Source organism: Cydia splendana, chromosome 8, assembly GCF_910591565.1.
Source record: "Cydia splendana chromosome 8, ilCydSple1.2, whole genome shotgun sequence".
Classification (NCBI taxonomy): Eukaryota; Metazoa; Arthropoda; class Insecta; order Lepidoptera; family Tortricidae; genus Cydia; species Cydia splendana.
The window spans coordinates 3,082,360-4,223,994 of NC_085967.1; the positions used below are offsets into that span (position 1 = coordinate 3,082,360).

The window sequence follows — 1,141,635 nt, forward strand, 5'->3', positions numbered from 1 at the left end:
CACAGCTACTAAGATTATAATGCTCTCCAACTATCCTGTAGGCTGTTTAAAAATTGTCGCCATTTTACAAGAAATAAAAAAAAGTAATTGTAAATATAATTAAAGAAATACTTGCAAATATTTAGCAGACTAACGCCGTGTTATAATTACCAGCTGAAATAAATTGTTTAGCCTTAGAATTAATATTTATAAATATTTTTGATACTCTAACCTTAAAAACAAACAGTAACTTTACCGATTTTTGATATTTTCCTTATGGTTTCTCTTTGTTATTTTGCAGGCGCGTAAATATTTTGCCAGAAAAGATACACAGGTTCACAATAAATAATAATCCGCACTTACCAATAATGTAAAATTCCATTCAAGTCCTGTATAATATTTACTTTTACTTTTACCATACACTATAACACTTTATTGTCGCCATTACTATATTACGAATGAACAAGATTAAGACATTTTAGTTTCTTAAATGATTATTATTCTCTTGTAATTCTTTCTTATAACTAATTTAAAACTTATATTCTTATATCGTACTTACAAGAGATTATCTGTAGTGTTAAGGTTTCCTGTTACACCGAAATATAGCTGTAATGCAGCTATTATGCAGCTTATGTATTGCTTATACAGCTACTCTACAGCTCTAATAACGCCAAAGGCTGTATAATTTGGGCCCTTTTTTTACTTATAAGGGCTGTATAAGCGCTTATACAGCCTTTGTACAGCCTAACTGTACAGCTTATAGTATACAAATAAACTTTAATACAGCTTATATACAGCTTGCAATGCTACTTGGGTGGTTACTCCGAGCTCCTTGAGTATAATTACCTATAAAGTCTATTAAAGTACCTATATCACGAAGTCTTGGCGGAACCCTAAGAATCTACCTGTACAGCATTGTTTGACTTGGCAGGTGAGTGAGGTGAGTTATCAGGAATACACAAGTGCTGGAGGTGTGGCTCGCAAAACCCGCAAATTTTCCCCACTGATAGCACTTCAAGTGCATGACAAATAAGTGACATAGGTGACCTACTTGCCCGATAAATGATAACTTTGGGAGATAGGCCGGGTTATTTCTAAACGCAATGGAACTAGAATAAGGTGAGCTCGGGATCTTTGAGAACGAATGTGTTATCAGAGCTCAACTGAAGCTGTCTGAAATGTGTTCTATATACGATTGCAAGAAAGATAAAGGGCTTACGTTCAAAGGAACGATAAAATGATATGGGGATATTTTTATCAATAAACCCAAATGCACTTTATTTGTTTGCAGATAAGGAGTGAAATTGAATATTAGGTCGGGCCAATTGTTCTTTAGGTACTACGACATTACGACATGTTAGATCAACAACTTTGCACTGCAGGTGTTTTTTCAGGTGTTTATCGTAAAATTTAATGGTGTGTGAAGAAGAATTGTAATAATTCTGGGTACAATTATCAGCAATGTGTCATATCAGCCACATCTTTTTGCAAATGCAATTAAAAAGTCTATATAGTACCTAGCCTTACCACGACTGCTTTAGGGTGCTCTCATATTTTGCTTAATGAGAGAGTGAGACGCAATGACATTGGACAAAGAAATTGGACAGGTGGAATATCACCCAACTGTGTCCAACTGACATATTCGCTAACGTCTGCGTAACTTACTTTCTATACATCTCGCTCGCACTCGCATATTAGATGCATAAAAACATTAAAAAGTAAGTTACGCGCACGCTATTGAATATGCCAGTGTCGAACTGGTGGTAGCTGTGCAGGGATTGTACGACTTGACTTGGTCATCATGGTCCTTACCGAAAAAAAAAATATTAAAAAGTGGCTTGTTTTATGCAGCATAATAGTTAGTTAATAATTTTGTAAGGCAGTTAATATTTTCCTAGCTAGAATCGTAATCTTATGCCAAATCCTAATGTTCTATAGTTTTATAAATGGCTGCTTATATAGGATCCCTTTTTGGAGAAGTATACCCAATAAATAGATAAGATTAAATGAGATAATAATTTGTTGTTGGTAAGTACCGACATAGTGTGTAAAGCGCACTAAAGATACATAATATTTATGGTTAAGTGATAAGCAGTTTTAACAGATAGCACATTTTTATGATTGTGACGAAATAGGGTTGTCAAAAATTTTTGTACGCATTTTTGAAATGCATCGTATAATACAACCAGCGTAAAATAGATAGTGATGGCCGAGTGGCCAAATATATCGCAATACATCCTTATATCTTCAACAAATTTAATGTTACAATACTTACAATATATTTGGCCTCTTTGACCGTCACTATCTATTTGGTGTTGACTGTACATATAGGGTTGCCAGATCGAAAGGCGCTATTATCGGGAAAAAATATAAATTTTTCGGGATTTTGGGACTTCAGTCGGAAAAAAAAACATTCAAATTAAAGTAATGTATTAAAAACAACGATATTTTACATACGATATTTTTGGCGTCAGCTGGTCTGCCCATAGACGTTTTTATATAAAATAGTATGAATTCTTTGGGATCTAGAGTCGCTCGCTCGCTCGACGACAGTTCGGAACTTGAAATTATTGTTTTATAAGCTGTTTTCACTTTGTCGGGAATCGGGAACACATGCTAAAAATCGGGAGAATCCCGCCAAATCCCGACCATCTGGCAACCCTATGTACATAGGAGGAACTGGAACGTATGTATGTCTGTCTGTCTTTATTAGTGATAATATTTCTGAAGACTTCCAGACAAAAAAATATGCAATTTAAACAAATAAGTAGGTAAAAATATGTAGTTATATCCTTGAGTGGAGTTCTAGACGACCTACCACTTCTTTTTAAGTACTTAGAAATATTTTTATTTATTTAGCTGGTAGGTAGGTACATATTTTTTTCTTCGGTACGCGCGTCATATCGTATGCTATGTAAATTTAAATTTAAGTAAGTATCTAGGTACTTACCTATTAAATAATATATAGATATTTTGAAACAAAAATATGAAAAATATAAAACTGTACATAGGTAGGTATACCCTAATTTATAATACTAATCTTTCTTATTAAAATCCTATATTAATTGCAGATTTGTCTCATTTAATTATTTTGTGCTTCTATGTTAAAAACCGTAATATTTCACTCAAGTTTGAGTTTGTATTTATACATGATACAAAGCAGTGGTGGGTGGTCCATTACACAAATCCTATAAGTAAGTTGTATCTTTTGGCTTACCTATCGTAAAATCGGGTTAAATAGGCTAGATGACAAATTTTCATTTACGATATCAATCGATCAGGTTTGTTTTTAGGATCAAATGTCTATATGGGACCCATTGCAATAAAGCAATACAAAAGCACAGAATAATTAATAGTACTATCGTACAGAAAGGAAACTTCCTACAAAAACGAAGTTTGACAGCGGTTCAGGGTCGAATCATGATGTCTCTTTCTAATATATGGCACTATCCCTTTCGGCTATTTAGGGTTGTCAAAAATCAAGTGATTATCTTATCTGTGGTCGTGCACGCAAAAGGAAGTCAAGTGGTGCCAACCCTAATAATTGCTCGGAGCAATGCTGAGCCGAGCGGAGCCGAGTTTGACCGAAGTCAGGAGTTTCGCACCCCTGACAAAAGTCAGAAATGATAGTCAAAGTCTGACAGTCGTACTTCACTCGCGAAACGCCCCGAACAAAACGATAAGTGACCGTGACGTCAAGGTCACTAGGAGTCCATCTTGAAGTATGGACTGTATGGAAAAAACAAGATAATTGCGTTTTTATCGGTGAAATATTGCGTTTATGTACATAGTTGCTATACAATCTTTTTTTGGATAAAATGTAAGGAATCGAATGATATCCTTACTTATTTCCTTCTTGGAAATTAAAAAAAACCTTAAATTTTGGAACTTTCAGGTCCTGTATTTTTGTATTATTTCGATATATTATTTTAATATCCACATTATTATGATAAATTGCTCATTTGCTATCTATTTTACTAGGTTTTGTTATAAAATTCAACATGTGTCATCATCCCTATTAGTTCCACGGGGTTAGCATTGCCCACAGCGAATCCATGTTTTTTTAGGGTTCCGTACCCAAAGGGTAAAACGGGACCCTATTACTAAGACTTCGCTGTCCGTCCGTCCGTCCGTCCATCCGTCCGTCCGTCCGTCCGTCCGTCCGTCTGTCTGTCACCAGTCTCACGAACCGTGATAGCTAGACAGTTGAAATTTTCACAGATGATGTATTTCTGTTGCCGCTATAACAACAAATACTAAAAACAGAATAAAATAAAGATTTAAATGGGGCTCCCATACAACAAACGTGATTTTTGACCAAAGTTAAGCAACGTCGGGAGTGGTCAGTACTTGGATGGGTGACCGTTTTTTTTTTTGCTTTTTTTTTTGTTTTTTTTTTATATGGTACGGAACCCTTCGTGCGCGAGTCCGACTCGCACTTGCCCGATTTTTTTAATCAACTAAGCAACCAAACAAGATTGTATGACAAATATGCTTTGTATAAGTCGTCGGGTGTAATTTTAATATTTTTTAAATTGGTATAAGATTTTTATTTTCGAGTGAGCAATGTTGCCCTAGGGCTAAAATAACCCAGATTTACGGTAATTTTCCCTTATAAGGTCAACAGGTCGGACGGTGGGTACACGACACAAACTTATTGCTTATGTGAGCATATTTATGCGACAAAACCGAGAAAACTCGCGATAACCTAAAAATAATACGAATAATTCGATTTTTCGAAGATATAATATTTTTGGTGTTCGGACCCTTAGCTTGGCCAGATTTTCTCCGTCCGTAGGTATTAAGCCCCTAAATTGTAAATATTGTAAATTGTAAATGTTAACCTAATCTGATAGCTCTATTTTACTATTACCTATTAAACATAATATAAAACATTTATAAATTCTTAGTAGATTTTTATTAAAGCGAGATAACGTTCTTGATAGTGTCAACCCTACCGCAAAAGTCCTGAAAGCGCGGGAATTTAACGCGAAGCCTCCGTTTTTCAGTCAGTGCCGACGCCGATTCCGACCTAGCTCCATCACCACGGTAAGTACTAAATAGTAAACCCCCCTTGAATGTAACTCCGCAACTGTGTTTGTTTACTTGTTTTTTTTTCTGATAGATTATATTGTAGTCTGGCTAATAAAAGTTGAACCTGCAAAAACGCGGCCATTACAAAAAATCTGATTGAACTGATTTGATTACAAGGATTGCATATTTTTTATACTTTTTATGATTTCTAGAATATAAAAAGTATGAAAATTATGAATTCTTGCAATCAAAGAGATGCCTGCTATAAATAATTTGAAATTGCCGCGTTTTTGCAGGTTCACCTTTCATTAGCCAGACTCTAGCTTGTTGTTAAAATTAATTGCATTTTAGTTTGATTTTCAAGTCAAACCCCCTTATTCATATAACTTTACGAGCCTGATTTAGGTAATTAATAGTAGATTTATGCCCTTGTTGTACACTCTACTTTTCACTTCGATTGCGAGGAAAATAATTATATTTTTCACGGCAATTTACACCACGAAATTGTCGTAAAGCGAAAGAACATAATACCAATAATACATAACCAATTCCCGCCAACTAACTTTTTTAATATTTTTTTTTAATTTTCAAGATGTGATCAGAGTTTCAGACGCTTGGTTTTCTGCCAAGTCAAACATTTCGGAGCATTTTTGAACGACAATCGACTCCTATTTTATGTGATTTACTAAATTTAATGACAGAAAACACGGATTTCTAATAAATTGTAGCAAAAATAAAATAATATAACAAGTTTTGTCATCTACACAATTTTATTGCTCAGTAAAATTGTGCAATATGTTTTAACTGTTTGGCTGTTGAGACCGATTACCTTAGTCTTAGAAGAAAATTTTACTTTTATGCTCTAGTCTAGAGCATAAAATAAAATGCGATTTTATGTCGTCTACGCACGACATAAAGGTGCACTTTTTGAGCATGAGAAGTGAAAATTATGTTTTATCCCTTTCTTACAAATACATAAGCCAAAATGACAGATAACGACAAACGATTATTAGCTAATTGAGGTTTATACTTAGCGCGTTTATGAATAAGGGGGTTAGACTTGAATTTCAGTACCATTTCATACCATCATTAATAGTATGAGGTGCCTATTAGCTACTTTCATAATGATTGTCACTGTGGCAAGGTACGAAATGGTACCTACTGAAATTAAATTCCTTGACCTATTTGATTTGTCTGATCGATCACGACACGACGTTAAAGTCTTCTTCTTCCTCGCGTTATCCCAGCATTTTGCCACGGCTCATGGGAGCCTGGGGTCCGCTTGACAACTAATCCCATGATTTGACGTAGGCACTAGTTTTTACGAAAGCAATTGCCATCTGACCTTCCAACCCAGAGGGGAAACTAGGCCTTATTGGGATTAGTCCGGTTTCCTCACGATGTTTTCCTTCAGTTTTAAAAGTATCTGTCACGGTTAAACATGACACACACGGTTAGACATATCTCTTTTTAAAGACAGATACCTACTTAGATAGCACGACAGTTGCAACGCCTGCACTGCAACTCTGCGACATCTACTTTAGCTGTCTGGGGCACGTATATTTCTTACACTTTTACTACTACTCTTTGATAGAGAGTATAATCATATCAATATCAAAACAGTAACAGATTTTAAAATCCGAATGCTGTACATGCGTTCGCTGACCCCACGGAATTTCACTATGGTCACGGTTGAGGCGGTGCGCCGCGGAAAATTTCCAGATAATTGGTCTAGTCTGACTATGAAAATTCATGTAACGTGTGGCCTACCACACTTTGGTTTATATTTACCGTCTTTTTCTAGTGACATTGAATCAATTCAATGACTGGCCAAAGCAAGTCGGAATGCATGAACCAATTCGATCGCGATAATATTAATAGAAACAGACCAAGAAAAGTCTGCAGCGATTTTGATAGCCCACGCAATTGCAAGTGTTATTTACACGTCATAATTTCAGCTGCTGCAGACTTTTCTTGGTCTAACTCTACCAAATAGTGTCGGTTTTCAGTCGGGAATTGATACCTTTTCATTATTACTAGCGAACCGCCCCGGCTTCGCACGGGTTACATAAAACCTTAACACATTAAATTAAACACCTAAACCTTCCTCATGAGTCACTCTATTGATATGTGAAACCCGCATGAAAATCCGTTCAGTAGTTTTAGAGTTTATCGCGAACATACATACACCAATGACGTATAAACATACACCCAAACAGACAGACGCGGCGGGGGACTTTGTTTTATAAGGTGTAGTGATGGTTCTACTCGTATGTTTGTTTGTTACATTGTTATTGTTTGTCAAAAATGTCCCGTCTGTGTCGCCATCGCTTATCGCTAATGTTTGCGGCTAATCAGATGAATCACTCGTCCCCGTGTCCATGTGATAATGATAATCTATTGATTACCCGTGACTTTTCGGTGTAAAATATTAAAGTAAAATACAATTTTCATGGTTGACATTTTTTAACGACTTCTACCCTTTCAAAGTCACGTGCGGAGTCTAGTTTTTATGTCTGACCACTAAAAATCGGAATACTGCAGGCGTATTATGGATAGCTTTATCAACGTGATAAAATAACTGTCACTTTTTAACACCGCGCGAATAAAAGTGACGGTCACCGTTTTATCGCGCTGTCACATAGACAAGAACGACCGTCATATGCGTACTGATATACTTTTAACTCTATTTTGTGTAATATTAACTCAAATATTATTTTTTATATTTACAGATCTCACCGACTAACTCAACATGTCTCTCGACGAGGTAAGGACGTGACCCTTATTGTCATTATTCATTAACCTTTCGGCTGAGCTCTTCCAACACTTTGACATGAAGCAACTAAAAGAATCGTCATTTAAATGAAATACAACCGTTGTTATTGCATAGCAATTATCTTAAAATGCATGGTTAGAAGCTATAGAATATACATACTGATGAAGAGAAAATGGTCAGTGTTAGCGACGCTACGACAAGACGCGGATAATTATAAGTTAGATTAAGATCAAATTCGATTAAGACTGTATTCTCAATAAAGATTTATTTGATAGGTAGGGAAAACCGCGATTAGATTGTCAGTAGTCATAAGTATTCAAAATATCCGTTATTTAACTCGTAGGTTCGTAATAAGTTTTAGGTCACCCAGTAAGTTAGGAAAAAACATGGTTAAACCTATTTCCCAATTCCCAAGTAATCACTTAAACTTAGTAAAATAATGTAGGCTCTGTCATTGGTTAACCAAAGAAAGGCGGATCAAGACAAGGAAGTCTCAATATGAAAGGGACAGAATGACCGCTTCTCATTGGTCGGCCAAATTCGAGCTCAGCGCTCCGATACAGCGTAATTTTCACTTAGAAACATACACGTTTCATTAATTAATTCGTAACCTGTTAAAGTTACATCATAACAATATTTGTAGATATTATAGGTCGTTAGCCTAGTCACCTAGTTAGATAAGAATCATAAGGCAGTCACAGGTAGACAAAGGCCTGCGAGTCGGCAAAAGGGCCATAAACCATCCATTGTATTCATTTCGGCCGCTTTCCTATCTATTGTAAGCCAAGTCGTAAGGACTAGTGAACTTGTTATCGTTTGTTTTTATAACTAATGAACGTAGTTAACTATTTGTAATAGTTTTAAGTCAGTAATTAATCGGATGTATGTAATATGAGTCGCAGAACGATAGCGGGATAATGAAAATTCACCCGAAAATGACCGTATGACGTAAGCGACCAATCACAGGCCGATTAATTCCGCGAATTAAGACATGATTTTATCTCCCTATCGTAGGTGACTCTCTTTCTTGATTTTTCGTATAAAAGTAAGACGGAACCGCTTCGGATCGTACAGTACACCAGGAGCAGCCGAAAAGGAAAAACCAAAAGGAAGAAAACCAAAGGAAGAAAACCAAGGAAGACCTGAGGGATCCGAAGCTGTACCGCCTAATCGTTGTAGGAGTATTTTTATATTTGTACCGCGTAATAAAAGTCAGTTTTTTTTTAAATCGTGTAGTTTATTCTTTATCGCGAGGCGGTTGAAGATATTCGTCGAGGGCTTCGCACATGGGCATCTAGTAGGCTGGGGCGACTGCGGTTTCGAGCGAGGCGCCAGTAGACCAGTTACCTTCTCCAACTGCTATCGTCGGCTATATTGGGCGTTGAGAGTTCAATATTTTCTGGTCCTTCGAGCCGGATCTACTGTCAGCGCACCGGGACGTCGTGCTCAAGTCTACACTTGCTGCGAAGAAACGTCACAAATGACCGATAAAATGGTCGGTACGCGTTCGCGAAAGGCTGCGTCGATGCAGAGCGACGAAGATAGGCGGCGTTACCTAGCGGAGGGCGCGGCAGCGGCTCAGAGGGCTGCCCGCGCGGACGCCGAGAGGTCAGAGGGCGCCGAGGCGGCGCGCCCCCTCCTCACCCCTGTAACGTCGTCCGACGCGCTCAGCGAGCGTCCGCGCGCGGCTAGCGCCGAGCCGTTTGGCGTAGCGGCCGCACCACAACACTCCCTCAGGGCGGACGACTTCACGAGGCCACCGGGGTCTCCCTCGCAAGTAAATACACTGCTGTGGAGCAGAGAGCTCCGCAAGCGGTTACGACGACTTGCGAGGCCCACACCGTTACCACTGCGACGGGCGAGAACGAAACTTAAGGACGTCGCAGCTACGCAGCAGGGAGGCACTATGGAGTCGAGCACTCCGTATGCACCTGCCCCTACTCAGTCCGTGCACTCATGCGCTAGTACGGTCATCGAGGCAAGGCTATCTCAAGTGGAGCTTGAGGCGAGCGAACGTCTAGCAGAAATTCAGCGAAAAGAGTTGCGGATCGAAGCCGACTTAATAAAGAAGAGGCTAGAGGCGCAGAAATCACAGATTATAGCGGAAGGAAGCACGGGCGCAGTCTCAGATGCGGGTGACATCGAGCCACAACAGAAACGAATCCTGAAGTGGATGGACGACTCTCAGGATGACAAGACTATAACCGAGCCAGTTAAGAAGAGGTTAGCCAACGAGCCACCACCGGACTACGAGACTCCTAGACGGCCTCTGCGGGACGAGCGACATATGCGACGCCGCTCACCGAGCCGCGTGGAACGTCAACGGCGATCGGAATCGCCACCGGAGGAGCCCCGTACGCCGCACACGGCGCGTACGCAACACACGCAGGAAGGCACAGTTGCGGAGTCTATGCTGCATTTGTTCGAGAAGATGCAGATGGCGGCTCGTCCGGCACCTAAAGATATCTTCGAGCTACCTCACTTCTATGGAGATGTGAGCGAATGGCGAAGCTTTTACAATACCTACATCGAGACATCGAAGCGCTACAAGTTCACCGACTACGAGAACGTTGCAAGACTGCGTATGGCGTTACGCGGGGACGCTAAGATGTGCGTGTCACATGTCCTGTCTACAGCTACTCGTCCAGACATGGTTATACGTATTTTGAAGAAGCAGTTTGGCCGAAGCGAGGTGCTTTTGGATAAAGCAATCGAGGACCTACGAAGACTGCCACCGTTGGGGCCGAGCGCGAACGACCTCAATACGTTTGCGATCAAGATTATGAACGTCGTATCTACTATCATGGACATAGATAGAAGACACTACGCCGACAACCCGATGCTGATACGGGAAGTAACCGATCGATTATCGCCTCATCTACGAAGCAGATGGTGCGACTACGCCAACAGACATCGCGATACTGACGACCCCGAGATCCTGCAGTTGGCTGATTTTCTGATGGAAGAGAGCGAGCTAGAGATGTCATTCTGTCACGCGCGCGCACCAGCGAAGCGCGCGCAGGGACCGATGACAGCACCGTACGCGCGCGCGCCTGGCGCTAGACTGAACGCGCCCGCGCCGCGCTATCCCATCCCCACTCCAGCTCCGGCCGCAAATCGATGCAGCGGAGGGCAGAAGGCGACGTATGCGGCTCGACAAATCACAGCGAAGAGCACGTGTTTGTACTGCGGTGGCAATCACATTACTACAGATTGTCGCAAGCTGGCCGCACAGAGTATAGGCGCTAGATGGGAATGGGCAAGACTCAATCGTATATGCTTCAGATGTATGGACGCGAAACATTTGAAGTCGCAATGCAACGCGAAAGGGTGCGGCGTGACAGGCTGCCCGCACACGCATCACCGTTTGCTGCACACCGAGCCTACACAGGCGAACAACAGCAGTGGGGCTACAATAGCGGTAGCTCAGTCGACGCATCGAGCGGTCGCCTCACCGAGAGTGACGTCATCGTTTGCGGCAGCGGCCGAAACGGAGTCGCGGCCTACAGAACGAGAGGACAACGATCCGCGCGTCTACGTGTCGTCAACCCCAAACTTCAACGTGCTACTGAAGGTGCTGCCTGTAACAGTCACGGGGCCGAAGGGTACGGCTCAAATATTCGCTTTCCTCGACGACGGGTCAACGCTTTCCATGATAGATCAAGACGTCGCAGATGAAATCGGAGCAGTAGGCGAAGACGAACCTCTCTGTCTACGTGGGATAAGAAACCTGAAGCACACATCTATCACGCAAACTGTAAAGGCGCAAGTGGGACCGCTGCGAGGAGGCACCGTGCACGAGATCGTCATGAAGACCGTAGAAGGACTTGGCATACGATCGCAATCACTCAACAAGGCCGAATTGATGAAGCACAAACACTTAGAAGATTTGGGCGACGAATGCTACGTGGGTACAGGAGTACCGCAGATGCTGATTGGAGGCGATTTCTGCCACCTGAAGACTCCCATCGAGATCAGGCAGGGCGGAGAGGACGAGCCTTGCGCAATGAAGACACCCTTGGGTTGGGTATTTTTTGGGCGAATGCCGCGCATCATTCGCACGATCGAGCAAACCGTACTTCATTGCCGCACAGAGGACGACGAATTAATCGATCAAGTTAAGAAGCATTGGTCGATCGAAGCGTTAGGAGTAACGAATAAAGAAAACGTCAGTCCGAGCGATCAGCGAGCCATCGACATTTTCAACGCTACGGTACGCAAGACTGCAGGGGGCCGGTACGAGGTCGGTCAACTGTGGGCGTCGGACAACGTGAAGCTACCACCGAGTTACGTAATGGCGCGGTCGAGGCTACACAACTTGGAGATGAAAATGCGGCGCAACAAGGACTTCGCTGAAGACTACGAAGCCCAAATTCAGAAGTTACTACAGAAAGGATACGCGGAACGTATCATGGAGCCGCCGCAGACCGACCGAACCTGGTTTTTGCCGCACTTTAATGTATTTAATTTAAATAAAGGCAAAGGAAGAGCCGTTTTTGACTGCGCGGCAAAAAGTCAAGGAAATAGTCTGAATGACTATATTTTATCGGGGCCAGACCTACTACGAAGCCTATTAGGAATTTTGCTACGATTCCGCGAATGGAATTTCGCGGTGGTCGCGGACATACAAGAAATGTTCCTGCAAATTCAAATGCGAGAAGAAGATCAACAGAGCCAACTCTTCCTGTGGCGCGGCACTAGAAGAGATATGGAGCCCCAGGTGTACAAACTAAACAGAGTTTGTTTTGGCAACGTGTCATCGCCTTTCCTCGCGCATTCGGTGCGTAATAGGAACGCGCTCGACAACCAGGACAAATATCCGGACGCGGTCTACGACATCCACAATAATCATTATATGGACGATTACGTGGCATCGTACGAGACCGAGGATGAGCTGCTACGAGTATCGCAACAAGTGCGAGACTCGCACGCGGAGGGCAGTTTTCATCTACGAGGCTACGCGAGCAACAGTACGCGAATGCTGGCAAGCGTCGAGCACTCACTACACGCAGCGCAAGGACCGACGCATCTGGGCGAAGGTCAACCCACAGTTCTAGGCATGACGTGGGACCCTAGGACGGACACTCTGGGCTACAACACGAAAATGCTGCGAGTTCCCGAGGCTGTGAAGACGCAAGAACGGCCGCCGACAAAAAGGGAACTTCTCAGCGCGATAATGTCCATATACGACCCCATGGGACTTATCGCTCACTACGTCATCAGCGCTAAAATGATATTTCAGCGAGTTTGGACAAAAGGCACTACGTGGGACGCACCGCTACCAGATAAAGAAGCTGAAGACTTTTTTCAGTGGCAGAACGCACTGAAACACGTAGCGGCGCTACGCATACCTAGAAGGTATGAGTCACCGGGCGGAGCTACGAGATACACGTTACACGTTTTTACCGACGCGTCAACTGAAGCCTATTGCGCCGTGGCGTATTGGCGTATCGAGAACAAAGAAGATGTACGAGTCAGCCTAGCAGCGGGCAAAAGCAGAGTTTGCCCCCTGAAAGTATTGTCAGTACCACGACTAGAGCTTACAGCCGCAGTAATCGGAGTTCGATTGGCCGAGACGATTAAAAAGGAGCAACGATACAACGTCAAGAAAATTATCTACTGGACGGACTCTCGAGTATTGCTAGGATGGATCAAAGACGACGCAAGAAACTACAAGCCGTTCGTGTCGCACCGTTTGGCTGAAATAGCTGAAAAATCGGACCGGCGGGCGTGGATGTACGTGCCAACCGACGTGAACCCCGCAGACCACGCTACGAGAGGGAAGCCGGCGAGGAAAATCACCGCTCACGACGAATGGTACAAAGGACCGTCATTTCTTCACCGACCAGAAGTGGAGTGGCCGAGTCAAGAAATAGGCAGACCGACTGAAGACCTTCCTGAAAGGAAAAGCGGAGTCACAGTAGAGACTACGTTATCTATTACTACGTCAAAGTCAGATCCGTCGAGCGTGCTACCTGACATACGACGCTTCAGTAATTACGATAGGCTAATGAATTCGACGGCCTACGTTCTACTTTTCATAGATAAGATGAAAAATAAGAACAAGACGCTGCAGCTGCAAGTGAACCACATAAAGCGAGCCGAGCATATGTGGCTACAGAATAGCCAACGAAGAAGTTTCCCGGACGAGCTGCGCACTCTAAGCGCAGGACGCGATTTGGATAAGAAATCGCGAATATACAATCTAGCACCCGAGCTGTGCGACGACGGCGTGCTGCGAATGAAGACGAGGTTAGGAAACGCTCCAGTGTTGTACACATCGGTACGACCCGTAATATTAGACGGCAAGGACTCATTTACCAGACTAATGGTCCAACGCGCACACAGGCGAATGGCGCACATTCATAACGAGGCAGTGGTAAATCAGCTACGACAACATTACTGGATATTACAACTGCGACCTACTGTGAAAGCTGTAGCGCGAGACTGCGCGCTGTGTAAGCTACGTCGAGCTTCACCGCGAGCGCAGCCCCTTGGCGATCTACCACCCGAGCGGCTACAGGCTTACCAGAGGCCATTCACCTACACCGCGCAAGACTACCTCGGGCCTATGTACGTGACCATAGGACGACGACGAGAGAAACGCTGGGTGTGTCTGTACACATGCCTAGTAACTCGGGCTATTCACCTCGAAACTGTACATAGCCTGTCTACGGATAGCGCTCTACTGGCGCTAAGGCGCTTCGCCGCACGAAGAGGATGGCCGAGCGTTATGTATAGCGATAACGCAACCTGCTTCAAGGCGGCATCGAACGAGCTGCGCGAGGCCTACAGGCAATGGCTTCCGCAATTGCAACACTACGGCGTGCAGCGACGAATGGATTGGAAATTCATTCCCCCCGGCAACCCATCTGCAGGCGGAGCTTGGGAGCGAATGGTACGCACCGTGAAGACAGCGATGCTCTATACCTTCAACACTAGAGCACCGAAAACCGAAGTGTTCGAGACTCTACTGGCAGAGATCGAGAATATCGTTAACAGAAGGCCGTTAACACACGTGAACGTCGACCCAGAGAGCGAAGAAAGTCTCACACCTGCGCACTTTCTTCTACTTCATAACGCTAACTTACCTATGATTGGCGCTTACGAGGAAAACGACAAGCGACAATGGAGGGCTGCCCAGGCGCTAGCAGACCACTTCTGGCGGCGCTGGACCAAGGAGTACTTTCCACTGCTGGCACCACGCAAATCATCCGACGACGGAGGGCGACAGATCCAGCCGGGAGATGTTGTCATCATTTCTGAACCCAACGGACCACGCAGCGTGTGGCCTAAAGGAGTCGTCGAGACCGTCTATCATGGACCCGACGGGAGGGTTCGCTCCGCAGACGTCAGAACGAGGCACGGGACGCTACGCAGGCCGAGCTGCAAGCTGGCGGTCATCGCGTCGCAACCCATGCACCAGGAGTCTTCGACTGCGGGGACAAAATGTTAGCGACGCTACGACAAGACGCGGATAATTATAAGTTAGATTAAGATCAAATTCGATTAAGACTGTATTCTCAATAAAGATTTATTTGATAGGTAGGGAAAACCGCGATTAGATTGTCAGTAGTCATAAGTATTCAAAATATCCGTTATTTAACTCGTAGGTTCGTAATAAGTTTTAGGTCACCCAGTAAGTTAGGAAAAAACATGGTTAAACCTATTTCCCAATTCCCAAGTAATCACTTAAACTTAGTAAAATAATGTAGGCTCTGTCATTGGTTAACCAAAGAAAGGCGGATCAAGACAAGGAAGTCTCAATATGAAAGGGACAGAATGACCGCTTCTCATTGGTCGGCCAAATTCGAGCTCAGCGCTCCGATACAGCGTAATTTTCACTTAGAAACATACACGTTTCATTAATTAATTCGTAACCTGTTAAAGTTACATCATAACAATATTTGTAGATATTATAGGTCGTTAGCCTAGTCACCTAGTTAGATAAGAATCATAAGGCAGTCACAGGTAGACAAAGGCCTGCGAGTCGGCAAAAGGGCCATAAACCATCCATTGTATTCATTTCGGCCGCTTTCCTATCTATTGTAAGCCAAGTCGTAAGGACTAGTGAACTTGTTATCGTTTGTTTTTATAACTAATGAACGTAGTTAACTATTTGTAATAGTTTTAAGTCAGTAATTAATCGGATGTATGTAATATGAGTCGCAGAACGATAGCGGGATAATGAAAATTCACCCGAAAATGACCGTATGACGTAAGCGACCAATCACAGGCCGATTAATTCCGCGAATTAAGACATGATTTTATCTCCCTATCGTAGGTGACTCTCTTTCTTGATTTTTCGTATAAAAGTAAGACGGAACCGCTTCGGATCGTACAGTACACCAGGAGCAGCCGAAAAGGAAAAACCAAAAGGAAGAAAACCAAAGGAAGAAAACCAAGGAAGACCTGAGGGATCCGAAGCTGTACCGCCTAATCGTTGTAGGAGTATTTTTATATTTGTACCGCGTAATAAAAGTCAGTTTTTTTTTAAATCGTGTAGTTTATTCTTTATCGCGAGGCGGTTGAAGATATTCGTCGAGGGCTTCGCACATGGGCATCTAGTAGGCTGGGGCGACTGCGGTTTCGAGCGAGGCGCCAGTAGACCAGTTACCTTCTCCAACTGCTATCGTCGGCTATATTGGGCGTTGAGAGTTCAATAGTCAGTTATGACTGGCCACCGACCAATAACTAGCCACCCTAAACTAAAATATTGTACGCTTTTGTATGGAGAACATAAATATTTTGTACCACCTTTGTAAACCTCACCCATAACAATACAATAAATATTATTTGATTTTGATTTTTGAAAAATAAATTCTATTCACCTGTAAACAGAATTCATTTTAGTGTATTAGGTTTCAATAACTGGCCACCCCTCAATAACTAGCCACCTTATACTAAAATGAATTCTGTTTATAGGTGAATATAATTCATTTTTAGTTTAGGGTGGCCAGTTATTGACGAATTACTTTCTAGTCAAAAATTCTGAAAGTGTCACACAGAGTGTGAAAATGTAATTTGCTGAGCCATTCCAAACTTGGCCACGTCAAAATCACTGCAATGTTAGATACCTATGCTATATACTGCTGCAAAGGCGGACTCTAAATCTAAATCCCACCATTCATTGACATATTTGTCCACTAAAAACATCAGTTACTGTCAGACAAATCTGACATATAAATTACTAGATTATTGGATTCATGTCGAATTTTATAATCAAGAAAATAACAAACATACCTAATACTCCAAGGTAATCGATCGTTTATCATTGATTTATTCATAGTGATTGATAAAGTACTTATGCGATAAGACAAAATAAATGAAATTGAGGTATTAACCGTGACATAAATTTTTACAGTTGTCGATTCTAGATATAGGTATCATTATTTTATCGATTTTTTTAGAACCAAATGCATAGAAAATTAGATAGAAATCTTTATTGCCTCCAAGTTTGACAATTTGAACTGCATGTTATCTAACATATTGTAACTGTTCTGAACTGTTTAAATAAATTATTATATTAAACAGCTCACAAAACATACCAATGCGTATCTTGTAAAAAGAGTTCATCTAAGATCCTACAGCTTTTTAGATTGCGTAATTAAACATTAATAATTTCCGTTACAGCAATTCAAACAAGTCGCTGACTCCGTAAGGAACTGGAAGACCAAGCCCTCCGACTCCGAGAACCTCGCCATCTACTCCCTGTACAAGCAGGCCATCGCCGGAGACGTCAACATCCGTAAGTATACATCAGTGAAACATCCGTTAAGCACAAGACAAAGTCCGCCTTTAAGAACCCCTGTACTCTCTGTACAAGCAGGTTATCGCCGGAGATGTCAACATCCGTAAGTATCCGGATACATCAGTGAAACATCCGTTAAACACAAGACAACGCTAGCATTTAAAACCCCCTGTACTCTCTGTTCAAGCAGGCCATCGCCGGAGACGTCAATAGAATGGAATAGAAAGTAATTTATTCGATAAAGCACACATACACAGGACAAAAAGATGAAATATCCGTCAATATCTGTATCTGTATCTTAATAGTAAGTAAGTATCCGGAATTCCGGATACATCCGTTAAACACAAGACCAAGCCCGCGGACGCCAAGAACCTCGCCCTGTACTAGTTTACTGTATTCCTTGTACAAGCAGGTCGTCGCTGGAGACGTCAACATCCATAAATATCAGAATAACAGTCACATCCGTGAAACATACTAACTACCCAAAAATTGAGCATGCGTTATTACGTTTGTGTAGCTCTAGTGCATTTGGGTTTAGATTTAGTTATATCCTCAATAATCTAATTCTTTTAGGTATTAAAACAACATGTTACACATCAAACTCTTGTCATTAGATTATTATTGTGCGTAAATATATTCTAACGTTTTCCGCTATATTTATGTTTGTCACGTCACAAAAACAAGTTTTGAGTTACCTAAGTAATCTTATAATATAATAAAAATCTATTTTTAGCTTCTAACGTAAATCTGACGCCATAATCGTAGATATAATTATAGATCGGGGTGATCTTGACTATCATTATAGACAATATAAATATTAACTACATTATAAAAAAAACATTAAGATACGTCCCACCACAGTGCAACAAGGACTTTGTTTCTACAGCCTTAATGACATGGCTGAAAGTTAACATAATATAATAGTAGATTGTACAACAAGGGCATAAAGTGACCCATTTTTACCCGAGGCAATTTTTTGGTCTGAGCGAAGCGAAGACCAAAATAGTAGACGAGGTTAAAAATGGACATTTATGCCCTTGTTGTACACTCTGCTTTTCACTTCGATTGCGAGGAAAATGAAATTATATTTTTCACGGCAATTTACACCACGAAATTGTCGTAAAGCGAAAGAACATAATACATAACCAATTCCCGCCAACTAACATTTAAATTTTTTTTTTTCAACATGTGATCAGAGTTTCAGACGCTTGGTTTTCTGCCAAGTCAAACATTTCGGAGCATTTTTGAACGATAATCGGCTCCTATTTTATGTGATTTACTAAATTTAATGACAGAAAATACGGATTTCTAATAAATTGTAGCAAAAATAAAATAATATAACAAGTTTTGTCATCTACACAATTTTATTGGTCAGTAAAATTGTGCAATATGTTTTAACTGTTTGGCTGTTGAGACCGATTACCTTAGTCTTAGAAGAAAATTTTAGTTTTATGCTCTAGAGCATAAAATGCGATTTTATGTCGTCTACGCACGACATAAAGGTGCACTTTTTAAGCATGAGAAGTGAAAACACCATTAGCAACTGTTGTATACATACAATCTAAAAGCAATAATTTCATAGTAGGTCGCATACTTCTGTTGTTTCTCCAATAAAAAAAATATACATATATTGAGTATAGTCTGTAGATTCGTAACAGACCCCGAACTGCTAATCCTTTGTCTATTGTTAAGTAAAACCACACGTGCTACTTACCTGCAAAAAAGGGTCTTAATTATTCTAATCGGCACCTGAGCGCGGGCTAGTCCAACGCCCAAAAAACCAGTATAGGTGCGATAACGCGCCTTCGTTACGCATCTCGATGACACATTTTAGACTGGTTCGACTCGCCAGCACTCAGTAACCGTAGAGAATTACACGACCCTTTTTTTACAGGTAGAGGCACGTGCGGTTTTACTTAACAATAGACAAAGGATTAGCGGCTCGGGTCCACTTACAAATCTACAGACTATACCATTTTAATATTTCGTAAAAAGACATGGCTAGCTCTCAAGTCCCGTTTGTGCAAGATACCATCTCAAGCTAAACAAACGCATTATGCATCTACTGACTTTACATGTAAGAGGCCTTTCTCTGAGAATATCTCTACGGTCTAGTTAGAATAGAATAGAATACCATTTATTTCAGTATAAGTACACAGTTATACAATACATACACAGAAAGAAAGAAAAAAATGTCTTATAACTAACTTGTACACTGTAACTACACTGAAAAAGGTGAACACTCAGCATAATGCCGGGTCCTACTGGAGTAATTGCCACGACTTTTAAAATATTTAGTTAAATATGTGAAGTTCGTGTTAATTTGACGCAAATGTAGACATATTTTCAGATAATTTTCTAGACGTTATTATTTGTTCTGGCATTTTCCAAATGGAAAGTATTCGGATAGTTTCAATTAGTACCTATGTACGGTCAAGGAATTTAATTTCAGTACCAATTAGTACCTTGTCACAGTGACAATAGTATGACGTCCCTAGCGACTTTCATATTGATTGTCACTGTGACAAGGTACCACATGGTACGGAAATTAAATTCTTTGATCGTAGTTAGATAAAAGGTACCTATGTCTTGCAAGAAAAAATGTACTTATCTACTTAATTATCACCGGTCACTATCTATTTCCTAGACTACTTAGTGTTTTAAGGACAGCCTTGCTGCTTGCACTAGGTCTTTAATCAATTTCATGAGTACTCGACATAGCCACTTGAATGTAACTCATTGGTACACGTATATTTATTAGTCACCTTTGTGTGCTTGTGAAGCTGGTCTCCTACAATATTATCATTGCGTCAGACACAATAGACCAATTATACAATAATTATAAGTTGATTGTTGAGATGAGCAAGTCTATTGCATCCACTAGTTTATTTTATAATCTCTTCTGCATAGATTGGTACGGATTTAAATAAGTTTTTTTCATATATGTAGATTTTTATTTCCAATAAGTACGTAGTATTTAATCATCAATGTTAAATGTACTTGCCGTAAATTTTAGATCCTAAAGTTATTAGCGTATTTTTTTTTTGGAAAACTGTACCATAACGTCCTGTACCAGTACTCTCTTTGGATCTTGAATAGTGTCCGATAATTTCTTCCGATCGTCTTCATTAATTTATAGGAAAAATTGGTCCTAAAATTACCCAATTTGACAGTAGGATGAGGTGGCCAACAATGAACCACCAAAAGTTTGAACCTTCATAAATCAGTCCTATTGATTTTTAACGAAATTTTCTTTTTTCAGCTGAACCCAGCGGCGTCGTAGAGAAGGCCAAGTGGAAGGCGTGGAGCGGTCGCAAGGGTATCTCTGCCGATGACGCCAAGAAGCAGTACATCGACCTTGCCCAGCAATATGCGGGCAAATACGCCTGAATCTTAGTTTAAGTTTATTTGTTAAGAATTTGTTACTAATAAAATAATAACTTAACTTTACAGCGCGTTTTTCGAATTCTAACCCATTCCTAGTCGCTCGTCTTGTTGAACTTGTTTGTGAATCGGTTAAGAAATGCGTTTTATATAGGTGGGATTTTTGAAGTGAAAACTTCTTTAGCGGCGCTGGGCACTTTTTGAGGTGGGGAAAAAATGATAAACTCTGAAAGGGACTCGGAAACAGTGGTAGCACCCCTAGAGACTTTTGTTCAGGACTCTGAAATCTATAACATATCAAAATTACAAGATATTTAACTGAAACCACATTTTCTATACTTTAGGTCCGGGGTATTCAGTATTCACTATTCAGTATATTTATTGCATCATCATGTTGTTTTTACAAGGTGTTAAGGTATTTCACAAACAAACAAACAAACAAACAATTTATTTATTTGCAAAAAAGGGTAATTACAGGTCTTATTGTTATACAGTATTATGTTCCACCTTTTCAGCTGTATACAAACAGCATGCAAATCCATAAAGGCATCTTAAAAAATATGTAGTTACATTTGAAAGCTTTAACATTTTATTAAAATTATCAAATACTTTATAATTACCTACAGCCATTTATATAGTTTTAACCATAACCAAATCGATTACAGATAACATTTATTTACAAATTTACACAGGTCGTTACTTAATCTACGTTATTTAAAAAATCTTGTATACTATAGAAACACCGATCAAGAAGCCAATTTCTTAAAGTTTGCTTAAACTCATTGCCTTCGAGAGCTTTTATTTGAACAGGCAACTTGTTAAAGATCACAATACTCATATTAAAAGCATTTTTTTTATAAATGCTGGTCATACATCGTGGCTGATTGAGGAAATTTTTATATTGTGGTCGTGGATTAGCACAAAACAAGTCTGAACGCTTTACGAAATAATTTGGAAATTGCTTAACAAAAGTACAAATTTTTAATATATATATGCAAGCCAAAGGCAAGATGTTGAACTGTTTAAACAAAGGTCTACAACTGCTGTCTACAGGAGCATTTGCAATTACACGTATACATCTCTTTTGAAGCTTGAATGCCCTTTCAACATCCACAGAGTTACCCCATAGGATGAGGCCGTAGTTGAGAATGGATGCTACATGACCATGATAAGCTACAAGTGCAGCTTCACGAGATACAGAATCGCGTAACTTTCTTAAGGCAAATACAAAACGATCGAGCCTTGAACATATTGATGTTATATGTTCTTTCCAATTTAGATAAGAGTCGATATATAAACCTAAAAATTTAATTGAGTCAGTTTTCTGAAGAGCAGCACCGTCAAGGTTGATATTAAGATGAGGAGGGGTTGCCCCATATGAATGGAATTGCATGTATTGAGTTTTGGATAAATTTATGAGAAGGTTGTTATTAGTTATCCAATTATTAATGTCAGTCAAGGCTTTATTAACATCTGCCTCATATGAACACGGATCTTGACTCCTTACTATAATAGTTGTATCGTCCGCAAAAAGTATGGATTTGGGCTGTGTGGCTTTAGGAAGATCGTTTATAAATATTAAAAATAACAGTGGACCTAAATTACTACCCTGCGGTACTCCTGAGACTACATTACGATTAGGTGATCTATATATTGTTTTGTGTATTTGATTTTTAATTTCTACAAATTTAGAGATTTCTGTGCATTGCCTTCTATTATCTAAATAAGATCTGAGCCAATCGTTCGAATGGCCTCTGACTCAAGAAGCATCCAATTTTTTAAGAAGTTTTGAGTGATCAACTAGGTCAAAAGCTTTAGTCATATCGAGGAATATGGACATAACCGGCAATTTGTCATTAATAGATTCAGTTAAATATTTAATAAACTCAAAACATGCCACCTCTGTATTGAGACCTTTTCTAAATCCATATTGATTAGGGTGTAAGATATTATGTTTAGTTAAAAAATTGTGTAATCGAGTGCAAAAAGCTTTTTCAAATATTTTCGACAATATTGAGACAATAGTAATTGGTCTGTAGTTATTAGGGTCTTCACGGTCTCCTTTTTTGAATAGCGGTTTTATAATGGATAGTTTTAGCTGTTCTGGAAAATAACCTTGAAGAAAAGACAAATTTATCAAATGTGACAGTGGGGTGCTTATAAATGATCCTGTTAGTTTTACTATTTTAGTTGTGATATCATCAATGCCAGAAGTGTTACTATTACTTAAAGACATAATAATTTTAAGGACCTCATTGTAATCTATTGGCATTAAAAACATTGTAAATTGGTTGCTTTCGACATTAATCTGTCCCTGATTGTTGTTAACTTTACTCAACTCAATGAAATGGTCATTAAAAATTTTACAAATATCTTGTGGATTGTTATAAGACTTGTCATTGATTTTTAAGTTATTAATATCAGTCGCATAGTTAGGGTTTGATACTTGAGATGCTATAAGATTCCAAGTTGCCTTACACTTGTTTTTATTTCTAGATATATATTTACTATGGCTGATCTGTTTTGATTTATTAATACATTTATTTAATAATCTACCGTATCTCTTAAATAAAAATTCACTAGAGTCCGACTTGTTTCCACTGTTTCTAATTTGGAAAAGCAACTGTCGTTTGACCTGACATGACTTACGGATGCCTTTAGATAGCCATTTAAGTTTGCTTTGCCTACTATTTATTTTGACTTTAATGAGTGGGAAACATAAGTCATAGAACAGTCTCAGTAAGTCATAAAACAAGTTGAAAGCTTCAATGGCGTTGTTACAGCTTAGAACGTCACTGAAGGAGAGAGCCTTAATGCTGTCAATAAATTTCCTGACATTATCACAACAATAATCTCTTTTCATCTCAAACCAGGTCGTGTAGGACTTAATTTTATTAATGTTTAAAATGATACATTGAGCTCTATCGTGATCCGACAAGTCAAGTTTGATATTTTCAGATTTTACACAACGCATATTACTAGCTATTTGATCGATACAGGCGTTAATCCTAGTTGGCGTCTTTATATGCATAGTAAAATTGTAGCTTTTCAATAAACTAGATAAATCTTTCGTGACGGAATTATCTTTTAGGGTATCTATATTCCAATCACCACATATCACAATTTTTTTCTTTTTGTACTTAAGGGCTAAATATTGAAACAAACTCTCAAGCTTATGTAAGAATATACGGTAATGAGTCTGTGTTTGTTGTGGTATTCTATAAATAGTAATTATTATTAAATTAATGCTAGTGACTAAAATACCACAGCATTCAAAATATAAATTAGATGCTAACTTTGGCATAATCTCAATTGACTGGACCTCGAGTGACTTTCTCACGAGTATTGCTGTGCCACCTCTACATTTATCTCTACAATATGAAGCAGCTAATTTAAAGTCGTTTAATTTTATGTTCTTTTCACAGCCTTTTTTGATAAATGTTTCACTTAAACAGATAACATCAACGTTTTGAAAGTTGTTTTGAAATTCATTAAGTGTTATTTCTAAAATATCAAGTTTATTTAATAATCCACATATATTTTGGTGAAGTATCATAAATTTATCCAGGTTTTTACTGCATTCATATATACTACGTTGTTGAGTTACAATGTTATCAGACTGAGAAGCGACGAAAAAACTTATTAGGGGATGTCCGATGATTATCGGTTATTTCTATACTGCTCTCGGCAACTTGCTGAGCGGGCTTCGCAGCGGGACTACACTTACGTTCAGTATATGAGATTTTAGGTCCAATAATATTGCGTTGTAGAAGTTGCATTTGGTAGAAATCAGTGTATAGTGAACATGCTATTTGGTGAAATATTCTTGTCGTAAAATATTTCAATGTTGTGAACTTACTGGAGTTACCAATTGGCTTGTAACTGTAATCACGTGTAAGAAATTTACAATGGTCAAATTGCTCGGAAATATATTTAAGCATGTTGTTTAGTGGGGCTTCGTTTAAGTATTTATTATAAGGTACTTGTACAACGATAACATTTGTGTGGGCTACTTGTTGTATGAAATAATATAAATTCGCGAATAGTTTGCTGGGGTTGCTGTCGTTGGTGCCGGTAATGATAATCAAGAAGTCGTCCTTGCTCAACAGTGTTCCATCTTCTGGTAGTGCACGCAGTACATGGCTCGTTTCAGCCCCGGGGTTTGAATAGCATTTTATTTCGAAATAGGAACCGTACATGGTATTTAGCGATGGTCCGAGATTTCTGCCTTCCTCGTCGGCTAGTACTACAAGTTTACGTTTTGGCAAACCAAGCTTGATTCTGTTTTCAAAATCATCTTGAAACTGATTTTTATATATATTAGGATATGTAGTTCTGTTTCGAGATCGAGAAGAGCTCATTCCAGTGCTATTACTGAGGATTGGTGTCTGCGTGTTGCTGTTAGATAAGTTAATTGTTTGGGTGGGCTCCGGTGATTTTTTCTCAATTTGTACGACAGGTGGCGCTGAGGGCGTGGCAGGAACTTTCGGAAGCTCTAACAAAGGTTCCGTTCTGTTCTGGTCATTATTCTCTACACTTTTTTCAGTAGATGAGAAATCTAACTTAGTCCTTTTCACTTTTTTTTCCTTCATGGTGATATTTTTGTCCATGTTAGAGGTAGAACTGCAGACAGGTGTTAACTTTTTTAAAATCAACTCACACTCTGTAAGCCTCTTAGTTAACGAGTTATTTGCAGCTAACAATTTCTCGATTTCCGTGTCAGCAGAATGTAGTTTTTCTTTCAGTTCGCTTATTTCATTGGACATCTCTTGATGTGTATAACTGGTATTTAATCGTATGTCACGGTAGTTTCTGTTCAATACTGGTGTTTTCGAAGGAGAAGCGTCTTCGTATTCGTCTTCTGACAACCCAGAGAAGGAATTTTCGGTCTGAATATTTATTTTGTATTTCTTTCTGATTGTAACATTTTCGCGCGCAAAGTTTGGAGACGAAAAGTTTACGTCCGAACTAGACATACATCTTTGGCACGTGAATATTTTCTTGTCATTTTCCATCAGATTAAATCGACTTATAGTTACATGTGTACAATCCATGTGGTAAGACTTTTTACAACTTACACATAACAAGCGATATTTATCAGTAATAATATCATCGCATTTACTGCAGTTAGTCTCCATCTCGCGGTAGGTAATGTAATAATACACTGAAACTACAATTACACTCACTTAACAACAATCTAGTTAACTTATATGGCGTTTATTTACAGTATTTACAATATTTTGGCAAAAGGTCATTGACCTCATTGGAATGTAGCGTCCTTTTAGCGGCAGTTATGCAGTTTGAATTTTTCACGTTATGAATTATTCCAATACACTGAAATATAATTGCACAGCACTTACAAACAATCCAGTCAACTTATATGGAGTTTATTTACAATATTCACAACATTTTGACACAGGGTCATTGACTTCATTGGAATGTAGCGTCCTTTCGGCGGCAGTTATGCAATTTGAATGTTTTGGTATTTACACTAGTTGTAAGCATGAATTCTTATTTATGTGAGTTTATAAACCCTTTTTTTAATCACACTATTTAGATAGGCAGATTAATATTGAAGTTATCACTTTAAAAAGTCACTGGTGCATAGTATGGAGTACGGGAACACTTATTTAAACTCACAGCGTCTTTTACCACTACAATTCTTTGAGATAACGTTTATTGTAGTGAGTTATACTATAGTCTATTTTACAAAACACTTTTTTGCCACTTAAAAGATACTTTTACTATTTCTATAATTAATTTACGCGCGGATGGCTGATACCGTGACGGCAGCGCCATCTTCTTTTTTCACCTTATCAATGCGTGGAAAATACCACCTGTAAAACATTACGGTCCGATTTCTTCAACCAAAAACGTCACTTTTGACACTGACACATCTAATCCATGTCGTTTCTAGATCTATTAATTGACGTATCTTAAAGTTCGAATGTCGAATCCCGCAGTTAGTCATTACAAATCAAATCCAAATGAACACTATTAAAAATATACGGTTACAAAAGGCGGACTTAATGGCACACGGCATTCTCTGCCAGTCAACCTTTATGCCAAACAGAGATGTAAAGTTGGCCTTATCATATATACACAAAAGGTATCTAATATTTATGACGTAATAATATAAAGTTAAAAAATACCTACTAGGTATACCTACATACCTACCTATTTTACGATTGATTTGTTTTTTTAATTAATTTATATTCAAAGTAAAAAGCATGAAAATAGGTAAGTAAATATTTTTAACCCTCCTTAATCGTCATAGGTAGGTACAATCGCCATCAGATACATCGGAGCGTCCAAGGTGCTCACAAATATCTGAACACGCCTCTATTGTCAAGGCGTTAAAGTGCGTGTTCAGATATTTTTGAGCACCTCGGCCGTTCAGATATATCTGATGGCGACTGTACCTAAATAATGAATTGTGCCGAACCTTTTTGTCTAAATAATATATTTTGATAAATTAATTAGGGCTTCTGCCCGCAACATTGTCTGCGTAAAATCAGTAATTTCAATTCTGTTTCAATTTACCACTTTCACCCCCTTTTTCCCCTCTTGAGGGCTGAATTCCCTAGATAAAAATTATCCTATGTCCTTACCCGGACTCAAACTATCTCTGCTTAATTTAGGTTTAAGGTAACAGACAGAAACAGTTACTTTCGGTACCTAGGACGGACAGTTTTTAAAACTTATACGGTCTACAGCTGAAAGTCCTGTACCCTCATAATTTTAACAAAACAAGTTTGAATGTTATTTAAGGACGTTTAGTAATAGGGCACATGAATTTTAGATTTTATATAAAATGCATATGGACAATCCTATCGTTATTCACACCTATCAAAACCTGATGATATGATGGTCGTTCTTGTCTACGTGACAGCGTGATAAAACGGTGTCGTCACTTTCTATCCCACGGTGTTAAAAGGTGACAGTTACTTTATCACGTGGATAAAGATGGATAAAGCCATCCATCATAGGTAGGTATACCTGAACTGTATTATTACAGTGCAGGTGAAAACTTCATGTCATCCGTGGTCAAATGTCATAGGTACTTATTTATTTCAAAATCAAAACAATTAAGTTCTTAAGGATTACTCACGCAAGACCGGGCCGTGCCCGGGCGGAGGCGTCCGACATGTCATTTTCTATGACGGCTGATCGCTGATCACGTGGTGCTTTCCATAGAAAACGAAGCGCCGGAAGCTCCGGCCCGGCCCCGGCCCGGTCTAGCGTGAAGCAACCTTTACTTGTCTCTAGTAAATGAAACGGGTAAAAAAATTCGCTCGCACCGCAGAACCCTCTCAATCCATCATAAACAGAAGCAATGTGAACTAAAGGTCCTTTTTGATTTCAGGATAACAAAAAAAATACACGCGCTGACGCAAAAATCCGATAGCAAGTGTCGATTAGGTCGAATGACGAGTTTTTGACTCTGCACAGGTTTTGTTCAGCCGCTCATTACCTCAGTCCACTGGTCGTATCCGTGAGGAACACCCGCTTTCGTTCTCCATACCTGTAAGTGCCGCTACTTTTTAAAAAGTTGAAAAAAAAATTTGGGCGAAGGCATGCCGCATATGCCACTTTTCTCTAAATCAAAGTTTAAATAAGTTTATCAGTATTTTAAAAGAGTGGTGGCGATTTCGCCGGTCGTAACTCAGAATTTCACTGGACACATTTTGAATTAATGATATTGCATTGCATGTTCGATAATTTGAATGTTTGTATTTTACAGATAACCCACTAACAGCACCCCACACCATGTCTCTCCAGGAGGTGAGTGTTATTTGTGTAGTTTCTTTGTATTTTAAATTTAGAGCCGCCAGCTAGATTCGCAGTGTTAAAGTTTCAAAGAATATGTCGAAAGTATTAATTAATGACCCATTTCGTACCTTGTCACAGTGACAATCAATATGAAAGTCGCTAGAGACCTCATACTATTGTCACTGTGACAAGGTACAAAATGGGTCATAAGTCATAAATTAAAATTTTCGGCTGTAAGTACCTATTTAGAATTGTACGAGTATATTAACCGGTTATTAGTTCCTGTGTCAAATATTGGTACTATTAGATATTTTTTCTGCAAAATGTGTTTTGTTTTCCAAGAACCCATTATAGCCGTTCATATATTTGCCGGTCCGGTGAGCTGTAAAAGAGCTCTAATTATCCTATTTAGCAGAATCTTGCTAATTATCTGAGAAAGTTAGTAATTGTTAATTATTGTAAAACGATTATAGGTAGAGTCCACCTAAGCTGATTTTGCATTGACTTGACTAAACAAAGTAAGGGTTTCATTTGATTATAAAAGTCATATTATCATAGAAATTTTACATTAATGATGACATCGCCACACTTGTTCATTGCCATGAAGAGTTAGCTTGGTCCGACTCTAATGCACCATAATTATTATTTACTTAGACATATGATAGAAATATCAGTCAGCTTCAATGTAGAATCATTATTTTATTAAGTTAACATTCGTACTATAGGTATTCCCTTCTTTTTAAAATGCGGCTATTATCATAGAGAAATATGCTTTCTTATTTCACTATGATATAAAACCTTTCCTTCAGGTTTGAGACGAGAGAGGGAGAAGATGGTCAAATCATATAAAGTATAAAAAACCGGACAGGTGCGAGTCGGACTTGCCCACCGTTTTTAGTATTTGTTGTTATAGCGGCAACAGCTAAATACATCATCTGTGAAAATTTCAACTGCTAGACAGTTCATGAGATACAGCCTGGTGACAGACAGACAAACAGACGGACAGACGGACAGTGGAATCTTAGCAATAGGGTCTCGTTTTTACCCTTTTTTGGGTACGGAACCCTAAAAAGGATTATTTTGTTTTCAATAATATTGCATAACAACTAACACTTGGAAAATGTATAGTTTACGACTATTTTGCATTACATTAACATGTTAAATAATAACATAAATATGATTGAATGGAAAAACACCATTATGAAACAAAATGAGCATAAATAATATGTATAAATACGCGTCCATGATTACCTACTTACTCGTACAGCATAGACACTCTTTATAACTTACTACTCTCTTGTGTTATAGTTATTATAATTACGAATTTGAAAAATTTTAACTACTCATTTAAAACATATTTTCCTTTTTTTTCAAATTTTATTAAAAATAACGACGACTCGCACTTGACCGGGATTTACCTAATTACCTAAAGTAATTTATCACTTATCGAATGAGATCATCTTTGTGACAAAAGCCACGTCAGATATCATACACTGACGTGGCGGGTCGACAGAAACATTACTAATGTGACGTTTTGAGATACATAAAAGGTTTCGCTTTTTCGGTTGTCGATAAAGTCGATTTCTTGTTGAATCTTTACGGCAGTTCTGCCTTACTTGACAACATAGAACTTGTAACGCCCCTTTGGTTGAAAATGAAAACGGTAAAATTAAATCACATGCGATTATTATGACGTACCTACCTATGGAGACTCAAAGAACTCAAACGCCGCCAGGGTGCGTGACAGTCAAGGTTGTCATTTTGGCTGGACTCTCAGTACGGAAATGATGGTCGGTGTCTACGTGACAGCGTGATAAAAGACAGTGTCCGCCATTTTCAATCGCGCGTTAAAAAGTGACGGTTATTTTTATTTTATCACGTGGATAAGTTATCCATCATAAGGTAAACGTACTGGTGCTCGACGTGATCCCAGTACAGTATGTCATCTTGAAACTAAGTCATTAATGTAATTATCAATAGAGGTGACAGCAAGGTGTCATCTATTGGGCATTATCATGTCGAACACTAGTACGTTTTCCTTACACCTGTAACAAATACAAACGGGTCAAGGCGAAAGATCAAGTTTAGTCTTTATGAATAAATTACAGTGACGTCGCGCTTACGTTTAAGCTGCGTTTAAGTACTTATTTCCGAACCTATTGTTCTTTATGAAGGACATGAATGCCTGCAAAGCTGGCAATTATTGCTGAAGAGATTATCTGATTTTATGCGATTAAGGCACTACATTAATTGAGACATACCTACAGTTTTGGTGCTGGAATTTGCAAGTAGCAAATTGATCTGTCCCTAATACCTTTACCAACACCAAAGAGGACTTTAAAATTGAATTGGCTAAAATGAATCTTTGAAAAATAACTACTTATTCGAGATATCTGCATTTGTTTTAACTGCAAGAAGATCCTGATTAGCTGGTGACATGAGTTTTATTTGCTCTACTAGGCAGAGGCACATACCTAAAATATTAGCTACTACTTTTAGTCGTATTGACACTAAACATTTATTTTTTCAATTATTATGAATTCATTCACGACTCGAGAGTCTGGGGTTCATTTAGGAATCTAAATCCAAAAATTGGCACAGACACTATTGCCACATTTGCTACTGACATTTTGACGTTCCAGCTCGCAGGGTAAATCTATGGGTAAACCAAGCCATATCGGGATTAGTCCGGTTTCCTCACGAGCTACTGCAATTAGATAAAGATAACTGGGACTAATAAAGTCTGGAAGCTAGGTTAACAGACGAGCGTAACCAACAAGTGAGGGCGACAGGGTCAAAGTCTTCAAGAATTAATGAGACGGTTTTCGCGCCATTGTCTTGTCGTTAAGGACGATGTCTCTTTATAAAATGACAAACCTAATGATAAAATTACAAAAGACGACAAATTAGCATTTTACACAAATTACGATGACGTGGCGCTTGCGTTGTCGTCTGATTCGAGTGCAACCTCGAACCTTTGACCATAATGAATCTTTGTCTTTATGACCGATGTCAACCAGTTATGACTATTGTGACGTAAATTTTGTAATTATTTGCATATTAATAAAGTTTTTTTTGACCCTGCTGAAATTGCAAGTCACCGTCCACTATGACAATGGCACAATCTAGAGTCAGCAGTAAAAGCTAAGAGGACAAGAGTGCTTCAAGATAATTTTGAATACTTCATCGCTTAGAAGTCTGGCTAGCGAGTCGTGGCACAAAAAAAACGCGGGAATTTCAATAAAAACCGCACCTGGCAATAAAATTACTATGAAATTAAATGACAGCTTGAAACTGATAGCTTATTTGATAGGAAAAAAGTTGCCATATACCTAAAGAATTAAAAAAAATAGCTTGTGACACGACTCGCTGGCCAGACTAACTGTTCCTTCTGCTGACTGTATAGTTGACGTGACCAAACAATAACTCTAATAGAGGAAATAATATAAATGACAAATGATTAATTATCGTCCTCTCGTCAAAATTCACGTATACCATCAACTATCATAATCTTTTGTTTCGTTATCTCAATATTTAATGTAAATCAATCACAATCAAGGTTGACTATTGATGTCAACTTAATATTTAGATACACACAGAATAAGGTCCAATTTGCAACCATATACGATGTTTACTCTTCCTAAATTATGAATATTATGGTCAAAGTATTAATGCAATAGGCACACACGTTCGATTTCCGTTTATGACGTTTACAAATTATTAGGCAGACCGAAGGCCACTAGGCGTATTGTGTATCTTTTTCATAATGGTTGGAGACTTTGACCCAGCTACGGCTGCAGAGTTAACTCTACATAACACGTCAATAATATCACAAGAGTTTTCCCAAATAATAATGCCATACGAACTGCAACTGCGAGCCATAGCATGATACTGACAGTACTATGCAAAGTATTAGGCAGACCGGAGGTTATTTAGAGTCGTGTAGGTATTTGAACGAGCCCCCTCGTATGATCAATTTATATTCAACACATGCAAAGGCACTTGGCCTTTTTAGCATACCAGAACTATATTTAGGCCGTTCCCTAGATGCTTTAGCAAAAACTACTGGGTGACCTAAAATCTCTGAAAAATGGCGCGTACGGCGCGTACCCCTTTCTTATTATGCGTCTTGTTTAAACCAGACACTGTCGCATGTTACGTCCGTTGTTTTGTTCCGTTAGAGGTTTTTGTACTGACGTTAAATCCCATTCGAGCATGGCGCTGGAGCACGCCAGTGTAGTGGAATTTGCCATCTTTTTACAAACCTGTTTGAGGCTGTAACCATAATCTTAATCAATAAAATGACGCGCAGAATTTGTGGATGAGAAAAGGTGATTCATAAGATTAGTGGTCCAAAGAGGGTTCCAGATTCCAAAGTAGATATAAGTACGTACTCGTTACTTAAAGTATTATGCTGTTATAATTTTGTTACATCTTCTGAATAATAGTTATGGATAAAGGATCGAATAGGTACCCACAAGGCCCGGGCCTAGGGGTCCAGGCAACCTAGCCATGGTTTTGAGATGGAGAAGGGGGGGCCCCTGTTCTTAATAGTGCCATACCAAAGTGCCTAGGGGCCCTAGGTCTCTAAATGCGGGCCTGAATACCGTTATGGTATGACATGGATAACTGAATACATGAATGATGCATGCATAATTGCATATTTTATATCTACCGTAATCTTAATAAATCTAGCCAGTACAGGTTTCTCAGATTTCGCCAGAGACAAGTTTTCGGCAGAACTCGTTCGGGCGTAGCGAAACTTGCTTTATTTAATTCAACTGGTTTGATCACATTAAACAACTGGTTTTTGGAAGATTCCATGTGCCATTGACTAGATTTCTAGAATTCTACAAGCTAACTGTTGATTCCAAAAAAGCGTAGGATGAATAATTAATTAATTACTTATACTTGAATTTTTAAGTAAGAGAAACAATGGGTACCTATACCCAAAACACTTTAAGTCTTTAGGTTTAGTTCCGTAGGTACATTACTAAATTTTTAACAATGTACCGGTCAAAACCTCAAAATCAAACATTCATCCTCAGGAGCTCTACCGGGCCCTATACGTATGAGTAGACCTACAGTAGAACGTAGTAATTTTGAAAGCGCCAAACTTCCCCGACATCCGGTGTCGTGTGTGCTATAAGTGAATTGCAAAAAAATTGTACGTAATTAAGCGCAGTTAAGAAGCTGTGATTAGTCTTAACTTAATTAATTCATTTTTCATTTGTGTTACGAAAATTAACTATGAAAATTGTATGTACCTAAGTTGTAAATTTTGTTGTTGTATTGTAACTACTTAATTCGGATCGTACCTACACATATAAGTCTATAGCATACGCTAACTAACACTTTCATGCATCTAACTTAAATAGAAATGGCTTAACTGTCGTAACACAATGGAATCAATTAACTTTAGACTAATTAGGTACAGGTGCTTAACTATGTACAATTTTTTTGCAATTCACTCTTATAAATCTTAGCTTTTTGATTTGAGTTTCTTAGTCCTGTACGGATATGATGGTCGTTCTTGTCTACCTGACAGCGTGATAAAACGGTGTCCGTCACTTTTTATCCCACGGTGTTAAACAGTGACAGTTATTTCATCACGTGGATAAAGACGGATAAAGCTATCCATAATACGCCGGCTGGTCTATAAATCATTTATCAAGATATATATTTGTCTCTTTCCAGCAATTCGACAAGGCCGCCGGTGACGTCAAGAAGCTGAAGGCTCTGCCCAGTGACACCGACCTCCTGGAGCTGTACGCCCTCTTCAAGCAGGCGACAGTTGGAGACGCCGACCCTGCCAGTACGTATCAACATTTGAGACTCCTCGTAGAATGACATATACAAACAGCAACACTCCTAAGTGTCTCCTTAAGCCCCCTCCACGATTCGCGCACGAGTGTGGAGCGGGCTCCAGATATATCGACGCGCATTTGGCAAAAGCCTATAGGAAAAAGCAAGTCCACGCAATAAGAGCGAAAAATCCGTCGACGCGTTGGCAGGCGCCGGCCGATGCGAGCCGAGCCGAACGACGACTTTTCGTTCTTATTGAGCAGGCATAAAGCTTTTTCCTATCGGATTTTGCCAATTCCGCGTCGACATATGTGGGGGAACCCTAACTGTACTGTACATCGGTGGACCTTGTTAAGTTGTTTCAAAAGGCATTAGGTCCACCGATGTACCGTGTGGGCGATGGTACGCTGACACTGCTGAAATAATTAGGGTCTGACTACGATATTAATTTTCCATTTTGTGCTTTTTAATCCTCTAATTTTTTAAATCCATGTTCTCAAATATATAGGCCATCAGATCGCACACGAAATTAAGATAGCCACATAAAAAATTCCCCAAAGTAGAATGCCATACCGTGGATAGAAATAATGTAAGGAACTATAGAATACGCGGTCAGCGTGGCGTAAAAATATTTGGCCAGTACACTTTCCTAGGATTCTCTTTAGCTCTAGCCAGCATGCAGTGTCGACATGTTCATATTATTGTTATTTACAGCAAACATGACACTTCAATCACGATAAATCAGTGATGGATCGCAATTGATATCCATTGATAACAAATATAGGTACACGGAATTTGTACTTTCTTATCGTGGAATTAGCTTTAACTGATCGTTTTTTATCAAAATAGGCGTAAAATTATGTGTAATTAAAAACTGATAGTGTACCTATGGTTAATTCTAAAAATGTAGTCGTAATCCTGGCTACTAAATATAAACTTTAAATAGGTTAGGGTTAGGTTAAAATAACCTAGGTAGGTAATTAATACATGTGCGAAAAACATGAGGTTAACAATTAAGGTGAACTAAAATTACATACATAGTGCATGAATACAGGTTGAAATTTTAACCACCAGCCGTACTCTGTGTAGTGACTTTATACGTCATGCTGTTTATTATGGGAACCAATGCCGAAATCTTGAAAAAAAAATTTGGCTGTCCCATAGAAATCAGTGGCCCTGGCATCACATCAGCCGGAATGTATGTAATGCCAGTGATTGCCAGTGGCAATTTTGGCATTGGTCCCATATCACTTCGAAGAGAACGGCTGGTGGTTAAATTTTCACCCTAGTTTGCTGTTAAACGCAAGTAGGTACCTACCTACTATCCGGATCGATCGATGTCCGAAATGATATTTATGTCAAAGTTTTCAATTGTTTGGTTGAGTTAAATATAATAATATAATATCCGTGTAACAACGACGCTATTATGCAGCATTTAAAAAATACTTTTTATGAAAAATAAAACACATACCTATTTATTTTTGAAAATTAACCATGCCATTTAGTTTACTTAAATGTAAGTAGAGTCGCACCAAGAAAAGTCTGCAGCGGATTTGATAGCCCACGCAGTGTAAGTGTTATTTATACGTCATAATTTCATAGAAGTTTGACGTTTAAAATGACACTTGCACTGCGTGGTCTATCAAAATCGCTGCAGACTATTCACGGTCTGACTCTAGGTACTTACTTAGTCACACCCCGAAGTTAACGGAGTTAAAAAAAAACTCGGTGTAGAATCGTGACTAAGTACCCTACCTACCTACTGAAAACAAAAGTTAACTAAAATTAATAATTTAAATCATTTTGAGGTTTTTATGACCCTAATAACCCCTCTGACGTCGAACAACCAGTTTAACTTTTCAAGGTTGACTTGACTTAGGACAGCTTATTAGCTACCACGAATTTGAAAAAAAAACTTGACAATTTTTTTTTAAACCACATAATTTATGAGTGGTATTGAATATTAACAACATATTTTTATGCGAATATTAACGATAAGCTGAGAAAGATTCATAGCGCATAGGTTTTTTTGAATGACATTGTATTTTAAAACTTGTATATTTATAGATGGTCAAGCAAATCTTGTCAGTAGAAAAAGGCGCGAAATTCAAATTTTCTATGAGACGTTATCCCTTCGCGCCTACATTTTAAAAATTTGCCGCCTCTTTCTACTGATGACAAGATCTGCTTGACCAAGTTTAACTATAGCTTAATTGTATTATTAATTGCATTTTGATACGAACTATAGTATAGTTACTATAGCTGGTCAAGCAAATCTTGTCAGTAAGAAAAGGCGCGAAATTCAAATTTTCTATGGGACGATATCCCTTCGCGCCTACATTTTTCAAATTTGCCGCCTTTTTCTACTGACAAGATCTGCTTGACCAAGTATATATCGTTTATGATTTATTAATATTGTTTTGACTTATTGTTCCCTTAACTTAATTACTTTGTATTGTTATCGAGCATCAAAACATACACCTAAATAAATACTATCATGTCTAGTGTCTGAGAAGGTACCTAAATAAGTACCTACACATAGCCACAGAAGAAATAATAGTACTACCGTACAGAAAGGAGACTTCCTACAAACCCGAAGTTTGACAGCGGTTCAGGGTCGAATCATGCTATCGCTTTCTAATATATGGCACTATCCCTTTAGGCTTGTCAAAATTCAAGTGATTATCTTATCTGTGGTCGTGCAAGCAAAAGGAAGTCAAGTGGTGCCAACCCTAATAATTGCTCGGAGCAATGCTGAGCCGACCGGAGCCGAGTTCGACCGAAGTCAGGAGTGTCTCCCCACTGACATAGTTGCCATTGCGTAGGTATATTAATACAATAGGTTTTAATTAGCAGGTAATTAGCAGTGGCGGATTTGCAGCCTTTGGCGCCCTAGGCCTCAGTCCCTGTAGCCGCCCCTTTCGCAGCAACCATCAATATTGACTACATTTTGAGTTATTTTTTGTTATCATCAGCGAATTTTTTGTCACAATTTGCCGTCCCTAATATTTTGCCGCCGTAGGTCCGGGCCTAATGGGCCTTAGGGCAAATCTGCCACTGGTAATTAGGTATCTTATGATCTCAGTGATTATGTTAAAATACGATATATACGATTATCAACAAACTAATATTATACTCTGTATCTTTAGGTATTTAAATAAAAGTAAACAAAATCTACCCTCAAATGGCTCCTTAAGCCAGTTGAGGATAGATGAAAACATTACATGATCAAATAATGTAGGTTAAAGTCAGGTCGTTCAGTGACTGATTCAGGCGGTTTTGTATTTGGTTGGTTAACCAAGAAATGTTAACTACCCGAAAATGTACAAATTGTTTGTTTACTTTTATTTAAATACCTACCTAAAGATGAAGACTGTAGGTGGGGCAAGAAAAACTGTAGACTCTTACCTTGCTCTGACCACACTAACTTTGCACAAACTTGGCAGTAAGAATGCATCCATATTCCTACAAGCTCCATACTTGATGACTCTGAGGATTCCCTACCAGTGTTTCTCTTCCCCATCTGACCCTAAATGTTTTTTTACAGACAAACCCGGCCTCCTTGACCTAAAGGGCAAGGCCAAGTTCGAAGCGTGGACCAAGAAGAAGGGCACCTCCAAGGAGGACGCGCAGAAGGCCTACGTCGCCAAGGTCGAGAGCCTCATCGCCTCCATCGGCCTCCAATAAAAAAATAAAACAGTTTGGGCGAGCGGAACCATTGTCAGCATGGGCATTGCGTAATATGATCGTATTATTGATAAATCAGAACATTCTAGGATGAAAATCCTTCCATCGAATCTCTAATGATCGAAAAACTGCATTTTGTCAATAAAAGGTCATCATTATGAATTTTTACACATGCCCATCGGTTTGAGCAAAGTTGACGTTATGCGAGACTGAACATAACTAAATTAATAACTTATTACCATTTATAAGCATTTAAAGCGTCAAACAGCTTCTTCCTTTGAACTTCCAGCCGCACGTCTCATGAGTCAATTATTTATAATTTCGGTTTAGGCACAATTAGTATAAGCAAAGAGAATTGATTGTAGTAGAGAGGTGAAGACTAAGAAAAAAACGTGCCCCTTATAGTTTGACATCCAAAACAGATGGCGCTGTACTGCGCCATATTGTATGTTTTGCGGTCACTGAATTGTCAAAATTTACCTGTCAAATTCGAAGCACGACATTGTCTTAGATTTTACGCATCTTACTCAATCAATATCTTTGGTATAAGATGTTGTACATCACAATATTGTAAGCATCACATATTGTTATTGTGTTTATATTGTGGGATGCGCTCGTTTTGAGTTGGTATTGTTTTGTTATACTTTTTTATATTGCCTGTGAAATAAAATCAGTTGGGAACTGTTATTTTTTAACAGTAGTGCTTCGATAAGTTAAAGATCGTGGGAAATATCTTCAGTAGGTAAATTAAATTTGTAGTTTGAACTAAACTGGAGGAAAGACGCAAAATTACTTATATATTTCTTCATTAACTACACAAATCGTCTTTTTTTGTGAACACAATTTGCTGTGCTATATTTATTGCTTTTTTCGTGTTAAAACCCCAGATACATAAATAAAAAAAAAACCTGAATAATCAAGGTTTCACATAGCGGAAATTTAAATTATCGAAGTTTTCCTGTATGTTTTCTTCCTATAAGTATAGAAATCCCTTTAAATTAAAATTTTTCAACTTCCGTTTACTTAATAAATAAATGAATACTGAATACTAATACAAATATTTTTCATAAGTATATGGAACTATTATTAAATGAAACTTAAGTAATTAAATCTACACTTATTTTGTCGATTAAAAACAGTTTGTCTAAAACTATAAAAAATATCAATAGGCGGCTTATTTGTATAGATAATGTAACTTCGCTTTGCCCAGCAGTGGGACACTAAATTAGGCTAACAAAAAAAAAAACTTCGCTTATGATTTTTGCGAGACCGTATAACGGAAGCTGCATCAGCGCCATCTAGTATGAGCTATAGAGAAGCAAATCGGCTGAAGTGGCGCTTCCTATAATTTCAATGCGGTTCGCAATGGGTTCCCATCATTTTTAAGGTTTTTAGGAGGTTACTTTGTTTTTGTAAAGTTGATTGTATATTAATCGGCGTTTTTGGATTTTTCGGTAACCTTCATAGATCCATTTGTTAATAAAATATTGAGGACGGTGACCCGAACGTTGGGGTCACGGTTGCTGTCAAAGTGACATTGACAGATAAGGTTTACTCAAGCTTAAAAATAGAAATCGTATCCGCCCGCCAATATACTTAAAAAAATCCGACTTTCTTCAAAAATAGAAGTAAGTATACTTTCTTTTACATTGAACTGAAGTTCTAAATGAAGTTGTAACATTTCCTTGCGACGTAAAGTGTAGGCAACAAGTGTTCATGTATTCATCGAGTAGAGTGACGTGTTTTATTACCTAGCTGATAATCAATTCACTTAGCCAGTCCATTGGAAGTATCCGCGCTAGAAACACCGGCTTCCGTCCTATTTAATAAACTAGGTAAGCGTTGTGGCATTTAGAAAGTTTTCTTTAAAACTTTAGCTATACTGGCCGTGTTGACGTAAGGTTAGTTTGAAATTAGAAAAGTAAAAATAAAAAAAAATATTAAGACCTTAACTTGTCCTTGTCAGCCACCGATAAAATAGAGATATCGCACGTCACGCACCTCTATTTGTTTAAATACGAATCCTATTTACTGTATCATAACCAAGTGATTCTACTTTCTAGGTTACCTGCTAGGTATATTCACCACCCACCATGTCTCTACAAGAGGTGAGTAATATTTGCATACTGAATGTCATTGTTTGCATTCCAGTCTCACTTAGAGGTCAATCAACATGTTGTGTCTGTGGTGGCAGATTTTACACCTTTTTTTTGCAATGTGATTTATACATTTTCCATTGTTTCTGCCATTTTGACAGTCTTTTTACATTATCAATATGGCAGCTATGGAAGTGGTAAGTATTTTATGAATTTTTAAGAAAACTATAAATTCTGGATGTGGTTTTATTATATTGTGTAATTAACCCTTCTCTTTGTGTTAGCAATTTTTCCTTTTGTATCCTACCGGAACTTATACAAACTGTGTGCACAACTCTATTAACTGTTTTCCAAGGTGCAAAATTATATTTTTAATTATATGTATATTTAAATGACGGTGTTCACATATAGAATGGTAATCGTCATGTAGTGGCTTGAATATTTACTGACAGCTATAAGAACATACTGGAAATACCATAGTGGGGTGGTTAAATACAACATAGGAGGAACCGCCGCCTTAGGCCAAACAGCTAAAGCAAAAATATATGCATATGGGGAAGACTCGTTATGCCATAAGAAACTCAGGGTTCTTTTGCTGACTAAACAGATGTATTTAATACATAATCCTGTAATTCCAGCAATTTGACAAAGCTGCAGAGGATGTTAAGAAGCTAAAGACATCTCCCGCTGATGCTGACCTTCTGGAGATCTATGGGTGGTTCAAGCAGGCTACCGTTGGGGATGCTGATCCTACCAGTATGTACTAAACTATGCATGAAGTCATATACTAAAATATCCACTCACTAATTGACACAAATAAGTTTAACTTACACACAGACTGTGGGTCTGACAATGACATATGGATTTTAATAATGTACTTATTTTGTGTTTTTAATAGAAATGAAGAAGAGGGGGGAGGCCTTTGTCCAGCAGTGGGACACAATAGGCTCGCAATAATAATAATAATAGAAATTTGATAATATGGATTTTAATAGTTTGGGAAACCCATTTTTCAATAGAATAAACTGCAAGGACCTACATACTTTAAATACTCTCCACACATTCAGATTATCAATTACTTACATTGATCTGATGGAATTATTCTGACACGCATAATAATTATTGATTATTATGAATTTAGAATATGAAAATTAAGACTATGGATTCTGAATGCACCTCATTCCATAAATTATCTATGGATGAGCCCACACATACTGGAATTTGATTATAAATTACCTACAGGCGTTTGGAATCAATCGGATTTTTAGTATATATGTGAGGCAAAGCATCGGACTATGAATTCAAATTATAGATTCAGCTTCAGGCTGTGTGAGGCCTCCCCAAAAAATTGAAATAGTGTAACTGTGTCAGTCTGCAGAATATTATCAGCGCATGATAATATTCTGCTGTACAGCAGAAGCTGTACATACTAGAAAAACTATGCTCATTAAGGGGCCCACTGATTAACAGTCTGCCGGACGGTATCGGCCTGTCAGTTGTTTGGAACTGTCAAAATTTTGTTCTAACTGACAGGCCGATACCGTCCGGCGGACTGTTAATCAGTGGGCCCCTTTAAAAATACAGGTTTGTGAAAATAGGGGTTCACTACAGTAACTTTTTACCATCACCCACCCTGTTAACTGTACATCGGTGGACCTTATGCCTTTTGTAATAAGGTCCACCTATGTACAGTTAGTGTTGCTATTTGTATAGTACTAGTTTACATTTTTGTCTTCAAGAAACTTAAAAACCATTATTTTTTACAGACAAACCTGGGTTCCTAGACTTCAAAGGTAAAGCTAAGTTCGAGGCGTGGTCAAAGAACAAGGGCAAGTCCAAGGAAGAGGCCCAGAAGGCCTACATCGCGAAGGTCGAGGGCCTCATCGCCTCCATCGGTCTCCAATGAGCAAAAGAAAGGAGGCGAGGCAATTATGGCGTCGGTTTTGTGCGTTTTGAACTTTATATTAATGGAAAATTCTAGAACCATCTCAGTCTTATGAATCTGTCTTAATGGCCACTTAAAATATTGGTACACTTTTTACAATGTACCTAGTAGGCTTATGGTTACAAACACACATTTGTTTCAATGTGTGTAATACTGCACACAGATTAGGACAGAGCTGGAAAGTACTTAGTTTGTTTTTCTTTTAATATGAAGGTCAAATATAATCATGTACTCATCCTGTGTACAACTGACGTTTTCATGCGAGACTGAACGTAAAAGTAATAATTTATTACTGCATTTAAGCCGTAAAACCTCTTCCGTTGCTCTTCCGCCCTTATAAATACTATTTATAATTTCGGTTTAGGCACAATTAGTTTATGATGTTGAACATCACAATATTAAGCATCACAATGCTGTGTTTATGGTCTTCTCTCTGGTGCAATGATTTCAGATTTGTTATAAACTTTTATATTGCTTATGAAATAAAATCAGTTTGAAACTGTATTTTACATGTTTTATTTGTTTATTGTGTGTCTTGAGAATAATTATGTCCAACAAGAAATTGTAGAAAAATATTGAGGGCGCCACTTCCTACGTAACTGACACATTTTTGATGTAAAATGCTTAAACACTTCTTAAACATGGCAACAATTTAGTATGGAATTTTTTTAGTTGCGTTTTATTTAATTTCTACCATTTTATGTCGCACTATAGGTATTGTTGAAGAGAGTGTAAAGTTTAAGGCGATATGATTCGACTCATCAACGAATCTGAGGGGGTGAGGTGCGCGGCAAACCGTGAAGCCCCGCCCGCGCGTCCCGCGATCCGCTCGCCGAGATCGTGAGCGCGCGCCGCGCACGGTAAACATAGCAGACGGGTCACAGTATAATGATCTTATGATGGCAGTATTTTAACTAGACCGGGAAATGGTCACGTTTTAGAGTTTTTATTGTATATGTACGTATGTATTTTTTGCATTACGTATTTCTGATCATTTCATGTAGAATTATTATTTTTATATAGACATGTGTACTTATTATTGATCAGTAAAGAACGTTTTAATTTCATGGCAGCGTGTTCGAGTTAAAGTACCTAAAGGAAAGTAACAATTTTAGAGGAGACGGTCAATTAAGGGTTCTATTTATAAAGGTTATTAACCTTAATCAATAATTTTACTTTACAGATTCCTTTAACTCAATAACGCTGCCGTGAAATTAAAACGTTGTACTTATTTATAAGCTCTAAAAACAAAAAAAAAACAGTTTCAAAGTAAATTTCTGATAACTTTTTGTCAGTGCAAGCCTTATGGTTTCTTCTTGGCAACATTTTACATGAAAATGTTTTTGGTGGGTCTCATTATCACAATTTCCAATACTTTTGTTGCCTAACTTAATAAATTATTGTTTACAATACCTATCGACTTTATACCTACTTTAATGATCACACAATTTTAACGAAACAATGTTTTCAAGAAAATAATTCAATTAAGTGCGAGTCAAACTCGCGCACCGATGGTACCTAGATTTTATTAAGTACATTATATATATATATTTTTTAATTAAGTTGTAACTGACTCATCATCATCATCTCAGCCATAAGACGTCCACTGCTGAACATAGGCCTTCCCCTTGGACCTCCATTCCGGTCGGAAGCGACCCGCATCCAGCGTCTTCCGACGGCCTTAACAAGGTCGTCTGTCCATCTTGTGGGTGGACGTCCTACGCTGCGCTTGCTAGTCCGTGGTCTCCACTCGAGCACTTTTCGACACCATCGGCCATCTTCTCTGCGCGCAACGTGACGTGTGACGTATAATGAATTTTTATTTGCGATTTAAATAAAGCTAGAATTATATGGTTTTCGCGCAAGGCATTTAATACACCGACCGAGTAGGTCGCACCCATCGTCAAAATCTAAACTAACTGGGGATCTATTTTAAAGTTTATTTATGTTATTTCTGTGTCAAATTTGTTGTCTGTTAGGTGACGATAAATATATCCATATTTACAGTTGATTATACACCTTTTCCTTATTTTTATTAAAAGAAAAATGAAAAATTCATATCGATTTACTTAGACGACTACCGATTCATAAAGCTGGTGCCCGGCTAGCCCTAAAATTAAAAAAAAAGACGTAGAACGTAAACGTTCGTAGTGCAATTGTTTTCCTTTGTGATTTCGATGTGCGAGACATTTTACGTTGTATTGCTGTTGTGAGTGACAGATGTCAAATAACGCAAATAAATATGCACACAGTATATGTCGGTAACTTTAGTTCGTCTACGGATCTCCTCATTTCTGATTTGATCACGCAGAGAAACTCCGAGCATAGCCCTCTCCATAGCTCGTTGAGCGACTTTGAATTCTCAGATGAGGCCGATAGTGAAAGACCACGTAACTGACTGAATAACACAAAATATTAAAAAAAATTGTCTTATACCCGCCTTATTTTGAACTCCCTGTAATCACACCCCGTATTCCGCACCCTTCACAAATAATCTGATTTAGTAAAGTTTACTAAATGTTTTTTTTATGATCTTGATCGCGTAATAATGTGTAAAACCCAAAATAGCGTCTTAAAACGTATAAAATTTTTTATAATGTGATCTTATTAAGCATTTATATGAGAAGAGCGACAAAATTTTACGATAGTTATTTATAAATTTTTTTTCGTTTTCAATAAAGAAGGAAGTTTGAGAAAATTTTGTTAATTAACAATTGCCTAAATAACTTTAAGATAAATTTCTACAAGTAGTACATTTGTTGACATGTTTTAAATACACCATATTTTTTTTTTAATTTTCAATGAATATTTAATACCTTTAAAATTATATTGAATCTTACGTAATCGCTTTTTCACGCCGAAAATGAGGCGTGGAGGACTGTGTTCAGCGTTGAATAAAAAGTATAAATAATGGAGATACAGTCCTGCAAGTATATAATGTTGTATTGGAAATATCCTCCTCTTTAATAATATTAACTAGATTTTGCCCTGTGCGCGGGGCCCGAGGGCTCCGCGGTACGCGTGTTGTTTGCTGTTGGTGCTGTTGTTGACGTGTTGTTGTTGCTGTTGTTTGTGCTGTTGTAACTATTAACCTAACCCACTTTTCTGGTAGCAGTCCGTTCCTGTGAGGGTCGCAGTTCTAACCTAACCTAACCCACTTTTCTGGTAGCAGTCCGTTTCTGTGAGGGTCGCATTTCTAACCTAACCTAACCCACTTTTCTGGTAGCAGTCTGTTCCTGTGAGGGTCGCAGTTCTAACCTAACCTAACCCACATTGTTGGTAGCAGTCCATTCCTGCTGTTGTTATTGTTGTGTAGTAGTTTGTTTTCCAAAGGGAGAAATAAATAAAGTTGTACTTTTGATAGAAAGAAAAGATCCGCATGCGAGAACTTCATTCCCGCAGCTCGGCCTTCGGCCTCGCGTGCTTGGGAAATCGTAACTTTTCCTATTGGGTCGTGTTTCAGCTCCAACTTCCTCCTCACGTGTGACGCTTCGGGCCTTCGGCCCAACGCGGAGCTCGGCCTTCGGCCTTCGCGAGCCTTGACGCTTCGCCGTCGGGCCTTCGGCCCGCCGGCTCCGCTTATCAAGAAAGTTGACTTTGTAGGACGTTTGGAGGAACTGCATTCACGCAGCTCAGCCTTTGGCCTCGCGTTTTGGGAGTCGGGGTGGAGGCTCCGGGCCTTCGGCCATCCACTGGGGTCGGCCTTTGGCCTCCCTGCCTGAAGCTCGCGCTTCGGGCTCGCTTAACACACTTTTTGTATAGGATTTTGCTTTGTTCGTCATTCCCGCAGCTCGGCCTTCGGCCTCGCCCAAATTACTGGGGGTGGAGCATGCTTGGACATTCGAGATAAAGCTCCGGGCCTGACGGCCCTCCGCGGGGCCGGCCTTCGGCCTCCCAGCCTGAAGCTCGCCCTTCGGGCTCGCCTAACCTACTTGGAAATTTGAATTTGGCCCGTGTCCGCCGCCATTTTGGATTTTTCCAAAATTTTTTTTTCACATGGTAATTTTGGGCCCCCAAGCTCGCCGCATGTCAAATCTCAGCGCGCTCGGACCAACTTGAAAAAAATAAAAAAAAAGTCGGCCTGTTTGAAATTTTTTAAATGCAGTTTGTTTTGTCTTGGGGCCCTCTATGACATTTGGTCGAGCACCCCTCACCCATCTCGCACCGTTTAAAAGTTGCCATATAAAATTAAAATGACCATTATTTCCGCCATCTTAGATTTTTTCCAATTTTTTTTTCATAGGAATCTAGAGGCCTCTATCTTTCGCCATGCCAAATCTCAGCGCGCTCGGACCAACTTGAAAAAAATAAAAAAAAAGTCGGCCATTTTGAAATTTTTTAAATGCAGTTTGTTTTGTCTTGGGGCCCTCTATGACATTTGGTCGAGCACCCCCCACCCATCTCGCACCGTAATATGAATACTTTTTGAGATATTGGGGAAATTAAAGATCTCTACTTTTTCCCCCTTTTTTTGCTTATAACTTTTGATATTTTGTGTGTGCTACTACACGCTTCGAATGCATTTTTCTAGGCATTATGACGAATCTAATGAGGTATCACTCGTATTTTTAGGAGTATTATCTCTATTTTTCACCGTGTTCAGTTTCTCGAACAAGACTAATACAACCAAGCGCAAGATGAACTGCCTGTAGGCACCTTGAACTCTCAATTATATTTAATTCATGTCGACCGTGGTCAAATATTAAAATTAGTGATATGTATTTAGTTCTTAAATAATTGTATTGCGATATGCCTATTAGGGTAATTTTTTCAATTATTTCAATTTGACATTTTATATTTATTTAAATTTATGATTATGATGATGAATTTGCACGCTTGACGGGCGTGGCGCGTTGCATGCGATCCAAAGCCGGGCGCCTTTGGCACCCTCATACTAAAAGCGTAACACTATACATATATTGTAACATCCCCATACTGTATCAATCCAAATAAATAATTTCTGATTTTCAAAGGAGTCAAAGAGCACGAAGGAATATAATCATTTTGCAGATCGGACGTAGGTATATCAGTAAAGGTGAAATACTGTAAATATATCATACTTACATACTCACAATTATATTATATAGAAATTTAATATTATTTACCTACATTGAAATTGGTTGCTGACCTAGTGAAAATACTGAAATATTTTAACTGTTGATGTAGGAAAGCTAGGCGCTTTCAAGCACCTCGTAAAGTATTAGATGCTTCTGTTATCAGAAAGTGTGTTTTTATAGCACTTAGTGACTTTTTCTTACGTTTCATATGCTTTGTTTCCCATTGCTTGTAAATGGTAAAATCACGTGACCGCGCGGAACATACTGACGCAGGTCCGTCCTCTACAAGCGCTGCCGCGCGACTGAAGAGGGCGTAAGTGCGTTCGCGAGTGATGGCGGTTGCGGATTTAGTAGGTATTGAAACATAGAAATTATTTTAATGATGTTACCGAGACAAAGTGATCCAAATCATCTAGATTATCTTATTACCTATACATTTATGTAAAAAACAAGTCAAAAAAGTTTGTATTGTAGCTCTGAGATTGATTTATTGTTAAAAAAAGGCGTAACTTTGGAATTTTTTTCTATCGAGCAAAGTTTATCTAATCATGTTTTTGAGATCCAAAACATATCTGCCAGATCCTTAAGTATAAGATATATTCTTTTCACAATTTTAAAACATTGTTTCTTATATTTCCGATGGATTCAAAAAACTTGTTCGCTTAGCTCGTACGGGAAAAGCACGCCTTAGAAAAAATCTTGACCCCGAGTTTTCAACCGAATTAGATAGCGCTATACGGCGTCATGTTATTTTGGTAATTGAGTTATTCAAACGTCACCTTTTACCAAAGCGTGACCAAAGTTACCGCTGGACGGGGCCGTACAGAGACGTATGATAAGTGGCCACCGACCAGCTAACTTTAGACCGAGGTCGCTAGAAATATGAGATGGTAAATTTTCACGGCCAACGTGCCTTCTTCATTCTGACATTTTTGATGTTAACTTAAAAGGAAATGAACAATAAAACGTGTCAAGGTAAACCTATTGGGTATATATTACATAAAGTTACTTAAAAATACACAATGTTGTTCTAGGCATAGTATCTGAATCTTCAAAATAACCTAACTTAATTCATATAACCAATAATACCACAAGCGACCGCAGGCCCTGACGATCCAGTCAACGCGCTATCCTCAGTTCCCGCTCTCCCATAATCGTCTTCTCCCTTAGTTATAGCCACAGACCGGCCAACTATGGACCTCGGACCGGTCAGAGAGATGAGATGGTCGACGATTTTTACAGCCAGCGTGCCGTCGTCTGCCTTGACGTTGCCGAGGTCTCCGACGTGGCGGATGTGATCACGAGGCCCGCCGTGACGGCCCTGGGGAATGATAATTGGTTATGATCACTAGTGTTTACCGGATTTATGGGTGTGTTTATTGCGTGTAAAAATTAAAAAGGTGTGTAGTGTATAGTATAAATAATGAAGGTTTAATCACATACCTACATCTGTGTAAGAGGCATAGGTGTGCAATATTTGAAAGAAAGGTTTGTGTAACCTTTCGGCAGGCTTATTCTTACTTACTGTTTGTTTTAAGTTGAAAAGCCTTTATAAATAAGGGCTTAAAGTCCTAAAAAGAATCAGTAATCAAAATTAAAACCACGTTAGCTAAAAAATATACTCTGCCGGATTGGTCTGAAATTCTTTAGTAGGTAAGTAATCTCTATTGTTGGTGGGGTTGTTTATGTCCTTGACAGCTCCTCAACCGGTGAAACATTTTTGTTTTAAGTATATTATTATTCTTGATGAGGAAAAGGGCCTGATTGTCATATCTACGAGAGTACTTACATAATACGCGATGAAATGCGGTCCAATATCTTTACAATTATCCTGGATAGCTCCCGACTGGTGAACATGTAGCCCATGCAACCCCGGCGCCAGCCCCGTAATGTTGCCCTCAATGGTCACAGGGCCATTAGGCACAATTTGTGTGAAGAGCAGCTCCCCAGTAACCCCGGAGTCCTCGTCTGCCTTGAGATAAGCGATGGCTTGGAGCCCGGGCAGTGATCGTGGCGCCTGTAAGAAATTAATAAGTGCGAGCGTAGAGTTTTTGCTATTCGATTTGAGCAGGCGTTATAAAGTAAGAAATCCAATGTTGGTTGGCTTATATAATGGTCAGAGATGTGAAAAATACTTTATAAAAAGTATTTAAATACAAAATACAAATACTTCCTTAATATATTATTTCAAATACAAAATAGTTTTTGAATTTGTATTTCAAATACAAAATAGGTATTTTCAAAATACTTTTTAAAAATACAAATACTTTGCGATAAAAGGTACTCTGAACAAAAAATTTACTCGGAATTTCCGAGTTGAAAAGACTTTTTATTCTTTGAAAACAGTGTGTCAATCAGTCTTCTATCTAAAGTGCAAATTTCTAATTGTTTGCTCATATTAACCGGTAGGATGGATGGATGATGGTTTTTAACGGCCAATTTTTAAAAGCATTAATTTAGATTTGTAATGTTTTACAGCTAGTATAATGCCTCTCGTTGGTGTGATGAAAACGTCTCGTTTGTGTTTCACCAGGGCAGAAAAGTTTGTTCTCCTCTCCTCTTGTACCTTGAAACCCTCGTAACACTCAAGATTCCACTTTTTTAACCACTCGCTACGCTTGTGGTCATGTGCGACGTTACTAAACAGATTCAACAGTTCCATGTTAAAAGAATGAGAGAGTTTCCAGTACTGTATCAGAATAATGTAGGTAGGAGTTACATCAGAAGAGATGTAACTCCTACCGACATTAGCTACTATAAAGTATTTTGTATTTTGAAAATAGAAAATAGGTCCCAAAAACTATTTCAAATAAAATACAAAATAGTTTTCTTCAAAAGGTATTTAAATACAAAATAGGTATTTTGCATTTTGTATTTGCATTTTAAATACAATTATTTCAAATAAGTCACATCTCTGATAATGGTGATGATAGTCTTATTAAGTATACTTCTTCCTAGTCCATTTTTGGAGAAAAAGGAGAGTAACCATTTGGATTGTAACTAGATGGAATCGCATAATTGACGAAAAATAATGTGAAGCGATTCGACATACACGTTTTCCAAGAGATCTGTTGCAAATTTTATTTCGTCAAATATAGGGTAAATCGTCAATTACTGGCCACCGGCTAATAACTGACCACTCTAAACTAAATATGAATTCTATTCACCTATAAACAGAATTCATTTTAGTATAACCCACCCTTCAATAACTACATAACTAGCCACCTTATACTAAAAGGAATTCAGGGAATTCTGTTTATAGGTGAATAGAATTCATTTTTAGTATAAAGTGGCCAGTTACTAAACAGTGGCCAGTAATTGACGAATTACCGTCATAGGTAGTTATAATTTTTTCGTTATAATCGTAAGTAGTTTATCTATTAGTCCATGGGCCAACCAAGATATCGGTATAATTTGGTACCCCCAATAAATTATACCATTTCCTTAAGAGCGCTATTACATTTCGGCGTTGAGCGAGTTTAGGTATTTTACGCGCTGCGGCAGGCCGTGCGAGCTCAGTATGCCGATCCCTTCTACCACACTCGCACTACAATGATGGATTAAACATTCTTGATCCTTCGCGAAGCATATTGAAATCAACCATAACAACACTAACTGTGCTTAACTTTTAAAGTCCTAAAACTGTTATTTGTTAAGTACGAAAATACTAAATGCAGTGCAAATGTAAGTGTGTACAGTGTTCATAAATTAATTTTTCATCTATTTTTGATGATTTTTGACCCCCCCACCCCTCAAATCATCCAAAAATCATGCTTCGGATGACTCTGTTTCCTCCTACGTCATACTACCATCATCCGATGTCCAGACCCCCCCCCCCCCCCCCCTCCTTCCATTTGAAACGACGTAATTTATGAATAGCCCCATACTCGTACTTATGAAGGTATAAGTATTACTCGAAATAAATTATAGGTACTCGCTTATTTACATGTTTCGTCATAGCATTTGGTACCTATAGGTTGTAAAGTTTGTATCAACGAGGGTTTAAAAACGAACTAGTATTGAGGATCTGATGATAATGATGATGATTAAGGTGGTCACGGATACCAATCAACCATGTAGTAACATGATTAGGCTCGTTTGATTCGTCTCAACAAGATCTTTGACACTGAAGATACACAGGGTCTGATGATGGAGCTGGAAGGTGGCCACGGGTACCAGTCTATCATGTAACTAAACCACTTCGTGTTTGGGCTCGTTTGATTCGTCTCAACAAGATCTTTGACACTGAAGATACACAGGGTCTGATGATGGAGCTGGAAGGTGGCCACGGGTACCAGTCTATCGTGTAACTAAACAACTTCGTGTTTGGGCTCGTTTGATTCGTCTCAACAAGATCTTTGACACAAGACAGTACTCAGGGTCTGATGATGGAGCTGGAAGGTGGTCACCATTACCAATCAACCATGCAACTAAACCACATCGTGTTTAGGCTCGTTTGATTCGTCTCAACAAGATCTTTGACACTAGGTGATACACCAAACACGAAGCCCAAACACGATGCCCAAACACGAAGCCCAAACACGTAGCCCAAACACGAAGTGGTTCAGTTACGTGATAGACTGGTACCCGTCGCCACCTTCCAGCTCCATCATCAGACCCTGAGTAGTATCTTGTGTCAAAGATCTTGTTGAGATGAATAAAACGAGCCTAAACACGAAGTGGTTTAGTTGCATGGTTGATTGGTACCGGTGACCACCTTCCGGCTCCATCATCAGACCCTGAGTACTATCTTGTGTCAAAGATCTTGTTGAGACGAATCAAACGAGCCCAAACACGAAGTGGTTTAGTTGCATGGTTGATTGGTACCGGTGACCACCTTCCGGGTCCATCATCAGACCCTGAGTACTATCTTGTGTCAAAGATCTTGTTGAGATGAATAAAACGAGCCTAAACACGAAGTGGTTTAGTTGCATGGTTGATTGGTACCGGTGACCACCTTCCGGCTCCATCATCAGACCCTGAGTACTATCTTGTGTGAAAGATCTTGTTGAGACGAATCAAACGAGCCCAAACACGAAGTGGTTTAGTTGCATGGTTGATTGGTACCGGTGACCACCTTCCGGCTCCATCATCAGACCCTGAGTACTATCTTGAGTCAAAATTAATACATATAGAATGTCAGGTCGTTTCAAATATTTTTAATCCTGTCCGGTAGTTTATTAAACTGTACCATTATAAATACTATAAAAACAGTGCTAGGATCAAAGTCTCTCGTTGCGGTTTACACGCACACAGTATAGCGTTTTACACGGCGCCCGCCGCACACAATGATAAAAAATCTCGTTGTCGCCGTTGAAAATGTGCGGAGCCGACCGACACACGTCCTGCCTCTACAAGCTCTGCCGCGGCACTGAGCTGGCGCAGCGCGCGTCATCGGTAATATAGAGTAGTTTTCAAAAAATTGCCAAAAAATTATAATAGAATTTCATAAACACTAATGTATACCAACAGTATAAGCAAACGTTGCAGATTGCTTGAGTATGAAAATGACTTCGATATTAAGTACATTTTCGTAGGAATTGACACTTGTTTCGGAGAGAAAATTGAGTTCGTTTTACTTTGATTTTCTCTTTCTCAAAGGTGTGTAGGAAAAATATCGTTTGATATGTCTAAAGTACAGGGTATTAGTAATACAAAATAGCCAGGTTTAGCAGAGTAAACTTCTCAACATTTCCAAATAAGAGCTTGCCATTCAGTGCTTCACGGGGTTTTTCGGAAACGACCATCAGAAAAAAAATCATTACTAATTTAATAAGTCCTTTTTCTAATATTTACAACGATATTTAAAAAGATAAGAAGACGCTTTTACTGGAACAAGTACTCATTGTTTCTAATAATGAGCACAAAGTCCTGAATTTCGTCGACTAGTATCATCAATTTTGCGTTATTTCGACTTTTCTTGTAAGAGCGCTCTTAAATTTGGCTAGCTGGCCCATGGACTATATACCTTTTTTATCCCGAAGGCATTAGATATTAAGAGTTATCAGTATTTTTTTATACTACGACATAATTATACAGAACTATTAGCATATTTGATTGGCATGTCGGATCACCCGAAATACATCAACAAAAAACATCCATACCTACATAACCAACAATTTGTTAAAGCCTTCAATCATAAAGCGATTGAAACGATTATAAAATTTAAAACCCCACAATAGACATGTTTATTATACAATAACCGCTGTTATCATCAGATAATGTGAATTAAGTATAAACACTTGATTTATTTTTAATTGTTTTCTTCTAAAGCAGTGAATGAGGAAGTATTTAGTACGTAGGTACTACGTATAATAGATTAGAGATCAATAAGCAACAATAAGTAATACAGAATGAAAAAAGTTGTCTTCTTACAAATTGACATTCTTCGTCACATATATGTTTTATAGAGCTTTTATCAAATAGGCTGACTGTATAAAAATATGAGTTTGATATCATCATCATCATTGGCCTGTAACATCAATAAGATGATGGTTTAAACAGCGTCCATATTAAGAGTGCGGCACTTCCTCAATTGATATACAAAAAGGGTAAACAATGATTTTTTTTTTTTTTTTTTTTTAAATTTATTGAGAAAACCAAACAGTCATATAAACATATCAAAAATACAATACAAGATGTACTGCAACAAAAGATACAATAAAAAAGACCTGGAGGTTCATAAATTATAAATTATGTTAACTGTGTAAGTACAATTATAACTACTGCATATTAATACCAGATAGAAAAAACTGCTATCAGTACTTAGGTACTAAAACAACTTACGTTTAACTATGGTTTTTAGACTAGATATCGAATTTTGAAAGCAATCTATTTCGGAGAGATGTTTATTATAGTAACTAGGAACCCGTCTGAAAAAGGTATGCCTGGAATAGTTCTTGACAGAAAAACTAATATGAAACAGCGATCGAGGGCGTAAGGGGTGATGCGGACAACTGAAAGTAAGAAAGCATGTGATTTAGTCCGCAACCCCCTTACGTTCTGGTAATAAATTGAGATGTTATTACTACTTATGACTGAAGAATAAAAAACAGTTATATAGGAAATATAAGTTTATAAATATTGGAACTTGTACATGGCATATCCTTATCTCAGACGAGCAGCATGGCCTAATCATTCTATAATTTATTAAACATCGAGATCGTAAATCAGTTAACTGAGTTTTACGCATTATGAAACAAAAGTAGCAGGCTTGGATTATTATGGGTATCCGATACCACAAGTTTACAAAAGATAACAATAATATAATATCCACTATATCAACATACTCAGAAAAACCAACGAAAATCTTTGAAGATAGTCATTTAAGTTTCTTTAAATCGTCGTCATTGCTGATAACGAATACTTTTGAGCTATCACTTTTGCGCATATGTATTTTTGATAGATAGATATTTTTGATGATAACAAATTGTCAGTCTGCATTATGTACATGTCTCTGGTTACAAGACAGCGAGATGTAATGTAATTGGAGTTGGCAAGTAAAAACTTAATGTGTTAATCGTACTCGTACCTACGTGAGTGATCTTTTAAACAGAGTGTTTCGAAGTAAGTACTTAATTATTTGCGATTACTGACAGCCAAACAAATTATTTTACATCCTTTATTATATCCAACACGGCAACGAAGTTGCATTTTTCGTCTTCTACCTACCTACTCTTAAAACATTCGCAACGCTCAGGAGTCTTTTTTGTGAATTCTAGTAGGCATGATAGTTTTAGGGCATAAAAGGAAACTAAGAAAATAATTAAACGAAGTTGTATTATGGACAAAACAAATATCATGTATCTGTTTAGAAGCCATCCCTTTAAATTTTCGACATAGGCACGTAAGTGCTAATTACCGCATTAATATAGCACCATAGGTCCCCTCCCTACCTATGCTGCTATAGTTATTATGGGCCACTAACAATAAGACTTCTTTTCGCTTATTTCTTTCTGATTTGTTAGGAAAGGCCAGTTACTATGTTGTGGGCAATTACTATAGCGTCACTCTATATATATGTATATATGTACTGTAAAATAAGATTTGAGGTCACAAATCGCAAACGATAGACAACTCATGTCATGACCGTTTTAGGATGTAATCTCACGATGCGACAATAGCCATATAAAAAGCGTGCCAAACTTAGACGCATGCCAATCAACAGTCCTTGGCACGACAGATTAGTCCACGATTAGTCGCAGTGCCAATTACTGGCACGCGAAGATGCACGTTAAAAACATGTTAGGTTACCGTTCCGTGTCACCCAAGTACAAACGTTCACGTGATTCTGTGTATTTAAGTTTTTATATATATCTAAGGGCTGTCCATTAATCACGTCATACTAAGTAGGTACCTTGGGGCTTGGGGGAGGCTCAACTTTAAACGCTATGAACTTGCTATGAACAATTTTCATGGGTTCTTGAAAACATCACCACATATCACCATGGGGGAGCAGAGCAAAAACTAGCCAAAAACGTATGACGTGACGTGCTTAATGGGTCTCCCTATATAGATAATTATATAATACAGGGTGGAAGGATAAGTCCGGCCCTGGAGGGAAACTACCTTAAATCCTTAAGCTGGCTCATTTTACTTAAAGGAGACATTCCTTTATTTTTAAAAAGAAACAAAACCGCGCATTCAAGGATTTTCTAAAACTCGCTTGCCTCGCCCGGGACTCGTGTTAATGATAACATTTCTCCATAGAAACATTAGGTCTTACACTCGTCTGTCGTACAAAATATCCATAAAATGTAATATTTAGTACTCAAGATTTTTTTAGACAAGCCAAATTGAAGAAAAAAAGAAAAATACTTTGAATGCAGATTTGTTTCTTTTTAAAAATAAAGGAATGTCTCCTTTAAGTAAAATGAGCCAGCTTAAGGATTTAAGGTAGTTTCCCTCCAGGGCCCGACTTATCTTTCCACCCTGTATATCGTCGTCTAGTACCTACCCTCAAGAACACAAGAGGATAGAGAGCGCTTTAAGGATGACTCACGTTAGACCGGGCCGTGTCCGGGCCGGAGCTTTCGGCGCTTTCTTTTATATGACATGACAGACGATCACGTGATGCTTTCCATAGAGAACGATGCGCCGGAAGCTCCGGCCCGGACACGGCCCGGTCTAACGTGAGTCATCCTTTATCCGCCAACAAACTGTCCTCAGTTTGGCGCTTGAACTATGACTGCTAGTGCTAGGCGGCGATATACATACTTAATATAGATAAATACATACGTATATACATAGAAAATACCCATGACACAGGAACAAATATTTGTGTTAGTCACACAAATAAATGCCCTTACCGGGATTCGAACCTAGGACCATCGGCTTCACAGGCAGGTCCCACAGGCCAGACCGGTCGTCCATTAAGGGGCCCACTGATTACCTAATAATTGTCACATATTAGGAGAATTTCGGGTAGGTAATATAGCCACGCCACGCTCTGTAACTCCGAACACAGTTTGCTCCAGATATTCTCTTAACTTAAAACGGAATGAATTAATGATGTCATAATTCGGATCCAACTTGTAGCTGAGGTATTTCAGGCATAGGTCTTATTTCTTGTCTAAGCAGGTACCTCCATACTTGCGCTAGTGTTTCTACCACGTGTCTTTATAGCGGAATCAAATCGCACAATAGCTAAGGTAAACGTCCGTATGGATGACACTGACCTAATGTATGACTTTTACGCAGTTTATTTTGAAAAATAAGAAAACGGTTTTTACTATAAACAAAAAACAGGACTTAATCGATTGTATGTGTTATCTATGAATTTTGTTCCGAAGCTGTCATTAATACGTTAAATATTTTTCACTTTGTGACGTAATTTTTGCTAGGAGGTGCATCGATTCAGTTGTGCGTCGGGTTTCTTAGTAAATCTGTTAAGACACTGCATCTTAAAAGTGTAAATAAAAAACAGGAATTTATGAGTACTTAGTAAGTGCTTATTCATATTGTTACACAATAAACCAAACGATTGATATTGTATATTAAAAGTAGATTATTTTCCTTGCGTTAGTATTTTGAAGACATGTCATACACTGGAAAAAAAAATTAGCGTTTAGTAGTGTATGACATCGATGTCATTCACTCGCACAAATTACTATTTTATGAAATTTAATATTGACCATGTTGTAAAGAAGTAAGACATACATTTAATATACTCTGTAAAAATCAATTATTTTTCGATCATATGAGTAGTATCTGACATGAGTGTCATACACTGTTTTACTATGGAGGTGGAGTGAATGACAGTTACGAATTGAGGTGTCATTCACTGGGTCATAACTAGTGTCATACATTGGTTACAGCTATCATGTAAACTTGATGCACCTCCATGTCAAACACTGGGTCAACGACATTTTGTTTTCATAGTCATACAATGGGACATTCGAAATTTCGCCAGTTATCCACTGGTACAATTTCAGATGTCGAGGAAAACTTAAATAATTAATAAATGTTATTACTATTATACAATGTATTGTTCCGTTGATATTAAGGAAGGACTGGTTCATAAATCTGCATACACCAATAGTCTGTATGGGTCATAGTTAAGTAGTTTTCCGAGTAAATGTCTTAATTTCCTCCTAATAGTGTCATTCACAGGGACACTTACCTTAGTCTTTTTATTGCTAGCTGCCGTGAACGCCATCGAAGGTATACCTCCCGGCGTTGTCTTGAGAACTATTAAAATTTTAACCAGTGTTGTTATATTGGGAGGCTAATTTTCCTATTTGAATCTTTGAATGTTTGCTCCTTTTTTACTCGGTTACTTAATCTTCCAGCAATCAATAATCAAGTCTGTATTTTCAAATATATAAGCCATGCAAATACAATAATACCATGTCACATTTAAAATTAATAGAGAAAAAAATAAGGTTTATGTTATAATTCTCTTTATGACATTTATTTTTGACTGACAGTAAACAACAGTTGCGAGGTAACAACATGATAAATAAAGAAAAGTCTTGACAAACTAGATACATGCAACCTTCGCATTGTTGTATTCATGCCTTAAAATTAAAATGATGCCTATGAACCAAAGAATATAATACTCACTAGGAGCTATGAACTCTAACTACTAGAATTAAAGTTGAATTTTACTAACGTACATATCTGTTTTTTTTTACTGATTCTATTTCAATTTGATAGAAGCCCTACCGTATTTAAGGTTAATAAGGTCTACTGGCCTTAAAATTGTGTATGAAATTACAAGCAAATATCAGCCTCATAAATTAAGTATTGGATCCGTGATGTTCGAAGACAAAAAGTCGTATGCTTATTTTAGGGACTATGAACTCTTAAGTACTAGGAATAAAGTAGAATTTACTAATGCTGTAACGTGTGTCGATCGCCGGCCGGCTACCTCATGATGTCTGTTTGACTGGACTCGAGGCCACGGACTGTCCGGCGGATATCTGTCGGCGCTGACTGGAATCGTCAGGCGGCCACACACTATCGGTCTAAAAACTGACAGAGAACTGTTAGTGTGTGGCCTTTTGCGGTCAACTGACAGTCTGATATCGTCCGGCGGACTGGTAATCAGTGGGCCCCTTTAGAACTAGTGGAGGTGTAATCGTAGGGAACTTACGACTTTTTGACCCTAAGAACGCAAGCCATTAAGGTGCATTACATGATCTTCAGCTTCGTTAACATAAAATCATACTTGGTAATACTATGTCTATGTCAGGTTATTAACAGATTTCGTGACATCGGTAGCCAGGCGCTTCGTCTCATGGGAACCAGTATTAGAGTTTTTATTGGCACTTAGAAACTATGGACGCTATTAAGGCACTTGTCCCACCGCCGACGATGGGCGATAAGCGAGTAGAACGATAAACTAGAAACGAGTGGGCGAGCGGCGAGAAGCGAGTGTTAGCTCCAATAGTTTTGTCGCTCGTCTATAGGCGAGTGTTCGAGTGCGACGGGCTATTACTCGCGTCACTCGCTCGGGCGGTGCAGCGTAGCCGAACACGCAAACTGATTGGTCTCGCAGCTTGAGTTCTAACTACGAAGCGAGCATCGCCGAGCGAGTACCGCTGAGCTAGTTTTATCTTATCGCGGCGACAAACTAGTAGAGTGAGTGTTCTCGCCGGCAGTGTGAACAGCCAGCGATGAACTATTAATATATGTGTCACTTTTACTAACTCAGGATCCTAATCTTTTGTTCGTTTCATGGGCGAGAAAATCGCCGATAGTAAATCGCTTACTCACTCTTGGTGGGACAAGTCCCTAAATGCAGTATTGTCACTTTGCTGACCACAAAAGGACTTTGCTGACCCTACAAATTCTTTGTATAGACAGGTCAAGGGACAAAATGCCATTACATCTCCGCCAACACTGTCGGAAGCAGAGGGACCTACCGCGAAAAACGAAAATCAAAATCACTATCACTACAAATTATAAAACAAAGCCCCCCGCCGCGTCTCTATGTTTGTGTGCATGTATGTTCGCGATAAACTCAAAAATTTAGAAACGGATTTTCATGCGGTTTCCACCTGTTAATAGACTGATTCTTGAGGAAGGTTTAGGTGTATAATTTATTAACACTTTCACTGCCAAGCGCCCCATTTCATCAGTGAACGTGTTAAGGTTATGTGAAACCCGTGCGAAGCCGGGGCGGGTTGGTAGTTTCTTTATGTATTATTTATTTCGAATATACAAGAGCGATAAAAAGGCAGATAACGAAATTTCGATTTTCGTTTTTCGCGGTAGAGCCTCTGTGTTATACTTCGATATCAGCACAGTATGCCTACTCCAGTTTCCAGCAAGATGGGTAGATGATAGATGACATTTAGTCCGCTCTGATCCCTCTAAAATAAAATTAGTTTTTATATACATATCTACATATATACATTACTTACTGGTTTTATCGACACAATTTACTGCTATGATGTCTATAACCACACACGTGTTTTTAGATCACTTTGATTTATGTAGACATCTGACATGCGTAGGAATGTTTTAATGATTTTCGTGAGCATACATATTGATAAAGGATTTCTGTAATTACATTGAACATAAATTATTTATTGCCATAGTTGTCAAACATAAATTATTATGATTGCGGTACTGTGAGACTGTCAAGAACAAGATTGTTACGAATACGATAACCTCCTGAGACCCAGAAGCAATTGTTTTGTTTTTGAAATTGGAATCCTTAGTTACACAATAAAAGTTCAAAATAGATTTTGGAATATGTACAAAAAATTGTACGCGGGGACTTAGGTGGAAAGTAAACGGACTGGTGCTCGACGCGGTCCCAGTACATGTCATCTTGAAACTTGTCATTGTCAATAGAGGTGACAGCAAGGTGTCATCTTTTGGGCATTAGCATGTCGAGCACTAGTACGGAATTACAAAAATACAGCTGATTAAATGTTAATGACGTTTCACTAAGTATTTTATTGCAGGCTAAGTATGTATTTAAAAAAAGGCAGACGTATTCTGAAATTCTTTAATATTTACTGCAATAAGTATGGAAGTGTTTTTGTTTTAAACTCGCTTAAATAAAGGGTATATTAACACATTCACCGCTGAGCTACGGTCGTAGCGCTACGTCGTAGCCGATAAATTTCCCGATATGTAGCGAAAATGCTTCGTAGAGGCAAAACGACAAACGTGTCGTGATTAGCGGTGAATGGGTTAATTAATTATCCAAATCCAAATACCTACGCTACCTACTTACGTTGACGGTGTGACAACCATGGAAGCATGATATGTATGTATAATTTGTGACTATTTTACGTCATTCTTGTAGAAACGGTGAAGAATATTGTAGGTATAGGTACGTCAATCTACCACTGAAGTCATTCCCAAACATCTGCACACGATTATGACGTCAATGTCATAGTCGTGCGACCTAAAGCCTTGGTGTTTCCGTCGCGGGATCAATTCCAAAATATGACCCAGTCACGAGCCGTGATGATGATGATGATGAGTCAACTAGTATCTAACAATGGATAAAGCTGACTTAACATATAATGTGTGACACTTGTTATAAACTCATAATGGTGCAAAAAATAATTACATCGAATTTAAATTGTCGTGAGTCATTGTAATATGAAATTGATTTTACGGTTTATTTCGCGTATTTTTAGTCACTGACGTGACATTTATCAGTCACTCGGGCTACATCTTGTAACTTTGATGTCGTTTTCAGGGTTTTCAATTGAAGCCCACCTAAGCAATGCAGACAAGTAAGACTTACACACACACACACACAGCAGCAAAAGTGTATACCCACTTTATGAACATTCATAATTTCATACGTGTGATTAGCAGCAGAATTAGCTACGCAGATGATTAACTCAAAACCACATCATACACATCTATGTATTAAGTATTAGGTATATAAGATTAGGTCGTTGCGCCAAACCGTCTGTATAGCAGATATAGATAATAACATTTGCAAAAAACATAAATACAAGTATTAGTAAAATATTAAGGTATGTAAGTTTCAAATCTAGTTTTCCAGAGTTACTGTAATAAGTCCGTCAATTTATGACTAGTTGGTGCAAGCAAATCATAATACATATCGATTTCAGTATTCTGTCCACGTAGCTGAAGTTCTGGCGCCGACTATACCCACAGAAATGGTAAGTTCAAGCAATAGGTATACAGTTCAGTTCATTAAATTAGTTTAATTAGGAGTGTTTAGTAGATATTGTTTAAATATTGTTAGTCGGTTATTTATATTAAAGTAAATCAACTTACAGCGGCTAAATCTATTTGTTTTTGCGACCGATCCCCTGAAAATGTGTAGGCTGGCCGGCTGAGGTCCTGTAATACATAGTTTCTCTTAGTGATTCTAGTTTTCGCAAAATCATGAAGCGATGCTGTCGAGACAACCGTACCCATCAGGTGCCAAAAAGGTGTATGTTTTATAAAAATGTAAAATTGATCATTGATTTAAACTTTCACGATTATTAAACATTATCAAACTACACAACGGGACTTAATCGCGTATTTAAGTTTTAAGATTTACCTCGGACGTTGCAATTAACAACAGTGCAACAGTGTAACATTGCAATTTTAATCGGGACGAGGGTTTTAAGATCTCAGCATCCACATGGAATCCAGTCATTAGTAAATGTAAGCGGAAACGAATATCGACAGTCGATAAATCGAATATCGTTAGTGTTGTGTGTCGACAGAGTGACATCCCTAGTGCGCAAAACGTTCAAAATGATAAACAAGACCAAGTGCGGGTAGTTCGAAAAACTCGCGCGGCTAGAAGATGTTGATGTCAACTTGAGCATGGTATAATAATATACTCCGCCTGGTACTCCATTCCGAGATTCGCGTATGACCTAACTGACACGCGCCTACGTCATCATGCTGTTTACAGGTTCTCAAACTTTGAAATGTGGGAGAATTTTAACCAACGGTGAAAATTATTTTAACGGCATTAATTTTAAGTTATTCATGTAGAAACATAGTAAAATAAAACAAATCTAATGTATTAAATTAAACTTTATTTATCTATACAAGACAAACGTTTGAAAAACTAATTCACAGTTATACATTAATTACCAAGCTTACGGCGTGAAAAGTTTGGAAAACATTGCGACTGCTGACACTGAGCGAGAAGGAAATAACAATTAACACGCGTTCGACAAGGATGACGGTCAGGGCATGAAGTTATCTAGATCCGAATTGTCAAATGTGCACAGCGCTATCCTGTGTTGCCAGTAGTATAAACAGAATAACCCGAAAGTCTGAAATTTCTTTCGTGAATCGGAAGATATTGCTAACGAGTAATTAAAAATGACGTGTTATTGTACAATTTAAGCTAAAATACATATAAATGAAAATTATAAAATTATAAAGAAATATTTTAACTTATTAACAATAGGTATAATGTACCCATGTAACATGTTATGTTGAAATAAAGTGGCAATGTTATTGTGACGTAGGCCCGTGTCACTCTGGGAATGGAAGACCATGTTTTATTAGACCATGAACTTGAGCCAGTCTTCTCCGAGACCACGGGGACAACGCCGTCCTCGAAACGTCGGAGGTAAATCTTAAAACTTAAATACGCGATTAGGTCCCGTTGTATAGTTTGATAATGTAAAATGATCATATTTTATTGTTTGCGCCAATATTAGCACATCTTATGACTTTGATTGGGTTTTAGGAAAAATGGTGAAAATCCACAATTTGTGCACACTCATGCCATCTTTTGGTCGCTTAATGAGAAGTATTAGAAATGAAAACAAAAGTTTATTGAAATATATACTTGGCAATTGTTAAATTAATTCATGCAGAACAAATGACGAAACAGGCACAATTGTTAGTAAGTAATTAACACAAACCCAACTCTACCAATAACCTAATATAGGTATGTATAATATTTTATATTTTTTGAATAGTAAGTACCTATAATATACCATTAATTATAATATATTATTACATACCTACCAATTTTTTTCAACAATTTAACTGTCCAACAAAAAGCTGTAATAGGTACTGGAGGTTTTTAACTCCGTAGTTTACTTTTTGTAACACCTTTATTGCATTTATAATTAGTCAATCATAAATTACTTTTATTAGCTACCAAAAACCAGTCACCAATTTATTCTAACTAATAGTTGCTAGAAATGACTAGTGGGTGAAGTCAATGACCAAGTCATGTCAATTTCCTGACCACTTTTTGTCAAAGCGCATTTGAAAACTGACAAGTCGCTTTTAATGTGTTATTGTTAGTTCGTGGACCCATTGCAAAAAGTAAATGACAGCAAAAATGGATACGGTTAGTACGTACACAAAGTTCAATAAACTTTAAGAACTGGTGGTCACAGATTAATACAATACATGGCTGAAATTACAGTACCTACCTATCGCTAGTTATATTACTGTTATAAGTGTTATATGAATACTTAACTTCAAACTCGGGTAAATCCATCTGTCAGATTATGCGATTTTGGTATTAAGAAAAGGTAATAGGGTAGATATTTGCTGAGAGGGTCGAATGGATTTACCCGAGTTTGCAGTTAAGCGACACTTATTTGTGGTAGTAAAAGATCATATGTGGTAGTTACAATTTATTTATTTTATTTTATTTTATTTTATTTATTGCTGTGTTTCACAATTTCTCGCTGGGTAAGGAATGGTCTCTATTTCTGCCCGATTGGGTTGCGCGTGTAAAAACGTGATTGACTCGTTGAAGTATTTTTTACTCAACTGCCGAAGCAGGGTTATGTTTTTTGAGCGAGTTTATGTAATATGTATGTCTAATATCTTGACACGGTCTACGGTAGTACATAAACTATTCCTGTACCATTTGACGAATTACAATGAGGTGTCATTACGTCATTAGATTCGTCGATATGAGACTTCAGAGTGACAGAGTGTGATCTGATATGGGGTACTAATAGACCTATTTTATTTTTAGTTAATATTATAATGATTTATTTATTAGTTTTATGATTAGGATGTAAGAATTGAACCTGTTACCTGTTGCTTGAAAACCAGTAGTTAGGATTAAATGAATGAAACATGCAAAACACCGAAAACCACACACCATGCATGATGTCGTTCCATAACCATATGCTTCAGCCTAAAATATATTTTCCAAAAAGTAACAAAGATCCGATGGACCAGAAGCAAAATCATTTGAAACTTACTTATGGAGCCAAAACTTTAAATCCGTCGCTACGCTCAGGGTTAATTCTAAAGCCTCCTTTGTATACTAGCAATGATTTTACTCCTATATAAAGAATATAAATCAAATAGTGGTATAAAAAACTTACATATAAATATGGCTCCATGAACACCTCATAAACGTTGCTCTGATAATCTGCAATCGCCGGCAAAGCTTTTATAACCAAATTCCTCCCATAACCAGGGACCCCTTGCAACGTCTTTCCATTCAACGCTGCAATCAGCCACACGAACTGGCCGAAAAACACATACAGCCGCAGATTCATCGCGAAAAAAAAAACGATTAAAAAATTCGCGTCAAATTAATGTTGTTCCGCCTCTCTGGACAGGCGCGCGGATGGGATGCTTTTTGACGTTTCTTTTTTTTAAGGCAGACGTGTGATCTTGCCAAACAGCCGGGTATCAATGATTTTCGCCTAGGAGATACAATTACGTTTTTCAAGATGTTTTTACGGGTGTATCGTTAGACCGGCTAAGCGGTAGTGATGATTACTCGCTCGTGGGATCACCAAGGCTCCGTAATTGAGAGGCATGATGTAATGATAACTTAGTTACGGCATTGTTTGAGCTATTGAGGGGAAGTTAATTCGTAGTTAATATGTAAAATAAGAGGAAACGTGTGATTGGCGTCGTGATCGTGGTGGCTTTTGATTAATAGGCGTTCGACGGACATATAATTATGTTTTAACAAATTAATTACTTGTGTGAGTACCTTAGTAGTCAATTGAAAAAAAAATAAGGTGATAAATTCGTTACAATAAGTACCCTAAAACTTGTTATGCGGCAATTATACGGTCTACAAAATAGATGGAATGATAAAATTCACATATATATTTCCGATACAAATTCGAATTAGCGGCTGTCATTTTGTGCTCGAAGTTAAAGATCAAAAGTATCATCTGAAGTTTACAAAAAGAGTCAATTTCTCTTCTTAAAACATAGAGACGCACTATGGAGAGGCATATGGAGATAACGACGACATACGACGATAACTTTTCATAACCGACTAGTTCAACTTCCAACCATGACGACAGCTGGCAGAGCTTGGTCGCGGACGAGCACTACGTTGACCAAGTGGTTGGCCCACTATGATGTTTAACCATGATCAGTTTTCTTCTTAAAACATAAATAGGTAGTATAGTATAGCAGGGCGGTGGCACAGACTTTGGTTAGGTTTCGTTCATGTCGTCTCGGATATAGGTGAATACGGTATCGATGTATTCAGTGTAATGCCCTGAACACAAATAAATATATAAGATGACAAGCGCGAAAGTGGTGGGGGTAGTTGCTGTGACGTCATAAAGTCGGCAGTACAAACTTTATTTTTATTTTCTTTTAAACATACCATGTGGGTTACCCAATGAAAGGGCTTTTTGAGTAGATCACAAATATATAGCATGCTGTAACATTTTCAATACTTGGTCTAACAAATTATGATGCGGTGACCGCTTACCATCAGGTGGGTCGTAGTCGTAAGCTTGTTAGCCACCGATGTACTAAAAACACATATACACTGTATTTGTCTAAATTAAAAGTAAACTTTAATAAGTAAAAAAGTAACCCTTTCGTTAGTTCTTTTCGTTTTTGGGGGGCGCAAATTTGGTGCCTGCCCCGGGCGCCATATCCTCTAGCTACGCCACTGAGTAGGTACATCAACTTGAAAAAAGTATAACGCATTCACTGCCAGGGGGCGTGGCCTAGGAACAAACTTATATGACGCTGAACGCACATGTGCGTTGGGGGCAGTGAATGTGATAATTTTCTGTTACATTAAACTACAACTATTATTAAAACAAACAAAAAAACTCTACTGTTGACAAATATTTTTGTTGCGGTCTTTTTACTAGCTTTCATTTGGTATCCATATTGCTATAGTAAGGAAAAAAAACAAATAAAAAAAATGTTTGTACTGCCGACTTTATGACGTCACAGCAACTACCCCCACCACTTTCGCGCTTGTCATCTCATATATTTGTGTTCAGGGCATTACACTGAATGCGTCGATACCATATTCATCCATATCCGAGACGACATGAGCGAAAATCGACGGCCTTAAACAGTTTTTTCACAAGTTATCACTATGTATGTATATGTATGTATGTATAAACTCTTTATTGTACAAAACACAAATTTATGGCACAGGATAGGCAGTACAAAGGCGAACTTATCCCTTTAAGGGATTTCTTCCAATTAAACTTTGAGTAGATGAGAATTGATGAAGAACGGTAGACAAATATAGCACTGAGTACAATATACTAGAGGAAAGTCAATAAAATTATAAAAGACGGCAAAAATAAATAATATAAGATAAAAGTTAGAAATAACAATATAACAAATATATTATAGAATACCTATATAATATAATAAAATTATTAAATTAAATATAATATAATGACATAACGCATCAAGGCGGTTTGTTTACAGGTGGCCTACCGCGAAACGCGAACATCGAAATTTCTTTATCTGCCTCTCTATCGATCGAATAGGCAAGAATGATAAAGAGGCAGAAACCGAACTTTCGATTGTCGTGTTTTACGGTAGGCCATGTGATTGACATAGTGATGCACTCTACGCAGAGTTTTGCGTAATATTCCCTGTTCGAAAATTTCTCATTTTCATAGAGGTAGGATAACTCGGTTGTACGTTGTTTCATATACTACATTTTCGTAGAATTGTGCTTCATAGAAAATGTTTCTCATATTATCATTTCATAGAATGATCAACTTCCAGTGCACTTACATTTTAGAAGCTGTACTTGTAGATTTTTTATAGTTCAGAAAATTAATGTTTCGAAATTCATGTCATAAAATTACAGGTCAAATATTATTATTCCTTATACTTAATATTAAGTTTATATAAAACTTGTTTCCAAGCCTGGATATTCATAGAATTTTGTTTCACATTTTATTAAACTTAATATTTTCAATTCATATAGCCTCAGTAACTCAATACTTACTTTGTCAAAAATTAAATCAGATATTTTTTTCTGCGGTGGTCGCAGTTCTAACCTAACCTAACCTACTTTTCTAGCAACAGTTTGTTTCTGCGGGGGTCACAGTTCTAACCTAACCTAACCTACTTTTCTGGCGAGTTTGTTTCCGCAGGGGTCGCTGTTCTAACCTAACCTAACCTACTTTTCTGGCAACAATTTTTTCCTGCGGGGGTCGCAGTTCTAACCTAACCTAACCTAACCTAACCTCCTTTTCTAGCAACAGTTTATTTCCGCAGGGATCGCAGTTCTAACCTAACCTAACCTACTTTTCTGGCAACAATTTTTTTCTGCGGGGTCGCAGTTCTAACCTAACCTACTTTTCTGGCAACAGTTTGTTTCTGCGGGGGTCGCAGTTCTAATATTACAATTCTTTGCATTGAGTTTCTTTTCAATTTTAAATGAAGTGCATAAGTTCTGAAATAATAATATTTGAAAAGAAAATACTCGAACTAAATAATATTATATTAAACAGTTCCTATGGAACAACAATCTATGAAATCTGTGTCTACGAAACAAGAATACACGTAACATAATTCTATAACAAATTTTCTTCTTAAAACATAAATATTGTCAAGTTGGTTAGCAGATCTTGTCAGTAGAAAAAGACGGCAAATTTGAAAAATGTAGGCGCAAAGGGATATCGTCTCATAGAAAATTTGATTTTCGCGCCTTTTTTTACTGACAAGATTTGCATGACCATATATACTTCTATAGTATTGTATAGAAAATGTAGACAGCGGCAAATTTGAAACATAGAGGCGAAAAGGGTCAATCTCGAATATAATTTTTGAGATACGCGCCTTTTTCTATTGACAAATTGATTTGCCACACTATAATAATAGTTGGTCAAACCAATTTGTCAGTCAGTAAGAACCAGGAAAACTATACTCATCCTTTTCTTTTGGGTGCTAGTACTAGTGTAAGACAAAGATAGTACGATTCTATCTGTCTATGATTGAAATGAGACAGTCCTTTGACAAACTATAGAAAATTTCTCATTTTCATAGAGAGGATGACTCATTTCATAGCCAACTAGTTCGTAATTGAATCTCCTCACACCAACCGGCATCCAAAAGAAAACAAACGTCAACCCGTCAAACGTCACCCTGGCAAACGTCATCCAACAAAAATGCCATAATATAATATCTATGAAAAATGGCATGCAGGCATGAATCGGCCGTTTGTGTACGACATCCATGACGACAGCCGGCCGAGCTTGTGGTCGCGGACGGGCACTACATTGAACAAGTGGCTGTGGGTCGCGCTGTGCTGTGGCGTGCCTGGGGTACCATGCTATTTTTGTAATTGCTGCACGAGGATTGACCATAGCAGGGATCGGGAAAGGACTAGAGTGAATCGTAAGTTTGGTATTATAAGTAGCATTCGGTTCTTGGCGACCGCAACCGGCGACCGCGACACACTGTTTTGTATGGATGTTTTGAAACACTAACGGATGCAAGCGACCGCGTCGCGCGACCAGTGGGTGTGGCCAGCGAGAGACACGAGCCGCGTGACGCAGTCGCTCCAGAGGCAGTATCGTCGCGCGACACTGCCTCTGGAGCGACCAAAAGAAGCAAAAGTGAGCTTGGGTCGTTGATCCTCTCGCCTTGGTCGCGTTGATCCGTATGCCATCAGTCGCCTACCGACAGGCGACCGTGGTCGCTAGGTCGCAAGGGCGCCGTCGTGCATCGCGGTCGCCAAGAACCGAATGCTACTTAGATTTACACATTGTTGTTCCCGTAATGCTGCGGCCAGCAGAGTGATGTAAACTGTCCGTCCAGGCAAGTATGCATCTGGATATTAGAAATGCATCCCCAAGCGAGCCACGGGGCGCGTTTTATGAACAAGCTGATGTAGTTGCATCGTTGTTGAGTCGGTGAATTTGTGTGTGAGAGATTCCACAGAATTCGTCTGAAGGTGGTAAAGTTATCTGAAGGCTCGAATATGGTAGACTTAACCGATGGATATAATTATGTACTTGACTTTCTTTTTAGGAATATGTCGTCGTAAAAGCTTTTGGAGCCAGATTATCAAATTGATTCAATTCGATCGATTCGATTCGTTCTAGAATGTACGTAGAGCAAAATATATTTTAAATCCCATAAATCTAATTCTAATATAATATGCAGTTATCCCCAGCATTGACATAACTAAACACACCTATTGTGATTGTGCCAACACTTACGATGAGTCGAAGTGCAGGTAAACGACAGGCACACAAGGTCATTTGTGTCTCTTATTTACTCTTGTCTTCGTATATGTAGATTGTAGTGATAAATGCACATTCCTAACCTAATTAGGTACCTTTATTTAATTATTAAGTCGACCCAAAACAACTCTACAAATTTGTTTAGAAAATCTGGGCCCAACGACCTATATCCCTGCCCGCGCCCTCTTCCACCATCTTTTTGCATTTTTTCGTGCTAAAATCATCTATCGGGCCAGCGACCTAGCCAAGGTTTGCGCTTCGCCATCGAATCGCTTTGTCTCTCTGACAAAGCGAGTCTTCCCCTCGTAAGACCCACCATAGAAAATTTTCCAATTTTTAATTTGAATCTTGTTCTATAAGTAAATTGGAATGAATTTCGTTAAAACGCAGTGAAACAAGAAATACTTCTTTATTTGTTTCATGAAAGGTTCAAATTGGATTGCAACGAATTATGCATTTTAATGTACATTTAGACTCACGAGTATTAGTGTGACAGTGACAGTTGCGTTTCGTTCGCTACGTATAGCGTTAGCGATTGGCATGTTGTTTACGGGGCCTGCTTAGTCTCGCCGCAGCTTTAGGTCTGTATAAGGTCTAATACCTAAGGAGGTTTGGATGATTTTGGATAGTTAATGATCTGTACTATCTTTCAGAGTCAACGGGAACAGCGGCGGAGCGGATAGCGCGACCGCACCGACCTCACGCACCCGGTGGTCGCAAGTCCACCCCAGAAATGCTCAGCGCCGTGCGCTGCGCTCTCTCACAACTACAGGTATCAAACAAACTTAACCAATTTTTAAACATGCAGATACGTCTGCGAGCAATATTCCAAATTTTATGTCGTCTTTCGGTAGCTGTCGCTATACGCCACCCCAAAGGCGTGTATACATAAGGGAAGGAATGGAAAGATTCGCGAGGTTCTGGTAGGCTTCCGTAGCTCAATTGGTTAGAGCAAACGCACGGGTTGCGGAGGTTGCGGGTTCAAGTCCTGCCGGAAGCGTAAATTTTTCCATTATTTCCTTTAATATAAAATTATGAAACAAACTTATCTTAAGGTCAATGTGTGAAGACAAGGTAAGGTAAGGTCAAAATGAAATATAGGGCAAGAAGGCAAGAAAAAAAAACAAAATACAAAATTCTTTATTGCAAAAAATAAACTCTCATATAAGTAGGTACGTTTCAGACATAGTCAGAAAAAAAGAGCTTCACTCCTTCTGCTCTACCGATCTTCTGTAAGACGAGTAGTTACGTGTACAACCAAAAGAGTTAAAAGCGACTAACCTTTAACATTATACGTATAATATAACCACTTTTTAGTCATTAATTTTTAGCTGCCTGTTACGTTCCGCGGATATGCTATGTCTGTAAGTACAGGTACATCATGTCACTGCAGTGCTAATATTTATTAAACGTTTTATTTTCAGGGCGAGCCGGCTCCGCCACTGCCCGCCAAAGATTCTTCATCAGAGAGCAGCAAGCAGGGGGCAAAGGCCGATGCCGTTCTACAGCAGTGAGGTTACATTAACTTACTGCTTTTTAACATACAAAATAGCTTAAAAATTGAATAAAGTAGAGCTACATGCAGCCGCTTACGCTTTGACATCTCAAGCACATTGCACAACGCACTACGTTTTCAGGGCAAGACGTGTAGCCAAGAAACCTATCGAAAGTAAAGAATGTGTGAAAAAGATCACGTGACTTTTCTTTCGCATCTGCCATTCCCTTCTCCTTTGGACGTTGGATACGCGTATTAAAAGCGTATTATAATTTTGAAAACATTGATAACCTAAAGGCCGTGTATTCTAAGTTTGCAAGCCAAAATATACGCCAAGTAAAATAATTATATTTTATTATTATAACCGTCAACCACGAAGCGCAGGCACTCCCATACATTGTCACAGCCAAATCGGAGTAAATTTAGCGTAGAACCGTATAATGTAGTATGAGCCGTTTATTATTTTATATATAGTCCTAAAAGTGGAGAAATACATAAGAATTTGAACGCCACGCCGTTTTTAAGGCCTTATGCCAATTTGAACGTACACTGCAATGACATCTGAATCATATTTGAATCATGTTATTTTATCGTGCCTCTCGCCAGCGCCAATCATCATATATCATCAGCCGTAAATGTGCATGGCTTTATTAATGAATTCATTCATAATTTCTTCTTTCCATGCAATTTCGCAGCTCACTGTACGGACGACCGAAATGAACAATAACTGAAGTTACTCTAGTTAGATGACATTCTAATATCAGTGTTGACGGAATTGGCCTTTTAGTCTCGCTTTGAATGGCTTGTACGGTCAAAAGTATTAATTTTGAGATGACCCATTTCGTACCTGGGTGATTCTTATAGTGTCAAAAAAAATTTTTTTTTCATAAATGTTTTTATTTTTCATATATTATTACATATACTCATATCAAAAGTACATACAAAAAGACAATTTTTTGACTCATATGGTCAAGCTTAATACCCTCAGGAAAGGTAAATAAAATGAGTACATAAACACGGTTGTGACAAAGTGTCCCTCAGTCGTGACATTTCGGCATTTTAGTGGCCAACTCGGCTATTTTGATTTATATAGTTATTTTAACATAGCCTAAGTCACTCCTATGACTACGACAAACCTAATGACAGCTCAGACGTTGAAATCCGTCAAACTATAAAGGCTGTAGAGCGTGACAAAGAATTCGATACACATCATACATACATACAAGCGAAAAACATTTTTTTTTGGTTTGGCAGTCGGGCAATTATAGCCAATGATCTGTAGCTAATAAAAATGCATTTCTGAAAAGTGAATGTGCCTCTAAATTAATCAAACGAATTAAGAATGACACGACCACGTGTCTATATGTCACGAACGTGGACTCAAAGTCCGTGGCGGTGACAGATTTTTGAGGCCACGGTCGTGATAATTTGGAACATGTTCGATATTACATAAACATTTCCTTTGATTTTGCAAATGTTAAATAGTTAGCTTAATCTGCAATGTATGAGGGATATCTTATGTTACAAACAATAACGTGAAACTGTAACTTACTTTTAAAACTCTAACACGGCGGTGACGCGTTAAGGTTGACCGTTTTTTCAAATGAACACAATTAAATAGTTTTCGACAAAACTTCTCCCTTCAGCCATTCGTAAACCTGACAACAACACAGTGTTGCTGTTCTAAAAAAACTTTAATAAGGCTGCCAGTAGTAAAGATAATTTTCTACCGAGTACCGCACCGAGTACCGACCGCCGGGTAATATAAACATCTTAAACTAATAACGCATAGACAGATAGTCCCCTTACGGCTAACCTGCCAAAAGTGAAGCCGAAACACGATCGATGTGTGCGTGGAACGCTCGTGTTTTACGCTCAGCAACACACACACATATACAAAAACGTGTTGCCAGTATATAGATATTTCCCTCAAAATGGGGGATTTAACAACATCCTTAACACTTGGTTATTAATAATTTGTGTGTAGATTTAATAGCAAAAGCTTTTTATGTTTATTTAAGGAATTTTGCATTTCTGTCCTTTGTGAAATAAGGTTTAAATAAAAAAAACAACGGGTTACACTCCGGGAGTGCCGACAGAAGTGAAAACTCAATAACTAGTCCAAAATGTTTGCAGCACTATGTATAATTGACCCATCCTCCTTTCTATTGAAAAACTTTAGTTCCGAAATTGCTGGCCAGTGAACTTAAATTTGTAGCGTTAATTGTTTAAAATTCGAATAGAAATTGTAAAGTTACCTTGCAGACCTCGCATCTTTGGTCATGATATTTTGAGTTTTATTCACCAGTACTAGAGTTCACTTTTATTAGCGATTTCATAAAGATGAGACTTTATTGAATTATTGAATTATATTGGAGTGATATAAAGTTAGAATGTAACTGTGAGATCCTCGTATTTCAGCCCGTACAAGATTAGAACATTGAGCTTTATTGCTTAATATTAAAGTCCAGTTTTAAATAATTGACCTGATTATGATACGTTATGACTAAAGTTCTTTGGTGAATAACATTGTCCGTCACACATGACATAAGTCACGCAAGCGCCCTGCGCCGCCTACATGAAACAGCCGGCTCAGGCATACATTTTCGCCGTGCGGTAGAAAGAGAGGAGAGACGCCTTCGCGTTACGCGTTACGCTGTCCCGAGTTTATCATTTTTTCCCCACCTCAAAAAGTGCTCAGCACCGCTAAAGAAGTTTTCACTTCAAAAATTGATACATTTTTACAATTTTTTATTTTAATGTGCATAAAATTACTAAGTACATAATTTAAAATAAAATAATGAAATATTTAAAAATATATAATTTTTATATAATTATACAAGGAACTTCAATTAAGCGTATTCATTTTAGAATGTAAACGTCATGCCCCATTTTGAGGAAAAAATATTCACTACACTGGCAACATTTATAAGAAATGGCGGCTGACGAAACATTGGATTTTTATAGTTACGATTACGTAAAAATATCACATTAAACTCTATACTTCCGCGTGAAATGTAACGTAAGTCGGTTTGTTTTTATGATATGATGCGTTGTGACACCCATTCAATGCACAAACAACCATTTTTCCTGTGTTTTTGATTTTTAAACGAGAGGTGTACACAAACCGACGTGACCTTGAGTACTGCCAGGGCCGATCGAATACGGTGACACCATGGTATAATAATATACTCCGCCTGGTACTCTATTCCGAGATTCGCGTATGACCTAACTGACACGGGCCTACGTCATCATGCTGTTTACAGGTTCTCAAACTTTAAAATGTGGGAGAATTTTAACCAACGGTGAAAATAATTTTAACGGCATTAATTAAACAAATCTAATGTATTAAATTAAACTTTATTTATCTATACAAGACAAACGTTTAAAAAACTAATTCACAGTTACACATTAATTACCAAGCTTACGACGTGAAAAGTTTGGAAAACACTGCGACTGCTGACACTGAGCGAGAAGGAAATAACAATTAACACGCGTTCGACAAGGATGACGGTCAGGGCATGAAGTTATCTAGATCCGAATTGTCAAATGTGCACAGCGCTATCCTGTGTTGCCAGTAGTATAAACAGAATTACCCGAAAGTCTGAAATTTCTTTCGTGAATCGGAAGATATTGCTAACGAGTAATTAAAAATGACGTGTTATTGTAAAATTTAAGCTAAAATACATATAAATGAAAATTATAAAGAAATATTTTAACTTATTAACCATAGGTATAATGTACCCATGTAACATGTTATGTTGAAATAAAGTGGCAATGTTATTGTCACTCTGGGAATAGAAGACCATGTTTTATTAGACCATGCGGTGACACGAGTGCGACGTGACGTCGCACTTGAAATGGCTTCACTAGGGATGTACGAACACTCGATCTATGCCTTATAAATCTATGATAAACATATTACCACGCGCGGTGGTGACGCGAAAACTAATCACAAAATGTATGTTGTTTAAAATTATATAAAATCGTTATAAATCCATACAATTTTTAAACAGTATTGTAGAACAAGGATTAGTGTTTTATATTTGATATAAATTATTGCAAAATCACTTCATATTTTTTCAAAAAAAAATCAAATATCACAAAATTTGGGGAAGTCACACTACACGGTCCGTGACATTTCGCAATTGTAATTTTTCTTATATGTTTCTAATACTCTCAGGACAATACATTTAGGTTGACCTAAAACTAGAGGTAAATTGCTAAGTATATTGATATAGAGTTTACTTATTTTCACAAAAATACATGCTATTCTTACGTGTTACAACAAAAATGCATAAGAATAAGAATTACCCACCTTGTCACACTGACAATCAATATGAAAGTCGCTAGAGACCTCATACTATTGTCACTGTGACAAGGTACAAAATGGGTCATAAATTAAAACTTTCGACAGTACAAAAGATGTTGGCGTTTGCGTGATAATGATGTTGATTAACGTTGATGAAGAATGACGCTTAAGAATTTGAAAGTTTATTTTCGGATTATATTAATAAAAGACCGGCGGACACGTTATTTAAAACGCGCAGTAATTACATATGGCATGGCAACTGTCGAACCAGATTCAGTGCTGAAATATTATGTTGGGATAAGAATTATACAGTGTTATTTGTATGTTTAATGTTATGATTTTTAATTGCATTTGTTATTTTATTGTAGTAGAATAGTAGTTAATTTAAATAAAATACATACTAAATATTGTTGTATTTTATTGAAGTTATTTTTACACGAAACAACTCCAGTTGAAAGAGTTGAAAGCTCCTATAATGTCAAAAAGCGACATCTACATACTTTATATGAAGCTAAGTAGGCTATTTATCTCTCTACCAAGCGTATCAAGTACTGAGTCATGGATGTCGTGGTTCGTGCGTCTTGATGACTGTTTCTATAACACGTACCTAATCTAATAGTTCGTAAAGTTCTTCAGAGATGGCGCACAAATATAGGCGTATTTAATTTTAAGTTTGAGATGAAGCCATATTGGTGCTAGTGCTACTTACAGTACTTACCATGTTTTATAACCTGTCTTTAGGACATGTGTAGGTAATTTTTGTTACCTAGGTTATACATAGCCCCGTCCATATATTTTAGCACAAAACAGTCTCAGACTAAACATATCTTGTTCTCTTAATGCTCTGTCAAGAGTGGCAGGTTGGAAAGACCTCTATATCTACATTAACTCTCTCCTTTGCGGTAAATAAAAAAAGTAGGCGCGAAGGGTTGATCTCCCATAGAAAATTCGAATTTTGCGCCTTAGTGAAAACTTGTTTACAGGTTTTATGACCCGAAATTTAAAAAAATCCATACCACAGCAAATGCTTTACAAATGTCGTAAATCCTGAGACTGTGTGCGTTTGCACATCCATTCATCTCACATACAACACAATGACTCACCCATGGGCACCATGGGAACCCCTCAAAGATCCTATAGGTACCTATGTTTTTGTTATGTCAGGCAGGTTTAACGGATGCGTACGCGCCGCGTTCAGTACCACGCGCACTGCCGACGCTGTCCGTCCAGCCAGCATTACTGCATTACGCGCAACTTAAAAAAAAAGTTTAAAAAGTTAGTGTTTTGGCCAGTGATTAGTGAAGTTTTAAAAGCTCTGGTAAGCGTTTTGTTTATTTTGAAATTGGAAGTGGAATGCGGTGTCCTGGTAATTGATGTTGGTATGCCGGTGAAAGAGTCGTTGCAGTTTTCTCCATTGTTTTATCTAAGTAGGTTGGAGATAAAAAATCTCGTAATACTTACTGTAATAGTATGAGTGCAAAGATTGTTTGATAGCAATTTGTTTATGATGAAAATGTGTTGTTGGTAAGGCGCTCTATCTCAATTTAAAATATTTTGAAAGTGTAGTAAATGAACTGAATGTACATAATTTATATAGCATAAAAAATCTGCAAGAATACCTCAAGTGCTCTTTCAAAACTTTCTTAAACCAATAAAATATGTACAGTGACGCTGATGTCATAAGCCTAATTTATCTTTGGTTAATTTTGATATTTAATTGTTGCCACATTGTTGCCAATTGACAGCTAGGTACCGTCAGCAGTGGCAGTATCTAAAGAGATAAACTCAAGATGATCACTAGACATCAAGTTAGCAAATTTATTAAGAAATATCTGTACGATTTTACCAAGGGCTTACAAATTACTTATTTTGCTCAGGGCAGGTGAGGTAACAGTATGAGGATTCCACACAAGTGTTTCTTGCCCGTGTCTCTTTTACCCCATCTAACTTTAATAAAGTTCATGTTAACATATATTTGACGCTTTGACTTTGGCACTATCTTTTTGTTGCTACTTCTTTCTTAAGTATTCTTTATACAAGCATTGACATTGTAAGATTAGTTAGGTATCTTTCGTAGTCGCAATTGCGTATACCATTGACCCAGTAATTGCTTGAATCATTCTATGAATCTAACAGGCCTATTCGGATTTCGAGATAATCACAAGATCTTGAGACGATTTAGAGATCAACTAGATCTACATTAGATATCGACTAGATGTGACTTGGATATCTAAGTCATAACTTGTCGAAATCGTCCGAAATTGACCTCCAGAATCGCGGAAACGTCAAATTTGACATATCTATCTTACAAATATCTTTAAATTATCCGTATCGTAACTTGTTGAAGTCTAGTAGAAATCTAATTCATTTTCCGAATCGAGCCGTAAGTAAGTCTCGGTAACACTTGAATCATGAGTACCTACTGTTTTTAAATACCATAAGGATTACTCATCACCCAGCTTCTTATTATGTTCGCCGTGAATAATACGCCGTGAATACCGTCAGTCTAATGTTCGCCAAACACTTAATTGTACCTACTTACTTTTTGCTACATAGGTACCACCTAAAATAATGACTTCGTTATAACTTTTTAGGTAGAGACCTTATTGACCATAAGGCATAAACTACTAGTGGCTCTGTGAGCTGTAGCTAGACCTCGCGAACCCCCATGGATCCGCCATTTAGAGAACTTCCCTCAAAAAAAAACCGAAACTACAAAAAATTCTATACAATTTTGGAATCTTCTTACAAAAATTTACGAGAATCGGTTGAGAAATGCGGCCTGTAACTTGTCGTGAACATCCGGAGTCCGGACATACGAAAGTATTTTTGTTCAAACTGATACGGAGACCTTCGCTCCGCTCGCTCGACGACTCAATTGGAACAATTATTATGACTTTGCTTTGTACATTAAAGTGAGACTAAACGGTAATTAAATACCCAATTTGACCCGAACTATCTAGATGACTATTCCTTGCCTCGAGACAAATATTGTCTTATTTGTTTCGATTTAGCTTAGACTTATCACTCGACAACGATGTTGTTTGTCATCTAAATAACGACCTTTTGCTAACCCTACTGATGTTTAACTTAACTTTATTCATATTCTTCCAAATTGCAATTGATAACAACTAAGTGACTTTACCATGCTTACTTACATTGCCACCCATTATTGAACCTTATACAATACTTTTAAAATCCATTTTCGCCTCTTACTAAACTTGGTACTCCATTTACGACGACCCTTTAACCCCAGAACCAAAATATCTAATTTTAAATCATTTTCAACGGCTTATTGGACCTTTTGAAGCTGGAGTGTAACAAAGGAGCGTCCGCGCAGGATCTTCGGCTCGTTGGTTCTGTTTCGGCGTGTCAGTGAACTGTGGTGCCATCTGTTGAGAACGGTGCAGAAATTATGCTTTTCCGTTGAGTTAAGGGGCGATTCACTGGACTCTTTCTGCTATATTGCTGCTGAGAGGAACGGGGAAACAACATACATTTGGTATATGTATCTTTCTTTCTCAGTACGTCTTAGCAGAAAGTAACTCTGTATGTCTGTTACGTCTTCGGGGTCATCCATTAATTACGTCACACGAATTTCTAGGTTTTTTTACCCCTCCCCCCCTCCTTGTCACACTTGGTCACATTTGACAAACCCCTCCCCCCTGGTGTGACGTCACATTTCTTCAACGAAATCGGCAAATATTTATTTAATATTTTATCAAAATATTTTTGACAAAAGAAATATTAGTAATTTTACAACCCAAAACTGATTAAGAAATAAAATTAAACGAATAAAAACGATTATCGTTTCAAAACCTTGTTATTTAAATGATAATTAGCGTATAAAATAATTTAAATACATTTTTGGTTACTGATGAAGTTAAAGTGACGTCACAAAGTTTATGACTCCCCCCTCCCCCTTGTCACAACATGTCACATTTTCTTGACCCCCTCCCTCCCCCTAAACGTGTGATGTAATTAATGGATGACCCCTTCCGGCTTAAACCGCTGAACCGATTTAGATGAAATTTGGTAATTTGGTAAGTAGTTTAAAGCCCGAGGAAGGATAGTTTTATATCAGTCGCCATCATCATCATCTCACGAAAACAACTCTAGTTTAGTTGTGCATAGGGTACTTACTTACAACACAAAAGTAGGTACATGTGAATATAAATGTAATACCTATGTCGGTATGTCCTTCGTATTAGGTAGCAGAAGTAATGAAACCCATTGGTTTTTATCGCAACCGTGCGTAATTGCTTTTTTGAACGAGTATGCTAATGGAACTGACTTAACCAAACGGCCTACAAGATATATAATAACGTGTAATGATACAGTCAGCACTAAATATTTTCAGAAAAAGATGTATGAAAGATAGTTAGAGGGATATAGGGATAGGATATAGTTTTTATCAATCATTATCATCATCTTCATCATTCCACGCAGACGAAGTTGCGGGCAGAAATAATTACTAATTTCTAGTTTTTGGACTTCCACGTTCACATTCAGGGTATGGATGGATTGGATATGAATATAAATTTGGTGTAGACTGTAGACACACATTTTTTGGGAAAAAATCGAGAAGCGAGCAATAGCCACCGCATAGCAATGGTTTTCTCACAGGGCCCGATTCGGATTTTGAAATAGACATCTATTAGACATCACCAAGATACGATAACGATATGTTTAAGATCTAACCTGTCAAATTTGACATTTGGGCGATTCTGGAGATACTGTTGAACGATTTCCACAGGATATGACTTAGAGATCCAATTCACATCTAATAGATATCTTACTCTATCTAACGTAAAAGTGACATTGGTTGCCCGAATTGCGCTGCAAAAGAGAACTACATAGTTGATATCTAAACTATAACGTATCTAGAATGGATCTAGTACGTGTCGTCTCTTGTGAATATCTTGAAGTTCGAATACGGCAGACAGTGCTGTATATATTTATGATCTAAGTATGTAAGTAACTACTCCTATTCAAAATACACAACAACTGTACAGCAACTGTGTCAAGTTCAACAACCCGTGCGAGGCCGATGACATGTCATGCCATGATCGATGATCTATGATCATTGCACCGGACGTAGTTTTGGATTGAGGTAATCTAGTTTGATGATTACGAGTATGTTAGGTACCTGTTTTAATTTTTTTTTAGCGTAAATAATATAATTACGGAGCAAACAAGTAATGATAAAAAGGTAATCTTAAAAAAAGGTAAAAGGTGTTCTTATAAAAAGGTAATGGCCATAATAATTAACGTGTATGACCCTAGTACGTACCACGAGTGCTGGTGGCCTAGCGGTAAGAGCGTGCGACTTTCAATCTGGAGGTCGCGGTTTCTGAACCCCGGCTCGTACCAATGAGTTTTTCGCAACTTGTGTACAAAACAAATGTCATTTGATATTTACCAGCCGCTTTTCGGTGAAGGAAGACATCGTGAGGAAACCGGATTAATCCCAATAAAGCCTAGTTCTACGCCTACAACTCGTGCCTACGCCAATTCTTGGGATTAGTTGTCAAACGGACCCCAGGCTCTCATGAGCCGTGGCAAAATGCCGGGACAACGCGAGGAAGACGATGATGACCCTAGTACACACCATAGCACAGTATAAGGAAGATAGTAATTTTAGACCTAACTAACCATACGGTTCCTATGAGAAAGTCCGCCTGTCATTTGTTAAAAGCAGGTTCCAACGTGTTATTAGCTAGCAAACGTTAATTAGCTCTAGGTTAGTACTTAGACCAACACTTAGACCATACATTAGCGTAGGTCGCTTTACAGTTATGCTCTATTATGGAGTTGACAATGGACCTTTGAGACTATTATAGGTCTATACCTAGAGTAGGTCGATATTGCTCTGAAGATCCGTTATTGACCTTGAACGAGTATAACAACAAACAGTACCTTATTGTACTATTATGATCGGAAAAGAAAGTGGAGCAACAGACATTTAGAAAATAGGTACTTATTTTATTGGGGTACCTATAATGTTGTACTGTTCCTATATTACTTTTTTTCTGAAGAGAAATAATTTATTATATAATAAGTGTTATAAAATAAATATAAAAGTAAAATTTAAGTACCACAATTAAGATAACTAAAGCAAAAAAATTTAAAATACCTACCTATCAAAATTTTGCGCCCTTGGTAGGGTGCCCATCACGCTTGTTCTTGTTCGTAACATATCAGAAGTCCGAAACCAGATAATTTGCCGAAATCGAAACCTAAGGTTCAGTTTTGCTCTAGTTTCGGCTGAAATATGATTTTTATACCGAAACCTGTCGAAACTGAAACTTCGGCGGAATCCAATTAAAGCACAACAGGACTCGGACCGATTTTGGCTCCGTAAAACAGCCCCAAAGTACCTAATAGCCTTAATTTTTTCTCAAGATTCGACTTATTTTAGGAGTAATTTGTGACGTTAACTATGAAAAGGGACCTTGTCGATAGGCAACTGGCGTTATAAACGACGCTTCGATCAAATACAACGCTGCGTGACGCTATGCGACGTAAGCGCCATCGACAATATAAAGGCCCCTTTTCATAGATAATGCCACATTTAGTCATGGCCCTTCGTTTTCCTAAATTCGAAGCTGAGAATGTGAAGTTCAGATTCGAAAGTTCAAGTTTTATCTTCAATAATTTCGCAGAACTTGGAGTTTCCTATCATCACTTCGGTGATAAATAAGTACTTATTACATCCTGTTTGATTTAATTTGACCTAGTAAGGCCCACCGTACAAAGTTCCCCGATTTTTAATTTGAACCTTATTGTATAGTAGATATTAGGGTGACTTTCATTTGTTTTAGAAAATAGTGACACGAACGAAATGCTACTTTATCCAGTTTTTGAAAGGTTCGAATTAGATTGAAACAGAATGTACATGCACATTAAGCCTTACGAGGTTAAAGTGATTATTGATTAACGTAATTTATGGACAATTTATTAAAATTCCATGAATACCCCATCAGTATAAGTTTTAACGTACCTAATGAAATACTAATTCAAAACACAAGCCTTCACGACAACAGTCTTTATCTAAAATCCAGCTAATTAAAATATCAACCAGCATTATGACTCATATGATGCACGCCAGTGCATTGTATTATTTGCCACGCCAGTGTACCCACATAATGAAGGAATTTGCATTATAAAAGACGCTATTGTAATCATAATAATGTGTTCTGTATAGGGAGTGACTGTACTTAGTCTAGATTTTTAATAGGTAGGTACTTACTTATTGTGTGATTTTTAATATGTGCGAAGTATGATAGACGGAAAAACACAACGAGAGCAACGACCGGCGTGAGAAAATTTAAACTTTCAGGGGACGACATCTTCATACTATATGATGCTGTCAACTGTCACATATGTAATGTGTCCCTTACCCGCCAGGGCGGCGCCACAGTCACAGAGCGAATATTGAAGAAGCAGTTTGAAGAGTATCAGCTCTTTTACAAAATAATATTGTCATAAAAAGGATTTCTTTAAAAATGTATTTTAAAATACTGTAAAATAAAAACCGGCCAAGTGCGAGTCGGACTCGCGTTTCTAGGGTTCCGTACATAAGTCCGACTCACGCTTCACTGCACATTTCTAATAAGTTTTCCTGTCATACAGGTAAAGAACTATCTTGTGGATTTTTTTCCAAATTTCAGACCCAGTAGTTTCAGAGATAAAGGGGGGGTAATTTTTTGGCTATTTTCTTAAATAACTTCGAACCTATGTATTTTAAAATTATAAAAAAAACATACATGTCCATCTTTGGGTCACTAATTTACATGTGTACCAAACTTCAACTTAATTGGTCCAGTAGTTTCCGAGAAAATAGGCTGTGACAGACAGACAGACGCACGATTAATCCTATAAGGGTTCCGTGTTTTCCTTTTGAGGTACGGAACCCTAAAAAATGAAAAAAACCCCGACGCATAAAATACTATTATAAATTTAAATCCAGCAAGCTACAGTTTCCGGGTACACCCGCACCTTTTTCATTACTCACACAATTTGTTGCAAATACTTACCTATATACTTACTCGTTATACCTAAGATGGACTAATTACCTACCTAAACCTTATATTATACCTAAGAACTGATGTAAAAAGTAATGAAATAAATGCATTTGTGTTTGTATTTATAACATCAGTTATGGTAATGTTAAAATACAGGTTTCATATAATTTCGCTGTGTCTAAGGTCCGAATGACCGCACTGACCTTCACCTTGACTCGACTCAAGGACCTAGTATATTAATCCTATATGTATTAGAGGGTGAAAGTGATTTCATTGAACACATAAACATACTGGAGTAGGTATATATTTCGTCACATTGTGAAATCTCGCAAGCACTGAGTACAATCAAATCATTACTTAATAAGTAATAACGGAGTCTTCGTTAATGATGTTTACCACCCATTTGCTATCAATTTCTCGATTAACCGCAAGTAATTGTTTACTTACTTAGTAGTTAGTAACATAATACGCATTCAGATTATACCTACGCTCAAGTTTAAGTCATTTTGTCTATTTGTGTGTATGTTTAACTAAAAATATGAACACTCTTGAATACAGGTCACAAATTTTCAAATAGTAGAAGGGTTTTACAAACTTCTTAAAAAGCTGGTAGATTTTTTTATATTCTGAATTTATCTACATCAGGCAGTTAAATAGTGCAGTCACAAAACTGTAGTATTATTATTTTAACTGTCACAAACTTTATTAACAAGCAGCAATTTACTATCGTCATCATCCTCAATAACTCACCAATTACTAAATAAATGCAAAAACCTTTAAATCAACCTTGTATCGAGGAAAACTGCAGCGCAAGACTATGGTCCATTAATCTCACGGACCGGTCCACCGACCAGCAAATAAGACCCCCTCGTCTCTCGGTTGTCCTATCCTTAGCACGTAAAAAATGGCAGTTGAATTTGAAATCAATAGTGTAGCAAATATGGTTGAAATTGTTTTGTTCTGTAATCGAATAAAAAAAAATCAAAAGCAACTCTGTTCCAATTGAAAATGGTTTAAATTATTTTGAAGTAATTAGTACTATGGGTAGGACTGTGGGCCTTAGCAGGCTACAGATTGGTATAATTAGATATGGCAAGAGGGGTCTTGGTATAATGGTAGTAGTTAGTGCGTAGGGAGGAGTGTTTGTGTGGATTCAAGCCACTCATTCTCGCTGAGATCCCAGAGAGGTGAGTCGTATTCATTTTTAAAATTTTAATATTATATTTTGATGTATTTTATTTACGAACAATTCGTAATTTATTAGTTTATTTAGATTGCTTACCGACTGATATAGAACTAATTAGGATAAAAATACGATATGTTTTTTTTTAAATAATACAATAGGATAATGTTCAAAAATCTCGAAGATGCTTTTCAAATCTTGTAATTGACATAATGACAACTTGTGAAGTGGTGTGATACACACAAGTGCATACAACTACACCCAAGGACAATGCAAACAGGTTGCTTTGTTATAAACTTTGTTGTTGATTTTGTTGCTCTTGTAACGTAGGTACCTAATTTGTTGTTTTCTTTCGTTATTTACTGCACATATATTTGACATCATTTATCCTTATTCACATTCACCACGTTCTATTTTTATATACGGATTAATGTAGCGCTCATAATTCTTCAACTGGTTGAGATTTTATTTTTATTTTGTATATTTTCAATTGAAAGTACTTAGTTTCTCATGGGATAATCCGTGGTATACGACTTCAAATCTCATTAGCTAAACGTTACTTCTGCCTTCCCATGTCCGAGCAATGAACATCCAGCAAAAAACCATTTTGTTTATATCACAAATTAGTTATTATTATTGTGGTTTTTGGTGGCTTCCGTTTCTCACACTATTATAGTTTTTTACGATAGAATTTTATGTTTCTTGAGTCATCACCATTAGCTTCAGTATCTAGTGAATGGTACAGGTATTATTTTGTGGCCAGATTTCGAGCTTATTAGTCTACTCTGTGGATAGGGAACTTTACATACACCTTTCTTTGGCTTCCATTGCAGATATATAAGTTTTTTTTTTTAAATAAATACCCGAACTTACCACAGAAGAGTCACGAATAATATTTTCGCATCTGTTATAATAAATCGACGTGAAGTACGAGTATAAATTAGAAATTACTACACTGACACTCCCGCTGAAGTGTCAACATTTCTTCTTGCTTTCTTCTTTAAAATATTTAGCATACAAATAACTCCAAAGCAACAAAATAATTAACGGACGGAAAAACGGACGGACGGAAAAACGTGCAGAATGGAGTCAGTCATTAAATCGGTTATGTTTCGAGAATTAGATCCCTGAAGTACCCAATGTTGTTCCCATCCATCAGACAGAAATACCTATAGAACCGTTAATACATATCTCGTTTCGAACATCGTTAAGTTAGCATCAAGGAGGGAGTTTAGTACTTACCTACTACCATTGCGAACGAGCTGAGACAAAATATGGTCACGATTTATCAATTATTGAGATCTATCTTGTTACGCAGAACCAAACCTGAAGTACCTATGTGTCTAAGTCCGAGTATTAAATATCTTAAGATTGAATGTACCTAGTAAAGGGGCCCACTGATTAACAGTCCGCCGGACGGAATCGGCCTGTCAGAAGAACAAAAAGTTGACAGATCCGAACAACTGACAGGCAGATACCATCCGGGGGACTGTTAATCAGTGGGCCCCTTAAATACATTTAGTAATTTAGAGCAGGAACAACTTAAGATTCGAATTATTGAATGATGAATGCTGCCGCAATTTGTGTGAATTTTGTAGAGGTTGTACATCTCGCTTTGCTGTGTAACTTTATTCCTATTTAACTATTTGCGTACTGTAGGTACATTATTTTTAATTATGTCTTTTTCTTCTTGTCTGTTACCTTCCGTCAGCGCTGGAAGCCACCAGCAACATGCTGAGATGGGGCCAGTTCGTGGCACTTTAATCCTATTTTGTGTTTTCTCTTTTATTATGTATTGTCTCGATTGTTTGTGCTTACGAATAAATACTATTCTATTCTATTCTTTCGAAAAATAAGAATATTAGGATATGTTTCGTAAGCGTCATGAACTGAGTTGTATTTGAAAGCTGTAAAGATTTTTTCTTTTGGACTGATCAGATTGTCCAATAAATTCAAGAGTTTGGTGAAATTTTCAATTCCGTAGATGATCTACTTAATAGGTACAGTCACCACACGGGATTGTTATGCCATTTAGGGTTCTTGCTACATTAGATATTATATAGCGTAAGTATTGAACAACCAATTTAGCTAGGACCCTAAATGGCGCAACAATCGCGGAGCGTGATGGTACGTTCAACTTGATTATCTAAGTCAGTTAACTTGTGTTAAAAATATTTAGTGAAATGGGGTCTGGCGGCGTGTCGAGCATACACGCCGCCAGACCCACATTGAGAATAAATGCTACATAGCCTTTTCCGCAAAGTGTAAACAGAGAGAGAGAAAGGCAAAATTTACCTAGCCAGAAGTTCCACGGTCTGAGTTATTTGAGTGATTCTTCTAGCATTTAAGTGTTTTATTGTCTTCTAGAAGCAGCCATGAAGCACATCGTACTGTTGGCAGCCTTCGTCGCCATGGCGGCGGCACACCACGGACACGTAAGTGTGCTAATTATACGGTGTTTATCAATCGATACCACGGCCGTTTTGATGCACCAGTTATTCATGCAAATGCAAAAGGAAACCCACTAAACTAACGAAAGAAACTAGGAAAGGAAACTAGGTACTTGAAGACTGAAGAAGTTCTTTGTTTAATAAGTTTCTTGTTCTGAAATTGCCGGAACAGCTTGGGGTTGGCAACTGTCAAAGGTTTGCATAGATGGCGCCATCACAGGTTTTACTTTGCCTACTTGGAATTTAAAATAATAGTTAGATATATTTCAATATAATCAATTAATCATGTAAGGGGCGCCATCTTATCGATTAAGTACTTAAATATTAGGAATTTGACTTTTTCTCCGTTTGCGCCGAATACAATGAAAATACTCTACTTGTCCAATTATCGACGCATTCCTCCCTGATATTTATTACTCTTAAGATAAAGAGTAAAGACCCCTTGGTTGCAGTTACTATGGGCAAGACTGATGGTACTGCAACCAAGCGGCCGGTATACTTCGACCAATAAAACATCTATAATCAACCTCAACATTAGTTTCCAAATGTTTGTTTTTGTTATTAGTTCTCAATATATCTAGTGATTTCAGGTTCCCGAGCTTCGTGCCATCGCCCGCGTGGGTGACCCCAACAACCCAGCCAGCATCCAGGGCAACGTGACCTTCACCCAGCTTCATGACGGCAAAGTCCGTATTGAGGGAACCATCCTTGGTCTGCCTCATGGACAGTACGGGTTCCATGTGCATGAGAAGGGAGATCTGACTGGAGGATGCTTGAGCACTGGTGCACATTTCAACCCGGAGCATGTAAGTTCTTGTCTACCTTACGTTACTCGTAGCTTAGGTAGTTCATGCCATCTCACGTGAGACCCCTCCTCTCACGAATGATGGCAACTAGCATCCAAGGTAAGGTCCCTGTTACCCTAGATGCTAGTTGTTGTCTCAACAGGGGTGTTGAGACACTTGAGACAAGTTTTATATTTATAAGAAAGGAAATTTGATTGGACGCTTTTTGAACACTGGCAGTCACTTCAACTCAGAAAAAATCAACATCGAAGGCATACTTTCTCATATTCATCAGAAATTATACTTTAATGGTGATTAAATCCTGAGTTACAGTACTATCGAGCTGCATCCCCATTCCCCTTATCTTCAAAAAAATAGCCCCTTGTAGTTTCCTATCATCATTCTGTAAGGACGTAGTCAACTCTCAAAACTTCGTTAGTAGATTATCTAAAGTAAAAAAAAAACCACCCCCGTTCAAATGCCGAGCTCTATTCTGTAGACTTACCACAGGAGCGCCTTGACAGTTCTTGTCCGTGACATAGACTACCCGTCTTTTCTAACTGTATTAGCGAAGCTAGCTCTTTACAAAACCATCTCCCAACCCTTCCAGAAACAGCACGGGCACCCCAACGACGAAGAGCGCCACGTCGGCGACCTCGGCAACATAGAGTTCGACGACACCCGCATCGGCCGCATCGACTTCACCGACTCCCTCATCTCCCTGGTTGGCGAGCACGGCATCCTCGGCCGCGCCGTGGTCTTGCACGAGAGAGCTGATGACTTCGGACGCTCTGACCATCCCGACTCGAGGAAGACTGGGAACGCTGGCGGTCGAGTCGCTTGCGGCGTCATTGGCATCCTGTAGGCGCTTTTTTACTCTTTTATTTTTGCATTTCCACACTGGCCAGTATGACGTTCTATGTTTAAAAGTGTTATACTTTTTTATACTGGCCAGTGTGAAAATTGGTATTCTAATTTGGTTTTCGATTGCTTTCTTTTATGCCAGTCAATAAAATGGACATAATATAAAGGAAACATTTTTAAAGTGCTTAAAGTGTTCCTTATTGGTTAGGAAGAAGATTGAAGGACATTCTGCTTTCAAATCTCGATATATTTTTCCATCGATATTTTTTCCGCTCTCTAAGTTACCTATTGGTTTTAAAAATAGAAATTATGTAATCTAACTTATTAGTTTATCAGGTGGTCAGTGGTCACAAAATACGTTATGAATTATAAGGTTAAGCTTGTTTACAATGGGCAGCCGTTGCAATAGTTCAAATATCTGGAAAGACTGGTTTGGCCGAACGCAATATTAAATAAACTGAACTGGTTTGTTTCTCAATGTACTAGCGGTAGGTTCGGTTGACGATTTTTGTATTTAAGTGAATAAAGATAAATGTGTACTGGTGTGTTTCTTTTGTTAGATGTCGTACTTTAAAATATTTTTATGAGGATATCAAAAATAAAAGTTGAAGTTCCAAAAACAGGGAAAAACAAATAATCGAAATGAAATGAACATAAATAGTCCGACGTGGTGACAAGTACCTAAGCATTCCTCAATAGTGTTAATACCTAAGAGAAATTATGCATCTGTCACCAAAGTACAGATTTCAAAATAACAATCCTTACATACAGCTTGATAGAGAATACATGGTCCCAAAAAAACTTTGCTATAAAAATAGACACTTATGTATGTATGTTACTTACATGTCTCTGCCAGAAAGAATCGAAAAATCAATGGCTACTTTGAACGTAGCTACTTAACCCGCTTTTCTGAGGTAGGTAGATACCTTGTCAAGCAATAAGTTGACATTGTCACTGTAAAGTCAGTCACGACAAGAGCCTATGCACATATCTGATGCAATCATTCAAGTCTCCAAGGTGAACAGAACACAATCACGATTCACGCATTACCAGACCCTTTACATACAACTTCTCATACATGCATTTCGTACAACCTAAATTACACTTAGTTACAATACCGATACAGTATAAATTTGATTCGCCGTCTCGAAGCTTGTAAGTAGCCTATAATTTTATTGTTCGATCAAATTTAGAATTTGCATAGTTGTGATAGAGTTTAAAATTGGCTGATCGGATGTAAAGCTTGTTGTACCTAGACTTGAACACTGGTTGGTTTTGCACATTGGAAAAAAGTAAATCTATTATCACGTTGGCAGAATCTTGAGTCATGGTAGTTTACGAATAAAAACAACAGACAATCGGTGATTGTATGGGTGGACGTAATCGTAATACTGCCCCATCAAACATAACAACCGTATGCTGTATTGGACACTTATTCAATTGTATACTATCTTATTCTCGCGTGATAAAGTACCTAATATACTTTTCATTTCTCATGGTCCGAAAGTGGGTCAATGTTGTTCTATGAAGTGTGCAGAAAGTGATACGTTTCTCACGTACTGTGTACCTACGTTTGTCACAGAGATACTATTAGACCGGGAGATAGTGACACATTTTACTGGGTCATTTGTACCAGTATGGCGGTTCGTCAGGGGTCTAATTACGTAAAGAACGAAATAAAAATGATGGTCATAGCGCTGGTACCGGCGGCCCAATCGCGTGGGCGTTAGTCGAACGTGTCGGATAAAATACGAGTGTCGAACGATTTGTTCCACAAAAATCCTCGTATTATTCGATAGTCCATAAAAAAGAAGTAGACGGTAGCGTAATGCCATACTTCTCCGGTGTGACTTACAGCCCGCCATACTGAGGCGAACACATTAATAAAAAAAAAACAATTCAATCATTTGTGCCAAGCTAATTTTTGCACAGGTGATCATCGTCGAGCAGCCATTCATGGACATCACCATGCCATACTTTTCGGATGGTTCCAAATGGCCGCCATACCGCCGCAAAGGAGTTAATTTTTTTTTTATTGCTAAACGATTTGTACCATCTTGTAATTTTTTTTCAAGACTTTCTGTGTGATCATAAATGGAAATCTCATAATGCCATACCTGTAGGAGGTGGCAAATGTGTACAATATTTTTTTTTTATTTCAAGTATGGTGCCCCTTTTTCCCCCTATTAGAAGTATGGCAAATATAATAATGGTCACATTGCATCATATAATTTCCAAAAATCCAAATGCCATACTGGTACAAATCGTCAAAAAATTGTTTTTTGTTTTAAGTCTTGGCTTAAGTCTCACAGTCGTCCGCCCCGTAGTTATAATCTGAAATATATTTTTTTAGGTACAATTGTATCCAAACAAACAGAATATGATGATGCCATGCTGTAAAAAATTATTTTACGTATACATAGTCGTATTTTTGAAACGTGTCGATTAAATAAGTTTTTCAAGTATGGCAGCACTTTATCCCCCTACTATAAGTATGGCAATTATAATAACGGTCACATTTTATCAAATACTTTCCAAAAATTTAAATGCAATACTGGTACAAATCGTTTAACAAAAAAAAAAAATTAACTCCCTTGCGGCGGTATGGCGGCCATTTGGAACCGTCCGAAGAGTATGGCATGGTGATGTCCATGAATGGCTGCTCGACGATGATCACCTGTGCAAAAATTAGCTTGGCACAAATGGTTGAATTGTTTTTTTTTAATTAATGTGTTCGCCTCAGTATGGCGGGCTGTAAGTCACACCGGAGAAGTATGGCATTACGCTACCGCCTACTTCTTTTTTATGGACTATCGGAAAATACGAGGATTTTTGTGGAACAAATCGTTCGACACTCGTATTTTATCCGACACGTTCGACTAACGCCCACGCGATTGGGCCGCCGGTACCAGCGCTATGACCATCATTTGTGACGTCCCACGGTCAAAGGTACCTTATGGCGGGTATGGAGTTATGCATACCCCAGTAATCTACAATAAATAAGCTATCGATAACACAAAAGATCAACCTTCTAGGTTGCGTAGTTACAGAGATATGATTTTTTGAAAATAATGTTGTGAAATTAGCAACTTTACGATAGAGAAGTTTTAAGTTTAGCCGCCTAAAAAACTATGTTCCTGAAGTAAGTTACATAGTTGACTACAAATAATAATACCTTATATATGTGAGATTAAAAAAATATTGCGACTTGTTCTGTAATGCAAATAGAAACTTTTGATATCGACTGATTTATGTGTATACTAGCCAATCTCTTGAAAATAAAGTTTTATTTCATTTTCACGATTGATTGCAATGAGCTCTCAAGATTTAAATTCTATCTATTAGAAAACGACACTGACAGACAGTTTAAGCAAAAAACAATACCGATTTAGAGGTGAAAATGTATTTTCTGACTTTTTCATATAAAATCACAAAATTGAATATTTTTACTTTTAATGTGACACACAATCAATTTTTCTGAGCACATATGAAAGAAATTCTGTCATTCAAATGAAATAAATCCTAAAACCCCAACTAAATACTATATTTAACCCCTTATGCCACTTTAAACTTACATAACAATAACAGTATTTGCTCCATACATTTACGAAAAGGTACCTTATGGAAATAAATCTAATAATACATCACTACAAAATATCAATCATATTACAGTTTATCTTTTATGAATAGAAAATATTAATTTACATTAAACTGCCCCAAATTTAATTAGTTCTTCGTCATAATAATCTTAAAAAAGACCAATAATTTGTATGTAATGAAAAGGTACCTTGTGATTAAGTTACATGATGAGGCATGATGATGATGGAACAGTTAGGATAAACTAATAATATTTTGGGGTTAAGATGGTATAAATCGTCTATTTCTTATCAATAATATATTTCGGTTGCTATTGAAGATAAGCGGCATTGAGGTTCAATGACCTCAGATATTCCATAAGGTAATGCGTCGGGTATTGGCATTTTTCAGCAAACCAATGGCTGATTTACTGCATGCGACCAAACCAAATGAAGATTATTCTAGTTAAGAAAGACTTGACGAGAGTAACTTTGGTATAATAGCAGGCTACTTGGATTTGTGATGTCGGTCTATGTACGGTTATAATATTTGCGAGGCGCCCCAACCAGAACTGAAATTATCAAATTAGTTTTGCAGAATGCTAATACAGTTCTCTACCAAACTTCTTTTCCCGTATTGACTAGTTTTTTTGGGAATTTTCAATCTTTTTTCCATAAGGTACCTTTTCTACTAAACTCTGAGACGACATTACTAGGCTTATAACTAACTTATAACAAAAATAAAAACAGGTAAACAAACGTTACGCATTAAGGTTTCAGATCACACAATAAAAAAAAATTGAGCATTTTTTCACCTCTTTACAAAACATTTCATATCTCCGAAACTAGAAACCCTCATAAGGTACCTTTTCCCGTGGAACGTCACATTTTTCTTTCCTTCATTACATGCTTAGACCCCTGACGAACCGCCATACTGGTACAAATGACCCAGTAAAATGTGTCACTATCTCCCGATACCGGTCTATATACCGATATGTCAGTGCCGAAAGCGATCGACATTTTTAGTTGAAGAAATGTCACTTCTGACACTGACAGATCGGTATCGTATCGCCGTGATATCTTATAAGCATTGATCGAATTGGGCCGTATGTTAGAACACAATAACGCATCATATTAAATGGGTGCAGATAAAAGGTCTAATGTTAACACGGGTGAGCTGATTTTGCGGAAACTATGTAAATTCAGCATTTCACTTATCATCCACGAGGCGACAATTACAACAAAGTATACAATGATAAGTTAATAACAACTATTCGTACTAATATTGCCTCGCTGTTCCGCCTGTCTGAAACATTTTAATTGACTGACTCCGTTGATTCAAACTTTAATTAAATTCTGTGGCAAAGTCGGTTATAATAAATTACGACGGTTTTAAGTCATAATGAAAAAATATCTCCGGTTCGTAGTTTTCTCCTGAAAATATCTTGAAAATAAAAATGTTACAGTAAACACATGTCGCATGCATATGATTTTATATAACTTAGTCACAGCTAAAAGTACCTCAAATATTGATTTAGTAAGTGGCCACTTGTTCTATCTTTATTGTCACCCGTTTTAACTAGGTTTCAGCATTTAGGGTCAGGAATTTTTGCATTACCTATCAGTGGCGGCGCGTCAAACATATCCATAGGCAAGCCGGGGCTAATTTGGCTTATATATTTCCTTTACAACTCTTCTCAAACGTCCAAAAACAGGCAAGCCGGTGGGAATCGGCTTTTATGGACGCGCCGCCACTGTTACCTATACCTAGTATACCATACGTATTATACCTACATAGAGAAACCCTTTTTTCTGGCACGTACTCTACATTTGCCAATTGAGAAATCATGTACAATCCAATTCACAAACATATCGTTCCAAAGATATACGCGACCTTATTGTCAGTGTCTTAGAGGCAATTATATTTTTGGAACGTTAGCTTGTAAATATCTTTTCATCACACTTGCTCGGAAAAGATGTATTTACACGTAGGGCTTGCGGGCGGGAAATTGAATTTTTCGCCCTAGGGCGGAAAAAATCTTTTCCGAGCAAGTGTGATGAAAAACACTTATTTACACGTAGGGCTTGCGGGCGGAAAAGATTTTTTCCGCCCTAGGGCGGAAAAGTGTTTTATACAGAAGTTTGTTTTTATTAATTCTCCTTTTTTTCCTTACAAGTGTGATGAAAAACATTGTGTGTGCCACGGGCGGTAAAGAAATTCCGAACTCGTGAACATTTTAAGCCCTCGCTTCGCGTCGGGCTTAAAATTGACACTCGTTCGTAATTTCTTATTTCCCGCCCTTAATACACAATGTACTATTACAGTACATCTTGCACTAGTGCGGGAAACAGCACTTTCAGTGCGTATGTCAAAAGTTTAAAGGGCCATATGTACTGTGAAACGTTGTATGATACACGTGCCGATAAGTAATTCGCAACTCGTGCCGATTTACTACCTTCGGTCGTGTTTTAATTTATCGCCACTCGTTTCGAATTTCCTCTTTTCCGTACTTGTTACGTAAATAACTACTGTGAACTTGACCGTACCTCCTGAACAGATTGGCACATGACGAATAAAAAACAGTTCTGATCTTCATTAGATGGTTACTAACGATGTTTGCTCTTGATAGATGTTTTGGAAGCCGAAGTTTTACCATCTAGGGCTGAATTAAACCACCCCACTCAACTCAAATTTCTTCCATATTCTTACTTATTGTTTTCTATTTCCAGGGATCCCGTCGATGGGTGGAGCAACACAGCCTCCTTAGCCACCATCGCACCATCAATGTTCCTCCTCTCATCTTTACTGGTCTTGCTGCGTTAATGTGTACTTATTCATTTAGGGTCGGACCATGACTTTCATACCAAGTTGTACGTCAAGTATGGAGCTTATAGGGATATGTGTGACGTTCCACGGGAAAAGGTACCTTATGAGGGTTTCTAGTTTCGGAGATATTAAATGTTTTGTAAAGAGGTGAAAAAATGCTCAATTTTTTTTTATTGTGTGATCTGAAACCTTAATGCGTAACGTTAGTTTACCTGTTTTTATTTTTGTTATAAGTTAGTTATAAGCCTAGTAATGTCGTCTCAGAGTTTAGTAGAAAAGGTACCTTATGGAAAAAAGATTGAAAATTCCCAAAAAAACTAGTCAATACGGGAAAAGAAGTTTGGTAGAGAACTGTATTAGCATTCTGCAAAACTAATTTGATAATTTCAGTTCTGGTTGGGGCGCCTCGCAAATATTATAACCGTACATAGACCGACATCACAAATCCAAGTAGACTGCTATTATACCAAAGTTACTCTCGTCAAGTCTTTCTTAACTAGAATAATCTTCATTTGGTTTGGTCGCATGCAGTAAATCAGCCATTGGTTTGCTGAAAAATGCCAATACCCGACGCATTACCTTATGGAATATCTGAGGTCATTGAACCTCAATGCCGCTTATCTTCAATAGCAACCGAAATATATTATTGATAAGAAATAGACGATTTATACCATCTTAACCCCAAAATATTATTAGTTTATCCTAACTGTTCCATCATCATCATGCCTCATCATGTAACTTGACCACAAGGTACCTTTTCATTACATACAAATTATTGGTCTTTTTTAAGATTATTATGACGAAGAACTAATTAAATTGGGGGCAGTTTAATGTAAATTAATATTTTCTATTCATAAAAGATAAACTATAATATGATTGATATTTTGTAGTGATGTATTATTAGATTTATTTCCATAAGGTACCTTTTCGTAAATGTATGGAGCAAATACTGTTATTGTTATGTAAGTTTAAAGTGGCATAAGGGGTTAAATATAGTATTTAGTTGGGGTTTTAGGATTTATTTCATTTGAATGACAGAATTTCTTTCATATGTGCTCAGAAAAATTGATTGTGTGTCACATTAAAAGTAAAAATATTCAATTTTGTGATTTTATATGAAAAAGTCAGAAAATACATTTTCACCTCTAAATCGGTATTGTTTTTTGCTTAAACTGTCTGTCAGTGTCGTTTTCTAATAGATAAAATTTAAATCTTGAGAGCTCATTGCAATCAATCGTGAAAATGAAATAAAACTTTATTTTCAAGAGATTGGTTAGTATACAGATAAATCAGTCGATATCAAAAGTTTCTATTTGCATTACAGAACAAGTCGCAATATTTTTTTAATCTCAGATATATAAGGCATTATTATTTGTAGTCAACTATGTAACTTACTTCAGGAACATAGTTTTTTAGGCGGCTAAACTTAAAACTTCTCTATCGTAAAGTTGCTCATTTCACAACATTATTTTCAAAAAATCATATCTCTGTAACTACGCAACCTAGAAGGTTGATCTTTTGTGTTATCGATAGCTTATTTATTGTAGATTACTGGGGTATGCATAACTCCATACCCGCCATAAGGTACCTTTGACCGTGGGACGTCACATGTATGCATACCCCTATAAGCTCCATACTTGACGTTTGTGCAAAGTTAGCGTGGTCAGAGTTTACGTTTTAATTGATATTCAGAACTAGATACAGTATAACTTAAGTATATGGTATTTATTGTATGTAATCCTGGATATTGTTTTCATATCCAAAGTTTCCCAGTGCTACGATAAGTACAAATTGTTTATTTATATAATTTTAATGGCATCTAAGGAAGTAAATAAAAGTGAAACGTATTTTCAATCGAAATATTTAAAGATAGGTTCAAAGTCACTTTAAACAGAAATAAATATAGACTAAAATAGAATCAAAAAATATTTCATAAAATATTTTGATTTGTTCCTCAGAAATAAATATAGTTAAAAATCCTTAAAACACACTAATTGAACTAATTGCATTGAACGTGTGTGCATTTAATTTTAATAAATAGTAATACAACTTAAAAACTCTATCTATAATTCTGCAAGTAAAAAAAATATATTTTTTATACCAGTTATCAAAATATCCTAATGAAGGTAATGTACTTACGCAATAACAATGTGTTGGTCGGAAATAAATAATTTTTATTTATTTATTTATTTATTAATGTCATTTTGGTTAGACTAACTTGAATTGAAGTTGTTCATATTATTAACGATTAGAATGTACCTACCTACTTGCAATTTTGTACGAGTATTATCTATAAAATTGATACAGTATTATTTACAGTTATCTAGTGGTTTTTTTGTCAAATCTTTTTTAATTTGTATTTTTCAGTCATCAGTACTTATTATCACATGTTTTGTTTGCTTTTACACCTGTACTTAACCCGTAAGTTATGTACTTTAAAATAAGTAAGTTCTGACTAGTTATTTAAGTAAAATACATGCCTATGTAAGTATTTATTTTTGCAAATCACTGTACAGATTTTTTTATACCAATAAAGTGTGTTATTTCCACGTGCAACTGCATTATTATTTATAAAAGACATCACTAAATGCATACAAAAAGCTGACAAGCGAATCGATATCATTACTATTTAATAATTCACTGGCCTATTAGCCATCTGGAGTTTCCCCAGAATTTATACGTAGTTTACTCTTCCACCTGACTCAATCAATGTCATGGCGTTGACCAAAACGGGTCTCCGTATACAAAGGAGGGACAAGGAATTCTAAACGTGGTACAGTAAGATGGTGTACCAAATGTCGGAGTTTGGACACGGCTGTTCGAGAATATTGCTGGTGGCCTTGAACGTGCTATGTATCGTAAGTGTTTGATTTAAAACAGCTATTGTTTATTTGGTTGTTCAAATCGTAGCTCATCCAATCAGTTTCTTTAAAACTGATCTAGTTAAGGTAAACGTACTAGTGCTCGACATGCTAATGCCCAATAGATGACACCTCGCTGTCACCTCTATTAACAATGACTTAAGTTTCAAGGTGACATATGTACTGATGGGACCGCGTCGAACACCAGTACGTTTACCTTACGAAATATTTATGTTGCTCTTCGCTGAAGGAAAACATCATGAGTAAACCTATGTTTCTCCCTAAAAAAAGCCCAACAATGGGACTTATACAAGCTGGTTATGATCTTATCAATCTTAGATATGATCGAATAATGAAATAAATTTCAATTAACAAGCTAGAAAATATGCTAGATATTGACATTAAAGAGACCTCAGTTCAGATTCAGCTCAGATCTAGATAGATAGAATCTGGTCTTGCTTATTGCTCTAATGGAAAATAAAACTCTTGCTTGTAATTTCAACAACCTTAAAAACTATTTCACTGAGCTGCTGTACGGCGACCATGAGCAGGCATTTGATATCTAAACGTCAAATGTCAACTCATGTTAGCCCTACTGTTGGTTCTTCCTAAAAGTTCACCGTTAGGTCACGGCACTCTTCATCTTCGGCTTCGCCGTGGTCGACACCCGCATCCTCGACCAATATGGCGAAGAAGAGGCAGCAGGCACCTACGTGGGCGACTTGCTGATCATTGCCGCCTGTACACTGCTGGTCATCATGGGCATTTTTGGCATCGTTGCGGTTTTGAGGAACAGCGTCAAGTTGCTTTACTTGGTAAGCTTCTTAGCTAAACTGGAAAGAATCGCTGATATGACCTCCAAACCTTCAAAAAAGCCCATGTTAAATGCCGGCACTTACAATCCCTCTGGTGTTGCGACGGTAATCGCTTATCATCTTCTTCCTCGTTTCCTCATGACTGTGGGTCACGACCACATGAGGTCATTGTTTTGTGCACCAAGTCTCTCCATTCTGTACTGTTTTCCGCCGTCCTAGTAATAGGCGCCTGTGTAGATCCCTGGCAGGCCTTTAGAATATCTGCCGAGCGGGTGGATCCACTATCCCGTCCTCCATCCACCGTGCCAAACACAACACAAGTGTCCAAATTGTCTGGCTTCCATCTGGCCACGTGCAGTAATTAAGGATCTGCTGGAAGCAAATGTTTGATGAAATATGTATGTAAATAGGTATGAGTTTTCGATGAAATTGCATCCTCATCTAAAAAACTTAGAGCGTTAACAGCACCTCTTATTTCCAGTACGTCGGCTTCCACGTCATCCTCATGTTGATGGAGGTGATGCTGGCCATCTACGTGGCGCTCCAGCGTTACGGGCTCGAGTATAAAGTGACCAGCTATCTGAGGGAGGACTTCTTCCGTAACGTTACTGGCGAGGATGTGGCGACACATCGGCAGTATTGGGAGTTCTTGGAGGCTAACGTGAGTTTCTAGCTTTTCTTCTGTCACTCTCAATTCTACCAACACACTACAACTACCAACAGTTGGCGTTACTGTATAGTAAACGTGGCAAAAGAATCGGAGAGAAAGTGAGCGATTGTCATGTAGGAATAAACCTAAATAACAGGAATAAACAGCACTAACCTACGTAATAGGTACCTACATATATACCATGCTATGAATAAGTTTATTGACGATTTAATGCAACTCTCATTACTTGTGGTTAGTCCTGCCTAGGTATGACGTTTGTCTAATTTCTCAAGTCGACGACGGCATGCGAGGGGGAGTAGTTTAAATCCCTCTCTGATACGCTTTATCTAATTAAAAAATTCATCATCTTCATTGGCCTACAGCATCTTTCCTAATTACGATGGCTGTATAATCTATAGTCGCTCGGCCTTTCTTGCCACATCGATCACAGACACGTCTTGACTCCTGAAGTGATCCATCAGCTCTGCGAAGTCGTTTCTGCTTCAGATAATGATTTCTCTTGTTTTCAGTACGAATGCTGTGGTCTGAACGGGCCAGATGACTACCAGATCGTGAACTCGCCTGTGAGCGTGTCTTGTTGTCCGCGCGCATACCGCTCCCGCACCGCTGCTGCGCAGAAGCAGCTCTACCGTAATTGTCTCAAGTAAGTAGGTTTAGAACTTTGATCCTTTCCTAGATAATAAAAATATAGATCCATTGATAAAAAAATTGTGGTAATAAAAAATGAGAACCATCTAGGTATTTTCTTTATTGGTATTCTCACTAAGCAGTTGCCATCATAAAATTTCCTTGACCTCCATCATTATCTTAGGCCACCTTGTGAGAGAGCTCCCTCAGTGAGTGAACGTTCACATGGTGACCGTGCCAGAGCAGGTGAGACATAAAATTCAGATTGATTTAATTTTCAATGTAACGTATTCTGTTTCCAGTACGAAGGCCTTCTACACAGAAGGTTGCGAGGACGCCATTTTGTACGCGCTGCGTGACTCCGCCGACTGCATGATCGGTGTCGCCTCTATGTGCTTCTGGTTTGAGGTTAGAAAAGTCAAGTTACTTGTAGTTCTCTATCTCATTACCTTCTTCTTCTTCCTACCCTTATCCCACGTTAATGGGGTCGGCACATGTTTTTCTCTTCCATTCTCCCGTCACCTCAGCACTCACTCCTTTCTTTCTCGTATCCTCTTTCACACATTCCATCCATCGTTTTTTGGATCTACCATCCGCTCTCCGTCCATCAACATTCATTCCTAACATTCTTTTCCTATATGGCATTCATCCCTCTTTATTACATGTCCATATGTACCACACATAAATATATAAGAGCTATTCGCTCCATGCATGACTGTGGCGCCGCCATTCTGGTGGGTGTGGGACGAGATTATTTTTTCAATTGGAAGGTACGAAGTAGGTACCTATATGTATAGACGTCCAACAAAAGTTCATATTTTCACCAAGTCGTGCGTTAGCATTGTTTGTATTTTCCCCACCACCAACTTCGCACTTAGTTATTATTGGAAAACACGTTCAATTGGTATACGGCAAACAATATTAAATGTGTACTTTCCTCTACTTAAAATACTGGTACTTTCTTGGATCCGGCCTCCCTTAGACTGGCGACTGGTTTGCGACTCGGGGTTTCGGTGTGTACGCCACACATATGCTCTTGTGGCACGGACGTGGACCGACTGGGACACCACGGATTATCTTGTCAAAAAAGTGCAGGCCGTTTTTCGAGACATGCGTCGCTTAATGACATAGTCCGTCGGTCTCTTGCCACCATCAAAGTGCCTGCTCTTCTTGAGCCGACTGGCATTATCAGAGATGATGGCAAGAGGCCCGATGGAGTGTCCTTAGTTCCTTGGAGCTTGGGACGGATGTTGGTGTGGGATGCTACCTGCGTAGACACACTGGCACCGTCCCACCTCCAACGGACTACTGTAAAAGCGGGCGGAGCGGCGGAAAGCGCCGAAATTCTAAAACGTAACAAATATAAGAGCCTCGGTAGAGAGTACCATTTTGTACCATTTGGTGTTGAAACTCTAGGTCCATGGGGTCCCAGCGCGCATAAGTTGTTCGCAGAAATCGCGAAGCGTCTGGTTGACGTAACTGGTGACCGAAGAGCTGGCGGCTACCTCGCACAACGTATCAGCATTGCGATACAGCGAGGAAATGCCGCCAGCATCCATGCTGGTACAATGCCTCAAGGGCCTATTTTAGATTTAAGCTAGTTATTAATTTCGTTTAGTAGTACCACTGTATATATATTGTATGTAAATAAATGTTTTATTGGGTTAAATAATGTATTTCACACCGTGCACGAAATAAAGCACCAGCTAATTATTAGAAAAACATAGATAGCAGTTATTTTTAAACACAATTTCTATTTAATAAATCGGATAAAAATATAAAAAGTAGGCCAGCTGACCGTGACGTCACTTTACTCGTTTTCATATAAATTCCATATTTTGACAGTTCTTAAAAAGAAGCTGATTTGACTATTACGAGTAAGAAAGTACCCAATTTCAATTAAATCTGGTGCCTATCAGCAACGGCCGTTATTCTTAGTGGAGAAGAACACTATAACTATTTGCAGGCGTTTGTATTGGTTGGGATTATCGCACACTATTTGGTTTCATTACTTAATGCTTACGCACTAGGTACGACAAAGATAAATCTTGATATTTTTACTTTATTTTTTTTAACATAAACTAGACTTAGGAAATATAAGTGAAAATTGCTTTGGCCCGGTAGGCCATTGCCTGCGATAATAATATGAGCAAATACTTTTGTAGATCGCATAATATATTTATTAGATATAGTATGATATTAAGTACCTATTCACTTGCTCACTCGAACAAAATTATTTAAGTTATTAATGTTTTCAGGTGACGGGGACGGTGCTGTCATTGATGGTGGCTCACAACCTGAAGAATAGGGTGCAAGTTTACAAGAAAACTGTTAAATATTAGCTCGCAACGAACAAAGAAAGGCGCGTATTCAAAAACTTTAAATATGATACCACTTTGATTTCAATATCATCACACGTATAACAGGTCAATGCGGCCAAATACGCGGTGTGGCAGATTACGCATGTAATTATTGTGATTAAGATTTTTGTAATAAAAAGGATTCAAAAAGATTTATTGTACTTATTTATTTTGCATTTCCTAGCTTTTTGATTCAGACTGACCAACCGAGCAAATAGTTTTTCATCTTAATATTACGAAATAACTAACTATGCACAGATTTTACAGCGATAGTTAACTTAAGCCGACCACTGACTAACAGGCCGCCGGACGATATCGGCCTGTCAGTTAGAACAAAAAGTTGACAGTTCCGAAACTTCCGAACAACTGACCGGCCGATATCGTCCGGCGGACTGTTAGTCAGTGGTCGCCTGTAGCTTAGATGGAATATAAGTGCGATGTTTTTTTCGTACTGCGTTGGTGGACAAATCATGATTAGGCCAAAGGTGACGCTGAAAATAAAGACTGTAGTAAAAAAGTAACATTTAAATTAGACTCAGTCTTAATATAGTAGCTTCACTTCTGTTAGGGAACAAACTCTCGAACCGTCTAATCTAAGATAGGTAAAAGTTAAGGCTATAGTTTTCTATACGAAATAATATGATGGTTTATCTCCGTTTTTAATACTTTTGACCCAAAGAATAATCTCTTCTAAACTAGTGGCTCTGTGAGCCGTAGACCTTGCGAGTTAGAATCCGCTATTTTGAAAAAAAAATCATTAACTGAAATTCAATGGAACTTGCTCACCAAAGATCATGAGAATCTGTTGAAACTGAGACGGACAAATAACCATTTTAGGTATTTTCCAAGATTTCCGTAAGTACTATAAAATCGAATGTAAATGAAAACGACAAAAAGGCACATAGTTATATAGGACATGGCATACTTTCAGTCGATTTTGACGACACGATACCTATACATTTAGGGCTAAGATGGGTCGGCTCTTTATCATTTGTCACCATGCCTGTCACGTTCTAACAAATATGTAAGTGCGAAAGTGACGCATGGCATGGCAGGTGATAAAAATGCGACCATGCATGATACCGCGTCTGCTCCATTATGAATGACAAATACATACCTTAACTAATTTGCAAAACGACAACCAATATCGATGAATTAATTGCAATAACAACAACGCAGTACTGTCAAACTAGAATGTGTTTTTCAAACAACTATAAACCTTAAATCAATATAACACGATCCAAACAAACCGCAACCTTAAATTAGTGCTGAAGAAAACCTAAGTACATGACGTGGTGCTTGCGGCCCACAAAAATATGATATACAAGCAGTGGAAATTGATCCTTACGTTAAAGGGATAAAAGTCACAGTGGATGCAAAAGAAGTTGTGTCACAGAACAAAGACGGTGCGCGACCGACAAAGTCAGACCCTGATGTGTGGGGAAGTGGACACCTGGATTCTCACGCTCTATATATTGCCACTTGGTGATGAACGTAGCGGGTAGCGGAGCGGTTAATAAATAGGGCAAGATACATAGTAAGATGTCATGACCATACTCTTAATATCCTCAAAGCGGTACTTAGAAAAAGAAGTTTTTAAAAATGTAGATTAGTTAATTCATAAAATGACTAAAAAGTATATAAAAATAACAGGTAAAATAATAGGTAAAATACAAAACCGTGCCTAACTGTGTTAAGGATGACTCACGTTAGACCGTGGCGTGTTCGGGCCGGAGCTTCCGGGCGCATCGTTTTCTATGAAAAGCATCACGTGATCGCCTGTCATGTCATAGAAAAGTAGGCGCCGGAAGCTCCGGCCCGGACACGGCCCGGTCTAACGTGAGTCATCCTTTATTGTGTAATAATCGGTTTTGTTATTTAATTAAACCGATTCAAAGATTACTAGCAAGATAGTACTTCTCGCTCCGGGTCATTCCGTGCAAAGGTTATCTATTGCGATTCAACTTCAATGTGTAAACGCAGCGAGCGTGTGTAACATGGCAAACCTGCATGTGCAGCCACCGCGCGCACTGGCCGGTTGTAAATAAAAAACTAAGGGTTTCGCCCGTCTTTTGTTTTTTTCTTCTTAAATGTTTCCTTTGGAAATGTTGTTGGATACAGCAAAATTCTGTAATTATTATTTTAATGCGACTCTATGGTTATAATTAGTGATAAAAGTTAATACTAGGGCTGCCAGTTAGGGAATGCAATCTCGCACCAAGATTGGCGATTCGAGATCTAGCACGAAAAATCTGAATCGAGATTGGGTATTTCGAGATCTCGACCGCCAGATTTTCGAGATCGAGATTAATCTCGACGAGATCGAGATTTGACAAAGTAAATAAAAATGTGTTATTTTTATCAACAATCTCTAGGGATTCCGTATAAACTACTTATATAGGGTACGTCATGTTGTATTTTGAAAATAAAAACAACAAATTAAATTAACATTTAATAAAAATCATATAGGTATTATAAAAAAAAAACAAGAAATATATAGCTCTAATTTGCATGTAAGTATGAAAAAATGGTACCTAGTTATTAATTATTTTTAATTATCATTGTAAGTAGAGGCACTAACATGCTCAGTTGATATTTTTGACAAGCACTGAGCAACTTACAAAAAATGTAGGGTCATCCGATTCATAGCGATTCATATAAATACCTAATTGTGGGTACGCTAAATTCGCCCGATTCTTTCGCACAGAGCGCGCTACAATGCGCGCACAATTACACTGCCTGAACAACATGAATCTAAGGTCAAAAATATTACTCAAAACAAAGTAATTTACACAGATCACTCTTTCAATCTCGTTCGAGATCTTGAAAATGTCAATCGAGATCTCGACCAAGATTGCAAAAATCGAGATTTCCTGTCAACGAGATTGAATCTCGAAAAACCGTGCGAGATCTCGCGAGATCTCGAAATTGCGATATCGAGATTGCATTCCCTAGCTGCCACTAATGCAGGTAAACTTTGTATAATTGTATATATAACATTAAGTTTAGGTTTATGTTGAAATTAAACCTAATCCAAGTCTTATTTGTACGTAATGTACGTCACTGGTTCTCGTAACGGAATGAGGCTTGGGTTAGGTTTCGACAAGCCTAAGAACGTACGTTTGTTGCAGCCCTTCCTTCTACCTTTAAATTGAAGAGCTACTTATTACTGTTGCTGCTTATTATTTGGACGTTTGCTGCTGAAGCTTTTCTCTACCCACGGACCTCGCTGAGCCTGCGTTGCCAAAGCTGATTCCCGCACCCGCAGCCTAAGTTGATCGTACGGTTCGACAAAGAATGGGATTCAAAAACGTTAAGGCTAGTGACGATATTTTATTGGTTTAGATTCAAGTACTGACGGAAACTATTACTTTATTGTACATATTTTCATATTATATTGTTTACTATAAAGAATCTAGTTTTAATTTACCGCTCTATAGTTAGCCGGTTACACGTGTTGGGTATTTTTGCGCCTGGAGTGACTCGTGGTGAGTTATTTGATTAAGAGTAAGAGGTATTGGTTGTTTTGTTCTGGTGTAGTAAATTTTTAAGGCCTCGTGTTTCTGAATTTTAGTGTATGAATTCTATGTTAAGTGATGGTTTATTAATTATTGGTTAATGATTTAATTACATAATGTTTTTATTTTAGACGGTCAGCTTAAAAAAAATCAATTATACCCTCCGATCCCAATGCATTCAAATCACCTAAGTTGATTTACCGGTTTTCAATTTGTTTAAGATGGCGTTACTTTCTCCCAATAAGTAGGTATAAATAAGTAATATAACAAAAAAGTTAATAGATACCTCATAAATATCCGCTCCGCTCGCCACCAAGCACTACTATAATCACCCAAGGGGTCGTCAAATGCAGATGATCGATACGATGTCCATAAGCCTCACTTCCTTTGGTCTCGTCCTAAGCTTCGGACATCGGTCACTTTGGCCTCTCGGCCTCCGCCAAAATGAAGCCCCGCAGCATACGCTGCATGAAGTTTTTCCTCACATTGTTCAATATTATATGTATCGTAAGTATTTTTTTTTGAATCAATATCTAATTCGGGCGTGGCGTAGCATTATCGATTGTTTTGGGATGTTATGATATTACGTGTCCATGTTACGCGTTGACTGAAAGAGGTGAAATAGTCGTGGAATGTGGATGCATGCATTTGCTTTCACTTTTATACAATTTATTTTTATTTGCTCGTGTATATATACATTTATTTTAAACTGCTTTCTTAGTATAAATATTACAATATCCAAAAAACATGCTCAATTTACTCTCTAAAAAAACCTAAAGTTACAGCTCCACTTGTTCCAAAATTTCTGTTGTCGCTTTCATGTTTTCTGTTTAAAATCTAGGTAAATTGTATGTCTGTTTTTTGTTATTTGTTATATTTGACAAAATATTTACATCCAAAGCGAATATTTACTATTCTGAATAAGTATATTGTCTCCAGCTTTTTGGTCTCATCTTAATGGCGATCTGCGTGATGAACATGCGTGAACGCAAGAGCCGCCCCGACGAACAGGCGGCGTTGTCTCGAGGAGTGCTGTCTTTCCTTCTGACCCTGGGCTTGTGTCTCGTCGTCACTGCGGTACTGGGCTGTATTGGAGCCCTTCGGGAGCATGTGAAGATATTATACGTGGTAAGCAGTCTAAGTACTAACTCAGATGTGAAAAAGTATGGGACCTAGAAGAATACCATGTGGAACTCTATTAAGAAAAGTCATCATAAAGAGTGAGTCTTGTATTACATACACTGATGAATAAATGCGACCTTAGAATTTATTTGTATACTACGCCACTTTATATCATTGAACGAAGATTGATAGTCATAACCTGACACTGATAAGTGGAGTTTCCTGGTGACCTTGGGTTATCGAATTAATTAATATTGATCGTCAATTGATATTAGTAGTGGTGAAGGTACCTACATTAAGCATCAAAAGTCGTTAAGTTTACGCTGGTACGCTTACCAGACTTATGAGTCATAAATAAAATAGATTCTCTAATAACTGAACTGAAGATTTATGTCTCTATTCTATGTATATGTAGAAAAATTTGAACATGGAAAATACATTTGAACGTGAACTGTGGAGATAAATCTCTATTTGGAAGAGTATTCCAGGGTAACAGATAGCTTTGGCGCCTTTTCCACCAATACAATTGAGGCTGACTATACACATAGATACAATCATTTGTGATCATGATCCACTCCCTTAGCCCCTTACCGCATACGAAGCCATATATGGGGATATGATATTTAACTCTATTGACAGCTATTAAAGTTCAAATTTCAACAAATATTTTTTATTATATGCAGTAAGGGGTTAAGGACCGCTGACTATAACGAACGACTAGTTCTGTTTTTGAATAATTTCAAGTATCCAACGAAATCATGCTTGTAGGGAGTAAAATTTTTAGTCATAAAAATTGTAGGGAATATAATTTTATCCATCACAAATTTCTAACTTTTAATAATAATCTTTATGTGTTTTACTTTCAGCATGCCTGCTTCTTTATATTCCTCGTATCAGTGGAGGTTGTAGTGGGGGTGGGGGCAGCTGTGCTAAGTGCCTGGGTGGGAGGGGGCAGCGAGATGCGCATGCAGTTCTACCGCAACGCCACGATCGATGATGAAGTTGTCAGCCATCGGAACTATTGGGATAACTTGCAGTCAGAGGTAGGATTTTGTTACGTAGTTGATTAAATATTACTAGTGGCTCTATGAGCTGCTGACCTCGCGAATTGCCATGGCTACGCCAAATAGAAAGTTTTTCTAAAACTAAATTGACAAAAAAACTTTAAATATATAACCTGCTCACAAAATTTCACTAAAATCGGTCGAAAAATGTGACAGTGAAGAATGAAAGAATTTTTGCCCAAGCCGAAACGAAGACTTTCGCTTCAATTACATCAATTAGCTTTAGTAGCACTATATCCTGAACAACTTATAAGGCGGATAGGTATTATAATTCATCACAACAATATGTACAAAAATTTCGGATGACTATAAAATATAAGTTCGGTATAGGTTTAATTAATAATTACTATCTACTCATTAAAAATTCCTATAGAATCAAAACTAACTTTCAAGAAATCAAATTAAAACCACTTTACCAAAGCTAATGGACTTTCAATATCACACCAATTAACACTTCTGATATCGATTAGAATCAATGTTGCGGCGTCGACGGCCCTCAAGACTATTCCATCATCCACCGCGACATCCCACCTTCGTGCTGCGCCCGCGCTCATGGCCTTCGTGAAGGTGGTGCTCGAAGACACCTTCACGCTACCTGCTTGGCTGATCGGAGTTACTATGCAAGGGGGTGTGAGGAGGCGATGCGACAGAAGAAGGCATTGAAGGGAAACATCTTTATTACTACTGGAGTTATATTCGCTTTGCTAGAGGTGAGTAAAGGAATGTTTTAGCAACATCCTAGATAAATTATCAACCATGCAATCAGTACATACATTCTTCATCTAAGATACCACCTCATCAAAGAAATTTCAAAGTACCTATACTGCCCTCCTAAGCCTAATAGAGCTAGTAATAGTAATAGAAACTAAAGTATAAGTTAGCAATGAATTTTCTTTTGAGATTGCGATCCTTGGCTTAGCAGGGCAGTATATATTGCATGGTTTGAGCCCCTTTTACTACCTATATTGAATTACGTCTACATATTTAAAGTAAGACAGAAAGAGGTGTATGATTTCATACTCATATTTAGTGTCTATGCTCGTGAAATACATAATATTAGCGAATAAATAGCTACAGAAGAATGAATAAATAATTTATGATATACTTAGAAGAAATAATTGCAAATATTTTTATGGACCGAGAATTTGATAATTGTTATTCATTTGATTCTACAGATACTCTGCATCATATTGGCGCTGTGGATGGCCAGAACAATACGAGTAGAACGTCGAAAGCTTCAGCAAAATCTACAAGCACATTTCGAAAACTAACAATCAGCATCGTATTAGCATATAAGTAAATGTTTTGATAACACTATGTTTGAGAATACATTTTTATATAAAATTGTGTACGATTGAAAGTTCACTGACACTTTTGTATTAAAAACAAGTATTTTCCATAAGTATGTATCTGAGAAAGAACTTATAATTTTTATGATATTTAAGTGTTTCTGTTGCTATTATATTTACTTCAGTCAATGTAGCAATGAAATTAAGCGTGTTTATATCGATCGAATGTAACTAGGTACGTAACTAAGATTTTAATTCGTAATAGATAAAATGCACAATGAAATGAACTTCGGGTGCTGTCACGGTAGATGTTACCTTTTGCACTTGAAACGTACAATAGAGTTCTATGAACCGTAGCTGTATCCTGTGATAATAAGTAGGTTTAAGCAAATCAGCTGAGGCTATAGAGCCACATGGGACCAATTATGTGAATCTAGAACTATTAAGACACGCATATTCAAACTAATCTGTTTTGCCATTTCCTGCTTCTTCAGTACTACTTGAGTTGTATGTTTCTCATATGGATTTTGCATTTATATCTGATGCATTATAGTTCTTCATATTCATAGTTAGTAATGTAAAATCTCTCAATGAATAAGTAGTTGTAGTAGTTCCATGGTTGTTAAAGGGTTAGGTACTGTTAATAAAAATTTTCACGGTAAAAAATTTACAACTCCTAAATTCGAAAAAATGCTCTCTATATATTAAGATTATACATATTGATTAGTGCACTTTCATTCATGAATTGAATGAAATTAATACACTAGATGCACTAATAACTCTTTCATAATATTTTCTGTGTAGAAGCACTCATGTTTTCGTTATCTTTATTTTTGTTAGTGATTCTATAGTAAGTAGGACTCTCTTCTAAACGTCAATAGTATATTTAGAACTACTTTTACCTAATTAGAAATCAGCAAGCTAATATTTTTAAAATTTCAACTTCTAAGGGGAAAGTAAATTACGCCAAATGTGACCTTATTGTGTAGCTCCGTAAATCCACCTGTGCTATCCACCGTTAAAGGAACAGTGATAAATTGAACTGGATTATTAATAAATGGCCTAACAGATGTTAGATTCTCGTAGTGCATTATTGATTCTAACCAGTCGCACTATGCACTATAGGTACATAGCTTTACCGTGTAGCAAACGATCGAAAACGAATTTACGTAGTTTAAGTCTTATGCCTACGAATCCCACGATGTTGCGAGGAATGTTGTTTGGTGTTACAAGGTATGTTACGCGTTATGTTTGCTTGCTGCGCGCTGTAGGTATATTGTAGTGATCTTGCTTGATTTGTAAAATACTTATATTCTAAAAGGTTGTATAATTTGTAGATGTGAGATTAGTTGGCTACTTATTATATTTAACTTTAATACGTAAGTAAGTTATTTAATATTTATTTTAGTTAATTGCTCAGTTAGGAATTAACTATGTTTAATGGTACCTACACTAATTTAAAGTTATTTTTTTATTGCATGATAGGAGAAAGTCGTCGTCTCTTTCGTACACCAATTAAAAGTGTCATGCCTATATTATATATTTTTTCTTACTATAGTCATGTCTTTATGACTGGCCTGGTATAGTCGTTATCTTATGATTTATTGTATATATATTATTATATTATAATTTTTTACATTAAGAAATTAAGTAAGGAAGTGTAACACGTTAAATGTTTAGTTCTATTGTATTCAAGGTCCACACCAGTTATCTGTTTTACGGCACTTAATGTATATGTCAGTCTGTTTTGTCGCCCAGCTAAATAGTGAATCTGGCCCAAATTGATTGACTGGCCCAAAATGAGTGTGTACCACGGTCGGTATAGGAATTGCAAATGTAGTGTTAATTTGATACTCGTCGTAAATTCTTGTATTAAGGGCGGTAACCCTTAATACACAATATAAGTAAGTACATACTACATATTGCTTTCAAACACACAATTTTTCTCATTAAAATAGTTCATAGAACTTTCTATTATAAGTAATTTATAAGTACCTAAGTTAAGTAGTATTAATATTGTCTGATGATGAATTGCAGTAATTTTTAAACATTTTTGAGAACAATAAGTAGTAGCATCCGTAAGAAGTTATTAAATAATTATTAAAAACTTAATAATTTTTTACCTATAGCCCATCAATAGGCTGTACACTGATAGAACTAGACAAAGTAGACGCTCTGACACCTCGCATAAATCTATTTTAAGAAAATAAATGATAATATGGATATATTTTTGTCATAGAATTATGTGTAGTCGTTATGATTGCAGGCACTAAGTAATTATGTAGTTGCTTAATGTTACGGAATATAAATAGATGTAAGAGGAAATTGTCATTAGGTTCATTTTTAAATTAAGGTTGTTCATTCTGCAAAATAATAAGAATTAAGAAATAAATGTCTATTTTTAATACAACACGATAACCTTCATACGAATTTAGAAATTTTATATAAATTTAAAATAATTGATTGAATGGAAATAATAAAATAAAATGCCAAAATGATATTGCATGTTTCGTAATGACTATGAAGGTGTTTGTGATTAAATGAAATTTTGAATTATATAATTAAATCTAAATGTGTATTGTTAGGTATGCTTATGTGTTGAATGTATGCAGCCATCTTCTTCAGTCACGTAATTATGGCTATATTTGTGGTTCAATAAATAAATTTCACACCAACCCCGAGTTTTATCACTATTCACATAAATCTATTGTAATATTTATATTAAAATTTAAAATAAAAAAAATATATTATTTAATATTTATATACCTAACTGATACAACACTGCACTGCATCTTCTTACGAAAATCATTAAAAGGTCTAAATAATTTTAAATTTTAAATAAAATGCATTTAGTTGGAACACGTTTATTTTGTAACAAAATTATATTTAACATTTGATATGAGTTTAAGGTAGTTAACATATTGCGAACTAACCAAATTTAACATGCCAGATTTTTGCATAAACATACAAACCTTTAAACAGTGACTAGTCAATAAATATCTTAAAACATATGTTAAATAAAAATAATTACTTACTTATACTAAAGTACTTAGATAAACAGTTTATATAATTTCCATGGTCACTACAGATGTTATAAAAGCAGAAAAAAATGTTTTAAATGTATTTATGACAAAGTATAAAGATATTGGAAAACTTCGGAGTTTATATTAATCAGAAAATGATTTTATGTTAAGTTTATCAGAAATCATGAAATTTGCAAGTAAGTATACTTATAATGCTAACAAACTCAAACATACCGCAATATTTAGACTATTCTCGAAGTGTATTTATATATTTGCAGCAACTTGCGCAAGTTCTTTAAGATATATATTTTAACAACAAGGACTATTTAAAAATATTGACGTATAACGTATAATACATTACCAAGCGGATAATGTAAAATTGTATTTTAAATTTGATTCAACATCTACAAGTATTCCAGATGATTTATATGATGTGATTTAAAATGAAAAAAAAAATGAAAATTTGTTACAAAAAAGTGAATAATTATCGTAACAAATATTAAATTAAAAATAGTTAAAACATGTAGTCTATTGGGAATTCATAATACAAAATGTGAATGTATCACAAACCTTGAGGTGAAATACAGATACACAATATTTAATTCTACTTAAAAACAAGTAGCCTTTGGTTTAGACGTTAAGTGCATTAATACTAATATTATTTTACAATCTAAAAGCATTACATACAGCAATTTTAAGGTCCATCCATACAAGATGAAATTAAATGATGAAAGATAGATCATGAAAGTAAGATCAAACATTGAGTCAGTCAGGTGAGGTTTGAGGTAACAAGAATTATCGTTACCTAAGTTTTTAATTTTGAAACAGAATTTGATGAAGATGAAAATGAAGAATTCAAAAAAAAGAGCCCAGTCATTAATGATATCCAGGCCAAGTAAAGATTTCTATAAGATATTATTAGAATCTTATATATCTTAGAAATAAAACTAAGAATTATCACAATATTACGTTTTGAGGTGACCGTACGATATATCTCTAAGTTCTAAGCAACTAATTTCTAACATAGACATATTTATATCTACGTATATATCTATTCGAGGTAACAAAGATTAAAACTATGGTTGTAAATTATTCTTAAATAACGGTTTCAATATAACTTTATACTTAAAACTCTTTAGATTCAGGTAGATTCAGCAAATATTAGTATTAATTATCGGAGGAATATAAAATGCATCTTTATAATGCAAATAGATCAATGTAGTAAATTATTTTATAATAATATTTCTGATAATCTGGTAATTAAATAAGATTAGCAGATTTATATTTTAGAAGTAGACGCAGTGACAATTAAAACTGACATTTATACTTAAAACTCTTTAGATTCAGGTAGATTCAGCAAATATTAGTATTAATTATCGGAGGAATATAAAATGCAACTTTATAACGCAAATAGATCAATGTAGTAAATTATTTTATAATAATATTTCTGATAATCTGGTAATTAAATAAGATTAGCAGATTTATATTTTAGAAGTAGACGCAGTGACAATTATTTTTTTCTATTAAATAGGTAATCTATAAATATTAAAACAAAGTACTCGTTATTAAATACTATGTCTAACTAAACTATCCAATGAAAAATAGTTACACTCGTAGCTTAAATATAATTGAGACAACATATTAGAGAGATTTCAAGAGAGCTAGAATACAGTGTTTAATGGATAGTTACTAAAATTGGAGAAATTTTTCAGCCAGTAAACAATTGCCAAAAACGAATTAAGATTCAGCCAAGACCAACTCCGGTGGTTAAAATACCAAGTTTCTCTTCCAATACAATTCAAATAAATACTTAAGCAGTGTCTCGGCTCTTCCCTTGAGTTTTAATAGCGTGCGCCAACCAAAGGGCGAGGACGATACCAGCAACCTGAAATATATAAAAACAATAAATTGGAAATACTACAAAAATATTACAAAAACTCAAAGGTCATGTTCTACGTAACTGTCACATTTTTGACGTAAAATGCTTAAACATGGAAACAATTTTTAAATTCCCATATGGAATTTTTTAAATTCCATTTTATTTAATTTCTACTAGGTATGTTATGTCGCACTATTAACGGACTATATTCTAAAATTTGGTTTGTTGGTAAAAACTAGCCAAGACAAATCCCTTATAATTTCAGGATTTTCTACACAGCACAGAACTTGGCACCCAGACATATGTATATCTCAATACATTTATCGGCGAGTCCACAAGGACACATATTCTTAATATTGAACTTGGCTGTCATTTCACATTTATGTTTTTGTTGGCATATCATTACTTTTTGTACAGAAATGACTAGTATTCATCATGAAAGCAGTTTTGCCCAAGCTGAAAAGGAGACCCTCGCTACACACGCGGTCAATTGTCAAAAATTTTCAGTTTTCAGACTTTTCCCTTTGTACATGCCTAATAGTCTACCATCATGCCAAATTTCAAGTTTCTAGGTCATCTAGAAGTGGGTTAGCTTTTTGATCTATTATAAGTCAGTCAGTCACAAAACTGCCGGGTTTTCAACGTTAATTTACTTATCAATAACTGTTTGATCCCGCGTTGAGGCACTCGGAGCGCTTTATCTCGGCGGACTTGTCGGAGTAGTCGGAGGCAGCAGCTGTAGGTGGAGTTGATGGCGGCATAACTGCTCCGCCAAGATCTTATACCTAAGTAAACAAGTCTTACCTCCAAAAAGCAGAAGAGTAACCCGCAGACGATAACACTCATTCCCGCACTATGGATCGCACTGAGAACCTTGTCCTCACACCCCTGCTCGTAATATGATCCCGCGTTGAGGCACTCGGAGCGCTTGATCTCGGCGGACTTGTCGGAGTAGTCGGGGGGACAGCAGCTGTAGGTGGGATTGATGGCGGCCTGGCCGCGGTCGTTGGCGCGGTAGTCGTTGGGGCCGGTGATGCCGCAGCATTGGAGCTGGAAAGAGAGATAAACTGTGAAAAGGAGCAGCAATCACTTGTTCTTAAAATTGGCACAGACGTAGACTGAGTTTTCGGTGACATAGGCTATGAATCGGTGTTAGCTGAAACAGTAATAGAACCGGAAGGTAGGTACTAATGGTACTATTATAAGTACCTATAATAGTAGTATAAGTAAAATATTAGAATAGTAGTATAGAAGGGAATATCTCTTATACAACAACGAAGCAAAATAATGAAAAATTATAGTTCGTTTTTTTTAGCATTACAAAGAAGGTAACTGATCTTGACATGTCTTTTAATTGAAAAAAGCTTTTGAAAAATCAGTAACTATCCAACTAGCAAATCTATGTGCTATAAAAGTTGAGAGCACGTTTTTATTTTCGCTTTTTGGTGCTATAAACGGTGTAAAAACAATCGAGTAAAAGTCCTGTAAGCGTTTACTCAACGCGAAAAGGCGCACTTATACAGACTAAAAGTGTTATAAAAATCGAGTAAGCGCTGTATAAGAAGCAAATCGATGCTGTAAGAGTTGAGTAAAAGTGGATAAAAGCACTTCTAGTGTTTTAATAGTAACGATAGTGCTTTTACTCGACTATTTGTTCTATAAACATTAACAATTTACTATTACTCAGTAAAAGTGTTCTATAAAAGCAGCCGCACTGCTTTTTCTCAGCAAAAATGTTTCGTAAAGGTAGCCGGATTGCTTTTACTCGGCATTTTAAATGTGTAAGAGTGCAGTAAATGCTTTTATTCAACTAATATGTGCTAAAAACGATCTCAGGTAAGCGATTATATTTCAATTATTTGATTAAGTTTGAGGCCTAATCGTCTTAGCGTGTCTAATAAAACAAAAAGGTACTTAAGTATTTTTTACTGCTGTCATCCATGACATTTATTTTTACCGTGATTGTGTACATAAGTTTTTACTGTCTGTAAGTACACGTAATACAGTAAAACCCAGCGCGAAAAATACTTTATTGATAAAACCAAAGGTACTGGTTCATATATATTCATGGGCCGCCTATTTTCTTAAATTGAAATAAAAAAATATTAATAAAAATAAGTAAAAATTTGCTTACACGATCTAGTTTCTGTTATATCTCATTAATTCGACTATAAGTCGAGTAACTGCGTTTACTGCTACACTTATAGCACATGATGTCGCCATGTTTATGGATTTATAGTCCGATGGCCGACTGCATGAAACTCTACCTGATAAAAAAATTGAAAAATCCTACTCTGTAGGGGTAGCTGACTTTTAGCAGCTTCAACTGCTCTTGGTCGGCCGTGGCTTAACTTGGCAAATTTTGCGCAAATGGCAAAAAAGTGGTACAAATATTCATCAAAAAAACAAAAGTGGTCAGCTACATCCTGTGTTGGCAGGTTCCTGTGTCCGACCGAATTTGTGGTACCAAGTGAGCTACAATTTACCTCATCGAAAAATAGAATGTCACTTGTATGGTAGGATAGCTGCCATTGACTTTTTTTTTAATGCGGACGGACTGAAAACGCTGTCAGGCTAAGGTGAGGCCGACCAAGATATATGTCAACAAATTTAATGTAGGTATTACAATCAGTTGTTTTGATTCTATTTTTCGATGAGGTAAATTGTAGCTGTCACGTGGTACCACAAATTCGGTCGGACACAAGAACCTGCCAACACAGGATGTAGCTGACCAGTTTTGTTTTGCTGTCCTCAAAGGCAGCTATCCTACCATGCAAGTTTCATTCTATTATACGATGGGGTTTTTTTTTATGAATTTTTGTGCCACTATTTTGCCATTAGCGCAAAATTTTCCAAATTAAGCCGCGGCCGACCAAGAACAGTTGATGCTACTAAAAGTCAGCTACCCCTACAGAGTAGGATTATTCTATTTTTTTGTCAGGTAGGGTTTCATGCAGTTGGCCACCGGACTATATTGAAACGTCGACATGGCTGACTTGTGCTGTTAATGTAGTTCAAAACTCTTTAAAAGTACTCTAAGCTGAATACATTTTGAATAAAACCTGTAAATACACTTCAGCTCCTATAACAGCGGTTTGAACCCCATTACCCGAATTATGATATAAGCGCGCTGTTACAGCAGCATTGTTGCCAAATGGTTATTTGATTGCTTTTAATAGGCTTTTATAGCAACAGAGAAGAGAGTTGAGTAACAGTTGTATTAAAGCGCCTTATTCAGACAATTAGCTAATCTATAGCTGTTATATGATTTTAATAGAACAATTATGCTGAATAAAAGTGATTTAGTAGCGCTAACTCAGCATTTATTAAAAGGTGGAATAAAAGTGCTAAAAGATAGTGCTATAAACGTTTATACGACATGATTATAGCACTAATTAGCGAAAATTGCTAAATAGTCGAGTTAACCGCTATTATACGATATATTGGTGCTTCAACAACCGTAACTCGGCTGTTATACGATTACAGGCTGAGTAAATCAATTCTTATACGACTATTTTGCTAGTTGGGATATTACTTATAAAAGCAGAAGAATATAAATGATCGTATTAGATTCATAATTGTTACATATTTGCCGTGACTTATTTTTAAAACGTGTTTTTCAATTAAAAGACACATCAAGATTGTTTACCTTATTTCTAATGCAAAAAAGACGAACTAAAGTTAGATGTAGGGAGATAATAATACTTAATTGCAGCCAACGAAGTCAGTAAAGCGATAGATGAATAAAATTGGTAATTTTGTGAAGTGTGCAATAGATTACGGGTTAAAATTAAAACCCATTGCTAGGCAGTCCAGTAGGTATTAACTATGTGTGTGATTTACTATTAATAATTATGATATATTTTTATGATGTGACGTGTAAAAGTATTATTTTATAAATAAATAAATTGAAATTTATATGTATACAAAATATATAAATACTGTTTGTAGGTACATTGAAGATGAAGACACAAGAAATTTAAATAAAAGAAATAGAGTTAGCCAACATAAGTCTGCAACGATTTTGATAGCACACGCAGTACAAGTGTTATTTTAAACGTCAAACTTCTATGAATTTATGACATATACAGTATAAATAACACTTTCACTACGTATGCTATCAAAATTGTTGCAGACTTATTTTGGTCTAACTCTATCAATATAAACTAAGCAAACATTTTTTGGCCAATCATGTTGCTAAGGATAAAATAAATAGTAAACTACTTATACCTATAAACATTTCAAACTCACGTTAGACTGAATGCGGTCCCAGAAAGCGCGGTAATCGTTATCCTCCTCGCGCAGCGACTTGTTGTTGATGAAGGACTTCCTCAGGTTGGCCTTCATGGACTCCTCGATCTGGGGGCGCAGCGCCGCCGCCGCGATGCCCACGGACAGCTCCAGGAGGATGATGATGATCAGCAAACCGACGAACTGGAAGGAAAGGTAGAAATACAAGGTAAGTTAGTGTGTGATGCGTAGACACACTGGCACCGTCCCACCTCCAATGGACTAATGTAAAAACGGGCGGAGCGGCGAAAAGCACCGAAATGATAAAATGTTATAAATATAGAGAATACCATTTTGTACCATTTGGAGTTGAAACTCTAGGTCCATGGAGTCCCAGCGCGCACAAGTTGTTTGCAGAAGTCGCGAATAAATTGACATAACTGGTGACCGAAGAGCTGGCGGCTTCCTCGCACAACGTATCAGCATTTGTGATACAGCGAGGAAATGCCGCCAGCATCCTTATAATGCCTCAAGGGCCTCTTTTAGAATTAAGCTAGTTATTAATTTAGTTTAGTAGTACCACTGTATTATATCCTTTATGTAAATAAATGTTTTCTTTATTAGGTGAGTATGTTATATCTGACTACAGATGTGCAAGTTCCGAAAAGTTTTCAAAAAGTTGGAGAAGTTCTTGGAAAATTTAGGTAAATGTAACAGGAAACAAAGGAAACTTTCATTAAGGAAATGGCAAGTTTCGGTCCTCCTAAAAAATATTAGAAAATTCAGAATTTTTTTAATGTGAAAATTATAAAATATCGATATTCGCCAAAAATCTAAGTATTATGCAATTTTTGTCTTGGTTATCAATTAGTAAACAAACAATAATGATTATTAAGAATACATTATTACATATTAGGTACATAGTTCATCGTATCTTTAGAATGTATACAAAGAGCAGTGTATATTTTATTTATGCGATCGAAATGGTGTAGGCGTATTGATACCGGCGACACAGATAAAAATATTGAATAAATTATAACACATAAATAAACTATTAATAAAACAGGGTTCAAAGAACTATTAATATAAAATAAAGTACCTATAGTATTAGAAGTAACTATAGTGTACAAAAGGAATGAGTGGGTGTAGAACACGGCCAGATTTCACGGGTCAAATCTAAATTATCGGCAGTCACGCACTAGTAATATTTTCTTGTACACACCTACTTACTATAGCCGGATCAATACTTCCGGTGTATTACTGTCCCCCAGAGGTTACTTAAATTAAATATTATTAAAACATAGGCGAGACGGGTTACATATCAGAATACCGAAAACTGATTTACCTAATGTTGAATCACCTATGCTTGATTCACCTATTTTTAAATTACCTATCGATCAATTTACCTAAACATTGACTGACCTAAGTTTATATTACCTAAGCTCAAATAACCTAATGGACGAAACACCTAATGCACGATATACCTAATGCACGTTTTACCTACTGCACGTTTCACCTAAAGCTATTATACCTAATGCACGAATCACCTATAGCTGATATACCTAATGGACGATACACCTAAAGCTGATATACCTAATGAACGATGTACCTAAACTTGATTTACCTAATGGACGAAATACCTAAAACTGTTAAACCTATCGCACGAAATACCTAAAGTTGATATACTTCCTGAACGAATTACCTAATGTCGATATGCCTAATGCACGGAATACCTAAAGTCTATATACCTAGTACAAAATTCATATCATTTTGCCGAATGATCAAGTGGCAACTCCACCCAATAAATCGTATGATTTCCCAACCTTACAGTAGAAACTGTTTGTTTGGATAACAACTTAAAAATACACATTTTGAAACGCTACTTTTTAGGTAGTAGAATGATCGAGTAAGTCTAATACAAAATTAGATATCTTATCTTATCTTATCAAAAACTAAATTTTTGTAAGTTAACATCATGACGATGAAATAAACGTCGGTTTTGGCACTGTTTGGTCGCAGTTAACCTAACACGCTCCTCCTCGCTTTGCTCGTCGTCGCACCTATCTCGACTCTGGCAAATGACTAGACCTTATATTATAATAAAAAATAGTAAGCCAATTGAATGATTTGGCTAAAAAATGTATACCAAATGTTGTATGCCCTAATAATATTCTACTAAACAATAATTATATTTTTGATTTCAGGTACATATTTCGTTCACTAAGTGCATAGACTTCAGGTATTTCGTGCATTAGGTGTATCGAATTTAGGTATTTCGTTCATTAGGTATGTTAACTTTAGGTAATTCGATCATTAGGTATACCGACTTTAGGTAATTCGTGCAGTAGGTATGTTAACTTTAGGCAACTCGATGATTAGGTATACCGAGTTTAGGTATTTCGTGCATTAGGTATATCAACATTAGGTGTTTCATGTATTAGGTATATTAGCTTTAGGTATTTCGAGTATTAGGTGTTTCAACTTTAGGGAAATCGAGCATAGGTATTCTGAGCTTAGGTAAACCAATTGTAGGTGAAACGTGCAATAGGTAATTCGTTCATTAGGTGTTATGATCTTAGGTTAATTGATCATTAGGTATTTTAAAAAACAGGTGAAACGAGCATAGGCGATTCAACATTAGGTAAATCGATTTTCGGTATTCTGATATGTAACCGCGAGACGGAACGTCTAGTTGTGCAAGGAAGAGTGGGAGGTGACAGGGCTAGAGGCAAGAGGAAGATCGCCAATGAGATGGACCGACCAAATCAAAGCCAGTGTGTCGGCCACAGTTAGCGATTGCTCAAGGAAAGCAGCTCTATGGGAGGAATGGCGACGTGTCGTTAAACAAGTCGCTCAAAAGTTTACATAATGGCCACAACCGCTGTCAAAAGTGTAACGAGGAAGAGGAAAAACATATAACAGGCAGGTATTATATTATTATGAGAGATAGAGTCCGGTTAAGTTAACTTTGCACCGACTCGATGATGATGTTGATAATGTCACTTCCATACTTTGTACAAAAACGATGCATAGCTTAGACCGATTTCAGGGATGTAATGGGAATAAACTATGTACTTCGTGACAAATAATTATCGGAAGACTTATTGTTTTTTTATGATATCAGAGGCAAACGAGCAGACGATTCGCCCGATAGTAAGCAATGACCGTCGCCAATGGACACCTGCAACACCAGAGGGGTAATGTCTTGCCGGCACTTAAGCTACATGAGTACACTCTTTTCTTGATGTTTTTTATACTTTAATTTTATTAACAGAGATATTTTTTGTTTTTTTGAACACGATTATAAATTATTAAGTATCGTTTTACGGAAACGAGAATTTCAAGAAGTACCTACACACTTACACTCTCTCTCTCTCTCTCTCTCTCTCTCTCACACACACACACACACACACACGCGCGTGCACTCTTTTTCAATCCTTTTTTCTTTCTTTCAATTTCATAATTTCCTTAACTATATATTACATCACCTATTAGATTACTTTTTTCTTAACCTTTAGCCTAGCCTACGAATTGCGAATCCGGCTGCCACGTCACAGGTATACCCTAGTGTGGGGCCACAGGATATTGATATTGTTAACAAGGTTCTTTCTTTTAAATAAATATTATTCTTATTCTTATTTGACTGTATTTCAGTAATAATAGGAAGCCACGCAGTTCCAATGGTATTTAGAACGCTATACGTTTCTGTAAAAGAAATCGTTTAGCTTAACTACGTTTCACGTGGGTACATTAATAATGGACTGATTGCTTACAACGTTAGTAGTTTAATCGATTATGTCTAAAAGTAGAAAATATAGAAGATTATCCACCGTCTAGCCTCGGAAACTTTAGTCAAACCTATTAATTTGTAAGTGGCGGATTGCAAACTCCCATGGCTCGGCCATTTTGAAAATTTCCAAACACTGAATAGACAAATGAATTCTATACTTAATTATAGAAGTTGCAACCAAATTTCATAAGAATCTGTTGAGAATTGCGACCTGTAGAAGGGAACAGCCGAACAGACATACGCCACCATTTTTGCTCAAGCTGAAACATTTGTGGCTTTCCATGAGAGAAGTGTCCTTATGCTTATTTCTAGTTACGGAGGTATGAATGTTTTTTGCAAAATACTTCAAAATTGACATTTTTTATTGACAGCAAACAATTTTTGGGTTAGGTACTGCTGTACCAAACTTATAGATTGCGTTATTTTTAACCGCATTAACATTGATTTAAGACTGCTAGTTTTAAAATTTATATCTTTTCATAGTAAAGTCAAAAGTAAGATTTCCAATTGTGTACCTAGTATATTTTTAGGAAGGTCACAATAGTTATTACCGACCAACGTTCATTTAACGTACATAATTATTTATTTCATAATAAATAGGCAATTAGGCAGGGTTTTGTCGCGTGCGTATATTAATTTACCCTGATGTACATTACTTATATGTAATTATGTATAGGTACCTAATATTTACTGTCTACGAGGGAACTATAACAATTTAACTCCAAAATTGTGTTACATTTTAACTATGTAATGTAATGTAACATGTGACACAGTAACTGAGGTGGGGTAAAAGGAGCACAGGGGGAAAAAACACTTCCATGGAATTTTCATTCAGGATAATTATCTGCCACGAGAGCTACAAACTACTTTTTTTATTTAGTTCTTCTTACCGTAGTTTCCTCACTTTAAAAACAATCTACAATAATGACAAAACCATTAATTAATAACAAACCACTAACCTTGTTTAAAGCCACTCAATCTCTTCTCATTCTGAGTGCTAAAATACCAGCAGAATATGCTTTATTCCGGATATTTAAGGTCTTATTTTGAACAACACTATCACAAGTGAATGACAATGAAACAGTTCATGAAGCTAATTTCGCTGGTCACATTCTCCTGACACTTGCTGCAATCGCTTCTCTCATGTCCTAAACAAACCATTTAAATGTGACCTCCTATTACCCATACTCATTACAGACTTCGAGGCCAGTCTTGGCTAGCCAATGTCAACGAGCTATGGGTAACAGCATACCCAGAAGTACTGAAATGTCTTAAATAATAGACCTGGTGACCGAATTACGGAGACTGCGGTACAAAAATAAACGCGATCGAGATTTGGGACGCGGAACATATGATTATGCGAGAAATAGATTTAACAGAATCCTCGTATCGTCTCAACGTTTGGTAATCCAAATAGTAGTCGGATTTGTTTATTAGGTGTTAGATTGTAAATACAGTAGAAAGGTAACGTTAGAACTATAAATGTAACTAGTGAGTTAGTTAACACATAGATGACATACAGGTAATTTGATCATGATTTAGAAATAGCTTATTTAGTTGTAGGATATTAGCACGTATCGTCGCTTGCCGTACTTAAGATTGAAATTTTTAAATGCACAAATAATTTAAATTAGGTACTTACGATATACAACAGCTTAGGGCTTTCTTTCCACGCGCCGAAGCACCCAAACGCAGCCACTATGATGATAAGAACGCCAACCGCTATAAGTACGGCGTCCGTCTCGTGTCCAGTTTGCATGTCGGCGAAGCCCTGGATCATCCCCATGTCCACGCATGCTGTCGCTATTATGACGATGCCGAAGATCTGGAAATAAAAAAGAGGAATAAAGGACCTAATTAAACATTGTATGAATTATTGGAGCAGACAAATTCTGGTAGCCTAGACCTTAATACATAAGTAGTACATTATTACAGAGGCTGAGAAATGGCACTTTGTGGATGAGACTCGACAAAGTAGACGAATACTCGAATTTTTATTTCTGCCGACTTGACGAGACTTGCCGAACATGCGAGCAAATGAGGTAAAATAATTATTAAAGCATCACATAATCTCCTACTACTTACTCGTACTGAGTAAAACTTAACAATTAGCTTGACATATTGGAAATCAGTGATATATAAGAATTTAGCTGTTAATCTTTAGTTAGTTACTTAACTCAGTGCAATAATAAAGACGGTTTAATTATAGGTAAGTACATACTTAGAAATAAAAACGCATTTAACTAATATCCGAGGCCACAGTGATCCGATAAGTTCTCTTTGAACAAAGTTTTATACGATTTTTTTTTATATCAAAGATTCAACGTTAAACCTGTTGACGAAATACCATTGAGACACCTCAGTCAAATTAACGGTGCAGTGTCAGAAAAAGCTGTATCAAGCACACATCACGACGTCACGTAACATCACGACATTACACAATCCAAAGACATCTGTTTATCCAAAAAACTGGCTTGGGACAAGTATTCATTAGTAGGTAATACCTACTCGTAATGTAGTCGACACTCGACAGTAGCCGATGTTTCATGGGCTATGCAGAGATTTTAAAACAAAAGTTGTTTCTCATGTGAAAAATTGGTAACAGCTTATGTGTATGATGATGAATACCCCCTATTCATATTCATAAACGGCCCCCAGGGGCCGATTGAATTTCGATCACTCGATTTCGTGTATTTCGTTCAATAATATCTCCAATACTAGGCATTTAAATTGTACTAATAGAATTGAAAACGAGTGGTCAATGCCACTCGATTCCCAATTTCTATCGCTCGTATTTCAAAAATTAGTATTTTGCCGTTATCGATCGATTGTCGAGTAGGGTGGAGCGAAATCCAAAATTCTTGAATATAGCAATGGAACCCCTCTAAAAGGATGTCTATTTTTTATTATTTACGGGAAAAATAATTAAAAAAATATTGGTATATACTTTTAGCCCTCTACTATTCGATTATATATAGCAATATATGTATATTTTTAATAAATTTAATTTATGCTTATTTTTTTTAAACAAGTTTTATTCATTAAATAACATCATTTTCATACAGATATACTCGATTCATATAAGTACTTAATTTTGTTTATAACGTATATTTTTATGACACGGTAAAACCACGTAAATAGGGGTTTTATGGAAAATGCCCTTTAACCCGGATATTGTGCACAAATTGGAGTTTACAACCCATAACAGAATCGTGAAAACTATTTTGAACATGATAAGATAATAAAAAGAATACTAATATAAGCATATATATGCCTAACATACGTGTGAACATGACCCAAAAAGGGCGTAAGCGACGCCGAAGGGCGAAATTTGACGCTTATTTAAACATATAAGTAACCCTTTTATTGCAGTAAAATGATACTTTTCGTAATCAATAACATCGTTACTTTGACACAAGAATGTCTAAAAAAAATAACTCATATAATTTTTTTACACTGTAGCATTATCCTTATTTTGCATGAAATTGCTGTTTAATATGAAATTTAGAAATTATATTATCGCATAAATATTGAAAAATGCACTAAAATTTTGGTAATAACTTATTATACGCTTATTATGTATTATATAATTTCAATAAAATGTACACATAGTAGTGAAATAGTATATTTTAATAATTGATGAAAATTTACCCTTATTAATTTCTTTAGCGGCCGAGTAGAGGGCTAAAAGTAGTGTTGATTTTGAAACTTGATATAATCACTATAATCTACATGACAAACTGCAACTTTTGGTAGCGGTTCCACATTGATAATCTAATTTTTATTTTTTTTTCCATACAACGACGCCCCACCCTACTGTCGAGTGACGAAATCGAGTGATCGAAATCGGAAAAAAAATCGGCCCCTAGGAATTATGTGATTTCAGAATTACATACTGCTATAGTAAAAGTTGATCATAGAAATGATTTCAATCACGTACATATATCTCGTATCTTGTATCACCTTCAAAATTATACCAGTTACTTACAATAAATATTAGGTTTCAAATTGACAATCAGTGATTTTAGATCTTATCAGTTGTAGGTAAATTATAAGCTACCTACTATTAAAGTTTACTTTTTTTAAGTAAACAATTAACGACTTTGAAGTACTCAAAGAATCAGGCCCGCCTTTTAGTTTAAATAATTGCCAAAGGTTTTATATTAAAGTTTACACCATGAGTTCATGACCACGAGTTCAAAATGATATGTTGGTCTAATCTCAAGTGGGTAGCGTTTACCAATTATCGCTGTTCTCTCCCATTTGTCGACGCCCACATCTGCTGATATCTTAGTTGCCTAATCGTATTGTTAGGATTACACAACACTTATTTCTGTTTTTGGTTTTTTATTCGGAAACCTTGAAATGGTAGTAAATTATATCAGACTAATCAGAATAAAAAAAATACATAAAAAATATAAAAAAATCGAGGTAGGACGACGCAAACCCCAAAATTAGATAATAGTTAAATACTTGTGTAATTTAAGATACATATAACGTTACGTACTTAGTCGGTCGGTCCATAAATTCTGTCACAAAGGTTTTTAGGTTTTTACTAAGAATGTTATAGATACATTTCCCTTATTATTCACATACATGGTTTAAAAGCTTATTTTATGATGATATATTACTTAGTCTATAATTCAACGTAATTTATTGTCTCAGTTTTGCATAATTTTATATAATATTTGAAAAAAAAAACACCCCAAAAATACGCGCTCTGTTCAAGGTATTTTGAATTTTTGATCCATATTTATTAATTTATATTTGTAGTGGTTGAATCTTACATAAAATAAAAGCTAGGTCTTTAAAATTTATTTGGTATATATAATATAAGTGTATTGGACTGCTAAAATTACTACTGTACACGTTTTACCAAATGTACTCGTTGTATGGCAATCAAAAATAAGCGTGTTATAGTATGAATTATCTCAGGTGCTTTTTTCGGGCTCGGACCCTAATCTGTTAAACAAAAGGTATTGTTTCCTTTATGCAGTGGTTACACTACTTACTGCTAATAGCCCCGACATAAGTAACGGGAACAAGCCCGTTTAAAAAGCAAACTTACCATTCTTTTATATCATTTCAGGTTCAAATTCATGAAACAGCTCATAACGGAGTTAAGACGAAACGGGAGCTGAGCTAAAAGTCAATTTTGAGATTTCAAGCTGAATATACCCGTCGCTCTGACGGGGCGTGAGAGACTGTATTTGTGTGTGTAATGCACGCACACAGATGCGTACGCTTGCACCCACCCGCGCGCGCCTCATTGCCGACAATTTGCAATGTCATTTTTCGTGCGTTACTGCCACGAGGCGTTCACTTATTACTTACTGTGTTGCGATTGAATTTTTTGACCCGGCTTACGTTTACGGAACTCGATAATCTTTCTACTACTGTGACTTGGCTTTGTTTACTTGACTTTGCTGATCAGCTTATTGTTTTGGACTCCGTGAGTTGTGGTTACCTATTGGACCGCACGCAATTCATCTACCTTTATTCAAGTATACCTATACCTTTTATTATACCTACGTGTTGTTTACAAAACTTCTGGTTATAATATTACAATAATTATGACATTTGTGTTGTACGTAGGGTACCTACTTATGATACTTACTTATAAAGAATTCATGATAACGTCAAATAATGAGTCAAAAGGGTAGGGAAAATAAATCGTGTACTTACTTATACAGGGTGGAAAGGCACGACGATCCTTTCCGGAAATGGGAGATAGTTTAGCCTAAGCTCTATATTTTCTCCATAGAAACTATGTTAATATGGGCAACCGTTTCTAAATTATGACCTTTTAAACATCCACGCAAAAAACTACTTTGTTCTAACCCTAACAGGTGACAGGGTCAATGAACTTACTTGTAAACAATCAGTATTCGACAGGAAATTATGCTAATTTGTTGCCATCTAACCATTTTTAGGTCTGCTTACAGCACGGTAAGAATCATTGCAGGATTTTCGCTTTCTTAGTGGTTCCACTTGTTCAATACTTGAATGAAATAGTTATGTTATTCCTTAATATTAATAATACTAACCACAACATTGTTTACAACGACAGTTCAAATGGTGACATTGACAACCACTCAAAAGTACGCAATCGTCTTATAAATATCTCTGGTTTCCTTGACTGATAAAAAGGTTTTAGTTTCTTAACACGTTTCACAAAATTATTTTCGAATAATTGGAAACTATTTAAAATAATAAAAAATTACATGTAGGTTGTGTTAGTTGCACCAAATGAACTTGCAAAAATGAAATACTAAGAATAAATCAAGAATAAATACTTCTTCAATACCAAACTAACAAACCTTCTTGCGTGGTAGGAAATAGACAAGACGTCTGATGTTTGAAATTAAATTTTCATTGAACTATACTTATTGAATGTCATATTCTTCAAATAAAAATGTTATGCTCGTGGCTATTTAAATTTGTGGGGCTGTGTAAAAGATATGGTGTACCAAACCAAACGGAATGTGAAACTGCGGACGAAATGAGACAAAGGCTGTCACGCTCCGTGATTGTTGAGCCATTTAGGGTTCTAGCTAAATTGGACATTCCATAGAGCACGAGTAAGTATGGAACAACCAATTCAGCTAGGACCCTAAATTGCTCGACAATTACGAAGCGTGCCTGTAGGTACCTAAAAATTGTGTTAACCCATTTTAACCATGCAATAAAATATTTTTGATTTTGATTTCTAATTTGAAATATTAGAATCAAAAAGTTCATAATAGATTGTATATCATAACTACAAAAATGTGTTCCCTACTCTCAACCCAAAACCCCTTGTATCTTAGGATCTAGATATTTTCACACAAGACGGTTTATCGATAACTTCTTACATCACTAGATTATCGACATTAAATGTCGACTATTGCCCATCACTTTTCTGGCTGTGTACGTATTTAGAAACTTGACTCCGCCCCTAAAATTAGTGCGATAGGGACAACTGCAGCTGAGGCGAAAAATCCTGCGTAAAAATGACAAAAATCGAGGTTTCGTAGTCCTCTTTTTCCTCCCCCAAAACTTAACCAATCGTAACCAAATTTGGAAATCTAAATGATTATGAAATTATCTGTGTCGGACCGTTTTGCTTTTTTGGCTAATTGATATCAGTTTTGAATACCACGCCTCTCATTGCGGCATAGTCTATTAGGCCATTTTGGCCGTTTTTGAAGGGCTCTAGCGCCTTAAAAAACAAAAATATCAAAAAAAGCAAAACGGTCCGACACAGATATTGACAATATTAATCTGTGTTGAAAAAATCATTGCTCTAGCTTCAAAAACCACGGAGGAAAACGAGGACTACGTTTGTATGGAGGAATGACCACTCCTGTTGGCTCTTAACACGTTTTGTTATCTCCAAAAACAAGACCACCCTGATTGTTCTCTGAATGAGCTGTCCCATGAATTTGAACCTTAATACTATCACGATAGTTGATTTTTAAACGAAATGGTTGCTTTGGCACGTGCTGTAGAGCGCTCTTAAAAGAAACAAAGGCTTTTGTTTAACGGATTAGCACCGGAACCCGAAAAAATCATCTGAGATAATTTATACTATACTGGAAAGTGTCCTAAGTTGAAAGGGTATTAGTAGAATTGCAGACTGGTCGGATAACTAAATGCTCGTGACAAAATAAAGTTCTAATAAAGTAGGTTCATACAAATAAATAATTAATAATATTTAATGAATTTTTACTCCCTTTTGTGCCGTATAATTTTTCACAATGCTGCCGCGTGTTCGCGTCTAACGACAATTACAATGTAACCAGCGGGCTCAGCACGGTTCCATTTTTATCGACTATCACTATGCGCGTCCCTTTCGCACTTACATACTTGTTAGAACGTGACAGGCATGGTGACAAGGGATAAAAACGCGACCGTGCTAAGCCGCCAGGAATAAATTAAAGTCACGATATAAGTTTAAAATTAATTATAATACGTTTTGATCAGTAATAAACAAACTTTCAAATCATGGGTATATTATTTTATTAAAACCTTTGAAGGTATTACATTTTATCAGCCAATACCTTTGTGACAGGACTTAGGGACCGACTACGTACTGTTTTATTATGCCCTCTATTTATTACTAACTAACTACAAGAAAATAAACAGAGTAATTGAAACTATTTTTACCACAACACCAGGATTGGGTGGGTAATCCTATCTGTACCTAAACAAAGTATCTCCTTTTCCATAATAGAGCACATTACAAAAGGAGTATAAGTGCTAAAGTGAATACATATATTTCACGTCGACTGTAATCTCAAATCTCTAAAAACACTCATTTTCTTCGAAAGTTCTTTGAATACCTTTCAAAAGGCCGGTTGTGTAAAACCGTCTCTAATCGTAAGTTTTGTATTAAATGACAGCTGTCACCGCCATATTTAACGGCATCTAACAACTAATCGTTTTTGGACACGGGTACCTAATAGCAACTAATATGACGGGTCACTTCAACCGCGTCTCACCTTTCTCATTTACATATCCCATTTGGTTAGATTCCCATACATTTAAAGCACGCACGGCGCCAGATGTATCTGACAACTTTGAAATGTAGGTAAAGTGCCATTTTTGAAACCATGTTACCTCAGAAGAAATTCAAATAATAGTCGCACCTAAACTAAGATTATTTGAGTTAGTTTTGGACTAAATTACCCAATTCAATAAGAGAAAATTCCTCTATTGTTTAGGAAATATTTATCGGAATTTATGGTACAAATTGCTTTTTACGCTTTAAAAAAATACTTTGACTATATGCCGCATATTTATTAAAATTAGTATAATATAGTATAAGGCTGTAACTTAATTATTTTTGCATGCTGCATAATAACTCATAAAATCTAGTCACAGTTGTATGAAAATACTCGGCTGTCCCAAAGCAAAACCCAGTAAGTGCTTCAGACCAAATTTTACAGGAGAGCGTAAAAACATAAAAGGTGTCAGCCTCAAAAAATGTTTTAATTTTTAATAAAAAATGTACATGAATGGGTTGATTAGTAACTATTGCATGTATCAACATCAATATTATATAATAATATTGTATTTATACACGTTTATGCCCCTTACTAACTTTGAAAATGTGAGCACCGATGTTTTGTGTTACATATTTCCACTCCAATGCCTAGTAAGTGCTCGTTTTAGGCGTGAACCTGGTGTATCACTTATCAACATTCAAGACATTTCGGGGTTTTTCCCACTAGTTATCACCAAGTTATTACTAGTGGTAACAACTGAGATATTTTTCTCACTTTTTACAGTGGTAAAAAAAAAATCCCACTAGGTTTGGCGATAAATACCTAGTGGGTGAGATGGTGGTAACTACTGGGAATTATTTTTATCTGTATCAGCAGCATACTTAAAATAATAGCATATTACGCTCTTGTAATTGGGTGTTAAAATTCTGTCTGAACCCTTACTAGGTTTTAATATGGGGCAGGCGCAGTGCCCCGCGCGTCTGTCACGCATGGATACCCAGTTCAAAAACCTAGTGAGTCTGCTGGATAACCACGCTAAAACTTAGTATGTCTCAGTCCCTTATTAGGTTTTGATATGGGATTTTCGACTTGCTGAGTTTTACAATGGTAAACCGTCATTAGACATGCTACTTACTAGGTTTGGAGGTGTCAAAATCTCCGTTATTTATGCCGATTTTTGAGTAGGTGTCTTTGTAATCGGATGAGGACTTACTAGGTGGGTCCAAATAACATAAAAAACAAATTTTGAGAATTTTGTCAGTTACTAGGTTTTGATATGGGACAGCCGTACTGTCAAAATTAGTTTTATTTTCTTATATAAGATTTGCATGCCCATTAGCTGGCTGAATACACTGTTCTTTGAAATGTATTGGACAACATCCACTTGACTGTATTCTTGCAAATACCTATATGATTTGAGACCGAAGAGCTGGCGGCTTCCTCGCACAACGTATCAGCATTGCGATACAGCGAGGAAATGCCGCCAGCATCCTTGGTACAATGCCTCAAGGGCCTATTTTAGATTTAAGCCAGTTTTTAATTTTGTTTAGTAATATCACTGTATATATATCTTGTTTGTAGATAAAAAATTAAATTTGATATTTGATACTATAGTTGGGTGGTCTTAAGGTAGTCAACTCATAATTATTTCACTACGGGGCCTCACACGTTCAACACGTGCCACCATTTCCCATCATTTATACAGTCCCACGTCATGTTCGGCAGTTAAAATAGGTCAGTTTACCTTATACGACGCTAGGCGGGGGAAATGGGCCGTAAAAACGATGACGAAACTTTCGATCGTGTGGCAAGAGTGTCTTCTGTGCTTGTATGGCTTTTGCATTAATGGGGAACCATGTAAAGATTGTCAGAGGCACGAGAAGACATATCAAAGCGTTCGAATGCGAAAACGGAGCAGGAATCCTGTACTGAAAATGATACTGAAGATCCCTCAAGATAAATAGGTACATATATTTATATTTTTTATAACTTTTACTGTCTCCTCCATGTCCAATTGTTTACGTCGAAATAAAACATTTTACTGTACCTACAGATTGTTACTGCAGTGAGTTTGACAAATAAGTCGTTTTTACTAGTGATATATTTTGATAGGGGATGGAAAATAGAATAAGACTAACGGAATTCGTTTCCTAAGTTTTATTACCCAAGTCACATGCGAATAATTAAAGTTCTTTGTAGTAGAGCTTAACTTTTGGTGCGGCAATTAGTATAACTGGTAATTAAACATGATTTAGAGTATAGTTTTAAAGTAGTACCTAGTTTAGTTGTAGAGTAGTAGTAAGAACTATACGTTAAGGTAGGTATTTATGTATGCGCCACTAGTTGCCCGAAATAAAAAAAAACCTTTTTCATTTCATTAGACGATATAGTAGTGTACCTACATTAGATGTAGGTACATGGGTATTATGTATAGGCCGGGGTTACCTTGAGCTACAATAGGTGCATCGAATTTCCGTTGATCCACCTGCATCGGTGCGCGAAGGGCGAATCATTATCATTAAGATGAGCGTGACGATGGCTTTGTATGCAATTGTTTAGTTGTATTGTACCTATACTCATATGATGCCTAGTTTAAAATATAGGTAGTCACTTACTACTTCCAAAGTAGACCCCAGATGCGTTGGGACGACGACATCAAAAGGACTGCGGGAAAGAAGTGGCTCCAGGTCGCACAGAACCGTGACGAGTGGCGTAAAATGAAGGAGGCCTACACCCGAAGGGTAAAGAAGGGCTAAAGAGAGAGAGAGAGAGAAGAGAGAGGTAGTCACTTTATAACGAGTGGCTACGAACTTTTTAGTGCGTCTGCGTTACCTTATCTCATTTTTTTTGGTGATAGTGATAGGACACCTAATGGCCTTTGATGGCTTGTATCATGCATGTCTTCGTGGCAGTCACATTGTATGATGCGAAGGAGTCGATAGACTATATAATCGCAGCCATCGTATCTATTTTGTGTTAATATATTTAAGTGAAGTCGCTTTAGATTTTTCCTAAAAAGATAAGTTACTATAAGTCTGTATCTTTAGGTATTTAAATAAAGGTAAACAAACAATTTGTACATTTTCGGGTAGTTATAACATTTATTGAATTGGTTAACCAACCAAATACAAAATCGCCTGGATCAGTCACTGAACGACCACTTGACTTTAACCTCCATTATTTGATCATGTAATGTTTTTATCTACCCTCAACGGGCTTAAGGAGCCATTTGATTTTGTTTACTTTTATTTAAATACCTAAAGATACAGAGTATATATAAATACCTAAAGATAGTATAGTTTAGCTTGTATAATCCTCGCAACCGTAGCAATTGCATTGTGGATTGCTTTTTTTAACTTATATTATAAATTCTGATGAATAAAATGTTTCTCAGATAAACTGTAAAACAATTTAGTTATAAAGAGCTTTTTATGTTTTTATTTTCTACAAGGATTGTAATTATACATGCATGTTTTAGCAACTAGGTATTTACCAATGCTTATGCAGTAATTCACTCAAATTCCGAGTTCTGTTATCTGCTGCCAGGATTTTTTTTTAATTCCTGTCAGCAGATAACAGTGCACTGAATTAAACTTTAATACCGGACACTCATCGTAACATCGTAATAATTCACAGTGATAATTAAAGTTTGTGTAGTTTTATGGTTAGAAAAAAAACAATGATTACCGCACCCGGGCCGGAAGTAGTTAATTAATTGAGGTATATAAACAATATGAAAGTCGCTACAGACCTCATACTATTGTTACTGTGACAAGGTACAAAATGGGTCGGAAAATTAATTCTTTGACTGTATATACGCTGTACATAAACCTAATATCTGGTAGACTGGTAGACAATTAAAATTAGGTACTTACCAAAACATAAGTCGTTCGTAAACCAGGACACTTTAAAAAAATACTAATTTAAGGACTATGTATATGTATAACATTGATTCCAAGAGCAAAAGATTTTTTTGTATTTATATATTTATAAATATGTAGTAGGTATTAGGGCAGGTAACTACCAATGTATTTAAGATAAATAACAAGTAGATACATGTACATATTTCTACTGTTAGTAATCATTAGCAAACTATGTAAGTACGCAATGAATAACTTGTACCAGTTGTACCTATTGGCACACCTGCAAAGTGCATAAAATAATAAGCATATCATGATTAACCTCTTACCACGATGACTATATGTTTGAATATTACATAAGTATAAATAAATATTACCTACGCTTGCACCTCATTTACTTATTAGAAGAAATAAGAAGTAAACATTTTATGTAAATCAATTAACACTTATAGGCAGAGTAAACCCGTCTGTTGAGATGTTAATGCGTGTAAAAATAAAATAAGCAGAGCCATCTAGTTCTTACATCTTTTCGTTGTGTAAGATATTATCGTGGGTAAAACAATCTGTTTCAAATATATAACAGTCGAAGTCGCCAAATATATGAACACTTTGGCCACCGGCACTATCTATTTGATGCTGAGGGGCTACCGCGAAAACCGAAATTCGCAAATTGCGGGGATCTTTTTCTTTTACTCCAATGAAAGCGTAATAAGACTGATAGAGAAAAATGCCAGCAATTTACGAACTTCGATTTTCGCGGTTGTAGCCTTGGTTGTGCCAATCTCGCGTGACCACTTACGATGCATCATGTCCCGGGTATGACATCATATTGCATCATATACAACAGTGCATCATTTAATTACACTTAATTCGTGTCTAGTTCAAGGAGTGCTAGAGACTAGGGAGTGTTATTGTTTTGTACCTTAATAGTTATTCGATCGAAGTTTTGCTTAAAATGAAACATGAAAAACAGAAACATGAATCCATAACCCTAGAATCAAACTCTCGGTAGCCAACTGTTACCGGTACAAAATTTAAAACTTCACAATAACACATATCATGCGGAACAAAACATCAAAATTAAAATTCAATAAGATATTGTTTAGTAAGTACTTAACACCATATATTACGATCCCAATGTTTTAATAGTTGCTTATTATATCTATTATTTTAGTATAGGTACCGTAGGTACCTTATACATATAACTACAGTATCTCCAGCGACAATTGTAAGTCAACAAAAAATCAGCATGACCACACTTTTGATTGACAAGACCACACTGACTGTCATGTAAATCTTTATGTTCCGTGTGTGCCGGGTCTAGGCATCATTAACGAAAACATATAGCAGCAGCAGAAGCAGTCCTTACACTTCAAGGAAAAGCAAGAAAGAAGGAAATTTTATTTGTTTTATTTTATGTTATGTTAAGGCGATATGATTCGACTCATCAACGAATCTGAGGGGGTGAGGTGCGCGGCAAACCGTGAAGCCCCGCCCGCGCGTCCCGCGACCCGCTCGCCGAGATCGTGAGCGCGCGCCGCGCACGGTAAACATAGCAGACGGGTCACAGTATAATGATCTTATGATGGCAGTATTTTAACTAGACCGGGAAATGGTCACGTTTTAGAGTTTTTATTGTATATGTACGTATGTATTTTTTGCATTACGTATTTCTGATCATTTCATGTAGAATTATTATTTTTATATAGACATGTGTACTTATTATTGATCAGTAAAGAACGTTTTAATTTCATGGCAGCGTGTTCGAGTTAAAGTACCTAAAGGAAAGTAACAATTTTAGAGGAGACGGTCAATTAAGGGTTCTATTTATAACCTTAATGAATAATTTTACTTTACAGATTCCTTTAACTCAATAACGCTGCCGTGAAATTAAAACGTTGTTACTGATCAGTAGTACTTATTTATAAGCTCTAAAAACAAAAAAAAAACAGTTTCAAAGTAAATTTCTGATAACTTTTTGTCAGTGCAAGCCTTATGGTTTCTTCTTGGCAACATTTTACATGAAAATGTTTTTGGTGGGTCTCATTATCACAATTTCTAATACTTTTGTTGCCTAACTTAATAAATTATTGTTTACAATACCTATCGACTTTATACCTACTTTAATGATCACACAATTTTAACGAAACAATATTTTCAAGAAAATAATTCAATTAAGTGCGAGTTAAACTCGCGCACCGATGGTACCTACATTTTATTAAGTACATTATATATATATATATTTTTTTAATTAAGTTGTAACTGACTCATCATCATCATCTCAGCCATAAGACGTCCACTGCTGAACATAGGCCTTCCCCTTGGACCTCCATTCCGGTCGGAAGCGACCCGCATCCAGCGTCTTCCGACGGCCTTAACAAGGTCGTCTGTCCATCTTGTGGGTGGACGTCCTACGCTGCGCTTGCTAGTCCGTGGTCTCCACTCGAGCACTTTTCGACACCATCGGCCATCTTCTCTGCGCGCAACGTGACGTGTGACGTATAATGAATTTTTATTTGCGATTTAAATAAAGCTAGAATTATATGGTTTTCGCGCAAGGCATTTAATACATCGACCGAGTAGGTCGCACCCATCGGCAAAATCTAAACTAACTGGGGATCTATTTTAAAGTTTATTTATGTTATTTCTGTGTCAAATTTGTTGTCTGTTAGGTGACGATAAATATATCCATATTTACAGTTGATTATCCACCTTTTCCTTATTTTTATTAAAAGAAAAATAAAAAATTCATATCGATTTACTTAGACGACTACCGATTCATAAAGGTGGTGCCCGGCTAGCCCTAAAATTAAAAAAAAGACGTAGAACGTAAACGTTCGTAGTGCAATTGTTTTCCTTTGTGATTTCGATGTGCGAGACATTTTACGTTGTATTGCTGTTGTGAGTGACAGATGTCAAATAACGCAAATAAATATGCACACAGTATATGTCGGTGACTTTAGTTCGTCTACGGATCTCCTCATTTCTGATTTGATCACGCAGAGAAACTCCGAGCATAGCCCTCTCCATAGCTCGTTGAGCGACTTTGAATTCTCAGATGAGGCCGATAGTGAAAGACCACGTAACTGACTGAATAACACAAAATATTAAAAAAAATTGTCTTATACCCGCCTTATTTGGAACTCCCTGTAATCACACCCCGTATTCCGCACCCTTCACAAATAATCTGATTTAGTAAAGTTTACTAAATGTTTTTTTTTATGATCTTGATCGCGTAATAATGTGTAAAACCCAAAATAGCGTCTTAAAACGTATTAAATTTTTTATAATGTGATCTTATTAAGCATTTATATGAGAAGAGCGACAAAATTTTACGATAGTTATTTATAAATTTTTTTTCGTTTTCAATAAAGAAGGAAGATTGAGAAAATTTTGTTAATTAACAATTGCCTAAATAACTTTAAGATAAATTTCTACAAGTAGTACATTTGTTGACATGTTTTAAATACACCATTTTTTTTTTTAATTTTCAATGAATATTTAATACCTTTAAAATTATATTGAATCTTACGTAATCGCTTTTTCACGCCGAAAATGAGGCGTGGAGGACTGTGTTCAGCGTTGAATAAAAAGTATAAATAATGGAGATACACTCCTGCAAGTATATAATGTTGTATTGGAAATATCCTCCTCTTTAATAATATTAACTAGATTTTTCCCTGTGTGCGGGGCCCGAGGGCTCCGCGGTACGCGTGTTGTTTGCTGTTGGTGCTGTTGTTGACGTGTTGTTGTTGCTGTTGTTTGTGCTGTTGTAACTATTAACCTAACCCACTTTTCTGGTAGCAGTCCGTTTCTGTAGGGTTCGCAGTTCTAACCTAACCCACTTTTCTGGTAGCAGTCCGTTCCTGTGAGGGTCGCAGTTCTAACCTAACCTAACCCACTTTTCTGGTAGCAGTCCGTTTCTGTGAGGGTCGCATTTCTAACCTAACCTAACCCACTTTTCTGGTAGCAGTCTGTTCCTGTGAGGGTCAACCTAACCCACATTGTTGGTAGCAGTCCATTCCTGCTGTTGTTATTGTTGTGTAGTAGTTTGTTTTCCAAAGGGAGAAATAAATAAAGTTGTACTTTTGATAGAAAGAAAAGATCCGCATGCGAGAACTTCATTCCCGCAGCTCGGCCTTCGGCCTCGCGTGCTTGGGAAATCGTAACTTTTCCTATTGGGTCGTGTTTCAGCTCCAACTTCCTCCTCACGTGTGACGCTTCGGGCCTTCGGCCCAACGCGGAGCTCGGCCTTCGGCCTTCGCGAGCCTTGACGCTTCGCCGTCGGGCCTTCGGCCCGCCGGCTCCGCTTATCAAGAAAGTTGACTTTGTAGGACGTTTGGAGGAACTGCATTCACGCAGCTCAGCCTTTGGCCTCGCGTTTTGGGAGTCGGGGTGGAGGCTCCTTCGGCCATCCACTGGGGTCGGCCTTTGGCCTCCCTGCCTGAAGCTCGCGCTTCGGGCTCGCTTAACACACTTTTTGTATAGGATTTTGCTTTGTTCGTCATTCCCGCAGCTCGGCCTTCGGCCTCGCCCAAAATTACTGGGGGTGGAGCATGCTTGGACATTCGAGATAAAGCTCCGGGCCTGACGGCCCTCCGCGGGGCCGGCCTTCGGCCTCCCAGCCTGAAGCTCGCCCTTCGGGCTCGCCTAACCTACTTGGAAATTTGAATTTGGCCCGTGTCCGCCGCCATTTTGGATTTTTCCAAAAATTTTTTTTCACATAGTAATTTTGGGTTCCCAAGCTCGCCGCATGTCAAATCTCAGCGCGCTCGGACCAACTTGAAAAAAATAAAAAAAAAAGGCGGCCTGTTTGAAATTTTTTAAATGCAGTTTGTTTTGTCTTGGGGCCCTCTATGACATTTGGTCGAGCACCCCTCACCCATCTCGCACCGTTTAAAAGTTGCCATACAAAATTAAAATGACCATTATTTCCGCCATCTTAGATTTTTTCCAATTTTTTTTTTCATAGGAATCTAGAGGCCTCTATCTTTCGCCATGCCAAATCTCAGCGCGCTCGGACCAACTTGAAAAAAATAAAAAATAAAGTCGGCCATTTTGAATTTTTTTAAATGCAGTTTGTTTTGTCTTGGGGCCCTCTATGACATTTGGTCGAGCACCCCCCACCCATCTCGCACCGTAATATGAATACTTTTTGTGATATTGGGGAAATTAAAGATCTCTACTTTTTCCCCCTTTTTTTGCTTATAACTTTTGATATTTTGTGTGTGCTACTACACGCTTCGAATGCATTTTTCTAGGCATTATGACGAATCTAATGAGGTATCACACGTATTTTTAGGAGTATTATCTCTATTTTTCACCGTGTTCAGTTTCTCGAACAAGACTAATACAACCAAGCGCAAGATGAACTGCCTGTAGGCACCTTGAACTCTCAATTATATTTAATTCATGTCGACCGTGGTCAAATATTAAAATTAGTGATATGTATTTAGTTCTTAAATAATTGTATTGCGATATGCCTATTAGGGTAATTTTTTCAATTATTTCAATTTGACATTTTATATTTATTTAAATTTATGATTATGATGATGAATTTGCACGCTTGACGGGCGTGGCGCGTTGCATGCGATCCAAAGCCGGGCGCCTTTGGCACCCTCATACTAAAAGCGTAACACTATACATATATTGTAACATCCCCATACTGTATCAATCCAAATAAATAATTTCTGATTTTCAAAGGAGTCAAAGAGCACGAAGGAATATAATCATTTTGCAGATCGGACGTAGGTATATCAGTAAAGGTGAAATACTGTAAATATATCATACTTACATACTCACAATTATATTATCTAGGAATATAATATTATTTACCTACATTGAAATTGGTTGCTGACCTAGTGAAAATACTGAAATATTTTAACTGTTGATGTAGGAAAGCTAGGCGCTTTCAAGTAGATATGAGCGCCGATAGGCATTTAGCCGGCGGCGGCGCGCCGGTCAAAATCGGTCGGCGGCGGCGGCGAATCGGCGGCGTGGCCTTGAAACACCTTTGATTAATGAAAAAATAATTAAAACCAAAATTTTACCGAATTTACACGTTTTTGCTGTAAGAAAGTTATAAATAAAGTGCATTTTTCAATTGCAAGCAAAATTTATTGAATAAAGGTACGAAAAACGTTTTATATACTATAAACAGTATCGAGCGGCATCAGAGGCGGTCTTAATCTTGGCGAGGCCCTGGCCGGAAGATCTTTGCGAGGCCCTTATCTATTGTGCTAAGGGGTCATCCATTAATTACGTCACACGAATTTCTAGGTTTTTTTACCCCTCCCCCCTCCTTGTCACACTTGGTCACATTTGGCAAGCCCCTCCCCCCTGGTGTGACGTCACATTTCTTCAACGAAATCGGCAAATATTTATTTAATATTTTATCAAAATATTTTTGACAAAAGAAATATTAGTAATTTTATAACCCAAACTGATTAAGAAATAAAATTTAACGAATAAAAACGATTCTCGTTTCAAAAACTTGTTATTTAAATGTATATTAGCGTATAAAATAATTTAAATAAATTTTCGAGTACTGATGAAGTTAAAGTGACGTCACAAAGTTTGTGACTCCTCCTCCCCCTTGTCACACATGTCACATTTTTTTGACCCCCTCCCTCCCCCTAAACGTGTGATGTAATAAATGGATGACCCCTAAGTAAAAAGTAGCGGATTGGCTGTATCAGGAAACATCTGGTCGACTGTCCAAAGAGCCGAAGTGAGGAAAATCAAGCTCCGTTATTAACCAATATCGACCCAACAAACCGGTTTATGTCAAAAAGTGAGGCCCAAGGCCGAGCTCCACCTAACACCGAAGACCAGATTCCGACGCCTTCCCATCCGAGGCCAGAGGCTGAGCTGCAGGTAAGCATACAGCTTAGAATCGAACGCCAAGTGTGAGCTTGGCTGACGGCCGAATGCGCGGAGTGCCGATTACGGCGCGCTTCTGTGCGAGGACGAAGGCCAAGCTGCAAGAGGGCAGAGCTTGGAATTGGTCCAGTGTAAGCAAGACCGAAGGCCGATAAAGACCGTGGCCACAGTGTTAAAGACCTCTGGGGCTCTCCTGTAGTTGCATTCGTGGGAGGCCAAAGGCCGTGCTGCAGTGGAGCTAAGATGGAGAGGAGCATTTTAAAGGCGAGGCCAAAAGTTACGCTCCAAACAGTGCCGAAAACTTGGAGGTTCAGATAGCGGCTTACTTCTATGCGAGCTATGCGAGGCCAAAGATTGGTCTGCGAGAGAGCAAAGCTTGAAATTTGAACAATGGCCAAGCTTAAAATGAGACCTGATTCCGTTTCCGATGCCTTCCGTGCAAAGCCAACGGCCGGACCTTTGGGCGTGAAAACGCTTAATATCTGAAATTAACCCCCTTTTACAGGTTTTTTAAGACATTTAAACCATGCTTGCAATAATTGAATTCGCGGTGAATGACGGATGAGCTAGCCAGCTGGCAAAATTAGTCATTTCGTTGCTCTAACACTAGTAGCGCGGTTACCAAACAGAAAAGTTTGAATTTACCATCGATATTTTAGAATTATATGGTCCTAAAATACCTTTTGAATGTCTATAAGCTATTCAGACTGGCGCAGTTAAAGATCTAAACTAGATAAAATATATATTATATGATTCTGAAAGTAGTAGTATCTAACAAGGTCACGCCGATGCCACGCCGATAGCGCAGCGTCGGCGGCGGCGGCGCGTAAATTTTGTCGGCGGCGGCGGCGCGCCGGCGCGGCGCTCATATCTACTTTCAAGCACCTCGTAAAGTATTAGATGCTTCTGTTATCAGAAAGTGTGTTTTTATAGCACTTAGTGACTTTTTCTTACGTTTCATATGCTTTGTTTCCCATTGCTTGTAAATGGTAAAATCACGTGACCGCGCGGAACATACTGACGCAGGTCCGTCCTCTACAAGCGCTGCCGCGCGACTGAAGAGGGCGTAAGTGCGTTCGCGAGTGATGGCGGTTGCGGATTTAGTAGGTATTGAAACATAGAAATTATTTTAATGATGTTACCGAGACAAAGTGATCCAAATCATCTAGATTATCTTATTACCTATACATTTATGTAAAAAACAAGTCAAAAAAGTTTGTATTGTAGCTCTGAGATTGATTTATTGTTAAAAAAAGGCGTAACTTTGGAATTTTTTTCTATCGAGCAAAGTTTATCTAATCATGTTTTTGAGATCCAAAACATATCTGCCAGATCCTTAAGTATAAGATATATTCTTTTCACAATTTTAAAACATTGTTTCTTATATTTCCGATGGATTCAAAAAACTGGTTCGCTTAGCTCGTACGGGAAAAGCACGCCTTAAGAGATTATAGTTAAAAATATGTTCTTTAATTTTGTTTTTCTAGAGAAGGATAAACTTTGTATTACCTAGACGATTATATCGAAGGAGAGAAGAGAAGAGGGATGAGGGATGTAAAGGACGAGAGATGTACTAAAACTTGTAAAAAAACCTGAGAGAATCCGCGAGAAATCATCAACAGACTTTTTTATGCATTTGCGTCTGTAAACAGCTTGGCGTAGTATAATGGACATGATGCCATGGACTTGGACCCCTGACAGTATAAAGTAGCCGGGTCATATAGCACTGAGCACGAGAGGTATATCCCCTACCTATGTTGTAAAATTGAGTACCTACCTACCAAATTCTAACTCTCCCTACCCTCATTCTAAGAATTTGTCATGGGTGGTATAATTCCACTCCTAACTATATGATACAATAGTACAACTATCTCTCACTCTGTATCTTTAGGTATTTAAATAAAAGTAAACAAAATCTACCCTCAAATGGCTCCTCAAGCCAGTTGAGGGTAGATGTAAACATTACATGATCATTGTGAGTCACAATGATCATGTAATGTTTACATGAGTTGTGTTGTGACTGATCCAGGTGGTTTTGTATTTGGTTGGTTAACCAATAAGTGTTATAAGGTTATAACTACCCCAAAAAGTACAAATTGTTTGTTTACTTTTTTTATTTAAATACCTAAAGATACAGAGTATAGTTACAGTTATTTGAGTAGATAATTAGCTGCTGACTTTATAGTTTTCAATGTTTTCACGGTCATCTTTCGCATTTTAGGTCATTACTTGGTGCTCGGTGAATTGGTCTCAATTACCACTCCTATCCGGGTATGACATCAGAAGGAGACGATTGAAAGATTCATTTGATTGGTTTAATTTAGATTTCACGAGGATGTTAAATACTACTGTAGTGCTAAATAGACATCGTTGTTAGCGTAAATGTTATGATGTGGCAATAAAATTAATATAAATATTATTAGGATCGAAAGAGCTCATGATTCTGTGGGAAATAATATAAAAATTCCAAAATCTAAAATGCAACTTGGGTGTTGGTGTGCCGAGGCCAAAATTTTTTTGAGCGAATTGGGAATTGGGTTTTTTTTTGTTTGAGGGAGGGAGGTCATGACCCTCGTTCCGGGTCATTCCTGATGCAGAGGCTGTCTATCGCGGTATCAGCGTGGCAACGCGGCGAGCGTGATGGGCACCTTTGCGTCTGGAAAGGTTGTTTGACTGAGTTCTTGGTTGTGGATTTATTTAGCTTAGTTTTAATTTAGTTTAGTTTAAAGTTAATTTTAATGTAATTTATTAATTTAATGATTGATCGAGTATGTTCAGGTATAAGTTTTAATTTCTAATAGATTTAGTTGTATTGATGGTTTATGATGTAATATTTGAAGGATTAATAAAATAATTTTACTTATATATAAAATAATGTACCCATACATTCATATGGTGTTGGTTGTTGGTTATTGGAAGACAAAGCATCCATGTAGAATGTTAAGGTTTGTGTTCGATTTTAGATGACATATAATATCATCAAGTTAAATAATTAATTCACTTCGATTTAGAGATATTTCCAACTAGCTTCAAATAATCCAGCATAGTGCAAGATACTAATATTGATATACTTATGTGATGTGTACATACTTATGTGAACGCAATGTATGTCAACCTAAGCCATTCTACTGTCATCACAGGACAAAAGTAAGTAGGTATACACCCATGGTTTAATGTTCAGTTCTATCGTAGAAGTAAAAGGTTAGACACGCCATCGCAATCCCATTATGATGCAGTCTTTTGTCATTATGACAATTGTTGATGGAATCGACCGGCGTTACTAGGACGCGACCTGTATACGGCTATGATGGTTGCAGTTGTCTACGTCACAACATGACAACGATGGTGTTGGCGTGTCTCTCTTTCAGTCTTGCGGTGTTAAAAGGTGACATCTTCTTTGTCACAGCGATAACATCGTCCATCACACGCCCGCTACCTGTTTAACCTGTAAAACATTTTGTCTCATCGTTCCATCTTGATCCCTATGCTTCTAACAACTATTAATAATCGCAGGTCGTTTTAGAATGGTATTTTTGTGACGAAGTAGTGTGTGGGAATAGCTATGCTCTACTGACCCGAGTATCGATTGTAAAATGACTTAAATGCCACTCCCTATAGTTTATTTTTAATGGGTTTTCATTTGTTAAGTGTAGGATGTGTGTTTGGTTTGATTGTATCTAGATAGTAATGAAATGCCCGTGTGATCACGTGACAAAACATCACTTTTTGAGGCACACTTATACAAATTCATACTCTGCATAATGTAAATGGGCGATTAAGACATATTTTGGGCTACAATAAATAAAAGCCTTTTTGGCGTAATTTAGCGTAGTTTCTACGACCAAACTTTTACTATTACTTTGGTCACCAAAGTAATAGTTTTGTATATTTCTGGTTCCTATTTTCTAATGTCTTTGACATAATTGACTCTGTGACAGGTCACGATAGCAAGTTAAATGGGGTTATTAGAAATTCTTGGAACAGGGCTATTTGGAACTATGAGAATCTGATGAATCCAAACTGTCGTGAGTCATACTAACACTAAATTATATAGTGCTTGAAAATTGGTACTATTAGGCTTCTGAATATGCGCGAGAGTGACTAAGCTAATTTGCTTATTTTTTGCTTTATCAGCTAAACGGCAAATGGTGGTCACATTTTTCCGTTTAGGGGATAAAGTCAAAATTAAGTACATAGTATAAAACTATATATCACATAGATCGAAAATTAGTAGGACAACAATATTAATATACTGATTTATACAGAAATTAATTGGTTTATCAGAAAACACAATTTTCTATGATGAGGGTGCCACTGGACGGTCGACGCAGGCTAAAATTATAGCAGTTCAAAAATGTTATAGATAACCCTACGCAACATTAGGCACCACCCACACAAAAAACCTGAATATATCGACAATATAACCAATTACATAGCCCCAGCAACCCATCTGACCTGTCAATAAATCGTACACACTCTTTTTCCAAATATAGCCGTGCGGCCCGTGCGTGCACGCAAGACTGACAGAAGAATGGACATTGAATCAGCCGTCATTAAAATTTATAAGCACGTGCCTACTTAAATAACCATCATAAAAAGCCTATCCCATTCATAAAATCTTTTGTCAGTATGTCTTGACTTAGACATTTGTAACTTGTAGAGGGAGTTCGGAAGCCTTGCCAAAGTAGGTACTTAAGCACGTGATTGAATTGGTCATGAACTAGGATCTCTTATGTCACTAAATCCAGTAGAATAATACCTAAACTAACGTACATTCGTAACAGAAAATATGGTTCCAATTCCAAGTTATCTAAGTAGGAGACAACATAATACATCAGCGATGTGATTATCGAATTTAAACTGTTGTGAGACATACATTGAATAATTTTACGGTTTAGACTCACCGAAACTTAGGCTCTCCGAAACATGTCGCGCGAGTGACTAAAAACAAGTGAGTCTAAACCGTAAAATTATTCAACGATGTGATTATGTTTTTCACCTTTATTTCTTTAATTAGAAATTAAACAATTTTTCAAAAAGCATTGACAGTCTATTTTTCAATATCAGAGGTCGAAATATCTACATATTCTACATAGAGTAATATTATCATAAGTTTTGAGATGAAAATATGATGTTTATAATAAGTATAATAACGCTCACGTTGTTAATAATATATATATTTTTTTAAAGGACCCTTATGTAGTTGATTATCGGAATAACAGGTTCGTGACATAATATGTGTATAAATATTCTATAACATTAAACATGACTAACGACAATATGACTACGTAATATAAAATACCAATATAGGAACAAAATACCACGACATAATTTTAAAATTCAATGCACATACCAAATAACTAAGCCGAATGATATAATTGTAACAAAAATCAAGATTAATAAACCCATTTGTCAACTGATCACGCACTGGACACCGCCTCGCTCAATTCCAAAAGGGAGTAAAAGCTTGTATTGTAATTGGACTTACCTCCTTTTGGTATAAAGCGTGCGCATGAGTGAATCACGGACTTAGACGCCTCCGGTAAATGTTACATAATCCACTCGCAGCCGTGGATTTAGGAATAGGGTTGGCAATTATAGATTTTTACCTTCGGTTAACTTACAATAGGTGCCTATAATCCACCCATGGTAGGATGCTGCCATGGTTTTGGTATTAGGGTTGCCAGAACTAGATGTAACCTACATTGATAACGAAGAAACACGAGACTATGTACAAAATAAGTAATGTGGTGTTAATTTATTTAAACTTTCACGATTTTTACTCCTTAAGTAATTAAGTTTTAAAATTATCTCCAACGTTTCGAGGTCGGCGTTGTCCCCGTGGTCTCTGTCCTTCTCATAACATTCACTAAAATCTTCGAAAAGATAAACATGAAAGCTGAAGTAACCTTATTTCTGGTCATGAATAAATGATAAATTGATAATTAATTACGAAATAAACGTCTATTAAAATTGAGGAATGATAAATCTTTTCACGAGAATACCTTTAGGTATTATAACCTACCTATGTATTCTCCTCGCTCACATAGCTCTATTTCACTTAAAAATAAAAAATAAAAATAAAAATTCGTTTATTACAAGAAGATAAAATTACATAACTAGCTCAGTGATCCCACACTAGGCTAGGCCTGTGTCGTGGTGACCGCTCTACAGCATTACTAAGTACATAAACTTTTGGGGTATCCTCTAAAGTCTCTTACATTGTATGAGAAGAAAAATATAATTATGCTAAATGAAATGCATGCAAAATCTAAGACATACTAACTAATACAATTTTTATATTATATTTACAATTTCAAGTGTGTACAAGAAAGTCGTGACGTGTGTCATGCGTGTGTGAGTTTTAATACGTTATTACCTATATTTAGGAATATATTAGATACCTATCCTTTTTTTTATTGGTATTAGTATTTCCATCAAATCAATTCTATTCAAAACCGTACCTAAAACCAAACCCTAGCTTTATTTATACATTGAATAAAAACTATTGGCCTTCACGCTTTGAAGTGAACAAACGCCAGTCATACATGTATAGAATACAGAACAAAACGAATCGGTTCCATGGACCTAATGTCCTATGGTGGAAACAGACCATTGTGAAAATAATTAACTTTGAATGATTGATAGCAATAGCATAACATGTAAAAATTCAACAATAACTTTTTTTAGCTTTTTACGGCGTAGGCGTAGGTCTAAAACGGAAAGCTTCTTGGTCTATTTCTTGGATAGTAAATGTTAACCAAACATCGGATTTCTGGGGGAAAAATTAAATGGCAGGTAGGGAGTTTGTATATCGATAAACCCACTAGTATTAACATGGGAAAAGCATCGATACCTAATTGACTTTATCGATATAATGTCTGATATTAAAGACTGACACTGAATATGATAGATCTAAAAAAATGTTTTGACTAATTAAATATCCAAGAAAAGAATTCGTTCCCCTTATTACGTAAATCGGGCCTAGGTTTTTTTTTGGGATTCGCTTTCAATTTATGAGCTTTGAGTTTTTATGGGTTTGTTGATGATTATTTGTATTTCAGTGTACTTCTCTGGGTATATCTACAGTTATATGTAAAGTTTCAATTACCTATATAAATATATTATGAGGTTACGAGTAAGTTTAATTCAAAAGAAAATCAACTTGACCTTGTAAGCTTCGTCCGCTAGACAACGATAACGAAAGAAATTGCGTTTCGTCCAAACTTTGAACACGAATAGCAATTACCTCCTTCAGCTTTTGTGTTTTATCGTCCAGTTCTTGTTACATCATGCCGACAATTAATTAATTACTGTAGAGTTCCGTTATACGCAGAAATTAACTATTATGACTGAAATTTATATTTATAACAGTTCAACATTAACCTATTAAACAATTTTTTTTATCAAGGAGCGTTACGTCTGCGACCGATAGGTACTCCAATTTTTATATTAAAGTAAAAATGGAAATAAGCTTCTAGTACTTTTGTTTCTGGTAAGCTTCATTGGTTAAGAGCGATCGGACCGGTGTTCTGAAAAGGCGTTATTTTTTTCCATTTACACATTAAAGGCATTAAATATATAAATTATACTTGTTGCCTATATTTTTGTGACAGTTTATTCTAAGTGTAAACAGTTTACGCAATATTCACCCAACAACATTTGGTCCTATTGCGAATCATAATTATAAACTCTTAGATGCTGAAATGTTTCTGTAGTATTTAAGTGTAAGAAAAAACAAAACTTACTAAATTAAATTAGTTTAGTATGATAAGTATATCTGTACGGATATGATGGCAATTCTTGTCTACGTGACAGCGTGATAAAACTGTGTCCGTCACTTTCTATCCCGCGGTGATAAAAAGCGACAGTTATTTTATCACGTTTACTTCTTCTCTCCTAACGTATTTCGAGCTACCATTGGCACCACGCGGAAAATGGTAATTAAAAAGGCGTAAAACCAAAGTTATTACCGGCATAAAGGCAGTTTCTAAATCATAGTTCAGCGTTAATCGGGACCTCGCGTGCCGGTTACCACGAAGTGACCGCTACAGCAACGCTATCGGGGGTGATTTATCTAAGGAGCATGAAAGTTCTTTAAATATAACCTTAGGAAAGCTAGGTATGATGATAAAACAACAAATAAAACTTTTTAAAATCTTAAATCGGATTTCTAATATAAAATATTCTTTTTTTAAATCGGTTAAACTGTAGCCTAGCCTATGTCACTCGTGTCATAAAAACGAATGCAATGGCCCCTCATTTATTAAAATATGCTCAGAAATTTTGATGCCACGGTACAATACATGACACAAATATACATACATAGACTTCAGACTCCCTGTCCCGTAGTCGGGTAAAGTGGCCACTGTTTTGGATCTAACAACTCCTATACGCAGTGTCTGTTTTTAACAGATGCCATTTAAAGCGTAAAAGCCAGATTACAATCTAACCTAACCTAACCTACGTTAGATTGTAAACTAACGGGTTCACAATCTTACGGTGTCATATATAAAACCTTAAGTAATTCACTGTTGCCGAAACTCACACTACAACCTGTATTTCACATTGAACCAATTCATACTAGTATCCAGTGAAAATATAAAAAAAAACAACGGGTTGCACCCGGGAATGCCGGCAGAAGTGAAAACTCAATGACATTGTAACAGTTTTTTGATCAGGTTACGTGTCCGTCTTACGAATCTTACGTCTTACGGATACGTGACCTGTCGCGAGTTTAACATTTTTTGCCCCATCACAAAAAGTGCACAGCGCCGCTAAAGAAGTTTTCACTTCAAAAAATATTTACAACGGCCTATTTTCACCCCAAAACGTAATAATCTCATTCGCCCCGCTTTACCTTTTCGTAATAATTAATCAATACCTTAACGTCAGGAACGCCGGCACCTGTCATCTAATAAATAACTGTCAAAATTCCCCGCAGCCCCAACAACTCCGTAGGTTATAATAAAAGGGCGTTCAATTAAAGTGTTGTAGGAAATGTACGATTTATGACTAACTCCGTAATGGCCGGGTGGTTTTCTATGACTACGTGTGTCATGCCTTAAGGTGATAGTTGAATCACCTGTCATTACTTACCTACTAAGGCAGGGTATAACTTTGACATGTTTTAATCAAAGGCAAATGTCACGATAAGATTTATACAGAAACTAGACAATATTTGCAAGGGCAGACTCCAACGAAAACAACGAAAACGAAAACATGTCTATAGGTATTTCAAATATTTTCAGTTACCGTGAATACTGTATTCGCAGTTTTTCATCACAGGCTAGGTTTGATATTTGCCTTGTAAGAATGTTTGTGCTTGCCATTTACAAGATGTCTGTATCAAAGTGTAAGTAAGTGTCTAATCGAACAGAAAAGTGTGTAAGTAGTGGCATGAATTTTGAAATAAAAGAAAAGGAACGCTGAATGTAATAGGATGCTTTGTCTTCACTTAGGTACCAGCAAGTAAAATTAAGGTAATTTGAATAAAATCATAAGGTAAATGCTTCCCTGCTTGAAACCCTTCTACTAACCAACTTCAATCTTAGGAAATTCATAAGAAGATATGGGAATACTAAGGTTCCAATTATTGGTATTATAGTCTGTATCTTTAGGTATTTAAATAAAAGTAAACAAAATCTACCCTCAAATGGCTCCTTAAGCCAGTTGAGGGTAGATGAAAACATTACACGATCAAATAATGTATTAGGTTAAAGTCAGGTATTTCAGTGACACGTCCAGGCGGTTTTGTATTTGGTCGGATACCAATAAATGTTATAAGTACCCGAAAATTTACAAATTATTTGTTTACTTTTATTTAAGTACTTACTACACTACAGCCTCAAAAAAAAGAAATATTCCTTCAAAAGCTACACGTGTTTTTCCATTCAAACAAAAGTTTACTCAATTTATTTGGGGAAGTTACGCGATTAAAATATTTAATAAAATAATTTGATTTGATCCTGAATATTTAAATTACACTAAGTTTTCTTTTCATAAAATGTCGGAAAAACTAAATCTGCAGTCGTCTCGTTTGACTCCGACTGCAAAATAGATTATCAGCTTGGAAAAAACCTGGATAAATGCAGGTCTTACTACATATATTAAAGTAAATATACTACATTAATCATAAAACTATTAGCTTAAACCTTAAACAATGATAACGTTTACTGCTCAGATGCCAAGGTTTTTTAAAGCAGATAAGACTATTTGTATAGCTTTATTAATAAACTAGATTAAATACGTATTTGGTTCTCTTCAACAAAAACGTGTTGAGCCTTGGATTCCTTAGACAGCGCGGTGACAGGGTGACACCCAGCCTACTTAACTTGATACGTAAGTTTGTAATAGCTTTATAAGGGCTGACATCTGTGACCCTAATCTTGTTTCCATTGATTTTTTGTCATGGATAAGTACAGTTGGCCAGTGACTTACATAAAACCCTGTTAAGGTAGACGTCCGAGAGCTCGTCACTGGCCCAGTACATTATGACATCTTCTGTATAGTCTGTAATTGACTCGAAGGCCGATGAAACATACATTATTGGCAATAGAGGTGACAACAGGGTGTCATCTATTGGGAGTGACCATGCCGCATAATAGGACCTTTACCTTAATTTTAAATTTTAAATTAAAGGAAACATGGAAAAATTCACCGTTTCGGGCAAGATTCGGACTTACAACATCTTGGAACACCCGTCCAATTGCTCTTAAACCAACTGAGCTACCGAAGCTTACCAGCAGCGTGCAGAATTTCAAATTGATTTTTTTTTCAATTTATTTAAGATTTTCTAGTATCGTTTGTTGACGGAACTGCTCGATAAAAATAGTCTACCTTAACTATTTGAAATTAAAAAGATTGCTTCGATGAAATAAAGTTGAATGTCACTTTAGAAGTTATTAAAACAAATCACTTTTTCTTCAAACGCTTCAAATAAATGCTTTATCTATCTTTGTCCAACTACCTACTTGTAGAAAGTAGAAACACAGTCGATCCTAGTCCGAAGCTCCGAATTAAATTATTTTTCTAGCGTTGTCATTGAATTGCACCTTGTTTAATTAATTACCTAATTATTCGAGTAAAAAAAACAAAGTATAAATTAATTATGAATCATGTAGGTACGTATGGTTGTTATAAATCATCATTATGTGGAATCGATATAAAATAAACTCACCAAATTTTTCAGGAGGCGTTATTTACCATGTCGATTCAGATTCAGATTCAGATGTTTTATTGGTAAAAGGCAATCATTTTACAAGTCAATAAATATATGTACAATATCTAACTGTTATTTTACATTTCAGGTATTTGCTGATTAATTATTATAACATATTGATATTAATATTATCTGAATATTATATATTTACATTAATTTTTGCATTTAATTGTCTCATTTCGAACATTGTCAGAGAGAATCATATTATCTTTATCTTACACTAGTACTAGCACCCAAAAGAAAAGGATGAGTGTAGTTTTTTGTTCTCATTTACTGACAAATTTTACCTATATTTTTTGGATTAGTGATGATATTCTATGATTCGAAAAAATCATCAATGCTATAAAAGGCCATGCCTAGAAGATATTCTTTTAAAACTATACATATAGGTAGTTAAGTACCTACTCCATTATGTTTAGTGATTTGATTATTTACTCTAGATACCAGATACCTACATTAAATAACTAATCTTCATTTGATTTGAAGTAATAATACTTAAACAGAAATCCAATTGATTTTCAATTAACCTGAAGTTAGTTCATTAATAACCTATAAACAATTCACGCACGCTTCCCAATACCGAATAATTAAACTATCGACTCACCATAAACAATCCATTGAAGACGATCAGCAAATACTTTATACATCTACTGCCGCAGCCCTCCATATTGGAAAACAACACACAACCGAATTCAAAACAAGCGCGCCAAAACTGACAGTTCCAAATTTAAAAGTTTATTTTTTATTTTTCACGGACGCGTTCACTCGGCGGAGACGCGGCAAGTTCTGTGTATCCAGCCAGTGGCGTTAGAACAAAGTGCCGCTCCGTTGCTACGATTTCGGTATTTAGTATACCCCAGTAGTTTGATGGTGTGAAATCGCGTGCGGGGTTGACTCGCTACCCCCAAATTAGTTTGACCTCGTTATTCAAGGGTGTAAAGTATGTAAAAGGATCGCAATGAAATGGTTTTGGGTTATTGGTCCCGGTTTTCGGTTATTGATGTGTGATGGTGTAGGCGGGTTCGTTAGTTCGAAGATAATTGACTTCCGTGTGGTTTGTACTTGTGTTTTTATAGGAATTTGGTTTGGATACGAGCTGATATGAGGTAATAATTACTAATGGTGACGACCAATTTACTTTGAACGTATCGTAAATCTTATCAAACTCATTTGACATGTAAATCATTAGTAACATCTAGCTAGATATTTTGTAATAGGTGCAGGGTAGGGCTTCCAAATACCGGACTTCTTTCAATACCGGTATTAATACCGATACTGTCTTCATTAATACCGGGTATTGCATAAAAAAAATACCGGTATTGAAAAATGTGTTTAAACAGACGGGATCCCGGTATTTCGGGATCCCGGGATCCCGGTATTGGAAGCCCTAGTGCAGGGTGTTTTTCTAATTAGGGGCTGTCCATAAATTACGTCATCGATTTCTGACGATTTTCGACCCCCTCCCCTAAAATCATCCAAAAATCATGCTTCGAATGACCCCGTTTCCTCCTACGTCATGCTACCATCATCCGATGTCTAGACCCCCCCCCCCTAATTTGAAATGACGTAATTTATGAATAGCCCCTTACCGGCAATATTTTGCCATGTGATTATACAGATCATGCTCAATACCTATGACCTATATCTCGCTAAATATTGCCGGTAAGGTTTACTCGGGTAATTCCGAATGTCGAAAACTGTCGGATAATTCCGAAAGAGACTTTTATTATGATGGAATTAAGGGTGATTTTCATCTGAATTTCGGAATTATCCGACATTCGGTAATACCCGAATACACCTTACCTAATTAAAAAACATGATTATGACTTACCATCATCCGATGTCTAGACCCCCCCCCCCTAATTTGAAATGACGTAATTTATGAATAGCCCCTTACCGGCAATATTTTGCCATGTGATTATACAGATCATGCTCAATACCTATGACCTATATCTCGCTAAATATTGCCGGTACCTAATTAAAAAACATATATAATAGATATACGCGAGAGGGTACGCGAAGGGAAGTTAATACAGCCTGCGGCGGTTAATTATTATGGGAAAAGGTTAAATAAATATTTAGTGCCTAGGCTGTTTAACGAAATAGGGTGGTTAAGAGGTAAACCTAGGTTAAGTAAGCCGATCCTTAAAAAGAGATTAAAAACATACCTTTTAGGCCCACTTGCACCATCCCACTAACCCGTGGTTAAGCGGTTAAACCTAATAACCTAATGTCAAATGGGAAAGTGGATTGTCGTTGGGAATCGTGAGATGACAAAGTAAATTTTTGAAAGCTCTATTAAACTGTCTAACTGTAAAAAAATTATTTCATAATTAAAATAATACATAAACTAAACATAAAACTAATTAAAAACTAAACTTAAATATAAATATATACTAAATAAGTATAAAAAATTGCCTACTGAAGCCCGTCCCGGGATGGCCCCGACGCAAAGGTGCCCATCACGCTCGCTGCGTTGCCGCGTTGGACTGCGATGGACAGCCTTTGCATCAGGAAAAACCTGGAGCGGGGGTCAAGGCCTCTTTCTAGCAGGCGACGACCCAGCTCCCGGAGGAAGGACATATCCTCAGCGCACCAGCAGCCTGAGGTCTCGACAGCGAGGGGGACGAATAAGTACCCGCTTAGCGCCGAGTATTTAGCTTTTTTAAGGGACGCCGCGTGCTCAGCAGCCGCTCCTGCCGACCGGTTATCCCGGGTTAGTAGAATGGTGCAAGTGGGCCTTAGAAAATTAAACTTTGAGACAATGTGAAGACTTGTTAGGCATCTATGCATGTTAGTTTTTTATATTATAATAAGGATTACCTATTGTTTAAGTTACTAATTGTTTTGTTTAGGTGCATGATTCGATTAGTTAAGTGAGCGCTTCATTCGCCAATAGGGATTGCAAACCGGATTGATTTTCAATCCGGCCGGATCCGGCCGGATTTTGGCCTCAATCCGGCCGGATCCGGCCGGACCGGTTCCGGTTAGGAATAAGGATATTAAAGTTAATTAAATGACGTATTTTTCAAGTTTTATGCGTTATATGAGAAACAAAGGGTATTTTTACAAATGTATTCATAAAACAACAATTTGAAGTTAATAAGAAATAACTTTTTAACAATAAAATAAAACTAAGTATTAAAAAGTGTCACATAGTCAATCTCAATTTAAAAATAAAATTTGAAATCTAAGTCATTTATTAATTTTATTATATTTAATCATTCACATTCTGCTCAAATTTATACGTTTACAATAAAAATATAAACTTGATTAGATTCCAAAGCCTGTTAATGGGATAATTATGGGATGAGAATTGGAGAACTCCTTGAAAGGACAAAGTTTTCGTAACTGTTCTTTGATGGAATTATTTATAACGCTGACATCCATTCTAGTAACAAGATATTTTACTTTTAACCAAAGTCGTATGAAATGTGCTCCAATATTATCGTGCGTTCATTTTTTATCCGTGAAAATAGTTTTATAGCCTAAATCACAAATAAATAAATAATTCATGAATATTTGGGGACAATATTATACAGATCGACCTACTCGTAGCCCCAAACCAAGCAAAGCTTGTAATATGGGTACTAGCTAGCTCTAGGTAGTACTACTAGGCGACAATATATATACGTATAGTATATTGATAAATACATGCTTATATACGTAGAAAACACCCATAACTCAGGAATAAATATCTGTGTTCATCACACAAATAAATGCCCTTACCGGTATTCAAACCCAGGACCATCGGCTTAATAGGCAGGGTCACTGAATGGTCACTACTCACTAGGCCAGACCGGTCGTTACAAATGCCTTCCATGGCATCTCCATGCTTTAATTTTTACTTCTAATTATTTAAGTAATCGTCGTATCGTGCCGATTCGTGCCACCAACATGAAAGAAGACGAAATCCTCTTCTGTTCTCAATCATCGTCATATTAAATATCTTCTTATTTTACTATATTTGGATTTTTTCATTCGTTCTTTATTCTGTTTAACTTCTTTCTTCTATCCGTCGCCTTTATCTTACCTAAAACGCGCAGTGGGTGCTGCGTGCGGTCTTTTTTTCTATTTTCCCGGATCCGGTCCGGATCCGGTGATTTCAACCGGATCCGGTAGCTCCTAAATAGTGCCGGATCCGGCCGGATTACTGGATCCACCGGACCGGATTGCAATCCCTATTCGCCAACAAACTGGTTACAGTTTGGCGATATTGTAAATTTTGTTTATGAGCATACCTTTTGTGTAAATAAATTAAAAAAAACCGGGCAAGTGCGAGTCGGACTCGCGCACGAAGGGTTCCGTACCATAATGCAAAAAAAACGAAAAAAAAGCAAAAAAAAAAACGGTCACCCATCCAAGTACTGACCACTCCCGACGTTGCTTAACTTTGGTCAAAAATCACGTTTGTTGTATGGGAGCCCCATTTAAATCTTTATTTTATTCTGTTTTTAGTATTTGTTGTTATAGCGGCAACAGAAATACATCATCTGTGAAAATTTCAACTGTCTAGCTATCACGGTTCGTGAGATACAGCCTGGTGACAGACGGACGGACGGACGGACAGCGAAGTCTTAGTAATAGGGTCCCGTTTTACCCTTTGGGTACGGAACCCTAAAAAAAGATAAGTAAATTTTATGACATTAAATCATTGATGCCAAAATAATACAGTTGTATTTAAAAATTAAATTATTTGTGGTAGGAGTAAAAATATAATAATAATTTTAAAATCACTACACCTTATAAAACAAAGTCCCCCGCCGCGTCTGGCTGTTTGTATGTTTGTTCGCGATAAACTCAAAAACTACTGAACGGATTTTCATGCGGTTTTCACCTATTCTATTCTAAGAGTGATTTTCGACGAAGGTTTAGGTGTATAATTTGTTAACCCGTGCGAAGCCGGGGTGGGTCGCTAGTATGACTATAAAAACAAAGAAACAAAAATGACTCCATTATTTTTCCCTGGAAAGTTCACATGTAAAATCAACAGCTGACCCATGACATGAAATTTTGTAGCTCTGAATGTTAATTCAAGAAGCAGTAAGGAAAAAAATGTCGTGTCGTAGCCGTCCGGTGGTCTCATTATTCATTAATTTAGGTCAAACAGTGGACAGTGGAACGTGATTCATTAAATTAGCTCCGGGAATGCACAGCTGGGATTTCATTCGGCATTCCGGACTCACAAGGACAGTACAAGCATTGCTTAGTTTGGGCACAGTCTATACAGTCATTCAACGAGTCGTGCGCACCCGAGTTGCATACATCGCTGTCAATGCCATTGTTAGTAGCTCGGTACACGTCAAAGGCCGTCGGACCACTGTTATTAGGGTTCCGTACCCAAAGGGTAAAACGGGACCCTATTACTAAGACTCCGCTGTCCGTCCGTCCGTCTGTCACCAGGCTATATCTCACGAACCGTGATAGCTAGACAGTTGAAATTTTCACAGATGATGTATTTCTGTTGCCGCTATAACAACAAATACTAAAAAAAAACAGAATAAAATAAAGATTTAAGTGGGGCTCCCATACAGCAAACGTGATTTTTGACCGAAGTTAAGCAACGTCGGGCGGGGTCAGTACTTGGATGGGTGACCGTTTTTATAGATAATGGTACGGAACCCTTCGTTTGCGAGTCCGACTCGCACTTGGCCGGTTTTTACGCTGTGGTTTGGGGCTAGGTCGATTATTGTAAGAATGTTCCTAAGCATTTGTTATTTATTTATTGACCTACCGTTAGGGCCAATATTGTTTGAACACTCGTGAAATTGCCAACGAGCTGATTTTGGTTTGCTATAGTTTTTTTTATGCTGGGTATAGGGATATTTCCTGTATTTAAAATAGATTATTTCACACCATCCACGAAATAAAGCACCAGAAAAATATTAGAAAAAAACCTAAACGGCAGTTATTTTCAGACGTCATTGCCAGTCATTGCTCTGTATTTCATAAAGATTCCATAGTGGTTAATGGTTTTGACAGTTCGAAAAAAAAAACTGATTTGACTAACCAGTAAACTGGGTTACATGGTGTGCTGTAACAGGGAATAAATATTAAAGGGTTGGAATCCAAAAAAAATCTATGAAATTAAATGTAGCGAAGTCAACATTAAAATAAATGGAGATTGTATTTTATTACACGACGACCAAACAACGATAAGAATGCACACTTAAAATTCTTAAGCACTGCCATTAATATTCCCTAAAAATTGCATGTGTTTCTGGACATTCCTGTTAACATTTTATTGGATGCAGTCAAAACCGTCGTATTATGGCATTGCCATGGCAACACATTCGAACCACCGAGTTCCTTCACCTTGGTGGCAACACCCATGTCTTAGGAGTTCAATGTACTGATTTCCATAGGGCTAGAGCTAGAGTGATATTTTATTATTTCCTTCCGAATCTAGTAAAATACACGCAAAGTGACTGGATTAGCCTATCTTGTAGTTAGTCTAGATCAGCCTTTCTCAAAGTGTGCTCCGTGGCCCCCTAGAGCAAAGCCTCTGTGGGGGCTCCGCGCGAAAAAGCGCAAACAAATCAATAAACAGCTCTCCTATATCTCTGGTCCACAGTTAATTTTGCAACCGATTTTTTTAATTTGGGTTACGACATATATTTTGTTTTCCGAAAAGGGTTCCGTCTCCAAAAAAGTTTGAGAACCTCTGGTCTAAATAAAGGCTTATTAGATCAGTGGTTCTGTCCCTGGAAGTACATCATAAGGTCCGCGGAAATATAAATACGCCAACACTTCGTTAACTTTAATGAGTTCAATCATAAATACGCCATAGCGTTTATTAGGGAGGTGGAACATAAAATTAGGGGGAATATCTCTGATGCTCGCGCGCTGCCCTCCTAAGCTAAAAAGCGGTATTTGCATTCAATTTTAAAAAACTTAAATGTATCTAAATTAATCAATAAACTAAAACTAAATACGTCTTTTTAGTTTAGGAGGGAAGGACGTATTTTTAATGAAAATTGAATGCAAATACCGCTTTTTAGCTTAGGAGGGCAGGCGCGGGTTCGTAGGTACCTGATGCAAAGGTTGACCATCGCTCGCTATCCAACGTGGTAATGCGGCGTGATGGGCACCTTTGGACCCGGTACAACTCACAGAGGTCTTTTTGGGAATATTTTATTTTGTAGTTTATTGATTAATTTAGATACATTTAAGTTTTTCTAGGATTGTATATACCATTACCATTTAACGTTATTTACTAAATAAAGTTTGCGTCATCATAAATGTTACCTACGTAGATTATCATATTCTTGAAGAATATTTTGATCAACTTCCGTGAACCTATTTATGTCTTACGACGACATTGCGTTAAATTTTATTGATTTGATAACTTATTCATTTCACGTCCGGTAACTTGGTACGGCCCTGAACAATGACCGATACCGAAAATGTTTTTCTAAATTCATTTAAATTATTTTCTTTTAATTCCTTCTTTAACAACATAATCCATATAATAGCGTGCCAAGAAGTCTATCGAATGTCAAGGTCAATGGACCTAGGTCTTATAAATCTAGCCCTAAATGTTACCTGGTAGTAATGAACCTGACACGAAAATGGTTATGCTAATCTAATGTCCCAACATGTTCTAAGTAAATTACTTTAGGTTTAATAGGAAAGGTTAATTTTATTTCATATTTGTGATTGGTTCTAGGTAAATTTAAGTGTTTAAATCCGGCTATTAACCTCTTGAGAAAGCACGTGCAGATTTATGTTAGCTAATATCAAAGGTTATGATGGCCAGTGAAGAAAACTTGATTAACCATAATCAATTAATCACTTTACTTTATAAAGACGTGACATTTGGATGTTAACCCAGCTGCATTAGGGTCTCCCCAGATATATTGAGAGTTCTAATCGCCACAACAATGCAACAACGACAACAACACAATTGACAACATTTGAAAATTAGTAAAATGAGCTAAATCGAAAATCATTTCGGTAAATATGTGCCTATGTGTAAGACGAAGACGGACGTTTTAGATTTTTCACATTTTTATTCAAGAAATTATTTTAAACTGGAAGTGTTATTTCATTTCGGTGGTTTAATAATTAAAATCATCTCTACTTTAATCCTTTTTATTTAATAATATGTTGATAACTTCCGTTTTAGTACTAGCAAAGAGAATATATAGTATAGAGGGGTCCTGTCTTAGTAAATTTTGTAGTCACAGTAAATTTACTGCCATCTATCGACATACGACTAAAACTCAAAATGAAAACGTATAAAACTATCGAAAAAAATTATATGTATGGATAAATGATTTTATTATTTTTATATCATTTTGACCCATGTTCATTCACTGATACCTATGTGTTAAAATTGATAAATATGAAACGGTGTCGTCAACGCCATCCAGCCGACCATAGGTCAAAGGTGTGTGCGCCATCTATCCGAGAATGACTTTTTTTTGATTTCCGAGGCACGTTTTTTTCTTAGACTTTATTCATCTTATACGGAGTTACATATGTATTTGGTACTAGTATCCGTTTTTGGTGTTTTAGTTAAGTATTGCTCATCATGCGTATGACCTTATTACATTATAACTTTGGCATAAGTAATAGGTACATCGATACTCTTATTACCAAGAACATTAAAATTTGCTTTAACCGACCATTACCCTCAAATACCTACTAAACACCAAAACACTTATTTCTATATAGGTAGTTAATTACGCCAGATAATTGCTACCTGGAAGTAAGTAAATAGAACTTAAAACGAGGTTCCGATGTTATCTTAATAACCACGTTATGTTAATATAATATATGTATGTAAGTATATATATATGAAACTTGTTAAATATGTTTCTTTTCCACTGTGCCCTATAAGTACATTATCGATCAGTGCCATCAGTGGTATCATGTATCATATAGATTCATGATACTAAGATATGTAATTGACTGTGTAAAATCAAAAATGCTCTATAGAGCATGTTCGGTTCAACGCTTGTGTAGATATTATTAGATAGGTATATCTACACAATCGTAGTTGTTTAATCGACTCATACTTCGCGGGTGAATGTTTAAATGTTAAACGTTAATAATTAAATGAAAATATATCTCTTAAATGGTTGATTTCAATGTATACTTAACGAAAATAATCATACATCTTACTTTGTTACACATTATTTAAAAAAATATAGACTAGTCTTAAGCGGGATATTTTTTAAGTACATACGGTACATAGGTACTTGAGAATAAAATATGAAAAATGTAATATTTACATATGTAACCGAGTTGTTAACTTTTATTGTATTGTCCACAGAAGAGACATTTTTCTAAAATGTGTTTCACCCTGATAAATTTCGTTGCTGTCGTAGGCGTATTGTTGTAGCGATTAGAACGTCCAATTCGTCATTCAAGGCGCTTGTCAAATGCATATTTTTTCCAGTTTACACCTATATAATATCCTCCTAAGTCCCTGCAGCATACAATTTTTTGAACATATTCCAAAATCTATTTTGAACTTTTATTGTGTAACTAAGGGTTCCAATTTTAAAAACAAAACAATTGCTTATGGGTCTCAGGAGGTTAAAATAATTTCCCGGTCAAGTATTTTCATATTATATCCGCTCTATAAAAGAACTTGTAATATTCGGTCAAAAGTCTCAAAGGTTAAATCAAAGCGCTAGATCTGGAGCAAGTCAATTTCATTTCACCCCGGTTTCGTTTCCGTCTAAAAATATTCTTAAAGACACCCCTAATCTAACCTGGATTTCAGTGAATTCTCTTGGCTTACTTACATTTCATTTACATAATGATGGAACAGTGGGTTTCACAAAATAAGAATGGAGAATGTGCGCTAGAGTTAAGAAGGGTAAATACCTGGTCTATTCCTTCAATAGGTAGGTATATAAATAGTTACCTACTGTGAAAAATGGGCACATTAAAAATGTTTAAAATGATGAATGAATGAATGAAATTAATTTATTCCAGAGAGCATACTTCCATACAAGTAAAGGATGACTAACGCTAGACCGGGCCGGGCCCGAGCCGAGGCGTCCGACATGTCATTTTCTATGACAGCTTGACAGCTGATCGGTGATCACGTAGTGCTTTCTATAGAAAACCAACGGCGTCTAGCGTGAGCGTCCTTTAGACATAAATAATGTTCTAGAAGTTGCTGCAAAAAATAAAATAATTCCGGAACGATTTGACGTTTCCTGAAGCGATGCAGTCTGCAGCATTGTTAGCTGCTGAGTACATTGCCTATTTGTAACTTTGCACTAAATACTAAATTTTAACGTCATATAAAGTAATCTGTGCTGTGAAAATATTCCTCACTGTGTATTGGAAATACCTACATATAACAGTCAACAGTCCATTCACCTTTAATTTTTGTACGTATCCCCCTATCCCCCCGAAATATGACCCATTTAAGCGGACTTTACACAATCCAATTAGTCGTCGCAAGTGATTGTAAAAGGAAAACGCTGAACCCCCGTGACAGCCCGACAGCCCCCACTTCCGAAATCATTAGTCATTTACAGTCGTGTCAGCATTGTGTATTGGTATCGTAGATCGTAGGTAATGACTATGAATCATTGAATTTATGTATTTTTTTAAACCACGGTGGCAAACATGCACGGCCCGCCTGATGATAGTGTTACCATGCCTATGGACGCCTGCAACCTCAGGGGTTACATGCGCGTTGTATGACCCTGTAGTTCCTTATTGAGAGAACCACAGCCGGAGCGTCCGCTGGAGGAAATTTCTCTTAAGGGGCCCACAGATTACCAGTTCGCCGGACAATATCAGCATGTCAGTTGTTCGGAGCTGTCAAATTTTGCGTTTAACTGAGAGGCTGATATCGTCCGGCGAACTAGTAATCAGTGGGCCTCTTTACAGTAAAGTGTTTATGTTTACTGTCTTCAAATACAGAAATTCGCATGTTGCTTCTAATCGCTTTCTACTATTCAACTGTACATTCAACGTCAACGTTGACTTTCCCATTTGCTATAATAAAGCCTTGAAAGGCCATATTGTAGTGGTATAAATTTGCGAACGATGGTATCGCCAGGGTTGCTTTTGTGCGTGGTGTTGTGGCGCCGTTGGCATGGCGACGGTCGATAGCTTTGACCTACGAGGATTGGCGGTGGCAAAAGTTGTTGAATGCTATTAGTTGGTACCTATTAGGTACTAAGTGGTATTGGTAGGTGAATAGCTGAATACATATTGAGGTGAATAAAATAACAAATTTTGGGCGTCCAAGCTAGAGTTGGACCAAGAAAAGTCTGCAACGATTTCGATAGCACACGCAGTGCAAGTGTTATTTTAAAAGTCAAACTTCTATGAAATTATGACGTATAAATAAATAACACTTGCATTGCGTGTGTTGTCAAAATCATTGCAGACTTATCTTGGTCTAACTCTATTTTGCTACGACAGCTTTAATGACGCTGTCTTTAAAGAGTTCCTAGAGGAGATATTTTGTACTAGTTCCAAAAGAGTCCTGACTGAATATGCACAAAATAAAATAATACATATTATAAATCATATGAATATCGTAATACCTCCGCATTTCAGTGTATTTCTGGTTGCATTATAAAGAGGTGCGGATTCCAGTTTGACAACCTGTATATGGTAGGTATATGCCTATCACCTTTAGGGCCACTTGCACCATCCCACTAACCCGGTGTCCCCGCTGTTAAACGGTTAAACCTGGAGTTACCATAGTTACCAGTACATTTTGACACTGGGTTAACGGTTTAACCGTTAAAGTACACTACAAGTGCAAATAGTAGCTTCTGCTTGCGATCTCTTCAGCGTGGAATGATGATGATGGTTGATAAAAACTACTCAAACTATCTCCGTACCGTAGAGTTTCGTATCTTTGCCTGCGCTACCTATGTTCGCCTAGTTTGACATAAGTTGCCATTAACAAAATGTTTCTAATGTAAGCCTTACATAAAACTGCTAAATACAAAGTATTTTTTACGGGTGTCAACATTCTTCGAACAATCTGCGGCTAACTTCACACAGTTGACCTTTAGTGAGGTTTTTTCGTGACACCGACCACACGTTTTTCTTTACCAGTGTTTTAACTTCAGTTTTAAACGGTGATACGGACCCGGTAATGTTAGACTTTTTACATGATTATATCCTATAACTATTTCTTTTTCATATGAAACTATTATTTAATGGCTAGCTTACGTTTAGAATTCACAATTGGATAAAACATTGGTGAGGGTACTTTGCGTCCATCTTGTTGCCAAATTTCGCCTACCCCTAGGGTTGACAAATTTTTTGTACCACATTCATTGGTGGATGAGATTACTTGTTTCCAAATTGAAATATTTTCTTATGTTTGGTTATTTTAGTTTACGCTATATGCAAATGTTTATTTCTACTCTTACCGATGTTGAGTAGGTACCAAATAGGTATTTTTATGTCTCACTTTGTGTAAATAAGGTTGATTTGATGTCAATTACGATAATAACAACAATTTTGCAACCATTAAACAATTTTGTTACAAAAAATATTTTTTTTTACTTAGAAACCATTACTCCTCTTTATTTGGCATGTTGGTTAATTTTTGGCAGCCCTAGCTTCATTATAGAAAATGTATGAAAACAACTTCAGACTGTTACCAAACTTCGCCTACTACCCCGTTTTTTAAATATATGCCTAGTCTGGTGTAGTTAAGGTTCACAGTATAGTAGCATATTCCAAGGAGATACGGCTTAACATGTGTAAGTCACAGATAAGTAGGTATTAGCGGCAGGGCATGCCATAGGCGAAGATTGGGAAAAATACCCAAACCTCGCCTATTGCCTTTGGGGCCATTTTTTACCAACTTAACCGATGAAATTCAAAGTTTTAGTGGTGTATACTGATAGTTAACAGTACATAAAAAACGTTTTTTTGCCTTAACGGATTAAAATGCTTTTAAGTTTGAGAGATTTTTTGGGAAAAGTGTCAAAACCCAGGCGAAGATACGAAACTCTACGGTACTAAATTTTATCTAAACCGGTTAACTTATGATGTTCCTTTCACCAAAGTGGAAAAAATTATATGTAATATTGAAATATTAATTGTACTACGTAAACGTTTTCATGCTAACAGTACCTTTTCCAAGTAACACTTTCCCTGGAAAGTTGGATCATAAATTGGAACAAAACAAATGACGGGCTTTCATTGTTCAACGTCATCGTACAACATTCTTATGTTCTGGTTCTGACGTACGCGTTTACGTTAAGTGTCATTTTGTATGGGATTTTGAGTTTACAAAACGTCTCGTTTGCCCGCTGTTCCCATACAAAAATAGACATAACATCGAATGAAATTTAAACTAGGGGTTATGTCCGACCAAAGGGCTGAAACTGAAGGTTTAAAAAAACCCAAGAAATAAAAGGACACTTTCATTTTGGAAATAGAAAATTTCAATTCCCGTACAAAAATAATTATGAGAATGTTCTGAATTCTTTCCATGTGGAACGTTTGTTTTTGGGAACTTTCCGATGATGTAAGTAAATAATAATAGGCAACACGGGCGTAGCCAGGTTTTAGTATCGGGGGGGGGTTCAAGAAAATAAAACGACTAAAAGTACATAAAATAACCCTGACACAAGAAAAATATTAGAGACTAGCTGTGCCCGCGGTTCCGCCCGCGTGGAATTCTGTCTGTGTCAGTAAGCGGCTAATTTCTAATCCTAATTTCTCTCCCTCTCCCCTAGAGGCGGAACTTGAAGTAAAGTTGACAGATGGATATGCTAGAGGACAGTAGACCAGATAAAATATTTTAGGTACCACTAAATAAAACTACACTCCAAAATCAATAGTTTTTTTCGCCCTTATTATAATTTTACACGTAATTTTAACGACAGAGTAGGTGTATATCGGACGATACAGTAAGGTATACGCAGCGAGCGACAGCGAAGCGGCCTGCCTGGCTAGAGCGCCACTCACCGTGGTCTTCTTCAGACTCCTGAGGAAGAGCGCGTGCCGTTTGTAACCTCAATGCGTTGCGAGACTTTCGCGAATGATTCGATTTTTTTCGGGAAGGCATGGAAATGTGTATAAAATGCGAGTCCCAAATCGTTTGACTCCGCAAACGACCAGTGCCGGATTAAGATATTTTGATGCCCTAAGCATTTCTAGACCATGGTGCCCCCTCTCCCTAGGGTCATCAAGGTTACATTGAATTTTTTTGGTAAATTGAGTGACGTTCATTGCCGCATTACAGCTGAGAATGGAAATCAGTCATATCATTTTATGACGAAAATTGACAGTGCCGTAGCAGTAACTTTGCAACAGAGTACCTAATGCTGCTGTAGTCGCCATATCTTAGAATGTAATTGAAAACGCGAGCGGAGCGAGCGCCAACATTTTTCGATATAAAAACGCAATTTGATAGACAGTTGTACATTTTTACTTTTAGTATGGAAATCAGTCACATCATTTTATCACGAAAATTGACAGTGCTGCAGCAGTAACGTAGCAACAGAGTAATGCTGCTGCAGTCGCCATCCGAATGTCACCTTTATCATATCTTAGAAAGTAATTGATGCGATCCGATAATCGACGATGGCGGAGAAATCCAAAATCCAAACCACCGTATACTATAGGTAATAGTTAGTAATCAATGAAATATGCCGCACGCCTGTTCTTATTTTAATTCTATGAATGTTAATATTCTGAACTTTTCGGGGGGGGGGGGGGGGGGTTTGAACCCCCAAACCCCTCCCCCCCCTGGCTACGCCCGTGATAGGCAATGGATATTGTCGGTACCTATATCCTATATTAAATATTGTAGCAAATTTAGTATTAAAAGAAATAACGAAAATGGCCACGAAATAAACGTTTTATTTACAGTTTAAAGAAAACGATAAGAAATAACTTGCCCACATAAAATCATACATACAGTTAAAAATACTATGCCACCGAAATCAGCTAAGTAACAATCTAGGTAATTTTTAATAAGCAACGTGCCACCCATGGACCTAGAATACTACGGACGTAGTTTTGCTAAGACAAAAACTGTGATTCCATCATCCACCAATTTCCTAGTATTTACGCGTGACACACTCACATTGACAGTTATCTCTATGCCCTCATCCACCAATTTGCCGTCAGACGGATCAAAACGTCAGTGAAGTAAATTTGTCCAAGAAAAATGTAAAATATGCCGGCATGCGTAGTTAAATCCTGCAGGAATTGTACCGATCGAAAGAAAAAAAGTGACGGAATAACTTTTCATAGCTAATTTTATCAATGATCACGGTATAGTACATAAAATCTCCATATTTCATTGTTTATAAATGCGAAACAGGAGTGTGACCAGTAAGTTGAATAGGGTAATTTCCCGAAAGTAGGGTAATTGATGCCCTTCTTATTAAATCATTATGTATGTAAGAGATCATTTAGGATATTTAGGTAAATAGCTAAATTATTGATTTTGCATTTCAAACTAGGTCGGTATGGTAATTTCCCGATAAGAAGGAGATTAAAGACGTTTACATGAATAATGTTTGATAGTTAACGTTTATTTGTTATGTAAGGTAAACATACACATGGTGCTCGACGCGGTCCCAGTCCAGTACATGTCATCTTGAAACTTAAGTCATTGTCAATAGAGGTGACAGCAAGGTGTCATCTATTGGGCATTAACATGTCGAGCACTAGTAAATTTACCTTATATTTATTTTTTGTATATAACCAGATATGTTACAAGTTAAATATCATTAGGTATTGAAAATAATATATGCACAAAGTAATTGTGTAACAATGCGTATTTTCAAGACCTATAAAATCAGTTAGATACAAACTTTTTTTATTGTCTAACGTAAAACTGTCCTATTTTAATTATAATTATAAAATAATTGTTTCACTATTAGGGGAGAATTTGTGTTACATGGTATCACTCGTCTACACGCACACTTTCAAACCGTCCGCCATTGCAGTGTCACAGTTTGTCTTAAGTGACATTCCCTCTGTCAAATATATAACTCTATGGTGCCACCGAAATCAACTAAGTAACAATCCAGGTAATTTTTAAACAGCAACGTGCCACCGAAATCACACTTATGAACTAAAAAAGCTACCTAGCAGGATATGTGTTCCCTACTGGTACCAGACAGGAACAGAGGCTGCGAGCAATAATTTAATCAAGAAAAATATACAAAGGAAGTAGTTGAATGGTTTAGCGTTGGCTTTTAAATTGACGATTTTGTTGAATTAATCAAAAGGATGGACACTTCCCTTGAGTTGTGGGATAGCGCTGCGTAGGGAATAGGTTCAGGTCTCTGGTGTACCGCCCACGCTCAGACGGATGTCGAGAATAGGCTTAGGCCTATGGTGTACTGCCCACACTCAGGCTGATGTCGGAATCGTAGGACGAACTATGCCAGGTAACGTAGCATGTGCCGTGGTCCGCGTCCACAAATGTAATTGTATAAATATTCCTCGAATAAGAAAACTGTGAACGAAGAGAAGGGCCACGCTAAAGTAAAGATATGAAAACAAATAAGATAATAAAATAAAAGATTCGAACGGACTTACCCGCGACAAAAAGCGGTTTTCCCAATTTATATAGCGATGCTTAATGATCGTTTAAAACTTTCGCCATCGATATAGGCAGAATTAATTGTATTTCGTGAAAAAGCTTTGAAAATATCATAAAATATCCTCTCACGTTGACGTCCCGTTCTTTTATTTTTCTTTTTTCTCAGTTGTCAAACTAGACGTCGGGAATTAACTCATAAAAAAAAGTTTCTGCCAAAGCGTAACGCTGCAATATATATTATGAATGACGTTTTAACTTCACATTAATGTAACGTATTTACCCCTTCGAGCAACACCGGCTTCCGACACATCGGAAGGGAGGGGCCCAAGCGATATCTCACCGTACAAATCTTTCTGCCATTTTTCGCGGGGGGAAAGGTGCACACAGTCGCACTTCTCACACACTTACATACAAAATCCAATCTGTAATGACGACACAAATACATAGAAAATGACACACGTCAAAGACAAATCTTGCAAACCTCGATCTCTTTTTGTGTACGGATGAGTGACAAGTGTCGCAATACGCACACTAACACATTTTCGTTGAAGTATGTTATTGTATTCTGAGAGATGAGAAGTCGGATTTGTCGCTCGACCGATCCGCAATTTGTACTGAGCGAGCAAAATCGATAAATCCACCAATTACATGAGACTAAAATATAATAATTGTGTTTGAATGTAATTAAACGTATGATATGTAAAAAAAAATATTACATGTGAAATGTAACACTTTCTTTTTGTAATTTTGATGTCCCCGACCTCTTTTTATAACAAAAAACCGAGCAAACAGGCATTTTTGTGCAGCAGTGTTCACGCGCGCGTCTGGACTCGGTCTAGTGAAAAATCCAAGTGCAACTAGTTTTATTACCCGCGCTAGATTAGATTGACGCGCTAATCTTGTACCTCGGCAGAGGGGAAATAGTGCGAATGCCGCCTCCCTTCCGTGTTGCTCGAAGATTTACCCTGTAATACATACTTGTATTTACGAGTATAAGGTACATATGTAGGTGTGTACATGACGCGTGTAATATTTACCTACAGACTTGAGGAAGGTGTGTCTTGTCGTCACCCGCTAATATCAAAACAACGCGGTTTATGATATTTAGCACCAATTACATATAACTGATATAACACGATCATTTGGATTCCATTGTCTTCCATTGATTTTATTGCGTTTAGTACGGACTTGAGTTCGCTGCCACTCTCACGCCATTTTATTTTATATTATAAATTATATTGTAATAGAAAAAGTGTAAATATTTATAGTGATTCTGTGAATATTCTGGTGCTTTGAAATTTATTGGAGCCAATATTTTGTATTGTAAGGTAAAAAAATATTTATTATTTATTTTAAATTTAAGTCAGGCAACAAAAAAAAATGTAGTGATTCTCTTAATATCGATCCCGATAGGCCAGGGATTCTCTAACCCTGTCGCCCCGGACATCATAGCGTTGTCTTACCTGTCTCAAGGGCGTTGGGGACCGGTATGATTAGGTACTTCACCGGCTCTAGATTCTAGCGATACGAGCAGGACAAGGAAGTCACAGTACAACAACTATGGAAGCCCCCTGCGCTAGTACGCTACCTACTGGTGACAAGGCCCAGTAGAACTTTAAACGTCATCTTTATCGGTTGGTGTTTGGTTGGTTGGTTGGTGTTGGTTGTGGGTGGTTGTGGTTGGTGTTGTTAGTATTGGTGGTGGTGTTGGTTGGTTGGTTGGTAAGTTGTGTTAAATATTAACATGTTATCGATTGATGCATAAACAAACTAGGACTAGCGAGATGCACAGATTAGGATGAGTTTTTAAACTCCGAATAGGCCTCCAACCCCCGAGGCCGGTATCGATTTTAGTCGCAAAAATGTAAAAATGATAGACTTAAATTGTGAAATTGTACACTTTTTGTTACCTAATAGAAATAACAAGTGATGGTTTCTATTAGCAAGTCTTCTTATCTTGCAGTTTAATAGATCAATTTTATGAAAACAGACTCTTAGTGAGTTTATATTAGAAATGATTTTTACCTCATAGAAGTTTAGGTAAACGCGCGTAAAGCACGGATTTTAAAGCTCTTATTTGTAAATTTCGTAAAGTTTGGACTGCTAAAAATGGTTATTTTGTATTACACATATATATCCGTCAGTCAAGGAATTTAGTTTCTGTACCATTTTGTTCCTTGTGACAATCAATATGAAATCCGCTAGAGATTTTCAACCTCCTATCTACCTCCATTTATTTAAACTTTATTGCACGGTAGAAGATGTAAAACGCCAACTTACTACCTGAAGGCATTCTCTACCAGTCAACACTCAGTCCAAACAGGTTAACAGTAGGTGCGGAACATTATTACAATATATGAGAAATTACATGATATTTGTTAGGTATTTGCTTCTATTTGATTATCAATGCACTATAATCTAAAATGCCATACACCGCAGCGCGTAAAGTAAATACTGTATTGTGCGCAGGAGTCGAACCGATGGAGCGTTGGACCGTGCATTGTGAGTGAGTATAAATGGAGGTTGAGTGCCAGCTGGGCGTGCGAGACATGGGATATTTCACGTCCTAAGGTATGTATATTACATAAATAATGTTATGTGTAAGGTCAGATGAGGGCTAAGATAAACATAGTTATTTTGCTCGTGGCAAGATAAACAGGATTTTTTTAAAGTATTTTTAAGTTAAATTTATTTATGCATCAGTTTTATTTTAGTTTTGTCATATAATTTAGTTTTTAATATGTTTTTAAGTATCTCTAAATGTTTATTTTCCCTACAAGTGTTTCTCTTGACCAGTGATTCTCTTCCCCCACCTAACCTTATGTTATTATCTTATTATAGTCAGGTGACAACTAAAATTAACTAATTACAAAAGAAATAAACAAAAATCAGCCTTGTTTTGAGCCTACGGTACGGTTCACTACGGCTCTTGACTTTTGTAATTAGTAAGAATTTGTGTCACCTGACGTTGTATAGGTAGATCTACTTCTTCTTGTCAATATTTAGTAACAGTGGCCCCTCGATCCCTCATCAAAATTAAGGTTTTAATACACGTTTTTTTACAAGTTAAATTTAAACTAACAGGCCGATTCGAAAGTGCACTGACGCCTGCGCGAATGACAGCTAACTGATATGATTCCAATATCATTCTCATGTCGGTTTTGTATCGGTGCACGTTCGAATTGGCCTGTATGGTGTACGAGATGATTTTTTGGTAAATTTTCGTAACTTATGACAATGTAATAGTAGGTATGTTAACACGAAACTGATATGATGATGTAGTTGTAAACGGAATGAACTCCTCAACGAAAAATGGCAACCACATTGAGTTTGAGCCAAGTTTGAGCTGATTAGAAAGATTTCAAGGAGAATTCGTTTGAGAAAGCAATAAAACAAAAGAAATGCCACTTTATTTGGTTTATGAAACATTCTAATTAGATTGATAATATGGAGTGTAGGTATATTGTAATGCACACGAGGATAATATTAATATTAGTAGTGGTAGGGAGCACCTTGCACTCATTATAAGCCCAAAGAAAACATTTCTTCCGTAACGATTTCTCCATAATAACTTTATAATATCAACATATGTTTATTTGTTTAAATAACCGCCTCTTACCAACACCATTGACCTCAGTTGATTTGACTTGTTTGTTAAAATGGTGCCATGTTTTTAGTGTGCACTCGCCACTCCCTCGGTATTATTGTCAACGAAATTCAAAATGGCGGACACCAAGAAGGGTTCAAGTAAGTTTATTATTATTATCTCTTTATTTATTTTTCATCTTAAGTTAGGTTGATTATAACATGAATATAAAAGTAAAAAACAAAAGCACATAAAAAATACATATAAACACATTATAAAAAACCTAACCTAGGGTGCCGCCGGCAGCGGGGCAGGGTATTATTATTATATTTCATAATTTATAAAGCCCCATTTAGATTGTTCTAGATTTCTAGAACTTGCAATGCAATAATCGATTTTAAGTACATTGTTAAGTAAATAAAATAAATAAAACTAGAGAGTGCAATGAATTCGGTCGATCCAAATACCGCAATGTAACTAAACTTGCATGCAAGTTCTTGAATAGTCTAAATAGGGCTTAAGAGCCAACGGGTGTGGTCATTTCTCCATACAAACGTACCTACTCCTCGTTTTCCTCCGTGGTTTTTGAAGCTAGAGCAATGATTTTTTCAACTCAGATTAATATTGTCAATATCTGTGTCGGTCCGTTTTGCTTTTTTTGAAATTTTTGTTTTTTAAGGCGCTAGAGCCCTTCAAAAATGGCCAAAATGGCCTAATTGACTATGCCGCAATGAGAGGCGTGGCATTCAAAACTGATATCAATTAGCCGAAAAAGCAAAACGGTCCGACACAGATAAATTCATAATCATTTAGATTTCCAAATTTGGTTACGATTGGTTAAGTTTTGGAGGAGGAAACAGAGGAGTACGAAACCTCGATTTTTGAGATTTTTACGCAGGATGTTTCGCCTTGTCCTTATCGCACTACTTTTAGGTGCCGCTTCCGTTAGCGAGACGGGTATGTTTACCTAAAATAGTTAAAACTCAGCTCGTATTTTGTCTTAAGCATGTATTGTACTTCAATATATTTCTCAATAACTGCAATAAAAATAAATTATGTTTATTCACACTGTTCATTTAAGAGCCGGTTTTATAAATATTACTAATATTAGTTAAAGCACGTGTTGATAAATAAATATTTTGAAAGAATGTAAAATTATATTACTTACTCATGAATATTGTCACAAAAATTGGCATTTCTTTGTATATTTAAATTCGGTATGGAACAATCATTTTTTTTACGCTATGGGAATGATCCCGTGGTAAAAGTAATTCATTATATTTTATATAATCATATATACATAATTAATGATTTATCTCTCAGAGTAGATATGGATAATAGTTGATAAAATCATCCTGTACAGTCACCTGCAATAATATGTTACACAACGACGGCCGCAAAAATATCTGACACGATGTTATTTGTAGAGTCATAAGAGCGTGGCACATATTTTTGCGGCCTTCGAAGAGTAACAGATTATAGCAGGTGATTATACCATCTGATCTGACGGCATTTTTATAAAACCGAAGCTTACATATATAACAAAATCATTGTAACATATTTGTAACTAACATCTGGTTTATTTATTGGTATAATTAACCGGGCATTTAATTCATTATTTGCATATATCCAGACTTCATACAGCGGCTGTACGCCCAGTACGGGTTCAGGAAAGATCGAGGTAATCATCTCAAATTGCTCGCACCAAAATATTATTATTATTTTATTATTTTTTAATTGTTTGTCAAACACAAAACTGTGTTCACGTCTTTCTTATTCCTATAGACATAACCCAAAAGTTAAGGGCTATAAAGGTTAATTTTCTTATTTTAACCCACAAGAAAAGTTACTCATTTTATTTGGATAAGTATGATAAAATCATTACCTACATGCCCACAAGCTGTTAGCTATTGTCCACAGGAGGGAAAACTTGTGTGTTCATCAGAACTGTACAGTTCCATTATTAACAGGGATAATTAATTAACACCTACCTAACTACTTAATTTATTCACTAACTCACTCATTAATTTCACGTCACAGTACTTTTAAGAATTGAACTTACGCACGACACCCATTTTCATGGAAATTTAAACTTATTACTGAATATAATATTAATACTGCTTTACGTTGAGTATCTTAGGTAAAATACGAATGCTTTTTTTACGTAGGTACATAAAATATTCTTATTTAAAACAATCAGGATACTATTTCAAACACGACGCCTTATTGTATGATTTTATAAATGTTTTTTTTTTCAATTGGTCCACCAATATGGTTGATATTTCCGATATTTCAATGAAATTTGGGTCAAACAGATCACTGTGTTATGTCTTTCCTGTAGACATACACAAGAGTTAAGGGCTATAAAGGTTAATTTTGTTATTTAACCCTTATCCACGTGAAAAGGTCCTCCTTTTATTTAAAGAACTATGATAAAATCATTACTTACATGCCCACAAGCTGTTAACTATTGCCCACAGGAGAGAAAACTAGCGTGTTATCGCGAACAGCACATTTTTCTCTCCTGTGGGCAATAGTTAACAGCTTGTGGGCATGTAAGCAATGATTTTATCATAGTTCTCTAAATAAAAGGAGGACCTTTTCACGTGGATAAGGGTTAAATAAGAAAATTAACCTTTGTAGCCCTTAACTCTTGTGTATGTCTACAGGAAAGACATAACACAGTGATCTGTTTGACCCGATTATGTCCGTCATACTGAGAGGCTTTGGAACGCCATTTTTTTATTCCCGATTTCGAAGTTAGGCCCTCATAGAATATAGGTAAAAATTATAATTGTAGCTATCAAATGGATAAAACTATTTTGAAATTTAAATTGCTCAGCAACCCAGGTAACAAACTGTTGTCTGGAAGACATTACTCTTTTAGCTATGTATAAGACCTCCTGTTGTTTACCTCCACTTGAATTGCTTTACTCATATAACAAAGAGTATTTGTAGTTTATTGTAGAGTCTGTTCGGAAAGAGAAAAGTCGTGGAATGTATTGGGCCCCATACATTCCACGACTCTTCTCTTTCCGCACAGACCTGTAAGTAATGATGTTAAATCTTTTACAGTCGCCGGGCAAGGCCAAACCCTGGAAGATGTGGGCCAGAATTTGGGACAGAAAGAAAACGAGTTGAAATTAGATGTACAAAAGGATGCGAAAGACTTGAAGAAACTAAGAACTTGTGTGAAAGCTGTCGGTATTGCGTTCAGCGTTGTTTCTGTTATCACTGCAGTAAGTTTTTTTCTATATACAGGTAAAAAGTTAGCCTCTATGATACCTAACATATTAACCAACTTTAAAAAAAACTGTATTTTTCTAAATATTATAACTGAAAATTTGAGTCTGAACATAATTGAACCCCTTGAAAGAATAACCCTCATATGCGTGGGATGATGAATGATGATTAATAACAATTACCATATGTCCTTTCCCAGGCTTCAAACTATCTCTATAGCAAATTTTATCTAAATCGGTTCAGCAGTTAAAGCGTGTAAAGGTAATACTAGACAAACAGAGCTACTTTTGCATGTACCATCACGCTCCGCGTTTGTTGCGGCATTTAGGGTCCTAGCTAAATTGGTTGTACAATACTTACGCTATAGAATTGCCAATTTAGCAAGAACCCTAAATGGCATGACAATCACGTGTAGTGACCGTACAAGTGTACATAATGATACTTTAGAACAAAGTAAGGATGTCTGGAGAAAAACACTAAAAACTATAAACCTTTTCAGCTCCTAGCGATATCCCTAATCGCCGTATCGACAATGTCGGCCGTGGCGGCGAGCGCGATGGACGCCCAGGACGACTCGGGGCGTCTGGTGGCGCTGGTTGTATTGGCAGTCACCGCTGCGGTCACCATTGCCATAGTCGTTTATGCGCAAATTGCTACGTGTTCGAAGAAGATTAGGCCGATATTTGTGGTAAGTGACGATATACGGGGTGTCTTGTGGCGCTAGTTAGTATTGGCGGTCACCGGTGCGGTCACCATTGCTATAGTCGTTTATGCGCAAATTGCTACGTGTTCGAGGAAGATTAGGCCGATTAGGGGTTGGTGGCGCTAGTGGTACCTATTGGCGGTCACCGCTGCGGTCACCATCGTCATATATTTGCTCATAGTCGTTTATGCGCAAATTGCTACGTGTTCGAAGAAGATAAGGCCGATATTTGTGGTAAAGTGACGACTCGGGGCGTTTTTGGCGCTAGTGGTATACTGGCTATCACCAAGCGTTTACTGTAATACTCTTACTCGTTCGTCGGTTAAAAAGGAAATTAAAAGAAAAGTTAAGGTCGGTTGCCACTTGCCATTCCCAATCAACTATTTGACCAGGATTTTAGAATTTGTATACTTGCCTACTTATTCTAATGTAGGTACATATTCGTATAACTAGATCATTTTAAATTGCATAAATGTCAGTACATACTAAGTAAATCATTTATAAATCAGTTAATATCGCTATTTGCTACCCATGAAGGATAACGAGATACCTAATCAAAGTAGTATATATTGGAAAAGAACAATGTTATGTGAAACAATGAGCGATCATAAAAATGCATCTAGATATGTATGCATGACTAAATAGGTACACGTAGGTAGGTCAGCAGCAGAAGTTGCTAAGCGGGCGAGGTGTTCAAAATTATCTTGGCACGCTCTTATTCTCTTAACAATAAAGTTAAGATCATTTTGAACACCTCGCCCGCTTAGCAACTTCTGCTGCACAGTGACTTTCTAGGATACACACCAACCACAACGTCGTGCATATAAACAAATGGTTATAAAGTGACATGGGCATGAAAACCATTTGGAAAATGATTGTGTTTAGTTTTTAGATTATGATAAAAACAAATTTAATACTCGGTAAGTGTAACTACACTGCATTTATTGCATCCTCGCATGTTTTGGTTAGTAGAGATTATTTCCGCTTTCCTCAGGTCTTACAAAAAGGTACTAGACAAAAAAAATAGATTCACTAGATTAGTCGGTTTCTAACAAACTGCATTTTTTTCAAATCTGAATTAAACAATTGTTTTTGCATCCGCGCATGTATATAAATTTGGTTTCAAGATTATTTTCGTTTTCCTCATCTTACTATAGTCGGGACAAGGCTAAGTTTACACTGACTTTGCAGAGACAATGCATACATATCCCGTTTGGTAGGAGCACCAAACTTCACGACGCACTTGGCATGAAAATTAAGCATGGTCAGACTCTACCTTCTTATAGATCAAGTTCTCTCAGAGGTTCAACCTCGAAAAATAAAATCGAAAGAGTAAGAGAAACTCCATAACGACTCCATAGAGCGACTGGTCGTACAAGGAAGAGTGGAGGGAACCAGATCGCGCGGCAGATCACCTATGCGCTGGACTGACCAAATAAAATCCGCAGTGGGAAACCGCGTATCTGACTGTGCCAGACAGTCTGTCAACAGGGAGAGATGGCGGGAGATCGTGCGAAGAGCTGTGTCCGCCTCTACTACCGATGCGGACGCCTCAACGTGACCACGACCGCTCTGTCAAGAGCGATACGACAGAGAAGAAGAAGAGAAACTATGGGGCGAAAGAAACACTTGTTGAGAAAATAAACAGTTAGATACTTATAAAGATATTGAAAACTAAACTGAATGGTAATTAATACTAATACATAATAAAATCTTTGATAAAATGTATGCATAGAAGGACTTTCCTCATACAGTTTCTTTTGCCACTAGCAAAATAATCTATGTTTCTCTAGAGTCTAGACACCCTGGCGGCCTAGCCAAGGTGACAATCGCTTGCACTTCGCCATCGAATCGCTTTGTGTCTCTCACTCTTCCATATCAGTATGACAGTGACAGTTGCGTTTTGTTCGCTACGGAGCGTTAGCGATTGGTATGTTGTCTACGGGGCCTGACCCTAATGATAATGACCGGTAGGCGAGGGCCTAGGAGCCCTCAGGTCAATCATTTACTATAGGTACTTACAGCACCTGAACCTTCGTATGTAGTGTTATGCTAATCGGGTAAAGACCTTGTGTTAATAATACCCCTTCAAGTTCACTGGACGTGTAGCCTATCACGCGATCCTTGAAGGCTTTGGGTGAAATCGCTTAATTGAATTTCGTTTTATTTTTGTCTAGGTATTTAACCTACCGAAAATGGGAGATTAGACTCGTCCACCTATGTCATACGATTTATAGGACAAAACGCAGGGGCGTATTTTGAAATTTCGCGCCCCGGGCCAATACGTTTCGCCGCCCCAGAAGTCAAGGAAGAAAAACAAAATGCAATTCGCCAGGGGCGCCATACGGCCCATATGCCGCCCCTGGCGGATTGGCGCCCCGGGCCATGGCCCGGATGGCCCTAGGGTAAATACGCCCCTGACAAAACGCCTGCACAGTGTAAACCCAGCCCCAATATGCATGGGCAGTGGGCACGTTACGAATGAATTCCATTTATAACGCGCATGTCTATGCTATTTTGGAGCTCGCTGTAACGGGTCATAGGACCTCAGAACATGATGAAAACAACGTCAGAACATTTCTATCTAAAAACCTGCTATTTCTACTTCTTTATCGTTATACTCTTTGCAGAGTTCGAGTTTCTATCGAGCACACGCAAATAATCTGCCTCGATTTTTTTTCCTAGGTATTCCTTACATTTTTTAAAGCAACTACGCCACTGAAAATGGATCTAAATAGATTAACGATCACTATCACCATTCACCAACCAGCCACATTTTTGGCTTTATATCACTCCCCAAAAAGGGACAAGTAATTTCACTGGTCAGTTTTTAATAACATAACATATTATAGGTAATAATATAAGATAAAGAAGCGCTGGTAGCCTAGCGGTAAGAACGTGTGACTTTCAATCCGGAGGTCGCGGGAACTCCGGCTCGTAGGTATCCGGCTCAATGAGTTTTTCGGAACTTATGTACGAAATATCATTTAATATTTACCAGTCGGTTTTCGGTGAAGCAAAACAGCGTGAGGAAAACGGGCTAATCCCAAAAAAGTCCTAATAGTTTCACCTCTGGAAGGTCAGATGGCAGTCGTTTTCGTAAAAAGTAATGCCTACGCCAATTCTCGGGATTAGTTACCAAGCTCCTAGGAGCCGTGGCAAAAAGCCGGGATAACGCGAAAAAGAAGAATATTATTATTATTCAGAGCCCACTGTGTCCCACTGCTCGGCAAAGGCCTCCCCCCTCTTCTTCCACTCGTCTCTGTTTGGTGCTATATCTGGCTATATGCTATATCTGGCCATCCTCTCAAGAAGGAGTCCAAGTTATCCCGCCATCGCCGACGATGCCTGCCGGCTCCCCGCTGAGACTCTTGGGGCTCCCACGAAGAACGGAGGGAACGGGGGAAGATGAATAATATAGGATAAATTGTTCCAGGCGACGATAGTGCTGTCAATCCTGATGGTGATCCAGGGCATCATTGCCCACGCATCGGTCCGGGTGTCGCCAAAAGACGCAGACCATATACAGCAGTCGCTGAAGGATTCCTTCGACTTAGCGGCCAAGCAGCACAGTCCAAGGCATGTCAAGATGTGGGCTACGACACAGTCTACTGTGAGTACTACAATTATAATTCTCCTAACAGTTTTGAATGATTCACGGTTTGTTTCAATAGACTTATATTGACGGGGATATGGTCCGTGATTAACTTTTGTATTGTTTCGAGCTCTCAACGCGCACGAATCAGGGCAGACCGAGCGTGGTCTACACAACTTTGACATCCGCTATCTTCAGTTACCCGTGAACAAGATGCATGTAACTGCGCCGAAAAAACGGAAGCTCGAAAACAATTCAAAAGGTAATCACGGTCCATATTCCGGTCGATATAAGTCAAGTATAATTCTCCTGCTGTCAACTAAAGGCAACTGTACCTTTAGCACAGAATAAATAATAGTACTAGGTACAGAAGACTCACTCTCTAACAAAACGCGTCTGTTATGATCAGGATAGATATGGCCGCTAGGTGGCGACAGCGCCACGCGCGGCTTATGGCTAGCCACCAAAATTAGTGTGGAACGGATGTACTTGTAGCTACCTGTAGCAAAGCGACGAAATCGCGGAGTGAGCCACGCCTGCCTTTAGCACTATTAACCCTTTGAACTCCATGCCTTTCGTGGGCGGCGCGTCATGGTAAACCTTTTCGGAATGTACGGTCGGTGCTCCAACTTAAGTACCCACGTTGCCATATTAATTGTATAGAAAAGTGCGAAGGTTGATATTGGGTTGTAGCCGCGCGCGTCAGTTGACGTCTTTCGCGGTCAAAGGTCTGAAAGTTGTCACTTGGGTCCACTATCGTCATCCTAAGTTACTTTGCTGACTACGTACTAACAATAATTATATTAATGATAATCCTTACAGTTCCATTGCTGCGGGTTCCAGTCCCCCTACGACTACACCCATAACGGGCTCCAAACGCCCGATGTACCGATTTCATGCTGCCCAACCTACGACTCTGAGCGATCAGACCTGCTTCAAGAGAAGGAGCGGTTCATGTGCAAGGACAGAAGAGAGTTCTTTGACACAGGTATTTGTTTAATTATCAATCCTCATATGATCTACACCCACAACGGGCTCCAAACGCCCGATGTACCGATCTCATGCTGCCCAACCTATGACTCTGAGCGCTCAGACCTGCTTCAAGAGAAGGAGCTGTTCATGTGTAAGGACAGAAGAGAGTTCTTTGACACAGGTATTTGTTGAATTATCAATCCTCATATGATCTACACCCACAACGGGCTGCAAACGCCCGATGGACCGTTCTCATGCTGCTCGACCTAAGACTCGGAGCGCTCAGACCTGCTTCAAGAGAAGGAGCAATTCATGTGCAAGGACAGAAGACAGTTCTTTGATAGGTACAGGTATTTATGTATGTAGGTATAAGTACTTAGTTTTATATAATATATATCATTAGAAAAATACTATACAATTTTACTAGACTAGGCAGGCTAGGCCCCCTGAAATCAAGTTGTTTGATACAGGCCAATTCGAGTTTTAGATAATTAGAATCCTAATATGATATCTACTGATATGATAATGATCTGTCAGTGTCAAAAGCGACGTTTTTGGTTGAAGGTTAACATAATGCGCAATTCGGCAGGTCCTTTAAAGGAGATTGGAATGGAACCATCTAATATTGGAATGTTGTCAGATCCATGTTAGATCAGTATCACATTATATTGTTGGGATAGGTCTGCTAGTATCTGCTAAGTATTATCATGGATTCTTCATGTGTTGTCGAATAATTAAATAGGTACTCCTTTTTTTTCTAATGCAGGATGCAGTGGCGATGTGCTGATGTTTATATCGGAGACCGCTCAGTGGGTGTTCCATGTTTCTACTGCCCTGATGGTTTTTGAGGTAATAGGGTATTTTCCTACTAGTCAAATCAGTTACTTTTTTAGAACTGTCAAAACGATTTGCTACTATGGAATTTATATGAAACATTACATCGTGACGTCAGAGTCAACTCACCTACTTTTATATTTCTAGCCGATTTATTAAATAGAACTTGTGTTTAAAAATAACTCCTATCTGTCTTTTTCTAATAATTATCTGGTGCTTTATTTCATACATGGTGTAAAATAATTTATTTTTAAAAACAGTATAATATTACCCTACAGCATTTAGAACTCAAGGAAAATCCAGATAAATATTGCAAGTGATGTTTGCAATAATCAGAGAAAATCATGAAATATAAAGAGTATTTGAAATTTGAAATTTAATTTTATAAAAAAATATTCCATAATTATAATATGACCTAAGGCACTGTAGGTAAACTTTGGCAAGCGACCTTATAATCTAGAATTGTATACCTATATTATTAATAAACTATTATTTAAAAATAATAACCTAACCTGTATTTTACCATTTAAACAAACTAAAGAAAACCGCTTGACGTTTTTGTTTTCTTTCGTTTTTATAATGGTAAAATCGAACAACATCTTGAAGATTTAATAATTGCAATTTTTTCAGTTGCTTGCGGTTGCGTTTGGAGGGATTCTTGTCAAGAGACGAAAAGAACTAGCTAAAGCGAATGAGAAGGAAAATCCAGACGACAAGGAAGCTAAATGATTATCATCTCACAACAAAATACTTATTTTACGTGCCAACCCTGCCAAATAACATGAAAAACTGGCCAAGATCTCGGATTACTTGAAATTACTAACTTAATTTATTTTTTATTGCAAACTTCATTGTAGAAAAGACTTATTTTACGAGTTACAAAGTAAACTACAGTGAGACTTAAGAAAGAATTTCATTTATTCCTTAAAATAGATTGTTGAGATTAGCGCCATCTATACATCACACGGCACGTTATTTGGCCGCTCTGCAGTATTAAACAATCCGCATCTTAAACGTCTCTGATCACTCAACCTCTTAGTAGTTGAGATGAACCATAGATGGCGCTGTAATAAAAATTTGTCTGTTGGTAGGTCAATTATTATTCCAATATTGCGCTCCTTAAAATTAAAATAAGCAGTTTTGACTAATTTACAATATGAGTGTTGGTAATCGCTATAAAAATTTTAGGCGCAAATTTTAGGTATCTACGTCAAACGGTCTCTGAAAAAACGCATTTAACTGATTTGCAAGACGGAAGTGAGAAGTGTTCCGTGAACAAAGTTTGTACGGAACACTAAAAATGGAATTTAAATAATATTATGTAAATATCAAGTAAATATGAATGACGATCATAATATAAATTCATGTAGATTAGTGTACAATAATTTATAATGTAATTTCATATTATGAGAATAAATATCTAAATCTAAATCAATATAATATATAATCAAGTAAATTACTCACTATTTGCTATAAATTACCATGCAAAACTCATTTGAATTCTATTTCATATTTGCTTTGATATTTGGTATTAACAGGGTATTAAGTATCCAAATAGATTTTTTCGTATCTAATAGTATAAGCATCGGTGGTTCAGTGGTAGAATGCTCGCCTGCCACGCGGGCGGCCCGGGTTCGATTCCCGGCCGATGCAAGGTTTTTTTTTTCTATTTCATCATTTTCAATTTTGATAATGACCAGCGACGCGCCCCTGCTTCGCGCGTAATTAGGGTTCCGTACCCAAAGGGTAAAACGGGACCCTATTACTAAGACTTCGCTGTCCGTCCGTCCGTCCGTCCGTCCGTCCGTCCGTCCGTCCGTCTGTCACCAGGCTGTATCTCACGAACCGTGATAGCTAGACAGTTGAAATTTTCACAGATGATGTATTTCTGTTGCCGCTATAACAACAAATACTAAAAACAGAATAAAATAAAGATTTAAATGGGGCTCCCATACAACAAACGTGATTTTTGACCAAAGTTAAGCAACGTCGGGAGTGGTCAGTATTTGGATGGGTGACCGTTTTTTTTTGTGCTTTTTTTTTGTTTTTTTTTTTTTTGCATTATGGTACGGAACCCTTCGTGCGCGAGTCCGACTCGCACTTGCCCGGTTTTTTTATTACTAGCTTTATTAAGTACTAGAAGCCCGCGACTTCATCTGAGTGGAATTAGTTCCACCAGCAGTTAGGGTAAGTATAGCGCTTGGATAAAATCTAATGGAAATAATAATCTGTATATTGCTTGCTTACTAATAATTAACAAGCAATTCAAAAGTTTTCTCATTCCCACTCCCCTTTTCACCCTCTTCATGGATGACTTCCGACATAAAACATGACATATAAAACGACAGACAGACAGACACACTTTCGCATTTATAATATTATTTATAGTATAATATCTAGTATGGATATGGATGGACTCTCTAGAGTCTAGAAGATAAGTCAAATATAAAATAAATAAAAAAACAACTTGATTTAACCATATACAACTTTTATTTTTCCATTTATAGTCTTTTGTCTAGATGAGAAAGAAGAGATCTGTTTGAAATTACTTTTACTTTTGTCTTGAAATTATAGAGTCTGGTTGAAATAACTTGTTACTCATTTACTCCTTCTTCCTTTTTTTTTCTCTAAGTTTTAGATCTGTCACAGGCTCTTGTGTCATAGCTACCAGTGTTGATCCACCTTTTTCATGTTCATCAGATTCTTCTTCTGATTCATACTCTTCTGTTCTGGCTTCAACTGTAGTTCTTGTATCCCCTGTTTTCGCATCATCTGTAGTTTTGGTATCCTCTGTTTTGGCATCAACCGTAGTTTTAGTATCCGCTGTTTGGGCTTTCATCGTAGTTTTCGTAGCCGGTTTGTGAGCAGGAGATACTAAATCCAATTTTTCTTTTGCTTCGTCAGACATATCATCGATTTCGTGGAGAATCCTATTTACGTCCTCAAGTTCTTTAAAACTTAAGTCTTCTATAGAAATACCTATAAATTCATTGAATAAGGGATTAATCATAGTAATAATTAGTATTATCAAACAACATCATTCCTGACCCTAACCCACTATGAAACTTTTTCATATTTACTGCGTCCTTGGCATTACCATGATTTAAAAAGTATTTTTTATGACATTTACTATAAAAACGTTCACAAATCAGTTTAATCGATTGTAATTAAAACCAAAATATTACTTTGCTAATCCGCGAAAAGATAACGTGCTTGTCAATCAGTGCGTTTCCGTTTCTGTTGCCGGGCGTCATCGCCAGACCGTCAACATCTCCTGAAGATGCCTCGTAGAGAGGCGAAACACGTGACGAATATTGTTCTTTTGGTGGTGGTTTGTTATATTTATTTTTGTGGTGGGAGGGTGGGAACATTAATTGCATGTAAAAAATACGCAAGTAAGTGTAACGGGTTAGTACTGATTGACTAGCACGTTAACTTTTCGCGGATTAGCAAAGTAATATTTTGGTTTTAATTAATATGGATTTCCGCAAAGTAACGCCTGATTCTATTCACAAATCGATTGTACGTATGAAGAGCTGACGCTAAAAACTACCAACAAATTTACGGCCTTTGTGCTTTGCTTTTTGATTTGAAATAATTTTGAAATGCGAAAGTAACTCTAATCTATTCTGTAATCTTCTTTTCACTTGTCCTTTGAATCAAAGCGAAGGACGGAAACCTTAAGACTAAGTAGGTATCAATTTAACTGCCCTTTTGAAAATCGTGAAGGTATTCGACGTATCTATACAGGAACACTCCTCTCTGGGCACTTCTGGGACTAGCCCAGGACCGGGATAAGTTGGATACAGGAAGAGTGGCCTATGCTCAGCAGTGGCTGACAGGAGGCTAAATGATGATGATGATACAGGAACACGTATAGCCTCGACGTCTGCATGTGTCTGTCTGTTTTTAGACTCATCCCTGCTAGCGGAGCAGTTAACTAGTTAAATAATATACCTCTTTCTCGTCCATAGTACTTCGTCTTCCCTATACAGTAGTGCGAACAGTGGTACTCGTTCTCAAACTTGTTCGCGGTGGGGCACCCGCGCCAGTACTCGATCTCGCACCTCGATCCGAACTTGAAGTACGAGAACACGGGAGTTGGAGGGATTCCGCAGTCGCTCGTGTTTAGAGGGGGGATGCAGTACTCGTCAGGCACTGGGAAAATTCAATACAGAGTATTTGTAGTTGTTTAAATACCTACCCAAATCACTAGAGGTAGCTACTTATTAAATTTGAACAGTTCCCTTGATTTCTGACTTGTACACGACGTACACGTTGACAAAACTCCGATAAAACGATTAGGTACGTTTGTGTGCCGAAGATTAATGAGAATATTTTGAAAGATAACGAATTTTTGGGCCTCCCAGAACCCCTAGTGAAAATTTGTAAATTTCATTCGATAGCGTGACCGACGCGACGTACGCGTTTGTATGGGATTTAGAACAGCGCGCCAAGCGGGACGTTTTGGAAGCTCAAAATCTCATACAACATGAGACTTAACGCAAACGCGTACGTCAAGTCACGCTATACAATGAAATTTACACTAGGGGTAGGTATATTTTATTCAATAAAAGTCAATACAACAATAAAAATACAAAAGACTATAACAACTTAACAGCTCAAGCCTAGTCAAAAATTCACAGATTTCGTGCCTCACACGACTATCGAGCACATTGGAAATGAATCTACGGAATTCAAAAAATATTGTCGCTGAGCGACGAGAAAGTCTGGATAAGGAAAAAGTTACAAATAAAACTACAACGTTGAATGATAATTATTTTATTCTTAGATTAACACAAGTAGAGTCAGACCAAGAATAGTCTGCAGCGGATTTGATAGCCCACGCAGTGAAAGTGTTATTTTAAACGTCAAACTTCTATGAAATTATGACGTATAAATGACACTTGCCCTGCGTGGGCTATCAAATCCGCTGCAGACTTTTTTTGGTTCGACTCTATCCTGGACATAACACATGTGAACAAACAAATTGCAAAATTTCCACACGCGTATCGAAGTTTGAATATTTGTCGCCGTGGCGCATAAGTATAGGTACATATTTCATTTTTCGATTAATAAGCAGGATATATTAATGTTCAAAGTACAAGAAAATTGTTACACGGCAAATCCGTAGTCAACTCGAGAAGTGGTAGCCACATCGCCGTTATCGTCACTCGAGTCTTGATCGGCAGCGGCCCATTTGCTGCAAGATATGATTTTTTTTTTTTTTTTTTTTTTTAATATTATAGGACATTCTTTCTTACACAGATTGACCAAGTCCCCCAGTAAGCTCAAGAAGGCTTGTGTTGAGGGTACTCAGACAACGATATATATATAATATATAAATACTTAAATACATAGAAAACAACCATGACTCAGGAACAAATATCTGTGTCATCACACAAATAAATGCCCTTACTGGGATTCGAACCCAGGACCATCGGCTTCACAGGCAGGGTCACTACCCACTAGGCCAGACCGGTCTTGACAGCAGTTTGACGCAACGAGAGATGATCATAATAGCGTTTGTCTATGTTGCACCAAACCTGAGTTCCAATAGGTACTACCAGGGTTCAGCATCAGCTATCTTGGGTAATGCTCTACCATGTGATCATCATGACGAATCGGATGTCCAAAACAGCGCGTGCCTATGTTGCACCAAACCTGAGTTCCGCTAGGTACAACCAGGGTTCAGCATGAGCTCTATCTTGGGTACTACTCTCCTAAGTGCTCATCGAGACGAGTCCGATGACCAAAACAGCGTGTGCTTATGTTGTATTAAACCCGAGCTCCACTAGGTACTGCCAGGGTTCAGCATCAGCTATCTGCTAGCAGCCGCCAGCAACATGCTGAGGTGAGACCATTTCGTGGCACTTTTTCTTTTTTATGTTTGTCTGTATAAGTTTTTATTTTGTGTTTGCGCTCACGAATAAAATTATTTCTATCTCTATCTCTATCTCCATCTCCATCTCCATCTCCATCTCCATCTCCATCTCCATCTCCATCTCCATCTCCATCTCCATCTCCATCTCCATCTCCATCTCCATCTCCATCTCCATCTCCATCTCCATCTCCATCTCCATCTCCATCTCCATCTCCATCTCCATCTCCATCTCCATCTCCATCTCCATCTCCATCTCCATCTCCATCTCCATCTCCATCTCCATCTCCATCTCCATCTCCATCTCCATCTCCATCTCCATCTCCATCTCCATCTCCATCTCCATCTCCATCTCCATCTCCATCTCCATCTCCATCTCCATCTCCATCTCCATCTCCATCTCCATCTCCATCTCCATCTCCATCTCCATCTCCATCTCCATCTCCATCTCCATCTCCATCTCCATCTCCATCTCCATCTCCATCTCCATCTCCATCTCCATCTCTATCTCTATCTCTACCTCTATTTCTACCTCTACTTCTACCTCTACCTCTACCTCTACCTCTATCTCTATCTCTACCTCTATCTCTATTTCTATTTCCACCACCACAAGAATGCATAGATTGTCGAATAGTGCGTTATCTACGCCCGTCTCAAACAGGATAGATAGAGTTAGACCAAGAAAAATCTGCAGCGATTTTGATAGCCCACGCAGTGCAAGTGTTATTCTGCCGTCATAATCCCGATAATTCACAACAAACACCGATAACGAACTCTGCGAAACATGAAGTCATAAATGTCATGTGAAAAATGTCGTTCTGACTTTTTGACTATTTTAAGGTTAGGCTACAGGGCAAACCCTTAACCCGATAACTATTTATTAATCTGTGACCCGATCGTCTTTGTTTTAGGCTCAAATTGTAGCTGACTAAATTGTCCAGAGCCGTTTTTCTCAAATTTTTGATATCATTTTTCGTTTCCAAATTATCGAGCGCCAAAATCAAAAATCGGAAAAAATTGAATTCACTATTTCGACCATAACTTTTTTCGTTTTTGACTTTCTCGAATAATTATTTTTGCACCTTACAGCTCTCGTGATTATGCGTCTTTTGAGCCTATTTTTTAATATCATATCTTCACAACTTTCCGAGATATAAGGGGATCGCACTTTTTCGTGAAATCGGACCCTATACTGGAGCGAACGAAAAGACATTTCCAATGTCAAAAGTCCCCCGCGAGTTGTCCCTGGTGCAAAGGTATACCCATCACACTAGCCGCGTTACCACGTTGAATGGCGATGGACAACCTTTGCACCAGGTACGAACCCGCGCGGGCGTCAGACCCCCTCTCCCTAATTCGACGTCCCACTTCCCTAATAAAGGCAATATATAGCCTCCGACCCCCAGCACCCAGTAGTCTCAAACGCTAGGGGTATTGTAGTCTTTACTCTGTCAACACCTACCAAGAAGCCTCTTGATGTAATTTATGATGAGCGAATAAGGATTATGGCTATTGTCATTATAATAACTTACCTAGTTTAACATAATTAAAATAAACAATGAGTAAAAGAAGTTGGAAATAGGATAATTTCAGTTTCATTGTGCCTCGAGTAGGTAACAACTAACAAAGTTAGCGTTATTACTTTACTCTAATATGGAATGAAGAAAGTTAATTGACCATGGTCATTAAAAATTGACTATTAAATTAACTTAAAGTTAAATTAGCAGCTAAAATACTGTTTTAAGAACACTAGCGTAATTAATGATTAATGTAATGAGGTTTAATTAGTTTTTATAATTAGAGTTGATTTTCCCCAGCCAACTCGGTTCTCCATACAAACGTATTTACGCTCTCATTTTAAAAACTGTTTTAAAACGACTAGCTAGATCTAGATTGCTCTGAAACTTTGTACTCACAATAGTCACAATAGGATAAGGTATATCTAGTCCCGTAATTAGTTTATGTAGCTTTAGATACCCTATACTTAGTTAAAAAAATACAGCTAATTTAAGTTTTTCATACAAAACTTGTTTTTGCTCTATTTGGTTTTTGTATAAACTGGAGCTATATAAACTAATTACAGGACTAGATATTATACCTCATGTCATTGTGTGTGCAAAGTTTCATTACAATCCAACACGTAGTTTTAAAATGAGAACGAAATTCCGTTTGTAAGGGAAGTAAGGGAAGGAAATTCAGCCGAGCTTGCTGGGGACTCTTAATTTTTACAGGACTAAATAACAAAGCATAAAGCAAAAAAACTTAACGTATAATAAATAAATAAAATCTTAAACTAACCAGCTATTTTGACTCTAACATCTAAAATGTACCTATAGACACCTCAATATCTAAAATAGGCTATTTGAAATAGCCCACTGGACAATTGTGGGTCAAGACCATTACGCTTGTTTTGTTAGTATCAAACGTTACATTTTGATAAACAAATCAATTATTTTAAGCCATTTGAGCCACTACTGCTTCATTCAGTATTTCATGCTACTGGCCGAAATCACTTTATTCGTGTCGTCTACAAAAACAACCACTTTTACAAGCCACATTTCCTTATTTATCTAAAAGATGGTCGTTTTTATAGGTATGAAGATACAGCCAAAATGGATCCCTGATCCCTGTAGCACTCCACATGCTTTACCTACTTATCGATTAGGATTTGTATACTCTTTCCGTACGGTTTTTGATAGCAGTAAGTACTATAAATGGGTCAGACATAATAGAAAAAGGTTACTTCTGTGGACAATACAATAAAAGGTAACGACCCTGGTGCATATACATGTGTCTCGTTTTACTCATTTGAGTCTCAAGTACTAAAAAGAAGACTTCCCTAATTTTGCGATGTCTACAGAAAAGACGTGAACGAGTTCAGTATACTGTATGTATTATGTGTATGACCCAAATAGTGTGTAAATAAACTACTTTTTAGGGTTCCGTACCCAAAGGGTAAAACGGGACCCTATTACTAAGACTTCGCTGTCCGTCCGTCCGTCCGTCCGTCCGTCCGTCTGTCACCAGGCTGTATCTCACGAACCGTGATAGCTAGACAGTTGAAATTTTCACAGATGATGTATTTCTGTTGCCGCTATAACAACAAATACTAAAAACAGAATAAAATAAAGTTTTAAATGGGGCTCCCATACAACAAACGTGATTTTTGACCAAAGTTAAGCAACGTCGGGAGTGGTCAGTATTTGGATGGGTGACCGTTTTTTTTTGCTTTTTTTTGTTTTTTTTTTTTTGCATTATGGTACGGAACCCTTCGTGCGCGAGTCCGACTCGCACTTGCCCGGTTTTTTCGCCCTAATGTTACGTTAACATACGGCTACATACATATTAGGTATACATATATAATAGTTTTACCTTACCTTACATCATTTTGACTCACTACAGTGGGTAACTAAAGTACTACATACATTTCTAACTTCGGAGTAAGTAATAAAGAAACGCACCTACAATGGGCAAAATATTGTTTCAAAAATGATTTATTTTTGAAAAACAACTCGTTTATTTTTCATTCATGATTTTTATTTCCCTTTTCAGCAAGATGAACTTTATCTAATATGGATTTGTAGACTTTAACTTGATGTTAAAGAAAGTGTTTGGTTGTATTTCGTTTAAACCTTAGAATTTCTCCTTTCATTATATGTTTGCCTGTAACAGGTTCTTGTGTCAAATATATCAGTGTTGTGTCGACAAGCTCATCATATTCTTCTCCTGTTTCGTCCATATCTTCTTCACTGGCTTCAACTGTGGTTGTTTCATCTGAATCTTCACCGGCTTTAATTGTAGTTTTATTTGATTTCTTGGGTTTTTTCCCATTTTTCTTATGTAATAACATTTGTTTTGATTCGATTGTGATAACTATTTTGTCAACAATGCGATTTACTTCTTCTAGTTCGGCAAAACTCAACTTTTCTATGGAAATTCCGACTGTCCCTTTCCAGGAACCTGTAAATATACTGATTTAAGTATTAATTATCATAGTAGGTAATAGTTACCTAGGTATTAAAAAGTCTGACGTTTGAAAAGGCCCTTTGAGTAAAGCTAGACTATAAAGTGTCTAGTATTATTATTATTAATGCGGAAGTAACTGTAGGGTTCTTTTCACTCACAGGCCACATTCCACGCGGGCGGAGCAGCGGCCAGAGCTAGTAAAGTAGGTAGGTATGCAATATATGTAAGACACTTCACTGCACATCAACAAGTTTACACAAAAAAAGCTAAGCAAAGTAAATGAGGTAAGTAATGAGAGTATATATACACAGCGAACTTATCCTATCTTCCAGCTAACCTTTGAGAAAATGAGAAAAGTCCAAACAGTAGAATGTGATAGACAAATCAAGGTCAAAAAGGTCAGTCAAATCATGGGATTAGTTGTCAAGCGGACCCCAGGCTCCGATGAGCCGTGGCAAAATGCCGGGATAACGCGAGGAAGAAGAAGAGTATAGAAGGTGAAAGACAACTTAATATCTCAGTTACAGTTACAGACCTCTTTCCCGTCCATAGTACTTCGTCCTTCCTATACAGTAATGAACGCAGTGATACTCGTTTTCGAACATATTATCTGTGGGACAGCCGCGCCAGGTCTCGATCTCGCACCTCGAGCCGTACTTGAAGTATGAGAAGACGGGGGTCGGGGGTGTCCCGCAGTCGCTTCGGTTTAGGGGGGAGAGGCAGTATTCGTCGGGTACTGGGAACAAACATTCTGATTTTAACGATTAAAATTCACCTTGAAAAGAAAATATTTCCTTATAAGGAATATAAGATCCTCCACATGACCTTGAAGAGAAACAGTTTATTTTGCTCGGGGCAAGAGGAACAGTGTGTAAATTGTAAATTGTAAATATTAACCCATGTTGACAGAGTATGATCAGTACCAATAAATAAATCAATCTATCAATCAATCTATCTATCATTAATTTTATTTCATACTCTAGCATCTAAATAAGTAGATACCCTTAGCATACCGTGGGCCACTTAGAATGAGTACTTGAGTAGGTACTTACCTTATTTCTAATAATGTAGGTATCTGATTATGTAATGTATATGTCTCCACATGTTCATAATCAACAAATAACAATTAGGTTATGGTTATATCAATATAATTACTTACCTAATTTAACATAATTCAAATAAACAATTATTAAAAGAAGTTGGAAATATTTCATTCTGCATCAGGTAATAAAATCGAGTGCTAATCGAAATCCTTACTTTACGTGTAACGAAGAAAGTTAAGTGGCTATTAAAAGTTAACCATGAAATTGACTTTTAAAGTTAAATTAGTTCCTAAAATGCAAAGTTTTAAGAGCAAGGGCGTAATTACATAATGTTAGAAGCCATATTGTGACGCTACCTAATATTTAAGTTAGAAAATTTTGGCAATGATTGGCAAAATTTATAACTTGTATATACAACTTAATGGATTTTCATAATATGAGGTAGGTATAGTTCGGTTTCTAAATGTTTTCACATTTAGCAAGCAAACAGGTATTAAAACTCATACTGGATTTTTGGTATCATCATTGCTCGTCTCATTTGTTTTTCGTTTATTTCTTATTTCTCATCAATCCGTATTCGTCAAGTCTTTACTCTCCTTATTTGCTTTTTGTCGTTACCTTCTTTAGTCATAGTCTGTAATCTGTAATTAATAATACCTACTAATAAGACATCATTATTCGTTTATCGGTCTTCCTTAATAATTAATTGAGACGAACGATGATGATAGAGTCTGTGCGGAAGGAAGAGTACGACGGGAAGTATCCTAAAATGTATTGGTTCCCATATAATCCAGGAATTCTTTCTTTCCGCACAAACTCTACCAGATTTTATCAGGTGTTTTGTGTCAATATCATATTAATTTGTACAAAATGGTAATTTATCGCCTAAAATAATTGCGTAGAATTTACGTTAATTTATGCTGTAAATAAGCATATCGAATCATTGTAGTAAAATAAACCTAAACGATTAAAGATTGTACCATGATGGAAGTGGTCGATGCTAAGTTGCTATTAAAATTGATTATATCCGTTCTTTATGTATCCGTTGTTGATTCAGGTGAGAAATATACACGGTGTAATAAGGCAGGATTTAATTCTTTTTGAGACTATGTTAAGAGATATATATACCTAACGTAAACACGTGTTAAATATCACAGGGGTCACTAAATCCCATTTTTAAGAAAATTGTTTATGAATGCATCCACATTACGGTCAAAGTCAAGCACATTTTAGGAAAAGGTCACTTCTGTGAACATAATTATAACCCGTTTCTCTTATTTGAGTCTCCGAAAAATTGTGTTTTCTCGAGAACGATTTTTTTCTGCTGTGTACAGTACGATCAACAATGGCGGATTTGCAGTCTTTGCAGTCCTAGGCTGGGGCCTGTAGCCGCTTCTTTCTCAACACCCATCATATTGACTACATGTTGAGTTATTTCTTGTTATCATCAGCGAATTTTTTGTCACAATTTGCTGCCCCTAAATATCTTGCCGCTAGGCCCGGGCCTATTGGGCCTTAGGGCAAATCCGCCACTGACGATCAAGGTTTTTAGGCCCACGAATTTTGATCACCACACATTAACGAAAGTTTAATGTCGCGATACATTTTAGTGTCCTCCAAATGCGAGACTCCTCTCAACAGCAGCGACTGCGGGCTGCCCTCTACTGTCGTATACACGTACCACAGCCCTAGTTACTTCTGCTACCCGGCCATATGGCGGGGGTGTCCGACCAACAACAAGTTCGACAACGAGGACGAGTGCTGGAAATCCTGTGTTATGCATTTTGAAGTAACTGAGCCTATGCCGAAGGAAATAGATGCTACTGCTAATAGTAAAGTGCAGGGTAGGTGGTAATACTGGTAATGCAAAATTAGGCTTATTAAATCAAATTAAAAATAATTAATACTGACAGGCCACTAAGGCTCATAGATATTCATCTAACAAAGGTAACAAACTAAATTGCATACAATAGTTATATTCCGTTCTAATTTGAATTTTCCCTTCATCTAATACTCGAAAGTTAGCTTGAATCCCTTATACTCCTTATAGGGATAAGTTCGGCTTTGTACCTCCTCTGTTGTGTACAATAAAGTGATTACCTACTAGGGTGGCTCAAAAATGCGTTGACAAAGATTACTTTTACTAGTATTAAACTAGTAGGTACCTACCTAGTAATATCATTTTGGCGACACAACAGTTCTTTGCAACGTTACTCCATACCTGTTCTGGTGTAAGAATAACGGACCGACGGGTGTTAGCGAATGATTAAACTGAATATTTTGTAATTTAGTTTTTGGAAATGACAAACGGCTGAGCTATACATTTATTCAGTTTGAAGCTATCCTCGCGAGGTCTACAGCTCAAAGAGCCACTAGTGTTTATGCAGTCGCGACTAACCCATTTTGCGTTCTTTTTAACTCTTTCAGTAAACTTTTTAAGCCAAAAATACGGTTCAACTCAAGTAGTTCATTCTTTCAGTAGAAAACAACACTAAAAGTCAGTCAGTAAAAATCGAGCGATGTGATGTCCCCCTCAACACCAGTCGTTGCACTAAAAAGATAAAGTTAGTTTACACATTCAGCGATGTAATAAAATCCTGCGTAATGGCATTGTGGGCAGGATGTCCTACTGAAAACATGTTTCCTGACTTCACGTCGTGTCAGTATAACTGTCAAGAAAAGAAGGACAATAAACTGAAACAAATAGATAATTCCAACATACAACAAGCTCCGAATTTTCTTCAGATTAACAAATCCAATGCACCGAATGAAGAAAATAAACTGGTACAAAAGGATGAATCCAAAGTGCAAAAAGTTCCAATTGATCTTAAGAATTTGATGAAGAAACCTGGTGCATCAAATGAAGATATTCAAATTAAACAAAATTATAAATCCAACGTACAGAACGCGTCAAATGTCCCGAAGAAGTTGATTAAGAAAATTGATGCGCTAAATAAAGAAAATAAACTGGATGAACAGGATGTATTCAAGGGTATATTCAAGCAATTTTATTATACGACCATAATGAATGCATTAAGATTCCACATTAGGGTCAAAGTCAAGCACGTTTTAGGAAAAGGTCACTTCTGTGAACATAATTGTAACCAGTTTCTCTTATTTGAACCCAGTACTGAAAAAAATGTGTTATGATCAAGGGGGCGATTTTTGAATTTCGATCGCTCGATTTCGTCACTCGAAATTCTCGAAAATAGCTGGAAAACGACTTAATGTTAATTTTTGAAATACGAGCGATAGAAATTTGGAATCGAATGGTATTGACCACTCGTTTTCAATTCTAGTAGTAGAATTTAAATGCCTAGTAGTGGAGATATTAATGAACGAAATACACCAAATCGAACGGTCGAAATTCAAAAATCGGTCCCCAAGGCTTAAAGCCCACGAATTTTAATCAAGACACACATATACGAAAGTTTAATGTCCCGATACATTTTAGTGTCCTCCAAATGCCAGACTCCTCTCAATAGCAGCGACTGCGGGCTGCCCTCTACTGTCGTATACACGTACTACAGCCCCAGTTACTTCTGCTACCCGGCCATATGGCGGGGGTGTCCGACCAACAACAAGTTCGACAACGAGGACGAGTGCTGGAACTCCTGTGTTATGCATTTTGAAGTAACTGAGCCTATGCCGAAGGAAATGGGTGCTATTGCTAGCAAAGTGCAGGGTAAGTGTTAATACGAAACTGGGCTTATCAAGTCAAATTAAAACTAATTTATTGTCAGGCCACTAAGGCCCATAGATGAACATCTAACAAAGGTAATAGACTAAATTACATACCAATAGTTATAATCCGTTCCCTAAGTTTGTCTATCTAATTTGAATTCTCCCTTCATCTACTCGAAGGTTAGCTGGAATAGATCTCTTACAGGGATAAGTTTGCCTTTGTACCTCCTGTGTTGTGTACAATAAAGTGATACTAGGGTGGCTCAAAAATCCGTTGACAAAGATTTCGTACTATGCATATGGTTGATAAGATTATATTTAGAAGTGATTACTACTGCTAGTACCTATACTCTGTATTTTTAGGTATTTAAATAAAAGTAAACAAATAATTTATACATTATCGGGTAGTTATAATATAACATTTATTGGTTAACCAACCAAATACAAAACCGCCTGGATCAGTCACTGGGCGATCTTACTTTAACCTACATTATTTGATCATGTAATGTTTTCATCTACCCTCAACTGGCTTAAGGAGCCATTTGAGGGTAGATTTTGTTTACTTTTATTTAAATACCTAACGATACAGAGTATAGTACCTAGTAATCATATTGTCGACACAACAGTTCTTTGAAACGTTACCTCATACCTGTTCTGGTGTAAGAATAACGGACCGACGAGCGTTAGCGAAGGTTCCCGGTACAATTTGGGCAAAAATGCTATCGTATGTCCGGATGTTCCTCTACAGGTCGCATTTCAGAACCTATTCTCATGAATTTTTTTAAGTAGGTTCCATGATTACACAGAATATTTTGTAGATTCTGTTTTTGGAAATGAATAAATGGTTGAGCCATACATTTATTCAGTTTAAAGCTATCCTCGCAAGCTCTACAGCTCAGAGAGCCACTAGTGTTTATGCAGTCACGAGTGTCACGACTAACCCATTTTGCGTTCTTTTTAACTCTTTCAATACGGTTCAACTCAAGTAGTTCTATCTTCCAGTAAAAAACAACACGAAAAGTCAGTCAGTAAAAATCGACCGATGTGATGTCCCCCTCAACACCAGTCGTTGCACTGAACAGATGAAGTTAGTTTACACATTCAGCGATGTAATAAAATCCTGCGTAATGGCATTGTGGTCAGGATGTCCTACTGAAAACATGTTTCCTGACTTCACGTCGTGTCAGGATAACTGTCAAGAAAAGGACAATAAACTGAAACAAAACAATAATTCCAACATACAACTAGTTTCGAATGATCTTCATTTGGTGACGAAGAACATTCACACACCGAATAAAGATAATAACCTGGTAAAAAAGGATGAATCAAAGATGCAAGAAGTTCCGATTGATCTTATGAATTTGATGAAGAAACCTGATGCATCAAATGAAGAAATTAAAATTAAACAAAATTATACATCCAAGGTACAAAAAGCGTCGAATGTGCCGAAGAAGTTGATTAAGAAAATTAATGTGCTGAATAAAGAATATAAACTGGATGAAAAGGATATATTCAAGGGTATGTTCTAGCAATTTTATTATGCGATCAAAATAAACTAGATTAAACATTACTATTATGCTTCCCCTTTCTGGGTCATTTTATGTTTATGTGTAAAATTTATAAGAATAAAAAAAAATGTTGTGTGGAACTACACGAACTAATTTGCATCGGGGCTCGTAATCATTTTGGCGACACAACAGGTCTTTGCAACGTTACTTCATACCTGTTCTGGTGTAAGAATAACGGACCGACGAGCGTTAGCGAAGGTTCCCGTTGCAGTTTAGGCAAAAATGCTATCGTATGTCCGGATATTCTCCTCTACAGGTCGCATTTCAGAACCTATTCTCACATATACGCAAGTTTAACGTCCTGATTACTCCTGATACATTTTAGTGTCCTCCAAATGCCAGACTCCTCTCAACAGCAGCGACTGCGGACTGCCCTCTACTATCGTATACACGTACTACAGCCCCAGTTCCTTCTGCTACCCGGCCATATGGCGGGGGTGTCCGACCAACAACAAGTTCGAGAATGAGGACGAGTGCTGGAATTCCTGTGTTATGCATTTTGGAGTAAATGAGACCATGCCGAAGGAAATAGATGCTATTGCTAGTAAAGTGCAGGGTAGGTGGTAATGCAAAACTGGGCTTATTAAATCAAATTAAAAATAATTTATTGTCAGGCCACTAAGGCCCATAGATAAACATCTAACAAAGGTAATAGACTAAATTATATCACAATAGTACATTGTAGGAGAGGACGGAAAACCGTTAAAAGATGGACGAGTGAGTTTGAGGGCCGACAAGTTAGTGGAGGCCCTCAATTAATACGAGTCCATCTAAAGCGTTTCCGGCCGAGGCATTACATAGTGCTTTTCACGACTACTGCGAGGAAATAAGAAAACATTTGCATAACTATAAGTACTAGCCCGCGATTTCTCTGGTAGCAAATTACTAGCCACTGCCTGTGCTGTCTCTTGAATTTCGGTAGGCGTCAGCGTAAGAATATAATTTTCTTCACTAGAAGAACTCATTTTTATAGTGAGCGTAGATACGTGTTTCTTATATTTTTTAGTCAAACACAATTTACACTATCCAATTCAGTGAGTATTTTCCGATCCCGCCTTTTTTACTTTTTTTATCACTTTTAAGAGGCGTTTTTCTGTTATTTGCTTCAAACCGACAGAAGCGTTTTTGCTAAAAAAACACAAATAGCTACAAAAGTAAAAAACGCCTTAAGCGTGAATCGAATGAACTGACTGAATGAATGAATGGTTTTGACATTTCTTTTTTTTTTAAACAAGAAATTGGTCCTATATATGTAACTTATTTTATTTTTGACGGAAAAAGTTGCGCCAAAAAAGACCTTTTATTGATTTTTATGTTTTAAAGCGGATGCGGCCCGCGAACCTCTCACTTGCGGCCCGCAAGCCTCCCTGGCTATTTTGTATGTAATATTGACGAACGACAATGTCTAATAAAGTCATAAATATTAACAAAGTGCGGCCCGCGTCAACTTCGTTAACTACTATGTGGCCCTTGGCTGCTAAAAGGTTGCCGACCGCTGTTTTAAAGGATACTCATTGCTGTAGTGAACTGTCACCAATGACAGATGATGATAACAGTGAAACATTGTAGTAGTGGTGGTTCAGGTGCTACAGCTATTGCCAGCTTTCCGGCTTGGTTTTAGACCATCTATTGCTACATTTCCGAACAGTGGCGTGAAATAGTTATAATCCGTTCCCTAAGTTTGTCTATATCTAATTTGAATTCTCCCTTCATCTACTCCAAGGTTAGCTGGAATAGATCTCTTACAGGGATTAGTTCGCCTTTGTACCTCCTGTGTTGTGTACAATAAAGTGATACTAGGGTGGATCAAAAATCCGTTGACAAAGATTTCGTACTATGCATATTGTTGATAACATTATATTTATAAGATAAGTGATTACTACTACTAGTACCTATACTCTGTATCTTTAGGTATTTAAATAAAAGTAAACAAATAATTTATACATTATCGGGTAGTTATAATATAACATTTATTGGTTAACCAACCAAATACAAAACCGCCTGGATCAGTCACTGAACGACCTGACATTAATTAACCTACATTATTTGATCATGTAATGTTTTCATCTACCCTCAACTGGCTTAAGGAGCCATTTGAGGGTAGATTTTGTTTACTTTTATTTAAATACCTAACGATACAGAGTATAGTACCTAGTAATCATTTTGGCGACACAACAGTTCTTTGCAACGTTACCTCATACCTGTTCTGGTGTAAGAATAACGGACCGACGAGCGTTAGCGAAGGTTCCCGGTACAATTTGGGCAAAAATGCTATCGTATGTCCGAATGTTCCTCTACAGGTCGCCTTTCAGAACCTATTCTCATGAAATTTTGTAAGTAGGTTCCATGATTATACAGAATATTTTGTAGATTCAGTTTTTGGAAATGAATAAATGGTTGAGCCATACATTTATTCAGTTTAAAGCTATCCTCGCAAGCTCTACAGCTCAGAGAGCCACTAGTGTTTATGCAGTCACGAGTGTCACGACTAACCCATTTTGCGTTCTTTTTAACTCTTTCAATACGGTTCAACTCAAGTAGTTCTATCTTTCAGTAAAAAACAACACGAAAAGTCAGTCAGTAAAAATCGACCGATGTGATGTCCCCCTCAACACCAGTCGTTGCACTGAACAGATGAAGTTAGTTTACACATTCAGCAATGTAATAAAATCCTGCGTAATGGCATTGTGGTCAGGATGTCCTACTGAAAACATGTTTCCTGACTTCACGTCGTGTCAGGATAACTGTCAAGAAAAGAAGGACAATCAACTGAAACAAAAAGATAATTCCAACATACAACTAGTTTCGAATGTTCTTCATTTGGTGATGAAGAACATTCACACACCGAATAATGAAAATAAACTGGTACAAAAGGATGAATCTAAGATGCAAGAAGTTCCGATTGATCTTATGAATTTGATGAAGAAAGCCGATGCACCAAATGAAGGAAATAAAATTGAACAAAATGAGAAATCCAAGGTACAAAAACCTTCGAATGTCCCGAAGAAGTTGATTAAGAAAATTAACGCACTGAATAAAGAAAATAAACTGGACGAAACGGATATATACAACGTAAAAATACTTCCAAAAGTTTTTAAGAAGTTGATCGAGAAAATGGAAGCATTGAAAAAAGAAAAGAAATCTGGTAAAAACATTGATTTGGACGCGAAAGCCTACTTTATATATAAACTTGTAAAAGCTAATATGGATTTGGATGCACGCACTAAACATAGAGACATTGAATTGATGTTACTGGACGAATATTTGTTTTAGAAAATAAACAAACACTGGTCTGATTACTAGGCCAATCATATTTAGATCCAAAAAAAATGTTTTAAGAAACCCAGCATGCTGAAAATCGTTTTAATGCCTTTTTTGGTCCTAAATGCGTGTAATCCTAGTTTGCTCAATCCAGGAGGTGCGCATACATTTTGGGAGCCTTGGAAAATACATTTTTCCTGGCTGCTAATGGATTGCTAAGCCACTCGATTAAGAAGGAACCTACCATCAATTACAATGTAGTGACACACCAGCAAGGTTTAGCGGATCAGAGATTAGAGATTAATTCTTCAAAAAATCTAATTTGATTGGCCTACACGTTAAATGAAAAATACACACATTAATAAATTTTCAAATTATTTATTTTCTTACATACAATATTGTATATACAGTGGTTAATAACTAGCTAAAATCTAAAATAGGCCCCTGAGGCATTGTACCAAGGATGCTGGCGGCATTTCCTCGCTGTATCGCAATGCTGATACGTTGTGCGAGGTAGCCGCCAGCTCTTCGGTCACCAGTTACGTCAACCAGACGCTTCGCGATTTCTGCGAACCACTTATGCGCGCTGGGACCCCATCGACCTAGAGTTTCGACTCCAAATGGTACAAACCTACCGAGGCTCTTATATTTGTTACGTTTTAAAATTTCGGCGCTTTCCGCCGCCCTGCCCGCTTTTATATTAGTCCGTTGGAGGTGGGACGGTGCCAGTTTGTCTACGCAGGTAGCATCCCACACTAACATCCGTCCCAAGCTCCAAGGAATAAAATTGTTATGGTACTTATTTCATATTTCTTACTTTTAAATCCCACATTTTGGACGCTGAAATTTAATAATAATCAGAGTCAGACCACTCTAAGTTTTCATGCTAAGTCAAGTATGGAGCTCATAGGGATATGTATGCATTCTTAATGCCAAGTTCGTGCAAGTTAGCGAGGTCAGATAAAGACTTTAAGAAGAAACATATCGTGACTACTTTAAAAAAACTCATATCTTGTTCTGCCAATCAAGAGAAAAATGTGGTAACTAATGTATGGGATGCATAGAGTTACTGCGTTTTAAATTTGAGTAGCAGTGCGATATATGAGATTTTTTCAAAGTAGTGACGATATACATACTTCAAAATTCTGTCCTAAATGAGAGACACAGCATTCGGACAATAAATTTAAATGTCGCTGCAAATATCTACTGCAGGTCTCAAAAGGATCTACAAGTATAATAAAGTATGATAAAACTATCAATTTAAGATACTTAGGTAAGTGTCGTCCGCAAATCTTCAAAAAAGAGCGTACTCCAATCTTATGGCTCCTCTACACGATGGACCAGCGCCGGCCACTCCAAGGGACGCATTTATGCGTTAGAGGGAGCAAGTGATATTGCTATCTCATTCTACCGCATGGCTGCGTCCCTTGGAGTGGCCGGCGCTGAACCATCGTGTAGAGGAGCATTAAAGGCGGACAAAATCTCGGGTCTCGAAAAAATCACGACAGATCACGTTGGGGGAGAGGGGATATAAGGAGATCTCACGTGTATTTTTCTACAGTGACGGAAACTAATAAAAAATACCTACCACATGAGACTACTTTTTTGATGATACTTTTTCTCGGTTTCGTTAAACATAAATCTTCACTCCGTACTTCAAAATAGCGAGTCTATTTTACGAAATTTTGGAGCGCGTGGCCTTGACCGGTCGGATAGAAAAATTAAAAAAATACACGTGAGGTTATGTGAGGGAGGTGTAGCCAAAAACCTCACTAAATATCACCAAGAGGGGGGGGGGTCAAAAAGTAGCCTAAAACACCTCGCGTGATTTGTGCACAACCCCATAGTCGTAGCGTTCAAAGGGTTAAACTTGAAACACTTTCAATGGACCCGCAATCCGATAAACTTTATCCGATTAAAGATAAAATTGATACCAATCGTAATTGACACCATAATGGTGGCGCGTTCGACATATTTATTTCTTTTGGTTATCATTTCATCGTTACGATTTCAGTTTTTAAATACAGTAATTTGAGATATTTATGGGATTTGATAGGTTCATTAATAACTGTTTCGCAATAATACAGTTTAGTCCTAGGTATCTAGTTTGGCAAACCATATTTTCATCATCATCATCATACCATACGAATTAAATAACATAGAATTAAATTTTTAACATGTTAAATTTATTAATTACTCATAAAAAATATAGAAGTACAAATTATTTATTTATAAACATTGAAAATAATTATAGATTTGTACACGTACTGTGTACTGTACATTAAATACTGCGTATCGTGTGTAGGGATTGCAAACCGGATTGATTTTCAATTTAACCGGATCCGGTTAGGTATAAGGATATTAAAGTTAATTAAATGACATATTTTTCAAGTTTTATGCGTTATATGAGAAACAAAGGGTATTTTTGCAAATGTATTCATAAAACAACAATTGAAAGTTAATAAGAAATAACTTTTTATCAATAAAATAAAACTAAGTATTAAAAAGTGTCACAATGTCAATCTAAATTTAAAAATAAAACTTGAAATCTAAGTCATTTATTAATTTCTGCTCAAATTTACGTTTACAATAAAATTATAAATTTGATTCGATTCCAAAGCCTGTTAATGGGATAATTATGGAATGGGAATTGGAACTCCTTGAAAGGACAAGTTTTCGTAACTGTTCTTTGATGGAATTATTTGTAACGCTGACATCCATTCTAAAAACAAGATAGTTTACTTTTAACCAAAATTATATGAAATGCGCTCCAATATTATCTTGCTTTCATTTTTTATCTGTTAAAATAGTTTTATAGCCTAAATCACAAATAAGTAAATAATTCATGAATAAATATTTGACAATCTTATACAGATCGAACTACTCGTAGCCCCAAACCAAGCAAAGCTTGTACTATGGGTAATAGCTAGCTAGGTAGTACTACTAGGCGACGATGTATATACGTACCTATAGTATATTGATAAATACTTGCTTATATACATAGAAAACACCCATGACTCAGGAACAAATATCTGTGTTCATCACACAAATAAATTACCTTACCGGGATTCAAACCCAGGACCATCGGCTTCATAGACAGTGTCACTGAATGGTCACTACCCACTAGGCCAGACCGGTCGTTACAAATGCCTTCCATAACATCTCCATCCTTTGATTTTTACTTCTAAGTATATAAGTAATCGGTTGTGCCACCAACATGAAAGAAGAGGAAATCCTCTTCTGTTCTCAATCATCGTCATATTATATATCTTCTTATTTTACTAAATCTTGACATTTTCATTCATTCTTTATTCTGTTTAACTTCTTTCTCACATCCGTCGCCTTTATCTCACCTAAAACGCACAGTGGGTGCTGTGTGCGGTCTTTTTTCTATTTTCCCGGATCCGGTGATTTTAACCGGATCCGGTAGCTCCTAAAAACTGCCGGATCCGGCCGGATTACCGGATCCGCCGGACCGGATTGCAATCCCTAATCGTGTGTGATCATAAAATTGATGAAGCCGAATTTTGAAATACACATCATTGGCGAATAATGTAGTTTAATTACATATTATTTTAGCTACTGATGGGTTAAATATATTATTACCTTAACGTAACGTAGTAATTTAAATAATAATACTGTACTGTAGCTAAAAAATCTAATTCGACAACGTAGGTAAGAACATAATAAGTAAATTAATAATGATCACATAACCTTTGGCCCTTTTACTACATTTTAACCGACTTCAAAACAAGGAGGAGGTTATTAATTCCACAGTTTTTTTATGTCACAGTATGAGTATGTCCCACTTTTGTCAAATTCAGATCTGATGATGGAATTGGGTTTGGCAGCGGGTTGGTGTGGCTCTTAAAATTGCTTTCATAACTTTACTATTCGCCCCAGGAGTAATATAATAGTCACTTATCGACATATATTATAATTTATGGAGCAGATATACCAAAATAATAATACCTATTTAGTAGAAAGCCATAAAACGTTAAGATCAATTTAGTAGAGTTATTGACTTATACCGTTCATATAGATAGATATTATAGATAATTGTTATTTATGTAGTAACATTAACACTAAAATGGCGGCAACATTGGAATAAATAGGGTTAGCAAAAACTAGGTAAGTATGAATGTACAAAAATTTCGATACGATACTTTACTTACGACAGCTTGAATGCGATATCGACTCGGAGCCGTAAAAATTAGGTTTACTTACTAAAAATTAAAATAAGTGTTCCGTGAACAAAGTTTAGTACGGAACTCTAATAAATTAGGTACTGGGCAAATCCTGAAGTTACTTTTAACATCTATTTATCAATGTCATTCCAGACTTATTAACCACTTTAATACAAAAGGACTTACATTATTCTAAGCCCCAATGCCCTTAAGCTCTTTTGGCATAAGCACGGCAATTTAGGCCCCCTTGAAAAGGGTTTGAATGTCAAGGTCAACCGACCTTTTATAGGGGTGCTTAACGTTGCGATAACAAGTAGGATTTTAGTTTAGTTTGTTACCTAAACTAAAATCCTACCCTTAAAATACCTTAGCAGTAGGTACTAGAGATGTGCGCCGATGGCAAAATCATCGGCGGCGGCGTCCGATGATTTTTTGATCGGCGGCGGCGGCGTGATCGGCGTGAAATCGGCGTGGCATTATTTTTGATACTGCATGAGAACGTGGCTGTAGAAACTCTACATTAAAGCTTTCTGAGTATTTTCTAGGCTATCCAAAACATATTATGTGTGTTTTCTAAATTATTGCCAAAAATTATATCCCATCATGTCACTTGGCAACCATTTATTACCAATACCAACCTAACGGTTACCAACGGCATGTTTAAATATGAAAGTAAAAAGGATACATTAAAACGCTACATTTTAGGCAGTATTTTTACTTACTTTGTAAGCGGAATACAAATAAAACACAAAAAAAATCTTTATAAGTTAAGTCTTAAATCTATATTGACTTTTCCTAGCCGCTGTCGCCTCACCTATTTTTTTTTTAATACCACATCGGTGGCAAACTAGAATACGGCCCGCCTGATGGTAAGCAGTCACCGTAGCCTATGGACGCCTGCAACTCCAGAGGTGTTACATGCTCGTTGCCTACCTTTTAAAAACCTGTACACTCCTTTTTTGAAGAACCCCATACTGTAGACCCTCGGGAAAACCTCGGAAGGGAGCTCATTCCACAGCCGGAGCGTCCGCGGGAGGAAATTACTCTTAATTCGCACAGTACGCGACCATTTAGGTTCTAGGGTGTGAGGATGAACACCCTGCCGACGGCGAGCGGTGCGGTGATAGAAAGCAGCCGTTGGCATCATGTCAAATAGTTCCTCAGAGCACAGCCCATTGTACAAGCGGTAGAACACACACAAGGAGGCAAAGTCTCTCCTTAGACTTAAAGGTTCAATACCGCTTGTGAGTTTGGGACCATCGACGATTCGCACAGCGCGCCTTTGGACTGAGTCAAAGGGTCCAAGCTGGCATCCAGGTGCTCCTGCCCAAAGGTGACAGCAGTACTCCATATGGCACCATACTGACTTGCGATTTATAAAGCAGCAGTCTTTGCCCCGGAGTAAAGTATCGCCTCGCTTTATTGAGCACACCGAGTTTTTTGGACGCCAGCGCAGCCTTACCTTCCAGGTGGCTGCGGAATTGGACGTCACTGGAGATGTCAACACCGAGGATCCCAATACTCCCTGACATGGTAAGGGCTGTGCCTTGGAACTGTGGGACCACAGTAAATGGGGTTTTCTTAACGGTGAACGCGCAAACTTGTATCTTGGTGGGGTTGAATCGCACTAAATTGTCCCGACCCCACACCGAAACTTTGGATAGAGTGCTCTCAATGTCTGACACAAGCTTTTCACAACTCTCCAGCACCACAGAACGAGGGATATTGGCACGGCCTGTGTAATAGGCATCCCCGGTACTGTCTGCATAGCAATGAATGTCATCGATAGACAACATGTCATTGATGTGCAGCAAAAACAGCGTAGGGGATAGCACAGAACCTTGCGGAACGCCAGCGTTAATGACCATGCTATCGGAGCAGCTTCCGTCTACTACGGCTCGTATGCGTCTGCCGGACAAAAAGCTAGCGATCCATTTGCATAGTCCCTCCGGCAATCCATAAGATGGTAACTTCGACAGGAGACCCCGATGCCATGGATTTGATTGGACGACCTAGGATTTGTTACGAAATAATGATGAACTACATCTACATCTACTACATGTCTGAACTGAAGTTTAACAGAAATGTATGTTAGAATAAAGATGTCATCGTTTTCGAAAGTAAACGTCTCTGGCAGGTTGATTCGCTCAACAGAATGTCTTTGAAGTGTCCCGTTTTATGGAATATTAAGGTCTACTTTGTTTTCTTTACTGCTAGCTTAGTGATGATACTTGGTGATTTAAGTTCCTATAAGTAGGTATAATTGTTTAGGTATAGCTTATTACGAAGCTTTATCCTGACTTTTATAATTTTGATTGAAATATAATATATTGTTAAGTAAAAGAAGCTGATGATCACCATAAAATTACTAAGAATTGGTCGTGTGTAATTTTAAATGAAATTGTAATTTATGTGATAAATAAATCAAATAAAGTATTAAAATAAATCAAATCATATCTGTAAATAATGACCCTTATGCGTGTCACCAGAATCATACGAGAAATCATAAAATACGCAATTATAATCGTGGTGACAGCTTGCTGGAGATTCTAAGAAGAAAATAGCCTGTATATGTCCTAGGATAATGAACCTGCTATTTTCTTGACTTTAGTTCACTGATTAAATTGACAATCAAGATACTATTGATGTAAAACAAAATGCGTTCTACAAAAAAGCTATGCGATAAAATATCAAATAATAACCTGAGATCCAGAAACTAGATCTTGTTTAAATTAACGCTAAATCGTTATCACAGCTAACACCGCAACGACAAAAATGATGCTTATTTGGTTCACTGGCAAATAATAAGCGAAAAAGCATAAGGATCTATAAATTATATCTCTGACACTATTTACTCACTACGCAACATGGAATGAGACACGATAGGTATCAAAATTTCCCACGCCGATTATACGCCGGTCAAATTAATCGGCGGCGGCGGCGTGGAAAAATCGTCGGCGGCGGCGGCGCGGCGGCGCGGCGCACATGTCTAGTAGGTACATCTTACCAATTGAACTTTACTATTATACTTAAATAAAATATATACTAGTAGCAAAAAGAATAGATGGTATAGAGCAGCGGTCGGCAACCTTTTAGCAGCCAAGGGCCAGATAGTAGTTAAGGAAGTAGACGCGGGCCGCACTTTGTTAATATGTGTGACTTTATCAGACATTGTTGTTTGACAATATTACATAAAACATAGCCAAGGGGGCCGCAAGTGAGAGGATCGCGGGCCGCATGCGGCCCGCGGGCCGCTTGTTGCCGACCGCTGGTATAGAGGGGTCCTGTCATTGTAAATTTTGTAGTCACTGTAAATTTACTGCCATCTATCGACACACGACTAAAACTCAAAATGAAAACGTATAAAGTTATCAAAAAATTTATATATATGGATAAATGATTTTATTATTTTTATATCATTTTGATCCATGTTCATTCGCTGATTGTTAAATATGAAACGGTGTCGTCACGCCATCTAGCCGAGGATAGGCTAAAGGTGTGTGCGGCATCTATTCGAGAATGACTCTTACTTGAATTCCGAGGCACGTTTTTAGACTTTATTCGTCTTATACGAAGTTACATATGTCTTTGCTAGTAGTTTGTCAGTAAAATCATAAAAAAAAAGAAAAAAATCATGCAAACATGTTTTTGTTATTTATAATATAGCTTCAGTATAAAAAATAAATGCGTTAGAAAAAGAAAGTTGTAATTATATACTGCAAAAAGCATGCATCGGCCGGGAATCGAACCCGGGCCGCCCGCGTGGCAGGCGAGCATTCTACCACTGAACCACCGATGCTCACGACTATTGTAACGAAATTACTATAGAGATCACTGAGTTAAATGTAACCTAAAGAAATAATAATTATTGTGTTAATGTATGTGTAAAGTTCATTGTTCCCAAAAATATGTATCCAGGTGTTAAAAATGTAATGAAATGTTACTTTACTAAATGATATGCTTTTCTTTGATATTCGGCAACTCTATGTTGATTATTAACTCAAGTGTGATAATATGGACTTTAGATCACAGAGGTAATTGGCTTCACCGGCCAGGCGGCCACAGCATAACATACCAAATAAATTGTACTTCACCTATGTAACATCCAAACTATAAAATAAATATGTTTTGAATTTTGAATTTTTGAAATACTGAGGTAAGGTAAGTACTAGAAGTAATAAAATGTAAAAAATCACCTTTTTTACTATTATTTTATTTAACCTATCTATATTTCACAAAAGAAAACCTTACAGTACAAAAGGAGGACTTAAAGCCACAAGGCATTCTCTACCAATCAAGCTGGCTAAAAGCAGAGAAATTATATTTTCACCACACCAGTTCGGAAAGGCTTACTTTGCACTTCAAAAACTGATAGCAAAGTTGCATTTTATTCACATGTGAGGCAAAGTAATCAAATGCAAATTTTGAGTTGTTTTCTTATGTTTGCTGGTTGAATTGACTTTTAAATGATGATTTTGGATGATAAATATTTAAAAACATTGATTTGGATTTGGTTTGGTTTAATTTTTTACATGTAATATTTGCTTCGGGTTGGTGTGGTGAGAAATTTTGTGTTTCACTCGGGGGCAAATTTTGTTTAACCCTCGTGCTTTGAAACCCTCGCAACGCTCAAGATTCCATTTTTCGAACCACTCGCTACGCTCGTGATTCAATTTTGGAATCTTTCGCTTGCTCGGGTATCAATATTAGCACAAGCGGTTAGGCAACAACTTTGCCCCCGTGTAAAACAAATAACTATTATTTATTACGCATACAATACAATGCACTTTACAATGGTAAATGGGTAGGTATAATAATAATAATTTAATTATTGTTTTTGTATTTTACTTTTATATTCATATATGACCTAGCCTAAGAAGAAAAATAAATAAACAGTTATTTAATTAAAATCAAAAAATTACTGTCAGTAAGTGATATCAGCCAAGTTTGCAAATTCCGTCGCAAATTAGGTGGTATGTTTATTTGTAGAGGTCACCGATAGATGGCGCAAAACTCAAACCAAGATGGCGCTTTGCGAGCAGCTGATCGACCGCGCACCTGACGGGCAAGTGTACAGATCTGTTATTTCCATCGCCGAGAGTCCACTATAAAAACCAGGTCAAACGTGGCCTCCTGATCCGTAACAAACATAAGCTATAGCAGATCACACTAATACTGGATTGTCGGAGACGTTTAGTCAACAATCGAAAAAGGGTCGGGCACACGAGCCTCTCGCTCAGAGGACGGCTATCAACATAACTCAGTCGCAATTTCGCTGTACTAACGAAGAGACGCGTACACCGCTCAAAGGCTATCCAGTCTGTTTGTTTATAAATCGAACAATGATCTTGAATCGTATGATAAACAAAACAATAAACGTTATCTAGCGTTTGATCTATGATGTGTTTTAAGGTTAAGTGATGGAATTTAGGATGTATAATCAATTATATGTATGATTTTTATCGATTTTAAAGATGTTCGAAATGTAGAACGGAGCTGTCACCGTGTCTAGGTCAGTTGAAATACTTTGACAAGTACCTATTATCTATCTTATCAAACGGTGCAATTATTAATTATTGTGATTCAATGTCAATGGCAGAAAACAGAAGTCAATGATTTATGATTATCAGTTTAGAATTGATAACAGTTCGTATTAGACCGCTATTGTAAGTGTTTTTGTAGTTTTAGAAATCTTGTGAATACGTATGTAGCTCATAATTACCTTATATTAGTGTTGTTTTGTGAAGCCCAGGTTTCTAGAAGTGTGTGAAAGTGCTTTGTTTTCTTTGTGAGACCTATTGTTAACGGATAATTGCTTGTCGTCGAAAATCAGCAAAATGTTTGGAGTCTTCATGAAACGATGGAAGCCAAAAAGGTAAGTGTTTTGTAATCATTTGAATCTTCTTAACGGATTCTTATACGGATTTAGCCGTATTTATGTTTGTATGGGAATGTTATGTTATGATGATTTTCTTTATTTATATTAGCTTCTTGACCTTTAAATTTGACCTGAGGTCCGATGTTTATGATTATGATGCTCTGTTATGATGTACGTAGGTACGTTATATTAATATGATATGAACGGCTATCAATTATAACTGTCTACTTTTAATTAAAATTCGGGGAAATACGTATGATATATGAGTAATTAATTACGAATTCTGACAGAAACATTACATTTTCATTAAGTTAATGAAAAACGAAGTGGTTATTTTATTTTCTCCTTTTTGTGGACAATGCTTTGGCGTTGTCACATCAGTGTTCTTTATATTTCGTAAGTATACTGTTTTCTCACTTGTTCTCGCCTTGACATGGACTGGTGCCCCTTGGAGTTTGTCTAACAAAAGTAGTTAGTAAACAAATGCATATGAGACTATGCCACATTTAACTGGTATTTGCGGTTACCTACCTTAGTTTTTTATCTTTAGGAACTTCCGAGAACAATGAGTCTAAATGTTTGTATTGAAATTAACGACTGATACTTATAATATATCTATGCGTCTTCGGTAGGTTTCTTTTTCCCATTTCTAGATCTATACTTAAATAGCTTTAAATTTCAGATAGACACTTACCTATACTGTATTCCGCAGTAATTGATAACAAAGGAACGAAATTGACGATTCAGGGACATTAAATGTGTATGCTAGTTTACCTTTATCTAAACACAGTAAGCCCGTAATGTTACAGTAGTTCCATGGTAACAGTTTTCAATTCGTTAATTAACTATTGAAAACATCGGTAATTAATACGTGATATAATTAATTAACATCAACCAACAATTCACTACAAAATATTATAGGCACAATACGTTAGGCTTTTCGGTCTAGTTAGCTATAGTGTTACAAAACACGTGTACAATCGTGATGTGCTAACATACTAAAAGTTTATGCTAATTAGACCACGTCAGCTAATTTGTATGGTGTCAGGTACCTACATGACAACCGAAAACATTGCGATGCAAATAAACAACAAGCCAGGTGTCATATTCCATGTTACGTGGGTGGTTTTGAATTTGCTGCTAGGCGTTTTCGGTACGCATGTGTTCTGCTGAAAAGGTATTTAAAATATTATTAAAGGATACTTGTGTACGCCTATACTAACTCGTGTAATTTACATATAGGCAGGCGTGGCTCACTCCGCGATTTCGTCGCTTTGCTACAGGTAGCTAAAAGTCCATCCGATCGACCCCAATTTTGGGGTTTGCCATAAGCCGCGCGTGGCGCTGTCGCCACCTAGCGGCCATATCTGTGCTGATCGTAACAGACGAGTTTTGTTAGAGAGTGAGTCTTCTGTACCTAGTACTATTATTTATTCTGTGATATAGGTATTAGGGGCTGTCCATAAATTACGTCATCGATTTTTGACGATTTTGGACCCCCCCCCCCCCATAATCATCCAAAAATCATGCTTCAAATGACCCCATTTCCTCCTACTTCATGCTACCGTCATCCGATGTCCAGACCCCCCCCCCCCCTAATTTGAAATGACGTAATTTATGAATAGCCCCTTAAGTATATCGGCACTACCTACTTTGAAATACTCGTATCCCTTCTACTTAAAGTTGAAAGGCAGGAACTGTATGCATCCCATACATAGATACCACATTTTTCTTTTGATTGACAGAACAAGATACGAGTTTATTTTTTCAAAGTAGTGCCGATATATTACACTGAATGTACATACCTATAACGTAAATCTAATAAGAAACCATTATCTGTAAGTACCTATAATCATGTAAGTATCTTCAAAATACTTGATAATTCATTTTATGAAACAAATAGGTTTACATTCTATTTTTAACTTCTACCATCATCAAATATATGTAAATGTCTATACAAGTTTAACCAGCCGGCACTAAACATCCCATTTAGTTACTATATCACAATTCCCATCGCTCAAACGTATAATTTATCATTCGGCAACCAAATCAACCAATCAGAACCGTAGCAGCCCTACAAATTATTTAAAAAGTAAAAAACGGTAGGGTGACCACACAGCGTGAAGCCCTGCAAGGCCGTGAGGATTACAAATAGAGGGCCAATTTCCAATTAAAGTCGCTGCATGTGGTCCGCCAGAGGGCAGTACTGGGTAATAGATTGGATCGAAGGGTTGAGATTTCTGATTCAGTCGTTTTAATTATTGGAGTACTATGCATACATACTCGTAGTTGTATTTTTAAAGGCTTTATCTGATGCTACTGTTGAGTAAAAATAGTCTCGGGTAGTAACGCTCAACGTGGAGATAAAACTTTGACATTGTTGACTAATAGAGTTTTATTTCAAGAAATCAAGACATTATTTAATTACTTCGTAAATGTAGCTTTGCTAGCCTTGCTTTCATTATTCTTATCAATCTTGTGATTTAATATTACTTCTAAATATAGAGCATCAAAATCACAAGACTCACATATTGATTTTACTTACAGTAATTTTAAGTTAAAAAAAATATTACTTTTTTTAGTCCATTAAGAAACGCTTGACCGTAAAAACAAGCCAAGTTACAAACTAAAACCTCCAGCCGTTTTATCACCAAATTAATAACTAGAAATCAAACTAATTAACTTTAAATACCAAATCAAACAGAACCGCGGGCCACACGTAGTTTAACCGCCTCATAATAGCAGTTATAATTATGTTTTTTTGTGGTTTTTACGTTTAAAGCAGCGGAAATGAGCGGCGATACGCGTTTTCGATTGTGGTGATTAGGCCTGTCCGTGATAATTTTAATTTTTCGGCATTATTAAAAATAGAAAAAAGCTACATATGGACGGAAGAATAAGTCACACTCAAATATAACGCACAAAAAATACATCTGCTTAAAATTGTTGTTAGTCATTGACTATATTTTTGTGATTACCTAGTAATGCAACACTCGCTAATAAATAATTCCGCTCATTTTATTGAATTCCTTTTCCTAATTATGTAGATATACTTCAAAACGAGTACAGTCAACTGTTAAAATATGGGTGTAGCGAACTTATTCAAAAATATGTACAATAGTTCTTAATTCGCTGACATAAGAAATATGGGACATATTTTTGAGATGATTTGTGACTCATGTTTTACAGTTGACTGTACCTATGTCTGCCTTCAGTACTAGTTAAAAGTTATTTAAGTGCAACTTCTGTTCAGAAGGTATTTACGAGAAAGCACTAGTAAGAATCGTATGATCACGCACGATCTTATCGGCGGTTATCATAGGCATGTCGCCACGAATGTCACGGCATAATACCTTTACTTATATTTCTTGCTATATAAACTGGATCAGAGTCAGACACTCGAAGAAAAAATGGTATGCGGTGGTCCGGCGCCTAGTAGTTTTTCCTCGAGTATTTAAGCTACCTCAAATAAAACATACATTGGAATCTTAATACCAATTAAGATTCTTATATATGTTTTGTTAGTCATTGTTGAGGTTTTTCTGCAAAAAAATGTGTTGGTAATGGTATGAGACCACCTTTGAAGTAAAACCTCGTAGAATACAGAAATAAGTCAAATAAGTTTGAAAATCAATGGCTGAATAAATACATTAACAAAGGATTAGATGAATTTAATGTATAAAATACTGAAGAAGTGATAACTTCTAAACTTCCTTTTTTATGGATCCGTTAAACTTACATATTGATACATTGAAATATAACCATATTGTATGAAAGCAAGACCGACAAAGCAATCTTGTTAAACAGAAAACAGAGCACTAATGTAGTTAAATAACATCCCTACGAAGTCATTTTCCACATGGCCGGCTGTATCATCGATGTAAAACTCTATTTTTATTTTGCAGCTTCCATAAAAGCCTTTCCAACGTATCTTCTGTACTAGTGTATGCCGCTGGCGACCAAATAGACGAGCTTGGTTTAGGGTACCTTCATACTCGTTCATTATTTTATTTTTCTCTATTTTTAATAGCTTGAAACAGCAGACTGGTTAGTACCATTTAAAAGCTAATTCGTATATATTAAATCATTTTGTTGGTTATGTTTATTCGTGCTGTACATAAAAAAAACAATAAACAATTTATTTAAAAAAATATATACTTGGCTTGCATTTATTCTACTTCCGTCCGGCTGATAATTTCCTACTAATTGATTTGGAAGAAATACAGCAATCAATATGTTACATTAGATTTAATATTCGAAAACTATGATAATTTGATAAAGCTATAAATAATTATTTGTTACTTATAACAAGTTCATTAAATCTACATAATATTACCTAAGAAAATCACTAGAAAAACTCACAAGAACCCTTTCTACATCCTCGCCGATCGTATTATGCTTTTTAGTTCTCAGAGCTAACACGATTCAGTCGTCCCCCGAGGGTAACAGGCATGGATACATTTTACACAAATTGCAATCGCTCTTGTACAATTTAATAACTGATTAATTTATAACCCTCACGCTCTAATAGAGTGTCAGGTTGTAAAGAATGGGGGCCCAATAATTGCTATTGCTTTCCGATTTGTTTTAATTGGAAATTGCAAGGTTTTGCCAACATTGTAGTGCAACATTTATTACTCTTGTTTATGTATGTTGTAATTATGTATTACTTTGTTTCCTACGTTGTACATACCTACAAATTTGTTAGCATAAGCAGTTTATGATTATCTAACAAATATGGTCGCTGAAAGGACAGTGTTTAATTAATTTGTACCAGTTTCCAATTAATGTCCTCCTTTCGAAAATGCTTTGTCAGATATTAACTTTAAACGACAATATTGTTATAATTAATTCAAATCACATTCGTTAAATGTATTTATCAGCAAAAAAACCGCAAGTATATATATGCAAATTATTTTATAATTCTTGTCATAACCTATTTAATACAACGCTTATTTTTATTAGCTTTTTACTCGCTGTACTGTGTTTGTTGTAAATATGTATTATGTATACCTTTCTCTATTTCTCTTACTATTCCTGTTTCTGTTTTTATATGTGACGTCCCACGGTCAAAGGTACCTTATGGCGGGTATGGAGTTATGCATACCCCAGTAATCTACAATAAATAAGCTATCGATAACACAAAAGATCAACCTTCTAGGTTGCGTAGTTACAGAGATATGATTTTTTGAAAATAATGTTGTGAAATGAGCAACTTTACGATAGAGAAGTTTTAAGTTTAGCCGCCTAAAAAACTATGTTCCTGAAGTAAGTTACATAGTTGACTACAAATAATAATGCCTTATATATCTGAGATTAAAAAAATATTGCGACTTGTTCTGTAATGCAAATAGAAACTTTTGATATCGACTGATTTATGTGTATACTAACCAATCTCTTGAAAATAAAGTTTTATTTCATTTTCACGATTGATTGCAATGAGCTCTCAAGATTTAAATTTTATCTATTAGAAAACGACACTGACAGACAGTTTAAGCAAAAAACAATACCGATTTAGAGGTGAAAATGTATTTTCTGACTTTTTCATATAAAATCACAAAATTGAATATTTTTACTTTTAATGTGACACACAATCAATTTTTCTGAGCACATATGAAAGAAATTCTGTCATTCAAATGAAATAAATCCTAAAACCCCAACTAAATACTATATTTAACACCTTATGCCACTTTAAACTTACATAACAATAACAGTATTTGCTCCATACATTTACGAAAAGGTACCTTATGGAAATAAATCTAATAATACATCACTACAAAATATCAATCATATTATAGTTTATCTTTTATGAATAGAAAATATTAATTTACATTAAACTGCCCCCAATTTAATTAGTTCTTCGTCATAATAATCTTAAAAAAGACCAATAATTTGTATGTAATGAAAAGGTACCTTGTGGTCAAGTTACATGATGAGGCATGATGATGATGGAACAGTTAGGATAAACTAATAATATTTTGGGGTTAAGATGGTATAAATCGTCTATTTCTTATCAATAATATATTTCGGTTGCTATTGAATATAAGCGGCATTGAGGTTCAATGACCTCAGATATTCCATAAGGTAATGCGTCGGGTATTGGCATTTTTCAGCAAACCAATGGCTGATTTACTGCATGCGACCAAACCAAATGAAGATTATTCTAGTTAAGAAAGACTTGACGAGAGTAACTTTGGTATAATAGCAGTCTACTTGGATTTGTGATGTCGGTCTATGTACGGTTATAATATTTGCGAGGCGCCCCAACCAGAACTGAAATTATCAAATTAGTTTTGCAGAATGCTAATACAGTTCTCTACCAAACTTCTTTTCCCGTATTGACTAGTTTTTTTGGGAATTTTCAATCTTTTTTCCATAAGGTACCTTTTCTACTAAACTCTGAGACGACATTACTAGGCTTATAACTAACTTATAACAAAAATAAAAACAGGTAAACAAACGTTAGGCATTAAGGTTTCAGATCACACAATAAAAAAAAATTGAGCATTTTTTCACCTCTTTACAAAACATTTAATATCTCCGAAACTAGAAACCCTCATAAGGTACCTTTTCCCGTGGAACGTCACATATAATTTCTTCATGCCAATAACCGTTTGCGAACTCGTATATTTAGCATAAAATTCCAGTAAAATCGACATTTATGTTAATATAGTCATTAGGTAAATATTCTTAAATAAAACAACAACTGACAGCTATTTAATGAAATAGGCAAAACACAAACTGGCAGACTCACTCCGTCGGCAGATTAAATTAAACCTGACGTAATTTGTGAAAGACAAACTTGGTAAAGTAGTAAATCACTGTAGAACCTTTTCTCAATAGCGTAAAGGTGAGGTAAAGACAAATTACTGAGTAAAGTAATCCTTTGTGTTGCCGCGACAAAGTCTCATTTTGCCATCGAATCAGTTGAATGTACTGCGTTACCTTGAAACTATCCGCTTCAATATTTTATCCTAAATTAGCATGCCCTTGGTAAATCGGATTTTAAGATGAACTTGAGATTTTGTTGGCAGGTAAATTGGTTCTTTTTGCTGGCTTTTTAGCTAAATTAAATTTGTGATTCCTACGTAGGTGTGGTACCTACCTATCATCTATCTTAGCAAGTAGGTTTATTGACTAATTACAGATAAATAAGAAGCAAAAAAAATTAAGTCCAACTAAGAGCCCAAGCCCTCTCGCACATGAGAGGAGGCCTGTGCCCAGCAGTGGGACGTATATAGGCTGAAATGATGATGATGATGATGATGAAGATCCTTTAAATCTTACATTTATATTGACTTATAAAATAAGTATTATGTTTGTTTTTAGATTTGGCGCAAACCAGTACGTTAACCATCACATGTAATTTTCCAATAATCCGGAACTTTTCCCACACATAATAATAACACTGTGACACATAGATATGTTCAATACTAGTGGATCAGGAATCGACCGATAAGGCAAAACGTCACTTGTTGACTTATGGCACTGATAAAACGATAAAATACACGCACGTGGAAATAACATTAAAAATGCAGTATATATTCGATCAGCGTTCTAGAATATTTTGAAGCTTAATACCTAGACTTGAAGTCCTAAATTATATGTGATGTTCAAACGAAGTTATAACTCTTTAATTCTATAGTAAAGGGCGGCGAGGTTAACAAGACGTACGCATACTTACCCTTTCCTGATCAAGGAAGGTGTTTGTTTTTAAAAAATGTCAGTAAACATGATGTTTATAAAGAATTAATTGTGATGTGTTAATTATTGAAAGACTTTAATGTTTTAAAACTGGAACGCCTGATCGCCTGATGATGATGTCATTTGTTAATTTATGTACTTGGCTATATTTTTACCCGAGTCATAGCATAATGTTTTTGAACGTACGTTTGGTTTGTTTTTTTGTTAGAGTTATACCCTTTGAGTTAGGGGTACTATTAGCGTTACAGGTATATAGTAACAAGATTTGGATAACTTTTAACTTTTAGAATATATTCTGGATCGTCGTTTTAGGTCACAAAAGTTGTAGGCAGAAACTAGTCATTATATGCATGAATGTTCAACACTTGCCATAACAAGGGGATTCACCGGTTCACATACAACATTCACTCATTCATTCATTCATTCGCTTAACACATATGTGTAGAGATATCTCTAGAATTATTCGGTGTATCAGCATTAGGTATAACCAGTCATGATGTAAACAAATTTAGAATAAATCACTAAACAACTTGTTTACAATATTACAGGTTATTGCGCTGTTAACATATTCCTGAGCCTCTCAATTTTAAGCTAAATGTCGCAATTTAAACTAACAATTGCAACGTCTATCTAACGTCACTTCTGTCAAGTTGTCATTACAAATGACACTTAACTTTGCGTATTGTTTTGACAAAATTAGCCAAAATAAGCCTTAAAGCCAAGTGAATACGGATTATTACAATTTTGACGGTTACTATTTAAGTTGGTCAATGACTCTTTAGCATACGAATGCTTTATTTTCATACTTCAACAAGAATCAACACAACTGCCTAACTACTTACAATTCCAAGGTTTCAGTGTTAATTTGTTCGCTTCACTCAAGACTTTGACTTTGACAGTTGACACGAGGTTAAAGTGAGGAGTGTATTACAATTGGCCTTGCATGCTTTCTCATTCGAGTTATGCTAAAGGAAAGACTGGTTTACTGTGAATAACACCTAACTATCAGCTCAACGAAATCAGGAGTTTCTGTTATATTCACAATAATGTTCTAGTAGTTGATGCGGATTTTGCATACAAAATACAAATCAAGATTCTATAGTACAAGGTTAAAAACGGCACCACTGGTCGCCGTTCCGAAGTGCGGAGCAGTGTGATAACCGCTTACAAAGGGAACACATAAAATTACCATTTTTAGGGTTCCGTACCCAAAGGGTAAAACGGGACCCTATTACTAAGACTCCGCTGTCCGTCCGTCCGTCCGTCCGTCTGTCTGTCACCAGGCTGTATCTCACGAACCGTGATAGCTAAACAGTTGAAATTTTCACAGATGATGTATTTCTGTTGCCGCTATAACAACAAATACTAAAAACAGAATAAAATACAGATTTAAGTGGGGCTCCCATACAACAAACGTGTTTTTTGACGGAAGTTATGCAACGTCGGGCGGGGTCAGTATTTAGATGGGTGACCGTTCTTTTTTGACGTTTTTTGCATTATGGTACGGAACCCTTCGTGCGCGAGTCCGACTCGCACTTGCCCGGTTTTTTTAATATGTCGACATCGAATCTAGAGTTAGACCAAGATAAATCTGCAACGATTTTGATAGCACACGCAGTGCAAGTATTATTTATACGTCATAATTTCATAGAAGTTTTACGTTTAAAATAACACTTGCACAGCGTGTGCTGTCAAAATCGTTGCAGACTTTTCTTGGTCTAACTCTAAATCTACCTTAATGATTTTGCAAAGCACACTTACTCAGGTAAGCAGAACTAAGAAGTCGAAAGAGTGGACAGGGACACAGCGTGCGTAACGCATAAGATTATGATAATTCATGAGTCGTTCCGTTCGCACACTGCTTTCATTGTTTGGTGACATTTCTCTTGTTACCAGTATTTTGAATTTATTTAGTATGAATGCTTACCCTTCTTTTATTCAATTTAAAACAAAGATGCTATCTCATGGGAAATAACTCATACTGCAATGACAACTAACAATGCACTAAAACTGACATATTTACCACAACATTAGATTAAAACAAAACCAACACAAATTACTATAATTACTCAAAAATGCACCATTCCTTTCGCTCGGAAATCTCGCGAAAGACAAAGGAATGAATGAGAACGAATTTATTTTTTGTCGCGAGCCGGCCGCCTGTGACAGATCTTTTTCTGTTTAAAAAGAAAACATTCCTTTTTTAAATGCGCTGAATGATGAGCTGTTTCCGCTCGCGATCTATGGAACGTTTTTAGTCTGTGGTTTGGCTAAGTTTCAGAAAATAGGTTAATGTTAGTTTCCTGGATCGAAGTAAGTACAATGATTTATGCGTTAGTTCGACTAATGATCGAATCATAAAGCTGACAGCGAAAATATTCTGACTTGGTAAGTTTATTACGCTGAAAATAGGCAGATTAACAAGCAGAATGTAAACACCGAATATAATAACAGTATGTACCTATTTCAAGCACTGAGTAATTTTACGGTTTAGATTTACTTGTTTTAAGTCACTCGCGCGACATGTTTCACAACAACAACAACAACAACAACCACAAAAACAACACAACAACAAGTTTAAATTCGATTACTCCAGGCACCTAGTCTTTTTATATTTTTAGAATTTTCATCTACATTTTATATCAATAATTAATTTAACTTTATATTAACTCAATAATAATCTCTTAACGTAATTCAATACAGTATGTACTTTATCATGCGTTCTCGGGTTAATAACTGATTAAGGTCAATGGCAATATTGGCAATAAATAATTTAATTAGATACGGCACACATTTTCCGATCGCAAAAAAATATCTTATCGTAGATGGAAATCGTTTGTAGCTAACAAAATATTATAAAACCGGACAACTGCAAGTCGGACTCTCCCACCGAGGGTTACGTACTTTTTAGTATTTGTTGTTATAGCGGCAACAGAAATACATCATCTGTGAAAATTTCAACTGTCTAGCTATCACGGTTCATGAGATACAGCCTGGTGACAGACAGACGGACAGTGGAGTCTTAGTCTTAGGGTCCCGTTTTTACCCTTTGGGTACGGAACCCTAATTATCGGCATTGTAAATATTACAAAATATGTATAACCTATCTAATATAAGCAAAAACATAATTTCTCAAAAAAGAAACAGAAGGGGTAGAATATAATTAATGAATTTCCGCTTGGCATTTGTTTGACTTGGCCTGACGCACTACACTACAGGTGCTACCGTATCTAAATACATGTATTTTGGCGTTGCTGTTCGCCTTGCTACTTTAATTCAGCGCCATCTATCGATAACAGCAACTGACGGTATAAACTAGGGTACCCATTACCACAAACGCAGGTTGCTTTTGCTTCCTGACCAGCTCGGTCAGGCGTCACGGGCAGTCGGGCGTGCAGCCACGGAAGGCTGATTGTTTCAAGTTACCGATGTGTTGGTATTGTTTCTTGATCCATTGTGTTTTAGGATGTTTAGTAATAGGTAAAATTAGCTATCAAAATCAATTTTGATTACGTGATCGTAAATTAGAATTGAAAGTGAAAGTAAAAAGTAAAGCTTTACAATTGTGTAAAACTAAAAACATGTGACGTTAATAAATGAAATCTATTATTAAAAAGTATATAGATAAAAAAAATGCAAAAAGTTATTCCGATACCGGGAATCGAACCCGAGCCTCCTGGGTGAGAGCCAGGTATCCTAGCCACTAGACCATATCGGATGATGGATATAGTGACGAAATTATGTATTAAAAGCATAAACTTGATAAGATATTCATATAAATATTTTTTTATTTGTGTCGTTTCCAAGCAAAAGATCCCACTTTGCCGCTTGCTATAAGGACGCTTTGACAGGTTATTTGTATAAATATACAAGTAAATCTCGTCCTTCTGGTTATGGTAAGCGACAAAGTGGGAGTGGGACCTTTGACTAGACTTCGACACATTTTTAGTTAAATCACTTATTAATAAAATATGATTACCACTGACCAGTACCTTTTGTTAGATAAAGGTACGGTTTACTACATGATAATAAAATTATGAATACATAATTACATATTAAATTTTACGATATGGTCGCCGCCCGTCAGACCGGCCAAGGTGCTCAAAAATATCTGAACATAAACATACGTGTAGGCCGTTCCAATACATATATCTGATAGCGAATATATTTAAGTATATTGATATTTATTTTAACACTTTACTTTTTCATTAGAACCTAAATGGTATATTAGTTAGATACTTAATTTTAATATTTTCTTTCAGTTTAAATTAAAATAAAGTGTGACGGGATGCCGCTAGAGTGCCCATTGACCCAAATGAGTCGTCTATAATCTAATTTTAGTTAACGTGTTTTTAACTAACGCTTGGCGGGAAGTAGTTCTAAATCTTTTTTGCTAAAGACTAGCAAAATAGTTACCTACCTATATTTAATTAAATTGTAACTATGTACTTCCTCGTTTAGATGGTTTGTTTTTTATTTTGAACAAGTACATATCGTGTATAAATGTGACGTCCCACGGGTAAAGGTACCTTATGGCGGTTGGCGCTTACGCTATTATTAACGCCGTTCTAATACTACCTATTGCGGCGCTATGCGACGTAAGCGCCAGCCGCCATAAAGTACCTTTTTCCGTAGAACGTCACAACCATCGTTTACTTTACATTTCAACAGCCGTTGTTGTGTTGTTATTTATTTATACAAACGGTACATATACTTACAAACAAAACGTAAAACTTAATACAAGTTGTACCTATGCTATCGCGAAACAGTTTGTTGGCGATGAAACGCTCATTAATCATAAATCGAATCACATACAGGTGCATGTGCGTTTAGGTACCTAAACAAAACAATTAACATTTATTTTTTAATTAGAATTGGAAATTGTGTTACTTATCTTTAAAAATAATACTTATGCAATCAATATATTAACAGTATAAGTGTCTTGGCATTCTGCAGCTGTAAACTTATACTTAGTGTTTGTCGAATAAAGAATAGTAGTCTACAGTTTATTTAATAGGTACCTACCTATTTATTAGTAGGGTCAAAATTATTTTCGTTGCCTTGTTTCTGACCACTCTGTCACGCTTCGATTTTTATCTTTTTTATCATATAAATAAAAAAAGTTGTGTGCTATTGAATGTTTTTCTAGCTGTAGAATAATTATCTTGCGAAAAAATTTAAAACTAAATTACACCCATTACGAAAAGCTCCACTCCGTCATATTTTTTGGGGACAAAAAAACAAGGATACAAAAAAAAGGATTTTGTCCCAGTAAGTACTCTCTTTTTAAGTAAAACATTAGGTACGGGTGTTAAAGAGATACTGCTCTTCTCTTATTAAAGTTATTATGTAGTTGTTGAATGAAACATGTGATGAATGTTATCATTATCAAGGTTCTTTTCAAATAAATATTATTCTTATCTTATAATACTTAATTTAAATAAAAACTTCTTACTTAAATAAAGTCAAATGAAAATTGAAAATACAAATACTTACATACTATCTATAATCTATAGATATACTTAAGTATTATACTGTACATTTATGTATCTATACCATCTTTCATGTAACCTATGTTTAACCGACTATAATAATTTAAAGTAGGTAGGTACAACAATTATCTGAAGTATTTTGGTAGCCATGTAAGAAACATACAGATTACTCTAAAAAAAATTCTATTATGTATTTCCTCCAGTATAAAATTTGCTCCAAACCATTAATTTAAATTCAACTAAAGACGTAAGTAGTAATCATGATTACCCATTAATCTAATTGTATAATTAACTGACCTCAGTAAGACCGCAACTTGACCCCATTGCCTCCAATTGGTAAATCGATACTCCAGTGATACATACTCAATGGGCGATGACGAATACGTACATGTGCTGTACATGTATGGTAATTACAATTTAAATGATTACTCATTCTGCATAGAAAAATTAGTTAAAAAAAGATGCAAAAAGATCTTGCATCGGCCGGGAATCGAACCCGGGCCGCCCGCGTGGCAGGCGAGCATTCTACCACTGAACCACCGATGCTTCGAATTTATATGTGAAATTTGGAATTGCAGTACTACGTATAATTTAGTTCATCCGAAATATGATATAAAATGGAGTAATGTTAATGTTATTTTTATTTAACCAAATTAAAATACATAGTAATGTTGAATTTTTTGAAAGTGTTGAAGATTTATGAAACCCGTGTACTTCAAATTTAAAGTACTGTCTAGACTAGAAATATTTCAAGCTCAAACAATGTTTTTCTAACAATGTCTTAAAAAATTAATAACTGACCTAACCTAACCTTTATTGCGACGATTTAAGGTCTATCAACAGTCACTGTGTCTTAATTAGCTAAGTACACAAACGTGTGGTGTTCAAATTCAAACGTACAGTTCACAAAGTACAATGTACGGTATAGTCGCGGACGATCTAGAACGCAAAATGACTAGTGTAATATTTTGCCTATATCCCTTTTAGTCTACATCGTGAACGGTCTAGAACGCAAAATGACCTCTTTTTTAGGTAGGTTAGGTTAGTTAGTTATTTTCAAATGGCCGAAGGCCAAACCGCACAGAATAGGAGCTCCGCGGCAGCGGGGCTCCGTCGACATCGCTAACGTAAAGATAAAACGACGGAAAATGATGTAGGCATTTTGCGTTCTGGACCGTTCGCGATGTAGACTAAGAGCGATATAGGCAAAATGTTACACTAGTCATTTTGCGTTCTAGACCGTCCGCGAATAACCCCAATGTACCTACTGATCGTTGATCTTGCCATTGCCAGTATAAACTATAAACTTCATAGACACCCGCGACACCAGAGCGGTTGTAATTCCGTTGCCGGAATTTAAAATGGGAGTACGCTCTTTGGCTTACGCTAGTGCCCGACCGAAATTTTGGTTTCAGACTTTCGGCATAAAAATTATGTTTCGGCCGAAGGTTCGGTTTCGGCCAAAAAACTGCCGAACCTTTCGGGCGTGCCGAATCTGTATTTTCGGTAGTACCTATCCGGCCGAAGTTTTGGTTTCATCATAAAAATTATGTTTCGGCCGAAAGTTCGGTTTCGGCCAAAAAACTGCCGAATCTTCCGGCCGTGCCGAATCTGTATTATCGGTAGTACCTATCCGCCGAAACTTTGGTTTCATCATAAAAATGATGTGTTGGTCGAAGGGTCGGTTTCAATTTCGACAAAAAGTCCGATTTCTGTCGGACGTAATGGCCCCTGTACATAGTGGGCCAGCGTGGGCCAGTCTGGGGGACGCGTTTATGCGTTAGAGGGAGCAAGTGATATTGCTATCTCATTCTACCGCATGGCTGCGTCCCTTGGACTGGCCTGCGTTGGCCCAATATGTACAGGGGCCTTAAGATAACGCATAGTTGTGTTAAGCGATCTTCTGAGGGCCTACCACGAACCACGTTCGACGTGTTGCCTCCCTGTCACACTTACGTACGAATTTACAAGTGCGACCGAGAGGCAACACCTCGAACGTGGTTGGCCCTTAGATAATAGACACCGCTCGAAGACAAGTAGTAATGATTTGTGAACACGAACGTAGGTTCGACGTTCGCTCGTCACGCGCACTTAGCACGACCGCAATTTTCTTTGAAAAAATACGCAAATTCTAACTTTCACGAAGGTATGCTGGTTAAAGGGTAAGTCACGTGAATTTATAAACATTACAGCACAACAATTAATACAATACAATACAATACTCTTTATTGCACACCTCACGTACACGTAGTTATGACATATTACAGAATGAATAAATGAATTTTAATTTAATGAATTGTGAAGTATTTTACTCCAGGAACATCATGCAATGCATAAAAGGCGTAGAGTCCGTCTAAGAGGCCACTAACGAACGTTCGAACGTACATTTTGACATTATATGTTATCATACGATATCTGCTGAATGATGGCAGTTCAGTTATCATTCGCCCTTGCGTCTCGCTCAGTCTAATATGTAACGCGAACGATAACTTGATAACATTTAAGATATAGTTTTGATATCAAGGTATTCGTTCGAATTGGCCTGTTAACTTTGCAGTTTGCACCAACTTGAACGGAACAAAGTCAGGGTGTGTCAGCCAACCACATTGCGCATCATCATAAACCTCCTTAGGAATGTGTATTTGCGTCTCACATTTTGCGTAATCAGAGAGTGAGACGCAATGACAATGTATCAAGAAATTGGACAAGTCGAATACCACACCCTATATGAAATATTATGAAATTACGAAATAGCTTACCCGCAGAAAATCTGTGAGCTCATGAATTTCTCTGGCAGCAATCTCAGGACGTATACGGGTAAGATTCGTTGGCTGAGAGAGTGAGAGCCCTCTAGCGTCTAGTAGCGCATTGCATTGCATTACGCGATGCAGGCTGCAGCGTAGGGTTGGCAATTTTAACTATAAACTCAACTTGTTCTCAGTCCTTGTGGGTAGGGGGTGTGCTGAAGGTGTAGGGGGGGGGGTTTGAAGGTACCTTTATTCATATTTTTGCTCATATCTTGAATATCTGTACTAAATAGCATTATAATTACTTCGGACAAAAGTTTTAACATAAAATTTTATATTTACATCACTTTTTAACACTCGACTTGTTTCGATACGTTTTTGAAGATTTCCGATTCCGACTGGAGCATCGTCGCTCGCATCGTATTCGTTGAAGAGCGACGTGTGTGAGTGTGTGCTTGGGCGTGTGCGTGTGTGGCGCTCGATCAGTTCAAACAGCGCAGTCGGTGCTCCAATCGAAGATCCTCCAAAACGGACCAAAACTAGAATATAACAAATGGGATACACTTATCATTCTCTGCTTTCGCAACAGTCGAAAAATACAAATTCAAAAAATATGAATAACGCGTTAGGTAATATTAATTAAAAACTACATAACTTTTCAACCACCAACTGTTAGGTATCTACCAAGGACTTTTCCTTATTCAAAACATCAAATCCTTTTCAACGGTCGCAATAAGCGAATAATAAATCAAGTCGAAGTCAATAATAAATTTCCCTATCCATTTCCCTTCAGATTGCGTCGTCAGCGTCAGGAAACCCTTATAAGTGCAGAGTCAGCTACTCGAACTGTGTGACATCCTTAGTGTCCTTATCCTTACCTTACGTCCCTAATTAGGACGAGAGGAGACGGGTGGATAGGGTTGGCACCAAGACAAAAAATGCCAACATTAGTTTGAAATTCTAAGCAGCCATTTAGACAAGTAGAAAGGAGACAAGGAGAATTTTAATAACAAGACAAGGGGAAATTCTAATCTATGAGTATTTATGTGTTGGGACAAGTCCATACAATCGGAGTTACGCTCTCAGTTTAACACGACATGCTTAAATTACATGGAACCACATGGAACTAAGCATGATTATTCACTTCAAAAAAATATTATAAGTATAAATAGAAAACACCCTTAGAACTTATTTACTTTTATGCAGTAAAGTGACAACCCTAGCGTGTTCCCGGAGGCTACGCCAAGTGACCCAGTTTTTAACGGAAAATATAAACCGCATTTTTGATGCCATATTTTATCATAAAATTTATTTAAATAGTACTTACCGTGATGGAGGCACTCAAGAAGGCTAGGCAAGGCAAAGGTAAATTATGTATACCTATGTATGATGGAGGAGGAAAATAGAGGAAAATCTGGCGGAAGATTCTGGGGCCTATCAGAGAGGAAGATGGGACTTGGAGGCGAAGGAAGAATAGGGAGCTAGAGGAGCTTGTTGCGATGCCCAATATAATTGGCGAGATCAAAGCCACACGACTCCGCTGGCTCGGTCACCTGGAGAGGATGGGGGAGGATCGTGCTGTGAGAAGAGCGTATGTGGGGCACCCGGGCGGAAAACGTCCGTCGGGGCGTCCCAGATACCGCTGGAGTGACGAAGCCCAAAAAGACCTGTCCGCCCTCGGAATACCCAACTGGCGTGAAGTGGCGCAGAATAGGGCAGAGTGGCGCTCTCTTGTGTCAGAGGCCAAGATCCTCTTTGGGTCACTGAGCCAGTGATGTATGTATGTATGTATGTATGTATGATGGTACCTTATCTTGGAACCTATATTTGGTTTGTTATTAACAATGTTTAAATTTTGTAAAAGGACCCTACTTTAGTCCAAAAGCTGTTACTAGGTATAAATATGACTACTATAAGAATGTCGGCGTAGTTCTACTTATGCTAAAACATGTTTAAGTATAAGTAGAATAAAAAACTCAGACATCCCAAAGATATTAGCCTACGTATGCAATCTCTCATCCTCATCTTCTTTGGCCATGTATGCCGCTAAGGGGGATATGGCTATTGAGCGATGTGTGGTCCAGCCGGGCTAGCACATGATTGGCGCGACAATATCTCGCCTGCCTAATAAGAAAAAGACGGGTAGTCTATCTCGCGGACGAGATACTGTCGGGCCAATCATGTGCTAGGCCTACAGGGGAGAATGGATGGTACCAGGCCACGAACAAAACCACCAATGGGATGGACGGACCAGATCAAGCTGCAGCGGATGGGTTAGCACACGAATGTACCAGGATGGCAGCCAACAGAGAAGGATGGCGGCGTGTTGTGAGTTGTGAAGCTCGTCACCAATCGCTAAAAACCACGACCACTCTGTCAAGAGTGAAACGACAAAGAAGAAAAGTACATGTATGTACCGCTATTGTCCCTATACTGTGATGGATCGGCCGTTCCCCAGTCAGACAAATAGTCAAGTTTTCAAGTTTGACCGTGGATCTGGGAGCGTGGGCTTATCGGCCGATCGTGCGCCGAATAACGCAACCTAATTGGCTCTTACGAAATACGGAATTCTGAGATACATGCTCGTATAGACGGAACTTGAGCTCTTTCTTAGATATAATGCATCTGTTGTTATTAAGCAATAGGCTAGTAAGGAAAAAGAAATGGTTTACGAATTGGATTGGATATGAAAATATCATAAAGGTAAGTAAGTGGTAAAACTGGAAATTAAATGATAAAAGAAATAGAAAATTCCTTAACCCAAAATACCTTACTGTACCTAGTGTACACAATATTGTCTTCTTCTTCTTCATTACACTCTTGACAGAGTGTACTCTATAACTATTAATAACTAATTACATATGAGTACAATTATCCTATTATAGGACAATCAAAATATAGTATGTACCTATTAGAATATTATCATTATCACTATATCATGTCACTAAATGCCACCTCCTCTCAATGTCTTATCAAGAATTTATCGGAAGTAAGATAAAACAATGGTGTGATAATTGTTGCCACGAGCAATAAAATAAAATCCACTCAACCACGATAACTCATCATCCTTCAATTCTAATAAGGCTCCTCAAATGCCTTATGAAAACCGATAACGCCAATAGGTTTTCGGTTACGAGAAAATCAATTTTCCATTAAAGGCCCTCACCTTCACAATTCAAACCGAAAATATACTTTTTCCTTTCAATTGTAACGTCTCTTACGTCCTGTTGGCAAACGAAGGCAAAACCTTTATGCTAATATTGGTAAATTCGAGGATGGAATATCTTGTATACTTTAAGGTGATAGCTTTGGTTTGACCCAGTTCCTAGAGTATTTTGTTGAGGAAATTTTAATAATACATAGTTATAGATTCTGTACGTGGATAAACTTAGATTTTCATCGGTTTGTTTCAGTTTTACTGATATTATTTCTCCATAATTATGACATATTGAGGAAAGGTGTACCTCAAGGTACTTTGTTCGGTCCGTTACTATACTACATTTATGCTAGTAGATAATGTACCTACTTAGATAGGCGATACATAATTACATACATGTATTTAAATTTAAGTGAGTTTTTCCCCCTTTTTTAAATATTAGTCACATTGCGTTGTGATTGTTAAAACATACGTTACCATTTTGAATTTGAGGTTTTGTTAATTTATCAGAAATGCAAATTTAATAAAACACGAAATAGACTTATAGTTTCTAAAATCCTCTAAATTAGACTATAGCCTCGAAACGAGTCATAAACCTCTTTAAACGCTTTCAACCTAGACTTCCACGAAGCACTAAGTTACGAAGACAAAACCCATCACATCTACATACCACTAGACGGTACAATTTAACCTAGGTTCTAAAACATCTTATAAACCATTGTTTTCCCAAGAAATTACGACTTTTTTATTCTAAAACAACCGCTATCCTGCTTTCTTGAAAGGTCGTAATCTTGGTACAAAATGACTAGTTACTTACGACGTATAAGCACGGAGACCATACAATTTGCCATGAGAAATTGTCGGTTCCTTGTAATGTAGGTAACACTTACGTGCTGGGATGTTCACACTCGTGTACTTGGTTGTACTGTTTATAGCTACATATACATATACATTACACACGATGTTAGAAGATACTTGCGAATTTTCGAGGCAGATAACATAAGTTGACTTTTTGCACTATAAGCCTAGTTGCATTAGCTTTCTGTGAGCTGTAGGTAATTAAACTTTTCAGCTAAACAATAACAGTATCACTTAGAAAAAATTACTTGCGAGTTTCGAGTCGAATCACGAACAGAGTATGCCCTTTGTTCGTGATTGGATGACAATGGCGGCAGACCCTAACATCGAAAATCGAAATATAGTTATATATGCTGCTCTCTCGGTCTTGCATATTCGAGCGATAGAGGCAAAGTAACGAACTTTATATTTTCGATGTTCGCGTGGCTTCAGTACTCTGATCTCGCCCTAAACCCTTCTCGAGAACGTTCTCCCTTTTGTATGGGAAATGTTCTCTCTCAAGAATATTTCCCGTAGTAAATTAAGAACATTCTCGAGAATGGTACAACTATAAATATTCCCAATAGGTACTCCTTAAATATGATCTAGCCAGTAGCCATGCTGAATCTCACGTACCTACATCTCGGCTGAAGGTATCTATTGATGCGAAAAGTCACCTTGGACGGCTTTTTGACTAAAATCGACTGTGTCCAGTCACGTTTCAATTGATACGATTTGAATCGCTTAGTCATCTAAATGAGCCATCGAAATAGAGAGGTGCTTGATACTGTCAATTTCTTTATTTGGCTACAATGGCGTTAATGATGCTAGTTTCGTTTAAGCCTTCTTGAATGGAAATCGGTCATTAGTTTTGGATTAGGCCTTTAAATCTAGGTCCCTGACTTGAAATTAAATAAGAGCATCTAAGGTCGGGTGCAAGCACTGAAAAGAAAGTTGTTTTTTTTCCGTAGGTGTGGCGTAAGACGAACACTTAGATAGGACCTTCACGACATTTGGGATTAAATCTATACAGATGAACCCACTTCCACCAATTCCACAATTTCCAAACCGTACTATCCCCGGTACCGTAACAGCCTGCCAGCGAGTCTAGGGTCCCTGAGTAGTGAGTACCCTGATATTTTCGTAATAGCAGCCCTGCGCGGTACGCGCCCGCGGCACGCGCATCGAATAGACAATTTTCAACGTCTACGCTGGTGTTGTTCCAAAATACTAACGTTTGAGTACAAGTTGGTACTTACCTAACATATCAGGGAGATGCTGCGAGTGATTTAAATATGTTTTCTAGATTCGTCGTAGAAAAAGTTCGTCTTAATACTCGTATATAATTCAACCCGTAGATTTATGCACCTACCTACCTATATTCACATAGGTACCTATTTAAATTTTAAATGTTAGGTATGTAAAGATAAAGATAATAAATAGTTTATTCAAGTAGGCATATTACAATGCGCTTATGAACGTCAAATAAAGCTATATACCGGCTCCAACCGTAGGAGGAGGTGTAGACCTCTGCCTCGAGAAGATTTAAATCCCACCTCAATTGGAGGAGGGTATCCCAATATGGAACCGGAAATGTAATGTAATGTTATGTATTCATCAATAGTCAAGATCATTCTTGTTTACTTTTCGCTCATCCTTCGGTACCTGGCCGATAATAGGCCCCTATATCGAAATATCGAAAAATCGATAGTCATTTTATGCTTCTCTATCGCTCAAATATGCAAGTGCGATAGAGAGGCAGAAAACGGTTCCCGATTTATCGATGTTGGCGGCAGGCCGCTCATGCTCAGCAAATTGCATATTGTACCTGCAATTTGCCTAGTTTTTGATAGATTATGGGAAATATTGTAGAAGAATGTATGGGAATATTCATACACACGCTCTCTTGAGGTTATAGAGCGTGCAATGGAATGTCAAAACAAAGAAGAATTTAAAGTAGAAGTATAAATATGTATTGACAATGTGTATCATGTATGTTAATTTGTAATATAGAAAATTGGACGCCTTTGTTATACTCGCTCAGATATTTAAGAGTACCTTGGCCGTTACGATATCTGATGATGACTGTACAGATGTAGTGCATAATTGTTTTCCATCGTATTTTCTCGGAAACGTTCGTATTTGTCATGCTACTTCAGTCAACGTTAGTACTTTTTGTACCGAGACTGACTGAAATAGCAAGACACTTTCGTACGTTTCCGTGAAAATACGATGGAAAATAATTATGTACACTACATCTGTATTATTTTTAACGCTGTAATATTGATTCAAGTGTTCATTAATGTGTACAGTGTAATATTGTTATCAATGTTTCGTTGCGCAAGCTATACGTACCGGTAGTCCGGTAGTGAGGGCAAAGTTTGTCTAAAACTTGCTATCTAAGTATGCACCTTATTTCATAAGACATAAAGTTGATTATCGCGAGACTTAACATGAACTTTAATCACTTGCAAAATATTCAGTGGTGTTGCATAAAATTAGCTATTCGAACGGTACTTTCGACGTCATCATCATAAGCATCGGTGGTTCAGTGGTAGAATGCTCGCCTGCCACGCGGGCGGCCCGGGTTCGATTCCCGGCCGATGCATGCATTTTGTTTACGGCACTTTAAATTATATTATTAATTCTGTCCTTTTTCTTGCTTTCAGGTACAGTCACCTGCATAAATATGTTACTCTTCGGAGGCCGCCAAAATATGTGACACGCTCTTATGGCTCTACAAATAAGATCGTGTCGGATATTTTTGCTGCCTTCGTTGTGTAACATATTATTGCAGGTGACTGTACGTGGCTTATTATATACGGCAGCGACCGGCGAGAAGAGTTAAGCGAGTTTTCTCTTCGTAACGGTTTTCACTATAAATAAGTTTTTGGCAAAAATTTCATTTTTGGTACAAGCTTTTATCACCGACTGTACTTTTTTTTCCACAGGCAACTAATACTCATCGAGACTATTCTAAAAACCCCAAACACAATTAGGTTTCGTTGTTTTATCACAGAGTTCCTATGGCCACCTCCGGTGTCCATCATCAGATCAGCTCGATGACACCATAATATTGCATTGTCACCCGATTTACGTATGTATGCAAAATTTCAGCTCAATCGGAAATCGGGAAGTGGATCAAATTTAACTTGCAAGATTTGATTACACACAGACAGACAACGGTCAGGTGAAACTAAATAAAAGCTTGTAAAAGTATAAGATAAGTCAGTATGAATATGATTGGTCTGCTGATCTCTTCCCTCACAGGTTTTACCAGTGCAATCAATCAACGTAGGGTACTCGCTAATCCGCAACGTGCGAGCCGTTGGGGAGTAGCGACTCCACAGTCCACATACCTGAGCGTTCTGAGGGGGAGTTCTGTCATCCAAAGGAACAAATAGTCAATCGCGAGTCACTTTTTCACCTCACATAAAGGCGGAATTATCTTCTGTATTAGTGTTTTCTTCTCATATTTGTCTTATTAAATGCCCCATCCTAGCCCAGAGGCCTATAAAAAGCTCTCCCAATCGATTGAAATCAAAATTACCTTTGTCTTGGCAAATTTTGTTTCGTGGGCGGCTAAAGGTTGTGGATATACTTACTATACTCTTGAAATTTTATTTATTCAAATGACAAAGGGGCTTAAATAACATATTAAATATAAACTAACTTATTAAAATAAACTAAAACTACAAACAAATTAAAATTAATACTAAAATAAAAGAAACTTACCTATAAAATAAAAACCTAATCATAAAAAGAATACCACATCCAGCAGGTCCGCCTGTGGTATGGTGCCCATTACGCTGGCGGCGTTTCCTCGCTGAATCGCGAGGGCGATTCGTTGCGAGAAATACGCGTTAGCTCTGGGGTCTCCTGTGGCGTCAAACAGCCGTGCCGACAGAGCCCTCACAAAAGCCTGCGTGTCGGCTGACCAAGGGCCCAGTGTTTCTACTGCGAGCGCCGCAAACTCGTAGTCCTTAAGTTGGGTTGTGATTACCGGGAGTAAAAAAGTTTGTAAACCTCATTAACCTCAAAAGAGCATACACTAATCCTTTTATAACACTTCCACATTTCACCATTATCCCAAGCCTCCTGGTAAATGAAGCCGCTTAATCTTTCATTCCGTCCGTAAGTGGGTCAGTCGGCCGCAGGGACTCCGACTTGGCCGGGTTTTTGCCGTGCGTCCAGATCATTTATATGGTACTGGTAGAGCATAATTTTGTGCTGTCAGAAATTTTCCAAAATTGCGAAATATCCACTGCTTTCTGCGATACTTCTCATGTTTTTGTATGGGGATTGAAATATTCCATTTCCATAATTAAAGTTTTCTTAATTGCCTAATATGAAGTTTTCCTGTTTCTGAGAACTTTTCCGATTTTCATGAAACATTCCGAAAGTTACACTATAGTTCGTTTTTTTTAGCATTAGAAAGAACTTGAGAGAAGGTAAGCGATCTTGACGTCTTTTAATTGAAAAACGCTTTTTAAAAATCAATAACTATTACTTATGAAAGCAGAAGAATATAAATAATCGTATTAGATTCATAATTGTTACATATTTGCCGTGACTTATTTTTAAAATGTGTTTTTCAATTAAAAGACACATCATGATTGTTTACCTTATTTCTAATGCTAAAAAAAACGAACTATAGGTATCTGTATTTGAGCATATAAAATGTTTTACGGAAAACCAACCAATATTGCGAAGGGTTTTCTTTTTAGTAACAGAATGATACGTATATGCACCATTCATCTCTCTTATAGGCACAACATAAAAGCGCCTATATGCTTTTCTGACGGTATACGTAGAGCGTAGTCTACGGAAAGTAGTCTACGCCGTGCCCTGACTAACGGCCTCCCAGAAAGGCCGACATTTATTTACGATCACATAAAGTTATGTGTTTCTATCATTTTGCGGTTGTGGCGTAATTTTAAAGGGTAGGCGTAGGTGGGTCATTCAGTGCGGTCCCAAGTAACATTTTAGTCCTATAATTTTAGTTTTTATCGCTAAAAGCTTGTATAGACGTCGTATTAAGGTTTCGGAGGTGACCACCTGTCGTATAAAAGCGCTTGGCAACACCTTTTTGCTCTATAGGCTTATACAGCTAATATATTCTATAAGCAATTGATGTAAAGGTTTATTTCATCATTTTATAGAGCCGTTATAGGCGTGTACTATAACAGGTTCAAATATAACCACTATAGAACAATATTACTGTATAATAGTATTTGGAATCACTTTTATGCAACTAATTTGCGCTATTAAGGTTCCCTGCCAAGCCGCTATAGATTTGTGTTTTAACAGTGACAAAAACCCAACTATACAACGATTTTAGGATATAGTGGCTTTAGAGATCACTGCTATAGTACATAATACTTTAGTAGTTTGCGCTATTAAGGTTCCCTGCTAGCCGCTATAGTTTTGTGTTCTAACAGTGACAAAAACCCAGCTATACAACGATTTCAGGATATAGTGGCTTTAGAGATCACTGCTATAGTACATAATACTTTAGTAGTCATATGAACACTATTATAGAACTGTTTTGCTCTATAGTAGCGTTTTTGGGGCATGTTTATAGCGTTAAAAAGCGCTTTAGTAGTTTTTAAATCCCTATTATATCTCATCGCTGTAAACGTCACAATGACTCTTTTATATCAAAAAACTGTTGTATAGTGGTTTTATTTTTTCTTTTAAAAAACAACAGCGTTATAGTTGAGTTTTTATGTCTTGTATAAACCGAGTTAGATACATAAAGGTAGAAAACGACTACTTGTAAATGATAAATTTGATCTGTAATGGCTACTTATATCTTGCTTATATAAGTTCAGGCCTAAGCCACATAATGTGGTTCCGTACAAAATATTTTTATATTTTAATGAATTGATAAAAAAGACCCCAGTGATATTAGTGACTGTAGGTGAGATTTATCATCAATGATTTAATAGAAGCATAAAATCGTGACGGTTTAGATATTTATCGACATCCATTATTAGCACATTTTTTTTACCAATCACACTGAAAAAAGAAAACAACAGTAATGACTACATCTAAATAAAAAAAAATCCCATATCTTTCTAAAGAGTTTGTAGGTGTAACTGGGTCACAGCAAAATTCTTTTGGAACCCTAATTTTAATCATGATGGCGGTGAATATTTCGTCGTAAGTTCTATAGTTAGCCTATAAAAGCGTCGGATTTACTTCTTGGCTGTATAGTAGTAACTATGGTGAATATCATAATATTTTATTAAATTATTTTATTAAAAACATAAATAAATCGAGGGGGCATTTAAAATTCCTCATTAAACTAATACTATTCTAACGGTAAAACTTCCGTCCCATATACTTTTTGCACTAAGAACCGAATTATTCGACATCTAAATGGCGCATATTAATATAAAGTCTTTACTTATCACCATTTTACTTAGTACCGTTTTTGTGAAGTAAACACACAACAAAACCACTCACAACAGTTGATGGAAAACTTGATAGCAAATTTCGTAGTAAAGGAACTATGAATTCTACAATAGTATAAAAAAGCACTATAATACAATTTCAAATACTACTATAGTATAAAACAAGCACTATAATGGAATCTCAAATGCCACTATAGTATAAATTAACACTATAATGGCGTTACTGACAACAAATTAGCACAAAAGTGATCATCACATCACTTTTATAGACCTAAAACGTCACGACTGACACTGCTACAGGTCTACTATATCACTGAATGGCACATAAGATGCGCCATTTCGGCTTTATACAATCTTTTTTGGTCTTTTATAGGACCTTAGGTGGTATTTGGGAAACGTTCTATCGACTACTATAGAACCACAAATTGTTACTTGGGGTGTTACTAACGCTAGGTATAAAACGTCCACTATGGACTGTATAATTTTGCATTTGAAAATACCCGAACGGACTCTAGAAAAAGATGTACCTACTGTATCTACCAGTGGTACAGCCAAGTGTAAAAAAATATGGGCGTAGACAACTTACTCAAAAAAATGTCTCATAGTTCTTGATTCGCTGATATAAGAGCTATGGGACATATTTTCGAGATGATTTGTGCACCCATATTTTTACACTTAACTGTGCCAACAGTTGCACCTTTTTTTTTGCTCAACTTGGCGGTGGCACTGCCGTGCCCTCAGATAAATTTGATTTTGTATGCCGAACAAGTCTGCAGCGATTTTGATAGCCCACGCAGTGCAAGTGTCATTTTAAACGTCAAACTTTTATGAAATTATGACGTACAAATAACACTTGCACTGCGTGGGCTATCAACATTGCTGCAGACTTTTCTTGGTTAAACTCTAGAAATTTTAGGTACTATCAGTGCAATATCAACAATACACTCCTATTGGTGCCGTTACTACCTAAACGAAGCGTGTGAACTCAGAAGACGGAAACAAAATGTAAACAAACAAGATTGCATGTCGCACGTGTAAACTAAATGTAAAAAAAATTGCCAAGCAGCATTTCTAATAAGGAAATATTAATAATAGTGATTTAAATTCCAATAACACACAAAAATAATGTAAGTATAAAAAATGCTGCCCTATCGAAATTAAAACGAAACAAATATCACTAGTGTTGTACCGCGCTCACCAAATAGGGATGTTTCCTGTACTTAAAATAAATTATTTCAAACCGTGCACGAAATAAAGCACCAGATAATAGAAAAACATAGATAGCAGCTATTTTTAAACACAATTTGCATTTAATAATTCGGATTGAAATATAAAAAGTAGGTGAGTTTACCGTGACGTCACTATATTTGTTTTCATATAAATTCCATACTAAAAAAATCGTTTTGACAGTTCTAAAAAAGAAGCTGATTTGACTAGTAGGAATGTAGCCTATTACTACGATTACGATTAATCGGATAAGTTGTCGAACTTGTCGACTGCGATTTACTTAATCTATCAAATTACATGTAAACACTATAGTTTACAAACTTACAATATTAAAACGACATACTTTTTTACATTTCTTCTCACGCAACATCATAATAAAAGCAAAATGAAAGGAAGAAGGGAAGTCCATTCAAGTTTTTATCGCTCGTTAAGAAAAAAAGTAAAGTCATCTGTTATGATTGTGATTGATGACAGTTCTAATGCTAATAGGCTTAAGTTCATGAATACACCTGTTATTTTACTTCCTGACGAGACAAGATTATTTATAAAAATATATTGTAACTAGTTGTTTGTTGTATATAGACACGACTTTGATAGATGAATTAGAATTAAATTGTATGACATGCGTATTTTACATGTTAAATACAAAGGTAAAACGGGGATTACATTGTTACTCCGATTCTAAATCGGCGACGATACAATCGCTTTATCTTGCAAAATAGCCCTCTAAAGCAAGGCGGTGACACAAGCCCATTCAGCCAGCTAGCCGGCCACCACGCAGAGTGGTTGACATCTAAAATTTATTAATACTAAGCAACCGGGATACACACCAGCTGCATACTTGCATAGTGCAAGGGAGCTCGCGACCGCGAGTTCAGTTCAGTCTCCGTGCAACGTCCGCGGTGTTTGCATGTGTCGCTCGTACGACTCTACGTTTGACGAATACAAAAAACAAATGACAATCGATTCGATAACGATTGCGCAACCGACGACGTTCTATTTTTAAAATAGTGTTTGTAAACAGTTGCAATTCGGTGATCGTTTTGCGCTCGGAATTATTTTCGCCCCTCAGTGTAAACTTAAAAATAGTGTTGTGCAGTGTTTGTGGTGTGTGGTAGTGATGTGAATTGTATTTGACAACATGTTCGGAGTTTTCATTAGACGTTGGAAGCCTAAAAGGTGGGTGTATGGTCATGGTTAAATGTTAGTTTTAGCTCAAAATAAACATCCACATGCGAGTTAGTTGACACAACTTGTTTGGTACGAGGCTAATAATAGAAAGTAATAATCTTGGCTATAAAAACTTAAATTAACATGGACGGTTCAGTGGTTTAATCAGAGGGTTACTAGAGAAACGGTTTTTATCGTCGTGCCGAGTGAAACATCCGAGTTTAAACACGAATAAAAATTGTTAACGGCCGTGATCGTTTCCTGCCAAAATGATAAAATTCCTAAATCATTTTCATTTCACAATACGACAAATGACGATCTTTATTAGCTATTAAATGGCCCACGTCCACCCACTGCTGGGCAATGGCTTCTTAGCCGTCAAACAGTTAAATGCAAATAACCATTTTGTATGTTCTTGTCATGTGTGACAATTAGTTAGTAAATATGTAAAAGCAAACGTTAATAGTTGTTACCTTGACTACAAATGGAAAACTATTTTGTGTATTTTTAGTTAGAATTTCTATTATCTATAGGTAACGTAGCTACGCAAAAAAAAAAAAAAAACTATATAACTATAGAACCTTCTAACCAAATTACACGAGAATTTCAGAGAGATTCCAGACATACGAAATATTTTTTGTCCATCAAGCTGAAACGGAGACATTCGCTAACGCTCGTCTAATAAATAGTAAATAACTTACAAAATAAAATAAATTTTTTACATCATCGTAAATAATAAGGAACAAATGCGCCTTAAAATAAAACTCGTAATCCCTTGACGAGTTGCCAATTAGGATCGAGTCGCGATCGATTATTTGCCGAACAAACGGCGACAGGTGCGATCCGAGTGATTGGTGTACGGAATACGCATCTTTTGCGATGCAAAATAGGGCCCTTGTTTACATCTCGTTTTGTTTTCAGGTTTGAATATAAATAAACGTCATTGGTCTTACTTTAATTGGTTCATGGTAAAGAATAGAATAGAATATAAATATTTTTATTCGTAACACAAACACAAGTGAAACATAATAGGTATGTATAGTTCGTTTCTTTTAGCATTAGAAATAAGGTAGGTAAACAATCTTGATGTGTCTTTTAATTGAAAAACACATTTTAAAAATAAGTTACGGCAAATATGTAACAATTATGAATCTAATACGATCATTTCTATTCTTCTGCTTTCATAAGTAATAGTTATTGATTTTTAAAAAGCGTTTTTCGATTAAAAGACATGTCTAGATCGCTTACCTTCTCTCAAGTTCTTTCTAATGCTAAAAAAACCGGGCAAGTGCGAGTCGGACTCGCGCACGAAGGGTTCCGTACCATAATAAAAAAAAAATGAAAAAAAAACGGTCACCCATCCAAGTACTGACCACGCCCGACGTTGCTTAACTTTGGTCATAAATCACGTTTGTTGTATGGGAGCCCCATTTAAATCTTTATTTTATTCTGTTTTTAGTATTTGCTGTTATAGCGGCAACAGAAATACATCATCTGTGAAAATTTCAACTGTCTAGCTATCACGGTTCGTGAGATACAGCCTGGTGACAGACAGACGGACGGACGGACGGACGGACGGACGGACGGACGGACGGACGGACGGACATACAGCGAAGTTATACAAAGTAGAAAGTGCCATGAAATGGCCTCATCTAATAGCCCATGACACTGTCAAGTGAGAAGAATCAAGGCAGGTAATAAACAACAACCTAAAAGAAAAAAAAAACATTAAAAAAACAGAAATCTAGAGTGGACGACTTGATTAAATAAGAATATTTATACAGATATAAGATGCAACATAAACATATAAAGGTCAATGCGGCCAATTCACTCATAGGGTCAATTCCGTACACAGGCGTATTTTTTTTTATGTTCAAGTTTTTCAAGCGTAGGAAAAAAAGCAATCGCTGCTTTGTCGATGAAAATTAAATTATCAATTTAAACGAAATTTTATTCATAACAAAGTAAAAAAAAAAAAGTAAACGTTAAAATGAAAACTAAAAATATAACAAATCTTAAACTAAACTTATAAGTAAAAAATGCTCCCCAATTATCAATTGTGTACCTACTATTTACTGTACGGAATTGCCCCTATGACCGAATTGTCCGCATTGACCTGACCAGCAGTTACCAGCAACAGTTAGCAGTGACCTGGGGTTGGTCATTGAGTGGAGTCGACCCAAGCTAACTTTGCACAAAATGCAGCTACTTTAGCACGGTTGAAAAGCTCCACAATTTTTACGACCAGAACGTTTTATTCCACCAATCGATTCGGTCAATTAATAGAGGGACTCTAGCCATCTTTCATTAAAAAAAAACCGGTCAAGTGCGAGTCGGACTCGCGTTCCAAGGGTTCCGTACATAAGTCCGACTCACGCTTGACTGCACATTTCTAATAGGTTTTCCCGTCATCTATAAGTAAATAACTATTTTGTATTTTTTTTTCGACATTTTAGACCCAGTAGTTTTGGAGATAAGAGGGGGGGAATGGTCGGACAGACAGACAGACGCACGAGTGATCCTAGAAGGGTGCCGTTTTTTCCTGTTGAGGTACGGAACCCTAAAAAAACGACTTCGTCACTTTTGTATGATTTTTCCTTTATCGTCATGTCATACAATTTAAGTAACGGCACATTTCCACAATACCCCGATAAATACATACCTAAATAAATATTTGCCAAAACGTTATATCTACCCAAACACTTCAATGCACTTCCAACCTTTTTGCTTTAAAAGACGAGGGCAACGCACCTTTATTTAAACTAATGATACAGTCCGCTGCAAAAATGCATTACTGCAAAAAGTGCACTCACGGTGAATGCATGCGGAACGCGAGAGCGCATACTGCAGACAATGCAAGCGGAGAGACGTTGTAGAGACAGTTTTAATTATTAGATTACTTAAATTGCACTAACTACACATTAATTGTTATCTAATCAACAAAACAGAATGTAAAATATCAAATTAACATAAATAACATATTGATTCTTTTGTAAATTTGGAGATTTTGCGGGATAATAAGCTTGGAGCTTTACCACGACTAGCTTGACACTTACTTGACAGTTGACACTGACATATTCGCTAGCGTGTGCGTAATAAACTTACTTTCTGTGCATCTCGCCCGCACTGGGATATTAGTGCGAGCGAGATGTATAGAAAGTAAGTTGCGCAGACGTTAGCGAATAATATATATGTCAGTGTCAAAGTCATGGTAGCCGTACTGATTTCTTGTGAAACGTTGACTTGAAATTGGTGCGTCTAACTTTGATCTTAATAAATATTATTACCTATGTACTTACCTAATTTTCTACGAAAAATTCACATTCTCAAAATGGTAGAGTCAACATGGCAAAGACAGTAAGTGTGGAATGTGTCAGTGTCATCTTCATCTATGAAAATGTGATTTTATATAGGGTTCCGTACCCAAAGGACCCTATTACTAAGACTCGGCTGTCCGTCTGTCCGCTGTCTGTCCCTCTGTCTGTCACCGGGCTGTGACTGCACTCAAGAACCGTGATAGCTAGACAGTTGAAATTTTCGCAGATGATGTATTTCTGTTGCCGCTATAACAACAAATACTAAAAACAAAATAAAATAAGTATCAAAGTGCTGCTCCCGTACAATAAACGTAATTTTTGCCGTTTTCTGTGTAATGGTACGGAACCCTTCGTGCGCGAGTCCGACTCGCACTTGGCCGGTTTTATTATAATGATACTCCACCAGGATTAGGGCTTACAATCCGGATAACCGGATATTCGTTTTATCCGGATATCCGTCTAGTTTGCTATCCGGATTTAGATGAGGTTGATATCCGGATAAAACGAATAATTCGAATACCGTACGTAAACTATGTCGATTGATTGATTTATTTATTTGGATACATTTTTACGGTATAAAAACTGTTTATTTAAGTATTTCTCCTTGATTGTCGACTACTCTTTAAATATTTGGGAACAATCTTATGCAGATCGACCTGGCTCCGTAAAACGTACAAAGAAACTTTGAATGTACTTGTACCGTGTTCCTGTCAAACGCGCTGCGCTGTATTATTGTTAGCGTCTGAAATATGCATTATTAATTATTAATAACGTGCGAACAGTACTAAAATGGGTCCAACGGAGGAGAACTTCGGTTGATATTGAACTGCCGAACGAGATGCAGTAGCTGTTTAGCAGATATGATAACAAAGTTTTAGCATTCTGCATTTGAATAAATCTGTAATGAAAACCTTGATTGACCGTCAATTCAATGTAATATCTCAGCAAGAAGAGACTGTCTCAACAGTGAGAATAGAAGACCTATTTGATTCTCTAACTACATATCATCAAAACCAGTGCCAGTACCATATGTCAATAAGACGCCAATTTCGTAACTGAAGAAGGGTTTGACTAGAATTATAATTCATGGTTGTAAAATTTACATGAAATAACGCCAAATATCTTGGCATCATCTTGAAGTCAATTAAGAAATGAATTTCGCAGCAGCAGCAGCAGGCTGCCAATATTAAGCGGAGGGTTGAAGTATCTCCATAAACTATAAATTGTTACAAACATAGTTTGAGTCAGGTGTTTGCGTTAAGCACCAAATAATACCGTTCTCATTAATAAAATTTGCCAAAGGTAGTTTGTCACAGTAAAAAGCTTCAGCGAAAAATTTCTCCAAGTGAAATTCGGACATTAAATTTCGTCGAAAAGGTAAAACTCCTAAAAATACTTTAACACTTGCTGTTACGCCACCTTTTATACGTAAAATTTGATTCTATTACACTTTTTATAAAGTTCATGTGAGTTATGTTAAATAAAAAGCAAGTACACTGATTTAAACTTTCACGATTATTAAACATTATCAAACTGCACAACGGGACTTAATCGCGTATTTAAGTTTTAAGATTTACCTCCGACGTTTCGAGGACGGCGTTGTCCCCGTGGTCTCGGAGAAGACTGGCTCAAGTTGACATCAACATCTTCTAGCCGCGCGAGTTTTTCGAACTACCCGCACTTGGTCTTGTTTATCAGTTTGAACGTTTTGCGCACTAGGGATGTCACTCTGTCGACACACAACACTAACGATATTCGATTTATCGACTGTCGATATTCGTTTCCGCTTACATTTACTAATGACTGGATTCCATGTGGATGAGATCTTAAAACCCTCGTCCCGATTAAAATTGCAATGTTTTTTGATTTCAATGGCTTCCCGCACTTTTCTACTGTAGAAATGGCGATCCGTGGAGAGGATTTTAGGGTTATGCAGCTCAATCCAGTGGTTTGGTCCTGACTCCAGCAAATGCTCAGCCACCGCAGACTTGTAAACATTGCAATTTTAATCGGGACGAGGGTTTTAAGATCTCATCCACATGGAATCCAGTCATTAGTAAATGTAAGCGGAAACGAATATCGACAGTCGATAAATCGAATATCGTTAGTGTTGTGTGTCGACAGAGTGACATCCCTAGTGCGCAAAACGTTCAAACTGATAAACAAGACCAAGTGCGGGTAGTTCGAAAAACTCGCGCGGCTAGAAGATGTTGATGTCAACTTGAGCCAGTCTTCTCCGAGACCACGGGGACAACGCCGTCCTCGAAACGTCGGAGGTAAATCTTAAAACTTAAATACGCGATTAAGTCCCGTTGTGCAGTTTGATAAAAAGCAAGTATTCGAATTATCCGTTTTATTCGGATATCCGGATAGTAAAATAATAAATATTCGAAATATCCGGATACAAAAAATGGGCGGATATTGCAAGCCCTAACCAGGATCACTTTGTTCCATTAAAGTAGTTAGGTTAGATGGATTCTACGAGTAGGTATAATTATTAGAGATGCAACGGAAAGTTGTTTGGCCGGATACCGGATACCGGATATTCGGCTTGTACATCGGCCGAATATCCGGTATCCGGCCTCCGAATATTCGGTCAGCGGAACTATACCTACATTTCGGTTTTTCAGGTGCGCATTCTGGAGGTATATGACTGTTTCCTAGTGAACGTTCGCGCGGACACATTTCTAGGTTCGAAATGTGTGCGCGTGCAAGTCAGTGGAATATTTAAATTGTTTTAAAATAATAAAAGAGTACGATTATGACCGTGACTGTTTCTTAAATCCAATTTGTTTACTCCAAAATCAAGCAATGTTACTATCCGGTATCCGGCCGGATATTAAAATTATGGCCGGATAGGCCGGATACTGGATAGTAACCGAATATCCGGTGCATCACTAATAATTATAATACATATTTATAATTAACTTTACGAAAACATCACGCGTAGGTGTTTTATTTTCCCTACTCGACATAGTTTAGAAATGGCAACGCGCGGTAAAAATAATGAGAGAACAGAGTGTTTTTGTTGACATTCTCGAGATTTTGTGCGAAGAATGTTGAATGAACTTATGGGGTATTCACGAGAATGACGCTTACGAAATGCCATTCTTCTAATTCTTCTAAAAATGCTGAGAAAACGATATTTGGTCTGGTAATATATCATGGCTTGGCTAACAAATTAGGCAAACGCAGAAGCGTTTCGTAAGCGACATTTTTGTGGAATGCCCCATAACTCCCATAAGTTTTGTCTTCGAATTGTTGTGTGTATGTTGTTTGTATTTTTATTAAACCATGAATATGAACATTATGAACTAATGTTTAGACTACGAACGTTATATTTCTGCGATGTAAGGTGCAAAAAAGTTCATTGACCTCTGAAATTGACTGTACCTAAAGTTAATCTGTAAAACTATTACAATAAAAACTAGTGTCCGACCGAAACATGTTTTTTTGCCGAAACCGAAACCGAAACCGAATCTTCGGCTTTGGCTCTAGTTTCGGCCGAAACCGAAACCGAAACCGAAACTTTTGTAGACTTGTTAAAATCGTTGAAAAAATGTCATAAAACCGCTTTTACACACATATTATGGGGCTATCAACACCCAATGTCCTTGAAATTGATGTTACTTAAGCAGTTTTTTAAGAAAATTACTAGAGTTAAACCAATATAATTCTGCAACGATTTTGATAACACACGCAGTGCAAGTGTTATTTTAAACGTCAAAACTTCTATGAAATTGTGACGTATAAATAACATTTGCACTACTTGCACTGCGTATGCTATCAAAATCATTGCAGAATTTTCTTGGTCTAACTCTATTCATTCATCAGTCAAGCTAACATGTAGATACAGGGTCAACCAAAAACGCGAGCGTAGCGAGCGCGAAATTTTTTGTTAACAATATCGCAAGGCTGGGTACCGATCTTCACCTGGGCCTAAAAGCCCGAAATGCCCCAGTGAGGCGAACTTTCATGAGAAGTCAAAGCCGTGCTTCAGGCTTCAGGATAAGTAGTTGAGCACAGACTCCAACCAATGTCTATTGTATTTAAAAGCGAGACCGCAGGCCGAGCATGGCGCAGCGAGGCCAAAGGCTAAGCTGAAGCAGAGGACATGTGGAACACAAACCAATGGTAAATTGAGGTAAAAAGTGAGGCTACGGTCGAGCATTCGTATGAAAAATTGTACTGGGGACACTTTTAAGGGTTTCTTCTTCGTTTTAATCAATAGTCAGCTGTTCAGCCTCGCAAAATATTAACTATTGAGAAAATCAACTTTGCGGCACTAGTTGAGCGTAGCCTTTATTAGCCTCGCTTAAAATTTGCCAGTAGAGGTAGATAGGAAAATGACTGAATAAATGAGTGAATAAGAGCGAAAAAGACATCGTTCTACTCGGGCCGAGCTGATACTCGGCCAACGGCTACGTGCGACAGTGCTATCTCATTCACTCCGATACAATTAGACAGGGTGCGCGTTATAGGTATTGACAGCCTCTTAAGACTGCGTCGAGCGTCCAGTGGCGCCCTCATTAGTGGAATTGTGTTTTATAATAAACCATCAATTAATTTATGTACCTATACATGAATCAATATATGTAGGTATTAATATTGTTGTCCTACTTATTCCCCAACTTTTAGTCTTTGTCCGAAGTACCATTTCGTAAGTTTCGGCCCGGCCGAAAGGTTCGGCCGTTTTTTGGCCGAAACCGAAACTATGGCCGAAACATGATTTTTTGGCCGAAACTGGCCGAAACCGAAACCGAAACCGAACCTTCGGTCGGACACTAATAAAAACATAGAAAACAAATGATGTTTGATATTTTTTTATGTATCACTATTACTAATGAAATAGAATGGTTAATAAGGATTTTAATGAGCATAAATTAATTAATAAACACATCACATTTTATTGCAACGCATAGGTAATTATGTATTATGCCCTAGAATATAAGTAACTAGATACCTATTACGAGTACATAGATCCATTGTCATCATCATCATCAGAATTTAAGAGCTATGCTCTTGTCGGTGGAGTAATCGCCACTCTTCTCTTTGCTGGGCCAGCCTTTTAACTCCCTCGTACGACACGACAGAAACTCTATCTTTTATTTGGCTGAGATATGTGAGCCTGGGCCTTCCTCCGCGTCTTTTCCCCTCAATCTTGCCCTCCAGGATGTTTAAAAAGAATCTGTCGTGCCGTATCAGGTGGCCAACCATCTTGCCCCTTCTGTTAGCTACTGTGTCTAACAGGCATCTTTTCTCTCCTGCCATGCTCCTCCTCCAGAACCTCCTCGTTCGTCTTCCTTTCTGTCAAGCTAATTAAGATCCATTGTATGTGTACATAATTTATATTATTTATGTGTTTATATACAAGTACATTATGTTGGTTTTTCCTTGTGTTTGTGACATTAAAATTGCTCTATTTTCTATGTTTTCCTGTATTATCGTCTATTGTTCTTTGAAGTCATTATTGTTGAGCTCATATTTATTATTAAATCAATCAGTTATTATTATTATAAATGAAGGATATCTAATAATTGTCAGGTCATTAAAACTGTTTCGCCATCTAAGTAGGGTCTGTGCGGAAAGAGAAAAGTCGTATGATACCATACATTTCATGAATCTTCTCTTTCTGCACACTCTATCTGTAATTAGGGAATGCAAATCGGTTATTTTTTGTATGGAAATAACCGCGGTTTCGGTTAATAACCGATAATTTCCATACAAAAAATAACCGAAAATAACCGATTTGCATTCCCTATCTGTAATACCTAGTCAGTGGCGTAGCTAGGCGTGGGCGAATGGGGCCTTCGCCTTCGGCCTTGCTCTTAGGGGGGCCTCGCAAAGCCAACCTTTTTATTACCTTGGGAAAACACATTGAACAGGGCCTCGCAGATGTGGTTTTCGCCCACGGCTAGATCGGTTCACGCTACGCCACTGTACCCAGTGTGCAAAAGGGAAGCCATCACGTATATGAATTATGAACATTTCATGAGTGCGAAAGAGGCAGACTACAAATGATAAAACGTGACTATTTTGTGCTTTACGGCGGCCGCTAGCGGCCTCTGGAATGTGCCAAACTGTAAAGTTAGCAGAATGGAAAATAAGAAAATGAGCGTTATATTATGTATATTATTCGCTCTTCTCTCAAGACAATTAAATTTAATCACGAGCTATTATGATGTTATTGTTAACTGAGAAACTAATCTTTTGTTCTTTGCCATATAATATAGTTCATTGACCTCGCAAATTATACAGCCTAACTAAAGTAAAAAATAACGTAAAGTTATCTTAGTTTGTCAAAGGACTCTCTCATTTCAAACATAGACAGAGAGAATCATACTATCTTTGTCTTACACTAGTACTAGCACCCAAAAGAAAAGGATGAGTATAGTTTTCCTGGTTCTTACTGACTGACAAATTGGTTTGACCAACTATACTTTCAAAACAAAAGAATTACAGAATCTAACTATCGCTTATTCCAATTTCAAATGAATGCTTATAGCATTATGGTACATTTTGCAATGTATTTTTGCCGTTTTAGTTTTGATAGTAATGTAAATTTTCGCAGTAGAGTGACGTAGGAAAATATTGACTTTACTGATAACGTTGAAGTAAAGGTTAATGTACTGGAACAATTTGATTGCTGTATGTGTGGTCTTTCGACATGGTTTGGGGTGGGGTTATGGTGTAAAGTTAAAGCGGTAGCGGAAGCGGAAAATTGTGTCAGAGTTTAATTTTGGTACGCATCCGTATTTTGGAAATTGATTAAAAATTGACGATACTAAATGATTAAGTTGAATAGTGCACAAAGTAACATGGCTCACTATTTAAACATGAGAAGAACGAGAGAAATGCGAAAATAAATCAAGTATTGTCTGCATTTTGCAGACAGGAAAAATACAAAAAAGCTGCTGATATCAGTTAATCTAGAAGCACTTTGGCAACATGCTACTGATGCAACGCTTACCTAGGCATTTTGCTTACTGTTGCTAGTAGAAATTGTTTATGTACTTATTTTATTCCTGTGAGTGCGTTTGACATAGAGATAGGGGTTGGCAACTGTCAATGGTTTCAATAGATAGGGCCAGCATAGGTTTAAGGGGCCCCCTGATTACCAATTCGCCGGACGATACCAGTCTGTCAGTTAAGCGCAAAATTTGACAGCTCCGAACAACTGACAGGCTCATATCGTCCGGCGAACTGAGACTGGCTTAAAAGGCTAGCATCCAGGCCATCAAATAAAATAAAAAATAACAAATTTTGACACTATTTCTAGGATTGACAGGGAAAACCTATGCGGCGCATCTCTAAAATACTTTTTGGTCGACCGGCCTACCCCACTGACGCATGTCGCATGCATTACCATTATAAATATAGAGCAAGTAATAAATCAAGAATCAATTGCAATTACAATGAAAATAAACAGCCAGCGTTTCAATACGACACAAAGAAACAATTTTACCACTGTCGCAACCAATGATCGATGTACTATATCTATGCAAATCCCAAAAATACACACCATCCATTAACCGCACCTAGAAGAAATTACATTATAGATATAAGAGAAAAAAATTACAAGTCTCTTTACAATAATATGACGCATACGTCATTTTTCTTATAACAACCAAAAAATACGGCGCTGCCAAGTATTGCGTGCCCGACATGTAAAACTTTGAATGAAAAACGTCTTATGCGTGTATGGGATTTGTAGGCGGTTTTAGCGTTTTGATACTTGCGATTTCACTCGTGCGCATCATTTGTCATCGTCGCTCAAACGATGGATATATCTATCATGGTACCGGTCAATGTATTGGAAAAGTATTCTTAACAAGCTTTTTAGAAAACAATTTCTTTTTACACTATTTATTTAAGTAACGTGCGGGAAAACCCGATTGTATATTGAATGAATGAATGAATATTCTTATTATTTGTATTGAATTCTTTCATTTTCCTTTGCTTGTTGTCGACTCATTTTGGCACTATGCTTTTGTTAATATGTAAATTTAAAGTATCGGCAATATGCATGAGACACCTCTGGCAAACGATATTAGGCTACGGCGGCCGCTTACCATATCGAAGGCCTTTGCCTAGCATAGCATTCGCTTTGTTTATGCATTTATCAAATAGGTACACTATATACCTATAGGTCAGGCGTATCCTGATTTTTTAATAACAGGTTATGAATTAACCTGGATATGGATCGGATCTGTCATTGACATTTCTTCGACCTAAAACGTCACCTTTGACCTTGACAGATCAGATCCATAACTATAATCCAGATCTAATTCGTAACCTGTTATTAAAATCAGAATACGCCTGTATGTCTCTATTCGACAATCATATTCATTAGGATAAGGAAGGAAGACATCTGCATCAAAAGTCAACAATATCTGTATGTCCTTGACTCACATTTGACTAATCAGCGAATAACTTACTCTCCATGACGTACACGAACATTAAGATAACTTTGTTGTTCATTTCAATATCAAGATCAGGCGATCGCAGACGCGTGGGGGTCAGATGTCAAACAGTTATACCGTCGTTCTAATAGGGAATATTAGGCAAAGAGCTGCGTAGGTGGCACCTTTGTGGCACATACAGTAAACAAACCACATTGACACATGGCCTACCGCGAAACAAGAAAATCGAAATTTCGTTATCTAATCTCTCTATCACTCTTGCATATTCGAGCGATAAAGAGGCAGATAACTAAATTTCGATTTTCGCGTTTACCGGTAGGCCCTTGTTAACAAACCGCCTTGATGCATCAATGTCATATTTTATTGTCTGTGAAAACTTGTCAAAAAACAGTTTAAGGCACAGTATGTATAGGTTAGTCTATGAATTTACTGAGTCGGTAGTGCTGCACTCTGGCGGCAGAACATTGCAGTAATATCCCCTATTGAGAGACGATACTATCGTGAACTGTCTATTAGTATAGTCATTTGTGCATATACACGTCGTAGTAATTGGTTAATTTTAAATTAAAGGTATATTGAAAAAAAAACTCACGGACCCGAATCGAACTGGAGACCTTTCGGAACACCGACTGCTCCGACTGGTCTGGCCCTTAAAGACGTGTAGGTATACAAAGAAAAATGTGATGTAAACATTCATACAGGTCGAATAAACTTTGTTCCGAATGGTCGCGAGCTCGAATCATGTCGAAGCCGTGAAATGTTCCCTGCGTAATACGACATTAATAAAACACGTTTTCTTCTTTCTTTTCCTTCTCTTTGACTTGATCTGTTTCCGTCGTCGGGACTAGATTAATCCATCACCTAGGTCATCCGGCGATGAAAATGTATCCGTCCTATATGACATAATAGGGCCATACTTCGGCCACATTTATTTGCTAAGTGATATAATATGAGAGCACTGGAAGCTGACAATTTAAAAGTTAAACGAGAGACCATCATGGTTACAGGTGTCTTTGTGTCTCAGTCAAACCAGGTCATCCGCTCCCGCTACCGCTTATGACATTTTAACCGCAATCTAAACGGAAATAAAGCGTAGAATGGACCGCAAATGTACATTTATTCACAACTAGCACAAACCATTATTTTGTGGTCGGGAACAATAAAATATTAAATGCGCTGGTGGTCTGTTAACTGTTGTTGAGAACAGTTCATTAAAATCTAGCTCTTTATTATTTTATGTTGCTGTTGTTCTTAATAATTAAGGGAAGTATTAACCGAGTCAGTGGGGAGACACCCCTGACTTCGGGCAAACTCGGCTCCGTTCGGCTCAGAGCGGTTTCGCACTACGTCCGATCTGAATCCGATCCGAACCCGTGAAAATATGGTCCGTAGTAGCCGTAGAACTATTTCTATGGTAAGTTGCGCACTAGATCCGATCTCCGTCATCCGATTTCTTTCCGTCATTCAACGTGTGCGGTGCGTAACTTACCATAGAAATAGTTCTACGGCTACTACGGACCATATTTTCACGGGTTCGGATCGGATTCGGATCGGATGTAGTGCGAAACCGCTCTCAGCATTACTCCGAGCAATTATTAGGGTTGACACAACTTGACGTCCCTTTGCGTGCACGACCACAGATAAGATAATGACTTGAATTTTGACAACCCTAAATAGCCGAAAGGGATAGTGCCATAATTCAGAAAGGGATATCATGATTCGACCCTGAATCGCTGTCAAACTTCGGTTTTGTCGGAAGTGTCCTTTCTCTACGGTAGTATACTATTACTTATTCTGTGACTGAGTGTCCCATAAAAAGATAAAAAGATATATACGTCAGGAAATTGTGTTACTGAAGTCACCAGATATATCTGAGCGGCCGAGGTGCTCAAAAACATCTGAACACGCACTCTAACGCCTTGACAATAGAGGCGTGTTCAGATATTTATGAGCACTTGGCTGTTCCGATATATCTGATGGCGACTGTACCGTAAAACCACTCAACTACATATATTATAGTCCAATAGGGTATTTTACTACTAGTCAAATCAGTATCTTTTTTCGAACTGTCAAAACAATTTTTCTACTATGCTGGAATTTATATGAAACACTAGCATGTGACGTCACAATCAAAATACCTTCTCTTTATAGTTTTATACGGGTTTTAAATTAGAAATTGTGTTTAAAAATAACTGCTGTCTACGTTTCTCTAACAATCTTTTGCTGCTTTATTTCATGCATGGTGTAAAATAATTTATTTTAAATACAGTCAAATACCCTATACTAAAACTATTGTTCACAAGTTCAACACTTTTCCCAGCCTTTAATGATTTTCTTAAGTCTGCAAAATTCAACTATGTAGGTATGTACTTATGTATGTATATGTCTGTTTTAAAACTCTCCATAATGAAGTAGGAACATTACAAATTACTCAAACAAATAGCGTAATGGCATAACATAAGAACATATGGGGCATTATCTATGAAAAGGGACCTTATTGTCGATGGCGCTTACGCCGCACAGCGTCGCGCGGCATTGTATTTATATCGGAGCGTCGTTAATAATGGCGTAAGCGCCATCGACAATAAGGTCCCTTTTCATAGATAACGTCACATATTCATTTGATCCATAACCGTAAAAGCATAACATACCTAAGTAGTTATTATAATTATGACTTATGATAGGACTTACTATTACGTTGGTTACATTATGTACATCCCACTATCATCCGTTTCTAAGTCAGTAAGTCGTAGACTCAACAACTTTTTAGTATCTATCTAAAAACGGCGAAAAAACTTGTACTAATCGATTTTTTTACGTTTTCTTGAATGAGTCATCCGCTATTCCTATTTATATTCAACCTTATGAATTAAGAACTAGAGTTGTGATTAGGAACGGTTACATTTTTAACTTGATCTTTTGTTTTGTGTGTTATGCCACCAAATCGTATAGAACTTTGACTTAGTTATATTATATTTCTTGATGTTAGAAGTTCATTTTAAATTGGAAATTATTTCCAACTTAAAAGACCTGCATTTTAAAACGATATAAAGGACAATAGAGATCTCACTCAATTGGTTGTTAACTTGTTACTGTTCTCTAAAGAACTGTTTTAAGTGGTATCTTCATGCAAAGGGTATAGCGCTTCAGCGTTTTTACAATTTTAACTTTAGGTGGCTTGGAGTAGGGTTGTTTTTCCAACTGTTCTATTTATCAAGATAGGAAGTTTTTTGTGTTAGGTCTGTTTTAAGCAATAGTAGTTGTAACAATAGTAATTAGGGCACTGTGCGAAAAATTGGCAGGTTAATTTGCCTTTGAAGAGCCGTTACTCGTAACAGAGGGGCTACCGCGAAAACCGAGATTCGCAAATTGCGGGGATCTTTCTCTTTTACTCCAATGAAGGCGTAATTAGAGTGACAGAGAAAAATGCCCGCAATTTGCGAACTTCGATTTTCGCGGTTATAGCCCAGTTTGTAAGAAACGGTAGTACTTACTGTACAGTTTAATTGCGTTTCGTGCGATGTCGGTTTTTATGGGACTATTAGGAAAGTAATTTAGTCTTGTAACTATAGATCTTGGTAGGAAATGGACAAGTCTTTTATAAATGTTTAAAGTATTAAAGTAGTTCTATTGATAATTTATTGTTTTTTATATTCATTTCATCCTTGATCTCATTTCAGAACCAATTTGTTGACTAAAATACCTACACTTGTTTTTATCTGATCCGACTTATGAATGGGATGTAGTCTATTACATATACATATTGTATGTCAGTTAGTTAATACGGTATTATACGGTTTATTTAATTCGATTACATGTTGCCTAAAATCTAACTGTGTTTTTGGACATTCCTTCCTTCTAAAGGTCATCGGTCATTCGGTCAAAAACATATAAGTAGTGTAGTCGAGCTATTAGCTTAGCAGATAAACTTTTTTTCACTCTACCAACCCAAGCCGAAAAAAAACACCTTTGGTACATATTTGTTTGATACCCCACAAAATTGCCTCATACCTAATAAATGTATAAACTATTAAACATACCTACTATAGTAATAAAAGTATAATTTCATATGCTCCTCGTTTCGCACGTCGAAAATATTTTACCTCAAGCTTAGCCCCAAAGGAAATCTCCTCCAGGTCCAGAGGGAAATTGCTTCAAATTTTCGTCGTTTCTCGAAAACTGCGAGTGTTTTTAGTTTTGTAGATAACCACTAACTTCTGCCCGCTACTTCGTCCCTATAGAAGTGGTTGAAAGGTTTCAACTCATTTTTATCCCAGGATGACTCACGTTAGACCGGGCCGTGTCCGGGCCGGAGCTTCCGGCGCTGACTTTTCTATGACATGACAGGCGATCACGTGATGCTTTCCATAGCAAATGATGCGCCGGAGGCTCCGGGTCGGACACGGGCCCGGTCTAACGTGAGTCATCCTAAGGCAGTTTTTTTTAAATAGGGAGACAAGATGAGAGATCCTTGCTTAATAGAGCTCTGCAATATTTGAAGAATAACTTTTAATTTCAGTTTGTTTGCATGCAGCATTGTATAAACGGCGGACTAAATGTCAAATGGCATTCTCTACCAGTCAACCAAAGGCCAAACAAGGATACATAACTACGTAGTTTTCATTAGGTACAGTTTGGCTGTGTATCGTGTGTCAGTCAGTACCTCTACCATCAGTTTTGACATTGACATATACGCTTACGTCTACGTAACTTACTTTCAACGCATCTCGCTCGTACTCGCATATTAGTGCAAGAGATGTACAGAAAGTAAATTACGTAGACGTGAGCGTTAAAAATGTCAATGTCAAAACTGGTGGTAGACGTACTGTATACAACTATACATACATATAACACCTCGAGTGTTTGTTTTATATTATTCAGAAAGTTATTTCTAAAAGGAAGAGTTAATGAGTGCACTTTGAAGAGTCTCTTTGTGCCAAACTATTCAGGCCAAAACACAATTGCTGACACAGAGATAAAGTTAAAAAAGAATAGTGATTAAAACTAAGAATAGTGATTAAAGATCTAGTTCTGTGACCGAATAGTTTTCGAGTTCCACTACTTTGAAGTAGGTAATGAGAGAAAATATAGCAATTAAAACTTTGTCATTGTATGCGGGCAGCTAAGTAATTTTAATGAATGTTTTAATGTTAAGAGTGGCGCTAATGTGTACCATCATACATACATTTAATTACGTTAGTAAATGTGACTATTGAAATAGGGTATATATACTTCCCCTTTCCTGAGCTGAACTTGGGTTTACTGAACCGACCGAACAAAATGGACGGGCAGGTATAATATAATCTTGCCAAGACAAATACAATTTCAATTTTGATCTGTTAAAATAAAGATTCAAAATAAAATGGAATGGTACTATTAGACAATTTTATAGGCCTCTGGGCGGGAAAAGTTTCTAATTGTTTTGTTAGGGTGTTGATAAATAAATATTACGCGTAAGACAATAATTGCATACCCATTATATATATTTATTTGGAGCAAACGCAGGCAGAAAATACGATGACAGAAAATAGGACAAGTAGGTAAACTAAATAATAATTATGCTACTTAATGAACACATTTATTTTTATTATTAGAATTATCTAGAACAAAACATGGTGTAAACCCGAATTGATACAATACCAATTACCTCACAGCACTCGTAAAACAATAATAAAACTTCACTGAAATGCCTCGACACGCCATATTGGAACGCAGCCAACATGTTGGATTTTAATGCACTCCTCACCCAATATAAATTGATCTGCATTGCTCTGACCAACCCCCATTTCCTGACCTAATTTCTCCAATCACGGGCAACGAGGGAGCTCTTTTCCAAATGGCCGAATATCGCAGTTCTAATTTCAAATTAACTTATTCGAACACGAAAGAGCGACAGATGACCATGTAGAGTAATCAACTTTAAGACATATTTGGAAGATGTTAAGATTGAATTTGCATTGTAGTTATTTGTTGAGTTGTTGTGTTTTAGCTTTGAAGGTTTTGACGTGTTGCCGGTGATTCCAAATAATTGAAACTGGCAAGTTTGTAGCTATAGTGTATAAAGTTAGGAACAAATAGCTTTTTAAAGATTTGTAGGCCATAGACAATGTAGAGTAGCTTCCGTGTTTAATATAAGCTACGTATTTATAGTCTGTCAAGCCAAGTTTAAATTAAACTTACCTATGTTTTATTTACTTACATAATTATTTTAAGCTTAATAATAGCATCGTTAGCAGATGATTCTGCTTAATACAAAATTAATTTTCATATTGTAATCAAGGTTTAATTAGGTAACACATGTTGGGAGGGTAGGAGCTTCCCTCCCTCCATCGATACCTCAAATATCATTTTGTTTGTATACCTACACATAACATTTTTTCTACCTAGTTAAGAACTGTACCAAAATTGCCACGTGTTTGAAGGATGCCGAAAAAAAGGAGAGACATATGTTAGCTATCGAGTAAACAGAAAAATAACGCAGATAGACTGCAGAATTCATGTTTTCAAGTGTCCATGTGTACAATAGTTAACACGTTTGTAATGTCTACAGAAAAGACACCGGTTTCCGAACTTTTTTGACCCATACCGTATTTTTTTCTTCAAAATCGAACACGATTTGTATGTTATAAAGCGTGATGAATGTGTCAGTCAATTATTGGTAACTTATTACATATTAGTAGGCATACGTTCGCAAATTCTCTATACGTAAAGTGTATTGCTCTTTGGCAATGCAATGTGTAGTAAAACGAACGTTAAGTACCTAATGCCTTATTTGCCAAGGTTGTGAATAAATTATAATAATATTTCCATTACAATGCAATGCAGTTTAACTGGCTCACTAAGATTGATTAAATTGTTTGATAAACTATTCTAAACGTGCTTGCTTAGCTAACCGTAAACTTTTTTTCAGGTAGAGTTGGATCAAAATACGTAGACATTACAAAAGTTAAACTTAAACATAATTAAAGACTTTAAATAAAATAGTAATGGTTTACATGTGCCTGAACCAGGATGCCCTGATGTGTTTCAGGCGAGTGAGTTGACGATTTGGATACATTTTACTAAGACTTTTTTATTACAACTTTTAAGAATGGTTACAGGTTTTAACATGCCAATAACGATAAAGTAAGAAAATTAGGCTTTAAAGTCCGTAATTTTCATGATGTCTACAGGAAAGACGCATGACCTTAACTAATACTATAAAAAAATTTACTTGTATGATTTTAGTTACAATTCCTAGAGCTAAAAAGTAGTTAGTCGAACAAAGGTACAGGAATCGTAAACCTAAAACTGTGTTAATATTTATAATTGACATAGTGTGGTCGAATTTCTTTTCCTCTCAAATAGAACGGAAAAGTGTCGTAAGTTTTAGCAAACAGATTTCCCAACTCCTGTATTATTTGGGCCAAACAAATTTATGTCAGTCTCAATAGTCGAAACTATTTTTAAATGTTTATGAGTGACTGTCAAAATAACGTTCAACTAAAAACTAAATGCATAGACTAAATATGTGTAGGTGTGTGTGTAAACAAATAAACTATTTATGTGTGGGAGTGTAACGGTTGGGCGCGTAAAAGGAAATTTTTAAATTGTAATTGATTTGTGTTTACATTTGTGCTGTGTTGGTTTAGAACTTTAGATCATCAACAGTCTTTTGTTATTTGATTATTCATGTTTTGTTTACACGCAACACTAGATGAGAGTATTAAAAGAGTTTGAACCTTCACGATGTTTTCAATACCTACTTACATGTGTATGTGTAGGCGTGTATCTGAAGAAACGATTAAAAATTCACAGTTTCATAAGAAAAAAAAATGGCCACAAATTTGACTCAATTTAGGGAAAACTATCCAACCCTCAAAAATCTGTCAATAAAATTTTACTTTCTGTCATAAAAGATAGGCATAGGTCATATTATGTCAATTTTTTGAGATTGATCATTTTCGCTAAATTGCGTCCAATTATGTGAAGTTTACGAAGGTTTACGAAGTCTGCCTTTTTGTTAACTAACTACTTTCAGATATATAACTAGATAAGGCAGGGATTCCCAACATTTTTTTCGCCGAGGTTGGTGCGTGTAATGTGTATTAAAGGCTGATATACACCGTGTTTTTATTGAATTCCGTTAACTTCGGGGTATGGTTAAGTACGTTTAAGAAAACTAAATGGCATAGTTAATTTAAAAAAAAAAAAAATTTTTTTTTTGCTTTTTTTTTTCAGAAAAAATAATATTTGACGGAGGCACGGGCGACGGCAGTGGGCATAGTACCTCAATGTATTACTTCACAGCTAAATCAGTATGCTACCTTTGCTACCAGTGCATGAAATAAACATTCGAACTCGTTAACCATACTAGTGCCTACTAAAATATCTAGGCGTTATTGGGATGTATTTGGATTGCACTCAAATAAAAGGATCGCATAAAATCGTTCAAGTCTTTATTCAAGTCAAGCTAGGCCGGCTCCAACCGTACACCTCTGACCCGAGAAGATTTAGCCCTATTTGGGACCGGCAACAAACTCGGCGGGACACGTCTTTTCAAAACAACACTTCTTATCTTTATTTTACAAAGGTAAGGTTCTAATCACACGTAAGAAATCAAAATAACACTTGGAATAAAACACTTAGCTAAATGGTTAAAGAACGTTGGATTCTATAAGCTATCAGAATAATCCTTCAGGTATAAGCCTTCAGGAACGTGGCGAGTTAGGCACGAGGTTGGCTAACGAGTACGTCCGACTTCTAGCGCGGTCCGATCAAGACTCCCCACCAGCGGCGGAGCCTCGCTGCTCCAGTCCTCCCGCCTCAACGTCAAGTTGGTCAACCTGCTTGACCAGTCTACCAACATAACGACAAAAATGCCAACTCGTGCCTACCTTCACCCAAGAGTAACCTCTTGACGTTCCAAAGCCTTCTACCTGTCATCTTAGTTCAACAATACGCCAATAGACGGCGTTACTCTCTACGTTATGAATTTCGTTACAACTTCCAAACAGCAAACATTGCTAGTAGTCAAACATTGCTAATCAATTGTATACAGGCGTCTAAAATAATGAACTATAATGCTGCAATACGTCCTTCTGGAGTCACGCCCCGACACGGCCGTCCTGCGGTTCACACGTCCCCGTGTGAGCGAGCCGTATCTGAAAAGGAAAATAAATTTGCAACAGTAATTGCTCTAAAACTCGGCCAACCTGACCATGTGAATAATAATAAAGAGTTGACCATGTCACAAAGTATTGTCTTTATTTTATGAAAGTAATGAACAAAAAGTATTCACATGAAAATAACGGACAACAGATAGTTCATTAACCTTAAAGTCCTTAAACATGATACAAAATTACAAGTCTATTTTCTCTCAAACTCTTTGCTTAACTGACCGATAATCCTGGGCAATACTCCAGGGTGACCGAACCACATGGACAACCCCGGAAGACGACCGACATTCCTGGACAATCCTGGGGTAACCGACAGCTACCTTGCCTTAGCCAGGTAACTCCGAGGATAACCCCAGGACGACCGACTTTCCTGGACAATCCTCAAGAACGACCGAAATCCATGGACAGTTCCTGAGGATGACCGACATTCCTGGACAATCTCTAAGGGTGACCGAACTCCATGGACAACCCCTGAAGACGACCGATATTCCTGGACAATCCTCCAGGGCGACCGAACCACATGGACAACCCCGGAAGACGACCGACATTCCTGGACAATCCTGGGGTAACCGACAGCCACCTTGCCTTAACCAGGTAACTCCGAGGATAACCCCAGGACGACCGACTTTCCTGGACAGTGGACAATCCTCAAGAACGACCGAAATCCATGGACAGTTCCTGAGGATGACCGATATTCCGGATCTTTTCTCAAGGGCGACCGAAATCCATGGACAGCCCCTAAGAAAGACCAACACACATGAACAATCCTCAAGGACGACCGAACCTCCCGGTCAGCCCCTGAGCACAACAACAACCACAGAAACTCGCTCAAGAGTTCCAAACAGAAGCAAAACATCTCAAAATAATATCAACGAAATGTGAACTGCTCACCAGATCAATAAAGTATGATGCACGCGTCCAAGACAAAGGTGGTGGTGGTGAAGTCCAACCCAAGCACGACGGCTGATGCTTTCCGCCTTGCAGTTGGCGTTGCTGCAGCAGATGGCGAGATGCACGATGTGGTTTATCGTAGCTGGCTGATACTGAAATCATCATTTGCACGGTATCAGTTCCATCGTGTAAGTAGATTAAAATTCAAGGATTACGAGCGTGCTCTAGAAGAGGATACTAAAACATGTTATCAATGGATACAGGACTTAATTCTTTTATTTCAAATTAAAAGTTAAACTTCATTGAGTGTGTTTTGTTTTACTCTATGTATAAACACGTGTTCCAAAAGTTAATAAAACTCTTAAAAAAAATAACACGAAAAGTGACAGCTAATTAGTTTAGCAATTACACTCAAAATAAAAATCACTAATAAACAATTAGAACGAAACCTGTCCTTTTATTTCCAAATCTCCAGCACAGAAGACTGCACAGCTGCTTCTGTGTCAGGGGCGTAATGGTGTCTGCAAGTTCGCTCGGCTCTGGCTGCAGGACACTGTAACATCAATTTTCATATGCGTAGCTCATGTTTCCATAGTATGCACGATTTGTGATCTATCACGGCATTACGGGCAATAATTTGTCGCAATTTTATTAATTACTAAACGTAAAGATTACATAATCCTATGCATTGGCAAATCAGCAGGATCAATTTCTAACGGTGCATTGTATTTTCATGAAAAAAATTTTTTTTTGAGGGTAGATGCACAAGTGAGCGATGAAATAATATCACGTCGCGACAGCCAATATCTGGTTTTAATTAACAATATGGATTTCACATCAAAATAACTTAAGATCGCTTCGATTTAAATGGATTTTAAAAATTAATTGTATTTTCATGAAAAATCAATTATTGAGGGTAGATTCACAAGTGAGCGATGAAATAATATCACGTCGTGATGGTTAATACTTGGTTTTAATTAACAGTATGGATTTCAAATCAAAATAACTCAAGATCGCTTCGATTTAAATGGATTACAAAAATTAATTACAAAGAAACGTAACGATCCCAGAGATGACGTCACGTAACAACCGTTATGCTAGACTGCCTCAATCATAATTCACAATTTCACAATAATTCTCACCAAATAACATAATGAATTGCACTCACCTTTCAATGAAGGTTAGACACGTGAGCTTACCATTACCACGTGTCCAGATTATAGCATGTAGGTCCCCGAAACAAACCGGAAATACACCGCACTCCCAGCGCGTGGCTGTGTAAGCAATACACGAGACACGGGATCCCACTTCTGATGACGGAGGCACGGGCGACGGCAGTGGGCATAGTACCTCAATGTATTACTTCACAGCTAAATCAGTATGCTACCTTTGCTACCAGTGCATGAAATAAACATTCGAACTCGTTAACCATACTAGTGCCTACTAAAATATCTAGGCGTTATTGGGATGTATTTGGATTGCACTCAAATAAAAGGATCGCATAAAATCGTTCAAGTCTTTATTCAAGTCAAGCTAGGCCGGCTCCAACCGTACACCTCTGACCCGAGAAGATTTAGCCCTATTTGGGACCGGCAACAAACTCGGCGGGACACGTCTTTTCAAAACAACACTTCTTATCTTTATTTTACAAAGGTAAGGTTCTAATCACACGTAAGAAATCAAAATAACACTTGGAATAAAACACTTAGCTAAATGGTTAAAGAACGTTGGATTCTATAAGCTATCAGAATAATCCTTCAGGTATAAGCCTTCAGGAACGTGGCGAGTTAGGCACGAGGTTGGCTAACGAGTACGTCCGACTTCTAGCGCGGTCCGATCAAGACTCCCCACCAGCGGCGGAGCCTCGCTGCTCCAGTCCTCCCGCCTCAACGTCAAGTTGGTCAACCTGCTTGACCAGTCTACCAACATAACGACAAAAATGCCAACTCGTGCCTACCTTCACCCAAGAGTAACCTCTTGACGTTCCAAAGCCTTCTACCTGTCATCTTAGTTCAACAATACGCCAATAGACGGCGTTACTCTCTACGTTATGAATTTCGTTACAACTTCCAAACAGCAAACATTGCTAGTAGTCAAACATTGCTAATCAATTGTATACAGGCGTCTAAAATAATGAACTATAATGCTGCAATACGTCCTTCTGGAGTCACGCCCCGACATATTAAAAAGTAATTAAATGTAGCATATAGCGTTGTTGTAACACGGGCATTACATTTAACTAAACCAAACAATTGAAATCTGTGACATATCAATGTCAATTCGAACATCGATCGACCGAGATTTTACTTAAGTTTAGTAGCAAATGTATGAACTCATTCTAAACACTAATCAATATGTAAACCGGCCTTAAGGCAAGTGTATAAGCTTGTAGAGACCTTATAGGAAAAAAATAAAATATTGATTATCTTCGAAATGGAGTTAATTAGAATATCGGTGTCTTTGGGAAAGTTACTTGATTTAAGCTCAGGTATGCACCCTTGAAATTAACGGAAATCAAAAAAAACACGGTGTAGACGACGGGATAATTTTAATTTCATCGCAAGCATCCGTTACATAACAATACGCAATTCGCGAACTAACGCCCGGAGACACAGAACAGGTCTCATCTAGGCTGCGTTGCCTCACCACTTACCTAACCTGGCGTACCAAGTTCAACTAACGTTTGATGGAATTCATTATAGTGGTTTTTAGACTTAAGATTAAACGTAAGACGGGAAAGTTTTGTGTTCAAGATTATTGCACTTTTATTTAATTACACAAACGGGTCTAACGCGATATAATTTCATTGTTTTTACCTTAAATTCCGACGTTTCACCTGAGTAAAAAAAACATATAAAATAAAAATGCAAAAATATGAGCTAAAATAAAATGTGAGCTATGTAAATATGTGTATGTGTCAATATGTAAATATATGTACAAAACGCGAGAGTTTAAAGTGTTATATTGCACTTTTGTTTAATATGATGTAAGCATGGACAAACTATTTTGTCTACAACCATGCAATTTGGTCATTCTTTTGCACTTTCGTGAAATTGCACCGTCTTTCACTTTACGATCCTAACGCTACGTCTTACGTAGGCGAACAACGCGCGAACGCGGCGCGGCGCGGCGCGGCGAAATCAATCCTTTGATGCCCATAGAAGTGTCCTACGTAAGCGATCTCGTTGCGAACGCGGTGCGGCGCGATTTGCACGCGAATGTCAGGCGGCGCGGCGCGGCGCGGCGCGGCGGCGGCCGCTTTCGCCGCGCCGCGCCGCGCCGCGTTCGCGCGTTGTTCGCCTACGTAAGACGTAGCGTTACCCTCTATTCCCCCAAGGAACAGTGGTAGTGAAATATTCACCTATAAAACTGAACGTTTTATCTCTTTACAACCTTCACTGTAAATGTCATTCACTCAAGTGATAAATGTTTTATGATAAACTCTTTGGTATTTTCTATTACAAAACCTTTGGCGGACGATTGGCGTATTTGCAAAACTTATTTATTTCGTCATTTTAGTCATTTGTAATAAACTTATTTGAGCCAACACGCATCGTTTTTATAAGACAGCTCTGAAGGGGCCCACTGATTAACAGACCGCCGGACGGTATCGGCCTGTCAGTTGTTCGGAACTGTCAAAATTTTGTTCTAACTAACAAGGCCGATACCGTCCGGCGGACTGTTAATCAGTGGGCCCCTTCGATAAATAACGTTCGCCGTCGCATTTATGTTCAGTCCGTCACTCATTTTATCAAGGAAATTGACAAGTAGGTACAGCGGCGAGAACAATGACGCGACGCTGCATGCAGTTATTTTTTAGCCATTCTGTATATGTCGGCGGCCGATCGTAAAGTTCCTGTGTAATGTTTTGACGGTAGTCACATTAAAGCAATAGAATAGGTTCGTTAGGTTGCTTCAGATGCCCGAAGGGCAACCTGTCCAGAAATAGGAGCCCCGTCAGGGAACGAGACAATGATTTTCACGATTGACGATAATCACGTATGTCAAAATATGCCTAGTTGACCGAAGCGAAGCGAAGGTCTACGTTTTGACTCGGGCATTTTGCTTTCGTATGTCCGGATGTTCTCCTCTACAGGTCGCAATTCTTAACCGATTCTCGTGAAATTTTGTGACCGAATTTTATGACTAAATAAAATTTTTTTGTCAATCCGGTTTTTGGAAATTTTTAAAAATGGCGGAGTCGTGATACCTGGCTCCTAAACAAATAGTCGTATCGATATCATAAGACTTTTTTCTTTTTGAGACATGTTTACAGAGTTAATAGCAAAAAATGCAGAAAAAAATTATCGCTGGTTTAGGCGGTATTTAGATATTTAATTTTAACTAATTTTAATTTGAGAAGGAGTAGCTAAATTTCGTCAACCTATCTAAGAACTATTTGGCTCAGTTTGTAAACGTTCGCTTTTTCTATTTGCACAGAGGGTCTGGGTTCGATCCCCAGTAATTGTATGCTGGGATATTATAACTTTTTGTATTTTTTTACACATAAATTTCGTATTGTTTTTCTTTAATTTACTATACACCGTGTTTTTATTGAATTCCGTTAACTTCGGGGTATAGTTAAGTACGTTTATAAGAACTAAATGGCATAGTTAATTTTCAAAAAAAATTTTTTTTTTTGTTTTCTTTTTTGTTTTTTTTTTGTTTAAAAAGTAATTAAATGTAGCATATAGCGTTGTTGTAACACGGGCATTACATTTAACTCAACCAAACAATTGAAATCTGTGACATATCAATGTCATTTCGTACATCAATCGACCGAGATTGTACTTAAGTTTAGTAGCAAATGTATGAACTCATTCTAAACACTAATCAATATGTAAGCCGGCCCTAAGGCAAGTGTACACGCTTGTAGAGGCCTTATAGTAAAAAAATAAATTATGGATTATCTCCGAAATGGACTTAATTAGAACATCGGTGTCTTTGAGAAAGTTACTTGATTTAAGCTCAGGAATGCACCCTTGAAATTAACGGAAATCAAAAAAAACACGGTGTATTTAAAGCTCTTAGCACCATGTTATTTCAAGCTCTGCTCGCGAGGTCTACAGCTCACAGAGCCACTAGTATAGTGGACGTTACCGATTTAAGGGTTAACCCTTAAATCGGTATTGTCCACTATACTGGACATCCCAAGAAAAAAAAGACCTGCCTGATATTACGGATTACTGTCGGATACGGATGATTGTCGGCCGACATATGTATATGAATTAGGTTTTATAACCCCAATTGTGCTTCATTCATAAGCCGGAACAATACCCGCGCCATCGTTACGTAGCCAGCCTTGGCATTGGCACTGCGCGGCCGCGTGCCAAATCTGTTCATAAGCCGGTGCCAAATACGGTCAGGCAGGTGGGAATTTTTAGCCGGATATAGGAAAATACGAAGACCGTTATTTTTATAGTTTGAAATTGGATTATGTACTGTATAGGTACCTTCTTGTAAAGGTTTGAATTCTAATTTAAGTACCTACTTACCCTTATTTTGGCACTGTCCAAAATACTGTACACAATCTTTGACCCCCTTTTTTGTATTTTTTTCTTAACCAGAATCATTGATAGTAGGTATTGATACTATCGAGCGCCGAGGAGGTTTGAACTCATGACCTTCCGTGATTTCTGCCAAATTCAAGGTTGACGTCTCTGAACTTTTTCAAGTACTTAATACTTACTTACAAAACAGGGCCCGCTTAGTTTGGGTTCTTTAGGTATAGAAGGTTTTTCCCGATTTTTTTGCCGAAACCGAAACCAAAGGTTCGGTTTTGCTCTAGTTTCGAGGAAAACCGGAACTTCGGCCGGATATTTACTACCCAAAATACAGTTTCTGGCCGAAATGTTCGGTAATTTTTTTGCCGAAACCGAACGTTTAGCCAAATTATGAATTTTATGATTTTTATGCCGAAACCGAACTCAGAACTTCGGCCGGAAACTGACACTAATAAAAGGGTCATTAAAAAAGTACGACGTCTACGCGGGCGAAGTCGCGGGCAAATACTAGATAAAATATCATAAATGTCAATTATGTTACACAAGTGCATACAACGGTTATTTCCCAGTATTGGCATGTCAGTTGTCATGCATTCGGTATTGCACAAAGACTTAATTATTCTCAATGCGTCTTTCGGGACACTAAAATTGTACGCGTAATGTATAAAACACTTTTTGTACATGTTTGTCATACAATTATCGCCTGCATTTGGGTGGTGGGAAAAATGCATTTAGAAAGCAAGATTATTATAAAGACGACGCTTGCTTTGTTATTCAAGATGTTAACGTAGAACCTGTTTATAGTGAAAACGCGTTTTCCCTAGTTAAACTAAAGCGTAACTTTCCGTAAAACCTCTGCGAAAACTTTTAACCGGGATTTTTTAGTTAAAACTAGTTTTCGCAAAGTATGTGAAAACTAGTTTTTAATATATTTTATGTCTTTTTCTTCTTGTCTGTTACCTTCCGTGATTCTTCTCACTTGATGATCTCATCGGAAGATCAGCGCTGGAAGCCACCACCAACATGCTGAGATGGGGCCATTTCCTGGCAGTTTAAATCTTATTTTGTGTTTTCTTTTATATTATGTATTGCTTACGAATAAAATATATTCTATTCTATATGTACATAGTACATAGTTTTTTTCAACATTTCATTCAAAGTCAAGGTCTTCAAAGTCAATTGGATTATATTTTATTTTACGTCATTTTTACCAAAACTATTTGTTTATCGTATTGCAATAAATCAGTGCCGCCTGCGCACACGCCGATGTCTCCTCAATGAGTTTCATTCTCTCTATTTATAGACCTATTTCATCTCTAGTGTAGTAAGTGCAATATTTATGTCATTTAAAATAGAACCTTGACTTAAAGCAATAAAGTATAATTTTAAATGTTTATTCATAGATCAATTTCAGCTGAATTGTCGTAAGCAATATCTATGTTACTCAAAATAGAACCTTGAAGTAGTCTAATAAAGTATAATTTTCAATGGTGACTTTAGATTTGCTTTGTGTTTTGAGATTTGAGAGCTGCAACGGAATTCTGAGCGTATAGAAGTTTGTTTATTAAGAAGGGTGTTTATAGACACGTAAGGGAACTGCGAAATGCAAACATTACTCACTCGGCTATTCAAATTTAACGAAATATCACATAGTATATAAAAAAATTAAGTACTTAACAAATATATTACATATAATCTATATTTACAGTACATCTGGTGCTCTATTACGATACCCAGTGCTATAATAAGATTAATATTTAATAAGCACATTACGTAACTACGTTGAAAATTTAAAGGGTCATATGCACTGTAATATGTTGTACGATACACGTGCGAATAGGTAGGTACTTAATTCGCAACTCGTGTCGATATTAAAACACTCTCTTCTGTCATGTTATCTTCTTATTTTAATAAGATAGATAGGTTTACAAGCTGGATCGCTCATTTAATTTGAATAATAATTAAATTAAAGAATAATATAATAAATAAGATAGCATGTCATATTATCCATAATTTCGTCTGTAGCGATCAAGTCTTCGGTAGTATAGTGGTAAGTATCCCCGCCTGTCACGCGGGAGACCGGGGTTCGATTCCCCGCCGGAGAGAACTTTTTGCATTTTTTTTTACATTCTGGCACAATTCAAGTCAAACTTTTTTTTTTAACTTTGAAAAAATATTTGTTTTTTTTTTCAGTTCTATATTCCAGTATTAGTAAGACTTGCGCAATACGCGGACACGGGCAGATCTGGCTCTGTGAAGTTGTTGCTTATAGTCTGTAAATCAGCTTGTGAAATGTGTAGGGTATTTCAGGATGATGGCCGCGCGTTCCCGTTGTTGGTGAAGTCACGATACGTCTTAAAAAAAGATAGGTTAAGCAATTTCAATTTTAAATCATTACAAACACGACACGTCATATCGTACCGTCAGTAATGAACTACTAGACATATTCCAACAAGGATCTCCACAACGACCGGTCGTGTAGTGTCTTTAAACGGTTCTCTGCGATTTTTACTAGATCTGCTATGACCCTATTTCCCTATTTAAATTCCTCATTTATGTGCTTATTATGTGGATGAATAAATAAGTCAAGAAAAGTCATTAGAATAAAGTGTAGGTATAGTGCGAACACAATTAGTGTGGATTTTTGTTGAATTTTTTACCCGACTAGGTACGGCAAAACAAAAGTAGTGTTATGATTTGAATAGTATAAAAAACCAATAATATGAATATAACTCATGGACAAATATAGAGGAACGCAAAATAACTTTACTTAATTACCAATTTTGAAATTATTTTAGGTGCTGTGACCCAGTAATTAAACCATTTTTTTGCGTTCCTCTAAACTTGTCCATGAGTTATATTCATATTATTGGTTTTGAGTGAAATCCTTTAAACACAAAAATATTCTGTCAATTTTATCATGGTCTAATAAAACATGGTCTTCCATTCCCAGAGTGACACGGGCCTACGTCACAATAACATTGCCACTTTATTTCAACATAACATGTTACATGGGTACATTATACCTATGGTTAATAAGTTAAAATATTTCTTTATAATTTTATAATTTTCATTTATATGTATTTTAGCTTAAATTTTACAATAACACGTCATTTTTAATTACTCGTTAGCAATATCTTCCGATTCACGAAAGAAATTTCAGACTTTCGGGTAATTCTGTTTATACTACTGGCAACACAGGATAGCGCTGTGCACATTTGACAATTCGGATCTAGATAACTTCATGCCCTGACCGTCATCCTTGTCGAACGCGTGTTAATGTTATTTCCTTCTCGCTCAGTGTCAGCAGTCGCAGTGTTTTCCAAACTTTTCACGTCGTAAGCTTGGTAATTAATGTGTAACTGTGAATTAGTTTTTTAAACGTTTGTCTTGTATAGATAAATAAAGTTTAATTTAATACATTAGATTTGTTTTATTTTACTATGTTTCTACATGAATAACTTAAAATTAATGCCGTTAAAATAATTTTCACCGTTGGTTAAAATTCTCCCACATTTCAAAGTTTGAGAACCTGTAAACAGCATGATGACGTAGGCGCGTGTCAGTTAGGTCATACGCGAATCTCGGAATGGAGTACCAGGCGGAGTATATTATTATACCATGAATTTTATCAATTCCACGCGTCACTTACGTTACGTCCATAAAGCTGCAAAAGTATTTGTTCAGAAAATAAATCGCATATACTCGTACCTATTACCCTTCAGAAATTTCTATAGTCTGTGTGGAAAGAGTCGTGAAACGTATGGAGTGTATGGGATCCAATACATTCTACGACTCTTGTCTTTTCGCACAGACTCTAACTATTGCACATTCCACATTCCATTTTACAAAATGTACACAATACCAATCCATCCGTCGCATCCAACGTGCTTTAATTAATGGCTGTTTGTCTGTTTCATTCGCTAGTCAGAATTTGATATACCTCTCACCTATTTCATAGAACAAACGGAAACAAGTGATAAACAAATCAGTATGTATCTCGACTTGATTATTCGTGTACCTTATTGTATAAAGTCCACCTATGGCTAGGAGTGTTCCTGTAGTCTCGACACAATTCATTGACTTTTCATAAACTTTATTCCAACGAGTTAAGGTCTATGAATGGTCACGTATGTATTTATCGCTAGCTTCCGTTCGTATTGTTCGGCTTTGGCAAGCTTCCATTGCAGTTGCAATATGATGTCACTGTTGGTTAGGTTTTAATGTTACGTTTAAACGTTCCGAGGAACATACATTGGAGATTCGCAGATCTATTTAAAAAGGGATTTCTCGTTTCGTTGGGATCTGTGGTTTGATTAAGTTCGGAGGATCCTAATGACTGGTTTTATACTAGTCTACTAAAAGAAAATAGGTCAATAACCCGCGACTCTTTTGAGATGTAATTGCGTTTCTTTCCCAAAATTAAGAATTGGTTCACTTTAGAGAGCCCAAACGGAAGCCAGGTCTAATCCCCTGACCTAAGTAATCGTGCTAAACATGATTTCTTATTTAAACTTATAAACCATATTTATTCAAAATCCCATAGACCAGGCACCTCGGCAACCTATTAGCAGCCAAGGGCCACATAGCAGTTAACGAAGTGGACGCGGGCCGCACTTTGTTAATATTTATGACTTTATCAGACATTGTCATTTGTCAATATTACATACAGTATAGCCAGGGAGGCTCGCGGGCCGCAAGTGAAAGGTTCGCGGGCCGCATGCGGCCGCTGGTTGCCGACCGCTGCCAAGAACTGTTTGAGCATTGTTTAAAAATAATTAGAAAATAAAGAAAATTCTGCAAATACTAAGTCTTCTACGCCACACTTCATCTCGGTCGATAGCTCGATACACGTCCCGCGCGTTTTCAACTTTTACGTTCCGTTTCTCGGTGTATTTGTTTAGTGCCACTTAAATGAGTTAGCCTGTATGTTTATCCACGTACTATGATCTCTCCAGTCGCAGTCCAACAAGATGAGCAGATCAGATCCGTTCCACCCTATACTCTGTATCTTAGGTATTTAGATAAAAGTAAACAAAATCTATAAAAAGGCTTAGGGAGCCATTTGAGGGTAGATGAAAACATTACATGATCAAATAATGTAGGTTAAAGTCAGGTCGTTCAGTGACAGATCCTGGCGGTTTTGTATTTAAATGTTATAACTACCCGAAAATTTACAAATTGTTAGTGTACCTACCTACTTTTATTTAAATACCTAAAGATACAGACTATAGGCACCCAACTGCACGTAGTGCACGTCGCACTGCACGATGCCACGATTGCCAAGAACCGGAACAAATGGCGATATACCGTCAGATGAAAGTTGATTCCACTGGGACTTCACGACCCTCAGCAATGAGGATACCGACGCGAGGAGGACTATGACACAGTACAAGAACTATGATCTCTAATTTTAAAAATATCCATAGAAAAAAAAGAGCACCCTTTCAAAAACTCATTAGAAAAAGCCCTAAAAGTCCAGCAAAAAGTCGTAGTCGAATGGGCACGCGCCATCTCGGTCGATCCACGTGCCGTTTTACAACTTTTTAATTTACGTTCCGTTTCTCCGTGTTTATGTTTGTGTTATTTGTCCAGTGCCACTTAAACGAGTTTATGGATCGACAGTGGAATTAAAGTTGAGGTTGAAATATAGTTTGTCAAAGGACTGTCTCATTTCAATGATAGACAGAGAGAATCATACTATCCTTGTCTTACACTAGTACTAGCACCCAAAAGATAAGGATGATTATAGTTTTCCTGGTCCTTACTGACTGACAAATTGGTTTGACCAACTATATATATGCAGTTGCTGGCATAGTGACCTTTCTGTTGATATTAGTTTTTTTGTAGAAGTATAACGACGAAATGACAATGACAGGACCATTAAAGTAACTGATTTGACCCCTATTTAGGTACTTTTTTTTTTATACAGCCTATTTTGTGTCCCACTGCTGGGCAAAGGCCTCCCCTTTCTTCCGCCACTCATCACGGTTTGGTGCATGTTCCCGCCAGTCGCTGCAAAAAGCGTCAAGATCATCCCGCCATCTCTTTTATGGTCTACCTCTGCCCCTGCTACATATACAGGTACATATATGGTTAACAAAAAATAAAGGTTTCTATGATATCGTCGAATGTTGTGCCATAGTAGAAAAAACCCTACTCCAGTCTTAAATGACGGCAATGCACTTGCAACCCCACCGGTGTCGCAGTGTCCAGGGATGATGGTAATTGCTTTACCATTAGAGGAATCGTCCGCTCGTTTGCTTCCTAGTTATAACTACTACATTAAAAAAAAACAACGGGGTGCACTCCGGGAGTGCCGGCAGAAGTGAAAGCTCAACGACATTGTAACTCAAAATATTAATAAATCTAGTGCAAAATATCTGCAGCACTATGTATGACTTACTTGACTTCACTTACTACAGTTATATTAATACCAGTTTGAGGGAAACTCACTAGATGGCATTTAAATCAAAAACAATGACATTGTCCGTCACACATGACGTCACGCGTTACGCGTTACGCTGTCTCGAGTTTTACATTTTTTTCCCCACCTCAAAAAGTGCACAGCGCTGCTAAAGAAGTTTTCACTTCAAAAATAATACCTATTAATGAATTAATTTCTTAAATGTCGGCTACATTGGTAGACGATTTAGGTACCATTTATATACAGAGTTGCAGACACATGGAATGTCATAAGTGTCTGCTAATTCAATTTTAGTACCTAATTAATTGGTACTTCACGTCCGATTAGTCAGAGTTATATATCATGCTAATGTGTGATTTGTCATACATATATTACATTTTATTTATAGATAGACAAATTGTAATTAATGTGTGCGAGTTAATTTTATGAGGAATGCGTATACTTACATAAGTAGGTACATGATGTGGGTAGATACTTGCTAGACAACATTGTGTTTGCCGAATTTGAACTTTTTATTTTGGCACTTTTCTGAAAATTAATTGTACACCATGCATCAAATCTTGATACTTTATATACAGGGTGGCTAAAAAATAACTGCATTCCAGTTGCCAGGGAGGTTTTGGGATTATACTGAGCAACTTTTATTATGGGACCAACCCCGAAATCGCGAAAAAAATATTGGCTGTTTCATACATTTTGGCTGGTCCATTTTCTACGGGAGGATAATTTTTTTTTTCGCGATTTCGGGGTTGGTCCCATAATAAAAGTTGCTCAGTATAATCCCAAAACCTCCCTGGCAACGAGAATGCACTTATTTTTTGGCCACCCTGTAAAGGGGCCCACTGATTACCAGTCCGCCGGACGATACCTATCGGCCCGTCAGTTAAACGCAAAATTTGACAGCTCCGAACAACTGACAGGCTGATATCGTCCGGCGAACTGGTAATCTGTGGGCCTCTTGAGACGTGTGTTAGACTCCGACACATTAATCATGGACACCAATCTTCCACACAATGAGCTGATCATTAATGGACTTTATTACAAGGAAATAAGGGGTAGTTATGATCAGTTAAAGTTGTAATCCGCATGCCCAAAAATGCAATACAAATGTCAGCAAAAACCATGACAATGCAAATCTTAATATATATGGGACGCTGATTACCTGCATTGTCAGTTTTTGCTTATTTTTCAAGATCTTTGAGGTTAAAATGTCAAATTATGATGACCTTACGTCGGTTAATAAATGTGCCGGACATTGATAGTGACAAAAAGTCGTTTAGCTTTTTTGTGTTGAAAATCAGATTTAAAACCCTGAGGACGCATTTGTCACGATTACTTATTTAGTCTCGGAGGTCTAGGTATACGTGTCAAATATGCTTAAGGGAGATTTGAAAATGGTAGTAATTGCTGGCCACACTAGGTTCCCTTTAGGTTTAGTCAGCACTAGGTTGCCATGTAATAATGGTATTTATAAAGACTTTAAATTGTGTTTGAAGATTTGTGAGGCGTTTATCGTGTAGGTACCTATTACCTATATATGATGGGCAAAAATATGTTAAGTTGGTAAGCAGCAAGAATAAGTTCGGTCACTTTTAGGGTTCCGTACCCATAGGGTAAAAACGGAACCCTATTACTAAGACTCCACTGTCTGTCTGTCCGTCTCTCTGTGCGTCTGTCTGTCGGTCCGTCTGTATGTCTGTCACCAGGCTGTATCTCATGAACTGTAATAGTTGAATTTTTTACAGATGATGTATGTCTGTTGCCGCTATAACAAATACTAAAAAGTACGGAACCCTCGGTGGGCGAGTCCGGTTTTTTCTTTGAATCAACTGAAATTTACATACGTTTTGTGCTAAACTTAATCCAAGAGACAATATGCTGAACTGTTATTTGCGTGAAATGTAAATTATAAAAAGCTGTATTTAATTTTTTAGTAAACTTAATCCCTCAGGAATTATAACCTAAATATTCCAGGACAATAAAGTTGACAAAGCTAATTTGCTAATGGACAAATTTACTAAACAAACATAAGTTTCCAACTCAATATTTCACGTAAGTGTCCCAGGTGCCTTTTTAAAGGCCATTAGGCCCGTTGGCAAATATTATCCATTTAAATATTTCTACTAGCTCCTTCTGCCCGCAATTTCGTTTGGGTGGAATGATGATGATGATGATGATTCTGCAGAAGAGGGCTATTCGAGCAATATACAAAATGAACCATAGAGACTCACTTAGAGATAAATTTAAGGAAATTGACATAATGACAGTGCACTGTCAATACATTTATGAGAATATTCTGTATGTACATAAAAATATTGTAAATTTTAGGAAAAATTGTGAAATTCATAATATTAATACTAGAAATAAACATAAGCTCGCAGTGCCCTTCACTCGGCTCCATAAAATTAAAAAATCATTCATGGGTAATTGTGTAAGATTTTATAATAAACTTCCAAACCATATTACTGAATTATCTATTAATAAATTTAAGAATTATGTAAAGCGTAAACTTATTTCTAAAGCTTATTATACCACACAAGACTACATGAATGATATTACAACGTGGGATTAATTGTTATTCGAAAAGATTATTTATTTATTAGGTATATTTGATTATTGATGAGGAAATGGATATTCCGATGTAATACTATCTACTTCTTTTGTTACTTATGCTTTTTTTTGACATTTAGATTTTATTCTAGAAATTCTAGACTAGTATTTTTTTATACAATCTTTTTAATGTTTGACGATCCTTTTGTGAAATTCTTAGTGTTAAATTTGATATGTATAATAATCCAATTTTATTATGGAATAATATTAACATCAATAAATTGCTCTGATAATTAGATTAAGATTAATTACGATTCATAAGAGCTTGTTGCTAGGCCTACATGAATAAAGTATATTTTGATTGATTGATTGATTGATTCATACAACCGGGATAGTTTTTAGGGTTCCGTACCCAAAGGGTAAAACGGGACCCTATTACTAAGATTCCACTGTCCGTCTGTCCGTCTGTCTGTCACCAGGCTGTATCTCATGAACAGTGAGCTATACAGTTGAAATTTACACAGATGATGTATTTCTGTTGCCGCACTTGTCCGGTTTTTATGAAATACCATCTCAGTCCTTCCCTGGGCCTCAATCTATCTCCATCATAAATTTCATCTAGATCTGTTTAGCGGTTATGGCGTAAACACACACATGACTCTTAGGGACGAAATCCCGGGTACTTAATGACACTCTCTCACTATTTTATATTTAATTGTCACGGACTATGTTTTATGGACAAATTTCCAAGACTCGTAAACTTCAAAACCGACGATACAATAATGTACAAGCATCATAAGTTTGATTCATTAATGGGGCAAATTGATAGTGTATCAAGTTTTTATTAATTAATATTAATATCATTGACCCGTGGGTCAAGTGCATGTTTCGTGAGTTATCAATTGTAAGCTCCGGCTACATTATTATCTCTGAGAATTTAAAATTAGTCTTATCGTGACCTTATTTCTTTTCTCTTTTAGTTATGTTTATTACCTACTACAAAATGTATGTTGTTGCATGCATAATGATGTAGGTAAAAATAAATTCTGTTGCCGGTGAAAATTGTTATTTCACCATGGAAATACAATTTTCATGTTTTCCATACCGGATCGACTGATACCATTAAAAAAACTTGCCATCTAGCCTATTGACATAGTAGGTACCTACTCGTTTTTTACGAATGTTACTGCCATATGACCATTAATTTCAGATAGGAAACTATGCCTCATTTGGACTACAAATGCTTTTTATCTACCTACCTAAAATTGGTTAGTGCTAAGTAGTTACCTTTTGTATTTTATGAATAAAGGTTATATCAACGTGATTAGAGTTGGATTCGTTTTTTCCTTTGTACAATTTTCAACCCGCTTTTTTCGCACAATTGAACTGCGATTCCGTGCCAGATTTGCGGATTCGATCGGATTAGAAAGTTTAATAGTTTCACGAAACTAGCGAATTTGGTTCTGCTTCGATTTGTTTTTATTGTGCATTTAGAAAGTTAACATTATTTGCAAAAACAAAGTGTCTCTGTTTTTATGATTTTTATTTGCCATAGTATAGGGTTATAAAATCCTTGGGCGTAGATGCCGTTATTTAAATGGGGTAGCATGTGTAATGAAATTATGGAAAAAAAATGTAACTGATATCTCCTAGGTTTTTAAAATGTTTTTTTTTTTTAATTAGGTACCTACATATTTTATATTATGACGGTCGTGTTTATATTTACGTGTTATTATTTTGGTAGAAGTACAATAAGTTAAATAATATAAATGTTTAATTGTTTCAGGTACCTACAAACTATTAATATTTATAATTGCTCACGATCATAATTATCACCGTATCATCGTAGGTAAGTACCTAACAGTAAACTGTTCCTCTCGAGACAAATTCCTATAGGCCAGCCATTCTCTAAGTGTGTTCCGCGGAACCCTAGGGTTCCGCGACACCCCTGCAGGGGTTCCGCAAGAATTTAGAACACTATGCTTTAGTCGCCTCGAAAAATTTTACTATGCAAAACACACACTTCTAAAAACTATTGTTTTATTGTAGGGTTCCATCAAGTATTTCGCTTTCCAAAAGGGTTCCGTCAAAAAAAAGATTAAGAACCTCTGCTATAGGCACTGTGAAGGCCCCTAAGAATATGTCTGTTAATGATTTTGTCAATGATGATGATACTCAATATGGAAGCCATATCTTTGCCACTGAATAGATCAAAGTGGCCCAGGATTCCTATTAGTAGACTATACCTATTTGAGCCACCATCACACCTTTCACAAAGTACACTCATTAGTATGAAGTGCTACATTCTAGAGACAGAGTAATGCCACCAATACAGCTCAAATATTGACTGTACAACCTGCATTATTTTATCGCCATCACATCTTCGACCTCAACGATTTTAGAATTTCAGTTCTATGATACAAACAATACAGTCCATATTGGCACTTTGCTATTGAGCGTGATACGAGGTTTAGAAATTAGAATGTATGACTAGCTATCATGAAGAGTAGGCCAAATAAACATTCTTCAAGGGAAGCAAAAACAAAGAAACTTACGCTCATGTTGACTACTTATGATAAGGGAAGAGAGTTCATAATTGCTTATATATTACAGATGCACTGTTAGACTTCTTAATGTAATTGAGAATGTAATGTTTGCAACAGTTTTATGATTTGATTTAGGCAGGTTGAGTCGTTAGCTAATATTTACGTGCTTACTCGTAATACAAAGAAAAAGGCTCTAATCATTACTTTATTTCAGTTTTTTTTAATATGTTACACGCATACATTTTGTTGTTTATTGAGAAGTTTGTAAATGTTATTAATCGTGCGAAGTGAAGGTCTCCTTTTTAGTTTGAGCAAAAATTCAATTGTATGTCCATTTGGGTGTTCTCGTCTACAGGTATTCTCACTTTTCTGAACTTATTCCTGACTTCCTGAGAATCTTTGCGAGCAAGAGCGATAAATGGAGTATTTTTACGACAATTTTCAAAAGCCATAGGGGCTCTAGAGCTAACAGAGAAATAGGTAAGATAACAATCTTATTAGTCTTAACCGAAAAGTCTGTTTAAGGTGCATACATAACGTAGTTAACTTAAGTACATATAACTAGGTAAGTTACCTAATGTTACCGTGTTGCACAAGTGTGTTGCCTTAGTGACTGCGGTGTAGATGCACCTTTATTTATTTTGAAATAGTTTGAATTAAAGTGTTTTTAAAGTAGAACTCGTTATAATGTCATCAATTACACGTTATACGAAACGTTTTTATCTGCGTGACATGATGGCTCGAATTAACATTATGCATGAGATATCAATGACACTTTGTTGTGAAATAGAATCATAATTTACATTTACATATAAGATGGTTCCCTTTCTGAACGCCTACATGGCAGCTTTGTCAGTTGGGAAACAAGAGATATTCTCACAATTTTAAGAGGGGACTTACAGTAAGAAAATTGGAAGGGAACAAAATATATGGCTCGGAACTTGCGACGGAAGATATGTACATTCCGCTGGTTGTAAACTTTTTACCTCAATAATTCTGAAAATATACTTTTGTTTAAAATTCTGTTAGTCTGTTTCCTCGGCTATATAACTAGCTAGTTTATACTAACCAGCTAGTTATATAGCCGGTATGCTGGGTAACGAGATACAACTGTAAATAAATGAATATTACACATGTGATCCTGTTTTTTTTCTATCTAGCCAACAACTGTAACCTTTTAAGATTTTGGCCAGAGCGTGCTCGTGCAAACATAGTTTAGTGCCCGTGTGATTTTTTAGCATATATTGGGTTCACTTATCTTTCTTAAATTTTGTAATCGGTTATGGTTATGTGATTGCCATAAAGCAATCGCAGTAAAAGGTTATCTTCGATAAAAACATTAAGAACACGCAGCGAATTGATTGAATATACGTCAGATTGGTGAATTGCACAAGATTTGTTGGGTCACTTGTACTATCCGATTAGGCCTATATTTAAAGGTCATTATAACGTAAGTCGAATCAGTTGAATATTATCCTTGTAAGACCCAGGGTAGTTGTTGCAGTTTTGAATTCGGAACCTTCTTTTATTCTATTATAGTTCATAATTCGATTTGAGTTTGTCCTTTTAAAAGGAACTCGGGCCTTATAATGTTGATAAAAATAAAAACTTTGTATAGGATATGTATATGCATTTAATAAATCTAGAGTGAAGGTCTACCACTTATCTCAGGCGATTGGTAAATAAGTTGCGGACTAAAACTTATTTATAATATTACATTTTTACCTATGTAACGTAATAAAAATCGGCATCGTGTAGCGAAGAATTTCTTACCATCCGCCTCAGTTAAACGATAGATCTATAATTGCTAGAGTGTACAATCGCCTGCGTTCGCGGTGTTCCACTTTTGAATATTAATATACTGGCATAGAATCTAAAAGTGGTTCACCGCGAACGCAGGCGATTGTACTTCTTAATAATCTTATCCTTAGGTATCAGTGAAATTACAACCATCAAATTGTGCAATGTGTACAGAAAAATACACTCTAGCCGGATTCATAAACGCGCTACAATCGTTTGTCTTTATCTGTCATTTTGACTTATGTATTTGTTAGAAAGGGATAAAACATAATTTAACTAAATCAGGAATCAGGGCCGTAAAGTTTTTTGAATAAGGGGTATATACTTAAAAGGGGTTCATGCACATAATATTTAACAACTATTTTTTAAAACCCCAAAAGAACTTTGTCATCTCTTTATTTTTCTTTGAGTCTGTGCGGAAAGACTCATACGACTCTTCGTGGAATGTATGGAGCCCAATACATTCCACGACTTTTCTCTTTCCGAACTTCTCTACATGTCACAGAGAAAACGGCTATCTATGTTAAATAGGCAGAACACAATCTCCAATCTGAGATTTAAATAATGAAGCCTAAATACTGTTAGACAGATAACATAATAGATTATCCCGATAACGATACAATGAAGTAACAAACCATTTTTAAAGAGTTAAATACCGTGTAGGATTCACAATTACAATAAACTTAAAACACACCCAATCTTAAATTTGAACCGTAATACGTTTCGTTTGAGTTCAAAATTGATTGACGGCGATTAGATTATGATTCAACAATGCGATGATCGAAACAAAAGTGTGTTCATTGTTATGAAGCCCCATTTTAGCGACAACTCTAGACTGTCTGGCGCGGCGTGTGTAGCGCGAGCAGCAGATCTTGATGCTTTTATCCATCCATAGAAAATGGACCAGCCAAAATGTATAATAAATAAATAAATAAATATTATAGAAAAAATTTACACAGATCGACCTGGTCCCACGGTAAGCTTAATAAGGCTTGTGTTGTGGGTACTAGACGACGATATATATAATTATATATAAATACTTATATACATAGAAAACATCCATAATTCAGGAACAAATATTTGTGATAAACACACAAATAAATGCCCTTACCAGGATTCGAACCCGGGACCTCCTGCTTCGTAGGCAGGGTCACTACCGACTAGGCTAGGAGGCCGTCGAGTGTATGAAACAAACAATTTCTTTTTTCACGATTTCGGTGCTGGTCCCATAGTAAAAGTTGCTCAGTATAATCCCAAAACCTCCCTGGCAACAGGAATGCACTTATTTTTTGGCCATCCTGTATAAGCGCCACTTGCACCATTCCACTAACACGGGGTTAACTGATTAAACCTAGAGTTACCATGATTACCAGTACAATTGGACACAGGGTTAACTGTTTAAGCGCTTAACCCCGGGTTATTGGGATGGTGCAAGTGGCCTTGAAGTACATAATACTCAGTTTGTTATTTATATATAACACAGATTAGTAGCGTAGGTACATTTATAAGTAAAGTGTATATGAATTTTAAAAGTCTTGATTTGATGTTGATTTATCATTTTTTGTGACATAAAGCGAGATGCACAGCGAGTAGTGTCAAATTAAGTAAAATTTTTAATATACCAACAAACGCAAAAACATGGTCTGATGTGCTCTTGACCGGTTTTACAACATTCATGCATCTAGTAACAATAAAAAAACCTTTTAATTTACTACCTGTAAAACCGTATTTTATTACGATAAGTTAAGGAGTATTCATACGAGAAGAGCTAGTAGGTACTGTCAAAAAGTCAATAAATAAATTGTACTATGTTTCTATTAGTCTATCCGTTAGACCTTTAAAAAATCTCTCTCGTTTAATTTAAGGTAAGGAAAATAACGTGTCGAGCGGAAGCGTTCGTATTTGTCATGCTACTTCAGTCAACTTTAGTACTTTTTGTTTCGAGACTGACTGGAATAGCAAGACACGTTCGTACGTTTCCCTGAAAATACGATGGAAAATAATTATGCACTACATCTGTACGTACATGTATGCAACTTCTCACTTCGTATAGTGTTTCCAAGTGGTCCATATTACATTCATCCTGTTCTAGTATCAAACCTTGTTAATCCGCACACACGCACATCGCGATTGCGACACCGCGTGGGCGCGCACCGGTTCCGATAGTAAATATTGCGGCTAACTGTACAAACACTCTAAAACTAAACGGTCTTATCTCTCTATGGTAGTGGTATTGAGATACGAGCTTTTGTTGGCAAGCGGAGTGTAATAGTGTCTCAGTGAAAACGGCTTAACTCTCCTTGTAACTGGTATGGCGATACGACCTTTTCTTAGCAAGTGTGTCCTATTTACAAGGAAGGGCATAATTAAATTGGAACTCTTAGGCTGTTTAGTCGTTTTGGTTCTGTGTAGATTGTCTAGTCGCTTGCGTAGAGTATTGATATTTATGGAACTTTATATAAGAATATAGGTTATTTAAATTTAAACGAGTTGGTTATTGGTTAGTTTGGTTTACTCTTCAGTGAAGAGCGAGGCAAAGTCAGCGGACAAAAACTGTAACAAGAAAATACATTTTCTCAAACATGCAATGAAATATTGATGTTATGTTCCTTATAATAGGCTGCGAAGTATGACGTTTCAGGTGCGGCTAGGACAAAAGGTCGTTAATGGAATTTCATACACATCTTGCAGGCCTAGGCCGGCAATGTCCTCTTTTTTAATTTTCATTTCACAGATATTTGTGACACAGCATCGTGGCATTCATCCATTAAAAAAAATTAGAGGCAGTATTTGCTTTATGGTTCGTAATGACACTGCCACTACGCCTATAAAAAAAAAAAAACAAAAAACAATGTTTGCTATAATTTGCAGTTTTATTTGTATAGAATCAACATGAACTTAATAAATAATATATTCTATAATTTTATAATTTTAAATTATAAATTTAACTACACAAATAAAAACATTTAAAATATTTCATCTAAACGTTAGCGGTAAAAAGGTCTACTCAAACACGCGTAGTTATATTTTTTAAATTGTTATGGAGGTAAAGTTGAAAAATATTCATTCTGTTTTATTGGATTTATGGTGCGTTGTTGATTTTTTGACTTTAATATGAGTTCCGACGAAATAATGAAATTAATATTAATAGTAATCGTAGGCGTTGGAATTGGCAGCGTAAGCAGAATTGATTTTAATATCTTGCTGCCTCTGCCGCCAAGTCAAAGACGAAGTATGTATATGGTTGCTTATGGCACTTTTATTATTTGAGAAACTAAGAAAAATGGTTTACAGTTTATTAGAAACAGTTTTGTGGCATATTTTAAATGGATGTAACTACAAATTCGTCAACACTGTGGAAATTATACTTATTTACTCCGTGCATAAAGCAACGATGTATGTGAAACATGATATCAACATGAAAGACTATGTAAACTTATGTGACGAAAACGACAGTCAGACGGATACAAGGCGAAAAAAATCAAAGATACATGAAAATATACGGGTAGTAAAAATACACGACTCGTGTAAAACATACGCGTGATAATGATATAGAGTACGTGTTGGTTATATTTTGGGTGTACTTTACTTTTAGTTTTTTCTATAAATAAAACTTGGGTTTCGTGGATTTTTTATTTTATTTATTTCATTGCATGATTGAGAAAAGCACTATACATACCTCGGCGGGAAATGGGGTTGCCCGCGCTCAGACCTATCCGGCCTCGCTTCGCTCGGCCGTCTATATGTCTTCGGCCGGCAACCCCTTTCGTCCCGGCCTCTGTAGTAATGTACTATTACTACATACAATAAAGTATTACTCACACTAGAACGGTCCGGGTCCGGGCCGAGGAATCCGCTATTTCGATTTCTATGACGAGTTGATCAATTGATGCTTTCTATATAAAACTGAAGTGTTGAACGCATAGGCGTGAATCATCTTTAACTGCTACCGCTTACCATCAGGCGGGCTGCATGCTTATTTGCCACCTAATTACTATAAACAAGTACTAATATCACAAAAATGTTCAGCTACAACTTTTTACTTTCATGTAAGAGTCAGACCGAGAAAAGTCTGCAGCGATTTTGATAGCCCATGTTATTTTAAACGTCAAACTTCTATGAAATTATGACTGTATTAATAACACTTGCACTGCGTGGGCTATCAAAATCGCTGCAGACTTTTCTTCGTCTAACTCTATTTACTTTACATGGCTATTTGAGCTCCCCTCTATTTAAATATCGGGTTTCATACAACCACAACCCACATACAGATTAAGGATTATGTCAGTAAGTTAGGGAGACGAGTAGATAATAAATATTCCTATCAATTACTGTAAATCTATACATTATTTAATAGTAGTTTATGTGACTGCTGCATTATGCCTTTCATGCATTAAAATACGAGATAATGTGAGATTATGAAACGAGCTGAAAGCAGGGACCGTTACCGGTATAACTAGAAATCAAAATATCTCATAGCCTTTGATATTATAGAATAGTACTTCACTACTTAGGTAAGGATAATAATTGATCAGATTAGCTCAATTAAGTACAAAAAAATACATAAAAAATCGGGCAAGTGCGAGTCGGACTCGCGCACGAAGGGTTCCGTACCATATAAAAAAAAAAAAACAAAAAAAAAGCAAAAAAAAAAACGGTCACCCATCCAAGTACTGACCACTCCCGACGTTGCTTAACTTTGGTCAATAATCACGTTTGTTGTATGGGAGCCCCATTTAAATCTTTATTTTATTCTGTTTTTAGTATTTGTTGTTATAGCGGCAACAGAAATACATCATCTGTGAAAATTTCAACTGTCTAGCTATCACGGTTCGTGAGATACAGCCTGGTGACAGACGGACGGACGGACGGACGGACGGACGGACGGACGGACGGACGGACAGCGAAGTCTTAGTAATAGGGTCCCGTTTTACCCTTTGGGTACGGAACCCTAAAAACCGAGATACCGAAATTGAATAAAGGCTATTTTGTATGAAAAATATACAGGTATTCGGCCCCTGGCTGATGAAAGCGAGTTACGATATACTCACTGCTTTGCCTAGACATGATTATCATGATGTCCTTATTTCGATTCTGTTTAGGACCTAAACTGAATTGCTAAAGGATGGAGCTATACACCGTGTTTTTATTGAATTCCGTTAACTTCGGGGTATAGTTAAGTACGTTTATAAAAACTAAATGGCATAGTTAATTTTCAAAAAAAAAATTTTTTTTGTTTTCTTTTTTGTTTTTTTTTTGTTTAAAAAGTAATTAAATGTAGCATATAGCGTTGTTGTAACACGGGCATTACATTTAACTCAACCAAACAATTGAAATCTGTGACATATCAATGTCATTTCGTACATCAATCGACCGAGATTGTACTTAAGTTTAGTAGCAAATGTATGAACTCATTCTAAACACTAATCAATATGTAAGCCGGCCCTAAGGCAAGTGTACACGCTTGTAGAGGCCTTATAGGAAAAAAATAATTTATGGATTATCTCCGAAATGGACTTAATTCGAACATCGGTGTCTTTGAGAAAGTTACTTGATTTAAGCTCAGGAATGCACCCTTGAAATTAACGGAAATAAAAAAAAAAACACGGTGTATAAGTCGCATAACTCCGTCCCTTAGCAATTCAGTTTAGCATCTAAACAGAATCGCAATAGGGACATCATGGTAAGGCCCTAGGAACCGCCACTTCGAATAAAACGTCGCCTCTAGCCGTACCATGAGTTGACACTTGACGTTTACATAAGCGACTGCGTAAAACAATTTCACAAAATACTAGGGATTGACAGCAAAACTTATAAACTTAAATATGTAAATAAATTAAATTTGTTCTATTACTTTTATTAATAGGAGAACTTATGCTAGCACCATCTGTAAAATACTTCGACCAGCCAACCCCATTCTTCAGAGTCTTTGCTTAATTAATGGTTACTTTGCTTATACTTACTTTCCCAACAGACAGACAAAACAAAACAAACGCCCCGTTGCCTACTCGTAAAGTGCACTTTGAAATATAACTCCATCAATTACAGTAATTAACGCGCGGGATAAATAAGCGGGACGGAATTAACATGTTTACACACCTCTACACGAATGCATCCGTGCTACTTAGCATTTCACTTGCATTTCTACATACCTATATAATGTGCCTAATACCTACTAACCTCTTCTTCATCCAGTGCCATCTCCTACAGGAGGTCGGTTATCATGAGGGCTATACGAACTTTAGACACAGCTGCGCGGAATAATGAGCGTGTGCTCTGTTTGAACCATGTTCGGAGATTTTTGAGCCATGAGTTACGTCTTCGTCCGGATGATCTTTTCCCTTGGATCTTTCCTTGTATAATGAGTTGAAGGAGTTCATACTTCTCGTTTCGCATGACGTCGACCTCTTTATTTACTAACTGCAGCACTCTTTCGTTAGTTATATATTCTATCCGTCCATGATATTTTTAGGATTCTTCTGTGACACCCACATTTCGAACACTAACCTACTGGATAGGTACAAAGGACTTGCTAAAACGGTCCGGGTCCGAGCTACGAGTCCGACACTTCGTTTTCTATAGAAAGCATCACGTGATCACCTGTCACCCGTCACCCGTCATATAAAACGAATTGTCGGACCCGAACTGTTCTAGCCTGAGTCATTCTTAATCCAGAAGAAAAATTAAAAAAATATTTTCGTCTGATGTATTTTAGGTAAGTACAGAACACTTGGCAGCAGCCAAAATTATAACTCCTAATCGCTATTAGGAGTTAAAACGAGGACTAAAACGCTTTTTACCCCTTAATTTTTATCTCGTCTTACCCCTATACTATACTCAGTATAACTTTCTTTAAGAGCATAGTGTGTGGTCTTACATTATGGCATTGTCTGTACCAGGAACTGTAGTTAGACAATAGGAAGCGCGCTCGGGTGGCATAACTATGCGTTTACGCGCCGATGCGTTGGGGATTTTGCAGTTTTATGTCTGTAATGTGATATAATGTTGCACATTCGTGTAGTAGTTTTTATTGAATTTTATTATTCATTTTTAGTATCCTCCTAAAGCCCGGCCATACAAATGAAAAATCCAAAATGTGCCACTGAAATTAGGAACCTATGTTTAATGTAGGATGTTTGAAAATTGAACGAAACAAAGCAAAAGCGACTCTGTTCCAATTGAATATGATTTAGATTTCATCGAACTGAAGAAGTACAGGTAGGACCTTGGGCCTTGGGAGGGTATTACTCGTTTATAATATAACAACACGTGGATCACTGTCATCCATGGATAATGGATTTGAGAACACCATGTCGTAGCGCAAAGGAAATAACTCACCACCCTACCCCTACAACCTACCTACTGACCTACGTAAAGGGGCCCACTGATTAACAGTCCGCCGGACGGTATCGGCCTGTCAGTTGTTCGGGACTGTCAAAATTTTGTTCTAACTGACAGGCCGATACCGTCCGGCGGACTGTTAATCAGTGGGCAAAATTTGATTTATCTTTTTAGAAAGCGGGCAGTGAATGAAGTGAGAAGGTAGATATTTGATTTGCTTTCTTTTCTCTGTCTCTCAAGATCATGATACCAGAAATAAATATCAATAAAACACCATTAAACAGCCTTATTGGCTGGTTGCCCTAATTTCGCGAATCGATAATAAGAGCCATTTCAATCGGATCCAATTGAACAACGAGTCGATAACGATAAAATATCGATTGCTGGTTGCAATCGATTTATAAACTTAACACCTACAGTATAAATAAACTGACGATATGACGGTGTTAAGGAAATTGCAATTTTATTCACTTAAGGCCCACTTACACCATTCCACTAAACCGGGGTTAACCGATTAAACCTGGAGTTACCATGGTTACCAGTACAATTTGACACTGACTTAACGGTTTAATTTAAACTCGGGTTAGTGGGATGGTGCAAGTGGGTCTAAGTACTACCAAGCGTTGTAGAAATGAAATCTTTCTTACATTTTCACACAACACTTTGGGAAGTTGACGTAGACGTTTCACAATCCAAAAGTGAAAATGTATGATGTTGATGAATGATGGTGCAACAAAAACCCATGTCATCATTTTAATACATTATTTGAGTACATTTGACGTTTTCTATACAAACGATTGTCACTAAGTATATTTATTATGATATAGATAGGGCAATCTAGCAGATGAACCGCCTACTGCAATGAATTACCGCCGCACATACACCTGCAACATCAGAAGGGAAGTGCGTTGCAGTTCTTTAAGATGGGAGTACGTTCTTTTCTTAAAGGCTTAAAGATCGTATCGATCCGGAAATACCGCGTGCGACAGTTCATTCCAGTTTGCGCGAGGCAAGAAGTTTCTGGAGAAACGCACAGTTGAGGACTGCCAACCATCTAATTGGTGAAGGTAGAAATGTTGCCGCGTAGAGCGATGGTAATAGGTAAAAGGGGTAAGGGATTAGGTTTTTTGCTGTGTTTTTCTTTATTTCTTTTGAATCTTCTTTAGTAATACGAATTCAAAATTAGTTACTCTGCCTTTGGCGTTGAAATGAATGTGTAGTGCAGCGGTCGGCAACAAGCGGCCCGCGAGCCTCCGTGGCTATTTTGTAATATTGACAAACGACAAAGTCTGATAAAAGTCACAAATATTAACAAAGTGTGGCCCGCGTCAACTTCGTTAACTACAATGTGGCCCTTGGCTGCTAAAGGGTTGCCGACCGCTGGTGTAGTGCTATAGTGCTAACCACCAATTGTTTTTGTTAATTTGTATTTACTGGTGAGAACCTGTAATTGGCTTTATGTATCACATTTATAAAACCTATTGACAGTTAACAGCTGTTGGATCTTCGAATAGTAATAAATAAATCCTGTCATAAGTAATAACCCTTTAGGTAAGATAATTATGTCCCTGACCGGCGATCAGGTACTCACACTAACAGGAATTTAAATAAGATAAGCATTAAGCATCGTAAATATTTATTACCATAAATACCCAGACATCAGGCAAATAAAATACGAATATGAAGCGTTCCTTTTTTATCTCCATACATTAAAACGGCGATCGTAAATACGTCCTATCTGTGCACGCGCATAATCCTTGTGCGATGTATTTAGCATTTACTGCTTGTCGCTGTCTGTTGGTTATGAATGGGAGATACTGGGCTGATAAGTTAAAATGTCGCGTGGCAGGTTGGTACGAGTATCTATGTTTCTGTAATTGGAAATCCGATATGCAGTACATAAATTGCGAGTAGGGTTGCTATATTTTCCCTGACGTTTCACGATTTTTGATCCTTTGTCAGGATTGACCGATTGCGAATATCCGAATTTTGCCCTTAAGGAACTACTGGAAGCTAGCTAGAGTTTGGACTTAGGCAGGGAAAAAGATAGCGGTAGAAGCTAGAAATTTGCATGGCAAAACAAGTGTTTGGTAAACTAATTTTGTATCAAGCAGAAACGTCTGCGAACGATGCTATTAAGCTTAGAAACCAAATAAAATCTTGGTTGTTATTTGGATATTCGCTGTATTGGGTAAGGTATTGGTAGCTCAGATGGAAGGGCACCGGGCCACCGCTCCGGTACTCGTGGCGTCATGTCCCATTTGTTTCTAAGCTTAAGTGCTTGGTAATATTAACAGAAGCCCAGCCTCGAAAAACTAAAATCGAAATTCCAATCTCTCTCGCTCTCTATCGCTTGAATATATACCTAAGATCGATATATGTAAACATGATGGAAGAGCAATATATATGAGGTTGAAAAACTTCGAGATATAGGTATATGTGGATCGTGGACATCAAATCATTTTTATTTCTTTTCTGCATACACCGAAATATCAATCTGCCATCGAAATAAACTTCCCAAGCATGTAATCCCACAGCAATCGAAACAGCAACAATCGATATTTCCAATCACACACACAATAGGTATCGATTTTTCGAGTGCGTCCTGTGTGGGGCAGATGAGAGGGATGCTGCATTGTCAGTGTCACCCCCACACGTGTGCAGATAATAGGGTAAATGCTCCACTTAGTTGGTTGGTGAGATTTTTCATGTACCTAATTCGGATCGTAATTTTAACGGCTTGGTAATTTTTTTGTCAAAAATCTTATTTTTTATTATATTTGAGTGCCATCTGCTATCGCAGTTTAGCAAATATTCGTTCATTTTTGATGTATTGTAAGCTTATACAGGGTAGCGCAAAAATACGTTGACAAATATTTTTTTAGGAATATTTTAAAGTGTTATAGTTTTTTTTGTGAGTATTACAATTTCTCGCAACGAAAACTAGTACCAGAGATAGATATATGTTACATAAATGTTCATGCAAAGTTTAATGCTACTTCAGCATGTCGTTTTAAAATGAGAATGATCCCCCCTTCCCTAAAATCATCCAAAAATCATGCTTCGAATGACCCTGTTTCCTCCTACGTCATGCTACCATCATCATCATCCGATAGACCCCCCCCCCCCCCCCCCGTTGAACGAAACGTGAATATGCGTAGCAATTTTATTTCAGTGCGTTTGTAGTCAGTATAAAACATATTAAATTTCTTATAGCTTCAAATGGCACCAAAGATATTAACGTAACCTGCCATCAAATACTCTTTATTCTCTCGAATCCTTAAAAACTAGATGATTGTACAAGTATAAATACATAATTAAAACAAAAATGTATAAGTATGCAAGTAGCGACTTTGCTCTACCCGTCACAATACGCTAAATATGTTAACGCTCTGTCTTTTCTCAACTTAAGTGTACTTACCAATTTTAATGTCTCAAAAAGAAACGTAAATGTTTGGAGAAAGCATTTTATTAGGTTGTCATAAAATACAAGATGGCGTCGTTATACGGATGATAACCTGCAAAAACGTGCAACTGGGTAAAACGTACGGGTTCCGTAATCTTTCTGGTAATCATTGTAAAATCTAAAAAACCATACGAAGGGCTGTAGTTATTTTAGGTACATCTAACTGTTTAAAAATATTTTTTTTATAATTGTCATCATCTGGAGACGAAAATGGGCACTATATACGTACATTTGTAAAAAGCGTTCCTCCTTCTCGCGCGGTTAGTCCACTTTCGTCTTATAGGAACGCAACTATTAATATAACCTACATATATAACGGATTGCCTGCTTAAATATGCTTACTGTATGCAAGTTACATAAACATGATTATAATATTACATACGCATATTTCATGCTCTTATTTTGTTCCAGGTAAATAATACCAACTCTTGAGAGTTATCCACACAGCAGAGAGAGTAAATATTTGGTAGGTACACTACGATACAGCAGGAGCAAAGAGAACAAAGATATTTTTTTGTCTATGGCAGGAGATGGACCAAAATTAGGACATTCATTACATTATTATTCGATTTTCAAACTCAAAATAAAGAAATGATGCCCCTACCTAAACGAGTTCGTTTAGGGACATCGTTTCTTTATTTTCCAGTATTTTCTCATAACCAGTTGGTTATGAGCAATAAAAGAGATCGATTATGTGGTCTCTCTCTCTGTCCTTCTTTCTTACTCGTGTTCTGTCTTGTTCTGTTTCTATCTGTTTCTGTATTAGTTTTAAGTTTTAGTTTTAATTTTGGGTGCCCTGAAAACCAGCGCCGTGTCTTACAGACACTGCTTATGCTGAGCGGCATCCTATTTGGTGTACGTTTTTTTGTACTTATGTAATTTGCTGTACCTAATGTATGTTTTTATGCCAAATAAATATTTTCTATTTCTATTTCTATTAATTTTTGTGCGAAAGCTATGCCATTAAGTGTTTACAACATATTGTAAATAGTTTAGCACAATTGTATCTGAGGCTGTTTTGCAATACCATTTACAATCTTAGACGCTTCCACATAAAGTCTAAATTTATCTGGTAACAGTAGCTAGACGTTAATAACGTTCTTTATAGACGCGTTTCGCTATGTGACCCTCTTGACAAGGCATAATCGATTATCGTCTTTATGGCTTTGGATATAAGTTCTCGTATTTATGGCACTCGTTAGGAGCACTTGATGACAATTGTGAGGATACATTTTGCAACTAGTTAAGCAACATGCATGCATCATTATACGTGAGGTTTGAATATTGCGAAAATAATTTTGTATCAAGCAGAAACGTCTGCGAACGAAGCTCTATTAACTTAATACTTTTAATTTGCATATTGCACTTACATTGTATTTGGCTAATCAACTTTCTTTCATTATGTTATGCGCAAGTAGCGAAATTCGAAAATATGGAGAGATATTTTTCCTTTTTTGTCACTAGTGTGATGAAAAACATTGTGTACCACGGGCGGTACAGGAATTACAAACTCGTGTTAATTAAGCCCTCGATCTCGGCTTCGGGCTTCAATTCACACTCGTTCGTAAATTCTTATTTACAAAATGTACTAATACTTACGGGTTTCTTTTGTTTAATTCCTTCTTAAGGGGCCCGCAGATTACCAGTTCGCCGGACGATATCAGCCTGTCAGTTGTTCGGAACTGTCACCTTTTGCGTTTAACTGACAGACTGATATCGTTTATAATAGGCATCCTCGGTATACTTCTTCTTCTTCTTCTTCCTAGCCTTATCCCATTTACTTGGGGTCGGCTCTCCTTATATGGCGTCGCCAGGAGCGTCTGTCCTGGGTCGTCTCTGGTGGTATTCTTTTTTCTTTAAGGTTCTTTTTTACAAGACCTATCCATGTTATCTTGGGCCTTCCGCGACCCCTAGGCTTCTCACTCATCTCTAGCACCTTTCTCGTCATGTGGTCTGGTGGGCGCCTCATGACGTGGCCATACCATCGGAGTCGATTTTCGGTGAGTTTTTCTTCGATTGGCCTTACTCTGAAACTGCCTCTAACGTGGATATTCTTAACATGATCCAACAGCGTTACTCCGCCAGCCCATCTCAGCATCCTCATCTCCGCTGCATGCAGTTTAGCGACTTGGTCTTTTTTGAGTGGCCAACACTCAGAGCCGTATGTCATTGCCGGGCGCACAGCTGCCTTATAAACTTTGCCCTTAATACGAACTGGCATTCGTTTATCGCAAAGAACGCCCGTGAGCTCACGCCACTTCACCCATCCAGTGTTGATACGGTTAACGATATCTGCATCTATAGATCCGTCGTTTTGCATGTTCGAACCAAGATATTTGAAGCTCGTTACTTCGTTCAGAGGATTGCCGTCCAAGTTAATTGTGCTGCGGATGTTGGCACCACTGAAGTTGCAGTGCATCACTTCAGTCTTCTGTCGGCTTACTCGCAGTCCGCCGTCCTCCAGGGCTGCTCTCCAGGTTTCTAGAATGTTTTGCAGCTCTTTTACGTCTTCGCTTATCAAAACTATATCATCTGCGTAGAGCAAATCCCATGGGGGTGGACGTTGTATGTGCGACGTGAGGTGGTCCATCACCAAATTGAATAATAACGGGCTGAGAGCTGATCCCTGGTGGACACCCACCCCCACATGGAATTCATCGCTATTGCCAGCAGGACTTCGGATGGTTGACTTCACGTCTTTGTACATGTCCATCACTATAGAAATATAGTATTCTGGAACATTTTTGGCGCGTAGTGAATGCCAAATGAGTTTTCTGGGCACGCGGTCGAAAGCTTTCTCCAGATCGATGAATACCATGTGGAGGTCGGCTTTGTTATCTCTGTAATTTTCAATCAGTAACCTGAGTGTGTGGAGAGCATCAGTAGTGGACTTTCCGGCTACAAAACCACATTGGTTCTCACTGATATTGGTCAACTGGCTAAGTCTTTTGCTTATAACGCGTTCCCAAATTTTGAAGGAGTGTGGTATTAGCTTTATTGCTCTGTAGTTCCCACAGTCTCTCAGATCACCTTTGTTTTTGAAAAACGGTACCAAGTAGCTACGCCTCCATTCGTCCGGAATACCATCTGTCAGAATACCATTAAACAAATCCGTCAGAAAAGAAACTCCTCCCTCGGTATACTTATATCCTCGGAGTAATTAACAATGGAGCCGCCATTAACAGGCGTTCCCCTCTGTCGAAAAAAGGCGGCCAATGGTCAACCACATGTCAACCATATGTATGGACTGACGTTTATCTGACATGACGTACCTATACATTTGATGTGCCCCTCCCCCGCAAAAAACGGCAGACTATTTTGTACCGAAAATTTTAGACATGGCGTCTCCGTTGGTTATATCCTCTAAGCTTATATCAAATAAATGAAAAGTAGTACAATACCTAAGCATTCGTGAGTACGGACAACAAACTTTCGATCTCCTATTACGTTTATAAGGACAGTCAAATAAAACATACAAAGAATAAAGACTATGACGACCTTTTTACGAGCCCGGCCAAGATTGCCTATAAAAAAGCTTTTATAGCTTTATGATGCGTCCTGACTGCCGTGATATATTATATGACATGACGATGTCCGATATGAAAAACTAATAAAACATGAATAATGTTGAAGCTGATTTAAATGATGTCAACGCGCTGGCGCCCTTTTTTTATATATTTTTTTAATTGGATAATGGAAAGCATTTGTCCACAATCGCACATGATGGTAAGTGCCGATGCGCTTTAGGATGGAGCATGGAAAGAGATGTATATTCACTCTCGATTTGAAAAGATCCAAGTTATAGTGGGCTGGAGATAGATTAGTATATAGGAAGTGAGTATCACTCCTTAGCCGTTCGTGTAACAAAGCTGTAGGGCTAAGATGGTCGGCTCTTTATCATTTGTGACCGTTCCTGTCACGTTCTAACAAATATGTAAGTGCGAAAGTGACGCATGGCATGAAAAGTGATAAAAATAAGACCATGATACCGCTTCTGGAAGCAAAACGTTTATTGCGAATCAGTGGCATGCAAAGTAACAACGTAAGGGTGCCCACTGATTAACAGTCCGCCGGACGGTATCGGCCTGTCAGTTAGAACAAAATTTTGACAGTTCCGAACAACTGACAGGCCGATACCGTCCGGCGGAATGTTAATCAGTGGGCCCCTTAAGGGTGGAACGCAATTCCGCGCCTGCACGTTCAAAGTGCAGTCGCCGAGGGGCCCTGGCTTCCAAGTCAGAGATCATGGATTCAAACCCCCGCTCATATAGTACCGATGAGTACGCAGATGTTTGGAGCCGTCAAGCTAACTTTGTGTAGACTTTGCAGAGACAGAGTGTGGGAGTGCCACCAGAATTGTGAAATTGCATTGAAAATATGAAGTTTGTAGTGCTGGTGGCACTTCCAATAAAAAGTTGTTACCGTAAAACCACCCAAATATAATCCAAAATCTTCCAACCTTGGTACTAAACCAACTCGAAAATACTTTGTTTATTTTACGTGTAACTATTACCGTAAAACGGGGTGAGTAAGTTTCGCGGGGAGAGGTGGGTTATGAATGGGGAGAGAAGGTTTGAGATGGGGGTGAGAAGGGATTTTAAGGCTACTGCTACAAAAATAATGTATTCCAATTTAAAATGGAGCTATAGTAATACGCATAATAAAAAAAAATCGATCAACAATCTTCCAAAATCACCTTTGTATGAAAACCCCTCTCACCCTAAATACGAGGCACTACGGGGTGAGGTGGGTTTTCCTCTTTATCGTCAAAGTTATGAAATGGAACTACCCAAAATAAAATAAAAACTAAAATACAAACGTCCGGAACATTTATTATATACACCATTCAGTTTTCATATGTAAAATTAAAATGTTATCGAGGTTTGAATTTCAGTTTTGACCCTACTCACCCCATTTTACGGTATTTGAAAGATGCAGTTCGAAAACATAATACCTACAACATACGAAAATTGATCTACATAAAGGTCTCAGCTAGATAGGTCATAGATGGACGTTATCTCAGATACAGAGGTAAATTCTTACATAAAAAAATCAATTGATCTAAAGTATTCGTTCAAATATTAGGTCATTACCTATGAAATTGGCGTTTTGTTCGGAGAATTTCAACGAAACACGAATTTCCATACAATTAATTTTGCGGATATTTTTTTGATGGCTAATTCAAACCAAACAAAATTTTTCCAGTAATTTTTGACACCTTTAAGGTATGTTTTCAATATCTCCATTTCTTGAAAATTGGTACCATTAGAAAAATATAAGTAATTTTAATACTCGAACCGACAGCACATGAAAAGACCTATTTTCAAGGCTTAATTCTGAACACTTAACAATAAAAAATAACAATTAATTGTATGTAAAATCGTTGTTTATTGAGTGCACTGTAGTTTTATTGTAATTGTGTATGTACTTTTGTAAAAAAAAAAAACTAGGATCAGACTTATATCTATGAACAAAAACGCCAATTTCATAGGTAAGGACCTAATATAGTCTCGGTAAAAGAGGTAAAATACACTCTCTGTCTCAATTATAGATGTAAATGTGGCCAGACAATCGAAAATACTAATCCCAGTTATAGAGGTTTGTTTTGTCTCAATAATAGAGGTAATTTATTGGCAAAGTGTTGGGACCGCACCATGAGTCCCAGATATGGAGGTTTCCCACTTAACCAAGTTTCACTGTACATATTTTCATAACCGAAACCGAAAACAACTCTGGTATTGATACTTAATTACGTATTGAACCTTTGGACCATGGTTGTAGTTTAGGACTATATTTGGGTAGTTATACGCTACGTGAACATAGCACGTATCCGAAGAATGTACGTACCAAACTATGCAGTGCAGAAAAATATGGCATAGTAACAGTACTCCACACAGACTTCAACCGTGCCGGTCCGCCGCCTGACTCTCCTAACGGTTGCGGTCGGCTCGTGTTACCGACTTCCCTATGCCCTACTAGGATAGTCAGGTTTCCATGGTACACTGAAATACAAGCCCTACCGGGATCTGAGTAAAAAGAGTTGAGAACGCAATGCTCTGTTTAGCTAGGGATATATAATTATATCTTTATACTAATACTAGCTTCTAGCTTGGGCCTGGGCCTCTATTTCCATAACAAATTAGCGGCTTAAACAAGAAGAGGTAACAGACGGACAGACAGACAGGGTGGGGTGTTACGAGTATTCATATACTATAAATATATGTATGACTTATGTCACACTGAGCAACTTTTACGGTAGAAAACTAATATTGAAGTCACGAAAAAATGGTTGGTTATCTCATAGATAACATCGACATCTGCTAAAACGTAACTAAGTAGAGTTAGACCAAAAAAAGTCTGCAACGATTTTGACAGCACACGCAGTGCAAGTGTTATTTTAAATGTCAAACTTCTTTGAACTGATGACGTATAAATAACACTTGCACTGTGTATGCTATCAAATTCGTTACAGACTTCTCTTGTTGACTCCGTTTTAATTCAACGTGAAACATTAAACTATAACAAGGTGGAAGTATATAAGACAGACCGTCGTCTTTATGCCAATTACTCAATAACTTGCCCAATTCTCATAGATTTAGGTGCTGCACCAAAGTAAATACCTAACCAATGACATTACGATTACGCTACCATTGACACCTCTCTCGAATATCTGCCATATTCATGATCGTCTCGATTATTAGCAGGTTGACAAGTATGTCGTCATTTAGCGATTCCCTGCCATTTTAACAAATCGTTGCTATACCATGTTGAAGGCCTTCTGGTATATAAGTATGCGGTCGCTACCTTACCTTTGAATCACACTTTGATACACGCAAGAGCTTGTTATGGAAATAACTGCTCAAAATTAGGCGTTTTCTTTACTCTTGAATATAGATGCATTAGCTGTATAATCAGTTGTATTCAGAGACATACCTAGTACCAAAGACATATGTAACTTCGTATAAGACGAATAAAGTCTAAGGAAAAAACGTGCCTCGGAATTCAAGCAAAAGTCATTCTCGAATAGATGGCGCACACACCTTTAGCCTATCCTCGGCTAGATGGTGTGACGACACCGTTTCATATTTAACAATTTTAACACATAGATATCAGTGAATGAACATGGATCAAAATGATATAAAAATAATAAAATCATTTATCCATATATATACATTTTTTGATAACTTTATACGTTTTCATTTTGAGTGTTAGTCGTCGTCGTTTTAGATGGCAGTAAATTTACAGTGACTACAAAATTTACAATGACAGGACCCCTCTATACTATCTATTCTTTTTGCTAGTACCTACTAGCTGTCTTTATTATTCGAATAGAGTCGATAATATACATATTTGAAAGATAGGTGTCAGTCTCGAGATTAGTATGCAGCGAAGGCTGTCACTGGCATCTGAGCTCGAGTTTTCCAGAAGCAATAGAAATAGTACATTTCGATGCTAGTGCGGAAGGTATGTCATTACTTCACGAGTACCGAGATATCTTGCCACGAGCCGCAGGCGAGTGGGAAGACTCGGGACGAGTGAAGAATGACATTTCCGCACGTGTATCGAACGACGTTTTTTAATACAGTTGCGAAAAAATAAGTAAAACATTGTTAATCGTACACTAAACAAAAGTGGTAACAGTGACAGCTCGCTTCGACGTCGTCTTTAAGTATATTATATCTATGGGCGTTTGGCAGCTATTCCGTTCCATTCAGACACCTTATTAAGAACGGAATTTTCAATATTCAATATTAAAAAATAAACGTGTTATAATGATGAAGAGGTAAGTATTAAAATATGAAATATGTATATTTTTCATATTCTTACATTAACAGTAGGTTTTTATGCTGATTACGACGTTTAAAGGAAACTAATATTAACACTCATCAATAAGTAGTCGTGAATTGGAACAAGTATAAATTTAAAAAAATTGGAAAAGTAAAAAGCACTAGTTCGACATAACCAACTTTCCGCACGCTAAACAGCTACGTAAAGTAGCACTTTGTGAGCAACTGTATTAAAAAAAAGATTTATAGCCGGATAAGTGGAAGCATAAAGAGCTTTCCTATGCTAGTTATAAATAATCTATTGTCCTACATCTGTCTGTGTGTTTTTATTGCCATGTCTAGTATCTCAAGCGACATAGTTGCACTAGAAAGAGACGTGTCGGTTATTGGTTCATATAAATTACAGTTTTTACAAGAAATACCGTTTTATTCATTGATGTGATTAATGAATGGAATGTTTCTAGTTCTTATATAATTACTCTGCTAATTCTTGAAAGTAATTTCGATCCAGTCCTAGTGGCCTGGAATTTTATCACTTATCGTTGTGGATAAAACGCCCGTCACTCCCGACTTGTCAGACGGATGTCTTTTACATTATCATAGCTGATGTAAGGTTGTTCAAAAATATATTCCTTTTTCAAATAGGTAACTATTTCTAACGATTCCAATAAGCAACCAAATATAGATTTAAAAAAGTTTTATTCTAACAAATTTTGCTATTCAAAATTTGTCATTTAGGTACATTATGGATATTTTTCCAATGTTTTGACGTTTGAAGTTTGATATTGTTATGCACTTTGTATTATAAATACATGTCGTGGGAGCACAATACTTCTTTATACCACATGCCCTTAGAAACTAATTAAAACCAAAATATTACTTTGCTAATCCGCGCTTTTCGCGGATTAGCAAAGTAATATTTTGGTTTTAATTAGTATGGATTTCCGCAAAGTAACGCCTGATTCTATTCACCCTTAGAAACTGTAAACCATAAATCACAATATGCGTGAAAAGTTAGAGAACCAAACAAAAACTCTTTTAGAACTGTCTGCCTCTGACTCTTGAGTGTGCGCACGCGACTGCAAAATAAGAGTTGCGCAGAGACATCTACTGTGGTCAAAATAAAACGCACTGAGTTTATATGACAATTGTATGTCGATAGGACCTTTTTCAATTGAGCGCATTTATCAATAGCAAAATCTAATAGAAACAAAATGCAGTAAGATCGTATGATGCTCGTATGTTTTACGACCTTTTTGAAATGCGCGTTTTCTTAATAAGAAACTTAGATCAGATACATGCGAGTTTTATGAGAATTGTTCTGGGAAAAGACGACGCGAAAAGTGAGCGGTAGCGACAACTCATTTATTTAGCTAACAGTACTCGTAAATGGAATTTCCTACCTGTTATCTAATTCATATTTGTTCTTTTTTAAATTTACGGCCTGATTACAAGTGGATCGGATATGTCAGTGTCAAAAGTGAAGTTTTTGTTTGAAGAAACGTGGCCGCTTAGTAATCTACAATTTCACATTTTGGTCCTATTGGAATTAAGTCAGGGTAGCTATTGATACGACCCTGAAATCGAGGGAACTCTACACATGTTGTAGGCACACTTATGGTGATTTGCATATTTTTATAGTAACTCGTGCATTTGCCCTCAGAAAGCTCTTTCATGAAGTAACACAAGTTTTCTCTCCTATGGACAGCTAACAGCTTGTGGGCATGTAGGTTATGATTTCATCATACTTAATATCCAAATAAAAGGAGTACCCTTTCATGTGGATAAGGGTTAATTAAGAAAATTAACCTTTATTGCCCTTAACTTTTGGTTATGTCTACAGGAAATACGTGAACATAGTTTTATGTTTGACCGAACTGCTGATGAAGATCAGGTATTATGCTTTGGGAAGTTTATATTGTTTTGGGATGTTGCTTCTTCTTGTGTTAAATATTTATTCTGATAAATTTTACAATCGCTAGAGCTCAAAACATAGATCTTAACTATATCATAACAGTGAAACGCAACGAGACGCGTGAGAATGCGTCTCCTATCTACTCACACACATGTATGTCAGTCTGTTCAGCTATAAACAGTGAACAATGCACGTGTGATAATGCATTGGCAGTTTCTTTGCTTTATTTGGCGTTTATGGCGCATTCAGAGAGAAAATAGAGAGTTAGTTTCAAGAATTGACATGCGATGATTTCATCCTAAGGTGGGTGGCCTATTTAAAGCCTGACTACTGACAAAATTATTTGGCCCTGAGATTGTATCGCTACAAGCAGCTACAATGACAATAACTATGTGCTTACGTCATGTATAGTCAAATAATTGGAATACTACGCAATCCTTCGAACTTTTAGGGATCATCCATTAATTACGTCACACGAATTTCTAGGTTTTTTTACCCCTCCCCCCCTCCTTGTCACACTTGGTCACATTTTGCAAACCCCTCCCCCCCTGGTGTGACGTCACATTTTAGGCAATTTTGTTTTCAACGAAATCGACAATATTAACTCGGCATGATTTTTTTAATAAAAAAATATTTTTGATATATAAATTCGTTAAATAGCAGTTGCCATGCAGGCTTAGCTCATTAATGAAGTACTTAATTATTAAATATTAGTAATTTTATAACACAACGAAAGTTACATCCAAAATCTCATTATTTAATGTCTTGTACTCAAAATATGTTTTCTTGCATCTCTGACAATCTTTTTTGGCATTTTCGTGGTAAAATCGTTTATAATTGCGATTTTTTTACATCGGTGATATTTGATCATTTTCGACGTGTGTTGTTAAAAAGTACCTACCTACTCCTTGCCAGTAAAATAAATTAGAGTTAGACCAAGAAAAGTCTGCAACGGTTTTGATAGCACACACAGTGCAAGTGTTATTTTAAACGTCAAACTTCTATGAACTTCTTCTTGGTCTATAACTCTAGTACCACTATATCCGTAACATGGCGAGTGCCAAATAGAATCTTGTCAGGTTTTAGGTAACAAATACTAAACGTTTAGTCATTGTCATTGCTAAGCCGGCTGCATTGAAAGGCTCCAGCCTTTCAGTTAGTTTTTTAAACTTTCCCGTCTTTAGAGACAACTAGGTTAAGATAACAAAAAGCGTTTTATACGCCATAACTAATCCTAAAATTCCATTCTTTATTTAATTTATGTACCTTCTAAGGTTGTACTAATATGGCAACGCATAGCAAATTATAAATAGAGTAGAAATGCCTGTCCAATCCTCTATTATAGAGAACTTTCTTTCAAATTCCAACCAACACATGTGCAAACACTAAAATTGGGTTAACTTGTTTGAATAGACAGTAACAAGCCCAGTATAACGTGGTCTTTAAAGCCTGTACCATTACTGTTTACCATAGATCAAGAGAAAATGGTCATTAAACAACCAACGAAGATGATTCTTTAGAATGATAGATAATTACGTAAAGACAGTTCTTCTTGACTTGGATATTTCTTAGTAGAAAAGAGCTCTTAAAGCTTTCAAAAAGTGTGGGCGGAAAGGTCAAGATACAATGGTTTGTTATAAGTGTAACTGTCAAAGAGTAAATAAAAATGATAGAACGGTATATATAGTCTTGTGTAATGTAAATGTAACACTGTGGGCAAACGAGTATGCATGAAAGTTTAATTGCTTGACAGCTTCGTAATTGGTTTGACATATTGGCTTTATTACTGGTCGCATATAATAAGAACTGATAAGAAATAAACAAATTAGAAGAAGGTCTTGTACATGGCGCCATCTAGTTTATCAGTCAAGTTCGCAGCTTCACTATTTTGTATTACTTTATTGGTACCAACATTTCTTTGTTTATCAGATAAGCTTCTGTGAGAATCAGAATCTACTAGTGGCTCTATGAGCGAACTCCCAGAAAAAAAACCAAAAACTGAATCGAAAATAAAAAATACGGTGATATACGGTTTGGTGCAAGGTGCAACCGACCCATAATCTACAACTGTTCATAATCGATATACATAATTATTGTAGACAGGAACTATTTGCTTGCGGTGTCCTTCAAAGACCTTAAAAGTACCTACAGCAAATTTTCATTACACTACAAATTGAACAACACCCAAAAAAGAAAATCAATCGCAAAGATATTCATCGTCGCATCAAAATGCCCGTCAAATTTCCGCATAGCTTCACAGAATTATCTTTTTTAATTAAACACGGGCGTAATAAACGGCATTACAGGCTTGGTGCTTTATAATAAACGCTCACAGAAAATAAGTGAGGCGAACCTACGGTTAAGCCAGTAAAGATTTGACCTAAGATCGAGCGTTTTCAGATTGTCCGCCCCGTCCTGATATCGGATGTCAGATACGACTATGATGAAGCAAAAAGTATACCGTAAAATGGGGTGAGTAGGGATTGCGAGGAGAGTCGGGTTATGAATGGGGAGAGAAGGAATGACAGGGTGAGATGGTTTTTAAGAGTACTGCTACCTAAATAATGTATTCCTATTACAAATGGAGTTCAACAACGTTTCAAAATCACCTTTTGTATGAAATCCCATCTCACCCCAAGTACGAGGGACTACGGGGTGAGGAGGGATTTTCTGTTTATCGTTAAAGTTATGAAATGGAACTACCTAAAATCATAAAAAAATCACAGATTTCGTGCCTCACACGATTATCGAGCACATTGGAAATGAATCTACGGAATTCGAAAAAATATTGTCGCTGAGCGACGAGAAAGTCTGGATAAGGAAAAAGTTACAAAATAAAACTACAACGTTGAATGATAATCATTTTATTCTTAGATTAACACAAGTATCCTGGACATTACGCATGTGAACAAACAAATTTCAAAATTTCCACACGCGTATCGGTTTGAATAATTGTCGCCGTGGCGCATAAGTATAGGTACATATTTCATTTTTCGATTAATAAGCAGGATATATTAATGTTCAAAGTACAAGAAAGTTATTACACGGCAAATCCGTAGTCAACTCGAGAAGCGGTAGCTACATCACCGTTATCGTCACTCGAGTCTTGATCGGCAGCGGCCCATTTGCTGCAAGATATGAAATTTTCTTGACAGCAGTTTGACGCGACGAGAGATGACCATAACAGCGTTTGTCTATGTTGCACCAAACCTGAGTTCCAATAGGTACTACCAGGGTTCAGCATCAGCTATCTTGGGTAATGCTCTACCATGTGATCATCATGACGAATCGGATGTCCAAAACAGCGCGTGCCTATGTTGCACCAAACCTGAGTTCCGCTAGGTACAACCAGGGTTCAGCATCAGCTCTATCTTGGGTACTACTCTCCTAAGTGCTCATCAAGACGAGTCGGATGACCAAAACAGCGTGTGCCTATGTTGCAACAAACCTGAGTTCCTTTAGGTACAGCCAGGGTTCAGCATCAGCTCTATCTTGGGTACTACTCTCCTAAGTGCTCATCGAGACGAGTCCGATGACCAAAACAGCCAAAACTGCCAGGGTTCAGCATCAGCTATCTGCTAGCAGCCGCCAGCAACATGCTGAGGTGAGACCATTTCGTGGCACTTTCTGTTTTTTATGTTTCTCTGTATAAGTTTTTATTTTGTGTTTGTGCTCAAGAATAAAATTATTTCTATTTCTACCTCTACCTCCACCTCCACCTCCACCTCCACCTCCACCTCCACCTCCACCTCCACCTCCACCTCCACCTCCACCTCCACCTCCACCTCCACCTCCACCTCCACCTCCACCTCCACCTCCACCTCCACCTCCACCTCCACCTCCACCTCCACCTCCACCTCCACCTCCACCTCCACCTCCACCTCCACCTCCACCTCCACCTCCACCTCCACCTCCACCTCCACCTCCACCTCCACCTCCACCTCCACCTCCACCTCCACCTCCACCTCCACCTCCACCTCCACCTCCACCTCCACCTCCACCTCCACCTCCACCTCCACCTCCACCTCCACCTCCACCTCCACCTCCACCTCCACCTCCACCTCCACCTCCACCTCCACCTCCACCTCCACCTCCACCTCCACCTCCACCTCCACCTCCACCTCCACCTCCACCTCCACCTCCACCTCCACCTCCACCTCCACCTCCACCTCCACCTCCACCTCCACCTCCACCTCCACCTCCACCTCCACCTCCACCTCCACCTCCACCTCCACCTCCACCTCCACCTCCACCTCCACCTCCACCTCCACCTCCACCTCCACCTCCACCTCCACCTCCACCTCCACCTCCACCTCCACCTCCACCTCCACCTCCACCTCCACCTCCACCTCCACCTCCACCTCCACCTCCACCTCCACCTCCACCTCCACCTCCACCTCCACCTCCACCTCCACCTCCACCTCCACCTCCACCTCCACCTCCACCTCCACCTCCACCTCCACCTCCACCTCCACCTCCACCTCCACCTCCACCTCCACCTCCACCTCCACCTCCACCTCCACCTCCACCTCCACCTCCACCTCCACCTCCACCTCCACCTCCACCTCCACCTCCACCTCCACCTCCACCTCCACCTCCACCTCCACCTCCACCTCCACCTCCACCTCCACCTCCACCTCCACCTCCACCTCCACCTCCACCTCCACCTCCACCTCCACCTCCACCTCCACCTCCACCTCCACCTCCACCTCCACCTCCACCTCCACCTCCACCTCCACCTCCACCTCCACCTCCACCTCCACCTCCACCTCTACCTCCACCTCCACCTCCACCTCCACCTCCACCTCCACCTCCACCTCCACCTCCACCTCCACCTCCACCTCCACCTCCACCTCCACCTCCACCTCCACCTCCACCTCCACCTCCACCTCCACCTCCACCTCCACCTCTACCTCTATCTCTATTTCTATTTCCACCACCACAAGAATGCATAGATAGAGAGATATTCGACAGAATAGTGAACACGTTATCTACGCCCGTCTCAAACAGGATAGATAGAGTTAGACCAAGAAAAATCTGCAGCGAGTGATAGCCCACGCAGTGCAAGTGTTATTCTGCCGTCATAATCCCGATAATTCACAACAAACACCGATAACGAACTCTGCGAAACATGAAGTCATAAATGTCATGTGAAAAATGTCGTTCTGACATTTTGACTATTTTAAGGTTAGGCTACAGGGCAAACCCTTAACCCGATCGTCTTTGTTTTAGGCTCAAATTGTAGCTGACTAAATTGTCCAGAGCCGTTTTTCTCAAATTTTTGATATCATTCTTCGTTTCCAAATTATCGAGCACCAAAATCAAAAATTCGGAAAAAATTGAATTTTATTTTCACTATTTCGCCCATAACTTTTTTCGTTTTTGACTTTCTCGAATAATTATTTTTGCACCTTACAGCTCTCGTGATTATGCGTCTTTTGAGCCTTTTTTTAATATCATATCTTCACAACTTTCCGAGATATAAGGGGATCGCACTTTTTCGTGAAATCGGAGCCTATACTGGAGCGAACGAAAAGACATTTCCAATGTCAAAACTAAAATACAAACAGCCGGAACATTTATTAATGAAATTAAGTTTGCATAAAAATGTAAAAATTAAATGTTATCGAGGTTCGAATGTCAGTTTTGTCCCTACTCATAATAACTAGGAGTCCGATTCTGACTTTCATTTCTTATTCTGAAACTGTTATCGAATTGATCTATCAGCTGTCAACGGTGTCAAAATCGAGTTCGAATGATGGGGCTCCAGGAATTAAGGAAACTCTTCAAATCTTAGGAGAAATTGCATTGTAATTTCATTTTTTTTATTTTCATTAGGAAACCACGCATTGGCATAAACAGTGTACTATTTGGTGAAATGGAACTGCTGATACAGATTAGAATTAAACTCTTCGACGACAAGTATGAAATGTCTTGTAGTTAATTTTAATTGTCATGAGATGAGATGAGGCACTATGGTAGTAAATAATTTTATAATGGCAATTCAAACTTTTATCAAACTTATTATTACCTGTTACAGATAGTGTATTATAATTTTCCATCGTACTTTCACGGAAACGTACGAACGTGTCTTGCTATTTCAGTCAGTCTCGCTACAAAAAGTACTGAGGTTGAATGAAGTGTCTGAAGGACCATGATACATGTATCATGCTCGTATTCATGTTCATAATCATGTTCGTATGTATACGAACGTTTCCGAGAAAATACGATGGAAATAAATTATGCACCATATCTGTATATGACAAATGCCATCCATACCTTTGATACGATTAAATAATATGTTAATCCGAGAACGCACTTATACTGGTCTAAGTATGTACTTGCCTCCACATGGTATGCAATGAAAAATCATGGCCTGGTCAAGTGGTGAGTCCGGTGGCGCCAAGGCAAAAAATACGGATAAAGCAATGTTATTATTAATCCCGGCCTGAGAAACCGGAATCGTGGACACTTTAATAATGTTGTGGTGACAACGCGTCAGGCGCTGATAAGGACAGTCTTATCTTTGACAGCGACTAGGGTGAGATAGTGTCTAGTGGTATACAGGTTAGTATTGTGACTTTACTTGATATGCTCATTATAAAGAAATAAGAAAAAAAAACTGAGAACATGAACATGGGTCCCGTGTCCAGTCAGCAAACTTGATCCTGACTATTTAACTTGATACAGCGGGCATTTTTCCAACCGTTGGTCGAAGATTCAAAATAAGTTTTGTTCGTGCACTCAGATAATGTTAAATTTCTATTATTTATGTTTGTATGTCTTTCCCATCACGGAACAGTGGTGTTCCGGACCTTTGGGAGGCGTGCGCGGAGCCGAAGCCAACACGTAGAGACCCTTTTGACACTTTAATGAAATGTAAGGGGTACAAGAAATTATTCATGTTTATTATTAAAATAAGCTTTCTTTATTAACCGTCATCGTCATCCGATCTTCCGATCTGTTTACCTGCAGTCTGTATTGTATTGTATTGTAGTTCGGGCGATTTTCCGCAACTCGACGTCTTGCGCCTATTTTGCGTGATAGGGGGTGGACTAGTCTTGCCAGCCCAGCTCCTCGAGGAATCCTATCAGACCTTTGATGTTGAGTAGGACCTCGGGGAGGTCACTCGGGGATCCGAGATGTTTTGCCCTGTATGGGGCCAATCCGCTGCATTCCAACACCACGTGAGAGGCTGTTTCTTCTTCCTCCATGCATCCACGGCATAGGGGACTGTCTGTGACACCTGTTATAAAAAGATGTTTGTTAAAAAGTCCATGACCTGTTATGACACTGGTTACCATACTCAGTCGAACCTTTCCTAGTTGAAGGAGCGCCCTTGTGAGCTTACCGTTCATGCTCGGCATGGCTTGCTTGGCCTGTCTGCATCCAGTTTGGTTTAGCCAGTGTTCTGTGTGTAGTTTCCCTGTACGTGCCAGCAGCATTGAGCGTACCTTACTAAACGGTATCGGGAGGATCGGTTCCGGGCCAATCGCCCCCGCACCCGATCCTTGTCTGGCGAGCTCGTCCGCGGCGTCGTTACCTCGGGATCCACTGTGTCCTTTGATCCATTGTAAGGTGATCTTATTGTTCTGACATACCTCCATTAGTCGTTCGTGGCATTCGTGTATAAGTTTGGATGTGACTATATGGCTTTTTAGGGCCATTAAGACTGCTCTACTGTCGGAGAGTATGCGGATGGAGGATCCTACTACCTTCCTTGCAGTGATGGCAGCCGCCGCGTTAATGATGCCCATGCACTCAGCCTGGAATACCGAGTTATGGGCTCCTAGCGGAGTGGTGATTGACATGTTCAGGTCTTCTGAAAAGGTTCCAGGGCCTGATCCGCTGTCTGTTTTGGACCCATCAGTGAAGATTCTCAGCTCCCGGGGATTGAGTCCTTCGTAGTTGTCGTCCTCAAATAATTGTATTTTGTACCTTTTGTCAAAGATGGCTTGTTTGTGAATTCGATCCGTGCCCGCCATGAGCACTGGAAATTCGCTGTATACTTTTTCCAGGCATGCTGTGTGAAGAGCTCCTGTGGTGTTAGACCATATATTGAGGGTTCGTAACCTTACCGCTGAGAGACTGGCCTCTTGTTGTATGTGTAGGTGCAGCGGTGAAAGGTTTAGCATGACCTCCATGGCTGCAGTCGGAGTGGACCTCGTGCAGCCAGTGGTGGCCGCGCATGCGAGCCTCTGGAGTCTTTGTAGCTTGTCTCGTACGTTGCCTAGGTTTGTTCTTGGCCACCAAACCAGAGCACCGTAACAGAGTAGGGGGCGGATTATAGTCTTATAGAGCCAAAGGGTAATTTTCGGGTTGAGTCCCCACCTCCTACCAATCATCCTTCTGCACTGCCAGAAGACTACTCCCGCCTTGTCTATGCGTTTGTTGATGTGATTGTTCCAGTTGAGTTTACTGTCGAGCAGTCTGTTTAAAGCTGATTTTATATTATACACACATGAGCAATGAGAACGGGTCACTTTGTATTCTTACAAATTTTACATTTCCATCCAACGTGACCTATGCTCATTGCTCTAGAGTAGATGCCGCTATCTGATAAATTTAAAATTGCTAGACGTTGCGTGCAGGGGTTGATAGTGTTGAATGTTGATAGTATTGATTACTGATAACGCCGCCGCCGTCCGGGAAACAGCTGTTTGTTGCGAGTTTATCGGACGCTAATGAGTGTGAAAACTGTTTAATTATTGACGGTGGAGAGTGGAGAATTAAATAATAAATAGCGAAGAGTCTCGACCAACACCTAGAAGGACTCTCGCTGGGTGGTTGGATCAAGGGTCAGATGCAGAAGGCGGTAATTTTTTTTGGACACGGCGCGTATAGTACGCCGCCCGGTTTCTAAGCTCTCTCTGCGGCCCTGACCACCGGCAGCTTGGGCCCTGCCCCGCTGCTGGCGGCACCCTAGGTTAGGTGTATATGAGTTTTCTATTATTTTTGTATAACTTTTTGTAGTTTACTTTTATATCCATATTATGAAAACCTAGCCTAAGATGAAAGATAAATAAAGAGAATAGTTTTGTTAAAAAACATACTTCCACGTCTTATATTTCATATATAAAGTCCATCTAATCTCAGTTTGCAACGATTTTAACAGAACAAAGTGCGGTGGTGCCATTAAAAACGTCATATTTCCATATAATCGTCATATTTCCATATAATCGTCATATTTGTCATTATTTATGACATTTCCACACTTTGCCATTGAAAATATCATGCTGAGTTAGCTTTCTCCGACTCAAATATTTTTTATTATGACTAATTAATTGGTTTATAATTATTATATCTGACATGAATACATACATGGATCTTAATGAATTTTGTGGTAGGATTCAATTCGAGTTGATCTTTTGGTTATTAAAAAAATAATATATCAGAAGTAGACGTGTTATTTTTATGATGTTATCACTACAATGCGTCTATAGCCTAGAATTCCGAGTAAAGCTACCTAACTTCCCCGCGAATATAAAAAAATGCATACCAGGAATTACAGTGTCGAATAAAACAAAAGAACAGTGGCGGTGTTCAATATCCGATCTCACAATTGTGACCACACGGTGTGCGCAACACGGATATGACACCCGGTTCTCATGGCCAGCGCATTATTCCGCGAGTCATTTGTTTTGCTTTTTGTAAATGCTTACTAGAAATGATTTTTGATTTGTATAATGATTTTATTGTATATATTTTTTGTATTCTCTGTTTTCTTAATTATTCCTTTAGTGTACTTTTGTAACGTTTTAATTGTAACTATATGTGTTATCTGTCGCTGGCTTTATAGCTAGCATTATGCTGAGTTGAATCCATTTCGAGATTCGTGATGCACACTTAATGATTTCTTCTTTTCTTGCTGTTGTTGTCTGTACATGTTTTGTGATGGTCACGAATAAATATCTTTTATCTTTATCTTTAGAAACAAAAGCCATGCCAGTTCTCAAAACAACTCAATTCTCAAAGCAACCGACCATCTTGAAGTTGAATTGTTCGTTTTACTCAATGAGTATGAGACTATTCATCCTAAATTTGTCTAACTTGTCTGTACAAGAGTAAAAAAACTGTATAAGTTAATCTGCCGTAAATATGAATATTGGATACGTTTTATCTACCCTTTCTTAACGTTTTATTCATGTATATTTTAAATAATTGTCGTAATTTTAGATAAACATTCTATGCAATTAACATGGTTCTTTATCTGAGATCTCTCATTATCAAGATGATTCGTATTCACCGTATTACGCAAGTCATTCTTTACTTACCTGAATAAAGAACCTTAAACTTGAACTCGTATTTCCCACGGCCCACAATGATCACTCGAACGTTACTCAATTACTCATGTTAATTTAACGTATTTTACATAGTTGTTCTTTATCTTAAATCTATGAATTAAGATAAACCGTCATTTGTCTTGTATTACACCTTATTACATACCCTTGTTACACAAATAATCGTAAACATGAACTCGAAAGGGATTCGTCCCGCTCTCATGCGAATGTTGTACTAATTTTACATTGTTGTCCTTTATTTAAGATCTATTAATTAAGATAAATCATCATTTGTATTAACCGTAACTACATATTACGTCTTTATTACCTATCTACCTTTGTTACCCAAATAACCTTAAACTTGAACTTTGAGACTTGTCCCGTTCCCACGGCCCCCGATGGTCACCCTGACGTGACTCACGCTAATTTGTTATTGCCGGCGCTCGCGCACGTCCTGGGTGCTTAATATGGATTGGTCGTTGTATTATCGATTGGTTGGCTAGTTTGATAGATTTTTTCGCTATATTTAATAGGTCTTGAGAATTCCCAACATTTTGAGCTCTATTTACGTGTGTCTGATTTTCCTCCACTGGCCTATTTATTTGGATTAAAGCCCTGTATGTGCGTATTAAATATTGATTACAGGCAGGTAGATATCGAGGCCATGAATTGAGCAGAAAAACAGCTACAGAAGTCACTCAAGTACACTTAAAACATACAAAAATGTTGACTTTTTTTTTAAATTTATTGATAACTATTTTATTTTTATTATAGACAACACAGCACGTAAAAACCTAAAGAGTTTTAATTTATTACACTGTGTTCCGGTAAATATTTTGAACTTTCGAAATAAACTCGCTTCCGTAGCTACACCATATACGAGTACGTATACCCAAGAAAATATTTTCCCGCCTCTCGCTATTAAACCGTGTAACACAATTTAAATCCATGTAAACCACCTACTAATTTCATGTTAACACACGGCCCTGATAAATCGGCAACAGCTGTGTAAAATGCACCGCAATCTATATTCACAAACGACCGATTCAGATAATATAACTTGATACGGTTTTGTACAGTAAACGAAGCGGTGGTGGCCGAGTGGATCTGACGTCCGACTTTCAATCCGGAGGTCGTCGGTTCAAATCCTGGCCCGTACCAATTTTTTTTTTCGGAACTTATGTACGTATCATTTGATTTATTTACCACTAGCTTTTCGATGAAGGAAAACATCTTGAGGAAACCTGCATACATCCGCGAAGAAATTCAAAGGTGTATGTGAAGTCCCCAACCTGCATTGGGCCAGCTTGGGGACTATAGCCTAAACCCTCTCGTGCTTGAGAGGAGGCATGTGCCCAGCAGTGGGACGTATATAGGCTGATTTAAAACGATTGAACATCGCTCACACTGATTGGTGCAAGCGAAATGAAATGAAAGTGTTGCGTGAGATGTACGCCAGTCACCGTGACCAGGGATCGGCAAACTGTTAAGATACAACACAACCAACAATACAACAACACACAACACTATAACAGTAGAAATCACTAGTTTTAGGAAGCTCAAAGAACATTGCATGTTTCTTTCAGGGGTGCATGATCTCTCAAGTGTCCGTTTTTTGGATCACTGGAAGAGCCGCAATTGTACCTCAAATGAGCCGCGGCTTGCAGACGCTTGGTTGATCGCCAAGGTCGTATCAAAGCCAGTTCAAAACCGTAACAGGTTTTTATACCAGAATCGCGCTCAAGAGCACAATTTGCAAGGAATTAATGCATTACGACCCGCGCCCACGATGTGACCCCAGACAAATCACAATGTCAAAGTGATACTACGCAACATAAGTACGTGGAGATATGTAGACCTCTAAGACCAGGTTACCTTGGTCTCTTGTTTAAGGCGATTAGCCCAACATTTATGACAGTTTAGGTAACAATTATTATTATTATTTGTTAGCCTGTTGTGTCCCACTGCTGGGCTAAGGCCTCCCTCTCTTTCTTCCACGAGTCTCGGTCTATGGCAATATTAGGCCAATCTTTCCGAAAGACGTCAAGATCGTGCCGCCACCTCCTCCTAGGTCTGCCGTGACGTTCTAGGTAACTAAGCATGTCGAATATTTTATGTAGGTATTTCGTAGCAAGCAGTCAGATATGTGTGTCGTGGACAAATCTTTTATTATTTCGTGGTGTGGCAGTCATTTCATGAAATGATCGGTTGAAAACTTCATGAAAAAGTCAAACCTAACCATATCATACCTCCGAGTGTGTACAGTACACCCAGACCGTGCCCAGACCAGACCATTTAATAATAATAATAATAAATACATCTTTATTGTTCAAAAAACACATACATGCTATATATGAAGTTGGAGCCCTGGAGACTGCGTTAGTTTACACTGTGTTGCAGCCCCAGCCTTTGAACACATAGTGTTGAAAAATCCCCTCATAAAATAAATATAGGCCCGGTGAATGACTTCAATTCCTTGACCGAAGACTCGGTTGTTTAATTAAAAATGTTTTAGATGTTATATTTTTGTATTCAGTGCCATGTAATAAAGCCATACGATAAATAAATACATAGTCATTATAGATTCTAGTCGCCTTAATAAAACTTGCTGGGCCGAAGGGCTTACTTCAGTGGTGACCTAGGGACCCTAAGGTAAGACTGAGCGTGTTATGTTGCGTACTTTGATTTATGAAAGCCTTTCCAAATGTCCCGTTTTGGGTAAGAATTGCGCAAACAATGATTAAGGTAAGACAAAAGGACAGAATTCAAATAAGCTTGTATAGAAATCTGGTTTGTGCTACGTTCTCAAGATAGGGCAAGGCAAACAGATAATTATGATTTATTGTACGTAAATTTCAAAGGCGTCTGTATAGGTTAGTTGCAATATTTACATTAGCCACGAAAGCCGTCCACGAAAACTGTGTTTGTGAAATTCGCACATAATTTGAAAATGCGCGCATTAATGAGTTAGTGCATTCAATGTTTTATATTTTATTTTTGTATCCTCATAATTACGAATCTATGGCTTACTAACTTAATTAAATACATTAAACGTGTGCACCGATTGAGGTTTCACCTTCAGGTCAATACAACCAATTTTGATGGTTCAAAAAGGAAAAATAAAACAAGTCTTATGAGACTACAGTTCAAAGGTTTCAAATACGTGCATTTTTATTTTAAATGCAGTCCTTACACAATATATTTTAACCCCCGACGCAAAAAGAGGGATGTTATAAGTTTGACCGCTATGTGTGTCTGTCTGTGGCACCTTAGCTCCTAAACTTGTGTATCGATTTGGATGTGTTTTTAGGGTTCCGTATCCAGAGGGTAAAACGGGACCCTATTACTAAGACTCCGCTGTCCGTCCGTCCGTCCATCCGTCTGTCTGTCACCAGGCTGTATCGCACGAACCGTGATAGCTAGACAGTTGAAATTTTCACAGATGATGTATTTCTGTTGCCGCTATAACAACAAATACTAAAAACAGAATAAAATAAAGATTTAAGTGGGGCTCCCATACAACAAACGTGATTTTTGACCGAAATTAAGCAACGTCGGGCGGGGTCAGTACTTGGATGGGTGACCGTTTTCTTTTTTCCGTTTTTTGCATTATGGTACGGAACCCTTCGTGCGCGAGTCCGACTCGCACTTGCCCAGTTTTTTCATTTGAGAGTAGATTCTAGCGTAGCGTAGCAGCGTTTTCTAGTGGATGGTTTAGACAAGTTTTATCAAAATTGGTTCATCTGTTTCATTACGTTGAGCATTTATTTAATTCTAAATTTAATAAATTATTAACTAAACTAGCATCTCACCTTTGAAACACCATAGTTTCCCATCATCATTAACAAACCTGACCTACGCCGAGAGTGAACGTCCTAGCCGTATAGGGCATTGTTACTAATATGGTTATGGCACTCGGAGCAGGTAGTGCCTTATCTGATCATATTAGATCGACTCCATATATGTCGGTGACGTATGTTTTAAAGGTTACGTAGATCGGTGTTGTTTTGTGAAATATGATAATGATGGAAGTATTCCACGTATGTTTTATACGCTTTTTGAATCACCTAACTTAAACAAGGAGTCTTGTAAGTTTGACGTGAGTATATAAGTATAATGTGTGTGTATTTTTGTCGGTGGCATTGTAGTTCCCAAACAGATGACCCAACAAATGTACCGTTTCCGTAAATAACCCAGTAGATGGCTTTGTTATAATTTTGCCGAAGGTTTTTATATAGGTATACCTACCTAAATATTTTAGCAAAATACTCTTTGAAGCTACGTTTCCTTTACTATTAGAACAAATTAAATTATTTTCCAGCCTGGGGTACGTACTGGAGGCCTTGGTCACTTTTTCTTAGTATATGACAATTATTTCAGTTTGCGTTTCATTTAGATTAAATATTAGCTGCTACAGGTTTCGAACTAGCCCTGATATATTTTTTTATGAAAGCGATGTTCAATGCTATGGCTTATCTCTTCAAATAACTAGACTTAAAACCTCAGTGCCATGTAACTTGGCATCAAAAAACAAAGTCGAATACTGTTCTGATCGTGTAATGTCCATCATACCTTATATGTATGGCTTATGCTTCTTACTTCTTTTGTTTTTAGTTGTTACATGGCGCTTGTGGTTATGATTGTGTTTTGTTTTTATACTTCCTGGAATTAATATTGAGTGTAAGAAGTGGAACAATAGATCATTAGGAGCAAAGAATTTGTAAAAGATTCGTGATGCATTTCTTATACACTCAAGGGTATATCGATGGGTAATGTACCAAAAATATGTGTAATATATGACCAACCTTACCACTCATATTGTAAGTGCAGTGCAGTGCAGTGCATGCAGTAACATTCTCGGTAGTTTCTGGAAATTTCATGAGAATTAAAGCAAGTTTCCATGCAGAAAGACTTGTGGGATTTTTTCAAAAGGGTATAATTTTTAATATTATATATGTACTCGTATCACACATTAATTAGACAGACAGAGGAAATATCTAAAAACACCTGTATATTAAGGTCTTGCCATGTTTCCATTATTTGCTAAAGTTAAATTGCTTACAACTTTCCTATAGAACTTTAGCAACTTTGGAAATTTCTTCTTGGTACAAACAGCAACACTCCTAACTGTACATCGGTGGACCTTATTACAAAAGGAATAAGGACTCCACCTACAGTTAACAGTGTATGCGATGGTACAATGCTAGGCCTACTTAATTCGAACCAGCAATATTTGATTCATTCCATAGTAAGGTTTACCTTACTGGTGCTCGACGCGGTCCCAGTACATGTCATCTTGAAACTTAAGTCATTGTCAATAGTAAGGTATCATCTATTGGGCATTAGCATGTCGAGCACTAGTACGTTTACCTTATTTAGGTACCGAGAAACACTGTTACACTACAAGTGGGACGCGAACTAGGAAACAATCAAATCAAATCAGCCAATCGTGCGCAATCACAGCGGTCGATACCCTGAGTACTGAGTTCCCACGGCGCCATCATTGGCATCGTTGCCCGCAGTACATTTACTGGGAACAGTACAATTTTGTTCCATAGTCGTTACTAAAGGGGCCCACTGATTACCAGTCCGCCTGACGATATCGGCCTGTCAGTTAAACGCAAAATTTGACAGCTCCGAACAACTGACAGACTGATATCGTCCGGCGAACTGGTTACCTGTGGGCCCCTTAAGAGCGCTATTACATTTCGGCGTTGAGCGAGTTTAGGTATTTTACGCGCTGCGGCAGGCCGTGCGAGCTCAGTACGCCGATCCCTTCTACCACACTCGCACTACAATGATGGATTAAACATTCTTGATCCTTCGCGAAGCATATTGAAATCAACCATAACAACACTAACTGTACTTAACTTTTAAAGTTCTAAAACTGATTTGGTAAGTACGAAAATACTAAATGCAGTGCAAATGTACATAGGGGCTGTTCATAAATTACGTCTATTTTTGACGATTTTTGACCCCCCCACCCCTCAAATCATCCAAAGAAATCCGAAATCCGAAAGAAATTATAGGTACCTACTCGCTTATTTACATGTTTCGTCATTGCATTTGGTACCTATAGGTTGTAAAGTTTGTATCAACGAGGGTTTAAAAACGAACTGGTACTGAGGATCTGATGATGATTAAGGTGGTCACGGATACCAATCAACCATGTAGTAACATGATTAGGCTCGTTTGATTCGTCTCAAAACATCTTATTGCGACGAATCAAACGAGCCCAAACACGAAGTGGTTCAGTTACATGGTAGACTGGTACCCGTGGCCACAGTCCAGCTCCATCATCAGACCCTGAGTACTAACTTGTGTCAAAGATCTTGTTGCGACGAATCGAACGAAACCAAACACGAAGTGGTTTAGTTGCATGGTTGATTGGTACCGGTGACCACCTTCCGGATCCATCATCAGACCCTCAGTACTACCTTGTGTCAAAGATCTTGTTGCGACAAATCAAACGAGCCCAAACACGAAGTGGTTCAGTTACATGGTAGACTGGTACCCGTGGCCACAGTCCAGCTCCATCATCAGACCCTGAGTACTAACTTGTGTCAAAGATCTTGTTGCGACGAATCGAACGAAGCCAAACACGAAGTGGTTTAGTTGCATGGTTGATTGGTACCGGTCACCACCTTCCGGATCCATCATCAGACCCTCAGTACTACCTTGTGTCAAAGATCTTGTTGCGACAAATCAAACGAGCCCAAACACGAAGTGGTTCAGTTACATGGTAGACTGGTACCCGTGGCCACCTTCCAGCTCCATCATCAGATCCTGAGTACTATCTTGTGTCCAAGGTCTTGTTGAGACGAATCAAACGAGCCTAAACACGAAGTGGTTTAGTTGCATGGTTGATTGGTACCGGTGACCACCTTCCGGCTCCAACATCAGACCCTGAGTACTATCTTGTGTCAAAGATCTTATAGAAACGAATAAAACGAGCCTAAACACGAAGTGGTTTAGTGGCATGGTTGATTGGTACCGGTGACCACCTGCCGGCTCCATCATCAGACCCTGAGTACTATCTTGTGTCAAAGATCTTGTTGAGACGAATCAAACGAGCCTAAACACGAAGTGGTTTAGTTGCATGGTTGATTGGTACCGGTGACCACCTTCCGGCTCCATCATCAGACCCTGAGTATTATCTTGTGCCAAAGATCTTGTTGAGACGAATCAAACGAGCCCAAACACGAAGTGGTTTAGTTGCATGGTTGATTGGTACCGGTGACCACCTTCCGGCTCCATCATCAGACCCTGAGTACTATCTTAAGTCAAAGATCTTGTTGAGATATATAAAACGAGCCTAAACACGAAGTGGTTTAGGTGCATTGTTGATTGGTACTGGTGACCACCTTCCGGCTCCATCATCAGACCCTGAGTACTATCTTAAGTCAAAGATCTTGTTGAGCCGAATCAAACGAGCCCAAACACGAAGTGGTTTAGTTGCATGGTTGATTGGTACCGGTGACCACCTTCCGGCTCCATCATCAGACCCTGAGTACTATCTTGAGTCAAATAAATACATATAGAATGTCAGGTCGTTTCAAATATTTTTAATCCTGTCCGGTAGTTTATTAAACTGTACCATTATAAATTATAATACTATAAAAACAGTGCTAGGATCAAAGTCTCTCGTTGCGGTTTACACGCACACAGTATAGCGTTTTACACGGCGCCCGCCGCACACAATGACAAAAAACCTCGTCGTCGCCGTTGAAAATGTGCGGAGCCGACCGACACACGTCCTGCCTCTACAAGCTCTGCCGCGGCACTGAGCTGGCGCAGCGCGCGTCATCGGTAATATAGAGTAGTTTTCAAAAAATTGCCAAAAAATTATAGTAGAATTTCATAAACACTAATGTATACCAACAGTATAAGCAAACGCTGCAGATTGCTTGAGTATGAAAATGACTTCGATATTAAGTAGATTTTCGTAGGAATTGACACTTGTTTCGGAGAGAAAATCGAGTTCGTTTTACTTTGATTTTCTCTTTCTCAAAGGTATGTAGGAAAAATATAGTTTGATATGCCTAAAGTACAGGGTATTAGTAATACAAAATAGCCAGGTTTAGCAGAGTAAAATTCTCAACATTTCCAAATAAGAGCTCGCCATTCAGTGCTTCACGGGGTTTTTCGGAAACGACCATCAGAAAAAAAATCATTACTAATTTAATAAGTCCTTTTTCTAATATTTACAACGATATTTATAAAGATAATAAGACGCTTTTACTGGAACAAGTACTCATTGTTTCTAATAATGAGCGCAAAGTCCTGAATTTCGTCGACTAGTATCATCAATTTTGCATTATTTCGACTTTTCTTGTAAGAGCGCTCTTAAGGGACCTAGCACAGAAGGACGCGAAATAAGAAACAATCGGCCAATCGTGCGCAATCATAGCGGTCGATACCCTGAATAGGTACTTAGTTCCCACGGCACCATCATTGGTAATCGTTCCGTGATATCTGTAATACATTTATTAGATACAGTACGCAATGCTGCCAGGGCTCTTGAGTCTTGACTCATGTCATGAGTTACGTTTCGTTTAAGAGAAAAGTGGAGGACCCGCGCGAAATCGTCTTTTCATACTAATACTAACGTAGTCCTCACTTTCCTCTCTGGATATTAACATTAATAATGAAAATATTTACTTTTTTACTGTTTTAACCTTGTTTACTGTGGCAAGTACCTATTAATCTCGCTGACTGATGCTTCAGTTAATTAGATGAACGAAATACTATACTCCTTATCTTGCAGCAAGTGCTAATGTCTCAACTTTCATGGGTTAAAGTTTAAAATACTTACTGTTTTAACTTTGTTTACTGTGGCAAGTGTTAATCACGTTGGCTGATGCTTCAGATAATTAGATGAACGAGTTGCTGTCCTCATCTTATTGCAGCGTGTGCTAATGTTTTACAAACTTCATTGGTTAATGTAACTTACTGTTTCAACCTCGAACATACGTGAGAAATTAATTCTTCGCACTTACTGTTTAACCTTAATTTACTGTGGTAAGGATTAATCTCTTTGACTGATGCTTCAGATAATTAGATGAACGAGTTGCTGTCTTATCTTGGTGCATGTGCCAATGTCTTACCAATTTCATTGGTTAAAGTAACTTACTGTCTTAACCTTGTTTACCGTGGCAAGTGTTAATCTTGTAGGCTGATTCCAATAATTATTAGATGAACGACTAGCTCTCCTTATCTTGGTGCATCTGCTAATGTCTTTCATGGTTTCATTAATATGAGAAAATGTCGCTTCGAAATCCTAAACATTGAACACTTGAAAAGGCGAGGCGCGACATGTCACGAGCCAGATAAAGTCCCGAATGGGGCCCCTTATCGAAACGCTTTCTCCAAATTTGACGGTTGGTTGGCTCGATAATGTAAATATGTAGTGTTAACGATCCGTACTCAATTACAGAAATGTAATACGTTTGAGTATTAGTAATGAAACCACTTTGCTATGACTAATGCGTTGAACGCTTACGTATGTGGATGGATGGTAGGTAATTCTTTATTCTTTATTCTTTATTCAAACACTATGTATAAGTTTACAGCTCCAGCCAAGGCACTTATACTGTTAATTAGGTACATACGAGTATGTTGTCAGTATCAGTCAGTATCATAAAATTAGTAGGTACACTTATTGTATTACACACTTATCTTTATAATTGAACATACATATTATGTATTACTAAGTTACATAGAGATAAAAAAAAGAATCTGATAGTAATAGAGTCTTGATAACATTTTTTTAAATAACAAATTAATTGAGCGTTAGCGAAGGTCACCAATGTCACCATATCAGCTTGGGCAAAAATGCTTTTGTATGTACACAACCGATTCTCGTGTAATTTTGTGAGTAGATTTGGGAGTTGCCGCATGTATATATTATGAAAAAAAAAAAGAAAAAAAAATATCCGATGTCTGATCAGTGATCATGACTCTCCACATAGCAACTCCCGAGTGCGTTGTGATTTGCTGCAACTGTGACGAATCGGCCGATGTGACGAATCGCGAACGCAACCCAAGCTTTCAGGAGCCGACGTCAAATATATGTTTACGTTTTTTAACCTTACTCCTTTGTAATAAGGCGAAAAATGTATACATATCTTTGACTTCGAGGCACCATCGCTAACTCAGTTAAATGACCAATCGTAGACTTTATGGCAACGAGACAAGAGATATGAAAGGTCAACTGTGCTTGTTAGTGCCTATAAAACTTTAATTAACTTTACGAAATTAGTAATGAACTAATAAAGAATTTCTTCATTTGTGAAATAAAATGTGAATGTGAAAGTAACGCGTATCGCTCGTTTTGTAGCTTTTCTTTTAATTTTTCAATGAAAAATGGTTTTCATAGAAAATTGAGTTAATCGTATTTTTTTTTGACGGATTTACATTAAATTATGATATATTATTGTTTTATTTTATAGTACCTGTGATGTTCACTTAACATCATTAATCTAGTTTACTTTTAGAGGAATTATATTGATTATAGGTAAATAAAACAATTTATTATTCGGTCCATACAGAGCGCCCGTAACACAGCGGCCGCCATCATGCGCACCAGTGTTGCCACTGTTGCCAGCCATCTGCTTATTTATTGATGAACACCACAGTACCTAAACTCTTCATAGTACCTACATAACACAAGCATAGGTTTATGCAACTTAAGTACATTAGAAAATCCTAGTATGAAATCAAATACAAAGTATATAGGTACCCAAGCCTCATAAGCCTGGTTTAAAAATAAACTAACTTAAGAAGTTAAAAATCCAAAATATGACCTACAAAAAAATCTACCTTATTCTTTCAACAACATGGTACAAAATCCCTTGACGACTGAACTCAGACTAATATGCAGAGTAAAGAATCTTATACAGAATCTATAATAAGTAATAACTGAATATCATGAAATAGACGACTTAATCTCCGTTTTCAATATAGCAGTCGTGAATCTGTATAATATGTATAATATTGTATAAGTGCAGTTATTTTAATCGATGTCTTCAATCATAGAGCGTATCGACTCTATTTCTTATAGGGTTGCCAAAAGGCATATAATTACATTCCTCGTATCCACCTAACAATTTGTTCCTGTTTGAGGTTTTTATATATTGAGCATCAAAAGCATCTGCCACCCTGGAATATTTTTCCATATGAAGATATATCTTCACAATTAGTGCACGACTGCGCGTTCAAAAGTAATGTTCTACATATTGAGACATGTCTCTTTTTGTTAAGCTATTAGTGCATGGCAGCACAGAATAAATAATAGTACTAGTTCCAGAAGACTCACTCTCTAACAAAACGCGTCTGATGTTACGATCAGGACAGATATGGCCGCTAGGTGGCGACAGCGCCACGCGCGGCTTATGGCTAGCCACCAAAATTGGTGTGGAACGGATGTACTTTTAGCTACCTGTAGCAAAGCGACGAAATCGTGGAGTGAGCCACGCCTGATGGTAGTAAAGTAACTTTAGACACGTAGACTGATCCGCCTCTTTTGATGCAGACTGTATGTCATTATACATGGTTATGATTCCTTGAATTTCATCAACGAACCGATAGGCACCTCCGATAGGACAGTTCATATTACTAACATATGCAGTATGCATTAGTGTCAACCCTAGAAAACGGGCCGGGCTCTGTATCCAATTTCTGAAATTTATCGCCAGCGTTTATCCGAGCTTTGATAAATGTCTGCAATCCGGCCCTGGATGGATAAATCCACTTCTTATTTTAGAGTTAGGTTATTGCAGGCTATATTAACCCTTTATGCACCCATGTACAATCAATATGAGATATTAATATATACAGGATGGCTAAAAATAACTGCATTCCCGTTGCCAGGGAGGTTTTGGGATTAGACTGAGCTACTTTTACTATGGGACCAACTCAGAAATCGCGAAACAAAAATTTGGCAGTTTCATACATTTTGGCTGGTCCATTTTCTATGGGATGGTAAATTTTATTTTCGCGATTTAGGGGTTGGTCCTATAGTAAAAGTTGCTCAGTATAATCCCAAAACCCCCCTGGCAACGGCAATGCAGTTATTTTTTTGCCACCGTGTATATACTTATATTAGGCAGTCCAAATACATACATCGCAAGTATCGCAACACATGCTTATTTCTATGGTAACAAAGTTATTGTCTAGTTAGCTGTGTTGCCAGGGCTCTTGAGTCATAACTTATGCTTATGCGACATAAAATGGTAGAATAAAATAAAATTAAACTAAAAAAAATCCATACTAAATTATTGCCATGATTAAGCATTTTACGTCAAAGATGTGACAGTCACGTAGGAAGTGGCATCCTCAATATTTTTCTACAATTTCTATACGTTTCCTTTAAAAAATCTTTTTATTTAACACACATTCTTTAGTCAACACCCGGCAATTTATCCAAGTTATTTGTGAAGTCCCCGCTAGCACTTTTAGAAGTCAATTTAACTACCCGGCAATGTTTCTCTACGAGCGCTCTTTGACATGATATGGGCGAAATCATTATGATTTGATGGAAGCCATTAAAAAAAAGAAGATACAAAATATTGAGCGAAGAAATATAAAATATAGGTACTAAGAAATCATTAAGGTCTGGACCGTCTGGAAGACATTAAGGTGTATCGACCAAAACACATCGGGCTTAAAATAAAGCTATAAACACATTGAATGTATTGGCAATAAATTGTCTTCGCAAAATGACCACAACATAACAATGAAACGCACAAGTTCATGTTGAACAATAACAATGTATTGTGCAGTTTGAATGCATCTCTACATTATCATGTTTATTTGCAAGTTTTTATCAGGAAAAAATAAACTAATATATTGTATTGGATTAGAGCGTAGTATTAAAACTTTTCACCAAATTGTAAATAAACATGGAGAAGAAAAAACAAATCGCTTCTCAAAAGGAGTTGTAGGTAAGGTTCAAGAAGCCTATTCGAACTGTACGAATTGGACATATTTTGATCTCATATTGATATCATTAGCAGTGCAATTCGGTCGTGCTTAGATATATTGATGCCAGCTGATCGAGTCAAGAGCGTGGTTAAACTGCCAATCTGAATAACGATCAGCGTCTGTAAGTAATATGAAAGTATAGAACCATAAAACTACCCTACTATAGTCCCGCGACCATGGTCATCATACCAATCTTGTTTTCGGTGTTGCCTTAGTTTTGTTCTTCCATTTATACAAAAAATTTGCCTTAGATCTACGACAATCAGATAATAGTCACACCTGAACAAGAATAATTGAGTTGATTGGACCATAGTTAGTTGGGAGCTTTCACCAAAGAATAAATAATAGTACTATCGTACAGAAAAGACACTTCCTACAAAACCGAAGTTTGACAGCGATTCAGGGACGAATCATGCCATCCCTTTTTAACGAATGGCACTATACCTTTCGGCTATTTAGGGTTGTCAAAATTCATTATCTTATCTGTAGTCGTGCACGCAAAAGGACGTCAAGTGGTGCCAACCCTAATAATTGCTCGGAGCAATGCTGAGACGAACGGAGCCGAGTTTGCCCGAAGTCAGGAGTGTCACCCCACTGCTTTTACGGTACTTCGGTGGAAAAACAACAGCGTTGCTACTTGGAAGGTTAACAAAAAAACCGACACGACAGTAAACCCACAGAAATATTAAACCACACTTTCTTATGCTATTCCGAGTAATATTGCACATAAAACCCTAAACACATAGGCCATAAATTATTAGCAAAGTGACCATAACTTAGAGGCCGGTTCTGTTTTACGTTTTTGATATTATGACTATGCCGATAGCTCACACCGTTTGGTGCACACGACATGCACTGCTAGCCGTGTCATTATGTATCTCGCTTGCACTTATTAGTGTGAATGAGACACTAAGGGCTGATTTAACCGGCGCGCGAACTCGTATGCGATTTTAGTTACATTGCGGACTATTGATAACGTCCAATTCGACCGACCGATCAAAAACCGCAATGTAATGATACTCGCATGCGAGTTCACGCATCGTCTAAATCAGCCCTAAGTCGTGCCAATAATGATCATAACGAGATCGGAGATCCAAACAAAATATAAACTGCTCGATACGAATTTTAAGATACGTCAATTAATAGATCTAGATACGATATGGATTAGATTTGTCAGTGTCAAAAGTGACGTTTTTGTTTGAAGAATCGGGCCGAAAGATTAAAGAACCACCATTAGAAAACCCGTTTAAAATAAAAAACCCGATTAAGTGCTACGTTGCTATAGAAAAACACACAGACATAGCGGTCATAGTTATAACAACGATTCATTTAGCGTCGGGGGTTAATAACAAATCAGTAAATTAGATTAGAATAGGCCTCGTACCCGAATGACCCTGCCACCGCGGGGGCTCGGTATCACATGACATATTCCTTTTAGTTAGGACCAAAATTAAAACAAAAGAAGTCATATCTTTTGTTTTTAAACCCATTGTCATAATTTATTGCGATTTAAAGCGAAATGGAATATTGGTAATAAAGAAGCGTGTTTATATTAACAGCTTTTTCGTTTTTTGTGGATTTTTATTAAGGATGCACAATGCACAGTCGTTTGGAATATTTGCTGTGATTTTTTTAATAACGAATTCTATTTCTGTTTCAGGTAATAAAATAATGCAGTGAATGAGGCGAAAGTCATAACCGTAACGTAACTTGGTAGTATGAAAATGAGATACTAAACGTAAGTAAGGAACATATACCTACCTACTTATTTAAGGACGTCAATTCTTTGAGAACATAACTGTAAAATCGTTCAATTGCTCAATTAATTAGTGAATAAATAAACACTATCAAGGTAAAGGTGTGCAATAAAGAGTATTTGTATTGTATTGTATTGTAAAGGTATGTATCTTAATTGGACTATTTGTATAAATAAACGTTACATTACATTACATTAATTGAACATAAAAACCTGTAGGACTTTTTGCAAGCACTTAAAAGTACCTACGAAATAATTAGAGATTCCTAATATTAGACCTGTATTAGTATGAGTAAACTAGGTAGTCTATACATCCGGTTCTGGATACCAAAGCGTTGTACCCTAGCATATTCTACAAATCAGGGACCGGAACGGTATTTTTTGTACGGGAACGAAAACGGTATTTTTTCGTCCTTTGTTAATGATTACATTTCTAATTGGGCAATGTAATATTACGAAGTCGTTTCATAAAAAACACAACTGAGTCCTACATTTCGAGTATATAATAATTCGAAATATGTATAAGGTTATTTCTAAGTTTTTGCGAGAAACCGGTTCCGATCCTTGCTACAAATAACTTTGTAATTCCAAGGCATTTAGTTCTAGTTATTATGAACCATTGACCCTTCATTGGTATCGATTATAAAATACCCATGCATCGATATCGCATCGCAATCGGTTGTTGACCTGCGATAACACCTTAATGGTGCTCATAGAAATATTAGAAATATAAACAGCATGGAGCCTGATTCAGATTTGAGAATTTTTCATGGTTTTGATACGACTTTGGCGATAGCCTTACCCCCTTATTCATAAACGTTTACTAAAGTTGACAAGCCGATAATAATCGTTTGTCCCTTTCCATCATACCAATACGTCGGAAAGGGACAAACGATTATTATCGGCTTGTCAACTTTAGTAAGCGTTAATGAATAAGGGGGTTAGTGATTGGCCCACCAGTTTTACTTCATTTCGTATGCACTAATAGCACAGAATAAGTAATAAATAGTACTACCGTACAGAAAGACACTTCCTACAAAACCGAAGTTTGACAGCGATTCAGGGTCGAATTATGATATCCCTTTCTAAGTTATGGCACTATCCCTTTCGACATTTTAGGGTTGTCAACATTCAAGTAATTATCTTATCTGTGGTCGTGCACGCAAAGGGACGACAAGTTGTGTCAACCCTAATAATTGCTCAGAGCAATGCTGAGCCGAGTTTGCCCGAAGTCAGGAGTGTCTCCCCACTGCCAATAGTGAGCGATCTTCAGTCGTATCGAAACCAGTTCAATACCATAACTGACGGTCTAGCATGAGCTGCCTTCTCGCGCGCGACTCCATACATCTAGCGCGACTTCAAGTATTATGGACTCACGCGCGAGAACGCAACTTATGCTAGAGCGCCAGACCTGCTAGCATGAGTAGCGTTCTCGCGCGCCTGTAAATAGGTACTTGAAGTAGCGCAAGATGTATGGAGTCGCGCGTGAGAACGCAACTTATGTTAGCAGGTCAGATTGTTAAATCCGTCCAATTGTATCATCAGATCAGCTAGCATGTTAGGATATTATTGCATTAACATCAAATTACGGAAGTACTCCAAATTTCTGCTGAATAATATATCGGCGATGAATGTAAATAACAGTGTGTAATAAAAAGTCATACAAATTTCGACTTTTTAAAATTTAACATTTCAGTACACCCCTATACTCTACAAGTCTACACAGACAAGAACCATGGACTCGCAGCTATTGTTAAGCCTCTACGGACTTTTTCTCTCGTAAACTGAAACAAAGACGGCACGGTACTCTCGTTCAAGCCTTATCTTTCGACAAAGCTCATTGTTTTAAAACAAAACCCTGATTATTTTTATCATTTCCGTTCTTTATTCTTTGATTTAATGCGTAACTCCTTTATAGTATAATAATTTATGATTCTTGAAGGATATTAAAAGGAAATGAGTTTTGAAATTATGAGGTATTTTTTTTAAAATTAAACACTCAAATGTTATGAATTTCTATACCATCTCTTAAAACAGAGCTTAAGAGTCACACGACCCAGCCCCAAAAATCGCTTCCGTACAATCGAAATTACCTTTTTTTTTAAACATTTAACAAGCAGAAACGACTGCGAACGATGCTATTAAGCTTAGAATAAATTTAAAAGTGGAAAAATTACTGTCTTGGGTGCGTCCTGAACTCACGGCCTCTGGATCGATACTCCAGGGCTCTGCCATCTGAGCCACCAAGACCTCATCCATAGCCAGCAAAAATTACTCTCTCATTTTAAAACGACATGCTTAAATTGCATGTACATTTACGTGACATGCATGTCTATTGTCATGTACTAGTTTTCAATGCTAAAAATTGTTATATAAAGAAAATAGAGCGAATAAAAGTATGTAAAAATTCTGCTATCTAAATATGTCTATTATACATACTGCTAGTATGGGTAAAGGTATGGTGCCATCGCTCGAAAAGATGGCACCATACCTTTGGCCGATCCTCGAGTAGATGGCGATACTTTTTGACATTTAACAAATTTAACACATATCACTCATATCAGTAAAAAAATAAGGATCAAAGTTAAATGGCGTTCTAAAAGTGTTAATCGTTTGTGTCGAAAGATGGCAGTAAATGTACTGACTACATAATTTACTTTGACAATATTCCTCTTTTCTAAATTCTCTTTGGTTGTACTTTAGGACTACAGTTACCTGATTTTAATTTTTAATTTTTAACAAGCAGAAACGTCTGCGAACGATGCTATTAAGCTTAGAATAAATTTAAAAGTGGAAAAATTACTGTCTTGGGTGAGACTTGAACTCACGGCCTCTGGATTGATACTCCAGCGCTCTGCCATCTGAGCATACCTGATGTTACGGTACCGAAAAAGCGGGTGCATAGGGTAGATACTTATCGCATTTATTGTAATATTATGTACATCTAATAAAGATTATAGCCCTATTGAAAACAATATTCTGTGTTTCACGACTTAAAATGATCAAAAGTTCACGACATATACAGGAAATAACGCCCATAACCGTAACAACAGAAACTCAACATTCTTATTCAGAGTCTAATTACCCATTATCTATACAACCCTACTTTACATTTTAAAAAGTTATTCGAATAAACAACGTGAAAGGTACCTTATCGCAAACCAATAAATCACACATTTGTTTGGCATGCGGCGAAGCCCTTTACAAGATATAGTGTGGGAAATGACAATGTGTTATTAATTAGGTATTCATACGACGTGGCCGGTACCGTATTAGTAATAGGATATAGTGATAGGCGGGCGCGGGAGCGTAAGCGGAGTGATTACAATTTATTAATTCCGTGAAGAAATCGTGATTGCTGTTATTTAATTTTTGTCGCGAATAATAAACTTCCAAATTTACTATTTTCAGTAAGTTTGCATACCAGAACTGAAAAGAAAACGGAGTCCAAAAGGCGTATTCTGATTGTAATAACAGGTTGTCAATTTGATTTGCATGTGTTATGGATCATAATCTCTCAATTTCAAAAGTGATGTTTCTGGTTGAAGAACTATCACTTTCGGCATTGACATACCAGCCGGCCTAGCCAAGCTGACAATCGCTATCGCTTTGACAACGAAACGCTTTGTGTCTGTCTACTCTCTTGTGGTATAGTATAGGGAGACAGATGGTTGAGTTAGTAGTGCAGTAGTAAACGGACCATTAGATAGAGCGCATGTGTTTAATTTAATAACCCCTCTACTCCTCTCGTCACCTCATGGCGACCGTGACACGTTTTGCTTACTAAGACTTTTTACTACTCGCGGACAATGGCTAGTCACCTTCGGAAACCGCTCGTGCGCACGCGCATTCACGTTACGGACAACAAAATTAAATATCGTAAACATGGGGAAACAATGTTCCAAGTGTGTTTGTGAGCAGAAGAACGAGGAGGCCGTAATAAATCAACACGGCGACGGCGGCCGCACGGATCTGGACGCCGAGACCCACCATTACAACATAAATATTATGGTGGCCACGCTACTGGCCATCTGCGTCGCAACCATCATCATCCTCGGGATTCGACAATACTTCAAGTACCACCGTGGGATGGTACAGCGGGAGCTAGCCAGGTTCAATCGCATGCGACAACGAGCGTCGTTGGTCCGACGTCTCCGGGGCCAGCAGCCAGCCGATGAGCAGCAGGAGCAGCCGGCAGAGCCAGCACCCATCTGAGGGCCATGTCGTAAGAAGACAGCGATTTTAATTTAGATTAACATAAAAAGGTCCGTATATTTTAAGTTTTATTATGCCAGATAATTACAGATAATTAAGTAATTTCCTTATGTACGAATGAATTTTATAAATGTCAACTGACCTTCAGTCCATATATGAGCGATTGGAAAATATAAGAATTTCACTAAGAAAATTAGGTAAGCGAAGGGAAAAGTACCAAGAAAATGTTCACGTAAAGTTTCAACGCGCTACTGAATTATATGAATGTTACAAATCGATTATATTAAATGAAAGTGAATGTTCTGAAGAATATTGTTTAGGTTATATATTAGATATTTTAGTATATAGGATCGAAGAATCCTATGAGAAAATTAAGACTTATTGTAAGTTAGATACGAACATATCGGGCAAAAAGCCCACTATTTCTGAAACTACTTGTAAACAAACTAGAATAATGGAGAAATTTGACTTAAAAACGGCGGCAAATTTGGTTCCTGTTATGGACGGAAAAGAAGAGACAGTAGAAAAAATTATAGATAGTGTCGAATTATATAAGGATTGTCTCAAGGACTCGGCATGTAAAAAATTATTGGTTAGTTTTGTTCTTAAGACTAGGTTGACTAAATCAGCGAAACTTAAGTTAAAGCAGGAGTATAGCTCGTGTGATGATTTAATTAAGGACATGAAAGTGTTTTTGCTAACAAAAAAGTCGCCAAATGCGTTACTCACGCAAATAAACAACATTTCCCAAAGTGATATGTCCATTGCGCAATATGGCGCTAAGCTAGAGTCACTCTTTGTTGACCTTACAATTTCGCAGGCCGACGCAAACGAGAAAGCTTACGAAATTTTAAGGCCACTTAATGAAAATATGATTATCAAAAAATTTGCAGACGGGCTAAGGAATAGGCGTTTGAGCACTATCATATCAGCACGTAATTACACAGAGCTTAAGGACGCTATTCGAGCAGCAGAGGACGAAGAGACGTCCCAACCCCAACCATCGACTTCAAACTCGTCGGTGATGCACATGCGAGGTAAGTCGTATCGACAACCGGCTCGAGGGCGTGCAAGTTACTCGAATAGAGGTTTCAGGGGTAACCAACATTACAATTATAAACCTTTTGCGCATTATAATAAGACGTACAATAATTACCGCGGCAACCAAAATTATCGCGGTACCCAATTTCGAGGCACTTACACACAATCGAGTCGCGGGCGAGCTGCCCGTGGTAGGGGATATTATCATAACAATAATATTCACATGGCTCAACAGGGAGAGGCACCCGTAGTGCCACCCACAGACAACAATACATCCAGCCGAAATAAGTTTTTTCGAGACTAAAGGATACATTTTAACGGTTGATTTAAATAAAGCCAATTATACCTTCTTATATATAGGCAATAACAAGTGTTCCCATCTCTTAGATATCGGTGCATCGTTGTCAGCAATTTGTACACGTGCACTTCCGAGAAATACACCCGTATATACGGATCGGATTGTTATAAATGGAATAGGTGGTAAAATATATTCTGAGGGATATGTTTACATTACATTAGAGGCTCCAAATGGGTTTCAACTCAATCATAAATTTTATATCTTCGATTCTTTACCTTGTAAATCTGATGGAATTCTGGGACAAGATTTCTTTTATAAATTCAAAACTGTGACTTTTGACTTAGAAAATTCGATTTTGATTTTGAAAAATGACTTAATTTCATACCAACTCAGTATGATACATACGCCTTCTGTAAGTGAGGATTTCTTGAAAATACCAGCACGTAGCGAATCTATACATTATATTAAATACGAAAATTTAACCGAAGATAGTGTTATTTTTCCGCAGGAAATTCAGGAAAATATATTTTTAGGCAGTACGATAGTATCGCCAAGGGAAAACATCATACCAATTAGAATACTTAATACTAGCGTAAACGATGTGAGCATTCCAATTTTTAAACCTAAATTAGAATCATTAAATAATTATACAGCTTGTACATTTAATAAATGCGACTCAACTTCAAGTCGAGCTGATGTGTTGTTATCGCAACTGAAATTGGATCACTTGCATTCTGAGGAACGCCGGACGATAGAGTCTATATGCACTAAATATGCTGACATCTTTCATTTGCCTGGGGACATGTTGACAACAACAAAGATATATGAACAGTCTATTAATTTAAAACAGAATGCTAAGCCTGTATACACTAAGCCGTATCGTATTCCACATTGTCATAAAACAGAGGTAGAAAAACAAATTAAAGATATGTTAAAAAATGATATCATAGAAGAGGCTCAAAGTGAGTGGTCGAGCCCTATTTTGCTAGTACCAAAAAAATCTGATGAGTCTGGAAATAAATCGTGGAGATTAGTTATCGATTATAGAAAGGTCAACGACACAATACAGGATGATAAATTTCCTTTGCCTAATATAAATGAAATTTTAGACTCGTTATCAGGAGCTATTTATTATACACATTTAGGGCTTAGCCAATCATACTATCAAGTAAAATTAGCTCCGGAAAGCCGAAAACTAACTGCTTTTACGACTATAGCACTGGGCAATGGCAAATGAAACGCCTCCCTCAAGGGATGAAAATTTCACCTAGTGCGTTTTCACGTGTTATGACTGTGGCAATGTCAGGACTAAATTATGAGAAATGCTTCATTTATTTAGATGACCTCGTTATATTTGGAAGAAATTTAGATACTCACAACAAAAATTTACTATCCGTATTTGATAGATTGCGAAAAGTTAACTTAAAATTAAACCCGAGTAAATGCCAATTTTTGAAAAAAGAACTTTTGTATTTAGGTCATATTGTTACCAAAGACGGGATAGCCCCCGACCCAAATAAAATAAAAGCTATTCAAAATTACCCAACCCCCACTGATGCTGATGCCGTTCGCAGATTTGTAGCGTTTTGCAACTATTATAGAAAATTTATTAAGAATTTTGCTAGCATAACATGTCCATTAAATAAACTTTGTAGAAAAAATGAACCTTTTGAATGGACTACGGAGTGTGATCAATCATTTAATTTATTAAAATCAAAATTAATGTCACCCCCAATCTTGCAATATCCAGATTTTTCAGAAAACAATAAATTCGTTCTACAATGTGACGCTTCCGGTTTAGCCGTAGGCGCGGTTTTGTGTAATTCAGATTTAAGACCCGTTGCTTACGCCAGCAGACCTTTAAATAAGGCAGAAAAGCAATATCCGACTATTCAGAAAGAATTGACAGCTATAGTATGGAGTGTAAAATACTTTAGACCGTATTTATTCGGAAAGACATTCACTATAATGACTGATCACAAACCACTGATTTATTTGTTTGGTATGAAAGATCCAAGTAGTAGATTATTAAAATTTCGGTTGACTCTTGAAGAATACAATTTTGATATAACATACGTAAAGGGTTCAGAAAATGTCATCGCGGATGCATTATCTAGAGTAACAATAACATCAGAGGAATTGAAAGAGATGAATGAACAGCTTTTCACGGTGATGACAAGAGCGAAGAGAAGGAAGGAAGAGGAGAGTAAGGTAAAGACTGACAGTATCCCTAATAGTGCCAAAGATAAGCGGCTTGATCAACCGCGAATCGTGGAAATATTAAGGATACCGAATGATTCCGTGGAGATGGTTTTGTCAGATGAGTATAAAATTAACCAACTACGAAATAAAAAAAGAGATAGATGCAGAATGGGAGTGTTTTGCATTTACGAATAATAAAAAAATATTATATATAAATCTCAGTTATTCAACACAATTCACGCGAGCCGTATTTGTGGAAAAATTGAGTAAATTTAGTAAAACAATTAATGTCGACAAAATATGTATGATAATTAAAAGAAGTGAAAATAAAGAATTCATGAAACAATTGTTAAATGAAATACAATGTAAAAATAAATATGAAGGGCCCAAGATTTTAGTGTTGAGAGGAGTTACGAGAGTAGAGAGTGAAAGAGATATTAAACATATACTAAATGACTATCATCTTCTGCCTACCAGCGGCCATGCTGGGGTGCGAAGAATGACAAATAATATTAAACGGAAATTTTACTGGCCAGGAATCGATAGAGACGTAACAGAGTTTGTTCGAACATGTGAAAAATGTCAAAAAATGAAACATTCAAGGCACACAAAAGAGCCTATGGTGGTGACGACCACCGCAACTTATGCCTTAGAGAAAATATTTTTAGATATAGTTGGTCCTGTCGATAGGGACGATAGCGGTAATAACTATATACTTACATTACAATGTGAGTTAAGTAAATTCGTGGAAGCGTATCCATTAGCGAATAAGGAGACTAAAACAGTAGCTAGAGCATTAGTTAATAATTTTATTTTAAGGTTTGGAATTCCAAAATGCATAACAACAGATAGGGGTTCAGAATTTATTTCATCGACCATGACAGAAGTATGTAAATTACTAGAAATTGAAAAATTAAATTCCACAGCATACCATCACGAAACAATAGGAGCATTAGAAAATTCACATAAAAATTTAGGTTCATTTTTACGCATACAATGCGACCAACATCCTGAGACATGGAGTCATTGGCTTCCTTTTTGGTGTTTTTGTTACAACAATACAGTTCACACAGCAACCAAATATGCCCCTTACGAACTAGTGTTCGGAAAACCTTGTGAAATTCCAAGTAGATTAAGTAATTTTGTAGAACCATTGTATAATGTTGATAACTATAGTTTAGAATTAAAGTACCGTTTACAAGTGGCGCATAAAGATGCGCGCGAAAACCTGTTAAAAGTGAAAATGGACCGTAAAAGTGCATACGACAAAAAACTTAATCCAGTGACATACAAGTGTGGTGATAAAGTGTTAGTGCGTAACGAAACTGGTGGAAAACTTGACTGTTTGTACGACGGCCCTTACGTTGTTTTAGAAGATAAGGAACCTAATGTCATTATACAAAAATGTAACAAACATGAAACGGTTCACAAAAATAGAACTAAACTTTTTGTACCTAGCATTTAAGGTGTTAATTTTACTTAATTGTAATTGTACAGTAATTGTACGTAACTTCAAAAAAAATGTTATTGTCAAACATTTTTCTTTGCCAACTACCCCTGTAATGTGGTATAGTATAGGGAGACAGATGGTTGAGTTAGTAGTGCAGTAGTAAACGGACCATTAGATAGAGCGCATGTGTTTAATTTAATAACCCCTCTACTCCTCTCGTCACCTCACTCTATCACTCTTTCATATTTGTGCGCAGTGACAGTTGCGTTCCGATTTCGTTGCGTAAGCGATGGGCATGTTGGCTACGCGGCCAGATAGGTATCCGCTACTGCTTCCGCTCCCGCTGACTCTTATAAAATATCCCTGCTTACCAATATATACTCATTCTAAAAGGGCTATGATTTCGCCTTGCATTTATAATTACTTTCACCCGCATTTTCATTTGTGTACTTTAATCGATAGTGACGCAACAGCAGTTTTTGATACATGCAATTATGTCACTAATTAGTACATAAGATATAAGTTTCTTATTCGCGTAAATATATTCATGGCTTTGACTTACATATGATACTTTATACAGTAAAGACTTGTGAAATGCTTGTTAATGAAAGTTCAAATGTGATTGATTTCTGAAAGTCGTTTGTCGATACGAATTCGATTAAAATGACTTTTGACTTTTCAAAACAACCTTCTTGCTAATTTAATCCAATATACCGTATGTAGCAGAAAACTAGGTACACTTTACAATGACAAATTTAAATAAGACGAATTTATAATAAAATCCCTATAGCAACACGTGTGCTTGTGTCAAATGCTACCTCATTAATATGAATTTAAAATTGAAAATGGCTTAAAAACCTGCCAAGTAAAAGATCCGTTTTTGATCAGATACCACAAATTATGAATAAATTACCAAGTTTGTAATTAAACGGTGTTTTTGAAGATTACCATCAGATTATGGTAATTTCTTGTTAAGAAGTTAAGTGTTGATAGTAATTAAGTGTTAGCAGGGTTTTATTATAACGGAAATTTGTAATAACACCTTTCTAGGTTTATGATTATTATTACGACGATATTATAATAAAGGAAATGGGGTTATAAAAGGTTAATAAATTAATAACCGTACGACAGATGTTACAACTATATTACGCTTTACCAATTAAATTCATCTAATTAACATTTTTTAGGTACTTTTTGTTTGAGGTTACAGTAATATACATATTAAAAAAAAGACAATAGAATTAGTTTAATCTTCGAAAGAGAGGAAAATAAGGAGGAGATATAACTTCTTTGAGATTGAAATGGCGTGTTTTATATGATGGCCTACTTAAATATTATAATGGAAGATAATAGTAAGTATTTTCTTTATCAAACTGGCCATCGGTTAGCGATTAAAATATTGAAAATCAAACATGATATTTTGGACAGAGAAGACAGTGTCTATTCATACAGTCTATCCGTGTTAGTAATTAATTTATACTTGCAGATATAAATAAATAACAATTTTTAGAATTGCTACGCCCGATCAGGGCCCATTATGTTTATGACCGAAATGTACCTAATTATAAGAACTATACAAACTATGGTTGAAATTAGGGAGTGCTCCCGGCACTGGTTTTCTATACAAATACAGTACCGGCACCTGGAATTCCCGGTTCTCGCCATACAAATCTGTACCGGGAGCATTCCCTAGTAGCAATACTTGCAATAAATGCTATGACTTTTTACCCCATACCCCATCACGCTGTAGTTCGTAAGGTTTGCGATACCACAACGGTAAGAGTGGTATTTGATTTCTCAATGACGAATGCGCGTGGTAATCGTTCATAACTTTCAACTCCATTTTCACATTAAAATGTTTAGGATAGTTTAGGGTGTGAGTTTTTTCACGAACCCTTTCTGAGCGGATTTTGACATGATTGTTACAAATTTCAAAGGTAAATGCTACTTTAGACGTTTTAGGCTGTGCGTTGTCGATCAGTCTCAGTATCTTAAGTACCTGTACTATTCTATGAGAAAATAATGGAGTATGTCACTTGATGGAAAGTGACAATGGAAACGTGTAGCGTCTGTAGCCCTTTGGTTTATTCAATATTGCCTTGAAAAAAATATCGCAAAGCAAGTAATTAAGTACTGTTAAATTAATGTAGACCTTGAATTGAGACTGGACCCCACACGACAAATCGCGAAATAAATGATTTTTAAAAGCTTTATCGAAAGCTCCAGGAAATGCCATTGTAACAAAACGCCCCACAGGAAGCGCAGGTGCAAGTCTGTCCGTCTGTCTGTCCGAAACTCGAACCAAGCCGTTATTCACCGACCACTTATGCCCAGTATAAGTTTCGCCTGCAATTTAGTACAGTCATTACACTTTTTGGGGTCTATTTATGGTGGAAACAAGTTGAGGATATTTTTTTGTGAATAGATAGGATCACATCAAAGAACCGGCCGTATACATTATGTATGAGTGCTTTCATTGATAATTCGAACCTGTTTGTAAGTATTGAATAGAAATGAGGTATTGAATCATATGATTTGTTTAAACTGGTGTACATATCTTGTTGTTCTTGTTCGTTGAAATAATAGCTGCGAGGTCAACATCAGAAGGTTTTCGATTAACAACTTACTGGAAGACGGAGTGAGGTGTAGGAACTGTAGGAAGGAAAGGTTCTCAAAGATTCCTGGGTACGGACCCAGGATCTGATGAAGATACCATGCGTGTGCACACGACTGGCCATTATTGATGGTCATGAGGCTGGCTTTTCACTGAGTCGGAGATGGACGGAGATATAGGGACGTGTGGGAAGCAACCAATATCATTGGTTGTAATCCAACGGAGCGGAGATGAGATGTGGATTACAACCAATGCTATTGGTTGGCACGTCTCCTCTCATCTCCGTCTTAGTGGAGAATTGTGAACAGCTTTTGGTTCTTTGTATAGCAGTGGACGTATTTCAGCTGACAAAAATATTACATTCCTTGCACATATGTGTTGTTAACTCAGGCAGTTTTTTGATTTGGCCTGTGAGTCTACAAGATTTTAATAACAAAATACGATTACGATATGATTTTAATACGTGAGTTCTTAATATATTTATTTAATAAGTCTAGAAGTTTTTTTATAATAGAGACTATAGCAAGTGTTTAGACATATAATAATTGCAATATAACATAAGTACCTACTGCAGGCAAACTCTTTAACAGGTAATTAGTAATATTTACACAGTGAATACAAAATAACACACGTGTATACATTCTCGCTACAAAAGGGCATAAAAATTAAACTAATTAGCGAACCTGTCAAAAGCATATAAACGGTGCCAAACCACTTTACATTTAACTACAAAAACACCTAAAAATTCTCAAAAAGGACATAATGACAATAATAACACGAATCCCACTTAAACAACAACATTACCATTCCTTATAAAATCTCTCGAACCGTTTAAAATAGCATTTTTAAAATGCAGTCAGGTGCTATTCATTGGCTGTGGAAATAAAAAAATCGATTTTCGAATATGGAACAAAAAGTTGTCCAATCGCGCAGCTGCCATGGCTCGTGCCACATGTTTAAACGGCTTTTTTACTACCTTAGGAATACATTTCCAAGCTCATTTCTTATCAAATACAACGCTTTCAATTACAACCTTATGTCTTCCAGTTGAAATTCAAATTTAATCGAACGCGGCAGCGAGATAAGATCTTTCTACAGAAACCTTTGGTCCATTCCTTTTTTGAAAACGGCAGAATCTCTTGTTTAAATTGAATGCATTGTCGACAGGTGGGTAGCGGAACATTAATTGATACTAATGTATGTGTGTGCGTAACGGGTCTTACGATCTTTGTTGCGCGTGAGTCACTGCTGAAACTGTCTCAGTTATAAACAAGCTCATGTTATATTCTACTTATTTCTAGAATAAATAAATTATATAAATTCAAAGACATCAATTAGAAATGACGCTTTTTAATGCATTGCAACTCTGACATGAGAAATGTCCATAGTGAGATATAGGAGTTAAACTCCGTACAGTAAAGTAGCGCCATCTCTTGCGCTTTTATAGTATTATAGTATTAGTGTACTTCGAGTAATGTTATATCAAGATAGTATTCTTAAATACCTTTAGAGCGGATAACAGACGCCTGACCTACTGAGCCTAGTTCGCACGTTTTTTACACATAACATTTTTCGTCTACATATAATTCATTTTTAATCTGATTATGTATCGTGTCGAATTAATGATGTATCGTCTCAATATTGAGGTTATGAGTTAATCCTGTTAAAAGTAAGATTAATTGTTCCGCTATTTTGAACACAATTTATGTTACGATTTTATCTGTTCGATTTAATTAGTTTCGCATTATTAAATATATTATATTAAAAACGGGTCACTCACGTATTTTAAGTCAAAAAACGCTCGACGTGTTTCACTCCGTACCGAGGAGTGTCATCAGGAGCTTGCGTTTACCGTGACGGACCGGCGCAGACCCCACAGTCACAGTCTGTGTCTCGCAGAGTTTCGACTTAAAATAAGTGAGTGACCCGTTTTTAATATATTTAATATGTCTGTGTCTCACGGAAGTTTTGTTAGTTTCGCATTATAGTGTTTAATGTGTGTTTGCATTTTAATCCTGACTCCTACTGAATACCTTGTAACAGTTGTAAATAAAAACCAAAAAGTATATTAAACAATCAAATACATCGCTCATACCCTAAAGTACAGAGATATACAAATTCTGACTTGAGGGCCACGACCCGGCCTTTGACTGCCCCGCTTCTTTTCCACGGGTCAAAAGCGGGTTGTAGGCAATCAAAAAACTGCAGTATAGTATTCTATAGTTATGTAGGTATTACGGTAATGCAAAAAATCTTATTTCACTCATTTTATTTCCCCTAGATTAACAAAATCAGTTTCCATAAAAGTTTACCTCATAATCTTAAACCAGATAAGCTACAGAGAAAGCGTCAGAATTCGGGCTAATCTCAGAAAGCCGCAAATTGCCCAAACTTATAATACAGATAAGAAGAACACGTTCCATCGTTTAATATAATTTGCGGATTATCAGTTGATATGTTATACAGGGTGGAAGAAAGACGTGATATGAACGAGAACTTGTATCTCTACAAGTTAACACTCTTGAGATAGTTAATCAGAGAAAACAGATTATTTTGTTTCGATATTCCGATTGAAAATTATTTAAATTTCATCAAGTTTCATGAGTAGTGGGCCATGAGCTTTTCGCGAATAAGTAATGTTGATGACAATGATGGCTGGTATAAATGCAGGCCTGTATGTATGCATATGCATTATGCAGGCCTTTCACGATTTTCTCGTACTTATTTATGCTTAATATATAGTTTGAATTCAATCTGCGTATTTGACATGTTAACACAAAATGAATGTTTTTTTAAGAAGCCGGATAAAGGTTCATCTTTGATACAGCTTTTTTGAATTTAAAATTATACCACGAATTGTTTTAATGCCAATACTGGCATCATCTTCCCCATAATTTGGTATTCGTGATCTCTGATATAATCTGTTTCACGAATTCGGTGATGGAATCGAGTCTGACACGATTTTGTCCCGTTTTCCAGCCGAAATGCCAAGGTACTCTGTATAGATGGATTTACATATTGTATATACAGTGAAGTAAAAATATGTAAACTCTAACCTTAACTTTTTAAGGGGTCCGTAGCCATAATGGAATAAACGAAAAACTTATTTTTTCGTAACGATGAACGTGCCGTGAATGTCAGTCCTGGGGGATATGATCGATTTGCAAATCCAAAAAAATGCCCTACCCTCGCTAACTTTTTGATAGGGTCCGAATGTCCCAAATATATGAAAACAAAAATCATAATACTTAGAATAGTAGCGGTTTCGCTGTTTTTATCCCTAAATTTTTTTTCTAAGGAAACAAGTGCCGTGCTATCACGGTTGTCAGTTGTATGGTTTTTGTGTGTAACTTTTTATACATTATTTTGTAGATAGGCACAACCCACCCTTTTTTTTCGGATACGCACTTAGGTGGTTTTTTACTACCTACATCTCATTATAACCTGAGCTTTCGTTGCTAGGCCAAAAACTCCAGCAATTTTTTTTTCGTACAAGTAAAGAATTTCAACATTACAGCATAAGTATACGTGGCATGCAATTAAAATGAAGCACGTTGGAGGACGTCTGGCTGCACGGAGTGGAGGGCTTTCCGGCTGTGCTACCTAATTTGAGACATTTTAGTCGACTTCGCGAGAAAAGGGCGTTTTTCATGTATAGTTTTAAGAAAAACAATGTGTTAGATATAATTATGTACTTATGTGTATGTTATACTTAGCTTGTCATCAATATTAAAAACAAAAATAAAATTTTAAATTGTGTATAAAAATTGCTTATGAAATTGCAAAACGGGATATACTACTCTTAGTAAGTTGATCACTCCAGGATCATCCTGTATTTTTTTTTATTAGCCTACTTTGGTGTCCCACTGTTGGGTAAAGGCCTCCCCTCGTTTTCTCCACTCGATCCTATCATCGGCATTTTCCCACCATTTGGGATAGAATGCGTCCGAGTCGTCCCGCCATCTCCTTTTCGGTCTGCCTGTGAACCCCGGCCTCAGTAACCATTTTGACCCACCTTTCCGGGTGCATGCGGCAGACATGTCCAGCCCAGTCCCACTTAAGCTTATATGAGATGCTTCAATGTTACTGATACCAAACTGCACAAATATGTAGTTTTATTTATCGGCACAGGTACCTGAGTCTACACTTTTACATGTGTAGCATTTTAGCATTATTTCTCTCTTTATAACCACTTACGAACTATCTGGAATCACTCTTAAACCATAAGTGTCGCAAATTTATGTCCTCCCCTTATCTAAATCTGTGCATAAAATATTGTGACAACCCTAATGGCTTTTGCATATTCAATTCGACAACATCGCATCTCGTTTCGCAAAACGGTTCAATTTAGAATTATCCGGAGAAAGAAATTAGGTTGATTATCGACTGGCATTTAGGAAAATGTTAAGTGTTTCATTTTTTGTTGATTTGTTTATTTTAAGGTTGACGATATGGACAGAGTGCACGTAGTATTTATTTGTAATCACCGTCAAATAGATTAGTGACGGCCAAAGTAATTTTTTTTATGTTTATCGTATAGTATGAATTAAGAGGAATTTTAAATGATTATTTGTGATATATTTTTTTTTGTACAGTATTTTAGGAATGACATATTATACAACTGTTTACAACCAATTATGAGCCTTGTAGCTTGAAATAAATGAATTTTATTTTATTTTATTTATTTTTTTAAAGTGGCCAAATATATCACAAGACATCATGTTTCTGTACATATAGTGACCAAGTTGTGTTATTTTTTTTTATTCTGACTGTACAAATACACAGAGTCGAACCAATCTAAATCTGCTTGCTGGTGATGGTCAGATTTTACAAAGAGGTCATCATACACGTAAAATTTCTGGAAAATATGATGTTGATTGTGACATTTCCACATTTTTTTCTATCAAAGTTAGTGCAAAGTTTAGATGGACTCTATACTTGTCTCTTTGTGGTTTTAGAACAAAACTATATTAAAAATGCCCCATAAATGTATGCAAATTTTTAAAATAATATTGTCTTGATCCAATGAGTTCAATATTCGTATGCGTAAAATGATATTTACCTACCAATTGAATTTCCGTATACACAAAAAGTTGGAAATCTCAGTCACCTCACTTTCCAATTAATGTCAAGAACGTGAAGAACGTAATGTTATTCTGCATTATTTTCCATACATTGATCTGAACAAAAGAATTTGTATTATTCATCTATTCATATTTACGATGAAAACAGGAATTCCAAGAACGATATTTAAAATAGGCTCTACGTTGAACTTTGGACCTTATTTTCAATGCGTAAGTTTAGGAATGTGGTCAATTTGACAAATATGTGTGTTATTCGCTGAAATAAGATAAACAGTGTACACATATTGATAACACAGTAAGCGTACATTCTGATGTCAGAGTACAGTTGGGATCAGATATAGATGAGCGGCCGAGGTGCTCAAAAATATTTGAACTCGCACTCTAACGCGTTGACAATAGAGTTGTGTTCAGATATTTGTGAGCACCTTGGCAGTTCCGATATATCTGATGGCGACTATACGTCAAATTGGCCTGTATATCGGTCTATCTCTATCAGCTTGTCTCAAAAGGAGCGCGTAAAAAGTGGCACTTTCAAGTTCGCACGCTCAATACGAATGAGGTTTACATAATAGCGGTGCAGACTGCTTGACTGTTAGTTTGGCAAAGATTAATAAGTTCTGGTGCGATGTTATTGCCTAAAAGGATTGATACTTTGTGAGTAATTCATCCTACAAAATGTTCAGTCTTGCGATTTTGTGTTACCTACTCAACACAACGCAAAAAAGTATGTACCTACATACCTACCATTTTATTTTTTGACATGACCGATCAATAAACACATTTACGTATTTGCCGTGAGACCTAGGGCCCATTTCTCAAGATACAAACCCGATAGGGTTTCACAGCACTTTTCTGCTCGAATTAATGTAAGATTTTGATATAGAATAATTAAATAAAAAAAATATACTTATACAAACATTTCATTTGTATTTGTATTGTGAACATGCGACAGTTGCCAACCCCATTGTATCAGATTTTTACTAATCATAAAAGATTCAATCGATAGATCACTCTGTACGTCGCCGCTCTTTGACCACATTTGCACCGTTCCTACCTTTTACGGCAACCTGTGGTATTATGATGTTATTCCGATATATAAAGCAGACGAAATCTAAAACCACTATAAATATTGGTCTCTACTTACACATCGTTGTGAGGTATCTAAAGGTCACGGTTACGCTGGTTATTCCGAGTGTTCGCCTCGCTTGCGTGTTTATAGTTAATGTGAATATAGTGCGTATACGCAGGTCACGCCGCGGCACCTTTGATGGTTCCGCGTACCATTGTTATCTAATTATCCGTGTCTTTGTGTTTATTAAGCAGTTAGATAGCGGTTTATGTAGAGATAGGTACTTGAAAGGTCTTACATTAATTCTATCTGAGTCTCGAACGCCATTAAACTTAGGTACTCGCTGTGTGAAATACCGGATGGCCCATAAATACGTTGACAAAAAAATATTTGACTAATCTTTGCGTTTGTGATCAAAGCTTAAAGAAAATATATTTAAGATTCGTTTTTTTATACTTAATTCAAATATTATACTTCTAATTTTTAATGACTCGTAAAAGACGCGTAAGTAAGAAAAACTAAAAATTCTTAGTCAACAAATTTTTTGGCGGTATTATTTAACCTTATTACTTATTTAATTATATTATTTATTAACTATAAGTAAGTATTTATATTATTACTTATCTATAACCATTAATCACAGGGTTAGGTACTTATATAGATGAATAAATAAATAAACCAAGTCTGTGATGAATGAATTGGGCAACCCTACTAGGGTTGCCAGATCGAAAGGCGCTATTATCGGGAAACAATATAATTTCTTCGGGATTTTGGGACTTATGTCGGGAAAAAAATACATTCAAATTAAAGTAATTGTATTAAAAACAACGATATTTTACATTATTGGCACTACGTCAGCCCGCTCGCTCGACGACAGGTTCAGAACTTGAAATTATTGTTTTATAACGTGAAGCTGTTTTTCGGGACAGTTTACACTTTGTCGGGAATCGGGAACACCTGCTAAAAATCGGGAGAATCCCGCCAAATCCCGACCATCTGGCAACCCTAAACCCTACACGATATAAATGCAGAGATTATGATATAGGAGGCAAACGAGCCGATGAATCCCCTGATGGTAAGTGATTACCGTTGCCCATGGACACCCGCAACTACATCGTAAGTGTGACCACTGTAACTGTAATAAGCGGTCTTTCCCATACAAAATAAAGTATGTACCTACGGGAGCGCTTATGTGTGGTCACCCTGATATTGTCTTATGTGCTCCATCTACTAGTCGAGGTGGTCTGTGGAACAGGGATGTTGCAGATGCAGATTTTTTGACATCCGCGGATGCAGATGCGGATATTTAAAGGATTTTATGCGGATGCGGATGTTGAAAATAATGCGGAAATTCCTCGGTTACGGATGCGAATATTCGCAACATCCCTGCTGTGGAATGGCAGCCTTAGCGTAGTCAAACATAGAGCATACGAATGAAGTAGCTTGGTACCAAGAAATATATTGAATTTCTGCATTTGAGACATTTCTCTAATCACTGAGATCAAACAAATACCGCCGCTGATTCTCACACACTTAACTAAGCAAATATAAACCTTATTGTAATGGAATAAAGTAGACTATTGGTCACGTCAATGAGTTGTCTGTACCAAAGGAATGGCTCGTTTGGCCGAGATTGAAATTCTGACCGTTTAAAGACGGACTGATTAAATAACCTCTATCTATGGGGTTTATTTTGTTGCGTTTTGTGTTTTATGCAACTATTTAAATACTTTTTAAGACTTTTGTTTAACTTAAAGTGTGCTATATATTCTATACTAGCGACCCGCCCCGGCTTCGCACGGGGTAACAAGTGATATACCTAAACCTTCCTCAAGAATCACTCTATTGATATGTGGAAACCGCATGAAAATCCGATTAGTAGTTTAAGTTTATCGCGAACATACACATTACAGACAGACGCGGCGGGGGACTTTGTTTTATAAGACGTATGTATTATAGATTTAAATACTTTTTAAGATTTCAACTTTTTTTTTTATTGGGAGGAAAATCCGTTATGTATACCTCCGCACCGCAGGGACAGCGCGGAGGTTATGTCGGACTTTCACCGAATAAAAACCTCCCAGTTGTCCTCCTCGGCGCATTTCGGACGGCTCTGGGATCTCCAATGAACGCGCCAGTGCCGTCCTAGCGCTATGCGCCTTTGTGGGTCCCCTCGTTTTTCAGTCGCACTCCCTAGCTGCGACCGTCTCCGACCCCGAGAACCCCTTTTAGTCGTCTTTTACGACAGGCAGGGGATACCGTAAGATTTCAATCTAACGTAAACTATGGGTTATATTCTTATATACACTGCAGTTGCAACTGCAACACTTCCATTTAGCTGCGCATAGACACCTCAATGCGCGGAGAGCGTTGAACTGGCGCGTGCGCAATTAGCCTGCGCGCCGGTGGGAATCTGCGGTTACCGAGACCAGGGTAGTCTTGATACTTGCTACCGTGCAATCTATTCGTGAAGTGAACTTCTGCCAAAAATTACATTTTATTTATTCTTACCACCCCTTCTCGTCGGGCATTTAGGCCATGACGGGGAGTTGTGCTTTTTCATGAGGGGGTTTAGACCGTCAGCCCACCACGCTCGGCCAGTACGGGTTGGTGGGTCGTCAATGCCTCGTTCGTTACTGCCCGATTCGAACTTTAAGATACGTCAATTAATAGATCTAGAAACGATATGGATTAGATGTGTCAGTGTCAAAAGTGACGTTTTTGTTTGATGAAACGTCACATTTGACACTGACATATCTAATCCATATCGTTTCTAGATCTATTAATTGACATATCATAAAGTTCGAATCGGGCAGTTAGTCAGCATTGTCAGCAGTTATACCACGAGCGTGGGGAGGTTGAGTTGAAGCCCTTGATGTTAGTTGGGCCCTCATAGAGAACAATGGAACGCAGCATATTTGGTGTTCGTAGAACCGGCCGTATTAGAAACACAGAACTGCGTTCCAGAACCGGCATTGTGGATGTGGGCATGAAGGCCACCAAGCTAAAATGGGACTTGGCAGGACATGTCTGCCGAATGCAACAGGAGCGACAAACAATTTCAACATGCATAAATCTCGTTATTTTAAAAAATTAAACGGGGCTTATCGCGTGCTCTTACATTTATTATGTATTTAAAATTATGAGTGAAAATTAAGCTATCAAACGTTATCATACCAAATATCGGCTTCTTAGGTTTATTAAAAGTGTAAAAAAATAGCTTCGTATACCCGACATTTTGCTGGAATGCCTCAGGTTTTTAGTGTTCCGTACAAAATTTTGCTCACCGAACACTTATTTTTTACATGACAAGTATCAAAACTGCGCCAACCAAAACATACTAGAGCGCTAAATTATTTTTACCACCATTCTTAATCGCAATCAGTGCACTTCCGTTGCGCTGTGCAGCGACTTAATAAGTGCATGTATCTTCCTATCCCCATTGCTTTATTTATTCAAAGAAACCATCATAAGTTGAACCCTGACGTCTATATCAACTGTGCTTTATCAGGGATCACGCTTACCTTGGTTTTGCTTAAGCCATGTGAATAACAAGATGCATTCACTAGACTAGACTAGTACCAATCAGAAAAGGCTTAAAGTAGCAACACTTAAACTGCCCATGGGTGGACCGTATGCCTCTTGTAATAAGGTTTACGATCTGTCAGTTAACAATAAGTGTTGGCGATGGTACGTTTCATGGGCACTTAAGACCTTTTTCAATTGGTTAAGTGTAATCGTTTTTGATACTTTTAAATGACTTAGCCATTAGTTTGAGTTAGTCAATTTGTTTAATTGGTGGTTTGATACTGACCAAATTTGGCTTTGATTTTTAAATTACTTATAGGTCAAGTGGGCAATTTAGCTGTTTTCAAAGTGTGTTCAGTACTAAGTGGCACTTATTATTCTTATTAATATTGTGCTAGTCTTTGTAATAATCATAAGGAACCTTTATGAATAATATATAATCATCAAAGAATGAATAACGTTAGGAGACACAAATCAACATCTCCACATCCACATTGACATCAACTTCTCCACATTCCACATTCTACTAAGATTCTATTAGGGCAGCTCTGCTTTGCACCGAAATGTAAGTGATTTTATTTAGATAATCTGCGCGATTCGGGAAATGAATTAGAGATTAACTAAATACGATATAGTAAAGATATGTGACGCGTCCCACGGGTAAAGGTACCTTATGGCGGTTGGCGCTTACGCTATTATTAACGCCGCTCCAATATTATTGCGGCGCTATTTGACGTAAGCGCCAGCCACCATAAGGTACCTTTTTCGTGGAACGTCACATATCTTCACTATTTCATATCTAGTGAATCTCTAATTCATTTCCCGAATCGCGGCGCCAGCCGCCATAAGGTACCTTTTGCAGTGGAACGTCACATATCTTTACTATTTCATATCTAGTGAGTCTCTAATTCATTTCCCGAATCGAGCCGAATAAATAGCCATTAAGATATGGATAATAAACGTGTAGTAGAGTCAGAATTTAGTTTTTTATTAAGCAGATTTAAGTCCCTTCGGGGCAATCCCGACTTCACTCATCACAGTTGATAAATGATGAAACTACAACATTAGGTATTCCGTATTCGTAGGTTGTTTCGCATGAGTCAGAAAAAACAAGCACTCAATGAAAATAGAGAATATCTGCTGTAGTTATCACAATATTTCTATTTCGAAATAGTATTCGTCTAAATAAACTTTTATCTGACTGTTAATGTTTAAAGCTATAAGCTCCTAAACCAGCTATTCTCAAAATGTGTTCATCTCTCTAACTTTCTCCTACTTCTCAGACTTCGCTAACAATTTTGAAACTGCGTTTTAAAAACTGTGTATTTGGATCAAAACTTTTACTTTTTGGCTTATTGTCGATCATTTTAACAAAAGTTTGCGTTTGTGTAATTGTGTATGGTCCATCCATATATTATATACTTAATTATTTAAGGGCGATAGAGTTAGACCAAGAAGATAGAAGTGTGACATTTAAAACAACACTTGCACTGAGTGTGCTATCACAATCGTTGCAGACTTATCTTGGTCTAACTCTATCGCGCTAACTGAAGACAATCAACATTAAAATAATATTTTGACTTAACTTTGACTTCGAGAAAATACGCCCGGAACATATTTCACAAAAGTTTGAGAACCGCCTTAGGTACTAGATATTTCACAACCTTAAAGACCCTATTTGACAGACGTAGGGTCAACTAGGCCCTTCGAGTCCCGTAAGGTCAGGTATTGTTGAGGTCTCGTTGGATTGACAGCTTTGTGTGAGGTTTATGAAGTCGTTAGGTAATATGGCAGGGAGAGCGATCGCCAAGTTAGTAAGTAAATTAAATTAGGATGGTATTTAAACGATTTAAACAGACCCTTTGTTTCCCATGAAGTTTTAAGTCATAATGTATTGTTTGTCATAATTATTATCATTAGCCATAAAACTGAAACCGTTAACAATTCAGGATTTTCATAAGGTTATCCTATTTATAGGTTAGGTTAGGTTTGTTTTATGGTAATCCTGAAAGTGACGCGTTTCTGAACCAAATAAACTATGACTAACGAAAATAAACAATACATTATGACTTAAAACTTCTTGGGAAATAATAGAGACCCATTTAAACATGATACCATACAACAAAAATAAAAAACAGTTTTCGCAAAATACAATAGAATATTTTATTTTTATGCCGTTTAGTACCGCTTTTATGTCTACCGTTCTCCAATTCTCTCTCAATTGCTCAAAGGTTGACTGGAAGACATCCCTGAAAGGGATAAGTTCGCCTTTGTACTAATGATGTGTGTTTTTGCATGTTTTGTGTTTCTTTTTGTACAAAAATGTGTAACAAAATACAAACTATCAAAGTAAAGTTGACTTTTTCAAAAGTAAGTATGTACCTACTTACAGTGCAATTTTAAAGGCACTTTTTGTAAATTATAATTAAACAAAAGTATTTTGCAAGTAGGCAAGTAAATGGTTATTTATTCATAGATTTAAAATTTTAAGGCACATGCAAATTTCTACATATCAGGTATGTTTTATTTTTGGAATAATATTGCCATTTACAAAGACCTAAATATTAAATCTTATCATGTAATTTAGTAATTATCTAGTTCTATAAATATTAGATAACAAATTACTATACTTAATCCATATTATCCAATTATATAACATCCTAACACCGCAATCTATCTTATTTGGCCGTCGGCGTGAATCATATCTAGGCTATGCTAATTTTAGGCTGCCCAGGTCGGCTAAACTCATAATCTACGTTATTATAATTTAATACCAGATTACTATACCACGAGTTATGGTTTAGATTTAATCTAAAATTGTCTGAATTTCATAATAAATTGTCGGTAGTCGATTCTGGTTGCCTTTGGTATTGGCTTCGTTGCGTAATTTTAGAACTTGGCTGTGTTTTAATAGAATTTGGATTGCGTCGCCTTATCGAGGTCTGGGCATACATTTCAACAACTTACCGAGTATTGGGCGCTTAAAAAGCATTAAAGTCATAATAAGTTTATTAGTATAGTCACCTACAATAATATTACGTTACACATCGACACATTTTTGCGGCCTTCGAAGAGTAACATATTATTGCAGGTCACTGTATATATTGTAGGATTTTTTTATAAATATAAAAATATACATATTTTCCCTCTATTTAATATTTTTCCCACTTTTAAGAAGTTGGACTTGCGTTTAGGCCTGTAAAATAAATCTCTTTTAGGTGGATTACCTGTTGTTATTAACATTTCTATTAAATGATTTCCGTATTATATTAATGAATTAATCCTCATTACTCAAATTAAGCATTCATATAGCTGTTATTAGTTTTGCGTATAGTGCTTGATTAACGTTAAATATTCCGGATTAGGTACCTGACGTAAAACATCTTTACAAATCGCCGTTAGACCGGGAAGGAATAGGGAACAAATCAAATTATTTTATGAAATATTTTTGATTCGTTTAACGTTGAAAACGGCCCTACACTGGTTACCAAAGGCGGCCATTAGTGTTCCAATAGGAACATGGGGCCCAGTTCTATAAAGTTGTTACTATAGTGGCGATAAAGTTGAAATGTTATCGCTTGTCTGCTGAAATTACAATGTTGCGATGTGGCGGCAAAGGTGGCATTTGCATTGAACACCTTTATGTGCAATTAAGATTGCAAAATGATCGTAGTTGTTTTTTTGTTATATAGTAGTAAAAATCTCTTTTTTTAATGCGAACTGTTAAAGAGTCGAAATTCGCTCACGCTTGATTTTTAGGGTTCCGTACCCAATGGTTGAAAAACGGGCCCCTATTACTAAGACTCCACTGTCCGTCTGTCCGTCTGTCTGTCACCAGGCTGTATCTCATGAACCGTGATAGCTTAGCAGTTGAAATTTTCACAGATGATGTATTTCTGTTGCCGCTATAACAACAAAATACTAAAAAACAGAATACAATAAATATTTAATGGGACTCTCATACAACAAACGTGATTTTTTTAGCCGTTTTTGAGTAATGATACGGAACCCTTCGTGCGCGAGGTTCAACTTGCACTTGTGCGGTTTTCTTTCTTACCTACTTACGCTACTTACATATCATTCTTCTTTTGGTACTTTGAACTTACAAGCAGGACTGAGCAAGTAAGAAGCATTTTACCAAGTTTCTTAAACAAGTGTATCAACTCACAAAACAAGTGTCTCAACTCCTTATAATAACCTATTATTATCATTATGTCGTTATCGTTACGTAGGGTGTGAGTACGATTAAGGGACGAAGCGGAGACGATTAAAGTTCTATTTATACACGGTAATGAATAGGATGGTTAAAGGGTATCCGGTGACGGGGTTTTTAAGTTGTCCGACTTGTCCAAGGCTTCGGTTAAATGTGATTTCCTTTATAATTAAATTAATTCAACAAGTTGTTTTTCTTAATGTTAATGTTACGTTTTCCGTGTCTTTTTAAGTACAAAATTGCATGAACATTTTGAAATATTTTTGAGCAATTTTTACTAAATATTATTTTTTATCTTTTCAGGTAAATTTGCAATGTGATAGCCGGCAAAAGTAGGTACGTGATAGACGGATGCTTTTATACTATAAGTAGTACCTATAGGTATCTACTCATATTATCAAGAATATACTGACAGGTAGGTACAGGTTCATCTTCGGCGACAACGACTCCGCAACAGTAACTGCTTGGCTACGACATTGCGCGACTGGAGACGGCGGCGGCGGCAACCATAGGTTGGTGCGAGAGACAGCGATCGGACCTTTCTTTCCCACCGATGGTTGCCGCCGTCGCCAGTCGCGCAATGACGTGGCAGCTGCAGTTGACATCCGATCGTACACTGACATAAATTCTGGCATACTAGTTGTAAGTAAAATCATCATCATAATTCTTAAGAGCCTGCATGGCTCTTGTCGGTGGAGTAACCGCCATCCCGTTCTTCTCTCTGCCACTGTTTTCAGCTCCTGATACGTCATCATCATCATCATATCAGACGTCCACTGCTGGACACAGGCCTCCCCCAGGGATCTTATCATACTGGGGGTTAAATGCCAGAATCGCCACGCTTGGCAGGCGGGTTGGCGATCGCAGTATGATTTACCATACTTAAGGGATGCTGCTGCCCATCCACCGGTGGACTTGGACGCAGTTTAAGGACATACCCGGGTTCTGGGCGTAATTTAAGGTCCCGGGTGATACACTACGTTGATTTTCTCTCTGGTCCTAAAACGCATGTCTCGGGTTTCCTCTGCCTCTCTTTTTTTCTATTCTTCCTTCAACTATAGACTTTATTAAATTGAGACACCTATTTTTAATAGCAACCTGCACTTAGCTAAACATCAATATAATGGTGTTACTTCACCATAACTTGTCACAAGTCACAATGCACTTATCGTACGGTAGCGATAACTGCAGGTATCCTTACATTAAAAACATCTTATCTTAATACGAAACTAACCTTATTTACGACAATTTGTAAATGTGAGGCAGATAACGGCTCGTTGAACTCAGTTCAACTGCATTTGTAACTTTTGACTCTATAAGTATGAGAATGTTATTTAATGGAGCATTATTCATTCAAAAAATATGAGTAATGTGGTTAAGCGACGGGTTTAGCCATCAGAGTTTTTGAAAAATCGTAGCGCTTTCAATATGGCGTTCATATGGTTGCCAAGGCAGCCCAAAAAAGCGATGGCTCGATGTCGTGAAAGCACATATGAGCGTAAACGGTCTCACAGGAGACGACACCCAGGATCGCGCAAAGTGAAGGAAAGCAAATAGGAAAGCGGACTCTGGCAAAGGCCGGGATAACGCTAAGTAGAAGAAGAAGAATATGGTTGCCAAAAAATATGAATAGCAAACTTGTGGCCTTTCTCTACTTACTTCATCAATTCGCAACCTGATCAAACGGCTTTCGCTCGATTGAAAAAGTCACGAACAAGTCCTAAAATACATATATTTTTATTATAAATTTGCACAAAAGCTAAAAATATGAAAACCTGAACTAACTGTACCTTAAAAAATGGCAGAAAAGTTGAATTAAGAAGGTAAAAGAAAGCTTATTGCGGAGTGTAAAAAAATAAAAATATGAAGATTATTCACTAAGCTCGAATAAGCTTAGGCTTGCTTAGTTGGTTATATGGAGTTACCTACTGTTTTTTTCATTAAAACATCTATGGCGTTATTCATAAACGCGTTACTGGTCTAAATTAGCTATGAATCTTTTGTCCTTATCTGTCATTTTGATTTATGTATTTGTAAGAAAGGGAAAAAACATAATTTAACTAAATCAGACCCGTAAAGTTTTATGAATAAGGGGACTAGTTTCTAGCTATTGTTAATGTCGGTTAATTAATTTAGTTTGGTTTTAAATATGATTGGTATTTCGAATTTCACGCGCTCATTCTCTTTATTTTCTACATATATCCCGTGAATACATTTCGCTCAGCTCAAATGACACGACAGTCGCAAATAGCGCATTCTGACGTGACTTTGACACGCTTTGATCTCGCCACGCGCCTTACGTGTCACCTGTGGAAATTCACTACTGCCATAGAGTAATATAAAATATAAGTAAAGAAAGAGTGGTAACTCCGTACATCAGTTTTCTTACCAAAACGCGCGTTATTTCGTAGTGCCCCTACTTGACGCCAGATGTCACAAGTGTCGCTACTGACGAAAAATGTACTAGCTATAGTGTGTAGCTTTCAAATAGAGCTCTACGGCTAATCCTATTGTCAAGTAAAACCGCACGTGCTAATACTTACTTGCAAAAAAGGGTCTTAATTATTCTATTTGGCACCTGAGCGCGGGCTAGTCCAACGCTCAAAAAACCAGTGTAGGTGCACTCTCCGATAATGCGTCTTTGTTACGGATCTCGATGACACATTTTAGACTGGTTCTGTAGCGTTCGACTCGCCGGCACTCAGTAACCGAAGTACGTATTTTTTATGCAGGAGGTTGTGGCACGTGGCACGAGCGGTTTTACTGAACAATAGGTATAATAGAGAATAATAGGATTAGCCGTCGAGCTCTATTTGAAAGCTACACACATACTAGAGTCTGTGCGGAAAGAGAAGAGTCGTGGAATGTATGGGGCCCAATACATTCTACGACTCTTTTCTTTCCGCACAGACTCTAAAACAATTTACAACTAATATTAAAAGCAGAAGGAGTAGAAAATAGATTTCCAGTTAATCCGGTTATAATATTAGCTGAAAATTGGAGTTTTTGTTTGTCGCGACATCTATTGTCAACTAGCAGTACTGATAAATTCCGCTACTTGACGCTAGATGTCGACTAAATAACGCGCGTTTTGGTAAGAAAACTGATGTATGGAGTTACTCTATGCTACTGCATGACTACATAACCTAAGATAAAATAAGAAATAACATCATTAGTTATTTCTTCAATTTCTGTTAAGTATGAAGAAATGTAAAACAGAATTTCCAGATATTCAAATTGATAGTTGAAGGCATTATTATGATGTATGTAATTAGTTAATTACATTACATACTTACTGGTAGGTGCTCAAAGAACTAAGCTTGTAGAATTATACCTTATGCCGATTTTTTTTTTATAGGTCTTTTTTTAGCTGATACACTAAGAACCGCGTAAGGGGAAAATTAAACACACTTGTAGACTTTTACGTAAGATGTTACAAAAATCGAAAACTTTTTTCCAAGTTCACAATTTCAGTAGTCGCCCCAAAAACGTCAAAAAGACACAGTGCCCAAATTATGTTCAAGACAAATGGAAGGCATTATGTTACAACCGATTTACTACAGCTATTCTGTGCTTTATTTCGAAGCAATAAAGTTTAATTTGGTTTGTGGCTTGTATTTTCGGTTATATTTGTTTTGTAAAGTGCTTCCTTCCCGTCGAGCGGACGAATATAGAAATCGCCGGAATACTTTGGAAAAGTCGTATTTTATTTTTCTAAGACTCTGTACCTAGGTACCTACTTATTTATTTTCATACACTATCTATAGTGTAGCATACAACAAATATTTTCCCTATTTATTGAACTTTTTTTTTATTTGTTGCGTTGTGTTGGCATAAGGCGAAAGAGCTTGATTTTAAGGTTTTTATTTTTAAACTAAAGTAATCTTATAACGAACTTTTTCGAAATACCTACATACTTATATCAAACTTCTATGAAATTATGACGTTTAAAATAAAATAACACTTGCACAGTCTGTGCTGCGCTATTAAAATCGCTGCCGAGTTAGCTTGGTCTGACTCTAGCTTGAATTTTCTTAATATGTTACTTACAACTCTTATTATACCGGGTGTGGCCTGTAACATGAGCAAAAAATTAAACTGTAGGCTGTACTCCTCATACTGACCAACATTTGTTCACCGACTTTTAAAACTAACTTGTGGTTTGATTTTTATTACACTTTAAAGTTTATTCTAATACGCAATGTATTGCGAATTTTGTTATGTTTAAGGCGTGACAAGCAACGTCAATCACAATAATATGGCGTGGCGATGGCGTCCATTGAAGATAATATTTATTTTGTATGAAAAATAGGGAGTCTAAATACTTCATAATTTTTAAAAGTTGTTGAACAAAAGTGTCACCGTTTGAGGAGTATAATCTATGTTTTAATTCTTTGCTCGTGTTACAGGCCACACCGTGTATATACCTTTTTTAATATTTTTTATTTTACTTCGTTAGATTACGCAACTAATCGAAACAACGGATTTCCGTCTACACGATTAACTTGATTAACAGTTACCGAATTCAACTAAAAGCCCATCTGTCTTGCTTTACATCAAAGCTTGCCAAATTCTTTATCCAAACAGTCTTATGTGCCGTCATAGCTTGCGGCGCTTACTACCTTTTACCTATCGCCAGAGAAGCAAAGTAGGTATTATGTACATTCGTATATCAAAATCACTTACGCTCTTTTGTATAGGAACGGAATGATGATTTTAACACTATAAATCACGGATTTAATGCATCAAAGACTTCGTAAATCTTCTTTAATATATAATAAGGTTGAAAATACATACAATATTTGTTGATACACTAAATTAATACGTCTCTTACGAAATGTCGTGTGAAATCGTGTAACGTCGGCTACTTTATGTTGTAAACTTTATGATTCATTTTGATGAATGTATCTGGTCATTTATTAGGTTTAATAATCGTAAATTTGGGAATGCCATATTAATGTGTGTTTGAAAATGTAATTTATGTTGTTACCGTGTCGTGTTTATCAAATGTGATCACTACATTATGATTTAAGAGGTATAATTATGTAAAAAAGTTCCTGACTTTTCCTATAGGATAGGAAATATTTTTAACACAAAAATACACTTTTACCACTTCATTCGTTCGTCTATTTCTCTCTATTGCTCGAATAAGCAAAAGCGATATAGTTAGAGGTAGGTATAGCTATCAGGTAGAGGCATGTAGAGGCAAAGATAATTAATTGTCTTTGGTAGATGTAACTAATAGGCCGGGCATCGAGTTTGTACATATACTATATGTATAGAGAAGCCATACCAAACAATGAAATTGTCGCAATCACAACCTGTACCACGCGACCATAACGTTGTAAGCGCCATAAAAGTTCACGGCGCTTACGCGTTCAGGTCACGAGATTCACGCTCCGCTTCTATGGTTTGTTGTCATAACAACAACTCATGGCGCAAAATACCGAGCCTCTACCATCAGTTTTAACATTGACATAACGCTCACGTCCACGTAATTTACTTTCTGTACATCTCGCTTCCACTATTGCTCGCATATGCGAGTACGAGCGAGATGCATAGAAAGTAAGTTACGTAAACGTGAGCGTTATGTCAATGTCAAAACTGGTGGTAGCCGTACTGGTTCTCTGTGCCTTTTCTATACGTAGTAATAATAATTCAATGAGGCCGGGTGAGTAAATTCTGAATTTCTTACCGAGCAACATGATTTCAATAACATGTAAGTTGCTCTTATTATAGAATTTCCACAAGCCTTAGCATTAATTTTGTAGACACTTAACAGATTCGTCATAAAACTTATCTGAGAGTCCTCAATAAAATATGAACAACATCAAACTGTATTCAAGTCTAAAAGATAAGAATAACGAAACATCGTGAAATTTCGAGAAGCGTATACAATCGGCTACAAAATGCCCCGCTCTAGTTTTATTAAAATTCGACCTTACGCCATTGACGTTACAGTTTGATTTTACTGTACTGCAGTGTTTGTGTTTGGATACTTAGTTGCCTAGTATACTTATCTGTCTCAGAAGCTTCGTATAATTTGGCGCTTAAGCTTTAGATAGGCTGAAAAGTTTTTTATTTAAGTAGGGCTTTAGTATCTGAGTGTTTGAAAAGAATTAGTTTCTTTTGGTGAACGTTTAGTCGCTTATTTGTCTTTTCTTGTTTCATTTTCTTTTTAGGACGATAAGAAATACAAATACAGTTAGTTATTTGAAAAAAATCACAGATTTCGTGCCTCACACGACTATCGAGCACATTGTAAATTAATCTACGGAATTCGAAAAAATATTGTCGCTGAGCGACGAGAAAGTCTGGATAAGGAAAAAGTTACAAAATAAAACTACAACGTTGATGTTCAACGTATTCCAATGTCAAAAGTTAAGGTATAACTTCCTAAATAATTTTCACAAATATACCTCATCCATCTTCATCTTCCTCGCGTTATCCCGGCATTTTACCACGGCTCATGGGAGCCTGGGGTCCGCTTGACAACTAATCCTGAGAATTGGCACTAGTTTTTACGAAAGCGACTACCATCTGACCTTCCAACCCAGAGGGTAAACTAGGCTTTGTGGGATTAGTCCGGTTTCCTCACGATGTTTTCCTTCACCGAAAAGCGACTGGTAAATATCAAATGACATTTCGTACATAAGTTCCGAAAAACTCATTGGTACGTGCCGGAGTTCGAATCCGCGACCTCCAGATTGAAAGTCGCACGCTCTTACCGGTAGGCCAGCAGCGCTCTGTAGTGAGTAACTATGTATAGGATCATTCATCGCTGATTTTTTCTTCCTGGTTTAAAGTTTGAGTGTGAGATACGAGATTTTTTCAAAGTAGGTTCGAAATATACCTAGTATAACGTACAAAAATAATTATGTTAGGTATAAAATAAATAAATAAATAAATAAATAAATATTAGGGGACATCTTACACGGATCAAACCTAGCCCCAAACTAAGCAAAGCTTGTACTATGGGTACTAGGCGACGATATACATACTTGTATAGATAAATACATACTTATATACATAGAAAACAACCATGACTCAGGAACAAATATTAGTGTTCATCACACAATATCAGGTATGTTTCACAATAGTAGAACGAAAGAGGTCTAATTCATAATAACATCGAAGTTCCAAGTCATATTGAGTTAAATTATTAAACTACGCGGTCTAAACTAAAGATAAACTTTCGGTGGCTCGAAAGGACGCGATTTCGAATGTTGCCCGAGGCAGTGAATTTCTCCAATGTTACTTTATTTTAAAATTCAATACACGGAAGTATAGCTCTCAATTCCACTGCATCATCATCATTTTAGCCTTCAGTCGCCCACTGCTGAGCATAGGCCTCTCTTCGTGTACGCCACTTATTCCGCTCCTGGGCCAGTCTCATCCAAAAGTGCCCTGCGACACAGAATAAATAATAGTTAGTACTACCCTACAGAAAGGAAACTTCCTACAAAACCGAAGTTTGACAGCGGCTCAGGGTCGAATCATGGTGTCCCTTTCTAATGTGTGGCACAATTCCTTTCGGATATTTTTAAGGTTGTCAAAATTCAAGCCATTATCTTATCTGTGGTCGTGCACGCAAAGGGACGTCAAGTTGTGTCAACGCTAATAATTGCTCGGAGTCGGAGCAATGCTGAGCCGAGCGGAGCTAAGTTTGGCCGAAGCCATGCCTTCGATTTTTCGGACGTCATCCACCCAAACCCAACGAGCCAACGGACGCCAGGCGCTTCTTTCATCCAAAAGCGGCCACCAATCCGTCAACATTTGGTCCACCTGCCATCACTCTGCCTGGCAACATGTCCCGCCCAACCCAATCCAATTAAGCTTCACCCAATTCCACTGCACGAAACTGTAACTGCTTACTTATTTAAATTCTGTTTAGAACTTTAAATTCAGTTTATTCTAGTAAAAACCTTCAACATAATAAACAACTTGACATAGCTTAACTTTACTGAAACTTCAACAAGAGTCAACGTGAGTTTTTAACTCTTAAACTGCATTTCCTTGCCGAGTTTGATATTGGTTAAACTATTTAATGCATAAATACTGAAGGCACCAAGTTGGGAACTCTATTAAAAGTTAACCCGTTTGCTGGCGAGAGACGACCTTTGGAATTGTATCGGTAAAAGGCTTAAGAGTAACAAGAACATAGCTGCCTATACAATAAGGAATATTACGCGAAACTCTGCGCACGTGATACGAATGAACGAAGCCAAAGTACCCAAGCGTCTTCTAGAAGGCCGACCGGAGGGCCGCAGAGGTAAAGGCAGGCCCAAGCTCAGATGGTTGGATGGCGTATACCAGGACATCAGGATCTTAGGAGTGAAAACTTGGAGAAGGAAGGCCACAAACAGATCGGACTGGAGAGACTTGCTTGACCAGGCTAAGGCCCACCCGCGGCTGTAATGCCTCAGATGATGATGATACAAACCTCAATTAGTTAATAATCGTTTGTCCTTATCTGTCATTTTGACTTATGTGTTTGTAAGAAAGGGGTACATAATTTAACTCAGTCAGTCCCGTAAAGTTTTATGAATAAGGAGGTATGTCTTTCTGTCTGTAAAGTACAGTATAACTTCACTCTTAGTTCGTTCACTGTAGCAATAAGTAAATAGCTGCTTAAGTTTTACAACTCACAGGTGATAACTTAATGATAAGGACCGTAAATATAAGTGGAAGCCGACGTTTATGGCTCTTGTTTATGCTAAGCACTTACGAGGATCTAATTAGAATTAAGTGCCTAAGTAAACTTGGATCACATCTGAAGAGGAGGTAGAAGTTTTTTTTTAATTTTAATAATTTATGGTACCTAATGGTGGTAATTTATGGCAAACCAAGATTCAAGAACAAGCGGACATCTCGCTCGTTTTTGCCCAGAACGTGCAAGTTGTGGAATGAGCTACCTTTTGTATGTATGTATGTATGTATGACTGTATGTATATACTTTATTGTACACAGAAGAGCTACAGAGTGAATTAAATACAACATAGGCATACTTATCCCTGTATGGGATCTCTTCCAGTTAACCTTTGAGGAAATGAGTAGGACAGAAACGATGAAAGACAAACAAAAGCAAAAGAGCTTTTGAGGTGTTTCTCTTCCGCTATGACATGGGGTTCTTCAAGAAGCAGGTATTTAGGGCTCTCAAAGGTTGGCAACGCATAAGTGGCTCCTCTGATGTTGCTTATGCCCATGGGCGGCGATGACCACTTCCCATCAGGCAGCTCGTCTGCTCGTTTGCTTCTTATTACATAAAAAAACTACCAAATCCGTCTAATAGTTTTTATATGTTCTTGGCCGACGTTTATATTAAAGCCTCATTACCACTGCACAATCCTAAAAAAATCTGCTTAAAAAAATACACAGATAACGATAAGTACCTATAGGCTAGGGAGATATTTAATAGCTAGGTAGTGTAGGCCAGATACGGATCTCAACAAAACAATCTTTATTTTTTTTGTAAATTTCGTTAATAATGCGCGTGTGATATTTATTAAATTTTTATCTTATCACTCTTATCAGACAGGAATCTTGTATGCAGCATAGTATAAAAACACCGGCCAAGAGCGAGTCGGACTCGCGCATGAATGGTTCCGTACCAATACGCAAAACACGGCAAAAAAAAATCACGTTTGTTGTATGGGAGCCCCGATGAAATATTAATTATGTTCTGTTTTTAGTATTTGTTGTTATAGCGGCAACAAAAATACAACATCTGTTATCATTTCAAATGCCTAGCTATCACGGTTCATGAGATACAGCCTGGTGACAGACAGACGGACAGCATAGTCTTAGTAATAGGGTCCGTTTTTACCCTTTGGGTACGGAACCCTAAAAAGACCCTTTCTACAAAAAACAACTGAGAACTGTGTAACAAACAGTTTTTTCAACCAAGCAGCTACCTTAATACATTTGTCAACAGGTTGTTAGATAAGGAAGCTCATAACAGTAGCCAGATCTCTCTGATAACACTAATGTACGCTACTTAGAAGTCTTAGAACCTTGTCATACTCGATTACTACACGCTACTTACAACCTTTTCATACCCAATTACGAAATGCCACCCAAAGTCAGAGTAGAGATGTGAAGGTTGTTTGTATTGTGATAAAGTTCTAAATTATTTTTGTAAGATTTTATCATAAGAATCCTCAAAATGTTAGGATTCTGTACACGTTTGGTTAGCGTGGGATTGTGGACAATTGTATGTGTTGTGTACATGACTGCGGCGCCGTCCCATCGGTTATAAATAAGTATAACACTTTAGCTTAGCTAGTTTTGAGTATAAGTAAATGTAAGTAGGTAGGTACATACCTACTTCGTAAATCTCTACTTCCCTACTTTTCCTACTTATAACATAAATGCGAAAGTCTAGCTTTTACGGCTGAAGTAGATGGCGCTTTTTAATATAAAAATGGAGTCTTTCAGTTTGACAGCTAAAGCAGATAGCGCTTTTTATAAGAAAATAAAGCATTTGGGTTAGACAGCTGAAGTAGATGGCGCGTTTTATAAAAAAATAGTATGAAAAAGTTGTGCTGTGCCAAAAAACTGGCATTCGAGGGTACCTCGCCGCCATAGGTCATGGAAGTGCTCTTAATTAAACCGGAGCTAAGCTATCGTGTAACTAATACCGCGTAAAGGCCGCCCGAGGAACATACGCCGCCGGGCGTCGCAGCCGCGCGGGCGAGCGTCCGCGGCGCACGTTACAGGGACGGCCAGCAACTAGCGCGTGAAGTTACGAGCTGGAAACAGATGTGCTTGGCCAAAAAACTGGCATTCGAGGGTACCTCGCCGCCATAGGTCATGGAAGTGCTCTTAATTAAACCGGAGCTAAGCTAACGTGTAACTAATACCGCGTAAAGGCCGCCCGAGGAACATGCGCCGCCGGGCGTCGCAGCCGCGCGGGCGAGCGTCCGCGGCGCACGTTACAGGGACGGCCAGCAACTAGCGCGTGAAGTCACGAGCTGGAAACAGTTGTGCTTGGCCAAAAAACTGGCATTCGAGGGTACCTCGCCGCCATAGGTCATGGAAGTGCTCTTAATTAAACCGGAGCTAAGCTAACGTGTAACTAATACCGCGTAAAGGCCGCCCGAGGAACATGCGCCGCCGGGCGTCGCAGCCGCGCGGGCGAGCGTCCGCGGCGCACGTTACAGGGACGGCCAGCAACTAGCGCGTGAAGTCACGAGCTGGAAACAGTTGTGCTTGGCCAAAAAACTGGCATTCGAGGGTACCTCGCCGCCATAGGTCATGGAAGTGCTCTTAATTAAACCGGAGCTAAGCTAACGTGTAACTAATACCGCGTAAAGGCCGCCCGAGGAACATGCGCCGCCGGGCGTCGCAGCCGCGCGGGCGAGCGTCCGCGGCGCACGTTACAGGGACGGCCAGCAACTAGCGCGTGAAGTCACGAGCTGGAAACAGTTGTGCTTGGCCAAAAAACTGGCATTCGAGGGTACCTCGCCGCCATAGGTCATGGAAGTGCTCTTAATTAAACCGGAGCTAAGCTAACGTGTAACTAATACCGCGTAAAGGCCGCCCGAGGAACATGCGCCGCCGGGCGTCGCAGCCGCGCGGGCGAGCGTCCGCGGCGCACGTTACAGGGACGGCCAGCAACTAGCGCGTGACGTCACGAGCTGTTGTAGATCTTCTAACTAGTAGCGATCTATACGGACAGTGGTGGCATCACACTAAAGAACACACCTCCGAAGGAATGAGGCTGCTGAAAAGTATATATACGAAGCGGTTGAAAAATGTTACAAGCGCGTTGTAGGACATGTGCTTATTTTGTATGGAAAATGAGAAAAATATTGCGAAAACTGTAGCGCAAAGCGTGTCAATACATTAAGCAAGCTTATTTAAATATGATAAGGTACTTTTTGACCCAAAATTAGAGGTACTTTAGAAGATATTTCATAAAAATTGGCAGAAATAGCGTTAGTGGTGCTTGTGACGCCATCTCTTGGGTTATCGTGTAAACGGTGTTGAGTTAGCGCTGAAATTGAGTTACATTACAGGAAAATTCAGCTACAAAACAGAGGCGCTTTTTTGTAGCTTAATTTGACTTAATCAAATTCTCTTTGACTTAATGAAGAATTATGCTCCAAAATTGTTTTAGTTATGGAATTCTACATTTATATTTGTAGTTTATTTCATGTCACGTGGTTGGCCAACAAGGGTCCGGCCCACCTGAATGTTACTCTTTTTGCTATTTTTGGCAAAAACTTATTTTACTTCTTATTTTGTTGCAGAACATCAAACGCCGACAGAAATGAAAGCCCCGAAGCAGAAGGCAACATATCCCCCGAGCCTCCCGACCGCCCCCCCGGAAAGGTTCGCCAAGTCCACCCTGAAGAAAAAACTCAAGTCCTCGCCTACGACTCGACTTACAAGAGAAAACCTAAAGCGCTCCCTCTAGAGGACTACAGTTACAACCATCTAGCTAACACGAACGTAGCTATGTCCCCTATGTATCCGCTCACACCGAACATTTGTGTCGAAGGAGGGAAGATTGAGTTCATAAAGTCCCCGTCAGGGAGCGCTAGGAATAGTGTGGCGCTAGTGTCGCCCCCGCAGACGCCGGTGGCGAGGCGCGGGTCGCGAGAGAAACGAGAGCGGATATATGACGAGCCGACTGAGAAGTTCGATGGGGATAAGGTAGGTGGCGCTGTTTGCAATTTATGTGTTTTGATGGTTAAATTATCTTATAGATGACTAGCGACCCGCCCCGGCTTCGCACGGGTTAACAAATTATACACCTAAACCTTCAAGAATCACTCTATTTATAGGTGAAAACCGCATGAAAATCCTTTCAGTTTTTGAGTTTATCGCGAACATACCAACACACAAACAGACAGACGCGGCAGGACTTTGTTTTACAAGGTGTAGTGAATAGATGATAACATTGATAAGGCAATGAATGCAATGATATAATTATAAAACACTTTTATAGACTAAAATGACAATTCAACACGAATTAAGTCTGTGCCGTGTGCAGTTGTTGTGATAGTCATTGTTGTACTGGTACTAGCCGTATTAGTGCTCGACATCCTAATGCCCAATAGATGACACTCTGCTGTCACCTCTATTAACAATGACTTAAGTTTCATGATGACATGTACTGGGACCGCGTCGAGCACCAGTACCATCACTATGTCTTGTTTAGATGTAAGGTAGCCGCTTTAAAGTAAGTACAGTCAGCAATGAATGTCCAAAAAAAACAACTCGTCCTAAACGACTAAACTGAATCGACAATATAAGGTTTCGATAATATCTACGAGCAACTTTGGACCGGCTATACTTTTTAAAGCAAGCAAAAACCTAAAACAACATTTAATAAGAAAACTTCTAGTGTTCCGCAAACACTTTTAGAAAAAATCTTCCTTCAATATTCGATAGCTTTTTCAAAGTTTTCAAAAGTTTCCACAGATAATATTCTCCCGAAGCTAAGGGATCACATTTCAATTTGAACAAATCTTCAACACTTGCTGTTCACCCTTATCGAAGAATCTTTGAAAACCTCGAAAACTTTTTGTTGGTTCGTATACGTTTACAGTTTAATCTTTTAGGGAAAACGAGGTATAAATATACACTGGGGACTATTTCTCGTTAAAAGGGAAAAGCGTGTGCCACCGAAACCGCACTTTGCAAGTGGTTAAAACTTTTACCCCCTTATACATAAAACTTAGAAAACCTTTGTTTTTTATCCCTTTATAATTTATATTTTATAACAAACAAATTTAAAACAAACAAATGACAGACAAGGACAAACGATTATCAAGTAAAAGTTGACAATCGTTTAATGATTAATGAATAATGAATAACGTCCATAATATCATAAATATCATAGGTAATGTATTGAAACGAAAAATATAGATACCTATACATATTGCAAAATATTTATAGGGATAGCTTTTGGCACAGAATAAATACTTTTGGTAATGTTAATGATAATGTACAGTCAGCAGCAGAAGTTGCTAAGCGGGCGAGGTGTTCAAAATTACCTTGACACGCTCTTATTCTCTTAACAATAAAGTCGCGTCAAGATCATTTTTAACACCTCGTCGCCCGCTTAGGACCTGCTGCTGACTGTATTATGATGAGCTTGAAATAGATTGGTCTAGAAATAAACAGTGATTATTAAAATAAAATAAAAAAATTCGGGCAAGTGCGAGTCGGACTCGCGCACGAAGGGTTCCGTACCATATAAAAAAAAAAACAAAAAAAAAGCAAAAAAAAAACGGTCACCCATCCAAGTACTGACCACTCCCGACGTTGCTTAACTTTGGTCAAAAATCACGTTTGTTGTATGGGAGCCCCATTTAAATCTTTATTTTATTCTGTTTTTAGTATTTGTTGTTATAGCGGCAACAGAAATACATCATCTGTGAAAATTTCAACTGTCTACACGGTTCGTGAGATACAGCCTGGTGACAGACGGACGGACGGACGGACGGACGGACGGACGGACGGACAGACGGACGGACGGACAGCGAAGTCTTAGTAATAGGGTCCCGTTTTACCCTTTGGGTACGGAACCCTAAAAAGATCCTGCAATGATTTACCTTTGTACATATAAGGGTAAAAATAGCACTTGCCTTTTATTAAGTCATTTACTTATTATATGTGTAGTAGTAGCAGGGGTGCGAAACTCCTCGCTTCGGGCAAACTCGGCTCCGTTCGGCTCAGCATTGCTCCGAGAAATTATTAGGGTTGGCACAACTTGACATCCCTTTGCGTGCACGACCACAGATAGGATAATGCCTTAAATTTTGACAACCCTAAATAGCCGAAAGGGATAGTTTAGTTTAGTTTAGTTTATTTATCTCAATATACAATTTTCATACAGGTAAAATATACATACATTTCAGCTTGTACTACTTGTCGTATGATGATCGTTTTTCAGAATAATAATAAGAATTAGAACCGAACATCAAAACATAAAATAAAATAAAATTAGTACATAACAAATCAAAAAGAATTCAAATCGAAATAAATTAAAAACGTCAAAATGTCACAATAGTAAAAAATATAAAAATAAAAATAAAACAATGTCAATAGAAAAATTAAATCAGTTTCAGTACTAGAAAGTACAAATCATAGAAAATGATGTCAATAAAAAATTAAAATTAATACTAAGTCTAAAATAATATAACATAATAAAAACAATTTTTAAATAGATCTAGTACTGTATAGTACGCATCAATGTCAAGTATCTAATATTTATTTAATTATCTGTATATATTCTTTTACGGAGTAAAGTTCCTTTTCCAACAAAAGGCTCTTCAGTCTGCGTCTAAATGTTTCCTCATTAGTCTCCTTTTTCAAGTCGACAGGTAGGTGTTCATAGTATGTCGGCCCTATGACTCGTGCGTTTTTTGCTTGCAGTAATGTGCGACGCGGCACTGTCCGGAGTTTACCCGTACTACGTAGGCACTTACCTATCACTTCCACTCGCTTATACTGTCCTAGGTTTCTTCGTGTGTACATAATTACCTCGAAAAGATACTGAGAGTAGTGTGTCATTATTTGGTGTTCAGAAAACAAGGTTTTGCAGGACTGTCTCTGATTAAGACCGAGCATTGTCCGCAACGCCCGTTTTTGCATACGTAACACTCTCTCAGCATCAGTTGAGTTGCCCCACAGAATAACACCATAAGTCATAAGCGAGTGGAAATGGGAGAAGTATGCTTGCCTCAGCGCATCACGGGAAATCAACGGCTTTAGTTTACGTAGTGCGAACACTGCACTACCAAGCCTGTCGCACAACGAGTCCACATGGTGTTTCCAATTTAAAGTAGGGTCTAGCGTGAAACCTAGGAACCTACACTTGTCACTCATCGGTATTGGACACTGAATGTTCACGCCCGAGACGCACCTGCCAGAGAACAGCATTACGTTTGATTTGTTCATGTTGAGTATCAAACCGTTTGTCGAAAACCACGTTTGCAGCTGACCGCATATTATATTTATTTTTTGGTTTAATTCATCATACGTGCGTGCTTTAACTACTACTGTCGTATCGTCAGCAAACAAAGTGATTTCTCCTTCCTTTATGGTGGATGGTAGGTCGTTTATAAATGCAAGGAAAAGGGTGTTTCCTAATGCTGATCCCTGCGGAATCCCTACTGTCACGCTGCCTCTCCCCGACCGCATTCTTCTTCCACCGGTCATTACCTCTACCGTCTGGGTTCGGTCTTCTAGGAAAGATTTTAAAAGCTCATATCCCCTTCCCTGCAGTCCATAGCATGCCAACTTTTTCATTAAAAGATCGTGGTTGATCACATCGAAAGCTTTCGACAAGTCACAAAATATGCCGGCTACTTTGTACTTGTCGTCGATTGCCGATGATATGTTATCGATCATACTAAAGGCTGCTGTGGTGGTGGACATGCCTTTACGATAGGCGAACTGTCTGTCAGTCAGTAAGTCTGTTTCAAGGTGGTTTATTAAACACTGTGATATAATTGACTCGATAATTTTGGAGATACTGGGTACTATCGATATAGGTCTGTAGTTATCGACCGATGTTTTTTCGCCCTTGTTTTTGTACACGGGGCAAACTCTTGTGCATTTAAGCGATAGTGCCATATATTAGAAAGGGACAGCGTGATCATGATTCGACCCTGAACCGCTGTCAAACTTCGGTTTTGTAGGAAGTTTCCTTTCTGTACGGTAGTACTATTATTTATTTTGTGGTAGTAGGTAAAAATAGCAACAGTAAGCACAAGATACCTTGATAAGCGTTGCATCAGAAGTAGCGTCAGTGTTGCCAAAATCTGAAGCCCTTCTGGTTTAGTAGATATTGATGATACCTATTCAAAATCACCCCGTTTTCAAAGTTACCCCCATGGACCTTATAAGTACTTACATTCGCCAACAAGAACGCTCGAAACGCTAGTTTTATCCAAACTTTGCAACAGCGGCAAAAGCATTTCTTTGACATTAGCAATTTATTAACTCTGCACGCTGCAGGATTTCAAAGAGAATACTTAGCTATATAATATATAGCTAAGTAGGTATATAACTCCCAGCCACTTCATAATTCTCTGCAATCGCAAGCCAAGACAGTTTTTACTAAAGGCGCCGCGGACTGAAAATGGCTTCCTGTAAAGTGCAGACAAGCTATTAATATTAATAAAGGAATCATTGGCCGCGATGGCACACTACATAGATTATAAACCGTAGTAATAACATATGTTTGACATTTATAATAAGAGTCATTTGACTACGATGGAACAGAATACAGATTAGACTTAGACCAAGAAAAATCTGCAGCGATTTTGATAGCCCACGCAGTGCAAGTGTTATTAATACGTAATAATTTCATAGAAGTTTGACGTTAAAAATGACACTTGCACTGCGTGGACTATCAAATTCGCTGCAGACTTTTCTTGGTCTAACTCTAGCAAGCAGTTAACAAACTCGGGTAACATTTATAATAAGAGTCATTTGACTACGATGGAACAGAATACAGATTAGACTTAGACCAAGAAAAATCTGCAGCGATTTTGATAGCCCACGCAGTGTAAGTGTTATTAATACGTAATCATTTCATAGAAGTTTGACGTTTAAAATGACACTTGCACTGCGTGGACTATCAAATTCGCTGCAGACTTTTCTTGGTCTAACTCTAGCAAGCAAACTCGGGTTATACATGTGATGCTACATTAGGTGCTGAAATTACCATGTGTTATGTAAATGTGGATATGGGAGTCACATGATACGATTAGATCGAGACGCTTATATGTGTGTTTCTTCATTGATGATAATGATGATGAATGTTAAAGGCGAACATGTAAAATAATGTTCTTAAAAAGGTAGGGAACCCCTGGTTTGTTACCATCCTATTAGGGAGACCGATTTTTAAACTCAATTTATCTTTATACTGTCCTTCTACACGGTGATTTTTTTTAAACTCCTTTATTTTTAAGAGTGCATTCCTGAGTTTAAATTAAGTTACTTTTTCAAAGACACCGGTATTCTTATTAACTCCATTTCGGAGATAATCAAATATTTATTTTTATCTAATAACCCCATATGAACGCGTACACTTGCCATAGGGCTTGTTTACATATTGGTTAATCTTTAGTATGAGTTTATTCTTCTGTTACAAATCTGTCCACTGCGTCTCACCTAATACATGTTCAGAGTGTTCAGACGCAGGTCTTAAACGATATCGGAAACACATTTGCATAGTTAAATGCTCAATCCGCACTTGCTTGCTTGAATGCTTGACGCTTATGTTGGTCTGTCGGACATATCGAACGTACGTGGATTGGTACTCGAATACTTTTTCAAACAAAGAGGAAACTCGACAGTTCGCGTTCTAAAAAAATTGTAACAGTTTAATTGTTCTATATACAATCTATGTTCTATAGACATTAGAGACATAAGAGGAGAGACATAGGAGACCTGTGCTGGTTACCTCCTTCCTTTCCTTAAGTAGAATAATCACTAAGATTTATGGAATTAGATTTCTAGATTTTAATATTCTTAGGTTTTGACTAGGTACCTCTGAAAATTAGAGTTGGTACTTTCTGCAGTCCTCAGAACCCAGTAACGTGCACGCATTAATTCATCCACTCTTCGAGCAGCGAGTGGTTAGATACGTGAACTGGATATTTCACAAACCTAACATCTGCGAAAAGCGACTTTATGTGGATTGGATAGAGTTTAATATCAATTGATAAAAAACATTGAAAGGCTACGTTTTGTAGCTTCTATGAGTTCGATAGCGAATAAAAGGGAATAAGTAGTAGAAGTATTTTGTACACGCCATTAGAAACTTGAAACAATTGAGAAATACCGTTGCTGAAAAGGTAATGTAATAATTATGTTTAGTGTGCGTTTGGCCAGTTCTTGTTTACATACTTACTACTTAGTGTTTATTTTTAATTTAAAATAAACTGCTGTTAGTATAATTATGTGTAAACAAGAGCTATTGTCATTCATTATTTGGATGTATTTATCATTGCTAGTCAAATTTAATATGTGCAATATTATCAGTTTTCTGTAAGTTAACACATTCAGCTTTTCTTAACAGATGTTTTTCTCCAGAGGGTATCTGACATCCGATATCGGACGGGACAAGGTGAAAACGCTTTAACTCACAACACTAGTCACAACTGTACTTTCAAGTGAGTTACTTATCTAAATTAGTATGCATCTAACACGACCATCGTTTAAATTGCCGAACTCGGGTGCAGTTAGTTCTGCTTAATAGGTCGGTCTGATTTGCATTTACAAATAATGTTATTAGCCATAGTGATTGTCCTCATAAATTCTAGGTTTATTTCTACAGTAAGCTTCTTTGGATCGTATTCCGATAGCTGGAAACATATAAAGTTTTCCACTATCATTCAATTTCATTTTTTTTAAATAATAGTGTTGAACGAACTCATAGAAGCTGGAAAACGTAGCCTTTCAATGATTTTTATCAATTGATTGTTATGACAGGTGCCCGGACGTCTTTGCAATAACCCAGTCTCATTGTCCACCCAAACTTCAATCCATGGACCGGTACCTATACCTACTGTTCACTTTTTCTACAATAGTCCCAATGACTGCCGCGACCGGTTCATGGGTGTCTATTGTTGCGCCTGTGAACGGGTTCCAGTAGGCGTTCTACATGACATTAAGTCTCTAAGGGGCCTCTACGTGTTGAATCTATATCCCCACGCAATCCTATCAAAAGACCGGGATTTATAGGCCCATGAAATCCAAGGAGATACAAATAGAGTTGATTTGATAATAATTAATAAAATATCTTTATTTTTCAATTTACCAACCATATTGTCAATATTTTTAACCGACTTCAATTTCATAGAAGGAGGAGGTTCTGTATTCGGTTGTGGCTATTTTTTTTTTTTTTTTTTTTTCTATGTACGTTCACCGATTATTCCGACATCCGTAGTCCGATTTGAGTAATTCTTTTTTTGTTTGAAAGGAGCTACCTCCGAGTTGGTCCCATTTTAATTTGGTTCTGTTCTGAGGATGGGATCCATGAGGAATTGAGGGAACTCCTCAATTTTTAAAGGCACATGCATGGTGTTTTGGGCGTTTTCTTAATCAACTCGAGCACTTTCTCCCGAAAACCACTAATTTGATGAAGTAGACCTGATGATGATGATTATTTTGATGATAATGATGATGATTTCTTTAAATGTAAGTATGTTCACCGATTACTCCGGCACCTGTGATCCGATTTGAGTAATTCTTTTTTTGTTTGGAAGAAGTTACCTCCACGGTGTTTCCGTATTATTTTTGGTTCTAGTCTGATGATGGAATCCATGAGGAATTGAGGGAACTCCTCAATTTTTAAAGGCACGTGTTAAGTGATTTCGGGGTTTTCTAAAGTAACTCGAGCATTTGCTTCCGAAAACCACCAATCTGATGTACTGCAACTGTAGCCTTACCACGAGTTTGACATTGACATATTCGCTAACGTCTTATGCATCTAAATGTAACTTTTTATGCATCTCGCTCACACTAAGGTTAGTACGAACGAGATGCATAGGAAGTAAGTTACACACATGCTAGCGAATATATCAATGTCAAACTCGTGGTAAGCTGGTAAGGCTATTACTGATCGGGGGTTAGGGTTAGGAGTTAAGGGGTCAGAGATTAAAGGGTCGGGGAATGGCGGTTGAAGGGTTGCTGGTTCAGGATCGAGGGGTTCCTGGATCAGGGGTTGAGTGATCGGGGGGCTGAGGGATTGGGTCAGTGGCGGAGCGGGCGGATGGATTTAGTTGACAGGAATTATAATTTCCCAGACGGACTCGAGAAAATTCCTGGTTCAGGGTCGAGGGGTTCCTGGATCAGGGGTTGGTGCGCTGTGAGGTTGAGTGATCGGGGCGTTGAGGGATTGGGCCAGTGGCGGGGCGGAGGATGGATTTAGTGTAGTAGTGACAGGAATTATAATTTCCCAGACGGACTCGAGAAAATTCCTGATTACATACATATTTATTAAAGTAATAGGTACACGAATTTAGTGTTAAACATGATCTTGTTTTTCATTCATGCGTCGCGCTCTTAACAATGCGTTAAAACTAAAAATGGAAAAATAAAAACTTTTAACAAAAAAAAGCAAACCGACTTCAAAAAGGATGAAATAAAATTTTATCCTTTTTGAAGTCTATGCGTTACCAACTGATATGTTTGAAGTCGGTGCCAAGCCAAGTAGTAACAATACCAGTCAAAATAATCAGCTTTATGGCTATAAATCCCATTAGAACTGCACTAATAACTATTACAAATGTGTAAGTAATTTTGTCTGCCTCTTTGTCGCCTTTTCAAGGCTAAACAACTGAACCGCTTTAGGTGAAATTTGGCAAGAAGGTAAATTTCTTAAATTGTTTTATATTTTGAAATGTAGTCCTCTGGATAAGGGACGGGAAATTACTCAGTCCCAATCTCACACTTGCGTGCTATAGACTGTTCGAGCATTAGTAAGAAATGCTCTTTAAAAAATACGACGAAAAAAATGCATTGGATTTCCACTAATGTGCCGACAAACATGGTACAGACTGCGCCAAGAAGGTTTGATCGTGTGTTCTGAGGTGTGTTCTTAAGCCTCCTCCACACTCGTGCGCGAATCGCGGCGCAAAGCCGCGAACGCGAGTTTGGAGTCCTGAACGCAGACCTGCGAAATCGACTCCACACTCGCATTCGCGGCTTCGCCCGCGATTCACGCGCATAGTCTGGAGGGGGCTTTAGATACAATCGACGTCAAAGATATATTTACACTTTTGCACCTTACTCCTTTGTAATAAGGCGAAAAGTGTAAACATATTTTTAACGTCGACTGTACCTACAGAAAGTACGTTCGTTGTCGTCGTGTAAGGCAATCCAACGTAGGTACCTACCAATCCTTATCGAATCGCACCAAAATCATGGTATGCTTCAAAATTTGGCTTGGCACCGACTTCAAACATATCAGTTGGTAACGCATAGACTTCAAAAAGGATAAAATTTTATTTCATCCTTTTTGAAGTCGGTTTGCTTTTTTTTGTAAAAAGTTTTTATTTGTCTGGTAGACTCAACATATGTATGCTAAAAAACATCTCGTAAATTGCGTTTGTTTGGCGAGTTTTGATGTCTCGGCTAGAGCATATTACTCATTTGAGTTTGTGACGAGCGTTCGCGTTTGCGTTATGTCTAATTGTATAGGATTTTGAACAACGCCTCTAGCGGGAAGTTTTGTAAACATTCTTTCTTAATTACATGGCATGTAATTAAGAAAGTTACTAATAATTTGTGACAAATCCTATCAACGCTGCATCAACGTGCAAAACATATATTAAACCAACTTGGTGAAACAAATTTAAGGTTGGACTTTAGTTCTATTTGTATCGAAACTGCAATAGATTTTCAACATTTATTTTTCCACCTATCTCCCCCATTAAATAACAAACCTTAGCGTATATCCCGGCTTAAGTAACTTTATGAAGAATCCCCTAAACCTCCGCCTTGAGCTTTCAAAAACAATTTAGGCGCGACTAAGGATACATTATGGTGCAGTTCCAATTATACTTTTATAGCCCCTTGGGAAGGATATGTGAGGTACACATACGTTTAAGTACATGTACTTATACGTAGGTACATGATTTATAGTCTTTTCAATCCACCAAATAAATATAAATCTGGTTTATTTTCAAATACGTTATGAATATTCGGAAAGATTGGCCAAGAATATTGCATGCCTTTGCTTGGGATGGGACACAGTAGAATGGCCTTTGCTTGGGACACAGCCTAGGCTAACAAATAAATATGAGTTTTTTTTATATAATTGCCTAAAAGTCTTGGTGTCCAGGCTTCTCAGCAGAAAAACTAAGATCCGAATTTACAAGACCGTAATACGACCTATTTTAACATACGGATGTGAAGCCTGGACACTAACTCTAAAGGAGGAAAGTAAGCTGTTGGTGGCCGAAAGGAAGATTCTCCGTAAAATCCTCGGCCCAACGCAGAGACCCGATGGCAGTTGGAGAATCCGGAAAAACGCCGAAGTTGAAGAACTAGCTGCTGAACCAAACATCATTGGTGTGACAAAGGCGCAAAGGCTTCGGTGGCTCGGCCATCTTGAGCGAATCGGGAAGGAAGGTGATCGGGCGGTGAAAAGAGCGTTTGAGGGAAAACCGATAGGACGCCGCCCGGTCGGCCGACCTAGGTATCGATGGGCGGATGTGGTGGACGCGGATCTGCGCGAGCTACGGATTGAGAACTGGCGAGAAACGGCACAGGACCGGGATCAGTGGCGAGCAGTCGTGTTGGAGGCCAAGACACACTTTGGGTCGCTGCGCCAGAGGAGTAAGTAAGTAAGTTTTATATAATTGAACATGGAATGACTATACATAGTCCGAAATACTTCTTCATCTGCATCATCATCATCATTTTAGTCTCTTGTCGCTGTCTGCTGAGCATATTAGGCCTCTCTTCGTGTACGCCACTTATCCCGGTCCTAAGTTGAAATTTTAAAACGGTGTCTTCTTTTTTAGCTTGTGAAAGATTTATTTATCTATTTAATCTTTATTTATGAGAAGACCAGATGATCACAATCATGACAAAAAGTGCGTTAAGCCTCGGGACCATATCCTCGTGGCAGTGGCAGACCCCTTACTACATGGATGTTAGTTATTAAAAAGGATCTCTCCAATAACAATTTAGATCCAGCGACGACCCAGAAACGATATGTCTGGACAAGGAGGATTAGGCGAGCCGACCCCAATTAGAAATGGAACAAGGCCGGAAGAAGAAGATTGCACAAAAGAAAAACTTATCGCACAAAAGCCGGACTTAATGCCAAAAAAATCTCTACCAGTCAATCTAAAGGCAAAGCAGAGAGATTGTGGGCGGTGCTACTGCTCTACTACTAACAAAATATAACACTCTAAACTCTATTGTTTTGTACACATATTCAGTTGTAACAAATTTGTTTTTACAGAAGTGCATTTTTCTTCAGTTTATCTGCCCGATTCGAACTTTAAGACGCGTCAAATATTACGGCTTAATACGATATGGATTAAGTAGATATGTCAGTGCCAAAAGTGACGTTTTTGTTTGAAGAAACGTAACATCTGACACTGACATATCCAATCCATATCGTATCTAGCCGTAATATTGAATGTATCCTAAAGTTCGAATCGGGCAGTATGACATCGATTTAGTTTAAATTGTGTAGTGTAGACTGTCTATAATGGATTCCACAATGATGCCTTCTGGATGCAAATATTCAACCTATCTCACTGCCTTTTTCTGTCAAGGACCTGCATTTCTATTTGCCGTCTACATTTACAATTCTCGCAGGAAATCTGAAAGCCCTGTGAAGTACATAAAGTATATCCCTATTAGGAAATAATGTGAACATCTAAAAGGGCTCTCTAGACGGAAGGGGTCTGAGTCGTTGAACTTTAAGTCTGAGCTGAAACTTAAAGTCTGTCTAGTGTCTTAATTGAGTGACGTGTTTTAGTGACTGGAAGAAATTGCGTTAAGTGTATGAGGATGGTAAAAGAACAAGTTTCTGTGTATGAAAGTGCGAGCGAGTCCTTCGAATCGAGCTTCTGCTTAAGTTTTGCCTTTATATGGATAAATCAATCGCTTTTTAGTGATAAGGCCGCCTGTTGTTTATTTATTATGTGTGTTTTTTTATGTTTATTCAAGGTTGTTTAATAAAGAGGATTTGTATTGTATTGCAGATACAACCTTTAAAAATTGCATAGTCAGTAGGTAGGTATTGACCACTGATAGGAAAGATATGCATGAAGTGCAAACTCCATATCAATTATAAAGTCCATTATTGACATTGTTAAGTTTTTGAATCATTATAATTAGGTATGTTTTACAGGAGTAGTAAGTACTCCACCGACACGCCATAAATAAATCACTGATGATTGGCATATATCGACCATATTTTCGCCCCATGAGAATAAGCGACAATATTTCCACACGTCCGTTGAAAATTTGCATTCTCACTGATCCGCCATGCGTGTAACCTTTAACGACGCCCTAGGCCATGCAAATGCAATCAATCACGCAGATAACTGTCATTTACAAAAAATGTCATTTAATAGATTGCCGGCCTGTTTGCGCTTTGGCCCGCTTTAGGTTTACCAGATATAAATTTCTAAATTCCTTACAAAAAGCTTTTCGCGAGGGACAGGTGAGGTTTTAATAGGTTAACAATAGATGTGCTACAGACTTATTAATTGGCCATTGGCTATTGATTGAGTCTCTGCTATAAGAGTGCTTAAAGCCTACGAGTATGTGTCTATTGTTTTAATTGTTTTTTTGCTACTGAACTGTTAATATCTATGAAACGTTTGTGAAATATACCTAATATAGTAAATATTTGTGAAATGACGCACAGATTATAGGAACTTATATTTAATACTTAAGAATTCTCAATACGATACAGGCACGGCATTGTTAATAATACTCATACTTAATTTTTTTTCTTGACAAAATTCAACAATTACATTCATAAAAATATCTTCCTCCACTCGTAAAAATTGTTCATATTTCAGTTTTCCACGGTAGAACTAATACCCAAAATTCGAGACATTTCGGTAAAATGCCATCGGCTGGTAACCCCACCGTGTTAGATTAAAACATCGATCAGCCGATAGGTTCTGAATAATTCACTAGAAGGGTTGCTCGTCATGTGTGCTCAAAAATGCATTCACCTTTAATTAATGCGTTTGTATCGGTCGAGGTCACTTGATTGTGATTTATTTGCGTTATTTCGCAGGAATAATTGGGAGAATCTTTGAAACGTATTCTTCTTCCCATAAACAATATGCTTAGTAGACGGTCCATATGCAATTGGCTTGTAACAACACACAAAATGGCTGTTTGGTGAGTTTAAATCCTATACAAACAGAATTGTAAAGAGTTATAGGACTAGAAAGTCTTGATCCACCTAAATTGCTCATTTTTAGACTAGGTTTGTATTCTGGCTAATGTACTATGAGTTTGCATATTTCCATGTTTCCCCCTTTGGCAAAGAAAGAACCGGGCAAAAGGAAAATAATCAACAAAATCGTACATTAAGAACTAATCAATATAAGACCTTGTAATTTATACCATACTTAGCCATTGGGTCAGTTTTTGTTCATCAACGGTTTCTATTTACCATTAAATTTCGCATTTTACAACGTGGAGCCCTGATTTATTTATTAATAGTTCCACACCATCCTTTAGTTTAGACTACATTTTTACGTAAATAATTGGCCAACTTTCCCAATATTTCCCAAATATTGGCCATGTCTCACATGATATACACCTGGCGATCAGCGCCATCTGCCGGTAATTAATTTCGTTATGGCCGCCATTGGCCCGCTTCCAACGGTGTGTTCAGTTTTTGTGTTCCATTTTCGATTTTTCTAGTTTGAAGCCGCAAGATCCTGGTTTGAAAATGTATGGGCTTTGGTTGACAATGGAATTTTTAAGTTCTTTTGTTTGTTTTCTGCGGAATCTACGTTTGACCAAGGATCTGAGTTTCTATTCTGTTGTTCCTTTTTTCTTTGTTACTGAGTGTAGGTAAGTCCATATACTTAACTCATATTTTACCGATTTTTAGGTAATGAGGAAGAAATGTTAAAATGAGAGTGCCATTTTTTTAAGTTTACAATTTTTTTTTCAGATATCTTTTATAGCGAATGTAAACTTTCAAGTGAGGTTATAGTTTTCGTCAAAATTTTGTAGTATTTTTCATAAAACATCATAAACACAAATAAAATAATTATTCAACCTATATATGTCGCACTGCTGCATGGGCACAGGAGTCCTCTTATGCGTGAGAGACCTTCGGCTGCAGACCTCACTGCGGTTCAATGCGGGGTGGGGATTTCACATACACCTTTGATTTTTTTCATCCGGCAGGTTTCCTCACGAAGTTTTTGCTTACCGAAAAAGCTAGTTGTAGTTAAATATAATAATAAGTTCCCAATTCGTACACAAACACATATCTTCCTGAAGTGCAACCATCTCAAATCCATACAAACACACATTCACATTAACGACAATAGACAGGTAACGGTCCCATTTGGCCACTCAGGCTTGTCTGAGACATTAGGTAAAGCACCGGCATATGTTATTTTGCCCCCGTCTATTACTGGGGTTATTGGTTGGATGTACTTGATAGGGTGAAGTTATAGGTACCTTTACCCCATTTGTTTCCGTCTTCTTGCTTTTTCTCCTCAAAAAATATGAGACGATGAAGATATTTTTTTATATAACATTTAACGCTAGTTACGTTTACGGTATAAAACTAGTATACCCTGGGCCACTTTTAAAGTCAGTTTTAATTGATTCATACATAATTTGCAATAAATAATTTGATTGATTGATTGATAAACTTAAACACAGACATTAAATAAAAGTCAAAAATTACAAAACCTTAAATATAAACGATACTAAGAAAATACAATTTAACTTAATAAAATGAACCTATACTTAGCCTAAATTAGTAAGTAGGCATATTAAATTCGAATACAATTATACAATCTATATTAACGTATATTACAGCTTATTTTTTTCTCTTCCCTCCCTTCCCTTCCCTTTAAGAAAATGAAATATGTTTTTATTTTTCTAATTATTACATAACAACTTCTACGCGTACAAAATCGAATCTAATCTGCGAGTAATATCGATCAATCCACCACTTCCAAATCAATCGTACCAGACCAGACATAAAGAAATGTAGATGCATACCTACAAACAGATCCGTCACGCACTTACCATACAAAAGTTAACCCCTACCCAATTTGAGTAATGGAAAAACGAATTTGGCAAATGGATGCGTCTCTTTGAAGCCGTCTGTTATAATCCTTGGGATTAGTTTGTTTGCCTTTTGTAATTACTGTTGCCTCATCTATGTTGTTTCATTATTGGTTTTGGTAAATAAGTAATATTAATTTTGTAAAGATCAGCACCTACTTATTATTACTTTGCTACGCGAGAGCGTAGATTGGCTTATTTTGTAATTACAAATATCTCATATTCAGTCGTAGGGCCATTTTATCAAAAAATATTTCAGTAAGAAAATTCAAAGTTATGAGGGTAGGTTAGGTATAGGAAACACCGCGTGTACGCAAAATTGCCATGTTTAAGAACGAATAAGCAGAATACAATAAATATCTTGGTTGACAATATATATTTTAAAATATTTTTTTTTATATATTAACATTCTCCGACTTTTACGTTACCGGTTTGTGTTTATAAATAAAATAAATGCTACGTTATGCAATATGCATAATGATCTGTCAATTTTGAAAGAGACGTGTCTAGTTGAAGAAATGTCACTTTTGACACTGACATATCATGTCCATAACAAATCCAGATCACCAGTTTATATTACAATCAGAAGGCTTCCGGTTTGAGCGCCATCTTGATAGCCTCGTGATTAATTCCTTTGTTTTTTGCTCATTCATATTGTATAAAGTGTAATATCGATAGCTTATTATACAGTAAACTAATGTGGTGGTGTGCAGTGAACGGAGAATTAATCTTGAAGCGCGTTTAACCACCATGTTGGAGTCAACGGCCGGTAGTCCACGTGCTTGTAAAGGCCAGCTATCGCTTTACAAGAGCTAATAAAATCACCGTACACTGTCTTGTACTAACCGTACAAATTTAGTCGTTGTATTTAGCTCCTAATACCTTGATACTGGCGAAATAGTCCCACTGGACTGAAGCCATAATTTTAAAAAGAAGAAGATCAATAACCAGTTATTAAGAACAGAATAAGCCTCAGGGCCTGTAAGATTGTACAGTCAGCAGCAGAAGTTGCTGAGCGGGCGAGGTGTTCATAATAATTAATAATTACCCTGACACGCTCTTATTATCTTAACCATAAAGTCGCGTCAAGATCATTTTGAACACCTAGGCCGCTTAGCAACTTCTGCTGCTGACTGTACGTGTGTTATATTTGCTCAAATAAGGCCCGCTTGTTCTCGAGTCACTGCTGCTAGAAGACAAGCGTACTTCATTTCATTAGACGTTATTATCGTTGTCCATTCAATGCAAAACGTATTGAGAGCACGCTGTATCAAGTGCGCTATGAACCTAAATTAAACGCAGAGTAATGTGCGGCAGAGGCTTCAAAACAAATACTTAATATATTATTTAAAAAAAAATCAGCCTATATACGTGCCACTGCTAGGCACAGGCCTCCTCTCATGCACGAGAGGGCTTGGGCTATAGTCCCCACGCTAGCCCAATGCGGATTGGGGACTTCAGATACACCTTTGAATTTCTTCGCAGATGTATGCAGGTTTCCTCACGATGTTTTCCTTCACCGGAAAGCTAGCTAGCTTGTTATATTATATCACGCTTTAATTTAAGTTTCTGTTTATTAGCACAGAATAAATAGGTAGGTATTAAGCCGACCACTGACTAACAGGCCGCCGGACGAATCGGCCTGTCAGTTAGAACAAAAATTTGACAGTTCCGAACAACTGACCGGCCGATATCGTCCGGCGGACTGTCAGTGGTCGGCTTTAGTATTTAATGTGTCTTCAATGTCGTAAAAGTAAAACAAACTGCTTGTTTTCAGCGATTGCAAGTACAGACAACAAACTCTGCCAATTCGTTTTTGTTTGATGAGACGTCACATTCGACACTGTCATATCTAATCCATATCGTTTCTAGATTTATTAATTGACGTATCTTAAAGTTCGAATCGGGCCGACTGTCTCCAGTTTGGCGAAACTATTGTATACCTAACCTAACCCTTAGTATTTTTTTTAAAGTACCTAAATAAATTAAAAAAAAAACCTGATTTATGACATTCATAATATGTTATGCCATTCTTTATGGTACTCTACCAGTCGCAATTGACTGACTCGCGCCGTCCTCAGTTCATATTGAAACTCGTAACGGACCGATTGTTTCAAAACAATGCCATTGCTCTAGTGCGGGACTTTTTGATTAAAATAATACAACTTTATTCAATCGTTTCATAATGAACCTAGAAGTAAAAAGATGTGCTTTCTTATCTACGTACGTGTAAGATCGTACATATTTAGAAATCAAGTAGGTAATGTTTAATATGCATTTTTTAATTAATATCTAGAAAGTTGAAAATGAAATTGTTGAAATGTATTCTAATATTCATTTCTTGAATGTAGTGCAAAATAAAAAGGATGTGTATTCTATGTAAAAGTGTGAATATCATCTACTAAAAAACACAAAGTTTTTTGTTGTTTGATTCTATGTGATTTGAGAGAACTTTTTGCATAAAGCTAGTGTTGCATCCTTGACTTATTACATTCATATTTAAAAACTGGTTATTTAAATCTAGCGCTTCTCCACTATTTCTAGTAATAGGAAGTATTCTTGTGTTTATGATTAGTGATATTCATAAGTATAGTAGTGATAAGGATGTATAGTGAGTGCTGTGTATAAATCTACTTAAATAGTGTTTTGAGCGTTATAAGAGTCTCGTGTTGTGAAATAAATGGTGTCATGTTCAAGTATTCGTATAACAGCGGGAATTCTCATTATGTTAAGGTAAGCGTAAGTATAATAAGTAAATGTTACACCTAACTTGCACTACAAACAGGATCTGTATTTTATTATATATACTAGCTTGTGCTCTTTACTTCGTCTACATGGGTTGATGATGATGATTGATAAAAACTATCCCATATCCTCGGGCCTCAAAATATGTTCATACATTATTTCATTTCATCATTATATTTCATCTTAATTGGTTCAGCAGTTGAAGAGGTGCTATATAGACGGACAGACAGACTTATTATTTAGTTGTATTAATATTTCTTATAAATATACGTATACCAATAGATATATCTGTAGGTATTAATCGTAGGTGTGTAATTTGATATTTGGGTACGATATGCATCATACTTATAGGTTTGTTATGTTTCTCGGATATAGAAATTCAATGACTTGCTACATAGGTACATTATTATACATAAGTACGTAAAAATTATAGTGATTTAAGTAATTCAAAAATACGACCTCAAAACCAACAGTTACTGCCCGATTCGAACTTTAAGATACGTCAAATATTACGGCTAGATACGATATGGATTAGATCGGCTCAATTCGGGAAATGAATTAGATACTCACTACATATGAAATAGTAAAGATATGTGACGTTCCACTGCAAAAGGTACCTTATGGCGGTTGGCGCCGCGATTCGGGAAATGAATTAGAGATTCACTAGAAGATATGAAATAGTGAAGATAATTATCTTTAGGTACTAATATATCGTATCTAGTTAATCTCTAATTCATTTCCCGAATCGCGCCGGATATGTCAGTGTCAAAAGCGAGACACTGACATATCTAATCCATATCGTATCTAGACGTAATATTTGACGTATCTTAAAGTTCGATCGGGCCGTTAAGTACCGAAGTTTACAATGTACCTATAGGTCTTTAATCAATTCAAGTATCATACCGAAAATTTATTTTCGTAGTGTGTGTGTTAATTAACATGTTAAAGTGTCGATGTGGAAGTTAATAATATGGAAGTAACTGGAGTTTTCGAATATAAAAAGTTTCCCGTGTTACGGGCCGCAGTTGGTGTTTATTTCCCGTTTATTTGCTTTCTTGTTTATTTGTTTATGTTTGATTCACCGACTTGGAACGATTTCATGACTGTTCTTAGTTTGTTTGTATATTTAGTCTTCATACTCTTACTCAAGAAGATTAATCAAATGAAGGAAAGGTATTCACATGGTATTTTTTATCCAGCAGTCCTAACTATTACCTATAGTTCGTTTTTTTAGCATTAGAAAGAACTTGAAAGAAGGTAAGCGATCTTGACATGTTTTTTAATTGAAAAACACTTTAAAAATCAGTAACGACAGTAACTATTAGTTATGAAAGCAGAAGAATATAAATTATCGTATTAGATTCATAACTGTTACATATTTGCCGTAACTTATTTTTAAAATGTGTTTTTCAATTAAAAGACACATCAAGATTGTTTACCTTATTTCTAATGCTAAAATAAACGAACTATAAGTCTACAATCGAAAATCTTGAAAATGTAACTAAGTAACTGGATTGACTGAAATTCAGATATCGTTTTGATTAAAGATGCAACGGATAGTTGTTTGGCCCGATACCGGATACCGGATATTCGGCCTGACCATCGGCCGAATATCCGGTATCCGGCCGCCGAACATTCGGCCGGCGGAACAATGCCTACATTTCGGTTTTTCAGGTGCGCATTGTGCAGGTTTGACCTGTTTCCTAGTGAACGTTCCCGCAGACACATTTCTAGGTTCGAAATGAGTGCGCGTGTAAGTCAGTAGAATGTTTAAATTGTTTTAAAATAATAAACAAGTACGACTATGACCGTGACTGTTTCTTAAATCCAGCAATGTTACTATCCGGTATCCGGCCGAATATCCGGTGCATCTCTAGTTTTGATGTCAAGTGTAAGTACGTTCGAATTAGCCTATAAATATTTTTTGTGTTTCCAAATTTCTCTACCAATTTCGAAATATCGAATATGTTTATTTATAACATTAGAATTCGTAAAAAAGTAGGTACCTTCACCTACGTAGGTTTTTGATGGTCTTATTATATGTATCTGTATCATGTCGTAAACACTATAATTCCGGCGTACATTAGCCAAAACCTTGCAGGATACGTTACGAGCACTAAACTAGTAAATTGGAGGAACAGCGAGAGTTTCATTACAATCGGTTTAGCCTAATTGAAGCATTGTCGGTTGAATTACGCGTTCACTTGGAGCAATTGACCCGAGATGACCGAGTGTCTTATACTTATATAGAAGTGTTTATAAAAGACACACATAGTGAATAGAATCAGGCGTTACTTTGCGGAAATCCATACTAATTAAAACCAAAATATTATTTTGCTAATCCGCGAAAAGATAACGTGCTAGTCAATCAGTGCTAACCCGTTATACTTACTTGCGTATTTTTACATGCAATTAATATTCCCACCCTCCCACCGCAAAAATAAATACGCAAATAAATATAACAAACCACCACCAAAAGAATAAACCTCGACACGTGTTTCGCCTCTCTACGAGGCATCCTCAGGAGTTGTTGACGGTCTGACGCCCGGCAACGGAATGACCTGTCTAGAATGGTCGGCCATATTTATACCTTGACCACTCCCCCTACCGTGCAAGTGTGAGTGAGATGGAAAAATTCGTAATAACGGCGATGACGCAACATTCAATTGTTCGTTAAGAATCATGCCCCTATTGTTGTACCTTTATTTGCCTGTGAAAAGATTTATAAAATACTGGACAAAAAGCGACGATGAACTGAAGATTATTTAATTTTTTAAATACATTAATTTGACTGTATTAGGTATTCCTATTATTAACTCTAATGGCGTTATTCATAATCGCACTAAAAGCATTAATTAGCTATTTAATCGTTTGTCTTAATCTGTCATTTAAACTTATGTATTTGTAAGAAAAGGATAAAAAATAAATTAACTAATTAAGGATTGTAAAGTTTCATGAATAAGGGGATAACTAGATGACCAAACTCTAAGATAGAGAACTAGCAATATATCAGTTACAATTTTATTGAATAAATATAATAACATTTTCAATAAAATCTATGATTTCGAAATAAAATAAAATGTGTAGGAAACAAACACTTAGTAAAAACTTATTTTACTTCAGAAACCAACACTGCATCCACAAATTCCATACAAATGATATTACAAGCAAAACAATCTCGAATCTCAGCAAAAGTAAATCCAGCCACTTTTCACCGAACTACAAGTGTAAGGCGTGTACACACTACAGGTGATTTGTCTGAAACAAAGCGCAGGTGTGTCTGCGGCCTTAACAAATGTACTGCCATCACGCTCAGGTACAGTCGGAGAAAAAAAGAAATTTGGATGGATGAACTTTTGATGAAAAAATTTTTGAAATTATTGAGTTGCCATTTTACTGAAGTTATAATTTTAAAAGTATGCTGTTTGTCTTGACAATGTTAGATGTGTGGTTATGTCAGTTAAAATTGATCTAATAGTTGCCCATATAGTACTTTACAGTACATCTGGTGCTAAATTACGACACAGGTGCTATAATAAGCATATTACGTAACTACGTCGAAAATTTAAAGGGCCATATGTAAAATGCTGTACGATAAATCGTATATCGTATCGTTCGTGTATCGTTATCGTAAATAACTATTATCGAATTTGTTACCACTTTTTGGGACTTTTTTAAACTAGTACAGAAAATTGTGAAAATGTTATAAGGTCCCTTTATTAGAACATAACCTTTACGTCCTCAGAAAGTACCGGTTCAATTTGTCTATTTCTCATACTAATAATTGGATTACAAATATGCCTGTAAAATAAAAGTGGGCAAAGTTGCTTAACGCTGACTGTACCTAAACAAATATAGCACTGTAATGTTGAGACAGCGATTTTATTTTCTTACCTACAACAAATATATCCCACTGTACAAGATCACTATCCAATGGTTATTTCATATATAAAAACGTAGTGTTCCTATGTTTTGTATACTTTTGTAATACTTATGAGACTAACGGCGCGATTCGGGAAATGAATTAGAAATTCACTAGATATGAAATAGTAAAGATATGTGACGTTCCACGGCAAAAGGTACCTTATGGCGGTTAGCGCTTACGCTATTATTAACGCCGCTCCAATATTATTGCGGTCTACATAAGGTACCTTTTGCCGTCGAACGTCAGACGTCACATATCTTTACTATTTCATATCTAGTGAATCTCTAATTCATTTCCCGAATCGCGCCGTAATAACCTCATAATAAACAATTTAAATTTGCCTGTATTTTTTTATTGGACTCAGAATGTCATATATAATTATGGGCAATAAAAAATTAAAAAATAAATAAAATTTGTTTAAATCCATATTGTGTTAGTCTACTTACATCGAAATATGTGTATGTCGTTATATGTGTAGCTAGGCATAATTTTCTTTAAAAAAACACCTGTCGTTTTTTCTCAACTTAATTGTAGGTACCTCGAGACGTGCCCTATTCCAAAGTATCATACCCTTAAACTAACATCGAATAGCTTTTTAACTCGATGGGTCAGACGGACCCTCAAGTTGTCTACAAAGGGCCAGAGGACTTCATCAATCAGACCCCGGGACCGTGAATAGAAAGGGACTTTTAAGGGAAAAATAACAATACGATACAGACATGCAATAGGAATTACGTGACAAAAAATAGGGGCAGTGTTCTTTTCTTTTCACTAGATACCTACAAGAAAACGGTGTCGGTCTAAAAGTTGATTCGCCTTGGTAGGAAGACCGTAAAATGATATACTTACTTAACATATTTATTTTATTTTATTTAGAAATTTAATTCAGGCAACAAGGCCCATATTACAAATACCTTACAGACTAACATACATATGTATTTTATAAACTTAAAACTAAACACTATTTAGTCGACAAAACGGCGTGGCTCCGTTGCATCGGCTGCTCTTGTGTCGGATTCGGCAGTTTGCCCCGGAACCTCCGAAACACGACACCTTTCGGCCAGAAGTCGACGCACTCGATGGTTCCCTGCAGCGGTCGCGGCACGCGCACCACAAAAAACAGGGTAAAAAGCACATATAAAAGCAGGGTAGGATAAACAAAGTTATGAAGGTTTTATGAACTGATTAATTAACAAAATATCATTAGTATATATGTATATATTTATTAATGGGACAATCTTATCAAAATCGACTTAGCTTCACAGTAAGCTCAATGAGGCTTGTGTTGTGGGACTTTGTTAAAAACTAGACTTCATTATTAAATATGTATAACCCCGTTACACGGTACTTGGCAACGATAATTTATTCCAGAAAACATTTCCATATGAGATTAAAAACTATTTACATAATAAAATATATACCTAATAATATTATAATATAATAAATATATACAATATAAAATATGGTACCTAATTTGCAATCAGTCATAATTATTTCTAGGATCCTAACAAAAAATATGGAAATCTGGCGGAAGTTTTGATAATACTTTTGGTTGATTTTTCACTATTATTACTTAAATTAGAAGGAACCAAGTTGTAGTTGAACGCGCGGACATAAAATAACAGCAACTGCATTAATTAAAGTCGGTTAATTAGTTTTCATTTCAATTTAACTTGAACAAAGTTACAGCTTTGCAGCGAACGGCGAAATAAAAACAAATCAAACTCTTTGAACTAAATATGTAGGATGCTTTAGACACAAATAATACGTGTAGTTCTTAGATCACTGAAAACAACTTTTGCGGCTTTTTGAGAATCTTAGTACTCTTGTGGTGTACAATTTTGCACTAAGTAAGGTCTCGAAGGGAAGCAAGAAACAAACACCGAGTTTAATTATAAACACGTATGTTTATTTTTCTCAAACATGCTTGGAAATGGTCGCATTCTGTTAGTATAAATCGAAATCGCAAAGTTTTTATCCCAGCGACGACAACGCACGGCCCCCGCGCGCCCGCCGCGGACGCAGCGGGTAAAACTGAAATTCGCATGGGATCGCTGAAATGGTACCTCTTCGGAAAATGCCTTTTCATATCTCATGCTCTGAAAGTGGGTCGTTGTTGTTCTAAAAGGTGCGCAGAAAGTGATACGTTTATGCTCTAGCGCAGAAAAGTGGTGTACTCCTCTGCGTCCCCGTCCCATGAACAACTGGGTGGAAACAAAATGGAAAAATAGTGTCTTTATTTCCTCGTCTGGAACAATTGGTAATTCTTTAATTTTACAAATCCCACGTTGATCCTTTTTTTATAAAAAATGATGTAAGTAATTTGTTAAAAACAAATTATTCTTGATTTCTTTCGTTGAATTCTATTTACTCGATTTCATAAAGCGGGAACCAAAAGGAATACACCAAAAATATTTTTTTAAACCTTACGCTTGCGTAAATGAGCAAAGGCAGAATCTTATACAGCCACAGTTAAACGTTTGTACGATATTAAATTGGTTTTTAAAGTTATTTAGAACTATATTCATTAAAATAAAATAAAATACAAGATAAAAGTTTCTTATATTATTAATTAAATTGTTATTTAATATTAAAAATACTTTTATTATATTATGACGTGGTGCGGCGCACCATGGTCGCGGTGCGGTCCGGTAGTCTGTTGCGGCTTTTAGAACGAAAAAGTATAAAATTAAAAAAGTACGAGGCAATCCCGCTGATTTTCATACTATAATGAACAAATTATTTTAAAATTGTTGTAGTTTGTAAAAAAATGTGTGTTTTCGTAAATATTGCAATCTAAATGATTTTCGTTAGGGGTGATTAATCTTCACGCATGTAAAGTCTCCGATTGCAAGTAAGTCCTAAGGAAAAAATCATGGCCGTAGGTTTGTTATGTACTTCAATTACTGATTTTGCGAAATTGCCTTGTCTTGTTTGGTTTCCTCGCATTCGATATGAAAAGTAGAGTGTTTAACTCGGGTGAAAGGCACCGTTTCTGTCTCGGACTATTGGCGCTCTCACTGCGTTCGAGCGCCAAACTACCTCGACAGAAACGGGTGCCTTTCAACCCTTGGTTAACAATCTACTATTCTTTCCATATCCCTCGGCAACAATATACTATATAAGCTAAACAATCTACGCACAAAACAAAAATAAGTTAAAGATTAAATGATGCACAAATGTTAGCGCGAGTTAGAATATTTGCCGTTCGTAACAGCGCCATCTACCAGGATATTGGGTAAACACATCAAATTAGGCGTTTTACATAGATGACTCTTCCCAAAAGTTTTCCGACTTCAACTCTCAGCGGCCAGTAAGTTTAAAATCACCAATATTTCTCTCAGTTCGTTACCTATCTATAATCGGGTATTATACTGTATTTAATAGTAGTTTATGTGACTGCTACATAATGAGAGGCATTAAAATACGAGTGTGGGTTTAAGAAACGAACGTTAGTGAGTTTCTTAATAGGATCACACGAGTGTTTTAATGCCTAATTATGTACAGTTACATACACTACTTTATCTAAACACATACTTAAAACTAACTAAAAGATAAACTATACGTCAAATGGCGGTGAATGTAAACTTTTTTCACGCATGTCACACATCCGTAGTTTTATTTAAATTCCTAGACAAAAGAATGAAGTCCCTATTCTCATGTCACTCGAGATCAAATATCGTGCGGTTTATATTTAAAAAACATACTAAATTGATGTTTTGTATCGATAACTGTTTTAATATCTATGGATACTAGAATAGAGACCTACTTGAGCTTTGACTGCTGTTCCAAATTTAAACTCATAACCTACAAAAATCTATAACGTTATGTACATTTAAGTACAAATTTTCCTACTACCACAGATAAGAAAGTTCTCATAGTAAAATTGGTTGTAATAAAGCTTGTCATTTCCTACGGTTACTGAACGCATTATAGAGCACTAATGACATGTGTGTAGATAAAACAAATTATTTTACACCATGCATGAAATAAAGCACCAGATAATTATTAGAAAAACATAGATAGGAGTTATTTATATACACAACTTCTATTTAATAAATCGCATAAAAATATAAAAAGTAGGTGAGTTGGCCGTGACGTCACGATGTACAATGTTTCATATAAATTCAATATTAGCAAATCGTTTTGACAGTTCTAAAAAAGTTACTGATTTGACTAGTAGGAAAATACCCTATATTAGGTACATATCATATCATCCAACGTCCGGTCAAGTGACTACCGGTCTGACGTTTTAATCTGGACCGTTAATTATCTCGATCTGTAGAGGGGCGAGAGGGTGAGGGGGTAGAGGGGGATGTGATGAAGTGCCCTACACGTTAGATTAGCCATTGTCCGCTAATGATGGATGAAAGAGGGGGTGACGGTATTTTGGAGTTGAGGGGCGAGTTACAAGCGGTAGCGACCTGTCCATTTTTACAAAAATAAATCTTTAATTCCTAAATGGAAGCTGAAGCTGCTGCATGGATAGTAACGTTACAAATAAATTGACTGGTCCTGAATAATCATTTAATGTAATTTATGACATTTAAGGATTGGATAATGTATAGTATTACTTAACAAGAAAACTTAAATCGCAAGAAAAACATTCGATTATTCGTTTGAATTTTACAGTTTTACTTGAAAATTTCAGTCACATACAGCCATTATTATTATTATTTAGTTAGCCTATTTGCTTAATAAGAACGCTTTACGCCCCGTTAGCGCGTCTACTCAGTTCATTCACCAATAATTGTTACATTTGACGCTACCTATTGCTCAGAGACCCCCATACCTAGCCTCTTTTGAGCCTCGGCGTCTCGCCAGCGCTATGGAAAATGGAGTCATTGCGCCACAGTTGCGCCAACGTTGCGTAAGCAGCGAAGGGCGGCGGCCATAGGTTGGAGTGAAACACGGTGATTCGACCTTTCGTTCCCACCTCTATGGCCGCAGCTCACCACTGTCGCCGTCGCCGCGTAAAGTCGTGGCCAGGGTGGCCTAGGGCCAATAGAGTTGATAATACGCGGATGCTCGTGAGACGCTAGGTCTCTTCGCTCGTCGCTTGCACCTCTCACGCACCCGCGGTGCGGGTTCTGGTTAATTCCGGGTTAATCTCGCCTCATTGTCTCTGAAGGTTCCCACTCGAACCAGTGTTTATGTAATTACATAACAGATAAACATATTTTTCGTTTGACAGCTAGATACAGATAGAGTTTGACAGTAGATTCATTAAACGGAACACTTTACATGTTTAATTTCTCAACATCTTTTCAAATTTTTATGTCATACTGAAGAACATAGTATCAAATGAAAGCTGAATAATATTACCTATTTATTGAAAAACACCATTTATTACATGTTTGTTCTATAAAAATACCTGTTTTCTAAGAATAGACAAAAAAAACTTGAACAATCAGTGATTTTCATTTTTTAAATAATTTCCTTAAGTACGTTGTATAGAGGGTGACTAAAAAATAACTGCATTCCGGTTGGCAGGGAAGTTTCGGGATTATACTGAACAACTTTTCCTATGGGACCAGCCCCGAATGCGCAAAAAAAATTACCCTCCCATAGAAAATGGACCAGACAAAATGTATGAAACAGCCAATTTTTTTTCTCGATTTCGGGTTTGGTCGCATAGTAAAAGTTGCTCAGTATAATCCCAAAACTTCCCTGGCAACGGGAATGCAGTTATTTTTTAGCCACCCTGTATAGGCAATCGAAATAGTCCATAACCTCTAGCCGCCCATACGTCAAACCTTGCCAAGCAAAATGAAATTTTATGTTGTCAACACAAAGTTCAAATTAGAATGGAACAGGAGACCTTTTTATAGGTGTAATGGGACAATGGGACGATGTAGCGGAGAATCGTGGTGCGAGCTCGGATTTGAACTACTGTGCCTATTTATGAGATGCTTAATGAAATGAAAATTTTTATTTCAGGCAACTAGTGGCCCATACATAAATACCTTAAAAACTAGCATACATATTATAAAAATATATTTAAAAAAACTAAATACTACTAATCACATTATGGTTGCGATGCATTACGCAACCGCGCCGTGTCTGGGAGCCGGCCGCGGAACCGCCGAAACTTGACACCCTTCGGCCAAGACTCCTCCTTGGTGAAGGTCGCTAGATGTTCAGTCGGAACGCTCACCACAAACGAATTAAAATTCGCATTGTGTCGAGATTCCAACTTCGCGACCCTCAAGATGAATCCGGTCTTCGCTTTCACATACTTTACGATGTCATCGACCTTCGTAACCACATCATCATCAGCATCGGTCTTCGTTCTTAGCTTCTGCCTGCGACTTCGTCTGCATATCATCATCAATGGGCACTGCATCCCTGACGGATGATTGTTGCAACGCTGTGTCAAGAGCGGTTGAGACGGCCAATGCACTTCCGCATGTCAATACAAGCCTATCGCAACGGCACTTCTTGCCGCATAAGTCGCATGTGTGAATTTGTTGAGCATCTGGATTTGAGACCAAAGGCACCAGCCCGATGACGCCTGTGCCTTTTATGTCTCAGGTTTTCCAGCCACACTTCGTCGTGCTTCTTCACTCCCACGCATAACTGATCGATAAATACTATCCTATGTCAAACTATCTCCATATCAAATTTCACCTAGATCGATCGAGCGAAGCGAAGTCTCCGTTCAGCTTGGGCAAACATGCTTTCGTAAGTCTGTCTGAGTGTCTGGCCGCTCGTCCACAGATCGCAGGTTCAATAATTATAATCTAATACCTTTAAACGAGCAGGCGGCTTAGCACGGTCGCGTTTTTATCCCTTGTCACCATGCCTGTCACGTTCTAACAAGTATGTAAGTGCGAAAGGGACGCGCATAGTGATAGTCGATAAAAATGGAACCGTGCTGAGCCCGCAGTTCTTGTTAATTTATATATATATTTCGAAACGGCTCTAACGGTTTCGATGAAATTTGCTATATGGGGGTTTTCGGGGGCGATAAATCGATCTAGTTAGGTCTTATCTCTGGGAAAACGCGCACTTTCGAGTTTTTATATGTTTTCCGAGCAAAGCTCGGTCTCCCAGATATTATAGAATTATTTTGTCGATTCAGGTTTTGTATTTTTTTCCAAATTGCAGGAGCCATGGGGGTTCACAAGGTCTGCAGCTTAAGGGGCCTACTGATTAACAGTCCGCCGGATGGTATCTGCCTGTCAGTTGTTCGGAACTGTCAACTATTTGTTCTAACTGACAGGCCGATTCCGTCCGGCGGACTGTTAATCAGTGGGCCCCATTAAGGGTTGCACCGACTTGAACAGAAAAAGCGAGGCAGTGAAATTTCACACCAATGCCGACATTGCTACACTTTGTCAATGCAATTGCCTCAGAGTTACCTTGGTCCGACTCTAAGGGCCACTTGCACCATCCCACTAACCCTGGGTTAACCCGTTAACCCAGTGTCAAATTGGGTGTCAAACTGGTAACCATGGTAATTCCAGATTTAACCGGTTAACCCCGGGTTAGTGGGATGGTGCAAGTGGAAGAAAATGATAGAAATCACATTAAGTCCGTACGCGCACAACGCTCGTTCGCTGACACGCTGACAGGGGCAGAGCACGAATTTATCGCGCGCGTGAAAAATGATGCAGCCTTGTTGACAACCCTGGAAATACGGGTAGATTGAGACAGTGCAAGCTATAGGGAAAACATTGTCTTAACAACTACAAATACTCTTTATTGACCAAAGAAAGCAATTTCAAGTAGAGGGAACAACATCGGTATCATCGCTAAAAATAAAATACAAATGAAGGACCTAGGTACTTATGTCAGACATGACATAGATGCAAAGCAAAGGAAGAAGCCTTAAATCCTTTTTATTTGTACCTCTAAGGTATTTTCGTCTAAGACGGATGTTCTTAAGCTTTCCTACTTTCAAAATATTATATTTTTAAGTGTGAATGGGTTAAATTTTTCCCTCCATGTTCGCTAGTACCATAGACAAAACAGCAAGTTCAATATAATAAAAGAAAAACAAACAAATAACGATGGGACTCGTTTCGGGTTAAAATTTAAGAAATTTTACTTCTACACTACCTATATACTGGAAGGAAAGTGCCTTAAAACCTTAAGCTACCTCACACTACCTATATATTTTTTACTCTATGCATTTGTAAAGACGCGTATCTATGGTCAATTGAGAGTTATGTTACAATTATGTATAATCATTATAATAAACACGCTATACAGCCTATAACAATGTCTTATTTTCCGGCCGCGTGATGCAATGCGTGATTGATTAAGTTTGAACAAATCCGTTGCAGATAGCATTAAGCGATCATTAGCTCCCTCTGACATTGACAGCGAGCGATGGTGGCCAAAGCCTTAAAAATGCGCTTTGCTGGCCCCGTCGCTAATGAGGATGTGTTTTCAAGTTTTTCCAGTACGATCTGGATAAAGTCCGTTTCTGAACTTCAAAAACTAAGTAATTACCCGGATGGTTATTAATTTTCTTATTATTAGGTACCTATTAATTACTTTTGACAGAAATTTGCTTTACGACGGGATAGGGACTGGACAAGGAACAGGGGTAGGGTAAATAAAAAAAATGTGCTTTTCAGTGGATTGGTTTTTTGAAGGCGTATTAAAAAAAAATAAGTTATATCGTTTTCTTTTTTTTATTTAAATTTTTTAGTATCATTATTTTACCTACCATCTCAATTAAACTGTAGACCTACTTATAGTTACTTCTGTTGCTAACTGTACTAACTGTTTGGCTGCTACGCACACAAAAAAATCACCTCTCCTACATCGCTCACACCTACGTTTTACTTTTTGCTTGAAACTGCCTCTTCACCAGAAAACGAATAATTTTTTTGAAATTCGAAGGCAACCGAACGCGACAGGCCGTATGTTCCAAACCGTCCGGTAAAAGCAAAAGAAACTGTTCCATAACTCTCTTACCGTTGTAATTCCTTTCAAAGATATATTTTAAAATGGAACATAAGGCTATTGAATCAAGGTTGTTTTTAGAACGGTGCAGTTGATTGATATGTGAGGTTTTGAAAGTAATTGCATGAAACGCCCAGTTAAAAGTCTGTTTAAGCGGCAACGACACTCCACAGGACGGATGGGCGACTCTGTTTTCCTAACGCGTGCCGAGATCATCGCTCATCTCAGAACCAAAACTATAGGTACCTACTTTATTCTTCTTCTTCTTCCTCGGTCCCTCATTGCTGAGGATCGCGACCATGTATGCTACGTCTCCACAGTGCATGTTGCCGCCAACAACCCTCTTCACAACATCAGACCATCTCGTGGGTGCTTTTCCTCGCGCTCGCTTGCCCTCTATTTGGCCCAAGATAATCTGCCTTTCTAGTTCGTGCTTTTTAGACCGCATGATAAATATGACCAAAGAAGCTGAGTGCGCGTTCTTGACATATTGTAGAGAGCCGTGTGGTGATTTTCAGCTTTTCAGAAAACTTTGGTAAGTACCTACTTTATTGGACAAGAGTAGGAAAATTGTATGCATTCTGATTGGACACAATAACGTGGGTTTTCTTTATTTTATAAGATTCAGGTAAGTGAGGAAATAGAACTGTTCCCTCGCTTACGTAAACGTGTGTGTATGTCACAGTAGTAAGTAGCAAATGGCTATATTTATATTTCTGTGTTAATGGCAGTTGGCGAGGCTAAGAATAGTACCTATATTACATATATACATATTTAGGGCAGATATGTAAGAAATGTTTCAGATCACATGTAATAACAAAATTAAATATGTGTTCTGAGGACTTTCTTAATGTACTGTTCGAGATATATAACGCGGAGCCTGAAAGCGGCAACTTCGTTTAGCACAGTGGGCGGAAAGTTGACGCTTTCCGGCCAGAGAGCAGGATTTTTTCTTGACACATTGCTCATTGTCACAGTAGCTTGGTAAGCTATGAAAATGCGTGGAGCCTGTGTAGTGTGGGCGCGTTTGAACGCGGCGTTCCCGCTCACGTTTTTTTTTAAAGTGTACTTCGTATTTGCCAACGGTTTTGAGCCTATGTCCCGGTGGTTTTTCTTTGCGTAAATATTTTAGATGGATTTACGTAGTCAGTGAGGTTGATGGATGTCTGTCAGTGAATAGTTAAAGAGACTTCCTTAGAGATTACCCACTAATGTGCGGTCGGTCGTTGTAAAGTCTCCCAAATTGCGAAATTTCTTCATGGGAAAATTCCGGAATACCTTATAAGGTAAACGCGTTCCTTCACTGAAAAGCAACTGGTAAAGCAAGTGATATTTCATACATACATTTCTAAAAACTAATTAGTACGAGTCGTGATTCGAACCACGACCCTCCAGTTTGAAATCCGGGAGCCTAACCCTGGGGGTTAAGGTTTGCTAAAGTTATGACATGAAATAAATAATCTTTATTTTCAGGCAACTATTGGCCTATAAATAAATAAGGTAAACGTACTAGTGCTCGACATGCTAATGCCCAATAGATGACAACTTGCTGTCACCTCTATTGACAATGACTAAGTTTGAAGATGACATGTACTGGGACCGCGTCGAGCACCAGTACGTTTATACCTTACACGCATTTTACTATTTTCCCATACACATGTTTGGAGATCGAAATTATCCATTTTCATAACAAGTTTTCTTTATTTAGGTACTTACTGTGAAATTTTCCTGAAATTTATGAGAACTTTTCCAACTTTTAGGAAACTTATCGTTACATTTGTATTAATAATAAACATACATCGGGGTTTTCGGAGCGGGAATGTTTTACACTAGCCAAATAACAGGTAAGAACTGTAAAAAACGATACTAATTTAACATTTCTAAGCACATTTGAACCTTACTACCTACGTTTAATTCATAGTTTGGTAATTATTTTACAATAAACAAAGTTATAAATACACGAAATCATTCCCGCTCCGAAAACCCCGATGTATGATAATAAACCCAAAATAGATCTGTACACCACTTTAATATGGTACGAAAATAAGAGTTTGTGCTCATGCTCAACCATCAATACTGCTGTGCCACTTTAATTACCGAATCAAATTATGTAAATTAGCAAAGAAGCTACTAACCAAAGATTGTTTACAAAAAACTCTACGTATTTTTATCGTTTTTCTCCTGGACTGTTAAAATTTTAATTGTATTTTTTCATATGTGTTAAGGAAAATATAGGTGGGGTAAGACTAACATAGTTTATTTTGCTCGGGGCAAGACAAAAAGTATGAGGATTCCATACAAGTGATAGTCTTCCCCACCTTACCTTTACTTAGTCTATATGTGACACAAGACTAGTTCCAATAACCAGTTCAATAAATAAACTATTCCCCTCAAATCTTTATGGGTAATTTGCCAAAATATGAGAACGGGGGTGAAAATGGAACATGCACCGATGAAGGCCGTTCGTTTCGCGATCATTCCGCATAGATTCACCCCCTTCGGAAGTGATGTCGTGATATTTTAGCCAAGACTGCCTCCGAAAGATTCCGCATTATACCTAGGACGTTTGCAGAGGCTCGCACGGGTCAAACACATTTTAGAAAAAGGTCACTTCAGAGGACGTTACAATAAAAATTAACGGCTCTGTACGGATATGATGGTCGTTCTTGTCTACCTGACAGCATGATAAAACGGTGTCCGTCACTTTTTATCCCACGTGTTAAAAAGTGACAGCTATTTTATCACGTGGATAAAGATGGATAAAGCCATCCATAATACGCCGGCTGGTGGTCTTAAAGTAGGCATGCTGAAAATGTCTCACGCCTGTAAGGGTGCAGTGTAAAAAATACGGCCTCCCCTATTAACGGCATATGTTTATGTTTACTCTTTTGTTGATATTTGTAGTTTAACTACATGAGTAACTGTCATACGTGGATGTTATTGAAATGAACTAGTGGCTTTTTCATACTAAATTTCTATGGGAGTGACAATGACTATAGTGATTGCAAGTTTTCTTTTATGTGCCATCTAGTAGAGGAGTATCATTGTGTATCTACCCTTCTTTAATGCTAAAAGAAGGGCCTAAGTGACATATTTTTAATATTAACATACTCCTTTTTGGGAGAGTATATTGGTATTGTTTATGCATTGGCGCCAGGATTCTTGGCGGGAGATTGTTAGGACATTATAATAATTGTCAAATATTTAAAGGAATCAAGGTATTGGCTATGAAAAATGAGGGAAAGATGGAAATAACTGATATAAATGTTGATTATGCCTTATGGCATTAAGTCCGCCTTTTGTACTATAAGGTTTTTCTTTTGTGCAATAAAGATTAAATAAATAAATAAATAAATTATTGTACATTCTCCTGCTACAACATCTGAGAAATTCATTTAACATCAATAGATTTACAATTAATTCTATAGGTGTACAAGAATTATTAAGAAGTTATTATAGTACCTAATACTGACATAATAGGTACACTTACTTAGTTTATATTTCTTGGGTATTTTTGCAGTGGCACCTGATTGACTACCGTACCCTACGTTGCCCTTTTGCGTGATAACTGCATACGTAGGTATAATATTTTTCCTTTGGGGATTTCAAGATGAAAAAATATACGAACAAACAATCCCATTTGTCTTCTGAGTACAAAAAATACAGTCCGACTCATTTGACTAATGCCCGATAATGAATGCGCAATCAAAATCACTTTTCCGCATCCTTAGAGTGCAGTTTGGTATGATTAAATCACAGTCGAGTTCAGTTTGGTGTGATTTAATCATGATTAATGTGGTGGGGTGTCTTTGTCTGAAAGAACTCTTTCGGAAAACTTTGATGTATTGTCAGATTACTGTGTTATTTGATAATAGGGAAATCGTGTGAGAAATGAAATCGTTAGGATCAAGGTGACTTCCTCAACAATTTATTTTTTGTCAGAGATAAGCAACTGTTTGGTAGCTAATACTAATGATGAAAGAAGTCACTTCAAGTACTTTTAGGTTAAGAACCACTGGTCTAGGATAAATTAATAGCATGTCTTTAGTTTGGGGTACTTACTGTAGGATAGCGGTGGTGGCCGAGTGGATATGACGTCCGACTTTCAATCCGGAGGTCGCGGGTTCAAATCCTGGCTCGTACCAATGAGTTTTTCGGAACTTATGTACGAAATATCATTTGATATTTACCACTAGCTTTTCGGTGAAGGAAAACATCGTGAGGAAACCTGCATACATCTGCGAAGAAATTCAAAGGTGTATGTGAAGTCCCCAATCCGCATTGGGCTAGCGTGGGGACTATAGCCCAAGCCCTCTCGCGTATGAGAGGAGGCCTGTGCCCAGCAGTGGGACGTATATAGGCTGAAATGATGATGACTGTAGGATTAAGTTTGGTTCATAGAGTTTAGTGTGTAGCTACACGATATAACTTCCTCCTTTTTTGAATATGAGCTCATTTAAAGATGGCTTTGTTAACAATTTTTAAATGTATTCATGCCTTTAGATATTTAGTCACGTTCAATAAGTTTTTGCATTTGATTAGAGCGCAGATACAACCAATTGCTTGAACACAAACGTTAGGCGCTTTCTAAAAACTAGCTGTAAACTAATTCTCAGATAGGATACGATAAAATGATAATCTTTAACGCAAAAAATTACAACGATAAGGGAAACTCTTAGAGCATTTAATAACTGGAGTCGCCTTTAAGAGCTTACCCCTCTGCCGAAAAACTTGCACAATTGTGCAAACTTTTGTATGGACTGACATGGCTAATTGTACGTTACGTACAAATAGCAATACATTTGACGTCCCCTCCCCCTGCAAAAATCGGCAGACTGTTTCGTACAGAAAATGACAGCCATGACGTCTCCAGTTACTAAATGCTCTAAGGGAAAACTTAATAAACCAAGAGTAATTGATGTTAATATTTTTTAAGTACTTACCTACCTATTTTGCGGTGAACGTCAGTTTGAGGTACATACTGTATCAAAATTAGCGAATCAGAATACGCGTCAAAATTATCTGCCATTCTCAGCTATACTTACCAAATGAGATATGTACCTACACCTACTTACCTATTTGTACAATAATTAAATTGAAGCGACACGTTTGAATGCAGTTTGCGTTATATCGGGTGGAACGAAGGACTTTTATGCAAACGGGGAATTGTTTAGGCTACGTTCTTTATTAGGTATTCACTTATTAATCACGTTAATATTTCTAACCATTAGTGAGAAAAAGTGTGCATGTTTCAACCCTAGCAAGTAGATCCGAGCATCTAAAGTCAAGTTAATGACATGTGTCATTCATTCATTCATTCAAAATGATTCAAAATATTTCATTTTAGTGATTTTGTTTTACTTTTTAATCCAGCTTTACGATTATTACCTACTCGATTGTCACTTAGGTATCACTACCCTTTCAGCTCAGTCTCTAGAAATGTTCCATCCTGTATATATCTCTATATGGAAAAGTAATCCAGGGTGGCAGATAGTTTAGGCGCGTTATTTCACCCGCTACCATTGACGCTTTATACTGTGACAAAGCTTTTAAGCATGTATACGTATACCAAATAAAGGTAGCATTATAAATGACAATATATTATCTCGTAAATGAAAGCGCGCATATTTCAACCGTGGAACAACAGAGGGCGCCGGGGTCGCATTTCCGGTTAATGGCGCTGGATATACGACGTCACATCCGGTGGGCGCTGGACAAGTAATGGCGAAGCCTATTTGTATAAGGCATCTTTCAAAACAGTGTAAATTTCGTTTTATGTTGATAATTTGATAGTATGATAATTATTAGGCACTAGCGTTAGTCAAAGATCCCATGTCTTTGACATTTTAACATTTTTTCTAAAAGTTTGATCCAAAATCGTTTTCGTAAAATATTTATCGAACTTGCTCACAGACTTTCACGAGAATCGATTGAGATAATATACGACTTATTGTAGTGTTAAATATCATGCTGCGCTTTAAAGGCTGTGTTAAGCGAGACATGTCTGCATTTGAAATCGACCATCATGCCTGAGAAGCCTTAGCTGAAGACCGTGATGGATGGCGCAAGCGTGTCGTGGAGGGGTGAAGGCTATGCGACCAAGCCTGGTTTAATACTTTAGCAGAGTGTCGCAGAAAGCAAACCGGGACTGGAACCTCAGGTGGCATAGCTTTCTCTGCCAAAAATGTGGGAGGTCGTGCCGTCACGCATCGGCCTCCACAGTCACCAAACCCGTTGTCTAAACAGGAATGCAAAAATCGTCTGCAATAGACGGAAAGGCCTGTGATGTTGAAGATGAAATATCATGCTTGTATTTAGTACCGAAACAATGCCGATTTTTGTTTATTTTTATTTGCAATGAGCAAATTTTCTTGTCTACTGGTGATATTATTATCGCAATGATAATCGTAAACATACCATACTATAATATCACTTGTCGTAGTTTACGAGTACCTAGGTATATTTAACCTTAAAAACCGGCCAAGTGCGAGTCGGACTCGCACACGAAGGGTTCCGTACCATTATCTATAAAAACGGTCACCCATCCAAGTACTGACCCCGCCCGACGTTGCTTAACTTCGGTCAAAAATCACGTTTGTTGTATGGGAGCCCCACTAAAATCTTTATTTTATTCTGTTTTTAGTATTTGTTAATTGTTATAGCGGCAACAGAGATACAGCCTGGTGACAGACGGACGGACGGACGGACAGCGGAGTCTTAGTAATAGGGTCCCGTTTTACCCTTTGGGTACGGAACCCTAAAAAAGAGGTCAACCTTGCGCATTTTAATATGAAAGAGGCTAAAACAATAAATCGGCGAATAAATGCAGCCAGGACATTAAGCCAGGGAATGGCCTTTCAAACTCCTAATTATGGCCCAGTCGTTAATTTTGAGATCAAGAAAATTCGCGTAAGTTACTGCTTTGGGGGGAGAAAATTACAGTAGAACCAATTTTAATGGGACTGGACTATTGAGGCCTAGGCTCTTTTCTAGGTAATGCAGGGATGCCTAAGTGGATTTTTCATGAAGATTTGTTATTCAATCATATGTACAATTTCTTTTTTCTAATTTTAAAATGAATTACAGCACAATTGCGTACTTGCCGTTCAACGGATTGTGTATAATTGTTGTTGGTTGCTGTCGGCGGTCGTTATTTCCTTTCGTCGCCGATCTTAGAATTTCAGAGGCAGTCGGCCGTCCGTGACGTCACTTTGGAAAAACGGCTGAATTTTACGACATCACTTTTTACACAATATGGGCAATAAATAAGTAAGAATTGAAATTAAATGTATAATCAATTTAATTATATTTACTTTTCCATACCTACTGTTTTTTTGCGTTTTATGCTTTTCGCCCAGGGAGAAACAATAAAAAAACAAAATGGCGTCTTTTAATGAGCAATTTTGTGAGTAAACGGGCTCAATGGTGAACGCTCTGTGTTTTCTTTTCTTAGCTTTTCTTTAAGTTAGCGTTTTTTACTGCGATCCTGGTTGATGTTAAAGTCCCGCCAATAAGACTTAACAATGTTAGTTATTTTTTATTCCACACGGCTTAATATATAACTATTTATTTATTTTTAATACAATAACTAATTTAAAATAAATGAATAGATTTTTTTAACAAGCGAACGATGCTATTAAGCTTAGAATAAATTTTAAAGTGGAAAAATTACTGCCTTGAGTGAGACTTGAACTCGCGGCCTCCGAATCGATACTCCAGCGCCCTGCCAACTGAGCCACAAGACCCTAGCGACATCTACCATTAGAGCGTTACACTTACCTAAGCCAAGGCAGTCATTTTTCCACTTTTAAATTTATTCTGAGCTTAAATGAACAGACGTTCATAATTATGAAGTTAAGTTAGAAATAATGTTCACTAAAATGAGTCCCACCGGGTTTCTTGCGGTATCTTCTCGGGGCTGTAGTGTAGTTTAGAACCTGTGGTAGTTTTTGACATTCATAACTGTATATGCCAAGATTTTGATTTTCATTTTGATTGTTTCAGGAACTGCTGGAAAGGCGGATTAAACAGCTGGAGGGCCAGCTGGAAGAGGAAAAGTCGCGGACGCAGCGCGAACGGATGACCGTCACCAAGCTCCAGAATAAACTTATCAAGGTACGTGCTAGAATCTTTTAAAAATTTCATCGTAACCAAGGCTCGGAACCGGTTTTTTCTTCATACAAAAAATACCGGTATTATTACGTTATTTTTCGTTCTTTGGTTTATTATTTCATTTCTGATGGGTCAATCTAATGATAGGAAGTCGTTACCTACATGATTCAGTCCTACGGAAAGAGCATAAAACTATTAAAAATATTGGGCTATTTTGGGATTTAAAAAAAACCGGTTCCGAGCCCTGGTCGTAACTTTGTTAAGTACATTTAATATATCATGAGTATTGACAATAATACTGAGTGTACGCCGCGACGCCATACGTGGCGTATTTGATTTCGTACGTGAGTTACCCCATTTGGTGTTTATTTTAACTTACCGTTCATTATTTTTGATGCCTAAGCACAGAATAAATAATTGGCCTAAGTAAGGCGCTTATTCGCCGAAATCGGGTAAGTTTTGCCCTCATCATCCACGATTAAAGGATCCAATAGGTTCTCTCTAACAGGATGCGCCTACGATTCCTGACTGAATTCCCAAAAATCCTTAGGTACCTACTCATTACATTACAAAATAAAAGAAACATTGATATTCCAATTATAGCTTGAAAATTAACAGGTTCTATTATAATATTTTTACAAATGTTTTTTAATTAATTAAGTATTTTGCGTATCACAACTGCTCCTGCAATCAATTAATTTTATAAATTCCATGTTTTACGAATTGAAATTGATTTACACCGAAAACGTGCTCAAATTCCGTCTATTTCCCAATAATAATAGCAACTAAGCACGTTCAAAATGCTATTTAACTTCTCTGAAATAGGGTTTAAATTTCAAAAGCTATGTAAAATTAACCTGTCACCTAGTTTACAGGATATTGTCATTGATGGAAGGGTTAAAACGAAGCCCGAAGGTTTTGATTGAATTTTTCGTTTGCCCCACTGGATCTTGGGGGAATAATCTTTAGTTAAATATTACCTCGGAGATTGAAACAATTATAAGGAGGCTTCACAATGGCTGTTTTATTTCTATGGATACCTGCTTCGTTAAGGCGAAGTAGTGCATTGGAAAACCGAGGACTGTTTTTAACTTATTTACTTTTGCATTAATGAACGACAAAAGCACCAGAGAAGGAGTTGGACAAATTGAATTTTCGGGAGTAGACAATAGATTTCCAAATTTTAATTTCATGCCTTAAATTATATAACAAAATATAAAGCTGTTATTGGGGGTATAAAGAGTGGCCGTATTGAGTGATAAGTAATTAAATTACTTTGTCAATGACCAATGTATGCCTATCATAGTCACGCCGTAAAAAAAGCTATCTGTTGGTAACGTTTTTAAACAGTGCTCGTTATATTTTTATAATAATAACTGATTGAGTCGATGAAGATTCCAAAATTACAAAATCAAAACCACGTGACATGGTCTTGAAAATTTCCTAAATGTTCTTAAAAATATAAACTTTTCGACAATTTAGCAAACTTCCTGCAACTTACACATATGTAGACAATTAGAATCTACAACAAAAAATAAACTTAAGTAATAAGCTAAAACTCAGTCTTGGCCTTAACAGATGTCAATATTTGGCTTCTGTTAATTAAGCTCCCCCGCGAAGGTTTAATCGGACCCTGAAACAGACGAATTGCCGACATACCTCCGACAATTTATAGGATCTTGGGGTAACTATATATTTATAACAATACATATAAATATAATCAGAAATTGTACATAAGGGTCATACAATTTTAAAGTATGCTTAACTCTTCGAGCAACACCGGCTTCCGACACTTCGGAAGGGAGGAGCCCAAGTGATATCTTGCCGTAGGTACTAATCGTTCTGCCATTTATTGCGGGGGGAAACCTGCACACAGTCGCACTTCTTACTCACTACATACAAAATCCAATCTGTAATGATGACACAAATACATAGAAAATGACACACGTCATAGACAAATCTTGCACACCTCGATCTCTTTATTGTGTACGGATGAGTCACAACACGCACCGCGCTAATTGCATGCACAGTTGATCTTGTACCTCGGGAGAGGGGAAATAATGCGAATGCTGACTCTTAATACGTGTTGCTCGAAGGTTTAACTCGTTCCCGTCTTTGTTCTTCGTTCGCGTTGCATACAACCTCCTTCTGTGAAAATACGTATGGTATTTTAGTACCTATGCCTTACCGCATTTACCTACTATAGGTAGCAAAATTTACAGATTATTAACAAGTATTTATCTATAAAGTTTGCTAGTTAAAATAAGACTGACACAAACAAATTCATGAAAGAAGTGTCGGTCCGACTAATATTTAGGTGTCTCAGGGGACCACAGAGCCGGCTCTTTCTTTGCCCAGCGTTTAAGTTTGGCGGTGCAAAGGGGCAACGCCGCCTGATCCTTGGCACCATTCCAGAGGCACCACTTTGGTGAGCTGGGTTAGTTTAGAATAATTTACTTGTGTCTATGGATAACCATAATTAATTTAAAATTAAATTAAACTCTCGAAACATGTTTCAAGTTACACCACAGTGTAATGGATGCCAATAATCGTCATAAAATATCGAATGCCTTCCCGCGCAATCAATGTTCAATTAAAAGGGTTCGTGAAATTCAACACATTTTCCACCGAGCACCCCAAAAACGAAATAATCCGACCTGCCATGTATTGGCCTAAGAGTCGATTCGACTTGTGCAAGTAACAGATGGTGACATGGATAAATGGAAACGTTAGCAATTTGTCAGGTTGTGTTAGGTTGAGCTAGTCATCTTAAAACCGTTAAAGAAATTCAGCGACGACCGGCTTTGTATTACGAGTATTTTAGTCTTCTACAGAAATGATGACATGATTCTCATAGTTGTCCGTTTAGTTGATGACAGTAGCATTCCTAAAAAAAATATTGGGTTTAGGTTGCAAAACCGGGCCGCGGGCTCTTTTAAAATGCAGCCGGGCAAGCGGAGCAGGAACACAGCCATGATGATGCACAAGAGTTCCTTGGGGACCGATACGACCTTCCAGAAAAGAGCGTGCTATGGATAAGATGGGATTTTAAATTCCGGCAGCGCACTTCCAACTCCTCTTGTGTAGGTGTCTATGTCTATACTGTCTATGGGTCTAATTGCTTACCATCGGGCGATTTTTTTCTCCTCCTATAGTCATCATATAAAAACAAAAGGGTATGCACTGCCATAATGGCGACACCCCGATTTTCCTCTCTCTTTCAATTCTCAAGCTCCGTGCTCCTCTTTTTTCCTTGGCAGCTGCACGCACAGTACGAAGTACGAACGATCGTTATACTCGTATGGTGAGCGTGTCACAAAGTTGTCAATGTCACGATATTTTTAAACATTTTAGAATTGAACCCATGAGCCTGCGAATACACCTGCCAAAAAACAATGCGGAATGCAGACCGGCTGGTATTTTTGCTCCGAGTATTTTCGCTTCATATGAGTTCTGCTATTGAAGATAAACCTATGGTTCTCTAGGGGTACCTAGTTTAATAATCATGTTAGATCGACACTCCAGTTTATTACTCGCAGATCAATTGAATACTAATGAAATTGGTAACAATTTCCACGTTTGGAGGTAATTTTACCGAACTGTCATTGATTCATAACTTTGTCTCTTGGATTGTTTGTGGTATGCTATCGGTCATTACTGATTACCAATCCTGCAGTCTCTGGTCTTATCGGGCGGCCTGCCGTCCTAGACCAATAACGTCAACACACACATAAGCGATTATTGCCTGCAGGCAATGGCCTGCTGCCACCTCTGCGACTACACACTAGCAGTTGAGAGTCGTCAGTTTTCGCCCCAAGACCACAGACTGTCCGGCCGATATCTGTCGGCACTGACCAGAATCGTCAAGCGGCCACACACTATCAGTTCGTGTAAGCCGTCAGGCCGAAACCTGAACGAGAACTGTTTGTGTGTGGCCTTTTGCGATTAACTGATAGGCTGATATCGTCCGGCGGACTGGTAATCAGTGGGCCTCTTAACAACGTGTTTTTCAATAAGTCGCATTATCTTAGATCTATCACAGGTGCACGCGTGGAGCATTTGTAGACTTCTAGAGAAAAAAAAAACAACGGGTTGCACTCCGGGAGTGCCGACAGTCCAAAATGTTTGCAGCACTATGTATAATTGACCCATCTTCCTTTCTATTGAAAAACTTTAGTTCCGAAATTGCTGGCCAGTGAACTTAAATTTGTAGCGTTAATTGTTTAAAATTCGAATAGAAATTGTTAAGTTACCTTGCAGACCTCGCATCTAAATATATTTGGTCATGATATTTTGAGTTTTATTCACCACTACTAGAGTTCACTTTTATTAGCGATTTCATCAAGATGAGACTTTATTGAATTATTGAATTATATTGGAGTGATATAAAGTTAGAATGTAACTGTGAGATCCTCGTATTTCAGCCCGTACAAGATTAGAACATTGAGCTATATTGCTTAATATAAAAGTCCAGTTTTAAATAATTGACCTGATTATGATACGTTATGACTAAAGTTCTTTGGTGAATAACATTGTCCGTCACACATGACATAAGTCACGCAAGCGCCCTGCGCCGCCTACATCAAACAGCCGGCTCAGGCATACATTTTCGCCGTGCGGTAGAAAGAGAGGAGAGACGCCTTCGCGTTACGCGTTACGCTGTCCCGAGTTTATCATTTTTTCCCCACCTCAAAAAGTGCTCAGCGCCGCTAAAGAAGTTTTCACTTCAAAAATCTCATCTCTAGCATAGATTTTCATGAATTCCATAAAGTAAGGTCTAGTGTTTTTTTTTCTCCATTTAATACAAAAGTGACAGCAAAGCACACAGTTTGCTTGACAACGATTTCGTCCAGTCTGTCGTTTGAACCCAGAGCCAGAAAAAAACATACCTATGCTTGTTTGCCACCGACGTGGTAAGTATTAAAAAAATTTGGAGTAAACAGTCTAGTACCTGTCGTTTCTCTTCTGAAACTCGCGATTTCCATAGTGTTGTTTTTCCACTATTTGTGCAAAACCAGGACACAACTTCACACAATGCGTCATTTATCCCTATCCCGACACACCCCTGGGGGAATACCCTCGATTGCCGCGTAAAATTGATTGGTCTTCTTTTTGCGTCTGTCTATTACTCTGGTGGAATTTGTCTGCATATTTCCTCTGTGATTTGTGTTTGCTTTGTTGTGCTTTAATTAGACGAGGTAATTTAGCGCGTTTATTGGCTGATGCTGACATTGTTGGGATTTTTGGAAGATACTTTGTTTCAACTTGTGTTTGTAGCTGGGAAGCTGTGTTGGTTGAGACGGTTCTGAATTTGTCCCTTGACCTATCGCCAACTTTTAGTTATAGGTACATATCTACCAATGAAGAAACGCGAAGTTGCCCGCACTTTGACATCACTGGACTTGCAGGCGTCCATAAGCCGCTGTGTTCATTTCGGCCGGGTCTTTTATCCTCAAATAGCTTGTTAAACCCATATGATTAAGAGAATCATAATTAGGAAAAATGAGCGTTTGGACAAATGATCATTATGGCAAAAATAAGAAAAAAATAGGAAACGATATAGATCCAGGCGGGCCCCATCGACTTATTGGCGACTGTCATGATATAAAAAATAATTAAAAACGGGTTTTTAATAAATGGTTTAACTATATATTTTTTATTAAATCGAAAGATTTATTGCATGCCACACAGCAGCAACAACATCGTTCGATGATTATGTTATTTGAGCACTTAGTTTTATACGGTCAATGTATCGGATTTTGTCTTCATTTAGCCTTTGTTAGCTTTCTTATTTGCATACTTACTTTGCAATTTGCATGTTAATACATCACTTTCAGTATTCCAGCATACAGTACAGACAACATGCCTTCTTTAAACACTTAGTACCTGTAAAAAACAGGAAACATTACTGTCTCATAAGTAAATGATTTTTTTTCGTTATTTTGTTGATAGAATGACAATAAAATGTCTAAGAGGACAGTTCATATATTATAGCAAAACCAAACCTGAATTGCTCAAGAAATCATAACAAATACTGTCCGTTTGTAGCTGAAATTCAAACATAGACCGTCAACTGCATCGTTAATACGGTCACTTGTACGAAAGAGCTTATAACCGCCCGTCTGTCCGCAACTGACGCATCTTCTTGTCTCAATGTCCGGCTACGCGATTCACAAAGTCTTCTGTCTTCAGCCGCCTAGCCTAGTCGATAGTTAGCCTACGAAGAAGGAGGTCCCGGGTTCAAATATGAGTACTGATATTTGTTCCTGAGTTATGAAAGTTTCTGTGCATTTAAGTATTTGTCTTTATCTGACGTATTCAACGATATGACGTATGATTCGATAAGGTTGATTTCAAATTGAAGCTATATGGAAATAGCGCCTTATTGACAACCGACAGTTAATAAGTACCCTTTTGGTTGATAATGCCACATATCGTCATCTAGCACCCACAACAGAGCCAGGTCTAAGATTGTTCGTTGTTGTCGTCGTGTTGTTGATCGTCTTGTGTAAGATTGTCGCATAATATTTCTTTATTTATTTATTTCTCATCTTAAGTTAGGTTATTTATAATATGAATATAAAAGTAAAATATAAAAACACTTACAATACTTACAATAAAAATGAATAAAAACACATTATAAAAAACCTAACCTAGGGTGCCGCCAGCAGCGGGGCAAGGCCCAAGCTACCGGTGGTCAGGGCTGCAGAGAGAGGAACCGGCAGACTATCCGCGCCGTGTCCAAGATCACCGCCTTCTGCATCTGACCCTTGATCCAATCACCTAGCGAGAGTCTCTCAAGGTGTTGGTCGAGACTCTTCGCTATTAGACCGTTTACTGAAACGACTATCGGGACAATGATCGTCGAATCAATATTTATTATTATATAGGTAAGAAATACATAAAATAGACAATAGAGGAATATAATTATAAGTATATGAGATTTAATCGAAGCTCAATTTTATACTGGTTTTTCATAGTGTATAGTTTGCGAACACTCTGTTTGCCGAGACGGACCCGCCGGCAACTTGCACCAACTCTAATGAAACTCCGAACTAAAATACTGCATTCTCAATTTAAAACGATTTCCTTTAATAGGGTAAACGTGCCTGTTACTACCTTCTGTATGAAAACCTCAACTATTCTCAATATAAAACGATTGCCGTTTGCAGTGTAAGCATGCCTGTTACTGCCTTCTGCGGAATGGAAATGCAGGCGGAATGCTCTTGTATTTTAGTTTTATAGTTGCCTGTTTGATCGAGTGAGCAGTTGAAGTGGTTTGAAATGGTTATTAATCATTTATTGGTCTTGGTGTCTGAACGGCAGTCTTGAAGAATTAACGATCACATAGATACCTAGATAATTAGGACGACTATAGTGGATTTTAAAAATTTACATCGTCGTGTGTGTTTTAAAAATGTCACCCAATATGCAAATAAATATCGAGAGATTAAATAAAAAAATTATATTGCGTAGCAATAAGCAACATGGCGTAGTAATATTGGCAATGGGGTCATGAAAAGGATCTAAGTGTGCATTTTACTAAAAATCTAAATTTATAAACTTACAAACCAGAAGTAGGAATATCCGAATGACAGACTCTGAATACTCAAATATATCTGTTGTAGATGTATGTAGTTGTAGTTGAAGAAGCATAAATGATGACTCACGTTAGACCGGGCCGTGTCCGGCCCGGAGCTTCCGGCGCATCGTTTTCTATGGAAAGCATCACGTGATCTCCTGTCATGTCATAGAAAAGTAAGTTCCGGAAGCTCCGGCCCGGACACGGCCCGGTCTAAAGGGGCCCACTGATTAACAGTCCGCCGGACGGTATCGGCCTGTCAGTTAGAACAAAACTTTGACAGTTCCGAACAACTGACAGGCCGATACCGTCCGGCGGACTGTTAATCAGTGGGCCCCTTAACGCGAATCATATGAAATTCCCAAATAAGTAAAATTTTCATCTCTTAGACATAATGTTTCTTAAAGCATCATAATAAGTAGTTTCTGGATCACATTATGTGACCTCGCCCACGCACACACTATATGAAATATAGTTGTCATTCTCATATAAGCCTTAATTTCATACCTGCCTTTAATTACCAAACATCCCCAGACACCACTAAACCATAATCTTGACAAAGAACAGTAGGGCAATAATCGTTACGCATCCAACTAATCAAACTTGGGGGATTCAATTACACGCGGCGCCATCAGATGACCCTTATTACTGAGACAAGATCTTTACTGTCCCTACTGGGTATGGTTTATTGTGAGAAACGCGGCGTTTATTTTGAGCGTTTTTTAAAAGATTACCGCCGTTAGGGTGCACACGATAAGCCATTTTTTTCTCTTCTGGGTCTGATAAAAGCTTTAAAACTTGGGTTGTAAAACAATAACATAAATAAATACATAATTGTATTATATACTCTATATACGAACTTCTCATACTTGCTTTGTTGAATTTGTCAATGCTTTTAATCGCCATCAAATACTGTAGAAATTTATAAATACAACATATTTATATTTACTTGAAACAGCTAGATTTCATGTAATGACTTGTACATATGAATTACGTCTCTATATATGTATATAAATAAATATAAAGTATGACAAAGTATACCGGAAAATTAGACTGTTGTTAGTCAGAAGGATGAACAATACTTTTGTGTCGGGAGTGATGCGGGGTGGGTTGTTCGAATAGTTTTAGTATAGGTTTTTATAGGTTAGTTTTAGTTGTATTTATTGTTGAGTTTATTTCTTAAATTGTTCTTAGATATTTATTAATGATTGTATTTTTTTGTCAAAAAATATTAATAAAAAGTAATATAATATTTTTTTTTTCTCTTGACTAAAATTGAGACACTGATAATTCGGCACGTAAAAACCTCCCGTTTATCCAGTAAGTGCGTCACAAATGAGTTCCTTGTCTTGTGATCTTAGTCACGGTTCGTGCCCTTATGTAATTGTTTCTTATTCAAATCGAACGTTAAACAATAGTTAATGAATATTGAAGCCGTTCGCATTCGGTAATAAAAGGGTCAGTTATAAACCCAACATGTTGTTTAGACTAAGCGAATCGGTAACTATAGGTACGTTAAAATACAAAGGTAAAATATTATGAGACTTATAGTGTCTTATTTGTAAGTGTTTTTTTGATGACAACATACAGGTTTCTTTTGTTATCACTGACCGAACTCTGGAGGGTGAATATGTAAGTCATACTGAACAACTTTTACTATGGGGCCAACCCCGAAATCGCGAAAGAATCACAATAATTTTATAACCTATAATAAATCAAATTCCTACGGCGCGATTCGAAAAATGAATTAGAGATTCACTAGATATGAAATAGTAAAGATATGTGACGTTCCACGGCCGTAATTCATTTCCCGAATCGCGCCGCTACTATGTGCAAGACGCATAAGAAGATACTCATGTCCAAAGTAAATCACCTTAGCGCATAATGTTTGGCCTTATGTTTGACTGGGAGACTTGATCGCGGCTTTAAGTACCTACATCTTTAGTGGGTCCGCATATGTTTTGTTTTAATAGTCACAAATAAATATTATTATGGGCAGTGCAGTAGAGTGCCACTTAAAAAACGTATGAAATAAAATATATCATTCGGTAATTCGGTATATCATCCCAATATGGTTAGCCAGTTAGGTATAGATACAACTGAAACATGCCACACTGAACGCTTAACCCAAAACTGCCAAAAAAGGGATCTTAGAAAACAGGTGTCGAAGCCGGGCGGTCCATACATATGTTTACACTCCGACATCTTTGATGTGCGGATACGGACAGATGGGCTTTATGGTGCGATAATGGCGCTTGTAACAACATGCTTGACAATACTAGGTTTACTCACTTTTTAAGTTATTTTGTCATGCGAGTTTTCCACGGCTTGAGGAAACCCGTAGGTAAACACGTACAAATTAAAGTCCACAAAATAACTAGAAATACCATTGCAGAGTGCTTGTTTCCACTGGATTAAAAAGTTAACAATCGGTGCACTTGATTATTTCCAACAGTTTCAGGCACCGTCAGGGGAGAAAAACCGGACAAGTGCGAGTCGGAATTGCCCACTGAGGATTTCGTACGAGGTAGTATTTGTTGTTATAGCGGCAACAGAAATACATCATATGTAAAAATTTCAACTGTCTAACTATCACGGTTCATGAGATACAGCCTGGTGACAGACAGACAGACGGACAGTGGAGTCTTATAAATAGGGTTGTAACGGGTCTCCCCTATATACTTGTTTAAACCCCACTTAATACACTCCTTAATCAGAAAATTACCTGTGTCTACAATAAAACTAACTTGGCCATAAGAAAAATTGTGATCGTCTAGTTAATGGTAGGACTCCTAAGTTATGTGTAATAATCCAGAATCTTTTTACATTAGAAGGATTAGTTAGCCTGTTAAAAATACCTAGAACTATTTTATAGAGAAAAGTACATGGAAGAATTTATGTATTTAAATTGATTGATGCTAATGTAGTGATAAGTAAATGATGGTAGAATTTAATATGATCTCAAAAGTGAGTAAAAAAGTACACAATATAAAATAAGATATGAATAATAGTTTTTTATATAATTAGGGTAATGTCTCCTACCCACTGGAACCTTGTTATAGGTATATATATCATCTATATCATTTCTCCAGCTGAAGCGTTTGAGTAATTGGAGTTGTCGGACTCAATTTTTATATTCTTAAAAATTGAGTAATGGTTCCTTAGAACATTTATGAGAGGGATTCTATAGCAGTGTCATAACACTTGTAAGCACTAATTATAAGTACTACAAATAAGAAATTTAAATAAGGAACATTTGATCCCTGAAATATTTTTTTGAATTGTGGGATATTTTTATTACAACCACTCCAATCTTTCTCGTCAGGATGAAGACGGCTTCGTATCCTAATTTCGTTCTAGCAAGGAAAGCGGACCTCCTTCAGGATAATCCAAATTGGACCTTTATCATACAGTCATCTTTTAATACTAATCAAATCCACTCTATAGAGTATAATTTCGTCAAATGGCACGTCCTTAGACTCAAATACCCTCAAATAAAAATAATGTTAGTCCAGCCTTAGCCTTAATGTAGATATTCAAACTTCCAGACTATAAAATTCCACAGGCATGTAATGATACCACATTCCAAGTTTAGCGGATCACTACCTGACATTGTGTTACACATAGTCAGTGCCAGAATTTGTCTATCATTCTGAATAAATCATTATCCTTTAATATAAATTGTTAGGAGGAACTATTGATCCTATTACATGCCATTATCAGTAATTATACTGTATACAATCTGCTTTAATGTAGATTGAATACTTGATTTTACTCGTAACCTTTCAGTGATAGAGACGAAATCCTACCATAACTAAATGGCCTAATATTGAGATATGTGAACTTTATTAAATCACTAAAACTTTACTATATCAAATTAGTTTTTCAATAGATACATACTATTCTAATTCTTCTAAGAATAACAAAATTAAATTATAAATCCACCCCTTCTTACTTGTTGATATGGAATTTTACAACCATTCTCAAAGATTAAAGGAATCACTTCAAAACTCTTAAAATAGTTCTATAATTTGGAATAAATTGTATATGTTAAATCAAAATGGTCTTATTGTCAGTTTCGCTAATCCTGTTATGTAATGGAATGCCAGAAATTAGCCAACTCTAATTTCCCTTTTCGAAAGCTAGCTACGAGAGGAAATAAGTATACATAATTTAAGTATATAAAATTTATAGAAAATAAATAATTACATGTTTAATAAACATACATTGAAATTGACGTTTAATTGTTTTAGAATGTAGATGGAAATTTGAGCAAATAGCTCAATAGGTTAATGAAATAATAATTGGTTAGGGATAATGCAGATGTTAAGTAAAAGTTTAATTCTGAAAAATAAACACTCTGAAATTTACACAAAATTAAAATCATCTTGAAACGTAATCGCTTTCAATATCTATTTTAAACGCTCTCAAATATTGAATTTATCTATAACACCCTAAAACTGAATAAAGAATTACATAATCCTGAAAATAATTACACACAAACACTCATTACATAATTAAATCGTTATCATTCACTTCCTGAAAATTAACACAATAAGGGTCGGTAGCACGAAACTGTCCGTATCGTTAAAGAGTTCTCCACATTCCCATGTATGAAAAGTTCCATAGTAAAGCCAGGCAAGCCGGCTGACGCTGATCAGCCCGTCAAACGTGATCGGTGCAACCGGTCCTAAATCACATTTCACTAAATAATCTCTTACCGAATCAGGATCGTTTCATTTCTCGTACCACTCCAAATTCTATGTCAATCTGACTTACGTTAGTATGCTAATACTTCCCTACTTAAAAATGGCAATCTACCTGACAAGCACTTCGAATCAAAACACTCTTCTGAAATCACTGAAAGCCTCAGGAGCTTCGTTGGCACAGTTAGTATCAACCCCTCAAGACTAACAGTGCTATTAGGATTAGTACACAGTTATATTTATTTGAGGAATTAATGGAACTTTAATTTATCAAATTCAAATCTATTTATTTTGTTAGAAAAAACTTTAATTAGTAATTATTTATCTGATATTCTAAATGAAACTATTCTATATGAAAAAGGTATAATTAAAGGTCAAAAGTCTTTCTTCTAGATATTTACTGAATTTAAATAATATCTGAATAATTAATATGTTACTTGTTAAATAGATGAATTAACTCACCACCCCGCCGAATCTATTCTCTGGGTCTACTGCCTACTGCTCTCCGCTGAAGCACCAACCTGGACCCTACTGCACCTCTTTCTGTAGCTCAGCTACTCTGCCACCTTCTAGCTCCTCGTAGTTGGCTTCAACTCCTGACCGAAACTCAATGCCTCACGGCGCGACGGCTGAGCACCCGTTGAACTTTTCCACTAGGATTCCTCTAAGCCCGCACTAACACACCGATCCGGAGCTTAATGTCTACCGACACGAAGACTGAGCTATGCTTAATTAATAGAACGTTTATAGATAATTAATGAATACCCGCACAAATAAGACTTTCCGTAAGAGATCTAGATCTAGGCTCAATGTTATACGCACTAACAGAGCTTCCGCTTTACACTTCTGAATATCTAGGCTCAATCGGACAGAGCTTCGCCTTACACGTCTGAATTTTGAAAATTGAATGTCCCTGAAATTTTAATTACTCCCCCTTTTATAGCTAATATTTTTCTATTTCTCAGACTAATCCAATTCCTACTTTAATTCATATGAGTTATGGTTCATTTTTATCCAAATGGCTAATAGTGTTGATAAGGCCAACAAGGTCAACAAGGCAAACATGGTTCGTCATGCGCAGTTCGATCCTTACAGCATTGGTCGACAACCTTTCAACAGCCAAGGGATTTGTAGCAGTTAATGATATAAATGCGTGCCTCCTGTTTCCGATCTCTGATTTACGGGGATACCAGTTACAAATTTAAATTTCCCAATAAATTTTATTGTTTAATTAATGAAAACAGTGGGGAAGTTGTAGTTGCACGCTATATTTGTATTAATTGGCAGAAGTTGACTTTAATAACTTTATTAAGACATATGAAAACAATTCTGATTGAAACTACTTCCATTATTCCATATAGAGATTGATCCTTCTGTTTTATCATGGTAATTTCGCCTATTTACTTTTGCATTAAAAGATTCTACACATTATCATTATCATAGTCTTGACCTTAACCAAACCAAGTCTGCACCACAGATATTTGTTAACGACCCATTCCCATATATTTTCAAATATCCTTTCGTATACATAGAAAACTCCCACGATCCAGTAACAAACACACATGACCATCCCATGTTATACAAATATTCCCCCCATTGGGACTCGAACCCAGAACCTCCACGTAAAACTGATTTAATAAATGACTAATTTTTCAAATATTAATCATTTATCTACAAACAAACTCTCACGGTGGTATTTGCCATTTTCCTTTTTACAATATATATATTTTTTTATTTGACTGAGTACAATACAAGTAAATAAAAAGCTAATTAGTGTAAACTCCTTATGATAATTTAATATTTTTAACTCTAACTTTCCCCAAAGTTGAACAATTCTCCCGACATTCTAGGGTAATTTTAAATATATGGCATCCCAATCCCGCGTATGGTAACCATAGCAACGGCCTTGACCTACATTCTCCAGAGCGCGCCTAGATACCAAAGTCACATTCCATTGAAGTTTACAGATTATGTTAATTTTTATAGCATGTTTTTATGTTTTAGAGTTTTGCCGACTTATTTACTTGTGAAACTATATTTATATAAGCTTGTTTATGGGGTTGCGATTCTTTACGGTTTGATGATGTTTTTCCTAGACATTAGAATAAAATTGTCTGTTGACCTACTGTCATATTTACCAAAATAAATGTTGATTATATACATACTCTTAATTATACTTGTTATATACATGTAATATAGTTTATATTTGTACGGGAGCCCGTGTGATCCGTTACAGCTGCCCCCACATGAAGACATAAATACAAAACTAAATGATTTTTTTGTATTGAAGTCGAAATGAAAAACCCCTAATATAATTCAGTTATTGAAATTTTTAATCCCTTTCATGTAGATGTGGTGTGTAAATATGACCAATACTTAAAAGAATCCTTATTATCCAGTGCGAACTATAAACCTAAAGGTTTTCCAATTCCATGAGTCAAATCATTGCCAGCCATGAATTTTCATTTCAACTAAAGCATTCGATTGTGAGTCAAATGTACCCTACTGGTAAAATTCTTGCAACTTCAATTAAAATCTATTGCCACATTGCCCGGCAGGCGATCTCGCTACCTACATTGCTCAGGTATAATGAACCTACAAAAATCTCTTCATTCAAATGAAAAAGCCTTTCTATTCTAAGTAACCGACAATAACTGTTCTTCCCATAGTCTAGGAAACCAGTTCACAATCCAGCACTACACAATAATACTCCTTCTTTCTTGGCATTTGTCCTTGTACAAATGAGATCAATCAGATAGTTAATTATCTTTTAAAGGATTTCTTTTTGAAAATGAAAGTTTTTATATTTTCATAACCCATAATTTGGATTAAGAAAAAAAATTACTCATTAATTTTAATGTTTTACATAATTTTCCTGATTTTTCCCATAAGGACACAGGATGTGTAATTAGTTCGTTTGAAAGCTTCTTGTAGAGTGAGTTGTTATCAAAATGAATGTACCTATAAAAGGTATGAAATTTTAACCTAGCTCTTAGACTATTTTGATAACAAATTCATGTAACCCTGATTACCCCAAGTCAAATCTCAATAACCGCTGTCACTATTCCTAGATATGCAACCATGATGAGACCCTTTTAAACCTTATGTTATTTCACTCATACATCTCAATTTTTATTCATCTAATACTCCAGACTTTTTCAATATCACCCTTTCATCCATCCATTTATTCTTCCTCATCCGCTCTTATATACTGTTTCAGTCACAGCTGCTAATCCATTGTGAATATGACTATATTATAAAAAATCCCATAGAAACAATATTATCCCTTTCTTATTACACTTTGATATATATTTTAATATATTATATATATGTAGTACTTGTTTAATGAACAATCCATAATTTACGCCAATTAAAACCGTTTATCATACGCATAACCTCTTGATCAGAATGCAATAGCCAAAGATATCGCAAATAATGACAACCACCCTTATAAATATGCATTTATGGATAGAATGATATTTACGCCAAATAGCCAATCGCCACAAATATTTGTCTCGCATATCCGCTTTTATAATACTACGCAAAGCCAACTATATAACGCCTTATACTTTTATAACTACGCATCTTGAGAATAAAACTTTACGCCAAGCATTCAAATGCCGCAAATAGTTTGTTACGCATCATAGTTTTTAAAATACTATGCAAAACTACAACATATTTATCTGTAATAAATAGAATTTGTATATAACCAAATACTTCCCAATAATCAACTGAACCAACGTGCCCCCCTCATACGTCTTTTATTGAAAAGTTCGCTTGTCGAATCTGCATCATCAGAACAATATCACTACACTCCTTTATCATCGTTATCATCCAAATATTTCAATATTTCAGCTGTTTTGGTGATCAGGAGATAACACATACTAACTACAAGGAATAATGACCACATATATCTAAACATTTACAGTGAGAATGAACACAAAGTATATGCAATAACCTTACCTATTTGTGACGTCCCACGGTCAAAGGTACCTTATGGCGGGTATGGAGTTATGCATACCCCAGTAATCTACAATAAATAACCCATCGATAACACAAAAGATCAACCTTCTAGGTTGCGTAGTTACAGAGATATGATTTTTTGAAAATAATGTTGTGAAATGAGCAACTTTACGATAGAGAAGTTTTAAGTTTAGCCGCCTAAAAAACTATGTTCCTGAAGTAAGTTACATAGTTGACTACAAATAATAATGCCTTATATATCTGAGATTAAAAAAATATTGCGACTTGTTCTGTAATGCAAATAGAAACTTTTGATATCGACTGATTTATGTGTATACTAACCAATCTCTTGAAAATAAAGTTTTATTTCATTTTCACGATTGATTGCAATGAGCTCTCAAGATTTAAATTTTATCTATTAGAAAACGACACTAACAGACAGTTTAAGCAAAAAACAATACCGATTTAGAGGTGAAAATGTATTTTCTGACTTTTTCATATAAAATCACAAAATTGAATATTTTTACTTTTAATGTGACACACAATCAATTTTTCTGAGCACATATGAAAGAAATTCTGTCATTCAAATGAAATAAATCCTAAAACCCCAACTAAATACTATATTTAACCCCTTATGCCACTTTAAACTTACATAACAATAACAGTATTTGCTCCATACATTTACGAAAAGGTACCTTATGGAAATAAATCTAATAATACATCACTACAAAATATCAATCATATTATAGTTTATCTTTTATGAATAGAAAATATTAATTTACATTAAACTGCCCCCAATTTAATTAGTTCTTCGTCATAATAATCTTAAAAAAGACCAATAATTTGTATGTAATGAAAAGGTACCTTGTGGTCAAGTTACATGATGAGGCATGATGATGATGGAACAGTTAGGATAAACTAATAATATTTTGGGGTTAAGATGGTATAAATCGTCTATTTCTTATCAATAATATATTTCGGTTGCTATTGAAGATAAGCGGCATTGAGGTTCAATGACCTCAGATATTCCATAAGGTAATGCGTCGGGTATTGGCATTTTTCAGCAAACCAATGGCTGATTTACTGCATGCGACCAAACCAAATGAAGATTATTCTAGTTAAGAAAGACTTGACGAGAGTAACTTTGGTATAATAGCAGGCTACTTGGATTTGTGATGTCGGTCTATGTACGGTTATAATATTTGCGAGGCGCCCCAACCAGAACTGAAATTATCAAATTAGTTTTGCAGAATGCTAATACAGTTCTCTACCAAACTTCTTTTCCCGTATTGACTAGTTTTTTTGGGAATTTTCAATCTTTTTTCCATAAGGTACCTTTTCTACTAAACTCTGAGACGACATTACTAGGCTTATAACTAACTTATAACAAAAATAAAAACAGGTAAACAAACGTTACGCATTAAGGTTTCAGATCACACAATAAAAAAAAATTGAGCATTTTTTCACCTCTTTACAAAACATTTAATATCTCCGAAACTAGAAACCCTCATAAGGTACCTTTTCCCGTGGAACGTCACATTTTCTATTATTTTCATCTGGAAAAGTCGGGCAATAATCCATAAACTAACACAATTCGCATTATGCCACTCACTCCTAGTCTGTAATTACTTTCTGATCTAAAATTCTATAATTTTATCATCTCATCTCGAGTATAACTTTTCTTGTTTGATAACAAACTGTTCAAACTATCTCGCCAGTCCGCTCAAGCAACCGATGGAAACGTCAAAGTCAAACCAAAATATTCGCTACGGTACAAATTCCATGTAAATTCTTTTTGTTCTTCTACTAACTTCATCTCTACAGTGATACAAATAAAGTCTATTTTCTACTGCACTTTATTCTGCTTAATATCGGTTCATTGACGTTTTTAGCATAATCTTAGTTGTCTGTGGGATGAAACTGTCAACAAAGATGCGTTCAGAAACTAACAAGTTTTCCTCAACGTAGTTAATCTTTTTCAAAACCAATATGTTACAATGATTATTTCACACATTTCTTATCAATCGCAACACACCGTACTTTGTTCATAATAAGCATTTGAAATTTTAAAACAAACGTCAATCGTGTAATTTTCGTAGTACAATTTGGACCCATAATCAATAACAAGTTTCTTAATTGTGGCAACTCCGACAGCTTTGACAGATGGTTCTGATTGGACGCCGGCGCACACTAACAAAATGTTTAGATCATCCTGTCTTGCCATTGGTAGGCTTAAGGCCACATTCAATTTAACTCTTTCTGTGTGTGAAAAGGCTCTACAGACCTTTTGTCTTGAAAATCATGAGTACTTATATTTTATATTCCAAACACAGCTCTATTTTATTTTCATAAAATTTCCTTCGTATCATATTTGTTTTCCTACAATCCTTGTGTATAATCAGATTGTGATTTCCAATAACATTCTAAGAAACACCTTCTCTTCCTCTCTCATTCTTTCGTTTTACAAAAACATGACAGCGATTAATATCAGTGGGGAGACACTCCGACTTCGGTCGAACTCGGCTCCGTTCGGCTCAGCCTTGCTCCGAGCAACTATTAAGGTTAGCACCACTTGACTTCCTTTTGCGTGCACGATTACAGATAAGATAATAACTTGAATTTTGACAACCCTATATAGCCGAATGGGACAGCGCCATATATTAGAAAGGGATAGCATGATTTGATCCTGAACTGCTGTCAATCCTCAGGTATGTAGGAAGTGTCCTTTCTGTACGGTAGTACCATTATTTCTTCCATGTTAATATTTAGTTCTACTTGTAATCATTTGCTCTATTCCGAATTTCATTATTCCTCCCAATACGTTCTTGCGTTATTATAAAAAGGTACTTCTGAGCTTAAATATAAAGCCTCCGGTTTTATTTCATCTTCATTATTTGACACCAAACACAAAACTCGAAGTCTCGAACAACACTAGTATTAAATCGTACGCAACTTGTAAGTTGTAAGGTCTGTAAAGCCTTGCATTGCAACTTACAGGAAAAAAAACGAAACGTGAACGCAACATAATCCATCATTCCTGTGATTACACTCACACATGCACACACTTGCACGCAATGCAAAATTTTAGAAATTGTTTTTCCGTAACGATATTTTAATTAAATAAATAAAATACCAAGACGACTAAAAATATGGTAAAAGTGTAAGAAGTGAGTATTATTTAATTTAGCACTAATGCCTGTTGTATTTAGTGCAATAATTATAATGTAAAACGTTGTAAACAAACCACCAATGTTTCCTTTTGTTTTTAGGTTATGTGTTTTTTATGTGGTAGCTGTATTTGTTACAAGAATAAAACATGTCTTCAAAGGTAATGAAGCTGTGTTATGATTTCTACGACATCCTACCGAAGATGCGTCAACCTATACTGTAAGTAATGATCGTATTTTAAGCCCTTTTGAACTGAGTATCTATAAATCGGTAGTCAGCATACAGTCTAGTTATTCTATTAAGAATATCGAATCAATCCCCTGGATTCCCATTATTTGAACCCTAGCTTACTTGGGAACCTACACCCTAACCTAAGACATGGGTCTTAACACCGTTATATATACTTATATCTTATATTTCCTGCTTACATGTTTCCAGATATGGCATGCTCCGATGCCCCCCCAAGTTTACAAGTTTAGACCAGTGTCCAGCTTCTGCAATTTTGAGTGTAATACTTCTCATAACCCCGTGAAGATAATAGAGTAAACGTATGGACCAGATGTAAAATCTTTTGATGATAATGTGAAACTCTATGCAACCTCAATTACTGATTGGTAAGTCACATTAATTATTTCTAACAGTTCTATGTATATTTAATCCTATATTAAATTCCAAGAAAATTAACCAGTTCACTTTTTAATGCAATAGCCACTACTTTTATTTATTTCTTCGGACCGACCCCAGTAAAAAGAAATTTTGAAAATTCATGTTAATGAATGTGTTGAGATATTTTATTTGATTACTCAATTATTATTAAAATTGATAAGTACCAATTAGCTATAAAATATCTGTCAATATTTTTTTTTCTCTTACACCTAAGTCTTATATACTAACCTTACCTAAGTCACAGAATAAATAATAGCACTAGGTCTAATATAATGCGTCTGTTACGATCAGCTCAAACACGGCCGATAGGCGGCGACATCACCACAAGCGACCTATGGCTAACCAACAAAACTGGTGTGGAACAGATGTTCCCCTAACAACCTGCAGCAAAGCGACAAAATCGCGGAGTGAACCCCGCCTGTCTAACTATACTTATATTATTCATACTAATACTTATACTAGTCTTATTTTAGTGTTGTTACATTATAAATACTACATGTATACATTTATTTCTTTTCAGAATAGACTAAGCTGCCCTGCTTGCGCTACCCAACTACACAGAATGCCGAATGCACCCTATGTACTCCCCGAACAACACATCTAGCTCCAACTTCACCATCCCAATTCAAGAATGGTAAATGGGTTTCGCTTGTCTAAAATCAGTAATAGTGACTGCACATGTGGTCCCTAAGTTCCTGTGCTGATAAGTTTACCAAAGGCCTACTTCAAACGCTCACTTAATTTTTATTTAGCGTGGATAGTGCCTATCAACTTAAATATAGACTTAATATCTATGCTTACATATGTATCCTAATTATTACTAAATTGTTTCCTACAATGTATCCATCTACCTATTTACCTATCTATCTATCTATCTCAAATCCTAGCCATGGCGTAACTGTCAGACTGTTCGTTAAGAACCAAATGTAACAACCTATAAATGTCCTTATTTGGCCTACTTCATGATTGCCAATGTATCCGATTTTATGTATAGCTAAGCTTGTTGGGTGACATTGCAACATTAATGTACTATTAAACTGAAATGTGTTGTATTTCATAATGATGTGACAGGAAACAATCTCAAAATTCAGACAAAACAATACAGTGTAGCCATGTTTGGAACTGCTATGTATACCTATTTGTTAAGTTCAAACTGCCAGTAGATAGACTAGCTCATTAACTATAAACTACACTTCAAAAAAAAATAAACTTAGTGCCTAACTTATTTAATTTCTAACCTGATTTGAGAATGATTATTTTGTTTCAGATAATGATGCAGTCCATATGGAGCGCATTGAGCAGCCAACTCACACTCTACTTCTTACAGATCTAAGCTTATGTGCTAAACCTACTTCTGTTTCTTTCTACTGTTTTTATGCAATCTAATAGTAACGTTTTTGAATCTGTTATGTCACAAATAAAGCACTTTAGTCTTAAGAGTTTCATTTGCTACATCATAAAATTATTTGCATTTTTATTTCCATGATTCTCATGATTTTGATGAAATCTACTACTTGTTAAATGAATAAAAGCTATCAATATACCTACAAGTTACCTTTAAATACTATACTAACACCGCTTCATGTCTATTGTTAACAACTTTTTGATACCACTAGCTTTTGTCTAAAATAAAGATATTGGATTATCTAACTGTTCAAATTTCTAATTTCAAGGCTTTTGATGATGATGACATACATAATACTTACAGTTAGGACTACCTACTTATTACATACTATGTTTCTATGCTAGATTTTTTCTATGAGCTTAGCTCAGGACCGGAACAAGAGTGGCGTACTAAAAGAGTGGCCTATGTTCAGCTGTGGGCGATAAAGGCTGATAAGATGATGATGATTTACCTATCTAATTAATTAATGATCTAAGCTTAAGTGTCTAACGCTTATACTGCATTCCCATATAAATACCTAATGAATTTCCCGTCTTTATTCCTGAATTTCCTGTACCTAAGTTTGTAACAATGGAAATTGCTAAGTCTCCAGGTTGAACAAGCAGTGTAAAAATAAATACTATTTATCCTTAATATCTAGTTCCTACTTGTGTCCTAACACTATACATTCCCATAAAACACTATAGTACTTATTCTGTTACCTACGGTTTTTATGTAATAATAATGCTTCGATATTTCCTATTACTGCGTCATTATAAATATTCATTCATAATCTCATACTTTTCTAGGTTGTTCTATTTTTTTTTTTTTTAAACAATTTAATGTCTTCACTGATAAGACAACATCTTATCAGATAACTGATAAGGTGATAGCGTGAAATGTCATAACGAGGTGAGAAGAGCTATGCATGAGCTATGGTTAAGAATGAACAAAGCCAATGCTTGCCTACTATAAATGTCAAAGTGACATTTCCATCAATTGCCTTATACACATCGATTTTGACAAAATATAATCTAACTTGACTCTATACCTATAAATTCCGTGTAAATTAATGACAATGAAACTTATCATCTATAAAATTAGCTTATTTCTAATATGCTTATGACAATAAACCTAACTATCAGGTTTTAAGTTCAAATGTTTGTCAGATAATTTGCAATCAATTAATGAATAGCGACTAATGTCTATAAGAGTTATTTAAATAAAAATCTTAACTGGACAATTTCCCACACATTCAGTCCAAATTACAAACACCCCGCGAGACCATAATTTTTACAATGAAAGTTACTATTTCGTCCGCGTTTACAGTGACCTCAAATAGACTAGATATTTGACAATGACAAATAGTTGAAATACTTTTCTTCTGTCCCCAGCACTGATTTTTAGTAACTTTTAAATATCTCAAGTAAAATAATTCAATAACGCAGACCGGACTAAGCTTAAACAATGCAATTTACTGTATGTTCAGGTCAAAATACTAATATTCAATCTCTAAAATGAGTTATGTGCGAAATTATATGCGCGAGCGCATGTCAGTTTTAAAGTTATAGTTCTACAGTGTTTCCAATTGTGTAAACCATATCGTGTTCATTACGTGATAAACCCATCAATTTTACCAATAAAGCGCCTAGTGATGAGTGAAAAATACTTGTGTTTGGATTGCGATATTTCGGCTTTAAAGTCGAAAAGCTACCATGCCGGAATTACATTTTTCATCATAATAAACTCAGGTTAGTGACTTTCCCTATATTATAACAATACGAGTTAAAAATTTACGCTCTATTCCCTCCGTCAGTGACGGCTCAAACTCTAAAATAAAACAGAACCAATTGTGCTAACTAGAAAGTAAAGACTGGTAATAAATGGTTATTTAACGCGAAAAGGCTAACAAAATCCTTAGCTAAATGTATCTTATTCCACGACAACACTTTGTGACAAATGTCACACTAACATAACAAGTAATTTAAACCAATTAAAGAGTGTAAATTCATCCTCTGGTCATGGCTCCACCACTTTGTAACGGGTCTCCCCTATATACTTGTTTAAACCCCACTTAATACACTCCTTAATCAGAAAATTACCTGTGTCTACAATAAAACTAACTTGGCCATAAGAAAAATTGTGATCGTCTAGTTAATGGTAGGACTCCTAAGTTATGTGTAATAATCCAGAATCTTTTTACATTAGAAGGATTAGTTAGCCTGTTAAAAATACCTAGAACTATTTTATAGAGAAAAGTACATGGAAGAATTTATGTATTTAAATTGATTGATGCTAATGTAGTGATAAGTAAATGATGGTAGAATTTAATATGATCTCAAAAGTGAGTAAAAAAGTACACAATATAAAATAAGATATGAATAATAGTTTTTTATATAATTAGGGTAATGTCTCCTACCCACTGGAACCTTGTTATAGGTATATATATCATCTATATCATTTCTCCAGCTGAAGCGTTTGAGTAATTGGAGTTGTCGGACTCAATTTTTATATTCTTAAAAATTGAGTAATGGTTCCTTAGAACATTTATGAGAGGGATTCTATAGCAGTGTCATAACACTTGTAAGCACTAATTATAAGTACTACAAATAAGAAATTTAAATAAGGAACATTTGATCCCTGAAATATTTTTTTGAATTGTGGGATATTTTTATTACAACCACTCCAATCTTTCTCGTCAGGATGAAGACGGCTTCGTATCCTAATTTCGTTCTAGCAAGGAAAGCGGACCTCCTTCAGGATAATCCAAATTGGACCTTTATCATACAGTCATCTTTTAATACTAATCAAATCCACTCTATAGAGTATAATTTCGTCAAATGGCACGTCCTTAGACTCAAATACCCTCAAATAAAAATAATGTTAGTCCAGCCTTAGCCTTAATGTAGATATTCAAACTTCCAGACTATAAAATTCCACAGGCATGTAATGATACCACATTCCAAGTTTAGCGGATCACTACCTGACATTGTGTTACACATAGTCAGTGCCAGAATTTGTCTATCATTCTGAATAAATCATTATCCTTTAATATAAATTGTTAGGAGGAACTATTGATCCTATTACATGCCATTATCAGTAATTATACTGTATACAATCTGCTTTAATGTAGATTGAATACTTGATTTTACTCGTAACCTTTCAGTGATAGAGACGAAATCCTACCATAACTAAATGGCCTAATATTGAGATATGTGAACTTTATTAAATCACTAAAACTTTACTATATCAAATTAGTTTTTCAATAGATACATACTATTCTAATTCTTCTAAGAATAACAAAATTAAATTATAAATCCACCCCTTCTTACTTGTTGATATGGAATTTTACAACCATTCTCAAAGATTAAAGGAATCACTTCAAAACTCTTAAAATAGTTCTATAATTTGGAATAAATTGTATATGTTAAATCAAAATGGTCTTATTGTCAGTTTCGCTAATCCTGTTATGTAATGGAATGCCAGAAATTAGCCAACTCTAATTTCCCTTTTCGAAAGCTAGCTACGAGAGGAAATAAGTATACATAATTTAAGTATATAAAATTTATAGAAAATAAATAATTACATGTTTAATAAACATACATTGAAATTGACGTTTAATTGTTTTAGAATGTAGATGGAAATTTGAGCAAATAGCTCAATAGGTTAATGAAATAATAATTGGTTAGGGATAATGCAGATGTTAAGTAAAAGTTTAATTCTGAAAAATAAACACTCTGAAATTTACACAAAATTAAAATCATCTTGAAACGTAATCGCTTTCAATATCTATTTTAAACGCTCTCAAATATTGAATTTATCTATAACACCCTAAAACTGAATAAAGAATTACATAATCCTGAAAATAATTACACACAAACACTCATTACATAATTAAATCGTTATCATTCACTTCCTGAAAATTAACACAATAAGGGTCGGTAGCACGAAACTGTCCGTATCGTTAAAGAGTTCTCCACATTCCCATGTATGAAAAGTTCCATAGTAAAGCCAGGCAAGCCGGCTGACGCTGATCAGCCCGTCAAACGTGATCGGTGCAACCGGTCCTAAATCACATTTCACTAAATAATCTCTTACCGAATCAGGATCGTTTCATTTCTCGTACCACTCCAAATTCTATGTCAATCTGACTTACGTTAGTATGCTAATACTTCCCTACTTAAAAATGGCAATCTACCTGACAAGCACTTCGAATCAAAACACTCTTCTGAAATCACTGAAAGCCTCAGGAGCTTCGTTGGCACAGTTAGTATCAACCCCTCAAGACTAACAGTGCTATTAGGATTAGTACACAGTTATATTTATTTGAGGAATTAATGGAACTTTAATTTATCAAATTCAAATCTATTTATTTTGTTAGAAAAAACTTTAATTAGTAATTATTTATCTGATATTCTAAATGAAACTATTCTATATGAAAAAGGTATAATTAAAGGTCAAAAGTCTTTCTTCTAGATATTTACTGAATTTAAATAATATCTGAATAATTAATATGTTACTTGTTAAATAGATGAATTAACTCACCACCCCGCCGAATCTATTCTCTGGGTCTACTGCCTACTGCTCTCCGCTGAAGCACCAACCTGGACCCTACTGCACCTCTTTCTGTAGCTCAGCTACTCTGCCACCTTCTAGCTCCTCGTAGTTGGCTTCAACTCCTGACCGAAACTCAATGCCTCACGGCGCGACGGCTGAGCACCCGTTGAACTTTTCCACTAGGATTCCTCTAAGCCCGCACTAACACACCGATCCGGAGCTTAATGTCTACCGACACGAAGACTGAGCTATGCTTAATTAATAGAACGTTTATAGATAATTAATGAATACCCGCACAAATAAGACTTTCCGTAAGAGATCTAGATCTAGGCTCAATGTTATACGCACTAACAGAGCTTCCGCTTTACACTTCTGAATATCTAGGCTCAATCGGACAGAGCTTCGCCTTACACGTCTGAATTTTGAAAATTGAATGTCCCTGAAATTTTAATTACTCCCCCTTTTATAGCTAATATTTTTCTATTTCTCAGACTAATCCAATTCCTACTTTAATTCATATGAGTTATGGTTCATTTTTATCCAAATGGCTAATAGTGTTGATAAGGCCAACAAGGTCAACAAGGCAAACATGGTTCGTCATGCGCAGTTCGATCCTTACAGCATTGGTCGACAACCTTTCAACAGCCAAGGGATTTGTAGCAGTTAATGATATAAATGCGTGCCTCCTGTTTCCGATCTCTGATTTACGGGGATACCAGTTACAAATTTAAATTTCCCAATAAATTTTATTGTTTAATTAATGAAAACAGTGGGGAAGTTGTAGTTGCACGCTATATTTGTATTAATTGGCAGAAGTTGACTTTAATAACTTTATTAAGACATATGAAAACAATTCTGATTGAAACTACTTCCATTATTCCATATAGAGATTGATCCTTCTGTTTTATCATGGTAATTTCGCCTATTTACTTTTGCATTAAAAGATTCTACACATTATCATTATCATAGTCTTGACCTTAACCAAACCAAGTCTGCACCACAGATATTTGTTAACGACCCATTCCCATATATTTTCAAATATCCTTTCGTATACATAGAAAACTCCCACGATCCAGTAACAAACACACATGACCATCCCATGTTATACAAATATTCCCCCCATTGGGACTCGAACCCAGAACCTCCACGTAAAACTGATTTAATAAATGACTAATTTTTCAAATATTAATCATTTATCTACAAACAAACTCTCACGGTGGTATTTGCCATTTTCCTTTTTACAATATATATATTTTTTTATTTGACTGAGTACAATACAAGTAAATAAAAAGCTAATTAGTGTAAACTCCTTATGATAATTTAATATTTTTAACTCTAACTTTCCCCAAAGTTGAACAATTCTCCCGACATTCTAGGGTAATTTTAAATATATGGCATCCCAATCCCGCGTATGGTAACCATAGCAACGGCCTTGACCTACATTCTCCAGAGCGCGCCTAGATACCAAAGTCACATTCCATTGAAGTTTACAGATTATGTTAATTTTTATAGCATGTTTTTATGTTTTAGAGTTTTGCCGACTTATTTACTTGTGAAACTATATTTATATAAGCTTGTTTATGGGGTTGCGATTCTTTACGGTTTGATGATGTTTTTCCTAGACATTAGAATAAAATTGTCTGTTGACCTACTGTCATATTTACCAAAATAAATGTTGATTATATACATACTCTTAATTATACTTGTTATATACATGTAATATAGTTTATATTTGTACGGGAGCCCGTGTGATCCGTTACAGGGTCTCGTTTTTACCCTTTGGGTACGGAACTCTAATAAAAAAAGATGATTAGTTCTTGCGACACATAGGTAGGTACATTTATTTCTCAGTCTTTATAAGTATAAAGTCAATATCAATGTTATCATTTGGCTTAAGCATAAATCACCAAAGTTAAAAGATAGCTCGCTTAAAGACAATAATTTTTCAAATGTAGAATTTCAAAACCAACATTGTTGTTTACATTTTGGTCACCTACAGTGATTATGTCAGCCCCCATATAAAAATTAGTAATTATGGCAACCATGCTTTTTCGTCAATTTCTTTATCTTAAACAGAAATAAACTCACTATCTATATTTCATGTATTATCTTTGCTTCTTTTTAAATTACGACTAATTTTGTTAGATAAGTGTTACCCCCATCACAGTCATCTTGAATTACGTATGTAAATAAGCTGGCCAGAATACCCGTCTCACCATCTATGCAAATCCCCGGATCACATTGCAACACGACCCCCAGACGATACAAACTTGCCCAGGTTCAAAGCGGTCAAGATGTCTGGCTTGATGTTTAACTTCCCCGACTAACCACTAGCAATTTGCATAGCTACACCTAAACAAATGACTGCTAGGCATGCTTGAGTTTAACTAGAAATCATCCTGACGTAAACTAAAATTTCTTAACTTAAACTTGCCTTCGAGTTTGATATTTAAGCTGTCTATTAGGTTGTAAGGCCAAATCGCCTAGCGTGGTACGGGCATGTGATGCGGAGGGTTGAAAGTCATGTGACGAAAAAGGTATTACGAGTGAATGTGGAGGGAGGTACTAGGAAAGGAAAACCGAAGAAAAGGTGGACGGACTGTGTGAGAGATGATATGAAACGAACGCAAGTGAATGATGAGATGACGGGCGACAGAGAGGTATGGAAGAAAAAGACATGCTGTGCCGACCCCAAGTGAATGGGACAAGGGCAAGCGAATGATGATAAGCATATCTTAAAGACTGACGTCAAAAGTCACTCGACTAAAAAGTCAGCAGTACCTAATTAACTACACTTTACTTTTGACTATTTAATTAATGTATTGTGCTGTATTTTAATAATATTCTAAAATAAATTTTTATAAGGTTACTGACAAATATAACAATGCCTATTAACTACAGGATCTTACAAAGTCATATTAGTACAAATAACCTACTAAAAAAAATCATAGATCTTGAGACTGATATTACTTGAACCATAAGAGCGTTTTCACATTGTCCGATCAGATATTTGATGTCTGAAGACCTAATAGTTTGGAGAAAAAAAAACTGCTATAAAATGCTCTGTGGCATCAAATCCTTTTATTATTGCATTAACGCTTTCCTTTATATATAAAAAGGCATTTTTACATTTTTCTTTGTAGTTGTAGGTTACATCGACATCGAATCGCAAAATGTGAATACGTAAGTTAAGTTAACTGGCTCGCTGTCCCAGCACAGACACACTGACGCCAGCAATCTTCAAACGCTTCCAGCATACCAATTCATTAGAACAAGAGAGCATAAATCTCCAACTATGGCTGTATCGTCGCGAGGCGCATGCCAGACGATATATGGGCGAAAGTTTAAAACGCCACTGAGCCACGTAGTCAACTTTAGGAGATTAACTCGTACGTGAGTAGGTACAAATGAGGAGAATCGTGTTTTGAATTGCATGAACTTACTGGAGAGTTTTGTTCCCGCTTGCTTGCTTAAATTATCGGCATGTTATTATTAGTGCAAGTTTGAAGTCAAGCTTCTTACGATGTCAAAGCTTTAAATATTTCGCATGAATACGAAATTCAGATAAAAGCAGTAGGACTTTAAATAAAATGTCTGCTTTTCATCAAACTGCAAAAATAACTAAGGCCAAAATGTTAGCACATTGGTGGCCGCTTACAGACGAAAGGAGCGCAGGAGGTGACGACATTCGAAAAATTTGTTGGCGACTTCTGAACGAGATTAGCTCAGGACGGGGAAAAATGGCGTATTTGAAGAGGCCTATGCTGCCCTCCTAAGCTAAAAGGCAGTTTTTCGACATTTTGCCAAAATTTACTTTTTGTGATATTCGTAATGTAGAGATCGAGATGCATCGACCACTTTGGCCCGTTTTCCGATAAGTGGCTTAGTTTTCGAGAAAAATATCGTAAAAAGACCGTATTTGCACTAATTTTCTAAGCGTTCCTAGTCTAAAAAGCGACTATTTGACAAAGCCAGGCTAAAACAACGTATATGCAGCTATACGTTTTTTTACGCTCTGGTTTGCGTAAAATCTTATCCACCATGTCTAGCCTAAAATAACGTATAAGCCAAAAACTAGGCTAAAAATACGTAAAAGACGCTATACGCGCTTTAAGATTAGGATCTTTAGCAAAATTTTAGATCTGATACTAGTCTAAAAATCGTATAGTATTTTTTTTTGTTTAAATGTCTCATACGTCATTTAAGCCTAGTATCACTTAACTTTTTTACGTCACCATAATAGTCTTTTGAAACGTATAAATGTTATACGTTCTTCTTATTTTGTATGGACGTCGTATTAAACGCAAACAAACTTTTATAATGGTTGAAAGTGCGTCTAACTAGTCTATAACGCAGTATATGCTCCAACCTTCGTCATGCTCCCCGCGCGCCGAAAGACACCCTTATGCTAAGTAAAAGCCGTCAGCCGCAAGCGCAGGCTTGTGGCTGCCGGTATGCGAGCGGAGGTGGCATTTTGCGCGCGAAATATTGACCGAACGCCAAAGTAAGAAAAATACTTTATTATTGCATTACCATTATATGTTATCAATAATATGTAGTGTTTACAATCAGTACCTTCGAGTATTATCATTTTTATCAAGGTATATACTTTAAAATTGCCTCGCAAATACTTACGCTCGACAGCAAATACGTCTTTCTAGCGTAGTTTGTGATGATGAAATTGTTCATACGTACTTTTCTACAGCAAACGTTGTTTAAGTTTAATTTTTTCATTCGACGGTTTGACTGCTTTTATTTAAATAAAATCAAATTTATATTAGAGCTAATTGTATCGGGTTTAATTCCCTATAAGCCAAGTAGGTATTTGACATTACGAAGAGTTTAAATCTTATTGAAGAATGTTTTAAAGGGAAATTTAATGAGAATTCTTATGGACGGAATAACATTTTCCGCCTAAGTATTTAGATAACCAGGACAAAGGACCATGTGCATCTTTGTATGGAACCTGGGTCCATCCAAAAACCAACTGAGAGTTATATATATATTAGGCCATTAAATACCTAAGTGGGTTTTATAAAAAAACAATATGTATCTTAAAATAAGTTGGTATGTTTGTGTATTAGGTAATAGTTGTATGTTAAAATAGTAAAAGCTATGAGTTTGTAATCTAATAGAAAAATCATTTTATTAAAATTTGAATCTGATTTTTAATTAGGTACAACCGCTAAAATGCGTTTTAGAATTAAATAAATGACAGAGTATGTGCAGGAATTAATACGAGTTTAATTTTATTGCTAATGTAGACTACACAACTCGCTAACGTCTTACCGTGCGATGAAACTCTCGATGATTCGATGCCTATTGATAACAAACTAAAATAACTATTAGAGATGCCACGAATTCGGTAAAACATTATGTATTATTGTGAGTTACGTGTATGCGAAAACTGGTCACCTACAAAGATAGATGGTTGCTAAGATTTAAGTCAGCAGCAAGCTGGGATCTCCATACAAAATAAGTTACGCTCTCATTTTAAAACGATTAGGTAGATTGCTCTAAAACTTTGTACTCACTAAAGGATAAGGTATATCTATGCCTGTAATTAATGTGTAGCTTCAGATACCATAATAAAAAAAATACAGCGAATATAAATTTTTCATGCACAACTTATTTTTCCTCTATTTCATTAGTTTTGTTGGAATATAAACTAATTAGTTACTGGTATAGATATACCTTATGTTATTGTATGTGCAATTTATTACGATCCAACACGTTGTTTTAAAATGAGTACGAATCTCCGTTTTTATGGGAAGTAATAATTCGGCTGAGCTTATTGCGGACTCTTTTAAGTTTCGTTGCTCATGCTCATTAGAAGTACATGTAATGTCATTAGTAGAGTCGAGTAAATCTAGCCTATGATACAAATAAAATCAGAAAGACTGTACACATTAAAAATTTGTACATATTATGGGGTTATTCCCACCAGTTAGGTATCTACCACCAAGTTGTTACCAGTGGTAACTACTGGGAATTTATTTCCCACCTTTCTTCCCAGTAGCTACCACCAACTCAGTTTTGTAGTAATTACTGGGAAGTTTTTTTCCAGTAGTTACCACTGGTAAATGGTGGGATTTTTTCCCTAGTAGTTACCACCAACATTTTTTTACAGTACAATTTAAATGTCTTTTATTATATGAACAAAAAACACTATACTACTAAGCTTTTATTAAAAAAACGAGGTCCAGCGATTACTTTTTGCATTATAATCTTAATTACCATACAAAATTAACATATAAATCGGGTTATTCCCACTAGTTACCATCAAGTTGTTATAGTTAAATAGTAATAAAAGCAGTATAAGTAGAATACTATAAAAATAGACGCTTTATTGAACCCTAACAAAATTGTAGTAACTACTGGGGAAAAAATCCCACCTTTTACCAGTGGTAACTACTGGGAAACAAATCCCATTAGTTACCACTGGTAACAACTTGATGGTAACTAGTGGGAATAACCCAATTTATGTGTTAATTTTGTATGGTAATTAAGATTATAATCCAAAAAGTAATCGCTAGATCTCGTTTTTTAATAATAGCCTAGTAGTATGGCGTTTTTTGTTCGTATATAAATAAACATTTAAACTACGTGTCTATTTTTTATTCCCATTTCTTCCATAAATACTAATCTATAAAACCGTATATTCGGTGTTTTTGGTGGTATACGTTTTTTTACACTAGCACGCTAGTCGAAAATCTGGACAAAATCTTAATTTTTCCTAGTATACTAACCAAAAAGGCCGAATAGCTGCTATAAGGTCTTTTAACTTAGGATTTCAAGTGGGAATTATTAATTGTTACTAAGCAAAAAGGCAGCATGTGACATATACGGCGTTTTTACCTAGTTTCTACTTCGTAACTAAGTTAGAACGCCGCATAACGCATGTTTACCGCCTTCTTGACTAGTACGACCTACACATTTTTAAGCTTAATACTAATCTAAAGTGTTTTTTATAAAATTAAAAAAAACTGAGCTGTTTAGAAACATACTATAAATACCTAAAATAAGAACATACAAAAAGCATACCTACCACATACAAAAAAAAATGGAAAAAGTTTTTCCGTTTCGTAGAAATTCAAGAAAGATGTTTGGGTTGGTTTTTTGCGATTATCTCGAAACTAGCTTTTGTCGAAAAACTGCCTTTTAGACTAGGACGGCAGTATGCTCAGCAGTGGGCGACAAAATGCAGCAGGACCCCAAAATTAAAAAAAAAATATGGTTCACAAATACCCCGTCAGTTAGAACAGCTAAGATCCGTCTTCATTAAACCAATCACAGCCCAGCTTTCACGAACTCTTTGATACCGTAACAAATCGCAACAATCAGCCAAGGAAGCGAGCTAATGAATCAATCTCGTACGCAATTAACCGTAAAGGTGGACGGCACGCGTCTCAAAGGGTGCGCGCACGCAGGAATGTGCGTGACCGGCGCAATTAGATGGTCCTTCGAGCCGGATGTTTTTGCACTACCCGCATTTAAAAACAAATTGACTTATTAGTACCTATCATTAACAAAGTAAATGTAACCGTAATTGATTGGTATAAAGTCGAATTTAGAATTGAAATAAATTTAAAACAACTTTATTGACAAATGTGTTATGTGATGAAAGCTGTCGATGCAAATAGAGTCTTAAAGATAAATACATACGGTTGGTAGTTGATGGTCAGGTGTTTTTTGGATGTGGTCCAGAGATTCCTCGATTCGCGATGCATTTTGTTTTGCATCACCTGAATGTGACACCTGCGCTCGTTTCTCATCGGGTCCTGAACTGCTCTGATGAATGTTTGGCGATAATTTTAGATTGGATTCCTTCTTTAATTAGTGGCGATTAAGTAGATATACAAGTTACTGGAAGTATGTATCACAATTTGTAATATGCATTCAAAAAAATAATTAGGCGAGCATTGACTAATTCAAAAAATAACTAAAGTAATAAATACATTTTGATCAATATCCCAAAACCGATTTTGTTGCTATTATGTACGAACGGTGTAATTCATAGTTCGGAAGCCCCATTTTTTGTGTAAGTAGTAACAACATTTTGGACTATAGTTCATAGGTTTTACGGTGTTAAAAAATTATAACCATAAACAATACCAATATTTTGGTTACCCCAGATAATCATGCGTCTCCCTATAGATATTGCTTGCCCCGCGAATGGGCCGATAAATTGTGTGTCAGAGAGCATTTCCTGAAAATAATGGCCGTCATTTTTCATAGCGATTATACGCGATAGATGGACGTTTGTCATGTGTGTGGCGTATGTGGACTGTTGTGTGTGAAACAGTTACTTAGTTGTTGACTGTTTTAGTTAAAGATTTAGTAAAAGCTTCGGATTAATCTAATTATTCAAGAATGTTGTAGTACTATAAACTTCCTCTTTCTTAATGAATACTTATACTTATACCTATATGTTGAATTTTGTGTTTGGAACTAAATCGGTAGGTAAGCATAATGGTTTCTGTGAAACTTTCATTTGAATTACATTGAAACAACTAAAAACAGTAAAACAAATGTGTAATTTATCAAGATTTTCAATTTATTAATTACTTTTATCCTTCCACCTTTTTTTACATGTTTTTGTTTAGCGCGATGGTTGACTGGTAGATATGCCATTATTAGGCATAATTATTTTTACATTATATGTATATTTTGTGCAATATAGTTCTAATAAATAAATAAAAACAAATTTAATGAAAGATTCACAAGACTCCCGACTACAGTATGAATTTTATTCAAAGTAAATATGAAAGAGAATTTTCTCTCGTTATTTACTGGCAACCTTTTTCGCAAATGTACACTATTAAGTGGCGAGAATTCCATAAATTTATTCTGAGAGCCACATTCCATATTCAGGGGCGTGAGGACGCAAATACTAGCTACTCGGGGCTTCCGACGCACCGGTGCAGGACACGGTTGGAACGGGTTAACATTTGCTAGATAATAATTAAATATTATTAATATAGGTATATGTAGACCTTATACTCTGTATCTTTAGGTAAGTATTTAAATAAAAGTAAACAAATAATTTGTACATTTACGGGTAGTCATAACATTTATTGGTTAACCAACCAAATAAAAAACCGCCTGGATCTGTGACTTTAACCTACTTTATTTGATCGTGTCATGTTTTCATCTACTTTGAGGGTAGATTTTATTTACTTTTATTTAAATACCTAAAGATACAGACTATAGTCTTTTGTGATACGACTAATTAATATCTAGTTAATACTAATTTTATCACGTGGATAAAGCTGTCCATAATTCGCCTGCTGGTCGTATCACATTTTATAAATCTGTCTTTCTAAATAAAATACTATCACAGCCATAATAATATATCAAGTCTCTTGTTAATTCGATTGCTATCTAATGAAAACTTTTTATGCTAGTTACCCGTAAATGATCAGAATTATAATCTTGTCTGTAACCTATTTAAGTGTCATTTTAGCATATTTATAAACCATCTGCATCTGCTGTTACTGTTTCTTGTCGTGTCTACATTCTAATACCTGTAAAGTAAAATGTTTTCAAATGAACAAACTCGTTCCCGTATTTAATGTCTTCTTTCTGGGGCTTTACATGTTTACCTTTCCTTGATTGTGCTTTTATTTATATTGTTTCCACATTTAAAGTCGGATAATGTTTCACTGAAAAATACTGAGATAAATATTGGCATAACAGTAAATATATTTAGCCCAAAACTTCATTAAATAGCTTCGTAAGTAGCCTTACCACGACTGCCTTAGCACCTTAGCAGTTTCAAATTGACATGTTCGTTAATGTCTGCGTAACTTACTTTCTATACATCTCGCTCGCACTAATATGCCAGTACGAGCGAGACGTATAAAGTAAGTTACGCACACGCTAGTGAATATGTCAGTGTCAAACTGGTGATAGTCGTACAGAATGACTATTATTTGAATGTCGCAGCTATAAGAAGTATTACGGCGCCCTTAGACCAACTCAAACGTAGAACAGTATGGTTCGTAGGTCCAGTCAGCTGCAGAAGTTACTAGGCGGGCGAGGTATTCAAAATTACCTTGACACGCTCTTATTCTTTTAACAATAAAGTCGCGACAAGATAATTTTGAACACCTCGCCCGCTTAGCAACTTCTGCTGCTTTACTGTACCTCCTATCCGAATTAACTCAGTTGATTCGGAGATAGCGAGAGAGATGGTGCTGCCATCAATATTATTTTTACATTCTTTGTACTCGCATCTCATTATCATTTTTAGCATCTAAGCTCATGAATTATGAAAGACTTAGTTCAAGAATAAACATAAACTGCTTAGTAGTCTCCTGGCAATCTGGGATGCAAATGAGTGCAGGTGAGTGCACCCAAAGTGCACTTTGCACAATTTCGGTCTTAACGATTGTGACAACGTGCTTAAGCGGCTTATGTGTTGTGACCACATTTTGGTTTTAACGGTGTAAAATGGAGGCTTTTGTTCGCTTCTATAATAATCCGAGTCGCATTTTCTGAAATATAACGAGTTACCTTCCTTTAGTATTTAATAGTTAAGTACTTACGAGTATAACGGTAGGTAGATATTATTTTAACATTATTTATTTATTTATCGTAAGGTGGTGGTACTGGTGCTCGATGCGGTCCCAGTACATATGTCATCCTGAAACTTTAAGTCATTGTCAATAGAGGTGACAGCAGGGTGTCATCTATTGGGCATTAGCATGTCGAGCACTAGTACCACCACCTTATGGCATTACAGTTACTGGACTTAAATTAAATACCTATCAATCTTGTTCTGGAATGTCCTCTCACCAAATTCAAGGGACGGATTAAAGACCTCGCGAACCTCAGTGAAAGGGCCATTGAGTGCAAACATGAATCTCTAGATATAAAAGAGTAATATTTTAACATTATCATTGTCAATGTTGCAATTCATTGAAGATTAGGATTGGCAAAACTATCTACCGTGGAGAATCATAACTTCACTATTGGTGCATAACTTCGCCCAAGCAACATAAATGAAACTCGCTAGGAACCTCAATACTATTCATACTATTGTCACTATGACAAGGTAAGGTGGCTCTGTGAGCTGTAGACCTCGCGAGCAGAGCTTTAAATAACATGGTGCTAAGAGCTTTAAATATAGTAAATTAAAAAAAAACAATACGAAATTTATGTGTAAAAAAATACAAAAAGTTATAATATCCCAGCATACAATTACTGGGGATCGAACCCAGATCCTCTGTGCAAACAGAAAAGGCGAATGTTTACAAACTGAGCCAAATAGTTCTTAGATGTGTTGACGAAATTTAGCTACTCCTTTACAAATTAAAATTAGTTAAAATTAAATATCTCAATACCTCCGAAACCAGCGAAATAAATTTTCTGAATTTTTGGCCATTTAATCTATAAACATATCTCAAAAAGAAAACACTCGTATGGTACCGATACCACTATTTGTTTAGGCGCGACCTATCACAACTCCGCCATTTAAAAAAAAATCAAAAAACCGGACGGTCAAAAAAAAATTATTTAGACATAGAATCCAGTCACAAAATTTCACGAGATTCGGTTAAGAATTGCGACCTGTAGAGGAGAACATCCGGACATACAAAAGCAAAATGCTCCAGTCGAAACGTAATAGACCTTCGCTACGCTCCGGTCAATTAAATTCCTTTTCTTGACCGTACGTCTCAAAGTATGATGATAATTTGTACTTACTTAATCAATATAATAAGTACTTTTATACTCAAGCTTCTAAAACTTATTAATTTAATTAATTAAATATGCTACCTCACAACTTGGAAGCTCGGAAGATCATAACTTTTGCAACAAATGATTCAACTAGGAACTTAATATCTTTTAATTAATATCCTTTCCTTTCATGCCTTTCCTCTACAAGTAATTTTACCCATTTAAGTTACTTCTGAATACTTTTAAGAGCGCTCTTACAAGAAAAGTCGAAATAATGCAAAATTGATGATACTAGTCGACGAAATTCAGGACTTTGCGCTCATTATTAGAAACAATGAGTACTTGTTCCAGTAAAAGCGTCTTCTTATCTTTATAAATATCGTTGTAAATATTAGAAAAAGGACTTATTAAATTAGTAATGATTTTTTTTCTGATGGTCGTTTCCGAAAAACCCCGTGAAGCACTGAATGGCGAGCTCTTATTTGGAAATGTTGAGAATTTTACTCTGCTAAACCTGGCTATTTTGTATTACTAATACCCTGTACTTTAGGCATATCAAACTATATTTTTCCTACATACCTTTGAGAAAGAGAAAATCAAAGTAAAACGAACTCTATTTTCTCTCCGAAACAAGTGTCAATTCCTACGAAAATCTACTTAATATCGAAGTCATTTTCATACTCAAGCAATCTGCAACGTTTGCTTATACTGTTGGTATACATTAGTGTTTATGAAATTCTACTATAAGTTTTTGGCAATTTTTTGAAAACTACTCTATATTACCGATGACGCGCGCTGCGCCAGCTCAGTGCCGCGGCAGAGCTTGTAGAGGCAGGACGTGTGTCGGTCGGCTCCGCACATTTTCAACGGCGACGACGAGGTTTTTTATCATTGTGTGCGGCGGGCGCCGTGTAAAACGCTATACTGTGTGCGTGTAAACCGCAACGAGAGACTTTGATCCTAGCACTGTTTTTATAGTATTATAATTTATAATGGTACAGTTTAATAAACTACCGGACAGGATTAAAAATATTTGAAACGACCTGACATTCTATATGTATTTATTTGACTCAAGATAGTACTCAGGGTCTGATGATGGAGCCGGAAGGTGGTCACCGGTACCAATCAACCATGCAACTAAACCACTTCGTGTTTAGGCTCGTTTTATTCATCTCAACAAGATCTTTGACACAAGATAGTACTCAGGGTCTGATGATGGAGCCGGAAGGTGGTCACCGGTACCAATCAACCATGCAACTAAACCACTTCGTGTTTGGGCTCGTTTGATTCGGCTCAACAAGATCTTTGACTTAAGATAGTACTCAGGGTCTGATGATGGAGCCGGAAGGTGGTCACCAGTACCAATCAACAATGCAACTAAACCACTTCGTGTTTAGGCTCGTTTTATTCGTCTCAACAAGATCTTTGACTTAAGATAGTACTCAGGGTCTGATGATGGAGCCGGAAGGTGGTCACCGGTACCAATCAACCATGCAACTAAACCACTTCGTGTTTGGGCTCGTTTGATTCGTCTCAACAAGATCTTTGGCACAAGATAATACTCAGGGTCTGATGATGGAGCCGGAAGGTGGTCACCGGTACCAATCAACCATGCAACTAAACCACTTCGTGTTTAGGCTCGTTTGATTCGTCTCAACAAGATCTTTGACACAAGATAGTACTCAGGGTCTGATGATGGAGCCGGCAGGTGGTCACCGGTACCAATCAACCATGCCACTAAACCACTTCGTGTTTAGGCTCGTTTTATTCGTTTCTATAAGATCTTTGACACAAGATAGTACTCAGGGTCTGATGATGGAGCTGATGATGATAGACAGGTACCCGTCGCCACCTTCGCGCTCCATCATCAGACCCTGAGTACTACCTTGTGTCAAAGATCTTGTTGAGATGAATAAAACGTGCCTAAACACGAAGTGGTTTAGTTGCATGGTTGATTGGTACCGGTGACCACCTTCCGGCTCCAACATCAGACCCTGAGTATTATCTTGTGTCAAAGATCTTGTTGAAACGAATAAAACGAGCCTAAACATGAAGTGGTTTAGTTGCATGGTTGATTGGTACCGGTGACCACCTTCCAGCTCCATCATCAGACTCTGAGTATCACCTAGTGTCAAAGATCTTGTTGAGACGAATCAAACGATCCTAAACACGATGTGGTTTAGTTGCATGGTTGATTGGTAATGGTACCTTCCAGCTCCATCATCAGACCCTGAGTACTGTCTTGTGTCCAAGATCTTGTTGAGACGAATCAAACGAGCCCAAACACGAAGTTGTTTAGTTACATGATAGACTGGTACCCGTGGCCACCTTCCAGCTCCATCATCAGACCCTGTGTATCTTCAGTGTCAAAGATCTTGTTGAGACGAATCAAACGAGCCTAATCATGTTACTACATGGTTGATTGGTATCCGTGACCACCTTAATCATCATCAGATCCTCAGTACCAGTTCGTTTTTAAACCCTCGTTGATACAAACTTTACAACCTATAGGTACCAAATGCAATGACGAAACATGTAAATAAGCGAGTAGGTACCTATAATTTCTTTCGAGTAATATACCTTCATAAGTACGAGTATGGGGCTATTCATGAATTACGTCGTTTCAAATGGGAGGAGTGGGGGGGGGGGGGGGTCTGGACATCGGATGATGGTAACATGACGTAGGAGGAAACAGATTCATCCGAAGCTTGATTTTTGGATGATTTGAGGGTTGGGGGGGGGTCAAAAATCGTCAAAAATAGATGACGTAATTTATGAACAGCCCCTATGTACATTTGCACTGCATTTAGTATTTTCGTACTTACCAAATAACAGTTTTAGAACTTTAAAAGTTAAGTACAGTTAGTGTTGTTATGGTTGATTTCAATATGCTTCGCGAAGGATCAAGAATGTTTAATCCATCATTATAGTGCGAGTGTGGTAGAAGGGATCGGCATACTGAGCTCGCACGGCCTGCCGCAGCGCGTAAAATACCTAAACTCGCTCAACGCCGAAATGTAATAGCGCTCTTAAGTCTTGTTAAGGAATATATTTACATGGAAACTCATCGATATTACAAATTTAGACTTTAATTCGTATGAGTAAGGTTCATTTTCGTCTGGAAGGGATAGAAAAGGGAAGGGGTTTGGAGAAATATTGGAGAGCCGTCATTTGAAATCAAAACATTAGAAACTTTAGTAAGGAGCGCATAGGTTATTGCCGTGAAATATAACCGGATACATGACTTTTACACAATTATCAGAGGACTGTCCAAAACTCTCTCTACCAGCGGTTAGGTTGGGTGGTTAAATCCATACTAATATTATAATATTATCAAAGGAAGTCTGTTTGTCTGTCTTACCTCTGCACGCTTAAACTGCTGAACCGATTTAGATGAAATTTGGTATAGAGATTGTTTGAGTCCTGAGGAAGGACATAGGATAGTTTTTATCCCAGAAATCATCCCTTAAAGGGGTGGAATTTTGTACGGGGACTTAACAACAACTGCACAACAAACATTGTCAATAGGAACTGTCGCGCCCGCGCGGTGTAGCACCGGCGTTGGTGCACGATTTCGTTGAAATTTGGTATAGAGATAGTTTGAGTCCCGGGGAAAGACAAAGGGTAGTTTTAATTCAAGAAATCACCCTTTAAGGGGGTAAAAGGGGGGTTGAAGTTTGTATGGGGAATCAACAAAACGCAGATTGAATAAAATAATAGCTACCTACCTAAATTAATAAGTCTACGCTGACGAAGTCGCGGGCAAAAGCTGGTTAAATATATAATTATATTGTTTACAATCAGCCCTGATTCGAATCTACGACCAACGCTTAAAATTTTCTCACCGTTCTTTGTTATTGCCCTTCTACTAGCACAATATATTTCCATACGACTAACGACTCGTAATACTCGTATACGTAACGTAGACACTTCACTCCTACAAAGCAATTGCAATTCAAATTGTCAGATACCCCTTCCACTCCTAGAGTGGCCTCTCGAACCAAAGTATTCGCTAAGCATAATTAGAAGGTAAACGGGCGTGACCGCTACGGAACCCTTCCGGGGGTTCCATAAGGGTTCCGTAACGGGGTCCATAGCTTTATGAACACGCCCCTGATTCCATTCATTATTTTATTTAATTAGACGTTTTGAGACGCTTCAAAACTTTATGGGGCCTGAAAGCTTTGAAAATTATTTGAGAGATGATTTTTCATGAGATGTTTGACGGTGATTTTAACGAGCTGTAACGGGTTAAAAGTGGAGATTCCATTATGGTTATTAGAAAAGACTTTTCATCTAAATTTCAGACAGGTACAATTTTACTAATGGTTATGAAGGCCACCCAAGGCCAGTTTATGTTAACATGTAAAATACACTAGTGTAGTCAAAACTTCGAAATGCATCGCAGACATAATGTGAGTTTTTAAGATTTACTTCATAATGTGTATGCTAGTTTTAAGGTAAGGTAAACGTATTGGTGCTCGACGCGGTCCCAGTACATGTCATCTTGAAACTTAAGTCATTGTCAATAGAGGTGACAGCAAGGTGTCATCTATTGGGCATTAGCATGTCGAGCACTAGTACGTTTACCTTAATTATTTATAGGCCAATAGTTGCCTGAAAATTAAGATTATTTATTTCATGTCATAACTTTAGCAAACCTTAACAAGCACTGGTAGCCTAGCGGTTAGGCGTCCGGATTTCAAACTGGAGGGTCGTGGTTCGAATCACGACTCGTACTAATTAGTTTTAATAAACTTATGTATGAAATATCACTTGCTTTACCAGTTGCTTTTCAGTGAAGGAACGCGAAGAAACCAGTGCCCGTTTCGAACTTTAAGATACGTCAATTAATAGATCTAGAAACGATATGGATTAGATGTGTCAGTGTCAAAAGTGACGTTTTTGTTTGAAGAAACGTCACCTTTGACACTGGCACATCTAATCTATATCGTTTCTAGATATAGTAATTGACGTATCTTAAAGTTCGAATCGGGCAGCCAGACTTTCTTCTTTGGATTGGAGGATCAGAGGGCTGTCGTTGATGGGGTTGGCCGGTAGAAGATTTTTACAGATGGCGCCAGCATAGGGTTTCCTTGTTAATCCTACCAATACCATAGAGAAGTATAGTAAAAATAGAACAGTCACTCCATACATCCGTTTTGGTACCAAAACAACTATTATTTTCGCAGTCGACAAATAGCATCGGGTAGCGGAATTATCAGTACCGCTACTTGATACTAGAATTCTCGAGTGTCGCGACTCACAAAATTGTATTGAACAACAATTTACAACTAATATTAAGAGGTTATACTTAATATTAGCTGAAAATTGTTAAGCATTACACTGTTTGGTCGTCGGAACATCTATTGTCAAGTAGCAGTTACTGATAATTCCGCTACTCGATGCTAGATATCGACTACGAAAATAGTAGTCGTTTTAGTACTAACACTGATGTATGGAGTGAGCACTCTATGTATTTTATTTTCTCTATGCCAATACTGTCAAAGCCTTTTTTTTATTTTAGGGCGTGGATGGCCTTTAAGCCAAATCCTAAAGAAAAAACTAGACACAGGGGAAAATTATATTGGCGCCTGCTGTACAAATCTTAAAATTATTTATTCTTGCCAAGAGTGTAACCGAGGAAAACGCTAAATAATAGGCGTAGTGTAGACATAGCCTTACAAATGTCAGGTGTCCGTTATGACCAGCTTGTACATCATTCGGCTTTATGGCCCCGTTATGACGGACGGGACGCGGATTAGTGACGGATTCATTACGGTGAATGACGGTGTTCTTGTAATGACGGAGGGTGTCAGGGGGACATACATTATTTGGGAAAATATAGGCACAACAAAACATTATAACAATAGGTGTAAAATACATTATTAAACTTCGTTAAATTAACTTTTATCCTACGAAAAGAGACTAAATTAAAACATAATACGAAAAAAAAACATTTGAATCTTGTTACGATTGTATCCCTTTTTAACCCCCTTAGGGGATGAATTTTCAAAAAGACTGATATTAAAGTCCCCCACTCAAAAACACGTTCCATCCCAATACAAACTTTCAACTCCTTTTTGACCACCTTTTAAAACGCTGAAATTAGTTCTTTTCCTTACAACCAAAAGCTTGTACCGTACCATATACATACTTATATTATACTTACTTTAATTAGGTACATTACTTGTTTCCCCAATTTAACCCCCTAAATAATAGGATAAAAAAGGGTTTAATTTTTCAAAATCTTTTCTTATTTCTTGTAGGTATACACATTTTAAACGTAACCTGATATTGATATGCTAAATTCTATATGATATGTATGTATTTAGCCATAAAATTGAATGTTGGCAGATGTATAAAACATTAAAACACATAATGGCCATTGTAATTAACTTGTAATAAAATAATTACATGCTAAATATTATTATAAATTAAAGCTATAACTTAAAAATCTCGCTCACACAGTAGCAAGTTGTGTATTGATTATCTATTATTGTATTTGAAATATTTTTGTTTCAGGTAAATTTAACAACGTATACAACATAGCTGTCGGAGTTGGTAAGACGAGATACTTAAGTTCATATCTTTAATCATCATTTCAAGAGCTCTCAATCCCTCTCCACAAGGTCATAAATAACCAACACCCATTTATAAATAAATTCCATTTCATTTAAAACTTGCCCGGAAATGCATACATAATTATGGTTGCTTGTGATTAAAACACAGGTGGGTCCCCCCTTAATTAAGGCGCGGTGTCATCGAGGGAGTCCTTGACGTGAATAAAAGATACGGTGTGAACGACCTTATTTATTAGGTTTAATCTAAAATGGCGTAAGTTTGTATGTACTATAAAGGGAGTTAGGTCGTTTTGAAGTTGAGTTTTGTTTGACCCGATTTGCCCTCTTTGATATAGGCTGTCATTTGTATGATTAAGTCATTATTTGGGTTAATTAAGATTAACAAAGCAGACGTGGTGAAACGAGAAACTTAATACAAACAAGGGGATATACATTCGGTATGAGTTAGCCATTGTATGTTGCAAAATATTGCAGGCAACCGTTAATTGATTGACCGTGCTTTGTAAGTGTATAAAACAAAAAAAAAACATTTTATAAAAATAATATAGTAGGTACATAGGGGATGGAGCCACCCGGCAAGCAAATAAATGCCTGTATTGAGAGGCACTCTTCCCTATTAGGTTTATGAGGTTTTTACAAACATACTGTGTGTAAAGCTTTTTAATACATATTTTAAACAAATAAAAGGAGATGGCGGGACGACTTGGACGCATTTTATCCGGATTGGCGGGAAAATACAAAAGACAGGGTTGAGTGGAGGAAGCGAGGGGAGGCCTTTGCCCAGCAGTGGGACACTTAACCAGGCTAATAAAAAAAAAGTAACTTAATATACTACATAGAGCATGCGTAGATAATTAGACATATTAGTTACAATTTGATTAGGTACAATTATGACACTATTATGAACTATCAACACACAGAGTGTGTGTGTGTGTGTGTGGGTTTGCGTGTTGCCCTTCTCAGGGATCAATACCTAAAGTGACAAGGTTATATGAGCAAGTATTTGTACTATTATTGTAATAGTATGCAGGCAGAAGCGTAATAAAACGTAAGCCCCGTGTCACATGTGGTAACGCCATCGCCATTTTGATGGAATTTTAAACGATACTTGTGTCTGTTTTTGCATACGAATTAATCATAAAATGCCTGTGATAGGCTAAAGGTCATATGTTTAAGGCAAATTTACGTATTATAGTGTCTTTTCTACTTATGATAACTACAATGTAACAGGTGAAGAGAAATGAGAGTATGATACTATCGGCGTGTTTGGTCACGTATAGGTAGTTAACAGTTTTGCAGGCTTTTTTAGCAATTTAAAAAGGTGGGAAATTTTTAGTACAAAAGTAAAAAAAATATTACCATAAAATTTTTCATGATCAAATGTTTCAGAGTGCTTAACATACCAACATATGTGGCTACCACTAGTTTGGCACTGATATAAACGATATCGAGAACGTAACCTACTTTCTATGGATATCGCTTGTACTCGCATATTAGTGCGAGCGAGATGTATAGAAAGTGAATTACGTAGACGTTAGAGTACGTATATGTCAGTTCTGACACTGTCAGTGACACATGGTACGGGTACTAAATGATAATAGGTACTCGGTCGATAGCATTATTATTTTGATGAATAATCATACAATACCTATAGTACAACTGATGTATTTTTTAAAAGGCCTATCTCTAGGAAATATTTTTCGGAATTTATCGTATTATTACAGGAACAGGCAGTAAATAGACACTTATATTTTGTACCGGGTACTGCTACCACCGATCGATTACACCCTTGGTGCAGGCTAAATCTCCCGCTTGTCACTGTAGGGGTCATTTGTAAACTCACACCTGCGACCGCTGACCACGACAGAAGTTTAGCTGGATTTCAAGTTCTGTTTACCACAGCTACAGCTACAGCTGTGGTAAACAGAACTTGAAATGTTGGATATTGACATAGCATGGTATTACTACCTCAATACATAACCAAATTAGGTGCACGTAGCACCACATATGTACAGTATCTAAAGACGCTAAATCTATTACGGCTCGGAGAATAGCTTTTGGTGCCAATGCCAGTAGATAATATAAGACCAGTACAATAATTAATAATAATTCAGCCTATATACGTCCCACTGCTGGGCACAGGCCTCCTCTCACTCGCAAGAGGGCTTGGGCTATAGTCCCCACGCTGGCCCAATGCGGATTGGGGACTTCACATACACCTTTGAATTTATTCGCGGATGTATGCAGGTTTTCTCACGATGTTTTCCTTCACCGAAAAGTAAGTGGTAAATATCAGATGATATTTCGTACATAAGTTGCGAAAAACTCATTGGTACGAGCCAGGATTTGAACCCGCGACCTCCGGATTGAAACCACCGGATTGAAACCACCGTATTAAGACCAATATACATAAGATAATTATGTATGTTAGGATTAGTTTACGTATTAATGCATTAAATAGTAATCCCATATAACGAAGCTCTTGTGCTCAAATAAAAGTGAGTTAAAACAGCTGAAACAGTTATCGCAGCAAGCTATAAAAGCAAAAATGGTATCAAAAACCAAATCCGGATTTGCGCGTCCCACTAAATGTAACAGTTGCGTATTTCAGGCCTAATAACGTCGTCGTTAGAACGCTCAGGAACACTCCACTTAACAGAAAATGTTATGTTTTAAGCGAGTCAGAGGAGCGCGAGGTATAGATGGGAGCGGAAGCGGAAGCGGGAAGAACCCATGACTTAAATTAAGATGCAATTGCGAAACTATCTTATTAACGTCTAAAATCTAAATATGCTGGAGCTTAAGTCGTTTTCTGGGAAAAGACATAACTTTGTTTACTTGGGAGTACTTAATTAGTGTCCATTCGTTGAATTCACAAACTGACCCGGCCTACAATGTGTATGTTTTCAAATGGCCAAAAATATGACCAACCGAGAATAAGATTAGATCATACAATATTCACAATAAGTATCAGAGTTAGGTCCTCACCATCAGCTTGCACAAGGCACACCAGGACAGGTGGCATGTCATACCCAAAAGCGCGCATACCCATTTCGTACAAAACCATAATAAAACGGTCCACGACACCGCCACGACGTCTACATTAGTTAAAAACTGTCCGTCAGTTATGGACGACGCATTCCAACGCGCCATATTTCAGCTAATCCATAATGTGTGTGTGTTTGACTGAATAAAGAATAAAGAATGCACCCGTTCTCGCCATTCCGGCTCCGCCGATCGCTTTTACCTTGCACTCCACCATTTAACGCGAAATTAAATCTGCGGCCGTGCTCGTATGGGACATTAAAATTATACAGGCACCCGAAACGTGAATACTTTACGCTGTTGTTAGCTAACGGAAACGGAACTGGCGGCCATTGTTACAGGACTCTTGCTTCCGGTTTGTTTCGCATTAGCTCAGGTATTCATGTTGAGAATTTAGGGATTTGAGGTTCAGAAAAGGCAAATGGGTTGAACTGAGGTGGCCCCGCAGACCCACCGGGGGAAGGATGTAACCAGGAAATGACCAAGTTATGGAGGAGGATTCGCTCTGTGCCGCCACCCCAACGGGTATGGGACACATTGGTTATCGATCTGACAGTTGAAAACCGTTAAAACAAAAGATCTAGAACGATTCTTACGCTTAAAGATAATTGCAGTGTGCAAAAGGGAAGTCATCATTTCATGAGTGCGAAAGAGGCAGTCTGTGAATATTTATTTATTGTTTCTAAGTGAAATATTCTAGTAAACTAATCACACCAGTAGCTCTCGTCTCGGAAGTTTCTGATTGTCAAACGAAAAATATAATAGTGTGCAAGTAGGTACGGTACAACCAGCCAAAATGAAATGAAATAAAGATATGCTGGGTCAAACAGATCGCTGTGTTATGTCTTTCCTGTAGATATACACAAGAGTTAAGGGCTATAAAGGTTAATTTTCTTATTTAACCCTTATCCACGTGAAAAGGTCCTCCTTTTATTTAGAGAACTATGATAAAATCATTGCTTACATGCCCACAAGCTGTTAACTATTGCCCACAGGAGAGAAAAATGTGCTGTTCGCGATAACACACTAGTTTTCTCTCCTGTGGGCAATAGTTAACAGCTTGTGAGCATGTAAGTAATGATTTTATCATAGTTCTTTATATAAAAGGAGGACCTTTTCACATGGATAAGGGTTAAATAAGAAAATTAACCTTTATAGCCCTTAACTCTTGTGTATGTCTACAGGAAAGACATAACACAGTGATCTGTTTGACCCTGCTACGCAAGAGAAGTAGCAATATTTCAGTTTAAAGTTATATTTCAAAACAAATTGTTAAAATGCAAGTTACAAAGAAATAAGTTTAAGTAGAGTTATAATCTCGCTTCGAAAAATCGATTCGAGCTTCGAAATGTGGTGTTGGCGGAGAATGGAAGGGATTAGTTGGACGGAAAAAATATCAAATGATAGGGTTCTAGATAGGATTAACAAAAAAGAAATATAATAGCGACAATAGAAAATAGAAGAGGAGTACTAATTGGACATCTGCTACGACACGACATGCTCCTAAAGAACATCATAGAAGGAAAAATAGAGGGAAAGAGAGGAAGAGGAAGACCGAGAATAAATTATTTCAACCAAATAAAAGAAAAGGTTCAGGTCGTGTCATACCAGAAGGTTAAGGAGTTGGCAGAGGACCGGACGAGTTGGAGATTGCTCCACCGACAAGAGCACAGCTCTTAAATATAAAGTAGAGAGAAGAGAGTTATAATGCGTAGGTACCTAATGTACTGACTGACGGACTTTTCCTTAAGAGCCTAGCTCTTGTCGGTGGAGTAATCGCCATTCCGTTCTTCTCTCTGCCACTGTTTTGAGCTGTCACTACGTTAATTTTCTCTTTGGCCTGGTCAATATGTGCACGTCTCGGTCTTGCTCTGCCTCTCTGTTTTTCTATTCTGCCTTCAATTATAGACTTTATGTGTATGTACATAGGAATGACCTAATGTACATAGGTATAAATAAAGTCACCAAAAAATGTGTCATCAATAAGTAAAGGTCGCATTTTGAAAATTGAAATGCTGTTGAGGTGGTCCCCACTTATTTATTATAGATTTTCAAATCCATCCAATTTTAAATCCAAATGACTGCTACATGCTCACATATTTATCATTATAAAATTATCACTTAAAAGTCAATTCCACCAGCCAACATGCGAAAACAACTTAAAATTACTTAGGTACACCTAATTACTTTAATACTCTAGTGGATGAAATCCAACTTCAGTTTTTGACAAAAAAAATAGAGAGCCTTCATTCGGCTGGTGTGGCGAAAACTATTCTAGTGTTAACGCAGTGCGCGAAAACAGAGTTTAAATAGTCACTTTAACTACTGCTCTCGTGTAAACTGAAAGTAGCCTGAATCCAGTACAACTTGCCAGATTGGATTTCAAATGAGTTTCGGTTTTCACTCGCCGAATCCTGAATTTCGTATTTTATGTTTAATATATGTGCTGAAATATTTAATGTGCATATGGATGAGATATGAGTCGGATTGTGGATGCAATATTTGAGTTTATTATAGACGATTGATATTATTTTACTGTGCGATGGGATTAAATTAACTAGTTTTAGGGTTCTGTACTCAACTATTACTAAAACTCCACTGTCCGTCTGTCTGTCTGTCACCAGTGTCTCATGACCCGTGAGCTCGATAGTTGAAATTTTCGATAGTTGAAATTTGAAAAAAATACGTATATAGTTCTAGGTAGGTACTTCTTGTTTTACGAAATTGATTTCAATTAACAAATGAAATGAGTCACAAAGTAGTTTCTTAATAAAACCGTTATATTTTCTAGCGTTGCAAATAATCACTAAAACTACCATGGTAACATGAATTACGACATTAGGGCAGTTTTTCCGCGAACTCAAAGGGTCTTGTAGGGCGTTAGCACAATAGAATTAGTGTTAACAGTATCTTGAGCAATCCATAATGGTATTCAAAGTAGTAATAAATAGAAGTGATTTTGCATCTATGGCGATTGTTTAAAGGGGAATGATTAATGTTTTTTTATATTATTATTTAGCTTTTAATATTTGTCAGATGTTTGTTTTGATCAAATCTTGCAAGTAACATTCATATTAGAATCTGATACCTACATTTATACTTAAAATAATATAACTTGACCTGGCCCCAATTTCACCACGGTGACAGGTGCGACAATTGTAAAATCACTGTTGCTGACGTCACAGGCATCCATGGACTACGGTTGCCACTTATTATCGGGCGGGCCGTATTCCTGTTTGCCACCATCATTGTATTATTTAAAAAAACTTTATTATATCGGAAAAAAACAGATATTTCTTTTGCGAAGTTTCTGACAATTGTCAAGATTTAGAAGAATTGTAGGTAATTCTTGACAGGTAATGAGTTATATGTCGGAATTTCGTGACAATTGTAGTGTTTCTTGTGACAATTGTCATAAATTATTTTAATAAAACAATGATGGTGGCAAACAGGAATACGGCCCGCCCGGTAGTAAACGGTAACCGTAGCCCATGGATGCCTGTGACGTCAGCAACAGTGATGATTTACAATTGTCGCACCTGTCACCGTGGTGAAATTGGAGCCTGGTTGGTAAGTTTGATAGCTAAATCTGGACATAAGTATATTTAGATTAGATTAGATTCATTTAAAAAAAAATTACATGTCAAAATAAAATGCATTCACAAAAAGTTGATATTTACAAAGGATGCTTTGAAGAACGCATATTATTTCTAACGATAATATTATGCTGGTGCAGCAATGTGTTATGCCGCGCCAACGGACGCAGTTTAGAGCCCAGATACTGGTCAAAATAATTGGATTATGTTTCGCAAAGGGCGTTACTCACAACTATGATTCAGCCCTTCTGAAGTTTGATAAACAGCGCCATCTTGCGTGATTCATTGACAATGTTCATGCAATTTGGGGTAATGTGGTTTTGTTATGACATCATAAAAGTTAAGTTTATATACTTGGTCAAGCAAATCTTGTCAGTAGAAAAAGGCACAAATTTGAAAAATGTAGGCGCGAAGGGATATCGTCTCATAGAAAATTTGAATTTCGCGCCTTTTTCTACTGGCAAGATTTGCTTGACCATCTATAGTAACGGACTAGTTTTTTAATGGGATTACAATCAATGACATGTTAAAACAGATATACCTATAATAAAATTGTCAGACTTAAAACAATCTTTTCAGAAAAGTATGCATAGGTAACTGACGACATATTTGTTTTGAAGCTTTTATTACATCAAGAATGCTCGCTTGACGTTATTAATTAATTTATTAAATTATATTAATAAGCTTTCAACATTTCAATTCAATTCAAATGCTAACAGCTTTAATGTTATGTACGATTTGAGCATTTTCATAAACGATGACGTAATAATATTTATATTTTATCAATGAACTTCTTTGGTAAAATGTCAATTAATTTTAATTAATACACAACATATATTATTTTACAATTTTACATTATGTTTACAAAAAATGGACGAAGTAACCTGTGTTACAATCATACAATTTAGTTACCAATTTTTTAACTCCAAAAAAAAACAGGTAAACGTAACGGAACCGTAAGTAACGGAACCCTTAATTAAACGGCGAAACACCTCAGTTTCGGACTTTTAAACGAGCTGTCAAACGCATCGTCACGGGCCGCCATTTTGGTGAATGAACAGTTGACAAGTTTACAAAGGTGACAAAAATGGGAAACAGCATTTAATTTACAGGTTACCATGATTGCATTTTTGTTTCATAACGTTTTTTTTTTAAAGTTGTAAAGTAACTATGAAGGCCAGAAATGTTGTGTGCCGTGAAAGAGTTTTATAACTTTATTAACACATTTTTTAATTAAATAAAACCATACAGGATTTCGTTTGTTTGGATAAATGTTCGTAAATGTTATAGGTATATATTCATTACGTCACGAACACAGAGTGGTATGGAAGAAAAACACATTCGGCGCCGACCCTAAGTCAACGAGACAAGAGCAAGCGAATGATGATGAAACGAAAATAATTAGAGTTCAACATGGGCTATCACAATCTCTGCAGACTTTTCTTGGGCTAACTCTATCAAATCATGAGATCATAACGTCCGGAATGATCATCTGGCATTTTTGCTCTATCGAATAAGAATCTAACCGTTTTGTCATTCTTTCTATTGTTTCTAGATGACGCACACACCGATCCTATGACAAAATGTAAACTTATCTTTATCATCTTTATGTTAAAGCGAAATTTTAACTTTCATAAGAAGGTTCAAAGTACATTTAACATTTTCACAACTCCCATACGTTAGTACAGGTCTTATCCAGCATTCCCATAAATATTATATCAAAGAAATAAATATTATACCAAAGAATTCCATTATAAACTGTCCGCATTTCAACAAATCCCTCGACGACGGACCAATGTCCTCCGTTGTGCAAACAAGTTGGATTTTTCACTTGAATATTTGTAAATAGACGGCTTTTGTGCAGTTTCCATCAGATATATCGCAGCGGCCAAGGTATTCACAAATATATGAACAAAGCGCTAGTTTCAAGACGTTAAAGTGCATGTTCAAATGTTTTAAAGCACCTTTGCCGCTCCGATATTTTTAAGAGCGTGTGTACTAACGGTAACATTTATCTGACCACATGTAAATCTTATGCCGTGGCATTAAGGGTTAGAAATGGTTACCAACTGTGGTCACAATGGTATTTGCTAAAATGTTTTGTTGGCTTGTCGTGGGCATGGCGGATTTCACATTATATAAAAGTCCCGTGGTATGAAAATATTCATTTTTGTAAAGGTTGAGTTCCTAAACGCAAGTAACTAATGTATAAACTAGCACTAATCACTAATCAAAATGTAAACATGGCCTTATGCATATAATAAATACGAATACTTTGTTTCATTTAAACGTATTAAAATGATTATTCTGCTTTGAATAAAAACGTTGCTTTAACTTCCATATTTCGTTAATTTTCTCAATTCTATACCTATTTTTTACCGACCTTTTTGTATTACGCCTTGTATAAATGTCTTAAACCATAATACATTCAAAAGAAAGTACCTACGTACCTCCTTGCAGCTTCATTTTCACTGACTCTCCACCTTCTAATTTAAATGCATACATTTCTCAAACACCTGCAAGACGCCATTAACATACGTATTTGCCATGCCAAATTCCAGAAACCCTTTTAATTACAATAAAAAACATTTACCGCCCGCTTGTACAGTCGACGTCAAAGATATATTTACACTTTTTGCCTTATTACAAAGGAATAAGGTGCAAAAGTGTAAACATATCTTTGACGTCGACTGTAATTAAGAACGTCAAAAAGCAAGCTAAACTGAATAATTTACCCAAAAACAAATTATTACCACACCTCGCTAACAAGTTTACAGAGTCATTGTGTATTTATGGCATTAACCATTTTAATTTTCACCTGCCACGGATCCTATTACATCAACAGTAAGGATTATTATTGTGTGGTTTGTGGAGGTTTAAGTTGGTTTGCTTGGAAGGGGTAATGTGACGTTGACAGGCAAATTGAGCATTGGTGTTGCCAGCCGAAAACACTTTGAAGGTTTCCTTGATGGACGCACGCACTACTACTTTATGTACATGTTTATAATGTATATTCTTTTTAGTATTACTGTGTACGCACCCACAATAATTTTACATTGAATTAACTTAATGCACCTTTTAGCTATTTATATAGTTTGAAACTTAAAAAACCTTACGCAAGAGTTATTAAGTCTAATTCTTTCAAACCTCATTGCCACCTTACGAGTACTTATAGTCCTAAAAACTCTGCCTGAAGAAAAATTACAAAAATTTGACTTTATAAGGTGGTAATTTTTGCTTATAATATCTTATTGTGCCCTATAATTTTTTAAAAATCATCGTTTCAAAATGTTTTTTTAAAAGCTAAATTCTACATTATACATTTTCGAAATAAAGTGCCTTGCACTAGAGTGATTTGTGTTGTATTTTCCGTTTAAGACACAAACTTTACCTTTGAGCGGGTGGAAAACAGCTGGGCAAAGCTCTTCAGATTCTGTTCAAATATTAATCAATTAATTAAATTTCAACCTTGATTGAACTTATCGAACGCTAGAGCCTGTCTGTCTGTCTCATAATATAACTCATTCCACTTGACCTTCTACTAAACATTCCTGATTCTTGTTTACTAAGTCTGTTTACGTATTAAATAGTACCAAAAAATGGATAAAGTCGTCGCTATCAGATATATTGGAGCAACCAAGGTATTCACAAATACCTGAGCAAAGCCTCTATCTATTATCATACTCATAAAGGTACGTAAATACAGGTTGGCCCAAAAATACTTTGACAATGGTACTTTTAATGTAGTGGAGTAACAAACGTTTGCGTTTGTGTTTCAAAGCCAAAGAAGAATGAGAATTTGAAGATAATGCGTATATGTAGTTTCAGTTGAATCATTAAAATTTTAATTTAAATGACATTTTGTAAAAGACGTGAAAGTAAGAAAAATTTTACTTAATAAAAAAATTGTCAACGTACAGTCATACTCAAAAATATGCCCTTATGTCAGCGAATTAAGAACAATGGGACATATTTTTGAGGAAGTTATTTGCACCCATATTTGTAGGTACACTTGACTGTACTTTGTCAGTTTTTTGTACATACACATATTATTGCAAAGCTGCAAAAACTACTCAGATTTTATTTTTAGGAAAGAAACTTTGATACCGCATATATTTCATGACAATCGCTTAGTATCTTTCATATTCAGTTGAACAGCGACAAAGCGCCTCACTAGTCGCTCGCTCCCTCGTCGTATTTTATAGCATCCATAAAATCGAACATATTAACATGGAAGTGAATAATACCAGGTCTGCGCGACGACGCTCAGTCTGTCCTGATCGGTAGTTGACCCCATTTCTAGTGGAACTACACTTAAAGCCAATGAAAATAGATCAGTTTACAACGTTTTTATACCCGTTTTCATTGTTATTAATTTATTAAATTTGTGTAAGTTGTACAAACAAAATTGCCGTAAATACCAGTTAGAATATTCTTAATTCCAATTGGTAAATAAACATGGAGTTGCCAAGCGGACCCCAGGATCCCATGAGCCGTGGCAAAAAGCTGTGTGATCAGGTCACGGCGACGCCGCTAAGTCTGTCTTGTTCATAAGTTGACCTTATTCTGAATGAGACCAGTGTACGACAGTATTTGCTTTACTAATGCTCTAAAAAGGTCGCACTTCGTTACAAAATATGACTACACCACCTATGTATGGTGAGGTGACCGAGTTGTCCTGGATGCTCCATCCAGAGTTGCGGTGTGATCAGGTCACGGCGACGCCGCTCAGTCTGTCTTGTTCGTAAGTTGACCTTATTCTGAATGGGATCAGGGTACGACAGTATTTGTTTACTAATGCTCTTTGGAACTTCGTTGGGATAGTTGATTTTTTTTTTATTGTTTGTTGTATTTGTTAGTGTCAAATGTAAAAAAATTACATCGCCATGGCTTCTAAAGTGGTCGAGTACATAATATATACAGCGAACTGCAAAAGTGCAGGTTCTCACTTTATGAACGAGTTTCATTCATAATGTAGGTAATTTTGGAGCTCGCTGTACACCAGAAGACACACTGAGGGTGTCCAAGCTTCGATTGTGCCACTATATGTGCAGTTTAACCGTATTGTGGAGCGCCTACCATGAATATGCAGGGGACCGTCGAGTGCGCCGACTTCTGGCCGCAAGGTGTGTTTCGGGGCAAACTGCCGTACCCACGATTCAACGTAGCCATGCCGGTCTATCGCTTAAATATAGTTATAGTCTGTTTAGTTTGAATTCTATGAAATTTATATGAGTATATGTAACATGGGCCTTGTTATCTGAATCGTGAGTTCAATCAAGCTTTTTTTTGCTAAACATAGCTAAAAAAGGTAAAAAAATGTCTTCAGATGCAATATCAAGAAAACGCATTGTAAAACACATGTAGCCTTAGAGCAGGGGTCGGGTCGGCAAACTTTTTAGAAAAAGAGCCAAACGCATCTAAAAGCGGCAATAATACATAGCTAAATAAAAGAGCCACAACTGTTGTTTTCAGCGTTAATTTGTTTCAAGTTATCTGTGGCTTAAAGTACCTTCAAAGAGAGCCTTAGAGCTTCTTTTCCACAGAATACTACAGTTATAAATTCCTTACAGTAAACGTTTCAGATTGAGCGTACACCCCAACGCTGCAACGCATCAGTTATTTATTGCTTCTGAAACGATTCCTCAACATCGTCATATCTCTTCCACGCCATTACTCAGACGCGGGCGCATCAATTATGTAGCTGCTCTATGATTTTGTAATGGGGTTAAAGATTAGAAAGAAGGCGGAGTTTGGGGTTTGAAATAAGGTTTAGGGTAAAACTTTTGAAAAATACTTTTGACGGTATAAAAACTGTCTACACCGTTTTTAAAAATCCTAAATACATGTTTTTTTTACCTGTGTGCGTCTTTTGTCTCTGGATACGTCTCTCAGTAAAGTTTTGTATAAATTACAAATGCAATTTTGCCTACAACTGTTTTCGTCTTTCTATGGAAATATGTATAGGAATGAATACCTAACAACCAGTTGACAGTTCCTTTGTTTCCTTTTCAGGTAAGCTACCAAGAACAGAAAAGCTTGACGCGACACGCACGGGCCAATAAGCGCGAGCGAATGTATCATATCAATATCAAAACCACAGCTAATTTTTAAATCTAAATACCGCTCCAGATTGTTTGTTTAGGTAGGTACAACAACCTGTAAGTACAATTTGAAATTTTAAAAATAGCATAACATAGACTTGGCTTAAAGGATCTGCCTCGCATCCGGGCCATGATTGTTAAAAAAAACAATTTAGACTATATAATTTTCGTAAGATTGGTGGAAAAAGTGTTTAAAAAAACCGGTCAAGGGCGAGTCGGACTCGCGTTCCAAGGGTTCCGTACATAAGTCCGACTCACGCTTGACTGCACATTTCTAATAGGTTTTCCTGTCATCTATTTTTTTTTTATACCACATCGGTGGCAAACAAGCTTACGGCCCGCCTGGTGGTAAGCAGTCACCGTAGCCTATGGACGCCTGCAACAATATATATACAGGGTGGCCTTAGCCATTGGACAAACCCTGAAATCCCACGTAGGGTTACTTCTCAGAAATGCTCTAACGGTAATATTTTTTTAATTAGAACTAAAGATAAAAAAATAAGTTATCAAACAAAAGTTATTTCCAATAATCGAAAACAAAAAGAAACATACTGTATTAATCATTGGCAGTGCTTTTGACAATTTGTTTGGAGATGTGCAGCAATGATGACATTTGACAAAAGGCTGAATCTTATTAATGTCATAAATAAAAAAGATAACCAAAACGGTCAAAGAAGGTTTCCTATTATTTATTACCCCAGGAGCTACTAACACACACAGGTTGCTCCAAAGTAAAAAAATCGTGATTTATTAATTTCTTCGTAACCGCTACACCGATTGTTATGATACTTTGTATACTGGTTCTAAATACCCTAATGGATATGTACATTTCGGCGGTTGTCTATTGTTTGTCCGAAAATTATATAAAATAATACTCATATGCCCGAATTTTATTTGCCCGAATTTCATTTGTCCGAATTGTTTGTTTACCATAAAAATGATGTGACATACTCTTTGTTTACCCGATTATTAGATTCCAGAACGTACGAGTGCCATACGTGTTGTTGTCCATATTATTAATTGTAATAATACTATTTAATAGAATATTTAACCTCACCTAACCCACTTTTCCAGTAGTATTTATTTTCTGTAAGGGTCGCAGTTCAAACCTAACCTAACCCATTTTTCTAGTAGCATTTGGTTTCTGTAAGGGTCGCAATTCAAACCTAACCTAACCCACTTTTCTGATAGCATTTCTTTTCTGTAAGGGTCGCAGTTCAAACCTAACCTAACCTACTTTTCTAGTAGCATTTATTTTCTGTTTGGGTCGCAGTTCAAACCTAACCTAACCCACTTTTCCAGTAGCATTTCTTTTCTGTAAGGGTCGCAGTTCAAACCTAACCTAACCCACTTTTCCAGTAGCATTACTTTTCTGTAAGGGTCGCAGTTCAAACCTAACCTAACCCATTTTTCTAGTAGCATTTGGTTTCTGTAAAAAAAATATATTATGGCTAGTGATAATTATGGCTTACAATGATGATGACAAATGATATTATTGAAATTGATTTTATGGGAAACAAAGTTTCTGGCACGTGACTAATATAGTAAACAATAAGTATTGCATATGTAATTATGGGAAACAATATAATGGCTGTTGACTATTATGGCAAATGAAATTATGGCAAATGAAATTCTGGCAAGTGGGTGTATACCCATTTCGGCTTTGTCCAATGGCTAGGGACAACCTGTATATATATATTTATATAGTTAAAGTACTATTTTGTGTATTTTTTTCAAAATTTTAGGCCCAGTAGTTTGAGAGATAAAGGGGGGGAATGGTCGGACAGACAGACAGACGCACGAGTGATCCTATAAGGGTTCCGTTTTTTCCTTTTGAGGTACGGAACCCTAAAAAATAAGCTTTAGTGTACGAATCAACCCCAACTATTCCAAAATATCCTCATTAACCTCTTATTAATTACCAAAACACATAATTAACCTCCATACTTCTACATACATCTCGGGTCCCGAAGGATCTAATTGCATTATTCCAAAGTTACAAATTACCGCTCTCCGACCTTCCGTCATATAATTGAAGACCCTCATATCAGGGGATGTTTGTCATAGCCGGCGGCAAAGATTACGGGGTTCACCGAAGCGTCATGCCTTCTAATGGCTCCTCTACACTATCGACGATGATCGTTGACCGTTGTCTATAATTGACACGATCATCGTGCAAGCATCCACACGCCTGTCGAACGTCAAGCGTCAGGATGGACATGGAGCGACAAAGGTGACAGTCGTATGTTAACTGCAGATGACTGGAGAGGCGTTGATATCGCTGATGTATCAATTTTCATGATCAAAATAATGACGCTCGCCGCCACATTACTGCCACCATTATGACGTTCGATCCGTTACTCATAATATATTGTTGCTACGCCTCTTTAAAAAAATAATTATGATATCGCCTAAGAGTATAGCCTATACATTGAATGGGTTAACACATTCACTGTCAGCGACCCGCTAAGCGCCTACGAGCTTTTCCATACAAACGGAAAACAACCGTGTTATCGCCTACGATCGTATAGCGCGTAGTTGTGTAGAGTAATCGCTGTCGGTGAATGTGTTAAAGCGGATTCTACAGTATTTTCAAAAGTAATAGTTTTACTTACTTACTTACTCCGTTAGCTCAGCGACCCAAAATGAGACTTGGCCTCCGACACAAGACAGCGCCACTTTTCTCGGTCCTGTGCCACCTCTCGCCAATTGTTCACTCGAAGTTCGCGCAGGTCCGCCTCCACCATGTCGCACCAGCGATATCTGGGGGAGTTTACCCCTGTTTAATTGTGTGAAACTGCCTTGTTATCATTAACTTACCTATCATTACCTATTTCCGCCTCTGTACAAAGCTAGTCTGGGTCCATAAATTCCTGGCACTTGATGTATATTAGCGACATGCGACCCCCGAAGATAAATCCCTTTGCCAGATTATACGCGCAGGCATTTGGTTATGTGCTGGAGTGAAATTCACTCACATCGCTCTTAATATTCACCTCTAAAATTATCTGACGTACTGTATCTATTTGTTTAACCTTGAAATAATTTTTATACATTAGGATTTACTGAATATAAATTATCAGTTTTGTCTGATTTTTGTGACAGTGAAAACATACGAATTTTAATATCATTATAGTTTTAGGTTTTTTTAAGCGATACCAACAATATTCAGTAATTACCTACCTAAAATGAAAGTAAAGTAAATTTTAGCAAAATTCTCACTAGATCTATCTTGGATCTATAGAGAATGAAGATGAAAATTAGTGATGGTATTACGTTATTAGCGTTCTTAATTGCTAATTTAGATGTTTCGTTTCTCAATTCTGTAGACTTATCCACTTTTCCTGTATCGTACCGTTATGCTGTTTTTATTAACTAATTTTAGTAACGAAATGGTACGTGACTATAATATATCGAGACAAATGTAAAAAAAAAACATTCTAATGTATTTGCAGATACGTCCCCAAATTTTCAAAATCCCCATAAAATTCGCAGATAACGACCAGAATCCGAATATAGTGGGCCGCAGAGCGTTCGCTAAAACAATGAGAAATCATAACTTGCTCTCACAAAACGCCACAAGTCTGCGACACGTCTGTGGCGCATACGACCTTCTTTTTACTAAAATACAGAATGCCATTCCAATAGCCTTTTGAGTTGGTTGCTTAAACAGACCAGTGTATATCCTCTCGACTGTGTTACGTAGTTGTTAATTCTCCAGAGGTCTAGTTACACTGTATAAGAACTCGATTCGCCCCTGTTTCGCCATAAAATGAGAATACGCGTTCAGCATATCACAGCAAGGTAAACCCATTATCAGGGTGCAGCGGTGTGCAGCGGAAATGTAACTGCGGCCATTTTTCATCGCCTTTCACTCTACATTCAAAAAGACATATGTCTGTTGAAATTCCCGTGAGTTATACCCTTTTGTTTTTAGGGTTATGTGTAAAGGGGATCTAAAATACATAATGGTCTGCGTTCTGTTTCGTGGTTTTTGTGATTTGAAAGCTATTTGTACCGTTAGTGTACAATGTACATAGTGGCTATCTAACTTCATTTTTGGAGCCAGGTTATTATTTTTATTTCCCATTTATCAACAGATTTTTACAATAAACTATTATATATTTTTAAACGTAATAAGTGTAGCTTTACGACTGTATTTTTTGTTTTCAGATTCCTGCTACACTTAAAAAAAATGGTGATTAAAAAAAAAACAAAAATACGTTTTTTAGTATTTTCTACTTTATTCTTTTTTTTGTTAGAAAGTGCATTGTTATTGTTCTAAAAATAGATTCCTCATCCTCTATTTATCCGAAAATGATATATTATATGCCCTAATAGGTATAGTTTTAGATAAATGTTGCTCCAAGTGAAGCGCCGCAGCGTCGAACTTCCCCGCCTCCCCCCACTAACTGAGAGGTGGCTCCTCAATGTCTCCCGGTCTGTATCTGCTCATGACCAGCTAAGAATCAACTGTACCAAGTTTCAGCGCATAGTCACAAAATGCAGGGTGTCGTGCACTAACAAACCAGCTAAACCTACACAATTTAAAAGCCAGTCTCAAAATTTCAAAGAAACTTTTCCTTTTTCTCCTCATAAAGAACTTTTGTTGCCACTTAAAATTAAAAAGAAAACTGTTTTTTTCTGTATTTTTTTAGTCGGCGCCTGTCAGACGGCATTCGCTATGCACCCCACGCTGCATCACAGCTTGATCCCTGGAATTGAAGGGGAGACAGGCATAGAAAATTGCAAGTTTCACGGGTATAAGGCTTGTTTTGGTGAAATTGTTGGGTTAAAATCTTTATTTAAGGCGGGGGCTACTTAATCCTTTAAGGCCACAATACGGCAAAAATGACCAAATGATAGCATTTTTCTAATTCGATGGGTACGCTGACCTGACAGGTGTCCTATCAATACAATTTTGCGAGATTTGGCATTTTTAGGTTATAAATTATATTGAGATGACACCTGTCACTGAATATCATTTTTTTTTAATTTCTTATTCAGAATTTTTAGGACTTTAAAGAGGCAATAAGTATCCTTAATCAATCAATCAATCAATCAATATATATTTATTTCAGACCAAAATTACAGTCCATATTTGTTAGTTATGTGTTAATGTGTTAATAAAGTCGTTGACTTTATAAAAATACTTATAGTCGGTAAGCTTATACGTATTATTTTAACTTTAAGTACCTAACGATGTTTAATAAACTAACAACTATAAAAAAAAATTTAAGAACGTCTTCTACTAGAGCCTTTTTTTATTTTTTGACATATAAGGTTTTATTTTTTTAGATTAGCATAAAATTTGATTATAAAATTTGATTGGTTTGTAGAGCTCCTCATTCTGAGTGGAATAAATATCAATTCAAAACATTGTCCCGTAATAAATAATTACATCGATACACCAAATTACTTGAATTCAAAATTTTACCAAAAAAATCGACAATTAAATTCGAGTTTTAGTTATTCTTTCTGTTTCCGATATGATACTAATTTGTCAGTGTCATAAATGACGGTTTTTGTTGAAGAAGTGTCACTTTTGACACTGACAGATCAGTATCATATCGGAAACAGATCGAATTGGCCTGTAACTTAAATCTATTGGGGCCTAAAGCTTCTACGTCGCTACTACTGAGAAGTATTCCCAAAACGCAGGCTCTCACCCAATGGCAATGCCTATTCCGTATTCGCTTTATCTAACCACCCTTTTACCTAACCCATTTAATAATTGGCCGCGGTAAAAAATCGGAAATCAAACGTCACCCGTCACAAATTACCTGCAAATACCCGTTTGTAAATTCACGTCTCTTTGAACGCTTCCTGAACGTCCCTTGGGACAAACGGTTTCTTTGTGACTCCAGACACATTAGCTTAAAGGCTTTGACAATTATTATTGGTAAAATTTGGATCGGTATAAAGATATGTAAAACTCTATAAGTATTAGCAGGATGTTATATTTTATATTTATTGACAAAATCTGCCTTTTTATTTTAGTTATTACATACATATAATATGTGCTTCAGTTTATTTCTTTCATTTTGGAAGTTAAAAAGATATAATTAGAAACTGAGGCTTTGTATTTTTTAATAATTGTTATTTTTTAGGGTCTCTAATTTATTGTGATATATTGCTCATTTTCTATCTAATTAACTTGATTTCTACTTCTAATAACCTAGACCAGATCCATATTACTGTTATCTTGACACGACGCCTCATGTCTAACCTTACTCCTAAACAATGTCCCACATCGATCAGTACAGTCAACGGCGCCGCACTGTCGAGTAATCTCAGGAAGTGCCGTGAGTTATTGACGGCGGGCCTCCTTACAGCTTGCCCAGTTGTAGACCTTAATGCAACGAGATAAGGTTCACTGATAGTTAATGTTGTTAGTACAGTTTAACGCGATTATGTTACCATGTTTGAGGGTGATATTGAGGCTGAAATAATAAGATACGGCTATAGTCTGATGCCTTATTACGAAGTTAAGTTTGTGGTCTTATTTCTTAACGGTAAGTATTTCGGTTGTCATTTATTTTATTCTTAAATTTGGCAGTGTATCTCTTATTTGATACACTGCCAAGTTTAGGGACATTTTATAACCACTTTTTATTTTTAAATACAGAATTTTTTGCTCTATTGGGCGCAACCGAGGCGAAACGCATGTTTTTTTTAACCCTTAAATGCATCATTTTTCTTTTTGCCCGAAATTAATATATATGTTTCACATAATTGTTTGCCGATTCTAGGAAAAATGGTTAAAAAAATATAACTTCGATTTTCACTGCGAAATCAGTGTTAGAAGTTGAATTGGCTAAATCATATTTATGTAAATATGTAATTTTCAGTAATAGATATACGAAATCTTTTACTACCATTAGAAAGGTACACTATTTGTGATATACCTATGATAAAGTTTTTAAATATAAAATAATTACAAACCCCGAAAACACCGTTCAAAATCACATACTAAAAATTATCAACTTCTGGATTTTTCCAAGCTTTCCGACTTTTCGTCTTAAAACGAATGTAATTTTTATTAATTAAAATATTGCGTAAATTTAACCCTTAAATCATTGACGTCATTACTTGACGTATGGTATAAAGGTGCATTCAAGAACGTAAGCTTTTTTTTTAATCTGTGAGCTGTCTAATGCTTTGTAGACATTTGGCAACACTATGTATTTAAGGGTTAAATTTGCCTAATTTAGGTCATTTATAAGTACAGCCAGCTAACTATTTTTCTTTAAAAATTGGATTGCCATAACATATAGGTACCTATTTAGGAGGATGCAGTCTTTCCTATGTGAAATTTGTACTTATTATTTTTTTCTTCTTTTGGCGTTTATTGATGTAGGGTAACTTGTTGATCAATGAAACACTAAAAGTTCAAGCCTTTCTATCTCTGGTGTTTTTAAAGTTATGAGTGTGACATTTCGTATGAAGATAAACAATTTCGTTGGCTATCATATGGCATTCTTGGTTTCTACTTATCTGTAACAGTTCCTGTGTTATAAGCCTTTTTTTGAAAAATGAGTTTTGATTCATTGTGTACTTGTGCATGTTTTCAATGAAACACTCTGATTTTTACAGTGAAACAAATGTAATAATTATAGTCTACCATGAAACATCGTTAATAAACATTGAAACGGTGTAATAAATAAGTGCCATTAATACATATATGCTTTCACTCAATTAATGAGAAAGGAAAGGAGAAAATAGTGGTAGGCTGAAATTAGTTATTTAAAAGGTTACCGACATATGGAATCATTATAAGATTGCTGAAATATCTAAAAGCGAAAGACTTGTTTCATTGTACACACACCTGAGTTTCATTGTGAATCGAAAATCTGGTCGGCAGGTACGGCATGCTGCGAAAAAGGCGCCTTTTATGTCCACGGAGCATGATTGCCAACTAGGTAGACGCGGGAGGGTTTTGAAAATCTCCATGCTTGATTTCATACACTTTCTTGCAACATAGTGTTTATACACGACTGTTTCAATGTAAGACATGTGTCCTTAACCTTGCCATCAATGAAACATTCAACATATAAGCCATCCTATCTCAGCCATTCCTAACATTAAGTATCTTATATTTTGTCATATGATAGACAAATTATTACCAATTTTCATGGTATTTTAGTTTCACAAATTTAGCACATAGGTTTTAATTATTTAAAAAAATAATGAGTTTGTTTCATTGTGTGCTGGTACTGGTGTTCAGTGAACATCATGTTTCATTGTATACTACATAAAAATGTTTCATTGTGAGACTAGGGGGTGTTTTTTTAATCAATTAATAAAAACTGCACCAAAGAGTGAAAGAAATTTAAAAATATTTAGCTCCAAATAAACTTTAATACACATAGAACATAACAAAAACTTAAAAAACGCCAAACTCGAGTCTATATCTTGGTAAAAAATTGCGAAACTTAAATGAAAAAAATTACTTTTGTTGCACGAATTCACAATAATGCTCGTAGCAGCGTGCTCCTTCTCCGAGGCGCGCTCGTGTTTTGGGGAGGTACTGGGGGTCTCTGAGCCTGCCCTTGCTTGACAGACGGCACTAGCTGGTAACACCTAGTTTATATCGTGTACACCGAGATATCGCAAAGTTACACTGTGTCCGATTGTTTCAATGTAGAACAACTGACCCTATGTAAATAAATGTCATCTTAGCTAGCCCCCCAAACATCTCTATCCATAAAATCATCGTTTATTTCAAGAATCTTCAAAAATGAAATAAACACACTATTTCGTATTTATTTTCCGTCCATTTTGTCTGATATTAAAGTTTGAAAGATACGTCAATACAGCCCCAGGAGAAATACCATACAAGTCTAGACTAGCCACTTACGAACTATGAAAAGGCGAAACATGTAATTTGGAGGCCGGTCATTATACAATTTGCTCCTAATCGCCGTGACCCATTCATTCGAGCTTTCTGAAATCCCGTCATAAAGTAGGGTTAAGGATGGGACACGATTTTAAATATCTGTGGAGCTGGATTTTGAAACGACCCATTGTTAAACAGCCTGCTTTTGGCAAAGGACCTACGCTCACATTGGTGGTTAGATGCGATGACGGACGAAGCAAGGAAGTTAGGTTTAACTCTGACCAAAACACGAGAGAACCTTCAAAATATGACTCGATTTAAATATCGAGCATTATTTTGAGATGAATCGTTCTTAAATTCCGCGCCCCTCCCCAGAGGTCCTCCCCACCAAGTGAAAAAAGGGTGAAATTGACATAAGGTAAAACTCGAGAAAAATACATATATTTAAAATCCAAAAAGTATTTTTTTCCCGTACCACTCTATAGACTTTCTGTTCAAGAGTTAAAAAGATATGTAAGAACAATTTTCATAATATGCTCATGAATATTTGAATAAATGATGTAACAAAATAAACATACCTATTCAATTTAAGCAAACGTTTTGGCTTTTTATTTTAGTAAATACAATTTTGAAAAAATCCTTTTACAAAATGGAATAGAGACTGTATTGAAATAAGCTTAAAATTGTATTATTTAACGTAATAAATGTGTTATCATCGGTGACTAAAATAACGCTCACTAATATCTTATGTGTACATGTACATATATATTATAGTATATGTTTGTAAGGCCGCGCAACTTTCTTAAGGGGCCCACTGATTAACAGTCCGCCGGACGGTATGGGCCTGTCAGTTGTTCGGAACTATCCAAATTTTGTTCTAACTGACAGGCCGTTACCGTCCGGCGGACTGTTAATCAGTGGACCCCTTTAATCATATTCAACGCTAAAGAGTTTGTATCAATAAAAATCATTCCATAGTGCAAGTAGATAAGATTTCGCAAAAACGTGCCTAAAATTGTTCTTGTAGTTCCTAATAAGTTCCTTGAACGTCTGCCGTGGATTCATAGGTAAAACAATGACGACAGGGACCGTATAACCGGTTTTATTAAATACCTGTATAAAAACTGTCAAACGAATACCGGTTAAAATGTTATACCTATATTCGCATTAGAGGTATTGCTGTCATTCCGTTTTTGTCTTTATCGCTATTTGTACACTAATTGACATAATGAAATACCGGTATTCATTAATACCTCAATAATAACAGGTATTCAGTATACCGGTAATGGTTTTCGTATTTAATACCGGTATTCATTGCACTTGATCAAAGAGTAACCAAAAACTTTGCGACAAGAGGTTAAAGTTGTTGTTAAGTCCTCATGCCAAAGACATATGTAACTTACTATCTATTCTTTTTGCTCATGCTTATATTGATCGCTGTACAAGCGAAAGATTTCATGATTTAACCACGAGCGTAGCAAGTGGTTCGAAATCTGTAAAATTGAGCGTTGCGACCGTTTCAAGGCACGAGGTTAATGAATGAATTAATGAAAATAATTAATCCCAGAAAACATTTCCATATGAAATATGAGCGCCGCGCCGCCAAAATTTTCGCGCCGCCGCCGCCGCCAAAATTCTGCGCTATCGGTGTGGCATTGGCGTGACCTTGTTAGATACTAGAGTCTGTCTAAGCTAACTTTGCACCGATTTGAACAGAACAAAGTGAGGGAGTGTTATTATAATATAAACGTCATATTTTCATAGAATTTTGACATTAACGATGATATTTACACACGTTGTCGTTGCAAATGCTATGCAGATTAGTTTGATCGGGAATTTATTGCTTTTATATAACGTGCTAACAAATTAGGTACCGATATTTTAAGAGATGGTACTTTATATAAAAACAATTAACTTTAAATAGAAATCAAGAAAACTTTTCATATCATATTTTTGTTTTATTTACCGAACAAAAATATAAATTAAAATTATATCTAAAAATAATCATTACGTGCATTTAACCACATAAAGAAAAAAATACATAGAGTGCTCACTCAGAAAAGTCTAATGCTCAACAACTTTCAGCGAATATTAAACAAGGATTAACTGGAACTTTATTTTCAACTCCTTCTGCTTTAATATAGTAGTAGTAGTAGTAGTAAAACACTTTATTGTACAAAAATCAAAACAAAACAGGAAAAATAACATTCGTCATTAGTACAAAGGCGAACTTATGCCTTTAAGGGATCTCTTCCAGTTAACCTTTGAGCAATATTAGTTGTAAATAGTTGTTCAATACAATTTTTGAGACATTTTTGAAATGAATATTCTTTTTAGGGTTCCGTATTTCGTACCAATATCAAGTTGATATCAACTGCAAAAAAGTTTCTTGAAGGGGTTTTTATAGGCTTTTAATATCGTACATTTAAGTCACATTCACTCATTGATTCATTCATACTATTTTTGCGATTAGTAGGTGGTCTGTGCGAGCAGTGTGTGTAATCATTCACCTCTCCTGGCGATACGTACATATAATAACTATTATATTTGACTATAGCTACCCGCACTGACTTCGCACGGATTACACAAAACCTTAACAAATTGTACACCTAAACTAAAGCTTCCTCAAAAATCTTTCTATTGATAGCTGAAATCCGCATGAAAATCAGTTGAGTAGGTTTTGATTTGAGTTCATCGTGAACATACATTCATATAGTTACAGACAGACGCGGCGGGGGACTTTGTTTTATAAAGTGTAGTGAATTAGTGATAGATTCAATTAACAGTAACCTCACAATATAAAGAGATGTTCATTATGCTGCTTATCTACAGTTAATGCCATGAAAAACTTTTATCCTACCATAATTCAATAAATTAAATGAAATCAAATTAAATGAATTAAGGTTTGAATTCTCTTCGCATAAACCAAGTTTTCAAGGCTACGCCGCCGATTCGCCGCCACCGCCAACCAATTTTGACCGGCGAACCGCCGCCGGCTAAATGCCTATTGGGCGGCGCTAGACGTGCGCGCCGGTCGAAAAAAATTGGGTGGCGGCGCGCCAGAAAAAAATCCACGGCGGCGGCGTGGAATTTTTCAACTTTTCAATATTAAGACGTATAATGAAAAGCCATGCTTAACCCTTAAATCGACAAGGGAAAAAAATCTCAAAAAACTGTGTTAGTATCATTTTTTTGGTGTTATTATCTTATTATGTGGTTGTTTATTGTAGAAAAATCATGAAAAAAATCTATTTATAATAGTTTCGAAAAAAACATAGGTATGTCAAATATGTTGGATGTTGCCAGTCGGTGTAAATAAAAAGATACGCCGCATAATGAAAAGACGTCTAGTATTTTGGACGTTGCCTAGTTAGTATACAGTACTTTATATGCATAAGGTTTTTTTTGTCAAATTCATGTTTTTTTTTAATAAATATAAAATAATTGCATTTTTAATTACAAATACACTTACTGATAATGTCAACTTATGTTATGAACTAAAGTAAAACCTATTATTTTTATATTTTTCCAAAAGCTTTATAGCTCGTAGGTGGTAAAATTTTACCAGTCATTGGCGTCATTTTATTAACATTAAATCAAACTTAGCGGGGTATCGTAGGATGCAGCAACATCTGAGCAATGGTATACAACAATGCATGCAATTTTTTTTAATATTTTCGTAAGAAATTTCTCAAATGAAATCGGGTCTGTCTCTTGATGTCTTGATGAACGCACAGGAAAAAAAAAACCGTAATAATATTTTTTTATCTATTTGGTTCATTACGTTGCAATACGACAAGTAATGACTTTTTAAAAGATTTTGAAACACCTAAAATCCCTCTGTTTAATTCATATTCATATTCATAAAAACTACCAGAAAACGTGATAATTTTACTCTTCGCATACTTGGCACTAGTGCCCTGTAATCGACAACGGTTAAAACACTGGACATTATACTTTGTAAATGTGTTTTACCCATAGGTACATGGTACATACAATACATTTTTATGTAAATCGTACTGCCACATAATAAATAGTTAGTATGGTGTTGGTGCGACATAAAATAGTAGAAATTAAATTATATGACCAAAAAATTTCCGTAAGTAGGTACGTAATTATTGCCATGTTTAAGTAAGTATTTTACGTCAAAAATGTGAGAGTTACGTAGGAAGTGGCGCCTATTTCAACTATTTCTTATCGGACTATAACCTATTACATATTTTAACGCTGCATAATACTGTCTTATAAAAAATATTCGGCGCGCATTTTAATCTACCGGCGGCGGCGGCGGCGCGCGGACTCCTTATGGCGGCGGCGCGCACGTCTAATCGGCGCTCATATATTTGAGATTATAAACTACATACGTAATAAAATACAATTAAATCAACAAAAAAAAACAATTAAATGAATCAAATGAACGCTATTAAATATTTATCATTGAAAATCATCACCTAACAGCTAATTTTACCAGCCAACATGAAAACGGGCATTCTAAGATCCGGATCTTAAGTATTTACAACTTTACAAGCGGGCCGGACAACGTCCTTGACGAGTAGCGAAGGAACGAATCGTGGTACTACTACAACCGGTATTGGCACTTACTTATTACCGGTAATAGCTTTAGGAGTAAACTATCAAATAGTGGTATTTGTTGTCAATTGGCTAAACCGATAACACTATTGAATACCGGTATTCGAATACCTCTATTCGGAGCTTAAGTGATATAAATACCCAAATTCAAATTACACCGGTTATACCTCAATAATAACCTGTAGTCAGAATACCGGTAACGGTCCCTGAATGACGATGCCACTGTTTTAAGGATGACTCACGTTAGACCGGGCCGTGTCCGACTTCTGGCGCATCGTTTTCTACGGAAAGCGTCACGTGATCGCCTGTCATGTCATAGAAAAGTAAGCTCCGGAAGCTCCGGCCCGGACACGGCCCGGTCTAACGTGAGTCGTCCTTTAAATACCGCAAAGCATAAATTCCCAGTTAGTCCTCTTCGCTGTCGCATCCCTATATCATAAAGCTTTCAGGGGTGACAAAAGCGCGGGGTAATTCGCATTCGGGGCTTCCGGCGCCCGACTTCCGGTGGATTTACATACGGAACGTCCCTGCCAGGGCAGCGTAACGGACTAAACAGATTAAAAGTAACAAGTAAGTACATAAACCAACAAGTCATTTTTTTTAGTCGATAAAAAAATAGAAATTTTGAATTGTAGGATAAATGGAGCTGGCGAAAGGAGTGAAAGAGAAGGTGACCTATTATTTGTTTTTTTTTTAAATCATGCGGCTCTGGGACACTGATCCAACGTTTTACCAACTAAGGCATACCCGATTAGAGAAAAAAAAAGAATAATAACGTAAGATTTTTTAGTAGCCAGTTCCGTCAGTAGAAAAGGTGGCAAAATTAAAAAAAAATTAATATTATGAAATATTGTAGGTATAATTGGTTCTGTGCACAGTCACACCCACTAGCACTTTAAGGACACATTTTACAAATACTTACTTAGTCTAAATTTGATACTGATAGTAGTATTTATTTACACAGGCGCGTTGAGATTATTTACCGGTTTAGGAATAATTTATTTATATCTAATAATTAGCTTCATAGAGTTCACTAATAAAAGTCTGCAAAAATTTTGATAGCATACGCAGTGCAAGTGTTATTTAAGGCTGGCGTCCATTAAAGTCGAATCGCGTCGAATCGAGCCACGTTTTTTCCGTGTGCGTTCATCACAGACGAATCGAAGCGAGTCGAAGTCACGGGAGCCAGAGGGCTTACCGCGAACCACGTTCGACGTGTTGCCTCCCTGTCACACTTACGTACGAATTTACAAGTGCGACAGAGAGGCAACACGTCGAACGTGGATCGCGGTAGGCCCTCTGTGCTGAGGTCGTGTTTGTACAGTTTGTCGATGATGGATAGTTTGGACGAAGAAATGCTATTGTTTCAAATTCTTTTTGAAGAAGAAGAGTGCGAGAGAATAAGTAAGCGACGAGTGCACAAACACTGGGTACACGATATAAACAAGAAGCGGAATATCTTCGGCGAATTTCACCATTTATATTTGGATCTCATAAACGACCCTGCTAAATTTTTAAGAGCGCTATTACATTTCGGCGTTGAGCGAGTTTAGGTATTTTACGCGCTGCGGCAGGCCGTGCGAGCTCAGTATGCCGATCCCTTCTACCACACTCGCACTACAATGATGGATTAAACATTCTTGATCCTTCGCGAAGCATATTGAAATCAACCATAACAACACTAACTGTACTTAACTTTTAAAGTTCTAAAACTGTTATTTGGTAAGTACGAAAATACTAAATGCAGTGCAAATGTACATAGGGGCTGTTCATAAATTACGTCATCTATTTTTGACGATTTTTGACCCCCCCCACCCCTCAAATCATCCAAAAATCAAGCTTCGGATGAATCTGTTTCCTCCTACGTCATGTTACCATCATCCGATGTCCAGACCCCCCCCCCACTCCTCCCATTTGAAACGACGTAATTTATGAGTAGCCCCATACTCGTACTTATGAAGGTATATTACTCGAAAGAAATTATAGGTACCTACTCGCTTATTTACATGTTTCGTCATTGCATTTGGTACCTATAGGTTGTAAAGTTTGTATCAACGAGGGTTTAAAAACGAACTGGTACTGAGGATCTGATGATGATTAAGGTGGTCACGGATACCAATCAACCATGTAGTAACATGATTAGGCTCGTTTGATTCGTCTCAACAAGATATTTGACACTGAAGATACACAGGGTCTGATGATGGAGCTGGAAGGTGGCCACGGGTACCAGTCTATCATGTAACTAAACAACTTCGTGTTTGGGCTCGTTTGATTCGTCTCAACAAGATCTTTGGCACAAGATAATACTCAGGGTCTGATGATGGAGCCGGAAGGTGGTCACCGGTACCAATCAACCATGCAACTAAACCACTTCGTGTTTAGGCTCGTTTGATTCGTCTCAACAAGATCTTTGACACAAGATAGTACTCAGGGTTTGATGATGGAGCCGGCAGGTGGTCACCGGTACCAATCAACCATGCCACTAAACCACTTCGTGTTTAGGCTCGTTTTATTCGTTTCTATAAGATCTTTGACACAAGATAGTACTCAGGGTCTGATGTTGGAGCCGGAAGGTGGTCACCGGTACCAATCAACCATGCAACTAAACCACTTCGTGTTTAGGCACGTTTTATTCATCTCAACAAGATCTTTGACACAAGGTAGTACTCAGGGTCTGATGATGGAGCGCGAAGGTGGCGACGGGTACCTGTCTATCATCATCAGCTCCATCATCAGACCCTGAGTAGTATCTTGTGTCAAACATCTTATTGCGACGAATCAAACGAGCCCAAACACGAAGTGGTTCAGTTACATGGTAGACTGGTACCCGTGGCCACAGTCCAGCTCCATCATCAGACCCTGAGTACTAACTTGTGTCAAAGATCTTGTTGCGACGAATCGAACGAAGCCAAACACGAAGTGGTGTAGTTGCATGGTTGATTGGTACCGGTGACCACCTTCCGGATCCATCATCATACCCTCAGTACTACCTTGTGTCAAAGATCTTGTTGCGACAAATCAAACGAGCCCAAACACGAAGTGGTTCAGTTACATGGTAGACTGGTACCCGTGGCCACAGTCCAGCTCCATCATCAGACCCTGAGTACTAACTTGTGTCAAAGATCTTGTTGCGACGAATCGAACGAAGCCAAACACGAAGTGGCTTAGTTGCATGGTTGATTGGTACCGGTCACCACCTTCCGGATCCATCATCAGACCCTCAGTACTACCTTGTGTCAAAGATCTTGTTGCGACAAATCAAACGAGCCCAAACACGAAGTGGTTCAGTTACATGGTAGACTGGTACCCGTGGCCACCTTCCAGCTCCATCATCAGATCCTGAGTACTATCTTGTGTCCAAGGTCTTGTTGAGACGAATCAAACGAGCCTAAACACGAAGTGGTTTAGTTGCATGGTTGATTGGTACCGGTGACCACCTTCCGGCTCCAACATCAGACCCTGAGTACTATCTTGTGTCAAAGATCTTATAGAAACGAATAAAACGAGCCTAAACACGAAGTGGTTTAGTGGCATGGTTGATTGGTACCGGTGACCACCTGCCGGCTCCATCATCAGACCCTGAGTACTATCTTGTGTCAAAGATCTTGTTGAGACGAATCAAACGAGCCTAAACACGAAGTGGTTTAGTTGCATGGTTGATTGGTACCGGTGACCACCTTCCGGCTCCATCATCAGACCCAGAGTATTATCTTGTGCCAAAGATCTTGTTGAGACGAATTAAACGAGCCCAAACACGAAGTGGTTTAGTTGCATGGTTGATTGGTACCGGTGACCACCTTCCGGCTCCATCATCAGACCCTGAGTACTATCTTAAGTCAAAGATCTTGTTGAGACGAATAAAACGAGCCTAAACACGAAGTGGTTTAGTTGCATTGTTGATTGGTACTGGTGACCACCTTCCGGCTCCATCATTAGACCCTGAGTACTATCTTAAGTCAAAGATCTTGTTGAGCCGAATCAAACGAGCCCAAACACGAAGTGGTTTAGTTGCATGGTTGATTGGTACCGGTGACCACCTTCCGGCTCCATCATCAGACCCTGAGTACTATCTTGTGTCAAAGATCTTGTTGAGATGAATAAAACGAGCCTAAACACGAAGTGGTTTAGTTGCATGGTTGATTGGTACCGGTGACCACCTTCCGGCTCCATCATCAGACCCTGAGTACTATCTTGAGTCAAATAAATACATATAGAATGTCAGGTCCTTTCAAATATTTTTAATCCTGTCCGGTAGTTTATTAAACTGTACCATTATAAATTATAATACTATAAAAACAGTGCTAGGATCAAAGTCTCTCGTTGCGGTTTACACGCACACAGTATAGCGTTTTACACGGCGCCCGCCGCACACAATGATAAAAAACCTCGTCGTCGCCGTTGAAAATGTGCGGAGCCGACCGACACACGTCCTGCCTCTACAAGCTCTGCCGCGGCACTGAGCTGGCGCAGCGCGCGTCATCGGTAATATAGAGTAGTTTTCAAAAAATTGCCAAAAAATTATAGTAGAATTTCATAAACACTAATGTATACCAACAGCATAAGCAAACGTTGCAGATTGCTTGAGTATGAAAATGACTTCGATATTAAGTAGATTTTCGTAGGAATTGACACTTGTTTCGGAGAGAAAATCGAGTTCGTTTTACTTTGATTTTCTCTTTCTCAAAGGTATGTAGGAAAAATATAGTTTGATATGCCTAAAGTACAGGGTATTAGTAACACAAAATAGCCAGGTTTAGCAGAGTAAAATTCTCAACATTTCCAAATAAGAGCTCGCCATTCAGTGCTTCACGGGGTTTTTCGGAAACGACCATCAGAAAAAAAATCATTACTAATTTAATAAGTCCTTTTTCTAATATTTACAACGATATTTATAAAGATAAGAAGACGCTTTTACTGGAACAAGTACTCATTGTTTCTAATAATGAGCGCAAAGTCCTGAATTTCGTCGACTAGTATCATCAATTTTGCATTATTTCGACTTTTCTTGTAAGAGCGCTCTTAAATATTTAATATTTGGGTCAAACAGATCACTGTGTTATGTCTTTCCTGTAGACATACACAAGAGTTAAGGGCTATAAAGGTTAATTTTCTTATTTAACCCTTATCCACGTGAAAAGGTCCTCCTTTTATTTAAAGAACTATGATAGAATCATTACTTACATGCCCACAAGCTGTTAACTATTGCCCACAGGAGAGAAAACTAGGGTGTTATCGCGAACAGCACATTTTTCTCTCCTGTGGGCAATAGTTAACAGCTTGTGGGCATGTAAGCAATGATTTTATCATAGTTATCTAAATAAAAGGAGGACCTTTTCACGTGGATAAGGGTTAAATAAGAAAATTAACCTTTATAGCCCTTAACTATTGTGTATGTCTACAGAAAAGACATAACACAGTGATCTGTTTGACCCATTTTTTAATAAGTCTTCGTTCATTTTGAACCTAGATCCGAAAGTACCTAAACTCAAAAACGAAACCACCCGTCATCAGTCATCCGCTACCCCGCGTCCACTGAGGCGCGCCGAGTCGAGTCGAAACGCGTAGCCGCAGAAATTCGCCTGAAGAGCAATGCGCGCGGTAGATTCGAATCGGCGCGCCGCGGCTCTTCGTCAATGGACGCAGTTGCATAGAAAATATAGGAGGCGAATTATTGCGATTCGATTCGATTCGCCTCGGCGAGTCTAGTGGACGCCAGCCTATATACCTACGTCGTAACTTCATAGAAGTTTGGCGTTTAAAATAACACTTGCACTGCGTCGTTGTAGACTTATCTTGGTCTAACTCTACCAACGAAGACAGAAGTAGGTAGTTACCTAAATCTGGATTCGTATCTTTCTTGGAATATAGATAACCAATCAGATATTTTCATATCTCTAATAAATATACCTAAGCATTCAGGGCAGACGGTCAAAGAACCTATTAAACCACAATAACACCGAACAATTTCTAGGCACGTTTAGCGAACTCTTATTTTCATTTCGCTTTAGCAATAGATCACGGGGGTGTTCCAACAAGTTCGTGAAAGTGTCTCAGTCTGGACAGTGGCCAGAAACTTGTAAAGTGGTTTAACAAGTTATTGTTAGTCTTTGACAAAACTGTAGCTTTAGGCTGCTGTTTATTATTTCTTTATTTTTCCTTCTTAATTTTGTTACAACTGTGCCGTTCTCAACCAAAGAGGTACTTATTAACGGTTGTCAATAAGACGCTATTTCCATATAGCTTCAATAAGAAATCAACCTTTTCGACAACCGACCACGTGGTACCTTTTGGTTGATCATGCACGTCACAACTGTTTGAAAGCGAGAGCCAAAATATATACCTACCTAAGTATAGTATGATTGGTAGTATGCAGAGGAGAAATATAAGGGTCATTTTTTCTAAGTCTTTGTTCTTAAGTTTTCGTTATTTAGTGCTATTGATTTTTAACTGTGTCTCATCTTTTATTCATAAAGTATAATACAATAGGTATGTGTACAATATGTAGCTAGCGACCCGCCCCGGTTTCGCACGGGTTAACAAATTAAATAGCTAAACCTTCCTCAATAACCACTCTATTGATAGGTGAAAACCGCATGATATCCGTTCAGTAGTTTTTGAGTTTATTGCGAACAAACATACAAACACACAGACAGACGCGGCGGGGAACTTTGTTTTATAAGGTGTAGTGATGTGCTATAATGTAAAAGTAGTAAAATATAAACGTTTAAATAACAATCAAAATGAATGAATGGATTATGGCGCGAGATAGAAGCAAGGAGAGACGTTAGGACAATTTTTGATATGGAGATTTTACTTCATCATATACATTTGTACCACAACATATACGTTCCGATTTTGTGACCTGTCAACACTACTCCCTTGTATCCGCCACGCCTCACTAACGGCTCGGCCACGACTTCGAGCGACTGCGACGGGGGGAGCGATAACCATAGGTTGGAGCGTGACACAACGATCGGAACTTTTGCTCCAACCTATGGTAACAGTCGGACCAAGAAAAGTCTGCAGCGGATTTGATAGCCCACGCAGTGAAAGTGTTATTTATACGTCATAATATCATAGAAGTTTGACGTTTAAAATAACATTTGCACTGCACGCAGCCCACGGGCTATCAAATCCGCTGCAGACTTTTCTTGGTCTGACTCTATCGCTCCCGCCGTCGCAAGTCGCTCGATATGTCGTGGCCACGCCACACTAACGACAAAAACAAAGGCCTTCAAATGTCAGGGTGACTTTTACGCGCGGCGCCGGTCTGACGCCCGAAAACGATGCCAATTCTGTTATAACTATTTGATATGGTTTTCATCCAACATAATTGGAAGACTAACTCAGACTGCAAAATTGACGTCAACAGAATTGTGCCGAGAGCGACGGGGGGTTTCGTGAGACCACCCGATTTCGCCGGCACGCGAACTCGCATGCGATTTTAGTTACATTACAACAGTCCGCGTTGGTTACGTCCAATTCAACCGACCGATCAAAAACCGCAATGTAATGAAACTCACATGCGAGTTCTCTCAAAATATGTCGCGTAAAAGGTTTGAATTTTATTTTAGCCAATCCAAACTTATATTGACCATCAAAGTAATATTCAAAGCTAGTGTCAGATAAGTGTCCTTTGATACAGAAAGATATACATACCTACCGTCGCTGTTTTCATTTTATTTTCTGCTCAAGGTTGAGTCCTCGGACATCTCACGTGAGAAGACGACTCCTGCAACGACTGCATTTCGTACACCATTAGCGGCTGACTCTGATTGGTACAGCAGCGCACGCTGGCGCAAGGTCTTGTCAAAACAAGATGAAAACCATATCAAATTCTTAATGCAGAATTGGCCTCACGGACTCTAATGAATATTAGATGAGTGTAAACGTATTAGAATTTAGATGGGTGATTGCTTGCTTTGATGATAGTGGTTAAGGTCTTTTATACAGTTTTTAGCAGCTTTTAGTGGGTGGAGAGGAAATCTACTATGAAAGGAGCTAAAAATAAGAACCGATTGAGAAATTTAAAGCTCTTCAAATACCAAGCGCATTGGCTGTCGTATATTATTAAATTTATTAAGGTACTCTTGAATTAAACGCGCCAGCTTAAATGACGAAATATCAATCTAAATAAAACTATCAAAATTAGAATTTTCAATTCATTTTCACGATTCGATATAATAAATGGTGGTGGCCATTAGATAAAGGTACATGAGGTATCAAATCTGCCTATTAACTTATCCATACTACACTTAAAATAATAACAAAATTCAGTAAAATTGCTATATCCCCCTCTTCTCGCTTCCACCGTTGATTGACACTCCATCGATACAAGCCCGCCGCCCGGCGCCGGTCGTCTTTGTCCCTTGTTAACGTTTGTATGGAATAATCAATAATTTCTGTTTGTCGTGTTCGCTCAAAGTGTTGCTTTGATATTAACGCTCTTGACTCGATTGTGTGTTACAACTGTTACACGCCACAGTGTGTTTGGTGTTTGGCATATTACAGTTTTAGTATGTGTATCGAATGTTTCTGACGAAGAGGCTTTATATGGCAGGATATTTTTATGATTTGCGACTATTAAAATATACAAAACTAGCTTCTGCCCGCGACTTCGTTTGGGTAGTGTGATGGGTTCAGTAAATAAAACTATCATAATTATGTATGTCTTTTAACGGAATTTTAACTATGTCCACAGGTAGCAGAAATATAAATATTTAAAGTCGTGAAAAAGTAACAGACAGACAGAGAGAGATACTTTCACACTTAGGTTTAGTTATAGCAGGGAAGTAGGAATTACTTTCTACAACTTTTCAAATTGATACTCTCGCCTGCTCGTATGTATGTAAAAGACTCTTTATTGTACAAAACACAAATAATTATGGCACAGGATAGGCAGTACAAAGGTCGTTTACCTCTTATATCATAAATAAATATCAGTATTTTAAAAGTCCGTTTACTTACTCTAAGTACTACGTGCCCCTCCCTCGGTCATAAAAAAAATATTTACTCGAACTTCATACTATAGTAAGATTGTAAATAATTGTAAAGTAGGTACCTACGCCTAGTTCTCTTACCAAATATTATTTTCCTCCAAAAACCACAGTGTCTAGAAATTTAGTCTCAAACAAAAATACGTCTTCATTTCTCGAACATATATTTTACACAAGTATAACGTTTACCGCTCGCGTGCACTAATAAGTGTATTGTTACCCGAGGCCACAAATCACCCCCTTGTCGGTCGCAGATAAAAATACCCGCCCTAGGGACGTGAGATAACGACGATTTGAACGCGTTTGTAGTTTTGATAGATGACAGACCGAGAAACATTGTTTGTCATTTTGGAGGAGACTTATATGTCAAGCTCAGATAGCTCCATAACTTATGGATGACTATTTTCCTTCGATAATTCAAGAAAGGTATATAAAATTGTATTTTTTCGGATCATGCTAAGTTTTCATGCCAAGTGCTACGTCAAGTATGGAGCTTATAGGGATATGCGTGCATTTGTGGCGTTCCTCTAGCTGTCACTGTCGACGTTGTGTCACAAGATTCTAACAGATGGCGTTAGGGATCTAGAACGCAATTTGGTAGAAACCTACATCGCGCTTACGGAGTTTCAAATGTCACTTACTATATATACTCCTTCTGACTACCTCTCAGTGGACTCCGGTCCCCAGGCATAACACCCCCCTGGAGAGAGTACTCTCTATTGCCCTCTCTCTACGTTTTCTACACATGCTTCTTTTCTGCCAAGTTTGTAAAAAGTTAGCGTGGTCAAAGTCTATTATAGATGGCTTTATCGACGTGATAAAATAAGTGTCACATATAATACAATTGAAGGATACTGACACTGTCCTTATTGCGATTTCTCGTTGACAAATACGAACATCGTATCGCTAGTGATTAAGGTTACGTTATTTTATTAAACATTTTGATAAACTTATATGTCCTGTATGCAAAATATAGTAGTATATATAAATAAATTATACTCGTAACTACGCGAAAAGTTAAAATAATTCATTGACTGAAAATAAGTTCCTGAACTACATTAAAATCTTAGATTTTTTAACATAATCGTGGACAAATATACTTAATTTCTTATCTTTAAGGAAACAACAAAAAATCATTGCTTATGGAAAGCACGTATATCGTATAGATGAAGATAAAACATCATCGGCTGTCTACTGACAGGAAAAAATACCGTTTTCCTCGTTTTTTTACCAGGCCTATAAGCTCCTCTATCTGTTTGGCATGTACTTATCATAAATACTAGATTCTTTTAGATATTTCTGGAAAATGTAATAAGTTTAGTTCATATTAGATATGCTTATATCGTTGCAGATCGTGACTACTTTGAAAAAATCTTGTATCCCACACTGCTACTCAAAGTTGAAAATCAGTAACTCTGTATGCATCCCATACATAGTTACCACATTTTTCTCTTGATTAACAGAACAAGATACGAGTTTTGTCCAAAGTAGTCACGACATATAATCGGTTTAAAAATTTGACAGTTCTCTAGGAGTTTAAGATGACAGCTGCCGCCATGGTGCACTCACCATAAGTCCAGACATGAACATTATAAGTTGGTATAGACTTTTATATCTATGCAAAATTTCTTTAAGCTACCTATACATTTTCTTAATTGACTTTTCTAAGTTGTAGATACTTAACAATTTGCAAAGAACATTTCAGTGTCAAGACACTCAAATGCATCTTTAAATATGTCGCCATATCTTACACAGAAACCGTTATAAATCTTGTCGTCTTCTTTATTATTTACATAATTTAAATATTCAACACATGAGTGGTCTGCCCAGAGTGTCTAGACGCTGATTTTTGGCAAAGTCAAGGCTACTATTATAGCCGTTGCGTTCGCTATATATTAGTTTTAACGATGCTTGTATGTCGTTAGTTTTGAGTACGCCATTTTATTTTTAAAGAAATTGGATTGCGTCCATGTCAATAAATAAATGAGCATTGCGGACCGTTCTTGGTTATTATAAAGGAAAATGCAAATAAGGCTTCTTACTTCCAATTCTTGACCATTTTTGTTTTAAATTACTACATCATTATAATTACCATGAAAAGAAAAGAATGAAATGAACGTTCACCTACCACGTTCACAAAAAGACATCAAAAGTATTAAAACACAATTTCCACGTGTCCTTACTACTTTTTTCTTCCATGCAATAGTATACCCTTGAGTAAAACTGACCTCCAGCGTATTGGTACCATTCCAACACATTTCAAGAGCGTGAGGCGTGTTTGGATTTCAAAAATGCAACCAGAGTTGCCCAACATGATATCAATCTTATTGGAGTCTCATACCAAATTATGGGTGCAAGTGAGATACACAGTTGCTAGTATCATGTTGTTATGGTATTTTAAGTCGGAATTCGTATCTTGTAACGTCTGTATGGACTTCCCGGAGATTTGTCCCGGCTTTTCATTTCGTTGTTCGAAAGTTGGCAACAGTTCGGTTTTCGCGATCGGATGAATATCTTATTTTTATGGTGGAAATGCAGATTAATAAAGCCAGGAGAATTAAAAACATTGCCAAATGACTACACAAAGTGTTTTCATATCTTTTTATCTGCAATTATTTGGTTTATGAAAACAGAAGTACATTTTACTTGTGTACAATTTCCTTACGCGGAGCTTCGCTTGTCGAACGAGCGAGCGAAGCGAAGCGAAGTTCTTACATTCGACTTTGAACACGCGGCTGGCTAGCGGCACGTCCCGGCATTTCGATGTTTTTAAGCTGAACTGGCAGAAGATAGTTTGATACTCAAGAACTTAAGTAAATTTGTTCTAATTTAAATGAAGTTGGGTAAACGTGTAGTCGTGGGCATTATATTTTAGTCATTACATTATGAGCAGGCCCGATCAAGGGGTTATTGAGCTAGAAGAGCTTAGAAGACCAAAAAGCTGTTTCTGAGAGGTCTTGCTATTCTGGTCATTTTTTTGCAAGAAACATGGTCGAGTTTAGTATCAAATGAAAGTGCTCGACTTACACTTTTATAATATCGTTTTTAAATTTACCATTTTGAAATAATTAGCAAGATAAAAATAAAATAGAATAAACATAATACCGGGTGTGGCCTGTAACACGAGCAAATAATTAGGGCGAGCGAAGCGAGCCCTATCACTATTCGACAATCTATGCATTCTTGTGGTACACTTTACGGAAAAACTATCGCACTGTTAGGTTTGAGATTTAACATAGTAATTTATATTCATGTCTAGATGTGTTATCAAGCATAAAAATATCATTATATAAACATAAAAAATAAATAAAAGGGTAAATAATGTGTATTACTACTAACGCCATCTGTTGGACTAATGTTAGTTATTTATTTCTCTAACAGATGGCGTTAGTAGTGACAAGGTTAAAGGTAAAATGCGCTGGGTTTTTTTGTTGTGGCTCAAAATAATTGGGTATTTGACTATACTAGTCAAATGAGTTTCTTTTTAGGGTTCCGTACCCAAAAGGTAAAACGGGACCCTATTACTAAGACACTCCTCCGTCCGTCCGTCTGTCTGTCACCAGGCCGTATCTCACGAACCGTGATAGCTAGACAGTTGAAATTTTCACAGATGATGTATTTCTGTTGCCGCTATAACAACAAATACTAAAAACAGAATAAAATAAAGATTTAAACGGGGCTCCCATACAACAAACGTGATTTTTGACCAAAGTTAAGCAACGTCGGGCGTGGTCAGTACTTGGATGGGTGACCGTTTTTTTTTTTGCATTCTTTTCCGTTTTTTTTTTCATTATGGTACGGAACCCTTCGTGCGTGAGTCCGACTCGCACTTGCCCGGTTTTTTCGAACTGTCAAAACGATTTGCTACTATGGAATTTATATGAAACACTAGCATGTGACGTCAAAAGCAAATTACCTACTCTTTATAGTTGTTATCGGGTTTTATTTAAAATAGAAATTGTGACTAAAAATAACTGCTGTCTACGTTTCTCTATTAATCTTCTGGTGCTTTATTTCTTGCATGGTGTAAAATAATTTATAAGAACAGTCAAATACCCTATTAGTAATCATTATTAATTATGGGTGAAATTTAATACGTGACTATATATTTTTTTATTGAATCGATAATCGCTTTTACTACTATGGCGGTTAAAATCACACGTGATTGATTTCGAAATTGCGGCAGTAATGCAGTTGGCAGTAATATCGCAGTCGGCAGCAGTATTGCAGCGCGATATTACTGTCTTACTGTTTCAAATGCCAAAATCGATTTTGCTGCCAGGGTTTTTGACATTCGAGGCAATAATGTAGTCGGGAGTAATATTGCAGTCAGCAGCAGTATTGTAGCACGCAAATTTCGAAATCGATATCGCTGCCAGGATTTTTGATATTTGCGGTAGTAATGCAGTCGGCAGTAATATCGCTGTTGGCAGCAGTATTGCAGCGCGATATTACTGGCTTACTGTTTCAAATGCCAAAATCGATTTCGCTGCCAGGGTTTTTGACATTCGAGGCAATAATGTACTCGGCAGTAATATTGCAGTCAGCAGCCGTATTGTAGCGCGCAAATGTCGAAATCAATATTGCTGCCAGGATTTTTGATATTTGCGGTAGTAATGCAGTCGGCAGTAATATCGCTTTTGGCAGCAGTATTGCAGGGCTAAGTACTGCCTTACTGTTTCAAATGCCAAAATCGATGTCGCTGCCAGGGTTTTTGACATTTGCGGTAGTAATGCAGTCGGCAGCAGTATTGCAGCGCGATATTACTGCCATACTGTTTCAAATGACAAAATCAATGTCACTGCCAGGGTTTATGACATTTGCGACAGTAATGTAGTCTGCAGTAATATTGCAGTCGGTAGCAGTATTGCAGCGCGCAAATGACAGGCGCTGCCAGGATTTTTGATATTTGCGGTAGTAATGCAGTCGGCAGTAATATCGCTGTTGGCAGCAGTATTGTAGAGCGATAGTACTGCCTTACTGTTTCAAATGACAAAATCGATGTCACTGCCAGGGTTTATGACATTTGCGACAGTAATGTAGTCTGCAGTAATATTGCAATCGGCAGCAGTATTGCAGCGCGATATTACTGCCTTATCGTTTCAAATGTCAAAGTCGATGTCGCTTTCCACTCTGGACGACCGGCTAAAACAAGACAGAGGCAGAGGGCCCTTTTTATCCACCCTTCTATCGGGTGGCAGAACTTCCCACTTCCCAGGAGCCGTGGGAATGTTTCTTCCCAACAGCTCTCCACAAGCTGCCCTGCGTTGACTGATTCTACTGGTCCATCAGCAAGCGATGGATTTCTCACATCGCTACGCCCATATTCATGTCTACCGGTCAAGAAGCTATAGGTGCTCTGGACATTTGTAAGGTTTGCTCGGAGTTTAAGCCAACACGTGAGGCCCTTTTGACATTTTAATGGGATGTAGTAGTAGTAGTACTAGTAGTAGTAAAACACTTTATTGTACAAAAAGAAACATAAGATAAGACATGAAAAAACACACAAAGTTTTATAGTACAAAGGCGAACGTATCCCTTTCAGGGATCTCTTCCAGTTAACCTTTGAGCAATTGAGGGAGAATTGCAGAACGGTAGACATAAAAGCTGTACTAAACGATATAAAAATATGAGAAGTTTTGGATACATCAAGATATAGATTTGACGACCGGTCTGGCCTAGTGGGTAGTGACCCTGCCTATGAAGCCGATGGTCCCAGGTTCGAATCCTGGTAAGGGCATTTATTTGTATGATGATACAGATATTTGTTCCTGAGTCATGGTTGTTTTCTGTGTATTTAAGTATTTATATACATATTATATATATCGTTGTCTGAGTACCCACAACACAAGCCTTCTTGAGCTTACCGTGGGGCTTAGTCAATTTGTGTAAAAAACATGTCCTTATAATATTTATTTATTTATAGATGGTTCCCTTCTAATAGATTAAACCTACGTAATGTTAAACACTCATGTATTGAAATGTAGGAAACAAGAATATATTCGCTTGAGGAATTTAATATAAGTATACCTATTGATATAATATAATACAAACACTCTTGATATAATATAATACAAAATGATATGGGGTATTAATTATTTATAGAAGCCCTTATATCATATCATATCATTTTTAGAGTTCCGTACCTCAAAAGGAAAAAAAAGGTCCGTCCGTCTGTCTACTAAGACCTTTTATCTCGTCGGGAACGCGTGGATGTATCGAGTTGAAATTAAAAGCATAACTTACTTAGGTCCTAAAAGCTGTGAAAAATTTAAACTTAAGTGATCGGAAAAATAGATACGGCCGTTTATGCCGCAAAAAATGTATATTTCGAAACTCTCAAAGGAATCAAAATGTACCTATAAAGGGGCCCACTGATTAGCACTTCGCCGGACGATATCAGCCGGTTAGTTAAATGCAAAATTTGACAGTTCCGAACAACTGACAGGTTGATATCGTCCGGTGAACTGGTAATCTGTGGGCCCCTTAAATATGGTAATTCCCGTTGATCTAGAATTTCTAGAACTATGAAATTTGGCAAGTAATATCGTTACTACAAGTACTGGGAAAATATTTGAAAACTATGTTTTTTGTAAATAAATTAATAAATACGTTAAATTTGTACGGGACCCTCGGCGGGCGAGTCCGATTCGCACTTGTCCGGTTTTTTAAGATGAATCTCTTATTAAAAACTACCTTAGTAATTATAACTATATATGTAGAAAAACTCCGCGAGCCCTTACAAAGCTCTGCTTTTTGCTAGTTAAAACATAGATTGTACTCCTCAAATGGTGACACTTTCGTTCAACAACTTTTAATAATTATGAAGAATTTAGACTCCCTATTTTTCATACAAAATAAATATTATCTGCAATGGACGCCATCGCCACGCCATAACATTGTGATTGACGTTGCTTGTCACGCCTTAAGCATAACAAAATTCGCAGTACATTGCGGGTTACAATCAACTTTAAAGTGTATTAAAAATCAAACCACACGTTATTTTTAAAAGTCGCTGAACAAATGTTGGTCAGTATGAGGAGTACAGCCCACAGTTAATTTTTTTGCTCATATTACAGGCCACACCCGGTATATGTATTTGACGTTTGACACGAAATATTTCGGCTTAGCACAGATACAGTTTATTTTAATCTCTATGGTGGTGACATAAATCCAGGGGAGGGACAGAACATATATGAAGCCCTTTATTCGAAAAAATAGCGCCATCTATATTACTTAACGCTAAACTTGTAAATAGCGCTTCAAAATTGATGCAAAAAAGCAAATCTTGTCAGTAGAAAAAGGCGCGAAACTCAAATTTTCTATGAGACCTTATCCCTTCGCGCCTACATTTTTTCTACTGACAAGATCTGCTTGGCCAACTATATTATACATACTACTCTTTGCTTAAATCTATTAGTTAAGGGCTCCACAGACCTTGCAATAAATCCACGCGATCTTTGATCCATTGCCGCCTATGGAGCGACATAAAATAGTAGAAATTAAATAAAATGGAACTCAAAAATGTCCATACTAAATTCTTGCCATGTGTAAGCATTTTACGTCAAAAATATGACAGTTACGTAGAAAGTGGCGCCCTCATTTATTTTCTTTTATTTTATGTCACACTATACGAGTATATAAGTAGGTGCAACAAAGTCAATCGCTATATAATTTTTGGTTACCCGGGAGTTCTTAGTTCGGGGCGAACTACTAGTTTTATTAAAGAGTTTGCTGCCAATTTTTCATAATTAACCTGTCACTTAAACTTAATTCGCAGGAACACCTACGCATTCTCTCATCTTAATCACAAGCTTACTAATAAAACATTTATTACCCATACAAAGCAATCGAGGCGTTAACCCTCCCGCCGCCGGGGGTTCCGACTGTTCCGACCCGCCGCGTTCCGTTTACTGTACGGTATTAATTCGGCCCGTGAATTAATCGCCTGCCGCCGACGGCCCGATGAGTCGAAGATGAGGTATGGTCTTGTTTGGGGTTTGTGTTGTTGTTGCTAATTTATTGAAATATTATTGGTACAAAGGAGCATGAAGAATTGAAATGTTTGCTGGTGGTTAAGGCCGCGGTTTGATATAAAAAATTGCCAATAATAACATCGAAAAAAAAAATACACACTACGATGAGGATTTTATTTTCTCATCATCATCATCAGCCAGAGGACGTTCACTGCTGGACATAGGCCAAAATATATTATATATATATATATATTATTGTGTATTGGTGTATATTTTATTTTCTAATGTTTTCAAATTATTAATTTACATATTGTGGCATTAAAATATGTAATTTGCTTAGTTTTAGTTAGTTTATTTTCAGGAAAGAAGCTTAACCGTTAGAATATTCCTAAAGTAGTCTTGATCAAAAATTACGATCAAATATGTTAGCTATTACCAATATTTTACATTAAATCCTAATTTTAAATACTTTTGTTACAGGTAAGCAAAGCTGTCAACATGATGAAATTAATTACAGTCACATAATTATTAATTAGGCAAGTAACTTTCTAACATGACAGAACTACAAATTTAATCCATTCTATTCGCCTAAACTTAACAGCAAACTTACTGTTCCAAATCTATTTGGGCTTGATTTCCAACAATAATTAAATTTAGTCCACAACTCAAAACTTAAATCTCTTAGTATTTGTCACTCAATTGTCTGGAACTCGAAACATTTTGCAACAATGGATTCTGGAGGCTTAATTCTAAGTGGGTATTAATTCTGCTATATATCAGACAAGTTTTGGGGTCTTTGGCACCCCTGAAGCAGGGAAGGGTTACAATGGATTCATATTATTATTTGTATACGCTGATAATCTTCATCATTTATTTATGGGATACAATAGCAAAGTTATTGATTTTCAAGTATTTCCTAGAATTTGCATTTTGATGTAAATCAGTACCTAGTTATTCTATTTATCTGTAGATTAGCTCTAGCCACCCTGACGCCTATATAATGGTTATTTATTCCATTGTTTTTGGATTTTCGTTTTGACAGGTCAAAATTGAAATTGTCTTGACAAGTTAGGGGAGAAGTAGAAGTGGGAGTTCGAAGGGGTAGGCCCCGGCGGACTTTCTCTGATCAGATCGGGAAAATCCTGAAGAAAGGCCAGGTCAAGAGCACCCTAAACCGGCAAGCGTGTATGAGGAATATTATGAAAGTGAAGGAAGCGAAAGAGGTATGTCAGGATCGTAGCAAGTGGAAATCGGTGGTCTCTGCCTACCCCTCCGGGAAATAGGCGTGATTATATGTATATATGTGTGTAAGTTTAATTTGTGGGCGGCTAGAGGAAAAGCATCTGTTTCAAATAGTTGTATTATGAAACGGCAACCGGATAACGTTACATATTTAGGTTACAAATATTTGATATATGGTTATCAAATAGATATCTAGGATAATAGATTTTTCTTGCCGATATTTTTAGTTTCTTGTCTTTTGGGTTTTCCTGTTAGATAGGATATCAAAGATCTTTCTAATCATCAAAACTATTTGCGTAGTATAACCTTCATGTGTTTAGATTATTTTCTGTCTGATACTCAGTACTTTCGCTTATTGCACACATATTTAGAATAGAAGGGGAAAACAATGATAACCCATTTTCTCAACATTTGATATTGTTTGTTCTTCTGCTATTTAGCAAATAGGATAGGATAGTTTTAATTCCTTTCTTAGAAACCATAGAGTCATATATGATATTTGATATATATTAGGTACTAGTAAATCACTTAGAATGTAAAATTTGGGAATGTAAAAATTTCGACAAGCGTAGTTACCATAGCCAATGGACGCCTACAGCTCTAGAGATGTCACGTGCATGTTGCCAACTCTGTGGAAACTTGTACACTTATTTTTGAAGAACACATACACTACACTGTACAATCCCTCGAGAAAACCTTGCTTGGGAGTTTTTTCATTTAACCTATTTTATATTAAAAATATATTAATTCTCACGTTTTCATTTAGTTTTAAAACCTCCCTACTGATGAATGTCATTGTAATCATCGGACGATGATTGATCATCACTCCCCTAACAATTATGAAGCTATTGACTGGGGCTTTAATCGTATTAAAATGGGATAGTTGCTTAAAACCGGATTTAAAGTTAATGACGTGGAAGTAATTAATGATGTTTAAGTTTTTAAGTGCTTTGGAGTTTATGAAAATATAAACTTTACATTTAATGTTAATTGGTTTATGTTTTGGCAACTTTAGTGCAGGAGGAAGAAATATTTTTTTGCCTTAATTGGATCCTTTTGAAATGGGAAGGGTAAGATGTAGTTAAACATCATCATTTAGGTAATGTATCTACTTTTAGGCATCGTTGTTAGACACAAGTCATCTCTCAAGGAAGGCCAGGTTTTTAAAAAGCCACTTCTGTACCTACCAAACGATTCATGTCTTAAATAAAATAAGTAATCTAAGTATATTTTTAGTCGTCTGTACTAGGCTATTAAAAAAAAGTTTAACAGCGGGTAAATAGCGAATAGCTTCCTTGTGAGTACCTATACTCACAAGGAAGCTTTAACATAAATTTAACAAAACTCCAACACAAAAGTTTATGAAACTAGCCAGTCGTAATTACAAACTAAACTTACAATATCAGACCCCCCAAGTTTGCTAAACTGATTTTTAATGTAAACTGCCTCCATGGGGCGCTAAAGATTTTTCAATTAGTTAAGCTGAAGCAAAAAGCTAATTTGCGAATTTAGCATAAACCTAACAAAAAGTATCAAAACAATCCCTAGCGCCTCTCCATTCTATTCACAACCCTATTACAATAGTATTAAAACTTACTTTACAACTAGAAATCTGCAGACGGAACTGTACAAAGACCAAAACCAACAACAAAAGCTATCCGGCTTACACTCTATGTCCATCTTAATAGAGGTTAATTTCAAATGGTTTATCAGCACATGTAACATGGTTCTCCGTAATGCCAGAAACATATGCGTGGCCACGTGCACCTCCATCACACCCTTATCTGGCCAACCCGGACTCGATGCTGGAAAGTTTCCCGTCACTCACCAACAGCATGGTTTTTAACGGACCAGTATAAGTTTGTTCCTCTATTACACATATTTGTTTGAATCTAAAGCTCAAGTTTATAGTGGTCATTAATAGTTAGGAATGCTCCTGCTATCGTTGGTCGGCTGAAATGTCGATAGCATCACGACGTATGGCGACATGCGTGTGGAATTAAAAAGTGGGGTTTGAAAAGGGCCTGTTGAGGATTTAGTTTGAAGGGTAAGGTTTCAGGTGATCGTTCAATTCTTGCTTATCTTTGATAGTGGATAACATAAACAACAAAAACAGTACCCATATAAATATTTAAGCTTTTTGTGGAAAGGAGTTTAGGGGACTTAGGGAACTTCACCTTCTGTAAAAAACTACATACTTACATGCGTAGGTAATATCATTAACAGTTTCCAAAGCAAAGCTTAATGAGACCTTATTTATAAACCTACTTGTAAGAACTTAGATTCTATTTCATTCCAACTCAAACTGCTCGAAGGTTGAGTAGGTTCGTCGACAAATTAAAATTGGTACAATAAATAATTCAAATAATGAGCAGATACTATAATTGACGATTTAATATTTGGCATTCTGTAATTTGATATTTATGACGAAAATCGCTTCGCTTTGCAGCCATCAGCCCAATTTGCTAAAAAAACGTGATACTCTGATTATTTCAACCCGGGACCTCCTACTTTGTGGGTAGGGTCACAACACAACCGACTAGTCTAGGTTAGGCTGATCACTGAAAGTGTCTTGTAACCGCATGACACTTTTGTGATGTCGATATATGATTTTTCGTGTGCATTTTGTATAGGTTAAGTTTATTTATGATTAGTATGTGTCGTTATTATACATAATATATCTCGAGTTAAGAGAAGCTTGGCTTTTGTGAAAACGTTTTTTCCTCTTATTTATTATGTTTCATTGATAGACATATTATCGTCATGAGTTAGGCCGTCACGTGCCAAAATGAATATCGACATTGTGATAAGTGACATTTATGACGGTAGCTGAGAGTTTATACACCTTCAACCTTGTCATCATGTCACTTTGTCATCTTTGTTTGTATCGTGTACAAACAGCAACACTCCTAACTTTACACCGGTGGACCTTATTAAAAAAGGCATAAGTTCCACCGATGTACAGTTAACAGTGTGAGCGATGGTACATAATCAGATAAAGAAAAAGAGTATGTCTAGTGAAATAACCGTCTGTAACGCGGAGTGTTCTGTACATGTTTTTTGTCGATATCTCCACAGCTAAACTGTGAAATGAATTGTCGCCTGCAGTATTTTCGGACCGGTACGACTTTAAACCTTTCTTAAAGGCCGGCAACGCATTTGCAACCCATCTGGGCGACGGTAATTGCTTACCATCAGGCGATTCATCTGCTCGTTTGCCTCTTATATCATAAAAAAGCTATCAAAGAAAATGTAGACACGGACAAAGACGATTTTTAGTTAAGTAAATGTGAACGCAAAGATCCACTTTGACCAAGGCACATTTGAATTAAGGAGATTACTCTCAGTAAAGAGTGCTATTTGTTTTTTTTTGTATGTCACAAATCAGACCCTACGTGAAGTGCTGTCATATTACGGCAATAGGACCTGGCATTTTAACGCAGTTCAAAGGGGCGCTACACGAATCATCGAGGATCTCAGACACATATTGAACTAAGTTTTAGAATATACTGCCTTCTAATACCGATTGTAGATAATCTACATACTTTACGTAGAGATAAAATTCGGAAATACTTATATCCATACTTAAATTAACCGCCCTAATCAGTTGTGACAATTATGAATGGTGAGAAACACGGTTCTTTTCAAACATAAAACAAGTCAAGGAATCCTAAAAAATAATGACAAGGAATCACAGGCTATCTTGACAAATAAACATATCAAGGCGTTCATTCAATGATAGGCGATGTTCTACTAAGTCCTTCAGTCAGTATTTGCTTCAATGTCTAGGCAAATAGTCGCGACTTTCGTACAAGTTGTATAACACTAAAAACAATGACGCTTTCAAATATTAAAACAGAAGATCGAACTTCAAATGAAGATCAACCAACATCGTCTTGTGTAGAAAAGAAGTTATGCAGTGTTGAAACGATTAAAAAGAGGCTACCTATATCAACATGGCTACCGGAGTATACATTATCAAAATTAATGCTGGATATGATTGCTGGGATCACTGTTGGACTAACTGCTATCCCCCAAGGCCTGGCATATGCTGATGTAGCTGGCTTGTCTCCAGAATATGGACTTTATTCAGGATTGGTGGGAGGTGTTGTTTACATGTTCCTTGGTACCTGCAAAGACATTACCATCGGACCAACCGCCATCATGTCAACGCTGCTTTCAAAATACGTCGCTGGTTACTCTGCCGACTTTGCTGTTTTGGCAGCCTTCATGACCGGTGTTATTATATTGTCAATGGGTGTATTACGACTTGGATTTTTAGTTAACTATATATCAAAACCAGTTATCAGTGGATTTACTACAGCAGCTGCCTTACAAATTATAACATCACAGTTTAAATCATTACTAGGACTTCAAGGATCGTCAGGGACCACGTTCCTGGAGTCTATGCAAAATTTTGTAAAGAATATGAAAACAATCCAGGTTTGGGAAGCTTCTCTAGGTTTATCTACAATTGCTTTGCTTTTATTTTTGAAATGGGTAGGGAACGGTTGCAATCGTACCGACGGCACTTTGAAGCGGTTAAGGTGGTTTGTTTCGTTATCTCGTAATGCAGTAGTTATTGTCATAGGTATGGCGGTTTCATACATTTTATTAAAAACCACCGGCGAAGAACCTATAGTTTTAATAGGAGATATAGAAGGAGGTTTCCCAAAAGTGGCAGCTCCACCTTTTAGTAGTATAGTTGGTGACGAAACCTACACGTTTACTGATATGTTACAAGCGCTTGGTCCTAGTGCAATGGTAATACCTTTTGTTTCTATTCTTGAAAGTATTGCTATTAATAAAGCGTTCGCCGGGGAAAATACTATGGATGCTACTCAAGAATTGATTGCTCTCGGTTTTACAAACTTATTGGGGTCTTTCTGTAGAAGTATGCCTTTATCGGCATCGTTTTCGCGTTCGGTTTTAAATAATGCGTCAGGGGTTCAGACTCCTGGAGGTGGCATCTTTACTAGTATATTAGTTCTTTTAGCTTTAAGTTTATTGACTTCAGCATTTTACTTTATACCGAAAGCTCTTTTAGGCGGTTTGATTATCTCAGCCATGCTGACTATGCTTGATTTTGCGATGTTTATCAAATTATGGAAGATATGTAAAAAGGAATTTGTTACATGGAATATCACAGTCATAATTTGCTTATGTTTTGGGCTGGAATATGGTATGTTAGCGGGTATTGCGACAGAGGCTTTCATTTTACTATATATTTCATCAAAGCCTGTTGTAGACATTAACACGATTCAGGGTGAGAAATCAGAGTTGATAATAGTGCAATTGCCGGAGCATATGTCGTACTGTTCTGCCGAGCACGTTCGTCATGAAGTAAAGAAAGTTTCACATCAATGCTCTTTAAGTTCTGTTATCATTTTGGACGGTTCAAACTTGAGAACCATGGACACAACAGTAGCTTCAAATCTTATGTCCGTGGTCAAAATACTGCACAATCGTTGCCAAAGAATAGTTTTCTTGAACTTTATTGCTAGGTTAGAAAAATTATGTCTAGAAATTTATCCAGAATTTGAGAACAATTTTTTAATTGCTTCTCGTGTAGAAGGTTCTCGAGAACTCGAAGTTTTATTAACATCGTGATCGTGACAAGATTGATGTATTATAATTATATTATGTATCTGTCTAATTGTAGTAGAGTTTGTGCGGAAAGAGAAGAATCGTGGAATGTATGGGGCCTAATACATTCTACCTACAACTCTTCTCTTTCCGAACAGACTCTACCTATTCTCTTGTTTTTATTTTTAAGGTTTAATTAAGTTATGTGAAAGTACTGTGCTATTTTATTTACTTACAGGGTTTACATAAATATTTTTAGAGGGATTTTAAATAAAAAACCAATAAGTAATAGTACAGAAACAATTAGAATAATTTAAGGATTTTTTTGTAAATGTAGGTACTTAGTTGGTTGTAAATATACTAAAGTAAGTAAAGTAACTTCTTATGTGTTAATTGTATGTTTACTCTCAAGTTTTATGTCAATTGGAAGTAACACTTTTTTTTATTTTTGGAATTATTTATACATATACTTGCCGTAATTAAATGATCAATAATCACAAGTATTCGTTATTTTACCATTTACGGACCCTAAGTACTTAAGTAATAAAAAATCCTTTGCAATATAAACTTGTTATTATCAGGACTATTAAATAACAATAAGACCGAGTAGACTAAAAACCTGATCTCCAAAAGTGTGTCCCAAAAAATAATCATTTATTTACGAAGTACTGCTGTAATTGTATACCTACTATATCCATGAATTCCATTCATAAAGTGGGTATGCAGTTTGCAGATGCAGTAAACTCTTTAAAAGTCACTTTGCAATATTATAATTATATTAATATTTTGGAAATAATCAAAATCAACTCTAAGATAGACGATATTTTTTCATTCGCTCTCTCCAGAGAGCGCATTACAAAATACATAGTAGTTGTGTAGGTACCTATCCTATATCAAACTGACAAATTCTATATCAAAATCGCTATAGACACTTCATACTTTGTCAACCCCTGTGCTACTGCAATGCTTGCCAAGGCAGCTGCTTGCTTACTGTTGCTACAGTCGAAAGTGCTTCTAGTTTAGTTTACTTGTATGTACGTGTCATTTTCAAAATAAGATCACATTCAAAGTTACTCCAATATATCTTACAGCAGTTTAGCCGTGAACGTATACAGTCAAACACAGTGACAGATTGTCATTATTGCATAATATTAGAGAGATTCAAATTATCAATCCCGTTATCAATCTCTCAAGATCACGAATATCACGATCAGCACTCAAATGATACCGATAAGTGTCTTGTCGATATGTCTTTAAACATTTTTGCCCATGGCTGTCGAGCTAAATCACGTGAAGCTCGTTAAAATAATGACAACTCTGACTGTAACAAGTGAAAATGGAAATCAAGTACGCAGAAGACTGAAAAAATGTTCCAAAGAGCTGTGTAACGTAAAGACAGTGAAGAAAAGATTGCCTATAACGGAATGGCTACCAGAATACAATCTGACGAAACTGATCCAAGATATAATTGCGGGAATCACAGTTGGACTGACAGCTATTCCTCAAGGCATTGCATACGCCGTCGTAGCTGGTCTGTCTCCTGAATATGGTCTATATGCAGGATGAATGGGAGGATTTGTCTACTTATTCTTCGGAAGCTGCAAGGATGTTACCGTTGGACCTACAGCCATCATGTCTGCAATGGTATCGAAATACGTCTCCGGTTATTCAGCAGACTTCGCTGTTTTGGCAGCATTCCTATCTGGACTGGTGGAGCTTGGTATGGGGATACTGCATCTTGGATTTCTGGTTGAATTTATATCGATGCCAGTCATTAGCGGATTTACAACCGCCGCTGCTTTACAAATAGCTGCAGGCCAAATGAAGTCGTTATTCGGTCTCGACGGAAAATCAGGAAATTACTTTTCAGAATCCTTGTACAATTTTGTAATCAACTTTAAGAGTATGAAAGTATGGGATCCGATTCTTGGATTTTTAACGATCGGTATACTTTTGTTGTTGAAGAATATTGGACAAGGGTGCAGCCGTACTGACGGCTTAGCAAAGCAACTTCGGTGGTTTGTTTCACTCGCTAGAAATGCCGTGGTTGTTATAACAGGTATGATCATAGCATATACACTAAAAGTATCAACAGGCACGGAACCTCTAATTCTTATTTGTGATATTGGGAGTGGACTACCGAAAATAGAACCACCGCCCTTCAGTACAACCGTAGGTAATGAAACCTATACATTTAGTGACATCATATCAGTCCTGGGGCCTCAATCTATAGTGTTACCCTTAGTAGCTATTTTAGAATCCGTGGCGATTGCAAAGGCCTTTGCAGTAGGCAAACCCGTGGATGCTACTCAAGAAATGATGGCATTAGGAATGTGCAACATAGTTGGCTCATTTACTAAAAGCATGCCTATAACTGGCTCATTTACACGAACAGCTATAAATAATGCTTCAGGAGTACAAACCCCTGCAGGTGGTGTCTTTACTGGTTTTCTAATATTATTAGCTTTGAGTTTATTAACGTCTACATTTTATTTCATACCTAAAGCATCACTGGCTGGTTTAATTATAACAGCAATGTTTTCTATGATAGATTTCGTTATATTTGGAAGATTATGGAGGAACAGCAAAAGTGAATTATTTTTGTTACTTATTACAATGTCGTTTTCTTTGTCAATCGGATTAGAATACGGGATTGTTGCTGGAATAGTTGTGAATGCTGCGATATTATTGTATACAGTTTCACGACCATCTGTGAAAATAACTACAATATTATGTGAAAAAGGAGAATATTTATCAATATGTTTACCTGACAAATTGTCATATTGTGCGGCTGAACATGTTCGGCGCAAAGTATTGCAAGCATCTCAAGATGTAAGAAATGCAGCAATTGTCATAGATGGTTCAAATGTCAAAAAAATTGACTCCACCGTGGCTTCAAACCTCATGTGTGTGGTTCAAGATATTGATAAAGCAGGCCGAAAAGTATTGTTTATGAATTTTCCCAATAGTATTGTGTGATGAATCAAAGTCCTTCGTACAATCAATTGCCTTTATTTTACTCTAAGTTCCTACTTCAACACTTTCGACATTCTTAACTTAACAAGCAGTAAGCCTTCCTACTCAATGTTACCGGCTCAAGCGCCAAAGCGAGAATGCCCCTTCCATCTCATGGTAAGTTACATTTATACTTTTTCATCATTTGAATTGGCGGGTAGGAGAGTAGGACCATTTTCGCGACTAGGGTAAACCCTCCAGTGAATGAACACCCCCCAGTGATTGAACAAAATCACGTTTTTTGTCTAAAATAAGAAATATAGCAATTTCTACCAATTGTCGTATTTTTTTACTTATTAACGACTCTATTTCCTATGCAATGGCAACCCGCGATAAATTTATTTTCGATCAGTTTGAATGTGACTAGTGTTTGAAGTTTACGTGTTTCTGGTATTGAAGTTTTGTATGGAAAAATTAAATCCCAGATAAGAACAGTGTACGTTTGGAGCAACATATGAAGTGCTTATTTAATGTTTACCTGTACAATTTACGTTTTTTGGTTAGATTAAGAGTTAAACCTTCAATAAATGTACAGTTTGTCAGCGTATTATGTGATTAAGTCTTTATTTTTTATAGTTCCATTACTGGCTTATCAAATGTTCTGAAACCAGTAAATGAACGGTGTGTTCATTTACTGGTGTCGTCTAGATATATTTTTTTTTCTAAATTTATATGTAAACGAAATGGTATTTAGCTTGTTTTTTGTGATTCTGTATAGAAAACGATTCTGATTCTTTCAGCCAGTATTGGAACAAACCAAATTTCTATAGTCCATTTACTAGATTTTTCATGCCTATGTATGAACAATACAAAATTTGGCATGTTCATTTATTAGATTTCTACTAATTCTATGTATGAACACTGTAACCACGAACAATGCAATAACAAGTTTATTATTTTAAGCATTAAGTATTTGCTGAGCCTGACCTTTTTACATCAAAATATGCACGTTATTTCTTGTTTTCAAGATTTATTCTCTTTTTATTATTAATATGTAACAGGTTTCTGTGTTATATGTGAAAAACCATCATTTTATTACATTCTAATATGTTTGAATTAAATATGGAGGGGATATAAAGATATTACCGCTTTCGCTATACCTACTAAAATACAGCTGGAAACAGTTTTTGTGTTAAAAATGATTTTTTAATGCTGATTAAAAAGATCTAAATAATGTTCATTCACTGGGTTTTGTAGTGTTCATTCACTGGATTTTATGTTCATTCATTAGGTTTTTGGGTAGTTTTTGATAAATTTTGCTATTACTCAAAAACTATAAAAGTAATAAATAATCGCAGAAATTACTTTCTTATTTATTAAATGAGGATTCATTAAATTGCAATTCATTATTCCAATTATTAATGAATGCTGAGAAATGATTTTTCAAACTTGGAAAATTGCTTAAGTACTTTACTTAAGTATTGCTTGCCCTACCGACATATTAATTAACAAATATTCGGGTAAACACAAATCACATTTCTAATCACTACCCACTGAATGCCATAAGTTTAACATAACGCACACAAAATAATTATAATTTATTCTTGAAATCTTATGAAATATCACACTCGGCCATCCGACTGCGTGCTACCTCCGGTGCACGATCAACAATAATATCACACTCGGCCGTGTTGCCCGATGCCTTTTCAATCCTATTATAGTTAGACTAGTCTGTTTATACAATACCAATACTCTTCATTGTACACCAGAATACAATAAAATAATACAAAGAATTACAGCAACTCTAGTAGAGGTAAACTTCAAATTATTTAATTTACTCATGGTATCCGGTATTGCAGATGTAAACGGTATTCATTCTTCAGACTAGTATTACTATTACATAAAAAGGGATACCTATTTAAATACCTACTTATACTACTGATCATGTTAACGTTCACGAAATACATCGTCCACACTGTCAACCCCATACGATTAGTTATTTTAGCTTATTACACGCAGGATTACAGACATTATTATCGGCACGTACTTATAGAATAAGCCCAAATTTCATTGCATTGATTTTAGTACTGTAACATACTTATAACAAACATGGCACGAGCAATACAATTTAGCCTGATATATCAGAATAAGAAGAAAGAGACAACTACCACAGTATGAGCCATAATAACTGACATCAATAATCAAATTTTTAGTCCTTTTATGGTAAATGTAAGAACTGTTTATGGGTATAATGTTTTGGGGAAGCTACGTAATTACATTAATGGCTTAATCAGGTTTGTAATTAACAGTTGCAATTATCTAATATTTTCTCTCTGAAATCAAACATTTTTTTTTTCAAATTACAATACTAGTTACATGCTTGATGACGTCCTCTACTGTAGGTCCTTCTTGAGCGTCGCCTTGACTCCCGCGGTCCTTCTTCGTGCGGGTCATCTGAGAGAGGCCCTCGTCGTCAGCGCCTGCTGTGGTGACGACATCTGTATTCAGGCTGTTCTCACGCTCGGCTGTCGCAGTCCACAGCGTCCTCTGTGGTAGATTCACCGTCGCTAACCTCCAGCGTCTACCGCGACTCTGCATCAGTCTTGCTCGTGACGGCAGTCTAGGTGATCTCGGGGTGTCAATATTGGAATCCATTTTACCCTGTAATTAAATTTCAGTGCGCTGCATGATTGGTTGTTAAACTTTCTTCTCACCCTACACTTATTTAAACTCATAATAAACTCTTTAAACTCATAATAAACTCTTTAAACTCAAAATAAACTCTTTAAACTCAAAATAAACTCTTTAAACTCAAAATAAACTCTTTAAACTCAAAATAAACTCTTTAAACTCAAAATAAACTCTTTAAACTCAAAATAAACTCTTTAAACTCAAAATAAACTCTTTAAACTCAAAATAAACTCTTTAAACTCAAAATAAACTCTTTAAACTCAAAATAAACTCTTTAAACTCAAAATAAACTCTTTAAACTCAAAATAAACTCTTTGAACTCAAAATAAACTCTTTAAACTCAAAATAAACTCTTTAAACTCAAAATAAACTCTTTAAACTCAAAATAAACTCTTTAATCTCAAAATAAACTCTTTAAACTCAAAATAAACTCTTTAAACTCAAAAGAAACTCTTTAAACTCAAAAGAAACTCTTTAAACTCAAAATAAACTCTTTAAACTCAAAATAAACTCTTTAAACTCAAAATAAACTCTTTAAACTCAAAATAAACTCTTTAAACTCAAAATAAACTCTTTAAACTCAAAATAAACTCTTTAAACTGAAAATAAACTCTTTAAACTCAAAATAAACTCTTTAAACCCAAAATAAACTCTTTAACTCTTTAAACTCAAGATAAACTTTTTAAATTTTTAAACTCTTTAAGATCTCTGGCAGCACACTACATGGCCGCACTCATAAACAGCACACCTACATGGCTGTAGACTCTAGCAGCGCACTACATGGCCACATTCATAAACAGCTCTAGACTATTCAGACAATTCGTACTATATACTCGTATTAAACTCAAACTCATATTAAGCTCAAACTCAAAATCGTATTAAGCTCAAACTCAAAATCGTATTAAGCTCAAACTCAAAATCGTATTAAGCTCAAACTCAAAATCGTATTAAGCTCAAACTCAAAATCGTATTAAGCTCAAACTCAAAATCGTATTAATCTCAAACTCAAAATCGTATTAAGCTCAAACTCACAATCGTATTAAGCTCAACCTCACAATCGTATTAAGCTCAACCTCACAATCGTATTAAGCTCAACCTCAAAATCGTATTAAGCTCAACCTCAAAATCGTATTAAGCTCAAACTCAAAATCGTATTAAACTCAAAATCGTATTAAACTCAAAATCGTATTAAACTCAAAATCGTATTAAACTCAAAATCGTATTAATTAAACTCAAAATCGTATTAATTAAACTCAAAATCGTATTAATTAAACTCAAAATCGTATTAATTAAACTCAAAATCGTATTAATTAAACTCAAAATCGTATTAATTAAACTCAAAATCGTATTAATTAAACTCAAAATCGTATTAATTAAACTCAAAATCGTATTAATTAAACTCAAAATCGTATTAATTAAACTCAAAATCGTATTAATTAAACTCAAAATCGTATTAATTAAACTCAAAATCGTATTAATTAAACTCAAAATCGTATTAATTAAACTCAAAATCGTATTAATTAAACTCAAAATCGTATTAATTAAACTCAAAATCGTATTAATTAAACTCAAAATCGTATTAATTAAACTCAAAATCGTATTAATTAAACTCAAAACCGTATGAACCTCAAAATCTTATTAGACTCAAAATAGTATTAGACTCAAAATCGTATTAGACTCCAAATCGTATTAGACTCAAAATCGTATTAGACTCAAAATCGTATTAGACTCAAAATCGTATTAGACTCAAAATCGTATTAGACTCAAAATCGTATTAGACTCAAAATCGTATTAGACTCAAAATCGTATAAGACTCAAAATCGTATTAGACTCAAAATCGTATTAGACTCAAAGTCGTATTAGACTCAAAGTCGTATTAGACTCAAAATCGTATTAGACTCAAAATCGTTAAGACTCAAAATCGTATTAGACTCAAACTCGTATTAGACTCAAACTCGTATTAGACTCAAACTCGTATTAGACTCAAACTCGTATTAGACTCAAACTCGTATTAGACTCAAACTCGTATTAGACTCAAACTCGTATTAGACTCAAACTCGTATTAGACTCAAAATCGTATTAGACTCAAATCGTATTAGACTCAAAATCGTATTAGACTCAAACTCGTATAAGACTCAAACTCGTATTTGACTCAAACTCGTATTAAATTCTCTGGTAGCACACTACATGGCTACACTCACAAACAGCACATCTACATGGCTGTAGACTCTAGCAGCACACTACATGGCCGTACTCATAAACAGCACATCTACATGGCTGTAAACATTAGACCCGGTTATATGATACCACCTACATGATATCTAGAACCCTAAGAGTCTGACTATTAGTACACCACATACATGGTGACTAACTACATGCTAACTACACCTTTACCCACCTACATATATAACTAAACATTAGACCCGGTTATATGATACCACCTACATGATATCTAGAACCATTAATGTCGGACTATAGTACACCACATACATGGTGACTAACTACACTTTTACCTACATACATAGGTAACTAAACGTTAGACCCGGTTATATGATACCACCTACATGATATCTAGAACCATTAATGTCTGACTATAGTACACCACATACATGGTGACTAACTACATGCTAACTACACTTTTACCTACATACATAGGTAAATAAACATTAGACCCGGTTATATGATACCACCTACATGATATCTAGAACCATTAGAGTCTGACTATAGTACACCTACATGGTGACATTGGTGACTAACTACATGCTAACTATACTTTTACCCACCTACATAGGTAACTAAACATTAGACCCGGTTATATTACCTACATGGTACACATACATAATAGCCAAATCAATATTGAAAGTTTAATTGTTGTTACCAAACCACGTAATTGTCGTTACACGGCACTTAAGGTACATAGTAATCACTTAAGACACTCTTCATTCATTTCAAAACTAACCAGAGGCGGTTATCAAGCATGACTTGCTATTGGATCATTTAGCTCATACTAAATATACCTACTATTTAATAGATTAGGTTCAGTATTCGAAACTCAAATATAGGATGCACATGTATGTAAACACTTTCATTTAACGACAGTACGTATTTCAACTAGATCTGCATAACAACCGAGAACTTCTGCATGTCTCTTCACAATATGGGCATATTAAAATTTAAAACCACTAAAATTTAAAATCAGTTATATAAAATTGTTCCTTTAACGACAATAAACGTACTTGCCTTTAATGGTACACGTACAGTACTTGTTTGTTTTGTAATTGCTAACGGATTCATTAAATATTTATCCAAATCGTATCCATTGTATTCAACTTCGCTAAACATTGATACTACACAAAAATAAAAATAACATCTTATGTACAGTGCAGTAGTAACTGCACTGTACATAATCGTAATATGACTCTTGTAAAAAGTTACCCGCAGAGTTATAAATTACGTAACAAGTCTACTTCGTTACTTCAACTTGACTATGATCGCGTATCTGCATATTATTAATCAGGTTTTGAGATTATAAGCATTACACAACTTAAAACTTACTACCATAACGTCAGAGTAAGTATATAAAATATGTATGTATATAAAATATGTATATGTAGATATACTAGGTACTCACACGTTCTGGTCCTTTTATGGGCGCCGTGTTACCACTTCTGACTTGTGATGAATCAAAGTCCTTCGTACAATCAATTGCCTTTATTTTACTCTAAGTTCCTACTTCAACACTTTCGACATTCTTAACTTAACAAGCAGTAAGCCTTCCTACTCAATGTTACCGGCTCAAGCGCCAAAGCGAGAATGCCCCTTCCATCTCATGGTAAGTTACATTTATACTTTTTCATCATTTGAATTGGCGGGTAGGAGAGTAGGGTCATTTTCGCGACTACCGACATATTAATTAACAAATATTCGGGTAAACACAAATCACATTTCTAATCACTACCCACTGAATGCCATAAGTTTAACATAACGCAGACAAAATAATTATAATTTATTCTTGAAATCTTATGAAATATCACAATTGTTAACTTATGTCTTGACATTAACCCTAAATATACCGACAGGTTTGTAATTGCCTCTAACTCTGAAGACGTTTTAATAAAAGCGTAAAATCTTAATAGTTTCGTTTTTTTTTATGTTCACGAATTAAGTCTGCAACGATTTTGATAGCACACGCAGTGCAAGTGTTATTTTAGACTTCTATGAAATTATGACGTATAAATAACACTTGCACTGCGTGTGCTATCAAAATCGTTGCAGACTCGCGTCGGTCTAACTCTAGACAAATAAAATTAATAACACTTAAATTTATTTTAATTTACTTGCACAATAAATTTTAGATTGTTGATTTTGGAGTTTGGAAAGCTGCTCCCTTTTAAACTTTTCACCAAACATTTTGTCGGAAACTTCAAAAAACACTCTTAAGTACTTATATGTTAAAATAATTATGGGGTCGAAAAGTGCTCGAGTGGAGACCACGGACTAGCAAGCGCAGGGTAGGACGTCCACCCACAAGATGGACATACGACCTTGTTAAGGTCGCCGGAAGACGCTGGATCCGGGTCGCTTCCAACCGGTATGTATGGAGGTCAATGGGAGAGGCCTATGTTTAGCAGTGGACGTCTTATGGCTGAGATGATGATGATGATGATGATGATGATATGTTAATATTATTTATTTATTTAATTACCCCTTAGAAAGTACAAATGGCGGATTTGATGCCATAACGCATTCTCTACCAGTCAACCATTGGGCCAAAGTCAGAAACTTACAATTAGTCAATGACCTTTTATTTATGTAGACGTGTGACGTTCATAGTTGACAAAACTAAAATTTGGTCCAACGATTTTGACAACTTGACATGTTCGACGCCGCCACCCGCGACCGGTTCGACATCTATGGCGCAAGAACTTGCAGATGTTCGGGATCAGATGAACGCACTGTCTCGGCAGCTGACTGAGGCGGTTGCTTCTATCGCTCAGTACCAGGCCTCGCTTGCGGTAAGCACAGAAAAAATCGAGGCCGTTAATGAACGACTTATGCGTCTGGAAGCAGCATCGGCACGGCCCTGTAAGTGTTGTGAAGCTGGACTGCCGTCATCGAGTTTGAACAACATAGCGGAATCTGGTACGATTAAGCTGAAGCCAAGGCGAAAACGCAAGACCCGCAGTAAGGAGCAGACGTCAGGAAGTGCAGCTGAGCCTAAGGTGAGCAGAATCGTAGTCGCACAGAGTGAGGTGACTCAGGCTGATCCAGTGCCCCAATTGTCGCCTGCGGCACTGTCTGGCGATGATATGTCACGCAGTGACGCAAACTCCACTGATGAGGACGACAGTGCTGCTGCTGGGGAATTCAAAGAGGTTCGATACAGGAAAAGACGTTACGGTTCCCTTCGCTGTACTGCGGGGCCGGATGTAACATCGCTGAAGGCTGTGGAGTACAAGAAATATATTCACTTGTGGAACATGATTTCGGGGGCTGATGAGGTACGAGCTTATCTGCAGAGCCTGAGCCCTGAGAGTACATTTACAGTGGAAGAGCTTAAACCCAAGGGTCAATACAAGTCGTACAAAATTGGCGTCCCCCCTGTCATGTACGATAAGTGCCTGTCTGCCGAAGTCTGGCCTGATAACGCTCGAGTTAAGGCGTGGTTATTTCGGAGACCAAAAATTGCCCAGAACTCGGGAACGCGCTCCTAAGCGTAATCATAAGTGGGAAAATACTCCAATTATGAGGATCACTTATCAGAACGTAAGGGGCCTAAATACAAAGCTCAACTACTTCAGGTTTAACTTGCTTTCGTTAGATTGTGATGTCGTAGCAGTAACGGAGTCCTTTCTAACCGAGGCTGTCAATGATGCCGAACTGTCCTGCAGCGGTTGGAGCGTGATACGTCGTGATCGTGCTACTGGTTCACGCGGAGGCGGCGTGATGTTCGCTGCGCGCCCAGGACTCGTGATACGGCGGCTTCAAGAACTCGAAACGCTGAATGGAGAGGACCTTTGGATTGCGCTCACCTTTAAAACTGTTGTTTTTTACCTCTGTGTTGTGTATATTCCTCCTGGTGCCTCAGATGATGTTTACATGAGCTGGTTCCAAACCATTGAACAAAATATTGAAAAACTGAAAGGAGTAGTTCTCGTGTTTGGAGATCTAAATTTGAACCCATTGTATATGTCTCAAACGATTAAATGTTATTATTCTTTTTTGTTAACAATGTGTGGTCTGAATGAGATGAATGAAGTGACGAATGCGTATGGTGGAAAATTAGACGTTGTGCTGGTGTCAGAACGTATTCGCGGTGTTCATGTCATGGAAGTAGAGGGTGGAGGATTGGTTCCTAAACGGGATGCGTATCATCCGCCGTTGGAAATATCGGTACCTGTTGCAGCAGTGTTAAGGCCTTCTTCTGAGCGCATAGAAGCTAGTAATTTAGACTCACGGCAAGACTGGGATTTCAGTAAGGGTAACTATGAATTATTGTATGAACTGATCGCTGCAGCAAATTGGCAAGATATACTTCAGGCTAAAAATGTCGACACTGCAGTAGACTTATTCTATAATAAAATTTATGGCTTTTTTGATACATGTATACCGAGAAAACGTCGCTCAAAGGGTGTCAGTAGACGCTACCCGGTTTGGTTCACGCCTGATCTCATTGCTGACATAGCACGGAAAGCTAGTATCCACCGGACCTGGAAGGCTACCAACAACATTGCAGCTTATAACGAGTTTGCCCAGCTTAGAAGGGATATTAAAACAAGAATTGCTTTGGCGTATGACAGCTACATTGATCAGATTCAAAGTAATGTGAAAAGGGATCCTCGCTCGTTATGGCAGCATATTGATAGTCTCAAGTCGAAGGGTGGGTTTGCTGGTGAAGTCATGTTCGAGGGAAAGCGATTCGCGGGAGCCGAGGCAGCAGTTGCTTTTTCTAGGTTTTTTTCTGGCGTCTTCCTACCAGAGGTCCCACTATTGGATGTGAACTTGCTTCAGGACTGCGGCCGGAGCCATTCGCAATGTATTAATATTTCTGATATATCTGAACGGGAGGTGGTTGCTGGCATAAAACGGTTAAAGGCCGTGAGTTCTGTTGGACCTGACAATTTTCCAGCATACATTGTCAAGGGGTGTATGGAGCAGTTGAAAGTTCCCATTCGTTTCTTATTCAACCTGGCAATTTCAACTAGAGCTCCCGATACACGTGTTACACGCTGACACGGGTACCCGTGTTCTTAAGCCCGCCGGGCTTAAGAACCCGAACTACACGAACCCGCCCGGATTCGGAAACGTTTACACGGGTACCCGTGTACACGGGTACACGGATACACGAAATAACGGATCTTATTTACCCGCCGGTTCGACCCTTCACTCTCGTGTAGCGGAGATTCGTGCTATGAAGACATACGATTGAATATGTGGAAGGTTAGGAAGATTCGATTACCTACTTTTCAGTTTTACTGGATTGATTTGTAATGTCAATAATAGGTAGGTAAGTACAATTTGTTTCAATAATCATAAGATTAAAATTAACAATATCTCAGTAACCGTTGACTTCATTGTTGGTATTTCAGTTTCTTCATTGATGTAGTTTTTTGATAATTAAAGTAAACCTAAATACCACCACCACCATATTACCATTTGTTGGGACGTCAGTCTTTCCGTGACCACAGCTGGTGCAACTCAGCTGAAACGTCGGAATTAAAGGTAAAAACAATGAAATTATATCGCGGTAGACCCGTTTGTGTAATTATGTGTACAAAACGCGAGAGTTTAAAGTGTTATATAAACCTAAATGATTATTTAATACAAAAGTAGATAGTTATGCTTACTGAAACCAGAGTTGGGCATTATTCGAATCATTTTTTATCGAAATAATTATGGTGAGATTAATATTCGCGAATAAACCATTCGTTTAGAATTTCGAATAAGAAATGAATTATTCGAATAAATTACACGAAGGATTTTTGTAATACACACTCAGATGGCAAATCTGAATAGGTATGCAACTGCAGCGTATTTTAGAGCCAAGGAAAATTTTGGGAAAGGCCCCAACTGACCGTCGCCATCCATGGTGGGGACAAATGGGAATTGTTTATATGCAGCGCCTATTCCCATTTGTTCCCGGCCGGGACAAGTGAGAATACATCCGATATTTGTGTAAAATATTATTATGTAGGGTCTACCCATATGTTCCCCGCGGAGATAAATGGGAATTCACCCATTATTGGTAATTATTAGTAATATGGGAATACACCAATAATGGGTGCATTATTGGTGTATTCCCATTTGTCTCCAATTCACGTGACCTACGCCATACACGAGGCGGGGACAAATGGGAATGTTTATATGAATTTTGGTGTTCCCATTTGCCCCGATATTGGTGTTCCCATTTGTCCCCGAGGCGGAGACAAATGGGTACGATTTATATGCAGCACCTATTCCATCAGTTCCCGACGTAGAGAAATGGGAATACATCCGAAAATTGTGTTCCCAATTATCCCCACCCCAATAAGGTGGGGAAAAATGGAAAATATTTTTACGCAGGGTCTTCACATATGTTCCCCGCGGAGACAAATGGGAATTCACCCATTATTGGTCATGATGGGTGCTTTATTGGTGTATTCCCATTTGTCCCCGATTCACGTGACCTACGTCATACATGAGGCGGGGACAAATGGGAATGTTTTATATGAGTTTTGGTGTTCCCATTTGTCCCCGATATTGGTGTTCCCATTTGGTGCCGATACAAAAGATTTCTATGCAGCGTCTTTTCCCAAATGTCTCTCGCGGCGTGGACAAATAGGAATTCTTCCGAAAATGGTGTGTTCCCATTTGTCCCCACACCAATAAGGAGGGTACAGATGGGAAATATTTATATGCAAATCCTATCACTTCTGTACCCGGCGGGGACAAATGGGAATACATCCGAAAATGGTGTGTTCCCTTTTGTCCTTACAAAAATAAAGTGGGAACAAATGGGAAATATTTATATGCGGCTTCTTTTCCTATATGTTCCCCGCGGGGACAAATGGGCATACACCCATTATTGGTTATAATGGGTGCATTATTGATGTAATCCCATTTGTCCCCTATCCACGTGACCTACGCCATACATGAGGGACAAATGGAAATGTTTTATATGCAGCGCCTATTCCCATCTGTTCCCGGCGGGGAACAATAAGAATACACCCGTTAATGGTGTGTTCCTATTTGTCCCTGCTTCAATGAAGTGGGGACAAATGGGAAAGATTGTTTGTCTTTTCCCACATGTTCCCGAAGGGGACAAACGGGAATACCCCCATTATTGGTGTATTTCCAGTTGTTCTCGCCCCACGTGACCGCCAATACATGAGGCGTATTCCCAGTTTCCACACCTCAAATCAACCAACCAGATAAACCGATAGAAAACATTTTCTTTTTACTATTGGGATATAAAACAGCTAAATAGTTATTTTGTAAGCTAACTATTCGACAATATTATTCGCAAATAATTTATTCGTGGGCTATTTTATTCGCCGAATAAATTATTCGCGAATGAATTGAACACGAATGATCATTCGAAAAAATTATTCGTCATTCGCGAATGATTTGGTAATTCTCATTCGTAATTCGTCATTCAAATGAATTTTGCCCATCTCTGACTGAAACTACCACGAACGGAATATGTTATATTTTCCTTTAACAAAATCGCATTTTGCTCACTGTTAGCAAAGTACCCTTGTTCGAGCTGCTGAGGTGAAAAATAAATTAAATTGGTACAACACATATCAATCACATTGAACATCCATATATACATTACTACAATCTCCGCTACACGCCAAGGACGGGTTAGGCCCGCGTGTATTTAAGGTCCGTTTCGCCGTGTACACGGGTACACGGGTACCCGGATACACGGATCTTAATTACACGTGTGCACGACTACACGTGTAGAACGGGTCAGAAAACCGTGTACGTGTAGTTCGGAAACGGGTACCGAACACGTGTACACGAAACCCGGACACGACCGCGAGCCCTAATTTCAACTGGCACTTATCCGAAGCTGTGGAAGACAACAAGAGTGAGGCCTATTCCAAAGACTAGCGACACCGCTAATGTTGAAAACTATAGGCCTATAGCTGTACTTCCCACAATGGCAAAGTTATTCGAGTCGATAGTGCATAAAACATTAGCAACACAATTGAAACCACATTTGTGCGATGCTCAGCATGGCTTTAGAGCAAATCGCTCCGTCGAGACCAACCTGCTAACTTTGACGGCCACTATCTCTGAGCATCTTGATAGAGGCACCCAGATCGATGTTCTGTATTTCGATTTCCGAAAAGCTTTCGATCGCGTAGATAATGACGTACTTATGAGAAAGTTAAATGACTTAGGCTTCTCGCCAAGGTTGCTTGCTTTCTTCGCTAGTTATTTGCGCGATCGTCAGCAGTACGTTCGTTATGGGTGTTTCGTCTCGGCTCCGTACCATACCAGGTCTGGGGTCAGTCAGGGTTCGATACTTGGCCCGCTCTTATTTGGACTCATGATCAATGACCTGGAATCTGTTGTTAAGCATGCTCAATGTTTGTTATACGCTGACGATTTGAAGCTGGTGTATGGAGTAAAGAGTGGAGCGGATTGTGTCTCTCTTCAAGAGGATATTACCTCAGTTACAAACTGGAGTATAGCCAATAAACTGCTTTTTAATATTTCGAAGTGTTCTGTGTGCACGTTTAGTCGTTCCGCTACCCCCCGACTTCAGCAGTACACGTTGGGAACTGAGGTGATCGCCAGGGTCTTTACCGTAAAAGATCTTGGTGTGACCTTTGATGAGCGCCTGAGCTTTCACGAGCATATTCGTACACTCGCGGATAGTTCTTTTAGGAGACTAGGCTTTGTGATCCGCAATGTCAAGGACTTCTGGGACATTGGGGCCATAGGGATGATTTACAGCGCATTGGTCAGAAGTAAGCTTGAGGCCTCGTCAATCATCTGGCACCCGTACGAATCCACTTACGCCTTACTTCTGGAGAAGATCCAAAAGGCATTCCTAAGATTCTTATTCAAAAAAAGATTTGGTTATTATCCTTTTATGTATCCAACGAAATATTTACTCGGATGCCTCGGATATAATTCCCTAGAAGTAAGGCGCAACAATAAATTGATGACCAATGCTTGTCGCATACTGCGTGGGGAGTCCGACTGCCCGGAGCTTGTGGCTCGAGTTTTACGGCTGTATGTCCCTGACTTGCCAAAAATCACTTTGAGGCCGCGAGCGCGTCCACTGCTGGCAGTGCCGGCGGCGCGCACGGTGTCGCATAGGAATTCGCCGCTCTATCGTGCGCTGACGCTGCTCAATGCGCTCCTGACATCGGCACCTGAATGTGACTTGTTTGCTTGGAGATGGGCGACTGTGTGCCGTGAATGTCTGAATTTCTGCGAGATGATGGATGACAGGCTGTCCAGCATTTATGTTTAATGTCTCCTTATATGTTTCATGTGTTTGTATACTGTGTGTGTTGCAATGTCTAATTTCTCGGTGTATTGGCTTGTCTGTAATGCCGTGTAAATATATTGTTAAATAAATAAATAAAAATAAATAAATGTTGCCGTCACCCATACGACTAACTAAATATAGGTTCCGGAACCTATATTTGATGGCTCACGATCGTGCGCCTGGTACCATATCTACCTCTTTTTACTTACATCCATGCAATTAGTGCGGAAAACTCCCTGTTAAGAGTAAAATCTAACTATGTGTTAGTACTTGACTAAGACTGATAAAAGTCATATCGATCTCAAGCACCTATTCGAAAATATACACTACATCTTTATCAGTGCAACTGCAGAACAAGCCATTTGTAATAACAATAACGTAGTTAATGAAAATATACGAAATGTTTAGATACAGAATTATTATTTAGATGAAAAATACCTACTATTGAAGGGCATTGCATTAAATGTATTTGAGTCAAGTTTTTGTAAATCAATCAATATAAATCTATGAAAAAACGTGTTATTTTATCAATTGAAACTGTTTTTTTATGGTTGAATATAAATTTAATCAACACAGTCAAAGTTATGATCGTCAAAATAATTTCAATAGTTATTATAATGTCAACGGAAAATGATATTATGTCAGAAAATTTAATGTAGAGTTAAGACGGAATTTTAAATTTGTCAAAATATTTGTTAAATTTTTGCAATAAATGATCGTCACCTGTTTCAAAAGGGGCCCTTATCAGTCGTCCCCCATTGCGTCGATGTCGATGCGTCAAAGAGGGTGTGCAGTTTCCTTAAATTTATTAACGTGATTCAGCAGTCTGAAAATGACAGATTTATACTCTTTATCCCATCAACTAAATATGTGCTGAGGTTTCGATTACGATAATGTGGTGACGCGTTTATTTTTGATGCAAGATTTGGGGATTGGTTTATCTTCAACTGTGTACTAGTTGAGCAAAAGCTTAATTTGATTGTGAATGTTTTTGTATGAAATGTAACGTTGACAGCCTTAAAGATTTTAGCTTAAGTTTAAGATATAAATAAATGGCACGTATTTAACCGGTCAACAAATTAATCGAATTTGGGTAGTTTAAAAAAATTGAAATGGGTACTAAAATTAATAGTTTGGCAACAAAAACGGAGCCTTAAAATATATCAATATGAGTTGTATTTTAATGCCGTTACAGCTTTTGATTATTTTTAGGCAGGTACCAAGTATTTATTTGGCAACTGAATTATTATATTGGAGACCATTTATGAAGCACATTTTAAAAAGAAAACGGCTATCTATTAATTCCAAAATGAAGTTCTTTTAAAATATTTTGTTTGGTCAATACACGATCAACCTAACACGCTCCTCCCCGCTTTGCTCGTCGTCGCACCTATCTGTTGACTCTAGCAGAACACAATGGTAACTATTGAAATTAGTAATTAAAAATTTAAAGATCTAATGGTATAATGGCCATTAGGCGTTTCATGATTAGAAATTTCGACTATAATAAGTGTACTGACCATTACGTATTGGTAAATTAATTTGAGGTGTTTTGTGTAAAAAGTGACCAATATTCATTAAATTTAACTGCTTTCGTGTTAAAATACTACCTTAGCTGGAACGACATGCTCAGTTATGGCTATAGTTGATTACTTAGGGATGAACAACTAGATGACAACTAAATTTTATGATCGCTTTACAATATTAGTTGCCAATTTATTATTTTAGTCGCCAACCTATCACTTTAAGTTTCCTATATTTTTTTTGGGTGGCTTGATTTTGCTGCCAGTTTTTTTAATAATATGATGCTTATATTTAAGGCTAATATATTTTTTTGGCGCTAAAATATGAATGCACAGCCAAATTATATTATTATATGCCCAATGAAAGTTCCTGTTTAATATTTTAGTTGCCCGGTTAATAATAAGCCTAAATAAATGAGCAATAAAAGTTCAATATACTAAGATCCTAATCAGCATTGACCTTTTATTGTTTGTGGTAAGTAAATTAATTAGTATTGAATTGTTTATTAGGTTGTACTCCTTGAAAATGAGAATGTGTTATAACATTTTACTAATTTAAATAAATGTCAATTCAACATGATGCAAATTAAATAAAAAACATAGTACCTACATGATAACTAGCAAAATAAATAAACTAAACATTAAAATTAAAACTAAACTAAGATAACAAATCTTAAAGTAAACTTAAAAATAAAAAAATGCTCGCCAGGTCACCTTCATGCGTTATGGTGCCAAGAAGGCTGGCAGCGTTACCTTTATAGAATTTTAGTAAATGCAATTCTCCTGCCGATTTTTTTACGCAATATTTATATACCGTTGCCAAATTAGCTTTATATCAAAAGCCTCTAAGACCGGCAAGTCTGAGCAGGTTCCGTCGTCTAATCTCAACTGCCAATAACATGCGGAAATCCATCCCGCACAAAATGGTAATCTTGAAAGAACCGATCAACCGTTTTTGAGGAAAATATTTTGTAGCCGAGAAAATTAATTTTTGATTCCGAGACATCCTGCTGGGATATGACTTGGTAATTTAATATTTTCATTGAAAAAGTTAGGCTACGTTTCTTTAGCAAAACTTCGATGGCTTATTACTTGGGAAATAAATATATAGGAGATATCTACTTAGATAGTGGCATTAAATCTCAGCAGAGCTGCAATAGCTAATTGTTAGAGTTGCAATTGAATCTGCGGTAAGTATTGTCATTTCAATTTTATCTTTGTACTATTTGACTGTTGTGTGGCATAGACAATAACATCATAAAGCCTACCGCGATCATTGACCTCAAAAGCCTTATCAAAATAAAGACATAAACAAGCCCTAAATTTACGACGACCATCGAATTACTAGTAAGCCATTACGATTATTGCGTCACGAACATCTGAAGGACGGAATATTCGCGTGCGACTTCAGATTTCGCTCGCCTGATATTTAACTTTATCTGTCATACGGAGTCATGGCAATGACACGTCAAATCACGTGGAAACAACGGTTGAGTGAGCACATCGTTCTCTTCCCTACGGCCAGTATCACTAAAGCTTCCCACCCTCCCTGACATCTATTCAAACATTCTTCGTCCGGGGGTTTTCGTGGAGGTTCCAGAGCTCTGCGAAAATTGGCCGGGTGGGCACGAGAGACACCGTGGACCGTTTTTTGTGTAAAATTTCAAGCTTCTGAATAGAGAATAGTTTCCAGGTGATTAGCTCCGGCGTTATATACTGATTTGCTACAAGGAAATGCGCCGTCAGTGGAAGATTGAGTCTTTGTTATATTGAATTATGGAGGCGATAGATAACAGGGTGATCGTACCTGAAAAGGTGTCACTGATAGGATTATTCGTACAAAAGATTTTTTTTTCGTCTTTTCAGCGACTTAAGTTCGAAATTCGAGTTTTAGTAACGGTTATATTAATTCTCTTAATTGGACAACTAGTAAAACTAAAACCATATCTAATAAAGGCTAATTGTGTCATCACACTTGAATAGCTTTCCCAACAATTTATGAATAAACAATGATTCGGTTTAAATTCCGTAATAAACCCTTCTCCATCCATTAATCCCTACTTCCCGTTAAACGCCTGAATAATTGAGGTCACATCTAAACAAACCCGCATATTAATGTTAACACTACCTGATACCTTTTAAACATACAATATTTCCTCAATTTTATCAATGTCAACCTTATCTGTATTTACATTATGATTTGAATTTGCATGTGCATAATTAAAATCAAAACTTTCCAAATCATTCACCAAGCTAGCTCTTTCATCATCTTTAGTCTCTATTGCATCATCGTTAAAGTTGATTTTACTATCGTTTGGTTGTTGAATAAAGTTGTACGCTTTGGGTCCGGCCCTTGTCAAGCGGTGCCTGCTTCAGACATAGGTAATGAAATACCTAACAAATGAGCCATACATTGTTGCCAATAGCAACGCGTCACTCATTTGTTTAGTTTCGGAGTGGGGCTCTGAAGGTATGCTTTGATGAATGTATGTATTGACTGTTTGGGGATCGATTAGTTCACTTCCTACAGTGTTTGAGTCATTAGATTTAAGTCCTGCATTATAACAACTAATACTTGAAGGTCTCTCTTTAGTGATAAGAAGATCAATTGTCACACTTTTATGGTTCTCATTTGTTTCATTATCTGTTATTGATGAGGTGTGCACTAAAGAGTATTATGTATAGTATTGATATACTTTGATTTCGTGTTAGGTACTTGATTCTTAAAGACGTCAAAGAGAAAATCCTAAACCTGTATACTTCATTCTGTTAATATTTGTTAATTCATTTATTGGTAACGAAAAAATTTTGACCGAATATGTATCCACATTCATATTTATCAGTATTAAACTAATAATGTCAGATAAGTACGAAACGAAGTACTGTGTAAACTCTATATAGTTCACTCAAGGGACGGGACGTTTTTAACGTTATAGAGAGTTTTTGTTATATAGAGAGAAATTAATATTAAAGTAAACCAACTAGAGGCAAAAATGTCGACGACGTTATACGGAGTTTACACTGTATTTAGAAATGAACTTACATCAAACATAGGTAGATACGCCTACCTAGCCTAAGTTAGGCTAAACCAACATTTTCAAATAACCTACGAGTATAACTGCATGCGGCAATATTAAACTAAGACTTCGCCTTATTCCTCTATATACTAGGTACTAATATTTTCATTTGTAATACAAACTGTAGACCAGACGGCGGTTAGACTGAAGGTAAATATCAAATTCATAAGTCTAATGAACTTGAATATTCAGGTAGTTGTGAAGTATGCGAGGGAGAAATGATCAGATGGTAGATATTTAGATGGTAGACATCTACCATACACATCACTTATTATACCTACATACATACAATAGGCCTGTTGCATGTAACAAAGAATCATGGAAATAATGGTTTCAACGAAACATATATGTTAATATAATTCTAAAAAATGTCCCAATCTCAGTATAAACTGAAGGATTATTAATATATTCAATAAAATAAAAGTGCAAAATTCTCCAATCGGCCATTTTTACTGAAACGCCAATCAGAAGCGTTCTAAACAGTGACGTCATCAATCCATAACATATTTCTTAGAGCAACATAGACAACCTCATTGACCGACATCTATACGTCCTCACCAAAGAGTTCGAAAGGTGCAAAAAAAAAGATTATTTCGCCACTAAACATTTATTACGTCCAAAAAATATTATTACACGATATAAAGTTGATATCTATTTGTTATTATTTAAATAAAATGCTAAATAATACGATATTTCAACAACAAACTTTTTTAATTATTTGGCTGAATGGAACTATCATTGCCATGTTGGCTGTCGTAACTAGAAAAAATGAAAAATTAAAAAGTAAAACCGGCGCTTGGTGATTTTCACTCAAAATTTACATGTATCTAAATAATTCATCTTAAACTGCAACCGTGTGAGAGTTTTTGTGTAAAATGAGTTATTGTGATAAATTTTTGTAATGTATTTATCATCCCTAATCTTAATATATGGTGCTGAATTAACAATATCATTCGGATTCAAGGGAAATTCGTAACTGTAAGTATGTAAACAATGTCTACCACCCTACCACCAACTAAATGATGACGTCACAAATGGCATGCGAGGCGTTTTCGCGCGAAGTTTAAACTAGCTATAATAAAATGCAATTATCTATGTTAAATCTTATGAGTATAACTGAAATATAGTGTTTTTCGGAACTAATACAAGTGTACCGACAATATTAAAAGGGTTTTCAAAATTTGTCATCAGGCCTATTGTACGCGGTGTAGCTTTCAGTCAGAATTAGACGGAGGCAAGTGATAGACGACATTAGGAACTACCGATTTGACCCCCATGATATAATTATGTTCAGCAAAAATTAATATTTTATTTTATTGGTGTTCTTACTGAACCGTGTTTACGACACTTTTGTAACTTAAACTTTGGAGGGGTGTTTATTATTTTTAGCTATTGTCTATAAGTAGTGGGAGGTCGCGGGTTCAAATCCTGGCTCGTACCAATGAGTTTTTCGAAACTTATGTACGAAATATCATTTGATATTTACCACTAGCTTTTCGGTGAAGGAAAAACATCGTGAGGAAACCTGCATACATCTGCGAAGAAATTCAAAGGTGTATGTGAAGTCCCCAATCCGCATTGGGCTAGCGTGGGGACTATAGCCCAAGCCCTCTCGCGCATGAGAGGAGGCCTGTGCCCAGCAGTGGGACGTATATAGGCTGAAATGATGATGATGATGATGATGATTGTCTATAAGGGAGTTTTCAGAAAAAATTGTACCATTTACTTTTTTCGGAAAACCATATACTTTTGGGTTATTTAGACTCAGAATCAGGAGTACTACTGAATGAGACAAAGAAAAAAGTGTCCCCAGTTTTTCATACAAATTTTGGGTGTCAGTTTTGTAACGGTCCATACAAAATGTATGTGACAATGCGTTACAAACCTGTAATTTTTTTTGGGACAAATTTCTTTTCCTTTTAAATCGATATCTCTCGTGATTCGGAGTAGAAGTAACCCAAAAGTTGATGAATTTTCGTAAAAAAGTAAATGGTACTCTTTAAGTGAAAATGCCCATAAGTGTAGTTTTAAGATATAGATTTACTTGTTGTTATTCAGAAATCAGAAATCAGAAATTATTTATTTGCATTGATACAGTATGGGGATGTTACAATATGGTGTTACAGATCATGTACCTAGCTTGCATGCAAGCGTGCAAATTCATCATTATAATCATAAATTTAAATAAATATAAAATGTCAAATTGAAATAATTGAAAAAATAACAAAATATTAACACAATAGGCATGTCACAATACAATTAATAACTAAATATCACTAATTTGAATATTGCTGGTATTCGAGTATTATTAGAGTATTATTCTTTGTTTACAAATACATACTTCATGCGAAAAAGCAAGGAACATGTGCATATGAAATAATGATCAGTAGGCCAGAATCTACTAATTAACACCACCACACCAGATTTGACTGAAAACTGTTTTGATGGTTATCAATGTAACATGGAGTACATTTGATTTTTAGCCCGCTGTGAAACAATTTAATTTATCTATAAGAGACACAACCATATGAATAGGTACTGAACTTGTGGCTATAATATTTTCCATTACTTTGCAAAGCTTAGTACTTATTCCTTTATCTGATTAGTTATCTTCATTATACATAGCTTTAAGTGTTCGATTGCTAATTCTACACGTGAGTTGCATAGAGTGCACGGAAGCGCATCGACGTCGCCATATTCAACGTGTTTATTAATAGTTTTTTTTTCTAATTTATCCTTGATTGACTGTTCCTATATTTGCAGATCACATTAAAACCATGGTTCTGATAAAAACATTCGTGTTAATTGATGTTATAAAACAGAAACCGATTCCGAGGATAAGGTTGGTGGCCCTGAAACGTGAGGATCTTCTACATCAAGATGTCGAGTACAAAAAATATACCTTAAAACGAATGAGAGGTGGTGCTAAACGTGTCTTTTATTGGGACGAAGAAAAAGAAGAATGGACTTCAGGTTCACTCTGCGTAACATCGATGGATGATTACCTCAAGTTTGTAGTAAAACCCGTGTGCTTAATTGGTTACAGAGGATTTCAAGACATCTACCCCTTTTTAATTGAAACCAGTCGTGGCAAACCATTTCTTAAATATATGTTATATGCAGACTCCTTGGCTGCTTTCTACGACATTTTAGCGCCGGGTAGTGAAAAAACTACGAAAGACCAAAGACTGGCGGGAGAGCTCCCATGGCCTGGTGTTCGTGATGGGAATAGCTTTACGTATAGCGTGGATAATGTTTTTAGAAAAGTTGTAAGTTCGAAGAAATATTCAATGGGGGACCTGGGAGTAAGGCATAATCCCGCAATGTTGATGTTTCTGATTGTTTCGGAGCTCTCTGAGAACTTTGTGCAGTGGGTGGATGAAAACAATTTATCACTTTCAAATAACGATGGCCCTTCATCAAAAAGACCTAGGAGTACATATGAAGCCCCTAGGCTAACTGTAATAGCATGCAGAGATGATGGATTGGCAGTGGACAAGTCACTAGGGAAATTGATCCGTCAGAAGCTATTAACGCTCATTTTAACCGAATCGACTCAGGTACAAAACGGACCACAGTTTGCAGGATCGAAAGTGACTACCAAGGGGCTTCGTTTGCTACCAGCATCAACTGAGACCATGGAGTGGCTCTTGGCTCGTGACTTCGGAGTATTGGATGGGCATAAGATAATTTTGAAGATAATGGTGCGAGTTTATATTGCAGAAGACAACGCCGAGGACGCATTACAGTACCTATGCCAGCAAAATCGTGACAAGTCGGAGTTGGAACTGGAAAAATGGTCGTTCGAAGGTCAAGATGAAGATTCTTATTTATTTTTGGCGCCGTCTAAAATCCACGAAGTCTGGGGAGAGAATGATGAGAAAACACTTTTCTACAAAGATGGCACAGTTAAGGCAGTGCGAGTGTCCGATACGCTGCCGGTTGGAGAAAGAAACAAGGTTTCAAGGCAATCGTGCAAAGAATGAATGACAAATACAAACAAGTGGCCCATAGATGAATACCTTAAAACTAGCATACTTATTATGAAGAAAATAGTCTTACAACTAAAAACTACGAAACACATTATGGCTGCGATACGAAACCCAGTACTGCCAGGGATCCGGCCGCTAAGCCACCGGAACTTAACACACTTCAGCCAAAACTCCTCCTTAGTAAAGACTAGATGTGGAGTCGGAACGCTCAGCTCAAAATAATTAAAATTGTCATTGTGTCGGTAGGAACTTCGTGACAATCGCGACTGTGGACGAATCCGGGCGAATTTTACTCGTACATACCTTGAAAGCACGGTCAGCATCAAATATATATAGTGACGGCCAAGGTGGCCAAATACATCGTAACACACCTTTATTATCATAGGAATAAGGATGTGTATTGTGTACCAAATATATCGATATTTGATCACTTTTGCCGTCACTATCTATTCGATGCTGACTGTACCTACATAATATGGATCCAGGCCAAATTCGGAGAGATCTTTAAGCCATGTCCTGTTTTTCAACACTTCATTTTGTATCTTACCTAGTAATAAATTATACTACCAATCGGAATGACATAAATATTCTAGCTTTAACTTTTTTATAATATTAACACTGTACACCGGTTTTAGTTTCCAAAACTTTTTGAATTTACTTATTAACTAAAATACCTTTCATATTCTCAGCATCGTCAAAGTAACGAAATAAAACCAGGCCACTCGGGGCTATATAAATTATTCATTGGCCATATAAGTGTCCTGTAAACGCTGTTTAATAGCTTTCAGGGACATTAAACACGACTCACTATGAAAGCCTCTACTTTCAGTTTTATTCGGCGAGGAAATTGCTTTTCCATTGGTACGCAATTTAAAATTATTTTCGAATCGAGCGGAGAAATTAAGAGTTCGTGTTGAGATGTGATTGCGCTTTGGTAATAATATTGAAAAGATATTTATGATTTATTTTGAATTTTCGTCACACGGTTTCTTAAAGCATGCAATAAAAAACGGCAAATATCGTGATTTTCCCCAAACCGTATTGGCCTAGCGTGGGGACTATATAGCTCAAACCCTCTCGTACTTCAGAGGAGGCCTGTGCCCAGCAGTGGGACGTATAGGCTAAATTATTATAATATTTTTTATTGTGATTTTGCTAGTCGTTTTAGTTTCTAGCAAAAATAATGAAATCAGAATGGGGTTGGCAACTGTCATACTCATAGGTTTCCATACTTGGCGCCAGCATAGGTTTTACTTAAAAAAAGGATTAGACTTAAAGGGCACAGCATCCAGGCCATAACATAAAAAAATCAACACAAGCTTAAAAAAAATACTTTTGGTCATTTTACAATATGAAAAAAAAAAACAGGTCGTATCTAGAATTCCAACAATGATAGTGATAGAAGAAGTAGAAATCAATTAAAATATACGTGAAAAGAATAACGAATGTATTAAAGGTGCTTTCAGTAAGTCATTGTACTTTTTTATTCAGATTCTCTAAGGTATACAAAACCGCACTATTATATAGAATACTAGCGACCCGCCTTGCACGGGTTAACAAATTATACAATATATAATACATCTAAACCTTCATCAAGAATCAGAATCACTATTCATAGGTGAAAAACGCAAGAAAATCCGTTCAGTAGGTTTTAAGTTTATCGCGAACATACAAACACACAAACAGACAGACGCGACGGGGGACATTGTTTTATAAGGTGTAGTGATTTATTCATTTATCCGAACAAGGCCCACGAGCTTTATCTAAATATGATAAAACATGTTTATCGATCGCCATAATAACCCCAGATTCGCATCTCGGCCGCAAAGGGTGATTCTGAAAAACGCCCGGCATAAACAACCGCCATTATTATTCTTTGTTTACACTATTTTCTGGTTGCCCATAGTTTATGCGGACATTTTTAACCTTTGACACGCGTGGGTGTGATGGAAATTTTATGACGGTGTGGCCGTGCATTTTGTTTTACCAATGGGGTTGGCAACTGTCATAGGTTTGCATAGATGGCGGTAGCATAGATTTTCCTGGTGTCTAGTTTTAATTTACTAGGTTTGGCTAAAATGGCATCCAGGTCATAATATATAATTCCCTTAAAACCGAGAATTTGGCACACTTCTGGGGATTTACAAGAAAATCTATCCTGACGAAATATATTTCATTTATTTATTTTTTATTTTATTGGAGTCAGGATAACAACAGCCGTAAATATAACTAACACATATTAATGCTAAGGCCATAACAGTCAATCATTCAATTACATTACGTAACGATTAAAAGTAACAAAAAAAAAAGAAAACAATGAGAAAGTACAATACTTACACACAAATGCTTGATACGCTAGAAGTACTAGATACCGGTTGTAAAATATTTAAGTAATCTAGTTTAATTTAAGTATTTTATAATTATTAAGTATAAAGTACTGCGACCGGCCTACGACTTCAAATCGGATAATGTGAAAACATGCACAAATGCACACCTGCTATTTATAATTTAACACACTAAACAAAATAGCGTCTGCTAAAAAGCCATTATCCAGCAAAACACGTTTAGAAAGTGAGAACGGGGGTTTTTCCAGGAAGTCATTGTTAGCAATGGCTGTATTAGAGTCGCTTAACGGCTGTAAACTGGCCGTTTGGACTAGATTGTATGGCGGAATAACAGGAAACTGTAACGTAAGTCCATGTCTAGTTATGCTCTTTAATGGGTTTGAGTACACACATACATACATACATACATTTAAATTTAATAGTGCGCTTTCATTTGTTTTAATTCATACGTGTGATTCGTAATTTTAAGGCCTAGTTTCCCCTCTGGGTCGGAAGGTCAGATGGCAGTCGCTTTCGTAAAAACTAGTGCCTACGTCAAATCATGGGATTAGTTGTCAAGCGGACCCCACCCAGGCTCCCATGAGCCTTGGCAAAATTCCGGGAGACGCGACGAAGAAGTAATAACATGTGATAACAATTCAATCTACCGTATTCGAACTTCAAGATATTCACAAGAGACGACACGTATTAGATCCATTCTAGATACGTTATAGTTTAGATATCAACTAGTTCTCTTTTGCAGCGCAATTCAGGCAACCAATGTCACTTTTACGTTAGATAGCGTAAGATATCTATTAGATGTGAATTGGATCTCTAAGTCATATCCTGAGGAAATCGTTCAAGAGTATCTCCAGAATCGCGCAAATGTCATATTTGACAGGTTAGATCTTAAACACATCGTTATCGTATCTTGGTGATGTCTAAAAGATATCTAATAGATGTCTATTTCGAGAATCGGGCCCAATAACAGATTTTCAAATATCGAAATCTCTGTATGATTTGTTAACACGAATTACTCCACAGTTTACCCAAATATTCAGTTTTGTTTCCATTTTCTTTCAGATCAAAGTTAGTACTTGTTCAGATCTTTTTGTATATGAATGATTTAATAATGGTATTGATGTACAGTCAAAACCGTTTATAACGACATCGAAGGGACTACTCATATTTGGTCGTAAAAACCGATAGTCGTAACAGCCGATGACGTACTTAATACTTATTATTAAATGTGAAATTAATATACTCATCTATAAAATAAAACTACATTTTATTTATATCACATGAAAATTATAATAAAAAGACATTACGTACATATAATTATCATTTTTCTACATTAACAAAATCTGTTATTTTAGTTTGTTTGAAACACTTCTGTAGTACGTACGCACTTTACTAGTTCACGCTGAATTTTAATTAAAGTATTGTCATAATATGTTTTGGTGCGTCTTGTGTTCGGATAAGTAACAAACTGACTGAAAAGAAATGAGAAAGCGGGCTTTGGGTTTCGATTATACTGCATACACATGTACCTATTTTGTTTCTGAGAAATACAATAGACCCTAAACTCGAGTTGTTTTTGTTTACTTTTGCGATCTTAATGATTTTAGTGTGCCAGATGTGGGAACGGGATACTGCCCTCACCTATTCAAATGTTTACAATACGGCTGGTCGTTCTAACAGATATAATTCTCCGAAAATATCAGTTAAATGTAGTCGCTTAAAGAGATATGTTGTAATAAGCGATGTCGCAAAAAGCGGTGTTTTTTATAAGGCGGTCTAATAGAATTTAGCCGGGACCTTTGATTTTGGTCAATATAACCGGTATGTTGTTCTAAACGATGTCGTCGTAAACGGTTTTGACTGTATTTACGATTTATTTGTGATTTTTTTCATGCATACAATTGAATAAATACTTATATAAGGTATTATCCTTTTTGTATACAACTAAGAACTCAAAGGACAATTATTTTTCCTTAATAACTATTTTTCTCAATACATTCCTGAAGAAATATGATCCAGTCCTATACGGCTACGAAGCACACCGCTTGAATAGATCGTCTGCTCCCTCTATTCAATCTAAAAAGGTCGTAACTACCTGTCTGTTTCATACATCCTTACACTTATTATCTTCTAAACAAAAAATACGCACGTTTCATCGCCACATCAATGAAACAGAACTAACTTTTACTATCTCGCATGCCTTTATGTTGTTATTTTAAATTTAAGCCTTATGCATTAGTAAATAGAGTTTATTTTTAACTATGGACGTTGAGTTAGATACGAGGCTTTATGAGTTACTTATTGTATAGGTTATGTAGTTCCAGATATAGACTTGTAGTGTGTTCTAGACTCAGTCTAGACTTAATTGCATATTATGAGTTGTTTAATCGACGCGCGGTGGAGATGGGATTTTTGCCGCATCTCTTTTTAATTATACCTTTGTACTCTAGCTTTTTTTGTGAGAATGACTTTATATGGAAATACGTGTCTGTATTATTCGCATTGTTTTATTAAGTTTTTGTTTAGTTAAATAAATAGATTTTAAATTATTTTTAAAATATTTTGAATTAATAGTTTAGTCGAATCTAGTATTTAAGTACCTACCTATAAAGAGTCATTATATGGAACTTGCTAACTATGTAAACAAAAATCACTAGTAAATTCATAATTCAAACACAATTTCAATTTGGCGGTTTGTTTACATAGTTAGCAAGTTCCATAGAATGACAGTTTAAGTATGACTGCCACGTGACGATTAAAATCGTATCGATAGAAAACTATCGGCCCGATTCGAACTTTAAGATACGTCAGTTAATAGATCTAGAAACAATATGGACACTCCATCGGGCCTCTTGCCATCATCTCTGATAATGCCAGTCGGCTCAAGAAGAGCAGGCACATTGATGGTGGCAAGAGACCGACGGACGGTACTTTCTTCTTGTACTTTGACCAACTTACAACCCAAATTTGACGATCTGACTCCCAATATCAAATCAGTAGACAAGTATTCTCTTTGCCTCCTGGGTTCTCCTATATTCGAAGAATCTTTTCCCGATTATATTTCTAACTCCATAACTAAATTCAAAAGTCACACGGATCGCTTACTCGAAATTAGCCCTCATTATGCTCTTGTGATTCTTAAATTCTGCCTTTTTGTCCCTAAATTTACGTATGTGCTCCGCTGTTGTCCTTTCTGGAAACATCAAAATTTATTGTCGCCCATAGATGATTTGATCAAAATTAGTTTAGAGACGATTCTAAACATTCAGCTAAGTGAGCCTTCCTGGTCTCAAGCGTCCCTCCCCATTCGGTTTGGAGGTTTAGGAATTCGCAAAATTTCCAGTGTGGCTTCCCCAGCCTTTTTGGCGTCCACTCATAGCACGTCTGGTCTCATAGGAAATATCTTAAGGGCTTTGCCCACAAACTGTGAGATTGCGGGCTTTGAGGATGCCAAAAATGCTTTTAAAATTGCTTGCCCAGGCAAACAATTTCCAGACAACCCAAATTCACAAAGGAGTTGGGATAATGTTTACTGTGATTTAACTTACAATACTCTCCTAAACAACTGTACAGGTCCAGACCGCGCGAGGCTTTTGGCGGTCGGAGCCCGGGAAGCCGGTTACTGGCTACATGCCCATCCTTCGCCCAATACTGGTACTTTCTTGGATCCGGCCTCCCTTAGACTGGCGACTGGTTTGCGACTCGGGGTTTCGGTGTGTACGCCACACATATGCTCTTGTGGCACGGACGTGGACCGACTGGGACACCACGGATTATCTTGTCAAAAAAGTGCAGGCCGTTTTTCGAGACATGCGTCGCTTAATGACATAGTCCGTCGGTCTCTTGCCACCATCAATGTGCCTGCTCTTCTTGAGCCGACTGGCATTATCAGAGATGATGGCAAGAGGCCCGATGGAGTGTCCTTAGTTCCTTGGAGCTTGGGACGGATGTTGGTGTGGGATGCTACCTGCGTAGACACACTGGCACCGTCCCACCTCCAACGGACTACTGTAAAAGCGGGCGGAGCGGCGGAAAGCGCCGAAATTCTAAAACGTAACAAATATAAGAGCCTCGGTAGAGAGTACCATTTTGTACCATTTGGTGTTGAAACTCTAGGTCCATGGGGTCCCAGCGCGCATAAGTTGTTCGCAGAAATCGCGAAGCGTCTGGTTGACGTAACTGGTGACCGAAGAGCTGGCGGCTACCTCGCACAACGTATCAGCATTGTGATACAGCGAGGAAATGCCGCCAGCATCCTTGGTACAATGCCTCAAGGGCCTATTTTAGATTTAAGCTAGTTATTAATTTCGTTTAGTAGTACCACTGTATATATATTGTATATGGATTAGATATGTCAGCGTCAAAATGACGTTTCTTCAAACAAAAACGTCACTTTTGACACTGACACATCTAATCCATATCGTTTCTAAATCTATTAATTGACGTATCTTAAAGTTCGAATCGGGCAGTATGTATGGAAATAGTAACGTCACTTTTCATAGCATCTGTCATTCCGACATATTTTTTCTTTTCGTTTGGCGATTGTCATCTTGGCTAGGCACCCATTTATGCAACACTTAGGGCCACTTGCACCATCTCACTAACCCAGGGTTAACCTGTTAAACCTGGAGTTACCATGGTTACCAGTACCAATGTGACACTGGGTTAACGGTTTAACCGGTTAACCCCGGGCTAGTGGAATGGTGCAAGTGGCGCTTATTGTCCTTTCAAAAATACCCAATTACCGGCATTTTTCAGTCTCCAACCGTCACGTCCGTGCCTCAGAGCCTCTAACAGAGTTTGCGGTCGGAAAACGCACAAATGGCCGACCAGACCTCTCTCTTACGAAACGGCGTATCTCTGTGTTGCAAATTGCAATTCCAATGACTAGCCGAACGCGAGTACACCCTGTTATAAACACTATTTTTTAAAGCGTTGGACTAGCCCGCGCTTATTTTTATTTTAGCTGGCGGCAATTAAACGCCAATTACCGAACCTTTTTTTAAGTATGTAAGTAGCACGTGCGGTTTTACTTACAATAGACAAAGAGTTATCCATAAAGGCCAGTTTGAAAACTCACGACTATAACAATTTTAGAATCTTTTTACACAAAATTAAAAAAACCGAAATCCAAAAACGTATTCTATTTAAGTAGGCTTCCTTGCTTGGTTAGCAAAGTGAATACAAACATCAACTCGGTCGAATGACCGTTTATAGATCTTATGCCGTGGCAATAAGGTATCATTCTAGGTCAGTCAATGTTATCACCAAAGATATAGATAATATAGAACAAAGGTGAGTTAGGCCTTTCCATGTTCTGTTGGCAGCATTGAATCTGACCGGTAATTGTTTAACGTGTTTGCTTCTGTTTGTTGGCAACACTGGAATTTAGTTTGGGTTTTACGGTTGGTACCTAACCTAGTTTTCAGTGGAATGCAGTTTTCCACGTTTTGGCTTAGATGCACTAAATTCAGTTACTCTATGCGAATGCTCTGAAACCCTAGATTCGGGCCAAACTAACTATGCATGACATTTGTAATGAAAACTGTGGGAATGTCTTCATTAATGTCAAATTTCTATGAAAATATGATATTTATAATTAACAGGCCTCGGAAACCGTTTTATTTTTCAAACCAGTTTTTTTATTCTCTCAGGAACGAAAATAATTTCGTTTCCGTTTGCGGTTACCGGTTAAAGAACTTTACTGTTCTGTTGAGATACCAGTTTATACAATTTCACTCGCGTCTCATTAGTTTCATTTTTGTGGACCGAGAGTCTCCGAAAGCCGAGAGTAACCGGTATTATAATTATCGTTCCCCACGAACCATGAATTTGTCAAATTTCTATTTCTAACAGAATTCTATATTATACTTGTCTCCGTTTTTTGTGTACCTATATCTTTTCAACTGTAAGTAAATACCTCTATTTCCTTTCCGTCAAGTTGATCTTCAAAAATATCACCCTCAATGCTGTTCTTACGTTTCCATGTCACCTAAACTTATTTAGCGTGTCTATTTAAATTCCCACAATCTTCTTCATAAATAAGCCGAGCATATGGAGCATATCAAGTCTAAAACGCTCCAAAATTTAAGAACACCCTAAGTATAGCTCGGCAAGTTTACTTGTGCGTGTGGAGAACTAGAACAGTGACGGTGACTGCGTACAATTACTGAGAGCTTGTGGACTTTTGGCGCCGCTTTGAGCTGAAAGCGTAAAATTGTGTTTTTGTAAGCTCGGCAAGTTTACTTGTGCGGGTGGTGAACTAGAACAGTGACGGTGACTGCGTACAGTTAGTGAGAGTTTGTGGACTTTTGGCGCTGCTTTGAGCTGAAAGTGTAAGTTTGTGTTTATATTATATCTTTGCGGTGCGGATATTTGAAACCGACGGAAGTGGTACTATTTGTAAGTAAGTCGGCGGGTTGGTTTAATTGCGTTCGAGAATGAAATTTCAGCAGTAACTTGTTTAATCACTGATTTAAATAAATCTATCCTATATGTTAACATCTATTGTTGTAAAGTCGGTTTGCTTTGGTACTTATTAAAAAAAAAAAAACCATTTATTCACGGAACAGGATATTTTTACATGAATTAATTAATTTAATTAATTAATTAATTAATTGGGAATGCGCAATAATTCATCATCACCTAATGCACCTGCAGACCGACAAAATCAAATCCAAAGTCCGAGTTTTTCACACAGAGAAATCTCGGATATGGGGCTATTCATAAATTACGTCATTTCAAATTAGGGGGGGGGGGGGGTCTGGACATCGGATGACGGTAGCACGACGTAGGAGGAAACGGGGTCATTCGAAGCATGATTTTTGGATGATTTTAGGGGGGGGAGGCTCCAATATTGTCAAAAATCGATGACGTAATTTATGGACAGCCCCTATTTCTGAAAACTTCCTGTGTGAATTGGAAAATTTTATTAAATTCTGTTAATATTTTTCCGTCTTTTTTCTTAAGTTTTTTATAATTTGCAAATTTGTAGAACAAACAGCCTGGTGTGGTCGAAAATGGAGCAATCATAACGTGCGTTTCAAGCCAACTTAATGGGTCAAAAACTTTTTTACTATGAGTAAAGGTTAAGTGTCTTTCCTGTAGACATCATAATATAAACGGTCGGTCTTTAAAGCCTTATTTTCTTACTTTTTCATTATAATCATGTCAAAACTTTATTCTTCTTGAAAGTTGTAAGAGAAATGTATCCAAATCGTTAAGTTTTGTAATGTCGACAGAAAAGTTTTCCCGAATGTTTATGACCCTAATTTATTTAAAGGACACATAACTCACAAGTTTCTCGCCTGGTTCCAATGGTAACGCTGACAGAGTGACATGACGTGCCGTCAGTGTAGGATGTCGAGGAAATTGAACACGCTCGGCGTTTACGAATGAATTTATTCTAATTAAGTGTAACATCTAATGTAGGTATTTGTAAGCTACATTATGTGGTAATTTGCTGAATTAACAGTATCAGTTTCAAGTATTCATTATTTAGGAAAATAATAAGAAATATTGAGTCTACCAACACCCTACCCGGCGTAGGTATTAGGTATTGAGTATAAGTAACAGAGTTAGACCATGAAAAGTCTGCAGCGTAATTGATAGCCCATGCAGTGCAAGTGTTATTTTAAACGTCAAACTTCTATGAAATTTTATGACGTAACACTTGCACTGCGTGGGCTATCAAAATCGATGCAGACTTTTCTTGATTTCTCTAGCCACTGAGAATCACACATTTCTTTACGCAGCCTAAAGGTGACGTTCGGATGTCAACTGCAGCTGCTTTGCTGTTGCGGCATCGTTGTAGCCGAAGTATCTGTCAATCTCCTTGATAAAATGCAACAATCGCGGAGCGTGATGGTACCATGAGCCAAATGACTATTAAGAAAAGTACCCACTAATACTTTTCTTAGTAGCAATAATGTTTACGAGTAGGTTTCTCTGGTTCTATACCTTTGGGCAACACGCCTTTTGGTAAAGCGTAAAAGCCTCGCCTCACCGCACTAAACCAATCTCCCTGAAAACTAGAATATAAGGTATAAGTAGAACTGCTTTCGGCATTCCGCCTGTACGAGTAATTCTCCGCCTTTCGGCCGTTTGCTAACAAGCGCCAAACAGAACAGCCTACCCTAAGTGAAAAAAAAAAAACGCGTGGGTAGTGTGTGTGTAAGTACTTCAAATTTCCAGAAAATGTGTGTTGGTGTTATTTGATTGCTACCAGCCGGGGTTTGAATCCGCGACCTCCGGATTAAAAGTCGCCTGCTCTTGCCGCTAGGCTCGGTCGGTAGGCTAGGTCGCTTTTTTTAATTGTATTCGAATTTAATTAATTTAATTTGTAATATTGTTGACATATACATTTGATATAATGTAACTATGGCATGTCATATTTAATTAACATAAATCAAAGTGTCAAGTGTCAAATGAGCACTCCCAAATTATTAGATGAAAGTGCGCTAAAATGCAGCATGAATTATACGCGATGGACCACGCCTTGAGCTTTTACTAGAATTAATTATTGCTAATAACATATTAGTCACGCGATGTAAATGCGAAGCATGCAACTCGGATCTTATCACTACCTAACCCTAAAGTAAAATTTTCGAATTATCTCGGTGAAACCACTCTCTCGGTTTATCAGGCTATATTAACTTTACCGTGAGTTTGTTCCGGCCGTAGTACCGATACATACGGTGGCTTGGTTTGTAGCAAGTCAAGCTTTTACTAGAATTAATTATTGCTAATAACATATTAGTCACGCGATGTAAATGCGAAGCATGCAACTCGGATGTTATCACTACCTAACCCTAAAGTAAAATTTTCGAATTATCTCGGTGAAACCACTCTCTCGGTTTATCAGGCTATATTAACTTTACCGTGAGTTTGTTCCGGCCGTAGTACCGATACATACGGCGGCTTGGTTTGTCAGTAAGTACAATATAAATGTATTTATTTGTCTAGTATCTTTAGGAGGTAGGTGACAATTGGTTGCTTATTCTGCTAATTGTACTATACAATTTCAAGGAACTACCGTGCAAAAATCTCAAAACGACTACAAATATATTTTAGACGACCGGTCTGGCCTAGTGGATAGTGACCCTGCCTGCGAAGCCGATGGTCCTGGGTTCGAATCCCAGTAAGGGCATTTATTTGTGTGATGAACACTAATATTTGTTCCTGAGTCATGGGTGTTTTCTATGTATATATGTATGTATTTATCTATATAAGTATGTATATCGTCGCCTAGCACCCATAGTACAAGCTTTGCTTAGTTTGGGGCTAGGTTGATCTGTGTAAGATGTCCCCTTATATTTATTATTATTATTATTCTCTTTATTCATTTCTCATCTTAAGTTAGGTTATTTTATAATATGAATATAAAAGTAAAATATAAAAACACTTACAAAACAATAAAAATTAATATAAACACATTATAAAAAACCTAACCTAGGGTGCCGCCAGCAGCGGGGCAAGGCCCAAGCTACCGGTGGTCAGGGCTGCAGAGAGAGGAACCGGCGGACTATCCGCGCCGTGTCCAAGATCACCGCCTTCTGCATCTGACCCTTGATCCAACCACCTAGCGAGAGTCTCTCAAGGTGTTGGTCGAGACTCTTCGCTATTAGACCGTTTACTGAAACGACTATCGGGACGATGATCGTCGAATCAACATCCCACATGGCGGTTATCTCGTGAGCCAAGTCTAGGTACTTACTGGACTTGTCCTTCTCGGCCTTCACGAGATTCTCATCATGGGGGATGGTGATGTCAACGAGCACGGCCCGACGTTGCGATCGATCTATTATCACAATATCAGGCTTATTGGCTACAATAGTCCTGTCAGTGATGATAGATTATTATTATTATTATTATATCTTTTACATTGTAATAGCTAGCAAGAATACCAAACGCTCGTTTTTATCCATTAGTGTATAGGCTGACTTACCCTAAGTCGGTAAGTCGGTCCGTTTGATGGATCGGCCGGTTTACTGCCGCCGTAATGAGCCTGGTAATCGGACCGGGTTTTATCTCGATGCCTGATGGATGCTGGCCTGGAAACAATGTGTGCAGCTTGTAAGAGGGAAGCTGTTACTAAGCAAAAAGCCAACGGTTTTGGCACCGTATAAGACGTAATATGTAGTACTACCGTACAGAAAGTAAACTTTCTACAAAACCGAAGTTTGACAGCGATTCAGGGTCGAATCATGCTTGCCCTTTCTTATGTATGGTACTATCCCTTTCAGCTACTTGGGGTTGTCAAAATTCAGGATATTATCTTATCTGTGACAGTACACGCAAAGGTACGTCAAGTAGTGCCAACCCTAATTATTGTTCGGAGCAATGCTGAGTCGAACGGACCCGAAAATGCCCGAACGCTCTAGTTTCGTACACCTGGTTTTGGTTAGAGGTTGCGAACTCAGGGGGGGTAAGCCAAGATGGAAGTTTGTTAGAAAACGCGAATCGAAACTTAAATTATGTATGGTAATACATATTCACATGACTTTTCGTAGCATCTGTCATCCATTTTTACGAAAACGTTTGGCGTTTGTCGATGTACGATTGTCAGAAGAAACAAAATTATATATTAGAAAGTAGTAACGATGTAGTGCATAATTGTTTTACAAACTTCAACATTTATTCAGCAAATAGGCCACAATGGCACTTTTACACGTCAACATTCTGCCGTATTCGAACTTCAAGATATTCACAAGAGACGACACGTACTAGATCCATTCTAGATACGTTATAGTTTAAATATCAACTAGTTCTCTTTTGCAGCGCAATTCGGGCAACCAATGTCACTGTTACGTTAGATAGCGTAAGATATCTATTAGATGTGAATTGGATCTCTATAGTCATATCCTGAGGAAATCAACAATCAGAATCGCGCAAATGTCATATTTGACAGGTTAGATCTTAAACATATCGTTATCGTATCTTGGTGATGTCTAAAAGATATCTAATAGATGTCTATTTCAAAATCCGAATCGGGCCCATTGAATTTGCATACAAGCAAAAATAATAACAATACATCAACAATTTTTTTATCGTATTTTCGCCGAAACGTTCGTATTTGTCATGCTACTTCAGTCAACCTCAGTACTTTTTGTACCGACACTGACTGAAATAATAAGACACGTTAGTACATTTCCTTGAAAATACGATGGAAAATAATTATGCACTAGATCTGTACATACATACTTACAATACTTACATAGTATTGATATAGTGCTTTATTAATAAAATAATCCCCAAGGTCCACCCCCAAACATTAAAAACGTGACCACCCAAGTCTTATTTACAACGTAATACTGTCCAAAATCGAATACCAACAACGTAAACATCACAATTATCATAAAGTCATAACGAACTTTCACTTCCACTGTAAATTAAGTCGTATTTCCAAGCTACAAGGTAGGTTTTAGAATGATTTATGCATGCTTTTACTCATTTAATTGAACAGTTGATATGATATTCCCTTTATTTAAATACCCGAGGGTGGGAATAACCTTGAAAAGTCTGGGGTCTAGACTAGACTTCGTGTTTGCAATAAATGTTGGACGGGCCGCTGTTTTAATAATAAGGATAATCACTTAGCTTTGTTAGGGTGCGACTTTTAGCTATTGTTTGGTAAAATTACAAAGTGCATGCTTATAAATTAAGTGAAAATAATAATTTGACTCTTAGGATTCAAGTCTGGAGTAAGTACGTAATACCTACCATTACTTTCAGAATTGAATAAAATAATCTAACGACAATTTTATAATAATTGTTTTGTTTTTAATAAATATGTTAGGGAAGTAGTGTCCTTGAATTTGTCAGTCCGTTGGTGGTTGGTTTATAATATATTATTATCAATTTAAAGGCTTCAGTAAAGATAACAGTAAGGACAGTACATTAGTATTGCGTAAAAATTAAAATAAAACGACATTTAATTTTGAACATTTTGTGATTTTTCAATTAATTACTTTTGGCATAGCTATTGTTTACATACCATCATCACAATAATAAGTGATTTTGGCCTCATAAATATTACTTTCCTATTGAATTAAAAGCAAATTAATATCTACGTTTAAATAACATGTTCTAATATGCCCGATGGCCACTTCACGATACATAATTCTTTATGTACTTATATATTCTTATACAATTCTATGAAATTAATAATAAACTAAACAAAACAGATACACTTTAGTGCATAAATAACCATTATTATGTCATCCAAAACGTCAATAATGAACTCGCGACGCGGGGGTCTCCCGCGCAGATCTATTTTGGGCCCCACATGTTATGCTCCAGTTACCCACTGTACCCATTCATTGACTGGCCTGTCATTATTAAATATTAACAGCATGTCATTATTAACTCACATTTATAGACGGGTCTAACGCGAAATTTATTACACACATTTACGACACACGATTCGTCGTGATTTTTTACGACATTTAATTTTCGTCGGGTAGTTGCACAAATCTCTGATTTGACATTTTGCTGGGACATCAGTTAGCCGCGACCACGACAAGTGAAACCTGTGTTACCTGTGTCGAAACGTCGGTAAATAAAGGTAATTGAATAAATTTCGCGTTAGACCCAAAATGCGAAAGTTTTAAATATTATATAGCATGTCATTATGAAATATCCATAGCGGTAATAGTCGTCAAACTAAAATAATTGCGACAATATTTTTTAATTTAATCAAACTAAAGTATTTTCTATTGAATTAAAGAGTGTTTGACGATGTTTCAATTTAGTGGGGAAGCTCGGGTATGATTCTATTATTCTAGGATTATTCGTAGGATTGACAGTTAAACCTTTAGGCCTGCGCCGTTTGTAATTACTTTGACCGGCCAACCCCATTAAAAGAAACCATCACAAAACAGGTACTACCTATGTAAGTATATTAAAATTCAATTTCCTGAAATCTTAATGATAGTCCCTGATCAGTAAGCTGATAGAGTAATGGTTGTTGTTCAAATGTTTCCTCATCTACGTCGATTGTACTAATGACTGGTTAATAGTAAAATGATTCCTATTCAGTCAATAAATAAAATACAAATTGCTTTGTGATTATGATGTTTATCAAACTACACAACGGGACTTAATCGCGTATTTAAGTTTTAAGATTTACCTCCGACATTTCGAGGACGGCGTTGTCCCCGTGGTCTCGGAGAACCACCACCCGACCACGACCACGAGACCACGAGACCACGGCGACAACGCCGTCCTCGAAACGTCGGAGGTAAATCTTAAAACTTAAATACGCGATTAAGTCCCGTTGTGTAGTTTGATAATGTTTAATAATCGTGAAAGTTTAAATCAGTATTACGATGTTTGATGAAGAGAAATTATGTAAGGCGTATTATTTATTTAAAGAAAACTAAAAATAGTTATCAATCGTCATGAAGCTGTTCTATGTTCAAATATCAATTGTCTGATCATATTTTTTTTTATTGTTTACAGGTAAGCAACATACTTGGCTGCATAGGCATAAGTTGGAGACGTGTAAGCAGTACCTATATATAATACTCGTAATGTGACTATCCTAAATTGCTAAAGATCTTGAGATGTCGTTAGATCTCGTTTTTCGGGTTCCGTACCTTAAAAGGAAAAAATGGAAGCCTTATAGGATCACTTTTTTATCCGTCTGTCTGTCTGTCTGTCAAGAACCTTTATCACGGGAACGCGTCGAGGTATAGGAGTTGAAATTTAAACCATATACTCGGGTCTACAGTACTTTGAAGTTGTGAGAAAAGCAAACTTTAAAAAAAGATACTGCCATTTATGCAGCAATAAACGTATATTTTGACACTCTCAAGGGAATCAAAATTCATAGGGCCCGTTGACCTAGAACTATGGAATTTGGTAAATAAAATCTTCTTACACTATAAGTATCTAACAGGGAAAAATCTCAAAAAAAATTTGTAAAAAAAAAGTTAAATTTGTACGGAACCCTCGGTGTGCGTGTCCGACTCGCAGGGTCATTAATGTGCATGAATAGTTTCCTTGAATAATAACCAAAAAACATAAAACGCAGTAAATATATCAGCTGAATAGCGTCTAAAATATCATTCTCTTTGACTAAGCGTCCTATGCAGCCCATACAACGTGGTATGCAAGCATCTCAATACAACCTAATGCAGACATTAAAGTGCCTACATTTCTCTAGCCCATTGACGTTTCTATGAAAGAACGCGCCGGGAGGAGAATATTTAATACACGACCAGACAGTGTATGATTACAGACCACTTACCTGCTAGACCAAACGAAATAGAATAACTATAGAAATCTGAACTCAGAAATAACCCCACGGGAATTGAACTGTGCGCGGCATGTTGACAACGTCAAATATTGTGATGGATAAGATCTTCAGTCATATCGACCGCTTTTTCGAAATCATAAATGTGCTATGAGCTTCGTCTATATATTCCGTCGCTGGTTAGATTGTGCTAGACGGACCAGTGAAGGCAAATCACGGTCTGATGACCACTGAGGAGCGATCTCCTACGTTAAATACCTAGGTAATAATTAAGTAGAGCGCAAATTTCAGTTCGGTTGCAACCACTTGACGATCGAACTTTTAAAGATTTAATATAAGATTAATATTAGCCTCAATGGATCTCACCCGCACATATTAATGCAATCAAGATACACTGCGAATCGTATCAAATAACATATCAAATATCATGCAAATTACAAATATCAGCGAAGTTGAATTAGGTGTAAAAATAATTTTGACTGCAACTAAATGGTGTGAGTGGTGTCATTAGTTTAGTAACCGCGAGTTTTCGTATCCTCCAAGAGCGGTGATTGCGGAATCTATACAAAATGGTCTACAGTACGCCGTAGTACGCTCTGTTTACACTTGCTAGCAGTAAAAAATCTATGTGGACGTAGAAAGTTGAACGGCTAAGGCCTGCCGTTCGTCAGGATTTTATTTTATTTTTCAGCGAAAATTGATGCTCTGTTGACGACCGAAGCAGAATATATTGCCATTTTCCTTTGTTTCATCTAATAATGTAGTAAAAAGTAAAATAAAATGTTTTCACAATTTTCCCAAATTATTTTTCTTTGTAAGATTGTTCAAACGTCCTTTAACCCTTCGTATGACCAGTACGGTTACCATCAGTTTCTCACTGACACAAACGCCGTCGAGAACGTAATTTACTTTCTATACATCCCGTTTGCACTAATATGCGAGTGCGAGCGAGATGTATAGAAAGTAAATTACGTTCTCGACGGCGTTTACGTCAGTGACAAACTGATGGTAACCGTACTGGTCAAAAATTTCCTACTGAATTAATAAACCTTCAAATTGTAAATTACAGTCCAAATTATCTGGGACGTATACGGGACAAGGCATATGGAAGGTTAAAAGAGTAAGATTTTTTTAAATCTATAGTTAGAGGGTCCTCATATAAGGAAGATTGTAAATATTAGCTAAGGGTACCACGAAAATAACCGTTAATTTATCGAAACCTTCCCATAATATATAGGCAGGTCCGGATAATTCAATATCTAGGCTAGTAAAAACCGTTATCCTTTCGATTATATTTAGTGCATTCTATTATGTTATCGCAAAACCGTAATAATTTACCCCTGTTAGGGACAACAAAGAGGGCAAATAAGCGCCCTCCGAAGGGAGTGAGCGAGAGGTTTCGGCTGTGTGAGTTCCCTAGTCCAGTCAGTCAGGGGTCGACCACCGCGGAGGTCGGACGCGTGCCGGTTTGCTCCTTAAATCAGCTGCGACAGCCAAACAAACACTCAGTGATACAAAAGTGACCTTGAAAGTGCTTGGACAGTGTTGCAACGTTATTGGCGTTGTGTTTTGTGCGTTTAAGGACGGAAAGGAGCGAAAATTATTTTATACCAGTTTTTTAAGGTGATTTTTTTTGCCACACCCTTTGTAAAATAAATCTTATGTACTTAATTAGAAATAATGCATAACACGATACCTACATAAACATGTACAATTAATTGGCACTGCTTTTGAACGTCAACTTGCAAATGGATGGTAATGAATTAAGTAATAGTTTAATTTTGGGGAATGATTTAGTTCGGTGCTAGTTAAATAATATGTAAGTAAATTTCTCGAATTTAAGTACTTATTAATTATCTCATAAATAATATTTAAAGGGTTTGTAAATATCACGCAATATTTCTGATGATAAATAAAATATTGTAGCCCATTAAAAACGAAACGAATCGGAATGATCCCGAATCCATGAATAATAAATAAGACCGCTTATTGCCGATTGGGATAAAATTACCATTCGATGTGAAATAAAACAAATATTTACTTTCATGATGTACTTAAATCACATTATTTTGCAGCTTTAATTGAGCAAATTAATGTATTACTTACAGCTAATTACAGTTAGTAATTACTGATTACAGTAAACTGCTGGTTGTACCTCATTACCATTTATAACAAGATGATAAGGTAAACGTACTGGTGCTCGACGCGGTCCCAGTATATGTCATCTTGAAACTCAAGTCATTGTCAATAGAGGTGACAGCAAGGTGTCATCTATTGGGCATTAGCATGTCGAGCACTAGTACGTTTACCTTAATAAACATCAGTTTTATTAATATTATAGACGTTTTATTTATTAATACTACCTCAAAAATTGCATAATGTTCACTAATTACTAATACTGTTTACAATATATATACAGTGGTACTACTAAACTAAATTAATAACTAGCTTAAATCTAAAATAGGCCCTTGAGGCATTGTACCAAGGATGCTGGCGGCATTTCCTCGCTGTATCGCAATGCTGATACTGTTTTGTTTTTTATTGTGTTTTGAAAATGTACACACGAAACTCCAAATATTGTACGGATTCTTACTTACATTTAAACAACCATTAGGACAAATATGAGTTTGTTTATGGACAAAAAAATCAAAAGTACTTAAACAATAATATTATGGGTACCTACTTTACTTGATATATTTTTATAATTAGAGCCAAATGTTTAAAGCACCTTTAAAATTGATTTGTTTTATTTATTGGAACTTTGTTTACTATATTACGGTTTTTCTTGAATTGCATATTTTGAAAGCTATTCATATTATATTACCCTCAAAGCATTTCAAATATTTTATTAGATTAGATTAAGTTATTTCATAATATAAATTACAATATAAATTTGCCTGTCCCAAAACTGTATGAATTCATATCACGATATTACTAAGTAATATCGTGATATGAATTATTCATGTAAAAATAATGTCAAAAAAACTTAATTATGTATTACTCTCTAAATATTTCGCTTGTGCTTATTTTTTTTCAATAACTAATTATGTATTAACAAATTTTAGAATCTGAACTTCGCTTGAACTCAAAACTGAATAAAAAACTCTCATTAGAACTTGATCAAATGATGGTAACTCGCATGGTATAATAATATACTCCGCCTGGTACTCCATTCCCGTCTTTTCTAGGTCACCTAACTGACACGGGCCTACGTCATCATGCGACAGCGCTATATGATAATATGCGATAGCGCTATATATAGCGGCCATGTTGTTGTGACGTAGGCCCGTGTCACTCTGGGAATGGAAGACCATGTTTTATTAGACTATGGTAACTCGGTTATGAGGGCCGGTTGTACGTATATCATATCGCGAAGGGCGCAACCCCTTGCTTGTATTTAAAACTAACCGTATCGATCGGACAGTTTAAGTTTAATACCTACTGGTCAATGTGGAGAAGGGCTTTGCAAATTAATAATTGATTGCAACGTTTTTCGGGTAATGACGAATTTCTGTCACCGGTTTCGGATAAATAGTGTAGGGGCCCACTGATTGACAGTCCGCCGGACGGTATCGGCCTGTCAGTTAGAACAAAATTTTGACAGTTCCGAACAACTGACAGGCCGATACCGTCCGGCGGACTGTTAATCAGTGGGCCCCTTAAAGGGCCACTTGCACCATTCACTAACCCGGGGTTGACCGGTTAAACTTGGAGTTACCTATTTATTATCCATTTACTTTATTAAACGAAGCGTTATCTATATTTTCAAAAGCCATGTCAATTATTATAATTTTTTATTGAGTACCTAAATTTACTTGATACCTAATAAATATAATTATGTAGTGTAGATTGATACTTAATAATTCTGTATTTAATAAAACATTTTTAAAATGACATTAAGGCCGCCATGCTTATCTTAAAATATTGGTCCTTAAAAATGATTAGGTACACCCTTTAAAAATGTTTAAATACGAAATTTAATAATTTACACGATTAAATCTTTACAATAGTTTTAATCAAATAAATTTGCATTTCACACAAGGGATCTCATTACCATTCTATAGTTTAACATGAAACAATGATCACAAATCAAGCCTACTGAAAAACCACAATAACGCAATTATTGGCAAACACCTTATTCCAAATCATTTAGGTTAGTTTTCGATTAACTAAGTTCCCTAGTTAAGGTTGCAGGGTGTAAACTGTGATACACAACGATACTGCCGCAGTACGAAAAACCGTATGCGCCATTTCAAGATTCAACACATATGACCTTTTAACTTCGTTGCTATTACACATAGTACACAGTGAGTCATGGCTTACAAGCCCCCATAGATTTAGAGATAGAATACTAATTAGGGGATGGCAGTGATACCCCGCGGTTAGATTTTAAAGATTATTTTAATTAGAAACGTTGACTTTGTGATATATTTCTGAAGTATCCTGGATATATTTAGGTGACTTATTGTATCTCAGGGGGTGGTCTCGTTTCTACTTACTTATTTGGGAAATTCTAGGGAAAAATCCCTACTTCATTCTTGAATATTAGTAAAACAGCTTATTTTAAAATAGTCTGCGCGATGAGCACTAGTAGGTACGCAGCGCGCATATCGTGAACGCTACTTATGCACTGTTAGTGCTTAAAAATTGAGACCTAGGCTTTCGGAAACATGTCGCGCGAGTGAGAATAAAATAAGCTTAATGTTCGTATGACTCACGACAGTTTAAATTCAATTAGTAAAAAAAAATATTTCGTCAAATCCAGTAATAATCATAAAGCACTGAGAAAATACATAATGTAATGGCATAAACATATTAAATAGCTCATTTTACACACTATATACTTATGTATAACCCAAACAAGACATCAAGGTCTTTAATAATTGTACATAAAGTAGAATTGACGACTCGATTCCGTAAATGTCTGTAAAGAGTGCTTTAAAATCGAGGCTCAAAATGGTAATGTACAAATTGTGTTGCAAAGTTACGAAACCAAATGGCTATTCCAAAGTAAGAGTTGCAACAATACTGGATTATATTGAAGACTTATTCGGAGATGACTTAACATTTATTTTTAATATTCTGCTAGGTACCTAATGAATTAAAATTTGTCGTCATATAAAAGTAATTGAGAAGTAAAACTTTTATTATTAAATATAAAAAAATTGACTCTAGGAACGAAAAAAATAAAACAGTAAATAAATTGTGGTATCGGATCAATTAATTATTTCGCAAGCTAGGTTGAGATACAGATTTAACTTTAAAACAAGTATATCTTAATGTCCCTCATCATTTCCTTCCTATCGTGATGGTACGTAGTGGTGTACGGTAATGATAGTGACATCAAGAGTTGAGTGACAGGTCACGCCAGTCCATGTAGTCGAGCTCTAATAGTATTAGGCTGCCGTAGCCCGTTATAGCCGGTGGATATAGGTTGTAGCAACACTTTGGATCTATTGATGGCTTTTGTGCAGTAGAAAATTTGTTGTAGGTATTGCATTTTAAATATGAATATATACACGCAAATAAGAAGACCCATGAGCATATTCATATTTATTCATACATAAAACAGATATTAATTCATATATTGTTATGAAATTTAACTTAGGGCATTGGTATGTGTTCATGATACCTTTAGTAATGTAATAATAGTAAAATCTTAAAAAAATATGATGACAAGTTTTGAAGAACCAAAATTGCACATTTCAGGAAATCAGGTCGATTATTGTAGGTACGGTAATTAATACCGTACCTAAAATAATCGAGTAATCAGTTCAGAAAATAAACATTCTTTTATTGAAGATATTAGGTAATGTAATTTGGGAACAGATGGACCAAAACTTAAAAAGTGATGTTAATCAAGTTATCACCAGAATAAGAAGACAAAACACGTTCGCCCACGGCGGCGTGGGCATGAATGGCGAGAGATGATGCGTTTTGGTACTTACGTTTCGTAAACTAAGGCAGATATATAATATTTATGGTCTGATATTTTAGTGGTCTTTAACCTTTCATAAGTGTAAGTGTAAGCTGTAAAGGCCAAAAATCGTGACTTAAATTTATGATCTGATACATATTTATATATTATACCTCGGTCGTGCTGTAAGATAGTGGTACTAGTGCTCGACATGCTAATGCCCAATAGATGACACCCTGCTCACCCTGCTGTCACCTCTATTGACAATGACTTAAGTTTCAAGATGACATGTACTAGGACCGCGTCGAGCACCAGTACCACCACCTTATAGGGCAGAAAAAATGCAAACAGATGACTGAAGATTCGGTCAGGATCCTTACCGTACACAGACATGAGGTGAATCGTTTTACGAAAAAAATCGCAACGAAAATGTAACTTGTAATTTGTTAAAATAAACAATATCTACAAACGCTATAGAATTATTAACCATAAACCATTGACGACTAAAACATTGTTAACAAAAACTAAACCATAAGTACCATAACATAATACTAAATTAAGCAATTTTTCATACCTATCCTAGCAGTATTTTAGTTTAGGTTCTTATGATCTCATTACCATACACTCACTTAAATATCATTACATTCATTACCACTTACCTTTTTATTTATGAAACTAATCGATTGCTTACTTTCGCGAACTCTTCTAGTATCACTGAGAAAAATAACAATTAAATGAACTATTGTATAAACAAGTTATCTCTGAGTTCGACAGAGGAAGTATTCGAGTGGGTGTTTGGCATTTTTTTTTTCAATTCCTAAACTCAAAATAAATTGTAATTCTTTCTTTCCAGCTTCCACGTGAACCAAAGTGACTTTGAAAAGACTAATTTACAAATTGTGTTCAAACTTTTACAATTGTGATATAATAAGTGAAAACTTTTCTATGAAAACTGTGCCAAATTTACCAGCGAACTAATTGTAAGTGTAGACGATTTTGGACTCTTAGTGTATGGGTTTAAGGTTGGAATTCTGCCATTAATGGCTCCGGATGGGCACTAACCTATCTAAATTGAACAAGACACGAGTCTCCGGTGTAAATCATGTTAGTATCATCATTTTCTACTATTTATAAGGCTTTTGTATAGTGCTCATCGCTTGTTTTAATAATTTGGTTTGTTTTTAACATTTTTTGCATTTTTAGTTGCGTAGATTTGTCAATTTTACTTTTTTTGCCATCTCTTATTGTTGACTTAATATTTTAATCGACTGTAGTATTTATTAATAAGCGAACCTGTAAAAAATGTGGAGTTTCTTAAGAGCACGCCGAAAGTAACGCAAAGTAAATAGTATTTCGTCGATTTTTGTATTCTCAAGTTGGCTGACGATTTAAATCAATAAAAAAAAATGTATTCCTTAATGATTGGTCATTTAGACCGAGCTGCATGGCATTTGCAACGACAAAGTGTGGAGATGTCACCAATAATGTTAAATATCTATGAAACTTTAACGTTTGTAATGAGACTTCCTTACTTCGCTCTAATCTGTGCGAAGGGGCTCTATCAAATGATTAGTTCCTATTTAGCCGGTTTAAATATGTATTCAAAAGTACTTACGGCAATAAGAATGAGGCAACAATACAAAACAGCAATTTCTCCAGCTAGGCCATTAAGCGCCATAACTCAGTTAGTGCCGACTGCAGCCAACGTAATAGTGCCGTGCCGGGTAAAGGAAATAGAGGCTACGGCTTAAGACCGGGAAGACGTTGATTTCCGGTTAGGTACCTTCTTTACGAATATGTATTTGTAAAATAAGTATGTACCTCATTTCAGACAAATCAGGCTGCATCTGATTAACTAGCAGCAAAAAGCAAGTAGGTCAATGCGGCTAAATCTGTCTGCGGGAAATTCCGCGTACAAGAACGCTCCTATGTTTGATATGTCTGGACTCCGTCTGGTTTGAAGGTCTGTTATGAAAACACCACAAGAAGTTAAAAATATATTTCTTTCACAATTCAAAAACAATTTACTAAAGATGCTACAATTGCTACAGAGAAAGGGTCCGGTAGTTTAGTGCGGGGTAAATTTCGCAAGATTTTATCTTATCAGCTTGTAATGAATCTCCTTATCAGCGGGGACATCGACCTAATTAACATTTCCACACCTTAGGTACTTTGTTATTCTGAAATATGATAAAGACGATAAATCTTAAAAAAAGCTTTAGTTTTATATGCACACATTTACTACAAAAGAATTGATTTATTATTGATAAGAATGATAAGTTTACACTCAACAATAGTAGATATACCGAGGGTAGTAAAGTAAGAAATGTCTCAGTCACATGTTATTGTCGACATACCTTTCTTATTTACTGACTAAAGCGGCAACGTTGTTTAGGGCAGCGGACCGAAAGTTGACGCTTTCCGGCCGGAGAACAAAAATAGTATTTGAATAATAGTAGTGATTAGGGGAAAGGGTTTTTTCTTCTTCTGATTTTAATATAAAACAATGAAAAAATTACGTAGGTGTGAAAATAACGCCCTCTATATTCTAAGTAAATTTCAAAATTTTGAAGTTAGTTAAAAATTACGATTATAAAAGTATAGGTTAGTTTAGTACATTGAATATATGTAATTTCGTCGAATGCTTTAAGAGTTATAACCTGCCATGAACACGAACCACTTGAAACCACTTGGCTCGTTTTTGTGCAAAAAGATCAACATTTCCCCGTTACAAAAACCAACAAATATGTTTGATTTACAAGCTGTTTGTGGCACCACATAACTCACGTTAATGGCGTCGGTATCGCTGAACAAGGAAGTGCCATAAACTGGATTTATATCAAGGATTGAGGAGATATGAAGAAAAACTTCAAGTTGTTAGCACAGAACAGTACCGGGGGTTAAAGGTACATTACGTTGAGAAACACATTAATATTGATTAAATTATTACTGCTTTTAAACACGCTCAATACAATTTTCTCCGTAATTTCACATATTTCATATTGGTCCCTGCTAAATACTTGTTTCAATACAATTTTTTCACGGTTGCACTTTTATGTTTATGGAGCGTTTTTGACGTGGTCTCTTCAGAATCTCCTTAAGCGGGTTTATATATGATTCCGAATTGATAAAAATAAGTAAGGCAATGGAATAAGAGTGTTATAAATGGGCATCTCTGATCTCTGCATAATAAAGGGCCATTTAGTTTTCAATAAAGCGCTATCGGCCATCAAATTTATGATTTATATTCGCTACAAAATAAGACCCTTTGTTACTCACAATTACATTTTAGAGACCAAATGTTCTGGTAGATGGCGTTTGTTATCTCTGAATCACACATTCAAAGTGATATTGTATATTAGTCAGATATATTTCCATACACGTAATATACTCAGTTAATAAATCGTAATGTTAATAGATACGAAACAACATTGCGTCGTCATCTTTTGTGAAGTAGTACCTACTTATGGTACGGTAGGTATGGTAGGGTATGACAATTGAAACTTTCAAAACCTAAACTTTCACATAATCCGATTATTGTGCTCTATATCATACGTCATCACGATCAGATATCATCAGTCATCAAATGAATGATGGATGACGTGATGGGAATCTGGTTAAAAAACGATTGACGCAAGTGCTTAGGGAGTGCAGATGCGTTTCCAGTAATAAGGTTTAGGTTTTTGAATAATAGATCATTAGAACCATTTGTTTTTATGATATGATAGGTTTGTTACCTATTATAGAAATTGCAATAAAGTTGAGTGTGATTATTATTAGGAATTAATATATGTGACGTCCCACGGTCAAAGGTACCTTATGGCGGGTATGGAGTTATGCATACCCCAGTAATCTACAATAAATAAGCTATCGATAACACAAAAGATCAACCTTCTAGGTTGCGTAGTTACAGAGATATGATTTTTTGAAAATAATGTTGTGAAATGAGCAACTTTACGATAGAGAAGTTTTAAGTTTAGCCGCCTAAAAAACTATGTTCCTGAAGTAAGTTACATAGTTGACTACAAATAATAATACCTTATATATCTGAGATTAAAAAAATATTGCGACTTGTTCTGTAATGCAAATAGAAACTTTTGATATCGACTGATTTATGTGTATACTAACCAATCTCTTGAAAATAAAGTTTTATTTAATTTTCACGATTGATTGCAATGAGCTCTCAAGATTTAAATTTTATCTATTAGAAAACGACACTGACAGACAGTTTAAGCAAAAAACAATACCGATTAAGAGGTGAAAATGTATTTTCTGACTTTTTTATATAAAATCACAAAATTGAATATTTTTACTTTTAATGTGACACACAATCAATTTTTCTGAGCACATATGAAAGAAATTCTGTCATTCAAATGAAATAAATCGTAAAACCCCAACTAAATACTATATTTAACCCCTTATGCCACTTTAAACTTACATAACAATAACAGTATTTGCTCCATACATTTACGAAAAGGTACCTTATGGAAATAAATCTAATAATACATCACTACAAAATATCAATCATATTACAGTTTATCTTTTATGAATAGAAAATATTAATTCACATTAAACTGCCCCAAATTTAATTAGTTCTTCGTCATAATAATCTTAAAAAAGACCAATTATTTGTATGTAATGAAAAGGTACCTTGTGATTAAGTTACATGATGAGGCATGATGATGATGGAACAGTTAGGATAAACTAATAATATTTTGGGGTTAAGATGGTATAAATCGTCTATTTCTTATCAATAATATATTTCGGTTGCTATTGAAGATAAGCGGCATTGAGGTTCAATGACCTCAGATATTCCATAAGGTAATGCGTCGGGTATTGGCATTTTTCAGCAAACCAATGGCTGATTTACTGCATGCGACCAAACCAAATGAAGATTATTCTAGTTAAGAAAGACTTGACGAGAGTAACTTTGGTATAATAGCAGTCTACTTGGATTTGTGATGTCGGTCTATGTACGGTTATAATATTTGCGAGGCGCCCCAACCAGAACTGAAATTATCAAATTAGTTTTGCAGAATGCTAATACAGTTCTCTACCAAACTTCTTTTCCCGTATTGACTAGTTTTTTTGGGAATTTTCAATATTTTTTCCATAAGGTACCTTTTCTACTAAACTCTGAGACGACATTACTAGGCTTATAACTAACTTATAACAAAAATAAAAACAGGTAAACAAACGTTACGCATTAAGGTTTCAGTTCACACAATAAAAAAAAATTGAGCATTTTTTCACCTCTTTACAAAACATTTCAAATCTCCGAAACTAGAAACCCTCATAAGGTACCTTTTCTCGTGGAACGTCACATATGGTCTATAGAAACATGATATTAAAAAAATATGAACGCAAAAAAATGCATGTATTGAGCAGAGGTAAGTATATATGCGAAATTACATTCATTCATATTTTTGAGTGAAAAAATAGTGCACTCTAGATTTTGTTTGCAATCGTTTTGGCGTGTGACATTAATGAATAATGACATTATAGTCTATTTTTATAAAATTTAAACTCTCAAAATTCAAATGCACGTACATTACACAATCACGCATTACAGTAGGTACACAATCAAAACCTGAAAGTGCAACATTAACAAAACTAAAAAGATAAGAGCAATCAAACAATCAAAAAGAAACATCAACCAAAACAAACCCAATAAGTGACGTCAAACACAATTTTATCCCGTTCAGTAAGTTTGCTTACTACAGTTACAACATCAACAGCAAAAAGACGAGTCCAGATCTTCAGGCGGCAAAATTCAATATCCGCCCGTGGATTTGATTACACGATTACTTGCTCCTATTGCCCCTGAGTTACTCGATTTAAGATATTCGATTATTTAGTGAGGATGTTGGGGAGGAATGGATTCGGAATATTAGTGTGGATAGTTTAAATTGTTATTTATACTGAAAGTTTAAGCAATTGTTGGTGTATTATATTCCTCGGTACGGAGTGAAACATGTCGAGCGTTTTTCGACTTAAAATACGTGAGTGACCCGTTCTTAATATATTTAATGTCTGTGTCTCACGGAAGTTTTGTTATTATAATTGTTGGTGTAAATCTAAATTGGTATACAATTAAACTGTTGTATAAGTTATACTGGGTTGGAATTTTTAAGGATTCTAAATGTTACTTAAGAGCTCTTCAATCCGTTCATAACTAGATTATATGAAGTAGACGGCGTGCAGTTTAATTAACTGTTTTTTATTACGGTGACAACATAACTTAGCGATTTATTTTAGCAATTATACTCAAAAGACTAGGTAAGATTTTGACTAGGTAAAATAACTTGCCCAGTCAAAATGTTATTAACCTATTAAATATTGCTTGTATTATTAGTAAAACTTAAAGTAAAATCAAACTAGGTAAGCGAAATTCCTAGGTTTAACAGAAACCTCGAGAGCTAGAAATCCTTTTATAAAAGCCATAATCGAATATTTTCCACACTGTTCTGCCACGGAGCTAACTCTAAAACTTATTTGCCAGTAACTCGATAAGACAGTCTGGTGGCGCATCTGGTTTTGTGCTTTCTTCTATTTTGTTTCTTGGTCTCGCGTGCTTTCGAACATACTCCATTTCTCATGAGAATTTAGCTCTCTGTCAAGCCTTTACTATTTTAAATGTATCTATTTATAATTTGTTTAATTTAACAATGGTGCTGACTTATAGAGCTAGGCATTTCAAACACAAAGAGTTTCTTTTAAATTTTTTGTGTGAACTATTTTGCCCTAATTTCCTCTAACTTACAAATAAGTAGGCACTGTAGAGTCATCGATGAAAATATAACACAATAGAGTAGGTATTTCTTTTAGACCTTTTAATATTACCTATACCTACTTTAATTACGACACTAAAGTACGTTTTAATATTTAAAATATTGTCAATATATTATTATATCACTAGGTATTTAGTGTATCTAAATCCCAAATGAAATCAGAGATAGCAGTCTTGGTCCAATCTTGAATAACGCGCAGCCTCTATTGATTGACAACCCTAATTTCAATTGTATCGCCGTTGCCTCTAATTGGTAACGCTATACGTGCAGCGGCGAGATCAAAGCGTTACGCGTCCAATAAAACGTCGGGGAGCTGTGACGTCATGTTTATGTTATTGTAGGGCTGGTGATTCTTAGGTTACAATGATCTCAAATGCAATCCTGAAAAGTTTTTAGTGGTAATGTAATTTAGTAAATTCAAATTTCATTGCCAGGAATAATTTAAACATAAAACTTACGCATTGTTTTACTCTTTATTAGTATAATGGCAATTTAACAGTGCATCAATTTGGAACGATAGTTATACACAATAGTATGTCAACTCCGTATTCAAACTAATCGTAGTTTTTTTAACATTTCCTCGTACGTCATAATTTTATTGCGCCAGGTCAGTCTAGCCGACTCATCTGCCTCTATTCACATTTCGCAACTGCGAACTGGTAAATGTAAAAACCCATATGTTTTCAAAAAGCCCGTCATCTATATTTACCAACAATCTATTTTCGTAACCACAACCCTCCCATTTTCATCCCGTTTAAAAGTTATTTCTAATGTCCAAACGGTAGGGTTGATTTTACAATGTCAGTTCCGAATGTGATGCGAGGTTTAGAAAATAATACAAATATTTACAGTACTGGCCAGTTCATGCATCATGCAGCATAAGTCGAATGAATTGCACCAGCGCTTTCATTCATAACGGCTTCCAAGCCTTTGGCAAACCAGAATAAGTTTGACCTCCACTGATAACAACTGTACGTATCCGAGGGTTATATGTATACTGGTTAATATTAGATATTGAGACTATTGAGTTAGCTATGGGAATGAGTGGCAGCAAATAGAAAGGGTGCCTTTAGTCGGAATATCCGGATTTACCGTAGATTTAAACGGATGTCTTCTTCTTCGTCGTTATCCTCACAGCTGAGGGTCGTGACCACCATAAGTAGCGCTATCTATAAGAAGTCTCCAGGCTGCTCTGTTCTGAGCCTGATGAAGTGCGGACTGTGTGCCACTATTAATTGCCTCCAGGAGAGGATCCATCCAGCGAGTAAGATGCGAGGATGTAAGGGACTATAATATTCTTATGAGATATGCCTTTCTTTAATAGTTATTGGGTTAGATTTATTGTTGAGTTCATGATTAATGATAATGAAATGGAAGATATATACGCTCATTCCGAGCCTGGGGTCCGCTTGACAACTAATACCAATAACTGACGTAGGCACTAGTTTTTATGAAAGCGACTGCCATCTGACCTTCCAACCCAGAGAGGAAACTAGGTCTTATTGGGATTAGTCCGGGTCCCTCACGATGTTTTCCTTCACTGAAAAGCAAATGGTAAATATCAAATGATATTTCGTACAAGTTCCGAAAAACTAATTGGTACGAGCCAGGGGCTATTTTATGCGCTCTAAACGGTTCCGGCCTAGTGGATTTTTAAATAAACTTGATTAAAATATGATATTTTCAACTAAATGGTACTGAGTCTAATTTTAAATATAAAAGGACATTATCCTTTTTAAATTGCAGGCTGAATAAGGATATATTATTCTATTTGCATTCGATTGATCGACGAGGAAATAGCGGTGTCATTGAACTATTCCATTATTGCATTAGCACTCAGCTTATTCTACTTAACTATTCAACGTACCTATGTTTAATAAGTAGAAATAAAAAGTTATTGAACTCCGCAAATAAATTTGCAGTTTCTTAGTTAGTTATAAAACTGTCATTAAGCAGACCACTGACTAACAGGCCGCCGGACGATATCGGCCTGTCAGTTAGAACAAACATTTGTCAGTTCCGAACAACTGACCGGCCGATATCGTCCGGCGGACTGTTAGTCTGTGGTCAGCTTTATAAATAACATGAAAGCAAAAAGCCACAATAATTCATGTTTTAATCCTTGTCAAATCGTATTATTGTTAGAATCGATTTATCATACGATTCATACGGCTTAGGATGATTCAACACAGGGGCCAGATTTAAAGAAAAATTATAAATTTACTTAAAATTCCGAGCCTTTATATAGGCTAACCCTTGAACTTACATTTAGCTACCATAAATATTTTTATTTATTTGACTCTGTTATCACTACCATAACAATTTATTCATTTGGTATAATAAAAAATAAACTTTAATTCTACCTATTCAATAAAAAAATCGTAAAAGTAATAGTTCAAGAAATAACTTTATTGAAGACACTCTGTTATAAGCAAGTGCCATTTGTAAAAGGGAATTTATCGTCACACCAGTGTTATTAGAGCGTACTCTATTGATAGTTCCCTACTTCACCCTGTCAAGCTGACAGCTCCTCATGTCAAATTATTTATCCCCCAAATGTCAGCCATTTCCGTCAGAAACCATCTTCATCTCAATCGAATCAAATGCTGCGATCATTTTTCCCTCTTTTTATCCGTTTTTTCCCTAATAACACTATTAGAGGAATTGCTGATGCTCAGAAAAAAATCCAATAGACTTGACGCCATTTCGGTGTCCAGAAAGGTGTATTTTTTTTATTTAATTCTGCAAATCCACCCTTGTTTTTGTGGGGTGATGCCGATGGGGTCCAAGCGATCAAGTATGGGCGGGTCACTTTCGATCGATCGAGTATGCAAGTGTATGGTCTCGGTCTCGGTGCGGTTTTGTAAGTAGGCTGGTGATAAAGGCTATTGGCATAAACCGAGTCTTATAAGATTCTTATAGGCGTCTGTATAAGTTTTTTCAAATGAACATAACTTTTTTAAATTAAATAGTTACGTCTTAGTACCAATAGAGTATTCAGAGACTTTAATTAAGTACCTAGTCTGACTTTTTCTAAATTAGACGTTATTTAGGGAAAATTATCCACAAAAAATATAATAAAATTTGAACTAGGTAGGTACTTATATTATGTCGAAACCAAAAGTCATATTAGTGCCATATTTTATGAGGTTGGATTCATTTTGGTAAATTATTTACAATTATGAGCTATTGAAAAAAATCTAGGTTCTTTGTAATATTTATATTCCTTTTCACTCGTGACTTAGACCACAACCCCACTAGAGGGTAGTGGAAATCAATACTCGACAACTGTCGGTTTGAAATGTTTACGCGAAAATTATTCAATTAATCCGCCAAAGGGCACTTGTGAGCTTTTTAATAAACAACTTGTTTGTACAACTTTTTGTTTACCGATAAATTATACCACGACATTGATCAAGCATTCATAACGTTTTGACGAAAACAATTTCAAAATTTGAATTTAGAACGTAAACTTTCAATTGTTTCAAACGGTCTTTGTATTTATGGTTTTTATGAATAAGTGGTGGATCTTTATCAAATAAATAAATAAAATATTCCACGTATTAAGATTGACCCAAAAACACGTTGACAGTTTTTATTACTGCGGCATATTGTTGATAATTTTAACAAACGTTTGCGTTTGTGTTTGGTTTGTGTATCAAAGCTAAAGAAGAATATTTTGAAGATAATTTATACGTCTTGTTCTAGTTAAATTATTGTAGTTTTATATTCAATCACATTTTATAAAAACCGTGTTACCTAAAAGAAACATACGCCTAACAATTCTTGATCGATCTATTTTTGAGCCACTCTATATCAAAAGCATTATCAAATCAATCAGATACCTATTTCAAGTTACCACTCACAGTCAGCGCTGCCAACTTAATGCCAGCATTCTTTATAGTACATTTCAATGCAAGTGTGAAAAGTATGTTATTATTTACGAGTCCCGAGATGTCTTTTATGAGCCGTATTAGGCGAATAAAAGACACGGGACAAGTAAATAATAACACTTTCACACGTACATTGAACGACGTTTTTTAATACATTTGCGAAAGAATCACAATAACACTAATATTGGTAACATGAGCAATGCACTTACAGTTACGAATTTTCCCTTGAACTTGAATGATATTGTATATTCAGCACTACAAACTACGTTCAGCGTTGATTTACATTGCCAAAATTAATCACATTAACTCATTTCATACAAAAACACTCTTACAGTTGCAATTTAAGATAATTATTTTGATACAACTAATACATTTCAAGTGAAAATGGCGGGCGCCGGTTTTACTTTTTAATTTTTTCTGTTAACGTCAGTCAACGTGGCAATGATATTTCCATTCAGCCAAATAATAAAAAAGTTTTTTTTGTGAAATATCGTATTTTATATATAAAGTTATATTTATATAAGTCAAATAAATATTAACTTTATATCGTGTAACAATACTTTTTGTACGTAATAAATGTCTAATGGCAAAATAAAAATATATAAAGTTTTTGAACTTCCAAACTCTTTGGTGTGGACGTATCGATTACGGTCAGAATTAAATTTAAAAAGCTAGAAAAGTAAAAAGCACTAGTTCGCAAAAAACAACTTTGAGAACGCTAAACAGCTACGTACTTTTTGACCAACTGTATTAAAAAAGTATTTTTCAATGTTGGTAGCGTTGTCATTTTATCTCAAATAGCAGGAGATCTAAGGTCCACCACCTTGCATTTTGGAGACAAAGCAAACCGCTTGGAACAGGTGTTCCTGGGGGTGATCTGAGCTGATTAAGCCCGGTTGCCAAGAGGTTCCCCCCAGCAGGTGGGCAGGGGAGGGGGGGTAAAAGTGCCTCCGGCGCGCCTCACTCTAAGCTTTATATCTGCATACATCTCGCAGCTATATCAAGTTTGGTGTCTTTTTCGTGTAATTCGAGGATGAAGAATTCATTTCTGTGACTAAATTTTCACTCACCCATACAAAAAATCGAGAAATTCAAAATTAAAAAAAAAAACTATTGATTTTTTTTTTCGAAAATCCTCAACAAAATGTATACTATGAGGATTTGCTCTAGAAAAAAAAATACCTGTGAATAGCCCAGTTCTCCTACTATACAGAATAGTAAACTTGTCAAACATTTTTTTCATAACTCTGTTAAAAAAAATGTTTTGTGTCGCGCGGCGTACCTGCATTGTAAGAGCGGTATGCAGCATTTAGGATTTTTAAGTATGTTTAGATGATTTCTGATAACTTGTTATTCTTCTGGTTGTAGATTACATTAATAAATTACTTCTGCACGTGATATATATACAAATATAAATTAAATATATAAATAAAGATGTTGGGAAAATTTTCGCCAACAGAGTTAAGTATTATAAATGTGATAAAAGTAACATTATTATTTGTATGTCTTTTCCATATCTCGGGACCATGGGGTCCCGGACCTTTGGGAGGCGTACGTGGGGACGAAGCCAACAGCGCAGAGGCCCTTTAAGGCACGTTAATCTAAAAGCAAGGGATACATGTGGTGGATACTATCCCCGAACGCACAGTGTGATACATCCGGAGATGGTCCCCGCCAGGTGCAAAGACTATTGCAGTGCAGCACTTTTGTGCTGCGATGGGAACTACGGTCATGGGCTATAGATTTGAAAGTTGGATGGACTGGATAATGGGCTATGGGAGAGACTAGCGGACACCTGCCGTGACAATCAGTCTCAAAATTGTAAATGACAGGTGGTGACTCGCCAACGCCACAGTGCGACAACAGGCCAACACTTTGGAGTGGCTGTGAGGTTGTCGAGAGGTGAGTCTGCGGTAGCCAGATCCCGGTAATCCGTTCAGCAGGCCGCCGGCGTTATGACATTTTACACTTCGAACCTGGAGCATAGGTCCCGCTCTTGCGACTCCATTCTGGCCGGCCAATCAAGGCAAGCACAGAGGCGAGGGCCAGATGACAGGGCCCTCTGGAATAGGGGTCCGCGGTGTCGTCACTCACCGTCAGCTCGCCACAAGCTGCCCCCGCGGGACATTATTATTATTATTATTGTGGTGTTGTGGGCCTTTGAGTGTCGCATTGACCAGCATTGATCTATTGTGACGGCCCTTTAAGTTCATTACTAATGCCCGTTGCATCCAGAAAGTTCCAGATTCTTTGGGCCGTAATGTTTTGTACCTCATAGGGTTGCACTACGTGTCGCCCTAGGTAGGTACTTCTTTTTGACATTAGTAGTCCACCAGAACAGAGAATGTGCATTGCAGTCTCCTCTGACTCCTGACAGAACCTGCATGTCGCATCTTGTTTCTTGCCAATTTGAAACATATGTTTGGTCAACTTGCAGTGTCCAGTCAGTATTCTGGTCACCGCGGAGGTTTTGTGCCTTTTGAGTCTTAAAAGCTCCTTAGCAGTTTTGCTGTTGAACCCCTTGATCAGAGCTTTCGAGTGTTCTTGTCCTTTAACGAACTTCCACCAATCGATTGCTCTCGTTTTTTCTAAGTTGCTGAGCAGAGAATATGCATCTCGTTTTGTGCTTCCACAGAAGGGTTCTGGGCCGACCAGGGGTGTGTCTGCGCCCTTTCTAGCAAGTTCGTCCGCTTCTTCGTTTCCGTTAATGTCGGAGTGCCCTGGTACCCATCTAAGTGTAACTTTGTTGGAGTAAGCCAGTGCATTTAGGTTTGTTTTACAGTTCTGGACTAGTTTTGAGTTTGACTCAAGGGATTCTAGTGCCAGCGGAGCAGCCTGGCTGTCTGAGTTGATGTAGATAAGCTGGTGTCTTAGGTTTCTATCCAGGTTGATCTCCGCACATTTGTTGATGGCGAAGACTTCTGCCTGGAAGATTGAGGCCAGCGTGCCCATGCTGACGCTAGCTCTGAGATTAGATCTCTCACCATAGATCCCACATCATACATCATTGCCTTTCTTGGAACCATCTGTATACCAGATGTGGCTTCCCTCTTCGACGTACATTTGGTTGTTGATCCATTTGTCTCTAGGAGGTATTTCTACTGTTTACAGTTTGGTGAGATGACATTCGGTGTGCGTGTCATCAGTGGGCATGCTAAGGGTTCTATTCGCAAAAACCCAGGCCTTTAGATTGGTTAATGCCTGAGAGCGCCATTTTGGCCTGTTTAGTGTGCATATTCTGTAGACGCACTGCTTGGCCTCCTTTTGCACCTGCAAGTGGAGTGGTATGATGTCCAGCAGTGCATCTAGGGCCGCTCCCGGTGTCGAGGAGTAGGCGCCTGTTACTGTTAAACAAGCCGTGCGTTGCAGGCTGTTTAGAGTGTCTATTGCTGTCTTTTGGCTGGTTTTGTTACACCAGACTGCGGAGGCGTAGGTGACAATTGGCCTCACTACCGCTGTGTTTACCACATAGCAATTTGGGTCTTAAGCCCTATCTTGCTCCTGCCATTCGACAGCGTGACCACATGGCCATTTTCGCTTTTTGTATAATGTTTCTCAGGTGAGGGTTCCGAGTTAACTTTTGGTCGAAGGTGACCCCTAGATACTTGACCTCTGCCGAGAACGGTATTATTTGTCCATTAAGTCTTGGTTTTGTGAGTTTATCGAGCTTCCGTTTCCTCGTGAATGGTTAAATGACTATTACAGTCTTGCTCGGATTAACGGACAAGTCATTTTCTCTACTCCATTTGAATATTGTGTTTAGAGCTCCATGCATGAGGTTGGATATTGTGTTGAGGCAAGGGCCTTTGACGATGACTACAAGGTCGTCGGCATATCCTTGTGTATCAAAGTCTTGGCCTGACATGATTGCAAGAAGTTGGTCCACTGCTAGGGTCCATAATAGTGGGGATAAAACGCCTCCTTGTAGGCACCCTTTAGTGGTATAAAATTCATGCTCTATAAATAGTATTGATGGTCAGAGTGGCTACTCTGTTCGAGAGCATGCTATGTACCCATCTGGTGGTTTCGTCTACTCCCTTTGATTTCATACCATTGAGTATGGTCTCTGCGGGCGTATTGTCGAAAGCACCTTCAACATCAAGGAACGCACATAGAGCGGTTTGCTTTTCCTCTAGGGTTTTCTGCACCTTGTCAACCTGGTTGAAAATTATTTCGGCGACACGGCGGTTTTCAGTTGTGTCGCATGTTCCGGTGTAGGATTTGGTCTATGTTTGGGGACAGATTATAGCCCCTCAGCAACAGCCACCATGCCCTGCTGACTGGGGCTGGTCCAAACAACATGGAGCCCATATGGACAAGCCTACCTGCGGCGGCTGCTGCTTGTTTAGAGCTTATTCGTTGCCGCTGCAAAACAAAATGCGCAGGGAGGTGCAACTGCATTAAAAAAAAACTAAAATGCACAGTCTCACGGGCATGTAATGGCAATTACGAACAATATACACCGTGTTTTTTTTGATTTCCGTTAATTTCAAGGGTGCATCCCTGAGCTTAAATCAAGTAACTTTCTCAAAGACACCGATGTTCTAATTAAGTCCATTTCGGAGATAATCCATAATTTATTTTTTTCCTATAAGGCCTCTACAAGCGTGTACACTTGCCTTAGGGCCGGCTTACATATTGATTAGTGTTTAGAATGAGTTCATACATTTGCTACTAAACTTAAGTACAATCTCGGTCGATTGATGTACGAAATGACATTGATATGTCACAGATTTCAATTGTTTGGTTGAGTTAAATGTAATGCCCGTGTTACAACAACGCTATATGCTACATTTAATTACTTTTTAAACAAAAAAAAAACAAAAAAGAAAACAAAAAAATTTTTTTTTTTTGAAAATTAACTATGCCATTTAGTTCTTATAAACGTACTAAACTATAGCCCGAAGTTAACGGAATTCAATAAAAACACGGTGTATATCTTATTTTAACCCGCATTTTTTGTCAAACATCTCCTATGTTAATTTTATCACATTTATAATACTTAACTCTATTAGCGAAAGTTTTCCCAACATCTTTATTTATATATGTATATATATCACGTCCAGAAGTAATTTATTAATGTAATCTACCACCAGAAGAATAACAACTTATCAGAAATCATCTAAACATACTTAAAAATCCTAAACGTTGCATACCACTCTTACAATGCAGGTACGCCGCGCGACACAAAACATTTTTTTTAACAGAGTTATGAAAAAAAATGTTTGACAAGTTTACTATTCTGTATAGTAGGAGAACTGGGCTATTCACAGGTATTTTTTTTCTAGAGCAAATCTTTATAGTATACATTTTGTTGAGGATTTTCGAAAAAAAAATCAAAAGATTTTTTTTTAATTTTGAATTTTTCGAATTTTTTGTATGGGTGAGTGAAAATTTAGTCACAGAAATGAATTCTTCATCCTCGAATTACACGAAAAAGACACCAAACTTGATATAGCTGCGAGATGTATGCAGATATAAAGCTTAGAGTGAGGCGCGCCGGAGGCACTTTTACCCCCTCTCCCCTGCCCACCTACTGGGGGGAACCTCTTGGCAACCGGGCTTAATCAGCTCAGGTCACCCCCAGGAACACCTGTTCCAAGCGGTTTGCTTTGTCTCCAAAATGCAATGTCCCCTTAGAAAACGGGACCTTAGATCCCCTGCTAAAAGTAAATGAATCCAGAGACAAAACGTGCCCAAGTCGTCCACTCTCTGAGACTTCTGCGAGTGTCTTATTCTTATTATATTACGTTTTCCTCGTTTTCTTTATTGCGTACAATATACTCGTAGACGTAAAAAATCGCAATAAAACTGTTGTTCAGATTATTTGCGTGTAAGACTTTTAGCGAATGAAGACCTAGTAATGAAGTAATCAGAATATTTCGGGCATTAAAAAAATGAATGTATGTAATATGACTGTATAAAAGTGGTCAACGCTGCTCTTGGGCAGTATATTCAAAGACGCGAGGATTTTAATGTAATTTTATTATAAACAATCACATTATGTTGTGAAATTCGAATACCAATACAAAAAAAATAAAAAAAACATAATTATCTAATTAAAAGAAAAATGTTAAATACTCGTGCGTCGCGAAAACGAAAAATATTTTAAGAAATAGGCGTAATACCTCGTTCATTGTAAAGAGAGGTTTAGGCAATTGCTACTTACGTACGTACATATTAGGTAGTTCAATGCGAATAAGGCTTTTAGTTTTTTTTTTGGAAGATGGTACATGTACATACGTATACGTATAGAAAGGTATAAAAACACAAGCCACAGCATAATTAGAAATCATTTCATTAACTCCATCTTATCAAGGCAGCATTCACCTCCACAGACCTCGGCCGTAGATCACAGGAGACAGTTTTATAGGCTAGCTCATGTGGACCAGTGGACGCCGGTGGACCCTTTCGCAGTTAAGATAAATCAGTACCTTGACTTTAACTTATTAAAGTTTCATCTGGTTTGGGCTTTATTACAAAGAGAGTTAAAGTTTTATATGTAAAAATTTATGAAGGCTAATGAACTGTACAGTAATGAATTACTAACATAGTTACATTTCATATGAAATCCATCAGGATCCTGAGAATTAATGTAGGTATTTGAGCAGTACCTACTTTTTATCGCGACACTTTTCATGACTGATATTAAATTAGTTATTGAATTATGACGTAAACAGCGTTAAAATAACGTAACGTTAACAGTCACATAATTAAAAATGTTAAAAAGCTCTCCCATTATCATTTTGTCAGGATCGAATTTGTAATTATAAGTTTGATAGTTTATTATCTGATGTTCGCTGAGCTTATAAAATGCAATGCAGTTAGATATTCGCGGTAGGTATTAAACAACCGTTAAATGTTTACTAAAGCGATTATAGTCTAGGTACTGCTACATATATGTTGACTGTAACCGTTCTGACTGTGAACGTAGGAAGATTTATATTGGTCCCCAATTGTTATCAGGTTCAGGAAAATTGTAGGAGTCTGGTTTCAGCTGCAGGGGGGTTAAATTGCTGGATTTGTAGTTATTAATAGGGTTGTAGAAATAAAGGTCATGCAACGGAAATTATTTTGAGCACTAAAAATGATTAAAATTAGGTGTAAATGATATTGTTGCTCGCTGACTCTGCAAAAAAAATAAAAATATTTACCTGATACCTAAATTCGTTATGACAGGGTACGAGCTTAATTCGATACTCAAGCCAAAATCCTTTAAATAGTTTGAACTTCAGAGTGTTCCTATGGTGTTCCTAAAACATTTACATATTGAAACAACAACAAACAAAAAATATATTAGGGTAATTTTTACCACACATTATTGTAAAACGAACACGGGACTTAATCGCATAAAACTTACATTTATTTATGGCCTGACGTCGAACGTGACTTTACATTTTAGTGGTCACGGGCAGACTGGCGAGGAATTGATATCAACATCTTGCTGCGCGGGTGTTAATTATAAATTATGGGTGAAAATCGTGTTAGTTTAAATCAATACAATTTTTACCACAATCATCAAATTCCCTTTAAACAGTAGCGCAACTCCAAAGCAAACGTTTGGCATCAATAATTGGCGTTGTCTCGCTAGGGTTGTTAAAAACGGGCAGCGGACCGTGCCGTCTCGCAGCCCTTGTTTAAGCCACTCCGGATTATGGAGGGACAGCAGGGTTCCACCACTGTTTTAGGTTAACGTACAATACTGTTTACAGAAAATACTGTGGACAATATTCTGTCTTAGAGCTAAAACTTGTGCTTTTAAAAGTACCTACATTCTATAACTTTTTTTTTCTTGGCTGTCAAAGTAGGATCACTTTTGCATGAATTTCTGCCCAAATGTGTAGCTGTTCTGCATCTGCATAACTTGGACAGATAAATAAATACAATAAAAGTGTGATGGAAAAAAACATCGATAATTATCTATATTTTGTAGATAAAGGTACTCCCATGGTACTCCCTATCTGTCATTTGGTATACCACCATAAATTCGATATCTGATCATGTCATTAAAGCCACACATCTGGTCCATCATCTGGGCCATATAAAAAAACTAATGGCCATGGGCTTTATAAAAAAGATAAAGCAATGCGATATTAAAACCCCCATAACAGGAATAATGGTAAGCCTAACTTTACAACACCTATAAAACCTATATTACCAAGTCAAAGGTGCATGACTCATAACCAACCGCAACACGAAAACTGCATTACGTTGCATAGCATCAAAACAACCCCTGCATTAATTTGCACACCGTACCTTAGGGATTATGGCCCTAGTCTTGGGATAGTTTTCTGTCCCTAAAACCATGTTTGAAGAGGATTTCGTTGTCAATTGAATGTTTTGTACTGGTATTTATTTTTGAGAGGGTACTTGTGAGGTCGTAAGTAGAGATGTGGTATAAGTACTGTTGGGTTATTACCGGGTCGCTGATGAAAACTGATACTTGTACCAATATTTTAACTTTATTCATTTGTTATAAACATAATAACAACCAATTTACAATCAAATATTCAAGACGTCTTCACTCTAACTTGTCCGTACTCGAACTGGCCACTTGTCACTGGTATACCCCCTTTTTATTACAATTCAACATGGCGGGAACCAGTGACAAGTATGAGTCAATTGATACTCTTTTATAAATTATTCATAAACAAAAGTAAGAGTGATCAAAATATAAGCTATTAATAAATAATGATCCTTACAGCTCGGCCATCCTGTTCGAGGCGAGACCCTTCGCCAAACCTTAATATAAAATAGTTAAAAATAATGATAAAAATAAAGACAAATTTATGAAAATAATGAATCAAAATGTATACATTAAAACAAACCAAGATTCACTGATCCAATATTACTATGTGAATGATATTTATGCACATAATATGCATATTAAATAATAATAAGTAACAAGAGAAAATAAAATTACAAACACGTAATACTCATGTGCACTCATGATTGCACGATATATACTATTAATAAGATTATAATTATAATGTGTATTATTGTTAATTATTAGGCATTAATAAAATGATAATTAATGATAATTAGGAAATAGGTGGCCGGTACCAGAACATAATATTATTAATCGTTCAAATTATGGTTTTCGAAGAATTTTGACAAGTCTGTTATCAAGGTTATAGAAACTATATGTCATCATAGAAACGAATAAATTTAATTAGTTCGGCCTGCAGAAATATAACAAAATATTAAACAATAGAAAATTCATACGATAAGCGTAATAGACGGTACACTATGTTTCATTATGTAATAGTAAGATTACGCAATCTAGCATTATTAAGTTTTCTTTAACACTTGTTAAATTTCAATAATTATGATCAAGAAATATAATATAATATACGTACACAACACCATTCACTTTCGCACGTAAATATTCAAACCGCTATACATGGATCACTTCCCCAACAGAAGATAGTTGCGTCACCGCGGGTTGCGCTGTCTGCCTAACCGACGCCGGACGTTCTCATTAACTGCAATGGTGCCACCGACCACGCAAGCTCTGCCCACTGCGATAGTGCCGTCGACACATCTGAAGCTGTCCTCGATGATGATGCCGCCAACCACGCTGATGCTGCGCAACACGGGGCACCGGATCTCGTGCCGCTACTAGCCGCAGCTTCGCGTGCCATGATGCCAGCATTCGAAGACTCTGCGGTGTAGTCAACGATCATACTTCTGCGTAGAAGCACCTTAGTTCTGCTAAGGAACAGGAATGTCATCACCCTGGCCATCTCACCTAGGCACTCCTGGGTCGGAAGTGATTCCACACCCCGACCCTCTCACCTGGGCACTCCTGGGTGGTAATGGAATACCAAACCCTGGCCCTTTCACCTGGACGCTCCTGGGTCGTTCTGAAACTTTCAAGACTTTCTTTAGATATATGAAATTAAAACTTCCTTTTTTAAATTATTATTGAATACTCGTGGTTTTATTTCATTGATTTATTTAATCATTAATCTTTATAGTTATATCGATTTAAGCATGTTATGAATTTATTGTTTCACGTTTCAATTATTTTAGTACATAAACGACATGGCTACCAAATTGTACCTAATTTGTATTAATTATTATAATATTTGTAAATAAAATAGTCCACAATTCACTATATCATGTATTGCGCAATAAGGTTTAATAATGAAAATAGGGCATAAGTGTCACATCTCTATAAAGAATGCATGGTTCTGATTTTATATCTTCGGGCCCAGCCCGTAGTTGACATGAATGCAATCATAAAAGTGACATATTATGTATTTTTTGTTTGGGCTACTGATTATCTGATGATATAATATGTTGATTTAAATTAACACAAACTTTTGATATTACTTCGAACGTTACCTGTTGCCAACGATTTTTTTTTTTTAAGATATCTTATTGTAGAGGTAGTTCCATTAACCTGCTATTATCAACAGTCAAAGTTTTATATTTTAATATGAATGCGACCGACTAATCCTCATTCGAACCGCTTACACGCCTTAGGTCATAAATATAGCCATTAAAGATCCATCAAGTAGGTATAAGAACATAAACTATGTAACGGTTAGGTTTTATAAATTTGAATGAACGAATGAATAATTTTATTACAGAACTTCGTAACTTCATTACAAGAACAAATTCCTCATCACATAAAATGGATTTAAACATCAGACATAAACTAGTTAATTAATTATTCCACATGAATGATGAACATCTACATTGCGATTTATTTTTTAAAGTATTTGGTCATTATAACAATACTCTTAGCGAATCTAGATCGAATAATATTCATGTTACAAAGTGACTAGGAAATACTATGTTTGTTTTTTTTTCAACAGGTTTTATCTGAACCAACAAGTTTATTATTGTAGTTGAGTTTGAATACCAAATATTTAATTTCCAGCTAAAGTCGTGATTTTTTTTTTATTTTTCAGAAACTAAAGTCTAATAGGTATTACGGTGCATTTGTTATCCTAATTCCTTATTCGGACATATCTAAAGAATTAATGATAATACTAATTAAATCAGATTCGACAATTAATGCATGTAATTCTAATTATGTATGTATGCTTGGAGTATGTTTATTATTAAAATTATTCTGGTTTAACGAAAATAAGACTTATTTATAATTCTATTTTACTAGATCGAGATATTCGTACATAATTAATGTGAGACAAATTAAGAACCGTTTTCTGAAGCCTCATTAAATAAAAACTACATATTTAATTTTTGTAACTTTATAACTTGTATTGAAATTGACATTCAAATAAATGGGACTTTCTTATGAATTATCGATTATCGAACACGGTATTAGAATACATATAAAATATGTAAATTCACATATGCATAATAATCATGTTTAATTGTCAAGTAATATTGAACAGTTTGACAGTATATTAAAAGCGAAGCACCTTATCAATTATTATTTGATATATAAAAGTTCATAATGATGTTGTACTATGGTGGTTTAAATAATGGAAGAAATGAGTTCCCGTGTAAATTTAAAAGCTTTACTTATGAATTAAACATAACAACATTTATTTCTTTTGCAGAGAATTTACCGTATATTCCTCAGTAATAACCATTGGTTTTATATATATTTTACATTATGAATGTCTAATCTCTATGGCTCACGCGCCCAGCCAAGTTCAAGTTGAACATTAAGAAAACGGGCATCATTAATCTACTCGTATATCGATTTCCATTACATGTAATTTTATATTTACGAACTAGCGATAATCGTTGTTTCCTTTATTAATCAAGTGTCGTTATCTATTTCCTTCGTCTCTTTTTTTTTGTAAATATAAAAGTATTATTACCATACATCGTTATCGCGGGAGCAAATACGATTTGACAATACTGAAAGATTATAAAAAACAGTCAAAAACAGAAATGACATTCGTATAGAGAAACGTTTATACCTACGACCTTAAAATGTATAATTATTTTATTGAATATCAATGCTATCTTACCTCCATACTTGACTTGATTGGTACTTAAAAAGATTACCTATTAGGTACGCAACCTTATCAGTCAATTTAGACATTTGTCAATCTTGACTGATCTTTATTTGTAACAACATAATCAAATAGAAGTTGCCTTTAAAATGCCTCGAAGGAAAATAACATGTGATGAATTTGTGGGGTTGTTTATACAGGATTATCCTGAGCTTAGAGGCTCGCGATACAAATCTATTTTGCTCGAAGTGCAATATTAGTTTTTGTAAAACTAAATCTTCCGTGAAACGTCATTTTAACTCTGAAAGACACACTTCTCTCAAAAAAGATTTTAGGTTGGAACTGACAAAATTTCTAGTAAGCTGTAACATACCGTGGTCTCAAATAGAGAACCCTGTATTTAAAAATTTCATTGAAGATTGTGTATCTGGAAAATTTGAAAAAACTGTTCAGGTCCCTTCAGAATGTTTGCTGAGGCAGACTTGCGTGAATGAATTATACGACAAAGAGATGGATATAATTAGAGACGAATTAAAAGACGCGTATATATATGTAAGTGTTGATGAAACCACAGATGCTATAGGTCGTCAAATCGCTAACGTTATAGTAGGTGCTATGCTTGAAGATGATGTTGGAACTCCACACGTGCTGTCAAGCAAATGTTTAAATGAAACGAACAATATCAGTATAACTAATACTGTAAAAAATGCCCTGGATGATTTGTGGGGCCCTGGTCACAATAAGCATGACAAGGTGTTGTTGTTATTGACTGATGGTGTGGGGTATATGTTGAAAGCTGGCAGAAATTTGAAAACACTTTTTCCGAACATTGTCCATGTTACATGTTTAGCCCATGCTCTTAACAGAGTTGCCGATCAAGTTCGTGTTCTTTTTCCAGAAGTTAACCTATTAATTTCAAATGTAAAGAAAGTATTTCGCAAATCTCCGAAAAGAGTAAAAGCATTAAGAGAAATGTTTAATGGAATTCCTTTGCCTCCAAACCCAACAATTATTCGCTGGGGAACATGGATCGAGGCTACCACTTACTACAACAAGTATTTTGATGAAATAAAAAGCGTTATAGACACATTTCGTAATTCAGACGCACAGTGCATCGTCAAAGCAAAAAAATCTTTACTCAGTGCAAAAGTTCGAAAAGATGTAAATTTCATAGCAAAGTATCTGCAAGTAATACCAGATGCTATAAATAAACTGCAGTGCCAAAATCTATCTCTTAGTGAAAGTTTGACCATAGTACAAAATACATACAAACATATATCCAAATTAATTTTGAATAAAGATGGAAAACAGATTTTTAAAAAGTTCAAAGTGGTTTTGCAGAAAAATGCCGGATATGAAGTTATGAAAAAAATGTGTGAACTGATATCGGAGAAGGAGATAGTACTAGATTCAACGATATATCGTTCTACATTTGATTACTTCCGTCGTTTTAAAAACGCACCCATTACAACAGTAGCAGTCGAAAGATCATTTAGCCAATTAAAATGGATATTTACTGCACGACGCCGCAGATTAAGAGTAGAAAACATAGAGAAAATTTATGTCGTATATTACGAAAATCACTTAAGATCAACAAAAATTAAATAATGTTGTACAAAATAAATCATGAATATTTATTTGATATGTCGATTCCGGGTCATTATTTACTAACAGAGTGTAAAGCAAGATTTATGAACATTATGCAACAAAAACTTCGTGCTATGTATGATGAACTTCTTGGAGGCTTATAATGTGTAGGCAGAAAGGTCTGTTTTTACTAAACGGGCAGTCTGTTTTACCACTTCTTTAATAAATTTATATTTGCTCCCGCGATAACGATGTATGATTATTACAATCTTAGGATTTTAGCAACTCGTGTATAACACACATAATATGATATTTCATACCGTTTTAATCTAAACTGCACTCAGATGAGAACTCAACATATTAGTAATAGACGTGTAGAAATTTTAATAATTTTTCTTTGCTTATTATTACTGTTTATTATGTTTTTATGATTAAATTATACTGATATATGGTTGACTAATTATTTTAAATTGTTGTAAATATATTTATGAAAGTTGGAATAAAAGTGTAGCGCATTCATCCACGCGCGTCAAGTCTCACACGTTCATCCACGTGCGTTTAAGTCTCGCACGTTCATCCACGCGCATTAAAGTCTCACACGTCCATCCACGTGCGTTGTATATTGTGTATACCTACACAAACACATCGATTCCACAAGATTAACATGGCGCTTCTTATCTACTGATACTAGTGTCTGCACATACGTCATCGACTCTTTATATGAAAACTACTCAACGTATAGCTCTGACTCTCTACATATGGCTCTACATATGGCTCTACATATGGCTCTACATATGGCTCTACATATGGCTCTACATATGGCTCTACATATGGCTCTACATATGGCTCTACATATGGCTCTACATATGGCTCTACATATGGCTCTACATATGGCTCTACATATGGCTCTACATATGGCTCTACATATGGCTCTACATATGGCTCTACATATTGCTCTACATATGGCTCTACATATGGCTCTACATATGGCTCTACATATGGCTCTACATATGGCTCTACATATGGCTCTACATATGACTCTACATATGACTACATATGACTCTACATATGACTCTACATATGACTCTACATATGACTCTACATATGACTACATATGACTCTACATATGACTCTACATATGACTCTACATATGACTCTACATATGACTCTACATATGACTCTACATATGACTCTACATATGACTCTACATATGACTCTACATATGACTCTACATATGACTCTACATATGACTCTACATATGACTCTACATATGACTCTACATATGATTCTACATATGACTCTACATATGACTCTACATATGACTCTACATATGACTCTACATATGACTCTACATATGACTCTACATATGACTCTACATATGACTCTACATATGACTCTACATATGACTCTACATATGACTCTACATATGACTTTACATATGACTCTACATATTACGCATAAGCGTAGTTTTAAGTTACAACTTTTCAGTACTACACGCAACTTCAAAGATATCCACAGAATACACTATTATTCCAATTAAGGTCCTTTGTTTTTCATTTAGGTACCTAAGTATGATTTGAATTTACTACTATTACAGAAAAACAAAAATAATAAAAATGTAGCAAACGATACTGTCCTGTCAGATAAAACACAGGAGATTATTAGTGGTTTGCAAGACTTAACGTCATTCAAAATATTCACATCCTATAAATAAAAGGGTAAATGAGTTTCTAAATGTTTAAAGTATGCGTAGCTCGCAATCAAATATTATATCAAATAGTTAAGCATATCGATGTCCCATCGACCTCGCATTTCTCCATGATCATCATGGTAACACACATACATTTATATACATTGATTAAGTACTCGTGCCAAAATTACTGGCCCTTGCAAGGTTGTTATGATAAAAAACTGATTACATTAAGACTTGATGACATACAGTCATACAGTCTAAACAAAAGGTGACAGGTTATTAAATTGAATCCATTGAGATGCAAGTTCACGATATCTAGTATGTGTAAATTGACACAAAAAATACTTAATGCTCAGCGCACAAAGTTACGAGTTACGTATCTTGAGGAGTGTGCAATAGAAAAACAATAGAAAAATATTACATAAGTACATTCGTTAACGAGTTACTACTCGTGTATTCAACAAACGACATACGCTCCATAACATGGAGATTTAATATAGATGTATGTTCATACCAGAGTTGGGCAAAATTAGTTAAATTAAATAAAATGAGAATGGTAACGTTAGTTTTAATAACGGCAACTTATTTTGTCAATTTATCATGAGTTTACCAATTAGCTTGAATTCGACATGACACACTTATGAATTTATCATCGACATGGTTTTGGAAGTATTTTAATTATTCGAGCAGATGGTTATCATGGTTATTCAAAGTAACGTTTTAGTTGATAATGTTAGAATAAGGTTCGTTTTACGACCGCTACTTCCTTTATTCCTTATGAAATCATTTGACTGAGCTTTATTTTAGTTTAATCACAGATTGCAATTATAAGTGCCCAACTCTGATTCATACTATTAATACGTTTAATATCCGATATGTCATAAAGGTGTTGTATTTCCATACAAGAAGGGAAAATAATTATAACTACATGTTCTAGTAATTTAGCTTCATCGAGGCTTTCATAAGTAATGCTGCGTTGGGCAGCGTCGCTGAATGAAAACCGATATCGGTATAAAAGCACTAGGTTAAAAAAAACCATGTTAATAGCTAATAGCACTAGGTACACAAGTTACATAACGTAACCCTGCATTATGGTTTCCAATTTGGACTTAGATCGTCACGTTATTTTCTTTTAAATAATGTATCGTCTTGTCGGTCTTGTGCGCATGGAATCGCAATATTATGTATAAACTTACATAGTGACCAGAATGATTTTAAAGTGAAGTTCCGAAAGGTCATATATTATAATGCCCAACATTTTAATAAAAGCAATATCTTAGATGCATTCGTAACAATATTACGTTATACACTGACGCCAATCGCGTTTAAAAACTTCATACTAGAGGCATTGCTAATACAAACTCAACAGGGGTTTACTTCAGAGGTATTCAATTGGCAAGATTTAATTTTTAGTTTACTCATCGGTGTCACGGTTACAAAGCCAGTGTATTCATACAATTTTAGTACCGCAAACTGACCTCAAAAGGTGCAACAGATCGTAAATCTTAATGTACATAAAACAATATCCTACTGTAGTTTGCTACTACAGTTGTACTATGCTATTTTGCTACGCAACAAAACTAAATAATGAGTCCTTAGCCTGAGTTTGAAATAATCGATGTGGTACACCATCATACAATCGAGTTTGATAATATAGAAACATTATAATGACATTCGATCTAATTTTCACTGACTCATATGTAATATTCAAAAACGCTTAAATGACAACTGTAGATTTTAAATTTCATATTTTTATTATAAGTGAGACTACCTGGCATCCGTTCGTACGTTCTTTCTACACATACATATACCAAAATTGGGCAAATCATCATCATGATCGTTAATAATATATACAGTACATTTAATACAGATATGACGGTAGGTTCTTAAACCAATTTTATTTAAAATGAAAGGGAGTAAAAAAAATATATAAAGAAATGACTTACCAAAATTTAATACACTTTCCGGTAAACATAGTTTACTCACTGATACAAACGAAAAAGAAAAGAAAACCTTACGTTCGTGCGGCGTGGCAAAAATCCTATCGATTTTTGTTAGATCCAACTTCTGAAATTGTTGGGTTATTACCGGGTCGATGATGAAAACTGATACTTGTACCAATATTTTAACTTTATTCATTTGTTATAAACATAATAACAACCAATTTACAATCAAATATTCAAGACGTCTTCACTCTAACTTGTCCGTACTCGAACTGGCCACTTGTCACTGGTATACCCCCTTTTTTAGGGTTCCGTACCCAAAGGGTAAAACGGGACCCTATTACTAAGACTTCGCTGTCCGTCCGTCCGTCCGTCCGTCCGTCCGTCCGTCCGTCCGTCCGTCCGTCTGTCACCAGGCTGTATCTCACGAACCGTGATAGCTAGACAGTTGAAATTTTCACAGATGATGTATTTCTGTTGCCGCTATAACAACAAATACTAAAAACAGAATAAAATAAAGATTTAAATGGGGCTCCCATACAACAAACGTGATTTTTGACCAAAGTTAAGCAACGTCGGGAGTGGTCAGTATTTGGATGGGTGACCGTTTTTTTTTTGCTTTTTTTTTGTTTTTTTTTTGCATTATGGTACGGAACCCTTCGTGCGCGAGTCCGACTCGCACTTGCCCGGTTTTATTACAATTCAACATGGCGGGAACCAGTGACAAGTATGAGTCAATTGATACTCTTTTATAAATTATTCATAAACAAAAGTAAGAGTGATCAAAATATAAGCTATTAATAAATAATGATCCTTACAGTACGAGTAAATAATTAATTAATGTATTATTAATGGAATACCACTCTGAAAGTGACGTTCGGATGTCAACTATAGTGCGACATAAAATAGTAGAAATTAAATAATGTGGAACTAAAAAAATTCCATACTAAATTGTTGCCATGTTTAAGCATTTTACGTGAAAAAGTGACAGTTACGAAAGTGGCGCCCTCATATATTATCTTCAATTTCTTGTCGGACTGTACAGCTGCTTTACTATTGCGGCGTCGTTGTTGTCGCCGATGTACGTATCTATTTTTTTTTCTTGGTAGTGATGAAATGAACGTCATAATCGCGGCAGTAATGCGGCGGTGAACGGCACTTATTTTATCAAGGAAACGGACAGACAACTGGCAGTTGACATCCAAACGTCACCTTTAGACAAGAATTTTCGTAAAGGGATGCATTAAAATAAGTTTTTGGCAAAAATTTCATTTTTGGTACAAGCTTTTATGGCTGACTGTACTTTTCTTACAACAGACAACTAATACTCATCGAGACAAATCTAAAAACCCCTAACACAATTAGGTTGCGTTGTTTCATCACAGAGTTCCTATGGCCACCTCCTTCCTCCATCATCAGATCAGCTCGATGGTACCATAATATTGCATTGTCATCCAATTTATACATGCATGCAAAATTTCAGCTCAATCGGAAACCGGGAAGTGGATCAAATTTAACATGCAAGATTTGATTACATACCTACATACAGACAACGGTCAGTGGCCTATTTTATAAAGCTACAAGTTACAATTTACAAGCGGAAGTCTCGTTCTAACACATAGGGTTAGAAAGAGACTTCCGCTTGTAAATTGTAACTTGTAGCTTTATAAAATAGGCCACAGGTGAAACTAAATAAAAGCTTGTAAAACTGTTTTGCTTGTGAAATTTTCTGTGAATTGTATTTTCTACGGAGAATCGCAAGCACTTTCCATCCCATCAGAAAGAAATGTCGCAAAACAGTCCATAGGTACATTGTTCCTAAAATAGGCACGATGTTTTACAAAAAGTAACTGCGGTGTGGATGCAGCTTTAGGCCGGTTTAACTAGCTGGCTAGCTGATTAACCAATTTTGCGAAATGTTTGACAGTTGCTGTTATATGCAAACGTCGAACAAGCATGCAAACAGTCAATACAAACTGATTTCGACTGTTGGGTTTAGGTATGTGTTTCTGTTGGATGTATCCTGCTAAATTCTGGTATTTCGGACAAATTATACATGCAGCTTGTTTAATTTAATATCTAATCGTATACAAGCACTATATTGATATAAAGTGTCATTCTATGGAACTTGCTAACTATGTAAACAAACCGCCATTCTGAAATCATCATTCAGTGACAGTTTCAATATGGCGGTTTGTTTACATAGTTAGCAAGTTATACGTATAGAATGACACCTTACTACAAATATAAATAAGACGTATAAGTACGTATAAGGTTGGTTAGCCTTTACATTGGGGTCTGTTTACATGTTGATTAGTGTTTATTGCAAGTTCATTTTGCTACTAGTCAATGTGTAAACAAGTCAATGTGTAATCAATGTGTAAACAGGCCCAAATGTGAACGGCAGCCACACTTACTCGTATTGACCTTACCAAGTTGATCACAATCCCGACGTATAACCTGAATCAAGCTACCCAGTATAAGCGAACTACGAGTGAAAAGCCATTGGAAACATTCGAAATATGCGCTCCCATTTCGGAAATACATGTACATAGATTACATCATACAATGTAGATTCAGCTTTTAAAACGAAACACAGCGATGGCCGGTGCGAATTCTCTTTACAACCGTACGTTCTGATTGAAAATCCATGAGCTGGCATTAATTAAGCTTACTACGAACTGGAGGCGTATTATGGATGGCTTTATCCACTTTTATCCAAGTGATTAACTGTCACTTTTTAATACCGCGGGATAGAAAGTGACGGATACCGTTTTATCACGCTGTCACGTAGACAAAAACGACTATAATATCCGTGCTGGACGGTGTTATGCAGCATCGAACTATCAAATAAAAATAACATAACAGACAGTAGCCGAAAATCAAACAGAATCCCATATGTGTTACAAGATTAGTCTCCGCTCTGTTACAAAGAATGGCAGTCGAATTTTCGTGTTTTTATTGCTTGGCATATAAAGCATAATACCATCCAATCAACAGGATACCTGTTAGAACCGCTGAACTGAACGAATTTCTGAGAAACATCGCTGCAAATCCGGGCTGAAAGCATTTCGTGGGAGTCCTTTTGGTGAAGAGCTTATTTACGGAATTCATGAAACAAAGAGTACCTACGGATCGAAAATGGACATACTTAATTTGTTTACTTTACGGATATACTTTGTACTCCATGGAGTTAATTAAACTTTTAATTATGGGAATAAAATAAAGTTATAGCTATTGCAATGACCGACCGATTGCAACTAATTCTAAAGTTGGAAGAATGATTTGCAAAATTTCGATTTTCTATTTCGGTACCCATTTGATGATGAAGAAGCGCAGGTGGTGTAGCGGTAAGAGCGTGCGACTTTCATTCCGGAGGTCGCGGGTTCAAACCCGGCTCGTACCAATGAGTGTTTCGGAACTTATGTAACGAAATATCATTTGATATTTGCCAGTCGCTTTTCGATGAAGGAAAACATCGTGAGGAAACCGAACTAATCCCAGTAGGGGTTGGAAGGTCAGATGGCAGTCGCTTTCGTAAAAACTAGTGCCTATGTCAAATCATGGGATTAGTTGTCAAGCAGACCCTAGGCTCCCATGAGCCGTGGCAAAATGCTGGGATAACGCGAGGAAGAAGGTACCTATTTGATGAAGCGACACAATGCCACGGTGATGTAAAAATGAAATCCATTTGCGAAGTATGAATACACCTTCTTCATTCATACATAGTGACGTAGAGCAAGTAATAGTGTCTCAACCCTAGGATCAGTAGGCCTGTCACCCGACACGGAAGCCCTATTTAACTAAGTCAAGGGGTCACTGAATCATTTGCATGCTAGGGCCTCTGTAATCTTCCCTGTCTGTGTTGAAACTGAGAACACTTTGAGATGTAGTATCTTTGTCATGGTATTTAGTTCGATATATAATTTTATTTGTATGTAAAGTTGAAGTATAGCTCTCTTTATACAGGCTGCAATTTTAACCGCCTTTTTACGCAGAGTATGGCTGTTGGTTAAAATTTCAACCTGTATAACAAGCATGTTATGATGTTACGATATACAGTCATGGAATGTAATTTCTGTGCCACTTCTTACCTTCGTATCTTTCAAATTGATTGTCACTGTGGCACGTAATTCAAATTCGTTGACTGTACATGATATAATAAGTACCTAGGTTTACTTCATTCGAAATTTGATTAGCAACGTCAATAATAAACGAACATCGAGTAACGAACCTCAACTCAACTTTAATTAAATGTAATGCATAGGTATATCATTAATCCTTCCGTTCGACTCAATCCAAATGTACCTATAACTCAATCCAAATATATGATTAGTCTTCCGTAAGTTCCAACTTACGGTATCGGTACAGTGCGGAAATCGCTATATATACATGCATAGCGCTGTCTCGCTCACTGAAACAGAGTACATTTGCACAGTTAACTCGTTGGAGCTCGGTGTGGATATTCTCACTTGTCTTGTGGGTTCTGGCACTTAATGATGGGTGTCGAACTGAGCTATCGGTTCTGATAAAGGTAACTAGAGAATTGCCACCTTCGGCTATATCGGACCAATTGTGCAAGTTTAGAACTTATAGGAGAATAGAAACAGATTCCCTGGTAGCTACAGAGTTGGTTTATGCTTATTATTGGATTCCTTGAGGAAACACGTTATCCTAAAAAAAATAGAGATCGTCGGATTTAAGCGAAACACGGGAATTCCGAACTCAAATTCCTAAGTATATTTTTAAATCGCATAGGTAGTAGGCATAGACTTGGGCCAAGCAGAAGATCTGTCTTTGATTAATAACTTAGCAAAAAATTAATGTCATTCCCATACCCAGTAAACTAGGCATACCTATTTAATTTTGTAAACGCTGTAATAGTAAAAAGTATCCTTCGACATGGCTTCCTCCTAATCGTCCTTTTGCAAGAAAAATCCTGACACAAAGTCTTCCATATTGGATTTAAGTAAGCAGATTAAGGGGGTGATCCTGCAGTGACAAACATAATTGCTTATTGAATTATTTATATCAATAATCCTTATAGAATCTGGCTGTAAGGGTATCTAATGTGACTCGTGGGGTCCAGCGTTAGTGATTGATTTGAGTTATTGGCAGCGAAATGTATTGTGTTTAAAGCTTATTAAATCGTATCGGTGTTTGGCAGATGTTCTAATGGCAGATAGGGAGTGAGGTTCTACGTAATTTAGACTTCGCTGAGTAGTGAGTATTAAACTGCCAAAACACGTAAGGTTAGTTAAAGAAACCTTAACTTCGGAATATATATCTATTCAATTTGAACTTGGAAAGAAGTGTTTTTAACGCGTGGGGTAAAGTTGACGAAATATAAAGTGAGCCGATCTTATTCAGACTTGTTCCAGAGATCGGCTCACTTTATATTTCTTCAACCTAACTCTAGGGAACCTAACTACTAAATTATTTACATTGCTTTTATTTGTACCTATACTTATATATAATTATTGACATGGTTTACAGAAGTTTTCATTAATTTTTGTTCAAATCACGATTAAAAACAGCCCTTTTCACGGGCCAATGGCGCGGAATTATTACAATTAACCCTCTAAATACCAATTCCGACTACCAAAGCTCACGAAAAGTATGCAAATTTTCTTTTCAACTCCTCCAAATGTTTGACATTGCGCGCAATTTAGGCGGGAAAAGGTCGTAATAAGGCGGGCAAATTGACGCGTGCCGGCCACGTGCCGCCATTTTGACCAGGGCTTGGTGACGTCATCGCATGGGAATGATGTATTGTTTGTGGAACAAAAAGATGGTAAATTGGATTTTTTTTAAAGATAACTTCATTTTTTTTTGCCGTATAGCCAGCAATAGTACGAGCAATGATTGCTCGAATGAAGAATCCTCCAAGAAAGATACCTATAGTTTTTCGATTTGTAGCTGGCATAAAAATCGTTCGGTCACTTTAACCGGTTATTTTCAAAATGAACTAATGGAAAAATATTTTGCGAGGCTGTTTGTGTGTGGGTGTGTGTATACAATTATACTAATAATAAAATTGTCTACTAAATACGTCTTCGTTCGTTTCGATTTATATTTCTTTGACACAATCCGAACGTGTAAATCTAAACCTTCGATCGGAATGAACGATAGATTTATCGTAGTTATACATGAATGTATACATATTATTACAATAAGTAATATAATGTACTTACCTAATGTATGTTTTTTTTTACGCCAAATAAATATTTTCTATTTCTATTTCTCTACAATAAATAATTTTTATTGCATTATACATTGAACAACTGACTCAATTAAAACACAACTAATGTTTATAGGTATAATTTATTCGGGTAATGGAAAACTTCAGTAGGCACGTTATTGGTTTTGACAGACGGCAATACCTTTTTTTTACTTGTTGCTCTTGTAATAATTATCTATGATAAATATTTACAAATCTCGCGTCTACAATATTGTACATAAATATATAAACATCAAAACAAGTACAAATTTACACGAAAACAGTATGCTAAGCGGGGTGATTTGCCGCGCGGGCAAATATTTGGTAACACTATTTATTTGCAAGTTCACCCTTACACAGACCCTTGCCGGGGTTTATTCTAATACCTAACGCCTAAACAAACTGAGATAAGTAAAGTACACAGTTTTGAAGAGTATGACGATGATCTAAATGTTTCATTTTAATATAAAATGTAATGAAACTTTGTTGAGTTTTCTTATAGTTTGTCATAGCGCTACAACTAGAAACTTAACAAGAGATATTGATATTATATTAATCTTTGGTTTAAATATTTGCTACTTATAATTGAACGCTGTCAAAATAGCAATTAAGACGAACGAAGTATTCCGGCAGTCACCAACAATTGGTATAATGAATATAATGAATAAATACTGTTGTGTGTATAGTATACGTTGTCCAGTTTAACACATTTACTGCCAGGAACATGCTAGGTGTGTTCATTTTGTATTGGAAATGGGGCGCTTGGCATTTAAAGATTGCTTAAATTTTGTAAATAAACATGTTATTAGTGTTAATTTACAAAATAAAAAATAAAATTAGTTATATTTATCCGTATGCCTTATGACTTTTCTATTGTTTTTGCAGATCAGACAACTCTTGATCGTATATGAATGACTAATAATTGCAATACTGTTTTTTATTGGTGTGCTGTCAATCTAAGTCGTCCCTGACAGCACGGGGAATGTTAATATCGATGTTTGCTGACGAATTACGGGAACTCAAAAAGTATGGCGACTTTTTTGCCATTTTCTTTCGGAGGGGTCTAAGGTTTCCGATGGGGTGTCTGGATCTGTTTACATAAAATTAAAGTCTTTTGGAAGAACGAATTCGTTAAGTTTTGTTCCTACTATAAAAAAAAAAAGATTATTATAACGTTCAAACTTTTAAATATATTGGGTGTGGAAAAATCGTATTTACCGTGTTAAAAAATAAATACACCTCTTAAGCTTGTAATTTGTCTGGTCCTTAAAATATGCATTATACCTATGTACATCGATTCTTTAAATGTGTATTAGACAAATCGGATATGTTTTTGTCAATATTCAGATTTGAAACGGCTTTTCATATAATAATCTACGTTTTTTAAAAATTACGTATCATTTTTTACGTTATTTTGCATTTTGATAAGTTATTTCACGCCAAGGAATCAATTTTCCTTTTTTTTATTGTACGGCCCTGATTTAACCGTATTTTATTTGCCATCAATCATTAGCCAGGTTTCATTAAACTGCCGGTGACATTTCGCGATACTTAAAAACACATTACCATTCGCCATCTTTGTTTACGAGGCAAATTTTAATAATGAATCATTTTTATAGTCTTGAATTATTATAGCAATGCAGTTTATTTTCTTTCAGCGTTTTATTGCCATTTATTTACTTTTGTCATTATTTTATTGCCGTGATAATCGTTTTATTAACACATTCACTGCCCCCGACGCATATGTGCGTCCACCGTCATACAAGTTGGCCACGCCCCTGGCAGTGAATGCGTTAACTTGTGAAATTAAACTTATATTGGAAAATATTGAAAAAGGAATAGAATTACGAATTTAGCAACTATACCAATTTAAAGAGTAATTATTTCCTAAAGAAATTAACAACAAATTCACATATTAAGGCAACAATTAACTGTAAAATATATTTAATATAGCAGTAGGCAAGCATGCAAACTTACTTGATAGGTTAGTTTAACTTTTCTTTCGTTATGTTATACATGTTAGTTTAACGAAAATTATACACTCGGGTTATGGCTCGGAGGGCAAGTTATTCCGGGCGTCAATCAATCAGCCGGCCGCACCGAGCTATGCGGATGTTTTACATACCGGTGCGGTTGGTGGTGACCCGGCTTCCATGGTCTATGACTCTATGAGGTGGCTATCAGAGATGAATTTATGAGTTTGTACAAATTTTAACTTTTGGACATTTTAACATATGTGTCACGAATAAAGCAGGAAATCGAAGTTGAACGTAAAATTAGCTTGTCCGTTTCAGGCAATCAAAAACAAAGAAATGTAATCAATTTTATATTATTAAAAATCACATCATTCTCTTTTTTTTCTATTGCAGCGTTATACAAATTGTCAAATAACAACAATAGTCTTCTTCTTCTTCCTTGCGTTATTCCGGCATTTTAACAACAATAGTATTAAAAAACCAATATAGGTTTTTAGTAGGTATATCATAAACAGTTATTTCTATAAGAAATCACTAACAGTTTCACAATACATTATTTTGAAACTGTAACTAAATACTCAATTATAATTACCATGCGCTCATTACCATCATTTAGTTAAGTGTTGTCATGTAATGTAACTTTCCTTACAACCCTTCTCGAGTGAACCTAACACCAAGTTAACACCAATATTTGTACTTGCGCACCCTACTGTCAACGTGAAGTTGACACGTTGACAGGTGTAAAGCTATTGGTAATGGTTCGACGGTTACGCGTCTCGAGTGGTAATTGTAGGGGTGAAGTGGGAAATAATCGGTATTAAATTGTGTGTATGTAGTATTATAATGAATAACCCACCGAATTAAAATCCGCGTAAGCTTTATTTTAAACTCATTACCAAAAACGACAGTTATGTTTCTTATTACAAATTCAGTGAGACTAATTAACTTGGACAAAATAGTGTGTCGTTTCACTACATCGAATAATACTTTTTACATTTAATAGGTTTTAGTAAGTAATAACAACACGCCACACCACACAGAAATGCGTAAAAAACGACATCACCACTTTATGCGTGAAAGATACAATATTAACACTATTGCACCATACCCGATAGTATGTACAAAAATGTCATCCGAAATTACTCGTTAATAGCTTAATAGCGATACGCTAATATAATTTATAAGGCGAGTTAAAGTCTGATAACAAACTTTATGATTTTTCATCGCTCATAATGCAAACTGTATGATGTTCATCAACTCCATAAATCTTGTTTATATTCCAAACTCAACTTACACTCGCACTAACCAAACAACATTTTATTACAAATCCATTTCTAAACACGTTACGAGGAACCAGCAAGCCTCTCTAATGTTTATTTAATAGAAAAACACGTCCACTCATAGAGTTTCATCTAAAATAACACGTCGGTTGAGACGCGGCGGAAACGGACGGGAATAGCCGGGTGAAAACGGAACGATGCCGATTTGCTACCGAAATACCGATACTACAGGGGCGTTATATATTACTGGTAATGTCAAAACTACTTCGCTTAAGTTGTCAATAATATTTAGTTTAATCTCTTGTCTGTGTGTGATAAGAATCCTGACCGAATATTTAGTTATCTTTTTGCATTTTTTCGACAACGATTTATCTGCTCTATGCAACCGAGGTTTGAACCCAGATTTTTGACCACATATACGAAAGGTTAAAATATACTGTCATTACCATTGTATTTTTTTTTCGGGATGATAGTCTGAATGTTTTTTACTGTCACTAATATGAATGAATCACTCAGATCGCAAGTCATACGTTGTACGAATACATTGAGTACCAGCCAAGTGTGAGACTTTTTAGTTACAGTTGGAGACAGCAAGAAAGTAAATTTTAGCGGTACGAGTAACTGTGACGTAGACACTATTCGGCCCTATACTTGATCTAATACTTACTACTTTTAATAGTATTGTAAAAGTAATTCTAAATAAAATCTCAATAAATCATCGGTTCATGTATTGAATAATATTACTGTCTGTAAGAATTACTGTACCGTTTATGCCCAAATAAACATTAATAATATAACGACTCCTACGAGATCGCCTTTCGTCCTTAGCTTCATTCATTCCAACATTACCTCCAACCATTTGTTAAAACAAGCTCCTAGTAGTAGTTTATTATTAACTCTAACAATTAAAACTCACCTACAACCACAAAAAACTGATTTATCTCCAAACAACAACTAACAAATGGTAATGACAAATAATGAAACCCTACACTTATACTAAGTGCATTCCGTCTTAAGAATAATTCCTCTGGAAATAGAATAGTAATGTCTTTACTTTTAAAAAGACGTAAAAGAAGGAGTTTTGTTAGTGAGATATTCTTTTTTGTAAGTAAACTTGAGTTGACGTGGGGCTTATTTCTGTCAACATTGGAGGGAGCATGGAAGCTTATAGACTAGGATTACTGGTATGAGTGTTATGTACTACAAATCGGAATTTTGTTTACTTCTTGTGTAATGTAATAAATAGCTTTTACAAATTACGCAAGATTAAAAAATGCAAAAATGAAACAGGATTTTTTTCAGTAGAACAGTGGTTACTAGACTTTAGATATCTGTTTCTCTATTTGCCAACAATAAAATACAAATATATATAACCTACATATAAGTTTTGTATAGCTACTCATACACAGTTATATAAAAAGTACCTACTTACCTAATACTTAGATGCGAAAGTAAACTTATATTTTTTGCAACGAAACTTATAAATGTGAGGGCGCACCATTTACATAAGGAGGCCAGAAAAAGCATCGAATTACGTTTTAAAAGATTTATATTATTTCATAGAAAAATTTCATTTCAAGTACCTGTATCAAAGCTAAGATGAAGTTAATTCGCAAAACTTCCAAGTTACCTAACTCACAGTGACAAAAATGTATATCCAATTACTTACCTATGGGCGTTAAAAAGCGCCAACTTTCGTTTTCGCTGAAAAACATTAAGTCCAAAATCGAGTTCATTTACCGGTCTACCGGGCCAAATGAACTGAAGCCGGCAAGATACGGCCAAGACTAATTTTCAATTAAAACTTCATCAAAGTTAAGCTAGGAACAAACTCTTGGTGGCTGGCTTGCTTCAAAGGAGGCAGCGATATATGCTAACTATGTATCTATTGCGAGATCGAGGAGTTAGTGGCCGAACCCAATATTGTCGGCGAAACGAAAGCGTACAGCCTTGGCTGGTTCGGTCACCTACTCAGAATGGGAGAGGAGCGGGCTGTCAATGTATCGCTGGGAAGACAGTGTGACGGAGGATCTGCTTCAGCTTCGCGTCAGTAACTGGCAGGAAGTTGCGCAGGATCGGGACAGGTGGCATGCTCTCGTTTCGGAGGCCAAGATTCTCTTTGGATCGCTGAGCCAAATTAGTTAGTTAGTTAGTGTATCTATTGCAGCATTTAGTTTGTCCGTTTCTGGACATATGCCTCCTCCAAATCTGCCTAAGACTTTCTGTCCCTTGCTACTTGGAACCAGTTGTGGCCCGCGTGTCCCTAACCTCGTAAGTCCAAAGTTTGAATTTGGAACTATCTTTTATTTGTATTAAGAGTTCAAAACTCGAATCTAATTTGTACTTGTACAAGTACGCGGGGCCTTACGAGGATAAGTCGTTCATCCATCTTTCTGGTGAGCGACCCCAGCCCCTCTGATCTTCCCTGGGCCTCAAGATTTTCCTGGCCCATCGTTCGGTATGGTCTGGTGCATGCGATATACATATTTAGCCACCCGTCTTTTTCTAACTGTATTGATTAAAGAGGGTCGTGTAGTCTATCTCGCGGCGAGACACTGTCGCGCCAATCATGTGCTTGGCCTCTATATAGAAAGGTCTCACATTCTATTTGATTTTGAATTTTAATTTTGACAAATCAAAATTGCATTTCTCTAGGCAAGCTTTGACGTGTGAGGTTTGTGGTCATTAAGTTTATCAAACTAATTTATTTCTCTTAGTTTGGTCAATTAGCAAAATAGGCGGGGACCGAGAACACCAAAATAAATTATTGCACTCATCGAAATGTAAACTTTTGTAGATTCAATTTTTCATTCTAACCACATGTTCATTCACACAAACATCTTGACTCGAATTTGTTGTTTCTTTTTTCATTTAAAATTAGTTTTGTAACGGTTTTTGATGTAGGGGAGTACTTAACTTCAAGACTGATAGTGATAGATCAGCAAATCCTACTTCCATTACATGAAATAATAGAAAATAGAAATAGAAATTTATTTGCTAGAAATGTGGTAGGTACAGAAGTTTGGTGTTAACATGCAATTTTGCGAGTTCAGCACATTTCGCCAATAATCTAGGCATGCAAATTATGTTTTGTTTTAACCTATATTATACTAGTGGCTCTGTGAGCTGTAGACCTCGCGAGCAGAGCTTGAAATAACATGGTGCTAAGAGCTTTAAATACACCGTGTTTTTTTTGATTTCCGTTAATTTCAAGGGTGCATTCCTGAGCTTAAATCAACTAACTTTCTCAAAGACACCGATGTTCTAATTAAGTCCATTTCGGAGATAATCCATAATTTATTTTTTTACTATAAGGCCTCTACAAGCGTGTACACTTGCCTTAGGGCCGGCTTACATATTGATTAGTGTTTAGAATGAGTTCATACATTTGCTACTAAACTTAAGTACAATCTCGGTCGATTGATGTACGGAATGACATTGATATGTCACAGATTTCAATTGTTTGGTTGAGTTAAATGTAATGCCCGTGTTACAACAACGCTATATGCTACATTTAATTACTTTTTAAACAAAAAAAAAAACAAAAAAGAAAACAAAAAAATTTTTTTTTTTTGAAAATTAACTATGCCATTTAGTTCTTATAAACGTACTTAACTATACCCCGAAGTTAACGGAATTCAATAAAAACACGGTGTATAGTAAATTAAAGAAAAACAATACGAAATTTATGTGTAAAAAAATACAAAAAGTTATAATATCCCAGCATACAATTACTGGGGATCGAACCCAGACCCTCTGTGCAAACAGAAAAAGCGAACGTTTACAAACTGAGCCAAATAGTTCTTAGATGGGTTGACGAAATTTAGCTACTCCTTCTCAAATTAAAATTAGTTAAAATTAAATATCTAAATACCGCCTAAACCAGCGATAATTTTTTTCTGCATTTTTTGCTATTAACTCTGTAAACATGTTTCAAAAAGAAAAAAGTCTTATGATATCGATACGACTATTTGTTTAGGCGCCAGGTATCACGACTCCGCCATTTTTAAAAATTTCCAAAAACCGGATTGACAAAAAAATTTTATTTAGTCATAAAATTCGGTCACAAAATTTCACGAGAATCGGTTAAGAATTGCGACCTGTAGAGGAGAACATCCGGACATACGAAAGCAAAATGCCCGAGTCAAAACGTAGACCTTCGCTTCGCTTCGGTCAACTATACATTACTGACACGAACTGTCATGTGCTATTTAGTAACGATAAAGTAATAATATCCCTAATTATTACTCGTACCTAAGCCCTAGTTCAACCGCTTTCCTCCTATATTTGTACCACAGCAGTATCCTAGATAAGATCTGCTATAAGCTCACTAAAACTGCAGGAAGCGTGAAAACTGCCGGTAAATATTTAGCTCCAGTTAGCCCGTTATTGCCCAATAACTGCGATAGTTAGTTAGTTTCAAACTAAAACTAATTTAGCTTTACTTAATATTGCTTGCGCCTAGCAAAGTTTCCGTTTCAAAGGTTTCCTATGCTAGTATTACAGTGAATCGAATTTGATAAGCTTATTGTATGTATTTTCTCACTGAATTTGGTGTCTGTCTGTCAAATTCCAAGTAAAATGTAACCCACTTATTTGCCCAGGTTGATATATAGCCGTAAAAAATATAGCCATTGTAAAGAAATAATTAATTTAGTATTTTAATTTTAATTTTGAACTCGATTTTAACGGTATAACTGTAATTTTATTTTGACATGTAAATTTTGGCTTTATGAATAAATGAGTATGAGTTAAATATTTACCACCTTATTCTTCTAGCCTATAACTTTAATTCAAATTTTCTTAATTGGATTAGATTAAGATGTTCAGCAAATCCCATATGTGCCAAAACTAGTAGATATTTAGCACAAGTAGTGTTTGTCACTTATTCAGACGAGATTTTTGCGAAATATTTTATTCGGTCCATTAAATTTTATAACTCAAACCAAGTCAGTAAAAAATTCTTAAATCGCGAACCCTTTGTTTACAAAAAAAATCCAAGTCGTGAATTTTAGTAAAATTGGATGATTTTACAATCTCCGTTCGCCATTGGTATTCACTGAGTTTTGCCACCCATAAAATATCTCCCGAGATATGTTCTAAATTAATATTTTATCGGGGGATTCGTGTGACAGGCCCAGTCTACCTTCATTTAGAAAAGTCGTATGCGCCAGCGTGGACGCAGTAAAATGACCTTTCGTAAACCTTAACGCAACAGCGTAAGGTCTACCGACGGTCAGCAAAGAATGTTATGTTTTACTACTTTTTAGTAAAAGGCAGCCAAAGGACACGGAATAGGATTCTTATCTGATGAAGTGATATCGCTGGCAGATGAGTGGGACTGACGGATCAAGGGATTGAATTGGGAATTTAGGTCTTAAAGCGAATAGGGGATCGTGAAACTTAGTGTGTGGTCTATGCAGTTACATATGTTTTGTTAGGTTAGGTTTCCACTGCATTGGTTGCACTCAAGTGCTGAGAATTATTATTATCAGATATTAAAGTTAATATGAAAAAAAATATTTAAACTGTCTACGTATTTATGCGTGTAGATCTGCATCCTGTTTTGGACATATTTTTTATATTATGTAGTATGCTCACCCAGGCCTAGAATCGGTTGACACCTCATTCTTTTTAACCGGGTAATTTTTTTACGATACGGTATGTGGGCCACATGCCACAAATATGCCCACATACATATAGGTTGATTCTGAAATGTGTACAGAACTGTCAAAATTCTCATGTAGAATCAGGTCCAGCTTTCGTCGATTCATCTACCTATACCTTGACTGGTATATTGCATGATAAGTGATAACCCTTGTTTCCCAGATTTCCTGTCTATTAGCATTAATTTCAAATAATGTGTATATTATCAATTAACTGAATTTTTATTTAATTGTTACAGCGCGAGGGAGCGGCGCGCAGCGATGCGGAGCGCGAGCGGCGCGCGCGCAGCGACTGGGAGGCGCGGGCGCGCGCCGCCGAGGCCGACGCGGCGCGGCTCGCGGGCAAGCTGCACGCTGCCCAGCGCGAGATATCCAGGTACAGTGTTAGGGCCATGTTACAGCGCGAGGGAGCGGCGCAGTGATGCGGAGCGCGAGCGGCGCGCGCGCAGCGACTGGGAGGCGCGGGCGCGCGCCGCCGAGGCCGACGCGGCGCGGCTCGCTGGCAAGCTGCACGCTGCCCAGCGCGAGATATCCAGGTACAGTGTTATGCCATTTCTTTCACTCTTGGTTGGTCTTTATAAGGGTAAAGGAGATAGCATTATGACCTCAGTCGCCAATTGGTATTGCGGTGAGTATAGCTTCTCCTGAGCGTCGGAGTCTAGTCAACTCCATGGCTGCTGCTCGACGCAATGTTGGCGCAACTGCGCAGTAAAACACTATTTTCCATAGCGCTGACTGCGCCGACGCTCAAAATACGCTAGTATGGAGTCTCTTTTAATGAGAATACTGTAATGAGACGCACAGCGACGGGGACGCGCGTACAGCCAATAATTATGACTTATGCAATTTGCTATCGCAAAGTAGGAAATATTAGGTAAAAAGAAAAGTGAATTACAAATCTATTACATTTTTGCACATACCTACATCGAAAATCAGATAGATAAGACCGAGATTTCTGCTTTAACAATGATACATAATGTCATCGCCTCCCGTTTGATACTTTGTCGGAAGATAGTTTAGATGTTATTATAATTAAAAGAAACCGTCAGCCGGTTGTATAGCGGTGGAAAGACCGTCAGCTACTTGCATAAACATGTAAAAAATAAGCGCTGTACCTTTTTATTATAGTAATAACTAAATTATGAAACTTTGCATATAGGATTTCATCAGGCATTTCAATAAACGCCTTATGGATTTGCGGACATGATCAACTGACGGTCTTTCCACCGCGATACAACCGGCTATTTTTTTAATTCATGATAGCATCCAAACTATCATCTGACAAAGTATCAAGCGGGAGGCGATGACTGACGATATTTGCTCCTGGCCCGCGGTCTATATTAAGAATACACACAATAAAAGTACGGTCGAATTGATAACCTCCTCCTTTTTGAAGTCGGTTTTAAATACACAGACTCCACAAATGAAACAAGTATGTAACTTTGACAGTGAAACATCATACTTCGTGCAACCAGTCCTCCGAGACTGTTGGCTAGTAAACAGCCACGATCAAGCTTTGAGCTCCGTTATAATTACACTTCGTGCCCTGGGACGCGCGGAATGAATCGATGCACGCCCTAGAGAGTTTCATACAAGCTCGTTATGACTGCAACTTATGACATAATGAACTGACAGAGCAACAAGCATATACATACACAAATTATTATTCATAATGACGGGACTAAGGACTAAGGTAATCTCGTAGTAGTAGACGGATCTTTTCTAGGGGGTAATTGCACAAAAGATCCCTATGGGTCGAAGTGTATCCGTAAGGGCCCCCAAAAACAATAAGATAAGATAGGTAATCTCGTAAAATTAAGGTTTAAATTTACCTCCGACGTTTCGAGGACGGCGTTGTCCCCGTGGTCTCGGAGAAGGTCTGGTTAAATTTGACATCAACATCTTCTAGGCTAGTTTTTTTTAACTAGGTACCGGCACTTGGTCTTGTTTATATTGTTGTGTAATTTAATATGTATATATATATGTACGACTCTGGTACATAATTATATATACCGGTTTTTAATTTGAGTCTCAAGTACTGAAAATAATGAATCCCGCCTGTAAGGGTGCAGTTCAAAAATTTGCTTTTGACTATCTTAACTTTGCAATGTCTACAAGAAATATGTGGACGAGTTAAGCATACTATAATTTTGTGTATGACCTACTTGGTTGTAAAGGTTTGTTTGAACCCGATTCTGATTTTAATCATCATCATCATAATCAGTCGTTCCCTCAATGCTGAGGATCGTGACATCATGTCCTAATGTTGCTGGCCAGTCTCTTTCATAGGCTTCTTTCTGATGTGTGTGTCTGATTTTAATATCGTGATCATAAACTGTTATGGATTTGATCTGTCGGCTGTCAACATTGATTTTTTCAGAGTCGGGCTATGCCTTGACAAGTACTAGACTAGTAGTAGACTAGTTACTAAATGAAATGTCAAAATTACCACCCATTCAATACAAAATCAGCCAACTTTTTCTCACCGGCCACAATTTAAATTGGTCTATTTTTCCGAGTGTTAAAATCGCATTGTTAACTCCAACCCGTAACAGGATTGCGGCGTCCGACTGTGTTAATAAAACCGTCCAATTAAAATATTGCCCTTTACAAACAATCGACGTTCGGAAATCAAACCGAGTTGTAACTTTCCAACGAAAAATATGCTATCCAATAAGAACAGCCTTGAACATACGCCATTTTTAAATCGGCGTTCGAAAATCGAAACAGAAGCGTACGTTTCAAAAGGACGTATGTGAGTATGAAAAGCGTTTTGAGATAGGACTTTATTTAAGAACGTATATTAGGTTCGTTAGCACGCTCGAGCGTGAGACGCAGTGGGATTTTTAACTGATGTTTCATGTTTGCGGATGGTATTGTAGATTGAAATCGGAAACTGTTGTGTCTGGTGTAATTTTTGGATTCTGTTTGTCTATAATTTTAGGCTTGCTTTATGTCGATAGCTAACATAACTAACATAATTAAACGTATTCTTCATTACATAGAAACAAATTAAGTACTTAAGGTGTATTCGGGTATTACCGAATGTCGGATAATTCCGAAATTCAGATGAAAATCACCCTTAATTCCATCATAATAAAAGTCTCTTTTCGGAATTATCCGACAGTTTTCGACATTCGGAATTACCCGAGTAAACCTTACTTAGTTTTTGTACAAACACAATATTTTTTATGAAAACCTATGTACCTACTTATTTTACGGTGCCTACTCAACTTCCCTTCGTTTGACTTTTTACGGCTTATTTTTAAGTAATTATAAAAAGTATGCGCGAAAACAAATTCCATGCAAATTAAAAAAAGCTCCAATCACTTATAATAATAATAAAAAATCGAAAAAAAATTAAACCAAGGGGTATAGCTCCAATTAATACACATCAAATTGTATAAAAAATGTGTTTCATAATAAAATGTTTAAAATACGACAACGGTTTCACTCACTTGAATTTTTAGTCGCTGTTGTGTTGTATTGTGTTTCATAATGTTAATCTCCAGAGAGGGAAATGAGGACTACATTTGTATGAATACACAGTCGTCCTCTTTCCTCTTAATCAGCATTCGACTACTGTAAAATTGATTCACTCATTCCAATTTCAAACGTATCGATTTGGTATCGATAAAGGACAGTTATGGCAGTTACATTAACGGGCCGTTAAAATTGCGAACGATCCAGCTAATGGGTAGTTAGCTTGATAATTAATAGTTAGATAGCGTTTTGGCAATGTTTACAGGTAATTAAGATTAGTAGTTAAATGTATACGCAGTTTAGATAGAAGTTACTTTGATTTGTATTCTATGCTATGTTATGTAAATTGCTCAATTTTAACTAAACTGTGTAGGTTATACTGTGTGTGTGTGTGTGTGTGTGTGTGTGTGTGTGCTGTGTGTGTGTGGTTATATTGTGTGTACACTTTACGGCATTAAGTCTGCCTTTTGTATCCGTATAATGAAGTTATACATATATAAATATATAAATTATTATTCTTTTTACAATACTATATTACTGCTTGAAATCTCAGCGATGTAAAAGTTAATCTACGGTTTTATTACAAATATACCTAGTAAAATATGCCCCTCTGGACTTCATGTCAGTTAGGTAATATAAAGTCAGTAAATTTTACGAACTATTAGGTGAAGTTGGACAATTCTTTTGTAATAAGCTCATGAAAGAGGCAGCAACATAAAATGTTGTAAATTTAAAGAAGTTGGAAAATTCTTTTGTGATAAGTTCATGAAAGAGGCTGCAACATAAAATGTTGTAAATTTAAAACCTTTTACGTAGCTGTTCTCTTCTGCCTTTTATATAAAACAACGCGCTACACGTGGCTACGAAAATTTCGTAGCACATTATTTACTCGTAGCATCTACGAAATATAGCTACGTAGCACCTTATTTACCCGCATTCTCAATAGGAAGGGTCCCATTATGAAGTCTTAAACGGCTCGAAAAAATCCAATTTCAATTCATCCGGACCCCGGCAAATTGGGTCAAATCCATAACGGTCTCGCTGCCGTAAATCCCCAAGTTCGTATTTCGAACCAAGTTACGGCCCATCGGCCAATCGGACGCGCTTATCGGCGCCCAATGACACCGGCCCGATTACGCTAGAACGTAAATTCGAAAATGGAACTCAAGTTCGTTAATTACTGAACTGTTACGTTCGATATCGTGGAGTTTCGGATCTAATTTTGGAGCAATTATGAGTTTTTGAATTTGGAATTGTTTTTTTTTTTTTGTGTTGATGTTTTGTTTTTTATGTTGTCTACCAGTCACCATTATTCGATAAAAAAAATATACAACACAAAATGTTTCAACTGAGATCGAATAAATTCAAACTTCACGAGTTACAGCTATGTATATAGGATATCATAGCATGCCGTATAAATTAATTTAGGGGCATTTTAATAAAATAAGTAATATATACAGGTTTTCCCTAGCCACTGGACAAAGCCGACATGTACATTTATGCATTAGGGTATTTAGAACCAGTATACAAAGTATCATAACAATCGGTGTAGAGGTCACGAAGATATCTAATAAAATAAAAACCGGGCAAGTGCGAGTCGGACTCGCGCACGAAGCGTTCCGTACCATAATGCAAAAAAAAAAAAACAAAAAAAAAAGCAAAAAAAAAACGGCCACCCATCCAAGTACTGACCACTCCCGACGTTGCTTAACTTTGGTCAAAAATCACGTTTGTTGTATGGGAGCCCCATTTAAATCTTTATTTTGTTCTGTTTTTAGTATTTGTTGTTATAGCGGCAACAGAAATACATCATCTTTGAAAATATCAACTGTCTAGCTATCACGGTTCGTGAGATACAGCCTGGTGACAGACGGACGGACGGACGGACGGACGGACGGACGGACAGCGAAGTCTTAGTAATAGGGTCCCTATATCACTGTTAGAGCATTTCTGAGAAGTAACCCTACGTGGAATCTCAGGGTTTGTCCAATGGCTAAGGTCACTGTATATTGTGTATATTGAAAATGCAATTAGGTCAAAACTGAATGCCAAACTTTATGACATTAAATACTGCATTAAATACTCATAATTTAATTGTGGTGATAAATATGTGTGTAAATGTGTACTTAATACATCATGTTTAACGAAATAGGGTGGTTAAGAGGTAAACCTAGGTTAAGTAAGCCGATCCTTAAAAAGAGATTAAAAACATACCTTTTAGAAAATTAAACTTTGAGACAATGTGAAGACTTGTTAGGCATCTATGCATGTTAGTTTTTTATATTATAATAAGGATTACCTATTGTTTAAGTTACTAATTGTTTTGTTTAGGTGCATGATTCGATTAGTTAAGTGAGCGCTTCATTCGCCAACAAACTGGTTACAGTTTGGCGATATTGTAAATTTTGTTTATGAGCATGTACCTTTTGTGTAAAAAAAAAAAAAAAAAAACTTGCCAAGTTGTCAGTTACGAGGTACATATTTATACATATGTTTTCGATGGACAGATTAATGCAACTACAGTACGAGTAGTTACGTTCTATCCCCCTTATTCATAAAACTTATTGGCCTGATTTAGTTAAATTATGTTTTATCCCTATCTCACAAATACATAAGTCAACATGACTGATAAAGACAAACGATTATTAGCTAATTGAGACTTGTAGTGCGTTTATAAATAAGGAGGGTATTTATTTAGCAAAATATACTTATAGGTGCTAAAATACATAAGTATTTACATTTTGGGAATAAATTCCCTACACTTGTCACAAAATATATCCTGTCTGATCCAATACCATTTCCACCCTAAGCCTGCATTTCCCACCATTCCGACAATAAGTGCGCCCATCGACCCGTGGTATACGGCCGATGTCAGTCAAACAGAAATGCTGGGAATGCACACATCTGGACTGATGTAATAGAGGTGTTTACAGCGCGGACAATTAGGTATTCAAACGCTGACGATAAAACGCACTTCATGAAAGTTTCATCAGAATGTTAGGGCCTTCTTGACATGCAGATATATACAATATTTCTTCCTAATACCAATCAGCGGATGCACCCCCGCATGCGCATTAATCAGGTAAGTCTAGTGATACGAGTAATTACCACGCAAAATTTTTACTACTAAAATTCAGAACTTCGATCAGTACGCAACTTTTTAGGAATATTTCAAATTATTTTGTCAATTATTTTGATTTGTATTTTTTTAGTAGTCACACTACTATAAGTAGGTATATATAATTTATAAACTGAAATATGTCATATAATGTAGAACAGAAAAAGTGACAAAGCCCTCCAGTGGTGAAGGCCGGATGCAATATGATTTATGATATTTGTGTCAGTTTATTGATCAGTATATTGAAATGGCCCAAAGGTATTTTAAATTAGTTAAACCAAAAAAATATGTTGAATTTTATTTGAAACCAATAAGTGTCCGAATGTTAAAACAAAAGTTTTACTAACTGCATAATATTATTTGAGCGTTTAATATATATGAAGTGATACAATAGATGTAAGCTGTATTTTATGAAGTCCCACCTTTGTAAAATAAATTCAATTCGTCAAATATCCGGGGGCTATAGAGGGATTACCGACGCGGAGTAAATATTTGTATTTTATATTTATACGAGTTTATAAAAATAAAATAAAAGTTTTTCGATTATGCGTTTTGTTGTAAGTGTATCTAGTATCATGACTCATGACACCATGTTTCTGAGATCTGTTTAAGATTGGAGGTTTTATTATCCAGCTTTTGGTTAATTTTATTTATTTGAAAATCTCAAAAATTATACCTAATTGTATACAGAGAGGTAATTACTACAAATCAACCTTCTTCATAGCACCATTTAGACTCCCAAGAAATAAATTATGGGAAAATGACAGTAAGAGTCCGACGAACCTGCTGCCGAAAAAATAATATAATATGTGTACCTATGGTAGTTTTCGTTACTAACATTTTTGTTTACCTTTGTGTGTCCCACTGCTGGCCAAAAGCCTCCTCTCTCCCTTTCCAATCATCCATGTGCTGAGCAAGATCCTGCCAATCCCGCATGGAACGCATCCAAGTCATCCTGCCACCTCTTTCTCGGTCTGCCTCTGCCTCGACTACCCTGGGGATGCCAGCAAGTGGCAATTTTGGCCCGTCTGTCATCATGCATCCGGCAGACATGTCCAGCCCAGTCCTACTTTAGTCTGGCGGTCTTCACCCCAACATCGACGACTCGGGTTTTGGTGCAAAGCTCTGTGTTACTGGTGTTATACAAATAAAAAAAACAGGTATAAGTTTTGTATGTACTTCTATCCGCTATAAACTAAATGGAACACTAGTATAGACTTACTGCCGAACTGGGTAGATCTTATGAAAAAAAAAGAAGAAAAAAACATGCAAGCGTCATGATATGACTTTGAACTTAATTTCATTCCCACTACCCCAACCTCATCTACTTGGTATTCAAGACACGCTGGTGCGGTAGGCCCGGGTTCGAACCCAACCCCTGCTCATTTGTATGGTTAGCGCGGCGCTTTCAATAAATAATGAAGGTTATACGGGAATGAGTGATCATTTGATACACGTCAGTGGGTTCGGATTATCTTGGAATAATCCACGTATTTTTCAGAAATATTATGGTTACCCTTTAGAATAAGATTATGTAGGCTAAAGTAATATGAGTTGCGTGGGTACTGGGTTAGTGGATTATTTACTGTGATTGACTTGACATAACAAGGCGTTTTAACGGATTATATAGAGAAACAATCAAATTAGTCAAACCAGGAGAAAAGTAGATAGAAAAGGGACCCGTCAAAAGAAGAACAAGAAGGTATTCATCAGTTTGATATATCCTACAACAATATTTTATTTATTAATGTTCCATAAAAGTTTAATTCCTTTCTGAAGATATGTGAAAGAAGCGGTGACTAAGAAAAAAAATGCTCTTAAATGTCTTAACTCTATCCACCCTGAGGACTATAAAAAGGTCGCCCGTTCCATTCTGATTTGAATCTTTAGTTTGACAAATCAAAATTGATGTCCGTGCGTCTAGAGTATATTCTCCTCCTAGAATATATTCCTACCATTGTCAGCTGTAGTAGAATAGAAGTACTTAAAGAGAAGAATGTTGTGTTAAAACTGCATTTGCTGGCTTGTACTTCCGAAAATATTCCTCAGATTGGCCATGTTAAACGAACCAATCGTCTAGTTTTAGATCTACAACAGGCCACGTTTCCTTGCGATTCTATTACTGTTCTAATGTCGTATCTAGCTCGTAACTAAGCTGTTATCGGAGCATAAACAGTAGCCAATGGCATCAGATATCGACCGTGCGCCGGCAATATTCATGGAGGCTAATCGAACCACGGTGAAGGCCTGAGCAATACTAGTAGTTCGGTTTGTTCACTTTCTTATTAGAAATTGTTGAAAATTATGTTTCAATTGGAACCGTTTCAAAAAATAATAACAACCTGCAAATTGGGGCTAAAAGTAGACCTTCCTCCTCACTTCGTCGGTCCCTGAATAAGCTAGAAATGCACGCCAAATTTCATACTTTCTGCCGGTTGACCATTCCTTTTGAGATTTGATAGGGTTCGTAACTTGTGGGTAGGTACAATCACCCGCAATAATATGTTACACAACGAAGGCCGCAACAATATCTGACACCATCTTATTTGTAAAGCTATAAGAGCGTGTCACTCTTTTTGCGGCCTTCGAAGAGTAACATATTGCAGGTACTGTACATTATAACTGTGAAACGGATTATCTGTTCCATAAGTTACAACATTAATTTTTAATTTTATGTGGTTATGTAATAAAAATAAATTAATAAGCATAGGTACGTGTGCTAACTCGGGGCACGAGACTAAAGTGATGTTATTAAAGTTTATTACCTTAGGAGGCCCGATGTTAGGCATGACATCGAACCTCTTTCCAGTTATACAGGTTTTATAATAAAGAAATGTATAAATACAATCCTAACCTATGGATGCGGAGCGTGGCGTAGACACTGACAGTCAAAGAAGAAAACATGCTGCTAGTGGCCGAGAGGAAGATCCTTCGTAAGATACTGGGCCCAAAAAAAAGGCCGGACGGAAGCTGGTCAGTCCTTAGGAATCGTGAGATCGAAGACCTAGTGGCTGAACCCACCATCATGGGAGAGACTAAAGCTCACAGACTCCGTTGGTTGGGCCACCTTGAGAGAATGGATGAAGATCGGAATGTGAAAAAAGCAAACCTGGGCCGTCCAGCCGGAAGACGTCCTAATATCGGACTCCCCAGATATCGCTGGTGCGACATGGTGGAGGCGGATCTGCGCGAACTTCGAGTCAACAATTGGCAAGAGGTCGCACAGGACCGAGAAAAGTGGCGCTGTCTTGTGTCGGAGGCCAAGTCTCATTTTGGGTCGCTGAGCTAACGGAGTAAGTAAGTAAGTAAGTAAGTATAAATACACATCAATCAACTATTTAATAAACATCACTTTAGCGTTCGTGCCCCGAATTAGCACACGTATAACTGGTATACAGTTAGCAAAAATGGACGCTTAAAAATACAAAGCTAACTCTTATACCTTTTAACGTTGCCAAAATCCAAATAGGCAGGTTATGTTACGTAGTTATATCTCGGGCCCCGCATTGCAGCTTAGGTCAAGGCCTTTGAGATGTTGCCAAGAATCTAGACCGGGCTATGAGGCTTTAGCTGAATTTTACTTTCAACAGCGACGTGATTCAATATTTTTGTTATTTGGTCTTCATCAAATACAATTTATTTAATTTTAAGTTTCTTGATTTTTCATAAGATAAGAACGATTATAACCTAACATTTTCTGCTGATTAGATTTGCTGTTAACTCATTAATTTCAGTAACAGAAAGACTGTCAGGCCAATTCGAGCATACACTGACATCAGAATGATAGGTATTTTGAATCATGTTATTTAGTTATAGTGAATTTCACTCGTATTTGTCCGTTCGAGACGCATGATTAAATAATATCATTCTCATGTCATGTCATGTGTACGTTCGAATTGGCCTGTGTGTTTGACTTATGTGATCTGATCTGTCTATCCCAAGTTAGGTCAAAGCGGATTGGATCTATTAAACAATAAAACAAAATATTTTTTTTTCTTTGTTCATCTGGTACCAATTTTGTATGTTTTTAAATCCTAAATTCAACAACTTCAATGTAATCAGATCTTTGTTACTCGCATGCTCCACCATACTGCATACTACGAGTATAATAGCTAGCCCTGAACTTGCCCCGCCTATTTACGGCGTCATAAACTTATAAATAATAAACGGTGGGGCATCGTAAGAATACGATCGGAGGATACAGAGAGGGTGACGTTGCTTTACACGAAAAACGGTTTTGAGTTGAAAACCGCTTTTAAATTTGAACGCATCTTTATTGGATTTGGTGCTTAGTAAGTATTTTCATTGGTATCTTACGCAGATTTAAAACAAAAAATCACTCGATTAAAATTATGAAAATATTTAGTCAGTAGTTATTATTACTTTACGGCTACCACCAGTTTTGACATTGACAGATTAACTCGCGTCTACGTAAATTACTTTCTATACATCTCGCTTGCACTAATATGCGAGTACGAGCGAGATGCATAGAAAGTAAGTTACTTAAACGTGAGTGAATATGTCAATGTTAAAACTGGTGGTAGTGCTTCAGGTGTTCTTCTACCATATTCGTATATCGCATATGTGCGAGGGTATATAATCAGCGACAGCATCGCAACTGTAACGCGGCGTTTTCACGACTGCATCGCAACTAATTTGCCCCATATCTAAAAATTTATAGACCATGGAAAATACTTTTTCTTTATAGTCTGTTACTTAAAAATATAATAGCATGAAGCTATTTAAATATATACTTTAGCGGAATGAAAATCGATCACCTAGAATTGCCATAGTTCCCAAATGAGACATCAAGTGACACGCTTTTAAACGTACATTACTGAAACTTAGATGCCAATTTGATATTTCTGGTGCAAAGTTTATTTGTTTTTAACATACAAAAAACTAGAATATAGTAATAGTACACTCTCCTATTCACTCTCTGTCCATGCCTTCACTCGTCGATAACACTATATCGGACCGTATGATGGACATCAAAGTTGCCTTACCCATAAAAATACACTTTATAGCCGAATTCTTTTCTATTTCAGATTATGCTACTACATATATACATAGAATAAGCAAGTGTTATTATTTTTACAGAAATTCTGTATTTTGTTCTAGTTTTATTACAGGTACTTACTTCAGATCTAATTGTTTTAGCGTCACACGGATTATTGGTTATAACCATAATTATTTCATTTAAAATACAAGGTAGGAAAACGAAATAAAGTAAAAAGCCGCATAATCGTGTGAAAAGGTAAATTGTAATATACCCCGTTATTATTTCAAAGATAAAGATAAAGATAAAAAATAGTTTATTCAAGTAGGCATATTACAATGCGCTTATGAACGTCAAATAAAGCTATACCGGCTCCAACCGTACACCTCTGCCTCGAGAAGATTTAAATCCCGCCTCAATTGGAGGAGGGTATCCTAATACGGGACCGACAACAAACTCGGCGGGACACATCTTTTCAAAACATTATTACATCTTATAATTAACATGCATTACGAGTAATGCATTATGAGTATGCGTTTCGGATATATTAATTATTTAAATAGATACAACACAGATGACAGATGTAAGGTATTTGGTAGTATGGGTCTTGTTTCCTAAATTAAAATGTTATTTAAATAAATAAACAGGACTGATATCGCTCTAAAAGGCAGTAAAGGTATGCATTTTATGCATCAAATACAACACCCATTTTGTAGCTACCTATAGCTTACGTTCCAGTTTTTATACCTCCGAAGATAAAAGCCGTTTGTGTGCAGCGGTGTAAAAATAATAAGACACCCGATATTAACCCCTACGTCACACCCCGGGGGAACTTAATACCTCTGCGTAATCACTTTTGTGCCTTACGCCTTAGTTTACAAATACCTACTGGGTTCCTTAGCATGCCATCATACGTTAATAAGTGCCAACTCTTAGCTTTTTTCGAGTTCTCAATTACCTATATATTTGTGTTTTAAATAAAAAAAAATCTGGTTTACGGTTTTCCAATAATTTTCTGGAATATATTTTCGCCCGCGGTATATCCGTATCGATACGACATTTAAACCTTCTAAAAAAAGCGAACTCCCAAAACTACTGGTGCTACAGGTGTCCTTGGGCGACAGAAATTGCTTAGCAAGCAATTTGTTTACTCGGTTGTCTCATCTATAATACCTTTAAACGAGCAGTTCTTGTTTATATATAAGTATATTTCGGAAACTGCTGTAACGATTTCGATGAAATTTGCTATACAGGGTTACCAGCCAGATGACAGGAACTTTCCTGACATGTCAAGAATTTTGGCCTTTTGTCAGGATTTTTTTGAATTGATCGACTTTTTTATAAAGTACCTTTTTATTTACTTAAATTAATCCAAAATAATTATAAAAAAATAATAAGTGAGATCCACTCAACTTATCAATAACTTCGTAATTAGTAATTAACAAATCTTTACTCAAGCATACATACATGTTTTAGAAATCGAAATCATATCTAATATTCACATTTGCAAAGATAAAAATATAATAAGAAGTATCCTCTGCCTCTGTGATTAAAAATAATGTAGGTAAAACATCTTGTTTAATCGGACTATAAACTTACGTTGGCGACTATCGGCTCAATCGGGTAGCCATCGCTAACGGTTAGACACCCGTCAAACGTCAAAAATATGAATGTCAGGAAAAATATTCGGAAATCAGGAATTTTGTCAGGAAATTCTAAATTTGTATCTGGTAACCCTATATACAGGGGTTTTTGGGGTTGAAAAATCGATCTAGCTAGGTCTTATCTCTGGGAAAACGCGCATTTTTGAGTTTTTATATGTTTTCCGAGCAAAGCTCGGTCTCCCAGATATTATATTATGAAACGATGTTGTACAAGAATTTACGTTAACTAAGCAAATTCAACCAATTTAAAACAACAATACCTAAATAGTGTAACCGTACACGTCGTCATAATGACTGCTCTCCGTAATTGTCTGTCTGTCCGTAAGCCGACACCGAGGACTTCAAAGACGGTTTTTTCCTAATTTTGATGACGCCGGTAACTTGAGGATTACGTCATTTTGAATGGAGTCGTTAGGAATGGGGAGTTCTAATTTTGAAGACAATGGTGGCTCGCCCTCATAAAAGTACAAAGTTTTTTTGTAAATAAACAAACAAGAGCACTCATGTAATATGTTTCACGATTAGGCACCTCATTTATCATCAAAGTTTGCTCGCCACTACCACCGCCTTAAGGATGACTCACGTTAGACCGGGCCAGGGCTGGGCCGGAGCTTCCGGCGCTTCGTTTTCTATGGAAAGCACCACGTGATCACCGATCAGCCGTCATAGAAAATGACATGTCGGACTAATCAGCCCGGGCCACCCGGTCTAGCGTGAGTCATCCTTTATTCTTTTTTACAATAATGGTTGGTACCTTCTTATAAATGCAAACTAGCATAAGAATCCGTCAATATACCGGGTGTGGCCTGTAATATGAGCAAAAAATTAAACTGTAGGCTGTACTCCTCATACTGACCAACATTTGTTCAGCAACTTTAAAAAAAAACTTGTGATTCGATTTTTAATATACTTTAAAGTTTATTCTAAGACGCAATGTATTGCGAATTTTGTTATGTTTAAGGCATGACAAGCTACGTCAATCGCAATAATATGGCGTGGCGATGGCGTCCATTGAAGATAATATTTAATTTGTATGAAAAATAGAGTCTAACTAAATACTTTATAGTTTTTAAAAATTGTTGAACAAAAGTGTCACCGTTTGAGGAGTACAAACAATGTTTTAATTATTTGCTCGTGTTACAGGCCACACCCGGTATAATAACAAATTGAAATGTCTGCACTAAAAGATACAATACTCGTATAGACAGCAGGTATATATATTAATTGTTTGATAGCTTCAAATATAATTTAATTTCGCTTCTATGTCTATTTCGACACAGTAAATAAGTACATATTAATTTAGAAATTTGACCATTACACGTTTACCGATAATCTATTCGTTAAATTCGGCCTTAAATTATCCTAACTAAGTGTAGTTATCTACTATCGAATTTTTATTTTATTCACTCATAATTATTCCCACCAAACGACAATCAGTTGTTTTATTCTACCATACTGCATCCATTTATAAACAGATAGTAATTACCATTAAGATAATGCGTAATATATAATAATGTACCGAACTCTTAAGTACTCTTCTTTATGGCCACCATATGTTAGGCACTATTCAATTTAAATTCAACTCTATTATGTTAACATTAAGGTTTAAATTTCAATGCTGAATGTAAAGGATTGTAATAAAACATAAACGTAGCGCATCTTTCAGTTTTGTATTAAGTTTGTTGAGTGAATAGACGATGTTTGTTTGTTTTTAAATTGAATATAACATGCCTTATACTTTTATAACAATTTAAATGGCTTTATAAACTCAATGTTCGGAACATTAAACAACTAGGAACCGTTTACATTATTTAGATGTATTCGAAAAAAAAAAAAACTAGGTTTAACCCTACATATATTTTTACCCGCTTGAAGTAAATCATCTTCTACCTTTAAGTCTAAATATTGCGCTTGTCTTTTCCTGCTTCCAAAAGACGCAACGAACCAAAATGGCTGACATGTGACGTCACGAGGGTGGCTGGAGGGTGCAGGCTGCATTTTTATTAACTTTCTTCTCTATATTCGATTATGAAAGTAGATTATAGGATTTGTTCGGTGAAGCATTCAGTTAAGATAAGTCTGAAGTTTTAATAAAGGTAAAAAATAAATAAAAATGAACATTTATTATGTAACAATTTTTATAGTGTTCTATTAGCCCGCTAGCCAGGAATAGATTTCCTTGGCCAATAGCATCGGGCGATAACTTGTAAAGTGATTAAGAGCGATGTAGGTATATTGAACCCTCGTGGACGTCAGCTGTCGCTCCGTTGATGGGTTGAGGAACGACAGCCACTGTAACAAATCACATTACCATAATTTAAACAAGAACCTGAATTGTAACTATAATAGGTCTCATGTATGGAAAAATATTAAAATAACACTGCTACTTACTTTCCCAAGATGCTAATGATAGTTTTACATGCAAAGAGGCAGTTTTACATGATTCTGTACTCCTTTAGAGATTTACGTTTCTAATTTACCGGTTAGATATTTTGTAATGTATGTATGTATTTAAAAAAACAAATGTAACCAAACAGCTGGCATGTCATAACTCTAGCCATCGTCTGTACACCCGCCTACTTGTCAATGAAAATTAAACGGAGCACACCCTCTTTGTCACCAGGACTTTGTATTTACTAAAACTCAAATCCTCATGCGTCATCCTAAACCTTATCACCAGTATTTAAGGTTTAATTTTGAAGCGTTTTGTGGTTTAAAAGTGAAGTACAGTTTGCAACCTTAAAGTATAAACATTAAAGTTGATTTTTGCAGATGTATTTCTTGCCAACGGTAATGTTATGTTTGTAAAACCATATGGCACTCTCATCTCAGTGTTTGCGACGCTGCAATTAGTTCTTAGCGTTGTGCGTAATGAGAGATGTGTCTTGTTCTGATTATATATTATAAGGTTTTCGTTTTGTGTTGTATGGGCGTGTTGTAATGTGTTGTGTAATTTGTATTTATGGGTGCTTGTTAATATTATGAATTAGAATTAAGAAGAATAAATATTCCAGCAGTCATTTAAAATTACGAGAAGTGGTTACTGAAAATAAAATATAGGTACTTAGGTACTAATATTTATTTTTATTTGTTTCAGGTATTACACACAACACGTATTTTCCTGTTTTGGTATGAAAATATGCAAGGAGATGAGGTAAGATAAACATAGTTTATTTTCGCTCGGGGCAAGAAAAATCGTACGAGGAAAGTCGTTCTACTTAAGTATTTTTCAGTTTAATTTATTTATGCACTAGTTTTATTTTTAGTATTATCATTTCAATTTGTTTATTTTTCCCAAAAGTGTTTCTCTTACCCCATAGTTCATCTTACCCCATTTAATCTTATTTCCATTTCAGTGTATTATTGCTAGCAAGCTTGCACTGATAATGTTTAGGTACCTACTTAATTTTTATTTTATTTGATTAATAGCCAGTTCTAAAAAAATCTGTTTTTATATACACAAAATCGGTCAAATAAATCAGAGAAATGAAACTATCATTTCAGTATTTGGGATACAAAAACAAAGTTGCTTGTAACCAATTAATTCATTCCTAATTAGAAAGTATACCTTCAACTGGTTACAGGGAACTTGAATTTCTAGGATTGATTTGATTGGTTACGGGCGTGGCTAGACTGGCGGGCAGTGATGAGTTTACTGCATTCTTAACGCGAACGAACTATAGGTACATTTTAACCCAAGACTTCGAAGTGAAACTAGCGTTCGTACTACCGTCGATTACTCAAATTGGTGGATCGATCCCTATTCGCCCGCAGTAAAGTTGTGCCTCGCTTTATAGCTCGCTGCAGGCGTGGTTAGATAAATCCATGTGCATCTTAGACTACTATAGGTTCTCGACTATTTCTAATATTCAAATTACCTGTTTTAAAAAAAACTATGGAAACAATTCGAATTATTTTATCAAATACTTTGATTTGTGTTTTTTGTTTTTTTACACTAATGAATATAAATTAAAAATTGAAATAGCCACTGAAGGGCTAAGGCACTTTTTAATAGTATATCACTAGGTACACCTTATAAAAAAAAGTCCCCCGCCGCGTCTGTCTGTTTGTATGTTTGCGATAAACTCAAAAGCTACTGAACGGATTTTCATGCGGTTTTCACCTATCAATAAAGTGATTCTTGAGGAAGATTTAAGTGTATAATTTGTCAACCCGTGCGAAGCCGGGGCGGGTCGCTAGTGATAACTATTTCAGTTTATAAAAAAGACTTATATTTGTGGAAGTGGTAAAAGCTGAACAGAACCATATTAAGTAAAAATGCAATTTGAATTCAGTTTTTGGTAATGAATACAACTTTCAAGAAAGATAACTTAATAAAAAACTTATCAATTAAGTACATTATTGTTTTAACGCTCTTCGTTTTAGTACCTACACGAAATATACGAATATACTAGAGTACTTAATGTACCTTTTAGTGTTGTACTTACAGTGTAGCAATAATACTTATTGATATTTAATTACACAGCGCAGGCTTCGTCATCGTACAGATAGCTCATCCACCTCAGGTTTCGGCAAAATAAAACGTACATTTTCACATATGTCATCCGCAACACGCATCGTCAAATTTAAAAGGAAATTGGTCATTACAAAAGCATTTAGTTACATGATTACAAACACTCTGTCAAACATGAGGTGTCCTCGATTTAAAAAGGAATTGTAATTTTGATACCTGTCGCGGCTCACCTCACAAAGTGAGAATGATGCTCGGGTGATTTGAATCGAGGCAAGGGATCGAGAACCAAAGGTAACGAAACCCATAAACATGGGGTAAACACTATAAACATCCCCAATTTTACAACCTGCAGGGGTCGATTTGCATACAATGCACGTATTTGCCATTTAAATTTAAATGGAATTTAAGTTTAACATAAATAATGGACTCGTTTCGAGTCTCGAGTGTGATATCTCTTTTACTGTAGAGTCATTAAAGAAGTTCAACCGTAAAATGTAAATTAATCATGAGATGTGACACAAATTACTGATTAGCAGACCAAGAATTCACGAAACCAAAGAATCTACCTATAATACCTGTTACCTATAATATATAATACAGGATTTTGACTCTTGGAGACCCTATACATCTCTAAGGATAATTTGATAAACTATATAATCTTCTAGTTCTGACACCTAGAGACATTTACATCTCTAAATATTATAGATTTGTTGTGAGTTTTTGTACCTGTTTTTTTTTATGTAATTCGACATTAAGAAACCATAACCATCTCTAAGTAATTGTAATACGTTAGTTTGAATTGGTAGTTGCAGTTAGTTGTATTTTATAAAATTGTTCATGTATGTTATTATTTATGCTTGTATGTAAATTCAATGTTGACGTGTAAAAGTGCCCTTGTGGCCTATTTGCTGAATAAAATAAATAAATGCTATTCCAAATACTTGAAAATCTTTACCTACTTTACGAAGGTTTATTTGCTTTTCTTAAATAGTTCCCAAATGAAGAGGTCTGACAAATCATAAAACTAGGTACATGCAAATAAGTTCAAAATTAAAAAGACTTCAAAGTCAGTATCTATATTACCTTGACTATTGCACATTTACACGGAGCAATAGCCATCGAATGCACTCTTATTTTCTACGGCGATTGAAAGTGAGGCTCAGACTGATATACGGCCGCCATTCTTATTCCGACCACGAAACCACGACCTACGTTTGTATATATCTGGCCTGTTATTCCCGAATGAATCAGTGTAAAACCATTTATTTTAGACAACAGAGGTTTGGAGCCATTCCTCACAAATAATGAAGTATCAAATATAATATCTTAAAAAATATTTTTTTAATAGCAATCACCGTAGCTTCGTTGCCTCGTCTGATCTGACATACCTATAGGATTCCGCATGTATTCCCCGAAATCGTCAGAAAAGTCTACTCTGGCTATGGTTTTCTAAATATTACTTGTTTAACTACTTAAGTGACACTCGATTATTAGAGCTGATTTTGTCTCAAGTCCAAAAGGAGTCTTATCTTTAGACGAGATTTTTTTTAGTGAGTGGGAAGAAGAAGGGAGTGGAAACTTCTCTTATATTCAAGAAAGCATGTAAGTATGCTTGGTTTGTATTAGGTATATGTAGGTACCTAATAAGTAACAAACTTAAAAAAAATTCTATTATAGGACTTTATAAGACTGAAATTGTTCTCGCCAACCTTTCATAAAACAGAATTAAGATTATATCAACTATACCGATCACATAAATATGTGTTAGTGATTTGGAGGTGACACTGTCTCAGCGGAGGCAATAGGTCGCTTGAGCATGGTATCAATGGGAATAGCAGTGCCCGGGTAAGCTGTATCTTGTCTCACACTGTGTCTAGGAGTTGTCTTTGCGGAGTGTGACTTGGCTTTCTTTTTAATCTAGCCGAGACATGAAGAACATTGTTTGTGCGGTTCTTTTTAGTTGTGAGATTTTATAAAAAAAATATATATATATGCGTTCTTGCGTGTTTGTTACATTATTGTTTTATAATATATCTCACAATATTAACGGTTAAAATGATTTTTTACTGATAACATTTCTGAATGATAAAGTTTATAAAAAAATTCAAACACCCAGAGTAAAAATTACTCAGTTGTATTTGAATAATTATTTTAGTTTATATCTGTGAATCGGAAAATATGCAACTGCTAGTACATAAACTACTTACTACTTAATATACCACATAGTGTCGATATATAGTAGCTACTGTCAGCAGAAAATAGATGATGAGTAGATAAGAACATGAAATAAATTGGCGAACAAGATGTTCAAAATAATCTGAACATAACTTTAATCTTATGTTATGTATTGATAATTTTGACCATCATAAGATGGAGCGCTTAATTTCTGGCTAGTAGGTACCATCAACAAGTCAATAAGTCAAACTCGGAACACGTATTATAACGACAGAGATTTTGCCGCCATCGCAGCAATAAAGAAAATGGCGTCGCGCAGCTGTGCCTTTATGAAGTGACACGCCGACAAAGTTGCTGGCGATTTCTTATTGTCTTAAGATGTAGGAAGATTTTCGAACTAGTGGAGATATATTTTTTAACGAATCTACGCATGCGAGTCAAGTTCAATTTGCAAAGTTACTAGAATATCATTTCTTCTTCTTCTTCGTTACACTCTTGACAGAGTGGTCGTGGCCATTATGTAGACTTGTTTAACGACACGTCGCCATTCCTCCCGTAGAGCTGCTTTCCGTGAGCATTCGCTTATTGTGGCCGATACACTGGCTTTGATTTGGTCGGTCCATCTCATTGGCGATCTTCCTCTAGCCCTGTCACCTCCCACTCTTCCTTGCACAACTAGGCGTTCTATGGATGTTCCATCTCGCCGAGACACGTCTCCAAAGAAGTTGAGGATCCAAGTTTTGACCGTAGTAAGCAACCGGTCTTTAATGCCAAGCTCCTCAAGAATTGATGCGTTGGTCCGGAACTCAGTCCATGAGAATATCATTTACTTGATATATAATATAAGTACGGCATAGCGCATAGCGCCATGCAATTAATTAATTTATATATAATAACTAATTCATTATTTTAATCATAATTAAAATGGTAAAAACCAATTTGTTAAAAAAAAAATCTATATACATACATATTTCCTAATAGACAGCTGTAAGAGTAAAATTATTACTTATAAATGTTTATAAATAAGTAGTTACTATTAGCATGTCACCTGTATATAATTAATGGTAAATATTGTAATGTTATGTTAAATTGCATGAAATAAAGGGCTATAATAATAATAAGTACGGTAACTAAAGACTAATAAATAAGTAGGTAGGTAATAAACATTTCAGCGGCACTACGACGGAACGTTCCGTTACGAGCAACGAGAACGTCTGCGTTCTATGTTCTAATTTGTTCCTGTCTTGTTTGTAAACATGCTAGATGTTGGCTGAATAGAAATGTACTAATGTACCTAATGGTTTTGTATATTGAGCGAAGATACTATTAACCATTAGGGTTTCCCTATGGATAAATTAAATTGTTCACGGCAATTATAATAGCAGTTTATGTGACGGCTACATAATGACATACATTAAAATACGAGCGTAGATTTATTAAACGAACGAAACGAGTTTCATAAAAATATGACAAGAGTGTTTTAATGTCTAAGTTTAGTTACATGCACTGTTGAATAATATATTCAATTGTTAAGGAGCCGCATGTTATGACCGGCACTGCGGCATCGTTGCCCTGTTGCGGATATCAGGTCTCAGGTAAATGACCGTCATCTTTGAATGTACCTAGTTTATATTGTCTCCAAAATTGGTCTCATTATTTCTTAGAGCAAACCGTTTGTCTTTCTAGATTTTCCCTTTGTAAATTATTTTGGATTAAGCAGCCTGTATTGCTTATTATTTTAACGAAACATAAGGTTAACCTAACATATAACATAATAGTTTTACTTCAGGCACTGAAACCCCGACAAAACCGTTCCTACGACAAATTGCTTCCAACCACAAAACCGACCAATAACATCTAATCTCAGGCCAAAGGTATTACCGGCTCAGACATATCTTACACCACCTCCTATCTAACCTAAACCTGAAAGAAAACTTTGAACTTTATCACAAGCTACTAACGATGCATTTTGCAATGGATTGTAGATAAGAGATAGGATGTAAAGAATGAGTGATATTACCTTCTGTGGGCAAAGGCGAAGATTGACTGGAATTTACTGGAAACGTCTGGAAATCGTGGGTGTAGGTCTGCCTTTCGCGCCATCTTTAAATAAATATAAGGTTTGTTTAGTTTCATTTTTAGGGTTCCGTACCCAAAAGGTAAACACGGGATTGTCCGCCTGTCCGTCTATCTATCTGTCACTTGGATGTATCTCATGAAGCGTGATAGACAGTGGAAATTTGCATAGATTGTGTATTTCTGTTGCCGCTATACCAACATCAACAAATACTAAAAAGTACGGAACCCTCGGTGGGCGAGTCCGATTCACACATGTCCGATTTTTACAGATATCGTAAATGCCATATCTGAGCGTTTCTTTTATTTTTTGCCATTTTTACATATTGTTTCCTTTTTTGCCACTTTTATGTTATTTCTACTCAGAATCACGAGCTCTTTCGATCCTCTTGGGATAAAAAATGTCCCAGAAGTTTTTTTTCCTAATGTGTTACCATTTCCCCAAATACTTTGTATGGCGGTAACAAAAAGGAAAGTTTGAAAAATGTATGGAAATTTTAGGACAAATTTTTTCTCCTATAAGGATGAAAAGGGCTCCCGATCCTGACTAGAAATAACACAAAAGTGGCAAAAAATAAAAGAAACGCTCATCTACTGAACTGACTAGCCAATTGCAGTTATTTGTCAGATATCATTGTCACATCGACTGTAGTCAACGTTTCCAATTTCCACTTCAAGCACTTTTATTAAGTTACTAGTTCTTGCCCGCGACTTCGTCTGCGTGGGATGATGATGATAATTGATAAAAACTCTCCTATGTCCTTTCTCGGGACTCAAACTATCTCCATAATAAATTTCATCAAATTTGTTTATATTTTTAAGTGTGAAGAGGTAACAGACGCACAGACAGTTACTTTCACATTTATATTATTATTAAATTAAATAGTAGGGAAAAATGTACATTAAAAACCTTTCAGACCTATTTTTTTAAATCTTGACAGGAAATATGATATACTTGAAAAGAAACAAATAAGTTGCAAGCAGCTCTCATAATTCTTTTAGCATGAATTAAAATTCTCAGGTAACTTAATACAGCAAGAAATATCTAAGTAATACAAACACACAAATGGCAGAAGACATTGACACGTATATACAACGTCTATAAGTCATGATAACACCCGCTATAATTCACTTCGCATTTTAATTAAACTCAAAATGGAGCAAAAATAATTCATCCCCCGCGTTGCTTATCTACGAATGACTGAATGAATGAGTGAATGGTAATGAGAGGCATGAAAGGCAAGAAAAGGCAAAGGTAAGAATAATATTGTGCCTGGCATGTCTTTGACGAGACGTGACATTCCAGGGGTGCTGTTACAATAACTTACATAGCAAGAGCGACTCGATGCTTCAGGACCAGATAAAAGGATAAACAGTGGTAGTGATGTATGGAAATATATGTTCACTGTCACATTGCTGTGTTGTGTGCATTAAGCGATACGTTACGATGTTACGCGCGAGCACACATCGGTTGCAAATGTTGCAATGTTTGGAATTATATGGACAGCATGGCAGCTGACCAGATGTCTCATATCGCCCACGTTATGTGTCTAAATAGATTACGTATTCAGCACCGTTCCGACTTTCGCGTATACACACATGTGCACAGCCAGTTGTAATGTATTATATTATATGCGCGCTGTCAAATCGATTGACTTGAGTGTAACTTGTAGGGTGCATTGTCTTTATACTTTGGTTCTTCCAAGATCTCGATTCACTTGCTCTCGCGGAAGCAATGAGAATACATCCATGGACGCCATTATGCCGTAGTGCATTATTTCAGAACAATATACCTTTGGAAATTCTTGGTGCATTTTGCCCTCTGTTTTATTAGCTACCGCTGTGCATTTAATAGTTGATGCGAGTGGAAATTAGTTTTTGTTTAGCAGGTTTATTTGATTTGAAATTTTAGTTATTTTATTCTCTTAGTAAATTTAGCATAAATTTGAACTTGGGAAAGCTTTACCATAAATGAGTGAAACTTGAATTTAAGTTGAGTGGTTTATGCTATTCTTATATGACTGGACTTCAGAACAATTAGGTAATACTAAAATCAAAACACATTCATTGATGACAAAACTTATAAAACTTCTGTCATTATAAATAAGACTGTTTGGCTATAAATACATATTAAGTGATAGAAGAAGTCCTTTGTCGTGCACTTAAGTTTAAACAAACAAATAACCAGAAACAAGATATAGGAGTTGAAAAGGCAGCCGTTTCCATTTACACATATAAATAAATAAACATCAGCAAGACGCGACGTATAAGAATGCAACCCCCGCCCCAAGAAATCAGGGTGCATGCCCCAGCGCGAGATATATGATTTTAATAATCGCCAAGATTACGGTAAGGAGGGATGCGTCGGATTCTTTTCGAGTGTCCCTTGGAGAATCGACTGGGGTCTGGTTCCTGTTGGGTGGTTCCGTTTGGCATGTTTGCAATTTCTTTTAACCATCTGTTGGTGTATGATAAGGATCCTGATCGAATTTTCAGTCATTCGTTTTGCAGTTTTTAGGTTTTAGGTTTTTAACGTTAAACAGAACTATTAAGTCATGTCTATTATTAGGTCAGATGGCAGTCGCTTTCGTAAAAACTAGTGCTTACGTCAAATCATGGGATTAGTTGTCAAGCGGACCCCAGCCTCCCATGAGCCGTGGTAAAATGCCGGGATAACGCGAGGAAGAAGAAGAAGAAACAGAACTACCTATTAAAAATAAAAATAGATTCAAAATAGCAGGACCGTATGTTGATACACTTGTTTGTTTACAAATAAAATACAACTTTTCTGCTTCTTCGTATAACAACATCAAAAATGCATTATTACTTACAAAAAGTATAAAAGTACTCAAATAAAACTTTCTAGTCCGTCCAAACGGATGCCCGAACGGGACCACACCCCATCCTGAGGAATCGTCCCCGAGCTATTTCATTTTTGAGGGCACTTGATATATGCCAGTCCTTGTATTCAAAGAAACCTTTTCAGTTAAGGAATTCCCTTTTATTCCTGCCTTAAGGACCGCCTGGAGAGTTTGGTGTTAGTCAAATTTCCCTGGATCAAAGCATATTTGTCTTAATTATTTGTTATTGGGTTTGGTGTTCCTGCTTTGTGTCCCTTGTTACGAGTTTTTTGGTTTTTGCTTTTGTTTGGTATCCCGCTGCCTTAAGCAATAGGTAAAGCCTGACCAGATATATGGGCGTTTTTATTTAAAGTTGTCCCCTACACGTTTTTTTTTCAAATTTGGGATTTTTTATGTTATTTCTACTCAGAATCACGAGCTCTTTCTATCCTAATAAGAGAAAAAAAGTGTCCCAAGGTTTTTATTTCCATTCCGTTACCATTTTTCATAGACTTTGTATGGCGGTCGCGGAATGGAAAGATCGAAAATGTATGGAAATTTTGGGACACTTTTTTTCTCCTATTAGGACCAAAAGAGCTCATGATTCTGAGTAGAAATAACATAAAAAATCCCAAATTTGTATAAAAAGTGAAGAGGACAACTTTAAATAAACACGCCCATATAATCAAGCGCTATGTTGCGGAATATCACTGGAACTAATTTTCAGACTATACTCAACTGTCAGTCAGGCTTTACTTTTTTTTTTTACTAGCCTACTTTGGTGTCCCATTGCTGGGCAAAGGCCTCCCCTCGTTTCGGAGAAAAAAAACCAATACATTTATAGCTCAAAAATGTAAAAAGTGTCCCCCACTGAAATAACATAAATAGCGTCAGCAAAATATTATAAGCGCGTGACGATAACTTAAGGTGCCCACTGGATACAGTCCGCCGGACGGTATCGGCCTGTCAGTTGTTCGGAACTGTCAAAATTTTGTTCTAACTGACAGGCCGATACCGTCCGGCTGACTGTAAAACAGTGGGCCCCTTTAGCACGCGCACGCGCCGATCCAGTTCAGATAATGTTTGTATAGCGTAGATTAAGTATGTAGCAGCACTGTATATAAACACGAATTAATATATAATCAATCAGTCTAAGCTTACCCTCAAACGGTAGCATTACTCATCCAGCTGCTGACGCGCAAAAACATATATGAATAAAAAAAACATAGTTTTTAACTCTGCGTAGCAGGGATGTAACGGATGTGGTTTTATCGGATCCGAAAATGGAAACAGATGTTTTCAATTTATTTTAACGGAACCGAAAACGGAAACGGAACCGAAAACAGAAACGGAAACGAAAACGGAACCGGAACCAGAATCGGAGCCTGACTTTTTAACGATGTAGTCGTTTTCCCCTTTCTAGAATAAATCTTCAGACAAAGTTTACACTTAGTCGTGTCCCCACTAACTTCATCAAAATAGTTCCAAATCGAACTTGATTTCTGCTTCATTGTGCGTTTTTTTACACACTAAAATTCACCACACACACTACACTGACTGTCAGTAGTCAGTACACAACAGAACACATACGATTTTTATTTTAATAACACGAATAAAATGTACGCCGCCGCCGCGCGAAGCATTGACATCCGTTATAACTTCCGTTTCAAACATAACGGAACCGGAACAGAAACGGATGTGTAGTACCAAACGGAAGTTCCGCCTTAACGGAAACGGAACCGGAGCTCCGTAACATCCCTGCTGCGTAGGAATAATCACATCTAAACAAGCTCTTTAATTAGACTAACGTTCACAGAGTTAACGGCAATGATAGTTAACTAGTGTAGCTTAAGATACGATTCGCAATTCCGACAGACTCATTACTCTGTATTAGAGCTGGGCCGAATATCGACTTTGCCGAATACGAATATTCGGCCGAATATTCGGTTCAGCTCATACCAAACCGACTATTCGGCCGAATATTCGGTTGGGCTAAAACTGCCTAAAACGCTGAAGGCGAGTTCATTCAGGTCCGCGGTCTGTATATGTACTCATAACGTGTTTTTGGCCCTTCTCCTCCCGACCGACTGGGAATGTTTATGAAAAGAAACGGAAACGTCTCATACCTGATCGCGAAATGCATCCGCGCTAAGTAGCGGACACCCTTAAAAAAATTGTTTATTCGGTAAATATTAGGCAGTTCGAACCGAACTATTCGGCCGAATACGAACATTGAGAAATATGCCGAATACCAAATAATTAATACCGAATATTCGGCCCATCTCTACTCTGTATATCTAAGTAAATTTAAAACGTAATAAAAATCCTTAACTCATTGCTAGTCTGTAAGACACGCTCAGCCAGCTAGAAATGTTTAGCTAGCTGAAATTAATTCTGGTCTGGCACTAGACATTTAATTAGATATCTCGTCTACAGCGGGAAACGAGTTATTTGTCGTGCTACGTTCATTTGTTTTTTGTTAAAATGTGAAATTATGACATAGTTGAAGCGTAGCGAGCGTTTGGAATGTTGTGACATTTTGTACTATTTGCTTTGTACTAAAAATGTAATTTTAAATGAAATATTTAACCCGGAGGCAGACTTGTTCGGTATGCACAGTTGCACACTACAGAATAGTGGTTCGTCTATCATGAAGTTATTGTACGAAGGACAATCTATTACAAATTATGGACTAAGATTCTCACTGTTACGGATGATGTTTAAGATGTGAACCAGGTTATCGACGAAACCCAATCATGATAACTTTAATATGATACTTATAAAGAAAAAATCAAAATGCTGTAACCCGCAAAAATGTGCTCAAAATTACATTTTTGTCAAATTACTATTTACGGTTTGAGAGATATTATATTATCCAAAGGTAGTCAAAATCCTTTCTACCGTTGAGAAGTAATGATTTTTTTGTGTTTGCTCGATGTTTTTTCGCTCTGGTGTTATGTTTTGATTTTGCGGGTTACAGCATTATTGATTTCTCGCGACGATATCTTTTAGTTACCGCCTTTAGTTACCACCACAAACTGCGTCAAGATTAAAATGACATACGACTCTAAAACCAAAAATCAATCTCTGTCTCTTAAACTGTCACCGCTCACCGACTTGTACCAAATTAGACAGAGAGGAATTAGCCCGACGTCTGAACTAATATCGCTGCTTATTAAGAAACCGCAGCATCCGGCGTTTTGACGCGGTCGTTCAAGATGGCGGCCGCTTATAGCTGTAATTATGTAATTAAAAAGTGTCAGTAATAAATAGAGTTATAGTGAGAAGTGATTAAATATTACACATGTGTTAACCTACGTAAAAACAACATGCCAACCAACTTTATATTATAAGGTGACTAACTATAAGACTATTAGACAAATTTTGTAATTCAGTATCCCATTTTTGAAATCGTTGTGTCTAAAGGCTCGATATTTTTTTCCAGATAGTCACCAGTTAGTAGATAGTTAGTCATAGAAATCTTCATTATTCAACGAAAAATAAGTACTTGAACAATTGCTGTCATATTAATATTAGGTAGTTGCTTGACTTAGCACCATTAATTTTACAGGATTAAAATAGAATAGAAAGTGTACAAAAATAAATTTAACTATTGCAAAGAAGTTAAAGTTTATGATGAAACAAAACAAACGAAAGCTTTTAATAATTAATTATTAATTATTTTATAAAATAAATCATAAACAAAAGCAGTTTTGAATGATTCCCGGTTAGTTTCACTAGACTTATATCGACCGGGATATGGACCGTGATTACCTTTTGTTTTGTGTTGTTTTGTATTGTCCCGGTCGATATATAAACAAAAGTTTTGAATAATTGATTGTTAATTCTTTTTTTTAAATAAATAACTTTTGTAACTGAAAGTAATGAATAACATATGAAATTACGGAAATTAAATCATTTCATTATTACTAACTCTACTTGCATTCGCACTTAAACGCTTCATTGCATTACATCCGGATAAACAGACGGACGGACTAGCGGCGGCGGAAATTGAATTACCACCAGCGGTCATGTGGGGTGTGAAATATAAGTTAAAGTGAAATACCAGCGTGACGATCTGCAGACGCAGTGGTTGTGGCAATTTTATTGTATAAATGTAGAGCTAGAGCCAGACTAGGACCTCGAAAGTCTGGCTTACCTCATGCGAAATGATTTTACGAGTGGTTTTAAGAGTCCGACAAGGCTTAGTTAACCCGACTTGCTAGTGACAATTTATAAGAGCGTGATATTTGACGTAGCGATTTATTTTAGTAAATTCCATCAAAGGTAAGGTGTATTGAAGAAAAGTACAAAACGACGTAATTTTGAAAATACCTAACTAATAAAATAATAAACTAACTAATAACTAATGAAATAGAGCTATTAGAAGCATTTTCTGCTACAATAACAGCAAAAAGAATAGATAGTATAGAGGGGTCCTGTCATTGTAAATTTTGTAGTCACTGTAAATTTACTGCCATCTATCGACACACGACTAAAACTCAAAATGAAAACGCATAAAGTTATCAAAAAATGTATATATATGGATAAATGATTTTATTATTTTTATATCATTTTGATCCATGTTCATTCACTGATATCTATGTGTTAAAATTGTTAAATATGAAACGGTGTCGTCACGCCATCTAGCTGAGGATAGGCTAAAGGTGTGTGCGACATGTATTCGAGAATGACTTTTACTTGAATTCCGAGGCACGTTTTTTTCCTTAGACTTTATACGTCTTATACGAAGTTACATATGTCTTTGATAACAGTAAGCATGATAACTTTGATAAGCGTTGCAGTAAGATGCCAGGAGCATCTAATTTACCTAGTTAATATTAGTGATTTTCAAAATCACCCCGTTTCTGAAGTTACACAAATGCACCTTACATTAAATTTTACGTAATAACTAGAGTTTCTAAGTTTCAAAAGTATTAACAATGCAACGTTTTGTCTGAAAAAAGAAAACATTTATCAAATTTTTGGTTTAGTAGGTAGGTATAGTTAGTCAAACCAATTTATCTGTCAGTAAAGACAAGGAAAACTATACTCATCCTTTTCTTTTGGGTGCTAGTACTAGTGTAAGACGAAGATAGTATGATTCTCTCTGTCTATGATTGAAATGAGACGGTCCTTTGACAAACTATACCTACCTAATGCCTTTAATTCAATGTAACATACCTATACATACAAAAAAAACATACAAATTATACATATACGAGTAACTAACATTATTCTCTATGGTTTGGTTGGACAAATTACACCAATGTTTTTGCGTCAATATCGCCCTAGGGCGAAAATTTCGCTTTGTGAATACCGTTTTTGCGGCGCGCCTACAAAGGCCGCAAAGGGCACTTTGCCGGACGCATTGCTGAGTTATTGTATCATGTGGCCTGGCTTTATTTGGATTAGTAACGAAACTACACTGTATTGGTTTCTATTGTGCTTTGGCATTGTTACGTTCTGATCGGTTTGCTGTCTGGTACAGGGGGTTGTACGCTCGCCGCTCAAGTTACAAAACAAAATGTTGTACATTTTTAAATTCGTCAGTATACCTATAAAATTTCAAGAAACACTTGAAAAGACAGGAATTTAAAATAAATCCGTTAAACAATTTGAAGAATTAATTAACTATTCGAATATATACATACGCGCCGTATTAATGCCGTTGAAATAATTTTTAAATAAATTAATTTCTAACAAGCTGAAACGGCTGCGAACGATACTATTAAGCTTAGAATATATTTAAAAGTGGAAGAATTACTGCCTTGGTTGAAACTTGAACTCACGGCCTCTGGATCGATACTCCAGCACTCTGCCAACTGAGCCACCAAGACCTCATCCATACCCAGCGAAGAGTGAGTTGGATGAGTTCAAGTCTCAGCCAAGGCAGTAATTTTTCCACTTTTAAATTTATTCTAGGCTTAATTTTAAAATAATCTTTATTCTGAAAAAAACGTGCAGTTTTACGAGTAGGTAGGTAAGTTCATATATAGGTAATTCAGAATTTGGTAAATACCTGTAGCGTGATAAACTGATATACTTTAAAATGGTTTTTGTACGATTTTATGTAAATGTAGGCTGAATAAGTTCTAACCGGAAAATTAGAAACATTAAAAAAGTTACCGAAAACTTTGCGGTGCCAAACTGTGTTGTCAGTAGCCCTCCGATGAGGTTTGTGAAAACATGCACATACATATCTAACCCTACTTCCGTGCAACCCTCTTATAAAAAATATCATCTCTTATTTCACCCCTCTACAGGTTGACTATCGAAAACATTTATTTTATAGTTCCTGTGGTTCATGATAATCGTGATGTGTTGTCTGTCAAAAGTTATAGTTAACCAAAAAATTAAGAAAAGACATGTAGCGCACGATAAAGACTATTTCTTTTGTTTTTATCAGCATAGCACAAAAAAAAACTTCGCGCACGACTTTGAGAATTCATATTGTGATTTGTGGGAACATTACTATATTCAGACCGTAAAAAGTCTGCAGCGATTTTGATAGCCCACGCAGTATACGTGTCATTTTAAACGTCAAACTTCTATGAAATTATGACGTATACATAACACTTACACTGCGTGGGCTATCAAATCCGCTGCGGACTTTGTTTGGTGCGACTTTAACCTACTAGGGAACAAATCAAATTATTTTTTATTAAAATATTTTGATTTGTGTTTTGTTTTAAGTAGTACTAACCTATTTTAGTCAACGGAACATCATGTTCATGACTCCCGTGGGGCTACTTTTGAGTATCTAACTAAAATAAGAAATAACTCGCGACATGACACATGCATTGCCAACTCGACTAGGAACCCTGTGAATTTGAACTCCATATCTAATTTAATCATGGCGCCGAAAATATTCAAAGTTCACTCCGTCTCAGAACGAAGCATCAACATTTCTATTTAATTCAAACAAAGATGAACTCTCGAGACAGTGCTTAGTTATGAACGCTCTGGAACTTCGTCTTCTGAAGTTAACATTATACTTGAAGATTGTTAGCCGACTGCAGAAAAAGTAAATAAATGAGATTATGACTGTAATGTAAAATATTGCATTTAAAATATACTAAAAGTAAACGCAATTTTGGTCAAAACCGAGTTATTTTCATACATACAAAAACCATAATACTTACATGCTTATACGAGCTTTGGTCTTCAGTTGACACCGTTCACTGCGTATTAATAAATAATTATTGGCAATCTTACACAAATTAATCTATAAATCCCACAGTAAGCTCAATAAAGCTTGTGGTGCACACTTGCACAACATTACGTTCCAATGCTTCACACATTCCTCGAACTATAATGGAATTATAATGGAACTATTGAGCGTCAATAACTATTTTGCGCCATATTAGGGGTTAAAGGAGGTTCCATATTCAAAACTGCAAAAATGACTGTCTGAGACTTAGAAGGATAGAAATTTTGTTGTCAAGCTATCATATATGACGCTGTATGAAACCGATTCAAGAGACCAAGACAATAATGCCTCTGCTAAGAAAAAAATATATCATAAAATCAAAAATGTTGTTCTTTTACAACTACATAATTCGTAAACCAGTCATTTAAAAATACAGAATTAATTTAACTAAAAACCGAACAAAGCTCAGTATGCCCGGGCCGGAAGCGGGTCTAGTGCAAACGGAACTGCACGGGTTTGTTTTAATGCAATTGTGATGCAAATCCGTGAATTAATCGTTCTACTCCGCAGTTTTACTGCTTTTATTACTGCAGTTACATTTAAAATGGAGCGAGGCTAAATTCAGTAGGTACAGGTCGCATTTTTTTAAATTATAACTCGAATTTAAAATACCTCGTCGAAAGTATAAAAGTGCCACTTTGTGCCAATGCCAAGTCTAAACTTCTAATCTAAATACCTTAAAATGTGGCACACATAATTTTAATAAACAGTCAGCCAATAAAAATCCCTGGATGTTCCGCTTCTTACCAACTTTTTTGTAGTACAGTGTAAAGAAGACAGGCATATACACATTTTGGTTAAGAAAACCGTCATAGGGCAAATACTTCCGTATTTGTATACGTACTTGGCACACAGTCAGAAAGAAGTGCTTCCCTCCTTCTGCTCTAACGAACTTCTGTGAGTGAAGTATGTGTACAAACGCAAGAAATTGAAGCGACGAAAGAGCTTGTAGAAAATCTTACCTCTTACCTTATAGACGATCTTGTCCGTATTGGCCTTAGTACGTAACTAGCAAAAAGCAGAGCTTTGTAAGGGCTCGCGGAGGTTTTCTACCTTAACGTACCGAACCGGTTGCTGTCCGGTACGCCTGTCTGTTACAGCTTTTACTTTGTCCTTTAAAAACGTGTCCAGACGACAAAATCAAATTGCCAATATCATCCACACGTAATATACAATTTCATAAGTGCATTACATCCTACACGGTCGCCCAGTACTTTTTGTAAGGAACCCAACTGGCTTTTCTACATAATGTTGGGTCAGCGAGCCAATGTTCTTGAATTTATTTTTGCGTCCACTCCACACAATTGATCGAAAAACTATCCCGTACTGGCGGTAATCACGCTGCTCCGCACATAAACTAACACACACAATTCCACTAGGTACAGCCAGGGTCCAGCATCAGCTCTATCCTGGGTACTGCTCTTCCAAGCTCTCATTAAGACGTGTCAGATGACCAAAACAGCGTGTGCCTATGTTGCACCAAACCTGAGTTCCACTAGGTACAGCCAGGGTTTAGCATCAGCTCTATCTTGGGTACTAATCTCCTAAGTGCTCATCAAGACGAGTCGGATGGCCAAAACAGCGTGTGCCTATGTTGCAACAAACCTGAGTTCCACTAGGTACTGCCAGGGTTCAGCATGAGTTCTATCTTGGGTACTGTTCTCCCAAGTGCTCATCATGACGAGTCGGATGTCCAAAATAGCGTGTGTCTATGTTGCATCAAACCTGATCGAGTTCCACTAGGTACAGCCAGGGTTCAGCATCAGATCTATCTTGGGTACTACTTTCCTAAGTTCTCATCAAGACGAGTTGCATGACCAAAACAGCGTGTGCCTATGTTGTATAAAACCCGAGCTCCATTAGGCACTGTCAGGGTTCAGCATCAGCTATCTTGGGTACTGAAAGTACTGATCTACCCAGTGGTCATCATGACGAGTCGGATATCCAAAACAGCGTGTGTCTATGTATTTTGCATCAAACCCGAGCTCCACTAGGTACTGCCAGGGTTCGGGATCGGCTCTATCTTGGGTACTACTCTCCTAAGTGCTCATCAAGATGAGTCGGATGACCAAACCATAATGTGCCTTTGTTACACCAAACCTGAGTTCCACTAGGTACTGCCAGGGTACTGGGTCATATTGCTGAACTGCACGCCGACGTTTCGATTGGCGTGCAGTTCCCATACAAGTTGCAGTCGGGTTGTAGTCCGTCTGTATCGGCCCTAAGTCACTGAAGTTTGTATTAATTATGCTTATCTTTATTTATAATTTTAGCAGTTCCAAGCAATAGTAACACTAAAGGCGCCATTCATTAATTACGTAAGACAATTTTTGCCAGCTTTTGACCCCCTCCCAACCCTATGTAAGAAATAATAAGAATAGGCTGACCCCGTCCAGCCACCAATATAATTTATTTTCAAAAAAATATTTTTATGAATGTTTATTTGTACCTGTACAAAGGTACTTGAGCTCGTTTAAGCTAACTCTGCACCGTGTTTGATAGCATAGAGTGTGGAAGTATTATTTTAAACGTCATAATTTCATAGAAATTAAAAAAAATATCGCATCTTTGTGATCTTACTTAAGAACTATGAAAACCCCCTCCCACACCCTTGTAAGAAAAAATAAGATATGTTCGACCCCGCTCCACCCCAAAATCGTCTTACGTAATAAATGAATGGCGCCAAAACTGTATCTCGAACTGAAAATACCCGATTTAAGTTTGCTAACACAACATGACTGATCATCACATCGTCAGCGTCACAAAACATACGAGTAAATTGACCTCCGCAGTAAATATACAGCAAGATTGATTGTTCTAGTAGGTATTCACAAAAACTTAATTGCTAAAATGGGAATCAAACCAAGTAAAGCGAGGTGGGTTGAATCCAAAATTGTACCCACTTTGGTATTCATCGTTGTTAATGGCGTAAGCGCCATCGACATTATTGAACTTGAAAACACCACATAGGTATCGTATTGTCTGAATACCCACAACACAAGCCTTCTTAAGTAGTCAATTTGTATAAGAATGTCCAATATTTATTTATTTATTTATTACTAACGCCATCTGTTAGAGAAAGAAATAATTAACATTAGCAGGAATGTTAATTCATCAATTTGTCAACAGAGGGCGCTAGTAGTAATACAAAGTGTTATTACTTTATTTTATTTTTTTAGGTTTATAAAATGATATTTTTATGTTTGATAACACATCTAGACATGAATTTAAATTACTATGTTAAATTTCAAACCTAACAGTGCAGTAGTTTTTCCGTAAAGTGTACCACAAGAATGCATAGTTCGTCGATTAGTGATAGGGCTCGCTTCGCTCGCCCTAATAATTGTTTTAATCGTATACCTTTAAACGATTTATTTATTTATTTATTTATTTATATATATATATTGGGGATCTCGGAAACGGCTCTAACGATTTCGATATAGTTTGCTATAGGTATGGGGGTTTTTGGGGGCGAAAAATCGATATAGCTAGGTCTTATCTCTGGGAAAACGCGTATTTTTGAGTTTTTATATGTTTTCCGAGCAAAGCTCGGTCTCCCAGATATTTGTATTTTAAATATGAAAATAACAGGATTCGTAAAATTTATTTAATTCATGTAAATTTTACTTAACGTAACGTGGTTTTGCCGTTTGATACCTACGATATAAACATTTTAGGTTTTTAAAACGATCGAATTGCTTACGTAAAACACACCACAGAACATTAACCGAAACGAAAACCGACATAATCTATTCAATTTTTCATCCGTAAACCACTTTTATCCTTATACTAATTCATATCAACGCCACGCCAATAGGGTGACCATGCCAGTCAGGTGTTCCTAACTGCGGGCCGCTCACCGTAGCTGCTGTTTATTGGGCCCATATTTCAGCACCCCTGCGAGACGGAACCCCACTCGATTTGCATCTGACAACGACCACCTACGTAATAACGGAACCCCATTTTTTGAATTATTCGTTTAGAGAAATTTGCCGAAAAATTTGAAATGCCGATTCGTCTTTTGTTTCAATTAGTGGATTGGATTGATTTGCTGCTGAATCAGTCTTCGGTAATTTTGACTTCCATCGGCTCCGATTGGGATAAAGTGCTGAAAAAATGAGTAAAGCTTGTAATTTATGAGATCTCCAATATTTCAATATTTCCTTCATTACTCTTATCGATTTGATGTTGGTTATTAGTTTTGACAGCTTTTCTTTTCAAGTTTTTTCTTAATATTAACATTGGCCATTGGTGTAAATAATCTGAAGGCATCACATACTTTTAGTCTGCCTGCTGTTTTCTCATTAATGCTGATTTGCATTGTGTTATATTTATATAGCATTAAAGACTTATTTATTGAAAACTACTGATAATGTTACTTTTACTCTTTTAAATAGATATAATAGCTACTTCATGCAGTATTTTTATATAAAATACGAGTAATCCCGTTAGCTCATTTTTCCTACCTACAACCATCTCCTAAACTAAGCTCTAGATAAATTAATAGACAGTAATTTCATTTGATAATCACGGTACTTAAGCCTCAAACTTGATCCCACCGACTGCGCCAGTTAGTACTAATCGATGCCCATTCCACCATCATCACGACTTCCGGACAGGGCCAGGCATCGAATTGACGACAATTCGCGGCCACCCGCGGCGGACAATTGCCCACTTAATGCCCGTTCTCTGATCACTGATCACACTAAGGGACAATTGGTTGGTAAAACTATTATTTTCTTATAACGTCTGCCTTAACTCAATGTAAATTGAACCTTGAGTAGTAAGATATAAGGTTGGAACTTTAATCCATGTTAAAGACAAATGAAGAGCAGCGTTTGAAAGAGCGTATTTGCGTTTTCGCAGTGGTTGGAAAGTGAATCTTATGGTATGTAGTTATAAAGTTGAATATGGGTATAGAAAGGTAGGAATGCGCTGTTTTGGAACGGAAAATTCTCGAATGCAGCCACAATCGATTACTTTATCTAACTCCCATCATAGTTGTGAATTGTGTTCTGAAAAGAACCTTACTGTGTAGACATTACGGTTGGAAATAAAATTTAAATAGACTTCGAAAAGTTGCTAATGGTAATTTAATGGTGTTAATCGACAAGTTCTAAGTAAGTGTTAGTTTTGTTTTGCGACAGATTGTTAGAGGGAGTATGTTCTCACAGAATTTGTGAAATAATGTGGTTAGAAATTAGAAGTTGGGGTTTCGTGGTTACCCGAGTCAAAGACATATGTAACTTCGTATAAGACGAATAAAGTCTAAGGAAAAAACGTGCCTCGGAATTCAATTAAAAGTCATTCTCGAATAGATGCCGCACACACCTTTAGCCTATGGTTGGCTAGATGGCGTGACGACACCGTTTCATATTTAACAATTTTAACACATAGATATCAGTGAATGAACATGGATCAAAATGATATAAAAATAATAAAATTATTTATCCATATATATACATTTTTTGATAACTTTATACGTTTTCATTTTGAGTTTTAGTCGTGTGTCGATAGATGGCAGTAAATTTACAGTGACTACAAAATTTACAATGACAGGACCCCTCTATACTATCTATTCTTTTTGCCCGAGTAGAGTGAATGCAACAACTTACTTAGATGACCATGTATAAAAGTTGTATACGAGTTGTAAAAACTGGGCAAGTGCGAGTCGGACTCGCGCACGAAGGGTTCCGTACCATAATGCAAAAAAAAACGAAAAAAAAAGCAAAAAAAAAAACGGTCACCCATCCAAGTACTGACCACTCCCGACGTTGCTTAACTTTGGTCAAAAATCACTTTTGTTGTATGGGAGCCCCATTTAAATCTTTATTTTATTCTGTTTTTAGTATTTGTTGTTATAGCGGCAACAGAAATACACACGGTTCCTGAGATACCGCCTGGTGACAGACAGACAGACAGACAGACAGACGGACGGACGGACGGACGGACGGACGGACGGACAGCGAAGTCTTAGCAATAGGGTCCCGTTTTACCCTTTGGGTACGGAACCCTAAAAAGGAGTATATGTTAAAAATAAGTAATTATATAATGTTTTTTTTTTATTTTCAGGTAAATATAAATATGCAACGAGTCTACAATATCTGATGATGGTAGTGCAAAGCTTGATAGAACAAATAGTGGTAAGTAGATATATAAGCGCCGTTGTTTTTTCCCCTTATTATTGATGAGTTTCTTATATTTAGGATTCCCAAACTTTCCACAAAAGATTTTGTAGAGTTTGTCCGTCTTTTTCTGAAATTATTATTGACAATATTAATTCCTCACAGTCCTCATTCTCATTAAAACTTTCTTAATTGTTCTTTCGGGTTTAAAAAAAGGTCCCAAACAAATAACGAGCCCACTTTAACTCACAAATGTCCCGTCTAGACTTCAGGTGTTGAATTCTCGGGGGGCAAGTTTCAGCCATAGCCATTAAAAGATCCCCTGTACATTGCCTGAAAGTTACATACAATAGTACAATATAAGTGTACAATTTGAGCCTTAATACAATGTAGGAAGGTTCAAACTTGTGAATGTATTGATGACAGTAAAATGAACAGAAATGGGGTGCAGTGAGTGCGCTAATGGTGAACGAAATATATTGTGGAAGTTTTTAATGCTGTCCTTGCATTTTTGAACCCTAAAATGTATTTAAAAAAATAATTTTAAAAGCTAGCTGGAAACAAAAAAAAATTGTTGCTATACTTGGTCAAGCAGATCTTGTCAGTAGAAAAAGGCGGCAAATTTGAAAAATGTAGGCGCGAAGGGATATCGTCTCATAGAAAATTTGAATTTCGCGCCTTTTTCTACTGACAAGATTTGCTTGACCATCTATAGTATGCATTTTTATAAGCTATAAAATTAAAGAGATTGAGAAAACAAGATGTAATCTGTCAACAACAGTAAATAAACAAAACGGGTACAAAATAATATATTCTGTTGAAATAATAGCCGCGACATGTCGGTACTCTGTATTTCGCTAAGATCCCCCAGTCACAGGCTGAGCCTAGTGTGGGGATCACTGTACTGCCTGTCTTGTAATATTAATTTCTGGAATAAATATATTTTGAATTTTGAATTTTTGAATAATTTATAATAAAAACGTAAGAAAGTAAAATTGTTTAAAAAAGTTTGCAGTCTTGCAACTTCTCCCCTTTAACTCAATTTTATAAGGTTTATTTCATCTTAAATTCTACGAATGATCAAATGCAGCAGGGGCAGTTTTCAGAATATAAATTAAATTGATACGTCTCCCCTTACAAAACAGCAACTTATGTATCTACCTATATATTTTAAATTTTTTAAATAAACAATTATACATGGTTATACGTACCTTATCTACCTACCGAGAAAAATTAAGGTGCCAAATTTTCTACACTTGACTCAAATTCTTATTTCACCCTCATTCGATTAGACTCTAGACATAAACCGGATCCCAATTTTAACTATATATAACCTAATCCATCACAATCACCCTAAAATGAATCATATTCCCAAGCAATAAGACACATTTTCTAAAGACTTCTGAATGTGCACAATTTTCTAAATACAAATTTTCATTAAGCACACGGCGCAGAATGCAACTTGTTACCATTGGCACCCTTCCCTTTGTTTGCATAAGTCACTAAACGCACCCCCACTAATGAAAACCTGAGGGAAAATTCGGGAAAACTGAAAATAATAGAGGGTGCGTTGGGTATCAAAATACAGGAGGTTTAAAGTCTGGCTTTGGAAATTTTTAATTGGTCCACAGTTACCTATACTTCGTTTAATTATTTACATGTAATAAACAATTAGTAAAATTGTAGGTACTATAATCGAATTCATTGCTGGGTATATTTCAATATTTAGGTAGGAAAACCTAAATAATTCCAGGAAAGGAATATAGAAATAAAGACGTTTTAAATTCCACGAAAAGCGTTCTTATTAGTAAACCAAAGTAACTCATGTGAGTACTTACATGAAAACTCACACAATTAAAGTTAAGTTTGTCGGTTAGCAATTACGTCCAAGAATACCGTTCGAGACATAACCCACCTCTAATATCCTTACTAAAACAGGTTTATTTAAACACAAAACAACTTTTTGATTACATAAACTTAAATGAAAAGAAACCTTAATCACTTACTCGTGGTATCTCAAAAACGAGAAATCGTTTCTATTCAACACATCATCCTGTACACTCCAAAACAGATATCCCATAAATTCAAAAGGCCCGTTGGCTGAAATTGGACGAAATTCAAAGTTGCATGCAGATCCGAGACAGATGTCGCCCCTCACGATTATCGTATGCAGATTACACCGCCCCCAACTCGGTTAGTACCTGAGTTAGCCCTAAAACGAATCTTCCAAAATCCTGAATAATTTCACCGCGATTTGCATTTTGATGTCTGGTTGTTAAAGTTAATTTTAAAGTCTTTTAGAAGACGATTAAAAAATAATTAATAGATTTCATTTAGAAGTTTTATGGTTTTGATAAGTTTATTTATTTACCATTTCGATCGATCGATATATAATACATTAAGGAGTGTACGAGTACGTTTAAAATTTCTGGAGAAAACTGTTTAAAATGTATTCGTATCAGCACAATTTAATTCTAACCGTGACCTCAATAACTTAGGTCATTTTGTTGTGGCGTCTATTGTTAACATGATACAAAAGTTTTCGATACGTTGGCGATATTCCAAAAATTGTTCAAATTTTCAACATACTCTGCTGTTTATTCATTTACTTAAACAAGTAGGTACTCGTATAGCATGATGCGTAATGCATGCATATCTTCTTACGTAAGTTGATTTTTCCTCTGTAAACTTGACAAAGTTCGTAAACCGATCTTCAAATATGAATATAGCAAACATCAATTAAGATGAGGTACATCTTCGTAAACATCCCAAACTCTATGGACCCTCACAGGTAGCATCATCATTTATTTAAGCGTGCGTAAAACTCCCTCCCCTAATTTGGGTAATTATTTGAGCAGGGAATCCGCTACTCAAATATTGAAGCCTTTGAAGTTATGGTGGCGAAGTTTTGGAGTAATGTTTTTGGTGTATAAACACATCGAAGTAATGTCACAGCTACATGATTTAAAGGTATCCAGGTAGCTAAAAACAGTTCACAAGTAACATAAGTATATTTAAGGAAAGACTGCTAACTTATTCTTACTATTTACGATTTAATATTATAACGTATACCAATCCAAAATCTTATTAAGAATCATAGACACGAAAAACAAACACTTAATAATTTTGTGACAGAAATAGGTACCTAATCCTAATATGTAGCAGAAAAAGAAGCGGAAATATGAAACTTGTAAAAAGAAGAGAAGACACATAGTGTGATACGGCTTTTTACCGCAATGTCGATGTCCCTATGGAAATTATTGAAGCTCAGACACAAATGAAAGTAATAAACATGGCGTAGACAGTTTTTTAATTTTTTAGATAACATGTGGCGCACCGATGTATTTAAAGCAGCCATTAAAAAAAATTAAGTTATTAATCCAGTATGACAATATTTGTGATAATATGTTTTATTATTAATACAAAAGAGGATTATGATATGATATCAACGTTATTTAAAGTGTTAATTTCCGGGTTTTGTACCTGTATATTAAGTCACAAAAAAATATAAGCGAAATGAAGATAAACTCACGGTTTAAATCTTTCCAACCTTCTTAAACAGAAGCATACATAATGTGTTATACTTTATTAAAAATATTACCCCAAAATTCCTCCTTTCCACAAACCCAAATGAAAAGTCCAAAGCCTTTGAACAAAACCCACATTTCCATTTGAATAGTATCTCTGGCTTCAAACACCTTCAAATATAAGCACTTTATCGCAAAAAGTCGTATCTACAGAAGCTTTGCTGTTGTGTAACCAAAGCTTACTAAGCGCAAGCGAGCATTTGCCTCACTCAAACCAATATACTCGTACATCTATCATCACAACCTCGAAACAAAAGTTTATTTCACCCAACGCATTTTGTCCAAAAAGTCGTGTTTTTCAGAATGGCAACTAATCTAACATAACTTATGAGTTTATGACTTCTACAGGATGCCTTTATCAAAACTTTTGAAAAATTTATGGTTTTCTGAATAAAACGCGTAACTTCAAATAAAAAGTGGCAAATAAACCATCGTACTAAATTACCTATTATCGGGAAGGCGGAAAATCGTACAGAATGGAGAGCATTGGTGCACAAAATAACGACCTCATGTGGTCGCTAGCCTCAGTCATGAGGAATGGAGGAAGAAGAAGAAATTGCCTTAGGATACCATTCTCGAGATTTGTAACACTACTCTCGAATTTGAGATCACTTTTATACCGGTTTCACTGACATGGAGTACACGGCAAGTGATGAAAATAACAACTTTGAACTGGCGCTTATGCTCTTTCAGCATCAGCTAGTGGTAGGTGCAAAATAAACAGACCCTTAACCCTTTAAATGCTCGAGTTAGGGATTTAACGCTTTGTGGTGCAAGTAATTCTGAGGTTAGTTGAAAAGAATTTGTTACAACGTTAGTATTGACGAGGTGACAGTTGTTAAGCTTAACTATTACCCTTCTTCTCTTTTTTCTCTCTAGGTACTGTTTCTGCAGACTTATGAAGGACATTAAACAAAAAGGTCTACTGTGTCGGGGGTGTGACGCGTATAGACTAAGAAAAGTCTGCAGCGATTTTGATAGCCCACACAGTGCAAATGTTATAATTTCATAGAACTTTGACGTTTAAAACTTATCAAAATCTCTGCAGACTATTCTTGGTCTAACTCTAACTACCTTAATCTGTTATCAAACAATATCGTGCCAAATATCGGCTTCTTAGCTTTATCAAAAGTGTTAATAAAATAGCGTCACATCCCGTGACTTTTATGGATTACCCCTGTATCTTCCATTTGAAAATTATTATTCAGGCGTTTTCAAGCAAGTATTTACAGATATTTTTGTGTAATTAGACTTAAGACCGACAGCCTAATATGTAAACGAATCACCCCCAAGGATCAATTTTTCGAAAAACGTTTACCTTTTGGACGCCAATGACCTATATATCCGCACCGCAGGTCCAACGCCAAAAACGGATTAATCGGTCACAGACTCACAGACCACCGAGCAACATAAACCTACATGCATATGCATAAAGTTCAATTTCAGTTTTGACACTTCGGTGACGTGGCGTGTGAGTGACAACTTTTGTGTTTGACACGGCGTCGAAAAGGTTAAACTAATAACTTTAGATTTATTAATGCACTGTCATAGTAACCCATACAAAAGTACAATTTGTGGTCCACTAAAATGGTTAACATTACTCTAAAGTTAATTTTAGTGTAATGTTACTCATTTCTACCATTCTACCTGACAATGCTTTCAAAAGCAATTTGTACTGCTATAATTTGCAAACGAATAACCCTTCGCTGCCAGTAGATATGTTCAATGCTCAAGCGTTTACGGGTTGCCTTTTGTAGGCCTGATCGGTTGTGGCTGTCTCGAAAATTTCTACGAGGTGTCGGTAATCAATCGGTTTTAAGGTTTTTTAGTGCAAGATATGAGAGATAGCGAATTTGATAGTATTGCAAATGTAATAAACATTAATCAAGCCATCGCATTAACAATCAAACAAAAAATATAATTTGGCTTAACTTTATGTCTTTTATCCCTTTGACCGTAAAAGACGTCAAGGGACGCACGGGGCTAAAGCTCAATATCAACCTTGGTGTATAATGAAAAGATTCACGATCATAAAATCCCTATTCATAAAATTAAGAAATTCATATACATTTTTAAAGATTAAAAGAGTCTAGATTTAAATCCAAATCAACCAATTAATCCAAACCAAATATAACTTTACTTCTGATTTGTAACTAATTGTTTCCACTTGAAAAACGCTATAACAATACAAAGATCGTATCCTCCTTTAATTAAAATTCATTTACATCTCAATCGCTCTCTCCTGTCTCTTACTTCTTTATATTACTTTAGAGCTGTTTCTAGAACAATGGGAACACTATGGAACTTATAGCGAAGCCTCCATTGTCAGACTTCGCAGACGTCTCGAAATGCTATTAACCGCAAGATATTAAAATTCCATTGGAAATACAATGTTTGCACCATTTGTTTTGTATTTGCACAATGAAAAGGATTTGTGCGTGGCCAGTGTTTAAACCACCTTCGTAATTTATTGTAAAAGATAGGTTACTATATAAACAAAACAAGTGCGGAATTCCGCAAGGTAGTGTTATATGATCACTTCTATTCCTACTTTACTAAATTGATCATGCTTAGTTACGAATGCTAGGCAGATATTGGATTAAAAAAGTAAATCACAGCAGCCAAATATTGAATGAATATAAATAAATAATAATTCATTTTGTAGACTTTAGACCAAAGTTGACGAAACGAAACCAGTAGGTACTTAAATATTTATAGACAATTGAAGAAGTATGTACTTACAATGAACATGATTCTACTAACTCTTGGAAATCTAGATAAACTGAGAAAGAAACAAATCACTTAACAGAAATATACCTAATAAAGAATAAAAAATCTAGGTGTCATAAAAACTCCCAAAGTAATATCACATTTTAATAAAAATAACCGTAAAATTCTGGTTCGTATTAAAATCTCGTTAGTGACGAAACATCTACTCTTGTAAAACTAGAAAAATAAAAAAAGAACCTATAAGTCTCCAATGTCGTTTTTATTCCGCATTATTTTGTTTATTGCAAATTAAAACATCCAGTGTCAGGTGTCAAGCTACCGTCTCGAGGGCCCTGTATCATTGGCCCCTTGCAATAAATCTGGCATCAGGTGGCTGAGGCAATGGCGTTTTTTGTATGGAGTCATTTGGGTTAACTATTACTTTGGGATCGTGCTGTTATCAATGAATGTTTGTACGCTTTGGTTTTTGAATATTAATTAAATTAATAAAGTGCAATAGCTTTTTTTAGTTGCTTATATAATTTGGCTGTTGCTTGGACATTTTATAAGTAATGGTTATTGAGTCTTTGTTTCACGTATTTGTTATCATACTGAAAAATATGATTTTAAATAGCAAATAAAGCAGAAAAATACTAATTATTACATAGGTACTGATACACATAATAAAATCTATACTAGTATCACCCTCACTCCTACGTTTGACAGAAATCTAGCAACCACACAACTTATCTGACATAAAATGTTAAACTCTGCCTAACAGCAGAGCGTAGGTGGACATACTAACATACATGTATAATAATGTATAAATCAATATCCTCTCTTCCTCCATAATCGAGTAAATAGTGTTACCATGCGTGCATACTGTGTATTTACATATTATCACCGAGCAGTGATGCCTTGTTGAATTTTGGGAATTGTATCATATATTATCATTGTTGTATTGTTGCATCATTGTCATCATCTTTGCCAGTGACAAGATTCAATAAGGGGCATCAAATCTATATAGTTTTCCTAAATCCTCTAGTTTATGTTAATTATTAACTCATCCTCAGTTGTTAGTGAGCAAGATTGGCGTAAGTAGACTCTTAACCACGCTAACTTTGCACAAACTTGGCAGTAATAATGCATACACATCTCTATACGCTCCATAATTGACGTAGCACTTGCCATGATTACTTAGCGTGGCCCGACTATAAAAGTCTGTACCTTTAGGTATTTAAATAAAAGTAAACAAACAATTTGTACATTTTCGAGTAGTTCTAACATTTATTGGTTAACCAACCAATAAATGTTACAACCCAAAACCACCTGGATCTGTCACTGAACGACCTGACTTTAACCTACATTATTTGATTATGTAATGTTTTTATCTACCCTCAACTGACTGAAGGAGCCATTGGAGGGTAGATTTTGTTTACTTTTATTTAAATACCTACCTAAAGATACAGAATATAAGTGCATTGTGCCCACAGATTCGTAATAGTAGTTTGTGTTACAAGGGATCAAAATGATATATTTCCGTCAAAGGCGTACATTGAATCCTGAGCGTAATGAGGGATTCAAGTGTTAACGCCCAAGACGAAATAATTTTGATACCGTGAGACACATACTGTCTGCTTTTCACATCAACTATGAGGAAATGATTATGTTCCAAAATATGCATTATTTGACCAAAAAAAATAGTATGCAAGAAAGAAAAAATCGTGTCCTAGAACAGATAAGTACAACTTTGCTCCCTCCTAGCAGGGAAGAAAAGTGTCACTTTGATCCCTCCTAGCGGGGAAGAAAAAGCACTTTTTCGAATAGGTGATGTGAAAAGGTAATTTTGTTTCCACAACCATATCCAGCAGTGATTTATCAGCCCACGGCCCTTAAAAAGTCAGAGTCCCTCTGGTCGCATGTTCGTGTTTACTCTATTCCTGGCGGCGTAAAATCTAACTCGGCCCGTGTTAATGGGCGCGGTGAAGTCTGGAGGGTTCCGCGATTTATGGTACACGCGTCCGATGGGACAGGTGTAAGCGGTGGCGGGAGCGGTTAGATCAGCGATCTTTGTTCCTAACTGACAAAAACGATGTTACGATACATTGGCGAACATCTAGAAGATTTTTTTGCATTGGCGTTAGTTATTAGAAAATGTTCAACAATTCCTACATTAAATTAACGCTATGATGTTGTTACAAGTCTATGCTTATCTAAATTGTATGTATAAAGGCTCTTAAAGGTTACCACTAGTATAATAGGCAATGTAATGAGTAATGAGATATAGGTAATTACAAACAGATTAAATGAGTGATCTTCGTTACAGTCTTGCACTACAAGGTTTTCTGATTTTTTTTATATCGGTTTCAAATGAGTAATAGTTTAAGTCGTTATCAAAAGTTTTATGAATTAAAAAGTAAACAATTTAGGCAGTAAAATACCTACTGTCAATTTATTCTGACCCAGCAATTTGACTACCGCTTGATTTCATGATTTCACCATGAAAACTCAAACCCGCTGCCGCTTATAACTTGACCCACAACGTACCATGGTTTTAGGGTTCCTTGGCGGCAGTATAAAATGCACCTGCCGGGTTCAGTGGGCGATGTGATTGTTGCGTATAATTGAATCACACGAGAAAGATATACGGTTTCATTAGGTCGATGCCGAGTGATTTCTGGAGTGCCTTTGAAAGTTTCAGTTTCGAAGTTGATAATCATAAACAGCTGGAAGTTTATAGTGGACAAAATGTAATGATTTTTGTAAAAAAAATATTATCTCTTTACTGTTTCAAATGCCAAGACCCTATTTCACTTGTTACTTAGGTAGGTACATACTAGCGGCCCGGTAAATTTAATCTGTGGCAGTGTGTAAATGGCAAGCGATGATGGTCTCGGCATTTTGCTTGCTATGGGAGCCTGGGGTCCGCTTGGTAACTAATCCGAAGAATTGGCGTAGGCACTAGTTTTTACGAAAGCGACTGCCATCTGACCTTCCAACCCAGAGGGTAAACTAGGCCTTATTGGAATTAGTCCGGTTTCCTCACAATGTTTTCCTTCACCGAAAAGCGACTGGTAAATATCAAATGATATTTCGTACATAATTTCCGAAAAACTCATTAGCACGAACCGGGGTTTGAACCCGCGGCCTCCGGATTGAAAGTTATATCATTAACGTTGAAAAGATTCCTAATAGTCTGATGCCAACTGTTTTCTTTGTTGTTAAACTGTTTTCTTTTGTCAGGAGCTTTTGTTTTGGTGTTGTCCATGAGCGACGACAATTGCTTACCATCTGATGACTTGTCTGCTTGTTTGCCTCCTATATCATAAAAAATGTGTAGCTTAAACATTATGTATACCTATTTAATATGTATGTGTTTCTGCGCTGTGATAAATGGGTTAATCTTGTACGCACAGAGTTAATTCTAATCAAAAATTCAATATTCACAGCAAACATACCCCACCTATATATATATATATATATATATATATATATAGCCTACCTACAAAATATACAAAAGCTGCCATACAGCATGTAACAATGGTAATATAAATTAACTAATTCCTAAAATCAACACTACCTTCTCAAGTCAAACAATAACCAAAGCAAACCTTCTAATTGGTGGCGACTAATCTCAATGTTTGCGAAGCCGGAATTAGTGGGAGAAACCAGTGTATTTTGACCCTTATATGTATGGTGTTTAACTTCCTTATATACCGGGTGTGGCCTGTAATATGAGCAAAAAATTAAACTGAAGTCCTCATACTGACCAACATTTGTTCAGCGAATTTTAAAAATAACTTGTGGTTTGATTTTTAATACACTTTAAAGTATATTCTAAGACGCAATGTATTGCGAATTTTGTTATGTTTAAGGCGTGACAAGCAACGTCAATCACAATGATATGGCGTAGCGATGGCGTCCATTGAAGATAATATTTATTTTGTATGAAAAATAGGGAGTATAAATACTTCATATTTTTTTAAAGTTGTTGAACAAAAGTGTCACCGTTTGAGGAGTACAATCTATGTTTTAATTATTTGCTCGTATTACAGGCCACACCCGGTATGCAAAATAATTATAGCAATATTTTAACTTCACAAAGGTGTTCAAAATTTTTTGAAGACTTCATTTGTTTGTTAAATATGTAGTATTGTATACACGTACAAATTTTATGGTTTAAACAATGTATGAGAAACGCTGTTAATTTTGGTAGATAATTATATTCTATCACTTAAAAATATCTTGAAAAGTCTAATAAAATAAGATGTCATACATATACAAAATCGTCAGTTCTAATAACAATTTTAAGCTTTAATCAAGTCTACAGGATGCAGCAAAAATGGTGGGGATACGATTAAGGGCAATTCGATCGTGTTTTGACAGTGGGGAGACACTCCTGACTTCGGGTAAACTCGGCTCCGTTCGGCTCAGCATTGCTCCGAGCAATTATTAGGGTTGGCACTTGACGTCCTTTTGCGTGCACGACCACAGATAAGATAATCACTTGAATTTTGACAACCCTAAATAGCCGAAAGTGATAATGCCATACATTAGAAAGGGATAGCATGATTCGATCCTGAATCGCTGTCAAACTTCGGTTTTGTAGTATTCTGTGGTTCTGATTAGGAAAAATTAGAATAAATATTGTTCGTCGTAGGCAATGCAATCTCGCGCCAGGATTAGCGATTCGAGATCCTGCGCGATTATATTTTTGTTATAACCTGTATGACGAGTTTTGTCTTATCTTATTACTTTCAAACTAGCATGAGAAATAATCATAATTTTACAAAAATACATTGAATATTTATTTAACTGTAAAGTTACACTTGCACGCACACGCGTGAACTTTCCACTAACAACCTAAAGTAGCTTATTCAACAGTTCACGCGACTGTAAACCTCCACACCATACATCGTCAAATACCGTTAGAGCTGCATTTGCCTGAGCACTCGCAATTTAATCTATGCTTGTTAACTTCGGCTCTTGACTGCGCATTTTGAGGTGCATTTTGAGATGCATTTTGGTTGCAATTATCAAACTATTATACACACATGTATTTGACACAATTCTAGGGACTGACAGGGCAAGCTATGCTGGCGCCATAAATGTTAAATACTTCGACCGGTAAACTATTGGTTTGATTCAAAATTACACAAATATCTAAACAACACAGCGGGGAAATGCTGCCAGCGTCCTCGGCACCATGCCAAAGGGGCCCAATTTCTTAGATATATTATAATTTTAATTAGTTTTAGTTTTTAGTTTTATTTTATAGATAAGTTAGTTTTTTTATGTACCTACCTGAAACAGATAATAAATCAATATTACAATCAAAAAATTAAAAACAAGTACTAATCCTCCAACCCACCGAACCGCTGAAACTTATCTAAACCCAGTCGTGCCGCTAGCAAACGCGAATTTAATCTGGAAGTAAAAGCAGAGTATTTTTCCCCGTCACCTACTTGGTATTCGCGGCGCGCGTCACAGTGATTTCGGAGTAAATAACACTTGGCTAAACAATCACTTAAGGATTGTGGAACTTGTAAGTTATATGGGTACCTGTGACATTGTTTAGTGACATTTTATTATAGCTGGTAGTCGAGATGTTTTGTGATTGGTGTCATATTTGTGCTTCGGTATTGGTATTTTTTTTTATTTTAACTATTTTGGAAACTTATAACGAATTGTGTTACCTTCTTGTAAGGTACGGGCAAATAATAGGTACTAAGTAATTTTGATGTATGCAGCCAGACACATAAAAATTACTCTCTTTATTTCTATTTTATTTTTAAACGTCTATTTCATTATGCACATTTAGAAGTTATGAGTATGACTACCGGGCAGATTAGCCACATAATTAATGTTTTTAAGTATGTTTTCTAATTATGTCCTAATGTTAGGTAAACCCAGCACCTAATAAATTTAAAACTCAATTTATTTCATGTTGAAAGCGTGTTTCATCCACATTAATTACTTCGCACACCTAATTTAGATGAATATTTCGATTTCGGCCTTAATGGTTTTTGAAAAAGCTTTCCCCTAAAAATAGATCGTAAATGTCTAAATTGATGAACGAGGGGTTAAATCATGTTAAGTAGTTTCATTTTATTAGTGGGCTTGTCATAAAACCTGTTAGTTTAAGTTTGTGTTAATATTATATAAAAGTCTGCCAGTATAGCATTTTCTGTAGCAGCTTAGTGTTTGCTTTTTACAACTTTTATTTCTAAAACCCTAAACACAGTTTAGACGACAACAGTGAACTCACTTGAATTTTTACTCGCTATTGGCGTCATGTTTCGGGCCCGTCGGGGGTCCTTCTTCAGGCTCGACTGTCACCCTGCCTGCCTGAGTGGCTTCAGCCTGAGGGGGCTGTTGTCGTCTAAACAGTTTAAAATATGTCTCACGAAAGTTTAATTTCGACCCTAAACACAGCTTCATCCTCCCGATCTTTAACGTTAAATCTTATTTTTTCCTCTAAAAAGTCTAAAATGACCATAGATGATTTCATAATTAAAATCAATCACTCAATCAGTTATTTTCACTGGTAGAAAATACGTATCACAACCTAAATATATTTATAGGTACCTACATATAGTGCGACATAAAATAGTAGAAATTAAATAAAATGGAAATAAAAATGTACATTTTTAATAACAAAACTTCCGTGAGACTCAAACATATTAAATATATTAAAAACGGGTCACTCACGTATTTTAAGTCGAAAAACAAAAAGAAAATCGATAAAAAAAAGAGTCGAAAATGTACATACTAAATTGTTGCCATGTTTAAGCATTTTACGTCAAAAATGTGACAGTAACGTAGGAAGTGGCGCCCTCAATAAGTTTCTACAATTTCTTGTCGAACTATAGTTGTTACCTTTCATCCGATTAACTCCCACATGAAAATCCCTGAACATACCCCAAAATCAAAACCTAATGCAGTGCACACGACGTCTCTAATAAGTCCGTGCGCAAACTTTCGACAGTTACAAATTAAACCTGTGGTCGGTCGTGCGCGCCGCCGCTATGTTGGCAGCGCGTGACGCGAATCCCTATGGCTGTGGATGACATGCCAATGCCGTTTATTTAAAAAAAAATTGGCGCGTAACTTATTCGAATTTGGAAGCACCTTTATTGTAATAAATATGAAGCGTGTCAAATACAGTTTGGGTTTTAAATTTCAAAAAGCGATATGAATATTGTTTAATTTTTTTCAGTTTTTAGAAAAGGGTTGTTATTGTATATGGTATCTTATTATTTTGGGTTGTTATAAAATGTTTTTTTTTAAGTGAATTTGTTTGAACGGGTCACTTCAATAAGAGCGTAAAAGATAACAAACAGACTGACAGTGTTATTTTCACATTTATAATATTAGTACGGATTTATCTCTAGGAATCCACGCTACCATTACTCTCGCTATGACTACTAGACTACTATAGCTATACCTGCCGTTAGTATAGGTATGCCGTTCTCGAGAACGTTCTCCTTTACCTAAAGTGAATATTTTTGAGCGAGAACATTCCCGTACAAAACCGAGAAGTTCGAGAACGTTCTAGAAAAAGGCACAATTCTATACTAGACTTGCAAACTAAGAGTGCATCGAGTTTACCCTCACGTTAGAGAGGGTAATCGCTGGGGATTAGAACGTGACTTGAAGATACTATTAACTGGACAGAACGGGCGGACAAACAGACGACCTTCACTGTGCACGTAGGTACAGGTAATAAGGTCAGTTGGATATATATGCACTCCACTCCAGTATGACTCTTTAATAGTATAAGAGTGATTGGTACTAACAACACTTTTGTACACTTAATTTCAACATTATATGCCGACATATGTAGACCTTATATGGCTGATTTTTTAAAGGCCTGCATATTTTATATACAGGTAAGTACCTAAGTAGTGAAGTTAAACTCGTAAATATCACAAGAAAAAAAAGTTCTTTATGAAGTGTACCTACTTATTATGTTATTTTCACTGTAGGTACATTTACTTTTCAATTTAAAGTTTAATTAAAGTTTCTAATTCACATACAAAGGAAAAATTAAACATGTGTTTTCAAAAACTTCGAAAATGACAATGATATTGGTGTACATATAACAATTTCTTATTAAATTATGTATGCCCTATAATGTGCTAAATTATATACAAATATGTTCACTTATTTTTGTGTGTATACACACACTTATAAACTTTCCCATTCATTATGATGGTCATCAGTAATTTAAAACGAAAAATAAACAATTTCTTACTGAAATCTCCGATTGCATCGAAATGTAAAAAGAAAGCATTTTAATTACCAAAGAACCATTACCTCTTCTTCAAGTCCATTTTCAATCTTAGCCCATTAAGGCCCCCTCACACTTGCGTGACAATATTAATAATCGGAGTTCAAACAACGGGTGTGTTCTAATTGTATAAATCATTGAGAACGCCTTCTGATGATTAACTACGTAAAAATGGTTGGAGATGATTAAAAATATTTTGTTCACGCCTATGGCTATATTGGCTATAGGTGTGCAAGTTGAGGAAAGTTTAGAAAAAGTTGTGAAAATTATTGGAAATTTCAGGAAAATTTTACAGGGTTCCGATTTTCATATATGAAAAATATGAAAATCGGATATGAAACATTCCGATCCCTATTCAAAAATTATGAGAAGTTTCCGAAATTTTCCAAGTGGAAATTTCGCAATTTTTGGAAGCTTTCTGACGGCAGCAGCAGTATCTAATGGCCGACTCTTACGTAAATTATTACCTACTGCGTTATTGCGTTTGTTAGCAAACGGTAAGTATAAATACTAACAATTTCTATTCACTAACTCGTCATACAACTACTCGTATATGTTACAAAAAACTATCACAAGAAACACACATAAAACCACTAGAGCAGTACGAAAAATTCCACATTTCAAATATAAATCTCCGCACATTACCCACATAGTTCAAGGAATTTAATACCTATTAAGCCGCGCCCACATTGCCCGGTCTAGACGGCGATTATTGCACAATTACGGCCAGTGTGCACGGGCCCTTACGCTCGACAAAAATGCATCAGTAAATTTCAATTTATCGGGCGATCGCTTGTCGATAAAATTCCCTGTCGACTCCACTTTGCTAGTGAGCGAACATAGTTCAGCGTTTGCTGACTTAGGTAACATTTATTAAGCCAGGCGAACCATTGGCATAATCCAACCAGTGTCAAGTACGGTCTTTCATAATGCATAGTTGTTATTGATCTAAAGGCCACCTTAAGCTGGTTTTACTGAAGAATAATTCTCCTGCAATCGCTCAACGGATGATATTTCACGGCCTTATGTCGCCTACCCTACGTCGTAAAATTTGCCGTAAAATTTCGCCAATATATGCAGTAATTGCTTTGCCATATTATTTCTGTAATTTAATTGAAAATTCCTTTAGAGTAAGAGTTTTTTTGGAACATATTTTCCCGGGGCAAAAGGAATAGTGTGGAAATTCATGCAAGTGTCTTTTACCCTGCTTTCTGCGTGTAAAAATGGAAAACGCTTTACTAACGGTTTCGTTGACTTTATTATATACGTATCGACGTATGTATCAGATCATGGTTGATGACATTGTAAGTTTACTTATCCTCTAGCTACCCCGAAATCATAAATTGCCAAGAAAAATGCAATTTTGATTCGTCAAAATAAAGATTCATAATGCAATGGAACGGTAGGCCTTTTTATAGGTCTCTGGGTGGATACAGGTTAGATATACTTTTATCAAACTTTTCGTCGCATAAACTAGGAAATTAGTCAACCAGCATCTTACACAGGCGACAAAGAATATCCCTACGCGACAAAGACGCAAAAAACTATTCTCTTAAAACGCCTCAACGGAGAAAATATCTTAAAGATTAAGCTTCCCAAAGCATTTTAATGCGAGTCTTCTCAAATTAGCGCCTTTGTAAAGGCGGGGATTACTGAAACTATTAAATCTTCAGCAGTCTTTATTTTAGTGGACTGGCGGATTAACCGCTTTTAATGAAGACGGTTTTAAAAACGTAGCGAAAATTGCTATTTTTAATGAAAGATTAGTGTAGATTAAAGGGAGAATTTAAACTTTCACTATTATTAATAACTAGCGACCAGCCCCGGCTTCGCACGGGTTAACAGATTATACACCTAAAGCTTCCTCAAGAATCACTCTATCGATAGGTGAAAACCGCATGAAAATCTGTTCAGCAATTGTTGAGTTTATCGCGAACAAACATAAAAGCAGACGGACGCGGCGGGGGACTTTGTTTTACAAGGTGTCTCTCTTCAGTCGTTCCCTCATTCCTGAGGATCGTGATCTCTATGTTTCACATCCTTGATCAGCTGTCTCCATCGGTCTCGATCCATTGTTACAAGGTGTAGTGATGTACAGTCACCTGCAATAATATGTTACTCTTCGAAGGCCGCAAAAATATGTGACACACTCTTATGGCTCTACGAACAAGATCGTGTCAGATATTTTTGCGGCCTTCGTTGTGTAACATAATATTGCAGGTGACTGTACCTAAATGGAAAATGTGACAATTTCCATATATTTCACTATAACAATTGAAGGAGAGATATTACAAGCCATGGATATTGTGACCGAATGGCTTTAAAGTTTTATTTTTAAAATATTACTGACCGCGGTGTGCCCAGCGATGTGGCCCAGTAGCACAAAATTAACTATTAATTACTGTTAACTGCAGATAATGGAGTTAAACGCTCTCTGCGGTCGGTAATCGGACGCGGGAGTGACAGGCAAATCCGACGGCTTAGCCTTAGTTCTAACCCGAATTACTCTCGAGAGGGAACATATTTAGATATTTCATAGTAAAATATATGTTTTCAATAATCTAAACTAAATGATTAAGTATCTTTTTTATAAGTCATTACTTCATGTCATTACCGTACGACTGTTTGCTATCATCAAACCAACTTAGGAACTTTAAACAGTCACACGTTTTTTTTTTGAGTAGTAAAAATAATAATAATAGGGCGCCATTTTGCAACTTATAATGCCTATTATGTATTTAATTTTAATAAAATATATTGTAATTTATTAGGTTGCCAAGGTAACCAACCAAATACATCATCAATAGTGGTCGTTATCAACGTGCTGTATTGGTAGCAAAGTATGGTTGACAAACAAACAAATACGCAAGTATTTCAAACATTATATATTTCACAAATTATGAGATTTATATACATATTTACAATCACTTATCCAAATTATACTGAATAAACGACTAAAATTTGCTCAACAGATTTGGCTGTCAGTCGTTAATGTCGATTGGAAAAAATCCTTTTTAAATAGGTATATGTCCTGTCTACGTTAACAGAAGTTACAGGAAGGTTAATTTAAGTCTCTAAAATATTGCACGCAACTATAGTTGTATTTTTATGACATTTAATATCATTTGACGTACATTGTTTTAAAAATATATCGGAAAAGGTTTTGTACCGTAAAGAGTTATGTCTAGAGGTGTAATCCCAAGATAAGTATTTATTTTATAGTTAACAAAAGTGAATATTCAAACGTATTTGTTTTTTCTGCCAACCATACCCTTTGCTACGAAAATTGCACGTTCATAACGATCACTAATCATCAACCAGCATTTTGAAAAAAAAACTAACAATTTCGAGAACACAAAACGTAATCGAAACCACGTCCACCCATGCAAATAACGCTATATCGCTGCTCTGACCGCATTTTTTCCGATAAATCTCCATTCCGATCACATTTCTAATAGCCATTGTTCTTCATATAGGACAACTAAAACGCCATTTTTCATGTAGCACGACTGTAAACCGATTCTTTGATTTACGGAGCCGTAAATCTAACATTTGACTTTTTGATAGCGCACTTTGATACCGTTCTCAATGCTCATAACTACTATCATAACTACTGCAGCGTTGGACCTTTAAGACCCACTTGCACCATTCCACTAACCTGGGGTTAACCGGTTAAACCTGGAGTTGCCATGGTTACCAGTACAATTTAACATTAGGTTAACAGTTTAACCGCTTAACTCCGGGTTAGTGAGATGGTGCAAGTGGGCCTAAGTTTATTTCTTCGACGTGTAGAGGTCATCTTTTTTTTTGGTTCGGTGTATTTTGAGAACATTTAAGTAAATTTTGAGTACTTCATGTTTTGGTTACTTATACTTAGAATTTCTTTGCAGTTTGTAAAAACGACATTATACCTATTCTTAAGTATAACTAACCAGATTAATAGTAGAAATTTAACTTCTTAATATTTAAAATGGTACTTAGTTTTATGTTTTTCAGATAAATAGGTTTAACGAAACCAGAAAAATGCTTTTAGGTAAAATTTTACCTTTATCGCATAAAATAATTTTGGAATTATCTCTATTAATCATATCCTCTTAATTTTATCAGAACCCGTTACTTTTCAGACAATTATTCCTTTAGTTACAATTAAATTACAATCCTTCTGTCAGTTCTATTCAATTAACGTTAACGTACGTTCCGTCAAACGGCCAGGGTCCTTCATCAAACAGTTAAATGGGAAAAGTCAACGGATGTAACTAGTGCTTTGTGTAAACTACGTTTAGCGCGACCTGCGCCAATTAACAGTTTAATCAACGGTTAAAGGATTCAGTGACACTGGGCCTGATGAAGTTTGGAGAGTTGACGTTTAATATGTAATTAATCTAATTTGTACCTTAGTAAGTACGTGTCTACGTGATTTTTTTTTGGCAAAAGAGTTACTAATTTTACAGTTTTAGTCGCAATTATGTTCTATAGAAAGATTATACGACCGAAGAAAAAACAGGACAACTGCCATTTGCACTTAAATTTCTGAGCACGTTTCATAACTTAAGCACTTACCTACATATATAACAAAATATTTTAAACGATACTTTTATTAAATAAACAAATAAATCCACCTAACCGCAACATCACCGCCCCAATAACAATTAATACGCAACGCGTGCGTTACCGCCGCGCCACATCGCATAAATATCGCGACGAGCTCGTACGTCGGACCGCGATATCGCTGATTTATCACACGCTGATCATTAAACTGATTTTATTGTTTGCTTTATATGTACAGTATAATATTTAAAACTATACTTTTATATAAACAAATAAATCCAAGTAACCATCACCGACTCAATAACAATTAATACGCAACGCTCGCGTTACCGCCGCGCCACATCGCATAAATATCGCGACGAGCTCGTACGTCGGACCGCGATATCGCAGATTTATCACACGCTGACTATTTAACTCAGTTTATGTGTGTTTGATTTATACAGTAAAATATTTAAAACTATACATTAAATATACAAGTAAATCCAACTAACCATCACCGACCTAATAAAACGCTTGCGTTACCGCCGCGCCACATCGCATAAATATCGCGACACGCTCGTACGTCGGAACGCGATATCACAGATTTATCACACGCTGACTATTTAACAGATTTTATTGTTTGATTTATACAGTAAAATGTTTAAAACTATACATTATATTTACATTACATTAATCGTATGCAAAAAATACATTAGTAAGTATAACGAGTTAGCCCTAATTGACTAGCATGTTATTGTATCGTGGATTGATAAGAATTTCCGCAAAGAAACGTTTGATTCAATAAATACTTAACTTCGTTTAAATTTAGTTTAGTTTTAAGTGAATTGTAATGTAATTTATTAATTTAATGATTGAGTATTAATAAATTATGATGCTTTAATCACATTTATAATCTATCTATTATTTTTAACCATGTATTTACTTTTACATGTTTGTACTAAATGCATTATATTTATTTGTTACAGGTATGTACCTAAACGGTGAAAAAACATCGCAATTTGACACAAGAGACAACACCGGTAATTAACCTTACATTATGGTATATTCAAGCGGCCGCTAGAGGCCGCTGTTAAGCTCCTTTAGGAATATTTATTTACTTATAGGTAACTATAATCTTTAACAAACAATATAAACTTATAACTAGGATACAATCATAAAGCCAATAACAGGTCTCCCTAACAGATACAAAAGAAAATATTACGGATTTGCTTAGGTACTAGGTATAGTAGGTATTACAAATTGTGTGTGTGTGTGTGTGTGTGTGTGTACGTATGCGTGTGTTTGTTATTCATTCCTCCACTTGATTGTTATTAATTTTTTTCGCAATCGCATTCTATCCGATTTATTAAATAGAAATTGCATTTAAAAATAACTGCTATATTTGTCTAATAATAATGTGAGTGAAATAATTTATTTTACATAGATAGGTACCTACCGGAAAAATCCCTATTGATACACAAACGCAAGCGTTTGTTAAAGTTATGAACAATAATGCCGCAGTAAAAACATTCAACGTATTTTAGAACCACCCTGTACTTAATATTTTAATAATGGGTTCTGCATCTAACTGCGTGAATGTCAAGAATCTCAGAAACATTACTCGAGATTAATGCTGCATTACGGTCGCAAATAAATATTTCATATAAAAACGCTCCGAGAATATCTTTATGCGATGAAGGAAATGTAAAATATTCTCTTGAAAAGCACTTTTCTAGGAGTCCAAAGCGACCAAACGCTTAAAGAATGTTTTCGATTATCAACTTTGCTTTTAAACGCGTAGGGTTTAAAATGGAATGTAGTGGAATTGCTACTAAGAACGTAAAATAAATAGTCGTTTCGTAGAAAGACTTCTATCTGGTTTCTAAAAGTCATTTTTATGATTATTTCTTCATTTTGATACGCTTGCGAGAACTGTGAGAATTCCAACAGTTAACTGTTAAGTCATTTGTGATACAAGTGTTAAAAGTAAGTAATTTCAAAAGAGTATGCGTAATTTGATAGCGCTTCTGAACGTAATAATATCACTCATGCTTTCACCGTGATGTCACGTGTGGAGTCACCCCTGCGGCACACCACGCCAGGCCACCACGAAAAACGATTTTCGAAATTCCTTTACCTGCCTCTATCGCTCGAATATTCAAAAGCGATCTTAGTTTTCAGATTTTTCGATGGTGGTCGTAGGCTCCCTGGTATTCGCAATGTTAGCACAAATTATATAATATAGTTACCGCACTCACAACGCCGCACACTCAGCGCACACGGGCGGGCAAGTGTTATTGCGCCTATGTGAATACATTTAAGTAATGAAGCATTTTCAGAACACAGTTAAATACATTATACATATGAAAATAACAGTTAAATACATTATATGTACATACATATAGGTACTTCGTAGCCGAATCAATTTCTTCTTTCCAGCAGCATACTAAAATGTACCGCTTGTTTCATGCATATACTGTTTTTAATTTGAAAAATAATTTATTAATTTGCGAACTCATAAAGTTATTACAATTAATTAAAAAATATAAAGACTGGACTAAGTTAACTTGCTCTCTATAATTTCCGCTTCTTGCTCTTTTAAAATGAAGCTGCAAAGAACTTTAAAGTTATCAAAGACTTCAAAGGCGAAGTGAAGGTTTTGATTTTAAATTACTTTGTCTCTCGACCTGAGGAAACTATGGATTGAAGCAAAGAAAGTTGAATACGTTAAAGAGCTGTCTATTTTATCAATTAAAATTTATCTGCATTTTCTGTAAGTAAGTAAGTATAAGTGTTTTAATTTGTATGAAAGCGGTGGTGGCCGAGTGGTTCTGACGTCCGACTTTGAATCCAGAGGTCGCGGATTCAAATCGTGGCTCGTACCAATGAGTTTTTCGGAACTGATGTACGAAATATCATTTGATATTTGAGTACCACTAGCTTTACGGTGAAAGAAAACATCGTGAGAAAACCTGCATATGTCTGCGAAGAAATTTAAATAAATATGTGTAAGTACTTAGTCCTCAACGCGCATTGGGCATGTGTGGGGACTATAGGGACCGAGCGCGTTGGAGGGTCTGCCATCTTGTGGCCTGAATCGGAAACATAAACATGTACATTGCCAAAGCAAGTGCTGCTATCTACCGTTCTCGTACTTTTTCTTGTGCATAGTAGGTTCTGCCATCTTGTGGGCTACATCGGAAGCATGAACTTCACATTTACGCCTCGCGCCAAGAATCTGTCGGCTCCTGTGCTGCCCCCTATAGTTTTTGCACGCTCCCTATAAGCCAAGCCCTCTCGCGCATGAGAGGACAACCATTTTAGTCTTGCTATAAGTAGGTATTAGTAGATGTCATGGTACTATCATCACTAATGACTTGCCAACATCCAATCAGCTGTTAATCTCAGTGTTAATCACTACGACTGATTGATTGTTTGTTAATCATACCGTTATGTAGGTATACATAATTATGTAAACGTACCTAACTAAGCCTAATTACGATATAAGCAAGAATGTGCATAAGTCTGTAAAGAAGCTAACTTCTACATACGGGTTGTATTTTTTTGGACAAGATATATACGTACGCGACTGTACTCATTACTGTGGGCAACATTTGTTATAAGACCTTAAACATTAAAACATCCTAATATATTGCAAAAAAGATGAAAAAGAATAGAAACATGGAAAAAGTTAGGTACTTACATATCGCCCTTTATACATAATTGCCTTTTTGCAAAATGTTGAACGGGTATCGTAACCGGAATCTGAGTTATGTATTTACTTTAAAAAAATTCTACCGCTATTTTTACCATTTTATTTCTAATTGTCAATGAGTATAAAAACCTATCGCAGGAAAATCACAGTTTTTTATTGTCATACTTGTTTCCATACTATTGGCTTGGGGTGTACTTCTTGAGCTGTGAACACACGCATACATAAACAATGAATGAGCTGAGCTACGCTTAATGTAGGTAGGTTAGTACTAGTGTCCGACCGAAGGTTCGGTTTCGGTTTCGGTTTCGGCCAGTTTCGGCCATAAAATCATGTTTCGGCTGTAGTTTCGGTTTCGGCCAAAAAACGGCCGAACCTTTCGGCCGGGCCGAAACTTACGAAATGGTACTTCGGACAAAGAGCAAAAGTTGGGGAATAAGTAGGACATCAATATTATCTAATACCTACATATACTGATTCATGTTTAGGTACAGAAATTAATTAGTTTATTATAAAACACAATTCCACTAATGAGAGCGCCACTGGATGGACGACGCAGTCTTAAGAGGCTGTCAATTACCTATAACGCGCACACTGTCTAATTGTATCGGAGTGAATGAGATAGCACTGTCGCAAGTACCCGTTGGCAGAGTATCAGCTCGGCCCGAGTCAAACGATGTCTTTTTCGCTCTTATTCACTCACTTATTTAGTCATTTTCCTATCTGCCCCTAATGGCAAATTTTAAGCGAGGCTAAAGGCTACGCTCAACTAGTGTCGCAAAGTTGATTTTCTCAATAGTTAATATTTTGCGAGGCTGAATAGCTGACTATTAATTAAAACGAAGAAAAAAGCCTTAAAAGTGTCCCCAGTACAGCTTTTCATACGAATGCTCGACCTTAGCCTCACTTTTTACCTCAATTTACCATTGGTTTGTGTTCTACATGTCCTCTACTTCAGCTTAGCCTTTGGCCTCGCTGTGCCATGCTCGGCCTGCGGTCTCGCTTTTTAATACAATGGACATTGGTTGGAGTCTGTGCTCAAATACTTATCCTGAAGCCTGAAGCATGGCTGTGACTTCGCATGAAATTTCGCCTCACTGGGGCAAGGCCCAGGTGAAGATCGGTACCCGGCCTTGCGATATTGTTAACAAAAAATTTCGCGCTCGCTGCGCTCGCGTTTTTGGTTGACCCTGTATCTACATATTAGCTTGACTGGTAAATGAATAGAGTTAGACCAAGAAAATTCTGCAATGATTTTGATAGCATACGCAGTGCAACTAGTACAAAAGTTATTATACGTCATAATTTCATAGAAGTTTTGACGTTTAAAATAACACTTGCACTGCGTGTGTCATCAAAATCGTTGCAGAATTATCTTGGTCTAACTCTAGTAATTTTCTTAAAAAACAGCTGTTGACAGCTCCATAATATTTGTAAAAGCGGTTTTATGACATTTTTTCAACGATTTTTACAAGTCCACAAAAGTTTCGGTTTCGGTTTCGGCCGAAACTAGAGCCAAAGCCGAACATTCGGTTTCGGTTTCGGTTTCGGCAAAAAAACATGTTTCGGTCGGACACTAGTTAGTACCTATCTACATTCAGCATATGGTTACCTCATACCTACATCGCATATGCATTTATGTGCGAGAATGCCAATCAGTATCAAACGCTTCGGTAAATCGAAACTATAATTACCATATCCCTATTAATCCGTATCACAATATTTGTTCAAACACTGACATATTAGCCAATACGCGAAACTCACACCCCTTTGGGATTAGGTATAGACAACAGCCATCAGACCGTAAGCAGTACCTACAATCGAAAGTTTTAATTTATGACCCATTTGGTACCTTGTCACTGTGACATGGTACGAAATGGGTCATAAATTAATACTTTTGACCGTACTAACAGCACATATAGGACTCATTTGATATCTCACAGCTATCAAATAAGTATAAACCACAATTTGAATTTACAAAAATCCTCATTTTCGCTAAGCGAGATCATCGGTTTTAGTCGATCAAGTGCAATATAGTAGCTGTTCACACTGACGTGGTGAACGTTTCGTGTAAATACGTCAACACAAACACGTGTTGTGCGTTAACAGTTCATGCGTGTGACGGCCGATCGCCAGTTATTGAACGCTCCGGCAGATTGGACATTTGGGGCTGTAGTGTAGTAAATGAAGCAAGTTGTTGTATGGAGACCCATGCATTAATTTCTCAGTCGATGAAATTTAGCTTGGTTATTGTATAGTATGAGCAGAGACTAACATTATAAATATCCAAAAAAAACACTCCTAAAGTTAGGTAAAAACACAAATCTGATTATATATTGAACCGAGTAATTCCTCAGTCCAAAAATATTTTACAAAATAAGTTATTTGTATCAGTATGTGATACTAGAAAAAAATCTAAAAGTTTTGTCAAACATGAGAATATTTTTTTATGATACTTCCCTCTTTTTACGCTCATTTTCATCGGAAAATTGCTCTGTCATTTTTTTCTTCTTATATGAATTTAGAATATAATTTGGCGCAGTGGGTAAAAAAATCCAAAAAAAATGCGTATCGAAATGTATGTATTATAGAACTATTAAAAACTGAGAGTGGAAAATTTTTAGATTTTCATTTTGTAGGTATAAAACGGCAATAAAATGGCATTCCAGTGAAAAAATTAGACTGAGCAATTTTCCGGTCCAAGACACGCCAAAAAATTTTATTTTATTAATACTGGTATTTCTGCTGGGATATTTTTTTGATATTTCATATATTGTTGCAATACGTTACATGAATATGTCTGGTGAAGAAAGTTTGAACGGAGCATTTTTCCGTAAAAAGATATTAACGATTTAAGACTTTAGGTATTTACTTTAATTCTATTATTATTATTCTTTGGAAATTTATACAATACTTTTTATTTATTGATACTTTATCATACTGTAAAGTTTTTTCTGGCTGAGGAATTACTGCGGGGTCCACTACCTTTATTTACTACACTACTGTGATTAGGTACCTAATACTTGCTGATGGGAATATTAATTCGTGATTATTGATGAAAATGCGATATTCATATTAGTACAGTACACATTATTGAAACTAAAATGGGGCTTTATCGTTATTTTTATTTTTTATCTTGCCTCGAACGTGACATGACGACGTAAACTCTTGGTCACAGACGCGCAACTTCTTAACAAACCGCCTGACGTAAGTGCTAGAACTATAGATATAACCTAGCCCGAGTTATACACCGTCTGTTCAAAACCTTAAGCTTTAAAAATCTTGCATTGTTATTTCATGCACTAGAGCCGAAACGTTTCCGCTCCCAGAATGCACAAATGTCTCCTTTTTACAAAGAACAAATTTAAATATAACCAGTCGAATAATTCACCATTTGTTTGTGACATTTGCTAAGGATGTTCGCCATTAAAAACAAAATGTTTCGAGTCAAAAAGACGTATGTGCTTAAGAAAGTTGTGTATGATAAGATTTTTTGTCTTATAAGGGTATAATAAAGGGACAGAGAGACGTTTATTCAGCGTTTAGTAGTGTATACTACTGGCAGTGACAGTAACATGAGTGCTCTCGACGTAATATGCTTGCTGGCTTGTGTCAGTTTAGTATGGTGCGATGGCAAATAGTTTGACTTGTTTTTGTAAAAATAGAATTCTCGCAATGTGTGTTGTAGAAAAAGCGTTATTATTTATAGGTAGCTTAATAATAACCTTTGCATGACCCAAGAAAGGTAAATATAACGCGGCTCGGTGTGGATCATTCAGCTACAAATTGGATATTATAAATTCTGCTTCGCTACGGAGGCATATTCGGATTGTAATAACAGGTTATAAATTTGATCTAAATTTGTTATTGATTTATGATATTGTAAGCTATTAGTAGCAGACCGCGGGCCAGGAGCAAATATCGTCCGTCATCGCCTCCCGCTTGATACTTTGTCAGATGATAGTTTAGATGCTATCGTGAATTAAAAAAATAGTCAGCCGGTTGTATCGCGGTGGAAAGACGGACGGTCTTTGAACGTCCGTCAGTTGAACATGTCCGCAAATCCATAAGGCGTTTATTGAAATGCCTGATGAAATCCAACATGCAAAGTTTCATGATTTAGTTATTACTATAATAAAAATGTACAGCGCTTATTTTTCACATGTTTATGCAAGTAGCTGACGGTCTTTCCATCGCTATACAACCGGCTGACGGTTGTCTTTATTTATAATAACACCTAAACTATCTTCTGACAAAGTATCAAACAGGAGGCGAGAACAAAATTTATTTAATTTTTTTAAGTACATGTTTCGGTGGATGCCATTCCTCAACCCACCAACGGAGCGCCAGCTGACGTCCATGAGGGATCATCATACATAGCCGTTAACCAATATATGAGTTATCGCCCGGGAGGCGATTGGTCATGGAAATCTGTTCGTGGTTGTCTATTGTTTGTCCGAAAATTATATAAAATAATACTCATATGCCCGAATTTTATTTGCCCGAATTTCATTTGCCCGAATTGTTTGTTTACCATAAAAATGATGTGACATACTCATTGTTTACCCGATTATTAGATTCCAGAACGTACGAGTGCCATACGTGTTGTTGTCCATATTATTAATTGTAATAATATTATTTAATAGAATATTTAAACCTCACCTAACCCACTTTTCCAGTAGTATTTCTTTTCTGTAAGGGTCGCAGTTCAAACCTAACCTAACCCATTTTTCTAGTAGCATTTGGTTTCTGTAAGGGTCGCAATTCAAACCTAACCTAACCCACTTTTCTGATAGCATTTCTTTTCTGTAAGGGTCGCAGTTCAAACCTAACCTAACCTACTTTTCTAGTAGCATTTATTTTCTGTGTAGGGTGCAGTTCAAACCTAACCTAACCCACTTTTCCAATAGCATTTCTTTTCTGTAAGGGTCGCAGTTCAAACCTAACCTAACCCACTTTTCCAGTAGCATTACTTTTCTGTAAGGGTCGCAGTTCAAACCTAACCTAACCCATTTGGTTTCTGTAAAAAAATTATATTATGGCTAGTGATAATTATGGCTTACAATGATGATGACAAATGATATTATTGAAATTGATTTTATGGGAAACAAAGTTTCTGGCACGTGACTAATATAGTAAACAATAAGTATTGCATATGTAATTATGGGAAACAATATAATGGCTGTTGACTATTATGGCAAATGAAATTATGCCAAATGAAATTCTGGCAAGTGGGTGTATACCTCTGTTCGTGGCTCGCGATCTATAGTGGGGTAATATTGTGGTTTTTGATATTGTGAAAAAGTGGGGCTTATAAATGACGTTTGTGGTTGAAGAAGTGTCACCTTTGACACTGACAGATCATGTACAATTTTCCGGGACTAGTTTTGCGTCTATCAAGGCTCAACTAAATAACCTTTGCTATAACTTTTAATATTAAACGTTAGTATAAACTGCATTACCAGTAAATAAGCAAGTAAAAAAATATCTTGTTTCTTCATCATAAACGCAACGATGAAAAACGCCCAGCTGATCCTATATTTTCACACTCGAAAATATTTCTATGATCGCTCGCTCGTTTCCAAATCACTTCTGCCGCCGACTTGTTTAAAGAGAAAATGTAAATAGGGAGCGTTATTATCCCTGGATATAGGCCGGGACACGGGAGCCGGATTCTAGAATATAATGTAATAGCTGCAACAAAACTTTATTTGAAATTTTGTGAATTTGGTTGCGTTAGCTTTCTTCTCTGTAATCTCCTGTAGTTTCATAATAAAAACTTTTTACAAAAAAAAGCAAACCGACTTCAAAAAGGATGAAATAAAATATTATCCTTTTTGAAGTCTATGCGTTACCAACTGATATGTTTGAAGTCGGTGCCAAGCCAAGTAGTAACAATACCAGTCAAAATAATCAGCTTTATAGCTATAAATCCCATTAGAACTGCACTAATAACTATTACAAATGTGTAAGTAATTTTGTCTGCCTCTGTCGCCTTTTCATGGCTAAACAACTGAACCGCTTTAGGTGAAATTTGGCAAGAAGGTAAATTTCTTAAATTGTTTTATATTTTGAAATGTAGTCCTCTGGATAAGGGATACTTTTTATTTATTGATACTTTATCATACTGTAAAGTTTTTTCTGGCTGAGGAATTACTGCGGGGTCCACTACCTTTATTTACTACACTACTGTGATTAGGTACCTAATACTTGCTGATGGGAATATTAATTCGTGATTATTGATGAAAATGCGATATTCATATTAGTACAGTACACATTATTGAAACTAAAATGGGGCTTTATCGTTATTTTTATTTTTTATCTTGCCTCGAACGTGACATGACGACGTAAACTCTTGGTCACAGACGCGCAACTTCTTAACAAACCGCCTGACGTAAGTGCTAGAACTATAGATATAACCTAGCCCGAGTTATACACCGTCTGTTCAAAACCTTAAGCTTTAAAAATCTTGCATTGTTATTTCATGCACTAGAGCCGAAACGTTTCCGCTCCCAGAATGCACAAATGTCTCCTTTTTACAAAGAACAAATTTAAATATAACCAGTCGAATAATTCACCATTTGTTTGTGACATTTGCTAAGGATGTTCGCCATTAAAAACAAAATGTTTCGAGTCAAAAAGACGTATGTGCTTAAGAAAGTTGTGTATGATAAGATTTTTTGTCTTATAAGGGTATAATAAAGGGACAGAGAGACGTTTATTCAGCGTTTAGTAGTGTATACTACTGGCAGTGACAGTAACATGAGTGCTCTCGACGTAATATGCTTGCTGGCTTGTGTCAGTTTAGTATGGTGCGATGGCAAATAGTTTGACTTGTTTTTGTAAAAATAGAATTCTCGCAATGTGTGTTGTAGAAAAAGCGTTATTATTTATAGGTAGCTTAATAATAACCTTTGCATGACCCAAGAAAGGTAAATATAACGCGGCTCGGTGTGGATCATTCAGCTACAAATTGGATATTATAAATTCTGCTTCGCTACGGAGGCATATTCGGATTGTAATAACAGGTTATAAATTTGATCTAAATTTGTTATTGATTTATGATATTGTAAGCTATTAGTAGCAGACCGCGGGCCAGGAGCAAATATCGTCCGTCATCGCCTCCCGCTTGATACTTTGTCAGATGATAGTTTAGATGCTATCGTGAATTAAAAAAATAGTCAGCCGGTTGTATCGCGGTGGAAAGACGGACGGTCTTTGAACGTCCGTCAGTTGAACATGTCCGCAAATCCATAAGGCGTTTATTGAAATGCCTGATGAAATCCAACATGCAAAGTTTCATGATTTAGTTATTACTATAATAAAAATGTACAGCGCTTATTTTTCACATGTTTATGCAAGTAGCTGACGGTCTTTCCATCGCTATACAACCGGCTGACGGTTGTCTTTATTTATAATAACACCTAAACTATCTTCTGACAAAGTATCAAACAGGAGGCGAGAACAAAATTTATTTAATTTTTTTAAGTACATGTTTCGGTGGATGCCATTCCTCAACCCACCAACGGAGCGCCAGCTGACGTCCATGAGGGATCATCATACATAGCCGTTAACCAATATATGAGTTATCGCCCGGGAGGCGATTGGTCATGGAAATCTGTTCGTGGTTGTCTATTGTTTGTCCGAAAATTATATAAAATAATACTCATATGCCCGAATTTTATTTGCCCGAATTTCATTTGCCCGAATTGTTTGTTTACCATAAAAATGATGTGACATACTCATTGTTTACCCGATTATTAGATTCCAGAACGTACGAGTGCCATACGTGTTGTTGTCCATATTATTAATTGTAATAATATTATTTAATAGAATATTTAAACCTCACCTAACCCACTTTTCCAGTAGTATTTCTTTTCTGTAAGGGTCGCAGTTCAAACCTAACCTAACCCATTTTTCTAGTAGCATTTGGTTTCTGTAAGGGTCGCAATTCAAACCTAACCTAACCCACTTTTCTGATAGCATTTCTTTTCTGTAAGGGTCGCAGTTCAAACCTAACCTAACCTACTTTTCTAGTAGCATTTATTTTCTGTGTAGGGTGCAGTTCAAACCTAACCTAACCCACTTTTCCAATAGCATTTCTTTTCTGTAAGGGTCGCAGTTCAAACCTAACCTAACCCACTTTTCCAGTAGCATTACTTTTCTGTAAGGGTCGCAGTTCAAACCTAACCTAACCCATTTGGTTTCTGTAAAAAAATTATATTATGGCTAGTGATAATTATGGCTTACAATGATGATGACAAATGATATTATTGAAATTGATTTTATGGGAAACAAAGTTTCTGGCACGTGACTAATATAGTAAACAATAAGTATTGCATATGTAATTATGGGAAACAATATAATGGCTGTTGACTATTATGGCAAATGAAATTATGCCAAATGAAATTCTGGCAAGTGGGTGTATACCTCTGTTCGTGGCTCGCGATCTATAGTGGGGTAATATTGTGGTTTTTGATATTGTGAAAAAGTGGGGCTTATAAATGACGTTTGTGGTTGAAGAAGTGTCACCTTTGACACTGACAGATCATGTACAATTTTCCGGGACTAGTTTTGCGTCTATCAAGGCTCAACTAAATAACCTTTGCTATAACTTTTAATATTAAACGTTAGTATAAACTGCATTACCAGTAAATAAGCAAGTAAAAAAATATCTTGTTTCTTCATCATAAACGCAACGATGAAAAACGCCCAGCTGATCCTATATTTTCACACTCGAAAATATTTCTATGATCGCTCGCTCGTTTCCAAATCACTTCTGCCGCCGACTTGTTTAAAGAGAAAATGTAAATAGGGAGCGTTATTATCCCTGGATATAGGCCGGGACACGGGAGCCGGATTCTAGAATATAATGTAATAGCTGCAACAAAACTTTATTTGAAATTTTGTGAATTTGGTTGCGTTAGCTTTCTTCTCTGTAATCTCCTGTAGTTTCATAATAAAAACTTTTTACAAAAAAAAGCAAACCGACTTCAAAAAGGATGAAATAAAATATTATCCTTTTTGAAGTCTATGCGTTACCAACTGATATGTTTGAAGTCGGTGCCAAGCCAAATTTTGAAGCATACCATGATTTTGGTGCGATTCGATAAGGATGTACCTACGTTGGATTGCCTTACACGACGACAATGAACGTACTTTCTGTAGGTACAGTCGACGTTAAAAGTATGTTTACACTTTTCGCCTTATTACAAAGGAGTAAGGTGCAAAAGTGTAAATATATCTTTGACGTCGATTGTATCTAAGAACACACCTCAGAACACACGATCAAACCTTCTTGGCGCAGTCTGTACCATGTTTGTCGGCACATTAGTGGAAATCCAATGCATTTTTTTTTCGTCGTATTATTTAAAGAGCATTTCTTACTAATGCTCGAACAGTCTATAGCACGCAAGTGTGAGATTGGGACCGAGTAATTTCCCGTCCCTTATCCAGAGGACTACATTTCAAAATATAAAACAATTTAAGAAATTTACCTTCTTGCCAAATTTCACCTAAAGCGGTTCAGTTGTTTAGCCATGAAAAGGCGACAGAGGCAGACAAAATTACTTACACATTTGTAATAGTTATTAGTGCAGTTCTAATGGGATTTATAGCTATAAAGCTGATTATTTTGACTGGTATTGTTACTACTTGGCTTGGCACCGACTTCAAACATATCAGTTGGTAACGCATAGACTTCAAAAAGGATAATATTTTATTTCATCCTTTTTGAAGTCGGTTTGCTTTTTTTTGTAAAAGTTTTTATTTTTCCATTTTTAGTTTTAACGCATTGTTAAGAGCGCGACGCATGAATGAAAAACAAGATCATGTTTAACACTAAATTCGTGTACCTATTACTTTAATAAATATGTATGTAATCAGGAATTTTCTCGAGTCTGTCTGGGAAATTATAATTCCTGTCACTACTACACTAAATCCATCCTCCGCCCCGCCACTGGCCCAATCCCTCAACGCCCCGATCACTTAACCTCACAGCGCATCAACCCCTGATCCTGGAACCCCTCGACCCTGAACCAGGAATTGTCTCGAGTCCGTCTGGGAAATTATAATTCCTGTCAACTAAATCCATCCGCCCGCCCCGCCACTGACCCAATCCCTCAGCCCCCCGATCACTCAACCTCACAGCACATCAACCCCTGATCCAGGAACCCCTCGATCCTGAACCAGCAACCCTTCAACCGCCATTCCCCGACCCGTTAATCTCTGACCCCTTAACTCCTAACCCTAACCCCCGATCAGTAGCCTTACCAGCTTACCACGAGTTTGACATTGATATATTCGCTAGCATGTGTGTAACTTTCTTCCCATGCATCTCGCTCGTACTAACCTTAGTGTGAGCGAGATGCATAAAAAGTTACATTTAGATGCATAAGACGTTAGCGAATATGTCAATGTCAAACTCGTGGTAAGGCTACAGTTGCAGTACATCAAATTGGTGGTTTTCGGATGCAAATGCTCGAGTTACTTTAGAAAACCCCGAAATCACTTAACACGTGCCTTTAAAAATTGAGGAGTTCCCTCAATTCCTCATGGATTCCATCATCAGACCAGAACCAAAAATAATACGGAAACACCTTGGAGGTAACTTCTTCCAAACAAAAAAAGAATTACTCAAATCGGATCACAGGTGCCAGAGTAATCGCTGAACATACTTACATTTAAAGAAATCATCATCATTATCATCAAAATAATCATCATCATCAGGTCTATTTCATCAAATTAGTGGTTTTCGAGAGAAAATGCTCGAGTTGCTTAAGAAAACGCCCAAAACACCATGCATGTGCCTTTAAAAATTGAGGAGTTCCCTCAATTCCTCATGGATCCCATCATCAGAACAGAACCAAATTAAAATGGGACCAACTCGGAGGTAGAGAATTACTCAAATCGGACTACGGATGTCGGAGTAATCGGTGAACGTACATAGAAAAAAAAAAAAAAAATTAGCCACAACCGAATACAGAACCTCCTCCTTCTATGAAATTGAAGTCGGTTAAAAATAGTGCCTGATTAAAGAAAAATTAATCATCTAAATGGCATATCTATGCCATAAATTCCATTCGTGATATATCTCCCTACCTAATTAAAGAAAAAACTATAATTTAAATGGCATAGATATATTATGAATGGAATTTATTCAAAAAGTGGCCATGCATTTTTGCAGCTTTCCTACTTCTCCACCAACATTGTTATTATTAACCAACTAAATTACTGTTCTGAAAAACAACTGTACTCTGAATTATTTATTTTTATAATTCTAAACCAAACCAAACCAAAAATGATGTTACGTTACATTCCTAATACTGCTAATTTCAAGTGGCGATATGGTTATTCAGGAGGGTGATAAATGATAGTTGTTTACGAAAATACTATTTGAAATCGTCCCATGTGTGATTTGACCTTATCGGCACTAAAAGTTTCAGCCATGGCAATGTGAATGACACTTCTAATACAGTCGACGTCAAAGATGTTTACACTTGCACCTTACTCCTTTGTAATAAGACTAATAAGGCAAAAATATATCTTTGACGTCGACTGTACCTATTACAAGCGATCTTATCCACTACACACCACAAGACACTTACGGCCCGATTCGAACTATAAGATACGTCGAATCGTCGATTAATAGATCTAGAAACGATATGGATTACAAATACAAATACAAATACAAAATCGTTTATTTGTCCAACATAGGTATGAATAGTACATAAGTACAGATCTTATAGTATTACTGTTGTATCACTATGTTGTGCCATAAGGCGTACAATTTTTTGTCATTAATGGACTGTGACTACATGCTGTGCACAGTTACCATTAATTATAGTCTAACAAAAATTCGCTTACACTATAATATGTTTTGTCAACTAAATATTTAAAAACTTTACTTTTAAAACTTGTCATATCCTCTAAATTTCTTAATTCATTCGGTATTTTATTAAAAATTTGTGGGGCCATTCCAAATATACTTTTCCTATATAATGCTGTTTTGGAAGGCATTGAATTTATTCTGTTCCTAAGACGTATACTCTTAAACTGTTGAAATAAGTGGGGATTACTTTTAACAAAAATTACAATTTCGAAAATATACAAACAAGGTAGAGTTAATAGTCCTAATTTTTTAAAATATGGTTTACATGAACCCAGTTGCTGAATTCCACACAATGATCTAATGCATCTTTTTTGCGCTTTAAACGCTACTTCTCTGTCAACTGAGTTTGCCCAAAATATAATGCCATACCTTAGTGTTGATGTTACATAGGCTTGATATGCCGTCAAAACAACTGGTTCACTAACAATCTTTCTTAAATTAGATATGTCAGTGTCAAATGTGACGTTTCTTCAAACAAGAACGTCACTTTTGACACTGACACATCTAATCCATATCGTTTCTAGACGAATAGATAGAGAATTGACGTAGCTTAAAGTTCGAATCGGGCAGTTATAAAAATGTAGCACAAATTGTGTGAAAAATACCCAACACCCACAATACTCCTCTCCGCGGAGGTGAAAATTTAAATCAGTTTAGGCGAGTTGGGATTATGAAGGCCGGGGCGCCATATCCATGCAAATTCGTAGGCCGATATTGTGATAGTTCCGTTCCCACGATACACGGTATACTTGTCTATTGCTGCTTTACAAAGTGCCACTTCTAAGCTTTCAAGCTGAAGACAAAGTTGACTTTTACAGCTTCAAACTTATTATCTTGATACTAATGTTACTTGTTAATTACATACTGAAATAAATATATGTCATACGAAAGGACCAAGGCGCTCAGGCCCCTGTTTCACCAACGTGACAGGTGCGACGAATTGTAAAATCACTGTTGCTGACGTCACAGGCATCCATGGGCTACGGTTACCGCTTACCATCGGGCGGGCCGTATTCCTGTTTGCCACCATCATTGTATTATTAAAAAAAACTTTATGATATCGGAAAAAAACAGATATTTCTCTTGCTAAGTTTATGACAATTGTCACAAGAAACACTAACAATTGTCACGAAATTCCGACATATAACTCATTACCTGTCAAGAATTACCTACAATTCTTCTAAATCTTTGACAATTGTCAGAAACTTCGCAGGAGAAATATCTGTTTTTATCCGATATAATAAAGTTTTTTTAAATAATACAATGATGGTGGCAAACAGGAGTACGGCCCGCCCGATGGTAAGTGGTAATCGTAGCCCATGGATGCCTGTGACGTCAGCAACAGTGATTTTACAATTCGTCGCACCTGTCACCGATGTGAAATTGGGGCCTGGTCTGGTTCCAGCCGTCTCCTGCATTCGCGGTAGATGCCTAGACCACTCGGCTACCCGGGCCATGGTGGCATAGGTCGAATTAACATGTTACAGCACTACAACTAGGCAATAAACCAAACAACTTTATTAAATTGTTTATGGAAAATGTTACATAATGTGACTGAAGTGAATGAAAGGGCCAATCTTTGATACTAGTTCGAGAAATAGCGATAGACTCTATAGCAGGCCCTAGCGCCGCATTTTTCCAATACAGCAAGTGGGCGTACGCATTTGATATTTGTTTTTGGGTAAGATTAGTTTTGTGTTGTTATATTCGGGGTCACTGTCACGGGGTTGTGTCACGTTTTACTACAGATGCTTACTAAATGGCCCATTATGGAAATGGCTTATAACTAGGGTAGGTACCACAAAAATACATATCTGTTACTTAAGATCAGGATTTTAACGATGCACTTTATATTGTAGAAACAAACATTTTACAGTATATAATTAATGCAGAACGGAAAAAAAGCGCGATCAATAGATTGTTTTGAAGTGCATTGTACTAAGAAACCCGAAGCACGAAATAACAATCCAACATATGATATGTCGTGTATCATGTAACTCTGTCTCAGCTAATCCTTTGTGAGATACCCAAATTCAATCCACCCGCGACACGGCAGACATCTTAGACGCTACAGCGTCATGTAAATTGCTCGCGGCATCGGCCTAGCGTCATGTAAATGGCTCGAGGCATCGGTCTAATGAAGGCAAAGATAACGACGATTGCGACATGCGCGAGGCTATGGTGTGAGTGACGAGACCGTAGCGAGGGATTATAGTTAAGAATATTTTGCTATACTGAAACGATTTCATTGTTGAACTCGACCTACCATGTGTCGTTGAAGAGTGCTTTAACATTAAAGATTTAAGGTAAGGTGGGGTAAGACTATCACTTATATGGAATTTGTTTGTCTTGCCCCGAGCAAAATAAACTATGTTAGTCTTACCTTATCTTACGACCGATACGACCTTTAAACTTACGCCACCTTGCGGTCATATTTGTCGTAATAGACGCGTTTTGTTAGAGAATGAACCTTCTGTACTATTATTTATTCTGTAGTAAAAGCTTGTATCTTATGTTTTAAATGCATACTGTAATGTCAACGTGGCGGGTAACGACGTGGGCTGATAGCGGTGCTTATTAAACCTGCCGAAAAACTGGGGCAAAACACTTTGGCGACTTGAGAGACTCCCGAATGATTTAGAAGTTCATCTTGTTCTCTTTTAAGACTGGCGCTAGCTGGCGCCGTTGCACGGAGCGGGTGAGCGGGTTAAGAGCCCATCAACGTGCACACTAGCGCCAATGCTAAATAATCGTGATTATTTAAATTTAACGGAAGATACTCGTATTTAATAAAGGGGGCCGCTACGTACTTACTGTATTTTGTATTTAAGTACCTTTTAAATACATCAAACTAGTTGTTATGTTGCTGGATTCGTCAATCTATGCGTCCAAAGTTAAAACGGCCGTTTTTGTTTTGAGTTCATAGATCGACGAATCCAGCAACATAAAAACTAGTCTGATATATTCAAAAGGTACTTAAATACGAAATACAGTACGTAGCGGCCCCCTTTTTGAAATATCTTTCGTTAAATTTAAATAATCACGATTATTTAGCAGTGGCGCTTGTGTGCACGTTGATGGGCTCTTAACGAAAAATAGTATGAACACCGCTAACTGGCGCGGACGCGTGCGACGGATTTTACCTACAATGGGACCCGCGTGCATGCGTCCGCTCCGTGCACCCGCGCCAGCTAGCGGATGCCCTTAAATAAAATAAAATAAAATAAAAATAGCCTTTATTTCCCTGAAAGTAGGTACATAGTGATTGACGCCCTTATACTCAGTGAAATAGGCGGGTCTAGACGAGTGTTTAATGCTAGGTCGTACACTAAACGTGTGTGAGCTTGCAATACACACTAATAAATGTGTAAACAGGCCCCAATGTGAAGGCCAGCCATACTTATCCCGCAGCCACACTTAGCCGTATTGGCCTTACTTACCTCTTTATCTGTGTTACCTACTTGCTTACTTCTCTCGCAGCGACCCAAAGTGTGTCTTGGCCTCCAACACGACTACTCGCCATGCACTGATCCCGGTCCTGTAATGCTTTGCTTCTCGCCAGTCTTCAATCTGGAGCTCGCGCAGATCAGCGTCCACCACCCGCCCATGGATACCTAGGTCGACCGGCCGGTCGGCATGCTGTGTGGGACCTTAGTTAAAAATCTAAAATGAATAAATATGTATACGTTAAATTGCACAAAAAAAATAAGCAGATTCTAAAAGCAATGTCGACATGTGAATTTAATTAAACTTTACTCTTTTCATATATTATTTAGTATAAGAACTGTCCATGGAACTAGTATGCAAATTGAGCTCATATACATTTTCCTTGCACCTGAGCTCGGAGTTTTTCAGTATTTCATAGTGTTAATATTTAATAAAGTTTATATTTAAAGTGACAACAATTGTCGCAGTAGTTTTAGTTGTTCAACTTTTATTAAATGTTAAAATGAGCACTACAAAGCGTTTTACGCATCCGCATTTGTTTGTAGCTAAAATTTATAGTCGTGATCAAAAATCTGGACTTATTTTTATCCTTACTAATTTATAAATGCGAAGGTAACTCTGTCTTTCTGTCCGTCTGTCTGTAACCTTTTCACGCTTAAAGGATGACTTACGTTAGATCGGGTCGTGTCCGGCCCGGAGCTTCCGGTGCTTACTTTTCTATGACATGACAGGTGATCACGTGATGCTTTCCATAGAAAACGATGCGCCGGAAGCTCCAGCCTGGACACGGCCCGGTCTAACGTGAGTCATCCTTTAACCGCTCAACCGGTTTCAATTAAATTTGGTATGGAGATATAAAATAAATATTGTTCGTTTTCGAATCAATACTAACATTACATTGAAAACAATACTAATAGCTAATTATGAATCAAATTTTTATTTGAATGTTTCCTTTATTTTATGTAATAATTAGTTAACGTTTTAATTAAAACTAATTAAAAAAAGAGTTAAATTATTTTTAGCTAAGCCGTGCTTATCTTATAGAAACCTATCTCTGCCCAATTCACCGTAACCTTATTAAAACCTTTGTCCTTAGCAAAGACCAAAAATTAAATCCCACCGCGAACCCACGTAACTTCCTAATAATTTTAACCCTTTCTATTATCACCTGAACAGTGTTGCCACCTCAGCTTTTCTAAATCCCAAACAAACAGACGGTAGCTGGCAACACTTCCACAGATACATGCAAAAATATTAGAGGGTCGATGAACGTGACTTTGCATGAATTAAGGAATATTTTGCGTGAAATTTTGGCAGCATTGATTGTTTGTTCGCTTTTGACATTGTAATTAGAGGCTATCAAGTGAAAATTGAAACAATATTTTTTGTGGGTATTATTTATTTAAACGATTAGTAGTAGTAGTAGTAGTAATCACTTTATTGTACACAACACAGGTTTACAAAAATAAGTTACAGTAATGGAAGTACAAAGGCGAACTTATCCCTATAAGGGATCTCTTCCAGCTAACCTTCGATTAGATGAGAGGAAAACTCCAGTCAGGTCACATAGACAAACTTACGGGATGTACAGTAATATTTAGAAAAAGTAAACTAACGTATTGTCAACTCATAAAATACATAAATAATATTATAGAATAAAAATACATAAAATACATACTAGCATACATACATACAATACAATAAATATATATATATATATATATATATATACAAGTTTAAAGTAGAAATAAAGGTTTAGTACTTAACCAGATCACGCTGATTGGAAAGCCAAAGCTTCTTCAGATTAGCCTTGAGTGACGCCACAGACCGGGACCGCCTGAGCGACAGGGGCAACTCGTTCCACAACTTCACGAGATTACAGCTAGATCGTAAACGGTGATCACTTCCTTCAGCCAGATAGTTAAATCTTTCCGTTAGGTAAGATGGGGAACGGGGGTTGAAGAGTATATTGAACAGCAACGACACGACATGCACATCCCTGCGTCGGCGGATCGGTAACCACCCGAGCTGGGAGCGAAAGTTGGAGACGTGATCATATTTACGGAGGCCAAATATATACTTGATGCAAACATTTTGTAAACGCTCAAGTTTATCCAGCAATTCCTCATTAAGGTCCAGATACGCAACGTCACCATAGTCCAGAAGAGGGAGCAAGAGAGAACGGGCAAGAGTCAGTTTAGTATGAAGAGGGAGAAAATTCTGCAGCCTTCGAAGAGAGTGGAGGGATCCAAAAACTTTTTTACTCACCTCAGCAACATGGGGAGACCAAGAAAGCGTCTGATCCATGGTGATACCCAAATTTCGGACAGTAGAGAAGGGGATATTAGTCCCATCAAACAAAATGTCGGGTACCACCATGTCCGAAAGCTTGCCTACATAATAAGGACTACCAATGATAATCGCCTGCGACATTCTAGCATTGATTGATTAGTCATACAAATAATTTTAATTTATTAAATCTTATATATGTGTTATGTTAAACGTATTACTTAAACCTTGTTTTTGTGTATCTGTCTGTGTCGAGGTTGTTGCGTAAATTAAGTCAGCATCACAAGTAGTAATTAAATTAATATAAAGTCCTTAATTTAAAACATAATTAAATCCTACCAGGGTGTAAACCGTGTATTACTGGCCACCTTATTCTAAAAGGGCTAAATTAAGAATTATATTTATTTATTCACTCAATTCAAGAAAAAAAAATAGACCTCACCCAATACAGTAATTTTTCCACTTTTAAATTTATTCTAAGCTTAATGGCATCGTTCGCAGACGTTTCTGCTTGTTAAAAAAAAAATTGCTGAAAATTTACTTGAATTATGTGAATATTCAACAGAATCTCTTTTGGCATAAGATAGCCAGTTCTTGGTAAGTGGCCAGTAATAGACGGTTTACCCGAATATTAACCCAAATATTTTCATTGATTACTCTCACGTTTAGAATCATTAATTCAAACCGGATTTCAAGCACGCAAACAATCCAACAACACCCAAAAACTCATTGTGCCAGTTAAAAACAAAAGTCATAACAAACACGGAAGCCCAGTTCGGAGTTTTTACAATTTCATGGCGCTAATGAGAGCTATTGACTCAGCGAAAAACTTAAAGAGTAACTCATTTGAATACGTACAATCCGTTATTCACATCTTTTATGGTACAATACAATCGAATAGAGACTTTGTTACATGATAATACAGTTTCATTTTCAATGAAACGTAACGATTTGTACTCTCTTTTGTAAGTTGTTGGTTTGTTGCGTGTTTACGCATTAATATTTTTACAAAATGTACTGGCTGGTTATACAAAGTGATGCCTTATTAGTTATTGAATATGCTGTCATCTCTTTGTTGTATTATCTGTGGAGGATAACGTGTTTTATCGCGTTCGAAATTAGAAATTCTAATTTAAATTTAGAACATATTTGTTATTACACTTCTTGGTGTACTCCAAAGGTACTCCATTGGCTATAACGTCCAATTTGTATGACTTTCTATCTAATACTTCGCTTTTATAGTTTAGTAAACCAATTTAGTCCGTAGAAAAAGGCTAAATTTGAATCTCGCGCCTTGTCTACTGAGACTATACATATGAGTACATTTGCAAAGTTAAATAATGATAGTAATAAGTGCCAGAATACGACTTGAAAGTGCATTTAATTCAATAAACTTTAGTGCTGTAATTATGCCTAAAGACTTCCTCCGTCTCGTCTGCCGGATTAAGTGTGAGGATTAATAGCATCGGTCTACCATTCTCAAATACTTGGCAAGAGGAAATAAGGATTTGGTGAAGAAATTGGCAATCTTGCCAGCAATACATAGAGTTAAAGTCGACTGTTATAAGACATTATTGTATGTTTGAGTATAAAAAGGATAATTGTTATTTTGGCGTGACTTTTGCAAACATAAATTAAAAAATAGGCTTGTTTTATATGTACCAGGCTGATTTTCATTATATTTTACAGTTAAGGTTTTTTACTTAACATAAACTTACAATGTCAATAACAAATATACCTAAGTTATCAAACTATATTTAAAAGTAAATGGTTAAAAAAATCTCCTACACTGGCAGTTTTATACAACGTTGTGTGACAGGAACAACATAATATTATCTCGTTGTCCCTGTCACACGATATTATATAACGTTGTATAAACTGCCAGCGTGGGAGCACAAATCAAGGTAGGTAATTAAATTGACGGATTAAATGTATAAAGGTTTCTGTAATCTGTAAATGGGTTTAAGAGTTAGACCAAGAAGAGTCTGCAGAGATTTTGACAGCACACGCAGTGCCAATGCTATAGATTTTTCTTGGTCTAACTCTAGTTATCTTCCCATAGTAGTATATAATACAATAATAAAGTAACAGCCTTTTCACCCTCACCAAATTTCACATCAACAGATAAAAACAGCCACAGAAATATCAGCGAGAGCAACTATCAATACCAACTCTCCTGCGGCTGGCTTAGCATAAAAAACGTTCTATCACAACATAAGCAATTTTTCTCCATCCAATAACCATAAACACAATTCCTGCTCACTCCTCAACTCACCCTAAGCGGGAAAAAGAGAAAAATACATAACCTAAACTAAGTAAAAGAGGGACAAAAAACGAATAATTTTGCTGAAGTCTGCCACTCGAGTTTCTCTGTGACGTTACAGCAATAAAATAGTGCAATATTTACTGCAGTTTTTATGCTTCACCGCTAAGTTAAATGTAGTTTTGTTGTTTTGCTATTTGTAACTTTTACTTGAAGCTTGCGGTTCTTTTACAGCTTCTAGAGATGTAACTTTGAGGCTTCAGCTAATCTAGAGTTTTAAGGAGTGCTAAAGTTTGAGCTGCTTTGATATACTGTTTCGTTTTTTTTTTATGGGCGCTCTCAACGAGATGAAGTTTCATTGTACTTATATTTGTGTCGCTTATAGCTTCAGACTCGGTTAAATCCATTCGACCCTCAGTAAATATGTACCCTATTACCTTTTCTTAGTACCAAATACGCATAATCTGACAGATGGATTTACCCGAGTTTGAAGTTAAGCGACTCATTTGTTTAAGTATTCCATTTTAAGGATAATGATTGAATTTAAACTGTCGTGAGACATACTAACTTTCTTCTTCTTGGTCGCATCCATCATGACTATGATGATCGTGGTTGGTGGGTTTTGTTCGGGCACGAACACACTCTCGCCATCGATTCCGGTCCATCGCTTTCCTCACCACGTCATAGAATTTCTGAGATGGTTCCTCGTGCTGGTGAACGGCCCCGTGACCTTTTGCCATCAGTATTACCTAGTTATTGATTTCTAAAATAAAGTGTTATTTACTTAAATATACCCAAGATTTAATCCGAATTTTAAAGCTAGGTTACTTTACTTATTTAACATCAAACTTTTGAAATTACACTCTTTTTCAACTTCAAAACACAGCGAAACGGTTATCTTTTGCTCCAGCCTGAATTTTCCCACCTTCGCAAAATATTAAAAAATATCTCTAAAAACCGGTTTTCAATAAAGAAAGGAAAAAAAAACCGGAATGAGGCGAGTGGCGACACTCAAGTCGTTTAACTGTCGTTGAGAAGCGGAATTATGCGGAGTTTCGCACTTTGCAAATTTACAGGGGTTTTTAGACGCTTTAGCTGGCGTTTTTTTCATAATTAATACTTTTTTTTTCGTGTTGCTTTAAAAAAGTGGTGTGCTTTTTTATAAGTAAGTATTTCACAAGAGTTTACTGTTAAGCGTCTTTATTTGTTTAAAATAGGTCCACTTCCCGAAGTACAAAAAAATGTTTTAAAAAATTAATCGCTTATTTATATCCCTATTTTTAAGTGCTAATAAAAAAACTTCTACTTAATAATATCATTTTATGATCAGTTTGAATATGAACACGAATCGTCATATACCTAGTTTGGTCATGGACTGTCTCATTTCAAACATAGATAGAGAGAATCACACTGTCTTTGTCTTTCGCTAGTTTTTTTTTCTTCTTGTTTACTGACAAATTGGGTTTGCCAGACTATAGTTTATTGATAAACACAAGTATATTTCATATCAAACACACATACACATCGCACTTCGGTGACTTCGGTCAACAATTTACTTTAAAATCGACGACCCTTCCACAACTTATAACCCGCGGTATGGTATAAATAATAGCCTCATTAAAATAGATCGCGTTCAGTATTTATTGACGTATTGCGGCATTCCGCAGCTTTCAACACCTGCCATCCCCAGGCGGGGTATTGTGGGAGTACGAGTATAGGAGACCAATTCTGATTCAGTACTTTGTTAAGGTTTTCACCTCTCGCTGGTTGGTGCTCGTGAAACGCAAATACAATGGTGTCAATAGGCATATCGCTCTTACTTATTGGTGCGCGTTAGATGCCTAATGATACGACTTTACGTCGTCTCTAAGCAAGATGAAAATCTTTAACCATGCTTATGAAGCCGGTAGTCCTGGGTTCAAAACCGGTATAGGCATTTTTTTGTTTGATGAGCAAAGATAATGTTCCTCAGTCATGGGTGTTTTCTATGTATTATTTGTATTTTATATACTTACTTAAGTATTTGTATATTATTAAATATATATCGCTGTCTGAGTTGAGTAGACACAACACAGACTTTCTTAAAATTAACAATAGTCAATTTGTGTAAAGGTGTCCTGTCATAATTATTTATTATAAAAAGCAGAATCAGCCCCTATAGTGGTTGGACGCCGAGTGGTGATGATATGCTTTTATGTGACGTTGATAGCGTCATTAATGTCAGATTAATTGTCACGCTAGATAAACTTGATGATTTTGACTAGGGTTTGCACGACGGATCCAAAATGTATGGAAAGATCCGCGGATCCGGATCCAGATCCGGATAATTTCATACATTTCGGATCCGGATTGCAAACCCTAATTTTGACCATTGTGAAAAAGTAGTACAGTCACCTGCAATAATATGTGCCTTTTTGAAGGCCGCGAAAATATGTGACTCGCTCTTATGGCTCTAGAAACAAGATCGTGTCAGATATTTTTGCGGCCTTCGTTGCGTAGCATATTATAGCAAGTGACTGTACCTAGGCATATTTTGGTACACGGGTTGTTTGAAGTTGTGCTTTAATTTAAAGAAGTAGACAAGGCATAGCAACTTCATTGGTTCATGTATTGAATAATATTAATATCTGTAAGTATTATTGTACCGTTTGTGCCCAAATAAACATTAAAACAAAACATAATATTTTATATCCGGGATCTAAAGAATATCACATCATAAAGCGCTAGACCTTGTTTATTCGATTATTATCTAATATCTATAGCCAAGATAATTTACCAACAAACGACGATCGAAAAGAAAGAAAGAGTATTAAAATCCTTCTAATTAATACAGTTAGAAAAAGACGGGTAGTTTACATCGCGGGCGAGATACTGTCTCGCAACTCCTGTGCTATGCCGGTCAATACTCCTAAAATAGGCTAGTAAATTTTTTTTTGTCATTTCCCCTCAAAGTAGCGTACCGATTTAATACCCTGTATAGTTTGACACCTACTAGGCATGTACTTACAGTAAAATTAAAACTGTACATTAAACAAATATGTGATAAACAATTTTAGCCACATTATAACGTCCATACCATAATTACATCTGCGCATTCAATATTCTGCGGCGGGGCTATCACTCGTTGCCACGGATTAGTGGATCGTGCTCCGAAACTAGATGATTGCTGATCACCCGCCATTTTAATATATACGCAGCCACCGCTAATTTGGAACTATTCATTGAGATAATGATAATGCAAGTATAATATCTAGTATATTAGAATGAGAATGAAAAGATATTGCTATAGAGTTGGTGGAGATGCTGGGATGATCTTAATGTCATAGTCTTAAAAATATTGTATATAATTTTTAAGACTTGCAGAGTAATACCCTTATTCATAAAACTTTAGATACATGATTAAATTACTTAATTTATATTTTGTCTCTTTCGTACATAAGTGAAAATGACCGATTAAAACAAACGATAGCTAATTGAGATTGCTTGTAGCGCGTTTATGAAGCGCCAAAGGTGTATAATATATGCAAGTTTGAAGTCTATATTCATTAAACTCAAACTTAATCAAAATATTATTCCCCATTATTGAATTAAACGTAGCTAACACAAGGCCTATAAATTGAAAAGGTTTTCAATAAACCAAATGTAAACACGCTATCGCACTGTCCTTTCAATTTTCACACGGACGCAATGAATAAATCATTCACATCCAGAACAATGGGAGGCGTCATTTAGAAAAACAATACCTCCTTCGGAGCGTGAACGCTGAACGCTGACATTTCGGACAATGTACGACCAATGAACCGTCGGCGAAACGGTCGAACGCCGAACGCCGAATTTACGATTCGGCTTATCGTCCACGGTCCCTGTAATTCGATGATTCCAATTTTATTGTCCACGCCTCCGGTGTCGGTGAATAAAACGGTAATGAATTTCTTTTTTCTTTTACATGGTATATGAAGTCTTTGAGGCTAGACGGTTTTTAACTCGTTTGATTTCGGACAGTACAATTTAAAAGTAGTAGGATTAGGTACAAATAAATATCTAAATGCCGGTGATCTCGTAGAGGATGTTTCGTGTGAGAGAAAATGTTTTATTTCCATAAAATAATCGACAAAAATATAGTTCAAGGGGTAGGGGCCATTATTGACGGTATTAAAATAAATGTAAAACAAACGGGTGAAATAATTTGATTATAAGTTAGATTTTGACTTGCAAATAAGTCCACTAGATTTGATTACGCTGCACTATAGGTTAAAAGCTTCTCAAGTATGCTGTTGCCGTGTTTTATATAGTGGAATGTAACATTTTTATTAAGGGTCAAAAATTGAATGCTTCATATTTTAGAAAATGAATATGCTCGCAAAGTAGGGAGCTTTAAAAAAGAACGATACATATTGCAATAGGAGCAGCTTTGTCATACAACTGTCATAATACTCGTATATTTTAAAGTAAGGAATTTATAAAAAATATACCTAAGTAAGTTCGCTTAGCTGTTAAAGCAGCTTATTCGTACAACAATCATGAAACAGTATATTTTGTCCAATTTACAAACTCACACCAAAAATATGATGTGAACGCAACTCAAACGGCTCAAACGCAAGTCCCAACTATATGAAAGTATAATTCTTTATCCAGCTGAAATCCGGCAAATCCTCAATTTGTTTCGCAGTTCCGTCGGGGCCCAATCTCCGGCGCTCATTTTTAAAGCATTTCGATGAAGCGCTGTCTGCTAGGCATTTTCAGTTTAAATCTTTCAACTAAGAGCCTGCGTCTGAATATTGGTTATATTCAGGATTTGAGTTAGACCTAGGTATATTAGGTACCTATTTATGAACATTTATGGACTTGGCAATAATTCTAGGGAAGAGAGAGAGAGAGAGAGAGTCTTTATTTGTGAAAACACAGGTACAATTAATGATCTTATATTACAGTTTCGTAGTCTCACCATGCTCTGCCAATAGTGGCGTACAAATACTATAATACTACTTATAAACATACAACATGCATTATTTTAAAATTTACAATTTGTAAATTAAATATTAATCATTAGAACATAGTCACAAAATTTAGAACATAATCATACTTAAGAAATAAAATTTATACATACATTTAATTTTCATTCAAATAGTCGCTTATTTTCAACCGACGAAAAAAAAACGGAGGAGGTTCTCAAGTCGACGCGTATATATATATTTTTTTTTTTATGTATGTCCACGCATACATTTATACAGAGATGTTCGATTTTGATAATTATATAATAACATTTTTCGATTAATAGTGCAGTCAGTTGTTTCTTAAATTGTGATAGTGGTAATGTTTTTAAACAATCAGAAATTTTATTATATATTCTGGTTGCCATTCCAAAAATGCTTTTCCGCATCAATGTGGTGTTCCGTTGCTCATTGTGCAACTTCTGGTCATATTGTGATCGCGTTGGATATTTGCGACGATGAACTTACGTTTCTCCTACGATTTCTACAACAGCGAAGCACTCTCGTACCTAAACTTTTATTTATACCTATTGCCTTTTTCGCTTTAGTCTACCTACCTAATACCATGCGTGTGACATTCAGATTTTTCCCAAGTTGTATGGCTACTAGAGGAGGTACTTACTACATAATTAGTCTAATTGAACTGTGGCATCTACTGTAGCCGATTCGTTGTTTCTATCATGTCAATATTAAATTAAGAAAAGGTTTATGAAATCCAGGACGGAGAAAGTTCTAGATCGATCGGCAGCTTAACAGTATTGTGTGGCTATGGCCACAATATTGGGTTGTAAAAGGTCACATCTAAAGTCGGTTTGTATGGCGCTTACTCCACTTTGGAATACAAGTTATTGCAAAAGTTCAAGTTGACTGCGTTGAGAGGTTGCGAGCAAATTGAAACAAAGAAATAACGATTAAGGTTTTACGTAGGTATAAAAGGTGAGTTTTATGTTTACCTATAATAAATATGTAGTAAGTATTACCTTATATTTAAGCTAAATCTCCAAACATTATAGAAACGTCCAATGCTGACGATATGTCTAATTTCTACTTATACTTTAACTATTGCAATGGACATTTTATTGTAACTTCCAATCACGCGGAAAACTATATAATTACTATCACCACAGAACGGTCAACCGATCGAAAATTGCCAATACGGTACGTTTAATCATACAAAACGTAATACCTCTGATCGCTTTGCCCCGCCCTCTTCAAAATCCCTAAATTCCAATTACTAACTACACATGCTGCGACACGTCTGGCTCGGTCAAACAAAACATTGCAATCTGATAACCTAAACGCTCGTCAGCTAACTGATGTAGATTACATATACACCGGAATATAGCCACGAGGTCGATTGTACTTTAACAATTTGTTATGGCTGTGAACTGGTTTTGATACGACCCTGAAAATCGTCTTGGTATCGGCTTGGTATTGGTTTTTCGGTAGGCTCTCGGGTGGACGTGCGTTTGCTGACATGTGATCCGACCCGGTCTCTGTAAATCGTACAAGTATATTTACTAAGTATTATTATGATCTGTGGCCAGCCTGAGCGATCAACACGACAAGCATTTGTAATGTTCCCTAGAAGGGCTCTCATTGACCAAAATGATTTGAACCCCGAATCATACGTATGTACATAAGCTATAGGGGTTTTGTTAGCCCGGTCAGAGTTTAGAACAGTAATTAATGTGTAGTGTTGACGCATAATATCTTCATCAATGAGTGTGCTCTGTCTGAGGTTAAAGCAAATATGGTCCGTCCGTCTGCACTGATTATGGGTGCAGAACATTGATTGGTCCCGACAGTTTCTATGTTTAACAGGGCTATTTTAAGCATTTAAATCAACGCTGATAATCGGAGTACGTGGGATCAAATCCCTTGAAACTAGTTTTTATTGTGACTATATTGATATTTTTCTTTTCTCTTATAAACAGACAGGATTGAACTATGACTGAACGTAAAATATTTTCTCATTCGTTTTGTCACAGCCTGCAAAAAATTGTTATACAACTATTATTTATGACATGGAAAGCTGGCTATGTGTAACTAATGTTTATTTTTTTTTTTTTTCAGGTATGTCAAATTGGACTGCGTAAATACAATGTAAATAACTATTTTCCTTATTATGTTTTCAAAACTATGACGTGCAAATCTGCCCGCACCACACATGTTGTATTTAGCCATAAAAAACTCAGTCGGTTGGTTACCGTATTATCCTCTGTCAACAGTATTGGATTAAAACTGATTTTCCAATTACTATTACAGTGGGTATGCGTGGTGGAGTAGAATTTGTGTACTGATAAATGTGAGAAGAATATTCTAACACCATGCCACGTAGACTAAGCATTAAATCTATAAACCGTCGCATCTCAGACGTGCCGGCCCGACCGCTTAGTAAACACAACCGTGTGCTAACGTGCAAATACCGCAGTTACGCGAGTTTGAGCCGATAGGTGTCTACTCGTATATATCCGACCGGTTGCGAAAAAGAGATTTCTTCTTGGTGGTTCTTCTTCCGCTGTTTGAGGAAGTTGACAATTATGGGTAGCTTGAACTCTGAGCTTCTTGAATGCTGGCTTCTAGAATGAGCTTGTTCACATTTTGAACATCAACCGTCCATGAGATCATGCGCGCATGTCTTCTGCTTCTCTGTTCGTCTGTCTTGGTGACTGTTGTGGCTTTTTACTATACCTTCGCTACGTTCAAAGAGCTGGCGGTCGTTTAAATATGGTCCTCTTTATCGGTTTCGATGATGGCGTCGGAAGCAGTTCATTGCATTATTTTAGCGAAGACCTTCATGTAGATATGTTATTGACAATATTGACAGTCTTATTGTTATATTGAGCTCCTATAATTCAAACTTTAGTATCACCAAGTTACGCTGCACCTGCTGCAGAATCCGAGAAACCCTCTAATGTGCAAGCTGCGTGCATCTCAACGAGACATGCAACCGCAGCAGCCCTGCACACATTACTCACGTGTACTACACATGAAAACACATACACATAAATACATACAAACAGACGAAACACATGTATTTATATTATACTCTACTATTTACGTGTATGTGTAGTGCGATTGGTACAAAACTACAATGTATCGGTCTATTTGGCTGTTGCTTACTGCTAAATATTATTCGGTTAATATGATAGCTGTCGGCTGGTACTCGGTTGGTTAGACTAAGTAGGTATTATCTCTCACCATAATAAGAAGAAGAAAAAAATCATCTAAAAACTCTATTCTATTTTCCTACGGGTCTCCTATAAACATAAATATACTAATCATTTATTCCGATATGTGACAGCTTCTTATTAAAGGCTCTACGAAAGACTAGCGCTATTTAGTTTGCGTCGGGAACAGCGACATCTTTGAGGTAATTTGGACAACAAACTAAACATACTATACAATACATATCGGCTCGAACAACGTCCTCCTTCCCAAATAATTCCCTTTTCATAAAATAAAATAAGAATGAAGCTTCTCTTGTATGTGACGTGAACATGTGTCTTGGTACAGACATTTCAGTACCAGTTTCTAAAGTAAATTGAAATTATATATGTTGTGCTACAAATGTTACGTCAATATTAAACCAACCAAAACATCATGAAAACTGTGGTAAGTGTAGCAACACGCAATACAAGCAAATCATACCTAGCCCTAGTCATACCCTTGTGTGGTAACTGTCGGTTTAAATTATTGGCAGCTGGCTCCAAGACTGCTTATGCGTAATTCAGACCCTAGACGTAGGTGCGAAAACTCAATGGTATTTATCGCAGCCGCGCTTTTTAATATTTGGTCACAGATATTCTTAATAAAAACTTGATTCACACAAATAATATTCAACGAGCACTTAAAACGTTAATCACAAAAAAAATATATATTCGGAAATAAACCACAATCAGAACACAAATCTCATATTTCGCAGCAAAAACTACCTTAGAACACCAGCTACCCAATACTGGTGACAGCCAGAAGAGGGTTAAAACGATAAATGCACATTGCACGTTCGTACCGTCCAGTTTTGTCGCCATATCGCCTCTGTTGTCCCTTATCGAGGAGATACGTGGACGAAACGACCGACGCGATTTACAACCTTGCGGGACACCCTGGGGTGCTATTCGATCCCCAACTACGAGCAAGTCTCGGAAAAACCAGTGTACGTACATTTTCATGTAACGCATTGTTGTTATGGGGCCACGGGTCGCGTTATACTGGAAAGCTCGAGAATTTGAGTCGGCTAAGTTTGTGGAACCAATGCAAATATCAGTTGACCTCGTAACTTTCAGAATAGCTGATAACCGCCAGTTTTATACGATATGAAACGGAATGCCTTTTGCGTATTATAAGGTAGAAATTCCTGCTTTGGTTTTTTTTTTTTCAATAAAGGAGTCTTACAAATGGTTTTCATAACTTCCAGGAATCCATGATTTTTAAGACTTAATTTTGTACAAAATCCAAAAGTATTTATTATTTATTTTGAAATGAAAATAAATCAAATGAAATGAAATGAAATGAAATGAAAATGTTTATTTGGGTAACAAACAAATTACAATTACAAAATATGGCTGGAATTTCCTAGTAGATGATTACATACATCTGTGTCAGGAAACCCCGGTCTTCCATTTGAGGATTCCGTATTATTTATTCTGGGACTTTACTTAAAAAATCAGGAAAGCTGTAATTTCAGGCTTATTTAGTATGGAATAAAATAATACCTAAAGGGGCCCACTGATTAACAGTCCGCCGGACGGTATCGGCCTGTCAGTTGTTCGGAACTGTCAAAATTTTGTTCTAACTGACAGGCCGATAGTCAGTCAGTCCCTTAAGATATGTATTTCGTAAAACTAAACATAAATACTACGCAAAGCTACGTAAGAATACAATTCAAACTAGAAACTATAATAATTCTTATAAGAGTCTAGGAAATTTTGCACGGGCAGTCAACCATAGACCGTTCTCCTTCATTCAATTTTAGAAACAAATATGATTTCCGATTACAATCCCTAATTTACCGGTGCGCAGTTAACGATAGACGAGTTAGGGGCTGGCGTTGGGGGCCGATTAGGGCCCCAAGAGGGTTCCGCTCGATCGCGCCGGTATCGCTTACGGCATCTTAAGACCGGGCTGAGGTTTCTTGATGGATTAGCGCGGAATCTGTGTAGTTAAGAGTTGGAAAACATGATGTAATGTAACGCAAAATGGGGGGTTAGAGAACTTCACTACACCTTATAAAACAAAGTCTCCCGCCGCGTCTGTCTGCCTGTATGTCTGTTCAAAAACTACTGAACGGATTTTCATGCGGTTTTCACTTATCAATAGAGTGATTCTTGAGGAAGGTTTAGGTGTATTAAATCACTATTTTAATATTGTATAAATTGTGTCTATATACTAGGGATGTACCGACTAGTCGCCGACTAGTCGGGAAAGCAGACTATCCGGCCACATTTGTAGTCGGCGATTAGTTCAAAAATGGCGTTATGGCAAAAATGGCCGATTAGTCGGCACTTTATTAGTGAAAGAAAAACAGAAAAATAAGAAATCAACAGTCAATATTTACCATATGTTTTATGTTTATTTTACTAAAATACCTATTCAGGGTGCATACGAAAACTTTTGTTCATATAATTGACCGTTTGATCGTTATCGTATGTTGGTGGGCTGGTGTTTTCCTCTACAGGTCGATCTCAACTGATTCTCGTGTAATTTCATGTGCAAGTTCTATAGTTATTTTTTTTTATTAGTAGGTATTCAGTTTTTGTTTTTGTTTTTTTTTTAATGGTGGAGACATGAGGAACTATTAATGTTATTGCAAAATTTAGAGACTTTAGTCAGGGCATGTTGCTCGTAAAGATGCTGACCACAGGGGACAGGTTCTTAACTGGCGATTATGTACGGGAAATAGAGCCTTGGAAATACCTCCTACAAGCTGTACTGACGGTCTGCTCAGGATCGCAAAATAAAAGAACTAAAGACAGAAATTAAACGAGGATTCTTGTGATAGGTCTTTGAACCTGTAGAGAACACCTGTTAGCCAAGCTAAATTATGATGAATAGCGCATCCAAAGGAGCAAAACTATTGTTTTTCACCTGAACTTATACGAAACTAATGATCTGGCCGACTAGCCGACTAGTCGGCCGACTAATCGGCCGTTCGAGTGCCGATTAGTCGGTTAGTCGGCTAGTCGGCCAAATCAATAGTCGGTACATCACTACTATATACCTATTTTGCCATCATTTAGCTATATTCCGAAGTATTCGATAACTATTCAACTAGGACAAAAAGTTTATGTGTTTGCACCATTCGTATGAAATTGGAATCCTATAGGCTTTTACATGCTCCAAGTAGCGCGAAACCCGAGTAATAACGGAATAACCAATTTAGTCTGTTTCTAAAAATACATTTAACATGTAAACTGGCATTTATAGTCAGAGCTATCTGGGATTAGTGTCAACACATTTTAAAGATTAAAGATTCACTGCAATCCAATTGAGCGGGCCACATTCTGCAACCAAACATCAAATTCATACACAATCTGTTCGTAAGCTTTTTAGATGTCAACACCAAAATATCGCCTCTATCGTGTTGAAATTAGGTTGAGTGAGCCACTGTACCCGGCCTTTTTCTACCGTGCCACTGTCCCCTTCTTGACCCTACATTTAGTTATGAAACAGATGTGACGTAAAGTTTGATAAAATTTACTATAAACCAATAGAATTTTTTATTATCCTCAACAGGACATTAAGGACACTTTTGTTCCGGTTTTGGAATATCTAGCTCGGTTTCACTTAAATACCTAAAGTATTATTTATTGAGGACATTGGGCAGGGCGAGGTATGTTAAATATCAATCAGTAGTACTGGTAGTGTCAGAACACAGTCCGAGCTAAGCGCATTATCGCGGGCTACAGCGGCGGCTAACGACGCGTCAGGGACATTTGCACTTTGACAAATTGCGCTCGACTGTACCTAGAGCGACAGTAGGGTTAAGTTACACGGAGCTGGCCAAATGGGGATATGTATTAATACGTGTAGATAAATTAGAAAAAGGCGCCTTATGCTGTAATTACTTCACAAAAATGTTTTAAAGCTCACATATATTAAAATTAATACTATAATCGATTTAGTATATTTGGGAGATTTAAATGAGTTTGAGGGGTTAATATATAAAAAACTTCTATTGTCTTGGTTATAAAAAATCATATTTTTATTACTTACTTTAGAATCTGATTGTCAGAAACTATTTTAAATAAGAAACGTTACGATACCAGAATAACACTAATAACACTATATTAAATAAAGAAATGTAATTAATTACGGCTATAACACTCATTTCAAAATTTTAAAAAAGGTAATTGTTTTCAATTCAGTCAGTGGTCATTTATCCCTTTTTTATTTAGGTTTTGTTCAACAAACAACGCCACAATTTTTCTAATAACAAATCCAAACGTACTGCCAACTCAAGCGCGCAGAACACAAAAAGTACACGTCCAATTCCCCATTTTAGCAAAATCATTCACCCTGTACACGCATGGCTGAAATACACGTTTCAATTCGTGAAACAAATTCATCTGACACTCTTCAAAATGTTTCAAAACCCATCCGCCGGGGATTTGAGGCGCAAATCGCTCCGGGCACAATGGAAGGCGAAATAATGGAAAGTTCACACCTCATTTCATTGGGGAGTTATGGAAACTAGACCTTTTGGTAAGTGATGTAGCGACAGCAGCACAGAGTTAATGATCACGGCCGAAAATTGATTCATTTTACTTTTTTTTTTGATAAGACAAGAAGGGTTGTTTATTAGGGTTCCGTGCCCAAGGGGTAAAAACCCTATTACTACTACTGTCCGTCTGTTGAAACAATTGAAATTTTCACAGATGATGTATTTCTGTTGCCGCTATAACAACAAATACTAAAAACTAAATAAAATAAATATTTAAGTGGGGCTCCTATACAACAAACTTGATTTTTTGCCGTTTTTTGCATAATGGTACGGTACCCTTCGTGCGCGAGTCCGACTCGCACTTGGCCGCTTTTTCATTTTATAAGCATTGCATTCGTTGCACTTTTAGGGTCGTTGATCAGGCAAATGAAGACACAAAATATTGCGGGTTTGCTGCAGAATAAAGAGTTAGTACAAAACATATACCTCAATAATTATGGTGTTTAAAAAGTCTCTACAATTCTGTCCCTAGAACTCTGTAAAGCTAGATATCAAAGTAAAAATTTAATTATTCTCATTTCTCTATTTTGACTTAGGTTCTTACGAGTCACAAACCGAAACATTACTTAATCGTAGCAGGTTATATATACCCTAATGGTACCTATACCTATTTTTATATGACAGTTTTTAAGTAATAAGAAGAACGGGTGGGCTTTATTAACTGACCCTATATTTCTGACACTTGCAAAAATGCTCACGAAGCACGTTCCCTATTAAATCTGTCTAGTTGAAATTTTTCTACAATCTCGCGTCGACTGTACTCCTCGCAGACGTCGCGTTTCCTACAGTCTGCATTCAGTTATCCGGCGCGCGTTTATCTAAAATTGATGTATTATTTAACTTAAATATACGGGTACGCTACTTGCTGAAAGTGAAGTTGAGAGATTTATTTTTTCGTATGGTAGTTTTACAGTCGCTTCAATCATCGAATTTAAACTGTTGTGAGACATACTAACGTTGAATAACTATACGGTTTAGACTCAGTTGTTTTAAGTCACTCAAGTGAACAAGTGAGTCTAAACCGTAAAATTATTCAAAATTACAGTCGCTTAATCAATTATAACAGTAAGTTATTACATTACAATATAGATGAGAAATTTAAAGAAAAATACAGTAATACGCGTTTAGGCTTACAAAATTCTGAACAGCCTGCTATTTCGAAATTAAACATTCGTGAGACATATTTTAAACTGTTTAGACGACAACGGTTTCACTCACTTGTATTTTTGGTCGCTATAAAAAACACTAAAAATTCAAGTGAGTGAAACCGTTGTCGTCTAAACAGCCTGCTAAGATAAGATAAGATAAGATAAGATTTCTTTATTGTCAAAGCTGTGTTGGTACATAGGTCTTATAAATATTACAGAAGTCCATCAGCTTGCCCATTTCGGGCGTACAATTATAAACTAACCTAATGCATGCAAAAAAAAACAAAAAAACAATAACAATAACATAACATCATAACTATTAATTGTCTATGTACAGAAAATATTCATTTAAATTATAGAAACTTTTTGTTAACAGCCATTTCTTGAGCTGGTTTTTATAACTGATACCCTCTTGGGCCTTAATATATTCAGGCAAGTGATTAAATATTTTTATTCCTGAGGCATAAGTGCTCTTGCTTAGTATAAAACTAGACGATCTAATCGTACAAACATCATATTTGTATTGCAATCTTATATTATTTTTTGAGTCACTTTTTTTAATAAATATGTCATATGCTAATTATTGATCGTCGAGAGCTTAGGTTTCTAAGCGCCACTTGCACCATTCCACTAACCCGGGGTTAAGCGGTGGTGCAAGTGGCGCTAATTAGGGTGTTTATCTGATAACATAAACGAAAACAAAATACGAGTAGAAATGGCAACTTTTTGTTAAAGAATCGATATAATAATAAGCACGCTTTTCCAATTTTCATACTACACACTTATTTTAAAAGAGCTGTCCATCACATAACAACAAAATATCAAATAAATATTTTAGTATGACTATCTATGTAGGTACCCAGTTATTAAATTACAGATTTGTATAACTTGTTTTTATCCAGTTAGTACTTAAATGTTACAATAATCATTATTTGTATATTACATCTAAAATTTCCAAATATAATTTAAACTCTCCGTCCATATTATTAATAGGATAACAGGATAAATACAGGCAAAGTTTATAATTGCAATCGCGCAGTTCGCAACTAACTTGAATGCATGGAACCGAGCTATTTACTACAACATGCGAACTGTAAATTGAATTTGAGAACTAGTTTTAAATTATCATTTTATTGTGACAATATTTGTAATTATTGTCTGTTAAAAATAAATAGGACACTTAAATACATTAAAAAACACCAAAACAAATACCTATGTTTATTAGAAAAATAAATGCCAGGTCCAGGATTCGAACCCAGGGCCATCGGCTTCGTAGGCAAGGTCACCACCGACAAGGCTAGATTTAATTATATGTATTGGTGGAACTGGGATATCAAAGATCGATGTCAAACAAATTAAAATAAGAAAAAACATTCATAAAAGCATACTTAAAGCCTAAGAAACAAACAATTTTTTTAAATCATTCCTATAAAATATACCTACGTAAAATATAAAAAAGGAACCTCCCTAACTCGTTACTGGTTAGGCATATTTTTTTTCTTCCCCTCATCACTTTAACGTAAAAAGACCTAATATAAATTCTCCACAAACCGTGTGGAAACAAATTGTCAAACTGTTATTAAAGTCTATAGGTACCTAGATTACCTATTTCCCTATTAACTTCAAAGCTCAAACTGCATCGTATTCCTGTCATCCGCGTAACTATTTCTTCCGCAATTAGTGAACACTAATTAGTGTATTTAGTGTTAAGCTGTTTGCGCGCTGGATGCGTATTATGCATACGCGCGCGTTATGCACGCTTACGGCTTGCTGATGTGGGGTAAACGGGTGACGTGGGATTACCTGCAGCATTGAGTTATGGTTACTAATTTTCAACAATTATGCATGTACTGATTAAAAAAACTGCCTAACTATATGATATTATAGTATTTGCTTTGTGTTTTGACTAATTTATAAATAAGTATAGTTAACTTATTGATGCTTCAGTTAACAAAAAAACTTTGTTTATTTAGTATTAGCGATTGAATCTTTTTATTTTTTAATATTGATATACTTATAATGAGCCATAAAAAAAATACCACAAATCGGTTAAAAACGGCGGATTTAATGCTAATTGGTTTTAAAATAAACGGGTTATTCACGTAATATTAGTAGAAAATCGCTCAATATGTGTTGATATGTTTAGAAGATTTTCAACGAGAGCACTGTCTCTAAAAAGTGCGCAACGCGTTCTGCGGACTCTACGGACTAGAGCTCGGCTCGGGCTAATTAATTTTCTCTAACAATCAACCGATAAAAGTTAGAAACGGCAGAGGAAAAAGTCCATCCTTAACTTATTATTACATAATTTGCATCCTTCCTTGCGACAACAAAACGTGCTTAAGCCGCCTGCACACTGTCCGACAAACACATAAACACCAAGCCACAAGAAAAGTATCCTTAGCTTATTATCAATTTCCCCAGTGCGAATGAAACGTGCCCCAAGGGCTGCATTCGAACTTGCAAAGCCGCTACTTGATTCGATATTTATTTCAGTGCATAATTATCGTCTGCGCTTATGGACCGTACGTCTCATTTCAGCTTGAGAAAAATGCATTCAGTCCGTCCAGTTTATCCGAATGTTCTTTACAGGACGCATTCTCAACCGATTCTCGTGAAATTTGGTGTGCAGGTTTAATGATCAGAATTGTTTTTTGATCCAGTTCTACAGCTCACATAGCCACTATAAACATGTTAACGTAAAAACCCGTTCTTAGTGAAAACGCGTTTTCCCTAAAACTAGTTTTCATCGAGGCAACTTGCGAAAACTAGTGAAAACGCGTTTTCACTGAAGCGATACGGAAAACTAGTTTTAAATAGGGAAAACGCCTTTTCACTTAAAACTAGTAACTTACATATCAGAATGAACTTGCAAAACCGCAGTCAGCTTTCTTTTAAAACGAATACCAAATCAAGATTACCACGTCCGAATGCCACCCCTAAAGCCGGCTGCTCACTGTCCGCCGTCACGTACGAGGAAATGAATTAATTCGCCGCAGAGATTTATTACGCGGGTGTGATGCGACTTACGTGTGTGGGGGGCTTTATTAGTCTGGGAGATTGCGTTTGTAGTTGCGATTTAAATTTTAAGAGGACTTGAATTTAAAGTGGGTTCTTTGGTTGTTTTATATACTAGTATGTTTAAAACAGAGCTCAAAATTTTAGTGCCTATGACGTCAAATCAGACAAGGTTATAAATAGTTTTTTCGTAAACAATTACCACTTATCAACCACATACATTATTGCACAATAAGGGAATTATCATAAGTCTAAACCTAGAATAGCCTAATATGTATCATGTGATTATTATTTATTTGAATCTTCAGTATTGAAAAGTGTATCCCACCTGTAAACATGCAGCGATATCTGCAGGAAAGACGTAAACGAGTTAAGCATAAGCATACCTACTCGTGTAATAAAATTTGTGTGACCCAAATGCCTTTCTGTTCATATCAATGCCAATCATAGGACGATTGTCGATGATAAAGACACTAAATAAAAGCAGTAAATTTTATCCATTTTCATATCCATTACTCACTCTGTTCGATTACCATAGACCAATATCTCTACGAAGGTACCACCAAACTTTACACTCTAAAGCAATTTTACGAGTTTAAGCAACTTTATAAGGTTAAGCAACTTTATAAGCTGAAATGCCTATAAAAAGTGCGGACCGTTTACTGCACAACTTTTTATTGGCTCACCGATATTCATATCCATTTGTAACTTTATAAACTTCGTATCTAAACAAATTATTTGTACAAATATGAACCTTACTACACGCAGTTACAGTTGGATGTGGGTCAAATATAAATCAAGTAGTAAGAGTTTTGGTAAATTGTTGCTGAATATTATTGCGATGGTAACTGGGTCGCAACACTCGCAACTGACTATTGCTTCTTTTCACTAAAGGGTATTTTTTTATTGGAAATACATGACACTTACGACCTTTTTGTAATATTACAGTACAAAGGGTGGTAAAACTTTGGCTATGTCATTGGAGTTTTTGAGTCTAGGGAATATGTTGCGTTCACGCTATGCCGCGAGTAATGTACCTAATGGTATTTTCCTTAAAATTGTCCACGATTTTGCTGTTGTCATAGCGCCGTTTTATGCCAAGATTATTCCCAAGAAGCTACAAAATATTGGTTATCATATTTAGGACTAGGTGATACTTTTGGGAACTTGAAATTAAGATACAAATTTTGTTAAATCATTATCAATAAAATTGTTGAATGATTTTTATTCTATAAAATGATATTTTCCAAATGCAATATGTTCTAGGACTTACAGTCCAATGAAACAGAATCACCTCGATTTAGCCACTCATTTGATTAATTAACGCACACCAGCAATACAATGATTATTTAATAACCCTTTACTCACAACGCATTTCGCGGAACCACAATCTGACCAAAATCGGCTCAAATGAGCCCCGCCATCATTCAGACGTAATGCTAATGCTGCTTATTTATTGACGGTAATCCATTATACCACAACCAAATAAAAAGACCCCTCCACGCTTAGAAACCTTACTAATATACGTGTCATGTTATATTAGACGATAGAGTACAAGCAGCAATTATGTCAAGGAATTTCCGAGCGTTCAAAACAGAAGAACAGCGGAGGTCTTTCTTGAATGGCCGCGTGGAGCTTCAAATAAGACCCGCTGAAGTGGTCATGTCTCCCACGCTTTCCAATATACATTGAGCTCCCCCACCTCTCTTGCTTAGTTAATTTAGATAGCGGCCAGGGTATGTGGTCGTGTTAAGTGGGGTCTATCTTCGCTGGGCGGGTGGAGGGCTTTCAAGAAAGGATGCGTCTCGACCGCTTCTTGAGAGTGTTCACTTATGTTCCGGTAAAGTATACAGGGATTACAGGGGGTATGAAAGTAATTAGTTTTGCAGGTACCTTTTGGGGATGTAATCCTACTGAGTGAATTATTCCTCGCTAATACTGTAGCTTAATGTAAACTAAGTGTTGTTTAATGCTAAATACATTTCAACGCATTGAGCAAACCTTGGTGATCCAATTTCCCATTTTTTTATGCCCACCATTTTTTTTCCTTTTTGTGCAAATTTAGACTGAATACAAAAATACACACTAAAGTTAAAATTATATTAACTTAACTCTCAAATGTATCAAAATAAAAACAACGATTATTTTTATAAATAATTCAATGTTTTTGATTCTAAATCGATTTATATCAAAAAGTCTCTAAAAAGATTCAGTAATAAAAACCTTCTACATTCGAAAACCTACTGTGATTATTTTGTCTATGTATTCCAAAGAAATTAGTGAAAAAAAATACCCATAAAAATTCGGTGTGTCCTGTTAGTCTGCTTCCAGCAGCAACGGACAATCACCATGCAGTCATAAACTCAACAAAGGCTCCACATAATTTACAGCCATACATTATATGCCAAATAAAAAGCATTTTCCCCCCAGACCCGCCTCTTCCCTGTCCATGGCCCGTGAATTACTTCCCTTTAAAAGCTTCACTTGTAAACGACTTATATCTCATTGACAGGATACGTGTTCATACGAAAATGATCCTTAAGAACATTGGCGCTTACGTCGTCAGAGGGCCTACCAAAGTTCTCAAATTGCGGGCATCTTTCCCTGTCACTCTGATTACGCCTTATTTGGAGTAAAAGAGAATTATACCCGGAACTTCGGTGTTCACGGTAGGCTCTCAGCCGTTCTTTTAGTATTGTAGCTTGGTAATTAAAGTCGTAAACGCCAATTGCACTTGGGTCGGTTTTTCTGTGGATTTTTCCAAATATACTTAGTATTTTCTTAAAGTTGGGTTGGTCGGATGATCTGGACGGCTTAAGACGCACTTACGGCTTAAGTCAGGGGCCATTACGCCGCCAAATGTCCGATGCTTGTAGGAAATTGTTTGTTTTGTCAGATGCATGTTCTAGTGACGGACAGGGGTTGAGCTTAGGTTGGGAGAGAAAATTACAAAACAAATATGTAGTTGAAAAAAAACAGATTTTGTTTTTTAGGTACCACAATTTTATCAACGTGTTTATTGAAAGTACAATTTTACCAGCGAGTTTTTTTTTATATAATTTAAAGTTCTAAAAAAAGAAGAGCACCGGCGTTTTCTGTTAATTTCAGTAAATTGTATTTGATAACAATTTTGAAACGATTTAACTTTTTTATAGGAAACAACCTTATCACCCGTTAATCTGTAATCAATATCACAAGTACCTATATTTTGTCGAAATTATAAACAATTATATCAAGAAACATTCGCAAACGACCGGATTAAAATAAAATGTCTGGCACAACATTTATTATCCCTATTGAAAAAACTACGAAACAAAAAACCCACAGAAATAAAAACGACAACAAACCAACACGAATAAATTAACCCTATTCATCGCGAATAAAACTCCACAGGATTAACCTTTTTACAGACATGTCACATACGCAACTAAAATGTACTAAGTCTACTTTAACTCCATTGCAATTTCAACCATAAGAATGCTTATTAAGACTCTAATTACATTGAGTAATTTTAACTTTGTTATTCTCAATAGGCTCCATTTAATTTACAATGTCGCATATTCACGTGCATTGATTTAAAAGTAATCTTTATTGTTTACATATAAGGTCGCTTTTGAAATGTAGTTGGTAGTGAGATAAGAGTTTTGGAAAGTAATGTGGAGTATGTGTCGTGTAACAATGTTTGCAAATTAAATCTTCTGAGCGAGCTGATGTGATTTAGTCGTCTGGGAGTAAAAAAGTCGACGGGAAATTTTCAAAGGTAAAGAATGTTTTGTAAAAAGAACTTTTTGACACGGTCTTGTAAATATGCATTAAAAAGAGAATTAAGTTTAGCAGTAAGGTTTTTATCTTAATGTTTGCTTTATATGAGTATTAAATAATTTATGTAATTGTAAGTTTGAGTTCATCTTAGACCTTCAAAATTAGGTGTGGAGGTAGATTTGTGTAGTTACTATTTAAATAAAATCCTAACAATAAAATACAACCATATAAACCATACAAAAAATCATGTGCACAAACCGAATACACAAGAACATTATATACATATACTACTTTTCTCTTTTGCATACATACCTTTACTTAATCAAATACCCTTCGATATTCAATAGGCAGAAGATTGGGGGATCGTCAATTCTCTCTTAATATGGGCATGCCGATGGGCACTTGGAAGAGCAGATCCTAAATACGATTTGGGATTAAAACGTGCCTGGCAGTAAATATAGCGAGTATAAAGGGATTTCATACATTTAATTGCGTTGAGGGATATAATAGATTTATACCTTAAATCGGAAATGTATGTGATACCGCTATATGTCAGGTATGCTTGGCGTTGAAGGAGCATGCGGTCCGCTTGGCATCCTAAACCTAAGAGCAATTTCACATTGTTTGATACGATAAATATCACAAGACAAGAAGTAAAATTAAAAAAGTGCCTTTTAACATTTATTAATTCATTTAATGAATAGTGATACTTAAAGTAGGCTTTATAATAATTGGTCCAGTTTTCTTACGATGTTTTATTTTGAGTCAAGAAGAATTCATCTCTAAAATATAAACCATAAGAAAATTCACATTTTAAGCGAGCGATTTGTACTCGACATAATATAGAAACACCCCTCTGACTGCTTTAACCAACTAAGCAATCAAAGCTTGCTTGATCCATATGACAGCATTTTTTTCTCTTTTTTCCATCAGTAAATACAGTCAGACCACGTTAAGTTTTCATACCAATTGTTACCTCAAGTAAGATGCTTATGTGTAGGGATATGTATGCATTATTACTGCCAAGTTAGTGCAAAGTTAGCATGGATAGAGTTTAATTATTTTAAACATAAATAGTTCTTACCACATTATTACTAACTACCAATAAAGCCAGCTAATTTGTTCCGGAAATAGACAACTATTTCTTTCAACCGGAACCAAAGGTCAGAGACAAATGAGAAGGCGGTACGGTTAATGCCCGGGCCCGGGGCCATTCGGAGGCCGACGTTAAAGGCTTTTTGGGATTCTTTTTGCCTGCCAAGCGTATCAAATGTGCATTTTAGTTTCATTGTAGGTAAAGTATCAGTCATTAATTATGTTGCCTAAATGCTTTGAAGATGATTGACGACCGGTCTGGCCTAGTGGGTAGTGACCCTGCCTGCGAAGCCGATGGTCCTGGGTTCGAATCCCGGTAAGGGCATTTGATATTTGTGTGATGAACACAAATATTTGTTCCTGAGTCATGGGTGTTTTTTATGTATATATGTAAGTATGTATTTATCTATATAAGTATGTATATCGTCGCCTAGCACCCATAGTACAAGATTTGCTTAGTTTGGGTCTAGATTGATCTGTGTAAGATATCCCCCTTTTTTTTATAACTTATATTAACTCACATTTATATACGGGTCTAACAATAATACGGGGGTAGTATGTGTTCAAAACGCGAAAGTTTTAAATATTTAATATAATCTGTCAAGCCATTTCCGTCAGTAGAAAAGAGCGGTAAATTTAAAAATCGTCCCATAGATAATTTTAATTTCGCGCCTTTTTTTACTGATAAAGTTGTTTAACCTGCTATAACAACGCAAAATGATGAATATAAGTACTTATCTACTTAAATAAATATCACAGGCAGTAATAGAGACATTTTAATAACAAAACTTCCGTGAGACACAGACATATCAAATATATTAAAAACTCGACTTAAAATACGTGAGTGACCCGTTTTTAATATATTTAATAGAGACATTCTATATTTTTATTCAATATCATCATTCTAGACATGGAAGAAGATAATCTATCCTTCAATTCGTAGTTTTATTCGCACATGATATTTGACAGTACAATTTCCTTCCTTTTCACAAAGAAATCTTTTAAAACAATAGACGTCTACCGATCAAAAATGAATAACAAAAGCGTTCGGCAAAAATATAATAGAAAAAGCCCCAAAAAGTTGTCCCATTTTAATAAGAAAACGCCCCCTACCGTCAAACAGATCAAACATTGTTTTCCGGAGTTATTTTATAAGACTGTCTCGCAGAATCCTCAAATACTTTTAAAAGATATTCAGCATAGGGCGAGAGGATTCCAATTTAAATGTGCATTAAATACAGCTCGTGTTACAAACGCATAAGGTATATTTTTGAGGAATAACAGTGAATACAAATTTTCCGCAGATTTTCAATATAATTGCAAGTTTAAAGAGTCTACGTAAGCGTCTTAGAGCCTATATTTACTTGACAAAAAAGTTTATATTCTGATTTTAAAATTCTTTGGTACAGCATACAGCTTAACAATGCATTTAAGAGAGTATCTATAATTATTGTCATAAAGTTTATTTTTCCATGCAAGTTAGATTTGTAAAGTACCTTTAAGGAAATTTTTCTGTGTCTGAATCTTGCCAGATGCGGAAACATGAATAGCTTTCGCATTTGGTGTCGTATTTTTCGTTTTTTTTTGGTATTAAAAAAATTTACACTTTCTTTGAAATATACAACCTACCCATTGTTTTTTTTAGAGTGTTACTACACCAATCGATCGACATCGACATGGAACAGTGACATCGATCGATAGTTTCTACCTAGACAAATCGACCGATTGGTGTGGTAACACCCTTAGCTAGGGATGGAATGTTAGATAATTAGTGTAAGATTGTCCCCAAAATGTTAAATAATTCTTTATTATTAACATAATGACATTGACAGCAGGTCATATAAGCAACATATCATATAACACTGTTTTACTTTTGAAATAATTCCTGGCACATACCTATTATTGTATTTTTTCTTTTTCATTCCTTTTTTCTTTCTTTAAATTTCATAATTTCCTTAAGTATTACATCACCTATTAGTTTACATTAGTTTTTTCTTAGCCTTTAGCCTAAGAATTGCGAATCCGTCTGCCACGTCACAGGCTTAGCCTAGTGTGGTTCTTTTCAAATAAATAGGTATTATTCTTATTCTTATTTCTGATGTAGTATCTATTAGAGTACCTATTAAAAAAATGTTATTCATCATATTATCTTCTCAAGTAACCCTAGTAGGTAACCTCTTATTAAACTTATTAAAAAACAACAAAACAAATAACACCGCGGGGCACAAAGACCTAACATTTTTACTTTTTTTTATCACGACTCCCACCGCGCGGCCCGCGGCACATTCTTTCAGCCAAGCAGCTCAAAAATGCTGGCAACACTGCCATAAACGTCCTATCGGAGAAGTTTGACATGTAACGCATATTATGGGAATTAGATAACTGTAATATTGTAACATTTTTGCTTGGAGGCATTCCGGCCATTTTGTTTTTTGCCTTTAATACTCTTTTGGAGGCCGGGGGCGTTTGCTTGTTAGGATTTTATTTACTGTGGAAATGTAATAAAATTGGTAGAATGAGGTAAATATTGATGCTTTATATGAGTTTATATGTTCGAAGATATTTACAAAATAATTGAAAAAAAGTACCTACCTATCAATAAAACACCATTAGTAGAGAATAATCATCATCATCATCTTCCTCGTGTTGTCCCGGAATTTATCCATAGCTCATGAGAGCCTGGGGTCCGCTTGGCATTAAAAATACCAATATTTTGGTTTATGTGATTTACGTAGTTTTATTGTACTAATTCTCTTATTTATTTGTTTCAGGTACCTACTTAATTCTAGCCATATGCAGTATGCACCCTTTTACAAAAGAAGTAAGTTTGCTAGGTTGGTACAATATATTTTCTACATTATTTTAAAATGTAAATCCTATTATAAAATGTGCTTTTACTCCTTAATAATAATAATGGTCCTTTTCATTTATGTCAGATGTTTTAAGCAGCATCTTGGTGACGACACTTTTACTCCATATCGCTAGCAAAAATTTCGCTTTTTAATAAAACTGAAATTATAAATAAATTAGAACCATTAAAATATGTACGTGTATTTAAACTGGCTGTACAGGATACAAAAGTAAGAGTAATTCAACCCGCACTCTCGTTATCAGCATTCCGCTTGGCGGCGCCACTGATGTCTTTATTGGCCATTATATTTATGCCACATCTTGACTTATGTAGCGGGTATGATAAGGGCTTTTGTTTTTGAAGGGAGACATCGAATTGCATAGGAGATTGGTTCATAGAAAATATATGTGCTTATTTTCTATGAAACAATCTCGTATTCAATTCGAAGAATAAGAATGAATATAAAATTACGTTATATACGATAACTAACGACCCGCCTCGGCTTCGCACGGGTTAACAAATTATACACATAAACCTTACTCAAGAATCACTCTATCGATAGGTGAAAACCGCATGAAAATCCGTTCAGTAGTTTTTGAGTTTATCGCGAACATACAAACACACAAACAGACAGACGCGGCGGCGGACTTTGTTTTATAAGGGTAATTTTATACAGTAATAAACTGCCGTATTCGAACTTCAAGATATTCACAAGAGACGACACGTACTAGATTCATTCTAGATACGTTATAGTTTAGATATCAACTATGTAGTTCTCTTTTGCAGCGCAATTCGGGCAACAATGTCACTTTTAAGTTAGATAGAGTAAGATATCTATTAGATGTGAATTGGATCTCTAAGTCATATCCTGTGGAAATCGTTCAACAGTATCTCCAGAATCGCGCAAATGTCAAATTTGACAGGTTAGATCTTAAACATATCGTTATCGTATCTTGGTGATGTCTAAAACATGTCTAATAGATGTTTCAAAATCCGAATCGGGCCGAAAGAGAACTATAGCGTAACCCTTTCTGTATTTAGCATGTGAATAGCATGATACGTTACGCATTGTGCTACGAATTATGTTTTCGCTATAGGTACACGACAATTTCACTTACCACGAGCTACGCCGTAGCACCGTAGCACCTGTGTGTATGTGCGTAAACGCATGAAATCCCCATTCTGATTTGAATTTTTTGTTCTGTAACTGTTATGGATTGATCTGTCAGCTGATAAAGTGTCATTTTTGGATCAGACTCCATGAACAGGCCCAAAACAAAAAAAAATCTTTCCTTTGGCAGTCGTGTAAAAAGTAGGCCGTGAATTATTTAATAATTATAGTTTTAACACATTTTAACGCTAACACATAAATGTAAACTACAATTCACACATGCATAACAACGGGAATTGAAAAGGTAAACTCTCAAAAAAAATTAGAACTCGATACGACGTAGTTCCAATAACCAATATCCAACATTTAATATCGAAATAGACAAATTTACACGCAACACATTTCCAACTAAACTCCAATTCATTACCTGTAGCGTAGGCAATAATTACTCTAACATTAAATTACGGCAACATTAGTCCCGCGAGTCACATTGCCGGCCGCAATTGTAAATTAATTCAGTTTTGTTCACTAGCGCGGCAATGCGTGTTTTTGCCGTGTCGTTGTCATGTTTCGTGTAATTTGTTGGGTTTTGACATATGTCGGCAGTACACTGTTATTAGCCAAATGCCCAACAATTATGCCAATTACTATAGTTTGTCAAAGGACTGTCTCATTTCAAACATAAACAGAAAACCATACTATCTTTGTCTTACACTAGTACTAGCACCCAAAAGAAAAGGATGGGTTTAGTTATTTGGTCTTATTTACTGACAACTTTGGTTTGACCAACTATATGTCTTAGTTTTAATTTTCCACGCCTTGAAATCGGGTTTTGGTTCATTTATGCGACAATACGTGCTTTGTCTTTCGGTAGATATCGCTTTACGCCATCCCAAAGGCGTGTATACAGGGTGATTTCGGGGTCGTGATCCAGAACCACTTTTTCTGACTCTGTAAATGATCCACATTATCATATGGTAGTATTTGATTAAAAGAGAATTACTTGAATTATTCTTATGTTTCAAGTAAAATTAATGTTATACTAAGTAATTATGGTCACCCTATGACTTTTGACATACGCTGTATGGAAAGCGACAAGACGTCACATTGAGTAGGGTCACCAAATTGTATGCAAAAATGTTTTTTCCTACTTGTCATCTGGAAAATAATCATCATTATTGGTGATAAACAATAATTAACAACATCATTAGGCTCATCTTTGGATTATGTATGATGTCTGGCTCTCTTGCTCCACGACCCCGAAATCACCCTGTATATGAGGGAAGAAATGGAAAGATTTGCGAGGTTCTGGTAGGCTTCCATAGCTCAATTGGGCTACGCACGGATTGCGGAGGTTGCGGGTTCAAGTCCTACCGCAAGCGTAATATTTTCCATTTTATCCTTTAATATAAAAAATGATATTTTAAGTGATTACCATAATAATTTCCACAAATGACATGTCGTACAATCGTACATCGCCTAATCATACGTCGCACTAACAATACTTCGCACGAGCGTGTGTCGCACTAACAATACTTCGCACGAGCATGTGTCGCACCAACAATACTTCGCACGAGCATGTGTCGCACTAACAATACTTAGCACCAGCATGTGTCGCACTAACAATACTTCGCACGAGCATGTGTCGCACTAACAATACTTCGCACGAGCATGTGTCGCACTAACAATACTTCGCACGAGCATGTGTCGCACTCCAGTAGTAAACTCAATGATTAGGCATTAAACCTAACCTGTAAAAGCTTCCTCAATATCGTAAGCTCAAACGTCGGTGTGTTTAACTTAAGGGGCCCACTGACTAACAGTCCGCCGGACGGTATCGGCCTGTCAGTTGTTCGGAACTGTCAAAATTTTGTTCTAACTGACAGGCCGATACCGTCCGGCGGACTGTTAATCAGTGGGCCCCTTTAACCCCATAAACATTGTTTAAGCGACCTCATCGCTCGTCAACCAACACCTAAAATAAAAGGGATGACTGGCGTAAAAGCTGCCAGTAACGTCATAATTGCTTAGAATTTTCAAGTTATTTTCATAAAATCTATGAAACATAATGAGAATTTCGCTACCTATCTATTGTATGATATTACAACATTGCCTCGATCGCTGAAAATTTGAATCTAAGGGCGTCCGCTAGATGGCGCGGCAGCACAGAGGGCGCGAACCACGTTCGACGTGTTGCCTCCCTGTCACACTTACGTACGAATTCACAAGTGCGACAGAGAGGCAACACGTCGAACGTGGTTCGCGGTACGCCCTCAGAGTGGGCGCACGCACGCGGGTGCCATTGTAGGTAAAATCCGTCGCACGAAATAGTAGTTTGTGTTACAAGGGATCAAAATGATATATTTCCGTCAAGGGCGTACATTGAATCCTGAATGAAGCGATGGATTCTACAATAGAATCCCGAACGTAGTGAGGGATTCTAAAGTAGAATCCTGAGCGTAATGAGGGATTCAACAGTTAACGCCCAAGACGAAATAATTTTGATACCGTGTGACACATACTGCTTTTCACATCAACTATGAGGAAAATAAAAAAATCTCAGTGTTGACACTACAGTGTTGCCACTTTTTAATTTCTACTCCTTTTTTGCCAGGCTGTACATACGATTTTCATAGTTAATTATATTAACATTTTATACTGGCAATGAAATGTCCTTGAACAGAAAAGTGCCACTTTGATCCCTCCTAGCAGGGAAGAAAAATCAATTTTCTGATTAGGTGACGTGAAAAATATTTTTCGTTAACCCGCTCCGTGCAACCGCGCCCACTAGCGGACGCCCTAAAAATTATATATTACAATTACATTATATAGATACCGGCAGACACAGACTGTTTAAACCGTTGAAGGTAGAAAAATTGGAAGGTAGCTACATCTTTTCTTCAAATGTTGCAGGACTAAGAAATAAAGACAAGACACGGGGTATACTATAGCATACTGCTATAAAAGTTAAAGCACCCGGCAATTGGTTATCCTGCTATAAATACCTGCTAGATGTTTACCTATATGTCGATCAAGAACGATCAAGATTGTATTTCTGTCATACAAATAAATGGAGTCCTTCTAATCTAACTTTGCACCGTCATGAACTGAACAAAACGAGAGTGTCAAAATTATAAGCGTCATATTTTCATAGAAATTTAACATTAAAGAGGACATTGTCATTGCGAATTCCGCGCAGAGTTAGCTTGGTTCGACACTAAATACAACTCCATAGACATATTCTCTAACCGACCTTCCAAATTCAAACTCATCGTTCATAGTTCGAGCCGAAAACAAAAGAATGACTGGCACAAAAACGGCAACGCCATCAAGACGCCCCATTAAGTTGATGAAGAAAGTATTTTATAGCTGGCAACCCTAATTACACAACGTAGCGAGCGGCAGATGGTTCATTTGATTTGTGCAAACTCATTCAATGGATGAGTTCTGTCAAATTCTTGATAGCTTATAGCTTTATAGCTTATAGAAACCAAAGTCACTTCTATGGAAAATTACGTACCTACACATTTACTCATTTTAAGTGTAGGTGAAGCTTTTTTAGAAACCTAGACTTAAATATCGGTATGATACCAAATTTATTTCAACTTATTTGAGAGGATTATATGCATTTTGAAGCATGATAACGAACGAATTTAAACGGTGCGTCCAGTGCGTCTCACTTGCACCATAGTTATTATGTACCATTGTTAGTTGTAAAATCATTGTTGTCATATTTTAAAAACATGCTTATGGTTTCTACTTATTAAATATGCTAGTTAGCTACATACAATATATTAATTACTAATCAATAAAATTCTAGGTTCACTATAGGTGAAGTACATACAATGTATTACGATTTACAAATATGGAATGTTATGCCAATACATTTAAACAACGCAAGAAAGAACTTGTTTTCATTTAAAAGACTTTCTGTACACTTTTACTCTGTAAGTAATTATTTCGAGTTTGATGCGCCATAAGACGATTGTGCTTCTCGCTTCCTCATTCACGAAATGACAAAGACGCAGTCCACTAGGGCTGTAAAACAGCTGTTAAATGCTTAAAGCGATTTGCATTGGAAATCTAATTTTTAGTGCGTTTTCATCACTGGACTTTTGCCTTTTTATATCTCGCGAAGGTATAAAGTTTTATTTGACGTAATTAAAATGTTTTTAATTCAATTAAATTTTACTTTGTAAGTTGCCGACTGTCAGTTTGTATTTTAGCAGATCACATACCGAAATTTACAAGGTCAACGACGATATTTGTATGTATGTATGAAACGCGAATGTATGTATGTATGTCACTTTATTGCACATAAAAGAGTTTACACAAAAAGACAAATCAAAGTAAAAGATATGAGGCGAACTTATACCTCCTAAAAGAGATGGCTACCAACTAACTTTTGAGAAACATGACACACCTTTGAGACATTTTTTACGGTTCCGTACCCGAAGGGTATAAACGGGACCCTATTACTAAGACTCCTCTGTCCGTCTGTCACCAGGCTGTATCTCATGAACCGTGATAGCTAGTCTGTTGAAATTTTCACAGATGATGTATTTCTGTTGCCGCTATAACAACAAATACTAAAAACAGAATAAAATAAATATTTAAGTAGGGCTCCCATACAACAAACGGGATTTTTTTGCCTTTTTTGCATAATGGTACGGAACCCTTCGTGCGCGAGTCCCACTCACACTTGGCCTGTTTTTGTTAGCACAGTAGCGTTTGGGTGATATATTCATATATCTATCTGTGGCAATACTAACAATCGTCTACCTCCTTTAATATCACTTGGTTACCGCAATCTCTAATCCGAAACTAACTCCAAATCATGGTATAATAATATACTCCGCCTGGTACTCCATTCCCGTCTTTTCTAGGTCACCTAACTGACACGGGCCTACGTCATCATGCGACAGCGCTATATGATAATATGCGATAGCGCTATATATAGCGGCCATGTTGTTGTGACGTATGCCCGTGTCACTCTGGGAATGGAAGACCATGTTTTATTAGACTATGCTCCAAATCTACTTCGAAGTTAAATCCCAAGTTAATTTCCAAAAGGGAGTAACTGACTTACAATAGATGGCGGTTACGACCTTTAGTTATAATTATAATAGCATTGTGCACTGGAATGTCTTCGGTTGAACATTTAGAATATTCTAGATGGAGCACAATGGTGTTAGGCATTATAGTTTAAGTTTTAGTTTAGTTTGAAACTTCTGAGGTACGTTAGTTAATTCTTGGCGTCTAAAATTTACTTGTAACCCGGTTATACTAATTTAATTTTGTCAAATCGAAATTAGTAATTAATCACGAAAAAAAAGTCTGTGAATTATTTACAATAACCAAAACACTTTACTATGTATTTTCCGATCATTCTTAATAGAATTCTTGGCACTTTAAACTACGAGTTGTTTGAAATTACCTTGACACGCTCTTATTCTCTTAACAATAAAGTCGCGTCATGATCATTTTGAACACCTGGCCCGCTTAGCAATTTCTGTTGCTGACTGTACAATGCATACTAAGGCCCATTTGCACCATTCCTCTAACCCGGGATTAAGCGCTTAAACGGTTAACCTGGTGTCAAAATGTACTGGTAACCATGGACACGCCAGGTTTAACCGGTTAACCCCGGATTAGTGGAATGGTGCAAGTGGGCCTAAGCAAAACCGAATCAAACAAACGAATAACGCTCCAACGATCAAGTTATTATTAATTTCAAGCAAAACGAAATCATAAATTGGAACTCGAATTCAAAATTCAAACTTGGAATTGGAGACGGTCCGGCGCGACGGTTTGAAATAGACCGGAAATCGGTGATCGGACGTAGGCAGGCCGGACATTGTCTTCCGGAAGCGGACGAGCGTGAGGGACGGCCCGGACCGGAAATAGCGTGTGTTACCAATAAGAGCAGAATGGTGCGATTAAAATTAGCAGTTGAAGGGTTATTTGGTGAGGTGTAAGGTGTAAGTGTAATGGTGATAATGAACCTACGAACACAAACAAAATTTACCACAAAATAAAAATAAAAACCTATGAAATATTATAAACATGAGATGAGAACCACCTGACTGTCCATTCAGAGGTAACAAGGTATGCGTAACAAACCCTATAGGCAAAGAGAATAGATAGTATAGAGGGGTCCTGTCATAGTAAATTTTGTAGTCACAGTAAATTTACTGCCATCTATTGACACACGACTAAAACTCAAAATGAAAACTTATAAAATTATCAAAAAAATGTATGTTTATGGATAAATGATTTTATTATTTTTATATCATTTTGACCCATGTTCATTCACTGATATCTATGTGTTAAAATTGTTAAATATGAAACGGTGTCGTCAACGCCATCTAGCCGACCATAGGCCAAAGGTGTGTGCGCCATCTATCCGAGAAAAACTTTTTCTTGATTTCCGAGGCACGTTTTTTTCTTAGACTTTATTCATCTTATACGGAGTTACATATGTCTTTGCTATAGGTAAGTAGTATATAAAAATCAAGCTGCATAGTGTTTAGATTATGATCATGCCAAAAAAAGGAATACCTGCTTTGCTCTATGCTTACTACGCACATAGGTAAGCTCGTATTTGATGAATAATTATCCTACATAAATCTGGGTAGGTACAATAGGTACATCTTCAATAACAAAACATTGACGACCGGTCTGGCCTAGTGGGGCCCTGCCTGTGAAGCCGATGGTCCTGGGTTCGAATCCCAGTAAGGGCATTTATTTGTGTGATGACACAGATATTTGTTCCTGAGTCATGGTTGTTTTCTATGTATTCAACTATTTATATTATATTATATATATTGATGTCTAAGTACCTACCCACAACACAAGCCTTCTTAAGCTTACTGTGGGACTTAGTCAATCTGTGTAAGAATGTCCTATAATATTTATTTATTATTTATCATAGATATAGGAAGTATCTGAGCAAAACATATAAAGGGATCAGGATTTAAATCAACCATAGGACCACTTTATTCACTTACATAGACAAACCTTGCTAACTTTCTTTTTTAAAATATTAGGCGGCTTCCGCGGTTTAAGTTCCAAAGTCAATAAATACCCTACGATAGCGATCGTCTATTATCAAGTTAGCAAGTCTGAAAAAGGCATGCGAAACAATACCGAGGGATAGAATTCAATTCGGACTCACTGCCAAGACTGTGATTCTCATAGCTTACCGCGGACATTGCTTTAAGTCAACTTAAAGAGACACTTGAGATTACAAATAGTACTAAGTACACTTAGCCTTAGCAATCTGTGCTTGAGATCAACTGAGCAGTTGGGATTGCGAGATTTTGTTACCTCCTCAGTAGGGAATGCAAATCGGTTATTTTCGGTTATTTTTTGTATGGAAATTATCGGTTATTAACCGAAACCGCGGTTATTTCCATACAAAAAATAACCGATTTGCATTCCCTACTCCTCAGCAATTTCCAACTTTAACACAGCAGCTATGAAAGGCATGTCAAGATTGTTTACTATTTCTCTAATACTAAAAAAGGAGGTTTACGGCCTTTACCTCTCGTGAGTCAATAGATATCTTGACTTTAAATTTTGCGCTAAAATACATAAAATCTTGAGGATTTCTCTGTCATTTGAACAAGTTTGGCTTAAGTAGCCAAAAAAATTCACATTTCTTCATTTTGTTATAAGTAATTGAAAATTTGATGACCTGTTGCAAGATTATTTAATTTATTTATCCATATACCCATGACATACCCAACATTATATCGCTTTCGGGACTTTACAGATTTCGAGTGCAACCTTAGGCTGGTTCAACTAAGAATTTGCGTTTGGTATGCAATGGCAACATCTGCGAAGTTCCTTAATAGCGATTCAATATGCACATAAATTTGTCTCGACTTCTGCATTGGATAGGGTCTGCGTTTTGTGAGATCTTGCGTAATCTTTAGGCTGGTTATTCTTTGCGGCTGATAGGGATTTCATTTTTACTTTTAAATGAAGTGTTATATGTAGGTATATATATATGCAATATAATAATGTCTAAACTGAGTAATAAAGACTGACTTTGAAATACATTTACGACAGAAATGCGTTTCAGTTAAAGATTTTGTATTTAGTTGTATCTTCAACTATGGTTTTCTGATATGCTTAATCGATTTACTGTACCTGTAGCCGGACCAGGAGTTGACACTTGACGTTCACGTTAGGGACTGCGTAAACTCAATCGCAGTCCATCTCGCTGGGGTGTTAGTGCGATAGAGAGGGAATACGATCGGGTTCACGCAGTCGTTAACGTAAATGTCAAATGCCAACTCGTGGTAGCCGTGCTAAAGTTTATTAAAATTTAGACTCCGGTTTGACACAATAATCATTATCTTTAACATAATAAATTTTGAAGATAAACAAAAACCTATAGTAAAAATATAAAATATATAAATGCTCAAAATTGCATTGCTGGCTAACCAAAATAATATACACAGATAACAAAATGCAAAGAAACTTCACTCTCCACTACACAGCTTCAAATCACAAAAACCGTTGAGAGCGTATTTCAACCGTTTTCAAACGGACGCAAATAGCGAAGGCGATATTTTCGCTAGCTTTTCTACCACGGAAACAGCCTTCTACTGTTCGAACTTTATCTACGAGAGGCCGATTATATTTTAACATTTTGGTACGAATTTCACCTCGTTTTGATACGACCTTGATTTGGGACATCGGCAATCTCACGGGCAATACATTATGATACTCCTGTGGACCTAACCAAGATGCCAATAGATTGTGCTACGAAAACGAAACGCTTTCTGTTTCTCTATCATTCTTCCATATTAGTGCGATAGAGACAGATTGCGGTTCGTTTCGTTTCTTTGCGAACGATTGTCATCTTGGCTAGGCACCTTCATTGTACTTCGTCAGCACCTATCAGAGTGAGCCGCTGCAGTTAACGTCAAGGTCATATTAAAATAAGATAAAAACCCGGGGGGGAGGGTTTTCCAGCTGCGATCGCGCCATTATGTGCACTTCAGCTCTTTCGTGGTGCGCGTGCCGACGTCGCTGCTGGAAACCATCGCGAGCGCGGACTTCTGGCCAAAAGGACCTACACCAGCAAGGCTAATATGGTCGCTTTTTAGGGTTCCGTACCCAAAGGGTAAAAACGGGACCCTATTACTAAGGCTCCGCTGTCCGTCCGTCCGTCCGTCCGTCCGTCTGTCTGTCGCCAGGCTGTATCTCATGAACCGTGATAGCTAGGCAGTTGAAATTTTCACAGATGATGTATTTCTGTTGCCGCTATAACAACAAATACTTAAAAGTACGGAACCCTCGGTTGGCGAGTCCGACTCGCACTTGTCCGGTTTTTTATCATCTGTCACCATGCCTGTCACGTTCTAACACTTCTAACAAGTATGAAGGTGCGATAGTGACGTATGACATGACAAGTGATAAAAATGCGACCATGATATACGTGCAGAACTGCTTCAGCAGAAAAAAACTGTTGTTTCGCCAAAATTACTTTTAGTTTTTAGATTGTTTATTAGGTATGTATGTTAGTCCGAAATGGACTGTCTATGGGCCTTTGTTGCCTGACAGTAAAAGATTTTTTTTTAATATCAAATTGAAAAAAACAGAATCGTCCTCCGAATCGTCATTTCAACTCGGGTGGCTCTTTGAGTAGTGTTTAATACTAAAAGGGCTTACGGACTTAAATGGTACAAAAGACTTAGAGCCTTTTAGTTTGACGGGTATGCGATTTGTGGCTTGGCTTTTAAGTTTTAGTTTAAGGTTTGTGGATGATATGGTGTCGAAATTTTCCTATGATTTAAAATTCTTTTGAATTTTGCGTTCTTTATAGTACCTATAGGTATTTTGTAGGCTATTTCTAAAGGGAGGTTTGTAATTTACAATAGGAGTAGCTTTACAAAAAATAGGAGTAGCGGACTTCTGTTAAAGTGAATTCGTACAGCGACATTTTTGTTCCATTCTCCTTATTATTGGAATAATATCTGAGAGACCATATAAAACAGATAAAAACTCAAAAAGACCTAGCTAGATCGATTTATCGCCCCCGAAAACCCGCATATAGCAAATCTCATCGAAATCGTTGGAGCCGTTTCCGAGATCCCTGAAATATATATATAAATAAATAAACAAGAATTGCTCGTTTAAAGGTATTAGATTTATAAGAAATAGACGTTTATAACAAATGTTTCATATTGTTGGTAAGTTGTATATTTAAAAAACAGACATTAAAAACACGATGTTTACACTAAAAGACAATTTAGATTTAGAAGTACACAAATGTTATAACGAATAGTTAAAAGGTTATAAGTTTTAAGACTCTTAGTATTTAAACGGTACAAAGTTTACTTACTAAAATATCCCCTAGTTTAATTGTATTTTCCTTCCAATTTGCTTATCCCGTGCATTCCTTTAATCTCCTCAAAACTTCGTCTCGTCCAACTTCGCCCTCGCTGTTTCTAGATAACGATGCACTGTTGGGCTGTTAGTTTCGTATACATTTTTGGTAACGTAAGTTTTAGCATGTAAGAAACCACACTATAGATTTTTTTTTCTCTCTCTCTCTCTTTTGTAGTTTTTATGTCCAGGAGGTCGATTCTGACGGTTTTTGATAAGACTTTGACGATCGTCCTCGGATTGGCGAGCATGTCACGAATCTTATCCATGCTATTATACAAGTTACCGAACACGGAACTTTTACGTCGCGTCGAGATGCCTGGTATAGAAGCACTGATCATGAAGCATCAGCTAAGGTGGTGTGGCCATGTCGTGCGTATGGACAATAAGAGACTTCTTCTTCTTTATATTTAAGAGCTGCGTTCTTGTCGGTGGAGCAATCTCCAACTCGTCCGGTCCTCTGCCAACTCCTTAACCTACTGGTATGACACGACCTGAACCTTTTTTTTTATTTGGTTGAAATAATTTATTCTCGGTCTTCCTCTTCCTCTCTTAATAAGAGACTGCCCAAAGCAATATTCTACTCGGAGCTCTCTTGTGCAAAATCATAATCCGAATAAAAATTGTTGATGGAGTCGCCATTGCCGGATACGGCAAGGAAGGAAGAGAGATGACTTCGAAGTCAATAAATAATAGCATGGAAAACACTGGTAATTATACCACCAGATTTATATTTTCACCAACATTAAAATGGTGAGAAACGTTTCTTGATAACAGGTTAGGAGGACACAAAACGAGTATTTAGAATGTTCGTTACATTTAAATTATTAGGTACCTTGTAAATTTAAGGTTCACTTTACAATAAATTAAATTCACTTAACGAATAACTTGTGAATCATGATACTTATTCGATTATGATGTACTTACTCCAAAATTGATTTTGTAATTAAATATTTAATTACGATTATGAAACTAACTAAAACATCCAAACACCAAGAATCACACAACAAATGTACCATTGGCGCCCATTTCCCGTACCAATTACCCAAACTGCCAATTAGGCCAAGCAGAGCTGAGGCAAGGAAGGCATTACTCATTTGTAAGGAAAAAATCCATGGCACAGAAAATGTCGCCAATAGTGATGGGGCGGTCATGGGAACGTTTGTGGTAATATGGGTCAAAAACGTTTGGGCACACAAAACAAAAAACAAAACAAAAGTACTTTTTCGTGGGCTTGCCCAGGGTTTGTATAAAAACGTGGGCCGTGGATGTAGCGTGCGCAGCAGTGGGGCTCCGGCCTAACTGTCAATCAACCAATGAGTGTCCATTTCAAGTATGTAAAACATAAAAACTGAGTTAACGATTAAGATGCAATTTTCTAAGATGCAAAATCATCATATGAAATTGAATTAATATAAAGTTAATAGTGTTAACACCTTGTATTAACTTGCCTAGAAGGATAAAGTAACCTTGAAAATTAGGTGTTAACACATTAATATAAAATACAAACGAAAGACACTTACCTAAGGATAATATTGTAGTAATCCGTGCATGCCTTTAATAATAAATCTCAGGTACCTACATCAAAACAGAATTATTACCTTATATTTTAAAACCTTATTATTCATAAAAACATCAAGTTTCATCTGAAATAATAAACATGAACAACGCATGTTTATTTATGAATGACAAGTAACTAATTTAGATTGTAGTCGTATTCGATAGAAATCAAAAATTGTGACACAAAAGACAGTTACACAAAGCAATGATGATATTTCAGGAATATTCCCGGAAATAAGAAAACATTCCCATGTCACGTCACTAGCCTCCACTATCTGACCTACTTCCTAGCTCAACGACCTCAGTGTATACCCGGCATTATTTTAAGGCAAGCCCGAAATTCACACTCCCATCTTCCAAGGAATTCCAACCTTATCTCTATTATCACAAAGTCTATATTGATTTGAAGGTATGTTAATTTAATTTAGGAATTTATCTGGCGGATCATGAGTGTAAACTTTATGGTGTCTTTATTGTGCGTATGTGAAGGTATTAAAGGATACAGCTGTTTGTGTCAATAAACGTGAATATTTAATTTGGCTTATGATTTATGGTGGCTATAAATTAGAGATAGTAAATGACAGTAGTTTATTGCAGTATGCAGGTTTGTGTTTATTTTGTGGAAGGTTAGAACTGAACTGCAAACTACGATTTACTTGACTGCCTTAGGCTAGATTTGAACTAGGTGGAATAAGGACTTAAACTGAGATAAAACTTCAATTTTTTTTGAGGTAAACTTTTCTTTTGGCGGGAAAGTACAAACGACAGGGATGAGCGCAGGAAAGGACAGGCTTTGTTAATTGACTTTTAATAATCATTTTGACAAAGAACTTACAGAAACAGTCCGGCCTATTCGGATTTCGAGATAATCACAAGATCTTGAGACGATTTAGAGATCAACTAGATCTACATTAGATATCGACTAGATGTGACTTGGATATCTAAGTCATAACTTGTCGAAATCGTTCAAGAGGACTTCCAGAAACGCGGAAACGTCAAATTTGACATATATATCTATCATACAAATATCTTTAAATTATCCGCATCGTAACTTGTTGAAGTCTAGTAGAAATCTAATTCATTTTCCGAATCGAGCCGAGTCTCAAGTAAAGAAAATGGTAAACTAAAGAAAATCCAATTAGCCGTCCTAAAGAAAAGATTTTTGAACTATTTCTATCAAAACTAATTACCTATTGGTATCAATTTTTTTTGTGTAGAACTTTCATCAATCAAAATATAATCATCAACCAACACACAACGAACTGCCTAAAACAGAATAAATTCAACAGCCGTCTAATAAAACACATAAAAACATTCATTCGCCAATTTATTCACATCCAATGCCCCAATAACCTCCTTCAAAAACAAACTCATTGCCAAAACTGTCGCAACTAGGCACAAAAGAATCGTAAATAAGAGAGAATTGGGGCAAAAAGGACTAAGTGAATGCATCCAGTAATGAGAGTCGGAATTAGGACTCGGGTAGGTTCGGGTATGCTCGGGTGTCCTCGTAAATTGTCGCCGCAGTTTCGAATGGAATTGTTCTGCCATTCGCAAACGTATACCAGCCACGATAAAATTTTCGACCAGCTAAATTCGACCTTCAATTTTGCGTGGCTCTTAAGTAACTAGGGGTCATGTTATATGGAAAGTTCAGTGGTAAATCCATTGTGAATGAAGCTGTGGAGAGTTGACTAGGAGTTTGGAGGTTCTGTAGTTGGAGAAGTTTTGCAGCGATATAATTAAATGAGAAAACGTGCGAGGTTTTGCATGGCTGGGAGCGGGTGTGAAAATATGATTATTCAGGTTTTACTTATGTTGTGGTGGTATAAAGCAAGCTTCTGATTAATGGTGAATTGGTGATTGTATGTTCAACAGCTCTCTAAATCAATAGCAACTTGTTTTTGACGTCTGTTCAACATTATAATAATTATCATAATCATTATATATACTGCTCATAACCTAAGGTACCTAGGTAAACGTCACGTGACCGCTTTTTCATACAAACGTTTGTATGGAAAACCGGTCGTCCACTATCCTCTTATGAAATGTATGAAGTGAAAAATCTAAAATCTTAATCTATTGTAGTTTTATTACTGATTGATTTAGTTAAAAGTTTTACTTCTTTGTTTTGTAATGTATTGCTTAACAGAAAACAAGATTTCGTTTCGGAGCCGGACTTAACGCGTTCTTCCAGGCAATGTTTGGACAAAATGTAGGCAGTGTACAATCAAATTAACCAAATACTCTTGTAAATATCCTAAAGAGGGCTTTAAAGGAGAAAGCAGGTGGCGGAACATCCACCCGAATGAACGGGATACTAGCGAAGAATAACTCATAAATAACCTAAAACAGTCAATTTGATTCAAAGGTTTTCACATGGAACCCTAGAGAAGGGAAGACAAAAAGGACCAAGAGGGCTATCTCAGCCCATTCCTTTGATTGCCTCGAGGATTTGATCGCGATTGATTTGTGCACTGAATGGCGGTTTAATGATACGGTCGGAGAAAGCGTACAAAAAGTAAAGTTTATGTGTAGATCTTTCTTTATCCGTACTTTGTAATACCTATATTTTTTACCGTGATTTTAAAATGCCTAGAGGTCTAATTAAAATTTGAATATATCCAATTATCCACTGCCAGCGACTGGCTGGGCGGGTCTGTTCGTAGGTGCTTTTCGCAACAAAGTGGAAAAACGCATTATCGGCTACAGACGTAGCGCGTTGCTTGCGCTGGTAGTGAATGCGGGAAAAATCGTAATATACTCTAATTTGATATTCAGTCGACATTTACTCACAGTGCAAATTGATATCAATTAGACCTCGATTGATCGTAAGGTAGGTATCAATTTATCCAAAGTTTTTTTTTGCTTTGGAATCAGGACAACCACTTAGCTGTCTCATTTCATTACATGCGCGCATCTACCCCGTTTCACTCACAATTTATAATATTGCTTGATTATAACAAATGTAAACCATTTGCCATTTGTACATTGTTGTGTATATTTTGTGCAATAAAGTTTAAATAAATAAATAAACTTACATATCGCGATTGAAATTTGTAGTCCGGTTGTAGTCCATCTGTACCGGCCCTAAGTCCATACAATGTAGCATTACAAACTTGATGTATCACAATCATATGAAAGCGCGCATGCGCCCTAAACGAGTTAAGATAAATGTATATATAAAGAGTACTTAATATACTCCATATAAAAGCATCTTGCGCAAATTAAATTATCATTTCCATTTCATGATTTCACAAACAATGCTCCTGTAAACAATATCTCGGAAACATTAAGATTTTGCCTGTTTTCAAACGAAAAACAATATTCATAATAATTTGATGAATATTCACCCTGAAAGGGTAAAGTGATACAATGAGAACGTTATTAATTATGTTTTGTGAATTGTTCCATTAATTGTAAATTTTGGGCTCGCATATTGTTGATATTTAAATGGGATTCGTAGCGGTGTTTTTGTAAGATTTACATATTGTTATATCTGGTGTAATTAATTAGTATTTATTTATAACCAGTATTTGCGTGTAATTTATTCAAGCATTTAAAGAATACATTTAACAATATGTACAAAACTTAAGAAAAAAACGCGTTCTGAGCCATGCCGGGTCCAAAGGTCCCCGTCACACTAGCAGCGTTACCCCGCTGTATGGCGATGGAGACCTGTTGGAGAAGCCATGACTCAGAACGGCGGTCATTCCACTTCTCCCTGAGGCGCTTGCCAAGCTCTGAAGAGCTCACGTGCCCCTCGTCCCCAGGGCCCGGCTGTCTCAACGGCGACGGCCACGAAGTCGTAGATGGCTCCCAAGGCAGAATATTTTTGACGCTTGTTTTTGGTGGCAGTCTCTGCCGCTGAGCCTGCGGACTTTGCGTGTTAAATACACAACATCCGACATTGACTCAAGTCACTGACATATATTTAAAATGAAAAGGTCCAAAATATCTGAACACGAACTGTAGCGCCTTGACAATAGAGTTCAGATATTTGTGAGCACCTTGGCCGTTCCGATATATCTGATGGTGACTGTACCTACACCCAGCCGCAAAATTGCATGGCCCCTTTATGCATAAATTCATTCATGATGTGTTCATACAATTTTGGAGCTCGCTGTTCACACAGCTGCAAAAGTGCATACCCACATTATGAACATACAAGTAGTTAGTATTTGACGTCAAGGTCACGTGGGGAAAGAGAAACAGTTTATTTTGTCCTGCAACGGTATCATGGTCGCGTTTTTATCATCTGTCACGTCATACGTCACTTTCGCACTTACATACTTGTTAGGTGACAAACATGGTGACAAATGATAAAGAGCCGGCCATCTTAGCCCTTCTGGGCAAGATAAACAGTATGACGATTCCCTAGAACTGTTTCTGGTGCCCCAATGTTTCTTTACCCCATCCAGGCGTGGCTCACTCCGCGATTTCGTCGCTTTGCTACAGGTTGAGGAGGTTGCGAGCTGCACGAGGTTACACCAAGGCCTCAATCACTCGTCTCTTCAACTTTAGCAATAATGAGAATGATGTTGGCCTTAGTGCAATTTCTAACTTGGAAACGAAGCGCGCCAGGATAGGTGAGTTATTCAAAGATTACGAGCAATGTAATAAGGAGATTTTAGCCTTAGACGAAGCGGACGCGGAGGATGTGGAGGACTATGAGGCAAAGTACTACAACATTCTCACTATCCTCAATGAGGCTATAAAAAACAAGTCGTCCTCGTCTGATGCGCCCTCGTCTGACGCTCCCGCGTCTTCCTGCAAAAAGGCTAAACTGCCTACTATAAAAATTGAAACTTTCACTGGTAAGTATAGTGAATATACAGGTTTTATTAACTTGTTTAAGGCAATAATACACAACGATAGATCAATTGATAATGTCCAAAAATTGTACTATTTGCGCTCATTTCTCGCAAATGAACCCTTTGACTTGATTAAGAACCTGCCTCTAGCTGAAGGCAGCTACGAGGAGGCTCTTAAGCTTTTAGAGGAGAGGTATAACCATAAGTTCAAAATTGTAAATGAACACATTAATGCCTTGCTTGATATAAATGCCTTGGTCAAATCTAACCCTGCAAATTTAAGACAGTTTGTGTCATGCATCAAACAATCTTTATCTGCATTAAAGAATTTTTAATGTAAGTACAGATAATTGGAATCCTATTATATTGGCTATTTTGTACCGTAAATTAGACACCTACACGTCACGGGCGTACCAGTTGGAGCGTGATGACACTGAGGAGCCCACAGTCACCGAGTTCCTGCTGTACTTGGAGAAACGCGCCTTGGCACTGGAGAATGCTGAGCCGTCGCCCACACCGGGGAAGTCTTACCACAAGGCAGTGGTGAATGTGACAGCGACCGCCTCGCCTGCCTGCAGTTATTGTAAGTCTAATCACCGACTATTTGACTGTAGCAAATTTAAAATGCTTACTAGTAGTGAAAGGATAGCTTTCAGCAAAAATAATGACCTATGCTCTGTCTGTCTAAACAAACACAATGGAAAGTGCCGCTTTCATTTCCGGTGCAGTACTTGCAAACAGGCACATAATACCTTACTGCATCCGGACTCGGCTAACCAACCCCAAGTTTCTTTAATATCAAATTTGGGGCATAATGGGGTACTATTGCCCACAGTCAGAGTGAAGTTATATTCACGGACAGGTAGTGAGGTTCATGTGAAAGCTCTTTTAGATTGTTGTTCACAAAGCTCTTTAGCCACCACTAAATTAATAAATGTTTTAGGATTGACCCCAAGCAAGGACAACAGCAACATAATTGGTGCTGGAGGAAAAAGTACTGATACACAGTATTCTATACCTTTAGATGTGTATTCTTTGACCATGCCTTACCGAGTCACTGCGAATTGCAATGTAATGGAAAAAATTACATGCCAGCTGCCACAAAATGCGATCAAATTGGACGCTATTAATATACCTGATGGGATCACTCTGTCTGATGCTGATTTCCATCAGCCGTCTGAGATCAATTTACTTCTAGGTGCTGACATATTTTTCCAGGTCCTCCTTCTGGAGCCAGTTCCGGGTCAGCAGGAGTGGTCTGCGCAGCCTGTTGAAGACCCAGCCAGTCCACACCCGACGGTTGTAAATACAAAGTTTGGCTACATCATAGGTGGGGGTTTACCACGACAACAAACCAGTGACAAAAGTAAGGTAACGCTTTTATGTACACAATGTGACTCAAGTCTTAATGACAGTCTACAAAGTTTTTGGAATGTAGAGAGCATACCTGAAACCTTTTGTGAACGCATGTCAGAGCATCAAATGTGTGAAGATACTTTTAAGAGCACAACGGTGTTAGAAAATAACAAGTTTCAGGTTGACTTGCCTTTGAAAGTTCCTTTGAATGAGGTCAATGATGTGCTTGGTAGCTCTTTTGATATGGCTTATTATAGGTTTCTTAACCTCGAAAAAAGATTGCACAAAAATATAAATTTGCTATCAGATTATGAAAAGTTCATCAATGAATATGTGGACTTGAAGCATGGGCACTATATTGACTTCAATCAATTGGATTTTGAGAATGATCCTCTATACTTTGCATCCCATCATGCTGTAATTAATGACTCTAGCAAAACTACACGTACCCGGGTAGTCTTTGACTGTTCCTTGCAAACTAACAAAAAGGTATCGCTTAATGACATTTTGCTTAACGGACCTCCGGTACAGAAAGAGTTGTTTGACATAATGCTTTTGTTCCGATTAGGCAACTATACCTTCTCCACAGACATACGACGCATGTTTCGATGTGTTGATGTTAATCCGATGCATGCCAAATTGCAAAATATTTTGTGGAGAAGCAATCCTAATGAGCGTCTAAAATGCATACAGCTAGATACTGTTACATATGGGCAAAAGAGTAGTACATATTTAAGCACTCGATGCTTACTAGAGTTAGCAGATAGGTTTGAAAGTGATTTCCCACTTGCAGCTTATATATTAAGAAATTGCACCTATGTAGATGATATGTGTTTTTCAAACTCCGATTTAAAGGTTATGATGGAAGCCAAATCGCAATTAAGGGAGTTGTTAAGTAAGGGTAGTTTCAATACACACAAGTGGGCATCTAATGATCAGAGAGTCTTAGAGGGCATTCCCAACGATAAACGGCAGTTTGATGACTTAGACTTCCAGAAAGATAATTTATATTTAAAGACGTTAGGTTTAAAACTGAATATGCGAGACGATGTCTTTGTTTTTTCTTGCCCCGAGGCCTTTAAAAAGGAAAAACCTACCAAAAAAGTAATATTAAGCTATATTTCGAAATTTTATGATCCGCTAGGTTTTATAGCGCCAATTATCATGAAGGCAAAGGCTTTCATGCAAAAAATATATGCTGAAAAAATAGGTTGGAATGAGGTTCCTTCAGCTATGCTGCTTCAGGAGTGGTCTTCAGTTGCTTCCAAATTATCTCAAATGGAACCCTTCACTATTAATAGGAACCTGCATATACCCTCCAATGCTTCTGCATTGCAATTGATAGGTTTTGCTGATGCATGTAGCACGACTGGTTACGGCTGTTGTGTGTATCTTCGGGTGGTCGACGAACACGGTAATGCTTCACTTTCATTACTTTGTGCTAAATCTCGAATCAACCCCCGCAATAAGGATACGCTCACCATAGCTCGCTTAGAACTGTGTGCCATGCTACTATTATCTAAACTAATCGCTCGAGTTTATGAATCGCTAAAATCGCAATTAAATATACAAGATGTATATCTGTTTTCTGACTCGCAAATTGCGCTAGCATGGGTGAAAACAGAGCCTTTAAGGCTCCAAGCTTTTGTTGCCAATCGGGTCAGGTTGATTCGAGATCTCACAGATAGATGGCGCTGGCTGTATGTACCCAGTGGAGAAAATCCGAGCGACTGCTTGAGCAGAGGTACAGATCCAGATGAGCTGCGTCACATACCCATGTGGCTGCACGGCCCAAGCTTTCTACAGAAAGGTAACTATAATTTTAATGATAAGCTTAACCCTCCTACAATCGATGACCTACCTGAATTGAAAAAGGCGCCCTCTAGTGCCAAGGTGACGTTAGTTACCCAAAAAGGATCAGATCCTTACGATTTCTTAGAAAGGTTTTCTGATCTCAACAAAATGGTAAGGGTAATGGCCTATATAATGAGGTTTTGCTCTAATTTAAAAACTAATGACACAAATAATCTTGAGCATCTCTCCGCTAAGGAGCTTCAATTAGCTTTACTTCAGATTATAAAACGTGAGCAAGGCATTTACTTCAAACATGAAATTGACAGTCTCAAGGCTAACTTAGATAATGTTAAAGGTTCGCTCAACTCCTTACATCCTTTTCTTGACAATCATGGTCTGCTGAGAGTTGGTGGCAGAATAAAAAACGCAAATGTGTCATACTCACAAAAACATCCTGCGATACTACCGAGGGAATCTCGCATAACAAAGCTTATTGTAAAGCACGAGCACCTTAGGCTGCTACATTCTCCGCCCAAGTTATTATTGTCAAGCTTAAATGATAAATATTGGATTGTAAATGGTCTTAGCTATGTAAAAAGTATAGTTAACAAATGCTTACCTTGTTTCAGAATGAAAGCTCAGTGTGCAAAACAGCTGATGGGTTCTTTGCCACCTGAAAGGGTCACGGCCTGCCGAGTATTCCAAAAGGTCGGCATCGACTTTGCAGGTCCGATAGCAGTAAAGAATTCTCGCGTAAGAAGAGCTTTACAGACAAAAGGCTATATATGCGTATTTGTCTGTTTTGTGACAAAAGCTATACATCTGGAGCTCGCTTCAGACTTAACCACTGATGCTTTCCTTGCATGTTTCAAGCGATTCATAGCGCGAAGAGGCCTTCCTACCGACGTATTTTGTGACAATGGTGGATGCTTTAAGGGGGCAAAGAACCAATTAGATGAGCTGTACAATTTAAATGCATCACAGGATCATCAGACTCTGGTGCAATCCTATGCGGCACAGCAACGTATTGCCTTTCACTTTGTGCCAAGCTATTCACCAGTGTTTGCTGGTCTTGCCGAAGCTGCTGTTAAAAGCACTAAGTACCACTTAAAGCGCATATTGCAAGCTTATGTACTGACGTATGAACAACTTAATACTATTTTATGTCAAATTGAAGGGACCCTGAATTCTAGGCCACTTTTGCCTGTAACTGCTGATGACATTAACGATTACAGCTACCTTACGCCTGGCCACTTTCTGATTGGTACTTCTATGACATCCTTCCCGGAAGCGGACTTGGCCGAGTTACCTAATAATAGATTAAAGTTCTGGGAGATCTGTAACAAGGTTAAAGGCCACTTTTGGAAGGTATGGCATAAGTATTATTTGAATGTATTACAATGTCGTCCCAAGTGGCGCGATAGCCAACCAAATGTTAAAGTTGGTTCGTTAGTTATTATGAGAGAGCCTAACTCTCCCCCCATGACATGGCCCATGGCCAGAATTGTTAAAGTATATCCTGGTGATGATAATAAGGTACGCGTTGTAGACCTCTTGGCACCTAATAAAAAGGTGTACAAACGATCTTTAAGCGGTTTTGCTGTGTTACCCATTGAATAATTTTCTATTGTATAAGTAAGCTTTTATGCATTGTGTGTTTAATACAGCTTTAAGTTTGGACACTAAGTATGTCTAAATATGTGTGTAAGCTTAGTTTATAGTTTGACAAGGTTCTTGTTTCTTTGATTATAACTCTTAAGTGTTTGGCAGGTAAACTGCTGCCTTGTTAACACTACTTAGAAGTTAAGGAGAGTACATTTAGTTCTCTTTCTTGCGTTTATCAACATATGCGTTGTATTTGTTGTTATTTAGCTAATATTTCTTAGGATGATCTCAATAATATTGATTTTCTCTTGTTTTTTTCTGTAGGATTTGAATAACGTTTAATAAGATGTTACTCTTTATTGTTTAGCTTTCATTGTAAACATAAGTTTCTTTAATTGGATTATACCATGATGCTGGGTAATGAGGTTATACCTATTGTAGTAGCAAATTATGGACTTATTATTATTTAAGGCGAAGGTTTCGGCCCGCCCCAGCATGTTGGCAAGTCCAACAGAAGACTAATTCCTTTTCATAGTTATCTATGGTATTGTTCTATCCTTGAATTATATTACCATGGGAACGAGAATAATTTATACTTCACATTACACCAAAATATGTAACTTGTGCTTTTGATAATATAATTATTTGTGACTATACAAGACGGTTTTAATTATCTTCGCCTCAACTGAACCGGCATTATCCACCTCACCGCTGAACAGACAATAGAGTTCAGATATTTGTGAGCACCTTGGCCGTTCCGATATATCTGATGGTGACTGTACCTACACCCAGCCGCAAAATTGCATGGCCCCTTTATGCATAAATTCATTCATGATGTGTTCATACAATTTTGGAGCTCGCTGTTCACACAGCTGCAAAAGTGCATACCCACATTATGAACATACAAGTAGTTAGTATTTGACGTCAAGGTCACGTGGGGAAAGAGAAACAGTTTATTTTGTCCTGCAACGGTATCATGGTCGCGTTTTTATCATCTGTCACGTCATACGTCACTTTCGCACTTACATACTTGTTAGGTGACAAACATGGTGACAAATGATAAAGAGCCGGCCATCTTAGCCCTTCTGGGCAAGATAAACAGTATGACGATTCCCTAGAACTGTTTCTGGTGCCCCAATGTTTCTTTACCCCATCCAGGCGTGGCTCACTCCGCGATTTCGTCGCTTTGCTACAGGTAGCTAAAAGTACATCCGTTCCACACCAATTTTGGTGGCTAGCCATAAGCCGCGCGTGGCGCTGTCGCCACCTAGGGGCCATATCTGTCCTGATCGTATATAACGGACGCGCTTTGTTAGAGAGTGAGTCTTCTGTACCTAGTACTATTATTTATTATGTGCCCCATCTAAACTTATTTATATGACATTCCTCAGGAAAAAAAACAGGTTCAGGATCAGGCCGTTGAACTCTCGAACCAGTCGGCATCCTTTCATCTCTTATATTTAAATCAGGCTGTTCCGCCAAATCCTAGCCTGACCCATTTCCGGGCCGTAATGCTGCACACTTCCGGCCGAGGTACGGCCCTTTGCTCGCGGATTTGTATGGGTTTCAGTGGATTATTGAAAAAAAAAACGTTGATTTGGTGGAATGTGTTGTTTCTAAATTATACTTAGGTACTTATTTAATGTGTTTAAAGTTATCTAAGTGCATCTTTAGAAGCTCAAACTATTTATTTATTTATGTTACGGAGATCCAACAGATATAAATACAAAATAGCGCCGATGAATAGGAGATGGAAAGCCAATTACAGGATCACACTTAGCTACATATTAATACATTCAAGTTCATCTAAATCCCGATATATGTATGTTCCTATTATTGTACAATTTCCGAGAGCATTTATATCCCCGCGTTATCCCGGCATTTTGCCACGGCTCATGGGAGCCTGGGGTCCGCTTGACAACTAATCCCATGATTTGACGTAGGCACTAGTTTTTACGAAAGCGACTGCCATCTGACCTTCCAACCCAGAGGGGAAACTAGGCCTTATTGGGATTAGTCCGGTTTCCTCACGATATTTTCCTTCACCGAAAAGCGACTGGCAAATATCAAATGACATTTCGTACATAAGTTCCGAAAAACTCATTGGTACGAGCCGGGGTTCGAACCCGCGACCTCCGGATTGAAAGTCGCACGCTCTTACCGCTAGGCCACCAGCGCTTCCGAGAGCATTTATATATTCCCTATATTAAAATTACAAAAAAATCTGGCGGATATAGGCGTTATATGTATGTTTAAAAAAGATATGTTTATAATATATAATTTGTGGAAAAAAAATATGGCCTTCAACCTGTTAAATAGTCTGTCAATCTAAATGTTTTTAATTTTAGTAGATTTTACACGTTCTCTCATAATCCTCATTCTAATCGCCTGAACTCAAACCCGTCGCAAAAATACAACAACTCCTACACCCGCATCCGCTGCGCCTTCAATTCAAAAAAATAATAATAACACTTTGCATAACCATCCCTCGCCGGATTCAAAACGCGCATTTTTCACTGAAACGAGCCTTCTGTAAGTAGGTTAAGTGAAATCTGGTAGCAAAGTCTTGTGAGTGCTTCGATGTAAGCCTCCTTTCTGGCTTTAAACGGCGAGATGACCCAGATGTGTCTTAATCGAGTGGCGAATTTAGTTCCTTCGCTTTGAAAGCGTTTTCGCCATTTGTGCGTAGGGAAGATTCTACGGCGAATGAAATGCCAATGTTTGTAGTATAAATCGAATTAAAATAACTACAAATCTAATCATAAGTGATACCTACCCTTCGCGATCCGAATCTTGCCGTATTTGACAGTGTATCAAGTAATTGGGACGTTTTATAGTAGAAGAGCTGGCCGCAAATTTTGTAACCGACTTGATACCACGATGAAATGCACAATGGTTTCCCATAAAAGTGATGCTAAGACCGAATTCGATAGTCTGCCACGGCGGAACTTGCCGAAAGTACGAAAAAGAAGGCCACTTCCGGTGCGAAAAAAGGGGGCTGATTTAACCCATCTGATACCGAAATAATAGTAATGGCAGCAGTTAGAAATTTACATGTAGACACAGAAAAGCGAAGTCTGCCAGTATTTTTTTTGCCGGAAGTGCTTGGCAGACGCTCTCAAAGGTGGCTACCAGGACCCCTAATTTAACCCATCTGATACCACCATGAAACCAATTCCAGTCGGTAGGTATGAACCCTCATGTCAGGAATATATAAGTCTGCCAAGGCTTTTCCTGCCGAAACACCTTGGCAGACGAGATTATGTAAGCAAGGTAACCATCGGTTACCCTACACTAACCCATCTGATACCACCATGAAACCAATTCCAGTCGGTAGGTATGAACCCCCATTTTAGGAATACATAAGTCTGCCATGGTTTTTCCTGCCGAAACACCTTGGCAGACGAGATTATAAGCAAGATGACCATCGGTTCCCGTACACTAACCCATCTGATACCGCGATGAAACCAATTCCAGTCGGTAGGTATGAACCCTCATTTCAGGAATATATAAGTCTGCCAGGGCTTTTCCTGCCGAAACACCTTGGCAGACGAGATTATGTTAGCAAGGTGTACATCAGTTACATGAAACCAATTCCAGTCAGTAGGTATGAACCCGCATTTCAGGAATATATAAGTATGCCAAGGCCTTGGCAGACTTGACTTGGCAGACTGGACTTGTCAAACAAGGTATCAGATGGGTAAGACCTAGCCTTGGCAGACTTATATATTCCTGAAATGCGGGTTCATACCTACTGACTGGAATTGGTTTCATGTAACTGATGTACATCTTGCTAACGTAATCTCGTCTGCCAAGGTGTTTCGGCAGGGAGGCCTTGGCAGACTTAAATATTCCTGAAATGAGGGTTCATACCTACCGACTGGAATTGGTTTCATGGTGGTATCAGATGGGTTAATGTACGGTAACCGATAGTCATCTTGCTTATAATCTCGTCTGCCAAGGTGTTTCGGCAGGAAAAGCCTTGGCAGACTTATATATTCCTGAAATGGGGGTTCATACCTACCGACTGGAATTGGTTTCATCGCGGTATCAGATGGGTTAGTGTACGGTAACCGATGGTCATCTTGCTTATAATCTCGTCTGCCAAGGTGTTTCGGCAGGAAAAACCTTGGCAGACTTATATATTCCTAAAATGGGGGTTCATACCTACAGACTGGAATTGGTTTCATGGTGGTATCAGATGGGTTAGTGTAGGGTAACCGATGGTTACCTTGCTCACATAATCTCGTCTGCCAAGGTGTTTCGGCAGGAAAAGCCTTGGCAGACTTATATATTCCTGACATGAGGGTTCATACCTACCGACTGGAATTGGTTTCATGGTGGTATCAGATGGGTTAAATTAGGGGTCCTGGTGGCCACCTTTGAGAGCGTCTGCCAAGCACTTCCGGCAAAAAAAATACTGGCAGACTTCGCTTTTCTGTGTCTACATGTAAATTTCTAACTGCTGCCATTACTATTATTTCGGTATCAGATGGGTTAAATCAGCCCCCTTTTTTCGCACCGGAAGTGGCCTTCTTTTTCGTAGTTTCGGCAAGTTCCGCCGTGGCAGACTATCGAATTCGGTCTTAGCATCACTTTTATGGGAAACCATTGTGCATTTCATCGTGGTATCAAGTCGGTTAGAAAATTTGCGGCCAGCTCTTCTACTATTACATTTTTGGCCACTAGTATTTATCCAGTGCTGTAAGAAGTAAGTTTTTTAGGATTCCGTACCCAAAGGGTAAAAACGGGACCCTATTACTAAGACTCCGCTGTCCGTCTGTCCGTCTGTCTGTCCGTCTGTCCGTCTGTCTGTCCGTCTGTCCGTCTGTCACCAGGCTGTATCTCATGATAGCTAAGCAAGTGAAATTTTCACAGATGATGTATTTCTGTTGCCACTTTTTTGCGTAATGGTACGGAACTCTCCATGCACGAGTTCGACACGCACGTGGCCGGTTTTTTCTATGTTACTTTATATGACAACAAGAAACACAAGTATAAGTATGTCTGCGCAAGGCCAGTAATTTCCTTCAGAGACTAAAACAAACCACACTCAGAGCAGACCCTTCGTTAGATGAGCTATTTCATGAATAAACATAAAGATGGCGGAAACAGCTGATTTACTACCCCCGCTCGGTGCAAGCATTATCTCTGTAGAAATGAGTTTGTGCTCTTGGAAATTCTGTTTACTTTCTGGTTTTTACATGTAGCACGAAATAAAAGTGAACAATAGTAAGAAAAGTAATAGAGGTGATAAACGAGTTTCCAAAAGGAACTTTAGTTGCAATTTCTTGTTTTCAACTTTTTTGTACGATGTAAATAAGTAATTGATTAACTTGATTCGTTGCTCATTAAATTGTAATTGTTCTGTAGCTTTAATATATTATAAAAAAATCTAAAATCTAAAATCAAAAATATACTTTATTCATGTAGGCCTAGCAACAAGCTCTTATGAATCGTAATTAATCTTAATCTAATTATCAGAGCAATTTATTGATGTTAATATTATTCCATAATAAAATTGGATTATTATACATATCAAATTTAACACTAAGAATTTCACAAAAGGATCGTCAAACATTAAAAAGATTGTATAAAAAAATACTAGTCTAGAATTTCTAGAAAAAAATCTAAATGTCAAAAAAAAAAACCAAAAAAAAAAAGCTATATGATAAATAAGAAGTTGAAAATTTGCGTGAAATCTGTTGGCTACGATCGAGCTGATGGTAACGGGTGAAGACAACGTTTGATCCAAATAGTCATATTATTAAAAATAATATACATAGAACAAAAAGACCAGAATTACAAAGTTATATCACCAATAACCAAAATGCATTTGATCATGAAGAAAACATGAGGCATATATATTCGAACATTATTTCAATTGGCCATCGCACAGTGTATTCTTTGGACGTATATGTTGGTGCGAGCGTAATGCGCTGCAAATGATGTCGAATGTCGATGATATATCTGATGGCGACTGTACAGATGTGCAAGTTGCGGAAAGTCTCGAAAAAGTACTCGGAATATTAGGAAATTTAGGAAGCATTCATTTTGGCAACGAAAAATTTCGATCCCCATACAAAAATTCGTGAAGTTTCCACAATTATATGTGAAAATTTTACAATTTCGGAAACTTTCCGACGGCACATCGGCAGTCGTAAGCCTTGAACGGACTAACCTCAACAACTTGAGCCGAGATTTGCATTACCGCGTTAACTCCCGACGGGCCACATCTCTAATTCAATCTGCGCCTATCAAGTATTCATGTATATGATAATCCGCTCGAGTCGTTGAATTCATAGCTCTGCGCCGTGTTATTACTTATTAGTTATTACCCTCGAGTTCATATGATTGTTAATTAAAATATATTTCAAGTACTTAATCCAAATATTTATATGAATCAATATCATATTTTTTTTTAATACATTGAGATTTTGGTTTGTGATGAGGCATTTGATTGTTAGAAGCGGACCAAGTTTGCAGTGACAAAGTGTCGCCATATCATAATTAATGACAGAGTTATATGATGAATAGTATAACGACACTCCCTCACTTTGTTCTGTTCAAATCGGTGCGAAGTTAACTTAGACCATACTCTATACCTGTGAGGAATAGAATACGATACCTTCATTATTATATTAAGAATGCCTTACTGACAAACAATTATATTATATTCTTAATCACTGTTATTCGATTGAACTATAGCACAACAACGTTCTTAATATACAACACAACAGTACACAACAGTTACAACAGTATTATTTCTGCTTAACTAAAATTTCTAAGGCACCAAACCTGCACTTCCCGTTTCACTTTTGTTTAATAACGCGCCAACATTTTTATGAAGTAACTTATAAGGCTACAAAATACAAGATATTGCTCCCAACATTCATAAAACACACAACGTAATACGTCAAATATGCTACGACGGATAACGCAGCCCCTCATCAAAAATCCTAATTTTAATATCTTCCTCAGAACAAATATGGGGCCAAGTAGCTTACCCTGAGCGACTCAAACAATTCCCTGAGAAAAAAGTGAATTTCATCAAAGCGACGACACCATACACTTCTAAATTCGTTATCCACCAATTTCTTCCTCATAAAACGTAATCTTGTTAAAGAAACTTATTTCATAAAGTCGAGGGAAAACTGGGGTAAAAATTAAAAGAATTTCGGGGGAAAGAAATTCTTATTAATGTTCGTTGTAGGAGGCCCATTGTAACTGTTCTGTAGGTTTAACCATTACTTTTGTCTGTGGACTTTCGCGTCATTAAAAAGTTTTTCGTCGGACTTATAAAGTTAATCTTGTTAGGATCGAATCTACCTACGATAACGACTTGCGTCATTGTTGTTCGTATTGTGTCCACTTGTCTTGTGTTTTTGTATTGATGATGACAAGTATTCAAAAGTTAATATGTATCAATGTTTAGACATCATTCGTTTTGGATACTAATTACTTACATTCTTGATATAAATATAAAGAAATCAGTAACTTATTCAATAATAAATACCTAAAATGGTTAATGGGTTTCGTTGTCTACAATATCACTAATATTATAAATTCTTTTTGGAAAACAAAAGGATTTTTTTTCTAGTTAAAATAACAAATTAACACTCAGCATATATTATGATTGCAATTTATTTTTAATTATCCTCGTAAATGTAGGATTGACTAAATGGCAAGAATATAGAAATAATAAGTAAAAGCCGTAGGTCTCCCATTTATTTGTTTCACCATATCGTATTAAACAATCGTTATCCAATTTCAAGAAAGAATTCGGCACCCCAACCAACAAATTAAATTATTTGAAGACGGCAGTATAATCTAATAGCATACCTTGTGAAGTTGTTTAGCAAAATTAAAAAAAATATGGCGTTCGTCTGCCGTCAACTCAATTCCCGTCTTCATTTATTACGAACGAATCAAGTTGGTAATATTTTTTTATTACTTAAAAACTCAATTTACGATTCCAGGTCCTCTATTTGCGCGGTGGTAAAATTTTATCTTTATTTTCTTAAACAGTGAAAACTGGCCTTTTTACGAAAAGGTTTTAATTTTGACCTATTTCCTTTGTTTCATAGTCGTAAAGATTCTCGTTTTATGTTTCTTCGTGGCTACTTAGTTACTTAACTAAAACGTTGTAACAAAAGGGCAAATCACAGTGTATTAATTTTGAAACCGTACTACGCTAATTCATATACGAATGTAATTTTATTGACACGTATATACACATTTAAACTAGTGGCTCTATGAGCTGCAGACCTCGAGAACTTCCATAGCTCCGCCATTTTGAAAAATTTTCAAAAAGTTATACAACAAAAAAGTAAGTATATTTAACTTTAACCTGCTCACAAAATTTCACGGGAAACTGTTAAAAAATACCAGACATACGAAAGAATTTTTGCCCGTGTTGAAACAGAGACCTTTGCTTCACTTTGGTTAACAAATGCAGATCTATTGCAATTAAAACAAACTCATAAGCCACAGCCGTTTTCGCCCTACAGATCAAAGCGGGCATCTCAAAGAGTCAAGCTCGGAGCTCGATATGAATATATAGCCATTTGATTGCCACATACAGGTCGGACTGACCACTGAGGGAGGTGATTTTGATTGGTTCGGAGAAATCTGATACATTTGCAGTGGCAATGACCTCTGGCGGTGAAATATGTGGAAAATACGAGTAACGACGCAACACAATAATCTAAACTAATGTTGTAAATACGAAAGTAACTTTGTTTATCTGTCGTTTTTTCCTTTTCACGCTTAAAACGCCGAAACCATTGAAATGAAATTTGGTATGGAGAAAATTTGAGACCCCGGGAAAGACAAAGGCTACTTTTTATCAATCATCATCATCATCCCACACAGACAAAGTCGTGGGGAGAACCTAATACACAATAATTTCCTGCAAACTGCAGCCGCTGCCGCTGCAGATTCGATAGCTTCTAATCCTCTCCCGTCCAGTGTTTTCGTGCGAAGCCGGCTGTTTGCTCAGGCCAGGATATTGCTGCCCTCAGGCTGCCGACTGATACGTAATTAACCGTGAAATTTATTTGTTTTACTGGCTATAGATATATTGATGCTTGAATAAGACCGCTGTTCATGAGTAATAAAAAGTTAGAAACTGGGTAGCGTTTTGAAAAACACAGAGGGTGAAAGGCGCGGTGAAAAGAAGAGGAAACTTTTTAACATTATCACAATATAAATTGAAATAGATGTCAGATAAAAGAGAAGGTAACCATGCAGTTCAGTGAACGTTATATATACTTAGTAGTCGAAATAATTAAAAACAATAATTACATTTGTATTAAAAATAATTGGATTTGTTTTGGGAATTGAGAATATAAGTAAACGTATACTATAAGTATAAATTGGCAAAACATACAAACTGACACAAGTTTTAGATTCCAAGCGTGGATAGCAAATACAAGTTCAATTAAATGACACGGACCGTATCCAAATGTAAAATATATATGACGTAATGAATGATATTTGGGACTCAGTAATACCATTGACCGCTTATATAACCGAGATGAAACAGGCGAAGATAATTTGACTATTGAACAGATTTTGACCGTCCTTTATCATTTCAACAAAGCATCAATTTCAATAGCCAAAGCACCTCGACCAATATTTTAATAATCCCATCTTCATACAAATTGAATTTACAAAGAACCCGGTGGATACAAGGGTCTCGCAAATATCCCGAAGGATAATAACCCAGGAGCGGACAAACAAACATACGAACCCAATTAAATGGCCGATGTGTGCTTAGGACCCTTTAGATACGTTTCTATTTGCCAAGATGTAATGTTATTGAGTGTATTTTATGTAGGGTATGTAAATGTCGCTACGCCTATGTCTGGTTGAAGATACATTCATGCTTTGAATTCGGCTCAGTTAAAGTTTCTGAGGTCGTTCAGTGCTCATCAATCACTGTACAGGATATATATCATTTGCTGGTGCTGTTGGTGTCTCTTTCGTTTTAAAGTTGAAGGAAAGAAATGCGACTAAACATCAGTGGAATGAAAAGGTATTAATCAGTTTCTACAAATACAAATGGTTTATTCGCAGTAAAGTAGGTACAAAATTGTTCTACATATACACCTTTTCTGCATTCTCCATTACTGATTATTATTCCTTTACTTATTGTTATTTTTTTCATTTGTCTTTTCTACAGTAAATAACTGACGCCAATTCTTCTAACAAATGATTACTTTATTACCACATATATCATATCATTTGATAATGTGGTATCTAAATGAAATGTGTGTAACCTTTATATTTTTTGCGAGTTCCTTGCGTATACTACAAAACATATTATATTTTATGACTGCAGGATTCTAATACTGTTAATTTATTAATACCTACAATAAAAGAAAATAACCCTTTTAAATACGTAGCAGTCTCGTCGCTAAAAAGCGATATCTTTCAGCCTACCGTTAAATACATATGTATATTACTTAAAGTAGGCCGGTGGAACTGGTTTTAGGTTACTTTTCGTTCATGTCATCTCAGATATGGGTAAGTATGGTATGGTATTATCTCGATTGAAAATAATTTGCTCAAATATTTACTTTTACGTCAATATCCTGTAAAGTAAATATATTCTAATACCCTCACATAGTAAAACGGCAAACATTTTACCTCACAAAAAGGGAGTTTTCCCAACCAAACCTGCAGGTACGCATATTAAATTTAAGCAGAAAAAGCGGAGTTCAAATTGCGAATGCCATACACTAATCTGCAAAGTGTCTCCCCCAAGGGAGCTGCTGGGCCCTAATTTACTTCATATTTGTACGTACAGATATTCTTTTAAAGGCCGTTTCTACAGTTAATTAGATTTTTAAATTCATGCATTCAATAGGTTTATTAGATTCAGAGTATGAAGCTTTATATGAGGCTATTCAATGTTTGGAAAAAAGCATTTCTGTTTTTGTGTGATGGTTTTAATTATAAGTTTAATTAAAGTCAGAATTTATTTCAGAACCATACCTATAGTTGTGGTAGTAAAACAGTTTATGTCGCGCGAGTAAAAAGACATGAGTTATACCGTAAAATGAGCTTAACCCTGACAAGCACGAAGAGGGCAGCGCTCAACCAGTTGTTATTGGAGTACTTAGGGAGCGGACGTCTTCTGGCTTGTTAAATAAAACCAATTTTTATATACTTCACAAGGCAGACAAACGCTTGTTTTTAATAAAGGGTTGAACAATGTAAAAGGCCAGAGCTTGTTTACCGTGCCCATCGGTCGAGAAGCGATCAGCTCTCAAAGCAAACACGCAGTGGGACTACGCTCTTCCAATCGCTTACCGAACCAAGTGTTCGGAAATAATCGTAATAAACGCGATCTCCAATTATGACACATAGTTGTCATTGTCATTATCCCTTTGAACGCCTCGCCTATCATGCGTGGCGTGTCGTCGTGCACCTTTAAGGTGATTATGGATTAAGCTTAATGTTTCTTGTTGCTTAAATTTGTTGACATTTGTAAGATTGCGGATCACTTCTGGATGAGTGTAGCTCAGGACCGGGACAAGTGGCGTACTAGAAGAGACACTTATGCTCAGCAGTGGCCGATAAAAGGCTGATATATTGGTATGATGATGAATAGCAACTATATTCCCAATATTACCTCTAAGTGTTCTAATCGCAAACTGCAAATCAGGCGTGTCTTTTAAAAAGGGCTTATTTCTCCATGAACACCATACAAAAATTTTGAAAATCCTTTTGCAAAGACACTCCTCAAATAAGTATTTAAGTTTCTTGGATGTTACTGTTCTCGTGGTCACTATTATACTGGTTGACCTGATCATCATACAATTAAGTAAGCACCAGGAATACGTGAACTGGAGTCGTTTGGACTCGCTACACGTATTTGCGAATAAATATTTGGCGTTTATCTACTGTAGAGCGTTTTTAATTAATTAAAATCAATATTGTGTCTGGTATTAGCTTTATGAACACAACCCGCTAGCTTTGATTGGGTTGGAGGTATGAGACATTTCATCAATGTTTGCATTAATCCATATCCATACTAATATTATAAATGCGAAAGTGTGTCTGTCTGTTACCTCTTCACGCTTAAACCGCTGAACCGATTTGGACAAAATATGGTATGGAGATAGTTTGCGCCCCGAGAAAGGACATAGGGTATTTTTTATCAATCTTTATAATCATTCTTTTCCTTGGTATTCGTATACCCATGTTATTTGTTTATTGTTGTACTTATTAAAAGATCCTTACAATCAATTTTGAAAATACATGCAACAGAAGTTACGACCTTATTAGTTAAGGTATAACATTGTAAAATTCATAATTAGTACTCAGATAGGGTATGCTGACATTGCTGATGTTTAACGGGCGTGTATGAGATATAGTATAAAGGGGCCCACTGATTAACAGTCCGCCGGACGGTATCGGCCTGTCAGTTAGAACAAAAAGATGACAGCTCCGAACAACTGACAGGCCGATATCGTCCGGCGGACTGTTAATCAGTGGGCCCCTTAAGTCTCGTTTACTTCTAGAACTCCTCTTGCTAAATGTATAATTTTACTCACAAAATACCATTATAGTAATCTATTCATTTACTGAAGTACAAATAGTTTATAGTTTATAGTTTATTTTATTTCATAGTTTGGATGTTAATTACATAGGTGAAGTACAGTGATCCCCAAACTAGGCTTAGCCTGTGACGTGGGGATCTAAGCCAAATACGATTTATTATTAAATCTAGGTACATTAAAATTAATAAAAACTAAATTTTTTTATTAAATGACTGTGAAGTGGAAGTGTTTATGTGAAGGTATGTGTGTATATATGTGAGTATGTATGTATGTACGTATTACCTGCGACAAACAGAAGAGAAGAAGAGTAGCCGTGCATGTTATTCATCTTTTGGGATCTGACGCAACATAATGTTGAAGTCTATAACTGACTATTATAGTTGCCCTGCAAAGCCAATTAGCGGTATCTCAAATAAAAATTTAATGCAAACATATACCTTACATTCTTTATCTGAAAATTCAATTTTCAACGTCATTTGTTTTTGAGATGCCGCTATTCGGCTTAGGAGGGCAGGACTATAATAGTCATTTCAAAATGTCCTCTGACTCATCATAACTCCAAGAAAATAGTAGGGGTTTGATTTGCTTTTTTGCTTCAGGTAAATCACAGTGCCTTATATCGCAGATTTTTACTAATTTATTATATAAATGCGGAAAGAGATAAGACGAGAATCTCATAGCAAAAGTTGTTTTAACAAGGGGTATAGGGATTTTATAGACTCTTTTTAGTATCATGTCTTTTTGATTAGGATCATGACAGATCTGATTGTGTACGTAAAGGGAAGCACGCAGTAAAAATAGTTTACGAACACTTAAGACGTGCGCTTTGTTGAAAAGTTCAGACGTAGAATACCGACGGGGGAGTCCCAGGCAGACCTTCAGAACTGCTCTTTGTGCTCGCTCTAGAATGATTAAAGTTGATTTAGCAGAACCACCCCAAGCGAGTACACAATAACCTAAAATAGATTGACACAGTGCCAAATACACAATTCGAAGCAGGTGAGTATCCGCAACCTCCCGTAAAAGTTTCATAGTGTATATAAGTTTGCGAACCCTACCAGACGTCGCCGTAATATGTTTTTTAAAGTTAAGGTTTTCGTCCACAATAACGCCTAAGTATCTGAGTGAGCTGGTTCTATTTATGCCGTTACAAGGGCACGTACAGATTTGAGAGGTAGGCGGAGTCATGCACGTGTGACTGTGGATTTTAAGACATGAAATGGTAGATGGAGGACGAGAAGCCGCTGTTTTATGAAATGCGATGAATTTTGATTTGTCAGCGTTAAGGGTTAAAAGATTTTGGTTTAGCCAAGTGGATAGTCGTTGTAACCCTGCTATAGCTATATCATATGCGTCCTGCCAAGAGTCACCATGGAACACTATGGCTGTGTCATCGGCGTAACAAAAAACTTCACTGTTTTTGAGTTCAAGGGACATGATGTCGTTGATATACGTAATGAATAACATCGGACCAAGTATGCTGCCTTGTGGGACGCCGAATGTTACAGGCTTCGCAACACTGGTAATGTTTTCTATTTTAATACACTGGCTTCTACTCGTAAGATAGCTAGAAAACCAATCTAGCGATTTACCACGTATACCAAAAGCCTCCAGTTTTCTGAGCAGGATGGGAATTGACACAGTGTCAAAGGCTTTCGCCAAATCGAGGAAGACACTAATGCATTCTTTGCCTTCATCAAGATGTGAGACGACAATATCTGTCAATTTTTTTACAGCCTCTTCAGTAGACTTTCCTTGGCGAAAGCCGAATTGACGGTCAGACAGGAGTCGATTTTTTTCCATGTATTTGACAAGTCGCTTGTGTACAAGCCGTTCAAGTAGTTTGGAATAAGCTCCAAGGAGTGAGATCGGTCGGTAGTTGTTTGGTGTATTAGTGGGTCCACCTTTGTGTATTGGAACTACGGCAGCGGTCTTCCAGTCCTGGGGAAATGAGCCCGAGGAGAAACTAAGGTTAAAAATAACTGAAAGTGGGAGAGATATAATATCACTAACAGATCTTAAAAGTCTATTACTTATACCATCTTGACCAGAGGCACTGTTAAGGTCTAGTCTGTTTATAAGACTTTTAACTTCGTCCGGATCTGTAGGCTCGATACAAAAGGATCCTGAAGAGTTGTTTATTTTCGCAGTGATTACTTTCGAGGCTAAATATTCTTGATTGGTGTTTAATTTCCGTAGTATAACCTCAGCAAGTTTCGAGCCGACTGTTGAAAAATAGGTGTTACATGCGTCTAGGGACTCTGAGACTGTTGGTTTAATTTTAAGTAGTTCGTCAGATGACTTAAAAGGAACATTGGTATGTGTGATACGTCTAATCGAGTTCCACAGCTTTTTAGTCGAGTCTTTATTTTGGGTTAATTCTTTGCAGTCGTGTTCGGACTTAAGTTTCCTAAGAAGGGTTCTGTAGAAGTTCCTATAATGAATGTAAATTATCTTTTTGAACATATTAGTAGGGTCTCTACGCGAATCCATATGAAGCTTATCTCTGAGCTTCGAACACTTAAGCAACCCGGGGGTCATCCAAGGCCGAAGGACATGTTTAGACCGGCTTAATCTTAAAACTTTTGAATTATTAGATACCGCAATAGAGACTTTTGTGGAAAACAATTCTATGGCTTCCGGGAGGCTGGAACTTTGGAGGATAGGGCTCCAATCGAAGGCTATCAGTTCTGATCTCACTGATTCGAAATCGATAGTAACCCTAGAGCGCGCAAGTTTGGTTTTTTTATGTATTTTAGGAGAGATACCTACCATCGTGATATCGTGATCAGTTAAATCAGCGGTGCAGATAACGGATTCAGTTTGACAGTTCCCGGAAACAAAAATATGATCAAGGCACGATTTATCATGAGTCACCGTATCGATGCAGGAAAGGAGACCGTGTTCTGCCAGCAAACAGAGATAGTCGGATGTTTGAGTATGAATACCGCCCATATCTAGTATATCTATATTTAGGTCGCCGGCAAAAACAAAACAAGGGCTAGAGGAAATGGCTTTAAGAGCAGAGTCCAGGGACGAAATGAAAGGATCGATGTTGTGGAAGCTCGGAGATCTGTACACCCCCAAGACTTGGAAGGTATTGGGTACTTCTACGAGTAGGCAGTTAGCATCATCAACTTCTAATTCCGAGCAGACTGGGGCCCACTTCATGTTGACATAAATGACCACCCCACCTGACCTATTTATAAATTTAGTAGTTTTAAAAGATGAATAACCATGGATTGAAAAAATAGTGGAGTATTCGTTTATCCAACATTCACTTAGTACAATCACATCAAATTCAATGCCCGTTCGTTTTAATAAAACAAGAAAGCTGTTGAAGTTCCTTTGTAAGCTTCTAATATTCACACTTAATATTTTTAATTTAAATTTAGACAATACTTGGCAGCATTCTTCAGGGTATGAAAACTTGTGGCATTTAGTCTTGTATGTGCTATCAATTTCCTGTAGTAGGTTTAAGGTCGCCATGGGTACATTGTTGGGAAGTACGATAGCTTGTAGTACATACGACAAAGAGCCAAACCGGAAGTAAACAAAGAGAGCATTAAAGTATAGATATTAAAAATCTTACCGTTCACACGTAGGCCACGATGAGTGTTTTGTGTAATAACGTAGTGTGTATGTGTATATAGTGTGTAGTGTCGATGAATGTACTTATTGTGAGACCATGATAACAAACTTGATATAAAAATAGTGAGTAAGCAATGTCTAATAGAAAGTAAGGAGAGTAACAATAGAGTGTAGACAATAAACACTATTTCTCTAATAGGTTGATAAATGCAAAAGGTCAGCTGAGTCCTCTGAAGGAGTGTTTCGGTCTGTTGATACTTTTTCGGATAACTTGCCAAGGTGCTCCTCGCTGTGGACACGTATTGCGGGGCTTCCTTCTGATGCATCTCGTTTTCTAAGAAAAATAGATCCGTTACGGATCCAACTATGCTTGTATTTGTGTGTTTGTGCGAATTCCCTGGTGCTACGAAATAAACGACGGTTTTCGCTCGTTAGACGTTCATTTACGTACACTGATCTTTCTGGTCCTTGTCCAACTATATCATTACTGTTTAGTGTTCTACGGGCCTTAGCTTGCTTTAATAGTTCATCCCGTTTGACACGCCGTGTGAACGCGACCACTAGAGGGCGTTGCAGCTGCGTTATGTGTCCATTATTATCACGGCGTTTAGGTCCAGCGCGGGACACATACATTAAGTCGTTATCTTGTAGGGATACGCCGAGTTTTACCGCCGTTGTCAGTGCCAGGTGGTAAGGGTTTTCATCTGGGTATTCCTCGAGACCAATCATTTCTACCTCGTTCCTCAAAAGCACTTGGGCTTGGGTGCTTACCTGGCTTTGCAAGTTTGAAACTGTGGCTTTCAATTCACTATTCTCAATTTTTAAGGCCTCTAGTTCCTTTAAAGTTGCGTCATAGTTAGAAATTTTTTCATTTATGGCGTCCAGGCGAGCCGCGAGAGAGTCCCATGTTTCTCTTGCACTGACTCGAAATTGTGTTATTTCTAAGGAAAGTGAATGCTGTTCTTGCAATATACTTAAATCGTTTACAAAAGACACAGATGCAAAGCGTCAAATTACATTCTATCGTTTATTAAATAAAATTCTAGTTCCAATTCTTCTTGTAACTTGTTAAATACCCATGGGTTGCAACTTGCAATGCACTTCAACAGATTCAACACCAATGCAAATTAAACGAGTTACAGGGCCGCAGATGCGAGAGGAATGGATGCAATCAGTCCAACAATAAATGCGTTTTATCTAGGCACTTGATGAGAGGGACTTATTCTCAGTAGGATTTATTTACAATCTCCATACTTTTTATTCCTGTGTGTAATTTTTTACTCGCCACTTTCTAAATGCCTCACCAGTACCACCCATCCCTAGATTACATTCTTTTATAAAACAAATCACGTCAGTAATGAATTAGCGACGTCATACGTGGGGCTGTAATTGTGACAGACAGACAAACGGAAAGGGTTGCGCTAATCACGTTCTAAACGTCATTCACTGTAATTATATTAATGCGAGCTTTTTCCTTTTACTTACGGCAGTCATTTGTCTAATTTCTATCCTTTATTCTGTCTGATTTATTACCTATTGTATTTTTTTCTCGTTCACCTTTTTGTTTTATCTGATGTCGCTACGTGTTTTTTTTTGTTCTGGTTTGTTTTAAAAAAGCGCTTTTTAACTTAATGGAACTAAGTAATTGGTTTATTTAATAGAGTAGAGGTTAAGCAAAGTCCGTAGTACTGTAAACTGGGGTTACTTTAAAACGATGATCATATTTTTTTGAGAAAAAGGGATTTTGATTTTGAACGTAAGCTTACAAATTTTATGATGTGGTCCGCAACCTTAACAGAATATACACAATGAAAGCGTTCAGAAACCAATGCCTTGTAGTTTAAAAATCGATTTAATTTTTAATATTTTTACCGGTAGTTAGTTTATTTTGAATTATTTCTTATTTTTCGTCAGATGTTAAGGTTTAATACTGAACAATTTATTAATACTGAATTAAAATGTAGACATTTCAATACAATTGGGTACTTTCCTCTAGTTCAAATAAATTATTTCACACCGTGCACGAAATAAATCACCAGATCATTATTAGAAAAACATAGATAGCAGTTATTTTTAAACACAATTTCTATTTAATAAATTTGATGGAAGTATAAAAAGTAGGTGAGTTGACTGTGACATCACTACACACGTTTTCATATAAATTCCATATTAGCAAATCGTTTTGACAGTTCTAAAAAAGAAGCTGATTTGACTAGTAGGAAAGTAGCCAATTCAAAGACACCGCAAAATGCTAATGTCCAACTAGACGTCTAATCCTAATGTCTTATACTTTATAATCCACTCGACAACTTTGAAACAATCTAAATAAATCCATCTCAGGCGGAAACTTTACCTCCATCCCCCCTACCCCAACCCCTCGGCTTCCAGGAGTATGAATATTGAAGGAATATCTACTAATCTCCAGGGGAAATTAGTCTGGGGTGCAAACATAATTATATAGCTTCGTATCTTTCCACAACATTATATGTACTTGGAAATATCGCTTCCAATTCCAATATAAGTAATAATTATGTTATTAAAGCCCAGTCTCATTGTCCATCCAAACTTCAATCCATAGACCGGTATACTATTCACTTTTTCTACAATAGTCCCAATGCCTGCTGCGACCGGTTCATGGGTGTTTATTGTTGCGCCTGTGAACGGGTTCCAGCAGGCGTTCTACATGACATTAAAGCTCTCCAAGGGGCCTCTACGTGTTGGATCTATATCTCCACGCAAGCCTATCAAAAGACCGGGTTTTGTAGGCCCGTGAATTCCAAAATGTTATTAAAACTACTACTATTGTTTATTCAAACCACACAGTATCAATATTTAATTTATTCATATGCTTGCTTATTTTCGATCTAAGTGAGTAATATTTGATTTTTACTGTTGGTATATGCAGTCCTTACAAAAAATCTAGTGTAGGTACACATGTTTTGGGTACTTTTTTTGTTTTATTTGTTCTTATGACACAGCAATGTAGTTACAAATTTAACAAGAATTGACACTGTTTAACGAAGACTTCCTTGGTCCTTTGTTGTAATTGTTTCTGTTATTACTTGTTCCTTAACACTACCTAATTGTTAATAGTACAAGCACAGAATAATTAATAGTACTACCGTACAGAAAGGAAACTTCCTACTAAAACGAAGTTTGACAGCGGTTCAGGGTCGAATCTTGCTGTCCCTTTCTAATATATGGCACTATCCCTTTCGGCAATTTAGGGTTGTCAAAAATCAAGTGATTATCTTATCTGTGGTCGTGCATGCAAAAGGAAGTCAAGTGGTGCCAACCCTAATAATTGCTCGGAGCAATGCTGAGCCGAGCGGAGCCGAGTTTGACCGAAGTCAGGAGTTTCGCACCCCTGGTACAAGTCATTCCCATAAAGTCAATGACACAAACAAATATAGTCTTAATCATTACAAATGCCGTGCAGAGCTGTCATCAATCCATCATCATTACCATAAAACAAATCGCTACACGCTCATACCGCGGGCCTACATAAATCAAACCTTAAATAAGCCAACAGAGTAAATATTTTATCAAAATTTAAAATGTATACCTCGTCAAATGCCTTAATGGCAGAATAAACTGAATTTTAAGACGTTCAAACTTGGCTTGGGAAATTACTTCCCCATGAGACATTCTTAAGTAAAAGCCGGCAATTTGGGCGGCGAAAACCCTCGCATCTCTCGTGTTTTTTTTATAATTTAATCAAGTTGCTTTTCGATACTTTTATAAATGGATGAAATGGTTCGTTAAAATATACTTAAGGGAAGCTCTTGGATTGTAATACATTTGATTTTTAAAAGGAATGGGGGCGTATGTCTACTGTCATATATTTTTAAATAAACTGCTCTATGTATATACAGCACAAACGAGTTTTGAACCCACCATGTTTAACTACCACACACATTAAAGGTTATACAGGGTGTTTGGTACATCGTTTGCCAAATTAAAACGGCAGATAGGTTGAGTCATTTGCTATCTTCCCGGGCTTAGAAATTTTTAATTTTTCGCAAGTTGTTTTTTTAGCTCTACGCCAGTTTTTCGTAAATTTCAAATTTTTACTTGCGCAGTAGTAAAATAAAACCATGGCCAATTTTTTTTTTCTGGGCATGGGTAGATAGCAAATGACTCAACCTATCTGCCGTTTTAATTTGGCAAACGATGTACCAAACACCCTGTATTAATAATATATTTCAATAAACGCATACATAACTTTTGTTATCTGGTAAAGCCGTAGACCAAAGTTAAAAAAATTATTGAGTCGCTTAACTTCAAAAACGGGTAAATCCATCTGTCAGATTATGCGATTTTGATATTAAAAAAAGGTAATAAGGTAGATATTTGCTGAGAGTGTCGAATGGATTTACCCGAATTTGAAGTTAAGCGACACAATTGGCAGCCATTGATTGCCACAACCGGTTTCATCAACGACCAGCCAGATTTCCATACCTAATTTCCCGGTTTCCATAACTTCAACAAAAGCTCATTCGACGTTCGAAAATCAAATGAAAGTTTTTTGTAAAGTTTCTGTAACTGAATAATCATTTGGCTATTTCTTGTTTCAGGTATGAAATGTTGAAATTCGAAATTAAAATCGGAGGGCAGTTGGTAAGTGAAATCGTATGAGGTTAGAAGCGATGAGAAATCTAATTTGCTATTTGGCGGTTAAAAGGTATATTGCTACTAGGTAAATTTAATTTATTTCCTATAAATAGGTATGTATTATAAGTTTAGCCAGCTGTGGACTGGTTGGAGAATAAGGAAAGAATAAGTCGTAGATAGGCTCAGATAATAAATAAATATTTTAGAACATCCTTACACAAATTGACTAAGCCCCACTGTAAGCTCAAGAAGGCCTGTGTTGAGGGTACTCAGACAACGATACATGTATATAATATATACATACTTATACGTAGAAAATACCCATGACTGAGTAACAAATATATTATGTGCTCATCACAAAAACAAATGCCCTTACCGAGATTTGAACCCAGGGCCATTAGCTTTGTAGGCAGGATTACTAGGTACTTCCTAGGCCAGAATATTTAGTCGTCAACATGTACAAGAAATATTTTTGGATGGTATAGTGCCTTTTTAAAAAATACCTATTGTAGCCTACATTTAATCCAAAACGTTTTACTAATACTTAATATTCTTTGTCATGCCTTGAATTAAATCTTATCAACTAAGTGAATACTTCCATCAAACAAAGGGGAGGCCCTAAACGCGAACGCTGTAAGAAATTATCTTCCCTTCCTCTACATTATCCTACAAGTCATACAATTAAACTTCAAGAGAATTCAAGAATTCTGAAGCGTTGTTTTGCACAAAGGTTGCGTAACCCTGCCTTGCCTTTAACGCTCTCGAGTCCAAAGTAAAATTAAATTTACGGATTACTAACGCAATTTCACTTTTTTTACCCCTGACGAACTGAGAATCTAATTCAATGAGTTCGGATTTTTTGGAATAACTTGTTTGCTGATGAGCATTGAAGTGAAAAAAAAGGAAGTTTTGAAGTCGGTAATGAGTTTTCTTTTAAGGTTGGAAAGGATTAAGAGATAGTCTTCTTGGTACTTGAAGTTAAAACGTTGAAAGAGTTGCTAAAATGTTTACTTGAGTCACAGGAAAAAAGTGGGGAAAAGGCACTTTATTTTGCTGATATAAAATTGACATCCTTTTTATTTGCGCGAAACCGGTTGCTGCTAACTTTCAAAGGAGGAAGTGAAATATAGAAACTTTTTGTAGCTAATTGCATACTCAATAATATTTATCATTCAGAAATGTACTTATACATTTCTCATCATCATCATATCAGCCGAATGACGTCCTCTGCTGGACATAGGCCTCCTGTCACTACACCTTATAATTTTATAAAACAAAGTCCCCCGCCACGTCTGTCTGTTTGCGTGTTTGTATGTTCGCGATAAACTCAAAAACTACCGAACGGATTTTCATGCGGTTTTCACCTATCGATAGAGTGATTCTCGAGGAAGGTTTAGGTGTGTAATTTGTTAAGGTTTTGGGTAACCCGTGCGAAGGCGGGGCGGGTCGCTAGTACTCAATATATTTTTTCGATGTTGTTTATATTTAATGTGACGTATAATCATTAGGTGTTCTATCAACTACTATACTATCAACATTTAGATGTAATAAATTAAAATCAGAACTTTTTTTTTAACCACAGACGACAACGGAAATCAACCATCGCAATTTCATAAATCTAAATTAGAAAAACCGCTATTTCTACACACAAAGGATTTTTAATACGAAACGTCATTACCAGTCCTTAGAATTAAAAACATCCCCCTGCCGTGTCCTTTGCGTAGTTAATCAGCTGAGATATTTCATTACCGGGACTAACATTGCGGCCTCAACCCTTCAGCGTGCAAGGCGCAAGGGTTAAGGAATAAGGAAGATTTGAAGTTTAAGGAGAAATGGGATTTAAGTTTTAGCATATGGCGAGTCACGGATGAATAGACACAGACAAACACCGAGGATATGAAACTAGTGATCCGTTTTTACTAACTTAAGTACACTCAAGATTATTTGTTTATAATATGTTTTACTGTTTTTTTAGACGAGAACGACCGTAATAAAATGACTTCATTCAAGTTAAGTGAAGATGCCAAACCGAATTGTCACTTTACGTTGACGAAATGTTCATCAGAATTTCACATTTAGAGTTAGACCAAGAGAAGTATGCAACGATTTTGATAGCACACGCTGTGCAAGTGTTATTTATACGTCATAATTCCATAGAAGTTTGACGTTTAAAATAACAATTGCACTGCGTGTGCTATCGTAAATGTTGTAGACTTATCTTGGTCTAACTCTAGACATATTTTGACTTTTTACAAAAGTACTTAAGTACCTAACTATGGTATCGTAGCTACGTCAGTTTTTGCAACTCTCTCTTTCCGCTTATCAAACCGCTCTCGCTCTTGCCGCGGGCTCTCAATAATAATTCATAGAAGGCTCAATATTTCACCCAAGGCGGACTCCTTGTTTATTAAGCCCACCAATCTGCCTTTTTTACCCCTTTAATGCCCCCTCGGTGACTATTTAGGCGAAGATATTAAATTAATCCCGATTTTTAAATTCAATTTGGATTTTTTGTGGAGGGTTCCTCATTGAAATTATTGTGTTATGAATATTGTTATATGCATTTCTATTAAGTACCAGTTATTAATCTCAGTCAGTACTTAAGCAAGATAATAAAATTGTAATTTTCAACTAGCGACCCGCCCCGGCTTCGCACGGGTTACACAAAACCTTAACAAATTATACACCTAAACCTTCCTCAAGAATCACTCTATTGATAGGTGAAAACCGCATGACAATCCGTTCAGTAGTTTTTGAGTTTATCGCGAACATACCTACATACACACAAACAAACAGACGCGGCGGGGGACTTTGTTTTTTAAGGGGTAGTGATGATTGTATTTTTCTGATTAAGATGAATTTGATTCCGCGGTAACAAGAGGTAACAGACAGATAGAGTTTTTTTTGGCATTAATATAAAGGTAACATTCCATTTCTGACCGCATCTGCACTACTGCTCCGACACGTCGATGTTATTGTCAATTTCCATAGTAAAATGAATGACAAGACAATGAATGACGGTAACATCGCAACAGTAGTGCAGCTGTCGTTGGAAATGGACTGTCACCTTTACTATTATAAATTATTCATTTTTACATTACATTGTAACTTTAAAATGTATAATTTCCAGCACAAACCAGCTAAGTTCATTTCGCAAAGCAGATAAGCTGCGAAAAATGTCCCCAAGAATTAATTAATGTAATAAGTCACGGGTTGCGAACTCGGAGCTGTCTTAGAAGACGAGATTAGTCTGAGGCCGTTTACTTTGTCTAGGCTACAGACATTAATCTGTTTAAACAGACTTTGTTGAGGGAGAATCTATGGGAAATATCATGTGTAGGACATGATATATGATAGATTATAGTATACTTTATTATACATAATCCTGCTTATACAGCATATATTTTTAATATAACCGCAAAATTAAACGAGGCGTAGGTTTTAGTGCTGTGCGGTGAAATGATTTTGTGTGAGTGGCCTATACTAACTACCCATGGAATATGTGATCGTATTCAAAGTACACTCTGTATACAAGTACACAAAGTACACACATGTTAAGTTAATAGTTGCGGCATGATGTATGAATTGATTTATTTTTACGTCCCGGATGGCGTAGGTTACATTTTCTTCTACATAAAATAGAGAAGATCTCTACGAAAAAACAATGCCTTAAGTATTATTTTTTTAAAGGTGTACAGTCGCCATTAAATATATCGGAGCTGCCAAGGAGCTCACAAATACCTGAACACGCCTCTATTGTGAAGGCGCTAGAGTGTGTGCTCAGATAATTTTGAACACCTCGGCCGCTCCGATATATCTGATGGAGACCGTACGTAACATACTCGTATTATGCAATTCTGAATTCAAGTGTAATAAAGACTGAATCTTAGATTGTATACATATGTCAAAAAATATATATTATAGGTAATTTCGAATCCTTGATAGGACACCAAAATTTGCATTTACTTAATGTCCCACGAAATAATTCATTCTTACATAAAAGCAGTTCTATTAACTTTCTTAATACACATCTTTTCATTTTTATTTTTTTCATTGCATTTATTCACAAGCAATATTTACATCGCATTGGAAATTATACATAAAAAATTGGCTAACACAAAAGAAATACACAATAACATACAATAAGGAATACATATCCATAGATACATTCGTGACCGCCAGCCCTAAGCTCCAAATGGAATCCGAAGAGGCGTTCCAAGGTTTTATGAGTTAATCACTTGCTTTTGGTAGCTCTAGTTACCCATCAACCTTATTACCTAAGAAATAGAGTTCTAAGTGACTGATTAATGAATCGCTTTGAAGTTTGACGAATGGGGAATATTTATAGCTTCGATCACGTCAAGCTAGGGTTGGTACGTGATTACGGGACGCCATTGTTTCTGTGATTGGAATTTTCTTCGTTTTCCATGTTTCGTTTATGTCTGAGCTACTGTGAAAAGGCAATTTCTCCGAGAAATTGACAAGAAGAGTTCTAGAAATGTATATAATTAAAACTATACTGATTTCTCGTTTATAGATAGGTGATTTTTGATAATTTTAACGCATGACAGACACTTAAACCTTATGTCAATTTGCATATAATAAAAATTTAAGTAGGTACCTACTATAAAGTAATTTTAATAAGAAAACTTCCGAGAGACAGACATATTAAATATATTAAGGTGGTTCGCTTTTGGTATTGCATTGATAAAAAATAAAACGTTGTTTTGCGTGAGGTCTGTATAAAACAAAGTTTTACTATCAATTTAGCGCAAATAAACATTCGAATAGATAGATGAGCACATATTTATGTAGTGATAGTGTGTAATTACTTAATATAACGGTATTGTTTTTTGTAAGGAAAGCGAACCACCTTAAGAACGGGTCACTCATGTATTTTAAAGTCGAATAACGCTCGACATGTTTCACTCCGTACCGAGGAGTGTCATACTCCTCGGTACTATTAAAGTATTAAAACAAAGGCATGTATCTATATATTCATATGTGAATACTCACAAAGTTACCAAATGATTGGTCGATATTAAAACTTGACGGAGGATTTCAAATCATTTCAATTATTAAATATTTTATACCTTAATGTAGGTACTTATATAATGTAAATTAAACTATAACCAAAAAGAATAGATAGTATAGAGGGGTCCTGTCATTGTAAATTTTATAGTCACTGTAAATTTACTGCCATCTATCGACACACGACTAAAACTCAAAATGAAAACGTATAAAGTTATCAAAAAATGTATATATATGGATAAATGATTTTATTATTTTTATATCATTTTAATCCATGTTCATTCACTGATATCTATGTGTTAAAATTGTTAAATATGAAACGGTGTCGTCACGCCATCTAGCCGAGGATAGGCTAAAGGTGTGTGCGGCATCTATTCGAGAATGACTTTTACTTGAATTCCGAGGCACGTTTTTTCCTTAGACTTTATTCGTCTTATACGAAGTTACATATGTCTTTGCTATAACACACGTAACTATTATATATACCTATGTACTTACTTAATAGTAAACGAAAAATAAGTAAACATAACTTTATGAAACACAGGCGGCACAAGGGTTATGTATACTGTTTAGCAGATTTCTAAGCGCTGAGCGCGTTTATATGACAGACCGAGCGAAGTGCAAATGCTAGCTCAAGTTGCTGACTTGACACTTGACTTGCTTAGCTCAAGTTGCTGACTTGCCACTTGCTTACGAGTTACTGGAGCCAGTGAAATGCGGTTGTGGTCGTTTAGACTTAGGTCTTGTCTGTGTCTAGAGAGTTAGGAAATCCGAACCTTAGGAAACGACTAATGTACAATTACTTCTGTACAGACAGCAAAACCGTTAGCTGCATAGATATTTACATCCCTGCATACATATTTGTATGCAGGGGTGATAAACTAATAGTTTTGCTGAATGGACCTTGATTCGTTTAGAACAGCGGTCGGCAACCTTTTTTTGCGTAGTTTTAGTAGCGTAGTTAACGATGAGTAAGTTGACTCGGGCCGCACTTTGTTAATATTTATGACTTTATCAGACATTGTCGTTTCTCAATATTACATAGCCAAAGAGGCTCGCAGGCCGCAAGTGACAGTTTCACGAGCCGCATGCGGCCCGCGGGCCGCAGGTTGCCGACCGCCGGTTTAGAACATACACCCAAATATGTCTAAAGGGGTCATTGATTAACAGTCCGCCGGACGGTATCGGCCTGTCAGTTGTTCGGAACTGTCAAAATTTTGTTCTAACTGACAGGCCGATACCGTCCGCGAAATGTTAATCAGTGGGCCCCTTAAAATGAAAGGCTGAGTATCACAAAAGAACAATTCCGAATTTATTTCTACCATAGCGCTTAATTCAAAAAGATAAAAACCGTCTTATTGCATTATACCTTACCACGCAAACCTGACACAAAACATATTGAACACTGACTTACGTACATTTAAACGTAACGACTACCGATATAACGCCATCCCTAAAACCTGCTTGCAAAAGGGCATATCTTAAATAAAAGGAAAATGTTTCATACGACTTTTTCGGAAAAACCACTAAGTGAATAAGGTCATATCTTAAATATACCAAAAACGTGTCTTAAGTTCTTTTGTGTGGTATAAAGCCGTATGTAATAAGTTATTTATCGTAAAATTCAATGCCACGTCGATTCCGTGCCGGTCGGCATGAAGGCGACATAAAACGAAACGCATAATAACATCAAAAGGAACGCACGGATTGACTCGTAAAGTGTTCAGTATAATGCTTTTGGGGCGCGAGTGTGAGCGGGTTCATAAGCGGAGCGGATCATAATTTTATAGAGTCAAGTGATATCCAAAAAGAAACGATCTAAAGTGCAAATTTGTGTAAAACCTAGTAAATATTAAAATTGTATGTCTGTTGTTTTATGTCTTTTTTTCTTTGTGTCGTTGGCGTACCTACGTGTCGCAGTTTTAAGTCAGGTCACTAAAAACCAGCGCGACGGATTGCCGCGGCACGGCATCGGCGTTATGTAATGCTGAGTCCTATTTTAGCGTCCTATGTTTTTTTTATATCTACATATCTTATTTTTCTTTATATATTATGTTGTGGCATGAAATCAATGTATTATCTTTCTTTCTTCTCTCTTTCAAACGGTTTCCGCTATAACTGTGTCCAACCTCAATATCAGCGGCACGAGACCGCGCGGATTTATATCCGCATAAAGCATAAAGGCACCACTCGCGCCTTGACGTGAATAGCCGCCGTGAATTATGACTTCTATTGACGTACTATATTATACTATTATTTAAGAAATAAATTAGTCAGTCGCTTAAGGAACTATTTACTCTATTATTTAGGAAATTAGTACTGTCATGAGCACAGCAATAACGTTGATTTATTTAGTTAAATGATTAAATGAACGTTTAAGTGATCATAGCTGACGCCTTCGTGAACTATTAAGTTATTTTATTCTTACTCTTAAGTACCTACATATTTTAACCTATTTATATAAAAGTAGCAAACAAATAAATATGCAATGTATGCAAACAAAAGAAAGGCAACGAACATTTTTTTGAGGTCTATTTTAGATTTTCTTAAAACTTAAAACGAAAATGTCTTAATGTAAGTTGATCTGTTTTTGTTGTGTAATAACCAAGACCTCGGTCTCAGCAACATTAATACCTATATTGAAAACATACACAAATTTAAAATACGAGGATTTAAGTAGACTAGTTACATAAGAAGAAACTGAATTAAACAATATCATATATTAATAAGTATCAGATATTGTAATTATATTCCCATATATGAGTACCTACCTACCTAATACCCTGTGATCTTCAAAGTAAGTACCAACATAATACCGCAAGATTGCTCTGTCTAGACAACTCACAGCTTTATTGACTAGGTATAGGAAATAGAAGATTTATTTACATTGCTTAAGCGTTTATTACCAACATGTAATATTCGATATTAAACTTTCGTGAGACATATTTTAAATTGTTTATACGACAACGGTTTCACTCACTTGAATTTTTAGTCGTTATTGGCGACATGTTCATGTCATGTTCGAGCCTGAGGAAGGACCCCCGACGGGCCCGAAACATGTCGCCAATAGCGACTAAAAATTCAAGTGAGTGAAAACGTTGTCGTATAAACAATTTAAAACATGTAATATTTCCGATCTCAATCGACTGCAAAAAATTACCTACTGTTTCATAGTCTGTTAACATGAATTAGCACCCGGTCTGTTGAGAATTACTAATTTTAGACTTGTGCTTAATGTACTTTTCTAAATGGTACTTAATTGTTAATGAAATGGAGTCAAAGTCAAAACATATTTAAGTTTAGTATTTTATTCAGCTACTGTACCAAAAATTCATCACCATCACATCGTTAAATAAAAACAACACAAGAAAATTGCATACTATAAACACTTTTTACTACATTGTAATCTCTTCCAATACACCGTTCCGGCCTTAAACACGATTTTATTATTATTACAACTGTTTTTATTAAGACGGCGTAACATTTACGACTTTTAAGATCGTCAAAGTGTTATAAATTTGCATATGTGCCTGAATACTTCACATAAGGTGTGTTCGAGAGTATAACGCAATTGTTGCCTGAATTTCAATGAGCTTATTTTTAAAATACACCCTCTAATCTAAACTTTACTTAAACAACTTAAATTTAAAGTCGAAATTCGCACGCAGGCTGTATTATACTGATTTATATAGGGCAGGTTGATAACCGCTCCGTTTTTATGACGTCATCAAAGCGTTTAAACCTGTGACGCCATTTCTCGTATTTCGCTCACGAAAGTGAAATACAGCGTTTAATTTTCCGTCTTCTTAGTTAAGTTTGCTTAAATTTCAACCTTGCGGCTTTCTAATAAGATTGAGTTAGTATTTGAGTAGTTGAAAAGATATGTTGGTCGCGTGAATATATTGTGTGTGCGAATTATGTATGTTTCCGGCGGTATGTTTTATGGGAAGGTTTCGTTGGTTTTTACGTAGACTGTATTTCAGCGAGTCAGTATGGTTTTCGAGTTATCGCTTAATAATGGCGCTTTTATTGGCCTTTCCGTCGACACCATTAAGTGTTATTTGAATTGCCCGAATAAACTATTTTTGTCGCTCGTTAGTTAAATATTTTCAAAACTCCTTTTTGTGGTTTACTACGTGGATGAAAGATGTTTTTATAGTTCAGGGGATTTGGGCTAATTTCGGAAACGAGGTTGCTTCTATAGCCACTAATAAGTTTCTAGAAGTAAACTAGAAGCAGTTCCAATTTTGATAATATTTTAAGCCTCTATATTCTCTGCGACACTATTTAGCAAGGCATGCTAGTAGAGAGCTATCCATTCATTTTAATTAAGTAGATCATTAAAATTTTCCAAATTCTGTTTCTTTTCAAATCACAGATACCTATGACAATTAAGCTGTCTTTTATAAATTCTGATTCAAATTTAAATTATAACTTTCGAATTAATCCGAAAATCTAAAATTAAATTTTTAAATCTGTTCCGATTGTTTGTGCTTACGAATAAATCTATTCTAATCTAATCTAATCTAATTATAAGTATTCTTTCTTAAATTGCTGTTACTTCACATTTTTATTTCTGTCATTGATATTATTCATTATTTTAACATGTTAATAAAAATATATATTCTCTTCTGTGGTTATTTGTTCACACGAGTATATTTCCATATCCACACCTCGATGACTACGAATTTTCTTAAAGTTTACCGACTTAATGTATTATTACAGCAAGCGTAACATGTTACCTGTCACGCTCCCCCATTTACAATATACCAGGTTTTTCTAAACTTCACCTTGTAACTCTAATATTAGGGTCGCATTTTGAGTGTAAGTTAAGAGGTATAAAATCTTGTTTGAATGACAGACTCAAATATGCGTTGTAGTGACAGGAGTAAATGTGCGAGTCTTGTTTTTAACACGTTACGTGTGCTTGTTCTATCTTTTTAACCGACTTCAATTTCATAGAAGGAGGAGGTTCTGTATTCGGTTGTGGCTATTTTTTATAAGTTACATTTAAGGCGCGGTATGTAGGTATTATGTAGGGATTTTCTGTGTGTAGGTATATTTTTAACAATAAATGGGTAGGTTTTTATCAAGATTGCAGCCGCACTGGAGTAGGATACGTGAAAGATAAAGATAAGATAATAAACTATCTTTATCTTATCTTTATCTTAAACTTTTGTGTCAGAGCTTAGGCCTCGTGCAGATTTACTTTCGGCCTCGGACGAAAGCGCGTCGCGCTCAGACGTTCCTATCAACGCTTAGGGCCAACGAAGACGGCCTTTGGTCTGTGCGAGGACTCGAAAGTCACGGCCTGGCAATTCGCCTTGAGCGTATTTGATCATTGAATGGTGTCTGAACTCCTACAGCCTGTCGGTCTTACATTAAAATTCAGTTCAATAATGCATGTCTCCTGTCAAACCTTCTTATAAGTAAACGTCGTTTTTATATGTATTTTTTTCGTTCAAACATCACCAAAAACTCATAAATTCCCTGTTATTGCAAATAACTGATATATCATGACAGGGGGGATGGTGAACGATGACAGGTAATGACACCTGTGACGTCATGAAACGATAAATGGTCGGCAATAGCACGGCAATCGTTTACTTTAGGTGATAGATTATGCTGTTGATGCGAATTTTCATACATTTACCTGATAATTTCTGTACCAATGTCATACATTCGTGTCACAACTATTTTATAGTAATGTAAAAATTAGGTAATATATGGTTCAATGAGAAGTAAGTTGATAATCAAAACATAAAAACTAAAATAATAATAATATTATATTTGTATTCTTATACTTTCGGCACTCAATGTGTTCACACCAGTGCTGCATTATCTAAACTAAACATAATTTAAATACCTTCATACAGGCCTATTCGGATTTCGAGATAATACAAGATCTTGAGACGATTTAGAGATCAACTAGATCTACATTAGATATCGACTAGATGTGACTTGGATATCTAAGTGATAACTTGTCGAAATCGTTCAAGAGGACCTCCAGAATCGCGGAAACGTCAAATTTGACATATCTATCTTACAAATATCTTTAAATTATCCGTATTGAACTTGTTGAAGTCTAGTAGAAATCTAATTCATTTTCATAATTTAAATACCTTCATTGTTCGTAGCGCTACGACACGTTAACGGTAGCCGCAACTTGCTACGCGGCCAAATGCTACGAGTTCACGTTGTAGAGTCCGTAGAGGTCCGTTCGTAGCTTGCTCTACCTACACCGGCTCTTCCAATATACAGTAGCAAATTCGAACTTGTACAGTCACCTGCAATAATATGTTACTCTTCGAAGGCCGCAAAAATATGTGACACGCTCTTATGGCTCTACAAATAAGATCGTGTCAGATATTTTTGCGGCCTTTGTTGTGTAACATATTATTGCAGGTGACTGTACTTGACATGAAATCGATCGAACTATTATTTTTGTGGCTGACAGGACAGAACAACAACAAGAAATTTGAGTGACCCAAGTCACCCAAGGTCATGGGTGGTTTTACTAACCTTAAATAGTTTGTTGTGTGCAAAAAATATTTATGGGCTTTTCTATTATTACTTATTTTTTGCCAGCAATCTTCGAGAAATTGTCAAGTTCAGCCCTATGTATAGCAATATCTTTCTAATATTAATAATAATATTCACAGGTATGAGCATTGGAGCAGATTGGAGTATTCCAATTATGATTTTCCATACCTCATTTTAACTTCCCTTTTACATTCCTTACATCCCGATTGCACGTTCATCACGTTCTCCATTTCTTAACTCCAGTAACATTGTTCTAACCGTCTTTTAACTTTTCCAAGTCCCACCGTTACCTCAAGCAATTGAAACAACTTTGACTAATGCCAAGAACTCAACGTCATACACATCTAATGAACGCACGATTTAAAACGACAAGCGATTTTCAACTCTTATTCTTCGTCAGTAGAGTTCAGAATTGGGTTAAGTGAGGTATCGCATGTGTTACAGTGCTAAATTTCAGCATTTGTTTGCTTAAATGGAATTTTTCAACAATGGCCAGTTAGTGCGATTTATGCTCGAAAAAAGGTAAAATTAATATCCACGGCTCAACGTATGAATATGGGGATTTTAATTTCATTGCTTCAATTTCACCGGAATGTTGGTGAAATCGTGACTTTTAAAGATTATTTGAAATTACGATTTCCCTTTTAATAACACTTGATGATTACATAAGGTATTTCGATTATTTACATTAAAGGAAAACATATTAAATCATTATCGCTAAATACTTTTACGATATATATTCAGGGTCGAGCTAAACTTCAAAATAATGTAAATTATCTACGTTTACGTTATGAAAAATAAAACAGCGTTAAGAGCCCATCAACGTGCTCACTAGCGCCACTGCTAAATAATCGTGATTATTTAAATTTAAAGGTACTTAAATACAAAATACAGGACCTAGCGGCCCCTTTTTTAAATAACTGTCGTAAAATTTAAATAATCACGATTATTTAGCAGTGGCGCTAGTGTGCACATTGAAGAGCTCTTAAGCGTTGGTATAAGATAATAACGAATTTTTGAGACTAAATAAATAACTCTTATGTGACGCCAAACCCGTCAAATAACGTCTTAAATGTCTCCTCCCTCACAACTTTATCAACTCGAACAATACAAAAAACAATCTCCTCGAAGACGCTCGTTAGACAAAATACACATCCATTTCACTCAATAAGGAAAACGCGTCTTATTTTAATTCCCGCCGAATAACTCCGGAATCTCGCCGTTAAACATATTATTCGTGAAAAGGAACGTTTCTAAATTTAATAAGTGGAACTGAGCTGCGCGGAATGGAACGTAATCCTGTTAGAGGAGACAAAAAGAGGAACGTAACGATCAAAGTTCAGTTGAACAATTAGGACGGATGTTGTACCTGGGGCGAACGCTTGATTTTAATAATACGAGAAGTTTGGGACGTTTAAACATGTCGTCGCCTTGTCGCAAACCTCGTAACTCGATTTCAAGGAAATTAATAATTGCTACCTTAGCCAACAATACTTAAAGTCGTAAACCTCGTAACTCCCCCGAAGGAGTTCCGAGGTTTGCGACTTAAGCTGATGTGCGTGTTTTAAGTACAATTGTAAATGTTTCATATGCGATTGTTTAATGGATGCATATGTATTTTAAGATTGGAGATGTACGCAAACGTTTCCAAAAAGCCTTCTTGTTTTTTAGTTTATACTTCGAGGTATCTTGAACTAAGGTGCAGGGGAGCAATTTAGACTGCGGCGTTTTAAACTAATCGAAATGTCTTCCATGTTTTACATTATTAACTAGAGTGCCATATATGTCTATATAGCGAAAAAGATGTGTTGTGTGTGACTCTAGTTAATAATGTAAAACATGGAAGATATTTCGATAAGTTTAAATTATCCCGCACTCTAAATTGCATATTTACAAATGGTCACAGCGCCAAGTTCACTTGTTGACGCAATTTAGGATATGTAGTCTGTGTAGGTATTAAATAATTTTATCCCCAGCCCTTTCGGCCCTAGGTTGTTGCATCCAATCAATCGGGATGCACCGACAATACGCTGCGGGCGTTATCTGCTCTTTGTCATGGCACGGCACGTGGTGTCATATTACATGGGACACTCTGTTTGACTTGCTGTACATGTGTACTATGTCCTGTGTTGTGTGTAAGTCCTGTATTTATGTGTTGACTTGTATACACATTCTTTGTGTTGAGATGCATCCAGGAGATTCAGATTAGACAATTCGTAAATGTTTTGAAATGGTTTTGATGCGAGCTTGACAATCGTTTTGGTGATTGGCGCGCATCTCGCTTCGTGACCTTTACTTCATTTCGCATGCACGATCAACGTGAGCCGCAGCGATTTTCAAGGTCATATCTAAATAAGATCTAATAGCCACGTCAAATTAAGCCAAATATGGGCGAACAGCGGAAATAATGCGTGTAGTTTTGAAAATTGGTATAGTTATACCTTGTTGTACCCAGATAAACATACTAAAAGTCCTTGAGGGTAGGGGGTGTGCTGAGGGTGTAGATGGGTATGAAGGGTGACGGTACCTTTTTTCATATTTTTGCTCATATCTCGAATACCTGTACGAATAGCATTACAATTACTTCGGACAAAAGTTTTAGCATAAAATAGCAAATTTGGTTTGTTTAATTTTACTCTACGATCAATACTTCAGGAGCTACAGGCTGTTAAAGTTAACATATCATAATACGTCAATGTACGTTCGAATTGACCTGCTAGGTTAAATGTAACGTACCATTAATCTTCCCACACCTGTAATAAGGCCATATAATGGCAACCATCCCCCATCGATGGAAAACCGCCACATTAGCGCCACCTGTGCCCAATGAGTAACGTCCGTCCTATCAACTGTAACAACCACCGTAATGGTCATCATAATGACCACTAGCTGTAGGAAAATGTTATGAAAATATACAGGTAATTGTGTAAGGCCAGTGGAACATTTCAAGAAAGTTACAAGTCTTAATGTACATATTTAAAACCGATGTATAAATACACATGTAGGGCTAAGATGGTCGGCTCTTTCTCATTTGTCACCATGCATGTCACGTTCTAACCGTGACGCATGACAGGTGATAAAAATGCGACCATGATACCGATGCTGAAGGCCAATTTAAACTTTGAAACAGATTTTTTCTTAACAGACTTATGACAAAGATGCATTTTATTTACAAGAGTGACAAAGTAATTTGATGCAAAATTTTACCGAAAAAAATATTTCAACCAAATAAAAGAAAAGGTTTCGGGTCGCCGCAGACCAGAAGGTTAAGGAGTTGGCAGAGGACCGGACGAGTGGAGATTGCTCCATCGACCACCGTCAAGAGCACAGCTCTTAAATGTAAAGTAGAAGAAATACCTAATATGTCTAAAATAATCATCAATCAATCCAATAGTTCAACTCCTGCCACAGTTTGAAGTAAACATTCAGAAGATTTGAACCAGAAGTTCCTTATTGAAGACAATCTTTATCCGATCAAACGATATAAAAGACTGTAATAGATTCCTTTTAATATGCCAAACGCCTTTAAGAATTGGCCTTTCATACCTTCTCATTGTTACCTAGTTGAACCTTAAAGAAACGACCAGTGTAAATAGACCTGTCTTATCTCGAAGCTCAAAGAGGAGTGCTAAAAGAAATTTGTAGTGTATAGACTGTCGCGGGTCTAGTTATGATGGATGAAATGCTCGATCGGATTCATGGTGGAAGGAGATAATGTGAGGTATTTTACGCGAGTTGACTAGGGAAATTGAAAAAATTGGATTATAGTTTCAGACGTGTGTTTGAGCGCTAAAAGCTAGTAATTGGATAGTAGGCACGCTTGACGCTTAGCTTTACACTGAGCGAAGTTTGATGATTGATATGTGCATTAAAAAACCGGCCAAGAGCATGTCGGGCCATGCTCAGTGTAGGGTTCCGTAGTTACTCGTTTATCACAAAAGGCCTGCCTTGAAGGGGCGCAATTAGTTGGTAAATATAATGTACATTACAAGCACGGACTGGTAAATATCAAATGATATTTCGTACATAAGTTCCGAATAACTCATTGGTACGAGCCGGGGTTTGAATCCGCGACCTCTAGATTGAAACACTTACATAATTACATAATTCTAAAGCATGTACAATTGTCAATTACATAATTCTAAACCATGTTAGGTAGGTACGTATCATATAGTAATTGGATCAGATTTCATATGTCTTGTGACTAAGTAGACCATTATAGACTGTTACCGTTCAAGCAGCCAATATACAATACACCGATATATCGGCTTTCAAAGGTTTCCGCGCTTTGTCAGCCGTGTGAAGATGCTTTTAGAACGGTTAGTGCACGAGCGGGAGCGGAGGCGGAAGCGACATTGCCAAACCTATATGTTTTGTTAAAAATATAGGGATGGAATACAATCCATAAAGGCTTGAAATTAAAGCTTAATAATGGTATTTAAACAAATTTAAGAAATATTTTTTGTAAAAGCAGACTTCGATGAAAGTTAAGTAGAAGGTAGTAAATAAATTCAATTTCAATTATTTATTTAATTCAAATCCAGAAAATAAAGAGGGCAATTCAACTTCAATAGATCTTCAGCCTTTAAAAAATTTAAATGTCGAATGACAATTTACGGCTTTAGCCGTCTGTAAACCCTTTAGGTATATTTAGGGCACACTTAGATTTTATATGGCAAAATAACATCATAACATTATATTTTTGTATTCAGAAGAGGCTTGAGTCGTGTATTTTTTTAATCTTGACCCGTTAAATTGTGGATCGTACAGCCAGCCGACTCGCCACAGTCATAAGCGACAGCGGCAGCGTTATACACTCACACCACAGCCTTACCCATACCACGAGCGCGAACGCCTCACTAAAAGCCTCTCCACACGCCACTTATTGTTCCATTGTGCGCCATTGTTTTGTTCTAGTGGCTTTTCTACCGTAACCCACAAACTGGTTATGTAATGCCCTGGTAAAAAACAGAATAGGACTACGTGTTTTGTTGTGGTCAGGCACAGTAGGTAATTAAATAAATTTGTAATGTTATATTACAAAGGCCGGGAGATAGGGAATTGTCGGCCGAGTGTGACATAAAGACGTTGGAGGGCTATTTTATGAACACCGAAGGCCGGTAATTACTTTCCTAGCATTGGCTCTTACCACCATCTTATGTATAAGTAGTGATTTTTTAAATGCGTGGCAATATAACTTAAACCAGATTATTTTTATACATAAAATAAAAGGTATTTGGAAGTCAGTTAAAAACGTATATCACCCTAACCATAAAATCGAACTAGGACCTATTTATCAAATGGTATTAGACTAAAATTTAGATAACAAGGTACTTAGGGATCCGACCTCCTCCACTCTTATTCTTTAGATTATTTAGTAGTTGAGCGTTTTCCAAAAAAATGTACATTTCATTCATGTCTTCAAAATATTGACTTCTTGGGCTCATTTTACTCAGAATCATTTATTTTGTACATTCACGCCTCATAGACGAAAAAATGTGTCCCAAGATTTCCTTTCCAGATCGTCACATTTATCACGCACTGAAAAAATATATTTCATACAAAATTTTGGGACACATTTTTTCATGTATGAGGCGTGAATGTACAAATGATTCTGAGCAAAATAAGCCCAAGAAGTCAATATTTTGAAGACATGAATGAACTGTACACTTTTTTTGGAAAACGCTCAGTTATACCTAATGACATTTCAGTTTATAATTTGGTATTACTCTCTTCTTCTTCTTCGTCGTAACCTCATGACTGAGGGTCGTGACCGCCATAAGTTGCGTTTTCTTGGATTGCTCTCCAACCTGGCCGATCTTCTGCCTTCCGCATAGAGCCCTGGAACTTGACGCGTGTGACTGCCTCAATGGCATCAAACCAGCGTGTGGGTATTCTGCCTATGCCTCTTCTGCCCTCAACCTGGCCACCAATCATCAACTTCTCTAGACTGTCGGGTTCCCGCCGGGCCAAGTGCCCAAAGAAGCCGAGGATTCTCCTGAGACAGATAGTAGATAGACGGGGGTATTACTCTACTACTTCACAAACTGTCGAGTCGTTAGGGTTTTTAGCAGTTATGTTTATAAATTAGCCAATGACGTGTTTTAAGCTTGTATACGTACTTAAGTATAATCTACCTCGTTCAAACGCTTCAACTGCGCAATAAAAGTTTAATATGTGGCGACATCAAATGCAGGCCGCAAAACGCAACATTCCCGCTTTATTGCCAGGCTTGTTTACATTGCTGTATTTGTTCATGTTTGGCCATTTTACACTATATACATATACAAAACGTAACACAAAAAAATTCCAGATTTGCAGCCCAAAAAGTTCAATGAATTCCATACGGATGAAGTCGCAGGCGAAGGCTAGTTCCATGATATATTACGACTATTTTATAATATATGTGTCGTTTCCAAGCAAACACACTGTCGCTTGCCATACGGACGCTGTAACAGGGTATTCGTATAAAGATACAAGCAAATCTCGTCTTTATGATAAGCGACAAAGTGGGACCTTTGACTAGACTTCGATACATAAATATAGGTACCTATTTAGTAAACAGTATTTTTTAATAGTTTTTCTGAAAACAGTATTACATTTAATGTGTATTTTTAGATCGACCGTTGGTATTAACGTCCAGGCTATTTAATGTCAACTTTCGAAACCTTATCGTTGAGTAAACCAAGCATTTCGCTTGTAAATCGGAAAGACGTTAATCGAGATTAATAATGCAACTGAAGGCTGAACAGGGCTGAAAAGTTAATGCCGAGCCGAGGCTACGTAAACTCACTGTAGCGAGGCCATTATTTTTATTTACAGTACTGTAAAAACACCCAAGTGTGTCCAATAGCTCCCAACTATGGTTCTAAATTAATTCGAATATCTTCGTTCAGGTGCATTTATTATTTAAATGTTACAGTTCTATGGATAAAATACGATGAATAAAAAAAAATGACAATACTAAAACATTGCAATTTTCACAATTTTTTATTGATCTTGTGGACCATATTTGTAGTACTAGACTACGTATATATGTATAGCTATCAATCAATCAATCAATCAATTAATGTCTTTATTTTGCATAAAAAGTGGTACATAATAGAAGAAATTAGAAGATATTTACAAGTTCACACAATTTACCAACATCTGGCATGCAAAATATGGTGCAAACAAATATTCCGAAATTTATAAACTACCATGCAAATCATAATACCATAATACCTAGGTAGTTTTAATGTATATAATTTTTATATACCACAAAATTACCTCAACGTACCGGAAGGCGCAGCGTCGGTAGGCTCCCCACAAGGTGGACTGATGACCTGCTTAAGGTCGCGGGAGTCCGCTGGATGCGGATGGCGCAAGACCGGTCATTGTGGCACTCTTTGGGGGAGGCCTATGTCCAGCAGTGGACGTCCTCTGGCTGATATGATGATGATGACCTCAACGTATAACTACTAAACTAACTATTCAATGCATGTGTTCAAATTGCCAACTTATCTTCACTTCTTCACTACACCTTATAAAACACAGTCCCCTGCCGCGTCTGTCTGTTTGTGTGTATGTATGTTTGCGATAAACTCAAAAAATACTGAACGGATTTTCATACGGTTTTCACATATGAATAGAGTGATTCTTAAGGAAGATTTATGTGTATATGTTAAGGATTTGTTTAACCCGTGCGAAACCGGCGCGGGTCGTTAATTAAGTGATATTTTCCAAAGAGGAAGATGTGGACTAAGTTTGTATGGAACAGCAGCTTTGCTCCTACTGTTCGTAAGTTTATGATATTATTAAAAACAGCGATATATTCTCTTACGCCATACACACTCCTCAAAACACTATCTATTTACCCCCGAGACATGACAGCAAACAGATACACAAAAGTTAAAACATCCCTTACCCAAAGATGTTTACATTTACACACACACCTGTACATTACATTACATCCTCCATTACAAATATCAAGGCATTAAGGTAGTGGAGAAAGTTTTATTTTCCGCCCACTTAGCTGTTTAGTTTATGGCGCCCGTTTCCTTATGTTATTTTGGCTCGAAATGGCAAAGGTTAACTTTACTCACTTGAACGTGTGTTGACGACGTGTAGGAAAAATTGAAGCCATTTTTCAGTCACGATGTGTTTGTTTAGAGTTAAGTTTTCATGTAGCATTATTTGGGCGGCAAGAATTTTAATCCGTTTGAAAGTCAAGTTAATTAAAACGCAGTCGGCTGAAAACAGTCATTAAAATATTCTTTCGGTCGTTTTTTGCTATGCTAATAGAAGCAAAAATACATAAGAATGAAAATAAATAAACACATCATACTTACATACATGGTAAAAAAAAATCTATGTGTCTCCACTGTAACTCCAATAAATGAAATATTTTTATTTCGAACATGAAGTCCAACAATAAAGCGTAGCCAGCAAAACTTAGAAAATATATGTTTTCCTTACCTAGAGCGCAAAGAACCCCAAAAGCCGAATGCAGCATGCACCGGCATTGTGCACACAGCGAGTCAGCAATGCCAACCATCACAATGCGATGTTTGTGCCCCGCATATACGTTTGTATTGTAGTTCCTTAAAAATACGCTTTCATATTGCATTCGTTGTGGGAATGAATATGTATGTCGGACTACGCGAAAATAAAAACAGGGTCATTTGATATTTTCAGTCTTTACGGGTTAATCTCGTCGTCACCAGCTTATAATATGGATGCAGATAAGCAGCAATAATCTGTTATCTCACAGTCATTTTGCAATAAGAGTGAACTCAAAAAATTTGATGCTTAATTATGACATTTTAATAAAAATAAATAAATAAATAATTTAGCCTATATACGTACTGCTGGGCACAGGCCTCCTCTCAAGCATGAGAGGGTTTGGGCTATAGTCCCCACGCTGGCCCAATGCGGGTTGGAGACTTCACATACACCTTTAAATTTCTTCGCGGATGTATGCAGGTTTCCTCACGACGTTTTCCTTTACCGAAAAGCTAGTGATAAATATGAAATGATATTCCGTACATAAGTTCCGAAAAACTCATTGGTACGAGCCAGGATTTGAACCCGCGTCCTCCGGATTGAAAGTCGGACGTCAGATCCACTCGGCCACCGCCGCTTCATTATATGACATTTTATTGCTAAATTAATGTTGTCATTACGTGCACGCCTCTTGAGTCATAGTCAAAACAAATTTCACTTTGTAGTAAACATGTATTAGGTATTGAAATTAACTTCCTTTGGTCTAAGTTTAGTTTTTATTACATGCCATAATGCATCTATCAATACTTTTCTATAAAATTCGATGCCAAGATCCTTTCAAATTGGTTAATTACTGGCAATTGCGGGAAAAAGTTTTCCTGGCTGTCTTCCAGATCAATTTCTTACTCTCTAGAATTTATAATAATAATAATAAATCATTTTATTTCAAGTAACTTTTACAGACTCATAGATATTGTTAGTATGTACTTATAGCTATGTTAGTTTTTACACTTATCACTATACATACAGAATAAATATAATTAAAATTTGATGCAATAAAATAATGTTTCTAGAAGTACAACATACCAAGTAGCGTTTAAACATAATAAGTACTTCTAGAAACATGCATATTATCACAGTGCCTCATATATGGGCAGTCAAACCTCTCGGCTATCAAACGCAGGATAGGGTTGGTGCCCTACTAACTAGCTACCTAGCCTAACTAAACCTCGTTGCTGGCTTGAATGTATTAAGAAGATAACTTTTTACTATAGTTGGTCAAGCAGATCTTGTCAGTAGAAAAAGGCGGCAAATTTGAAAAATGTACGCGCGAAGGGATACCGTCTCATAGAAAATTTGAATTTCGCGCCTTTTTCTACTGACAAGATTTGCTTGACCATCTATATAAGTAGTAATAGGTTGAAACTAAACTATGTGTATGTTCTTACCGCCTTGGTACATAAACTTTAAAAAATATTGTCACCTAGCGTAACACGGAGCGTGTTGAGTAAAGTAAGATAGTAAACAGAATTTAATCTATGCGGGTAAACAGCTAGCTCCATAAACCGTCGGTGAACGTGAAATTTCAAATTTAGAACGGCGTCGTAATTTAGGCGCGTTCACAGATACGGCCTAGTTACACGAACACTGATCACTATTTACCACTAGATGTTGCATATGAGACGACTGATTGTCACCACACGCAAAATATGGTCTCCGAGAGCGAAGACATTATAGACGTATATATACTCTGGCAAACTTTGCTTAGGTCGAGCCTTCGTGCCTACATTTTTCAAAGTTGCCTCCTATTTCATCTGAAGTAATCATCCTAAGCTGGTTTATCAGAGTATAAATCTGACACTAAACACATAACATTATGTAATAGGTTTAGTATGTTTTTCTTATTGTTTTATGGATGAAAAGCATCGAGAAAGATATGGAAGGCCTAGATTTACAAAAGTCGACGCTCTAACTAGAACTGGAGTCTCAGAATAAGAAAAGCTGACCTCGTATCGCGGGAAATCTTGAGGAGGAAAAATAAGGTGCTGCATAATCTACCTAGCGGGAGGTAATCTATACACGAACGTGTACATTTTTAATATATTAGCGAAGTGGGTCAGGTGCACACCTGCCGTTTGGGAGTCATTGTGCGCGCGCCCTTATCCTTTATCTGTCGTTTGTTTTCAGAATGTTTATCATGTGTGGTGGTGTCATTTGTCATTTTGACGAGAATTTTCGGCAAGTGTATGAAGTGTAGGCGTGTGATGTGATGCTATTTATGTGATGTGAATGCTATAAGCTGCTATAAGTTATAGGAATACAGTATGGGAACTGTAAAACGAGCAAAATCATTAGATTGTTTGGCCATAATATGTATGTATGTATGTATGTATGTATCAAACATCAACATCAAACCTCAACATTTATTCAGCAAATAGGCCACAAGGGCACTTTTACACGTCAACATTGAATTTACATACAAGCAAAAATAATAACATCAACAATTTTATAAAATAAAACTAACAATTCAATCTAACGTATTACAATTACTAAGAGATGTATATGGTCTCTTAATGTCGAATTACATACAAAATACAGATACAAAACACAAAAAAGAACTATAATATTTAGAGGTGTAAATGTCTCTAGGTGTCAGAACTATAAAATTATATAGTTTATCAAGTTATCCTTAGAGATGTATAGGGTCTCCAAGAGTCAATATCCTGTATAATTAACACATTCATTGAGAGAAAAGAAACATACGAGAGCAGAATGAGGCGTCTCACTGTAATTAATTAATAAAAATAAAGTTACTAAGTATAATAGCTCGTGTAAGCTTAAACAGACCAGTCTCCACAAACAGCACCCGTTCACGAGTATGACGCGTATCTCAGCCATCGCCTCCCTCAACCTTCATTCGGGAAAGTGGCATGTATTTATAAGCTCTTTATTGTACAAAACACAAATTTATGGCACAAGATCTTATTGATATAGTGATCTCCTTGAATATAACGGACATAGAGAATCATGTATTTGTTTTACGCTAGTACTAGCACCCAAAAGAAAGGGATGAGTATAATTTTCCTGGTTCTTACTGACTGACAACTTATGATTATAGTATAGTATGGAAAGTATGCCAGACAATATTATGGAAATTTGCGTTCACGAATGTTTTAATTTTTACCACATTACCGCTTTTAGTTCAGCAGTTTTAATAAACAACACACACACATACACAGCACGCACTTCTCACATAGCCAAACGAAACACGTGAAAAATAAAACGGTCTAAAAAAGTTTGACGAATGATTTGTACGGTAAATCGAATTCTTTTTACCGGCCGTCTGGCTCGGTGCGTCGGCCATCGTCCGTTCAGGGGCTCTACCGCGAAAACCGAAATTCGCAAATTGCGGGGATCTTTCTCTTTTACTCTCATTAAGACGTGATTAGAGTGACAGAGAAAAATGCCCGCAATTGACGAACTTCGATTTTCGCGGTTATAGCCCAGGTGCGGATACAATCCCTGGATATACAATTAGGGGACATTGATACTGGGCGGGTGGGGTTGGTGCAATTTAAAGCAGATAGCGATTTACTTAACCGAACCTGAGGCCCAACCGCGAAACACGAAAATCGACATTTCTGTATCTACCTCTCTATCGCTGAAATGCAAGAGCGATATAGAGGGAAATAGCGATTTCAATTTTCGTTTTTCTCGGTAGGCTCTCTGTATCCTACCTAATTGTACATATTTTGGTAGATAATCATTCTGTTTCGCCTGAAAATTTGGTTAGGTACTCTAAATTTTATACGTAACGTCAATCTTGTTCACGGTTTTCATATTAATCCTATATAGCTCAGTAGGAGATATTTACCTCGCTGAATGAGAGGCTAGACGTTGAAAAAACACTCAGTGTACCAAACAATAAAACCATTTAAATATCCTGCTCAAAGTCACCAAAACATGGCATTTAAGAGTCTCTCTCTATATTTAGATACATGAATATGTGAATCAATTGGACGTGAGTTTTGCAAAGAAGAATTAGCCATGTGCATGACGACTCTTCCCACCTATGTAAAATACCCTCAAAATGAGTTTTACTCGGCCTTAAACGATAGCGACTGCGTTAACTCAAACGCAGGGCATCTCGCTTGCACAAATATCAGTACGAGGGAGATGCAATTTGAGTTAAGTTTACGCAGTCGTTAGCGAATATGTCAGACTCTCAGTGTCAAACTCGCGGTAAGAACAGTATTGGTCTACCTTTCTTACTTTTGCCTTGTGTACTTTTCTTTTGTGTGTGGGCAAATATCACCTTTCAAAACTTGGACCACACTCGCTCGGGCGGGTTTAATAGATAAGATTTACGACAGCACTCATCTGGTCAAGGGTTGGACGCGGTAATTTGTCGCGAGGGGCGATTTTCCTGTACAGCCACATACGCAAAACGCTTTCCAAAACGCTAGTTTTAGTTTAAAAAACGTAGAAAGTTTAATCAAAAAAGCTGTTTATTTTCCATTTCATTCGTATGATTGTTACTAAAATTGACCTCTGTGGGCCTACCGCAAATCACGTTCGACGTGTTGCCTCTCTGTCGCACTTGCTAATTCGTACGTAAGTGTGACAGGGAGGCAACACGTCGAACGTTGTTCGCAGTAGGCCCTCTGATTGGGGCGCAGCAATAACTCTGATTTATAGGCAAAAACTACGAGTAACTATAACGCTTACTAAAATAACGTGCAATTAGTTACTTTTTCTACAAATAAAATGTATTATCTTTATTAAATAGATCCAGGAAACATTCCAGAAATTGAAGCAATTTAACTTTTAGCTTAACAAACCTAGGTACACTATCCATCAACCACTTCAATTAAAATCGTATAATGTCAGGCTCACATTCCATTAAAAAACTAAAAATAGCCAAACTACACGCTTTAGAAATAGGAAAAGCTCCCTGGCAGCTGGTCGATATTGTCGTGACTGGCCGCCGTAAAAAAACAACGTAGGAAAAAAACAAAACATTAAATTATACTGTAATAAGCCGAAGGCCCGAAGCCCAAACAGCCAGGGTGATCGACCGCGCGCTCCTAGATTTTCCACATGGGAAATTTGCGAAAAAGTAAATTGTTTATGGTCGCTTTTTTAATTACGGTAAAGGGATAGCTAGAATGAATTTGGCCGCAGCTCTTGTTTATGGTATGCCGACATGTGTCGATGCTTTGTAATCGAGTTTATAATAAAAGCATATTTTCGAAATTTAAAACATTCTTATCAGTACGATCAAACTAGTGGCTAGACGGGATTTTACTTGCTATGGCATAATATTATTACCACTTTCTAGACGAAATTGAAGGTATTATACGGAATATCAATAAAACCGCCTATTAAATTCTCTTCATAGCCCCGCAGTCATAGCCAGTTCGAATTTCAAATACTTGGAATTTGAATTTAGAATATTGGAAACGGTTGCGTTCTATTGTAATCAAAAATCTGGCTGGGTGGAAAGAAAAAGAGCGAGCGCTGTGTGCCAGTTGCCAAGTTATCTGCGTTTTATTGAGAGGTCATTCACCTTATCTTTTTAAAAGATTTTTATTTTTATCGTCCATTATATTTTTATTAAAAGTTAAAGAGTCTCGTATCTCGTCAGATGCGAGATTATTCACCCCTAACTTTTAAAAGGATCCAAATGCCGAATCAAATTCCGTTGAGTGTTATTTCTAATATTTACAGAAAAAAATACCATTTAGAAAAGTGTAAGAAGGTAATAAATAAAACAATACCTGCAGTAATTTTTTTTATAAGTGTATTCTACGTAAAATGTACTTAAATAACGGTACACTTTTAAAAATAAGTAGGTACCTAGGAAATAAGTATCTATATTAAAATAACTCTCCGAAACATCTTCATTAGTACGTTCAAATTAGTGGTTTGCATTAAGAAAGTATAGTAAAAAGTTAAGATACAAATTAATTAAGCTTTCCTTCAAGACAAAGCTGGCTGCCAGAGTATACTGTAAGATTGTGTATGTATTCGCGTAATTTATGAAAATACAAATCTTACGCTCCCAAAGCCTTTCTTCACTCACAGATCCAAGATAAACCTACTCAAATAACTCCATTAGGTTTTTCTTAATACTGTAATCTGCTCTCAGCGGTGTATTAATAATTAAAAGAGGGCAGAATGATTATTCCCGGCCGGGGGTTTTGTTTTAAAGAATGTAAGCCGATTTAGGGGACCCCCTGTTTGGTTCGGCTTTCGAGAATTATGGATTAAAATTGCAGGTCGGATTTCGGCTTCAATTAATATTCTGGTCAATTGCTTTTAAATAATAAAAATGCTCATTTATGGAGTTCAACTGTTATTACAATTTGGTACAAAATTTAGCACGAATTTTGCCGTTTCTGTGCTGTAACTTTTGTCAAAATTGATCACAATTTAGTAAAGGACCACCCACATTAGACATTTCATAAGCCCGGAAGGTCGGAAACTATTCCAAAGCAAAAAGTTTAAAACAACATGAAAAAGCACCACAAAATGACAACTTTTATTTTTAAAACGCTAGTTTGTCCCAAATCTAAAATCATAAACAAACGAAAACAATTCTTATTTCGAACGCGTCATTTGACAGCGTCGCGAACGGAAGCCACCCGCTAATGAAGTGGCTACGACGTCAAGTGCACTTCCTCTCTGTCTCTCTTTCGCACGCGTGTTCAATAGCCTGCCGTCTCTATTTGTCGTAGAATATGCAAATCCTCGCGTCTAGAGATTATGCTCAGTTGGCGAGTTTGATCCATCTACGTAATGAAGTACGTTGAGGAAGATCGTTCCGGCTTTTGTTGCCTTTTTTCGAGGCTCTCTGTGAAATGACACAGTGCTCCGTTCTTATAGTAAATGAAAAGTGTGGTGAATAGGAGCTTTATTGAGAGATCTTCCCGTAATAAGATGCCAGCTATATAGAAGAGTTGTAGAATCGAAATGTCTGTACTTTTACCAATTCCCTATTTTGTATTTCGTAGCTAGGGCTATATTAAATTTGTAGTACGCTTAAAAGGTTTCAATCGGCTTGCTTCTTTCTGATTTTTTAGGAGTGGCCAATTAGTCAAATTAAAATGTAGTGGTCAATAATTACAGCAGTCACCCTATTATATCTACATGAACCGCAAACTTTGACGCCCAACAGCTGTTAAAATGTTTTTAATCCCGTTATACAATGTTTTGTAATTATTGCGAATACGATTACTTTACCTTTTCAAAATAATCCAATTTTAACCAACAAAGTTCTCAAAGAAAATCTTGAAACAGTGCTCAAAGTGGCAAGTTTTCTACGTGTGGCAGCACTATATAAATTACGAACTAAGTGAATATTCCTCTATTGTCTATGCGCGGCACGTGTTTAAGTTGGCAGACGTGGAACTGATGGCTCGAACCGCGTACGGAAATTTTGTTAGTGATGTTGGCATTGCTTTCTCCCTATTATAAAGTATATACCAATTTATCAGTAGAAAATGGAGGCAGATAAAATAATTGTAATTATAAATAGTGGCCATGGGAAATTATTATACGGACAGCGTTTTGGGTAGTATAAAAGTAGTATATAAAAGTGTACCTAATCAACGTTTATAAGTTACTTATTTATTTCTTAAACACACTTGCTTATAAAGAAATAAGAAATATTTTATCCTCCTAAGTCATTTTTGCAGTTTTGAATTTAGAACCTTCTTTAATTCCAAGTTCAAAATTCGGTTTGAATTTGTCCTTTTAAAAGGACATCGGGGCTTAGGGGGTAATATGTAACAACAATATCCTAATACACATTAGGCGCTAGTAAAATGAGCTCTATGTTACTCGTATTAAGGTTACATCTCGGTTGTTGCAGGATGGAGGAGACAGTGCGATCGCTGCTGCAATACAAGGGCCGCGTGGAAACTCTGAAGCAAGAGAAGGCTTCGCTATCTTCCGCCCTGGAGGTAAGGAACATTCAAAATCGTACTCTAACTATTTAGAATATGGTCGTAATTGCTACAGCTAGAGGGATTAGGGAGTTTGCTGTAGGAACAGACTGAAAATATCGTCAAGTGTAAAAAACTTCGAACACATGGAAGGAAACCCACTATTTGATACACCTATACATCTAAATAGCATGTAGGTATGTGTCTTGAAAAGAACCTTGATTTCCAAAACGATTGTAGAGTTCAAATAAATCAAAAAAACCGGGCAAGTGCGAGTCGGTCTCGCGCACGAAGGGTTCCGTACCGTAATGCAAACAAAAAAAAACAAAAAAAAGCAAAAAAAAAAACGGTCACCCATCCAAATACTGACCACTCCCGACGTTGCTTAACTTTGGTCAAAAATCACGTTTGTTGTATGGGAGCCCCATTTAAATCTTTATTTTATACTGTTTTTAGTATTTGTTGTTATAGAGGCAACAGAAATACATCATCTGTGAAAATTTCAACTGTCTAGCTATCACGGTTCGTGAGATACAGCCTGGTGACAGACGGACGGACGGACGGACGGACGGACGGACGGACGGACGGACGGACGGACAGCGAAGTCTTAGTAATAGGGTCCCGTTTTACCCTTTGGGTACGGAACCCTAAAAATGAAGATACTAATAATTAGAGATGCCACGAATATTCAGCAACTATTCGGTATTCGGCCTATTCGGCCACTTTGCTGAATACCGAATATCTGTTGCACCTACCTAAAAAGAAAAATTACACAAAAAATAACCAAACACTAGGTATATTTAATATTTAAAATGTATTCTTGGAAAGTAGTTTAATACGAAGGCACGTGTTTGAGCATTTGTTGATTACAATTTTTTTTTATCATTGGGTAATTCTGTTCAACATAAAAATATATCTTAGCAAACGTTGTGCGTTGATGGCGAACAGTTTTCATAAAAATTGTGACTCAAAATGTTCGCAAGTCATGCTGAATATTCGGTCGCCGAATATTCGGTATTCGGCCGAGAGAGGGGCCGAATATTAGGTATTCGGTATTCGGCCAAATTCACTATTCGGGGCATCTCTACTAATAATCTGTCTAGATTTGTTTATTGGGAAGAGTGGTTCTGAGTAAACCTTGAACAAGCGAACATTTTATAAAATTTTATTTTATCTATTTAATTATTTACATAATATGCATAAGCTATATGCACTTTATTTAAATAAAGTGCGGAAAAAGATAAATGTTGTTAAATCTTACTTATATATTTTAATCGTCTCTCATCTCAACGCGTACATATTCATAAAATATTTACGATATGACTAACGACGTTCACGATATTCATAATAACATAAAAATATATCGCATCGATCCCTTTTGATCGTAAATTGCCCGAATTCCCCAACTTGTCATATTAAAAATTCTGTAAGAATGCTTGTATGAAATACCAGTGTAAAAGGACCTTTCGTTTTATTCGCTAATAACATCACTCGTCTCTCATCTTGTGATTTTAGTTACGCTAATATGAACTTTATCTCTTTACATTAAGATCACAATTGCAATAGCTGGACGTGTGCCATTACGTGCTTGCTATAGTGACACTTTATTATAATAGAAAGTTGAACGAGCTAGGGCATTTCAAACTAGCCAAATCCAGCATAACGTTACCTGCAGTTTCCTTACAAGTATACGTAAGCTTAGAGCGCACTTATAATAGTTCGTCTGAACATTTGCTTCGCTTGTGCTATTTAAGCAATTGGATTAATATTAAAAAGTCTAAGTTGGCTGGTGATGGCGCTTTTCAAGTGTAATAGTAATAGGAAATATGCAAAACATTTTCTGGACGTACGTAGTATGATAGCCGATTTCTATTTTCTATTACGATATGGAATTTTACTGGAATTTTCTACTGATTCTGCATTGTAAACGATATTGCATTTTTATTAAATGGCTTTGCATTTGACATTAAATATAGATACTCAATAATAATACATATAGGTAGGTAGGTTTGTAAAGATGAAGGAAGTAAACAACAGGCTGTTATCATTTTGTAACGATTAATTCTAGTTAGCCTGATTTATTCTTTAGGACCCCCTTTGTGATTTCATTTTTAAATTAACATTCCACAGTTATATACATTTTGCTATAGGTGAATTTTGTCCATTTCAATATATTCACTCCCTATCTGTACGCAAGATACAATACAATCTGACACATCAAAGCTTCCAAAATCACAATAGAAAATAATCCACCTTACTTTCCCAACCTCCTATCACACAATCACGAGCACTTAAAATTAGAACCTTATTAAGACGATGCAAGTTCCATTTTCCAAAAGCAAAAGACACAAGCTACGATTTGGTCAAACCGGTATGTTCCCGTTTCGCTCCTGGTCATTGTTGCTCCCCCATCAACGTCACCGTTATCTACGAATTTGAATGGCGGACGCGAATTTTGATTTTTCCATTTCCCGTGCTTTTCAATACCTGTGTATTTTCACCACTTACAAGACTCGACTTTAAATAACCAGTGTCATTGTGAACTTGAGAGCCATAACAACTATCCATATTTGGAGCTCAATTTAAAATGGTTTGAGTCAACCTAGCGCTCGCTTGAGCTTTTAAATATAATGCCTACTTACCTACCTGTACCCATTGTGAACGAACCACTATTTTTAATATCGGCCCTTAACTTTTTGCGTTGTCAGCGTGGGTGTCTCGCCGATTTTTCGTGCTTTTTATATTTTTGCTGACTTTTTCCTGGTGTTTATTGCAAATACGACTTATTTTGCTCGTCGTTATTTACTGTGAATTAGAGAAAATGCAAGCGCTATAGGAGCTTTTTAACTCTTAATTTATAGGCAGTTATTAAATTAATTTATGAAGTCCTGCATCCAAGCACTTATCGAAAGAAAGACGACTAATTACGCAAAAACGTCCCTTCATACACACTCATAATCCCTCAAAGAACGTCCAGTTATGACCAACCAACGTAACTTGATCTACCCCTCCTTCAAAACCTAGACCAAAGTGGATATAGTTCTAAAAGTGTGAGGGGTCTGGGTAATTTGGTGAGTATTTTCGAGAATTAATTCTCATCTGCAGGGGCAGTAATCCGAAAATGATCGCCTGTCCCCCTCCTCGATAAATGGGTTTTAATGTCGCTAAACGACCGGGCAAATCAAGAACAGACCGGACTGAGTACTTTTTGCACTACCTAACTTAGAGTTAGGTTCAAATTATTTAATCCGATTCCTAACTTCTATAGTAGGGTAATACTAACTATGGCCGTGCAAAGTTACGAGTAAAATGAAATGTATTTATTTGTCAGAATATGGTACATTGATGTGATCTTAAATTAGAATGAATGCAAGTTCCATCATATTCTACCGTGAAGTCGGTGTACAAATATTTTGACTTATATCTATTTCTTATTACACAATATATTAAAATATAACTAGGTACAATCAAACAGCTAAACTATGAAGCTAATCAGTTTGATCCAGAAACTCTTTTTACACTATAAAAACAATGCTCAAGTAGGTAAGAATCTAAATAACGTTTAAACAATGTAGTTGGTTTGTTTTTCAGATCATCAGGTAACTTGTTATATACTTTTATTGCCATACAGTAAACATTTTTTTGAAATAATACCAAGTTGGATTCGAGTACTTAGTATACAGTAACGAAAAACGAAAACTATTAAATAGAGCACAGGCCACAGATATGTAACGCACATCAGAATGCTGTGCATCATTATACACATAGTAGGTCTTGCCTGACATCTGACCATCAAGACAAAAGGGAAGACTAGGCCTTATTGGGATTTGTCCGGTTTCTACATGATGTTTTCCTTCACCGATGCCATTGGCTAATATCAAATGATATTTTGAAGGTAAGTACCTATAGGTATGTACACAAGCAGGAGTTCAAACACGACACAGCTAGCCCCAATATTTCCTCTGTAACATGTTTAAGTTTTCAATAGAGCTGATAAATATGACTTGTAAATGAAATACAGGACGTATTGTCAGATACGAAGGGGCGGACACGTGGCCTGTTGTTGCAGTGACTCATGCGATGATGCATCGGGCTACCCCTTAGTTTGCACTTATGTCATGGCGCTTAGTTTGTTTAGTTTTTTAGTGTGTGTAGTAGGCTGTAAAGGTTTTAGCTTTGACTATGTCCACTGGACACAGACGTATCTAAATAGCTATATAACATAGGTCATAGTCTAAAAGTACGTATTAAGGTAGACGTCCACAGGGCCGCATCGTACGCATCGGACGCATTGCACGCAACGGATCAGTGGCCGCACTTGTATGACGCTCTATACAAAAAATACCAAATCCGTTGCGTGCGATGCGTCCGATGCCGAGGGCCCACAGGGTGGAAGTCTACCTTTAACAGTGTTTTGCACTGAAATCAAAGTAATGAAGTTAAAACTAACAAATTGTTTAAAAAAACATGTTGACTTTTGTATAAATAAATACGAATATTATATAATCCTCTTTAGTTCCGATGTCCTTTTAAAAGGACAATATCAAATCTAATTTGGAACTACAATTAAATAAAAGTAGGTTCCAAATTCAAAACTGCAAAAATGACGCTGAGACTTAGAAGGATATGTCAATTACACTTTGCCGGGATACTACCCAAAAGTCCGTCTAATAATTCCCTCGGGTCACTTACCTATAGTTAGACATTGTTGTCTTCCCAAATTCCATCTACCCTAGACAGATTAACCAACATTTATAATATCAAGGGGCCCACCAAATAACCTAAGATGGCACATTAGAAATACTTAAGACTAAGATGGCCGCCGTAATGGACGGCTGTGGATAGTTTGATACGGTCTCGTGAGGGACAAATTAGTTGAAATGGCTGTGACAGTTAATGTTTATAGGTGTTTTTACCGGCTGCGAGACTGGGAAGACCGGGATATTTTGTCACTCGTAAGGGCAACAGGATAAGCTGCCATACGTGGAACCACCCAACTATTGTCCTTTAGTACCTACAATTATTGAAAATACTTGAAGATCAAACGAACTTACCAAGTGAAGTTCGATCGAAATTATGTGAACAGCTTCATTCGACGCGATTTAAAGTTAACATAGTGTAGTAGCACCCCCAAGCATCAGCCTTGCACGGTTTTTAAAGTTTTGTACTGGCAACATTTAAAAAGAAAAAAGTTACCCCTTCCACTACTCCCACCTGGCGACGGTTGGAACCACCATTTTTACTTCATTTGTTTACAGCATAATTTGAACGCATTTATTTCACATCTATATTAATGTGGGTAGGGCGTTAATATTGTGTACCCATAATATTGTGTATAATTAGAGGGTGGGTTGTTATAAATCGCGTCGAATGAAGCTGTTCACATAATTTCGATCGAACTTCACTTGGTAAGTTCGTTTGATCTTCAATTATGTTTCACAGCTTCATTCTTTGCGATTTAAAGTTAACATAGTGTAGGATGTTTAGAGCATGTCAATGTGAAATAAAGCGTCAAGGATCCAAGGATTTACTCAGGTAAGTAATAACCAAGAATGATATGAGATCATTTATTTATTCACATTTGTAAATATCATGCTTATTATTATATAATCAGACATCCATTTTAGTTGTTTATTTTAAACATATTTAATGTACCTACTTATATAATTTATCACTACTACTTATACAACACGTATTTACTTTTTTCTATAACAATCATATTATATATATTTTATGTATCAAATAATAATCACATTTTTGTTTTATTTACAGGTCTCCAGCAGAAGCGAGAATTGAACGAGCGAATTGATTACAATCTGTGATTATTTCCTTATGATAATATTTGGCGAATACACATGAGGAATCAGTCCATCCTGCTGTCTTACGGATCAGGTCAAGACTTACACCCATCTTGTTGGCAGTGGATGTGGCAGAGTGGCGAGTGCTGTGTGCAGTGAATATGGAAGTGTCTATTCCGCTATCGCGCAGTGTTGTTTTTATCCATGAACTTAGCGTTTGAGATGTGACCTTATTGTGCGGTTTTTTGTAACTCACAAATAAAGAATGGTTATTAGAATGACGCAGTGTCTTTGTTTTATTTATGTATGTTTTAAGGCATCTCGCTGGACAAATTTCAGGACGTTCGTTGAAAAACGGTAGTCTGAGAATTGGTTGAAACGACGAAGGTCGTGATGTTTTAATTAAAGCTGGAATTTTGATAACTATTTCTGAATCGGTTTGCATGTTTACGTTACTCAACTCTATTAATGAAAAGGTTTGCACTCGATGTGCAGAGCACAACGCCAACAAGGTGAGTGTTTTCTTTGAAAGCGTTTCCAAACTAAGATGATCATTAGGCCATTTGCGGCCCAGGTGGTTAAGAACTGTACTCGGGTTCCAAGTTAGATTATATTTGGGTAATGTCGGTCTTAATTTGAAAACGCCCTTCATAAACCGTTTGATTCGATCATCATTTAAAGTGCAACCTAGTAATAATGAAATAGCCGATTTATAATTATTAATCGTTCCATACTTAGCGCCAGTATCGAAAATACGGGTCAGAAAATCAATAATAATTGGTATTGATATTTTCATATAATCGTGTCCATGGGTTTTACAATAATCAATATAAGCTTTGATACATGGGCCATATTGTTTGTATGTATTATCAGATAGCGAAGATAACATTATTTCAACCGATCTGGGGGATAATGATCTATTTAATAACGAGTCCCTGATAATTTTGCGGCAATCAACGACAGGGTCCTGTGCAAGTTGTGAGTCGATCTGCAAGGAGACGTTAACAAATTAGCACTTGGTCGAAAGTAAATGGGTTCTGCAATTAATAATTTCGAAAACAAAGGGAACCATGGTTGTGTGGGCCAGTTAGGAACGACAAGAATACCCTCGGCTTTATCATTTATGATTTTTTGTATGACCTTTAAAATCAATGAAAATGGTGGAAAGGCGTAAAAATTAATATTTTTCCAGGAAAAGGTAAAGGCGTCGATCGTCCATGCATCTGGGTCGTTCTTCCAGGTAACGTATAGAGAACACTTATTAGTATTACAACGGCTTGCAAATAAATCGACCTCAGGCATACCAAAAGTTTGTTTTATTTTTACGAATGCATTATTACTTAGTTCCCACTCGGTGTCAGAAAATTTAGTACGCGATAATTTGTCGGCTTCATAATTTTCCTTAGTATTGATATATGATGCAAATATTATAATTTTACGCCTTTCACACCACTGCCAGATTTCCTTTGTAATACGATTTAAGTGAGGAAATTGGACGCTGCCCATTCTGTTTATGCAAGCGATGGCGGTAACATTGTCGATTCTTAGAAGAATTTCGCAATTATGAACTTCGTCTGCAAATGTCCGTAAAGCCAAAAAAGCTGCATTTAACTCTAATTCATTAATATGTAAAATACGTTCACTCTCTTTCCAGTAACCATACGCCTTTTGATCATTACAGTATGCACCCCAGCCAGATTTCGATGCATCAGAAAATATTTCTAATTGAAATTGATTAAATCTGAACGGACAAAAACCATTGTCAATATTTTTAATCCACCAGTACAAGTCATCCTTTATTTCAGATGATATTGTGATTGAAACTTCATAGTTAGAATGTTTAAGTAAACTGAGGTATTTATGACGTTCTAAAAGTTTAGTGTATAACCAAGAATATTGTATAGCAGGGCAGGCAGATATTAAAAGACCAATTAATCTAGCAAATTCGCGTAATTTACATTTATAGATTCGGATAAATGTCGTAAGCTTATCTTTTATTTTGTCTCTTTTTGAGTCAGGTAAACTTAACGTCATTCTTTTCGAGTCAAAATTAAATCCTAAAAATTTACATTTTGTACTTGGTGTAAAGCAACTTTTTTCGCTATTAATAATAAATCCTAAATCTTCTAATAAAGATTTGGATGCAGTGACATTTGCAAGACATTCATCATGAGATCTACCCACACATAATATATCGTCCAGATATATACACGACAGATAATTGTGAAGTCTTAAGTATTCGACTATAGGTTTTAGCATTTTAGTGAAAACGTATGGCGAGGTACATAAACCAAATGGGAGAGAATTAAACTCAAATAAAGTATCGTTGAACATAAATCGTAGATATTTTCTATGCGGTTTATATATAGGAATCAAAAGATAAGCATCTTTAATATCAATAGAAGCCATATAACAATCCTGAGTTATCAATTTAGACGCGGTTCTATAGTCTTCCATTTTAAAATGGCGAGTTTCGATAAACTTATTGAGGCATTTTAAATTTAGAATGAACCTTTTCTCGCCATTTGGTTTAGGTACCAGAAAAATACTAGAAATGAATTCGTCGGGATCATGCTCGCACATTGAAATGGCATTGATTTCTAAAAGTTTATTGATAGCTTTTTCATAGTCAGATCTTTCCGATCTTGTCTTGGAATAAACAGCAGGACAATCTCTTCTAGTAGGCACAGAGGTAAAAGGAATCTTATACCCCTGGGTCCATTCAAGAATCGTAGGGTCAGAAGTGATCTGTGCCCATTTATGGGTATAGTTTCGTAATCGTCCTGCGTACCGTACCTCGTGTTCAGCTATCTCCTGTAGCTCCGGTAGCTGCGACGGCGCGGCGAGTAGGAGCGGCGCGGGGCGCGGGCGCTGCTCGGCCGGCTGGAGCGCGGCGACGGCCGGTAGTGCCCTGCATCGGGCTTGCTCTGCGTCCTTTGATGCAGGGGTTTGAAGTTTAAATTGTTTTCCTGCGACTTTTTGTTAAGTACAAAATTATTTTTATTAAAACGATTGTTAACCGGTTTAGGTGTGTGTTTTAATGTTTCACCAGACTTTTGAATCGATTGAGCGGCTTTTAATTTGTCAGATACATTATCTCCGAAAAGGAAACCGTCTCTAACCGTATTAGTAAGGGTCTCTTTTAGATCGGTGTTAATTGACGAAACTACGAAGTAGCGACGTGTTTTTGTTTCTAAGTAGTGACTATCGCATAAGATACGACAAGCATCACTGACTGGTTTCAAGATTTTTTGCACAGATGCATCTGGTTTAAGCAATTGATCCATGGCCTGCGCCAGAGCAGACAGAGCAATTCCTAATTGCTTCTGTTTTTCCATTATGGCATGATCTCTTTTTATTGAACTATCTGTTAATGCCGCTTTAGCTTCGGCGTTAAGAGTAGGAGCAACTAAGAGGTCACAATTGCTGGGCACGAGGTACTCTTGAAAAAGCTTTTCTTTAACCTCCTTTTGTAAACCTTTTAGTAAGATTTCATGCCACCTACTGGCCACGTCCTTGTGTATGCTGTCGCCTAACGCCAGTTCTGGTTTTGGAGCATCACCTAGCATTAGCAAAATGTCGTCATCGAGTTCTTGATCCCCCGCTGAAGACGAAAGTACCTGGGGTTGTGTCTCTGGTAGATCTGGAGCAGACGACGGACCTGGGCGCGGAGAGGCTGGTCGCAGCGGCTCTTGTTGCGTCGGGGGCTGGGACGGTGGCTGCTGCGGCGAGTCTGGCGCTGGGGTTGGCGGCGGCGCTGCGGTGCGAGGCGGCGGCGGCGAGACCACGTGGCCGCGCGGCGACGAGCTTCGCTCATAACGTTCTTCAGAATCAACTATCATGTTGTCTGAAAAGAACAATACGTTCTGTATTTTGTTGTACAATTGAGCCGAGGAAGGAATAGCGTGACAGTAAGAGCCCGTAATTAGCAAATACGCATCACAATCCTCAAAACAGGTCATTTGACCTCAAACAGACATAATTGTGACAGTAAGAGCCCGTAATTAGCAAATACGCATCACAGTCTTTGAGATAGGTCTAAAATTTGACCTCAAGCTGTTATAAAAGTTATGTGTGACAGTCAATGCCCGCAATTAGCAAAAACGCATCACATTTCCAATAGAATCTCATCAGCTTATGAGAAATAGCTAGAAACAAATAGTAACTCACCATCTGTTTCACTAGAATCTGAAGAATATATAATTCTAGATCGGCCACGTGTCTGTCGTAGTAATCTTGACTCCAGTTTCTTGATCTTTCTCCTAATATTCTCCTCTTCGTTCTTCCGTTTCCCCATGTTGAAAGTGGAAGGTACGCGTGCGAAGGCTTGAGCACGGGAATGAATAATGAAGTAAAAATGGTGGTTCCAACCGTCGCCAGGTGGGAGTAGTGGAAGGGGTAACTTTTTTCTTTTTAAATGTTGCCAGTACAAAACTTTAAAAACCGTGCAAGGCTGATGCTTGGGGGTGCTACTACACTATGTTAACTTTAAATCGCAAAGAATGAAGCTGTGAAACATAATTATTTATCCCTTCAAGTGGCGCCACCGAAAACGCGAAAAGTAGTCAAGTGGCGGGGCCCCGGTGGGTGGTCAGCGCAGATTAAGAAAATTTTACAAAATCGTCGATTTAAGCTTTTCTATGTTTGAAAGTATATTAAATCACATATTGTTAGAATCAGCGTTATATAGGCTATTTGAATATAGAAATTAAATTATTCTTATGTTTATACATTTGGCCAGACGTAATCAAACACCGGAAGAATTACAGTTTTCCAGCTTCCATGTTAAAAATGACTACCACCATAAAACTAATTGATTATTGGAGGTAATTGCTATTTAATTATCAAAGGAAGACTTTTATCTTTAAGATTAAATCAATAATAAGTTTTTGGCAAAAATATCATTTTTGGTACAAGCTTTTATCGCCGACTGTACTTTTCTTAAGACAGACAACTAATACTCATCGAGACAATTCTAAAAAAACCCCTAACACAATTAGGTTGCGTTGTTTCATCACAGAGGTCCTATGGCCATTGGCCACCTTCTGTCTCCATTATCAGATCAGCTCGATGGTACCATAATATTGCATTGTCATCCGATTTATACATGCATGCAAAATTTCAGCTCAATCGGAAGCCGGGAAGTGGATCAAATTTAACTTGCAAGATTTGATTACAGACAGACAGACAACGGTCAGGTGAAAGTAAATAAAAGCTTGTAAAAAAGACCTAAGATACAATTTCTTTTACAAAACAACCTCTTAAAAAACGAGACTGACCTCGGACTAGGCGGTCGCTCCCGAATCAATGGTCCTCACCAACAAATTTTATACCAAGTGTTTTTGTGTTTCTTATGGTATGTTATCCTTCTCTAACTCGCTACCTAATTTTGGGCACTATAAGAGCGTAACTATACTTAAATGCGTTCAATTTCACCTCTAAATACGTCAACACCTCATTAACCACTCACTGGTGGATGACAGTTACTGGTTTTCGCATCGACCATTCGCGGGTTGACCGCCATTTGAAGGGATACTCTTGCAAACTAATTTTGTCAGTAGCAAAAGGCGCGAAATTCAAAATTTGTATGGGAAATCGATCGTTCGTGCGTACGTTTTTCAATTTTGCCGCCTTTTTCTACTGACAAAGCTGGCTTGCCAGAGTTTAAATAAAAATCTATAAATATTACACGACAATCTTACAGTAATCGACTTAGTCCAGTAAGATTAATAAGGCTTGTGTTATGGGCATAAGACGACGATATACTAAGTATAGTCCGACAAGAAATTGTAGAAAATTATTGAGGGCGCCACTTATTCCTACGTAACGTCTCATTTTTGACGTAAAATGCTTAAACATTAAACAAGGCAACAATTTAGTATCGATTTTTTTAGTTCCACGTTACTCCTACTATTTTATGTCGCACTGTACTATCACTCCTATAAAATATTGCAAAATGAATTCCAAATAAATTAATTAAACATCGCCATGGTCACGGCGCAATCTGGGTTTGACACATTAGCATATTAGCAAATTTGAATAGCACCTTAAATATTCGTTTGCACACAGCATAACCGAGTAGCTGGCAACACAATTAGTGCGCGGGTGTACTTAGATGCGTGAGGGGTGCACCCTTATAGGGATGGGCAGACACAAACCTAGGTATTAGTGATTTAATTTTACTTATATGCTTATACTTTTTAATTTTATTTTATTTTAATTAACGAATTGTTAATCAAATTTATTTTTACCTTTATTTAAATTTAATAAATTGTAAATTACTTTTATATATATACACAATTGAGAGGATGGAGGAGTATGGAGGTCCAAGGGGGAGGCCTATGTTCAACAGTGGACGTCTTATGGCTGAGATGATGATGATGATGATGACACAATTGACATGTAATATTATTAATATTATAAATAAAATGAATATGAATATGAATATGTTTTTGAGCTATAGCTAGTAAAAAATACTCTACTGGTAATTCATTTGTATATTACGCTATTAAACTGATATATATATATCATACGCCACCTCTAAGATCTGAACCTAAATTTTCGTACTAAATGATTAAAAACACACATACCTACTAATGCATGCAAATACAATTTGATTGAGCAGATTAGGTAGTAAATTGGGCAATCGAATTGTCACAAAATACTCAATTATCTATGGCAGTGTTTCTTAACCTGTGGTCCGCGGACCCCTGGGGGTCCGCGAATATATGTACGGGGGTCCGCCGCAATCTCACCTATTCTCACCGGTCTGAAAAGTATTGCTGTTTTTTTTAATAAGGGGTCCTTGGACTTGTGCTTGATTTCCTAGGGGTGCATGGATGGAAATGGAAATGGAAAATGGAAAAAACCGCTGATTTATGGTATTCGTATTTGGATAACTCAGTTACTTATTACTTTTATATTTAATTGGGTAAATCTATGTTTTTAAATATTGGAAAGCACCGCATTATTTAAGGGCGATATTTGAACATACAGCTATAAATACCGGCTTTACCTACTGAGCTGTCGAAGCTTACAAATATTAATTAGGTAAATATAAACTATCCGTCAGATCATATTCAAATATGACATATGTCAGCATGTTTAGAATGCATCTAAGATGCATCGTCGACGTATATGTAATAGGTATGTCACTGGTTAAGTCTTTTTAAGCTCATAAAAAAGCGCAAGCAAAATGCAATGTGACTGACGTCAAAATGCGTATCATATCAATAAAACAACGCCATCTAACCGGAATCAAGGTTAACTAATGCGGGTTTTAATAGAAATATATACAAATTCCACTATTTAAAGTATTTAAACCTAGAATTTGTTACCCATCCCTAGCCGTAACTGCGCCCTTGCACTTCGGAAGGGTGAAGCTGAATTATTGTTTAGCGGGGGACCTTTTAAACCGGGAAACCCCCGGCATTGTGCATTGCCGATTTCCCTTCCGCCGTTTTAATGTCCGAGTGTGACTGGTGTGGTTTGAGGACTGAGAAACAGCGATTTTGATTAATTTATTATATATTTATTAAGAAAAATATACTAAGACAAGTCATACGTTTTTCATTCACGACGCAGAACTCAGAATGTTGATAAATTTTGGACTTAAAAAACGTAAGTGAGTCATTTCAATATATGTTAGTCCCACTGAAGTTTTGTATTGAGTTTGTTAAACAAATACACAGGGTAATTAAAAAAAATACATAAATCACATTAAGGTGCTGATAGACTTTAGCGAATACTCGAGCATTTCTGTTCGCGTTTCGCGAGAATGCTCTAGTCTAGTCTATTAGAACCTTTAATGACGTGCTTATTATATAATATGTATATATTTTAAGAGTTCCCTCGATTTCTCTAGGATCCTATCATTAGATCCTGTCTTCATGTCCCAAACTGGGAAACAAACAATAACAATATCAAACAAAAAAAATCAAATGTTTCTTTAAACAAAAACGTTACTTTTGACACTGACTATACTATACCCGATCCATATCGTATCTTTAGCAAATTTTGACGTATCTTAAAGTTCGAATCAGGTCGTTAGACAATTAGGAACATACATATAGACCGACAAGAAATTGTAGAAATTAAAAAGTGGCAACATCGTAGCGTCGTCAAATCAATCTGAAAACGGGACGACACTATAGTTCGTTTTTTTAGCATTAGAAATAAGGTAAACAATCTTGATGTGTCTTTTAATTGAAAACCACATTCTAAAAATAAGTTACGGCAAATATGTAACAATTATGAATCTAATACGATCATTTATATTTTCTGCTTTCATAAGTAATAGATACTGATTTTTAAAAAGCGTTTTTCAATTAAAAGACATGTCAAGATCGCTTACCTTCTTTCAAGTTCTTTCTAATTCTAAAAAAAACTAACTATACGATGTTGCCACTTTTTAATTTCTACAATTTCTTGTCGGTCTATAAGTTAAGAACATGTTTTTAAACTATAACCCAACTACGGATTTTATTCGTATCCATTGCCATGATAATATTTCCCAGTAAAATGCAGTGCCACAAAAAAATACGAAATTGTTTCATGACTCGCGCCACACTGAAAATTTGTCTGTATTGTCATTTGTACGTTGCGTGTGTGCGTTTATTACAGTTCCGAGTATTTTTCCCTAACCGACTACCATTGGACACAAATTGACCTATCTTCAACCTTACTGAGACGAGATAAGAACTACCAAAGTTCTGTTAAATACGGTACCTGGTCCGGGGGCGTCGAGTGCTTTTGTGGAATGGCTACGTTTACAAGTACATATTATATATATCGTTACACTTGACATATGTATTGAAATGGGTTGGCATTTCGATATAGTTTGACCCCAACTTACATATGTATCGCATGGATATGGTTTTGTACTTGACTACTTTTGAGTTCAATATTACGAATGTTCGATGTTTTTTATTACGAACTAGCCTCTACCTGTGACTTCTTTCGCGTAGAACTTTTGTACTAAATTGCAACCCCGATTGTGCTTCTTAGGGTCTCTTTCAATATTTCATCTAAATTTTGGTATAAATAGTATTTGTGGTTTTTCAGACATAATCTATTTATATCCGAGATCTACATCTCACAGAGCCAATGGTAATATTAGTAAGGTATAAAGTGATACAGTAGACTCGCAAAGAATATATGACTTTGTTACACATTAATACACATAGCGTACAAAAAGCTCAAAACAAGGGCAGCACAAAATATGAAACGCTCAAAACAACTGATTCGGATTTTAAACTGCGAACAAGGCAAGTTATCCATTACGCGATCTACGGGTAGTACGTAATTGCATTACTAGCGTCCTGCGGGACGGCGGCGGGTCGGTGGCGGTACGACTGCAGGGTTGCCAGGAGTGCCCGGCGTTTAGTCCAGATCATTTCCGTAACTAATTTTTAACTTTTGAGTCCCAAATTTCAGTTTTTCATTATTTTTGAAAAACTGTTAACACATCCACTGCCAACGCGAGCTACGCGCTACGAGCGTAAGCCGATAACACGGTTTTTTTCCATTTGTAGCGAAAATCGCCTACGAGTACGAACAGACAAACCGTCGCTGAAATTGAAGTGTTAAAGTTATAACAAAAGTGAATGAACTTAGGGTCAAAATAATCAAAATGATCCCATGAAAACTGCATCCGTAGACGACGTGTACACGTCTCATAAAAGGTATTACCCCTAAAAATTACCACAAAAATGGCAACCCTACAGCTGTGCGGGCCGAGAGCGGGACGGAAACGGTACGGGCGCGGCAGAAATCAGCCGCATAGTTCCCTAATGAAACCAATTAACTGCCCGCGTAAGGCGCGATGGCATTTTGGAACAAGATTGTTTGGGTGATAATTCTATTTAATTATGATATGTAGCATACATGTTTCTTGTTTTGGAGGTTTCAAGTTTGTAAACCTAACTACGTGTAGGTGTTTTTATGCTGAATATGTCGTTTTTATACAAATGTTATTTTCGGCTTTGCCAGTACTAAATAAATTTATAATACTCTGCCTGCCCTGCATTGTATAGTTTTCCCGGTATGTAGCGAAAATGCTTCGTAGAGGTGTAACGACAACGTGTCGAGACATATCCAACCAAAAAAAAAATACATTAATAAATAAATACATACATACCTATAACTGAAACAATAAAATTGTTTTCGATTTATTTTGCATGGAATAGTCAAAACCAAAAATACCTATTTTCTGATTCTGCTTTGTTCAACATTTTAAGTTCAAAATAATTGTAACCACCCCTTGTTTTTCTCTTTCAACATTTCTACCCGTAATGCGCGTTATTATAAACTTCTCTAATAGTCTAACCATTGTGGGGTGCAGCCCTTATAATATAAGTAATATAACCTACCCTGAATGCCTCTAGAAACTTTAAAAACACAACTTACAGATCAAAAGATTTGGAGGTGCCCCTTGTTTTTCATATTTAATATTTCTAACAAAAAATATCAGTTATTATAAACTTCTTTCCAACGGTTCCCTTTCTAGCCTCTAGCTAGAAACTTCAGTTTGCTTATGCGTCGTATTCTTAAGAAATATAATGTAAAATCCCTCGGTTTAGAGTTCCGAAGCCGAAATAGCACAAATACCTAAATCGGTAAAGTTTCATCATGTCCATTCGTCCTTGCGTCTGTCTGGAAGTCAACCGTCAGAAGTCAAAAACTGATTTCTTTACAGTCAGCTAATCTATTGGCTAGGCACATTTGTATTATGCAGAGGTGCTCAGCTAATATCTTTGCTAACTGCAGTCTGTCCGCTTCTCTAAGATCATGCAAGTACGCCATAGTAAAACTATGGCGAACTTGATCTTAGAAATCGGACAGGCTCATTCGTGATTATTTTCAAAGTAGAAATGTGCCCTTTTGCCGGTAGGTTTTTTTTTTGTCTTTTTCGTGTCGTACGAAAAAACGAAACCCTCTATCATACTGGTTCACGCCCTATACTTATTTTTTTTACAACCTCCTGAGACCCAGAAGCAATTGTTTTGTTTATGAAATTTAGACGACCGGTCTGGCCTAGTGGATAGTGACCCTGTCTGCTAAGCCGATGGTCCTGGGTTCGAATCCCAGTAAGGGCATTCATTTGTGTGATGAACACTAATATTTGTTCCTGAGTCATGGTTGTTTTCTATGTATATAAGTATGTATTTATCTATACAAGTATGTATATCGTCGCCTAGTACCCATAGTACAAGCTTTGCTTAGTTTGGGGCTAGGTTTGATCTGTGTAAGATGTCCCCAATATTTATTTATTTATTTTAGTTACCTACACATTGCGTGTTGCGGATGACATATGTGAAAGTAAACATTTTATTTTGACGAAACCTGAGGTGGATGAGCTATCTGTATGATGACGAAGCCTGCGCTGTGGATCTGAAGGTACCTATGCTGTTATTATTATGTTTTTTTTTTGGTTCAATAAATCAACTTGTTCCTACACAATAAAAGCTCAAAATAGATTTTGGAATATGTACAAAAACAATTTACGCAGGGACTTAGCAGGTTATGCATTTCAAAACCAAATATCCGTATTATAAAGTTCCGCGTTATTTACTAATAGCCTACCTTTGAGGGGTCCCTTTATGATCTGCCCTAAACTTTACTAGTTCGGTTATTCGGCTAATATTGCCAGTACGTTTAGTGCTGGGTTTAAATCATAAGAATTGGCGATTTGTTTTAACCTTTCATAACGGCGGAACGCGGATTAATAATTCAGAATTCAGTGCTGTACGGATCCACGTTCCAGCATTGTAGAGTTTAAACCAATACATAAGAATGACACTAATTCCGTGGAGGCTGGGGAGGACGCTTGTGTGGGACGCCACCTGCGTTGACACGCTCGCGCCGTCCCATCTACAGGCGACCTCCGTCAGGGCGGGAGCTGCGGCTACAACCGCAGAACAGAACAAGCGGCGCAAATATGCTGTCCTCGGTGAGGGATACATATTTGCGCCATTTGGCGTAGAGACTCTGGGACCGTGGGGGCCTAGCGCAAAAGCCTTATTTAAGGAAATGTCCCAGCGTCTCATCGACACCACAGGTGACCAGAGGGCTGGCAGCTACCTCGGCCAGAGAATAAGCCTGGCCATCCAAAAAGGAAACGCTGCCAGCCTCCTGGGCACCATAACAAACGAAGGTGACATGGGGAGCATTTTTTACCTATAAGTTAATTTAAGATTTGTTAAATTTTAGTTTTAATTTTAATGTTGTTTATCTCTTGTTTATATTATAAATAAATGTTTTTCATTTAATAAACATAATATACATAAGATATTCAGCCAATGAGCTGAATAATTAAATGGATTTTAATGAAGTTTTAGCATATCCATAGTGAAATAAAAAGTAAACTACGTCCTCACTTTACTACAAACTGGTACTGTAACTGAATACTGTACTTAGTTTGAAAATTGCAATCTTATTTTACTTACTTATACGCACGTACGCACCTACTTATTTTAAGTTCAGCTTTAATTCTATCAGGACATTTAGGACCTTGTTCCTTATTTTTGTCAAATTCACTTCACAATTTTTCCCAGTACCTATGCTCTGATTGAGCTTACATGACTTAGGTATTTCATATATGAACTCATTGTCCTCGATTCGAATGAGCCTGGATTAAGCATTATTAAGATTCATTAACCAGCTTTTTCACAATACAAATCGCTACCGCTTATATTTTGTTGCCATCGTCTCAACTTTGAAACCTCTTGGATCGGAATCCGATAAGATAATTTGATGTAATTGGAAGGCGTATTAACCGCTTCCTCTTCAACTATTAATGCATATGGATATCTAATATACATATATTATGGGTTACATACCGAATACGGATATTAAAGAAATTGCTATACGTACGCTTAAGTAGTGGATATACATAATGTGTTCAAGTTCATGTGTTGTTCAAATAATGTCCACGAACACTCACTAAACTCGAAAACACAACACAATACGAAAATATATACCTATAAAAAACTCATTTCAAAATTTTTTACATAAACAATGACGGATACTTGACAAAGTACGTCAATAAATACCAGAATCCAGAATAGTAGGGTTTTTTTTTAACCGAATTTCAAGAAGGAGAATGTTCCGTAAGAATTAGGTTTGGCTGCTATTTAACTGATCACCAGATTTAGTAAAATTTAATACCAAAAAAATTTATTTTACCACCCTAAAATCATGAATGATCACCAAAATTATAACACCATTTTAATGTGAAATGATTACCAATTTTATTACATTTTACTATCCTTTTAAAGGAAATGACACCAAACTAATCATTATTAACCCAAAAATAGTCAATGATTACCAAATTTCAAACCCCATTTTAATGTGAAATGGTAACCAAATTTTTACATCTTGCTATCCTATTAAAGAAAATGACACCAAAATAATCATTGTAAACCCAAAAATAGTAAATGACCACCAAAATTAGAACTCCATTTTAATGTAAAATGATAACCAAATTTTTAAATCTTGCTATCCTATTAAAGCAAATGGCTCCAAAATAATCATTGTAAACGCAAAAATAGTAAATGATCACAAAAATTGTAACAACATTTTAATTAAAAATGTGCAAACATTTAATATATCGTTATCCTATTAAATTAATTAATCCACTTCGTCATCTTTTTCTAGTAGCATTTTATTTCTGTAACAGTCGCAGTTCTAACCTAACCTAACCCACTTTTCTAGTAGCATTTTGTTTCTGTAAGGGTCGCAGTTCAAACCTAACCTAACCCACTTTTCTAGTAGCATTTCTTTTCTGCAAGGGTCGCAGTTCAAACCTAACCTAACCCACTTTTCTAGTAGCATTTCGTTTCTGTATGGGTCGCAGTTCAAACCTAACCTAACCCACTTTTCTAGTAGTATTTCTTTTCTGTAAGGGTCGCAGTTCAAACCTAACCTAACCCACTTTTCTAGTAGCGTTTCGTATCTGTATGGGTAGCAGTTGAAACTTAACCTAACCTACTTTTCTAGTACCATTTCGTTTCTGTAAGGGTCGCAGTGCTAACCTAAGCTAACCCACTTAACTGATAGCAGTTTAACTTACTTTTCTAGTAGCATAACGAAATGCTACTAGAAAAGTAGATTAGGTTAGGTAGGTATGCGGTGCGGGCTACGGGGGGTTGAGCGGGAGGGGCTAGTAATTTTGGCATCAGTTTACTTTATTTGGTAATATGTATACATTTTTTGGTAATCATAGTGGTTTATTTAGGTGAAAATATCGCATTAATTTGGTCTTCAAGATTTGGTGATCATTAATGATTTTTGGTGATCATTCAATATATTTGGTATTTGAATACAATTTGAAGTGCAGTCGTAATTAAAGTGGTGGTACTTTTGTATTTTTAGGCCTTATTTTTTTGTTGTTCAGTAATTTTTTTTGGTAAGCATGATTTTTTTATTTAGGGTACCAAAGTATTTTTTGGTGGTCATTATATTTGTAGCTTCGAGCAACACCGGCTTCCGACACATCGGAAGGGAGGGGCCCAAGCGATATCTCACCGTACAAATCTTTCTGCCATTTTTCGCGAGGGGAAAGGTGCACACAGTCGCACTTCTCACACACTTACATACAGAATCCAATCTGTAATGACGACACAAATACATAGAAAATGACACACGTCAAAGGCAAATCTTGCAAACCTCGATCTCTTTTTGTGTACGGACGAGTGACAAGTGTCACAACACGCACACTAACACATTTTCGTTGAAGTTTGTTATTGTATTCTGAGAGATGAGAAGTCGGATTTGTCGCTCGACCGATCCGCAATTTGTACTGAGCGAGCAAAATCGATAAATCCAACAATTACATGTAACTAAAATATAATAATTGTGTTTGAATGTAATTAAACGTATGATATGTAAAAAAAAATATTACATGTGAAATGTAACACTTTCTTTTTGTAAATTTGATGTCCCCGACCTCTTTTTATAACAAAAAACCGAGCAACCAGGCATTTTTGTGCAGCAGTGTTCACGCGCGCGTCTTGACTCGGTCTAGTGAAAAATCCAAGTGCAACTAGTTTTATTACCCGCGCTAGATTAGATTGACGCGCTAATCTTGTACCTCGGCAGAGGGGAAATAGTGCGAATGCCGCCTCCCTTCCGTGTTGCTCGAAGATTTGTAGCCATTAGGTTTTGCCTGTTTTTTTTTAAAGTCAGACCGTAAAAAGTCTGCAGCGATTTTGATAGCCCACGCAGTGCAAGTGTCATTTTAAACGTCAAATTTCTATGAAATTATGACGTACTTATACATAACACTTACACTGCGTGGGCTATCAAATCCGCTGCAGACTTTGTTTGGTGCGACTCTAATGCTCTCCGATTATAAACTGAAATAAATGTCATATACTAAGAAAAAGTGACCAAGGCCTCCAGTGCCCCAGGCAACAGGCAGGCAGGCAAGGTGGCAATATTTTCTGAAAATAATTAAATTTGTTCTAATAGTATGTTCTCGTTATAGTTATACATTATAGCGAAACTTATTAATGATGCCAAAATTATTACTATCGCTCGACTATAAGGAGCTCGGACTTAAATCTTGTTGGGTAGACGCTTGGCTATGTGAACGGTTTAGAACCCAAAATAATGACTAGCAATTAATTAGCAACCGAACTACCTATTCGCAAACAGTCAATCCAATGAACCAAATGCTTTCATCAAAGCATTCTACTACACGTCGCTACAAACAAACCTAATGATGTCTACGCCCACCAACTTATCCAAGCCCTCAATCAACCAAAAATAGTCTTTAACACAATGTAATACAGTCTTCAATAAGTGACGTGCAAGCACAGGTTTCTACACTCCAGGCCATGATTAATGATACACGTTTAATTCCAGTTATTGCCGCAGCGGCGCCACCCGCGCTGAAAGGGCTTTTGTAAACTATTTTCGGATTAATCTTGACTTGCGCCATTTGTGTTGATTCGATGGGATTCTGCAACGTCATGTCGTAATAGTTAATTCCGTCAGTGATTCAATTATGTGTGTGAGGATAAATGGTTATAGTATACGTGTAACGAATTTCGTGGAGTATATTTTCGAATACGTGCACTAAGAGTTATGTCAGGAACGTATGACATAAATAACAAATCCAATTTTTTAATTTCTAATAGGCTCCAGGTATAAGATAATCTTATTTAAATTAAAATTTTAAATTACTATTAAAATGTAAATGCTATAATTAATTGGTCTACTTATCTAACTTTAAAACTACTATTAAAATGGGGTACGTACCAGGTAGGTATGTTTGTTTTATAGTCTGGCAAACCCAATTTGTCAATAAATATACTCATCCCTTTGTTTGGGTGTTAGTACTAGCGCAAGACAAAGACAGTAGGATTCTCACTATGTTTGAAAAAATGAGACAGTCCCTGACCAAACTATAATAGTACATACTTATATTGTATAATTTAAATTATCATGCGAGCTTGAAATCGTATTTTATTTCAAATTCTTCTACTTACTACTTGTATAACACAAAGTGACAAAGTGCTTCTTACTCAATGGAGCTCAAGTGAGGGTGTAAATCTAACATGTATTTTTAACTTAACAAACGTCCCTGAGAACTTTTTACTCAATGTCATTTAATTTCCTATTCCCATTTATTTATAGAAAGCATAAAAATGCAAACTCTGATGCCGTGCCCGGTAACGACAAAAGAACAACATTTGATAAATCGACACGGTCACTAGGGGTCGAGCAATGTATAACCACAAATATCGAATATACCAGTACAATTACTCTAATATTAGTTATTCATAGTTTGATTCAGGTAGCCAAGTTATCTTCAGACTTTGTCCGCTTAGAAGTCATTAAGAACTTTTAACCTAATGTTCACCTGCTTAGGTTTTTCGTGTTTCTTCAATGAACCTCCAAAATTACACCTTATTCACTAACAAATTATTGTAATACTAGACAACACAGGACATATCTGTTATTATAAACCATTTTGTATGTAGGTATACTGTACCTACATACAAAATGGTTAATAATAACCCAAGATAGATAGCTAGGTACTTCACGTACTTACCTTCACCTTCACCTCACCTTGTTTACCTTTCTCATCAGGTTTACCTTGTTTACCTTTAACTCGGTGGTGGATCCGTTTCGTTTGCCAATTCATCCAGCCAGAATTCAACTAGTATTATGCTTTAATTCCTTGGCGATGTTGTAACTGACTACTGTAATATTAGTATTGCACAGTTACTTACTAAGTGGGAGTCAGAAAACGGTCCGAATTTATTAACTGGGGCATTAGGCCGTTGCTGGCGTGAAACTAATGACAGGTAATGCATTTATTCAGAATGGTCATGTATATTACTCGTTCAGGATTTAATAAGCCAGTTATTACTACCAGCAGGTGTAGAATTTAAAGACCGCTGCAGTTATATGTCTGCTGGTAAACCAGGTTTTATTACGCAATTTCTTTGTTAATCAGCGTTAACTACGTTTTTCATGCCGAGTTCTTAAATTAACAATTGGAGAACTTTAATTAAAAATTATGTGCATTGTGCAAGTTTACCTTAAGTATAAAAAAAGTAAATTTAAGGTTTTGGTAGGTGCAAAAATATATAAAAATCTCCAATGACAAACCTTTTAGATTAATTGCTCCGTTTCGCCATGTCTGTAGTTTCAAGGATAACGCAAATATTTGGACACATCTCAACATATTGCGACTTTTAATTCATTTCCTTTTTTTGTTTATACAGACTTTACCTACTTAAACTCTTTCCTTGCTGTTACGTACATTACTTATTTAAAAGTGTAAATAAGGTATTCTAAGTCTATATTATTATAGACTTCCATTACCTTATTTACACTTTTTACATAATGTACTCACTACGAGTTAAATTCCTTTTATAATTCCCATTCATTAAACCTTAACGTGAAACCCCACCAAATTCCATTCACTTTTAAACAGAGAGCCGAGTTCAAAGTAAAAATTAATTTAAGTATAGACTACAAATAAGTCTTACGTATTAAAAGCGGGACTGCAAAGGTTATTTACGGCGATAGCTTTAAAGCTTTCAAAGTACTTTTCGATTTCAAGTTATTTTCTGTCATTGATGGAAAAGCAATTACAGTACGGGTTTTCAGTTTAATTAGCTGCTACAGCTGCGGTCACGAATTCCAAATATAAATTAAATTTTATAAATTCACTGCAACGGTAAAATTCCTGGTTTAATTTAAAAATTTGATTAAATTCAGTTCGTGGCCTGTATTTTTGTCCCCAAATGTAATTACATGTTTGTCTATGGTTGCTAACTTACTTTTTTATTTTAATAAACCTTTCTGATAGAAATGTTCTTGCAAATTGACAACGTCAAACCAAAAATAGTCATTGCTCTTTCAAAACAAAAATCATTTCATATTTCCATTAGTAACCTGTGTAATAATATTACAGTAGTGCGAATTCAAGTAAATATTTACTGTGTTATGTTGTCTACTATTACGGTAAATACATCAAAGGTTCTTATTGATTGCTCTTCAAAGCGCTTCTTTTTTTTTTAACATCCAAAGCAACCTGCAAAATGCCTGCGGAATTAAAATAAAGGAAAAGAGCGCCCAAATTGACAAAACCATTGTTTTCCTCCGTTAAATAGACAGAGGGTCTTTTTACTATATCCTCAAAAACAAACCATTTAGAAACCAAACACAGATCTGGAATAAAACTCCAAATTAGCAGCATTCAAGCCTTCCCCTTGTATCAACCGCATGTTGTTTCAGACAGACGGGCGCGCAAACAGACAAACAGACTCATTGTGTCTCACCCTAATGAAAGGCGCATACTATAAATAATGCTGTCAACCGCGACCCTATCTCGCCGCACCAAAGACTAAATTAGTCAATTAAATCGCAGCATTATATTGGCAATTTTATCGTGTCACACCAGAGACCTTCAACTATGAATGGAAAACTCATTCGTAATGTTGAGGCTGATTCTAATTTTAACATTTGTTATTGGTTTTGATCTTGTTATGATACTATCTTGACCCGGCTCGCAGTCATTGAGATATTATTACTATAGAGAAGTCATACCAAACAATGAAATTGTCGCAATCGCAACCTGTACCACGCGAACAGAACGTCGTAAGCGCCGTAAAATGCATGGCGCTTACGCGTTTAGGTCGCGAGACTCGCTCTCCGCTTCTATGGCTTGTTGTCAAAACAACATCAACTTGTGGCGCAAAATACTGGTTGTATACGTTAGTAATAATAGTTCAATATGAGATGCACTTCTCACGCGCACCAATGCGAGCGAAATGCCAAATGACACGAGTTACTCGTATCATTCTTATCATACGAGCGCGCGCCGGTCATCGTATACGATTGTTAAAGCCGTATCAAAACAATGAAAACCTTAACAAATTCTTTACTCAGAATCGGCCTAACTGTTGGTCGATTGGAACGCGGGAGTTCAAATAAAACTGGTTTGTTTATTTTAGTAACTGTGGGCGGCTTAATTAAGAGTGCGAATGATGAGAGTTTCGGGGTGTTTTTTAAATGATAATGGGCCGACGAGTGAAGCCGTGACGCCTAAATATGAAGCTTCATTTGCGGGCCATGTCGCTTAAATTGGTTTCCGGGAGTTAACTAACGGGAGGACGCGAGGTTGATTAGATGCGTTTGGGATATATTATGAATATTCTCTAAATAGTACTTCGATCCTATTTATAACATTAATCATTATCAAACATGTTATTATTTCTAACAACCATTATATTATTATTCAATGCAACGAAATGAAATATTTAAGCTTTAAAAATTATGTGATCGCGGAGTTGTAGTATACAGAAGTATCTTTAGGTTTAGTCACGCAAATGATTCAAAAACATACGGTAATATCTTTCACAAATCGTTCCCAAAAATATTTCTTTTGCAGTTCAAACTAGGTTTTGAAATTGGAGCACCAAGAGCATGGCTGTATTTCAAACATCAACAATATACCAAATTTGCTTAAAGTACCTGTGTTATACCTACCAAGCAAGTAAAACAGTCACTTGCAAAATTCGCTATCAAACTTCCAAAATTTCCAGTTCAAACTGGGCCTTATGATCGGCAAGAGCTTTAGCATGGCTTCCTTTCAGGCTTCAGCGGCGCACTACCAGAGCCAGCTGTCTGCGCTGACGGCGGAGAACGAGCGCCTGTGCACGCAGCTGGCGGCGGGCGGGGGGGAGCATGAGCGGCGGCTCGACGACGTCGCGCAGCAGGTGGTGCGAGCATTACTGTCACAAAAGGTACTGCAACATGCATAGTGTGCTTTAGAACTGGTGGGTAGTAGGCTTCAGCGGCGCACTACCAGACCCAGCTGTCTGCGCTGACGTCGGAGAACGAGCGCATGGCGCGGGGGGGAGCATGAGCGAAGGCTCGACGACGTCGCGCAGCAGGTGGTGCGAGCATTACTATCACAAAAGGTACTGCAACATGCATAGTGCGCTTTAGAACTGGTGGGTAGTAGGCTTCAGCGACGCACTACCCGAGCCAGCTGTCTGCGCTGACGACGGAGATCGAGCGCCTGTGCACGCAGCTGGCAGCGCGCGGGGGGGGGGAGCATGAGCGAAGGCTCGATGATCTCGCGCAGCAGGTGGTGCGAACATTACTGTTACAAAAGGTACTGCAACATGCATAGTGTGCTTTATAAACTGGTGGGTGGTAGGCTTCAGCGGCGCAATACCCGAGCCAGCTGTCTGCGCTGACGACGGAGATCGAGCGCCTGCGCACGCAGCTGGCAGCGCGCGGGGGGGGAGCATGAGCGAAGGCTCGATGATCTCGCGCAACAGGTGGTGCGAGCATTACTGTCACAAAAGGTACTGCAACATGCATAGTGTGCTTTACAACTGGTGGGTTGTAGGCTTCAGCGGCGCACTACCAGAGCCAGTTGTCTGCTCTGACATCGGAGAACGAGCGCCTGCGCACGCAGCTGGCGGCGGGTGGTGGGGAGCATGAGCGAAGGCTCGACGACGTCGCGCAGCAGGTGGTGCGAGCATTACTATCACAAAAGGTACTGCAACATGCATAGTGCGCTTTAGAACTGGTGGGTAGTAGGCTTCAGCGACGCACTACCCGAGCCAGCTGTCTGCGCTGACGACGGAGATCGAGCGCCTGCGCACGCAGCTGGCAGCGCGCGGGGGGGGAGCATGAGCGAAGGCTCGACGACGTCGCGCAGCAGGTGGTGCGAACATTACTGTTACAAAAGGTACTGCAACATGCATAGTGTGCTTTATAAACTGGTGGGTGGTAGGCTTCAGCGGCGCACTACCAGAGCCAGCTGTCTGCGCTGACGGCGGAGAACGAGCGAACGAGAGTTAAAAATATGCTCGATGGCGTTTTAGAAAGTCGTCTATCAAAACAAATGTGTACTTTAGGACAATCCCGGAATCTACAAAGTACAACAAATATAAGGTCAGTTAAAAGCTTGCTTACCCGCTATATTGCATGAAAATCCTAACGCACGTCGTTTACCCAAAACAAATCCTTAAAATTAATTCGCTAAAAACAAACCCGCCTAATCGCACCCAAATATTTCACACAATTCGACCCAATTTCTGTGTCTCTTAATCCAGTAAAAGCATTAAGATGCATCCCAGAAATTGTTTTCTCATAATTATAGTCGACCTGTTTCGCCGTCGCGGATTATGCGGCTACATTCGCACATAAATCGCCCGAAATGGGACACCCCGGTTTTAGCTGTTACCGTAATAATTTCCAAAGCCTGGCCCGCAGTAATCTGGACGTAATCTGGCCGATAATGCGAGTGTTTGCGTTTAAATCCACAGTTTGCGAGTGTCCGCCATGTTGTTTTAGTTTTGGCGCGAACTTCACAAAGATGGCGCCGGGTGCACGGAACGGCTGCGTTCATTTGATTGTTTTTGAAAGTTTAACAGGTGTTCTCTGTGGGAACGTTTAACTTTTGTGAAGTAACTTTTACATTGAGATTGAGCGAGTATTAATGGTACTCGCTTTACGTTCCTTTTATTTTTATTCCCTTTGACTAACTTTCTCAAAATAACACTTTAACCCACCACCTTATAACAAATGCTTTATACACTTTATAATGCCTGTTTATAGAGGGTGAAATTTTAACCACCGTTCATACTCTGCGTAGTGACTTTAGGTATTAGTTACCGCCAACGTTACAAGTTAACGCCGAAATCGCGATTTATTTATTATTATTGTTACAATTTGTTTGCATTTCCTACCTGTAATCAACATCTTCATGTCAATTTCCACCTAATTTGCCTGAAACCCAATAACGCAGACAGGCTTTCATCTCGACCCTCTAATTATCACTTAAGATAATTCCTCAAGACGTTCCACACATGGCGCCCTAACATCTGCATATCAAGCCCATTATATTATCAATAAACTCAGGGGATGATCAATCAAATCATAAGCTGGGTGACGTTGATTATATTCTGGAGATATTATGAGTCAAATGGCGGTATAATGTTGTGATGAGAGGAATTGCGATACTTAGTTATTAATCATTGTCTTGGCTTATCGAAATTTCACAGGTGGGCCTCGTTTAACCTAGTACCTATAGTGACCCGGTATTCTAATCATTTGAATTCAATTAAGTTTTTTTTTTCAGTGTAGGTTTTTTACCCGAAGGGGTTCTATAAAATTATAAAATATTTATTATACTTACTCGAGAGTAACAGAAACGTTCACATCCCGACCATTCCGTAAAAACTCTAGATACCTACCTATGACCATCATTACCTACATGACGATCATTAAGAGATACTCGTACTTAGTTAACTATTCCCGTATTTTGTTTTGACATGAATGGATAAAATTGTTGACATAATAATAATAATAAATGCGGAGAGTCACTCAGGCATATCATTTCCGGTTGTTCTCATCTTGCTAACGGTGAGTACTTGCACAGACATAATCTCGTAGCCAGGATTATTCACCAGCAACTTGCTCTTCTATACGGCCTTGTGGACCGCGAAGTACCGTACTACAAGTACTTACCTGCGCCTGTTCTCGAGAATGGTCGTGCCACGCTCTATTGGGATCGATCTATCATCACCGACAGGACTATTGTCGCCAATAAGCCTGACATCGTGCTGATAGACCGATCGCAGCGCCGGGCCGTGCTCGCCGACGTCACCATCCCCCATGATGAGAATCTCGTGAAGGCCGAGAAGGACAAGTCCAGCAAGTACCTAGACTTAGCTCACGAGATTACCGCCATGTGGGATGTTGACTCGACGATCATTGTTCCGATAGTTGTGTCAGCGAACGGTCTCATAGCGAAGAGTCTCGACCATCACCTAGAGAGACTCTCGCTGGGTGGTTGGATCAAGGGTCTAGGGTAGCAGCGCCTTTGATAAAGTCGATCATGCAATTCTCTTACAAAAGCTTAATAATTTTGGGGTGGGTGGTAATTGGCTAAAATGGTTCAAGTCTTATCTTATGAATAGACCGCAAAATGTGGTTGTACACGGCTATAAATCGATAACCTATCTTGCCGGTTCGGGAGTACCACAGGGTTCTCATCTGGGCCCAGTGCTGTTTCTGATATTTATAAATGATATTACTGATCATATCAAGCAATCCAGCTATTCCTTGTACGCAGATGATCTTAAGCTGTACAGATCGGTGGTATGTGAATCCGACGCAAAAATGCTACAGAGTGACCTTAACAATATAGTGTCTTGGTGCAATAAAAATCGTATGAGTCTCAACGCAAAAAAGTGTTTTTTCATTAAATATTGTAGGAAAAAAAAACCGCTTGAATATAGGTACGAGATAGGCGGGGTTACTTTAATGGAAGCTAATGAAGTCCGCGATCTTGGCGTAATAATTGATAGTGAACTTAAATTTAATGCTCATATCGACTATATAGTAAAGAAAGCTGCTCAGATGCTTGGATTTATTAAAAGAAATACCACTGGTTTTAAGGATCAAAAAACTAAAATAATCCTTTATAACACGCTAACACGCAGCCATCTCGAATCAGCCTCAATTGTATGGAGTCCTTTTTATCACATACATTCGCAACGAGTTGAGAGCATACAGAGGGCTTTCACAAGATATCTTGCTTTTGGTACTCCAGGCTTTTCGCACAGAAACACTTACGACTGTCGCCTCGCCAAATATAATATGAACAGCCTGCGCGATCGGCGACGAATGTTGGACCTCTGTTTTCTGCACAAGGTCGTAAATGGACAAATCAAATGCAGCAACCTGCTTGAGAGAATCTGCATAACTGCACCTCATAATTATCCTCGGCGTCCCATAACGAAACCTTTCTCGGTGCCAGTAACTAGGACCAACCTCGGACTGCAGTCTCCCATGGTACGAATTTGCGCTGCTTACAATGCCTTTATAAAAGAAAGGGATGACATCGACATTTTTCATGACCGTTTGCCCGCGTTCAAAAACAAAATAATGGGCGAGAAAAATTAAAACAAGTAAATAAGTAAGTAAATAATAAATAATTTTATATCTTGTTGCTCATTCTTTCATTATAAATTAAAAAAAAAAAAAAAGTTCCGTGTTGTTTGTAGTTTTATAGTTATAATTAATTAGTATAATTCTTAGATTTAATTGTATAGTTTTAGGTTAACTTTGATCTCACTGTAACACTTTATCAATGTTATGTACTCCATAATTGTCATATGTATCAGTATTTATTACCTTGTAAATGTTTTAGCGTAAGTTATAATATGTATGATGTGGTTGTACTTTAATAAATAAACAAAAATAAACAAAAAGGGTCAGATGCAGAAGGCGGTAATATTGGACACGGCGCGTATAGTACGTCGGTTCCTCACTCTGCGGCCCTGACCACCGGCAGCTTGGGCCAAGCCCCGCTGCCGGCGGCACCCTAGGTTAGGTTTTTTATAATGTGTTTATATGTATTTTTTATTGTTTTGTAAGTGTTTTTATATTTTACTTTTATATTCATATTATAACAAACCTAACTTAAGACGAAAAATAAATAAAGAGAATAATAAATAATAATAAAAGCCTTTTATTTCCCAAATATAAATATTACAATTAAATTTAGAGTTTGAGTATTATTTTGAAATAAAGTTACAAAGAAAAGAATTTAAAAATTACTAAGTATTACTAAGTATTTTCATGTGGGTTTGTCCATTTTTGGACGTAGGCCTCCTCCATGTCACACCATAGTTTTCTGTCGGCGGCCAGACTGGCCCAGGCTATGCCTGCCTGCTCGGTTATGTCGTCTCGCCAGCGGCGGAGCGGATGACCTTGCCCTCGCCCGCCATCTGGTGGGTACCAGTGTAAAACTCTTTTGCTCCACCGGTCGTCTTTCGTTCTCGCTGTGTGTCCGGCCCATCGCCACTTGAGGCGGCATGCCATTTCCGCTGCGTCCATTATATTTGTCTTCTTACGAATGTCGGTGTTTCTTACTCTGTCTTTTATTTTTATACCGAGTAGGCTTCGTTCTATGGCTCTTTGAAATTTCTGAATTTTGTCGATAATTTCTTTGTTTATTGCCCATGTTTGGCATCCGTAAAGAAGGGTCGGTGTCACTACAGTGTCGATAGCTGTTTTTTTCAGTGTGATGTCTAGTTTGGATTTAAAAATATGTTTGTGTGACCAATATGAGTTCCAAGCTTTCTGAATTCTACGTTCCACTTCATTTACATAGCGACCACTAAATGAGATAACTTGTCCCAAGTATTTATATTCAGTCACGTATTCGATACTGGTATTTTCTACGTGTAAACTCTCCTTCTTCCTATTTGTCATGACGCATGTTTTTTCTAAGTTCATCTCCAGACCACATTCCTTACTGTAAAAATTCAACGTTTCGATCATGTACTGGAGATCTTTGTGGCTTTCAGATAGCAAAACAATATCATCAGCAAAGCGTAAATGATTCAGATACTCGCCGTAGATATAAATTCCTAATTTTGACCACTCTACTTTCCTGAAAATGTGCTCTAGAAGTGAATTAAAAAGGTTTGGTGAGATGGGGTCGCCCTGCCTCACTCCTCGCTGTATTTCAAAGGTATCGCCAGTTCTGTCAAGTTTCACCAGCGCTCTGCTGCTTTGATAGATAACTTTCAGGATGTTTATGTACTTTTTGTGTATTCCCTGTTCCTTTAAGGCGACCCAGAGTGCTTGATGAGATATAGAGTCGAACGCCTTCGAGTAGTCTATAAAACATAGGTAGAGCGGTTTACGATACTCTGTATAGTTTTCAATGATTTGTCTCACTGTAAATATGTGATCCAGGGTAGAGTAGCCGCGTCTGAACCCGGCCTGCTCTTTAGGTTGTTGGAACTCTAGTTCATTCCTCACTCTCGAGAGCACTATATTTGTGAAGAGCTTATATGTGCTTTGAAGTAGACTTATTGGACGGTAATTGCTTATATTGTGAGGGTCGCCCTTTTTGTAAAGTAGGGTTATTACAGACGATTCCCATTGTTTAGGTATTCTTTCTTGTGTTAGGATCTCATTGAATAATTTAGTAAGAAAAGGAGTTAAAGGTTCGTTTATCGCTTTGATAACGTCGTTTGTTATGTTGTCTTCACCAGGGCTTTTCATTGTTTTTAATGAATTTATTGCATGGCATACTTCGCTTTTTAGTATAATCGGAATGTCTTCTTCGCTGTCATCCAGGTCTTGATTTGATTCTAGAGTATAAATTGACGACCGTTGCCTTTCACTGTATAAATTTTGGTAGAATGTTGTAGCTGCCTGTATGATAGTATGTCTGTTTGTTGCAGATTGTCCTGTTTCTTGTTTCAGTGCCGGAATCCATTGTTTCCCATTATTTATTCTTTTATATCCTCTTTTTACGGATCTTCTTTTGCTTAGTTCTTCTTTAAGTACATTGTATTTATACTGACATTTGTTTCTTTTTAGGTTTTTTCTGATTTTTTCGTAGAGTCGTTTAATTTCTTTCTTTTCTAGTGTAGATAGATTTGATTTTTGTTTTAGTTCTGTCCTTCTTTTAATTAAGCTTTTTACGTGGTCAGTAACGACAAGATCCAGTTTGTTTTCCTTTTGTAAGGGGGGTAATTTATTGACGCATTCTTTAATAGTGCCAACGATTGTTGTATAGGCCTCTTGAATATTATTTGCGTCAGGTATTGTTTCCGATTTTTCTAAAAACATGTTCCTGAGGCTTTCCTTCTCGATTGGTTGAAATTCGGATTGTTTTCGTCTAAAGTGGGCTCTGGATTTGTTTGGTTTACTATTCAAAATCCATGTCGCTCGTAATAATCTGTGATCAGTCGGGTGAGTTGTGTTTATCACTTCTATATTTTTTATACAACAAATATCGCGTCTTCGTGTTATGAAAAAATCAATTTCGTTTTTCGTGATTCCATTAGGGGATTTCCAGGTCCACTTTGTCTACAGGTTTTTCTTAAAGTGTGAGTTTAATATGTAGAGCTCGTTTTCCAAGCAGAAATCAATTAATAAGCTCCCTCTTTCATTCCTAGTTCCGTAGCCAAATTGTCCCATTACTAATTTTTCGTTTGATTTTTGTTGACCTATTTTTGCGTTGAAATCGCCAATTAGTATTACATGCGACAGAGTATTTTTCAGTGCTTTTCTTATGTCATTATAGAAAATTTCGATTTCTTTCTCGGGTGCCTTTTTTGTCGGTGCGTAAACCTGTATGATACTGAATGTAGAGTTTGTAAGTTTCGTGTCTAGCCTGGCAACTCTATCTGACACGGCGTTGAAACTTAGTATATTACTTTTTAGGTATTTTTTCAGCATAAATCCCACGCCGTTTCTCCCGCTTTTACTTCCCGTGTAATATAGGATGTAATTGTCGTGTTCTGTTATATTTGTTCCTTTTAATTTTATTTCTGAGAGTCCCAAAATATCCCATTTTATGTTTTGTAGAGCATTTTCCAATTCTTCTCGACGTCCGATTCCTACTAACGATCTTACGTTTAGTGTTCCTATATGTGTTTGGTGTATGGAGGGTGGTGGTCTACAGCTCCCGCGGGGACCAGCCGTATTGGGAGAGGTATTGTTATTGTTTTGTTCTGATTGTTCTGATAGATTTTCGTTGATAGAGAGAGGCCTTAACTCTAGTTGCTATGAGTTTTGAGGTATTTGTTCTTGGTGGTCTTGATTGGTCTCCGTTTCTTGGGGTGTTATGAATTGTTGACATAAGATTAGGTAATTATTTTTACGTCATTTTTTATTTTGTTTCTATTAAATAATATTATGTAAATATGAATGACGATCATAATATAAATTCATGTAGATTAGTCTAGCATAATTTATAATGTAATTTCATATTATGAGAATAAATATCTAAATCTATGCATGAGGAGAATTAGAGTCGGACCCAGATAAATCTGCAGCGAGATTGATAGTACCTACCTACAGAGCGTGGAAGTGTTATTTTAAACGTCATTATTTCATAGACATTTGACGTTTGAGATAACTCTTGTATGCTCTGTGCTATCAAATTCGCTGCAGACTTATCTTGGTCCCACTCTATTCGTTTTAATCATTAGTGTTAAAAAGTAAATGAGCCCTTTTTTCTTAACAAAAATATGTTGTTTCTTAATTTATTTTCTCTGTTATGCACATAAAGTATACACGTAATTTGAGGTGTTTACTTTAAAAGACGTGAAAGCATGTTATTTAATATGACTGACGTCTTGAAATTCCTGCTAATGACGCGAAGCCGTCCAAATTCGGTGTCTTCCGTAATTATAATTATCTCCCACGTTTGGCTGCTTCCAAAATATTATATTTCAACCATCTTAATTAAACTCATACGCCTTTAATTAACGTTTAAACTTATTTAACAAAGTTTGGAAATCTTTAAACAAACTCTAAGGGGCCATGTTTTCTAATTTTAAGTTGGCAACACTGAAAGCAATGTCTTGTTGCCATCTCGCTATCTGCATCTCCCCTCCCCTTCTAATTACCGCTTGTCAATTACTTCTACTTGAATTTAATTTAACTAATGAAGCGTAATTAAAATATACGCGTTTATTTTGAAGATGCCTGACGAACCCAGAGTGGGGTCGAAAAGATCTCGTAATTGATATCGTTCAGTGCAAAATTCTGATTATGGCTTTATATAAATTCAGCCTCTTTACTTGGCAAACGTTATTCTTATTGTAATTTTGGAGCGTTTGGTTCTGGTTTCTGCGCTGATGGGTCAATTATACGGTTTAAGGTTCTAAAGGGAATAATAATGGCTTTTTTATACCCACTTAATGGTGACGTAGCTTAAGAACTGCCAAAGAAATAATCAGTTCTTGCTGTAGTCTATTTATAATTTTATAGACAGATTAATAGACGCTTAAAGAAAAAAAATACCGATTTGCAAAACCGAAGTGATCCCATAACGGCTCCGTGAACTAAGTTTTGTACGAAGCACTAAAAATTATAGGTACCTATTTATTTATTTGAATTGATACTTTGTGCGCCACATTTTAACTACTCAAACCTTATCTCAAACTTTCATCTGAAATTTACCAGTTGGTATTGTAGGAAAAACATCGTAAGGAAACTTGCATATAGCTGCGAAGGAGTTCAAGGATGTTTGTGAAGGCGCCAATACGCAATGAGTTATCGTGCGGTCTGCCTAAACCGTCTTGTATTTTGAGAGAAATTCGTGCTTGTCTGTAGTGGTAACTTTAGCCCTTCAAGCTTACTTAAGTAGAACGAACCTTTTAATTTATTTAATTGACTATCCATAATCCCACACTCACCAAAGATATCCTTAATTTCCAGAGCGTACGCGAAGAGCTGGGATGCGCACGAGCACGCGTCCGAGAGCTGGAAGCTCAGAACCGAGCGCTGAGCGCGCTGTTAGTCCGTCAGCTACGCCCCGTCCCGCGGCCCTCGCCCGCCACTCCGCACACCCCGCTCACGCCCGCCAGGGACCTGCAAGGTGAGAGCGAGATAACAGAACCGAGCGCCGAGCGCGCTCCTAGTCCGCCAGCTGCGCCCCATCCCGCTGCCCTCGCCTGTCACCCCGCACACCCTGGCGGGTGTAAGCGGGTCACCAGGGACCTGCAAGGTGAGAACGAGAAGGAAGATGCGCTTAGTGCGCTGCTAGGGCCTAGAGCCAAACATAACGTGCCGATGGGTTCATGAATCACCAATTTCTGTTTCCTAAGGATCATTAACTCTCTTAAGCCTGTCTTCATTTGATGCTTCATCGGAGAGCAAGGCCTCACCAAAAAACTTTTTTAACCTCAATCTTCTCCAAATTCCAGTGCACCTCGTGGACGTCGGCTCCTGCGGCTCGTTGATCTCGTTCCGCGACTCCCCGCCGCCCCCTCCGCCCGGCCCCGCGCCGGCGCTCTGCCACGACGACAAGCGACGGCATCAAATACTTGCGGACATCTGGACTGAACTGAAGGTAAAATTAACTGATAGACAATTGGGTAATAAACCAGAACACATGTAGAACAACGAAAAGAAAACGACCAATGATTCGGACTTGAGACGATACCTAGGTACTTTGCAAACCGACGTGTTTTGGCTGATGAGTTATACACAGGAATTTCAGATGTTTTCTAATTCATAGATCATTATAGATCATAAAATTGTTTCATGAATCTTTGGACGCTTTCGCCTATAGCTATATTTTTGATTATTTTTCTTGTGTCTTCAGGGCTTGGAGGTGACCCCTGCTAACCTGGCCCGCGCATTGTCTGCGGTGGACCCAACACTTTGGGCGGCGCCACCACGACCCGCCACGTTAAGCCTTAACATGCCGCAAGCCTGTTCAGATCCTGTTAGAGGTAGTATACCAGTATGAGCCAAATAGGTAGTTCTATTGGAAGAATTTTATAGTGGTCATTAACAATGATTTCACACATATTTCAGATGGAGCCGGAGACAAGGTGACAGAAGAAGAAAATTGTGAGACTGGTGAAGCAGGTGCAGAGTCTCCAGAAAGCGGCGCCAAAGATGAAGGCTATTCCACAATGTCCAGCGATGTTCAAGCCGACGCGTCAAGGCAAAGTGACCATGCGGCGGACAGAGCCCTACCCGACCTTAACGAAGCGTCTGATGAAACAGATAATCAAACAATAGTATCCATAAACCCCAGAGAATCTCGCCGGCACGCCAGGCTACTAGGGACCGATGCGGATTATATCTATTTTCCAATCGGTGTAGCGTTCGCTGGAGTCCGAGGAAGCTACCCTCCCTCACGACCAGTTTTGCCCTTTCAACACGTTGTGAGAAGTTTCTCCGATTCCCATCTCTGTCTGAAACTACTCGCTGGAACAACATGCCCGACGAGTTGTCTAGATAGCCCAACACCTAGTTCAGGCATGTTAGTTTTAGATCTAAACCCAGGCCCAGAGAGACCACTAAGGCGACCAGCCATTGTATCCACAACGAGTTCTGAAAGAGTCTCATGGGGAAGTACGGCAGATGAGCGCGCAGATGGTTCGCAGTACGATGCTGACTATGTTCAACATTGGCTCGAGTTAGACGATGCCAGGTCAGCCTTACAACAGCGACATCGAGATATAGCCGAGCTTGAGTACGACAGAGCGGAATTAGAAGATTGGAGCTTATCACTATCATGTGAGGATCTTAGAGACAGACAATCTCCATTCGCTGAAATAACAACTCCTGGTCAAATTTCGCTATCGACACTACCGAGTATAAGAGAAGATGACGCTTTAGAACTCGAGGAAGACGTAGGAGATTGTCTATGGAACGACTGTGGTTTCGCGACAATCGAAATTGACGAGTGTAGAATAGGAGAAGACTTAGAAACATCAGAAAAGCGGTGGGAATGTTCCAGAACTCATTCACCTGGTGGCTCGTGGTCTAGTGCATCGGACGCTCCAGACAAACGATCAAGCACAGCGCTGAGTGAGGATGGCGACTGCGCAAACGTAGGGCTTGATTTCACCCGGGACTTTTATAGGCTAGTTAAATACGAGAGCACAAAAAGCTTAGCATCAAATTCCTCGAGAGGTTTACCGACAGCTGACGGCAACAACCATTTGCGGTTTCACGATGTTCAAGCGATGGCATTGCAAGATCGTGAGCAAGCGCTTCAGAATGTACTTAATTTCATCGCAGAACAGCAAAAGTATTGCCGGGATAGAGAGGAATCTGATTCAATGTCTTCAAGACCCGTATCTGAAATAAGAGAACTACCACCTCCCTACGCGGCGGCCGATTTCGATGACGAATCAATAGGGCCGAGAAGCGAAGTTTCAGAAGACCGTCCTCGACCAGACTCTTTTAGCAGCTTCTCAGAGAACGACTCCTGTGACGTCCTTCCCGAGAGGCCGAGAATCCAATTTTGTGATACCGTATCCGAGCCAAGGTCTACTCCACGTTTCATCGAACGTGAAGGTCCTTACGTAGAATCAGAGGACTACTACGACGAATTTACACGAACCGACAACGATGAAAATGAATTAGACGAGCATCATCTTTTAAAAGTTCAACGGAAGAACGAAATCAATAGAACGAATGACCGAAGTAAAATAACAGATTTAGACATGTCTGAAAAGTTCGAGGAGAGGTCATGTGATATCGATTCTAGTCGACCGGAAGATTTCAAAGAGACTGCTGTAAAAATATTGTTGAAGCAAGGCTTGAGCGAGAGGCCAGAACTAGATACGTGTCTTATAAAATCATCGAGCTTCCCCTTCGCCAACGGCGAGACCGAAGTGTCTTTAGTCGAGGAAGTGCTGAGCGCTTGTAGGCGGAGCACGGGAGCTTTAGTTACCGTTCCCGAAGAGGAGGAGAATTCATCTCCCGAAACTAGCTCGCCTCAGATGACGGAATCGAATACGACGAGCACTTCCACTGCCGAAACTGTGATAGTAAGTAATAAGGAGAGGGAGAGGCCTAAAGAGAAGAGTCGTATACCGATGTTGCTGGGCGGGAAGAGGCCGCCGTCGTCGCCGCGGCGGTCGAAGATCCCCGTGGTGGAGAAGAAAGGCGTGGCGGCGGCGCCGGAGCCAATCATCGTCAAGCAGGAGCACACGCTCAGTTTCCATGAAGCTGCCACTTCTAAGGACGTCATTGAAGAACTGAACAGGTTAGTTTCATCATTGTAAATTGCTTCGTAGCGATATAATAATAGAGAAAATTTAAAATGATGTTCACAACCTTGGAAGAAAGTAGTTCTACGTTTGAATTTCTAGGACTCATATTTTTTACAATTTTCAGAATGATCCGTCAGAGTGAGGGCGCCTCAGAAGTGAAGAATGAAGACCGAGGGCAGGCACAGAAAGATGGCGCTCTGTGGGCGCCAACTGGCTGGGTCCATGTTGAGAAGGACATCGACTTTAGCGACCCTAAGGTAAGACGACCTCTTCATATCAAATTAAAACAAAGTCAAGATAGACTAGCGCAAAAGAAACTGCTTCTAGTGATTTATGTCTTAAAATTTATGACCTAGTGGAATAAATATAAAATGTATAATTGTACGACAGAGTTTATTTCCAGTTATGTCATGAATGCAAAGTTATAAATTGATACTGTTGGTATTGTCATAGGATAGGGCAGAGTTAGGCATAACAAGGGATTTAAAGCAGAGTGGAAAGAATCCGATGATACATTGTTGATTGATTGGTGATAATGTGACGTAGGTAAATATTATTGTTTAATTTCATATAATAGATACGTCATCCTATAATGCGTACCTATTTTATCTATCTTGACTATCAAAACGACTGATTGATAACAACTGTAATATCTTTATAATTAAAACAACGACATATAAATAAAGTGATTGTTTTTAGAATAATATTGTTGTCTTAGTTATAAATCACGCTTAGCATTTCATTCAATATCAACGTACGCTAAGGCTTGCTGGTTTATTCTTTTTGAACAAATGTTCAACGAAAATTTATACATCACCTGTTAACGATGTGAGTAAATAGAATAGAATATAAAAAAATACATATTTCCCATTTTCTCCCTAGCCAGTTTGTCTAGCCGGTCATGACCAGTCGTATGCAAACTTATTCAACAATAAGTCCTCGGTGTCAGCCTCGAGCATGCAATCTCAGAGCTTACACGGGCTATATACTTTCTCCGCTAGTTGTCTATACGCCAGACCACTTTATAAGGAAGGTATCTTTTAGACCTAGTAAGTCCAACTTCGACCAATTTATAATTGTCGTTCGAAATTCAAAATCTCGAACACATTTACTTGGCGCGACGGTCCGCCCCCAGAAAACCTGCGCGTCGCGTCGTCACTTGCTTTTACCCGAGATCCGCTCATTTTTTAATCGACTTCCAAATCTCAAAAGGAGGGGGTTATCAATCGGTTGTATGTTTTTTTTTTAATGTTTTATGGTTCGAAGTTGGATTACACGGTATAATTGAGTGTACACTGTCCAGGCGCGCGCCAACCTGCTGGACGTGATGCTGGCGTCCAGCGACTCGTCGCCGTCCTCGTGCGGCTCCTCGCCCGCCGAGCCGCCGCCGCCGCCGCAGTACTCGCGCCTGCACCGCCTGCACCGCTCCCGGAGGCAGAAGACCGGTAAATTACACACTCTTTTTTAACCCTTTTCCGGGCATAGTGCACCTAGCGACCACATACTGGCCAGTAGAATTACAACCTTAGAAATCCGGCTTAAGGTTCATATTCGATTGGTCTTTCGGGAAAAGTTACTTATAATTAAATGAATCATCAAAGCCGCATAAATAAATTTTAATATATTTGCATTTTTTGGAAAAACCTTGTAGTTTGGTGAGGCCTGGAAAAGGATTTAGGCAGGGGTCTCCAAATGTTAACCCTTAAATCGACGGAAAACACGGAATATTGTTAGTTCAAATGGTTGTGGTTAAGAAAAAAATACTAAAAGAGGGTCACAATATCATGTCCAGTTAATATTTTGGACGTTACCGATTTAAAACTTAACACAATAAAGTTATTATCTGTAAAACCAATTGCTCAACCGAAAGAAGCGGCTGAAAAATATAACAGTGACCTCTCATTGAAAATTTCAATTTGGAGCTCTTTAATTTTTGACTTGAAGTCTGTTCAAACTGAAATATATGACACACATAATGCCTGGGTACCTACTCGTTGGACTCGTCATAACGATACATTTAGAGACCAAATTTAATGGATTTTCTAGTAACTCTTGAAGAGCTTAACTGCAATGAAAATTGCTCAATTTGACAGATGAGATTTCGTGAGTTTTAATGCCATGTTTCTCACGCTCACACTAGTTTATCATAAGCATTATTTATTAGAGGTAGTCAATAGACCTCAAAAATTTTGGAGACCCTTGCACTACTTAACCCTTAAATGCATAGTGTTGCCAAATGTCTACAAACCATTAGACAGCTCACAGTTTTAATATAAAAAGGCTTACGTTCTTGAACGCACCTTTATGCCAAACGTAGGGTACTGATTTAAGGGTTCAATTTACGCAATATTTTTAATTTATAAAAATTACAATATTCGTTTTAAGACGAAAAGTCGGCAAACTTGGAAAAATCCACAAGTTGATAATTTTTAGTATGTGATTTTGAACGGTTTTTTCGGGGAATGTAATTATTTTATATTTAATAACTTTATCATAGGTATATCACAAATAGTGTACCTTTGTAGTGGAAGTAAAAAAAATCATTTATATGTTACTGAAAATTACATATTTACATAAATATAATTTAGCCAATTCAACTTCTAACACTGATTTCGCAGTGAAAATCGAAGTTATATATTTTTTACTATTTTTCCTAGAATCTACAAACAATTATGTGATACATATATAAATTTCGGGCAAAAAGAAAAAATCATGCATTTAAGGGTTAAGTTAATTACTAAGATTAGTTTACTATTGAACCCGAGAAGTTATTATAACGAAGAATTGTTAATATTGTAAGCCTGAATCATGGCAATGAATACTTCTTAATTTCAAAGAAAAAAATTACCTCTGCGTGTAATGAGTTTTACATTTTAAGTATTTTAACCAACTTTGTGGTGACAGAGGTGGTGATTAACACACTTATTCATTGTTATATTTCAGGCTTTCGCTGTATTTGTTAATTTTAGATCCGGGTGACTTTGTAAGAACTCTGTTAGGCTTCCCATAGACGAAAAGCCATAGAGTTAGACCAAGAAAAGTCTGCAGAGATTTTGACAGCACACGCAGTGCCAGTGTTATTTATACGTCATAATTTCATACAAGCTTGACGTTTAAAATTACACCTGCACTGCGTGTGCTGTCAAAATCTCTACAGACTTTTCTTGGTCTAACTCTAGAAAAAGTCAAATTGTATTCAAATAAAGGCGCAAAAATAAACTATTCGTCTATAGGTGGTCTTAAATATTTGGTATTATATGTGGCTGATTGTTTGTACTTTTAACTTTGTTTTATTTAGTTTCCTGGCACTGGTAAACATGTATTAAACACTCATCATGGGATAAGGGTTTCATTTTCAATCTTGATCATGTTTGACGGTGCAGAGTTTTAGTTTAAGTTCATTGTCATTTTACTTTGTTAATGCTTTATTATTACATTTATTTTTAGCGTGAATTTTCGAAACAGTAATTATCTAGATAAGTGGGTCGCTTATAACACAAGTAATTAGTTGAATGCATTTCCAATCGATAATAATAATAGTGTATAGAAAGTTGTTTTTGGTTGCAAATAAATAACCGCGCGATAAGAATTATTACCATTGCATAAATCTTGAATCGAAGCGTAAAATAAGTATATACCTTTATCAAATCCAAAAAGTATCCATTGGGACGTAATTCATTAGATGAAACCAACTTTTCGTAGAAATGGTGTCTTGCTTCTGCAATTAAATGAAATTGAAATAACGTAATTGAAGCTTACCATAAGTAATGTTTCAAAAATTCACGAGCCAATATTGTTATCTGTGTCATGTCATGTGTTGTCATGTAGCGATGTCATCTGTCAGTGACGGGTGGCGTCGTGTGTGTCATGTCCTTGTCACGTCCAGCCACGTCACGTTTCCGCTCTCACTCACGCACCTCACTCTGTCGCCTCATCTCGAGTAGACGTCATACGAGATGCCGTACGGCTTTGCAAATGAAAATTCACAGAAAATTTTCAGACTTATCGTTACGCAGTCAGAATGCTGAAGTAATAAATCGTGCACATGAGGATATAGAAGATGCATTACCTACATATATTACCTAATCGTTAATCGCTATGCGGACTGTTCACACAGACAGCGAGCAGGTACTTTTCCTAAGGAAACACACTTGCTAGCGAAGAAAAAACTGGCTCGTTTCTACACCGCTCGGACAATTTTCATTCATGTTACGACTCTGTTTTAACTTTCAGTGAATCTTCAATGGTTATCCTGGCTCTAACGGCCCGATTCGAACTTGAAGATACGTCTAGATACGATATGGATTAGATATGTCAGTGTCAAAAGTGACGTTTCTTGAAACAAAAAAGGCACTTTTGACATTGACATATCTAATCAATATCGTTTCTATATCTATTAATTGACGTATCTTAAAGTTCGAATCGGGCAGTAAGTGTCTTCAAATATTTGATAAGTTTATAAAATTTGCAAAGCAGTAGGGCGATCATTAAACTGATCTACTTGAAAGTAACTGGTTATGTTTGGTATATGAAACTACATAACAGTAAGAAGGAACTTTCAGGTAGAAAAGTATCATATATTAGATCAGGGAAGGCTACTGATCTTTGACTTAGATGTGGTCTAAGAAACAAATAAGGGGGGATACTGACGACGATAAACTATTGTTATAAAAAAATATATTTTCTCGCATAAAAGATAATTATCAGAATTTATAAGAAACATCTTTATCTGTAGCCATTTTGTGAAAAATGAAAAACGTTCACTGTTGCAATATCGACGTGTATTATTTGAACTGTTCACGTCCTATTTTGCTATATTTTCCATTATAATATTTCCATTGAAACTAGCCCGCGTAGACCTCCATGGTTTAATAAAAACTTTAGAACTGTCAGTATCCCCCTCAGTAGCAGTCACTAGGCGCTATACAAACGTGTGAGAGACGGGAGCTTGCCTGGCTGCGGGCTCACCCGTCCCGTCTCCGTAGAGTCGCCGTAAGCGTGTGGTACGTTGCAGCGGCCGCGCTGCGCAGCCGCGGGCTGGGCGTGCTGCGCTGGCCGCGCGCGCGCCGCCCGTCCATCCTCGGCCGCGACGGCTTCTTCGTGCGCTACGGCGAGCCCGAGCGCGCCGCCGTCGCCACCTTCGACTTCCTCGACGACGTGGAGACCAAAGACTGTACCTATTAGCAATAACGCCTCCTAAAAACTATATTTTTCTATGTGATACGGTGACTGAAGTGTATGTCCGCTTCCGCGTTTGTGCGAGCCAAATTGTTTTTCTAGTGTAGCGTTGTTGATTGCTGCACTCGGGTGTGGCTGCGGCTTCTTAGACGTTTTACGTATTTGTAAATCCATCTTGATTTTGCCCCGTGGATACTGTCCTCTGTATCTTGAAAATACTTAATTACTTTGGCAAAATCAGAATGGATGAAAAACACTTACCTACTTTTAGGTGTAGTAATTTCACTCTTGTAACGTTAACTCGAAACTACGACGAAGCACCTAGTCTTTAAAATCTTCCTCGTTTTTACTAAGTAAGGTAGAAAATGGGCCGAGTTGTATGATGATGTGTTTGATGTACAAATTGGTAAAACTCTTTCGTTTGTTTATTCGTGTAACAAAATCGTACCGCATTGAATGAAATTCACCATCCTGTTTTGCGTAATTATTGTGTTTGATAGTTTTATCTGCGTGTGAACGCTTGCAACACAGCTTGTACGAGCGATAATAGCTTTTATTACAATAGCAATACGAACGGTTGATTACTCCCAGCGATGTCTTGCTTACGCTTCGAACGACTTAGGTAAGAAGACGAACTATTGACTAAGAAAATGGAAAGCTGCGGCCTCGAAGTAATGTGATATTTTTGTATATACTGTAAGTCCCACTTATTTTCGTATACATTTAAATGGATTCATTTGTAACCGAACGAAGCGTATTCAGCTGTTGGTTCTAGGGTGAAAAGAAAATGTGTTTTCGTGTAGTGTCGTGCGTGGCGGTAGTTGCACGATATAGGCTTGAAGTTGTACTAATACATTAAGAGATGGCGCTATTGTCAATTACAACATTTTTAAAACCAATTATTCGTTGTATCGTCCAACTATCACCACGTAATTAAACTATTAGGTACTTATGTAAATACTGACGATGATGAATTCGCGTAACGAGCTATAGTAACTACACCTATTAATTATAAAGAATAGTCATATTATAGTGTAACTGTCGATTAACCTTACAAAATCCGTTAAAATCGAAGGGTACTAAAGTATGTTAAGTGTATATAATATTACTTGTCATTGATGCTATTTATTGATTTGTATCATTTGCGGGTCTTCGATCGTTTGTGTTATACTTAGGTACATATCATGAATTGCTCGTTTATTATATTGTATTTATATTGGCGTGATTTATGGCGATTCTTGACTTGGGAACTGTAAAGGCCACAATTTGGGTTGCTATAGCAAACGACTACCTCTGTGACATGAATCTCAAAGGGTTTATAAAAAAATGTTAAACTAATATAGCGCCATCTGTCGGGCAATATGTCAATATGTTCGATAGAGGCGCTGTAACTACTAAAATAAAAGTGATACATTGATAACTACAAATTTGTTTAACTGATAGTAAGGTATGTTTCCCTCTTTGCAATGTGCACACTCAACCAGAAAGCGATACGGTATTTATAGTAATTAATACTAAATAACTTACTTATACAAGGTGTTTGGTACATCGTTTGCCAAATTAAAACGGCAGATAGGTTGAGTCATTTGCTATCTGCTCATGCCTAGAAAAAAAAATTGGCCATGTTTTTTTTTACTACTGCGCAAGTAAAAATTTGAAATTTACGAAAAGCAGCTCCATGCTGGGAAAAAAAAAGTGCGCAAAATTAAAAATTTCTAGGCCTGGGAAAATAGCAAATAACTCAACCTATCTGCCGTTTTAATTTGGCAAACGATGTACCAAACACCCTATGTATACCTACTGCAACCAAATTGTTAAAAAAACTCTCACTAAGTAACAATGACGGGAGAAATTTTCCTTACTGCCCCCATGTCTATTAAATTACCCGCATATCTAAGAAAATGTTTTTTAATCAGTTCATTAACAACCATTTTACTCGAACCCTATCCGGTATCTTTTCCGGTTGATTTGCACATCCTTGGTTCAAGTCAAGGTACGTCTGTTATGTATACTTGCTCGTAATTGTTTATATCTATATATTTTGATTCCTTACGGTTGTAAACCTTTGCCTATTATGGTTGCATATGTCGAAAAACGCGTCTAAATTAAAATTACATCACCCTGCCGCTTATTTACATAGTTTTGCAAAATGGATCCAAATCAAACAATTTTTTTAAATAGATCCATATGACGAACGTTATTTGTGTTATTTGGATCCGTCTAAACTGTCCGTTTAAATCCAAACCTATCTTACGAGCGAACAAACAAGATGTCGAAAAAAATAAACATGTTATTTTTTTTTAACTCACCTAAATTGCTGAAAATTAGGTTGCTATATTAATATCTCGTTCGCACACATTCATTACAGATAATATGTAGCAATATAAATATACAAAATAAAATCATTAGGCGCGTGTGATGTCGCCATCGAAGCTTGTAAAAGACGGGTCATTTTAGTATAGACTTATTCTAAATGTAGATGTCCTATGAACTGGAATCTTGCCTACTTGACCTCCAGGACCTTTATTACACTTTGCTTTGATCTCATTGGTTACTTACTTACACATACTTACTTAATGGCGCAGCGACCCAAAATGAGTCTTGGCCTCCGACACGAGTACACGCCAATTGTCTCGATCCTGTACCATCTCCCGCCAGTTATCGGCATGGAGATCGCGCAGGTCCGCTTGAACCGCATCGCTCCAGCGATACCTGGGACGTCCGATCGGCCTCCGGCCTACCGAGCGTCGCAAGTCTCATTGAGCGTCTCATTGGTTACAATACTTACAATATTTTATTTCATTGGATCACACCAAACCCACGTTCCTACTGGTTGATTGATGCACCTAAAGTTCACTTTGGCAAAGTGGAATAGAGGCTCAATAGGATTAATTTCTCCGATTTTTCTGCAAGTTTTTGGGTCAATTAGGTACCTACTAGTTTCTTAGCGTAACTAACATTTTCACGAAATCCACTCGTTAAGCACACACAGTTTCAGTTTAGGGGCTTTGCTTTAAAGTTTTAAAACGAATTTACGACTTTGGTCGCTACACCTACGGCGCGATTCGGGAAATGAATTAGAGATTCACTAGGTATGAAGTAGTAAAGATATGAGACGTTCCACGGCAAAAGGTACCATTGCTCCTGAATATTGGAGCGGGGTTAATAATAGCGTAAGCGTCAGCCGCCATAAGGTACCTTTTGCCGTGGAACGTCACATATCATTACTATTTCATATCTAGTGAATCTCTAATTCATTTCCCTAATCGCGCCGTTATTACATTTAACATTTGACATTTTCACTTCCTACTAAGTGAATATTTTTTGTAACTTCGTTTGTAAACTTTTGAGCCAGATCCCCGGTAAAATTACCCCAGCCTTGTTTAATGGTTAATATTGAAGACAATAAAGGAAGATTTATACCTATTATTAATTATTGATAAATATAGGTAAACGAAGCGAAACGATCGATATCTAAAATATTAACTTATTAGTATAGGTTACCTACATTATTGATACGATGTATTTGGTATTCTGTAAATGCGAATAGGACAGGAAACGTCTGTATATAAATTTGGGTATTTACTAATTAATAGTTATTACGATTATACAATCGACAAGTTTTTGTAGTCATACCTATTATTAAAAAATATCAGTTTGATTTCATATTACTTATCGGCCATGTTGGGTGTGGTAACCCTGTGTTTGATTTATCATACCTATACCTAAAAAAAGTAATGTTAGTAAACATTGTAAACAAGTTTGATAACATCTGTGCAATTTACCTCCGGAAATTATGTAAACTACAATTGTTTGCATTAAAATTACCGAGGTAATGTAAACCTGTGGTTATTTTTTGTCTCGACTGAAAAGAATGTTAAAACAATTGTCATAACAATTCCTATCATTATCAAGGGTATTGAAATAGTTAAGTGAAATGGATCCAACCTACAGAATAATGATCATTTAAAATTGAATAAAAAAAGGTTAAATTTGAATTGATATTGTTTGCGAATTGGATCCTTTTCGCTAAAAGATTTATATCCCGAATATTCAGATGTACCTATTTTCATTCCTATCCATAGTTGTTAATTGTCATGTAAAATACATAGTTAAAACGAATTGGCATATTTATTTCATAATAAAAACGTATTATAACCATTGTATTCATTATAAATAACCGTAGGATCCAAGAGGTACTGTGATTGGTAACTACCACTTAATTTTGGAGCACAATTTGAAATAAATGAAATTTAATATAAATTATTCCTTGGTAATCGGTGCATTTGTTCGTACATTCTAACCTAAGAAATAGAATACTTGAGATAGGTAGGTACTTTGAACAGTACAAAAAGTGTAGAATAACTGTATAATTTAACTATAACAGATGGGTAATAAACGATTCCGTTCCCAATTGATATTTTGTTTGATTTACACAAATTCAATATACCTAATATTTTTTTCAATTCAAATTTCCTATAAAGTAATCTTTACATAAGAGTCACAAGAAATCGCTGAAATTATCCATAAAAAGCGTTTTGAAGAATTAGTTCCCAACAAGCTGGAAATCGTTTCAACACCTTCATTTAGTCATGTGAGCAACTGAGCATATGTATAAATTATGGGAGCCTTAATCTTTTCGACGCCGTGTCAAACACAAAAGCTGTCACTCGGACGCCACGTCTGAACTGAAATTGAACTTTATGCATATGCTCGTAGGTATAGACCTGCTCTGTGTGTGTGCTCTGTGGTCTGTGACCGATTAATCGGTCTTTAGCGTTGAACCTGCGGTGCCGATATATCGGTCATTGGCGTCCAAAAGGTTAAAAAGTAGTCTATCCCTGACTTTAGGGCATCTTTATGAATTGAAAAACCGACAGGTCGGTTGGCTTTGGCAATTTGACCGCATCATTGCTACTCTCCAAAGTATATTATCTGACACTTTCTCGAGTCAAATAGGTCCTTTGCTGGCTAAAACTAAACTCGCAGTTTGTTATCGATAAATAGTATGCAACATGTAGAGTAGACATAATTCATGAAAATGTAGAGCAATTATCGATCATGCTATTAACCTACCTAGGTATAGGTAAACTACCCGTATATTTTGTATCAGATAAAAGCTGTGGAAGGCCACATTCGTACGTGTAGTGAATTACTATAGGTACCTACCTACCCACGGCTATGCATGGCATTTGATATTTGATTTACCCCAACGAATTCAATTTCACAGGTTCTTGCAAAAATATACGGTAAGTTATTTTAATGCAGATTAAGTTGTACGAATACGAATAAGGCATACCTACTTATTTGTTTTTATATGAGTATGTAGGTTATTGAAGTTTTGTTCAATTTCTTCAACATCAATCATCGGGTAATTATGTATATGGTAGGCTAGAGCTGTTTTGTATGGAGGTAATAGATATACGGCGCGATTCGGGAAGTGAATTAGAGATAAACTAGATACGAGGGCTGATCCGAAAATTGTTAGTTGCTCCGGCTCTACTCATGCGATTGAAATATGATTTATACCATTGTGAGGGATATTTCAATGCTACTTATGTCCATCATTTTTTTTAAGCTGATGCGTTTTATTTTTTCTGAGAGCTGTTTTGTATGGAGTTATAAATTACTAAGAAAAAATGATTTTCGTATTGAACCCTTTTTAAAAATCGGACTTATATTTACCCGGGTCTATATAATTATTCGGTTCCTTCTGTCATTTTCGATATATAATTGATAAATAATTTTATATGATAAACGACGAATCGTAATATAAATTCGTATAGATTAGTGTTAAATAATTATATTGTAATTTCATATTATGAAATAAATAAAATCTAAATCTAAAGCACATTTTTGAATTAGTACATGAAATTACTACTTTTGATGAAATTAGTAATTAAGGGATCATCCATTAATTACGTCACACGAATTTCTAGGTTTTTTGACCCCTCCCCCCCTCCTTGTCACACTTGGTTACATTTTGCAAATCCCTCCCCACCTGGTGTGACGTCACATTTTAGGCAATTTTGTTTTCAACGAAATCGGTAATAGTAACTCGGCATTATTTTTTTTAATGAAAAAATATTTTTGGTAAGAGAAATATTAGTAATTTTATAACACTAAACCAATTAGGAACGAAAATTACTTCCAAAAACTCATTATTTAACTGTACATCGAATAAATAAATATAAATTAATTTTCGGTTACTGATGAAGTTAAAGTGACGTCACAATTTTTGTGACTCCCCCCTCCCCCATGTCACAACGTGTCACATTTTCTTGACTCCTCCCTCCCCCTAAACGTGTGACGTAATTACTGGATGACCCCTACTGACACCTATTATACGTCATAATTGTGTTTACTCAATCAAAATGATTTATACCAAAAAGAATGGATAGTATAGAGGGCTCCTGTCATTGTAAATTTTGTAGTCACTGTAAATTTACTGCCATCTATCGACACACGACTAAAACTCAAAATGAAAACGTATAAAGTTATCAAAAAATGTATATATATGGATAAATTATTTTATTATTTTTATATCATTTTGATCCATGTTCATTCATTGATATCTATGTGTTAAAATTGTTAAATATGAAACGGTGTAGTCACGCCATCTAGCCGAGGATAGGCTAAAGGTGTGTGCGGCATCTATTCGAGAATGACTTTTACTTGAATTCCGAGGCACGTTTTTTCCTTAGACTTTATTCGTCTTATACGAAGTTACATATGTCTTTGTTTATACGTAATAAAACGGTCGAGATTCGCAATTAGCAGCACCTAAAAAATCTAATATGATTTTAAACCAATAATGTTTATAAAATGATACCACATAATGGAGTCTCAATTACTGATCATCCTGGCTGATGGTTAGTCTTCGGCACGTCGAAGTAAAAAAATAAAAACTATGCATTTTCTAAAAATGAATTGACGTCACCTCTTTACGTACTGAAATATCCCTCGCAATGGATAATCATATTGCAATCGCATGAGTAGAGCCGGAGCAGCTAACAACTTTCGGGCAGCCCTCGTACGATATAGTAAAGATATGTGATGTGATAACCACGGCAAGAGGTACCTTATCCTGGCGCTTACGTCGCATAGCGGCGCAATAATATTGGAGCGGCGTTAATAATAGCGTTAGCGCCAACCGCCATAAGGTACCTTTTACCGTGGGACGTCACATATCTTTACTATATCGTATCTAGTTAATCTCTAATTCATTCATTTCCCAAATCGAGCCGATAATATAGTTCCCAAGCCAGTTTGCCGATTCTACAAAACGCATCCCAGTAGGTACCTAATGGATGTCGGATGGCGTCAATTCTACAAAATATGGGTCTGTCCGCCCAAAAGACTCCATTCATCACGTAAAACTCCAGTTACATTCATATTAAAACACACTTCAATCCTCAGATAGATTCAGATACCATAAGCTGCGCTTTTCATCTCCCAGTCCCAGGTTCGATTGGCCTATCTACCTACTTACCAATTTGTCAAGTTTTCTACTAATAGGTACATGTAAAAATAGAAAATCCAACAAAAAAGTATGTTAATATCCGAAGAAGTCGAATAATATTAATTTTAAGTCGGTTACCCTTGGGTTACCCCTTCAAGTGGCACACGTCATTTTTGAGTTGTTGGAATTTTATTTAAATTAAACAAACTTCAATTTTAATTGACTTTAACGACCACGAGCCAGCGGCTCTGCCATCCTTCGAGCAACACGGAAGGGAGGCGGCATTCGCACTATTTCCCCTCTGCCTAGGTACAAGATCAACTGATCTAGCGCGGGTAATAAAACTAGTTGCGCTCGGATTTTCAACTAGACTGAGTCGAGACGCGCGCGTGAACACAGCAGCAGAAAAATGCCTAATTGCTCGGTTTTTTGTTATAAAAAGAGGTCGGGGACATCAAATTTACAAAAAGAAAGTGTTACATTTTCACATGTAATATTTTTTTTACATATCATACGTTTACTTACATTTAAACACAATTATTATATTTTAGTCTCATGTAATTGTTGGATTTATCGATTTTGCTCGCCCAGTACAAATTGCGGATCGGTCGAGCGACAAATCCGACTTCTCATCTCTCAGAATACAATAAAATACTTCGACGAAAATGTGTTAGTGTGCGTGTTGTGACATTGTGACTCGTCCGTACACAAAAAGAGATCGAGGTTTGCAAGATTTGTCTTTGACGTGTGTCATTTTCTATGTATTTGTGTCGTCATTACAGATTGGATTTTGTATGTAAGTGTGTGAGAAGTGCGACTGTGTGCACCTTTCCCCCCGCGAAAAATGGCAGTAAGATTTGTACGGTGAGATATCGCTTGGGCCCCTACCTTCCGACGTGTCGGAAGCCGGTGTTGCTCGAAGCTGCCATCTGTTTTTTTAAATGATTGGGTGGTGAATTAGAATAATTACTATAATTAGCCAATCGGTAGGTATTTTATCTGGGATAAAAACACACATTAGTCACGAACCCACACTTGTCTGCCTGTTTTCGGACTGATAAGCCCAAGGTCAGATCTGGCCCAACCTTCAGAGCTAGACTATCTTCACGGAGGGCCGGTGCACGACTGCACGTGTGGTCAGATAACCTAATAGGTGTGCGGCGGCGTTATGTTTCGACACCGGTAGGTACGGTTTCGTTTAAGGTAGGTGGTTTAAGTTTACTTTAAATTGGATAGTCGCCGTATATAATGAAAAACAGACGTTAACATCCAGTGCCTGAGGCCGGAATCGAAAACGTGTCTTCAACATATTTGCAGCGTATCTAGGTAGGTAAGTACTCCATAGCTCATCAAGCAAGCCACGGTAATTTTCTTGATCAGGGGCCCACTGATTAACAGTCCGCCGGACGGTATCGGCCTGTCAGTTATTCGAAAATGTCCAAATTTTGTTCTAACTGACAGGCCGATACCGTCCGGCGGACTGTTAATCAGTGGGCCCTTCAGCGAGAGAGGGAGGAAGTAAGTTTTACTTAACAAGAGATATTTATGGCGGCGAACGTAGCCAAATATCGAAATATTTAACTGCCTGAAATTGCCTTAAAAACAGTGCGCCCCATACAAAATCAGCTAAAAAGTTTATTTCGGCCCAATTCGAACTTTAAGATACGTCAATTAATAGATCTAGAAACGATATGGATTAGATATGTCAGTATCAAATTATGACGTTTCTTCAAACAAAAACGTCACTTTTGACACTGACACATCTAATCCTTATCGTTTCTAGATCTATTAATTGACGTATCTTAAAGTTCGAATCGAGCAGGTTGTAATGCACTTCGAATTTAATGAATGAACCAATTAGTTGGAACCAATTTACATCACATATTTGTTGTTTTAACAAATGAATAGATACTAGGTACTTATTTAGAATTTTTCACCTACAATGTAGGTGAAAAATTAATAACCCGCTAAGTATTCATTTAGCATTGGAAATGGGGCGCTTGGCAGTGAAAGTAGAAAAGTTCGGAATGTTAGTTGTAAATCAGGATGTTGATGATTATCGCACAATAGCTACACAATCAAAACAATCCACTAGAAGCCAAATTTCATCGACTTTAGGACCTGTTAGGTGTACGGCTTGACGATTATTAGCAATGTGAAATGTAGGTATTTCAAAGAAGAATGTGTGCACGGTAAGAGCCATCCCATGACCCCACACTACCGTTTTTTGAGCGTCAGCGTCTAGTCAACTCTAAGGGTACTACTCGACGCAACGACCACGTTATTATTATGAACTACTAGGTATTTAGGTATTAGTCGCACTTTTTAGGGTTCCGTACCTCAAAAGGAAAAAACGGAACCCTTACAGGATCACTCGTGCGTCTGTCTGTCACAGCCCATTTTCTCCAAAAGTACTGGACCAATTATGTTGAATTTTGGTACACATTTGTAAATTCGTGACCCAAAGACGGACATCTTACGTAAACAATTTAATTTTAAACATGGAGGCCACTTTTGGGGGGTTAGTGAGAAAATTAAAAAATTATGTTTTTAAACCATATCGCGTTACATATCAAATGAAAAAGCTCATTTTTAGAATTTCAAATATATCTTTTTTTGTAAATTTAAAATAAATAGTTTAGAAGTTGTTAAAGAAAATAGCCAAAAAATTACCATTCCCCCTCCTTTATCTCCGAAACTACTGGGTCTAAAATTAAAAAATAAATAAACAAAATAGTTCTTACGTACTCGTCTCACGTACCTGCCGTTACCTATCGTTACCTATCGCTGCCTGTCCACTTGCGTTCACATCATATTAATCTTATATATAATACTAAATTACTGGTATTTAACTATACGTCATACTTTGTACACAGACACATACACACACCGTTACTCGACACATACTATTTATGTATATTCTATTTTTAACAAATATTTATATTATCCACAATTACAAATATACAAATACATATAAATACATATATACATATATATATATATATATATATATATATATATATATATATATATATAATATGTATATATATATATATATATATATATATATATATATATATATATATGTATATATGTATTTATATGTATTTGTATATTTGTAATTGTGGATAATATAAATATTTGTTAAAAATAGAATATACATATATATATATATATATATATATACATATTTCATACTTAACATCGACTAGCGCTGCACTGGTCGTTCATAACTGTAGGTTTATTTAAGGTTCTGACGGAAGATCAGCGCTGCGGTCTCCGCAGTATTTTATGCTGAGTCAGCGCCTATTTCATTACCACAACACATGACGCTCTACTTATGTAAAATATGTCAAATATGTAAATTGCTATTATTGCTATTAGTGTAAAATTGTATGTTGCCTTTTAATTTTTTTTGTCTCTTGTTATCTTTCCTTTTGTCTCTTGTTATTATTTATTGTGTCACAAAGCATGTAAGTTGTGGTTGAATAAAGATTTTATCTATCTCTATCTATCTTTACCTATAGATGACAGGAAAACCTATTAGAAATATGCAGTCAAGCGTGAGTCGGACTAATTACTTAGTTTTTGATCCGACCCGTATGGGTTTTTAAAGGCAATTCACTCGCGTTTCACATATAAAAAATACATTGCTAAAAATTTGTGCGACTCGCACTTGGCCGGTTTTTTTTTCTAGTAGTTTTGTAACTCTACAGGGTGATTCAGGAGACGTGAGCAGGACTAACACTGCGCATATCGTTCATTATAAGCAACTGTTTCGTATCGGTATTAGTGAGGTTAACGTTAATTTTCTAGTCGTGTTGAAAAAAAAAGTTATTATTTTTTTTACGACATTCATGGTCACCCTAAAATTAGAATACTAATCTACCGATATTCTGTGTCAAATTGAATGTCATTACTGTCATCACGGTCTGGTTACTTTTAAAAACTCGTATCTCACTCAAGTTTGACAGTTTATTTTCTTCGTAATCAAAATGCCATTACGGTTAAAGAGGTTTTATGTTTATTAATTAGGTCCTGTAGGGTGACTATGATTGTTGAGAATTAAATTAGTCCTCACCAAAAAGTTAAAAAATAGGAAAAAGTGTTGTTGTTTCTCCTAAATACGACGGTGATCGATCAATTATCAGTTACTGAGTGTGCAGGATTAGTCCTGCTCACGTCTCATGAATCATCCTGTATATTCCCTAATCACGTTTAGGTACCGAGTGGCGTATATTCTACAGAAATGCCGTTAGCGAAGGGTGAAATAAATAAGGTAAGTATGGTCCCGGTACTGGTTTTCCAAACTAAATACCTAACATACATACCGGTTTTGGGAATTCCCATTTCTGGCCATACAAAATCAGTAGGTACAGTCAAAGAAATTAATTTCCTACTCATTTTGTACTTTGTCACAGTCACAATAATATGTGACGTTATCTATGAAAAGGGACCTTATTGTCGATGGCGCTTCCGCCATTATTAACGATGCTCTGATATAAATACCACGCCGTGCGACGCAGTGCGTCGTAAGCGCCATAGACAATAAGGTCCCTTTTCATAGATAATGCCACATATGAGGTCTCTAGCGACTTTCGTATTGATTGTCACTGTGACAAGGTACGAAATGAGTTGGAAATTAAATTATTTGACAGGGAGTAATCTCCACGATCCTTGTATATTTAAATTCAAGGTAATATAAACCATGCGCGTGTATTAAAACGTAAAATTCAGACAGGTATACCTGCCACGGGGAACCTATACCAAAGAGAATAAAGTCTATAGAGACGGATTGTCAAAGTAAATTATTAACACTGTAAATTTACTGCCATCTTTCGACAGAACATAAAACTGTTAGAACGCCATTTGACTTTGATCCTTATTCTTTCAGTGATATGTGTTAACTTATTAAATATTAATATTCACGCCATCTACTCGACTATAGGCCAAAGGTATGGTTCCATGTTTTCGAGCGATGGCGCCACAATCTTCAGCCTATGCTCGAGTAGATGGCGTGAATATTAATATTTAAAAAGTTAACACATATCAGTTAAAGAATAAGGATCAAAGTCAAATGGCGTTCAAACAGGTTTAATATTCTGTCGAAAGATGGCAGTAAATGAACTGTAGCTACATAATTTACCATGACAGTAACTCTCTTCTTCAAATCCTCTTTGCCTATACTTAATAAATACAACGCAAAATGTGGCAATTTTGTAATAAAACACAACAAAATATGTCTAAGCAATCCTACAGAGATCATCGTAAAACCTTCCCGTTGGTGCATTCCAGAAAAGCGCGTGGTTCTTGGTGCGACCTGAAAATGAGCAAAACTATCATGAATTACTACAACATGTGCCTTTCGCATGTTAGCTGGATTAAGTTTCTGGTTAGTTTACCAAACACACTGCATGTGGCGACACTCACACAACGTTAGTTGGTTTAAATACTTACACATCAGTTAGAATTTTCATTTAACTCCAATTAACAAATCTAGAAGCAATACCTTTCTCTAGAAACATTTAACTGTAGAGTCTGTGCGGAAAGAGAAGCGTCAAATAAATGATCTTACAACCAAATTCCATGACTCTTTCTCTTTCTGCGCAGACTCTAGCAGTCTACCCATGTTGCTTTCGACATTTAGAATTGTAAATTGTAGTTTAGTGGAACACAGAAATATCCATATGACCAGGGCATTAAAAAATACAACACACGGTATTTGAAAAAAACATTTAATTAAAATATAAAACAAATAATTTTGTCATGAAAGTATTAGACTTTAAAATCACAGACAACAAATCCTCTGCTATAATTGTTATATATATATAGGTTACGCTAGCAATCATGAGCTGTTTTTTAAAACCACAAAATAGATTTTGTAAAGTAAAATGAATTTATAGTATTTGTAACATCTTTAGGAACCATTAAAACAGAGATAAAATATAACGAAGTCGAATTTTAAATATGATTAAAAAATTAGCAATCATACCTACATTTAATAACGAAATAAGTTAGGTACAGCTCAAGTCAAAAACTATTTAACTTAAGGTTTGCTACAACTATACGTAGCCGAACTTAATTAACTACTGATATTGTATAACTATTAAGGTGCGATGTACTTATACAGTGACTATTTATACTAATTAATACTTATTTTGTAACCGAATAGGATTTTGTGACGAATACAGTCAGGATTGTAAGACAATTATCACAACAAGAGATTAAGAAAAGTACTAAAGTTGGTAAGGAAATAACAGATTTACTTCTACCGATTGTTTAACTTTGAAAATGACAACACTGTTTAAAGAATAATTTAAGTAGAATAAGTATACACAATTCAGACAATATATCACATAAAGCTTGAATGTAAATAATCTTTCAAACTCATAATTATACAACAAATACATTGCTAACATATTGGAGATTTGGTCAAATTTAAAGAGCTAGCTATCTCTGAGGATCTTTACATGAAACTTATTAAAAACAAAAGTAAATTTAAATGTCTTGTTTGCAAGCAACAAAATGAATCATTAGTGTTAAAGATAGCTTTAAACGACATTCGTGTACAAAACCTAATTGAGTTTGGCGAATAATTCCACCGAGTATATTTGTCCTCTCTAGAAGCAACTCTGAGCGAATGCCAAATGACTATTTGAGTCTGTACATTTAAGAGTGATTATGAAATGAGTTTGAACTAAAGCCAAAATAACCGGCAGAACTCAAGATCAAGGTTGAAAACAACAAGTCAAATGATAATAAAAAATATGTACATAGTAAAACTACATAAAAATAAAATAAAATATACAAAATACTTCAGAAATATAGATAGGTACATATAGAGAGTTGTTTTAATAATGTCTATACAGTAACTGTTTTATTAAAATTGCAGTCACCAAACTTAAAACAGGTTTACGGAAGTAATAATAAACTTAAACTTGGAAAACTTTACTGCTCAAAAGATGTTTTTGATAAATGACTATTTTGATTCACGACGCAAGCTATGTTATATTGTGACTAGACAAGTAGACAAAATGTAACATAAGAAACATGGATCTGGAAAGTATTAAATGTTTCGTTGGAATTTTTGTTAAGACAACTGATTTGACAAAACCATAGCATAGCATAGCATAATAACATTCAATAACTAGAAGTAAATTTAAAACAGAACTTCATGTAACAATAAGCTTCTTAATTGTTATAAATCTTATGATCTAAATAATGTGGTAAAATAATTTTGGTCCAAAATTGAAATATATTAAAATTCGGTTTAAAGGAAATACGAGTACACGAACAATTGCATGTAACCAAATGTAGATTCCTCGCATTATTTCATTTTAATTGATGATTCTTACTACTACTTAGTACAAAGATAAAAATGAGGTATAGCCGAATATATTGTTTAAGATTAAGTTCATTTTACAATAAATAACTCAAGTGAACAAATATCCACTAGAATTGCAAGATGATTCTGAAATTATATTAATCCCTTAATATTCGGGAATTAAATGAAACTCCAGAGATCTAAGAATCTACATTAAGTATTATGATCTCAGGTGTAACTGTGGCTAAAGAGAAATGTTATTCTCATAATGTCGTAGTTCGTAGCGCAACAATAACAGCAATTAGTATTGTGCTGTACATGTTTGTGTAAGTAACATAGACTGTCGCTGTACGTAGTACGTACGTATCTACGTACTTACGTAGTACCTAGTAGTATTCTTTTAACGATTGTCATAAGTACGTCTGCAGCTGCACTGAGCAAATGAAAAATCATCGTCAAATTAAAATAGTTATGCAATCTAAACGATTACGTTAATACTCATTCTGTCTAGGAAACTAATGTTGCAAATATTGATTCAAGATATGGAACTTGGATGTATTTGTAAAATCATCGTCAAATTAAAATAGTTATGCAATATAAACTATTACGTTAATACTCATTCTGTCTAGGAAACTAATGTTGCAAATATTGATTCAAGATATGGAACTTGGATGTATTTGTAGATATTTATTATGACATTCAAGTGGGTGGGTCTGAGGTAATCATTATATTCTCATAAACACTATATTCGGCTTTACCTTGCATTATAAATAAGCTCAACACGTCACTGGATATAAATAAATTAGTTTTGTGATGATCAACATAATACTGGCGTAAAAAAAGTACGGTGAACAAAATGCCAAGTGTGCTAAGTTGCATGGACTTGGTCTTAAATCAAAGAGCATGTTTATTGATTGTTAATGTTATTTAATGTATGAAACAAATGTTATGATTCGAAATTGAAAAATTCTCCAGTTTTCTACTAGCAATATTACTTATGCAATTAAATGCAATTAGTCGCTTTTACAATCGATAACGGCTGCTGGCTTGTTGTAGGCAAGATAAGAGAAATTACTTTTATAGCTGACGTGAGGGTTTTCTCCGCAGATATAGAATCCACTGTTGTTTTCCTCTAGTTACTTTCTGATAACTGACAACCTATGTCTTTATATATCAAGAATTTACACAATCCAAAACGTTCTTCTTCAGGAATTGTTGTTTTATATTTCAGACAAACAAGTTAGTAGTTACCTTAACATAAATTGTACTTCAAATCTCTAAATTATTAAGAAATCTTATCTTTAGACTGGTATTTAAACCTGTGCTTAGGTACATTATCAATTACCCGTACATCATGAGATCGTGACTCACTTTTCTTACGCCAATATTACAAAAAATTCGTAATCTATATACATTTACACAAAAAATTGTCATTCTAGCTCCAAATTTGTGGCTTCGCCCCGCTGGAAGCGCAATGTTCCTTCACCTTACTCTTGTCACTCGAATCTCTAGCGCCGCCAAATATATTTTGCTTCGGTGTCTCTTTTTGCGAGCTGCGTTGAAAATTAAAAAAGAAATATTTTTAAAAAATTGAGCCACAAATATATTTGATACAATCTCTGACAATTAAATAACTGCGTATCCTCTATCTGATAACAGGTTTATCTATAAACGTAATGACGATAAGAGTAGAGTTGAAAGTATCGTTTTCCCATTTGATGACGTAATGACGTCATCTGTACGGCTACCACCAGTTTTGACATTGACATAACGCTCACGTTTACGTAACTTACTTTCTATGCATCTCGCTCGTACTCGCATATGCGAGCAATAGTGGAAGCGAGATGTACAGAAAGTAAATTACGTAGACGTGAGCGTTATGTCAATGTTAAAACTGATGGTAGAGGCTCTGGTTTGTTTGGGCCACGTCAGTAAGCTCTCAGGTCAACAAAGGTTTGAGTCATGTCTACGTGACATGGCCAGCGTTCCTAGCTTGTCGACCCGGTTCAAAATGCACTGAGCCATGAACTTTGTAGTCAATGGAAGAAGTGGTGGAACTGCGCACTTTAGAAATCACTTATAAAAGACGGCTGGAGACAAATTAGTTTGTCTTTTGAATTACTGAAGTTATAATACTTATAATGAGATTTAATTTGCCTCTTCTATCTCCGAACATTCGACTTTCTTGCAATAAATGGCCAAAACTTTAATACAGGCCAAACTTACGTGCAGAATTAGGCCAATGTTAAACATGGTTTCTTTTTGATGCCAAAGTTTTGTAAAAATTGGTCACAATTTTCAATGGATAGTATCTCATTGAGGATCACAGGAAACTGACGATTCGGTCTATCGGCGGCGACACGAATTACGAACGTAATAATCTACTTTTTGGTTGAAAGCAGACCAAACCACGAAATTACCAGTAAAATTGACCATAGGTACCTAGTGCTGCACTGGCTATATCATACGTTGGCACTTCGGCAATAAATATACTCTCTTGATACTCGTATACATAAGAAATACAAATATGGTGGCTATAAATTCAGTGGCCTAGCAAACGTACTAAAAACGAAAATTTTATGGAGCGCTAAACCATAATGCAATACATTTTAGAATAATGCTTTTAATATTGCCGTAGAACGTGAACCGTATCTAAAATTTAGGTTTTATTTTTCAAGAAAAAGTTAATTCGAAGCGAATAATTTATTCCTATTTTAGATATTAAATACCTACTAAAAGCGTAAATAATTTCCAAGTCTTGTATTTTACATAGTGCGTATCGTCGTAAAAGCATGATTACCTACAAGCAAATTTAACTGCAGTGGCATTAGGAAATCTAGAAAGTAATAAAATGATAAACAACAATCTTTTTGAAAACAAGATAATTATGTAAATAGGTCATGTCCTTACATTACAGTCATTAAAGAACTTATTTTGGAGTTTTATGTTAACAATAACTGTAGTACGTTATATTATAGGTATTGAATCGTAGAACTGAGAGACTTACCTACAAGAGCATATCGCATACCGACATGGAAATTGTATGGTGTGCGATGTGACTATTAATTTATTATTCGTTCCATCTGACTCGCTCTAAATTAGGTTAAAACCCCACAAAATATACTATAGTTTATAAATTTAAATTGCAACCTACATAAAGTTCTAATACTAGTATTTATTTATACATATCTGTATACATTATGTAAGCAAGAACCGGAATATAAAACTAAAACTAACTGTTTGAAACAAATGGTTTATTTAAATGTTACCTAATGGCATGTTTGGTTTATAAACAATTGCAGCGCCATCTGCGTTAAGTTTTGTTTATCACGACGCATAAACAGTTGCATGACGAGTATACGGGCGTGATTCCGAGTTCTCGCTAATTTATCATATCATAAATTTCGTGTTCCATTGATGCAGCACCTTAACTACGTGACGCCGTACAAGTGTGCACGCTAAATAGGCTGACGAAATAAATACCTAGCTATTAGGAAACTGATCGTGGCTATTTAAAATGTAGGTTAATTATTTTTATAGCTGATGAATGGTGTCCTTATAATATGTAAACATACATAGCTTGAAAGTTTAAGAGAGGACTAACGCAGAATTGTAGTTTTTATTTTGAATTTCAAAAGCAAGTTTCATGACAAAATTTAATTAACATGGAAACAAAACTATTTGCTAGGTCAGGGGCCCATTTCTCGAACGATATCAGACTAATATTATTAGTCCACGAACTGTCAAATCGTATGGGTTGCCATGACAACACACTAATAATATTAGACTAATATCTTTCGAGAAATGGGCCCCAGACCTCAAAACCGAAAGTTAGCCCGATAAAAATCGAGAAAACATGTTTAATTTTCATTTATTTTCAGTTGTATATGGTTACCCTGCATACTACAGTTAGTATAATAAAGCTGGTGATATAGACGAGTGACTTAACGAGCAAAATTCTCTTATGGATCTTTTATCGCTAGCACTTCTGATCTTTGACGTAATCGATATGCATTATGCGCTTATCTCTTTGATTGATTAGCTTCATCGCATCTCATTAACCTTGTAAAAGTTGTATTTACTGGTAAATGAGCTATTTGACCTAGAAAATAATTGTTATAATAAATCCACCACTGTTCTAAAACTTGTATAAATTTTGATTTCCTTATGAGTGCCGAAATAAACGTCTTTTTGCGGCATAAACGTCTTTTTTTACGTCAATTTAGAAGTTTGATTTTTCACAGCTTCAAAGGACTGTAGAACCGAGTATATGGTTATAATTTTAACTCGATAACTCCAGGCGTTCCCGAAATCTCTCGTCGTCTCTTGACAGACAGACGAACAACAAAGTGAACCTATAAGGGTTCCGTTTTTTGCTTTTGAGGTACGGAAGCTTAAGAAGACTAGGCTCCAGTGTCCTTGGCTTATGGAAACCGGAGATTGTTTTTTGTTTCCTTTCTTTTTCCTTATGAAATATACACTTGTGATAGGTGTCGGATTACCCCACGCCCACCTGTTACCGAGACAGTGTGACTCAGGCCCTACGTGATTACTGAAACGTACGAATTTATACGACTCGCACTGATTGATAGTGCGAGGAAAGAAATGCCTTTACCTTAACGGCTATAAGACATTATTATTAAGAGTTATGTGTGTATTATATTCTTTAAATACATAGAGCTGGAATCTACAGTAGTTTCTAGGTCTATTTAGGTACCTACCTAGAAAAAGACGTAGCTACGCGAGAGAAATATTCAAATTTATTTGCACACGATTACACCGCTCTACACAGTTAACACAGTCTAGTCTGGCGCTATTAACCTACGAAGGTTACGAAGCTATTCTATATCTGACGCCGACTGTTTTTTAAGACAACCTAGTAGTAGGTCTTACAGTAGTTTGCCATTTTATTAGTGCGACAATCGAATTTATATGGCTTATCTTACGATTCTATATGCCGGTTAAAAGCCATTATTTGTCCGATATTCGCATGACTATTTTTTTGACCATTGACAAAAAAAAACTTGGATAAACGCGATATATCCTATAAGTACTTTTAAAATTTAACAGACTTATTTTTTTAAGTAACGGTACGTATAAGACAATTTTTTTTTGTTTATTGAATATTGGATCTACAAATATTTAAAATATTCAACACCATTCATACCTACTACCGACGTGCTTCAACTGTCCTAAGTAGATATATACGTATTACGAAAAATCACGACTTAAATTTTATTTGTTTTAAAACCTCCACCATCCATAGCAACACAAGGCACACTCAAAAATCCAAACAACCTTTCAAAGTCATGTACAGTTAGCAACAGAAGTTCAAAATCATCTTAACGCGACTTTATTGTTAAGAGAATAAGTAAGTATAATAATTTTGAACACTTCGCCCACTTTGCTGCTGACTGTACAATACAATCCGTAACAAAAAGAATCCTCTGACGATAGATAACAGAAATCCAATTTAGGGTCAATGATTAAATAGGTAGCAATACTTTGTTTCTACTCTCAAGAACTCTGATAGTGACAACCTTTCTTATCATAAATCTATTTGTTTTGAATCATTCTTTACGGATTGCTTCAGACTTAACTTGGCGCCCATAGATTATTTAATATCACTTTGAACACTACAAAGTGTAAGATGCAAACCAGCCAAGTACCCTTACCACAAGTTTGACACTGACATATTCGCTAGCGACTGCGTAAACTAACTCACAATGTATCTCCCTCGTACTAACTAACAAACATTGGTGAAAGCGAGATGCACTGCGTTTGAGTTGACGCAGTCGCTAGCGTTTAAGGTCGCGTAAAACTCATGGTGAGGAAGGTGCGTATGGTAATTGGTAAGCAATAGATTTACTCTAGGTACGATTCATCAATGTATTTCGCCAACGGGAGCCAAACTAAGAGCCGCTAATAAGACGGAACACAGACAATTGACAACCTCACGTTAAACCAATCACTTTCTAGTTTCTAATACTCGGTTGAAAGAGAAATGTTGCGTCAAACTTCGTCACATACGAGAGATGTATGACGTCAATGTTTAGGGATCTATTTTAAGATGTTGAGTAAAATGATCATGCAATACAGGTAAAGAATTAGTAATTCTTTGTAGAAATACTTAAGCCCTCTGTATTTGATTTCAATCATAGTAGCAATATCCATAGGTATACTTGTCATATTTTAATTGAACAACTTATTATACAGTAAAATAGAATTAATAATACAATAATGGGAGAAGATGACTAAGTGATTGAATATTTAGTGAAGATGTCTAGAGTCCATTTTTCAGTTGAAAATATCAAACACACACAAACACACTCTCACACCATGTCCTATTTACAAACAATAAGTATTTACTTCTTTATGGTGAACAAACTAAATTTTTAAACATATAAACTAGAATCTTTAGATTCTGAAGGCCCTAGGATTCTCCTAAAGCTTAGAGGAATTATTTTTTAATGGAAAATATTTGCCACCACCATTTTTCTACATATTTTTATCTCATATAAACTATGGTTCAACATTGACTAGACTAGTAATTTTACCTAATTTACCAATGACACTAGAGCTAACTATAAGAAAATATAACACTGGCTAACAAATTTGGAATTAAGTCAGAAAAAATCAAATAGGATCTCACCTGAGCATGTTCCGGAAGTTTTCAAGTTCCCTAATACTGTTAGAAAGTCTAGCAAAGGCATTGAATAATGCCACAATCTCAGTTCTCTGCAACCTTTCATGAGCTTTATGCCGCAGCGGCAACCTGCCCTGCTCTGGGTCATCCTCCGGACCATCCCATTTGCCTGAGAATAATATCTTCAAGGCTGTGCCGAGCCCCTGGGTCTGCAACTTCCCCCACAGCTTACATTTATCACATCCCACACAATCCATGATCCTTGATATGTTACGGAAGTGCTCGCGGAACTCTACTTTCAGTTTAGCAGCTTGGCTGCCTCCGTTGAACATTGAGGACTCATTGAAATGGTCAGGGAAGCTGTAGATGACACCAAGCATATTTCTAATCGCTTCTCTAGTCTCCTCGTCTTCTGTGGGATTGCCTGTATAATATTCCTCTCTTTCGAAGTACGGACCCGCTTTGGCTAAAGCTCTCATTTCTAATAAATAAACAAAATATAGATTTTTCAGCCAATTAGGGCTTTCGCCTAGTGTCTGCGAGGGGTCAAAGCGACGCTGGAATTCTTCAAGGTTCGGTCCCCATTCACCTTCTGGGGAAGCCACAAAACCAACTGCTTTTTCGGCCAGGAGGTACTTGGAGCACAAATGAATATTAATGCTGGTATGCATGCCAGAAACTGCTCTATAAAACACCCTTTTCTCTAAGCACATATTACTCAAATCGGTACTCAAAACATATGGGAATGATTCATAAGGATTAACCTTGGGACGGAAGCAATTTTCCTGATATATGCTTCTCCAAATTCTGTGTGCTGAAGGGCCCTTGTATCCTGTGTATCTTTCGGGGTTCAGAGACAAGTCCACGTACTCCGCCTCGGCATCCTTGTCGTCGCATTCACAGAAGTTTTCAAGAGCATCATCATGGGCTTTCCACTTCGCAATTTCATACTGACTGGCTGCACTAATAGTCATATTCAAGTAACCCAGATCCGGGTCATGATCAGAATCAGAATTACAGTTAGATTGAGCCTCTTTAGAGTATTTGCTAGCTGGTGTTTCATCTAAGATCTCATTTTCATACCCATTTTCGTATCCAGGTACACTTTCCTTTGTACAAGTTTTGATATGACAGTATTTCATGGCACATCGGCTATCGTCTGCCCAAAAAGGGCATTCTTTCTTCAAATTTACCTTGTAGAAGCGAAAATAGTCTTTGCTTACCAAGCTCTGTATGCGGGGAAATATTTTCACGTTATTAAAGTAGTCTATAGTGTCTACATTACAAGAGCAGTCGCCCAGGGCCCCGTGGAGCTCTTCGAAGCACACATTGCTGTCGCTGTCGCAAGGCGTCGATTCGTACAGTTCCGTGTCGTAACCGACCACTTGGACTATCGCTAAAGCAAAAATTATAAACACTACACAACAATTTTTATATGCCATTTCAGATTTCATTCTATGACATGAAGGTCTCACGAAACAATAATTAGAATCCAATAAGATTGCTCACAACATATTAAGTGAACTTTTTGAGAGTCGCATAACACAAAAAGTGAAAGTTAATTTTTTAAACCGAATAATACAACAATGTGGAGTAGAGACGAACAGTGAGCCGTCACACATCTCAACGCAAGTTTGATTGACCACAGATAACTAATATGTGAGTCTGACACTATTGACAGTTTAATAAAAATGTTGCCAGATATCTATGGGTTCTTCCAATCTTCCATAGACTGTATAGACCTGCCAAATTAGTTGAATAAAGGCATACTAGATGGCAGTAGCAACTCAACTCCAGGAACGTTAACTAGATGGCGGTGTTGTTTCGTGGTTTGTTTTCTTTTTAGGGTTCCGTACCCAAAGGGTAAAACGGGACCCTATTACTAAGACTCCGCTGTCCGTCCGTCCGTCTGTCACCAGGCTGTATCTCACGAACCGTGATAGCTAGACAGTTGAAATTTTCACAGATGATGTATTTCTGTTGCCGCTATAACAACATACTAAAAAGTACGGAACCCTCGGTGGGCGAGTCCGACTCGCACTTGTCCGGTTAAAACTAGTGGCTCTGTGAGCTGTAGACCTCGCGAGCAGAGCTTTAAATAACATGGTGCTAAGAGCTTTAAATATAGTAAATTAAAAAAAAAACAATACGAAATTTATGTGTAAAAAAATACAAAAAGTTATAATATCCCAGCATACAATTACTGGGGATCGAACCCAGACCCTCTGTGCAAACAGAAAAAGCGAACGTTTACAAACTGAGCCAAATAGTTCTTAGATGGGTTGACGAAATTTAGCTACTCCTTCTCAAATTAAAATTTGTTAAAATTAAATATCTCAATACCTCCGAAACCAGCGAAATAAATTTTCTGAATTTTTGGCCATTTAATCTATAAACATATCTCAAAAAGAAAACACTCGTATGGTACCGATACCACTATTTGTTTAGGCGCGAGCTATCACGACTCCGCCATTTTAAAAAAATTCAAAAAACCGGACGGACAAAAAAATTTTATTTAGACATAGAATCCAGTCCCAAAATTTCACGAGATTCGGTTAAGAATTGCGACCTGTAGAGGAGAACATCCGGACATACAAAAGCAAAATGCTCCAGTCGAAACGTAGACCTTCGCTACGCTCCGGTCAATTATAACTATGGAAGGTACTTAGAGGAATATCCTCTACCGTCCATTATTATAACTTTCATTTCAATCAAAGAGAATTGAGTAGACACTTCATAGAACATTGCTTGTGTTGTGTAGGTAAATGCCTAGGTACTCGTAAGTAGTCGTAGTGCAAGGTGCGTAAATTAAATTATTCCTTTATAAAGGACTCTGGGCTATTACCGCGAAAACAGAAGGTCGCAAATTGCGGGCATTTTTCTCTTTTACTAAAATTACGACGTAATTAGGAATCTAGGTGGGAACGTTTACATTTAACGTAGTTACCCCACCCCTGATGCATTCGCTAACGTTAAGGAGAAAGAGGGTGTTTAGTAAAGTTTTTGTACCTAGTACGGATAACATAAGTATAATTTGGTATAATAATAGAAATAAAAACCTGATTAATAGTAGAAAATTTAATTTCGCCATACAGTACAGTATCATTCACAAAAGCGATATCATTGGAAATGCACGAGATTCAAAACACGTTACACAGACACTTGTTCCCGATACAATAAAATAACTATTTATATACATGCTAGTAAGGCAACACCCATGAAATCACATTATAATAGAAATGCATATAAATTTTAACACTTTAAATATAAGTATTGTAAATTGGACGTACAACATTGAATAGTATGAAAATACTTTTATTATAGTTCTTACAGTAATGTAAAATTACAAACAATTTCTTAACTAAACTTAACAATTGTTTTGATGCAACAAAAGATAATCAAAATGTAGGTAGAGCGTGGTTTATATTTAAAATTCATGTCAAAGTAAAAATAAAACCTGTGCTGGTCAACAAAAATGGAAGATTCGTAATAAACACCACAGAAAGTCTGTTGCGTACCATACATTCACTATGGTCGGCAGACTGCATAGAGAAATTATTCTCTAAAAGGGAATACAGTAAAACGGAATCTGTGCCACCTTTTTACAGTACACATTTATTCCTGGCACTATTTCAGTCAATCTCAAAAACTAAACATTGTTTATTCTAAAGGGTAGGCGTATAATTTGTATCATTCGTACTGCCTCTACTATACTCATTTGCCTTAAAACAAATGTTCATAAAACTAGTGCGTTTAAAAGTTGCATGAAATCATTTTGAGGTGTTTTTAAGCACAAATAATTCCTTAGGTATTTGTTATAACTCAATTGATTTTAAACTCTATTAGGATGCATTAAAGTGGATATTAAGTTTAATTTATGTTAGTACAAAAGGGTTGTAAATAAAGGCAATAGGAATGACACATGTAATTAATTGGTCATACTTGACCGTTCTAGCTTTTTTAACAGTTATCTAACTTAATTAACTTGTACATAACATAGTGTGGTGAGTTTCTTTCGTAAATATCCCTTATTGTTCTTATTCGAATGTTTCGTGATGTCTTCGTTTTAGGCGTACCTGTAAATATAAAAAAAAGTAAGAAAGGGAAGTTCAACTTGTAAACATACAAAAGCGAAACAAAAAAATCACTGGTACCATAGATAACCACAACCAATAGTGCCAACAAAAAACAACAACACCAAAAAACAATTAACAACCACCAAAGTAGGTAACAATTTTTTCAATACTTTTTTGTACAACATTGAAATAAAAGAATAGTATACCTACGTTTTACACTTATTGAACAAACATGCTATTAAGAACAAACAACACAAACATGCCATGTTAATATGTATTTACAACGAACTCACCTATTTTTAACTGATTTGTGCAAAAAAGTGTAAGTAAGTTATTTAGAGGATGTCCCAAAATAACGGCAAATTAGTAGGCAAATCATGGGATGTTTTACAATAATCAAATGATTTCTGCAGAATATTTTAGTGATTTAACTCTCAGTTTTAGATAAATTAATAATTATGTAGTAGATTTATCTGCCTACAACGTTGTCATTATTTAGGGCATACAATGTTATAATACAGGTGTAAATCAAAACCCAATGAGTCACACATATAGTTTATTGAATTTATAAAATTCTTTGTCAACGAAATACAGCAAGGCACACTTTTTGCAGATATAATATGCAAAACTGAGTGTTTTGGCACGTAATGTATACGAGTGAGTATGACTAATGGTCTCAGGCGGCTTTCCTCTACTTATTATTTAGTTATTTTATTATACCCGCGTCCCAGGAACCGATGTATTTGACTTGGAAATACTGCCCACTACTCAAACTGTTTTATTTTAAGCCGGCAATGGCCGTGTAGAATAAAGACATAATAATATTACATACAACATTGCTGCAGCTAAATACTGACTCAGGCTACTTCCAATAATAACTATTAAATATTTTTTTTGTCAGTGCCTGTCTATATTAAGTAAGAAAAAATCCGACCGAGACCATCACATTTCGTTCATTTTATTCCCGTTTATTTATGATAACATTGATAACTGATAACCAAATGTCAACTGTGCCTTAAATAATGCGTACGCTTCAAAATTACGTTGCCATAAAAATGTAATAATTTAAACATCAAGAATAAGGTGTTACAAAAAGATAAATTTATATAAACTCTTTTAAGAAATATCACAATCATTACAGAAGTGCAATAAGCACGATTTTGAAATAAATGCTTATTGACTACAAAATGTAATAAAAAATACTTATTCGAGATTCTTGGACAATTCCATAAAATAGTAGCGACATCTAAAATACACCAAAGGCTATATAGAATAATATTATTCTAGGCCTTACAAATAGGAGCACTGCGAGAGCCGTAGACTAGGCAGGTGTCGTTCACGAGTGAGTGATTTAAATGAACTGTATCATTTGACTGAACTCACTCACTCTTCAACTCAGTGCAGATTCAACTCGCTCATTTCGCTCAGTTACTTGTCTATCTCAGTGTTCCTTGCTCGCTCTTTCCCACTCATGATTCGAATGAGCCGGTCGAGCGTGACGAGCGAGTGAGACGTTGCGAATCGGTTTTGGAGCGGTTCGGAAAAATTCGGAGGGTGTCGGGAAAACATGGCGGGATTGTATCGCGTGATTCGCAAACTTGGTCGCACTTATGTCATCTGATTGATTGACATCTCTCACTGAGCGAAATGAACGAAATGAGCGAAATGAGAGATACATATCACCGCCAGCGAAAAATATGAATCAATCTTTTCAACTCAGTGAAGCGTGTTGCGCATCTCTACGCTTTTGCCCTCTGACAAATCAGACTTAGGGGCAATCTCCAAGGTCAGTCATGCCAGTCTTGACCGAGGCAGCGTATCGTATTATCGGGTAAACATCGAAACGCTCACTCATGGCCTCTACAAACGTCGCCAATAATTGCATACGATTTACGATACATTGCGGCATTTGATCGATCGATTGAATTCGTTGCTCCTACTTAGCCATCAATTGTCTAGAATCTGATGTCATTTGTCGCAACGTTTGTAGAAGCCTTTACACTGACTCGTCCTCTCTTGCATAACGATTTTTAGAACACCAACTAATTTGATTACAAGATAAATGTTTAACACGTTTATAGCTTTAATTATTAGCAAAATATCCAAAGCACTTGCAACATACAGACCGTGTAGGCTTATTATAAATTTGGGGAAATGAATAAAATCAATTATAGACCGACAAGAAATTGTAGAAATTAAAAAGTGCAACATCATATTGTCGTCCCTTTCAAATCAATCTAAGAAAACGGGACGCCACTACGATGTTGTCACTTTTTAATTTCTATAATTTCTTGTCGGTCTATATATAAATAATGCATTGCTGTAAAATCCTATTAAATTCAAATAAACGTTCGATTTCCCCTAATTTATACGTATGTAATTCAGACGAACCGTGCATTTTTATGTCTTAACTTCATCAGACCCTTTCTAGAACCAAGTTCATTGTGATTGTCATTAAATACAACACCATTACAAACCACTTAAATGCATTGTTTAGTTTAGATAATTCCCCCCGCTTCGGGGACTCTACTTAATTAAAAGGCCGATTTTTTAAAATATTGATAATCCATAGACAATATATGCTGGTTATCGATGCGTAAAAATCGACCTTGGTTTATTATTAATTGCGCAAGTTGTTAGTATAAAGCCTTATACGAAAAAAGCGATCCTTACCAAGATTTCGAAGCCGTTTGTAACGGCATTTCTAATAGTTAATATTAAATTACGTCCGAAGTTACAGTTAAGGCGACGTCCATTTTAACATAAACATCGTTGAACCACGCTTAGTTGAAATATTCTGATTATTAAACTGGCAACACAAATTTTTTGACGACATTAAAAAAACAACTAAACATGTTTCAGTTTCCTGTCGTTCAGCCATGCAGTACACAGCCCGCTTAAAATTATGTTAAAACAAAAATAAATTGTGATAATAGGTACCAGTTTTAATGTACAAAATATTAGTAGCGAGACCTTCTGTCCATGTTTCTTATGGAATTGGCGAGACACAGGGCGAACAGGGCTCCTACAACCTGAAAATAAGAAAAAAATGGTAGGTAAGTAAAAGGGAAGGGGTAAATGTCGCTGATCTGTTTTTATGCCATCAAGTCACACCCCGGTAACATGATTTTAATACTCCTGATACCACCCTCCTTCTTTCATTAACCATAATCTACCTCCTTATATTCGTGCCTTTAGCTTATAAAGAGTGATATAATGCCATGATATGGGCGGTATCGTCTTGGGTCGTCCCATTAGTTTTTCGTCAAGTTCTTAAATTAGTCCTATTCTGCTTTCGTCACTCATTCTACATTCGTCACAATCGTCGGTGGCTTTCAATGTAGAATGTAGAATGAATGAGTGACGAAAGCAGAATAGGACATTAGTCCTAATTATTATGAACTTGAGGAAAAACTGATGGGACGACCCAAGACGATACCATATGGGCATCAGAAACACGGACTCCAAGGTGTCAATAACGTCGTAAAAGGAGAGTGCTAAGCCATAAATTGGTCTGTGAAAAATTACCTCAACACAAGCGACTCCAATAGTGATTCCGGCGATGACCTTGTGCGATTTGTCGTAGTAGTCCAGCATTTTGGTGGTGCAGCCGGTGGAGTAGGCGTTGACGATGGAGCAGACTTGGGAGCCCTGGTCGCAGCATTCTGGGGGCAGGTTGGCGACCGCCTGGACGTTGTAGTCGATGGGGCCGGTCTTGCCGCAGCAGGACAACTGGAATTGACACATTTTGTTTAAATATTTTGTTAAGAGTTTCACATCAATATCTAGTAAGTTGAGAAAGTCGAATAAGATTGATTCTACGATGAACAAAATGTAATAATTGATTCGACGATCATTGTCCCTATAGTCGTTTCAGTGAACGGTCTAATAGCTTAACATCTTGAGAGACTCTCGCTAGGTGGTTGGATCAAGGGTCAGATGCAGAAGGCGGTGATCGTGGACACGGCGCGGATAGTCCGCCGGTTCTCTCTGCGGCCCTGACCACCGGCAGCTTGGGCCTTGCCCCGCTGCTTGCGGCGCGTGCTCGATGCTGTCGGCGTACACGAAGATGCACACGGCCAGGATCACTTCCACGATGATGATCACGATCAGGAAGATAGAGAGAGCCCCACGCACTAGTGCTATCTCTGTCACTCTTTACTGTATCCTTAGTATTGTAAACGTATAGTGATGGCTCACCTGGCGCTCGATCTGGTGGAAGGGGTTAGGGTTCAGCGAGCGGCCCTCCTCGAAGGACCTGTCCATGCCGGTCTTCAGCGCGTGCTTGATGCTGTCGGCGTACACGAAGATGCACACGGCCAGGATCACTTCCACGATGATGATCACGATCAGGAAGATCGCGTACTGGAAATATACAATCTTGCATTATTACTTGTTCTCCTTAAGGCCAAAAATTTTCAAAATCCAAAGTATCTCCTTGCAAAATGAAACATAGATTTGGATTTTCTAAGTGTTCTGGCAGTTGATAATCTAAGGATTCTAAGGCTACCTTCAGTGATAGTACATACTCGTAATACAAGGTGTAGCATAATCCGCTAATGGTTGTTGAAAACTATTATAAGTTCTGACATTAATTTTTTCCTAAGTTCACGGAAAATGCTCAGAATTATTATTTCTAGAAATCGTTTAAACACTTCTGACCATATCGGAATAGATAACGCTGGCCTAATTTTTAATTAAGGTCACTTGCTGCCACTGTTAGTCATCAGTTTAATACGCGCCCAACGCGTATAACTTGTATGTGTGTGTACTGTACAGTGCATCCCTAGTTGTGATTTAAGTTTGGCACAGGCAAATTAAGCCAATAGCACAAAAACTTTCACATCTAACACGTATGAGGAAGACCACAGCCCAGGTGACTATGATCAGCCACGGTGCCATGTTGAGGCCTTGGGATGGATCCTTCACCAACCAACAGATGTCAGGCAAAATTAAACCTTATGGTAATACCACAAAGGGCTACACATACCGTGACAATCATGCAGTGGCTCTCGCGAATAGCTCCGCAGCACCCAAAGAAAGATATGACGAAGACCACAGCCCGGATGACTATTATGATCAGCCACGGTGCCATGTTGAGGCCTTGGGATGGATCCTTCACCAACCAACAGATGTCAGGCAAAATTAAACCTTATGATAATGCCACAAAGGACTACACATACCGTGACAATCATGCAGTGGCTCTCGCGAATAGCTCCGCAACACCCGAAGAAGGATATGAGGAACACCACAGCCCCGATGATAATGAACAGCCAGGGAGCCACGTTGAGGCCTCGGGAGGCGTCCTTCACCACCTGCCAGTTGAGCACGACTGCCACGCCAATGCCCACCATCGCGATGCCGATCAACTGTGGAAGAGGGAATATGATAAAAAATATTATACGACATTCCAAATTCTCAAAGCTAATTGTCTTGTTTACCACACAATTGTTTTGTTTATAGCAAAAGGATTTTGATTCAAAATAAAATACACTATATGAACTTGAATTTATGAAAACTCCAGAGATAATGTATACTGATACATTATCTCTGGAGTTTTCATTTAGTATTTTGAATCTGGCCAGACCAGTGTCAGGCCAGATGAAAACTTGCCCTCTTTGTTGCATAAGGTTAGTACCTACCAATTTTTTATTTCATATTTCCCGCAACTAGGTACTAATGAGTGAGTTATAAGTATAGATGGTCAAGCAAATCTTGTCAGTAGAAAAAGGCGCGAAATTCAAATTTTCTATGAGACGATATCCCTTCGCGCCTACATTTTTCAAATTTGCCGCCTTTTTCTACTGACAAGATCTGCTTGACCAAGTATAATATACAATGTCATCAACTGGAAATTTAGCTTAATAAGTACATATCTATTTATAATCAATTAACGTTCTAATTATTGGTTCTTACGATGTATATGTACCTATACTTACTTGAGAGTCACGTCTCAAGTATAGGTACATCGTTAGTCAACAAAATACCCCTACATATAGTACCTACACCACTAAATTGTGCTCGTAGGTATTACAGGCTCCACTCTGTATACCTGTATTTGATATTTATGCAATTCTCCTAAGCAAGCAAATTCTCCTAAGGGTGCAACTTTATGGGTAAATATGATCAAAATTTTAAACAATATTCAAGTTAGAACCCTACATATATTATAATAACCCTAGGTCTATAATATCTGAATCTACAAATAAATAACCTTAGTTCGTATGACTTACTGACCCAGTTAGTGACAATAAAAAACCCATTACTCCTTACACGAGCCAGTGTGGTAAAGAATTACATTTAATTCTCGTTATTCATGGTACTTTGCATTTGGAATACGGTCTTTACACTACTAGTACATCGATTAAAAGGGCATTTTATACCCATTTCATAACTGCACTTGTAATCTTATGGATTAGTGAAGCTTAAGATTTCTCGTCCTTTCCACACGTATAGAGGAGGATAGAGAGATAACATAAGGGCAGTTTGTATCCATTACGTAATGCAGACATATGCGGGATATCGAGGTCAGTTGATCTGTTGATTGAATCATTCTGCAATTTTATGTTTGTGTTAGTGCTAAAATTTATTACTTCTTGTTGAGAGATTGTTGTTAGTAAAGATAGTGTAGTAAACACCGATTGATTTACTAAAGATATAATGAAACAGTATAGATATACTTACGTACAGATAAGTCCGTCAGATATATCTGGCAGAAATAGACAGTTGTCTTTGCACTCTTTGCAGACAGATTTTCGACATCTGATGTCTACATTTTTCCCTAATCCCTAAGCTAAGCAATTCTAAGTATAGGGGGATCTTAACACATTCATTGCCGACGCATTACGAGTACGATTAAATAGTTTCGTGACGCGAATTCGGGTCTTCGGCAATTAATGGGTTAATAGCCCCATGCGAGCGCGACAGCTTATAAATACAACATTATTACCAATGTAGGTACTTCTCAATCATCCATCGTATCTAGAAGTTACTTTAATTAATTTGCATTTTAACGATATTTCAACGATGTTGCCTTAAATGGCGAATATTGAGTATGACTATGACCCTGCAACATATTGCTGCAGCTGTTCTGTCTCAGCGTGTGTGTTCAAATTATAGGAGTACTGTGCTGCCTACTGTTCTGCCCCACTGCTCTGCCCTCGTGTGAAACTGGCATTATGTAGTGCATAATTATTTTCCATCGTATTTTCACGGAAACGTTTCGTACGTGTCTTGCTATTTCAATTAGTCCCCGTACAAAAAGTACTGAGGTTGACTGAAGTAGCATGACAAATACGAACGTTTCCGAGAAAGTACGATGGAAAACAATTATGCACTACATCTGTAGGTATATTGCACACGTTTTAAGTCAATAAAATTGAGCTCTGTTCGTTTTCAACAATTTGAACTTTATACCCCTAGCGGAAGGTTCCTCTGGTGACTTTTTTTCCTTCGAGCCAAGTTTCAAATTGGTGAAAAAACAACTTTCTCAATTTTCAATATCAGACGAGGTCACCAATATTTTGGTATGTATCTAGAACGGCTAGTGCTAAACAAATGCTGTCACGGAGCTAGGTCATATTCCCGCTAGAACTAGACGAGATCAATATTTGCGATATCGCAAATTGACACCTATTTCTTTCAATTAGATTGATTACTGAACTAGGTCAGTGGTAGCGGTCATTCTGTAGATTTGTTCAGAGGTGTGCTAGGATGCGTACTGTAAAGGTTTGCATTGCAACCTTTACAGCCTTTTTGATCAGTGACTGGCTAGTCACTTTATTTGAATTTAGAATCTGATTTCGCTGTCAGATGGAACGGGGTACGGATTGGCATTCCTAAAGAGGCAGCTATCAAGGCTAGCCGAATATTATTGTAATTTAGCTAAAATATATGAAAATAATATACAGGAGATCTTCGAAGTGTGTTTGGATATCTTCCACATCCTCCCCGCTAGGCCTTATCAAAACCAAGATTACGACACGAGAACGCACAATGAGAATGTTCCAAAAGTAAATGATTTTTTGCATCTTAAGTCTTTAGACTTATCTAATGCTTTTTTTTAATGTTGTTTTTAGGGTTCCGTACCTCAAAAGGAAAAAACGGAACCCTTATAGGATCACTCGTGCGTCTCTCTGTCTGTCTGTCTGTCCGTCTGTCACAGCCGATTTTCTCCGGAACTACTGGACCAATCAAGTTGAAATTTGGTACACATATGTAAGTTTGTGACCCGAATACGGACATGTAACGTAAACAAATGAATTTTAAACATGGGGGCCACTTTTGGGGGGGTAAATGAAAAAATGAAAAAAAAAATTTTTTTCTTTTTTTTGTTTTTCACTTTCTCGATCTCCGAAGCAAAGTGGTGTTGTTGAACAGAACGCACGAGGAACATGAGCGCCTGTTTAATCTCCAGGGGTGTTAAAGGGCCGTCCAACAAGTTGTTGGGCGTCTTTCGATTTCTCACGTTGTGCACGAAACGAAAACAATAGGCAAGGACACGTTGGAGTGTCGTCAGTGCCGAGAACTTAGTCATAAGGTTGTCTGTCCACGTCTCCTGCACTGAGACAGTGAGGACTGTCACCTTACGCTCTTCATGTAGAACATCCACGTCGACTAACAACGTTGACTTAGGCCAGTCAGGCTTGTCCAGCACGAGCCAAGATGGACCCTTCCACCAGTTACTATGGTGGACCAGGTCGTCCGGCAAGAGCCCCCGCGACCCACAGTCGGCTGGGTTGTCGCCAGTCCTCACGTGTCGCCAACAATCGGGAGGAATAATTTCCTGAATGTGGCTCACGCGGTTAGCCACGAAAGTTTTCCACTTTGAAGGGCAAGACTTTATCCAAGTCAACGCAACGCTAGAGTCAGACCACGCCTGTACCTTATCGATTTTGTGGAGAGGCTCCAGAGCTGTTGCGACCGACTCCACCAGGTCTGCAAGCAGTACCGCGGCCAGCAACTCCAGACGCGGTATCGACAACTTACGCAGGGGTGCCACTCTCGATTTACCACAGACCAACTGGACGTACTGCGTTCCGTCCTCGCCTGTCGTTCGGACGTAAACCACCGCGCAAAACCCTCGCTCTGAGGCATCGCAGAACCCGTGAACTTCGAGCGAAACGAAGTCCTTGACCATACGACGCGGGACCGACACAGACTTCAGAGAGGGCAGCTGCGCTTTGTACTCTCGCCATTCGGATGCAAGGTTCTCTGGCGCGTCGTCGTCCCATGAGACACCTGAGACCCACAGCAGCTGCATGAGGTACTTCGCGAAGAATGTCACAGGTGAGAGCAGGCCCAGAGGGTCAAAGATCTGAGCAATCTCTGAGAGGATGGTACGTTTAGTGCACCGACGATCTTCGACAGCGACTTGAAAGGTGAAGTCGTCCGCCTGAGGTAACCACGAGAGGCCAAGAATTTTTAGAGAGATGTCCCCAATGGAGTTGAACTCCCGAAAGTCCTCAGAATACAAGTCTGAGGAGGGGACACCGTCGAAGAACTCCTGGTGGTTCGACGTCCACTTCCGCAAATGGAAACCGCCAGAAGCTAATATCGTCGACAACTCCGAACGAAGCTTCCGTGCTTGTTCGACAGAATGCGCTCCAGATACCACGTCGTCGACATAGATGTCGCGGTCTAAAACTGCTGAACCAGAAGGATATTCTTCCCTCGATTCCCTCGCCAACTGGGCAATGGTGCGGAGAGCTTGGTAAGGAGCGGACGAAACGCCGTAAGTAACGGTCAGCAGCCGATAGTCCCGGACAGGCTCATTGACAGACGGACGCCACAGGATACGCTGATATTCAGCATCTTCCGGGGACACTAAAATTTGTCTATACATTTGCTTGACGTCGGCCGTGAATACAACATTATGCCACCGAAAACGAAGGAGCAAGTGGAAAATGTTGTTTTGCAGCTTCTGGCCTGGCAGTAGCGCATCATTTAGCGAGATGCCTCGGCTGTCCTTGGCACTGGCGTCAAAAACGACCCGGAGAGGAGTACTGGTTGACGAGGGCCTCAATACTCCATGGTGGGGAATGTAGAAGAACTTCCCCACATCCACCCCCGGAGGGTCACACTCCTCAAGGTGGCGACAGCTTTCGTAGTCCTTCATAAAGGCTACATAGTTTCTATAGAAGTCGGAGTTACTCAGTAACTTCCGCTCCAGCGACGAAAATCTCTTGAGAGCGATGGCTCGAGAGCCCGAAAAGGTGGGTTTATTGGAATGGTCAGCGAAAGGTAGAGGAACGACAAATCTACCTTCTTCTGTGCGACGAAAGTTAGCGAGAAAATATTCTTCGCACAGCTGATCCTCCTTCGACAAAATGACGGTGTTCGGAGAGCTGACATCTTCCAACTCCCAAAACCTCTTAATAGAGTCGTCAATCGATAACCTGCCCACGACCAGTTGACAATTGTTACCACGGAACCGAGGACGACAAATGTCCGTAGCACAGTCGCCTGCGTCACCCATCAAAATCCACCCGAAAATGGTGTTGAGGGCAGTCGCCTGGCCAGGGGCCCCATGGGTTAACCCAGGGCGCAACGAAGAAGCGAGAATGTTAACGTTCAGGAGCAAGTCAACAGGTCCTGGAATGTGCCAATGAGGGTCAGCCAACTCTAAGCCCCTGATATGGCGCCATGGTGAGACATCAACATGATCCGTTGGCATTTCCGGACAAATTTTTGGCAACAAATAAGCCTCTACTGAAATAGCGGTATCAGAATTTCCAAGCCTGGACGAGACGGTACATGACAATGTGCCACCGGGCTTGGACACCACTTCACCAATACCAGTCACGACATGCTTTCCATATTCTGCCCGGAGACCAAGCTTCTTTGCACATGCCTCGCTTACAAAATTGCAAGCACTGGCACAGTCGAGCAAAGCCCTTACCTCTACCAAGCCGCCATGGGCATTCTTCACCAAAACCTTGGCAGTTGCAAACAAAGAAGAGGCCGCAACATTACTTGCCACCATTACCAGCGGATTAGATGTGTCAGACGGATGCTTCGAGCTATTTACATCCACAGCCGGGGAGGCAGGCACATTTGCATTATTGAAATGTAACAGCGTATGGTGGGAGAAACAACACTGCTCACACCGCTGCTTTGACTTGCAGGACTTGACAGAATGAGACCCCGACAAACATAGAATACACAACTTATTTTCTTTTACACATTTAAACCGATCAGCGGGGTCATATTTTAGAAAAGTTGGACAAGATACAAGGCTATGAGCCTGCTTACAGACTACACACGTTGGAGCAGTGACCACCAAGGCCATCTTTGGCTTACTAGAAGACTTACTACTACTAGGCTGAGGAGTACTAGCAACAAAGCCTGTTGACCCTGCAGCATCTAGCGCCCGGTATCTTTTTTCAACAAAATCATGCAATTTACTGAACTCCGGGATATCATCTGAGTTATGCTCTAATTCAAACTGCTCCTTCGTGCCCCTATCCAGCTTTGACCACAGTAATTGAATGAGTAAGAAATTCTTATCCGGCAAGTCGAAACCTTTCAAAATGGACAGATTTTCAGTGAAAACCCGATGAACCCGCTGTAAGTCACTAGCCCGGGATGCCTTCACAGGTTCACACTGAACAAGCTTGTCATAATAAGTTGTAGCAATTAATCTAATTTTATTATATTGCTTGTACAGCGCCTCATATGCTACCTTATAATTGTCATCGGTGACAGGATAATTTTTTATAAGGTCATAGGCCTCATTCTGCACACTCGACAGTAAATAGTGTAATTTTTCAACAGGGGCAATGTCTGTTCGCTTATCTACTAAAGAATTGAACAACTGTATGAACGTTACCCAGCTTTCAATTTTCCCATCGAAAGCTTTAATTTGTAACTTCGGCAACTTCGGCAAGACCGGCTGCGGCGTCCCCGACACCCCGGAAGCCGCAGCAAAAGCCTGCTTCCTATTCTGCAAACGCGATCTCACTGCCCTAACCTTCGAGTCGAACATCGCGGTATGGGAACAAATCTCGCGGTGCTCGCTTCGCGGAGCAGTACTTAAAAGCTTTATTTGAGCTTCATGAAAGTTTTTCGCAATTGTACACAATTCACTCTCGTCACACAAAGCTAATTCAGCATCCGACAACATTTGCAAATACTCTATTCTCATTACCTGATAATCACGAGCAATCATCACCGTGTCTACACCAGCATCATCTTTCTCGACAGACTTATCACCACCTCCCATATTAATAAACACAAAACTACACAAAAATTGCAGTAATTACACAAAAAATGTTCAAAACAAACTGCAATTCACTTTCCACAACTTCAATGAGTTCAATGACAGACAGCTGACAGTTGACACTTGACAATTATGAAAAATGTTGCCAGCGCAATTAAATAAATGACCGAATGATTTTATTAAAGCACCACTACACGACCAACTTTCTTGCTTACCCTCGAACTTTTTATTAAGTCTACCCTAAATTTTGAATGTAAAAGATGACAACACAATTTCGACTAAGCAACCATGAGTATCAAAACGAGAAACGACAAACCATAGGTACTTTATCAAAATATCCGGTTCGAAGGACCAAAATGTTCGATAGCGAAGGTGGACTGTATTTAACGAAAAAAGGGGCGAAAGTAAGGTGAAATTTAGGGCCGATGGAGCAAGAAAGTTGGGATAAGTCGAGATAAATAGTATGAAAGTTAAACCTAAAGTGTGTATATGTGTAGACGGAGTTACCTTTGATCCGGAGACTGTGGGAGCCAAATCGTTGGTCACCGTTGAAGACCGCTGGTGGTGATTCTGGCTTTCTGTCGCAAGCTAGAGGAAGCGTAAAATCGTTACCTGCAGTCGCCCAACTTAGACCTCTGATTTTCCCTTCCACGGATGAGTTCGGCTTCCTCCGGTACACAACACTGATACTAATGAATTAATGTCCTAAATGGTAGTAGTGCTTTGAATAAAGTGCGAAAATAAGCGAGAGCAACGAGAGTAGATGTGAACTGGTGGTAGGTTTTTGACACACTGGCTCTGTCAACTGTATGACAGAGCAACAGTTTATTTTTTTAAATATTTGAATTTTAACTGTGAAAAAGTGTTGCCACAGTGAACGCAACAACTATTCTAAAGGTACGAATGGCATAATTGAACAGATAATCATTTTAAATATTTAACGGTCTTACCTACTTACGAGTAATTGTAAGGTCAAATTAAAAATAATGTTTAAAAAAAAAGTTAAATTGAGAGCTAGCTTAAAGTTTTTTGTACTCGTCGACTTTAATGGTTGAATTAATAAAGACTTTGTAACCAATAAGCAAAACAAGCACGTGCTTAGGGCACCACGTTCAGGAGGGGCACCAAAATGCCAGGTTGAAAAAGGTGAACAAATTTTAAAATTAGGGACAGACACATCGTTTTCACCACACGATTTTTTTTAGCTGTCCAAAAGCTAATTTGCAAAAATAATGGCGCGTAATTCTTTGGGAAACAATCGGTAGCAGTAGAAGAGTCGTGATTACATGCATAGATTCGATTTCAACCCACTCTTTTGCGGTTCGGCGTTAGGTCTTATGCGAGGCCTTCTGCCTTAATTACACTTGGGCGTGGATCCAAATCCAAGCTTTCCTCTTTCGCAGCTAGGCCTACTGCCTTTCTCACACTTCGCCAATTCAATTCCAAGCTCTGCTTTCTTGCATATTTTATGCATGAAAACAACCTCGAATATCGAAGCCTATTAAGAAATATCGAGCCCTATGCGAAGCTAGGCTGATAGAAAACTGTCCCATCCCTTCTCTGTATGAAATCCTGGATTCGCGCCTGGTTGGGACTAAAAGTAAAATTGCGTTTGTATATCGAAAAATTTTCGCGCTCGCTTCGCTCGCGTTTTCAATAACTTTATAAGGTATGATAAAGGTGACATTCGGGTGGCGACTGCAGCAACATTACTCTGTTGCAACGTTACTGCTGCAGTACTGTCAACTTCCGTGATAAAATGATGTGACTGATTTCCATACTAAAAATAAAAATTTACAACTGTCTATCATATTGCGTTTTTATATCGAAAAATTTCCGCGCTCGCTTCGCTCGCGTTTCTATTACTTTCTAAGCTATGATAAAGGTGACATTCGGGTGGCGACTGCAACAGCATTAGGTACTCTGTTGCAACATTACTGCTGCGGCACTGTCAATTTTCGTGATAAAATGATGTGACTGATTTTCATTCTCAGCTGTAACGCGGCAATGAACTTCTCTCAATTTACCAAAAAATCAATGTAATCTTGATGACCCGAGGGAGAGGGGGCACCTAGAAATCCTTAGGGCATCAACATATCTTAATCCGGCACTGATTGTTAAAAATTGTGTAATATACGGAACCCTTGGAACGCGAGTCCGACTCGCACTTGGCCGGTTTTTTAATTTAATTTTACTATAAAAAAAATATAGCTATTTGCCTTTTTTTAGAGTTCCGTCCGTCTGTCCATGTGTCACAGCTATTTTCTATACACAGTATACACACAAAGTTTTATAAGGTACGCGTTACCACACAAGCTTCTTGAACAAGATCCGCTATCTACGTTCTAGGAAAATACCATCATCATCATCAATGTCATCCAAAATAGAAAACAAACTTTTAATAAGGCCAGTTAATAGCCGAGATCACTCAGCGAGTTTATTAGCCCAATCAAAAACGTTTGGTTTCGCTGCGTCGATTGGGCTATTTTTAACCCGCGCCGGCTGTTAACCTTTCAAGCGGTGAACGGGTTAAATGTCGGCTCAGACTGTAGCTTTGGGACTTTGTTTACGGGTTATGAGAACGTGGTTTGTTTTGAGACTATTAATAGCAATATTCATTGTGGTTTGTGCTAATATTTACATACACATATGGAATAACACATATAACCTACAGATGTAGTGCATCATTATTTTCCATCGTATTTTCACGGAAACGTACGAACGTGTCTTGCTATTCCAGTCAGTCTCGGAACAAAAAGTACTGAGGTTGACTGAAGTAGCATGATAAATACGAACGTTTTCGAGAAAATACGATGGAAAACAATTATGCTGATGATTCATGATATGAAACATGTCACAGTTTAATGGTAACATTCCATTTCTAACCGCAGCTACACTACCGGTACTAAACGCGTCGCTGTCAATGTCAATTTCCATAGTAAAATTGACAGTAATGCAGCTGTCATTGGAAATGGAATGTTACCCTAACTCTGTCATACACAGAGCGGTTACATTTATAAAGAACTCAACTAAATCTGTAAAATTAGAGTTTGGAAAAATGCCAGCAATATCTCGCAATATCGGAAGTGAGAGTTAAATGAAACCATATAATTATTTTGTTAAAAAATATTCCAGTTATATGTAAGAAAAGAGTTAAGTTGTATATTTCATGTGAAGAGTGGCAGGAGTTTGCATTGGTTTTAACCAAATTCAGGGAAAGAGGGGAGGCTTCCCCAATGGTGGTTTGTCCGGAAGAAATCACTTAATAGCGACTTTCGTTGTTATATAATTATTTATTGTGTATTTTTTGTTATGTACATTTACTTATTGGTGCAATAAGGAATACATACTTACAATCTTATCTTTTTCCTTGCTTACTTATACGACGTACTTAGGTTACGTATTTATTTGTATCCAAGGTGATTAAGTTGTTTGCCGGCTACCTATGCCATTATGTTCTAGGCTGTAACGTAGGTATTCAAGTATTCACATGTAGCTTGATAACGTAGGTAGGTAGCTACTTAATAATTAAACCTTGTAATTTAATGAGAAGTTGTAAGAAAGTCTCAAGTTTTCTTGAAACACAAATATTGTTAGTTACCAAATACCTTATAGGTACCTAAATTGTTTTGGTCCCTAAACTCCGAAAGGAATGGATCGATTTTGAAGCAATTTTTTTATCATATATCATATCACCTATACCTATACATACGTATTTAACTATACATACGTATTTAACGATTTATAGAGTTTGATACCTATATATTAGTGATGTACCGACTATTGATTTGGCCGACTAGCCGACTAGCCGACTAATCGGCGCTCGAATGGCCGATTAGTCGGCCGACTAGTCGGCTAGTCGGCCAGATCAATAGTTTCGTATAAGTTCAGGTGAAAAACAATAGTTTTGCTCCTTTGGTTGCGCTATTCTTCATATTAGCTTGGCTAAAAGGTGTTCTTTACAGGTTCTAAAACTTATCACAAGAATCCTCGTTCAATTTCTGTCTTTCTTTTATTTTGCGATCCTGAGCAGACCGTCAGTAGGTACAGCTTGTAGGAGGTATTTCCAAGGCTCTATTTCCCGTACGTAGTCGCCAGTTAAGAATCTATCCCCTGCATGTGGTCAGCGTTTTTACGAGCAACGTGCCCTGTCTAAGTCTCTAAATTTTGCAATAATATTATGGCTCCACCATAAAAAAAATGAATAATAATCATCATCATCATTATCATCTCAGCCACAAGATGTCCACTGCTGAACATAGGCCTCCCCCTTGGACTTCCATACGTACCGGTTGGAAGCGACCCGCATCCAGCGTCTTCCGGAGACCTTAACAAGGTCGTCTGTCCATCTTGTGGGTGGACGTCCTACGCTACGCTAGCTAGTCCGTGGTCTCCACTCGAGCACTTTTCGACCCCATCGGCCATCTTCTCTGCGTGCAATGTGGCCTGCCCATTGCCACTTCAACTTGCTAATCCGGTGGGCTAGGACGGTGACTTTAGTTCGTCTACGGATCTCCTCATTTCTGATTCGATCACGTAGAGAAACTCCGAGCATAGCCCTCTCCATAGCTCGTTGAACGACTTTGAGTTTTGAGATGAGGCCGATAGTGAAAGACCACGTTTCGGAGCCGTAAGTCATCACTGGTAACACACATTGATTAAAGACTTTCGTCTTGAGGCACTGAGATAATAATAAAATAATTTAACTATCAAACTTGCCCATGAAATTACACGAGAATCAGTTGAGATCGACCTGTAGAGGAAAACACCAGCCCACCAACATACGATAACCCTAAAATAGGTATTTTTAGTAAAATAGACATAAAACATATGGTAAATATTGACTGTTGATTTATTTTTCTTCTGTTTTTCTTTCACTAATAAAGTGCCGACTAATCGGCCCTTTTTTGCCGACTAGTCGCCGACTAATCGCCGACTACAAATGTGGCCGGATAGTCGGCTTTCCCGACTAGTCGGCGACTAGTCGGTACATCCCTACTATATATACTTATTGTTTGAGTATTGATTTAGTTAAAATTCACGTGGAAAAGTTTTGAAAAACTTGAAAAAAATAAAAATACAAGCGCCCAAAAGATCGTGCAACCTTAAGCCAGTGACCTCTACAGGGTCTAGTCTAGGATGTACCCTAGCCGACTAGGCTAGACGTCTAGACAGGAAGGAACTACAATTAAGAGAATAACAGTGCAATGACACAAGACAATGGTGCATTTCCTAATTGTTTTATTTATAAAAATATGACGCTAATTACATAGATTCAAAATGAGATTGGGTAATTTCAATTAACTTCCTAATATTGGGTGATTCCGTAAATCACCCGTAATTTCATCATAATCCCAGTCCATTTTCGGAATTAGCTTACCGTTAAGGTACCAAACTAAAACTGTCCCATATTTCGACAAGTGTCCGTGCGTATCAATAGGCACTAATTTAATATGTTGTCTGAGTTTTTTCGTCATTTTATGAAAATATTTTATCTCAGATCTAAGACGTTAAATAATATTACCTTAATTATTTAACTAATCTGACCTACTTTTCTAGATGTAAGGACATAACTGTATTTTATTTGAATAAACTATTATAAATGTAATAAAATAAGATATTAGAGAATTAAGTAAAAGTTTGCTATATAAATTAGTGATTAAGTACATTGTAAGACAGCTACAATAATAGTGTAACACCCTCACAGGGTAACACGTACGCTTCCTAACATTAAGTATAACATCATGTATTAAATTTATATGCATCAATGTACATGTATGCAATAAACGACAATAAACAATAAACAATATTCACACCTGGATATTCGAATTCGAATTACTTTTGGATAATAGTTGGTTAGTTTTAAGGACGTTAGACCGGGCCGTGTCCGGGCCGGAGCTTCCGGCGCTTACTTTTCTATGTCATAACAGGTGATGCTTTCCATAGAAAACGATGCGCCGGAAGCCCCGACCCGGACACGGCCCGGTCTAACGTGAGTCATCCTTTACGGTACCTACTACTTACTTGTCAGACTTTCAATCCATCAAAATATTAGTTAAATATAGCTAAGCGATGACACTGACGTCAGCTAGTACAATTGTCTTTAAAAGTAGTGTTAGTAACGACCCGATTGCATGAAGCGATATTTTTTAATGACACTTGTTTTATTTTTAATGCTAGATGGCTTGTGTCGCCCACGTGATGGTCCAGCCAGTGAATCATGCGGCGATACAAACACAATTCGCGGCGGTTGATGTCATGCATTCGCAGTATGCAGGTTTAGACGAAAATTTAAAGCATAAACGTAGCATAGATGGAGAAAATTGTAATAACCAGACATCGTAAATTGTATGGCATTTTCGGTGCAGCGGAGTGGTGTTAACGGAATTGGTATAAACAATTTCAACCCTAATGATTAATTAGCGGTAATTACGTTAATATTAACCTTAATTTACCATTACTGTTGGAATTATCTATACCCGCTTCACCAAAAATGCTATAAAATTTACGATGTCTGGTAATAACTATTGTAATGGTTATATTTGTAGGTATCGGTTCTAGCACCCAGCTCTTAAATATTGAACTGTATCATCTTTCTAACTTTTCGAAGAAGGTATATAAGGTACACATCAAATTAATGTAACTAGATTTCAGGGACCATCCTTGTTACGTACATTTTCGTGAGGGCATGTGCTAAATGCAATATTCAATCATCAAAGTCACCTTGTCTAACCTTGTTTAGAAACTGACTGTTTGCTGTAAACGACATGTTTTTCTGAGATTTCATTTTAATAGTCTACGACGTATATGCTTCCACACATGATCGTTTAATTTTGTTATCTATCTTTCGACGCAACGCAAACAACAAAATTATACTTATCAAATGATTCAAATTTACCCAGCATCTCCACCAACTCAAAATCAACTTGATGGTATTAACATGTTTATGTAACATATGTACGTTACAAAAATTGCATGTATTACCTTAGTAACAGTTGTCAAATTTTTGCTAAATGTGGCAGTGTGCATGCTTTTAGTGTAAATGGGTCGATCAACTATTTATTGTTGTTGTTCTGTCCCATCAGCGAGGAGACTATAGTAGCATAGTTTCTTAGAAGAGCTGCTGTACCATGTTCTACAAACGTGCTTAGTAGATGTCCCATTATGGAAAGGCCTTATAACTAACAAAAAAATCAAGTTTGGTTCATTTAAATAGGAAATAACTAGTATTTTAAGAGTGACTCAGGAGACCGTAACCATGGCAACTAGTGACAAGAAAAAGTTGATTCACCTAAATACGTATATACTTGACAAGATCTAATTGTAGTTTTATGGTCTTAGGTGGTCGTTTTTAATTTTGGAGCAAAAGAATCTCCATCTCCTATTAAAACGCCTATTAAAACTAAAAGTATCCCTATCGCTCTTATAAAAAAAACCCTCGAGTCTCCTAAATAGTCATTAAATTGTGATTATAAAACTAATTCAAAACATACCTAATTCAAGTTTGGATCTGTTTTACGAGTACCTACTTTAAAATTGAGCTGCAAACATGTGTGCAATTAATTATAATTAATTATTAAAGCTAGGTATGTTTGTTAGGTGCATAGATAGTATTTCTGTAAGTATGAGTAAGCGCGTTCCATTACTTTAAATGTCATTAAGAAGAGCTTTGCCGCCCTAATGAGAAAAGTGCACTGAATGGCCTGACCTGTATTTCACCCTCATTTGTTAATTTACACAATTACGCCAATTGAGAGGTTAACTGCATGGAAATTGAGTGAATATGTAGAATGAATATGAATATTTGCCCTGGAGGTTTTGTGTACGTATAGTAATCGATCTGTATATGTGTATAATGAGTCTCAGACTCTCAGTGCAACTCTATCGATATTTGGCAATAGAGATTTTGATTTCAACAAAAACAGCAGTTAGGTACTATTAAAAAGTAGGGTAATTCGCCAGTGACTGGCCACCCTAAACTAGAAATGAATTCTATCCACCTATAAACAGAATTCATTTTAGTATAAGGTTTCAATAATAATATGGCCAGCCTTCAATAACTACTTTTTTTACCAATCAAGTTCAGAGCCATAATTGTGTTTTGTTATTATACTATCGTGAGCGTCCAAATTATTTATAAATAGCATTTTAGAGGTCATAAATATATAAGAACTTTAACATCTGGCTGTAATAAAGTTTCACTATAGTAAAGGTTTATTTATAAGTGGTTTAATAGGTGAAATTCGGAGGTTTAGATGACAGATTTAATACGGACGGGTTTCGGATAGGGTCGATTTCTACGCGATACGCTTGATCAGAGGGGCTACCGCGAAGCACGTTCGACGTGTTGCCTCCCTGTCACACTTACGTACGAATTTACAAGTGCGACAGGGAGGCAACACGTCAAACGTGGTTCGCGGTAGGCCCTCAGATTGGTAGGTACCTATACCTACGCACGTGTTTCTTTATGTTAAGCAGTACGGATATGATGGTCGTTCTTGTCTACGTGACAGTGTGATAATTATCCTCGTGAGTCTAAATGTACATATTCGTTCCAATTTACTTATAGAACAAGGTTCAAATTAAAAATTGGAAAACTTTCTATGGTGGGTCTTACGAGGACTGATAAAACGGTGTCCGTCACTGTCTATCCCACGGTGTTCAAAAGTGACGGTTATTTTATCAAATCGATAAAGCCATCCATAATACGCCTGCAGGTATACAGTCCGAGAAAGCTGGTAGAATTATCTATTAGCAACTTTTACACATTACTTTCGTTACATACCTACATGGTCTACATGTGTGCGCCATTGCGGCGCCTACTTGGCGGCTATGGAGCCTATGCGATACATTAATTACTTATTTGGGTGAATCTTTTTCTTATCCCTCGTCTGGGTCACTCTTAAAACCCTTGTGTGATATAGTTTGGCCAGGGACTGTGTCATTTCAAATATTAGATGAAATCGTACGTTCTCTGTCTTTACGCTGCTACAATACTATAGCAACCAAAAGAAAGGGATGAGTTTGAGTATAGTATTTTTGTTCTTATTTACTGACAAAAGACAGTCAGTGAGGAAAAAGATTCAAGCCCTACACCCCAGCAGGGAATAACAGGATGGTAAGAAGAAGAGACATTTACTGACAAATTTGGTTTGCCAGACTATAGTTATAAGCCCTTTTCCACAATGGGCTAGCACGATAATATAACTTGGTATACAAGAGTTTTTCTAACGAACTATAGTTAAGTATACTGTTATTGTCGCCTGGCTGACGGGACAGTATTTCCATTAGATTCTTACGTAATATAGGGGGGAGGGGGAGGGCTATTCTTATTTTTTCTTACATAGGGGAGGTAGGGACACAGAAACTGGCAAAAATCGTCTTAAGTAATAAATGAATGGCGCCATAACAACAAGAAATAGTTGATCCACCCAATTAACAATGGAGTGTCATTCTATGGAACTTGCTAACTATGTAAGTAAACAAAAGTCACTATTAGTAAATTCATCATTCAGAAACAATTTCAATATGGCGGTTTGTTTACATAGTTAGCAAGTTCCATATATAGAATGACACTTTATGTCAAAATACACGTTTACAAGACTGTTTTCACCACACCAGCTCAGAAAGGCTTGCTTTGCAGTTCAAAAACTGATAACAAAGTTGCATTTTATTCACATGTGAGGCAAAGTAATCAATGCAAATTTTGAGTTGTTTTCTTATGTTTGCTGGTAGAAACGACTTTTAAATTATGATTTTGGATGATAAATATTTAATAACATTCATTTGGATTTGATTTGGTTTGATTTTGTTTGATATTTTACATTTAATATTTGCTTCGGGTTGGCGTGGTGAAAAATTTTGTGTTTCACTCGGGGGCAAATTTTGTTTAACCCTCGTGCTTGGAAACCCTCGCAACGCTCAAGATTCCATTTTTCGAACCACTCGCTACGCTCGTGGTTCAATTTTGGAATATTTTGCCTGCTCGGGTATCAATATTAGCACGAGCGGTTAAACAACAACTTTGCCCCCTTGTAAAATAAATAACTATTGTAGAGTCGGAAGATGCGTACTCGTTTTCCCTACGTTTCTACAATGTAATGTCATTGTTAAAGTCACAACCACAATGGGGCCTACTTCCCAAGATACAATGGGTGAAAACCCAGTCCTACGCGACCTTAGTACGATGACTAATTGAATAGATGACCTAGGATGACTCCTATAGTTTTTTTCCATTACGGATAAAAAACGTAAAAGTAAAGGACTCATCTCAAAGCAAATGACGTAGGTACTAGGTACCTAATTCTAGCAAGTTTATTCAATCTTCAATCATGGTAATTAGTATTGTAATTAATGAAAAGTGATACATAACTTTACCATTAACCACGTACCTATTACTTATCGTATATTTTGTTTAAAGATTTTATAGTATTGACATTATTGTTGATGTTGTTATGTTGACGATCGAAAAATAAACATTTTTTTACGTATCATCACCTAAATTAACTTTGCATCGACTTGTATAGACATAGAAATGTTACATTAATGATGACATTACAACACTTTGTCATTACAAATGCCATACTGAGTTAGCTTCGTTCGACTTTTTCATCTCTTATTTCGTAACACACAAAATGTATCAATAAATAGTATAGTAGGTATCCTCGGAATCTCATTTTCTTAGCTTACTGTGACGGAATGCACCCTAATTTATTGTATCACTACTCGCCCTCCTTTGCGAGACACAGATGCCCTTTTGGAATGAGTCATCCGAGCATCCATCTCTCAGTTAAGCTGTATGGTAGGCATACAAGTAAAAAGGGCTCAAAGATTTTATACATATTATGTGTAGATTAAGTAGTGACTGTCTTGTCATCCTGCCACTCCGAGGAACAAAATTTGTAGGTAATTAGGTATGTCAGTTAAGTAGATTACCTAGTCCTTAAATATCCGTTAATACTAAACTTTTACTATATCACAATTTTTTTAAAGCGTAATTATTGGCACAAAAGTAACATTAAAAAGTCTGAAAAACAATTTCTGATGCCGGAAAAGCCCATACGACCGGCCTGATGCTAAGCAGTCACCGTAGCCTATGGAGGCCTGTAACTCCAGAGGTGTTACATGCGCGTTGCCGACCCTTTAAAAATAATTTCTAAAACCTATTGGCTTAAAAATCTTAAAATCTTTCCCCGGACGTGTCAGCAACATTTTTTTTATAAGTTGTTTATTTAACGTAGGTAAATAATACAAATTTAATACTTAAGTATGTAACTTATATTAAAATATATAATATTTATGACAAGAGTTCGGGGGTTTCCCTACCAAAACCAGTATCAACACCCAAAAAACCGACTGTCGACCTTGGAGTGCAAACCCACGCATGATAAATGGCAATAATAACAACCCAACCCACCAAAATAATTCCATTAGCAACAAAACAAAACTAAATTAAATTATAATTAATTACATTAAAATTCCCAAATGTAGGGCAAATGCACCATTAAGCAACACCTTAATACGAGGAACACATATAAACGGAATTAGTTTGCAGTAAAAATCAAAACAACTAAAGTGGGGTAAACGCACCCATGAGCGGACGATATATTTTAATACGAGTTCTAAAAACGTCAGTAACGTTCAGTTCTCGCGTTTGCATAACTGGCGTAATTATACGTTGCGCAGATACCGCAGCTGTGAGTAATCCTCGTTGAGCAACTTAACCAACATGTGATGTCACTTTGAAAAAACCGGGCAAGTGCGAGTCGGACTCGCGCACGAAGGGTTCCGTACCATAATGCAAAAAAAAAACCGAAAAAAAAAGCAAAAAAAAAACGGTCACCCATCCAAGTACTGACCACTCCCGACGTTGCTTAACTTTGGTCAAAAATCACGTTTGTTGTATGGGAGCCCCATTTAAATCTTTATTTTATTCTGTTTTTAGTATTTGTTGTTATAGCGGCAACAGAAATACATCATCTGTGAAAATTTCAACTGTCTAGCTATCACGGTTCGTGAGATACAGCCTGGTGACAGACAGACGGACGGACGGACGGACGGACAGCGAAGTCTTAGTAATAGGGTCCCGTTTTACCCTTTGGGTACGGAACCCTAAAAAAGTCTTAGTATCAAATGAATAGGTATGTATTTTTGTAGCTGACAGAAAGATACTGAGATTGAATGATGTTATACTTTGAGCATATTTAACCCTGTATATGGCACAATCAGATACTGTTAGGCAAAAATGACCGAGATGCCAGAGGTAATTTTTGCCTAACAGTATCTTTTTTTGTTTTCTTTTTATGGAGATCTTTTAACCTGGTCCGTCTAAGGGTTAAAGTAGGTATTATTATTTTCAAATGTTTGTTAACGTTTTAAAATATTTTGGCGTAAAAAGTTTAATAATGCAACCGTGCAACGTAGGTTTTTACTTTTACGCGATTTCAAATAAACACGTTTGTTTAAATACCTATTGAGAACAATTATTTTTTACTATCAAGTCTTCTTATTATTACACTGAGTCCGTTGAAACTTCCAAGTATAGCGATAGTGATGCTATCGTTTCTTATTGATCGCTTGACCTGACGGGACTTGGTCATTATGGATGTTTACATTAAACGGAATAGATGTCATCAATATACTTTTGCTTGAGAAGTATGTCATACAGTATATTTTTGTTTGAGATGCGAATCACCAATGTCTGCTATTTTGAGTTTCGCATACTTATTTATAACACTAGTGGCTTCTCAGAAGAATCTGCTAAACGGCAGGCCTGTTGAGATTGCGATTCCTTGTTATAAAACTGTTATGGATATGATCTGTCAGCCGTCAACAGTAACATTTGGTTGAAGAAATATCACTGTTGACAGCTAACAAATTATATCCATAGCAAAAATCTAAATACCGCTCCAAGTGGTCTGTGGAAACAGACCAAATTACAGATCAACGAGCCATTTTATAGTTCTACAAAACCGCATTCTAAAGCCCTTTGTTATTGCACTTTTACAGCCAACATGATAGCATGTTACAGCAAAGCCACTGGTTACCGGTAAGCACTTTAGCTCAGAATGCACAGGGATATATTGCAGCCAAGTAAAAATAGACTCTAAATGCGGGTGAAAGAGTATATTTTTAAATATAGATCGCTGCACGCTCGTTGTTAGCTAACGCGCGGTCAGCAACCCATCATGGTGTTGACCTTATTTCCAGGGCACGAATAAACGAGTAGGAAATTCATTCTTTATCTGCTTAATGAAGCGACTGATTGAGCTAAGTTAGCTGTGAACTAAATGATACAAGTCCCAATTGAGGCCGTAATGGGTATTGTTAAGATTGACACACCGATAGAAGTAGATCCAGTTTGGAATTCTTCTAATTGGGAAGGGAAGAATGTCGATGCTCATTTGTCTTTTATTCCCGGATGTGACAGTGACAAGCTATGTATATTGAAAACTGACATTATTTCACGCCAATCAACTTAGCATGAGAGAAAATAGCGGACCCGGTTACATAACTCCAGGTGTCTCAACGTTGCATAAGCGGGTCGTCGACCGGCGACAATGGCTGCCACGTGAACGAGGGGGCGGCAGGCCTATAGAGCTAGGAGACACGGACACGGTAATCTCTAAGCCCTTTCATGGTCACAAGCTCACGACTAATGCGTAACTGGATATTGGAGTTTCCGTGTGTTTTACTTTTGTTTCTTTTAGTCTTTTATCTTTTGATTGTATCTGAAACCCAACTGTTTGACTTTTCTTTGGTATTTCATTCTGGCGCAAATGGAACATGAGAACAGTTATTTTAAGTCCCTAAGCCTCTTGTAGTTTAAAACTCAACACACCTTACTATCCAACTAGGGAACAAATCAAATTATTTTATGTTTTTTTTTTCGATCTGCCACCCCATCCATTTCGCAGATTCCCACCTCGACCACCGGTGGATTTGGTCACTTTTTCTTTAGTGTATGATGTCTGTAATCTGTATTCAGTTTATACCTATGTTTATCCAACCCTATCCTCCTGAGACCCACAGGCAGTTGTTTTGTGCTTGAATTTGGACAGAGAAAGTTCAACAGATTGTGGCATATGTACCAAAAATTGTACCAGAGGTCTAAGATCAGAACGGTGCAGTGAGCTGTACCCCTTTCTTGTTTCATTGAGAGGAAACAATCGTATTTAAAAAGCTGGACAACAACAAACACAAATGGCAGTGGATTGTCTAAAATATTCATTAGGGTGCCAAGGATCCGCGCCATTGTGGCGGAATTAACTGCCGATGAAGTCATTCGATAAAAAATACAATAAGAAACATGCCATTAATCTTAACGACTGATACAGGAGGATAACCCTATAAAAATCTATGAATTAAATTCATGTAGCTTGAATATTGCAATTCTAAGAGCCTTCAAATTGCAAGACAAATGTGTTGTAATTGTGAAATGAAGTATAAAATCGAATCAACAAGGTCGACACGCAACATCCGCAATTATGAAGCCTTAAGCTATGCTTGTGGTGTGCGAACGTGTTACTAATGTAAATAAGACTGCTTGAACAGTGAACACAGTGATGTCATCGTGAATGGTTTCAAGAAAAAGGTCACTGATAAGAGGGATCTCAGCGGAGGAAAAAATTGTTAGAAAAAAAGATACTATTGGGCGGTGTCTCGATACGATAATATAAAGAAGAGTGTAATTGAGATATTATTAACTAAACACAAAAAACAACAACGTGCCACTTGAACTGGCGGCTCTTAGTTTAAAAGAGAATTGGAAAAAGAAATAAATCCTATCAGTACGTTGATTATACAAGTACTGGTAGCTGAAGCTTAAGTGGCGGCGCCAGTGGGGCGTCTGAGAGTGCTCGTTTATGAGATGATGTCACGGGATGGGGTCACGTGGGAGAACTGAGCTAGGTCTACATGTATGTAGCTTTATCCATTGCAGTTTCGGGACCAATTTTTACATACCAATGATCAAGAAAAAATATCATGTACCTACCTAGCTGCAAAAATGCGTGGCCACTTTATGAATGAATTCCATTGGTACTCGTGCAATTCGGCAGCTTACGAGCAAGTCATTGATTTTTGTGTCACTTCGTAATTCGTTCATTGTCACAGCAACAGGCAATATGTGACGTCCCACGGGTAAAGGTACCTTATGGCGGTTGGTTGGCGCTTACGCTATTATTAACGCCCCTCCAATATTATTGCGGCGCTATGCGACGTAAGCGCCGGCCGCCATAGGGTACCTTTTTCCGTGGAACGTCACATATGATAGCCTATACTCATGTGTGATGACAAAGGACGAAATGACACAGAAATCAAATTTCTTGACCGCACGTTGCTGGAATCATTGCATCTGTTTGGCCGGACAAAACAAAGAAAGAAAATTCGCATTGTTTAAACAATGACTGCTAAGAGTCAGATAGTTAACCGTATAAAATAGTCAGAGTCCACAAGGATAATAGCCAGGAAAATCTCGGCACAACCTTGAAACTAAGTCACGTCTCACATCCTGCGTCCTAGCCTTGGATATTCCGAGCTGAGGATACTTCCTTGACCTACTTCTTGAAAGAGTTTCTACAAGGGCATCCAGTATGAAAGTCGTAGCCTTAATAACAGCAACCTTCGAGTGAGAAATCTTTGGCATCGCCAATGATTTCAAGCTTGTTTTCCTCGTACTCTACTCTACTTTACCGAAATTATTACCTATATATCTTGCAGTTTACGATTCTTTCGACAGTCAAGAGATTGCCCTTTACATATAAATGTAAAGACATAATCTATAAAATTATCAAGACAATTTCCAAGGAGTCCTGTGTCAACACTCAAATGATTAGTAGGTACAGTCTGTGCGGAAAGAGAAGAGTCGTAGAATTTATTGGTTCCCATACAATCTACGACTCTTCTCTTTCCGCACAGACTTTAGATTACAAAGACATTCAGAAGTGAATCAGTAACTGGATCCGGTATAACGCGGGTGAGCCCTACGTACAACTAAGTCCTACAACCCTTTGTTGTGTTGCATGTCACCGACCATTACCAGAGATCCATTACTAAGCCAGTAACGTCAATAAATAGCTGAATCATTGATACCTATAGCCAAACACCAGTGTGGTTTCTACTATTAAATGATTTCAGCCACAGGAAAACGGTGAGGAAATTACCGGAGAGTTACGATACATTAATTATTCAATGAGTAGCTACCTGTTGCCTGTAGGGCGAAGGGAGCTTGGTCACGCGAGCCGCGACCCAGTTAGGGGAGCTGGGTGCTGTGGAACTCAAATATTTTACAAGGTACAACAAGTGCACAAGCAACGACTTCGTACTGATAAGGTAGTCGGAAAGTCGGAATCATGTAGCACTCGTGAAAATCAGGTTGAGTCGGACAAAGGAAACTCTGCATGGCATTTGAAAGTGTGGAAATATCATTAATGATGTCAAATTTCTACGAAAATATGATGTTTATAATGGCACTTCCTCACTTCCTATTCAAGTCGGTGTAAAGTTAGGTTCTTAGTCGGACTACCTGCTACAGGAAATAATGTAGGGTAAAAATACCTATTATCTATCTACCTCCCTCCATTGATAGGTAAGTTCAATTCATCAATTGTGTATCTATTAGTGAACATTGGGGCAATCAGGCTGCGGGACAACAAAAATTGAATGATTTCAACTACATATAACACTTTAAGCTCTCGCGTTTTGTACACATATTTAATTACACAAAGGTAAAAACAATGAAATTATATCGCGGTAGACCCGTTTGTGTACTTAATTAAATATGTGTTCAACTACATACGTTAATTTGTAGTACATTTATCATCAATCAATGCACATTAAGGTGTTTACTTTTCCTCTTTGAGTGTCACACCATCAGTGAGTATACCTACAGGTACCTACCGGCAGTAAGTGAGTTTCCAATATTTTGAAGAGCATTTTTGCAAAATTATAAATATGGATGATGTTATCAAAAACAAAATTGTCTTGCTTTTTTTCAGTAAATTGTTTGCTATTAATACATGTTTTATGCTTGGAATTGAAATTATGCATGTTTTAATGAATTCCACGCCTTTCTCAGCATCTTGCATTCAGCAGTAAGTTGCCATTGTGTGGCCGGCGCGCGATCTCGAACACATGGCGTTTTTTCACATGCCGGCAGGTGATGATGCATTGGTATTCCCCTTTTCAAATGCCATGCATACGCCACACATGGTTTACATCCACCTTTTATAATATTGCACTGCATTACCAATGACTTATCCGCTGGAAATTGGTAAAATATAAACATGTCCATCCGGACATGTTTATCTTTTAAGATCCTATGCTGGCGCCAAAAGGTGCGTCGTGCGTCTGTTTAGATTCGAGATTCAAAATATTCTTTGTTCGAGCACTTTCGAATTAAGTAGTCTGCTTTAGGTTCCTATTGTGAAAAAATAACTTAAATCTGTTCAAGGCTAGTTCTTAAGCACAATTACTCAATGATTATAATTATTATAAATGAAATGACGTTATGTTAATTTGATTAGGGTGAGAGGTGTGTCATCCAATTACAGTGACAGGTTATGATTAATATTTGTGAAGTTTCAAATAGATGCGCTATTATAATGTCACTTAGGGGTATTTTCATAGGACTTAACCTAAATTCAAGACAAATACCTACATAAAAATAATTAGCTCACGCGTATCTTTTTGGAGCGGTAAAAAAAATATTTCCTACTCTTATTACGCTTAATAGAATAATAAGAATGGTTTCTTAGCTAAAGTGGGCCTAGTAACTAACAACGTTGAGATTCAAGGTCAGATCCATTGTGTTCTCGAGACCAAAAAAGAGCGCCAGGTGCAAAAAGTTTCGTTCCGCTGATATTATTCAATTTGCATTTTAAACTTGTGGCAGTTAGGTATATCTCAGAATGGAATATTTTATTATTTTGGCTTAAGTTTACTGTTTTGTTATACCTACATATTCGTCATACCTATTTAAAAAATCTACATTGTTTTTATTTGTGGAAGGGTTCATACTTTCGTGTTCATTCATTATTTATTATAATAGTGAGTTACGTTCATTGGGGCATTTACCTTACTTGAAAATATCACTTTGAATCAAAGTTGTTTTATATTTTTATTAACAAATTGAGATAAATTTAATTAAAAACTACTTTTACTATTTTGGTATTGGACATTGGTGCACTTATATTAGTAGGTACTTAGGAATCTTGAACTGGGCGTATCATGGGCGTATCCAGTTTTCAAACGTAACCGTAAGCACAAGTAAAGTAAATAAATACATAATATTATTCACTTTTTTGGTGATTAGAATATATTTTTTTGTAAATAAGTAAGTATTAGTAATTGAGATGTTTTGCAATAATAGGTACCTACAGATTATTTAAGTGCCTATTTTTATGTCGTACTACCCACGCTAATGCGAATAGTTGTGTAGTAAAAAACATCGTAATGAAAATAATGAAGTACCTGAGAGGACCTTAAAGTAAATGGAGCTTGTAACATTGTTGCTTAAAAACAAAAAACTCGTTTACGATTTTTCTTTAGAGCATCCTTTTGTTTCAACGTTTTGTTATCTCTCGGACAATCGAATCCGAGCGAGCGTTACGTTCAAATTGTAAAACTGACGCAACATCGGGTAAACCTCCGAACCTTAATGGCTCCACAGGTATGGCCACGTCACAGGGCTGTTGGTTGACCACGGACCGGAACCAAAAACCGGTTCTCACTCACCGCGAATAGCAAGTTGAAGAAGAACAGCACATATTTCACAAAACTCGTACCACAACCCATGTTGGACACTGTTTTGGTTATCACAAAACTTCACACACTCGCGGTTGTTTACTTGGTGCGCTGACGGGACGCAGCTTACTCGGGTTGGCGTCGGAGACTCTGTGAGGATCGCGATGGCCGCCGCTCGCCCCCTGCCCCCTCACCCCGCCCCGCGCGCTCGCAGGTACACGCTATTCATCGTCGAACATGTTCGTCGACAAAAAGCCCCCTGGCTTGCATTATCTCATCTCGCGTGCGATGCAATCTACAACTTCTATTACCAGATGCCACACTATTATGCAACAAGTTTTTGTTCAAAGCTAAGATAAGGTTCGCTTCTAATGTTATGTCGATTATGAAATGAGGACCAACTTAAAGCAATAACCAGTTTTAGAAGACCGATTCGATAAACCTAACAAAAATTGTGGCGGTCTGACAGATGAACAGCGCCGAAGTGATCTCATAACTCCCATAAGTGTTCCATGAACCAAGTTGGGTACTACAATAGGTACTAATACTACCTACTTTTTGCTTCTGATGCTAATTTAATTGTGTCGAATTTTCTGATAAGGGGTCATCCATTAATTACGTCACACGTTTAGGGGGTGGGAGGGGTCAAGAAAATGTGACATGTTGTGACATGGGGGAGGGGGGGAGTCACAAACATTGTGACGTCACTTTAACTTCATCAGTAACCGAAAATTGATTTATATTTTTTTATTCGCTGTACAGTTAAATAATGAGTTTTTGGAAGTAATTTTCGTTCCTAATTGGTTTTGTGTTATAAAATTACTAATATTTCTTTTACCAAAAATATTTTTTCATTAATATTAGTTCCTAAGTTATACTAACAAATATGGATGCAAATCTGAAATAAATATTTTCAATTTCAATTTCAATAAAAAAAAAATGCCGAGTTACTATTACCGATTTCGTTGAAAACAAAATTGCCTAAAATGTGACGTCACACCAGGTGGGGAGGGATTTGCAAAATGTGACCAAGTGTGACAAGGAGGGGGGAGGGGTAAAAAAACCTAGAAATTCGTGTGACGTAATTAATGGATGATCCCTAAACACTTAAACTGCCAGTAAGTTAATTAAGTGCAAACCCACGCAAGCGTAAACAAAATATGCCTGAAGACTAAGTAATCCCCATCTGTATAAAACTATAAGTCCTGTAGCCCTCATGCAATTGAATAAATCGACCGAACATGCTCGACAATGAATGGCCCGTTATGATGCTTTCTTTCTTGTTATGATCAGATGCTCGGAATGCTGAATATTTTCAAAGGATAACTTCTCCAAGCTCTCTCACTCGATTATAACCCCAAGCGATTTCGACGTTTCTATAAATAAAGTTGACATTCCAGTGAAGACATGGTTGTGATAAGAGTTCGCTGAAGTTAGTCATGCTCCCTTGGTTACTTGGGGAGGGGAGGAAAGCCAGACAGGATCACGGTAAATACTTTTAGTCCGAGTGAATTGAATATTGTAGATATAGATGAATGAAGTTTGTTGGTTAGTTGGCAGGGTGTGAGATATACTTATCGACACAATGCAGCGACATCAATTTAATACTTTTCACACAATGCAGGATGAGTGGTTTTCGAAATTTCGAGGACAGATTAGAGGTTTTAGAACTGCAAAAATTACTAAATTACATTGCACTGATCCGATTATTAACACTATCAAGTTGATCTCAAGCCAATTCTAGCGGCAATAGTGGGAAATATGGACCCAATTATTGGGTATTTTACCCTATAAATCACAAGACCTCTGATATTGACAGGTACATATAAATTTATTTATCTTCATATAAAATAGTATATTTACTTACATGAATTTTTATGTTTTTATATTAAACTCTGTTGCAGTTATGTAGTTATTTAGTACCAGAAGCAGCACTACTATTTGTATTTAGGGGCCCGTCCATTAATTTCGTGAGGGGTTTTTGAGGATTTTTTGACTCTCTGTTACCTCTGTATTGGACCGATTAAGATGAAGATGAAATTTGGTTAGGAAAGGGCAGGATAGTTTTTATTACAGAAATTATCCCCTAAGGAGGTGACAAGGCGGGTGGAATTGACTATGGAAGACTTGTTACTAAAGAAATTAATAAGCAATAAAATACAAGGCTGCCGACCCGGTTTTCAAGTGCCTTCAATTATAATGGCCGCCATTTTGTATTTTGAGCTAGGCGCGACTCGCATAATAATGTCGCGGTCTAGACGAATTAAAGCACACTCCATTACATACTCAAATTGTCCGCTTGACAGTTTCCAATTTGGTTTAATAATTATTTAGGCTGGCTGAAAACGCAATATTTCTAGTCAGCATAGAACACTGGGTCACCAATTCACCATGGAACCAAGTCTTTGGATATAGAGTCGGACTTCGGATCAAACTAATTCTGCAGGGCATTTGCAATGACAAAGTTTGGTAATGTCATCATCATTAATGTCATATTTCTATGGAAATAGAGTTAGACCAAGAAAAGTTTTCAACGATTTTGATAGCACAGGCAGTGCAAGTGTTATTTCAAACGTCAAACTTTTATGAAATTATGACGTAGGTACCTATGTATAAATGACACTTGCAAATTTACCTACGTACCTACCTATGCTGTCAAAATCTTTGCAGACTTTTCTTGGGTCTAACTAGCAATGCACGCACGAGAACTTTCCAAAGTTGCGAAACTTTCCACATGAGAATTTCTCGGTAACTTCCTAGAATGTTCTCGAGAACAAGAATGTATTTATTTATCGTAGTTTATACCATGAATATTCACGATAGTTTAGGTGTAGTATCCTTACCCCCAAAAAATTCCGACTTTTGGTCTACCGCTTCCGGTCAGAAAAATGTATGACGGCCCGGCCAAACGGTCAGACCTAGATGGGGGGTGCTCGACCAAATGTCATAGAGGGACCCTGGCAGTTTTTGACGCGGCCATGTTTTTTTCAATATGGCCGACTTTTTTTTTAATTTTTTCAAGTTTGTCCTAGCGCGCTGATTTTGGTCACGGAATCTCGGGGTCCCCTAGATACCTATGAACATTTTTTTTTTGGAAAAATGCTACAATTGCGGGAAAACTGGCCACTTCTATTTTGTATGGCAACTTTTAAACGGTGCGTGATAGGTGGGGGGTGCTCGACCAAATGTCATAGAGGGCCCCGAGAGAAAACAAACTGCATTCAAAAAAATCAAAATGGCCGACTTTAAAAAAAAATCAAGTTGGTCCGAGCGCGCTGAGATTTGGCATGGCGGGAGATAGAGGCCTCTAGATTCCTATGACAAAAATTTTTTTTTGGAATAAATCCAAGATGGCGGAACAATTTTCCATGTTGCAGAATGTTCTGAGAACATTCTCGAGAACGTTTCCGCTTTTTGTCAATGTTCTGCAATTTGTACATTGCTAGGTCTAACGTCTAACTCTACTTAATATTACTTCTCGTTATGACATCTTACTTTGCTTGCTTGCATTGATTTTTCTTGGTCAAAATGGATGAAAAGGTTGGAAAGTCAGTACCTAATGGATTTACATTAGAGATGCCACGAATATTCGGCAACTATTCGGTATTCGGCCTATTCGCCCACTTTGCCGAATATTCGCTATTCGGCCGAATAACGAATATCTGTTGCACCTACCTAAAAAGAAAAATTACACAAAAAATAATCAAAAACTACTTAGGTATATTTCATATTTAAAATGTATTATTGGAAAGTAGTTAAATACGAAGGCACGTTTTTGAGCATTTGTTGGTTACAAAATATTTTATTTTTATCATGGGTCTGATTTGATTGACTCTAACTACATTCATTAATTCTGTTCAACATAAAATATATCTTAGCAAACGTTGTGCTTTGTTGGTGAACAGTTTTCATAATAATTGTGACTCAAAATGTTCGCATGTCATGCCGAATATTCGGTCGCCGAATATTCGGTATTCGGCCGAGAGAGGGGCCGAATATTCGGTATTCGGCCAAATTCACTATTCGGGGCATCTCTAATTTACACCTTCCCGACCGCTAACAGCACAGTAATGATTTAGGTTTTTTTTACTCCAGTTTGTAAATAATGAAGAACTTCCCGTAAATATAGTTCGTTTTTTTAGCATTAGAAATAAGGTAAACAATCTTGATGTGTCTTTTAATTGAAAAACACATTTTAAAAATAAGCTACGGCAAATATGTAACAATTATGAATCTAATACGATCTTTTATATAAGGCGCTAACAAATTAGTCACGGATATTTTTATAGCTGATAGTACTGGGTTCTCGGAGTACATTTAAGTATGAAACATCATTGGTTTTGTTATGTTTTTTTGGAGGAAACTAGGAAACAAATTTGCTACGTTAAAACACCCTGTTAATAAGATAATTAAATGAGACCTCTTTAGACATTCTAGAACCTCTTTAAACTTGACGTGACGTGACATGACAGAGTGTTAAACATCTACAACAGGTACATAATAGGGGTGATTATTTTAAAAATAAATTATAATATTTTTTTTTGTTCGGTAAATGAAAACAAAAAAATGATATACAAAGGTTCCTTAATTACACTTCAAAGTTAATTGTTTTAATGTAATGTATTATCTCTTAAAATATCCGTGACTAATTTGTTATAATATTCTTCTGCTTTCATAAGTAATAGTTACTGATTTTTAAAAAGCGTTTTTCAATTAAAAGACATGCCAAGATCGCTTACCTTCTTTCAAGTTCTGTCTAATGCTAAAAAAACGAACTATAAGTACTTAAGTACTATTTCATTACAATAAGGTGAACATTTCCGATCTTATTTGAGAAAATTACATAGGTAATATACGAGTATCCGGTATATGTATAATCCGACGTCTATAGCCATTAGTATTTAATTGCAAATAGGTACCTATATGATGCTCTAATGCAGGGCTCTCCAAACTCCGGCCCGCGGGCCAAATCCGGCCCGCGACGCGTTCCAATCCGGCCCGCCGACACCCAAAGCGTTCAGCCCTAACAGCAGCAACCAGATACCCCTCCGCCCCGCCCCGGCGCCTGTAAAAAAGTTTGGAGACCCCTGCTCTAATGAAATGGACAGGAAAATATATTCCATCATTTATGTTTCATTTAGGTACCTTGATTTAACCGTAATTTAGGTAGATACATTAATGTGTGTTAATGAAATCCAGGATATTGTTTGGTAAGTTAGCCATGAGTCGAACAAAAAAAGATACCCTCGCATGTTCCTGTTACTAACCAATTAAATCTAAACCTTATGTTAAGACCATTAGGGTCAAATCTTAGTTTTATTTTGTGTGTTTGAATCATTAACTTAAATCAAAATGCAACTGTTTAGTGTTAAACATTGTCATAAGTCATAATCATAAGTGCTTGCTTATTGTGTAACTTATAATTATTTTAAGTTAGCTATTTATAAGTTGTCTTTTTAAGTGAAATTCCTGTAATTTCTTAGACAATAAAGTTTCTATAAACCGAAATTAATTCGATTTATTTCAAAGAATATATATGTAGGTAATTAGGTGCAGTTTGCAGTCGTATCTCAAACTTACAATTAAGCCGATCCCGTAAAATATCATAGTACGAATCATTCTTATTGATTCAGACATCGTAAATTTTATAGCATTTATGGTGCAGCGGAGTGGTGTTAACGGAATTGGTATAGATAATTCCAACTGAAATGATAAATTTAGGTTAATATTAACGTAATTAACGCTAATTAGGTAATCATTAGGGTTGAAATTGTTTATACCAATTCCGTTAACACCACTCCGCTGCACCGAAAATGCTATAAAATTTACGATGTCTGCTTATTATAATAAAGTAGGTACATACCTACTTAGAAACTTTGGGTAAATTATCCTAACATCACCATGTTCAACCTTTTCTACAGTAAAGCCATAAATCACAGTTCATTCGCGGGCAAACAGCATTCTCAATTTTTAGCTTTCGATCGGCAAAAAGTGGTCGCGACCACCGACCTTATTTGGCGACCAGAGAAAGTTAAACTCGCTGGGCCAATGCCGTAGCCCTTGCTCATTGCCATGGCTTTACAACAATAGTAACTTGAAAGTTAATATAACACTATGTGACAACGTTTGTGTGACTATTGGAGTACTTACCGTAAAATCAGGTAACTTTAGTCCACAACTTACAACTAGGGGTTTTCAGAAAAAATGGTAGACCTAAAATTTACTTTTTTCGAAAAATCATCAACTCTTGGGTTATTTAGACTCAGAATCACGAGTACCTAAATGAGACACAGAAAAAAAGTGTCCCCAGTTTTTCATACAAATTTTGGGTGTCAGTTTTGTAACGGTTCATACAAAATGTATTTGAAAATGCGTTACAAAACTGACTTCTTTTTGGGTAATTTTTTTTCTTTTTAAATAACCCAAAAGTTAATGGATTTTCGAAAATAAGTAAATGGTACACTTTTAAGTGAAAATGCCCAACTATGGTCTAAATTCAAGTTCCAGTAAAATATGTATATAGGTAAGTATTTTTCAAATTATTTTAAGTATATAGAAAGAGCATTAATGTATCTAAGCTCCAAAATAAATGTAACGAGTATTACAAATCGTAAAGGATCGTTAAGAATCAACGTTAAAAACTGGACCATAGGTAGTTGTACTTAAGGATTATATTAGTTACCTACCTGATTATACGGTAATAAGTTTCAATTAAGGTATTTAGCTTACGAATTACAATTACTTAGATATTTACGAGTACATCATCTTTGACACTATCTACTCTATTTGTAGTCGTTCATTAATTTCATTCAATTAAATTCATTTGAGAATTACCTAAGATCGTACTTACATATTTATATTGCTCAAAAACTTCAAAAAGTCATTTTAAACCATATTTGCCCTGCAAAACCATTAAATGTGTTTAATGCTTATTGCAGAGCTAATATGGTTGGTGCGCTTACACAACTCATACAAAAAAGGTAGTGCAAACCTATTCGAGAAAGTGGTAAGTAAACAGCCGAAGGCGACGGACGTGGTTACTGTGTTCCTATCGCTTACCAAGCGTTTGAATCATACACCAGTTAGCTGCAAATGCTGCAATACTTTCCTCCTCAACAAAACTCTCAAAAATATCTGACATAATCCGTTCGTAGAGCCGTAGAAGTGTGTCATCTAAGATATTACTGCTCGAGACTGTGCAACCCCGTACTTTCTGTATACCTCTCTTCTTTGTCGGCCCCTCATTACTGAGCATCGTGACCAATTGGTTTCTGTTGATGTAGTTCCTGTGATTTGTCTCCATCGGTCTCCGTCTCCCGTAGACCTCACCGCTTGATGGAGTTTGCTTGAGGTGGTCTTCTTAACTTGGTCAGACCATTTAGTTGATGGGATGCCTATAGGTCTTTCGCCTTTGACTTTTCCTACCACGGTCACTTTCTTAGCTATCATCGGAGACTCTCTAGCAGTGAGAGTGCTTTACTAAGAACCACCCCACATTAGCGTCTCCCGAGCGACGGCTTTGAGTCAACTCTATGCCGCTGTTCGACGCAACGTTGGCGCAGCCGCGCAGTGACGCCGTTTTCCATGCTGACTACAAGCCGACGCTCAAAAGACGATAGTGTAGGGTGGCCCTAACTAATGCATCGTACGTGTAGGTACTTACTTGTAATCTACTGAGGCTAACGCTCGCCTTCATCCGGCTAGAAGCGGAATAACAGTGGTAACCGACCACTTTCCAATCGAAGGCCTATGGTAAATATTTATAGTGCGTAGGTGAGACAATGCTGAGTTTGGGCGATCAGACGCGAAGGAAACATGCTAAAACTGTGCTTGATGTAAAGTGACTTCCGATTACGTAACTTGCATACATTATCTTCGTGGTAACACACGTAGAATTTATATTAAGGTACCTAGTTAGGTAGGTTTCATCGCCGAAATAAGAGACAACGATTTTCTCAAATAAACGCCTGACTGGTTAAATAATATGTAACCAGTTTTTGAGAATTATGGTCTAATAGTAATAGGAATAAAAATATTCTCATTCAAAGTTTGAGAAGTAAAGATAAGGTTAGCTACAAAGTCAAAGTCAAAATATACTTTATTCATGTAGGCCTAGGAACAAGCGCTTACGAATAGTTATTAGGTACATATTATCCTCATCTAACTATCAGAGCAATTTATTGATGTTAATATTATTCCATAATAACATTGGATGCCAATTAAATTAAGCTATAACTTTTATTTAATATTAGTGCATACAAACTTAATACCTAGAAACAAAATAATACCATAAGTAAAACATAATAAAATAACTAACCTAAAAACTTAAAAACTAAATCTAAAAATAAATAAAACTAATCTAAAAATAAATCATTACAAACTATCCTGCGGAATGGTGCCGTAGATGCTGGCAGCATTTCCCCGCTGTATCGCAATACTTATTCTTTGTGCGAGGAAGCTGCCAGCTCTACGATCACCAGTGGCGTCTGCTATCCTTTTGGATAAATCCTTAAATAGCGTAGACGCGTTCGGACCCCACGGGCCAAGGGTCTCGACACCGAAAGGTACGAAATCGTATTCGGGGCCGAGACCCTTATATTTGGCCTTTTTTAATTTTTCGGCCGCCTCTGCCGCCGCGCCGGCTTTTGCAGTAGTGCCGTGGAGATGAGACGGGGCTAGGGTGTCCACACAGGTGGCGTCCCACACCAGCACCCGCCCCATCTTCCGCGGAACTAGTGACATTCCGTCCGGTCTCTTACCATCATCTCTTACAATGCCAGGAGGCTCGAGAAGAGCTGGTACGTTGACGCTGGCAAGAGACCGGCGGAGAATATCGTTAAGCGCGGCGTGTCTAGAGAAGCGGCCGGCGCTCCTTTGGCAGGAGAGCCCGTGGTGTCCGAGGGCGTCGACGTCAGTGCCGCAGGGGCACCTATGTGGAGCACAGACCCGGACGCCGAGTCGCAGGCAGGCCGCAACGCGCAGAGTGTGCGGCTCCAGGAAAGTGCCGGTATGCACCGACGGGAAGGCGTGCAGCCAGGCGCCGGACTCCCTGGAACCGGCTGCTAGCAGTCTGGCGCGTGCAGAACCTGTGCTGCGGCTTAGAAGACAGTCATAAATAATTTTGCATTGTATGTCGTCCCAAGCTCTTTGCGAATTTAGATTTTCGGGAAAATCCTTACCCGGGCAGGCGATGGACCAGGCGTTTTTAGACTCCGTTAAGCCAGTAATCTCATAGTTTGGAGGACAGGCCCTCAGGATTTTTCCTATGAGAGTTGCTGAACTATGAACGGAAGATAAAAACGCCGGTGTAGACACACTTGAAATTTTGCGGATCCCTAACCCACCGTGGCGAATGGGAAGGGATGCTTAGGTCCAGGACTCTTCGCTAAACTGCAAGTTCAAAATAGATTCCAAATTAGTTTTTATCAAGTCGTCCAGAGGAGTTAATAAATTTAGAAATTTTGTAAAAGGGCAGCAGCGAAGTACATACATTAATTTTGGTACGAAAAGGCAGAATTTGATAATACATAAAGCGAAATGCGGACTAATTTCGAGAAGACGACTTTCATAAGTTTGAAATTTAGAGGTAGTATCGCATGCGAATTTCGAATAGGATTCTTCAAAGATAGGAGACCCAAGGAGGCAAAGAGAGTCTTTGTCTGTTATTTTAATGTTTGGTGTAAGCAGATCAAATTTTGGTTTTATATCCGAAAAATTTAAAGAGGTGTTGTTAATAAAAAGTTCACACTTGCTATAGTTTAATTCTAGACCAATTGTTTCAAATTTTGATTTGATAGTTGGGAGATCTGACAGTACTGATTCGAGGTCGCCTCCCAGGGTTCCGTCGTCTTGGTACCAGACGTTAAATTTAGATTTTAGTTTTTGAATAATTGGATTATTATACAGATCCAGTTTTTAAAACTGGAGAAACACCCACCCAATGGTCTCAATCTGACATTAAGGTGGCCACTGACGAGCCTTCCAACAGTCCAAATAGCGTGGCTGCAATCCAAAATCGGTCCGTGAATGTCAAAAACGTACAATGTTTAATATTAGGATGCCGTCCATTTGAATGAATCCATTGTAACGGCATCTATTTGGAAGGCTCGTCAGTGGCCTGCTTTATTCTCATTTACAAAAAAGGCGACCCAAATGACATAGGGAACTACAGACTAATAAGCCTGCTACCTACAATCTACAAGCTCTTCTCCTCAATAATATACAAGAGATTAAACTCTACACTAGAGACGCATCAACCTATCGAACAAGCCGGATTTAGAAGAGGTTACTCAACTGTTGATCATATACATACAATCGATCTTGTCATAGAAAAATACCGAGAGAGAAATAGACCACTCTACATCGCATTTATTGATTACCAAAAAGCTTTCGATTGCGTATCACATGAAAGCATATGGAGAACTCTAACAGCTCAAGAGGTAGAAAATCAATACATTTGTGTAATCAAGAGTATATACAAAAACAGCAAGAGTAGAGTAAAACTAGAGACACCTGGGCCTTGGTTTCCGGTCAGTAGAGGAGTAAGACAGGGCAACCCTCTATCACCACTGCTGTTCATAGCAACACTGGAATCGATTATCAGTCAGCCCAATTGGAAGGGTCGGGGTATTAAGATCAAAGAAGCCTACCTAAGCCACCTAAGATTTGCAGATGACTTGGTACTCCTATCGGATACAGGACTAGATATTCAGTACATGATAGAGTCACTTAATGAAGCTAGTAAAAGAGTAGGCTTAGAAATGAACCTGTCAAAAACAATGTTGATGACTAACAGCACAAAGAGGACAACATACGCTGGTAGTGAATGTAGTGAGCCGCTCAAGTATACAGACAAATACATACCTAGGTAGACAAATTAGCTTTGACCAAAATAGTAACGACCAAGAAGTGGAACGTAGAACACAGTTAACGTGAAACAAATACTGGGCACTAAAGGAGATATTCAAAAGCAGCTTGCCAACTAATATTAAAACTAAGGAACTAAACTCATGCCTTATACCGTGCCTAACGTATGCTTGCCAAACGTGGAAGTTCAACAAAAAAATAAAAGACAAAATTATTTCTTGCCAAAGGGATATAGAGCGCAGTATGATGAATATTAAAAAAATACAAAAAATAAGACACACAAAAATAAGACATATCACGAAGGCAAAGGATGGATTGATACACGCTCAATCATTAAAATGGAAGTGGGCCGGACATGTGGCACGCATACAAGACCAGAGATGGACTAAAAGGGTGACTACATGGGCAGGTCCTCAAGGCAAAAGAAGGGAAGGAAGACCGGTAGATAGATGGGAAGACGAGCTGAAAAAAAACAGCCGGCCCCAACTGGATTCAAGTAGCCCAATCTAGAGAGGACTGGCTATATTTGGAGGAGGCCTTCACCTGTAGAGGGGTTCTTGCAGATTAAAATTGTATCAAATAATACCAACTGTAGGTACTAAATGTACTAATGTACACTATAAATCAAAATTAATTTTATAAATCACTAATAACTCTATTACTAACAAAATGAATTACTAACTTATTAGATTTAACTTTTTGTTTTTAATTTTTTGTAATCTGCAACGAAATAAAAGGCTTTTTTTTTAATTATTATACAGATCAAATTTAACACTAAGAATTTCACAAAAGGATCGTCAAACATAAAAAAAAAAATATAAAAAATACTAGTCTAGAATTTCTAGAATAAAATCTCGACGTAAAGCATTGACCATAAGGAGGACTTAAATATTCATTTATTAAAGCGTGCCAACATAGTATACTTATAGCTAAAAGAGCAGAGTAAATATGCCAATTCAAAAAACACGAAGCGTGACTAAATCCTAATTAACAAACTCAAACTGGACAACATTTTGTGCGGCATAAGTCCCCGGCATCAGTACCCACACAAAGTTGCTATCAAAACACTTAGCAGTGTATTTTGTGTGTTATTGGCGAACATAGGCTATAACATTTTACATATACGTTTATCACTATTATATTACATAAGTATGTAGCTAACAGCGGTGTTATATCATCGTCAGCATCCTTTTTGGGCGACGCGTGGGTCGCCATCATGACATTCATTGGATTTACGAATGCTACATAGGTTTTACTTTTCTTTAGATATATGTAGGTACATGTGTTTGTATTGTAGGTAATAAATTGTTTTACTTTGTACAAATTATTGTGTGCATTATGTTGTTGTTATTCAGAGTGTAGATCAAATTGGCTACACTGTAAACATAAAATAACTATTGAATTGAAAATTTAAAAACCCCCTACGGACAAAAATGTTTTACATCGTTTTGGAAAAGAGCTGATACTCTTCAAACGCTGCTTTCATCAAACATAGCTAAGAACCACCGCAATGAAACTAGCTTCCACTTAAAAAAACCGCATCGAAATCAGTCCATCCGTCTGAGAGCTACGATGCCACAGACAGACAGACATTGGCATCAAACACATACACCATTGCGTCGGGGGTTATAACATACAAAAATTGTACCTTTTACTAAAGGGTATTCATGTAAACCCCACATGCGCATCTGATCTCTCCATTCCTTTTTCACTTTTTAAGTCTAATTGTATCGATTAGTGGAAGGTAGGGTTAGCAATCTGGATTAAACTAGTGTAGATTCGTCTGGAATCCGGACATGGATCTCTCAATACAGATCTCCCGTATAATTTAGATACAGGATACAAACCTGGCGATGGCGGAGCGGGAGCGTGCATTTCAAGATTGTTACAGCATTGGTGATCCAGTATTTTCTACTTGTATTCAATGATCCAGTTCTCTGGTCGTTAGTCTTCAATAGAACCTAGATTAGGCTGAATTTTAGATTAGATAGTTGGCTAGATTTAGTTGCAACTAGTACGGATAGCCTTGGTATAAGTGGTTAATGCCAGTACGCCCCAAATATGCTAAACTATGCTAAATGAACAAGTTGTGATAAAGTAGAACTATTATATACTCTGTATCTTTTTTAGGTATTTAAATAAAAGTAAACAAACAATTTGTACATTTTCGGGTACCTACTTATAACATTTATTGGGTAACCCATGGTATAATAATATACTCCGCCTGGTACTCCATTCCCGTCTTTTCTAGGTCACCTAACTGACACGGGCTTACGTCATCATGCGACAGCGCTATATGATAATATGCGATAGCGCTATATATAGCGGCCATGTTGTTGTGACGTAGCCCCGTGTCACTCTGGGAATGGAAGACCATGTTTTATTAGACTATGGGTTAACCATCAACCAAATACAAAACCGCCTGGATCTGTCACTGAACGACCTGACTTTAACCTACATTACCTATTTGATCATGTAATGTTTTCATCTACCCTCAACTGGCTTAAGGAGCCATTTGAGGGTAGATTTTGTTTACTTTTATTTAAATACCTAAAGATACAGACTATAGGGAACAAATCAAATTATTTTATTATATATTTTTTGATTTGTGTGTTTTTAAGCAGTCACACTACTACCTGTATATACCTACATTTTATTATAAACTGAAAAAATGTCACACTAAAGAAAAAGTGGCCAAGCTCTCCGGTGGCCGAGCCGGAATCGAACCGGCGTCTTTAGCTTACGTGGCTGACTGTACTAATTAAAAGTTAGTACAAACAGCAACACTCCTAACTGTACATCGGTGGACCTTATTACAAAAGGCATAACGTCCACCGATGTACACTTAACGGTGTGGGTGATGGTACAAAGTTTGAGAAGTTTTAAAAACTGAGACCGAGGCGAGCTTTCAATATGAGAACTACAACTCCAGGTTTTACTAAACCTAATTAAGTAATTAAGGATGACTCACGTTAGACCGGGCCGTGTCCGGGCCGGAGCTTCCGACGCTTACTTTTCTATGACATGACAGGCGATCACGTGACGCTTTCCATAGAAAACGATGCGCCGGGAGCTCCGGCCCGGTCTAGCGTGAGTCATCCTTAATACTGTAATTAACAGCACATTTGCAGCAATTGAATAGTGATATTACTATCAATCAAAATTGTGTAAAGTGCAGCTTCCTCAAAAACGGTTAACCAATGTAAGCAAATTTCATTGCAATGTCGGACGCATTGCAATGTTATGTCGGTTGCAAAACGTAAAAGAAGTCAAGGCAGTCATTTACTTATAGTATTTGTAGGTGTAGAGTTTCTCTGTGAGATTGAATTGGAAATTAGATCCATAGGAATAAAACCAAAATAAGGAAACCATTATGTATTGAACTCTAACAAAATTTGGTTGTAACTACAGGGAAAAAACCCACCTTTTACCAGTAGCAACTACTGGGAAAAATAATTGCCAGTTACCACGAAGTCGGATTGGTGGTGACTACTGGGATTTTTTTCCCAGTAGTGACCAGTGGTAAAAGGTGGGAAAATTCGCAGTAGTTACCACTGGTAACTATTTGGTGGTAACTAGTAGGAATAACCCGATTTTTTCTGTCACTACCTACATTATAAAAGGAAATAACGCAGCTGCGATAGGTATATATATGTAAACTGGTAAAACAAAATAAATTATTTCTGGAAACAGGAACTTCATGATTTAGTTATCACACACGATTAGTTGGTATAAGGATAGTGTTTATCAGTAAGGTCACTGTGGCGACTTTATTTTTTTTTTGACTTTGGAGTGATCTAGTTCCGTTAATTATTCACCTATGTTACTGCTTGTATACGATGAAGAATTTAATAATTAATAGTTCAGCCTTAGTGACAGATCATTTCAAGCACAAATTAAGCAAAAACAATGGCTTTTTTTTTAAATTCGGCGAGTAGACGGACTTCCCGTGCAGTTTAAGGGAAGTCCGTCTAGTTATGATATCAGCCAATCTATGGGTGCGTATATGTTCGTAGTCAAATTCCGAAAAAGAACGGATCAAGACAATGAAAAGTGTATTTTAAACTTGTTAATATACGGTTCAGATTCGAAATAAATACCATTTTTCTAAAACAAAGGCTAGTCCGACCAAAAGGGAAGACGAGTATACTACCAAAATGGGGTGGTAAACCTTTTTTGGCAAATAATTAAACATAATTATTTTTTTGATTTCCGAAATAAAAGATCAATAGTAATTTTAAAATGAATTTTAATCGTTTCTTTTAATTTACTGAGATCAAAATTTAATAAAGTAACATCATGCGCAAAGTCAGGAGGATTTTTTGATACCTTATCAAATCGTTATAATATTAAAGTCGCAAAAACAGTTGGTAATCTCTGATTTAACGAAAGTATATGACGGACTTGCCTTGAACATAATAGATGGACTTTCAAAACGGACGGACTTAGTCAAATTTTAATATGATAAATTGTGGAACGTATAATTACAAAACTAAGCTAATTTCTGATATTTTAAAAAATAGAATAAAGACAACTGGTTCTTATGCTACCTACGTAGTTACTTTCTGATGCACAATCTTTTCAAAAACTATTTTTACAATTTTTTTTCGAACGGCTGTCGCACTATGACTTCGAGTTCAAAACACGAAATGACTTGTTGAGGCGGATTGCTCTGAAGTTGGTTGTCACAGCGCCATCTGTTTTACAGTGACGGAACTAGCGCGAAAAACTGGTTAATCGGCTGGACTACAAAGTCGCATACGCCTTCAAATTCAAAAGTTATAACGTGTTGACGGACTTGCCTTGTAGACGGACTTGCCCACAGTGACCTTAGGTATAAATTAAAAGAATTAACCTCATATAATTATTTTAATTCCGAGTACAAAATAATACCGAAACGGTACAACTATTTAAATGTCTTAATTGTAGGTAAATTTAAAATATAAAATTAACAGAAAATTAACGATCACACAACCCACACATCACTATAATTACTTATTATACACGGTGGTCAAAAAATAAGTGCAAAAAAAGTTTGGCTGTTTGGCTGGTCCATTTTCTATGGTAAATTTTTTTTTCGCTATTTCGGTGTTGTTCCCATAGTAAAAGATGCTTAGTATAGTCCCAAAACCTGCCTGGCAACGGGAATGCAATTATTTTTTGGCCACCCTGATGTATACCTAACTACAGTCCGCACGCAAGCTCCAATCATTTTCGAGCAGAAGAAGCTACAAGCTGGGGCCTATTGCATAAAATACAAGCTAATACTATTAGTAATTGTGTATGTTAAATCACTAAATAGTACCTATTCGCTTGAATTTAGTATGCAATAGGCCCCTGGTAGCGCGGAAAGGGGGACAATAGAGTAGGTATAATATAATTTTATTGCTAAGAACTCGTGTGCAGACTTTATACTTATTATCTTATTAACTACCGTAGAATGGGGTTACTATGTTTCGCGGGGTAACATTGATCATCGATTTTTGAGGAATAGGGAGTTGATTTTTGAACGCGAACTTAAACATTTTATGATGTGGTTGGCATGCTTAACAAAAATAGATAATGAAAGCGTTCACAAACGTATTTCTTATAGTTTAAAAATCGATGATCAATGTTACCCCAAGAATCAAAGTAACCCCAGTTTACGGTACAGAAACAAAATTAAATACAATCAACAATTTTTATCAACAAGTGCTTTCACTTGTGTCCATTCGACCTTGTGAACAATGTTAATACGATTTCTGCTCCATAGTTCACTGGTAAGTACCTACTCGCTTTTGCCGTTTGTTCGCACAAAAATTTACGAAACGTTCCAAATGGTCGTTTTCATGCATCCTGCATTAGGTAATTATTTGACCATTTACATTTCAGCCCTTGTGACCTCATCATCGACACATTGTCCTATCTATATTCTCTGCAATACCTATTTAGTAATAAATAAATTTCGAATATCCTCTCGATTCCAGTTGGGATCCAGCTGAATCCGTAAAATCGTTACTGCCAAATTCGAATTTGTCTTATATTTAGTACGATCATTACAATCAATGAATCTTTGCATCATTTATTTTGTATGTCAAACAACTACCACCAGTTTACAAAATGTCTTAATCAATATCTTTGTACTCGTACGTACATATGTAATCGTACACGGACTTATTAATTATAACATTTATAACTCGACTCGAAATTCGACTTAATTACAACTATTACAAGTCTGAAAAACTGAGTCGAGCCTTAAAGCAGCGGACTTGAAGGACGCAACGCAAGTCTTAACCAACTCTAAGTATATAAATATAACCTTGTTAGTATATCAATATCAACGAGTATAAAACTACATGACGAAACGATCAAATGAACTCGAGACTCAGCCGCAATCAAACCCCCTTCCCGCCGGGAATTATTTCCCGACTCGGAATTCCACATCTCACTTTGCACTTAGAAAATTATAGCGGGCGCTATTAAGGACTTAGGGTAGATTGTCGGTTTTATTTTATCCACGTTTTATAATGCTTTGCGTTGCGAAGTCTCGTTTCACGTTCCGAATACAAATCTAGGCACCTAGGCGTTTATATCATGAACCAATATGATTTAAAATATTTTTCATATCTCATGCTCTGAAAGTGGGTCGTTGTTGTTCTAAAAGGTGCGCAGAAAGTGATACGTTTATGCTCTAGCGCAGAAAAGTGGTGTACTCCTCTGCGTCCCCGTCCCACGAACAACTGGGTGGAAACAAAATGGAAAAATAGTGTCTTTATTTCCTCGCCTGGAACAATTGGTAATTGTTTAATTTTACTTATCCCACGTTGATCCTTTTTTTTTTATAAAAAATGATGTACCTAAGTAAATTGTTAAAAACTAATTATTCTTGATTTCTTTCGTTGAATTCTATTTACTCGATTTCATAAGGCGGGAACCAAAAGGAATACACCAAAAATATTTTTTTAAACCTTACACTTGCGTAAATGAGCAAAGGCAGAATCTTATACAGCCACAGTTAAACGTTTGTACGATATTAAATTGGTTTTTAAAGTTTTTTAGCACTATATTCATGAAAATAAATAAAATACAAGATAAAAAAATCTTTTATTATTAATTTAATTGTTATTTAATATTTAAAATACTTTTATTATGTTATTACGTGGTGCGGCGCACCAAGGTCGCGGTGCGGTCTGGTAGTCTGTTGCGGCTTTTAGAACGAAAAAGTATAAAATTAAAAAGTAAGAGGCAATCCCGCTGATTTTCATACTATAATGAACAAATCATTTTAAAATTACTGCAGTTTGTTAAAAAATGTGTGTTTTCGTAAATATTGCAATCTAAATGATTTTCGCTAGGGGTTATTAATCTTCACACATGTAAAGGCTCCGATTGCAAGTAAGTCCTAAGGAAAAATATCATGGCCGTAGGTCTATTGGGTACTTCAATTACTGATTTTGCGAAATTGCCTTGTCTTGTTTGGTTTCCTCGCATTCGATATGAAAAGTAGAGTGTTTAACTCGGGTGAAAGGCACCATTTCCGTCTCGGACTATTGGCGCTCTCACTGCGTTCGAGCGCCAAACTACCTCGACAGAAATGGGTTTCTTTCAACCCTTGGTTAACAATCTACTATAAATCGAATATCAATACGTTAAATTGTTGTTTTAGAATTTAACGTTTCTATGACTCGGAAAACTTACTCTTAGGCACATACAGTCGACGTCATTTGGTTTACATTTTTTCACTATTATAAAGGAATAAAGTTTAAAAGTGTAACCGTATCTTTGACATCGACTATAATAGGTATATGTAGGTAGGTACGTTTTAAAACTCGAGCATTACGTTACACTTTGATTAAAATGAAGATTGAAAATCCACTTCAATCTTTAATTCACGGTAATTTAGGGTAAATCGTCGAATAAACTTGATAGTAATTTAGCAAGTTACGTAGCTATAAAGTAAGCATATATATCTAACCAAAATATTCTGATTGAGCTTTAAAAGCACTTGTAATGCACACATTTTTCATTCATAATCTGTCAAAATATCATTGTTTCGTACAGATGTAGTGTATAATTATTTTCCATCATATTTTCACGGAAGTTACATACGAACGTGTCTTGCTATTTCAGTCAGTCTCAGTACAAAAATTACCGAGGTTAACTGAAGTAAATACGAACGTTTCCGAGAAAACACGATGGAAAACAATTATGCACTACATCTGTAGGTAGCTATTACAAATTTTAATTTTTTTTTAATCCATCAGACCACAACCAATCAAAACCGAGTATTGAGCAAATAATTTTAACTGCGTACCTAATAGTTTTAAACGTACAATAATGCCATATAAATGACGAAAAACTCCAGGACATCGGTTTTCAAAGAAAAATGACGGACGTCTGACGTGCATGACTTCATATGCATCTTAGTTGATGTTTACGAAATGCGAGACGCGGAATGACGCATCTTCAACAAGTGGGTTATTTTTAGGCTTGAATTTGAAAATTCTTACATGACCCATTAAGTACTTATACTGAATTATGTTTATTATTCTTGGACGCAAATAAGTTACTTATTTCATACAAATGTTTATCCCAAGTTATACAAGTTTGATTTCTCAAAATAAAGATTCAAATTAGAATGGAACAGGAGGCCTTTTTATAGGTTTCCGCCCAGAAGGCTATAAAAAGGCTTCCTGTTCTTTTCAACAAGTGGGTTATTTTCAGTCACGGCTTGAACTTGAAAATTCTTACATGACCCATTAAGTACTTACTGAATATGTTTATTATTCTTGGACGCAAATAATCTACTTATTACATACAAATGTTAATCCCCTAGCCGCTCAGACATCAAAACTTGCACGACAAAATGCAATTGTGATTTCTCAAAATAAAAATTCAAATTAGCTAGAATAGAACGGGAGACCTTTTTATAGGCTTCTCTGGGCGGTTAGAGGATAAAAATAGAATAAAATTAAAAACACACATTTGTCTTTCTCTGATTTTTAGGCTTTGTCACACTAAAATACACGCTTCAAAAATACTTATTATTAAAGTATATACGCACGAGTAAATTACATCTAACGACATAATAATGGTATTCCATTTTGTGACATATTATCTATTAAGGTCCGAAATAATAATATAGCTTAGCAAAAACACAACATTCAACCTGTGTTATGAATAAAATAACTGAGTATACGGACAAATGCATTTTTCATGTAGAAAACTATTAAATAATACTAAAGGTATAATTAGAAAAATGTTGACGACCGTTTACCAAAACATAGACAAGGTAAACGTCCCAATGCCCGACATACCAATGCCCAATAGATGACGTCGTCAGGTGACAAGCAAAAGTCACTAATTACTAAAAATAATTTAAACAAAAATCGACCTTCTTGTAGTACTAATATGGTTCACTAAGGCTATGAACTTGTGGTGGTAATTAGTGAGTTTCGCTTGTCACCTGACGACATGCTATTGTCACTGATACTGATAAATCTGATAATGACCTAAATTTGTAGTATACATATATGTATGTACTACTGCAAAATTGCATACATTATAATTGGAATTCATACATAAAGGGTGTACCAGTGTACCTACTGGAACAGAGACGAGCAATCGGACGTCTAACTTAAGTAAATTTTGTCGGTAAAACAGACATTTTTCATAGTAAATAATACAACCATGGTACAAACTCGTATTAAAAAGTGACAAAATCTAGAGTTATTCACTTTTATTTTTACATTTCATATTACAGAGGAGTCTATTAGACACGCGTCAAAGTTATAAGACATTGTAACATCTTCATAGCTCCTACATATAATGTTTAAATGAACCAACACACAAGTCAAAATTACAATCACTTAAGGCAGCAATACCTACTTATAGGTACCTATTTGACGTCTCTTCAGCAAAAAAGTGTTTAATTCACGAAGATGGTCTTGAGAAATGATTGTTATCTCGTGTGTTATTAGTTTAAGATAAATCCAGGGTCTTAAATAAAGTAATAATATAATAACACGTAATAGAGATATAATTTCATAAGTGCCTACCTTTTCTGTCTGATCATAATCTTGATTGCATTGGTAAACAGGTAAGCACGTGGTCGCGGAGGCGTGACTTAGTATTTATATTTAATTGATTATTATACGTAAGAGACACATGTAGGTATATTTAAGTCCTGTCATATTTGTAAGAGGTTAGAGTATTTAGAACTATAAGACTTGGTGCCTATTTACTAAACCAATACTTTGATTAGGGATAGATGTCTAAAAACTTTGAAATAAATATGTATGTTGTTGCGATCAGTCATTTTTATAGCTATTCTACAGGTTCTTAAAGCTTTGGCAAGATGGGAGAACGTCATTCCAGCAGAAATTAATAACATTTTAGAAGAATTACTTATAATTTAGCCTGATAGCTCTTGTAATTGTCATATGGAATACAAAAGTACTCAACGACCTCAGCGTCGACGGAGTAGGTATACATACTTATTTTTAAACTCAATTATGGTGATTAATTGTATGCTTTTTAGTGTAACAAAGTACACTTTTTCTGCTAATCGCATTATTTTCCTAATCTTTGCCTGGATCTGTTTTAACACCATGAAAAGCAATATACTGTAATTTTTCCTAAGTTTAGCGTTTTCCGGGCTGCATCCGGAAAGAGGATAAACACTTAGTCAATTTTGACGTCGTCGCATAAGTGTCGTGGCGTCAAACAAGGTAAGTCTCATATAACAATGAGACTGAGTCAATTTACCTTAATATTTTCAAGGATTCTGGATAAGGATCAAAGGTAATTCACTCATCATCTGTCCTAATATTTTTAAGACAAGGCGCGAGCAGGCGTCTCGTCTTGCATGGAAAAACTCAGGTCCACGATGAGACTCCAGAACTCTCGCCTTGGCTTTTAATTTAGAAAGTAGACTAATACTTTGGCAGGCAGGGTATGTGCAGGCGCGCTGGGCGACAGCAACGAGTCGTCAGGAGCAGCAGAGAGGGCAGCTTCGCGTAGGGATGAGGAGTTTCTGATGGACGCGCGCCGACGCAACCGGATGGAATATAGTCTAATACTTAGGCAGGGTATGTGCTGGCGCGCTATGCGACAGCAACGAGTCGTCAGGAGCAGCAGAGAGGGCAGCTTCGCGTAGGGATGAGGAGTTTCTGATGGACGCGCGCCGACGCAACCGGATGGAATATAGTCTAATACTTTTGGCAGGGTATGTGCAGGCGCGCTATGCGACAGCAACGAGTCGTCAGGAGCAGCAGAGAGGGCAGCTTCGCGTAGGGATGAGGAGTTTCTGATGGACGCGCGCCGACGCAACCGGATGGAATATAGTCTAATACTTTGGCAGGGTATGTGCTGGCGCGCTATGCGACAGCAACGAGTCGTCAGGAGCAGCAGAGAGGGCAGCTTCGCGTAGGGATGAGGAGTTTCTGATAGACGCGTGCCGACGCAACCGGATGGAATATAGTCTAATACTTTGGCAGGGTATGTGCAGGCGCGCTAGGCGACAGCAACGAGTCGTCAGGAGCAGCAGAGAGGGCAGCTTCGCGTAGGGATGAGGAGTTTCTGATAGACGCGTGCCGACGCAACCGGATGGAATATAGTCTAATACTTTGGCAGGGTATGTGCAGGCGCGCTATGCGACAGCAACGAGTCGTCAGGAGCAGCAGAGAGGGCAGCTTCGCGTAGGGATGAGGAGTTTCTGATAGACGCGTGCCGACGCAACCGGATGGAATATAGTCTAATACTTTGGCAGGGTATGTGCAGGCGCGCTATGCGACAGCAACGAGTCGTCAGGAGCAGCAGAGAGGGCAGCTTCGCGTAGGGATGAGGAGTTTCTGATGGACGCGCGCCGACGCAACCGGATGGAATATAGTCTAATACTTTGGCAGGGTATGTGCTGGCGCGCTATGCGACAGCAACGAGTCGTCAGGAGCAGCAGAGAGGGCAGCTTCGCGTAGGGATGAGGAGTTTCTGATAGACGCGTGCCGACGCAACCGGATGGAATATAGTCTAATACTTTGGCAGGGTATGTGCAGGCGCGCTAGGCGACAGCAACGAGTCGTCAGGAGCAGCAGAGAGGGCAGCTTCGCGTAGGGATGAGGAGTTTCTGATAGACGCGTGCCGACGCAACCGGATGGAATATAGTCTAATACTTAGGCAGGGTATGTGCAGGCGCGCTAGGCGACAGCAACGAGTCGTCAGGAGCAGCAGAGAGGGCAGCTTCGCGTAGGGATGAGGAGTTTCTGATAGACGCGTGCCGACGCAACCGGATGGAATATAGTCTAATACTTAGGCAGGGTATGTGCAGGCGCGCTAGGCGACAGCAACGAGTCGTCAGGAGCAGCAGAGAGGGCAGCTTCGCGTAGGGATGAGGAGTTTCTGATAGACGCGTGCCGACGCAACCGGATGGAATATAGTCTAATACTTAGGCAGGGTATGTGCAGGCGCGCTAGGCGACAGCAACGAGTCGTCAGGAGCAGCAGAGAGGGCAGCTTCGCGTAGGGATGAGGAGTTTCTGATGGACGCGCGCCGACGCAACCGGATGGAATATAGTCTAATACTTAGGCAGGGTATGTGCAGGCGCGCTAGGCGACAGCAACGAGTCGTCAGGAGCAGCAGAGAGGGCAGCTTCGCGTAGGGATGAGGAGTTTCTGATAGACGCGCGCCGACGCAACCGGATGGCGTGCGCGAGGAAGAACGTGCAGAATATACCGGAGCTCTGTGGAAGAGAGATGTTGTTAATTTTATGCTCTATGTTGGTAGCAACTTGCTCCTAACTTCTTGCCTATGCGGTCACGATGCTAATGCTCCAATTGCTCCACATATGTAATGGTACCATCGATATTTAGTGTGTTATAAAGTTTCCATACATACTGCGTTGAAGAGCTGTTCACGCGTGAAAAAGAATGGTACACATCTTTGAGTAAGTAACTCCTGAGCTCCTAAATCTCTCATAAAGCTTGCCTTAGTACAAATCAAACCAGTAGAATAGGACAAAGCTAGAGCAAAATATCTAGTCAATATATGAGTGAATATTATTGAACAGATAATATCTTCAAGAAACACAGAGGGATGGTTAAGCTTAACCTACATAACTAGAGGCATAAATTAAAAACTGTAGTTTATTTTATGAATACATCAACAATGTTAAGGTTCACACTTCACATAGTAAGCACGATGTTGTTTTAAGAGTTAAATGTTCTAAACTTCTACAAAGAACTTCTTATATTTTTATCAGCCAGAAACTTATCAGCCTCCAAACAAATAGCAAAGATCCACATCTCTAACAACGTCATACCCGACAAAGACCACTTGTTTTTAAAATTGGAACAAAGCGCCTCTGAACGGTCGGTATTTCAATTGCTTTCTTCACCAACCTCTTATCTCACTCAACTTAAACATTGCAAAAGTAATCTAGCTGCTTCGAAAATAAAGTTCAGATTTAAATGAAGAGGGTCGTTTTGTTACGATAGGAATTTCAACGGTTGTTATTTGTTGACAATCTCGTAATTTGTAACTGGCTGGAAACGCGTAAGTCATGAAACAAAGAGGACTGTAACGCGAAACCTGCGGCTGGCCACTAAGCCGAAACATTCGTGTTCTTGTTTTGAAATAAGCTGCCGTGATTTACTCGTGTTCCACACTGTGAAAATATTTAACTGAAATAAAAATAATATTTATTAACTTTACAATTCAAACATTGTCGTATTTTCGTTCATGTCTGACTCACGTTTAAAATAAATCTCTCGTTAGGTAGGTACTATACTCTTTCTTCAAAATTTCAAACACTGTAACCAACCAAACTCAAAAAGCTATTATTAGATCTTTGATAATTTGATTGATGTACCTTTAGCCTAAAAATATCACAAATTGTCATGATCCAAAAAACTGCTGACGAATCAGTAGCGGATTTGCCCTAAGGCCCAGTATGCCCGGGCTTAGAGCATTAGGGGCGGCAGCAAGACAGCAATCTATTATTATGGGTGCTGAGAAAGGAGCGGCTAGTAATCACAAGAGGGCTTGGGGCTGGAACCTAGGGCGGTCAGAAATGCAAATCCGCCACTATGACGAATAGGGATAGCAGCAGGTTATCTAGGCCAGAAAACCTTAACGTTTGGAGGGACCAGCCCAGGTCTCATCTAGGACATCTAGGTAAAGAAAATGGCATTACCAAGGTAGTCATAGATTGTTATTATTTACATACACGTGACGACCTTACATTGTTGCGTACTTTGCATACGCAGCATATTAATGACGGCCATCATACCCATACCAATTTAAGTATGACTTCGGGCTTCATACCAACTACACGTAATCAGGGACCAGAGTTAGGTATAAGTACTCATTTATAAAAGCAATGGGAACTAAATGTATAGTCCTCTAGAGATTACCTCACGGCTTATCAAGGTCATACACGCAATAAAGTTATTGTTGTTGTCTTTGATTGGATATCATTGTCATGGTTTAAATAATTATTGGGTACTTATGGTTTGAACAATGCCACACTGTCACCGTTGAAGTTTAGTACGAGGTCCCGACCCGAATATTTATCAGGAGTTTCATGGAGTAAAGGTTCCGTCACACAGGCGCGTATTCCGGGCGTTTTATATGTAAAAGCGGCGCGCCCCACTCACGCGCCGCCCGCAAAACGCGCCTGTGTGACGGAGCCTTTAATGGTTTTTGTCCGAATAATGACTCTATTTTCTTAAGAAACACTGCCCTATGGGGAAGAGGAGAGGTATCGAAAGGAAGGATGAAACGATAGTCAGCGCTATGCAACGTTGCTCGAAACCAACGTTGGCGCAACTGCCCAGCCACGCCACTGTCCATAGCGCTGACTAGACGCCGACGCTCAAAAGACATTAGTGTGGGGTGGCCCTTATGTAAATCGGCTAAATATCCAAGCGAAAAAATAAGACAAGCAGCAAAGACAAGTTCAAAAGACTTTATATCAATATATACAATTATACACTTGAAAAATGTGTAAACATTGTTTCACAATGTTCAAAAATATTCCTACACTCATGCCTACTTATTTTGATAACATCACATCCATACGAAGACTCGTCACAGCATTCTCAGAACTGAACTGTTTACATAACCTCTCATATCGCAAATTCGGTTCAATTACATCACCTTGCCACTTGCCATACGAGTCAACCTGCCAAGGCATTGCCTTAAACGTAAGCTACTCATATAACATGATGCGTCAACCATTTTCTACAAGGTGCAATTGTGACGTCACTTGTTAATGTTAGTCAGGGATTTACACCCAGGCATCGCAAGGTTAATCGTAGGCAATAATTTTTATGGGCCAAAATAAACAAAATTAAGAATCGTTAGGTTTTTACACTGACTCATCTCACTCTTATCCTTAAGCCGCCCAGAGACCTATAAAAAGGCATCCAATTCCATTGTACTTTGAATCTTTATAATGACAAATCAAAATTTCATATTAGGTACCCAGAATTGGTTTGTGAACGGCTAGAGGATTTAAATACATGGTGGCTAAAAATAAGTGAATTCCCGTTGCCTGCAGGAAGGTTTTGGGATTATACTGAGCAACTTGTACTATAGGACTCGCCTTTTTTTAGGGCTCGCCTCATTTCTTGACGCCTAAAAGGCTAGAAACCTTTTTTATTTCATTAGTAAAATAGGCTTTTAGCCTTTTAGGCGTCAAGAGATGAGGCGAGCCCTAAAAAAAGAGCTAACAGGGCTCGAGTCTTTTGGATCACTATATAGGACTATAGGACCAACCTCGAAATCGCGAAAAAAAATTTGACTGCTTCATACATTTTGGCTGGTCTATTTTCTATGGGAGGGTATTTTTTTTCGCGATTACGGGGTTGGTCCCATAGTAAAAGTTGCTGAGTATATTCCCAAAAGCTCCCTAGCAACGGGAATGTACTTGTTTTTTAGCCAACCTGTATAAGAATTGTTAAAGGGGCTATTACTTACCTATGCTATGCATATGTATTGTAGATGATCCTAGAATAATCTACCATTTACTTAGATCGAGTAGCCCTCAAAAATATCTGCACAAGCTCTTGCTCTCATAAAATTATTATGAGTCATGACTACTGTTCCCGAATGTCCTTTTTAATTCACCTTTATATAATATAATAGATGCCTTACGTCCGTCCGTACACTGACACCATGTTTATTTCTGTTGACATTTGGTGCCGGCATCATAGTTATTTTAGTTCTAAGGCAATTAGTCCGGCAGATGCGTAGGTGCATCTTTTGTTGCATGGATAATATTCGTAATTAACATGGCCTAAAATAGACAGCACAAAATGTCAATTCAACATCATCATCATCCTCGGAGTCCGTTAACCAGTATCAGTCAATTGCGCAGGACATATTATAGTGCTCAAGTATGCGCGCAGACACAGGAGCACTCACTCTTCCTCGCCCCTCTGTACCCGGTGGAACGGGAGACCGTTACGACCAGAAAGGGGTCCGGATGCAGCCTCTGACCGACGTTAACTTTGACCTCTAACGTCGCCCTAAGCTTTAGGCAAAGCTTTGCTGGCTTGCAGGGTCTGCCGAAACCGTTTGCTTATCAGCTGCGGCTCGCCTTTCCAACCAAACCAGACTTTTACACGTAGCGGGAGGTGCCCGCTTAAAGACCGCGATCACGGTCCCCCTCAACCAGGTTTAGCCCACGTGCCAACGTGGTTTACCAGGGCGTGGCCACTGCGTGTACAACAGTTACTCGGAGCCACTGGTGAGAGATTTACAGAAAATCAAGAGCAAGGTTCTCCGCTGCAGGCGGATGACAAGAACCATTCCTCCATATATTTCCGCTATAATAATATTATTATAAGCGTCTCAGTATGTCAACAAATTACCAACGAAAGCAGTCAAACGTGCCTTGGTGCTTTAGAGGTTTTCAGTTTTCAACCAGTAGTTCGTGTAAAAACTATGTACTTATATTCTAACCATATCTTCGTCTGTAGGTATAGTTAGAATGATAACTAAAACTATTTACATTTCAAATTTCATCAAAATCGGTTTAGCGGTTTAACCCTCTAGAGAGTCTAGAGGCACACTTAGATATTATACGGCAAACATTACCACTCTGGGATAACAACATCTTTTTGTACCTATTTTATTCTTATGCATAATTTTTAGGACTTTAAAGAGGCGATGAGGCCGATGGGCGATGAGGCTGGGATCGTGTATTCTTTTACTCTGAACCGTCAGAGGGAAGTAGGTACCTACTTATTGACTGTTAGTGACTCGTTCCAGCGAAAAGTCTCATTATGAACAAAAAAAATTCAACTAAGTACAGTAAGTACCAAATTCAAACTAAAGTATGTACATGATTTTGTGATTTTCGTGATTTTTTCTGAAATTTCAGAACTTTTACAACTTCTTGGAAACTTTTCGCCAATAGCACTACATTTTATAACTCGACAGCATAGTTAGGTTCTTCTGAGGCTGACTGTGAATAAAAAGGTCCTGAGTATGATAGGAGAAAAGCGATGCTTGTTAAATGCAATAAGCCATACGAGAGGCTGATACTGATGGTAGGACACCTTATACGGCATGCCAACTTTTTCCTAAACATCCTGGAAGGCAGGATTGAAAAGACAAGAGAAGAAGGGAGACCTAGAATTACTTATCTCAGCCAAATAAAAAATAATGCGTCGAATGAGTAAATTAAAAGACTGGCACAAGAAAGAAATTGGCGATTACTCCACCGATAAGCAAAGCTCTTAAGTTATGATGATGATGATGAGGCTGACTGTAAAACACAACAACATTGTCCCACACTGATAATAAGTCTAAATAGTCTAATAGCGTATAATACGCACTCTTGTCGCTATTCAAGGGTCCTCCCACGTTGATTATTAAGCCCCCTTCACACTCGTGCGCGAATCGCTCCACATCTGCGAAATCGACTACACACTCGCGTTCGCGGCTGTGAAGCGGGTTTTAGACGCTCGTAATACCTGTTTATCTGTCTGATCTGACAGGGAAGTCGGGTAGTAAGCACGTGATCGTCCACGCAAAAAGAAAAAACGTTCTTCCACTTCTAAATATTTTCCATTCTCCATGATTTTTAGTAGGTATCTTATTGACACAATGAAAAACTAGGTTTATAATTTTTCCTTTTTTTTTTTTCAAAATTTGCCATACAATAAAAATCACTCGTCATCAAAATCAAAGTCATATGTTAAGATTTAGTTAGTGGAAAACGTTTTCTCCTGAAATGGAAATTGTGTGAAAAAAGGTTACTTTTGTCAGTAGCTATATAAGTACATACTTCCCTGTGACGGTTCAGAGAGTAAAAGAATACACGATCCCAGCCTCATCGCCCATCGGCCTCATCGCCTCTTTAAAGTCCTAAAAATTATGCATAAGAATAAAATAGGTACAAAAAGATGTTGTTATCCCAGAGTGGTAATGTTTGCCGTATAATATCTAAGTGTGCCTCTAGACTCTCTAGAGGGTTAAACCGCTAAACCGATTTTGATGAAATTTGAAATGTAAATAGTTTTAGTTATCATTCTAACTATACCTACAGACGAAGATATGGTTAGAATATAAGTACATAGTTTTTACACGAACTACTGGTTGAAAACTGAAAACCTCTAAAGCACCAAGGCACGTTTGACTGGTTTCGTTGGTAATTTGTTGACATACTGAGACGCTTATAATAATATTATTAAATTGTACGAATTGTTTAATCCTTGCAATAAGAAACTAAGAGCAGTAACAACTTAAGAGCACACAAGGAAAGAACTGAATTATCTGCAGTTCACCATGTATCTTACTGTTTTAAAATATGGCTCATTATAGCTTAATCAATTGCCTACTTATGTTGGCAGTGCTGTAGATTGAATCCTAAGCTCCCATTGTTCCTACAGCTGAGTCATTCAGTTTACGAATCGTGAATTTAAAACAAGAACGGTTCAAGTACAATGAAAATTTGCACAAATATAAACTTTAGAACTGGTGAATAAGATTGAAATTATATTGACCGGAATGTGAAATGGTAGCTTTTCATTTTCAGCCTACGAAATTACTTCCTCGTACGGTGGCAAATGGCAACGTGAGTGTAATAAGATTTAAGGTATATGCTTACCTACGTGCTTACGTATACGTAGTGTTTAATGGCAAATTACAGTAGTTAAATATCCCAGAATAAACTTTAAAAGAATATTAGTATACTTAAAAAAAAGTATGTATGAAGAAAATATAAAGAATCAACTTCTATTCGTCCAAACGAAGCGATTGCCCTGTGACCTGCGTTCACAGTCAGAGCTGTAGAATAAGATCACCGCTTCCAAAATCTTCCAAAAACTAACAAGGTCAATAAAATAGAGGGTGGCTAAAAAATAACTGCATTCCCGTTGCCAGGGAGATTTTGGGATTATAAACTGAGCAACTTTTACTATGAAACCAACCTTACTTACTTACTTACTCCTCTGGCGCAGCGACCCAAAGTGTATCTTGGCCTCCAATACGACTGCTCGCCACTGATCCCGGTCCTGTGCCGTTTCTCGCCAGTTCTCAATCCGTAGCTCGCGCAGATCAGCGTCCACCACATCCGCCCATCGATACCTAGGTCGGCCGACCGGGCGGCGTCCTATCGGTTTTCCCTCAAACACTCTTTTCACCGCCCGATCACCTTCCATTCGCTCAAGATGGCCGAGCCACCGAAGCCTTTGCGCCTTTGTCACACCAATGATGTTTGTCACCAATTAATTAATTAATTTTAATTACATAATACCAACCGGGAAAAAAATTTTGGCTGTTTGTTAAATTCGGCATTTTGGCTAGTCCGTTTTCTATGGGGTCGGTAATTTTTTTTTTCGCCATTTCGGGATTGGTCCCATAGTAAAAGTTGCTCAGTATAATCCCAAAACCTCCCTGGCAACGGGAATGCAGTTATTTTTTAGCCACCGTGTATTTACCTTAGCAATGGAGATGAGTCTGCACACTTTACATACAATACAACAGACACATTTCACCGCCACAGTTTAAAAACAGACACATTAACTGCGACGGTTTTAAAAAAGATACCATACACCGTTACGTACAAGTACGATAACAGCCGACCCCTTTTTATGTCAGATAAAAGTGTAGGTCATGTTAAACATCTTGCTTTGAAGCTAAATTGCTAACAACAAGCCTTTGCTTCTAATAAAATGCAACCTACTAACGATGCAACGACGAACAGTTAAACTTTGCACTTGATGATTACTTTACATTTTAATAAGATCAGCTTTGACCTGGAAAGACATAGCAGAAGATTCGTTATAATTTCCGAGGGAAATTACATTAACAAAGCTCTCTATGATGGTTGTACTTGTACAGTGATCTGCAAAAGTGCATGGAGACTAAATGATATCCATTCATAAAGGGCTTGTGCACAAATCACGCGAGGTTCGATAGGGGAGGTGTGGGTCACGAAAAAATCACGACAGATCACGTTGGTTGTGTCAAAAAGTAGCCGAAAACACCTCGTGTGATTTGTGCACAACCCCAAAGTGGCGCTGCAATTTTGCGCCTCGACCAATATGGGACTGGTAAGCGTGCCCAGGTATTGTACAAATATTTACCTATATGCTGCAACCTGCACCCACATACCACCTCAACTGCAAATGTTGCGAGGCGTCAAAGTGGCAATTGTGTCGTACAACATAACCTAACTGTACAGTCTCGTTCTCTTTTATCGGCTAATTGATTGTACTGTACCAAACCAGATTCATACAGTTTCTAGTTTTCCTTGATGGGGTACTTATTGTAGCCTCTACTTAGCAAAGCTAAAGTTTCCTCAATACAGCCACGAGAGTAGCTTGCAACTCAAGAAACTCATTATCAACTAGATTACTAGACAACGCGAAAGTTGCCGTATAAAAATTTGAACATAATTTAATCTCTATAAATAGCCCTATAAACAAAAGCATTTCGGCGATGTTTTCAACTTTGTTATCCTGTCAAGTTGTGACAATAGTATTTACGTATTGTACCACAGTTGACCATTCCTATCCCTTGTTGCAACCACATAAGGTCCACAAAATGTAAGCAAAGTATAACCCGTCGCCAACGCTTTGACATTGTGTAAGCGTTCTGGTAATCCAGCCACAAACAACGCCCACTACGTCATTGTTTGGGTTATTAACTAGGAATACCTATAATATACCGTCGTCCACAATTTTGAGTGACAATTCTTAAACCTTATTGTCAAAGACATAAAGTCGACCGGTGGTCAACTAATGTTGCTTATAGTAGGTCTACAAAACCTACTGTTGACGCTGCTTATGATATCACTGTTTCATCACGCAGTAATAGGACGCTTCTTACTCATGAAAACGTTGAGCGCATACTTGGTACGTCGTGATTTTAACAGGAAACACGACTCAACGGTCATAAAATTGCTCAATATTACAAGAAAATTGTTACTTTGTAGGAATCAACGCATAGGTGTAGGATTTACTCATCTTAGGTAGGTACTCAATACTCATAGTTAGGTTTTATAGGCGTTTTACTGCCTTCTCAATCCAAAGTAAAGGGTTGATGCCTTTATTAATTTCCTATACCTCACCCAAGTGAGTTTAGAGGCTAGAAAGTAGTAAATAATTAAATCACTGCTGGAAATTGCAGTCTGCTGTGTTGCCTTTTGTTAAACCGAGGAATGTTCAATTGAGAGCGTTCTAGGAGAAGCAGCGGTCATGCTAAGATACATTTATCTTATACCTTTAAACGAGCCATTCTTGTATATTAACGTATATATTTCGGGGATCTCGGAAACGGCTCTAACGATTTCGATGAGATTTGCTATATGGGGGATTTCGGGGGCGAAAAATCGATCCTATCTCTGGTGAAACGCGCATTTTTGAGTTTTTGTATGTTTTCCGAGCAAAGCTCGGTCTCCCGGATATTGTTAATAATTAGGTATGTAATGTGAATGTTAAGTAGGTATTACCTATACCAGCAGTTTATTCTATGTATACAATAGGTACCATACAAGCATGTTTTTTTATACTAAGTGTCTGGAAGTGTAAATCATTCTAAACACGCAAGCTCCCTTCACTCAGAGGTGTCACTTCTTCGTCTGATAAAAACTAACTATTTTATCATCAAATCAGCCGTTCAACCACAACAGTCATTGTAGTAATTTAGACGAATTAATGGGCCATTATGAGTGATTCACATCGCGTGACAATAGCACTGGAAATGTCCTTGTTGCAGCTTCATATTAACGACACTTTTTGTAGAGTTTGAGCCCGGTTCTAGTATAAATTGACCTTAAGATTCGTAACAACGAGGAGTCATTGGAGATCAGACTATTTGATGACAAGCTGTGTGTAAGTTGTGAATAGCGACAGCTATAACTATGTTTAGGTATGACTTAATGTTTTCGTAGTACTGTGTCATACGAGGGTTGCACTGAAAATGTCGGGAATAGAGAAAACTGTCGCATCTAGACGGTCAATCTTTATTTTAATACATACTTAAACTCAAACTGACCGAGCATATAAATTTTCTTTTGAAAGTAATCATTCTGTAATGCACACGGCTCATAATCCCAAAGTCCTTTTTGTATGGCGATTTTGGGGCCTTAGTGGTTTTGTATGAAATTCGTGGAGTAGCCAACGGAATTGAAGTTTTTTTACATATATATATATATATATATAAAAGATTTTTTTACTGTTGTCATATGAATATTTAGGAATGTCGAAATCTGCCGATATGCAACTTTTTTGGCAGTCTTTTTAATTAACAGCACAAATGCGATTTTAATTTTTGACGTCGCTTTGGAATGACATGCTTCTTTAAGATCACCCATGGGATAAAATGAAAGTGACTTTCATATTTAATTTTAACTGCAAACGAGCGTACGATGAACTCTAGTTCATAAAAAAATAACAGAAGCCCATTGTAACTTTTATTTGTTCGCTGAGGGCATATTGAAAACCGTTTAAAAATATGATCCGAAAAATCACTTGGCCAAAAATTCAAATAATGTTCGACATACAATTTTCAAATTGCCAGTAATTCTTAAATACAAATGACAACCAAATGGAATATACCTTAAAAGTTTTATAAAGAGTTACATTTTTATAAATTATATGCCTGTTTCTATTATGTTATTTCTAAGTGTCCCATTCCCGAATCTTTCAGTGCGACCCTCGTAGTTGTATCTTAGTAACAACCGTGTCATAGTGAGGACAATATATTCAGGAATGAAAATATTATGAACCAACGACAAACAGAGACCCTCAAATTTCCATACCTAACCTTTGGCATGTTTTGTAAGACTACAGTCCACAAAGCAACATAGACTCCGTAGAGGGAAGATATCAAAATTAAAAAAATACTTAATTGCATCTTATGCCAATCACGCTGTACACACATTTCTAAAGCAGACATACTCGTAAACAGTTGTGCTTTGGTTGCAGTCTACGTCACAATAGTCAAGGTATTCGTAATGCTAGTACAAGTGTATCACACACTTAGTCATACATATACGTCATACTGTGTTAATTAAGATTATAACGTCAGTAGTTAATTAGGTATGGGTACGGACGTAGCCGACAACTTTTGGACTGAAAACCCGTCCGTTTATTTACCGTTTATGGCAGTTTTGTGAGTGTTAACAACCAGTTTTATCGGACGTGAGCTGGCTTAGTTTTACTTTACATAGTTGTATCATCTTTATTTTTGCACGTCCGGTGCACGTTTAAGACCACTAAATTATTCCGTTGTTGTTAAAAACGAAGATAAGAACCGATGATTGCTTAAGGACTGACCATTTTTTATTTAATTTTGATGAAACCTGTAGTCACTTGAGAGAGAACCTTTCTTTGTCATAGGGTCTGTGCGGAAAGAGAAGAGTCGCGGAATGTATGGAGCCCAATACATTTCACGACTCTTCTCTTTGCGAACAGACTCTAACATCATTAATGTCAAATAAATAATCTCACCACGCACTTCGCAAGTAGTGGGAACCTGGGAACACACCTAACAGCAACGGGCAACCTAAATAAACACCGGGCAAGTGCGAGTCGGACTCGCGCACGAAGGGTTCCGTACCATAATGAAAAAAAAAACGGAAAAAGTGCAAAAACAAAAACGGTCACCCATCCAAGTACTGACCACGCCCGACGTTGCTTAACTTTGGTAAAAAATCACGTTTGTTGTATGGGAGCCCCATTCAAATCTTTATTTTATTCTGTTTTTAGTATTTGTTGTTATAGCGGCAACAGAAATACATCATCTGTGAAAATTTCAACTGTCTAGCTATCACGGTTCGTGAGATACAGCCTGGTGACAGACAGACGGACCGACGGACGGACGGACAGCGAAGTCTTAGTAATAGGGTCCCGTTTTACCTTTTGGGTACGGAACCCTAAAAACCCCAGAACCTAGCCACATTGAAATACGGCCCACTGATGCGAAAATTGCTCCTTTGAAAAACGATTTTCGCATCTTCTACTCTGTAGTCCCCTAAGTCCCCCTGGAAAACCTTTCTACATATCAAACATATATGTGGTATTATCTATGAAAAGGGACCTTATTGTCGATGGCGCTTACGACACTAACATCGATGAGCACTAAACGTAGTAGTTTAAAATTGGTGATTCTGGCCCATTTTAGTTATTTTGATTTCCAATTTAGCAATTAAGTTTCTTTGATTACCACCACCATATTTACAGACTTTTACAAGGATTTCATGCATTATTTTCTAGTATATATAACTTCAGTCCTTGAACTACGTTATTGCTTGTCAGAAACACGACGGCTCATTATTTTCTCGATAGAATCTTAAGTTGAAAACATGCCTAACACTGTCTTTATTTCCTTATGTTAGAAGTACTAGGACGAAAATGTATATGAAACTTACTTCAGTCGATAGCTTTTAAGTAAATCTTCATTATTGCTTGTCCTTTTATCGATACGTTAATTTTTTCATTCATCATTTGATGAATTCAACATTTTGCCTACTAAATTACACCCTACGCGGCAATACCTTGCGCCTATTCCTCACGCCAGTACGCCCGTGATCACTGTCAGCGTCGGACCTGTGCTAGTTTAGCGGACGTTTCATAAAATGGGTAATCACAGTATAAATATGCAAATATGTTATACACACAATGTTTTTCAACATACTTACGAAGAAAAGCAAAATAATTCTTAAATACGGTGACATTTCAGACATTCGTCCGTCATATTGTCATTTTATAACAAGTTGGGCAGCAAAGGCACACACCCATCTAACCAATCCGGAATTCAGTCACGATTGATAAATTGTGTAAACATATTTTAAAAGGCTATAAAATTAATCAAATTGAATAATTTAGACTGGTCACATTTTTGTAAAAATCGATTTCTTCTGGCAAAACATATTACTTTTTGGCAACCGGGTTTTTTAACCTAATTAGACCCCGCTGAATCCGAATTTGCCGGTTGCTTGATCGAATTCTTGACTGGAAGTGAGATATGTGATATTAAAGCTCTCTTTTTTTAGTTTTTCGTAAATAACTCGTAAACGGTGGCCAATATAAAAAAACTAATAATCTACACAAAATTTTCAATAAAAAAGATTCAGTACATTTTTAGCAGGGATCAATATTTAAAAAGATAATAAAGAGGGAAAGTTAATTATAATAAATTCTAAGGTTCCTTGTTTTTATTTTTTCGTGAATAATTTGAAAAGTATGACTCATAGCAAAAACAAATCTTACACATAAATCATCATCATCATCATCATCTCAGCCATAAGACGTCCACTGCTGAACATAGGCCTCCCCCTTGGACCTCCATACGTGCCGGTTGGAAGCGACCCGCATCCAGCGTCTTCCGGCGACCTTAAGAAGATCGTCTGTCCATCTTGTGGGTGGACGTCCTACGCTGCGCTTGCTAGTCCGTGGTCTCTACTCGAGCACATTTCGACCCCATCGGCCATCTTCTCTGCGTGCAATGTGGCCTGCCCATTGCCACTTCAGCTTGCTAATCCGGTGGGCTATGTCGGTGACTTTAGTTCGTCTACGGATCTCCTCATTTCTGATTCGATCACGTAGAGAAACTCCGAGCATAGCCCTCTCCATAGCTCGTTGAGCGACTTTGAGTTTTGAGATGAGGCCGATAGTGAAAGACCACGTTTCGGAGCCGTAAGTCATCACTGGTAACACACATTGAGTAAAGACTTTCGTCTTGAGGCACTGAGGTATGTCGGACGAAAAGACATTACGTAGTTTCCCGCACGCTGCCCAACCGAGTTGGATTCGGCGGTTGACCTCTTTCTCGAAGTTGGACGTACCTAATTGTACTACTTGTCCCAGGTAGATGTACGAGTCAACAACTTCGAGTACCGAGTTCCCAACAGAGACTGGGATGGGCACAACATTGGCATTTGACATAAGTTTCGTCTTGTCCATGTTCATTTTCAAGCCCACCCGTTGTGAAACTCGGTTGAGGTCATCGAGCATCATGCTGAGTTCCTCCATCGACTTTGCCATGACTACGATATCGTCGGCAAACCGAAGGTGAGTGATGTATTCGCCGTTGATGTTGATGCCAAGTCCTTCCCATTCCAGGAGCTTGAAGGCGTCTTCCATTACGGCAGTAAACAGTTTCGGAGAGATAACGTCTCCCTGCCTTACGCCTCTTTGCAATGGAATCGCCCTCGTGCTCTGCTCCTGTACTCGGACCGACATGGTGGCGTTATTATACAAACACTTCAACACTTCGATGTACCGATAGTCAATATGGCATCGCTGAAGAGACTCAAGCACCGCCCATGTTTCCACCGAATCGAAGGCTTTCTCATAGTCCACAAACGCTAAGCATAATGGCAAGTTATACTCTTCGGTCTTCTGTATAACTTGCCGCAGCGTATGGATGTGGTCTATGGTACAGTCGCCATCAGATATATCGGAGCGGCCAAGGTGCTCACAAATATCGGAACACGCCTCTATTGTCAGGGCGTTAGAGCGCGTGTTCAGATATTGTGAACACCTTGGCCGCTCCGATATATCTGATGGCGACTGTACTATAGCCTTTTCGGAAACCGGCTTGTTCGGGAGGCTGGAAGTCATCAAGTCTGTGTTCGAGACGGTTCGTGATGACCCTTGAAAACAGCTTATAGACATGGCTCAGAAGCGTGATGGGTCTGTAGTTCTTCAATAGGTTGTTATCACCTTTTTTGAAGAACAGCACCACCTCGCCTCTATTCCATGTTTCAGGCGTTATGCCCTCGGACAAGGCGGAATTAAAGAGCTTCTGGAGGACTTTAAGTACCGGTGTTCCACCCGCTCTCAGAAGCTCTGAAGTGATTTCGTCTTTGCCCGGCGCCTTGTTGTTCTTAAGCTGCTTCAGGGCCATCCTAATCTCGTACAGACTGATGTCCGGGATATCTTCGGTATAATGTCGGGACAGCTTGGCTCTTGGATCTCCTACCAAGCTGTCAACGGGCTTTGCGATCGAAGTGTATAACTGTCCATAGAACCTCTCGATCTCACCTAAAACCTCCGCTTTGCTCGACGCTATGCTGCCATCTTTCCGTTTCAGCTTTGTCAGCTGGCTTTGCCCAATAGACCCTTGCTTTGCTTGCGTTGCTTTGTCCTTTGCGAACACTTTGGAGCCTTGGTTTCGCTCAATAGTCTCTTTAATACGGTTAGTATTAAAGAGACGCAGATCATGTCGCAAGGACTTAGATATACGTCTATTGAGCTGCCTATATGACTCCGCGTCATCGGGAGACTGCAACTGTAGCGAGCGTCGTTCAGCCATGAGGTTTAAGGTTTGCTCGGTCAATTTCTGAGGTCTATCTTTACGGCGGGGTCTAAAAAACTTAGACCCTACTGTGTGGACAGTTTCCACTAGCCCGTCGTTGATTTCGTCCACTGAAGCCAAGTTCTCTAGGCAAGCAAAGCGGTTAGAGAGCTCGAGTTGAAAGCTTTCGGGGTTTTGAACATGGGCTCGAGTAGGTCGGAGCGTAGACTTCATCAGGCTGGACCTTTCAAGTTTAATATTGATATTCAGTGTGCCTCTTACGATTCGGTGATCACTACCGGTCTTTACCCTGTTGATCACACATAAATAATAAACATAAAATTTCCTACAAGAAACATGTAGAACACTTTTCGCTAGGATCAATATTTAAAAAGACAAAGCAGCCGGTAAGTTAATTACAATCAATTTTAAAGTCCCTTTTTAGTTTTTTGTAAATAACTCGTAAACGGTGTCCCATAGCAAAATAGGTTTTATGAATAAATAATCTACATAAAATTTCCTGCAAAAAACATCTGAACACTTTTCTCTAGGATCAATATTTAAAACGATATTAAAGGAAGAAAGTTCATTACAATCAATTCACATGTCACTTTTTTAGTTTTTAGGGTCCCGTACCTCAAAAGGAAAAAACGGAACCCTTATAGGATCACTCGTGCGACTGTCTGTCTGTCTGTCCGTCTGTCACAGCCCATTTTCTTCAAAAGTACTGGACCAATTAAGTTGAAATTTGGTACACACATGTAAATTCGTGAGCCAAAGACGGACATCTTACGTAAACAAATGAATTTTAAACATGGAGGCCACTTTTTAGCCAAGGGGGGTTAGTTAACATTAAGAACCTATTTTGCTATGGGCCACCGTTTACGAGTCATTTACGAAAAACTTAAAATAGGGACCTGGAAATTGATTATAATTAACTTACCCCCTTTAATACCTCATTAAATATTGATCGTAGCGAAAAAGTGTACAAAACCTTTTTTGTGGACAATTTTATGTTATAATATTTTTTGCAACTGCCCCCGTTGCAACCGTTTACGAGTTATTTACGAAAAAAAAGCGACCTGTGAACTGATTGTGATTAACTTTCTTCCTTTAATATCGTTTTAAATATTGATCCTAGAGAAAAGTGTTCAGATGATTTTTGCAGAAAATTTTATGGAGATTATTTATTCATAAAAACCTATTGTGCTATGGGACACCGTTTACGAGTTATTTACAAAAAACTAAAAAGGGACTTTAAAATTGATTATAATTGACTTACCGGATGCTTTGTCTTTTTAAATATTGATCCTAGCGAAAAGTGTTCTACATGTTTCTCGTAGGAAATTTTATGTTTATTATTTGTGTAAAATTTGTTTTTGCTATGAGTCATACTTTTCAAATTATTAACGAAAAAATAAAAACAAGGAACCTTAGAATTTATTATAATTAACTTTCCCTCTTTATTATCTTTTTAAATATTGATCCCTGCTAAAAATGTACTAAATCTTTTTTTATTAAAAATGTTGTGTCGATTATTAACGTTTAACAATTTTTTTTATATTGGCCACCGTTTACGAGTTATTTACGAAAAACTAAAAAAAGAGACCTTCAAAAAGTGATTATAATTAACTTTCCCGCCTTAATATCTCTTTGAATATTGATCCTAGCGAAAAATTGTACGGAATCTTTCTTGTAGGCAATTTTATGCAGATTACTTATGTTTAAGAAAATTTTTGCTATGCGCCACCGTTTAAGAGTTATTTACGAAAAACTAAAAAAAAGGGACCTTTAATATCAACTATCTCACTTCCAGTCAAGAATTCGATCAATCAACCGGTAATTTCGGATTCAGCGGGGTCTAATTAGGTTAAAAAACCCGGTTGCCAAAAAATAATATGTTTTGCCAGTCGAAATCGATTTTTACAAAAACATGATCAGTCAAGTATACACTCATATTGTATACATATAATTAATAATTATTTAGGTACACTCACCGACCTCACCGTCTTACCTACCATTTTTAGGGTTCCCTACCCAAAGGGTAAAACGGAACCCTATTAGTAAGACTCCGCTGTCCGTCCGTTCGTCCGTCCGTCTGTCAGCAGGCTGTATCTCACGAACCGTGATAGCTAGACAGTTGAAATTTTCACAGATGATGTATTTCTGTTGCCGCTATAACAACAAATACTAAAAAGTACGGAACCCTCGGTGGGCTCAGTGGGCGAGTCCGACTCGCGCTTGTCCGGTTTTTAATTTCATGAAGTACTCATCAAAATTCGAATTTACTAATAAATCTTTTTCAATATTAATTGCCGAACTAAAAATCCCGGAACTGACGATTCAGAATACCGATGTCGTCAGAATAAGGACGTAGACGTGCTGCGCGGGAATGGTGCGGTGCGCCGCGCGGGGCGCCCGCCTGCCCGTTCTACCACTCGTCTGCTTCACCCCCTTGAAAACGTAAAACTCGAGTATAAGAGCGCCTTAAATATTCTATACACTTTTTCGCTAGGATCAATCTTCTTCTCCTTCAACCTAGCGTTTTACCTAAGCGTCCGGTCTTCAGCATCCTCTGGTGTGAGTAGATTTTAAGTAGATTACTTATGTATCAGAACATTTTTTGGTACAGGCCACCGTTTACGAGTTATTTACAAAAAATATTAACAATTGATCATATTTAACTTTTAACCTTAAATATTTTTTTAAATACTGATCCTAGCGAAAAAGTGTATAGCATATTTAATGTAGACAATTTTACGCAGATTACTTATGTATCAGAACATTTTTGCTACAGGTCACCGTTTACGAGTTATTTATAAAAAACTACAAAGGGACCTTTAAACCCGATGACTGATAAGTTCATCAGCGTCACATAACATAAATTGACCTCCGCATTGGATAGACAGCAACATTGAATGTTCCAGTAATCAAAGAAACTTAATTGCTAAATTGGAAATCAAAATAACTAAAATGGGCCAGAATCCCCAATTTTAAACTACTACGTTTTGTGCTCATCGATGTTTGTGTCGTAAGCGCCATCGACAATAAGGTCCCTTTTCATAGATAATACCACATATAGGTACCTAAGTCATAATATCACCACGAACTTCGCACAAATCCAACAGTGGGAACCTAACTGGTTACTATAGCTTCATATCAACGGGCCGTATTTAAACACCCCCGGAACCGCGCGACATTGAAACACGGCCGCTGATGCGAAAATTGCCCGGAGAGGATGTCACCTAATACGCATCGTTACGCCAATCTAGCTCCCACACTGATATGATATGGGTCATGTGTATGTGTGTTACTGACTTCGCTAAATATAGAGTGTTCTCTAGTTTCCTAATTTGAAAGTGGAGACGAATGAATGTCAAGAAGCGGGAAATAAATCGTATAAGAATAGTTAGAGCGTGTCGCATATTTTTGTGCAGTTCTTGCGCACCTCACATTCCAAGAGAATGGTTTTGGCCTAGGCGTTGCGGCGCCAGCGCAAAAAAAGACCGCCTATGTACAGTCAGACGTGTAGAGCTAGTTACCCCCTGTACAAACAAATTTATATGCAGGGGGTCCAGTTATCTCTGCAGCTGACTGTACATACAGCTCTGCAGCTCACTGTACTTCATAAAGTACATTCGTCAGTCATAACAGCTGTTTAACACAGAACTTATGAGGCTAAACTAGTAACGCAGATAAGAATGACACTTGACGTGGTTGCGCGACTTGCGCGTACGTCGGGTGACCACGCCCGGTGTGACGTAATCGGCGCAAGTGACCCCAATGTAATGCTAAAGGCAATTCGAAGTTTACAAATTAATCTTAAACAGATTTTGTTTTGTATTTGATGCCACGCTGCGCTTGTTTAGTAATATATGTAGGTCACTGATTTAAACTTTCACGATTATTAAACATTATCAAACTGCACAACGGGACTTAATCGCGTATTTAAGTTTTAAGATTTACCTCCGACGTTTCGAGGACGGCGTTGTCCCCGTGGTCTCGGAGAAGACTGGCTCAAGTTGACATCAACATCTTCTAGCCGCGCGAGTTTTTCGAACTACCCGCACTTGGTCTTGTTTATCAGTTTGAACGTTTTGCGCACTAGGGATGTCACTCTGTCGACACACAACACTAACGATATTCGATTTATCGACTGTCGATATTCGTTTCCGCTTACATTTACTAATGACTGGATTCCATGTGGATGAGATCTTAAAACCCTCGTCCCGATTAAAATTGCAATGTTTTTTGATTTCAATGGCTTCCCGCACTTTTCTACTGTAGAAATGGCGATCCGTGGAGAGGATTTTAGGGTTATGCAGCTCAATCCAGTGGTTTGGTCCTGACTCCAGCAAATGCTCAGCCACCGCAGACTTGTTGACCTGACGATTTTTGACAGCTGCGATATGTTCCTTAACTCTTTCTGCTATGGTGCGCTTAGTTTCTCCGATATAGGAACTACCACAACTGCAATCTATTTTATAAACGCCAGGTGACTGGAACGGAATAACGTCCTTCGGTGACCTTAGGCTCCCTGCTACTTTGGATAAAGGTGTGTACACCGTCTTTATAGAGTACTTTCCAAGTACTGTGCCAACTTTATCCGTTACCCCTTTTACATACGGCAAAAATGCCGGCTGTCTGGAGACATCAGGACGTTTCCGCGTTGCCTTTCGTCTGGGTTGCCACTTTTTTACCTTGTACCCGTTCCTCCTTAGTACCTCCTGAATATGCGACATCTCACTCTCTAAATATTCAGGGTCACACAGATCATGTGCTCTGTTTACTAGCGAGGTAACCACCGATTGTAAGTGACGAGGATGGTGGTGAGAAAGGGCGTTCAAATACCTGTCAGTGTGTGTAGGTTTCCTATAAACAGTATGAGTTAGGGTTCCATCCACTCGACCAATCACTTTCACGTCCAAAAACGGCAAACTGCGCTGTGATTCCAATTCATACGTGAACTTCGTCTTCGGATGAATTGAATTTAGATATCGGAGTAGTTGCTCCACCTCCTGCTTCCCACCCTTCATAATACAGAAAACATCATCCACATAGCGCTTCCACAACTTCACCGCCCAAGGCTGCAAGTTTATACTGGCTTCGATATGCTCCATCCAGATATTTGCCAAAACCGGTGCTACAGGGCTACCCATGGCTACCCCATCAATCTGGAGGTAATGCTTTCCACAATACAAAAAGTAGCTTCCTTCCAAGCAGTTCCTCAGCAACACCATTACTGACTCCGATATACCCTCATCGCTCAGTTTCCTTCTGACTACTTCTAGACATTCTTTAACGGGAACATTGGTGAAGAGCGACTCAACGTCAAAGCTCACCATTACCTCATCTGGTTCCAGCGTTATTCCCTTGAGAATATCTATAAAGTGACGAGAGTCCTTCACAAAAGACGACGTACTACCCACAAGCGGCTGCAACACCGACGCAACATGCTTTGCAAGATCGTAAGTGGGAGAAGAGATTTGACTCACGATAGGCCGCAAAGGCACATTCCTTTTATGTACTTTTGGCAATCCGTACAGTTTAGGTGGCAGTACGATCTTGGGTTTGTACAACCGATCGAACACGTCTTCTTCGAACAACTCCCTGTTGTCTTTGATGACAGCCCTAATGCGACGAGAGACCCTAGCCGTAGGGTTGTACGAAACAGGCTTGTATACGAGACTGTCATCCAGTAAGTGCCGTATTTTGCTGTCATAATCCGTTGAGTCCATCACTACAGTGGCGTTTCCCTTGTCAGCCTTAAGAACCAGGATGTCCTCATTTTCCTTTAGATCCCTAAGGGCTGATCGCTCCTCCGCAGTGGTATTACTCTTTGGAAGTTTGGCTTTCCTTAGAATAACGGCAACATCCTGTCTTAACTCTTCCGCGTCGCACGACGGCACCTTGTTACGCGCTATAGCCTCCTCAACACCACAGATCACAGTCTCATACGGAACCCTCTTAGGCGTCATTGCAAAATTTAAGCCTTTTTCCAGTACGCTAACAGTTGCATTATCCAGTGTAGCACTCGATAAATTCACAACTGTGGTGGTAGTTTTGTCCCCATGATGATCACTTGTACTCACGTTTCTCCCATATCGATAAAGCAAAGAAAGCTATAAGAAGAAAGAAAGTATTGTGGAAAGCATTACCTCCAGATTGATGGGGTAGCCATGGGTAGCCCTGTAGCACCGGTTTTGGCAAATATCTGGATGGAGCATATCGAAGCCAGTATAAACTTGCAGCCTTGGGCGGTGAAGTTGTGGAAGCGCTATGTGGATGATGTTTTCTGTATTATGAAGGGTGGGAAGCAGGAGGTGGAGCAACTACTCCGATATCTAAATTCAATTCATCCGAAGACGAAGTTCACGTATGAATTGGAATCACAGCGCAGTTTGCCGTTTTTGGACGTGAAAGTGATTGGTCGAGTGGATGGAACCCTAACTCATACTGTTTATAGGAAACCTACACACACTGACAGGTATTTGAACGCCCTTTCTCACCACCATCCTCGTCACTTACAATCGGTGGTTACCTCGCTAGTAAACAGAGCACATGATCTGTGTGACCCTGAATATTTAGAGAGTGAGATGTCGCATATTCAGGAGGTACTAAGGAGGAACGGGTACAAGGTAAAAAAGTGGCAACCCAGACGAAAGGCAACGCGGAAACGTCCTGATGTCTCCAGACAGCCGGCATTTTTGCCGTATGTAAAAGGGGGTAACGGATAAAGTTGGCACAGTACTTGGAAAGTACTCTATAAAGACGGTGTACACACCTTTATCCAAAGTAGCAGGGAGCCTAAGGTCACCGAAGGACGTTATTCCGTTCCAGTCACCTGGCGTTTATAAAATAGATTGCAGTTGTGGTAGTTCCTATATCGGAGAAACTAAGCGCACCATAGCAGAAAGAGTTAAGGAACATATCGCAGCTGTCAAAAATCGTCAGGTCAACAAGTCTGCGGTGGCTGAGCATTTGCTGGAGTCAGGACCAAACCACTGGATTGAGCTGCATAACCCTAAAATCCTCTCCACGGATCGCCATTTCTACAGTAGAAAAGTGCGGGAAGCCATTGAAATAAAAAAACATTGCAATTTTAATCGGGACGAGGGTTTTAAGATCTCATCCACATGGAATCCAGTCATTAGTAAATGTAAGCGGAAACGAATATCGACAGTCGATAAATCGAATATCGTTAGTGTTGTGTGTCGACAGAGTGACATCCCTAGTGCGCAAAACGTTCAAACTGATAAACAAGACCAAGTGCGGGTAGTTCGAAAAACTCGCGCGGCTAGAAGATGTTGATGTCAACTTGAGCCAGTCTTCTCCGAGACCACGGGGACAACGCCGTCCTCGAAACGTCGGAGGTAAATCTTAAAACTTAAATACGCGATTAAGTCCCGTTGTGCAGTTTGATAATATATGTAGGTGCCAGTTTTTATATAATATGTACATATGCTAGTTTTAAGGTATTTATGTATGGGCCATTAGTTGCCTGAAATAAAGATTTTCATTTCATTTTACATTTCATTTATTCTAATATCTTCTAGCTACCTAGAGGCGTCAAAAAGGCCTTCAATTCCGTTGTAAATTTTTTTTCGGCAAACATAAATTGCATTTTCACTTCTCATGCTCAAAAAGTGCACCTTTATGTCGTCCGTAGACGACATAAAATCGCATTTTATGCTCTAGAGCATAAATTAAAATCATCTATTACGACCCTTATTGACTTAGCAATAAAGTCCAAATTCTGCCATACAAACTGCCAGCCCTGCCGGCGCGCCCCCGACCGGCGCTCTCCCGATCAGCGTGCCCCGCGCCTCCGACCGGCCCAAGAACAATTTTCTTTAGCCTTGAATAAATACGTTAAAATAACCTAAAATATTTGATTTTTTGTATATTTTCCTCGCAATCGAAGTGAAAAGCAGAGTGTACAACAAGGGCATAAATGTCCATTTTTACCCTCGTCTACTATTTTGGTCTTCGCTTCGCTCAGACCAAAAAATTGCCTCGGGTAAAAATGGGTCACTTTATGCCCTTGTTGTACAATCTACTATTTTATTAGTAAGTATCTCTACATTTTTGTTAGCGCAAGGCTAATATGTATAAATGTTACATCCATTATTAATCCATGACTTAACTTTGTACGTACCCTACACATTAGCTTGTATATTAGTTATACTCGTAGCCCTGTCCCCAACGTAAAATTATTCGTCATGTAATGACCCTCCAAACATATTTATGACGCCTCCTGGGGGCTCTTCCACGCTCGAAGCATTAAGTACTACATTTAGACCAATAGTGGGACCGGATTTTTGCACTAAAAGTTTTGATAATTCTAAAGATGAAAAAGTGATACTTATCTGACATGGGACATATTTTTAAGCATATTTGTAAAATATGACGAAAAGTTAGAACGAGCGTTAGATATAAATTAGGTATTTATATATTTTTAGTAATGATTTTTTAATATTGAATTAAAGTGCAATGTTTAAGTTCCATCGTTTATAATATGTAAGACGCTTTATAATGTAAAATTATTAGAAATTTTTTTAACGTGCTTCTTAGTCAAACTACAAATTAGCTTATTATTTTGTCGATATTGAATTAAAGTTTAATAAATCCACAACAACATATCTAAATTCTTAAGTTAATAGGCAAGCTAAAAATTTAGAAGAATAAGATATATGCTTTAGAATTAATATGCGTTTTTTGTCCTATAATATCTAATATTGAATTAGAGTCTGTAAAAATAAGTCTATTACTATAAAATAATATACGCAGCCATATTATGGAAAATAAGAAATTTCGGTGTGTAGCTTGCATTGTAATAGTAAAATATATTTAAAAAGGCGCGAAATTCATACATACGCCGCGCTGGTCCGTCAGTGTCGCCGGCGCGGCGCCCGAGACCCTATCATAGCCTACCTAGACCTCGCCCCTCGCCTCGCCCCACCTCCCGCTCACAGCACTGTCTGTCTTTTCTTATCATTCATTTGTTTGTTTACTGTGGACATATATAAATTAGATGCGGACATTACGTGAAATTAAAGGGGTCCCTTTGTTTCCCATAAAGTTTTAAGTCATAATGTATTGTTTGTCATATAAGAACCTTCGGGCTCTCGAATTAAGGTTTATTTTTGAATGGCCTTAGTAGCAGTGTGATAGCGTTGACTCGGCTCGGAGAGTTGGCGAATTGGCGATTCATTCGCCGAGTTAGCGGATCGGATACCAAGTTATCAGTTAGTTTAGTGGCCGAGTTGATTAGGAAGAACATTTGAATTTCGAAATTGTAATAAAAATGTACATGATATTCACAACTATTTTTTACCATAGTTTGTCAAAGGACTGTCTCATTTCAAACATAGAGAGAATCATCATACTATCTTTGACTTACACTAGTACTAGCACCCAAAAGAAAAGGATGAATATGGTTTTTTGTTTTTATTTACTGACAAATTGGTTTGACCGACTATACCTATTTCTGGTTCCTATTGTCATGTCCTGTCCTATTCAACGTCAATGTCATATTATGTATATTATAAACCAACTGCTCAATATTACACGTATACATATTGAATATACAATAAGGTAAGTGACCTCACCTTATTGTATATTCCGTGTCGGCCGTATATGCCTATATACGGCCCACCTTAAATTAAAATGTTTTTTTTTTTAATAAACAGGATATTAAGTATGAAAAACTCACTCAAATAGGTGTCTTATTTATTGAAGTTTCTTCATTATACCAAAATAGTTATAAAAATATTACGATACTCTTGGAAAATATACCTTTTATAAAAGTCCTATTGTGGGCCTTATTGAACACTAGCAGGGTATTACTTAATCCCGCAAAAAATAATCACTTTGACAGTAGACAATAACAGATTTTATTGTTTTTAACTTAAGAGTTATACATATACAAATAACAATATTTGGTACTTCACAACAAGAGGATATTTATAATAAGTTAAAAATAATTCTTTTGGGCCTTATTAACTAAAGATATAAAAATTGTCTAGTTTACGCGAAAATAGTAGGTAACTAAAGTCACTAAACATAAATCTTTATTATTATCATGTTTTAACATCTGGGGGCACGGCAGTGCCCCCGCCAAGACGAGCAAAGCGCAAGGGCACTATCTACCTTTTCTCGAAGCGCTTCGTCGTTTTTTGGAACCCTCATAACTTGGGGTTGGATTATACTAGATAAACAAAGTTCTCGGACTTATTAAGCATATCAATTGCATAGCTCTTATACTTTAGATTTTATTCATATCTAAAAACTTCGATTTCGTCACTGACTCACTCACTTGATGATTATCAATACCTTTAGGGTACTTCCTGAAGTCCTCTAAGAAGCTGAAATTTGATATGTAAGATAGTTTTAGCACACAAACAACAAATAAATTCAAAAACTTGAATTTTTTAATCCCTAAGGGGATGATGAGGGGGTTTAATCTTGTATGGGGAATCAATAATCGCTGAACCGATTTAGTTGAAATTTGGTATGTAGATAGGTATTGTTATGGGGAAGGATATAGAATAAATAGATTTCAACCTCAAAGTTTACCCTTACGGGGTGAAGGCAGATTTCAACCCCAAAGTTTACCCTTACGGGGTGAAGGGTTTATATGGGGAATCAGTAAGAAGTACATTGTGTAACAGATGCCCCCAGATACTTATTTCAGGATTTTTAACAGTAAATCACCCCCAACCCTTTAAATTAGGGGATGGAAGATTGTCATAAGCAACTTACAAAAAGAAGTGAAATCCCACCAAAAACATTTTGATGTAAAATGTTGCCCAGACGAAACCATAAGGCTCGCACTGTCAAAAAGTTATCAGATCTCTTGCCAAGCTTCTAACTCTACAAGCCCTAACTTCACTAGCTCTACACCTTAGTCAAAGTATGTGGCTCGGCCGTTTCGTTTCTACAAGAACTATTGTATGTATAATAAAAAAACCGCCCAAGTGCAAGTCGGACTCGCGTTCCAAGGGTTCCGTACATTACACAATTTTTAACAATATGTTTTTTTAGTGAAAAGTGAGTAAAATGTCTTTTAAAAACCCGTAGGGATCGGATCAAAAACTAAGTACTAAGTCCGACTCACGCCACAGATTATACAATAGTTCTTCCGAACAGATACTTATCTCTCAAACAAAACGCAAATACCTACCGTTTTGATACCTACACAAAAATACAATGGAGTGACCTTCAACGCGCCGCTCCCCGCACCGCGCGCACCGGCACAACGCTAGGGTTGCTGACGCTTAGAAATGATAAATAAATACCCACTTAAACAGCGGAGTGAAATAAAAGGAAAGCTAAATCTTAAATTATACCTAATATTCCGATTATGCTTTAGTGTTTGCGAAATAGTCATTTTAAAAGGTCATATGTCCCTGCAGTAACCGCAGTGTTTACGCCGTTTTATAAACCGCGCAATAATCCCAGCAAGAATTAGTTTTAAAACTTCGTGTAATTTAAAACCAGATAGAGATTAATGTTACATAGTAAAGAAAAATAATAGAAACCCCATGAATAAAGGTAATTAATTATAAGTTAACCAGAGCAAAAATGAGTAGGCACTTTCCGGTGTAAACTTACTGTCGTTAAAATAAACATTACCAAAATAAATTAAAAATTTACTACCTATTTCAAATAGATAGATATCTAAATCTATACATTTGTCACACATATTAAACATTACATGTTTAATTAAAGAAATTCAATAGTAGGTAGGTACCTACTACCCGCGCGATTCGAACTTTAAGATATCGCGCCGTTAGACATTCACTAGATATGAAATAGTAAAGATATGTGACGTTCCACGGCAAAAGGTACCTTATGGCGGCTGGCGCTTATTATTATCGCCACTCCAATATTCAGTCGGGGCAATGGTACCTTTTGCCGTGGAACGTCACATATCTTTACTATTTCTTATCTAGTGCATCTCTAATTCATTTCCCGAATCCCGCCGTACGTGTAACTATCGTAAAAATTGACAGTGCGGCGCGCGGTGACGTGCGTACGTGAGCGCGTGTGGCAACCAATTGGCTTGCTTTTCTACCGTGAACGGGAGCAGATTCGTAGGTTCTCGAGCTCGCGCAGAGAGTTCCATAGGCCTGCTCACGCTTAGCTCCACATTTCTAATAGGTTTTCCTGACATCTATAGGTAGAGAGCTAATATGTGTATTTTTTTTCATAGTAAAAAGACCCAGTAGTTTCGGAGATAAGGGTAATGTTAATGGTTTGCCTGTTTTCTTAAATAACTTCTAAACTATTTATTTTAAAATTATGAAAAAAATATATTTGAGATTCTAATTCTAAAATGAGCCCCTTCATTTGATGTATAACAAAGATATAGTTTTTTTTCTTCTATTTATCATTCATCTCAAAAGTGACCCCTTTATTTAAATTTATATTACATATTTACTTTACATGTATGTCTTTGGGTTATAGACAAATTTCAACTTATTAGTCCAGTAGTTTCGGAGCAAATAGGCTGTGACAGACGGACAGCCAGACACACGAGTGATCCTATAAGGGTTAAGTTTTATTCCGTTTGAGGTACGGAACCCTAAAAATAATGATTATAATAAGTTTTTCACCTTATGCCCATGTGGCGGTAGCAAAACAGCCAATCCACATATTTTGACTAAGGTGTAGAGTTAGTGAAGGGGCTTGTAGAGTTTGAAGCTTGGCTCGACAAGAGATCTGATAACTTTTTAACAGTGCGAGTCTTAGGCTTATGGTTTGGTCTTAGCAACATTTTACATGAAAATGTTTTTGGTGGGATAATTTTTTACAGTATAAATATTTATTCGTAACAGTTAGTATTATCTTTTAACATGATTTTTACTGTACATCTGGGCCCTATTTCACCAACGTGACAGGTGCGACACTTGTCGACATCACTGTTACTGACGTCACAGGCCTTTATAGGCTACGGTAACCGCTTACCATCAGACGAGCGGTGTGGTTGTTTGCCACCAACCAGTGTTGGGCGTAATTAATTACTCGTGTAATTTAATTACTAATTTAATTACATGTAATTAAAATGTTTGTAATTTAATTACATAAAATTTAATTACATGTAATTAATTTTTCTGTGTAATTTGCAATTGTGATTACATTAATTAGTAATTAAATTACTCAATTACTTTTCATTTACCTTTTTAATAATATGCAAATATGAACAAATTTACTTGTAGTAATTATAAAGAAAAACTTTTATGAATTCCATTATACGCTGGATAACGTTATAACATATTTTTTATCCCTGGAATCATACCTTTACAGGGTACTGTGTGACCAAGGACCGGAAAACCCCTCTTTACGCTTAATCCTATCAATTCGGTAACCCAATCGATTCGGTTACCGTATCATTCGGTAACCCTATCATACTGTTACCTGATTGTAATGGTAACCTTATTGAAACGGTAACCCTAACCTTTAACCGAGTTAATCTCAAAACCCCATCGCGATAGGGTTTTTGTTAAGGGTTTTTAACAGGTTTTCATTCAGTTATGGTAACCTTTATTATCGGTTGCTTACTGGTTTGCTACATTAAAGTAGTTTTAGTGATGTGCCGTCAGAACTAAAAAAAAATACTAAAAAATTTGTTTATTTTATTTACTTTATTTATATTTTGTTGATTTTATTGATTTTACTAATTAAATTTATTTAATTTAATTTATTTATTTAATTGATTTAATTGATTTAATTTTTTGAATTTGTTGAATTTATTTATTTTTTTGAATTTATTTTATTTATTTTATTTATTTTATTTATTTTATTTATTTTATTTATTTTATTTATTTTATTTATTTTATTTATTTTATTTATTTTATTTATTTTATTTATTTTATTTATTTTATTTATTTTATTTATTTTATTTATTTTATTTATTTTATTTATTTTATTTATTTTATTTATTTTATTTATTTTATTTATTTTATTTATTTTATTTATTTTATTTATTTTATTTATTTTATTTATTTTATTTATTTTATTTATTTTATTTATTTTATTTATTTTATTTATTTTATTTATTTTATTTATTTTATTTATTTTATTTATTTTATTTATTTTATTTATTTTATTTATTTTATTTATTTTATTTATTTTATTTATTTTATTTATTTTATTTATTTTATTTATTTTATTTATTTTATTTATTTTATTTATTTTATTTATTTTATTTATTTTATTTATTTTATTTATTTTATTTATTTTATTTATTTTATTTATTTTATTTATTTTATTTATTTTATTTATTTTATTTATTTTATTTATTTTATTTATTTTATTTATTTTATTTATTTTATTTATTTTATTTATTTTATTTATTTTATTTATTTTATTTATTTTATTTATTTTATTTATTTTATTTATTTTATTTATTTTATTTATTTTATTTATTTTATTTATTTTATTTATTTTATTTATTTTATTTATTTTATTTATTTTATTTATTTTATTTATTTTATTTATTTTATTTATTTTATTTATTTTATTTATTTTATTTATTTTATTTATTTTAAATATTTTATTTATTTTATTTATTTTATTTATTTTATTTATTTTATTTATTTTATTTATTTTATTTATTTTATTTATTTTATTTATTTTATTTATTTTATTTATTTTATTTATTTTATTTATTTTATTTATTTTATTTATTTTATTTATTTTATTTATTTTATTTATTTTATTTATTTTATTTATTTTATTTATTTTATTTATTTTATTTATTTTATTTATTTTATTTATTTTATTTATTTTATTTATTTTATTTATTTTATTTATTTTATTTATTTTATTTATTTTATTTATTTTATTTATTCTATTTATTTTATTTATTCTATTTATTCTATTTATTTTATTTATTTTATTTATTTTATTTATTTTATTTATTTTATTTATTTTATTTATTTTATTTATTTTATTTATTTTATTTATTTTATTTATTTTATTTATTTTATTTATTTTATTTATTTTATTTATTTTATTTATTTTATTTATTTTATTTATTTTATTTATTTTATTTATTTTATTTATTAAACTTATTTTATTTATTTATTTTAATTATTTTAGTTATAATAATATTTATAATAAGAACACACCACACAAGTAGGTATAAAGATAAACAAAGGAAAGGCAAAAAAACTTGTTTGTGCTGGAGGCTTCATAGACCGCCCATGCCAACCTCGGTTATTCAATAATAAGTTGAATTTAAGTGTGCGTAAAGATTACAATCGTTTGAACTGGTCAAAAACCTCATAATGAGGTAACTGAATAGACTGGGTTTTTATTTCGGTTACCGGTAACAGAGGTTAACTCGATCTGATACGGTTACCGAATCAAAGTGTTACCTTATTAAGCGGTTACCGTTATGGTAGGGGTTTTTATAAACACCTCTAAAATAACCCTATGAAAAACCCCGGTTAAGGTAACCGGTTCCTGTCCCTGTGTGTGACAAACCACGTTGAATATGGCGGTCGGCGCTTACGTCGCGTAGCACCGCATTAGTATTGGGGCGCCGGTAATAATGACGTAAGCGCCGACCTAAGGTGCCTTTCGGGTTGGACTGTAGCAAAGGGGGGGCTGGGACTTGGACAATATTCACAAGAAATACGACAGTTGTCACGAAATTCCGACACAGAACTCATTTACTGTCAAGAATTACCGAAAGTTCTTTGAAATCTTGTGTCAATTGTCATCATAAACATCACAAGAAAGATACCTGTTTTTTGCCGATATAATAAAGTTTTTTTTAAATAATACAATGATAGTGACAAACAGGAATAAGGCCCGTCCGATGGTAAGCTATAACCGTAGCCCATGGATGCCTGTGACGTCAGCAACAATGAGACTTGTCGAATTGTCGCACCTGTCATGTTGGTGAAATAGGGCCCTGGTGCTACATTACGACACCGGTGCTATAATAAGCACATTAAAACACTCCCTTTGGCCGTGTTTTAAAATTCGTCATTCGTTGCAAAATTTCTATATTTCGCACTTCTATCGTAAATAACTACCTATGTATTCATAAAAAAAGTTACCTATATAAGTAAGTAGTTACTGCCTTTAAAAAGTATAAGTGTCTAAATGTTATTAGACTTCTTGATTCTTTAAAACGTCTTTAGGTCAATAAAGCAAGTGAAAAATTATTAGAGTTAGACCAAGAAAAGTCTGCAGCGATTTGGACAGCCCACGCAGTGAAGGTGTTATTTATAAGTCATAATTTCATAGAAGTTTCTTCAAATCGGCCTTATTAATGAGAGATTAAAAATATTCAAAATTATCTTAAAATATTTTAATCTATTATTTCATCTCATACGTTCAATAAGGCCCGGGACTGGACCTTTTTACCTGCACTGACAGTGGATCTTCTTAGCAACAAGTACAAATTCAGAATAATAGGGAGCAACTGCTATTTTTGAATGCTGGGCCTTGTTACCCGCCGGGCCTCATATGCCTGCACCTCACCTACCTTATTTATTTGTTTTACAAGGGGAAAATTGGTTGATTAATCGTGCTAATATTGATACCCGAACAAGCGAAACATTCTAAAATTGAACCACAAGCGTAGCGAGTGGTTCGTAAAGTTGAACCTCGAGCGTAGTGAAGGTTTCAAGGGACGAGGGTTAAATAAAATTTTCACTACATCAGCTCGTAAAGGCCCTCTTGATTGTTCGAAACGGATAAGAAGAGTGGCATTTAATTTGATGCAAATTTTGAGTTGTTTCCGTAGGTATACTCGTAAAGCTCAGTTGGTTGGTAAAATTGACTTTAAAATGATAAATATTGAATAACGTTAGTTTGAAATTGATTTAAATGATAAAGTAAATATTATCGGAGATATATATATCGGATATCGCTCTTAAACAAAAAATATGTCGCTAGTCATTTATAACCTAAAAGCGCCAAATTACGCAAACTTATATTGAAATGACACCTGTCTATTGAATTTGAAGAATACTTTAACAAGGGTGGTTATCTGTATGACAATGCACCTAAAATAATTTTCAAATGTATCTATTATTTCTATACTTAACACGATAACGAATTCTACGTAAACCAAACCGCGGGCAATCCCTAGTACACATAAATAAGTGTAGGTAAGTTTCCATTAGTGTACCTACTATTAACAATATAACTATTTACCATTGATAATAATTTAATAAACGTTTTGCGTATTTTTTATGGGCACCGCGCTAATCGCTAGCCCGCCACCGTCGATCGCTGCCTCCTGCCACGGCGCACAGCGCGGCGCGCGAAAACGCCGCGCGTTTGAAATGTACCTCAATATAAGCGCGGAATGCATACTTACGTATCAGTATTTAGTGTCGCCGTGATTTTATATTTCTAATATTTTGTGTGGGAACTAAGATCTTTATTATGACCGTGTAATATTAACTCTACAAACTTTAATTCAATATTGGCTATACTGCTTAACCAGAAATCAATATCTAGACAAGCACATTGTCTACATTTCTAACTTTTTACAAGTATACTAAGTTGATAGATAATATCGTAATTTTACAATATCAGCTACTTTAATTCTTTATTGACAAAGTAATTCGTGTTTTTTAGGTTCACCAGAAAGCAGCTGTTCCAGATTTCTAAAAACCGAATATTGTGAATAAATTAAAGTGTTATTGAACATGTTACAGTTTTTTGTAACTTTAATTTTATATTTACATAGTTATTTAGCAAAATTGAAATATTTAAATATGGCCGAACGCTCCACCTATAATTTTCTAATATTTTACATAAATGTTATTTAACATGCATGCAATAACATATCAAAAAAGAAAAAACTTTAATGTTATCAAAACCCATTTTTGTTCCACCGCTGGTCTAATTAGTCTACCGGACTGTCATAATGCACATTGGACCTAAGTACCGTTATTCCAGAAAACTTACTACTTCAAGTAAAAGTCTCGACTCCGAGACAGTAGAGTATTTTTTAAGTAGCGTTGCAATATTTTTTTCATGTAGGTACCTAAAACAAATTACAATAAAAGTATTTTAAAAGCCAAAACAAAAGCAAACATCTTAAACACAAAGTCGTTGCCAAATACCGTGCTCGAAAGATTTTAACCGGATAATAGTTATATAACAGCTATGACCTCACTCGGCAGCATCGAATCTTGACCTCGCTACTTAGAGACGCTCTGCGCCAAAACTTTGCTAATACGAAGCAATATTGCAACTTTGTGGGTGAGTTATGTTTATTAGTTCGGGCTTGGTCCTCAATAGAGCAATCAGAGCACTAAAACACCGGGCAGTAATTAAAATCTTTCACTTCATATGCTTAATGAGACGTTTAACGTCTTAACTCTTTGAGTACAGGGGCCTTACCATGATGTCCTTATTGCGATTCAGTTTAGGACCTAAATAAACTGAATTGCTAAAGGACGGAGCTATATAAGTCGCATAACTCCGTCCCTTAGCAATTCAGTTTAGGTCCTAAACAGAATCGCAATAATGACATCATGGTAAGGCCCCTGTTCAGATATTTCTGCTATCCGTCCAGCCGTCCACCCGTCCGCAATAGTGAAATAGGTAGTTGAAATTTTCATCCTTTTATTGTATTTCAATTGTCTTTCTAACAACAAATAAAAATACGATACTTCACACGCGATAATTGATAACTAAAACGTGTTTTGTTGAAGATTCTTTACTAAGTACATCGTACATCGGACCGAGGGTTGGGAGAAACGCGCCGAAATGAGACCGGAGTGGCGTCATGACATTAAAGTCGGAACTTCAAAGCACGACGATTACTGGCTGCAGAACCTTAAGCGGAAAAGTCTTCGTCGTGCTCTACCACCTCCTGCGGACTCGCGTTTTGTGTACGATCGATGTGGCAAGAAATGCCGCGCTGCTATAGGACTTTATAGCCATCAACGGCGATGCGGGGACCCCATAAACCCACAAGCACTGCAAAAAGCATCTCCAACAGATGATGTGGCCAATGATGATATAAATATAGGTAGCTCTAGTTTTTCGATAGTAAAGATGTTCTTTCATAGTAAAGACGCTACTCGATCGCAATGACCTCACCCAGAGCATGACCTCGCGGTCTATGCGCGATTAGCCATGCCGAAACGGAAGGTTATGGTTTCAAGCCTGATTTACTCATTAAAGTGTACGAACTTCTATTGTTCTCTGATAATGGAAGATTCACGTTTTTGTTCACTTTTAATTTAGAGGATAGAGCAAAGACCAACTCCAAAGCTAAAATACAAGTTCCTTTATATAGTGTACTTATTACGTTTGACTCTTCACAGTTGGGTTTTTACCAAGTTTCAATACACGGTGTCGCTTTCAGTACGGATCAAATGATGATCAACAGATGACTTTAAGAACTACCGATTTGACTTCCACATATGTGCATTTTAAAAGTATGTTCAGCAAAAATGATGCCTGAGATATAACAAATTTTTGTGTACCTGCTGAACCGTGCTACATTTTTAACTTGATTATTTCTAAAAGTATGAATATAAATTGAATACATTTTGAACAGACTTGTCTGAAAACTGTTCTAATGGTTAGGTGTCAATGTATGGACCCATATTTCGGTCTTCCTCAGAAACCATTAGGTTTTAATTTTCGCTATTATATATTATATTTAATTATCGCGTAAGTAGTTCTTAAGATCCTTTATCATTGGCCTTCGTTTGATCAATACCTACCGAAAGCGACAGCCTATATAAATAATAAGGAATAAACACGTTGTTTACCGACAAAGTAGGGTGTTTAGGGCATAATAATCAAGTACGTGACATCATGATCAACTCAATATGGCAGCCGCGACGCCTATAAATAGCGAAATGTCGTCTGAATTATCAATGAGTTCCGTTCGAGACGTTTGTACACAACAATTTCTCCGTTGTTATGTAATTAGGCACCTACCACTGACTACCAGCAACCACCAGCGAAAAGTCTACGCCATTTTTAACTATAACGAATATTTTCAAAAAGCGTTGGTAGTCCAGCGGTAACAGCGTGCGGCCACGCATTGGGCGGACAGAATAACGTCAGAGACAAAGGCCAATGGCACTGGGCCCAAGACAGAGCGGCTTGGAGCACTGGTGAAAAGTGTCCACATTCGTCACGACCCTCAGCCATGAGGACACGACAAGGAAGAAGAAGAACAGCGTGCGACTTTCAATCCAATTAATACATAGATATTTGCTTTCTTCGAAATCATAAACGTGGAAATTACGAATTTCCCTAGACATGAAATCCAGAAGGTACTATTTCCCGTCTTCAATATTGCAAACGCATTGGGTAGGTAGGGAGTTTAGCATAAATAGAATTGATTTAAACGTTCCGCTTTGTGATAGGTACAGTTGATGCCCGATATCAATTCGGAGAATAATTATTTTCATTTATTTGATGACTCCGACATTCATGAGCGTCCTCTGCCTATGAGTCAATACAGTACGACGATAAAGCACTTGTTTAGTTTAACCCCGTGACTTGATGACGTGTAGGTCATTCTTTGATTTCTTTGTAAGTTACAGAGTGCTAAACAATTTCTTGGAAAGCGTCTATCAAAAGCATAATAGAGGAATGTCAGACTTCAAAGTCAAAGTTCGATTCGTAAACCAATAAATCAAAATTACAATAAACCTATTTATTGTATATTATCTATCTATATTGTAGTAATAAACGCCGATATTATAAATGCTGTGGCAAACTGCATCAGTAGGCGAAGAGTTTAAATAACAATAATTATTTCAATTTAAAGTAAGTATATAGGTACATAACAGCGAGCTGAAAAATTGCATGTACAATAGAAATAAATTAATTTTTAAATTAGCTATACACTTTTGCAGCTGGGTGTACAAGTCTAATCATTATCAAATTTAGTTTTCCTGTCCTTTGCTTGTAATATAAATGGTCCGTTTATTCTTTTTTATTATAATTACCTAATCGTAAAGCTGAATGTATGATTGATTACAATTGTCTGCGGCGAGATGAAACGTATCACTCGACCTTATCATTCAACTCATTCAAGTTGGAGTTTATGTATAAGCGTGGGGCCACCTACGACATTTCACAGTAAAAAAAAACCGATTACAAACGACTCATTTATGGAAAAACCTGGTTTAATAACTGTTTACAGGTCCGGTTGTTTTGCCAAGATTCAAACGTCAAGAATATCTTTGTGGTAAGGAGTTGGACTCTCATCAAATAAAGTATTTTTTTAATCAGTCCACAACATTGACCTTAAGTGAAATATGTGACGTCCCACGGTCAAAGGTACCTTATGGCGGGTATGGAGTTATGCATACCCCAGTAATCTACAATAAATAAGCTATCGATAACACAAAAGATCAACCTTCTAGGTTGCGTAGTTACAGAGATATGATTTTTTGAAAATAATGTTGTGAAATGAGCAACTTTACGATAGAGAAGTTTTAAGTTTAGCCGCCTAAAAAACTATGTTCCTGAAGTAAGTTACATAGTTGACTACAAATAATAATACCTTATATATCTGAGATTAAAAAAATATTGCGACTTGTTCTGTAATGCAAATAGAAACTTTTGATATCGACTGATTTATGTGTATACTAACCAATCTCTTGAAAATAAAGTTTTATTTCATTTTTACGATTGATTGCAATGAGCTCTCAAGATTTAAATTTTATCTATTAGAAAACGACACTGACAGACAGTTTAAGCAAAAAACAATACCGATTTAGAGGTGAAAATGTATTTTCTGACTTTTTCATATAAAATCACAAAATTGAATATTTTTACTTTTAATGTGACACACAATCAATTTTTCTGAGCACATATGAAAGAAATTCTGTCATTCAAATGAAATAAATCCTAAAACCCCAACTAAATACTATATTTAACCCCTTATGCCACTTTAAACTTACATAACAATAACAGTATTTGCTCCATACATTTACGAAAAGGTACCTTATGGAAATAAATCTAATAATACATCACTACAAAATATCAATCATATTACAGTTTATCTTTTATGAATAGAAAATATTAATTTACATTAAACTGCCCCAAATTTAATTAGTTCTTCGTCATAATAATCTTAAAAAAGACCAATAATTTGTATGTAATGAAAAGGTACCTTGTGGTCAAGTTACATGATGAGGCATGATGATGATGGAACAGTTAGGATAAACTAATAATATTTTGGGGTTAAGATGGTATAAATCGTCTATTTCTTATCAATAATATATTTCGGTTGCTATTGAAGATAAGCGGCATTGAGGTTCAATGACCTCAGATATTCCATAAGGTAATGCGTCGGGTATTGGCATTTTTCAGCAAACCAAAGGCTGATTTACTGCATGCGACCAAACCAAATGAAGATTATTCTAGTTAAGAAAGACTTGACGAGAGTAACTTTGGTATTAATAGCAATCTACTTGGATTTGTGATGTCGGTCTATGTACGGTTATAATATTTGCGAGGCGCCCCAACCAGAACTGAAATTATCAAATTAGTTTTGCAGAATGCTAATACAGTTACCAATCTACCAAACTTCTTTTCCCGTATTGACTAGTTTTTTTGGGAATTTTCAATCTTTTTTCCATAAGGTACCTTTTCTACTAAACTCTGAGACGACATTACTAGGCTTATAACTAACTTATAACAAAAATAAAAACAGGTAAACAAACGTTACGCATTAAGGTTTCAGATCACACAATAAAAAAAAATTGAGCATTTTTTCACCTCTTTACAAAACATTTCATATCTCCGAAACTAGAAACCCTCATAAGGTACCTTTTCCCGTGGAACGTCACATATATACTTTGTATTAAAATACTAAATACATAACTTCCTTACTTAAAACCCATAAAAAATAACGTTCTGAACATGACTGCCGAAGATTAGATGGCATTCTGAGGTAACGGTGAAACAGAGGTTTGTAAAATCGAAATAAAATTAAGACCTGCAGTCCTGCATGGCCAAAACTTAAGCAGGTCTTAACTATTTTTAGCCAAAGCAGTTAATTAGCATTCAACTGAAATGGCCGGAAATGTACATAAGTAAAGAAATCACATTTTGTGTAAAATATCTAATAAAATAATGGTTACTGCGAAACATGTTTGGTCTTTTAACTAGATAATAATATATCACCGAGTCATTCCCATGTAAAACTGACAGTCAAATGTAAATAAATACCACCTCCCATGCATTTAATTACAATGTTAGGAACATGTAAAATTGGGTTACGGGTAAGTAAGTTTCATGTGAACTACATAATTACCGGTCTCCTAATGTGTTGTTAAGAGGGGGTGTTATATTCCGAAAAAAAAGTAATTAGAAGGGAACAAAAGATATGGCGCGTCACATGGATTTTGCCATGGGACATAGGGGCTATTCATAAATTACGTCATTTCAAATTAGGGGGGGGGGGGTCTGGACATCGGATGATGGTAGCATGACGTAGGAGGAAACGGGGTCATTGGAAGCATGATTTATAGATGATTTTAGGGGGGAGGGGGGTCCAAAATCGTCAAAAATCGATGACGTAATTTATGGACAGCCCCATAGGGATATATCGCGCGAAATAAAAAGTGTATAAACGACAAAGGTATTAGGTACCTCAATTACTCTGAAAAAATAATTCTGTTTAAAAATTTGCTGATGGTGACGACACTCGGCTATATCACTAGTTATGTTATATTCAAATTAGGTATATTGCTGAAAATGTATGATAATTAAGATATTTATTTGTTAGAATATAAAACTGTACCATTCTATGTAAACATGTAATTAATGGCAAATAAATAAATAAATGAAATGAAAATGTTTTGATGATTTTATTTCTACCGAGCCAACTTTACATCCAAATTGGGGTCATTTCGCCGCGGTCTGATAAATAAGACAAAACTTCGTGTAATTTCGTACCACTGTCGACACGTACACGCTCGATGTCAAATTCTATGGCGGTTAAAAGGTTAAATATAAAAACTGAAATTTTGCGTCAGCCCCCTCTTAACGCCGGCAGTAAGCTCGAGGGGTTTACGGCCACCAGAAGGACGTGTTTGTTGACTTACTTACATTTTTGGGTCATGCTCATAAAAGTTCCAGCATGAAATGTTACGGAAACTAGGGACGGGATCGCTGCGGCGACATATCGATATAATGGATTGACATATAAATAAATATATAAATAAATAAATATTATAGGGTCATTCTTACACAAATTGACTAAGTCCCACGGTAAGCTCAAGAAAGCTTGTGTTGTGGGTACTCAGACAACGATATATATAATATATAAATACTTAAATACATAGAAAACAACCATGACTCGGGAACAAATATCTGTATCATCATACAAATAAATGCCCTTACCAGGATTCGAACCAAGGACCATCGGCTTCATAGGGTGTTTTAAAAATTAATAATTACCTAATCAAAAGTTTCGACAATAACAACGACGGACTAAGGGGCTATTTATAATTTACGTCATTTCAAATTAGGGGGGGGGGGGGGGTCTGGACATCGGATGATGGTAGCATGACGTAGGAGGAAACGGGGTCATTCGAAGCATGATTTTTGGATGATTTTAGGGGGTGGGGGGGGTCAAAAATCGTCAAAAATCGATGACGTAATTTATGGACAGCCCCTAATCCGATTCGAATAAGGCCTAAGTTTCCCCTGGGCTGGAAGGTCAGGTGAGATAGCAGTCGCTTTCGTAAAAAAACAGACAGACGAACAGAGGCGCACTATAAAGGTTCCTATTTTCCATTTTGGTACAGAACCCGAAAACGAGTGCCTGTGCCAATTCTTGGGATTAGGCTGCCAAACGAACTCCAGGCTCCCCAAGTGAGCTGTGGCAAAATGTCGAGAAATCCGAACCAGTAGTATGGAGTGTCCATATCTGTCTCGACTGATCATCCGTACAATTTGGCTTCAAGTTGCAAGCCCTAGTGTAGGTGTATTGATTTTAATGGTTCGAATTTGCCCTATATGATTTACCCACTACTTTTACCCTAATGAACCCATCGCTCTTAGGTCTAATAGACTCAGCCCTAAGATTAACGGGTTTAACAAATGAACATCGGAATTAATTGGGGGTGTTCACAGGCGCGCCCGCGATCGATTTACTGTCACTCGTAATTTGATAACAGCTAATCGCTGGGCGCGACGTCACGGAATGTTTTTGGTTTCCGAATGTTTTTCATGAAATAAACAAACAAGGGAAAATAAGTGTTGAATAACTCGACACTAAGCACCACAACTTATCTGAATAACGTTTCTTTCTCAATTTTTCATATGTTCTTTTTACTACAACTAAGGATAATCTAGCAGCACCAGACGCGTAGAAATGGGTAGGTAGGTTCTTGAAGTATACATACACACTCCAGCAAAAAACATTACTTCTCTTTTCTTTGTTCTTTCTCGGTTAGCAGTTAGTATCAAATATAATGCCAATTCAATATTAGTGTCATTTAAATGAGTGCATGCAGCCAATACCTGTTCGATATTATTCAAAGAGGTATTTACTCACATTGAGAGTACAGGGGAATGGCATCGTATGGTTTAACCTGACCTGAGGCAACCTAATAAGTGGAGAGGTACCGCCTCGTTACAGAAAGTCATTAAATGACGTTTGTATTTACTATGTAGTGTTTTTTCCGGATGATGAGTATTAATTAAGGTTGATAGAGCTCCGAGTAGGCACTGTGTTGCTTACGACCTGCGTTTCTCCGAAGCTGTGGCGTCTTCGTCCTCGCTATATTTTTTGAATGATTGGCAACGCATATGCACTTTCTAGAATATTTCCCCAGCTGTCATGTAATCTAAGCCTTCTTGGAAGAATCTGCATTCCGCATGCATTTTCACTCGCTTAACGTGGAGTGGAGGAATGGAGCTGTGATAATATTGGCATAACTTGTAAGACAAATAGGACTTGCATCAATCTGCCTATATTTTGAAATACCTACGTGCTATAGGCTTTTACCATCGAATAAAAATGCGCTTTAAATAAGAATTTCGCTAGCCAGCCTGATAGTTATACTACGCACATCTATGTGCGTAGTACCCACACTAAGTCGCATTTTGTACGGTAAACGAACCAATCTGGAAAACTAAAAAGCACTTCCTTAATATTGCAGTACAGTAAAATAAAATGTTAATGACACTGTAATGCAGTGCATAGTTACACAGATTTAATTTTGGAGGAAAAAAGTTACCACTACTTTTGAGGTTATAAAATTTCTTATCTGAAAAATAAACAAATAAATATCTTCCTTAAACTCTACAAAGAACTATTTCCTATTTCAACTTCAAAAAACTTATTTCCCTCCAATATCAAGCTTAAAATGTGATAATTATCTCAAGTATCTTCAAGGAAGATCAAACAATGCTTTATGAACCGCTCATTTTCATTTCATATCGATAAAAACAATTTAATAGCGTGACAACACTGCTTATCGCGCGACAAACTATTGTTTGAAATCCGATATCGCGGTATCAACTAGGTACGTACATTTTTTAATGTTTCGCTGGTTGGTCGAGGTTAAATGAATAAATAATCACAAGAGCTGTATGAATTGGCCTTGTAAAATACAGTAACATTGTTGAAAACTGCTGAAATACTGTTTTAATTATGTCAAACGTTATCATTATCGAACTCGTTTTGTTTTACTCTTTAATTAAGTTTAATCGACTTTCCCGGAGCATGATTCGAATTAACAATTTGTCATGGTTGTTAACTGGTTTTGATACGACCTTAAAGATCGCTCACGCTGATTGGTGCATGTGAAAGTCGTGCGTGAGATGCGCGACAATCACCTTTTTTTATCTGTGTGAAACATGTCGCGCGAGTAACTAAAAAACCGGGCAAGTGCGAGTCGGACTCGCGCACGAAGGGTTCCGTACCATAATGAAAAAAACAAAAACAAAAAAAAACGGTCACCCATCCAATACTGACCACGCTCAACGTTGCTTAACTTTGGTCAATAATCACGTTTGTTGTATGGGAGCCCCATTTAAATCTTTATTTTATTCTGTTTTTAGTATTTGTTGTTATAGCGGCAACAGAAATACATCATCTGTGAAAATTTCAACTGTCTAGCTATCACGGTTCGTGAGATACAGCCTGGTGACAGACAGACGGACGGACGGACGGACGGACGGACGGACGGACAGCGAAGTCTTAGTATTAGGGTCCCGTTTTACCTTTTGGGTACGGATCCCTAACAAGTGAGTCTAAACCGTAAAATTATTCAATGTTAACGTCTCACAACAGTTTAAATTCGACCACCAAGACGGTCCTCAAGGTCGTGTCAAAACCAGTACAAAACCATAACAAATTGTTAAATCTTAATAGGGTTAGGGTATTAGGATTAGAGTACTGACTTCGACGGAGACGGCATTCTTTAGTGGTATTATAAGTAGACGGATGTCCTCCACTGGTTCGTCCGTCATCCCCCCTGGTTCCCCTGGCCCAGGTGGCATGCGTATACGCATTTCCCTAATAATAGGAACGACGTCTAAAAAAGTTAGGATGAAATGGAAACGACTGCTGACAGAAACCTTTAAAAAGCTTCAAAACTTCTTCAAATAAATTACGACGAGCAGAAAAGAAGACAACGGCTTGGTCAAAAAAAGTAAACCGAGCCATCACAAAAAATCAATAAATCGCAGGTCGATTCGTTTCATCATTTCACTTTCTATGGTGACATAACACAACTGCACTCGTAAAGTAGGTATTACGTAGACCGGCTTGTTATGGTTTTTAGAAGTTACTGCAATTATGAAACTAAAAAAAAATACATGACCGTAATAAGGTTTTAAAGCGGTGTTTCTAAACGCTAATTGGAGAATCTAGCTAGGGCAAAACGATGACAAATTGACAATCCAGTTTACGATATTCAGTAATAAATTGAGTTTTTAGATTCAAAGTATATTCATAACGCCAGGGCCGTCTTAAACTATGCTGGGGCCCTTGGGCACATAAATATTTGGGGCCCTTTTGGAAAGTAAAGAAAGCGAATTAAACTAACATTTAACTACTATGATCTTCTATTTATTATGAGTAATCAAATATACTGTTACTGTCTATCCTTCGGGGCCCCCTGAGGATGGGGGCCCTGGGCAAGGGCCCCGTGTGCCCTTATGGTAAAGCCGGTACTGCATAACGCTAAAGTCGCTACCTACATAAGTTTATATACATTCCGACCGGACAAAAGTTCCTTTAGTTCAAATTGCAAAAGGAGAGCGCTGAGAAAACAATATAAACCCAGGTAAACCATAGAATTTACTTTTATTTCATGTAAACCATTTATAATAATGTAATAATATGTTCAATCGAGTGACCGTATTAGCCGGTTATGATTCATATTTTTAAATAAGTACCTATGTTAAATATTCTCCACCCACTTTAACCCATATTTTTATAACAAATAAATAATGTCCCAGATATAAGTCCAAGGTCGTGACCTTTATTTGGCCCTGAAATAATCAAGTCAAGGTCACGGCTGGACCTTTAAAGTAACCCGGTCGCTATTGTAAATAACACCTTTATAGAGTAAGTATCTATAAAGGGCAATTTTGCCTAGATCGGTGTCACGAATGAAGTAGATTTTCCATAATATTGTATTGAGTTATCATTATCGAACTTTCTATTGCTACATATATGTACTGAGTGTGCTTTTCATTTAGTACACGCCTACACGGAACTGTGGACATTTTTCAAAAAAGAGTTCCATCTGGACTGGAATAGGTACTGAGAAAAGCCGTTTCTGAACCGATTAGGAAATAGGTGTTTACCCCTTGTTCATTGAGACCTGAACAAGCGAAAGACTAAACAATTCTACCAGATGTCAGCCTTAGTACTTTTTGTACAGAGTCTGACTGAAATAGCAAGACACGTACGTTCGTACGTTTCCGTGAAAATACGATGGAAAATTATCATGCACTACATCTGTACAAGTATTCACACAAGAGACATAATACTTCGCTGTGTTTTAAATATAGATGTTACGAGTCAAAGGCGTTTTTAGTGTACAAGTTTTACGGGCCCATGTTAAGAGGCGCGCTGGCCTGTTAATTGACGGAGGTGGTAATGTGATGTGTTAGTTAGGTGTGTGTCATTGGCTTATTAATACAGTGGCCCCGTGGTACTAAACATATATATTGGGCAACCTGGAGCTAATTAGATTTCATTTTTGTTTGAGATAATGAACTGTTTTAAGATTTAGGCAATCCCGTGGGAATCTAGTTCTGGTAGGCGCACCGTCGCTATAATATACTTTGAATGCTGCTAAAAATATCAACGAAATAATATACCTACAGAATACTACAAAAATAACGGGATCTAATATGGATACACTATGACTTTAGTGCATGTTAATTTGAGACATTTGCTACATACAGTCACCTGCAATAATATGTTACATATCGAAGGCCGCAAAAATATCTGACACGATCTTATTTGTAAAGCCGTAAAAGTTATTTGTAGAGCGTGTTACAATTTTTGCGGCCTTCGAAAAGTAACATATTACTATGTTGCAGATGACTGAACGACAGTCTGGCTGGTACAGTTGACGTCAAAGATATGTTTATACTTTTGCACCTTACTCCTTTGTAATAAGGCGAAAAGTGTAAACATATCTTTGACGTCGACTGTACCTAAACTCATTAATATGACATGATAAAAATTTCACTGTCGTGGCGGTAATCGAACCGAATCGACCGTCAAAAATCGAATTAAAGAGTGAAAAGAAGTACAATAAAAGGTAAACAAATGACAGAAAAACAAAATATGTATTTTCAATTCCCTACGTTTGAGGGCCCTCGTATTAAAGTTGAAGGCATTTGTTTCGCCAAAGTTGTTAAGTTTCGGAACGAAAAGACAAATAAGAACAGGAAGTAGTACACTTTTGTGTTAAGTACACTTTTGTGTTAAGTGCTGTCCCCTATCGGCCACCTTTAGCACTACTATATACGTGGACCGCACTAAAATGTAGGTGTTGCCGTGTTGTTGAGATCAATTAGAACGACCTAGTTAGCAAGCTAGTTCTGTTCAGTAGCCTGTACTTATAGTAGAGGTAGTATACACAGTAGATGGCACTAAGAACACAGGCCCAGACTGGGGTCGGCACTGACTGACTTCTAAAAAGAATCGCAAGTTTTATTTCAAAAGTAGCCAAGTTCCTATATCCTTCACTGATGGAATACTATTCCCAAATCACGAAACTTGAAGCAGATGCCCTAAACCTCGCTGGAAGATATCTTTACGGTGTCAAATAAGGGCGTGCGTCTTACGCACTTAATGTCTCTACATATTCCTAACCATATAATGTTTCAGAAGAGTGTAATTTCACTGTCATCCTAATCTGCGATTTAACACTGTTGGTATTTACTTGAAATACTGAAAAAGATGCCAAGAACTTCATCATGACAAACACAAAAGTGGTTCCCTTGCGTACTCTTGCGACGGTGGACTCTGAATCTTGTTTACAGTGCCCATAATTTCTTACCCTAAAATTTTCTATACAAACAGCAACTCTCCATCGGTGGACCTTAGGCCTTTTGTAATAAGGCTTACGAACTATCAGATAACAGTGTGGGTGATGACACTAACCTACTAAAGTCACTGTTAATCTCCACTAACCTGTAACACAGATGCCATTAGCGCCGTCATGGCCACCAGCATTAACTGCTGTCTAGCGTACTCATGAAGTGGGTTCCCGCAGCCCTGCTGGAATATAGCGCTGTGGTCAGACACGTAGGGCTTCTGAGCCAGCGTGTCAAGGATGCCCTTGCCTGTGCAGGATACGGGGATGTTGTTGGTGTGGAGAAAGTCTCCTGGGCCCGTGACGCCGCAGCACTGCATCTGAAATGGGAGAATATATTGTCATTTACTGGAAAATTTGAAAGTAGATGATGCTCAATCCATACAACTGAACTAATCGACTTATTTTAGTGTCTTATTGTTTGTAGTTGGGCATTTGTGATAGGTAATTATCTTTTTCTAGTAGGTTATAGGAGTTGTATTAAATCTACGATTGCAATTATAGTTTACAAATTATCAGTAGCTTTATTAAAACTCAAAAGGTAACTCCAAGAATCGCATTTATATTATATTGAAGTACATAGACAATTGGCCTGAAAATAATGTCTTCTTGAGAGGGTCAACCGGGGTAAATGCGTCTTTTAAACGTTTCTTTTAAATGGAACATTTTAGAACTATTGCAACCCTCCCTGTTCGTTGTGTGGTCACTGAACTTTTAGTGTAGACGGCTATAATAGTTATAAAATACATATATTGCGTTTGGAAGATATCTTCAAAAGACGCATTTACCACAAAAGACGCATTTATCCCGGTTGACCTAACAACATAATATGACTGTCTTCTTATGCAGTTTGTCCTACCGCAACGACTCATAGAAGCTGTCCTCCTTGTCTTCCATGCATACAGATAGGACGCCATGTTGGCCTTAATCTCCAGGTCTACGCAGTTCCAAACAACCAAAGCCCACACGAAACAGGCAAACTCGATCACCAGGATCAGTATACAACTTACATCTTTATGCAGTTTGTCTCACGGTGGACTCCCACCCCAGCAAGTCGTACGAGCTGTTCTCCTTGTTTTCCATGGTGTACTGCAGATAGGACGCCATATTGGTCCTGATTTCCAGGTCCACGCTGTCCGAAACAACCATTGCCCACACGAAACCGGCAAACTCGACCACCAGGATCAGTAGGTATACAACTTACATCTTTATGCAGTTTATCCCATCGCAGCAAGTCATACGAGCTGTCCTCCTTGTTTTCCAAGGTGTACTGCAGATAGGACGCCATGTTGGTCTTGATCTCCAGGTCCACACCGTCCCAAACAACCATAGCCCACACGAAGCAGGCAAACTCGATCACCACCACTAGGATTAACAGGATACCGGTCTGGAATTAAATAAATGTGCATTAATAATGGTTATTTAAAAATAAAGTGTACCATATACTTTCTTTCAAAAAACTTACAACTTATTGGACTATTGATTTAAATAAAGTGTCCGAATAATAGTCCTTGTGATTATGAGTCGAAATAACCCATAAGTTGATAGATTTAAAAAAATGGTAGGTGTTTTTCATTCTGAAAACGCACTGATACCTGTTCTGGATAAGGTGGACGCTTTTGGGACCCACGCAAATGCATATGCATAGGTATTAAATCACGGCAGAATGGTACATAAAGAGAGTGCAATGCAATTAGATTGATATCAAACAGATTTCACATTTTTTTGCCTGCCCAAATCAAGTTTTAGATGTCTTATAATCAATACGACCAGCGAAAACCCCGGATATGAGACTTGGTGAAACTAAGTTCAACTAGTTACTCCTTCGGAGTAGGTACCTAATAGGTACTTAAGATAATATAATATTCAATGCAGCCTTGGTCAAGAGTCAAGATTCAATTTTGCGTGCATTAAAGTGATGTAGACACGCAATCTACAGTATATCGCACTTATATCACATATAAGATTTAATAGATCTTCTATTGCCTTCATAATATGATCTAGTTTGCTTTGAAGCATGAACGTGCGTACCTAAAACAAAGTATGCGTGTAGACGCATAAGTATAGACTTATTTGATACCTGTTGTTTCAAAGTTCCAACGTCATAGGTAATAAGACTAATAAGTATATAGGTCTAGAAGTCTTTATACGGCTTTTGTTACCTATGCCATTACTTAAGTAAGGGTTAGGTACAAGAAACTGTGTGAAAATACGCACAATGGTGACATGAATTTGATGCATAGACGTAGCCGTCCTCCAACCAATCCAGGCTATGGAGCATGTGATGATGGCCATCATCAGAAGCAGGATTGCGGGGTATTCCATATTCACCCCTATGAAGTGCCGATAAATGAAGAGCCGATATAAAAGCCAGCCGCTAATTCCAAACAGTACTACTGCTGACATCTGTGGACAAACGGAGGGATTATTTAGTTACTTGCGAACATTAACCGACCGAATTCCAAAGTCGACATACGCGACAAGTTTTCTAGTTCTAGCTTCCTGTTCACTATGACTACTAGCGCCACTAAAGTTCGTCATGTGTCATGCTTAAATTAATCCGATTCAATTAATTGGAAGGAAGAAGTTTAGCGAGCTAATTCTTCAAAGTAATGACTGAAAAAAGTGTGTCAGCAATTGATCCCACAATTAATCACTTAACCTTATCATTATTTACATTATTCCGCTGAATTAACAAAAGTTTTAACTATAAACATTAGTTTTGCCGAGCTGTTGTTATGACTACGTAGCGAACTACTTATAACGGGAACGGAGTTTCCCCGTTTTTCAGTGAAAAACTTATAAATAATACTCACTGCGAATAGTACGTTGAAGATAAGCACTAGGTACTTCCAACAGTTTGCTGAGATGGCCATTGTAATGTAAACAAATCCCTTCACATGTCAAGTAATGTTTGAAAGTGGACTCATAACAAAGAGCCCGGTCGTTCCACCTCACGGATTTGTTTGTGTTCTGTCTCTGCGTGGTGCGTGCGCGCCCACGGAACGAGCGCCGACTGGGCCGAGTGATGCAACTGAGCCGCACTTCAGAATTTAACCATTCGACATTTATCTTGATGAACAACAATGGTCTTATCGCAATTACTAAAATCCAATGCGTATCGACATATTGTCGACAAAGTTCTGAGGAAACAAGTTACTCATCAAAATATCGCTTATCAGACTTCAAATGATAACGATGTATACAGGTGTACCGCGTACCTACTTGAACGGTTGATCTAACCTAATTCCTGTAGGAGATAACCTAGAGTTTAGTTTGAAACGTAGAGTGCAGGCGAGGTATTCTTGGCCCTGCGACATGATACATTTTCTATTTCCGTGACACCGTTGGCGGTTTACTTTCGCTACGTCAGCTACGTGCCTCGAGTAAATGACTTATAAATATATACATGACGAGCCCATCATGAATACTTAATTCATTAAACATGGAATATTCTGGATAGAGGCCTGAAGGAGATTCACGTTTTAAACATCATAGTTATCACACATTTATTGTTTCTTTACAATTAATAGTTTACATGAAAATCGTGTAGGCGCTATGTGTTTTTACTTAGTGCACCTAGGTACATACACATAGTTCTCGTAAATGGTAAGCCAACAAAACCCAACTAATACAGTAAACAAGATAATAACATTAATCATATATCGTAAAATGCAAGCATTCATATACCTAAATCGCAAAAACACAAATCTTTCACTAAAGCGTCGGGCATGGTTTGCATACGGAGTTTCCCAATCAAATCATCAATCTCTTCCTTAAGATCGGGACTGATAGGCCCTGCTTGATTTGCAGTACGGATCATAGCCCTCGCCTTATCAGTGAGTCGTTCTTTCATCGCCAGAATAGCCAAAAATGCCCAGCCATCTGCAAGCATTGGCTCCAAATCGACAGCGACAGTGGCCCAACGTTCAGCCCTGTATCGATCTCCCATTTGTTCGTATATACGCCCTATCAGGAGAGCTGAATGACCTCCTGCAGCTATCTTATGACACCGAGCTGCTCTCTGCAATGCTGCGCTAGGGTTAGTGTGAAAAGTTCCCCAAGCCGCTCGCAAAAGTAAAACTGGACATTGCTGTGCTCCTGCCTGATCCGCTTTCAGATATGACACCTCACAGTCCCCATCCCAACCGTTAATACACGCTAAGCAACTAGTCTGCATCTGTAAGAGAATAGCACTTGGACCAAATCTAATGATAGCTTTCTGTGTCATTTCTAACGCCGCGTCATATCTTCGTCTTAGGAGAAGAGAGGCGGCACGAATATAATACACATCGACGCAAACATTACTGTTAAAATTATGATGCGCTCCTCTGTTAAAGCATCCGTTCTCCACGCATTGCAGCAATCTCTCAGTAAAATGATAGCATTTTAAACAGAGGAAGAATGCCGCCGAAATTAAAAATGGGTCTGTGACTGCTATTGCAGTTGGAATCCAAAATACTTGCTCTTCTCCAGTTGCTTGCACCCAACGCTCGTAAAACTTTTTCCATTCCCGGGGTAGCAGAAACGCTTTTCTCATATGCTTTGCAGCTACGAATGCTGCATATTGATCGCCGATATAATGATACTGTGTGTGGACAGCTGCCGAAGATATTGCATTAGAAATTCCGTCGGAGCTGTCACCCTTTAGAGCTATTCGTAAAGCCGCACTTGCAGTTTCATTTCCCTCTGGGCCTTTGTCGAATTCTTGTGCACCAAATAACCACAATAAATATTTGTTCTTGACCTGAATAGTTAGCGCTCGTAAATAGTGATTTCTAGCCTCTGCATCGTTTCTTGCTTCAAGGCATACTAGAGCTTTAGACAAAAGTGATCTCGGATTTGTAGCTGATACAAAGGTTTCAACGTAATAATTAGCCAATCTCGTGTCTCCAGCTAATCGACATCTTGATGCAGAAAAAGGCGTGGGGGGTCGTGGTGTAGGGGGTCGCGGCTCGAACGAAGCTGTTACAGCGCGCCTGGCCGCGGCGTGCTGGCTTGTTACTGTATCTTGCCATTCGAGAGTCGTACAATCACCTGGTGGAAACTGCCTTATCATCATACGCACACGCATCATCAGTCGGCTCGCCGCTGTACGCTTTATGCTTTGACCCATACGCACAGTGCCTCGAGTCGCTAAGACACCTAACTCTCTGTGAACCGCTAATGCTCCACAATCTTTCCTTATTTGTCGAGCATCTAACGACGGATCTTCTGAAGGCGCTTCCGGTGGAAAACTATTAACGGGAGTTGGCGGTCCTTCACCAGGTAACAACCCTAAGGTGTTGAAAAGAAACGACAGTTTCGTCTTTGGCACGAGTGGTTCCATTAAATCGAATCTGACAATAATGTAGGCGCAGTGGCCGTATTCATCTCTTAGAACAGGATCCGCGTCTCGAGCACTGGTACCCTTAGCGCTAGTAGGTGGCAAATCCAACAGTGGCCCACATATTGGTAAATCATTTTCGTTATATAACAATAACCTTGTGCTGGTCGTAACTCCAAATTGTGCGGCTTCCAACAACACGTTTGCATCGATGAATCCCATATATCGACCACGTAATTCTTGTTTTCCAACCTTTGGTATTCCAGCCATTTCAATAAAAAGAGGGGATGAGAGTCTAGTTCGCAATAGTACTGGATCTACTAGGACTCGCTGCATGGAATTCCAGTACACTGATCTACAGTCTGGAGTGTTTTGGATTTCCAAATCCGACGGTACAAATACGTCATCACATGGCACATTGAATTGTGTATTAGCTGCATAGCGACCTTGGCTGACTGTTGCCCACACAGATTTCGTAGCAGAAGGAGAGCTTAAGGACTTGCCAAAATTTACAGCTGCAGTTTGAAGAACTTCATCGAGAGCAACGGCTCCCAAATAAACAGTTCCATCCCTAGACGGGGGTAAGCAGTGTGCAGAAACGAATGTCATAAGAAGAGTGCTTTTATACAATTTTGAGACAGTCACTGAATTTACCGTTACTTCAACTGATAACCCTGTATCTTCGCCGGTATTTATTGACACTAGAGGCACGGTTACACATACTTTGTCTGCCCCAAGTACCAAAGGGAATAAGTCCACCGATCCTCCGGCGCGATTATCTCCGTGTAGCAAAGGGTCTGGATCTTTAGCTCCCTTACCTCCAGACGCTCGGAGCAAACATATTAATGGTTGACTTGCAACTAACTGCTGAATTTCAGGTTCCTCAATGTTTATCGGTAAAAGAGTCGTTTCTAGTAAATCAGTTTGCCATTTACATTCAATCAGAATAAATCCATTGAATAATACCATAAAAATATATTGCCCAGCACCCAGAGGTGTACCCTCAAGAATAACAGAACACCGGGGTCCTAGTTCTAGAGATGACATGGTCTCAGCTCCGGAACTGGATTTCGATCGTGGCATTTTTAACAAATGCAGTGGTTTTGAAATCGTAATAATGAATAAATAATATGGTAGCTAATGTAGTAAACTATTTCATTTCATTTCATAATCAATAAAACTGAACATTTCACCAAAGGTACCTACAGTTTTCATCAAAGAGCATAATAACAAAGAGCATATAATCACTACGTGGTTTTCATTTATTGAAGTTGTCAAGTTGAGCTGCCAATATATGTAGAAAAAAATCTAGCATAGCTTGCAAAAATAGGTTTGTTATAACTCTAACATACTTTGTAGTCTGTGTAACATACCTATTTATCCATTTGTGTCATTCTAACGCTTTTTTAACGCAAGTTGTAAAAGCGCTCGTAATGAGCCCTAAAAGTTTTCCAGCGTCCCGTTTTTAGGGTTCCGTACCCAAAGGGTAAAACGGGACCCTATTACTAAGACTCCGCTGTCCGCCCGTCCGTCCGTCCGTCTGTCTGTCACCAGGCTGTATCTCACGAACCGTGATAGCTAGACAGTTGAAATTTTCACAGATGATGTATTTCTGTTGCCGCTATAACAACAAATACTAAAAACAGAATAAATTAAAGATTTAAGTGGGGCTCCCATACAACAAACGTGATTATTGACCGAAGTTAAGCAACGTCGGGCGGGGTCAGTACTTGGATGGGTGACCGTTTTTATAGATAATGGTACGGAACCCTTCGTTTGCGAGTCCGACTCGCACTTGGCCGGTTTTATTTTAATACTACAACGATGGCAAACTCATTGAAAACCGATTGGTCTGTGGGTCCCCCTGAGTTTAAGCGGCCATCGCAGCCTATGACCGCTTGCAACCCTAACGGAGCTATACACGAGCGCTTTTAATGCTTCACAAGTTCACATACCTTACCATGTTCCGCAGTGTATGATTGGTATTGTGTTATTATATTGCTTTCTCGTCCCACCGCATAGCTGCGTCCGACATCCGTCTGCAAGGATGGATGTAATAAGCCCTTTGGATTAGTCTACGTTGGCCCAATATTATTTAATTGTATTCGGCGTATTTTATACAGCCCGGCGGGCCGGCCGCAAACATACATCTCATTGAAAAAATGAGGCAGATGGTACGATGGTAGGCTCACCCGACTTGACCCGACATCGCAACGCAACCCAATGTGCAATAACTAAACGCAACTTGACGTTTGCTGTCACTCTAATTACGCCTTCATTGCACTGAAATATGAAACCTATAGGTCTATGCTTCATTGGAGTGAAAGAGAGAGATCCCCGCAATTTGCGAATTTCGTTTTTCGGGGTATGCACTCAGCATAGAAGGTAGGATCCTATAGAAGTGGTATACGCGTGCCTCCGTGAGGGACAAAACATAGGCAATGCGACACTATGATTGGTCGAATTTATTTGTTGCCCACCATAACCCATACTAATTTATGGTGGGGAATAAAAAAAATGTGAGACTGTGACAAGGACAAACAATAATAGAGCTTTCGCTGCTACTCCTACTGAAAGATACATAAGATTATCCCGTTCGTTCATTTCCCCCACCCATATTGCCTTATCCAGTTAAAATACTAGATTCATAGACAAGGACAAATAATAATAGCGCTTTCTCTGCTACTCCTACTGAAAGATACATAAGACTATCCCGTTCGGTCATTTCCCCCCACCCCTCATGCCAGATCCAGTTATATACTAGATTCATGTGTCACAGTCACGGACGGCGGACGTCAAAGTGACGTTTAGTGACACTCAGATGTTTACACGTACCTATTTTAATTTTATTATTTTATAGGACAGTAAATAAGTATATAATAACAATTAACTGAAAAATGCTACAAAATGTACACGTTATTACATGGATTTTATAAGTACCTGGTTCAGAAAGACGAATACTGCGTATTAATATTAGGTCTTGACAATGCAGGGAAAACGGTACCTACTTTTTAGCTCTATCTTTGTTAAGAAAGTTATTTGTGTATGTTAAGTTAGTCTTACTGAGATTTATTTTGGTTCCAGACTTACCTTGAAGCCACAAAAACGAAGTTTACGAAGAAGTACAAAGCCTTGAACCCGAATAGGATAACCACGACTGTTGGACTCAATATAGGAAAAATAGATGTTGACGGAGTAAGACTAAACTTTTGGGACCTTGGAGGGCAAGTGGAGCTTCAATCTCTGTGGGACAAAGTAATGAATCATTTATATTAACCATTTTTACCTGCAAAACATGTACAAGCAATGTCAATGTGTTCAGGCCCGGATTTAGACATAGGGTCCCTAGGCACGGTATGGCACTTAGAAAGGGGGCCCCCTTCTCCATCTCAAAACCATTGCTAGGTTGCCTGGGCCCCTAGGCCCGGGCCTTGTGGGCATAGGCAGGAATCCGGCCCTGAATGTGTGAATGTGTGTAGCTCTTAAATATGTAGGCTGGTGCCAGCATAACTTGCCCTGTCGATCCCTAGAATTGTGTCAAATTCTTGTTTTCTTCATAGAATTTTATGCCCCGGATGCCAGCCCTTTAAGCCAAATCTCTTAGAACTCAACTAGAGAAAGGGGCAAGCTATGATGGTGCCATCTATTGGACAAACCATTGACAGTTGCTATCCCAATTGAAAAATTTCAGTACCAAGCCCATTTCAATACAAAATGAACCCGACTAGCGGGTTCTTGGCACTGAAAGTGTTAAATAATTTTCGTGTGTGTTTCAGTACTTTGCTGAATGTCATGCGGTAATCTATATTGTAGATTCTTCTGACAGAGAGAGGATATCAGAGTCTAAGGAAACTTTCGGTATGTATGATAAATAAATGTGGTTATCAAACAATGATGACATTGATGACAATGCGATTTCTGTATGCAGCACCCACATGATAAATTTAACACATATTAGTAAAAGAATAAGGATCAAAGTCAAATGGCGTTCTAAAAGTTTTAATGCTGTTTCTAAAGATAGTAAATTTACTGGGACTACAAAATTAACTTTGACAATATGCCTCTATATTCTATACTAAATTCTCTTTTTTAATAAATCAGAATCATATATTTTATTAGTGATAAACTTAAAACTAAAATTAAAAATAAAATATGTATATTAAAATTGCTAATTATTAAATACTGATTGTTTTTTTTTTCAGACAGGATGATAGCATCAGAGCACCTATCAGGGGTCCCCCTCCTGGTCCTGGCTAATAAACAAGACATTCCAGACTGCATGGGAGTACATACAGTCAAACCTATATTCAACCAAAATGCACATCTTATTGGCGCGAGGGACATCATGCTTATGGCCACTTCCGCGCTTACTGGGTATGGTTTTGATACAACAGTTAACTTAACCTCCTAAAGTAAGGCCCAAGGTCCTACCTATAGTACTTCTTCAGTTCAATGAAATTTAAATCATATTCAATTGGAACAGAGTCGCTGTTCCATTTTCAAACAACGCAAAATCAACTCTATCTCCTACACTATAGATGCAAATTTCAGTGCCAAATTTTGGTTTTTTCAATTGTATGGCTGGGCCTTATGAAGTTAAGAGTGTGTGGAGCCCTAATCCCTTATTAGACAGAGTTACTTTCGCATTTTTTCTGGCTGTTCTCCTCTATGTAGGTACAGTTGCCATCAGATATATCGGAGCGGCTGAGGGACTCAAAAATATCTGAACACGCACTCTAGCGCCTTGATAATAGAAGCGTGTTCAGATATTTGTGAGCACCTTGGCTGCTCAGATATATCTGATGGCGACTGTACAGCTTGCATTTTTCAACAGATTCTCGTAAAATTTTGCGAACAGCCTCTTTAAATAGATTTTATTTTATTTTCTCGATTCAGTTCTTGGAATTTTTAATAATGGCGGAACCATGGGGGTCTTCATGGAGCCACGATTAAGGCTCCGTCACATTGACGCGGAAGCTTTCCGGGCGGGTGCGGTAATAGCAAGACGGTGATGTCACATGGAGCGCGATCAGGTCATTGAAATCGCCTCCGATCCGCGACAATGTGACGGGCTGACGGGCGAGTGACCGCGCACCGCGCCGCTTCTGCCCCGCGAGTCCTGTGACTGCTCCGAGTCGGTTCCGCATTCGGTCGCCGTATCGAGAGCGGTTGAACGCGGTGCCGCGCTTCGGCAATGTGACGTAGCTCATAACGTTCTGTGCATTCCCATGCAGTTGCGCGGTACCGCGCGCAATCCGCGTCGGTTTCGCTACCGCGTCAATCTGACGGAGCCTTTAATAAGTAGTATGGATTAGTCATGGGCCATAAAGTAGAATAGAATGATGACATTGACGACCACTTAGATTGAATGAATGGTATGTTAAGTTTTATCTAGTTATTTTTTAAATGTAAATTATTGCAATGGAGCACTTTAACGGTGATTTGTGACACTTGGTAAATTAAATACCTTATGTTAAAGTCGTAAGGACCATTATCGAGGGTTTTACACAAAGAGGATAAATTTAATAACATATTGAAATACAACGAGTAAGTATAGAATTTGAGAACTGGATGTGGTAATCTGTGACCTAACTTGATTATCTAGGCCTGAAAAAAAAAGAAGTCGAAAAGATTTATGAAAAAAGAATACATAGAATACTCATTATTTTTTAACAGCTGAGTAAACGTTTATTACGGACGTTTATAATGCAATTCAAGATGCGAAGGTCGTTATTAGGCCCCGTGCACACTGTCGTTTCCCGCCAGCGGTAAAGCGGCAAAAAAAGTAACTCTATTTCTGTGAGTCTATCTGTTACCTCTTCACGCGTAAACTATATACTGAACCGATGAAAATTGGTATGGCGTTAGTTTGGAGCCAGAGGACAGACAGGATAGTTTTTATCAATCATCATCATACCACGCAGACGAAGTCGTGGGCTGAAGCAAAGTAATGGTATTCCACCTATCCAATTTCTTTGTCCAATGTGTATTGCGTCTCAAATTTTGCTTTAATGATGAGAGAGTGAGACGAGTGATATTGGACAAGGACATTGACAGGTGGAATACCAGGTCGAATAACTAGAGTCCAAGCAAGCTAACTCGGCTTTCATAGAACCAAGGGGGAAGTGTCACACTAAACCTCATATCTTCATAGGAATTGTGACGAGTTTATACGTCTCTCCATATATATACAGGAGCAAATACCTAGGGACTCCGAGCACACTACAAGAGGCAGTCAGCAGCTACATTGCTAGGCTTCATGGAGGAGCTGGGGCGGTTAGAGTAGCGCTACCTCGTTTCACGCAAAATAGGCAGAATGGTTGTCGATTTGCAGAAAATGCCCAGAACCACTAACTACGTCTCTCGCGTCGAAGGGGTTAAGCGCAAAACGCAAAATATGTCCATAAATCAGCGTTGCGATGCGTATTCGGCAATGCGACGCGCCTATCACAGTAATATGTTTGCAATGCACGAGTTTATGCAAATAAATGTGTCGTTTTCGTTGTTATCAGCAAAAGGTACCCACATCGTCGGTTGTCGATAAAGACGACTTCCTATTGCATCATTATTGGCAGTAGCGCCTTAATGACAACCGATATTAAGTTACCTTTTGCTTGAGAATGACATAAATTATCATTTTACAGTGATGGAGTCGACGAGGGCATCCGGTGGCTAGTGGACTGCATCAAAAGGAACAGTGAGCAGCGCCCGCCGCGCAACCACGACGAGAATTTATGAAATCATTGCGACACCTTATCCATAACAAAATTATATATAACTGCTCGTCACCGCTGAATATTAACGAGTTTTCCTATTAAGATAATGATGCGGAGCGAACCATTGTTTTGTACATACATTATTGACATTGTAAGAATAAAAGTTATACTGAACGGTGTCTGTATTGCTGTCCTTTTTTAGTGATAAGTGTACCTTTGATAAGAGATAGTGTAATTACTAGATATTTGTGGGGTATCTACTACCTGCAGCTGATAAAACTGTGATAACAGTACAGTTTGCACTGTTGTGGAATTGTGTTGTGTTTGTGAAATGTTGATTTTTAAGTGATTTATAATATCTGCGCCTATCAAATTTTGAACAATATGGCTTATCCGATGTATGAAGTCGATTGGAGTGTGCTGCCGCCAGAACAAAATAGAAGGTGCGTTCTTATTTTATAATTTTAACACTAGTAACGAGTAGCTTTATAATATAAACAAATAATGAAAATAAAAGTTACAAAATTGAAGCAGGTTGTGGCAATCTCGATACAAATATTATGGCAAGGACGAAAAAGAGATAGAAAATTAGGTTGCTGAAAAGTTTTCCTTTTCCACGTTGCGCTTACTTTTCCTTTATCCAGTCAAATCAATTCCAACATATTTTTTCATGATTTTGAGAAACACATAATTCGGTCCTCCAATTTAATAAAATATTTTATGTATGTATACTAATGTTTCTAAGCTTTTAACTTGTTTTGTAAATACAAAGAAACTAATTTGATTATCAAATTGAGGAACGTCATGCGACGAGTCACGGCGGCCATGTTGAATTTTGTACAACGCACAGGGAAATGTCAGCTGGCGATTGCCGTATTATTTCTATCTTATTTCTGAAACTGTGATAAACATTTCGACGGAAAATATAGGATAAATATTACCTTGTTTACACCAAAAACATAACTCATGTAGTCATTATGAGATCGGTTTATAAAAAGTGAAATTATGACAGAAGTGAATCAAAGGTGGCATGCGATTTCTCTCTTACATTTTTATAGTTTGTGACGGATAAAATGCTATTATGCTTGACTTTTTACTCATAAATTACTCTTTAGTTTCTTTGGTATTGGTATAAAAGTGCTCAAGTGATAACTCAACGGTTAAGTGTGTTTATTATCTAAATCCGAAACAAGTTGCATTCGTCAAGATTTATTTTCCCCATATTTTGTGATCCCTGGAGAAAAGCTGAGTGAAAAGGATTATCATTATAAGTGTACACGATGAACGGCTCCGAATCCGGGTAATTTTTGTTTTTGGTTATATTATTAGTTAACAATTATCTAGTTTTAATATGACACGACTACTAACTATATCAAACTAGATTGGTTATTGGTGTGCACACATTCTCCATGCACTGATCTTCCAGCTAGTTATACATATTAACATAACATAAAATAAACCTACATACATTATATTCCTTCTATAACCTCTCCACATAGCTTTTTTGATGCTCTTGTAAAGCTTAAGAGCGCTATTACATTTCGGCGTTGAGCGAGTTTAGGTATTTTACGCGCTGCGGCAGGCCGTGCGAGCTCAGTATGCCGATCCCTTCTACCACACTCGCACTACAATGATGGATTAAACATTCTTGATCCTTCGCGAAGCATATTGAAATCAACCATAACAACACTAACTGTACTTAACTTTTAAAGTTCTAAAACTGTTATTTGGTAAATACGAAAATACTAAATGCAGTGCAAATGTACATAGGGGCTGTTCATAAATTACGTCATCTATTTTTGACGATTTTTGACCTTCCCCACCCCTCAAATCATCCAAAAATCAAGCTTCGGATGAATCTGTTTCCTCCTACGTCATGTTACCATCATCCGATGTCCAGACCCCCCCCCCCACTCCTCCCATTTGAAACGACGTAATTTATGAATAGCCCCATACTCGTACTTATGAAGGTATATTACTCGAAAGAAATTATAGGTACCTACTCGCTTATTTACATGTTTCGTCATTGCATTTGGTACCTATAGGTTGTAAAGTTTGTATCAACGAGGGTTTAAAAACGAACTGGTACTGAGGATCTGATGATGATTAAGGTGGTCACGGATACCAATCAACCATGTAGTAACATGATTAGGCTCGTTTGATTCGTCTCAACAAGATCTTTGACACTGAAGATACACAGGGTCTGATGATGGAGCTGGAAGGTGGCCACGGGTACCAGTCTATCATGTAACTAAACAACTTCGTGTTTGGGCTCGTTTGATTCGTCTCAACAAGATCTTTGACACTAGGTGATACTCAGAGTCTGATGATGGAGCTGGAAGGTGGTCACCGGTACCAATCAACCATGCAACTAAACCACTTCGTGTTTAGGCTCGTTTTATTCGTTTGAACAAGATCTTTGACACAAGATAGTACTCAGGGTCTGATGTTGGAGCCGGAAGGTGGTCACCGGTACCAATCAACCATGCAACTAAACCACTTCGTGTTTAGGCACGTTTTATTCATCTCAACAAGATCTTTGACACAAGGTAGTACTCAGGGTCTGATGATGGAGCGCGAAGGTGGCGACGGGTACCTGTCTATCATCATCAGCTCCATCATCAGACCCTGAGTAGTATCTTGTGTCAAACATCTTATTGCGACGAATCAAACGAGCCCAAACACGAAGTAGTTCAGTTACATGGTAGACTGGTACCCGTGGCCACAGTCCAGCTCCATCAAACGAAGCCAAACACGAAGTGGTTTAGTTGCATGGTTGATTGGTACCGGTGACCACCTTCCGGATCCATCATCAGACCCTCAGTACTACCTTGTGTCAAACATCTTGTTGCGACAAATCAAACGAGCCCAAACACGAAGTGGTTCAGTTACATGGTAGACTGGTACCCGTGGCCACAGTCCAGCTCCATCATCAGACCCTGAGTACTAACTTGTGTCAAAGATCTTGTTGCGACGAATCGAACGAAGCCAAACACGAAGTGGTTTAGTTGCATGGTTGATTGGTACCGGTCACCACCTTCCGGATCCATCATCAGACCCTCAGTACTACCTTGTGTCAAAGATCTTGTTGCGACAAATCAAACGAGCCCAAACACGAAGTGGTTCAGTTACATGGTAGACTGGTACCCGTGGCCACCTTCCAGCTCCATCATCAGATCCTGAGTACTATCTTGTGTCCAAGGTCTTGTTGAGACGAATCAAACGAGCCTAAACACGAAGTGGTTTAGTTGCATGGTTGATTGGTACCGGTGACCACCTTCCGGCTCCAACATCAGACCCTGAGTACTATCTTGTGTCAAAGATCTTATAGAAACGAATAAAACGAGCCTAAACACGAAGTGGTTTAGTGGCATGGTTGATTGGTACCGGTGACCACCTGCCGGCTCCATCATCAGACCCTGAGTACTATCTTGTGTCAAAGATCTTGTTGAGACGAATCAAACGAGCCTAAACACGAAGTGGTTTAGTTGCATGGTTGATTGGTACCGGTGACCACCTTCCGGCTCCATCATCAGACCCTGGGTATTATCTTGTGCCAAAGATCTTGTTGAGACGAATCAAACGAGCCCAAACACGAAGTGGTTTAGTTGCATGGTTGATTGGTACCGGTGACCACCTTCCGGCTCCATCATCAGACCCTGAGTACTATCTTAAGTCAAAGATCTTGTTGAGACGAATAAAACGAGCCTAAACACGAAGTGGTTTAGTTGCATTGTTGATTGGTACTGGTGACCACCTTCCGGCTCCATCATCAGACCCTGAGTACTATCTTAAGTCAAAGATCTTGTTGAGCCGAATCAAACGAGCCCAAACACGAAGTGGTTTAGTTGCATGGTTGATTGGTACCGGTGACCACCTTCCGGCTCCATCATCAGACCCTGAGTACTATCTTGTGTCAAAGATCTTGTTGAGATGAATAAAACGAGCCTAAACACGAAGTGGTTTAGTTGCATGGTTGATTGGTACCGGTGACCACCTTCCGGCTCCATCATCAGACCCTGAGTACTATCTTGAGTCAAATAAATACATATAGAATGTCAGGTCGTTTCAAATATTTTTAATCCTGTCCGGTAGTTTATTAAACTGTACCATTATAAATTATAATACTATAAAAACAGTGCTAGGATCAAAGTCTCTCGTTGCGGTTTACACGCACACAGTATAGCGTTTTACACGGCGCCCGCCGCACACAATGATAAAAAACCTCGTCGTCGCCGTTGAAAATGTGCGGAGCCGACCGACACACGTCCTGCCTCTACAAGCTCTGCCGCGGCACTGAGCTGGCGCAGCGCGCGTCATCGGTAATATAGAGTAGTTTTCAAAAAATTGCCAAAAAATTATAGTAGAATTTCATAAACACTAATGTATACCAACAGTATAAGCAAACGTTGCAGATTGCTTGAGTATGAAAATGACTTCGATATTAAGTAGATTTTCGTAGGAATTGACACTTGTTTCGGAGAGAAAATCGAGTTCGTTTTACTTTGATTTTCTCTTTCTCAAAGGTATGTAGGAAAAATATAGTTTGATATGCCTAAAGTACAGGGTATTAGTAATACAAAATAGCCAGGTTTAGCAGAGTAAAATTCTCAACATTTCCAAATAAGAGCTCGCCATTCAGTGCTTCACGGGGTTTTTCGGAAACGACCATCAGAAAAAAAATCATTACTAATTTAATAAGTCCTTTTTCTAATATTTACAACGATATTTATAAAGATAAGAAGACGCTTTTACTGGAACAAGTACTCATTGTTTCTAATAATGAGCGCAAAGTCCTGAATTTCGTCGACTAGTATCATAAATTTTGCATTATTTCGACTTTTCTTGTAAGAGCGCTCTTAAGAATTATTTTGTTTGCTTTAAATACTTGCCTCTTTTGTTGGAAAATCTAACTAAACAATTCAAGCAAAGCAACTAGTTTTAAAATAAATATTCCATTTGGCCAAATTGAGTACAGAACACTAAAAACATCTTTTAACTTTAAGTGTAGCAGAAATAATCTCTTCTTTTCCTAGTCTGTGTTATACACATAACATTTTCTAACAAAGTGCTACTGTTGTCTCCTCCTGTCTTACTATCTCCATACCAAATTTCATCTAAATTGGTTCAGAGGTTTAAGTGTGAAGAGGTAACAGACACAGTTTACTTAAAAAATATATACATATCTTTATTTCGGAACCTACAAAATTCCATAAAATATTGTTAATACCATCATTATAGCTATGTGTTAGTAAATACATTAAAATCAGATCAAAACATAATAAAAATAATAAATAATTGATAATATCAACTTAAAATAATACTTTTGCATTTATAATTAATTATAGTTCGTTTTTTTTAGCATTAGAAAGAACTTGTAAGAAGGTAAGCGATTTTGAGCTGTCTTTTAATTGCAAACGCTTTTTAAAAATCAGTAACTATTACTTATGAAAGCAGAAGAATATAAATGATCATATTAGATTCATAATTGTTAATATTTGCCATAACTTATTTTTAAAACGTGTTTTTCAATTAAAAGACACATCAAGATTGTTTACCTTATTTCTAATGCTAAAAAAAGTAGGGATAGGGATTAGTAGGATTTTTTATTACCTATTCTATATCTATATCTAGTCTTAGTACAGGAAAGATATTACCAATCACACAATCCATACTAATATTATAAAAGGAAGTCTTTCTGTTACCTCTTCACGCTTAAACCGCTGAACTGATTTAGATGAAATTTGGTATAGAGATTGTTTGAGTCCCGAGGAGGGACATAGGATAGTTTTATCCCAGAAATCATCCTTTAGAGGGGTGAAATTTTGTATGGGGACTTAACAACAACTGCACAACAAACTTTGTCAATAAGAACTGACCCGTCCGCACTGTGTAGCACCGGTGCTGGTGCACAATTTAGTTGTGGTATAGAGATAGTTTGAGTCCCGGGGAAGGATAAAGGGTAGTTTTCATTCAAGAAATCACCCTTTAAGGGGGTGAAAAAGGGGGTTGAAGTTTGTATGGGGAATCAAAAAAATGCAGATTGAATAAAATAGGTAATTAGCTACCTACCTAAATTAATAATTCCACGCTGACAAAGTCGCAGGCAAAAGCTAGTATCCTATAAATGAGCAATTGATCCTAATTGACTGCAGTGCTATCTATCTATCAGGTGTCATTGCAGGATTTGCAGGGGCCATTGTCAGCAGAGGTCAATATTGCAATTATCTTAGAAATTATTGATAAAGCTTAGGTATTGGTTACTGCTTACATACCTAACCGAACATAGTATTTATATGTGTATATTAATCTAATAGGTCTCTATTGTTTCCCAAAAAGTTTTAAGTCATAATGTATTGTTTGTCCGCATTTTCGTTAGGCATAATTTGTTTGGTTCAGAAACATGTAACTTTTCAGGATGGCCATAAAACAAACCTAACAAAAAAAACCTTTTTAGGACTAATGATAATATGACAAACAATACATTATACCTTTATGTCAAACAAAGCAACCCCTAATCTAACACTTAGATTGACCCTATGACCTGTTCTTTTAGTTGTTTATAATAATGTTTGTAACTTGGTCATTCAACCTTTGATAAAGAATATAAAGAGAAAATCAATTTATTCAGTAAGTATGATAAAGCACTTAAATTAATATCATAGCTTATAGCTAACGGTGGTATTCCACCTGCCCAATGTGTATTTTGTCTCACATTTTGCTTTAATGAGAGAGTGATGCAATGACATTGGACCAAGATATTGGATAGATGGAATACCACCCTAATATCCTATGATAGATAATACCTCCTATCATATGATTGGCTGAATATAATATTATGGTGTTTTGAATCTACGGTATTATACTACACACGCGTGCAAAAGTATTGCATCACTTTGCATTTTTTCCAATATCTTTGTAATTCTATACCCGATTCTGAAAATTTTGGTATCAACTGAAAGCTTATAATGTAATGCATTATAAAAATGGTAAATTCAATGAAATTTCGAATCCGAAGACCAAGATGAAGAACCAAGTGGTTTTTCATAGACCTAATTAATTTTGTAATGAGATCATGAGGAATACCGTCCCACTCCTCCAGCAAGGCTCCCTTCAGCTCCTCAACATTGACCAGGGCAGGATTCTGCTTCCGAACCCACCTTTTTAGGTAGTCCCACACATGTTCAATGGGGTTAAGGTCCGGGCTCATCGCTGGCCAGTCCATGGTGTCGATGCCCACTTCGAGAAGGTAGGCTGCCGTGGCCCTAGCGGTATGACACTGGACATTATCCTGCATTAGGATGAACCCCTCATCAAAAATACCGGCATAAGGAACATGTTCCTCCAGGATATCAGTGATGTACTTCGCAGCGATCAATCCACTGCCATGGCCCCCGCCAGGCACGAAAACCAGCTCTGTCCGCCCGTCGTAGGAAATGCCGCCCCAGAACATTACGGATCCACCGCCATAGGCGACCCTTTCGGAGAAGAAACATTGAGCGAACTGTTCTGGCCTTCTGTAGACTCTTCCTTTTCGGTCACATCCATTCAAGCACATTCTGCACTCTTTCAACTGGGGTTCATTGCTCAATGGTCCAATCCTTGTGATTTTCAGCAAACTCTCTTTAGGCTGTAAGGTGTAACGCCAGCAATCTGGGCCCCGCTGCGGGCCTCCTGGGTGTCAAGTTCGCTTTCTTAAGTCTTCTTCTTATTGTCCACTCACTGGCAGCCACTCCTCGTACCTCACGCAGACGCTGCTGGATGGCAAGGCTTGTCTGGTGTCGATCTCGGAGAGATGTTGTGACAAAGAAGCGGTCGTCCCTCTCTGATGTACACTTTCTGCGGCCGCTTTTTGGTCTTGAAGTAAAGGATCCAGTCCCCTGGAACCTCTGGTAAACTTTGCAAACTGCAGATTGGCTTAAATTCAGCTCGGCAGCTTCTGAACGTTGGCTAATACGCCCCGCTTGCAGGGGCTGGACGATTTGGCGGACTTCAGCTTCAGTGGTTTCCATTTTTTCAGGTCTTTTTCACGGGAAAATACGCGGAGATAAGTAACGATCGACTTCTGATAAGTGACTGATAACAACCCCTTCTCTACCTCCCGTTTATAGGGGTCAAGGGTAACGCAACTCGTGCGCGTGATATCGTGAAACCGCTCACAAATCGGGAAAATGCCGATAATTTGAAAAATACTGGGCCGGTTTCCATGTTATTTTACTTTTCGTAAAGCTAAAACTTCAAGGATCATGATTACATTAAAATAATTTAGCCAAATTAACCAGTTTACAAATATATTGGGTGCGGACGAAAAAATGCAAAGTGATGCAATACTTTTGCACGCGAGTGTAGATAGGTGAAAACTGCATGAAAATCCATTCAGTAGTGTTTGAGTTTATCGCGAATATACATAAACACAAACAGACGCGGCGGGGGACTTTCCTTTATTAGGTGTAGTGACATTTCTTTTTTTTTTCCTACAGGTTTAACCCGGCCTTTAATATTGCGACCATAAAGCAAGTGGTGAATGAGGCCATTGAAAGAGGTGAGTAAATTCTATTATTTACAAACATGCACTGTTAAGGCAGCTGTTCCATAGGCAACAATACAGAACTTTTTCTTAGAGAAAACATTCATCTTCCAAGATAAATTTCGTTTCTCGCTGACTGCCGCCGGTCGGACAGCTGTCAACCAAGGCAATCAAACTTACGAATCTGAATACATTTTGGTTTTATTTTACACAAATTAATTACGTGTTGTTTAACATAGATACCACAAATATTTTGCAATACTCCAATCAAGTCATTGTGTGTGTGGCTTATAATTATTAGACAATATGAAATTAATTTTTTCTAGATATTTGACTTGAAGTTTATTAATGCTATGGTATGCCATAGAATTAATAAACTTCAAAGTACCCATAGACCCATGCTCACTAAATACGTATGCACCTGGATGTGACGTATGAATTATATATATCAGGCCGCGTAGCCAAAATGCCAATCAGCGATCGAAACGCAACTGTCACTGTCGCACTAATATGGATGAGTGATAGAGAGACACAAAGCGTTTCGTTGTCGAAGCGATAGCGATTGTAACCTTGGCTAGGCCGGCAGCTGTCACACCGCTTATTTGTGAGCGCGTCATGCAATTCCAAACATCACAAGCTACATGTGCACGCGCGTGACTACGCAGCCCAGGGAGCTTGCTGCATTCGCACTAGGAAGCTTACCGCGGAAATCACAGTTTCGTCTATTTGCCTCTATCGCTCTTGCTAGTCCACAGAGAGAGAAGATAGACGAAACTTAGATTTTCGCGGTTCTATAGTTCGTTTTTTTTTAGCATTAGAAAGAACTTGAAAGAAGGTTAGCGATCTTGACATGTCTTTTAATTGAAAAACGCTTTCTAAAATTCAGTAACTATTACTTATGAAAGCAGAAGAATATAAATGATCGTATTAGATTCATAATTGTTACATATTTGCCGTAACTTATTTTTAAAATGTGTTTTTCCATTAAAAGACACATCAAGATTGTTTACCTTATTTCTAATGCTAAAAAAACGAACTATAGCCCTGAGAGCCAGCTTTTGCTGCTTGCTTGTGGATTTTATACTAACTTTGGCGAAACTTACAAGTCTTCTTATAAATATTCATTACTAGCAACCGTAGCTACTGTCCGCGTCTTTGTGAACTTCCATAATACAAACGTATAAATAGGAAGTCCTATTTCATACAAATAGGGGATCATTCGGAAATAAAAATTAGTACATTTTCATTAAAATTAAGTAACCATAACAAACATGCAAAGGTTTATACATTCTTAATATTATAGTTTAGTTTTTTTAGCATTAGAAAGAAGGTAAGCGATCGTGACATGTCTTTTAATTGGAAACGCTTTTTAAGAATCAATAACTATTACTTATGAAAGCAGAAGAATATATTTCATAATGGTTACATAGGTGTTTGCCGTGACAATTTTTTTTAAAGTGTTTTTCAATTAAAAGACACGTCAAGATTATTTACCTTTTTTCTAATGCTAAAAAAACGAACTATAATGACACGTTGTTTGCCTTATTTAAAGTGGTCAAAAATGTCTGTTAAAAATCTAACAAAACAAACAGTGAAAAACATAAATGTCTCCCATTGTCCTATTTTAATTGAATGTAACAAAACATTTGTACTATACTATAGGACTTCACCCGTGGCCTATAAATCAACTGGGGCATGTAAAAACAATAGCCCAGTGACATCACCGCGCTGAAATACCTTCGACTTGTTATCAGAAGCTGGGAATCGCTCTCTGTTTTACAAACTTACATTAATCGCTGCCTAAATTTAGGTCTAACAAAAACACCTTATTAATTTAGACAGACCGAGTTGTCCCTGACCTGACTGCAAATATACATTTTGTAGCGGATTTACAAAACGTTATTTGTACCTTAATAGCTTAACCCATTTAGAATTAAAGTCATGAAATTATCGAAATTCATCTTCGTGACAGAGTAAGGCTGTCATCTAATGCGCAAATGTGAGTGAATGAAATCGGCGGTGGCAGCCGACAACCCCCTTCTTTAATCATAGCCTTTGGTACCTAACACCCACGCTGAACGTACATATAGGTACCTCAATCCAGCGCGACCGCCCACGTGTGCCCTTTTCATGAATCCCTACGGAACAGTATTAGTGCTCGCGATCAAATACGTCCCATTAAACACAAGGACGATTTATGGAGAATTACTTATTTCAGTAGTAATTTTTCTAAGCAACGATGTTCTGAGATAACCTACTAGGGGAGACCGAGATAAGCTAAGCAGAGGTAGGTTGAAACTTGAAACAACGTCAATTTTGAGACATCTATAACTGTTATCGAGCTGTAAAAAATTATGGTTAGCCTCGTCCCACCGTCCGCCGATCCCTCAATATGCATCCTTGCCTCAAGACGATTATAAGAACAGCAAAATTCCTACCTCTATTTAGGCATTCCTAAAGCTTGATAAAAGTATACACTATGAAAATGAAAAAAAAAATGAAAAAATATTTATTCGCTAACAAGCAATCTTTAACAAAATACAGGTTCGTGCACGCACCTTTTTAAGTATAAAAATACCTGTGTTAAGGAACACCGCTCTTCCTTAGTGATTAACTACAAGCTAAAAGAAAAACTATGATAATAAGTGTAATAACAATAAAGTAAATTAAATTAAACTAAACAATTTAATAAGTTAACTATAAGTTATTAGAAGACCTAAATCCTTATTACTTTGTATATTAAAATAGTAAACTTGCCTCTTGGCAACTGCATAGCAACAATTACTTACTATGGGTGTACAACACAGCTGTATAATTTCTATTATAATTATAATAATATTTAATGTCCTATTGTAAAAGGCTTGGTACTACTACTACGGTAGTACTATTAGTTATTCTGTGCTACTACTACTAGTACTACTTGATTTACTAGAATTGGTAGGTTCAAAACTAGTGACTATCGTTCGAGTTGATTTATAAATCAACCTATAGGTAGATAGAAAGGCCCGCTGCAGAACATTGTCAAATATGCCGCTTATAAACAAATACCTATTATTTTTGTATTCATAGACCTTAAATAGTAATTAAAAACAGATTATTCACCAACTTTAGTCATTTCAGGTTTAAAATTCGTAACTGAAATATGATAAAATTACCGAGTTGAAAGATGTAATTGTACACATCATAGTTAAGCCATGCTTTCTACTTCTGACCTGCTGGCATGAGTTGCGTTCTTGCGCGCGACTCCATACATCTAGCGCGACTTCAAGTAAGACTCGCGCGCGGAAGCGCAACTTATGCTAGACCTCCTGATGTGCCTTCTTTAGAATATGACTAAGTTTCATTTCTATACTAATTTCATTATTCTAATCAAACTCTAACTTCACTTTCCTAGCTTGTAAGTAAGCACAACAATGCACTGATCAACGCTTCTCTATGTGTGTGCCGTCCTTAACAGTCGCGCCGGTTTCAGTGCGCATGCCCACGCCGACCCGGCTGCGGGATCTCATCAGGCAAATCAGGGCTGCACGGACGGCGGCGGAAGAACGGAGCGTGGTCAACAAGGAGTGCGCCTATATTAGGTCCACTTTCAGAGAAGAGGATAGCGTTTGGAGGTGAGTTTATTGATGGTACCTAGGTATAGGTGTGGTCAGAAGTGGTGAATAACCCTGGTTGCCAGAAGGCTCGTGTACAACCGTACCCACGCGACCCGGCTGCGGGATTTCATCAGACAGAACAGGGTAGCGCGTACGGCGGCGGAAAAGAGGAGCGTGGTCAACAAGGAGTGCGCCGATATTAGGTCCACGTTCAGAGAAGAGTATAGCGTTTGGAAGTGAGTTTAGTTGGTATAAGGTACGCCCAGATCTGTGGAACAAGTCTGTTTGCCGCATTATTATCTGCTATACATCTATTCAAGGTCTGACAAAAAGAAACAGCGGTTGTGTCGTAGATGCAATCGTAAATTATAAGTGGATTTTTATTCCATTGCATCAATTGTATAAAATAGTCAGTAGACGGCATTCACATTAACATTTTTATTATTATGATCATGATCACGTACGTATTAATTAACAATAACTAATAAAGAATGATTAAAAACGTAATAAACTCTAATCAGAAATCAAATTGGCTTTTGTTCAAGAAGTTTTGTTCCGGATTTCCGGATGAGAGGGGAAAAGAAGTACCTATATCGACTTTAAACTTTAAACCAACGTTTGGAATTGACCCAACAAAATCTTTAGGCAATTTGTTATTTATGAAAGAAACAAGAAATGTTTCTAAGATAATGCAGACTGGTACTTACGAGTAACTAATAGTAGAGGCTCTTTTAAAACAACACATTCTTAAAAAAAAAACAGCTTCTTGCGTCTTAAACTTCCAACAGTCGGCAATTTTCTCTTAACAGTCATAAACGATGACTAAAATAAAGCTTATCCAAGTTTCCGTAAACATATTTTTCAAATACAAGGGCTCCATAACTTACCGCATAAAATCCTTGAGCGTCCTTTATTGCGCGGTATAATGAAACCGCAACGTAGACTTAACTAGCTGAACAATTCACAAAGGTTTCGTATACATCGTCAAAAGTGCACCAGTATAAAACTGACATCCGATTACGCTGTTTTTAAGAATTTTGAGTCAAAGGGGCGAATGGACGAACCCCCTGACGAGTATACAAGATTTGTAAATTGATGTGGACTTGGCATCTTCCAGTCTAAAGTCTAGGTTCACTGGGATTCTAGGTTCTATACGGCAAGGCAATATTGTGTATTGTCTAGCCATGGTCTGTATATAGTGTTGTTTACATGGATCGAGATTTTTATGCAGACAACTGACAACTTTATTTCTTTTCGGAAATAAGTTGTGGATCTGGAACCGAATGCGATTTACCGGTTACTACCAAAAGTTTTTAAATAAAGTATGTACTACTTAGTAAGCGGAGACAATAATTGTAGAATTCAGCTCCCCCCAATGCCTGGCAAACGTTTGAGTGGGGTCAATTTCGGCGATATCAACAGCGTGCGGGAATGAAATTGCCGAATTCCGATAACACCAATAATTGGATGCCATTTGAAACGAGGGACTCTCACCCATGTTTCAACGAATACCAAGTGCATGTAGATAAGATAATTATTGTTATGGCCACGTCCGATTACAAAACAATAACAGATATGGAAAAATACAACGGGTCGTCCTTATTACTGGTTATTTATTAAAATATAAAGTTTAGTGGGCTGGTCTTTTCAAAACTTACAGCTAGGCGAGAAAAGCATCGCTTTTTGGTCGGTCCCTCATGTCTAAGGATCGTGGTCAGTATCAGGGTTGCATCTGGAGCGGATGATCTGCCTCCACCGGTTTCTGTCCAACGCGTCTCTGACGACCGTGTAAAAGCAGAGGATGACGAGTCTTAACTGAGTGAGAAAAGCATAAGAAACAAATATTGTCTAGTCTGAGAAGTATTTATATCGATAAATTTAGTGATATCTAATCCATCCATTTCTACACAGATGTCGCAACATCGCAAAACTCCTCTACATCCACATGCTGGGCTACCCAGCGCACTTCGGTCAACTGGAGTGCCTCAAACTCATCGCCAGTACGCGGTTCACGGACAAACGAGTGGGCTACCTCGGCGCCATGTTGCTACTAGATGAGCGGCAAGACGTCCATCTCCTCATCACGAACTGTCTCAAGAAGTAAGTGTAGGTTAATAATTAAGAATAATTTGTGGTGTAAATTAGGTGGAATACATCTTAGTTCGAGGTTATTTGGAGTGTCTCAAACTCATCGCCAGTACGCGGTTCACGGACAAATGAGTGGGTTACCTCGGCGCCATGTTGCTACTAGATGAGCGGCAAGACGTCCATCTCCTCATCACGGACTGTCTCAAGAAGTAAGTGTAGATTAAGAATTATTATTTTGTGATATAAATTAGGTGGAATACAGGGCACGACCGTCGAACATTTTAGTTCGAGTGTCTCAAAATCGTCACCAGTGCGCCATTTTTCTATTGCATGAGTGGTAAGATGTTCACTTTTTCATCACGAACTGTCTGAAGAAGTACGTGTAGATTAAGAGCTATTGGACCCTGTTTGGCCTGTAAAGTGTACATCTAAGCTACCAGATCTACGAGGCTACCCAGAAATGTTTCAAGCCTATTGCTAGTCAGCTGTTCACGCATAACCACGTCGGTTACCTATGTGTCCTTAGCAACCTGAAAACATTTCTAGGCTTCATGGCAGCTGGGGTGGTTAGAGTAGCGCTACCTCGTTTCACGCAAAGTAGGCACAATGATTGTCGATTTGCGGAAAATGCCCAGAAGCACTAACTAACTAACCTTTGTATCCTTCTGAAGCCTTCGAGTGGGGTAGGAAGAGAGTTTAACTTCTTCCTTTGCTTTGAGTAAAATATAGCCAGAACAAGGGCTCCGTAAATAGGGTTTCTGGTTTCTCGACCTTTTTAATTTCTCGAGGCACGGGAATTCTCGACCAGGATTTCTCGAGTTTCTCGAGTATCTCGAGAAATTTTGAAAGTTTCAAATAATACCATGGTATGTATTTTTTTTTGCTTTTTTACAAATCAGACTCATAGGGATCGTATGTGAGATCAATAATCAAAGATTTGGTAATATTTTAGTTACCATAAATTGCACTTAATAATCAAAAAATCAACAAACAAAAAAAACTATAGTGCACCTATAGTTATTTTGCGTGCGCGCCGGTGATGTGATATGCTATAGTGTATTTCTTGTGGTATTTAACAAAATGTCAACAAACCACAATATGGTATTTTACTAGGCAAGGCAAGTCATATTCAAGTCAATAAATTTAACTCGATGTGAAAACTTACAGAAGTTTTACTACGTAATATTAATACTTACTCAACGGAACAATGAAGCTGCTAAAATTGTGCTATTTTGCTAATAGGAATATATCGGGATGATTAGATTTATCAATAATAATTTAGTTTTATAATATGTATGTGTTATTACATGGTCCTATAATTCGTTAGCTAGCCTATAGTTTTTTAGAATTAGAAAGTAGATAGGTAAGTGACCTTGACGTGTCTATTTATTGACAAACACTTTGGAAAAATAAATCACGGCAAATAGACACATGTAACAAATAGGACATAACAAATCACATACGATCATTTACATTATTTTGCTTTCATTAGTAATAGGGTATTTTCCTACTAGTCAAATCAGTTACTTTTTTAGAACTGTCAAAACGATTTGCTAATATGGAATTTATATGAAACATTACATCGTGACGTCACGGTCAACTCATCTACTTATTACATTTCTATCCGATTTATTAAATAGAACTTGTGTTTTAAAATAACTCCTATCTGTGTTTTTCTAATAATTATCTGGTGCTTAATTTAATGCATGGTGTAAAATAATTTATTTCAAATACAGTATAATACCCTATTGTTACTAATTTTTTAAAAGCGTTTTTCAATAAAAAGACGCGTCATGAATGTCATGATAGTTCAAAAGTTTCAAAACATGAAAATCGGTTCAAGCCAGAACGATAGTGTACGGATCAAGGCAGTTTTTTTTATTTAGTTGGTTAACTACCTAATAAATGTTTTAAGTACCTGAAAATGTAAAAAAAAAAACATTGTTTACATTTATTTAACTACCTAAAGAAATGCACTATAGACACACCACGTGTTATCTTTTTACTTATCACAAGAGATTTATTTCTCGAGTTCTCGAGGCATTGAGTTATTTTTTCCCGTCTCGACTTAGGACAAATTTCTCGAGATTTCTCGCCTCGAGAATTCTCGAGCAGAAACCCCATCCGTAAATCACTTAGCAAATTCTGCACATAGCCAGCTTAATTAACTATATTATTTATCAAGTGAATTGTATCGGATTTTCATTTACAATACATTAAAAGGTTAGGTTTTACCTCCAGTCATTTTGCTTAACTAATTATCATATTAACCGTATCAGTTACCGCAAATCGTAAAACGTTTTTTCAGTATTTGTAAGCCATACACGGTATCACATAGTGTGTCATGTGACTTACAATTTTATATGTCATACAAGTTTACAACGGATTGATGCAATACTCACTAGAGTTAGACCAAGAAAAGTCTGCAACTATTTTGATAGCACACGCAGTGCAAGTGTTATTTTAAACTTCAAACTTCTATGAAATTATGACGTATAAATAACACTTGCACTGCGTGTGCTATTAAAATCGTTGCAGGCTTTTCTTGCTCTAACTCTAACACTTTTTTTTAAATATCACCATGTAAATAGCACTTACGAAATGGCCTCCTAATCTCCTTAATCAGGAGCATCTCATTCCTTATTTACACCTCTCGCTGGCCTGTGTAGATAAGAAAAAGCAAACCTTTATTCGGTCCGGTCTCCCTATTAAGTCGGCCCGGTCTGCAAATAAACCTGTGCCCACCCCATTCGTAATTTCCTCTCTTTATACATTGCATAAAGATGATTGCTGATCATGTGTGTTGTCCTGTAATTAATGAAATAATTTTAAATGTAAAGTCAAATTTAGCTTTTAAGTACTAACATTATTTTTAAGTATGTACTAACAAAAATAAGATCATTGTTATCTTTATGAAATAAATAAATTGATTGATTGCTACGGTCATGTGGAAATTTTCAATTCGAATTTAAGGAAATAGGAATCTGGCTTTACCAGCAATTCCTGTACGGTAACATTGCAATTGCAAATCTTATTTTATCAGGTGCTTGTCAATATCAAGTACAGCCGGCATCGGCGGATGTGCTCAAAAATATCTGAGCACGAACTCTAACGCCTTGACTATAAAGGCGTGTTCAGATATTTGTGAGCACCTTGGCCGCTCCGATATATCTGATAGCGACTGTACCTAAATAACAACAGAACTTTTTCTTGCATCGCGTTGCCATGGTTACGATAAATACTTTCAACTGCCGGGCTCAGCTCAACTCAAATTAAAGCAATTAGAAAAAGACTGGTAGTATATCTCGCGGGCGAGATACTGTCGCGCCACTCCTGTGCTAGGCCTGCTGATCACCCTAAGGATCTTACACACACATTGATGCATGTACAGACATGAGGTGCGCACATAGATACTGTCTGCCCAGTGCCTTTGTTTACAATGTAAGGATTAGGAATAAATGTTGTAAGAGGGAAAACAGGAAAACACACCCCGAGTGGAAATAGAAAGCTGAATTAATTTCCGTGAACCGACTAACATTGACAAACAAATCAAACAATGTTTGCTGTGTTATCTCCCGTTTTAATTACGCCGTCCTTTATTATTTTGTAATATAAATTGCTTTTCACTTAGCCGGCTAATTATAACTCTTGGTTTGTATTAATAAAGCTTTGTTTGTTTTTAATATTGTCATATTTAAGTAACATACTGGTATGCAAATAAAGATCTCTTTCTCTTAATTTACAAAGACCTCATTTTTAGGGTTCCGTACCCAAAGTGTAAAAACTACTATTACTAAGACTCCACTGTCCGTCTGTCTGTTTGTCACCAGGCTGTATCTCTTGAACCGTGATAGCTTAGACTTTAGACAGTTGAAATTTTCACAGATGATGTATTTCTGTTGCCGCTATGACAACAAATACTAAAAAGTACGGAACCCTCGGTGGGCGAGTCCGACTCGCACTTTTTATTAAAACATCAACGTCAACTTCGATTCAACATTTTGAGTCTTACATGATTTCAAATCAAGTTCCAATACTGACATAACCGGGTCTCTCTGACAGTTAACTGAAGCCTTATAAGAACTATAATCTTCACATCTATATCACTTCGCACACATACTATGTAATAAAGGAGGTATCATTAAAATGGGACATAATAGTCGGACCAAGCTAACTCAAACGCAATGACAAAGTGAGGAACGTCATCATTAATGTAAAGGTGCCCACTGATTAACAGTCCGCCGGACGGTGTATCGGCCTGTCAGTTAGAACAACATTTTGACAGCTCCGAACAACTGACAGGCCGATACCGTCCGGCGGACTGTTAATCAGTGGGCCCCTTAAAATGTAACACTTTAAACTCTCGCGTTTTGTACAGCGATATAATTTCATTGTTTTTACCTTTAATTCCTGCTGGTGCAACTCGGCTGAAACGTCGGAATTAAAGGTAAAAACAATGAAATTATATCGCGGTAGACCCGTTTATGTAATTAAATAAATGTAAAATTTATATGAAAATAATTAGGATGTTTATGACACTCCCTCGTTTTGTTCTGTTCAAGTATCGGAGCAAAGTTAGACGGACGGCCGGTTAGTTAGACCATAGAGAAAAAAATACATAGAGCGCTCACTCCATACATCAGTTTTAGTAACAAAACGATTATTATTTTCGTGGTCGACATCTAGCATCGAGTAGCGGAATTATCAGTACAGCTACTTGACTATAGATGTTGCAACGACCAAAAAGTCGAATGCTCAACAATTTTCAGCTAACCGGATTAACCGGAACTCTATTTTCAACTCCTTCTGCTTTTAATATTAGTTTTTAATTGTTGTTAAATACAATTTTCGTGAGTCGCGACACTAGATAATTCTAGTATCAAGTAGCGGTACTGATAATCTCGCTACTCGATGCTAGATGTCGACTGCGAAAATAATGGTATTTTCGCAGTTGACATCCGCACCAGAAAGACCATTCTTTTTGGTACCAAAACTGATGTATGGGCTGAGCACTCTATTCTTACTATATTTCTCTATGGTTAGACGGACTCTACTTTGCCCTCAGGTCATTTTATTATAGTACTGTGTAACAAAATTATCCAATTAGATATAACGTGATTTACTATCGTGTACGTGTTTACCTTCAGCTCCGTTTATCTTAATAGTTTAGGTATAAGTGTAATCTCGTCTGCAGCAATATATTTCTTGTGATTCGGACGTTGTGTCGCAATAATGTCACCTGGTAGCCTACTTCGTTTACGGCGGGAAGGAACTGAGGGCCGGTGTTGATTTCATAATAAAAAGCTGTATTTATTTTGATATCGTGTTTAACTGTTCATTACTACGTTTTATGATATCTTAGTCTGATGATTTCATGTCGTAGACTTTATAAAATACATCATTATCATTAGAAAATTAAATAAATACCGGTAGGTACTAATTACTTACAGAGGATTTTTGGTATTGAACAGGATAGTACTGTCCATACAGTATAGTACTGTCCATATTGTATTAATATTAAATATTTATTAATAACAAACAAAATGAAAAAAAAAAGGAACTAAACGTTTAAATTAAAACTAAAATAAAACAAGTACTGTATGGTTAGTATTTAGTACATTCGATAGCAAAGTGGTCACCTAAGCATGGTACTTTGAGACCGGGGGGTGGGTTTTGTGAGTTAGAGAGATAAGATTCTAGGAACTATATGTTATCATGAGATTGTTTGCGAAAAAAAACATCAGTATGAAATACAAATGTTACTCCACGGGAATCCACGAAGGAAATGAAGAAAGCGCGACACATCAAAGATAAAACAATACGAAATTAGGACATGATGAGTTCCACGGGGATCGATACATGCTAATGTGTCCCACTGCGCTGTATATCTATATTGTCTCGGCTCGGTCTCACGTCTCAATTGAATGGAAACCTGCGCTAATGCTGTCTCTGTAATAGCATTGTGGTGGAACCATTTTGACTATACATACGTGTTTTTACACGACTAAGAGAGCTGGTTTTTCGTGTGTATAGTGTATATTATCTGTGTGGGATTGTATATATTTTTTGGCACTTTATGCAGTTTAAACGTATTAAGATTTAAGTCACTTAACTCTTAAGCGCCACTTGCACCATCCCACTAACCAGGTGTTAACCAGTTAAACCGTTAACCCAATGTTAAATTGTACTGGTAGCCATAGCTACTCCAGGTTTAACCAGTTAACCCCAGGTTAGTGGAATGGTGCAAGTGGCGCTAAGAAACTTAACTCGCCGACTCGATAACGGATCAGCAAAGAGAATCAAAAAGTCCAATTAAAATTGAAATATCCTGGCAATTAAGGTGTTATTCTGTCGTTTGTGGTCTATTCTCTATCGTGATGGGAGTAACGTAACATCTAATATTTACACCTCGCTATATGTTAGTTATGCTTATGTACGAGTATAAATGCATACTGTAGAATATATAAATATGACTCATAAAATTATCAGTTGTGATTTGTGATTTAAAGTCATATCACGCTTTATAAGAATTTGCATCGTATACAAATTGACGCGGTTATTGCGCGCTATTTTAAAAGCACTCACACAATATTCCATACACTCGTAAACATACAAAACGCATACAATGCTACAGTTAAACAAAGCGAGTACGTGTATAACTAAAAGGGCAGTGTAACAAAAACCCTGACTGGACTGCGCTGCCATTTATAACACTTTTCAAGCGCATCAATCTTATTTAACCAGCATAAGCGTGGACTCCAGTTATACATCACATAGTTGTTACAGATCTCGAGGTTCCACTTTTGACTGGTTCCACTGAGGCAGTGGGACCAGCGATGATAATAATCGCCATGGCTGGCTAAACTGTATTTTTGTTCAGGTCGGAAAAGTCACATTTCCATTAAAGTCAGAAACGGACGTAAGCCCTTTTAGGTCATTTTACTTTATGCGGTGTTTTTGCTATACTGCAGTGTGAATCACCGGACACTTGAAATACACTAAGTAAATTTAAAAATTTGGACACATAGTAGTCCTAGTTGTTAATAAATTTGAATACATTTTGGCAATGGAATGCTCGGGTGAATGCAAAAAGGAGAGCTTTTAGCTTCCATTGATTGACCAATATTGTTTCATTGTTGTTGTTGAATTAGTTGAGGGTTGAGGGAATGTGGTTTCCATTTACTTTGTTTTGGAACTAGTTTGAACAATCTTACTTGCCCGTATCCTTAGAAGTTCTTGTGACATTTAAATTAGAAATAGTATGTTAATAGCTAATTGTAGTTCTTGCTAATTGTTGTTCTCCTGTATATGTCATCTTATGTACACAGTTTACAATAAATAAATACTTTACTTTGCCTTAGCTCTAAAATATTATCGCATGATAATTTTCCTAATAAACCTAGAATTTTAGCACAAAATCACGCCTCCAAACGCCTCTGCAATGAATTTTGCGCCGTGAATCATGACCGATTGGATGCTTGCACGCGATACTATAGCGATCATGGTCGTTTTATCGAGATTTATCACAATTTTATCGGACGCGAGTGATATTAATCATATAATAATACATAGCAATAACGTAATGGTAATCAGATTGTGCATGACAATATTCGTATATGTTAATTGTGGCTTTCCAGCTCAGAAGGATCCCTATGCGTCTGTGCAATAAGGTCGTTTCCATCTGAAATTCTGATAATTTAAAATAAACGAAAGAAAAGTACGAGAATTGACGGTCTGATGTGTTATCAAAACGATGAATGCTTGTATTTTATGGAATCTGAGAAAATTGCAGTTTTACCGTAAAGTTTAAACTTTCTGAGAATCTCACCTTCTAGAGAACCAGGAATCACTAGATTAAATCGCCAATAGGAGTGCCAGATACCAGCCAGGTGCCAGAACCTAACAACTATTGAGACCTTATTATTCGCTTTAGTCGAATCTGAGCATGTTTTCAGCTTCTTTACTGCGAACACCTACTGATTAACTTTGAGATTAATCACGTTTTGCTGTCACCAACCCTCCGGTATTAGATGCCTTATTAGGGAAGGGATCTTACTTTGGTAGCTCCTTTGTACCATGAAATGTTATGATGAAACATTGTTTGATCCTTAATTGGCGTGTTCCTTTCTTAGGTATTGTGTTAGATAATTAGATACTTACATCTAGTATTACCGCTGCGGTTACTAAGTTGACATGTTGAGCTATGAGTAGTCTCTTCTCATAGCTCAACATGTTAAATAATAATGTGAACCTATTTATAAAATACACCTTTTCACCGTACGCCGCTCAGCTAAATTTATTTCAGCCAATTTTACAAAACTGTTTTAAGGTAAACTAGCGACCCGCCCTGGCTTTGCACGGGTTTCAGTCCACCTAGCAAGAGTAACAGAGAAAGGCGTCCTACTGTTTGTTTTACGCTGCGCAATATTATCTACACTCTGTATACTTCCATTATCACATAAATGCGTGTTTTTGAAGGCACATAAATTGAAAACCTGTCGCTCCGGGCCTCGTTTTGTTTTCATAAATTAACTGATAAAAACAAGCACTTGGCTTCTTTATACTCTAACTAAATAACTCCTTTGTTACGAGGCACTGACGTCGAATTTGTACCTAGCTTATTAAAATTAAAACGAGAACTTGGGAGAAAAAGATCAATTCGTACAATCGGCAGCAGAAGTTGCTAAGCGAGCCAGGTGTTCAATATGATCTCGACGCGACTTTATTGTTAAGAGAATATGAGCGTGTCAAGGTAATTTTGAACATCTCGCCCGCTTAGCAACTTCTGCTGCTGACTGTATGATACGACATTGTCGCTCATTATACCTAGTAGTCATGTAGTTGTTGATTGTTAATTAACAAAGCATAGGTAGTCATCTGAATGACTTAATAGAATTTCATTTTAAATAGGTACCTACAGGTGACAGTCATCATCACTCATCAGCATCACGTTAGTCAAATTTGCTGGGATTTATGAAATGTCCATATGAAACCTTTATTCATTTAATTTTTAACTCAAATCAAAGATGTACCTACATTATATGTTGCGTTTTAAAATCACCAAGTCCCCAGAATGAATACACTGATGAATTCATTCATTATGTGGCCATGCAATTTTGTCTACTTTTACTTTAAGGTATATCCGATGACCAAACTATTATCTTTCCAACGCCAGCCTGTCCTCTAAATTCCTAAAATATCTAAGCTTCAATGCATTTGACGCTGACATGACAGCTGATATTCTACACCCGCATTATATACGAATGTTAAACACCTAGCATGTCAGTATAACCGCCAAGGTAGGTCATCGCCCGCTTTTAGGATCAATATATTTCGCTTGGACGCAACCGGCAGCTGTTCTTGTTAGCTTCTTTTTTTACTTACAAGCCTCTTAAAGATGTTTCGTATAAAATGCCCCAGGAATAAGTCGGATACTGCCAAATACGAAGTAAATTTTCGCAATAATAAGCTTAGGAAAGGGTAGGAAGGAAGCGAAATATATTTAGAGGTTTCTGAAAGACGACGTTTTATTTTTGAGGAAAATAGAAATGTGGTTGTCGCAGATATTCATGATTCGTGAAAGCTTTATGAATTTTATGATAATAGAATACTTTATTGTAATAACTGATTCCGTGCTAAGCCATAGTTTCCAAAATTGCGCAATTTCTACGTAAACTTTTCGGGAACTGCTCATATTTTTGTATGGAAATACATTTCTATTTCCCTAATGAAAGTTACCCTTGTTTCCTGTGAAATTATCCTGAAATTTTCTAGACCTTTTCTCACTTTTGGAAACTTGTACATCTGTAGGTAGCTAGTATTTCCCGCTTTGTAGCTAAAATCGTGCTTAGTGGTTAGCGCTGAATTGGTAAACAGTAAGTTAAGTCCATATAATAGAATTACAGACAGAGTTCCAAGAACGACATGGATAAAACACAGGTTTTAACGCATAGGTACGTTGCGACGAGTGAGGACTGAGAATTTGACACTTAATTATTTCACGTCATATGAAACCGCTATTAGTTTTCAATTTCATATTTTAATAGCTAAAAACTTTACGGCCCCACTCACTATACGCGTACGTGGGACTGCGTTTACGACTGACATTTGATCTAGTATTAAGCATTAGCAGTATTAGCACTAAGCACTCGAATAACACGCGTCGTAAACGGGGCACTAACTCCGAGTAATCATCCGGTTTACGGCCCCGTAATAATTCCAGGCTAAACTAACATTACTCGGCAGAAGTTCGTTGAAGAGGAAGCTTATTGGCTATGCGCGAAGTCCGTGGTGGCGATACTGAAAGCGAGAAAACAGAACTTTCTTGAAGCCAAAGTTTCATGCTGTTCCATATCTGTCAAATGACAAAGGTGTCACATAGCTGTCTAGAAAAGATAATAAGGGCGATGCATGAATACTTTGTTACAAATCTCGATGTCACAGTTTTATTGATTAGCTGTAGATAAGGCGCCGTGAGTTTAGGTCGCAAACTCGCAATCTTTTTTTATTTTGCAAAAGCTTGACTCCTGAATTCCGTGGCCAATTTCAGTGAAATCGAAAACCTCAGAAATTTAAAAATACTCCTCTATCTTTTTAACCACTACCACCATCACCACACCACCAATGAAACTAATTCGACCTTTTCTTCCACAGCGATCTCAACAGCAACACCCAATTCGTGGTCGGTCTCGCATTATGTACACTCGGCGCCATCGCCTCTCCAGAAATGGCGAGAGACTTGGCATCAGAAGTAGAGCGACTGATCAAGAGTCCAAACGCGTACATTAAGAAGAAGGCAGCACTGTGTGCGTTCCGCATTATAAGAAGAGTTCCAGATTTGATGGAGATGTTCCTACCGGCTACAAGGAGTTTATTGACGGAAAAGAATCATGGTAAGGTTTATTATAACTCATAATAAATACTCCGGGCTGTCTTGGGTTACGAGAGAGATGCCCTTAGGAGAGATATCCATTGTCAAGTAAACTTGTGCAGATAAATGTTGAGCGTTTGGTCGACATACTGAACGCTTGTTTCTAATCTTTACGATGTGTTATTTTATAAAAGTTAGTATTTTATAAGGATCAGATTCACTACTTAAATCAAAATACATAATTCAATGATATGAAATATTTATTGGTAACAACGGTAGAAACAACCGGCAGACACTTTGAATTAATTTCAAATATTTCAAAAACCAAAGTTATCTTAACCGTTAGGCTACGTTCACACGGCGTAATTTTTCCCGTATACCGTACATGAGATTTTATCGAATATCGTAGTGACAGGAAAATTTGTATGGCAACCTGAAAATCGTTCACACGGCGTCTATACGAGAATATCTCGTATTCGGGCCATATTTTTTACCGTATACCGTGGGGTCTTGCCACCGGGAATGCGAGATTCTCGAAACGATTTTATCGAATGCGATACTCAGTGGCGCTTACGTTTACGTTGAGTCGTTCACACGGACAAACTGGTTTCTCGTATACGAGACGCGCACGGGTGCGCAAATCTCTTGCAAATATGGCTGCCGCCCACTAGCTGCCCAATTTTGCTTCGACCCCACGCACGCCTTCCAAATGCCCGGGACCCCATGGTCCCGTGAATTTGTAAAAGACAGACATAATAATAATCATAAATAAACATATAAAAGAATTGGAATACGGGGATCCATGTCGGCGTGCACTCAACGACTGGTGGTGTGGCGGCAGGTAAATTGCATCGAATAGACGCCGTGTGAGCGGCTGTCACGTATACGGGAATACCGTATACGAGAAAAAACCGAATGGATCTTGCGCCGTGTGAACAGACGTCCCGTATACGATAAAACCGTATGCGAGAAAATATCGAATCGAATAGTCGCCGTGTGAACGTAGCCTTAGGTTGTCTCATACTCCAATAGCAAATTGTAGATATATTTTTGCCTAGTAAGCTAAAATACGGATAAGAAATAACTCCGCATTCGTCCCGTATTACGGGATTTTTTTTTCATGTTTACTAAGTATGCAATAAAACCAGATAGGTATACACCGCGAAATTCAGCGGAGAGTGCCCATTTGGATAAAAAGCTATCGTTCAGTGCCTCGAGGGGCCTAGACTGGCCTTGGCACTACTTATAGATATAGGGAAAGATATGTCAAGGTCTTTCTTACTTTATATTATCTTTCAATAAAATATAAAAAAAACCGGTCAAGTGCGAGTCGGACTCGCACACGAAGGGTTCCGTACCATTATCTATAAGAACGGTCACCCATCCAAGTACTGAGCCCGCCCGACGTTACTTAACTTCGGTCAAAAATCACGTTTGTTGTATGGGAGCCCCACTTAAATCTTTCTCTGTTTTTAGTATTTGTTGTTATAGCGGCAACAGAAATACATCATCTGTAAAAATTTTAACTGTCTAGCTATCACGGTTCGTGAGATACAGCCTGGTGACGGACGGACGGACGGACAGCGGAGTCTTAGTAATAATAGGGTCCCGTTTTACCCTTTGTGTACGGAACCCTAATGATGGTTGGACGCCGGTCCGGTGTGCGAGCGGGACATGTGTATACCTACTTACGTGCATAATATAGCGATGTCTCGCTCACACACACGCGGATCTGCATAACAGCGTGACAATATTTAGGTTCTTCCAATATATTGTTTTTACTCGTTGTCATAAACCGGGTATTGATTTCCCTTACCGGGTATTGATTTCCCTTACCGGGTACTGATTATACACTTGATGGTAAATAAAACTTGACGTTTTAGTATATGTAATTCGCCATTTTAGTAGTCAAGTCAACATATTGAACGGAATAAGTGCTAATTGTTGCAATTAGTACCAATAAAAGTAGCAATTCTATTAAAATAGATGACTAAACTGATGTCATGTTTGACATCAAACAATTGACAGTTGGTCACAAAAATATCCGCTGTTCGTAAAGTTGGAACGAAATATCGCATGGCATTTGAAATGACAAATTGTGGTAATGTCATGGTTAATGTCAAATTTCTATGAAAATATGACGTTTATAATGACATTCCTTAAATTTTTTCTATTCAAATGATGCAAAGTTAGCTTAGATGGACTCTAACACACTCTTAACTGGAAAGTTTATTTGTCAGCGTCGACCTTATAACAGTGGGGAGACACTCCTGACTTCGGTCAAACTCGGCTCCGTTCGGCTCACAGCATTGCTCCGAGCAATTATTAGGGTTGGCTGACTTCCTTTTGCGTGCACGACAACAGATAAGATAATCACTTGAATTTTGACAACCCTAAATAGCCGAAAGGGATAGTGCCACATATTAGAAAGGGATAGCATGATTCGACCCTGAACCGTTGTCAAACTTCGGGTTTGTAGGAAGTGTCCTTTCTGTACGGTAGTACAATTATTTCTTCTGTGCTTATAAGTCCTAAGGTGGTCCTAAGCTTTGAAAGATTTAATTAGACAAATCTTTCAATAACACTTCACGAAACTTAGAGCATAAATCCTATAAATTAATGAACCCCTTTAATTCCGGCCTCAAACAAAAAACTTCAAATCGAGACTTTGCCTTACCGATACCAAAGGGTTTCCGAGACCAAATTGTTCTCGAATTTATTTCCTAATTGAATTTGCTTGGGTAAAGTACGGAGGCAAAATACCTACTCAAATCCGCTATTTCGCTGTTTCCAAAAATGATTAAATTCTTGAAACGCTGGGAAAACGATAATGGGTTTGATTTTAGTCCCGTAACAAGCTTTTTAATATCGGGAAACCTCTTTATTTATACAGTCAAGAAATGTTCATTCAAGCTTTTCTTCCTAGCTTCCTACTCCTTTCGATTTTCTGATATGATTACTTATTTAAAAAAATGAAATTTCAATTCCTTATCAAAGAGGTTTCGCCCGATAGCGTAAACGATAAACCAAAATATCATCATCTCTCATTTACTTCTATGCCCATACAATGGAAGGATCAAAATTACTCTGGTTAACTGTTATCAATGTGTCCACAGGTGTCCTTATCACGGGCGTGACGCTCATCACAGAGATGTGCGAAAACAGTCCCGACACACTCAACCACTTCAAAAAGGTAAGAACAACTTTTATTTTGAACACCAATTTGACCCCTACGGTCTATATTATAGAGTATAATTTAGATTGACACTCTGTGAACGTAATTTTAGTTAAGTAGATCACGTACATGTTTACAGATCGCTGGCCCAATATTACAGGGTACTATGTTTCACTTTTATCGAACTGAAATTTGAACATTGTCATAGTGACATTAAGTCGACTTTCAACTATCTTGAAAATGTAACATAGAACCCTGTAATATTGGGCCAGTGAGATGTTACAAACAGGATACATACACTCATATATAAATCGTAGGGTGACAACCGAAAAGCGCTAAGTGATATTGTATGTCTAACTTGCTTAAATCCTACAACAAAATGGTACTTCAAAACGGTTTATTTGCCATACTAGAGGTATTAGCTGTATAGTATATGTAGAAAAGTGGATATTTATGTTAGGGCACCCACTGTTCCATCATCCACACTGTTAACTGACTTTTCGTACACGTTATTGCAACGTAATAAGGTCCAGTGTGTTCAGTCCAGTGTTGTGTAGATAGATAGGCATCAGATGTCTTCAACGAAAGGCAATTTTAGTCTCAAATTCGTATAATGAAGGGAGAAAGTCTCGCCGCCGGCTCTCACAATGCACGTACAAATTATCATTATTTTTCCTTGTTACTGCCTTTCATGACGCAATCCGGGTCGGTCTAATTGTTAACGTTTGTTTTGATAGAATCAGGCAGCCTTTGATATGACTAGTATGATCGATTAAGGATTTCTTAAGGCAGAAATGCCAGTGAACCGACTCAGCGTAAATAGGTCGCAGCGAAGCGAGGTGATCATTTGAACACGTCTATCATAATCATAGGCTAATCTTCTGTATAGGTATACCATGAATCTAGTATATAACTGGATCTGGCATGAAAGGTGGGGGGAAGTGACCGAACAGGATAGTCTTACGTATCTTTCAGTAGGAGTAGCAGCAAAAGAGCTATTATTGTTTGTCCTTGTCACAGTCTCACATTTTATTCGTTCCCCACCGTAAATTTAGTATGTATTATGGTGGGCAACAAATAAATTCGACCAATCATAGTATCGCATTGCGTATGTTTTGTCCCTCACGGTATACCACTTCTATAGGATCCTACCTTCTATACAAATACAAATTATTTATTGTTTGAATGTGAGTTGTGGTAGGGTTAGTATTTGGTTACATCACAATCAGCCAGAATTTGGCGTACAATACTCTGACTCTGAATCTATGAGGTATACACACTTCAGATTCAGGTATATGATACTTTAGATATGTTATATGCCGATTTCTCGCATTGCCATTAACATGTTAACATTTATGGTTACAATTACCTACAGTCTTCGACAATATTGAACACCTCCATGATGTCAACATTGTCAACATTATTAATTGACGAGTGTCTGACTCACAGCTGTCTTTGTTCTAAAATGTGTTTTTATATCCCCGATCAACACTGATTGAACAACTACAGAACATACATTGTACATAAACTGAACAGCGTAAAAGCAGTTACATTTTTGATGTGGTGTTTTATTGATTTTTTAAGCAATATCAATTTAGTAGAAACATGTACAGTAGTACACGGGATTATTATGTCATTTAGGGTTCTTGCTAAATTGGAAATTCTATATCGTGTCTAAGTATTGAACAACCAATTTAGATAGGGCCCTAAATGGCGCAACAATCGCGGAGCGTGATGGTACATTTGGCAAATAAGAATTCTTCTTCTTTGTCGTTTCCTCATTGCTGAGAGACGTGACAACTGTGAACACTCTTCACCAGTGCTCTCCAAGCCGCTCTATCTAGACCCGGTGTATGCTAGCCTGTAATGTGGCTTCTGTCTCTGACGTTATCCTGGCCAGTAAAGGGGCCCACAGATTACCAGTTCGCCGGACGATATCAGCCTGTCAGCTGTTCGGAACTGTCACCTTTTGCGATTAACTGACAGGCTGATATCCTCCGGCGAACTGGTAATCTGTGGGCCCCTTGAGATAGAACAACGTCCAGTTACAGTTTTTGCCTAACCGTGCGTTAATCGTCGCCAATCCGGTACTGACGGGTCGTTAAACTGATCGGTGTGGTTTGACAGGTTCGCGATCCGATAGGCGTGAAAATCTCGAGCAAACTGTTACTCAATACGTAACTGTGCTTCAGATACCTATCTTGTTAATAACTGTTTTGCTATCAAATAGGTATACCGAAATAACCGAAACATTGCTTAACATCACCATTACCATGCCAAACATTGCTTGGCTTGAAAAATGATACTCTACCAAAAAGCTGTTTAATATATGATGGAATAAAAGACGATCATTATTAAATAAAAAAATTGCGATCACTTTGTTAAACAATCATTACTTTTTTAAGCAATATATCCTATTGGGTATGGAATAATACAGTATGCAAGTTTACGGCACAACCCCGCATCAAAGCCACAATTCAATAACACCTATTCACCAATGTAATGTAATATCAGGTACATGCTGTAAATGATGCAATCTATAAATAGACGGCGTGTTATCTGTGAAAAGTACACAGCAGTGCATCCCACGTTGATAGCAACAAATAAAATGGATTTTCTACTCTTTGGAGAACCGGCGGTTTATTAATATCTACGCTATAAGTAGCATAGCCGTAGGTAAACGCGTGACGTAATTTTTAAGGTGCCTACGTGAATGACCTGTGAAACTAAAGGTCACTGAGGAGTTTCGTAGTATCGATTTTCATACGTAATCGTAGTAAATTTTCGCTAATCGAGTATAATTTTGATACCATAAGACTTGTAAATGAAATTCGAATAAAAATTTACATGTATGTACCGAAACAAGCCCCGTTTTTTAATTATATTCCAGTAAGTGGGGATCATAGAGATTCATTAGAATTGCCGTAGGCCGTATTATAATTTTGTCCTTAAAGGTCTACGTAAGAATATAAAATTATTTTCTTTGATGTTTTTTGATGTCTGGAGGTCGACTTAAATACAGTATGTAATAAGAATCTCTAACATTATGTACATACATTTTATGACTTGCTCTCGCGCGGTTTCATTTGCAAGGATTCCTTGCGTCATTGATTTTCCCTTTCTTATTTTATTTTTCTAAATCCCAAAATGTTAGCTTTAATTTTCTTGCGGTATAGTTAGAATTTCTATTTGAGAATGTTTTTTAGGCCATTGTCAAAAATTTATCAGTGATGTAACGATATTTAAAACAGAACTGGCCTTACAAAATTTGTATGAAATAATATACCTACTCTTGTTTATACACAAAGGGTTACCCAAGTACCAGCTCAACTATCTCGGCCGGTCAACTTTTCCACTTAGAAATCCCGGCATACCATACGTGCCCGAAATATACCTTAGTTGTAGAACGCTCCATTGTACTAGCTCGGCTCTCTTGTTACTTTAATAAAACTTGCACAGCCTGTTTACCAGACTTATTTGTTTGCGAACGACGACGTTTGTTACGACGGCGGCGGCTCTAAGGCTTTAAGAGCCCATCAACGTGCACACTAGCGCCACTGCTAAATAATCGTGATTATTTAAATTTAACGAAAGATATTTAAAAAAGGGGGCCACTACGTACTGTATTATGTATTTAAGTACCTTTTGAATACATCAAACTAGTTTTTATGTTGCTGGATTCGTCGATCTATGAACTCAAAACAAAAAAGGGCCGTTTTAACTTTGGACGCATAGATTGACGAATCCAGCAACATGAAAACTAGTTTGAAGTATTCAAAAGGTACTTAAATACAAAATACAGAACGTAGCGGCCCCCTTTTTTAAATATCTTTCGTTAAATTTAAGTAATCACGATTATTTAGCAGTGGCGCTAGTGTGCACGTTGATTGGGCTCTTAAGCTGGCTTGTATAATTGTATATATTTGACACAGTTTCGAGGGTATAATTTAGTGAGATTAATTTATGATGTGATGTAGGCGAACGAGATATTGATTGTGTTTCGCTGTTAGTTATACTTATATTCATAGAGCGTTGTACAATATACCGTGAATAAAGGCGACCATAACTAGCCAAACGAATTGGCTACGTACGTACTGATTTACGGAGTTAGAGTACTCGTATGTGCATTATAGTGGTTAGACTCTAATCGGTCGTGGGAGAACTCTACATTTCACGACTCTTCTCTTTCCGAACAGGCTCTACAACATTTCACACCAATATTAAATGGTACACAAAATAACAGTATAAAAATATGCGTGAGGTGTTATTGAGGATTTTTTGACATCACAATTTTACACTATTTTGTGACAAAACAAAATTACGTGATATTTTCCAAGTCCCCGTCTCTCCCCCACGTGAGATTTGGTGAGATTCGGCTTGAACCCTCCTCCTCTGAATACCTCACTTAGTTAATTGACGCCCCTTTATAAAGAGCAATAGTTTTTATTTATCGAATTTGACCCTACGATTCTGAAGATATGGTCGACCAAAGTAATAAAAAACCTTTGGCTAAAGTCACGCATTTCAATTCCTACTCTGATTAAAATTGTGCTCAAAATAGTCTGTACACTACCACACTATTCGTCTGCCATTAAACATTTAGTATCATGTCGCATACACACACATTTGTAAATCACACACTTACTATGATAAGATAAGTATACCACACTAATTGTTCTGTTTGTGTTGTCCCGTAGGAGAGCGGACAGCGCGAGGTAATCACACGATGATCCTTGCACTATTACGTGCACTAGCCTGATGACTATCATACAAACATTTAATATAATATCTATACCGTGAACGTAAATCACGACCGTAAATTGTCTTGTAGAATACCTAATTGTTTTTGTATGTCAGCCTCACGTGGCAATATTGTAAATACCGCAACGCAACTAGTAATGATAATATTTTCATCAGCGCAACTGCCTGAATAGGATCTTGGGCAAGAACAAACTATGACTAAGACTAGTTTTTGAGAGCGTTTCCTTCTTTTACATACTAAGTACTTTAGACACGGAAAACCTCACAAGCATAGCTTGGTTTTGTTTCGTTCTAAAGTTTCTGATACATAGTTACAAACGATATTTTGAACATAAAGAATGTCAACAGGCTACGGCACGAGCAACAGCATGAATGTCTTGTGTTAGATACATGATATCAAATATACAAATTATATTGTGTATTGTATTACATGGCAAACGAAAGTCTTACAGATTCCTACTTCTTAGAATGGATTCGAAACGGCATCTCTGCTGCTGTGATGAAGACTTTTTTAACTAAACAAAGTACTTGTGATCGAATCTGTCAGGTTTTCGAAATTTGTGGGAAGATAAACTATCATACATTTGTGTAGAAATAGAGTTGGAAGTACACACAGCACTCTGTGCATCTTACATTATTCTCTATAGAATCTTCTTCGAAAGTTTTCGATTTCTATCTTATTATTTCACGTGTACTAACTATGATTTGACTGTCGTTTGATTGTGACACGGTTTGGTCAAATATAATTAGCACTCAAAATGTGACTAATATTCGTTGAGGGATATGGAACTCTTTTATTATTCTTCAGGTTAAATTTGATATTTGTTGTAAAGGTGTTCATTGTAATTTGCCCTGTACTGTAAAATTGTTGTTTAAAAGTATTTAAACTTTATTTTTCATTCAGTATTTAGAAAATTCGCATACTTAAATACTTAAATTGGCTGATTTCTTTTCTTTTCGCTTCGTATAATCTTTCTGTGTGCGCCAAAGAATACTTTATCAATATGTTATTAAGGTGTGTATTTGCTTGTAGATTGTTCCGAACCTGGTACGGATACTGAAGAATTTGATACTGGCCGGTTACTCGCCCGAGCATGACGTCAGTGGCGTCTCGGACCCCTTCCTTCAGGTAATAAAGTGGTATAGTTACGATGTAAATAATTAAGTTGCTCAAACACCGTTTACAGGTGCTATCATAGAGCTAGTTTATTGACTTTTTGGGTGGAGATTATTCCAATGATATACAACTATTTGATAACGTAATAATGATATTGTCGTAATAATGATTTCGTCTGCGTGGAATTAGTGACAGCAGCTAAAGTAGGTATGGCGCCTGGATAATGCTAATAGCAATCATTCAATTCGCGCATTGCTTACTTCAATTATTAGGCAATTCATTAACTCTTTCAATTCCACCCCCCTTTGCACTCTCTTCAGGGATGATTTCCGACATGAAAACTATCCTGTGTCCTTCCCCGGGACTCGAACTATCTCTATACCAAATTTCAACTAAATCGGTTCAGCGGCTTAAGCGTGAAGAAGTAACAGACAGACAGACAGACACACTTTCTCCTTTATAATATTAGTATGGATTTGGTACATATTACAAAATTCAGTTAGCTTTTGATATGAGCAGAACTGTTTATCTAATGCCATCATTTATGTGATTATGTGAAAGAACATTACATAACATATTAGTAAAATAATATTTCTTCCAGGTTAAAATCCTCCGCCTCCTCCGGATACTGGGCAAGAACGACGCGGAAGCATCCGAGGCCATGAACGACATCCTAGCCCAAGTAGCCACCAACACGGAGACCAGCAAAAACGTGGGAAACACCATCCTCTACGAGACCGTGCTGTCCATCATGGACATCAAGTCAGAGAGCAGTCTACGGGTTCGTATTTTTGTTTTTTGTAGCCTATATACACAATGTCCCACTGCTGGGCAAAGGCCTCCCCTGTCTTTCGCCACTCGTCACGGCTTTGTGCATGCTCCCGCCAGTCGCCACAGAATGAGTCCAGGTCGTTTCGCCATCTCGTTTTTGGTCTGCCTCTGCCTCGGGTGATCCGTGGTGCCCATTCGGTCGCTATTTTAAATCTTTAACTTCTACGCAGGTTATTGAGGTTATTTTACAATCTGTGGGACTGGCACAACATGCCATGTCTTCGCTTGTCGCTCGAACACTTGTGCTAACCTAAATTAATGGCAGGGAATAGAGTACCTAGGAATTTTCCTAGCCCATTTCACAAATTAAAGCATGCCACTGATCTGACTCGTACAAACGCAGTTTTTGAATATTTTTTGCTGCGTTATGCCTTTGCCACAAAAAAAGAAAATCTACTTAGAGCTGTTTCCCACTGAACTGACGTCCAGTTTTTTTGCGGGTAGGGTTTTTTGTAGGAACCCGTTTTCTGTAGTATGCATGCAGGATCCTGCAAACAGAATCCTCGTGTGTTACTATATTAATAGCACCTATATTACTAAAACGGGATCCTGCAAAAAACCGTACCCGCATAAAACTGGACGTCAGTGGGAAAGCGGTCTGTAAGTTGATCGACAAAATGTACGTTTGTACGGGACATATAGATCAAGGACATAATTGACAGATAATATCTCATCATTGTACCTAAATTACAATATTTTCATACCATCAAAATATTAATAAACTTGTAATATACAGGTCCTAGCGGTGAACATCCTCGGAAGATTCCTTCTGAACAACGACAAGAACATCAGATACGTCGCGCTGAACACGCTGTTGAGGACGGTGCATGTCGACACGTCGGCCGTGCAGAGGCATCGGACCACCATTCTGGAATGTTTGAAGGTATATATCATCTACTACATTCTACATTGTGAGCCAAAAACTGTTGTCCTAATGCTATTTACAATTTGTCGCTGCGGTAGTCAGCGGGAGAAGGGACTTTGTGTAAACGTATTCCTGCACATGCTCTGAGATTGAGAGGCGCATCAAAGAGCGGGCAGCGTCAGGAGTAGCAGCGGTATTTGCAGTAAGCGTATTTAATAGGACTTCCCACCCAATGACCCGTCACAGCTTTACAGAGCGTCAGTCCAAAACTTTTGTCACTTCGACTATGATTTTCTTCGAATTATCATGTTTTCCCGTAAATATGTTCCTTCTGGTGATCTTTTCTGACCATTGTTTATCAAAAAGACAAATTTGACTCCAGGATTTTCGAATTGCTTCATCACACTAATATAACTTGTTACCTTCCAGGACCCCGACATCTCCATCCGGCGGCGCGCCATGGAGTTGTCCTTCGCGCTCGTGAACCAGCAGAACATCCGCAGCATGATGAAGGAGCTCCTCGTGTTCCTCGAGCGCTCGGAGCCGGAGTTCAAGGCGCACTGCTCCAGCGCCATGCTGCTGGCCGCCGAGAGATACGCGCCCACCAACAAGTGGCATCTAGACACGCTGTTCAAGGTGTTCCTCAAGGTGAGAGCATGATGGAACTCCTCGTGTCCTGGAGCCGGAGTTCAAGGCGCACTGCTCCAGCGCCATGCTGCTGGCCGCCGAGAGATACGCGCCCACCAACAAGTGGCATCTAGACACGCTGTTCAAGGTGTTCCTCAAGGTGAGAGCATGATGGAACTCCTCGTGTCCTGGAGCCGGAGTTCAAGGCGCACTGCTCCAGCGCCATGCTGCTGGCCGCCGAGAGATACGCGCCCACCAACAAGTGGCATCTAGACACGCTGTTCAAGGTGTTCCTCAAGGTGAGAGCATGATGGAACTCCTCGTGTCCTGGAGCCGGAGTTCAAGGCGCACTGCTCCAGCGCCATGCTGCTGGCCGCCGAGAGATACGCGCCCACCAACAAGTGGCATCTAGACACGCTGTTCAAGGTGTTCCTCAAGGTGAGAGCATGATGGAACTCCTCGTGTCCTGGAGCCGGAGTTCAAGGCGCACTGCTCCAGCGCCATGCTGCTGGCCGCCGAGAGATACGCGCCCACCAACAAGTGGCATCTAGACACGCTGTTCAAGGTGTTCCTCAAGGTGAGAGCATGATGGAACTCCTCGTGTCCTGGAGCCGGAGTTCAAGGCGCACTGCTCCAGCGCCATGCTGCTGGCCGCCGAGAGATACGCGCCCACCAACAAGTGGCATCTAGACACGCTGTTCAAGGTGTTCCTCAAGGTGAGAGCATGATGGAACTCCTCGTGTCCTGGAGCCGGAGTTCAAGGCGCACTGCTCCAGCGCCATGCTGCTGGCCGCCGAGAGATACGCGCCCACCAACAAGTGGCATCTAGACACGCTGTTCAAGGTGTTCCTCAAGGTGAGAGCATGATGGAACTCCTCGTGTCCTGGAGCCGGAGTTCAAGGCGCACTGCTCCAGCGCCATGCTGCTGGCCGCCGAGAGATACGCGCCCACCAACAAGTGGCATCTAGACACGCTGTTCAAGGTGTTCCTCAAGGTGAGAGCATGATGGAACTCCTCGTGTCCTGGAGCCGGAGTTCAAGGCGCACTGCTCCAGCGCCATGCTGCTGGCCGCCGAGAGATACGCGCCCACCAACAAGTGGCATCTAGACACGCTGTTCAAGGTGTTCCTCAAGGTGAGAGCATGATGGAACTCCTCGTGTCCTGGAGCCGGAGTTCAAGGCGCACTGCTCCAGCGCCATGCTGCTGGCCGCCGAGAGATACGCGCCCACCAACAAGTGGCATCTAGACACGCTGTTCAAGGTGTTCCTCAAGGTGAGAGCATGATGGAACTCCTCGTGTCCTGGAGCCGGAGTTCAAGGCGCACTGCTCCAGCGCCATGCTGCTGGCCGCCGAGAGATACGCGCCCACCAACAAGTGGCATCTAGACACGCTGTTCAAGGTGTTCCTCAAGGTGAGAGCATGATGGAACTCCTCGTGTCCTGGAGCCGGAGTTCAAGGCGCACTGCTCCAGCGCCATGCTGCTGGCCGCCGAGAGATACGCGCCCACCAACAAGTGGCATCTAGACACGCTGTTCAAGGTGTTCCTCAAGGTGAGAGCATGATGGAACTCCTCGTGTCCTGGAGCCGGAGTTCAAGGCGCACTGCTCCAGCGCCATGCTGCTGGCCGCCGAGAGATACGCGCCCACCAACAAGTGGCATCTAGACACGCTGTTCAAGGTGTTCCTCAAGGTGAGAGCATGATGGAGCTCCTCGTGTCCTGGAGCCGGAGTTCAAGGCGCACTGCTCCAGCGCCATGCTGCTGGCCGCCGAGAGATACGCGCCCACCAACAAGTGGCATCTAGACACGCTGTTCAAGGTGTTCCTCAAGGTGAGAGCATGATGGAACTCCTCGTGTCCTGGAGCCGGAGTTCAAGGCGCACTGCTCCAGCGCCATGCTGCTGGCCGCCGAGAGATACGCGCCCACCAACAAGTGGCATCTAGACACGCTGTTCAAGGTGTTCCTCAAGGTGAGAGCATGATGGAACTCCTCGTGTCCTGGAGCCGGAGTTCAAGGCGCACTGCTCCAGCGCCATGCTGCTGGCCGCCGAGAGATACGCGCCCACCAACAAGTGGCATCTAGACACGCTGTTCAAGGTGTTCCTCAAGGTGAGAGCATGATGGAACTCCTCGTGTCCTGGAGCCGGAGTTCAAGGCGCACTGCTCCAGCGCCATGCTGCTGGCCGCCGAGAGATACGCGCCCACCAACAAGTGGCATCTAGACACGCTGTTCAAGGTGTTCCTCAAGGTGAGAGCATGATGGAACTCCTCGTGTCCTGGAGCCGGAGTTCAAGGCGCACTGCTCCAGCGCCATGCTGCTGGCCGCCGAGAGATACGCGCCCACCAACAAGTGGCATCTAGACACGCTGTTCAAGGTGTTCCTCAAGGTGAGAGCATGATGGAACTCCTCGTGTCCTGGAGCCGGAGTTCAAGGCGCACTGCTCCAGCGCCATGCTGCTGGCCGCCGAGAGATACGCGCCCACCAACAAGTGGCATCTAGACACGCTGTTCAAGGTGTTCCTCAAGGTGAGAGCATGATGGAACTCCTCGTGTCCTGGAGCCGGAGTTCAAGGCGCACTGCTCCAGCGCCATGCTGCTGGCCGCGAGAGATACGCGCCCACCAACAAGTGGCATCTAGACACGCTGTTCAAGGTGTTCCTCAAGGTGAGAGCATGATGGAACTCCTCGAGTGCTGGAGCCGGAGTTCAAGGCGCACTGCTCCAGCGCCATGCTGCTGGCCGCCGAGAGATACGCGCCCACCAACAAGTGGCATCTAGACACGCTGTTCAAGGTGTTCCTCAAGGTGAGAGCATGATGGAACTCCTCGTGTCCTGGAGCCGGAGTTCAAGGCGCACTGCTCCAGCGCCATGCTGCTGGCCGCCGAGAGATACGCGCCCACCAACAAGTGGCATCTAGACACGCTGTTCAAGGTGTTCCTCAAGGTGAGAGCATGATGGATTTCAAGACTTGTTTAGGAAATGCAGATACAGTGGAAGCCTTTTAAAATGCTCTTTACTTGGTATATTTTCAGTCTATCATCAGATTTGTGCCTGTGTCAAATATTCTGTCAAGTCAACCTAAATTTTAGAAAAGTTTAACGGAGTTAAGACTAATAGGAGAAAGTATCCTTAATTTTAACTACGTATGTATGTGAAGGTAAAGTGGTAAACATTGTTTTACTGACAATCGACTGTTATTTTTGAACTGTCAGCCTGGGAAAGGGTTAATGTTGGTTATATCGTTGATGGTGCGTGGTGCAACCCATCTTTATTCTTTACAACGGCGAAACATATCTTGTTTTAATAATATACTATTTTTTCCACCAGGCGGGCAACTACCTCCGAGACGACACCGTGTCCAGCACCATCCAGATCATCTCATCGGCCCCGGCCGAGCGGCAGGCCTACGCGGCCATGCGGCTCTGGAGCTCCCTCGAGCGCTCCGCCGTCAACGGCGACTCCTCCGACAAGCAGCCGCTAGTGCAGGTAAAACTCACACTAAGGCCCACTTGCACCATCCCACTAACCCGGGGTTAACCGGTTAAACCGTTAAACCCCGTGTCAAATGGTACTGGTAACCATGGTAACTCCAGGTCTAACCGGTTATCCCCGGGTTAGTGAATAGTGCAAGTTACCTATATGCACTTACGGTTGAAACCTGTTACGATTTTAGTATGCAGCCGCCCTTAACCCTGTGAACGCCAAGCCTATCGTGTGCGGCGCGTCATCGTGAAAGGTTCACGATGATCGGGATGCACGAAAATTGATATAGACTGTAGCCACGCGCGTCGGTTGATATTTTGGGCTGTCAAAGGGTTAACCGGCGGTACGCACTTTATTTTATGTCCAACTCATATGTAGTGAAGGCGCGCCGCCGTGGTTTCAACGGAGAATGAGTACGTGGCTTAAGTATACAAGTAAAGCATAGACATAACTTCATCATAGTATGGGTTACTATCTATTGGATGTTTTTGTTATAGTCTTTGTTACTAAAAAGTACTTAGAGCAATTCTCAAAAAGTTTGTAACATTTCTGGGACATTTTGGGAAATATGGTGGAAGTTGTTCAGCTTCATGTACTTTACCAGCATACCATTTTTTATAGAAATCTAAGATGTGATCGAAATGTACAAACTTTTTGAGAATTGCTCACTAAATACTAAATACCCCGTCAAACGGAAGACGCCCCGTCATAGTCTACCAAATTTAATAATGAATATTTATAATAATTTCAGGTGGCAACATGGACGGTAGGAGAATACGGCGATCTGTTGGTGTCAGAAGCCAGCAATGCTATTTCCATGGTCGATGATGACGGCGTAGGTGAGTCGTACCAACTTTTGCTATTTGCGTGGATTTTTCAATCGTTAACTAAATCATTTTAGACTATCCGTTGACTTGCTGAACATTAATAGTATTGATAACGGTAGCGGCAAGTAGAGCATATTGAGCATAGAGCATGTTGTTGATGGACTTCGTTTGTATGACTTAAAGTAATTGACCGCTTCTATTTAATTTAGTGCGAGTAAGACATGTAGTCGCAGAAAATTGTGCTAACTGTTCCACAACACTAGAGAGAAGTAGAGTGTTTTTCAACCCTTAGCCATATTTTGCAAAGCGAATTTGTGGCAACCCTGAAATCGCGAAATATATTTCAGTATGACCTTTATTATATATTCACTTCGCAAAATACCTATGGCTAAGGGATGAAAAAAAGCCTGTATATAAATTTAAATCGTTTTGTACAGACGACTTCGAGCGTCCGCGCGAGGAGTACGTGATCGACATCTACCAGAAGCTGCTTTGGTCGACGCAACTCTCCATCACCACTAAGGAGTTCTTGCTACTGTCCTTAGCTAAGCTGTCAACCAGGTTCACCAGCCAGCCTAGTCAGGAGTACGTATATTTGTTATACTTTGTTTCCTTATTATGTGCAGAAACTTGTACGGTCAGTAGCATTAGGTTATTTTGGTCCTCCGTTATTATCTGAATCAACTGTTACTGAATAAAAAAACGAAATTGCAAGAATTCTGGCCTCAGGCCGGAAAGCGTCAACTTTCGTTCCGCTGCGCTAAACGAAGTTGTCGGTTTCCAGCTCCGTCGAGTAGAAAAATAGTACACACACGACTTCGGCTAGTAAAAAGGAAAGCCTCAGATTACATGTTGGTCGACTTCGGCTTTGCCTCGGCCGACAATTGCATGAAATATCTATTAAACCAATTAGATTTATTGCCGAATGTCAAATGAATGTTTTTTTTCGTACGAGAGTACGAGATTATAATATGAAGTTATGAAATAATTTACTATTTTTAAAAATATTGTTACAGTAAAATCCGAGTGATCATCGACACTTTCGGTTCTCATATTCACATCGAATTGCAACAGAGAGGAGTGGAGCTATCTCAACTATACAGGTACGAATCTATGATCAGTATGGATATGAATACCTTTTTAAATTAAAATTAATAATACCAACGACATATGTAACTTCGTATAAGATGAATAAAGTCTAAGGAAAAAACGTGCTTCGGAAATCAAGAAAAAGTCATTCTCGGATAGATGGCGCACATACCTTTAGCCTATGCTCGGCTAGATGGCGTGACGCCACCGTTTCATATTTAACAATTTTAACACATAGATATCAGTGAATGAATTTGGGTCAAAATGATATAAAAATAATAAAATCATTATCACCCCATATATATATGTCGGGAATTGTGGGCGTATCATACTATCGGCAGCACATCAGAACCTTCAATCGTGGATGACGAGGGCCTTCAATGAAATACGATGTTCAACTCACAATCTTTACTGCACAAGACTCATTACAAATCACAGCACGCGTTACGTTTCTTATCTTAAGCAAACCAGTGGATTAGACCCAGGAGCCGCCTCAGACGTCATCTTCTCCCGTTCGTTCTCATCGTGCTCCTTCTGAAGATTGATTGACAGCATAACTTCAATTGTTCTGGACTTCAATTGTTTTAAGAGCGCACTCTATGACGTCTTGGCGGAACTGCGTCGAACGCCACTCAAGTGTACGTAACACCCTAGTTTGCTCTATTTGTCAAGGTTTGCATGACAAAACGCCTCTTGAAGGCGATAGATGGCACATTTCAGCCATTCTCCGACACGGCCAACCTGACATTGTACGGGTCCCTCCGTACGTTATCCATCCCCCTTTATGATTTTCACTGGTAGACTAGAGCGAAGATGAGATCTTCTTCTCCCAAAAGAGACTGTAGAGCGCAGATCATCTGCACCACCACGGCATCCTGACATTGTATGCGTCACTGCATACATCTGCGGACAGAATACAACAATCTGAGGTATCTAAGCTCATTGCTCGGCCTACCTGACCAAAGTAAGTTCCTCCATAACTTTTGGATACTGACAGGCAACTCAACTCAACTCTTTCAATAACACGCACATAGATCATTGTTGTGAATGAACAAGTTCAGCATCGGTAGCATCACGATATTCAATCAGGCCATATTTCAACGGAAATGGGGTAGAGATACATTTCGAACAATTCATTAAGAGACTTAAAATGCAACAGCGTGAAAATAATATCACCATAAAGATACAATACAAACTAGCTTTTAAATGAACCTCACCACAGAGATTCCCCTCAGTTGAAACACATCTTGTATTGAGCTCTCGAAAATAAATGGTTTTCCATATTTAACTGATTTTATGAACATTATCTGCGCACCTATTCTTTACTTAAACGTTTAGTATTCCCTAAAAGTTTAGTGTTCCCACTAATAGATTTTCTTATTTGATTTCATTGATACCTTGATCCAGATCTATTTGCCATTTTAATCATTACCTCAAAATGTTAGCTAGGATCACAGAAAACAGCGATGAAATTAGTTTATCCGTTTGAAAGATACTTTGCCGCACGCACACAATGGCCTCTCACCCAAGACGCGTGTATCATCTCCGTTATCTCATGGTTAAAATGTTTAGTAAGTTTGATTTAAACTAGTAGTTCGCCCCGAACTGAGAACTCGCGGTTCGCCAAAAAGTTAGATCAATTTAATGAACCTGCTACTTAGTCGGCAAAGGATCGAAAACCGCATGTGATTTATTGCAAGGTCTGCGGAGCCCATCACAACACCATAGAGATTAAAATAAACTGTATCTGTGGTAAGCCGTTATCTTTCTTGTCAAATGTCAAATACCTATATTATGTTTATTTTTATCTTGTTAATTATTTAAAAATAGTAAACTTAAAAACAATATTATAAAAGCCGAGCACTTTCATTTGATACCAAACTCGACCATACTATCTTGCAAATAAGATGACCAGAAAAGCAAGACCCCTCACAAATAGCTTTCTAGCCTTTTAAGCTCTTCTAACTCAATAACACCTTGATCGAGCCTGCTCATAATTTAATGACAAAAATACAATGCCCTCAACTACACGTTTACCCAATTACATTTAAATTAGAACAAATTTACTTAAGTTATTGTGTATCAAACTATCCTCTGATAGCTCAGCTTAAAAACATCGAAATGCCGGGACGTGCCCCTAGCCAGCCGTGTGTTCCAAGTTGAATGTAAGAACTTCACTTCGCTTCGCTCGCTCGTTCGATCACCCGCCTAAGTATAAAAAGATTGAGCCAGGTCAATTGATTTCAAACCAGCTTTCTACCATACCCTGAATATTTTGATTAAATTTTGGCACCATTAATTATTTGTGTATTCCTAAACACAATCATTAATTCCATAAACAAAAAGAAGCATATTGTTATTAATCGACACGTAATTTTAAGTTTCGGAATAGGACTACGACAGTTTACTTATTCGATTCTCATATTAAATAGTTTAAACACGTACCAAAATTGCGATCAGTTCAGTTTAAACCGACTTCTCTATTTTATTCCTTCTGTACGGACAACACATTTACAAGACAGCTTGAGAAATTTTCAAAACTTGATATATTATCAGGTAAGTCCAGTATTATACTTTCTACGAAAACCAAATTGTATTTTTTTTTATCGCTTTCATAATTTTTATTAAGAAAACTTGATCATTATGTGATATTTACACACTGACACGACTTGTCTTTAGCTGACTGACACAATACTTCAAAAACCAAAAAGCTCTCAAAGAGGTTCAAAAAGGTTGAACATGCATGAAATTAATAAAGAAGTTCACAACTCGTTTTACAACGAACGATCTAGCGTATAAGTGGCAGAATTTCTATTCTAAATCAAACCGCTGTAGGTACTCAAATTTTGCTAACTTCTTTATCCATCAAACAGAAAATAAATTCGTTCGATTCTATTCGCTAAACATCGACAACTAGTTTCGTAAAAGATCATAAGGAACATTATAATTACTGTAAGGAGTACGAACAACTTTTTGTACTAGTTCCATAACGTGCGTAATAGCGTACGTAGTAACATACTTTAATAATTTTGGATAATAAGTGTAATAGACAAAGCGTTATTTTCCCTTTTTTTTCAAGTCTCATTTTTGCTGCCTTCTACCGAAAAATACTAAAATAGCATGCCAAAACCGTTCTGTCATTTGCCTTCACATTTAAGGGGAACAATAATTTTAACCATAATATGAGGAATTTTAAAATTTGTTTTAAATCACGTGGCGTGTGTTTTGTCCCTAATGGACGCACGCGCGCACAGCTTTGAGTGTCGAGCGAAAAACTAAAAATGTGTCTATCTGCACATAATCATTGACACGTTTTTTTTTTCTTTGGCATACACACGTAATTAATCATTAATACTTTCTTTTCACATACATCAACCAATGCCTACAAGTCAACACCAACTTCCAAATAACAGTGCCAACACCTTGGCTTTACAACAGCTTGGTTCCAACACACAGCTAGCCTCATCGCCCGGTCCGAAACCCCCATGAATTGCAGTTACGAATAGGACTGTGCCCTCCAGCACCCAGTCCTCAAACGCCCTCTGGACAACTCAGGTTCCGGTTGCGACCGCCAACTCAAGTGATGAACCTCTCAAATAAACTATCCTCAAAGAGGCATGAACTTCACGTTTCGTTTCTTACGACAATGGGGCTGTCCATAAATTACGTCATCGATTTTTGACGATTTTGGACCCCCCCCCCCCCTATAATCATCCAAAAATCATGCTTCAAATGACCCCATTTCCTCCTACTTCATGCTACCGTCATCCGATGTCCAGACCCCCCCCCCCCCTAATTTGAAATGACGTAATTTATGAATAGCCCCAATGTCATAAAACCAACGCGGAAAGTGGTATACCTACGTAGAGAAATCTAATCCCAAAATGTGTCCCTTTAAATAGGTAGTGTTTTAATAAATCAATGAATAATATCCTTCTCAAACTGCTTACTCAGCTATTATTATTCAAGCAATATGCAAAATTATCTTAACCCATTGAGTGATAAGTAAGTCAAATCAAGTGTCAAATCGAATCCAAAGTTAATCAATTAATTTTAAATTATTTTATCATTGTTCATCAAATTCAATTTGATAATCATAATGGCCCTTTGACAGATACACATCGCAAACAACATATCACTGAATCACAGAATTATTGAAAAATTAAATGTCGGGTCTAAATTTAAAATTGTTTTGTAGGTACTGTAAACTCTAAAATCTGACTGCAAAAATGACCACAAAAGGATTCCTTCGGCTTCGATGCGGTTAAAATAATCACCATTTAGGTTCTTCAAATAGGAACACACAATTTTCACTCATTACGTTTACGTTTCGTTTTGACTAGTTAATTTTGGATGTGAAGTCATTTTAAGTAATCAAAGGAATGCACAATTGCACATGATTAAAACTAAGTCTGAACTATCCGTCAACGGTCATGAACTTTACCACTAAGTTCTCGGTTTACTTTTCATATCAAAAAAAAATATCACGCACATACTTACCACCATCATAGGCACAAGCTAGCAAAATAGAAATCATACTTAAAGGTGAGAATTTTATATTCACAGTGTGATCGAATAATGGCATCAACCACTCGTGACGCTTCTCACGATAATATTATTTCGTCCACGACACAATTTGAAATAGTACGTCTCCAAACAAAAAAATTAAGGTGCATTTTGCTAGAAGCTATTCAAGTTGTGACGGTATTACATGCCATAGTGCTCAGAAAATCGTTAAACAGCCTTACATCGTCTTAACAGCAGATTAAAAGTCCACGTACCAAAAGTTTTTTTACATACATTCTGATTCTGACCATTAAAGGCTAGAGTAGATATCTCGTAGGTATCTGTTCTCATATTTTCCTAACTAGAACCCATCACGCCGGCTTTGTGAAGTACACTCAACACAGTTACAAATCATAAAACAATGGACGCAACTCACGCGATTTCCAACTTCCAGCGACAGTCTGGCAACCAGTAAATATGCAGCTCCTCTCAGCTTCTGTAAACAAACTAAGGCACCCACGTTTCTGCAACCGCAGCTCCAACCCGTGCGAGACGGGAGATCTCGCAGCAACTATCTTCATTCTTCATGGTGCAAAGGACTGTAAACGTATTACTTAGAGTTACAATATTAACAACATTCACGAAAATTTCACACAACATAACATAAAAAGCAATGCAAAAACTGGATCACAATTTATAAAATATCAAATATGTCAACTGTCATTTCACTTCAAATATTTTCCATCACGATACTTCTTTATTTTCCACCAGCGATAGCATGAGATTTCTTCATTTTCTAAGGCCTTTAAAACTCTTGAATTAAGGAATGCCAGGGATTTTCAAAATCAGGGTAGATTTTTGGGACCTTCAGTCCACCTTCATTTGGCAAATTTGAGCTTTCAAGAGGAATTCCGTAGCGAATTCCGTGTGTTCGGCCACACTTCTGATGTCGGGAATTGTGGGCGTATCATACTATCGGCAGCACATCAGAACCTTCAATCGTGGATGACGAGGGCCTTCAATGAAATACGATGTTCAACTCACAATCTTTACTGCACAAGACTCATTACAAATCACAGCACGCGTTACGTTTCTTATCTTAAGCAAACCAGTGGATTAGACCCAGGAGCCGCCTCAGACGTCATCTTCTCCCGTTCGTTCTCATCGTGCTCCTTCTGAAGATTGATTGACAGCATAACTTCAATTGTTCTGGACTTCAATTGTTTTAAGAGCGCACTCTATGACGTCTTGGCGGAACTGCGTCGAACGCCACTCAAGTGTACGTAACACCCTAGTTTGCTCTATTTGTCAAGGTTTGCATGACAAAACGCCTCTTGAAGGCGATAGATGGCACATTTCAGCCATTCTCCGACATATACATTTTTTTGATAATTTTATACGTTTTCATTTTGAGTTTTAGTCGTGTGTTGATAGATGGCAGTAAATTTACTGCACGACTACAAAGTTTACTATGACAGGACCCCTCTATACTAACTATTCTCTTTGATAATACTATAGGGACCGTGCGCGTTGGAGGGTCTGCCAACTTGTGGCCTGAATCGGAAACATAATATTATTATGTGCACATGTACATTGCATGTACAAAGCAAGTGCTACCATCTACCGTTCTCGTCGGTACGTTTCCTTGTGCATAGTAGGTTCTGCTATCTTGTGGGTGACATCGGAAGCCTAAACGACACATTTACGCCTCGCGCCAAAAATCTGACGGCTCCTATGCTGCCCCCTATAGTTCATGCAAGGGGCCTATTACAAATTGGGAATGAATAATCCAGTAAAATGTGTGTAACATGTTTAGACAATACGCGCACCTGCGGCCGGCGCTGCTGGAGCGCATGCCGCCCATGGAGGCGCCCTCCGCGCGCGCGCGCGACGACGAGCCCGAGCCCGAGCCCGCCGCGGAGCCCCGAGCGCAGGGGAACCACCAGGTACGGTTGCACCTCGTATCAATCACAACGAGATATTCTAATATACTACAAGCAAGCATTACTTTGCGACAGCATTTAATTTTAGCAAAGAATACAGGAGACCTTTGTAATTTGGCAAATAATGGCCACATTTTTCCGTTTAGATGATAAAGAAAAATAAAACTATGTGACAAAGACCAAAAGTTGGGGAATAGTAACAATAGTAATATACTAATTTATACATAAATTATTGGTTCATTAGAAAAAACAAAACCCTAAGCCCAATAAAGGCGCCACTGGACGGTCGTTGCAGTCTTAAATTTAACACTATTTTCAATTTACAGTTGTTATGAAATTAAAACATTATTCAACAAAGTCTAATTTCATTTAAAAACCATGCAATTTTGCTCAAGAACCAACATATCATACAATTAATAAACATACATCGAGGTTTTCGGTACGGGAATGATTTCGTGTATTTATAACTTTGTTTATTGTAAAATAATTACCAAACTATGAATTAAACGTAGGCAGTAAGGTCCAAATGTGCTTAGAAATGTTAAATTAGTATCTTTTTTTACAGTTTTTACCTGTTATTTGGCTAGTGTAAAACATTCCCGCACCGGAACCCCCGATGTATGTTAATAAGACATATAATTTTCTAATTTTATTTTGATTTCTAGGACGCCCTCCTGGATTTGATCATTGGGTCCGAGCCGCTGACGAATGGCGACGCCGAGCACCGCACTGACGTCGCGGCGAACAACAACAATAACAACACCAACACTAATGTAAGTTCAACTATAAATACTATAATATCTAGGACGCCCTCCTGGATTTGATCATTGGGTCCGAGCCGCTGACGAATGGCGACGCCGAGCACCGCACTGACGTCGCGGCGAACAACAACAATAACAACACCAACGCTAATGTAAGTTCAACTATAAATACTATAATGTTAAATACAAACAAAATTTATTCTTCAAATCCATAGCAGAGTCATACACAGATATGTATTAAAATTCCAATTAATAGTTCTAATGGTTAACACTGATGTGCTTATAACAAAAACTTTACAAACAGGTTGATAGAATGACACATTAAATAGATAAAGTTTTCAATCAAATAATTAGGCGATATAGGTTTTGTTTGGGTATGTTTACACATTAAAGTAAGCAAATCAATTTCTCGACTATCAATCTTTTTACTACTGAATGTCTTGTTTAGAAAAACAAATATTTATTACATCCTTTTTTAATTACATCATGTTTCAATGTTTCAATTACAGGATGTTTTATTGCATTTATGCAATTGAACTTAGGTATTGCATAATTAATATTTAGGTTTATACTAATTTATGAGATACTAAGACGAAATGGCAGCTCGATCGGCCAATCAACTGTCTAGTTTGATACTGTAATAAATGTTAATAGGATTAAGCGCCACTTGCTCCATTCCACTAACCCGGGTTTAACCGGTTAACCTGGTGTTAACATGGTTACCAGTACAAATTGACATTGGGTTAACGGTTTAACTGGTTAACCCCGGGTTAGTAGGATGGTGCAAGTGGCGCTAAGCAGATTGAATATTGTATAAACCAATCAAACTGCTGGGATATAACACTTTTAATAAGCAGGTTTTCCTCATCTATTATTATTCTCAGGATATCCTGGACTTGTTAAGTGGACTCGAGCTGACCAGCACCCCTGCGGCCGCGCCGCCGCCGGCGCTCAACAACAACGCGGCCAACACCGCCAGCCTGCTGCTCGACGGACTCTTCGCCGCGCCACAGCCGCCAGTTTCACGTACGTTTATACATATTATATAAACAACACATAAAAATACAAAGTGTATATCGTTTAGGATGTCCAACTAGACAGAAGATGCTTGCCTACAGAATTAAGGCTGGGCGTTTTGAATTTAAAAACGTTTTGATTCTGGTTGCTGACCCGATATCGGTTTGATGGGGAGAGAGATCTATAGGGTAATGGATTTATATAATTCATAAATTTAAATTATCATTTCTGTTCGAAATATTTAGTTTTTATTTTTAATGTAGTCTACTATTTTAAATAAATCAATTACCTAACTGAATCGAAATATCCATTATACAACATTTCACACAAGTATAATACTCCCCAATCTCTCGCGCATGAGAGGCCTGTGCCCAGCAGTGGGACGTACATACGCTGAATTATTTATTTATTTTATTTTTATAATACTCATTATATTTCTCCACAGAACCCTCCCTAACCGTACCAGCGCTGGACAAGGCCGGTGTGGTGGTGGTGCTGGAGGTGGAGCGCGGCGCGGCGCACGGCGTCACGCTCACCATGCGCGCGCGCAGCTCCCGCCTCGAGCCGCTCACCGACTTCCTGTTCCAGGCCGCCGTGCCCAGGGTACGTCCATTCATTCATTTGTTGAAACGTCACCTGTGATAAGTCTCAATGGATTGGACTTGGGTCTTCGATCGACACCGGCTTCCGACATGTCGGAAGGGAGGAGCCCAAGCGATATCTTACCGTACAAATCATACTGCAACTTTTTGCGGGCAGAAACGTGCACGCAGTCGCACTTCTCACTCGCTACATACAAAATCCAATCTGTAATGACATCACAAATACATAGAAAAACACACGTCAAGGACAAATCTTGCACACCTCTATCTCTTTTTGTGTACGGACGAGTCACAACACGCACCGCCATAGGTAAAGTTTTATATATACTTTGGCAGAGGGGAAATAGTACGAATGCTGTCTCCCTTCCCGGTGTTGCTCCAAGACTAGGGTCGACAAATTTGATCTTATATACATCCGAACTGAACTTGACTATGAATCAACAAATTTTCAATTAATTTACTGAAGTCCGCCCGTGCAAACGTGCAGCCGAGGCCGCGACGGGCAAATCCGAGTCCTCTATCACTGATCACATTCAGCGATCAGATGGCGCGCTTTTCCGACGACCGATCCCTCGCAACGCAAGCCAGTTTTTTGGTCCAAGGCAAAGGCACAGCCTACCAGACTCGCAAGCCTTTTAGGCGTCACATACACTGCTACCGATTTTACTTTATTTTAATACCGACAAGAAAGGTATCGTTTTCAAGTGATGCTTGAAAATATTGTTTATATTCGTGTAGTATTTTTATTTAAATAGTCATTGTTACATTTATTTTAATCATAAATATTGTTCGCAGACGTTACAGCTTGACATGATGTCGCCATCGGGCACAGTGCTGCCCCCACAGGGAGAAATCACTCAGGTCCTCAAAATCAACAATCCGTCCCGGGTAAGATACAAAAATTTGATTAGTTTACTTTATAATAAAAAATAGGTTAATTTTAACCCGTCGAGTCCATATCGCGTCAACAAAAAGTTACATCTAAGTTCCACGTACGCGATTTCATAGAAATTGTATGAAAAGTCAGACTCCTGGAACTTAGAGGTTTTTCACGTCATCTACGGCACAGAATAAATAATGGTACTAGGTACAGAAGGTTCCCTCTCTAAACGCGTCTATTACGACAGATATGACCGCTAGGTGGCGCAAGCTAGGCGTCCATTCCGTAGCCGGTGCGCGGCAACTACTACTGCTAGACACCAAAACTGGTGTGGGCCGCATGTACTTGTAGCGACGCGACGAAATCGCGGAGTGAGCCACACCTGTCTACGGCTGGGTTTAGTGGGGTTAAAGACTTGTTTTTTTTTTCCAGACGCCGCTCCGGCTCAGGATACGAGTGTCGTACGTGTGTGAAGGAGGACCGGTGTTAGAGCAGGCGGAGGTGAACGCATTCCCCGCCGACCTGTTCAACTGACGCGCGCGCAGCCCGCCCGGCGCGGGCCTGTAGCCCGACCACGAGCACGAGCCGGCACCGGGGTAGCGGCGACACGTTTTCAATGGCCCGAATACACACGCAGTACGAGCGAGAAGAAGTTAGGCACCACACGAAGCGGCTCAATCTGTAAAGGGATCATTACATCACACATAATTTCGATTTTTTAGAAACCCCCCTTCGGTCGGACTTTTTCATAGGAAAGAGATATTTAATACGTGCTGTCAAACTTGGCATGACCCCCCCTTGTTGCTAACTGACGTAATATGTGGTTGAACCCAAAGACGTAGCTCGCTTGAGACAAACGCACGCGCAATCGGGCGAGAGACATTTTTACAGATCGAGTTGTTCCGTGCGGTGATTAAGGACCAGTTGCACCGACCACGACTAGTGGACTGATAGACGTCACTCGGCAGTGAACTATCAAATTTCCCATGCAATAAATTTTAGTGGACGCTTTAACGGTGACAGAACGGTCTGGTGCAACCGACCCTCGATCGTGAAGCGGCCCGTATTGTGTGGTCCCGCATAATTGCGACAGATTAATAGGAAAGGGTGATATGATACTGTGAATGGGACAAATCGCAACGCAATAACACATCGCAATACAGGATGGCAGTGCAGGCAGGCTCGAGGGGTGACCGTAGAACGTCAAACCATACAGGCAAACGGCGAAACAAGGAGAAAATGACATTGAACATAAGTATAATGTTTGTTACTAATTCCACAAATAGTCTTTGATAAATTGTAACTTGTTATCAAAACGGTAATATCAACGTACACAAAGCCCTGTATTAATCAATCGTGCAAAACTATCAGTATGTGAAGATCCCCTTATAGGGCATATAGGGGATATACATTTTACAAGCGCCCTCAGTATCTGCACATAGGAACATACAGCATGGTTAGTTATAGATATATCCAGAATTACGATCAAACTGACATTGGCGTGTATAAATACAATGATGTTAGAATCATCGCTTTTTGGGTATTCATAATTTTTTTATCATCTAAAGTATTTCATTTCATTTACAACACTATAAACATATAATTTTCTATGAACCTCAAGCGTTGTCTATTTCTCATGTATTTTATTTTAATTATTCATACTATAAATTAATTTCATGAATATATTCTAACTATTGTCAGTTTACGTAATCCTGAATACTACTTTACTAATTAAAAGGTTGTTGCTATCAAATTAAATATCAAAAGAACACTTAGTTTTGAAGAATTGATTTATTTACGTCTCTCGCGGCAGCTTATACGGTTTCTTTAGCCTTTTATTTCTCGCTAAAGACTGACTTCACTAGACTTGCGTAATAAGTAGTTCTGTAAATGCTGAATAGAACCGTATTGCCTTGATGTAAGGACGACAGTCGCTTGTACATATCCGAGAGTTAGTGAGGTTTTAGACAATGATTAACAAGAATATTTCCTGTGAACTGATATGCTTTTTAAGTCAGGATGAAAGTATTTGAGGCATACTTGCTCATTATAAATATGAAGACGCAAATAGACACAATGTTGCAAACGGTACAGTAAAGGGCCATAAAGTTTGCACATCGGAATTTCGGCTTCGTAGAGCGTTGTCTCTTTCATTCTCGTTGCCTCCAATATTCTCTTTCTAAATACCGATGTGCAAACTTTATGGCCCTTTACTGTAAATAAATATAAATACAGTAAATATTACAGTAAAATATAATTCGTTAAAACAAAAAAGACGTTAACTTTTTCTAAGTTCCCGTTTGTAAAATATGTCTAATATATAATTGACTTGAGATTTTAAACATTCCAATTTTTAAGTAAAGTAAGACTATCCTTAGGTCTAAAAAGAGGGCTGTATAAATCTATGGTTTTGGTAAGGAAACTCGAATCGTTGTTAAATGTGAAAATATCAACTGGGCGATTAGGCCGTGCAGTTTTGCCGATACTGCCCATACCATACCGAATGTGAATGACTGGTTAGTGCGGCCAAATCCATCTGCGGGAAAAATTCTAACATCACTAGGTACGCGGTTAAAGGAACGATAACATTCTCTGTGATCAACAGTTGAAAAAATGCGCTCTTGGACGGATTTCCCCGCACTTATAGAAAAAAATTCCATCACTTTTATGTAATTAATTTAAATAATACATTTTTATGGTCAGACTTTGTCAGTATTAGTAAAATCTCAAACTGATGTATCCCAGTCTGAACTACTTACAGATGCAACGCAATGCCTTTACAGATTCGCTGCTTATATGGTTAGTTATCAAATATATTGTAGGTACATGTGACGAATGTGTATTAGCCCATCTGTATGTTAAAACATGCAGTGTGATAACGGGGACTCTAAAATGTACTTAAATTCAACTACTAAGATAATTTACGTGTGATACAGCACTTAGGATACGTGTTAAAATATCCCTTCGGTAAAAACTTAGTCATTGATAAAAAAATTCGCACGCCTGTTTATTTATTGAAGTATAGAATACGTTGTGTAAGGGTGGTATTTCACCTGTCCAATTTCATGGACCAATGTGCATTGCGTCTCTCATTAACCCCTGGAACGCCGAACCGACAAACGTACTTGTACCCGTCAGATGCCTAGTGCCGGATCCGTCCCATCCCCCTCAAATGCCGGATAGGCTCGCGTACGTGCACCCGTCAACTGCCGCGATAAAAAAAAAGTGCTATAGTGCAAATGATATAAAACTCTATTTTGAAGTGTTTAGATCTCAAAATTGTAAAAATATAATACAATAAATTTGGTGACTGATAAGGCACAAGGCAGTTGAGACAGTTTGTACAGATCTGGGACTAGGCAGTTGACGGGTACAAAAATTGAAGACCCTCCGGCAGTTGACAGGACTGGTACGGATATGGCACTAGGCGTCCCAAGGGTTAAGCAAAATGTGAGACGCAAATACACATTGGGCCAATATATTGGACAGATGGAATACCATCCTAAGGCCTAGTTTAGTGCTGCGAGTTCCCGATGCATTTCGTTATTTAAGAGTAGATCGTGTATGAGATTCGTTGGGTTAGGTTAGGCTAGTTGTTTTGTAAGCCACGCAGAGGATTTTATATTCGGGATATTGTAAATAAGATGGCTTGTAATCGAAACTACGCATTATGGATAGCATTCAAATGTTATATTCCCGTTTTGGTTCTCTTGGGATATTTTAACGTTAAGTAGGCACTAGTATTAATTTTATTTTTCCTATTTATGTTTATGATTAACCCCTAACTGGCACATTATAAATGAAATATTTAGCTAAGATAATAATTATTGAAATTGTAACAGATGACGAGTTCCGCGGTTCGTTTTACTATAATCATGGAGTATAATTATACATATAAGGTATTATTTCCCAATACATAAACAGAGCTTGGCAAAAGTTTATAAAATGTAATTTGGTGCTTATTTTATTATATCTGATTAAATAGAAGGCCCTCCACGACGTGAGATGTTATGATTTTGTGTAGGTATAACTAAAGCTATGTGAAAGATGTACATATATGATTATAATGATTTTATGTAAATTGGTTAATAAATATTTGAAAATGTTTATATAATCAACATCTTGTTTTATTCAAAAACCAGTTTGTAATTTTTACCATATTTATTATAAGTTTTTGTTACGAAAATCACAATAATATTTTTATTTTTCCATATTTATTATAAGTTTTTGTTACGCAAATCACAATAATATTTTTACACTAGAATGTTTATAATTAACTTTGGAAAATTCAATCAACCTGAATTAATCAGTATATCAAAGTCATTTAACTTGAATATCCCCAAGGTTAATATTACAGACACTAGACAGATGACACAGATGTACAGCGAGCTGCAAAAGCGCAGATTATCCACTTTATGAATTCCATTCATAAAGTTGGTATGCACTTTTGCAGCTGTGTGTACAATAACATACATCCGCAATGAGATACATCAGTCAAGGCAAGGGTGATCAAAACAGGAAAGTCGCAATGACGAAATAAACTCCCTAGTAAGTGACATAGGAAATATTTTCAATGCTGACATAGTATTTTAGTTAGAGCGTTTTCACATTGTCCAATCCGGTATCGGATGTAGGGAGGAAGTAAAATATATGAAATATGTGTTTCTCTGTATTTATTTATACATTTAATATTTTTTTAGTACTAAAATACGATAGACAACGCAAAAAAGGCGGACTTAATGCCAATGGCACCCTCCTGCAGCTGTCTTTGTCATAAGCGCCTTCCGACATCCGATATCAGAATGGCGCTTCCGATAAATTTGGCCATGTCGGAGCCCCCCGTCAGCTGTCGGACCGATAATATATGTTTGTGTGCGTATGTGTAGAAATGTTGTTGTAGTGTGCGTGACCGCTACGCGACGGCGCCCGGGCGCGCCCTCGCGGCCTGACTACGCGGATGTAGGATCCTACATCCGATATCAGATCGGACAATGTGAAAACGCTCTTAAGTATCTTATATGGTACACTAGGAGTCCTCAATCATGGGCGTGGCAGGCCCGGGCCGGCCGCTGACGCCGTTGAACAGGCGGTCCTTGATCATCTGCGCCATTAGCCCGTGGATGACCTCGATAGTGGTCTTGCAGGCGTCCTTCGTGGCCTTGCCGAGCTTGTCCTCAGTGCGCTTCTCGTGGGGGTCCGCGCCGGGCACTATGAAGCCGCCGCGACCTGCAACAAGAAGTGGTTTTTGAAGAATTTTCAAAAAGAAAAACAAGATTTGAAATGAGGACACACGCAGTAACATACATGCAAAGAGGATATGTTTTTATGGATATGTTATGTTTGGCACGGGCGTAGCCAGGTTTTAGTATCGGGGGGGGTTAAAGATATTTTTATTTGTCTCAAAAGAAATATTACATTTCACTTATTGAGATAAGTCAGGAATTTTATAGGCTACTGAGCGTTAACACTAATGCAAAATATGTACATATTATTCTTATTAGAGGGTCAGTAATAACAAAATGAGCACAACAATAAAACTGTTGACATAAACTAACTTAACACGTAATAATTTCTTGTGATGTTTTTATTCCTAAGTGTGCGATTCTAAAACATGTGGCGGGTAAGCATAGATTCCTTTGTTACCGGGGCTCAAGGCGATAACGTGTTGCCGTTTGCCAGGGCCGGATTTAGATGGCTGGAATATTATCTAAAACATATGTTTTTAGTTTGTTTTTGAAGATGTTGAAAGTTGGTGCATTTTTAATGTTTTGTGGTAAATCATTGTACATGCGCGCTCCCTGATATGTTATGTTTTTTGTGCCAAAATTTTTTGTTCGTATATATGGTAGGGATAAATTATTTGCGCTACGCAGGTTTCTCTTGCCACTCTCCTTATTTGTTTTGAATGTGGTTTGACAGTGCATGGTTTTATTAAGGATTTTTTTTATTAGTAGTATAGAATTATAAGTATATAGTTGTTTCAGACTCATTAGTTGAGATTTGGAATAAACTGTATTAGTCGGTGTTAGGTAATCGTAATTAAACAATAGTTTTATAATTTTATTTTGGGCAATTTGGAGAGGCTTAAGGTTTGTTTTCGCGGCATTGCCCCATATCTCAATCAGGTAATTTAGATGCGATTTTACTAGTGAGTTATATATATTTAATTTAACAGTACGGGGAATGATTTTGACTATGTTTCTTATTGAACCCATGATGCTAGACAATTTTGATTTAATTTTATCTATGTGTGCCTTCCACGTTAGACCGCTATCCATTATCAAGCCGAGGTATTTTTCCTCTGCTGATTGGTTGATTGTGATATTGTTGATTGATAATGGAGTATGACTACGTATTCTTTTATTTTTAGATTTAAATATGATGTATGAGGTTTTAGAAGTGTTAACAGTGAGCAAATTGTATTGAAACCACTTATACAGAACGTTAAGATCATCTTGAGCTAATGTAGCCATATCAGTAATTGAGTTTCCATAATAAAACACACACGTATCATCCGCGTAAAGCGATATCTCTCCGTTAAGTTTAAGTGTGCTTATATTATTAATATATATTAAAAATAAAAGCGGCCCTAGAATCGATCCTTGTGGCACGCCGTAGGTAATAGGTTGTGCTGTGCTTTGGTAATTACCTATTTTAACTACTTGAAGCCGATTGGAAAGATATGACGGGTTCAAGAAAATAAAACGACTAAAAGTACATAAAATAACCCTTACACAAGAAAAATATTAGAGACTAGCTGTGCCCGCGGTTCCGCCCGCGTGGAATTCTCTCTGTGTCAGTAAGCGGCTAATTTCTAATCCTAATTTCTCTCCCTCTCCCCTGGAGGCGGAACTTGAAGTAAAGTTGACAGATGGATATGCTAGAGGACAGTAGACCAGATAAAATATTTTAGGTACCACTAAATAAAACTACACTCCAAAATCAATAGTTTTTTTCGCCCTTATTATAATTTTACACGTGATTTTAACGACAGAGTAGGTGTATATCGGACGATACAGTAAGGTATACGCACGCGAGCGAAAGTGAAGCGGCCTGCCTGGCTAGAGCGCCACTCACCGTGGTCTTCTTCAGACTCCTGAGGAAGAGCGCGTGCCGTTTGTAACCTCAATGCGTTGCGAGACTTTCGCGAATGATTCGATTTTTTTCGGGAAGGCATGGAAATGTGTATAAAATGCGAGTCCCAAATCGTTTGACTCCGCAAACGACCAGTGCCGGATTAAGATATTTTGATGCCCTAAGCATTTCTAGACCATGGTGCCCCCTCTCCCTAGGGTCATCAAGATTACATTGAATTTTTTTGGTAAATTGAGTGACGTTCATTGCCGCATTACAGCTGAGAATGGAAATCAGTCATATCATTTTATCACGAAAATTGACAGTGCCGTAGCAGTAACTTTGCAACAGAGTACCTAATGCTGCTGTAGTCGCCATATCTTAGAATGTAATTGAAAACGCGAGCGGAGCGAGCGCGAAAATGTTTCGATATAAAAACGCAATTTGATAGACAGTTGTACATTTTTACTTTTTAGTATGGATATCAGTCACATAATTTTATCACGAAAATTGACAGTGCTGCAGCAGTAACGTAGCAACAGAGTAATGCTGCTGCAGTCGCCACCCGAAAGTCACCTTTGTCATATCTTAGAAAGTAATTGAAAACGCGAGCGAAGCGAACGCGAAAATTTTTCGATATAAAAAACGCAATTTGATAGACAGTTGTACATTTTTACTTTTAGTATGGAAATCAGTCACATCATTTTATCACGAAAATTGACAGTGCTGCAGCAGTAACGTAGCAATAGAGTAATGCTGCTGCAGTCGCCACCCGAATGTCACCTTTGTCATATCTTAGAAAGTAATTGAAAACGCGAGCGAAGCGAGCGCGAAAATTTATCGATATAAAAAACGCAATTTGATAGACAGTTTTACATTTTTACTTTTAGTATGGAAATCAGACACATCATTTTATCACGAAAATTGACAGTGCTGCAGCAGTAACATTGCAACAGAATAATCCTGCTGCAGTCGCCAGTCGTCCCGAATGTCACCTTTATCATATCTTAGAAAGTAATTGATGCGATCCGATAATCGACGATGGCGGAGAAATCCAAAATCCAAACCACCGTATACTATAGGTAATAGTTAGTAATCAATGAAATACGGGATTAGTTGCCAAGCGGACCCCAGGCTCCCATGAGCCGTGGCAGAATGCCGGGATAACGCGAGGATGAAGAAAAAGGATATGTTTTGGGTAGCAAAGTCATTGAGCTGTTTTATTTCAGCATCTACCTTTCCGAGTCTGATGGGAGATTAGTTTCCCATTACAACAATCAAAGCAGTAACGCAATACTTCTTTTGAAAGTTGCCTGGTCATACAATACCATCCTGATCTTGGTATTGATATTTCGTTGTCTGTGTTTAATTTACCTATCAATTTATACACATTGACGAATAGAGGGCGTACCACGAACCACATTTGACGTGTTGCCTCCTTGCCACACTTACGTATAAGCACAGAATAAATAATAGTACTACCGTACAGAAAGGAAACTTCCTACAAAACCGAAGTTTGACAGCGGTTCAGGGTCGAATCATGCTGTCCCTCTCTAATATATGGCACTATCCCTTTCGGCTATTTAGGGTTGTCAAAATTCAAGCCATTATCTTAGCTGTGGGCGTGTACGCAAAGGGACGCCAAGTTGTGTAAACCCTAATAATTGCTCGGAGCAATGCTGAGCCGAATGGAGCCGAGTTTGCACGAAGTGAGGAGTTTCACACCCCTGGTATAAGTGCAACAGAGAGGCAACACGTCAAACGTGGTTCGCGATAGGCTCTCAGGAATATATGCACATTTTTGCAAGTTCTTACCCAAGCACACTTCACTCTGTTCCAACTTATCAGACAGATCAAAGATCTGTCCTGTTGTGTAGTCGGCGTTGGTAATCAGACTTGAACTGCTAAGTGTGTTGACCCAATACTTGTTCCACAGAGAGTCCAGTAGTCTCCGGTCCAGAGAAGACTTGAAGTAAGACACTTCTAGGGAGTAGTATTGCTTGCAATGGACACCAAAGTCCTCAATTTTGTTGAGCGGGATGGTCTGGTATTCTGAGGGCTCTTCATTAGCTGGTTTGTAGCCCTATAAATAAAATATGTAGCTTTGAATACATTTGCAAATTGTCTGTAAATTGCTTAGCAGTAGGAAAACAAGTGTGCACATAACAAAACTGTACAACCACTGGCACCAAAAACAAATTGAAATTGTTAAAATTGCAATTATTGGTGTTTCAAGTCAAAGTATTAAAACTACTACAGTGATAACTACAATCAAAAACTTCTAACTCATTATTTGATAAACTACCTTTGGATATGTCCTAAAAGCACCAAGGCAGACCTTGCCGGCCGAGATAGTTCTGACGGGATCAATGACAATGGCCACAAACGGCTCCTGGAAGTTCTGGTTGAGCATTTGAGTGGAGACATCAATGCCGGACAACCAGCAACCGTAGCCAGGGTGACTGTGGTACCAACCAATGGCATTTTCATGGCGGCCAACCTGGAAACAAAATACATATTTTTCGTGTTATTGTTACATAACTTCCAAGTATCATATGCATATAATACAAACATGTAGTGCCACAGGACCTGTTTGATTTTTAGATGTATGTATAAATGTGTAAATTTGTTTGAGTTTGTGCGAAAAGAGAAGAGTCATGGAATGTATGGGGCCCAATACATTCCACGACTCTTCTCTTTCTGAACAAACTCTATATTATATGCGGGTCATTCCATAATAAACGCTACCAAGGGTTCAAAAATGAAAATTAGTTTAAGAAGTCAACACTAACCTATTTCCGTAGAAAACATACCAAACCTTCATGTCAGAAAAAAAAACCGAAAAAAAAAAACAATTTTTACATGTTTTTCATGCAACGTTTAAATGATAGGCGTAAAACTAATTTTATACAGCGATATTGGCAAGACTAATTAAAAAGAAAGTAACTGTAAACTGTTACAAATTTCCCGCAGTTATTTCAGGTAAAATATCGTAATTTTATAATTTGTCTTAAAAATATTAAAAAGCATGGATTAATCGGTTTTTAGAAGAGTATTCTAGACTGTGGTCTCAAAGTAACACCCGAAACGAAAAAGAGATAAAAGTATGTGTAACTTTTCCCGTAATTAACTATAGCCAAACATGTTTTGCCAAAGAAAGGCTATGATGTGAACCTATACAAATGTGTAATAGTTGTTGTTTTAGCGTCTGCTTTAGTCATATGTTTTAAAGTTTGAAGTTGTGTAACACCCGAAACGTGTTGATCGTCCGCCTGTCCGTCCCCGGCTTTTCTCCGTGATGGTTAGCGCTAGAAAGCTGCAATTTGTCATGGATACATAAATCAATCATGGCGACAAAGTAGTAACACAAAAATTACAAAAAAAAAATTTTTTAGGTTTGCTCCTGTACAAAATATTTTTAATTTTTTTGCGACTTTAATCCTGTGACGTGGGGTGTCGTTGGATAGATCTTTCAAAATGAATAGGTGTCACCATCGACCATTTTTTGATTAAGTGAATATTTTCGGTAATATTCGCATCGAAAGAAAAATAATTATGATATTTTCGAGAAACAGTTTTTATTGTTAAGATTAATGTATTTTATAATAATTCAGCATTTATTACTTATGTTTTTAATCGAATTTATTAAAAAGACAATAATTTCAATAAAAGGAGCCATAATTTCGTATAAATCTGTCTTAATTTGGTACTCGTAACACCCGAAACGAACCATGAGTAACACCCGAAACAGGTAATTTATTTTATTAAAATTAATTGAAAAGTGATACTAAGTGTTACTTCGGTGTTTCAGTAGACTATACTAACTATTATTACTTGACATAAATAAAACTGGAGGTTACTTGACAAAATTCGCTAAATTATGCATTTTGGTACTGATGGTCAGAAGGTATAGGCCAATTCCCGTAACGCCCGAACCAGCTACTTTTTAGTGATTCTCTCGTTATTGCTCTTATACTTTAATTATGTGTGTACAGGAAAAGAAAATATTATCAAAGTAGTAGATGAATCAATAGTTATAACCTCCTAGATCCTGTTACAATATCGAATAAAACCTTATTTTAAGAATTCAAGTGTAACACCCGAAACAGTGGAATGACCCGCCTTAATAATATTATAAGATAGAGACAAGCTTATTAATCATAATCATGCTATGGCAGGTAACAAACCTAATTTGAAGCTATGCTTTATTTGGGATAACATTATCAAACTTATTTACAAAAAATAAGATAAGTACCAATTATGTAGCAATTAAGTATGCCTTAGCGTAGTCCATTACCTGTTTGGCTGCCTCTATGTAAGCTGTCATATATTCATAAGCCTGTGCCTGCGCGTTGACGCGAGTCTCCGTACCCTCGACAGGCAAAGCAAATGAGTCCATCACTAGCATAGTATTTGCATCTACTTTGCCTGCAACAAAAAATGTAACCTTAGAAACCAAACTAATAATAAAAAAATTCAAATAAACATATGTAAGCTAATTTTCTTACCTAATAAAAGACCCATAACTTCTAGAGTCCCGCCGGAGCGAGCGTGCATCACCATTTTCAAGAGAGCTAAAGCAGAGATCTTGATATCTTTGAAGAAATGCGGGCTGCAAATAGAACATTTCAAGTAATTTTTTTAAACTTCTCGTTCGTTTATTTTACATGAAAACGGAGTGGAAACTTACTCTTTTTCCCATGGTTTAGCGGCAAGGATGTCCTGCTGTTGCTTCTTATCGTAGCGGTATATTTCGTCAACACTGGACACCGATTCGATGCTGTTGGCCATTACCCATGTTTTCTGCGCAATTGTGGATTGATTATCGGAGCTTGTGGAAGCCATCGTTGATGACTTCAATTATTTTTATACCTAGCTTTAAATACTTATGAAGATATCAATATTATAGTAAAAGAGTGGACACTTTTTTACTACAAAGCCATTACAAAGCACTGGAATAAATGACAGATAGCTTTTATCTAAATTTGACAGCATAACCGATGCTGTTCAAGACATTGGTTTAAACACTCAAGTTCACATTGTTGGGTGCGTCCACAATGTACCAACATACCAAATATATTGCAAAGGAAAGTGACAAAGTTATATTTTGTGCAAATAGCTACCAAGACCCAGTAATACAGTAAAATTATACATTTTGCGTTTGCGTCAAATCCGGTAGTTCTGATTTTTTGCAGACTTGTTTATGATGTTGGCCCAATGAATAATCCAAGTTTGTGACCTCGAGCGCCGAACGCAACTTTGTCAAAAATCGAATAAACCGCAATTTTTTTTAGATTTGGGCGATTATAACCCTAAAGTACTAGTTTTTGATAGTAACTTCCTAGGGCGTTATTAAAGTAGACTAAATTTGCTACAATAAGACACGAGAATTGTCTCTGTACATCTAATATTTTGCGAGATAAAGCCTTTCAAAATGTATAATATTTCGAACTTGTATTCGTAGGCTAAGTAAGTGCAGTGAGTATACACTTTTGTCTCAGGCGATGCCGGTTGGCACAATTGTTTCTAAGGTCAATCAAAGCTGATTTGGCCCGGTAGCCACAAGATCGTACGATCGGCGCTCGAAGTCACAAACTTGGATTATTCATTGGGCCAACATCATAAACAAGTCTGCAAAAAATCAGAACTACCGGATTTGACGCAAAAGAGCCAGGTTACAAAATTCGACAAAGTTACTGGATTACAGTGTGTTGCGGACAATGTGCCCATGCTAGACTTTTGAATTTATAATCTGGCAAGCCAGCTTTATCAGTAGAAAAAGGCGGCAAATTTGAAAAATGTAGGCGCGAAGAATCGATCACCCATACAAATTTTGAATTTCGTGCTTTTTAGGGTTCCGTACCCAAAAGGTAAAACGGGACCCTATTACTAAGACTTCGCTGTCCGTCCGTCCGTCCGTCCGTCCTTCCGTCTGTCTGTCACCAGCGGGTCTACCGCGGACCACGTTCGACGTGTTGCCTCTCTGTCGCACTTGTAAATTCATACGTAAGTGTGACAAGGAGGCAACACGTCGAACGTGGTTCGCGGTAGACCCTCAGGCTGTATCTCACGAACCGTGATAGCTAGACAGTTGAATTTTTCACAGATGATGTATTTCTGTTGCCGCTATAACAACAAATACTAAAAACAGAATAAAATAAAGATTTAAATGGGGCTCCCATACAACAAACGTGATTTTTGACCAAAGTTAAGCAACGTCGGGCGTGGTCAGTACTTGGATGGGTGACCGTTTTTTTTTCATTGTGGTACGGAACCTTTCGTGCGCGAGTCCGACTCGCACTTGCCCGGTTTTTTCTACCGACATACTTGTTAAATTATTGCGTTGTAAGATCTGTACCTACCCATCTCTTTCTACCCAGTTCTTTTAGAATTAGATTTTGTTCGGTTACTGTTGGCTCCAGGTTGGCTCAGCCACTTCGGTTAAGCTCTGGTTTACTAGGATAGCGGTGCCGTCATATAGCGGCCGTTTCCATACAAAATACTACTCATCCTTATTTAGCCGTATTATTTTGTATGGAGACGGTCGCCATATATATGGCGGCACCGCTATCCTAGGAAACCCGAGCTTAAGGGTGGTATTCCCTCTCCGATTTCTTTGTCCGATGTGTCTTTTGTCTCACATTTTGCTTAATGAGAGATTGAGACGCAATGCACATTGGACCAATATATTGGGCAGATGGAATACCACCCTAAAGCTCGGTTTTCCTAGGATAGCGGTGCCGTCAGGCGTCATATATAGCGGCCGTCTCCATACTAAATAATACGGCTAAATATGGATGTCGTAGTATTTGTATGGAGACGGCCGCTATATGACGGCACCGCTATCCTAGGAAACCAGAGCATAAGCGTCTAGACCGCTATAAAGCGAGAGACTTCCGAACCGGACGTTATGGATTCGAACACTGAGGCCATATAGGGGCCCATGAGTTTTTGGAGACTTGACATTGTGTATGCAATATGAGGAATATCATACCTATTTAATATTTATCAGTTGCTTTTCGGTGACCTTTTGTTTTAAATTTTTAATGTTTATTTGGGCACAAACAGTACATGTTTCTTATAATTAGTGTCTATACATAATTCATAAACCAATTCAGTTGCCACCACAACTTATTAGCCAATTAAAGAAAAGCAAAATACGGGATATGTAAACTTTTCGGCTGTAACTTACGTACCTAACCACTGAAAATAAAAAATATTTCGAATTAAATACAGATTTATTACCCTTAAGACACCACTGGAGTTACAGGTTGCAAGCATCCTTAGGTGTCGGTAGCCGGTTATCGTGCGGCGGTCTGTACACTCATAGTCTAATAAAACATGGTCTTCTATTCCCGGAGTGACACAGGCCTACGTCACAATAACATGGCCGCTATATATAGCGCTATCGCATATTATCATATAGCGCTGTCGCATGATGACGTAGGCTTGTGTCAGTTAGGTGACCTAGAAAAGACGGGAATGGAGTACCAGGCGGAGTATATTATTATACCATGTGTACACTTGTTTGCCTTTATCGTAGCAGGCATGTGATAACACTTGTTATTAGTTGTTATAGTAGTATCCATAATAGTTTATCCGTCTGTCTTGATTATTCCTAGAACCGAAGTACCTACATACGCAGTGCGCAGATATTAGTACCTACCTAGCTAAATAAAGCCCATTATAATTTTATGTCCGTCCGATGAAATGTCAAATTTACTAGAAACTGATATTTTTGTAGTTTGTATCCATACTTAAGAACCTACCTCTAAGAGTCAAATAAACAAAATGGATTTTTACCGTTCGTCCAATCTACATTAACATTATGTAGACGAACTTGATGATAAAATAATGACTAATGTTTCCTATAAGTAGTTATGTATCACTATCATTGTTATTATTTTTCTGCATAATACGTAGTATACTTACTACATTTCATAATTTTATTTGTCGTTGCCGCGCACCGGTATAATTATTGCCGGTACCACTATCCGCATAACGCGACACGCAGTTATAAAATAAAGTACATATATCGTGGTAGGGAGGAACGTTAAACGTCACTTAACTATCTCTCTTTTTCTAAGCCTGACTGTATCGCGCTATCCTCGTCGTTCGAAATTGTCAACGCGTCGATTCCGCCCCCTGATAACTCTCCGCCAATCACGTAAATCCACGACGCAGTTTCTCGAACGTACAGTACAAATCGAGCTCCTAAACATGAAAGACGCACATTCCGCTCGTTACTCGACTTCTAATAAAGTGAAGTGATTCTAATGCTTTTCAAACAAGCGATACGCGGTAGTATGCGACCGTCACAGTAACATCAATTGGTATCAGAGTGTTTTGTTTTGAAGAATAGCGTCAGCTTCAAGATGAGTGCTCCGATAATCATCACGGTACCGAACAACTACCTGGCGGTGGATGAGAACACGAAGGTGGTGCTGGAGCCGGCGTCGCCCGCCCCGTCGCGGAAGCGCCGGCTGGACCACCTTTCTTGGGAGGAGAAGATGCAAAGAAAGTGAGTCCATTGACTTCTTTATTTTGATTGCGTGGTTAGCGTTAGTTAGCGGACGTACTTGTCGGGTTAGCGCCGGGGACATTGCCCTGGGCTATGTGTACCGTTAAGTATGATGACATCTATGCGGCATGTGTTCCATATGAGATAAGGAATATAGATAAAAGTTGTAACTAGGGCAGGAGAGTGCATGTATGTAGTTATGACGAAATATTATTATAACAAGCATCATTAAAATTCTATGTCCTCTTGTTAAATGTCAACATAGTATTGATTTTAGCTTCATTAATAATTCAAAGTTATTTAACAAGTCACCTTTACATGACTTTCCTGTTTCATGTATGGATAATGGATAATAATAACAATATTGTAATGATGCAGGAAGCTGAAGAATCGTGTGGCGGCACAAACGTCCCGCGATCGCAAGAAAGCCAAGATGGATGAGATGGAGTCCAAGATCCAGGAGATGGCTGACATGAATGAGCGGCTGATTAGTGAGGTTTGTACATTTTAAACAACCAATCTTTAAATCTTTGAAAACCAAGTCTTAAAAAAAATTCTATGTATAAGTAGTTAAAACTTATTGAACTGTTCTAAATGTTATCATTTGACTCCTCTTGTAACATTCATCATTGAAATAAAATCTAGATAGTAATTGTTGTTTATACCTAATAGTTATCTGTAATGTAACTTACTAAGAGCTAGAGATCTACACCAAAACCCAATACCTACTTATTTTTGTTTACTTGCATACCAAAACTTTGCTAAGTGTCAGAGGTGTCAAGAGATTTGCAACTTTAGGTACCTATTGCAGGCTAAAATCACAATTCAAGTTACAAGGTTTGTACCTTGCCCATGAATAGTCAAAGAACCACATGTCGAAAATACCTTCCACTGTAAAAAGTTCCTAAAAAACATGAGGTAAACAACAAAGCATTTTTTATCCAGGTGGAAAGCCTCAAGGCGCTGAACGAGCGTCTGTTGAGCGAGAACGCGTCACTGCGCGCGGAGCGCAGTGTCTCGGGGGCCCGGGGACCGGCAGAGTCTACTCCTCGGCAGCAGGAGGGGCCCCCCACGGCACTGCGCGCGGCGCGCCTGCTGCTGGCGATGTGTCTCCTCTCGCAGACCTCCTCCAGCACCTCGAGTCCGAAGAGTACCTGGACACCTTACAACAGCTTGCCGACTCACTCATCAAGGAAATTGATGCAGGCAGTGCAGGAGCGGCTCAAGATGTAAGTTATATTACTATATCTTTTAACTAAATTACAGCTCTACAGGGTTGGGTTACTTAAAAAATACCCCTCTCAACCCCCTAAAATCAGAAATAAGCGGTTTTGACTTATTCACAGTGTTAGTGATAGTACTTGCTATAACTGTTCCAAATTTTAGGTACCTACATCAAACGGTCTTTGAGAAAATTGCATTTAACCGATTTTCAAAACAAAAGTGATCCCATAAGAGCTCCGCAGTTTTGTGCGGAGCTCTAAATAAGGAATTGGATGAGTTAATATTAATGAGGTTCGAAGAAAAACACTTGTAAGGAATCCTCATACTGTTTCTCTTCTCCCAAGCAAAATAAACTATGTTTCTCTTTTACCAACTGACCTTACCTACTTAGATGTCATTTGGGGAAATGCAACTACTCAATGTGTTCCATCATTTCTATTTATACATTCAATAGGTATTGAAGTGTAGGTACCTACAGTCACTCTCACGTCACTCTCTAGTAACTAAAAAACTATCAACCATAAATCCTATAATTAGCTGAGTAGACCTCTTATCTTATCCATGTTTATTGCCATTAAGTAACAAAGTTAAACAAGAACTTTGTTACTATTTTTTTTGTCCAATTATTAGTGCATATTATTCAATAACAAGGCAAAGCGTTGTTTTTATTGTAATTAATAACGATATTTTATAATCCTAATATGTGTAGTTACAATCAAATTCAGAGTACATACAACAAAATGCCTATCCATTCTAAACAACATTATAATAAATTAATAATATTAATAAATTGACATTGAAACACTTAAAATATCTAAATGGGCAATTCGGCAAACAATATAATAAAGGAAAATCGACAGGAAAACCCGTGTAAGTCCGGAAAGCACGCAACATGCGGTGACCTGTGACTGTGACTAACGTTACCACTCGGCTGATGCAAGTGGCATACAATCGTGACGTCACGCCTCCCGCCGCCCACCGAGCGAAGGCTCTAACTCTATGGCTGATGCAATGTTTTTGTCGTTTTAAATCATTTATGACAACGAAGTATTGACTGGGCTCGGGCTGACATCCTTTCAAAATTTAACGTAAATACCTAAAATCTTACATACTTATGTATGTAGGTATATCATCCTAAATGAGTCATCTAATTTGCATTACATGCGATTACTATTTAAATTAAGTGACTAAATCATTCCGGATGCTAAAGTTATTAGGATCATGTTAATAAATATTGAAATGATTTTTAAAGGATATAATTATTATAGTTAAGAATAATTTCTTATGGTCGCCAAATGGAAAATGTTGTATTCAGCAATGAAATTTAAATAAGGATAAATTAAAAAGTAGGCTGATGAGAATTAATTAATGTTTGAATAAATTAGAATACTGCAAAGGTATAATGGAAAACTTACAAAATAATGTTGCAATATCGTATATGTATAAATAGGCAAAAAGGTACAAAGGGTAAGGATAAAAGTAAAGGGTGTTTAAGGTTTCCTCATTAACAAATTATTTATTGAGAAACGAGTAGTTAATAGTTTCTACACCGGATTTTCGTCTCTAAAACTTAGAAGATAGGGTTAAATTTGAAAACAGCAATGCTTTTCATTACTGAGTCCTGATAATAAACTTTACTAAAATTGTTATCTTTTGTTGCAGGTCCCAGTGCGGGACACTGGAGAGCGCGCTAAAGGAGCTGAAGTGGTGGGGCCCGCAGCAGAGCACCTGGAACCCAGTGAAGATGCTGTCATAGACCTTAAGCATGACGTGCACAGGATACTGACCCAGCACTCCTACGCGCACCCCTACACTGACGCGCCCGACACGGACACACACAACGACAAAGGAGACATGTTCTACGCCAGTCTACAGGAGAACTGCGTCACCGTTGAGGTGCCATGTGAAGAACAAGTCATCGAGGAAACTCAGGTTGACTTAGACTTCCCTGAGCTCACAAAAAGCGCTCCAATTCAAGTCGAAACAGACTTCACATCGCTCACCGATGGCTCTTTATCTCTAGATGACATGAAAATGCTATCCCCTATGAGCTTGTCCCCCAGATCTGCAGATGAGGATCTGTTTGCAGTGTCCCCGAGTCACAGCTTCAGCGATTTAGGATATGATTCAATGGCCTCACCGCTCAGTGAACCAGAATCGATGGATTTGTCAGACTTCTGGTGCGAATCCTTTTCAGAACTCTTCCCTGGCCTAGCGTAGGGACCGGTTCTGACAGCATTTCACCAAAGACTGACTCGTTTTAAGATCTAAGTTATTGAATTAATAGTTAAGTTTAAGATGACAAAGTTCTATTTAAGTTGTAATCGTATTTTTTATTGTAAGCTAAGTGCCTATGTTTAAGTGTAGGGATGCGTTTAAGTGCTGTGAAATAAGTCAAATATATCTGTTCTGTCGTATTATCTTGTTTCATTTACTTTTCTAGAACGTTGTAGGCGAAAATAACATTATCGGCTTTCGATCACGTAGGTGGCGCGTGGGCACGTACATGCTTTCATAATTATGTCTGGATTCCCCAGCGATAGCAAAACGACAACCGATAGCCGCCAATAAACAAGGTATTGAGATTTCAACGTCTTATCAAAACCCAATTTAAGAAGACGTTTTTAAACATGTCGATAAGAAAATGAATTGCTAATTAACGAAGAATTATTTTTACGATAGAATTAAATTGACTTCAAGAAATTTCTAGCGAATAGCCAGATTATTAAACATTAGCTAATAAACTAGAGAACTTTCGTGTAGGTATTCGTATTGCATTCTTTCCGTGAGTTATTAACAAATTATAAAGTAATTAGACCTTGTTTAGTGTAGTAATTTATAAAATGAAACTATCAGGTAAAAAAACATTAAATATATTTTGTTAAAATATTACAGATTCAATAAAATCGTTCCTTACTCTACGTTTTACATCCATTACGTCTACCTAAGTTACGCGGCCCGTCCACCGCAAGCGAAGCGATTAACATAACATAGGGCCCGCCCAGCTGTTACAACAATACGTATTTACATCATTACAGCAATGACCTTGCTACTACATATTTGTTTTTTCTGGTAATTAACATTGAAAGTTAGTGATGTCTGATGGCATTGGCTTTTAGTTACAAATATGATAAGTAGTATTATATCATTAGGCACATGATTTTTAATACTGATAAGAGTGTATAGGGATCGCTAGCAAAAACAAAAGGAATTATCTTATTTCCTAATCTTTTTAATCAGTTAAATTAACAAAAAATAGTCCAATCCAATTTCAACCTTAAACTGAACTAATATGAACGTTAACAATTCAACGAAGTGCCTTACAACAGGCGTTTACGTTCTACCAACTATGTTAAAGTGAAAACTTTTTAAACGCGTTGGCGTAAGGCACAGTTTTCGTTGAGCTGTTAACTCAGCTAGGCGGGCGGCGCAACAACTGCCGGCGTTTGGCACTTGCTCACTACTCCTAGATAACTGACAAAACAAACTGGCGATGGAAGTAACACTACGGTAAAAACAAGGTATTTCGTTACTTTACATGAAGTTGTGTAAAGTTAGGTCTGATAAGATTTGTACTGTGTAGTTTACTTTAAGTTTGTACCTTCATGGTATAAAATGGATTGTTTCATCCACAAAAAAGTATTAGGCCAAAATTATCACAGTACTGTACTACCCCCTGCCCTGTTTCCCACTAGTTACCTATATTTGACAAAATATAATTTGAATGGCGTATGGCGCCATACAAGTGTTAAACCGGCGTAACGAATACACGAATGTGAAATTTAGAAAAAAACGAATGTTACTCCCATACACCAATATTGTTAATTATTCCTGCGATAACGCACAGCAATAAAAATATATGAACATAACAAAAGCGATAACTGTACAGCGTTTAACACTAATGGAAGAATTAGAACTTAACAACGCGTTATCGATTAACAAAGCGTAACATAAAATACGACGCGCCGTTTAAAATACACCTTGACACGGTGAAAATAAGTGTCATATTGCATTATTGAAAGGTTGTACCAAGGTTGGTAGGAATCGATATTTTACACTTTTCGAACAATGCTTCTAGAAAATATATCGGCTTATAGCTCGTAGGCACGTGTCACATCAACAATACAAATTATGTAATAAGTTTTAGGCAAAAAATTCATTTTTGATACAAGCTTTTATCGCTGACTGTACTTTTCTTACGACAACTAATACTCATCGAGACAATTCTAAAAACCCCTAACACAATTAGGTTGCGTTGTTTCATCACAGAGTTCCTATACCTCCTGTCTCCATCATCAGATCAGCTCGATGGTACCATAATATTGCATTGTCATCCGATTTATACATGCATGCAAAATTTCAGCTCAATCAGAAACCGGGAAGTGGATCAAATTTCACTTGCAAGATTTGATTACAGACAACGGGACAGGTGAAACTTAATAAAAGCTTGTAAAAAAGTAAAACAGGTAACTACTTTCGTACTAAGTAGTTACCTACGTTTCGTATATCATACCACATAAAGAATAAGATCAGTCGTGTCAATAGCAACCATGGGACAATGCAGCCACTATTTCTATATTTAGGTAATACATTAACATATCAAGTATTAAATATGGGGAAATTCCTCCTACTGGGGCAATGTGCCACTTGAATTACCAGTATTTGTATTTGCCCAATGGTTAAGGTTGTCCCGATATATATTAATGACATAGGGCCCAATTTAAGTTAGTCACCCAATTACCTGAATTTGTTCCGCAATTATTCATTAAAATTGGAACAAATCGTTTAGCTACGTTGACTTGTTACACGTGCGATAAAATTCCTTACGATACAGGTAAACAACTTGAAACTTGCCAAGACTTATTACAATAGAACTGTTGAAATGGTATGCTCAGGTGCTCAAGGTATACTGTACCTACCACTGGTTAAGTTAACATGCGTACTTAAAATAATTTGTTATATACCTAATTGCACTTTCGCGTACGAAATGCAAGGCTGTCAGTGAAGCAATTAAGCCAAACTAAAAGCCGACATAATTTCAGAAGATTTCATCAGTAGCATCCTTACACAATAAATTCCTTTTTAACAACAGATAGTTCTACATACCACGCGTGGAAACCTAGTTCATAACAAGAGACAGTGATGAGTCATATGTTTTTTAACCAAATGACTTGGAGTCACATTTAGTAAGGGAACTTTCTACATGTATCATAGTAGGCAAGTATGACTCATGTTTCAATATTTTAATTGGCCATTTGTAGTGGGTCGTAAGTAAACATCTCATCGATCGCAATCAGAAGGCCTACCGCGATCCACGTTCGACGTGTTGCCTCCCTGTCACATTTACGTACGAATCTACAAGTGCGACAGAGAGGCAACACGTCGAACTTGTTTCGCGGTAGACCCTCAGGGGGCCGAAAGGCCAATCGAAACTTGTAATGTATGGGCAAATGATCACGGAACTTTTCGTTCGCGTCTGTCATCCCGTTACAGTTTTACTCTTCGATTGGAGTTTGTCAATAAAAGATCGTCATCTCGACTGGTGGTATACAAATGGTCAGTATGTAATATGTATACACACTATACACAGTAAGTTTTTTTCAATGAATGTAATAATTCTGCGTCAAAATAAAATAAAGGTTGTACTGGCCGCTACATTGCTTACTTAATATTTTTGGACAGGTACCTTAACCCGGTTTAAAACATCTAATTCGTCGATCATTTAGTACTTAGTTTTATCACACTACACTAGTTAGGTGTTATTTAGTCAGGAGTTTACTAACACAGAGTTGGCAGTAAATTAAGTTTCGGTTGTCATTTTTGTATTGAGTGTTAGACCAAACATTTCTTAGTAGGCCGTCTACAGGGCATTATAATACATATATAGGTATGTATGCGTTTTAGAACTATGGCATTTTATTTCTATTAGCAAACACATTTATTTAATAAAATTAAATGTAATTATGTATTTACCTAAGTTGTTTGACACTTTGGGGTTCTTATAGTTGATGTTATACAGTTATAAAGACAAAGTTCTACAACACAAACATACATATTCTTACGTAAATCAGTTGTATTTTATTTATCACTCACACAAATGAGTTTATAATAATTAATAAAGTAAATAAACAACAGCGTGCCTGCATTTATGTAAGTGACAAACGAATTACAATTACATTGTTATTCCTTATTTAATTAATGGTATTGTAACATTTATCATTAATTAATGAAATATTGACATTAATGACATCGTAAATTTATAGCATTTTCGGTGCAGCGGAGCGGTGTTAACGGAATTGGTATAAACAATTTCAACTCTAATGATTAATTAGCGTTAATATTAACCTTAATTTACCATTTCGGTTGGAATTATCTATACCAATTCCGTTAACACCACTCCGCTGCACCAAAAGTGCTATAAAATTTACGATGTCTGTTAATTGTATTTATTTTGATGCACCATAACTACTCGATTTCTACTTTTTGAACATTTTCATCATCTACTCTTATGATAAAAAATTTACACAATCACAAATTTCAATAAGAGATTTTGAACGTCTACTTTTCGGCATTATACCGATACTAACTTTTTGTACTTATCGTAATACCCCCCTAAGGCCCAGCCATACAAATGAAAAATCCATAATTTGTCACTGAAATTTGAACCTATAGTGCAGGGAAAAGAGTTGATTTTAGTTTAGTTTGAAAAATGAACGAAACAAAACAAATGCGACTCTATTCCAATTGAATATGATTTAAATTTCATCGAACTGAATAAGTACTATAGGTAGGACATTGGGCCTTAGGAGGATACGGTCACTACGGTCACAACGAACATCTTTAGGCATAACGTAAGTAGTATATGTAATCAGTGTGATGTCCTCTAAAGTTACATTATAATCGATTCCTGTTATCATTCGATATTAAATCCGTCAAAATTACTTCCTGATTTCAATGGGTAACGCATTTCGTATAATAATGAACTTTGTACTTAATTATTTTAAATGGCAATTCGTAAAATAGTCAAAGATACATATGTATTCTTCTCATTATTTGTTGATATATCGGTCGAATTTATCTTATCTATCGCAGTCGTGTCGCCTTACGGCAAATGTTTAAATATTGTGTAGATCTGGTAACAAGTACCAAATTGTACTGTACTTGCGTGAAATATGCAATTTAACAAAGCGATAATTGCATCACATCACAAGTAGTTTATTGTGATTTTAGTTGTAATTGTGACGTCCAGATGTTTTCTTAAAATCAGCATTTATTTCTGTACTTTATCGAAAGCGCGTTTAAACTTGGCCAACAGCGCCATCTGTATAACCGAAGAGTTTTCAAAGCAAGTTGACAGTATGGATTATCGTTCTGCTCCTTATAATTGCGATATTATGAATTATCAATTCAAAAAGAAAGCATTAGCAGCGACGTCGTACCGCATTATGACAGTTTATTGTATTTACCGAAAGCTCTTAACTCATATTTGACCAGCGCCATCTCTCGTCTACCCAAACAGCTTTTCAAAGCACGTATGACAGTACGGCTTATCATTCTGTTCTTTAAAGGTCCCCTTATTAAGTTGCCTCAGACAGAAGGCGCAGACGAAGTGTTCAGGGTGGAACTTGCGGAACATGGCGGTGATGCAGCGGCCGGCGATGGGCTTGTGGCAGCCGGCGCAGAGGGAGCCGCGCTTGCCGTGGTAGTGCGTCTCGCAGTAGGGCTGGCCTTCGTGCTCGAAGAACGAGCCGCCGTGGAAGGGCTCGCGGCATTCCTGGAATGGCATAGGGCATTTTTAACACTTATAACTTCACTTATAAATTAGTAACTATAGTCGGTATCTTTAGGTATTTAAAAAAGAGTAAACAAAATCTACCCTCAAATGGCTTCTTAAGCCAGCCATGAAAACATTACATGATCAAATAATTTCGGTTAAAGTCAGGTCGTTCAGTGACAGATCCAGGTGGTTTTGTATTTGGTTGGTTAATCAATAAATGTTAAAACTACCCGAAGATGTACAAATTATTTGTTTACTTTTATTTAAGTACCGAAAGATACAGAGTATAACAATGTAATCAAATCTTGCAAGTCGACTTTAATATAGGTACTTCTACACATCTCTAGGTTTATACAATACCTACATTTGATAATAAAATCATTTGGTACTGTCGAGCTGATTTGATGAAGAAAGCCAAAAGATGGACACCTAATGGAACTCTTCGGTGACTACTAGTAGACGCTTCGAGAATAGGCTCGAAAACGCATACCTATGTCATACTCGTATCATATGCGTTTTGAGGAGTACAAATCTTTGGGGGCGATTAGTAAATGTGTTATTAAAATTATTATTTTTGGCAGAATAATTTTATTTTTTTAGTTGATGCTTTTGAAAGCGTAGTCACACTGAAGCGACATGTTTTATTTGCTGCACTTGAGATAAAAAAAGGAAAGATTGCCATTCTTTTGTATTTTCAGTTGCAAGATGGCAAGTGGACTTAATATCTCACCTCTGTGATCTATAACTATGAAGATCAAAAAGGGTCCTTTCAATAATTCCTGACTTTCGAGGTCGTCTGTAGGTTACTACTTCCATGGCCTACTATTTTTAGTTTAAAAATTCATTGTGTAAAGGTAGTTGGAATTATAAATCAATAAAACTCATTTGTTACAAGTGAAGTCAATCGCGAGGTTGAGACGGCATGTTTAGACTATTTCGTATAGGTATAACGTAAAGCCCTGTAGCGTTTTTAAAAAGTCATTGTTTGGGAGGTTAGCGATTCAGGAGGTCTCAGGAGCAGCAGGCGGGTCTCTTCAATGACATCTTATTTAGATTTTACAAAATTGATTTTATTTTTAAATTATTAAATGAAATTTGGAAAGCATGGCGACTTTATATAAAATTGGAAAAAAATCGCGAGAGCGGCTTGTGTGCCTTGCCGTGTATGATGGTAAAGGTGTTAGAGGCTGTCGCCGCGCCCCCGCTCGGCTGTGCTTGGAAACTCCGCTTTTTTGGGATGAACCTCTTCTTGGGATGCCCGCTAGATGGCGTTAGGCTCGCGAATACTCATAAAAATAATCTACGTCATTAAAGTAATAACGAATTTGATGACCGTTTAAAACGATAGGTACTCTTACAGTGTTCGATTTTAGTAAAACCTCTGTTTTTACGCTGAAACAGCTCCGTTTTGATTTCGCGAAATATTTATTGGTGTGCAAAAATATCTGCCACAGTCTTATTTGTAGAGCGAATATATAATTGAAGCTTCAACGTGATTTTATTTAATAGCAGGTGTTGACTTCGCCAAAATTAAACAATCAAATATTACTACATGTTGTATATTATCATTGCGGATTACAGATGACGCGATATGGCAGCAAACAAGAGCCATAATAATGAGTTTTCGCTACAAAGCAGGAAATGCTACGTGTTACGGCGGCGTAGCACTCACAACTTGCAAAATGACGATTTGTTTACGTTTAGAAGGATCTTAAATAACCAACGTCTACCGTTCGATAAAGCAGTATACGTAGGTTTACCAGTTATTTGCCAAAGGAAGGCTAAAAATTGAGTCTACAGACATAAAAAAGAAGCATCTCTGATGGTGATGGCATATATCGCTCTTGATTTCGGTTTGTGCGACATACCTATCTGCGGTCGAATATAAAAGATATTTTATATTCTATCGCTAAAGATTTATGATGTAATCTATCCACTATTTTATCAACGAAATACATAGAAATAGAAAATATTTATTTGGCATAAAAACATACATTAGGTACAGCAAATTAAATACATCGCGCTCATGATCTTAATAAAAACCGCGCATAATCGTAAAGCGCGCTGCACGCACATTTTGCACTCAATCCGTGTTTATTTACCGCTCGGCGACAGCAGAAATAGCGCGCGCCGAAATACTCTAGTCTCTAATCCATTGGCCCATAAACAAAGCTGATCTACAACAGCCGCGGCGCAGACGCTGCTGTGACGTCACCACTATTAATACCCTTACAGGAAACCCTATACGTGCAACACTTGACCCCATTCACGATTTTCGAATGCGACAATGCATTGATAAGGGGTCACGGTCGCGGCCTTGACTGACGAGACGTCAGTCGCGCACGACCGCCGCCCATTGTTTTGTTTTGTTTTTATTTTTGTTTTTTGTTGTTGTTTTTTTTTATTTTTTTTTATTCTTGTTCTCTTTATTGTATAAATCTTATAATTACAATAATATTACAAAAATATATTACATAAATTAATCCCTATTAAGTACTTATATGGTTTTTGACTGTTAGAGTAACATCTGTGTAGTGTTTGTTTAATAATCATTCCTTTTTCATTTGGAGCATAGCTGTGGAAGAAAAGGGGGGAGGGCATTCATTGGGGGGTTGGTGACGTCATTCTTTACTCGTCCTCATCGACACCGGCGCATTTGGGGCAGACGGGCTTGCCTTCCATCGCATAGAAAGACTTGCCTTTCACTGCAACTTGGCATTCCTGTGTATGAAACATCCAGTTAAAATGTGTACCTCATACTTGACCTGGCATATATGCTTGTTACCTGTTACTAAATTTGTATTTTTCATATTTTCCAAGGAGACCTGTATATTTTTTTATACTGACCTTGCAGACGAAGCAATCAGGATGCCACTGGGTGTTAAGTGCGGAAATGTAGTTTTCCATGATAGGCTTGCTGCAGCCGCCGCACTTGGGCGCGAACATATCGAAGTAATCGGCACGGCAGTACGGTTTGCCGTCCCGTTCATGGAAACCGTCTTCTCCGAACTGCTGCCCGCACTGAGCACAGAAGAAGTGCTCCGTGTGCCAGGTCTTCTCCAGCGCGGTCACGCATTTCTGCAAAGGAAAATAAACTATAACATCAGACGCGTAAATCCGAATTTGCTAAAGTGTTTGTCGAGAACACTAACGTCGAGGATCGGGCCGTTGCAGTAGGCGCATCTGGGCGAGAAGAGGTTGTGGTAGTCGGGTTCGCAGTACGGCCGGCCGTCGCGCTCGAAGAAGTTTCTAGTCCCCAGCTCCTGGTTGCAGTGGGCGCACGTGAAGTGCTCGGGATGCCACGTGCGGCCCAGCGCCGTGATCACCTGCACCGAACAATCCGACACTTGAAAATTGCACTTTAAATCACTGTTATATCACTTGAGGGAAAGCTATCCACCTGTCCGACGATGGGTTTCTCGCACGCGTTGCAGCATCCCTTTTGGGGGGTCTGGACTCCTTGGCGGCTCATGTCTGCCCGGAGGGATCCGAGCATATGCTCAAGGGAGGCGGATTCGGGTTGCCGCGGGGTGCTGCGGTAGTGCTCCTGCCAGGCGCGCTTCTCCCTGTACACGTGTGTTCCACCTTCGCCTCCTGAGCCGCTCACCTAAAACAGAAAAGTGGTTACTCCCTATCGCTCGATACCAAGTATTTTTTTGTTTTGGTGGTATCGCGAAGTCTCCGAGAGCGTACGTACAGAAGTAACCGGCCGGTCTCGGTGGCCTGGAGCGAATGCGGTCCGAAGATGTTTGCCTATGTGCTTCTAATATCTATAACGCGCGGCCCCACCACGCCTGTGATGTAACGCTGCGAACTATCTTTAGATACGAGCTTTCTAACGGGTGCGAGAGGGACAGGCGCGCTGGAGCGGTGCCTGTTTACGCGGCTGGAAATAGCCGTGGACCAAGAAAGGAGAGTTGTAAATATTATAATAAACGGAAAAGCGTGGTTTACTGTAGTGCAGTGTGCCGAGGTGGCCTAAGGGCGGGTGAATCACCCGCCGCTCGTAAAATCACTTGAGTCGATACAGTGGGAATTATAAACACGTTAATCAGGTAACTCATGAATGAACCTGTTGCAAATGGGTCAGAACGGTGGACAAGTAGCCAATTATGCCAGGGCAGGGCTTTTGGCTTTGTTTTAGACCTTGGATCTCGTTTTCTGTTTCGGCGTGTAACCTTGATGTCGTTTACCATTTATTTTACAAAGTAAAATGCTTTTGGCTCAAGAGTTAATTGCGCGTGTGCAATTAAATAATATTTGGACGGCGTTACGAGTAAGATGTCCTTTTCCATTAGTTGGTTTCTGCGTCTTGCCTTTAATATGTTGTAAACAAATAAAAGTGAGTATGTAGCATTAAGAATTGATGATGTTGTTACATCTGCAACATACGTTAGCACAAAGTACCACCACTAATTACCTTCCACCAGGAGATAACAAATATCATTTTGCTGGAGTGCCTCAGGCACCTATATTGTGTAATAAATGTGCTGACAGCTGTCTTGCCAGACCAAGTCCTCGAGTTTCTGGATAATATTGGCTGGTATTTGGCTTTATTTGTTTTTAACTAACCGGGTTAGGACTTGACGGTCACCACTGGAAAACTGAAACACCGATCAGCCTTAGATCTGTTTTTACGTTATCAATAGATATCGTCTAACACTCTCATGGTATTGGAGGTGTCGTGCCTTACGACATGAGAGGTCTCATGAACTTGAACTGACGGTGACATGTTCGGTGCAAGGACAACTAACCTTGAAGTCAGACAAGGACGCCATGAGATCGTCGAGCTCCCTCGTGGCGCTGGAGGCGTGGTGCCGTGTAACCGTGGTGCTGTGTGTCGGCGCAGGCACCGCGGGCGCCGCGGACTCCACAACCGTCTCTTGAACGGTGACGGTGACATGTTTGGTGCCTGGGCGGGGCAGGGAACCTGCTGGTGGTACCGGCGATGTCGATGATCGTCTGAGGACAAACAGTGAGATAAGTATACTAAGTACTTCTAGCCTCTCTTCTTCATTAATTTATCCTAAGGTACTGGTTCAAAATGAATTCCGTATCGGCTGTAATGGTATTTCTCTGCCATGTAAAACCGATGTCATTATAAATATGGGTCTTTTTGGAAACCGATGATCTCTAAAATATGGGTCTCCTTGTTTCCCAAAAACTTTTAAATCATAATGTATTGTTTGCCCGCATTTTCGTTAGTCATAATGTATTTGGTTCAGAAACGCGTCACTTTTCAGGATTGCCATAAAACAAACCTAACCTAACCTATCTATACCTTACGAAAATCATGAAAAGTTAACGGTTTCAGTTTTAGGACTAATGATTATATGATGACTTAAAACTTTACGGGAAACAAAGGGACCCCCTAAAATATCTTATGCATGACTGTGCTTTGAATTGACCGAACCCTATGTCCCTTTTTTTGTAGGTAGGTACCTGAACGGTTATGTTCTCGTTTAAGAACAAAGAAGTCAGCTGATTTGTCACGGCTTTTCCCAACCAAGGGCAGTCACTCAACGGTTAGATGTTTGTTTTCTATTTATATCTATGAACTCGTTCACATGTGACATTTCCCGCTACGCATGTTAACTCGTAGAATACATACCTTGTAAATGATATTAATAATAATATTGTCTTCAATTATCGCAAGACTTACTTATGAAATAAAACTAATATGGAAGCGGATTACATTTGCGTATAATGAATTTAAAATACATCCCGACGTTTCGAATCCCTTAAGGGGCCCACAGATTACCAGTTCGCCGGATGATATCAGACTGTCAGTTGTCGGAACTGTCAAGTTTTGCGACTAACTGACATGCTGATATCGTCCGGCGAACTGGTAATCAGTGGGCCCCTTTACAGCTTGAATAGGCTTTCTCTTAATCTAAAATATGTATGATAATTTTTGGAAGAAACTGAAATATATAATCCGCCTTATTTGTAAATAAAAAATAATTTTTGTTTCCACTGCAACTTCAAATTAACACATTATTCAACTATTTTGTTTTATTTATCCATTTATATAGGAAAACATAGCCGCAGGTACCTCATTCGTTCAAGTAATTTACGACCTGAAAGCATAGATGTAAGTAAATTGAGGTAGATATGGTACCAGGCGCACGATCGTGAGCCATTAAATATAGGTTCCGGAACCTATATTTAGTTAGTCGTATGGGTGACGCCAACCTGTCAAGTTGTCAAAATCGTTGGATCAAATTTTAGTTTTGTCAACTATGAACGTCACACGTTTACATAAATAAAAGGTCATTGTCTGAAAGGCAGTAAATCTTTCTTCCCAAATAACATATATTTGTCGGCATAATTCAATTTAAACAATATACGACGTGTCATATGTTCCTCATAGCCGTTTTTGGCAGCAGAACGTATCGCTTCATTAGTGTTCGAGTATTTCCATCAGATATTTCATGAGGCATAAATCTAGCTAACAAATGATTCCATGCCAGGGTAAGGAGTAAATATTGCAAGATATATGGTTTGTGGAAAGTGAAGTGCAGCGACAGGTGACAGCAAACGTAGAGCCAAAAGTTGACATAATTTTCGAAATATTAGACAACTATACAGCGGAAATAAGCAAAGAAATTAGAGATAATTTTTATTTGCAATGCTTATTTTTTTATTTAATGTCGAATAGATTTTTACTTTTTGTATTTGTATAAATACATATTAAGCCTTTTTGTAAAAAGATCATTACATTTTATATCTAAGTGGCATCGTAGTTCTCTAACTAATATCATAGGCGTGTCTTGCATTTAATATAGTATGTAGTAGTACCTATGTCAAGATATTCTAAAAAATATTTTATTTTAAGAAATATACGAGTAAAAACTTCTCGTAGTACCAACATTTCAAGTTTTTACCCGACTACGGCAACGCAAAAGGACGGTTATGCTATTGACCGGTATGTATGTACACCTGTTCCCTCATAACGTCTCAAATACTCAATGTTTTTTTAAATCATGCCCTTAGTTGAAAACCGGCTGTTAACTTGTTAAGTGTGGTTCACACTATATACTAATGCACACAATATATCAAAGTGCAACAAATCATTGTTTCCGTCAGCCTAGCCGGACCGGGTGATAAATCAGCGGAACAAATGACTGAGCGAAGTATATAATGCAAGTCTAGCAAGTCTAGAAACACAGCGGCAGGTGCAAGCGCACTAATTGGGACGCTTATTAACCTAGTACCTATTAGTTTAGTATTAATAATTTTAGTTTTTAATTTTAAGTTGTAATTTTAGTTTATATTTGTTATTTTAAGTACGTACTAACAATACTATGGACCTTGTTGTCTGAAAATAAACGCATTTTATTTATTTATTTATTTATTATATGCGCAGGAGACGCCAAATCGAACTAACACCTACTACACTAACTCATTGCATTTGACTGATAAACTTATATACAGTGGAGGTAAGTACGTGGGTATTACGGGTAAAACAAAAGACATAAGCTTACTCATTCATACATATGATGATTGAATGGATTGATTATCAACTAATATTCTATATTAGCGCCTGAATAGAAGAAAACATAAAAATAATTCAGAATAAGTTAAATGCAGCATTGTGTACTTTGGTAAAAAAACGCCCAATGGATCCAGCAATTGAGCGTACTGCTGTGAAGCCTATGAAATATTTGTTAGATGTTTTCTAAATATCATGAACAATTAAGAATATATTTTTGCTATACGAATGAATAAATAAATCTCTCTCAGTAGGTATGACGTGTCTCAGTGGGACGAATGTATAGGTAACTATAGGCTGTGATGTGATGATATTGAGTAATGACGATATTAACTTGCTACGAACTGCGGCGTAGAACTCCGTCCGTAGCAAGACTGGGTCAAAAATAAAATCAAGGGGTCTCTTTTCAAACTTTAAAAATCTCATCTTTATCGGTTATTATCGTAATTGATAACATACCAACTGATATAAACGCGTCTCTAACGCACAAAATGTACGTATAGGTGCGCTTATTAGGTGATACATAGCTGACTAACTTGATCTAAAGCTCTAATTGCCCTTCAGGAAGCTGCGTTAACGTGTTTTTGTCATTGTTATGGGTTTCTGTAATAATTTTACTAATTATTTAAAAAAACATAGAATATTTAAGAGCTTGAATATTTGAGAATAATCTAAAATAAATTGGTCCTTCGAACCGGAGCGTTCCGAGCCGTAATTATTTTGAAATTTATTATAATAGAGGTAATATTTCCATTTTTCTGTCAACACGCCCTACGCCAACAGTGTAATTTACAATATATCCGTCAGCCGAGAGGTTGAATAAAAATAAACGAGACCGAGATAATAAATGGACGGGGACGGCCTTTGACGCCCTTTCAAACGTAATTTCACAAAATTAGAGTATAAATAAGTTTGATACAAATATTAGTACCTACCTTATACGTGGCGCTCGTATATTATCTGCTCAAAAGCTTAATATATTTCTGAATAAGATTCATTAAAAAATCTTTTCTTTAGTACCTATACAATTTATTGGGAATAATAATTTGCCCTAGGTGTGAAATAAAACTGCTTATTTAAAGTCTAATGATTGCAGTGATTCTCGCAAGCTTTTTTAAAGACCCGCGGTAACTACACAAGCACCCTTTCATTAGGAAAATACTACAATGTGAGCCGTTGCATCCTACACTATTTTAAACTACAAAAGCCCATTTGTATCCCTAGAACTAATTTATGTCTAGGTTGTAACTGGGAGATAGAACAGTTGTATACCGAAATATATTGTGTCTGTTTCCCCATATCTACTGAAAATTTATTTCTTTATTAATTATAAATAGGTAACGACAACTGCCGCGTCTAGAGTACCTATTTGTATCTATGTCAAAACACGTACGTACATTCGACTAATGATGAAAAATATAATCTTACTTCCTCACTAAAAATCCTAACCGAGGACAAGGGTTTGAAAAATAGCTGATTTCATTCCAATCTGCTATATTTTTCACCGTAACATTCAAGATGTTGGCAGTTATAAAATAATATGGGCGTTCTGAAATGCCATTTGTCTCATCACTGCATTGCATCTGCCTGAAGTTTCCAGTATCATTTGACCTCTACATAGTAGACCTACATTAGACGTTTAGTAGTCATTAGGCCTACGTACATAACTAGTAAGCGTAATAAGGTAACGGTTCGTCTATAAACTTACTGGAAAAATTATATAACTCGATATAAGAAATTAGGTACCTATACTCGTAGGTACCATTATTGGCCATAGGCTAATGTAGGTAATTAACCCATCAAGGCAAGGGCACATTTTTATTACCGAGTCCAGTAATAATTGTATGGTCTCCATTTGTATTTAAACTTCATTAAAATGGTGCTACAATCTAATCCTCAGAGAGCGGTCTTTACAGGTTTTCCTAACGATCATGTACGCCAACACTCGGCACACAAAGCTATTCGGATGACGGTTCTGGACGGACGCGCATATCCGTCGGCGCAAACGCACGTACGTTTCAATTATTATAAAATTTTCAATGTACTCGTAGCGTTGTTTATTATTGTACAAAGCAAAATAAAAGTGTCACATTAACGTCAATCTAGTTTATTTTTCTTCGGTCTATTTTATGCTTTTTAATAATGACTTCTTGTATCATTCATAAGACTGTGACTTCAGCGGTTAATTTAATAATAATAGGTTAGGTTTAGCTACTATTTAAGCAACAACCCGTTACCCGATATAGGACTCAAAATTTTATAAACATAGAAAGACAGAATAACGTCGACGCGCGACGTACTCTATATTTTACCCTTCCCGCTCTGTATACCGTAAATAAGTAATTATCGCACTTTTTAACACGTCACATACTTAATATCACGACAATGACTAAATCAATAATAGAAACAAAACACATACTTTTTGTCTTCTTTGTGCGTATTGTAGAGATTGAGGAACAACATTATTTTATTTTTCAGAGCGGTGTGTGCGCAACTCACGGTGTTAGGACCAGCGCGGGCGCGGCAAGACTAGATTTTTTGCGCAGAGTATGGGTTTAATTGTTGTTTTCATAAATTCATTAGGACGAATTAGAACATTCTAGTATTTACGGCTGAGCCATATATTTACATACTTACCTAGAATATTTGCTAGATGTGGCAATTGTGTTCATCATTTTCAGACTACATGCGTTCGACGAAACCGAAAGCGGTATCTCTAGCTCTAGCGCATTTGAACGAGCGAATTTGCGAATGAAAAAAAAAAACTAACCACTACCCTCTTTCTAATTAGACGTAATTTAGAGAAAAGGTCACTATCGGCAAATGTTAAAAACCCAATGAATTCAATAGGTAACAATGTATTTTTTTAAAGTATATTTTTTTAAGGTAAATAAAAGAGTTGTAGGCCGTGTAAGAACATCCTAATATTCCTATTATTAATTATACATAAAAAAGCGATTCAAATACGTGACATCCGGTTGTAGCAGGTGTAAACTATAGGAATATGATATTCATAAAAGCCTCGCTCAGTGACAGTCCCTGGCCACGCGGTGTTTACTTTACACTAGCGTCGAGAACAACTCGCAGTGACGATGCGATGGTGTGTTCTGTTCTATTTGCGCGCGGTGCTAGAAATACGCGCTTCACACGGCCCGGCTGCGTCACCGGCGCGGCCCACCCTGCCAACCGTAAGGGCAAGGTAACATGCGAGATTTGTTTTTTATTTTATTTTTGAACTGTCGGCCTAGTGGTTAGTGTGTGACTGTAATAGATGCGGGATCGAATCCCGCTGAAAGCTGTAAAGTATACGCAAAGGTTTATTTTTGTGTTCGGCCAATTGTGTGTCTTTCTATCTAGTTAGGGTACCTAAACTATTCTAATGTTTATCCCCCTCCTCTACTACTTTTTTTAAAGCAGCACTTTACTGCAAAATACCAGATTACAAGGAATCTGTTTCAGAGAGACTGAATCTGGATTTGTCTGTTGGTATACTCTACGTATGCCGCTATATTCTCCCGTAACCTCATTATTTTACAATGCTGCTGTGTCGACATTCCTTGATTTGCAAATTTTAATTGATTTTGAAGTATAAATATGGAGGAGATCATCTTATTGATTGGAAGCGTTGGTGGCCTAGCGGTAAGAGCGTGCGACTTTTCATCCGGAGGTCGCGGGTTCAAACCCCGGCTCGTACCAATGAGATTTTCGCAATTTGTGTACGAAATATCAATGATCACTGAAATATCGCTTTCGTAAAAACTAGTGCCTACGTCAATTCTTGGGTTTAGTTGTCAAGCGGACCCCAGGCTCCCATGAGCCGTGGCAAAATGCCGGGATAACGCGAGGAAGAAGAAGAGATCTTATTGTTATATTGCGACCTGGATGACCTGATTCAATCACGAACAGTAGTGATTTCCATTACAGCATATTTTCAACAGAAGCCACACGCAATGATGACATTGTATGTGTTAGTTTTTCATGATATTTTTATAGTTCTTTGAACGAATAAACTATTTTTATTCAAGGTGAATTATATCATGCGTTTTCAAGTTCAAGCAATCATAGTCTATTCGAACAAAGTTTATGGTATGGTATACCGACAATTCGATATAAAAGTATGTAAACATGTAAAACATGGTATGTAGGTATTTGTAGTAATTCGTATAAAACCCTACTCAAATGTTTTATGACTGCCAAGTCTTTTGTATTCACGAGACATCAAAGAGTTAACAATGTTTTCATTCATTAAGAGATCTTTGTTACGAATTTTCTAACGAGGTTGTAAAGTAAATGAGCTATTGTGGCGAGACGAAGTGTTATTTTCGTAAGTGTTTTTGGTCAGCATTTGTTTTCCTGAACACTTTACAGATTCCTGGACACTTTATTTGGGAAATTATTTTAAAATCTAAGTAGACAACCAGTTTTCGAGATAAAATTCACATAATTTATATAGGCTACTCAGCACGCCGTATAAATATTCGTATGTGGGAGTTAATAAATCATGAAACGTGAACAAGACACATTCTTTCATTTTGTACCTACTAAGTAGTGTGACGGTGAATTATTGATCTACTGCAGGTGGCAGTGGAAAGTAGCGTGTATTATTATTTATAACAACTGCTGTATGAAAATTCGATCGATATGGACACGTGTGTTTAGACGACAAGACTTTTGGTACTGACTTTTATATTACTCATATGATAACAGTTTAAGAACGGTGCTGGAAAGTTAGTCTTCGTTAGTTTCTAAAGAGTAGAGACCAAAAACCAAGGTGAGCAGGTTAGGTACCTACTTGACACATGTGTAATAGTATTATTGCAGCTAGAAGCCAACGAAATGATGAAATAGTAGATTGTACAACAAGGGCATAAAGTGACCCATTTTTACCCGAGGCAATTTTTCGCTTCGCTCAGACCAAAATAGTAGACGAGGGTAAAAATGGACATTTATGCCCTTGTTGTACACTCTGCTTTTCACTTCGATTGCGAGGAAAATAATTATATTTTTCACGGCAATTTACACCACGAAATTGTCGTAAAGCGAAAGAACATAATACATAACCAATTCCCGCCAACTAACTTTTTAATTTTCTTTTTAAATTTTCAACATGTGATCAGAGTTTCAGACGCTTGGTTTTCTGCCAAGTCAAACATTTCGAAGCATTTTTGAACGATAATCGACTCCTATTTTATGTGATTTACTAAATTTAATGACAGAAAATACGGATTTCTAATAAATTGTAGCAAAAATAAAATAATATAACAAGTTTTGTCATCTACACAATTTTATTGCTCAGTAAAATTGTGCAATATGTTTTAACTGTTTGGCTGTTGAGACCGATTACCTTAGTCTTAGAAGAAAATTTTACTTTTATGCTCTAGAGCATAAAATGCGATTTTATGTCGTCTACGCACGACATAAAGGTGCACTTTTTGAGCATGAGAAGTGAAAAGAACATTAATTCTGGATCTGGAAGACAATAATGAGGTCCATCTGCACTTCTGCGCTTGACATTACGAAAAAATGTAGGCTACATTTTTGGTTTGGAAAACTCATCTACTACGAGATATATACCTCATGCCGTCTACAAGCTCTTTCGTCGTTTTTAAATCTTGCGTTTGTACACTTACAGAGCAGGTCGGATGAGCAGAAAGAGTAAAGGTCTTCCTTTCTGATTGTGTATGCGCTACGTGCGTATACAAATACGAGAGTTCTTGCCCTATGAAGGTCAAGAATTAAATTGTAGTCATTATTAGACAGCCGTCTTGATGTCACGATATTCATGTGAGTGCTTACCCATTGTGCAGGTCTGTGCTGAGCTGGTCGAGCAGCGAGTCGACGGTGGGCCGCGCGGACGCCGGGCTCGCTGCGCCGTTGGTGCGCCCATAGCCGTCTGCAACAAATACAATATGATTACTACATGTTAAATATGTAGAGAATAAAATTTAAACTTACATCTCGTAAGTCGCGTTGAGGAATACTTAAGTTAGAGACAAAATATTCAAGTTCTTGAACTTCGTCAAAACGAATTATACTTTCAACTTGGAGGTAGGTACTAGGCAGTAGTACCTTGGTCACGTCGCGTTACATGATTATTTTAGAGAATAGTTCACAGAAGAGATTAGTTTTACATGTTTACTGTAACCTAACTATAAATTATAACGATACCTAGTCCTGCTACTGCATAGTGCTAAAAAAAAACAGCACATACCTACTACATAGGTATGTTTTTGTTTTTGTCTATTTTCAACCACGTAACGTTACGTACAATTGATCAATGATCATACATTTATTTTTGCAATTAATCATCAATCACAATGAAAAACAAAATAAATCATCACAATTTTGAAGAACACACCAACTGGGAAATTGTTAATTACAACTTACAAGTATGTCACCGGAAACAAAAAACCAATGTTGTAAGAGTGTGACGAGACGAGAGTCCAAGAATATTAAAAATGATGAAGGCGACAGTCAATTAGAGTTGAAACAGGTGGGTTGGGCCGTGCCAAGTCTCAGCCACTTTAACTATTTACTAGTGAGTAAACATGCTTTGTTGGGGCTATCCGGGATTAAAAAGAGTTGAGACTGATGATGATGGGCATTAAAAATCGAGGCTAATTGGAGTAATTGGTGAATTAGGTGGAATGGCGCTTGAGAAAGAGCAATCGCTAGTCTGATGCTATAATGGCACGGGAGCGTGTAATATAGATACAACACAACAGTTACAGTTTACAATAAATAAATACTTTACTTTACTTTACAACATAAAAAACAAATAATCTCCCGTTGAGTAATAGGACGATGTCTTTATCATTATTATCATTATCATATTTTTTTTCTACAGCCTGTTACCTATACCTGCTCAATGCTGGGCTTAACTTACACACATTTTCGAATACATACATACTTCACTAGACGTGATCCGTAAAGCTATGGAGTAAGGAGAAATGAGTCATGTTATGAGGTTTTAAGTACGTACGTAGGGCTCCAACGTTAGTCCTACTGTGCTAGGATTGGGTCGGTGGTATCCTTGTTGTTAACTATTGATAACAGAAAAAAATGTACAGTAGGTCAGGATTCGCTAGCATAACCAACAGAATTTGCTACAAATTTACTACGTATTCATTGCCAACCGTCTTAAAGTAGTCCAACGTCAATTGAGTTTCATGGACGCTTCGCTGCACTCAATTCCACAACTGACTCACCAGAATCAAACGTGTCATCTATATTGCAGCGTAATAACATCACAAAATCCACTATATTCGAAATATAATGCACGCTTTAGAAGCTCCGAGACTAATTTTCCATGAAATATGTTCTTGATGAATGCGAGACGAGTCAATGTCATGTCTCCATTTTACTGTCAAAACCGTGCCAGGGCTATCATTGCTCTTGCTTGTTCAAAATTACTAGTATAATTGTAATCCTCAATGGCATAGAAATGTAATGGTCTTGGAGCTCACGCTCAAATTAGTTCACTGGATGCAAGTGATTGTTCAATGGGGGCTATAATATCCCAGATGTCGTTCGTTACGCTTCTCATAGCGCAAGATTAGTGGATACAGGATATAGTTTTCGCCCCATTTGATGAAGTATAAGTAGTCTGCTACTTAAACTTATATAAACTATGTCATTTTTAGTGTACCGCGAACAAAGTTTTGTTATTGAGTTATATTATGTACCTAGTTACGTATGTCTTATGTTGGCACGCTCTGCATCCAAAACGGTTTGATAATATTTATGTTGAATTCGTCTCAGTTGTAGGGACATAATATTTACAGGATGGCACAAAAATACGTTGTCAATTTTTTTACTAAGGTACCTCTATATTGTTAAAAATTCGTTGTAAGTATTTAGACAGGATTTTTTGCATATTTATTATAGTTTCCTAGTATCGTTGTGATAGAAGTGCAGCTGTTCTCGTTTGAAACTGATTGTGAAAATGTAAGGGATTTGTAGAATCAACGTTAAGAGCGTTTGTTAGCGCATGCCAGTGTCATGTTTACGTGTGTTTGTGGGCTCTTTATTGGCTATTTTAGTGAATTTAGTTATTGACAATAAAACAGTAGCCATAAAATGCTGTTTAATACTATGTTGCGGCCTTATGCTACATACAGTTTCATAACATTCATGACAGGAGGGTCATATCTCAATTTTAGATGTCAATTTATCCCAGGGTGGCCCAAAAGACGTTGGCAAAGATTTTTTAGGAATATTTTTCTTACAAATCTTTTACAAAATGTAATTAAAAATGAAAACTACAATAATATAACTAAAACAAAACGAATTAGGATATTCTGATTTAGATTTGATTTATAAGCGCAAGCGCAGTAAAAAAAGTATCAACTTATTTTTGGACCAGCACTCTGTATTTAGCGATTAAAATATTAGGTACGTTTTCACATTTTCAATTAGCTTTCGAGCAGGGAGCAGTGAACACATTTTTTTACAATACAGTAATATAGATATATACAAATCGATTCCAATCCGTCTACTGAGCCAAACCCTCAGGGCATTATCGCATTTTAACAAAAACATAGCATACCGCCAGAGTGTGAAAGTCATCTTTCAGCACATGTAAAATCAATGTTAACATGGTTGGCACACCGATGTTCTATTTCTGAGTTGTTGTTCACAAACTTTGCCGACCATTATAGAGGGACCAGTGAAGTCTGACTAAAGCGGTATCCAGACGGAATGATCAAATCGGTCGATCGGTTGGAGATGGACGCCAATTTAATCACCAATTTTAGATTTATGGTGATATTAGAGCCCTCTAAATTGAAAAAATGCCCCAGTACAGAAATACTGGCGTCACAAATTGGTATTCTTGCGTCCGCGCCTCATTTTATCGGTAATATCGGTCATTATCGGCGGTTGAATTCGGCGAGCCAAATTGGCGTTTGCGTCCGCGTGTCCTGATTCGATCGGGCAATTTAATCAGATTGGCGAAAATTTTACTAATCTGGATAGAGTCAGACCAAGAAAAGTCTACAGCGGATTTGATAGCCCACGCAGTGCAAGTATTATTTTAAACGTCAAACTTCTATGAAATTATGACGTATAAATGACACTGCGATGGCTATCAAAATCGCTGCAGACTTTTCGTGGCTTAACTCTACACCTAAACTCTTACAGTGAAGTCTGACTGAGTGAATGTCTCTTAGTACAGCACAGCCCGAGATCCCGACCCAGCTTTTAAGGAGGTCGTGACGTTTGTAAGCACTACCTACTGAATGGACACATGCAAGTAGGTGGTGGCCTTTAATGCAGTCTCATTGCGGAATATTAGGTCTACGGTGCTCACCACTCTTTTTTAAAAGATGAGATGGGATCGATGAGATAAGGTAGTAAACCTTGTAGCTACAGCTACTATACTTAGCTAACAACCCTAGAGAAGTAAGGAAGAAACCAAATGACGAGTTAGTGGTCAGAAACGAGATTAGCTTCAGTGATTATTAGAGTCCTCCTTGGCCAATGCCAAGCCTTGCCTTGCCAGGCCTTGGCCTTGGCCAAGGTTGCCAATGTTTTGTATCAACTCTGAAGTATCAAGAGGCCATAATTAACATTTCTTTCATTAAAAAGTCTATACATGCACCTGCATGTATAGACCCCTGTCCACCTGGGCTGCAGTTGTTTAAGCTCAGGATCAAACTATACTGGAACAATCTGGCATTCAGGACAATGTTTTGTGAACTCTGCGCGGAAGCAGCGACCTTGCGCGTACGTCGGTGTCGTGGTAAATGTATGAAATTTCGGTGTTATAATGGGGGATGCTGTCACATCAGCGTGATAGGATAAATTACACGCAGGTGCTGATGTTTTCATTATTACAAAGTCTTCAATAATGTATAGTCATATCACGTTTCATTTTGCACTTTGTATGTGACACAGATGACGTAGGTAATGTCAGCCTGACAAGTGACGCTGTCACTTTACCAGAGTTTAGCATGATAGGATGAATTATGTATTATTGGTGTTGATGTTTTCACTACGACAATGTTTGCCATGTTGCAGTGGCGTATCACAAATTTTCTGTTCACTTAGTATTTATTATGATGTTATGCGAACGTCACCTAAGCATTTATGATAGGATGAATTATACGCAGGTGTTAATGCTTTCATTTATTACAATGTTAATATTGTGGAAGTAGCTTGACCACTATTTTTCTTACGAACTTCGCATTTTACACTAATTTCCCCTAGGAAGGTAAGTAATTTTATGAGGCTGCTAAATTAGTATGATTATGATAGGACGAATTTTACTTGAAGCGTTGCAATATGACCACATCTCGTCATATGCAAGGAGTGTTTACGTATTAAGTATTTTAGCGTGAAGTAGAATATTCTTTTATAATTAAGTTTTCTAAAATTATAAATAGCCTAAGAACTCATATCTTTTAGTGCGTGTAACTCGACATGTACAAATGTATGATAGCCTGAACTATAACGAGGATACAGATCTAAGATCAAAAGCTAATCTTATTCGCACAGTTAGTCTGTTTACTTTCAGCTCTTTCATGAAATAATAACATTTATTTCAGATGATACACGGGTGCTTTTCGCATAAAATGCTAGTCGGTTGCTAATTTTTGAAAGTAAATATTCTGAATGCACTGACTCACGGAATATCATGATTTATTCCTAGTCGTTTATATTCGGGCGTTGTATTAATTTTACTCAAGATACTGAGCGTACATTAAAATTAGAGATGTAACGTGTTTTGTCGATACCGATACCTATTCTACAACTATTTTAGAAAATTATCAGAGATAGGTTCCAAATTTTTTTCGTGTAATAGCTATGCTTGAACTTGCCGTGTTGCTGTATTGCTTGCTGTTTGAGTAGGCCAAATCTTGAAAGCTAAATTAGAACAACTCCTGACATTCGATTGGGCTCAATTTTGGAGCACTTAAGGCCAAGCCACACCGGATGCGTATGCGTAGACGTGCACGTGCACGTACGCGTCCCGATGCGTTGTATAATACGAAAACTCATACGAGAGGACACACCGCTTGCGTGACGTGTGCGTGACGTGCGCGTACGCGTGACTTGCACGCAACGCAGCTCCGACGAGACAAACCGGCTGCGTGCTGCGTGCACGCGTCCACGCACCGGAGCGGCAACGTCGCTTCGTTGCGTGCAGTGATGACGTTGTGTTTAACTGCGTTCCCTATAAGAGGGCGAACCGAGCAGGTTCGGACACGCACAGCTCGGTGCTGCATAGGTGCTGTGCGTGTACACGCGCAGCTCGCTTGTATTTATTTACAACTCGGCCGGTGCGCGTGCTGGTTTTTAATATGGATTCAGTGATAAAAGAAAAACTAATTAATATATTCGTCAATACGAATGTATATTTACAACATATAGCACAAAGATTCCAAAAAAATACGTCTTATAAAAATTTGGCCTGTGGGAACAAATCGATGTTAGGTACTAATAATACTATTGGAAAACAAGGTTGTTGTATTGTGAACTTAATAATAATATTATGTACTCTGAATTATCTCGATTCAAATATGAGACATTTTTTTCCTCTAATTGCAATGTCGGCATTCTGTGAGCTGCTTCCATTTGCAACAGGAGTATAATAGAATAGAATACCATTTATTTCAGTATAAGTAACAGTATAATAACATGATGTACTGTCGCAGGAGTGTATTTTATTTTACTGCACGCATGACCGAGCTGCAGCGTGCGCTTGCGTGACGTGTACAGCACACTGCGTGGCGTGCGCTGCGTGACGTGCGCGTCACCCGGTGTGACAGGGGTGCTGCGCACGTCTACGCTTACGTCGACGCACACGTGCTGCACACGCAGCCGGTGTGGCTCGGCCTTTATGGAGGACCGTGACATATAAATGGCAATGTCATGATGGCAAGCTGTTTTAAACACTTAGATGCTGCTCGTTTAAAGAAAAACTATCCATTGTATTTTTTTTACGCTTTGTCAATGTCGTTTACACATCCGACGATAATTTTTGATATCATTTTATTAAAATAGAATCGGAAGAATTGAGAAACTCCTCCTTTTTTAAATTCGATTAATAAACGGGTACCAATATCTGTAATATTGGTACTTATCAATATCGAAATTGTAGGTCACATCCCTAATTAAAATTAAATAGGACAAACTGAAACTTATTGGCAGGATGACTTAAGTAGTTCACTGATGTTACATTTCTATCTGTTATTCAATAAAAAAAATTGTTCACTGATGTTATTTCAGATCCCTCATTTCCCGGTTATGAGGATATATATAATACTTGTTTACATGCTGATTTTTATAGCTAGGCATTTAATGGTAAATAAACGTTTTACCTTCCGTATTCACTGTGCGTATTGGTTAGATAGTAATTTTAAATAAATGGGCAATACCGATATTGGAACCTATCAATGTCGATACCGTAACATTAACATCCCTAATTAAAATAGGACAAACAAACTGAAACTGATTGGCAGGAAAGATGTATTGACTTAGTTCACTGATGTTATTTCAGATCGCTCACAGCCCGGTTATGAGGATATAGGTATATGTATGTAACTTATTTACATGTTGATATTTTTAGCTGGGCATTTGTAAATTAATGTTTTACAGATCTAGTGCATAATTATTTTCCTTCGCTAGCTACGCTATTTCAGTCAGTCTCGGCACAAAAAGTACTGAGGTTGACTGAAGTAGCATGACAAATACGAACGTTCCGAGCAAATACGATGGAAAACAATTATGCACTACATCTGTAGGTACCTTCTGTGATAACTGTGAGCTTAGGGATAGACCGTCATTTCGAATTATATGATATGATCAGTGGTTCTGCCGTAGCCGGACTGTCCCGTCGAGTATTACGTCGTGTCGCCACCGTGCACCGTAGCAAGTCAGTGGCCGAGTGGCAATAGCCGGACTGTCCCGTCGAGTGTGTGGCCACCGTGCACCGTAGCAAGTTGCTGTTGTACTTTATGTGTGGTTACTATAGCTACAAGCACTAACCTCTTTCACTAGTGGGAGTCTTGTCACCATAGCTGCCATATCTCGCATTGCTCAGGTCATCGAGTAGGGTGTCCAACTCGGACAGATTCCCGCAACCTCCCGTCGTCCGTCCGTAGCCGGACTGTCCCGTCGAGTACGGCGTGTGGCCACTGTGCACCGTAGCAAGTTGCTGTTGTACTGTATGTGTGGTCACTATAGCTACAAGCACTAACCTCTTTCACTAGTGGGAGTCTTGTCACCATAGCTGCCATATCTCGCGTTGCTCAGGTCATCGAGTAGGGTGTCCAACTCGGAGAGATTCCCGCGACCTCCCGTCGTCCGTCCGTAGCCGGACTGTCCCGTCGAGTACGGTGTGTGGCCACCGTGCACCGCAGCAAGTTGCTGTTGTACTGTATGGGTGGTTACTATAGCTACAAGCACTAACCTCTTTCACTAGTGGGAGTCTTGTCACCATAGCTGCCATATCTCGCGTTGCTCAGGTCATCGAGTAGAGTGTCCAACTCGGAGAGATTCCCGCGACCTCCCGTCGTCCTGCCGTAGCCGGACTGTCCCGTCGAGTACGGTGTGTGGCCACCGTGCACCGTAGCAAGTTGCTGTTGTACTGTATGTGTGGTTACTATAGCTACAGGCACTAACCTCTTTCACTAGTGGGAGTCTTGTCACCATAGCTGCCATATCTCGCGTTGCTCAGGTCATCGAGTAGGGTGTCCAACTCGGAGAGATTCCCGCGACCTCCCGTCGTCCGTCCGTAGCCGGACTGTCCCGTCGAGTACGGCGTGTGGCCACCGTAGCCGGATGTACTGTTGGTGTACTTTACTGGGATGACCTTTTCTAGTGAGCCCGTGTTCTGGTATGTTGGCTGTGGACAAGAGATTTTGTTAGATATCTTGTTTTGGTGGTATTATCTATTAATATCTGTATTACTATTACAGTAGGATCACAAGAATCACAAGAAATAATTTTGTTGTGTTGCAGCAGCGAAAAGAAAGTTACTACATTACAAGGAATATGGGGAGGGTTTTGTTCTTGTTGTTTTGAAAACTTCATGTTTTTTAAATATTTCATGGTACCTACACGCCATAAAACTGATGACATCTGCGAGAAAGAATATTCTAGCAATGGTGATGAATTACCTACTCTTACTCATAATACATTTTAAGCGATTCATAAAAATAAAATTGTGTGCAGCATGACACACTGCGGCAACTAAAATATCAGTATCATGAATTTGCATTTCATTTCTCTGCCGTACAATATTAAATTCTACTCTTGTTGTCTGTCTCAAATTAAATTATATACTTAATGTGCAGCACTGCACACGTTGTCGGATGTGCAAAAATAATTCTACATTTTCCTTATGTTCAGTTCTTCAAACGTTCTACAGCCAGCTCTGATCTGACGTCACACGCGCGAATTGGTTGCAAACTCGTGCGCACAACAGCTATCGATCGTAAATCATGGCCCGAATATACAGGGTGGCTATTCAGAAAACTCACTGCTACTGTAAGACCGTAGTACAGCAAGACTGCTGTACTGTAAGAATCTAAGACCACTTTAAATTGGCCCCTGATAAAGCTGTCTTGTTATGGATCTCATACCTTATTCATAGTATAGACGAGCTCGTACATCGATAGAAAACGATTTGTGAATAAATAAACAAGGTAAGATATATGGTTCAATGAGAAATAAGAAACAGTCTTTGGAACAACACCATTAAGCTGTGTAAACATTTAGTAAGCGTAATGGAGATATTATTAATGTTTTTAAGTTTGAGTATCTCGAAAAGGCAATTATGAGTATTGGGTATTGAATAGTGGCGAGGCCCCACAAAAAACAATAGTCGTGTATAGACATATGAAAGTTATTATCTTATTATATCTGTAAGTTTGAGACGCCAATGATACAGATGGTAATTTGGACCTATAAATGTCATAAAAATATATGACGAATCGGAACGTAAGTATACCTCAACCAGTGGCGTAGCTAGGGGGGGGCGGCGGGGGCGGCCCGCCCCGGGTGTCACCCATTTGGGGGGTGACACCCGACCGTGAACATCAGTAGTGCCATCTATAAAAATTCGTAAAACTGTGGCAGATTGCACAACCGCCATTAAGGAAATAATATACAACATGCCCACGAGGAACCCGAGAGATTTAGACAGAATATTCCTGATCATATTTAAAGACTAAAATGTCCTATAAACTGTTTTGGAATTCGCCTAGTTTCATAGTCCAGTAGCACCAGCATAGCAATGTACAAATTGCAGAACATTCCCAAAAAGCGGAAACGTTCTCGAGAATGTTCTCAGAACATGGAAATTATTGTTCCGCCATCTTGGATTTTTTCCAAAAAATACTTTTTTTTGACATAGGAATCCAGAGACCTCTATCTCCCGCCATGCCAAATCTCAGCGCGCTCGCACCAACTTGAAAAAAATTAAAAAAAAAGTCGGCCATTTTTTTTTTAATGCAGTTTGTTTTGTCTCGGGGCCCTCTATGACATTTGGTCGAGCACCCCCCACCTATCACGCACCGTTTAAAAGTTGCCATACAAAATAAAAGTGGCCAGTTTTCCCGCAATTGTAGCATTTTTCCAAAAAAACAATTTTTGATAGGTATTTAGGGGATCCCGAGATTCCGTGGCCAAAATTTCAGCGCGCTACTGCAAACTTGAAAAAATTTTAAAAAAAAGTCGGCCATATTAAAAAAAAAACATGGCGGCGTCAATATGACATTTGGTCGAGCACCCCCCACCTAGGTCTGACCGTTTGGCCGGGCCGTCATACATTTTTCTGACCGGAAGCGGTAGACCAAAAGTCGGAATTTTCTGGGGGTAAGGATACTTACACACACCTAAACCTAAACTATCGTTTTACACCTAAACTATCGTGAATATTCATGGTATAAACTACGATAAATAAATAAATTCTCGTTCTCGAGAACATTCTCAGAAGTTACCGAGAAATTCTCATGTGGAAAGTTTCGCAACTTTGGAAAGTTTTTTTTTAATTATGTGATTATTTCTGTAATTGAAAAAAAAAAGTTAAAATTATTTTTGGGTGTCAGTTTTACAAATTATAGCATTTACATTTTATGTACAAAAAATCGAAAAACGAGAAATTCTCATGTTTCCACATGAGAATTTTATTTTGGCGGAATTGACGTAAACTCTTTTAGTATTTTTTCCTTATTTTGGCCTCATGCAGAAATGCATGGTTAAAATCTCTCGGGGTTCCTGGTATGTAACAATAATATGTTGGTGCCTCGTAGGTTTTTTTATTCAGAAAGTTTTTTTTAATTATGTGATTATTTCTGTAATTGAGAAGCTATGTCACTATTTCTAATTGGGTGACTCTGGACTATTTGAAATTCATTGTGAAATGGGATTTTACAGAATCTCTTTGAAATCGTGCACTTGGCAAAAAAAGTTTTTAATTTTTTTTTAACGTAAATTATTTGTATATCTTTCACGGGACAATAATGACTCGGACCTTTGGGAGGCGTGCGCGGAGCCCAGGCCAACATGTAGACCCTTATGACACTTATGAAATGTGGGTTACATTACACCGAGCGGATGCTGTCCTTGCCCGTGTCATAGAATGCGCGCAGAGGCAACACCCGCCAGGGTGTGGACTATTGAGAGTTCATGGAATCTAAAATGAAAGCGATGGAGTAAATTGTGAGCTATGGAATATTATACGTAATTTTATAATTGTAAAATATTAAACATATTTTTCAATTTTGATTGAATTTTGGGGTGACACCCACAATTTCCGCCCCGGGTGCCACCCATGCTAGCTACGCCACTGACCTCAACTCATGTTGTTAGTGTCAGTACGGCACTTTGTGAATCATGTTTATGACAAAAAAACCGCATTGAATAATGGTTTGTATGAGAAATATGGCAGTTCAGTACAAATCTCGTACTCCAGCTCTTATAAACCTATCTATACTAACGACGTCTCTTATGCTGAAATCTGTTAAGCAATTTAGGGCTTACAGTCTTTGCACTTTACATAACAAGTACCTAGGTGATCTACAAAGAGGACCCATCATATAAAATTGAATTAGCTACACTTAATAGATACCTAATATTTTTTTAATTCATCGATTAATCTTAAATCGTCAATACGGCGCCATCTGTACAGCAAGTGTGGCACTTCTTGGAATCTCTCCAAGGAGGAGTGAATCAGCCCCCACAAAATATGAAATTGTATGTTTCTTTCTATACGGACGTTATACTTCGGTCTATGTCGACTAGAGGGCGCTGCGTTAGAAAAAATAGGGTGGCAATTGGCATACAGTTTAAAGATGAAAAAATATACTTAGCAAGAATTTAATCTTGGTAAATTATAAATGACATTAATTGCTGATTTTGCAGCATAGATTCACCAAGGATATTTCAAAAGTGGCGTAGCAATTTTACCAGTTTGACGAAAATTCAAATAACTATCAGTGTGAGATAATTTATCACGTAGAAAATGACGACGAACATTTGTATACACAAGATGAAATCACAGTTTGACGTCAACAGTATTTCCCTTGATAGATAAGTAGGCCAAGGCTAAGGCTAAAAATATCAACCATCCAACCAAGGATTTCTTTGAAAATGACACACGATAAGCAGAGTATTCCCCTGAACGTAAACATGATCTTAGTGCACTTAGTATTAGTTTCCAAGGCCTTACAAGCCGCAATATTTGTTTGATAACACTTGGCTTAGCTAAGTTCAATGATGACAATACATACTCGTACATTGTTCTAAGAAAATAGATCAATGAGTTGTCCACTTTGCTGTACCACTCATAAATTCTTCTTAGCAAAGCTTGCTCTGGCCATGAGCTATGGGGCGAGTTTAAAATGCAATAAATGAAAATTGTGAAATAATAGAATATCACTTTGTAAGACTGTTTTGATTAATACAAGTTGAAGGAGCCAGGTGAACAAATCAAATGACAGTTTGGAAATTCGGTATTGAGTCATCAGTATCATTCTCTTGTTCTTATACTATTTACCTGGGATTGGCGCATTATATATTTTTCAACCATAGATATAAACAGACATAGAAGTTATCGTGGCAAAATAAAGTGATTGACAAAATGAAATATCGACATGACTGTTATCGATGTTACCTTAACTTTATCATAGATATTTATAACACTGTATAATAACATAGCTATCGCGAAGTACCTACACAACACGTTCGATATCTTCTTTGATATTTTGTTAGTTTTCTATTCTTTTGGCACTGTATACTGCAGTTTACGTTTTTATTTTTAAGTACACTAAATATAGTAATAAACAAATTATGGACTAGTTTGTAATTGATATGCGTTCTTAAAATTTGTCGGTAATTTACAGCAAGTAGAAGTTACATCTTTTAATCATTAATCTGTTACTGAATTATCGATAGCAGATTTATCGATGTTTCATTTTCTCAAACACTCGGTTATGGCACAAAAACTTCTATGTCTGGATATAAATTTAATTCTATCTGAATTGCCATCCTTTTCGTTACAGTTCCACATTTTCCTTTAAACGTCGACTTGGTTTAGGTGTCGTCAGCAAGGGGCGCTAGGTCGGGTAACCTCCACGAGGGTCTGGGCCATTCCAATTTCTGTTAATCCTTGCGGATTCGCAGTCAAGGGAATGGTTTATGGCTGGTGCGCCCTGGGGGCAACGGTAAGTGATCTCCTGCATGGGATTGCTTACCGGAGCTGCCAATAACCCGACACCCGGGGTTTAGCCCGGGGGGGGGGGGGGGGGGAGGGTGTTCTTGGAGTGTCTCTGTGATCTCCTAGGCTATACCGGACAGGGCTACCCATACCGGGCAGGCGAAGAGTGAGGGACACTACCAAGAGCAAGACGGGTTTGCCCGCTTTCAGTGCAGAAACCGGGTGGACAGGCTCCGGCCACCGTCACAAACTCGTTATCCCAAATGATAAGGTGTTGTTGCCATGTCTAGCAGCCTTTGATGGGACCGAGGGCCTTGCCTTGGTCGGCCGGGTCAAGAGGAGATAACCTCAATAAAAAACCACAATCCCTCGCATGGCGGTTCACCGTGCGGGGGTGCTCTCTTTAGAGCGGCTGGGGTGTGCATCAGCCATTAGTGGCCAACCTGTGACACCGCCCGACCTCACAGAGTATATAGGGCCACAGCTTGGGTACGGGGATCTCTGCCCCTGTGGAAATTTAGTCTCCCCTACTCGTGGGAATTGAATGGATAATCTAAATAAAACAAATAAAACAAATCTTGAAGATATGGTGGGTGCTTCTGGCGCCGAAAATGAGAGGGACGGCGTCGTTTCAGAACTTAACACGACGCCAGCACAGCTACGGCTGCGGGGCTGCCGAGTGTCACTACGTCTAGACGAAGCGATAGACTCAAATTCAAATAGCAGGGATCGGAGCCCATACGAAGGAGGAGAGGGATCAGCGACCAAATCAAATATGGCTGACAGCCAGAGGGAAATCAGGACTGATCGGTCAGAGAGGATACGCCGACTGTCTGATGCAACGGACTCCGACGACCTTCCAGAGGTTATCTTTATAGATAAGGCTGGCGAGAAATCGGTGGAAAAACAGCTGGCCCAAAAACGGTACCATACTGGATCGGATGAGGATACGTGGCTGGGGACCTTGCCAAAAGTCAATACAGCACGTAGAGGCGGGAAAAACGGAAAGGGTAAGACTCGCGGAGCGTGCACGGGTATTTCCAAGTCCAAGCCCCTTGGGGCATACGTGGGAATCGCCAAGACCAAAACTTTGTTGAAAAGAAGGCTCGACATGGATACTAGTGAAAAAGATACGGATAAAAATACCGGAAATGCGTCCCAATCTCGCGGGCCAGCCTCCTGCTGGATGAAGGACCAAATATCCGAACAGGTCATATCTGATGAGGAGCTGGAAATGGAGTACAGCCTGGTGCCGGAAGGCCCTCAGTCTCCAGCTGCTGACGAAGACGAGGCGGATGTGGCCCGCAAGGCAGCCAAGAGGGTGCTGGCAGAAGTCAGCAAATGTATGAATTTAAAAGGAACAATCCGCGGCCGCATTAACAAGGCGTGCCGCGAGATCGTAACGGCCATGGATAACATGGACTCAAGAGAGGAAAATGAAGAGGTCCATGTCCTTCGGGCGAATAACAAAAGACTGAAGGAAGAGCTAGCTCATGCGACGACTGAGATGAAAGCGCTTAGAAGGGCCTTCTCCGAACGGAATAAGGAGACTCCAGCAGACAGTGCAAGGCCTAACCAGATTCTGGGGTCGGTAACGGATGCCTTGTCTGGGTTTAGGGAGGAGTTAGAGACGAGTCTATTCAAGTCGATTGGGGATATGGTTAATGCCCGCTTAGACGACATAAAGAGCCGCCTCCCTCCGGCGCCGATCGTCCGCCCGCCACTGGCGGCGGACCGAAGAAAGGCATCTGAGGCTGCCGATGCGACAGTTTCTCCATCAGCCCCCGTGGTTGATTTGCCGGATGATCCCTGGACCCCGTTGCCTGCCCCTGCCCCTGTTCCTGCCCCAAGGCCCAGGAAAACGGCAGATAAATCTGTAGCATCGTCGGGGTCAACGCTGATGCCCCCTGCCAGAACTGCACCAGGGCCAAAATTGCCGCGGAAGAAACAAGCGGCTACCAAGCAGGTACCCCGGGTGGCACCTCCCCCTCCTGCGGAGAGGTCGACAAACCCCACCCCCGCTCCCCGAGCGAAGAGGGTCCCTCAGACGGTGCCGCCCCCACCACCGACGACTGCTGCTCCGACGTGGACGGAAGTAGTAGGCCGTAAGGCAAAGAGGAAAGCTAAAAAACCAACAGCTGTAGCAGGCCAACCGGCTCTTAAACCAAAGCCGAAGCCACGTAAACTGGTGGCTCCATCAACGGCGGGCATAGTAGTGGCTCTCAAACCAGAATCTGAGGCTACATATGCGGGAATCCTAACCAAGGTGACGACCTCGTTTGGTCTAGCCGAGGTGGGGATAGACCACGTCAAAGTTAGAAAAACGGCCGATGGGGCGCGTATCATCGAGGTTTCTGGTACCGACAATGGCAGGGCAGCCGATATCCTGTGCGAGAAATTGGAGGGCCTTATTGGCAACGATGCGAGGGTGTACCGGCCAACTAAAATGGCTGGCTTGAGGATATCAGGACTCATGGAATCTGCAACCACGGAGGCAGTAGCCGAGGCAATAACAGCGAAGGGTGGTTGCAGATTTGATGAAGTGAAGGTAGGTGCAATCCGTACCGGATTTAATGGAGCAGGATCGACCCTCATTAAATGCCCGGTGACAGCCGCCAAAAAGATAGTAGAGGGAGGGCGTTTGCTTGTGGGGTGGTCGAGTGCACAAGTACAGATTCTAGATCCAGCACCGTTCCGCTGTTATAAGTGCATGGGGACGGGACACACTCGCGCTACTTGCCCCTCACAAATAGACAGAGGCAACACGTGCTTCCGGTGCAGCAAGCCGGGACATAAGGCGTCCGGCTGTACCGAGGCGCCATTCTGCGCGGTGTGTCATCAGGCCAAAAAACCAGCCGGACACTACATGGGAGGCCAAGCGTGCTGCCCCCCACCGACTAAGGGTAGACAAGACCCCATCCGGCCCCAGGGGCCCGATCAGAGATCCGCCCATGGGGCTGACGAGGGACAAGACATGGATGTGTAATGTTGCCACGCCCTTACGAACTCCTACAGACCAACTTGAACAACTGCGCCCGTGCCCAAGACCTGCTTATGCAGGTAATAGCAGAGTGGGGCATTGGCGCGGCTGTGGCAGCGGAACCATATTGTGTTCCTCCTCAGCCCAACTGGGTAGGAGCAACTGATCGGAAAGTGGCCATAATGGTACCGGCTATCGGGGACTATCCTCCCCTGATCGCTGTTCATAAAGGTCCAGGAATTGCGGCAGCCAAATGGGGAAATATTATAATAATCGGCACTTATTTTTCCCCCAATAGGCCACTATGGCAATTCGAGGGTTACTTAGACGATCTGGGGGGGCTGATAAGGAGGTTAGCGCCAACCCCGGTACTCGTAATGGGAGATCTCAATGCTAAAAGCGCAGCCTGGGGTTCCCCTGTTACAGACGTGAGGGGCGAAACCCTTAGGGATTGGGTGCTAGCGATGGGGCTTGTGGTTTCAAACCAAGGTCACGCTTACACATGTGTGCGACACCAGGGAGGGTCCATTGTGGACGTCACTCTTGCAACCCCTGTTATCGCCAATCGAATTGAGGACTGGCGTGTACTAGAGAATGTGGAGACCCTCTCTGATCACGTCTACATCAGGATGAGGATTTCTCCATCTCCAGCGGCTCCACCACAGGGTCTACCGCATACAGCGGGTAGGCGTCGTCCCAATGGCCGCTTCCCTAGGTGGTCCTTGGCTAGCCTAGATAAAGAGATGATTGAGGAGGCTGCATTGATACAGGCTTGGTGCGCTCCCCCGCCAGTAGACCTCGGGGTTGAAGAACGGGCAGCCTGCTTCCGTACCTCGCTCACCACGGTGTGCGATGCTGGTATGTCGAGGGCAAAGAAACCAACTGGCAAAAAACAGGTCTACTGGTGGTCGGAGGAAATTGCGGCCCTCAGAGTAACCGCCAATGCTGCACGCCGTAAATTCATAAGGTGCAGGCGCCGACAACACACAGCGGCAGAGGAAGAGATACTCCGGGAGGCCCTAGTAGCTGCAAAAGGGGCATTGAGAACGGCCATAGCCAAACGGAAGGATGAGGCCCGAGAGGAATTCCTGAGAACCTTAGACAGGGACCCATGGGGGCGACCCTATAAAATTGTGAGGAACAAAATGAAACATGCTCCACCCATGGATTCCTTAGAGCCGGAACTACTAAAAAGAGTTGTTGAGGGCCTCTTCCCGGTGACACCGGACTTTACACCTCCCGTCATGGCTCTCCCAGTGGAACAACCGGAGGGCCTCCCGGATGTCCCTTTAATCTCGGACGTGGAAATCATGGGAGCAGTCTTCAGAATGAGAGCCGGCAAAAAGGCTCCTGGGCCGGATGGTGTGTCAGGGAGAGTCCTCTCCCTGACATTGAAACACCTCGGAGTCCGACTTCGCGGGCTATTCGATGACTGCCTCAAAGAGGGAATTTTCCCTCGTTGCTGGAAGGAGGGTAGGCTGTGCCTGCTGCGAAAGGAGGGTCGTCCAGCTGACTCTCCTTCAGGATACCGCCCCATCGTCCTCCTAGATGAAACTGGAAAGATGCTGGAGCGCATCATAGCAAGGCGTATCACTAAGCATCTGGAGGACACGGGCCCAAACATTAGTGACCATCAATTTGGGTTCCGCGAGGGGCGGTCTACAATAGACGCAGTAGGCACGTTGAAGAAATTCAGCGATCTGGCAGCAGAGAAAAAGGAGGGAGCCATAGCAGTGTCTCTAGACATTGCCAATGCATTTGGCTCTCTCCCCTACGGAGTTATAAAAGAGGCGCTCCGGTACCACGGCGTCCCTCTCTATCTGAGGACGATCATAGAGCACTACCTTACTGATAGGGTTGTGCTCTATGAATCGGGAGGCGGACGCCTTGAAAGACGGATGGAATGTGGTGTTCCACAGGGGTCGGTTCTGGGGCCCCTGCTCTGGAACATCGGATTCGACTGGGCAATACGAGGAGAGCAGCTTCCCCGCATGGTCACCATTTGTTATGCCGATGACACAATGGTGGCCGTGAGGGGAAAACAGTTCCAGGAAACCTTGAGGAGAGCCGCTGTCGCAACCGAACTCACGGTGGGACGCATCAACCTCCTAGGGCTTGCCGTATCCCTCAATAAGACCGACGCCGTGGTCTTCAAAAGAAGAGGCTGGAGACTGGGACCCAATGATGTGATCCCAGTAGGGGGTGAGGCGGTCCCCCTGAGGGCCCACATCAAATACTTGGGCCTAGTCTTGGACAGCAAGTGGGAGTTCGAAGAACATTTTACCAACCTGGTTCCTCGGCTCGTTGGTGCCGCCTCGGCGCTGAGCCGTCTATTGCCCAATGTAGGAGGCCCCCAAGCTCCATGCCGACGCCTATATGCGAACGTCGTTCGCAGCATGGCACTATACGGGGCACCTATATGGGCCGGGAGGCTTAACAGCAAAACGAGGGCCCTCCTCCGAAGGCCGCAGAGAGTGATTGCGCAACGCATCATAAGAGGGTACAAGACCATAGGGCACGCAGCCGCTTGCGCCGTCGCCGGCACCATACCGTGGGAGCTTGACGCCCGACTCCTGGCCGAGAGGTACAACCAGCGAACGGAGTTACGCATCGCCGATGAGCGTCTGGCTCCCAGGGAGTTGGAGGCTCGGCTTGATGCTGAAAAGAAGAGAGCGAGGGATCGTTGGAAAAGCCAGCTGGAGGACGAGCCCTATGGTACGTATACCGTAGCGGCGCTCCTCACATCTTTTGACAGCTGGCTAGACCGAAAAAGTGGTACCCTTACGTACAGACAAGTGCAGGTAATGACTGGACACGGCTGCTTCGGTCATTACCTGTACACAATAAGGAGGGAACCTTCGCCGGTTTGTCACCACTGCGGGTACGAAGACGACACTGCCTACCACACGATGGTGGAATGCCCAACCTGGGCTCCTGAGAGATGGGAGCTGGAAATGGCCCTAAACGTGGATGATCTCTCGCTGCACAATATAGTAGCAAAAATCATAGTCAGCGAGAGATCCTGGGCGGCGTTCCACAACTTTTGCGAAAAAGTTATGCAAAAAAAAGAAGAAGCGGAGCGGGCGCGCGAGGCCAGAGCCGATGCGCATCCGCTACGGCAAAGACGGAGGGGAGTCAGGCGGCGGCAATTCGTCAATGCCTTGATTCCCCAGTAGAGCTGCGGGCTGGGGACCCGCAAATAAGGCTCTACGCGCTCGAGGAGGGGTTGTAGCGTTACACAATCCCTCCTCTTCTAATCTGAGGGTGCCCCCGGTGAACGGCCGGGGCGGCCGGGGGAGCATCGTGGTAGAATATTAGTGACCTCACGGTGCTCCCCTATAACGGCAGAGAGGGTAACGCCGCAGGGGTTTTAGTGGGTATTCTCCTCCCCCTCCCTCTGATTAGCAGAGGGAGTTACGGGAGGAGCGAGTCCCACATACCACCCCCACAATGGGCCTCTCCAGCCCGGGGTGGATGCATAAATGCATTTCCCCTGCGTCAAAAAAAAAAAAAAAAAGGTGTCGTCAGCAAAGAACATCTGTAGTCCGATGACTAATATTTACGAGACAAACCAGTCAGAGCCCATGGGTTCAATGAAGCGTAAACAGTCAAACAATTGGCAGACTTGCAAAAATTACCAAAACGTATGGGATGTCTGGGTGTTAGTTCTCTAAACGTTTATAGTTCGTTTTTTTTAGCATTAGAAAGAACTTGAAAGAAGGTAAGCGATCTTGACATGTCTTTTTATTGAAAAACGCTTTTTAAAAATCAGTAACTATTACTTATGAAAGCAGGAGAATATAAATGGTCGCATTAGATTCATAATTGTTACATATTTGCTCTAACTTATTTTTAAAATGTGTTTTTCAATAAAAAGACACATCAAGATTGTTTACCTTATTTCTAATGCTAATAAAAACGAACTATATTTTTTATACTCGTTATAGATTATGTAAAATTGGATTCTGTAACGTAGACATTTTCTTAAATTTTAAATTAATATTTTTGGGTTGAATTCCTTTTCTTATTTCGATGATTTTAACAATATCCCAAACTAACTCGATTGGTTGCACTTATTTGCATAATCTGTTGCATTTAGATGCACCTCTCTTTATGCTTATCTGTTGTCGGGGTTGTCATACGAGTAAAAATAATTAAAACTTGAGATATTTAGGTTGTCACTCCAGGAAAACTTTGTATGATTTAGATATATTTTTTAGGTAAGAGAGAATTTAGATGTTAAATAAAACATAGGAATTACAGACTCCAAAAAGGGGGCTCTGAAATGAAACTTTATTAGATTTATTGATAAAATATATTTATTAGGCTCAGGAGTGAATTGTTAAATAAATCAGTCAGAATTTTCGTAGGATTTGTGTCTTCAAGGGATTGGCACCCTACTTTTGTTTTGGCCTTTTGTACTCAACATATGAGGAGGTCATTTTGAGATGACATGCACATTTGATGTGTGGACCCCTCCGGGGACGCACGCTCGCATGAGTACTATTTGTGGTGAGACCACACATTCGCCATGTTGGTCGAAATGCTGGAAGCAGCTCGAGTCCTTCGGTGTGCTCCACTGAGTAAGTACAAATGGAATTTAGGTGTGATCAACTCCACAATGGCGCGAAACGTTGTGGGTTCGTCCTTAACCAGGTTTTTGGTTCTTTACAGAGTTGACTCCTGCTCGAGGGTTGGGAGTGCTCCGCCAGAAGTCCTAACAGCTTCCAGTGCGGTGAGCTAAATTTCCAATTGTTTCATATTTTCTTTAGCGGCCATTAAGGCGTCGGCTAATGTATCCATTTCTCGGTTTACAGGAGCCGGGAGCTTGTGAACTTTCTTTTGAAGAGCTTGTGAACTTTCTTTTGAAGAGCTTGTGAACTTTTTTTGGAAGAGCTTTCGATTTCTTTTGAAATTCATTTGAAGATGTTTAGAAGTTGTAATATGAGGCTGTGGGATCTGTACCACGCCATCTGCAGCGGCCGGCTCCAACCAGGTTAGCGGCCAGCTTCCCGGGGAAAGGCGAGTACGCCCCCGCTGCTGCAGTTCCAGCAGCAGTTTTTGGAGGTCGGTCTGTTGCATAACTTTTGAGTGGCATTCGCCACCAACTACAAATTTAAAATGATTAGTTATAATTTAATTTTATTCAGTTTGAAGTTTTGAAAGTTCTGGTGCATAAAACTTAGGTATTTCGAAATTTAGTTTTTTAGTTTTTAATTAATGGGTGTAATCCCTTATAACTAGAACCTGTGAAGCGACCCAGCTTACCACTGAGCATTTAACAGTAAATGATTAGATTAATAAAGTTTGTTAGATATAAATTTGTTTAATTGTTTCTCCTCCTAGCTTTCCTGCAGCAAGGTTTCCGTTTAGTCTATTTAATTTAATTTTGATTTAATTTTATTTTGTTAACATGGCTGTTTCCATTTTCCACAAGCCGGAGCTTTTCATTTATTATTTTACCCCCTTTCAAAACAGCCGTGTTACAATGGCGCCCAAGGATTTTCATGTTTTTAAATAATTACTTGCTGGAGGAAAAGCCTAGATGTTTTTTATGCACCAGAAAATCATTTTGTTTAACTCACCTTTTGTAGAGTATTTTGTTACATTGCAAAGATGTTTTAGGTATTGCATACCACATTTTGGGCATTTGCCTACATTTCTGTTGAATTTTGTGCACATTTACATGTAATTATTTCTGGAAAAGATTGAACTTTGTATGACACATTTTGAGGTTATAAAATTTTGCTGACTTGACAGATGTCAAAGCACATGTTGCATTTTTAGTCAATTTGGATACTATTTTGAAGTTTTGACACTAGTATTTCGTTTGGTTTCACATCTAACATTTTAATTTCAATTAAAAATAAAGATGTTGTATTTTATAACATAAAAAAAGAGAACACAATTTTGCCACTTGGGATCACATGTAATATTTGTATTTAGTTTAGAATTTCATATTTTAAGAGAAAGATTTGTGAATTTTAATAGAAACTTGTCACTTTATTATTTTTATATGTTTGCTGGAACTGCACTTTTTTTCAATAGTTTGTATATAAATTTTGTAACTTTTTACACAGAGATTTGTTTTGTACGGTTAAGCCTAAAGGCATAGTAATTTCACCACATACCAAGTATTGTTAAGGAAAACAATAGTTAACACAATTAACATAATTTAATTTCATTTTATTACACAGCACATTTGTTGTAAAGATGAAGCACCAGAAATTTCAATGCAGTAGCATATTTAGTATATTAAAGTTGAAACGCAACACTCAATTTCACAGCTTATTGATAATAATTTATTTAGGAAGGTCAATGCCAATCAGGAGCTCATCCTAGGTCCAAGCAGCTGTGGAAGCAGTGTCGGCAATTTTGTTTTTCAGAGCTCTCCGCATAGCCGCAGGGGAACCAGTTTATTATAGAAGCATGGTCTGGCAGTAGTGTCCGGCAAGCTTCTTGTGGTGCTTCATAGTGATTTAAACTTCTGAAAGATTGAAGATATTCTTCTTTGGCGTGCTAGCGCATTCAGTTCCAGAACAATTATTGACATCATTTAATTTTCAAAATTAGCAATTCCTGTGATCCGGCTGTCCAGTTGTAGAAATGGCTGGATGTTTTTTGTTTTTGTAGTGGTGATATATCCAAAGTCAGCACGGTTTTGATGTAATCTGTAACAATTTCACTTAAATTTTGAGGTATGCAATACATTTTTGGTTAGTTTATTTCATTTGGCTTTGCAATGACATTTAGCGTTTATTTTGAAGGGAGAGGGATAATCGTGTGAAATAAGATGACTCCTGATCTCATAATTTAGTGTTTTACCTGTATTTTTGGTAGTTTTCGATTAACTCTGAGTCGAGTTTTGAGTCGCTGAAATCGACATTTATTTAGCGGTTTCGAGTTTTTAATGGTACTCCACACAACTTACGACTTGTGTTTTATATTAAATGGTAATTTTCCGAATATAGAATGGTATTTACAACCAAAATTTTACTCTTGTGATTTAGTTTAATGTGCAAAGTAATTTTTTTAATGCATAAAATTGTTTTTTTTAAACACAAGAGACGTCACTAGGGTGCGTTCGGAAACGCGTAATTTTTAGTAATGTTTTCTTTATTTCGTAAGTTCGGCGTTTAAAAAAACGCTCGTTTTTTTTTAAAAATGTGTTTTTAAATTTGTTTGAATATTGATATTTATTTAGTTAAATACAATATAGTTATTTTGGTTTAGAACGTTACGAGATTTGGTTTTAGTCAGGTTTTAGTACTCAAATTTAATGAGATAAATTAATTTGAAGTAGTTTTTTTAATTCGGCCAAGATTTTAGTTAAAAATTTCGTTTTGAGATTTGGCGGGAATTTCGAATAAGGCTCGTGGCATGTTTTGGATTTTGACACAAGTTTTTGGTAGGTTTTCAATGAGGTGGTATTTTCCAAGGCCTCGCCTACACAATAACGTTTAGTTTCACGGTTGTCTCGTTTGGAGTGTTGGGTTTTATGGTAAAATATCCAATCACGACTTTATGCACGGTACGTGGTGGACAGCACTGACTGTATTCACTACTAATTTTGTTTGGGGATGGAAGAACGGGATTTGAAATGCGTGAAGTATGGTAGGGGCGACAGATGAGATATGAAAGGTATGGTGAAGTGTGTGAAGTATATTTGGGGCGAAACAATTTGCTCACTTTTTAAGGTCAGAGCGAGTCCTTAACATGGCAAATTTGGATTTCGGTAGTAGGTTTCGAGTGCTTACCACACTCGAGCACGGCTTTGTGAAATTTTGCGTATTTGTGGCTACGCTTGACGCCAAGAGCAAAAACAAGGACAAAGTATAAATAACTTTGTCTTTCAATTATGGATATCAGTTCTTACTAGAATTTAAATTTACTATCAACCTAGGTTTGGCGTAAACATGTTGGCGGTAATAATTATAATTTCCAAGTCCTACCTGAACGTCCAGTCACCGCTTGGTGGTCTATATGTTCTGCTTCGCTACGATATGATCATTTTCTCACTGGTGCCTGAAGATTCTTTCCACCGCCTGTTGATAGATTGAAATATAAGCACTAAGTATAGACAAGGTTAACTCCAGGTTATAGCTTCAGTATAACACAACAATGAATCTAACATACATAGCACTTGGGATCCCATTTACCTGTACTCGTGTTCTATGATCAGAACTTTTACTGTGACAGTTATATCTTAACCCAGTCTAATACTTAGCTCCAGTTAATCAGCTTTTCAGGATCCAGGAATCAGGTTCTACACACTTTATTCACTTGCACAAACTTGTTCTTTCAGCGACCATCTTCTTTTTCATCGTATTACCTATGGCGCCAAATAGACTGTCATCGAAATGTTACCAGCTACAAATTTATAAGAATTAGTTCACACGACTTACCACAGGTTCGCGGTGATCCGCGATACTCCCGACATCAAAAGAAGTTTATAGAAGAGCTGCTAAGTGGCGTGTCCACTCAGCAATCTTCTCTCGGGCTCTTTGAGCTGCAATCCGCTCTGGTCTCGTCTCAGCAGGTAAGTCTCTCTGTTCCTGCTCTTGTGGAGTATCCTCCAACTCTTGTTGAACAGATTCCTCTTGCCTATCAGTAACTTCAGACTCTTTCGTAGACAATTCTGTACCCTGGACTGCCTCGGCCTGTCTTTGACTATGTACCTCATTTGGTACCTCCATGTTATCTTGCATCTCAGATCGATTATCCAGATCAAGACTATTTTCAGGTAGTATGTTATCTAATCTTATGTTAGAATGATCTGCAGGTAACGTAAGATCCATTCGTTCGACTACTGGAATTTCTGGCCCTGGAGATTCTCCGCTGCAGTCAGTTTCCAATGGGTATAGGTGGCCAATGGATCTGGTAAGCTCCATGTCACCAACTTTCACCTTTGCCACCCTACAATGCCCATCTCGACTCTTGATCAAGGTTGTTATCTTCCCCTCTTTCCAGTTTATCCTTTTCTTAGAGTCGTCGTAAATCTGAACCATATCCCCTACTTGTGGTAATTTATCAGAAGTGGATCTAGGCTGTTTGACGGAATATCTGTGCTTTTCCCTCAGACTTGTCAGGTATTGCTTTATAAACATATCCTTAAACTCCCCTAGAATCATGGTACCTCTTTTCCAGCTAGCAATGAGGTCTACTTTAGTGGCAGTGATCTTGCCCACGTTGTCTGTCTCCATCGGTTCTGGGACCACGCAATTACCTAATCTCAAGAAGTCCACTGGTCTCAGCACACGGTCCAAATCTGCGCCGACGTACGTCAAAGGTCTTGTGTTAATGACTCCCTCGATCTCTTTAATCACTGTAAGTAACTGGTTATCGTTCAGTAAATGTTTTTCTAATGTGCGCTTCATACAATGCTTGGCCAGGGCTACGAGCCGTTCGTAGACTCCCCCGTGCCATGGAGCCAATTGAGGGATAAACTTCCACTTAATGCTGTTTTTTACGCAATACGAGTTCGTCAAAAGTTCTGAAGTCAGCTTGAATTGAGGTGCATTGTCCGATAATACCATCTTTGGCTTTCCTCTGGAAGCTATGAAACGTCTCAACGCGAGCAGACATTCTTCAGCTGTTAAGTCTTTTACTATCTCCATGTGAACAGCTCTCACAGCAAGACACGTATATAAACATACCCAGCGTTTCTCTTTTCCTAGTTTTGTTGCAACCATTACTGGGCCGAAATAATCAAGACCTGTATAGGTATAAGGATCACTGTAATTCGCTCGCTCCACTGGTAAGGCCGGTGTAGGAGGAAGCCGGTAGGGTCCTCCGCCCTGTTTAATGCATTGATTGCAGGTTTTAAGTACCCTCTGTACTTGTGCCCTACCCTGTGGTATCCAGTATTTTTCACGGATGATATTCAAGGTATGTGGAACTCCCACATGGTAGTTTTCTTCGTGGGTCTCTCGGATAACCTTATCTGTGAAACTAGATTTGGGCGGTAAAAGGATTGGGTGCTTCATATCATAGGACCAACGAGTATTTGACAGTCGTCCTCGACTTCTAAGCAATCCATCTACGTCTAGATACAGCCCTAAGTTTCGCGTCAAATGAGTTTCCTTTCCACTCACTTCTTCTGGGAAATGTTCCTTTTGTAGATTTATAATTTCTGTTACATGTGTCTTGTCTCCACTAATATCAGTCTCTACCTGGATAGCATGTTCCTGTTCTTGAGCTATCTGACCATCAAGATCCATATCGAGCTGAACATCAGGTATGTCCTTTTCACAATCCTCCACTGACATCTCTGGATCATTGATGATATCCAGGCCCTCCCCAGCAACAAGAAAGGCTTGTCGATCTTCAGATATTGTACTACTCGGCCAATGTACTGGTTCCTTGGACAGAAATTCAGGCCCCTTGAACCATAATCCCTTTTTACTCTCCCACAGCTCAGGCCGAGTAGCTAAATCGGCTGGGTTTCTATTTGTATCTACATAGCGAAATTCGAAGCCTTTGTTCTCCTTGATTTCGTTAACACGGCGAGTAATAAACGGAGATAGCAGTTTATTCGATTTGATCCAGCCGAGTACAACCTGACTATCAGTCCACAAATATTGTTTCTGTATGTGTAAGTCTATGTTTGCTTTGACATACTTCATTAGCCTGCTACCAATTAAATAAGCTAACAGTTCCAGCCGGGGTATTTTCAAATCTTTTTGATCCTCTAAGGGTGTTATGCGGGCCTTTGACATAAGGAATGCTATCTTATTTTCTCTCTCTCCGACTATACGTAGATATGTCACTGCAGCATATGCCTTCATCGAAGCATCTGTAAATGTATGAAGTTCATATTTTACCTTTGACTTTGGTGATACATTTCCTACATGTCGTGGTACTTCAATATCTCTAGTCAGTTTAAGGTTGTCTAATATTTTTGACCATTTATGAATGAGCTCTGTTGACAAGTTCGTATCCCATTTAATCTTCATCTCGCAGAGCTGTTGAAAGAATATTTTTGCAGGTAGTATAAGTGGTGAAGCGAATCCACATGGGTCATAAACCCTTGCTAATGTGCGTAAAACATCCCTTTTAGTAACCTTCTTCTCATGGCAATCTAAGGAGTTATCATTTAATTTCAGTTCCAAATTATCCTTTTCCACGTTCCACATAAGGCCTAGAACCTTTATTCGGTCTTTTTGTGGTGCTCTTAGTGGCTCAGGAATAGTTTCCAAAAAATGTTTATCATTTGACATCCATTCTCGAATATTCATGCCCAACTCTTTGAAGACTTTTCTGGTTTCTTCATATAACGTGGTAGCTTTGTTGTAGTCTTCAGCGCATGTCACAAGGTTGTCAACGTAACATCTGTCAGCAATGTTCTTAAGAAAGGTTTCATCTTGTGATAAATGATGTCGTATTGTGGCTGTTAAGAGAAACGGGCTCGAAATGATTCCAAACGGTACTCTACAAAATCTGTAATGAAGAATATTGTCCTCAGTGGGTTCTTTGGACAGATCTTTTACCCAGAGGAATCTCGTGACATCTCTATCTTCATCTTGGAGACCGACTTGAAGAAAGGCTTTCTCTATGTCCGCTGTTATTCCCACTTCACCACATCTGAACTTTAGAAGTAGGGCGGTTAGATCTTCTAACATTGATGGTCCTCGATACATACATTCATTTAGGCTCTTATAATCTTTTACTTTAGCTGATGCGTCATAGACAATACGCCCCCTTTTCCCTTCTTGTTTCACTATATGACCAGGTAAGTAGTGAATAGGTGGGTTTACCTGATATATCGGTACTGTTTGGGGTTCTATAACTTCAATGACATTGGCTTCAAGTTGTTCAGACAGTATCCGATCATATTCTATTAATGTCTCGCTATCAGATCTCCTCAGTAGGCTTTTCAATCTTCCATAAGCCAGATTGTAATTGGTTGGTATCTCTGGAGGGAACTGAATCCAAGGCCACTTTACTTCATACCGTCCTTCTACATACTTGATGGTATCATTGAAGAATTTCACCGCTTCTTCTTCCCTAGTTGTCTTAGGAGAGTCCGTTATACCAATGCTTTCAAGTGCCCATAAGAACTTCATGTCGACATTTCTCAGAGGTAAGTCGGGTTCTGTAAAATATGGACAACTAGGTCCGTGGCATTGACAATATGTTACTATGGAAAGAGCATTGTCATAGTCATAAATGTTCCCATCTGTACTCCCTGTTAACATCCAACCAAAGTCGGTATCAATTAAATATAAATTCTGTCCAATATGTTGACGAGTCCCTCTAATAAAGGAGAAATAATAGTTGTTTCCGATCAGTACATTAATTTTGTCTCCCAATGAGTCATCATCAGCTATTATATCTACAGGTATCTTGTCAGGAAAGTTAAGTATCGGGATAGCATTAGTGATATGTGGGACTACATTTACTCTTATCCTCTTCTGTAAGCCACGTTTGGTCTCCAAGTAGATTTCCGCCGTAGGACTAATAATCTCCTTAGGTTTATTTGAACCAAATGTGTATACCATAAGCAAGTCTTCATTTTCTGGTGTAAAATTGATTGATTGAGCTAACTTAGATGTTATGTAGCTCCTTTGACTTCCACAGTCTAGTAAGATGCGGCATGACTGTGGAGTACCCCGTTCAGTCTTATTCCTTATTACTGCAGTTGCTGTCTGCAAACAAGAATAAAAACATACTGAGCTAAAGTTTATTGTGTTTTGATCAACAATTTTAAGACTTGAAGTTGTATTCTCACCTGCAGCTACCGCCTTAGGTATAGCAGACTTCAACTGTTTTGGGCAAAGCGCTCGATGATGTTTTCCTTTACAGTGATGACATCTAAATCTCATTCTGCAATTGTGTATAAAGTGTCCTTCTTTCAGGCATAAATAGCACCTTCTGCCTAGTCTCTGCTTTCTCTCTTTTAGCGTTGCATACTTAGTGCATTCGTCACTGTAATGTGAAGGGGTATTACAGAATCGGCAACTAATTCGAGGTTTCTTTCCATATTCTGGTTGAAGGTTGTCTCCCTTGAATGTTCGTTTTCTTGTGAAGTCACGATGAGATTTCTTCCTTTGGCCTTCACTAAAGGTATTATAAAATGGTTTTTTATTAATTTTGGAAATATTTTCTACCACTTGTAAGGTCCCTGTGGTACAACCTTCTACATCTGTTACAGTTTGTTTGGTTTTAAAGACTTCTTCCTTGTCTGCTAGCAGCTTTGAAAGTTGCATCCTTATCTCTTCTGTAGAGTCGTCTTTTATAACTCTTTTCAACTCGTAGACTATAGTTTCTGGAAATTTTTCGTATATTATTGTTCTAAAGAAACTGTGAGAAATATCTTCTCCTAAGGCATTTAAGACTCGAAGATGACGTTCAACTTCATTATATACTCTACGAGAATCTGTTATAACATCAGTAGCGGGTACTATTTTGTTCAGTGCTGCATAATGAGCGTCTTTAATATAGCTCTCTTTACCGTAGCGTTCCTTGAGTGTGGCAACCGCTATGTCATAATTCGCGTTTGTAGCTTGTAAGCCTTTGACTAAGTTTTTAGCCTCACCAGTTAAAGCCGCAGACAAATAAAGAAATTTATCAACCTTTGATAACTCTCGCTGGTCGATTTGAGACTTGAACTGGTCCCAAAAGGAGTGCCAGTTAAGTATGTCGCCATCATAAGTGGGTAAACTCAATACTGGAAGTTTTCCAGTTTTACATTTAGTGGATGAAGTGTCCTTGACCTTAGAATGTTCTATTTTAACCTTGAGCTCACTCAGGACCTCCTCCGCTTCCAATTGATACGTGGATATATTTGAAATATCATCTGCCGATGGATTATTGACGTATTTGAAGTAATTGTTTAAATCATTGGTTAATTTCAGTAATACGCTTTCTAATTTAGACGCGACTACCTCTGCGTTTAATACGTTTAGTACACTTATTTGTTTGGCCGAGGCAGTCAGTTCTAGGAGTCGGCCAGAAGTCGCTTTTACTATGGTTTCCCAAACTTGATCCATACTTAACTTGTTTGTAGATCTGTGAAAGACCATAAATATTGACCGTCGGTACAATTTATAACAATCTTATATCATTTTCACATGAAATCAAACGCAGTGAATAATGTTCAAAAACGAATTCACTATGCACTTACCATGAAAGTAACAACGCTGCGTTTCGCTTTAGCCAGATGATTCAACACAAAAAATGTGTAGCTAGTAATAACCGAGTACCTTTTGCCACCTTTTACACTATATTTTCCTTTTTATAAACTTTTAGAACAACTTGAGACAAACTTCGACCGGTAAAAGAAAAATTTTCACTTTGACGTTTCGTTTCCAGACGAGAGTCGTATTTTCCTAAGTAAAAATCGATAATCGTTACCAATTATTTCCATAACCATAGATACTAGTTAATCGATTAAAAATCAATGCTCATCGAATACAATTATCATTTTACTTATAAGTCGGCATGGCATACGGTACAAAATCAAGTTGCTCAAATAAAATAATAGCAAATTATCATCATCATCATATATTCATCTTATCATGTTTCATGAAATGTCACCATCGAATATCGAAATTAATTCTCAAATTACCTTTCAAGTAATACACGAATCTCTGGGTTGATTAATGTTATACCCCGTCACTAACAGTCCGAGCAAGTGATTCACACTCTTACCCAGTATCGGGCAGCTGGACTCTTGCCTGTTCTTAGCCAGCGTCATTGAGCAAATGCTGAAGCAATTTGCACCCAGCACGTCGGGTCGCCAGCTGCACCTACCACCGTGTCTGACAAAACACTGCACGAACAATCATACAGCGTTCCGCCACGCCACGGCGGTACACATTGATCTGCGTCAAAACATGAGCGAACGCGAACGTCCACACCCAGCACGTCGGGTCGACAGATCCTAAAACATCCGCGTCGAAACATGAGAGGCCACCTAGATGGCCCCACCCAGCACGTCGGGTCGCGGGACTGTAACCTGTTCTTAGTCTGCGCCTCTGCCAGACCGAAAACCAAAACCACACATGACAATCCGCGTCAAAACATGACCGCCGGATTGTCAGCTATTTAAAAAAAATAGCTTCCTGATAACAGGATTTACACAGAATTAACAGACGTAAACAACAACAAATAAGGAAGACGGGGTTCTAACTAACGGGAATAAATAAAACATTTTTCTTTATTTCTTTCTTTAACTGACTCGCATCAGGAGACCCAAGATTATGGCTGACATATAAATAATAACACTCTTAACTTCCAAGTTTATCATTCCATTACGCATACTAAGCGCGTACTATTCATCGGTGACGAACCACGTCGCATCGATCGATCGTACGATAAGCTAGGAAATAAAAACAATAATCGTTACAAATCGATGATTCGGTCACTGCCAAATCGATTAGACAAACTCACTTACCAGTGCTCGATAGGTGGCGTGCTGCGACGGCTGCTCTAATTTAAACAGAAAAATACACCTCTTTTTTTTTTTTTTAAGATGGTCAAAGATGATGACTTACGAATTAAGGATGAAAGACGAAACACGAAAAATCATAAAAGAATTCCTAAATCAAATCCATGCGTTCGATTATCTAAATGAGACGAATTATATTCGTTCACATTGGACTTGGAAATATCCACAGCAACTCCACCATGACGCCAAGAGCAAAAACAAGGACAAAGTATAAATAACTTTGTCTTTCAATTATGGATATCAGTTCTTACTAGAATTTAAATTTACTATCAACCTAGGTTTGGCGTAAACATGTTGGCGGTAATAATTATAATTTCCAAGTCCTACCTGAACGTCCAGTCACCGCTTGGTGGTCTATATGTTCTGCTTCGCTACGATATGATCATTTTCTCACTGGTGCCTGAAGATTCTTTCCACCGCCTGTTGATAGATTGAAATATAAGCACTAAGTATAGACAAGGTTAACTCCAGGTTATAGCTTCAGTATAACACAACAATGAATCTAACATACATAGCACTTGGGATCCCATTTACCTGTACTCGTGTTCTATGATCAGAACTTTTACTGTGACAGTTATATCTTAACCCAGTCTAATACTTAGCTCCAGTTAATCAGCTTTTCAGGATCCAGGAATCAGGTTCTACACACTTTATTCACTTGCACAAACTTGTTCTTTCAGCGACCATCTTCTTTTTCATCGTATTACCTATGGCGCCAAATAGACTGTCATCGAAATGTTACCAGCTACAAATTTATAAGAATTAGTTCACACGACTTACCACAGGTTCGCGGTGATCCGCGATAACGCTTTTGGTCGGTATGGGGTTCATACCCAGCAGTTACCATTTTTGAGGGGCTGTTTTAAATTGGGTTCTTGCTTTTTTGGACATATCGACCGCGGTACCCCTTTTGGTTTGGTACCTCTTTTTATCGTGTTGACGATCCAATGTGCCATTTTTGAAGGCGTTGGAACGGCACACGGTGTCTCCGCCACCTTTTTACGCCTGCTACCGCAATGCAAGTCAGCCAAATGGTTGAAGTTTTTTAGGTTTAGTGTGGTTTGAGAGTTTTGGGGAGTTATCCTTGGACGCACGATCCCTCGTCTTGTACCAGTCGTCGTGCCGCCAAGGACGACAAACCACTCACCTGCTATGTTATGTACCTCGTTTTGTTTAAGTATACCATATTTTCATATTTGTTGGTATGGTTTTTTTTTTTGATTCCGGAGAGTTGGGTGGGACAGGTGTACCTCACCAACTCAAAGGGCCGTTTTGGATTTTTAGGGTTGTTTGATGATTGTTGTCTACCTGAAGGGTTGGGACAAACCTTAGTGTCCTCAACCGGTAGGGTTGCAACAAAGGTTTTCATTGAAGGCTTATGGTTAGTGGACTATAGGTTTCATTTCGCCCGGTCTATCTGAGTTTTTTGAGGAATGCTGAACATCGGTCCTGGCGGTTGGTTTTGGCTTTCTCAGCACAACAAGCTTTTATCGCGTTGTACTGGGAAGGCCAACGGTTTGTTTACGGGTTGGAAGGATAGACGGAGGTTTTTTTCTATGTGCAGCGCAGTTGGCCGCATAGTTTTTTTTTTTTACCTTCCGTGGTGTTGACGTGGGTTCGAGATGTTGTTTAGATTTTTTTTGTTCGGTCAGAACAGCAGTTTGTTTAGATTGATTAACGTTTGTATGATTTCACTTTTAAATTTTGGGTAGTTTGTTTGAGCATTTTTGGTAAGTTTGAAACTCGAAGTTGCGTCAGACCTTTTGTTGAGATTCTAGGTTTTCTAGATCAGTTTTTTGAGTAGATTAGTTTTCTGGCCCTCATTTTGTTTTAGTGGTGCAAGTCGCTGAGGACAGCGAGCGGTTCACCTACGTTGAACCTTAAAATCGGGGAGGGGGGTATTGTAACGTAGACATTTTCTTAAATTTTAAATTAATATTTTTGGGTTGAATTCCTTTTCTTATTTCGATGATTTTAACAATATCCCAAACTAACTCGATTGGTTGCACTTATTTGCATAATCTGTTGCATTTAGATGCACCTCTCTTTATGCTTATCTGTTGTCGGGGTTGTCATACGAGTAAAAATAATTAAAACTTGAGATATTTAGGTTGTCACTCCAGGAAAACTTTGTATGATTTAGATATATTTTTTAGGTAAGAGAGAATTTAGATGTTAAATAAAACATAGGAATTACAGACTCCAAAAAGGGGGCTCTGAAATGAAACTTTATTAGATTTATTGATAAAATATATTTATTAGGCTCAGGAGTGAATTGTTAAATAAATCAGTCAGAATTTTCGTAGGATTTGTGTCTTCAAGGGATTGGCACCCTACTTTTGTTTTGGCCTTTTGTACTCAACATATGAGGAGGTCATTTTGAGATGACATGCACATTTGATGTGTGGACCCCTCCGGGGACGCACGCTCGCATGAGTACTATTTGTGGTGAGACCACACATTCGCCATGTTGGTCGAAATGCTGGAAGCAGCTCGAGTCCTTCGGTGTGCTCCACTGAGTAAGTACAAATGGAATTTAGGTGTGATCAACTCCACAATGGCGCGAAACGTTGTGGGTTCGTCCTTAACCAGGTTTTTGGTTCTTTACAGAGTTGACTCCTGCTCGAGGGTTGGGAGTGCTCCGCCAGAAGTCCTAACAGCTTCCAGTGCGGTGAGCTAAATTTCCAATTGTTTCATATTTTCTTTAGCGGCCATTAAGGCGTCGGCTAATGTATCCATTTCTCGGTTTACAGGAGCCGGGAGCTTGTGAACTTTCTTTTGAAGAGCTTGTGAACTTTCTTTTGAAGAGCTTGTGAACTTTTTTTTGAAGAGCTTTCGATTTCTTTTGAAATTCATTTGAAGATGTTTAGAAGTTGTAATATGAGGCTGTGGGATCTGTACCACGCCATCTGCAGCGGCCGGCTCCAACCAGGTTAGCGGCCAGCTTCCCGGGGAAAGGCGAGTACGCCCCCGCTGCTGCAGTTCCAGCAGCAGTTTTTGGAGGTCGGTCTGTTGCATAACTTTTGAGTGGCATTCGCCACCAACTACAAATTTAAAATGATTAGTTATAATTTAATTTTATTCAGTTTGAAGTTTTGAAAGTTCTGGTGCATAAAACTTAGGTATTTCGAAATTTAGTTTTTTAGTTTTTAATTAATGGGTGTAATCCCTTATAACTAGAACCTGTGAAGCGACCCAGCTTACCACTGAGCATTTAACAGTAAATGATTAGATTAATAAAGTTTGTTAGATATAAATTTGTTTAATTGTTTCTCCTCCTAGCTTTCCTGCAGCAAGGTTTCCGTTTAGTCTATTTAATTTAATTTTGATTTAATTTTATTTTGTTAACATGGCTGTTTCCATTTTCCACAAGCCGGAGCTTTTCATTTATTATTTTACCCCCTTTCAAAACAGCCGTGTTACAATTCAATAATTCATATTGTTAATTCAGTAACATGCTTGCACCCACGGGCGTAGCCAGGGGGGGGGGTTGGGGGTTCAAACCCCCCCCCCCGAAAAGTTCAGAATATTAACATTCATAGAATTAAAATAAGAACAGGCGTGCGGCATATTTCATTGATTACTAACTATTACCTATAGTATACGGTGGTTTGGATTTTGGATTTCTCCGCCATCGTCGATTATCGGATCGCATCAATTACTTTCTAAGATATGATAAAGGTGACATTCGGGTGGCGACTGCAGCAGCATTATTCTGTTGCAATGTTACTGCTGCAGCACTGTCAATTTTCGTGATAAAATGATGTGTCTGATTTCCATACTAAAAGTAAAAATGTAAAACTGTCTATCAAATTGCGTTTTTTATATCGAAAAATGTAATCTTGATGACCCTAGGGAGAGGGGGCACCATGGTCTAGAAATGCTTAGGGCATCAAAATATCTTAATCCGGCACTGGTCGTTTGCGGAGTCAAACGATTTGGGACTCGCATTTTATACACATTTCCATGCCTTCCCGAAAAAAATCGAATCATTCGCGAAAGTCTCGCAACGCATTGAGGTTACAAACGGCACGCGCTCTTCCTCAGGAGTCTGAAGAAGACCACGGTGAGTGGCACTCTAGCCAGGCAGGCCGCTTCGCTTTCGCTCGCGTGCGTATACCTTGCTGTATCGTCCGATATACACCTACTCTGTCGTTAAAATCACGTGTAAAATTATAATAAGGGCGAAAAAAACTATTGATTTTGGAGTGTAGTTTTATTTAGTGGTACCTAAAATATTTTATCTGGTCTACTGTCCTCTAGCATATCCATCTGTCAACTTTACTTCAAGTTCCGCCTCCAGGGGAGAGGGAGAGAAATTAGGATTAGAAATTAGCCGCTTACTGACACAGACAGAATTCCACGCGGGCGGAACCGCGGGCACAGCTAGTCTCTAATATTTTTCTTGTGTAAGGGTTATTTTATGTACTTTTAGTCGTTTTATTTTCTTGAACCCCCCCCCCCCGATACTAAAACCTGGCTACGCCCGTGCTTGCACCATCAAACTTTCAATGCATATCTCAAGCCTGTAACTTACGCCAACTAATATCAGCCCCGACTACCTTTGACTACCAGGTAAGTTTACGCGGAGTTTTAAGGAGGCACATGGGTTGAAGAATCAGGAGAGTCCAGTCCACCAAAACTTGTATTCCACAAGCCATTCATGATTGAGCCGTCTCTCAATGAAGAAGGTCAGCGCAAGCTGCCTTTAGGTAAGCATCGGCCTCCCGGAGAACTTGTTCGGCTTCCGGAGGTAGCTGTACGGTCACAAAATAGTCTAGAATTGCGCCAAAAGTAAAAACTGACTTACCGAATTAGATTTATTATAATCCGTATTCCTCGAGCCATTCAGGATGGAGCCGTATCCCGTAGACGTAGGCGAGCTCAAGCTGCCTCCGGGCGAGCTTCGGCCCCCAGGAGAACTCGTCCGGCCTCCAGGGGAAGCTGTGCGGGCGCCGGGCGAGGCGGTGCGGCCGCCGGGGGACCCGGTGCGGCCCGGGCTGCCCACGCGGGCGCCGGGGTTGATCGAGTTCTGGAGGTCGGCGAGAAGCGCATCTGAGGACAAGAAAATCGGTTGGTCAGTTTGATTTTTAATTTAGTTTGGTTCATGCTTTCAAAGGGTTTCCAGAAAAGAACAATAAATGAAGAAGTGAACAAGTGCGCCGTTGATCCGACGATAGCGTCTCTGTACAACGTTATTGTACGAGATTCCAATTTCAATTGATGATGTTATTATTAGACTAGCGTGCAAGGTAGACTAATACATTGTTTATTTTATACTATTTCTGCAGCAGACTAAACTAACTGTTTGACTTGTTTACATGCTACTGGAACTATATGCTCGCTGAATACTTGAATAGCTACATTTTTTTTTTTTAAAGTATATTTGAGCAGAGAGTAAGTAGGACTATCCTATAAGGACTGTATCGTTTATTATGAATACAACTCTACTTAGCCGTTTTTTCTGGTATTATATTTTTATTAAAAAATTACACATATAGTTTAATTAGTGCTTTAATAATAAGTAACATTTCGTCCTGGGAGATCATGTAAAGCATATGGTTTGGACAATATTTACCCAATCCTCCCGAGTAACTACAACGATTTTGGACAAATACTACAAGAAAATTTACGGTTTGCGAACAAGACGAGATATTACACAAAAAAAAAATCGTACTATGTAAACAGCAATTACATAGGTATGATTCGTAAAGCGAAACATCTGGGCATAATCTAATCATTTCTTTTAGTTGGAAAAAAAGTTTTGGATCTGTGCTTGGTGGCCTTTTAGAGAATATGGCATGTTACTTACGACAACCCCGACTTTGGTATACAATATAACCATCATGGAGCGTTTCTATCGACCTGTTCTAGCCATGGTTCAACGCCATGAATGTCCGTTAGGCTTTGGATTTCGGTAGATTCTTTTAGCTGTTTCCCTCATTTCGCTGGCGTCAGAAATTGACGGGAATCCAAAATGTTGCATAAAAAGTCGTTTTCATGTAAAGATAAAAATTCACCACATTTATTCTGTGGATGTTCAATTGAGCAATCATGAAAAGGACACTTAGATGGCATATTTTGGCAGCATATTAACCTTTTGTTTCTTTAAATCGTACGGTGAAATAGTCTCAAATTAAGCTCGATAGGCTTGTCCAAATTACATTTGCTAGACGGTATTAAAATCATCATAAAGTCCCTAAAATAAAATAAATGTAAAACCTTCTTATATCAGATATGGCTTAAAAATATCGCCAGATTATACCTTAAGAACATAGTAATACAAAATAATACACACGTCAACAACAGTTAGACCAGGTTTTATCTGTATTTATAATAAACGATACAGTCCTTACCTACAGGGAAAATATATCTATGTATATTTTAATAGATTTTTGTATATTAAAAAACAGTAACGTTCAAGTTCAACTTACTAATTCAACATAATTAAAATACTTCATATATTTATGTATCATTTAATCAGACCACATTTTGTCTCTCTTTTGTCCGCATTTATACAAGCTATTAAAATGTTCTGGCAATAATTTACCAAATATGGTATTATTTAACTGTTTACCGCATAGGTATCAAGAGGATAACCTAATTTAATTATCCTGTTAAAGTTAACTATTACAATAGGATAGTGACCCAAGTATCTAAGCAAAACGAAAGGGACTTGAGTATACGCACAACAAATCCATCACCCTATCACCTCTGTCAACAATAAAGTCGTTACAATACTTTCTCTTTTGTACCTTAACATTAACAACATAAAGATTAAGTTTGACTAAACTACTTTAATCAACAAGTAAGATATGTACTTAAGTAATTGGAGTTATTTGCCGGCTTATATAAATAGTCTGGGTGGCTGGATGATGTCATGCAAGTAAACGAGGCTCTTTTATTGATAACTATGAGTATTTTTTGTCATTAGCCGGCTTAATTACTGACAATTAACTGTCTGCATCGAATGCTAACGTAGATTGTTAAAAGCATAACGATTATTACCTTTAGTTTTGTTTTAAATAATAATAAAACTTTATTCTGTGGAAAGACTCCAATAGTTATTTGTACAACAAGAGATCAAAGTTTGATATTTCTTCGAGTGCTTATTTTGAGTCCCGTGCAAGCGAAAGATTCTATAATAGATTCACGAGCGTAGCGAGTGAATCTAATTTAGAATCTTGAGCGTAGTAAGGGATACAAAAGCGCACGAGATGTAAATAACTTTGATCTCGTGTAGTACACAAAATTTTTCACCCTAAGCAGTGAGAACATACCTAGAGGGACAGAGATAATAGAACCCAAGTATATCGAACTTGTATTAGACCCCGCATGTTGAAATGACATTTGACTATAAAGGTCACTTGAATGTCATTTTGTCTCACTCAGTGAGCAAAATCGCATTTTGCTCACTGAGTGAAACACGCTCAGTGAGCAAAATGCGATTTTGCTCACTGAGTGAGACAAAATGACTCAGTGAGCAAAATCGCATTTTGCTCACTGTTTTTAAGAAGCAAAGTACCCTTGTTCGAGCTGCTGAGGTGAAAAGGATTTTTACTAATATGTCTTTTAAAACAGGACATCTGAGAGAGCATAGACGAGACGTTGCAGAATCATCAACAATAAAATAAAGTCAAGAGTAATTTGCCTTGAAATGTATTTTATCATAAACTTACTTAGCAAAGATTTGTATCGGTTTCTGTTCTTCTCGGCCCTTAGCAACAATGTTGTGTACAAAACAATAGGCATATTGTTTGAATTTGAACTCATAAGAGGCAGGAAACGTTTGGGTAATAAGTATCAATTTTTTCTGAAGAACAGTGACTCTAAGAAACTAGTGAGACGAGACAAGGCGCTATTAAAATTGATGGTAGAATTGGAAAACACAATGTCTGTTTCACTCATTTCGAAGTGTAAAGAAGTTAAGAGAATGAAGCCGTTACTGTATTACCTATGCATGCTGTAGCATGTTTTACTTATTCTAGATGTCATTATTTGTATCCAGTATCTAAGGTAACGCTGGAGATAAGTTTCTTAGAATGACTGTTGGTAACTAAGGTCAGATTACATACACATGCATGATACACAGTATTTTGACCTTTTGGATGTTGTATGTATAAATATTAGTATGTTTCTCTTAAGCGATAAGACCGCCTGTTGTTACTTTTATCCAATTGTCTTTATTTGATTCTGTACTAGCTTTGTAAACTGTGTGATGCGGTGTGCAATAAAGAGTAGGTACCTATTGTATTGTATGTATTTTCGTTGTGACATTTTAAGAGTTAATCTTAAGTTTATCTGAGATGAACCTGTGGAATATATTAACAATAATATCAAAAGGATCTCAGTAATACTAGGCAAAGTGTAGATTGTAATACCTGTATATATTGTGTTATGTATGTATGCAGTAATCAATGTCGTTCAAAGGTAACACAACGTTATCAGAAATATTGAAGTCATGCCTTTATGTATACAGATCCTTATCCAAGTCAAGGAGGTTAAGTTTATCGACGGCCGTAAATAATGCTTTTTAACTGCTGTGACTTGTTTCTTTAGCTATATTGGAAATAGGTATTAGGTACTAAAACTATACCTACAGATAGAAAACATGGTTCATGTTCAGGAAATTTACGTAAACTTTCTTGAAGTAGGAGAGAACACAAGTAGGTCAAATACGGAAGTAAGTTTATCTTTGTATTGCCTTTTAAGGTTAATATTGTTAATCTATTAAATATGACATATAGAAAGTTTGTAGTATGCTCTAGAAATGGACTTAAGCTACTATAATTTTTGCAATCCAAATCATTTATAGGATGAAGAGGAACTTATACAGATACAGACAGAATCCACGGGAATTGCCAGTTCATAAACTAGTGTAATATTCATTGATAAGTTACTTTTTCGCTTTTTTCAATAGAAACAGTCCGATCGTAGCTTCCTATGTGGCCCAAAATATTAAATTTCACATTCGCACAAATCATAACACATTTAAATCCTCGGCTGTCCTCGAAAACGAGTTCTTTTCGGTGAGTTCAACGCCTTCGGAATGGCTCCAAACGAATAACTTATCAGCCGCTATTTAAATATCGAATCAAGAGTGCGCACATTGTCCCTTATCGGGATTAATAGTGCTTCAGATAAGACCAAGTACTTTACAAAGACATCTTCTTATGACAGAACCCATTTAAAATGACTCTAAGATGATGGACTTCAATTGTTTTTCAATTCAATTACAGAGTATCTTCACTTTGTCATGTCGAACAAACGATTCGACTCCTTGGAATGAAACCTTGTCTTTAATTGGGTCACGCACGACAGGAATAAATTACGACAATAGGACTTTAAATAGAAATAACACCATACCTAGACCATCACAAGCTTCAAAAACTTCAGCGTAATCCGATTGTGGCACTAAATTTTTATGCGTTTTCAATATTTTTCCGTACACATCATCGTTCACCGTGTAGTGAGTGTTGGACATTTTCGCACAACTAAAGGATTCACAGGACACTGGCTTAAAAAAAAGGAAATCGCATCCGAAGGGCAGGGGTTCTAAATTTAAATATCTCCCCGATGTGGTGCGCGGGCGACCGTGTTATGGACTAATGCAGTACTGATTCACCGCAGCAAAAATCGCTCGGCTAACACATTGTTCACATAAACATTGGTAGTGTTCGAGCGACTCATCCGGTGAACTGTGTAAGCGCTAAATGGTCACTAGGACTGTTATGGTGTGTTCTCTGTTAGATACCGGTTTGTTTTATTGATATGTACGTAATGTTTTACGTATCATTGATGTCAAGGTTTTCTTTGAGGATATGTTCTTTCCTTATACTCAGAATCGCAACTTTATAATGAACCAAACTTATTATGTCATTAGATCATTACCGTAAGGTTTGTAACAGGAAATGTGTTACTTAAATTCAGAATGAAATTTTGAGTCAATTAGATGAAGAGACAATGAAATAAAAGTTGCTAAATATTAATGAAGATAGTGTTATCCAGTCACGAAGACTTTGGCAAAACATCACCATTGTGTTTTATTGGTCCTATTTATAAGTAAGTGTCCCACTGCTGGGTGTGGGTAAAGGGCTATCCCTTTTTTCTGCATTCGACCATGTCGCTTGTCATTACCCACCATTCAGTGTAGAATGCGTCCAAGTCATCCCTTCATCTCCTTTTTGGTCCGCCTTTACCCCGTCAGCCATCTGTGGGGTCCCGAGGGTCCTATTCTGTAGCCATTTTAGCCCACCTTTCAAGGTCCATGCGGCAAATATGCCCAGTCCAGTCCCATTTAAACTTATGATGGTCAACATTAAAAATATTGTATAGCAAAAAGTTTTTACAACGTTTTATTAGTTTTAGGTAATATTAAAAGTTCTCAGCAGTTGCATTCATCAAAATGTTGCTAAAACTATGAAGAGAGATTTAGCTAACCGCAGAAATTGGCACAATGTCTTTAATCTAGTAGTAAATAAAGCGCGGTCTATGTAGTAAATCGCTTTCCGCTGAGAGGTTATATTGATCAATGAACGCTGACGCCAGCAATCAAGACGTCGTCACCGTGTTACCATTGTTTGCGAATGCGCAGGCGAGTCACAGTTTTAAATACCAAGCATCTCATGAACCAAAGATCTGTAGCAACTATGTTTGACCTGAGATCCACTTGTGCTGGTCTGGCAAGAGGCTAATAGTAGCTTGTGCCGGTAAATGGATTGTAATGTTAAGAGGTGACGCGTGGCTTGAGGAATGCGCGTGCGTCTCGCCGAGAAAGAGATGGCTGATTACGATGAAATTTGCATTAGGATCCTCTTACACACATAGGTAAGTGCTGTAAGTGTGTGCACTCCTTTAATTTACTGCCTGGCTCGGGTATGCCATTTAAGTAACTACGTGCAAGAGTGTCGGAGGATGGGCGTAGCTTGTAGCATCCCTTAAGTACGGTGTAATACTGCGCACGTCAACCCGTCCCCCAAGTGTGGCATTTCGCCAATATGATTAGCACCACAAAACGTCTGTCTATGACTCTTATGTTGACTTGAAATAAAAAGTTGTATGACATAGTTATGATATGTGACAGATATTCTAAAGCTTGATTTACCAATTCAATTTAAGCTACGATTGTTTATATTATATTTAATTATTCCAAAATGGTATACCAAAACGTAAATAATACATGCCGGTAACACATATCAACGTATACAAAGATTTCCTCTTAAACATCGTCAAACAAGAATACGCGCCTGGACAAAACTTCCGAGCAAAGTTTGATGTCAAACTTGCTACACGCAAATTAGTAGGCGTTTTATCTTATGTAGCAACCACCGTACAGTTAGTAGCACTCTTCTTCATTCATGTTTAGTTTAATGCGTCATCACTCAAAGTAGTAATAATAGATACCTATTGGGATTATTTAGAGATCCAGTTTTAACACTGGCTATATCTTGCTAGTGCTAGTGATCATGCTAGATGAAAATATTATACGATTGCATTGAGCAGGTTGGAAGCCCTACGAAAAACTTACGGCATCCGAAAGTTTGAAAGATATCATGAACCACTCGAGAAAAGATCACAAACAAAAGTACTTATTAGGTGATAAAGGACATAATTTTGCAACAATAGCACGAAATAGATAGTAAGCTCGACAGTGTCAAGAGTGTTGTATTGCGGGCTCGAAACCGCAAGGTTATCGGCGCGCTGACACCGGTAAATGATCAGGATGCTGTCTTTTATACAAAACTAAAACATCGAGACATTCGCAACGCGACTTCTTCTTTGATTTGATTAACTAAATAAGCTTAATTACACTAAAGTAAGCCCTGCTTATTCCGTAACGGTTTAAGAATGCCTGTGCTCTTGTCCCAAAAGGTAATGTTGGGGTAAGGTATGGTATGGGCTCAGGTTTCCGCACATGATGAACTAAATACCGGTACAGAAGCACAGAATCCCACTGATGTCTTCAAAGTTTTTGCGAAGTGACCTGCGGTGAGTCGACGATTTGTATGTGTTGTGGGGAGGGGGAGATTTTTATCCACCGGGTGTGGTATGCTTTAACATTTGTGGGACTAAAGGCCTTAATTTTGCAGACGGAAACTTCAGCAGCAGCTGAACCTTTTTCCGAAAGGAACCGAAATTGCATATCTTTTTTTAAAACAGCAATATTTTACTTCCATCGCATATTGAGGTTCAAAAAGATTTACAGTTTTAGAAAATTGGCAAAGAAGTTGCCTAACAATCTCAAGGGCCTCGTCGACGGATGTGAATGTATTAAGGAATACTAATTGGCAGCCCATAGCTCCTAAGAATAGCAGAAACCATCACAAATCTCTCGTCCGGTTGCTAGTTGGTTGGCCACTTGGCCAGTCGTAGGCAAAACAATCTTTAACGAAGTAGCAATCAAGATGCTACCGGTCAATAAAATCAAACAAAAAGCTCTGCATTCGCTTCGATTGCGTAAGGTTTGTTTATTGGGCGAGCGATCCACTGACCGATATAGCACAAGGCCGCACGAGAAGCACCCTGACTCACGGCTCCAGGTTCTGGATGCACTTACCGAGATACGCGCTGAAGTCGGCAAAGTATTTCCTCCAATCCTGGCTCTTCAGCTCGGGCGGACTCGACGGCGCTCGGTCGATGCTGTACTTCCGCTCGAGCACGGGGGAGAACGAGACAGACTTAGGGGATGCGGAACGCGTGCGCACGGACGCCATCCCTCTGGCGGGTATAAAAGGCGGAGCGGGGCGGAAGGCGCGGGCAGTCGTGGCTGGACCACGGCTAGGGGAAGACTGGGTTATTTTCGCGCGTGATAGACAGGGTTATCGGCGCGCGCGCACGGTGATAGCGGTCGCACTGGGAGCTGGCGGCGTTACGCGACGCGCTATTCCCGTCAGGTGGTCACTTCCGTTTCTATTTCGCAATAGGTTTCGGACCAACTTCATTAACCTGTTGACTTACTTTACGTCTTCGAAAACAGTTGAGAAAAACATCTATTAATGTTGGCGCGCGAAGGGCTGGTTACGTAAGGCGTGTGGGCGGGCGACGCCCTCCGCTTGTTGACAAGGAAACATTTGTAATTACTACCAACTCATCGTTCCTAACGTCTATTATAGGTGAAGATCGTATAGTGTCACGCCGTTATCATTGTTGTTAAAAGTTTTAATGAAAATATAAACATATATGCCGCGTTACCGCAATAAATGGGCACGTTAACATTCGCATCGCTGATGTCAAGCGCGTTAACAACATTAATTATGTAGACAACACGGTTTCGACATAATTATTATGGCTCTACAAAAGATAATAGCACGAAATTACGCACACGAGTTATTTTCAGTCCTTTTTGTGTCATGTCTTAACATTTAAACTAAACAGAACTTGAACTTGTTTCGGTTTCCTTAAATATACCCATGTACATTTTCCAGTTGAAAATTTACACTATTCGGACAATACATATATAAATAATCCTATGTTTTAAATAATTTATGTGACGGTAAACTATCGTAAATACACACATCGTTTCAGATGTTTTAAAAGCTTCGTAATGCACGATAGGTAAACGTAGTGCTCGACATGCTAATACCCAATAGATGACACCTTGCTGTCACCTCTATTGACAATGACTTAAGTTTCAAGATGACATGGTACTGGGACCGCGTCGAGCACCAGTACGTTTACCTTCTCGTTGAAGATATTTATAAATAAATAGGCAGAGGGGAGGGGTCAAGTATGTCGGATTGATCTACAATACCGTTTTAGGAATAGACCTATTGAATCGTAATTATAGCGTGTTTTCTTAAAACAATCCGTTTAATTCCTCATTTATCGTCTTTGTCGGCGGCAGTGGGCGTGGTGTGGGTGGCAACGTGTGCTTGAAGGTCTGGTATCCACGCGAATAGGCAAAATCGTGCGTAAACAGATCGTTATTTATGTACCGGTAAATGGTCCATGAAAACGGAGCCAGTGCGTTCGTCAAACCACAAGTTGGGTGTAATGTTACAGGGTGGACCAATTCACACAGCGGTTGCTATTGCATAGTACGAAAGCATTTAAGGTCAATCAATGTGAGGAAGACCGGCATATGTAATTTTTGGTTGGGTGGACCGTCATCGTAGGGCAAGAACTCTCTTATTTGTACAGGTAGGTACGTACTTCGCTCAGAGCCTCAGACGCAATCAGAAAGGAAGAACTTCGCTCCTTCTGCTCTACCTACTTTCTAACTGGAGTAAGAGATAAAGCTAGGCCACGATAGAGCTTGTAGACGTCTGTCTAAACTCTAAATCGTAATTAGATTCCAAAAAATGTTGCCACTGCAATAATTTGTTTGTAAAATAGTAAATTCCTTTTTATAAATAAATACGCTAAGATAATTTATTTATTGGTAATTTTACGCCTACGATTTAAAAAAGTACTTTTATTTACTTATTTTTACATAAATACAAGACGCGCTAGTAAAAAGTGGCAACATTGTCTTACTTTTTTTGGAATCTAATTATGATTTAGAGTATTTTAGAGTATAGCAGGTAATCCTGATAGACGGTCTTTTCCACATTGACCTTATGCTACCATCCTACTCTACGTGATGAGTTGATGACGGGATAAAGTGTCCGTCTCTTTCCATCCCGCGGTTTCATTGCACACATATGGTTGTAGGGATTCTAGAGAGAGCGGGAGCAAAAACATATTTTTTGATATCATTTTGATAACTGAAATACATATTCGACAATAAAGCTTTTATTTTTCACAAAGTTGTTGTGTAATCCAAGAGTTTTTGTCATGAATGTCATGATACTCATGATTAAATAAATTATAGTTGAAGGGACAGATGGTCATTTTTTACCAACCATCAAGAGACACCCACCTGGGCAGTTACACTGTACCTATTTATCATGTAATTTAATTTGATTGATTGCAATATGAACTGGTATTGTTTTTTGCGAACAAGAAGGTTGGTGAATATAAAATTATACTCGTAAATGTTATTTTTGGCACTTTTCATGACTCTTTATTCTCTCTCTTTCTTTGCTCTCGAGTGTATTTAGGTTTTTTTTTATTTAAACTTTATTGCACAAATAAAGAAAAATGTATAAATGGCGGAAGGTATAGCCAAAACGTATTTATATGATTGTTATAGAATACGTCTGCGAAGTTTCCATTACATTAGGGTACGTAGGATGGCTAATGCTAGCGTTCATAATCAATTTTAAGGCACTAACCAACTTGAGGCCAGAGGAGTTCAAGGCTCTCTTCAGTCAAGGTTTCATTAGATACGATACAGGACAAAGAAATCTAGCAACTGAAGACTTTTCTCTAGAATCAAATTCGGAAACTTACGCTCGTGTAATAAAGATCGTTTATTATCCAACTTAAAGATATTACATAGAGCTTAATATGAAGAAAAACTACCACCGTTTTTAACAAGCTTTTATTAGGTCGACCTGTATGTAACTATGTAATGGAATCTAAGGTAACTAATTTAACCATCTTCCAAGGATCGTAGCGTCATGAAAATTGGCAGCTGTATGTAGTTCTGATGACAGTACAATAATATGGTACTGTCGAACTGATCTGATGATGGAGACATTGGAGACAGGAGCACAGGAGGTGGCCATAGGAACTCTGTGATGGATGAAACAACGCAACCTAATTGTGTTAAGGGTTTTTAGAATTGTCTCGATGAGTATTAGTTGTCTATCGTAAGAAAAGTACAGTCAGCGATAAAAGCTTGTACCAAAAATGAAATTTTTGCCAAAAACTTATTAACCTCACACGTCTGACCCAAGAAGATACCGGCGCAAAAAACTCAGCGTGTTTTTTTTCAAATTATGGATTCATGATATAGGTACCTACCTACCTACAGTAGGTACTATTTAGATGCATTAGATAGATTATTATTAATGAGATACAGATATTGCAATTAAATTGCTCCATACGTTACGATATTACATCTTATGCTCTAAAAATGATACGAGAAATACCAACGCAGCGAGACTTCAATATATCGATAGTCTATACGGATAGGCTCATTCAGACAGAACCTAAAGTCTCTCACGATACCTATTTAGTAGATACTAGTCAGAAAAGGGCGAGTCAACATGGTTTCTACAATATCGCTCAAAACTAAAAGGCATTAAGTGGAAAAGAAACACTCCATAATTACCGTCTTTTAGTTTCAAGATGTGGTATAATTGTTTTATCTGATTCGATTAGTTTAATCGCCGGAAGAGGAGACGACAAGGCAACCCGTGTCGCGCGGCTCACTGGACTGAGAAAAATTGCAATTGGAAAATACTGACAGAGGAAACCAATAGATAGACAAACTTACTGAATAGCAGTCACCAACACAAACTAAATGACAATACTCTAAGATATAACAAACAAAATATCAGCAACATTGAAAATCAAGTTAATAAGCAGATTGAAAAAACATTTTTTTTCAGGGCTTTAGACCTAAGAGGCGGTGGCGAAAGTAATGGTATAACTTCTAAGCAGCGGATACTGTCAAAAATTAATGTTTATACCGGGTGTGGCCTGTAACATGAGCAAATAATTAAAACATAGATTGTACTCCTCAAACGGTGACACTTTTGTTCAACAACTTTTAAAAAATATGAAGTATTTAGACTCCCTATTTTTCATACAAAATAAATATTACCTTCAATGGACGCCATTGCCACGCCATATCATTGTGATTGACGTTGCTTGTCACGTCTTAAACATAACAAAATTCGCAATACATTGCGTCTTAGAATAAACTATAAAGTGTATTAAAAATCAAACCACAAGTTATTTTTAAAAGTCGCTGAACAAATGTTGGTCAGTATGAGGAGTACAGCCTACAGTTTAATTTTTTGCTCATATTACAGGCCACACCCGGTATAGTCGAGATCGAGAATCCTGACAGTAACTATAATAGTAGGGGAGCCCACGATGCTAAATCGGGATTTACTCGAGCGTCATACAGCAGACCTACTGGAAACGAAATATTAGATGATAAGAAGAAAAAAAGTTATATAAAGTTTTTTTTTTCAGCGAGCCGGAAAGCGTCTACAATTTTTTTTAAATTTCGGGAGGTTAGTGGAGGGTTAAAAAGGCGTTAAGCAGTTTGTGGGTTTGGTCGTTTTTGTCCATGTTAATGCTATATTTTTTCTATAACTTAATATAACACTTTATATTTGTAGGCATTTTCTTAATATGACGAACACAAGTTTGACGCCTAATTTTTACATTGTAACCGTCAGATTAAGGAAATGCTTGAAAATAATTATCAGATGTAGTACAGTGGAACCTGGATAATTGCAATCTCAAGGGACCGGCCATTTTTTATCAATTAACCAGGTTTTTCATTTAAGCAGGTCGTGTCAATTAAAGAGGTTCAAAAAATCGTTGTGTCAATTATAGAGGTTTCCATTAATAGAGGTTGCGTTCTGACAAATTTCTTTTATGGAGGTGCAAATAACCATTGAAAGTAGATTTACACGCTTACGTTCTGGGTTACTGGTCTATTATCAATCAATCAATCAAAGCATTTATTTTCAGGCTACTAAGGCCCATAGATACATACCTTACAAACTAACATATATATACAACATATATATATATAACAAACATAACACATATATAGCTTCTGTCTATACTTGCACTTATACACTACATTAATTACTACTTTATTTTCTTATTAATCATTTGGGTTTAAAAAAATCCCTTGAATTGTAGAAGAAAGTTTTAGTAGAATGTAAAAAGCATACTTTGTTTCTGATTTAATCAAAACTATTTCACCTACTACAAGCTGTGATAGATACCCAATAAATACATTGAATTCTGGATGAAGATATAAATAAAATGATCATTGCTATTAAAATATTGCTTCTGCTGTCTACAACTACATTATTTCAATTACAGAGGTAATAAGTATAACTCGTTTTAATAATAGAGGTAAAAAGAAGAGTAAAAATAACGGATTTTTTTAGCACAGTGTCAATTATAGAGGTCTTAGTTGCGATGTGGTCAATTACAGAGGCAAAATTACGAAAAGCCCTAAAATCTAAATTGCAATTATAGAGGTTCCAAAATTTCAATTATAGAGGCCTTTTGGTCTCAAGGGACCGGGACCGGACTTTGGGTTGCAATTATTGAGGTTTTCCATTTATCCAGGTGCCAATTAACCAGGTTTCACTGTATATAGCACAATTATAGCGTTAATTTGGACTAATATGACCAAATCCAAAATCTGCTTAACAATTTGTTGAACCCCCCACCAACCCCCCACCAACCAAGGGCTCAACATAGATGGCTAAAAGGGGTAAAGGTAGACTACACGGGGTAGCAAGATATCATTCATATCTTAATCTGACGCGCTCGAGTAAACACAATCCCCTCTTGGGCTCCCCTACCATAACGTAGGTACCTACAAGTAAACTTTACAGTGCTTTAATAGCTTTTGGCAATTTTAAATAAATAGAAAAGACAGAAATATATAAGAATCATTTTAAATAAGTAGAAAGAGTGTGACGGATAAAATGCACGCAAACTATTTAGAGTAAATCATATTTCGTTTCGTTGGCCTACTTTTTTCAGAAAACTATTTTCTGTCTGAACAACAAACAAATGTTGCTTCAGATCACTCCGATTTACGGCATAATAATAGTTTTAGAAGCAGTTTTATGCGTGGTGCCAACCATTAATAAAAGTGTCACACTTTTACACAATCCTATAACGATGAATGGAGGAGCGGTATAAGCGGTAACATAACTGGGCATTTTCACTTAATTGAACACCTTTAACGGCCGGTTAGCAATCGTTACAAAACTGACCGTCAATGTAAAATCCCGTACATTTTGTCAGGAATGTAACGGTTAGACGTTACTAAAACACGACTTAAGTCGCGCTTTAAAGTACAAGTTAAATGAAAATGCCCAACTACCATACATTTTGAAGCCTTTGTCTCCTCTTTACTTGTATTTAAGGAAAGTAAAGTAGCCATTACTATGGTCGTCACAGACCTCACAGTAAATCAAAGAATGAATCTGACAGGACAAATGGCTTTATTTGACAGCACTCTATTTGTCGCTTAGTTCGTGTCAGGTATTATCGCAGGTGCAAATCTTGCTAGAATGTTTTGCTCTTTTAATAAACTGACATAAAAACATCCGTCTTTTTTCTAGCTAGAACAATAGACTCCGAGCAATGGCAACGGCCTGAACCGCTTGACTATAAGGACTGTCTGGGTAGTAAAAAGTTTACTGCAAGAAAGCGAGTTGCTAGTTGTACATTGCATAGTCACAACAAAGAAACCGTCTGCATTTGCAATGAGTATTCTCATTCATTATTTTATTAGTCGTTAAATCTTCACTTTAAACTAAAGTTTAAACTTTACGCGCGACTAATGTTCGTTAAACAGGGAACTCGAAATACGTAGTGGTATCGTACTTTACAAGGTTTCGTTTATTATCATTTCAAAACATTTGGACGCCTTTGTCACGGTACTCATAGAGCGCTATGTTTTTGTTTTTCGAAATTTTACTGCTCATCTACGTTATATATATCTTATTTATTTCCGTATTGCTGAACACCCGCGGAAAAATCATTTGTGGAAATATCACAATCTAAAACGTAGGTAGTGGTTATATTATTTTTCCGAAATAATCAAGGAATGAACGAATAACCCCGGTTAGGATACGAGAATTTTCGATAAAACAATTATTTGACACATACAGATATCTTAACAGCAGAAAATACCTATCAATGCTTCTCTAATGTTCTTTAAATACTCTAAAAATAACCTGCTCTAGATAACCGCTTACCTAATATCTACTGCAAAGACGAATCGTGTACACAAATAAACAAACAAGTTAATTTTAAAAGGAAATCTCTAAGGTTTATTAATAATAAGTCGTTACCTTCGCTATTATCAGAAAACTGACAAGCAGAGAAAGCCTGCCAATCACTGGCAACGTAAATATATTGTAATCGTTCACTGGGATGACATGCGTCAGTTCGATGGGCTTTTTATAAAATCTTATCAAGCTAGTAGCAATCTTTTGACAGAACATAATTAATTTAAAGCATGGTCAGGCTTTACACAGCTATGTGTGATGTCAACGTCATGTGTGAGGGCAAATCTATTTGAACTATGTTATGCAAACATTTAATTTAGATGGCGGACAATTCAGTTGATACAATCAAGAGATCAGGGCAATCAAAAATCAAGCATCGTAACAACTAGAAGTAGTGATGAGATGCATGTGTCAAGGAACATCGTTAGCCATGCAGTAATTAAAGGAAATGGGTAAAACAAATATATAATGCAATTCATCAAGCAAAATTCGTTGACTACGATAACTTTGGACTAATTATTGTGAAGTAAGACGAATAAAATCGGTGAGCTATAAAGACAAAGAATAAAGATAAGGAACTGTAGAAACTACACGATCGATGTGAAATATGCCAGATGAACTATTGAATATACTGTCTGTTAACTGTTAACTTGTTCATTCAACACGGAATCAAACTCTAATGCCCGGACCAATCTTGGTAAAGGTACAAGAGACTAGGGAATGCAAATCGGTTATTTTTTGTATGGAAATAACCGCGGTTTCGGTTAATAACCGATAATTTCCATACAAAAAATAACCGAAAATAACCGATTTGCATTCCCTACAAGAGACATAGTATGGGTAAAAACAACAAGACATAAATGTGTAATAAGAAGATAAATAAACTGGTCTATAGAAGGCTTTGATGAGACGAGCGACATACTGACGGAACATCGGCTTTATTTATGTAATTATTGTGTAGGCTTTAAATGGATTACCTCCCACACCTCCGTACAAGAAAATTGTATCGCACGTATCTATCTTTACTTAAGCCTGTTAGTATTTTATGTTACTCTATTTTGAACCTTATTTTCCTCAATGAGAATAGTTGATGTGTTTTGAAATTACTAATTTCAAAATACATCAGATTAGGTAAACCTATTTTTTTACAAATATAATGAACACGGTTTTCATGAGTCTTAAAGGGCCAAGGATGGGGAATGAAATTGCCTCTTTGCAAATGGAAACGTCTTTCTTGTATTTCTCTTTTTTGAATGCCATTCAATATCGCAATTATTACAAATTAGGCTGGCTACTAATGTTATTTTAGCGGTTCGGAAAACTAAACCACTGAAGAGAAAAGACCCGCTTAGCCACTTCTTTTCTTATTTAGGTCCCTTTTCACTCAAAGATACAAAGATTGTACAGTTACAACGGCTAAATATAAAACAATAAAGTCAATTTTTGAAAAAAATTGATCTTAGATAGTTGCGTTCATATTAGTGTTCAATTCCGAGCATAATAATAATAATATACCTAATGCATTAATGGTTGAAGGTTTTTTACCGTGATACGACACCGCGCATTGTGTGAACTTTCGGTAATGACTTTGATTGATGGTGTAGAGACCTACAGACAACAGTGACACCCTTCATTCAATAAAGCCAGATTTGACTTCCGGTATTAGTTGTTTTGGGTTAGTTTTTATTATTTAACAGCAAGTGGGCGGAGTTGCGGGTCTTGGCATCAATAAGATATTGGAAGTATGCAGTAGCTACGTGAAAAGGGCTGTACCTACTTAGGTATTTAAAAATACAGAATTTTTGAAGTTTTTGTTTCAATGTACATGCAAAGAAAGATGTTAGCTATGAATGCTAATACTCCCTTTCCATGGGGATGGTTCATGGAGAAATGGGTTTGATTCGTCAGTTGGGTATGTAGCGACAATTTTTTTGATATGGAGACATCAAGATTATAAGTAACTGTTATTAAGAGTAGATTAACCCACTAAAGTACGTATTAACCTACTAAAACAATGCATGAATTTACATTATTTTTGGGGTTAATCTACTCTTAATAACAGTTACATATAATCTTGATGTCTCCATATCAAAAAAAAAATTAGCTACATATACATACCCAACTGACGAATCAAACCCATTTCTCCATGAACCATCCGCATGGAAAGGGAGTATTAGCATTCATAAGTAACATCTTTCTTTGAAAGTTGTTGGTATCTTGAATCAAGTCAAACGTGTGAATGAATATACAAGTATCACTTTTAGTTTTCGGTTGTACAAATTGGGCCTAAAATCAAGATACGTCAACGGCGACCTGCATCAGATAACTATGAAATATTGTAACAACAAAGAAACTAATCTACTCAGTGTTGAATAATGCAAAAGCGGGTGTCATGTGGATTGACAAGTTGCGTCAAATTTTCACACCGTGCGCAGAAGGTCAGGGTTCGATATGGCGCGGAAGATGCAGGCTGCATAAATGCATAGCTATGAGATTTATCTAATCTACCTCTATATTGTATAGATGGAGGCAGAAGCTTAGTAGTTAGGTAGTTACACGAAGCCATCTCGTGGCGAAATTAAGGCTAATATTGTGAAAAGTGGCAACATCACAGCATATATATGTTAAATCGAATTAGATATATCCAATCACAAAATTGCTATGCCGTTTTATGAATGAATTCATTCAGAATGTGTCATGCAGTTTTGCAGCTTGCTATAAATTCTGTTACCTATAGTTTTTAGGGTTCCGTACCTCAAAAGGAAAAAACGGAACCTTTACAGGATCACTCGTGCGTCTGTCTGTCTGTCCGACCATTCCCCCCCCCCCTTGATCTCTGAAACTAGTGGGTTTAAAATTTTGAAAAAAATACTCTAAATAGTACTATACCTATAGATGACAGGAAAACCTAATGTGCAATCAAGCGTGAGTCGGACTTATGTACGGAACCCTTGGAACGCGAGTCCGACTCGCACATCACCGGTTTTTAAATAAGCAACAAAGACCCTACATCTCTGGATGAAAATGGATTAACAGGTTATTTTTATAAGAATACTACTATTGAGTCATAGAAAGATGAGAAATCTAACATAATTTTCGTAACATTATCAAAATCGAGATGTCACAAAATCGTACACCGTGTTGTAAGGCCCAGAAAACAATTGTTTAAAAGAATATACAGTTTAATATGTTGTTAAAGCGTCTACATCAACGTGTTTATTGCGGATTTGACGCTGTACCCTTCGTCCCGTCCAAACTGTGTAAACATTGCCCACAATTTCGATTTACAAGTCCATATTACACGGGTCTCTATTGCCTAATTATCTTAGCTAAGACATGATGTCTTCCTGTACAATCACTGACTTTTACCATCCATAAGTAAACCTTATTGCAATGAGTTAAGGTCTAACATGAATCAGTTAATCTTAGTTTGTATCTAAAACAATCGCGGCTCTATGAAAGCTGGTTAGCGCGAGCCCTGCTTTATTTATAGGCAATTAACATGGACGCCCGCGGCTTCGCGCTTCACGTGGCTTTGATTGACTGTTGACATTTTGTGATGCCAACAAGCACAAAGAACAATCTCTAAATGTCAACTTCGACATGGATGCCTACGGGGTGCCTGTGACCTTCGGGTTTAAAATACAATGGTTGTATTCCCCAAATTGAACAACATGTCACTCGAAGACTATTGAAAAATTCAAAGGGTTCTCCTCTTCCTGTTTGTCAAAATTCTCAAAATGTAGCTTAATTTATCTTTTGTGCCACAAAGAGTTAATGTATCTAAACATCCCTTCTTACCAACTTTCGTTCTAAGTAGTGTTTTATTTAGAGGCTTTAGCTTTCTGCGGTGCATTTGACATCTTCCGTCAGCCACCATCGCCGTTACCACCGTCTACCAACGGTGTTCATGTTTACTACACAGTGTGTGTTTGAAAAATGTTTGTTGTTGAACAGAACACAACGTGTTATTTAGAAATTTATCGACAAACAGTTGTTCAATTTGAGAAGTAGAATTAATTCCTGGATGAATGGCCCATGGTCAGTGGCACCCGGTATTACGCAATGTTTTCAAACACGATTAACGCAACAATAACATTGTTTTACAGTTTTCGCCGCGCGCGCATCCACGAGTGGGTGCAGTTATTTTTACGTCCACGCTCTAATTACTATATTGTTCCGTGGACGTTTCGGACGTCGCCAGCTCCCAGCACGATCACACTAATCTGTCTCACTTATTCACAACCGTCGCGAATTGATACGCACTCGAATTTATTAGTGCGTTTTTTCTAAACGCGTCGTAGTCGGATGGATGTCGTCGCTGCGACTGGCGAGTCGCCGGCGGCGCGCGGACGCAGCCTGTAGGCCGGCTTCTAATGATCTTCGTTTCATTGTGCGGAATCGCATTTAATGGGGGCGTGTGGGCGATAAACGTAGTCCAGGGAAGGTCGCTTAGCGGGCCGGTGTTCTCGGAAGCAGTCGCGGATGGGAATGCAGGACGCGGCAGCTCGCCCGCGAGAGGAATGCAGCTTCCTACCATAGTTGTGCACGCGAAACGCACTGACGTTCAATAAACTTGGTGCAACGTAACGCCTTCCGTCGTTACTAGTGGAATTGAATCAATCCACTTTCGAATTCGAACTTTTCAAAATGATTTAAACTTCTAAGGAAGAGTAATTACTACGTCATAAGTATTTTTTACTACGTGTAGGACGCCGATCGTCTTTTATTACTCGTATCGTATTGTAAGTAATTTTGGATAAACTTTAAGACAGTGGCATATTGTTCATGTTCAATTGCCTTCTCAACGCCGAACTTCGCAATCTCTAAAGGGCCTCAAACTAATTGTTGTCAAAGCTCCTGATTTTCTAGTGAGGTTATTACACCATATAAATCATAACGCGATATAATCCTTTAACATGCTAACGTTGAATTAACTTATGCCTTTAAACGATACTATAGCGGCTACTAGTGGAACAGAATCATTCCGCTCCTGAATCCCAATTAGCTAAGATCTACTTCAAACTGAAATAATTGATGACCTAACAATTGCTAATCATCGGCTATCAAGAAAGATGCTAATTCTAGTAATTAAATCCAGCATATGCCAAAGAACTGAACGTGCTATAAAATATTATGGTTGATCGATTATAAAGAAGTAATTCTTTCCCGCCTTTTCCTAAAAGCAATTCCTTTAATTTGCGTTCGTTTCGATAGAAAAGAACGATCGTTGGTCCTAATACATATTATAAACAGCACATAATGATTAAAATACACATTATGTAACGGTTACGTGTTGCACATTGTTTATTTGCTTATTATATGAGATGAACGAAGCGAAGTTTAGGGGTAAAATGCCACAGAGCACAGCCTTATGAGCCTTATTACGACATAAGGGCATCAATAGTTATCCTCGTATTAAGTAAAAGTTTGGTCATTGGTGGCTTACGCTACCTTACATTATACCCAAAGCCAAAAATTTTAACTTCAGCCTCCTTAACTACCTTATTGCTTTAAAGAACCATCCACGACAAGATCAGAGGGCCTACCGCAAACCACGTTCGACGTGTTGGCTCTAGGGAATGCAAATTGGTTATAACCGAAACCGAAATATTCGGTTATAACCGAATATTTTGACAAAATTTCATAACCGAATATTGGAAACTCCAATAACCGGTTACGGTTATTTTCGGTTATTTATTTATGACTTAAATTGTATGTTTTTATCATCAAATGACTACAAAATCCTGCCATTTTTGGCTGTGATGCCTGTGACTATAATTTTTGTCATTCGTGGACTTTAAGAGCCAACGGGAGTGGTAATTTCTCCATACAAACGTACTCCTCGTTTTCCTCCGTGGTTTTTGAAGCTAGAGCAATGATTTTTTCAACACAGATTAATATTGTCAATATCTGTGTCGGACCGTTTTGCTTTTTTTGATATTTTTGTTTTTTAAGGCGCTAGAGCCCTTCAAAAATGGCCAAAATGGCCTAATTGACTATGCCGCAATGAGAGGCGTGGCATTCAAAACTGATATCAATTAGCCAAAAAAGCAAAACGGTCCGACACAGATAATTTCATAATCATTCAGATTTCCAAATTTGGTTACGATTGGTTAAGTTTTGGAGGAGGAAACAGAGGAGTACGAAACCTCGATTTTTGAGATTTTTACGCAGGAGTTTTCGCCTTGTCCTTATCGCACTACTTTTAGGTGCCGCTTCCGTTAGCGAGACGGGTATATTTACCTAAAATATTTAAAACTCAGCTCCTGTTTCGTCTTAATAACAAAAATATACCAAATTTACTTCCCTTATTAATGAAATATTTTATTGAATATTGTATCACGTTCAAGGTCATATTTTACTTTTACTGTATTTGGTGTGTTTTATTAAAAAACGAAGACTTTTACTCACATTCCCTAATACTGTAGGTACTAAAACAAAGATTTTTGTATTTTTTTAATTACTTCATTGTAAATTTATAATTTTTCGTCTAAAATAACCGTAACCGATTATAACCGATATTCGGTTATTTTTCGGGCATAACCGTAACCGAAACCGGTTATGAAGTTTGGCCGGTTATTGCATTCCCTAGTTGGCTCTCTGTCGCGCTTGTAATTTCGTACGTAAGTGTGACAGGGAGGCAACACGTCGAACGTGGTTCGCGGTAGTCCCACAGACCGCTAATGACGATTAGGTACGAAACAGCCGTAACGAATGTGGTCAATAACCATCCCGTGCTCACCGAACCGACTAACGTACTGGTCCACAAAGCAGGCTTTACGATAAATAATAATCATTATGTAACTTAATTAGAGACACTTCCCGACCCGTGGGCGATGGCTATGTTTGGTAGCTTGATTTTAGGGTACGTACGTAGTTTTGACCGTTTGGTATCTGTTGGTAGCTTGATTTGTACTTGAGGTACGTACTTAGTTCTGACCACTGAATCGGTGTAAGAACTTATGGACTCTGTACGAGTACAATGATTTGACGTTTTATTTTATAAATTGTTTTTATTGCCCGAGAAACACAGGATTACTACCGCTTACATTCACTACAGCAATTTAAAACTAAATATAACATAAGAATTATTATAGAGGTGGCCCGGGAGGGTAAGTTTACAAGTAGATAAAGTAGTAAAAATATTGCCACATAATTTTATAAACTGCTATATTACTAACTAACTCAAATAAGTAATATAAAAAGGGCTTAACCCTTTACCAGGCTAAGGTATATATATTTCCCACATACGGCCGGCACTTCAAACATGTGTTCTATTTTCGATCAGCAAGACTGACATTCGATTGTCATTATTGAACTGTCAGCCTGGTAAAGGGTTAAAAAGCTAAAACAACAATTAGAATATTAGTAATTGAAGAAAAGACATCGAATTAGATAGGTATTATTCTCGCAGAAATTCGCAGATATATACTTATCTTTTCTTTAACTAACTTACATATTTCTTTGAATTAGAAATCGGAAGCAACCTGTACAAAAAGACGCATAATTTATAGGGCCCCGTCGTCACGGCTATCGAAGGTATCGAAACACGTTCCCATTCCCACATATCCAGGTGTCCCCACTTAATAAATTATCTTAGGTCGCATCTTAAATGGAATTAATGGCCCATTCGTATTCAATGAAGAACGTTCGTTTAGCGCCAATTATGATGATACTTTGCAAGTATTTCATTAGCTTTAAATAGAGGTGGTCGTAAATGATGACTTAAATGATAATGACAGAATTTACATACTTTTGCATTTTTTTTTTCATTTTATTGGGTATGTGTACCTAATACAGATCATGGATTACCATAAAATATTTTTTTGGTTAAATCAGAGTCAATAGATATTTAAAAAAACCGGGCAATTGCGAGTCGGACTCGCGCACGAAGGGTTCCGTACCATAATGCAAAAAACGGCCAAAAAAAAACGGTCACCCATCCAAGTACTGACCCCGCCCGACGTTGCTTAACTTCGGTCAAAAATCACGTTTGTTGTATGGGAGCCCTACTTAAATCTTTATTTTATTCTGTTTTTAGTATTTGTTGTTATAGCGGCAACAGAAATACATCATCTGTGAAAATTTCAACTGTCTAGCTATCACGGTTCGTGAGATACAGCCTGGTGACAGACGGACGGACGGACGGACAGCGGAGTCTTAGTAATAGGGTCCCGTTTTACCCTTTGGGTACGGAACCCTAATACTACCTACAGATTTCAAATAACGGAGGATAAAGTGCGGTTTTATTCATAAATACTAAGAATTGCCACATGACAAAAAGGTTGAAATCAACTAATCTATTCTACACGGAGTCGGTTGATGTATGATTTCCCTTCCATATCAAGAAGCTAATAAACTTACAAGTGTCAAAAACGCCGATATCAATACAACTGTCAAATTAACTTATCTTTCCATGTTAGATATACACCGTGAAGTATGTAAAACCGTCAAACATAATTAACCTAATCAATTAAGAGCATTCTTTGATTTGAGTGCATTCGGTCATTAAAATGAGACGCCAAACGTCATATCTCTGTCTAATGCATCGTCCTACTTATAGTAATTTGGTGATGTGAGGTTATCAATATTGCCTTTGGCGTTTTGGAATTAAAAAGGGTTTTTATAGTCTTGTTCGTAACAGTTTAGATAAAATATACAATTTTAAAATCATTAAATAAATTGTAATCTTCAAAAAAGTATAGAATTCTTCGTTTAAAAATACATTAACGTTATTTAGATCAGAACTGAATAAAATAAGAGCGATGAAGAAAAAGACATAAGTAATAAAACATGGAACAAGATATGGGTAGATATAGTTTGTCAAAGGACTGTCTCATTTCAAACATAGACAGAGAGAATCAAACTATCTTTGTCTTACACTAGTAATAGCACCCAAAAGAAAAGGATGAGTATAGATTTTTTGTTCTTAATTACTGACAAAATTGGTTTGACCAACTAGGTATATACTCGTATTATTATTACCCCAACAAAGCGTTTCGACACAAAAATAAAGGTTGGCAACCCTTTGTTTATTGCAGTGTATAATTAATTAATTAGTAAAGTATAGTAAAGTCGATTTTTTTGTTACTGCTGAAAAACGTTCAGGAAAACGGGCGTCTTGTCTTTCCTGTGGAATAAATAAAAGTGGACGAGTTGAGTACATTTTAGTAAGGCTTTCGTACAGATTATAAGACTTTTTACAATTTCTTTATATCTTCTAATTAATTAATTACCCGCTGAGACCTCCGAAGTCAGAGCCCGATCATTAATAAGGTCGATCGCCGAAGCGTTGAGCGATGGCTCCTTAGTAACATCCATTGTCTCAGAGATCGACTGGCATGGGTACACAGGATTTATTACCAATTGTTTAGGATTTACTTGCGACTTTGAGGTTCTATAAAGCTGTTTTTGAAGCTTATAGAACATTTGCCTCGGGCAAACTAGTGTAAGGTCAATGTGGAGAACACCATATACAATTTTTGGTTGGGAAGACCGTGATAGGGCAAGAACTCTGTATTTATACAGGGTGGCCAAAATATAAGAGCATTCCCGTTGCCAGGGAGGTTTTGGGATTATACTGAGCAACTTTTGCTATGGGACCAACCCCCGGAATCCGGAAAAAATTTTTGGCCGTTTCATAGATTTTGGCGGGTCGATTTTCTATGGAAGGGTCAATTTTTTTTCGAGGTTTCGGGGTTGGTTCCATAGTAAAAGTTGCTCAGTATAATCCCAAAACCTCCCTGACAACGGGAATGCGCTTATTTTTTGGCCACTGTGTATTGTACGTAGGTACGTTATTTAGACATAGTCATTCAAAGGAACAGCTTCGCTCCATCTGCTCTATCGACCTAAGTAAGTGGAGTACGTGTACAAACGCAAGAGCTAGAAGTGACAAAGTCTTACCTGATAAACGGTCTTTTCCACATTGATCTTAGTGCGATGTCTGAGTTGTTACAGATCTTCAGGTCACACTTAACTGTTTGTGAAATAAACACTTGTTTCGGCTAGGACTGTGTCAAGTAGGTAACACCGGTTCGACCAAGACTCTCAAGCAATGAGAATGCACTGTACTTTAGTAGTCACGTGAAAAACTGTATGTTTTTGAACCTTCACACGATTAAAATAGAGTCGAAAACAAATTGAGCTTTCCGCTTTCCAACTACGCAACAATGTATGCAATTTGATATTCGATTACACAAAGCATCCTTCTAATTGGCAAGACAGATTTACGATCCAATTTGGCACTTTGCTTTCATTGTATACCTACCTTATTGTTTTTTTACCCCTTTGTTGAAATTCTTAATCCTTTTTTTTTTAATGTACATATTTAAAAGGAACCTTTATCAATGAGACATGTCGGCTTCTTAGATCTTAAAACGGAATAATGTCAAAATGCCTGAATCGCACACTTCACGCAAGCGGTGTGCCGTCTTTAACAGTCATTAAACATCTGTATTATGACAGCGCGCACGAGCACGTCTTCGCACACGCAGCCGGTGTGGCACAGGCCTTTTAGTATCGTGCATGACAATCTTGCAACCGACTGACGACATAACATTTTAACAACGGTAATCTTGTCCGCGAATATTACGTATTATTATAATTATGGGCTCCGTTGCACACGGTCATTAGTCGTAACAAGGCTCAAGTCTCGTTTATTGGTTGTTAAGTTTAATCGCGGAGCATTATGTGAGGCAAGATTGAGATGTGTGTCGTAAATAATACTATGTTTAATTTTTAGAAACTTAGATCCACTATTTTTAGATTTTACAAAATAACGGTAAACAGAATCATAAGTCGATTATAAACTTTATAAAAAATTTATACCTACTGATCGGAGTCCGGTCTCGCAGAAAAATAGTTTTTTTATAAATCATACACTCAAAATCAACACCTGTTTGCATAGACTTGGCAGTGACAATATATTAATTATATGGGAGCGCCATACTTGACGAAGCACTTAGCGTGAAAACATAGCGTGTTCGGGCTCTACATTTGTCGTGGTTGTTGTTAGTCCTTAATGTCCTTATCATTAGTTTAATACAAAGCAATACAAAAATGCGAATTACTAATGTATACTGTTCATCAGCTACCGTCATGAAATAGTGCTGTGAAAAGCTACAGCCTTAAAGCCTTTAAGTTTCAAGCTCTTAAAATACAAGTCAAAGCTCTGAAAGTTTAAGCTTATGAATATGAACTACATATACAGGTTGGCTAAAAATAACTACATTCCCGTTGCCAGGGAGGTTTTGGAACTATACTGAGCTACTTTTACTATGGGACCAACCATAGAGTTATATATTTGACAGAGGGAATGTCACTTAAGACAAACTGTGACACTGCAATGGCGGACGGTTTGAAAGTGTGCGTGTAGACGAGTGATACCATGTAACACAAATTCTCCCCTAATGGTGAAACAATTATTTTCAATAACAAAAACAACAACAACAACAAATACTAAAATTTTACAAATATTAAAATAGGACAGTTTTACGTTAGACAATAAAAAAGTGTGTACCTAACTGATTTTATTTGACAGAGGGAATGTCACTTAAGACAAACTGTGACACTGCAATGGCGGACGGTTTGAAAGTGTGCGTGTAGACGAGTGATACCATGTAACACAAATTCTCCCCTAATGGTGAAACAATTATTTTCAATAACAAAAACAACAACAACAACAAATAAATTACAAATATTAAAATAGGACAGTTTTACGTTAGACAATAAAAAAGTGTGTACCTAACTGATTTTATAGGTCTTGAAAATAAATGCGCATTGTTGCACAATTACTTTGTGCAAATATAATTTTCAATACCTAATGGTATTTAACTTGTAACCAGGGTTAGGCAAAATACTGGCTTTCACGTATTTCAAATACAAATTACAAAATACATTTTTAAAAGTATTTGAAATACCAAATACAAACTACTTTGGTGACTGGTATTTGAAATACAAAATACAAATTACAGTGTTTAAAATAATGTATTTCAAATACAAAATACTTTTAATTTTTTTTTGTTTAATCATTTAGTTTTTTAGGGTTCCGTACCCAAAGGGTAAAACGGGACCCTATTACTAAGACCCCGCTGTCCGTCCGTCCGTCCGTCCGTCCGTCTGTCACCGGGCTGTATCTCACGAACCGTGATAGCTAGACAGTTGAAATTTTCACAGATGATATTTCTGTTGCCGCTATAACAACAAATACTAAAAACAGAATAAAATAAAGATTTAAGTGGGGCTCCCATACAACAAACGTGATTTTTGACCGAAGTTAAGCAACGACCGTCTTTTTTTGCCGTTTTTTTGCATTATGGTACGGAACCCTTCGTGCGCGAGTCCGACTCGCACTTGGCCGGTTTTTAACGAATATCCTTTCCTAAAAACTTATAGAGTCATTGTGCTTGTTTTCGTCCAGCTCTAGTTTTCTTCCACTTGACGAAATTTGAATAGGTATAAACCTACATTGCTGCACAAATTTGGACTGATTTCAATCCTTAGCTAAACAATATATCTGTCTACATATAAAAATTATATTTGGCAAATAGTAAATTAAAAATGAAATATATTATTTGCTAATCTGTCAAGTGTCAACCATAATTTCAGCCACCGGAGCAGGCCGGATTTCGAGGAGGATACGGCACCATAGACCACATCTTCACAGTGCGGCAGATTATACAGAAGACTGAAGAGTATAATCGGCCCCTGTGCTTAGCATTTGTGGACTATGAGAAAGCCTTTGACTCCATTGAAGTTTGGGCTGTTCTGGATTCCCTGCAGCGATGCCAAGTCGACTGGCGATATATCCAAGTGTTGAGATGTCTGTACAACGCAGCTACCATGGCCGTCCAAGTCCAAAACCAGCAGACTAAGGCTATCCCCATGCATCGTGGTGTGAGACAAGGGGATGTGATTTCCCCCAAATTGTTCACAAATGCATTGGAGGATATGTTTAAAACGCTCGACTGGAAGGAACATGGTATTAACATTAATGGCGAATACATCTCACACTTGCGATTTGCGGACGACATCGTCATCATGGCTGAGACGTTGCAGGATTTAGAGCATATGCTGACCGGTCTAGCTGATTCTTCTCAACGCATAGGTCTCCGGATGAATTTGGACAAAACGAAAGTTATGTTCAACGAACGTGTTGCTCCGGGACCTATTGCAGTACAAGGGGCTGTTCTCGAGGTTGTTCAGGAATACGTCTACCTCGGGCAAATACTGCAGTTAGGAAGGAACAACTTCGAGAAAGAGTCGAATAGAAGGATACAGCTGGGCTGGGCAGCATATGGGAAGCTGCGTCAAGTCTTCACGTCATCAATCCCACAAAGTCTGAAGACAAAAGTCTTCAATCAGTGCGTCCTACCCGTGATGACATACGGAGCCGAAACGTGGACACTCACGGTAGGACTGGTCCATAAATTCAAAGTCGCTCAGCGAGCTATGGAAAGGGCTATGCTCGGAGTCTCTCTGAGGGATCGTATTCGAAATGTAGTCATCCGTCAGAGAACTAAAGTCGTCGACATAGCCCACCGGATTAGCAAGCTGAAGTGGCAGTGGGCCGGTCATATTAGCCGTAGAACCGATAACCGTTGGGGTAGGCGAGTTCTGGAGTGGAGATCGCGCATCGGCAAACGTAGCGTAGGACGCCCTCAGACTAGATGGAGCGATGACCTTCGCAAGGCGGCTGGCAAGAGCTGGATCAGAGTTGCCGCAAATCGTGCTCAATGGCGTGCAATAGGAGAGGCCTATGTATGTATGAAAACGCGAGCGAAGCGAGCACGAAAATGTTTCGATATAAAAACGCAATTTGATAGACAGTTGAACATAATTACTTTTAGTATGGAAATCAGTCACGTCATGTTATCACGAAAATTGACAGTGCTGCAGCAGTAAGGTTTCAACAGAGTACTCGTAATGCTGCTGCAGTTGCCATCCGAATATCACCTTTATCATATCTCAGAATGTAATTGGACGAGAGTAGGCTGATGATGATGATGATGATGATGAATCTGTCAAGTGGTCGAAAACTAGAGCATGGACGGAAACTACTGCAATGACCCTATCCCCTGGCTGTTGACGAAAAGTTCCGCGCAGAATAGCTCGCGCATTGTACCTACATATTTGTACCTCGTACAAGTCGTACATTATATTTAAAAAAACGTTCCATTTTAGGGTCAAAGAATTTAATAAAAAAATGTATTTTGTAGAAATGTATTTTGAAGCTTAAAGTATTTGAAATACAAAATACAAAATACATGTGAGTGCAGTATTTGAAATACCAAATACAAAATACTTTTCCAGGTAGTATTTGAAATACAAATACAAAATACTAAAATGTATTTCAAATACGTATTTCAAATACATGTAATTGAAATACTGCCCAACCCTGCTTGTAACATATCTGGTTTTAAACAAAACATAAATATAAGGTAAATGTACTAATGCTCGACGTGTTAATGCCCAATAGATGACACCTTGCTATCACCTCTATTGACAATGACTTCAGTTTCAAGATGACATGTACTGGACTGGGACCGCGTCGAGCACCATGAGTATGTTTACCTTACATAACAAATAAACGTTAACTATCCAACATTATTCATGTAAACGTCTTTAATCTCCTTATTATCGGGAAATTACCATACCGACCTAGTTTGAAATGCTAAATCAATAATTTAGCTATTTACCTAAGGGGTCATCCATTAATTACGTCACACGAATTTCTAGGTTTTTTACCCCTCCCCCCCTCCTTGTCACACTTGGTCACATTTGGCAAACCCCTCCCCCCTGTTGTGACGTCACATTTCTTCAACGAAATCGGCAAATATTTATTTAATATTTTAACAAAATATTTTTGACAAAAGACATATTTGTAATTTTATAACCCAAAACTGATTAAGAAATAAAATTAAACGAATAAAAACGATTATTGTTTGAAAACCTTGTTATTTAAATGATAATTAGCGTATAAAATAATTTAAATACATTTTCGGTTACTGATGAAGTTAAAGTGACGTCACAAAGTTTATGACTCCCCCCTCCCCCTTGTCACAACATGTCACATTTTCTTGACCCCTCCCTCCCCCTAAACGTGTGATGTAATTAATGGATGGCCCCTAAATATCCTAAATGATCTCTTATATACATAATGATTTAATAAGAAGGGCAACAATTACCCTACTTTCGGGAAATTACCCTATTCAACTTACTGGTCACACTCCTGTTTCGCATTTATAAACAATGAAATATGGAGATTTTATGTACTATACCGTGATAATTGATAAAATTAGCTATGAAAAGTTATTCCGTAATTTTTTTTCTTTCGATCGGTACAATTCTTGCAGGATTTAACTACGCATCGGCATATTTTACATTTTTCTTGGACAAATTTACTTCACTGACGTTTCGATCCGTCTGACGGCAAATTGGTGGATGAGGGCATTGAGATAACTGTCAATGTGTGTGTGTGTCACGCGTAAATACTAGGAAGTTGGTGGATGATGGAATCACAGTTTTTGTCTTAGCAAAACTACGTCCGTAGTATTCTAGGTCCATGGGACCAACCCGGAAATAGCGAAAAAAAATTTGGCTGTTTCATACATTTTGGCTGATCCATTTTCTATGGGAGGGTAGATTTATTTTTCGCGATTTCGGGGTTGGTCCCATAGTAAAAGTTGCTCAGTATAATCCCAAAACCTCCTTGGCAACGGGAATGCAGTTATTTTTTAGCCACCGTCTATAAATAAGTGCAATTTATTTAATATTATATAAAAGCCTTCAAATTCAATAGCTGTGCCGTGAGGTTCTTATATTATATGTATTAAAGTTTTAAAGTTATGTTGTTATGATAAAACTTTGACACAACTCGCGGTGCATGCATCTCGCATCGCACGCGCTTATCGTACCTATTTAAAAATTATTACGGATTTTAAAATATCGCTCGCTCGTCGATATTGTTAGGATTTCTTAGCTTTTCCTATTAAAGCCTTACAAGGGCTAAGGCTTAGTCGCGATTTATTCAAACTCCCAACACTACCCCGAACAGCCTGAAGTGACAAAAAGCATTAAGCACAGCATTTCCTTAACAGCCCGACCGGTAACGAAGTTTTTAACCGACATCGCGCACATAATTAAGGAGGCGGCAATATATTGCACGGACTGTATAAGCAGGCTGTGTTAACTTGGTTTTAATTGTATACTTAATGTTGAAAACGTGAGGTATCTTGTATATGCGAATGGCAAAGAAAAACCCTTTTTTTGTTCATCTGGCGTCCTCTTTGAGAAACGTTAGTCGTTTCAGCGGAATTGAGTAGGAGAAAAATAGTAGATGCAAAGAGTTCCGATAGGGTGCATTACATTTGTTATAATTGCTTTTCATATATTATAGTTTGCTATATCGTTATTTTGAATAACGTAATAAATGGCATACTACCATAATACCTATTTAACGGTATATATAATGTTAAATTATTATTGGTATAATGGTCATAAGGTATATATTTACACTTCGTCTAATATACATTGCCATAATTATTACATACTCTAAAGTATATTATTTGTTATAACAAGTGACATAACATAATTATTTGTGTGGCATAATAGTTGCATGACATAAATGGGTTAGGTTGGAACTGCGACTCCGCACAAACGAATAACTACTTAACAAAAGGAGGGTTAGGTTAGGTTAGAACTTTGACCCTCCGTAGAATAAAATACTCTAGCAAAAAAGTGGTTTAGGTTAAGTTTGAACTGCGGCCCCTGCAGAACGAAAACCGTGAAAAAATTGGTTAGGTTAGGTTAGAACTGCGACCTCCCTAGAATAAAATAGCTAACAAAAGCAGTAGGCCTGCGTACTAGTTATAAAAAGTATGTAAAACTTTACGTTACCAGTAAATGAAATATGCCAAAAAAAATTATACAATATATGTATTTATACTTGATAAAATTGTATGAAGTATTACGTTATACAAAAATATAATATAATAAATGTCATTATAAAACATGTCTCTATACTATTTGAAAATTATATTACATTAGGCATTATATCAATGACAGTTTAGATGAAACCACAATATAATAAAGGAAACGTATAATAAAAATTACATTATAATATACAATAATATATCAAATGGCATTATAACAAATGTATGATAGTTTTTTTATAATTATATTAAGCATTACACACCCACACACACAGCATTACTATATCGGCCCGATTCGAGCTTTAAGATATGTCAAATATTACGGCTAGAAACGGTCGGTTTTCTTCAAACAAAAACGTCACTTTTAACACTGACATATCTAATCCTTATCGTATCTAGCCATAATATTCGACGTATCTTAAAGTTTGAATCGGGCCGACTGACTTGGTTACTGTCATGACAGATTGAACATGCTTTGAGTGGCTTCAAGGAAAGCTGCTCAATACCCATAAAGGGCAGAAGCTGTATTCGAAAATTTCGAAATTTATAGATCCCACCTTAATATGATTTTTACTGGTACTTGTACTGCGATTATTCTGGAGTATTCTGGACTAAGAAATGTGAATTCGATTTTTTATAGTGTTTTTTCTACCTTAGCGTGGGCTCTACAGTAGAGCCTCTACATCTACGGACACCTTTGTGCCCTTTCGCCAAAATTGTCAACTAAAACTAAACATAAACTCGCAACTCACACGAATTTTACCCTTCAGCCCATATCTACAAGGCCTACTAGCGTCAATAAATACCGAACACGTGGGACGTAAGAAAGCTGGCAAGTAGCACGGGTGCCATTAGCTAAATCACTGCGACAGTCCAGTCGAGTGCTTACTTGTGCTTGTTTTTCACCTGTCATTCAATGGTTATGAGTAGAAAACGCAATTGTTGGAGAAATCTTATGGTTGGCGGGAAATCGGATTGCTGGCTTTGCCGAGTAAGAATGAAATGCGGTTATTAAGAATTAGTTGTATGAAAATACTGCAAGCTGTGAGATTAACATTAGACAATAAACGTGCTAATAAGCATATCCCTCTATGGTTATGAATACAAACCAAACAAATAAAAAGAGGTGTAGTTAATGGTCTGTAATTTAATTGAACCATATACAGTAACGTGTACAGTCACCTGCAATAATATGTTACTAAACGAAGGCCGCAAAAATATCTGACACGATCTTATTTGTAGAGCCATAAGAGCGTGTGACATATTTGTGCGGCCTTCGGAGAGTAACATATTATAGCAGGTGACTGTACTAAAAGTACCTACTAAATCTCATACTCGTACTTCATTAAGGAATGCAAATCGGTTATTTTTTGTATGGAAATAACCGCGGTTTCGGTTAATAACCGATTATTTCCATACAAAAAATAACCGATTTGCATTCCCTATACTTTATAGATCTAGTTGCATAAACTAGGCACTTACGAGTATGATAGCAAAATGTAAACTAAACAAGACCGAAGTGATCCCATAAGAGCTCCGTGAACAAAGTTTTGTACGGAGCTCTAAAAATGAACTACATATTTTGTGGTAGGTAAAAAGCCTTGTTCCATACTGCAGTCAACTACTTATTTTTCATGGAATACAGAGTCGGCCGGACAAATCCACCTCTATTACTCTTTACCTTGAGAGCATGCTATCACTAAATAGTACCTAACATTTAACTAAGTCAATTATATAATAGACGCGATAATAAAAGCTCTACTTAGCACTTTCAGCTGTTCCGTTTCAGCCGTAGGTACAAAAAAATCCGAACCGTACGAAAATTAGTCTTGTCTCACTCTCTCCAAGCTTTCAGTGAACACAACATTCGATGTTTTCGCTCGTCGCCGTAGAAGGAGCGGCAGTAGCCACCACGTAGGTATAGGCACGGCAAATGTCGCCGACATGGGATTGAGAATAGAAAAGCTGCTGTCATATGTATGTTTTGGTGTATGTACAGCAAAGTGTAAACGGCGTGTTAGCTTACCAGTAAACCTAACATTTGCACACCGCCGTAGAAGGAGCGACAGCGGCCACGACAAATGTCGCCGACGTGAGATTAAGAGGTCTCGGGGCTCGAACGCGTGTGTTATAGAAAGAAAGTGTGTGTTAAGAGTCATATTACTCGCATAACCAATAAACGAGTTGCCAACTAATAGGGCCGTAGAGAAACCAGTGAGTTGTGATACTTGTGATTGGAAGAAACTAATATGAAATAAGTTTTTGTAGCGATTGGTACGAGGCTAACTATTAAAGCAGTTATATTTTTAGTTCTATTATGGAGCTGGGGTTTACTGCAGGAAGTTTATCTACAAAAATAAACTTTTATTCCCAAATGAAGGATACTTTGAGTTAGGTTGATTAGAATGATTGGGCTCCTTGTAGTAATGGTGGTTAAAGAATTCCAATTTCATAATACAATTTGATTTTAATCTTGGAATAGATTCAGGAAAGTTACATACATTCATATAAATAAAATATGCATGACGTGTCCGCTCCAGAATCCAGTACCGGCCGGAACTTTGCATTACTAAACTATTAGCAATCCAAATGTCTATTTTGGCAGCAGGCGTAAAAGTATCAAGGCCAAAACGTTACTATATTATAAAAGCCTAATAAGTAATAGTGATAAAATTCTGACATAAAATATGTTTTTGACCGTGACCATAATAAAACTTTAAAAAGCTGTTGTTATGTCATAATATTACCTATTATAATGACATGGCATAAACCTACGTTTTATGGATAGCTGTATCTTAAACTTAATTCATTGCCTATTAGAGTGAGACCAAGCTAATTGCATGGCATTTGCAATAACAAAGTGTGGGATGTCATCATTATCATTAATTTCAGATTTCTATGAAATGATGACGATGACGTTAATAATGACCCTGCCTCACTCTGTTGTATTCAAGTTGGTGTAAAATTAGCTTAGACGGACTCTAAAACATAAACAAAAGGAAGTTATCGTTAATAGCAAATTTAACTCTTTAAACTTACCAGACATTATAACTGGCTGGATAAAAACAAATCACTGTATTCAAATTAAAATAAAAAAGTTCAGAACACAGGCTTCCCTTTGGATATTATACTCGAACTGAGCTCCAGAAAGTTCGCATATTCACACTGGAATGCGTCCACGAGCCATATGTTTCGTATTGAAAAGCTCTAACTGGAATTGGCAGGCAATGTGTACACTATAATGTTTATTGTGGTATTCGTAAGCACACAAACATTTCAGTTATGTTTCCGAAACACGCGTCGAAATAGCACGAAAAAACGTCAAAGAATTCAAATTTTCAAATTTGGAACAGCGCTATAGAGTCTAGCGTGAGTTCAAGGATTATTTTGCAAGTGACATTGGTGTTTTGAAACGGTGTGGGCGGGCGGGCGCCGGTGCAACGGTCAATGCACCCGTGACGTCACGGGTGCAGCAGATAACGGGGTAGGGACCGGATCGATATCAGTGGGAGATAACATGAATGCAAATAAAGGGATACGGTTACAAAAATAGAGTAACCAGAGCTGATCAAAAACTTTTGTACACGGGTTAAATTATACTTGAAAATTACTGAATACAAAAATTAACATATCTAATACATGATATGTATTAAATATTTAGCGACATCTGTTGAGTAAGCGGTGAACCAGCAAACCGCACCGCTGAGTCAACCTCGGTGTGTTGTGAAACGTGAACAGAACTTCAAGCTCTTGTGGGAAATAACTAGATGGCGTTACTATTAATTATAAAGAAGAAAATATTAGATCATAGTATACATATTTCAAATTTTTTGAATAAAAAGTTCTAGAAAACAGCCTGTAAAGAGACAGATTGGTTGTAAAATGTAAATGATAAAAATTTCACTATTCAAAAGTTGTAGCTCACTCTATGTAGCGTTAGAGTTAGACCGTAAAAAGTCTGCAGCGATTTTGATAGCCCACGCAGTGCAAGTGTCATTTTAAACGTCAAACTTCTATGAAATTATGACGTATAAATAAAACTTACACTGCGTGGGCTATCAAATCCGCTGCAGACTTTTATTGGTGCTACTATATCAATTTTCTTTTATTTGGTGTGAAATAAAAAATGAGTTCTTCTAGTAGAGAAAATATCATTTTCTTCACTAGAAGAACTCATTTTTATAGCGAGCGTAGATACGTGTTTCTTGTATTTTTTAGTCAAACACAATTTACACTATCCAATTCAGTACGTATTTTCCGATCCCGCCTTTTTTACTTTTTTTATCACTTTTAAGAGGAGTTTTTCTGTTGTTTGCTTCAAACCGACTCTAAACTTAGAAGCGTTTTTGCTAAAAAACCACAAACAGAATGAACTGACTGAATGAATGAATGGTTTTGTCATTTCTTTTTTTTTAAACAAGAAATTGGTCCTATAAATAACCTAATTTTTTTTGTATGAAAAATTTGCGCCAAAAAAGACCTTTTATTGATTTTTATGTTTTAAATGATACTCATTGCTGTAGCGAACCGTCACCAATGACAGATGATGATAACAATGAAACATTGTAGTGGTTCAGGTGCTACAGCTATTGCCTACTTTCCAGCTTGGTTTTAAACCATCTATTGCCACATTTCCGAACAGTGGCAGTTTTCACGCACATTTAATTAGTGAACATATTATATTAATGTATTAATTAATATAATACAGAAATTACAGAATCATGTTTTTTCAACGTTTAACCATTTTATGAATATCTAGGTCATTCTGAACACTTTTCACTAGAGTCGGACCACAGAATAACTAATAGTATATATACTACCGTACAGAAAATTCACTCCTTCACAAAAGTCAGATTTAGGTATAAAATTATACCTATACTCGCCGCCTGCAACAAAATTGAACCTTATAACCGCGCACGAACCGTGAATCTTCTTTGCGCGAGCGCCACGTGACACGACTATCGTGCGGTCGAGCGGCAGCCCACTGCCATGCGCCTGCCGCCCCGAGCGGCCCGCCGGCCAAATGTACCTAAACTGCGTAGTGACACCCCCCTGGTCGGACTTAGGCTCTATAGTTCGTTTTTTTTAGCATTAGAAAGAACTTGAAAGAAGGTAAGCGATCTTGACATGTCTTTTAATTGAAAAACGCTTTTTAAAAATCAGTAACTATTACTTATGAAAGCAGACGAATATAAATGATCGTATTAGATTCATAATTGTTACATATTTGCCGTAACTTATTTTTAAAATGTGTTTTTCAATTAAAAGACACATCAAGATTGTTTACCTTATTTCTAATGCTAAAAAAAACGAACTATAGCTCTACATAGATTTTGCAATTACAGAGTGTAAGGGTGTCATCAAAACGCAAAATGACTACGGAAATATGACGTGTATAATGGCACTCAACATTTTGTTACGTCAAAGTCAGCGCAGTGTTAGCTAAGAAGGACTATTATGTCAGTCTATGACGTCTATGTATATACAAATAGCTGGGCCCTGCTGGCCACAAATAGCTCAGGATAGAGATAAATGGATTTCTTTAGAGGAGGTCTTCACCTTCACATGAGGAGGTGTTCGTGCATAACAATAAACCTAAAACTAGATAATTAATTATACACCACTCATTATATAATATTACTTTATTTTTATTTTATCTTATATGTGTTCCAAAACTGTGTACTTACTTAAGTTTTATTACTGCATGAAATAAAAGGCTTTTTATTTTATTTATGACGTCTATGTCATCAATGTGGTGTGGATAAACATTCAAAAATACCTTGTTTATTCATAACGAATTATCTAATAATAAAATCAGAGATGAAAAATGATATACGAGCGACAAAAAGCCATTGCGAAACTAACAAAATAAAACGTGGCCAGCAAAATAACAAATAGTAGGTGAATAAAAGAATAATGGCCCATCATAAACTTCCTCGACAACAACGTCAACAACTGATTCACGCGAGCGTAATTTCTACTAATCTAATAATACTTGGACAGAAATAAAGGTGAAAAAAGTATTTGTTTTGCGACTGAGTTAATGAGGACGTTCACCGGTGAAGTGTCTGAGAAGTGAGGGCCTACCGTGAAACACGAAAATCGAAATTACGTTATCTACAATAGGTATAGACACCCCTCTGTCACTCTTACATATATAGCGATATAGAGCGACAGAGAGACCGATAACGAAACGCTGTCAGGCCGGGAAAAATCGCCTTTTGTGTGGGAACAGAGACGAGAGAGAGCGGTTTATAAATCAGGTGGACAATAGTTTGTGAGACAACGTTCGATAAGTTAGTTTGAGAGGTGAATGATGTGGAACACTGTTGCATTTATCACCCTCTGCTGTGTAAATGTGACGTTTGGATGTTAATTGCAGCTGCACTACTGTTGCGACGTCGTTGTCGCCGCCTCCGTATCTGCCAATTTCCGAAAAGTAGCCGACAACACCTCGCGTGATTTGTGCACAACCCTTTAGCACTTCGAAGGGCGTAGGAAAGAATCAAGTATGCCATCCAAAATATTTACAAATAGTGCCACATTAAATCATCTAAGGATTGCCATCGAATAATGACCAAATTCAGCGGGTGCAGCGGTACGTTTCGTACGGCATTATTGCAAGAACTTAAAGACTGCTCTAAAACCTTATTGGTCTCCAGTTGATGCTGTAGGTAGAGCGTAGACTGTCTACATCGTCACAGTTTATAAGGAGTACAGCAACATTTCAACTGAACAGTGTGTACGCAACGTACGACGTCAATATAAACTGAGTCCTAATTAAGGTGGATGAATGAATGGTGCTGGTCATGATCAATGTGTGTGTGTCAGTCTTCCCATTTGTTTTATATAATCATGGCTACATGTCGGGATTCACCATAGAGTAGAATGCAAGGGCGGACACTCCCTCAAACCTTGGCGTGTGTGGAACTGCGGATTATCGCAAGGTCAGGATGAATGGAGAAAGCGTGTTAGACAAATTGGATCTAACGAGGACTGACGTATGTAATCTACCACATTTGGCATGCGACTGAGGATGTGATTTAATATTGAATTGATTATACCATTGTATGTTATATGTAATTTACAGATTGTGAAACTATCGCGGTATTAGGAAACTCTTAATTTAAGGACATTGGCATGACATTTATTTTTTTTTTTTAGATCGATCGGCAGATTAGTATTTGAGTTGGGTCTACTGTGGTCTATGATGTCACCCTTTAGGGACATATCTGTCAAGGTTAGAAAGTCCATAATGTCAAACTGTTGCTACCAATACAGTTTTCATATATTAATTTTGAATGAGAAGTTTCGATAATTCAATTAATTCTAAAGTCGGATCATAGTGTGTAGTGTAGGTACATATCGTAGAAGTAAAAAAGGTAGATAATAGGATAGGCTAGGTATGAAAAAAACATCAGAAGACATCAGGACATTACAACATTCGTATTTATTATGACATATTGCCCCTAAAGAGATGTCAATTGTCACTATTCCGTAAAGAACTAAACAGGAATAGCATTTTCTCTGTGCTCTATTATGCTCTTTGTAAACCATTCACGTGGCTTGAAGTTGAGACGCCGCTTCACAAATCGACAACGTCAGTTGCATAGATAACAGTGTGGAAACAAGTGGAAAGTTCGAAATGACTGCGTGCAATCGGCCGATTAGTCATATTCGTGAGAACGAGCTTATTAAGCATTTAGAAAGTCTGTACAGCAAAAGCACTAATTCCTTTGAAAGCGACCTAAGTATCTGTAATACACTATAAGAAAACGATTGATTCTACGGGTACGGGGTAAGCCCCCTTGATAGAAACGTTGTGAGAGAGCCGATAGCTGTTGGGGCAGAAAGGTTTTCGAGTGGTCGAGGCACTTGGCAACCACGTAGGCACGTAGTGGAAGATGTAGCATGGGAAGGTCGAAGATTTTGTCAAAATAGTTTTAGAAGTGTCCACCCATTATTTGACCCTTTAGTGTGTCGGAAATAAAATCAATATGCGAAGAGTTCAGGTCCCTGTCCTAATAATTACGTGTACGTGATGTGACTCGATACAAGTACACCGGATGAAACGTACTCAGTTCAGTTCACTTGCCAAAGTACAACTCCATAATGTCGTCAAAGTCAATTCTTAAGGAGTAAATAAAAATTGGAATGCTATCGATATGTTGAAAAACTTGGTGTCTGTTATGATCCAAATATGCAGTCTTAGTCGTAGCTGTCGGCTAGAATCATTCTCAAAAGAGTTAAACAAGATACATATTTACATACGTGAGAGCCGCATCAACATTTTTATACACGTTTAATGCTCACTATAACATTTCTCATAGTTTTATCTATGAAAGGAAAAGCGACTGCCGGAGAAATCTTAATGAATCAATCATAAAACTGTCTATCGATTTTCGAAAGTTTTTCCTGCCGATTGTTTCATTGTTCAGGATGTATTGTTGCTTACAATCTTTGTTATCTAATTACTAACAAACGTATCATCTTATTGCTAAGTATATTCACACGCTTTCCTAGCTTTCTCTTATTGATCAGAAGTAAAGTTACCTCCTATTTAATTGCACGGTATCTTGGTACTCATAAAACAAATTATTTCCTTGAAATGATTACCGAGCAGGAACCGACAGCCTGATATAATAAATGTTTGACACTAAAGGAATGATGGAGAGCGCAAAGAGATATACATCGAGTAACAGTTGAATAAGACAACATCTTTGGAAACATGGAAGTCAACAATAATTAGTTGCATTGATAACTAATCTTTTGCAGCCCTATTAGTCTGTTAATATATGAGTACACCTAGAACTTTTTCTAGCAAAAACGAGGGATTGTCAAAATGAAACATCTCTAACCTGTTATCGATAAGCAAAAGACACAATGTCAATTAAAGTCCTTGCCCTTATATAAATTATTGATAAAACCGTCATGAAATCGCAAGTAAATGAAGACACTACAATCTGTAAACACCTCGTACTAAGTCTGAATCACGATGTGACATAACTTATGTCACAGGAGAGACGTAAGTCGGCATGTAGGGCGATTAATCTACCGTATTGGCTCATTGCCAATTTAGTATTCATTTGTAGCAATTGCGGCTATAGTAGCTAATAATTGGCCTTTGAACGTCGGGGAGTCTTAGATTCATTAGCTATGATGTTTATTAGCTCGATGGTAGTACTTTTACAGCTAGCCGGCTACAAAGCGTAATAATATCAAGACTAGTTTATGGTGAGGTATGGATGTATAAAAAAGGGAAACAATCAAACTTCTTCAAAAAATAAGCTTAAGCGAAATGGCCTAAAGTATTTTGCACTTGATGAGTCCATTAGAATATTCAGGGTCTTGAACTTATTCAAGTTTGTCAAGAAACTTTATACTTTAGATTAGCCCAAAACTATACCTGTTATAGAAGGTAAACTAACCATCTTTACTGCTAGAACGTCGAGGTTACATTACATGAAAGGTAATGTTACCACCACCATTTATCATCGCGATCTAGCCATGTATTCCGATTGAATGAGCGACTGGGCGAGCGGAGCTCACGGGTGAACCAGTGTAGCATGACCTGAGGCTGAACTTTCACTGAGGCGGACATTAGCGGAGATGAGAAGAGACGAGAGGGAGTCAACCAATAGCATTGGTTCTCTTCTCCTCTCCACTAGATTACAAATTTACTTGCAAACAATGTTACGTGCAGGAATGAACCAATTCATTCTCCTCTCATCTCCGCCTCAGTATGCCGTAGATAAGTGAGTGATTAGCCGTTTGGAGCAGTTCTTAGTTACGACGCAGACAGAGGCCCACAAAATGTGCCTAATACGATTTGTTTAAAATGCAGGGAATTGTTGGTTGAGGTCTGTGCGCTACCGGTCGTTGTCGGGGCACTAGTACAGCTGTGATAATGATAAACTATGCCTATGCCTTACTGGTCCCCTTGAGTCGTCTACTCGCTGATGGTCTGAGGGCTGTTTTAACACCCTTAGTCGCAGAGCTTCGCGGCGCGCGCGCCTGCTCAAACAAGTGCATTATGACACCAGGAAATGTAATCCAGGTACAATATAAATCTAAAATGGTTCTCGCGTGTAGACAGGCCGCGTGGGAAAGGTACAGAAGGTTCGCTTGGGATTTTAGTCTGAGTTTACCTAGTACTTGGATCATATTTGGATGCTCAATTGCTCACTCCAACTCTATTAAAAGTTTCTCGTCGGATTAAATGATATTTGTATTTTGTATGCTAATGTAAACTGAGTACTACTTTCAATAGATGTAGATTGTAGAGCCTATGCATTGGCCCGCATGTCATCATCAGCATCTCCAGGGCCTGGTGCCAGGAGCCGGGCGATCCACTCAGGTGATATAAGATGCCGGGCAGTACGAAGCGGTCCTTCTGTAGTTTATTCAGTGTTCGAATACCGGTAGCAGACGCACTAATTAAAGCCTAAATAGCAAGATTGTACGCGGCGGCGTGATACATGTTCCCATTACCAATTCGTGTCGATTTCTATTTGCATTCTTTTGGGGTGCTAAATAATTGCCAAGTCGCAAATAGGCTGCGAAAGTTCGGGTGAGACGAATTGACGGTTAATTTATACGTTTACCAGTGTGTTGACGTGTGTCAGGTTTTTTCGCAACATTGTGCTATCTAATTGGTAATTGATACTCAAGTCTAGTCTTTTAGATTTTAGAGCCCTTAAAGAATCAAGTCTGTCTTTTACGTAGAAACTTGAGTTATTTTAACTTGTCCCTCCTTCTCTTTCCCTATTTCGCTTTCCCGAGGACCTACATCTTAAGGTACCTTTCAGATTCAGACTATTACCAGCATTATTGCTGCAGGAAACGTCAAAAAGGTGACTTTATCGAGAAATTTTATTTTAAATTTGACATTTCCTGCAGTAATAAAATCACGCAAAAACCCACTCAGCAACATAGATCTTGACATTTGCGGCAGCAATGCAGTCGGCAGTCATGTCATGTCACGCTGCACCGCTTTAGACGCTGGTACCGAATGGTACCTTTAGTTAGACGAACCCGTAGTCCAGTAGACAATCAAATCCCAAGAAGCATAGACAACCAAGAAGGAAAACTAGACATTACCGGGATTAGTCCGGTTCCTAAGAGACGTGTTCTCTTACCATAATAAAATAATAGATATAATCACACTATTAACTATTCGAAGCCACAGTCTCGACAGACTTCAAAACTGACCCATATAAAGTATAACAAAGATGACTCACTGGCGAAATGTATCCTCAAGAGTACCATATGGCCGTCAATTGTTGGCTGACAGAACTCCGTTGTTCGCTGATGCAATCTTATAAGAACATATTATATTTTATCAAAACATTGGCCTCCATATGGCGGTACATTAATTTCATGTGTCAAGATAACTTAAAAGGAATAAGCTGATGGTATTGGAATATTTGCAATCTAGTAAAGAGGTATTATTAATTTAGTAAAAGCTTCACTAGTCGCTGCGTAATCAGGGCGCAAAGGGATTGCGGAAAAATCTGCAATGAGTTTGCATTTTGGATAAAAAAAAGAATTTTCAATTTTATAGTCGAACTAAAAAGTATAAGGAACAAGTGTTTTGTGTTTACACACGACTCTATATATCTAATGTACCGTTTGAATTCGTTTAACGAACAGGTATTGGCAAAGAGTAATAAATAGGTAGGATTACCTATAGGTATTTTCAAAAAGTAATGATACATAATTGACAGTTAAAACGGGCAGATTAACGAGAAAAAACGCCATTTCCCTTGGAACGAAGGTCCCACGTGTCTTAAAGGTACGAGTTCCTTATTTGGAACACCGGCTTCCGACCCGACCTTCCGCGCTGACTCACCAACCTCGTCCGTAGCTGATCTACACTCGGGTGCAAAGAAATCGGACCACCATTTTAACATTTTTTCAGTTTCTGTTTTTTACAGTGTCTTGAAGGATGCCCGCCCATCTTCTTCGATCGCAGTCTTTAGCTTCAATAAGGTTTCAGAGGCGGGATTTCTGGCCCGGATTCTTCTTTTCAGCTCGTCCCAAATGTGTTCGATCGGGTTTAGGTCAGGACTGCGGGCTGGCCACTCCATGACTCTGATGCCGACCTCCTCCAGGTACTCCTTAGTGATCCGGCCTGTATGCGGCCGAGCGTTATCTTGCATGAGGATGAACTCATCGCCGATATAACCCGCAAATGGGACCACATAATCAGCCAGAATTTCCTCCACGTACCGACGTGCAGTCAAACCGCCTGAATTCGGCCTGGTACCTGGCCCTGTGATGAACACAATGTCCGTCTTCGCTTCCAAAGAAATACCAGCCCAGACCATGATTGACCCCCCACCTTAAGCAACACGTTCCTCGATGCAGCATTGAGAGAACCGCTCACCATGCCTTCGGTAGACTCGTGCCCGTCCGTCATTGCCAAAACAAAGTTATCCTGCACTCGTCGTAAAAAAGTACGGGACTTCATTGCTGAAGGGTCCATTCATCATGTTCGCGAGCGAAGACGCGTCGTTGCCCACGATGTATTGGGGTGAGTTTTGGGCCATTTGCAGCTCTGTGGGCTGTCAATTCCTTCTCCTTCAGTCATCTTCTAACTGTCCATCGGCTGATAGACACATTTCTGGACCCTAGGAGCTTCTGCTGAAGCTGAACGGCATTCAGTCGACGATTTCGTAGCGAGGTAACACCGATGAAACGGTAATTTCTCTCAGAAGTAATGCGAGTTCTGTCAGTTCCGGGTCTTCTGGAGAACGTCTGTTCGTTGCGGTACCTCTGGAAGACACGTTGAACCGATGACTTCGATAGGTTCAGTTGTCGAGCCACTGCACGTTGACTAAGCCCTCCCTGCAATAGGGCAACTGCTTGGCCGGCTTCAGTCGGGGTAGTATCCATTTTTCTCCAGTTTTTCCAGCTTGAGGCGATGAGAGTAGTGTTCAGGAAGATGTACCAATCACGAATGATGCATAAACAATGATAATGACTGGTTTTATAGCTAATGATAAGTGGTCAATTAGTGCATGCGCTAATGAGGCAGTTGGAGGGGGGTGATTTCCAGGCCCATATTTTGCACAATATTCATCCCCATCCCTGAATATTGATGTCATTTGATAGGGCAGAAAATTATCTACCACGTGGTATTTAAATTATCATGATCGAGCTTACAGTTTTTACACAAATTGAAAAAATGTTAAAAATGCTGGGGTGGTCCGATTTCTTTGCACCCGAGTGTATATCAGGTTATGTCAGTTGACATAACTGTAAAACAATTACGCGAAACTGATTTGTGAGACGCAACATATTGACACATTAGGTTTGCAAACTAGATGATTACTCTATGCCTATACCTAACAAAAAACAGGTACCTATGCAAAAAGAAGCATTCGAACACCTGCCTATAAAGTCTTAGCCCGTCCGACTCAAGAACTCACTCACAAATCGGCTTTTGGTACGATTTTAGAAAAGACACGTTAATTTGTCACCTAATTGGACAACACAGTGAATCCCCATCTTAAATAATCTGCAACGGATACAGAACCATACGCTAGTTTGTGACAGTACCCAGTACCCTCTTAAAAAAAAGGAAGATCCCACGAGAGTCCATGATCCTTATACGGAACACCAACATTCCGCACTGACATGAACAGCAGAATTCTAATGGATATTTTAAACAAAAATTAACGATGATAAAACAAGAACGAGTAAAAGTGCTGTTCCCTTGGTATTAGGTAATATATACCTTGTAAACAGTGATAGTCCTTATATGGGAAGGTAGCTTTCCTGACCTTCCGTCTGAGTCACCAACCTTCATCTATATTTATCAGATTTATATCGCGATCTGACACGATGGCGGAATCCTGATGGTTTTACAGGCCGTCTCAAGAATAAACGTTCTATTTGACATGCACCGAAGTCATTTAGCGGGTACACTGGCTGCTATGATCAGTCTGAACGCTTTATGGATGAAGGAAATTGAAAATCCATGATATTTCAATAAGTTTCGACAAGTCTGTATACGACCTGTACGTACAAATAAACTAAATAAAGGAGTATTATGTTTACAAAAATAATATTTACGTAGGTAATGCTAATGATTCGTTTGATTCTTATTTGTTGTGGCACGTAACGTAAACAAACACGGGCGTTTTATTTATAGATAACTATTTAAATCAGATGTATGGTAATCTCTAAAGAGTTGTGTTAAAAACTAGGGATTTAAAGTCGATTCTAATATGTCAGGTTGGTGCTACATTAGGGATTTATTTACAACTATTAAAAAGTTAATGGCGATCTTAATAGTGTTCTAAAACTTAGATATTTTCGTGATTTCTATTTATCATCAGACATTTGCGTCACATCAAAACACACATACTAACTATACTATACCTACACTACACGAGATGTGATGTGTCATCTCATCTCTTTATTTGAAAACAACCTTAACAAATTATACCTACACCTAAACCTTCCTCAAGAATCACTCTATTAATAGGTGAAAACAGCATGAAAATCCGTTCAGTAGTTTTTGAGTTGATCGCGATCATACAAACAGACAGACACGGCGGGTGACTTTGTTTCATAAGGTGTAGTGATACAAAAACCCTCCATGAAAATACAAAAAACCGGGCAAGTGCGAGTCGTACTCGCGCACGAAGGGTTCCGTACCATAATGCAAAAAACGGCAAAAAAAACGGTCGCCCCATCCAAGTACTGACCCCGCCCGACGTTGCTTAAGTTCGGTCAAAAATCATGCACGTTTGTTGTATGGGAGCCCCACTTAAATCTTTATTTTATTCTGTTTTTAGTATTTGTTGTTATAGCGGCAACAGAAATACATCATCTGTGAAATTTTCAACTATCTAGCTATCACGGTTCGTGAGATACAGCCTGGTGACAGACGGACGGACGGACGGACGGACAGCGGAGTCTTAGTAATAGGGTCCCGTTTTACCCTTTGGGTACGGAACCCTAAAAAGTATAATCTGTAGCCGCTAAATCTTTTCTAAAATCCTCGGAGCCTCGGAAACACCATAACGTCCGACTTTAACATATTTAGTGGATATATCGCACGTATTTTTAATATGTTAGATATTTCAAGTTCATTTAAGGACATTCATATGTATAAACACTCAAATTTCAAATGCAAAACATTAAATTAACGATATCCGTAATCAGATAAATATATGATAACCGCCATTTTAATTACAAAATGATGAGCATGTTCGAAATATAATATATGCTAACTATTTATAATGGGTTACATTTACATAAGTATTAGAATTATAATGAGGATTTTGCGTCGTCCCTCGTCCCTTGTATGTAACCACATGGTATGTCATGTGTACGTTCCATACTAACCTTGATAGAACATCCACATCCTATGTACCTTATGGTTTTTATGTTATATGCGCCGTTATGATCCCAAGGGTATATGACATATGGCTTGGTTAAGATGAGTGATGCATAATAATGTTGCCACACCTATTGATTTGCAACGGAACTAGGATTTACAAGCCATATTTGAGTTACAAATTGAAAAATCAAACAAACATAGTTACGTAGTTGTTGAGTACTGCAAAGTCCACCGTTTGTTGATGATTTATGAATTATCTAAACAATATGTAATATTTTACTTTGACCAGATGGTTAACAGTTAACTCGGTAACGTATGTGTTATTCAATCTATACATGCCATAATTACTTGTGTGGTGTTGGTTCGACGGTTGTAAAGAGGCGACCATTTAGATAACGTTCTAATGTTTGTAAGGGTTCTTCTATTTATTTTCTGTGAACGTGAACATATTGATACTGTTGAAATTCTGATCTGGCAAGCGAATTACGAAATTGTAGAGGTGAAGGCACCTCAGGGTACACTTATTAGATTCCTCTTTCTTCAGAAGAGGAAAAACAGGTACTACTTACCTAAACCCACCCTTCCGTTGCAAGTCGCTGGCACCTAGATTTTGCACTATCAATGTCACCATCTCTATTGTTCTGGTTTAAATAGAATATAAAATAATGCCTACAAATATTAAATAATTTCAAAGTAAACTTGTCTAAAATGGCAAACTTTGCATAAGATCTACCTACTTGTCATATGTGTTAAATGAGCACAAAAAGCAAGGACACCAAACCGGGTGGTAAAGCACTCCAGAGCGTAACGGATATATTATTATGTCAAACGACCTCGCAAAGGTCGCTCCGAACCGGCCAGTCCTGCTGCCTGCTCAAGTGCTCAATGGCAGAACAGGTTTCATACGATCCTATAAAAGTATAGGTTCAAGTGTCGAGCTATGAAATTGACGTATCGTTTGCCATTTAATTTCACGGTATAAGCAGACTTCCTTGAATTTCACACAATATAAATAAGGTACAAAAGAAATTAGGCGCCATTTCACTTTATTTTCGGGAACAAGAAGACAACATTCGTTGTTCAAGGACTTTAGAACTCTATGAGGATTTAATACACGAAACATCAAACGAAACTATTTAAATACATAATATGCATTTAGGTGATTATTGATTAAAGCTAATAAGATTATCTGATTGGACACTATCAATGCGGTTAATGTTGATAAAATAATGTTTGATGATATTGTTATGTTATGACGCGCAATACCTAAATGTTTTATCGCACTACGTACTATAGTCTTACAATACAAAAGATGGAGAAAGGTAACTATCCATTCTGGTTTAAAAATTTTCTAGCGTAACCGCATCGAATTTCCGCCGATCCAAACCAGATATTACATTCCAACAGACAATAGACGACTCGCATTAGACAGACAGATCATCTCACCGACTGAGATTGCAAAAAGATCAAATTTTACTTCTGACTGAATACCATTATCAAATGAAAATAGCAGTTCAAAAATCCTGCTACATGTTTTGATTGTCTTGTTAAAGTCGTCAATCATGCTTCTGACCTGACCGCATTCAAAGTCGGTAGGAGTAGGTAGACCAGTGGCAGGTAAACTAAAAGCAAAGTACATGTAATAAGCCCATTAGCATGAAGGCAGGCTGCGTGAAAGGGTCGTGGGTGTAGCATTAGCAACTCAGGTTGCTCAGGCAAGCCCTAGATCGAAAGGGCACGGCTTGACTGCCCACGACGACTGCATTCATAGGTTGCCTGACAGATCTACAATTTAATGTAAATATAGGGTTTTAGAGGAAACTAGGTTTGGACGACGAGTTTGCTCGTTAATCATACTCTCATAGTGATTATATTCACATTTCCGATACAGTAAGGAGATATCATCTGTATCTGAGATTTAAATTAAATCAGAGAGAAATAATTGCTTTTATATTTGTGTCCACGTATTAGATAGCACTTATTTGACATTTTACATAAACAAAAGCATTACAATGCTTCCAGAATTATTGGTTATGTCAAATGTGGATGAGCTTTCCTGAAAAACGCGCGCCATTTTTCATAATATCAGAATATGCAATTTTCACAATTTCTAATCGGGTTAACCTAAACTCTTTGTATAGGTAAGATACCATAATAGGATAAGACAGATTTACGAAACCTTACGATATGAAAAATACGATTGTACTTATATGATTTTCCCTAAATTAAGTATTTATATTAACATTCAAATATCCTAAATCCATATCGTAAAATCATATCCTCAATCTCTAAGTACTAAGCCTCAAGTGGGCACACTCAACAATCAATGCAATCGCGAATAACATATGTTATGACAAAGGAATGGGCGTTCTGAATGAATCTCACTATATTCATCGTTTATGCTTCGTCGGGCATTCGTAAAGCGACTAGAGCCAGCAAATCTTGTAGATACGAACAGAACAAATAATAATCTTTTACCTAAACCTACTTCAAAAATAGTTTGAAAAGCCCTTAAAATCATCTAGGTGATCTAGGTTTAGTTCTAGAGCATAATATTTACAACTAGCCAAAAGGTCAAATGTTTCTTTACGGAATTCCGTTGATAATTTTATTGTTTTCGTCAGCATTTCCACTTCAACAAATGGTGATATACAGAGCAAACACTAATGAACAACAAAGTTACTATAAAAATACTTCACATCACTAGTGTAGAATGATCAATGTTACCCCACGAATAAGTAACCCCAGTTTACGGTATAAGTTTTCTTTTAATACCTTGATCAGATCCGATTTTGGTGACAATGGGACCAACAAGAAAGTACCAATGAGGCAATGACCAATTGGGATCATTGCTTGAAAAACGTTGGGTTCGATTATTATTTATCTGTATACGATAGATCGGAGATCGCATCTACGGACGGGTAGCAGTAAAAATAACCAAGTTTACGGTAATATATAGTTTTTAAAATACTCCATTAAGCAGTTAATAGGCCAGTTAAAGTCAGATTATTATTTGCCCCACCCACGTTTTTCCACGAATAGACGTCGGGCGTCATAAAAGAGGCTGAGCACACCGCAAAACATATAACGAATGCTAATGGAACTGAATTAACTTGCTGCTCAACAACTGCAGTGACTTCATCTGACCCGGGTGGCTACCAATGGCGGAGCATCCAGGGAATTCCCGCCGGCTAGTTTGAAAATTTTGAGAATTGAGCACCTTTCCCAACAGGTCTCAAAGAATAATCATGCCAGATTAGTTTCAGCTTGCCTATAGGATACGAGAATTTACGTACCTACTCATCAATCATCCTATTCATCAATTAATTACAATATATTCTACTAACTACCTACGTATGTATTTCCGTAACTATATAGTGGCTCCGTGAACTTCGAAAATCCAAATCTCAAGCTCAAAGCAAGTGTAGGAGAAATGGAGAGATACCATCTTCGATATTTGAATATCGATTCGCAGTTGCTGACTGATTGTTCGAAAAATACGAAAGAAAAGATTAAGAATAAATAGAGAGATCTCAAGATGCCGAAATTCTCTATGAAAATAATGATGTTTGGCTACCCGTGGCCTACATAGAATAAACAACCAACTGTACAAATTTATAAAACAACCATGTCCAAAGTTTTATGCGTAACACCGGATCTAAGTGTACCTATGCCGGTAAAGCATACGATACGATACCTAATAGTACCTACAGATTTTAATCCTGCTGGGTTATGTTGTCTATGTGTTCGATCTCTGTTTTAATAATAATCATCAAAATAACTTGTTAGATAACACGTTAATTAAAAACGAATCAATAATGTACACGACATAACCATCAGAATCAGAAAGAACGTCAAACTCATTAAGTAACAGCTGGCCGTTCAAAAATTAGCGCAAATCTAAACTAAAACGTGTTGACACATTAAACGTAACACACGTAACGCAACTAAACACTCCAAAAATAATCTGGCAACCATCACCAGAATTACAAAAGAGCTTCTTTCCGACGTTCCAACACTTGATCGTTGTAAATAAATAAACCATGCACTACACTGGTTACGAAAATAAATCTAATGCAGATACAACACTCAATCGCCGGTGTTCAATCAAAATACGCACATATTCACAAATGTAAACAAACTGTCTTTCGTCTAGTTTACACGTTTTAATAATAAACATGATCTTTCACACGGAGATTATATGTCATACCTATTCTCATTCAAAAGTTACCACATTGTCACCCATTAATATAGACAATTATCTACCAGATTTCAGAGAGACTTTATTGACAACTGACAAAGTGATACCTTTTGCTTAAGAATAATGAATAAAATAAATACTCACAGCCGGGCGATATACCGTTCTCCTTCATAGCGCAGCGGAATGGATAATAAGTGCCTGGCAGCACCTTGCCATACATTGTCCGATCCATCTTCGGCCAATAGAGTTGTTTTTTAGAAATAAAACACCCACAGTATCAACACTAGTCACTGCGCACCATAATCACAGCCTACACTGCGCCTGCGTCACCCACACGCCGCGAAAATGCAGAAAACACTTGCATCAATAAACAGTTACCTGTCAATCATACGTATAACAGTGCGTAAACACTTTAAACTCTGTCATAAGTACACCACTATACTAAAGCGGTTTCAAAAGACTGAGCTACTGGTCAGCGATATCGTCATGCATCTGTCGATAAGTAGTGATAAGTGATAAGGTGTCACGAGGGCGAGGTCGCGTGCGACTAGTCGTGGTCGCGTCCTAGTCGCGACTGCGCGTTGTCGTCGGCGCCCGCGCTCCAGCTCTGGAGATTATTTATACGCGGATCAAGTGCACTCGTCAAAGTTGATTGTTCTTCAAGGAAGGAGTTGAGGCTACAATACTTAAGTCGTAGTAGAGCATTGGGTGGCAATACCCTAATGAACCCGATAACGGACTATTAGGTGCCATCCTTACTTTTTTATAATAGAGAAAATAATGACTTAATTTGATAAATACCTAATTAACCGAACAGAGATCCTTAAAGATCAGTATTTTGCAATTATAAGTCGTGAAAGCCGAGAAAAAAGAAAACGCAGAGAGCTGAGAAAAGGAGGTCGCGAAAAATTACGATTACGAAAAATTTTCACACGCCAAGTGCACTGAAAAAAAATTTGAAAAATACTTTTATACATGAAAGATATACCGTAAAGTATGTTACTTCGCAGCTGTCGTTTGTTGGATTTATTATTAGTCTAACAGTTAGACTCTAACTAGTAACCCTTTTCGACTTTCTTGCGAAGTGTTTCACTGCTTCAAACTCTTCAAAGACCTTCACCTTTTTGTTTTTTACAATTGTATTAAGTACCTTTTTAAAAACAGTATTGCACGCAGGTACATAACATCACTACAGCAGATGCGTCATCTTCAAAACCGTGCTCTTACATAAATTACGACTAATGTCATGGCTACATCATCATTTAAAACAAAGTTAATTTGCATCTAGTGTTACCATTACAAAATGAAATATTACCGTTAGACGAGCAATAAAGCAATCAGTCTCTTCAGTAAATTTTAAAGATTCCAATCCCTTTGAAGGCGCGAGAAAGGGTGATCAATCACGCGATCTCTTACCGAACATCTTATAACCTTCTTGACATACAATTCTACTTGATTGTGTTCTTCTAAAAGCAGCCATAATTTTGTGCAGAGCGAGGTTTATTTTTGAATGCAACGTCGAAGGGAGATACGATTTTAGGAAAGTGATTCGTCGTTTTATTCTAATTTCGTTTTCAGTTCCCGCCAAAACACACTGAAACCGACGTCCGGTGCGCCACAGTCCCGTGACAACGCTTCCGCCTTTAGAATACTTTCTCAACTCCAAAAGGTCATATTTTACTATAACTTTCCAACTAGTTACGACATAAGAGACCCTGCCAGTTTCACATTCCTTTAACGGTTTACGATAATCACTCGAAAGAAAACTGAAAGCTTTGATCTATAGTTTAGAGTTCTGTGAAATTCGTTAATTAAACACTTCGACGCTACTGGAATCCGACAAAGCTGTTAAATTTCCTAAGAATGCCTAAACGGAGGTGACAGAGCGGGCATCAGATTTTATTCGGTAATTATGAAAGAGACCTTTGACACCTGGCCCCATGCAATTTCACCACGGTGTCAGGTGCGACAATTGTAAAATCACTGTTGCTGACGTCACAGGCATCCATGGGCTACGGTTACCACTTACCATCGGGCGGGCCGTATTCCTGTTTGCCACCATCATTGTATTATTTAAAAAAACTTTATTATATCGGAAAAAAACAGATATTTCTTTTGCGAAGTTTCTGACAATTGTCAAGATTTAGAAGAATTGTAGGTAATTCTTGACAGGTAATGAGTTATATGTCGGAATTTCGTGACAATTGTAGTGTTTCTTGTGACAATTGTCATAAACTTAGCAAGAGAAATATCTGTTTATTTCCAATATAATAAAGTTTTTTTTTAATAAAACAATGATGGTGGCAAACAGGAATACGGCCCGCCCGATGGTAAGCGGTAACCGTAGCCCATGGATGCCTGTGACGTCAGCAACAGTGATGTTTTACAATTGTCGCACCTGTCACCGTGGTGAAATTGGAGCCTGGTGAACGAACGAAGTTACAAAAAGACGGATTGCTGGACAGCCTCAAATTGAAGAGGTACCAGAAAGAGATTTTGTAATTTTATTGCAGTGCCCTTACAGGGTTGTGTTGAAACATATACAATAATCATAAGATCTTTTTGTACATACAAAGCAATGATTGAATTAAATGAAATGAGATGACCTTAGCTTAATTCTTTTTTAGATATTTAATCTATCTCTCTGATTGCGCCATTTAAGGCTTGTTTTACAGTACTAGGTGCTATATGAGACAGCTTTTTATGCATTTCGATTTTAGCTTTAACGTTAACTGAAAAAAAAACTGAACCCACATATTTCCACCAAATGTTTCCCAGAACTTGACTTTCGATTTAAAAAAACGCACTTCGATCGAATTTGTTCATTCGTTTGGGTGCTACGATGTCTCGGGCAGACCCATAATTGCACATGTTATGCATGAGGTGTTTAAAAATTCATGTACTTAAACCGGGCGTACCTATGAAATTAGGCGTATACTGTATTTATTACCTCTGTGGAATGCGAGATTGCTATGGTGATGTATTTTACCTACACCGACAAAGAGCATTAAACATGCCATTTAACACCGTTGTTCCTATAATTACCGAGTTTAACACCGACCAAACGCACCAGCGCACGCCGCGCCGTGACTCTGGCGTGTTCATTAGAACAAATTGCAGTAAACGTGTGTCTTCCTAACCTGGCCCCTATTGTTTCTCTAATAAGGAAGTCAATATTTGAGCTAAGCGCAGGCGTAGGGGCCGATGTTCTGAACACTAGCTGAGTAGTTGCCTCACGAGACCAGTACCTAAAGGGGCCCACTGACACTGACTTAACAGTCCGCCGGACGGTATCGGCCTGTCAGTTATTCGGAACTGACAAAATTTTGTTCTAACTGACAGGCCGATACCGTCCGACGGACTGTTAATCAGTGGGCCCCTTTAGAATGATCTCCATGAATAGATGAGTGCTGAGGCACAGGCCCCTCATTGTAGAGATTCATTGTATGCGCACGGCTAATTGAGTACGCGTGATCAGAAAGAATTAAAAGCATGCATTAAAATAAAGAGTGACGGCCTAATTAGGTACCTAATACAGTTTTCTCTATTCTTAAAAACTTTCAGTTTGCCCCTCGTAAGTATGAAGGATCCTTTCCTTATACCAAAGAGAATAGATAGTATAGAGGGGTCCTGTCATAGTAAATTTTGTAGTCACAGTAAATTTATCGGTGTAAATTTATGCCATCTATCGACACACGACTAAGACTCAAAATGAAAACGTATAAAATTATCAAAAAAAATGTATATATGGATAAATGATTTTATTATTTTTATATCATTTTGACCCATGTCCATTCACTGATATCTATGTGTTAAAATTGTTAAATACGAAACGATGCCGTCACGCATAGGCTAAAGGTGTGTGCGCCATCTATCCGAGAATGACTTTTTCTTGATTTCCGAGGCACGTTTTTTCCTTACACTTTATTCATCTTATACGAAGTTACATATGTCTTTGCTTATATACTATGCATCATATATGTTTCCCTTCATGGATAAGCAACAGGTAAACTCGTAATACCTAGTATGTTTCGAGAAATTTGGTACGATCCTGGGTTCACTAAATTATAATTAAACTAAGGCGCTTTCCCGCAACACAGGCTTTGCCTAGCCTCACAACCTGGAACCCCAAAAATATTATAGGTTTCTACGCGTTAGCCTAATAATAATAAGAATACACTATTACTTTTACGTGTCTCTTATACTGGATGCAGTGAAGCGATGCGCTTAGTCAGCGTTGGGGGCAACTAACTACGTGCAAATACAAACCACTGCGTTTATGACGAAAACATTGCCATGGAGGGAAATGCTAGAGCTGTGGGAAAGTTGCGCGCAAACCGAGCTTAGTAAGCTTGTGTTTAAACTTTAATGACCTCAGGCAGGTACGTAAAGTTTTGAAATAAAAGAAAAAATGAAAAATACACCGCCTCAGGTCAGATTCTTGCTCGCAACTTGGAACACAGGACCATTGTAGTTTAATTAGCAAACGGGTTTGCTAAACAGGATAATTAATAGCTGCTTTAAATCATTCTGAACCTTTACTTTACTCAAATGAGCCGGTGGGTCTTAAACAACACTTACTTATAGTCCGATTTACTTAACTTAAAGTTAGGTAGGTTTTGGCTGACAATTCAATATTTACCTAGTTTTCATTATGTCCGTTTGGTCTATCAATTTGAACTTGAAAATGAATATCAAAGCTGTGCCAATGTCAAATGACAACTAGAGACCTTCTTCACCCTACACTGGGACCGTCGGTGTTATAACTAGTACCCATAGTACAAGCATTGCTTAGTTTGGGGTTATGTCGATCTGGGTAACATTGTCCCCAAATATTTATTTATTTAATTTATTTATAAATAACAATGAAGCTAATAATACCTAAGGTTAAACTGATTAGTCTAGACGTCTAGTAGAGAGCAATGTGCTTGAAGCAGCGCCAAAATCAATCCGCGATCGCTGCCAGCAGTGAAATAAAACACTCCATCAATCGTGTGTGTACACCGAGTTTACTCAAACAATATTTACGATTATTTGGTTTAAATCAAGGTACGATAATTTATCAAATCAAATACAAATTGAATTACTAAGCCGGGTCGCATTTTATGCTAACGCCTAGATTTTAAGTTAAGATTTTCGTCGAATTTTTAATAAATTTGTTTCACGTTTATTTTCACGCGACCATCGACTCTATCAACACAATTTATCCTCACTTTTCTTCAAATTAAATTAGGGTGAATCATTTTTAGGGTTCCGTACCCAAAGGGTAAAACGGGACCCTATTACTAAGACTCCGCTGTCCGTCCGTCCGTCTGTCACCAGGCTGTATCTCACGAACCGTGATAGCTAGACAGTTGAAATTTTCACAGATGATGTATTTCTGTTGCCGCTATAACAACAAATACTAAAAACAGAATAAAATAAAGATTTAAGTGGGGCTCCCATACAACAAACGTGATTTTTGACCGAAGTTTAGCAACGTCGGGCGGGGTCAGTACTTGGATGGGTGACCGTTTTTTTTTTTGCCGTTTTTTGCATTATGGTACGGAACCCTTCGTGCGCGAGTCCGACTCACACTTGCCCGGTTTTTTTCTTCTCCCTCGTTGCTACGGTTACGTTCTCCTGGGCCACTCTTAAAACCCTGGTTTTAAGGTGTTTAAAATATATTTTTTTTTTATGGCAGTTATAATCCTTTTCCATAATGTATCATCTACTTCATATAGGTATTAGGTAGTAGAACGTAGTCACACGTAGTGGAACACTTTGTTCTAACAAACTATGCTACTATTGTCCCTTGACTGACGGGACACGGGACAGAACAACCATCAACAAATTTGATGCACCCATTAAGTACGTTCAAAACAACAGAGACGCGCCAAATAGAAACTTCTAAAGCGAACAAAATATTTAACAGATAAAAAACAAGTAATTTTTATTCATTACCGCTATTTACCAGGCAGTCTTTGACCAAAAAAATTAAACAACTAAATTACGCACTCGTTAAAAAACGCACAAAACTTGTCCCACAATGGAACACCGTTTATCATACGGCGGAACACGCGTACACTGGCGGACGAGCCGCAAAGCCGCGGTGACGTCATTAAGCGATGCCATGGACGTTATCAACAGCCTGATTCCCTCCCCGTATAAATAACTGGCTTCGTGGGAAGAACGGCGTAAGTGACTTGTTCTAGTCAATTACCTTAGGGGTCATCCATTAATTACGTCACACGAATTTCTAGGTTTTTTGACCCCTCCCCCCCCCTTGTCACATTTGGTCACATTTGGCAAACCCCTCCCCCCTAGTGTGACGTCACATTTTTTCTACGAAATCGCCAAATCGAATTAAGTAAGTACGTAAGTATTATTAATATTTTATCAAAATATTTTTGACGATATAAATATTAGTAATTTTATAACCCAAAACTGCTTAGGAAAGAAAATTAAAAGAATAAAAACGATTATCGTTTTAAAAACTTGTTATTTAAATGTACAGCGAATAAAATAATTAAAAAAAAATTCGGTTACTGATGAAGTTAAAGTGACGTCACAAAGTTTGTGTCTCCCCCCTCCCCCACGTCACAATATGTCACATTTTCTTGACCCCCTCCCTCCCCCTAAACGTGTGACGTAATTAATGGATGACCCCTTATGGTGTGCTGTTACCGCACGGCAGTGTGACAGTCAAGTTTAGAACAGTGCGTGTGCTAATTAGTTCTGTTTCGATAATGAGGGAATGTAATTAAAGAAGAAATTTCCTTTATCCAAAAGGTTTTTGTTGAATAATTTTCGAGCGCCATGACATGACCAAGTGCTGCAAACTTTTCCTGGTCTAACTAACCTAACCACATATTTGGTTTTAATTTTAAATCATTCCTGGGGGCAAAAAGTAAAATCTCTTGTCCCATTCAAATTACATGCCATAATAAATATTGACACGGTAATTAAAAAAAATGTACGGGACCTAGCTTTATGCCTATTTTACAACTTTATAATAGTGGATATATCCTATCAAATTCGTGGTAGAGTTAGACCAAGAAAAGACTGCAGCGATTTTGATAGCCCACGCAGTGCAAGTGTTATTTATACGTCATAATTTCAGAGAAATAACACTTGCATTGCGTGGGCTATCAAAATCGCTGCAGTCTTTTCTTGGTCTAACTCTAAGACATTTATAATACACATAAATACTGCTTAAATTTAGAGCCAGTGAGATCACCTGGTTAGTAAAATATATGAGTCAGTTTTTAAACAACTTAGTCACAGAAGTAACGATCCTTTCACGAGGTTTCCCGTATTTATAAACTGAAGCAGCAGGTTTAAAGTTTACTATTTCAATTTTCAATATAGAGTTGTACGGCGACAGGATATTGGTTAGCTACGTCAAAACATCTCTAATTGGATTGTAAATATCGAAGGAATGGTGTTATTTAGAAACCTAGAAGATTTGAGGTGACTTGGCCGCGTTCTTTACAATACTGTCAATATTTCGTTGCTTCGTGACATTTGTGATAATGATTAGTGTGCATGGTGGATTAAAAGTGTATCCTAAAATTACTTAACTCTCTAGATTTAAGTAACCATTATAATAGATATTAAAGCTAGCTAGGGTTAAAAAAAAATCAAAGGAAACTAGGGATGTAACGATACCGATGCCGATACCGATATAATCGGCAGGCCGATATATCGGCATCGCCGATTTAAATTCAGCCGATATCACAGTTTGAAAAGCGCGCGAAACGAATGACGCTGCTAATAATTTGAATAAACTTTGTTTCCATAACAAAAAATCTACCTAAAGTGAACTATAATTACTGATTTGGATTTACATTTGCAATGATTGCTTGATGGTTATCTAAATAATTGTTTTCCTTGATTTTGATTTTGCATTTGGCATTTTTCTTTATTTGTTTTACAATTTTTCACACTTCTCAAAATCGACTATCTATTACACATAAGTATGTTTTATGCATATTAAGTATATAATTCCTTATTTATTTTATTTATTAACTAAATACGTGTTTATTAAGTGCCATTGATATCGGTATCTGTATCGGTATCGCCGATTATTTACTTAAAAAATCGGTATCGGTATCGTATCGGCAAAATCATGTATCGTTACATCCCTAAAAGAAACTTATATAATATCGCATGTAAATATATGACATGGCTTATCTATAAGTAAGCTAAACACTAGGATCCGTGACCATCTAAGTCGAGAAGGGCTTAGTAGTTATATTAATATAGTCAAATTATCCACAAAGGTCAACACATCTTGGTTCCGTTGGTTTTTAGAACAGGATGGCTAGGTTAAAATCTCACTCTTATTTAAAATAGTACACTACATAATAGTACCTACCTAGTAATTTTAAGCGAACGAAGCCACACGCTAAAGCTAGTTTAAAATAAAACCTGTCAAAATGAATAATTAAGCTTTTAATAATATATTTTATTCTGTGATACACACAACAGCTTTAAGGATCCTTTGAACCACACAAACGAAACGCTTGCAGCAAATAACTATTACCATCAAGTAGTTGTAAGTTTGTAAATGTGTAATTATCTGTGAAAATGTACCACATTGTGGGTTCATAATAAGGTCAATTTGTAAAGGAATCTTGGTGGCAATACTGTCGACAATAGGCCCTTTGCTTGCACCGGCACAAATTGTGTAACAGTCCCTTGATCCTGGCCGGATGAGCCAGGCGTGTCACACGCGTAACATTGCGTTGCGACACCGCATAGCTAACGATGCACAACGACACAATTAACTTGATTAGAAACTACGGGAGTGTCCCGGATTAACGGCTTAATGTGACCATTTTAAAACATCGTAAGTCCATTGGGTTACTTAAGAAGATACACCGTTTTTGGTAACGGGGTTAAGTGGACATTGGGTGTGATAATGGCCTAAGGGAATTCTATACGCATCGTTAAGATTATGGGGTTTAGATATGACACTCGTTGACGGTCAAAGGGCAATTTACGCGAGCAAAGTCGCAGGCAAAAGCTAATAATTGATATGATCAAGGTAAAGGTATTGTGAATTGTGAACAGAGTGGGTCAAAGTCGACTTGTGAACTTTCATTGAGGTTCCTTTTAAGGTAAAAAAACCGTTTTTATGGCAGTTATTTTCCAATGTTTAGTAAAGTTTTATGTAATTTATGCAACTCATTTAATTTCTGTGATTAGTCTGGTTTCCTTACGCTGTTTTCCTTCAAAAGCGACCGGTAAATATCAAACTATATTTCATACAATATAAGTTCCATGAAATTTATTGGTACGAGCCGGAGACGGCTTGCGACCTTAGATTTCAAAGTCGCACGTCGTACCTCTAGGCTCCCGGACTGCACAGGGTTCTAATATAACTCCTGAGAAAATACCCGTTAAAAACATGACGACGTAATGGCTACATTAAATTAAAATACCCATTGCACGCACCCATGGTCATTACCGTCCTAAACTATTCCTGTACTGTTACGTTACGCACCAATCAATTATCCGTCCGGCTAAATATACACGGGAGAATGCTATCCGCCACTGAGAGCACAAAACATTTGGGTCATACAGAAGGACAGCTCATACAAACAGCAACACTCTTACCTGTCTATCGGTAGACCTTATGCCTTTCGTAATAAACTCCACCAATGGACAGTTAACAGTGTGGGTGATGGTACAACGCAAGGGAACAAACAAGAAAACTCACAAATATAAATAGGTATTTTTCAATCGAGGAGATATCCATTGCACTGCACCCATAATCATTATCAGTCAGTATCGTCCTAAACTATTTATGTATTGTTACGTTACGCACCAATCAATTATTCGCCCGACACGGGAGAATTGATACTATCCGTCACTGAAGGCATAAAGCGATAGGATAGTCGTGTCCAATGCGCGCAGCGACCTAGACGCATTGATGATTAATTAATTTAATTAATTGCGAAATTAGCGCGGCTCGGCCGCAGCTAGCGAAGTGACGCGATGAGTGCCTCCGGACAGAGTGCACCCATTGTGAACGAGCTCCTCGCCTTTCTGCAACAGAAGCTGCTGCTGGAAGGAGTGATGGACACGGTGTCTGCTGTCCAGATCTGTTCGTCGAGTTTTTCCGTCGAAGATATCTGTGCAGCAAAGAAGGTGCTGCACGAGTCCCTCGGGATCGCCGGCACGTATGTACCTCACCGGAGAGGAGATGAAACCGGGAAGAAGACCCTAGAGGACATCATCAGAGTTCTAAGGGAGAATGAAGACCGGATTCCGGAGTTTGCGACGACGGGTGCCTCCAGCCTGCCGTCCTATATTCCGGATCATGTCGACATTAGCTGCTTGTTAAAGGAAATCGTGGCCCTTAAAACAAGTTTAGCGGATGTCATTTCGAAGTTTGATGCGGCCCAGGTAACCATAACCGAGTTACGCAACGAAGTCCTCAGTTTGCGAAACAGTGCCCTTACTCGGTCGGCGGCATCAAATTTCAAGTGCGATGACCGGCAAGCCACAAGTGCTGAGTCGGTCAGTTTGCGAGTTGCTGACACTGTAACATGTGTCGCATCAGCCGTGTCGCCGCCCGCGACCCTCCCGCGCGCGCGCCCTCCCCCCGCCTCCTCCAAATCACGTCATCGTGTTTACGCGGATGTCGTCGCCGGTCCGAAAGTCGCATCGAACCGGGTTAGTGTACCTGTAAAGGGTACTGAAGAGCGAGCGGTTCCCAAGGAGAAGCTCCCTGTTGCCGGTGTGGATGAGGAGGATTTCACGCTGGTATCAAGAAAGAAGAAGGCGCGCACGGCGCCTCGTAAGACTCAGTGTGGTACCGCCGAACCGGCTAACTCTGGCTTGCGGGTTAAGGCGCTATATGTGTCGCGCCTGCACTACACCGCCACGGCTGCTGAAGTGGTGGAGTACGTACACCAGAAGACCGGTTACTCGCTGAGGGTGTTCCAGCTTCGATCGCGCCACTACGTGCACTTCAACTCTTTTGTGGTGCGCGTGCCGCGACCGCTGCAAGAGACCATCGAGTGCGCCGACTTCTGGCCGAAAGGTGTCGTGTTTCGGAGGTTCCGGGGCAAACTGCCGAATCCGACACAAGAACAGCCGATTCAACGGAGCCACGCCGTTTTGTCGCATAAATAGTGTTTAGTTTTTAAGTTTATAATATATATATATATGTATGTTAGTCTGTAAGGTATTTGTAATATGGGCCTTGTTGCCTGATTTAAATTTTAAATAAATAAATAAAAAAGCACTTGGTTCTTAGGGAAGCGCAATTTGTTTTTCAATATAGACGATTGTGTCATTAAAGTCTTTTGAGTTTAAATTAGAGTTCTCATGCCTAACTAACTGAATTTATCGTAAGTATTAGTAATTAAACATAACAACAATAAATGTAGGGACACTTGCACGGAATGCACGGCTATTATAATAGCGTCCTCAAGTTTGACCACGAGTTGAGATTAAATTCCCGCGGCTGTCGATCTGTTGCTCTCCGCAGAAGCACTTGCAATAGTCTCGAACTTGACTAACTCTGGCCAGAGGCCAAATTTCTTGACAGCCGATTATATTGTCGACGCGAATTCCTTATTTAGAGCTATCAAAGAATAAGCTTCCACAACTCTATTCGTTTCTCACTTGGTCGCCAAAAGAAGGACAGCTGAGAGCGGACCTGCTGTAGCTATAGCAAACACGTTACGTTGATCTGTGGTTATGGCTGAAGATAGGTATGTGGGGATGTTCGTTGTCAGTGTAGAATGCGCGGCATTAAGTGACAGCTATAAACTGGGAATGTTACAGTTTTCTAAATTCAGGACGTATATTTTAGGAACTTTAGTTAACCGTATCTTGATCTCCTATGTCAACAGCAAACCTGATTTCATTTCAGGCACAGGAATGGCTGAATTTTAAAACGTACATAATGCGGCATAGCACTAGGTCAAGAATTTATTCAATTCAATGGCAAATAAACCAGATGAGATAGGATGGTTTCGTGGTTCGAATTAGACTCTATTTTAAGGGCAGCTTTCGATTCGGTGTGAATCAAAATCAAGAACGAAGGTCACCTACTTTACACACAAGTAGGTGTAAGTACATATTTCCATTCTACAACAATTTCAACCCCTTGTTTGTGTCATAAAATGAGTTACACTAACACAACGAAGCCCCTTCAAATGAAATAGGCTAATCGTCGCAACGACCTTTACACAGTCTGTGTACCCTCGGTCTATAGGTTAGGCGTTTACCCGATTAGAAGGCGGGACCGTCCTACTACCCTCATGAAAGGTCTTATGTGAGTATAGGATTACCTGGAGATCGTACGTTTTGGCGTGTTGGGATAAGCGTCATTAATCAAACGATGAGGGCGTCCGGCGTGTTACGAAAACGGCCAGCGTGCAGCGTCGCAATGCGAATATTAGTTAGGATTCGAAAAATGAATAATGCAGGGGTAGTTCTTTTTTAGTAAAAATAAAATTTGTATGCAGATTATACTTACTTTGAAGAGTTCTGTACAAATGAACTATCATGAATAGAAAAATTATAGAACTTGGCAAAGTATTGCTAACTATGTACTTATACCAAAAATAAAAATTAGGTATGCAGACGTTAACTCTACAGATCGGAAATTTCATAAAAAAAGTAAAGAAATTTTCCTAATTTGTGAGAATTTATCCAACTTTTTGGAAACATTCTTCTACTGGCATATCTCTAATCCATTCTACACAATAGATTTGTATCACAGGATCTGATTGAACCCCGGGTGAAGTTATAAAAATGCTATAACAAGCTGTTGCATGCTGGACCAGACTGGCAAGTGGACCCAGCAGTAGGTATTGGATTACTAACATGATTAGGATGGTGAATGGTGCAGTTGAAGCATCCATTTATAGGTAAAGATTAGTATAGGGTGAAAGGAACTCACACCTAATAACCTTTTGGACGCCAATGACCGATTTATGCGCACCGCAGGTTCAACGCCAAAGACCGATTAATCGGTCACAGACCACATACCAACATAGACCTAAGTTCAATTTCAGTTTTGGCACTTCGGTGACGTGGCGTCCGAGTGACAGCTTTTGTGTTTGACATGGCGTCGAAAAGGTTAACTGAAATCTCTAAAGCCATCATTTTTTAAAAAAATATATAAACTTTAACCCCCTTATTCATAACAACCCTACAAGCCTCAATTAGCTAATAATTGTTAGTCTTTATCTGGCATTTTAACTTATGTATTTGTAAGAAAGGGATAAAACATAATTTAACTAAATCAGGCCCGTAAAGTTTCATGAATAAGGGGGTACTTAATTCTTTATGATTTAAATATTTGAAGGCCACATTAGTGAACCTTTAAAATTATCCTTATTTGTATTACAGCATTTTTGGTGTATCCAATGTTTCATTTTTCCTTAAAGAATTAAATTTCGTTAATTTCTCATAATGGATTTAAAAGCAACCTTAATAAGATTATATTTGGTACTTTAAAAAGATATGTACCTACTTAATGAAAAAAAAAATGATTTAAAAGGAGACAAATAGGTAATGTTTGGACAACCAAGGCATTCCTTTGGTTGTCCTAACATTACCCATTAATCTGCAGACTATACTGTATTCTTAAACTAGATGCTAACATACCAATTCATAAGTTTTGCTTACAAATGTAAGAATAATAGTTTCATAACATTCTAACATTGAATTTCTAAATTGAACATTGGACCTTTGACCATGATCTTGGCAATAATATGATGAATGACCATGATGATTCACTATTTCAGTACTATACGAAAATAAACTGAATGTGAAGTGACTCACGATTAATAATTAATAATAATTCATAAATGATATTTTATAATCTTAATATAAAAGAAGACTAAGTATTAGAGCTAATAACTTTGTTGAACTAATATTAAGCAAAGTATAAAAACTATTTCGGAAAAGAAATATTTATATTAATGCCGAAAACTGGGCTAAATAGAAGCCAAATACGAAGATAAATGTAACTAGACGAACTAATTTTCGCTTTTCCATAATGAGTTGAAACAGTCTTAAATCGAGGCTTTCTAAAAGGGTTACCGCTGTAACGTAAATTTAGCAGACTCGAAACCCAGAATTTTGCAATAAAACACGTCATTAAGACACCAGAGCAAGTAAAACAGGTTATGATAACAGCAAATTAACTCACCCAAATCATCCATGGTGTTTTCCAGAAATCTTTCACACTATCACTATTTAACTTGAGCTTTTTGTTTTGGCACCACTAGTAAACAACAATAAACATTATATGGCGGAATAATACTTCAAAATACTGCAAAGAAAATGCAAGAAATAACAACCTAAATATGGCAAATAGCGAATTGTTTGGATTTGTCATCAATGACAGTAAGCCGTCAGTGATAAACTCATGCTGTTTGAAACTTTGATTTCATCGCCTTAAATCAATGGAAAATAAACTCGTGACTCAAATAGCTTACATTGTCACACCTAGCACGTTCAAATTCTAGAATTATTTTAACTTTATCAGCCATTTTTATATTTACTTCCCAGTAATACAAGTAATAGGTGCTGACAAAATTATTTACATGTAGTACTATTGTCAGTAGAAATTTATTGAACATCAATATTTTTAATTGAATGTAGTTAATTATTTAAAAAGTGTGGTATACATACATTATTTTACAAATGTAGTTTCTGAACGTGCGCACTTGCTCATCTTTCGTAGTTGTATCGATTGAATAAATTAAATAAATTCTTCGAGATCCCCGACTTGTGAACAGTGCTACATTTGTAAAACAATATGAGCACTACGGGGGAGCAGTTGACCTTAGCCAGGGACATAAAGAGAGCCATTGAGCTGCTCGAGAAGCTGCAACAAAGTGGTGAAGTGCCAGCTACTAAACTCGCTGCCTTGCAGAAGGTGTTACAAAGTGATTTCCTGAATGCTGTTCGAGAGGTTTACGAGCACGTCTACGAGACTGTAGATATCCAGGGCTCGGCTGACATTAGAGCTTCAGCCACTGCAAAGGCGACCGTGGCAGCATTCGCAGCCGCCGAAGGCCATGCTCATCCCAGGGTTGTAGAACTCCCGAAAACCGAGGAAGGTCTAGGTTTTAACGTAATGGGCGGTAAGGAGCAAAACTCCCCTATTTACATCTCCAGAATCATCCCTGGTGGCGTTGCTGATCGTCATGGAGGACTGAAAAGGGGAGACCAGCTGCTGTCAGTGAACGGCGTGTCCGTGGAAGGTGAGAACCACGAGAAAGCTGTAGAGCTACTAAAGCAGGCTGTTGGCTCTGTAAAGCTGGTAGTCAGATACACTCCCAAAGTTCTGGAAGAGATGGAAATGAGATTTGACAAGCAGAGGACTGGTCGCAGACGAACCAACTACAATTAAAACAATCCTCATGCTTGATGTTCAAGCTATGTATTATCATTTATAGGAGCACTGGAACAATTTGTTTTGATAAAATGGATCCTTATCGATGAGTGTCTTAGTATGTTATTTATCTGTTTGACCTAATTTTCACATTGACTGCTATGCACAGTTTTACATGCAATATTTATGCACTTTGAATTGTGGTTCAATATTGGATGTTTGCCCTGTAAATATGTATAAGCGAGAGACACTTAGAGCTTCCCCACAATATACTAATATTGATGTATTGACTTGTATGAATTGAAACCAGCAGTTGGTTATCATTGTGAAAGGTTTGCCATAACTATAGTTTGACAGGACTATGCTCAGGATAGAGTGGATAGTACAAGATACAGTCTTTGCCCCCTTATGTGATAGACTGATCCAAGTGAAATTCCCACTGGGTCAGTCATGAGTCATGAATTGCATATGACAATGTTGTCAAATGATGTTTTTAAACCTGTAATCAAAACTTTCACCTTTGATTTCACATGTTTTGATTGTAGAGCTCAGTATGCATTTTATATTTGTAGGCATCCTTGGTATTGAAAGAGAAAAATTATAACCAACTGTTATTGAATGTGTTGAAAATGTAAAAAGGAAAAGTATTATATGCATTATTTATAAGTCATTAATAGTTTTGTATCATTGATGCCAAATATATTTGACTCAATTTACAATAAAACATT

The 1,141,635-nt window shown here is 37.5% G+C and overlaps 28 protein-coding genes, 2 long non-coding RNA genes and 6 other non-coding genes across 46 annotated transcripts; 19 read left to right on the top strand and 17 right to left on the bottom strand.

The window, feature by feature from the left end:
* The first annotated feature begins 4,970 nt into the window (after positions 1-4,970).
* On the top strand, positions 4,971-20,990 carry LOC134793200 (putative acyl-CoA-binding protein). Its single transcript, XM_063764780.1, has 4 exons — positions 4,971-5,028; positions 7,746-7,780; positions 17,423-17,537; positions 20,803-20,990. Exons 2-4 carry the CDS (start codon positions 7,766-7,768, stop codon positions 20,928-20,930), a joined length of 258 nt encoding a protein of 85 aa, XP_063620850.1. The 5' UTR covers positions 4,971-5,028; positions 7,746-7,765; the 3' UTR covers positions 20,931-20,990.
* A 7,379-nt stretch (positions 20,991-28,369) lies between these two features.
* On the top strand, positions 28,370-38,876 carry LOC134792678 (acyl-CoA-binding protein homolog). The gene is made up of 4 exons (XM_063763937.1): positions 28,370-28,451; positions 28,669-28,709; positions 34,395-34,512; positions 38,050-38,876. Exons 2-4 carry the CDS (start codon positions 28,695-28,697, stop codon positions 38,187-38,189), a joined length of 273 nt encoding a protein of 90 aa, XP_063620007.1. The 5' UTR covers positions 28,370-28,451; positions 28,669-28,694; the 3' UTR covers positions 38,190-38,876.
* An 836-nt stretch (positions 38,877-39,712) lies between these two features.
* Positions 39,713-42,734, top strand: LOC134792679 (acyl-CoA-binding protein homolog). Of its 3 annotated transcripts, none has more exons than XM_063763939.1 (4): positions 39,713-39,817; positions 40,253-40,297; positions 40,924-41,041; positions 42,052-42,734. In XM_063763939.1, exons 2-4 carry the CDS (start codon positions 40,283-40,285, stop codon positions 42,189-42,191), a joined length of 273 nt encoding a protein of 90 aa, XP_063620009.1. In that variant the 5' UTR covers positions 39,713-39,817; positions 40,253-40,282; the 3' UTR covers positions 42,192-42,734. The 3 variants fall into 3 exon arrangements, with proteins under 3 accessions (XP_063620009.1, XP_063620010.1, XP_063620008.1); XM_063763940.1 differs by lacking the exon at positions 39,713-39,817 and adding an exon at positions 39,958-40,016 and having other exon boundaries at positions 40,249-40,297; XM_063763938.1 differs by lacking the exons at positions 39,713-39,817; positions 40,253-40,297 and adding an exon at positions 40,450-40,482.
* Positions 42,735-48,263: 5,529 nt separating this feature from the next.
* LOC134792680 (superoxide dismutase [Cu-Zn]-like) lies at positions 48,264-65,471 on the bottom strand. The gene is made up of 4 exons (XM_063763942.1): positions 65,050-65,471; positions 62,009-62,074; positions 49,077-49,304; positions 48,264-48,608 (listed from the first exon to the last, which is right to left on the bottom strand). The coding sequence occupies exons 1-4, from the start codon at positions 65,224-65,226 to the stop codon at positions 48,354-48,356; spliced, it is 726 nt and encodes a 241-aa protein (XP_063620012.1). The 5' UTR covers positions 65,227-65,471; the 3' UTR covers positions 48,264-48,353.
* Positions 65,472-69,010: 3,539 nt separating this feature from the next.
* Positions 69,011-71,852, top strand: LOC134793201 (uncharacterized). The gene is made up of 3 exons (XM_063764781.1): positions 69,011-69,310; positions 70,815-70,933; positions 71,586-71,852. The coding sequence occupies exons 1-3, from the start codon at positions 69,121-69,123 to the stop codon at positions 71,673-71,675; spliced, it is 399 nt and encodes a 132-aa protein (XP_063620851.1). The 5' UTR covers positions 69,011-69,120; the 3' UTR covers positions 71,676-71,852.
* Positions 71,853-87,503: 15,651 nt separating this feature from the next.
* LOC134792719 (superoxide dismutase [Cu-Zn]-like) lies at positions 87,504-95,707 on the top strand. The gene is made up of 4 exons (XM_063764018.1): positions 87,504-87,613; positions 88,219-88,434; positions 89,024-89,274; positions 95,583-95,707. Exons 1-4 carry the CDS (start codon positions 87,554-87,556, stop codon positions 95,674-95,676), a joined length of 621 nt encoding a protein of 206 aa, XP_063620088.1. The 5' UTR covers positions 87,504-87,553; the 3' UTR covers positions 95,677-95,707.
* A 2,663-nt stretch (positions 95,708-98,370) lies between these two features.
* On the top strand, positions 98,371-103,071 carry LOC134793202 (23 kDa integral membrane protein-like). Of its 2 annotated transcripts, none has more exons than XM_063764783.1 (6): positions 98,371-98,537; positions 99,167-99,355; positions 99,837-100,016; positions 100,535-100,655; positions 100,955-101,060; positions 102,911-103,067. In XM_063764783.1, the coding sequence occupies exons 1-5, from the start codon at positions 98,463-98,465 to the stop codon at positions 101,026-101,028; spliced, it is 639 nt and encodes a 212-aa protein (XP_063620853.1). In that variant the 5' UTR covers positions 98,371-98,462; the 3' UTR covers positions 101,029-101,060; positions 102,911-103,067. The 2 variants fall into 2 exon arrangements, with proteins under 2 accessions (XP_063620853.1, XP_063620852.1); XM_063764782.1 differs by having other exon boundaries at positions 98,374-98,537; positions 100,535-100,668; positions 102,911-103,071.
* A 3,819-nt stretch (positions 103,072-106,890) lies between these two features.
* On the top strand, positions 106,891-111,090 carry LOC134792713 (23 kDa integral membrane protein-like). The gene is made up of 5 exons (XM_063764011.1): positions 106,891-107,037; positions 107,470-107,658; positions 108,519-108,695; positions 109,187-109,426; positions 109,892-111,090. Exons 1-5 carry the CDS (start codon positions 106,975-106,977, stop codon positions 109,985-109,987), a joined length of 765 nt encoding a protein of 254 aa, XP_063620081.1. The 5' UTR covers positions 106,891-106,974; the 3' UTR covers positions 109,988-111,090.
* Positions 111,091-114,533: 3,443 nt separating this feature from the next.
* On the bottom strand, positions 114,534-154,422 carry LOC134792714 (23 kDa integral membrane protein-like). The gene is made up of 5 exons (XM_063764012.1): positions 153,984-154,422; positions 124,570-124,752; positions 119,159-119,341; positions 115,712-115,957; positions 114,534-114,913 (listed from the first exon to the last, which is right to left on the bottom strand). The coding sequence occupies exons 1-5, from the start codon at positions 154,044-154,046 to the stop codon at positions 114,839-114,841; spliced, it is 750 nt and encodes a 249-aa protein (XP_063620082.1). The 5' UTR covers positions 154,047-154,422; the 3' UTR covers positions 114,534-114,838.
* Positions 154,423-171,205: 16,783 nt separating this feature from the next.
* Positions 171,206-183,742, top strand: LOC134792724 (uncharacterized). Its single transcript, XM_063764024.1, has 10 exons — positions 171,206-171,226; positions 172,368-172,469; positions 173,576-173,645; positions 175,118-175,165; positions 176,560-176,723; positions 177,227-177,415; positions 180,867-181,043; positions 181,848-182,013; positions 182,764-182,846; positions 183,462-183,742. Exons 3-10 carry the CDS (start codon positions 173,621-173,623, stop codon positions 183,558-183,560), a joined length of 951 nt encoding a protein of 316 aa, XP_063620094.1. The 5' UTR covers positions 171,206-171,226; positions 172,368-172,469; positions 173,576-173,620; the 3' UTR covers positions 183,561-183,742.
* A 671-nt stretch (positions 183,743-184,413) lies between these two features.
* Positions 184,414-184,484, top strand: Trnag-gcc (transfer RNA glycine (anticodon GCC)). The gene has a single exon. It is a non-coding gene; the product is annotated as a tRNA-Gly (tRNA).
* Positions 184,485-185,325: 841 nt separating this feature from the next.
* LOC134792718 (uncharacterized) lies at positions 185,326-190,383 on the bottom strand. Its single transcript, XM_063764017.1, has 3 exons — positions 190,245-190,383; positions 186,789-186,989; positions 185,326-185,810 (listed from the first exon to the last, which is right to left on the bottom strand). The coding sequence occupies exons 1-3, from the start codon at positions 190,309-190,311 to the stop codon at positions 185,434-185,436; spliced, it is 645 nt and encodes a 214-aa protein (XP_063620087.1). The 5' UTR covers positions 190,312-190,383; the 3' UTR covers positions 185,326-185,433.
* A 1,819-nt stretch (positions 190,384-192,202) lies between these two features.
* On the bottom strand, positions 192,203-193,938 carry LOC134793203 (uncharacterized). Its single transcript, XR_010144506.1, has 3 exons — positions 193,838-193,938; positions 193,214-193,414; positions 192,203-192,672 (listed from the first exon to the last, which is right to left on the bottom strand). It is a non-coding gene; the product is annotated as an uncharacterized LOC134793203 (long non-coding RNA).
* A 659-nt stretch (positions 193,939-194,597) lies between these two features.
* LOC134793205 (uncharacterized) lies at positions 194,598-202,596 on the top strand. Its single transcript, XM_063764784.1, has 7 exons — positions 194,598-194,778; positions 195,332-195,565; positions 196,204-196,713; positions 197,176-197,406; positions 198,408-198,923; positions 199,299-199,529; positions 201,528-202,596. Exons 1-7 carry the CDS (start codon positions 194,703-194,705, stop codon positions 202,244-202,246), a joined length of 2,517 nt encoding a protein of 838 aa, XP_063620854.1. The 5' UTR covers positions 194,598-194,702; the 3' UTR covers positions 202,247-202,596.
* A 7,553-nt stretch (positions 202,597-210,149) lies between these two features.
* Trnag-gcc (transfer RNA glycine (anticodon GCC)) lies at positions 210,150-210,220 on the bottom strand. Its single transcript has one exon. It is a non-coding gene; the product is annotated as a tRNA-Gly (tRNA).
* Positions 210,221-211,665: 1,445 nt separating this feature from the next.
* Positions 211,666-815,241, top strand: LOC134792698 (uncharacterized). Of its 5 annotated transcripts, none has more exons than XM_063763987.1 (13): positions 211,666-212,296; positions 365,166-365,571; positions 404,285-404,395; positions 590,143-590,279; positions 766,734-766,824; positions 792,722-792,871; positions 802,344-802,503; positions 802,832-802,977; positions 803,233-803,362; positions 803,448-805,638; positions 805,770-805,902; positions 806,949-807,090; positions 810,660-815,241. In XM_063763987.1, the coding sequence occupies exons 1-13, from the start codon at positions 212,259-212,261 to the stop codon at positions 810,827-810,829; spliced, it is 4,005 nt and encodes a 1,334-aa protein (XP_063620057.1). In that variant the 5' UTR covers positions 211,666-212,258; the 3' UTR covers positions 810,830-815,241. The 5 variants fall into 5 exon arrangements, with proteins under 5 accessions (XP_063620057.1, XP_063620056.1, XP_063620060.1 ...); XM_063763986.1 differs by lacking the exon at positions 211,666-212,296 and adding an exon at positions 240,576-241,061; XM_063763990.1 differs by lacking the exon at positions 211,666-212,296 and adding an exon at positions 240,577-241,061 and having other exon boundaries at positions 810,631-810,802.
* On the bottom strand, positions 223,650-223,721 carry Trnae-cuc (transfer RNA glutamic acid (anticodon CUC)). The gene has a single exon. It is a non-coding gene; the product is annotated as a tRNA-Glu (tRNA).
* Trnag-gcc (transfer RNA glycine (anticodon GCC)) lies at positions 225,971-226,041 on the bottom strand. The gene has a single exon. It is a non-coding gene; the product is annotated as a tRNA-Gly (tRNA).
* Positions 234,774-234,844, top strand: Trnag-gcc (transfer RNA glycine (anticodon GCC)). Its single transcript has one exon. It is a non-coding gene; the product is annotated as a tRNA-Gly (tRNA).
* Trnad-guc (transfer RNA aspartic acid (anticodon GUC)) lies at positions 270,379-270,450 on the top strand. The gene has a single exon. It is a non-coding gene; the product is annotated as a tRNA-Asp (tRNA).
* Positions 361,765-362,153, top strand: LOC134793206 (uncharacterized). The gene is made up of 2 exons (XR_010144507.1): positions 361,765-361,831; positions 362,005-362,153. It is a non-coding gene; the product is annotated as an uncharacterized LOC134793206 (long non-coding RNA).
* On the top strand, positions 499,941-501,637 carry LOC134793040 (sodium-independent sulfate anion transporter-like). The gene has a single exon (XM_063764563.1). It carries the CDS (start codon positions 500,225-500,227, stop codon positions 501,635-501,637), a length of 1,413 nt encoding a protein of 470 aa, XP_063620633.1. The 5' UTR covers positions 499,941-500,224.
* Positions 775,412-777,128, bottom strand: LOC134793041 (uncharacterized). Its single transcript, XM_063764564.1, has 2 exons — positions 776,751-777,128; positions 775,412-776,451 (listed from the first exon to the last, which is right to left on the bottom strand). Exons 1-2 carry the CDS (start codon positions 776,899-776,901, stop codon positions 775,412-775,414), a joined length of 1,191 nt encoding a protein of 396 aa, XP_063620634.1. The 5' UTR covers positions 776,902-777,128.
* An 8,250-nt stretch (positions 815,242-823,491) lies between the features above and the next one.
* Positions 823,492-833,903, bottom strand: LOC134792681 (ero1-like protein). Of its 2 annotated transcripts, none has more exons than XM_063763944.1 (2): positions 832,262-833,903; positions 823,492-823,605 (listed from the first exon to the last, which is right to left on the bottom strand). In XM_063763944.1, exons 1-2 carry the CDS (start codon positions 833,707-833,709, stop codon positions 823,548-823,550), a joined length of 1,506 nt encoding a protein of 501 aa, XP_063620014.1. In that variant the 5' UTR covers positions 833,710-833,903; the 3' UTR covers positions 823,492-823,547. The 2 variants fall into 2 exon arrangements, with proteins under 2 accessions (XP_063620014.1, XP_063620013.1); XM_063763943.1 differs by lacking the exon at positions 823,492-823,605 and adding an exon at positions 824,012-827,162 and having other exon boundaries at positions 832,262-833,901.
* A 1,415-nt stretch (positions 833,904-835,318) lies between these two features.
* Positions 835,319-867,456, bottom strand: LOC134792716 (CD63 antigen-like). 2 transcript variants are annotated; one of them, XM_063764016.1, is made up of 6 exons: positions 867,287-867,454; positions 841,515-841,700; positions 840,532-840,696; positions 839,860-840,063; positions 839,305-839,363; positions 835,319-836,331 (listed from the first exon to the last, which is right to left on the bottom strand). In XM_063764016.1, exons 1-6 carry the CDS (start codon positions 867,344-867,346, stop codon positions 836,322-836,324), a joined length of 684 nt encoding a protein of 227 aa, XP_063620086.1. In that variant the 5' UTR covers positions 867,347-867,454; the 3' UTR covers positions 835,319-836,321. The 2 variants fall into 2 exon arrangements, with proteins under 2 accessions (XP_063620086.1, XP_063620085.1); XM_063764015.1 differs by lacking the exon at positions 835,319-836,331 and having other exon boundaries at positions 836,873-839,363; positions 867,287-867,456.
* A 23,128-nt stretch (positions 867,457-890,584) lies between these two features.
* On the bottom strand, positions 890,585-939,842 carry LOC134792712 (23 kDa integral membrane protein-like). The gene is made up of 5 exons (XM_063764010.1): positions 939,252-939,842; positions 938,653-938,841; positions 937,640-937,822; positions 936,534-936,755; positions 890,585-890,876 (listed from the first exon to the last, which is right to left on the bottom strand). The coding sequence occupies exons 1-5, from the start codon at positions 939,309-939,311 to the stop codon at positions 890,712-890,714; spliced, it is 819 nt and encodes a 272-aa protein (XP_063620080.1). The 5' UTR covers positions 939,312-939,842; the 3' UTR covers positions 890,585-890,711.
* A 91-nt stretch (positions 939,843-939,933) lies between these two features.
* On the bottom strand, positions 939,934-942,861 carry LOC134792682 (uncharacterized). Its single transcript, XM_063763945.1, has one exon. It carries the CDS (start codon positions 942,842-942,844, stop codon positions 940,118-940,120), a length of 2,727 nt encoding a protein of 908 aa, XP_063620015.1. The 5' UTR covers positions 942,845-942,861; the 3' UTR covers positions 939,934-940,117.
* Positions 942,862-944,553: 1,692 nt separating this feature from the next.
* On the top strand, positions 944,554-948,651 carry LOC134792720 (ADP-ribosylation factor-related protein 1). The gene is made up of 5 exons (XM_063764019.1): positions 944,554-944,761; positions 944,846-945,016; positions 945,538-945,619; positions 945,964-946,135; positions 948,406-948,651. The coding sequence occupies exons 1-5, from the start codon at positions 944,669-944,671 to the stop codon at positions 948,497-948,499; spliced, it is 612 nt and encodes a 203-aa protein (XP_063620089.1). The 5' UTR covers positions 944,554-944,668; the 3' UTR covers positions 948,500-948,651.
* A 108-nt stretch (positions 948,652-948,759) lies between these two features.
* LOC134792728 (AP-1 complex subunit gamma-1) lies at positions 948,760-1,004,156 on the top strand. The gene is made up of 22 exons (XM_063764027.1): positions 948,760-948,920; positions 956,958-957,019; positions 960,462-960,618; positions 962,512-962,700; positions 973,342-973,580; positions 976,675-976,751; positions 981,431-981,448; positions 982,528-982,623; positions 983,213-983,392; positions 984,179-984,325; positions 984,737-984,955; positions 988,258-988,416; positions 989,165-989,252; positions 989,678-989,825; positions 990,257-990,343; positions 996,652-996,781; positions 997,444-997,551; positions 998,424-998,565; positions 999,002-999,159; positions 999,954-1,000,046; positions 1,000,471-1,002,146; positions 1,002,286-1,004,156. Exons 1-21 carry the CDS (start codon positions 948,862-948,864, stop codon positions 1,000,570-1,000,572), a joined length of 2,658 nt encoding a protein of 885 aa, XP_063620097.1. The 5' UTR covers positions 948,760-948,861; the 3' UTR covers positions 1,000,573-1,002,146; positions 1,002,286-1,004,156.
* An 874-nt stretch (positions 1,004,157-1,005,030) lies between these two features.
* Positions 1,005,031-1,012,025, bottom strand: LOC134792710 (COP9 signalosome complex subunit 5). The gene is made up of 6 exons (XM_063764007.1): positions 1,011,803-1,012,025; positions 1,011,621-1,011,724; positions 1,011,410-1,011,540; positions 1,009,418-1,009,612; positions 1,008,928-1,009,195; positions 1,005,031-1,005,264 (listed from the first exon to the last, which is right to left on the bottom strand). The coding sequence occupies exons 1-6, from the start codon at positions 1,011,955-1,011,957 to the stop codon at positions 1,005,065-1,005,067; spliced, it is 1,053 nt and encodes a 350-aa protein (XP_063620077.1). The 5' UTR covers positions 1,011,958-1,012,025; the 3' UTR covers positions 1,005,031-1,005,064.
* Positions 1,012,026-1,015,198: 3,173 nt separating this feature from the next.
* Positions 1,015,199-1,018,662, top strand: LOC134792683 (X-box-binding protein 1). Its single transcript, XM_063763946.1, has 4 exons — positions 1,015,199-1,015,633; positions 1,016,012-1,016,129; positions 1,016,579-1,016,862; positions 1,018,520-1,018,662. The coding sequence occupies exons 1-4, from the start codon at positions 1,015,488-1,015,490 to the stop codon at positions 1,018,611-1,018,613; spliced, it is 642 nt and encodes a 213-aa protein (XP_063620016.1). The 5' UTR covers positions 1,015,199-1,015,487; the 3' UTR covers positions 1,018,614-1,018,662.
* A 1,052-nt stretch (positions 1,018,663-1,019,714) lies between these two features.
* Positions 1,019,715-1,024,643, bottom strand: LOC134792725 (paxillin-like). Its single transcript, XM_063764025.1, has one exon. The coding sequence runs from the start codon at positions 1,024,641-1,024,643 to the stop codon at positions 1,024,365-1,024,367; it is 279 nt and encodes a 92-aa protein (XP_063620095.1). The 3' UTR covers positions 1,019,715-1,024,364.
* A 2,474-nt stretch (positions 1,024,644-1,027,117) lies between these two features.
* Positions 1,027,118-1,029,527, bottom strand: LOC134792715 (paxillin). 2 transcript variants are annotated; one of them, XM_063764013.1, is made up of 5 exons: positions 1,029,389-1,029,527; positions 1,028,035-1,028,241; positions 1,027,787-1,027,960; positions 1,027,482-1,027,712; positions 1,027,118-1,027,355 (listed from the first exon to the last, which is right to left on the bottom strand). In XM_063764013.1, the coding sequence occupies exons 1-5, from the start codon at positions 1,029,410-1,029,412 to the stop codon at positions 1,027,263-1,027,265; spliced, it is 729 nt and encodes a 242-aa protein (XP_063620083.1). In that variant the 5' UTR covers positions 1,029,413-1,029,527; the 3' UTR covers positions 1,027,118-1,027,262. The 2 variants fall into 2 exon arrangements, with proteins under 2 accessions (XP_063620083.1, XP_063620084.1); XM_063764014.1 differs by lacking the exon at positions 1,029,389-1,029,527 and adding an exon at positions 1,028,332-1,028,458.
* An 8,394-nt stretch (positions 1,029,528-1,037,921) lies between these two features.
* Positions 1,037,922-1,093,694, bottom strand: LOC134793042 (hornerin-like). The gene is made up of 7 exons (XM_063764565.1): positions 1,093,295-1,093,694; positions 1,081,781-1,082,001; positions 1,074,035-1,074,279; positions 1,045,756-1,045,978; positions 1,045,544-1,045,720; positions 1,045,332-1,045,508; positions 1,037,922-1,038,022 (listed from the first exon to the last, which is right to left on the bottom strand). The coding sequence occupies exons 1-7, from the start codon at positions 1,093,597-1,093,599 to the stop codon at positions 1,037,922-1,037,924; spliced, it is 1,449 nt and encodes a 482-aa protein (XP_063620635.1). The 5' UTR covers positions 1,093,600-1,093,694.
* Positions 1,061,598-1,067,764, bottom strand: LOC134793043 (uncharacterized). The gene is made up of 2 exons (XM_063764568.1): positions 1,062,179-1,067,764; positions 1,061,598-1,061,818 (listed from the first exon to the last, which is right to left on the bottom strand). Exon 1 carries the CDS (start codon positions 1,067,762-1,067,764, stop codon positions 1,062,224-1,062,226), a length of 5,541 nt encoding a protein of 1,846 aa, XP_063620638.1. The 3' UTR covers positions 1,061,598-1,061,818; positions 1,062,179-1,062,223.
* Positions 1,093,695-1,140,195: 46,501 nt separating the features above from the next.
* Positions 1,140,196-1,141,014, top strand: LOC134792721 (protein lin-7 homolog C). The gene has a single exon (XM_063764021.1). It carries the CDS (start codon positions 1,140,329-1,140,331, stop codon positions 1,140,923-1,140,925), a length of 597 nt encoding a protein of 198 aa, XP_063620091.1. The 5' UTR covers positions 1,140,196-1,140,328; the 3' UTR covers positions 1,140,926-1,141,014.
* Positions 1,141,015-1,141,635: the final 621 nt, after the last annotated feature.

What these genes read in the sequence shown, in the direction of transcription:
- LOC134793200 (XM_063764780.1), top strand. An exon ending in CGCCGGAGACGTCAACATCC is followed by an intron (nt 17,538 to 20,802) that starts GTAAGTATACAT and finishes TTCTTTTTTCAG; the next exon opens with CTGAACCCAGCGGCGTCGTA.
- LOC134792678 (XM_063763937.1), top strand. An exon ending in TGGAGACGCCGACCCTGCCA is followed by an intron (nt 34,513 to 38,049) that starts GTACGTATCAAC and finishes GTTTTTTTACAG; the next exon opens with ACAAACCCGGCCTCCTTGAC.
- LOC134792679 (XM_063763938.1), top strand. An exon ending in TGGGGATGCTGATCCTACCA is followed by an intron (nt 41,042 to 42,051) that starts GTATGTACTAAA and finishes TATTTTTTACAG; the next exon opens with ACAAACCTGGGTTCCTAGAC.
- LOC134792680 (XM_063763942.1), bottom strand. Translation starts at nt 65,226, where the DNA reads ATGAATCTGCGGCTGTATGTGTTTTTCGGCCAGTTCGTGTGGCTGATT. An exon ending in AACAAATAGATTTAGCCGCT is followed by an intron (nt 49,305 to 62,008) that starts GTAAGTTGATTT and finishes AATTTCTTACAG; the next exon opens with GCGCCACGATCACTGCCCGG. An exon ending in CGCATTTCATCGCGTATTAT is followed by an intron (nt 48,609 to 49,076) that starts GTAAGTACTCTC and finishes ATCATTCCCCAG; the next exon opens with GGCCGTCACGGCGGGCCTCG.
- LOC134793201 (XM_063764781.1), top strand. Translation starts at nt 69,121, where the DNA reads ATGAATCGGCCGTTTGTGTACGACATCCATGACGACAGCCGGCCGAGC. An exon ending in GGAAAGGACTAGAGTGAATC is followed by an intron (nt 69,311 to 70,814) that starts GTAAGTTTGGTA and finishes ACTATCTTTCAG; the next exon opens with AGTCAACGGGAACAGCGGCG. An exon ending in GCGCTCTCTCACAACTACAG is followed by an intron (nt 70,934 to 71,585) that starts GTATCAAACAAA and finishes TTTTATTTTCAG; the next exon opens with GGCGAGCCGGCTCCGCCACT.
- LOC134792719 (XM_063764018.1), top strand. Translation starts at nt 87,554, where the DNA reads ATGAAGCACATCGTACTGTTGGCAGCCTTCGTCGCCATGGCGGCGGCA. An exon ending in CGGCGGCACACCACGGACAC is followed by an intron (nt 87,614 to 88,218) that starts GTAAGTGTGCTA and finishes TAGTGATTTCAG; the next exon opens with GTTCCCGAGCTTCGTGCCAT. An exon ending in CACATTTCAACCCGGAGCAT is followed by an intron (nt 88,435 to 89,023) that starts GTAAGTTCTTGT and finishes CAACCCTTCCAG; the next exon opens with AAACAGCACGGGCACCCCAA.
- LOC134793202 (XM_063764782.1), top strand. Translation starts at nt 98,463, where the DNA reads ATGGTGTACCAAATGTCGGAGTTTGGACACGGCTGTTCGAGAATATTG. An exon ending in GCGTCAAGTTGCTTTACTTG is followed by an intron (nt 99,356 to 99,836) that starts GTAAGCTTCTTA and finishes TCTTATTTCCAG; the next exon opens with TACGTCGGCTTCCACGTCAT. An exon ending in CTCTACCGTAATTGTCTCAA is followed by an intron (nt 100,669 to 100,954) that starts GTAAGTAGGTTT and finishes TTCTGTTTCCAG; the next exon opens with TACGAAGGCCTTCTACACAG.
- LOC134792713 (XM_063764011.1), top strand. Translation starts at nt 106,975, where the DNA reads ATGAAGCCCCGCAGCATACGCTGCATGAAGTTTTTCCTCACATTGTTC. An exon ending in ATGTGAAGATATTATACGTG is followed by an intron (nt 107,659 to 108,518) that starts GTAAGCAGTCTA and finishes TTTTACTTTCAG; the next exon opens with CATGCCTGCTTCTTTATATT. An exon ending in GGGATAACTTGCAGTCAGAG is followed by an intron (nt 108,696 to 109,186) that starts GTAGGATTTTGT and finishes GATATCGATTAG; the next exon opens with AATCAATGTTGCGGCGTCGA.
- LOC134792714 (XM_063764012.1), bottom strand. Translation starts at nt 154,046, where the DNA reads ATGGAGGGCTGCGGCAGTAGATGTATAAAGTATTTGCTGATCGTCTTC. An exon ending in GGGACCGCATTCAGTCTAAC is followed by an intron (nt 115,958 to 119,158) that starts GTGAGTTTGAAA and finishes CTCTCTTTCCAG; the next exon opens with CTCCAATGCTGCGGCATCAC. An exon ending in TACTCTTCTGCTTTTTGGAG is followed by an intron (nt 114,914 to 115,711) that starts GTAAGACTTGTT and finishes TATATATTTCAG; the next exon opens with GTTGCTGGTATCGTCCTCGC.
- LOC134792724 (XM_063764024.1), top strand. Translation starts at nt 173,621, where the DNA reads ATGGCGGACACCAAGAAGGGTTCAA. An exon ending in GGGCTACGACACAGTCTACT is followed by an intron (nt 181,044 to 181,847) that starts GTGAGTACTACA and finishes TAATCCTTACAG; the next exon opens with TTCCATTGCTGCGGGTTCCA. An exon ending in AAGAGAGTTCTTTGACACAG is followed by an intron (nt 182,014 to 182,763) that starts GTATTTGTTTAA and finishes TTTCTAATGCAG; the next exon opens with GATGCAGTGGCGATGTGCTG.
- LOC134792718 (XM_063764017.1), bottom strand. Translation starts at nt 190,311, where the DNA reads ATGAAACTGAAATTATCCTATTTCCAACTTCTTTTACTCATTGTTTAT. An exon ending in TTTTAATTATGTTAAACTAG is followed by an intron (nt 186,990 to 190,244) that starts GTAAGTTATTAT and finishes GAATTTTCCCAG; the next exon opens with TGCCTGACGAGTACTGCATC. An exon ending in GTACTATGGACGAGAAAGAG is followed by an intron (nt 185,811 to 186,788) that starts GTATATTATTTA and finishes ATGAATTTATAG; the next exon opens with GTATTTCTATAGAAGACTTA.
- LOC134793205 (XM_063764784.1), top strand. Translation starts at nt 194,703, where the DNA reads ATGATGGAAGTGGTCGATGCTAAGTTGCTATTAAAATTGATTATATCC. An exon ending in TGAAAAGGATATATTCAAGG is followed by an intron (nt 198,924 to 199,298) that starts GTATGTTCTAGC and finishes GATACATTTTAG; the next exon opens with TGTCCTCCAAATGCCAGACT. An exon ending in TATTGCTAGTAAAGTGCAGG is followed by an intron (nt 199,530 to 201,527) that starts GTAGGTGGTAAT and finishes TCTATCTTTCAG; the next exon opens with TAAAAAACAACACGAAAAGT.
- LOC134792698 (XM_063763987.1), top strand. Translation starts at nt 212,259, where the DNA reads ATGTTTGGAGTCTTCATGAAACGATGGAAGCCAAAAAG. An exon ending in GAGCATTACTGTCACAAAAG is followed by an intron (nt 792,872 to 802,343) that starts GTACTGCAACAT and finishes CTTAATTTCCAG; the next exon opens with AGCGTACGCGAAGAGCTGGG. An exon ending in CTGTTCAGATCCTGTTAGAG is followed by an intron (nt 803,363 to 803,447) that starts GTAGTATACCAG and finishes CACATATTTCAG; the next exon opens with ATGGAGCCGGAGACAAGGTG.
- LOC134793040 (XM_063764563.1), top strand. Translation starts at nt 500,225, where the DNA reads ATGGGAGGATTTGTCTACTTATTCTTCGGAAGCTGCAAGGATGTTACC.
- LOC134793041 (XM_063764564.1), bottom strand. Translation starts at nt 776,901, where the DNA reads ATGGGGAAACGGAAGAACGAAGAGGAGAATATTAGGAGAAAGATCAAG. An exon ending in GTTACTATTTGTTTCTAGCT is followed by an intron (nt 776,452 to 776,750) that starts ATTTCTCATAAG and finishes TGTTCTTTTCAG; the next exon opens with ACAACATGATAGTTGATTCT.
- LOC134792681 (XM_063763943.1), bottom strand. Translation starts at nt 833,709, where the DNA reads ATGAAATCTGAAATGGCATATAAAAATTGTTGTGTAGTGTTTATAATT. An exon ending in AACTTCCGGAACATGCTCAG is followed by an intron (nt 827,163 to 832,261) that starts GTGAGATCCTAT and finishes TTTTCAACGCAG; the next exon opens with CTCGCAAAAAGAGACACCGA.
- LOC134792716 (XM_063764015.1), bottom strand. Translation starts at nt 867,346, where the DNA reads ATGGGTTGTGGTACGAGTTTTGTGAAATATGTGCTGTTCTTCTTCAAC. An exon ending in TCTTCAACTTGCTATTCGCG is followed by an intron (nt 841,701 to 867,286) that starts GTGAGTGAGAAC and finishes CCTCTTCCACAG; the next exon opens with TTGATCGGCATCGCGATGGT. An exon ending in TTGGAGTCGCTTGTGTTGAG is followed by an intron (nt 839,364 to 839,859) that starts GTAATTTTTCAC and finishes TCTTATTTTCAG; the next exon opens with GTTGTAGGAGCCCTGTTCGC.
- LOC134792712 (XM_063764010.1), bottom strand. Translation starts at nt 939,311, where the DNA reads ATGGCCATCTCAGCAAACTGTTGGAAGTACCTAGTGCTTATCTTCAAC. An exon ending in ATCAAATTCATGTCACCATT is followed by an intron (nt 937,823 to 938,652) that starts GTGCGTATTTTC and finishes ATTTAATTCCAG; the next exon opens with ACCGGTATCCTGTTAATCCT. An exon ending in TAATGGCATCTGTGTTACAG is followed by an intron (nt 890,877 to 936,533) that starts GTTAGTGGAGAT and finishes TCTCTTCCACAG; the next exon opens with AGCTCCGGTATATTCTGCAC.
- LOC134792682 (XM_063763945.1), bottom strand. Translation starts at nt 942,844, where the DNA reads ATGCCACGATCGAAATCCAGTTCCGGAGCTGAGACCATGTCATCTCTA.
- LOC134792720 (XM_063764019.1), top strand. Translation starts at nt 944,669, where the DNA reads ATGTACACGTTATTACATGGATTTTATAAGTACCTGGTTCAGAAAGAC. An exon ending in TTGACAATGCAGGGAAAACG is followed by an intron (nt 944,762 to 944,845) that starts GTACCTACTTTT and finishes TTTTGGTTCCAG; the next exon opens with ACTTACCTTGAAGCCACAAA. An exon ending in AGAGTCTAAGGAAACTTTCG is followed by an intron (nt 945,620 to 945,963) that starts GTATGTATGATA and finishes TTTTTTTTTCAG; the next exon opens with ACAGGATGATAGCATCAGAG.
- LOC134792728 (XM_063764027.1), top strand. Translation starts at nt 948,862, where the DNA reads ATGGCTTATCCGATGTATGAAGTCGATTGGAGTGTGCTGCCGCCAGAA. An exon ending in CCGCCAGAACAAAATAGAAG is followed by an intron (nt 948,921 to 956,957) that starts GTGCGTTCTTAT and finishes TTTTTCCTACAG; the next exon opens with GTTTAACCCGGCCTTTAATA. An exon ending in AGTCAGAGAGCAGTCTACGG is followed by an intron (nt 983,393 to 984,178) that starts GTTCGTATTTTT and finishes TGTAATATACAG; the next exon opens with GTCCTAGCGGTGAACATCCT.
- LOC134792710 (XM_063764007.1), bottom strand. Translation starts at nt 1,011,957, where the DNA reads ATGGCTTCCACAAGCTCCGATAATCAATCCACAATTGCGCAGAAAACA. An exon ending in GCTAAACCATGGGAAAAAGA is followed by an intron (nt 1,011,725 to 1,011,802) that starts GTAAGTTTCCAC and finishes TTCTATTTGCAG; the next exon opens with CCCGCATTTCTTCAAAGATA. An exon ending in AGTTATGGGTCTTTTATTAG is followed by an intron (nt 1,011,541 to 1,011,620) that starts GTAAGAAAATTA and finishes TTTTTGTTGCAG; the next exon opens with GCAAAGTAGATGCAAATACT.
- LOC134792683 (XM_063763946.1), top strand. Translation starts at nt 1,015,488, where the DNA reads ATGAGTGCTCCGATAATCATCACGGTACCGAACAACTACCTGGCGGTG. An exon ending in GAGGAGAAGATGCAAAGAAA is followed by an intron (nt 1,015,634 to 1,016,011) that starts GTGAGTCCATTG and finishes GTAATGATGCAG; the next exon opens with GAAGCTGAAGAATCGTGTGG. An exon ending in GTGCAGGAGCGGCTCAAGAT is followed by an intron (nt 1,016,863 to 1,018,519) that starts GTAAGTTATATT and finishes CTTTTGTTGCAG; the next exon opens with GTCCCAGTGCGGGACACTGG.
- LOC134792725 (XM_063764025.1), bottom strand. Translation starts at nt 1,024,643, where the DNA reads ATGCCATTCCAGGAATGCCGCGAGCCCTTCCACGGCGGCTCGTTCTTC.
- LOC134792715 (XM_063764013.1), bottom strand. Translation starts at nt 1,029,412, where the DNA reads ATGGCGTCCTTGTCTGACTTCAAG. An exon ending in CGTCCTTGTCTGACTTCAAG is followed by an intron (nt 1,028,242 to 1,029,388) that starts GTTAGTTGTCCT and finishes TTTCTGTTTTAG; the next exon opens with GTGAGCGGCTCAGGAGGCGA. An exon ending in CTGATTGCTTCGTCTGCAAG is followed by an intron (nt 1,027,356 to 1,027,481) that starts GTCAGTATAAAA and finishes TTTCATACACAG; the next exon opens with GAATGCCAAGTTGCAGTGAA.
- LOC134793043 (XM_063764568.1), bottom strand. Translation starts at nt 1,067,764, where the DNA reads ATGGATCAAGTTTGGGAAACCATAGTAAAAGCGACTTCTGGCCGACTC.
- LOC134793042 (XM_063764565.1), bottom strand. Translation starts at nt 1,093,599, where the DNA reads ATGGTAGGAAGCTGCATTCCTCTCGCGGGCGAGCTGCCGCGTCCTGCA. An exon ending in CGACTTCAGCGCGTATCTCG is followed by an intron (nt 1,074,280 to 1,081,780) that starts GTAAGTGCATCC and finishes TCTTGTCCTCAG; the next exon opens with ATGCGCTTCTCGCCGACCTC. An exon ending in GACTCCCACTAGTGAAAGAG is followed by an intron (nt 1,045,721 to 1,045,755) that starts GTTAGTGCCTGT and finishes CCACACATACAG; the next exon opens with TACAACAGCAACTTGCTACG.
- LOC134792721 (XM_063764021.1), top strand. Translation starts at nt 1,140,329, where the DNA reads ATGAGCACTACGGGGGAGCAGTTGACCTTAGCCAGGGACATAAAGAGA.